This window comes from Mirounga angustirostris, unplaced genomic scaffold (genome assembly GCF_029215605.1).
Source record: "Mirounga angustirostris isolate CCGP_5_RB_7025 unplaced genomic scaffold, mMirAng1.0.hap1 SCAF_1, whole genome shotgun sequence".
Lineage (NCBI taxonomy): Eukaryota > Metazoa > Chordata > Mammalia > Carnivora > Phocidae > Mirounga > Mirounga angustirostris.
Window position 1 is genome coordinate 44116159 of NW_026991709.1, and position 1153433 is coordinate 45269591.

The 1153433-nt window shown below is 36.0% G+C and overlaps 5 protein-coding genes, 1 non-coding gene and 3 pseudogenes across 30 annotated transcripts; 5 read left to right on the forward strand and 4 right to left on the reverse strand.

The window, feature by feature from the left end:
* Positions 1-14493: 14493 nt before the first annotated feature.
* Positions 14494-848062, forward strand: EPHA6 (EPH receptor A6). Its single transcript, XM_064580423.1, has 18 exons — positions 14494-15706; positions 87785-87849; positions 197780-198443; positions 397751-397906; positions 414324-414659; positions 537976-538100; positions 580793-580955; positions 611672-611780; positions 614852-614925; positions 617844-617969; positions 651500-651685; positions 698430-698555; positions 721858-721919; positions 746259-746468; positions 816952-817101; positions 833198-833391; positions 846575-846724; positions 847948-848062. The coding sequence occupies exons 1-18, from the start codon at positions 15325-15327 to the stop codon at positions 848060-848062; spliced, it is 3393 nt and encodes a 1130-aa protein (XP_064436493.1). The 5' UTR covers positions 14494-15324.
* On the forward strand, positions 149301-149489 carry LOC123835094 (U2 spliceosomal RNA). Its single transcript, XR_006788648.1, has one exon. It is a non-coding gene; the product is annotated as a U2 spliceosomal RNA (small nuclear RNA).
* Positions 687650-687909, reverse strand: LOC123834352 (signal recognition particle 9 kDa protein-like; annotated as a pseudogene).
* A 15215-nt stretch (positions 848063-863277) lies between the features above and the next one.
* Positions 863278-908246, forward strand: ARL6 (ADP ribosylation factor like GTPase 6). 18 transcript variants are annotated; one of them, XM_064580442.1, is made up of 12 exons: positions 863279-863936; positions 864034-864094; positions 864971-865070; positions 865539-865631; positions 866613-866762; positions 874265-874326; positions 874768-874836; positions 878573-878667; positions 892144-892308; positions 892512-892641; positions 896496-896551; positions 904401-907549. In XM_064580442.1, exons 4-12 carry the CDS (start codon positions 865575-865577, stop codon positions 904424-904426), a joined length of 810 nt encoding a protein of 269 aa, XP_064436512.1. In that variant the 5' UTR covers positions 863279-863936; positions 864034-864094; positions 864971-865070; positions 865539-865574; the 3' UTR covers positions 904427-907549. The 18 variants fall into 18 exon arrangements, 16 of the variants coding, with proteins under 16 accessions (XP_064436551.1, XP_064436555.1, XP_064436512.1 ...); XR_008504983.2 differs by lacking the exons at positions 863279-863936; positions 864034-864094 and adding exons at positions 907763-907978; positions 908062-908246 and having other exon boundaries at positions 864944-865070; positions 904401-904603; XM_064580481.1 differs by lacking the exon at positions 865539-865631 and having other exon boundaries at positions 863278-863936; positions 864944-865070.
* Positions 908247-929351: 21105 nt separating this feature from the next.
* Positions 929352-1035451, forward strand: CRYBG3 (crystallin beta-gamma domain containing 3). Of its 2 annotated transcripts, XM_064580537.1 has the most exons (22): positions 929354-929688; positions 946655-946721; positions 962278-962708; positions 972063-978312; positions 979660-979704; positions 980279-980394; positions 981337-981484; positions 986368-986504; positions 987829-987943; positions 989080-989115; positions 991529-991662; positions 995191-995317; positions 1001940-1002082; positions 1002196-1002322; positions 1003225-1003257; positions 1008724-1008833; positions 1012631-1012757; positions 1024643-1024782; positions 1027445-1027568; positions 1031834-1031992; positions 1033009-1033168; positions 1034106-1035451. In XM_064580537.1, the coding sequence occupies exons 1-22, from the start codon at positions 929540-929542 to the stop codon at positions 1034192-1034194; spliced, it is 8967 nt and encodes a 2988-aa protein (XP_064436607.1). In that variant the 5' UTR covers positions 929354-929539; the 3' UTR covers positions 1034195-1035451. The 2 variants fall into 2 exon arrangements, with proteins under 2 accessions (XP_064436612.1, XP_064436607.1); XM_064580542.1 differs by lacking the exon at positions 1031834-1031992 and having other exon boundaries at positions 929352-929688.
* LOC135362376 (glyceraldehyde-3-phosphate dehydrogenase-like) lies at positions 967322-968602 on the reverse strand (annotated as a pseudogene).
* Positions 1035452-1035711: 260 nt separating the features above from the next.
* Positions 1035712-1060285, reverse strand: RIOX2 (ribosomal oxygenase 2). Of its 7 annotated transcripts, none has more exons than XM_064580582.1 (10): positions 1060219-1060285; positions 1054588-1055049; positions 1050259-1050378; positions 1048817-1048945; positions 1043577-1043680; positions 1040358-1040460; positions 1039768-1039936; positions 1037936-1038024; positions 1036535-1036621; positions 1035712-1036090 (listed from the first exon to the last, which is right to left on the reverse strand). In XM_064580582.1, exons 2-10 carry the CDS (start codon positions 1055020-1055022, stop codon positions 1035932-1035934), a joined length of 1395 nt encoding a protein of 464 aa, XP_064436652.1. In that variant the 5' UTR covers positions 1055023-1055049; positions 1060219-1060285; the 3' UTR covers positions 1035712-1035931. The 7 variants fall into 7 exon arrangements, with proteins under 7 accessions (XP_064436652.1, XP_064436638.1, XP_045758664.2 ...); XM_064580568.1 differs by having other exon boundaries at positions 1035712-1036105; XM_045902708.3 differs by having other exon boundaries at positions 1039768-1039939.
* An 11711-nt stretch (positions 1060286-1071996) lies between these two features.
* On the reverse strand, positions 1071997-1115738 carry GABRR3 (gamma-aminobutyric acid type A receptor subunit rho3). Its single transcript, XM_045863629.1, is given in 10 exon segments — positions 1071997-1072273; positions 1072275-1072297; positions 1076839-1077035; positions 1086831-1086983; positions 1094116-1094256; positions 1095698-1095780; positions 1099558-1099781; positions 1102370-1102437; positions 1109280-1109392; positions 1115614-1115738. Coding segments are annotated over 10 exon segments (1404 nt in total).
* A 30282-nt stretch (positions 1115739-1146020) lies between these two features.
* Positions 1146021-1146943, forward strand: LOC123834509 (olfactory receptor 5AC1-like; annotated as a pseudogene).
* Positions 1146944-1153433: the final 6490 nt, after the last annotated feature.

Below are 1153433 nucleotides of genomic sequence, written 5' to 3' on the forward strand. Positions count from 1 at the left end.
CTTTTACTCTCCCTCTAAGACTGAATTCAAAATGACCTGATTGAATATTCATTCTCATATGTCCCATTCATTCCTTGCTCAACAAATTGAGGTTCAGGCTGCTCCCATTAGAGACACCCCTATCTTATTTTCACAAACTACTTAGGCTTTCTCAGGCATGATATATTTTCCAAAATGACTACAAGATCTTCCAGCACACATGCTCTTCTTACAATGTTATATTCAGATTCCTTCCATCTAGAGGTGGGGCCTACATTCTCTGAGGAAGCCTGAAGCATGTGGAGAGGTCAAATGTAGAAGTTTTGATCAACAGTCCCAGCTGAGGTACCAGCCGGCATCAACTGCCAGACATGTGAGGGAAGATGCCTGAGTCACCCACAGCCACTGAGTCTCCTGTGCCTAGGCTTAGACATTGTGAAACAGAGACTAACCCTGTTCCCTGCTGTGCCCTTTTTGAAATCCTGCCCCACTGAGTCCGTGAGTATAATAGAATGATTATTTTATGCCACTAAGATACAAGCAATGAAAAAGTAGAATACTAGGAGTGAATTATGCACCAGCCCTCGATGTCTTCCACGTGTAGCATATATATTGTGAACTTGAAGTGATCTGATGGATCTTTCTCAACTTGTACCACCATTCTATCTTTGCAATAAGACAACAGATGTTTTCACAGAGGTTTCTCTAAACCCTAATCTTTTTTTCTAGAAGGTGGGTACAAGGGACATGGAGTGGGTTCATGTAACATTCCTTTGTAAATGCACATAATAATCTGGCTTTGCTATATCTTGGTATCTATTCACTGTCAAAATGTCAATTTTAACATTTGTTACACACAGTATAAAGTATCCATATAAGTTTAGAGCAAAGATGAGAGATATTCTTCCAGTGAGGCTCCAGAGACAGGCTTTATACCATGCCCACAGAGTGACCTACAATAGCAATATATGTCCCAGGACAAACTCAGGGACCCACTTCTGAAGAAATAGAATTGAATTTCTGGAGAGTGTTAAGGTCCTAAAATGGGTTTTGTTTTCCTCAGAGTAAAGAGTTTATTATTCTGGCATGAGGATGGATTAAAGTCTAAGTAGACTGACTGCTTCCTGCCCAAAGTAAACTTTCAGTCAATCCTCTAATGCTGTAGAGAAACCTGATTTACAAAGAGAATTAATATAACAGATATCCACACTAGCAAATTTTATTAATTATTCTTTCATTTAGAAATATAAATGGCATGAGAGTAAAATCAGACTTTTAAAAAAGTTTTTATTTAAATTCCATCTGGTTAACATACACTATAATATTAGTTTCAGGTGTACAATATAGTTATTCACCACTTCCATACAGCACCTGGTGCTTATCACAACAAGTGCACCCCTTAATCCCTATTACCTATTTAACCCATCCTGCCCACCCACTCCCCTCTGGTAACCATCAGTTTGTTCTCTATAGTTAAGATTCTTTTTTTTTTTTTTTTTAAGATTTTATTTATTTGACAGAGAGACACAGCGAGAGAGGGAACACAAGCAGGGGGAGTGGAGGAGGAGAAGCAGGCTTCCCGCCGAGCAGGGAGCCCGATGCAGGGCTTGATCCCAGGACCCCAGGATCATGACCTGAGCCTAAGGCAGACGCTTAACGACTGAGCCACCCAGGCGCCCCTATAGTTAAGGTTCTATTTCTTGGTTTGCATCTCTCTTCTTTCCTTCCCTTTGTTCATTTGTTTTGTTTCTTAAATTCCACATATGAGTGAAATCATATGGTATATTTCTCTGACTGACTTATTTCACTTAGCATAATAGTCTCTAGCTCCATCCATGTCATTGCAAATGGCAAGATTTCATTCTTTTTTATGGCTGAGTAATGTTCCCTTGTATGTATATACCACCTGTTTTTTATCCATTCACCAGTCGATGGACACTTGAGCTCTTTCCACAATTTGGCTATTGTAGATAATGCTGCTATAAACATTGAGGTGCATGTATCCTTTTGAATTAGTATTTTCATATTGTTTGAGTATATAATAGTGCAATTGTTGGATCATAGGGTAGTTCTATTTTTAACTTTTTGAGGAACCTCTAAACTGTTCTTCACAGTGGCTATACCAGTTTGCATTCCCACCAACAGTACAGGAGAGTTCCCCTTTCTCGCATCCTCACCAACATCCTTTGTTTCTTGTGTTGTTGGTTTTAGCCATTCTGACAAATGCAAGGTGCTATCTCATTGTAGTTTTTTTTTAAGGATTTTATTTATTTATTTGTCAGAGAGAGAAGAGAGAGTGAGCATAAGCTGGGGGGGAGTGGCAGGCAGAGAGGGAAGCAGGCTCCTCACTCAGCAAGGAGCCTGACACAGCACTTGATCCCAGGACACTGGGATCATGACCTGAGCTGAATGAAAGCAGACACTTAACAGACTGAGCCATCCCGGCATCCCTCATTGTAGTTTTGATTTGTATTTCTCCGATGATTAGTGATGATGAGCATCTTTTTATGTGTCTGTTGGCCATTTGGATATCTTCTTTGGAGAAATGTCTGTTCACATCTTCTGCCCATTTTTTAATTGGATTATTTGTTTTTTTGGATGTTGGGTTTGATAAGTTCTTTATATATTTTGGATACCAACCCTTTATCAGATAAGTCATCTGCAAATATTTTTTCCCATTCTGTAAGTTGTCTTTTAGTTTTGTTGATTATTTCCTTTGCAGTGCAGAAGGTTTTTATTTTGATGGAGTCCTAATAGTTTGTTTTTGCTTTTGTTTCCCTTATCTCAGCAGACATATCTAGAAAGAAGTTGCTACCAACTACCAACTTTCTTTTATAGAAAGTGAATCTCCACTTCTACACTGTGCCCCCCAAAAGAGTAAGTTAATTAAGCAAACAAAGCTGCTGACCTTGGAAAATGGAGATATTTAAGATTGTATAATAGTTATTCTTCTAATGAACTGTTCTTGCCTGACCAGCATCAATTTTTTCTTCTTCTTTGAGAACCACCCATCTATTGCTTTCAATTTGCATGGTTCTCATAGTGATTAACTTACTCCCTGGTATTAGGAATGCGAACCAGTTCTGAGCAGTGAGAATTCTGAATCCCTCTGGCAATGGTAATTTGTTAAAATTTGTCCATATGAACAAAGTTGAGCTAGTAAAAGCCAATGAGCGTTATTCTCCTTTTCTGCTTAAGTCATCTGGAAACAGGTTTCTGTCATTTGAAACCAGAAGTCTGATTCATAGATCACTCATCAATATCAAAGAAAATATTACTGTATAAACCAAAAACAACGAAACTGAACTTTTATTAAAAGAGAGTAATCAGATTTTCAGAAAGAGTTTTGGGAATTAAAAATAATAATATTAGGGCGCCTGGGTGGCTCAGTTGGTTAAGCGACTGCCTTCGGCTCAGGTCATGATCCTGGAGTCCCTGGATCGAGTCCCGCATCGGGCTCCCTGCTCGGCAGGGAGCCTGCTTCTCCCTCTGACCCTCCCCCCTCTCATGTGCTCTCTCTCTCTCATTCTATCTCAAATAAATAAATAAAATCTTTTAAAAAAATAATAATAATATTAAAATTTTCAACTAATATGAAGTACAGCCAATAATTTCTCCAAAATTTGGCCAAGTATAAAAAGGATTGGAGAATATGAGAGAAAAATTAATAGATGTAAAAAAAGCAAACCAGGAAGTCTAAAATCTATATAACAATATATCAAAGACAGAAAACAAATAAAAGTGTATCTGAATATAAATAATGATATAGTATTTCCCAAAGACAAATACAGATGTTATTTTTAAAAATAGACTTTATTTTTTAGAGCAGTTTAAAATTTACAGAAAAGTTGTGCAGAAAGTACAGAGCATTCCCACTTATTCCCCTCCTCTGACACACAGTTTCTCCTATTATTAACATCTTGCATTAGTATAATACATTTATTACAATTGATGAGCCAATATTGATGCATTACTATTAAATAAAACTCATAGTTTATATTTGTTCACTTTTTTGTTGTTCTACAGTTCTTTGGGTTTTGATAAATGCCTAAGGTGCCACTATTTTTTTTTATTTATTTTGAAAGATTTCATAAAAGCTGAGCAGGAAGAACAATTAAGAATAAAAATCCAACTCTAAATAGACTATTTTGAATTTAAGCACACCAAATATAATTGGAGGATCCTTACAGTTTTTAGAAAGAGAGAAAAATGGAGGTCAGATTCATTGAAATGAAAATCACTAACATCAAGTATCTTATTAGTAATCATAGATGACAATGGAGAATGATTTCAAAATTCTGCTAAGAAATGATTTTTGACCTAGAATTATACACTCAGCCAAACTGTAAGAAAAATAGAAATTTTCTGACTTAGAGTATAATAATTTAAAAAAAAACATAAATAGTCTGAGCTTATATCTCAGATGCTCTTTCTAAAGAAATAAGCTAAATTGGTGATGGACTGCAGAAAAAAATATTTTAGGCCAAATGGAAATATTATGATTAAATTTAAATATTAAAACAAAGGATTGAAATATTTTTAGAAGTCCAACTTAATTGTTTTTCTATCCAAACAGGTCAGTGCTAAATAAAAATCTTACTGATGATTTAAAGAAAGCAAAGACTATGAGCAAATACTCTGCTATTTATTACCTGTGTAACTCTGGATAGTTTATCTTTCAAGCTTCACATTCTCAAATGCATATCATTGGTACTGGTATTGTTGAATTGTTGACTGTTGATAAAATAGAACAGCATGGCTCCAATTGCTTCCATTTCACATATCATAAAAAAGATTCCTTTACATTGTTTTTTGAAAGACAAAGAAAAAAATTGAGTTATCAGATTAGTTGTGTGTCTGAAAGGAGGGATGGTGCACAAAGGAAGTATTTAAAGACAGGGTAAAAGAAATAGATTCCTTTAAATTATTTTGCATTTTTGCCTAGAATTTACAATTTAGGGAATCTTCATCTTATTACTGTCATTATAGCATATTAAGACTTTCTTTAGGAAAAGCATTGTGTTTTTTCCCCCATCAGGTAATATTACAAAATAATTTTATATGTTAAAAAAACCCACCTCATTTCAATACTTTGAAATTCTGCATCAATATTATATATGTTAATAATATTGAATATTTTCTGAAAATCATGCAAACTACAAAAATCCTACTTGGCTTACAATATTTGCATCATCTATCTCATGTAGCAATGCCTTTCTTTCCTAGTTATTTCAAATCCTTTTATGTAATCCACATCGTAAGACAATTTGTATATAAATAAATCCTAAATCCTTTAAAATCAAGCAACCAGCAGAGAAATTGAAATGCAACATCAATTTGAATTCATGTAAGAGTATGTATTTGGGAAGGGGAAGGTTAAGACACTTGAAATATACTAAAACAAGAATAGTAATTATATTACGGTAGTACAATAAAAGTGTTATTTTTTTTTCAATTTCCACATATTCTATTATATTGTTATGCTACTTTTAAAATTTAAAAGGATAACTTAAAAAGATAAATATGTTCTAAATTTGCAACAAAGTGTATCAATTGACTCAAATGTCCTTTTGATTTTTGGCATAAACACATAACCATTTTTATAATGGCAAGAGGGTAAAATACTCAGGTACTTTATCCTTGAGTTTTTCTTTTTTAAAAAGTTTCTCAGTCACATATAGTACATTTGTGAAATAGTCTTTACCCTCACACAGAATATTGGCATTTAATATAATCCTCCTATTTGTTCGTTCTGGCTGAAAATTGGGGAATATTTTCAATGAGGATTTGAGTTCCTCATTTTTGGTAGTGTTTAAAGTATACTGAATATGGATTACTCTGTTCCTGACTAGTTGATAAACACATGATAAACTCATATGTGGCTTTAGAAATGATAATTCTTTCAGTAGGAGAGTTGATGCCTGGCTAGGATAAACACAGTAATATAGATGGTGAATATGTTTTGATGAGTCACAAGACATATGACTAATTTATGTAAGGTTCAAAGTTAGTTTTTCTAATTTTTATGAAAATAAATGCTGTATTCTAATTCTTGAATTAACTTCATTATGCCTTTGTGTGTAGTTTCAGATCATAGAATAAATGCTGTATTTTAAATTTAAAGATTTGGAGTGACCTGATCTGATTTTTTGGAAGAAGAATGGGGACAGAATTCTAGGTATGATTTGAGAAAAGACAAAATTACTTAAGAAAATATACAGTTCAAAAGCTAGAAATATTGCTTCAAAGTCTTCTTCAATAACTCAGTTTATGGTTTGAATAGGCTTTTAAAAGTGTAAATTTGTTTTCTGTCTCATTAGGCACTTCAGCCATTTCTAGTCACTAACGAGATAGCATGAACCACCATCCAAATCATTAGGAAGTCCTATCCTTTCTATCTTCAAAGTATTTGGGGAATCCATCCACTTCTTCTCTGTCACCATTCTAAGACAAACCGCTGTTATCTCACTCCAGAATTATTGCCAAAACCTATTTTTTCTCTCTGCTAATGTTCTTGCTGGCATTGCAATTACTTTAAAAGTTAATAATTATTGCTCTGCCTCTTATTAGCTTGTAATCTTTTTGTTTTGGCTTCATCATTTGTAAAATGGGTACAATAAAAGTACCTACCTCATAGGACTGTGAATATTAATGGACTAACATGTATAATGTATTTAGAACAGTGTGAGACATATGATAAGCACTTAGTACATACTAACCCTAGAATGTAAGTTCTGTGTGAGCAAACTTTTTTGTCCATTTGTTCATCACTTTAATACTCAGTGCCTAGAGAAAGATACATTCATGGAATGCAAAACATAATAGTTGAATAAATATGAGTAACACTGGGAGACAGGTGGCATTTAAGAGAAAGATTTCAAGAAAAAAGAAAAATTATCCAGCAAGAGTCACCAAGTGTAAATGTTGGGCCATGAGAAAGAAGAATGAGGTCATTTGGGAATAGTCAAAATTGGGAAGAAGATTCACTGAAAATACTCCACGAACTGAGCTTAATTTTATAGAATTAGGTACATTTTACAAGATAGATACACAGATATATGGAAATAAATACGTGCATGCTTGTGTATATTTGGGTCAACATGCAAGGATACAAGAGAGGCAGCACAGCAATGAAAGTCACAGCTTTCAGAGCCAGATTGCTTGGGTTCACATCCTTGCTTTACCGCTTATTGGCTAGGTGACTGTGGGCAAGTTCTGTGCTTCAGCTTTCTAACCTATAAAATAAGGATAATAAAAGCAACAACTTCAGAGTGTTGTTTTGAGGATTAATAGAATTCCTATTCATAATCAGTATTTATAATTAATATCTGAAATTATTATTTGTACTTGGATAGTATCTGGCATATAGTAAATACTATGTAACTGCTTTCTAAGTAACAGGAAAATTAATATTTTTATTATATTTCAAGATTTCTTTAGGAGATGACATTTTTATTGGATTTTCTTTTTTATTTTTTTTGCTTTGGTGCTTATGACAAAGTTATAGAAAGATACCATCAAGTGACAAACAGGATATGATATACATGAAACAGTGGTAAACAGATTCTCAGGCTTCCCTAAGAATCCTCATATTTAAAAAAAATCTACTAACACGAAAATGGGATCCTGCCAATATTTTTACATGCAAATCTAAAATCAAAGAGGGAAAAAAAATGCCAAAACACAAAGACAAAGACGTTATAGAATCTAAAGGCAAAAATCTTGCTGCTTCTTTAACAAATCTCTGGGTAAGGTTATTAGTTTTGGAACCCTCACTACTGTTATTGAGTCTCTCCAGTCACTGTAATTTTGTGACACCCTGGCCGTGTAACTGTCACAGTAGGCATAGCGGGGTTGATGGCAGCTTCTGAGCCATTTTTAAAATTATAGCATCCAAGATTAGGCACACTGGGCAAGTAATTCTATTCAGAATTGAAATAATTTTAAATATTATGGATTTCTATCAGGGTGACTATTTTTAATGTCTTCTGACCAACTCAATGTAATATAAAAACAGCACATCATGTCAGGCTAGCTTTGAAGACAGTATAAACACATGTACCAGCAGAGTTATTGTTCAAAGTGTGCTTCATTTTTGTTCATGATAAACGTGACTGTGTGTGACAGAATTGCTGTAGGAAGAATAGGCTGTTCTTGTAAAAAGGTATACTGTGCACATTCAATGTTTACATGGTTTTCAAATCTCTTTCTTATTTTCCCCAATCATAAACATGGAGGTATTGAAAATAAAACTATACATAGAGAGAATAAAATTATATCTATATTCATAGGTATAAACTATGTGCTATCCAATGTGGTAGCCACTGCCACAGATGGATATTTAATTTTAAATTTATAAAAGTTAAGAAAAACTAAAAATTCATTTCCTCAGTCATGCTAGACTACATTCAAACACTGAAAAGCTCTATGTGGGTGTGGCTAGTGGCTACTGTATTGAACAACACAGATATATAATCTCTCTAATATTGTACTAAGTTCTATTAGGCAGCATTAATATAGCATTTGTTTTGGATAAATCACATATGACCTTAATATCTTATTTGAAAATTGTACATACTCTCAATGAACAAGAAACTTAATTTTTTTCATTGGATTAAAAATACTCAAAAATAAGCATGAATATACTTCCAATTTCTTATATATTTTAAACCATGATGCAAAATAAATCGGGGAAAAATAAATCAAGAATAGTCTTTGAATATATATTAATAATAATCAAAATCATCCTAGTGTTTATGTTTGCTTTTCATCAATATATAGAATTTTATTTTTACCTCTAAAAATAGCAAAGATATTACAATCGAATTCCAAATACTATGAACATCAGTATACTTCTAACACTACGGACCATGAATAAAATTTAACAGTGGGATGGCAGAGGAAGTCTCACATGGACTTTATATTGGGGCTTATTTCCTGAGTAGCACAAGTCCATTTTCATAACAACTCAGAATGGGCACTTCAGACATGTAATATATATTATTCACACGTAAGTTATAAAGTTATAATGACTCAAGTATTTAATGATCTTTAACAAACAGAAAACGGGCAAGTAGGTACTTTTTTATAGTTGAAATATGTAAGATTTCAATTATCTTTTATAAAAAGATTAATAAGGGGCGCCTGGGTGGCTCAGTCGTTAAGTGTCTGCCCTCAGCTCAGGTCATGATCCCAGGGTCCTGGGATCGAGCCCTGCATCGGGCTCCCTGCTCCGCGGGAAGCCTGCTTCTCCCTCTCCCACTCCCCCTGCTTGTGTTCCCTCTCTCGCTGTGTCTCTCTCTGTCAAATAAATACAATCTTAAAAAAAAAAGATTAATAAAGATGGTAAATTTGACTAAAAAATATAATTAATATTTAAACAGTTATTTATTTATTTTTATTTTTATTTTTATTTTTTTTTGTAGAGATGTGAAGGAAACATTCTCTGCTCTAAAAATTTCTTGAGGTTCTTGGGAAGGTTGTGTATGTGATCGAACTTAGGCAAAAATATGAAGAACCATACATTGTCAAATGGTATAAGTGAGTTACATAATTTTTAACCATAAAATAATTATAAAATGATACTGAGAAATGTTTATAGTCCATGTAAACATTTTAACAGCCATAGTAAAGAAACACACTATGATTAAAATGATGTGGAACTCCTGACATAAAAGGTAAATATTAGGCATGTTAAGTTTTCATTGTGTTGTTATAGGTCACTTGGAGATATAATGAGACATCATTCAAGAATTGTTATTGTATTTTTTTATCAAGTTTAATATACACCAAAAAATACAGAATTTCAAAAATGCAAACATGGTATCTGCCTTCAAACTAAACTGAAATATTATAAGAAACATTTTTATAAAAAGAACTTTACTTACAAAATCCAGTTTGAGATGCATTAATCACTTCTTTTCATCTGACACTTTCAATCTACCTCTAATTTGTAGTAAGAAAACACGTTTTGCTTTATTTGTATCAAGATAATTAAAATGTTTAGCTGATAATAATTATTAACATGGATAATATTATTAATAAATTTAACATTTAACTGTTTGACATACCCAAGAATTTGTATTGCAAAACCTAGCTTTGTCTTCTCCTGAAGCAGGGCATGAAGTATCTTAATGCATGTATAATACAAGACAAAATAGACTACATTTATTTTGATAGACTAATTTGAATACCTGAATAGAAATTAATAACAGTATTCCTGTGATATTGTTATTTTATTTGTCATGATGGAAATAGGTATATTTCAATATATAAAGATTTTTTAAAGGTAGTTTTACTTCTATAATTAGTTGTTCTCTTTTTGATATTTAGAATATGCTCTTTAATGTTACTTATTATTATTCAATAAAAACAAAGTTTTTCAATCAACTGGGCATGAAAGATGAATTAAAGTGTTACTAATAAAACTGAAATAAATTAAATATATAATTTAAAAAATTCTCTACACAATTTAGCTAAAATTAATTTTTGTGAATACTTGATGCCAGACTATTAAGTAAACCTCATTAAAAAGGCAAGTAAGTTTAATCTGGTTGATTCATTTGGCCATTTGACATAACCTTTAGTACTATATTTGACAGTAGTAAAAGTTCTTGAGTTAGCTTTCATAGGATGAACCAATCATTACCAAAAGTTTAAGCAAAAGTAGTAATGGTAGAGATTCATGTTTTAAAGGGTGAGGGTATGGTTCCTTTCCTCTTACTTAACTATAATAATTTGAAACTCCACATGGGATAACATAATGCTTTGTATTAGAAAAATTCATATGTCTGTGACTTCAATATAATATAAACTTCTGATAGTTAGGAACTAAATCCAAGTAATCTTTGTACCTTCCCCATAATGCTTAGCACAGATACACGTGGAAATCTCACTTGGTAAATGTTACTGAATTAGAAAACTATTAGAATGTTTTCATTGAATTACAAATACACACACATTTTTAATATATATTTAATATGTATATGATGTATATATATTTGTATATATATTTTCTTTTATTATAAAGTGTCATATAACGCAAAAATAAATGCAATATCACAGCAGAATAAACCATCATGTTTATCTACCCTCAAGTTGATTCTTTTTTTCTGTGAAGTTTTTAAGACTGGATATTCTAACAATAAAGTAAAATACCTAGCACTGTTTTGCATATCGTCTTGCAGAAAAATATTAACTACCTCCTAATATCAAAGAAAAATTTCTGAAGTGTGTTTTCCTTCTGATTACATATTTTCTTAAAGCAAAGGGCCTCAAATTAACTATATTTGACTTTGTGGATTTTTTTTTTTAATTTTAGTGGCCCACATAGTAAAATATAAAATTTAAGTTTTTAATGAATTTATACTTTAAAGTTGATGACATGACAGCAATAATAGTTTGCAGCATGTCTCTAAATTTTATACTAAGAAAAAAGACATATCTATTCAAAGTACTAAATTAATATTTTAAGACCTGATATTTTGACATATCTGAGAATCAACACTTTTTATTTATGTTGCTTCTACCTTGACCTTAGAAAATGCAAATTACAGATATAAATGAATTAATTTACTCTTCTACCAGAATAAAATACCTAAGACTTTCTCAAGCCTTGAAACATGCTGAGTATTAAACATTATAATCCTTCTTTTTTTCCTCAAAGGGATTAATCGCAGGTTGAGTCTTTTCTTTCATCATTTTAAAAAGCAAATAGTATTTATGAATACTATTATTTCTACTATAAATGAAAGCTTAGACTAGTTTTAGCATTATATATATATTTTTAATTGAACTCTGGTTGATATACATTAAGTGTACAACAGCGTGAGTCAACATTTTATATACATTATGAAATGCTCACCACGATGAGTGTAGTTACCATCCATCATCATACAGAGTTATTACAATACTATTGACTATATTCCCTATGCTGTAATTTTCATTCCTGTGATTTATTTATTTTATAACTGGAAGTTTGTACCTCTTAATCCCCTTTACCTCATATAATCTTTATTTAATGAAAATTTAATCATTCTTACCTGAATCCAGACCAGGTATATATACCATATATCATGAAGAACAGCACCCTGAGAGAATACAAAAGAATTCTGAATATATAGTACTGAAAAATGAGACATGAATGCTTTTCTGAATATGGGTATGATTCAAACAGACAAGTGCAGATAAATCTACATGAATATTGCATCTGGTTCACTGAGTGGCTTATAATTTTGAAACTGTCACATTTCAGCAAATATATCAACACTGCTAGAAAATCAAAAAGGAAGTACATTTCTGTTAAGTGAAATTGCTTCTACCTCACATAGGATAACCACAAATATATTTTAAATAAAAACTTAGCTTTTAAAAAATTATTTTTACTTATATTATCAACTCTTCTCTAAGTGAGGAGAACTGAGTACATAAAAGAGCTCAACAAATATTTGAGAATGAATATCCATATACACATTGTGTGTGTATATATGTACATATAAATATGTATATTTATATGTACATATAATGAATAACACAATGGTCAAATAGTTACGGTTATTCTTCTGAAATTTCAATATAGTCAAAGGTCATGATAATTACATTTTCATTCATGTCCTTTGAGATGAGTTTTTACTTAATGATCTTCTAGACATGCAATTGACAATATCTAAATATATAAACATATTTTTATTTGAATATTGATAAAAGTCTTGTAATTTTTTTCTTAAAAACCAAAACCAGAATATGACTGTTAATTACCTGACCAGGTAAGTAATATATTATGTCATGCTTCACTATGACTTATTTAAACAAACAAAAGTTGTGAATTGTAGATGAATTGTAGGTAGGGGTAAAGAGAAATCCAGTTTAAAAATTGGGATCTAACTTTAAAAAGGTCATGGGAATATATTCTTTGACAGTAAATAAAAGATTGTTCGCACAAAATATCAGTATAATGAATCAACACTTTTAAGAACATTTATTTAGACATAACAACTTATATTATAATGCAGCCTTTTAATTTTACAGTTTGCAAATTATAAACTGAGTCTGCAAATACCCATGTGGTCAGTCAATATCAGTAAGAGTGGTAAAATCAGTAGTAAAATCAAATTTTACTCCAAGTACCAATATATAAACTCCATACTTGGTTATCTTTTCAGAAGTGATTTGCATACATTTAAATTGGCGTGGACACCTTTAAAGAGAAACAGTGTTTGGGGCGCCTGGGTGGCTCAGTCGTTAAGCGATCCCAGGGTCCTGAGATCGAGCCCCACATCGAGGTCCCTGTCCTGCGGGAGGCCTGCTTCTCCCTCTCCCACTCCCCCTGCTTGGTTTCCCTCTCTCGCTGTGTCTCTCTCTGTCAATAAATAAATAAAAATCTTAAAAAAAAAAAAGAGAGAGCAGCAGTGCTTGAATTCCTAAGGAGAGTGAAAGTACAGTCACCAATCGGAAACCTTCCTTACATTCTCAAAATCACTTGCATTTCACGTTTTTCTCCACGCAGCCGAATTACGCGTGGGGCCTCTTTTCGCTGTCCTTCTCTCTCCGCTTCCAGTTGATTTTAAGCCAATAACTGAACTTCAACCACCATATATGACACAAACATCGCAGCGTGGAAACACATCGACTGGGAGGATCCTTTCTCTTGCAGAATTCTGTAAGCATCGAACGCTGTCCCTTTGCTCCTTGATCTACTATTTCCCCAGCACTTGCCACTGTGCCATTTCCCTCCCATTGCCCTCCGCCCACTTAGAAAATATCGTTCTACCCTTTATAATACCGCCCCTTTCTCTTCTCGGTTCAGCTTTCTCCATTGCCATAAATATTTCTTCAAAATATTCTGAGTTTTGAGGTGGGCTTTTCAACCTCACTCGACTGTGACAGAAAGAAAATGATGCTGCTGCTAATAATAATAACAGCGAATAAACTATTACAGAACCCCAACACTAGAGATATGGGTTGCTTGGCGCCGCCCTAAAAAAAACCGCATTAAGTTTAGTCTGAGAGCATTCCTCCTTCCTTTTTCCTTCCTTGTGTGAGGAGTCGCCTCCACCTGCAAGCCGTGGAGGCATTTTTGTTGTCGACTAACCCCCTCTAGCGCCGAACTGGCAGCATCCGAGTCGCCGCTGCCAGGCGGGCCGAGCGCAAGGCTTGGCGGAGCTCAGGAGAGCTGGCGGTCCCGGCCCTGCCCTCTGCGCCCGCCTCGGCCGCGGGGCGAGGGCGTGAGGGCCACGGACGCGAGACCGCTCTCTGTTAGCACTGCGTGTTGCCCCCGCCCTGCTCGGAGAGCCGCGTGATCCCACCAAGCAGTCACTGAGTCTGCGGTTTCCCACCGACCCGAGCGCTGGGCGGGAGTAGGTGCCGCGAGGGGGCGGCTTGCGTGGGGAGAGCAGTCCGTTCGCCGCGCGCTCGGCGCAGCCGTGGATGTTGCCGCGCGCCGCTCAGCCTTTGGGCTGCTCGGAGCGCACGGTCCGACGCCGCCACGCCGGGGGCACGCCAGGGGCGCTCCGGGCCCCCGGAATCCCAGCGCCCACGACTGCGACAATGCTCGTGACCTCCACCGCGAAGTCACCGCCGCGCGGCGACGCGAAGACCTCAGTGAGCCCCAGCGCCGGGCACCCGCCCGTCTCCAGCCTGGTGTGACTCTCCTCAGCTGCTTGCTCTTTCTTTTTGGCTTACTAGGACTCGAAGCAGCGGAGGCAGCCACAAAGTTGAGGCGCTCGCCCGAGTGGGCAAGTTTGGGCGTTCCGAACTGGGGAGTGGTTAGGTTGGCAGCCGCCGCCAGGCTCGCCCCAGACCGGGAGCGCTTGCCCACAGCACTCACCCCCTCCAGCGGCGGAAATATGAAGTCAGGGGGAAGCGGTGTCAGGAGCTGACTCGCCCTAAAGCGCTCGGCGCTGCTGCCGGGAAATGGGAAGCAAAGTGTTTGGGGGACTAAGTCCGGCCTCGGAGATGCTCAGAAAGCGGCTGCCAAGGCCCAGGCGCATCGCCCACGCGGCGGAGTTGGAAGTGTCCGCTGTGCAAACCGCTGCGTCGCCACCTAGGCGAGGGGCTGGGGGCGCAGCCTGTATGTAGCTCGTTCGGGCCACTCACGGCCCCGCCGAGCCTTCACAGCTGCTGTGCCTCTCCTTTTGGCTCTGCAAGTGCCCCCTTCAGTCCGGAGAGGCGCTCGGGCCGCCTGAACTGCCCGCCGCACCTGGTCGTCCCTCCTCCTATTCCCCCCGTGAGGCGCCCTCCCCCGCCCCCTCGCTCCCCTCCCCCAAACCACAGCCCGAGCTCGCTCCTGCGCGCGCGCTCTCCCGGGCCCAAGTGAATAGTCCTCGCGCGAGCGGGACACGGTGGTGGATGCAATTCCGCTCGCTTACAGCCGCCAGGAGCTCCCTGGCGCCGCAGGCAGCGTCCTCCTCCGAAGCAGCTGCGCCTGCACCTGGGCAGCCTGGACCTTCGTGCCCTGCCCCCGGGGCCTCACGCGGGGGGCGCCCCGGGACACCTCCTGCGGGCCGGGTGGAGGAGGAAGAGGAGGAGGAAGAAGACGTGGACCGGGACCCCTACCCCACGCAGAACACTTGGCCCCGCTGCTGTCAGTTCTCTTTAAGTGGGAGAAGAAGAGAGCCGGGGAGAGTCATGGGGGGCTGCGAAGTCCGGGAATTTCTTTTGCAATTTGGTTTCTTCTTGCCTTTGCTGACAGCTTGGCCAGGCGACTGCAGTCACGTCTCCAACAACCAAGGTAAGGGACAGGGCGGAGAAGGGGGAGGGGGCGGGAGGAGGCGGGTGCTCTGAGGACCGGTGCGTGGGTCGCCTCCTGCAGGTAACTTCGTCCCGGGGTAGGCTTCTCTGGGCTCACCACACGAGAGGTCGAGGATGTCCCCTTACCAGAGCGCCTGGACTGGCGACCTCAGGAGTTGCGGTCCTTTTTGCTCCCGAATGTCTTTAAACGGATGCGTGGGCATCGGCAGCAGTTGGGTCCCACCGCTGGCGGCCGCGGGACCGCTCCCCGCAGCGCTGTCTCCACAGGAGGTCAGGCTCCGTGGCACAGGTTTAGTGGACTTCGGGCTCTTGGCGGTTGCTCACAGCACGGGAACATGCAGGTTCTCACTTGCCTTCGTGAAAGCAGATAGCTCCCGCTGTACTCTTGGACCAGGTACCAGGCTTTTGCGTGTGGTAGCTAAGCTGCCCTCGCCCAGCCTCAGCCCCCTTACCCCAAACCAGACGGAATGTAGACTTGTTCGAAGTTATTCCTGGACCAGATGCCCAGATTTTTGTGGTTTCTTTCTTGAGAGGCAGAGGTGGGGGTGGGGCGCGGGGAGACAAACGTTAAGTGTGAATTTCCAAGTTGTGAATATCCTATTCATAAAGTCGAGTCACTGACAGATATTTTAGCAAGACTTTCAGTAGGTAAAGTGGTAAAGTGAAACTGAATAGTATGTGAAAAGTGAAAGGTTTACCGAATGGAAAGCGCTGGAATTCTTGAACATTTTCTTTCCTTCTATTCAACAATCTTTACGAGACATATCTCACTGGATTTCTGCTATGAATATTTAAGGATCTATAAAAATATCACCTGCATAATCTAATCCCTTGAACTAAGCTGTGAACAACCATAAAAGTTTTCCAGCATGTACCTGGCCGGATGCTCTCATTGGCGCTGTGATGACCATCAATATGTCACCTGTTATGTCACCCTTTTCTAAAGACCTCAAATACAAAACTTCAGTTATAGTTACCATTTAACATATAAGTCCTCAAAATAGTTTGCAGATATAAAAATGGAGGTCAGATGACATGAAAGTGTGTACTTGCTTTGTGAGGATGAGAAGGTTAAATGAGAAGGCAAGTAAAACAACACAGCCTTCTTCTTTGTCATAAACATATGACTGTTTTATTTTACTTGGAAAGATACTCAGAGTCAATATTCAGTTCTTATTTATACAGCTGGTACTTTTGACGTTTTCCCAATTATTTCTGTTTTTTTTTTTTTTTTTTACTTGCCAGATTGCAATCACAAATGCGTATGTAAATTTGGAAACCATGCATAACTGTCATGTCTTTGAAAATATATCAAATAATGCCACCTGTAGTGCCATACTTGCCTATGGTGGTGTGTACCTCCACACACATATTCCTCATTTGTTTTGAAGGGCTATTAGCATTACATATTGAAGGGGTAGTTACTTAATATATCTCTGTGAAAATAGAAGATTGTAAAAAATAACATAAAATTGTTTACTTGAACATTTTTTTGCAGGGAGATAAAAACAATTTTTAGTACTCAGAAAGTCACAAATTTATATTGTACTATATGTTAGTATTTAGTATGTTAATATACATCTCTTTAGTAGCCACACTAAAAAGAGAGTCGTTTACTAGAAATCTTTAACAGTTATTTCCATGCAATAATTTCCCTAAATCAAAATTTAGTTTCTCATTAAGTGTCTATGATACACCAGTTACCATTCTAGGCCCTGGGGAAACTAACATAAATAAAACACATATCAGAATCTCCAAACAACTAAAGTGCCATTCTACCAAAATGTGTCAAGTGTTACAGTATGACCTTTCACATATTCATATTAAATTTAAGGGCATAGATGGGCGCCTGGGTGGCTCAGTTGGTTAAGCAACTGCCTTCGGCTCAGGTCATGATCCTGGAGACCCGGGATGGAGTCCCACATCGGGCTCCCTGCTCAGCGAGGAGCCTGCTTCTCCCTCTGACCCTCTCCCCTCTCATGTACTCTCTCTCATTCTCGCTCTCTCAAATAAATAAATAAAATCTTTAAAAAAAAATTTAAGGGCATAGAGGAGTTGTTATCCTTTTGCAATATTTTTTGTTTATTGTAATGACTTTCCCATAGTTTTTAAAGACATCTTACCTAAAATATTTACCAAATATATATAATTTGTGTGTGTTTTCATCAATTAGCTTAATGTTTGTGAATGAATATTACTCAGTTTACCCATCCATTAAGTAGGATCATTAGAGATAGACTACTAAAACTCTGAATTTTCATTATTATAATAGAAACACAGGCTATTCATAAGATCACACTTGACTAATATAGTACCTAAAGGCTAAGTTGGGTAAAATTTAGAAGGAGTTCTTCAACATAAGATTATAGAGAAAATATGCTCAGATATTTTTATCAGACACAAATGATTGCTTATAAAATGCTTTATACAGCCTAAACTCATAATGATTAGAAATTATGCCTTATGTTATTTTGAGATAACTTTTGAATACTGAAGTCATCATTCTAATGATTAATAAAATGTCAAACTTCAGAACATTATTATTAACATTTTGGAGATTTTTTTAATTTGTAGTTTCATAAATGAATCAAAACATATCTTACCAATTTTTAAACATTGAAAACATGGGTCAATGCAGTGTATATACAATATAAAAATATAAATTAGATTTGTTATACACATGATAGTAAATATTAGTAATATGATTATTTAATTTTAAGGAGATAGCATTTGTTTTCCTAGTAACTTGTCTTAAGAGTTAATGGAATTTGTTTTATTTTTTAAATTTGTTAGAGGGCAAAATTTTATTTTTATATAACTTGTGTTCTGATTAAGGATATTCAAAAAGTAAATTTTTTAATGTTATTTATCTGTTTTTACCAAATTATATAAAATCCATCATGATTGAAATGAGTAGATTCACCTTCTTCCCCTTTCCTATTTTTCCATACTTAACCAGGGTAAAATGATGATAATGACAAAAAAGTGAACTACCTCATTTTTAACATGGTGCCTAACAAGGTATTGAGAGTAAGTTGACTATAGGAAGCATCTCTTGTCCTTTAACTGGCTCTGAAGCTCTGCACTATAAAGGCAAAATAAATCAATTTGACTCTCTCTTCCTATTACCTAAACCTCCTTGAATCGATCAGAAAGTAGAGTTGCTTCCTAGATCACTTCATCTGATTAAGTAAGTGAAAACATGATTTGTGTTCAAATTTCTCTTATTCCATTAATTTTTCCTCTATTTAAAACCACAATATTTATTAGGTGTTGCCAATTTTTATTTGAAAATAACAGATTTTACCTTTTCTCTACATAAGCTTTTATTTCTGTACTGGACATTTAGGTGAATATAAAGCATTATTTTATTTCATATGTAAGTAACCATGTATATCAATTACAGTGGTTAGTAGCCACCAGGGGTCCATTTATTCAAAGATTACTCTGCTTTAGCAAATAGTACTGTATAGCCTAAAAGAGTTGATTTATTTCTTCAGGTCATGTTTCCAAAAATAATCAGATACTAAAATAATTCATTCAAGCAAAATATAGTTTGCATACAAGAGTCTAGTGAATTTATTTTACTACCAACATTGTGTGAATTGATCTTTTGTTTTTTTCCCAGGGAACTCAGGACAAATTAAACAAGCAAACAATAGTCTGACTTGTTAGTTTCATTGAATTTATTAATTTGAATGAATTGAATGTAAAATCTACTGAGTTGTATGTGAATACAGGTGAGCATACCTGAGCAGAGAAATATCTGCTTAATAAAATTCATAGTCTGAAATTAGTTGAACTTCTGCAAGTATTGTTCACGAACTATAAAACTAAGTATTGTTCTTATATATATAGAAAGGGACGAATTGAAAATTTTTCAGAAAGTTTGAGTAAACTTTACTGAAAATATTAAAAACTTTGTTAAATGAGAGAAACTGGATGATTTACAAAATATATTTCTAAAAGAACTTTCACCTAGATAAAATTTTTAGGGATAAACTCTTCATAGTTGTAAAGATGCAAGAGATGGTAATCACATGCTTTCCTAATTAACTGCAAGTATAAAAATAACCTACAATGTAATTTTATCATATATTTACAAATTAGAATAAGTCATTGTATAATTAGTCATTATGATTAGTACTCCAAGTAGAAAGACAAAATGTCATTGATATATATTGTTCATGTAAGTATTGCTTGCTCTGGGTTTGGTATAAAACTATATCTAAAAACTTTTTCATGTGCAAAAACTATACAGTGTTCTTTAAGAGTCTCTTCTTCAGACCAGAAGTAACATGAATAAAGTGGCTTCATTTGGATTTTCTTAAGAAGAAAAATATATATCTATAGTTTATATAAATATATAAACATATATTTATATATCTAAGGTATAAGACAAAATTAATGTTTACATCTTTTAATTTTTTATATTTTAATTTTTATATTTTCAAACTTTATGAATTTGCTAATGCAAATTTCTGTTACAAAATTAAATGTTAAGAAAAATATTAGAGTAGAAATCCCTGTTTCTTCACTCATCATTGCCAGTATAAACTAGTGCAAAAGGCATTATAGATTTCTTGTATTTCCTTCTCCCAATATTTTTTCCCCATTGTAGGCACCACGTTTCAATCAGTCTCTCTCTTTCTTCACACACCTGAGTACTTCTGACTGCATACTGCCTTTGTCCAAAATGGTGAAAGAATAGATTGTATTTTATACTGTACATCAACCAGACTCTAGCAGTAATAGAAGTTTCTTCCTTGTCTTTGACTCAGCACTTTTTGGGGAGTGTAAATATGGTGGAGATCAATACATATGGTTAAGTAATCAAAATGGGTTAACTGCCCAAAGTATAGTCAATTATAATCAAACTAAACTTATACATAAAGATTAAATTGTTTATACATCTATCATGTTCTTATTTAAATAAAAAATAATGCATATTTAATGTGTGCAACATATTTGATGTACTGGGTCTATAGCATTTTGATCAATTTGTAATTTTATTAGAGTGGGAAGTGATATTTGAGTCACATTCTAGGGAGGAGAAAGCTAATCGTATAGACTGGAAAGAATTGCATTCTAGGTATGGAGAACTGCCCGGGCAGTGATCTTGAAGGGAAATGAGCTTGACACATTTGAAGAAATGTGTGTTCAGTGTGACAGGAGCTTATTGACCATGGAAGAGAGTAGCACAATATAAGGTTTGAAAGATGGTTAGGAACTAGATCCCACAGAAAAGAAAAGGAGTCCTGGTAAGGAGTTGTATTTTAATATTATTCTAGGTTAAATGGGAAACCGTTGAGAGATTTTCACAAATTTTCATTTTAACAGCATTATGGCTAGTGAGCAAAGAAATAATTGGAAGATGGCAAGAGTAGAATTAGGAGTCTATTGTAGTTGTTCAGGAGAGGGGTTATGGTGGCCTGGCCTGGAGAGGTGGTAGCAGAGATGGAGAAAAAAAGATGGATTTGAGGTACATTTGGGAAGTAGAATTTATGGGACCATCTTATCTTTACAGATAAGTAAATGTAGATATTCAACATTTATATCATTTTTTCCCCATGGGGCCCAAACAGATTTTTCATTACTCCCCGTAAAAATTACCTTGCTATATATAAGTACTCATAATTGACATGGGATATGAGGGATGGGGTGAAATACCCATTTTCTACTTTATTTAGCTCAAACTGTTTTTTGAAATACAATCTTAATAGTACAGTTTTGCTATTTCAAGTGGTTGTACATAATGTACATTCATATTGGATCAAATGCCATTTGTTAATGCATTTCTGACATAACTTTCCATATACAGTTATTTTTTGTCAGGAGAATGGCACAGGTGAGTGGGGACATCTTCACAAAGCAGTACAGTAATCCAACAGAATCTAGTTTTCAGCTAAAAAGAGCAATATTTAGAAGTTCGGCTTATGTACCAGGTTTATTCATCTCTGTTAGGATCAAATTATTGGTACTGAAAACAAAAAATCTAAATTATACTAGATATAAAATAGGTGTGTTTCAGATATTTTCCATTAGTCTTTTTTTCTTTGCATTTTGTTAAAATGAAGGGAAACCAATGTTCAGAAAGTTTCTAAGAGACACAGAAAATGAGATTTTAGGTTATATGATATTCTTGGGGGCAGGGAGAAACAGGCTTTCCACTCAATAATAGTAAATTTCATCTCATTGAAACGATTTCCCTGACTAGTCAATTATTCATTACTTCGAGTTGTCTTTTAATAATATTATATGAGTGCCATTATTAAATATATAGAAACATAAAAAGTCCAACTTAACAGTCATATATACTTAGTGTATATTTGGACAATTCATACTCTAGAGAGGCTCATTTAAGCATTTCCAAATATTCTTAAATATACATTCAAAACAGTAAATCTTACATTTTACTTTAGTGCTTAGAATGTTCTGAAAAATGCTATTTTTTAAATTATTTCCATTCTATAAACATTTTGACTTTTTATGGAATATACAACTTCAGTTTTCAATGGTAGATATTCTAAAACCGAATGGAAACATCTACTCTTTAAACAGCTATTTATTGAGGGTCTACTATTTGATAGGTAGTGTAGTTACCATATACAGGAGTTCAAGGAGAAGTTTCCCTCCCAGAAAATACGATCCAATGACGAGTTTCCAGTCTCTTTCCAGATCTGGCAAGAAAAATTTGTTTCCTTAAAATTAGGTACTAAGTCAGGACGCCTGGGTGGCTCAGTCGGTTAAGCGTCTGCCTTTGGCTCAGGTCATGATCCCAGGGTCCTGGGATTGAGTCCCGCATCGGGCTCCCTGCTCCGCGAGAAGCCTGCTTCTCCCTCTCTCTCTCTCTATCTCTCATGAATAAATAAATAAAATCTTAAAAAAAAAAATTAGGTACTAAGTCAATTAGAAAAACTTTAAAAACACATTTGCTATGTGATAGTATATAGCAGTACTGATGATAAGACCTCATAATATAGAACATTTACATCCACTTATTTCAAAGTAACATCTAATATTACATTTTATTTCAAAGTTAAGTCACTCAACAATCACATATTAAGCATCTCAGGAATTATGCTAGGTTCTGAGGCTACAATGATGATTATCATACAGTCTCTGTTCTTTAGAAACTTAGTCTGCTCTGTTGATGTTGTGTATCTTTGAATCATCTTTAATTGATGATTTTTATAAGATGAAAAATTTTACAGTAAATGAGATTATGAGGGAGAGACAAGGGAGAAAAGAAATACTATCAAACTTTTAGGCATTTTACTTATAAAATTGTTTCACAAGAATCTTCCAATGTTTTATGATGGGTATACATTTAATTATATGAAGAGAAAACATAAATGTGCATCTTAAAAATATATTCATGATACAAAACATATTTCGCATATGTAATGGCTTTACATGGACTGACATGTGGAGTGAGCTTTTGTTCAAAGAATATTAGACTGGCATATTTTGATGTGTTTACTTAAGGTGGATTAATTATTAAAACCTGTAATTTGTGTTCAAGATGCAAGTTTCAGGTATGAAATAGCAGCAAGCATACCTTTTAATTGAACTTTGTAGTAAGAATTGAGGTTAAAGTGTGTATTTTCAGTCCATGTCCTGAAAAATACATTCAGCTACTTTCCTAGGATACTGCTGAGTCCTCTAGCTGTTGGCCTGTTTGATGACCTGTACTTGGATATAAATGAGAAGTCATTGCTCTTCCTCCTATTTCATTTCATAACTTCAGGTGTAAAAGTCATACTTACTTTCTGATCACAGGAGATATAAGATAACAACTCCTAAAAACTGGATGTTCAGGAGGTGGAAATAATTAATGTTATTTTTGTCTTATAATGTTAGGTATATTTGTGAATATCCGGAGCTGATAAAAAGTAAACATATATGTAAATATATATATATATAACTTATTATGTTAAATTAAAAATAACAGTAGGATAATTATATTTTCTTTCAGGTTGGCTATACTGTATTATGATACTTATATTTTGTGGTACATGAGTATTGCAATGAGAAATACATTCTTAGTACATAAAGTGTAGTATATAGAATAAGGAAAAACATTTACCCACAACTAAAAAAATCAATATATTGAAATTTGCCTACCTATGATGATTATTAATAGGTATATTTAAGCAAGTTAATAAAGATATTTTGTGTACTAAGAAATACATTTATGTATTCCAGATAGGAATTATCAAAAACTAATAAATTTGAGTTGAATTATATCTTAATATCACTTTAATTTTTACTTTAAAAGGCAGAAATCTGTTCCTTGTGTTGCTGACAGATGATACCTTAATATTGCTAAAGATAATAGAAATTAAGTGTATAGAGAATTAAAATGTGCAGAGACCAATATGTTATTCTAAAAATTGATAGTTTAGATAACTGAAATTTACTTTTAAATATGACGCAGTAGCTAAGCAGCTATACAGATACCAAAATGAAAGAAAAATAGAGATAGAAGAGAGAGCTAAATTATGGTACTATTTAAAAATTGAACCTGTTTGGTAAAGAGGTCTCTCTTACATATCTTGCATAAAATTCTGACTTAGATTCGTTAATCTCTGCAAGTATGGAAGTGTCCATTGATGAGAATCTTAGCTAAAACTTACACCCAAAACTGCAGATTTCCTTCCACACTCCCTGTGGATTTAAAGAATACTTAGATAATGTTTATTTTGTGAATGCAAGTGAAAATAATTAGTAGCCATTAAGTATGACAGGAAATAGCTGAGATAACATTTTCCAAAATCATAAGAGTTTTGTCAGTTTCCAAAATTAAATAAAATCTATACATTGGTCCACTTGTTACCAATTAGTATATCTCAGCGAAAAACCAAGAGTGTAATACGATAATTTTAGGATACTGGAACATTCACTCTTAACTTGACTATTTTATATGCATAGTTGAGGGAGGGAGCAGTCAGAAAGAGATCTCAATTTTTATCTGGAAAAAAACCCCAAAATTTCACAAGTACATATTGTTTGTAAAATATATTGCTTAATATAGCTCAAAATAAGTAAAAATTAACACTCCAATTTTATTGTTATATTTATGACACTATATTAAAGCAAAAAGGTACTTATGGTAGATACAATAACTTACTGTCTTACATTGTTAGGGTATAATAACTTCATTTTATAGGTTAGAAAAACTGTAATTCACCCAAGTTATTAAAAATATCAGTTTGGTTCTTTTGTTTAATAAAAATTAGATGTGTAAGAATCTTTATAATATTTACTAGTTAATGATCAGAAATCTGTATATGCATTGTTTTTTTCAAGAGCCCTGTTACCTAGTAAAGCAGAATTAAAATTTAAGAATTTGTTTTAAAGGTTAGATTTCTAAAGTTTTAATATGCTTAAAGCTAGATGAAGTTTCTTTTTTTCTAAAAATATAACCAAGTCTTAAAATCAGTTAAAATTGTTAGCTTATTTCTATAATAAAGTTCTCAAATGCTTTTTCATTGCAATATAGCTATAGTTACCTTTGGGTTTCTTATTTGTTCATTTTTATTTTTATTACTTAGGTATAAACACTTCGTTTCTTAATCTATATGGTTTGTTATATATTTTCCAGAATTCTCAAACTAGTTCAACAATAAGTGTACATTCATCCGATTTTTATTTTTTATTTTTTTATTTTTATTTTTTTAAAGATTTTATTTATTTATTTGAGACAGAATGAGAGAGAGAGAGCACATGAGAGGGGGGAGGGTCAGAGGGAGAAGCAGGCTCCCTGCCGAGCAGGGAGCCCGATGCAGGACTCGATCCAGGGACTCCAGGATCATGACCTGAGCCGAAGGCAGTCGCTTAACCAACTGAGCCACCCAGGCGCCCCTCATCCAATTTTTAAATGAAATATATTGATACTATTTTTTTCACTGTGCTGGGCACAGGAAATACAAAGGCAAGCCATTGCCATGAAGCTCTGAGAGCCTAAGGTTTAACTAATTAGGCTATTTCTGTGTCAGTGAATAATTAAAATGTTAATTTATATATCAAAGTAATATGGGTTAGTTGTTGCATAGATAAGTTCACATCTATGAACTATTGTTTACAGAGATGAAAAGATAAAAGTACTATTCTATGAATTAATATATGGAGACACTGAGAATAAATATTCATTCAATATATTGGCCATGACTTTGTGTGACTGCTAGAAATGAGAAAAGTAAGATCTGCCTCCTGACCTTTGGGACAGTGTTATGAAATGGAAGAGATATACCTGACAGTTAAACATCGGCAATATATTATTGCAAAGATAAAATGAAGGGAAATAACATAAAATTTTACAAATAAGCTTGAGTTACACATGGAAAATGAAAATGAGCCTCACATTTATCAGGACTCATCATCATGAATATATGAAACTAATAAGAGAATTAAAATGAATAGCTCCTCCAGAGACCTCAATTTAAAGTTACATTGAATAGTTACTCTGCACTTAAAGATTAAAATTTATTCTGCATATAAATGCAAAGTAAATATCCAAGTAAGTAGTGTATTACACTGAACATAGAACTTTCAAGTAAGTGGTACAACTTGGCTTTTTCTTTAAAAGTATTATCAGGTTCTTTAAGAAATATATTTAATGATGGTAGCTGCTTTCACCAAAAAACCCCCACAAAATCTAAATTTTAATGGACTGTATGTGATTTTGTCTACTGAATATTTTACCTTTAGATGAAGGTAGAATTGGCAATACTTGTATGGTTTACATTATATTTAATTTAAAGATTAAAATCTTTCTAGAGATGCTTGCCATCTCCTATGTTAATTCTTACTTTATTATAATACTCTTTCCTAACTCTGTTAAATGTTTTTAGCAGTGTTTCATAACTTGGAAATTGCTGGTATTCCTTAATACCTGTCTTGAGAAATTAGGTAAATTGCTGTTTGATTGATCCTGTATTTCATACTTGAAAAATGTGCCTGTAGAAACACATAGAGATAGAAATTGTTGCCAGAACTTGGTATTTTTAAACAGAGAAAAATCAATAGCAGATTATCCATGATTAGCTGTTGACATTTAGATTTGTACATTTAGAATGTCAAAAGCTCTGAAAACTATCAATTTAGTTCCTAAATTACAATAATCTTATTTTCAATTCTAACATTTTATGGTTCTCATTCTCCCTCCAATATAAAGGTATGCTTTAAAAAAAAAACAATTGAAATAATTACAGATCTCTTTACAAACTGGATTTTAATTGATTAATTGAAAAAATTAGAGATCTGCCAATAAACCTAGTGGATTACTTATATCTTTGCATGCATCTATGTTTATTGTTATTATTATAATATGCTGGTGCAGGCATTATTTCTGTCCTATGAAAGTAAGTATCTTTATAAGGCATATTATAATTGCTTTAATATATTTCTTCTCCTTTAATCATTATGTCATACCTGGAATATGGTTACTGCTACATCATAAAAATTATTTTAATTCTATGCCAGAAATATTTTCTCCCACAAGAGACGATTAACCTAGACTGTTGGAATCTGACTTGTTGCCAGACTCTACTAGGTTGATGATATTTTTTGAGGCTTAATATCTTAATTGTAAAAGATTATGACTTTATATATACCACACTACACACACATAATGCTTATAACATGAATCCCATTCTCCAAATGCACCACTAGGTTGGTGGACAGTTCTATTCCTGATGTGGCACCAGAATTTACAAAGCTTATATGGTGCCTATAAAACTAAGGAAAAAACCCACAAATTTCCTCTTTATTATATTTGTCACTGATATATTAATTCCGAGTCCAAGATTATTCAGTGCAGTTGCTCTCAACTTCCAATTTAAAAATTTTACTTAATTTTTAAATTTACTTAATTCTATTTCAGTGTAAAAGTAGGGACTATTCCGTGTGAATTGGCTATTTTTAATCTCTTAGCTATTAAATTGGAATGATTATGATTTTTTGTTATGTCTAAGTTCTTTACATGCTGTTTACATATGTCATGTTAACTCTCAAGTATTTCCCTCAAGTTGTCTTTAAATAAGTTTATTACTGTTTGGATATCAAGATTGGCTTTAACTTCCCAAATTTCCCCACTCTCCATCCCATTCATTCCAAGATTTGCTTCTGAAGATTCATGCACACATTGATCAATGTTAGATGCATAGTTGAAAAAGAGGGCAAGAGAAAGGTAGGCTCAAGTGGAGGAATGTTTATTGCACAGAGCGAGGCTAACACAAAAGCAGATTCATGTGGCTTTACTGCAAGTGTGACTTTATCTTGAATCCACACATACATATACAATCTTCTAATATTGTCTAGCTCTGAAAAACTTCTCCTTGGGTGGAAAAGGCTAGAAAACAGTTGAAAGGGGGCTAAGAATTTGAATAAGACCTGAGGCTAAACCTTTAGCTAAAAGCAGGAAAGTTTCCTTCCCCAGCTCTCATTTCTCAACAGTTAATATTTTTGAAGGATTTTACAGTTTTATGGAATTATGTCTATTGATCTTTTTCTCAGTTAATTTTCTGGGTTTTTTTTAATGTGTGGAGAATCTTTGCACATCCTATTTAACTGTATTCTCTAGATATGTTATGGTTTCAGGTAGTATATGAGGATGCTATGAAAACAAACATTTCTTTTGAAGATATAAAATGTTCTAGAAAGCGGGGCGCCTGGGTGGCTCAGTCGGTTAAGCGACTGCCTTCGGCTCAGGTCATGATCCTGGAGTCCTGGGATCGAGTCCCGCATCGGGCTCCCTGCTCGGCGGGGAGTCTGCTTCGTCCTCTGACCCTATCCCCTCTCATGTGTTCTCTCTCTCTCATTTCTCTCTCTCAAATAAATAAATAAAATCTTAAAAAAAAATGTTCTAGAAAGCAATTAAGCAGAATATTGAAAAATATTCATACACTTGGATCCATTAATTCTACTTTCATGAATTAATTAATTAATTAGTTTATTTATTTATTTATTATTTTTAAAGATTTTATTTATTTATTTGATAGAGAAAGAGACACGGCGAGAGAGGGAACAGGGGGAGTGGGAGAGGGATAAGCAGGCTTCCCTTGGAGCAGGGAGCCTGATGCGGGGCTTGATCTCAGGACCCTGGGATCATGACCTGAGCCGAAGGCAGATGCTTAACGACTGAGCCACCCAGGCGTCCCTACTTTCATGAATTTAAATTCTAGGGAAATGCATAAAGACAGGCTAACATTTATATATGAGGACTTTTTTCTCAGTCTTATTTATAAAACTGAAAAATTGGAATAAGAGTAAATGTCCCCAAATAGGAGAATCTTCATTGAGACATAACTTCCTTTATTTGGAAAACTTCTTGAATGAGGGCATGTGAATCAACAAGAGTCCCAAATTTCTCTGTGTGAGAGCGTGGAAAAGCTTGTTTCGCTACTAAAGAGAACATGCTAGAGATGGTAGGAGAACCAGAAAAGAAAGCTTATAAGAGAAACAGTCCGATGGAAATTCTGGGGTCAGTTTAGAGTAGTCAAGAGGACAGTTTAAAAATGATAGTGACTGCCCTCCTATCTGAAATTGTTTGCATGACTGAGATGTTAACAGATCCTCCCATCTTCACCTGCACAATTTTATCACAATCTGTTATACTCCAGAGAAATGAGAATAGAAAATAGAACTAAAAATTCCCTGAGGAGAGGAGAGCAATTAGGTCACTACCACCCCCCAAAATAAATTCCAGAAGATAGAAGGTTTAGCTATTCAGCTAAACGAGGTTCCTCAGGAACTTTACCCTATCCTTATAGGGAGGTAAGAACAGCAGCTGGGTCAGGAATTTTGTTCTCATCTAGTCCTAAACCATGTCTCTAATCCCTTCAGAGGAGGCAGCATGGATCTATTTAACATGACAGCATTCCCATAGAAAATTCATAGACGGCAAAGAATTTAAAAAAGAAAAGAAACAACACTTCCTGTGTTTGCTATGTGTGCTATTTCTCTTATCAGGAAATACAGATCAAATGTGTAAGAAACGGATTTTAGAGACGTAAAAGGGAAAGTGGCAACTTTAACAGTATGGAATCTTGTTTTGTATGCTTTAAACACACTAGCTTCACTTTCACTTTTATGAATGCATACAATAGATTGGCCACCTGTTCTTTGCTCATGGAAATGAACCCTGAAGTTAGGGATTTGGCTATACATTACAGCCAAAGTGAAAATGGGGGTATATCTTAGGATAATGAAGGAACAGGGCTCTGTTTGCCTTCATCCCCTTTTTCCTGGATGATAAACACTATCATTTCTTAACACCCCTATAGCTTCATCATGCTGAGCTTTCAAACACATTTTGCAGGACAGCCACCAATCCTTTCCTTGCTGCCTGATATCCAGCCAAGAGCTGACTTTATATCCTCTCTTACATTTAGCAACCAGAGGATTAATTTGATCACATATTATCACTGACAAATGACTCCCTAGCAAGGATATATTTCGAATGGCAACATTTCCAGATTTGGAGTAAATGTAAAAAAAAAAAATAATAGTGATTCATACAAACTGGTTGAGATTACCAGGGTCAGGAAATAGATCCCTGCATCATCTCATAAGCAAAGCTTCAGGCTCATATTATATTTTTGGCTATGTTTTGGAGGTTGCAAGCTATCCCAGCCCAGCTTTATAATGGTTATAAAAGAGAACACTGTGGCATGCAGATCACTTTCTCTTAGGCTAATAAGTGTCATTTGTTTATCAAGAATAGTATTGTTTAAAAGTTATAAATGTCCCTTTTTAAAAACATTTGATGGAGGGGTGGCATCACTGCTTTCAGTTTTGGCAAATTTATGAGGGAAAAGAGTCCACATGGTACAAAAAGAAAGGAATACAATTAAATACAGTTATTTCCTTTTACTCCAGGCCATTTAATTCCTGTCAGTAATCTGTGCTCTTAAGCACTGTGTGATGCTCCCTTTCCAAATAAAACCCTACTAGAAATAGCTGGATTAGAAGGAGTCTGTGTTCTTCAGAAGTACTCAAAGGAAGAGAGGTGTGGTCATTTGCTTGTTCTCCCATTCTTGGAAACTTGATAATTTTTAAGCATTTTGGCAATTAATGTGTATTTCTTCTTAAAACTAAGTATATGGCAGTCCAAGCAGTGCGAGATCTATCCTTCTAATCTCATGGGGAAGTAGAGATAGTGTCTGCTTCCTGTCACCTTGTTCTTTTCAACATGGTGATTTGATGATTGAAATCCTATATTAAGGGGTGCCTGAGTGGCTCAGTTGGTTGAGCATCTAACTCTTGGTTTCAGCTCAAGTCATGATCTCATGGGTCATGAGATCAAGCCCCCCCTGAGGCTCTGCACTCAGCAGGGAGTCTGTGTGAAGATTCTCTCCCTCTGCTTCTCCCCCCACTTGCTCTCTCTAAAATAAATAAGCTTAAAAATAGCTTACTTAGCTATTACTGTAGCTCTTATAACCTGTTAGCAGTTATTTCCATTCTGTCTACACACACACACACACAGCCTGAAACACTATGCTATTTGGTCTATAAACCTTTTTTTCACTAGCGTGCAATGGTTCACACAATTCCAACTATCTCATTTTAGTGCTATAATGAAAAGAACTATAAATTTAAAGTGTGTGTACATTTTTATCTTTTTGACTGTATTTCAGGTCATATTACATTGAGTATTCCAAATATAACCTGCTTGAGCCTGTAGTTATTAGGAAAATCAGTTCTAATTTAAGTTCAAAATAAATGGATAGCATCTTTGTGCTGAAAGAGATTTCTCTGAAAAACTCAAAACATGTTTTACATTCAGCTGTTTGTCCCATTAATGCACATATAAAAATTTATCTCCAGTTGATGGAGGATTTGACATACTGGGAAAAATATAGAAAAAGACCAAATGCTTTTCAACTGTGTATATTAATTTAATTCTACTACTTTATCTTTTTTATTCTACCTCTCTAAGGTGAGTAAGCAGCATAAATTACTGCACTTATTTTACTAATGGAATTTATGTGGATGTTAAGTTACTTGGCAAAGCTGATAGACCAAATTAGTAACCACAAAGGAGAAAGAAAGCAGATCTTAAGCGTGTTAGATCAGTGTACTTTCTAAATGGGAAGGAGAATTTCAATCAACATCTAGAGTATTAAAAATGCAGATATTACATTTAAATGTTTCTTAATATTAAATGTCTTGAAAATGTTTAAATCACTGAACTTATATCTCTTATAAAATAATGATAATCTGTTTTAAAAGGATAGAATAATTATTTGGGAAAAAAATCTTTATAAAGAATCCCTGGATGGGTGCCTGGCTGGCTCAGTTGGTAGAGCATGTGACTCTTAATTTCAGGGTCCTGAGTTTAAGCCTTATGCTGGACATGGAGCCTACTTAAAAAAGAAAAATTTCCTGGATTATACAACTTTTTTTTTTATTAGTAGTTAATAGTATGACTTTAAGTGATATTTTTATTTTCATTTTCTTTTTATATTCTTGTTGCTTTCTATTTATTATTATTTGCTTCTCTGTCACCTGTTTACTAATTTGTCTTGATATGTTTAAGCCAGCTGTTGATTAATGAGCAATAGTGATGACTTAAGTACCAAATGAGAAGCTGTATAGTTTGCGTCTTCAGTTGATGCTCCTCAACATGGGCTACTTTTGATTTTCCTTCAAATTAGACTTGGCATAGAAGCTATGGAGTCTTAGTATCTATAAGTATTGCTGCAGAACTTGTTCAAGTGACAGATTGCTGAGCCCACTACCAGTGAATTGGATTTAGTGTTTGAGGTAGTGTTTAGGACTATTCATTTTTAATAAGCACTCTATAAAATTTAGGTGGAAATGGTCTGAGAAACCCCAGCTTAGAGATCCCCGTCTGTATCCATTCTAGTTCTTCGTCTGCAAGCAGTAGGAATTAAAGTTAGCTAAAATAAGCAGAAAAGAGTTTTAAAGATGTTGGATAATCCACAGAATCAAAGAATCCTAGAGAACCAACTTTAGAAAAAGATGGAAACCAAGGCAGCCCCTGGGATCTAGGCATCAGGAATTAATTATTAGCCTCATTGGGCTGAATTGATTTCAGCCCTTTTCTTCTTGTAATTTTATTATTCATCTAAAAATCTTATTCCTGCAAGAGTGAGTCTCATTGGCCTAGATTGTGTCATGAACACCAGCATCATTGAAAGAGTAGAACCCTTTGACTGACAACCTTACCATGTCTGGACACTATGTGGGACAGTTAATTTCTTAAAAATGCTGTCACTAAGGTCAGGAACACGACAGGGATGTCCACTATCACCATTGTTGTTCAACATAGTACTAGAAGTCCCAGCCTCAGCAATCAGACGCCAAAAAGAAATAAAAGGCATCCATATTGGGGCGTCTGGGTGGCTCAGTCGTTGGGCATCTGCCTTTGGCTCAGGTTATGATCCCAGGGTCCTGGGATCGAGCCCCACATCAGGCTCCCTGCTCTGCGGGAAGCCTGCTTCTCCCTCTCCCACTCCCCCTGCTTGTGTTCCCTCTCTCGCTGTGTCTCTCTCTATCGGATAAATAAAATCTTTAAAAAAAAAAAAAGCATCCTTATTGGCAAAGAAGTCTCTCACTCTTCACAGATGACGTGATACTTTATGTAGAAAACCCCAAAGACTTCACCCCAAAATTGCTAGAACTCATACAGGAATTCAGCAAAGTGGCATGATATAAAATCAATGCACAGAAATCAGTTGCATTTCTCTACAGTAACAATGAGACAGAAGAGAGAGAAATTCTTCCCATTCAGTTTTCCTTCCCTTCCCCTGTGGTCATCCGCTCTTATGTTCCACATATGAGTGAAACCATATGATAATTGTCTTTCTCTGCTTGACTTCTTTCACTTAGCATAATCCCCTCATTCCATCCATGTTGATGCAAATGGTGGGTATACATCCTTTCTGATGGCTGAGTGATACTCCATTTTATATATGTACCACGTCTTATTTACCCAGTCATCTGTTGAAGGGCATCTCGGCTCCTTCCACGGTTTGGCTATTGTGGACATTGCTGCTATGAACATTGCTGCTATGAACAAAAGAAGCATGTGTTGCTTCTTTTTACTATGTCTGTAGCTTTGGAGTAAATACCTAGTAGTGCAATTGCTGGGTCATATGGTAGCTCTATTTTTAACATCTTGAGGAATCTCTATACTGTTTTCCAGAGTGGCTATACCAGCTTGCATTCCCACCAAGAGTGTAAGAGGGTTCCCCTTTCTCCATATCCTTGCCAACATTTGTTTCCTGTCTTGTTAATTTTTGCCATTCTAACTGGTGTAAGGTGGTATTTCATTGCGGTTTTGATTTGTATTTTCCTGATGGCTAGTGATGTTGAACAGTTTTTCATGCGTCTGTTAGCCGTTTGTATGTCTTCTTTGGAGAAGTGTCTGTTCATGTTCATGCCCATTTCTTGACTGGATTATTTGTTTTTTGGGGTGTTGAGTTTGAGAAGTTCTTTATAGATCTTGGATACCAGCCCTTTATCTGTATTGTCATTTGCAACTTCTTCTCCCATTCCATGGATTGCCTCTTAGTTTTGTTGACTGTTTCCTTTGCTGTGCAGAAGCTCTTTATCTTGATGAAGTCCCAGCAATTCATTTTTGCTTTTGTTTCACTAGCTTTTGGAGATGTGTCTTGAAAGAAGTTGCTGTGGGCGATGTCAAAGAGGTTACTGCCTATGTTCTCCTCTAGGATTTTGATGGATTCCTGTCTCACATTGAGGTCTTTCATCCATTTTGAGTTTATCTTTGTGTATAGTGTAAGAGAATGGTCTAGTTTCATTCTTCCTGTGGTTGTCCAGTTTTCCCAGCACCATTTATTGAAGAGACTTTCTTTTTTCCATTGGATGTTTTTTCCTGCTTGGTCGAAGATTAGTTGACCATAGGGAGGCGGGTGGGGGGATGGGATAACTGGGTGATGGGTATTAAGGAGGGCACATGTTGTGATAAGCACTGGGTGTTATATGCAACTAATGAATAATTTAACACTACTATCAAAAACTTATGATGTATTGGGCGCCTGGGTGGCTCAGTCGGTTAAGCGTCTGCCTTCGGCTCAGGTCATGATCCCGGAGTCCCGGGATCGAGTCCCGCATCGGGCTCCCTGCTCGGCGGGGAGTCTGCTTCTCCCTCTGACCCTCCCTCCTCTCATGGTCTCTCTCTCTCAGTCTCTCTCTCAAATAAATAAAAAAAAATCTTAAAAAAAAAAAACTTATGATGTATTATATACTGGCTAACTGAACATAATAAAAATAATAAAATAAAAAAAATTTAGCCCTTACACTATAAATTTAATTATGAAGTAAATACAGGTTTGTATAATTAGAGTCTATAGAGTTTCCAGGTTTGGACCAGGGGAATTAGGCATCATTTTTGTTACTGCCCTCAATAGAGTATTATTAATTTAGGGGTTATGTTTTAATAGACTCATGAAGCCAGTCTCCCAAAAGGATAATATATATTTGCTTTTATCTAAGTACAATTTGAAACATCCCTTGTTATGAAAGCTCTCATTCTACAGTACAGAAGACAAGGAAATGTATAGGTGGCCTGAACCAACCTTTGCTTTACAAGAAATTTAATTTTTAGTGAATGGCTTAGTGCTATGTCCAGACTTTCAGTGTATTAAAATATTGTACAGGGCGCCTGGGTGGCTCAGTTGGTTAGGCGACTGCCTTCAGCTCAGGTCATGATCCCAGGGTCCTGGGATCGAGTCCTGCATTGGGCTCCCTGCTCTGTGGGGAGCCTGCTTCTCCCTCTCCCACTCCCCCTGCCTGTGTTCCCTCTCTTGCTGTGTCTCTCTCTGTCAAATAAATAAATAAAATCTTAAAAAAAAATAAATAAAATAAAATAAAATATTGTACAATATTTTGGTCATTACCATTTGCCTGATTAACATGAGAAAATTTGTAACACAAAGTATTGTGCCCAATATTGATCCAACTTCCATATACAACTACTGTACTTTAAAAAGTAAACTAATTTCTAAACTACAGAACAAAATTGATATGCTGCTCATAAGCCTTGTATTTTTAAAATATCCAGTAACTGGCATTTAAGGAGCTTGGATTTTAAAATTGTCAGTGTTTGATTTTCTTAGAAATAGCTGCTCAGTGGTATAGACTGAGTTTTTGAGTGCTCGCTTCTTGCTGGGAACCATACTAAATACTTTAACATATTCAATTATGTAATCTTTACAACAATCCATGAAGTAAACATTATCATTATCATCCCCATTTTATAGGTGAGAAAATCAGGACAAAGAATAGGTTAAGTAAGTTGACACAGTGTTAATGGATGTTATTTACAGAGTGTTAAGGGTTCATTTGTGTCCCCCCAAAATTCATATGTTTAAGTTTTAACCTCTAGTGACTCAGAATATGACCTTTTTATTTGGAAATAGGATTCTTGCTGACATAATCAGTTAAGATGAGGTTGTACTGGTGTAGGGTAGAGCCCTAATCCAATGTAACTGTGTCCTAATAAAAAGAGGAAATTTGGACATAGACATGGACACAGGGGGAAGCTATGTAAAGATGAATGCAGATATTGGAGTTATGCATCTACAAGGCAAGACACACCACAGATTACCAGAAAATTACCAGAAGCTAGGAAGGGGCCATGAAACATACTCTCTGGCAGCTCCCCCAGGAACCAACCTTGCTGACATCTCCATCTCAGAATTCTAGCCCCTGAACTAACACAATGCATTTATGTTATTCTAAGCTACCCAGTTTGTGATACTTTGTTATGGCAGCCCTAGGAAACTAACAGAGTAAAAGATTTAGATTTAGACATCATGGCTCCAAAGTTTATATTCTTCACCAACAAACTATATTGTCTTCCTAAGCGTAAGATAATTGAATATATACATCATCTCTTAGCATGTGAAAGAGATCTAGACTAGGAAAGCTAATCTAGACTAAGAGAACTGGTAACATTTCTTTGGAGTTTAAAGTGCCTCTTGGCAAGGGCATTGGATGAGAAAGGAGCCTGAAGTACTATTTTCCTTCAAAATTGATAACAAAAAAGAAACAATAACTTACTAAATATGGTTGGTAAAAATATGATCTGATTTAATTATAAATTATAAATTTATATAAATTAAGTTTATTTAAATACATAAAAAAGTATCCACCTTACTAAATGTCTAGGGAAAGATAGAAAATTTTCAGGAAGATGTCCGTTGTTGCTGTTTGACTGATAATTATTTATATATATCTCAGCTTACATAGAGTATGACTTTTACATAAACCCAGGCCTTGATTACTAGTAAATTAAACAGGAAAAATGTAGAAGAAAAATATGATTCTAATTCTACAAACCAAAATGGAGAATATGCATGGCCTTCTGTCCATAACTTTTTCTAATTAAAACTGACAGCTGTGGAATAAAGGAAAAGTCATGCATAACCTATGTTTCTTCTGTTCAGAAATAAATGCAATGAAAGACAAAAAGAGTTAGAAGTAGGAAGTACTTAGAAGGTATATTGATACCTCAACTCTGAAATAGTAGAAGCAATAATGAAAAGCTTGAGGTGTCAGAATGTTCTGAATTGCCAAGAAAAGAAAGGTAAAGGTTTAGAAAACTTTATTTTTTTCCCTTCCAACTCTAAGAGATTAAAGATGAGTTAGGGGAGTTTTCTGCTTATATCCAGTAGAGGAAATGGTAATTTATGGAGCAGAGACAGCTTATTATTAAAGTGTGATCAGTAAGGTGCTTGATTTGTATCTCCTTATATTTCTTTATTTTTTACTTTGTTCAGAGCTGCATAATCAAATAAGCCAGAGACTGAATCCCTGTCCTATGTTTCATTAAGAACTAGTTTCTTGGGGGCGCCTGGGTGGCTCAGTCGTTAAGCGGCTGCCTTCGGCTCAGGTCATGATCCCGGGGTCCTGGGATCGAGCCCTGCATCGGGCTCCCTGCTCCATGGGAAGCCTGCTTCTCCTTCTCCCACTCCCCTTGCTTGTGTTCCCTTTCTCGCTGTGTCTCTCTCTGTCAAATGGATAAATAAAATCTTAAAAAAAAAAAAAAAAAGAACTAGTTTCTTGAGGGGCACCTGGGTGGCTGTCAGTTAAGTGTCCAACTTGTGATTTCGGCTCAGGTCATGATCTCAGGGTTGTGAGATTGAGCCCTGCATTGGGCTTTGTGCTGGGCATGGAGCCTGCTTAAGAATCTCTCCCTCTCTCTTTGTGCCCCACCCCCCAAAAATAACTCTTCAAAAAAATAAGTTTCTTGGAAACTGGCTTAATCATTTGGCCTTGCCTTAACCATTTATAAAATAGCAAAGAGAACACCTAATCAGAATTTATAGATGTGCCTGGCTACACAATCACAATTATATAATAGCTAATATTAATCAAGTTATTAGTAGGTTTTAAGGATTTTAGTGCATTATTTCATACCATCCTCTCATCTGAATTAGGAAGTAGGCCATATTGTTTATTCATATTCAACATCTGAAGAAACGAAGTCAGAGTTTGGGGAATTTGCTCAAGGTCACAAGCAAGTAAATTATCCAAAGATTTTGGAATCAAACCTAGATCACTACCTTTGAAATAACACACACGGTGTTTATCAAATATATTGCTAGTGCCCCTGTATCAAGAATACTGTGAGTAAACTTAGTTCTTTGTGAATTTACTAATAGGAAGAGACAGCCAAATGGGTGGAGGTAACTTGCTATAGATATGGTGATGGAAATATGTGCAGGTTACCTGTCACTTCAAAGGAAAAGATGGTCACATCAACTTTCAGGCATTAAGAAGGACTTTATATAAGCATCGAAGCTGGAGCTGAGTGTTGAAATATTAGTTGCTATTCAAGGGATTAGTGACTTGCAAATCATTCCAGGCAGAGGAACTAACATGTACAAGGGCATGGAGAGCACATATGATAGAATTTTGTGGGGGACCAGTAAACAGGAATAGAGACTATGAAGAAGAGTGAGGCAGGAGACTAAGGAAGAAAAATAGATAGGAGTCTGGACATGAAGGGCCTTGAATTCTGTGCTAAGTGATTTGTACTTTATCATGAGAACTCAGAGGTTCTTAACCCTGGCTGTATATTAAAATCTCACATTGGGGGCTTTTGAAAAAATATCCCAAATGTAATGAATTTTTTTTAAGATTTTATTTATTTATTTGACAGAGAGAGATATAGCGAGAGCAGGAATACAAGCAGGGGGAGTAGAAGAGGGAGAAGCAAGCCTCCTGTCGAGCAGGGAGCCTGATGCGGGACTCGATCCCAGGACCCTGGGATCATGACCTGAGCTGAAGGCAGACGCTTAACGACTGAGCCACCCAGGCGCCCCCAAATGTAATGAATTTTTAACATCTTTCTTCCTACTCTTTTTTAAGACTCATTAAGCATGTAGTAGGCTTTAATAAATATTGGTTGGTTGATCTTAGTAGTTAGTTTTTATTAGCTATTATATTTATAATATATAATAATATATAATACATAATATATTATAATATATAATATATTATAAATATTTTTAGTTATTTCAGTGAGTGATGTGAAGGGAATTTTTCTTCATTATTAAAAAGTTACCTTTTTATAGGGATGTTCAAGAATAAAAAAAAGATATTAATTATGACTGAGTAGCTATCAATGTGATATTGATATGTTGATACACTTATTGATGATTTACTGATAAATAGCCAAAGTGTACATTATTTTGTGAGCAGCACCTTCATGTATTCTTACCTTACCTATACCATGTTATCATGATATAAGGCACACTGACTGCTTTTTTTTCCATGATCTTGAAGCTGACAATCTAGTTATTTCCCTATTTCAACTTCTAATATAGAATGAGTATATTACCTATGGGTGGTTGTTGTTTTTTGTTTTTGTTTTTTTAAATAATGCTACATGCAGATTTAGTTTGTCATTAGTGCTTCAAACAGAAAAAAAAATGAAACTAATCTATTAAAAGTTATCTGGGGATAAAAAGAAAAACTAATCAGTTTCACATATAAGGAGATTGTAATAAGTCACTAAGTCCTAACAATAAATATAAAAAGCTGAACAGACTGAAAAATAAACCCCTCTTGGATCTGTAGGAGAGGAGAGGGATACATAGCAAGTTGCTGTCCCCAAGGTTGGAGGGATAGGCTTCTCGGAGCAGAGATTCACAAACAGAAACAACCACAGGGACCAATGCTAGGTACATCATGTCTAGCTGTCAAGAAAAAAAAAAAAATTACAAGGTATACCAAAAGGCAAAAAACACAGTTTGAAGAGACATAGCAAACCTCAGAAACAGACATGGTTGGAATTATCAAATCAAGATTTTTTTCTTTCAAGTTTTTATTTAAATTCCAGTTAATTAACATATAGTGCAGTATTAGTTTCAGGAGCAGAATTTAGTGATTCATCACTTACATATAACATCCATTGCTCATCGCAAATGACCTCCTTAATAACCATCACCCATTTAACCTATTCCCCCACTTTCCTCCTTTCCAGCAACCTTCAGTTTGTTCTCTGTAGTTAAGACTCTGTTTTATGGTTTGCCTCTCTTTTCTTCTTCCCTATGTTCATCTGTTTTGCTTTCTAAATTCAAATGAAGAATTTAAAACAACTATGATTAATATGCTAAAGGTTCTAATGAACTAATTATACAGCATGCAAGAATAGATGGGCAATGTAAGCAGAGATGGAAATCCTAAGAATGAGAAAAAAAGAAATGCTAGAGATAAAAAAAGAAACAACAAACAGAGAAATAAAGAATCCCTTTAATGAGCTTATTGTTAGACTGGACACAGAAGAAATCTCTGAACTAGAGGATCTATCAATAGAATCCTGGAAAAACCTCAGAATATCTAAGTACTATGGAAAAAAAAAAACTATAAAAGGTGCAACATACGCATAATGGGAATGCCAGAAAGAAAAGAAAGAAAGGAACAGATGGAATATTTGAAGTAATAATGTTTAAGAATTTCTCCCAAATTAATGTCAGATTACAAACCATAGGTCCAGGAAGCTCAAAGAGTACCATGTAGGATAAATGCCAAAATAATAATAACAATAATAACAACAACAACAACAACAACAATACTAAGACATATTATTTTCAAACTACAGAAAATCAAAGAGAAAGAAAATCTCTGAAAGAAGCCAGAGACAAAAAATAACTCACTCATAATGGAACAACAATAAGAATTATATCTGTCTTCTTCTCAGAACAAGTAAGAAGAGAGCAGGATGAAATATTTAAAGTGTTAAAACACCACCAACCTATAATCCTGTACCCTCTGAAATTATTCTTTTTTTTTTTAATTATTCTTTAAAAGTGAAAGAAAAAGACATTCTCAGACAAAAATTGGGAGAATTTGTTGCCAGTAAACCTGCCTTACAATAAATTTTAAAAGTTCTTTAAAGAGAAGGAAAATACTATACATCAGAAACTTGGATTTACCTTATTTTAAGGTAGAGCACTAAAAAAGGAATAAATGAAAGTAAAATAACTTTTATTTTTCTTGTACTTGATCTAACAGAAAACAGTTGTTCAAAACAATTATAGCTACAATGTATTCTATTATTTATATGCACATATATTTGTATTATATACTACTATATATGTAATTATATACATGTATACATATATATAAATGAAATAAATGACAGCAACAGTACATGGGACAGGGGAGGAAGTAGGATTATTTTGTTATTATAAGGTACTTCACCTACAAAGAGGTATAGTTTGATTTGAAAGTGGACTTGCATTAGAAGAAATGTATATTTCAAACTCAAGGGCAACCACTAAAGTAAAAAAGTAAAGTAAAGTAAAAAAATAAAAAAAGTTTAACTGATATTCTAATAAAGGAGAGAAAGTGGAATGATAAAAAAGCTTAATTAAAATCACAAAAGACAAAAAAAAGTGAAATAAAAGGAACAAAGAATAAGAGGAACAAATAGAAGACAGCAATGAGCATTTGATATTAATCTGATTATATCACATTGAACATCAGTGATCTAAATGGAGCAGCTAAAAGAGATTGCTGCAGTGGATCAAAAAATAAAACACAAATATATGTCCTCTTCAAGAAAACCACCTTAAATATAAAGAAACAATGGATTAAAAGTAAATGGATGAAGAAAAAGATACCATTCTAACATTAATAAAAAATATGAATGGTTATACCAATTTCAGATAGAACAGACTTCACAGCAAAGGAAGTTAGGGATAAAGAAGAGCATTGCATAATGATAAAGGGATCAGTTTTCCAAGAAACTCTCTCCAAGAAATCCTGAATATGTATGTGCCCAACAACAGAGCATCAAATTTGGTAAGGCAAAAATCAGTGGAACTGCTGGGAGAAATAGATGAGTACACTACCGTAGCTGGAGTCTTCAGTATCCCTCTATCAGAAATGAACAGGTCCAGCAGGCAGAAAATCAGTAAGGGAATAGTTGAACTCAACAAAACTGTCAATTAACTAGATATAATTGACATCAATAGACTACTTCATCCAACAATAGCAGAGTATGTATTCTTCTCAGGCTCACAAGGAACATTCAGCAAGATAGACCCAATTCTGGACCGTAACACACTTTAACAAATTTAAAAGAATAGAAATCATACAATCTCTGTTTAGACAATGGGATCAAACTAGAAATTAATAACAGAAATATAACTGGAAAATCCCAAAATATGTGCTACAAATAACACACTATTTCTTTATTTTCAAACTACAGAAAATCAAAGAGAAAGAAAATCTCTGAAAGAAGCCAGAGACAAAAAATAACTTCAAATATTCCATCTGTTCCTTTCTTTCTTTCTTTCTTTCATAAAGAAATAGAAAATCTGAACAGAGCAGTTGATATTAAGGAAATTGAATCATTAATCAAAAATCTCCCAATAGTGAAAAGTCCAGGACCAGATGGCTTCACTGGTGAATTCTACCAAATATTTAAAGAATAATAATACCAATCCTTCTCAAATTCCGCTGAGAAATAGGAGAGAACACTTCCAAACTCAGTTTATGAGGCCAGTATTACTGATGCCAAAACCAGACAAGGACACTACAAGGAAAGAAAATCACAAGCCAGTATTTCTGGTGAACATAGATGCAAAAATTCTTAACAAAATATTAGCAAAACAATTCAGCAGTACATTAACAGGATCATACACCATGATCAAGTGGGATTTATTCCAGGGATATAAAGATGGTTCAACATTTAGAAATCAATGAATATGATACTCCACATTAACAAAATGAAGGATAAAAATCATATTGATCATCTCAATAGATGCAGAAGAAGTACTTGACAAAAGTCAACATCCATCTGTGATAAAAACTCTCAACAAATTGGGTATAGAGGGAGCATACCTCAACATAGAAATACCATATATGACAAGCCCACAGCTAACAATACTCAGTGGTGAAAAGTTGAAAACTATTCCTTTAAGATCAGAAGCAAGACAAGGATGCCCACTCTCACCATTGTATTCATAGTAGTGAAAATCCTAGTCAGAGGAATTAGTTGAGAAAAAATAAAAGACATTCAAATCTGGAAGGAAGAAGTAAAATTATCTTTATTTGCAGATGACATGTTATTATATATAGAAAACTCTAAAGACCCTGCCAAAAATTGTTAGAACTATTAAACAAATATAGTAAAATTGCAGGATATAAAACCAATATGCAAAAATCAGATGCATTTTATACATTGACAAAAAACTGTCAGAAAGAGAAACTCATAATCCCATTTACAATTGCATCAGAAAGAATAAAATACCTAGAAACAGATTTAACCAAGGAGGTGAAAGATCTATACACTGAACACTATAAGACATTGGTGAATGGAATTTAAGAAGACACAAATAAATGGAAGGATATTCTGTGTTCGAGGATTGGAAGAATTAATATTCTTAAAATATCCATACCACCCAATGTAATCTACAGGTTTAGTGTATCCCTATCAAAATATCAATGTCATTTTCATTGAAATAGAAAAACAGTCCCCCAAAACAAAAGACTGAATAGCAAAAGTAATCTTGAAAAAGAAGAACAAATCTGGAGGCATCACTTTTCCTGATTTCAGACTATATTACAAAGCCTTAGTAATGCAAACAGAATGGTATTGGCATAAAAACAGACACACAGATCAATGATACAGAATCAAGAGCCCAGAAATTAAACCATGTATATGTGGTCAATTTATGACATAGGAGCCAAGAATATACAGTGAGAAAAGAATAGTTTCTTCAGTAAATGCTGGGAAAATTTGACACCATATGCAAGAGAATTTAAGTGGACCCCTGTCTTATACTCAAAAATCAACTCAAGATGGATTTAAGACTTAAATATAAAACCTGTAAGGTAAGGCTCCTAGAAGAAAACATATGGTATAACCTCCTTGACATCAATCTCGGCAATAATTTTTTGGATTTGACATTGAAAGCAAAGACCATAAAAGCAAAATAACAAGTGGGATGACATCAAACTAAAAGACTTCTGCACAGCAAAGGAAACCATCAAACCAAATAGGCAACCTATGGAACGGGAGAAAATATTTGCAAATCATATATTTGATAAAGGGTTAATATCCAAAATACATAGGAACTCACATAACTAACAAAAACACAAACAATCCTATTAAAAATGGGCAGAGGAACTGAATAGACATTTGTCCAAAGAAGAAGTATAAATGGCCAACAAGTATATGAAAAGATACTCTAAATCACTAATCATCATGGTAATGCAAATCAAAACCCCAGTGAGATATCACCTCACACCTGTTATAATGGCTATTATCAAAAAGACAAGAAATAACAAGTGTTCATTAGGATAAGGAGAAAAGGGAACCCTTGTTCACTGTTCGTGGGAATGTACATTGGTGTAGCCACCATGGAAAGAGTATAGAACTTCCTCAGAAAATTGAAAGTAGAACTACCACATGATCCAGCAGTCCCACTTCTGTAAATTTGTCCAAAGGAAATGAAAACAAAAATATCAAAGAGATATCTGCACTTCTTGTCCATTGCAGCATTATTCACAATAGTCAAGATATGAAAAAAAAAAAAAAAACCTAAGTGTCTGTCAACAGATGAATAGTTATCAAAGATAAGGTGTATATATACAACGTAATATTACTCAGCTCTGAGAAAGAATATGAGAATGAGAAAGAAGGAAATCTAGCCACTTGAGACAACATGGATGGACCTTGAGGGCAGTATGCTAGGTGAAATAAGCCAGATAGAGAAAGACAAATACTGCATGGTATTGCTTATATAATGAATCTTCACAAAAAACAAAACAAAACAAAACAAAAAACACCTTAAGAAACAGAGTAAGAAAAGTGGTTGCCAAAGGCGGGAAGGTTGGGGGAGTTGGGGAGAGGTTGGTAAAAGTGTACAAACTGTTAGCTATAAGGTGAAGTAGGCTTGAGAATCTAATGTTTAACATGGTGATTATAGTGGATAACCATGAATTTTAAAATTGAAATTTGCTAAGAGAGTAGAACTTAGATATTCTCATAAAAAATATATGAGGTGATGGATGTGTTAATTAACTAGTTGGGAGTAATTCTTTCACAGTGCATATAAGATATCAAATTATCACAATGTACCACATTAACATTTTAAAATATCTTACAATTTTATTTGTCAGTTGAACCTCAGTAAAGCTGAGGGGAAAAAAGAAAACAAAAAGAAAGATAAACTGAAAGTGTAATACTTGAATTATAGCAAAAATTGTGTGTTGACCTTAAACATAGTTCTGATGACAAACTGCTTTCATTCAGGTATTATGTTTCCCTTTGTATTCTCAAATATATGGTATAGCTATATATTATTTCTGAGATGTGTTTTATTCTATATAACATAAAAGTACTAACTAGCAAAAAATTTGTATTTTTATTATAAAAGTTTTCTCTCTGAGTCATTTTTATACAATTAAAAATTCTTAATATAATAAAATTTTAACTTATTTACTTCCAAGTGATGTTTTTAAAAATTGGGCTTTTTGATACTTTAATCATAAAAATATAGCTATAACTGATATTTTGATTTCTTAATGTAATGCTGTGCTTTCTTTTTATTATTTAAATTTGTATGGATTTTGTTTGGGCAATTGGGTATATAAAATAGGAATTTAGAGGTAGATGGAAAGCCAGAAATCACTAGCAAAACTCTGTAACTTTGATTTGAGTGAAATGAGACTGAAAAATATTAACTGACTTGTCCATGATCATTTAGCAGTTATTGGCAAAATGAATACTAGAACCTCTACAACACACTGAAACTTCCATAGAAGATATAAAATGGATTTTCATTGATTTTCCTAAGAAGTGTGATGGGATAGACGCTGTCATTTCTAATTGGAGATATACAACTTTGGAGATGAAAATTATACAAAAAATGTCATCAGGTATTAAGGTGAAATAAGTATTGATGATTATTTCTCATACTGCTTGTATAAAATTTATCTCATTCTATATTATGGGGGTGAATTCTATAGGAAGAAACTCAATCTAGAGACTGTGTAATTAAAATAACAAACTCTGTACTATGTGAGCTGTGTAGCAATTGACAAACAGCTTTGATCTCTTTTTCCATAAACAGAATAGTCGAATATTCCCTCTCTCATTCCCTAAAGTTACACTGTCATTTTTCTTAGTTATTATGGTTCTGGTGTGTGAACAACTATCAGGAAAAAACATTCAGGCAATTAATATTTAACCCAGATTTTGCTAATTTATTGAAATCATGGGAAAACCTATGAATAGCTTAAGGAAGTAAAAACCCTTTTCCCAGGCACCACACAGACTAATTAGGTTGGGTGACTGATTCTGGCCTTTTTGTGGCCATGGGCAATTATTTCCATCTCTTTGAGCCAGTTTTCTCCTTGGTAAAGTGCTGATAATCCTTGAAGTTTCATTTTATCATGTTGTTGTAATAGAATATTGTTTGTCAAAAATTTTTAAAAGGGGCACCTGGGTGGCTCAGTCATTAATCGTCTGCCTTCGGCTCAGGTCATGATCCCAGGGTCCTGGGATTGAGCCCCGCATCGGGCTCCCTGCTCCACGGGAAGCCTGCTTCTCCCTCTCCCATTCCCCCTGCTGTATTCCCTCTCTCACTGTGTCTCTCTCTGTCAAATAAATAAATAAAATCTTAAAAAATATTTTTAAATATTTTTAAAATAGTGAAGTGTTACACAGTTGTATTATTTCATTGCTGCTTATCAACAGTATTGGAACACCTTTAAGCAGTGTTGGTCAAGTCATTTAATCATTCATTCCACATTTACTGAGCAAACACTAATTGAATTCCATGATTCATGTTGCTGTTAAAAAAGATGAACCATCTTGCCTCCCTTTCAAGTTAAGAAGAGGACTGGTGGGAGGGGGAGGGCAGGTGAGCCAGTTGTGTTCAGGTATTATCACTGTGATTGTGCCTGGGCATACTTCAGCCTAGTCGCAGCACATGACAGTGTGCATGGGTCTGTGCTGCCAAGATAATTGGATGGTCCTAGATTATCAAATTGATATATTGCAAAACAAGGGAAAGGAAGTCTAAGCTTCTGCATAGATTATACACACTTAATGTCCTTTCAATCCTGAGAAATAGGAACTATTACTGTGCCCTTTTTTATAAATGAGGAAACTGAGTTATAGAGAGGATAAATAATTTATCAAAGACCACTCAGATAGGATGAAAACAGAAAAAGCAATGTGTGAAAGCATCTAGATTGGGCAATATAAGATGAGGAGGCCAAGAGGAATTCATTGACATAAAGATAAGGGAGCAGTGACTTTTCATATCTGCTGTTGTCCAGCAAGTACAAGCAAGATGACCTGCATCTTCAAATTGTATGCTAGAAACAGATGGAAATACTCTCTTTAAGAAGCTCAGATTTCTTGAGCACAGAATGAAGAAATATTAAACTAGTAATTATAATTAAATATGGTAAATATTTTTTAATAGAAAAATGCACAGGATTTCCTGGAGGATGAAGAAGGGTGGTGTGGTTTACTCTGCGTGGAGGAAACAACAAAGGTTTTTCACAGGAGATAATGCTTGTGTAGTATGTGTGTGTGTGTGCGCGTGTGTTTGTGGTAAAATACATATAAAACTATATTAACCATTTTTAAGTGTTTAAGTGTACAGTTCAGTGGTATTAAGTGCATTCATATTATTGTGCAACCATCACCACCACTTATTTCTAGAAATTTTCACCTTGCAAAACTGAAACTTTGTATCCATTGAATAGTAACTCCCATTACCCCTCCATATTACCCTTCAGCAGCTCTGAAAACCATCATTCTACTATCTTTCTTTCTTTTTTTTAATCTCCCCTTTTCCTCCATGCCCCAGCCTTTGGTAACCACTGTTTTACTTTATTGTTACTCTGTGTTCAGCTCCCCTCCCCCAAGATATAAGTGGGATTATACAGTTATTTGCCTTTCTCTGTCTGGCTTATTCCACTTAGCATAATGTCCTCCAAATTCATACATGTCATCACAACTGGTGGATCTCCTATTTTAAACCTGAATAATATTCCATTGTTTATATATACACCAAGATTTTTTTTTTTAAACAACATCTTTATCCACTCACCCATTGATGGACATTTAATCTCTTTCCATATCTTGGCCACTGTGAATGATGCTGTGATGAACAAGGGATTGCCAGTATCTCTTCAAGATAGTGATTTTATTTTCTTGGGATGTATACACAGAAGGGCGATTGCTGATCATATAGTAATTCTGTTTTTAATTTTGTAAGGAAACTCTATACTGTTTTCCATAATGGCTATACCAATTTACATTCCCACCAACAGTGTATAGAGGTTCCCTTTTCTCCACATCCTTGCCAACACTTACTTTTTGACTTTTTGATTATAGCCATCTTAACAGATATGAGGTGATCTCATTGTGGTTTTGATTTGCATTTCTTAGTGATTAGTGATGTTGAGCATCTTTTCAATACCTGCTGCCATTTGTATGTCTTTTTTAGAAAAATTCTTTTCAGGTCCTTTGCCTATTTTTTTCATTTGGTTTTTCTTTGCTATTGAGTTCTAAGAGTTCCTTATATATTTTGGATATTAACTTCTCATATATGGTTTGCAGATGTTTTCTTCCATTCCGTAGGTTGCCTTTCATTTTGTTGATGGTTCCCTTTGCTATGCAGAAACTTTTGTTTGATGTAGTCCCATTTGTTTATTTTTGCTTTTGTTGCTTGTGCTTTAGGTGTTATATTCAAAAAAGCATTGCCATGACCAATTTTAAGGAGCTTTTCTTCTGTTTTCTTCTAGTTTTCAGTTTTAGGTATTATGTTTAAGACTTTAATCTTTGAGTTGATTTTTGTGTATGGTTAAGATAGGGGTCCAATTTTATTCTTTCGCATGTGGGTATCCAGTTTTCCAACACCATTTACTGAAGATACCATCATTTCCTGTTATGTATTCTTGGCACCTTTGTTGAAAATCAGTTGACTGTATATGTGTGGGTTTTTTGTAGACTCTCTGTTCTGTTCCATTGATCTATGTGTCTGTTTTTATGTGCAGAGTCTTGAATGACATTGATTATGATGACGGAGAGTCAGCAGAGAAGGGCTTTTCCAAAAGATTGAAGAGGCCATTCCAAGACACAGAGAGAGCTAAAGAGCTTGGCATTTCTGTGAAAAAGCAACTAATTTGGTATAGTTGACTTTGGGGTGGGGGGGCAAAAGGATTGGAGATAGAGGACAAATTGAAAAATGAGGTGATCCTGAACTTTTTTTTAGGTCAGCATGCTTCAATAATATTCTGCTTTTGTACACTTTTCATTATGTTACAGTATCTTTAATACCTTTAAATGATAGCTCATTTAACAATTTTTGGTGTAATATGACAACTTCAGATAAAGACATTTTATTTTGATTAAGTATAGTAAAATTAACTTATAATTAAATAAAAATAAGGCAGAATTTCACTTTTAAAAGAACCAGCTATATAGTTGACATATAACGTTCTGTTAGTTCCAAGTGTATGACATGGTGATTTGACAGTTCTACACTTTATGCTATGTTCACCACAACAGGTGTAGTTACCATCTGTCACATACAACATTATTACAATATTGTTAACTATATTTCATCTTTTTGTTTGATAATTAGTACATACCTTAAAATTGATTAAGGAATAATTGTGATCTTTATATAATTCAAAAGTATATTTTAATATATCAGTTAAAATACATCTACTTGATATGGTATAAAAATTTCAATATTTTGATATTTGAAATTTATCAAATTTTCACTAAAATTCTCAGTGGATCATTTTTATGGTATTCATATTCTGGTCTACATGATGAAATAAATAAGAGGTCAAATTGCAGTTTTATGTACTTATCTGCAAATAACACATTTTGTGTATTGAAAGCCTCCTTCAAATAAATAGTTAATCACATACAATTTTTACCACACTTTATCTTTTTTTTTTAAGATTTTATTTATTTGACACAGAGAGAGAGAGAGATCACAAGTAGGCAGACAGGCAGGCAGAGGCAAAGGGAGAAGTAGACTCCATTCTGAGCAGGGAGCCAGATGTGGGGCTTGATCCCAGGCTGGGATCATGACCTGAGCCAAAGGCGGATGCTTAACTGACTGAGCCACCCAGGCACCCCCACATTTTATCTTTTTCATATAACTACATCAGTATTCTTCATAGTTCCTACTTTAGTTGGTCATCACTTACGGGATATCTAATATTTATGTGACTGAGAATGAGCAATTTCATTTACCTAGTGGAGGCTAAGAGAAAGGTTGATTGAGTGCTTGCTTTATCTCTCTAAACTGCCATTAGTTTGCATCCCTGTGGCTTTCATTTTAAAGGGAAAATTTTTAATAATTTTATCTATTAACTTTTTTAAAAAGCAACTGGTGGAAAGCCAAAATTGAAAGTTTTCATTTGTACATTTAATACTTGGTATCAGAGACCCAAGGGTTTTAGTTAGAAAACATTGTAACTGATTAGAAACCATTACTACATTTTAAGAAATAAGGAGTCTATAATGTAATTAACATTTTAGAATGCTCTTTCTGGAAGTGATTTAAATGTTGTGGAGACTAGAGCCAGTTGTATCAGTTAAAAATAGTTGCAATAGACTAGGTAAAAGGAAACAATGATTTCTAAGAACCTTGTAAGCTTAAGATTTGATATCTTGGTCCTAATGGTAGGGTTGGGTTGGGTTGGGTTGGGTTGTTGATTTTGTAGGCAATTACTAGGCAGTTGTTGGCACAGCAGTGAAATGATTGGCAGGTGGTAAGGGGGATAAGGGTGAAATAATCCAGCTTCTTTTTATTTTATTTTATTTTATTTTTAAAGATTTTATTTATTTATTTGAGACAGAGAGAATGAGAGACAGAGAGCATGAGAGGGAGGAGGGTCAGAGGGAGAAGCAGACTCCCTGCCGAGCAGGGAGCCCAATATGGGACTCGATCCCGGGACTCCGGGATCATGACCAGAGCCGAAGGCAGTCGCTTAACCAACTGAGCCACCCAGGCACCCCCAGCTGCTTTTTAAAAATGGTTATTCTAGTCCCTGGATGAACAGTGTTTGGAGAGGGCAAGAATTGATAATGGGGACACTAGTTAGGACACTACTGCTGTTATTCAGGGAAAAATGATGGTGATTTGGACTAGAGCAGTGGCAGTGAGTGTTGAGAGTGGATATAGATGTGAGAGGATCTTACACCAGCCAGTGAGTCTTCCAGTTCAGAAATAATGTCACTTAGCTCACAACACCTTGGCCAGAGCTCATCACATTGTTGGGGCCTAACCATAAAGGGATAAGAAACACAAATTGTACCATGTGCCTGGAAGTTGAGATCTATCTATCTATCTATATATATTGTGAGCAGCAATAACGATTTCCTTAGTTCGTCCTTCTGGTAACCAAACACCTGACTCATTCTGCCTCTTGTCAACAAAACACACTACTCACCTTGTGGTGTTAAGAAATCTATTCTTTCTCCACTTCTAATCTGTTCAGAATTATTCCTTTCTCTTGACCTATACTGTCAAGGGAGATTCCCCAAATGTGCTCTTATTTTCATCTTTATTAACAAGTGTCAGTGGTCCAGACTGCTCTTGCAGAAAGTTTAAAATGCCTTTGTTATTCTAGACATTGGACCCATTGTTGTGAGGAATAGTGATAACAGCAAACACTGTTTTACAGCTCTGAGTGGAAAGTGAAGATCATAGAATTGGTGGTAGAGGGATGAGTAGGGGCGTGAATTGCTTGTGGGCTGCCTGCTGCCTGTGTATGGGATGGTGGTAATGATTTCTCTCCCTAACTCAGACTTGACCCATTCGTATGGGTGAAAATAGAATATTGAGGAGGGCAGGAAAAGTAACAATTCAAAAGAAAGGAGAAAGGAACCCTGATCACTGGATAGTATTTGGAGGTGGGACAAATCAGAATTTTTTCAAATTGAGTCATTAGAATGACTGTTTAGAGGAGAAACAAGGAAATGTACTTCTTTTGGCCTTCTGTGGCAGTTAAATCAACAATACTGAATTAAAAAAAAAAAATCAACTTTTATTCCAGTTTCAGGGAAGGCTATAAAAGTAAAACAAAAATTATGATAGTAATTAATGTCATTTATACGCTATTCCTGGCTGTTTTTCAGGCATGTATTTCAGGATTGCATTGCCTAGCCAACTTTGGGTTGGGCGAGGCCATGTGGTTAGTTCTGTCTAAAGAGTTTAGATGTGTGTGTTACGTTAAGTGCCAGTGTAACACTCTCTAGAGGCTCATTTTCCGTCTTCCATGTCAGTGATCACATTGATGGCTTCTCATTCATCCTTGGATTCTAACTACCATCAGCAGAGCCTCCCTCCAAGATAACAGTGGAGCTTATTGAACTTTTGGAGTTTTTTCCCAATAACATAGCCTCTTTTAGCCTATTTTAAATATACCTAACAATAGTATATATTGGCATACTTTTTGATCTAATATGTAAAGTTTAGCATCACAGTTTTATTTGTATTTATGAGGAATATTTAATATCAGATGCTTGCAGCAGTGCCATGAGAACGCAACCTGCTGCTTTTCCCACCACCACTGAAATTAATTCTGCCTATGCTTCCTACCATCACTCACTCCAGGTTAAAAGTCTTGGGCTGGAACATTCCACTGGGTGCTCTTAGGTCTTGGTACCTGTGATACGGCTGCCAAGAAGCCATATATCTTATATCTGCTCTCCTTCAGATTCTCTGGTGAGGGACAACCTCCCATCTAGCCTGAGATTCCTCCCCAAAAGTAAGATAAGGTTTGGGCAAAGGCACTACTCCAAGTCTGAGAGCATAGGCATGAAAATGCCAGCTCAGGAAATCTTAAAGCATGAAGGAACCAGAATACTATCAGTGTCATACAGGAAGATGGGGAACATTATCCCAGGCCTCAGCATGAATTAATGTTTATACCAGCAAGAAGTAGGATTATGTCTACTAAACCAAGAATAGGTGTTAGCTGATCTTTCCTTGGTGTGTTACATTCTTATAATCTACGTGGAAAGACAGGGATAGACAAAAAAAATAAAAGGTGATACAGCTGCTCTCCAGTTGATTCTATCTGGGAGGTTACACTTTTTAGCAAAGTGTTGCTCCCCGCCCTAACCTCTAATTGTTTCTTTAGCACTGCATTTTAACTCTAATCTTATAAACAGACTTAAATTATTATCTTATGCCTTTAAAATACATTGTAAATTTCAACTTTATGCTAACATTCTCTCAGTAATTAATCCATTGCATATGGTGCAGGTATGCAGACCTTTAAGGGTTTATTGTACCTTAATTGGTTTTACTGTCCCTTTTAGAATATCTTTAATTTTATTCAAGTTGTACTTTCCTAATATCTTATTGTTTTTCAATATAATTGGAGATAATTCCCCAGAAAATAAAATCAGCAGCATCAGCTTGTTCAGGTTGGAACGTTATGGCTCCAGCATTTTTATTTATTTAACATCTTGAGTTGAGAGTGGTTTGGTTTGCATGGGCTAGCTGTTTACTCTTGTCAGAGTAGAGCTGTCAGGACCTAGGATTGTCACTGATCTTGTATTTCGGTTAATGAGAATATAATGTGGAGAGGTTGAATTGGACAAAATATTTCTGACCAAGCTGTTACCATTACCTATTAACCTGAGGTGTTTTTTGTTTGTTTGTTTGTTTTAATCTTGCAAGAATAAGGATTCGGCGCTTACAAATGAACACTTGGGGCACTTGGGTGGCTCAGTTGGTTAAGCATCTGCCTTTATCTCAGGTCATGATCCCAGGGTGCTGGGATCGAGCCCCGCATCAGACTCCCTGATCGGTGGGGAGCCTGCTTCTCCCTCTCTTCTCCCTCTGCAGCTCCCCTACTTGTGCTCTCTCTCTGTCAAATAAATTAATAAAATCTTAAAAAAAAAAGAACACTAATGAAAATATTTGGGGACGGGGTAGCTGAGAGCGTTTGTGAAGACATATGAATGTCTGTATGATGTATGTTGTTTGAAACACATGTTTATTTAAATAATACTCTTAAATTATAGATTGGGAATATTTATAGAGCTCTTTCTTTAATAAAGTCAGATTTAGTTATGGTTAGTTAGAGAAGGATGTTTGTCAATTTTATGAGGCAATTCTATCAGTGAGGTGGCAGTGAGCAAGTAGGAAAGGTAGTAATGAAGTTGGGTTTTAACCTTTAGAAATCATGAACTCCTTTTACTAGCAAGGGAAATTTGACTATGAGTGTTCAGAATAAAGGGATTACGGTGGAGTGAGGAATGAGGGATGTGTACGAGTACAATTATCACTTGGACTGGCAGCCAGCCAAAATAGGCTGTCTTGAGGGCATATGAATTACCACTTTGAACATACCCTGGCCATGCCCTTCGTTTATATGACACCTTGATAAAAACGTGTACTTTAACAATAACAGTACTTAAAAATAATAAGAAATTTTATTGTCCATTTCTCTAAATTGTACTTTCCATTATTTTATAAAGAAGAAACCAGTGTTGCACAAAAGATGCACTTCATGTGAACATACTTGTATTTATATAAAATGCACAAAGTGTATTGGAATCATATTCTTTTCCACTCAATCCTTCTTTGCTTGAACCTGGACCCATTTGAGTCCCATGTGTCAGTATACTTCCCATTCAAGCTGGAGGGTAGGAGTGTCTTTACTTAATAGAAAAGTTTCAGTAATCTTTAACACTGCAGCAAAGATTACTGTATTAGGTTAATCTTGTATATTCATACTAATCTCTAGGTTTCTCTGTTTTTCCGTAAGTTCAAATTTTGACTAGTGATGGAAGCTCTGTGCTTGACTCCTTACTTCTATCTATAAGCTTGATCTTCAACTACTGTTTGTGGTCGCTGAATACCTATAGTTAAACTTACCATGACTGACCCTGTGACTAAGACACAAAAATGTATGTCATACATTATGCCTCTGACCTTCTCATTTAATTCATATTTAAATTGAGACGGGCCTCTGGATATGTATTACGGTCTATAATTGTGCTTTGACATTCACTGTTTTTACTCCTAAAGATATAGGTCTTGCTTCATGTGGTTTATCATATAGAGAACTCAAATATGATGAAGTTTTTATGAGAAATTACAAATTGAGTTTATGTTGGTATAATGAAAAATATCTAGAAGAAGATTGGGATATTTGGAAAATAATTTTTACTTAAAGGATTAAATTAAAAAATCTGATTCTGAGTGATCCTAAAGTATCTTTATATATGAGGCCTGAGTTATTACTATATCAAAAGCCATTTTGCTATTATGGGTTTGTTTACTTTTTAAAAATATTTGTTTTAGAGGGGGAGAGAGAGAGCACAAGCAAGAACGGGCAGAGGGAGAGGGAGAGAAATCCTCAAGCAGATTCCCCACTGAGCAGGGAGCCCCAGGACTCTGAGATTAGGACCTGAGCTGAAATCAAGAGTCAGATGCTTAACTGACTGGGCAACCCAGGCGCCCCAGTTTGTTTATTTTTTTTTTTAAGGGAAAGTTTATTCACTATCTGGGTTGTGATTAGCCAGTTCAGAGTTGTGGCACAATTTTTATCAAAAAAATATAAAATTGTGATGAAATATGTGTCAACCCATGAGGGATAAATAAAGGTGAGTAATTTCTATAAGCAACTGTGGGATTCATCTGATGATAATTCCAACAGGACTTGACCTGTGAAAAAGTGAGAGGCAAATACAAAATAAAACATGGAGGGAAGAGAATGGAGTATGAAAGAGATCAAGACAGGTAGTAAGAAAGGAGGAATAGCAGTTAAAATAAAATCAACCAAGTTGATTCCAGCTGATCTTCAATTCATCCAGTCTATGTGAGTGAGACCAAATAATTAAATGAAATATAAAGCATAGGCTAATTAAAATAAAATAAATGAAATATATTGTACATTCAGTGAAGGTGCATTTATTTGTTATATTCTCTACTGTCTCCCTAGCACTTAGCACAGAAACTGGTAGAAAGACCAGGCAAATATTTTTGAATAAATGAGTGGAATTTTTTAAATGAGGAAAGCCTGACTTTAAGAAAGTAGCTTTTATGATCAAAAAAGAAAATTTATTTCCACATCTTAATGGATTTCTCCTCTTTAGATAGTATGATTAAATGACAGCATGTAAAAAATATGTTATATTTATCAAAATATAATCAATCTGTAAGAATTCAAGGTGGGAGTGTAGAGGAGATTTATTCATTTGGTATGCAATTGTGTTAGGATTAATCGCATGCTGTGCCCAATTAACTTTCAGCAGTATAGTTCATGTGCTGTAATACAAAGACTTAATATCTGGCTGAAAATGAAAATAAACTCCTATCTGTAATGTTGATGATGGCTCTCTGCCGATGTTGGTTCAGATGTTTTGGTGATTGCTCTCAGTGGATTACTAAGATATCTTTTGTCTTATTTCCCTATTTTTTTGCCTGCCCTAACTTTCTTAACGACTGAGCCACCCAGGCGCCCCTCCCTTTTTTTTAAAGATTTTATTTATTTGCCCTAACTTTCTGACCACCATCAATGAATTCTCATAGTGAATTTCTAATCTTTATCCACAGTTAAAACTGATTATCTCATTATTTTATAAGGTCTTACTTGATTTGAGTTAACCAGGAAAAGGAAACCTAGCACATTTCTGTATAACCTTCAAAGATCATAGGTTAAGGAATTTGTTGGTGTAAAGGGTAAGGTTCTACTTGACACACTGAATTTTGTAGCATCTGTTCTGTTTTCCTGATTCAGAACTGGCTCTACTTTGCAGTTCCAGTTCCAACATATACTGTGAATTACAGGGATAGCTAAACTTGTTAGCTAATTCCAGGGCTAGCTAAACTTGTGCTGTTACACAAAATAGAGTATTCCTTCTCTTAAGAAGAAACATACCCTTTTAGAACTGAGTGAACATGTCCTGCTTAAATAGATTGATATGGGAGTATGAATTATAGTCCATGAGATGATGAAACATTTAACAGAAGATTCTTGAACTCTAGGATCATAGTCTTTAAGAAAAGAAAATTATAGGGGTGCCTGGGTTGCTCAGTCGTTAAGCGTCTGCCTTCGGCTCAGGTCATGATTCCAGGGTCCTGGGATTGAGCCCCGCATTGGGCTCCCTGCTCGGCAGGAAGCCTGCTTCTCCCTCTCCGGCTCCCCCTGCTTGTGTTCCTTCTCTCGCTGTGTCTCTCTCTGTCAAATAAATTATTAAGATCTTTAAAAAAAAAAGAAAAAAGAAAATTACATGAGAACTTCTTCTTGCTAAGTAGATTAGGTGGTAGATTACATGAAAAAATGCAATATTTATGTATTTTTAGACATCTTAGAACTGTATAGTATCATAGGAAGCCAAAATATAATTTTACCCCAAAAGATGTACAATAAAGTTATTGCAAACCATTTACAACTTGATTTGATTGAGTAATATAGGGGCAAGTATAGTAGAAGGAGTCATGTTATTCATTTAGTACACATTATTGATTGCTTATTAGATAGTCACTATATCAAATGCCAGAGTTCAAAAGATGGGAAATTTTGTTGAGATATGTTTCATAATATGGGTTTTATTGGATGTAACAAAGGTGACTTTGGAGTACTATTAGCAATAGGAAATATATTTATTCATTCCACATGAGTGTGGAATTAAAAAAATCATCTTTCAAGTTTTATGTTTATATGTATATGGGCAAACATTCTTATGTGTACATATATTTCATTAAATTTGTGTTGCAAGTCAGATTTTACTATTAGTTTTTACTATTAGTTTTTAGCTTTTCTCCCCTATTGAAATTTTACTAATGTGTATTAAAATTCCAAACAGATGAAAATGATCATAGATTGTTATAAATTTTTAATATTTCTACTTTAATAAACATTTGGTTCTGATTTTTTTCTAAGAATACCCAAGAAAATATATTAAAATAAAGATTTGTGAAAACTATTAGTGATCATATTAAGTTTTATCTGAAAATTCAGTTCAGACACTTTACTATGCTATATAATACTTAATGGTTTTAAAAGGTACTCAAGAATTTCTTGAGATGGGATAAATTGGTCATTTTTATATCCTTAAAGAATAAGATGTATTTTAAGCCAGACTAGATTGCATTTGTTATTATTCTTAGGTCTTCTGAATTGCTTTATGCTTATGTTTCTTATAAAAATTTCCATGACTTGTAATCCGATTTAGAACATTTGAAAATATTGGTGTTCATTTTATTTTATTTATTTTTTAAAGATTTATTCATTTTTTAGAGAGACAGCATGCACAGATGCGAGGAGGGGCAGAAGGAGAGGGAGAGGGAGAGAATCTCAAGCAGACTCTATGCTGGTCATGGAGTCCAGTGAGGGGCTCAATCTCATGACCCTGAGATCATGACCTGAGCCCAAACCAGTGTTGGACACTTAACTGACTGTGCCGCCCAGGTGTCCTGGTAACTTTAAATGATGTAACTGTAATTTTGCTTTCTGGACTACACAATACATACTAACTGCATTTCCTAGAACAATTTTGAAAAATGGAAATTTCCTAGGAGAAAAAATAGATGCTTATCAAAAGTTAACGCTGTCTTCTTGAGCAGCCTTCAAAACTGAAGTAAATAAGACATGAAATTTAGCTTCCCAGCAGGCTTTAATTCAGAAATTGCTGACCAAATACTAATGCCCATAGCCTTCTATCATAGGATTTGTTCATTACCTTGGTCTAGTTGCTTAGATTAGGTGAGTTGTTCATTACCTTGGTCTAGTTGCTTAGATTAGGTGATTTTTATTATAAAAATCAAAGGTAAATGCTTTAAAAAGTGCCAGTTTTAAGTATTTCATTGTTCAATAGAAATGTGAATGACTCTGGCTGAGTAGTTATTCATTTCACACTGTGAGAGATTGGGCAGTAAATAGGACTCTTTATAAAATCAATTAAATTTAAAATCAAGTTTCATGATATTTAATTCTAAAATTTTAAATAAATATAAAGATAATTGTTTTGTTGGTTTTATGTTAGGAAGGACCCATATAAAATAATGTAAACTTTTACATTTTAGTGTGTTAATTTTTTATAGCTGCCTATTAGAGTCCTTAAATCGGAAAACCAAGAGTACAGGATCTCTCTAAAATCTGTCTTAAATATCATGTTCTCCTTTTCACTCTTCTCATACTACAGCCTGCTCTGTTTCCCTTTCTCTTAAACTTCCTATTCTCTTGTCCTTAATGAGATCTGAGAAGCCTTAGCATAGTGGTTAGGTCCTTGAACTTTAAAGCCAAGACCAGCTGGCATTAAATTCAAATGCTTGGTCAAAAAGAGAAAGACATGTATCATATGATCTCACTGATATGAGGAATTCTTAATCGCAGGAATCAAACTGAGGGTTGTTGGAGTGGGGGGTGGGGTGGGAGGGATGGGGTGACTGGGTGATAGACACTGGGGAGGGTATGTGCTCTGGTAAGCGCTGTGAATTGTGCAAGACTGTTGAATCTCAGATCTGTACCTCTGAAACAAATAATGCAATATATGTTAAGAAAAAAAAAAAAGAAGAAGAAGAAGAAGAAGGTAGTGGGAGGGGAAGAATGAAGCGGGGTAATCAGAGGGGTAGACGAACCATGAGAGACGATGGACTCTGAAAACAAACAGGGTTCTAGAGGGGAGGGGGGTGGGACGATGGGTTAGCCTGGTGGTGGGTATTGAGGAGGGCACATTCTGCATGGAGCACTGGGTGTTGTGCACAAACAATGAATCATGGAACACTTCATCTAAAACTAATGATGTAATGTATGGGGATTAACATAAGAATAAAAAAAAAAGAAAAAAAATAGACATGGTCAAAGTTTGAAAATAAAAGTTTTAAGCCTTTGATTGAAAAGCAAAAAAAAAAAAAAAAAAAAAATTCAAATGCTTGGGCCTCTTACTAGCTTTGCTTCCTGGAGTACATTTGTTTCTTTACCTCTTCAGGACTTTGCTTTCTTAACTGGTAAAGTGGAGGTAGTAATAGGAACTTGAAAAAAAAGTTTGAAATAAATAGCAAATAAGGTAATGCATGTAGAACATGCTTAGCCAAGTGTTTGACTCATAGCAATCATTCAACAGATGTTAGCAAAAATTATAATAATACAGGATTTTAAAATGAGACTCGTAAACTCATCTGAAATTCCAAAGCCAAGAACAATATATAGGTACCAATACTGACATATGTAAAAGTGAAGTATTAGACCATCCCCTTTGCACCTCATGGCTAAAAGATTTAAGGAACCTATTTTTCCAGCATTTGAGTTGACCTGTTTCAAGTATTGTAAGTGATTAGGTTTCGGGAGATTGGAAGGAATTGCATTTGGGGGTTACAGAGGGGATGCTTTAGTGCAGGGGACATTAAAAGGACAATCTAAAGGTTAATATATGGTCAGTATAATCTGGGGATGGGGGGTATAGGGGTATAGGATGGTAGAAGAGACTGTGACTAGGTGGCCTGAGACAGGAGAGCAGAGGCAGAAACAGGGAAGGCCTGCACCAGAAGAGAGCTACATAAACTAGTGGGTAGGGGTCAAATGCGTGGAATATTAAAAAAAGAACTGTTCTGGAACCTTTTAAAAAGGGTGTTGCCTGGTGGTTTCTGCGTAGGATGATGATATAAGCTAGGAGCTGAGGAGGAAGTTGAAAATAATTAACTGGAAGAGACAACGTTTTCTTCGGAATTGGAATTTCCTAGCAGGACAATGTCCATAAAATGGTTGTCAAAGGTAAAGTCACTTTTGACCATTTTCTAGTCCCAGAGAGCACCAAAGCCAGATCAAGACTGAACTGAACTAGTCATGAAAAACTGTACCCTTCTCTACTTAATCACTTGGCTTGACCCCAGTGAGTCAGAAATAGCAGCAGTGAGTGGCAGATTATGAAGGGAACCAAAACACATATTCTTTCTATGCAGCAAGCTTCCAGGCTTTAAGCAAAATCAAATTGATGGAGAAGTACAAGGTTGTATGGATTTTGAATTTGATTTTTGTCTTGAACTAAATATTTAATATTTTTGAAATACAACGTATTATGACTAAAAAGGCATGGCAAAATAATGTTACTTGCCTGAGATTTCACTGGAGCATGGGGTGAAACTAGCTCACAGAAATGGTTTTGAAGGATGGGTGGCAGAAAATTAGAATAAAATAAAAATATACATAAAATAAATATAATGAATAAATATATAAATTAAAATAAAAATATAAATAAAATTCAGTTCTTTCAATGCAATCATCTCTTAATATAAGTATGCCCCTAATTATATGTAGTTACAGGAGATACATATCTTGGTGCCCTCTGGAAGCACAAATGCTAGTTATGAGAATGTAATTTTATGGTGTAGTATGAAAAACAGTATGAGAGGTGAGGTAAAGGTGTGAGGTGAGAGGTAAAGATTTTTTTATTGAAGTACAGTTGGCATACAATATTATATTACTTTTAGCTGTATAACATAATGGTCAGCATTTATTATACATTACAAAATGATCCCACCAATAAGTGTAGCTATCATCTGTCACCATACAAAGTTATTAAAATATTATTTGAATATATTCCCTATGCTGTACTTTACTTTCCTGTGACCTATTTATTTTATAACTGGAAGTTTGTACTTCTTAATCTTCCTCACTTATTTCACCCATTCTCCTCACACCCATCCCCTCTGGCAACCACCAGTTCTCTGTATTTATGAGTCTGTTTCTATTTTGTTTTGTTTATTTTGTTTTTTGGATTCCACATATAAGTGAAATCATACAGTGTTTTTCTTTGACTGACTTATTTCACTTAGCTTACTATGCTCGCAAGGTCTATCCGTGTTTACACAAATGGCAAGATTTCATTCTTGTGGTTGAGTAGTACTATGTGTGTATATATACCATGTCTTCTTTATCCATTCATCTATTGATGGACACCTAGGTTGCTTCCATATATCGGCTATTGTAAATAATGCTACAGTGAACATAAGGGTGCCTATATCTTTTCAAATTAGTGTTTTTTTTTTTCCCCATTGGGTAAATACCCCGACATGGAATTGCTGGATACTATGACAGGCCTTTTAATTTTTTGCGGAACCTCCATACTGTTTTCCACAGTGGCTGTATCAATTTATATTCCCAACATAAGTGCATTTTCTCTACATTCTCACCAACATTTGTTATTTCTTGTCTTTTTGATAGTAGCTATTATGACAGGAAGGAAGTGATATCTCATTTGGTTTTGATTTTCATTTCCCTGATTAGTGATGTTGAGCATCTTTTCATGTGTTTTTTGGCCATTTATACGTATTATTTGGAAAAATGTCTATTCAGCCTATTTTTTTAATTGACATTTGTTTTTTCGTGTTGAGTTGTATGAGTTTTTATATATTTTGGGTATTAATCTTCACTGTGCAAAAGTTTTTAGTTTGATATTTAATTTATTGTTTATTTTTGCTTTTGTTTCCTTTGCCTGAGGAGACAGATCTAAAAAAAATTGGGGGTACCTGGGTGGCTCAGTTGAATAAGCATCTGCCTTCAGCTCGCGTCATGATCCCAGAGTCTTGGGATTGAGCCCTGCATCCAGCTCCCTGATCAGTGGGGAGTCTGTTTCTCTCTCTCTCTCTCTGCCCCTCCCCCCATTCATGCTTACTCTTTCTCTGTCTCTGTCTCACATAAATAAATGAAATCTTTAAAAAAATAAAAAATAAAAAAATAAAAAAATTTGATAAGACTGATATCTAAGAGTTTCCTGCCTTTTTTTTTGGCAGTGCAGAAATATTAATCAATTAATACATAGTATATTCATTATTTATAATATTATATAATGTATACTGCTATTTATTACAATAATATGCCTTTTAATGGTATTCTATCATATTATATTTTTATTAAAATATAAAAATAAAACATGCAGTAAGTAAACAAGTGAATAATAACAAGAGTACCAACAGTACTGTCTTTTTTTTAAAAGGAATGTTATGACTTCAGGTCTTACATTTAGGTCTTTAAATCATTTTGAGTTTATTTTTGTGCATGGTGTAAGAAAGTGGTCCAGTTTCATTCTTTTGCTTATAGCTGTTCAGTTTTCTCAGTGCCATTTATTGACCATGTAAGTGTGGGATTTTTTTTCTGGGCTCTCTGTCCTGTTCCTTTTATCTACCTGTCTTGTTTTGTGCCAGTACCATACCATTTTGATTAGTATAGGTTTGTAGTATAGTTCAGAATCAGAGAGCATGATTCCTCCAGCTTTGGTCTTCTTTCTCAAGATTGCTTTGGCTATTTGGAGTCTTTTGTGTTCCACACAAATTTTAGAATTCTTCTAGTTTTGTGAAAAATGCCCTTGGTATTTTGATAGAGATTGCATTGAATCTGCAGATTTTGGAGGGTAGTATGGACATTTTAACAATATTAATTCTTCCAACCCATAAACATTGTATATCTTTCTACTTACTTGTTTCTTCCTCAGTTTCTTCAGTATTTTATAGTTTTCTGAGTACAGGTCTTTTACCTACTTGATTAAATTTATTTCAAGGTATTTTATTCTTTTTGATGCAATTGTGATTGGGATTGTTTTCTTAATTTTTCTCTTTTCTTTAAAAAGATTTTATTTATTTACTTGAGAGAGAGAGTGGGAGAGAGAGCGACACACACAAGTGGGGGGAGGGGCAAAGGAAGAGGGAGAAGCAGACTCCCTGCTGAACAGGGAGCCTGATGTGGGGCTCCATCTCAGGACCTTGTGATCATGACCTGAGCCAAAAGGCAGATGCTTAACCAACTGAGCCACAGGCACCCCTTAATTTCTCTTTCTGATAGCTCATTTTTACTGTATAGAAATGCAGCTGATTTCTGTGTATTAATTTTGTGTTCTGCAACATTACTGAATTCTTTATTAGTTTGAATGGTTTTTATTGGGGTATCTATGGTTTTTAAAAAAGTATTATGTCATCTGCAAATAGTGACAGTTTTAATTCTTCCTTACCAATGTGGGTCCCCTTCCTTCCTTTCTCCCCTTCCTTCCCTGCCCTTCCTTCCTTTCCATCCTTTTGGTTCCTTCCTTTCCTCCTCTTCCTACTCCTTCTTCTTCTTCTTCTTCTTTTGTCTGATTGCTGATTCTGCTTGTTGAATAAATGTGGTGAGAATGGGCATCCTTGTTCTCATCCTGATCTTAGAGGTAAAGATTTCAGCTTTTTATTACTGAGTATGATTTTAGTTGTGGGTTTGTCATATATGGCCTTTATTATGTTGAGGTATGTTCCCCTCTGTAGCCACTTTTTTGAGAGTTTTTATCACAAATGGATGCTAAATTTTGTCAAATGTTTTTTCCTGCATCTGTTGTGCAACATATAATTTTATCCTTCATTTTGTTAATATGGTACATTATATTGATCCATTTGCAGATATTGAATCATCCTTGCATCTTGGAATAAATCCCACATGATCATGGTGTATGATTCAACTGTATTGTTGAACTCGGTGTGCTAATATTTTGTTGAGAATTTTTTCATTTATGTTCATCAGTGATACTGGCCTATAATTTGCTTTTTCTGTGATGTCCTTGTCTGGTTTTGGTATGAGGGGAATGCTGGCCTCAGAGAATATATTTGGAAGCATTCCTTTGTCTTCAGTTTTTTGGAATGGTTTGAGAAGGATAGGTGTTAACTCTTCTTTTAATGTTTTGTAGAATTCACCTGTGACGTTTGGTTTTTGGGGAGTTTTTTGATTACTGATTTAATTACATTACTAGTAATCAGTCTGTTTAGGTTTTCTATTTATTCCTGGCCTATCTTGGAAGATTGTATGTTTATAGGAATTTATCCACTTATTCTAGAGTATCCAATGTGTTGGCTTATAATTGTTCGTAGTAGTCTCATAATATATTTGTATTTCTGTGATATTGGTTGTAACTTCGCTTTCATTTTTGATTTTATTTATTTGGGCTCTCTTTTTTTTTTTTCCCTTGAAGAGTCTGGCTTAAGGTTTATCAGTTTTCTTTATGTTTTTAAAAAACCAGCTCTTAGTTTCACTGATCATTTCTATTTTCTTAGTCTCTATTTCCACTGTGATCTTTATGATTTTCTTCCTTCTAACTTTGGGCTTTTTTTTTGTTCTTCTGTTTCTAATTCCTTTAGGTATACATTAGATTGTTTATTTGACATTTAAGGTGGGCCTATATCACTATAAACTTCCTCTCTTAGAACTGCTTTTGTTGTATCCCATCAATTTTAGAACATTGTATTTTTGTTTTCGTTTGCCTCAAGATATTTTTGTTTTCCTTTTATTTCTTTGTTGACCCATTGGCTCTTTAGTAGCATGTTGTTTAGACTCCGCAACTTTGTGTTTTTCCTTTTTAAAAATTGATTTCTAGTTTCATATTATTGTGGTCAGAAAAGATTCTTGTGATTTCAGTTTTTTTTAATTTATTGTGAGTTGTTTTGTGGCCTAATACGTGATCTATTCTAGCAAATGTTCCATGTGCACTTGAAAAGAATATTTATTCTTCTGGTTTTGGATAGAATGTCCTGCATATATCTATTAAGTCCACATGGTCTAATGTGTTGTTTAGGCCACTGTTTCCATATTGATTTTCTGTCTGGATGATCTATGATGTAAGTGGATGTTAAACTCTTCTACTATTATTGCATTACTGTCAATTTCTCCTTTTAAGTCTGTTAATATATGCTTGACATATTTTGGTGTCCCTATGTTTGGGTACATATTTACAAAGATAAAACTATCTTCTTGTTGGATTGACTCCTTTATGTTATGTAATGCCTTCTTCATCTCTTATTACAGTCTGTTTTAAAGTCTATTTCTTCTGATATAAATATTGCTACAGCAGCTTTCTTTTTGTTTTTATTTGCATGGAACATCGTTTTCTACCTCTTCACTTTCAGTCTGTATGTGTCTTTAGGTTTGAAGTGAGACTCTTGTAGGCGGCATATAGATGGGTCTTGTTTTTTTATTTTTTATCCATTCAGCCAGCCAGCCTATGTCTTTTGATTGTAGTACTTAGTCCATTTACATTTAAAGTAATTATTCATAGATAGACACTTACCTGCGTTTTATTGTTTTCTGGCTGTTTTTAGTTCTTCTCTGTTCCTTTCTTCTCTTTCTATCTTGTGATTTGATGACTTCTTTGGTGTTATATTTGGCTTCCTTTCATTATTTTTTTGTGTATATACTATAATAGATTTTTGCTTTGTGGTCACCATGAGTTCATATATAACACCCTATCTATATATGTATACATTTTAAGTTGATAGTCACTTAAACTTAAACACCCTCTAAAAGCACAACATTTTTACCCTTACACAACATTTTATGTTTTTGACATCATTTTGGACATCACTTTTTTGTGTATCCCTTATGTAGTTCTTGTAGATATACTTAACTGACTGAGCCACTGAGACGTGCGTGAAGATGTACTTGATTTTATTAGTTTTGTACTTCAATTTTCATACTAGCTTTGTAAGTGGTTGATTCACTACTTTTACTGTATGTTTTCTTTTACCACTAAGATTTATTTTCTTTACTTTTGTTATGGCCATTTATTTATTTAATTGAAGTATAATTAATACACTGTTATATTATTTTTGGGTGTATGATATAATGATTCAACAAATTTATACATTGCCAAAGATACACATTTATACATTACAAATTTATACATACATTGCCAAGTACTTGTCAAGATAAGTGTACTCTGGATCCCCTTTATTTCATATATGTACACACACATATACATACATACCACATCTTCTATATCCATTCCTTTATTGATAGACACTTGGGTTGCTTCCATATTTTTGGCTATTGTAAATAATGCTGCAATATACATAGGAGTGGATATATCTTTTCAAATGATTGCTTTCATTTTTGGGAGGTAGATACCCAGTAGTAGAATTACTAGATCATATGGTAATTCTATTTTTCATTTTTTGAGAAACCTCCATTCTACTTTCCACAGTGGCTGCACCAATTTGCATTCATTGCACCAACAGTATATGGGGTTTCCTTTTTCTCCACATCCTTGCCAATGCTTATTATCTCTTGTGATTTTAATTTTCACCATTCTTACAGGTGTGGGGTGATATCTTATTATAGTTTTGATCTGCATTTCCCTGATGATGAATGATGTGGAGCATCTTTTCATGTGTCTGTTGGCCATTTGTATGTCTTCTTTGGAAAAGTATCTATTCAGGTCCTCTGCCAATTTTTTAAAGATTTATTTGAGAGAGAGAGAGCCAGAGTGTGTGTGAATTGGAGGGGTGAGGGCAGAGGGAGAGAATCTCCAAGCAGACTCCCCGTTGAGTGCAGAGCTGAGAGCTCCATCCCAGGACCCTGAGATCATGACCTGAATTGAAATCAAGAGTTGGCTGCTTAACCCACTGAGAGCCACCCAGGTACCCCCCTTCTGCCCATTTTTAATCATATTGTTTGTGGGTTTTTTTGGTGTTGAGTTATGTAAGTTCTTTATATGTTTTGCATATTAACCCCTTATTGGATATATCATTTACAAATATCTTCTCCCATCCAGTAGGTTGCCTTTTAATTTTGTTCATAGTTTCCTTCACTGTGCAAAAACTTTTTATTTTGGTTTAGTCCCAATAGTTTAGTTTTGCTTTCATTTCTTTTGCCTGAGGAGACATACCTAGAAAAATGTTTCTACAGCTGATGTCAAAGAGATTACTGCCTATGTTTTCTTCTATGAATTTTATGGTTCCAGGTCTCACATTTAGGTCCTTAATCTATTTTGGGTTTATTTTTATGTATAGTATAAGAAAGTGGTTCTGTTTCATTCTTTTGCAGGTAGCTATCCAGTGTTTCCAGCACCATTTGTTGAAGAGACTGTTTTTTTTTCCCCACTGTATATTCTTGCCTCTTTTGTCATAGATTAATTGATCATATACACATGGGTTTATTTCTAGGCTCTCTATTCTGTTCCATTGATCTGTGTATCTATTCTCCCAAGTTTGATGAACATCTTTATGACCATTGCTCTGAACTCTTTATCAGGTAGATTGCTTATTTCTATTTTCTTTAGTTGTTTTTCTGAGATTTTGTCTCATTATTTGCTTTGGAACTTATTTTTCCGGTGTTTCATTTTGCCAGATTCTGTTTCTGTGTGTGAAGTGTATCAGTTTCATCTCCTGATCCTGAAAGAGTAGCTTTATGTAGAAAGTGTCCTGTGGAACCCAGAAGCACAATTCCCCCTCCAGATCACCAGAGCCAGGTGCTCCAGGGGTGACCCCTATGTTGGCTCTGTGAGTCCTCTTGTTGTGGTTAGCTGCAGCTGCTCCACATGCACTGGTGAGTGGGACAGGTCCTCCTCATGTAGAGTCTCTTTGGGAAGGTGTTTGTCCAGCCTGAGGTGCCTACTGGGTGCATCAGGGTGTGGGTGCTGGTTCCAGTCATGGCTATGGTCTGGGGGTTTGGCAAGGTGGGAGCCACTTGGGTTAGCACCAGATCCAAACAAAACTGCCTACCGGGTGGGTGGTGGGTCAAGAGCCAGTGCTAGATCTGGATGAGACTGCCTACTGGGTATAGTGGGATGGGAATTGCTTTGTGGGGAGGGTTATAGTCTTTGCTGAGGTCATCCATTGTTTATGGCAGGGTGAGAGATATTTTGGAGGGGCATCTGTTGGGTGGGTGTGTTAGGAGGGACAGGTCTGCAAGAGAGCAATGGGGAGGAATGAGTGGAGCTGGCAAAGCAGATGGAGAATGTCAGACATGGCACCTACCAGTGTTGGGCCAGCTAAGGAGAAGGAGAGTAAGAAAAATAGAGCATGCCTGCACTTCCATTTCTGGAGGGTTCCTACAGATCCTTGCTTCTCTGACACATGCCCTAAAATTGGTTAATAAATCTCTTTCATATATGGCCCAGGACCTTTTCAGACGGCTGCCTCTGTGCTCGGTCTTAGAGTGAGTGAGTTTGTATGTAGGCCCTTTAAGAGTGGAGTTTCAGTTTACTGTAGCCATCTGCTTCTCCTGTAGTTAAGTCCAGCTGATTTTCAGAGCCAGATGTGATGGGGTCTTGTTTTCCCAGTGCAGATCCCCAGGGTGGAGTTGCCCAATGTAAGGCTTAAACCCCTTGCTCCCCAAGAGGGGCCTCCAGTTTATGATATGCCTCCCACTTTTGGGTTGCTGTGCTAGGGGTGTGGGTCCTGACTAGATCATATCTTTGCCCTTTTTACTCATCTCAATGTGGCTTTTCCTTTATATCTTTAGTTGTGAAAAAGCTGTTCTAGTCTTTAGGTTCATTCTGAGTTTTTCTATATACAGTTGTAGTTTTGGTGTGTCTGTGGAAAGAGATCAGTTTCTTCCTACTCTGACATCTTGATCTTCAGCTCAGATATGGATTTTAATCTGGTGGTAACACTAATTACCTAAGTGAACTTTAGTAGTCTTCTCATATTTCTGGGTCTATATTCCTTATCTGTGATATGAAGTTATATATAAATAATATAAACTGACATATGGTAAGTTTCAAGTGAGAAGCAAAAATTAGCTGGGCATACTAAGTATATTTAGAGGGAATAGAGTTCACCATGGCCTTGATCAGTTGGGAGAATTTTTTTATGCTAAGGCTATTATTATTTCTTTTTTTTTTTTTTTTAAAGATTTTATTTATTTATTTGACAGAGAGAGAGACAGCGAGAGAGGTATTATTTCTCATTTAGACTCTTAATGATAGCCTTCTGATAGTTCATTCTACTAGATCCTAGACAAAGGTTGCTGAACAAGGTGACTCTGGTCTCTAAACTTATGAAACTTATTCTTTTCTGGGAAATAAATGATTGAATACTTAACAGTAAACAGTTTCATGCTTTTCAGCTGTAAAATATGCATTAGTAAGAAGGCCCATTAAACATGACACTTCCCCATCATTACGTAAAAGAGGTCAGGAGAGCCTCCAACAAGAACTGTCATGTAAACTGAGACCAAGGGTGAGTAGGTAGTCACCAAGGTGAGATGATATTAGTTTGTGAGAAAGCCCAAAGAATTTGAGGTTTTTGAAACCATGATATAAATTCAGTAAAGCCTGGAATGCTGGATTTGAGGGATAGAATGCTAAGAAAAAAGGCTTGAGATGAATGTCAAGATCCTGTATGACATATTGGTCACTTGAGAGTTGCTCAGAATTTTTGTTGAACTTAGGGAATACTGGAGAAAATATCATCTTAAAGAGGAATATAAGAAAGGTTTAAGTGAAGAAATACATATTTGCAAATTGTGTTTTGTTTTTTAAATTGACTAAATGTTTTAGCTTAGTCCCATTATTTATGATGGTATGGTAGGAACATTTCCTTATAATATGTGACATTTTGGAGTTGGCCTGGAGCAACTAGAGTATTAATCTTCTAGATAAAACTAGAAATTCCAGTTCTTATCAACATGGGTCCAATACTATGTCAAGAGAATGTTCATCAAAGTTTAATCTTTTGGATAGGATGAATTCAAAATTGTTTCCTTGTCACTCAGTTTCATGAGTTTGGGTTAGTTTACAGAATGTTCTCAGGCACTCTATTTTTAAGAATTTTATGCGGTACAGTATATTACTTAGTTTTTGGAGTATTTTGTTCATCTCACAAAACATTTCCTAATGCAAAATGGTTTATGTTCCTCTGACCATATGGACCTCTGCTCCATTTCATATGTACTTGAGTCTCTTGTACATTTCTTGGGTTTACTAAGTACTCAATAGATAGTTGATAAAAGTGATGATGATGAAGTGAAAGAGTATGTCTGGTGTTTCTCACATCAGTAGCTTACTTATCTGGGATTGGGGCCGTAGGCAAAACTATTCATTTAATAGGTTTCTCTTACAGTTGTTTTATGGAATTCCTTTGAGTACATCATCTATTTCTCCATAAACAAGATGACTAGTGTATTATTGCTCTTATAATAGAGGGTATAGGAGATAATTGCCACTGACCCCAGAGTCAGATCAACCTACCTCTTCCTGGTTATTGTCAGTTTGGCTCCCCTGTTTAAAAGAGAAAGGACCCTTTCCCTAGTAATAATGTGAAATCTTGTAGGGGCTTCCATACTTCCTTATGTCCACAGTTTGCGCCTCTAAGACGCAAAGCGAAAGTCATCAAAATTTATAACTATATCTTAGAGCATATTAGGTATGGAGATTTATTAATATTCTGTATCATTTTATGAGGTTTCAATATATCTAGTCTAATAAAAATAAATTTACTGGAAGTTTGAATTTACCTGAAAACCCAACCAAATATGGGGGCTGTATAAAATTGTCATATCATTCTGGTCACTTCAAGATGAAAATGTCAAATCAGTAGGTTTCTTATATTTAACTTCAAAGATGTTTTAGCAACTTCTATAGCTTTTAAAATGCCTTTTAATTCCATCTGATGTTCCTTTCCTTAGCCATTCTTCAATTCCAGTGGCCATAATACATCAACTTTTCTGTATCGGGAGCACCAACTGATTTATTTTATTGTGTGTAGATGATTCTTCTTGTTCATAGGTATTTTTCCCTTATATTTGAGTGTATTCTTTCAGATTAGTTATTTACATATTATTAATTATAAGATTATATATATAACCAATATGAAAAGAATATGCTTAACTACTTCAAATATATTTTATTTTATATATATAAAATCTGTCCTATTTGGTTTCCATTGAAATATTTTTTGCTTAAATACTTGAGGCTCCTGAATCACTATGATTTCATTTCAGTAGTAATTTTTATTCTTTTCCATAACATCAGGATTTCAGGATTATCGCTGTGACTTTGCCAGTGCTTCAACTCTGCTCTAGTAATTTCTTTTGTAACAATCTGATAAGAAAGCACAAAGTTATTTTATTATTTATTGCTTTTGGACCATTGGATTTATAATCACAGGACCTTAGCTACTCCCTCTCCAATGTACTCCAATGTACTTTGTAGGTACTATTTTTTTGTTTGTGTACTCTGAGTTGTCCATTTTTATCGACATTCTGAGCCATTTACTAACTGTGGCATAATACATATTACTAACTAGTTATTTTAAATTTCTCATTTATTTATTCTCATTTTGCTAATCCATTTAATTATTCATTTTTAAAATAATCAATATTCAGGAAGATTGTGGGAGTGAAAATACATGGTTTTGGTCTTCAAGGATTTTAGATTATATGGAAAAACAGTTACACAAAGAGAAACTTACACTGTAGTAAAATAAAGTAAGATAATTACTGTTTGTGAAGTATGTACAGATTTCAAGGGCACATGAGAATAAGAGCATGTACATCTTTTGGGGATGAGTTTAGGAAGGTTCTATAAGACATCACATTTAGGCTAAGCCATAAGTGATGACTAGGAGACTTTTTCCAGGACCAAAAAAGTGAGAAAATTCCAGTAAGAAAAGAATAGCATGAAATGTAGAGAGGCGAGAGGATGAGGTGAGTTTGAGCATTACCAGTATATCAGAGTAATGTAGAGCAGGGATGGGGTACTGCAGAAGAAGAAGTAGGACAGACAGATGAGATCAAGCCAGGAAGTGTCTTACATGCAGTGAAAAGGATATCTTGAAAGGCAGCAGTTATTTTACTGTGTTTTCTTGAACATTTTACCTTAGAATGTTAGAGTATATTCAGTGGCAAAGAGGTTCTAGCACCAAAAAAATGAGAGAAAGACTGGGTTAAAAATAACTCAGCAATACCTTATTTCATGTCTTCTCCAATTTTCACATCATGAATCTAAAAGGAATATAGAAAATAGCTCCACTCTATAATCATGACTCTCTTTTTAGAGGCTTTCTGTGAGCCTACAATCTAAATTAGATTCATAGCACTTCTCATAACATAGTTATATATTTATTTTATATTTTGTTTATTTTCTGTTTTTCACATTAGGTTATAATAACCCTGAAGACATGGGCTATGTTTATTTTGATTCACCTTTATACTCAGAATCTGGTAGAATGTTAATGTATGTATTATGAAGAAATAAGTGCACATTTATAGCAAATATTTTGGGAGAATTTTCCAAGTCATAAGATGAACCAATGAGGAATTTTGAGTAAAGGATGGAAAAATCAGATTTGTATTTTAGGCAGATCCCTGAGGCTGCATTGTGGAAGTTAATGGAGAGGACAAGGGACCCCAGTCCAGTTGAGAGATGAAATAGGTAGCGAATAGAAAAACTGATAGATTTGAAGATGGTTTAGGAAGTTTAATGTGTTGGTTCTCTATTGCTGTTGTAACAAATTACCTTCAGTTTGGTAGCTTAAAAAACAAAAATTTATTCTTATCATTTTGTAAGTTAGAAATGGGACATGGATCTCTTTAGGCTAAAATCAAGGTGCTAGGAACTGGGTGGCTCAGTCGGCTAAGCGTCTGCCATCAGCTAGGATCATGAACTCAGGGTCCTGGGATGGAGTACCGCATCGGGCTCCTTGTTCAGTGGCGAGTGTGCTTCTTCTTCTGACTGATGTTCCCCCTGCTTGTGCACTCTCTCTCTCTGACAAATAAATAAAATCTTAAAAAAAAAAAAAAAGACTTATAAAATCAAGGTGTCAGTGGGACTGTGTTCCTTTCTGGAGGCTATAGGGAAGAATCCCATTTCCTTGCCCTTTCCAGCTTCTGGAGGCTGCCCACATTCTTTGGCTCATGGCTGCCTTCCTCCATCTTCAAGTCAGCAAGGTTGTATTTCTCTGTGCCTTTCTTCTGTAGTCACAACCTCCTCTGACTCTCTCTTCTACTTTTAAGGACCTTTATTGATTATTACATTGGGATAATTACATATTGGATAATCTAGGATAGTCTCTCTACCTTAAGGTCAGATTGTTCTCAATCTAATTCATTCTACAGCCTTAATTTCCCTTGCTATGTAACATAGCATATTCACACGTTTCTGGGATTAGGACATGAACAACTTTGGTGGGTGGGAGGGTCATTATTCTGCTTGCAATATATGGTTTGCAAAATGATAGATGAGCAGTGAGGGATGAGTCAAGGATTGAATGCAGATTCCTAATTTGTGTACTTGGGCAGATGCTGGTGCCAGTAACTCAAATCAGGAAATCAGGAGGTGGTATCTGTTCATGGGAAAATAATCAAGTCAAGTCAAATGTGGACTTATTAAGTTTGAGGGGTATTGGAGGAAGTAATTAAGAAGATATGGCTACCATCTGACCAGTGAGCTGGCCCTGGGTAATCAAGGCTTCTCACCAAGTCCACTGTCCTTGGAATGTACAGTTTTGCCCACTGTTCTTACAGTGGGAGCTGTTCCAAGGACATAGTCTAAAGAGAGTAAGATGTTGTTGAGACCATCTGAATGGTACATGTGAGTGGACCCAGTTGAGGCTTCTACAAACTTAAGATCTGGCAGGCAGGTGTGGAGGTACACTCATCTTGTGGCTGCCTAAGACAAGGCTTTTATGTATGTTCCATTGTTTATTAAAACCTGCCACCTACCAATCTGAAATGGTTTCCCTCTCTTTCTTTGGTATGTCCTTGCCTTCCATGTACAGAGGCCAGTTTGTGAACAGATAAGGGACCTCTGAACTGTGATGCATAAAAGAGACTTATGCTGGAGATACTGTTTTGAAGATTGTTAACATTGAAATATTAGTTGAAACCCTCAAACTGGTAAGTTTTTTCTGAAAAGCTTGAAGACAGAAAACAAGAAGTAACAGATTCCCGAAGAATGTACAATTGTGCATTATTCAGAATATGGCAGTTTGGGATTATATGATCAAATAATGTCATTGAGGTCCTCAGAAACTATCTGCATTGACAAATCAATGGTTTTAAGTTTTGAAAACTCTTCTCATTCTTGGTTGATAAAAATAAGGGCCGCACTACAGAGTTGTCTGAAACGAAAACAATCTGTCCAACCAATTGTGGACTCTATGCCTAAAAGTTTAGATTCTTTCCAAAATCATGCAGCATGGCCACAAATGTTATTCTCTGTCCTTATTTGAAACCATATAAAATTCAGTGGTTGGGATTTGTTTTACTCACATGGAAGAAACTTTCTTGGGAAAACAACAACAACAACAACACATGCTACTTTGTAATTAATGAGAATCTACACATAAAACCAGTTTTCTTCCCAAAAAATAAAAATTAGTCTTTCCAAAATTTAACCAATAAAAGATAGGCTATAACTATGGAGACTCTAATATGCCTTGTAAATAGTGTTTGAAATGGCTTAAAAACAAAAATTATTCTTCTCATTTTATAAGTTAGAAATGGGACATGGATCTCTTTAGGCTAATGGAATGCCAGAGTTATAATAAGTTGGCAATATATGTATTTTCTTCTTTTAGAAAAAAATTTCTTTTTTAGAAGGAGAAAACTTCTTATTGTTTCTTCAGCACTATTCAAAGTTAGGAGCTTTAAAATGGGTAGGTAAAATTGTGAATTCCTTACATGGAAATAGACCTAGAGGATTGAAAAGCGAAACAGGGTTACTCCTTTCCAGTAATTTAGTACTTTCCTAGAAATCTTTGATCTATAATTTAGTCTCTTGAATGTGTTTACGTTCAAGGAAAGAGATTCCTTGGGGAGACAAATCATCAGTGAATAAATTATCCTTATTTATAGATTAGTCTCCTGTATGTCTGATTAGCAGGAATCAGTCTCCTAAAATATGATCATTCCTCTTTGGAAGGATAAAAATTGAGCTTCTCAGTCATGGCAGCTGAGGATAGAGTTTGGATCCTGATGACCTCACCAAAAGAAATTTCTCAACATTTTAAATTTCTTCCATAATTCATGTCTTGGGTAATCAATAAATTAAAATTGATCAGTGTCTTATAAAAACCTGCATCCGCTTTCTTACTTTTAATTATGCTGTGTTGGATAAAATAGTTTCCATTTGCCTAAATGTTAAAATGCCATTATCATTTTTATTGCATTTATTTTATTGCACAAGATCCTGATGATAAACACTTTCACAAAAGCACTTAATGACTTGCCTTCCCTTCAGGATAATGATGATAATGCCTATTTGTTGTTGTTGTTTTGTTTTTTTCTTTTATTTCTGCCAACAATAAAATGTCCATCTGTCATTCTTTTCTATATACTGAAACCATGCTGCTCTTGGCTTGGGTCACATTTGTAAATGTTTCATTTATGAACCATTCCTCCTCCTTACTTGTCTGCAGTGTAGAAATATGCCACAAAAGATCAGCTGTCTTACAGTTCATGTACCTCTAAATCTGGCATCACATTTGCCCTGTCATTTCCTCAGTAGTTTCAGTAGGAAGTTGTCCTACATAATTCTCATGACTTTATTTATCAAATAATTATGCTAAAAGATGTTTTATGTGTAAATGATATGACAACTAGTTGTCTTTATATTTTGTCTTCATATTTTTCCTGCCCATTTCTCTCATTACAGGCTATTTTCTTCCACAGGCAATATTACTTTACTAAAATCTCAGTATAATTCAATTTAGTGATTCAGGAGACAGCACACATTTCTTAGGCAGCCAAGGATGGTGAAATTATGGTAAAAGGGTTAAAAATTACATTTTATTTAAATTATTCTTTTGCAGCATCTCTCCTGAAATATGCATTATTGTATGAACAGATTATCAAGTTTTATGACATGACAATCATGTTTCATAAGTAGCTGACTGTTAAATCTAAGTGTTCATGGACGGTTTAGTTAGCTGCTGTAGAGAAGAATCTTCAATTGACAATTTGGCTGTGTCTTTTTTAGAGACTAAAGCTAGAGTATGGATGATATTTCTGGAAGTAGCTGGAGAGAGTGGATGGGGAAATCTAAGGGAAAAAAAAGCCACTGTTCTTAGTTTTCTCTTAGAAGACTCTTGGTTGTTTTGTTTTGTTTTGTTTGAAGACACTTGGGGTAGATTAACAAGAGAAACTCAAAGGGCAAAGAAGAGACAATCATGACCCATGACACAATAAGCAAACTTTTGTTTGTTACTCTTGTTTTTACATACTAAGTCATGCATGCTATCCTGGAAGAATGGCTAAAAAGATCAGAGTCTGTCGAGAGCCAGGTTGGGATGGATACTAAAAATTAGAGAATAACTTGGTTAAGGGCGGAGCAAATCCCAAGAATTGGTAGAATAAGAATTATGACTTGGCTAAGTTTACATAGGCACACAGTATAATCTAAACAGAGGGTAATTTCTTTGGATGATAGAAGTTGGAGTTTTAGGAGTTCTTTTTCAATACAGTCTATGAGGAATTGCTTATGTGGTGTGATATTAGCTATACCATGAAAGAGTCCCAAGTTCACTGTTACCCAAAGGGTGCTGTAATCAATTCAAATTTAAGTTGGATAAATAAATAATGCAGGAAGGGATAAGAGGAAATGAGTATTCATAAACACATTTGTGTGCTATTTTAGTGAAAATGTTTTCTTGATATGATGAGTGTTTTCAGTGGGGCAGCAGATAAGGGATCATTTGAACACTGTGCACTGTGAGAGATGGTGATAGATGCACAGAGTTTGGACTGAGAGCAAGCAGTCTAAGGGCACTCTTTGATGAAAGGCTTGGGGCCAGGTGGAGCAGAGAAAAGGACCCCAAAAGTTATAGAAAGTATTTGTCTTCTAACAATCCATTCTGAGCTCAGAACAAATGCCTACTTTGATTTTATTTTTTCCAAAGACCACTTTGTCCCTTAACTACCTCTTAGAGAGGTCATATGTGAGTAGCCTTTGACCTTCTCCCTTAAAAAGTAAGCACAATGGCCACTTAAATTTTGTCCAGTGCCTACCTTCCAACTAATCCTGCACTGCTTTTTCAGTAGTTGGTTAAGAATATTTTTTTCCCAAGACATGAATTTGTTCCCATGCCCATTCATCTATTCATCTTTTCGTTCATTCATTCATTTATTCATGCACATGAATGAAAAAATGACATCAGGTACTCTTTGAGGCTACACATAGTATCTCATAAACTTTCTATATCCTGAAATAGCTAATATAGCATCTTAAATATAACAGACTAAATAAATGTTGAAATAATGTCAACATGTCTTAAAGTAAAATCAAGTAACATTTTTGTGACGACACATGTCCTAATGAAGGAAGTTAAAAATGATTTCCGTTATGTCCATGTAAGTGTAATGGAGGAAAAAAAAAAAAAACAAAACAATATTGCAAAGGGAAAAATTCCCTTCCATTTTCCAGGGTAAAAAAGAAGTCTTTCCTTTACTCATATACTTTTCTCTTAGATTCTAGTGAAACTCATTATTTCTTTCTTAGTGCAAGACCATTATTATTTCCTTTTAGAGTAACGGTTTCATAATTTTTTTAGACTGTTGTTCCATCATGTAGAAATGGTTTTACATTGAGATGGCCATTATATTGTAGATAGGACTAGATAAGACTTTCAAATAAGTAGTCACAATCTGTTTTTACCGAACTATAAAAACAATATTTAAATGCATTTCAAACCTTGAGTTTCATAATATTCTTCCAAAAAAAAAATAGGAAGTGTCCAAAGTAATGGAAGACAAGTGAGGAATATAAGAAAAGAAGGCACTAGAAAGGAAAGAAGCATCTCTAATGCTGTGTAAGGGATGGGAAGAAGGACCAATGGTTTGGGCTAATTGGGGAATATGTATGTTGTGAGTTCCTGTGACAGATGAAAAAAAATCACATTTATTAAATGTATGACTAGCAAATCTAAAACCAAAGCCAAATAGTCTTTCCTACCTATTTAATCTCTGTGTAATTGAAACAAATGGAAATAATACAGGTCCTACACAAAACTACTTAGTTTATAGATCAAAGTGCTGAGGATGCCAAAATGAAAGAATTATATTTGCTCTTAAATAGGAACATGCCAAATTTCTTTTCCTTTTTTTTAAATCTATAGAAATAATTGAACAGTTTGATGAGGAAAGCATGACTTGTGAGGTGACTCATTGATAAGTCTTACTGACCTTGCTCAGGAGCCTAGGGGTGCACCTGTCATTTGGTGACTTTATCATGGACCAGATCCACATCTGGGTTCTCCTTGGGTCTATGGGGTAAGCTTGCCTGTCTTAATGGCAGGCTTTAAAAATGATTTAAGATGAAGCAAATAAAGCTGTGTCAAGCAGGATAACAGTATAGAGGCTCTTTGAGGAAAATAGGACGATGTGGAAGTGAGGATGAACACTAATAGTTATATTTTTAATCAACCTTTATTGATAAGGTTTTCAGTAGCAGTTCTTTTTTTCTTTTTTTCTTTTTAAGATTTTTTATTTATTTATCTGAGAGAGAGAATGGGAGACAGCATGAGAGGGGGAGGATCAGAGGGAGAAGCAGACTCCCCGCTGAGCAGGGAGTCCGATGCGGGACTCGATCCCGGGACTCCAGGATCATGACCTGAGCCGAAGGCAGTTGCTTAACCAACTGAGCCACCCAGGCACCCCTTCAGTAGCAGTTCTTAACTCCAAGTATAACTTGCCTTCTAAATAGGAAACTAGCTTGATTTTTTTGTTTTTTTTCTCTATTTAAGTGATAATGAAGGAAAAGAATTTCTGGTTATTATAGCTTATTTTTCCATCAGAACTGAGAAAGAGTGATCTGTTTTCTCCAGAAGGAACAGAGGCAGAGAGGTTTGAACCTGCTTTCTGAAAAAGATATCATTTTTAAAAAATATTTTATTTATTTATTTGAGAGAGAGAAAGCACAAGCAGGGAGAGCAGCAGGCAGAGGGAGAGACAAGCAGACTCCCCGCTGAGCAGGGAGCCTGATGCAGGGCTCGATCCCGGGACCCTGAGATCATGACCTGAGCCAAGGCAGCCACTTAACTGACTGAAGCACCCAGGTGCCCACGGTGTCATTTTCTAGTAGAGTAGAAAGCTGAAGGGTATGAACTCAAAAGTTCTAGCTTTGATTTTATTCTCTAAATTTGAGACAGCTGTTTAATGTCACTGTGTTCATGTTACTTTATCTTTCAAATAGGATTTTCAAACTCTACTACTCATGGGGTAGGAAAATTAATCATGAACACCATCTACATTAAAATAGGCAAGCAGGGCGCCTGGGTGGTTCAGATGGTTAAGCGTCTGCCTTCGGCTCAGGTCATGATCTCAGGGTCCTGGGATCGAGTCCTGCATCGGGCTTCCTGCTCCTTGGGAGCCTGCTTCTCCCTCTGCCTCTCTGTCTCTGTCTCTGTCTCTCATGAATAAATAAATAAAATCTTTAAAAAATAAATAAATAAATAATAAATAAATAAATAAATAAATAAATAAAATAGGCAAACAACCACAGAACTAAGAAAGGCATGAAAAACAAAATGCTGTAAATACACCTAATGAACAAATATTGATCTCAGTTTCTAGATAAAAGTAGTTTCGCTATTTTTAAGAAGGAATGATTCTCTTTGGAAAATGTTGGCTTAAAATAATACCAAAACACATAGGGCCATACTAGAGGTAAACATAATAATCCCATGTTTACTTAAAGCAATCTGTGTTCAATTTTTTTAGGAATTAAATATTGATTCTGACTTTGTGGTGAGGGTAGATACCCATAGTTACACAGATCTGGAAATTGAAGCTGTGATTTTTGTCAATCAAAAATATGCGATTATGTCAAAACTAAATCATTTAATGTAGTAATGTGAATGTCAGTTTAAAGCAAGATCTAAACAGGATGCTATTCAAACAGATGAGTGCTAAAATATGTAGAAATAAAAAATACATATACATACACATATATATATATATGCATGTTTATCTATAATTAGAAGTATTCTCTGACTATATCTGGTCGTGATGTCAGAAACATTCCCTTTGTTTATTAGCTAGTTTATTTGGAGCTATGGGTGTTAGTAGGGTGTGTTACAGTCAGCGGAACATGACTAGAATTAACTATCAGAAGCCTCTACTACTATGTTGTTACTAAATAACTTAGTAACTTTACCTTTCTTGGATTTATCTGTGAAATAAAGGCTCTAAATTGAATGATTGTAAGAAGAAATGCTTTGTTCTTTTTCACATGAAGTCTGTTGGAGAATATTGGTAAATCTTTGGACTCAATTGACATGCCATTAACTCGAATTTTTACAACAAAATTTTCCTAAAAGAATAACTGCTTTCTTAGTGGGTTGATTGATTTGTTTTGCTTAATTTGTCAAAATGATGTACAAATAAAATCCTGTCCTTTTTTTTATTGTGCAGTTGGGGTAAAGATGACCTATTATATACTATAGACCTAATTGTTTTTATTATTTTTTTTTATTTTTTAAAGATTTTATTTATTTATTTTATTTTATTTTATTTATTTGACAGAGAGAGACACAGCGAGAGAGGGAACACAAGCAGGGGGAATGGGAGAGGGAAAAGCAGGCTCCCCGCTGAGCAGGGAGCCTTATGCGGGGCTTGATCCTAGGACCCTGGGATCATGACCTGAGCCTAAGGCAGAGGCTTAAGGACTGAGCCACCCAAGCGCCCCATAACCTAATTGTTTTTAAAATATCTCTTAAGCTTATTAAAAGGGATGTAGATAAAGACTTGATAAATTATTCAAGGACAAGAAATTAGCATTGAGCTTTTTAATGTTAGGTACTCATTAGTCTCATTTAATCCAGTACTATCAATCTTGTCTTTATCATTTGATATCTTCTTTTAGAACACAGTGAAATTTTCTTAAAATTTCCAAAAGAATGAGTAAAGGGAGTACTAATAAATTAAGAGACATTTTCAGAGAGAAATACAATATGCTGGATATTTATTTCTAAAAGTTAATAGGAAAATTGTATGTGGTTTAGCAAACATATTTATGCATTATGTTGCTTATTAAACAAAATAAACATATTTTCAAACCTTTATTTTGATACCACCAGCCTACTACTCCTTACACTTATTTTTGATTTATCCAATTTCTTATTGATAATATGAATAATTATATTTTGATATGCACTCCTTACATAAATAATAGGTATTAATTGTGCTATATTTAAAAGCTTGCCATTAAAGTAAAAATAAAAAAGTATTGACTTTTTACTGAAGTTTATGTCAACATAGTGGTTTCTTCCTCTTTAAGTTTACAGTATTTTTGCACTCTGGTAGGGACTAGATAACTTGTTTAAAGCCAGCAGGAGGAGCTCTCACCTTGCTGGGTTCAATGCAATTAGTGTGCCTGAAAAACCTGAATTTGTGGGGGTTTTATGTATGAAACAAATAGTAAAATTTAAACATTTGTCACGTGTAATAGTATTAAAAATCTCAAACTCCTTAGTTTTATTTTAGTATCAGTTTATCATTCACTTGTCAGGAATGCAAATTTGAAATTTTACTGTTCTTATGAATTTTTAAAAAGTATGATTGCAGTTTAAAGAGGAAAATAAACAATTTTATAAATCTTGCTTCTTGAAGCTAATAAGAAATAAGAAAATTCTAAGGATCTACAGTTTTGTAGGTATATACATATTTCCCTTTTTTGTTTATTTTGATATGAATATACTTCACAGTTTATAAATGCTAAATATTGAGAACCAAGCAGCCTAGCAGTTTTAGAAAAAAAAAATTGGAACAACTAATCAATTAATTAGTTTGCCAGTCTATGAAAAATGAATCTCTGTTGGTGGACTTTAATATTACAGATTTTTGAACACTCTGCTCCAATAAACCCCTTGATTTAAATGGTGTGATTTATATGTAGTACCAGTAAATTTTCTGTAGAATCCATTGATGAGAAAACTAGGATAAAAGATTTGGGATCAGCAAAAGAAATAGTGATGTTTCTCTGTATCTACAAAAGTAAGAGTGAAGGGAGGCAAACCAAGAAACAGACTCTGAACTACAGAGAACAAACTGATGATTACTAGAGGGGATTGGGGTAGGGGGTAGGGGAAATAGGTGATGGGGATGAAGATGTGCACTTGTGATGAGCACCAGGTGTTGTATGGAAGTGTTGAATCACTATATTATACACCTGAAACTAAAAATGCACTGTGTGTTAACTAACTTGAATTTAAATAAAAACTTTTATAAAGGGTAAGAAGAAAAACACTTAAAAAATTTAAAAGTTTTAAATGTTTTACAAAGGACATTCTAGCATCAGTCTCCTTGTTTGGAATCCAAATTTGTTTCTGATCTCAAGGAAAACTACTTAACCTTTCTGAGGCTCATTTTTCTCATCTGTTAATTGGGTATTTAAAAAAGAAACAACTTACAGGACAATGTGGAGACTATTTGGAGAAGAAAATATATGGAAAGTTCTTCCTACGGGGACTGTGAACTAGTATCATTATTTTGTCAGCCTGCAGGGAAATAATGATTATTTTAAAAGTATAAATGTGCTCCATAAGTTACATTGAACTTTTGAGTACCCAGAACTACATACTGGTCTTTAATACTTCTGAATTCTTTTCAGTAACATATACCAAAAATGAAAATAACGTTCATTTGATAATGAGATAAACTTATAGCTTTGAATATTTATTATAATGATATCTTCAGCTTTTTTATCTAAAATGTGAGATTGTTATACTGAATGAACCCAAATGCCATCAAATATTTTTGTATAATTTGTGTGTGTGTATGAGAATGAATGTATATGTGTGTGTGTGTTTGTATATATGATATATATATATATACCATCCTTATTGTACTTTCTTTTATTTCCAGGCTTGTTAGAATTGTATGTTAATAGGAAATAAATGAAACTTATAAGAAACCCTTTTAAAAAGCTCTAGCCCTTTATGTGTCTTTTTTTCTCTTTAGTTGATGTTAACAGCCATTTAAAACCATTTGCTAAATATATTAATTCTTTAAGAGTAGAAAGACAGCCTAATTCAGTCATTCCTTTTTTCATTTATTACCTGAACTATTTCAATAAGAGAAATGTTACTTCATTAACTATTTTTTATTCATAAGTAGTTTATATAGAACAAGCAAAATGTTTTGTTTTCAGATTATTTACCAGTTTTTAAAATAATGCTTTCCTAGTATTCTGCAAAAGTTATCAGTAGGTATATTTTATCATTATGAATCATTATGAATGCATTAACCTTGTGTATATGATCAGATTATCCATTTTTTGGCCAGTGGAAGCCTATGAAAGTTGGTTCCCAAGTCTTTTTAACATGATCCTAGTAGACATTGGTATGTAATTTTATAAAAAATAAATGGAACTTGAATCTGATCAAGCTACTAAATCTACCAATTTAAAGAAAATAAAGGAATGGGAGAGCATGTTCAATGATATCTCAATTAGAAAAACCTAGAATGTGGGACGAAATAACCTATTTTTTTTTTAGTAAATTTGTTTTCAAGTAGTGAAAAAGAAATATATTAAAATATATTAAATATATATAATATATTAAAATATATTAAAACAACAATGAGATACCGTTACACACCTCTTGGAATGCCTTTAAAACCTGGACAATACCAAATCCTGCTGAGGATGTGAAGCAACTGGAAAACCATATTCTGCTAATGCCATTTTGGAATACAGTTGGACAGTTTCTCAAAAACAGGCATTCTTGGGACTCCTGGGTAGCTCACGTCATGATCACAAGTCCTGGGATGGAGTCCCACATCAGGCTTCTTGCTCAGTAGGGAGCCTGCTTCTCCCTCTGCCTGCCACTCTCCCTGCTTGTTGTGCACACTCTCTCTCTCTCTGACCAATACATAAAATCTTAAAAAAAAAAAAAAATAAGTACTCTCCCTATAACCCAGGAATCCCTATTTACCATGGAGAAGTAAAAGCATAGGGTCATATAAAAATCTATACATGAAAGTTTATACTGGCTTTATTTATAACAAATGCATTATGCTACGTGAAAGAACCAGGCTCAAAAAGGCTTCATGCTATATGATTTCATTGATTTGACGTTTTGGGAAAGGCAAAAATCATAGGGACAAAAATTAGATTAGTGGTGCCAGTGGCTGAGCTGTGGAAGGGATTCAGCAAAAAGGATCACAGGGGAAATTTGGGGAGCGATGGAAATATTCCATAGCTTGATTGTAGCAGTGGTTACATGGATGTGGGGGTTTGTCACAATTTATAGAAATGTACATTTAAAGAGGGTGATTTTTTTATTGTAAGTAAATCATAACCTCAGTAAATCTAACTTAAAAGTTAATGGAGGAAATTAGATCAAAAAAACAAAGAACAGTGTCAACTCACTGCAATGAATAGCACTTATCTGGAACTTGATTTTTCTGTTCAAGTTAAGTTGAGACAATAGGGATATTTGATGACATTAAGGAATTACTACTTACAGTAATAAATTAAGATATTGTTGCTATATTAAAAGGATTCTTTATCATAGAAATATACACTGAAATTTTTATGGATGATTATTACTGGAATTTGCTTCAAAGAAATTCTGCAGTGGGAGAGAGTAGGTAAAGATATATAGATGAAGTAAGATTGACTATAAGTTGGTAATTATTGAATCTGGGTGATGAGTACATGAGGGTTCATTTTACTGTTTTCTGTATATTCTAAAATATGTTTGAGAATTTTCCACAATAAAATTTAAAGAATTACAGCTCAGTTTTACAAATGTATATTTAGTAAACTGATTTTAACAGTACTGAAAGAATATTCTACAATGAGTAGAGTTCATCTCAGAAACTGACATATGGTTTCGTACTTAAAAATTAATAAAACATAGTGATTCAAATAAGAAAAACCACAGAATCCTTACAATAGACACCAAATAGCCTACTATCAGTGGAACTTTTTAAAACTACAAATAGAAAACCCCACTTTCTTGACTATGTGAAGATCTAAAACTCATGATGAAATACCAAAGCATTGTTTCTCAGAGTATGATCCATGGTCTACTGGCATCTAGGGGACTTGGAGGTAGTAGTTAAAAATAAAGATCTGAATCATGGGCCCTACACATTTAACTCCTGGAAACACCACAAAAATCCTTCCCTTTTGATACCTATCTTTCCAACCTCATATCAATCCTGCTAGTTCCCCAAATAATCCCCACTCCTAGTTCTGACTCCAGCAACTGAAAACTGATTTAGTTGTAGCTCAGTTACTTTATTCTAAAAGTAAACCATTTGTTTCTTATCACATCTAATTGAAAGTCCCTTTGTCCTAGGTCAGCTCAAATTGCATCTCCTTTGTGAAATTCTCCCAGACCTCCGTACTAGCCCTGATGTAACTTAATCGCTAGGCTATTATATAATCTTCCATTTTAAAATTTAACAGAATATGTTCTAATCATTTGTTTTTATGTCTGCCTTTTGATCAGATTATGAGTAAGTTTTGGTCAGGAAAAAAGATGCATGGTTTTTATTTTTGCTTTTGCCTTAGCTGTCAGTATACCCACACGTACAATAATAATGTAATCTATGCTTTAAAGATAGTAGATTTATTAAAAATGAGTTGTTTTCATACTGTGCAAATCATATATAAGGACATTTAGTAACATAAAAAGGAGCTACAGAAGCTTGCTTTAACAGTTTTTCCTTCTTGGGCGCCTGGGTGGCTCAGTTGGTTGAGCGACTGCCTTTGGCTCAGGTCATGATCCTGGGGTCCTGGGATCGAGTCCCACATCGGGCTCCCGGCTCGGCAGGAGGCCTGCTTCTCCCTCTCCCACCCCCCCTGCTTGTGTTCCTGCTCTCGCTGTCTCAGTCTGTCAAATAAATAAATAAAATCTTTAAAAACAAACCCCCCCCCCCAAAAAACAGTTTTTCCTTCTTTGTTGTGGTATAGAAAGACTATATATGAAAATGGTGGGGAAAGCAAAGGTGATTATTTCATTGTTGGTCCCCAAACTGACCCCCTATTCATGCAGGACAAGAGAGACTGCAGAAAGAGGCAGACCACTCCAGATTGGTAGGTGGGAGGGCTAATAAGCAAGGAAACTTGTCTTGGACAGCTGCAAGATTCCATATCCACCCACCAGAATCTTAAAGTTTGCATAGAAGCCTTAACTGGGTTCAGTCATGTATACTATCGAGGTGGTCTCAACAACATGTTACTCTCTCAAGGCTCTGTCCTTGGAACAGCTCCCACTACCGAAACAGTAGGCAGAGCTTACATTTTGAGGATGGGGGAGGGGAGTGAGGAGTCTCCCGTTGCCTGGGTCCAGCTCAAGGGTCAACTGGCAGTCACATCATCTTGATTACCTCCATCAACATTTATCAGTTTTAAAAGCCAGCTATTAAAAATGACTGTTGGGGTCCCTGGGTGGCTCAGTCGTTAAGTGTCTGCCTTCGGCTCAGGTCGTGATCCCAGGGTCCTGGGATCGGCCCCACGTTGGGCTCCCTGCTCCGCGGGAAGCCTGCTTCTCCCTCTCCCACTCCCCCTGCTTGTGTTCCCTCTCTCGCTGTGTCTCTATCAAATAAATAAATAAAATTAAAAAAAAAATTCTAAAAATGACTATTAATTCTGTTGCTCACTTATCTATTTTATTTAGCATTGTTAAACACAAATTACATATTTTGAAAATAAGTTATAACTACCTCATGTATTTTATCATTACTTAGTATTATTATGTTAGTATTTAGTATACACAGTTAATTTTAAAGTAAGTAATGCTGCATATTAAAACTAATGCAATGAATAATAGTAAAAGTAGTTGACATTAATGATTTAAATAATGTTTTTGCTTCAATTGAAAAATTCATGTAAGTTTTTTTTTTTTTTTAATTCCAGTTGTGTTGCTTGATACAACAGCTGTACTAGGAGAGCTAGGATGGAAAACATATCCATTAAATGGGGTAAGTTTAATTATGTTTTTAAAATTTTCATCCTTGCTAGGTTTTTAGGGTCTTACAATAATTAAAAGAACAGTGGATTTGGGCTCTAAGTAGTATTAATTTTAGCATATAACTAAAATCCCAGAGAAAAGATTAAAATACAATTAGAACTTGTAACCAATGAGAATGTTGTATAAAAATCCTTGCTTTCTTTTAAATTAGTCTGTCTTTAATATAGTGTTTATATATAGTAACATTAGACTGTCTCCTATATAAATGTTTTCTCATAAAAAAAAATTATGTGTATAAGTTCAAGACAGTTTTTTGTATATAGGTTTATTAAATTTGGTAACCTCAGTGAGTATTTGTCCATAAACTTTAGATTATCGTAAGTGGATTTTACAGATATTAACAATTTGTTTTTTATTAGAAAATATCTGTACTACAGTATGTGTTTTTTGAACTTGACAAAAAGAAATATTATGATTAGGTTTTTGTTAGCTGAGAGTTCTTGCTTTTGAAAGTCGTGTAATTTAAGGCTGTGTAATTTACAAACTACAATTTTTCAAGTACTGGTATCATTTTAGCTGTGGTTATAATTGCTTTTTAATATGGTTTAATGTATTTTGCATCATTTTGACATTGCAATGTATTTCTCTTCTTTTTTTTAATTTTAAGTTAAAATGAAAGGGTGGTTTGTGAAGCTTTTTATTTAGATTTTGTCTAATTAAGCAAAATTTTCAGTAATGGAGGTACTCAGCTGTTATTCAAATCTACTTGGGTTAGCTTTTCTTCCTTTTTTTAGAAATTTTATTTTTCTCATTCATCAGATTCTAAGTTGATATTTTTACATTGCTTTTTCCATTACATCTGCAAATTTAAATCTAACAGAAGTTGACTGAAAAATGTTTTATTTTTTAGAATCATTCAAATATTGTTTGAATTTGACCTTTTATAGCAACAGTTACTCATTTAACATGTGTGTTTTCAACTATAAATTTCTATGAAAAGTTAAATCTTCCTTTTTTCAACAGGCTATTTTTTCTTTAGATTTGTTTGTTTTATAGACTGATTTTATTTTTTTCTGAAATTTTCATTTTATTCTCATAAAGTTCTCATCAAACCATTTCTGAAAATCTTTGAAACTATCTTTATATATTCATCTTATTTTCATTAAACATCAATATTTATTGACTGTATTAAGCATGTCAAATTTATTACAGTTACTTTCAAGAACGAATGCAACATTTTTTTTTAAATTTTCTTCCAAGATATATACGTTTCCTTTCTCGGTATACAAAGTAATTTATAAGAACTTATAAAGTTTATAAGCGCTACTTTTCCATTGTTTAAAAAAAAATGACCAAAAATATGAGTGATTATATTATCACTGGCTTCATGTAGTCATAGCCAAAGAATCGTGTGAGGAACAGAAGGAGTTACATCCCTGCTCCAGTGTTGTATTTGTCTTGACCAGGCTGCATTTCAAAGCAGACTGGTGAGGAGGAGACACAGGGACTTACAGAGTTACAAATATATTTACTGCTATTGTTCTCTTACTGATCTTGTCATAGGTGTTGTGAAAGGGAGATTTTTTTTTTCCCCTACTATTTCTGGTTTATTACTTAGAGAAGGGGCGGAATTGTTTGAAAAGTAACGCTTGCCCCAAAGTTTTCTATTTGCAGACTCTGCGCTAAAAATTTTATCTTATTTTCACAATAGCTTGATGAGGTATATCTTAGTTCTGTTTCCCAGTTAGAGAAACTTCACCTTAAAGAGAGTAAGGAACACAAAATACCAAGAAGTTATAGGTTAAGTAGTGAGTGATGGGATTTAATTCGAACTTAGTTATTTCTGATTAAAGCCTGCGTCTTAATCATGGCACTTTTAACAGAGAGGAGCATTGGAAACTTCATGAAAGGCCAATTATTTATGTTGATATTTGCATAATTGATTCAGATTTCTTTTCTCCCTTTGATAAACATAGTACTTGACTGAGATGAACATTTTGGACACCAGCCACGGATTTACAGGAGGAAAGGTGAAAGAAGAAAGGAGAATACAGGAGAAAATAAGTAGGGTAGATTAAGGTGAAAAAGGAAGAGATGGTTAATACTTATCACGCATTTACCATATGCGAGGCTTTGTTAAAAGCAGTTTACTCACATGAGTCCTAGAAATCAAGAATAATTTTACCCCATTGAAAGATATGGAAATCAAGACTCAGGTACATTAAATAACCTTTACAAGGTCACAGAGCTAGGAATTAGTGCAGCAAAAATTCTAAGCCAAGTAGATACTTATCTTTAACACACATGTGTGCTTTTTATTTCCTGTAAGATTCTACCATATAAATGTAAAGACCAGTGACCAATATGTATAAACTACAGAGGGAAAAATCACACAGGGATTCAGACATTAAGACATAAATTGAACACTTAGTTACCTTGGAATGTCACTGTTGGAATGAGCTATATTACTTTTAGATTATCCCTCAAAAAATAGTGCATACATAGCATGTGAAAGCAATAGGAATACTTGAAAATGAGAACATACGGACATAGTTTATTTTTTTATTATTGTTTTTATTCTTATGTTCATAGTTTATAATAGATATAGATGAAGCTACATGAATTAGGTGAAACAAAGGTGAATCCAGGGAAACAGTAAAATGGATATATGATTTATGTAGGTTTTAAAGAAAACATATAGCTTCAATTTCTTTTAGTGAAGTGGGTATATTACTGATGAGAATAAAGTTTACTTAAAGCTCTTTATAGGTTAAAGCAAGTAAGGAAATAATCTTCAAAGTTGAAGAACTTTGAAAAAGGCTCTAAAAATGTTGAGAATTGGGCGCCTGGGTGGCTTAATCTGCCTGTGGCTCGGGTCATGATCCCGGGGTCCTGGGATCGAGTCCCACGTTGGGTTCCTGGCTTGGCAGAAAGCCTGCTTCTCCCTCTCCGCTTGCTTGTGTTCCTGCTCTTGCTATCGCTCTGTCAAATAAATAAATAAAATCTTTTAAAAAAATGAAAAATAAAAACGATGAGAATGAAAATCATCTAGACATCAGTATTAGTTAAATAATTTAAAATCTATAGAAACTGTTAATCAGTTTTAAAAGGATATTTATTGAGCACTTTCAAATCTTATAGGAACTCTGAGAATCATTATTCCCAATTTACAAGTGATGAAGCAGAGATTCAGAGTGTTTAAGTAAAACAGCCAAGTTTATATAGCTACTAAATGAAAAAATTGAGGGTTAAACTTGCTTCCACCTGTTTCTGAGAAATGCTGCAATATTCACAAATTCCTTCACATATGTAAAAATAAGGCAAGGCTAACACTGTTTTGGTTTCTTCCACTTAAGCCTTATGCTTTAGAAGGTTTTCTGTTAGAAAAAACTGGGTGTTGCTGATCACTAATATCTCAGAAATTATTCAATACTTAATGTATGTAATATTCCTAGTAACCAAGTAAAATGGAATTTTCATGTCTTTATATTAGATCTGTACATAAACATTTATAATCCAATAAATAGCAGTATTTGGATACCTTAGAAATATTTTTTGGGAGGTGCCTGAGTGGTGTATTCAGTTAAGTGTCCAACTCTTGGTTTCGACTCAGGTCATGATCTCAGGGTTGTGAGATAGAGTCCTGCATTGGGCTCCACACTCAGCAGAGAGTCTGCTTAAGACTCTTTGTCCCCTCTCCCTCTGCCCCCCTGCCCTGTTCTTTCTCTCTCTCTCTCTCTCAAATAAATCTTTTTAAAAAAGAATTTTTTGTTTCAGTTTATAACATTTAAACTACCATTTATATCTGTATATTAAAATTGTAATTTTATCTATTTGAAACTGTATGACTTTTTTCAGGTTGTCAGGTTTATTGAGGCATGCTAATATGAATGGCCATTTTGACTAAAGTTGACTTTTTTTCAGAGACACTATTTCAGTTGGTTTTACAAATATGCCATGGGTAAAAAAGACAACTAGATGATAAATTTGGCAACTTTATGAAATCAAGTAATTGGTATTTCTCTGAATGAAGTATTTCCTAGGAATAATTTTTCAATTGATAAAATTTTTTTCTATAAAGACTTGAACTAAGAGACATCTTTGAAATTATATACTATATAAAATGTGATTTAATGACTTTAGAGATTTTTAATTTTTTTTTTACTTAAAATAGCCATCCCACCAGTAGTATCATGCTACTAAATGGAGTAGACATTTACAATGTCTGTGAATAAAACCCATTACTGATAATTTGAGTAGGAGGTATGCACCTCTGGTTAGAGAATGTGGAACATAGATGAGTGAGTAGTTTTGAACAAATGACTTCTTAGGCTTGCAAAAATGAAAAAAAAATATATATGTGTGTATTTACTGAAATGCTTGCTTGTCAACTCATTTGCACCAACATTTAAAATATGTGATGTCCACAATTCAGTTTAACAAACTTCCATTTTATGCTCTTTGTGCCAAGTACCTTGTTAGAGTACTTATATAGCTCCAGAAGCCTCATAGTATAGAGATCATTCTGCATAATCATAAGGTCAGAGAATGTCTTCAGGCAGGTTTGCATAATGGCTTGTGAAAGAATAATGAAGGGAGGGATTAATTCTGATCAGGGAATATTGGTAGTAGGATGTGACATCAGTTCTTTCTGATAAACTGTGAAGGAATCCCATATGAGCTGGACAAGAGGGTGGAGAGCATCTGCTAGGCAAAGAGAATAACTTGAGAAAAGGCAGAGCATTCTTAAATGTGCGCATTAAGTTTTGGGAATGTTGAAAATAATTTGTGTGGTTGGAGTGAAGGGTTTTGTGGGAAATAAGACAGTGATTGTAGGCTAACCATATTGTGGAAGACTTAGAATTTCAGTGTCTTAATTGACTTAGTGTATAGCTCAATCCTGTAAATAGAAGTAAAAGTAAAAACTTCCTGAATTCAGTTATACAAACAAACAAAAAGTATTAAAGCTTTCTTTTGTTTTATAGATAATAATGTAGACCCATGGAAATGAAATGTGCCTTAGAAAATTGTTAGGAAAGGATGTTCAAAATATAGGTAATAGGACATTATTGATATATTGAGAATGGAGTGAAATTGAATAATTACACTGTGTATATAATGAAGCTTGGTATTAGAAAAGAATGAATATATCAAAGATTTTGGTAACCAGTAGTTATAATTCTTAACACTGTGCTGTCATGGTCTAATGTGAAGAATTTTATGTCTACATAATTTAAAACTCTTAAGAGCTTTATCCTATAAGTGTCCCTTCCATCCTTGATCTGTCAATTACTACACTAACGTAATAAAATTATGATGATATAGCAGATAGCTAATAGTGCCATGATAATCAATGAAGAATGCTGCGTGAATAAAAATTTTCACATAACACTATAGAAGTTATTAGTGAATATTGAAGAAATGTTTTCATAAATATTAAGTATAGGCATATGTCCTGGATTTTTTATTTGCTGTAAATAACTAATACCTGGTTAATACTAAATCTTACTCCTTGCAAAACTGAAAGACCTATTTAATTTTGAAAATCTCTTGGGTAGAAGATAGTCTTTAAGAAGTCATGCTATTTTAATGCTAATGAGAAACAAAGAAACATGAAAGATACTGTTCATGCAGTAACTTTGTACAAAAGAAGAAATTAAAAAAAATATGTATCTCTTGAGTTTGTTCTCATAATCTGAAAAGGTGTTAAAGAAAAATTACATAAATTTTCTTGAAACATTTACTTATGTTTACTCCTTTCCTTTAAGATTTTTATTCCAATTTGGTTTTAGCCAATATATAACATTGTAGATGAAAGAGAATAATACAATAAGAAGATCTGTAGTTGAATGTGATATCCAAAATCCTTAATATGCATTACAGATTTGGTTCCATTCAATGCCACATAGCAGTGGGGTATGTCACAGTGGGGACCCTGGCTCAATATTAATTCTGACTAATAAAAAGTAACAGCTACCCACCAGAAAAATGAAAGACTTCATAATATAAAAAAAGAATTTCATGATTAAAGACTTTTACATTATTTTCTTTGAGCTTTTTAAGTTATATTTGATACTACTTAAGATTCAATAGCCATATGGCTTTTTAGTTTTGATACCATAATTAAAAAGATAAATGACTTGTTTGGGTAGCCACATACTAATTATTAACAGTATTTATACCTAACAAAATCTGATAGTTAAAAGATAACATTTGATAATATTAATAATAATTCCATAAGGTATTATTTTACTTATACTTAGTATTACAAATACTTAATGTTGATGCAAAGAATTTGATTTTTAAGCACTCCATCAATCTCACCTGAAAGATTTTCACTATTTATTTTTATTCATAGTAATATTTTTAGCAAGAAAATGGAAGGTTTGCTTATCCCAGATTTTTTTTCCCCCACTCTCCTGTTTTGGCTACTTGCGTACATAGTAGATCAGATCTTTGTTACACATTTGTAGTGGACATAGATATAGGCACTCCAGTACTCAAAATCAAGCTTCCTTTTCAACAGTGAAGAACACTTTAACAAAAAGAATTAAGAGAAAACTGACTCCTAGTAGAAAAAAAGTGCTTTCGGATGTTAAGTTGCATTTTATATTAATTATGACAATTAGAGATTAGAAAACTTTGTTTCTCAGATGTCAAGTATTGATTTCAAATATCATATATGTATCTTTGCATGTTGTGACTTATATGATCTTTAGGGTTTGTATAATGCAAGATGATACAAGATCTGTGATCTTATCTGTTAAACATAGTGAATTGGTATTAGGAAATTTACCCTGAAGTAATTGGGAGAATAGTGATACAGGTCATTCATGTCTAAATAAAACTATAAGTGAACATATAATTCAGTTGCTAATGATTTTTATAATAAAAAAATGAATGATTTTTATAAGAGTCTTACATTACAATTAAACTGTGTGAAAAATGCTCACCAGAAAAAAAAGAAAAACAAGACAAAAAAAAAAAAAAACTGTGTGGAAAGGTACTGTATTCCATATATTAGAGCCCATCATTTCCTAATATCACCGTTCCAAAGTTGAAAAACCAATACTAACCATGTATTGGTGATAAATGGAATTAACTAATAATTAATTTCTATTTGTGTTTGCAATTTCTACATTTCATATCATAGGAACAAATTTATCATAGCTGCAGACTTCAGTATTGCATTTTGATGCATTTTATAATACATTGAAATTATCCCAAACTTATATGTATGTGTTTGAATTCTGAAAATATAAGCTTTGGTTATAACATCTGTAAAAAATGGGTTGTTTCAGTCACTGCTTTCAAAACTGATATCTGAATAGTTTTTCTTCTGAGAAAATTCTCAACATATATAGTAGTTTCTAAATATCCATCATATTAATTTCAGTCATATTGTTTCACATTTGAAATAAATTGCTCTTCAGTTTTGGAAGTTTCTATTGTCATATCCTCAAACTCAGAGATTCGTTTTTTTGTTTTGTTTTGTTTTGTGTTAGAGAGAGAGCACATACAAGCAGTGGGGAGGGGCAGAGGGAGAGAGAGAGGTTAAGCAGGCTGCATGCCCAGTGTGGAGTCCAATTCAGGGCTCAATCTCATGACCCTGACTGAGATCATAATCTGAACCAAAATCAAGAATCAGATGCTTAACCGACTGTGCCACCCAGGTACCCCAAGAGATTCTTTTCTCAGTTATGCCCAGTCCGTTAATGAGCCCTTCAGAAACATTTCTCATTTTTGTTACATTGTTCTTGACCTCTTCCATTTCTTTTTGATTCCTTTTAGGGTTTCTATTTCTCTACTTACACTACCCATCTGTTCTTGCACATTGTCTTCTTTATCTATTAAACCCTTAGCATATTAATCATAACTTTTAAAAATTCCTGGTCTGATAATTCTAACATTCCTGCCATATCTGACTCTGGTTCTAATGCTTCTTTAGTCTCTTCAACCAGTGTTTTTATTTTTGCCTTTTAGTACGTCTTGTAATCTGTTATTGAAAGGTAGACATGAGGCTTGGTAAAAGAAACTGAGGTCATCAGGCCTTTGTAATATAGTAGTTAGGTGTGGTGAGTGGGGAAGTGTTCTCTAGTTCTATAATTGGGCCTCCTCCTTTTTGTGAGCCTGGGCCCCTGGACTCTGAACTTCACCATTAGATGGGATAGCATGGACAGAGGGAGCTGGAGTTGGGTATTTTCCTCTTCCTACAAGGAAGGCTAGAGCCTGCTGGATCTGAGTATTTTTCTTCCTTCAAGTAAGTTAGGCTCTGATAAAATAGTTTCTCCTGAGAGCAGGCCTTGTTAAGAAGAACTGAATGCACTGGCATATTTCGAAGTGGTTCCTTACATTTTCAACTGTCATAGATATTATATAATTGGCTGAAACATTTGCTTAAACAGTTTTGCAAATTATGATTTTACTTAATTTTCCCTACCTTCTGTTTTTATACAATGAATGGTCTACATTTTCCACTTTATCTTCATTGTTAGTAGTGGTTGGCTTTATTTTCAAGTTCATTTAATCTAAAAAAAATAAATCAAGTTCTTATGCCTCTGTTCACCTGGCATTATTGCTATTATTCTTTACAAATCAGTAAAGGAAGATTTCAGAGCTTTCCTGTCGTGTGCAGGTTGAGTAGTAGACCATGACACTCCTCGGAGCTCTTAGAAATTTAATTCCATGTATCTTGGCTTCACAGGAAACCCAATGCAAATTTTTGTCTCAGAATGCTCAAATTATTAATGTCACAGGTTTGCAGTAAGAACTGTGCTTACACATTTCAGAAACTTTTTAAATTTAGTCCTAATAATATCTATTTAAGGTAAATATTATTAGTACCATTTTATACATGAGAGAAACTAAACCTGAGAAAAGTCATATAACCTGCCTAAGTTTATGGTGATACTGACTGAAGGAACTGGCATTAAAGCCAGGGTCATCTCAATCCCAAAGCCAGGATTATTAGTCATTCAGTGTACCACAACCGTGGATTGGTTTCAACGTTGTGATTGATGCTGTGGAGGGTATAAAATAGCCTATAAGGTTGTTCAAGCACAGTCTCATCTAGTTACAGTGCTGTTAGAATGGCACAGATGTTGTATAAAAAGATACGTAGTTATTGAAAAGTGCTGATAAAAAGATAATTTTGTCTTTGAAGACCGAAGGATATCCCAAAGCAAAGGATGGTTAATTATTAAATATAGTTCTTTTGTTAGTGCCATGAGAATATTTGGTGCATGTTTAGATTGTTTTGATATTTTTTCTCTTGGAAAAGAACTAGAGAAATATTCCTTCAGTGTACTTCTTTTGGGTTTATTCCTTTGTGTTTCATATCTTTATACATGTCTGTTATTGACTATAAGCTAGCTAATTAGGGGTAAAATATGGAGTAATCTAATCCAAAAATAAAAAAAACAAAAAACCACCTCATAGAAATAAGTTTATTATAAATGTTAGAGAAATTAGAGGAAAAAAAAAGAGAAATATTAGAGTTTGTCATTCTCACACCATCTTCTAAGTAAATTGACCCAGAGGTTTATTGAAAGTTAGCCATATGGTTAGTGCTAAGATGTCCTACTCCCTCAACCATATCTTATTGGGACAGAGGTGGAAACCTCATCAAGAGGCATCCAGTTCGTTGGCTAACCAGCTACCTCTCACCTCTTACATATGATTTCCTTAAATGACTAAACTAATCAGATTCCTTTTTAGGAATTTAGGAATTTCCTTATAGGAAAAGAGCAATCTGAAACTCCTTCCATAAAGATACACTGAAAAATACACAGAAAAGGATTAGAGCAGAGTAATAAATCAAAGTCATGTGCAAGTAGAAATTCTAAGAGAGCAGAAAATAACAGCAGTTAAAGGAGAGTTAAAGGAGCAGAAGAGGAAAACATAGCACATGCAGAGAAAAAGCCATGAGAAAACGAGTGGCGTCGTCAACACTTCTAGAGCTGACCAGGTCGCTGCTAAATTTCCCGACCCAGTTCCTAAAATGAATCCCCTTACTTGAGCTATTAAATTGTAAAGGCAGAATGTAAACCTGAAGATGGTGGTGGTGGTGGCGGCGGCAGCAGCAATGACAGCAAAAAGAAGGCAGTGAAACACTGACACTGTTTTAAGACTGGCCAGGAAACATAAAATCAACGGAAGGAAGAATTTCCTTGAAGAGAACACAGCGACATTAATCATCCAGAGCTGCAGGCTCTCTTTTATCAACTCAAGCATGGATAAATGACCTCCCCTGTGTGTAGGCAATGCGAGGAAACAGGTGAATGAATATGCACAGCTTATTACAGTGCATAAATTTTAAAATATTTAATATCTGAGTAACTGTGATTTTTTTTTCTTCCAAGTTTTTATTTAAATTCCAGTTATTTAACATACAATGTAATACTAGTTTCAGGTGTAGAATTTAGTGATTCATCACTTACATACAACACCCAGCGCTCATCACAAATACACTCTTTAATACCCATCATCCATTTAACTCATCCTCCCCCCCACTTCCCCTCCAGCAACCCTCAGTTTGTTCTCTATAGTTAAGAGTCTGTCTTGGTTTGCCTCTCTCTTTTTTCCCCCTCCATGTTCATTTGTTTTGTTTCTTAAATTCTACATATGAGTGAAATCATACAGTATTTGTCTTTCTCTGACTTATTTTGCTTAGCATTATACTCTCTAGCTCCATCCATATTATTGCAAATGGCAAACTTTCATTCTTTTTTATGGCTGAGTAATATTCCATTATATATACACATATATATGCATATGTGTATATATATGTATATACCACATTTTCCTTATCCATTCATCAGTTGGACATTTGGGTTCTTTCCATAATTTAACTATTGTTGATAATGCTGAGCAACTGTGGTTTGTGACACTTTTCTCTGTACTATCTCAGAATATTCCTGTATAGCTTCCTCTGCAAAATAAATAAAAAATTGGATTGCTTCCTTATTTTTCACCAGTTGAAAGAACATGTATTGGATAATGAAGAGATTAATTCTGTGGTGAGGAAGAGAAGTAAGAGAAAAGCAGGTAACAATGATTTAGGAAATCAGATGTGAAGTATTTACTGATCTGTGACTATGTAATTAGCTTCACATTCTCTGGGCAGCTGAAAAATAAGTATGTATGCAATTCATTTTACAGTATCTCTGCTTTTTTTTTTTTCTGTATATTCTTGATGGTGTCTTCCCCAAGCATATTTGTTTTTAAAGGTATGGGTCTCTTTAAGCCAGTTAGTGTTGATTTACATAATATAGTTTTTCTTTTCTTTTATTTTTTACATTGTTAGTTATAAAGCTTTAACTTCTAGTCTCCTACTTCCAAGAGAGGTTTACAGTTGTTCTTTTAACATGAATTCTCATATTGCATAATCTAAACTCAGTTTTTGGTTTTATCAAAAAGTTCAAATTATTTTAAGCAGAATCATTCAAGATATTTATAAACCATTTCATTTATAAACAAAGAGTCTACATCTAAATCCAAAGCAGGCACAATGCCAATGCTAAATTCTCTTATGAACTCTAAGAGATTTTTAGTAAAATACTTAACAACTAGATGAAATATAATAGGCCAGATATTCTTATAAATTTAATTGTTTGTATTTTAAGTAATTGACTCTTCCTTAAGCCCCACAGCCTGTCACCAAATCCTGTTGATTCTGCTTCTTAAAAGCTCTTTCAAATCATTCTCTATCATAACTGCATCCGTTTGTCTCCTCATTATTTCTTCTCTGAATCACCATGGATGTATTTTAAATTATCCACTTGCTTTGGCTTTTTCTCCAGCCCCTTCCACCAGCCTTTTCAACCCACCCTTCATCCTGTGGCCAGAACTGATCTGAAAACTGAAGATCTAATCTTGTCCCTATTTTATCCCTACTCCCCTTATCTACCATTTACCTGCAGCCCACAGCTGCTTCTCCATTTTTACCTTCTGATATTCTCTTCCCTTCAGCCACTCCTGCCTCCAGATTTTTCTGCAGAGACTTTTGTAGTTTCTTCTATGTAACTTATTCTCTGTTTTTGGATATAAGACTGTGCAGTTGAGTTTATCTAGAAAGTTCTCTTGCCAACCAATCTTATCTTCTCTGGCTTTTTCCTGTTGGTCTTTAAAAGCAAAGAAGATTTTCCATCTTTTCTGGGGAGACTTATACTGCAGAAAGTTAAATTAGGAAGTTCCTTTTTGGGGGATACCTAGAACTTGGTGTATATCTATATAGCATTTATTTCACAATATTTAAATAACTTTCTCCTACCAGATTGTGAACTCTCAAATGGATTGGGTGTGTCATCTGTATCTGAATTAGGCAATATAATGATTACCATATGACAGATGTTCAATAAAAGTCGGTTGGATAGCTAAATAGATATACAAGTTGCAAATTATTTTAGATAAGATATTGGTTAAAGGCTATATTTTGCAACTCTCATTGGACCTGGAACAGTTTAATATAATCTTTGGGCTGAATCATCTCTGAAGAAAAGACTAAATGGTTGTGAAAATTGAACTGAGTTCTTATTCAGCATTGGATTGAGTACAGGGAGAGAAGTTTATACATTTACTCTCATTTTTGTATTTTAGACAGTCCAATCCATTTTCTCATTATCAATTTTTTCACTAAAATTAAAGTTGAAAGGTGGGTGGGAAAGATACTTACCTATGAAATAAAGGCTATAAAAGAGCTTATAAGCTATTTAAGCAACCCTAATCAAGACTTAATATACTTTCAAAAAATTAATGACTGATTTAGAACAGTTGATGGTCTGAATCACATATGGGAAGTATTAACCCCAGATGGTTATTAATCCTCCACTTTGTTATTAAAGATGAGGATAAAAAATAGAACATATGGATTTTTAATGGTTGATAGATGGACTGCAGATTTTAGAAAATTTATGCTAACCAGTCAAGCTTCAAAAAGCATAGGTCAGCATTAAATGTTAAATAGGTTTTTGTAATCTATACTCCATGCAATTAGTATTTTGAACTAATGTGCCATAGTAAGCAAAATAGGTGCTTAAAATGGTTGGTCTTTGTTTTATTTTAACAAAGCAAAATCTGTTGTGCCCATAAATGTAATACTTAACTTAGTCTTCATCTCCCCCATAATTAGGTAGCAATGTATAGCAAAATATTTCAGTGTAATTTAAAAAGTCTTTCAAATAAAAACATGAAACTAAGATTTAAATATATATACACAGACACATGCACACACATTTTTTCCTTTGAATGTTTGCTGATTCTATAGACCACATTTGGAGATGTAAAATTAATCTGTATTGTTGATTCAGATTGCTCAATTTAATAATTTTATTCATTTAATCAAATTATATGCTTTCCTTAAATGGAGTGCTTTCTGATGTGCATTAGAAGGGATTTCTTCATGGTTACTATTGAGAAGTGCTCTAAGAAATACCCACATTAGGGGCATCTGAGTGGCTCAGTCGGTTAAGCATCTCCCTTCGGCTCAGGTCATGATCCTAGGGTCCTGGGATCAAACCCCATGTTCTAGGGTCAAGCTCAGATTGACCGCAGAGATGTTGGGCTCTTTGTTATTAAAGAGCTGGGTGGGGAGTCTGCTTCTCTCTCTGCCTCTCCCCCTCACTCTCTGTCTCTCAAATAAATAAAATCTTAAAAAACAAAAACACATTATTGGGCGCCTGAGTGGCTCAGTCATTAAGCGTCTGCCTTCAGCTCAGGTCATGGTCCCAGGGTCCCGGGATCGAGCTCTGCATCGGGCTCCCTGCTCAGCGGGAAGCCTGCTTCTCTCTCTCCCCCTCCTTCTGCTTGTGTTCCCTCTCTTGCTGTGTCTCTCTCTCTCAAATAAATAAAATGTTTAAAAAAAAAAACACATTATAGATCTTACAATAAAGAAATAGGTACAGAAAACATATAATAGTTATTTTTTATTCTATTTAAAAACACTATATTAATTGCTTTGATGACCCGTCCTGGTTTGCCTGGAATGTCCTGTTTTTTTGGTTTTGTTGTTGTTGTTGTCCTAGACTATTTATTAATAGACTATTTATTGTGCCCCATTCATTTAAAAGTTTCCTTGTTTGGATGATAAATGTATGGCTAATATTCAGGTAATGCCAACTGCATTACAAATAAACACCAAATGTATAATATAAACACAAAAGAATATTATTCTCACTGTCGTAATTGTCTGAAGTATTTCCAGTTGTCAGGAGTTCATCCTCTCTTCTCGACATTTATAGTGCAAGGAGGATAAAATCCTCCTTCTTAAAAATTCAGAGGTGGCACATATTTCATTGGCTACAATCCATTCACATTATTATACCCAATTACAGGGGAAGCAGAAAATGTAAGTTAACCTGGGAAGAAGAGAAAATGGATTTTAGTTGAATGGAGTAAACTACTGGTTGTCATGTAATATCCATTTCTCCTTTTTCTCTCTCATTAACAGAACCTTATTTTGAGGCAGCAGTATATCCAACTAAAAAACCCTAAAATTTCTAGTGTATTTTGCAGCCAGTTGTGACCAAACATTATGTTCTAGCCAATGAGATGTAAATGGAGGTGTAAATGGAGGTGTTTTGTGGTATTTCTAGGCTGCTTAAAATGAGCTCTGTCAACTTGAGGTCAAACCTTTTTGACTGATGCATCCCTCTTTTGCTATCTAGAATGCAGATGTGATGCCTAGAGCTTCACAGCCATCTTGAACCACAAGGTGAACTTGAGGATGAGATCATATGCCAGGATGATGGAGTTGCATACTATACAACCATTAAAATTTATGTTTGTTATAGGCATAAATAACATTGGAATATTCTCTTATATAATACTGAGAGAAATAAAAAAAACTTTCTAATCTTTATTTTAAACTGTGCTAGAACAAAAAAACATGAAAGGAAATAAAACCACTTATTAAGAATGTTTTTCTCTAGGTCATGAGAATATGGGTCATTTGGTTTTTTGTTCATAGTTTGTTTTTTTCAAAATTCTCCACAATAGGTATATATTTCTTTTATTATTAAAAAGAAAACATTTATTAAATATATATTTATTTATGTTCTAAGGTATATTTTGTTAATTTGTAATTTTAAAAATATTCAGTGTGATTTAGTATTGATGTTTTCCCAACAATCATAAATGTTAGAAGGAAATGACTTCAAGTTACCTCTGAAATCCAGAATTAATATATAAAATTAATATATATTATATTTAAATATTTTTTAAAGATTCTATTTATTTATTTGACAGAAAGAGACACAGCGAGAGAGGGAACACAAGCACACAAGTAGGGGGAGTAGAAGAGGGAGAAGCAGGCTCCCCGCAGAGCAGGGAGCCCGATGGGGGGCTCAATCCCAGGACTCTGGGATCATGACCTAAGCCGAAGGCAGATGCTTAACAACTGAGCCACCCAGGCACCCCAATATATATTATATTTAAGTAGAAAAATTTACTGTATGCTTCTTGAGATTAGAAAGAGGAAGAATAAGCAGAATCTGGTTTTGTTAAATATCTAAGAGATGTTACCCATTATTGATATAAAAAATACAAAAAATAGGAAAGATTGGTGATATAAATGATAGAAATTGTGATTCAAAAAAAAATTGACTCAGAGAGAAAAGAATTGCCAGCATTTATTCAACCAAGTCATTAATTGTCTGTCTATCCATCCATTTAGCAGCTATTTATTATAAGCTATGTTCTTGGCCATAAGACTAAAATAATAAGCAAAGATATGGTCCTTGTCCTTAAAACCAGTGGTGGGAGGTAGACATTATTCAAATAACCACAAAATATGGTAGATGTAAAAATTAAATCTGGTAAATATAAATGTTATGAAGGAGAGGCCACTGGAGTTTATAATAAGGGATATAATCTGGTCATGAAAATCAGAAAAGGGCTTCTGTGACAGTGGAGGGAAGACAGAAAGTAAGTATGCTGGCAGGAGAAACGAAGGAAAGAAAGCACTTCTCAGGAAGTGGGAACAGAATTTGCAAGTCACATGAGACTAAATGAGTAGAGGTCTTTGTGAGTAGACATCACATAGAGAGAAAGATACAGAGGGGGAGGGAAGGAGATAGGTTAAGCAAAAAGATAGAAGCAAAATGTAAGTCAAGCAAGAAGAGATGGAAGGTGAAAGAAGCTGTATTATTTACAAACAAGGCCTTGTAGGCCTTGGCGAGGCATGTTATCATTATCCTAATTTAAATATAAATTTATTGGAGCTTAGTAACCAGACTTACATTTTGGAAAGATCACTCTTGTTGAATGTAGGCCGAGTAGTTAGAAAGCTTCAACCCAGGGATAGGGACTTAACAGGCTAGTTTTAAGGTAGTAATATTGTGCATATGGCTGAGAAGTTATCATTATTTAATGCCGTTAAATATTATCACATGTCTTCTGGGTATGATTTGTCCGTCTAGACACAGAAAAGTTTATATCATTCCAATAATGGTTTCTCCCTTACATAATATTATTAAACGATGGTTTCCAATAGCTTTTTAAGATTAGAAATCTCTGAGCATCCAATCAATTATAATCCTTTACCACAGAGTAGGAATAAAATTTGAATGGTGAAAAATACATAAAGTAAACCTTCACAAATATTATCTACCTTGTTACTAGTTGATCCTCAGTATTTAACATTTAATTTCTAGCGCAGAGTAGCAGTAAATATTAGTTCAAGAGAAAAACTGAATAAACTGATATATTATTTTTGAGTATGTATTAGTATTATTATAGAAAAACATACTTCATAAATTTTCACTTGCAGAGCACTTAATATGTTATTAGCATTGTGCTTTATTTTATACTGATGTATTATCTATCCTTGTGTTTAAGGCCTTGAAGACTGTGTTTTTATTATTTCAGTGAAAATTTAATAAACAGATAAAACTTTCCTTAGATGAAAACTATAAATATTACACTTAAAAGTGTGTTGTTCATAATTCCATATTTCATTAAAGATCCATTTTCAGCATTCTGCCTTTGTAAAAGAAATGGGGATAAAAATCAATGAATATAATAATGGATACAAGTTCAATATACAAAAATCAATTTTATTTCTGTATACTAATGAAAAAAAATATTTTTAAAGTATCATTTTTAATAACATCAAAAACTACAAATACTTAGAAATAAATCCAAGAAAATATATGCAAGAACACTTTATATTGGTAACCACAAATAGTCTTTAGAGAAAATACAAACTTATAGAAATGGAAAGTATATATATTCATGGGTTGAAAGAATCACTATTATATGTTAGTTAATTCTCTCAAAATACTCTGTAGATTTAATAAATTCAATCCAAATAAATACTTCATCTAGTTTTTGTTTTTCCCTTTAAACAAAGGTGAAATCGACATAAAATTAACCATCTTAAGTGAATTATTCAGTGCAACCATCACAATATTATGCAACCATCACTTCTATCTAGTTCCAAAACATTTTTATCACTCCAGAAGGAAGCCCTATATCCATTAAGCAGTTCCTCCCTATTTTTCCTTTCCCCCATCACCTGGCAATAAGCAATCTGCTTTCTGTCTCTATGGATTTACCTATTTTGGATACTTCATAGAAATGGTGGTATCATACCCTATGTGACCCTTTGTGTCTAGCTTCTTTAACTAATGTTTCTGAGTTTCATTCTTGAGCTTCATCTGTGTAGCATGTACCAGTACTTCATTCCTTATTATGGCTGAATAATACTTCATTGTATGTGTATATCACAATTGTTTATTCATTCATCCATTGATGGGCATTTAGACTGTTTCCACTTTTTAGTTGTTGTTAATAGTTCTGCTGTGCATATACATATACTTGAGTATCTGTTTTCGATTCTGTGGGGTATGTCCTTAGCAATGGAATTGTTACACCATATGGTAGTTTTATGTCTAACTTTTTGTGGAACTGCCAAACTTTTTCCCACAGTGGCTGAACCATTTTACATTCTCATCTGTGATGTTTCAAGGATTCTAGCTCCTCCACATCCTCATCAACACTTGTTATTTTCATTTAGTTTTCTTTTTTGTGTATATGTGGAAATTGATAAGCCAATTCTAAATTTTTTTTACAAAATCAAAGAATAGCCAAGAAAATCTGGATGATAAAACATTGAGACATTTATAGTGCAAAATATCAAAACTAATTATAATGTATAGTAATGAATACAGTATAATATTGGTGCAAGTATAGACAAATTGGACTAATGGACTAGAAAATTTAAAAATAGATCTACCACATATTAGATTACCTGATTTATAAACAGGTTACTTTGAAGTAATATGGGAAAAGTATTTTTTCAATAAATGGTTCTGGGGTCAATTGAATATCTATATCGGAAAAAATGTATCTTGACACTTCATACCATACACAGAAATGGGCTGGAGCTCTAGATGTGAAAGATAGAATTATAAAGCTTTCAAAAGGAAATCTTTATGAGCTTCAAGTAGGCAAATATTTATTAAGCGTGATACCAAATTTGATGAACAAACATAAAAATGTACTATATTAAGGGCTTTCGTTATTGAAAGAAACCATTAAAAATGCGAAAAGTTGGGGCATCTGGGTGGCTCAGTCAGTTAAGTGTCCAACTCTTGATTTCAGCTCAAGTCATAATCTCAGGGTTGTGAAACCGAGCCCCGTGTTGGGCTCTGTGCTCAGCGGGCGTCTGCTTGAGATTCTCTTTTTCTCCCCCACCCTCTCCCCCCCATGCATGCTCTCTCTCTCTATCTCTCAAATAAATATTTAAAAAAATGGATACAGATACCTTGGAAGAAGGTATCTGTAATACAGCCACTAACAAAGGATTCATCTGCAGAATATATATTTTAAAAAACTTCCTACAAACCAACGAGAAGACAGTTGACAGGAAAGAAAAATGTGCAAAAGACTTGAATGGGTATTGGAGAAACAAGATAGCCAAATAATCAATAGACATATGAAAAGGAGTTCAATTTCTTCAAAATGCATCAGAAAATGAAACTTGAGATGGATAGAGGGATTGATAGGTGATTTTAAAGAGATGCAATAGAATGTTAAAGTATCAAAGTGGTGGATATATGGATGTTCATTGTAAGGGTCTTTGAAATTTTTTATATGTTCATTTTTGTAATAGAAATGTTGGAATAATAATAGCATACTGAGTTTTTAATATACACGGAATGGGTAAAATGTTTTAAAAGTTGGGTTTTACAAAGGATTTGGACTCATATACTACTAGTATGAAAATTGTTATAACTACTTTGGTGAATTGTTTAGTAATTTCTACTAAATTTTAACACCCATTTCCTAGCCCCCTACCTCTAGATATAAATGGAATAGGACTGTGTAACATGTTCACCAAGAGATATGAATGAACACAAATATCAATCAAGAGTAATTTTTTTTTTGTCCAAGGAGTTCTTAACTTGTTTTTTGCCTTGGCTATATAATTTTGATTGTTTAGTTTTATATCTTATTTATGACTTCTCAGTGTTCAACAGAGGTAGGTCATCAAAGCAAGGGATTATGACAACATCTTGACAAGAAATCCAAAGTAACAAAAGTTAAGTCTCTTCACTTGTTGAATAGAGGACCTTTTATATACCTGTTAGTGTTTTGTAAGCTTTTCATTTATCTATTAAGATTGAATAATTTTTAAGTACAAGTCATCTATTTAAAATTTTAGAACCAGCCCTTTTTCCAAAAGGCATTCAAGATTTTTTTTTTAAAGTGTAAACGATGTTTCTGTCCTTTGTCTTGTTAGTCATTAAAAAACTACCACGAAATTAAAATAGCTATTTCCCCCAATATTATTCATAGCATTTCAGGGGAAAAAAGTCATATAGAAATAGTTGGTATGGTTTTATTGGAATAACAAAATAGTATGATTTTTAGAAATATATTTTACTGTCATTCCCCAAGTAGGTTTCTGCAAATCCCAAAACAAAGTTTTTGTGCAAACACCAATTCCATCCAATGCCAGTTACCTTTATTTTATGTGTTTTATACTAAGCTTCAGGTGAATTCTCTATCAGCATTCTTGATGCTGAGTAGTGGTTTTGCTATGTGTTTGTCAGCAGACTAAATTTCTTCTTATTCAGCTATTGACCCGTTATCTAATACGCTTTCAAGCAGATCTTGGTAGGTAGGTGCTAGAACCAGATCTCACTGGATGAAGAAAGAAGACAAGCTACTCTTTGTTTCTGTTTCTTCAGGTACATCTTGGAAGCAGAGAGGATGTTATTCACCTAGAAGTGCATCTTTCTATATTCTCAGTCCTGGACTCTCTCTTCTGTTCACAGACTCAGTCTATTTAGAAAAGCAGTCTTCACTTAGTATCTTCAAAATATGCTCTTGTGCAGCCTTGTCCTTCTATATCAAACTAAATTTATCATTTGTCCCTGACCAGATGTTAATGAACATAATCATAAATTCTAATATAGCTACATATATAGAAAGAACAGCAAAGTAAAGGGAGAGGGATGCCAATTAAAATTATGGCATAGTTCAGTGATTTCCTTTATGTAAGAATTTTTCCAGATGGGTTCCAAAATTCACATATTTTTTGTTAGTGTGCTGATTCATGTTGTGAATGATGTAATAGAAATCTTCACAACAAATTTTGGCATCTCAATATATACAATTTGGTAATTTCTCCCTTTGTCCATGGAAGATACAGCATGGGGGAATGAACTAGTCTTCCTTGGTAAACTAGCCAATACTTTGACTTAGTGCTAGGCAGTTCTCAAGGCAAAACATTTTTCCCTCAATCCATAATTTTTAACCCTAAAACCTTAGGACTTCAAAACCTAAAATGAATCAAAAGGAAAACTATTAGTTTTATAAACTTTAACATTACTTGGATTTTAAGAAATCAGTGTTGTTGTGGTTACTTGTTTGGAAGTAAATATTGCTAAAGAAGGAAAACATCTGTTGGTTTAGTTCCATTAGTTCCAACAGAATGGTACATAATTGATATTTAACTCTTTATTAGGACAATGCCTAGAAATGAAGTGCTGCCTTTGCATATGTTAGTTTTATATTCATTATCCAAACTATTTTTAATATTAAAGCAATGAAATGTGCCTACATAATTATTTAATATTTGTAATGGGACTAAAATATTGTTATTGGGAACCATGCTAAGGATAAGACTTAGATTTATATTGATTTAGAAGGGTAGTTTCCCAACCTCAGTAATACCTTCCTGCCTTCATCTCTTAGTCCTGATTTACCACCTCTTACCCCTTGGGGATTCAGAGTAATTGCTGAAAGTTTCAAAGGATTCTTCTATTCCCAGGATTTCCCCATTAACAAATTACTCAAATAATATGTATGACCAACAAATCTTTGTTTTTACATGTAAGAAACATAATTTATTACACAATTTCAGTGCCCAGTTATGGCAAGTTAAAAGTACAGCCTAATCAGGAATTATTACTATATATTATAACATGCATTATATCATGTCTTAGTTTCCTAGGGTTTCCGTGACAAATTTCTACCAACTGGTGCCTTAAAACAACAGGAATTTATTTTCTTTTTCTCGTGGTTCTAGAGACCAGAAGTCTAAAATCAAGGTGCTGGCAATGCCACATTCCCTCTGAAGATTCTAGAGAAGAATCCTCCCTTGTGTCTTCTAAGCTTCTGGTGTTTGCCAGGTAGTCTTTGGCATCCATGGGCTTGTAGCTGCATTTCTCCACATTCTGCCTCTGTCTTTGCATGGCTGTCTTCCTTCTGTGTGTGTCTGGGTCTTCTACAAGGACACCAGTCATTGGATTACAAAATACTTGGATTAACTTGATTACATCTACAAAATTACCTTTCTGCTTCAAAATGAGGTCATATTTACAGGTTCTAGAGGGACATGGAGTTTGGTGGGGGGGCGAGGCACTGTTCATCCCATTTTATGTCAGCATATTAATTTTCATAGTGGTGTAAAGGGTATACTCGTGATTTAAAATAGAGTAATATGACAAATACAGAGACTGATTTAATATGAAGTCAGTACTGTTCAGGGTCTGTGTCTTTCTTCGAAGTTAACATCTGACATTTTGAATAAGCTCATTCTCATTGAGGAGTAGTTGGAATGCTAAAAATATTTGATAGTTATGTGCTGGTAGGATAATTGCCTTGTGTCTTCTGTCTTTTAGTATTTCTTTATAAGCAGAGTCCTGTTGCCATGGAGGATTCTGTCGTGAGTGAAATCTGAAGAAACACTATTAACAGACAATAAAGGAACAAAGGGATTTGAGAAATTTGTAAATTTTTTTGTAATTTCAGGAAATAATCTTAATTCACAATTTAGATATGACTTCCAACAGCCCTTATAAAGATCTTGAAAAAGTTTCTGAAATGATAGAAATATGTAATCATTTTCTGTTAACTTGTAGTGGTTTTATAGGTGTTTCCCATTGTCAGATTTTGGTCTGCTCTATACTATGAATCAATGGCAATTAAAGTAAATTATTATCCAAACTGTTTTTCTTTTGAAAATGAAGTGAGCAGTATTAATAATTACTCTAGGACAATAGCTACAAACAGTGCATACAGTCCTGCTAGCTAATTACCAACCTACCGATCTCTTTATTGGTAATTGGAATAATTGTGTCTCTCATATGCCTCAACATGGAAAAAAGTAATGATCAAACATAGCTTCTCTCAGTCATAGGTAATATTTCATAGTTCTTGAACTAAGTTCGAGGAAGAAGGTATTAATTTAGTAAGACTGTGCAAATTGGTGTTACCTGTTTTACATAACTCCACAGAGAGGAAAAACTACATATGTAATTTGGAGGAAAATGTAAAAGCTACTGCCTATTTAATTTAAATTTCACATATAACATAATACGTATTGTTCTTATATGCATGTCTTTTTTTATCCCAGGTGCTTGGATTACTGCAAATGAAATTAAATGGTATCGAATATCATTAGATTATCATTGTAAATATTCTGAAGGAGATTGAAATTTTTTTAAAGCACCATAATCTTGGTGACACCTTTTTTGGGGGAAAAGGATCAGAATTTTCTTTTTAAGATCCTCAATTTTAAATAACTTCAAATTCAGTTATGGAAATTCATCTGTTGAGTCTCATTTATAATGTGGATATGTAGAAAGATAGAAACTTCAGGGATATGTGTTTCAGTGTTCAGTTATAAGAAAAGGGAAAAAAAGAGGATGAAGGAAGAAGATAGTGAATACAGTGAACATAAGAATATAGGAATTGGGGAAGGGAAAGATACAGGACTTTTGAGCAGTAGACTATACGGCTGTAACAGCAAGCATGGAAAGAAATGTTCGGTTTTTGGAGTTGTTTATTATCTACAGAACGTTACTAAGAAGCTTTACATGGTGTGCTTTTGCCACAGCAATAGGCTCTGGCATGTGCCAGTGCGATTAAGCATCCTATTCATCTCTGTCAGTCGTAGCCCTTCAAAGACTGATTTCAAAGAATTGCCTGTTATGAGAGGGAGGACATGAGGAAACATTTGAAAGAACAAGTGATTAATGGCATCATTACTGAGTCCTGTAGCTATTATGCAAAACCTACAGTGTTTGTGTGAGCAAAATGGAAAAAAAACTGGAATATCCTTGTATTTCCACATTCTGAATCTTTGACCCAAAATGCATTAATATAACAGGGCACAGGTTGAAGGTAAACTTGACTGCCTGGCTAAATAGGAAGTGGTGATCAATGTTGATCCTAACTACACATCTGACTGGGAGTAAAAAAGAACTAATGTTATTTTTGTTGCATGAATTATGACATTTGTTGGTTAGAAGCAGCATATTAGGGAGGCTAAACCTCATGGAGAATGAGATCTTATCAATTCATGAGACTCTTGTCAGCCAAGAGATTCTGAAGCTCTTGCCATGGACACCATAGATTAACTCAGCCGTACTCATGTGGCTTGCAGCAGGTCTAAATATTTGAGTATGCAGATGAGGAGGCAGCACATACACTGGCTGTCAAAGAAGAAAATAGATATATATCTGTAGACTTATGAGGATAGCCATGATGTATATATGATTGAATGAAAAAAGCTATTCAGGACTATGTGTATAACACTACCTTATTTTTAATCTTAAAACAGTGTCTACAGGGGCACCTGGGTGGCTCCTCTGACTTAAGCTCAGGTCATGATCTCATGGTCATGGAATGGTCAGGGATGGTCAGGGATGGAGCTCTGTGTTGGTCTCCGTGCTTAGCAGAGAGCCAGCTCGTCCCTCTCCCTCTGCCCCTCCTCCCTGCTTGTACGATCTCTCTCTCAAATAAATAAATAAAATGTTTAAAAAAAAACAGTACCTACAAAAATTATTAGCATCGTATATCAATGCATAATATACATACAATCATAGAAAAATATTTGGTGAGTGGCTTCCAATTGGTTATATTGTGGTAATCCCAATTATCTCCCAGATTCAGAATTGGATTGAGAGGACTCTGTAAGAAGATAGCTTTTATGTTTTTACTTTATATCATTTTATTAAGAAAAGTAGAATTATACATGATATTCACATATATTTATTATTAGATTTTAATTTTTAATTTTTTATATCACATTCATTTTTTGTGCTTCTATATAAAGCAAGGAAAATGAGTTTCTAAAAAGGGACAATTATTGAGGTACCTGGATGGCTCAGTCAGTTAAATGTTCGACTCTTGATTTTGGCTCAGATCATGATCACAGGTCTTGAGATTGAGCCCCACATTGGGCTCCATGCTCAGCAGAGTCTGCTTAAAATTCTCTCCCTCTCCTTCTGCCCCTCCACCCCCAACTCTCTCAAATAAATAAATAAATAAAAATAAAATGGGACAATTATTAAAATTTTGGTTGTCATAACAGATAGAATAAAAATAAAATCACGTGATTTGTAACTTAAACTAACATTGAGGGAACCGCACCAGCCTTCCTGTGTTGCCAGTGGATGAGAGTGGTGTCTTGGTCCTTAGGGGAGAAAAGTAGAGGGGGATGTGTTATAAAATTCCTGTTGCCAAAGAGAGCAAGGAGGATAGATCATGTTTCATTTTTTGGCTAAGAGTCTACAAGTATAATTATGATTTTTAAGAGTTTCCAAGTAACCACTAGTTACCTTCCAACAAGTCAAAGAAATGGTATTATAAACTATTTGTATATGCAGTCATATCCACTAATTATTCATTTGTGTCTATTCTGCCAAACATATATTAAATATGAAGGTTAAAAAGTACCAAAAGAAAGGTTGAACATTGTCCTGGAGAGTATTTTTTAAAATTTTTATTTTAATTCCATTTAGTTAACATGCAGTATAATATTAGTTTCAGGTGTACGATATACTGATTCAATAATTCCATACATCACTCAGTGCTTATCACAAGTTCACTGCTTAACCCTATCACCTATTTAACCAATCCCTCCACCCACGTCCCTTCTGGTAACCATCAGTTTGTTCTCTATAGTTAAGAGTCTGTTTCTTGGTTTGTCTCTCGCTCCCTTTTCTTCCCCTTTGCTCATTTGTTTCTTAAATTCCATATGAGTGAAATTATATGGTATTTGTCTTTCTCTGACTTATTTCACTTAGTATAATAGTCTCTAGCTCCACCTATGTTGTTGCAAATGGCAAGATTTCATTCTTTTTTATGGCTGAATAATATTCCACTGTATGTGTATACCACATCTTCTTTATCCATTTATCAATTGAATGACACTTGGGCTGCTTTCATATCTTAGCTAGTGTAGATAATGCTGCTATAAACATAGGGGTGCATGTATCCCTTTGAATTCTTGTTTTTGTATTCTCTGGGTAAACACCAGTAGTGCAATTGCTGGATTATAGGGTAGTTCTATTTTTAGCCTTTTCAGGAACCTCCATGAGGTTTTCCACAGTGGCTGCACCAGTTTGCATTCCCACCAACAGTGCAAGAGGGTTCCCCTTTCTCTACATCCTCACCAAGACCTATTTTTTCTTGTGTTGTTGATTTTAGCCATTCTGACAAGTGTGACATGATATTGCATTGTAGTTTTGATTTGTATTTCTCTGATGATGATGGATGTTGAACATCTATCTTTTCGTGTGTCTGTTGGCCATCTGGATGTCTTCTTTGGAGAAATCTCTGTTCATGTCTTCTGCCCATTTTAAATTGAATTATTTGTTTTTTTGAGTGTTGTCTAACCCTTTATCAGATATGTCATTTGCAAATATCTTTTCCCATTCTGTAGGTTGCATTGTAATTCTGTTGTTTCCTTCACTGTGCAGGAGCTTTTTATTTGATGTAGTCCAAATAGTTTATTTTTTCTTTTGTTTCCCTTGCCTCAGAGGACTTATCTAGGAAAAAAGTTGCTACAGCTCATGCTTTCTTCTAAGATTTTTATATTTTAAGGTCTCACATTTAGGTCTTTAATCAAATTTGAGTTTATTTTTGTGTATGGCATAAGAAAGTGGTCTAGTTTCATTCTTCTGCATGTTGCTGTCTAGTTTCCCAATACCATTTGTTGAAGATATTGTCTTTTTCCCATTGTGTATTCTTTCCTGCTTTGTTGAAGATTAATTGACCATATAACTGTGGGTTTGTTTCTGAGTTTTCTGTTCTATTCTATTGATCTAGGTGTTTATATTTTTTTTCACATTATATTTCATTTTTTAAATTTTATTTTATCATGTTATGTTAATCACCATACATTACATCATTAGTTTTTGATGTAGTGTTCCATGATTCATTGTTTGCATATAACACCCAGTGCTCCACTCAGTACGTGCCCCCTTTAATACACATCACCAGGCTAACCCATCCCCCCACTCCCCTCCCCTCTAGAACCCTCAGTTTGTTTCTCAGAGTCCATAGTCTCTCATGGTTCGTCTCCCCCTCTGATTCCCCCCCCGCTTCATTTTTCCTTTCCTACGATCTTCTTTTTTTTTTTTTTTAAACATATAATGTATTATTTGTTTCAGAGGTACAGGTCTGTGATTCAACAGTCTTACACAATTCACAGTGCTCACCATAGCACATACCCTCCCCAATGTCTATCACCCAGCCACCCCATCCCTCCCACCCCCCACCACTCCAGCAACCCTCAGTTTGTTTCCTGAGGTTAAGAATTCTTCATATCAGTGAGATCGTATGATATATGTCTTTCTCGGATTGATTTTATTTTGCTTAGCATAATATCTAGGTGTTTATTTTTATATAGTACCATACTGTTTTGATTACCACAGCTTTGTAATATAACTTGAAGCCCAGAATTGTGATATCTCTAGCTTTGCTTTTCTGTTTCAAGATTGGTGTAGTCATTTTGTATCTTTTGTGGTTCCATACAGGTTGTTCTAGTTCTGTGAACAATGCTGTTGGTATTTTGATAGGGATTGCTTTAAATGCGTAGATTGCCTTGGGTAGTATAGACATTTTAACAGCGTTCCCCCAATTCCTGACTGTGGAATGTCTTTCCATTTCCATTTCTTTGTGTCTTCAGTTTCTCTCATCATTATTTTATAGTTTTCAGAGTACAGATCTTTCACCTTTTTGGTTAGGTTTATTCCTAGGTATCTTATGATTTTTGCGCAATTTTCAATGGGATTGTTTTGTCAGTTTCTCTTTCTGCTGCTTCATTATTGGTGTATAAAACTGCAACACATTTCTGTATATTGATTTTGTATCCTGTGACTTTACTGAATTTGTTTATCAGTTCTAGCAGTTTTTGGTGGAGTCTTTGGGTTTTTTATATATAGTATCATGTCATCTGCAAATAGTGAAAGATTTACTTCTTCCTTGCTGATTTAGATGTCTTCTATTTCTTTTAGTTGTCTGATTGCTGTGGCTAGGAATTCCAGAACTATGTTGTATAGAAGTGATAAGAGTAGACATCCTTGTTTTGTTCCTGATGGGGATAGCTCTGTTTTTCCTCATTAAGGATGATTGATTTTAGCTGTGGGTTTTTCATATATGGCCTTTATCATGTTGAGCTATGTTCCCTCTAAACTTGCTTTGTTGAAGGTTTTTATCATGAATGGATGTACTTTGTCAAATGCTTTTTCTGTGTCTATTGAAATAATCATATGGTTATTATCCTTTCTGTTATGAATATGATGTATCACGTTGATTTGCAAATACTAAACCACCCCTGCAACCCAAGAATAAATCGCACTTCATCTTGATGAATGATTTTTTTTCTAATGTATTATTGGATCTGGTCTGCTAGTGTTTTGTTGAGGATTTTTACCCCTGTGTTCATCAGAGATATTGGCCTGTGTAGTTCTCTTTTTCAGTGGTGTCTTTACCTGGTTTTGGTATCAGGGTAATTCTGGCCTCATAGAACGAATTTGAAAGTTTTCTTTTTTTTTTTTTAATAGTTTGAGAAGAATAGGTATTAACGTTTCTTTAAATGTTTCATAGAATTCACCTGTGAGGCCATCTGGTCCTGGACTTTTTGTTTGCTGGGAGTTTTTTGATTACTGATTCAATTTCTTTGCTGGTTATTGGTCTGTTCAAATTTTTTATTTCTTCCTGTTTCCAGTTTGGTAGGTTATATGTTTCTAGGAATTTATCCATTTCTCCTTGGTCATCCAATTCATTGGGATATATCTTTTTCATAATATTCTCTTATGATTGTATTTCTGTGGTGTTGGTTGTTATTTTTCGTCTCTCATTTGTGCTTTTATATATGAGTCCTTTCTCTTTTTTATTGATAATTCTGGCTAGAAGTTTATGATAATGTTACTGATTTTTTTCAAAGAACCAGCCCCTGGTTTCATTGATCTGTTGTATAGTTTCTATGTCATTTATTACTGCTGTAATCTTTATTATTTCCTTCTTTCTGCTGACTTTAGGTTTTGTTTGTTGTTCTTTTTCTAGTTCCTTTAGGTGTAAGGTAGGTTTCCTGGAAGGTATTTTTTATTTGTTGTACTTACAGGTAAATATGTATGAAGACTTAAAGACATCACTGTTATTTCCTACAGAGAGAGTGGGATAATTATGCCAACATCACAAAACGTATTGCTAATTTAATATGTCAGAGTATTATATTACCAATAAGACAAAAGATGGGAAAAGACCATGGAAAGGGCTAGGGCAGTGGAAACCTCTTGGCATTATTTAGTACCTTGTGAGATTGCTGCATTGGAAGAATGACCATATTTGCTGTTAAATTGAGCAGATGTTTGGCAGAAAGTTATTTTTAAAGCAATGGGTTAGTCTTGTCTAGTAGGAACACAAAAACCTCTCTGATTAATTCCAACACAGGAATTAAAATAGAAAATTATTTACAAACATGTTAGAAGGACTGGAAGAGTAAAAGATGGAAGTAAATATGCTTAAAGATCAGTTATTGCAGGAAACTACTATTACTTCTAGGACTGGAGGGGCAAAAAAAAAGTGATTATCCAGAGTCCCACGACGGAATGCCGCTGTGGCCACTTCTGTTGTTGAAATGACTCTCCATTTTTCAGCAAGCCAGGCGTCACACACATCTACTGATCCTGCCAGAATTTTGGCTAGCTCAATCCAGCTGAAGCTCTTGGATTCATCTGTAATGTGGCTGGTGTCCACATCTCAGTTGCTGCTGCTGCATTGTCTGTTGCCAGAGCCAGTGAGTCTTGCTGCTGGGGACTGCTGGACTTCCCCTCCTCTGCTGCCAGGGCCAGAAGCACAACAGGAGAGCAACAATGCCTTTTCTCTTGCTTTTAATCTCCTATCAGTGTCTCTCACTGACAGAATCCAGCTGAAAGTTAGGGAGCAACTGATTCTGGGAAATTGCCACTGCTTGTGCTAATTATATTAATTAATTTAAATAATTAATTTAACAAACATATATCGAACATTTACTGTGTGTCAGATATATTTTAAACACCAGGGACTCAAAAATAAACAAAACAGATGAAGCACCTGCCTCTGTGGTGCTTACATTTAAACAGAGAGAGAAAGGAAATAATGGCATATATAAGTTACTATGATGTAAAGTGGTGACTAGGGCTAAGAAGAAATAAAGTAATGAGAGAAGAGTGACAAACCAATGGTGAAATGGTGCTGGAGTTGGACAAGATCTCACTGATAATATTTGAGAAAAACTCTGAAAAAAAAAAAAGGATGGTGAGCCATGTGGATATCTGGGAAGACTCTTCTTGGGAGAGGTATCATCTAATGCAAAGCCTTTCAAGTTTGGATGATTCACAAGTATAAGGAAAAATCATGGGAACTGGTATAGCTAGTGTGAAGGGGCAAGAGTTGCAGGAGTTGAGGACAAAGAGGTATCATTCCCCTCCCCCCTGTATTAATAACAAGTAGCTCATTTGACTCCAATGTTCTATGGAACTCTATTTGAAAGGCTCTGTTCAGAAGGTATGACAGAAATTTGTCGATATTTGTCAGGATTCCAACCCTGGCAGTACTTCTAAATTTGATGTACAGGATGATGATATTCATGAAGTTCCTGCCAAATAGCTCTCAAAAAAATGAAAACCATAATATTTTACTTGTCAAATTAAAATTGTAAACAGACAATAACACTGACAAAAGGGCATTAAAACTAGTGTTCATGTTCATGCTAATAGCACTGTATATATGGGAAAGCAGATTCATACCATGAACCATAAAACCAGTAATATTCTTACCTAGTATTACCATTTATGAGAATCTCAACTAGGGAATGCACAAAGTACATGTGACACGTGCTTGAAGATGTTAATTGCCTAGTTATTTAACATTTCTAAAATAACAAAGAAAAATGACTTTAGAATTCAAAGTACATTAATATTTATGATAGTACAAATAGTTTCACTAAATCATAGATGTTTTATAGTGACTTAGGTCTATTAAGAACTCCAAGGTCTTAAGATCTTTCCTGTTCTGTGAGTAATTTTATAGGAATATTTAGTTTTAAAATTCTTTGAAAATTATTTTAAGTAGGATATAGAATGTTCTTCCTGTGTTTAAATTTTTTAACTGCAATTTTAAAGTTCAGAAGTGTTAGTCTGTGCTTAGAGGACTGAATTCATATAATTAGGTTTGAAAATACAGATTTTTAAAAAATCATATGGAATGTTATATCTTTCTACAAAGAAAATAAATACAAAATTAATTTAAAAGTTATTGATGTTATCTAAGTATTTTACAGTTTTGTGAGCACTGGACTCTAGAATGGTAAAGGTACTTGAACTGAAATACCTCATGTGTTTTGTCACTTGTAGAAAAACTTGTAGCTTATAGAAAAGCTTATAGCATGTAGGAAAGAAGACTATTAATTATTCTCATCAGGTTTTACTCACTATTATAGGAATCACCAAGCATGGCAGTCTCTACAGATGCTAGAGAAGTAAAATTGGTTTTAACTTACCATATGGATCTTTTAAATATAGTAATTTTTTTAGTCTATAAGAGTTACGACTTTTATCATAGGTTGCTTACACCTTGTAGAATCTCATATTTAAAATGTTTTAATTATAATAATTTTGTAAATACATAGTTAACCTATGTAGGAATGTGTGTGTTCATGCTCACATGTGTGCACACACACACACACTTATAGGTAGTAGTTCAAAACTCAAAATTACATCTTGTAAAATCTGGGTATGATAGGTCTTATGTGTACAAATCATACTGAGAAATCATTGAGAAACCCCAGGGAGTTATCCACCCAAAAAATATTATTTTTTTCTTTTTTTCCTTTTTCTTAAAAAAGCTGAATTGTCCAAATTCATTTACCAAGTGATTGCTAAGCATAGCTGCAAGAGAGAGAGAGGTGGCAGGCAATACAAATTCCATTCCCCCTACTTTCTCTCTCTCTCTCTCTTTGTTTTACTTTTATTTCTGCAGATCCTGCAGTCTCAGATTTCCACTCTGTTCTGACCAACACTGTATGTGAAGTGGGTCAAGTGTCAGCCATCTTTGGTAAGTTTCACTAAAGCCCAGGCTTTTGTCTTCCCTGGTTCTCAGTTTCTTTATTCCTGGACTCCTATTCCTCATGCTCTAACACCTGTTTCACAATGCATCAAGACCCTCTTGTCTCACTTGTTTACCCATTGAGCATCTTGAACATTCTGGCAACAAGGGAACTCATATCAAAGCTATTCCAGTCCACACATCCCGACATGCCATGTGTTTGTGCCCTGTCATATCTTTTTTTTTTATAAAGAATAGCTTTGTGTCTTTGCACCCTTGAATATAATTTCTAGTTACAGCATTTGTTCTTTGTCTTAATTTTCTATGCTGTTTCTTGTAATCTCCAAGACTACATAGCATCGGCAAAATTCTACAGTAGTTGGCTTAGGGCAACCATTGAAGTAGGAGGTAAGGAGACTTCAAGATATATTTTTCTTAAGAAAGTTTAGACTAGAGTACAGAAAGGTAGGGCAGAATTTGGGTCACTGGAAATAGAGAAACAAGGACATGGAAAAGATGGCGATAAGAGAAAGGACACAGGGTTTCTGCAAGGATAAGATTATCAGGTCTGGGATTGTAGGACACTGAGGTGCCAGATAAATGACTCCTGGATTCCTGGTAGGAGTGGTAGACAGCAAAAGAGTCAGGAATTGGATACTGAGGAAATGGGGTCCACAAAAGTAGACCCCTCAGTTGGGTTTATAAATACGACTTCTTGCCACTTGTCTTACTCTTGATGGAATATGATGGAAAGTGATAATTATAAGATCTGTAGAAGTAATATAAAAATAGTAATACAATTACAAATAATTTGTGTGCCTCTGATTTCTATCATGTATCATTCATTAAAATATGCTTAGCACTTTCTTGAGAATTTTACTATAGATACCTTGAATGCAAATATTTTAGGGTTGACCACTTGAATAATTCACCTTATCTCCTTATAATAGTAATTGTGCACCTGTTGTGTTCAAGGGACTGTTACAGATGTTATTTATTATATACTCTACTGAAAAAAATGTTTATTTCTTTTTATTATTACAATTATCTGTTCATTATGAATATGGAATAGTTGCAAATAAGATATATTAGCTTCTGATGTCTTGCAGCTATTTCTAGACCTCTGTCTATTTTTGATAATAAGGGAAAATAATTTGATATTTTCCTTCTGTTGTTGTTTTATAGTTGCCTTATTTTTTTCATTTTTTTGTTTGCATTGATATAGAAGCTTTTGTTTGCATTGATACTCTCAATTTTAGTATCTTTTATATTCAGTAAAAGTTGTCAGGTTCAAGAGAATATACAGGGATATTTCATGTTTTTTACTTTCTGTAATTGACTATTTTATTATCAATTTTTAAGATACTTTTAAGTACTGCCTTCCTAAAGTCATATATTTGGTATAATAATTTATAGTATATTCCAAGATATACAACCTTGAGAAAATGTCAAAATCCAGTACCATTCAAACAAATAAATTTATTTTTTTTTAGTTTTCTCTTCTATTGGTCTATATTACATGTTAATATATAATTTCATTCCAAAGGCCAATTTAGTCTTATATACTTAATACTTTCTATTTTCTTCTACAAATATAGGAATAAAATTGAATAACCACAGAATTTTGCAAAATGTTTCAGATATTTTACCAGAAGTTTTCCATATCTGATCACCAATGATAAAGTGTGGTGATACAAAATACTGACTTGTATAGCTTTTTTATAAGACTGAATTTTCTGTTGCATGTTTTGCATACTTTCTGTACTGGAATAGCTTATTTGTAGTTCTTAGCTGAGGTCAATAGGTAGGGTAAAAATTATATTTCTTCATTGTTTTTTATTCAGATTTTAGCGATTTCACTTCATATTCTGGGATGACAATATCTATTATTAACTGAGTGAGTCAATGAAGTACAGTGGAATCTAGTGGTAGCTGGGTGGGAGAGTTGGTTGGATATGAGAAGATTGCTGTAGAGACAGAGAAGTAAGCATTTGTGTTGTTTAATTTTACAATAAAGACAATATTTTTTCTATATTCTTATTGTTGTAAACTGTTGATGACTTTGAAAGCAAAAGCTATTTGAGTTTATTTGGAGGCACTAAGATGAAAGGATCATCTTAATCCAGTCTTAAGGGGATGGCTTTGTTGACATTAATCTACTATGAGCCAGAAATAAAGTTTTCAGAGATTTGTAAAGTAATTGAAACACTGGGAAAGATGAAAAACAACAACCAGAGATTTCTTTTGCTTTATATTGATTCAGTTAGTGAGCGATATAGTCTTCAAGATTTCAGCAATAGATGTAGAAAGGTGTGGACAGTTAGACTTTTGATGGCAGATAGGATATTTTTCATGTTCCTTTAACTGATTTTTTTAAAGATTTTATTTATTTATTGGACAGAGAAAGACACAGCAAGAGAGGGAACACAAGCAGGGGGAGTGGGAGGGGGAGAAGTAGGCCTCCCGCCAAGCAGGGAGCCGGATGCAGGGCTCGATTCCAGGACCCTGGGATCATGTCCTGAGCTGAAAGCAGACGCTTAATGACTGAACCACCCAGGAGGCCCTTAACTGATTTTTTTTGTTCTGTCCTTAAATAGTTTGGATAGATTTTTCAGGACAGAATGGTCCTGAAATGGTATATTAACTTCCTAAAGAATTAGTTTTTAAACTAATATAGTTACTGTAGGTGAGAATTATTTGGGTACATCTCTTAGGTTATTAAAAAAAAACAATAATTATTTTAAAATCTTTTAGTCTGGCCCACTAGATTCAGAATCTTTGAATTAATTTTTAAAAATAAGTACCAGTGAATAATTCTGGAATAAAGAAAAATATAATATGAATTTTCACAAATATCTTTACTTGTTTGATTAATATTTATCATTTTCTGCTATCTGCCTCCCACTGACATTTGGGAATGGCAAATATCTACATGTAAGATCTTAAACCAAATGTACAATGTGTGTATGTTTATAATAAAAATAACAATGTCTGTCATTTTGTTTACTGTTTATAGTATATTCCGAGATATACAGTATATATATATATTCAGTATATATTTGTTTAAATATAAATTTATTTATATTTTACCTCTTTCCAGGAAAGATATGAGGCAACTGATCATAACACTCTGATTTCCATGTGAATTAATTTATAACTTTGAAAATAAATATGGAATAACTTTTTAATGTATTCTAAATATTGCATCTTAAGGAGCCTTCACAGTAACTTTTATGTTGAGGGTACTCAATATATGTTTTTTATGTAAATGAATGGAATGAAGTCAAAAGACATAATAGATCTCCAGTGAATTGTATAACTCAACAGTTATGTAACATCTGGAATACCATGGCCTAAAATCTCAACTTACTTTAACAGGAAACTGTGGATGAGAGTTATGAATGTTGATTTTGCTGCAATTTATGCTTGATCTTGAGCAAGATCTTGTGTGTTTCTGGGCATATATTTCTTCAACCATACAATGTGGGAATTGGTCTAGGCATAATCTAAGCTTCCACCCTTCTATCTGGTGTCCAGGAATAGCCCATTTGGGCTTATATCCTCCCATAACTAGTTAGCTTATTAATTACTGAGTATACCCAACTCATATCTGTGTAATTCTAAATGCCAGTAAAGCTTTTCTTATACTGAGCTAAAATCTATCTTCCTAAGTTTTGTGTTGTTCATAAGTGCTGCGTGTGCCTTCAGTATATTCATAAAAAAAATTATTGATGAAAATATTTTGCAGGACTAGACAGGACATTATGTTATGGTTACATTTTTAAACAACAACATTTGTCAATCCATTTTTAATCAGTACCTTTTGAACATGGCCATTCAATTAGTAGTAATTAAATAATTGTCCTTGTGGTTCCACCAACACTTTTCCATTGTGCATGGAAGGACATCACAGAAACTTGACAAATGCCTTCAAAGTCCTAATCCATTTTTTTCCTTTTTTTTTATGTTATGTTAATCACCATACATTACATCTTTAGTTTTTGATGTAGTGTTCCATGATTCATTGTTTGCATATAATACCCAGGGCTCCATTCAGTACCTGCCCTCTTTAATACCCATCACCAGGCTAACCATCCCCCCACCCCCTCCCCTCTAGAACCCTCAGTTTCTCAGAGTCCATAGTCTCTCATGGTTCGTCTCCCCATCTGATCCCCCACCCCTTCATTTTTCCCTTCCTGTGATCTTCTTCTTCTTCTTCTTCTTTTTTTTTTTAACATATAATGTATTATTTGTTTCAGAGGTACAGGTCTGTGATTCAACAGTCTTACACAATTCACAGCGCTCACCATAGCACATACCCTCCCCAATGTCTATCACCCAGCTACCCCATCCCGCCTGCCCCCCACCACTCCAGCAACCCTCAGTTTGTTTCCTGAGATTAAGAATTCCTCATATCAGTGAGATCGTATGATACATGTCTTTCTCTGATTGACTTATTTTTGCTTAGCATAATACCCTCCAGTTTCATCCACGTCGTTGCAAATGGCAAGATTTCATTCCTTTAGATGGCTTCATAATATTCCATCATATATATATACCACTCTTCTTTATCCATTCATCTGTCGATGGACATCTTGGCTCTTTCCATAGTTTGGCTATTGTGGACATTGCTGCTATAAACATCGGGGCATGTACCCCTTTGGATCCCTACATTTGTATCTTTGGGGTAAATATCCAATAGTGCAATTGTTCGGTAATACAGTAGCTCTATTTTCAAATTTTGAGGACCTCCATACTGTTTTCCAGAGTGGCTGCACCAGCTTGCATTCCCACCAACAGTGTAGGAGGGTTCCCCTTTCTCCGCACCCCCGCCAACATCTGTCATTTCCTGACTTGTTAATTTTAGCCATTCAGACTGGTGTGAAGTGGTATCTCATTGAGGTTTTCATTTGGATTTCCCTGATGCCGAGTGCTGTTGAGCACTTTTTCTTTGTCTTCTTTGGATGTCTTCTTTGGAAAAATGTTCATGTCTTCTGCCCATTTCTTGATTGGATCATTTGTTCTCTGGGTGTTGAGTTTGATAAGTTCTTTATATATTTTGGATACTAGCCCTTTATCTGCTATGTCATTTGCAAATATCTTCTCCCATTCTGTCAGTTGTCTTTTGGTTTTGTTGACTGTTTCTTTTGCTGTGCAAAAGCTTTTTATCTTGATGAAGTCCCAATAGTTCATTTTTGCCCTTGCTTCCCTTGCCTTTGGCGATGTTTCTAGGAAGAAGTTGCCATGGCTAAGGTCGAAGAGGTTGCTGCCTGTGTTCTCCTCTAGGATTTTGATGGACTACTGTATCACATTTAGGTCTTTCATCCATTTTGAGTCTATTTTTGTGTGTGGTGTAAGGAAATGGTCCAGTTTCATTCCTCTGCATGTGGCTGTCCAAATTTCCCAACACCATTTGTTGAGAGACTGTCTTTTTTCCATTGGACATTCTTTCCTGCTTTGTCGAAGATTAGTTGACCATAGAGTTGAGGGTCCATTTCTGGGCTCTCTATTCTGTTCCATTGATCTATGTGTCAGTTTTTGTGCCAGTACCATACTGTCTTGATGATGACAGCTTTGTAATAGAGCGTGAAGTACGGAATTGTGATGCCGCCAGCTTTGCTTTTCTTTTTCAACATTCCTCTGGCTATTCGGGATCTTTTCTGGTTCCATTACAAATTTTAGGATTATTTGTTCCATTTCTTTGAAAAAAGTGGATGTATTTCGATAGGGATTGCATTAAATGTGTAGATTGCTCTAGGTAGCATTGACGTCTTCACAATATTTGTTCTTCCAATCCATGAGCATGGAACGTTTTTCCATTTCTTTGTGTCTTCCTCAGTTTCTTTCATGAGTGTTTTATAGTTTTCTGGGTACAGATTCTTTGCCTCTTTGGTTAGATTTGTTCCTAGGTATCTTACGGTTTTGGGTGCAATTGTAAGTGGGATTGACTCCTTAATTTCTCTTTCTTCTGTCTTGTTGTTGGTGTATAGGAATGCACTGATTTCTGTGCATTGATTTTATATCCTGCCACTTTACTGAATTCCTGTATGAGTTCTAGAAGTTTTGGGGTGGAGTCTGTTGGGTTTTCCACATAAAGTATCATATCATCTGCAAAGAGTGAGAGTTTGACTTCTTCTTTGCTGATTCGGATGCCTTTTATTTCTTTTTGTTGTCTGATTGCTGTGGCTAGGACTTCTAATACTATGTTGAATAGCAGTGGTGATAGTGGACATCGCTGCTGTGTTCCTGACCTTAGGGGGAAAGGTCCTAATCCATTTTGATGGCTGCATTTTCTAAGAAGGAAGGATGTATGAAAGGAGGGAGGGAGAGAAGGAAGGCAGAAGAGACGAAGGAAAGAATGAAGGAATTCATTTACATAGATAAGACTTGCTATTAGAAAAGCCATAGGGTTCTTTTTTTTTTTTTTTTTTGAAGATTTTATTTATTTATCTGTCAGAGAAAGAGAGAGAGAGCACAAGCAGGGGGAGCGGTAAGCAGAGGGAGAAGCAGGCTCCCCACTGAGCAAGGAGCCTGATGCGGGACTCAATCCCAGGACCCTGGGATCATGACCTGAGCTGAAGGCAGGTACTTAAAGGACTGAGCCACCCAGGTGTCCCCATAGGTTCTTAATATGCAAGAATTTTACTTTGCAAATATGATTGCCTCTATATGTTCAGTTTATCCATGTATAAGTCATGAACCAATTGCCAATCAATAATGGAAATAGCAGATATAGCCTCATGAAATTTATAGGCTAGCAAGAGATAGAAAAAAGTGAACAGGAAATTCCAATATTGTGAGATAAATGTGTTGATGTGAAAAATACCTGGGTCCTGTGAAATAATAGAGGAAGCACCAACCCCAGTGATAGAGGTTAAGTAAAGCATCTTAAGAAAAGTAGTGTCTTTTTTTTTTTTTAAGATTTTATTTATTTATTTGAGAGAGAGAGTGAGAGAGAGAAAGAGCACAAGAGGGGGGAGCGGGAGAGGGAGAAGCAGACTCCCCGCCGAGCAAGTAGCCTGATGCGGGACTCGATTCCGGGACTCCAGGACCATGACCTGAGCCGAAGGCAGTCGCTTAACCAACTGAGCCACCCAGGCGCCCGAAAAGTAGTGTCTTATTGGAGACCTGAAGTTTGGGTGGGATTTAATCAGGCAAAAAGTGGAAAGGCAAAAGTTTTTTAGAAATAATTAGAAGTCCTTAAGCAAGAGAGAGCACAGTGATTTAAAGAAAGGAAACATGGTTGAATATTCTAGCAGCATGGTTTTTGAGAGAGGGAAAAAGCAGTATAAGATGGAACTAGAGAGTATCCAAGAGTTTTTTTTTTTTTTAATTGAAGTATAATTACCGTACCATGTTATACTAGTTGCAGGTGTACAACATATCGAGTCAACGATTATATATGTTACTCAGTACTCATCAATATAAGTATAGTCACCATCTATTACCATACAACATAACAATATTATTTAATGTATTTCCTATGCTCTACTTTTTATCTGTGTGACTTATTTATTTTATAACTGAAAGTTTGTCCCCCTTAATCTCCTTCAACTAAATTCCACCCATCACCCTACCCATTTCCCCTCTGGCAACCAGGAGTTTGTTTTCTGTATTTAAGAGTCTAGGGTTTTTATCTTTTTCTCCTTTTATTTGTTTTGTTTTTTAGATTCCACATATAAATGAAACATATGGCACTTGTCTTTCTCTAACTTATTTCTCTTAGCATAATACCTTCTAAGTCCACCTGTGTTATAACAAATTGCAAGATCCTATTCTTTTTATTGGCTGAGTAATATTCCATTATGTGTGTGTGTGTATGTGTGTGTATACCACATCTTCTTTGTCCATTCATCTATCTATCTATCTGTCATGGACACTTCTGATGCTTCCATATGTTGACTGCTGTAAATAATGCTGCAGTAAACATAGGTGTGTATGTATCTTTTTGAATTAGTGTTTTTGTTTTCTTTGGGTAAATACCCAGTAGTGGAATTACTGGATCATATCGTATTTCATTCTGTAATTTTTTTATTCAAATATAATTTACATACAGTGTTATATTAGTTTCAGGTGTACAATATAATATATATTATAATATGTATTTTAATGTATTTAATGTAGTAAATATAGTAATATAGTTTTAAATTTTTCAGGAACCTTCATCCTGCTTCTCATAGTGGCTGCACTAATTTATATTCCCATCAGTGGTGTACAGGGTTCCTTTTTATCTGCATTCTCACCAACACTTACTATTTCTTGTCTTTTTGATTCTAGCCATTCTGATATCTCATTATGGTTTTGATTTGCATTTTTGTGATGATGAGTGATGTTGAACATCTTTTTGTGTGTCTCTTGGCCATCTGTGTGTCTTTGGAAAAATGCCTGTGCCCATTTTTAATCAGATTATTTGGAGTTTTTGGGGTTGAATTATGTAAGTTCTTTATATATTTTGATTATTAACCCTTATGGGATGTATCATTTGCAAATATCTTCTCCCATTCAGTAGGTTGCCTTTTTGTTTTGTTGATGGTTTCCTTCACTGTGCAAAAGCTTTTTATTTTGATGTGGTCCCAGTAGTTTATTTTGTTTTTGTTTCCCTTACCCAAAGAGACATGTCTAGAAAAATATTGCTATGGCTGATGTCAAAGAAATTATTGCCTGTTTTCTTCTAAGAATTTTATGGTCACACATTTCACATTTAGTTCTTTAATCTATTTTGAGTTTATTTTTGCCTATGGTGTTAAAGTGTGGTCATGTCTCATTCTTTTGAATGCTGCTGTCCAGTTTTTCTAGCAGCATTTATTGAAGAGACTGTCTTTTCCTCATTGTATATTCTTGCCTCCTTTTTCATAGAATAATTGAGCATATATAAATGTGGGGTTTATTTCTGGGCTTTCTCTTGTTCCCCTATCTATGCATCTGTTTCTGTGCAGTACCATAGTGTTTTGATTATTACAGCTTTGTAGTACATCTTGAAATCTAAGATTGTGTTTTGAAAGGTGTTGTATATGTTACATTAAAGAATATGGATTTCATTCTAAGGGAGTGACACAGTCCAATTTATACAATGAAGGTCCCTGTGGCTACAGACTCTGCTCTGTCTTACTGTATACTGCACACTTTAAAACTTTTAGTAGGGGAGAATTTCTTAACTTCCCAAACCTGATCATATCCCCCTTGCATATGCTCTTTAGCACTTTGCACTTCACCTGCAGAATGCATGTTATAATTATAATAGGATAATAAATTGTGAGATTAGATGTTCGCTGTCATAATCTCTGGGTCATAATCTCTGAGATAGTAGAGACCAAACTGTCTGGTATATTGCTGTATCATCAGCATGTCTCAGTACCTTTTATGTATGTTTTGAATGAATGATCTATAGGAATTTACGTACCATGAATAAGAATAATTTAAAGAGAACTAAAAATCAGTGATGATTTTAATCTCTTTTCTTTCTCATTCTTTTTTTTTTCAAATGTTTTATTTATTTATTCATAAGAGTCAGAGAGAGAGAGAGAGGGGCAGAGGCAGAGGAAGAAGCAGGCTCCCTGCCTAGCAGGGAGCCCGGTGCGGGACTCGATTCCAGGACCCTGGGATCATGACCTGAGCCGAAGGCAGATGCTTAACCATCTGAGCCACCCAGGCGCCGCCCCCCCTTTTTTTTAAATGTTTTCTTTCTCATTCTTATCTCCTTGATAAGACAAATATTTGTTGAGGACCTTTCTATTGCAAGTGTTGTGATAGAAACTAAGGAAGATAAGTGATGTGGTATATGAATAATAAATATTTTAAAAATTGCTACAATTCAAGCAAAGTATATTGTAGAGGTACAGTCAGCAGTATTAAATAAACAACTAAAGGTATAGATTTCTTCATCTCATTACAACTTAAAAAAAAAGTTTTATCTTTTATAGATCTCTTACATTCCTGAAGCTGCATGTTAACTTTCAAATGTTTTTTTATACCAAAATAGAAAGAATTGCCTTAGTTAAGCTTTTAAAGTATAATTACAAACTTGCTGTTAGTGATTTGTTAAGATAAAACAGTAGTCTAAAAGATTAGGAGATATTGATGAATTGGAAATAGCTACCTTTTTGCTATTCTTAAAAATCTACTGATGTTTTTTGATCAATGATAAGTTAAGTGCTTTTCTATTCAGGAAAGTTTTAAATTATGTAAAAATAAAATGTTTTTTAGCTGCAAAAGTGAGTATGACTTGAGACACTTTGTAATTATGTTTTTCAAAAAGCCATTCTAGTTATGAAAGCAACCACAAATGTACTGATAAAAGTACTTAAATTCAAAAGGATCTATGTAGAATTTTGGCTTCCAAAGCAAATATTAAGTTGAAAAATTTCTGGCAAAGTTAATTTCAGCTCTTAAAGTTATCATTTGTGGTTTAAAAAGAACAGGAATTCTAGAGAACCCAACTCAGTGGAATTTATACAGTGTATAAAGAAACTACTTCATAATTTTTGGCAGAGTTGAATGGCAACATGGCAGTTTAGAAGAGAAACTCCTAGTAAAGGTTATAGGTATTAACCAGAAAGAAAAGAAAGTTGGGAGAATCTTGTTTGCTATGGAAATAAGATTTATACGTATTTTGGAATAAACTTCTCTGTTTTGATTCCCCTGCTTGCACTCTTTCTGATATTGAAATAGAAATTAAAAGTATGTTGAAGAAGATTATCTGGATTCTTTTGTGAGACTGTGAGAAAGTTGTGAGGTAAAAAGAAAAATCAAATTTCAATTGGCCAAAATTACATATACAAATTAGTGAAGAACAGTGTTAAGAAACAAAAACTTTGAGGTAAGTAATTCAATCAAATAATTTTTGTGTTAGTATTTAAACATTAAATATGGGTACTATGGATTGAATCTGAAAGTTTATAAAATTATGGCCACATTAAGTCATCAGGTTTTAAAAAACTACAGACTGTGAAGAAATAAGATATGTCTTCTTTAAAGGAAAATAAGGGAAAAAGAAATAAAAGTAAGCCATAGTAGCTACCAATTATATTTTAATGTAAGGAAAATGTCACATATATTCAAGTACGTGTTTCTTTATATTGCTTTAAAATTGAGCATTTGCAAATAATGAATCATTGAACACTATGTCAAAAACTAATGATGTACTATATGTTGGCTAATTGAATTTAAAGAAAAAATTCTATTAAGAAAACAAAAAAATTGAGCATTCCTTTATTTGTGTGTTTTAATTATTTACATTTTAGTATTAATAGGAAGCTTTTTTTTTTTTCTGTAAGTGGTACTTAGTAATTTAGTCAAATACAATGTATCTGTACCTGAAGAAAACTGTTGTTCCCTAATGAAAGCTATGGAATTACTGACTTAATGTATAGGAATGGTTAAATTGTTATTGTTTGGCTAGAATGGGAAGTCATGAGGGGAATAAATTCCACCTACTATGTACCTAATACTTTACATTTATTTTGAAATTAATTCTCACAAAAATTCTTTCATTAATTGCTAGTCTCATTTTATAGATAAGGAAACTAAAGCTTATAAAGTATAAGAAAATTTCTTTTTTTTCTAAAGATTTTATTTATTTGTTAGAGAGAGTGAGAGAGAGCACGAGAAGGACGAGAGCACAAGCTGGGGTGCGGGGTGGAGGGTGAGGAGAGCACAGAGCATGAGCCAGCCTGGGGACAGGCAGACTCCCTGCTGAGCAGGGCGCCCAACCCTGGGATCATGACCTGATCCGAAGGCAGACACTTAATCGACTGAGCCACCCAGGCGCCCCAGTATAAGAAAATGTCTTACATAATACCAGCATTTTTTTTTCAGGGAGTCAAGATTTAAAAAAAAAAAAATATGTCTCACTCTAATCCATGTTCTTCCCTTTATGCTACAATAGCCCTTCCACATGATGTTGACTATGGTAACAATTGCAGCAGCAGTAGAAATAATACTAGTAATAGCATACATTTACTGGGCTTACTGTGTTCCAGACATGTCCCCGGCACATTGTATACATTAATTCCATTTAACCTGAAAAAGAAATCTATGAGGAGCGCCTGGGTGGCTCAGTCTGTTGAGCTCCCAACTCTTGATTTCAGCTCAGGTAATGATCTCAAGGTTGTGAAATCAAACCCCAGGTTGGGTTCTGCACTCAGGAGGCAGTTGGCTTGAGATTCTCTCTTTCCCTCTACGCCTCCACCCCCACGCATACTTGTGCTCTCTCTCTAAAATAAATGAATAAATCTTTAAAAGAAAAAAGGACTCTATGAAATTTGTACTGTTTTGTCCTAGTTTTACAGGTGAGAAGAAGTAATTAGGAGATAGGAGAAACCACCATTGTATGGATATGTGTAGATTTATGTGATCCTAGAAATGCAGGTAGTGAAATGCAGGCCTTTAATAAATTACAATTTTATAATACTTTGTATTTCAATGTGGTTTTAAATATATGTCATCCTTTTAATAATTTATGGTTTAAAAATGCTGATAATTGAGTCCTTGAAAAGGTTATAAAGTATTCAAGTCCTAAGGAAAGAGAAATGCAGAGGAGACCTATTCATATTTGTGGCTGGGTAAAAGAATGATGTGGGTATATTTGAACTTCTTAGTCTCAGGGTTGCCTAAAAGACACAATTAAATTTGCTTTTTGACTTAGGAGTTTGAGAACAGAACTTTAGGGAACCAGTCCACATTGGTTGTCTGTAAACAGGTGTCTAACTGGAGATAGAAATGGTGATATTGATCTCTGTAAAGGTGAAAGGAATAAAAGCATAATTAATAATTCTCTTAATTGAAGTGCAGGGAGTAGTTGAAATCCTCTTGTAGGCTTTTCTTTGTATCATCTTTACCACATTTGGTAATAGTAGCATGGTAGTATTATTGGCATTACTTGATAGGTTAATAAATATCCTTCTGTACTGAGGGAAAAAAATATATGGAGTAGTCTTGAAGGGACCACAGAAAAAACAATGAACTGCAGTGTGGAATGGTAGACATTAAGTTGGGTCTAACATGGCAGAATGCATAAAAGACTGTCTTTTGATTAAAAGACTTATTACTACCTGAGGAGACCATTATTATTATTGGTCTCCAGAATCGGGGGGTCAATGAATTCAAAATACTGGGCAATCAGAAGATGTAAGAACACCCCCCTATTGCAAAGACCCAAACTCAATAAAATTTGCAAAATGAGAAATCAGTATGTTTTATTAATTAACTTGTGTAACCTCATACTTAGTAATCTTCAAAAGTGTGGAAGATTTAGTATTTGTGAATATCTACGGTGCCATTAATTCTTCAATTTTATAATTACAGCTAAAGAATTATTTCCAGTGGGACTCCTTTGATTCTCTCCTATGTGGTATCTTTCAAAGATTTTTGCCATAGATAGTATAATTTTTACATTGCAATCCAGTATTTAGAAAGTCATAAAAATACTTGTCCTTACTACTTTCTATTTTACTTTTTCTAGTCTCTCCTCCTACCCCTCCCCTGTCTCTATCTCCCATCCATCTTTTCTTTTTTTTTTTCCACCATCTTCATAGTCATGACCCACTAAATTATTTTGATGACACAGTCATGATTGAGATTTGCAGTGCATAGAGATTGGAGCAAAAAAAGGATTATGAGTTATAGATAATTATTACTAAATTTGCATATATGCTAGAGGTTCAAATAGGCTTAAGAGAAAAACAACAAATGGTATACTTTTCCAAATGGGTAAAATTGCATTTCAAATTTAAATATTAAATATTTATAGTCTAATGTTATTAAAACATGAAAATTATCCTTTTAGTTAATTACCTTTAAGATTTCAAAAGTGCTATGATAGAGCACAACTATATCATATAGTTATATATAAAATGGATAGTATATAAAGTATGTATCATATATATATTTAACAGATAGTTAACATATAATGATTAGTTAATATATAAAAGCATTGCCTGATGGCTACAATTTCTATATAATGGATAGTTAATATAACTATAATAGATAGTTAATATATAAAAGCATTGCCTGATGGCTAAACTTTCTTTGCCCATTCAGTGATGGAAGGCAAAGTGCAAGACAGCAAAGAGATATGAGTAGGAAATGTATGAGTTTATACTCTGGGACCTTACTTTTTGAAATTGTGTTTTAATAGTATTTTAAATAATTTGTATTTGGATTTCATATTCATTTAGTAAAAATAAATAAGCATTTTACATTACAAACATGGATTGAAGTGTGTATAAAACATAAAGGAAAATATCACCCTAATTTAAAAAAGTTAGATGTCAGATGCTTGGGGTCTGTTTATGGAATCTAGAAATAAGTCAGTCAAAACATGTTTTAGGAACTCTTTGAAAGAGATTTTGAAACAGTGTTTTGTACAGGTTTCCAATAAGAAGGTTAATGTTTGAGCTTATAAAGCAAATGACCAGAATCCTACCATGAGATGTCTTACCAGAATGTTTATGACTGTAGAACTTTTAAATTACTTCTTATAATGGGCAAAATAAAATGCCATAGAAACTATGGTATTTTATGCAGTGTGTGGCAGGAAAGGTGGAAAGCTAGTTAACTATTTTGAAATCTTAAAAAAATAATTGAATATTTTATAGAGTTACGTGTAAATTGTCCTGATTTTATGAAGTGGTGCTTTCAGAAAAAAATAACATTTTTAGAGATAGTTTAAATTCAGTCTATTATACAGTCTTTATTCGAATTATATAGAAACTTACTTAGTAATATTCCTTTATTTATTTATTTTTTATTAACATGCAATGTATTATTTGTTTCAGGAGTATAGGTCTGTGATTCATCACTCTTAGACAATTCACAGTGCTCACCATAGCACATACTCTCCCCGATGTCCATCACCCAGCCACCCTATCCCTCCCACCCTCCTCCACTCCAGCAACCCTCAGTTTGTTTCCTGAGATTAAGAGTCTTTGTCTCCCTCTCTGGTTTTGTCTTGTTTCATTTTTCCCTCCCTTCAGTAATATTTCTTATTAGTTTATTTTTTTTAATGTTTAGATTCTAGCTTATATGTGAGGAATGACCAAAAGCAATTGTAGTGATATGAAAGCATAGTATATTACATTTGATTTGTTATTTTATTTCACATTCTTATATATTTAAGTTTCTGACTGATAAATTTCTATTGGGGGAGAGAAGTTTTCTCATTTATAGTACTACATAATGAATTTAAAGTGTTCTTGAATTAATTTTTTAAATAAATCAAATACATAAGTAAGGAAATATTACTTTAATAAAATATCTATGTCACAATTTCTTTTTTTTTTTAAGATTTTATTTATTTGACAGAGAGAGGCACAGTGAGAGAGGGAACACAAGCAGGGGGAGTGGGAGAGGGAGAAGCAGGCTTCCCGCAGAGCAGGGAGCCTGATGCGGGGCTCGATCCCAGGACCCTGGGATCATGACCTGAGCTGAAAGCAGACACTCAACGACTGAGCCACCCAGGCTCCCCGTCACAATTTCTTAATATCAGCTGGGAAATTTTATAGTTGACATAAAACAAAATCTAAGTTATCCCTCTTCATTCTACTACATTATTCATAAATAAGATATGGCAAAAATAGAGTATGGCCATTTTTAATAACTATATTTGAAAAAATGTCTATTCTTTGCAGGGTTTAAGGATGTGTTTTATTTTTATCATTAATATCAACAGTAAATGATTAGATAATACATTAGAATACTACTGTGCAAACCAGAGGAAATATGAAGTATCATGAATTTCAAAATTAGAGAATCTGTTTGGGAATAACAAAAGCTCATAGATTCAGGTTTGAGAACAAGGATTAAATTTACATGTCTATACATAAAATACATAATAAAAGAAGATTTAGAAAGTATTCAATTAAAGTTTGTGGCAGGATAATAGATTCCATAGAAATTCATAAAAGTACATTAATATTATCTACAAAGGAATGTTATGTTGTCTCTTGCTTAAAAATGATTCATTTAGGCACTTGATTTAATTTAGCTTTAGGGAATTTTTTATATTTATGTCTATTTCAATAAGAGTAACTATCTTTTTTCAGTCTACCAAGGCAGGGTTTTTAATTGACTGTAATAACTTTTAGGTATTGGATACTATTTAAAGTCTCATAGATGTAAAACCCTATGCCTTTGGCCAAAGTAGAAATGTGTGTCCATCTCTAATAATACTTTTCTTAATATTTCTTCATTTTACAAATCACTTTGCTGCAAGCTCTTTGTGTTAATAAGTATATTGTGGATTTTTTTTCCTTTATTTTCCACTCTATGTTGTCTTAGTATTACACTACTCTATAGAAGAAGAAAAGGAGTGCATACAAATCATAGTACATCTCTGAGTCTAAATCTGTAATTTGTAAAGCTCTCCTTTGGTAATTACCCACTTATTTGATTTAAATACTCATTAAAAAATAAATTTTTAACTAGTAGTATATGTAACAGCTAAAACCATAAAGCTTCTAGGAAAGAAAAACAACAAGAGAATACATGACCTGGAAGTAGGCAAAGATTTCTTAGAGACTACTCAAAATACTTGCATTACAAATTAAGTTAAGGAAACAAGGGAAAAGGCAACAGAAATTGATAGTATCTTTTGCTTCTCATCATAATAAATGGTTGGTGAAAAAAATAGTAAAAAAAAAAATTGCCAGAATAGTTGTATGTTACATAAATTTTCTTTATCAATAAGTGACATGTTTTTCTATGACAAAAGATGTTTAAACTTAAACTTTAAATTAAAATCAAATTGGTGGAAAAGTGATTGATTAAGTGATGGAAAATGCACAGGATTTAAGGGTATAATTTTCATCTACTTATCATAAATTCAAAAGATTCCCTTTCATTACACTAGAGTATAGAGAAAGTAGCAGAAAATATTAAACAAAATGAAAACATGCTTCCATTTATTCATTCATTCAATTTGCAGTATATTTAGTGAATGTTTATTTAGTGCCAAAGACCTGCTCTTCAGGAGTTTTTAAGTTTCTTTTGATTAACTAAGTTATATTTACAAAGACAAACCAGCAGGCACATTTCCATTTAGATAAACTATCCTTGTGTTGATATGTAGACATTTCTTTTGCAATTTAATTATTCCAGAGACCTTTGAGGAAGACTTCCTGTATGGTTTTCTTTATGATTGTGTGTGTATATGCTTTATTATATTTTAGTATGCATATAAATTTAGTATGCATATAAATTTTAAAATATAAAAAATGCATATATTTGTGCTTTCAGGAAGACTTCCCATTTTTTAAAAAAATAAAAAGAGCTCCATAAAATGGCTTCAACTTAAATAATATCTCTTGTTCCCTGTTACGGAAACTTAAATAGTTAAAACTTAAATTGTAGAATAAAAATAATTTTTTTTCAATTTTGAGTAGAATTCGAGCTAATTTTTGTAAGATTTAAGAGAAAGTTTTACTTAATTCAAGATTTTATGGATTATAATAAAGGAAAATAACTTTAGCCATCTTTTGTCCAGAATTCTTTAAGACAATTATCTATATAAGAAAAAGAATTCTGATACAGATATCCAACAACACTGCAATTTGTTTAGGTTAATTATGTTTTACTTTAAGGTTAAGGATTATCCATATAGCTTTATGTAGAAAAACAGAAAAATATACATAGTAAAAACTCACTGGTGACAGTGTTATATGTTATAATTTTCTTTGTGATTAGCACTACAATGAGAATGTTACTCTGTAAAAGTGATTACAATTATGTGATATTTGAAAATCAGTAAGCACTTATTTTTCTTTCCCAGATCATACATAAATAGAATGTATTAGTTAACTACATAAATCATTTTGCATGTTTACTTTTTGTATTATTATTACTTTTTAAGTACATTTGTGTTTGGTTAATTTTTTTAAACTTCAAAAGTATCCAGAAAAGTTGAATGTATAATTTCTAAAAGCATATATTTTTATGATTATTATTTTTCTCTTACTGTAAAATATTCATGATTTTAATGAACTGACCCTGGCTGTTCTCTCAATGCCTTCATAAAGCTCTCAGTTAGGATAACTAAAGAACTAAAGTTAATTTACAGAGATGATTTTGAAATTTATTGAAAAGTCATAACTGTTAATGCACTGTGTGTATATTTGTGATAACATAGAAATCAGGTTAATGGAGCTTCTGTTGGTCAAGATTATGAAAATTTAAGCATGAAAAAGAATAATGACTGAAGTTGATTGAAACATATTAAGTATATTAAAATCCATCAGTCTACCTTGATGTGAGAGAGAAAACCAAAAAAAGCCTTATTATTTGATAACTATTTTACCAAACCCTTACTCTGAAAATATGCAATTAAAGAAAAGAATTAAGCATTTATGTTCATTTTCTTGTAACAGCTCTATTTCTGGATAACCAAATAGTCTCAGTTCATGAGGGACAGCTTTTCATTACAGAAAAATGCCTCCAACTAAATAAAGAAGGAATGATAGTATTAGAAAAATCACCATTTTTAAAAACTTAATGGAATATTTAATTCAGCACATAATGTCAAAGGATATTAAAATCACTATGTAAAATATTTAGGGTAACAAATTGTTCAGATTAAAAAAATAGAGTCATAATTAATTGCAAGATGTAAATCTGTATTGGATATGTTAGTAAATTTGAAAATAGACTATATTTGTAGATAACATTAAAGAATCAATGTTAGTTTTATTAAGTACAATAATGGCATGATGGTTATGTAAGAAAATATATCTTTAAAAGAGGCTGGCTAAAGTATTTATAATTCAAATGTTATTATGTCTGAAATTTTCAAAAAACTGAAATGATAAAAAATGCTATCTGTAATTAAATCTAAGTGATGTACCTCATCCAACTTTAGATCCTCCTGTATCTTTTGCATTTTTGGGGAAAATTTTCCAAATAAAATATTTTAATAACTATTATAGAGTGTACATTAATTATCTAGCCTACCTTTTGCATTTTATTACTTTATCAAAGGTCTATAAAAAGAAAACCTTTTTCCTAGTATTTAACATATTTCACATTACTTAAACCACATGAATTAGAAATAATGAAAAAATGATGAATGTTTAATAGGATTAATCTGCTGTATTTAGAAGGAAATTAAATTGCCTTAGTATATCTCCCTCCACTAATGATATATTTAATTATTGGATCTCCAAGTTTCAAAAGTTGCAGACCTTCCTTTGTTAGTCATCTATTATTAAATTTCTTTAGCTAAAGACATCAAAAACTCTAATTTAAATACTTCTATACTTTTAGAATCCACACTTTGCCACAGACAGATATCTAGATAGCAAATACTACAGCTTCTTAGGATTCCACTAGCTCTACTTTGGTTTTTAAATTTCTTCAATTGAAATTATTTATGTTATAATATAATTTGCTTGTAATTCTACAGTTTCATTAGCACCTTGCAAAAAGATGTAAAATTGGGAAGATTCAGGATATAGACACAGATCATTATGGCAGTAAAAATGTATTTAGGACATGGAAGTTTTTTGGAAGAGAAGAATTTCGTGTGAAATTATAGGGATACAGAGTTTATGACTATAAATTTTAAATTGAAATTGGAGGGGGGCGCCTGGGTGGCTCAGTCGTTAAGTGTCTGCCTTCGGCTCGGGTCGTGGTCCCAGGGTCCTGGGATCGAGCCCCACATCGGGCTCTCTGCTCAGCGGGGAGCCTGCTTCTCCCTCTCCCACTCCCCCTGCTTGTGTTCCCTCTCTCACTGTGTTTCTCTCTGTCAAATAAAACAAACAAACAAACAAAAAAAAAAACACACCTTTAAAAAAAGAAATTGGAGGAAAGTTAAATATGTGAAACAACTAATTGTGGATTGAGGAGTCAGACAAAGAAGGAAGTATAGATATTTGTTTCTATTTTGGGGTATCATAAATAATACTGTGATAATCATCTTGTTTTACAAAAGGAAATGACCAGACAACAGTTGTCATTCTTTTTTTTTTTTTTTCTTTTGAGAGAGAGAGAGAGAGAGCAGGGAGGGGCAGAGGGAGAGGGAGAAAGAAAATCCCAAGCAGGCTCTATGCTAGGCGTAGGCATGGAGCCTGATGCAGGGCTCAATCTCAGTACCCTGAGATCGTGACCTGAGCTGAAATCAAGAGTGGGACTCATAACCGACTGAGCCACCCAGGTGCCCCCGGTTGTCATTCTTGATAAGAAATGGCTTTATTACTGTAGTGTTTTGTGACAAATGTTTTATAGCAATTAAGAAATAGGCTCTGAAGTAGTATTTTAATGTAGGGAACAAACAAGTTTAAGATTTTTACATTAAAAATCATATTACTGGGGCGCCTGGGTGGCTCAGTCAGTTAAGCGACTGCCTTCAGCTCAGGTCATGATCCTGGAGTCCCAGGATCGAGTCCCGCATCGGGCTCCCTGCTCTGCGGGGAGCCTGCTTCTCCCTCTCCCACTCCCCCTGCTTGTGTTCCCTCTCTCGCTGTGTCTCTCTCTGTCAAATAAATAAATAAAATCTTTAAAAAAAAAATCATATTACTTGTTAATATTTTTACAAATATCTGAATATTATGGCATTTTCCATTCCCAAGAATCCCACTTACATACACACACACACATTCACACACACACGCACACTCATACAAACAAACCTTGTCCAATAGTTTGGTTTTTTGAAGGAGCAGAATTTATGCAAGTGATTTTTTCAAGGAAACAACTTTTGCAAAATAAGGGTCTAGAGTCAATTGCTTGAATTCCATAAGGATCAACAATGATTTAAGATATTTTCTTCAGTAAGCCTGAAAAATACATTTTAGTTACATCCAAAGAATCTTCAAACTTGTAAGGCTCTTGATACCAATAACTGCTGGAATTAAGTTGTGCATGTGTAGAGATTTTTCTGTTTTGCTGACAACTATACCAAGTGCCCCCAAAACACTTGGCATATAATGAGCATGAAATTAATATTATATTTTCATAGCACCATATGAGTCTGCTTACCAAAGCTAGTAATTTAAAAAAAATAGTGTGAAACCCTGCTATAACCTTTCTTCAATAATGCAAATATGGATATCCCACATTTGAAAATGATTCCCATTTATATAGTTATCTCACCCTTGTCATTCTATAAACTTGTCAGTGATACAACCCAACATTTTACTTGGTTGGTTTTTAGAACTTACCATATAGCATTAATATTGAGTTTTATTTTATAAGCCAATTTAATAGGCTAAAGATATTTTGGCCTGCAAATCTTTTCATGCTAGTTGGTCATTGGAATTGATCATTGATATTTTTTTTTTTTTTGTAAATTGTCTGATCATAACTTTTACTACCTTTCAGAACTTCTCCATGGTCCTTACTTTTTTAGATGTTTCCCCATATGTGTCTTTGAACTTTAGTACTTCATACAATTTTAATGATCATTAGCTAAATATTTCATTCTAAGAGCAGATTCTGTATCTTCATCATACTCTGCCACATCAAGAAAAAAATGGTTATCTACAACCAATTCTGAAAGAGTAGTAGCATAATGCCAACAATGATATATAAAAAGTTTATTTATAAAATGTTCAAAAAGAGAAAAAAAAACAGAAGTCACCTCAATAACATCACTTGGTCAATTATAATATTCGACTTTTGAACAAGTACTTTGAGGTTATAATTTTTAATTCAGTGCCCTACGCTTTTAAGTAACTCAAACCTCTAGTATTTTCTAGATTTTTTTATTGAAGTTTAACTGACATGCAGTATTATATTAATTTTAGGTGTAAAATATAGTGATATATTTTTACATATCACAGAGTGATCCCCATGGTAAGTCTAGTTACCATCCATCACCATAAAAGTTACTACAATATTATTGACTATATTCCCTATGCTGTATATTACTTCCTCATGACTTATTTTATAACTGGAGGTTTGTACCTCTTCATTCTACTTACCTGTTTTGCCTACTCCCTAGCACTTCCCCACTCTGGTACCAGTAATTTGTTTCCTGTATATATGAGTCTGTTTCTGTTTTGTTTTTGTTTGGTTTGGTTTTTAGATTCCACATATAAATGAGCTCATATGATAGTTGTCTTTCTCTGTCTGACTTATTTTGCTTAGCGTTATGCTCTCTCCATCCATTAATGTTGTTGCAAATGGCAAAATTTCATTCCTGTTTATGGCTGAGCAATATTCCATTGCACATATATACCACATCTTCTTTGTCCATTCATCCATCAGTGGACACTTAGGTTGTTTCTATATTTTGGCTATTGTTGATAATGCTGCAGTAAACATAGGAGTGCATGTATCTCTTCAAATTAGTATTTTAGTTTTCTTCAGATAAATACCCAGAGGTGGAATTACTAGATCATATGGTAGTTCTATTTTTAATTTTTTGAGTGACCTCCATATTGTTTTCCATAGTGACTGCACTAACTTACATTGTCGTGCATGGTGTACAAGGGTTCCCTTTTCTCCACATTATTGCCAGCATTGTTATTTTTTGTCTTTTTGATGATGGCTGATTTGACAGGTGTGAGGTGATATCTCACTGTGGATTTGATTTGCATTTCTCTGATGATTAGTGATGTTGAGCTTCTTTCCATGTGTCTGTTGGCCATCTGCATGTCTTCCTTGGAAAAATATGTATTCAAGTCCTCTGCCCATTTTTTAATCGGCTTATTTGTTTTTTGGTTTTTTTTTTTTTTTGGTGCTGAATTGTATAAGTTCTTTATATATTTTATATATTTTAACCTGTTATTGTGTAAGTTCTTTATATATTTTAACCTCTTATTGGATATAAGATTTGCAGATATCTTCTCCCATTCAGTAGATTGTTTTTTCATTTTGTTGATGGTTTCTTTTGCTGTGCAAAAGCTTTTTAGTTTAATATAATCCCATTTGTTTATTTTAGCTTTTGTTATCCTTGCCTGAGGAGATAGGTCCAAAAAAATATTGCTAAGGCTGATGTCAAAGAACTTACTGCCTATGTTTTCTTCAGGGAGTTCTTTGGTTTCAGATCTTACACTCAAGTCTTTAATCTATTTTGTATATTTTCCAGAATTCAATGTTCTTGTTAATTTAGTAACAAGCTACTCTTCCAACAAGTTTAGTACTTTTGTAACCATTTATAAAATGATTTATGTATTCGTTTTCAGTTTGGATTCCTAGCAAACAAATGATGCCTATAATTAAAATCTCCTAAATTCATAATTAAAAAAAGAAACAATTGTTTTACTTTATCCTGCTTGGAATTTGCTGAGCTTCCTAAACCTGTGAGTTTCTTTGTGATGACACTTAAAAAAAATTTGTCATACTTTTTTCAAATATTTCTGTCTCAATCTCTCTGTCCTCTCTGTCTGGGACTCCAAAAACGTATATGCAGGATATCTTCATACTGGCTCTCAGGTTATTGACATTGTAGTCCCTTTTCTTCTTTTCAATCTTTCTTTCCTCTGTATACTTTAGTGTGGATTATTTACATTAACAGGCGTTTCACTGATTCTTTTTCTATTTTGTCCAATATGTTTTTAATCTCAACTAATGGATTTTTTATTTCAGATATTGCATTTGTTCAATTCCAGAATTTCTTAGTTGCTATCTGGTTAGTGTGTTTATTTCAATTGACAGATTTTTCTCTTGATACTGGGCCTCATTTCCTTGTTTTTTCACATGTTTAATAAGTTTTCTTGCACACTGGACATTATGGGTGATATATTTTAGAGACTCTGGATATTGCAAATTTCTTCTGAAAACTTTTGAATTTTCTTCTAGCAGGCAGTTTAAATGACTCACAGATCCCCTTGTTTTTTTAGAGGCTTGGTTTTAGGCTTTGTTAGGGCTATTTCAGTCTATTAATGGTTTTGCACTTAGTTGTAGAGATAGTCCCTTAGTCTGCCAACAAGGAGAGCCAGGATATTTACAGTCTGAATTTGTCGAGACTTAACTGTGAACTCACCTCCCTTGGGGTGGACAGCTACTAAAATCTCTACTAAACTCTTTCAAGGCTTTCTGTTGTTTTCTTCTGGGCTGCTTTTAGCCTTGGTTGGAACAAGGGCAGTTAGAGTGGTGTCTGTGGGCAGCTTTTGGACTCCTCCTTCTTTGACTCTCCACAGTCACACCCCCAGCCCTAATTTCCAGCTGCTCTGAAAGCCAGAAGTCCAACTTCTGATTCCTCCATAGGGTTTCAATAACTGCAGCTTTCTACGTGAGGTCTTTCTATCCCCTTCCAACCACTCCACCCCCTATATTAGAGATGGAGGATGCCCTCAGTATAGATGGGGTGTCTAAAATCTGATGCATTGCCAGTGTAATACTGTTCTTTCAAGGATCTCATCTTCTTTAGTCTCTGCCTCCCTTAAGTCTCTTCCACTTCTCTCCCCAGAGTTTATTTTTATTTTTATTTTTACTCTTTTATTTTATTTTATTTTATATTTTTTATTTTATTTAAGCTAGGCTACCTATATCAGAGGCTGAAAATACCCCCTTGTAATTTTTTCAAGTCTTTCTAATGACCTTGTATCTTAAAACCATGGACCTGTGAAATTTTATCTTTTAAAATTTGTTTTGTGACCCTTACAAGGCTTATTTTTGAGGTCCCCTTCCCCCTTCTTGCCATCCTGTCATAGCTTCATGTTATTTTTACCTTCTGCCAATATTATATATAGATATTCATATATGTATGTGTATGTATATATATCTTTGATTTCTTCTTTTCTGGACAGTTTTGGGTATCTTTAATATCATCCTATACAAGCAAACAAAATTTAATCTTAGAATATTTTTTGCTTTATTTTTAGGGCAGAAAAGCAGTTCACCAGGAGTTCACTGCAGTTACCATTCTAGGGTGGCATTTTTAGAGTAGAAGATTCCAGGGTGCCATGGATACTGCAGCATCCTATCAGCAGTACCCTAATTGGGACAAAAGGTGGGGATGGATTAATGACCTCTCATACCTTAGACTTAAGGACCTAATGGTCTGTACACCTGAAAGCATCTCAAAGCCAGCAAGTACTTCTATAATCTCTTACCCCTACCCATTACTAAACTTAGAACCTGTCCATTGAGTTAGATTTGGAAATTTACTGAGGGACTGCCAGTATTTACAATGGCAACTCAACAGAAAACTTTGCAGTTTTTCTACCATAAGTCGCTCCCGTTGCCAAATATTATAGTTTTCACTGCAGGCCAATATTATCTAAAGTGTAGACTGGAAAGAAATGTCCCATGACATGTTTCACCAAAAATGGACGCATATAGCATAGCATTCCTGGTAGGTATTCCTAAGTTAAAATAGAATTTTAAAGAGTGAAATATTTTTAATTATAAAAATAAATAATCCAACACAAACATGCACACAACATTTAAATTTGATTCTCAGGCTTCCCAAAATTTGTTTCGCCGAGGAATTGTTTTGTTATTTTGTATGAGTTTTCTCCTTTCTACCTGCTGCTATGCAAAATTATTTTGTGCGTCTTTATTAAATTCAAGTTGGGGGCACCCAGGTCGCTCATATGGTTAAGTGTCTTCCTTCCGCTCAGGTCATGATCTCAGGGTCCTGGGATCGAGCCCTGCGTCAGGCTCCCAGCTTAGTGGGAAGCCTGTTTCTCCCTCTCCCTCTGCCTCTCCTGCTTGTGCACTTTCTCTCTCTCTCTCTCAAATGAATAAATAAAATCTTTAAAAATATAAAATAAATAAATAAATAAATAAATAAATAAATAAATAAATAAATTCAGGTTGGCCTTAGTCCATGTAAACTTATCAGTTGTCTTCTGTTTATTCTTTATTGCTCTGTAACCTAATTAGATACTCACAGGGAACTTAAAAACCCTTTATTTAATAACTAAATTGTACTAATTTTTGTTTATCCTATAATGAAGTTTGTAATTAATAGTGTTCATGAGCTTGCTACCATTGTTTTTGCTTTATTTGCTTACTCAGCTTAATACTTTGAGGATCCATATACTTAGAAAATTTCACCTTTTTTCCTTTAAACTGCAGTTTATACTCTATCTCTTATAAGGTACTGCCTTACATCTTCCAAACAATTTGATATTTAATATTTAAAATTTAGCTAATATCAACTAGTGTGTGTGTGTGATGGTCTATCTAATTATTTGATATAATAATTTTCCAAGGAGACAAAAGGAATTTGCCATTTTTCTCCTGTGATAGCACCTGTGGCTTGTGAACCCTGTATTTCATTACTAAATTATGGAAAATGAAGTTTTTACTAGTTTCACCTCTATAATATGCCTAGTTTATCTGTTATACCTTTGAAAATATTTCTCTTAGGCTGTTCTTTTGTTCAGCCTCAAACTTTTCCCTGGTTCCTTTTTTTTTCTTTCATAGTTTGCTCTTTTCAATTTTGAATTCTGCTTGCTTATGTAAAGTGACAGCCTGTTGGCAAGAAATTTGTGAAAATTAAACTGATTTTACTATTATTGTATGTTTTCACTTTGATAACTTCATATTTAAAAGATATATTTAATATTGAATACTTTATGAACACTCGGGAACTCTGATGAACTCTTATTTTTGTAGCTATCTTGTAAGAATTTTATTTGCTTATGTTACAGCCGATCTTAAAGAAATGCACCTTCTATTTTGTAGGGTTTGGGTCACAGCAAGCTGTCTCTGAGCACACTTTTCAGTTTCGCAGGTTTTCTTATTGTTCATAATCAGGTGTTCTGATTGTTCATGATTTTCTTTAAGTTTCTGCAATATCTGTTGGTGAATATTGTCATTTTAGAAATTTGTCATTAAATCATAGGTTTTTCCCCCCACAATATTGTACTGTTCATGCTAAATTATTAATAGAGTTTTTCTATCAAAATATGAAATGTATTTTCCTATTTTAATGAGTTTTCTTTTCCACAGGGAGAAATAAATTTGCACATATTTAAGCCACAAAGACAGTTGTTTGTAAATAGAATACTTTTCTCTATTTTGATTTTTAACTTTTCTTTTTTAATGTTATGTTAGTCACTATATAGTGACTATCATTAGTTTTTGACGTAGTGTTCCATAATTAAATTTAAGTCACAGAGGTCAGGATTAATTTCTATCAGATTTTCCTTCCTGGAAGCTTTGTATTTCATTTTTGTATTTAGAGTTTATTCTTAAAGATCATTTCTAATTTTATTTTGCCATCATTATTAAAGAAATTTTATTAACATATTTGTTTTTATCTTAGTTGTAAATTATCATTTGTTTTTTAGAGTCAATTTTTAACTGTTGTTTTGAAATAACCAAATAGAGATTTCTAAAAAATCTGACAAAATATATCAAGTGGAAATAGACATTTCTACTGATTTTGTGTTTCATTAAACAAACTACATATTGGGCAACTATAATTTCACTGTATGTATGTGTCATAATCATATGGCAGGTGGGTATAAGAATATTTGTAAAAATTAATTTATAGCATTTACATTATTTTACAGTGTTTCCAGTATCAGTGAGGTTTAGATAAAATTATAAACTTAAGACTGGGCAATTGGGGAGGCAAATGACATTGAAGTAAGTGTTAACAGATTAAGGACCATAAAACAATCAGATAATTCAACTATATTTTTCCTAAAGTACTATCTATCTTAAATATGAAAACATGGGATAGGAAAAAAAGTCCATTAAATATGATGACTTTAAATATTATCTTTGCTCCTAGCACATAAAAGTTTTCTCCATTACTTGTTTTTTTTTAAATACTCTAGCACCATAAAAAATGGTGATACTGTTTATTATTTATATCCACTTTCAGTTATACTACAGAAATTCAAATATTGGCTCTCTAATATCCATCCAAGCCTTATAAAGTTTAATCCAGTAACACTGAGTATTTATATTAATGGTTACTGTTTTAGCAACCTCTCTTCTTTAAATATTTATTACTACATTCATTTTCACTAAACCAGAAGATAATACATAATCAACATTTTTATGGATTTTAGAAATCAACTATAACTAAATCACCAAGAGTTTTACTACACGTCAGGTAGTCAATCCTGGGGAAGAATCAAATCAAAATATATTTCTCATGTTGTAACTAATTACGCTGATCATTTCAACAAATTAAAGATGATATATATCTGCCAACATGCAGTATTGTCTTTTTCATTCAAGATTAGAAATGTAATTAGTGATATTTTCATTTTTGGTAATTCTTATTTATACTCATTAAACAATGCATTTCATTTTTCTGGACTGTATAAGAGCATATAATATTTAAATATTTTTAAAAATCTAGCTTATAAAGAGAGCATATCAAAAGACATATTGTCCTAAAGCATCATATTTCATTTTGTATATAGGATAACCATCCTAAATAGTTCAGTTTTCCTTAGAAAGCATTTTTATGTTTGTGTAGTTCTAAGTATGCTTCTGATCTGACTCACACAAGCATATTTTCAAATATAGCCTGATTTGAATTAATGCAGTGTACTTATATTTTTCTTTTTTTCCCCCAAGGTTTTATTTATTTGAGACAGAGCAATAGAGAGTGAGCACAAATGGGGGGAGGGGCAGAGGCAGAGGGAGAAGCAGACTCCCCGCTGAGCAGGGACCCCAATGTGGGACTCCATCCCAGGACCCTGAGATCATGACCTGAGCTGAAGGCAGAGGCTTACCTGACTGAGCCACCCAGGCGCCCCTGTAATTATATTTTTCTTGAGGATTTTGTTAATTTTACATGGGAGGACTCATTAGTGAAAATGAATATGTATGTCATACCATGTAACACCTTCACCATGCAAAGTTGCTAAAACAGTATGGAAAAAACCTCCTAAGGAAAATTTGATATAGCTTTCCTATGCTTTTCCAGACCTATTTTCAACACTGCTAAAAGGGGGGAAAATTCGAGAAGGCACTGAAGAGACCACCTCACCAGACCCTGATGTTACTTCTCCTCTGGATGTACATGCTGCAGCTCCATAGGAGCCAGGTTGGAAAAGTTTCTAGGAAAACAACATATTCCTTAATAACATATATTTTTAAGTAGAAAGATTTTTTTTCTATGGCAGTTTGTCTTTTTAGGCCCCAGAATTAAGTACATGAAAAAGTCTGTACTTTTAGTTTGAACTTACCATTTATTTCTTAATTAAAAATATATCAGTGAGAAACATCTGGCTTCTCAAAAATATTTTTTAAATATGATAGTTTTAAAGCATGTAAAATTAGCTAATTAAAAACATCATGGTTCTATTTTATACATACTATAAAAATATCAAGCTGTTATTAATCCATTATACTAGGGCTTGAGGTTAAATGATTATAAAAATGTATATCAACTTTTTCAAGCACTTGTATATATACTACATAAATGGCAGTAGGTAGTTTCTATATGCTCTTTTTTCTATACCTCAAGCTCTATATTTATTATTGCCCTTGATTCCAAGTGAAAGTTTAAAGGTAATTAAATATTCATATAATGTTGTTATTTCTCCATACCTAGGAGGACTCTGGAGAGATAGGTGAGTGAGGTAGCAAAACGACCTTAAAAGGGCATTTTTTAAAGACTAATCTCAAAACCTAAATTTCAGATTTTGTATATTTTGAAATATAATGAATCTCCACTCAGATTATTGAAATGCATTGCAATAAAGAGGGATGATAGTAATTCCATGGCTAGAGGTTGCACATTGTACTTGTAACTGATGTATTTTTTTTTAAACATAGTCAATTGCTTCTTGGCCTTTTGGCTAAATCAAATGTAGTATCTGTTCTTATCAGCTTGATATCTGATATGTCCTCTATCTGAAGATAATATGTAAATGGATTTTTGGAGCAGGGAGGTGGAATATTGGCTTGCTCCATCCACTCCCTTCCATCGACCGGTATTGCGGTACTTCCAGGAATGGTGCACCTCTGCACCACACACACACAAGGCACAGTCAAGACTTTTAAAAGATATAGTCACTTAGAAGTAATCAAAAGATATGTAAATGAAGAATGGGAAACATACTTCAACTATAGGAACATAATAAATGAAGTTAATTTTTAAATAAAAGATATAAGAAAAGTAATAGTTATACCACTGAGAGTTTAATTCTGAAATGATGAGTGCACAAAAAGTAGGAATTATCTTTGCATGTGTATAAGAGCTAATGTTATAATTGTATATATTTACATGCCTGCTCAATCCAAGCGTGACACTTCTAAAGTTTAAGACATCTTTCTAATTGTTTATAGTTCTCTCGCCAACTTTTTCACAGAAAAATCTATACTCGGTTTATAGCCTTTATCATATTTGCCTTGTATTACAGTTATTATTTTAGGGAAGTGTGCTTTGTTGTTCTTATTCTTCTTTCCTTAGTATTCAGTTGTAAACTCCTTGGTAGAAGTGATTGTATCTCAATATATCATTGTTTCTGTCTCCTATGAGGTTTGATAAATTGATTTTAAAATATTAATTACACAGGAAGTTTATTGATAGAACTAAATGTACAAAGTCAGACATTTAAAAAAAAAATAGTTGGTGGGGCACCTGGGTGAATCAGTTGGTTAAGTTGTCTGACTTGATTTTGGCTCAGGTCATGATTTCAGGGGTTGTGAGATTGAGCCCCACGTTGTGCTCCACACTGGGTTGGGTGTGGAGCCTGCTTAAGATTCTCTCTCTCCCTCTCTTCTTCCCCCTCTTCCCTTGCTAAAACAAAAACAAACAAACACAAAAAAAATCTTGGCAAAAAGATATGCTTCATAGATAAAATAGGCTATTGGTTCCTAACACTTTGTATTTATTAATTTCAGAAGCATTTATAAATCCATCTACCTGGAAGCTGTAAAGCAACTTTGGCATATGAGGCTATCTTTTCTTAATGGCCTAACACATTGCTAATTTGGACAGACTAGAATGGTGGTCCAAATCCTATTTTAAAAAATTCTAACTTTTTCACGTTGCATTGAGTAAAGACTCAATGAGAATGAACTGATTAGTTACCAGTCTAAATAAAATAAGCAATAATAAACATAACCCTAAAGTAAGGAATAGCATGGAGTCCTTTATTTTTTATAAATGAGAGCACTGCTGACAAATTTAGTTGCTCTAAGTTCTGTACAGTATGCATCACCAAAACTGAAAAGAGGCAACAAATGTTAAGATAAAAATGGACCAAGAACAAACTTTTCTAAGAGATTGAGATAGAGGAAAAACGTCATTAATCCTGTTAATAAATAATTTTAATTGAAGTGGTAAACATATTTTTTTTTCAGTCAAGAAGAAAGGGTCATCAATACAACAGATTTAGGAGTTCATAGTGACAGGTGAAGTTGAGCAAAAGCTCTATAAATAACTGCTCCCAATAAATGAAGCAAATCTCTGGAGGGACTGTAAGAAAGGATTCTAGTCCTTTAAAAAGGATCTGGGGAGTAAGAGATAATTTAGTTCAAACCTCTCATTCTGTCTCATAGTAGAGACTGTATATCTTTATGTGAAGCATATAAGTGTCTCTACATATACACACATATGTATGCATACATACATCATATGAAAATTGTAGAGGAAAGATGAGCTAGCACCCTATATTTTCCTGGGGAATAAACTATAAAAATTAACTATTAAATGAAAATAAAGGAGATAACAAAAGTGAATTTAAGATTTTGGAAGTTATCATTGAAATGTAAGAAAGGTGAATTATGCAATTCATGATACATGTTCTCTAATATTAATAGTATTAATCTAATGCATCATCAATTATATTATATACATCAGCATATAAATATGCTGTCATATGTTCATCCCCCTTCAGGTACTACACATTTCTCTAAAAAAATTTCCTTGAAAAATTATCTATACGTTGTCTTCATTACTTCTCCATGCAAAGGCTGTCTGTATTCCCCATCTTTTCTCACAAAAGCATTCCACTTTTGTCCAACTGTTCTGCCAAAACAACCCAACTCAAGATCATATGCTCACATTGTCAAATGTATTTATTTATTTTTTTTTCACATTGTCAAATTTAGAAGTCAATTTTCAGCTTTCATTTTATTTGAATTATCAACCGCATTAATCATATATATTAGCTACCTCTTTTTAGAAACAATTCTATCAGTTAGCTTCCATAACATCAGTCTATTTTGGTTCTTTTCTTATCTTTTCTATTTTCTTTGTTGATTTCTCCTCCAAGGATCGGTAATTTGATTCTCATATTGCCATTTACTCTCCATGTGGTTTTATTCAGCCTCAAGATTTTATATTAACTGAATCCTGAATATATGTTCCAACCTATATTTCTCCTCTGAACTCAGACTTGTACATCCAGAAGTGTACCTGGTCAACTTGGATGTCTGTCAGGCATCTTATATAACATATACAAATCTGAACTCCTTACTAACCCACCTCAACCTGTTCCTTCCACAGTAATCACTGTTTCACAAAAGGGAGATCCCAGTATTCCAGGACCTTTAGACAAAAACTTGGAAGGTATTTTTTTTTTATTTCACTTTTCTCAAACTTTATAATGGGTTCAACAGCAAATTTCTCTGGCTTTCCTTTAAAAATATATTCAGAATTTTTTTTTCTTTTAAAACAAAAATTTTATTTATTTTTTTATTTAAATTCCAGTTAACATACAGTATATATTATTTTCAGGTGTATAATATAGTGATTTAACACTTCCTTACAACACCTGATTCTCATCATAACAAGTGTACTTGTTTATCCCCATCACCCCTTTAACCCATCCCCAATCTACCTCCATTCTGGTAACCATCAATTTGTTTTCTGTAGTTAATAGCCTGTTTCTTGATTGCCTTTTAAAACCGTTACTGTAATCACTCTGGTCCATGATACCATCACCTTTCCCTTGGATTAATAAAATACCCCTAAATAGATTTTGTGATTCCATATTTACCATCTTCCCCAAGAGTCTGTTTTCCTTTATAGACTTGTGTTGTCCAGTAGGGAGCCCCAGAGCTGATGGATTCCCTGAAAGGAAGTAGTCTTCACTTACCCTCTATTTTCTGAATTGCACATCTGGACAAATTGAATGAGCAACTAATTTGTATATGACCAAGGCTAATGAAGGTTGTATAAGCCAGATACTGGAGTTAGGACAGGTTCTCAACTTACTCTAAAAAGAATTATACATTCCTAGCCTGACAAGATAAAAATATAGATCTGTATGACTTTTGTCAGAATACTTAGCAATTCCATATTTAGTTTTCTCATCTGTAAAATAACTAAAATAATGTCACCTACCTTATAGATTTTTGAGGGTTAAGTAAAAAAAAGGTAATCACTTAGTGCAGCACAAAAATACTCATGGATTTATATCTATAATCAAATGATGAAAAATATATAAATCTATAATTAATAAAATTGAGAGATTGAAGTTGAGAACTATAAGCATATCTTAAAGGCTGCAGAAAAGTGAAGGAGAGCAAATTTGCAGTTATTAAAACCATTATGGTTCTGATACACAGAAAATAGTATCAGCCCCCAAAATGTATGTGGAGAAAAGGAAATATGGCAAAACTGTAATAAATCAACATTTTCTCAGTAAAATTCTTCATGTGATTTTAATAAATAAAAATCTACACACGTTTTTTTTTTTATTCTTATGTTAATCCCCATACATTACATCATTAGTTTTAGATGAAGTGTTCCATGATTCATTGTTTGTGCATAACACCCAGTGCTCCATGCAGAATGTGCCCTCCTCAATACCCACCACCAGGGTAACCCATCCTCCCACCCCTCTCCCCTCTAGAACCCTCAGTTTGTTTTTCAGAGTCCCTCGTCTCTCATGGTTCGTCTACCCCTCCGATTTCCCCCTCTTCATTCTTCCCCTCCCGCTACCTTCTTCTTCTTCTTCTTCTTTTTTTTTTCTTAACATATATTGCATTATTTGTTTCAGAGATACAGATCTGAGATTCAACAGTCTTGCACAATTCACAGCGCTTACCAGAGCACATACCCACCCCAGTGTCTATCACCCAGTCACTCCATCCCTCCCACCCCACCCCCCACTCCAGCAACCCTCAGTTTGTTTCCTGCGATTAAGAATTCCTCATATCAGTGAGATCATATGATACATGTCTTTCTCTGTTTGACTTATTTCACTCAACATAATACCCTCCAGTTCCATCCACATCGTTGCAAATGGCAAGATCTCATTCCTTTTGATGGCTGCATAATATTCCATTGTATATATATACCACATCTTCTTTATCCATTCCTCTGTCGATGGACATCTTGGCTCTTTCCACAGTTTGGCTATTGTGGACATTGCTGCTATAAAACATCGGGGTGCACGTAGCCCTTCGGATCCCTACCTTTGTATCTTTGGGGTAAATACCCAGTAGTGCAATTGCTGGATCATATGGTAGCTCTATTTTCAACTTTTTGAGGAACCTCCATACAGTTTTCCAATTCTACACACGTTTTTGATAGATTATTTTTCCCAACCATTTAAAAATAAGTAAAAGGGCAAAAATTGGGATTTTCATTTGCACTTTGGTAAAATACACTTCGTATGTTCTTAAAATAGATATACTCATTTAAAAATTAGGTTGTTTTATAGATCAGTTGTTTTAATATGTACTTTATATGCTTTGTTTGTCCTGTAAGTCATCAAGGACATTTTCTATCATTGCTACCATGCAAAAGAAACTATTTTTTTTTTTTTTTTGGTGACTCCAAAGTCTGTACTCTGTTACAGTTCATGTTTGACCTTGGTGTAATTTTGGATATTTTGGATATTTTAAAATATATTTCAAATATTAAGGATCAGTGCATTCTTTAAGCTTTAAGAAAATGTAACAGATCTTATTGATGTTACTTTGCTTCCCTGAAAGTTAGAAGAGATTAGATATCTTAAAAATCAATTAATTTTAGGGATCCCTGGGTGGCTCAGTCGGTTAAGCATCTGCCTTTAGCTCAGGTCGTGATCCCAAGGTCCTGGGATCAAGTCCCACATCGGGGACTTAGCGGGGAGCCTGCTTCTCCCTCTGCCTGCCGCTCCCCAGTTTGTGCTCTCTCTCTCTGACAAATAAATAAAATCTTCAAAAAAATCAATTTTAAGAAAAACCTCAACAAGCATTTAACATGTAATTATATTTTAATAAAGATGAATTAAATGAAATCATTTCATGTTGTAATTAAATTCATGGTGGAAGGAAAGTATTAATAACTGGTTAGTCATCTTTTCTCTTATCTCCAGACAGCCTCCTTGTACCACAAATTCAAGGAATTTATAGGTATCTACCATATCCAAGATAAATGAGAATCTGGCCAGGTTACTTCTTATTAAACCAAATACCTGTACCTAATTGTTGAGATGGCTTCCTGGGTGATAAGTAACTATATTGATACATCAGAGAATCAGAGCAAGGTATAAAAGCTTAAGGGGCTCAGTGCTGATTGGTTTCCTGAAATGAGGTTGTCTTCACATACCCTGTATTGTCTTTTTGATTCTATGTCCTCAATTCTGAGTAAGTGGGATGTTTGGAAGCCCTGCCTTGGAGTCTCCTGCTATGCTGTTGCCTATTGCTGTGTATGAAATTTGGTTGTGTTCCCTATATCCTTTCATAACACTAAACAAATATGATGTTAGATGAAACTTTGGTGTTGGATTATTACTATGTCTGTTGCACTTAATTATTAATTCAAAACCAAGAACACTGCTGTTTATTTATAGGTCCTCGATAAATGAGAATCTGGCTAGGTTACTGATTGATAGAGTAGGAGTTGTAGGTGGTTTTGCACTTCTTTTAAATTTAATTATAATACAGAATTTAATTAAAATCATTAAGGTGAAAATGATAACATAAAACAAAAGTAACTACTGGTAATAAAAGATATGAAGTATATAGAAGTAATGTAGTTGATGAGAAGGTGGGCTTTGTTTTCAAAACTCTGCTCCATTATTTATTAGTTGTGTAACTTTGGGTATATCACCTAACCACTCTCTGCATCAGTTTCTTTATTAGTAAGATTTGGTTAATAATAATTAATGACCTCATGGGATTGTTTTGAGAATTCAATGAGATATTTAATGAAGTGTGCATATAACATGCTAAATAGTATTATCTATTAGTACAGTATATGACATTAAACCTCTATAATTAATAGGGATTGCAAGAGAATGATATAGGGTTAAATAGGTAACAATTTTAATGACTTACAAGCATTAAAGAGGAATGAGGAGAATTTACTCCTGAAATTTTTTACTTAATGCAAATACAATTTTAAATTGTATTTTTTCCCTTTCTCTCCTTGCTATTTAAGTATCAGTGTTTTCAGCGCTTTCTCTTCCATTTTTCCTTTACTGTTTAAACTTATTCCCCCCTGCGACATCTCATCTGTGGCTACCATAATCATAGAAGGCTAGATATTAATCAAAATATTTTCTACAGTCCTGAACTTTTGTCTGAGCCCCAGCACCATAATCCATATTGACTACTAGAAATTCAAGTCTTAACATTAAATGCTTTATGTCCACAAACTTAACAGTCTTAACACTACACTCTTTGTGTCCTTCACTTTCTAAAATAATGTCCTTTTCACTCAATGTCTTCTAACTTAATGAAGTTCTATCTAGGCCAACCTCAGTTTTAAAGCCTTCGATGACTTGCATTATCTGAAGTTGCTGTATTTAACGGGCTCTGTGGATTCTTGGAAACCTAGTGTGCACCTGAATTTCCAGCTTCGTATTCTTTCTTTCCAACAGCCTCATGTTCCAACCACAATTTCCATCTTAGAATTTCTAATCTGTTTCTCTCTACCTACTAGGGATTCTCTTATTTTCCAGTTCTTGGTCTGGCTAAGACCGTTCATTCCCCAATTCACATACTGATACCATGTCTGGTCTGTGAAGCCTAGGACCTCTTAGGCAAGAGTTAATCACTGTTGATCCTAGGCTCCCATAGCATCTTGTGCAGAATGGTGGTGTAACCCTTATTGCCCTTGCTGTTCTGAGGTGTACTGACTTGTGGCTCTCTCCTTTATGAACTTGAAATTCTGTGAAGTCAAGGACTGTGCCTTTTTATCAGCTGGTAATGTACTAATTCATGAACAAATAACTTTAGTAATTGGATTTTTAAAATTGAAAATACTGAACAATGGAAATTAAACAGAAACAACTGATAATCATTTGTAAGAAAGAATCTTTCGAAGACACATTTACTCCTTAATAACTAATTATTTGTCTACTCTCACGCCTCCTGATTCTGTGACATAATTTTAAGTATTGTTTTACTGTATATGTCCAAGTTGAACTTTATTCACTTTTCATTACTTTACTTTTCTAAAGATTTATGAGAAAGAGCACAAGTAGGGAGAGAGGCAGAGGGAGAGGGAGACTAGTAGAATCCTTGCTGAGTGGGGAGCCCGATACAGGGCTCGTTCCCAGGACGCTAAGATCATAACCTGAGCTGAAAACAAGAGTCGGATGCTTAACCAACTGAGCCACCTAGGCGCCCCACTTTTCATTACTTTATATATGTATATTTCTGTACACATCACAATTGCCATTTTCCATTGTGATATATTATTTTTACCAATATAATTTCTACCTAGTTCTTCAGCATTAAACATTGAAATATTTTCCATTGGCATTAGTGATTTAAGAGAGGTGGTATTGACTAATTACAATTTTCTTATAATTTAGCCTATGTTTATGTTTTCTTTTTATTATTCTTTGGTTATAAAGTATATTTTAGTTTTGACTTCTTGGCTTTTCTTTTTATTTAGTTAAGATCTGATATTCAGTGTTGGCAGTGACATAATAGTGAAAAATAACTCATTTCTTATTCATTAATTGCTTCATTGTTTCAAATCCCATTTTCAAGAAAAAATAATAAATGCTCTGGTAGAAGGCACATTTTCTTTAGCATCACCAATATTTATCTTACAACCAGATGCTGGTTCCATACCATCTACTTTTGTATCCTGCATTACTTTTTACCTATCATTTGATTTAAATTCTTGTTCTAATATACTTTATCTCATATTTGTGATATAAAAAAATTGAAATATGCCTTCTTTAGTTTCATTATCTTTTATTTTAATGAAGAGGAACTTACTTGATAAAGCAATAGTATTTAAAAAGTACTCATTACTAACTACTCAGTTTTTAATACTTCCTAGTAAAAAGGTAAATAATTTTTAGCTGAAAGAATTCAGGTATTTAAGAGACAATCCCTGCTTATGATATAATAGATTATGAACTCAAAAATCAGCATCATCATTATCATAGCTCTGTTTTACATTGTATCTCAAAGTTTATCAATATCTTAAGTTATGGAGGTATAACACCCTCATATCAGCCCTGTGAAGTCATATTTTTTCTTTATTGTATAGATACAGAATTTGAAGATTAGATAAGATTAAGTAATTAAATTTATTCAAATCACTGTGTTAAAGTCATGGGTTAAAATCACATCTTTTGATTGAAATTTCTAAGTTATAAACTCTTTCCTTTATTACAAACACAGAAAACTGTGCTGAGTACATTATAAATGCAAACTTGGTTTCATAGTCCATAGATTTATGGTAATTTAGAAAAAGAAGAGATCTCTATGACCTGGGGTAGTCGTGAAAAAGTAGCATGGTCTCTGGTAAGGAAGGAAGATTGGAATTAAAGAGTTGGTTTGCTATTTTTCAGCAATCTAGGTAACTGTGGTTTACATGGTTTGAGCTCAAGGTAGAAAAGGTTGGTAGCCCTAATTCTGGCAACCAGGGTTCTTGGAAAACTTAATCCTTTTTTATTACCCAAGCTGACTGAGTACTTGTCCCATTCTTCCATGCTGTACCAGGAAGAGACTCATCGCTTAGCTTCCCCTCATACCCCCATCCAGACAAGAAGGGGAGCTAGTTATGGTTGGAGCCTTGTGTTGAATAACCTGATAAGCACCACTGAGCACAGTGACGCACACATAATAGATACGTTTTCTAAACTTACTTTCTATTTAGTATTAGGGTCAGTATTTGAATTCAGGATTTTCTGTATTTTCCGTAGCCTATATTTTTCACCATACCATGTAACTTAGATTTGCCATACTTTGTTGTATGACAACCAAATACTTAATTTTTTTAATGAGAAATTGCATTTGGAAACCCAATTTAGTATTTATATCTTTGAAAAATAAAGTACAAATTTTACATTTTAAATGTTTTAATCACTATCTATTGAGAAGTTGATTAGTAAATCATTTAGTATTTATGTTATTGAAAATTACAAGTGAATTATCAGAGCTATAGTCACCTCTAATTTAAAGACTCGTGTTATCATCTCTCCTTTCTTTCACTACAGAAGCAATTTTAAAATAGTTTTTTTTAATATATTTACAACTTTATTTTACAATGCAGTATTTCATAAAGTGGCTGTATTAATTTACATTTTCTTTTCTTTTTTTTTTAAAGGGAATTACAGGATACTTTTTTTTTAATGTTTTATTTATTTATTTGACAGAGAGAGAGACAGCGAGAGGGAACACACGCAGGGGGAGTGGGAGAGGGAGAAGCAGGCTTCCTGCTGAGCAGAGAGCCTGATGTGGGGCTCGATCCCAGGACCCTGGGATCATGACCTGAGCTGAAGGCAGACGCTTAACGACTGAGCCACCCAGGCGCCCCTGATTTACATTTTACCAACAATGGATAAGAGTGTCTGTTACTTCACATTTTTATACATAGCTTTATATCTTCACATCACATATAATAATAATTAATTTGACTACTTAACTTTTACCAGGCTAGTGGATGTAAAAAAAATAATTTCAGGGTATTTTTAATTTGCATTTCCTGTTCATTTATGAGAGTGAGTTTCTTTTCATATTTATTAGCCATTCTTTTTTCCTTTTTTGTTCAAGTATTTTGCTCCTCTTTTCATTTTATGTTTTCTTTTTCTTGTCGATTTTTGAGAATTCATTTTATATGTTCTGATACGTATTCTGAACATATTTATTATTACATATGTTGTAAGTATTTAAAGTTTATAATTTGTCTTGTCACTTTGTAGTATCTTCAAAATAGAAGCTTTATGTTTAATGTAATCATATATACATTTTTCCACTTTTGTATTTGTATTTCTTTTTTTTAAGATTTTATTTATTTATTTGAGAGAGAGAATGAGAACACGAGCCAGGGAGAGGAACAGAGGGAGAGAAAGAGAGAGAGAGAGAGGGAGAGAAGCAGACTCCCCGCTGAGCAGGAAGTTTGACTGGAAGCTCCATCCTGGGACCCAGAGATCATGACTGGAGCCAAAGGCAAATAATTAACAAACTTAGCCACCCAGGCACCCCTGTATTTGTATTACTTACAGAAATTATACATATTAGCAATAAAATAAATAATAGCAAAGTCCATGAAGTAAAATGTGAAGTTTTTGGCTTCTACTTGCTCTCTTAAAGGATGTTAACTACTTCCTTACTGTTAACTCCTAATTAAAACTTGGTATTGTTGACACAAAATGAACAAACCTTTCAGAATTAAAAAAAAAGAGAGCGAAAGAGAGAGAGAGCTTTATTCCAGCCCAAGTTAGGACAGCTGCCCGGGATACACAATTTTCACAAATAAGAGAGTGCTCCAGTAAGGGAACATTTTGTGTAAGGTTATATACATTTTTTACATAAAAAGTTATAAATTAACTTTTCAGAAAGATGAGACCTTATCTTAAGTTTCTAGTATATGCAGGCTGTATGACTTTAATCTTATGGGAGGCAGGAAAGTTTCTTACTTTTTCTTATCTTTTCTGTTCAGAATGCTCCTTTTGGTTACTTTCTTTAAGCAGATTTACAGTCTGCTTGGGGCAGAAATAGAGCCCATGGTTTGAGGTTTCAGGTAGTCATTTTGACCTTGCTAAATGTTAAAGTATAGCTTCCCTGGGAACCCAGGAGCAAGGCCTACAATTCAAAGTTGAAAATTTCCCTTATCAGTATCTATCTTTCCAGGCCTTTAAAAAAAAAATTAAAATGGTCCAGTTCTACAGATTTTTTATGCAGGTTTGTTTGATCTCACTTGATAATACATCATAAACAACCTTCTATATTAGCATGTGCTGACCTATCTCATACTTGTCATTCCCTTTTTCTCTTATACCCCACCCCATATCCAAATCATTAGCAAGTCCTATCAGGTCAGCCTTAAAATATATCTGGTATCATTACATTTACTGCTGCTATTTTAGTCTAGAGACTATCTCCTCTCACTTGAACTATTTTAATAGCATATTAACTGATGTCCCTCCGTCACTTGCCTTCTGCAGCCTATTATCCAGATAGCAACCAGAATGACCCATTTAAAATATAAGCCAAATCTCATCATTCCTCATGACAAAACCTTCCAGTCATTTGAAATCTTATTAAGAGCAAAAGTCAAAATCCTTACTATAGCCTGCTTGAGTCTTAGTGATCTTTCTTCTCAGCTATCTCTTTGAACTCATTTCTTAACCTCTGCCACCCTTACACACTGAACTCTAGTCACACTGGCCCCTTGCTGTTTCTCAAATAAGTTGCACTTGCTCCCAACTCGTGCCCTTTGATCTATTTCCTCTTCCTTTAATGCTCTTCCCCCATATTTCTTCTTGTCTTGCCCCCTCAGTTAAGTTTCAGATATCACTTGATTATCTTCTATAAAAGAACACCTGTCTTGTTCACTCACAGCTCCCTTACCTTACTTCATTTTATTTTTCTCTGTAGCACTTTTCACCAGTGGTATTTCATAATGTTTCTTCTTAATTTTCTTTAAAACAAGGTATCACCTAATAAATATTCTGTGAAAGCAGAGAGTTTGTCTTACATTTTCACTGGTGTGTGTCCTAAATAGAACACTATCTGCCACATGACATGTTCTTAATAAATATTTATTGAATGAATTTTTGAATGATTTGAATGATGAAGAGCTTATCTTAACAACTCTATGTAAAGTATAGATCAACCATTATTTACCCATTGACCTATTGTAGATATTTCGTTTGTCTCTAATTTTTCACTAATAACAATACTTTTCAGTGAACATTCTTGTATTTCTATGGCATATTTCTAAAAGTAGACATATTGTATCAAAGGGTATAAAAATTTAAATTTGATGTGTGCTGACAAGGTGACCTTCAAAAAGATGGATTATATGTATCTTTACAATACTGTTTTTATCCATGGACCTGCTATATCTGTTACATTTATTCAGGCTTCCATGTATTTTAATGAGTTTTATTCATACATGTGAATAGACTTGGTATTTATTCATTCTGTTTATGGTTTTTCAGTGTCTATGCAGGAAATACTTAAGGTATTTAGTACTGCATATTTTCCAAGGAGGCAGAAGGGAAGCAGTTTTTTTTATGTGAAAAATTTTCACTTAATTTGCGGAAGTTAAGATTGGTTCAGTTTAATACTTGTTATCAGTATTCCCAGCCTTTTTTTTTTTTTTTGAACTCATTTTTGGTAAACTTCAAGATTAATGGCAAAAGGAATATGTGACCTAAGAAAAAGATATTATGATGTGTATTTATAGAAGCAGGCAGAAATTTTAAGAAATAAGGATCAAGGTTGGCACTTTTTATTGAATAATCTGTATTTTAACCATCACAGACAGAATTCGATGATTTAAAAGGATATATAATGAACAACACTCATCTTATTATCCATATTAGTAAATCTAGTATTTACCACCTTCTTACACATTATGCTAATGACTTTTCAGTTGGATGCATTTTAATTAAAATATAGGAGTCACTCGGAAAGTGTTACAAGTAAGAGCAAATACAAACTGTGCTTGTGTGATATGAAAAATGCTTTGAAGAAATCAGCTGAAGAATCATTTGCTGGTAGCTCTAAGGGATAAAAATGTTTAAAACACATGCTTTTCTCATAGTTATATGAATCAGTATTCAGTAGGAAATGGGGTAAACATGTCCTCTACATTTCTGAGCAAATGTTTTAGCAGGTTAGTGTCAAAGGTTGCTAAATGGAAAAATGAACATGAAAATAAATTTTAGAGCCTTATTCAACACATATGCATTTCTTTTCAAGTGTCTTCCTAAACCTTCTAAAGAAATAACAATTCATACACACAGAAATGACTTAAGAGATTGGTAATTAGAAATAAAATTTCTCTCCTCAAAGGTTATTAAGAAACTGCTAATAAGAGGTGATAGTAACTAATGTTGATGAGTGTATCAGAGTTTAAACATATCCAGATAGTTATGACCCATTGAATGACTAGACGGCTTCGAACCCAGCTTAACTAAAATGAATACAAATAATGCACTTAGCGCAAAGCTGGAAAATAACTATCAGGTTTTTGAGGTTCTGGGAAGAAATCTGATGGATTCTGTTGCCTTTTTTTATTCCTTCTAGCTGAGTGCTATGACTTTGGAATGAAAAGATACGTTAAGTAAACAGCAGGTTACAGAGTTTAGGATTCTATACAGAGGGGTTCTTGGCAAGCTAGACTACACATTTTGCAAAGATCTGAATGAATTAATTGGCAGGAGAATTTTCCCTGTGATAAGGAAGGCATTAAGATAAAATTTAATAAAAGGAAGAAAAAGTTGTCCAGATAATTCCAGATACCCAGTATAAGAGAGAAAATAAAAGGTGGAGAAAATTTGAATCACAGTGATGAAAAAACTAAGAACTGAATGAAATAAAATACTTACAGACTTAACTGTCAGTATATTGAACAGAGCAGGAATACTGTGCAGAGTGATTTGGAAAATAACAAGGAGTCATTAATAGGATTTTGGATAACAGCAATGCAGTGGCATTGGGGAATCAAAACTTATGACCCAAAAGGGAGAGAAATCTCTGAAGTTGTAGAGTATTTGGAGAATATAAAAAGGAAAAAAATAAGTTTTGGCAATGTTGAATGGCTAAGGACATTACCATAGTATACACAGAGGTTTTCAATTTAATTTTGAAAATTTGAACCAAATAAAGATACATAATGGGCCTTTATCTTATGAATCTTTTCATATATGCAGAACCATGTTTTACTTAATTTTAATGAAATCTCCTATTTCATAATGTAAAGAATCTGTAACTGGGAATGCATCATGGACTTGAGAACCTTGTAACTACAAAGAATAATAGAAGTTATTAAATTTTAATCCCTTGTTAAATTCCTGTCAACATAGCAGAAAAAGTGTTGTGAAAATAATGGAATCTTTGGAAGTAAATAATAAGTTACATTGGAATTTTCACTAGTTAAAACAAGGGGGTTGGAAAAAGTAACAATTTATTTCTGTTAATTTTTATTTAAACAAAACTCTAATGATGCACATGCCTGGGATCTCCCCTAAAACTGTGCTACTGCACAACAAAAAGTAGAGAAGATGTAATAAACCTATGCCTCATAGCAACTAGTTTAAGACAGTCTGAAATCTCAGCAGTGGGGCTTTATAAGTCTGTATTCTGTTGTTCTCCAATAATGTGACTCATCTACTCAGTGAATATTAGATTTCTCCACTCTCTACTATTATGTTTCCTTTAAGATTTTGATTTTTTAAGTTTGGATATTTGCTAGTTCACGAACTTTAGAATATGTGACTCAACTTCTATAAGACTTTATCTCCTTATATGTAAAATGTAGATAATAATATTATCCCCCTCATAAGATTTTTGTGAGGACTAAAGATGATATTGCATGTAAAGTCTTAACACAATGGGTGTGCTCATTCAATAAATACGGTAATAATATTGATCAATACTTTAATAATATTGGTAATGGTATTTATTGAATGATTTAGATTTTCTGGTACTGGCATTTTGCATGGCATTCTTACTATATGTTTGTTGGATGGAGAGATGGATGATGATGATTAAAATGAAGTATATATTGTTATTTCTCTTGTGAAAATTCAGTCTTCATATTCATATTGATGAGTTTCCCCCAATAATTGTTTTATTTATTTATTTTTTTAAAGATTTTATTTATTTATTTGACAGAGAGAGACACAGCGAGAGAGGGAATACAAGCAGGGGGAGTGGGAGAGGGAGAAGCAGGCCCCCCACTGAGCAGGGAGCCCAATGCGGGGCTCGATCCCAGGACCCAGGTATCACGACCTGAGCCGAAGGCAGACGCTTAACGACTGAGCCACCCAGGTGCCCCTGTTTTATATTTTTAAAGGGTCATTTTTGCTCCACTATGATTACTAAATGGATCATGAAGGGGCAAAAGTAAATGTAGGGAACTAGTTGGATGACAATTCAATAGCACCTGTAAGAAATGAGGATGATTTGAACTAAGTTGTTGGCAACACAGATGGAGAAAAAGTGGTGTATGTTGAATATGTTTGGAAAGTAAAGCTAATGTGACTAGTTGTCAAATTGTGTGTCAAATATGAGAGGAAAAAATAAGTGAAGGATCACTCCTAAACTTTTGTCCTCACTACCTGTAGATTGTGATTGCATTTGCTAAGATGAGTGAGACTGGCAGAGGAGCAGAAGGGTGGAAGGGTGGAAGGGTAAAACCAAGAGTTCTGTTTCAACATGTTTTGTGATATCTGTTAGACATCTAAGTGTTCAAAAAGGTTATTGTATATATGAGTTTGGGATTTAGTGGAGAGGTGAGAGTTCTAGATAGAAATTTGGAAATTATTGGTATGAAGATTATATTTAAAATCAGCAGACTGACTGAGATTACCTAGTGAGAGAGTATAGACTCTAAAAGTAGTAGGAATAACTCATGGTTTCAGTTATTCCCAGTATCTAATTCTTTCATAAACTAGACTTCCACATTGTTCTCATAGTCTTTATAATCACTCTATATCATAAACTTTCAGATTTAGTTCCAAATGCTAACTGGTCCTCCTACCCACAACCCACCCTTCATTCCATGTTTCTTAGTTCAAATTTCTAAAAAGAAATGCCTGATTGACCTACATCAACATAATAGTTCATGACAATTAAGTTAGGGGCTTACTTTCCTTCACTAACCTGGATTACTTTCCTCTAGACTAGGAACCGATATTTTCAATATATACCATGTATTAAATATTATGCTATACATTGTACATAAGTTATCTCATTAAATGATTGAAATAAGCTAATTGATAAGTACCCTTAATTTTATTACATTAAGAAAGGAGAATCAAAATAAATCTCCCAGATCACAAAGCTTGTAAATTATTGTCCCTGAGACAATAGTTCAAGTACAAGAAATGTCTTTGGGAGGTACCTTGGCTTTATCCATCACTGGAGGCAAGTGAACTGTTGTATTTGTAAACCAATTTTCTAGAAACCTTTGGTTAAGGACTGCTTGGAGTGTGTGTTAATTTCCCAGAGCTTGTGGTACCCTCTCTGGTATCATACTTTCCTCAAGGGACTTGGCCTGCTGTTTAGTTGACGGGCTTGGGGTATGAGAAACACTGTAGTGCAGAATGTGGGTCTGGGATAGTAACTTCACCGTTAGCACTGATATTAGCTTTGATGTGTTCTGGTCTTGAACTTCTTTGGTTTTGAAGTCCAGCAGTGCCGTCATTGGTGTCTCAGCTATCTCACATCGTGGAACATCATGATCTTTTAGCCAGTGCCACACATCCTTGTGTGTCCATTTCCTCTGGTTGCCATTCTAGCCTGGCTGCCTATTTTGACACTTAGGACAATTATGTCCACCTTTCATCTTACATTCAAGTGTTGCCATCTGTCCTCTGCTATTCCAAGTAAGCAGACCTCCAACTCCACTTTCAAGTCTGGTCTATAAATCACAACCTGAGTTTCCCAAGATAGGGCTCTCCTCGTTAGCACATTCCCCTTTGCTGGAGGGAGGTGTGTGTTTAGGGCCATCCCAGGAATATAGTCAACTGGTGGATTCTTTAGTGTTGTTTTAATACAGCATACAGTTGTATGCTTATCTCTCAAATTCTGATCCCCTCATCAAAACTTGGCACAGTTTTGGCCCCCTCATCAAAACTTGGCACTTTTTTACTTTAGATTATTATCACTGCCTCCACCAATTCCTGCTTCAAAGAAGTATCCTAAGATCTTGACAGCATGTAATAACGGCTCTAGGTGTCAGTAAATTCTGGGTTATAGGTGAATGGTCCCCATATCAATCATCTCTCTTTTATCTGGCCTTATGTTCTGCCCTCCCTTGTCCAAGAGTCTTGAGATCCATTCCCAAGCATTGTTTCAGTATTCCTGCTTATACATATTAGCCCTTGTAGTTCTTTTGATCATTAATCCCTTCCCTCCCAATGAAGGGAGAGTACTTCTATAGTTGAGTTACACTGAGAGTTAACTGTACTTGTTGGCCTAGAAGCCTTGAAGAAGGCAAAGAGAGAGATCTTGAAGAGGGCTGGCCAGATATCTGCCTGAGATAAGGCCACGGCCTGTCTCCCAGGCAAAGGGAGGCTGTTGTCCTTTAGCAAAGGTGAAAGAGCTATTTCTTCAGGCCCACACATCTTAGGGAGATCTGGGGATTCAAGTTCTCAAATATTTCCATCCTTTTCCATTTCTGAGTCTTAGATCTTTCCATGTACTTCCTGACTTTATGCAAGAGACACAACGAGGCTGTGAATTCATTCTTCTCTGCAGTTTGGTTTCTTGCACAGTCAGATCCTAAGCTTGGTTTGCATCCTTAACTGTTTTTCTGTTGTAAGAGGCTAGTGTATCTATAAATGCTATTTTTAAAAAGTCCTTTTATTTCACTCCATGCTCTGAGTTGGGTGTTGGCTGAGTTGTGCATATCATTTTTTCCAGTGCATTGATAACATTTAATTTATTGTAATTACCTTGACTACTGTAGTGTCACTTAAATCCTGGAGTTATTACATAAACTAATGCAACCCCTCCACCTTATGATATCTCAGTTCACCACAGGTAAGAATGTTAGCAATTTAGATATTCTGGAATTCCAGGGGTTGTCACTGTCCTGCTTACTGCCAATAGTGGAATCCTTGTTGCCATTTGTCCAGTGAGTAATCCATTTACTGAATCATTTTGGTACCAATTAACTTAGTTGCAGTTCCTCTATAAGCTAATGCTTATAGGTAGTTTATTTGGGATCAAAGTTTGGAAGGAAAAGTGATATAAAAAAAGGATGGTAGGAATAAAGCAATAATAAACTTTATTAAGCTAGTTAAAACCACGGATAACTGGAGCTTAATACCATTGGAACATTCAGGGAAACAGTATAAAACACATCTCAAAGCCTAAATTCAATGAGTTATTTGCTGAGGGCTTTTCCCCTAGGGATGTTAATTTGTCAGCACTTCTGACCTGGTGTGTACACAGACAGAGCTTCTGTAGTTTTGGGGAATTAAAAAAACCAATCCTCATGCACAGAGTTGATGTTAGAACATTCTGAAAGGTCAGAGGAAGTGGGCAGAACACTGACAGCATCAGCTACAGGGAAGAAGAAAAACTAAGGTTAATTAATGTCAGGGTTCAAGATGCTGGCTTAGGAAGATTCTGAACTTACTTCCTCCCACAGACACAACAAATATATAGCTACATGTGGACTAATTCCCTCTGAAAAGAACCTGAGAACTAGCTGAACACCTGCAGGACCACACCACGATGGATAGGAGAGTCAGAGACATGCTCTCACCAGAAACCTATGCTCAGTGTGGCTGCCCACAACGTAGAGGGATCTCAAAAAAGAAAAACAACAAATATAAATGGAGCTTTTCCCTAAGAAGAAAAGGTTTATGCCCCATACCAGGCACCCCAACCCTTGAGTCCTGCACCAGAGAGACGAGCCCCTGAAATGTCTCATTTTGAAAACCAACGAGGATTATGTTCAAGAAAAATGTAGTGTTGTAGGGAACAAAGATTTTGATTTTAAAGGGCTCACGTGCAGACCTGCTTATCCTGGGACATAGAACAAAAAGCAGCAGTTTGGCAAGAGCCTACACCATAGGTGAAGGAGATTTACTTGCTAAACTTAAAGTATCTGCTAGAGGAGCACAAGTCTGTTGGAAGTTTCTCTGAGGATGGAATACTGGTAGATGCTGTTTTTATAGTCTCCCTCTACCTTGCTGGCACCAGCACTGGCAGGCATCATTTTTTTTTACCCTCCTAACTGCCTAATAGCACTGCATGAACAGCCCGAACCCTACCGCCACCCTACTTGTGCTGCCCTGAAAGACACAAAGGCTTACCCCTAACCTCTCCATACAACTTGCACAGCCCGGGAAGATATAGCAGGTGAGCAGCCCTGCCTCCCCCCACCACCACCACCACTCTTACAACCCTGCCCAAGCCAATGGGCATATGCAGCCACTCAAGAAATGTCCTTTGAGTGCTAGGCTTGCGTTGCCAAGGAGGATTGTGATTTTGGACTCCATGGGTCTGAAGTAATTGGGGAGACAGCTCAAGAGACAATGAAGAACTAAAACAAGGTTAAATGATAAGGTGCATGCCTTACATAGAGCCACTCCTTCAAGAAGAAAGAGAGATAGCTGTTGCACATAATACACGGAAGCATAGAGAATCAAGCAAATTGAGGAAACAAATGAACATGTTGCAGATGAAGGAAGAAGAATAAAACTACACACACATATACACAGAGACACACACACACACACGTAGAATAAAAAAACCCTTAATTAAACAGAGATAAGTAATTTACCTTGTAAAGAGTTCAGAGTATAAAGTTCACTGAAGTTGGGAGAAGAATGGATGAACACACTGAACACTTAAACAGAGGGATAGAAACAGCAGGCTAGATGATGCAGAACAGTAGATCAGTGACTTGGAAGACAGGATAGTGGAAATCACTCAAATAGAGAAGAAAAAAAAAGAATTTAAAAAAAATGAGGATAGCTTAGAGATCGTGGGACTAAAACAAGTGTACTAACATTTGCATCATAAGGGTCCCAAAAGAATAAGAAGAGATAGATAAAGGGGCAGAAAACTTACTAGAAGAACTAATGGCTGAAAACTTCTCTAACCTGGGAAGGAAACAGATATCCAGTCCAAGAACCAAAGAGAGTCCTAAACAAGATGAACCCAAAGAGATCCAACCAAGTCATATTATAATTAAAATGTCAAAATTTACCAAGATCTTAAAAGCAGCAAAGGAAAACAACTGGTTGTATACAAGGAAAACCCCATAAGATCATGACCTGATTTTTCAGCAGAAACTTTGAAGGCCAGAAGAAAGTGGTATGATACATTCAAAGTGCTGAAAGGAAAAAAAAAAAAATTCCAACCAGACTACTCTACCTGGGAAGATTATCATTCAGAAATGAAGGAAAGATAAAGAGTTCCTTAGACAAGTAAGAGCTAAGGGAGTTATTAAAAGGACTTCCTTAAGCTAAAAAGAAAAGTCCATAAAGAGAAATAAAAAAATTTATGAGTGAAAAGAAATCTCACTTCAAAAGGTAAAAAAACAGTGAGGGTAGTAGACTAACCACTTATAAACCTAATATGAAGGTTAAAAGATGAAACTAGTAAAATCAATTGTAAGTACAATAATTTGGTAAGGGATACACAAAATAAAAAGATGTAAAAGATGACATCAAAAACAAAACACATGGAGGGGGATGGAATAAAAATGAGGTACTTTCAGAATGTGGTTGAACTTAAGTGCTATTAAAATAGACTACTATCTAAAGGTTATTATATAGGAATCTCATAGTAACCACAAACCAAAAACCTTTAATAGATATACACAAAAAATGAGAAAGGAATCTAAACATAATACCAAAGAAAGTCATTAAACCACAAAGAGACAAAAAGAAAGGAACAAAGAAAAACTAAAAATACAACCAGAAAACAGTTAACAAAATGACAATAAGTACATGCCTGTTAATAATTATCTTAAATATAAATGGACTAAATGCTCTAATAAAAAGACATAGGGTGGCTGAATGGATGAAAAACAAGACCCATCCGTATGTTTCCTACAGGAGACTTATTTTAGATCTTAAAGACATACACAGACTGAAAGTAGAGAGGTGGAAAATGATATTCTATGCAAAAGGGAACCAAAAAAATGGGATAGAAATAATTATATCAGACAAAATAGATTTTAAAACAGACTATAACACAAGACAATAAAGAATATTACATAAAGGCATTAATTCAACAAGAGAATATAACATTTGTAAGTATTTATGCACTCAACATAGGAGCACCTAAATATATAAAACAATTATTAACAGACTTTCAGGGAGAAATTGACAGCATTACAATAATAGTAGGTGACTTTAATACCCACTGATATCAATGGATAAGTCATCTAGACAGAAAATCAATACGGAAATATCAGCCTTAAACAACACATTAGACCAGACGGACCTAATAGTTATATACAGAACATTCTGTCCAAAAGCAGCAGAATACATATTCTTTTCAGAACGTTCTCTAGGACTGATCAGATGTTAGGCCACAAAATAAGTCTCAATAAATTTAAGAAGATTGAAATTATATTAAGCATCTTTTCTGGCCACAATGTTACGAAACTAGAAATCAATTACAAAGAAGAAAATTGGGGAAAAAAATCAAACACTTGGAAACTAAACAGTATGCTGCTAAATGACCAGTGAGTTAATGAAGATATCAAAGAGGAGATCAACAAATATCTTGAGAAATGTAAATGGAAACACAACATTCCAAACTCTATGCATGCAGCAAAGGAAGTCCTAAGAGGAAAGTTCACAGTGATACAGGACTACTTCAAGAAGTAAGAAAGATCTCAAATACACAATCTAACTTTACACCTAAAGGAACTAGAAAAAGAAAAAAATGAAGTCCAAAGTTACTAGAAGAAAGGATATAATAAATGCCGGAATGGAAATAAATAGAATAGAGACTCAAAAAACTATAGAAAAGATCAATGAAACTAAGAGCTGGTTCTTTGAAAAGATAAACAAAATTGACAAACCTTTAGCCAGACTCATCAAGAAAAAAAGAGACGGCCCAAATACATAAAATCAGAGATGAAAAAGAAGTTAAAACTAATAAAGGAATACAAAGGATCATAAGAGACTACTGCAGACAGTTTTACACCAACAAATTGGAAAACCTAAAAAAAAAAAAATGAATAAATTCCTGGAAACACACAGTCTTCTAAAACTGAATCATAAAGAAATAGAAAATCTGAATAGACCAAATACTAGTAATGAAATTGAATCAGTAATAAAAAAATCTTCTAACAAATGAAAATCCAGGACCAGATGGCTTCATAGGTAAATTCTGCCAAAAATTCAAAGATTTAATATCTGTCTTTCTTAAATTGGTGTGAAAAAGTTAAAGACTCATTTTTCAGTGTCAGCATTGTGCTTTATAAAAAAGGAACTTATAGGCCAATATCTCAGATGAACATAGATACAGAAAATCCCAAGATATTTGCAAACCAAATTCAAAACTACATTCAACAATACATTTAACCCAATACCATGATCAGGTGGTATTTATTCCAGGGATGTAAGAATGGTTCAACATCTGCAAATTAACCAACATGATATACCACATAAACAAAGGAAGGGTAAAAATCATATGATTATCTAAATAGATGCAGAAAAAGCATTTGACAAAATTCAACAACCATTTATAATAAAAACTCTCAATAAAGTGGGTATGGACAGAATGTACCACAGCATAATAAAAGCTGTATATGACAAACCCACAGCTAATAACATCAAGCTCAGAGATGAAAGCTGAAAGTTTTTTCTCTAAGATCAGGAACAAGACAAGGTTGCCTACTCTTACCACTTTTATTTAGCATAATATTGGAAATTCTATCCACAACAATTAATCAAAAGAAAGAAATAAAAGGCATCTAAATTGGGAAGGAAGAAATAAAACTCACTATTTGCAGATGATTTGATAGTATATATAGAAAACCCTGAAGACTCCATCAGAAAACTTAGAACTAATAAATGAATTCAATAATATTACAGCATATACAATTAATATACACAAATCTATCATGTTTCTGTAAACTAATAAGGAACTATTGGGAAGAGAAATTAAGAAAACAATCCCATTTACAATTACAAAAAGAATAAAATACCTTGGAATAAATTTAATCAAAGAGGTGAAAGACTTGTACTTGAAAACTGTAGGACACTGATGAAAGAAAAGGGGAAAGATAAACGGTGCTCATGGATTGAAAGAATTAATATTGTTCAAATGTTCATACTACATAAAGCAATCTATGTATTCAATCTCTATCAAAATACCAATAGTATTTTTCACAGAGCTAAAACAATAACCCTGAAGTTTGTATGGAACCACAAAAGTCTACAGATAGTCAAAGAATTTTGAGAAAGATGAACAAAGCTGGAGGTGTCATGCTCACTGATTCAAACTTTACTACAAAGCTATAGTAATGAAAACATGGTACTGGAACAGAAGCAGACCTATAGATCAATGGAACAATATGGAGAGCTCAGAAATAAACCCACACGTATATGATCAATTAATCTACAACAGAGGAGGCAAGAATATATACATATAAAATAATATATAAGAAAAGACAGTCTCTTCAATAAATGGTATTGGGAAAGTGGGACAGCTTCATGCAAAAGAATGAAAATTTAAAAACTGCTATATTATACCATACACAAAAGATTAAAGATTTGAAAGTAAGACCTGAAAATTTATAAAATTTATAGAAGAAAACAAAGGCAGTAAGCTCCTTCACATGGGTCTTAGTGATATTTTCTGGACCAGACTCCCACAGGCAAGGTCATGAAGAGCAAAGTAAACAAATAAGACTACATCAAATTGAAAAGCCTTGGCACAGTGAAGGAAACTATCAACAAAACTAAAAGGCAGCCACCTGAATGGGAGAAAATATTTGCAAATGATGTATCTGATGAGGGGCTAATATCCAAAATATATAAAGAACTCATATAATTCAATAGCAAAAAAAATCTGATTTAAAAAAATGGGCAGAATATGAATAGACATTTTTCCAGGGAAGACAGATAACCAACAGGTACATGAGAAGATGCTCCACATCACTAATCATTGGGGGAAATGCAAATCAAAACCACAGTCAGATAACCCCTCATACCTGTCAGATGGCTAATATTAAAACAAACAAACAAACAAAAAACCCCAACAGGAAGTAAGTTGAAGATGTGGGAACACTTGTGCACTGTCGGTGGGAATGTAAATTGATATAGGTACTATGGAAAACAGTATGGAAGTTGCTCAAAAAATTAAAAATAAAACTACCATGTGATCCAGCAATTCTACTTCCAGGTATTCATTCAAAGAACATGAAAACACAAATTTGAAAAGATATATGCACTCCTATCTTTATTGTAATGTTATTTACATAGCTAAGATATGGAAGCAGCCTAAGTGTCTTAAAGATGAATAAAGATGTGCGCACATGCATGCGCACCAGCTCTCTCTCTTTATACGTGTGTGTGTGTGTAATGGAGTATTAGTCATAAAAAGAACAAAATCTTGCCATTTGCTATTTGCAGCAACATGGATGGACATTGAAGGTATTACATTAAGTGAAATAAATCATACAGGGAAAACAAATACTGTTTGATTTCACTTATATGTAGCATCTAAAAAAACAAATGAATAAGCAAAACAAAACCAGACTCGTAGATATAGAGAACAGATGTAGTTGCCAGAGGAGACAAGGGTAGGGGGTGGGAAGAATGGGTGAAGGGAATCAAGAGGTATAAATTTCTAGTTATAAGCTAAGTAAGTCATGGGGATGAAATGTATAGCATGAGGAATATGGACAATAATCCTGTTAACTTTGTGTGGTGACAGATGATGACTAGACTTATGATCATTTTGTAATATGTATAAATGTTGAATTACTATGTTATACACCTGAAACCAACATAATAATGTATGTAAATTATACCTCAATAGAAAGAAAGTTAATTGACGTCAGATCTAAAGGGCATCAAATGCCTTTTAAGGAAGTATTTAGTCTTGATTTTCTTTTGAGTGAAAAAGTTACACCTACATAGATTGGGGAACAGAGACTTAATTGGGTAGTGCAATGGAAGGGGAATGTGACATGATAATATTCCTCCTATTTTCAGTTCTGATCAGGACTTACACTCAGTTCTAATTCCAAAGTTACATTAAGAAGGCTTTACTAGATAGAATAGCATTCTGAGTGTATTTCAGCAATGATATTTCCATATAAAATGAGATTCCATTCTTAAAAAAATCGGGAACTTAGAATGCAGACAAATATTCCCAAGGTTACTTTTCTGTATTCCATTGTGAAGATTCACAGAAAATTTTATCCTCACTTTTTATTTATTTATTTTTATTTTGGTCTCTTTTAAATATGTTACCCTCACTTTTAAATTTAAATATCTTATTTTAGCTAAAGCAAATTGGTCTCATTCCAATAGAATCAACTTCATGTGGAGAGAGGAAACATGGTCGATACCTGTGTTTCCTAGTATACTGCACTTTTTGCCAAAGACAAGGGATAGAAATTATATTCATAAGAAAAAACAAATGAAAAAGAAGAAAGCACTGAGGAACACATTTTGGAATAATCTGAAACCCACTTAGAAACAGAAGAGTAGGGGTGCCTGGGTGGCTCGTCTTTAAGTGTCTGCCTTCGGCTCAGGTCATGATCCCAGGATCCTGTGATGGAGCCCCACATCAGGCTCCCTTCTTGGCGGGAAGCCTGTTTCTCCCTCTCCCACTCCCCTACTTGTGTTCCCTCTCTTTCTGTCTCTCTCTCTGTCAAATATATAAAATCTTAAAAAAACAAAAAACAAAACAACAAAAAAAAAACAAACAGGAGAGTAAAAACTAAGAAAAGAAAATGTTTGTATACCTTAATCACTAATCTAGTAATAGTTGTATTCATTTGTCATCTCCACATAGAATAGCAATAGGCAGAGTCAAAGTAGGCTAACTCAGGTCTCCACCCACTCAAACTCCTGCAAATCCTTGGCCACTTCAGCTATTTCTGGGACTTTTACTCAGAAACTCTCCCTTACAACTAAGGTTGAGGATTTTGTTACTGAGTCTACTGTAGGTTGGCTTTCTCTTCCTTTTGGAGGAATCCTCTACTGGTTTTCACAGGTTATTGCAACAAATATAGTGAAAAGACTTCTTTAGGGTGCAGCAGATTGCCAGACATGTTTGGGTATTTCTGTGTCTACAATGGAGACAATTTAAGTTCATGTCCAGAAAACTCATCATCTGTCACACAAGAGAGTTCTGGTGTTTCCTCCTTGTTAAAACAAAAGTGAAGAGATGTGCAAAAACATCAAGTAGGTGGGAAAAAATATTGTAGTTTAAGCAGTGATCTCTCCTAGACATGTTTATGTAAGGTGAGAAACAACATCTGTGGTAATCAGTATATATAAACCTCTAGCTTTGGGTAAAATACTACTGCCCTATTTCCTAGATACTATAACCCTGTTGCCCAATTGCCAATATTTGAAAGGATCATTCTTCTCATGTGGCTCTTTCCCATGTTTCTCTCCCAGATCTCCAAATTTTTTGGATGGTTTATTCATGTATAAGAAATGAGAGACTCTTTGACTTTGGGAAACAAATTGAGGGTTGCAGAAGGGGAGTTGGGTGGGGAAATGGGGCAACTGGATGATAGGCATTAAAGAGGGCATGTGATGTGATGAGCACTGGGTGTTATATGCAGCTGATGAATTATTGAATACTACATCTGAAACTAATGATGTACTTTTATGTTGGCTAATTGAATTTAAATAAAATAAAAAAAATTAGAAATGAGATCTAGTTGAATCTTTTTACTTTCTGGAAGAGAGGAGCCTCTTGGAAGAACCAAATTATGGTTGCCTCTTAATTCTGACTGCTTAGTTAAATGACACATTATCATCATTATTCTATGTAAGTCCTCTAATCCTGCTTCCTATTCATATTCCTATTCTTTTACCATAGACAACTATTCTGTTGTATTTGAGGTGAAAACCTTTCATTTGTATATTTTCTTAGACATGTAAATTATCATATGAATATGTTATTTTGGTTTTCATAAATGATATTATACCATAGATCTCATTTTGATCCTATTTTTTATCAGCCCTATGTTTTAAGATCTGTTTTTGTTGCTCAATGTGCATTTACTCTTTCAATAGTAACCGCTGTGAATGTATTATGTTGCTGTCTGGTTCCACTACATTTTACTTATCTCTAGTGATTACCTTTAACTTCCAATTACCATAAATCATGCTATGGTGAACATACTTGTACATTTCCAGTTATGGACCTGAATATTTCAGTGCGGTTTATGTATTTGTGAATCTGTGTATGCATGTACATGTCTTGGGTATATACGTAATTAAAGTGTCAGAAGATTGTCCTTTGTAGTAGCCTTGAGAATCTACTTCCTCATCAACAATATATGAAGTTTCTTCCTTGCCTACCTCCTGACAATACTTGAAAAGATAGAGCTTTTTCATTTTTGTCAATCTTAATGAATCTAAAATGTTATTTCACTGCTGTTTCAGTCTAAGTTTTAATGAGTTTGTGAATCTTTTCATATACGTGGCATTATTCTATGTCCTCAGGTATTTTTTTATTGGGGTTGCTGGTTTTCTATTATTGATTTGCAAGAATTTTTTATGTAGTCTGGATATTGTAAGTATTATCACTGCAAAAAACATATCCAACTCCTTCACCTACCAATTTTGACCGTGGTGTCCTTTGTTGAAAAGAAATCCTTATTTTTATATAATCAAATTCACCAGTTTTTCACTTTATATTTTGTACTTTAGATTATTGTTTAAGAAGTCTTTTCCCAGCACAAAAATATTTGTTTATACTATATATTAACTTTGAAGTTTTACCTTTCATATTTAGGTCAGTTGCCTTTGGGGATCAACATTTTTATGAGGGATTATATAGAAATCCAATTTTATTTTTCTTTATATATTGAGTGAGTTTTCTACTGAACAGCCTATCAATAGCACCGTGATTGTGTATGCACCCATTGTTTGATATTTACTTCCCATATGAGCATGGTCTTTGAACTCTATATTATTTCATGATCCATTTGCCTGTTGCTGTGCTAATATACAAAATTTTATGACTGTGGAATTATAGTATATTGTAATATCAATAGGGCAAGTCACTACTCTAGGACCTTTTTTTTAATAACTTAAATATTCTTGACATGTTATCCTATCCTATACATTTAAAGTGTTAGTTTTCTAAAGATAATGAGCTAGTATTTATATTAGAATTCAATGTAATTTATAGATAAATGTGAGGAAAATGGACATCTTTACCCTATTAAAGCATTCCATCACTATCACAGATTGTAGTGTCCCATCCAAGAGCATTAGATGATTTTTATTTATTTATTCAGAACTTCTTTTGAGACCTTCACAGGGAGCCACCTGGCAAAGCAAAAATGTGATTCCAAGTACCACAAAGCAAAGTACAGAAGGTTACCTCTGAAGCTGAGAGACAATACTTAATAATGGCTCAGATAAGAATGAACTGTTCTTCAAATTTGGTTGAATTTATTTAAGTCCATTACACTAGGGATTTGAGGCATTTACATTTCTGCTCTCAAGTTTGAGCCATATTTCTGTTGTTGCTATTGCTGTTACTTTTTTTAGGAGAGTAATTTGTTGATATTTTGTAGTAAATAAGATTGTTATTTTTTTTAATAAAAACACCACTCTAATTCTTTATTATTTAGTTTAAAATAATTGAAAAAATATAAATCATTTCAGTATTAATGCTTCATGATGAAAAATTTTCTTTTTACATTCAATTGAAAAATATTCCGGATTTGACTTTGTACATTCACTTATAAGATGACATAACATTTCATTGATTTACAGTGTTTTTTTCTAAATATTTTTATAGAAATATAAAAATAAAAAGGCATAATAGGTGTTCAAAGTGAGTGTGAGTATCTTATAAATATAAATATATATTTTTAGATTGTTATATTTTTATTATCAAAAGTATATGAATTAACTAGAATTAAATAGGAAAACTTTTGGAACTAGGCTTGGAAACTATGTTTAATAATGATTTTGTGCTGACACATGGAATGTAAATTCCATTCCATATATAAACATAAAATTATAAAAAATTTAAAAATTCATAAATCATGAAAAGGAAAGTAAAATTAACTGATAATTCCCTCTTTGAGAAATAACCCCTGCACTGTTATTCCAGTGTTTTAAGAGATCTTTCCTCAGCTCTGTGTGGATATCTGTACTTTCTCTGTGAATATGTTTGTGTGTGTATATATATATACATATATATATGTAAATACACATGTTATTATTATGATATATATTTTATGACACATGGGTTATATAATATATAATAAATTATGTATAACTTACAACATATGTAATATATGCATATATTTTTCAAAATGGAAACTATAGTTCACTCATTTTATTTTTTTATTTTACTTTTATTAGCATGTTTGTTTTTTAAAAGTTTTTATTTTAATTCCTGTTAGTTAACGTACAGTGTTATATTAGTTTCAAGTATACGCTATAGTGATTGAACAATTTCATATATCACCTGCAACTACTAGTGAACTCGTAATTACCATCAACTATTTAACCTCCCCCACACCCCTCTGGTAACCATCAGTTTGTTCTCCATAATTGTTTCTTGATTTGTCTCTTTTTTTTTTTCCTTTGCTCATTTATTTTGTTTCTTAAATTCCACATGAGTGAAATCATTTGCCAATTTAATTACTGACTTATTTCACTTAGGATTATACCTTCTAGCCTCATCAATGTCATAGCAAATGGCAAGATTTCATTCTTTTTTATGGCTGAATAATATTCCATTATATATTATTTAGTAAATATCACATCTTCTTTATCCATTCATCTATCGATGGACACTTGGGCTGCTTCTATAATTTCGTGATTGTAAATAATGCTGCTATAAACAGGGGTGCATGTATCCCCTTGAATTATTGTTTTTGTATTCTTTGGGTAAATACCCAGTAGTGAGATTGCTGGATCATAGGATAGTTCTACTTTTAACTTTTTGAGGAACCTCATACTATTTTCCAGAGTGGCTACATCAGTTTGTATTCCCACCAACAGTGCAAGAGGGCTCCCCTTTCTCCACATCAGGGTAATGGTGGTCTCATACAATGAATTTACAAAATTTCCTTCCTTTTCTATTTTTTGGAATAGCTTGAGAAGAATACATATTAACTCTTTTTAAATGAAGTCCAGAAGCCATCTGGCCCTGGACTTTTGTTTGTTGGGAGTTTTTTGATAACTGATTCAATCTCCTTGCTGGTTATTGGTCTATTCAAATTTTCTGTTTCATCTGTTTCAGTTTTGGTAGTTTATATGCTTCTAGGAATTTATCTGTTTCTTCCAGGTTGTCCAATTTGTTGGCATATAGTGTTTCATAATATTTATAATTTTATTTTGTGTTTTGTTACTTCACCTCTCTTTTTTTCTTGATAAGTCATGGCTAGAGATTTATCAATTTTATGGATTTTTTTCACAGAACCATCTCCTGGTTTCATTGATTTGTTCTATTGGGGTTTTTCTTTTTTTTAATTCCTGTATCACTTATTTCTGTTCTAATCTTTATTACTTCCTTCCTTCTGCTGATTTTAAGTTTTGATTGTTGTTCTTTTTTTTAGTGGTGTCTTTATCTGGTTGTTGTTCTTTTTCTAGCTCCTTTAGGTGTAAGGTTAGGTTATTTATTTGAGATTTTTCTTGCTTCTTGAAGCAGACCTGTATTGCTATCAACTTCCCTCTTAACATTGCTTTTGATGCATCCCAAAGTTTTGGATAATTGTGTTTTCATTTTTGTTTGTTTCTATGTACTTTTTTATTTCCTGGTTGACCCACTCATTGTTTAGTAACTTATTATTTAACCTCCATGTATTTATGGTCTTTCCAGATTTTTTTCTTGTGGTTGACTTCTAGTTTCATAACATTGTGGTCAGAAAAGATGCATGGTATGAATTCCATCTTGAATTGTTGGGGCTTGTTTGTGGGCTAATATGTGATCTATTCTGGAAAATGTTCCATGTGTACTTAAGAACAATGTGTATTCTGCTCTTCTAGGATGGAATTTTCTGAATATATCTGTTAAATCCATCTGTTCCAGTGTGTCCTTCAAGGCATTGTTTCCTTGTTGATTTTCTGTTTAGATGATCTATTGATGTAAGTGGGTTTAAAATCTCCTACTATTATTGTATTATTATTGATTATTTCCTTTTTGTTTGTCACTGACCGTTTTATGTATTTGGGTGCTCCCACATTGGATGTATAAGTATTTATAATTATTATATATTCTTGTTGGATTGGCCCCCTCATTATTATATAGTGTGCATCTTTCTCTCTTATTATAGTCTTTGTTTTAAATTCTATTTTGAATGATATAAGTATTGCTACTTGGCTTTCTTTTGATAGCCATTTGCATGATGAATCTTTCTCCATCCCCTCACTTTCAATCTGCAGGTGTCTTTAGGAGTAAAATGACTCTCCTATAGGCAGCATATAGATGGGTCATGTTTTTTTTTTTACCCATTCCATCACCCTGTGTCTTTTGATTGGAGCATTTGGTCCATTTACATTCAAAGTAATTATTGGTAAATATGTATTTATTGCCATTTTATTACTTGTTTTGTGATCATTACTGAATGTTTTTCTGATACTTTGTTGTCTTTCTTTCATGCTTTGCTGATCTTCTTTAGTGATATATTTGGATTTCTTTCTCTTTGTTCTTTGCATATTTATTAGTGGTTTTTGATATGTGGTTACCATTAAGTTTGTATATAACCTGTTGTACATATAGCAGTCTACATTAAGTTGATGGTCATTTAAGTTTGAGCCCATTCTTTACTCATCTCCTCCCTACATTTTAGGTATGTATAGTTATATTTTACATCCTTTTATTTTGTGGAATTCCTTTACTGACTTTTTATAGAAATACTCATTTTTACTGCTTTTGTGTTTCCTACCTTTATACTGTCACTTTTTGTCTCTCCTCTCCACTTAAAGAGTCCCTTTTAATATTTCTTGCAGGGCAGGTTTAGTGGTCATGAACTCAATTTTTGTTTGTCTGGGAGACTCTTTATTTCTCTTTCTATTCTGAATTATAGTTTTGCTGGATAGAGTGTTCTTGGCTGAATATTTTGTCCATTCAGCATTTTGAATATATCACGCCACACCCTTCTGGCTTGGAAATTTTCTGCTGAAAAATCTCCTGCTAGTCTCATGAGTTTTCTCTTGAAAGTTACTGTTTTCTTTTGTCTTGCTGCTTTTAACATTTTTTAACTATATTTTGCCAATTTAATTACAGTATGTCTTGGTGTAAATATGCTTTTGTTGATTTTGATGAGAATTCTCTGTGCCTGCTGGATCTGGATATCTGTTTCCTTTCTAAGATTAGGGAAGTTTTCCTCCATTTTTTCTTCAAATAAATATTCTGCCCCCTTTTCCTCTTTAGGGACCCCTATAATATGAATGTTATTACATTTGATGGAGTCACTGAGTTCCCTAAGTCTGTTCTCATTTTGCATAATTCTTTTTTCTCTCTTTTGTTCAGTTTGATTCCTTTCTATTACTCTGTTCTCTAGGTCACTAATTCATTCCTCTGCTTCTTCCAGACTGTTGTTCATCACATCAAGCATGTTTCTCATTTCATTTATTGAGCCCTTTATCTATGCTATGTTATTCCTTTCTCTCTGTTAAGGTTCTCACTGATGCATTCTACTCTTTTCACAAGTCCAGAGAGTTCCTTATGATCATTGCTTTAAATACTCCATCAGGCATGTTGCTTATATCTGCTTCACTTAGATCTCTGGCCTTTTCCTACTTATTCATTTGGGATAAATTTCTCTGCCTTCTCATTTTTTCAAAGTCACTCTGCCTATTTCTGTGTGCTAGGAAAGTCAGTTCTTGAAGGTAATGGCTTTATGAAGAAGAGGTCCTATAGTGCTCTGCTGTGTCGTTTTCCGTGTTCCCCAGGGCCTGGCACTTCTGGGCGTATCTCCAATGTGTGCTATTTGTGCACTGCTGTTTTGTCTTAGACGCTTTATCCTTCACTAGTCATCTGCAACAGTCTTTGCCTATTGTGTGGAGTGCTGGTCCCTGGCCTAAATGTGACATGTTTTTGTTTTTAAAGATTTATTTATTTATTTGAGAGAGAGAGAGAGCACAAGTGGGACAGGCAGAGGAAGAGGGAGAGAGAATCCCAAGCAGACTCCGGCCATTGAAGTGGCTGATGATCATTAGACATGGTTTTACATGTGGGGCTCAATCTCATGGCATGAGATCATGATCTGAGCCCAAACCAAGAGTCAGAGGCTTAACTGACTGAGCCACTCAGGTGCATCTGAATGTGACATGTTTTAACTAGGTGTGCTCTGGTCTGTCAGCATCACCGCTGGGAGGCTCTGCAATACTCCCAAGTGGGGAGACAGAGTGTGAGCAGAGGTTTGGGCAGGTCTTCTGGGGGAGGGGATCTGCTATGTGGGACTGAGGCAAGAGTGACCGGGAGGGGCAGTTCTGCCAGAGTGTGTGGGGGGGTGGTGCTTGGTATAAGCAAGTTAGATAGGCAATGTCGTTGCTGCGCTGGTTCCAGCAGGTGGCTCTGTGCTTATGTGGAGAAGTCGGGGAGGCAAATGGCAGAAACCAGTTTCTTTGTTCCTGGACAGGTATCTCAGTCCCTGTCCTTCTGGGATGCTGTCTGAGAAGAGTGAATAACCTCCCCACTCTGTGAACCAGGTACTCTTCAGATAGCTGTTTCCATGCTCTGTGTCCATGGCCTGTTTGTCTGCCTTCTCTTTAAGAGTGCACAGTGCCCTCTGGGCTGGATACCAGTCAACTCACTGACCTTTAAAACCCCAGGCTTTAAGCCCCCCTGGTTGCCAGAAGTTAAGAAATTTGGTCCTTCCCATTTTGCAAGCCAGTTGTTATGGGGATTCATTTTCCCTGTGTGCTTGCTGTGTTCTAGTGTGTTTCTTACTCTTCTCTGAGACTGCAGCTCCCTCCCCACCACAGCAGCTTTCTCTCCCAAACTTCCTCCACACTTCCTACTTTCTTTGATGTGGCCTCTTCTCTGCCTTTAGTTGTGGAGTTTGTTCTGCCAGAATTGCAGTTAATTTCTGGTTATTTAGGAAGATTTGATATTTAGCTAGTTATATTCATGGGTCAGCAGACCTCGTACTCCACCACCATCTTCCAGCCTACTTAACTTGTTTTATAATTCAATTTTTCCACTTAATATATCATGGACATTTTCATAAGCCATTAAATGGTCTTTTCAAAATGAATTTTAATGACTAAATGGCATTCTTTCATTTCACTATTCCACAGTTATTTTTTAAACCTTATTATGATAAAATGCTCGAAGTGGAATTTCTAGATCCATGGCTTAAATACCTTCTTAGAATTCTTAAATATATTACCAAGTTTTTCATGGTTGGTACCCACTGTGCCAGTATTTTTTCTAGGAAGTCCTTTTACTCCTAACTTTTTGGTGTTATTTTGTATTAGTTTTTACTCTTATTAGCAATGTGCTGATGTGTGACAGTTACTCTTTCCTGTGGGTGTGTTGTGTTTTAGTTATTAGATGATTCTTTGTCTTGCCAAACACTTTTATATATTTTTGTATTTAAATTTGGAAACAAGTGTCAGAGTAAAGCTAAACAACTCTAAATAGTGAAAGAAATTAATGTCCTTGAAGAAAATTTGAAAGAGGGACTGTGGGTTGCAGTTAGATTTTGTTTATTATAAAAACCAGGAATCTTTATTTTTTAAAAGTAGATATTTAACGATTACTGTTTGATAATGATATGTATATTTTATCTTCTGTACCTTCTGTTTATATGCTGGTTTACAATTTTTTTCTTTTCATTCCCTTTATGACTCTTCTACTGGAATTTTTTCTATCTTCTACTTTACTATATTTCTATTTTCTCAGATGAATATGTTCATTGATTATTTTCTATTGACTTGTAAACTCTTGCATTTAGTTTATTACTCTAAATATTGACTCTTTTTAGTATATGTTAGATCCTTTAAGTAAATGTTAGAGATGATGCTAGCTTTGAATGTAAGCTTTTAACTGTGGGAATCATATCTATTTAAGCATGTAGTACCTAGTTTAATTCTAGGTCCTTTTGATTTTTATCTACTTAGGAAATATGCAATGTTTTGTTTACTGGGCTTATGAATTATATATTTTCATAGAAAAAATGCAATAAAAGCAAACATACAGAGACGTGTATATATTTTTGTGTATTTCAAGAGTGTATCTATATAAAAATATTTCATAAATATTTACTGATAATACTCTCATGTTCTTCTATTTCTTAAAAATATTGGATTAATCAGAAGTATACATGATAATTAGCATCCAATCATTTTTGTCTTTTACAAAGTACCTAAGTACAGAAGCATCTAAGTTCATTGGGTCCATATAATATATTTCAGAGCTGAAAGATTTATGTTCCCAACATGACCTTAAAATTCTGTGTGATGCATCATAAGTTTTATTACTATGCTAACAGCAATTTTCGTTTATTACTCTGTAGAATATAATATGTAGTATTCAGGGATAGTTTTTTCCTTGAAGTTTGCGGGATGAATGGTTGTTAAGCATTGTTATTTAGTTAGCTTCAAATATTATTTTGCTTTTTTTCTTTTTCCTAAGAAAAGATTAATGGAACTTTTTCTAAAGGTTGTTTGATATAACAGGGTAAGTTCATTACACTGTCTGGCTTATTGCACAGTAATGATTGTTCAGATCCTATATAAAGGCATGCAGTTCTTTTAAATTGTTATACAGAAAGAATATAATATATCTAAACTATACTGTAGGTCATTAATAATTTGAGAGATTAAAAATAGGGTGTAGGGGAAAATTCTCAACTTGGCTCAGCAGTGTAAAATTTTCCTTCTAATTACTACTAACTTGTTATTCTAAAATAATTTTTTAATAACTGGAAATCAGTCCCGCAGAGTTATTTGAAAAGAATAGTGCCGGTGCTTTTATACTTTTCCCACTATATATGCATTTATATGCTGTGTTTAAGAATCATTGAATACAAATATGCAAATTTAATGAGTGTAACCTATTGTAATTTTATTCAAGTCAGACATTCATATATGGCACATGTAATTTATATCTTTATGTCAGTTAATTAACGCAGACAAGTATGTTTGAAGCCATTGGAGTGGCTGATGATCATCAGACATAGTTTTACGTGTAGGACTTTGGTGTCAAGTTTTGACCTACCAAGAACAATTCCCATGGAAATGTAGTCCTGGGTAGAGTTATACTTTTAATTGAATTGTGGAGGTCTAATATAATTTGAAAAAACAAGTCAAAATCGATATTTTTGTGCAGTGTTAAACAACATATGGACCAGAACATAAACTAAGAAGATATGTACAGAATCATCTTCTTACTTCGGAATAATCTCTATAAATTTATTTTACACATTACATGTCTATAATAAGAAAGCACTCTTCTCCAGATTTCTGCATGAGGATTGTGCACTGCACCGGACCTTTTCTTGTCATAGCTGCCATAACTTCTCCGTTAACAAATCCAGTAGATATCAGGCTGTCTTTATTGTACTGGACCTTTCGGCAGCATTGGATATGCTTAAATACTTTCTCTTTCATTAGTCATTTTCTTCCATAATGTGTACAGAACACCACTCTCTTGGAGGTTTCTTCTCCCAACTTGCATTAACATATACAGTTTGAGTATTCATTTATTTCATACTTTGTAAGAATTACCAATTCATAATTTAATATACTTACATATTCTATCTTTTAAAGTAGAAAATTAATGAGAATCAGGGCTATCGACTTTATTAGTAACTAGAGCAATGATAGATGACTTGACTGGGTCAGTGAGTAATCCTTTTTAGTCCTTCTCTATTAAAGGATACCACTGAAGCAGCCTGGGTATTATTTTAGCTGCTCAGTTCACTCTCTCTTCTGGTGTAGACACATATTCCTGATTCCATTTTCCTTTCCTTTTCCTCCCTCCCTCTTAAAATCATACATTGACATATAGAGACAGAGCACCTCTCAGTTCTAAACCTGAGTCTTCATCCTACCTTAAAATCGTGTGTATTAGCATAATGCTGGCTGACTCATCTGATGTTTGCAGGCTTCAGTTAAGTCATCTGATATTTTTATGTTCAGCTAAGTCATTGTGAAAGCTCTAAAATAAGATGATTAGTTTAGGAGATAGCTCAAAGTGTATATATCTCTCGATAATGTGTGATATTTAGAATCCTGGTTTAAAAAGTAATAGGTCTCCCATTAGTGGAGGCATTCAGAATTGGTTTACAATTCAAGCCTTCTATTATTCATGTCTACGTTCAACAAATACATAAAACCTACTATAATCCTGGTGTTGTATCCCACTGATACTAAGGATAGAGTGATGAACAAAACAAAGTGCCTGCCCTCAGAGAGAATACAAGCTACCTAAATTTATTTTAGTTCAAAGACTCCATAGGGACCAGTAGGACTTTTCAGATACTTGTGGTATTGACTCTTCTGTTTTCTTTGTAAACTAAAGAAGTCAACTCCCTCTTTTAAGTCAGTGTCCTCATATATAAAACCAGGATTTGTATATGTTTTCAATATATGCAAAGTCCTCTGGAAAGTAGCAAGGTATACTACTTGCTACTTTCCAGATGTATTGTTGAATATAAGGCAAAGTAATTCAGATGAATATTTACCATATCTTTGTTGTAGAAATCATATTTAAATATGACATTTACAGGGCACCTGGTGGCTCAGTCGTTAAGCGTCTGCCTTCGGCTCAGGTCATGATCCCAGGGTCCTGGGATCGAGTCCCACATCGGGTTCCCTCCTCGGCGGGAAGCCTACTTTCCCTCTCCCACTCCCGCTGCTTGTGTTCCTGCTCTCGCTATCTCTGTCTCTGTCAAATAAATAAATAAAATCTTTAAAAAAAAAAAAAGATAAATATGACATTTACAGCATCTTCATTGTTCAAGAGAAAAATCTCAACTTTTTTATACCAATTAAGGCTTTCAGACATTCAGAAGATAGACTCTAAGAATTTTTAATCTTCATATGACAATTTTTATGGGAAGAATCATTTCTTCTTAATGGAAATTATCTTTTTTTCCTATAATATTTTGATCCTGTTAATAGGACAAATGCACCAAAAATAATAAATGTATTTATAAAACTTAGTCTCAGCAGTTGTCTTCTAGACATGTCATTGATTTGTTCTTTTTTTAATTAAGTATCTTTGTAGTCCTAATAAAAAAGTTTTATGTTTGCCCAAAGTGAAATAGAAATGTATCTGCACATGACACATTTTGCTTCTTGTTTTAGTCTCTGAAAGTAGTTATCATTTAAATGCAGAACCTTCACTTTTCTGCTGCAAAAACAGATTTATGTTATTAACTACATGCCTAGCAGCGGAATTCAGGGCACTAATTTTCTAAGTTTGTGTCAGTATATTGACTCAAAGTGAATATTTAAGTGTTTCTGAGGAAAATATCGCATTAGAATAAGAAAGCCCCTTTAACAAGCTTTTCTTTGATTGAGAATATTAGATGCTTATGATTTAAAAATTAAGCCCCCACTACAATGTTACCTAAAGACATGCCTACGTGCATTCAGCAGCTTTAGTTTATTTGGATTATGCAAGGTAAGAGGTAAAATATTTGGAACAAATCAAATATATGCCATTTTACCAAATGAAGGCTTGTCTTCATTCTCAGCTCTTCTGTTTTTATCATTCTTAGAATGATGCTGAAGGTTTTCTTCCCCTGTCTCCCTTTCTCATTTAAATTTAGTTCAGTCTTAAGAAATAATTAGTTACAGCCACATACTACAAAACACTTGGTAACAAGGTATACATGGAAAGTAAGAATTATAGGCTTATCATTATTTTATTGTTGTTTTTGTTTTACTTTAATCTATCTTTATCTTTTACCTTTGGAAAAAGTCTGAATAATAGGCTATCTCATTGCTTTATTAATTAATCAACTGCCAATATAATGGTAGCTAACTTAAAAAGGCTTTTGCTCTTTTGGATTCTATATCTTTGAAATGATCTTTTGTTATATTCTATTTTCTTTGTGTATCTTTTCTTTATTTATCAAAATCACATTTTAAAGAAATAAATCAAGAAAAAATATTTTTCACCACATATCTATCTCCCTATTAGCTTATAGCTGGGATCTGTTGCAAATGGAGGCAGAAATAAAATTAAGACTTACTAATTTTAATATTAGAGTGTCTCATAGTATTGTAGTATGTGATTTTTTTAAAGACAGAGGGAAAAGGGAAGAGAGAAAAACAATTTCACATACATATAAAAAGTACTTATTCATTTGGAAAGCACAGGTTAAAGGTAAAATCCAAAATATTTTTTTTATAGCTATCTCATTCTTCAATGTTATTAAAGTGCTTACTTCCCTAGTCCCTACAATCAGCATATTTAACTTTGGTTTTTACTGATTTTTTCTTTTTTTCCACAAAACAGACCAGCCCTAAAGCTGTTTAGAGTCCTAAGGATATGATCTTTCCCCCCCTCCCTTTTCTGTCTGGAGATACAGTGGTGAGCATGTTAGTATAAGGGTTATTTACTTCTTTTCCTACAAGTTTTCTGAACTATGGTTTTTGAGTAAGTAATCAGGACTTATTACTGCTATTTGAAATTATAATTAGCTTACCAACAGCCCTTTCTATGCTGAGAAACAGACTATCTACTTTTATTTTAAAATTTTAAAATTTATTTTTGAAGTGAGTGTTTATATTCCTGATGAATTCCAAAGATTTTCAAGAGGGAAGAAAGTATAAATTTGAAAGATTTACATCTGCAGTTTAGATGTTTGGGTCAATTTACCAGCAGATTGTCTGAATATGCTTGCCTAGAAAGGCTATTTGATTGCCTGATTTTGTTCTCTGAGAAAAGAAAGAAATCTGATTCCACAATGACTGCTGTTGCTTTAAGAATTAATTTCCCTGTTCTAATTTTCTATGCCCAAAAGGAATCCAGCTTTTTGACCTAGTTTATTTAGCTTGCTATGGAAACAAAAATTCACGTTGTGTGGGTGGGATGGGTTTTTAGAGAACTTCAGGCATAAATGGATTAAGTACTGTTCATAGCTCTTTAGACTTCCTGTCACTTCTAAGAAACATTCCCTTTAAATGATGCTGCCCAAGAGATCCATCAGTGGAGAAATATTCTTAGGTACCATAAAGCACTAAGTCATATGCACAAACTTTTGATAACTTTAACCCTGTACCAAGTGTCTCCAGGGTGTAAAAGTTCCTGCACCTGTTTAAAACAATCACACACATAACATTCTCTAGTGTAAAATATTTAGATTTACATGATCCTTGTAACTGAGGAAATTACACTATGAAATAATCAGGCCTGTCATTAGTTCTGCAATTGAAATTAAGTTGGTCAATTCTGGGCACCTGACTGACTCAGTTGGTTAATCATCTACCTTCGGCTCAGGTCACCATCCGTGGGGTCCTGGGAGCCAGCCCCATGTGGGGCTTCCTGCTCAGTCGGAGCCTGTTTCTCCCTCTTCCTCTGCCCCTTCCCACCACTCATGTTTGCACTCTCTCTTTCTCTCAAATAAATAAATAAAATCTTAAAAAAAAAAAAAAGAAATTAAGTTGGTCAATTCTGTCAGCTATTTGCTTTTACATAATAGGAACTGAACTCAAAATATTCTAACTCCTCTATCTTATATTGTTTAATTTTTAATATTTTACATATAAGACTTAAAAATAATATAAAACAACTCACTGATAAATAATGTAGAAAAGAGCTCATTAGAGCAAAACTCAAATTATGTGTGTATTTAAAGATAAACTGAGGCATATTAAAATTTCTAAGAGTATATTTGAATAAATTTGAATCAGACAGTGTCAAATCAAAAGTGGTTAAGGGTCACTCTGCTAACAGAAGCTAGGGAAAAGGCTTTTATAGAGTAATTGTGGAAGCAAAGCAAGGAGATTATTTGATTGTAGCTTAAGTGGGTGTCTTATTTGGGAAAGACTGGTTGGCTTCACAGTTGTGATAGGTTGTTCATAGGTTTTGTTTTTCTAACCTTGGGGCATTTACAGGAATTTAGTATAGCTTAGGTTTCAGTTTGCTTAAGTAGTCTGCAAAGGCATTAGGGCCACCTCAGTCTAATGGCATCCTTGTTTAATTACTTTAAGACATACTTCCGCAGGGTAGAATATCTTGCAAAATGTATCTGCTCTTAAGGCCTGGATGAATAGAAGAGAGAGAGCTTGTCATACAGTCATTTTATGAGTTATTTTTTTTTTTTAGATCAAGGAGTGGATATATGAATTGTATGTGATGAATAGAAAAAGCTTTGCCTCTTGTAGTGTCTTGCTCAGTGAAAGCTTTTGGTTAAAGAATCAGTTGTCCTCTGAAGGGTTGTCAGGAAGACTGTCTCATGACCCATAAGCTATTTGTTCTAAGAATGTTAATGTTGGTTATGATATGGTAAAGTCCATGAGGCCCCAGGAGGAAACAGGACTAGACTTGGAAAAACAAAGTTTGTTATATTCATAGGACTCAAGAGGAGTAATCACATGCCACACAGGGCCACAGGGGAAATGACAGGTTTTGGTCAAGTGACAGAAGACGGGGTGAGGGGAGAGCCTCAGCCAGAGCCTTTATTGGGTTTTCTGTGGGAAAGGCAAGGTAGGGCAGAGTAGAGTTTAGGATTAGCTAGTTGGAATAGCTCCTACAGGCTTTAGACTTAGAGGGGGTCTCTAGTTGCCTGGCATCTGGCTCTGGGATAATTAAGGGCAGGGAAAATATTGGTTTGGTATACCAGAGAGTTAAATAAGGAAGTAGCTGGGGCCATAGACTCAGGTTTGGTTGATTTGCATATGAAAGATATGCACTAGGCTCAGGCCTGCTATCTCTAATTGGCTAGCCCTAGAGGGGCAGTCTCTCTCAGGCCAATAAGCATGCCAGCAAAATCATAAAATACAGAAAATAAAATTAAAAGGTCTGGTTTCAGTCTTTGGTCCATGCAACACTGGGCAATGAGTAATTCCTAGATATTGGGTTCCTTGTCAGTAATATAAAAATGAAAATATTTATCTTGCTTTATTGGATTGATGAGAAACAAGTAAGTTAACATTTGTGAAAAAGCTTTGACAAGTATAAATTCAGTATACAAAATAGTTGCCCTCAGGAGTCAATGAATCCAAGATACCCTTGAAGTTTATAAAAGAAAGAACCCTTTGGTGTACAGCTGATTCTTACTTAACCAAAACTTCTCACTGAGCAGAATACTCCAAGTTACAAAACTTTTCCAATCATCATTTTGTAATTTATCTATCCACTCCTTGATTCAAAGGAAGGACTTATAAAACTACCATGAGACAGAAGAAACTCTCTATTCTACTCATGTAGGCCAGAAGAATGGATATAATTTGCAAGATACAATTTGCAAGATATTCTACTGTGCAGAAGCATATGTGGTTTAATTTTTGTAGTACCGAGCTCTTTTATACATTCTATATTAGTGAACTGTTTTATATTGGTATTTTAAGTCCTATATAAAAATATTTTTTAGAAAGCATGAGATTAAGGAGTCAGAGTATTTTGGGTTCAGTACCTATTATGTAAAAGCAAGCAGCTGACAGAATTGACCGACTTCATAGAAGAATTAATAACAGGTTTGATACATATTTTCATCTTGTAATTTCTACAATAGCCAGGTATCTGTACATCTAAATACCTTACAGCTATAGAATAAATTATGTGTTTGTTTTACATAGGAGCATAAACCTTTACCCATTAAACATATGTGGTGCAGGGCTACATTTGCTAAAAAGTGTGTGCATATAGATTCGTCTTGTATATTAATTGCTATTCATTCTTCTCCTTAAAAGAAGACTTAAAGCCATCTGAGCAAGGAATTCTGGGGTCTTACCTACAGTGTGGTACAGAACAAAAGTGTGGGATCTAAGCTCTTTAAAGAACTTCATGGCTTCTTTTTTTTATTATGTTAATCACCATACATTACATCATTAATTTTTGATGTAGTGTTCCATGATTCATTGTTTGCATATAACACCCAGTGCTCCATTCAGTACCTGCCCTCTTTAATACCCATCACCAGGGTAACCCATCCCCCACCTCCCCTCTAGAACCCTCAGTTTGTTTCTCAGTCTATAGTTTCTCATGGTTTGTCTCCCCCTCCGATTCCCCCCCTCATTTTTCCCTTCCTACTATCTTCTTTTTTTTTAACATATAATGTATTATTTGTTTCAGAGGTACAGGTCTGTGATTCAACAGTCTTACAAATTCACAGCGCTCACCATAGCACATACCCTCCCCAATGTCTATCACACAGCCACCCCATCCCTCCCACCCCCCACCACTCCAGCAACCCTCAGTTTGTTTCCTGAGATTAAGAATTCCTATCAGTGACATGTATCATATGATCTCACTGATAAGAACTTCATGGCTTCTTATTGGGCTCCATCCTCCAGTGGCTGTAGAGTGCCACTGGTATGTTCAACCTAGATTGATTAGAAGGCCAAAATTGACAGCTTTTTGTAGCAGGGGAGGGGCACAGCTTGGATATGAGGGCTGGGATGCTCATATATGTGCATATGTGAAGCCTTTCATGATATGGAGTAGAGCTAGAGTCAGGGAAGCAAAGAGAAGTGGGATTGGCTAAGGTTCAGGGCTGTCTCTCTATGGGCTACACATGCTAAAATAGAACTCAAAGGACAAGTATTCGATTTGATTTTTTAAATTTTACATTTAAAATTTTAAAATTTTAATTCCAGTGTAGGTAACATACAGTGTTATATTAGTTTGAGGTATTCAGTATAGTGATTCCACAGTTCCATACATTACTCAGTGCTCATCAAGAATAAGAACATTTTTAATCCCCTTCACTTACTTCCCCCATCCCTCTACTCACCCCTGCTCTGGTGACCATCAGGTTGTTCTCTAGAGTTCAGAGTCTGTTTTTAAGTTGGCTCTCTTCCCCTTCCCCCTGCTCTGTTTATTTGTTTTATTTCTTAGATTCCACATATGAGTGGAATGATAGGGTATTTGTCTTTCTCTGACTGGCTTGTTTCATTTAGCATTATACTCTCCAGCTCCGTTCATGTTGTTGCAAATGGAAAGATTTCATTCTTTCTTATGGCTGAATAATATTGCATTGTATGTATATACCATATCTATATCCATTTAGCTATTGATAGACACTTGGGCTGCTTCTTTAGTTTGACTATTGTAAATAATGCTGCAATAAACATGGGGTATGTATATATGTGTATATCCCTTCGAATTAGTGTTTTCGTATTCTTTGGGTAAATACCCAGTAATGAAGTTACTGGATCATAGAGTAGTTCTCTTTTTAATTTTTTGAGGCACCTCCATACTGTTTTACACAGTGGCTGCACTAATTTGTATTTCTGTCAATAGTGCATGAGGGTTCCCCTTTTCTCCACACCCTCACCAATACCTGTTGTTACTTGTATTGTTAATTTCAGCCATTCTGACAGGTATGAGGTGGTATCTCATTGTAGTTTTTTTTTTTTTTAAGATTTTATTTATTCATTTGAGACACGGAGATACAGAGAGAGAGAGAGCATGAGCAGGGGAAGAAGCAGAGGAAGGGGGAGAAGCAGGCTCCCCGCTGAGCAGGGAGCCCGATGCGGGGCTCGATCCCAGGACGCTGGGATCATGACCTGAGCCGAAGGCAGAGGCTTAACCATCTGAGCCACCCAGGTGCCCCTCATTGTGGTTTTGATTTGTATTTCCCTGATGCTGAGTGATGCAGAGCATTTTCTCATGTTTCTGTTGGCTATTTGGATGTCTTCTTTGGAGAAATGTCTGTTCATGTCTTCTGCCCATTTGGATTATTATTATTTTTTTTTTTTTTGGTGTTGAGATGCATATTTTTTTATATATATCTTTGCTACTAACCCTTTTTCATATATGTCATTTGCAAATATCTTCTCCTATTCAGTAGGTTGTCTTTTAGTTTTGTTGGTTGTTTCCTTTGCTGTGCAGAAGCTTTTTATTTTGATGTAGTCCCAAAAGTTAGTTTTTTCAAAGGCCAAGTGTTTTAAATTTGAACCTGGCCTTCCATGTTTTTATGAAGGTATCTTTGCAACTTAGACAAAGAGAACATACTTAGAATTTGATCTGATTTATTTTTTTTAAAGATTTTATTTATTTATTTGGCAGAGAGAGACACAGCGAGAGGGAACACAAGCAGGGGGAGTGGGAGAGGGAGAAGCAGGCTTCCCGCTGAGCAGGGAGCCCAGTGCGGGGCTTGATCCCAGGACTTGGGATCATGACCTGAGCCGAAGACAGCTGCTTAACGACTGAGCCACCCAGGTGCCCCGAATTTGATCTGATTTAAAGAATGATTTATCATTTTAACATATCTAGAAATATGATCTGTGAGCCTCATATTCCCATTCTTACTGTGGACTCCACAATTTTAGAGACCTATTTTAGTACTTGAAAATTATAACAAAAAGTTTGTATAACTGTGTAAACAAAAATATAGCTATGTGTATGTGTAATATTTCTGAAGGCTATATTATGATTAAAATTTCAAACCAATTCTACATCTGCTTATGTTAATATTTTTAGCAAACTTCATAGTCTTCTAGATCTTATACCAATATTGAATTTATATTCTTGTTTTAATTAGATTCAAATTTAAAAATTTAATTTCAGTTGCTTTCAATATTTTTGGATAAGATGAAATTTAACAGCTGATCTGTTTTAACTATTTTGGTACCCAAATCTAATTCTGACTTCTTTTATAAAAATTAAAGAGAGAAGAAACACTACTGACCATTGAATATCACAAATTTAACCCAGAAAATGATGCACCATTTTATTAAGAATCTTTATGGAGTGTTTTTGAGAAGAACCACATTTCTAATTCTTTGTGTATATTTTGTCATTTCCTCATCCCTTGGTTCATATAACTTTTGATTCAGTGAGTGTATGTTATATTGTTCCCATTCCTGATCTTTCTTTCCATCTAAACATTTTTCCTCCAAACCCACACATTTTTAAATAAAGATATGAAATGATTTCAGGATTTTTTTTGTCACAAGAGGCAATTTTTGACATTTTAGTTAAATATGATATTTTGGGAGAATTGATTGCGATAAGCATGGTTAATACTTTTTATTAATGTGAAGGGGTATAGTGTGAAGGTGTTAAAATATAATTATTCAAACAGAATTTACTGAGAATATAGCTCCATACTTCTATATGGGAGAGTAGAGGATGCAGTGTAGACCATAATAATTACATGCATTTCCTGAGAAACAAAATCAGTTCTGATTAGGAAATTTTCTAAAATTGGAATAATCCTTGGTTGAGTACCTCTGATGTTCTCCAGTGGGTGAAATCCTTAGAATTTTGGATACTGATTTTGGTAGTTTACAGATTTTATTATTTGCATCTTGCTTCACTGCTTATATTCTGAATGGTTAGTTTGCCTTTAAGATGAGCTATGAGAGTGGTTTGCCTTAAGTTTAAGTTAAGACCCATGATCACTAGAATGAAAAACATTTAGATGGGTAATTGCATGTATCTTCATGAGATTATTGGATAACTCCTATGTTTATCAAGGATGTTTTGCAAAACTACATCCACAGTCCCAAAGGAACTTTTTGTTTCTCCTGGAAAATATCCTATGAAGTTCAAGTTAGCAACTTATAAACAAAATTTTTAGAAGCAGATTGTTTTTAAGGTTGCATGATAACATAAATTCTTTCTTTGTGGAAATACACAGTAGATATTGAAAGTGGTTAGTGTCATAACTGTCCTACAGACTGAAGAAAGTAGCCATTCTATTAGAAACTGCTAAGTGAAATTCAACTAGTCTTGATTAAGTGACTCTCTACAGCCAATTAAAGTAAGAAACTGCAAACAGGATGTGTTAAATAATCTTATAAATCACTGAAGTATGGTATTGAGAAATAAAATACTTAATCACTATAGAAAATAGTTTATTTCCAGGATACTTTAATAGAAATGAGAAACTATGATGAATGCCATGTTTTCCCAAAAAGGCTATAAAATTACCAGAATGTTTTTTTAAATCTATTGAAAATTATCGCTATTACTATACCAATAAAATACAATTACATTCTCTATTTATAATTTGGAATTATCAATATTTAGATGTGTAAATGCCGACAATGCCAGTTTATTTCAAGGTACTTAGAGATTTTTATTAAATTTGTAAAAAAGGATAAACAAAGTTTTATATGCATATAAGTGGCAGAATGCTCAATGTCAACATGTAGAAGTGAAGATAATCCAATGATGCAGCTCAGAGTAAAAGCTAAAGTTTTTTAAAATGCTTTATTAAAGGCTTTATTTTTGTCCTTTCTCTTTCTGTCCTGTTACCTAGTGTGCTTCCAGGGCCCATTCATACTGTTCCTAAGATATACCTGTATACTCCTGACTAAGGGTATTTGTACTTACTATTTCCTCTTGACAAGGTTCACTCTCTCACCTCCATGACATTGCTTAAATGTCACCATCTCAGAAAGGCGTTTTCTGGCCACCCGATTTAAAGTGGCAGCCCTCTTCTCCATCTCCCTGCCTTAATTTTCCCATTGTACTTTCTACCATATTTTTCAATTTACTCATTTACAGTTTTTATCTTCTCTCCTCACTCGAAGTAAGCTCCATAAAAGCAGGGTTCAGCTGGTTCACTACTATATTCCCAGTGTCCAGAATAGTGTCTCATAAATATTTCTTGCATAAATCTATGACCTTATTTATGTCTATTTTCTATCAGTAGACATGTAAATATTTAATTGAATACTGCTAAATATATCTCAATTTGTGGCCGACTGGATATGAAGGCAGGTGGGTAACCACTGTGTTTGTCATCAGTCTATTTATTTTGATCATATAACGGATGCTATTTTACATTTGTATAGTGTACCAGGAACTATTTACATTGTTTTACGTATATTAAGTAACATACCTTACAACAACCCTATGAAACATATACTATTATCAGTTCCATTTTACAGTTAAGGAAACAAGAGGTTAAAGTAAGTAGCCCTTGGTCATACAACTAATACGTAGTAAAGCAAGGTTCATACCAGGACAGTTGGTATGTCCAGAACCTACACTCTTAACCAGAGGTTCATGGTTAAAATCCTCCTGCATTGTTGCTTTGAATAGCTTCATTTCTATCCTTTTTATATATATTTCTTCACTAAAACAGAAAATTTTGGAAGTAATCATATCTGTTTAACCACTGTGGTTTTATAATCATTTGATTTTTTTTCTTGCAGTGGGATGCTATCACTGAAATGGATGAACACAATAGGCCCATTCACACCTACCAAGTATGCAATGTAATGGAACCAAACCAAAACAACTGGCTTCGTACGAACTGGATCTCCCGTGACGCAGCTCAGAAAATTTATGTGGAAATGAAGTTTACATTGAGGGATTGTAACAGCATCCCATGGGTTTTGGGGACTTGCAAAGAAACATTTAATCTGTATTATGTGGAATCAGATGAGTCCCATGGAATTAAATTCAAGCCAAGCCAATATACAAAGATTGACACAATTGCTGCTGATGAAAGTTTTACACAGATGGATTTGGGTGATCGCATCCTGAAGCTAAACACGGAAATTCGTGAGGTGGGGCCTATAGAAAGGAAAGGATTTTATCTGGCTTTTCAAGACATTGGGGCATGCATTGCCCTGGTCTCGGTCCGTGTTTTCTACAAAAAGTGCCCCTTCACTGTTCGTAACTTGGCTATGTTTCCCGACACCATCCCAAGGGTTGATTCTTCTTCTTTGGTTGAAGTAAGGGGCTCTTGTGTGAAGAGTGCGGAAGAGCGTGATACTCCTAAACTATATTGTGGAGCTGATGGAGATTGGCTGGTTCCCCTTGGAAGGTGTATCTGCAGTACAGGATATGAAGAAATCGAAGGTTCTTGCCACGGTAAGAAAGAAACTCTCAATTTATCATGCATTTAAATGACGTTTTAAAAAGATGAAGTTTTACATTTATTTTCAAATAATACATTTTCAAATGCTATTACTGGCAGAACTGATTGTGGAAGAAATTATTAATTATAAGATAGTTTCTTATTATTTTTCCCCTTAGAAAGAGTATATGAAAATGTAAAATAAGTTGCATACCATGACAAGTGTTCCTCCATATTGACTTCAATAAAGTAGTTAAGCCATATGAATGGCTGTATTCATCTAATTTTTATAAAGTAAGACAACATCAATAGCAGCAACAAAAAACAAAAGGGATTCAAAATGGATATTTGCTCAAATTTCATGTTTGATGACTTACAGAGAATCTGGCATTTAAAGATAGTTTGAAAACAATTCTTTCTTTCATATTGAATTGTAGTAACTGAATAGTACCTAGATAAGATGAAGTTATATTTAAATAAGTGAGGAATTCACATATGTGTTTCAAAAACATACATAATAGTTTATGCAGGTGTTATGTGTTTGGTAATTGAATACTGCTGTGTTAGAGCTTAATTTATCTTTTGCTACTATTTTTTTAATATTTATTTGAGAGAGAGAGAGAGAGTGCATGCACACATGCACGGTGGGGAGGGGCAAAGGGAGAAGGAGAGACAGTTACAATCCTGGACCCTGAGATCACAACCTGAGCAGAAACCAAGAGTTGGACGCTTAATAGACTGTGCCACCCAGGTGCCCCTATCTTTTGCTACTAGTAAGTACAATTTCCCACCATATAACAAATTACCTTTTAGTTGTTGTAATAGTAGTATTTGTGTAAGATCTGTCAGGAAATATTAACAAAACACAATGTTAATTAAGTTTAGAACCATACCTTTCACATTGTTATGGTAATAAAATACCTGTAATTTTCAAGATCAAAGATTTTGTCTTTCTATGTGTATCATTTTGTGAGGGCTTATTAATCTAATAAATGTATACATTTAAAAATTTTTACACAAAGATAATATACATCAATTGTGTTTGGATTTAGGACTTGTGATCAAAACACAAATATAGAAATAAAATTATGGCATGATAAATAGTAACATAATACAGATATTTCCCTCTTAATGGTGAATGATTTATAAGTTTGTTTTCTGTATCATATTGAATTTATTGACTTCTTTGTTGGTGCTATATTCATGTTCTTTAAAATGATAAATAAGAATAAATAAAAATAAGAAAAAAACATACTTGTATAAATGTAAGGGTCATAAAAAATACCTGTGAATTTTTAAAGGTTTTATCTATTTATAAAACACTCGGGTTCTTGAATGTTGAAACTCACTAGAGTTTCCAATGATGGTTATGTTTGGTTGTCTAAAAATATCAATATATGCACAGAATCTGTAGTATAATTTTTATAAAGCATGAATCGGCTTTTCTCCACTATTTAATTATTAAAAGATGTTTCATTCAAGTTTATCAATATAGATTGAATTCAAAAGTTTTATTCCCCTATAACAAAGATTTAGAATGGAATAGTCAGAAATGATTCTTTGAAGAGGCTTTATAAAACATTTCTATACATTGGAAAATAAGCTAAAGGAAAATTAATATATGTGAATAATCAGTGGGATTAAGAGGGTAATAAGAGCTGAGGATAAAACATTACACATACTAACAATGTAGTTTTCCCACATTTGGGAAATTAGGTAGAAGCTGGGCATTCATTGGCAAAAATATGGTAAAAAAAATATGGTAAAAAAATATTTTAAAATATGCAAAGAATAATTCTCAGGCCTTGCGTGATTAACTTTTACTGAATATTTGTATTTTTATGGTATTAATCACAGAATAAGAGGTAGTGACAATTATTGATGGCTACATGTTTTTTCTTAATCTGTTTATTCTGTGAATTTCATTCTTATATGTCTTAAAATTCTTTCATTTGTTGGGTAAGGATGATTTTAGACAAATGATAATCATTATCAGCTTGTGTAGACTTATCTATTTTTGTGGCTTGTTATCTTTATTTTAACTTATTTGATTGTAGAAACATAAGAGAGTGGGTACAGTATACATGTTCATCATTTCCTTGTAGTGGATGGCAGAAATTGGAAGAATTAAGCTTGGATTCTAAATCCATGGCTTATTAACTTTGAAATCACAGTTTCCTTATCCATAAATAAAGTAGTGGTTCTAATCAACTCATGATAAAGTATATGGAGAACTAATAAAAACACACACATCTGCGTGGTTCCAATTTAATACAACAAATTGCTATTTACAAACACAGAGGAAGCCAGAGTGGATGTAGAGACCTCATATTTTGAAAGAGGTACTTGCACTACCACCAGTCTCCATTTCAGAGTACTTATTTAAGTACTCTGTTTTTGATGTTTTGCATTGCTTCTTTATTTCCTTTGATGATAATTTTTATCAGATTCTATTGCCATCTGTCAACAACTTACTTCACAACCAAATCTCTGAATTACATGTAAGCTAAGTGGCCAATTAATTGGAAGTTATACGAATAAAATCATAGCTCAAATAGTATATGGTCACATATGTAATGTGAGATATAAATGTGTGGGTGGGTGGGTGTATAACTGGAGAAGAAAAAACGGTATCTTGGTATCATTTCTTCTGATCTGTTTTGTTAGAACATTTAATTTATTTGAGCTATTAACATTTTTGAATACCTACTTATCTATTAATCACTTTGGTAAGTGGTAGAGAAAAATACGAATAAACCTTATGGTTTAGTTATCTATTGTTATTGAGATGAAAGAACCCCAAACTTACTAGCTTAAAACCACACTGATTTATGATTTCTCAAGGCTCAACTGGGTAGTTCTTTTGCTTTAGGGTAAGCAAAGGTCACTAATGCAGCTGAATTCAGCTGTGAGGTTGACCAGAGCTAGAATGTCTAAGATGACCTCTCCTCTTCCAGAGTTCTTTGTATTTAGTGTCTCATCATTTAAGAATCTGGTCTAAGGTTTTTTACGGTACAGTGGCTGCCTTTAGAGGGAGTTTTTCAATGGCCAAACAAAGAGTATATGAGGGGGTACTCTACAAGGGAGTGAATACCTGAAAGCCAGTGTGACAGTATACCACAGTCCACTCTGGATTCTCATGATTAATGTCCCTCCTTCATGCACAAAACCCCACATCCTCCCAAATATTTATTCCATTATGGCATCATGTTTAAGTCCAGAGAAACACGATTAAAAATCAGGTCCAGGGCGCCTGGGTGGCTCAGATGGTTAAGCGTCTGCCTTCGGCTCAGGTCATGATCCCAGGGTCCTGGGATCGAGTCCCGCATCGGGCTCTCTGCTTCTTGGGAGCCTGCTTCTCCCTCTGCCTCTCTCTCTCTGTCTCTCATGAATAAATAAATAAAAATCTTTAAAAAAAAAAAAAAAAAAAAAAAAAAAAAATCAGGTCCAGATGTAAATGAAGCTTCATAGCTCAAGTTCCTCTTGACCTGGACAACTAAGAACTAAAAAGATAAGTTATTGTTCCTCACACACACAGTACACATGGGATAGGGATAGAATAATTGTAAAAGATTCTCCCATTCCTAAGGGCTGGGAACACAGCTGTCACTGGTCCACTGTGATTCTGAAATCCAGCTGAATGTTGTCAGGATCTCTTATAATAAGGGCAGGGAATGTTCTTTGATTGCATCCCAGTTCTGCTCCCTGGGATTGGTTCTCTGTGGTTCTTGGCTTCCTTCTGTGGTTCTTGGCTTCCTTCTGTGGTTCTTGGGTCGGCCCTCTGAGTCAGCCCCTCCGTCCCTCCCTTACTCCCTCCCTCCCTTCCTTCCTTCCTTCTTTCCTATTTATTTTCATCCTCATTATTTATAAGAACTATTTATATGTCTGTTTCACCAGGGCTGTCTGATAAAGGAGGAGTATTTTAAAAATATGTGTGTAATTAAGGGTAAGAAATTTATCGATATGAATGATCATAAGGCACTGAGAACCAAGCTCTACTTAGTACTTAAATGCAGACACAGTTGGTATACCTACAGAGTGCTTTGTTTCTTCTCATTTCTGTGAAATAGGAAAGTTTTCTTCAGGAAGGTTTGCAGTAGATCTGGTTGCTTTAGATCTGGAAAGTTCTAAAAAATATCTTTATACTAGGGCATCTGGGTGGCTCAGTCAGTTAAGCGTCTGCCTTTGGCTCAGGTCATGATCCCAGGGTCCTGGGATGGAGTCCCACCGTCGGACTCCCTGCTCGGTGGGGCGCCTGCTTCTGCCTTTCCCTCTGCCACTCCCCCTGCTTGTGCTCTCTCGTTCACTCTCTCTTTCTCTCTCAAATAAATAAATAAAATCTTTAAAAAATATCTTTATCCCTCATTTTATAAATCAGGATACTAAATTACTGAGGACAGAATTTTATTCCCTGGGACCACTCAAATTGATACTAGACTAAGATCTAAAGCCTAAGTATTTTTTTAGTCTGGTCCTTGTGTTTTCACTCCATATTTCCATCTCTTCTCCCATTCCTCAATTTTCTCTTTCTGTTTCTCTTTGATTTCCTCATTCTAAGCATCCATACCCTTATCTTGATTATTTAACTTTTCCTGCCTATCCACCAGTGCAGAGGAGCCCTAAGTTATTGATCATTCATTAGGCCCTTTTTGTCCATGTTTATTTTTTGGAATCCGATATGAACACAATTAGAATAGTATCTAAACATCTATTCTGAAATTCAGGCTACTGAGAATAATGGAAAAAGTATGGACTTACCTGGAACTTTGATATAAAATATGATAAATAAGAAACATTATAATGAGGTCTTAGGGATTTTGATAATTTACTTGAATGGATTTGAGAACTCTTGATTTGTTATGTGGTGAAAACACAATAAGCTGGTTTAAAATAGAATTAATCTATGATACCCATACTATCATTATGTTATGAGTAATGTGTATTTATTTGCATTTAAATAATTTATCATAATATTTTATCCTAAAAGTTGTCCTACTGAATGTTAGAACATGTGATTCATTTCTCTATAATATTGTTAAGCATGTCTAGATACAAATTCTAGAAGCATAAAAGGGAGAGGTTCTCTTATTCTTGCTATCAATCAGTTTTAAACAGACATAAATATTACATTAAGCGGATATGCTAAAATTTAAAACCAAACACTGGGTGTTATATGCAAACAATGAATCATGGAACACTACATCAAAAACTAATGATGTAATGTATGGTGATTAACATAATAAGAAAAAAAATTAAGACCAATCACAGTAATTTGGGTTATGCTCTTATATATAATAAGCAGTATTTTATCCTTGGCTCAAATCTCAACTTATTTTTCATAACTATTTTAATTTTATCTTATAGGTTTATAATTAAAACTATCATACTTGGGCATATTGATATTATAGATTTTATTTTTTTAATTGTCTTAATTTATTCCATGAAGGGCTTGAATTAAAAAATAATGTTGATTCATAAAGCATTAATTTACATCAAATAGTCTTTCACTGCATATATCTAAAAATATTTTAACACTATGGAAGAAATAATTGGAAACAATTAACATGAAAAATTGAATGCAATTTTTGTTCAGTTGTGAGTTTTGAAGTGACATGAATTTCTAATAAATTCCTTTTGGATATTAATTTAAAATAAACCTCATTAAGACAGTGGCACTTGTACTTAGAGATAATAGAGTTTGGGTTTTTACAGCTGCTGAGAAAAAATATATGTATCTATACACACACACACACACACATATACATATATACTGCAAGGATATATTCTTCAAGCCTTTAACAATCACATGAATATAATTTAACAAAATAACACTTGGCTGTGGAAAAATAAAGGTTCTGGAGCATTGAGGATTTTTTAAAACTCTTCCTCTTTCTAGGCATATGCTTTTATTTCTTTTCTCTAGTGCTGCTTTAAAATTCAGGAGGAAAGGATGGTGGCAGTTCTCAAACCATTGCGTTATTGTTCACAGAAGTGAATGAGATACACAGGGCCTTTGGTGACATAGCTATTGATTTGAGCTCCTGAAGAGTGTTGTTATTAAGGGTTCATGGCTCTGTCCTCTGCTGCAGTTCAGAAACATTTATGCTCTGTGTTTATGATCTTCTGTCTAATCATGTTATCCGAGATGACTGTGGAAGCAGAGAGCATAAAGAAATTCTGAGACACCAAGATTTGCTGGCATTAAATAAGGGGGTTTGAGGATATGATGGAAAGCTGAAAGGTGAGATTGGGATCAGAATAAAAGGCATACTTACTGGCCCAAATAGTATTTTCACTTTCTAAAGGTTCTCACAACTAAATATAAACTCTTACAATATAGCCTTCAATTCCAAATAAAGCTGCTTTTTCATGAAGCAATTCCTGACTTTCATCCAGCTTGAGAAGAATATGAAATCAAGAGACTCCAATGAGTCTAAAAATAGAAGGTATTATTGCCAAGAAAGAGTAAATTTAAGTAATTATATTTTGTCCTTTGTCACAGTTTTACAAACAGGTTAAAACATCAGCTGGCTTGAAATGATCATTTTTAGTGTATTATTTTAACCAAATTTTAACTTCAATTTTAGTACCTATTTTACTCTCTGCTAACTTGAATGCTAAAACTCATATTTCTATAGAGCCTATCTTTAATTTTTAAAAAAGTACTTTCTTAACACAAATACTTCAAAAGAAGATAAAATTATTTAACATCTCTATTCACCTTTCAAACATAGTATGCCATGTCACCCACTGAAATTGCTATCAGTTTGAAATTTAGTTCTACCTTTTAAAGAAACAAAATTAAGAGGTTTATAAAGTCAACACTTAGATACATCAAGATATATTAAGTTTTTATGCTTGCTCTTTTTTTCTATTATTATCTCCTGTTATCTGGACTCAAGATTCTATTTGCTGAAATATATTTTTTGATAGATCTTTTCACAAGGTACTGTAAGTATTTAAACTCTTTATTTAGTGGATATCTAAAAATATCTTTATTTTTTAACCTCCTTTTTCAAAGGTTGTTTATTTGGCTGTTATTTTTCCTCAACATTCTGAAAATATTATTTCCCAGTCCATGAGAATCTATTGAAACTATAGTTGCTAATGTTCTTCTAATTCTCATTACTTGGGAGATTATAGGTTCCATACGTTTGGTCTTCAACATTATGATGTAACTGGTGTGCCTTTATGTTTTCATGATTCACATTTTTTTAACTAAGAATGTGTGTGTGTGTGTGTAACATTTTTCTGTTCTCTATTTCTAGAATACATATTAGGTATTTGTTAGAGACTTTCAATGTTATCCTCTTTGTCTTTGATTTTTTTAAATATTTTAAATTTGGCACTCATTTCCAGGTTATGAATTTTCACTCTGACCACACCTAGTTAAGTTTATCTCATCTACTGAGTTATTTTTATCTTTACTGGTTTTTGCTATTCATTTTTTTATTTCCTGCTTTTTTTTTATTCTGCCTGATTTGTTTCATAATTTTTCTCTTTTACAGATGTTATTTTATTCTTTACAGATCTTAATCACACTAAAATTATTTTTTAAAGCAGTTCTGTCTAAATTAATCTCCTGATCTTAGTGCATTGGCTGTATTTTTAAGCATTATGTCAATTGTGTGTGTACTTTGGAATTGTTACTTGTAGTCTAACTTGTTTTTTGTTTCTGTGTCTTTTTTTTTTTTTTAATTTGGATTTTGTAGTTGTACTAATTCTGCTCCCTGAGGCCTTATATAGAGGAAACTTAAGGGCATTAATAAAATTACCAAAGAATTCATGTTGGTATTCCTGGTTGACAGGAGTTCCACCCAAAACAACGATTCAGGGATCCAGGCTTGAATTTAGTGGACCAACCATCTCTTTAAGAGTTTTGTAGTTATCTGTGTCCAGCTCAGAAATTGTAAAAGGAGATTGAAGAAGGCACATGTTGCTTTTTAACCAACTCAGATATGAAAAGACACATCATTTCTTTTCACATACCATCAGTGAGAACTAGTTATGCGGTCACAACCAGCTGCAAATAGGGGTAAGATGTAAAATGCTGTCCCTGGCTCAGTAGTAGTCACTTTCCAACAATGATTCTCTGTCATGGAAGAGGAAGCCCCAGTTTTTGTAGATACTTGGTCATCTCTGTAATAATCTGCCATTTCACCCACAATTCGTGTATGTTCATCCTCATATATTTGGTGATACAGAATTTTCTCCATCAGGTTAAAATATGTCTTCTTGTCAACTGGTAACACACAGATTGAATAAAATTCCACCTGCCCCTAACAAAACATACAATGTTTGAAATAAATAGAAAACTCCCATTAAGAAAGGAGAATAAACACAGTCATAGCAGTGATGGGCAGGCATTGTGAAGAACCTCGGAACAGATACAGCATTAAATTCACTGCGACACTCTTACCCATTGTTCTCGATGGCCATTGACTCTACTATCTGTAAGCTGCTTTTATCATCCTCACAATTTCTGAAGTAGCTATTGGTGGTTGTGAACAGCTTTCATACTGTTTTATGATAATCTGTTTTGAGAGCTTGAGGATCATTTTACAGCTATAGGCTCTTTTAGACCAGACTCATGACTTGTTGGCAATAAAATTTCCTAAAACTCAAAGTAGTCTTTTAATCTATTTGTCAGTTCCATGTGCCAAAACTGCACACAGAAGTCCACACCCAAAGTTCTTTCTTTGACATAGTTTTCAAGCGTGTCTTATTTATTAATTTATCTACTTGCCACTTTATTCAGATGCTTCTCTTCTCAGATGCTAATCATGTTAAATTAAACATTAAAAGTAAAGTTACTCCGGAGCACCTGGGTGGCTCAGTTGGTTAAGCACATCTGCCTTGGGCTCAGGTCTTCATCTCAGGTCCTGGGATCAAGCCCTGCATGAGCTCCCTCGGCAGGGAGCCCACTTCTCCCTCTCCCTCTGCCCCCCACCCCGCTTGTGCTCCTGCACACTCTCTCTCTCAAATAAATAAATAAAATCTTAAAAAAAAAAAGAAAAGTTACTTTCATAAACCCAAACCTACTTTCTTTTCATGGAAAAAAATAGGATTCAACTATTTTGAAGAAGGGGTGATTATTTCTACATAGCATCCACATATAGCAGCAGAGAACATTCAGGATAAACCACTGGAATATTATATAGTACATTGAAGACATAATGACAAAATTTTACCAGAGAAGAAAAAGATCTCACTTTTCATTTTATAGAAATACAATATAATAATAAAATATTATATTTATTAAATCTGAAAATAATTCCGATTAAATCATATTCCAACTATATCATAACTATAAATAGTAAAATTATATCATACATTTTAAAATTTGGGAATAATTTTATGTTATAAATTTTTTCATTATATATTCATAGCTGCCATTGGAACTACAGAGGTATGATTGACTGTATTCTCCATATGAACAAAAGTGTAGTAATTTGCATTTTCAGATATTTACATATTTAAGCTCTAGGGAAGTATATTTCAAAGGACAACATAATTCTTAGAAAAACAAGCATCAAAGGAAAAACTTGATGCAGAAAAAGGAGTGGGTGAAACAAGGTAGAAGAATAAGGTATCTGATATAAATACATTTAATATGTTTACTTTGGTTTAAGATATCTTGTGATCCTTTGTGAGAAAAGCATTCTTGATTTCATTTATAATAACAGTTACTATAATTACCTGGGATTTAGTTATAAACTCAAATACACATTGGGGATGACATTGGGGGACGCCCTTAATATTTTTGAGTCCTTTGGGGCGCCTGGGTGGCTCAGTTGTTAAGCGTCTGCCTTCGGCTCAGGTCATGGTCCCAGGGTCCTGGGATCAAGCCCCGCATTGGGCTCCCTGCTCCGCGGGAAGCCTGCTTCTCCCTCTCCCACTCCTGCTGCTTGTGTTCCCTCTCTCGCTGTATCTCTCTCTGTCAAATAAATAAAATCTTTAAAAATATATATATATTTTTTTTTAGTCCTTTGAAATAATGACTTAGAATTAAATAGACACTCATGTTCTCAATTACGTACATAGCCTTTTGAAGAAGTAATTCTTTTATTGTACTTGATTTTTTCTTTTTTTACATATACTATACAGTAGAAAAATTTAATAATATAGCTTCTTTTTTTTTTTTAGATTTTATTTATTTATTTGACAGAGAGACACAGAGAGAGAGGGAACACAAGCAGGGGGAGTGGGAGAGGGAGAAGCAGGCTTCCCATGGAGCAGGGAGCCTGATGTGGGGCTCGATCCCAGGACCCTGGGACCATGACCTGAGCTGAAGGCAGACGCTTAACAACTGAGCCACCCAGGAGCCCAATAGATATAGCTTCTTATCATGATTCTGTATGAACAATACTTTGATAACCAGTTACTATTTTCAGTCTGAGCTTAGGACAAATTATCTGTTTTCAGAATGAGTTCCAGTAAATAAGGAATATAGTATTTAGTCTCAGTTTTACAGAGAACTGTAGAGCGGTGATAAATTTAAAGGGATGGAGATTTCCAATTGCCAGTTGCTATATACAAGGACTATCACCATATAAAGAAGCATGCAGGACCAAAATTGATGGGAACGCTGGGAGCATAAAAACAAGCTCTGCTTTATCTTCAACAGTAGACAAGGAGAAAGCATGATTTATTCCTATTTTTGTTTGACAGCATCAAAAGTGACTGCTATAAAAAGTCATGAAAACCTCTTGAAAGATGCAAACTCTATTTCTTTGGACAGAGATAAACAACGATTGTTTGAGATAGAAGTCTTTAAATAGAATCACTGTATTTTTTTTGTCTTTTTATTAAGATGACTGATATCCTTATTTTTTTGTTTTATTTCTATGCCTGTTTTAAAGTTAACTACAATTCAGGATGGGTTATTTTTTGCCCTACCACAGTGAAAAAAGTTATAGTCTTTAGCTCTATGTTGACCAATTAAATATTTTTAATAAAATTAATTATAAAGATTTTAATTGGTAAAACTTTGAAATGGCAATGACTATGGATTATGTGAGAGCTTTCCTAAATATTTTTTTATTAATTTACTAATTGCATTATGACCAAGAACATACTCTTCTTAAAGTTTAATTATATGTGGCTATATTCACAAGTAATTACAGATTGCTTAATGTGAACTAATTTGCCATGCATATGAAATACTATATTTAATTGTGTATTTTCCAAAATTATTCTGTACATAGGATACATTAATTAAGTAATATTTTTATTCATGATGGTTGCTAAATTTTTTTAAAAGTTCTTTGGCATCTATTGAGGTGACCATAAAATTTCTCTATAAACTTATTTATGAGATATAATAATATATCTCCTTAGATGACCCATCTTTGATTCAATGAAGTAATGTTATGTGTTCTCAATGCATTTAATACTTTAATGTTGAACTATACATTTTTCTTAAATTTTTAAAATGTTGGCAAGAGGATATTCTGTCTAATGCAATGAAGTACAAATGTGTTTTGAGTGATGTAAAGAAGAACAGAATAATTCTTGGATGAGAAACTGTGTTCCTGGATGAGAAACTTAAATATTTGGAAGATATAAATGTTAATTTAGAATTATAAACAAATCACACTCAAAATTCTTATTTATCATTGTTTTAGTCACTTTGAACTCAATAGAAATAATTATAAATTTTATATGAAATAATAAATGGAATGACTTACGGATTATTTGAAAAGAAAAGTAAAGGTGAGCAAGAACTCTGGCAAATATTAAAATATATTCAAGGGAAAATATTTAAAATATGTAGTATTAACTCACAAAGTAAAATATTTGTCAATGGTACCAAGTGGAAAGGGAAAAAATAGACTAAATTACATGAAATAGTTCAATCTGTGGTAAAATAGAATTCACTAATGAGGAAAATAGATGGGTTATTTAATACAGTGGTCCTTAATAGGGGTTGAGATTGGGGAGGGGAGAGCAATAATGATTTGGGTGTAAGGCCCGCACTACCACCTCTTACTAAGTCCCAAAAGCGTTACCTTAACTGTTGAGGTAATCCATCTTTAGTGTGTATAATTAACCTCCACTGGACTTTAGTTTAGGGAATCTATGGGAATAGTAGTCCCACAGAGAATTTCTTGTTGCATAAAATGAAACTTAAGGCAAAGTTGCAACTAAAAGATGCTGATTAGTAAGATATAAATTAGGATTTTCATGGAAATTCACAATTCTGATGAAACAGTAATTTTTGAAGAATTAAAAAAAGGCAAAAGAGAAACATTACTAAAATATGAAAGTATGAGACTTTACAGCCAAAATTGTTTTTTTTTTTTTCATTTGTTTTTTAAGAAGGCATCATCTAGGTATGAAATATGAAATTTGGTCAATCAAAGGAAAATTTTAGATTATTTTTGATATTGTTAAAGAAAAAATTATCAGACACCTGTTAAAGAACTGTAAGGCAGACTTTATTTAGGGGGCTACTACAAAGGAGTTTTGCAATAGAGGAGAGGAATTGAGCTCAACTATGAATTCAACCAAGAAAAGTGGAAATTTATAGCCAAGGACTAGGGCGGGGGTCAGTGAATGGAAAATTACTAAGAGGAAACATCAGAGGTAAGGGATGATTCCAGCGGAACTGATCTGTAGGATTCTTGCTAATGCAGACTAGGGTGATCAGATATCAGAAGATAAGACAGTGGCCAAATATTGAGGTTGAGGGATTCTCTCTAAACTTAAGACTTAGCAAGATTCTTGCTAAAACTAGACTGTGTGATGGGGCGCCTGGGTGGCTCAGTCGTTAAGTGTCTGTCTTTGGCTTAACAGATCCCAGGGTCCTGGGATGGAGCCCCGCATCGGGCTCCCTGCTTGGCAGGAAGCCTGCTTCTCCCTCTCCCACTCCCCCTGCTTGTGTTCCCTCTTTTGCTGTGTCTCTCTCTGTCAAATAAATAAATAAAATCTTTAAAAAAAAACGTAAACTGTGTGAACAGAAACAAAGCCTGTAGTTGGGTCTAGTTGAGCAGAGGTCTTAAAGGAGCCTGACTAAAAGTTTGGTCAAGGAGAGACTCTGTCAGGATCATGTAATACCCTATAGTAGGGGTTGGCAAACTAGAGCCTGCTTGCCATCCCAGCCCGTTTTTGCAAATAAAGTTTTTTGGAGAACAACCAAGAGTGGTCATTTATATTGTCTGTCGCTGCTTTTAAGCTATAAGAAGGAAGTTGAGTAGTTGCTTCAGATCCCATATGGCCCATAAACTTAAAATATTTTTTTTACAGATAATGTTTGCAAACCTCTTTCCTGTAGGTAGATTAATGTATCCCTGAGAAATATAAATAAAATTATCAAACTTGTCTTTTTGTTACCGAAACCCAAGTTCAGCTGCCCATCATTTGAAAGGCCAATACTCAAGAGAAGAGTTTTGCTTGGAAAGGAATATGAGTTTTATTCAGGAGGCTGGCCACCTGGGGAGAGGGCCAAAGGCCAACTACAGAGGTTTCTGCCTGGCCTAGGTTTTTTGTTTGTTTGTTTTTTTTTTTAAAGGAGTCTAGAGTAGTTAATCAATAAAGGGAGTACAGTGGTCTGTAACTTTTCTTGATTATGTACAGACTCGATTGTGCCAACTACAGATATTATCTTAGTGCTTGGAGGTTGTGCAAGGGGGTCTGGTTCCTTAGTGCCTGGGGGTTGTGCAGAGGTGCTCTGTTCTTTCTAGGAAAGAATGCATGATCTATAGATACATGAAAAAATGTTAATCAGTCACACAGGCTAAGGGTGCTTGCTAAAGCTTAAAAATGACAGGGTTGGCCAGATGAGCAGAGGCTGCTTCATTTTGAGCCAATTATTAGGGTATAACATTTTTGCAGTTAAACATAGAATAAAACCTCTAGTGGAACTGTTTTCCTCCAAAGTTAGCCATCTTTTTATTCAGTCATTTATTAAAGCATCTATGCCAAGGAATATAATTTCAAAAGCATTCATAGAGGATTTCATATTGATTTATTTTGGGAAACAGAGTTTTATTTTAAAATCCAGAAATATCTGAGATAAGATCAGTTAGTAACAAATGTAGGGTGTGTGTGTGTGTGTGTTTTCATTAGAAGAGTATTGGTTCAGTGTTGACTTTCTGTTTTTAAGCCTTTTCTCAAGAACTCTCTTTGATACTAGCTTGTTAATTATCACTCAGCAATATCTTGACTAGCTGCCATGCTAGACACTGAAAATGTGTTTGTTAAAAATTAGCGAGTTGACAGTTTATATTCTTTGTGTAAAATAATATGCAGGAGCAAATGATAAGTAAAATTCAGATTGTCTTTTACTTAGAAATTACAAAAAAACAGATTTTATGTGAACTATAAGATTCAATTTCCAGTAAGTTCCAGTTTTTTCTCCCTACTTTCAGATTTTATTGAACTTTCAGCAATGTTGAATATGTGTTTATTAATGTAGACCATAACCTTAACATTTATTGCATACCTATTACATCCTGGGAACTGTGAATTGTTGTGAATTACTGAGATCTCTGCCGCTCAATATATGCAGACCTTGCCATACAATACTGTTTAAATAATTGAGCTGTTGCGTTTACACATGTTTACACAGAGCCCGCAATTTTATTTATTTTGCTTGTTATGTTATAAAATATATTTAGAATGAGTATTTAAAAAATTCTCCCCAATTTTTGATCATCCTGAAGAAGTGTCTTTTTACAAAGATAAAATAAAAATACTAATATACTAAAATATGCAATAAATTATACCGGTTTAAGATGTAATAAAAGCCTTTGTTTTCAGCTAAAGTAATAGATTTAAATTATAAAGCATGTTTGTGCAATGCTTTATGTATGTATCTGAGTTTTTTTGGATATATATCTTCAATAGTGCCCCCTTGCAAATTTATTATTACTTTATTTTGTCATTCATCTATTTTTATGTTTCTTTTTCTTGCTGTCTACCCCCTACCCATCTCTCTTATTTATGCCTTTGAAGAAATCAGCATAAGCTGCATAATGAATATTTTATCATTATGTTCATTTATATTTGAAATTTCTTATACTATGTACCTAATTAAACTTTTCTATAGAATTTTGATTACATTTATGTCATTCTTATTCTTGTCTTTTAATATAACTAGATATAGATAGATATTCTAGTCATTCATTATAATTCATCACGACTAAGGATTTGGAAAAATCATTTGGTATTTAATCTTAAAATATATTTTCAGTATTTCACGGTGAGCATTATCATCTCCATTCTGAGGAATACCTTGGGCTATTCACTGTTTGAATACAGTCTTGCTCTTCAAATAGAAGAGGTCTTCCTTTATTTCTCCATACCTCCTCCTCCTTCTCTCCACCCACTCTTCTCTCTCTCCCTACCACCCTTCTTGTAATAATGTCCTGGAATAAATACACAAAAACTTGGTTGGAAAAAATGGAGAAATAATTGTTTAATACATCGCTTTCTGTTAAGATTCTTTTTTGTGTGTATACCTGGCATTCTTAAAAAAGGGACTGTGATCTTTGAACTATAGTTATTAGTGATACTTATGCAATTTAATGGTCTGACTGCTAAATGGAAAACATATCATGCAGTTCTTATGCCTATTAATGAAACATTGAAGAAAATCTACATTGCATCTGAAATATATCTTTAAGTGAACATTACTTCAAAGGCATGATCAAAGTATGTAAGAATTCCTAAAGGAGATAGCAATGCTCTTTTTGAGAGAATTCCTCTCAATGTGATAACAATGAATGTTTATTTATTTACTGTCTGGTGGCCATGGAGTAGTAGTATTTCATGAGAAATGTCTTAATTTTGCCATGACAACTTGACTGAAGTCCCAGATGGCCATCATTTCAAAGTTTGTCTTACATATATATTCATAAACATGATTAAAGTGTTAATTCTAATTAAAATGATGCCTAGTTCATTAGTAGGCCTAATGAAGCCTCCAAGGATAAGTAAATCAAAATTAAAGATTATTGACAGAAGTTTTATTTTTTTTATTTTATTTATTTTATTTTTTTAAAGATTTTATTTATTTATTTGAGACAGAGAGAATGAGACAGAGAGAGCACATGAGAGGGGGGAGGGTCAGAGGCAGAAGCAGGCTCCCTGCCTAGCAGGGAGCCCTATGCGGGACTCCATCCAGGGACTCCAGGATCATGACCTGAGCCGAAGGCAGTCGCTTAACCAACTGAGCCACCCAGGCGCCCTGACAGAAGTTTTATTATTGGGGAAAAAAGTAACTACCGAATCACTGGCATTGTTGGTTATTTTCACTCCTTTTCACGGAAAATTTTAGTTAAAGTTAGGAGTTAAAAAAGAAAATATCATAAAACATCAAAAGCATTGTAGAAGAAAGGCATACTACTTATGAAACCTCACATTGTAAGAAAGGCAAGGGTGATGTTTGTTACATGGGAAAAATTAGTGCAAAGATAAAAGCTCAAAATGATTTTTTCCAGCTCTGTCACTAAAGAGGTTATAAAAAATATCAGTGGAACTTCTCCCCCAGAAACATTGCATACATCTATATTCTTTCCCAAAATATCTGGAAGGGCTTGGATTATAGCTAATTTCATTTCTTAATATAGGAGGACCATCAGGCTCTGTCTGGACCATCTTAAATGCCAAAATAAAGATGCTTTTAGAATAAAAGTGTAAGTGTTTTAAGTACAAAAATGTCATTCAAGCTCTTCCAGTCTCCAAGTTGTAACAATTACAATGTTAAAAAGAAATACATATATATAATTTTATATATATATAAAATTAATTAAAATAAGTTGTGTTTGTGAAAGGCTATGAGCCCATGATGATAATCAAAAGGGATAAGTTAAAATAACCACATGTAGAATGGAAGGGGCCGGGGAGAGGAGTGGACACTGCTAGCAAGGATGGTGCTGGAGAGCATAGTCCCACATCCAAAAAGTACAACTCCTCAAGTATCTTAAGTGGCTCTGAGTCACTGAGAGCATTACTGGGCTCACTTGAAACAGTGATTTTTTTTTTTTTAATTAGAAACTGAAAAATGTCACTGTTGGAAGATTTGACAGAAGTGTTTTGAGTTAAGAGAAATTAAAAAAAAAAAATCAGTCCTTTTACATTAAATTTCAGAATGGCTTCAGGTATTGCTCTTTTTTTTAGTGTATTTGTACTACTTGGCTATCTTGCAGTTTGTCTATTCTTCCCAAAATAAACACAACAGCTTTATTAATCTTAAAATACAGAAGAAAAATCCCAAAGTGGTGAATCAAATAAACACTGGAAATTGTGTCTTACTAAGCAGCTTATTGTAGGTTTTGGTTTTCTAAGAAGTTCCCTGCATGTGATAGTTCACATAACAAACACAATGAATTGAGAAGAAATAATGTAAATCCACAAATACTGAAGAAAAAAGAAGCATAATTCTAATAAAGATTAAATTCAATTGTGTGCTTTAAAATTTTATACCAGTATTATCTCATTCTTTATGTACAGAAAATCTTCTAACTGGTGGTCTTAATCACTACTGGTTGAAAATTGTTGCCATTTCATTTTCTTGCTACATTACTGTTTACATACTTTTTATATTCAAAGAGTAATTTATATAGAAATTAAATTATGTGAGCTGCTCATTACGATTTTATTTTTTTTATTTTTATTTTTTTTAAAGATTTTATTTATTTATTTGAGAGAGAGAATGAGATAGAGACAGAGAGCACATGAGAGGGGGGAGGGTCAGAGGGAGAAGCAGACTCCCTGCTGAGCAGGGAGCCTGATGCGGGACTCGGTCCCCGGACTCCAGGATCATGACCTGAGCTGAAGGCAATCGCTTAACCAACTGAGCCACTCAGGCGCCCCTGCTCATTATGATTTTAAATAGTACAGCTTCCAACAATAAACACTTCTGATTTTAATTAATTGAGAAAATCTAGATTTTTGATAATTCTGGTCTAAAACCATTTCTCTGAATATCAGTATTTTGAACAGAATGTGTACTTTAATCTTTACCCCTAAACTATTAAATATATTATTTTTCAGATTCTTTTGTTTTGATCAATTGAAGTGATTTCCCCCTTTTTGCCTTCCATTCATTTTAGATTCACAAAATCATACAGTTAACCCTTGAACAACATGGGTTTGAACTGTGTGGGTGCACTTACAAGCAAATATTTTATGAATACAATACAGTACTGTAAATGTATTATATTTTTCTTATGATTCTCTTAATAACATTTTCTTTTCTATAGCTTACTTCATTGTAAGAATACAGTATATAGTACATATAACATACAAGATGTGTTAATTGACTGTGTTCTCAGTAAGGCTTCTGGTCAACAGCTGGCAATTAGTAGTTAAGTTTTGGAAAGTCAAAAATTATTTGCAGATTTTTGACTGGACCAGACCCTTGTTGTTCAAAGGTCAACTATACTTGAGTTTTCAGAAATACACTCTTTGCTTTAAAGAGATTATTAACTATTTAATACAAATATCCCAATTTCAAAAAAAAGTAAACTAGATATAAAAAGATCTAACAATGAAGAATTATTTACATTCTAAAAGATTTTTATACTTTAAAATGAAATGTGTAAAATTCAGTTAAAAATCAAGAGATAAATATAAGACTCATGTATAACAACTTTATGAAGTATAATGACATACAATAAGCTATACTTTAATGTGTGCAGTTTGCTAGGTTTTGACATATGTATATGGCCATGAAACCATTAGCATAAATAAGATAATGAACATATCCATCATCCCCAGATATTTCCTCCTGCACTTTTGTAATTCTTTTCTTATCCATCTTGCCTGTAGCCAGTCACTATGGCTCTGTATTTTCATCTCTGTACTTTAGTTCATATTGTCAGAATTTTATATCACGGGGATCATACAATATGCACTCTTTTGCCTGGCTTTTTATTTTATTAGAGAGAGTGCGGGGTGAGGGGGGCAGGGATAGAGGGAGAGAGAGAATCTTAAGCAGGCTCCATTCCTTTCTGGAGGACTGCAAGGTTTGTAATTGCAGTCCCACAGGACTGTAAGATGAGAAGAAAGGGACAGACAGAAAGTATAAAAACAACCAGAAAACAATTAACAAAGTAGCAATAAATACATAACTGCCATTGATTAAATGTAAATGGACTAAATTTTCAAATCAAAAGACATAGGGTGGCCGAATGGATGAAAAAATAAGACCCACCTATATGCTGCATAAAAAAGACTCACTTTGGATATAAGGACATGCAAACTGAAAGTGAAGTGATGGAAAAAAATGTTTCATGCAAATAGAAACCAAAAGAAAGCTGAGGTAGCTATATTTATATCAGACAAAATAGACTTTAAAACAAAGACTATAATGAAAGACAAAGATGGGCATTACATAATAATAAAGTGGTTAACCAAACAAGATGTTATGGCAATTGTAAATATTTATGTACCAACATAGGAACACCTATATATATAAAGCAAATATTAACAAACCTAAGGGGAGAAATTGACAGCAATAAAATAATAGTAAGGGATGTAGTAAATATATACAGAACATTCCTTTAAAAATAGCAGAAAACATCTTCTTTTCAAGTGCACATGGAACATTCTCCAGGATAGATGATATGTTAGGCCACAAATCAAGTCTCAGTAAATTTAAGAAGATTAAAATCATATTCAGCATCTGTTCCAACAATGTTATGAAGCTAGAAATCAATCACAAGAAGAAAACTGGAAAGCTCACAAACGTGGAGATTAAACAACATGCTGCTGTACAATCAATGGGTCAACAAAGAAATCAAAGCAGAAATACAAAAAATACCTTGAGCAAATGAAAATGGAAATATAGCATACCAAATCTATGGGATGCAGCAAAAGTAGTTATAAGAGGGAAGTTTATTGAAATACAGGCTCACCTCAAGAAACAAGAAAAATCTCAATCTAAACTTACACCAGGAGCCTGGGTGGCTTAGTAGGTTAAGTGTCTGCCTTTGGCTCAGGTCATGATCCTGGAATCCCAGGATCCTGTCCACATCAGGCTCTCTACTCAGCAGGGAGTCTGTTGCTCCCTCTGACCCTCCCTCCTCTCATGCTTTCTCTCTCTCATTCCCTTTCTCTCAAATAAATAAAGTCTTAAATTTTTTTAAAATAAATAAACTTACACCTAAAGGAACTAGAAAAAGAACAAATGAAGCTCAAAGTTGGTAGAAGGAAGGAAATAATAAAGAGTGGAAATAAATGAAATAGAGACTGAAATAAAAAGTAGGAAGGACCAGTGAACCTAAGAGCTGGTTCTTTGGAAAGATAAACAGATTTGACAGACCTTTAGCCAAGAAGGAAAAGAAAAGGCGGGAGGGAGGGAGAGAAGGAGGGAGAGAGAGAGAGAAGGAAAAAGGAAGAGAAAGAGAAAGAAAAAGAAAGAAAGAAAGAAGGGAAGAAAGAAGAAAGAAAGAAAAAGAAGGAAAGAAAAAGAAGAAAGAAGGAAGGAAGAGAGAGGGAGAGAAAGAAAGAAAAAGAAAGAAAGAAGGAAGGGAGGAAGGAAAGAAAAGAAAAAGAAAGAAAGAAAGAAAGAAAGAAAGAAAGAAAGAAAGAAAGAAAGAAAGAAAGAAAGAAAAGAAAAAAGAAAGAAAGAAAGAAAGAAAGGAAAGAAAGAAAAAGGTCCAAATAAATAAAACCAGAGATGAAAGAAAAGTTATAACTGATATCACAGGAATACAAAGGATCATTAAGAGATTAGTATGAAAAATTATTTGCCAACAACTTCAACAACCTGAAGAAATGGATAAATTCCTAGAAACATGCAATCTTCCAAGATTGAATCATGAAGAAATAGTAAATCTGAATAGAATAGTTACTAGTTAAGGCAATTGAATCAATAATCAAAAACATCCCAACAAATAAAAGTACAGGACAAGACAGCTTCACTGGTGAATTCTTCCAAACATTCAAAGATTTAATACCTATTCTTCTCAAACTCTTCCAAAAAATTGAAGATATGGGAACACTCCCAAACTTATTTTATGAGGCCAGGCTTTCCTTGATACTAAAACCAGACAAGGACATCACAAAGAAAGAAGATTATAGGCTAATATCCCTTGAGTTACAAAATTTCTTAATGAAATATTAGCAAAAGGAATTCAGAAATATATTAAAAGGATCATACACCATGATCAAGTGGGATTTTTTCTGGAGATGTAAGGATGGTTCAACATCTGTAAATCAGTCAACATCATACACCACATCAACAAAATGAGGGATAAAATCATGATTTTCTCAGTAGATTCAGAAAAAACATTTGACAAAATTCAACAGCCATTGTGATAAACACTCTCAACAAAATAGGTATAGACAGAATGAACCTCAATGTAAGAAAAGCCATATATGATAAACCCATAGCTAAGATCATACTCAACAGTGAAAAACTGAAACCTTTTCTTTTAAGATTAGGAACAAGCAAAGGATGTCCCTTCTTACCACATTAATTCAACATAGTATTGGAAGTTCTAGCCAGAGCAGGTAAGCATAAAAAAGAAAGAAAAGGCATCTAAATTGGAAAGGAAGAAGTAAAACTCACTTTTGTGGATGACATGATTTTAAATATAGAAAACCCAAAAGACCACCCAAAAACTGTTAAAACTAATAAGTGAATTAAGTGAAGTTGTAGGACACAAAACCAATATACAAAAATTTGTTGCATTTTTATACCCTAACAATGGACTATCAGGAATTAGTAAAACAATTTAGTTTACAATTGCATCAAAAAAATACCTAGAAATAAATTTCTCCAAAGAGGTGAAAGATCTGTACACTGAAAAGTATAAGATGTTGTTGAAATTGAGGAAGACTCAAATAAATGGAAAAATATTCCATGCTCATGGAGAAGGAATAATATTGTTTAAATATCCGTATTACCCAAAGCAGCCTACAGATTTAATGCATTCTATTTGATAATGCAGCACCAAAATTTTAAAGGTATTTTTTATGAAATGAGACCAAACAACCTTAAAATTTCTGTGGAATTCTTTTGTGAAAGATCCCAGAGAGCCAAAGCAATTTGAGAAAGAACAAATCTGGAGACATTATATACCCCGATTTGAAACTATATTAGTGCCAGCCCCATAGTGTAATGGTTAGCACTATGAACTTTGAAACTATATTAGTAAGCTATCGTAATTGAAACAATATGATATTGGCATAAACGCAGACACATAGATGAATGGGACAGAGTAGAGAGCCCAGAAATAAACCCATCCATATATGGTCAGTTAATTTTTGACAGAGGTGGTAAGAATGTATAGTGGGGAAAGGATAGTTTCTTCAATAAATGGTGTTGGGAAAACTGGACAACCACATGCAAAGGAGTGAAACTGGATCACTATCCTACACCATACCCAAAAATTAGCTTAACATGAATTAAAGACTTGAATGTAAGACCCGAAACCATAAAACTAGAAGAAAACATATGCAGTAAGCTCCTTGATATTGGTCTTGGATCTTCCTCCAAAAGCAATGGCAACAAAAGCAAAAATAAACAATTAGAACTAGATTAAACTCAAAAGCTTCTGCACAGTGAAGGAAACCATCAACAAAATGAAAAGGCAACCTACTAAATGGGAGGACATATTTGCAAATCATACATCTGGTAAAGGGTTAATATCCAATATATAAGGAACTCATACACTCAATAATACCAAACAATCTTATTTAAAAAAATGGGCAGAGGATCTGAAAATAGACATTTTTTTCAAAGAAGATATACAGACGACCAACAAGCATATGAAAAGATGCTCAACATCACTAATCATTAGGGAAGTGCAAATCAAAATCACAATGAGATATTACTTCATACCTGTTAGAATGGCTTTTATCAAAAAGACAAGAAATAACAAATGTTATGTAAATACAGTGTGATATATGAATACTGGTGTGGCAAATTGAATTCTTGTTCTCAATTCTTAACTCCTTGTATTCAAGCTCATTCCGTGGTAACAGAATAAGTACCTAAGGTAAAGTTGCCAGTTCTGCGTCTGTATCTCACAAAGCCTAGCTTGAGTTTTTTTGTTTGTTTGTTTTCTTGCACCTCTGCCAATACCATGAAAAGCTAATATTTGCTGGAGTAGACTGAACCCTGACTATAATGCGGAGCCAAACCCAGCCAGATCTACAGATTGAAGCAGAGTCACCCTACCAAGTCCAGGTTAGATCAAATGATCTCAGCAAACCCCCAGAATAAGTATTAGGAGATGAATAATACAGATATAGCCAGATCTATTTGCAATAATAAGATACGAATAATGTGTACAAAGAGCTAATAGATCTGGTCATTATATCAAAATGACAGGGCAACATAGCATATAACCCTGGCCAACCTAGAAAAATGTATCATTCTAGGGCAGTCCAGTTTACAGTAACCTGAAACAGGCCTGCACAGTATCTCAGTTTGTTGTAACATGGATAAAGGGTCAAGGAAATGCAGGATGGAGACACAAAACTATAACAATCAATGGTAACAAGGATAGAAACTAAAGAATTAAATTATTGTGATCAGCCATTGGGTCCTGAAGTGAGAAATACATATTATCTAGACTTATGGAGTAAAAGCTCTGTGCAGTCTATAGGAGAGGCTTCACAAGGAGAGATTAGCAAAGAAAGAGAACACTAATATAGTAACTTCTAGTCACGTGGATAAGAAGTTACTTGCTGAAGGAGATCTGACGAAAGTATTATAAGACTTACCTTTAGGGTTTATTTTTTTAATTGTGTTTATGTAATTTGAATATAATCTTAATACAAGTTTGTGGTTAAGTCGTCAACAAAATGTTTATTTTAATGAATCGCAAGCTATAAATAAACTTTGGCACAGATATCTAAATCCTGTGGTTCCTGTTTGACTCTTAGAATGAATAAATTTGCAGCCAGAGTGGGCAAAACCAGGAAACTGTTTTTTTTTTTTTTCTTACTAATTCATCAGCAAGTTTCATAGATCCTACCGTCAAAATTTACCCCAAATCTCTTCCCTCCTCTTGATCACTGTAAACTTCATAGGTCAAATCTGGCTGGAATAGCCTCACAGTTCCATGTTTGAACTTCAACAGTCCATTCTCCTAGGAGCAGCTGGTCTTGTCTTTTATCTTTCATTAGCTTTATGGTATCTTTAAAATTCCAATTCATGGTCTAGTCTGGTAGTCTTTCCCTGCCCCTGTGATCTAGCCCCTTGCCTGCCTCTGCAACTTCACCTCTTATATTTGTCATACTTCATATGAGTACATTTCTACTCACATCACTTGATTTGGAGAACTCCCCCAGCTGCTTCTTTCTTTAGGGCCTTGGCATTATTTGTCTTCTCTGCCTTAAGTATCTCCCTTTCTATAGTATTCTTCTAGAGCTTCCATGATAAAATACCACAGAATAGGTGGCTTACACAACAAGAATTTATTTTCTCATAGTTTTAGAGGCTGAAAGTCCAAGATCAGGTTGCCAAAAGAACTGGTTTCTGGTGAGACTTCTCTTCCTGGCTTGTAGATGGCTATTTTCTTGCTGTGTCCTCACATGGCCTTTCCTCTGTACATGTACACTCCTAATGTCTCTTCCTCTTCTTACAGGGACATCAGTATTACTTTATTAGGGGCCTGCCCTTGTGACTTTACTTCCTCTTAGTAACCTTCCTGAAGGTTCTATTTCCAAATACAGTCACACTGGGGGTCGGGGCTTCAACTTATGAATTTTGGAGGACACAATTCAGACTACAATACCTTCTCTCCTTCCCCTACCATTTACATCATAACATGGCTGATGACTTTTTACTCGGATTTTATTTCCAATATCGCTTCTTCAGAGAGTTCCTCCTTCACTATGGTTTATCCCCAGTGTAATAGAGCAGTACGGGAACAAGGATATGTCTGACTCTGTTCACTCATCAGTAAGATCACTATAACTAGAATTTTGCTTGGCGCATGTGAGGCATTGAAAAAACATTTGTTGAACGAATGCATTTTTCCAATGCTCTGGTTTATGAGGCAGCATAATTATTTCTGGGGGTGCTACACACTTGAGCAATACGTTTATTGTGCCATTTCTCAGAGACATACACATGAGTTTCATGATCCATACTGTTATCCAGCAAGATAGAACATAATAATGTTATTCTAAGTGTATCATTAAATAGAGTAACTAGTTTATTGAGGGCGTTACAATCTATTATTACTTAAACAACATATTGTTTTTACTTTTTTCCAGTAATTGTTCCTAGTTGTGTTGTAATGGAATTTCTCACCTTTTTTCCTCACTTAGGGGCTCTTCCTTGACTCTTTTTTTGGACAGATACCATAACTTTTCAGACACTTGGGTTATTAGTTTATTCTATTACTTATTCATTTTAAAATGTCAATCTCAAATTCCAATCAAAGCTTTTCTACACATACCATCTGTGCTGACATTTCTTGTGCTTTGAGAGTACTGGGGTGTGGGTTGGCTTCCAGACACCCCTTTTCTCTCCCACTTGTAGATACCAGCTCCATCTGTGATATGTCAGGAGCAGACAAATGTGTTTTTACAGGACTCAGTGAGATTGCAGTCTTCTTTTGTTGGTTGTTGCTGCTTCTTAGGCTGATACTCACCCTAGATATCCTCTGTGTAGCTCGTCTCTCAAGGCTAGTGCTTGCCCTGTGTGCTGTATGCTTTCCTCTGAGAGTGATGTCATTGGTGTCCCATTTCTCCAATCACTGAAGAGGCAAATCAAGATTCAACTTCATTTTTTTTTTTTTAAGATTTTATTTGAGAAAGAGAGAGAGAGTGTGTGTGTGCAGGGGGAGGGGCAAAGAGAGAGGGAGAAGCTTGCTCCCTGCTGAGCAGGGAGTCCGACTGGACTTGATCCCAGGACCCTGAGATCATGACCTGAGCTGAAGCCAGACGCATCACCGACTGAGCCACCCAGGCACCCCTCATTTTTTTTAATCTCTTTATTCTTCACTAAACACCCAAAAGACTACTTGTTAGGTGGAATAACTATATTGTACACCTGAAACTAATATTACACTGTATGTTAACTAACTGAAATTTAAATAAAAACTTAAGAAACAAGACTACATTTGGGGTGGCTTTTCCTTGTGGTAACTTGCTTGAGTGGGTATTAGTGGTCTGCTTAGGTTCAGGAGACATATGTATGCATGCCATCCAAGGAAAGCTTGTATCCTTACTTCATCAAAGAATAGGAAGACAGGTATACACATTAGAGCTTCTTGCCTCAGCACCTCCCTCTCTCTATTTTGGTCATTCTTTTCATGCATGGGCAGCATTAAACTGTCTATGGACCCAAGGGCTCACCAACGTTTTAGAAGAGGAAATAGATCTGATTTAATAGATGAGAGGAGATATTTTAAGCTTTTTAACCTGTATTTTAAGGAAATTTAACATTACATTTATGAAGGATTCTTTTCACTGCCTCACTTCACATCACCCCCAAAGACCATTCTCTTTCATCACTCATTATTGTTATGATGACTAGGGGCATTGAAACTGGTGAATCCTAATAATCCATTTTTTGAGATAGCTGGCCCCAAATGTTAAAGTTTGTGAGTTAGGAGTATAAATTCCTAACAGTGATGAAATTCCAGTTAGCCCTTTGTGGGAATTTCTGACTGTGGGAAAATTCCCATTTAACATTACATTACAGTGACATTTTTCAGCCTAATAGGCTTTATAGTATATATCTTACATAAAATGAGTATATGAAAAAGTTCTCTACTTTTACTCACTTTCTATTTTTATTTTACTTGTAGTTATTCGTACTGTCAAGTTTTGTAGGATTAAGTCATATAAAATATTTTTATACTTTTCCTGTTTAATTTCTAATTTACATATTAAATATTTTACATGTTTTAATTTATAATTTTATTTTGCCTTTACATCTGTTTTTTCCAAATTTGAATTTCTTTCCCATAAGGAATTCCTCATAATCAGAACACTATTTATATTTCAAGGACTTTATTCTTATATTACTTATTTTTATTTTTATAATTTGTCTTCTAAAACCCATTTTTCATGTTCTGATATTATTACTATATATTAATTTGGTGAAACATTAGATATAATATAAGCAAGCAGAATTAAAAACTACTGTCAGAGAAAATACATTTTTCAATTTTGTATTATATTACCTTTAGAAGTAAATTCTTAGGGTTTTTAAGAACTTTTTTATAGTGTTTCTCTGAAAGTTATTTTCTACTTATATTCATTTAGATAAAAATCCTCAAATAGAGAAATATCTCATTTTCTCTGCTAAGGAGTTATAAAATTCAATTATTCATAAAGACAAATATCAGCCTGAGTAAAGAATTATCTGTAAAGCTAGCAGAATGAATCTATTGCAACATTTACACTTTATACCCTGAAATTGATTTTTTATGCATTTTAATCTAGACAGTATTTTGCATTTGAGTACATTACATAGGAAAGTAAAATGTCAAAGCTTATCCCTCTGAGTTCACAGTCTCCTCTCTCTCTCTCATAGAGGAATTCTCTTATGAGCATATCTGGCGGTCAGTTCATTTCTCATTCTTTTAGAACAGAAATTTGCATATCAAAGTCGGGATACAGTAAACATACTCATGGTCCCATCTGGTTTTCTCATTGTACTGAGACCTAGTATAGGAAAAAGGCAGTAGATGGGAGAAGACAGCTAATTTTTCAATTATATGACAATTTCTTTCAAATGGCAAAATATACAAATGTTGTCTGTATGTTTAAAATTTTACCTCTTTGAAACTGTTAGAGCCAAAATATTGATCAGTCATGGGTAGGGGGTAGTAAGGTGTAATTAGCAGGGTCTCCAGTACAGCTTGCAATGATTTCATATAAAGAACATTATCATTTTTATTACTATAAACTGTAAACATTAAGGGCGCCTGGGTGGCTCAGTCATTAAACATCTGCCTTCGGCTCAGGTCATGATCTCAGGGTCCTGTGGTCGAGCCCCGCATCAGGCTCCCTGCTCAGGGCAGGGTGTCTGCTTCTCCCTCTCCTGCTCTCTTTCTCTCTCCCTCTCAAATAAATAAAAAAATCTTTAAAAAACATAAAAATAAACTGTAAACATTATAAATAAATCCATTTTTAAGCTTTAGAATTAGCACACATATTCTGACATATTTTATTTCTCATTGATCTGAAAGAAATTCTAAAATTAAACAAATTTTCAAACATGAAGAGTTTGAACAAAGCATGAAATGAACACAGGATTGTTTGTTGTTTATGTTTTTTTTCTTTGAGGATCTAAAACTAAGAATCTAAAATATAAGACAATCTAGTCCAAATTTTCAAGGTTCAAGTTATTGTTTACATGATTCATTTAACTCACATCTTCTGTGAGGCACGTGTTATATTCAGAGATACCACACCAAATAAGACACAGTGCTTGCCAGCAAAGAGTTAACATTTACAAAGCTGCTCACTAATTGCTTCCTATCTTTTCTTCCAATTTTAGTGTCAGATTATTTTCTTAGTGACTCAATTCTGATTTGTTTTATTTGAATAACTGTCTAAAAACCCTAACAACCAAAACCACACCGGTATTTAATAACAAGTTTTCTGGTTTCTGAAATCACTTGCAAAATGGATTTTTTTTTTTTTTTTAACCATAAACCTTTGTAAGAAATTGGTTATGACTTAGTTGGAAAAGGCAGTATAGTTTAGTGATGAGGTATTTAGGCTCTGGAGTGAATGAGTTCAAAGCTCAGTTCTGCCACTCACAGAGTAAAGAAGCTGTTCAACCATTACAAGCCAGGGGAGAAAGCAGTGACTGTGTCATGTGGTTTTGTGAGTATTAAAAGAGATAATGTATATACAGGATTTAGCATAGTCCCTCTGACATTATAAGTATTCACTATGTTAGCTGTTATTGCTATGCAAATTTAAAAAAAGTTTATTAAAAAATAATTTAAAACCAGGGAAGAGGGAAAGAGAAAAGATTAAATGAGTGAGTGAGTTGGGACTAAAGAGAGAGATGATTGGAAAAAAAAATTATGTTAGTGGTTTGAAACTGGGCAGAGAAACTTTGTATCTACTTCTTACAAGTACAGGTGTTGATGCTGCTTGAAGAATATTGGTCTCAATAGAATTTTAGCTATTTTTGGTCTGTTAAGAATTGGCATGAATAAACATTAACAGGTTAATGAAACCTCTGTCTGAAAATAAGTGAATCCAGTTGCTTGTTTAATGTACCAAAACCCAACTTCTAATGCTTTATAATGGTCTCAGTTCCTGTTAAAACTGTGAGGAAATAGCTTCTGTCCCAGAGGTATACTGCCTTTAAAGAAAGTCTATTTTTATTAACATCCCTTTGTGGCCATAACTACTATTATGTGGTTAGAGTAAAATATCTTGCTGATGACCCATTTCTGTTTCTAATAGTTCTTAATCAAGAATGATATGTAATATAGACACAAATTTCTTTCCTCCATACTTACTCCTACTTCCCATATCCTGATCCCCAAAGTGGAATTAGGTGTCTAGAATTCCTGTTAAAGCTGTAAGAGGCCAGATTTTCTTTGTTGATATCTAGCATTTTAAACATGTTTAGTGTCATTTCAGAATTTTGGTAAGCTTTATTTTGGTGTTCCAAAAATGGAAAATAAAAAAAGAATTTAGGGGTACCTGGGTGGCTTAGCCGGTTAAGCATCCAACTCTTGATCTCAGCTCAGGTCTTGATCTCACTGGATATGGAGACTACTCAATAAAAAAAAAAAAAAAAAAGAATTTAGAGAGGATATGGAGGGTAGGATTAATGATGTTTGTTCTATCCACGAAGGAATGATTGAAGGAACTGGTTTATTTTACATAGAGAAAAAAAAGCTGAAGAAGTGATTTAGTGACTAACTATATAAAGGGCGGAGCTAAAGTGCAGCTTTCATTCCCTGGCTGAATTTGTGGAACTTATTTAGACACTTTAAACAATGGTTTCCTAGGTTGCAAGATGAAGATAATACTTCTCCCTTATAATTGTTGGAAGCTTGAATGAGACAATATAGATTAAATGTGGAATATAGTATCTGGTAATTAAGGGGAGCTCAGCAAAATGTCTTTCTTTCTTTGGTCTTTTTTTTTAATATAGGTAATGTGATCACCATGAATATCAAAATAGGAAATCATAGTTGTGATTACCCAAACCTTCAGGATTGTCTGTGCTATAATGGTTAGCTGTAGAATATTTTCCTTCTCTCTCTCTCTCTTATTCTAAAGAAAAAAAATGAAAAATTGATTTTTTTCTGGAACAATTACAATGTTCTTTACAATTCCATTACTTCTAAAACTTTTAAACTTAAAAGTAATGATGATGATTTTCCATTTTATTAAAACTGTGCTGTTTATAGATGTTATTTGATTTTATGTTCCCAAAAAAGGTGCTGAACTGAAAACAATATAAGTCAAATATGATTTCTCATATAAGTGAACACAACCAATTAATAAAGTATTTGTATTCTAATAGATCATAATTAAACAAACTTACATCATTTGATGGTTTTGTTTAATTCTTGGACTGATAAAAGTTTTGCTTAAGTCTGAGCATTTACCTCAGATCAGTGTGGCTTTTTGTTACCCTTTGAGTGTTATAGAGTCAAACATTTAAAAATAAATAAATGAAATATTGTAGGTTTACAAACAAAATAAAAACAAAAATAAAGACTAGAAAATTGATTCCCATATGTCACAATTGCAGCTCTATTATACATCTTCAAAAGTAACAATAAAACCCCAGTATTCATGGAGCATCCTACTTCCCTTTTTGACTGAATGTAGACAGAAGAATGAGTAAATGTTCACTTCCCTTAAAATATTGAATTATCTAAATATAAATATGATAGTATAATTTTATAGAAGTGTTTTCCAAATTTCATTCTTATGGCTTCTAACTTAGGATTTAATTACTATAAGAGGGAAAAGTAATAACATTTTGTTATTTTAAAAATACTAAAATTCCATCTGATATCTTTAATGAAAATTTAATAATGGCATATATTGAAAAAGATTCAAAGGTAAATGAGAAAAAGACTGAAAATAATTTATGTAAGAGAAATACTGATACTAAATTCTCAAAAATTACAATGCTGAATGAAAGAAGTTGGGAGAATACATACTGAAGCACAAAGAATACATACTGAATGATACATGAGTTTTTAGGATGTAAACTATTCTATTCTGATAGAAGCAAACTGGTGGTTAAGTTGGGGCTGAGAAGGATGAATTGCAAGGAAGCACAGAAATCAGTAGGTGTGATGGTAAGATTTTGTAACTCTATTATGGTGGTTTCGTCAAATACCACCCTTTAATTGGCTGTAGTTCATTTTATAGAAACCATATCTCATTAAAGTTGTTTTTTTTAAAAAAGAACAAGGACAGTAGTTTCACTTCACTAGTTTTGAAGTAAATAAATATAAGGAATATAAGACACTTTTTTTTTTTTTTTTTGCCAATGGGCTAAAACATAAAAGATAAATCAAACAACAACACTAATGGTATCATTTAAATCTAGCTAGGATATGATGACCATGGCAATGTTAATTGGTCACACTTTTGAATAAGCAATTTGGCAATACATTTCCAGGGTTATGAAAAATGTCCCTATCCACTGACATATCAATTCCACTACCATGAAATTGTCAGTGGGAAAATCCAGAAAGATAAAGTGATATACAGAAAGACTTTCTTTTTTTTTTTTTAAGATTTTATTTATTTATTTGAGAGAGAATGAGATAGAGAGAGAGAGCATGAGAGGGGGGAGGGTCAGAGGGAGAAGCAGACTCCCTGCTGAGCAAGGAGCCCAATGCGGGACTCGATCCTGGGACTCCAGGATCATGACCTGAGCTGAGGGCAGTCGCTTAACCACTGAGCCACCCAGGCGCCCAGAAAGACTTTCTTTTTAGAGTAGGTTATTTAGTGGTTTTGAATCTTAGTCCAAATATTCAGCTATGTAATAAATATCTCTTCTTTTCCTCAAGTCAATCTAATTCTATTCTTGAACCACCTTTTTTTTAATTACATTAATCACCATACATTACATCATTAGTTTTTGATGTAGTGTTCCATGATTCATTGTTTGCATATAACACCCAGTGCTCCATGCAGAACATGCCCTCTTTAATACCCATCACCAGGCTAACCATCCCCCCATCCCCCTCCCCTCTAGAACCCTCAGTTTGTTTCTCAGACTCCATAGTCTCTCATGGTTCATCTCCCCCTCCGATTTCCCCCCCTTCATTTTTCCCTTCTTCTTCTTCTTCTTTTTTTTTTTTTTTGAACCACCTTTCTACCGAAGAGGTAGGAATTCAACCTGAGTTGTTATTACTGACTTCACCCAGTTGTGCGGTTGCTGAAACCTAACTTAATACCTATGAATCAGGGACACCCCTCAAATTATCAGCCATTGTTCTGCACTGGACTATATCCTGGGCTGTACCATTTCAGGGGACTGCTACTTTCTTGACACTCTCTGTGCAAGTCTGTCTTTGGAGGGAATGAGACACCCTCTGCCTAGAAGCTGGCCTCTTTGGCACCCAGATAGCCACCCCTTTGATGTCTTACCGTCATCAAGAGTTTGAGCCATGGAACAAAGCTTATATCCTCACCACTTCTGCAACCCCTTTCAGTCTTCTAGTGTCTTTTCATCCCCCTCCTTACCCCTAAAAGTTCTCCTAACTTCCCTTCCCCTTCCAGAGCTTCTAGTATAGTCTTTTCAATGAGTTTGGCTACTTCTTAGAACTTGGGTATTGAGATGTGTGTAGTGCCTAATTATTACCTCATAAATTATCATGACAGATTCATTTTACTGAAAAGTTTTAAGCAAACTAAATATCTAATAGTCAAGGAATGAGTTAGGAAAGTATTCATTAGATGAAATGTTATGGTTATGTTGAAATTTTAGGAATAGAAATCAAATACAAACTTGTATAATACAATTATAAATATGATTTCATAAGAATCATGTATATTTATTATGATAGTATTATGGGAATTTTCCCATCTTTTTAAATTATGAAATTATGTGTGTGTGTGTGTGTGTGTGTGATTTATTAGGAGAAGTACATGTATATTATTTAACATAAAAAAGTATGATGTGGCCAGTTTAAATCCAAAGAGCTAGAAAATACTGATGAACTGTTGTTACTAGGTTATCCATATCATGAAAGTTGTACATAGTAGAAGGAGGGACTGAGAAACCTGGAAGAAAAGTTAAGAGGTTCTTAGGAATGTGGAATTTCCTCCACCAAGGAATATGGAAAATCCTAAACTAGGAGTTATGAGAGGAGGCCACCAGAGACTCAGTGCATGTTTTCATTAAGGATGCTTTGAACTGGCTTTAGGAAACAACAATTCAAGTTTCAAGTTGCATATTTAATCACAGTGATTGTAGTTAAAATGCTGTAAGTGTGCACTCATGTTAATAAAATCTAAGTTGAAGAAAACTTGTAGATAATTATATGTACAAAATTTAACCTAGGAAATATTGCAACAGTTAATTTTAATGGCCTATGTGAAAAGGTGGTCAGTGTGTCACCACAAATAAACATGTAGTAACATTTTCAATTCATCATCACATATATCCTGGATTTTTCACTTCAGTTCTAGAAGTGATGTTCAAAACAAATTATTCAGAAATCACTAGTGAGCAAACAAATAAAAACATTCTGATTTTAACCATAAAAAGTAGTAGTTATATGATGGTGCTTGGCTGAATAGAGTATGGCTGAACATATTTTTTAGAAAATTTAACATATTCTTAATTTAATAACTAAAATACAAAATGATGAGGACTGTCAAGTTAGACCAAAACAAAACCAAACCCTTAATTTCTAAAAAAAAAAATGAAGACAAGTGAAAAATCCAAGTTCATTATTATGGAAATAGCATTGAGGTTCAATGAAACTGCCCTAGAAAAGAGCCCCAAGTCAAAGCTGGATAGTTCTAAGAACACACAGAAAACTGATATTATGCCTAATTACCCCTCAAATTATAATACATATTTTTTGAAGTAATGAGATCTTGATGATAAAAAAAATACACAAATGTTTATGGTGGCTTTATAGATCAAAAACATTTTCTAAGAATTATTTTGAACCAAAACAATTTTTTTAAAACTTTGACTTTGGATTTCAGGGGGTTTACTTTTGTTGTTGTCTTATATCATTTTTAAACTTCTTATTGACCACAATTCTGTTCCTTCATATCATATGATAATATTTTATCCTAAGTCTACAGTCTAACCCTTCTACATTGGCACTTTAAAAACAAAAAACACTTTCTCGACAAGTTTTAATTTGAGCATTCTTTTCCAAACTAACATAATCAAGTTGCTCCAGCTGTTAAAATGAAATTATAATTCATTTCTGTATTATAATTTCATGTTTGTATGAAAAAATCATCTGATCCTAGTGTTGTGTTTTATACTTCTTGACCCCCAATGAGATGTTAATGTAAACAAATAGAGCATACTAAACTCTGCTTCTATTCCTTGGGGACAGTTTTATTATCTTTGTAATGATCAGTGCCATAACTATACATTATCACAACCTCAGTATTTTCATTTTTTATAGACTTAATATATGAAGTTATTTGTTGTCCATGAAAACACCATTTAGTATAATGTGAATGGTTCATCTAATTTTCTAAATAGAAGTTTCTCTTTCTATTAGAATCTTTTAATTTCTGCATGCAGCAAATATGTTATTTTAAAGGCATCATCCTTGCTTGAAGTCACCTTCAGAAACATTTTGAAGTAAGCTGTGTCTGAGCAGATGGGTTTTCTTTTTACTGATTTCTTTAAATCTTTCAGATTTAGCTATTAATTTTAGTAGATTACTTACATCAGTTGTTTTCAAAGTGACTTAAGCAGTCTACTAAAAATAATATACACACACAGAGTACTGATTTCTAGTATCAAATTGAATTGTTCATGGAACTACAATATAAACAGTTACATGCAAAGTTCTCTTGTCCTTCATTTTGAACTTTTCTGGAACATCAGCAACTAAGGTTCCTCAAAATACAGTTTGGAAACTTCGTTGACCATTGTTGAATGGTATGACTGTTAAAAATCCTTTTGAAAGAAATAGAATTACGGTCATATTTTCATATGCAGATATATTTTCAGAGTATAATGCCAGATTTCTAAGAAGAATTTAAGAGTAAATGTAAACTCCATTCTTTTTTTAACTCCTGTTTCTTGTTTTGCTTTCAATTAAGATTTAGAGTGTCTGCAAAGTCCCTTAGAAAGAAGTGAAATAATTCTTTATGTAGTTAATTGCTATAGGTCAAAAGCACTCCAGTTTTCCCCCCTGAAGAGCACAAGCATTCCAACACTTTTCACTGTTATTTTGGCTTATCTCTCCCAGGTTACTTTTCCCCTACCTTTCTCCTCCCTTTTTCTGATGCTAGAGCAAGCACTTTACCTTTTCAGCAATTCAAGTCCCTCAGTGGGATGCTTTGCAGATAAAGTTTCTCTTTTGTACAGAATACACAGTGAAGAGGTAGGCTCTAGTGGTAAATAATGTTTATAGCCACTAGCACTTTTTTACATGATGCCCTTTTATCATCCTCCTCTTTCTTAATATCTCTCCAAGTGTACTTTGAAACAGTGATAATGCCTTTTCTATTATTGTATTACTTGTTCTTTAGTATTTAATATTTAATTCATGTATCTAGAAATCTTGTGATAACAGCCCTTAAGATTCCATTTAAAAAAAAAAAAGGAATGCATTTATTTAAAGGACTGGATTGTACCTTAATAAGAATCTTCTCTATTTTTAGTTCTATCGTTGGCAATTTAGCCTTCAAAATTACATGATTTTTATAGCATAATCCATATTCCAAAATAATTTTCTTTATACTTTCGGGACACCTGGGTACCTCGGTTGGTTAAGAGTCCAACTTGATTTCAGCTCAGGTCATGATCTCAGGGTCCTGCAAACCCCTGCATCATGGCGGGCTCCCTGCTCATCTGGGAGCCTGCTTCTCCCTCTTCCCCTCCCCTGCTGCTTGTGTGCACACACTCTGTCTCTCTCTCTCAAATAAATAAATAAAATCTTTAAAAAATAATTTTCTTTATATTTTCAAATTCTTATGTATAAAGATGGGTGTTTCTTCATTTGTTGTCAGAGATTTCTACTTTTAGAGTTGTATCTATTTTTCTTTTTCAGTCACTTGCTATGTGTCTGAATTTTTCTTATCTTGTTATGACAAAATATATGATAGTGCTTTGATTTATTCCTTACTGTATTTCAGTAATTGGAGTGATTTAAAAATAGAGTGTGAATTATGTCATTAAGATTTTTATCACTTTCTGAGAGATTTTTGTTCTATTTTTTTCATAAGACATTTGTCCTAGAAATAGAATCATTTTGTTATGTACAGAATTAGATACATCAATTCATTTTGCCAGTGACATTGACTAATCGAATCTAGTCACTACATAGAATCTAGTATTAGGCTGACCTGGGTGCAAGTCCAAATATGCAAATTCCTGGTTTATGACTTTGAGCAGGACAAAAATTTTATAACTCACTTTTTCATTTATTTGGTAGGAATAGCGATAGTATCCATCTCATCAGGTTAAGGAGTATTAAATACGAAAATAACTTCAAAGGTATCAGCATGATTATAAGCATGTAGCCAACACCATATAGATGTTTGCTACTATTATACCCATTCTTAATTTGGTGATTCTCCTAATGGTGAGCAGAACAAAATCATTACTAAAAACTGAATCTTTAGTGTTTTTACATTTTAATCTATTGTGTGTGTGTGTGTGATTTCCTTACCTAATTTGAAAATATGTCACTGACAAGTAAATCATTGTTTCTGTCCTCCAGCTTGGAGGGTCTTCACTCCTGTAAGGATCTCCTTTGCATATGCAAAGCAGGATTCAATAGGTAAAGGCTTGGTTTTAGAGTGAAAGTCCTAGATTTCATTCTGGGCTGTATCCTCTACTGGAGTTTTCTCTTGAACTAATCATTTACTCTCTTACATTTAATTTTGTCATCATAAAATAGGGATAATAATCTTGTTAGATGAGTGTTAAAATGAAAAATTGTATGTAATGGGACTCTAGAAACTTTGTCCAAATCCCATTTACTGAGCAAGTGCAACTACCCTTTAACTGCTGAATAGTGGCGCTAATGGCTCACAGCTGCCCCTTCTCCCAAGAATTGCCCTTGGCTGGGAGCTGCATGGCCAGGAAGGTTATATCCACTGCAAACCTCTGGAGAAGCCCATAGCAATTCATGGATTGACAAGGGGTTTCAAAAGGCCCTATCTCTTCCCTTAAAATAAGAAAAACTCTGTGATATAATTCACATTCTATAATTCCTTGTAGGATTCAACTAAAGCAAGATTGTGAGACCACATCTTTGCATAACTCCTTTTCCAGTCCCACCCAGATTCTTCTGCTTTCTTTGAAAACACATTCACAGTACATTACATGCGTCTAAATCTTTGTCTTAGACTTTGCTTCTGGAAAGTAGACTTAATCAAATATGTGTGAAATGGTAAACACTTTTTGAAGATAACACAATAGACCATCAGGAGGTTTTTACAGAATACCTCCAATATTGAGATTTCTTAAATAGGCAAAATATTTAAATTTGTTAAAAAAAAAAAACTAAAACTGCAGCAGAATTAAAAACTGTATTTAAACAAACTAAATGGTAGATTTCTTAACCAAATTTATTGAAGTACCTGCAATGTGCCATTTCTGTGCTAGTTACTAAGGGAAAAAAAAAAAAAAGATAAATAAGACAGACATGGTCCCTGCCTTCAAGGACCTTGTATTTCTGTGAGGGAGTTATACACACACACACACACATACGTGAAAATCATAGTAGCTCTTGAAATTTTCTATGAAATATAAAACCAAGAGAAAAACTAGGAGGTAGTAGAATATTATAGGTGTAGGTAGTTTTGTTTGATTTCAAATATTTCTCAATTTTGAGCATTTTATTTTTAGTTTCATATCCTGAAGCAATAGGGTAGTTTTTAAACGGGTGTTTATGTACAACCCACATGTAGCAGATACTAAAGAGTTAAGAGAAAAAGTGGCAGCTGTTTGGTACAAGTTTACAGCTTTTGATCCTGGCTGTTTTGTTGCAGCCAGGGGACATTTTGAAGTAAGCTGTTAGGCAGGAAGTCTTGTAACATAATTGGATACTGAGCAAACTGCAGCCTCAGAGTGTGCCCTTGTAACCTTTATACTACTAAGTTCAGTAAAACTGCAGAAGACAATGAAGAGGAAACATGACTCAGAAAAGAGAAAGAGAACAGAAGAGCCTAAAATTTGATCAGTCTGTTGTTTGATACTATAGACACCAGGGGCAGGAATAGTAGTTAAAAAGAGAACCACAGCCGTTAATGATAATAATGATGTTTTATCATAAATATATACATTTGTCAGCACTTAATTCTTTTTTGTCAGCACTTAATTCTTTTTTTTATTTTTTATTGTTATGTTAATGCCTATACATTACATCATTAGTTTTAGATGTAGTGTTCCATGATTCATTGTTTGTGTCAGCACTTAATTCTTGACGTCCATTTGGAAAAGTGGATCTAGGCATCCTCAACTCATATTTTCTTTATTAATAATAATTTTCAGATACTATCCAATTGGGTCTCAAGTCTTAAATAAGAATGTGGAGGGCGCCTGGGTGGCTCAGTTGGTTAAGCGACTGCCTTCGGCTCAGGTCATGATCCTGGAGTCCTGGGATCGAGTCCCGCATCGGGCTCCCTGCTCGGCAGGGAGTCTGCTTTGCCCTCCGACCCTATCCTCTCTCATGTGTTCTCTCTCATTCTCTCTCTCTCAAATAAATAAATAAAATCTTAAAAAAAAAAAAAAAGAATGTGGAGATACTAATTAAAATATTTATCATATAAATGAGCTAATATTATCCAATGGGAATTCTGATAAGGACTTTTAAATAATATCTAAATGTTGATCATATTTCATAACAAAACAACTATTTTTTCTGAGATCTAATATCAAAATAGGTTGTAAAGTAAGAAACAACCAAAAGATAATAGATCTTGATTAAGGTGTGCAAGCCATTTTCTTTCTTTCTTTCTTTCTTTTATTTTTTAATTTTATTTTTTTTTTCATTTTCAATTTATCATGGACTTTGCTCTTAGGTATAGAAAAGCTTATTATGAATTCTTCATGTTATGGGAACTGGAACTCCTTGGAGTGTTTTCCATATTATTATTTCAACTCTCTTTCTCTGATCAATTCTAATTGATTTTAACACAGTTATAAAGATCCAAGGATTCTTGTTCTCCTTGGAGATGATTCCTGAAATAAAATAATTTAATTCTTTGGCTATGTCAAATCCTTTGGAGGTAATTTATTTTATAATCAGTAACACCAAAGAAGTGATGCAGTTGTTTACCATAGAGTGGGGAAATAACCGTTTGTTCTCTACATCTTACTGGTTCTCTACATCTTACTGGTATTTTATGTATGACTATGGATTCAAAATTTCATTGGTAAATATATGGTACTTATGATGTTTAGAATTTAGTGCTGACAGTTTTGGAAGGGATATAACACCAAAGGACCATTGACTCAAGAATTCAAATAACCTTTATTCAGATAACTTTCTTATTTTCTTTTCCTCCTTGTCTAATTACTTCTTGTTTCTACTTTTGCTTGTTCATAAAAATTGGAGATGAATTAAAATACTAACTTTAGTTTCTTTTCTCTGTAGCAGGAATTCTTAGGCAACAGCTTCCAAATAGATGAAACCCTCACTGTTGGGCTGACTCTCTCCCTGCTCCTCTGCATTCTTACAGTATTACATTCATACCTCCTTTAGGGTATTTGTTCCATGTTTTTGTGTTGTTAATTGCTACCTGACCATTAATCCTTGAAATCAGATACCCTCCCTGTTCTTGCCAATCCTTGTCCCTCTGATTTAATGCTTGAGGATTGCAAATGGAACTGAGAATTTTGAGTGGATTGAACATTACTCCTGGAAGCCCTGGATACTCCCTTATAATGATGGATGTGTAATGGTGTGATGTGAATTATATCATTTGGGAGAACTTTGCCCTGTTAAAACCCAGATAGAGACCTTCTAGGAAAGGATGTCCTTTTCCATGACCACCTCTTCCCAAACCTGAGTTCCTTTTTCTGACTTCATTTCAGTCCTGATGTTTGCCTTTTCATTTACTGAATGAGTTGGTGTGTTACATCTTAGGGAGCACAAACTTTAATGGCCCTGGACATATAGATAAGTCAGACTCACTCACGGTATAATATCAAAGATTCTAGGTCCCTTTCCTGAGTTGGTCTATCTCTTCTCTCACTTTACCTGAATTCTTGGTATTTCACACCACTTCGCTCCCGCCATTGAAGAGGAGTATGCCCATTGCTAACGTTTGTTACACATCTCCATGTCTCTGAACTCACTGTAGGACTAGAAAAATCAATGCTAAGTGTTTGTCTTCCTGCAGATCCATCCTTGGGTCCAACTATTAGAGAACTCCCCTGCTTTCAAGCAGCAGGAGGGACTGCGAACTTTTTGAATCTCAGACTAGGCTCTGAGTAGAAAAGCGTACACTTGTCTACATCCAAATACGAGCAGTAAGATCAGATGTACTGCCCTGTGTACAATCAGATCAAACTACAATCTTGACAACCCCTTTACTGCTCACATTCTCTGCAGCAGGCAATCTAGGGCCTGGTGTGATGACTTGGCCTAGCAGTGTAGCTCTCTCTGCCAGCTTGATCTCAGCAGGCGAGCCCGCCGAGCAGACAGTAGGTAGCAGAAAGGTAGCTGTAATAGCAGACTGCAAAGTGAAGCAACTCCCTGCTGCAACCCCTGACTCACATGAATACTGCTTTGATCTTGTATTTCATCCTTTTTTGTCTAATCCTAAAACTTTTTTTTTTTTTTTTTTTTTTGGTATAGCAGGCTGGACTTTTATTCATTGTTTTTGAAATTCCTTAATATGTGGAATTAACACAAGGGTCTTACCTTCTAGAAAATCATGGGCCAAAGGCAAGATAGCTCAGGCCTCAGTCCTAGGTTAGAATCAGAGGGAGGTTGTAATATCTCAGCAGCAGTTCCACAGACAGGGCAACTCTCCCTTGGTAGGGGCAGCCAGTCAGCTCTGTACACCCAGATCAGAGCCACCTGCTTTCCCTGTTAGGAACTTTGTTTAGCCATATGTCCTAGAGGGATACTCTAATCCTCTGAGCAGGAATATAATAGGCATTTGTAAAATGTAAGTGAGTCATCCTGTGTCAAGAACCCAGGAATACCTTTCCAAGAATATTTTCCATGCTGGTATTCTTCAACACTGGGAGAGCTCTAACTGACCTTGTACCAAACTGCAGGAGCTACAGTGAAATGCCCCTTTTTAAAGCAGGCTCTTCAGCTGGATCACTTCACTTCCACCCCCACACCCTGGGTGAGTTTGTTACTCTGGTTATGACTCTTTCATTTGTCCTGACGTCCATTGCTTTTTTTCCTGTGTCCAGTCAAGATTAGAATCATCTAAAATTTAGCAAGTATAAAAATCCAAATCTTTATTATAAGGTCTATATATAGATAGTTCCAAGCCTTTTTAATATCCTGGAACATGAAAATATATCTGTATGGTACTCTGGAGTCAAGATGCCTCTGTTTGTTGCTAGAGGTGATTGATCCTGAAGGATGCCCCCATGCCCTGCCAAAAAGCCTCGATGGCTGAAGGGATCAGTGTCCACACTGGTTAGAAATTCCTGGTTTATATACACAGTACTCACTTCCTTAGCATGACATTCATGCCTTTTCACAGACTATTTCCTTACATCATCTCTCACTACTTCTCCAAGTAACCCTACTCTCCAGTCACATATAGTCTCCATACGTTTGTAACAGTTTTAAGTTCCATACATTTGCAGATGTTTTAAACTCCATACATTCGCTTTCTGCACATGGAATACCTGCCCAGTCTTTCTTCATCTGGCAAAGGCGTACTTAACCTTTAGGATTTAGCCAAATATTCATAACTTATCTTTTGCAGAAAGATTTAGCCATTCCTTCTTTGTTTCTTTAGCATTTTGCTCATACCAGCATCTTAAAATGTTTCACATTGAATATAATTATTTTTGTTACTCAAACATTCTGAGCAAGAAAATGAAATTAACTTACAATTAATCAAATTTTATATGCCAAGTATGTTGCTTTGTGCTTTTATATACATGACTGAATCTAATCCTCTAAGTTATGTAAGTTGTGTTGTCTCAAAACTGTTTTGTCTCAAAACAGATATTTAGAATCATTTTACAGTTTTCCTAAGGTGAAGTGTCTGGTAAGTGATGAAGAAGGGATTTCTTTGGATGTTATGAGATTTCACTGGCAATGCCCTCTTATCAGCACAGTTCTTTACAACCCAACCTAACATGAAGATGCTAGTTAATATGCTTACTGAATAAAAGAAGGAAGGAAAGAACAAAGGAAGGAAGGGAATAAAGAATAAAGGAAAGAAGAAGAAAAGGATCAATAAAGCAAACACATTACAAACTACCCATCAGAAACCTCTGGGTTTATGTAATACACAGACTTAATCAGCTTTTGACTTTCAAATAATTGTTGGACTCTACTTTAGGGATACAGTAAATATAATGAAAAAGTGGAATAAACAACAAAATGTTTGGTGGCTCCACCTTTTTTTAAATTAAAGTGTATATATTACATTGGTTTCAAGAGTAGAATTTAGTGATTCACCACTTACATATAATACCCAGTGTTCATCACAAGTGCCCTCCTTAATGCCCATCATCCATTTAGCCCATTCCGCCATCCACCTCCCCTCCAGCAACTCTCCGTTTATTTCCTATTGTTAAGAGTCACTTACAGTTTGCCTACATCTCTGTTTTTATCTTATTTTATTTTTCCTTCCCTTCCTCTATGTTCATCTGTTTAGCTTCTTAAATTCCACATATAAGTGAAAGCATCTGATATTTGTCTTTCTCTGGCTGACTTATTTCACTTAGCATAACACACTCTGGTTCCATCCACATTGTTGCAAATGGCAAGATTCCATTCTTTTTGATGGCAGAATAATATTCCATTGTATATATGGAATATATACATATGTATATCTCTATCTATATATTTATATATCACTTCTTCTTTATCCATTCATCAGTCAGTGGACTTCTGGGTTCTTTCCATAGTTTGGCTATTCGTGCTATAAACATTGGGGTGCATGTGTCCCTTTGAATCAGCATTTTTGTATCCTTTGGATAAAAACCTAGTAGTACAATTGCTGGGTCGCAGAGTACTTCTATTTTTAACTTTTTGAAGAAGCTCCATAACTGTTTTCCATAGTGGCTGCACCAGTTTGCATTCCCACCCACGGTACAAAAGTGTTTCCCTTTCTCCTCATCCTCACCAACATCTGTTGTTTCTTGAGTTGTTAATTTTAGCCATTCTGACAGGTGTGAGGTGGTATCTCATTGTGGTTTTGATTTGTATTTCCCTGATTATGATGTTGAGCACTTTTTCATGTGTCTGTTAGCCATTTGTATGTCTTTGTTCGAGAAATGTCTGTTCATGTCTTCTGCTCATTTCTTAACTGGATTATTTATTTTTGGGTGTTAATTTTGATGAGGTCTTCATCGATTCTGGATACTAACCCTTTATCTGATATGTCATTTGCAAATATCTTCTCCCATTCTGTCAGTTGCCTTTTAGTTTTATTGATAGTTTCCTTTGCAGTGCAGAAGCTCTTTATCTTGATGAGGTCCCAGTATTTCCCAATATTTTTGCTTTTATTTCCCTTGCCTCTGGAGACCTGTCTAATAAGAAGTTACTGCAGCTGAGGTCAAAAATGTTGCTGCCTCTTTTCTCCTCTAGGATTTTGATGGTTTCCTATCTTACCTTTAGGTCTGTCATCCATTTTGAATTTATTTTTACGTATGGATTAAGAGACTGGTCCATTTTCATTCTTCTGAATATCACTGTCCAGTTTTCAGAATACCATTTGTTGAAGAGACTATCCTTTTTCCATTGGACATTCTTTCCTGCTTTGTCAAAGACTAGTTTACCATAGAGTTAAGGGTCCATTTCTGGGCTCTCTATTCTGTTCCATTGATCTATGTGTCTGTTTTTGTTGCCAGTACCATGCTGTCTTGATGATCACAGCTTTGTAATAGAGCTTGAAGTCTGGGATTGTGATGCCTCCTGCTCTGCTTTTCTTTTTCAACATTACTTTAGCTATTTGGGGTCTTTTCTGGTTCCATACAAATTTTAGGATTGTTTGTTTTAGTTATGTGAAAAATGCTACTGTTATTTTGATTGGGAGTACATTTGAGTGTGTAGATTGCTTTGGGTAGTATAGACAAAGATAAAGAGAGAATTCTGAAATCAGCTAGGGACAAAAGGTCTTTAACCTACAAGGGTAGACATGTAAGGTTAGTAGCAGACCTGTCCACAGAAACTTGGCAGGCCAGATAAAGGTGACATGATATATTCAAAATGCAAAATGGGAAAAATATGCAGCCAAGAATACTGTACCCAGCAAGGCTGTCATTCAGAGCAGAAGAAGAGATAGAGTTTCTAAGACAAGCAAACCTAAGGGAGTTCATGAATACTAAAGGGGACCCTTTGAATGGGAAGGAAAGATCAAAAGCAACAAAAACTAGAAAGGAACAGAGGCAATCTACATGAACAGTGACTTTACAGGTAATACAATGGCAATACATTTATATTTATCAATAATTACTCTGAAGGTAATTATTGAACTCAATGCTCCAATCAAAAGACATAGGATATCAGAATGGATAAAAAATAAGACCCATCTATATGCTTCTTACAAGAGACTCATTTTAGACCCAAAGACATCTCTAGATTGAAAGTGACGGGGTGGAGAACCATCTATCATGCTACTGAGCATCAAAAGAAAGCTGGAGTAGCCACACTTATATCAGACAAACTAGATTTTAAACCAAAGATTATAAGTGTTGAAGAAGGGCACTGTATCATAATAAAGGAGTCTATCCAACAAGAAGTTCTAACAATTGTAAATATTTATGCCTCCAACTTGGGAGCAACCAAATAAATAAATCAATTAATAGAAAACTTAAAGAAACTCATTGATAATAATACAATAATAGTAGGGGACTTTAACACCCCACTCACAGCAATGGACAGATCATCTAACAGAAGACCAACAAGGAAACAGTGGCTTTGAATGACACACTGGACTAGATGGACTTAACAGATATATTCAGAACATTTCATCCTAGAAATTCTTTTAAAAATAACTTTTCTCATGTGGATAAACTTATAGATGAATCCTCTGTTGTGAAGAAATTTATCTAATTTGAATATGTTGAAGTTTAATATGTAGTTATGGATACATTTCAATATCTAATATGGTATGAATTGCATATAATTTATTCCATGGCTAAATTTGGATGCAAACATTTTAGTAAATTATGCTATTTTTAAGATTTAATGTGATATCTAAAGTATGTGGTGATGATTAAATTCAGTAATGCATAGTTTAAAAATGTAGATTTTCTTTCTCAAATGTGCCATTTTAAAGAAAATATCTAGTAGTGATATTTCATACCCTTGGAGATTCCAATCAAGATTATTTTCCTGGCAGATGGCTACATGCAAAGCTAATTACAATATGATTAAGAAGGGTCGGAATGTCACAAAATGATAAATCACCATAAATAGGATAGAGAACAAATCACATAGTCAACATTTTTCTGACATAGCCTTTTTATGAAGGGTCTGAAACAGTAGTTTGCTTTATTTTGTTTTTCTTTGACTTCTTTGATTTTTCTTCTTCTCAATAAAAAGAAGGGGTAATCAAATACTCAAAATAATAGTATCATAAGTAACACAGAAAAATAGAGATAAATCTATCATAAAATTCCAAGATGCCCAATTTCATTGTTTTCTGATTGAAAAGGAATACAGATGCTTTTTTAGAAATTTTATGAATGAGGAATAGTTAAAAACCAGGTTACCCATAGTCCCATTACACAAAGGCAATATGTTTTGTCCATATATTTTTTGAGTAGTTGTAATGTAGAATGACCATGTGGTCTGTCAGCAGTATTTGACTTATTCCTTTTCTTGAAAGAAGATGGGTATAGATGCATATATATGGGAGTACCTGTGATGATGGAAGTTTGTGGATAGTCTCTTTTGATTGAGTTAATTTCCATAATAAAATAAGAAGCAAGGCAACTATCTGAGAGTGATAGGAGATGGAGATGTCAGAGATATAAAAACATAGACAGTGTGAAATAGACATCTAGGAATCTGGAAATGAATGGACTAGGGGAGCACAATGTGATTTCTGGAAAGCATTAAAATCTGTAAGGAGGTAAAATTCCATTTTAGGCAACTTCTTCCACTGATTAAAAAAAAGGACTCTTCCTAAAGCAAATATAACCATATTACTAAATCTACATATGGGTATTATAAAAAAAGAGAAATCAAGCCATTTTCATATTTGAACAAAGACATCACAGTCCTAAAGAAAACTGGAGACTGAGTATAACAATGTGTAAAAATTAATACGGCATGATCTAGTTGGTTTTATCTCAAGTATTCAAGGATATTTTAATGTAAAATCTTTTAATGTAATTCATTGCCTTAGCAGGTTAAAGAAGAAATATGACCATCTCAGTAGATGCAGGAAAATCCTTTGATAAAATTCAACACCTATTCATGATAAAGACTGGTGGCATAGGAGGAATAGAATGGAATATTAATACAAAAAAGAATTTTTGAATCAAAAACATGCTTTATTGTGAAACTCTAGATGAAGTGAAAGACTTGACAAGATATCCACTGTCTTTATTTTGTCCTGCTCTTTGCTAGATCCACTCATTCTAAGGATAGAAAACATTCAAGAGTGGAAAGAAGAAACAAAGATTGCTATTATTCAGTGATACTGTTATCTGTATAGGAAATCCAAAATAATAGAGCAATAACCTATACAAATCCATAAGAGCTCAGCAATATCACTGAACACAATCAGTTTACAAAAACAAGTAGTGTTTCTACCTACCAACAAGAAACAATTAGAAATAATAATTGAAAGTAAGATTCCATTTTTAAAATCATCAAAAACTATGGGAATTCTAGGAGAAGATGAACAAAAAGCCCTGCAAAAATTTTAGAAAATAATTATAAAACTTTATTTAAAGGATGCCTGGGTGGCTCAGTTTGTTAAGCATCCAACTCTTGGTTTTGGTTCAGGTTATGATCTCAGAGTCATGAGATCCAGCCCCACGTAGGGCTCCACAGTGAGGGCAGAATCTGCTTAAGACTTTCTTCCTCTTCCTCCACCTCCCCCCTGCTCACACACACGTGCATGCTCTCTCTCCCTCTCTCTCTAAAATAAATAAATAAATAAAACATTAAAAAAAAACTTTATTGTGATGCCTGGGTGGCTCAATCGGTTAAGTATCTTCCTTCAGGTCAGGTCATGTTCCCAGGGTCCTGGGATCGAGTCCTGCATCTGGCTCCTTGCTCAGTGGGGAGCCTGCTTCTCCCTCTGCCTGCCACTCCCCTTGCTTGTTCTCTCTCTTTCTGACAAATAAATTAACAAAATCTTAAAAAAAAAAAGTAGATAAGTATACTACATTCATTGATGAGAACTTTTAGTACTCAAAATATATAAATATATGTCATGAATGTTAACAAACTGATAAATAATTTGAATGAGTAATTCAGTTCAAATTTTTTATTTAAAATTTAGTCTTGCTCAGTCTTGTTTAAGAAATCCATACATACCCTATCATCATAGATATTTTATATATTCTTTTAAATAGTTGACATACTTGATTTTCATTATTAAGTTTCTATCAACCCGGATTTGAATTTGTGTATGGTGTGATGATAGGGAAAAAAAAATTAAATCTGCAGTGCAATGTACTTGCATCTAATACTAGTAATATAGTAGGATGGGTTATTAAATAATTGGTTTGTGTCATGTCAGTTGTAAGGAAAGAAGCAGTAATCACTGGGAATATAAATTCACTAAAAACAAGGATTATCAAGCAAGGTAACTTAATTTTCCTTCTGAAGGAGTTACTGGAGAAATGCTGTAGTTGATACCAATTTCAGCAAGATGCTTGGCAGTCATTCACAATAGCCTTATAGACAAATGAAGAAATAATCAAGTTTTAGGACTGCTGAATTATGGATCAATGTCTACCTTAATGGAATTCTCTAATGGATGTTACTAAGCTCTACTCATAGAAATATCATGTTTTTGCTTGATCAATATAGTTGATAAAGTTATAAAACTTGTTTTTTTAAAATCAAAAAGAATAAAAATATGGAACATATAAATAATTCAATAAAACAAACATAATGACTACCTAAGATGAGGATTTACTTTGACACTTTAGGTAAAGAACTTATAAATAGGAAAGCTAAGACAAGTAGATTTAGTGGTGCTATGGCTTAATTTGTTGAAAGGAGAAAATTATTTTTGGCTGGGAGAATAAAATACTAAGAATGTAGTAACCGATTGTAGTGCCTTAATGGAAAGGTAGGGTTTCATAAGCAGGGACTGGAGTGAGAGCTGCTGCAGGTGTAGGAAACTGTCTATGAGCAAAGGCATAGAGGTGAGAAATTATGAAGCATAGTCACAAATGGCTTAAATGGCTTGAATATGATATCTAAGGATCAAATTAAAATAATCTTGAATACCATATTATGGAGTTGGTGCTTTATTTGTTAAACAATGGCAGTGAAGGTAATTGAACATAACGATTATTCTTACAGCAGGATGGATGTTGGATTTATTGAATCAGTGAGAGATATTGTGGAAAAAAAAAACAGTAATTCCAGTAAAATATAATGTCATTCCGAGCTGTGACATCAGTGGTAGATGGGATTAATGGAAGAAAACCTGTAGAGGTCAGTTCATTAGAATTCTCACATTGGTACATGGAAAATACATTCATTTGACAAATACTTATTTATTGACAGGTACTGAAAATAAAACAGTGAACAAAATCAGGCAAAAATCTACTCTCAAAGAGCTTATTTCTAGTGGGGACATACAGATAATGAACAAAAAACATAAATGTCATGTATAATAAGTTAGAGAATAAATGCTATAAAGAGAAACAAAGCAGTGAAGAGAGAATTGGAAGTGTGGGGAAGACAGGGGAGTGAGAAATTTTATACCAGGTGATCAGAAAAGGCCTCACTGTGTGGGAGAAATTTGAGTGAAGACATGAAGAGGGTAAAGGAAGCAGCCAAAGGGATATCTTGAGGAAAATTTTTCCTGATAGAAGGAGTGGCAAAAACAGATACCGTGAGGCAGAAGTATTTTGGAAGAACCTGGGGGCTAGTGGGGCTAGGAGGATTGAATAAATGGGAGATAAAATCTGGAAGGTACTAGATCGCTGTCTCCTGTGTAAGACCAGAGTAAGGGCTTTGGTTTTCACTCATTGGGAGATAGGAACCATTGGAGAGCTTTGATCAAGGAAGTGTCATGATCTGACTTGTATGTTAACAGGATTGTCCTGGCTCCTGTGTTGAAAATAGATTGAAGCGGACAAATTGGAAGCAGGGAGACCAGTTATGAGATTACTAGAATAAGCACTGGGAGCAGTGAAACATTATCCCGCCAATTTAAGTTGGAGACAGTATGGCTGTCAATGGGTGAATCCAACAAAGCAATTAAGAATGCCAGATTTTTGGTAAAGATAATAATGCTGGGTTGGGTCAGGTTAAATTTTAAGTGCAGATAATGGTTTCAAGTGGATTTATTAATTTAGATTTAGAAGTCATCTGTGACCAGAGCTTATTAGTCAGGACAGAAATTTTTGGAAAGTGTGCTTTAGTAAAAAACCATTGAAATTTCAAAGGAATTAAAAGAGGAGCATTAAGGGTAAGGATCACTTTAAGTCATTTGAAAACTGTCAGACAGAAGTCACATTAGATATTTTCTTCTGCTACTCTCCCTCTCCTTGACAAGTGATCTAGGGCATTGGACTCACCCTAGGTCAGGTATGAGTCACAGCATCACTGAGAGGTTGGGATGAGAACCCTCCAAATAAGTGTTAAATACAAATGACACCAGGAAGAGAGAGACTCTGTATATGAAAGCAAATATCATGTCCAAGAGATCTTGATTAGTGATATTTGAAGCAAAAGGTGAGAAACAGACATGCCGAAAGTAATTCATGTATCAATTAGTAGATAGACTCAGTGACTTTTTATCTGCTCCTGGGCTACATGGGATTTAGGCTGGGATGTGTGTTAGAACGTTAAAAGGCACAGCCAGTACTAAGGCCAGAGGAGACTGTAAAAGCTGAAATAGGTGGGTTATTAGAAAATTTCATTTGCATACCCCCAGGAAGGACACGCTTCCCCAAAATGGAGTGTGTTGCTTTCAGAATCATTAAAAATTACCATTAAGCTAAAATGAGGGACCCCACATTGGAGAAGTTTTTTTAAGTGGAAATTCAGGCCAAGGTAAGGTAATAGTGGTAATGATCTCTGTATTATTCTCCAATTCTAAAAATATATGATTATGATACTGATACTTATTATTTGGAGCACAAAGATTTCCTGTGATAGCTGCTGCTTTTTATGCTTCTTCCTTTATTTGTCTATTTATAACTTCTCACAGCCTTAGACAGAAGAAACTAAAGGATTGTTACTCATTTGTTGGGTGCTACCCATGTGGAGAACTTTACCATGAAGGCATCAGTATTCTACGTTTCAGCCTGACTTTCTAGAAATAAAGTAGACTTAAAAATGTGATCCTCAGCATAACCTTGGAATTCACTCAATAAATTTATGTACTAATATAGAACTTGAATTTACTTAGGCTCGGTATGGAGAATCCTTTTGAATGAGGCTTCTATTGATTGAAAATATGGATCTTGTCAGAAAGAATAAGTTTATCCAGGAAACATGTCCTATGATACTATTTCAGACAGGCTTGTCAGGACCCTCAGAGAATTGTGGAAATTGAGAATGGCAATACCCTACTGGAGGCAATCTGTTAAACAATTAATAAGCTATGTATCACTCATTCGTTCATCACTAAATAGCCTGAATAATTTTATTTCTGCTGACAAAATATCTTAAAAATGACGACTTGGGCATGTAGAGTTTAGAAAGTATCTCTAGAGAGCTGCCTTTTTTCCCTCTAATAAATTGAAAAAAGAAATGCTTATTAAATCTACTCTTTAAAGCACTATAGTATGCATGTTTATGTGTGGCCCAGGGTTTCTGATGAAGGCCTGGTCCCTGTTCTCTAGAAGTTGCTATTTTGTGGAAGAGGTAAAAATGTATGTGATGATTATAACACAACATATACTGTATGTTAGGTGCCATATGAATGATGTACAATGTTATGGGAAATCCTATATGCATGTCGCCTACATCAGAATAAACTACAATACTTTTTTAAAACAAAGATACCTTGGTCCTATCTAATCTAAAGCCATAAAACCAAAATTTCTGGGGTGAGATTTAGGAATGTATATTTTTAAAGCTCATTGGATATTAGATATGGCACCCTAACGATATTCGGTAGTCCCTTCAAGAAGATCCACTTCCAGTTTTTCTCAATTCAATCAAGTTCACTAATCTGGTTAGTGGTTCTCAATCTTGGCTTCACATGGAATGAGTTGGAAAGCCTTACTGATGCTTAGGTCTCACCCACAGAGATTCTGGTATTATTCCACTTTGCAGCCTGACCATTGGGATTACACACAGCCAAACATAGCAGATGATGTATTTCAAATGTTATAGCCTGTTTATAAGGCCATTTATGACATTCATCTTACAGTCTGTCTGCTAGCCATAGTGAATACTTGCAGACTTCAAAATGATGATGATGTTAATAATCAATATAATAGTGACAGTCAACATTTATTTTGTTGTTATTAGGTGCCAAGTATTAATTTGTTTAATCTCCATAAAAATACTATGCGGTAAAATGCTATTATAATTCCCATTTTACAGATGAGAAACAGAGCTAAAGTGACTTGCCTAAAGCCACACAGTTAGTAAATGACAAAATTGCCTTTTGAACCCAAGTAGCCTGGACATAAGAGTGATCGCTATTAACACTAGGTCACCTGCACTGTGTTACATGCTACTCCCCATGCCACTCTCATCATTGAACTATGTCATATGTGTTTACATTGCCTTGAAATACCTTCCTTCAACCTCTTATATGGTGATTTTAACCATTTTCACTTCACAGCTCAAATGTCACCTCCTACAAGATGTTTTCCCTACCTCCCTACCCTGAGAACTGATATTCCTATTGTAGCTGCTGTCAGAGTCTTTTATTTACTTATTAATTAGTCTGTCACATTGGTGTGAGCTCCCTGAGGGAAGGGAGTGTGCTATGTTTTTACTGTTCCCTTAACAGTGTCTAGAATATAATAACCATTCAGTACATATTGACTAAGTAAGTGATTAAATGGAGGAATGCATCAAGGAATGTATGGGATAGCAAAATGTGTTTTAGTCTCATAAGTAAATTAAGTTAATTGAATTAAGAGGCAAAGCCAAAAATGTGTCAGAAGCTGTTATAAAGCTGCTTGAATTCCTGAATGAGGTGTTTGGATTTCATTGGAAGATAGTGGGGGATTATTGAGGATTTTAAGGAAGGAAGTCATGTGATACATCTTATTTCCACCCAGAGGACTTAAAAAACCTCACAGGGACTAACTGGGAAATCCTGTAAGCAAGTCTTATCATTCCACATCATCCTGGATACAATTTTATCTCTATCAGGGAGGCCTACCTCCATCTAACCAAAGTCAGACATGCAATGACTTGTCGTAGGGGATGGAAGTAAGGCAAATGTGAGGAATGAAGGAATGGTGCTAAGCCCATATCCAAGGGCTTATATAGGCCATAAAGTGTAAAGGGAGTTGCAATCCAGCAGTCAGGAAGGTAGGTCATGTGTTGCAAGAGAATTAGGAGTAATTCAGAACAGAAGTCAAGAAAACTGTCCAGGAAAAAGGTTGACATTTAGCCGATGCTAGGTGAGTGGTAAAGAGGAGAGCCTGGAGGCTTAAGGAACCCAGAATTACTAGTAACAATGAAAGAAGTGTTTTCTAGACCCGGCAGTAGTGTGCAAGATAGTCTAGAGCAAGGATGGGCGATCTGGAGAGCTAAGAGTGATTTTTCCAGTTTTAAATGGATTAAAAAAATTTTAAAGATTATTTATTTATTTATTTATTTATTTATTTACTTAGAATGGGGCGAGGGGCAGAGAGAGAGGGAAAGAAAGAATCTCAAGCAGACTCCCTGCTGAGGACAAAGCCCAACACAGGGCTCGGTCTCAAGACCCTGAGTTCATGACCTGAGACAAAATCAAAGTCAGATGCTTAACTGATTGAGCCACCCAGGCACCCCCAAAAACATTCTAAAAAGAATATTCATGACATGTGAAAATTATACAAAATTCAAATTTGAGTAAACATAAATACAGTTGTATTGGCATACAACCATGATCATTCATTTAAGTATTGCTTATGGCTCTTTGGATTGCACTACAGTGGCAGAGATGGGAATTATAGCTGAGACGCATATGGCCCTTGAAGCATCAAACATTATCTTGCCCTTTGCAGAAAAAGTGTGATGAGACTGGAAAAGTTAAAAGCGAAATTGATTAGGAGTCTTACTTAGGGTATTACAATAGCCTATGAATTAAATAATAAAGATATTTTATCATGTAGCCTTTTAATTGAATTTGTTGAAAGTAATGTCATCTCAGGGAATAAATTGGAAGGGTGTGGGGCATAAGAGACTAGTTAAGAGTGGACTGTTATGATAAGGGTGGGGGTTTTGTATAGAGTAGACATGTGGATAAGTCTGCTCTGGAGAAGGACTAGGAAGCTGAATTTGAGCAGAGATGTGGGACCAGGAAGTACAGAATGCTTTGGAATGGGAACATTTTGTTAGTATGAAGGTAGAACCAATGAGTGAACCGGAATTAGGCTTAAAGGAGAGGATAGGGATTAGTTTCTTGACCACAGTAGGCATTCAGTTACTAAATTGACCAAACTAGAACTGATAGGCAGTCAAGCAATGGAGAGTAAGACACTAAGAACCAAGAAAGGCAATGCAAAAGTGAGCACATCCCAAGGAGACTAGATTTGGGGTCTAGCAACAGTCAGCCTTAATACTGAGCTATTACATACTGTACAACTTGCATTTGCAAGACACTCAGTGCATTTCCACATATGTTACTTTATTTAAACCCCTTACAACTCATCTGGTAATGTAGGTTAGATACACATTTTCCCTTCCATTTTACATTTATTGTAATGGAAAATCATGAGTATCTCTCCAGACACAGATTTATCATGTAGCTAACAAAGCTTAAGTTATAGGGTCCCTTATTTTCATGGGTCCCATCCCAGGCCCTAGTGTCCTTATCTTAAAGGAAATCTCCAATTATCTAATTTCAGGATTAATAAAACCTTGATCTGCCCTTGTGTTTTATCTATCCTAGGTGGAATTGATTGGGGCTGAAATTTCAAATCCAGTGTTTTTTTCTGTTACACCTTGCTGCCCACTGGCTCTTTTGTACCTTTCATGGCTAGGAGGTAACCAATTCCTGTGGGGCTCACACTACAGATGAAATGACAAAATTCTAAGCAATCAGCAGATGGAAAAAAGCATGTAGACAGGGAAAGCAGCAGTTTCTGACATAATATTTGACAACCAAAAACAGATGAAGAAAACTGCCTGGATCCCTAAAAATAAACATTGCACAAAGGCTTGCAAATTTAATATTCCTTTAGAATGATTTGTTACATGAATGGCTAAAACTAGGTTTCCAGATGCCCTCTGTTATTCACAAACACATAATTATTTTGAGGCTACTGAACATAAATATTAGCATAGAGAAAAGAATGTTTGTTAGCTTACAAAAAATTTCTATTCCACTTCCATTTATTTTCCCTTTAAAACAGTTTAATAACTGCATCATTACAGAATGGTATAAAATATGACAGAATAGGGGCGCCTGGGTGGCTCAGTCGTTGGGCGTGTGCCTTCAGCTCAGGTCATGATCCTGGGGTCCCGGGATCGAGTCCCACATCGGGATTCCTGCTCGGCGGGAGGCCTGCTTCTCCCTCTCCCACTCCCCCTGTTTGTGTTCTGCTCTCGCTGTCTCTCTCTGTCAAATAAATAAAATCTTAAAAAAAAAAATATGACAGAATAGTCACTGGACTGATTTAAGCAACTCTTTAAATAAGGGAGGCATAAATGTTCACTTACAAGTAGTTTTTCATTATGTACCAAAATGAGAGTAAAATGTTTGCATTTCATTTTGGAAAATTCTTGAATGTAACAACTATCAATGTTATGAAAGAAATATATCTTCTAATTAGTACTTCAGAAAGGTATTATTCTCAGAAAAACAAAATCCTTTTCTGATTCTTACCTGATATTTATCATTTTATGACAGATTTAATTCTAGTTTCTTATTGATTTGTTCAAGAAAGATATTTCAGTCTCCATAAAAATCAATTTACATGTGTCTGTGTGTGTATCTTCTGTCCATGTGTGTTTGTGTGTGTATTAAAAGTTTCCAAATTTCAGGGCACCTGGGTGGCTCAGTTGGTTAAGCATCTGACTCTTGATTTCAGCTCAGGTCATAATCTCAGGGTTCTGGGATTGAGCCCTGCTTTGGGTTCTGTGCCTAGCGTGGAGCCTGCGTGGGATTCTCTCTTTCCCTCTCCCTCTGTAGTCCTCCCCTCCCCCTGGGCACATGTGCACATGTGTGCTCGCTCTCGCTCTCTCTCTCTCTCAAAAAAAAAAAAAAAAAAAAAAGGTTCCAGCTCTCACTGTAATTGAGAAGCTATTGTGACCATTTTTTTTTTCTTTTTTTCATAAATCTTTCAAGCATAATGGGACCTTTACCTCTTCTTCCTGTTGCCCTGTCCACCGTTTTCCATTTGTGTTACCCTTTTTCCTCCCTCTTTGGGAAATAATGAAGATGATTCTGCTTAACTGTGTTTCTGAAAAACTGAATCTAAATTGCATATATACTTACATGATTCTAAGTAATTGAACAGGAACTGGCTGACACATTTAATTTACTTTCCTTTTACAAAATGTTGCAGAGTAACTCTTAAAAAGCACCAAATCAAAGAGATACTTTAGGGTGACCTTCATCAGAATGATTTGGTTGCTTGTTAAAAATGCAAGTTCCTATATCCTAGCCAAAACCTCCTAAACCTGAACATCTGAGGTTGTAGACTAGGGATAGACATTTTTAACAGACTTCTCAAGTGATTCTTATTGACATAAAAGTTTGAGAATATAGGCTTATATATAGCCTTACCTTATTTAAGTCCTAGGAGTGTTCAAATGGATTATGATGCAGTTGCTAAGACTAAAAGGATATTCTTTATCCATAGAGGGAACTTGGGAAATCTTAGTTTTAAAACCTCTAGCTAATTAAGATTCATGAGTAGAAATGGTTTGTTTATAGAAAGACTTTTGCCTGGGTCATTAATTTTTAGAAAGCTTTATAATCTTTCAAGAATTAGATTCATCTGGAAATACACATGGGTTTGCAAACTGACACTAAAATGAACAGCTGAGTGCTTGAGTATGCTAAGAGACATTAAAGAAACAGAATGAGTTGTGAGATAAAATGTAATGTTGGGGAAAAACTGTCCTCCAGGCATCTATTTCCTTATAAAATGCTTGAAAATGATTTTTCCTAATAACAAATCATATAATGCAGTTTTTTTCAAGACTATAATTATATTAAATGGCATTCTCATATTTTTTCCTTTAGTGTTCCTTTGATTTCTCTATTTTTAAATAAAAATAATGTATTTCCTAAGGGATGACAATAATGAAAAGTTGTAGTACTTAAAAATATAGCAAAGGTTAAGAATAGAGCAGAAAAGTCAATTTTGCATTTTTAACTTGGGAAAGTTTTGATATGACATAATAAAATAAAATTTATTTAATTTCCTATGGAACATAAGGCATATTCTATACTTACAGTATAATTTTCCTAGTATTATTGACACTTTCTTTTGCAAAAGACATTTGATATTACTGTAACCAGAATACCACTCCTCCAGCACCTCAATTATTTGGAGAAAATTGAGATCAGTACTTCATACAAATATTTGGAAATGTTGTTCATCTCATGAGGACTAATATCATCGGCAGAGTAGACAATACCAAAACTTTGGGTACTTAAAAGTACACTAAATCCATTTTAGCTATTGTGTAATCCAATATGCCTGGAATGGTCAAAATTTACACCTGTTATCCCCACCTACTTAACAGTAGTGCCCCCTTCATTCCCAGTTAACCTGATTTAGATAACAAGTTATATGCTGATTCTAAATTTGACATTTTTATGTCCTGGGAGGTAAAAGCTCTTTCTCCCATTTAAACATTTCACAAACTCTTTCTTTTATCACTTATCTCATGGTAAGTTGCAGGAGCACTGCCACAAGAGATGAAAGGATATGGCTCTCCCGGCTTGATCTTCTCTCTCAGTTTGGAGATGTTTGTGCTCACAAGTCTCATTGCTTGTTGGGTCCTAGCCTCTTGTGTTGAATAGCACCATCCCAGAATTGGAAAAAAAAATATCTAGAAAGAAGTGTGCTATTGCTTTGATAAAAGGAGAATTTCTTGGACCTGGATCCAGTATGCACACAGCCCTGGACTGACACTGCAGCTAAATATAAAAACAGTGGTTTAGCCCGTGGTTGAAAACTTAGCCTCTGGAGTTAAACAGATCTGAATTTGCAACCCAGCACCCTCATTCACTTGCCCTGTGATCTTGAACAACTCATTCAACCTCTCTAAGCTTTGGTTTCTCTGTAAATGGGGATATTAAAAGTCCTTTCTTCCTTTCCTCACAGGTCTGTCGTGAGGTATGATTGAGTGAAGATATTTATCAATGTAGTACATATAGTACCTGTTATGTTGACTGTTACTACCACCACCACAACTACTGCTATCAATACTCTTGCTTCCTCTAGATAAATTATACACTTCTAATAGGAAACTATGAGGAAATATTCTAAAGACAAAGGGGATATACATGATCACTATCCCTATCTGTTGCCTTGCTCAAAGATTGAAAAAATGCAGGAAGTTACTTAACCCATTCATATATTCAATCAACAAATACTGTTATGAGATAGAAACAATAAAAAAGAATTGTGGCCTAAATATGATTTTACTTTAAACACCCTTCTTTTCAAATAGATGTCTAGGATACTTCATCACAATTATTTTTAACTATCCACCACCTTTTTCTTTCCCCATATATATTAATATTTAAAAAGAAAACTTTGATAACTACATCTTATCTCATCCTGTCTAATGGAGGTGGTATTAGGAACAGTCCCTTGTGTCAGTTATATATTGATGGCCTCACCTGGCCTCACTCAGGTGGTTGCATAGAGCAGAGAGATCACCTGGGGGCTGGGCTCAGCTGAGGAGGTTGAGATAGCTGGGTCTTTTTTCCTCATGTGGTCTTTCCTCCCAAGAAAGCATTATGTGGCAACAGCAGTGTTCCAAGAGGGCAAACCCCAATGTGAAAAGATATTTTAAGCTTCTGCTTAGGTCATGTTTGATGATGCCACATATTCAAAGCAAATCAGATGAACAAGCCCAGAGTCATTGTGTGAGAAAAATACAAAAAATAGAAGTATCAGAAGGGTTAATACATTGAGAGTCATTAATATAAGCACTTACCTCAACTATCACATACTAATTTTTGACAGAATGGAAATACCCCAATATATATATAAGAGAAAGATACTTTCAACTATTATTATAGCTGAGCTAGATATTAATTCTTTCGTCTACTTCAGGCATGAAAGGACTTCTTGTTTACTTTCTTAGAGTGGAAGGGAAAATTGAGCATTCTTGTAATGCAGCCTTAAATTTAGACCCCAAGCCTTTATCATTGGTAAGCACTAATATTTCTATCTTCACAAAAAGCAAGATGAATTACCTAGCTTTATTCTGTTATTGTGCTTGTTATATGTGGTACTCTCATTTTTTTCCTAAATGATATTGACTTTTCTATGGATTTCCTATTTTAATTTAAACAATATTTGAATCACATATTTTCGTTGTAAGAAAGGTAGAATAATCTGTAGTATTAAAATGCATTGCAGCAGAAATATTGGTCATGATTTTAACTGTCATTCTAAAATTTGATAATCTGTATTTGTTCTTAAAAACATTGCCATATACCTCTGCATGTACAAAGGTATGTATATCGCTGTTTTCAATGTAGGTATTCAAATGATCAAGGAATAATTTTTGACGTCCTTAATTAAATCAACAGCTTAACTTTTCTTACATAAAAGACCAAACAAGTCATATGCTGACTTTCTCCTTAATCATTTTTAGCTTGAAACTGGACTTTTAAAAATCCTTTAAACATCTGTGAATCAATCCTGCTGGTTTAAAGAATGAACTAATAGAGGCAGCTTGAGCAAGTCTTCTTCCTGGCTTATATCAATAAGATTGTTTTTATATTTTCATATTTGAAAAGATTTCTCAAAAACACAAAACCTTAGACTAATGCTGGAGAGAAAATATCTGATCTTAACTGAAATCTAACCTCAAGAGCTTGGGTTTTTCATTCTATAACAGGGTGGGAGATTGGTGGGGAGGAAGAATTATCTCTCAACAGTGGAGTCTTTAGATCAAACACAAGGAATAGGAGATAAAAAGATAAGCCTTAAGTAAAATATACAAAGTGAAGCAAGTGGACAATATGAAAACTATTGTTTTCATGATTGTAGTGGCAAAGAGAAGGGACCCCAGAAGAGAGGCAAGCAAATAAATACCCTTAAGTATCTGATTTTCAGAGTTGTTGATCCTAATATCTGAGAATCAAACTTTTCCTCTCAAATGGCTTTTCTTTATAATAATAGCCTATGCAAGATAAAACCAGCTGTCTCATAGGAAAACACATTTCTTTCTTTTGCATTCCAAATACTTTCATTTAAAAGCAAACCTCAGACATCTTAGGGCAGTCCTGTCTCTTGGGGAAGATAATCATTTTAGGATTTGATAAAAATGTAACACCCATCGCAATTCCTGCAAGATGTTTCACTAGTACAGGGTTTTATTTTTTCAGTCATTAAAATGAATACATTATTTCAGGTTTATTCTCATCAAGAGTGTTATTATGTTGGAGGCACAGGAAGATCTCACTTTCTACCTATATGCACTTCTGAAAACTATAAAACAAATTAGATCATCACAAATTGGCTCATATTCTCACCTTAACAATTTTATTGTTGGAAATTTTATTCCTGATCCAGAATTTAGCACCAGATGTAACTAAAAATAATTGATAGAATATTTAGATTGTAATAAATATTCATAATTATTGAAATTTGTTTCTCAAGTACCATAAAATAGACAAATGTGTTGAATATATCCATGGTAAAATAAGAGCTCATATTTATTGAACATTTCCTGTGTTCAGAACATTGTGTACAATACTTTTATTATATCATTGAATCTTCTATTAGATGTTATCCTCTTATTATAGATGAGAAAACTGGAAGTTAAATAACCAATATGGAGTTGATAGGAATACCTGAGTTAATGATCTTAAGCACCTTATTATACTCTGTGGCTTACAATTTAGGAAAACTAATGTATTACAGAGTATATATACAGAACATAAAGTACTTTCATCATTTCACCAAATAAGCATACATATTATAATAAGAACTTATATGTAATTAACCACAGTTTTGCTGGCCTTTTTGAAGGAAAAGATACCCTGGAATAGAGAAGCAGTTAATGGTGGCTTGGGTAGATTAGAGATTTCAATAGAATAAAGAGTTGTGGAAACTTGGTAATGGACATTAGAAAATTATAGGAAGAAGTAACTAAAGGTTTTTGTCTAGCACCCAAACACCAAGAAATGAGGTAATAGGAATTAGATGTGGAATGTGGATTTCAGAACTGGTAGACAGACAGGAACTGGATGTGGGGCAAGAATTGGTCAAGAATCGGAGCTATGTAAGTTCCCTTCTTATTAGCAATAGGACTAAGATCAGAATGTAGTTGAGAATGAGATTCAGAGTGGGGAGAAGGAACAGCAGTGAAGTGGAGAGCCAAATGAAGGTGACACTGCCACAGTAAATGATCTTATCCAAGTATGCAAAAGACAGAGTCTGCTTTGGGCCTAGAGTCTTCTTCCTTTTGTTCTTTACCCAAAGAAACCCCAATAAGCTCAGCAGGTTGCAAGGACACTCAGTCCTGTGTTTCTGGATGTTGATAGAGTTGGAAAGCATTCCCAAAGAACAACGTATGATCAGTTAAAAATGGAAATAACTCTGCCACTCTGTGTTTTTGGTGAGGGGAGGTGGGGAAACCACGAGGAAATGAGAAGGTGAAAAGAAAGAAAACTGAGCTTTGGATACCCCATCTCTGGAAATCAGTACTGCATGGGAAGGACACAAGATTAGACAGGAAATAGGAAAGAAAAAGTAATTCATTTAACAACTTTTTAAATGCTTCCAGTATGTAGTATGTACTCTGCTGGGTGCTGGAAATACAGACATGAAAAGGCACATTGTCTGCCTTTATAATGCCCCTGATCTAGTTGAGGAGGTACAGAAGTATTCCAAAAATCATATGGAGGTGCTTTCAGAATCATGTAGAGGTAGTCATAGGATGAATAGGTAAAGAAAAGAAGGACACTAGTTCAGCTTTAGTCCTTGGGGAGTGGAGAGGAGAAAGGAGGTGAAGACTCGCAGAGAATATATTCTGGGTTGTGTCTTGAAAATTGAATAGGAATTACACAGGTGTATAATGAAGCACAGGTATTACAGGAAGGCAGAATGACAAAAATCCTGTAGTTGTGATGTAGCCTAGTATATTTAGGAATTGAAAGATGGCATTGATGCATGTGTTAGGGTCCAATTGGGAGACAAAAAACACAATAATTTGGACAGGAAATGTTTAATATGAAAAATTATTAATCATAATAGGATTTGAATAAGTAGGGATTCTCTAGTAAGAGAATAGCTGATGTAAGGAGTAGCTGCCACTCCTAGAGCTGAGGGAGAGCTCCTAATAAATTTCCTCCCCTTCCCTGAACCCTGTACCCCCAGTGCTGAGATCCAGACCTTGCTAGAGAGGGCATGGCTGTGGATAAATTACTGCATGGCAGAGAAGTTGCTGGAATGCTGAGTTGGTGGAATTTGCTGAAAATTTGCCCTCTGAAACTTTACCACAAATTGATCCTCTAAGGTATCAAAGAAAGTGTTCAAAGAGGTATCCCACTAAGCTACCAAACTACCGAGGGGAACATGGGGGAAACGCTGGCTGCTGCTGGCCACTGTGTACTACAAGGGCCAAGTGCTGGAAAAGCTCTCTATGCTGTAAAAAGCTGATGCTGGACAAGGAAACTTCTGGCAAGGTAAGAGCCTAAAGCTGCAGCAGGTGCTGGGCAAGTTGCATACTTACTAGGAACAGTCCAGAGCATACCAGAACCAGGAATGAAAACCCCTTCTTCCTCTAGTGCCTCTGCATCACCCTGTACTAAGATTAACTTCATCACAGCTGGTAAGGAAAACTTATTTAAATGGCCCAGCTTCATTTTCATAAAGCAAGCAATGAAGAATGAAATTTGGAGCCGAAAGGCAATAAATCGATAATGGCACAATGGATTACACAATGCTTGGAGGAATTGTAAATGGTGTTGGAGAAGGAAGCCAAGGTCAGATTATTATGGACGCGTGGAAGGAGCAAGGGCTTAGGGAATAGTGTAGTCCGTATTCTGTAATGTGTGAAAGAATCTTGGCTCTGCTTCCAGCACCTTATAAAAATAGGTCTCCAAATGCTAAATTTCTGCATAAATCTTGAGACTGTAGAGTGTAATCCAAAGAAGAAAACTCCTACTCGAAATTTGTCATGGAATTAGTTCTATTTTTCTTTGTCAATTCATATAGAATCCTCAATTTCTTAGAACCATGTGTGGTATAATATGAATATCAGATTTTACCATGACTTGGGTCAAATAGTATAAATAAAATGAGCAATGATTAAAAGTGTGTTCTTGTCAAATTTTCAGAGAAGCTCACCCCCAGCCAACAATTCTAAACAGATTCCTATCTAGCAAAATACTCCCCAAAAGCCAAGTCCCCTTCCTTCCTGGCATTTGTCTTAATTTGTAATTATATATTAATGCACAGTATTTGATTGAACCTGTATTCCCCACTAACCTGTAAGCTTCAAGAGGAAAGAGACAATTTTTGCTCTCTGAGTAGGTTGTACAATGCTTGGCACATAGTAGGATGTCAATAATAGATGCTTCTTGAATAGGTAGTTGAACAGATTATTTTAGATTTTGCTGCGATGGTCTCGATAACCCAGAAAATTTTCTGTCCTTCTCAGTTCCATTCAGATAAGAATATCTTTATTAATCTCATTTAAACCATTTCCTTACACCACACACAAAAATAGACTCAAAATTATTGAAACACCTAAATGTGAGACAGGAGTCCATCAAAATCCTAAAGGAGAACACAGACAGCAACCTCTTCGATTTCAGCTGCAGCAACTTCTTCCTAGAAACATCGCCAAAGGCAAGGGAAGCAAGGGCAAAAATGAACTATTGGGACTTCATCAAGATAAGAAGCTTTTGCACAGCAAAAGAAACAGTCAACAAAACCAAAAGACAACTGACAGAATGGGAGAAGATATTTGCAAATGACATATCAGATAAAGGGCTAGTATCCAAAGTCTGGAGTGTTTCTGATACCAAAAGTGATGCTGGTCAAGGGTTTTACTATTTAGGTTTTGTTTTGTTTTGTTTTGTTTTGTTTTGTTTTTAAGATTTTGTTTATTTGAGAGAGAGAGAAAGCACATCAGTGGGGGGCGGGGCAGAGGGAAAGGGAGAAGTAGGCTCCCTGCTGAGCAGGGAGCCCCTGGACCACTGGACTGCACCACAGGGCTCCCTCCCAGGGCACTGAAGTCACCCAGGTGCCCCATTATTTAGGTTCTTAAAATTACCTATCAAGCATTTTTATTTCCTCCTCTTATTGTCCATGTTGCTGTCATCTCTGCTCCAGAACGGCACAGCCCCCCTTCCTCCAGCCACACCGGTTCCACTGTGACTGCTGAGTCAGGCTTCGTCCTTTAATGGCCCTTCTCTTCCCAGAAAGCCAAGAAATGGGAAGGAGAAAAGGCTTGATTAAGTTCTCTTTTTTTTTTTTTTCATGGTTGTTTACTGCTATAACCTATTCAAAATATATACAGTCACAATTTAGGTAAAGTATATTTGAGTTTGAAAAATTTACTGCCAATCGAAAATATATATCTGGTATGAAAATTAATACCTTGAGCTGTGACTGTCAAAATTCTTTGAACTAATGGGCCTTTACAGGGAGTGCATTATTCAGAATAGTTTAAAATATGCAAACAATGTACAAGGAGATTCATAAAGCTATAAAATTATTCTAAGCCAAAACAAAATTTCCCTGATCTTTAAAGGGATTTAGCTATTAATTTTTAAATGCTGAACATAGTTGACATTTCAAATTGTTAGTGAAATAATCACATCGAATCTCATTGTTAAATGTTCAAAGTAGAGCCCATGAAATATGCATGTTACCAAATCAAGGCAAAGGGACTTTCTTCCAAATACATGATTTTTGTTTAGATAAAATGTTAGATGCTTTTTATTTAGAAATAAAATAATCTTGTAAGAGTAAGATATGCTTACTCTTAAAAAAAAAATTCTAGTGTGTGGAACTCAAGGGGTTTATTCAGTTATTATTCTATAGTTATTCTACAGAATTATTTATAGTTAATTTATTCTATACTTACAGTTATTCTATAGTTAATTTACTGTGTATCCACTCCTGGTGAGAAACTCAGTTTTTAACATCAAGATAATTAGACTCTGATGGTTAATACTGGGAAATACACTGTCTGAAAGCATTGTTACATATCAGTAATATTTCCCAAGACCAAATTTCTCTAAGTGTGTATCTTTGTTGTCTTAACATTAAGAAGTTTATGTGGTACATGGATGAACATTTTATAATTTCATTCCATTTTTAATTTTTGTATGCCTGCTGTCCACTCTATTCAGAGAATATACTAGTTGTTTATGTTTTAGTAATCATATAAAGTTTACTTTTTATATAAATACAAGTTTGTTAAAGCAACGTTTTTAAAAATCACATAGAGTAATACATATGGGACACAGATGTTCACAACCATAAGGTGATTCTCTAGTACTAATGTTTGAGAAACAACTAAAAATTCTCATGGTAGGTGTTCGGTAAATATTTGTTAAATGTATAGATAAATGAATGATTAATGTGTCATTTTAAAATTTTATAGTTCTAAAAAATAGAATCAAGGAGGAAGTATATTTAGTGTATTTATTTTTCTAGTTAATTCTTTATAATTTATTACTAATTAGGAATGTTTCTCCACCTACCATTGTCATAATGCCTCATTTTCTAAGAACTTCTACAGTTCGTTCTGCTAGTGGGATCTCCCTTATAGAACTAAGAATTAAGAAAACATAACATTTACAAAGTAATTTCAAAAGTGAAAATTTATTTAATGAAAACTAGATGTAGGGATTGCTCAATATGTGAATTAAAGGTACTTTTAAATATATTTGAATATCAAAAAGTCACTTATATGTTGACTTCGGTTATAAAACAGACTGTATGTCCTGGGATTTCTAGGTTTTAGGAATCTTAGGAAACCGAAGGATTTTATAAAGTATTTCCATGTGAATCATGCTAGTGTTCCAATTAGGATAGGTTTCTGTTGATAAGACACAAGAGAAGGAGATAGGCTTACCTTATCAAAACAGACATTTGTGACTCCTGCCCTTTCATACATTTTGCACTAAGCTGACTCATTGGGGCCTTCTCAGCATATCCAGTCAGCTATGTAGGGACTGTAGAAATTTTAGGGTATAGATTACTTGTAAGTATGTGTTTTCATTTTCATTAGTTTTAATGAAACTACTTCAAAAATCAAGTTTTTATATGTCTAAGCTCTCTGTGTTTTCTGAAGTATACCCAAATCAGTGTGGTAGGCAGACTCATCCAGGGATTAAAAGAAAAGAATCATCACCAGATAATGTAAATTAATCTGAAAAGACAGACAGAATATGGAGCAGAGATCTAGTTTAGCAAATTAACAGACCAAGAGGGAAAGTTTGCCTTTGTTTTTTGCATCAGGATATCTCAGAATGGCATTTAACACTATAGAGTTCTCTATACTGAAGACCATTTCTTCTTTATAGTACATCTTCTTTTTGGAATTCTTTCCCCTTTTTTCTCACTTTCAGTAAATAATGATAAATTTCAAAAGTGTACATTTAATTTATGCTGACTACCAATGTCTGATTTAGCAAAATCCTAAGTAGCAAACTCTACATCATAAATTTACATCATATAATCTCTTGAATGTTAAATTTGTTCAAATATTTATTCAGTGTTTGCCATGCACTAGGTAATATCATGTTGCATCAGAAATACAAATATGAACAAGATATAATTCATGGTCTATGGAGCTTCAAATTCAGGAGGGGAAGCTAATGTCTTCCATCTTACACATTTTAATTGCAAAATGAGAAAAAAGAAACTGTGTGCTAATAATGTATTTTCTATATATAATTATAATAATGATGTTTCTAAGGAGTGCAGCCTACTTCTGTTTCTCTAACATCTCTAGCTCTTTCAGGCCATGTAGTCTTGTTCTTGCTCTTTCTTCTTCCTGCAATGCTCTGTTATGGATGTGGCGTGACTGATAGTCATCATTCTTATCTCAGACCACAGGTCAGGAAAACTTTCTTTGAATGTCTGATATGAGTTTTCCTCTTACCCTACTACTCACTCCATTGTATCTTTTGGTTTTCTTCAGAGCTTTTATCATTAACCAAGGTTACCTTTGTCATATGTGCTTGTTTGTTTATTGTGTGTATCTCTTGACTACCATATAATTCTAGGAGGGTGGATACTGAGGGCTTGGAATATCACACTAAATAAATACCACTTAATGAATGAGAAAAAAATAAATAATGTGTATTCAGTAGTTTATAATTGGCAATGTGTTTGGCTAAATGAATTCATAACATGCATCATTTTCCTAAAATGGGGCTGCTATATCAGAGAAGAGGACTTGGAATTGGGGGAATAGGGGATGGGGGAGGTCATGAGGGCTACCAAAGCACTTGTGTTCTCTGAAACAGAGGAAATCAACCTTGACCTCTTTGGTACACTGGTTTGTCTACATCAGTTGTGAGGCACATTAAAATCAATGTAATGTTAATAAATGATTGATGTTTATGAATGTTTTTCTTATAAAATATGGTAGAGCTAACAGTATTATCTCTGTAGTGTCATTCACATATTCCTGTGTGGGAGAAGAAGAGGTATTACAAGAATTAGTATAGTTCCAGTGGCTATTTCTCAGGATGTTAATATGATGATGATTTTGAATTACTGTAGTGTTTTTACCCTAAAGATTTTTTGACATTTCAAAAATAATTTTTATATGTTTCTGGGAATGTTTTGTGCATAGTAGGAGTATCTTGCCATGAATAGAAAACTGTTTGAGAGCTACTGCTCAAAGTTACCTTCGTAGGGAAACAGGTGTTCTGGGTAGGCTCAATAACTTAAGCTATAATTTTGCTGAGGAGAGAGAAGATGATCAATGTGTCTTTGTGTCCACAGTGCCTTATCAAATGTCTGATACACTGAATATGAGCTCAAAATCATCTGTCAAATAACAGAATTGATTAATAAAATAGATAAGTGGTATGATTTAACTGGTATAACAAGATCCTATAGGACATTTGCCATCAATTGATAGCATTAACTTTGGTAGTCTAGACTTTTTTTTTTTTAAAGATTTTATTTATTTATTTGAGAGAGAGAATGAGAGAGAGAGAAAGCATGAGAGTGGGGAGGGCCGGGAAGGGTCAGAGGGAGAAGCAGACTCCCTGCTGAGCAAGGACCCCGGTGCTGGACTCAATCCTGGAATTCCAGGATCATGACCTGAGCTGAAGGCTGTCACTTAATAACCAACTGAGCCACCCAGGCGCCCTGGTAGTCTAGACTTTTAAAAAGTGATTATGGTGATTATTTTCCCCAAATACCCCATCATTAATTTAGGCATCTCCCACTAGAAAAATGGGATTAGATACACTCTTTGTTAATGATTCCAACAGGGTGGGGAGACTTTCCTGAGTAGGTATTGTGGTTTATAATAACCTAAGCCATTCTTTCCAAACTTCACATATACACCACTGTTCCTTTTTTAGCTTACACTGTTTTCACTCCCTACCATTCTCTACTCCTACAATAAAAATAATTGAAGTAAATGATGTTATTTATAGGAGTTTCTTTCCCCTCAGCCTTTAGGGACTGTTATAGGTTGAGTTGTGTCCCACATAAAGATGGTGAAGTCCTAACACCTATTACGTGTAAATATTTCTGTTGTTTAAGCCACCCAGTTTTTGGTATTTTGCTACAGCAGCCCTAGGAAACTAACTAGTGAAGGGACAGAAATTAGTTGAGAATCATGGGTTAGGTAATATAATAACTGATAGGAATAATTTAAAAATATTTAATTGGTAGGGTTATAGATAGAAAAGTTTATCTTTTTTAATGATTAAAGTAACTTGCAAATACCTTATTTTTATGTAAATTACCATAGACAATGTGGAAGAGAATGTCAGGAAATATAATTTGCCCACAAGGGGCAGCTTGTTGCCTGAATGTCAGCTGTTATCAAACATTAATTAATCTAACCTTAGATTTTCCCAATGGGCAGGGTGCCAGTCTGCACTTAAATTAACCATGAATTTTTTCTTGGTTTCAGGAACCTACTGTAATGTGTTTTTTGTTCACAGCATATGGGTCTTTCACTCCAGGCTTCAGATTAACTTTGACATCAAAAGCCCTATAACTCCTTGCAAAATAGTAAAGCAATGTGTCCTCTTCTATTATCCTATCTTCTGTTATATTTTTATGAGGAGAGACTGTTTTCTCTTTTACATAGGGCACTCTATGCCACATATGATGTAGATTTACAGCCAAAATAAGAAACTGTGTATGTCTGATATTACATCTGCTGTATGAGATTACTTTTTTTCCCTCAATCAGTATAGGCAATTGTTGGCAGCTAAATTGTTTATCTTTCATCAAACACATTCATTCACTCAACTCTGTGTTTCTTTTTGACAAATGCCCTATGAACTGAAAAGAATTTCTATATTGAAAATGCTGTAACCTCTCCCTTAATTTCTCTATAATCTGGTTTCTTTTGATTATTGCCTATTTTATTTCTGAACATTTAAAATGTCTGTCAAACCAGAGTTTTAAAGAAAAGAATATAGGGGCACCTGGGTGGCTCAGTCGTTAAGCGTCTGCCTTTGGCTTAGGTCATGATCCCGGGGTCCTGGGAACAAGCCCCGCATCGGGCTCCCTGCTCTGTGGAAAGCCTGCTTCTCCCTCTCCCACTCCCTCTGCTTGTGTTCCCTCTCTCGCTATGTGTCTCTCTGTCAAATAAATAAATACAATCTTTAAAAAAATAAAGAATATAGATTTCCTGAAATCAAAGCTAACCCAAACATCTCTTACACTCAAATTGGAATTTCTAACCATTAGAATGATTCCTTCACTTAAAGGCAAATACTACTTGAAGGAGACTCATGAATGGCTGCTATCAGGAAGGAGAAAAATTAACTTATTTAGTCCTATTATTCAGTTTTCTAGGATCCCCATATATTTAGATAAATCCAGGAATAAATATAGTCTAAAGTAAGTCCTATGGACTGAATGTTGGTCACTCCTCAAAATTCATATGTTGAAGCTCTAATCCCCAATGTGATGGCATTTGGGGGTAGGGGCTTTGGGAGATAGGTCATGAAGGTGGATCCCTTATGAACGAGATTGGTGCTCTTATAAAAAGATAGGGGAGAGATGGTCTCATTCTCTCTACCATGTGAGAATTTAGCAAGGTGACTGCAAACCAGGAGAGAGCCCTCACCATGCTAGCACCTTCATCTCATACTTTCAGCCTCCAGAACTATAAGAAATAAAAAGCCGTCCAGTCTATGATATTCTGTTATAGCAGCCTGAACTAAGATAGCAAAGGAACCAAGAAAGACAGTGTCTTCTTATTGCTGAAAAGAAACTTCAGAAATTCTGCTTTAGGAACATTGACACAACTGATCTTACTGTGTTAGAAAGATGGTACTTTACTTTGCACAGGGGGAGCTACATCTAATAATTTATATTAATATCATGGCGATTAAACTTTTTAGAAACATTTTTTACATGTTTATGTAATACTTACTCTTTATAAAACAAAACCCAAATAATTCAGAAGGGTATATTGTAAAATAAAACATTTCTCTCTCATCTTCAGATGATCCTATATCTCTCTCATAAAGATAAAAATATCAGAGATTTTTTGAAATATCCTTTAAAAAATACTCTATGCACATGTAAGTGTATATATGAAAGATTATTGCTATTAATAATCCATTTATGCATAAGTATACTTGCCTCCCCTTTGGAAAGTGTGTAAATTATTATTTTAAAGCAAAACATATGCCAGATTCAGAAAAGGAAAAATCAGTATCTCACTATTAGATTAATTTACATTTATTTGAATCCTACCAAACTGTGTTTTCAACATGTTTATTGGCCATTTATATTTTTCTTTTATGAGTGCCTGTTCATGCACTTTATTCATTTGCCTATTATTAATTTTTTATTGATATGTGAAAAATATATACTATTTTATGTGATTTGAAACAAAGTATAAATACATTTTAAACTTGGATCCCTTTCCATAAATGTACAATATATTCCAAGTTGCATTTTATGAGGGTACCATCATTTATTTTGCCAGTCTCCCTCTTGATGGGCATTTAGATTGTTTCCTTTTTTCCCCCTTCCTATTGCAGATATAAAAAAAATCAACACACTTGCTTTTGTGTACTTATTTGATTACATGTGTAGAATATTAGTGAAATTGTAATTGGTATGTCAGTAATTGGTATGTCAGTACATGCATTTCAGATTTTGATAGATATTTCCAGTTCTTCCAGAAATTGACAGCAATTTACACACCAATAGTGGTATTAGAGAGTGCTTGTTTTCCCATACCTTAAGCAACCATTAAACGCTCTGATGTATCTTATTCTTGAATAACTTGCTAATTTAAAATGGTGGTTCAGCAATGTTTTCATTTTTAAAAGTAAGAGTATGATTGATCTTGAGATTTTTTTTCTGTTAATTTAAATAAAACAAAGACTCTATAACTCCTCATTTGAATAATGACTTCAGTAGAGTCACAGGATTTAAATTTTATGCAAAAAAAAAAGAAAAATCTCAAATTTTTTCTTTCTTTCTTACACCTTCAAGGAAACAGAAATAAATATGATTACTGAGATCAACAAATAATGGAAAACAATAAAGCAGAATTGCAAACTTTTAGAAATTTTCTTTACATAACTTAACAGCATCATTCTCTGAATTCTATCTAAAAATGGTTCTCAGTTCAAATAAAACTTCCAAGTCCTGTGTAATGATTGGTAACACAACAGGGTTATACATTTTCATACACATCTCCATAATGGACTAGAGAGTACAGCAGACACTTTTGGATGTTTTCAATATGCCACATTGTCAGGACATATTTCATGATGTAGAATAGTGTCTTTTCTGCAGCTTTGGGGAAAAAAGGAAGCTTTTTTTCTTAATTTTCAGAAAGTTAGGTAAAATACCAGAATTATTTAATTTTAGAGAGAGGGAAATGAAAACAATTATGAGAGGCTTAAATTATACATAATCAAGAAGGGCAAAAGAGAATTTTAACATATGGAGTATGAAACATGATGTTTTACATCCATGATGTTCTTTTCTTCTTGAATTTTTTGCTCATTTAAAAATTAAGTGTAATATTGATATGTATGTTAGGAAAGCTGGGTAATTACATGTCACATGTTCCAAGTTGTTTTTTCTAATTTTCACTTGGGCTTTGATTTTTGTGGGTCATATTTTTCTGCTGCAATAATTTGAATTTTTATGGGGTTTTGTGCCACACCTTTACAGGCAATAATAATATGTCTAGCTTATAGAAAATTTATTTAAATTATTTTGTTTAATTATTATTAAATTATTAAATTATTTAAATTATTAAATCATTAAATTATAATTGTTTAATTATTATTTAATTATTAAATTAAACATTTATTATTAAAAAACCTAACATGTATAGTGAGTAGCAAACTATATTTCTCCCCTTTTACTTTTATTACAAGGGTAGATATTTACCAGTGCATATTATCTGCCACATTTTAAAGATAATATAGTCTTCTACATATATTCATAACATTACAGTTAATAAGATGATGTGACCTTCTGAGATATGGTCATAAAATGGATTGCAAAACTCGGTGGTACTGGAAGTGATCACTTTGTAACTGAAGCTGCAACAGCTTAATCTGTATGCGTGTTGTTGGGGGTGGGGTGGGTCGGGGGAAGATCAGTGGCAGGATATGGAAGCTATTTCGTATTTGGTGTTTTCTTTGTAATGAGTCATTTTTCCAAACTAAATTTACCTCAGAAAGTATTTTTTTCATTTAAAACCAAAAATCTCTCTAATATTGCCTCTATTACTATTTTTTGCAAGAGGCATCAAGAAGAGAATATTCCAAGAAGGTATACAATAACTCTAAACTCAGATTGTATAAAAATGTATAATAATAGTAGTAAGAATAGAAATTACAGGATCGGGTGCCTGAGTGGCTCAGTCGTTAAGCGTCTGCCTTCAGCTCAGATCATGATCTCAGGGTCCTGGGATGGAGTCCCACATCGGGCTCCCTGCTCAGCAAGAAGCCTGCTTCTCCCTCTCCCATTCCCCCTGCTTGTGTTCCTGCTCTCGCTATCTCTCTCTCTGTCAAATAAATAAATAAAATCTTGAAAAAAAAAAAAAAAGAAATTACAGGATCTATAGAAATACAGTTGACTTCTGGGCATTTCATAAATTGGACGACAAAAATCAGCTCACAATGAGAAACATCCTCACAAACTGTCAATTTAAGAATATATAATGCTTATGTATAAGGCTTACCCATACACATTTATAAGTGTAATTTGAGCATTTGTGACAAAAATACATAGACATATGCATTATATATTTTTATAGTTATATTTACAGTACATGGTGAAAAACAGGCTTAAAAAAATAATGACCTGCTCTTTTTTTAAAAAAACTGGAGGTGTTTTATTGTAAGTTTTGTGCCACTATTTTTATTAAAAAGTAGAGGGATTTTGCTGCAGCTTTGTTTTGTTTTCCTCAATAAAATGCCACTATCATATGTAGAAAGAAAACATTTCTGTCAAACTGGCACTAAAAAGAAGGCCTAAGAAGCAGAAGTCAGAATACTATTGATCGAATCACGATTTCAGCAGATATTAATGTAGAATTAATATCTCTACATTATTATTTATGATGTTAATTATTGGGTCTACTACAATAAAGCACAAAATTATAAAGAATTTTAAAATATCTTGTAAAAATTATAAGAAAAGTTAAAAATAAATTATAATTTTACAGATGAAGAGTTAAAGATTTTAACATGTAAAAGGCTATTCTAGAACACTACTTTCCCAGTAGAAAATCAGACAAAGGACAAAAACAGGTAGTTCAAACAAGCTTAAAAAAATAAAAGCAGATAACATGTATAATAAAAATGCTCAAATTTACTATAATCAAATAGAAATTAATACCCATTGAGATAAGTATTTTTCCTTTTCAAGCTAATGCATATTTTCTAAGTGATTATATTTTTATTTCTGGGCAGAGTATATTGAAACTAACACACTTCTATACTTCTTCTTTTTTCTTATTTTTTTATTATGTTAATCACCGTACATTACATCATTAGTTTTTGATGTAGTGTTCCATGATTCATTGTTTGCGTATAACACCCAGTGCTCCATTCAGTACGTACCCTCTTTAATACACTTCTGTACTTCTAAATGAGTAGGCATTACAACAATGATTTCAGGACAGTATAGTTCTATGCCAGGATAGCAAGAGACCTTCAATAGTTCATACACTTTAACCATGTGATTCTACTTCTACTCTAAGGATATATGCACACATAGAGTTTAGAACTTATCTTTACTATAATATTATTTTAAAAGAAAAAAGAAATTATCTGGATGTCCAAAATAAATTGTTTATCAAGATTATGAAATTTGCATGCATTCATTAAAATCATATTTTTAAAATAGTAGTATGAGAAAATGCTGCATACATCTTGATAAAAGAAAATTTTAGGGAAGAAAATTTATGTATCAACCTATTTAAAAACAAATTTTAAAATTTGCATCAAAAATTCTAAAAAAAATCAACAATTAGGTGTTTACCTTTGTGTTTTGGGATGTTATATAATTTATTTCACATTTTAAACATTATTTCCAGTTTTCAAAATGAGCACATTACTTTTAATATTTAAGAAATAGAAAAATACTATTATAAAAACTTTATGTATTAAATATGGGATTCATACATGTAGAAAGCAGAAAATAGTTTAAATTATTTATTTCATTTGATTTTAATATCATTTATGTATAATGACATATTTAATTATAACATAATGTAATAATTATAATTATAATCATAATGTGTATAATCATATACTTTTTTCATAAATATATGCTACTAAAATAAAAATATTCACTAAATATAAATTACTTTTTACCATTTTAAAAATATTTAGCTGTTATTTATTTTTTTTGTTTTCCAAGTTTTTATTTAAATTCATTAGTTTACATACAATATAATATTAGTTTCAGGTATAGAATTTAATGATTCGTCACTTACATACATCACCCAGTGCTCATCACAAGTGCCCTCCTTAATCTCCCATCACCCATTTAATCCATCCCCAGCCTCCCCACCCCCCCAGTCCAGCTCTTCTCCAGTAACCCTCAGTTTGTTCTCTATAGTTAAGAGTCTGTTTTCTGGCATTTTTTACCATTTTTAAACTGTTTGCAGTATCAGTTCATCAGCTATATTCAGTTTTTCCCCTGCTTTCATTTATCAGTATCATGTATTGTTAGGGCATTGGCCATGCATACAGTCCTTTTAAAACTTTAATTTAGAAAACCTATATTCAATTTCAACACAGTGAATTTACAGTTTGTCACATTAGTATAAAATTCTATTTATGCTTACTGATTTTGTTCGGGTTCTGTCAGTTGTTTATAAGGATGGGTGACCATGCATGTAACACCTGTAAAATAAAAACACTCATGAAACCTTACTCTAATCTTTAGTATGTGGCACAATCAGTAAGCATCTTTATTTTTTCTTTTATCTTCTGTCAAAACTGCCACTACATACTATTAAATTTATTCAGTATTGACCGACAACTTTTTTCACATTTTTAAAAATGTAATAAGTGTTAAAGTTTATAGTCTTCTATAACTGTATGTTGAGAGCAATCTGGTAAAATTTAAAAAGCTCTCACTGCCTCACTTTTTTTCTTCTCATGTTATAAATATTTGAATTAGAAAATGCTTTGGCTTTATGATCCAAATCCCTTTTTGCCCATTTTAATTTATTATTCCATTCTATAACTCAGATCTGACACATCAGAGCAAATCATTTCAAGCCCAGCTAACTCATGTCATGAGAATTAACAATTATTTTGTGCTCAACCTCCTTTAATTTATTTCAACAAGTGTCTTTTATGAAGATAGATGCTGTCTCAAATCTACTTTTCCTACCATTACCATACTTTTTTGGAAACATGTCTCTACTTCCACTTCTCTCTCTCTGCATGCCCATTCCTAATTCATATCTTCATCATGAATCTTTTACTAAAACTATTCCTTAATGTGACAGTGATCTCATGGCTGATCTCAGTAACAGCCCCCAACACACACTTCTTTTTAAGAATAAAGACTATTGACTTTTAATAATTGAAGATTTTTCAGTCATTAGTTTTGGCTCTCTTTAGAATTTGCTTCCTTGTCACTTATCTTTTTCAAATCACAAGCTTATTATGTTTAGCATTTATACTTCTACAAAACTTAAGAAACATGGCATAACAAGATTTATCCTTAACTTCTTACCTTTGTATTTCTGCCTGCTACCTTTCTCTAGAGTGTTTTAATTTGGCTATAATTATGTTCATAATTCTCAGTTCTTCTTTCTATTCCTAAATGTTTTCCTTCCACCAAAATCTATACTTATGTTCAGTACTACCTACAGATGGAATGTTTACCACCATTTTAAATCTTTCTTTCAAATATAAATTTCCAGCCTTTCCACTTTTAAATTTATTCAACAATCATGTTCATGCAAATTGGCAAATATAAATACACAAAGATATCACAGAATTGATTGATATTCGTGATCGTTAAGTGAAAAAAATCTAAGAATTTCTCGAAAGAAAAATAAGTAAATTATTGTACATACATACATTGAATTCTATTCAGCCAGTAAGGAAAAAAAAAAAAAAAAACAACAAAAACCAAAAAAACAAAGAATGAGGTAAATCTAAAGTTGAAAGCTGCCCATGATACGGAGCAAAATGAAAAAACAACTAACAGTATACCTAGTATGAATCCATTTTTGTTTAAAATAGAAATTATATGTGTGTGTTACGTGTTTATAGTGGGTAAAATACATACAAAAATGTCTGACAGATGCATATCAAACTCTAAAATGCTCCTTCAAGGGTTTAGACAGGAATGGTGCTTTTTATTAAAGTTCTTAAAAAATATATATGGATATATGTACACATATCCATATATATGTTTTTAACATATATGTATTAACATAGACACAAGAGACCCTATTGCATTTATAGTATGGAGAAAAAAATTAATTCATTATAGTAAACTCTTTTTTTTAATCTATAGTATCCCTATGGAAGAAATTTTATCCTACTTTTATCCATTGCAAAACATCAGTTGCTAAATTTATTTGCATCATTCACAACAAAAAATGGCAGAGCCAAATATCTGACTTTTTCAGGTTAACATTATCTGTTATAGTTCTTATACAGTATAAACATACACACTCTCACACACTTCTACTACCTAGAATAACACAAACTCTTCCAGCTTTCCATTATTATTCTAGAAATGCTTTTCTGAGGCGAGTTCTTTGCCTTTGCATTCTGCACAAGTTTCTTTTGTCACTGAGTCTAATGCAACTGCAGGCTGTACTTTAAATTTTTCTAGACATCCTTCATTCTTTGCGGTTACCATTCTTACTGTCTGAAATTCCTCTCAGTTTCTGTTTGCTAATCATTTGCTTTTCCAAACAATACTCGGTTCAGTCAAAAAACTTTCCCAACTACTCCCAGTTAGTTCCAATTATGTGATTTGTGCTTTTTTGGTCCTTATTTATTTGTGTTTTGAGAGTGCTCCATCTTATATTTAATCAGTTTTCCAGATGATCTTGTCTTATTTTCTTTTTTGATTATAAAGTCTTTCATTCTAATTTAAAATTCCATTTCTTGGGGCGCCTGGGTGGCTCAGTCGTTAAGCATCTGCCTTCGGCTCGGGTCATGATCACAGGGTCCTGGGATCGAGCCCCGCATCAGGCTCCCTGCTCCGCGGGAAGCCTGCTTCTCCCTCTCCCACTCCCCCTGCTTGTGTTCCCTCTCTTGCTGTGTCTCTCTCTGTCAAATAAATAAATAAAATCTTTAAAAAATAAAATAAAATAAAATAAAATTCCATTTCTTAATCTAATGTATGCTACTATATTTATAGACAATGTTGATTATAGGATTTTTTAAAAAATATTTTATTAGTTCATAAGGTGCTCTAGAGCATAGACTATCTGAAATAGAAGACAATAATTATGTGCCTCACATAGTTTTGTGTACTCATGACCACAGGAGAAATATGTGATAATGATACAGTAAGTGTGAGAATAATGTATATACCACATTTCTTGGCTCTCATTATTTTTAAAACCTTGTTTATCTAAATATCACAAAGACCACTTCTAAATCTAAAGGTAGTTAAGAAAGCTCTTAAAATCATTAGCTAAATAATATATTTCATGATTTGAGTAATTACACAGAAATGCTTTTAGCACTTCAAAGTTTTATGAATAGTACCAGTTTACCATTAAAATATTTTAAGATCACAAGATACATGATTGCTTCAAAATATTCTACTTTGAAACGACTTCCAATAACACTTTATAACTCACTCTGGCACTTAGCATAACATGACCAAAGAAATCAAAATTTTATAAGGAAGTGTTTCTTTCACCAGACAACTGTCACACATTATATATATGTATGGTCAGAATATGAAAGTTTAATTCTACTTTTAAACATAATTTCACAAACTCAGTCCTCGGAAATATATGTCCTCTACTTGCCAACTCTCTTTTACTCTTAGAAGGTGATACTTTGAGTTCTGGAGTTAAAGAACTTTGACAAACGGAGTCATAAAGTTTGTATCAAACTTGAGGTAATGATGCTGTAAACGTAAAGTGACAAAGCACACAGCCAGCATGTTCATGCAGAGTGATTCTTTGACAAATGGCTGCATGTGACCGTAAGCAAGTTACTTTGAGTGTACTAAAGAGTATCCAATGTTCTGTGACATAGCTTTCGATGAGTCAGATATCACAGTTGCTTGTTGATAGCCTAATATATTTCACAGACTTACGTTCATTTATAGAACATCTGAGTGTTATCAAAACAAATTTGCTATGCTTTTCATCTCTTTTTAGTTAGCCAGACTGAATATATTTCTTTCATTTCATTAAAATAAAGCAAGTCCTTTCTTTGAAATTGATGATAAAATTCCCACTTGACACCTATGTATATGATGACATTATAAACTAAAATTATTTTAACATTCTTTAGAAATTATTGGATTAATGCATAATTAATATGTAGTAACTATCTTAAAATCTTGAGTTATAATATTGTCTTCATGCTGAAGCTTAATGCTTCTGTGTGTAACGAAAGGTCTCATCTTTTTCAGTATTTATATTGAACTCTACTTATGTGCCAGACAAGCATTCCTCAAATTATAGCTGATCTGTATGAACTTACTATAAAAATTTTTGAAATTCATTGATTTTAAACAATATTGAATTTTATAGTAATGCAAATATTAAACTTTATATATAGTTTATCAAATTTTTAATTTAGTTGTACAATATTAAATTTATTGTCCTACTCTCCTTAGTGATACACTTAGAAAATAGAAAGGGTATTAAGTTACATGGGTTTACTAGGAAATATAAATATATATATACACAAACACATAGACATACATACCTACATACCTACATTGGCAGTTATTTTTTAACATTCATTGGTTATATTATTTAATATTTTGAACATCCTAAAGATTTAAATATCTATTTAAATAACAACCATTCAGTATATTTATACCATAGAGAAAAATCAAAAGATTTTATACATGAGGAATTTTTTATTATGCTGATGAATACATTTTAATGAATTATTTTCATATCTAGCATATACTAATATATAATTTATAGCTTTTTAAAAAGTTTCAATTTTAGCTTGTCATCAAATTGTGTATTTGTAAAATTATTTTAAAGGCAATTAAATACTGTGGAATTATTAGTGGAGAAATAGAATGGCTTTTGAGATCACTGAAAAGCATGTTGAGTATAGTCCAATAGAAAAACAGACTTGTTTTGTTTTCCTGTGGGAATGTCACAAAGGTGCCTTGCCTTCTATCCAGATACTGCCCTTGCTGGAGGGCAAAAGTTTAATGGCTCCTCTTAGGGATGTCTAACCTTTGGGAAGAAAAAGACCTGGATGGCTTAAAAGAGCAAGAATTGTGCTGGCCCCAGATGAGGTGGATTTTTGGAAATTGAGGACAGTGGTGCAGGAGCATCTGTGCATGGAGTCTCTGCAACAGGCCCCGAAGGAGCTTCATGGAAGTATTTCTGATGAAGGTGTATTTCTGAAGACTGAGCTTCAAGTTCAGGAGCTTGGGAATAACAGCAAAATTTCCACTGACTAAATTTACCCTAGGAAAGTGGGCAAGATGATCAGACTAGAGACATGGAAAATAAAAATCTCAGTTGAACTGAAAACTCTTTTTCCAAGGTTTCTGGACTGTGTAAGAAACTAGAGACACTTATGACCTTAACAAAGGAGAAAGAGCTTGCCAGGTAGGCAGGTGGGGTATTCTGAGCCAGATTTAATTGAGAAAATGGAAAACTAAAAGTTTGAAGTTATTTTTCACCTGAGTATTGTGGTGCAAATTGATACCCATTACAAGGGTCTGCATATTAAAGTGGAATGTGTTGACTGTTTCATCAGAGCTTCATCAGATAATAGTAATGAGTAGTCACTCACCTATGTTAATTCCCTCCAGACAAAAATGGAGCTTTAACTAGCAAGATACCAGAGGTTCTGCTGATGAAGTCTCCTTACTATTCAGTACAATGATTATTGGCATAGCTTTTATTTATTTATTTATTTTTAAAGATTTTATTTATTTGAGACAGAGAGAATGAGAGAGAGAGAGCACATGAGAGGGGGGAGCGTCAGAGGGAGAAGCAGACTCCCTGCCGAGCAGGGAGCCCGATGCGGGACTCGATCCAGGGACTCCAGGATCATGACCTGAGCCGAAAGCAGTCGCTTAACCAACTGAGCCACCCAGGCGCCCTGGCATAGCTTTTATTGATTGAATGCTGACCAGTCCAAAGCAATTTAAAAATACCTGTTTCCTTATTTCCCATTAAAACATTTTTCAGTCGAGGAAACATGTTCACAGAAGTTAAATCACTTCTGAGGGCACAGAATTGTTAAGTGGAAGCCCTAGGATTTGAATTGAAGTTTATGTGGCTCTTAAGTTCATACTGGAATTTCAGTCACTATAACTTGCTGGACAATTTTTTATAAGATTTTATTTATTTATTTGACAGAGAGAGAGAGTGAGCCCAAGCAGGGGGAGCAGTAGAGGGAGTGGGAGAATAGACTCCCTGCTGAGCAGAAAGCCAGATGTGGGGCTCAGTCCCAGGACCCTGGGATCATGACCTGAGCAGAAGGTAGAAGCTTAACCCACTGAGCCACCCAGGCACCCTCCTGCTGGACAATTGATCTTATTAGCCTTTTTTGGCAAATACTAAGCAAGGATCATGCATATGAGAAGGTCATTCAGCCTTCCTGGGACTCGCTTTGTCTCTGTTCTTAGATACCTGGAGTTGTTCTGCTGGCCAGGTCTGTCAGGAGCTCTGGAGAAACATGCCTGAACTCTAGCTGCATGTAGTTTCCTGCTTCATTTCTGCCAGCCTTGTTTCTCACATCTCCTCATCTGAAGGACACAGATTACCTAGAACACCCATTGTGTTTGCTTTGTTCTCTCTGCCTTTACTTTTAGCTTCTCTGTTCCTCCTGCTCTTCTGGATTATTCCCCATCTTAGATCTCAGTATCTGCTTGGGAGAACCATCCATTTTTGCTTTGATTGTTAGTCCCTAACATCTCTTCCCAGTGTCTGTATCCTTGGATTCCCCCAGATGCTAAACAACAGCTCATGCCATCAACATTGGTTTGTTCAACATTACAGATGGAAATGGTCTTAGATAAAAGCAATATCTATCTGTGACATGTCAGACACTGAGAAAATTTGGGGAATGGATTGCTGATGGTTTAGCATAGCATCTTTCCAATGGTGCATTCAATATGTTTTATAGCCAATAAGGTACTGAATAGATAGATGCTGGCTTTAGGAGAGTAGTAGTGTCCTTGACACCTTCTTCTATGCCAAGGTTATTTGCTGGATCTTGGAGAAGTTAGAAAAAGGGAAACCAGGATAGACACCAGTGTAGCAAAGTGGTAACTCATAAAGTTTGGATACCAGGCATTTACTAATTGGTAGAGAAGTATTTCACACTTTGCCAACCTGTAATGTTGTACTAGTGAGTGCTGGCTGAATATAAGCTCTGACTCTTATTCATCTGAAAAACAAACAATTTAAAAATTATTATTAAAAACAGTAAATATCAAACCTGCTAATGAGATGTTGAGTAGTGTATCATCTTTTCACAGTCCACTTTTCTAAGTATTGATGACATGATTTAATTTTTACAGATTTAAGTAGTACTTGAGTCATTGGTCTATGGACTTATTTTTCTGTAGTAACTTTTATCCAGTGATGTTTCTAATGCTGGAATGTCAATAATCTGAAACTCTTGCAAAATAGGTTTCCCTTAAGTCCCCTACAAAATGAGAATTTTAGCGTCTCAGAAATCCCTCATTTTCTACTTTTGTACATCGTTTTCAAAAGGAGCTACCCACACAAATGGAGATCAGAACTAGTCAGACCTATTGTATGGATCTGAATATCAGTCCTATCTAAGTATCAGCTTTGAACCCTGTGATGTGCAAAGGGTAAGAAAATCTGTCACTATTCATAGGCTCCACAGCAGAGCCAGCTTCCCTCTTAGGAATTTCTAGAAGTAGAAAATTGACTTTTCTAGAACATTTGGTAAAGCCATCAAACTACAACCACTTCGAAAGTTCAGTGATTCATAAGTTTTATGACCTCCCTAGCTTCAAAAACTGATATAAAACTGATGCAATGCTGGTTAAATTGAAAACACACAGGGAGATTATTTTCACCACTTCCTGAGTAAGGAACAGAGCAATATAAATTATATTGAAATTTAGTCTGTGTGTTTAATTGCTGAGTAGCGCACTGCAATTGATAGTTTAAGTACTAATTATTTTAATGTAATTATATTTAATTATTGTAATTGCTATTCATATCTTATGTCCTAATAGAGAGACATCAAGGGCCTTTTTCACAAAATTATTATGTTCTTCTCATGCTAGGAAGCAAGATAGGGAATTTATCTTCGTTTGGTTGAAACAAGCTATTTGCTACTTCATTTATTTCAAAATGAAATAAGTTACTAATTCTTTTGACTTTTTGGTTAGATTGTGCTCGCTTCAGCAGCACATATACTAAAATTGGAACGACTTTTTGGTTAGATTATTTGATGAGGACATTTTATAACAAGTGCCATGAAACCCTTTGAAATAAAAAAAAAGAAATAGTGTGGATTCTTTGTATGTGAATCATGGCTTTGAACATTGTATACATTTACTTGTAGATCACACTATAAATTCACATCTTTTTTTCTCCTGTCAGGCATTACAGTATAAAGAAAGGAGTAGTTAGACATTGTGAATTTCTTTTTTACTCTCAATTTATAATGGGCAGCAATATATTCAGCTCAGTATGTGTGTAAATTATAGCATATACAAGATTTGAAAATTCACGAAATGGAAGGGAAAGGCAATCTACAGTAACTAAAAAACAAATTCTAATTTATTGCCTCTTATGACCTGAGTTTAATTTGTTTACATTTCACAAGGGAAACACCTATTTACCATGTTCTTTTTGATATAGTACATATAAAGCTGAAATATTGTGTTTCAGCTTGGATAATGGAGTCCTAATCTCAATTTTAAACATTCTGTACCTGAAATTGGGATTCATGATGGACTCATTGGCTAAACAAAATTACCACAAGTAAAAACAATTTCTAGAATCTTAAGGACTTGAGACTTACTTTAAAAATTGCTTTCTTAGATAATATGGGAAATAGAACTTGGGGGAAATTAAAAATATTATACTTCTAGAACCAAGAAAAATACAAAATTATATATTATAGAGAGTAAAAGAGCTAGATGTTTATAACACCTGGCGATAACCACTAATAATTATAATAATCTCTAACATTTGTAGTGTACTTAGCAGGTACAGCCATTTGCCAAAAACTTCATGTGTATTATTATATTCAATCCTCACAACAGCCCTGTGATTAAAACATTACTCTTTTCCCATTTTACTGAGATAACAGGCACAATAACACTCTCCCAAGAAAATTGAGCTAGTTTCCTATTCTGACCAATTTTCAGACAGTGGAATTATTTGCAAAACAGATTGTCCCTTGATCTTCCCCTCAAAATGTGAAAATATTGTCTTAGAAGTCTTTGTCACTTTCCACTCGACACATGGTTTCCAAAGAAAGCTACCCAGACTAATGGAAATCAATAACATTAAGATCTTTTCTACCATGGATCAGAGTGTCATAACCCTAAAAATGGACAAAAATCTATGGAAAATTGTGTACACTGGATCATGTTTTTCAGATGGGCACAATCAGAGCCAGGGTTGCCCTCAGAATCTAAGCAAGTTAGACTATACAGAGCATGAGTACAGCTATTTGTGTACTATTGCATAATGACTCTGTGGCATTGGGAAATGTATTGTCTTTCTAACCATCAGCTTTTCATTCTGTAAGATTAAGCTAATATCTATGTTAAAGAATTATTGTTAAGATTAAAGGAAAAGAGGGCGCCTGGGTGGCTCAGTTGGTTAAGCGACTGCCTTCGGCTCAGGTCATGATCCTGGAGTCCCTGGATCGAGTCCCACGTCCGGCTCCCTGCTCGGCAGGGAGTCTGCTTCTCCCTCTGACCCTCCCCTCTCTCATGTGCTCTCTCTCATTCTCTCTCTTTCAAATAAATAAATAAAATCTTTAAAAAAAAAAAGATTAAAGGAAAAGAATGGCCATATTCTGCTTAGTGTAGACCCATTACACACTCATGGAATGTTAGCTACTTTTTAGTATTTCAGTATTTTAATGGTAAGGGCTATATATTGTTATTTCAGGATGGCTTTCAGTCTGGTTGTCTTAGCATCACTTGTGGTACTTTAAGAAAACAAGAAACATGGGTCACCTGGGTGGCTCAGTCAGTTAAGTGTCTGCCTTGGGCTCAGGCCATGATCCCAGGGTCCTGGGATAGAGCCAGAATTGGACTCCCTGCTCTGTGGGGAGTCTGCTTCTCCCTCTCTCTCTGCCCCTCCCCCCCATCCTCAAGCACACTCTCTCTCTCTCTCTCTCAAAGAAATAAAATCTTAAAAACAAACAAACAAATGTAAACCTCTAAAAAAAAAAAAAAAAAAAAAGAACTGCCCAGGTTCTTTTGCTCTAGCTTCTGAGTTAGTGCTGTAGTGTGCCAGTGGCGGGGGGGCGGGGGGGGAGATGAGTTCATTATGATGGGAGAACCACTATCATAGGAAATCTGGTGTTTCAGAATACTCGGAAAAAAAAAAAAAACTTTTATTTTTTCTTTTTATTTATTTTTTTAAAGATTTTATTTATTTATTTGACAGAGAAAGACACAGCGAGAGAGGGAACACAAACGGGGAGTGGGAGAGGGAGAAGCAGACTCCCCGCCGAGCAGGGAGCCTGATGCGGGACTCGATCCCGGGACTCCAGGATCATGACCTGAGCCGAAGGCAGTCGCTTAACCAACTGAGCCACCCAGGCGCCCTTTTTTCTTTTTCTTTTATTATTTGGTTAGCAAGGTTTTGTGTGTGTGTTTGTTTTTTAATCATCACCACCACATTTAACTAAATGAATAATAAATAACACTTCTTACCCAGAAAAGCGGAGCTTTGATTTTACAAACCCTTACCACATTACTCTTTCTTTAATTTAACAATATGTATATAAATCCACTCTTATTCTTATGCCAAGCAATGGGGATGTCATTGCTGGAATGGGAGTGATGACCACAAATAAGGTGATAGACAAAATATTAATATTCAAGGGGCGCCTGGGTGGCTCAGTCATTAAGCGTCTGCCTTCGGCTCAGGTCATGATCCCAGGGTCCTGGGATCGAGCCCCACATCGGGCTCCCTGCTCCGCGGGAAGCCTGCTTCTCCCTCTCCCACTCCCTCTGCTTGTGTTCCCTCTCTCGCTGTGTCTCTCTCTGTCAAATAAATAAATAAAATCTTTAAAAAATATATTAATATTCAAATAGAGATCAAGTAGCTTCTATAAATTGTCTTGGAGTATAAGGCTTAGACCTAAGCAAAAAGAGACCTGATACTTCTCCTTAATTACAAATTTTGGGGTCTGTTTTGCTAAATGAATTTTGTAGACAAAAGTATGTCTACAAAGTTGTCTGAGTCAATTTTTTCAACATATCTATTATTATGATTGTCATTATCATCATTATTACTTTGATGAGTTACTAACATTCTCTTCTCGAGATATATAAAAAGCTTGTTACTAGTGTTATTGGTGCTTTGGTCTATTTGCAGTGTGACTCCTTTGTGGAAGAAAACATATTAAAATATTAAGCAGTTCATTCAGATCTGTCTGGGAACATCAGGAGGACATAAATAAGGCCCCACCATCTCATAGCTCCATACTCATTGTAGGGCCTCAAGATATTCCTCATCTAGTTAATAGACAGGATAAATGAACATGAAGAAGGCCCACTAGCTTATTAAATATCTTTTTTTGGCATACACTGATTTATTAGTTTTAGGTATACAAAATAGTGATTCAGCAATTCTGTACATCACCCAGTGCTAATCACAACAGCTGCACTCCTTAATCCCCATCATCTATTTAACCCATCCTCCCACCCACCTCCCCTCTGGTAACTATCAGTTCTCTATAACTAAGAGTCTGTTTCTTGATTTCTCTGTCTCTCTCTCTTTTTTCCCTTTGTTCATTTGTTTTGTTTCTTAAATCACATATATGAGTGAAATGAGATGGTATTTGTTTTTCTCTGACTTATTTGGCTTAGCATTATATTCTCTAGCTCCACCCATGTCATTGCAAATGGCACAATTTCCCTATTTTATGGCTAAATAATATATTATATATATTATATATATACATATATATATATATAATACATATATATACCACCTCTTCTTTATTCATCAATCGATAGATATTTGGACTGCTTCTATAATTTGGCTATTGTAAATAATGCTGCTATAATGTAGGAGTCATGCATCCCTTTGAATTACTGTTTTTGTATTTTTTGGTAAATACCCAAGAGTACAATTGCTAGATTGTAGGGTAGTTCTATTTTTAAATTTTTGAGGAACTTCCGTACTGTTTTCCACAGTGGTTGTACCAGTTTGAATTCCCACCAATAGTACAAGAGTGTTCCTTTTTCTCCACATCCTCATCAACACCTGTTGTTTCTTGTGTTACTGATTTTAGCCATTCTGAGAGGTGTGAGCTAATATCCCATTGTAGTTTTGATTTCCCTTATGGTAAGTGATGATGAGCATCTTTTCATGTGTCTTGGCTATCTGGTTGTCTTCTTTAGAGAAATATCTGTTCATGTCTTCTGCCCATGTTTTAATTATACTTTTTTTGGTGTTAAGTTTTATAATTTCTTTATAGATTTTGGATCCTAACTCTTTATCAGAGATGCTATTTGCAAATATCTTCTCCCATTCTTTAGGTTGCCTTTAGTTTTGTTGATTAGTTCCTTTGCTGTGCAGAAGCTTTTTTATTTTTATGTAGTCCCAATAGTTTATTTTTGCTTTTGTCTCCCTTGCCTCAGGATACCTATCTAAAAATGTTGCTACACCGATGTCAAAAAAGGTTACTGCCTGTGTTCTCTTCTAGGATTTTTATGGTTTCAGGTCTCACATTTAGGTTTTCAATCCATTTTGAACTTGTTTTTGTGTATGGTGTAAGAAAATAGTGACATTTCATTCTTTTGCATGTAACTGCCCAGTTTTCCCAACAACATTTGATGAAGAGTCTATTATTCTCCTATTAATATTCTTTCCTGCTTTGCCAAAGATTAAATGACCATAGAGTTTTAGGTTTATTTCTGGGTTTTCTATTTTGTTCTATTGATCTATGTGTCTATTTCTGTGGTAGTAACATACTATTTTCATTACTACAGCTTTATAATATAACTTGAAGTCTGGAATTGTGATGCCTCCAGCTTTGTTTTTCTTTTCAAGATGGCTTTGGCTATTTAGGGTCTTTTGTGGTTCCACACAGATTTTAGAATTGTTTGTTCTAGTTCTGTGAAAAAATGCTGTTGGTTGATAGGGATTGTATTAAATGTGTATCTTGCTTTGGGTAGTGTAGACATTTTAACAAAATTCATGCTTCCAGTCCATGAACATGGAATGTCTTTCTGTTACTTTTTATCTACTTTAGTTTCTTTCATCAGTGTTTTATGATTTTCAGAGTACAGGTCTTTCACCTCTTTGGTTAGGTTTATTCCTAGGTATCTTATCATTTTTGGTGCAATTATAAATAGGATTGTTTTGTTAATATCTCTGCTACTTCATTCTTGGTGTATAAAAATGCAAAAGATTTCTGTACATTAATTTTGTAACCTGCAACTTTACTGAATTTGTTTATCAGTTCTAGCAGTTTTTTGATGAAGTCTTTTGGAGTCATTTTCTTTTAGTAGTATCATGTCATGTGCAAATAGTGAATGTTTGACTTCTTCCTGCCAACTTGGATGACTTTAATTTCTTTTTGTTGTCTGATTGCTTGGCTAGGATTTCCAGTACTATGTTGAATAAAAGTGGTAAGAGTAGACATTCTTATCTTATTCCTTACTGTAGAGGAAAAGCTTTCAGGTTTTCCCCATTAAAGCTGATGTTTGCTATGGGTTTTTCATATATGGCTTTTATTATGTTGAGGTATGTTCCCTCAAAACCTACTTTATTGAGGGTTTTTATCATGACTAGGTGTTGTACTTTGTCAAATCTTTTTTCTGTGTCTATTGAAATGATCATATAGTTCTTATCTTTCCTCTTATTGATTTGATGTATCACGTTGATTGATTTGCAAATACCCTTGCAATCCAGGAATAAATTCCACTTGATCATGGAAAATGATTTCTTAATGTATTTTTTTATTCATTTGCTAGTATTTTACTGAGTATTTTTGCATCTTTGTTCATCAGGGATATTGGCTTATAATTCTCTTTTTTAGTGGTGCCTTTATCTCGTTTTGGTATCAGGGTAATGCTGGCCTCAGAGAATGAATTCGGAAGTTTTCCTTCCTTTTCTATTTTTTTGGAATAGTATGAGAAGAATAGATATTGACTCTTCTTTAAATGTTTGGTAGAATTCTTCCATGAAGCCATCTGTTCCTGGACTTTTGTTTTTTGGGAGTTTTTTGATAACTGATTCAATCTCTTTGCTGGTTATTAGTCTGTTCAAATTTGCTGTTTAATCCTGTTTCATTTTTGGCAGTTCATAAGTTTCTAGGAATTTACCCATTTCTGTTAGGTTGCTAATTTGTTGGCATATAGTTTTTCATAATATTCTCTTACATTTGTATATCTGTGGTATTGGTTGTTATTTCTCCTCTTTCATTTGTGATTTTATTTATGAGTCCTTTCTCTTTTTTTCTTGACAAGTCTGGCTAGAGGTTTAAGAATTTTATTGAGCTTTTCAAAGAACCAGCTCCTGGTTTCATTGACTGTTCTGTTGGTTTTTTTTTACTTTAAATATCATTTATTTCTACTCTACTTTTTTTATTTCCTTGTATATGCTGGTTTTGGTTTTGTTTGTTGTTCTTTTTTAGATCCTTTAGATGTAAGGTTAGGTTGTTTATTTGAGATTTTTCTTGCTTCTTGAGGTAGACTGTATTGCTATAAACTTCCTTCTTAGAACCACTTTTGCTACATCCCAAAGGTTTTGGACCATTGTGTTTTCATTTTCATTTGTTTTCATGTACTTTTCTACTTTTTCTTTTATTTCCTTGTTGACCCATTCATTGTTTAGTAGCATGTTATTTAACCTCCATGTATATGTGGTCTTTCCAGATTTTTTCTTGTGGTTGACTTCTAGTTTCATAGCATTGTTGTCAGAAAAGTTGCATGGCATCACTTCAGTCTTTTTAAATTTATTGAGGTTTGTTTTGTGGGCTAATATGTGATCTATTTTGGAATATGTTCCATGTGCATTTAAAAAGAATGTCTATTCTGCTCTTTTAGGATGGAATGTTCTGAATATATCTGTTAAATCCATCTGTTCCAGTGTGTCTTTCAAAGCCATTTTTTCCTTGTTGATTTTCTGTTTAGATGATCTGTCAATTGATATAAGTGGGGTGTTAAAATCCCCTACTATTATTGTATTATTATCAATTATTTTCTTTTTGTTTGTTATAAACAGTTTTACACATTTGGTTGCTCCCATGTTGGGTGTATAAATATTTACAATTGTTACATCTTCTTGTTGGATTATCCCTTTATTATTATATAGTGTCCTTTGTCTCTTGTTACAGCCTTTGTTTTAAAGTCGTTTGTTCAATGTAACTATTGCTACTCTAACTTTCTATTAACAACCATGTGCATGATAGATCTTTCTCCATCTCCTTACTTTCAGTGTAGGTGCCTTTAGGACTAAAATGAGTTTCTTGTAGGCAGTGTATAGACGGGTCTTATTTTTTATCCATTCTGTCAACCTATGTTTTTGGAGCATTTAATCCATTTACATTCAAAGTAATTATTGATAGATATGTACTTACTGCCATTTTATTACTTGTTTTGTGGCTATTACTGAAGATTTTCTTTTATCCTTTGTTGTCTTTCTCTCTTTCATGGTTTGCTATTTTCTTTAGTGATATATTGGATTTCTTTCTCTTTATTCTTTGTATATTTATTAGTGCTTTTTGTTATATGGTTACCATTAGGTTTGTATATATAAACCTCTTCTGCATATAGCAGTCTATATTAAGTGGATGGTTGCTTAGCTTTGAACCAACCTTTACTCCTCTTCTTCCCACATTTTAGATGTATATTTTTATATTTTACATCCTATTATTTTGTGAACTCCTTGATTGCTTTTTACAGAAATATTCATTTTTACTGATTTTTTGTTTCCTAACTTCATACTGTCACTTTTGATCCCTCCTTTCCCTTAAATAGCCCCCTGTATTATTAAATGTATTATAGTTCCCTTTAATATTAAAAGTCCCTGTTAATATTTCTTGCAGGGCTGGTTTAGTGGTCACAAACTCCTTTAGTTTTTGTTTGGCTGGGAAACTCTTAATCTCTCTTTGTGTTATGGTGATAGCCTTGATGGATAGAGTATTCTTGGCTGCAGATTTTTCTCACTCAGCCCTTTGATTATATCATGCCATGCCTCTGGCTTGGAAAGTTTCTACTGAAGAATCTGATAGCCTTATGGGGTTTCTCTTGTATGTTACTATCTTCTTTTATCTTGCTGCTTTTAATTTTTTTTTCTTTATCACTGTATATTTCCATTTTAATTACAATATGTCTTGGTGTGTATCTGCTTTTATTGGTTTTATTGGGGGTTCTCTGTGCCTCCTGAATTTGGATGCCTGTTTCCTTCTCCAGATTAGGGAAGCTTTCAGCCATTATTTCTTCACATAAATTTTTTGCCTGCCTTTCTCTCCTCCTCCTCTTCTTCTTCTCCTCCTCCTTCTTTTTCTATTCCTATAAAACAAATGTTATTACATTTGATGGAATCACTGAGTTCCCTATGTTCTCATTTTGCATAATTATTTTTTTTCTCATTTGTTCAGCTTGATTACTTTCCATTACTACGTCTTCTAGGTCATCAACTCATTCCTCTGCTTCTTCCAGCCTGCTGTTCATTCCATCAAGTGTGTTTCTCATTTTTTTTATCGAACTCTTTACCTCTCCTGTGTTATTCCTTATCTCTGTGATAAGGATCTCACTGATGCCTTCCATTCTTTTTTCAAGTCCAGTGAGTATCCTTATGATAATTGCTTTAAATACTCCATCAGACATGTTACTTTTATTTGTTTCACTTAGATCTCTGGCCATGGTCTTGTCCCGTTCATTCATTTGGGACAAATTTATCTGTCTTCTCATTCTTTTAAAGTCTCTTTGCCTGCTTCTGTGTGTCAATAAAGTCAGCTACAACTCTTATTCTTGATAGTAATAGCCTTATGAAGAAGAGATCCTGTAGTGTTCTGCCATGTAGTATCCCCTGTTCCCCAGGGCTGGGTCCTTTTCCTTCAGGACAGTCATCTGCAGAGGCTCTTTTTGCCTGTTGTAGACGTGGTTTGGTCCCTGGCATGAATGTGGCCCATTTTAACTAGTTGCATTCTGGCCTCCTTGTAAAATGAGATCTGTCATCACCACTGCTGGAGCTGAGGTTCTGCGAAACTCCTCAGTTGGGAGATGCAGTGAGAGTAGGGGTTTGGGCAGGTCTTCTGAGGGAAGGAGCCGAGTGTGCTGGGACTGAGTCAAGGGAGACTGGAAGGTGGTTCCACCAGAGCATAGGGGAGTGAAGCTTGGCATAAACAATTTAGGTAGTGAGTGTAGGCCCTGGCATATGCTGAGGGGTGGGGGAGGGAAATGGTGCCTGCCAGTTCCTTTATTCCTGGAGGGGTCTCTCTGTGATGCTGTGTCTCTGGGATATCTTATGAAATGTGTAAATAAGCTCCCCATTGTGTGCCCCAGGAGCTCTTTAGATCACTGTTTCCATGCTGTATGGCTGCAGGTTGTTTGCCTACCCTGTCTCAAAGAGCAGCACAATGTCCTCCAGTCTCTATCCCTGCCACTTCTGTTGACCTTTAAAACTCCAGGCTTTAAGCCCTGCTAGTTGCCAGAAGTCATGAAATTGAGCCACTCTCGCTTTCCATGTCAATTGCTATGGGCTTTCATTTTCCCCTTTGCACTCCGCTGTGTTCTAGTCTGTCTCTTGCTCTTCTCCATGACTGCAGTTCCCTCCCTACCACAGCAGCCATGATTCATTTCTTTCCCAAACCATATCTCTGCACTTCCTACCTTCTTTCACTTCCTACCTACCTCTTCTCTACCTTTAGTTGTGGAGTTGTTCTGCCAGTCTTCAAGTCAATTTCTGGGGTATTTAGGATGATTTGAAAGTTATATGGTTATATTCATGGGACAAGGTGAGCCTAGGGTCCTCCTACTCTGCCACCATCTTCCAACCAGACCATTTATTAAATATCTTGACCTAGAAGTGACACAGTCACCCTCATTCATTGGCAAAAATCAGTCAACATACCTACCTTCATAAAAAGGGGAGCTAAGAAATAAAATCCCTAGTTGTAAAGCTACTTCCTATCTTCAGTGATACACTTTGAAAAGGGGAGTACAAATTTTTGGTGCATATCCAGCCATCTTACCAAGGTAACTGTATGATTAAAAAAATGAATTTCTATAATTGTGATTCCTCACAAAAAAATGAGAGTAATACCCCTGAAAGATCAGTAATGAAGATTAATGAGATCAGTTACATAAAGTTTTTGACATATGGTCAGGCGTAATAAGAATTTTCAATGTATGGTACATGGTATAATCATTTTCATCATGTGTTCTGTGCTCCATACACATAAGATGATCACTTACTCCTCCCTCTCTTTAGTACAGTGATGTAATATTTCTATCCCATTAATTTTAAATAGTGAGTAGATCTCATAATTTTATAAAGTTACAACTCTTTGTGTCCTTATTTTATGAGCATTCTTTCCTACAGGCTTAGTAATACCAGATGCTTTCTTTCTATGGCTAGGGGCTCTGTCAAGGAAAATCAGCTACTTTTCTGGAACTGAAAAATGGCCCTTTTGGTCAATAACTATGCAGCTTCAGACAGGACATGTGATATCCAAAGGAGTGCCCTCTGGGCTTCCATAGGTCATGGCCAGACCACCCTCAATGCTGATGACTCTTGATGCATTGGAAAACCTATGCCAGTCAGAATATAAGGACTGCTCTGTAGCATCAAATTGATTTAGCCCTTCAGTAAAGTTTCTTTTATTCTGGGTTCTAAAATATGCTTGCTGTTAAAACTGTGCTACACTGATTGTGTTGGATTTATCTTCATATCTGTAAACTACATAGCATCTTTTTGTTTTCATATGGAAGTTTTAAAATGCTGGAGCAAATCACCAGATAGTTTCTGTTATTAGAACTCTGGCAGTAAATATTTCTAAAACATTAGACAAAAAAGTCAGTGACTTGAATAGAGTTGAATATTCTGATCACAATATCAAAAATAAACAGTAACTTTTAATCACTTTCCACTATCATTATAGTTCCTGTTGTAACAACTATTTTCTCAGTTTTTTAATGGAAGAACAAGCAAGCAACAGTTGTCCTAGTTTCTTAAAGACTGCATTGTCACATTAGTCTAACTTCAAATCAAAGTTTAGAAATATTAGTGCTAGGCAGCTATTATCTTGAGTTATTAACATTTCTCAGTTATTAAAATCCAGTTACTTCTTTTATGTTTCAATGATTGAAATATAAACAAGAAATAGAAGAAAATGTCAAGTGTATCTCATTCTGATTAGTAGTATAATTGTAAAGTTCTTTTAGTCTTGCTACATAAACTGTTATTTTAGCTTTTACATTTTAAAGGCTTCAACATTTTTATGGAAAAGATTGGCAGGAAGAAAATATTTGGGGGGACAGGAAAAGAAGTAGAAAGCTAAGGTATTATAAACATTAAAGATAAAGAGAATGGCCTTCAGTAAATAAATGTGATATAATATAAAAGGTAAAGGACTTTAGGTAAAGGAACCTGATTTCTAAGTCTGACTTTTCCTACTAGTGAAGGTATGTGAGTTCCTGAGTAAAAAAATTATAATTTGGAGGTCTCAGTTTTCTTATCTTCCAAATGGGGACAAAAATGATCCCCATTCTTTATGATTAGTATTTAATTTAAAAATTGAATAAGAGAAAAGACTGTCATTAAAATCAATAAATACCCAGAAAAGTAGCACTCTCTTTTTAATCAAAAACATTTTCTTGTCCTGATAAAAGTAGAATTTTTCATGGGAAAAAAACAAACCAAAACACAACTTTCTACTTTCCATATTTGTGGTTCCCCTCTCCAGCTTGCTTGCTCTTTCTTTCTTTCTTTCTTTTCTTTCTTTCTTTCTTTCTTTCTTTCTTTCTTTCTTTCTTTCTTTCTTTCTTTCTTTCTTTCTTTCTTTCTCTCTCTCTTTTCTTTCTTTCTTTCTTTCTTTCTTTCTTTCTTTCTTTCTTTCTTTCTTTCTTTCTTTTTCTTTCTTGATTTATTGAGGTATTATAAATAATAATACACAGTCCTCAGGTTGATTTCTTGGGTATTCAGAACGATTTGACAGTTATCTGGTTGTGTTTGAGGGATGAGACGAGCTTAGGGTCCTCCTACTATGCCACCAACTAAGCTCCCCCATTGAGAATTTGCATTTCTAACAAGTTGCTAGGTCATGCTGGTGCTGCTAGTCCGAGAGCTACACTTTGGAAACTTCTGCCTTCTTGTTCTTTCTTCCACAGTAATGCTTAGAACATGAATGTGATGGCTAGTGCTGCATCTGGATTCATAAACTGAGGGTCTCATCCTAGGAATACAGTTAAGAAAGCTGGAAACCTGCTTGCAGAAAACTGCAGAGCTACTATATCAGCTATGGACTGCCTACGTGTATGTTTTTCTGTGAAAGAGAGATATAAATTTCTTGTTAACTTGTATTTTTTGTTAAATTCAACCAAACCAAATTCTTAGTAATGAAATGTATTAAATACAATTGGATCATCACTGTCACCCTTTCCTACACTTAAGTTTCTGACAGTGGTCACTGGCAGTCTTTCACCCAAACACTTGTGTACATCAGGAAATTGTAAACCTAATACCTGTTCCAAAACTGAGGACTAAGGACCCAATATGAAATTCATTATATAGTGATTAAGACATCTTTGAGCTGGTGTAATGGGTTTTGATTGAATTCCTGTTATTTCTAACTTTGGCTTAATAAAATGATTTTATATATATCTGACTTTTATATATATCTGACTACATGGAAGAAAATGTATTTGTAAAATGTGTGTTTGTGTATATATATATTTATCCTAAGGAGATACAAATACATCCTTGTACTTGAGTATTGAATTTTTGTAGCAAAGCTGTATTTAGAGTGGTTTAAAAGTATGTTATTGTATATATATTTTTTAAATCTATGAGCATTTCATAGCAGTACATAAACATGTTCAAGGGTAATGATTAATAATGAGATTTACTGACTTCATAAGTTTTGAGAGTGCTTCACCTTTAACCTCATGCCTTATGATTTTTTTTTTTTAGATTTTATTTATTTGAGAGAGAGAGACAAAGATAGTGAGAGAGAGAGCACAAGTGGGGAGGTGAGGGAGAAGCAGGCCCCCCACAGATCAGGAAGCCCGATGCGGGACTCGATCCCAGGACCCTGGGATCATGACCTGAGCCGAAGGCAGACACTTAACCGACTGAGCCACCCAGGCGCCCATACCTTATGATTTTCTAAACCACTGAATATAACTCAAAACGAGACTATAACCTGTCATGGGTTATGCTGACCAAGGCATTTAAATTCTCAGTGAGACATGTAAGAATAGACAGTATATTCAGGTATTTTTAAATGCTAATATCACTGGTAAACTCTGGTCTTTTTTGCACAATCTTATATTTCTTAAGGTTTGAATAATCAGGAGTGGTTTTAATGATAAAAATGTCTATTTTAATTGAAAATTAAAAGCAAGAAACTAGTACTTAATTCAATATAAGGGATATAGAGTAAGCTTCTACTTTTGTTGCAAATTTAGACCTATATTGAGAAAAAGAAACAAGTCAAATAAAACCTTTATCATCTGTTAACCAACTTTTTAAATTATAAGTAACTCAAGATTAAATTCTCACATCTTCTAATGTTTTTCTTCAGTGTAGTTCCCTGAGAAAATATGTACAGTCATAAATAATCACTTAAATGAAAATTCAAATTCCAACAGAAAAAAATCCAACTTTCAGACATTTCACTAATGTTTCTCAATAAAGCAGTTATATTTTGATATAATAAGAACAAAGAGAAAAAAGAGAAAATATAGTTTAAGAAGCTATAAGAATTCTTTACAATATAAGTATTGAGTATTCAAAGTTATATATGTGTTTTATAAATAATTAGGTGATTTATAAAATTAACAACATATAAATAGGGATGCTTGGGTGGCTCAGTCCCTTAAGCATAGGACTCTTGATTTCAGCTCAGGTCATGATCTCAGGGCCAGGAGATCAAACCCTTTGCAGGCAGGCTCCATACTCAGCAGGGGAAGTCTGCTTGAGATTTTTCTCTCTCCTCCCTCTGCCCCTCCCCCATTCATGTGCATATGCTCTCTCTCAAATTAAGAAATAAATATTATAAAAGAATAACATATAAATAAATCAGTAATAAAAGAGAAATAAAAATATATAAAAGGAAAAATACAAGGAAAAGTATAAGCTTCTAAAGAATGATATAAAGAATAAATGACTGAACCATCAAGATTGACATCATTGCTATATTTTGTTCCTTGGTAGTCAAAGCAAACAAGTCATAACCAGTTATATAATTGTCATTCCTTTTTTTCTGGAGGAAGTAAATATACCAGCACTTAAAAAAAAAGAAGAAGAAAAGAAGAAGAAGAAGAGGAAGAGAAGAAGAAGAAGAAGAAGAAGAAGAAGAAGAAGAAGAAGAAGAAGAAGAAGAAAGAAGAAGAAGAAGAAGAAGAAGAAGAAGAAGAAGAAGAAGAAGAAGAAGAAGAAGAAGAAGGAGGAAGAAGAAGGAAGAAGAAGAAGGAGAAGAAGAAGGAGAAGAAGAAGGAGAAGAAGAAGGAGAAGAAGAAGGAAGAAGAAGGAAGAAGAAGAAGAAGAAGAAGAAGAAGAAGAAGAAGAAGAAGAAGAAGAAGAAAAGAAGAAGAAGAAGAAGAAGAAAGAAGAGCTCTGAATTAAAAGCATTGAATTTGAAAACCAGAAAAAAAAATTGTGGATGTTAAAATGTCACTTGTAGCTGAGTGACCATTTCAATATAGATAAAATCACATTGGTTCTTTTTTTATAATGAAATAACCAGTGACACTTTTGATATATTACTTTATAAAATAGTTATTTGATTAAAATTTACATCTTTACTGCCAGACTGGGAGATCCTAAGTTCTGAAGTAGGTCTCATATTTTATGACACATATGTCAAATGTCAAATGTGTGTTTACAATAGGTAGATGTTTTTTAGTAACTGATGAATTATCAAAGCTTATGCTAAGAAATATTTTAATCACGTATCAGATAAATGAGAAGAATGTATACAGATAATATATCTAAAATGAAAATTCCGTGTAGGCAGTGGTTATTAAATTAGATTTGTGGATGTGAATGATATCATTAAAGATGCAACATTTCTCTTCCTGTCAAATTAAAAGTTTTCAATAGAAGTATAAAATAAATCTTAAGTTTAAGAATTTGAGTTTGGATAACTCATGTTATATGTAATATTAACAGTGTATTTAGGAATTTTCCAAGTGCTTCATATATAGAAACTAGCATACCTCTTACAAAAATCTTTTGAGATGGCATCATTACTGTCCTGGTGGATATAGTGGTTATGGTCACAGATGTGCAGAAATATCAAGTTTGCATAGCTAGCAAGTAGTAGAGCCAAGGATTGAATCGAGTCTGATTCCAGGGTGTATGTTGTAATAGGCCTTTATTCAAGACCTCTAAAGCATCTAAATAAATCACATTATTTTTTGTATTTATTTCAATTTATTTGGATGTTTTTCAATTTGTAGGACTGTTGGAAGTTACAAACTGAAATTGCAGACTTAATTTTTGATTTGTAGGACTACTGAAATCTTCCTGCATTTTTTACATTACCTTTCTTAAGCATTACACCTGGGTAGGCAATACAATTTATGGAAGCAACGAAACAATTCCAGGCAAAGTAGGGCAAGATAAATTAAAACAGGGATCTGAGTAGATTTTAAACATGAATCAGTTGATGTCCTGTGATTATGGTATCTTATGTGAAATATCTTTGCTTAAGTTATGATGAAAAAGTAGTTGGGCCTCTTTAGACTGTTCCTAGGGTCCCTTATGATAAAGAAGTCAGTAAGGTGGGAAAAGGTAATACTTTTGCTATAGATCTACAAAAGGAATGGGTTATCTGGAACACCTTGGAGGCTACATCATAATTTATAATAGTATAATTTACTGTATTTATCAAGAAAATAGAGATATAATTGTTATGCTGTTCTGTCCACCATTGATAAGTGTGTTTACTACTGTTTGATGATTGCTAACAAATTGGTGGCTTCTGCTGTCAGCATTACTATCAGAGTGCAGTTCTATTATATTCTCATTAACATAGTGATAAAATTAACATTAAGAAAACACTTTCAGTAAGAATTTATAAGATTCTGTGCAATTAAGCATGTAACAATATGGACAGAAAACTTGCAGAAGGCTGTATAATAATAAAAAATTAAAAAATATATTTGTAGAAGTAGTCAGTGACCTGAGACTTTAGACTGTTGATTGCTGGCATGTTCATATGTTAATGTGAAGTAATTATTCCAGTGAATTGAAGCTGAAAGTCAGCATGTATATTCATTAATTTAGTTTAAGCTTCCTTATTGTTAATCACCATTGGGGAATCTATTTTCAGCAAACTGATCCACAGCTTTCCCATCATGCTTTGCCAACCATAAAATTTAAACACTCTTTCCTGTCAACTTTATAATTTCTAACTAAGAAATGCTTTTTTGATCATTTAAAATGTTAAACACTTGTTTGTCTTTAAACTTAAGAACCGATTTTTGTCAGAAATCTGTTTAATATTGCATATAATTTGTGTTTTGGTATTCACAAATATTTTACAATTTTTTTCTGTAAGGATGTTTATTTATTGAAGCATTAGAAATTTCTTAATAAGTATCTTTTACCAATCAGATAGTGTATTATGTCAGAAACAATACTATGTGTTCATCTAATTCTCTTTTTTTTCCTCTTTGCCACATATCTGGATGAAATTTTCCAGCATTCCTTATAGCTGGGTGGGGTTATGTAATTTTTCTGGCCACTAAGAAGATTAAAGTAGTATATACCACTTCCAGGCCTGGCCTATTAAATGGCTTCCCATATTATCTGCCAGGCTCTCACCCATCTTTCTTCTCACATCCTAATGACAAAAATCCAGTGGAGAAACCCCATGGCACCAAGTGTATGGAGAAGCACAAGATGAAAGTAGCTTATAGATCCTTGAATGGTCATGTGGAACAGAGTCCCTCTACTGACTACACTGAACTGTGAAGTGACTGAGAAACCTTTGGGGTTACCAAAGAAATTGGTATAAGAAATGAGTATAGAAAATTCACCACCCTGGGGCGCCTGGGTGGCTCAGTTGGTTAAGCGACTGCCTTCAGCTCAGATCATGATCCCAGGGTCCTGGGATCGAGCCCCACATCGGGCTCTCTGCTCAGCCGGAAGCCTGCTTCTTCCTCTCCCACTCCCCCTGCTTGTGTTCCCTCTCATGCTGTCTCTCTCTCTCTCTCTCCCTGTCAATTAAATAAATAAATAAAATCTTTAAAAAAAAAAAAAAGAAAAGAAAATTCACCACCCTTACATCTTTAGATCTTTCAACTACCTTGCTCATTCTAGGTACTCAAAGGTTGAATGAACGGATAAATGAATTAAAGCACTAGCCTCATATCACACTACTTTTCAGGGTTCTGTATATATTAATACTATATTTTATATAAATGAATATTGACAACTATATGACAATTTCATTGAGATGTATTTTATATATGTGTGGGTGGGGGCAGGCGTGGAATCTGCCTGAAGAGCCAAGAAGTTAATAATAATGAGAAGAGCTGCTTACACAATTTCATTTGGCTTTCTCAAACTGGTGTATGTGGGGTCCCTGCATCCATTCCTATTTTCTTCCATACCCAAGTGATCTTGGATGACACTATCTGTCTATGTTTGTTTTATACCACTTTCCTCATTTGATTCCTTTGTTCAAGACAATATGGTTTTTACCTATTATCCACTGGATCAAGTCCATACTTTTCTACTTTTACCAAAAGGCCTTTCATAAATTGAGCCTATTTTCTCTCTAGCTCCCATAAGGTTAGTTCTTTGTAATTGGCTGAACCTCATGTCCGTTTCCTATACTAATGTCCTAACCCTGTGTGCATGCTTTTGATCATGCCATTTTGCTCAGAAATTCTCATCTCCAATCTTATCCAGTCTTATTTCATGTCCATATAGTCCTTGAGGATTTCCTTGATTCTGACAGATTATGAAGGATAAATTTCTATAGACAGTAAATAGAATCTATACATTATTTATCATTTAATTCATTTAATGAATGTTATCTTTTGTTGTTCCTCATTGTTACTCTCTGCTTTATTCCCTCAAGTAGATTGTAAGTTCTTTCAGCCTAGAGATCTCATTTTACTTGTTAGCAGGTCATTCCTTTTAAAGTGAATTATGTATTGTATATTTTAAACTTTTTTTTTAATTTTAAGGCTTATGTTCTTAGGTTTTCAAATAAAATTACATGATACTTTTCAAGTGGCAGAACTGTTATTGTACATAAGAGACCTAAGTTTCCCTCACTAAGTTTGGCCTCATTCAAAACATAGCAGGATACATTTTCTTGTCTCTGAAACCTTTATAATTCTAGCTGGTACTTCCCATATCATGTGGTGCAAACCTAGGTAAATTGCTTGCTAGGTAAAAGCTGCCATGGTGTTACCCACAACAGGAAGTAGTAGGAAAGGAGTGTTAGTGGAAAGTCAGTGGCGAGCTCAGTAGGAAATGGAACACATGAAAACAATATGCTTTTTATTATCAATAGTTAAAACCAACTAGATAGCAAGTGTTCCCTTTTAAAATCAATCAATGAATGCCAAAATAAGCTTAGTCAGCATGAACCATTGATATTTGCACATTTTGTTCATTCTAACTCTAGTATTGGATTGGACAGGAAATGAAGGAGCTTCAGGAAATGGCACAACTTCATTGCATTTATAGGCCTTATATGTCTATTTCTTCAAAATATGGCCATATTGCTAAGAAAAAAAGGCAGTACATAGGAAAAGAACACAATTCTTGGACCAAAATACATGTGTGATGCTACATTATATGACATTGGAGACTCATAAGATCTAAGAGTTAAAAGGAGTCTTTTTCAATAAGCTTACCCTCTCACTCCATATAACTCTGACAAAATCACTGCTTGACAAGATACAAGCAGAGAATTTATCATCTTATAAGTAGCCTATCCCATTTTTAAATAGTTTTCTTCCACAAGCTATCCCAAGAATGGGTGGACAAGGTAAACATTAACAAACTAGTGAATTTCTGGTACTGCTCTTACCCCATTTGGGATTTGACTTCTCCAAATACCCTTGGTTGTATCTGGAAATTTCTAAGGGTTCACATGAATGTGCTCTGAGGACTCTTCCATGTTAGCAATATTGTAATTGTAATATTGTAATATTGCAAAATGTAAACATTTTCCTTTGTTGCTCTGTGTTCCAGTGTTGATGTCCAGGGCTCTGATGAATACCAAATATAGAAGCCATACCAGTGGCAATTATAACATTCCTAGAGCTGAGCATAGGGCAACCAGGATGACAGATGACAGGCTAATACTCATAACCACCTCTTTGTCCTATTGCACTTGGTACAATAACTATAAGGAAGTGTAACTATTGATTTATTGTCAAGCTTTTCCTATTAGAGTATGAGATGATTGAGATCAAGAAATATGATTTATTTGATTTAGTTCACAAATATTTGTTGAATGAATGAACAATTCTAAGCTTCTGTCCTCAGCCAAAATTAGTCAATATTCACTTTTCTTTGGGTGAGTTCTTTCTCCAGAGAAGGCTGCCTATAAATGGAGCTCTTGCAGTCTAGCTTTTTATAGACATGCATGGCTCAAATTTAGGGTGAAGGCTGTTTAGGCTTAAGGTAAAATGTAGATTTAGAAAGTTAGTTTTGGTGTAAGATAAAACCATTTCTCATGGGCCTCATTCAGTCCAGTGGAGCTAAACAGAATAAAACTTTTACTCTTGCATGGGAAGAATAGTGGTATTAGGGTCTCAAATATATAGCTTCATGACCACTTTCAAGTTAAATTTTAAGAAGACTTGGAAAAATGGTTGTCAATAATGCTATTATTGGTAGTTTAAAAAGTGAAGATGCTAGGAGCTATTACTTTTTTAGCTTTTATAAAGTACAGAGATTTTGTGTGTGTGTGCTCAAAGAAGGAGGCTAGGAGCAAAGTCATGAGAAGCAGAGACTTTGGAGATGAGGATGTCAAGAAGATGTGTAGCATTCATTTATTCATTAACTGCAGAATATTTACTGAGCAAAGGCAAGGTACTGTGACACATGCCAACAGGAGTAAACTGGATAGACAAATGCTCCTGACCTTATGAAGCATATGGTCTAATGGAGAACAGACAAAAAGTTATAATTATTTCAAATCATTAATGACAGTTGTGATAAGTACAGATGTGATCATATGCTAACCTAACAGTTTCAAACAAAACAATCATTGGCACTGGAAGGACTGGTGTAAATGAGAGGCATCATGTCAAGAAACATATTTTAGATCAATAGAAAATGAAATTTTAGGAGACATTAAGGAACATTTAAATATTCTTCACTATATTTCTTACTTCTTGAGGAAATGAAAAGGTAAACTAACCTTATTTTAATCTTTACCTAGATGAGATAGATGCTTTACATATTTATTACATTTTCAGTTAACACTATTCAGTGAAAAGGTAGAATTACCTTCATACATAGGGATTAAAGTGAATAAAATATTTGTAGGTGGGGGTGGATGTTGGGTGCAAATTACTTAGACATGGTTAATGGTATACCTCCATGATAGTAATTTGCCACTTACACAATTCTCCCTTAGGAGCAATGTCAGATAACTGCCCAAAGTTACACAGCTAAATGGCAGCCAGAAATCAAACTCAAACTCTATTTGATTGTTGTGTCTGATTCACTTTCTTTTAAATCTTTTTTCCATGTTAAACCACATTGCTCCAGATTTCACTCATTACTGTTTTTGATTTAAATTAGAAACCCAGAAATACTAGATCACCGATGTAAGCCCTTCATTTTACAGAAGAGGAAATTGGAATTCAGAGAGATAATGTGACTTGCTCTGAATCTTCCTAAGATTAGACCAGAGTTGTCATAATTTGTAGTAATATATGATTACTATGTATATTTATATTTAAATGGTTTGTATGATAGTAAGAAGGCAACTTTTTTCCTGGAAATTTTATTATTGGAGATCTTTAGAAAAAGGTTTGGAGAGAGCTTTACATAGAAAAATGATACCATCTAGAGTGCTTCTGCAACTGTTAGTGGAAACTCCCCAAACTCAGGCAGGGATTAAAGGCTCTGAGTTATACACCTAGAGATTTTCATCATGTACAGACTTAGAGGTTATGTACAGCAGCAATGATAATCCACTTATAAATGTGGAATTTTCATGTGAGGAAATTTAATTTTTATTCATGAATTTCTTCTTTGCATGTTATAAAATATATCCTTTGAATTAAGTTTTTAGGATCTATTATTGCAGTGTTTATTTGTTGTGAGTGAATTTTTTAAAAATTGTATTTGACATGTACCTAGTTAAATACTTGTTTTCAGCTTTTAGCATAATAAGCAATATGTGCTATCATAGCTTCAATTTTCCTGCCAAGTAGAGAGTGACAGCTGTGTGGCAATATGTAATGCATATTTTCCTCTACAGATAAATTGGAAGGAAGGAAAAACAGCTTCTGGGTGGGCAGGTCACCATCATTTAAATGAATCGTTAAAATTATATTTTTCCCTAGAAACAAAAATGTAATTGCTTTTCTGGTTAGATGCACACTGAAAGACCTTACTTATATTATTGTAACATATTTTCTTGCAATTTACAACTTTCCCAAGATACTTTGGATTTTTTCATTTTTGTTACTCTTTTTCATTCAAGCAATATGTACTTATTTCTTAGTAAAGCTCCATGATATTTGCTTAAATTTATCCCTGAAGGACAGAATTGCTCAGTACATAGCATTGTAAGTGAGACCTTGTTCTTCCACATTCATCTGATTGACAAGCGAGGGAATTTTAGCTCTAACTAGACTGTCGCTTAAGGAAGGTTCTCATGCTCATCTTGACCGAAGAAAGGTTACAGCCCCAGATTCAGTATTTTAAATATGCTATATTTTAACTTAGTTTCAAAGTAAAATAAGAAATATCATTTATTTATTCCTTGTTTCCATTTTGTAATTTTATATTTTATCACTAATTGTAATACCCTTACCTGCCTCCAAGAAGGCATTAGAGTGCCATAACTATATTTCCATATCATGTTTTTAAAATTCCCTCACCAATATTTCACTTTACAATATGTGATTTGTAAAGATATGGTATTCATTTGATGATTTTCATGAATAGCAAGCAATGAGAAAATTTTAATCTCTATCTTTTCCTACTCCTGTGTATAAGTGATTTTTCTTTTTTTTGTTGTTGTTGTTATTTTCTGTGTTGGCATGTTTTTGTTTTAAAACTTTTAAAAGGCTAGCTTGGGATAAATTATGTGAAAGTTATTGCTTATAGAAATAGCACAACGATTCATGAGTTCTTTGATATTCTGAGTAAATTTAATTCCAGTTTGGACTTGAATGATGTCATTTGCAATTAAAAGAGTATTAGAGAAATAAGTCCGTTATCTTTGGTGATCATTTCTAATATTTAGGCCTATCAGAATAATCACATTTGGGGACACTAATCAGATTTGGGGACTTTAGAGGGGAGGAGAAAAGCTAAGTGCTCCTTCTCCAGATTATTTAAGATCTGAGAATTGTATTGGTTCAAAGTTGATAATAGTTTCCTTCGTTCCCTAAGGGCATGAAGAAGTTAACTTTGTAAGTGAAGCTTAATCAACGTAGTCTCACTTTCTGGGTGAAACAATACACCATAGGGGAGTTTCTTAGAGTCTAGTCTGATGCTTTACTAAACATTTGAGAACTTTCTTTGCCTAAGCAATATTTCATAGATATTTATTCAGAAGATTCAGTTATGGATCTGTGTCCCTTTTATATGGGCTTCTTAATGCATGTGCCTTTGGCACAACCAGATCTATTTATTCTATAGAGCTATAAGAGCTATAAGAGATTTAATCACTTTTTATTTCATTTATAGATCAAGTCTAGGCATTCTCTACCCTAGAATTCTGCAGAAATATTACTGGTTTTGTGTGTGGTATCTTGGGACAGATGGCCAGTTCCTGATCACCATGAAGAGGTGATTACTACTTATATTATAACATCTGCTGCTATTATGTTATTCATTCAGAATATAAAAGTGAAAATTGGGTGTAGCAAAAGCAGTATTGTCACAGAGGAGCTCCTTGATGAACAACACCCCTTATCCTCCATACCTTCAATTACATTTTATAAACCTGAACCATATTTATAAGAGCTTGTCACATCAGCCACTTTTTAATAATGATTAAGCTTAATTTATATCAAAAGGAATCTAAAAATTTTTGCTATGGATTTTCAAGTAATAGCAAATGGCTATTTTATAAATTGGTATGGAAAATTCCTTACAATTAAAGATTTTACTTTACCAGCAAATATAACTGAATTTAACATACATTAAGATTGTTGGATTATTTTCAAATGTCTCTTCTCATAGTTACATCACAACAAAATCTTATATATTAAGAGCATCTGTGTAGGTTGTCTGTTCTTTTATTATTTTACAATTTCAGAAATGTACTTTGATGATTCTAGGTTTAGTATAATTTTATTTTCAAATTGTCTCTTCTCAGTAAATATTAACAAATGATAATCGCTGAGGTCCTATATCTTCTCATTTAAAATATATTTAATGTTCTTATAACTCTATAGCTTATAATTTTCTTCATTGATTAAGGTCATAAGAGAAAAATATCTTTTTTAATTGTGAATCCACTTACTCATTTAAAAACCATTTGGGAGCTGTTTTGTGTACATATGGGATTGAAAAGTGAATAGGATTTTTTTTTTTCAATATTCTCACAAATGTGGCGGAAGATGCTTATATACAAGTGGATGTAATGCAATTGGATAAAAGCTCTCTGGCACTGCAAAAAGTGCTATTGGGAGCACTGAAAATAGAACTAATTCTTGACAGATTTACTAGAAAATAAAGTGAATGAAGGAGGTTGTGTTTGAGCTGATCCTTGTCAGGTAAGCCTGATTTCTGATCTGCATAGAGTATGCATGAAAAATATTTCCAGTATAGCTGGAAAATGGGCTGTATGATAGGTAGTAGAACGTGACAGGGGCCACATTAAGGTCAGATATTAAGTGGCCTTAAAATAATTTTACATATATTTATTTAATGGATAACTATTTAAGGATTTGTCTTGTTTTGTGTTATGTTGTTTTTGAGAAAGGGAATGACTTAATCATGTCTTTATTTCAGAAAGGAAGTTCTGATTGTATGTATAGATTATCAATGGCAGCCTAAATGAGAGGCAATTTAAATAATCCAGGGTGAAATTGTTGCACTATGAATGAAGGCAAGGAAAACTACCAGATATTTATTGCCAGCCAGATGAAGAAAATGTGGGAGAGGAGAAGTGGGGAATTTACTGGAGTTTCTAGCTTGAATGACTGAGTGAGTGGTGATAGAGTAATTAATAGAAGGTATTCATATACTATATCCTAGGGGGAAAAATATAAGGTACTCAGAAGAAGGAACTGAGAGTGGGAGGAAATATTAATTCACCTTTGAAATGGTGTTATCTTCCATGTGACTTTGGCACAACCAGATCTATTTATTCTATAGGAAGCTGCAAATTTGCATGTGTAACTCAACATCATGAGTAAGTGTGCAGCAGCTGATATCATTGAAAATGGGAATGCTGAGGGGATGGAGGTGGAGGGGGAAAAGAGAATGAGAATAGAGAGTGAGGACTCCTATCATATTCTTTGTGGGCATGTGTCCCTTTATGTAGTTGCTGTCATTGTGTGCACTCATTTAGCATTATGCCCTAACTATTTTCTCATTTTGTTATAGAATGAAAGGCCTTTTAGGATGCTGGAGTTAACTATATTATAGGGGAACTGCCACTATATTTTATCTAAATATATCAAATAACTACACATAAAAGGCACTTTTAAGCAGAATCACCCTATTACCTAACTCCCTGAAAAAGAATCAAGTATCTAATGGTCTAGTTTCAAAAGATGATCCATTACAGAAAAAGTTTTTGAGTTTTGGCCCAAAGGCAAACAGGAGGTGAGTCAGCACTGGAACTTTTCTTCTTAATTTCCTTTCATTTGTAAGATTTTCTTCTGAGGTAAGAGCGTATAAAGTAAAAGGGAAAAAACTAGGTAACCTATTATTTGCATGTATCCAATTTAAAAATGCTAGCTAATTTTAAATATTTTAGATTAGAGAATCATGCTCTTTAAATCAAGGTTGCAAGCCTGACTATGTTCATTTGCAGTCAACTACACATGTATATCTCATAAGATTTAGAAATTAATTGGTCACAAGGAGAAGCCAAGAGTTAGATGACTGGCACAGCATAATTATTTTTAAAAAGACATTAAAATATATTTCCTACATTTGGTAACCCATTCATATACAATGAACCATATATTATTTAATATTCATCTCCTTTAGTGTTTGACACAATGTTAGAACACAATGAATGTCTCTAAAAATTTCTGTGAAAGAAGTATTATGTATTATAAACTTCATTTTGATCTCCAAATACTGTATCAAATAAGTAGGATGCTAAGAGTTCAAATTCATTAATTTGAATAAAATCATTAAAAGATTATACTGTATTAAGATTTAATTTTAAGTTAGTGGTCCAGAGCAATTTTATTTACAAAGGATTATTTCAAAGTCTTCTGTTTCTTTCAAACCCATTTCAGGGTACCTGTCAACTTCTGATTCAGATGCTGTGTAGACTCAGTATGCATATTACTAAGATGTGCCCTAGAATATCATTTATCTTCTTTTCTCACACTTAAGCTTTCTGCTTCAGTTTTGGAACCCTGTCAGTCATAAATATTCTAGAATCAGAGATTCTTCTAGTTAAAAAATATCTTAAAACTACCTAGTCCAAACACCTGCTAACATGTACAGTACATTTCATAAGTGTTCATTCATCTTGAGCTATATCTCCCAAAGACTAGTAATTCTTTATCTTTTGAAGTACATCAATATAATGGTCTTGTCTAACATAAATCTTCTCTTGCCTCATCTTAACACATTAGTTCATTTTCTGTTTTGGTGGGGCAGTGACTTCCAGTTTCCCCACCACCTTCATTTCAGTTTGAATACCCGGATCCATTTGTATGGTGTAAAACCCATATATTTAGAATCATACACACATGACTTAAAATACTACTTCTAAACTTTAGTACCTGTGATCCTGGGAAAATTAAGTTCTTTAACATTCAGTTTTCTCATCTGTAAAATGGCAATAGCAACAAATATCTTGAAGAGGTTGTGAGAATTAAACATGAAATTGTCTTAAATATTTCCATACAATACCCTCGTTGTTTAATACATTTTCATTTCCTTTTCTAACTTTCTATGGTCACTGGTAGATCAATACTATCACTTCAAGTATTCTAGATATGACTAAGTAATACAAAGATTGCATTAGGTTTTGGGGGTATCGTTATGCTATTTATTCACAAGGAGCTGTCAAGGAAAATTATAAATCCTTTTTGTACAAGAGCTGCTAGCTTTCATATCACCCTCATGTATACATTTTTTTCTCTTTTTTACATTATAATTGGTGTAATGCTTTATGGTAGAGTCTGCCTGTGGCTCCACCTTGTTAAGCAGTCTTTTGGAACCTTATTCAGTTAGCCCATGTATCTATCAGCTAGGTTCCCAAATTTGTCTTCTGTGGGTTTGATGATAATTCCCCCTGAATCAGTGATGAAACACTGAAATTAGGGGGGAACACATGCAAGCCAGGCTACCAGGAAACTATGCACTGACCCATTACTCTGCACCTTTCATTATTGCACCTACTTCCAATTCATCTTACCTTAGCAGCATCTAGGATATTTCTTCAACTGCATATCACATACAAAGTTACCATGAGGAAAAAATCAGCAAATGCCTTGCTGAAAAACAGAATGATTATACCTATTCGTTCCTCTGGGGAAAGGTCAGTCTTGACCATCAGCTAGTGGGCCAGTGATAATAGGTGGCAGTATCTCCAAGAAGACCAGGACCAGGCACAATAAAAAGCTGAGTCCAGCATCACAATCTTTATGAGGTTTCAAAAATCAAAATCACAGAACCACTGTACCACCTACAAGAGCAGGGCTAAAATCCAGGGAAAAATCAAGTAGTTGCAAAGAAACCAAATGGAATGGAAGAAGATTGGGAGAGAAAAACAGGAGGATTCTGAGTGATTATTATTAGTGGAGAAAAGGAAGTATTTTTGCTTTGCCTACGTGTGAAAGGAATTATCTGAATTTGTGAAAAGGGAAGAAGAAGAATGAACATATATACATAATTTACTATATTTTTGTAGTATTTTAGTTATTGATTCTACTTTGAATCAGGGGAAGTGTTTAGCTGTCAAATGGTTTTTGGTAAGACCAGGTTAGTTCTTTGTTTGCTACCCTTCCTCTGCAGAAGCTCTTAACCATTCCATTTATAGTAGGTAATTTCATTCAGGATCAACATAAAGCCAGTTGAAGGCTGAGACTCATTTGCTCACTGCCAGTGTTGAAGTCTTGTCCCCAGTCTCACTATTTCCCGGGGGTCATTGATGAAATCGTTGACTCACACACACGTCTCCGTGTAACACTGTGATATAATTAATCTGTGTAAGACAACTCCAACTAAATTAGAGTAGTTAGATACCTGCTTAAAATCCCTTACCCATTTGGATTTCAAATTCCTTTTTTGTCAGTATGTCAGATATTTCTTTTGGGTCCAAAAAATGTTCTTTCTATATGAAGCAAAATATGAATTTAGATACTTCTTTTGCATTTCATAAAAATTAGTGCTTTGATGAGGTAGACATCCTGTTTTTAGTTCATAATTTGTATAATTTTAAAATAAAGCATAGTTGTTTTCTTAGAAATAGTAATTCTTCTTAGAAACTGGGTACAGGTGAGTTTTATAAAATTGATGTGCAAATGTTATATGTTTTTATAAAACCTTGTGTGGATATGATTATGAACATGCAGAAGCATGAAAATTAGTAATTACCCAAGCAATTTAGACAAACAAAAAGATAATGAACTGACTCAAATCTGCTAGACAAAGAGCTAACATGTGGAATGGGTTTAAAAAGTGAAATATCTTGGTTAAAAACCATGGTTGTTTACTAAAAAAGTATTATTCATTGCCATGTTTATGTTAACAGACGATTTGTAGGTCATGAGTTTTGTCTCATAAATTATCTTTAAGCTGACCTAAGAACAAATGTGTTTGAAAGAATGTTATTTTCTCTATCATAACACCATGACTCTATGGTCCGGTGGGATGAGTGAATATAATCATTAGTTTTTACTATCACTAACAATATAGAGTTTTTAGCATTCATGATATATTAATAAGTAAGTATAAACATACCACAGTACATTGGCCCCAAATGATTTTATAGTATAAATTAAAAAAACACTGGCTTCTAAATAATATTTAACATGTGAAAGATACAGTTATTCTAAATTGAGATGATAAATACCTCTTAAATTCTTATTAGTTTGGAATTTTATAAATGACAAAATAGATTCAGAAATGTTATATCCTGCCAAGATCATGTAGCTATTGAGAGAAAAGGGAGTTAAACCAATGTCCATATTCTTTTCAGTATAATAAACTGCTACAAATAGAAGATGTACCCATTTCCCTTGTTACCAATTTAAAGAGTGAGTTCTGATGATATCACCCAACTTCACAATATCCTAAGAAAGTAGTTTCTAATTATTTTGAGATATAAACACCTTAGCAAATCTGATAAAGAGCTATGTACCCTTGCTCCAGAAAATTCACAAATGCCCATTCATGAGCTGGATTTAGTAGTGGTCTGCTGAGCAGTTATCCAAGGTGCTAATCTAAGAGTAGCACTAACTTGACACTAGGAGTATGTTGAGATAGAGAAGAATGGCTTTAAGAGAATTCTTAGGGATAATCCTGTATACAGCTGGAAGAATTATTTTCATAATTCTTGGGAAAGGAGAGGTGATGTCAAGGATTTGGGCCACCTCTAGCCTATGTGGTGTGTTGGTGCATACTCCTGCCTTTTATTAAAAAGTGGACCCCGTTGGACACGGTGGTCAGCTTCAGGAATCTAAATACAAACTGGTTTTCCACATTTACTTGTCCTCTTGGCTGGGTGCCATTGTGACCAGATCTAGAGACCTTGTCCAAGGGCAGAAGCTCAGGTAGCAACAGAAGGCTTAATAACTGCCTTCTCAAGAGGTTGGATTCAGTTAACAGCAAGATTCAGTATTTACTGAAAGGATTATACTAGGGTAGGACGGCAATCCAGGACAGAAAATAAAGGATGACTCTTGATGCCAGTGCTTCATTTCTTTACTTTCCCTGAAGCAGAGTAATCTGTTCCAGCCCCACAATAATGCTGGACAGATATATTGAGAATATATTGAAGGACACCAAATCATTAGCCTACTCTGCTTTTCAAACTCTCTGGGATGTTTAGGTGTATTGGTCTGACCTGCACATTTATTAAATATTTTCTGTACATTTTCAGGGAGTTTACAACCAGTTGATGCTTATAGATGTTGCTATGTCTTTCTTCACTAATTATTATGTGCCAGGAATTAAACCTGTTTCCAGATATGTCTTCAATAACAAATGGAATAATTAACATATTTGATAATATTAGACTTAGGTTATGTAGAAATTATTATGAAATTCACGTGAATGTCTCACTGAAAAGAAAAGAGAAAAAAGACCTGAAACAATGAGTAGAAACTTACTTGGTCCTCTGTCATTTTGAGCTATTCTCAGTTGCTTCTCTGATGTCACCAAGCTTTGTGCTTGTAGGAAGAGTCAGCTTGAATTTTGTGTGTCTCAATACTTAACAGTATCATCTCTCTGACACAAAATCATAAAATGAAATGCTTATGGCTTTCAATTGAATTTACACATATTTTTTAAAAAATCAGACAGTTTTAATGGATTTCAGAATTACTTGCTGTTATACATCATGTTGATTTGGTAAGCATGGAAATCTATTGATTTTATGTGTTCCAATTTTCTACTGAGTGGTTAATCCTTTTATAAAACAAAATGTATTTCAGTGGGAAGAAAGCAGTACAGATATCTTTAGGCTGACGAAATTCTCCTAGCATCAAAGAAATTGAGTGATTCATTATTAGCTTGTATACAACATTTCATTGATGGATACCTAGCAATGATAAAAGGCTGAAAGACTGTAAGAGATTGTTTCATCTAGATAGAAGATATGTGTTTATGTCACCAATAGACTTAAAAGCCATTTAAGAATGGTGTTAATTGTTTAAAGTTATTTATATAAAAGCCTGTAAAAGTGGAAAGCATATAATAAAATCATGTAGTTAAATAAAAAATATATATATATAAAGTCTATATGTTATATATTGTTAAAGCAAATTGTACCATTTGTGAAAATAAAAGGTATGATGATGTTATTTGATGTTGCATTTGGAAAAATATTTAAAACTATCTTATTTATGGGCGCCTGGGTGGCTCAGTTGGTTAAGTGACTGCCTTCGGCTCAGGTCATGATCCTGGAGTCCCGGGATCGAGTCCCACGTCGGGCTCCCTGCTCAGCAGGGAGTCTGCCTCTCTCTCTGACCCTCCCCCCTTTCATGCTCTCTATCTCATTCTCTCTCTCAAATAAATAAATAAAATCTTAAAAAAAATAAAACTATCTTATTTATATTTCTTTGAATACAGACCATTGTTCTTATGTATGTAGATTTTTCCCAGAATATTTTTCTTTTATCTGATTTAGAAATAACTATAAGCTATGCTGCTTTTAAGTTTGATATCAAAAGGAATGCTAGTGTTTGTAGTTATCATTTCATCATTTATCCAAGAGCAAATGAAAATCACAAATTAGGTATAAATTCACATTTTTGTTAATTCAAACATGTAAAATAATAGCACATGTAGCTAATACTACTAGTTATGTTTATACTTGGATTGCAATGGAAGATTCTTCTCTTTAAAAATTCAGTAATGGGGGTGCCTGGGTGGCTCAGTTGGTTAAGCGACTGCCTTCGGCTCAGGTCATGATCCTGGAGTCCCTGGATCGAGTCCCGCATCGGGCTCCCTGCTCGGCAGGGAGTCTGCTTCTCCCTCTCCCTCTCTCCGTTTGTGTTCCCTCTCTCGCTGTGTCTTTCTCTGTCAAATAAATAAATAAAGTCTTTAAAAAAAATAAAAAATAAAAAATAAATAAAAATTCAGTAATGTATTTAAAAATTCACATATGCTGCCATAATGTACTTCCATAGCTAATTATTCATGTGTACAATGTCCTAGCTTCTCTTCTTCTTTTTTTCTCCTGTATAATGGTATTCCAAAAAAGGAGTTCAGTCTTCCTTAAATAGCACTCAGGTTTTGGCTTATATTGCCCAACTTTATTGCCATCAACACCTCTCCTTTCCTTAAATTTGGCAACCCATAAGGTATAGGCTAATCCAAGGAGATAACTCCTTGAAATATTGAAATTAAGAGCATGGTCATTGAAATGTTATCCGATGTAGAGATGGGGCTCAGATAGCCATTTTCAGGCATGTTCATTAAGGTAAATTAGTATAGAAAACAGTCTTCAGGGAGAATCAGGATAGATCAAACATATAGAGAGAAAGGGTCAATAGACCACCGTGGCCTACAGCAACAGTGTACTGAAGTCAGCTTATTCCCTTTCACAAGAACCAATTGCTAAATTTTAGGGTACTTTTGCAGGCAGGTTGACTTCAGTTGGTAGTTTGAAATCTTCCAAGGTGGTATATTTACACCATGGAACCAGGCAAACCCTCCAGTCAGAGCTTCCCTGTCCCTGAGAGCTGGTGGTTGTACATTTAGCCAACACTGACAACACCACAAACACTGACAGAGGGATAGAGAGCAAGCAGGAGAGTAGTTCCTACCTACCTGACAGGTCCTAGTTCCCAGTTCTAAATCCTTGCTTTATTTCTGAGAAATGCTTTCATAGCCTTCTAAGAAACCCCACATTTATGTTATGTTCATTTTGTTTTATTTTTTAAAATATTTTATTTGTCAGAGAGAAAGAGAAACAGAGAGAGAGACAGAGAGCCCACAAGCAGGGGGAGGGACAGAGGGAGAAGCAGGCTCCCCACTGAACAAGGAGCCCGGTGTGAGACTTGATCCCAGGTCCCGGGGATCATGACCTGAGTTAAAGGCAGACGCTTAACCGACTGAGCCACCCAGGCTTCCCTATATTATGCTGATTTTACATAGTATGTACACACACACACACACACACAACTTTGAAAATGAGCATCCCAAATGATCAACTAATTGCCACAATTCTATTCAATATAAGTGGAAGATAAGGAACTTGGGGATGGTAATTTATCATATTCATGTGAAATGTCTTTTATGTACACGTTTAAGTCTCTCTGCTTCTTTATTGGCCTCATATAATTTAGATTCAGCCCTAACTAACATTGAATGGCAACTCTGTTGATATCATGGTGAGACATTTCTTCATGTGTGTTTTATTGTTAATCTGATCATCACCAAGAGAAAATCTAAGGAAGGAGGAATAAAGAGGATGAATGTAGTAGCCTAAAATATAATCAAGTATTTTATTATGGACTCTGTTCTTTTTAATAGAGTGCTGTAGCCAGTTTCTACCGTCACAGGCATAAGGAGAAGTTGGATTTGATAGGTTGGAGAGTCAGCCTGATTTTTTTTTTTTTAAAGATTTATTTATTTATTTAAGAGAGAGAGAGAATGAGAGAGAGAGAGAGAGTACATGAGAGGGGGTAGGGTTAGAGGGAGAAGCAGGCTCCTCGCTGAGCAGGGAGCCCGATGTGGGACTCGATCCAGGGACTCCAGGATCATGACCTGAGCCGAAGGCAGTCGCTCAACCAACTGAGCCACCCAGGCGCCCCTGATTTTTTTTTTTTTAATGGAAAAAAGAATGATGCTAACTTGATTTGCTTTTCTGGATTTTTCCAGGTCTCACTTTCACACCACATCCTCTAATGTACTTTAGATTAAGGTTAGTAAATATTTTGTCACAAATTACCTTAAAAAGACTCGTATTTGGACATTATTTTGAGGAAAGGCTACCACTCCCCATTCTCCCTGTTCTATTACTGCAGCTAAGCTCTGGGTACAGATAAAATGTAAAATTCAGGGATACTGAGACAATACTATTGATCTTGGCAAGACATATGCAAACTTTTATGTGCTTGATCCTAAGAGTTACTAAAGCCCAATAACCATGGCGGGTCCTGTCTTTATTGACCTCAGAAATTTTAAAGTAAAGGTATCAAATGTCAGCAAGGGACATTAGCAGTTCCAGATCTATCTTTTGACTTGCTGGAAACATCTTTACTTAAATAAAGTGACTGACCCACTTTTTAAAGGCTTTAAAATCTTAATTGGGAGCAGCTTGACCCCTCCAAGTGCCAAAGGAAGAATTTTATCTCATTAGAAGAAGTCCAACTGTATTGCTTAGAAAAATGCAGAGTGTCATAAAGGACTCTTGGAAAAGGACATGCCTTTGGGCTACCAGATTAAAGATAGAAGAAACCATTGTCTGCCTTGTTTTGTGTTTTGTTGTTTTTTTTTTTTTTAAATGCTACCAGAAAAGACTATTATTTTCCACTTTGAACTTAAAGTCAAATGATGTTTTAGGGCAAGTGTTAACCTTTAGCTGAGAAAATATTTAGTTTGGGTATTTATTGAAACATGCTTTTATTGACTGTTTCTGGCAAAATGCATAAAGCACGGAACATAGAAGGATTCCTATAGAAGTTGACCTAATTCGACAAGGCTGTTTTTGTTTTTGTTTTTTTTTTTTAGTTATATTAGTATGAAATTGTAATTTTCCACTACTATATAAATAAGTAGAAATGTTTCTAGAAAATTTAAGATCATATCTGTTATCGGGTTACTTTTTTACATTAATGCAATAATATGGGCAGGTGTTCATTGGAAGTCAACATGGTTTTTGGGCTTGTAAGAATTTAAGGCAGGTGGGGCGCCTGGGTGGCTCAGTTGGTTAAGCGACTGCCTTCGGCTCAGGTCATGATCCTGGAGTCCCGGGATCGAGTCCCACATCGGGCTCCCTGCTCAGCGGGGGCTCTGCTTCCCCCTCTGCCCTCTTCCCTCTCGTGCTCTCTGTCTCTCATTCTCTCTCTCTCAAATAAATAAATAAAATCTTAAAAAAAAAAAGAATTTAAGGCAGGTTACTTTTTGGTATCGTAATTATTCTAAATTCAGAATAGGTATCAGGTTATTCTTTCCTTCTTCCAAGAGAAATAGAAAAATGAATATAAAGTTCTTATAGTTACGTCGATAAATAAATGATTAAAGTGAAATAAGTATTTTCAGACAGTAGTACTTAAATATGTAAGTGGTTAAATTTTAATTATTAGTGGAATCACAGGCTGCTGATCAATTAGCCCAGAAAATAACCACACACACAATAAACACACACACACACACACACCCTTCTTTCACTGAATTTCAGACCCAGTTATAAAAGCTTTCAGATTGTTTTACAGTATTCACTCCAGTTGTAATAAGGACATAAGTAAAGGCTATTGATGTAGTTCATCTTTGTAGAAGACTGAGAAACGGCTTCAATCAGAGTCATACTTCCCACCGTGCTTTGGTTTAGTGAATGGGTTACAAAATGAGACTTATTCAAGATCAAATAGCAAGCAGGCTTGCATCCCAAGGCTGTGATTATATGACAAAAGCCTATCCTAGTGCAGGCATGGGATTTCCTACTACTTTAGAAGACAACTTTTTTTAGCCTTCACAGAATTGCTGGTCTCTTAAACTTTTGAAAAGGCTCCGTGGTTTCTTTCCTTGACCCAGGCTTGAGATTTATTGATTTAGATCTGGTGGCCAGGTTAACACGTTCTTACCCCCACCTGATTCTAATAGCCAGGGGATTGCAGTTCTGTTGTCTCCGAGTCCACCACAGAGGACTGGCAGCTTGGAGCGCAGTCCAGGTATACTAACTCCCGGTGTGAGACTTCATCTGGCATTCCCTGAGTGCTGAAGAAAACAGTAATTTTCTTGCTGAACAGCAATCTCAGTCCAAAAACGAGCAAAAAAAAAATCCATGATTGCTTTATTTTTGGCATTTAGTACAAATGACAATACAATTTCACAAAACTACTTCCAAATAATTACATAAAGAAACTTAAGAAATAATTTATTAACACTTCAATACTAAACAACTTTCTCCTGGGAATTAAGATATTGTTAAGAGATACTGTTGGGGCGCCTGGGTGGCTCAGTCGTTAAGTGTCTGCCTTTGGCTCAGGTCATGGTCTCAGGGTCCTGGGATTGAGCCCCGCATCGGGCTCCCTGCTCCACGGGAAGCCTGCTTCTCCCTCTCCCACTCCCCCTGCTTGTGTTCCCTCTCTCGCTGTGTCTCTCTCTGTCAAATAAATAAATAAAATCTTTTTAAAAAAAAGAGAGATACTGTTAATAAATATTTCTTAAGAAAAAAATATGACACTTGTTAAAGATGATAAGACAAACTATTCAAGGAGCATTATTGTGATAGGAATGCTGGGGGTTACTACAATGGGGTTTTGTAATAGAAGAGAGAAATCAGGTTTAACTCCACATAGCGCAAAGAAAAGTAGGAATTCATAGCCCAGGAGAGGGTTGGGAATTTAGTAGATGGGAAATTACTAAGCAGAAACATCACAGAAGGATTCTGGCTAATGTGGCCTAATGGGATTCTGATGAAGGCAGGGTCAAGGTGATCATATGTCACCTGGGGGATGTTAGAGGATGATGAACATGATCAGACATTGAAGATGACCAGATATGGAGGGTGGGGAGTTCTGGTTAAATTGACTTAGCAGGATTTTTGCTAAAATTGGACAGTGGAGGCCCAAAAGTCAGGGACTAGTTGAGAAGAGAATTCAGAGAATCCTACGTAGAGTTTGGTGACATAGAGAAACTTTGTTGATATGCCACACCAAAAGATGGTGGATTACTTCCCCTGACACACAAATCACTGCTACTAGGTTTTTATAAATGTTACATCTGTTTTTCCTTTGTATTCTGTACTAAGGGACAGTGGAAATTCAGAGTACCTACCTGTGTCAAAAAAGTATTTGAAGTAATACAGGATAACCAAATTAAATACATCAGAACTGAAACTGGTATATACATTCAGTTCTGTTGTTTAAATGATCAATATTAATTTACTGAAAATCAGTTCATTAAGAGCATAAAGAAGAGGATGAGCCAAGGGAGGAGGCATAAGAAAAGGCAACAAAAGGCTAAAGATGCAGTCGAGCAAAAATAAAACTAAAACAGTGACAAGCATAAAATGTCCCCATTGGAACCACCAAACTATAATTATTCAGAGATAATTTCCTGAGTGTCTATTGTGTGCAAAGGTACAGTGGTAGATTATGTGTTAACAATGTGCAGTGAAACTATAATGGAACTTCAAGGTCTGTCATTTGATCAAAATGAATATTATTTGGTGTCTGTCAAAGTGGATTTTGTTAATGAAATTATTTCTTTTCTTTGAGTGGTAGGACATGGAAACTATCACTAATTCCTGAACCAATCTTTGTTATTTTCTCTGTCTGCAAGTATTCTGTTTACCCTTCCTACATTTTATTAACATGTTGAGTTTTTTTCTTTTTCTTCATTTATTCTCTGGTTGCCATCTGTCAAATTGAATTTACAATTTTTCTACATATGGATAGTTATATATAATTTGCTTTTATTGTAAATTGATTTGGCCATAATTCAGATATAATTTTTATAGTATCCTATTAACTTTTTTGTTTTGTTAACATCTATGACATATTTGATTATACAGGTATTTCTAATTGACTAAAATTTTCTGATTCGTCTTAAATGCTATTTTTGTCATCTTTCTATTCCAGTTAAAATATACCCATTATCTTAGATAGACTTTACAACATGCATTTCAGAATTTTCTCTCATATATATCCTAATTTATCAGTTTCCTAGTGTATTCATGCATCATTTCAGCTTGACAAATTCTTTAGCTATTCTCATGACAATATGCACATTAATTAATTCTTCTGACATTAGGGGAACATTAAGGAATATAGACATGAACAATGCTATGACTACATACAGCTTCTAATAAAACTATGTCTGTTCTAGGTGTACATTCCAAGATCTGACTGTTAATAGTGAAAGTATTTCAGTTATCCTCCCTGTGATTTGCCCTGGTTAGAGCCAAACTGCCTGTTTTTCTACTGAGAAGGGCTAAATTTGCTTCTGAGAGGATATATTGCTGCAGAAGTTTATTGTTACCATAATTATTTTATTACAACCATTCATATGTCATTTAATTTACACAAAGTGATCTGTAATCATTTGGTAGTTAATTCTTTCATGTTTCCATGGGAAAAAAATCAATAGTGCAGTTTATTTACACCTGTAAAACTCTGGTACAGGAATGGCAGACTAAAATAGCAGAGGAGAGGGCACCTGGGTGGCTCAGTTGGTTAAGCGACTGCCCAGCTCAGGTCATGATCCCTGGAGTCCCGGGATCGAGTCCCACATCGGGCTCCCTGCTCAGCAGGGAGTCTGCTTCTCCCTCTGACCCTCCTCCCTCTCCTGCTCTCTGTCTCTCATTCTCTCTCTCTCAAATAAATAAATAAAATCTTAAAAAAAAATAGCAGAGGAGAAAAAAAACTAGTATTTAGAGAAGTAGTATTATGTAAATTAATACCCGAATGTGTGTTTTGCTTAATTTTTAGACACATATGAACTAAAATATACAGAAGACTCCATTATATGAATGTAATAATAGTATCGTATATGTAGGAATTTTAAAAAATACAAATGGAAGTAGTAATATATATGTAAGTTTATATAAATATGGATGGATAGATGAGTGAGAGAAAATAGATAACTGGGTAATATATACTTGTCAATATCCCCAAAGAACTGTATCAAAATAAAAACAGATCAAGCCTACTTAGAATATTCCTTAGTCATAATAATGATTAAATTGAACTACAGCAAGAAAATAACTGTAATACTAAATTTTTGGTGCCAGATTCCACAGAAAATGATAAGTTAAAGATGAAATAGGAAAAATCTGAGTTTTTATAATATTTATTTTTTTGCACAATATTATCACAGAAATATAGTTCTTTTCTTCCTCTGAGAGAGGACAATCATATACACATGACCTTATTTGCAAATATAAAGCTAAAAATGACCCAAATAGATGCCTGGTGTATTATCTAGAACACCTACCAGGATATCGGCAGCAAACAGGTAGTGGATCAGAAAAGTTCTTATTTCAGTCAAGGCATGTGGAGTAATGAACATTCTCTTGTTATTGTACTCTCATTACTAAAAATAATAAGCAAGAGAGATGCTTTCTTATCAAGGTGTACGGCTGTCTGCTTATACATTAGTATACAGGCTGTGTGTCAGCAAATCAGCCTCTGGAGGTAAACACCCCGTGGTGGTTTCAATTATAATATAAATGACCTGCCATATTAAAACTAAACTGATACGTTTTCCACCAAAGATTAAAAAAAAATAGGCAAATTTAAAATGTATAAAAACTATACATTACATGATACTAGAACAATGTTGTATTACCCATGTGTCAAAAATCTGTGAATGTCATTGTACTATTCAAAGAAGTTAGCCCTCAAAACAGTTCAATAATAGTGAAAGCAGGGCGCCTGGGTGGCTCAGTTGGTTAAGCGACTGCCTTCAGCTCAGGTCATGATCCTGGAGTCCCAGGATCGAGTCCCGCATCAGGCTCCCTGCTGAGCAGGGGGCCTGCTTCTCCCTCTGCTCTCTTCCCTCTCATGTTCTCTGTCTCTCATTCTTTCTCTCTCAAATAAATAAATAAAATCTTAAAAAAAAAAAGGGTGGGGGTGCCTGGGTGACTCAGTTGGTTAAGCGACTGCCTTCGGCTCAGGTCATGATCCTGGAGTCCCTGGATCGAGTCCCGCATCAGGCTCCCTGCCTGGCAGGGAGTCTGCTTCGTCCTCTGACCCTATCCCCTCTATGTGTTCTCTCTCTCTCATTCTCTCTCTCTCAAATAAATAAATAAATAAAATCTTTAAAAAAAAAATAGTGAAAGCAAAAACTATATATAAATATATATTTAATTAGTTAAAGAGTTAACAAACTAATCAGAGCCTTTGCTTTACAGAGCTCTCATCCATTTTGTAATCAATTCATATATTTATTTATTCATAAAATGAAGAATTGATAAGCACTTGCCATGTATCAGGGACTATTTCAGGACCTTGAAATACATGTATTACTTTCCAAAAGAGGTACTTCCCAAAGTATAGGAGGTGGAAAACTGTTAAATCATTCACTCAACCTATTGTTCAACCTATTGTCTTTCTTAATTTCTTACTCTGCTCCTGTATTAAAAAGCCCTGTATTTGTCTAGGTAGTTGGTTCCTTTCATGATGATATTTAAGGATATACTGACATGTTTTCTTGCTCAAAACCATCTTTCACCTGCTTATTTCCCTGCCTTAAATGGTGTAGTGAATAAATATTCTCTAAAATCATAACACACCTTGCAGGGCTTGACACATCAATCTCATATCAGTTTTATTCTACAATCCTTAAGATGTTAGTTTATCAGCTTACTTAACTCTTAGCCAATTGAGAATAAAAGCTGAGCAAAGGCACAATTACACAATATGGGGCATCACCTGGAGAGTGTGGGTCCGAGTGGAAATTTGTCGTGTAGAAAAGTAGATAAATGGATACTCAAAGTAAATTTACAGAGAGCAATCAATGTATCCTTTCTCCCAGGGCTTAGCTTGCTACTGAGTTGAAAAGATATAAAATAACAAAATAGAGAAAATATTATTTGCCCTTGAGAATATTATACCATAGCCACTCAAGGCAAGTTTTCCCTCTTATAGCACAGTAACATTATAAAATGACACACACACACACACACATACACACACATGCAGGGTTTTAAAGTAGAATATTAGATAATTAGCCCATAAACACTGACAGCATGGAGAAAAGATTACTGGTATTCTTAAACCTTCCAGTGATTGGTAAAAGTTGAGACTTGTATAAAAGGTAGTAGACATATATTGTAGAGGCATGACATCCAGTGGGAGTGAGCAGCCAGCTTACTGTGACTAAAACAGAGAGGTGGATAAAGTAGGAAAGTAATTTATGTTGGGCCTAGAATGCTGGAATAAGTCATGTATATTTGGTCAAGTCAACTTTTGACAAAGCTGCTCAAATCTTAAGTAACAAATTTTAAAGCATTTTCAAATTGAATGAGTAAATTGGTATAAGGTAATTATGACTAAATTTTTCACATGTTTTTATCTGCTTCGTCTTCTGTTTTTCTAGAAAAAAATAAATTATCAGAATTCTCATTAAATATGTACAAAAAAGTACATGTAGAACCCTTATTAAATATGTAGAAAAACAGTAAAATTGACAAAAATGTTCAGAATGACTTTGAAGACTGTGTTTACATTCAAGGGTTAGAAGATAGAGTTAAAATTATCAGGAAATATTCCTAGGTCTAATGCTAATTTGCAACCATAAAATCATATTGTAGTTTGTAAAATATCTCTGAATACACAGACTAAGTCTTGGAGTGGCATAATGGTGTTCCCTTTTGGAACTTGTAGTAAAATTTTTAATATTAATAATTGAGACTTTAACAGTACAAAAGTGATGAGAATGCCATAGAAATGCCTGTACCACCTAGGAGATCAAAGAGCTCAAAAGTGTCTTCTCTAATAATGAGTTTAATTTTTTTCCAAGAGGGAATTCTAAATTTCATCCTTTTAAGTGTATCAGTGTAACTGAAGCTGTTAATTCTATAGTAGATAAATGATACTGAATATAATATGTAAAATTTTATTAGCAGCTCAGAGGGTGATTTTAGAAAAGTAACCTTATATTTGAACTAAAGAAAATTGCTTTTGCCCTGGCTTGTTTTATACACGCACACACACACACACACACATAAATATACACTGCAGAAAATGACTAGGCAGATATCAGTTAAAAACAAATGAAGAATGATTTCATGTAGGTTTATATTTCAAATGCATTATATTTCGTTATCCAAATGAGGTTCTCCCACTGGATAGGTGTTTTATCAACATAAGAAAATAACAACTCTTTTAGCAGTACACTGTTTCTGAAGCTATATATTTAGACTGTTTCTTTGATATTTTTTCAGACAGAATTATTTTTTTGGAACTTCAAAAAGTAAGATAGATCAGTGGTTTCTAAATCTATAGAATTGTTAGAATCATACAGGGAGCCTATAGAAAATACTGATATCTGTGTCCCACACCCAGGAGATTCTGAGGTAATTGATGATGTGAGTGTCTTGGACATTGGTATATTCACAAATCTACCCTGGTGATTCTTGAGTGCTGACAACAGTGCGAACAACTAAGAGAAATCAAATATTATGTATTCTGAAATACAGGTAAATATTTGCAAGAACTTAATATTGAATTTGATTTTAAAGCAATAAACCAAGTAAAATTATCTATTAGTAAAATGATTTCCCTTAATACTACTTTTATGCATATTTGTATCATTAAAAAACTGAAAAATCAACAAATACATCCTAAGTTAGGGAAAAAAATCACTGCATTATAAGAAAATGTATTAATATGGAAAAAAGGAATATAAAATTTCAAATACTGATTTTTAAATATATTTAATTAAATAAACAGAAATCAAGAACTAGGCTACAATCAGAATAAAGGAAGAAATTTGAAATAATAGTAGTGAATAAGTAATGATGACCCACTTATTTGAATTTAGAAATGTATGTTGAAAGAGTTTTCAACTTAACTGAGCACATGAATCACAATTTTAAATATTTAGATTTATTATTTTATAAAATGCCAACTTTAAATGTTTAACCAGACATTTAAGAAAAAAAACTGAATAACATGTTTACTGATGTTTCACAATGCTTAGTATTACATTGAGATGAAAACACATCAGTCGTTATAGCTTTTTTTTTTAAGATTTTATTTATTTATTTGAGAGAGAATGAGATAGAGAGAGAGAGAGAGCATGAGAGGGGGGAGGGTCAGAGGGAGAAGCAGACTCCCTGCTGAGCAGGGAACCTGATGTGGGACTCGTTCCCGGGACTCCAGGATCATGACCTGAGCCGAAGGCAGTCGCTTAACCAACTGAGCCACCCAGGCGCCCAGGCGTTATAGCTTTTTAACTTATGTTACCAAAATACAAATGACTAATTCATTTTACTCTCTTATGGATTAAGCTTAGTTTGTCCAAAAATACATTTTGGAACTGTGTAAAAACATAAAAAGAAATGGGAAAAATGAATGTAGACTTTGTCCTTTGAATTTCATAAGAAATTGGGTATAAAATAAGTACTTCTGTTATTTCTCTAAAGTCAGGAGAGAGTGCAGTCAGAAAGGCAAAACTTGCATGACACTTAAAAACTTGAAGACACGTATTTGTGTTTATTCAGCCCATGCCCAGCACTCAGGAGGCTATGACATGTTGACCTTAAAAGAACACCTGCATTCAAAACGTGGCTTTTTCAAGTAATGAGTTCTATGAAGTTGAGAAAAATCACTTAATCTATGCAAGCCTATAAATTTCAGATCCAGTTGAAATTTCTAATCTTAGAGCCTAAAACTTTATTGATTGTATCTCAGCACCTACCCTCTGTCATTTCTCTTTGGAACCATCTCCATCAGAAAATTTGAAAAATCATTTCAAAATTTTTGCTGACACACAAATAGCAGGTACTAAAAGTAAACACTGATTACTAAGTGAAAGTTGGAGAAAATTCACCAAAACTTCAATTTTTGTTCATTCATTTTTAAGATATTTAAGATACTTAGTAAGTATAAGGGTCTGTTAGAGCCATGTCCCTTGAACTTTAAAGTGCATTCAAGTTACTCAGGAATCTTGTTAAAATTGCAGATTCTGATTCAGAATGTCTTATATGAGATTCTGCATTGCTAACAAATCCCCAGGTGATGTCAATGCTTTTGATTCTTTTACTTTATCTTGAGTAGCAGAATATAAAAGGACTCACATTTGACCGTATGGAGAAGTAGGCACTCTGACAGAAATTTTGTGTAAAATTCAACTAGATCCCAGATGAATTGCAAATACACATACACACACACACACACACACACACAGATCCCAGATGAATTGCAAATACACACACACACACACACACATATATTATTGAATTTCTGGATTTGCTGTAATGTAAAAGAAACCTATACACATACATAAACTCTCAGCTACCCACCCACCCCAGCAAGCTGAAACTATAGCAGAAAGCTGTGAGTGGTAAGCATAACATGGGGTTTCCTGATGGCAAAGCTGGTATCTGTGCTGCATCACATAGGTAAAGCCTGAGATTCCTCGCAATGTAGCGGGTCTGGACCTGAAATTTTTACACTGAAACAGGAACCCTCAAAAGGGATTAAAGTGATCTCAGTTTAGTAGTATCCAGAGACTCCCTGAAGAATCATTTGTGCATTTTCTATTTAGGAAAGCATTCCCAATGACGTCTTTAGGATTCCCACAGATGGCATTCCATGAAATGTGGGCTCCTAAACTAAAAGTATTCAACATTCATAGAACCAAGCTATTATGAGTCAGAAGAAACAAAAGTCAAGCAAACCTACATGGACAATGGTCTAGATATTATATAAAATATCTAAAGAACTCAAAGGTGTATTTTTTGAAAGCAAGGTAAAGAAACCATCAAATGAGACAATATAAAAACTTTTTAAAAATTAAAAAAAAAAAACAAAAAACAAACAGGAGCACCTGGGTGGCTCAGTTGGTTAGGTGTCTGCCTTCAGTTCAGGTCATGATCCTTGGGTCCTGGGATCAAGCCCTGCATCAGGCTTCCTACCCAGAGGGGAGCCTACTTCTCCCTCTCCCTCTGCCTCTTCTCTCTGCTTGTGCACTCTCTCTCTCTCTCTCAAATAAATAAATAAATCTTTAAAAAAAAACTTAAAAAATAAAAAAACAAGATTAAAATAAAAGCTCAAAAAATAGGTTAAATAGCAGAATAAGATAGAGAAGTAAATGGGAGATAGATTTGAATAAATTTCTCAGAATGCAACACAGATAAGTAGTTGAAAAATACAGAGACATATACAGCAGAATGAGAAGTTATACTATCTAACTATATGGTGTCCCAGAAGTACAGAATGTAGTAATTACAAGTACTTAAAAGCATAATGACTGATATTTTCTGTAATTGATTAAAGATACAAATCAACAGAGTCAGGAAGCTCCAAATATAAAAAGCAAAGTAAGTATACACATAGACACACTGAGAAGAAATTTCACAACAAAGAGAGAAGATCTTCAAAGCATCCAGAGAGGAAAAGGACTTACCACCTACAAAAGAATGACTGTGGACCGATAGGAAACTTCTAAAAGCTTTAATGTAAGCCAGACATGCACAGAATGGTATATTCAAAGTACTAAGAGAAAATAACCATCAGCCCATTATTAATTATGCAGCAAAACTATCTTTAAGGTGGGAGGATTAAATAAAGACATTTTCATATAAAAAATACATAAATTATGACACCAGCATTTCTTCATTTATAGAATTTGTGATGGTATTCTTCAAGAAGGTGATAAATCATATTGGAAAGGACACCCTAAAAGATAACATAAAAATATCCAAATCTCAATCTTAGTCATGATTATATATAATAAAATACCATTAAAGTAATTCCTATATTACATGAAAAGAATCATATATGGAATGTAAATATTCTTTAAAATTAGAAAAATAAAATTGAAAACATAAAAATATCAATACATAAAGGTAATTTAAAATTATATGTGTTATATAAATCAAAATTTATGAATTCAGTATGGAGACAGGTGGCAAAGACTCATCCAATTTTCAGATTACTTGGAGGGCTACAATTTAAAATATGCTCTTGCCTTTTGTACAATTTCAGACATTTCCTGCATCCTGCTACCTTTTGGGTCTTAGATTCTCTATTTTTTACAGTCTCTCCGCCATATGGTTGCTTACTGTAAATTTTGTAGAGTAGGCTTTTACTTGCCAAAAATGTAAGCTAGAGTCAGATTGTTTGGATTCAAATATGGATCTAACCTTTGAACTTGGACAACTTACTCTCCCTTTTTCAATTTACACATCTGTAAAATGGAGATAGTAATTGAAACTACAAAATTGAAGTTATGAGGATTAATTGAGGTGTAATACATGCTAGCACTCAGAACAGTCCCTGAAATATGACAAATGCTCAATATTGTTTTCTTTAAGTCATCATATGATATTTCAATACCTTTAACATAGAAATTAATTTAGCAAAATTTTTATAAAACTATGTTGGTATTTTATTGTGAAAAAGGAACTCAATCGTTTGCCAAGTGCCAGTAGTAGAATAGGTCTAGAAATATGATTTACTTACTATCTACTTCTTCATCTACATCTTTATAAGAAAAACTACCTGCATTCTTATATTTCAGCACTTATTAATAATCAAATAGTAACTTCCTTAAAATATAAAAGAGTTACAAAATCAATTTAAAAACATTGTGTAAAGTAGGTTACAGATTGTACCATAACCATATTATTTTATGGTGATATATCACAGGGAAGAGGTTTTCACTGTGTCTGTGCAATTCTGTTAGGCCCCTTGAGAAGGTACTAAGATCAGCTGCTCATAAAGCTAAAGCTACCTCACAAGCCTGCCAAATATTAGATAGCACAGTTATTTTTTGAACAGTACAAATTCACCAATAAGTAGTATGATCCAGAAGTATTATAATCTTATAAACATAGTATCATTATTCTCCATGATTTAGTCAATGGTTTACTTTGGGTGATATCAGAGAATACTTTACTAGTGTCCTCACCAATAATAAGTGTTAGAGAAATTCCCATTTTTGTCAGCAGAGTGGGTATAGGTGGTCTCATGCTTACTTTACTTTAAATTTCTCTGATCAACAGTGAGTTTAAGTATCTTCTCTTTTTTGGAATTGTTTTTCTATATTTTCATTTAATACACATTACACATTTAAAATTATATGCAGAAACTTTAACATCATATAAGTAGATAGGTTTATAGCAGAAAGAAACCAAACCCTATACACCCCTACCTCATTTCTTATCCCGCTATCCAGAGGCAGTCATTTTTCTCTTTTTAAGCATTTCTTCTAGTTATTTATCTGCGTATATTTAAATAAAATACATATGCCACAATCTCCATTTTAGACATTATTTATCTATTATAGTAGATTAACAATTAACTTTCCTTTCCCCTCCTCAAATGTTGCTAAATTTATACTTAGTATTTCTGTTGTTAAAATTCCAAAAGTATTATTGTTTACTGCTGGACCATATAATTAATATATAAGGCAATGAAAATTTTTTCTTCTATGGTTTTTTTAACCTGGAATTAACAATCTCTTCATATTTTTTTTAGTGTATCTAATTTTTTTAAAACATGAAAGTAATTTACCTACATATCCTATATTCTATATTTTAATAGAATTTTTCATAAAATAGCTCATATATTATATTTCTTCTTTTTTCCCCCTGTAAACTTTTCTTCTGTGGGTCTCATTTTGGTTTTCCTTTTGTTTTAATGTCTGCTGCACAGCCGCTGTCTTAAGACTAACTTTTGCTCATTCTTGGATTTCCTTTGCCTTGTTTCTCTGCCGAATCCTGGTTTTGAAATGTACTATGTAGAGCATTTTTCTGTGTTAATGCTCTTCTATTTTTATAGTCTGTATTTTCTCAAAGCTTTTTGAGTTCCTGAGAAACAAAGTTAGGAAACATAAATGTTTAGTCTTTGTATATCTGTGTTTATACATAAATTCTGCATTGAATAGGGAATAAAAAACATCCTTTTAATTTAATGTTAAGTTTATTTTTTCCTTATATTTTATTTTACTTTGGGGTCACCTGGGTGGCTCAGTCATTAAGCATGTGCCTTAGGCTCAGGTCATGATCCCTGGGTCCTGGGATCGAAACCTGCATCAGCATTAGGCTCCCTGCTCAGTGGGAAGCCACCTTCTCCCTCTCCCACTTGCCCTGCTTGTATTCCCTCTCTCTCCGTCAAATAAATAAATAAAATCTTTAAAAAAATTTATTTTACTTTGAAAATTATTCACTGTACATGGTAAATAAAATCAAGCAACAGAGACAGATATGAATGAAATGTAACTCTCCCACTCTGAATTTTTAATACATGAAGGAGCTTACTCTAATTTCTTTGCATTTGTTTTCCCAGTGTAATTATATCTTACGGGTCTTTATTAGTATGTAGGATATAACCCTCATTCTAATGCATCTTCATACCATTGTCTAGAAATTGTCACTCAAAATTAAATTGGTCAATACTTTCTGGATATCCTCTACTTTTAGATTTGATTTTCTCCTTGATCCAAAAGCTTTTGTTTTTTTTTTTTTTTTTAAACAAGAATATTTTTAATATTTAAAATGCTTATTTAGACTTTTGGTTGTCTGTTTTCCTTGCATATGAATTTTTCTTACCTATTTTTATTTCTCTTGATTTTCCTAATTTTAATTTTAAGATAGCATCTTTAGCTTTGGGAAATGACAACAGTAAATAAAACATTTTAATGTACTAGGCTAATGTCCTATTTTGTGGTTATATTACCACTTGTTCTCATTTTTACAAAGGGCATTTCTTTTTTAAATAAGTTGTAATTGGAAGAATTTGGCAACTTCTAATCAGTCATGGAACTCTACTGCATAGGTCTTTTATTTTTATCAAACCACATTTATTGAAGGATTTATTTTTTAACTGTGAAGATTGTTTTTATTAACTGAAATAAATCCAGCAAAGTGATTTTTTGTTTTAACAAAGCAGAATTTTGGGTGCAAATTGTAGCTTAAAAGAAAATCGACAGATGAATGGATAAAGAAGATGCGGTATATATATACAATGGAATATTATGCAGCCATCAAAAGGAATGAAATCTTGCCATTTGCAATGATGTGGATGGAAGTGGAGGGTATTATGCTGAGTGAAATAAGTCAATCAGAGAAAGACATGTATCATATGATCTCACTGATACGAGGAATTCTTAATCTCAGAAAACAAACTGAGGGTTGCTGGAGTGGTGGGGTGTGGGAGGGATGAGGTGGCTGGGTGGAGGGTATGTGCTATGGTGAGTGCTGTGAATTGTGTAAGACTGTTGAATCACAGACCTGTACCTCTGAAACAAATAATACATTATATATTAAAAAAAGAAGATAGCAGGAAGGAAAAATGAAGGGGGGGGATTCGGAGGGGGAGAGGAACCATGAGAGACTATGGACTCTGAGAAATAAACTGAGGGTTCTAGAGGGGAGGGGGGTGGGAGGATGGGTTAGCCTGGTGATGGGTATTAAAGAGGGCACGTACTGCATGGAGCACTGGGTGTTATACGCAAATAATGAATCATGAAAAACTGATGTAATGTATGGTGATTAAGATAACATAATAAAATAAAAATAAAAAAAGAAAATAGCAAAATGCAACATATAAAGAGTTGAACACGTTCCAAAAATTCCAAGAATTTGTTGGTTGTAAAATTCTTGTTATCTGCTTTTTACCAAGTTGGAAGATTCCTAGTACTCTTTGGTGAATTTTCTAGCATGGTGATCTGTAATGGAAACTCTTTTTGGTTATTTGAAGCGTTGCTGTGGAGTACATAATAAAACATAGTGGTAAAATGGCAAAGTGTGCAAAAATTACTAAATACTAGTTTTTCCATAATTTTAGTCCTCTTAAAGATTTTTGAATGGTTCATTCTCATATATTGGCAATTTTTTTCCAAAACATCTAGCTTAATATATAATGTCCCATATATTCTTTGATTGTTCATTTAAAATTAACCAGTATAAACATCCTGTGAAAAGTTATTTTAGAATAATATATCTATATTGACTGACATTATTTATAGCTTTGGCACTGTTGACCTTTTTCTGCTTTTTGAATCCCTGTCCTTGAATATTGAACCACCTCCCTCGTTTCTTTGAAAAAGTTTTCTTGGTTTTACCCCACTCTTCCTTGCCATTCTTTCTTAGTATCCATTGCTTGTTTGTCTACTTCTACTCATGCTTTAAATGCGGGTGTTTTCTGAGAGTTCCAACAATAGCCTTCATTTCTCATTCTATATGCTACTGGAGAATATCATCTAGTTTTATTATTTTCAATACCCTCTATATGGTAATGCCTCCCAGACTGTATTCCCAGCCTGTCTCTCTCCTTAGTTCCATTTCTAATAATCACCAGCCTATTGGGCATCCCTACATTATGTCCTCAAACTCAGGCATTTTACACCCAATCTGTTCAAAACTGAAATATTCTCCCATCTCCCTACCCCCAAACTCTTTGCCTCTTATGTTCCTTATCTTAGACAACTCACACCAGTAAGTCACCTTATCAGCTAAGTAGAAATTCAAAAGTGGTACTTCCTGTCCTCTTATTCTCTTATTTTTTGTATTCAATTTTGTGCATGTCTGGCAGATTCTACCTCTTTTAAAAACTCTTCATCCCTAGTTTATAATCTCATTATTTTGTCTTGATTATACTAACAGTTTTCTGATAATTTCCTGCTTCTAGTTCCTTCTACCTCCAAATGCAAAGAAGTTTAAAAGGAAATGAAAAGAAAAAAAATGCAGTATGTGGAATGATGTAAGTTGCTCTTTTAATAAATTGAAAAATGCAAATCTTATTTGTTAATCTCTTACTTAAAATCAGTAGGGAAAATAATCCTCTCTTAACCTTCCATCTTCATTGCAATAAAATCCAAAAGACATCGTCAAAGCATGCTAGTAGTAACATCATGGGCTCCAGCCACACCAAAATATTTGCTTCCTTACATAGAACTCTTTTTATCCACTTCTTTCCCTGGTAAAACCCAGTTCATTCTATAAAACTTATCTTGCATGTTACCTCTTATGACTGAAGAGATTTTTTTTTACATCTTTTTACAATAGAGTGAAATGCAGATGATATTTATAAAGGTGATGAGATATATTTGAACACATTTGATTATTTTATAGTTATAGATATCTGCCTTTGTGAGTGTTGCAGTCTCTTTGTGTCTGACATTAACCTCCACCCAGTCCCCCACACTCTCTATGATAATTTTTTATTTATTTGATTTTTCCCTTTTCTTGACTATGTCCTCTGAGGAAAGATACTGCCTGTTTTATTTTCATGTTCTCTCTGCAGAGCAAAGTCCAGGCACAAAGTAGGCATTCATTAAATACCTGGTGATTTAATGAATTGATCTCATCCTGATTAAGTTTCTTATTGCAAAGCTATTTGACTAGTAGAGAAAATTGTAAAAAGTCTTTCTGGAAGTACAAATGCCTCCTTTTTGTTAATGAAATAAAATATTCATTCATTCGTTTGTTCATTCATTTAAGTGATTAGTTATATAAAAATTATACTTCGGCAAAACCATACAAACATGCATCAAATTGACAGGATTAAAAAACAACTGTGAAAGCCCATATTGGGGACATTCTACAGAATATCTGACCAGTAACTCCCTGAGACTGTCAAGGAGAGTCTGACAAACTGTCACAGACCAGGAGTGACATGACAACCAAATACAATGTGGCAACCAAGATTGGATCCTAGAAAGAAACTGAAAAACTAGTAGAATCTGAATAGAGTCTGATAGTAAATAGTAATGTACTAACTTCAGTTTCTTAGTTTTGACAGATGTACAATGGTAATATAAGGTGTTGACACAACAAACTAGGTGAGGGTATATGAAAACTAACTCTCCATACTATATTTGCAACTTTTGTATAAATCTAAAATTATTCCAAAATAAGTTTATTTTCAAAAATGCAGTTATAGCTTAACAAATGGCTTAATTGTTAATATAATACAGTATACAGATTTTCTAAACAATATGCGCACTCAGAGAACACTTGCAATAAAACATTTCAATTTTTAAAAATGCGATCTTTTTCAAAATTTTAGTGGAAAGTTAAATTGTTAAAAATAAAATTTTTCTTTTATTATAAGCTACTTGCTATAAGATTGATTTTAAATTGAAGTGCTCTAAATGCTTTTATAATTAAACAACTACAGTGTTAATGATCTGTTTTATATCAAAATTTGAAGACATTATTTTTCACCTGTTTTTGTCAAAATTTTTGAGTAAAACGCTGACCTTGAAACCGATGGAAATTCATACTGACTTTTGTCTATCTGAATATTATGGACCATTTTCAGTTTTTATATTTTTAAAATCCCTCACAGCAAAATATGTTTGAGCAATTGGTCTTTCATCTATTACAAAAATAAAACATCCATTTCCTGATATCAGGGGACATATTTGAGGGGTGGGCAAGCATACATTTGTTTTTCCCTTTTATTGATGTTTTGCTGGAGGGCAAATGTCAATGTAGACACTTTCATTTTTTTTTTTACCCCTCTTGCTGAAAGCTCCTGTAGGGAAATTCTGCACATGGGTTTCTTTGATGGTTCTTTTCATTTTTATCTCCTGCTGTGACTTTGACAGTCAGACTGGCAGTAGGAGACATAAATAAAAGAAGAAGACTTAAAGAAATGTTATAGCCTCATGCTGTGAATTTAGAAGATGACAGGGTTTTTTGGCTTGCTTCCTCTGGCCCATGACTAAAAGAAGAACTGTCACCAGGATGCAGTGCTAAGGGGAAGTAATGAGAACATATTTTCTCCTGCAGGCTACCTAGAGGACTTTGATGCTCATGGCCCGCCCAAGTCAATATGAAACCCTGAGGCTAAAAACTGCTGAGGCTGGATCCAAAACCACATTACTAAGAAAGAGCCTTGACAATTCTCTATATACAGTTTACACACAGTAGGCATATAATAAGCATTCATTCAAGATAATGGCATGTAAATTTACCTTTCATACCATTGCAACAGCAAGAGTCTGTAATCGGTCAGTTTGTCTATCCCTACTATAGCTAATGCAGTCTTAAAAAGAAAGGATGAAATCAGTGTGGTAGATTTGACCTTCTCATTTTTCTGTAGAAAGGCATTTCCAACTCTTTGTTAACCAGCAAGGGATTACATTTCCATTAATGAGGATCCTAAGGGCCAAGCAATAGCTAATAATATTTCTAATTAGGAAATTCAAGAATTGCCTATGAAAAGATTTCAAAATGTGAAATTCCTTAAGCTTATAATAAATCTTAAGAAATAGAATTAACCTCTGATGGATGTCAAATGATCAAATTTATCTTTTTAAGTAAAAGGATGTAAAGTGATCAAATTTATCATTTTAAACACATATTTTTAGGTAAAATGTGATTAATTTTTAAAGTACTTGGACCATAAGAATGATATATATTTATATTTAATTAGAGCATTAATATGCTTTCTTTCAACTGAAATGTAGTCAATCTTGTTAATTTTTTGGGAAAGTTTAAAAATGTATTTGTAAAACAGATTCTAGAATTTCATGAAATTACATACGTATACACATTCATATATATATTTAAATGATTGTAAAAAGCAAAGTGGAATGTTGTCCTTTACATATTAAAATATGCAAATCAAAATTTTGAAATTGCAAAAATGTAAAATATGTTCCACAAAAAGATGAAATATTATCTCCTAAATATAAACTTTTTAGAGCTGGGAGCTATGCAAAGTTAGAGAGAACATAGTCTACCCAAGACTGCCCTTATAAGTTCAGAGGTTCCCCAAACCACCATCACCTTAAAAATCACTAGAGAGATTCACAGAAATCACTGAAAGCTGCTATACTCATGGTCAGAGTTTATTACAACTAAAGGATGCAGATTAAAATCAGACAAGAGAAAAAGGCATAATAGAGTCCAGGAAAGTTCCAAACATGGAGATTCCACTTGTCCTCTCTCCAAGGAGTCAAGACATCGTTACCTTCCCAGTGTCACTGGGTTACAGTACACACAGGGTATTGCCAATAAAAGATGCTCACCCAATTTTGATGTTGAGAGTTTTAATTGGGGCTCCATCACATAGGCATGAGTGATTTTCAGTGTGTCTGATCTCAGTCTTCACTTCCTCTGGATGTCAGCTAATACTAGGTGACCCTAAGCCCACCCTAAATCCCATTGTAACTGTCTGGATGGCCCAAGACCCCCATGTAAAGATACTCCTGTCAAGCAGGGCATTATAAAGACTTAAAGATAACCTCTCAGAGACTAGGTGCAAAGGCCAGATCTCATTTTGTGTAAGGCTAAATTCTTTGCCACAAGACTTCATAAGTGTTCATGTTGTTTCTGTCTTACTTTTTTAAAGTCACTACTATATTCACTGCTCAAAACAAAGCATATTGACTCTGATTTTTTTAATTTATCTGATAACAGAATTTATTCACCCTTTTTTTACTACATGAGTGTTTTTAATTACAATTCATGAAAATATATATATATATCAGAGTTTGTCAAAGATGATAGAAACTCTCCTTAGAAAGGTTTTGAATAACCTTACCAAATTCTGTGAATTTAACTCCCATCTTCAAAGTTTAGAAGTGTTCAATTCTGACTTATAATTTATTCTTATAAGAAGTCAGCATTTCCTTCCTGAGTTATGATGAACTTTGGTATAGAAACAATAAAGTAATTATCTTTTCTACTAGTCTTAAAAAAAGCAATATAACAAGATGCAGTCTCTTTCTCTAGTTATAAATTTGATCTGCAGACTAAATAAAAGCACAGAAGCCTTCATGAATATGGTGATTATTTGAATGTAATTTTCACTACCACGTCCTAACTCAGGCCTTCACTACTGGGAGATAATTCTCTATGGGTCTCTCATATTTTTGCACATCTTTTAAGCTGTCTTTGTTTTGGACTACCTTTTCAAGGACATTTGTATAGTTAACAGCCTTGGATGAAAAAGAGTGTGTCCCTCTGGAGCAAAGAGTAGCTTTGTTTACTTTCCAGTATAATAAAGTTCATCTAACTCTGGAACAAAATTTTGTCAGCCTTACTGCTTTACGTAAAAGATTTTGTTTCCTCTCCTATAATGCAGCCCACTGAGTATGTACATGCCACCTATCTCTATGGGAATTGGGGCTTAACAAAACACAAATACTGGTATTGGATTACCTTTGTAGCTGTTAGCAATAAAGTCCTTTGTCTCTGATCCAGGAGTCTCTTATCTTTTGCCCATGTTCATAAAACTGGCAGACAAATATGTATGCTAGCAAGTAGGATAAATCTCAACCCCTTCACAGTTCCTGACACATTCTCTTTCCTTAGTCATAAAAAGTGTTTCCTTTTAGTCTTAATTTGTGACCTCTTTAACTCAGTCATAATATACCACTGATTATTGTTTCTAATGTCCACTTTTGACGAAAATCTCATGGCTACCATTGCTTATTGATTGACATAAAACTTTAATTAATTCACCAACTCATTCGTTTATCAAAAATCGTAAAGCATTTATGACTCACTTTTTAGGCACCCAAGATAAATGATGGGCAAGTTAGTTATGCAACTGGCCCCCATAAGCTTGAGGATTAATGCATTAAGTCGGAACTTTCCAGTATTGGCCTTCTTTGTCTTATTTTATACTTTTCTCTTCAAAGTACCTATGTCCCAGCAACCTGAATTGAATCCCAAAATGGATCCCCTGACTTCCAACCCAAAACTTTTGCCTATTCCTGTACCTAAACTACTGTGCTTCTGGATATGCACCTATTAAAAACCAGTCTATGCTCTACATCCCCCTTTTTTTTAAAGATTTTTATTTATTTACTTGAGAGAGAGAGCCTTAGAGGGGGGAGGGTCAGAGGGAGAATCAGACTCCCTGCTGAGCAGGGAGCCCAATGTGGGACTCGATCCCAGGACTCCAGAATCATGACCTGAGCCGAAGGCAGAGGCTTAACCAACTGAGCCACCCAGGTGCCCTGACATCCCTTTTAATAACAATTTCTTTATAAATATTATTATAAATAAGTGATCTTTGCATTTGTCTCCTTTTATATGTCACTGATTTATATTATAATCATTAATCCATTTCTTTATCCAGTACAATGATAGCCACTTGAGGAAATATAAAATATCCTATATATCTTTTATGCCTGACATTGCTTCCTACTTAGTAGGTGCTAAATAAAATTGGAATAAGAGACTAAATACAGATATAAGAAATACCCAAAGCCTCACAAGCCAAGCCAAAAATTTTCTTTAATTACCATTATCTACCAACCAAATGCAACTTACAGATATACTTTCTTCCTTCAAACTTGGCCATTTGAGCACCAGCAACATAAAGCATAGGTCTGCCGGTCTGAGTTTAGCACTGTCTGGGCCTTATTTACATCATTTTTAAGAACTAGCTAAAGACTGTGATTAAATTTTGTGCCTTACTGAGAAGCTTCAGAGCTCCTGACAAGTAATAAATAATCTGAAACATAAATCTAGACAATCATTGCATGAGAAGTTCCATGCCCAAAAGTGAAATAATTTATTTTCATTTTAATCAATATAATAAACATAACTCTGTGACATCATTATTAAAATTATGATAATTCATATTGAAAATATTCTATAATTAATTTATATTATGATTAATTTACATTAATCTAATAATATATAACACTTAATTATATGATTATATTTAGTATATTTATTAATAACAAATAAAACTCATTATGCTTTATATATTCACAGTATCTTCAATAGGTAGATTCTGTTACAATTTCCATATGTAATGTAGAAAGAGAAATTAAAATCTAGAGACATTAAGTAGCTTGCCTGGGGACTCAAATAACTTGAAAATTAATGGCCATAAATACTGAGAAACAAGATATCAAGAATCAAGCTTTATTTAGGAAATATGCTCCTTTACAAAGGCTGTATTTCATTTAAGTATAATCCTTAACAAGAGAAGCAGAGTTAGGCTAACAGATTGTTTAGGGTTGTTTCTCCTAAGGTTTTTTAAATTAGGGAAGGAAAATAATAGTTTGTATTAGCAGAGTTTGTATTGATAAAATTCACTACTGCAACAGCTCTATCTCTTTAGCATTTTTTGAAGTTTTTATTTAAATTCCAGTTAGTTAATATAGTATAATATTAGTTTCAGGTGTACCATATAGTGATTCAACAATTCCATGCATCACCTAATGCTCATCACAGCAAGTACCCTCCTTAATCCCCATCACCTATTTAACCTGTCATCCCATCCCCTTCCTTTTTGGTAACCATTTGTTTGTTCTCTATAGTTATGAGTCTGTTTCTTGGTTTGCCCCCCTCTCTTTTTTCCCCCCTTGGCTCATTTGTTTCTTAAATTCCATATTATCAGTGAAATCATATGGTATTTGTCTTTCTCTGACTTACTTCACTTAGCACTACTCTAGCTCCATCCATGCCATGGTAATATTTCATTCTTTTTTATGACTGAGTAATATTCCACTGTATGTATGTATGTGTATATACACACACACTACCTCTTTATCCATTCATCATTTTACGGACATTTTTCATAATTTGGCTATTGTTGATAATGCAGCTATAAACATCAGGTGTGTGTATCCCATTCAATTAGTATTTTTGTATCCTTTGGGTAAGTACTTAGTAGTGCATATGCTGAATTGTAGGGTAGTTCTATTTTTAACTTTTTGAGAAACCTCTATACTGTTTTTCCGCATGGCTGTACCCATTTGCATTGCTACCACCGGTGTAAAAGGGTTCCCTTTTCCTCACATCTTTACCAATCTGTTGTTTCCTGTTAATTTTAGCTATCCTGACAGGTGTGAGGTGATATCTCATTGTAGTTTTGATTTGTATTTCTCTGATATTGAGTGATGTTGAGCATCTTTTCATGTGTCTGTTAGCCATCTGTATGTCTTCTTGGAAGAAATGTCTGTTTATGTCTTTTGCCCATTTCTTAACTGGATTATTTGTTTTTTGGGTGTAGAGTTTGATAAGTTTTTATAGATCTTGGATACTAACCCTTTATGAGATATGTCATTTGCAAATATCATTTCCCCTATGAAGGTTGCCTTTTAGTTTTGTTGATTGTTTCCTTTGCTGTGCAGAAGCTTTTTATCTTGATTAAATCCCCATTGTTCATTTTTGCTTTTGTTTCCTTTGCCTCCAGAGACATGTCTAGCAAGAAGTTGCCATGGCTGATGTCATAGAGCTTGCTGCCTGTGTTCTCCTCTAGGATTTTGATGGTTTCCTCTCTTATATTTAGGTCTTTCATCCATTTTGAATTTATTTTATGGTGTTGGTTGTTATTTCTCCTGTCTAATCTGTGAGAGCAGAAATAGATGTTATAGAAACAAAAAACCCACAATAGAACAGAACAATGAAAACAGGAGCTAGTTCTTTGAAAGAATTAATAAAATGATTAACCTCTAGCCAGACTTATCAAAAAGAAAAGAGAAAGGACCCAAACAAAATCACACCTTCACAAACAATCTTTATTGGGTACCCTCAAATTGGCAGTTCAAGAGACATAATCCTTACATCACATGGGATGAATGATGCCATAGCCATCTGAATTAGTTTAGGCAATTGAACTAAAATATACATAATTCATTCACATTATTAGACCACATTTGAATATGTAAAAATAGGTGACTATACAAGGAAATCAACCTAGTTCTATATAAGATGTAATTGAAATAGAGATTATACTGCATTGCACTGTTCTATATGTTCTATATGTTTTCTCAGGAATTTTAATACTTTGAGTATTAGTAACAGTTAACTTTATTAAATAGCTGAGGAAAATTAGAAGATTATTTTTTTCTTATCTTAAAATAAGAATAAGTAAACATTAAATAAAGATTCCTTTAAGGGGTCAAAAAAGGTAGTATTAAGAAAGATAATTCCAACTTCTAATGTTGCACTGCATTTACAATACTGTCAGGTTCTCTTTTTTTGCTAGAGTGAAGACCTTAAATTCAAACCTAAATGACCTGGGTGGGCTCTGTCCCTTAGCAATATGCCTAACAGAATCTTCCAGAAGTCATTCAGTTTTTCTGAGACCCATTTTACTTATTGAATAAGCAGCATAGTAATGCCCTTCTCAAATAACCTGGATGATTAGAAATAAACTTCATAATAAATATGGAAATTGCTCAATACAAAAATACTGTAATACTGTGTATTCATTTTCTATTGCTGCCATAAAAAAATATTCACAAATTTAGAGCTTTAAACAACACAAATTTTAATCCCATAGTCCTTTTACATCAGAAGTCCAAGTTGATTGGACTGGTTTCTTGGCTCTGTGTTGCATAAAGTTGAAACCAAGGTGTTGGCTGGCTTGGGTCTTATTGAAAAGGTCTAGGAGGAACTGGAATACTTCTAGCTCATTCAGATTCTAAGCAAAATCCAGTTCCTTGCAGTTGTAGGACTGAGGTTTCATTAACCTGCCTACAAAAGTGGGACTGACCTTAGTTCCTGTGAGACTTGAGTGCTTGCATATAGGATCTTACATCTCAGAGCCAGCAACAGCATGTCAAATCCTTCTTACGCTTGGAAGCTCTCTGACTTCCCCTTGTGCTACCATTTTCCTGTGTCTTTCCACTCTCTATCTCTTATGCTTCCAGCTAGAGAAAGTCCTCTACTTTAAAGGGTTCATGTGATTCAATTAGGTCCACTCAGATAGATGGATAATCCAGAGCAAGTACTTATTTTAAGGTCTGTGGACTTAATTATATCTGCAAAGTCCCGTATAACATTTTACCTTATAACATATTCATAGGTTCCAAGGATTAGGGGATCAACATTTTTGGGATGCCACTTTCTGTCTACCATACACTGTAATACAAATGCAAAGCTATTTTATTAGTTCTTGAATGGAAATAGGAGAATGAATTTGGAGGATTTAAACAATATTGATCAGAGTCAAGGGAGTATTAATGTTAAGACTGGAGTGACTAAACACCTTTTAATCCAACATGAGTTTATAAAATATCTTAACAGAATGCTTGAAGAAAAGGGGACTTTTGGAATAAATGGTCACAGCTGAAGCAGATTCCATTTTAGAGACTAATTCTTAACATTTATTTTAAAGATTTTATTTATTTATTTGACAGAGCGAGAGCACAAGCAGGGGGAACAGTAGAGGGAGAGAGAGAAGCAGGCTCCCCGCCAAGCAGGGAACCCAATGTGGGGTTTGATCCCAGGACCCTGGGATCATGACCTGAGCTGAAGGCAGACGCTTAACCATCTGATCCACCCAGGTGCCCCAATTCTTAACATTTTTACACAAATGAATATACTTAAAAATTTCCCCGAAAATATAATTTAATAAAACTAATGTTAATTAAGCAGATGAATATAAACTATATCATTTACTATCTGCTGTGATTTACTTTGATTAACAAAGCTTCTGATCTTAATTTAAAACAACCTTGATTAATGTGAGGTCAAAAATGTTAGAACTGAGTATCAGAGGTATAATGAAATGAAATGTTAATAAATTTATTTATTAGCAAATGTATGTCATAGCTAAAACTACCTATATGCCCTTATATGCAGGCAGATTTGCATATATGCAGTCAAATTTGTTTCATACAGTTTTTAGTTACATTGGCATTAACATAAATGCTTTATTTATATTTTAAGTTATGTGATAGGGAAAAGGTTATCTATTCTTAAAATTTAAAAGCATGATGTTTTACTGTTATCTGTTTTTAATGTCAATTTAATACTTTTCTATTAGAGGAAGGGATTGAGTAGGACCATTTCCATTTTGGTATTCCAGTGTTTTAAAATACAGCTCTATTTTCACACACATTTGAAATGTATTTTCTTTTGTTAAAGATGAAGAACTTAAGTGAAAAAATTAGTAATGAAATTAGTATATGTGTGCTTAATATTTAGCACAGCAACTTAGAAAGTTATCACTATTCATGCTTAAGACAGTTTCTTCCTGAGGAAGAATAGAGCCTATTTTTGAAGTAGAAAAAAACGTATTTCTGTTGCAACAGACCGAATGTCTCAGCATTCATGATGTAACCATACAATTTATAGAGAAAAGATTAGGTTCTAGAGTATTCATCAAGTCCTGCAATCTTATTCAATCTGTGTAACTTTATATTATCAAAAACATATCACCCTGATGATAGGAAATGCTGGCTTATTATAGTGAACATTAGTCTTTATAAAATAACATATTATTACTCAAGTTTCCAAATGTTGAGAAATTATAAATTTTATTGCTTCTAGATAATATCTGTTTTAACAATGAGATATTTATTATAAGGAATTAGCTCATGTGCTATGGAGGCAAAGAAGTTTGAAAATCTGTGGTTGGCAAGCTGGAGACACATGAGAGTCAGTGGTATGGTGTTTGAGTTCAAAAGCTTGAACCATGAGTGATAAAGGTTTAAGTTCCAGTCCAAAAGACAATAGGCTCAACACTCAAGAAGAACCAATGTTTTAGTCTGAGTAAGAAGGCTGGAAAAGACCCAGTGCAGTTCAAGCAGCCAGGAAGGAGGAGTTCCCTCTAACTGAGCCTTTTTGTTCTGTTCATATCTTCAATAGATTGGCAAAGGCCCCCATATTAGGGAGGGCAATCTTCTTTACTCAGTCTACTGATTCAAATCTTAACTCATCCAGAAACACCCTCACAGACACACCCAGAATAATGTTTGACCAAATGACTGGACATCTCAGAACCCAGGCAAATTGAAACATAATCATCACAGGTCTACCCCTGATTAACTTGGCACCCATACACACTTTCTTAAACTATACTTAATCTCCGAATACAGACAATATGAGGTCATAATTTCACCTAATACTCTGCATACATCCCCTAACACACTAACACCTTTCCCAGAAGAGGAAGTAAAGTCCTTGAATGATATTTCTTCTTCTTCTTTATTCTTTATAATGAATAACTTAAATACTACCATGTAAAGTCAATATATGTTACATGATAAGAGAATAAAAGATCTAAGAAAAGAAAGATATTTGTTATACATAAACTCATATTCATTACAAAATAATGAGGAAACACTCATGATAATTATAGTCCTTGTTTCTGCAACTTTCCCATGGTCATAGCTAGTATTTATAACTACTTACTTATATTACCTATTCTGTATTCCTTTTGTTTCAACAAGAATCTCAGCTGATTGGGGTCCTTTACCTGGTGGAATGACCCAAGCCTTCATTCCTGGAGTCTGGGCCATCAGTAGTCCTGTCTAGTTGGGATTGTTGTAATTTTCCATTGATTTTAATCACAGGGCATGGCAATACAAAGGAATCCCTAAGGTATCTCCTATATTCCAAGCTTATTCTTTCTTACCTTCATTTGGAGTAGTAGTTCAATTTTCCCTTGGTAGTCAGGATCAGTCACCCCAGCCTGCACAGTAGCTTCCTTCTTTGACTGTTAATGGAGAGGTATGAGGAGCTGAAGTGGCTGGGCTGTTGTCTTAACTTCTAGTTCAGTGAAATCATTGCTGTGTCTCCTGGTATAAGCATTCTTCCTTTTGGAACTAAGACTTCTAAGCTAGTAGAGCATCAGTTGTGGGAACAGAAAACAAACATTTTTTTTAAGATTTATTTATTTGTCAGAGAGAAAGAGCATAAGCAGGGGGGATGGCAGGCAGGGGGAGAAACAGGCAGAGGGAGAAGCAAGCTTCCCACTGAGCAGGGACTTGATCCCAGGACTCTGGTATTATGACCTGAACCAAAGGCAGATGCTTAACAGACTGAGCTACCCAGGCATTTTGAAAACAAACATTTTTGCTCGTAGGTCACTAAGGGTAATAATGAGTTGTACCACTCCCATTTCAACCCCTTGATTTCTAGGCTCATTTCTGGCTGTGGGAGAAACAGCACCATATTTTGGATGCTGATTTGGAGCATTTACACCCTTCCGGAGAGCCTTACCCCAGGCTGCAAGGTATTACCATCTAGCTGGTACTGTAACTGAGTTTCCAAAAGGCCATTCTACTGTTATATCAAACCATTCAGAGAGGTCTATCCACATACCTTTCCCTAAATTTTCTTATAACTAATTTTCTAATCATGTACCTTCCAAGTCCCTGACCATTCAGTCAAAACATTAGCCACAGCCTATGAATCACACAGCTGGCCATTTCTCCTTCCAAGTGAAGTGAAAGCCAGGTACATTGTCCTTCAGGGTTATGTCCTTTACTATTGTCCTTCAGTGATATCCCAGAAAGAGTCTGTAGTGCTATAGCTGTCCATTTTCGGGTGGTGCCTGCATATTATGAAAACCAGGCTGTAGTTTTCTCTTCCTCTGTCAACTAATTATAGGGAACTCTTCATTGGGCCATAGGTGCAACCTAGGACAGAGAAGGCAGTATATCAGGAGCAGGAACCATGGGCATTTGGGCCACTCTTCATGTAATTTTGCCTTCAGGACCTTCTCAGACATGACATATATGTTATCACTTTGACTTGATGATAGAGTGTTGTACAGCAACACATCCAACTTTATGGCTTGGTAGACCAGATAACACCCATTTCCTGATGGTCATCTCAGATTGTATGGTCACATGGTGGTTCATGTTCAAGCATTCAGTCTCTAAGAAGGCCTAGTATCAGACCAAGACTGTTTCTTAAAGGAGGAGTGGTGATTCAGAGGATGGTTGAACTTTCTTCCCAAATCCTAAGGGCCTGCACTATGTTTTTCCTGAAGGGACCTGCCAAAGACTCCAAACAGCATCCCTACCTGCCATTGACTCTTCATGCACCACTGGATCTGCTGGATCATATGGCCCAAGTGGTAGGACAATTCACAGTAGTCCAGATCCACTGCAGAGCCATTTCTTATCTGCACCCCCAAGACAAGCTGCTTTTGAGTCACCAAGTAAATGGGCTGGAGTAACACATGCAAATGAGAAAAATGTGGGACCAGATGCAAAAACTTACCTTTCACCTTAAAGAGAGTATCTTAACATTCCCCACACTACTGGATCCCTAGAAATTTCACTGAGGTAGAAGGCCCCTGAACTTTTGTCAGATTTATTTTTTACCCTTTAAAATCCCTTACCAGTAAGTCTAGAGTATTTGCAACTTTTGGCTCATTAGGCCTGTCAGCATAATATCCTCAATGTAATGGCCAGTGTAATATCTTGTGGAAGAGAAAAGCTATCAAGATTCCTTCAAACTAAATTATGGCTATGTACTTCTGGCCTTGCCAGATGAAAGCTAACTGCTTCTGGTGGACCTCTCGGTATTAATGTCAGTTCATAGCCAGTGTCCAGTAGTCCCCCAAATGTCTGATCATTTCCATTCCCCAATTCACAGTTACCCTGGTAAAAGGCCACAGATCCCTTTAGGAAGGTCTGGGAGAAAGATTAATAATATAAATTTTTGGCAGTGCACCAGGGTCTTTCCTCTAGGGGACCTGGCCTCTCCTTCATTCAAAGGGTTCTTGGTCTATAAAGTGGCTCAAGGGTGAGAATTGATTGAGGGACTATAAATCTTTTTTTTTTTTTAATGATTCAGGCTAGACTTTTGTTCATTTGACCTAGAACTTTCCTGTTTATACAGATCAATAAGAATTTAGTAGACGTCCTGTTTCCCTTCTAGAAACATATGATCAACTAGTCAAAAAGTCTGTGTGAGTCAGACTTTTCTAGTTGCTGCTTTGACTTTGTTGTCCATGATAGTAACTACTCCTACCTTGCCTTGGCAGTTGAGTGATGCCACTCAGCCCCTGCCACCAAAGGATCCAACTTCTTCCATTGCATTTATGTTTCCCAATTCAGTGATTGTAGTTCCTACTCTAAGGTTTGGCCTCTAGAGTAGTGTGATCAGAGATCATTTCAAAGAATGGTTTGGGGCTCCTCTCACAAATTTATTTCTCATAGTCATGGTGAAAGTTATGTTTTCTAGACCTTCCCATTGTGGGCATGTTGGTCTTAAATGACAAATTCACTCTACCATTCCAGTCTCCCTTTGCCTTTGAATTCCTTCCCGTGAGTTCAAGGCAGTTCTGACATTTCCAGCTTGCTCACTGTGGGCCATGTGTTGGTCCATGTTTCAGCCAATCAAACAGAGCCCTCTGAAATTCCTGAGCTATAAATTCAGAATTTTTGAGTAAGCTTATATCAATAAAGTTAGCCGAATACAACATTATATTCCACAATCATCCCACATTTTTAACCTTTATTCTTACAGTGTTCCCTAGATTTCTGCTTGTATAAATCAGAAAGCTCAAGTAGTTCTTTTGAAGTATAGTGCACCTTCTCATGGGTCATACTTTTACCTCACCTCTAGGGTCCTACTGAGTTTTGAGTATAGTTACAGATCTAGAAGCAAAGAAGGCTGGTGAGGGTGGGTCCTGAGGAGACTCTGCATTGTCTTGCACAGCAACTGATTCAGGGTGAGCCATTATAGTTTCCTCAGGCACTTCAGGGTTAATTTCTTCAGATGCAGGTGGGGAGGATACTCCCTATGGGAGTGGAAAGGCCTATTCCACTGGCAAAGAAGACATCAGAATTTAGAGTTCAGTGTCCCCAGCTTTGCAGGGTCTTTCTACACATCCCCATTCCAACTTACAGTATCCCATGTTTTTCCCAATCAATGCCCTAACTTGAACAGAAGATACTCATTAATGCTAGAAGTTCAACCTGCATTGCAATTTAGGCAGTCGCAGGATAAGATTCTGCATTTACTTTTCAGTAATCTCAGCATTGCAGGTAGAGGAGTTAAGACTCTGAGGGCTCACATAGAAGCTTTCATGTCGTCTATGTAGAACTAGAGCTGGGAAGTTAAATTTCTGAGCTCATCCTTTTCTCTCCCTATTCTGTCTAATGACATTAGGAGCAACTAGACATTGTATTTGTTTGCCAAAAATATCCAAAGTATCATATACACAACTCAGATCCTTGCTTCTTATAAGTGGTTGCTTAGGAGTATCCAGTGGAGATGCGTTTGCATATCTCCATGGCCAGATCATGCCATAGATAATCAATGCTCTCTTTATTACTAGAAATATTAGTTTTTAAAATCTAATCAAATCATTTCCTGTGTCTGTATGTTCCGACAGAAGACCATTTTGGACATAAATTCAGGCATTAGTAAGTGGTTCAGATAACCAGTACCTCTTGTGGATCTCATTCCAGGAACTATACGTTTTTTTGGTCATCCAAACTTATCATCTTATTATTTTTTTTCTTTATAAACAGTAAGTCATACAATTTAATCCAAATTTTGAAAGTAGTATTGCAATAGATACCTATCCTTTTTCTGAATTTAACATATTTCTGTTAAAATGCATTACCCATTACATATGCCTTGTTTTCATGGTAGCTCTTACCTGACACATATATAACATATCAAGTAAAATGGGTTTCTTTTGACCAAACATCACTGAAATCCCCATACAGTTTTTTTTATATTAATAAACTAATAAATATGCTTGCACTAGTTAAATATTTACCATTTGATGTGAATTTTGCCACTTAAAACAGTAATGAGAATAACATAACTTTATAAACTTCTTTTTAAACATTGAATATGTGTCTATTAACAGTGTTTTTTCTAGCATTCTTTTCGGTCTGCTAGTATCTGAGGCCTCTTCTTACATGGTAGAGCCTACTTCTATAGAGATATTGAAATACCAGGTTTTGGCTTCTCAAGGTTCCCTCTCAGCTGGAGCATGGCATGATGTAAGTTCTGCAGATGAGATTCACCAGGCAGCTACATCTGATTTCCAGAGAAAGCAGAAGCAGTAATTCTACTGGGAGTATCTAGTGACCCATGTTGGTGGTACTGGTGGTTCACACTGTGACATCTCATGTCCAGATCTAGTTAGAAGGTTGGAAGACGTTCTGTGCCATGGTGTTGGATGGTGGCCTCTGAATCCAGTTCAGTCTCCCAAAGATTCTGTGGTCTACCCAATATTCTTTTGTGAAATTACTGTTCTGCTTGTATCAACCACATTCTGTCACAGCCCTGACTAAAGCCACTATATACACATTAATAGAAATTGTGTAAAATGACCCTTATAAATATTATTGTTGACCATTATTTTGGATGATTTTGTTATGTGTTTTGCACAGACTGTTAGATTTCTGTAAGCTTAACTACTTGTGTTGCTTACTTTTATTCTCCTCTGTTACTTTTTAGTGTTATTGTTTCTCTTAAAGTTACAAAGCAGTACAGGCTTGGTTTAAATACTATTTAAAATTGAGAACTGGAAACAGTATTTGGTGTTGAGGATATATTGTATTCATATGGCATATATTGCTAGTTTGGGAGACAATCTTCTCTTCATAATGAAGTAATTAACTCTACTCTTAGTTTCTCTCCTCTCACAAACAATTAACTAATTGTCAGATCCTATTGACTCTTTCATGATTCCATTCGCATCTCTTTATTCCTAATACCACCATCCTATTTGAAAGCCCTATTAACTCTTTCTGGAACTTTAATGACTATTTCTTCAGTCAATTCTGCCTTCAATCCACTCTGAGGCTGACTTAATCTTGCAAGAACAGAGCTCTTAGCAATAACCTTTATTTCTCACCACTGCCGGCTAACTTCAATATGAAATCCACAGCTTAACAGATAAGACACTATGGCCTCAGTCCACCTTCTCAAACATATTTATTATTGCTCTCCTACATATACAAAGCTAGAGCAAAACTGGCCATTTTACTGTTAATTAAACAGTGTCTTTATTTTTGTATTTGCATCATTTTGCTTGTGCTGTTATCACTGGCTGTCACTTCCTTATACCTGACCTATATAGTTTCTTCCTTGGAGATAACCATCTATACACCAAGATCTCCTCAAATGTCTCTTGACTCTCCAACAAAGTATAACCTTCCTGTTCTCTGAAATAAGAGTTTGCCTAAGATCTACTTCAGGGATTTATAATGGATTGTATTTCCAACATCAGATTGCACACATTTTTAAAAAGATTTTATTTATTTATTTATTTATTTGCGAAACAGAGAATGAAAGAGAGAGAGAGCACAACAAGGGGTAGGGGTAGAGGGAGAAGCAGACTCTCCACAGAGCAGGGAGCCTGATGTAGGGCTCAATCCCAAGACCCTGAGATTATGACCTGAGCCCAAGGCAGAGGCTTAACTGACTGAGCCACCTAGATGCCCTAGATTGCACACATTAATAAATTATCCCCAATTTTGTATCTTCTGCATATACATACTGTATTAAGCTTACAAGGTACTTAATATGCATTTCTTAAATTTTATTCATTGATATAAGAGTTAGGTAAGTTTCAGGTTGCATAATAATCATGGGAAATGGAAATCAGAGCAAATAAATGTATAATGTTTGGCTCTAAGGAGGAATAGAAAATGTCTGAGGTTGGTAATGAACAGAGATGTCAGGGCATGTGGACTGAAGTGAAAAAGGCTAGAAGTGGTTGTTACTGCCTGGGATCATTATGACTCTGCCAGTTAAGTTTTCTGCAGAAGGGAATGAAGCTTTCACTAGCATCGATGAGCACCATTGGGTGGAACAAATAATCTAGAAAGTAGTAGGTAAAGAGCTTCATACTGGAAGTTGAAATGGTATCTTTTGATGACTAATGATTTCTTTGAAAGTGTATTTTTAAGTATTCAGCAGAAATTACAATGTGTCCTTTGTCTATACAAAGCAAGTTTGCAGTGCAGTCTGACAAAGACATTTTTGCTTTCCATTTAAAAGACGTGACTAGATTTCTTTACACCTGTGAAAATATATCTATCTCTTCCTTCCAAGATTAGTCTTGCCTTCCAAGGGACCTCTGTGTTTCTATAATACTGAATTTGGGTGATTGCTTTATTGCAGAAAGCAATTACTCTCTCAAAGGAAGTTTTAAATTTAATGGAACAAGCATTTGGTAATACCATCTGTTGTTATTATGTGCAAATATGTAAGCACTGCTATGAAGGACATGAGATGTGGCTCTTAGTCCTGAATACTTACATACTCTAAGCAATTAGTTTTATCTTAAGTCTTTATAAGTAAAAAAAGAAGTGATAATAATTAGCAAAACATTTATGTTTTCACCCTTTGTAGTTAGGGTAGAAAAGCTGAAAGTATGTACTTTTTTTTTTTTTTTTAATCAAAGCAACAAACTTGTACATAGAAGAAACTCTGCCTGGGATTATATATATATATCTTAACTATATGGATTTTCACATTAGTTTGGAAAATTATTTTAGAATAGAAGTTGAAAGTGTTTTCTCATGTTTAAAAAAATCATATTCAGATTTGGCAGATGTTTTAGAATCATTGGTTTTAAAGAATTTTTTAGAAAAATATTTAATTAGAATGCAGTGTGAGGGCTGCTGTGAACAGTTGTTCAGGCTACAGACTGCATAACTCTAAGGGCGGCATGTACCTTAGAACAACTATGTAATTTTGCAGTGACAAATGGCCCCTAAATCAGAGTTGGTCATCATAACAAAGTTTTTTTCTGTTGCTCATGCTATATGACCAGTGCTAATCAGCTGTTCCTCTGCTGCATTTCACTTTCATGCAGGTCCTAGGCTGAAGATATATCTTTTATTATGAATTTCTGGTCACGATGAAAGTGGCTGCAGGGGCAGGGAAGCGGTGGGGGGGCAGGGTTGCAGGGGAAGGAAGCATAGTAAAGCACACGTAGGTTCCTAAAGCTTCTACCCAGAAATAATAGAGAAACTTCTGTTTATATTTTTTTTGGACAAAGTAATTTGAGTGACCACAATTCACCAAGGCATAGAGGTATAATCTCACAAGATAAGGCAGGGAATTTTGGAGAACAATAATAAAGTCTACCAGAGGCTTTTTCATATGAATGAATAATGAGGTCTCTATGTTTTCTGTTTCACTTAGACTCTGAACTTTTTATGCTTGAATTCTCTCTATACATTGATTTTAGTTTAATTTCTTTAAAAGCTATATGTTGAGGTATGGATATTCATATATTAAATTTTTATTTAAAAATAATCTCTATCCAAATGAACGAGAGAATTGACTTCGACAGGTCATTAATTTTGAAGTTCAAAATCCTGACTGTGAATAATGAAGCTAGCCAGCTGTTAATTCCTTTTGCTTTAAGTTATAAGGTGTCATAAATGATTACTTTTGTTCTTTTTTATGTTTTCAGACTTTAAAGAATAGTGTTCATTGGGATGCTTTTCATGAACAACAGCCTAATTCATCCAACTCATATTAGTATATAATCTGTTTGAAATAAACATTATTATTTATTAATAATTGATTCTAATGGATAATAAGTGTTGAAATATATCATATATTGAGGCCAGAAGCTCTTTAAGAAAAAGATGTCTCACAACTCTCATTACTAGTTCTGTAGCATCAATTTTAATCCTATGAAGCTTTATTTACTTATTTTATTACTATATTAAGATTTTAGACTTTATCTCTCTAGTTGGTTTCAGAAATAGCAATATTTAAATAGTAGTTGTAAGTTACAGTAGAATTTCATTTTGGATGAATTTATTCATGAAAATACACTCTAGATTTCATTTTTAAGGTAAATAAGATCTATTGATTCCATCTTTTTTACATCATGGCATATACCCTTAAAATAATTAATTCTGTTTATAGTGTTGCTGCAGAATTAGAAATGTGACTGGTATAAAGTCATTAAAAATAGTTATCATATTCTTTTTACTGTACTCAAAATACTGTGTTTGTAAATTCTGACATCTACTTTTTCATTTCATCAAAGATTCTAACACTTCTGCTCTTAATTCCAAAGCACTTTTTTTGTAGTATACATGGGGTGGCATCTTACATTTGATGTCAGCTTATTATATATAGTTAAATTTAAGTGCCAAATTGGACACTGCCTTATTCTCTCTAAAAATGTCCTACACAGTCAGGTTTTCTCCAGCACTGAAATAGTTGTTACTTTGTCGTTTGAGCTCCAAATGAAATTGTTTGCTGGTGTTTAGTCACCATTGGGGGGTGAAACATGCACATCTTCAAGGGTTCAAGTCACACTCAGTGTAGAATTACATTTGCTGAGGCTATATTTATGAGAGGCATGTGTTAGCTTAGCCAGTAAGACACATGGATGCAATAGAAGGTTCTCTTCCATTTCATTTTCAATCTAGAATACACATTGATTCAGGGTAACAGCTAGTAGAATTCTCTTCTGTGTTTAGATCTGCCTTCTTCTCTTTCTCTACCCTCTCACCCTACCCCTATTTTTCTTCCCATCTGGTTTAAATATCATCAGTATCTTGTCTGTTTTTGTGATTTCATTGAAAACATGTTTAGATGCTTATTATGGCCTCTCTTTGCAGATTCACTCTCTGACACATCTTCCCATTTCATTTACAGGCATATAGAATCACTGTCAAATTAATGTAAGTGCTCAGATACATATTTAGATACTAGTACTCCATAAAATGCAGTCAGTTATATATTAATTCTCTGCTATCTTTCCTCTTTCCTCATTCAACCTCATCTTAGACCTTTCATTTTAATAAATGAATTGACTTCCCCCAACTCAAATTAAAGTTTGTAGAGATTTTAACCCTATATGTACTTACCTAAAGTAGATTTCATATGCAATTCAGAATGCAGACATGAACAAAGAGGCCAGAAAAGGAGCCAAAGTGAAAGAAAAATGCAGATGTTATTTATAAGCACCTGCTAAATACCCTCAGAGACTTCAAGAATTAAGTGAGAGAGCCCTATATGGGATGGAGTTGGGAAGAGGGACAGTTTTATAGCTGAAGATAATAAGCAAGTGAAAATTGTTACCATTAAAGCCAACTTGTTTGAAACTCACAATTGAATCAAGAAATCCACATTGTATAGCCTGAGAGGCCACTCTTAAGAAACTTCTTTTAACACGTTAGGTGTAATCTGCATGAATGAGCCCTTAATGAAGCTATAATCATGGAAAAAGTTGCAAATATAAAGCTTATGCTTAGAAGAGAGTAGGAGAAATGGGACCAGGTCTGAAAGGAGGTGAGAGAAATAAATTTCAAGGAGTGACACATAGGCACTCTGCATATTGTTGATTGGAGGATCTGAGAGCCCTTTTATTTTCTTGAGAATAATGCAAAAATGAGTGATAAGCTCACTATTAGGTTTAGAAACTAACCAGGACAGAATTCTGTCTTAGCTGGAGAATAAGATATTTGAACACGGGAGTTTAGTACCAGCTGCAGATTTATAAGAGACAGAAGGCATTGGTTTTACCTGGTATGGTATGGAGACAAAAAAAATATATATATATATATATATGTATGTTTAATCAGTGTTTGTTGAATGAGTGAATAAATGAATGATGTGAAAAAATTAAGTACAAATAGTTATTCCAAAGGCATAGAAGTAAATTATCTATCATCTAATGAATTAAAGGGGAGAGACATAGATAAAGCTTGGATCATGTTTCAATCATGGAAGAAATATGTAGTAAGATTAATGTGTAAGAGAGTGATATCAGTGGGTAGAATCTGGGAGAGAAAAAGGTGGCCAGGAATCCAGTCAGCTATGTTTATAAGTAAGAGATAATGAAGATAGAAAACAACAGGCATGGAAAGGAAGGGAGACATGCAAAAATACTGCAAGGATAGAGCCAGTGGGTGTTTGAATTGGTTTGATGTGGTATCTGGTGAATTTGGAGGCAAGCTAAGATCGAAGACCCAGGTGTTAGTGATTATGAGAATGGTAACTCTATTACCAGAATCACAACAAAGTAGAGGAGAATCAGATTTAAATAAGCCAGCATATAGTTAGTGAGGAGAGGGAAAATGGTCAGTTCAGTTCAGGACCTAATGAGTTTAAATATCCACCTAGTAAGATGGCCAGAAGATAATTTGTCATAAGGCTGTGTGATCTGTGAGAGGCCAAAACCATGAAAATCACCAAGAATAAACTCCAGAGGGGTCCCAAGGAAACCTTGGGTAATTAGGAATTAAAATTAAGGACTAGTTACAGAAGAACAAGAAGCTCATACCATCATACAAGTCAAAGCAGCAAATCAAGAAGGAAGCATTTCAACATCGTCCAATGCCATATTTGCGTGGAGAAAATTGAGAAAGGCAACCCTTGTTTACCCAAAACTTGTTTACCCATAATGCAGGTTTTGTGGAATGGTAGGAGTCAAGTCCATGTTGTAATGGGCCTAGGAGGTGGTGGGTGCTAGCATGAACATGGTATGTATACACTGCTCTTTTGAAAGTTTGCTGTGAGACAGTGGTTTGACAGAGTATATAGTGAGCTCCATGGGATATACTGTTCAAGAAATGTGAAATATGCAGGAGTAGGAATTATATCTTAGCTATTATGTATCTCCTGTGGAGCTTTGCAGTTCTTGGCACAGAGAAGTCTCTTAATAAGTAAGTGTGGAATTAATAAATAAGTGATCAAGAAGGCCAGCTGGAAAGCTACTTGCTTTCCTATCCAGAATCCTGAAAATTGTCCTTGCAACTATTTCAGGAATGGATAGCTTAAGCAGAACTATCTAATTTCACTGTGATTCTTACTCATTCTAAAATCCCTGACTAGTACATACACAGAGGAAACATGAATTCATGCTTTGATACAACTTTAAGCAAATAAAAAATCAGTCATATAGTTAAACACAATACCATACTTTTTTTGGACTGAATTAGATTCATTTTTAAGTGTTGCTTCTGACCCATGAATATTTATCACTGTAGGTTTGTATACATCTGCTTTGATCAGAACATTACCAAAGTGCCATGTCTTAAAGTAAAGGAATTGCTCTAAAATGCAGAGATGTACTTACTGTTATACTATCCATCAATAGCTTAACTAGTTTTCTTTGAATAATAGCATCATCAGTCTAATGCCCTGTTGCTCAAATGACCAGTTACATAACACAACCAAACTATTATGTTTTCAAGGAATCAAGAGTATTTACATTTTTACTGAGCAAACAGTAGCCTTGGGTAACTGATGATCTGAAAAGTGATTTGTAGTCAGCAATAACAAAATTATTTCATATACAGATTTCCATAGAATATGATTTGTTATTTTAGTCTAACGTGCTAGATTTTGTCATTTTCTATTACTTCACATGCCATATGCTATATAAATATATTGAGCATGTCTTGAAATGTCTCAGAGGTTTTGATTAGACCTAGACTTAAATTTTGAGAAGTTAAATAAACTACTGGTAGTAACAAATGTCAATGTAAAATGCCATAAACTACTTTTGAAACATATTAAAACTTAAATGTCAAAGGTGACATGCTAGCATATTCTAGAAATAAGATTTATATTAAATTTTTAAAACATTATTTTCAAGATATTTAAACAATTGTGAGCATATTAGTTTGGTCAGGCTGCCACAACAAAGTACCACAGACTGGGTAGTTTAAATGACAGAAATTTATTTAATCATGGTTTTGAATGCTAGAAGTTTAAGATCAAGGTGTCTGCAGGTTTGGTTTCTCCTGAGACCTCTCTATTTGGCTTGCTGATGGATGTCTTCTCCCTGTGTTCTCACTTGGCCTTGCCTCTCTGTGCATCCCTGGTATCTCTCTGTATGTCCTCATCTCCTTTTCTTATAAAGACATCCATCAGATTGGATTAGGGCTCACCCTTAGGGTTTCATTTTAACCTAATCATCTCTTTAAAAGCCCAATCCCAAATACAGTTACATTGTGAGACACTGGGGGTTAGCGCTACAACATATGAATTTTAGAGGAATAAAATTCAGTCCATAACAATGAGCTATTGGTAGAAATTTCTATTCATCCAAAACATTTCCTAAAGTTCATACAAATGTAGAAAAATATTATGAAATACACATTTAGTAAACCCATTTTGGATAAGGAGGCCACTGCATTGTAGTGGTTAAAAAAATTAGACTTGTAATTAGATTATTTGGATTCTAGTCCCCAAATATGCCAGGGTATCAGAGTCAGAAGATTTTTGGGAAATTAAGTTGAATTACTATTGTATCAGGAAACACAACATTGACTAGAGTCTCAATTCCACAAGTATTCCCAGCAACTTTCCTCTTATTATAAAATTGTTAATCTGCCACTTATTCAGGCACATATAGTCCATAATTCAAACAGGAGGTGAAAATAAAAGTTAATTAATCTAAATGCATAAAATTGGAAATTATTAATTCCTGTCAAAGCCACATATGCTGCATTTAAATGCAAACATGTACTACGCTTTTTACTTTTCTGTGTTTATAGACACTTTCTAGATTGCAAAATAAATCATGCAAGTACTATGCTAAATAATTACTGTTTTTTAATTCTATTTAATAAATTTGAAGTTATCTATTTTTAATCATTAGAATATCTGGTAAAGTGATTTTGAAGTAAGAGTAGTAGACACAGTGGTTGATGACTTTTCTTAAAAAGGCAAATGGGAAAGCTAGATTTATGGCAGGGACACCAAATCTATCTAAGCAACCTAAAGCTTTATCTCTTGAGTATCACCTCTATTCGGATGGCTCCAGGGCCCAGTGGCTACCCCAGACACTGGGACTGTTCTGATGCCTCTGACCTCTAACATCGTGATTGATCCAGGAGCAGGTGCAGCTGGGCCAATTAGAACCCCTCCTCTTTGAATTAAAACTTGTAATGGGAGAAATGTAACAGCCAAGAGTTCAGGAAGATGAGTCATACTGGTGGCCATACCTCAGAGAAAAGGCCCACTGACCTCCTTAGGAAGTACTTGGGCACTCTCTGACCTTCTGAAGGTCAGCTAGGATGTCCCAGTTGTTTTTCAAAAAATTGCACCTTGTGGGGACGCCTGGGTGGCTCAGTGGGTTGGCTTTCTGCCTTCGGCTCAGGTCATGATCCCAGGATCCTGGGATCAAGTCCCGCCTTGGGCTCCTTGCTCAGCGGGGAGCGGCTGCTCTTCCTGCTTGTGCTCTTTTTCCCTTTCTCTCTTTCTCTGATAAATAAAATCTTTTAAAAAAATTACACATTGTGTTTATTTCTTTCAGTTTGATAGTTTGGCTTATATTGTCTACAACTCAAATAACAAAGCATATCTTTCTAATATGTTCTCATAAAGCAACAAATTAAGATTTTCCTGAGACAAATAATTGTTTCTTACTGAAATTCCTTAAGAATACTGACTTTTTCCCCTAAATTTATCATTTAATTCCATATTACAGACATGCTTATCTAAAGGGGAACAATATTGGGGAGCCTGGGTGGCTCAGTCGTTAAGCATCTGCCTTCGGCTCAGGTCATGATCCCAGGGTCCTGCGATCAAGCCCCGCATCAGGCTCCCTGCTCCACGGAAAGCCTGCTTCTCCCTCTCCCACTCTCCCTGCTTGTGTTCCCTCTCTCGCTGTGTCTGTCTCTGTCAAATAAATAAAATCTTTAAAAAAAAATTTTTAAATAAAAATAAAGGGGAACAATATTGAAAATAAGTTTAAGAAATACACAGAATTGTCAATTTTGCATTGACAGTTTTTATAGATTGGTTGTTATCAATTGCCTGTTCAAAGCTATAATTTTTTTTTATTGTTAGCATATTGTGGTTTCTCTCCTGGAACATACGCAGCATTTGCCATTATGGAAAATTAATGAAGTCAAGATAAATGTGTCTTAATCTTGTCAGAAACAGAAAGAAATGAAGAAATCAGTCTAGTTTCAAACAGCCCTGATGATTTTGTGCAGAAGAAAGTAGCTCCAGGAAGTCTAATCTAGGACAAAGTACCTTTAAGAGAGTTGGCAATTTTCTTCATTGATATTTGCAAACAATGTTACTTCTCACATGGCTTCATATCAGAAAAGACTTTAAGTTTATTTCAGTGTCTTAAATAAGAAAGCTTGAATTATGTAAGTGATGAACCTAAGGCCACAGCCTTTGTTTTGCTTCAAAATGGGACCTGAAGTGTCTGGGACCATATAGCCAGAGGAAATAAAGACAAAAATTTATAATAGAAATGTTCAAATATGGCAGTTTTCCCCTTTGGTTTTGTGGAGGAAGGGTACATATATTTTATTTTTTTTAAGATTTTATTTATTCACTTGAGAGTTTATGCCTGCAAGTGTGTGGGTGGGGAGGAGCCAAAGGAGATGGGGAGGGACAAGCAGATTCCCACTGCAGCTCTGAGCACAGAGCCCTCATCCTGGGTTTGACCCCAGGCCCCTGAGATCAGGACCGGAGCCAAAACCAAGAGTCTGTGCTTAACTGACTGCACCACCCAGGTGCCCCTAATTTCACTTATTAATGCTTTGTAGTTGAAATTCATAAAGAATTTTCATATATATCTCTAACTTTCATGTGTGATCTGAGTAGTAATCATGTTATCCCCATTTTCAAATGAGTTGTGACCGAGTAGAGTCAATGTGATTTTCTGAATATCATCCCACTGACTTAAGTAAAAATTAAATAAAATTCCATAACCTTGGGAAAATGTTGATTATCACAAGAAATTAAAAAATCAAATTAAAACAATGATATACAACATTAAATTATAAATTATTAAGTAATATGAAAATAGGCATAGTAAGCGGCAGGAAAATTATCCCTTTCATATAAAACTATTAGAATCAGCAACACCTTTCTGCTGGCAATTTAACAATATATTGAAAAACAATGTAATTCCTTACCATTATTCAACAGTCCCATTAGGAATTTATCCTAAGAAAATAATTCTGAATGAGCATTAGCTATTTTCCAACAAAATTATTTATCTTTTTGTTAAAACTGCAAGAAAACAGAAACCACATAAAGTGTAATAAGAGGAAATTGGCTAATTAAGTTACTGTACCTCATATATTTAAAGTATTACCCAACTGTCAAAATGATTATGTAGAAATCAACTTAAGAACACAGAAAGATGTTCACATTTTATTAAATGAAAATAATGGCTTGTGATAGAATGTATATATATGTTCATAAATAAAATTAAGTGTGTGTATACATAAAAAATATTTCAAGGTTATATATAATATTAGTTGATGTTTTTATTAATTTAATTGATGAAAAATTTTTGCTTATCTGTACTCTGCATTTTCTGCAGTGAACATGAATCTCCTTTGTGATTACTACCATAACATTTAATTATTTTACTTATGTATAAATATAGTTTGTTTTTTTTTATTTTATTCTTATGTTAATTCCCATACATTACATCATTAGTTTTAGATGAAGTGTTCCATGATTCATTGTTTGTGCACAACACCCAGTGCTCCATGCAGAATGTGCCCTCCTCAATACCCACCACCAGGCTAACCCATCCTCCCACCCCCCTCTCCTCTAGAACCCTCAGTTTGTTTTTCAGAGTCTATCGTCTCTCATGGTTCGTCTACCCCTCCGATTTCCCCCGCTTCATTCTTCCCCTCCCGCTACCTTCTTCTTCTTCTTCTTCTTCTTTTTTTTTTTTCTTAACATATAATGCATTATTTGTTTCAGAGGTACAGATCTGAGATTCAACAGTCTTGCACCATTCACAGCGCTTACCAGAGCACACACCCTCCCCAGTGTCCATCACCCAGTCACCCCATCCCTCCCACCCCACCCCCCACTCCAACAACACTCAGTTTCCTGCGATTAAGACTTCCTCATATCAGTGAGATCATATGATACATGTCTTTCTCTGTTTGACTTATTTCACTCAACATGATACCCTCCAGTTCCATCCACGTCGTTGCAAATGGCAAGATCTCATTCCTTTTGATGGCTGCATAATATTCCATTGTATATATATACCACATCTTCTTTATCCATTCATCTGTCGATGGACATCTTGGCTCTTTCCACAGTTTGGCTATTGTGGACATTGCTGCTATAAACATCGGGGTGCACGTAGCCCTTCAGATCCCTACTTTTGTATCTTTGGGGTAAATACCCAGTGGTGCAATTGCTGGATCATATGGTAGCTCTCTTTTCAACTTTTTGAGGAACCTCCATACAGTTTTCCAGAGTGGCTGCACCAGCTTGCATTCCCACCAACAGTGTAGGAGGGTTCCCCTTTCTCCGCATCCCCGCCAACATCTGTCGTTTCCTGACTTGTTAATTTTAGCCAAAATATAGTTTTTTTAATATCATTTCATTTGAATGCCGTGAACAGTGATGACTTAATAACTACAGATCATTTTGAATACATAGAATGAGAGTAAAAGTCTTAACATCAGTAAATAGTATAACTTTATTTCTAATTAGAACATTGTGATAGATTAGATAAAAATGAGATTACACTAAATTATGCTGTTGTCCAGCTGTATTTTATGTCTTCACTATATTTTATGAGTTGAAAGTGTCATCACCCTGATTCAAAGTCTCTCAGATACATATTTTGAGGGAAAGCAAAGGAATATTTCACACTTTATTCATATTCTTTACAAATTCATGTAAAAACAGGTATGTTATTCTAGATAGGATTTTCCTTTGTCAATATCTTTTCTCTTCTTTTATTAAAAGTGATGACCTCACTTTTTAATATTAAAAATGTTAGCCAGGGGCGCCTGGGTGGCTCAGTCGGTTAAGCGACTGCCTTCGGCTCAGGTCATGATCCTGGAGTCCCAGGATCGAGTGCCACATCGGGCTCCCGGCTTGGCAGGGAGTCTGCTTCTCCCTCTGACCCTCCTCCCTCTCATGCTGTTTCTCTCTCTCGCTCTCTCTCTCGCTCGCTCTCTAATAAATAAATAAATAAAATAAAATCTTTAAAAAAAAATGTTAGCCATTCTTGGCAGTGTTGTTTGGGTATGTGTGCACACACACGGACGTGTATGTTTTTCTGAACATAACTTCAGGTAAGATCCTGTCAGTCAGCACTGTAAATTTATTCGGACTCCAAACCTTCCTTTTTCATTAAATTAACCAATCGATGTCTGAGGCGATCAATGGATTCTGCAGCAGCTGACATGCGTTCAGCAGCCCCTCAGTAGCAGGATTAGTTCAGTTCTATGGTATAGTTTAAACTGAGTCAGCCGTTTTTCTCAAGCTAATATAATGAACTCACTATTGGAAATTTTTTTAAAAGTACCACTAAAAAATAATATGTTTTCTATACTTTTATAGATAGAATTATAAAATATATATACCTGAAATAATTTTCTATTATTTTGGAATAATAGAGATCTACCTTTGCCATGGTATTTTATTTTATAAAACACCCCTAATACCTTTTTTTTTTAATTTACTTAACATCTTGAGATTGACTATCATTCTTAGGAAAAAAAAAAGAGAGAGAGGTCATCAAGGTTTATTTTAAAGCAGTGGAAATTAATAAAATGTGGTATGTTTTCAAAAGTAGGGAATTGTTCTTGCTTTTTAGGTTCTATACCCTGGATATAACTCCCCAGTCTACTGTTTCTGTGGCCCATGGTTTCACTGTCTGGATTGTCCTCCCTTTCCCAAGATGTACCTTAGCCATATCTGAAAGTGAATGTTTGAAAAATAATGCCTTCCTCAGGAGCTAAACTGACATCTCAGTCTGCTTCCTATCGGTAGAATTTTGGGCCCAATAATTGTTTTTAAGTTTTCAACTTTTCTAATCCAGACTAGTAGCTTTTATGGCAGTACAGCTCACAACTCTTAACTTGGTTATCTTTTCATCATTTAAGTCTAACCTGTTCCATATGCTAAACTCAAAAATCTTGTTCAGATAATGCCTCTCTCTCAATTTAACTGTCAGTACCTAGACCTTGGGAGAGCCATGCCTTTAGTATCTTTTCCCTTAACCATTTTGTCCTAAAGGATTTATTGGGGGCCAAATTAATCAGTTCAGAAGTTTTAATAAAGTGTGTGGTAGCCTAGCCCTTGAGTTAGTTTCTCAGCCTTTGTCACTGAAAACATTTCTCAATGGATAGAGATGAGAAACAGTCAGTTCTTTCAACCCTGCAAGACATGAGTCTTCAGTATCTATTCACTTCCATTGCTCTTTGCAAAACAGCCAATTTCATGTGTGCTTGTGAGCTCATCTCTTCTTGTGACATGGTCAAATATAGCCAGCCAAACACTTAAGACACATTAGTAACATTTAATTTCCCAGTTTTTCATATAAAACTATATGCCATTTTGGTGTGTTATCAATTTACTAAGTGTTTCACTACCATATAATCAGTTATCATCTTCCCAGCTCAATAACTATTCTATAGCCTGGCCTAGGAGATGATACCATATAGTTTAGTTTTTTTTTTTTAATAGAAACACTGTATTTTAAGTACAAATTCATGTAATAAGTCTTCTACATTAACTAGGTTATGTTGTGAAAACAAATGGCCCAAAATCCCAATGGTGGCTTCGATGATAATTTTACCTCTTGTTTACATTATATTTTTACTGTGGGGCTTAGCCCAGTGGCTCTTCTTCATTCTGTAATACAGGTTGAGGACCAGCCTTTTTCTGAGATTTTTTGTTGGGAGGCAGAGGGAAAGGAGAAATGGTAGAATGATGTGATGGTTCTTGAAACGTCTACTTAGAAATGACATATATCATTTGTGTCCCTATTATATTAGCAAGACACAGGATCAGCCTAATGTCAGTGGGTAGATAGGGAATACTCTTATAGTTAGGGTAGTAAATGTTTAGAAATAATTACACAATCATCCACACCCTCCTTCAAAATCAAGAGAATGTAAATTAAAATGCATAAAATACCATTTCATACATTCCTGATTGGCAAAAATCCAAAGTGTTGATTATACCATCTATGTTTGAAGATGTGGGGAAATAGGGACTCTAATTCATTGCTGTTGAAACTATAAATTGACTTAATTACTATAGAGAAAAATTTGGTAGCATGTAGTAAAGTTGAAGAGTATGTAGTCTATGATCCAGAAATTGCATATTTTCCAGTTTATTTTCCTACATGCATACCTGATAACATGTGCAAGGAGGTTTATCACAGCATTATTTTTAAAAACAAATAGTTTTATTTTTTATTTTCTTAGATTTTATTTATTTGAGAGGGGGGGGAACACAGTGGCAGAGGGTTGGAGGGTGGTGGCAGAGGGAGAAGCAGATTCCCTGCTGAGCAGGGAGCCCAATGTGGGGCTCAATCCCAGGATCCCAGGAACATGACCTGAGCCAAAGGTAGATGCTTAACTGTCTGAGCTACCCATGTGCCCCAAAAAGCAAATAGTTTTAAGTAACATAAGTGATCAGCAATATAGAAGTAGGCAAATTATAGTATTTTCATATAATGGTATACTAGACATCATTTGCAGTGAATCAACTACATATATATATATATATATATATATATGTATATATATACATATATATATATTTTAAAGATTTTATTTATTTATTTGAGAGAGAGAGACTGAGAGAGAGAGCACATGAGAGGGGGGAGGGTCGAGAGGGTCAGAGGGAGAAGCAGACTCCCTGCCGAGCAGGGAGCCCAATGTGGGACTCGATCCAGGGACTCCAGGATCATGACCTGAGCCGAAGGCAGTCGCTTAACCAACTGAGCCACCCAGGCGCCCTACATTTATATATTTTAATGTGGATAACTCTTAGGGATATTATTGTGGGGAAAAAAACAAATTTCAATGTTGAAAATTATCTGCCACTGTGACATTATTACATTCTCTTTTGCTAAGGATACTAGAAACTCTTCCACAGGATGTCTATAAAGTCTGGACATGTGAAAATATAACACCATCAAGGACAACTTCTATCTATAAAAAATAAATAATATTATCTATGTTTTCAGACTTTTTGGACACTATAGTATGAGATGTGGCAACAAATATGAGTGAAGATTATCAGTATCACAATCCTTTTAAATACTTGTCTTAAATTGTTTAAGAAATATACCTTGGAAAACAAGCTTGCTTTCAGAATGCAGAACCATGCAGGTCCTATGAAAGTTAGGTCAGGTAAGGTTTGTTGCCTAAAAAATATTATTGTTACTTATGTAGGGACAGTGAGCAGTGAAATTTTAAAAATCCTGTAACTTTTTGCTGTTATTTTCTCCAAACAAAATTATAATGCTTTTTAAATGTATGGGCATTTCCATGTTATGATTTAGGCTAGAAATGGGTATAGTAGAATAGAATTCTGATTATATCTCTTTAGAAAGATGAATGTAGCCTCAAAAATGTCCTGTATCTCTACCCCCACTTTTCACCACAAAGTCCTTTTACTTTTAACATTTATATCCTTTTGACTTTGGAGATGGGAAATTATTAGTGTTTGCTCCAAGAGAAGCTTACAGCAATCATAGGTCCACTGTTTGCATTTCAAATTTTAGGTCACTGTATGGTCTCTACTTAGTTCAGAAATTTTAGCTTCTACCAAATAAACCAGCTCTACTTTTATAATACAAAAAAATAACCAATATTTTCAAGATACTTGTAGGTTTGCTGAAAAAAAATCATGTGCTATTCTAGTTCAGTGTTTTATAATTTGGCAGAACTTCCTTCACTGTGGGTGACAGTATATAATATGTATGTGATGAATGAGGATCCAATTACACCTAAATGGAAATACCAGAATCCCTCATAAATTGACCCAAGAACTAGCAATGGGCAGGGTCAATAGAGACTGCCTATGAGAGTTTGGGTAATTTGAATATCCATAGGGCCTAAGTGTGGACATACTACAATTCTGAAAGGAACAGTACACAACAAGCAAATCTATACTTATAGCAGGTGCTATCATGTCTCATCCTTTCACTCTTACCATTTCAGAATTCACTGGCCCCTTGAGGTGGATTTTACTCTGTGGGGAATTAATGTGCCCCAGGAGCAGCCTTCAGTGAATGATCAGAGAATTGGTGTATAAATATCCCAACTTCCTCACCTCTTTGGTGGGATAATTCTCAGGTGCTTGTTCTACTCTTGGCTCTCATAGTTTCCCAGCTGGATTAAACTCCATAATCATCCATACTGGTAGCTGGCTTAAAAACATCTTTTTAAGGTGCTGCCTTCCTTCCTTATCTCACTACTCACCCACCCTCCAACCCTCCCAGCCCTTTTCACTTTCCAAATAAACAACTTAGACTGGATTTTTATTTCAGTCATCATCTGAAGGAACCCCAATTAAGATAACAGTGTTGCCTTCTATATCCTAATTCAGCTTCTTAAAACACTTTTAAAGGATTTATTATATTTCAAAGAGAAATAAGGAGACTCTTTAGTTAGAAGACATCTTTAAGGTATCTTAGGGTCTGAAAACATTGCTGGAGCTGTTAAGGACCCATACAGGAGAAAAAAGAAATCTGTCTGTGACTGTTTAAATTCCCCTGTGCTGTCATCTATATCTGGCATACCTTTGATTCTAGATTCAGCATAGTTGCTAGCTCTCATCTGCTTGCTGTTCCAACTTTCAGCTTCTAAATTCTAGCCCAATAACTACAGAACTCCCTACTCCTGCTTCACTTTTGCCAAGTCTGCATAGGATATGACATAAATAGCACTCAGGATTGCTTAGCTGCAGCATAAGAAGACCTAAGGGGATAAAGTGAAACTAGTGAGTACTTTGCTTTGGCCCTTTTAATTCCTAAGATTTTCATTTGGCTGAAGGAACCAAAACCGAGTCTACACAGGGATAAAAACCAAATTTAACAGAAGGGAGATTTTACTATTACTTCTTTCCTTTGCCTGATGTTCTTGAAATAACAAAGCCACTTACAATGAAAAGTCGTTAAACCAAAGGTTTAACATTGGAAGCACCAGTATCTGAATACATTTTGTGTAAGAGTGAACTCAAAATTAGGGAAACAAAATCATTTTCACTGGTTTGAAAGTTGATATTTATGTGTATGTAATTTCCTCCTCCAACATGGATGGCGACTGTAACACCAAAGGGTCTGGCATTTATTCAGCCCTGTCTCACTTGCTGTCTCCCCAGTTGACCAAGCAAGACTAGCACTCTTGTTTCCTAAAAGAATTTGCTGAAATACAGTTGAGCCGAGTTCACTGGCCAAGCAAACACCTGAGCCCTGAGGCATTAGGGTTGTTGATATGGCATATATGAGACAGAGAAAGCTGGAGGAGAGTTCTCCTGCCTCCTTTTCTACCTTAGCTAGTGGCAAGCATCTTGTCTGAAAAGAGTGACATAATAATGAATTTGGTTTTTATTATTGTTAAACCATTAATGAGCCATGGCTGGAAGCTATGGCTGTTTTTTCATAGAATGGGACATGATCTGGGGGTGAAAGCAAGGCAATTATCCGGGTATTATTTTTCCTAATTTCATTCAAAATGTAGAAATGGGTTACAGGGAACAGACATGTCTTGTCATGGTACTTGTCAACCTTGGTTGCACATTAGAATAATTAGAATAACCTTGGTAACACTGGGGAATACCCTCACCTACACTTCCCAGAGATTCTGATTTAATTGGCCTGGGGCATGACTACGCCATCAATAACTTCCAGAGTTCCTTAGGTGATTTTAATCTGCCCCTGGGGTTGAGAACCACCTGTTAGAGGACTGAATTTAGAGCAAGACAGTATGCGTTCTGATCCTGGCTTTGCCATCTTTGTCAGTCTTAACTTCTGTGGAATTATATTAGTTCTTTAAACAACTAATGTTTAATTTCAGATATTGATATGTACTTTACAATGTAAAAAATATAAATATGAATCTGGTAATTGTCTCTGACCTCAAGGAATCCATTAGCTAGTGGACGAGGCTGGGGATGACCACAGGTTAATTTTAATATGGAGCTTAATTGATGCAGATAAATCATGGAGAACAATGGCAGCAACAACTGTCTATTAGATAGAAAAATCTCAATCTCATGAAGAAACTGTGATTTGAGGTCAACTTTGAACAAGGGTATTCTAGGTTAAAGAGCAGTATTTTCAAAGGCTCTGGAGGATGTAGAGTATGTTTGGGGAACAAAAAGTAGTTTAGAGTAGCCACATTAATTGACACAATAGGCAAGAAGTTATGAAGACTTCCCAGGACCAAATTGTGAAGGGTCATAAATACCAGGCTCTCATTCAAATACAAGAAAACTAATAGAAATGTGATAGCAATGTCAAAAAATGTTGTTTTACATTTTGAGAAATCTTTCCCAATTACCATCTAGGCTCCTACATGTGTCAGTGCTACAGAGTGGTTTTAATTGGCAAATCCAGGAATCAAACTCAAGTCTGAAAAGCAGAATGCATTAAGTCTTAACCATCACTCCATATTGCCTCTGGGTTCTATGTATATTGCAATGAGATAAATCCTTCCTACCTTATAAAGTGGCTGTGATTGATTGAATGAGATGGTGCATGTATGGTGTTTCACTGTATACCTGATACATATTAAGTGCTCAGTAAATTATATATTTCTGTCCTGTGATGCTTTCAATTGGCAACCTCTGTGCCTGTGTTCCCTCCAGCAATGCAAGCATGCACACTCAGCATTTTCCCTTGTGCTGCTTAGTTACACGGTGACTGACAGTCTCCATTACCTAGATTCTTAGTATAATTTTTCAGTCCTCCCATCCAATTTAATTCAATAGGTATTTACTGAAAGCTTACTAGTGCTCAGCAGACCGTTTAGGAGGCCTGCTGTTGGGTATAAGAGGATACAAAGATGAATATGGGATACTCTCTGCGTGCCAGGAGCCTGCAGTCTAATGGTTGAAATAGGTATATTCGTAAACACCTAATACAAGGCCAGTGTGGACATAGCTTTGATTGCCTACAGAAGGCAGAGATAGGGAAGTTGTGAAAACCTGAGAGTTCTGTGCAGTTTATTTTTTAATTAGGCCAAAGTATAATGGCTGACTTAAGTTGGAAACATTTGGCAAAAAGCCTAAGGTACTGTGGTTCAGAAATTACACATGAATTATAATCAAATTGCATCTTAGGAAATAGAAGAAAACATGTCTAATTGCTCAGTTTGTGAATTTTATCTATTTTTCAATAACCAAGAAACAAAAGCTAATTTATCATTTAGACATTTGTACTGCATTTCAACATGAGTATGTTCAAGATATCAAGATATATTTTATAGAATTCAGTAAATGAGAATTTCATTTCTTCCAATAAATTATCAGGCAGTAACCCTTGTCAGTTTCTCTAAAGTCTCTTAACACAAATCACTGAAGTAGTTTACTCGTGAAATACATATATAAAAAATGACAACACAGAAAAATTGTCTTGGGGAGTCTTTCAATTAGCATTGGTTTTGCTTCTTTAATCTTATTTTATAAAATATTTAAATTATTTTTCATAGTTACAGTCAGTATAGGAAAACTGAAATTTACCTGAAACCTAGCATCTATTAATGACATTTACAAAAACTTGAATTCTTAATTCAGGTACTTTTATTCTCTGCACACTGCAAGTCACCTGGTTCACACTAGCTTACCTCCTAGTAAAAATAAAAATACACAACCATTGAGACATTATTTATTATTGAAGAAAAGTAAACATGTCTAAAAATATTATTTAATTAGGGAATATACTTGGAAAGAAAATCTGCAGGAAGCAAATATTAAGTTATTTTCAATAATTTAATAACCTTTTTTTTTCAAGTTAAAGGAACAGAATTATCTTTTTTATATAACACTAAGATATTGTAATTAAACTGCTGGCATCTTTCATCCTGCTGCACTGCTTCAGTGTTCTCATCTGTAAGGCAGTAATACATACTGAGTAAAGCTAATTCTGGCTTCCAAGCTTAATTAAGAAAGTGCTGTTATATGCAGCAACACATAGCCCTTACATTTCCCAATACCCAATACCCAGTGAAGACATAAATTCCTCACTGCCTGAATTAATACAGGCACACAGGCACATAAGGACCAGAATCTTCATCACTAGCTCCTAATTTTTGATTGCTCATCGTTGGCAAGTTACTCTAACTAGGCACTCTAATGGGTATACACATCAGCAAACATGCTGACGCTATTGCTTTTACATCTGAGGGTCCCATGCAGGCAAAAGAAGAAGCCTCAAGGAGACGACAGAGTAATGGGGAAAATTGCATTTTATGAAGTAAGGAAAATTACTGAAAGGCTAGAGACATAAATGAATATTGTCCCTCAGATAGAACTCTTATATATACTCTTCATGTAAAAAACTCTTTTATGATACTGAAAATAGGTTCTCTTTCTGTGAACAAAGATCATGTTTATTATAGAACTAAGAGAGAACTGTTGAAATTGATTGAGAACACTCTGAAGAAGTCTAAGGTCCAAGCTCCTGAAGGGGCATCCTGAGCGTATGTTAGAGAAAGAATATTAAGGAATATATCTTCTTTAGTAAATAGTGATAACAATTTACTGATAGTTGACCTGGAAGATAGTTGACCCTATAATGACCATAAAAGTCACAATCACCCATTCAACAAATACTTACTGAGTAAATTCATGTTGCCAAGTTCTGATCTAGGCACAGGGATAAGTCATAAAAAGAATGATGTTTCCTGCCCTCAAGAATAGCAATAAAAACTAATAAAGGAATAAAATAAATTAATCTTGTAGTAATATTATGCAGAGCATAAGAACACATGATGTGATAGAGTATAGTTAGGGGATCAATTCTAAAGCACAAATATCTGGTGTATTCCAGAAGGAGCAAGAGGAACAGTATAACTGGGACAAAATGAGGGTAGAGGAGAGAGATTGGAGAGGTAGGCAGGGGCCAGATCTTACAGAAGTGCATTTTAAGCTATGTAAGCAATTTCGATTTTATCCAAGATGTAATTCTAGCAATTAGAGGGTTTAAGCGGTAAGGTGAAAATATTTTACTCTGAAGTCTCTGCCTGTAATGTTAACTTACATTTTTTAAGAAATCCCTCTGACTATAATGTCAAAACTTTATTGTAAGGTCCTGGGTGAAAAGTAGAATCATTGGAATCACTTTGGCAAAAGATGATTGCAATGTGGACTTGGAGATAAAGGGATAGATATAGCATCCATTTGGGAGTTAGAGCCACAGGAATGATGTAGTGATTTGCTGGCTGAAGGCAAAGTTAGGAGGCCAACATAGAGCAAACTATAGTGTCTCTACTCCAAAAATACTACAGGTGGCTCGGATTATGATACTTCAAGGAGAAGGAAAGAGATAAGAGAAAGCTAATGAAATATTTAAGGTGTAGAGATCTGAGGCATGATTGTAGTGTTGAGGAAATCTTTCCTCCAGGAAATCCAGGGAGTCAGAAGGCTTGAGTTCTAAGTCCAGCCCTGTTACTGTCCCAAGGTGAAATTCTGAGGAATGAGCTGCATCTTTCTAAAATTCTGTCCCCTTTGTAAAACAGAGATTTTATCTTATAGTCACTAATAGCTTAAATATTTCATCATCCCTATTATATTAGTTTTTTGCTCTGAAAAACGATGGGTAAAGGACACCTGGGTGGCTCAGTCGGTTAAGCATCTGCTTTCAGCTTAGGTCCTGATCATGGGGTTTGGGATCTAGCTCAGTGGGGAGCCTGCTGCTCCCTCTCCCTCTGCCCCCCTCCCTCACCCTCCCTCCCCCGCTCATGTGCTCTCTCTCTCTTTCTCACTCTGCTCTCTCTCTCAAATAAAATCTAAAAAAAAAAAAACTTGGGCGCCTGGGTGGCTCAGTTGGTTAAGCGACTGCCTTCGGCTCAGGTCATGATCCTGGAGTCCCTGGATCGAGTCCCGCATCGGGCTCCCTGCTCGGCAGGGAGTCTGCTTTGCCCTCTGACCCTATCCCCTCTCATGTGTTCTCCCTCATTCTCTCTCTCTCAAATAAATAAATAAAATCTTAAAAAAAAAAAAACCTTAAAAATGATGTGTGAGAGATGTATGATAAAAGCTATATAATTTTGTGCTTTCAATAACTTTTTTCATCAAATGATAGACTATTTTAAACTTTGGAAACAGTCTAGAACTTTGAAAAGAGAAAATTTTATTCATATGAAAGACAATACTTTTTTAAGAAAAGATGAAATTATAAAATATTTGCCTTATGTATTGAATAACTATCCATTTTCCAAATAGCAATTCACTTATTTTTTTAAGACTTATTTATTTATTTGAGGGAGAGAGAGCATGCAAGTTGGGGGAGGGGCAGAGAGAGAGAATCCTCAAGCAGACTCCCCACCAAGCATGGAGCCCAACAAGGGGAACAATCCCACGAACCATGAGATCATGACCTGAGCCAAAATCAAGAGTCGGACTCAACCGACTGAACCACCCAGGTGCCCCAATAGCAATTCATTTCTTATATGTTAAGCTCCCAAAATAAAAAGATCCTTTACATGGTTAGATAAAATCATGTATAAGGGAATCATTACACAGGACTTACTATATGTGAGATACTCAGAAGTACTTTAGAAATATTAACTCAATTAATTATCAAGCTACCCTTATAAGATAAATGCTGTTTTTACAACTATTTCATAGATGATAAAATGAGACACAGAGAAATTAACTAACATTCCTAAGGTCACAGAGTTAATAAGTGGATGGGTCAAGATTTTAATCCAGTATGGCACTAGGGTCTCTGCCTCTAAATGTTACATTATATCTAAAGTTGATAAAGGAAGGCCTGTATTCTTGAGAATTTAATGTGGAGAAACAGTTCCTGGATTCCTATGATAAATTATTTTCCATCATCATAAGGAAAAGAACAAGACACTCAAATCTCATAAGAGGAATTGTGAAGAAATGAAAAAGATTTTATAATCAAAGACTTTTTATGCACTTAGCAGAATTGATTGAATAAACTAGCACATAATATATGTTTGTTGAGTGGATTCCCACTAGCATAGGTTTTAAGTGGATTCACTCACAACAGGTCCAGTTTTCCCTACTAATCTTTAAGATGAGTTGATTAGAATAGAAGATATGATCTTCCTAAAGAGTAAGAGGAAAAAGGGAGAAATGTTTGTGGAATATGTTGTAGAGCTATCTACCAGGCTTATATTTTTCTTAAAAGTACATGTAAAAATTGGGCAATTATATGTATATAACTCTTGTAAATCTTAGACTTCAAACAACTAATTAGGTTACCACAAAATAAAATTCACTTGTCTCAAACAAAAACTTTCATTCTGGGGTGCCTGGGTGGCTCAGTCATTAAGCATCTGCCTTCGGCTCAGGTCATGATCCCAGGATCCTGGGATCGAGCCCCACATCGGGCTCCCTGCTCTGCGGGAAGCCTGCTTCTCCCTCTCCCACTCCCTCTGCTTGTGTTCCTTCTCTCGCTGTGTCTCTCTCTGTCAAATAAATAAAAAAAATCTTTAAAAAAAAAAAAAAAACTTTCATTCTGCTGAATTGGAAGATATGGAAAGACTTCCTTCTCCTGAATTACCTTTCTGCCACAAGGCAAACCTAATCCATTTTTGAAAATTTAGTTTCATTTTATTTGATTTACTATGAGGAAATATAAAAGTTAAAAATATTGAGTATGAATATTGGGATAAAATCGAGCATTGCAAAACTTAAACATAAGTTTGTTAATTCCTAAGGTGCTTTTTTGATTATGTAAGGTAGACTATACTTATGAAATATAGTTATAGTAGCACACCATGCGATTAAAATTCCATTTATCGGAAAAATGGAAATTCATCTGTAATATACACGACTAGGATATTTGGTTAATGATCACAGCTATTTTCCTGACTATTTAGGGTACAGGAGAGTTTCTCTCTTGGCAGTATGAATATTTATGGACTGATTGACCTTAAAACACAGATCTAGCCTTCAGCATTGCTCATAATACCTAGGCATCACCTAAATACATTACATACATTATATTGTGCCCCATCCCCACAGGAAGGTCTGTTCTCATCTCCATTTTACAGATGAGTAAATTCAGACTTGCAGGAGTTAAATAATTAACCTAAATAAACCTAAGGCAATGGATATCAACCAGTGGGATTTGCATATAAGATTTCTGCGTTAAAAGCCCCAAACCCTATCCACAGTGACAGGGTTAACATCATTAAGTATACTATATATATATTTAATAGGTATTTTTAAAACCCTACTTAATCTCTACCTTGTTTTCTGCCCACATCATTTTAAAAATGATTTTTTTTTCATAATGTCACTTTTTCCTCTTCTCACCACCACCAGCCTTGATGTTAAGTATTTCTTCTCAGGATCAATTCCTGGGTCTCCTATTCAGTCTCCTCTCTTCTTGCCTCAGAATTCTTTAATAGATTTGGTATGCTGTCAACAGATTCCAATTTAAATTAAACTTGTGTTTCTTTGTTCAAACACTTCTGTGTTCTTTAATGTAAATATGAAATTCTTTAAGCTATTTTATAAGTCTCCTGATCACCATCCCCCATTAATTACTTTATATCTCCTTTTCCACTGTCAACTCTTTATTTCATCCAAGCTGGTTTCCTTTCTCTGTTTAGGAACTTGTGATACTCATTTTCATCTTCACATCTTTTTTTCTCATTTTTTCCCCTTTTTACCTTTCCATAGAAAAGGACCAGTTAAAATGCCACATCTCTAGGCTGATTCTAGCTACTGCACTCCTTATTAACATGTTTCTTCTTGAAACTCTAGGCATTTATTATCCCTACCATTCATGAGGTATTTAATCATATAGTGTCTGATATTTTCATATAACTTGAGGTGTATACTCATTACCTCTTCACTGAATCTTACACAATCTCTACCCACGACTTTTCTATTAAATGCTGAGTGAATAGTAACTGCAGTCAATTATGCATTTACCAAAGTTGTTCCACTTGAGAATAATCAAAGGTGATTGTACTTGAAAATGCAGTATCAGCTAAATGGTTTTTGCAATAGCACTGTTATTTTTATATTAATTTTCCTGTTTGTAAAGGTGCAAAAAAGGAAAATTACACATGCTTTCAAATTAAAATATGCAGTCAAACATGGAAGCTGAATATATTTGTCAATATGGCAATTTGAGACAAAAGTTCTAAAATTGCAGGCTTCAAAATAAAAGCATGTATTACAATTTGGGATTAATTTTCTAAATTGTCAATGCTTGAATATAATATTTCTTTGATAACAGACATAGTAAAATTTATGTTAATTCCTGGTATGTTTTGCAAGTGTTCCTGCCTCCTCGAAGCTGTATCAGAATATTTATAATTTAGTAATATTTGCTGCATATTTAAAAATTGGTTGTGTAAGTCAAAGAACATCAAAGACCACAAATTGTTTTGGTTATTCATTTAGCAAGTATTTATTAAGCACCTAATATATACTAACCAATGTCGTAAGAAAATGAGATTTTTAACACAAAGATAGTTTCTTCTCACAAGTGCTCACACACTGGTGTTGGGGTGGCCCTAGAATCAAACAAAACACTGCAAAAGGAAATACCTGCTTTAATGGAAACCCATGTAATATTCACTTGCAACAGACATGAGAGACAAATTGGTTTATGTATAATGAATTTTTTTTGGTTTAATACCAATTACCTAGGTATCTAGAGTATGTCCCAATTTAAGGATATCTGATATGCAAATGTATAAAATAGATTAATTAGAGAGTTTGGAGGTACATAAGGGAAGGTCTGCTAAGAATTACTCTACTGTGTTTAAAATATTACACATGTGGGGAGGAGAAAAAGATGGCAGAGGAGTGGGGACCCTATTCCAACTGGTCTCCGGAATTGAGCTGGATATCTACCAGACCACTCTGAACACCCACGAAATCAGCCTGAGATGTAAGAAGATAGATCTGGATCTCTACAAACAGAATATCACAGGCGGTTGGTTTCAAGGTATGAAGCGGGGAACCATGATTCTGCAAGCAGATATTGGAGGATAAATGGCAGGGGGAGGAAGCTGAGCCATCGGGATCCTACACCGCCGGTGAGCAATAGCCTCCCACGCTGGGGACTGGGCACAGACTCACAGACCGGTAGTGACGGGGAAAGGACTTTAGGGCAGCCCCCAGGACTGAAACCTGGAGCAGTGGGGCCATGTGTGCGAACTGGTGGCGGCTGGCGGTTTTAGAAGCACAAAGGGCAGAGATGTGTCCCAACCTGGAGGTGAGGACTGGGAACCCTGCTGAGGGGCACACAACCCAGGACGCTGCAGTTTATAGCAGCACAGACAGAAACAAAGATAGTGTGACCTGGAGAGCTCACTGAAGAACAGACTGTGATCTCTCTGCTCTGAGGCAGAGGGTTGGAAACGATCTCTTCTTCTCTGACTCTCGGAAGAGATGCAGAAAGCCACCAGGGAAAGTCACCAGAGAACAAAAGCCCCCAAAAACTGGTTTCCACTGAGTCCATCCCCTGCCACAAGGGGCAGGGCAACTCTGCCCAAACAGGGTTGCCTGAGTAACAATACAGCAGGTCCCTCCCCCCAGAAGACAGGCTGGGAGAACAAGAGGCCAGTAACCCTAAAGTCCCTATAAAACATGTGCATCTTGCTTGGGTACTGGTCAATAATTTGGACTCTGTACATTCCCTCAACCACCCCTCAACAGAATGACTAGGAGGAAAAATAGGAAAGACTCAGAGACTGTGACTTCTGCCACAGACTTACAAGTGGATATAGATATAACCAAGATGTCAGAAATGGAATTCAGGGTAGCAATTGTGAAGATAATAGCTAGAATGGAGAAATCGATTAATGGCAACATAGAGTCTCTAAGGGCAGAAATGAAAGCTGAACTGGCAGAATTTAAAAATGTTATCAATGAGATCCAATCTAATCTAGATAATCTAACAGCTAGGGTAAGCGAGGCAGAAGAATGGATTAGTGATCTAGAAGACCAATTGATAGAAAAGAAGGGAAAAGAGGAGGCCGGGGGAAAAACAAATAAAAATCCATGAAAATAGAATCAGAGAAATAAGTGACACCATGAAATGTTCCAATGTCAGGATTATTGGGATCCCTGAGGGGGTGGAGAGAGAGAGAGAGGACTAGAAGATATATGTGAGCAAATCGTAGCTGAGAATTTCCCTAATCTGGGGAATGAAACAAACATGCATGTCCTAGAGGCAGAGAGGACCTCTCCCCAAATCAAGGAAAATAGGCCAACGCCCTGGCATGTAATAGTAAAGCTCACAAATCTTAGAACCAAGGAAACCATCTTAAGGACAGTTAGGGGGAAGAGATTCCTTATGTACAGAGGGAGGAACATCAGAATAATGTCAGACCTATCCACAGAGACCTGGCAAGCCAGAAAGGGATGGCAAGACATAGTCAGGGTACTAAACGAGAAGAACATGCAGCCAAGAATACTTTATCCTGCAAGGCTGTCATTTAGATGGGATGGAGAGATCTAGAGCTTCCAAGAATGGCAGAAATTGAAAGAATATGTGACCACTAAGCCGGCCCTGCAAGAAATATTAAGGGGGGATTCTATAAAAGGAGAAAGATCCCAAGAGTGATATAGAACAGAAATTTACAGAGACAATCTATAAAAATAAGGTCTTCACAGGCAACATGATGACAATATAGTCATACCTTTCAATAATCACTCTCAACATGAAAGGCCTAAATGCTCCCATAAAATGGCACAGGGTTGCAGATTGGATAAAAAGACAGGACCCATCCATATGCTGTCTACAAGAGACTCATTTTGAACCTAAAGTTACATCCAGACTGCAAGTGAAGGGATGGAGATCCATCTTCCATGCCAACGGAACTCAAAAGAAAGCTGGCATTGCAATTCTTATATCAGACAAATTAGATTTTAAGCTAAACACTGTAGTTAGAGACACAGAAGGACACTATATCATTCTTAAAGGGTCTATCCAACAAAGAAGATCTAACAATTGTAAATATGCCCCCAACACGGGAGCAGCCATCTACATAAGCCAACTGTTAACCAAAATAGTCATATTGATAATAATATGTTAATTGTGGGAGACCTCCGTACTCCACTCTCAGCAATAAACAGATCATCTAAGGAGAAAATCAACAAAGAAACAAGAGCTTTGAATGATACACTGGACCAGATGGACCTCATAGATATATACAGAACATTCCACCCTAAAACAACAGAATACTCATTCTTCTTGAGTGCACATGGAACTTTCTCCAGAATAGACCACATACTGGGTCACAAATCAGGTCTCAACCAATACCAAAAGATTGAGATTATTCCCTGCATATTCTCAGATCATAATGCTTTAAAACTGGAACTCAGTCACAAGAAAAAATTTGGAAGAAATTCAAACACTTGAAAGCTAAAGACCACTCTGCTCAAGAATGTTTGGGTCAACCAGGAAATCAAAGAAGAACTTAAACAATTCATGGAAACCAGTGAGAACGAAAACACATTGATCCAAAACCTACAGGATACTGCAAAGGCAGTCCTAAGGAGAAAATATATAGCCATTCAAGCCTCACTCAAAAAAACAGAAAAATCCCGAATTCACCAACTAACTTTACACCTTAAAGAACTAGAGAAAAAGCAACAAACGATGCCTAAGCCACACATTAGAAGAGAAATAATTAAGATCAGAGCAGAGATCAATAATTAGAAACCAGAAATACAGTAGATTAGATCAACAAAACTACAAGCTGGTTCTTTGAAAGAATTAATAAGATCAATAAACCACTGGCCAGACTTAACAAAAAGAAAAGAGAAAGGACCCAAATTAAGAAAATTATGAATGAAAGGGGAGAGATCACAACTAACACCAAGGAAATAGAAACAATTATTAGAAATTATTATCAACTATATGCCAATAAATTTAGCAATCTGGAAGAAATGAATGCTTTCCTGGAAACCAAAAACTACCAAGACTGAAACAGGAAGAAATTGACAACCTGAATAGGCCAATAACCAGTAACGAGATTGAAGCAGTGATCAAAAACCTCCCAAAAAACAAGAGTCCAGGGCCTGATGGGTTCCCTGGGGAATTCTACCAAACATTCAAAGAAGAAATTATATCTATTCTCCTGAAGCTGTTTCAAAAAATAGAAACAGAAGGAAAGCTTCCAGACTCATTCTATGAGGCCAGCATTACTTTAATCCCCAAACCAGGCAAAGACCCCATCTAAAAGGAGAATTTCAGACCAATATCCCTGATGAATATGGATTCCAAAATCCTCAACAAAATCCTAGCTAATAGGATCCAACAATACATTAAAAGGATCATCTACCACAACCAAGTGGGATTTATCCCTGGGATGCAAGGGTGGTTCAACATTCACAAATCAATCAATGTGATAGAACACATTAATAAGAGGAGGGAGAAGAACCATATGGTCCTCTCAATTGATGCAGAAAAAGCATTTGACAAAATACAACATCCTTTTCTGATTAAAACTCTTCAGAGTATAGGGATAAAGGGAACATTCTTCAAGTTCATAAAATCCATCTATGAAAAACCCACAGCAAATATCATCCTCAATGGGGAGAAGATGAGAGCCTTTCCCTTAAGATCAAGTACACGTTAAGGATGCCCATTCTCACTACTGTTGTTCAACATAGTACTAGAAGTCCTGGCAACAGCAATCAGACAACAAAAAGAAATAAAAGATATTCAAATTGGCAAAGAAGAAGTCAAACTCTCTCTCTTTGCAGATGACATGATATTTTATGTGGAAAATCCAAAAGATTCCACCCCCAAATTACTAGAACTCATACAGCAATTCAGTAATGTGGCAGGATATAAAATCAATGTACAGAAATCAGTTGCTTTCTTATACACTAACAAAGCAACTGTAGAAAGAGAAATTAGAGAACCGATTCCATTTACAATAGCACCAAAAACCATAAGATACCTCAGAATAAACCTAACCAAGGAGGTAAAGGGTCTATACTCTAGGAACTACAGAACACTCATGAAAGAAATTGAAGAAGACACAAAAAGATGGAAAAACTTTCCATGCTCATGGATCAGAAGTATAAACATTGTTAAAATGTCTATGCTACCCAGAGCAATCTGTACCTTCAGTGCCATCCTGATCAAAGTTCTAATGACATTTTTCAAAGTGCTGGAGCAAACAGTCCTAAAATTTGTATGCAATCAGAAAAGACCCCAAATCACCAAGGAAATGTTGAAAAAGAAAAACAAAGCTGGGGGCATCATGTTGGCCGGATTTCAAGCTATATTACAAAGCAGTGATCACCAAGACAGCATGGTACTGGCACAAAAACAGACATATAGACCAGTGGAACAGAATAGAGAGCCGAAATATAGACCCTCAACCCTATGGTCAAATAATCTTCAACAAAGCAGGAAAATATATGTAATGGAAAAAAGACAGTCTCTTCAATAAATGGTGCTGGGAAAATTGGACAGCTATATACAGAAGAATGAAACTCGACCATTCTCTAACACCATACACAAAGATAAACTCAAAATGGACGAAAGACCTCAATGTGAGACAGGAATCCATCAAAATCCTAGAGGAGAACATAGGCAATAACCTCTTTGACATCACCCACAGCAACCTCTTTCAAGGTACATCTCTAAAGGCCAGTGAAACAAAAGCAAAAATGAACTTTTGGGACTTCATCAAGATTAAAAAGCTTCTGCACAGCAAAGGAAACAGTCAACAAAACAAAGAGGCAACCCACAGAATGCGAGAAGATATTTGCAAATGACACTACAGACAAAGCGCTGATTTCCAAGATCTATAAAGAACTTCTCAAACTCAACACCCAAAAAACAAAAAATCAAGTCAAAAAATGGGCAGAAGACATGAACACTTTTCAAAAGAAGACATATAAATGGCTAACAGACACATAAAAAAAATGTTCATCATCATTAGCCATTAAGGAAATTCAAATCAAAACCACATTGAGATACCACCTTACACCAGTTAGAATGGCAAAAATTGACAAGGCAAGAAACAACAAATGTTGGAGAAGTTGTGGAGAAAGGGGAACCCTCTTACGATGTTGGTGGGAATGCAAAACAGTGTGGAGATTCCTCAAAAAATTAAAAAAAAGAGCTACCCTATGACCCAGCAATTGCACTACTGGGTATTTACCCCAAAGACAAAGATGTAATGAAAAGGGCCATATGCACCTCAATGTTCATAGCAGCAATGTCTGCAATAGCCAAACTGTGGAAAGAGCTGAGATGCCCTTCAACAGATGAATGGAGAAAGAAGATGTGGTCCATATGTACAATGGAATATTACTCAGCCATCAGAAAGGATGAATACCCAACTTTTACATCAACATGGATGGGACTGGAGGAGATTATGCTAAGTGAAATAAGTCAAGCAGAGAAAGTCAATTATCATATGGTTTCACTTATTTGTGGAACATAAGGGATAGCATGGAGGACATTGGGAGAAGGAAGGGAAAAAGGAAGGGGAAGAATCAGAGGGGGAGACGATCCATGAGAGACTATGGACTCTGAGAAACACATGAGGGTTTTTGGCAGGGGATGGGTTAGCTCGGTGATGGGTATTAAGGAGGGCATGTACTGCATGGAACGCTGGGTGTTATATGAAAACAATGAATCGTGGATCACTACATCAAAAACTAATGATGTATTGTATGGTGACTAACAAAACATAATAAAATAAAATAATTTTTTTAAAAAAATAAAAAAATAAAATGAAAAAAATAAAAAATAAAAGTTCATGAAATGGTATAACTGGTTTTTCAGAAAAGCTCCTGTTTCTTGTGAAAAATTGGATTATCCAAGCACCAGCTTACAGATGATCTGCCTGGGTATAAAAAAGTCATTGGGAAATTCAGGCTTAGGCCAATGGCACTAATATATGGAACAGCTCTACCTGTTGGAACTAGATATGAACCAAATTAAGAGACCATATTCTGGTCAGAAACATCACATCTGTACAACCTGCACATCATAGTCTCTGCTGATTACACAGCCATATAGAGCTATTGCAAGCAATGCATCAGAGGTTCTGAATCTTGAGGGTCTGCTGTTGCTGCATGCAGCATCCTTGAATGTGCCTTTGTGATCCATGAGAATCTGTTATACCTAACCCAGGATGCATCAGTGTAGGTACTCTACCCGTACTGGATTGAAGATGCTGTTCCAGTTTACTTCATTAGTATTTATAGAACATTCCAATGAAATGTAAACCAAGGTTTCAATAACCTGTTTTAAAATGGTAACAGAGGGATGCCTGTGTGGGACAACTGGTTAAGCATCTGACTCTTGGTTTTGGCTCAGGTCGTAATCTCATGGTTGTGATCTCACGGTTGTGAGATCAAGCCCTGCATTGGGCTCTGTGCTCTGTGTGGGGTCTACTTAAGATTCTCTCTCCCCCCTCCCTCTGCTCCATCCCACCATGCTCTCTCTCTAAAATGAATAAGTCTCATGGTAATAGAAATGTGATAAAGCAACTACTACTTACTAACATCATTAGTTATTATTCAACATACAAACATTAATTGTGATACTGAATACAAAGTAAAACTCAAAGTATAAGTATGAAATTCAAGCACTAGGGATTTACTATAGAGGGCTACTTATGGTGTAAATGCATTGGAAACACCCATTCCCATTTCAGCTAATGATATGAATAATATTTTGAGCATCTACAGAAAATAGGAACAGATATTATCTGAATATTTATTAATGGAAAAGATGGATTTAATGAAAAAGCTTAGAAATTTTAAATAATATTGTAGTATTTTATCTTTATAGTTTTTAAGAATAGAAAATGGTGAATATTTTGAATATCTACTCTGCCAAGCATTATTCTATAATATCTCAAATAATTTTGACTAGTAAGTATATTAATTATGTATAAAGTTAGCACATATAGCTGATATTTGAGCTTCTGCTATGTCTGCAGTATTGTCCCGGTACAATAGCAGATATAAAAACCTTACTTTTAAGTAATTTACAATGCAGTTCTTAAATGAAATAAATAACAGGTGTCAAAATGTGGAATGCAGATGATAATTGCAATGGTAGTTTACTTAGGAAGAGAAAATATGTGTAAGTATTGCCAGGAATATCTTCATATATCTAACATATTTATATATACATATGTGTGTGTGTGTGTGCATGTTTGTGTATATACACATATATTCACATAATGACAAGGTATTGTCCCAAACAAAATTTAGGCGAAAGAATCAGAGACTTTGTTTGAAATCCTGGCTTGCTCATATAACCCTTGAGCAACTGTTAAAGCCTTCATCTCTTTATTTGTAAAATGAAAATGTTAATACCTACATCATTGGATTTTTGTAAGACTTAAATAATGTTTGTAAAATATCAGTTTATTGTGGACAATAAATTGTGATTATTATACCAATTATCAATATGCTTGGTAACTCCATATAAAGAAAATGTATGCTTTTCTTGTTAGTAAAAATTTTATAGTGTATAATTCAGTAATTTTTTACATAGTTTTCTGCACTGTTCAGCTACAGAAATGCCACAAATACATGACAGTGGAACATTCACAATTGTCAGATTGAAGAATGGATTATATGTTTGTTGCTAAGCCAGCAGAAGATATGGTTGTCAAACTTTACTGACGTGTCAGAGTACTTGAGACTTAGAGCAGTGATGAGTGAGTTTGCTCACAATGTTCAAATCATGCATGCATGCAAGCCATTTTTTGATGCATCTATTCTTTAATTCTAGGTTGAAAGATGAAAGGTCTTGCTTATTTTTTCCCATAAAATGAGGTTGTCACAAAAACATTTTTTTATGAAATAAAAGTTGTGAAATACATTTTTATTTCTAATGGCCTGAATAAAGATATACTTGTTTTGCTTCTTAGGAAAAAGATAAGTGTCTAAGAAGACATAAAACCATTAGTTAGAACTGTATCTGTCAATTAAATCCTACAGAAGAGTACTTTTTATTACATTTATTTATAATCCAAACGCCATTACCAGTTGTCCTTTAAAAGTTGTGGTTCACTCCTTCACTGCTCTGGATTACAGAATAGGTATGTTCCAGATATAATGAGTAACCAGTATACTCTATGATGAGAACTCAGATTACAGATTAGAAAGGATTTGGGTCTTAAATTTGGCTCTCCTACCATATGACCTTAAGCAAGTCTTACAGTTCCTCAGTGATTCATAAGAAAACACCCCCAAAATTTAATGCCTTAAAATAACAACGATCATTTATTTTGCTTATAAATGTGAAATTTTGACAAAGTTCAGCAAAGACAGTTCATCTCTACTTCATGCAGCGTCACATGAGGTGGCAATACAGGGGCCTGGATAATCTACATTCCAGGTAGCTCACTCACCTGGCTGGCAAGACGGTGCTGATTGTCAGCTGAGAGCTCAGCCAGCGCCTGGGCCAAGGGCCTCAGTTCTCCACTTGGGCCTCTCCATGGCTGCTTAGCCTTCCTCCTGGCAAGGTGGCTAGTTTCTAAACATAAACATTCCAAAAGGAACATAAACATTCCAAAAGGAACAGCTCTCTAACCTTTTATGACGTAGCCTAGGAAGTCATATAGATTCTCTGTAGTCACAAGCACACCCAAATTCAGGAGATAGGGAACATGGACCTGAATTCCTTATGGAAAGAGTGTCCATGAGACATTGTCAGAAGGGCAGAGAGTGGGAGATATTGTTGAGGCCGTTTTTGGAAAGCACAATCTGCCATAGCACATTACTTAATATCACTTAACTTCAGTTTCCTCCTCTAAGTAATAATATGCTAAACACCCTTCTGATCACTTTACACATAGTGATTCATTAAATTCTCACATCCTCTGAGTTAGGTGCTATCATTTATACCCATTTTCCAGAGAAGGAAAATAATGCATGGAAAAATAACAGATAAATGCCTGAAATGACAGAGTTGGTAAAATATAGGAACAGAACTCAGAGCCAAGCAATCTAGTTCCAAAGGCCACATTCTTTATTATCCTTTGTAACTGGTTTTTATAAGAATAAATAAAAAATTGTATATGAAGCATTTTGCACAAATATCCAGCTCATTCTGAATGCTCATTAACTATAAATGATTTTGCTGTAGCTATTATTACTTCTATATCTTACAGTTAGTTAATCCCTGGGTGTTTTCTCTTTGGGATGGTTTTTCTTATTAAAGTAAATTTAAGCTGGCTTAAGGAGTATATAAGAAAGGAATATTGAAGAGAAAGTTAGAAACTGTCATTACAGTCAGGTGTCTAGAAAAAATAGTGAAATAAGACTAAGAATCTCTGATTAGGGAAAAAAGTTAAATGGCATCTCATTTCAAAGTATCTGAAAATATGGTGATAGATGCAATAAACACATTTTTTTTAAAGTAATGCTAAATATGAAGGAAGTAGTATTAATAATGAAGGCTTAAGTTTAAGACTAAAATATACCTGGGGGTAACAAATTAATTAAAAATCACATTAGAAGATGAATGTTAGAACACTGAAAAGATGATCTGTTATTTATAGGGGGAAAATGGTTAACTTTTGATATTGTGCCAGTATTATTACCAGATTGCTTTCAAAATGATAAGGGGTAATAAAAATAAAAATGGTGTCTAATCATAAAAACTGCTAATATAAACCTTTTGGTTTCTATACCTCCACTACCTTATCTCACACTAGAAACATCTTTAGAATTTTAATTTGCATGTCACAAACCTCAGACTACTAAAGTATTTCTGACTTCACTTTGCAAGTAATGCCCTTTCCTTGACAATTATCCACCTCTTGAAGGAATGTGCTTTTTTCACATCATCTTTAAGATATAAATTATGAGTCTATGAATGAGATAAATGGTGGAAGATAAAACCAAGATCTAACATATCCACTTTGTGCTTGTTAATGGCAACTTCTGTGGATTTCTGTATATATCTCTATTTTATAAGTTACTATGTCACATAGTAAAAAAAAAAAAAAATAGTATTTAGTTTCTAGGTTCTTCTTTACCTAACCAAAAGTTCAAAATTTCACTGCTAGTCTGAGACCCAAGTAGTGGTCTTTGTTTCAGTCCTCAAAGTCTTTGGTATCTTAAATGAATGAAATCCATGTATATGCAGTTTTGAAGTAAACCTAGGAATTCATAAACAGGCTATGGGATTGATTTCTCAAGCTCCTCTCTCTCCATGTTCTTCCCAGTACTCTCTGGTTCACCATGGCTCCTCTCTAAGGTCTCTTGGCTGGAATGCTGGCTGAATCTTTATTTACTCCACTCTGTTGTGCACTCCATCAACTGGATATGCATCCAGGGCCAAGTGGGGCAAGGACAGAGAGAAAAAGAAATGCAGTTGGTGGGAACCGCAGCTTGAGTGAATGGAGAGGAAGTTTTCCCTTCTTAAGAATTTTGGCTCCGGGCGCCTGGGTGGCTCAGTTGGTTAAGCAACTGCCTTCGGCTCAGGTCATGATCCTGGAGTCCCTGGATCGAGTCCCGCATCGGGCTCCCTGCTCGGCAGGGGGTCTGCTTCTCCCTCTGCCCTCTTCCCTCTCGTGCTCTCTGTCTCTCATTCTCTCTCTCTCAAATAAATAAATAAAATCTTTAAAAAAATATATAACCTAGATGGTTCATTTCTAAAAAACTTTAGGCCTCAGTCATATTCCTCAATCTTACTTAAGAATCCAGTTTTCATATTATTTTGGTTCTTTTTTTATAGAAAGTATGCATAGGGGCGCCTGGGTGGCTCAGTTGGTTAAGCGACTGCCTTCTGCTCAGGTCATGATCCTGGAGTCCCTGGATCGAGTCCCGCATCGGGCTCCCTGCTCAGCAGGGAGTCTGCTTCTCCCTCTCCCACTCCCCGTTTGTGTTCCCTTTCTCGCTGTGTCTTTCTCTGTCAAATAAATAAAATCTTTAAAAAAAAAAAAAAAAGAATTTTGGCTCCTGTGGGTTTTCATTACTGGCCACCACCAGCCCCACCATTACCGCATGATTGCTTAAGAGACAGGCAAGAGAGAAGGGAGAAAAGAAAGAGAAGCAAAGGAGGAAGGGATTTTCACATTCTCTCCTGAGCATTATGAGTTCTGTTTCTCACTCCCAGAATGAAGATGAGCAGGCTTGTCCTAGAGCTCTGTCTGTGACCTGGTGTCCACTTCTAGGTGTTTGGTCCACTCAGTCCAGGCTCCAAGTGTTGGGGGAGGCAGGAGGGAGGGAAGGGAGAGAAGGATGGTCAGCTCATCACCAGGTCAGTAGTACCGCATACTTTGATCTTCTCCAGTATACCTGCTTCTGCTTCCTTTTCAGAGTCCTTAAATATCTGCTGGGTGTGGTGTGTTCAGATGGTTTTTCTATTTGTTTATTCAAAAGAAAGTCCACTTTAAACATTTCTTTGACTGAAGAAATCAGAATTAGTAACAGGACAATTTTACACACATCATCTTATCAGGACTTGATAGTAGTCTCCTGCAAGGAAAGTTAGGTTGAATATTTTGAAGCATAGCATTAAGATTAATAGACCTACATTCGATCGTGAGATTTTCCTGGGTTGTTAGTAATAGACTATTCTGAAGACACAAGATTAATAGACCTACATCTGATCGTGAGATTTTCCTGGGTTGTTAGTAATAGATTATTCTGAAGACACAAAATATCCATGGTTATTTACCCTTACACCTAGGTTTTTCTTTTCTTTTCTTTTTATGTTTTAATTCCCTAGCATTCTGGGCCTTCTCTGCATACCTGGCAGCAAAACTTAATTTTCGTAATTGCAGAACAGCATCTAAGAAAGCAGCGATGGTATTACCTACCCCAGTTTCTTAAATTCATGAATTTTAATGTTTTGAGAAATGATGCAGATCTCATATTTTACTGATAAGTCATTCAGGTTTATCTAAACTTACAGACTATTGAAAACCGTTGAGGGAAAGGCAGTCAATTGTATTAATATCAGTTTCTGTCACATAAGAGGCAATTCAGTATTTCATCAAATGGTAAGAACTGCATGATATGCCAACTAGGATTTCTTGTGGTCCTTTGTCTTAGAGTTCTCTGATAATACAGATAAACCCCCAAAACATTGCTGGCAATGTATGCCTAACCATTCCATTTTTAAAATAAAGTATGTATATAACAGGTCCTACATTTCTTGATTTTGTTTTAGCAGAGACATTGTGTGTATGTGTGTGTGTGTGTTTATGTATGGGTGTGTGAGAGTACTTTCAAACCATATTTCAGTAATACCCAGAGACTTCAATTTTCTAAAGACAATGAATTTTCAAACATTTACAAGGGAAATTGCATTGCAAGGTATGTACTTCATTAACATTAGTCGTAATTCTGTAACTATACTGATACTAAATACATGCTTTTTGTAAAAATTATTTTGACCTTATGATATGTATCACAATTCTTAATACTGTTATTTTATTTTTTTAAGATTTTATTTTTATTTGGAGGAGAGAGAGAGAGCAAGCGAGAGCACAAGAGCAGGGGGAGGGAGAAGCAGATTCCCTGTTGACCAGGGAGCCCGATCCAGTGCGGGGCTGGATATGGGGCTGAATGTGGGCTCAATGCGGGGCTCAATGCAGGTTTCAATGCGGGCTTGATCCCAGGACACTAGGATCATGACCTGAGCCGAAAGCAGCTGCTTAACCAACTGAGCCACACAGGTGCCCCTCTTCTTGTTATTTTAAGCAAACATTTAAAGTTTCTCAAATTAGGAGCAGCAGAGCATTCAACTCTTGATCTCAGGGTCATGAGTTCAAGCCCCATGTTGGGCATGGAGTCTACTTAAAAAAATAGAGTAAAAATAAATAATAATAAAGTTGCTCAAATTATAAACATATTTTTGAAGTAGAAAACTATGTTTTAACTTGGATTATTATATAATTTTATGAGAATACTTACATATTTTACATTTTATAGATTACAATCATCAAATTACACTGTATTTGTAGTAGCACTCTTACTACTTTTATCAGTAGGTACATGGAAACATGAAAACAAATATTTAATAAATAATAGCTTAATTGTAATTTGATTATTTTCAACAAAATGTATTCCAATTATATAATTAGAAATTTAATAAAGTGTAAACTTTTTTGTTAAGCATAGTTTCTTGAACATATCGGTTTACTTCCATTCCCTCAGGATACTTCACCAAAATAAGGGAATATAGAAAGTCTGCACTAACAAGGACAAAGTAGGGGGTGATAGGAGTAGAAAATACTTCAGGTGAGAAAGAGCAACATGTCAACAAAATTACAAAAATTAAAATCGAATGGAAAAGTGATAACTCACTTAGCAATGGAATTTGGTATGAGTGCCTGCAGGGATAGAAGCTACTTTCACTTTGTGCTGTTTGGTTGGGTATATACTTAGGAGCAGAATTGTTATGTCAGAAGATATATCTGTGTTTATCTATAGTAAATACTGCCAAACAGTTCCACAAAGTGGTAGGACCAGTTAAAACTTCTCCAGCAATGTATGAGAGCTCATATTGCTGTATATCCTCACCAACACTCCGTATTGTGTGTCTTTTTCACTTTAGGCATTCTGGTAGGAGGCAGTTGTATTGCCCTGTACTTTGAAGTAAGTTTTTAAAGTATCTCTTTGAGAAACTAAACAGGTGAACCTAGATAGGAGAAGGCTGTTATAAAACAGTGAATTAGGGGCGCCTGGGTGGCTCAGTCAGTTAAGCGTCTGCCTTTGGCTCAGGTCGTGATCCCAGGGTCCTGGGATCGAGCCCCACATCGGCTCCTTGCTCATCGGGAAGCCTGCTTCTCCCTCTCCCTCTGCCACTCCCCCCCCACCCTTGTGCTCTCTCTCTCTCAAATAAATAAAATTAAAAAAATAACAGTGAAATATGAAGACAGAAAAATAAGACTTTAAGATGACTAAAACAATCTGATTTTTACTCACAGCCAAGATATAGTAACATCTGTTGCCTGAAAAAAACCTAGAAAACACATGCAAAATATATGAAAAAAAATCATTTTAAGACAAAACATCAGTTAATGAAAGACAGTGATCCCTGCTAGACGGTAAATAAAGGAGGAGAGCCCTACAACTGTTCCCACTTAGTGTCTTGAGAGAGTTTCCAGGCCATGGTGCAGGGAGGAGGAACCCTGAGAGAAGCCAGCAGACTCCTTCTGTGGGTTGAGAAGATAGATCTGAGAGTCCATGTAGACCCAGACAGCCAGGTATCACAAAACAGTATGAAAGAGGAGAGGGCTTCTCTGACAGAGAACTCCAGAGACCTGTAGAAGTTCTCCAGGAGTATTCACCTGAGATTGCTCATGAGCAAATAAATCAACAAAGGAGATTTAAATGAAATCATAGAAAGGATGCAATTATTAAAAAAAAAAAAAAAGGCAGGAAATGGAAGAAAATGGAGCAAAAAACAGATGGGACAAATGGGAACAAAACAGCAAGATAGACTTTAACCATTTCAGTAACCACATTAAATGTAAATAGACTAAACATCCCAATTAAAAGAAAGAAGTTGTCAGATTGGATTTTTTAAAAAAGTGCAATACCCAGGTATGTTCTACCTGCAGGAAATGTGCTTTATTTTTAATTTAATTTTTTTAGAGCGGGAGGAAGGGAAGGGCAGAGAGAGACTCTTATCAGGCTCCATGCTGAGCAAGAAGCCAGACATGGGGCTCAGTCTCATTACCCTGATGAGATCATGACCCGAGTTGAAATCAAGAGTCAGATGCTTAACCGACTGAGCCACCCAGGCACCCTGGAAATGTACTTTAAATATAAAAATTCAGGGACACCTGGCTGACTCAGTCAGTAGAGCATCTGACTCTTGATCTCAAGGTTGTAAGTTTGAGTCCCATGTTGGGTATAGAGATTTCTTTTTTTTTTTTTTTAAAGATTTTATTTATTTATTTGAGAGAGAGAGAATGGGAGAGAACACATGAGAGGGGATAGGGTCAGAGGGCAAAGCAGACTCCCTGCCGAGCAGGGAGCCTGATGTGGGACTCAATCCAGGGACTCCAGGATCATGACCTGAGCCGAAGGCAGTCACTTAACCAACTGAGCCACCCAGGCGCCCAGGTATAGAGATTTCTTAAAAATAAAATCTTTAAGAAAAATTAAAAATAAATATAAAAATCCAAATAGGTGAAAATAAAGGGACACAAGGAAACTTTTGGGGTTGATGGATACATTCACTATCTTGATTGTGGTTAAATATTCATAGCTGTACACATATGCCAAAACTTAACCAATTGTATACTTTACGTGCAGTTTTTTCATGCCAATTACACCTCATTAAAGCTGTTAAAAAATAGTATGGTATGTGGGGAGAATGGGAAGAAGTCTAAAATTTATGCTGCAGTGGGAGGTAAGTTTGCAAAAATAGGTGTGAGCTCAACTGTGAAGCAATTTAAATGCTAAACTGAGTTTGGACTTTGTGCTACAGACCGGGTGTTAGCAAACATTTTCCATAAAGGGCCAGACAGTATACATTTTAGGCTTTGCAGGCCAAGAGTCAAAATCAATGTCACCATGTACCTGTGTAATCATTTAAAAATCCAAAGGCTATTCTTAGCTCACAAGCTGTACAAAAACCAGGCGGTGGGCCAGATTTGGCCAAAGTGCAATAGTTTGCCAACTCTTACACTAGACAATAGGCAGTAGCACGATCATCTCTACCATTTAGAAATATAACTGGCAGTGGCTATGATGTAGATTTGAGCAGGAAGAAAGCGAGGCAAGCAAATGAAATGAATGCAGTAAGTACAAGAAATGGTGGATTTACATAATAAGGTTATAGTATTATGGATGGAAACTAAAAAATAGAATCATTATAGATCTTCTTTATCCATTCATCTGTTGATAAGTACTTAGGATGTTTCTGTATCTTGGCTATTGTGAATAATGCTGCAATAAACACAAGACTGCAGATATCTTTTTGATATCCTGCCTTCATTTCCTTTGGATAAATACTCAGAAGTGGGATTGCTGGGTCATATGGTAGCTCTATTAATCTTTTGAGGAACTATACTATTTGCTGTGGTGGCTTAAACAAGTTATCTTCCTATGAACAATGCAGAACAGTTCCCTTTTGTCCACATCCTTGCCAACACTTATTTTCTGTCTCTTTGATAATAGCCATTTTAACAAATATGAGGTAATATTATGGTTTTGATGTGCATTTTTCTGAGGATTAGTGATGCTGAGTATCGTTTCATGTGTCTGTTGGCCATTTGGATGTCTTTTTTGGAAAAATGTCTATTTAGTTCCTATGCCCATTTTTTATCCAATTACTTGTTTTGTTGTTGAGTTGGATTAATTTTTATAAATTTTGAATATTAACATCTTATCAGATAGATGGCTTGCAAATATGTTCTCCCATTTCATGGTTTTCCTTTTCATTTTGTTGATTGTTTCTTTTGCTGTGCAGAATCATTTAAGTTTAATGTAGCCCTACTTGTTGATTTTTGCCTTTGTGGCTTCTGCTTTTATTTCGTATCGAAAAAATCTTTGCGAAAACCAGTGTCAAGGAGCTTTTCCCTATGATTTCTTCTAGAAGTTTTATAGTTTCAGGTCTTATGTTTAAGTCTTTAATCTATTTCAAGTAATTTTTCTGAGTGGTGCAAGATAGGGATCCAGTTTCATTCTTCTGCTTATGGCTCTCTGGTTTTCCCAGTAACATTTATGGAAAAGACTATCCTTTCCTTATTGCACATTCTTGGCTCCCTTGTCAAATATTAGTTGACCATATATGAAAGAGTTTATTTCTGGTCTCTCTGATATGTTCCATTGGTCTGTGTGTCTGTCTATTCTTATGCCAGTACCCCACTGCTTTCATTACTATGGCTTTCAGTATAGTTTGAAATCAGGGAGTGTGATGCTTCCAGCTTTTTCTTTTTCAGAATTGCTTTGGCTATTCAGGTTTTTTTGTAGTTCCATACACATTTTAGGATTTTTTTTCCTACTTCTGTGAAAAATGTCATTGGAATTTTAATAGGGATTGCATTGAATCTATAGATGGATTTGAGTCATATGGACATTTTAATAATTAATTCTTCTGATGCATGAGCATGAACATTGGATATTCATTTGTGTCTTCTTCAATTTCTTTCATCAAAGTTTATAATTTTCACTATACAGATCTTTCACTTCTTGGTTGAATTTATTCCTATGTATTTTATTATTCTCTATGCTATTATGAATGGGATTGTTGTCTTTATTTCTTTTTTATGCATAAAATCAATATAAAATTGATAGAAAACTATGTATAATAAAAGTGATAAATATAATTTTAATATTGCTAATAAACAGCTCTTAAAATTAATAGAAACAACAAACAAGGATATAAAAGAATGCATAAATGACTATAACCAAATGACCAATAAAAATGTGCAATATTACTGGTAATCAGGAAACTTCAGTTAAAGTAACAATGATATTTAACTTCATATATTTTCAAAAAATAAAATATGATTTATATTTATTATAGGGATTAGTGGGGTGCAAGTTTAGGATGCTCTTTTACATTGCTGTGAGTTTTTAGAAATGTATAGGAATGAAACACAGAAATATGTGTTAAGAAAATAATAAACATACCCTAATCCAGAGTTCCCACTCTTGGGAACTGAAATATAAACATTATCACAAGGATGTTTACTGCAGCACAGTTTAGAAAAGGGTTCCCTCAACTGGGAGATTGTTGGTAGAAATACTATAGGCACATTATAAAGAATTAACTCATAACCATTGACCTGGAGATATTTTCATAATATAGTAGTAATTGAGAACAAAAATCTATATTATATAGATATTATCCCAATGTTGTAAAATTAACAATAATAAATTCTTGTGATCATATATATATTACACATATCTACCCATCAATGTGTTGGCATTTTAGGGAAGTTATTTTTGAAGAGGAAAAATGGAAGAAAAGTTAGATGTAATCCAAATTTCTAAATGATATTTTAAAATAAATGGTCATACAGAGTATACATGTTATGATCGATTTATGTATCATAAGTGTGTTTTATTTTATTTTATTTATTTACTTGAGAGAGTGAGAGAGAGTACAAAGGGAGAGGGAAAAGCAGACTCCCCCCTGAGCAGGGAACCTGACGCAGGGCTTGATCCCAGGACCCTGAGATCATGACCTGGGCAGAATGCAGCCACTTAACCAACTGAGCCACCAAGGCGCCCCTCATAAACGTCTTAATATAGAAATAAATAGGTACTTTAAAAAAAGAATCATTGTAGAAAATGAAAGTTTCAACTGAACATCTATGTTCAAATAGCTTTTTCTAAAAGAAACAAATTAGAAATTACTGCATCAGATAATCTTTAAATTTCTAACAGTATTTTGTGTGGTATTGGCATGCATTGGAAAATATTCTTATCTTATGTGGGGTGGTTTGTTTTTGGAAATGAAGTTTACCCACTCCCTATAAATAGATAAAGAAGTAATAGAGAGGAAAAATAAAACAATTTAAAAGTTCTCAAGATGTAGGTACTGATATCCCAGTTGTAACAGAAATACAAACAAAATCTAAAATCACTAACTGAATAGATATGTAGAATGATTATTACATTTAGAGTTCTAGTAATTTCATAGTAGACGTTGGTGAATTATTTACTCATTCACTCATTAAATTTTTTAAGCATATGTAAAAATGAAATATATACTTGAAATACGTTAAGCATTATGGATATATGCCCATGTCTGACTTGTGGCAGTTCCAAGAAATTGATGATAAATGTGACAAGATAGTTATAATCTCATAAGATTCAAACTAATAGAGAGGTATATGTGGTATACCATTAATGTGTGCTACATAAAGAGAATGTAACTACCTAGAACAGTGGCTTTCTAACATTTTTAACAGCATAATCCTATGTTTTGAAATGAAATATTATATTAAACCTTAATATTAAAATAGGGTAATATTTTAACAATCGAAATGTTTTATAAGTTTAACATTTTAAGATTTTTAAAGACAATTTTGATGTGTACACAGTCATTTCAAATCAGAGATAAGGTTGAGAGTTGCAGTACCAACATCCAATTCATATTTATATTTTTTGTGGTAGGCAAAATATTCAAATTCAAAATCATATAGATAACTTCAACTGGAAAGGTTTTGGTTTTTTTTTTTTTTTCCTAGCAGCCAGCTCACCTTGAGATATTAGAATAATTAGTTTCGAGTTGCAATTGAATCACTTTCAAAATCTTTATTCACTGTTTCCATCCCTAACTTACAGTAATTTAGCAAGCCAAAGACAAAAACAAAACCTATAAATTTATAGTAAGATGAATTATGCTATGATCAGAATATACACTGAGTAGAAATGCATAACCTTTTGCAGGAACTTAATTAGCAGAGTACTAACAATCTGTCCAATTCAGTGAAAAAAAATATGTGTTGAACACCTACTTTATGATAATCACTGTTACCAGCCTGCCCTTGAGGAACTTACAGCCATTAAACAAGTAATCGCCAAGGTGTTGCTGAAAAAGTAACACAGAACATGGGACCACCGCTGGTTAACCCTCGAGCTGGACCTGGGCAGCTGGAGGCTCCTCAACCCCTTTCCTGTCCTTGGACTCTATGATCTGCCTACCATTCCCACAGTGGGAGCTGTTTTCAAGGACAGAGCCTTGGAGAGAGTAAGGTGGTGTTGAGACCATCTGGGTAGTATACGTGACTCAACCCATTTAAGGCCTTTATTTAAACTTTTAAGATTCTGGAGGGCAGGTGCAGAGAACTGTTTGTCTTTCAGCTGCCCAGAACAAGCTTCATATGTCATTTCCCTTGTTTATGAAACCTGCCACCTACCAATCTGGAGCGGCCTGCCTCTTTTTCTGTCTCCCCCTGCCTTGCATGCACAGCGTTAGTTTGCAAACAAACAAGTATTATTGAGAAGTCACAGGTGCTTGGAGAAACTAAACTAGTCTAGAAAGTCAGGAAGAAGTGGGACCTGAAAGAGGACTAGGAGTTAGCAAGATGATTGGGTCATGGGGTAGGATGGAGAAAAGAGATTTTCAACAGTAGAAAAGGTTTAAGCAGAAGAAAGATCATGGTAGATTCATAGAAATTAAAGGAGACCTTTAGCAAGTCATTCATTCATTCACCGAACACTGAGGAAGGGCCAAATAATGCCTGGCGCTGGTCCAAGCCCTGGAGATACACCTCAGTACACAAAAGAGACAAAAATCTATGCCCTAACAGAGCATACATTTTAGGAGAAAATAGCTTAAAAAATTAAACATATCATGTGTCAGATGTTAAGTTCTTTGTAGATAGGAAAAAGTGTGGAGGGTAATATAAAATACTGTGGTAGGATGTAGCAGGAGGTGCAGTTTTAAAAAGGGAATCAGGCTTCATTAATACAATAACATTGTTACAAAGACCTGATCTAAGGGAGGGAGCAAACCATACAGATAGGCGAGTAAGAGCAAGTGTTAAAGGCCCAGTAGCAGGAGCATGCTTTCATGCAAGATTCTGAGGGAGGCCAGTGTGGCTGGAGCAGAGTACCTGATGGAAAAAGAACTGATGAAAAGCAGAGTCACAGGGAATGGGTAGGGAGCAAAAGCGCGGGATGACTAGTAGTTAATAGGGCAATGGCTTGACTAGGGGAAATGGAAAGCCACTGGACGCTGGGAGCCCAGTGATAATGTGATCTTATGCAAGTTCTGAGGAGATCACTGCCTGCTGGGTTGAGAATAGACTGTAGAAAGGCAAAGCCTTAATCAAGGGAGTGTGTGTGAGAAGGAAGTAGCTTCATGTGATGTGGTTGGAGCTGTAGGCAGGTTCAAACCACAGGGAAACTTAATAATCCAATCCGTTTTAAACTAACACAAAGATGGTGGGAAGTTTTTTCAACAGGGAGATATAATGAACAGATTTCTGTGTTCAAAACTGCACTATCCAATGTGGTAGCTAATAGGCCGTGAGGTGAGTAGGCACTTGAAATGTGGCTAGTTCAAATTGAGATGTGCAGTGAATGTAAAATACACATCATATTAGTACAAAATAGTACAAAAAAACCCAAATGTAAAATATTTTAAGAGCTAGATTATATGTTGAAATGATAATATTTTGGATATATTGTGTTAAATAAAATATATTATTAAAATTAATTTTGCCTCTTTTTAGTTTTTTAATGTGGCTCCTACAAAATTTAAAATGACATATATATAATTATATATATTATATATATATATTAATTTTTAGTACTATTGGACAGAGCAGATTTAGAAGATCCTTCTGTTTACAGAATAAAGTAGACAAGATTGGGTGCTGAGACCAGTTAGCAGCCTGGTCTCTAGAAAAGTTTGGCTATCACTAAGCTATTCTAAGTATTTTAAGAGCTGCTTTAAGCACTCTAAAATTCTAAAAGAAGGTGACAATTTAGCTGAATACACTTCAGATAAGAAATTATTTAAATTTTTGTTTTTTAGTTACCAGAGAAAATAAAGGTAACAGTGTTTTGCTGCACAAAATGAAGTTATTGGCAGGCTATTTTATATTCTAAACAGTGTTTATGACTGAGATTTGAATGACTGATAACAGAAAGGAAACAAGGTTTACAGCTCTTGTTTATGTGTCTTATAGGTTTTGTATCTGCACATATAATAAACTTTAGTATAGTCCTACAGTGTTCACATTCCTAATTAATTTATTTCAGAATGGTCTTATTTCAGAAGGCCCTTATGATAATATTTAAATTATATTTAAAATAATATTCGAATATTCAGAATGCAAGCTCCCCATTTAAATTTGCACATTCTCTATAAGCTGTGTGGTTTGTTAGATTTATAAATATAGTAATAGGGGCGCCTGGGTGGCTCAGTTGGTTAAGCGACTGCCTTCGGCTCAGGTCATGATCCTGGAGTCCCGCGATCGAGTCCCGCATCGGGCTCCCTGCTCGGCGGGGAGCCTGCTTCTCCCTCTGACCACCCCCCCTCATGTGCTCTCTGTCTCTCTCATTCTCTCTGTCTCAAATAAATAAATAAAATCTTAAAAAAATATATATAGTAATAGATGTAATAAAGATATGATTAAATTTCTAGTTGGGTTCAACACTTAAAATTACTTGCCAAAGTATTACACATGAATTCTATGGAATATATTCAGTTATTTTAAGCTTCATAATTAAGTAGAAAATAATTACTGACAAAATATATATAAGCTAGATTTATTAAATATTTTATAATACATTGTCTTGTAACTACTATATCATAAGATTAAATTTAGTAATTACATATTTTTTAAAGAATATTTTATTTGTGAAAATGTTGGGGTTGAGTATATATTATTTGCATACTCTGAATTTTGACAGGCTTAGAGAACTATTTTGATGATACAGTGTCTATTGATTAGTCATATAGTACTAATTTATCAGCAAGTTAAAGAGACTGTGATTGATATTTATGGATCACCACTAACAGCTTCATTGATAGTGAATAACCAGTTTTTAAAATAATTTTACGGTACAGAATTGATCATAACTTCTCTTGAATTACTAGGTCATTTATATAAAGCAAACATAAACTATCAAAAATAATCCAATAATTGTGTATGTGCCTACGCGCACGTGTGTGTGTGTGCACGTCTGCGTGCACGCACGCTCCCGCTTACGGTTTACGCCTCCTAGAGGATGAGTCAGTGGTGCATAGTGTACATTTCAGTAGAATTGCAGTCATTTAGATCTGTAGGAACATTCATTAAAATATGTACCTAGGGAAAGACAAATGGTTATTTTATTGGGACTCATTTAGGGAGGAGTTAAATTTACCTTTAAAAAAGGCATTTTTTTCTTTCTTTCCTGAATATATAAGCAGAAGCCTTATCAAGAGATGATTGTCCATTATTGTTAATTATTGTGTATTTTTAAATAGAGCATTTTGCGAAAATGTATTAGATTAAAAGAAGTAGTTAAAACATTTTTTAACATAATATATGTTACTGGAAAATTATTTTTCCTTTTTTTGTATATCAGTGTTAATTTAGAAAGTGGTCAGCAGTGGTTTCTTTGAGACCAGAAACAGCTACCCCCTCAACATTCAGGACATTGGATGCATACTTAGCATAGGATCCTTTTTTTATAGATCTTCCATTCCTGTGAAAGAGTACCCTATAAATGACAACATGGTTAAGCAAAAAGAAAATGCAGTCTAATAAAACATTTCATCACATAACTTTTATTATTTACATTTCATTTTCATGATTTTTTGGTGAAAATTTGGTTATTTGCTTACAGTTTTCATGGTTCTTGCCATATGTGTATAGCATGTATATCTTATTTACTTAATATTTTGTCTACCCACTTTTGAAATTAATTCAAAAATTTTAAATGAATGTATTTAAATATAATAAACAGAAAAAAATTGCTTGCCATAAAAAATAAAAATAAAATGATAAAAGTAAAGCAAACTATAGGTAGATTCTTGCTAAAGTCTCTGAACCTAAAGCCTAAAGCCAGCTTTCATTTTCTTTAAAAAAAAATTTTTTTTTTTCACCAATAGGACAGGTGTTAAGATATACCAGCCCCACACTGGGACTTTCTCCTTTAGTACTCAGAAGGACTGAGGGAAAAATGGAATGCAAATACATTTTACACAGTGTAATTCAATGTTATTTAATGCTATCTCCTAGAACTACACAAAATCATTCCCCTTACTGCCAGTGAGCGGCATCCCCACACTCTGGTAATCAATTATTTTGTGTATGTGTATCAGGTACGCTTTCCAAAATTAGCAACCTGAGCCTAAATATGACATCACCATTATGTTACTGATTTTGAAAAACTAATTTCATTGTTAATATTAACATATATTGACTTTTCTGTATATGTGTAACACTGAACTCTGAGATCAAAATGTGTATCAATTAAAACATGTATGTGTACAAATAAAATAAACTCAAGCAATAATAACAATAAAAATATTGTCCTCTTTTTACAGCTTGCAGACCAGGATTCTATAAAGCATTTGCTGGGAACACAAAATGTTCTAAATGCCCTCCCCACAGTTTAACCTATGTGGAAGCAACTTCTGTCTGTCAATGTGAAAAGGGTTACTTCAGAGCTGAAAAAGACCCACCTTCCATGGCATGTACCAGTAAGTCTATACATTTTGCATTTGGAAATCCTGTTTTCAACCCTTTGGTTTCTTTATTCTAAATTGTTTTAAAAACTAGATATACAAAATTCTGTGGCAACAGTGTATATGTCTTTGATAACAGTGAAGAAAAAAGTTTCTCTTTCTCTCAGCATAGTTACTTTTCATCTGCTTGCAAAGGAAGTGCCTATTCCTCAAAATTCACATTGATCCAGGACATGCAAATCCCAGCACTGGTGTGAGGCCCTGGAAATTTTTCCAAACCATAATCTGTCCTTAGGAAGTTAAAGCAGTTTAAGGCTACCTAAGAATTTATAAACAAAACTTGTTCTTTGCTTCACCCTTGTCCATTTTAAGGCACACCAATTTAGGAACATCAAGTTCAGTGTATGGGGAAGCTTCCAGATGGAACTTTAAAAGTCATTGTGCTATTGTTTGGCAGGAAAGTTCTAGTTTTCCTTGACATTTGTCTTTAAAGGAAAGTGTTTTAAGTTTTTCCACATTTCACCTTTCACTTTCCAATTTTTGGTTTGGAACCAATAGAATATTAAATTTAAATGTGAAGGTCATTTTAATGCATGCACCAAGAATTTTAAATTATTTGTACTCTTTTATTATAAAGTATTATGGAATATCTGTACATTTAAAAAGTAAAAGGGAATCTATTAACGCATTGCTAAGCTATGCAAAAGTAAAATGTCATCTCTTAGGTAGCTATAAAAGTCTTGTTAAATACATAAATAAGATATTACAGTGAAAATTTGCCCTTCTGTTTGATGAATTGGTGCCAAACTATTGCTTATCTTATGTAATTCCATAAAGGCAAAATAGATTGAGAATTATGTAATGTTACATATTCCTTAGAGACAATGGTGATGTCCCATTTCTTTTAACTGATGCAGTCTGTAGAATTATCTGCATTACTACAGACTTTAATATAAAATATTTTTATAGAATACATTTAATAAAAATGTAACACATTCATTAGTAGATGTAACTTTTGTTTTCTGATTGTAAATGCTGAGTGACCATTTTCTTCAGAAAGTTGCAGCCTGGAAAATTACTACCTGACATTTTTTTTCATTGGGAACATATTTTAAGTTAATAAATAGAAAAAGGAAATTCTGAAATATAATTTCTCACCTAAATATGTAAAGAGTTTTTAACAGGAAAACCTTGCTGTTACTATATATATGTAATCCTTCTTGCATGGCTACTGTATATTATTATATTATATTGTGGACAGCATACTCCAGCTTAGCTAAATTGTGGTATTTCAAATGGGTAGGAAAGTATTTCTCAAAACCTGTATCAGAAACTGAGTGGAACTTCCCAGGTAAGTGATCAAGGAGAATTTTTCTTTTTATTTTCTTAGGAGGCAATAAATAGACAATTGACAAATTGAAGGAATAAATTGGTTCCCATCAATCTAACCCTTCAGTAAGGTAGCAGGATAGACTTGCAGTTCTTTGAAATGAGAGTCTGGTTAAGGAAATAAATATTGGATACAACAAGGTTCACGAACCTGGTAAACTAGTCAGTCATTGAATCAGATATGTGTACTTATCAGCTTAATGTTTTATGTTTCTTGGATTTTTCTTTCCTCTAGAAAATTTCCTTTCTTATACTTGGTATTGTAAATTATGTTTTTATGTTTTTTATCTTTTATGTTTTAATTTTATTTTAATCAATAGATATCATTTACCAGGGAACTCTAATTGTCTGTCTGGTCTTTCATCATCTTTATTAATCTCTTGTTATGGCTGTTTTCTTTTTCTTTTCTTTTCTTTTCTTTTCTTTTCTTTTCTTTTCTTTTCTTTTCTTTTCTTTTCTTTTACTTTATTTTATTTTCATTCCAGTGTAGTTAACATACAGTGTCATATTAGTTGCAGGTGCACAATATGGTGATTCAACAACTCCACACATCACCCTGTGCTCATCATGGCCACGCCAGCTTGCAGCTATACTAAATATAGAAGCAGAGAAAGGTTTGATTCTGCTCATTGTTGGGCAGAGTCTTAGAGAGAGAACAGGATTTTGTGTTGCCATCAAATATTGAAAGATAAAACCATCCTAAAAAAGGTGAAAACTTTGGGCGCCTGAGTGGCTCAGTTGGTTAAGCGACTGCCTTTGGCTCAGGTCATGATCCTGGAGTCCCTGGATCAGGTCCCGCATTGGGCTCCCTGCTCAGCGGGGAGTCTGCTTCTCCCTCTGACCCTCCCCACTCATGTGCTCTCTCTCATTCTCTCTCTCAAATAAATAAATAAGATCTTTAAAAAAAAAAAAGGCAAAAACTTTAGTGAGATCTCCCTAGTCCAGCCTCAGGAGGTCCCCTCTCAAGGCTTTTCTGTGCTACTCTCTTAAGAACTTCTGTCATGTTGGGGCGCCTAGGTGGCTCAGTTGGTTAAGCGACTGCCTTCGGCTCAGGTCATGATCCTGGAGTCCCGGGATCAAGTCCCGCATCGGGCTCCTGCTCGGCAGGGAGTCTGCTTCTCCCTCTGACCCTCCTCCCTCTCATGCTCTCTGTCTCTCATTCTCTCTCTCTCTCAAATAAATAAATAAAATCTTAAAAAAAAAAAAGAACTTCTGTCATGTTTTAGCAAAACATAGCATAGTATATTGTAAGTTAACCATCTTTTAGAGTCAAATTATCTGAGTATGAATCTTGGTGTTGGTGCTTAATAGCTGTGTAACTTTGGGCAAATTGTTTAACCTCTCTTAGCCTCAGTTAACCCATGCATAGTGATAATAACAGTATACTTCATTCTGTAGCTGCGATGATTAAATAAGTTAATATTTGAAAAGTGCTAAGAACAACACCTAGCACATAGTAGGTGCTACATATATGTTTGTTTAACACAGAAAGTTATTCTCTTATAACCCATTTTGAAATAGTTTTTGATCAGCTAGTATTCAAACTGTTATACACTTTATGGTTGATACTACTATACTGGTTCCCATCATCTGCATTCTTACAAACTGAAAAAAATAATATGCTGAATTTTTTACCTTTTCACAAAATATTTTAAGTCCTGCATTTCTGTTGCCTATCTGAGATCAGTCAGGTTTTCTGAATTATACTCTGACTAAGGTGAGAGACCCTCACAGTTATTACAACATATGCAGAAAAAGTAAGGACCCTAAACTCCAAAGTATCATTGCTCCTAAAAATTGGAAAATGAGATGGTTGGGGAAGAAAAATCAGAAAAGTGACAAGTCAGGAGGTCACTGAACAATTAGAATTAAGAAGACCAGGGTAAGTTCACTGAGATATAGAACTTCTGAGGCCAAGAATCAAACAAGCAGTCAGCCTTTTCTGTCTTTCATTAACCACAAATAAGAGCCAAATTTTAATAGATACATGCTCTCTTAACTTCTAGATCATGTATCTATGAATTAAACATTCTTTATCACCTTTGTTCCTATAGTGTATTATCTGAAAGTCAGAATCTGGGTCAGTTAGCAGTCAGTTCAATCACTTCCTGGTGTTTTTGTCGGTCTTAACATTTGAAACTGCTTTCAGAGAATCTTCCAGGGATTTAAAACGAGGCAGATTTTCTCCTTAGTATCAGGGGCAGAGAGATTTTGAATTTTTATGAGTTTAAAAGAAAGTGAAGGACTAAAATATTGGAAATGACAAACCAGGACTTTGGCTAGTCAATGGCCTAGTATGGAATGATTTTATATATAAGGATAGCGTGTGATCATATAATTGATATGATTTTAAGGACTCCAAGAAGTCTTCCCCTACTCCTTAGTGCCATCATCAAAACAATAACAACAACCTTTAAAAATGTAATTTCACCGTTGAGAGTTTTATGATTTCTTTGGGTTTTCACTGTAGAGATAGGTGTCTTTTTATTTCATAATCTTGAGATACATCATATATAAGATTTATTCACATAAAAATGTTTATTAAGATTTTATTCTTTTAGTGCAGTTGGAGATTCACAAACAAAATTAAGAGAAATATAGAAAAGTCCCATATACCTCCCTGCTCCCAAATATGCACAGCCTCCCCCATTATTAACAGCCCCCACTTGGAGTGGTACATTTGTACAACTGATGAACCTACATTTGCATATCACAATCACCTAAAGTCCACAGTTTACATTAGGGTTCACTCTTGGTGTTGTACATTCTGTGGTTTGTATAGGGCATGTATCCAACATGATAGTAGCATACAGAGTATTTTCACTGCCCTAGAGCTCCTCTCTGCCCCACTAACCTCTGGCAACCACTTATCTTTTTACTGTCTCCATACTTTTGCCTTTTCTAGAATGTCATATAGTTGGAATCCTACAGTATGCAGACTTTCAGAATGGCTTCTTTCACTTAGTAATATGCATTTAAGATCCCCCCATGCCTTTTCATGGCTGGATAGCTCATTTCTTTTTAGTACTGAATAATATTCCATTGTCTGGATGTACCACAGTTTACTTAGCTACTTACCTACTGAAAGACAACTTGACTGCTTCCTAGTTTTGACAGTTAGGAATAAGCTGCTGTAAACATACATGTGCAGGTTTTTGTATGGACATAAGTTTTCAGTTCTTTTAGGGTAAGTACCAAGGAGCATGACTGCTAGATAATATGGTAAAAGTATGTTTAATTTTGTTAAGAAACTACCGAACTACCATTTTGCATTCCCACCAATAAAGAATGAGAATTCCTGTTGCTCCACATCCTTGCCATCGTTTGGTGTTGTCAGTATTCTGGACTTTGGCCCTTTCCTAGGTGTGTAGTAGAATCTTTTTGTTGTTTTAATTTGTATTTCCCTGATGACATGTGATATGGAGCTTCTTTTCATATGCTTTTTGCCATCTGTCTATCTTCTTTGGAAAGGTGTCCACATAAATATTTTTAGGCTTTTCAAATGGCTACAATTTAAAAAAGAAGATGCCTCATATTCAAAGTTAATCCCTCTAATAGTGGTGGGCAAGAGGGTGACCTGTCTTCAATCTTCTACTGGGCCTGGCTCTTGTTAGTTTACTTTTCTGACATTTTGTTCCCACTAACTTCTTCCTCACAGCCTATAACTATACTCAAACTTCTATTATTAAAAGAATACTCCAAGACCAATTATTTTTTCTCTTCAAAAAAAAAAAAAATCTTGGGAGAGCAGTCTTTATTGGCTATGGTTCCTTTTTTATTTTATTATTTCTTTTTACTCTACTGTATTCAGATTTTTACTCTTCACTCTAGGAGAGCCATCAGATTTTTTTTTCCCCTACCACTTCAAGAAAACTGTCAGGAATAATTCACCAATGATCTTTGCCATTTTGTGTTAGAAGTAAATATATCTATGATGTCTAACTCTGTTGATCATTACCTGTTTCTTGAAACTATCTGTTCCTTTTTATTCTAGGACATTGTAATCTCCCCTTCACCCTCTTAATTTTCTCACCATTGTATTCATCGCCATTGATGGCTTCTCTTCTTTTCCTTACCGATTAAATGCTAGTTTTCCTTACATTCCTTTCTTTGCTTTCTTGTTTTTTCATATGTTCTCATTCTCATGGCTTGAAACATCACCTGTAAATAGATGATGCCTATATTTTATTCATATTCTGGTCTTTTCTCCTAAAGTCCAAAGTTGCCTAGCCAACTAATTGTGGGATATGGCAACCTAAGTGCCCTGTGGAAACCTGCCCAAATGTCTGACCTTACATCACACCATACTCCCTTTGATTATTAAACTTATGGACTTCCAAGATGCTAAGCTTGTTGTCATCCTTGAGCCAGCAGTTTCTTCTACTTGAAATACTCTCCCTCAAGGTCTTAGGGTTATTTTCTTTTTGTCCTTCAGGCGCAAATGTCAGCTCTTAGGACAGGTACTCCCTGACAAATTATTCAAAAATAGAATTCCTCCCAGTACTCTTTTTTATATCACTTCTAATTTTTTTAATTTTATTTTATTATGTTATGTTAGTCACCATACATTACCTCATTAGTTTTTTTTTAATTTATTTTATTATGTTATGTTAGTCACCATACATTACATCATTAGTTTTTGATGTAGATGTACATGATTCATTGTTTGCGTATAACACCCAGTGCTCCATGCAGAACGTGCCCTCTTTAATACCCATCACCAGGCTAGCCCATCCCCCCACCCCCTCCCCTCTAGAAACCTCAGTTTGTTTCTTAGAGTCCATAGTCTCTCATGGTTCGTCTCCCCCTCCAATTTTCCACCCCCTTCATTTTTCCCTTCCTACTATCTTCTTCTTCTTCTTCTTCTTCTTTAACATGTAATGTATTACTTGTTTCAGAGGTACAGTTCTGTGATTCATCAGTCTTACACAATTCACAGCACTCACCATAGCACATACCCTCCCCAGTGTCTATCACCCAGCCACCCCATCCCTCCCACCCCCCACCACTCCAGCAACCCTCGGTTTGTTTCCTGAGATTCAGAATTCCTCATATCAGTGAGATCATATGATACATGTCTTTCTCTGATTGACTTATTTCACTCAGCATAATACCCTCCAGTTCCATCCATGTCATTGCAAATGGCAAGATTCCATTCCTTTTGACGGCTGCATAATATTCCATTGTATATATATACCACTTTTTCTTTATCCACTCATCTGTCGATGGACATCTTGGCTCTTTCCATAGTTTAGCTATTGTGGACATTGCTGCTATAAAAATCAGGGTGCACGTACCCCTTCAGATCACTACATTTGTATCTTTGGGGTAAATACCCAGTAGTGCAATTGCTGGGTCATATGGTAGCTCTATTTTCAACTTTTTGAGGAACGTCCATACTGTTTTCCGGAGTGGCTGCACCAGCTTGCATTCCCACCAACAGTGTAGGAGGGTTCCCCTTTCTCCGCATCCCTGCCAACATCTGTCGTTTCCTGACTTGTTAATAATAGCCATTCTGACGGGTGTGGGGTGGTATCTCATTGAGGTTTTGATTTGGATTTCCCTGATGCCAAGCTATGTTGAGCACTTTTTCATGTGTCTGTCTTTAAAATTTCTGATTCATTTGTACACTTGCTTCTTTGTTTATCATCATCCTAGCCATACTAGACTGTAAGACCCATGAGATCATGGACGTTCTTTCTCTCCTGTATCTCCAGCACTAATAATAGTACATAAGTACTAGACACTAGGCCCTAAATAAATATTTGATGAATGAGTAAATTAATAATTTCAAGTTCAAACTGCAAAAGCCAGTTTATTGCTTTTTCTTTCAGCCTGCTTATCCACCCTAGTTTTATTTATTTATCCTGGTGAATCCTTATTTACCCTATCTAAGCCAGAAAGCTTGGAATCATAATTCCTGCCCTTACCCTAACATGTCGTAGTCACAAGTCCTATCAATTCTACCTCTTCGCATTTCTTCTGTCCATTCCTTCCTGTTCAGTTCCTGGCCCTATCCTTTTAGCTGATATCTTCGACTCTCCCTTAGACTAGTTTAATAATATCCTGGCAAGTCTCCTTCCTTTAGTCTTCCACACCTCCAAAATATTCCAAACTATTAGAAACAAAATCATATCATATTGATCATATTACCACTTCTGCCTAAGGTCTTTCAAAGCCCAATCCCTATTTGCCAGACTTACTAGAATCAATCCAAGAACTTTCAAAATCCTGCCCTGACCTACTTTTCTCCCTCTAATTTTAACTATATTAGGATCTCTCAAACAGCACTACTAACCAGTTATATCAGCAACATACTTGAGTTTAGGCCTTCTTGATTTTTAAAAATTCCTTTTGTCCTTTTTTTTTTAAAGATTTATTTATTTATTTGAGAGAGTGAGAATGAGAGAGAGAGAGAGAATACATGAGGTGGGGGAGGGTCAGAGGGAGAAGCAGGCTCCTCGCTGAACAGGGAGCCCGATGCGGGACTCGATCCCGGGACTCTGGGATCATGACCTGAGCCGAAGGCAGTCGCTTAACCAACTGAGCCACCCAGGCGCCCTCCTTTTGTCCTTTTGGCTTGAACTGCAAAATATATAAATGGAATTATGAATAAGATACGCAAACAATGAATCATGGAACATTACATCAAAAACTAATAATGTACTGTATGGTGACTAACATAACATAATAAAATAAAATTTAAAAAATGAAATACTGAATGATTTCTCTAGATTTTTATTCTACTTCATAAACTCTTAACTTTATTTCTCAGGTGACTAATTAATGTATATTCTGTGCTTTAAAAGGTGAGCTGTGGAGGACACTCCTTAATACCGGGTCTTGGTCAATTAGGGCTGCCTCTGAGAGCAGTTGAGAACACAGGAGACACCACTGCCTGCCAAGAAATCTCTTATCAAAATAACTACCTAAGGCTTTTCCAGGCCAGAAGGGAAAAATACTCACTGAGGCTAAAGAAACAAAGGAAAATAAGAATTACTAAAAAAGTACTTATCCAGCAGGAAAGGCAGAGAGCATGAAAGGATCAAAAGAAATGAAGTGAGGGTCTAACATATGGATGCATGAGAAGTTAGACAAAATATAATTACACTGTCATAGCATTTTTACTTTGATGTTTCTCGTGTGTTTAAATCAATAGGATCTTTTTAAAGCTACTGAACAGGTGCTAGAAGATTAACACGTTCAACAAACATTTGTGTTACCCACTTAGAAATCATATATATATGATAAATGTGAATCATATATATATATATATTCCATTAGAATTACTCATATGATCATCATTAAGAATTTTTTTTTGTCATTAAATATGAATCAAGTATCTTGTGAGTAAAACCAGTTTGTTCAAACTTCATTCTTTTTTTTTTTAAGATTTTATTCATTAGAGAGAGAGAGAGCATGCAGAGAGAGAGAGCATGAGCAGGAGGAGGGACAGAGGGAGAAGCAGGCTCCCTGCTGAGCAGGAAGCCCAATGCAGAGCTTGATCCCAGGGCTCTGGGATCATGATCTGAGCCGAAGACAGATGCTTAACCAACTGAGCCACTCAGGCACCCCTCAAACTTAATTCTTAATATAAAGGCAAATATCATGTTTTTGTATCTTTGTATTTGAACTACAGTGACCAGGATTGACATGAACATATAAAAGTTGAATTTACTTTTGCTCTAAGGCTCACATTGTAAAATGGCTTCTTTCCTGCTGGAATAATTGGCAACTTAAAAAAAGTCATGATTGTCTCATTCTTATTTTGAGTATAGAATAAGTAGTGTGTTGAATTGCAACAGGAAAGGTGTTCTTCATTTCAGCTTCCCTACTCAGGTCCCCCACTTCTAGGTGGGGACAGGATGTTCACAGCCAGGTATCCCAGCTCTGCTTGCTATCTCTTCTTTTTTTTTTTTTTTTTCTCATATCTTTAAGTTTTATTCTTCTCTCTTTTCTAAGCATGTTTTGCATGAAGAACCTGTTCTGGTTCCATGCTTTTCCGTCTCACAACTGAAATACAAAAGTGCAACTGATTTGAGTAGGTGGCTCATTGTAAACACGATGTAGGACCACAGCTTTGAAGATAGCAGAACGGGAGAAGTTGCAAAGATGGATTATGTTACTTCTAGAAGGCTGTGTTATATCTTGTCTTATTATAGAAGATAACTTTAAATATTCACTCCGTCTATTGCAGTGGTATATTTTTAAAATTAAAATGACCTTGGGGCACCTGGGTGGCTCAGTCGTTAAGTGTCTGCCTTCGGCTCAGGTCATGATCACAGAGTCCTGGGATCGATCCCCACGTCGGGCTCCCTGCTCAGTGGGAAGCCTGTTTCTCTCTTCCACTTCCCCTGCTTGTGTTCCCTCTCTCGCTGTGTCTCTCTCTGTCAAGTAAATAAAATCTTTAAAAAAATAAATAAAAATAAAATTAAAATGACCTTACATTATGGAATAAATGCCTATATGCAATGAATCCCAGTTTCCCCAATACTGGTCACTGATGTAGGATGTCATTTGAGCTTCAAGGAGTTTCCTAAATATAAATATTATCATTTTTAATTCAACAGAGGAGGTTCTTTTACCAAATCACCTGGGAGAGGTTCCTCTATAGGACGAGATATTAAATGGTCATACTGCTGATGCTGGAGAATTGAGTTACCACTTGCTACCAGGGCTCTACAGTTGGAATTCAGAGTATTGTCCCATTCAATATCATCTACTTGTACACAACAAACCAATTACCGAGAAGCATCCATAATTGGAAAGATAGCATTCATTATTATCCCCACACTATTACGCATTTAGAGAAAGGTTATTAATTTCCTTTAATCTATTCATTTATTGTTTTGTTTTCCCTCCCAAATTATGACTGTGCTTAGTCTTTTCATGTTTCTCTTTTCTATTTCTAACAAGCCTTCACTTAAAAATAATTGACTCAGACAAGGAAAGGGCTCTATGTAGGTGTACATAATTTTTTTTCATGGTATTTGGGAACTGGATGATATTTGACTCAGAAGACCCAAAGCCAGCCTTCTCATTATTTCATTTGTTATTTTAGTGTTCTTTTATCATACATGGGTTTTGCCATTTAACTCTTGACCTGTACAGCGATAATACATTTCTGTAATTCATACAATTAGTTATTTTATGGGTTTATATTTTTTTTTCTGAATTGATGAAGGCAGCCTATAACCATTTCTTGGAATTTTTCCAAGGTAAAATTATATCTATGTTCTATAGCATAGAAATGTGGGGCCACACATGTTTACTTTTCAAGTTTGTAAGTGTCCACAGAACTATATTTTGAGAAGTTTTAGGGTTTTTTGTTTGTTTTTTGAGAAGTTTTAAATTCCTTCCCAATAGATAGAGAGATGGGTGACTACCCTTTTTGTTATGGGTCTTTATTCGTTAATCTCAGTTACCATAATATAAACATTCCCTTCCGCTTCTTAAATGATTTTCAAGTCATATGAATCTATCCGTAGCCAGTAACACCAGGCTCTTGGAAAGATTATAATCCCAAACTCTCTGTTCTCCAATATTTGTGAAAATTGGCACTATTTGAAAAATAATTCTTGGAGAATTATACAAAACCATGCATTCTATTTGTTCCCTCAGTTAAAGCACATATTACCTCTGAATCAAGCTGGACCAAGATAGACTTGTATACAGTGATACAAATATTTCAGTGTAATGTGTACATTGTTAGTCACATCTTCTATAAAATGGTGATTAATACTACCTTATGAGTTTGTCATGATAACTGAATTAAATAAATCATGGGAAATATTAAGTACACTTCTTAGAGCAAAACTAGTGCTCAAAAATGTTGGCTCTATTTTTAAAAATCATACCTATAAGGTATAAAAGTGCTCCTTTCTGCCTGAGGACCAATAAGGAAGTTTCACAAAGTGGGTAACACCTAAATTGGAACATGAAGGATGAGTAGGACTCTCCCACAGAGCAAAATGACATAAAGGAACAGTATGCACAAAGGCATTGAGATGCAGCAAAAGGAAATAAGAGGCCTGCTTATAAAGACACATGGTGACAAGGTTGAGAGGTTTAGGTTTTTTTATTCTGGAAGTGAATGGTATCTGGTCTATTAGATTTTTGTTTGTTTTAACTGAGTTTTAGAAATAATGGAGAATCTAAAAAGAATTATCTCAGTCATCATTCACAGTACTATGAATACATTAATGGATAGCAAGTCTTAATTTTGGCACCAATTTAGTTACTGGAGTAGGTGTAAAAATATTGAAGAAAATGAAAATATGTGGAATGCAAAGGATTTGAAGTGTGCATAGTGTTGTATTTTGAGCAATATTTATCTTGAAGATTTCATTTTCAATTGCTCTTCTGTATATAAAATTATTTTAAAATGCTCTAAGATAACATTATTAAAAAGAATCTGTCATTGGAAAGCAATAAATTTCTCATTAATTTGTATGTTTTGAAAGTTTGTATTTGACAATACTCTCTAAGCAAAGCCCTATAAAATACTTTAAATATTTATTTACCAGACATTTTTTTTTTTTAATCCATAGGAAGAATACACATAGTAGAGTTAAAAAAATTCTAAACATAAGACCTAGGTATCGTCTGACCATGAATACAGCGTGTTACCTTCACATAATTACAATACTTTCCTGGGCCTCATTTCTTTATTTGATTAAACTGATTTATCTTCCCTCTGGTGAGGTTGAAGCTCCACTTTTGTGATTACTCATCATCCATTTCCAAATATACAAACATTTTATGAACAAAACTTAGAGTACTAAGTGGCTTAGAGAAGGAAAATACAAAACTCTGCTTGCAGTTACTCCTATTAAAGGCATTTTTCAAAGCTCATTTGGGAAGGAGATTAGATTAAAATATAACTATAGATAAAAGTTAAAGTTAATAGTGATAATTCAAAAACTGAGATGACTTTTAGAGTTCTAAATTATGCCCATATGCAAATCTGACAACCTATATTTTTAGTACATTATTAAAATCTAGAAATGTACTTTTTCATTTATTCCTATGTGTTTATCTTTCTTCAGCAAATTTTAAAATTTACTCATTGCAAAAACATTTACCTAAATTTCTCTAGATGGTTCAATGTATTTTTTAAATGTTCTCTTTGGCATAGATCAACATAGAACTATTTTTCTCTCATTTGTAAGCTCATAAATAAGAAGAAATTTCCTTTTTATTAAGAAACTATGTTAATATATTTATGATAGTCATTAAGTTAACAAACACATTTAAATTTTTGCCAAGTAGTAACTTAACTGATAAAATACAGTTTAGTAAACAGTAGCCTTCCATGACTTGATATCCTCAGTTATTTGGATCAAATTTTCATTATTCTCAATGTTAGAAAATGCATCTGCAAACACAATTAGCTATACAGTAGGTGAATAATCAGTCTCCAGTCATTATGAATAAGACCCCTGTTTATTTGTAGCATATTTCTACAATTAAAATCATGAAATATAAATCTGCAGCAATTGATGTAGTAACTGAAATATGATCCTTAAGTTTGCTCTCCTGTGTCAGCCTGTAAGAGTGTTCTGCAGAATGCTAGTATTCCTATAGATGCTTCTTGGAAAATAAGGTTCTATAAACAAATGTTTGGGAATTTTGGATTTGACAAAGAGAAGCAAATTGTGTTACATTTGTTCCAGTGTCAGTCATTCAGAGGAGTCTTAATTGGAGTACTAAGCTCATTTTTTGTATGATAGCTCATGGGACTAGAGATACGGCACAGGATATATTTTGGGAAATGCAGTTTGTTTAAAAACACTTTACATAAAATGAAATAACACAAAATAAAAATCATAGCCCACCTGGCCTCTGCTACTCAGAGGAAGATGGGGGCTGTTGGCTCAGATGCTTTTCTGAAAAGAAAAGACAGCACTGTCCCCAGCTTCTCATAAGTTTGCTATTGCAGCACTATTCCTTTATTCTTTAAAAGTGTAAAGGGGGAATCCAAATTGAAGCAAAAAATTAAAAGAAGAAGATTAAAGATTTATTTTCTAGATATGCTAGTAGAAATAAAATTGTAGTTTAATGTAAGATTTATTATATGATGGACTTGAAAAACATCTAGTTGCAAATCAGAATAATTGCCCTTCTCTTATGAAGTCAATCTGGAGGGTGAAGTGTGGAGATTGTTTTTCTTCTATGTGAATTACTTGTTTCCTTTAAAGAAAAAAAAAAAAATCAACGTAAGGAAATCCCTAAAAGTTTCAATACAGATTTCTCCAAAAGGGTTATTGCTGCCAAGTTTTTTTTTCCCCAATGTTGCATAATCTTTGTATAATTTATAAATGATAACAAAGCAATCAGGCCACATTCATAAAAACCCAGTGACACATAATTTAGTTGAATCTGAGGATTAGAATTAATTGTCTCTCTTTGTTCCAAGTTCTAAATCTTAGTAAATGATTCACTGCATGTCATTACAGCTTAATATTTGCATGAAATCACAGTTTAGCCGGCATAATTTAACAGCAATTAAAAAGCTATTTAATCGTCATGCAAATTGGTGTGAGGGCCCTTGAGTAAGAAGGGTGTCTGCCTTTTTTTTTTTTAAGTATCTCCAGGTGGACAGTTATATACTTGCAGACACCCATAACATAATTGATAACATTCTTCCTATTCATGAAAATATAAGTGAATAATAATTCATGTTTTCCTTTATAAATAAGAGAAAAGAGCAACAATATGAATATGTCATTCTGTAGGAAGACCTTATTATGATAATGATAATGTATATCTTTATCTCCCATGCATAAGTCTAGGTTGGAGGTAAAAAGCTACACATGTCCCTGTGCTCTAATTTATAATGCCTTCTGTCTTTTCCTTTCTGAAGAAAGACGCTTCTGTAACTCTCTGAAACATGAAATGGCATAAAACAAAGTATGCAGAAACCTGTTAGAAAAGCTAACCATCCCATTTCTAGGTCAGGCTTTAGGTAATATACATACAGATGACTGAGGCCCCTACCCATCAGTTTGCTGTTATCAGGATCCAGCAAAAAGAAAAAGGAAAATATAAAATAACAATTCTTAATATCTCAAACCCAATACATAGTTACGTAAATTTATGAGTAATGTTATGCTACTCTAACACTGTATAACAGATCTCACTAATGAGTCCCATGTACTTATATCCCTGTACTATTCCCTAGAGCCAGAATGTTCTTTTTAAAACACATTACCTCCATATATAAAATCTCTAAGCCTATTCCTGTTGTACATAGAAAAATATCCAGACTCATTACAATGAGCCTAGGAGTCTTGCACTTTCCCACCCCTTCCTCTTCCTTAAAACTCACTTCTTACTTTTTCCTTTTGCATTCTAGCCACAGTGATTATCTGCCAGTTCCTTGACTATTTTAAGATCTTTCTTGACTAAAGAACCTTCTACCCTTAATACTCTTCTCACTCCTCTGACATCCTCTTCTCACCACCTCCATGAGGCTTTCTCCAAATGTTTCTCAGATTGGTCCTCCTGATAGTTTTTTTTTAAATATTTATTTATTTATTTATTTATTTATTTATTTATTTATTTATTTATTTAGAGAGAGAGAGAGAGAAAGAGCATGTGAGTGGGGGGAGGAGCAGGAGGGAGAGGAACAAGCAGACTCCACACTGAAAGTGGAGTCCGATGTGGGGCTCGATCCCATGACCCTGAGATTATGACCTGAGCTGAAACCGAGTCAGACACTCAACTGACTGAGCCACCCAAGCACCCCTGGTCCTCCTGTTAATGTTTATTTCATCTCCTTTCCTTTTGATTTTTGCACTACTACTTATTATAATTTGAATTTTATTCTTCTATTTAATGTGTTTATTTGCCTGCTACTCAACTTAAATGTATATAACAAAGTAAGAATTTGTCTGTTACATTCACACTGTAAGTCCAAGATCTAGCAGGTTATCTGGCACACATAGTAGTCACTTAAAAAAAATATTTATTTCATGAGTGAATGACTATATCTTGAGATCTATAAAGACCCTATACCAAAACTTGAATTTCTCTCTATAGAAAGAATATTGAAGATAATTCTATCCCACCTTCTAAGCAAATTTTCTTGATAGCAGAAATTTAAAGAATTGTTTTAGAGTTATTAAAACTAGTTATTCTAAAATATGACAGGAATGTTATTTTATTTTATTTATGCAATCAATCAAAAGCATAGTCTCTTACAGAAAGGATTCTGTATTATTTCACACATAGTGTGGTGCTGACACCTAGTAGACCTTCAGTTAATGTTTATGCAAGGAATGATACAAACCTGGGGTTTGAAGTACTCACATAAGTATAAAAGATTATTGACACAGTTTTAAGAAAAGACTGGAGTAGTTAAAGGATATTAAGTACTCTATGCAGTGTGATCCATATGGAAAAATATTAAGAAACATATTGTGTTTTTGTATGTGTATGTTAATATTTTTTTCAAATTTTGAAAATGGTGATATAATTATTAAAATGTAATTAAAACCATCACATAATTTTTTTAAAGATTTTATTTATTTGAGAGAGAGAGAATGAGAGAGAGAGAACACACGAGAGGGGATAGGGTCAGAGGGCAAAGCAGACTCCCTGCCGAGCAGGGATCCCGATGCGGGACTTGATCCCGGGACTCCAGGATCATGACCTGAGCCGAAGGCAGTCGCTTAACCAACTGAGTCACCCAGGCGCCCAAAACCATCACATAATTTAAAACAATGTTTGCTTATGATATATTCCAGTAAGCAAATTTTCAAAGTATAATTACTGTATCTTTTGGAGATTTTTGACTTTTGATATTAAATATTCATATTAATATACCAAAAAGTTAAGATATAGACCATCTTCCCCCCCGCAAGACTTTTTTCTTACTAGGCTTAATCAGATGTTTTTAACCATATTTCCTTATGGTTCCTATCAGAAGAGTTCAAACTAATAAACAAAACAAATGTTTATTGTTGAAGTTTTCAAGTTAGCCCCCTTCTAATTCATTGTCCTACACATGTACATTTGTTTTTTAATTGCTTTTCTCTAGGGCCACCTTCAGCTCCTAGGAATGTGGCTTTTAACATCAATGAAACGGCCCTTATTTTGGAATGGAGCCCACCAAGTGACACAGGAGGGAGAAAAGATCTCACATACAGTGTAATCTGTAAGAAATGTGGCTTAGACACCAGCCAGTGTGAAGACTGTGGTGGAGGACTCCGCTTCATCCCAAGACATTCTGGCCTGATCAACAATTCTGTGATAGTACTTGACTTTGTGTCTCACGTGAATTACACCTTTGAAATAGAAGCCATGAATGGAGTTTCTGAGTTGAGTTTTTCTCCCAAGCCATTCACAGCTATTACAGTGACCACGGATCAAGATGGTAAGTTCCACTGCTGTTTTCTCTAAACAAACTCGTAACTCGCTTCAGATGCATAATATCCCTGGTGGACCTATATTCACTGAGGTGCAGTTGTATACTCTATACACTAAAGAGGTGATCTTCTGGTTGTTTTTCTTACTATTTTGTAAGGTCCAGAAAGATATTTTTTATATTACTTCTTATTAGTAAGGTTAATTAGATATAATGCTTCTCTCCAATGTTTATGCATTGCTTTTGATATAATCCTATACAAGTACATCTTAATAAGCAAGTCCATATCACTTACCAACAAACGTCAGATATAAAAAAAAATGTTGCTAAGTGAATTGAAATTTAGTTCCTCCACTTATGCTGCCATTTCTTTTCCATATCAAATAAAGCAAATAGTAAGAATTCATGTTAATTATAATTCATATCTATGTTGTAAAAACATTGCAGCCAACATGCTTAACTGTGATCCACTCTGAAAAGAAACAGCAAATATATCCAGAAATGTATCCAAATGTTGTTGTTAGGCACCATTTGTAAAAAGTTGTTGAACAGTCTTTTTAAAAAATCCAGTTGCTTTCAGTTAAATGTTCCCTTCATAACAGTATAGATTTTTACGGCAACATAGTTAGGCACGAATACCCCTGTGATTTTTATAAGTATATATTCTCTTTAACTCCCTCATAACACAATTTACTGCAGTACATGATACAGAAAAATCATCAGAGATTTTAAAAACTCCCATTGAGAAGCATTCATAAATTATGTGGACACACAAATGATTGTCTTATAGCAGAAAGTATTGTTGTATATGAGCACATATATATATGAGACAAATTTATAAAGATAAAACTATTCTTATGCTGTAACAAATGCCACAGATTATGTGGTTTAAACAACAGAAGTTTATTTTCTCACAGTTCTAGCGGCTAGAATCCAAGAATAAGGTATCAGCGAGGTTGATTTCATTACTCAGCAATAAAAAGGAACAAATTACTGATACACACAACTTGGATGAACTTTAAGGGCTCTGTGTTGAGTGAAAAGGACAATTTCAAAGGGATGCATACTGTGTGATTCACTTATATAACGCTCTTGAAATGACATAATTATAGATATAAAGAATAGATAGGTGGTGGCCAGAGCTGGGGAATGGGAGAGCTGGCCATGAAGGGCAGGAGAGAGCATTGTGATAATACAGTTATATATCTTGATTGTTGTGGTAGTTACATGAAGCTACGTATGTGATAACTTGCATAGAACTACACACATACACACATACACACATATACACACAAGCCCAGTGGATTTTACTAATGTCGATTTTCTGGTTTTGATTTTGTACCATAGTTATGCACATAGTTAACACTGGGAAGGCTGAGTAAATGATGTATGGGATCTCACTATATGTATTTTGTGAATCTATAATAATTGTACAATTTAAAAAAAGTTGCTAAAACTGTAAAATGTGTAGATAGAAACTTTAGTATTTTATTAAGAACATTTTAAATGAATGTGACTTATTTAAATTAATACACATAAATTCACTTTGCTGATAATCTTCAGAAATACATCTGATAAAGCCAAGTAGTACTGTACAATCATCTTTATTTACCATGCAATTTTACCCTTCATTTAGCAAATAACTACACATCATAGAATTTGCTTAATGGCTTTTAAAAAGGAATTCCTATTTCCTCTTTTTTTCCTTCTTTCCCATAGTGTCAACAAAATCTTATCAAATATATCTTCAGAATAAAAGAGATTAGCATCTTCTGTTCCTCTCTACATTAGCAGATTATATCTAAGGCCTTTTGGCTGCCATTGGGTAAAAAATACAACTCAGAACAACCATTCTTAACTATGGGGGATAAAAACAGTATATCACTTTAAATAAAATATATATGTACCTATCTTTACATAATTTCATACATATTGCATTGGGCAGCCTTTCATTCTAGGATTAAAAGAAAGTTCATTTAGTCTACTTTTCCACTTAGCAGAGAAGAGAATATAAATTGTTTCTCACTTTTAAAATGAGAGAATTCATTAAAACTGTATTGCTTTGAAGACAGGTTAGTTAGGCACAAAATAAAATATAGGATCCATATATTGAGACTATACATTCTGGAAGGATAATATTATTAAGCAGTCCTCCCCAGTAAATTTCACTTTGTTGAAGTATATTAAGAAACAATTATTGTTAATTTAACTGTGTTTTAGATAAAAATAGTAAGAAAAATCTAAATATATTTAAATTTTATTTGAAAAGTACATAATGGACCTAACTGAGCTAAAATATTGCCACAAAAATTAATAAAATATTATGACCAGCAGAAACTAAACAAGGATGTCCACTCTTACCACTTTTATTCAACATATTGCTGGAAAATCTAGCCACAGCAATCAGACAACAAAAAGAAATAAAAGGCATCTAAATCGGTAAGGAAGAAGTAAAACTATTTGCAATTGACATGATACTCTACATAGAAAACCTTAAAGATTCCACCAAAAATCTACTAGAACTGATAAACAAATTCAGTAAAGTTGTAGGATACAAAGTCAATATACAGAAATCTGTTGCATTTCTATACACCAATAATGAAGCAGCAGAAAGAGAAATCAAGGAATCAAGCCCATTTACAGTTACACCAAAACCATAAGATAACTAGGAATAAACCTAACCAAAGAGATGAAAGACCTGTACTCTGAAAACTATAAAACACTGATGAAAGAAATTGAAGGTAACACAAAGAAATGGAAATACATTCCATGCTCATGGACTGGAAGAACAAATATTATTAAAATGTCTATACTACCCAAAGCAATCTGCACATTTAATGTAATCCCTATCAAAAACCACTAGCATTTTTCACAGAACTATAATAAACAATCCTAAAATTTGTATGGAACCACAAAAGACCCCAAATAGCAAAAGCAATTTTGAAAAAGAAAAGCAAAGCTGGAGGCATCACAATTCTGGGATTCCAAGTTATATTACAAAGCTGTAGTGATCAAGATAGTATGGTATTGGCACAAAAATAGACACATAGATCAATAGAACAGAATAGAAAACCCAGAAATGAACCCACAACTATATGGTCAATTGATCTTCAACAAACAAGAAAGAATATCCAGTGGGAAAAAGACAATCTCTTCAACAAATGATGTTGGGAAAACTGGAAAGCAACATGCAAAAGAAGGAAACTGGACCACTTTCTTACACCATACACAAAAATAAACTCAATGAATTAAAGACCTAAATGTGAGACCTGAAACCATAAAAATTCTATAGGAGAACATAGGCAGTAATCTCTTTCACATCAGCCATAGCAAGTTTTTTCTAGATATGTCTCCTGAGGCAAGGGAAACAAAAAAATAAACTTCTGCCCAGCAAAGGAAATAATCAACAAATCTAAAAGGCATCGTAAGGAATGGGAGAAGACATTTGCAAATGATATATACAATAAAGGGTGAGGATCCAAAATATATAAAGAATTTATAAAACTCTAACACCTCTAAAACAAAAATCTAGTTAAAATGGGCAGAAAACATGAACAGCCATTTCTCCAAAGATATCCAGATGGCCAACAGATACATGAAAAGATGCTCATCATCACTTACCATCAGGGAAATGCAAATCAAAACTGTGATGAGATATCACCTCACACCTGTCAGAATGGCTAAAATCAACAACACAAAAACCAACGAGTATTGGTGAGGATGTGGAGAAAAAAGAGCCCTCTTGCACTGTTGGTGGGAATGCAAACTGGTGCAGCTGCTCTGGAAAACAGTATGGAGGTTCCTTAAAAAGTTAAAAATAGAGCTACCCTACAATCCAGCAATGGCACTACTGGGTATTTACCCAAAGAATACAAAACACTGATTCAAAGGGATACATGCATCCCTGTGATTATAACAGCATTATTTAATTGCCAAATTATGGAAGCAGCCCAAGTGTCCATATATGATAAATGGATAAAGACGGTGTGGTATACATACAAGGAAATATGATTCGGCCATAAAGAAGAATGAAACTGTGCCATTTGCAATGACATGGATGGAGCTAAACAATATAATGCTAAGCAAAATGAGTCATCAGAAAAAGACAAATGCCATATGATTTCACTCATATGTGGAATTAAAAATAAAAAACAAATGAGCAAAGGGGAAAAAAGAGAGAGAGTGTGAAACAAACCAAGAAACAGACTCTTAACTATAGAGAACAAACTGATGATTATCACAGGGGAGGGATATGGGGCGATGGGTTAAATAGGTGATGTTGGTTAAGGAGTGCACTTTTTGTGGTGAGCACGAGGTGATATATGGGATTGTTGAATCAGTACATTGTACACTTGAAATTAATATAACATTGTATGTTAACTAACTAGAATTCAAGTAAAAACTTAAAAAAAAAACAACAAAAATAGTTCTATATACAGGATGGCAGTGAGCCACTGAATATTAAAATACATTTACCTGGCCCTAACAAAAGAAAGTATTATGATCAGCCTTGTAAGTATGAGTGACTATCCCCATGTCACAATTCTGAGAAACACAAAGAAGACCTTGTCTCACTATGCTGAAATTCTGACATTAGAATATCATGTCTTTAAAAATGCATATACTGGGGTGCCTGGGTGACTCAGTCAGTTAAGCGTCTGCCTTCGGCTCAGGTCATGATCCCAGGGCCCTGGGATCGAGCCCCACGTCAGGCTCCCTGCTCAGCGAGAAGCCTGCTTCTCCCCCTCCCACTCCCCCTGCTTGTGTTCCCTCTCTCGCTGTGTCTCTCTCTGATAAATAAATAAAAACTTTTAAAAGAATAAATAAAAATGCATATACTGTAAGCAAGGGTAACAGTATAAAATAGCTCAATCTGTTCATGTATCACTTATGCTTTTAATATCATATCCTAGTGTTTGATAAAAAAAAGGAGCTTATAGTAACTGGAGTCTCCCAGAGCCCAGGCTTCAGCTGTTAGAATGTGTGCCAGCCTTAATAAGATAATAGTTTTACTGTTACAAATTGAGAAGGCATTTCCCATCATCTCACTTGGGTATCTTTGGAAAATCTCTTTGAAGCAACTTTAAAGGCACTTTCCAAGGTTATCTGGTAGATAACACATTGCAATTTTGTTGGACTGAGAGGACCACAGTCAAAGATTTTTCTCATTTTCTGTAGGTTATGTATCATTCTTTTTAAGCTAAAATGGAAGTGATACATGCTCTTCACAAACCTTTAATTTATTCAACATATATACATTGCTGAGTGAGCCTTTATGAACCTTACACTCTGGTGGGGAGGCAGATAATAAAAAAAAAATTGGCAAATATATAATTAGTATGTGATAAGTCCCACTAAAGAGAAGAGCAAAGTGCTCTGGAAGCATCTATTCTCTAAGTCTGGGGAATAAGATCTTCCTGAGGAACTGGCATTTAAATTAAGTTTTGTTCTGAGAGATGAATAGGCAAAATGAGACTGGGACAAGGGAAAGGATTATGAGCAGAAGGAACCAAGCAAAGGTAAGCAATTGAGGGATTAGGTACTGATGACTAAGGTACCAAAGGCATCTAAAAAGTTGACATATTGCAGAGGTACAGCAGAATTTGAGCTGAAGATTTAACTTAAAATTTGGAGAAAGGAGTGGGTTTCTATAAAATAACCAAGACAAGTTAGAGAATCCCCATTTAGCAGAAGACATTGCTATATTATCAGAGCCACAAAAGGGGAAAAAATCATCAGAGTAATAATATTGTTCATGAGGTGACACTTGTATAAGTAAGGAAATAAAATATTAGAGACCAAAAAGTATAAACAACTGTATTATGTTTTTACTACTTTTTGTGGGCACAGTATAGAACATGGAGATAGAGAGGACATTTGCATTGAATTGCCTTTTCCTTCATGTAGTTGACTAATATGTATGTATCTTTCCTCATATTTAAGAAACATTAAGGAAACCATATTAAATAACCCTGATTTAATTGTTTGCTATCTGTTTACAATTAAACAAATATAAAAAAAATTTCCAAATCACTTACAACCACTTAGCTGTAGTTAAGAGAAACATTCCTTGATTATTCTGATTCCAGTTGGATAAATAAGATTATAGATTTAAAACTATGACTCTCATAATTAGGAATCTTTGCAATAAACCTTAATTAACTGACTTCTACAATCCCTAAGAGCTATTTTTGCAATCTTCTATTTTCATAGTTTATTTAAATGGTTTTTAAAGGTGTTTAATTTAGAAAGCAACAGCTAGAAAACATTTCATTTTAATCTTCAGTGCATGATAGGAAACCAAGGTGTGTAGTTCAGTCAAAGGAATTATTCAGGTCATAGACATAAAGGAAAATGTTAATCATGGATAGTCAACCTGAAACAAAATTGTGTTTGTAGATATCTTGACGTGCAAAAACCTTTAGGGACCATGTTCAAAGTAAAGGAAATGCTAAATTACAAACCAATTCTGCTGATATTTGCTAACAGGTCTTTAAAGCAATTATTGTCAGAACCAGGTTGTCTAATTCCTTGGTTTCTTAAAGTATACATTTAACACTCCTCTCTCTGCCATTGGGTGACTATTCTGTATAATTCTTGCCTCAGGCTTACATTTTGATTAGAGATTTCATATATTTGCTCAGGCAGCAATGATTAATTGAACTAACATTGAAAACAGATTTAAATAAACAGAATTTGTATATATTTGTAAACTTGAGATATCTATTTGATTTATAGTTCACTGCATTTTGGAAATACAGTCTATTTCAAAAGCTAACCTTTTACATATTGCTGGAGTAGGTAACTAGGGACACTATAAACATTCATTTGTCTTTATATCTGTATTTTAAATTATTTTATCTGTGGATATCAGTCCTGTAAAATTCTTGACAGCAAATAATTATTTTTCCAAAATCTGCACAAGTCTATTCAAAGTAAGAAAAAAATCAGTATAAAAGTTTTAAATGCTTACTAAATATACACTGATTACAAGCCAATGACATAAGTGTTTTTAAAAAGACAATAATGATAATTTAAGAGAGATGCTGTATTATTTGTATTTTTCATATTTCTTAAACACAAGAAAATTACATATCAAAAATTACAAACACCTTATATCAAAATATAAAATGTTCCTACACTTGATCTTAGCCAAAAGGCTGAGAAGCGATCAAATATAAAATGTTCCTATCTCCTCAGTCAGTGTTTCTGCTCTGAAAAGTTCACTGAATATTTTTTTTATGGAAGATAATTGAAATGTCGGTCTAGTTAATCATAACTAAATAACTTTATGGTCCAGCCAAATATTAAATTATAATAGAGTCTGGATGATTGCAAACTTTTTTTACTCCTGAGAAATGTCAAATTACTTCCAAGTCTAGTGTCTTTTTGTGGCATGCATCTTTTGGGTAAATGAATGATCTAGAAAAGTCCCTTAGACTTTAGCAGTTAATTTGCTGAGGTTAGTCAGTGGCTCAGTCAACATGTGAAGAAACTGAACTGCTCCCAGTCACTTATGTTCAACAGCACACGTGTTTCTCTCTCACTGAACCATAACCATATATTTTTTAATATTTTGCTTTTCCAACCAATATGTGAGCTTTTTGAGAGCAAAGATGATATGTTTAACTAAGAATATTCTCAACCTCCTTTGTCTGTAACTTCATAAATATCCATTGACTTGCATTAACAGAAATTGAAGAAGGTTTGAGTTATCTTTCATTCATTCATTTACTAATTCATTCAAAAATATTTATTGAATATTTACTGTGTGCCAGAAACTCTTCTATATACTAGAGGTATAGCAAATAAAGGAGAAAAACAAATAAACAGAAACCAGTTAAGTGCCCCGGCTTTTTTGGATACTATATATTCTAATAGCAAGTAGTGATATATCTCATGAAGAAGAACTAAGCAGAGTAGGAGATTCGGAAGAAAAAGAAGCAGGTATTTTACATGGGGAAAGCCAAAACTACCTCTCTTGATAATGTAACACTTGAGCAGATCATGAGTTGAAGAGAAAACCTGTGAATATATAAAAGACTATTCCAGGCAGTGGCAATAAAAAGGGCAAAACCTTAAATTTAAGCAGGCATTTGTCTAGAAAGGGACAAGAAAATATTATTGCATATATTTTCTTTAGCACATACTAAATTTCATGCTCACTAAATCCTCTGGTGCTGTGCTTAAAGAGTTTTCAACAAAAGGTTTTAATCAACACTAACCTATCCTTTAATAGCAATCATGGTTTTTCTTGGTGATCATACATTGCTGGAAAAATGTGTTTAATCCTAAACTTCATTTTAAGCAGTTGGCTCTTAGAGTTATCAGCTGTTATCCGAGTAATTCTCATTTGCACATTTTGCAGGAGAGATGACTAAGTACTTTCTTTAGTATAAACTAATAAGATCTTATTGCTATTATAATACCTCTACTACTACATTAACGTTAATGGCATTTGTTCATTCAAATTGAAAAGTAATGGTAGAAGATTGTTTAGTAACATATTTTAAATCCCGCAAAAATAAACGTGGTTAGCAGTGAAGATAAATGTATATGATTGTATCGTGCATAATCTGTATCTGTCATAGGATGTAAGGCTCTACTTTATGGTAGGCATATGTCTAGCCAATTATTTTCTCATTTTCAATACAGTTCTTTGTTTGGAGATGGAAGCTAATTTAGTTTCATAACTAAACTCTCCCTACAAAAGAAACTGGTTGATTTAGATAGCTGATTTGTATGAGGTTTTTAAAAATATATTTTCCAAAAGTCTCCTTTGTTTTAAATATTATGAAGGATTGAAAAAGCATAATGTGTAGGATTTAAACTAAAAGATTTTCAAGGTTGACAGATTATCCTGATCATGACTGAAAATGTGAAATGTCTTCATACTTAAATACTTTAATTTATAAAGATTGAAAACAAATTGCTGGCCTTTTAATCAAACTGAAATTCCATATAGAATCTTTAGAATAAATAGCTTTTTCTTCCATGTGTTCCTCAGCATTTTTCTATTTGGTTTAGATTCTAAACAATCAGTTCCAGCTACATAATTTTTGATGCCTAGTGAAAAGTGAAACTGCAGGATCCTTTGTTCAAAAAGCAGGAAAAAAGGGTCATTAAAGGTACTAAAATATAAAGCCTTTTCCTTCTGCAATTTCTCTCTCAACTTGCCATGGTGCTTTTTAATTGCCATTTTATGTCCTTTTTATAAGTAACAAAAAAATACAATTTCAAATTATTAGCATAAACTTTACCATTCATCTTTATATTGCTCAATGCCACCTTTAAATTCAAATATAAAAACATTTAACTCATCTGCAGAATCATCAAAATCACAAAATTCTTTTCCTGTAGTCCCTCCTCTCCCATCACAGTCCCTAAAGGTTTCTCAAGTAGCCCAGAACAAACAAATGTAAGCCATACTCAGAAAGGTTGGAAGGAGGGAGAGAGATCTCACCAGGCACTGAGCCAGCCCAGTGAGTGGGCACTCCCTCGGCACAGGGATTCTTTTAGGAAGAATGAAGACACCCCCAGGTTCCCAAGGCCTTCCCAACTCACAGTGGAAGAAAGAACCTCTAAGGTCCTTAAACTGCCTTTCCAGAAAGCTACCTGCATAGGGTGATAGGGTGGTGAGTGAGAAACTTGCCCCCAGTAAGACGTGGCCTCTTCAGAACACAGACGGCCAACACACACACACACACACACACACACACACACAGCTTTGCACTCCCCAGGGCTAGTGGACCTAACCTAGACCCTGCCTGTGCACATGTACAGACCCCCACAGGACACAGGAGACAACCCAGAAATGTGATCCTGCCTCCTCAGTGGTAAACACAATCACCTAACCCGGGTGGAAGGTGGCAGCAATGAAGGGGTGGGGCAGGAATTGGAAGACTGCATGGTGGAGAGCAGGGGAATCTGCCAGGGAAAACACATCTTGGAGATGTGGGAAGGAGACCAGAGGCTGGACCTTGCCTAAAGCCAGGGCTCCAAGCTCCCAAGGCATGTTCATTGTCCTGTCATACTTCACTTACAAAACATGATAAAATTATTAAGAATTTCAAGATGGCGGAAGCTGAGCATTAAAACCCTAAGTAGGATGAAGGAACTGTGCAGATGGGTAAGTCACACATTCATGAAGCAAGCCCTGAAAACATTTTACAAAATAATAATGTCATTGTTTCTCCCATTTACTTCTATGTGTTAGTCAGCAAAGAAATTACTCAGTGAAGATGCTGTGCCCAGGACTGCGCTATATACCAGGTAGTAAAAACAAGACACATGTTTGAGTGTTTGAGACATTATGCCCACTGTGGAGCAGCCAACACTCAGTCTTTTATTCCCTGATTTAGAAGTGAGACCTTGCCTAAGTAAAAAAAGATTATATGATATCTGATACAATATACATCTTCAAGAACTGAGTGCCTGAAATACTACTCAGTAGACGAGTCCTTAAAATATGTATAAAGTAATAAGTGATTAAATAGTGATGAGAGAGGGAGTGAATGTTGATATTTCACTTGTCTAGTTTTACAAAAGAGAGCCTAGTTGTTTGACCACACATTTGTTTTGTTAGGCACTGAGCAAAGCTTTCAGTTATGAAAGATTAAAAACAAAATAATTGAAAGTTAGTTCCATAATGAACCTAATGCTACTCTAATTATTTTGACACCCTATAGACTTAAGGTGAGACTCCATGACTATGATACCTTTATGTTCTACTATATATTGTTATACTGAGTTGTTTCCAAAGTATACCCTAAGATAGAAAAGTTTTTTTCCTCAAAATAATTATGACGTGATTTGAATTATGTGTATTCATCTTTTTTTATTTTATTTTATTATTATATTAATCACCATACACTACATCAATAGTTTTTGATATAGTGTTCCATGATTCATTGTTTGCATATAACACCCAGTGCTCATTGCAGAACATACCCTCTTTAATACCCATCACCAGGCTAACCCATCCCCCCAACCCCCTCCCCTCTAGAACCCTGTTTGTTTCTCAGAGTCCATCATCTCTCATGGTTCGTCTCCCCCTCTGATTTCCCCTCCTTCATTCTTCCCCTCCTGCTATCTTCTTTTTTTTTTTTAATATATAATGTAATATTTGTTTCAGAGGTACAGATCTGTGATTCAACAGTCTTGCACAATTCACAGTGCTCACCATAGCACATACCCTCCCCAATGTCTATCACCTAGCCACCCCATCCCTCCCACCCCCCCACTCCTGCACCCCTCAGTTTGTTTCCTGAGATTAAGAATTCTTCATATCAGTGAGATCATATGATACATGTCTTTCTCTGTTTGACTTATTTCACTCAGCATAATACCCTCCAGTTCTATCCACGTCGTTGCAAATGGCAAGATTTCATTCCTTTTGATGGCTGCATAATATTCCATTGTATATATATACCACATCTTCTTTATCCATTCATCTGTCGATGGACATCTTGGCTCTTTCCATAGTTTGGCTATTGTGGACATTGCTGCTATAAACATCAGGGTGCATGTACCCCTTCAGATCCCTAAGCAATCTTTCATTAAAGCCAGTAAATAATATGGCACGGGTGATAAATACGTCTATATGTGGATAGAAGTGTACTTTTCATTCCATTTTATTTTGCCTTTAAAAATTTATTTAACTCCTCTGCTCTAAGATGTGTATTGCCTTTTAGTTTATAATGCTCATGTGAATTGATGACTTCTCTTTTTTACTTCCTCTTTCAAGGCTTCTTTATATAAATAGTGAATGATTGGCTATTTTCTATCTCTGAGTTTAGATTATATTTTGATAAGTTTATTTGATAGTTATGTCCTATCCCATAATTTTGTATTTTTAAGTTTTTAATTTTTTTTTTAAAGATTTTATTTATTTATTTGAGAGAGAGAATGAGAGACAGAGAGCATGAGAGGGAGGAGGGTCAGAGGGAGAAGCAGACTCCCTGCCCAGCAGGGAGCCCGATGCGGGACTCGATCCCAGGACTCCAGGATCATGACCTGAACCGAAGGCAGTCGCTCAACCAACTGAGCCACCCAGGAGCCCCTTTAAATTACTTTTCATAAAGATAAGTGTGTTGGTCAGTTGTAGATATGAATTGCACATTCAGATTCCTAAAAATTGGGAATAGGTTCCTCAGTCTATTTTTACAAGAAGAAATACTTAATGTGCTGAATAGTTTTGAATATTTAAAAGATTCAACTGCTGTTTTTATTTAGCTGTTTTACAAAATGTGAGATACTTGTATTAAGAGCAGAACAATTAAACTCTATTTCAAATGCTATTTAATTATATATTTAAATTTAAACTATAACTGACATGCAAAATTATTTCCTAAAATAAACTATTTTTCACCTCTGAATTTTATTAACCTAATTGCTGCCATCTCATATCAGTTTTACACTTATTTTACAAGGTGACAATTTTCATGTGCCTTAAAGAATCTCAAGAGACTGTAGACTTCAACAAGTCATCAGGCAGGATGCACATATAAATCTTATGAGATAAATAAATACATATTTTTAAATTGTATATTATAAATAAATATTCTTTTATCCCATTTCAAAGATCTCTAAGAAAGATTTCCAATCCTCTGGTATCATTTAACTGACTCTTTTAGCATGGTTTTCCATGTATTTTATTAAAATCTTTCTTCTGCCTGTTAACCTATTTAAGAAGAAAATATAACAAATTTACTTCAGGAAATGGAAGGTCACAGTTCTCTGCATTATCACTGTCTGTAGATGGGAAGACCATCTGTAGAACATTACAGTTGGGTCATACCTACTTATTTCATTTGCAAGTTTATCATCCGCAACCCAACTGCTTCTACTGTTCTCTAATTCTATATGTCTAGTAGACTGGAGAGGTGTTGTGCATTCATGGTCACAAATCTTAAAGGAACCACAGGAGAAGTGACAGTATATCGGATTAAACACTCCTCTAGATGTCCTCTTAGATGCATTTTTGAGGTAATCTGAGAGCCCCACAGTCATTCTCTTATATGACCACTAGGCAATGTTAAGCTCCAGAGAAGACTCCTCTCCAAAAGGAAAATGAGAGTCACGGAATCATCAAGAAGCCTTTTCAAAATCTGAATACTTCTACCATGTCATTCTGGCACAGTAATGGTGCCTTTAAGGAACATTTGTATAAGGAAAAAAAGAAAAAAAAAAAAAACAACTCAAAATAGTGTGCTGTTACTATGATGAGCAGTGAGTTTAAATTCAGCTTAAAATCTTAACATTTTCAACTCGGAACCTTAAAACAAGGAAGTGTTTGTTCTGTAAAAATTATCTGTCTTTTTAAAAAGTTTATTTTTGTAGAATCCACAATATGAAATCTCATGTTAAACTATTGCAGGGTGCTTGAATCTTCATTTATATGACTAAACTGAAACTAACATGGCCATGCTAAAAACACATAACACATTTTGACATAGTCAAGTAATTAGAACTTTAAATGTAGTATAAATAAAATGAAAGGATTAATTATTTGTTTATGCCAAATTTAAAGAAAATATGGGGAAAAAGTCTTAGAGTTTCATGTTCAAATCTTGTTAAACAGTATTGTCTTAGGTTATTGATTTAATAAAACTATAAGACTAGTTTCTTGTAAATATCATGCCATATAATTTAGATATTTTAAAGTAAATATTAGATATAACTAACATGAAAAAATAATTTATTTCTGTGTTAGAAATAATTTTTTAAATAAGTGGTTAATATATGATTTTTTCTAATTTTCACAATAAAAAAAAATCCATAATGATAAATGAAAAGCAAAAAGTAACCAAATTGCATTAACCTTCTAGTAGAGCTTTTCTTATGTTATATCCTTGATATATGCTCTTTCTTCACACATGAAGAATTAGATAAAGTTTTAATGAACTTTCAAGGTAGAAATTCTCATTCTTAAACTATGATCTAGAACTAGATATTTCTCTAAACAGTTATCTACAAATGTTCCATTTTTTCATTTCTCTTATTAGTATTAATTTATTTTATACATTAATTTCATATTCTACTTCCATAAATTTTCATTTTCCTCCCTGTGGTGCCTCACAGCCTCAGAGGAGGGAATGAGATGATATATCTGCCTTCATTTGACTTTTAAACCCATTACAGTTTGTCAAGGTGTAAGAAGCATCATAAGCAGAATATGTTAAAAGTTACCCATTATTTGACATAAATTTGGCCATTAAGGACTTGATTTTGAAGGAAAAACTATAATTTTAGAGTGATAAGATGCAGAAATTGTTGCCTACTTGTTTATTAGTTAATAGACTACTGAGAAGAATAAATGTTTGGGTTTTATAATAACCAGACAAAAAGTCAGATTCCACACTGTCTAAACTCAATATATAAACATGGCAAACAGATGGTGTTGCTATGTAAGATTATGCTTTAAAAAAACCCTTTATTTTCAAGTTCTTTTCAAGAACTAGGTACTTTTCTCATGATTCTATTTCTTCACTGAAATTTTGCTTAATTTTCTGTGTAAAAGTTTTCTTAGGAAGTATGCATCACATTTCCATGATATTTCTTGAAAATTTTGGGCATTGTGTTTGAATATTGGAAATGTCATCTGTTGCTAAGAAAATGAAGGTGTTATATAAATGCAGAATGTAGTGCTGCTCCATTAGGATATGGCATTTTTTTAATGGATTCTCATCCAAGAATATCCCCTTAAAACATGAAAAGTATATTTAATCAAAATCAACTAATGAATAATTAGCTTACATTTCAGGAATTAATTTGTTTTCCCAAGGATAAGATAAAAACAGTTTCTGAACAAAGGAAAAGAAGAGATAGTCTTGGAAAAAAGTTCTTAATATGCAAAAAAAGATTTAACATAGGATGAAGAATACATCTGAAATTAATGGGGGAATATACATTATTAAATAAAATTTGTCAAAGGAAAATAATTATTTAAAACATTTCCAGTTAATCCTTAACTAAGAAAATACCCTTAAACAAATTCCAAAGGATTAAGTAGATAAGTGTTAAATACAAAATTTTAAGAAAAAGTAAATGTAGGTAAATATTGACTAAGTAGTGAATGGAGAAACAGAAAAAAAAATGATTACAAAGCAAAAGATAGATGAGTTTAATAGGAATTTTATACATCAAAGTAATTATAAATAAAATTAAAATAAATGATAAGCTGGGTAAATATTTATGATGAATGGACCATGGTAAAAATGGGCAAAGGACAAGAGCTCTCAATTCTCAGAAGAAATGCAGTTGTCTAATAAGCATTAAAAAAAAAACCTCACTCTTGCTAAAAATCAAAGAATTGAAAATTAAAACAATCATAGGTAATTTTCTTCTAATCAGATTGGACTTGCTTTTTGTGTTTTGTGGGGTTTTCTTTGGTAAATGGTAACACTCATGTCTGTTTGGTCAAAACTCTGATACTTCTACAGGACTATAGGAGTGACTATAAAAGTATATGGCAGCGTGTTTCTAACACCTTAAAATTATTATACTGTTTAAATTTGCTATTATATATCAATATCTAAGAAAGATAAGACATGTAGAAAACTATATGTGTAAACATATGCATAATAAGGAAATGTGTACATATCCTAAATGACAAACAAAAAATAATAAGTAAAATGTATTATGTCTATAAGATGTAATGTTAAGTTTAATGAAAAAGAATAATGCTAACAATATCATAAGTGCCACAATAGAGGCTTTCTATATATTATCAACTATGTAAATAATTAATGTATGCATTAGTCATAAGAAAATGAATAGCAAAATTTTCAGATGTTGGTAGTGTTTCTTTCTGTGTGATGGGATTATGGTTGATGATTTCTCTAAAGTGACTTGTAAGGTCCTTCATGATGCTGATGCTGACCTGATTGCCCTTTTATAGGTCCTTATATTTATCCTGCCGCAGTACTTATTACCATGCTCTGCATTTCAATTGCATGTCAGTTTTTTTCTATTGAATTGTTGATAAATATTTGGATCTCCAAGGCTTGACATAGTGCCTTTCATCTAAAATCTATGCATTAAATATTTACTACATAAATTAGTGAATTAAGTGTGTGGATATGTATACATACATATATACGTGCACACACAAACACACAAAATTCTACAATACCCAGAGTGAACCTTTTAAAGTTTTAATACCATGATACTTTTGTCCCTTATTCTTAAAGTGCTCACTGAGAACATCAACAGTAAGTGTTCTATTCATAGGCTTATTGTCCTGGAACAGATTCAGAAGACATAGTGTTCAGTTGTGTAAACCTAAGCAGGAATGCCCTGAAAATATGCAGGAGAGATTATTGTCCATTTGGTTTTATGGATCTCTAGGGCCCGAAATTTCATATCCCGTATACATAGTTTAGTCTGCTATTTTCCATCTGCATACTCATGAATGTATAGCTCACAATGTCATTATTTTTTTTTTCTCTTGAAATGTCCAGTAGTTTAGTCATATAGAGAGACAGGAAACAGCTGGTCAGAATCTGATCAACTCTGAGTTCTAGTCCCTAAACTGCTACTATCCAGCTGTGTATATTTAAGCCAGTTATTTAATCTTTCTGGACCTCAGATTTTTCATCTGCAAAATGAGAATATTGCATTGAATAACATGTTGAACATTCTATGCACACAGTCTTTTCATATTTAAAATCAGTTTTCTGCCTTAATCCCAAAAACTTGATATAATAAGAAAATAATATAGTTGATAAAGATGCAAAAGTTTTTTTGATACTTCCTCTAAGAAGATACCTCCTTAAAGTCTTATTGTAACTTTCCAGGCATACAGCTCCTGCTATAGGTCTTTACACTGTAATATTTTGCAGTATTCTTGGAAGTTCACCATGGTGTTTTCAAGTTATAGTTATTTTTAGAAGGTAAAAAAAAAAAAAGATACCTCAGTAATAGTTCCTCCCATGTTCAAGTCCATATCACTTTATACTCAGTGAGAAGAAATAAAAGTTTTTATGGTTACTGGAAAGTAAAAATGTATGTCACATTAGAAAACTGAGTATGTAAATAGAAACAATTATCATGGCTTAAGCATAACAGGAAGAATGTCTCTTCTTCCTCTTCTTTCCTTTTGTTTTATTTCACATTTTGTTATATGTCACTCTCAACCTTACTTTTTGTTTTTTGGTTTCCACTTGTTTTGATCATATGTTTATTTCCTAAGACAATACCTAAGTCACTTTCTTCAAAGTGGCTTGTGTGTGTTCTTTATTCCATCACTTAATTCCATGATGTAATAAATGCTAAATATAATTTGATCTTTCAGCAATGGAATTTATGCTCCACAAAGATGGACTTTTTCACTGTATTTTATTGGTTGGTTCACTTTATCCCTGGAGCCTCAAACAGTACATTTATAGTGTACTGAGCCATGAACAAACATTTATTAAGCCATAATATGTGATCAGTATTATAGTCCATCAGACAGTATAAGTAAGAAAGGAAGAAGCTAGTGTGGCTTACTCAAATGCCTTACTTTAATTGGGGAGGCAATGTTAGCGGCTAAAAAAGGCTCACAAAGAAGGAGAGAGAATATTTTTTTAAGTTAAGTGCTTAAGTGATAGGATACAGATTGTGAATGCTTTAGTTCAGAAGAAGAAAGATTAGTTAAGCTGAAATACTTCCTGGAGGAGCTTTACCTTAAAGGAAGAACAGCATTTGGATTGACCATACAAGGAGGGTTGAGCCTTTAGATGATGAAGGCGTGCGGGAGGAACAAGTTTTCACAATTTGTTTCTGGCAATTTTGTGGAAAGCCTAATTCTTCCTACACATATCTGAGGAAGCCTTTACTGAATCAAGATTTATACCACAGTCAGTCTTTGACAAGAAAATTATAGAATCATGCTCAATTTAGGAAACAATTTTGTTTGTGGTATTAAGGATTAGATCTTAGTAGCAATATTATATTCTGCTTCCTCAAATATGAGCAATGCAGGATAAAAAGATTTGAATATCAAAGATGAGATTTACCAGACGGGGAAGCTTACTTTTGGGGGTGGGGTTGTTCTTTTAAGGAAGCAGGCTTAGCAAAAAATAGTTTCCATCTGGGAGCAAATTTACATGGCACTGTTACAAGATGCACAGTTTTGATAGTGATTTATAAACAACCATTAGAGTGGGATGCTCGTTGTCTTCCTACAGCAGCATCTCTGAGCACTAAGCACTTTTTGGTCAAGCCCCTAGGATTTAACTGCAGGGCATTCAGTTATAAAACCATTTTTCATCGATCTGAGCTGTTGAGTTCTTCACTGTAGCTTATTTTCACTTTGATTTTAAAATCCATAAATGCCAGTCATAGCATTTAGGAACTAAAATCATTGGCACAGGAATTTAAATGAAGAGTGATAAATCAAGGCTGCCAGTGGCTACTACCTCAGCTGGATGCAAACACCACAACCACAGTTTTTAATAGCTTTGCATGCCTAATTTCAAATTAAGTGTGACAAATTAAGCAGGAAGTTAATTACTATCCTGAAACAAATAGTCTGACATTGATTGGAAAGGGCTTCATAAAGCTGTGTTTTACCTTAACAGAATACCCAGAGGAAATATTAGAAAATAGAGATGTACAAATAACAGTTCAGGTAAAAAAAAGGGGGGGGGTGATTATTATGCATCTGGTTAGATGAGCCCAGGTGTTTGAAAAGGGGACTTCCTCTGAGCATAGTTTTACTAGTTTAAAACAGAAAGTGAGTGCACAGATGCATCAGAATCTTGGTATCTACATAGTGGATGAGGGAGGAAGAGGCTTAGGTGTGTGTATCTGTACTCCTGCTGACCAGATCATTAGAAGGTCTGTCAACTCTTCTCATGGTAGAAGTGCTAAAATTAACAATGGCACATAAAGTGAATGTGACCCTAAAAGCCCGGAGATCTTATAAATCACAAAATTCTTAACTCGTCCCTTATTTATTTTTCAGGGCCCACACTCCATGACTCCTATTGTATTTAAATATTTATTGGAAAACAATTTCTTCTGTGACTTCATACTTGACTTAATGATTTTTTTAAAATATTTTTTTAAGAGAGTGTGTGTGCACACAAACAGGGGTGGGGAGCTGGGAGGGGCAAAGGGAGAGAGAGAATCAGAGAATCTTAAGCAGGCTGCACATCCAGTGTGGAGCCCGACATGGGGCTCCATCTCTTAACCCTGTGAGATCATGACCTGAGCAGAAATCAAGAGTCAGAGGCTTAACCGACTGAGCCCCCTAGGCACCCCTTGACTTAATGATTTTTTAATAATGTTTGAGGGAATGTTTCAAGAAAAGAATCTGTTCTTTGGAGTTCAAATGAATATTAAGGAAGATAAAGTTCAACGTTCGTTTATTGCAATAAAGTTACAGATGGCTTACTGTATCAGACATTGTTTCTAGCACTTAGCATTCATTCATAATATAAACCAACTCAATAAGGTATTATTCTGGGCGTTTTCCAGATGAAGAAACTGTCACACACAGACTAAAAAGTCAGTATCACCCAGCTGGGCCCTGGTCAAACCAGAATTTGTTACCAAACAGTCTTGGTCCAGAAGTCTGAACTCTTAACCATTAGGGCACACTGCCTTTTGAAACCTGGGCCTGGAGAGAGCAGTGGTAGTTAAAAAACTAATTATTTAGTCACATCTGTGGGATCACCAGTCTTTTTGCTTCTCTGCCTATTGCAAATGAGAAACACACGCTCATCAGAAAATCAAGATTAACAAGGATTAAGATAGCCTTTTGTCAGACTCTGTAGAAAATGTGGTGAGCTACCACAGTAAATGTATAGACTCCAGGTGACTTTTGAGCCGCCATGGAGTACACGGGCTTTGCTAGCCTGTCCCTACAATGACTTGCCTAACTTGAAAGAGAACATAATCAAAGGAGGATACCGAAAATAAAAATTACTCTTCTTCCTTAAAAAGAAAGTGTTCATAGATCTTTCAGAATATTTTATCTTGATTCCGATACAAGTATTTTTGCTGTTTCTTAATATCCATATGCTCATAATGTAACATTTAATAAATTTTAGAGAAAAAACAAAATCAAAAGATATATTTAATAAGGATGAGTCCAAATTTAAAATGTATATATTTTCTGGTATACCTGTACCTGTACATGTATTTTTTCAATTCAAATTCCATGTAAGGCAGGACTTCTGTAATGTTTATTTGCTATATTCCCAGTGAACCTGCCTCCTACTAGGCACCCAAGACATATTATTTGAATGGATGAATAATTGAATAAGTGAATATTTTTTAAAAGTTAGCTTTATGATGATATATTAACCACTTTCTAATTAGTCTAAATATATCTATACATTAGAATTGATAGAAAATTCTGTAGCAAAACTAGCTAATACTTACCATTCAAATATCTTTTATTTTGACATTTTAACTCTAGTCAATTATTAAAATACTCTGTATAATCAGCCTTTTTTTTTTTTAAAGGCAGTGTTAACTGCTAAGCAGAATCAATTTATGTTTATTAATGACCATGGCTTATAGATGTGTTCCTGGGGAACTATAAAAGATATCAAAATTATTTTAAAGAGCCAATGTTTACTTACAGGTGTTACCACAGCCAATCTAAATAATTTCTGCTTTCTAATTAGAAATAAATTGAATTCATTACTTCATCTTCAGGACCTAGTATAGTGTCCAGTACCTAGAAGGTATTCATAAATATTTGGTGAATAAAGGAATAAATGAAGGAATGCACTTTTAAGTTAAATTTTTATGAAGCTTTACTAAAATGTCTTCTACTTAAAGTGGTTATGTTACCTAGAGGAATAAGATTTACAAAGCAATGGTACAACTGCTTTTCTTCACTTATAATAATTTTTAAAATATGTAAAGATGTAAAATTTGTTATATTTCAGGAATAATTTCAATAAGGAATTTAACAATTTCTTTTTTTTTTTCTTTTTTAAAATCGTTTTATTCTATTTTGGGTTTTTTGTTTTTTGTTTTAGTTTTGTCTTGTTTTTATTATGTTTATTTAGCCAGCATATAGTACATCATTAGTTTTTGATGTAGTGTTCAACAGTTCATTAGTTGTGTATAATACCCAGTGCTCATCACAAATTGTGCTGTCCTTAATACCCATCACCCCATTACCCCATCTCCCAACCCCTCTCCCTTCTGTAACACTCAATTTGTTTCCCAGAGTCCAGAGTCTCTCGTGGCTTGTCTCCCTCTCTGATTTCTTCCCGTTCAGTTTTCCCTCCCTTCCCCAGTGGTCCTCTGTGCTATCCCTATGTTCCGCATAACAATTTCAATTTACTTATTAATGTGTTTGTAAAGGATGTAGAATAAAATAATCTTCAAGTTACAGTTTTGCATGATTATATCAAAGCTGTTTTCTAAGTTAAACCATCTTTTGGTATAATTTTGACACACAAAATCAACAAAGTTAAAAGAAGAAAAAATGTAAGACAAAGTGTGTGTTGCTAAAGAAGAAAATATAATGTGGTAGATATGAGTCTGAGGGCCCACTGTTCCTCGTTCTCATTCTGATTCTGGTCACAAATTTGAGTGAAATTGGAACACTGCTGTAGTGTTCTATACCAAGGCTTTTTTCATGACATAAATGGGATAGTTTATAATAATTATTCCAAATAAAAAAGCATGAAGACTCTACATAGGTAGATTCTAGATCTGTACATGTATTCCCCTACAATCTAACTTTTTTTTTCTGTAAAGGGCCAGATAGGAAATATTTTCGGTTGTGCAGGTCATATATTCTCTGTCAGACTACTCAGCTCTGCCCTTGTAACAGGAAAGCAGCTATAGACAATACATAAATGAAAGAGCATAGCTGTGTACTAATAAAACTTAATTTATAAAAACAGGCATACATAGTTGATAAACCCATGCCCTAGATGTTAAAGCTTTTATGTTCTTAAAGTAATTGAAAGCTTTTGATTAATATGTTCATAACTCAAAAAAAAAAAGATGTTTAAAAGGGCAGCTGGAAAAAAAATATGCTTATAACTTAAAATCTATAGAAAGGAAAGGATGATTCTCCAGAAATCTAAGATGGTTTCTCATTTAGAAATAGGCTTTTTAGGGGTGCCTGGGTGGCTCAGTTCAACTCTTGATCTCAGCTCAGGTCTTAATCTTAAGGTTGTGAGTTCAAGCCCCAGCATGGAGGTTATGTAAAAAAAAAAAAAAAAGACATTTGAAGTCTAAATAGCTGGTAATTTTATTTAAAAAATTAAAAGGGCATGAAAAAGGGTATTTGTGACTTTTAGTCTTCAGAAAACAGTGTGAGGCATTGTTAATCTTAACTAATAAGAAAATGAAATTATGATCAATTTTTATATAATAAATGTGTACTCATAATGTAATACAATTTAAAGAAATTTTAATATTACCTAAACATAGGTTTAGCATGGGGAATAATAAAATTTTATAATTCTTTGGTTCCTCCAATTCCAGATTCCACTTAGGGATGAGCAATACAAAAGTGGCGCACCTGGGTGGCTCAGTCATTAAGCATCTGCCTTTTGCTCAGGTTGTGGTCCCAGGGTCCTGGGATCGAGCCCCGCATCGGGCTCCCTGCTCAGCCAGGAGCCTGCTTCTCCCTCTCCCATTCCCCCACTTGTGTTCCCTCTCTAGCTGTCTCTTGTCTCTCTGTCAAATAAATAAGTAAAATCTTTAAACAGAACAAACAAACAAAAGATGAGCAATACAAAACTAAATTAAATTTAATGGAGAAAAGTAAAATGCTAATTTCCAAGTTAACAGGAATTATTATCATATGAATATTATTTACAGAGGTTTTACATTAAAAGCAAAACAAAACTGGACTTCTGTGGAGATTTTACTGCCACTAACAAAAATAACTATATTCCAGCTATTTAGCTTTCACTTTATTTGATTATTACTTACAAATTTAGTAAATCTAATTCAAGAGCTATTGGCAAAAGCCTAGGAAGACTGGTGTAATATGAGGGGACTGTAACATTGAACTGATTTGTGCTAACAAGATAAGACTGACCTTTCTCCAAATAACGTTTTTCTTAACCTTGACAAACTGCACAAAACCTCTGGGAAACTAGTAAGAATGAGCTAAAAGTGTGGTACAAATATAATACAAAGAAGGGTAAGAATTAAAAATCTGACATTAGGATTTTATTTTTTTAAAGATGGGCCTGTACATAAATATTTCACCAGAGACTTCTGTGAGATTATTTGCATATAGATAAAGTCATTTATGTATAAGGTCAGTTTATACTCCACTCTCAATTAGATATAAACACGAATAAAGAGGTGTTGTCATGAAATAGAATGAGGCAGAACTATTGAGATCTGTAGCTAATGTTTTGTAACCACAGTAATTTGATATTTTAATGTTGAAATATGAGTTTAATCTGCTGTTAAGAGAAAATTAGCTGATTACATTTTTTGTTGTTTGTTTGCTTATTCAAATTTTGAGTATGGGTTCCTATACCTGTGAACATTCTGTTGATTTAAAAAAGTAATTAAATAACAAATGATCCCACAAGTCAGTTTAAACAAATGTAATATATTGGTCCTCTTTTTCCTCTTAATACTTTTTTTCTTCCTATAGGCTCTATATTGGTAGGAAATCACTTAATGTCCTTTTTTTTCTGAACACAGATGATTGGTCCTCTGTGGCCTGAGACATGTTTTTTGTGCCCCTAAAAGAGAGAAATATAATCTAATTTAGATCCACTTTCATAATGCTTGTCAGAGTCATGCCCCTATTAGAATAATAGTTTAAGGTCAATAGAAAGGAAGGAAGGAAATAACACAAAAATATTATTCACCACATCTTTCCTGAGATACATACGGTGTGTGTCATATAATAGACCTTCAAATAAATGTTGGTTGATTGACTAAATGAGTGAATGAATAAATGAGAAAAATAACTTGTATTTATATTTACTACCTCTTTTCATATTTTAAATTTGAAGGTTACTTACTTTGGCTTATGAAGTTTTGTGTTTGTTTTTTTTTTCCCCTCTCTTGACCCAAATGGAAGAAGATAAAGGTATTTAAACATAAAAATCACCAAACATGATTACCATGAAGTAAGGTTAAATGGGGGTATTCTAGGTCCAAGAAAGAGTAGTGGAAGTGTTCCTCTTCACTCTGATAGCTAGGACAAATACTCAATAGTTGTTTTGTTTTCTGAGCAATAGAGAGGTTCCCAGGAAATCATGCCTGAAAATGGAAAAAGTGAAGATGAGTAAATAATTCTCCCAGTTAGGAATGCATTTGGCTAAAAGTAACAGAAAAACTGAGTTTCCTAAGCAAAAAAGAGGGTGTTTTTGTTTTTGTTTTCTCATCTAATAAGAACAGAGGTAGAATCTTGGTGGAGGTAGTAAAACTATTCAGTGATAATTCATGGTTTTAGGATCTTTCTATATTCCTGCTCTATCACACAGTGTTGGCTTCTTTCCTCCTTCAACGATGCTAGCTGCACATGCAGGCGGAAAAGATGTACAACAAAATGACAATAATAGCCCTGTCTGTCCCTTTTCATTGGGAAAGAAAAAGCATTTTTAACAAACCATAACTAGCAAACTTCTGTTTAGCTTACATTAGTCAGAATGTGGCCCTATAGCTATCCATACCTTCAAGGTAGGCTGTAAAATCAAGTTTGGTACATTTCATTTTTTTTAAGATTTTATTTATTTATTTCACACACACACACACACACACATACACACATACACAGAGCAAGAGGCAGGGAGAGGGAGAAGCAGGCTCCCTGCTGAGCAAAGATCCCAACATGGGGCTTGATCCCAGGACCGTGGGATCATGACCTGAGCCAAAGGCAGACACTTAACTGACTGAGCCACCCAGGCACCCCAAGTTTGGTACCCTTCAATCCCTACAAAGAAAAAAGAACATCAAAGGACACACCTGAAAATGGGCATTAAGTAGGCTAACCTGTAATGTGTGCCCTAATAATCTTTAGCAAGTTCGTTAATTGAACTATAGATTCTGAGAAAATTAACCAATATGACTATTTAAATGAGATATAAATAGCATTTAGATCATAATTTTATTTCTAGGTTTGGAAAAAAACAGTTGGGAGGCTAAATACTAGAACCACTAGAAGTGGGATTTTGGGAAATGGAATAATAGCTTTTTTTTTTCTTTTCGCTATTGCATTTTAAAAATACGTTAAGATATTTTATTAAAAGAATAAAGAATAGATTTTCTAGGAAAATGATTATAGAGAAGTTAGAAGTTCTTTATACTTTAATGTTGATTATACTTAATAATTCTACTTTATAAAATATTGGAAATTTATTAAACCACTGCATGATTAATACTACATACCATCGACTAGTTAGTATAGGTAAGAAAAGAATAAGACATGGTAGCCTACCTCAAAGATATCACTACTCTAATTGAGGAGATCTTTACATTTATTTAATCTACAATACACAGTTGAGTTAAATCCATATATTGTTGAGGCTGATGATAAGAAAAAGTCCTCAAATTCACAAAAGACAGGACTAAATACTTGAATTTGCTTTGTTTTTATACAGATATAATCCATCACATTAGCCAATCATACTTATTTTTCGTGTACTTTATCTTGTGGCTAATCATTCCCTCTTCATAGTCATGATTTCAACTTCATAATCATGTTTTAAAATCATGTCCTAAACTTCAGGGGATTAAAAGATAAAAGCACTCTCTCTATATATGTATATATACATGCAACATACTTAAATGTTCACATGAATCCATCAATTAATTTTGAAGAACACATAGGCAAGTTTTATCTGATGTAGAGGACAGAAAGTTTTAGGAATGCAGAACACAACAGGAAAATTTCAAAAGCTAGGATCAAATGTTACACACACACACACACAGATTTAAATTCTCAATATATCTAAAATAACATAAGTAGCTTTAAAAGGCACAATTTTTTGTAATGAGCATGAAAATGGGTGAATCTTTCCTAAGTTATAAATATAAACCAATCAATATTAGAAGCACTAAAATCATGGTTTTAATGGTCCAAACATAATTAAATAATTTTTAAAAGAATAAATTAAAGTTATATATAAGTTATTATACAATTGCTCTCATTAGTAAGAAAATAAATACAAACGTTATAAATGGGAACTTTTACCTATGAAATTAGAAGTGATTAAAAAATACATAATTGATACTGGTGAGGGTATTGCAAGATAAAACTCTCATATACTGTTGGTGGGAGTTAAATATGTTAAACTATTTAAAAAGCATATTAAAAATCACGAAAAAAGTAAAAAAAAAATAAATTAAAAACAAATATTTAACAAAGGAAGAATGGGGGGCACCTGGGTGGCTCAGTCGTTAAGCGTCTGCCTTCGGCTCAGGTCATGATCCCGGGGTCCTGGGATCGAACCCCACATCGGGCTCCCTGCTCTGCGGGAAGCCTGCTTCTCACTCTCCCACTCCCCCTGCTTGTGTTCCCTCTCTCGCTGTCTCTCTCTCTCTGTCAAATAAAATCTTTAATAAAAAAAAAAAAAAGGAAGAATGGTTTAATAAATTATGAACACTTTTGAAATAAATTATTATGTGCTGTAGAGGAAGAAAATTTTTCCCTTCTTTCCCCTTCCGCTTGGCTGATATAATAACTAAATTGACACAACAGATTAACAGAAAAAAAAACAATAATAAATTTTATTTTGTATGTATGGAAGCCCTTTAAAAATATGAGACTCAAAGAGGTGACAAAAGCAGGAAGTTTTTTATACCTTTTAGATAAAGAAGCAATGAATTTGTGAAGAATTGTCAAGACAAAGGGATTTGGACTTGGGATAGTAATTGGTAAACAAGTAACAAGTTTTGTCTATATATCCTTCTAGGCCCTGAACTCCCTATCGCTGGTGATAAGAATGCATTCCACACTCCTAGTACAGTGAGGGTAGCTTTCACATGGGAGATTTATCTCCTGCTTTCAGCAGGGATGAAGGAGGGTCAGAATAGCCTTCTTGCACCAGCTATTTCTCAAGTACCTTTAATTCAAAATAACCAATATACCAAAATGGCATATTTTGGGGTGGCACTATTCTCCCTTTAATACCAAAGTCCCAAGTTTACCAAGGGGTAGAAACATTGTATTTTATATCATTGTCTCCCTTCCACATCCTGTTGAACAAATGAAACAAAGTATATAAGAAAGAAATGGTAGATATTTTATGCATGTTGTTCAAATAACAGAAAACTAAATAAACTAAGGGTGTTAATTCGTAAATTTAGCTATCTATTTTTATAATATAATTTTAGACTTCTATTATTTTTGTGATTATCTTTTATTAAAGTTTGCTCTTAAAGTTTGTATATCATTAAATTCACCATTAATTTCACAATCCAATATTACATGGACATGGAATATACTTTCTGAATCCATAGTTTGAATTTTGGTTACCTAGGCATTTTCAATAGGAGTGTAATTTTCAGAAAAGTCTAAAAATAGTGATTGAATTAAAAAGCATCAATATTTAGATTGACTTCACAATTAGAAAAAACAAAACTACTCAAAAACAATTTGAAAAATAATGAAAATATTTAGCAAAAATCATTCCTATTGATTCTCCTACAAATGCTGCCAACTTTGTTTCTGTTTCTCTAGTTCTAGAATATAAAAAAGGGGCCCAAGAATATGTTGATAAAGACTCCTCCAGGGGATTACTTTTATCATTTATCCATTGCAGGTTGAGAAATCTTTTTATCCTCCTGAGACCTCATTCTTTGCTTAAAGCATATTAGCAGTCTTGCCAAAAAATTAATGATACATGTAATCTTGGCTTGCTATAGGGTATATTATTGCATTTGTAATTTTTCATGCAACAAAAGAATATACTTCCTCTTATAAAGCAAGTCAGATTTGCCCCAGACAACACAATTCTGAGCAACCCCATTTGCCTTAATGATAGATATACTTTCAAAGCTTCATAGCATAACTGAAATAGGTCATCTTACTACAGCCAAAACAAAGTAGAAATGCTTCAAGACTGACTGTTTTGTTCAGTCTTCCCAACCCCTTTTTTTTTTCTTCCTAAACATTTAAGCTCAGTAGCAGGGTTGCCAAGTTTAGAGTAGAGAGTCTTCATGATACTCTCCAGTACAGTGCCTATGGAGGTCTCCAATGCAGACTCAGAATGTTTTTTCTTCTTCTTTTAACGTCTTTACTCATGGACAAACATGTGCAGTAAATATCATTGCACAACAGAGAGCCTATAGACCATTCCTTAAATTCTGAGAGTCAAAAAGTAATCGATGGTTAATGGTTTAATTTTCCCAAACCCTACGGGTGTCTAAGAACAGAGGCCATTGAGGATTCAAAAGATGTAGATAGCCCTTCCAGAGTATATCTCATGTTTGGGAATCCAGGATTCATTAATCCTCTCAACTGTGACAATTAGAAAATAATGACCAGATGATGGGTGATCAAGGACTAAATTGACTAATATACTTTATGTCCAAACTGGGACATTTCTGAAATGAAAGAGGATGCTTTTTATAATCATATGCATACACCAGGCATTATCCTGAATTGTTCTAGGCAAACCTAGATATAAACAGTTGGACATACTGAGGAAATGAATGGGCTTCTGGATTGACACATTTCTGAATGTGCAACCATACCAAATCTGTGGTTCCTCTCCTGAATTTATTCAAATAAATAAATAAATATTATTGTGTACTAAATATTTTACTGCCATTTTTGTGTGCTGTCTTTAAATTCCTCTAATGGTTTTTAAAGATACAAAAAGTCCTCCAGAGTTTCTCTTAAAATGTATGCAATATTTGTTTTGATACAATTTAAATTAAACCAGTTAATGTCATAGATATGTTCATAAGTCTTTGTAAATAGCAGGAAATCAATGGCCACTTCTTAAAGGATGTTCATTAAGCATTCATTTCATTCCTTTTCTTATTTTGATTTCTCGTAAGTTTCTTTAAAGCAAATATAGTGAAAATTAAAATCAGAACTTAGATCCAATGGCTGCTACTTTCCTTTATCCTATTTAATATTACAAATCATTTTGTTTGAAAGAATAACACTGCTTTGAATTTAGAACTAGTAATTTTACTCTGCAACATTAGACATAAAGATATATCCAGGATAAAGTGTACCCCTCAGGGCGCCTGGGTGGCTCAGTTGGTTGAGCGACTGCCTTCGGCTCAGGTCATGATCCTGGAGTCCCTGGATCGAGTCCCAGATCGGGCTCCCTGCTGAGCTCTCTCTCATTCTCTCTGTCAAATAAATAAATAAAATCTTTAAAAAAAAAAAACATTAAAAAAAAAAGTGTACCCCTCAATTGGTACTTTAGTGTATGTAGGCAGTTCTTTAATTTTTACAAAAAGGATGCCTGAAAATATGTTTTAAAGTTTATAAATTGAACAGTGCCTTACAAGTGAATAAAGGGTTTCCCTGAGAGGTACATGTATTATAAAATATTGAACTGCTTTTCTAAAGACATGGTTTCCATTAGTCCAGTCAAATCCAAATAGCTGAATGAAAAATCTTCACAGGTAGCAGAAAATGACAGCAGAAAATCGCCAGTGAGTCCCAAGAACTTCTCTAAAGCATTCCGGTTCAGGTACCTCTACTTTTCAGTGGCCTATCACTATGGCCAAACACATTGTCAGGCAACCCAGATCCTAATCATCAAATGGAGGGCTCTAGTACTCAGCTCATGAGGTATGGGTAGAGAATGTCTATATTCTTTTTGCCATGAGAAGGGCCTCCACATGATTTTCTGAAGGGCCTCCACATGAAGGATTGTATTCTCACTTACCAGCCTATCAGCAGCTAAGAGTACTTGGTCATTTTCTACAAATCCTGAATGAGGGGGCACCTAGGTGGCTCAGTTGGTTAAGTGTTGGACTGTTGCTTTTCGGCTCAGGTCATGTCAGTGTCTTGAGATCAAGCCAGCATCACGTTCCATGATCAGCTTGGAGTCTGCTTGAGATTCTTTCCCCCTCCTTGTCCTTCCCCCTCTCGAGCTTACTCATGCTCTCTTTCTCTGTCTCTCAAATAAATAAAATATTTTTTAAAAAGTGCTGAATGGGGCACCTGGGTGGCTCAGTTGGTTAAGTGACTGCCTTTGGCTCAGGTCATGATTCTGGAGTCCCGGGATCGAGTCCCACATCGGGCTCCCTGCTCGGCAGGGAGTCTGCTTCTCCCTCTAACCCTCTCATGCTCTACCTCATTCTCTCTCTCAAATAAATAAATAAATAAAATCTTTAAAAAAAAAAAAAGTGCTGAATGAGATGGGCAGTTGAGGAGGAAGAAAAAGAATTGGGAGAATGGTCACCCACTAGAGGTCAGGCAGCCTGACTGCCAAAGACTCCTGCTGGGGGAAAATGTGGGTTGAGTCCCAGAACTGGGAAAACCAACAGAGAATCCTTAGTTTGCTTGGGGTCAAGGGTATGGTGTTTTACTAGGCATTCTTAGAAAACCACTAATTGGTACAGTGAAGTGTAAAAGTATTCCTCTCCTCTACCTTGGTGACCACCCAGTCTTTGGTCCTAGCAGCCATCCATAGGAATTAAGAATTAGGTATCAGATAATCAGAGAAAGACAAATTTGATTCAACAATGCTTTATTCCCAATGCTAATTAGATATCCTAACAAATGGAAAGTATGAGTGACTTCTGGTTAAATGTGCTTTATTCTAACCCTAGAAAAGATTACAATCACTAATTAAACAGTTTGGGTACAGAAATATTAAAGTAAACACAAGTTGCTAGTTTGTTGTTCATTCTCCATGAACATCATTTTTGTTCTTTGATAGGGAAATATGAATGATTCTAAAGTGATTGAGTTTTAAAGCACTATAATAATCTATATTACATCTACATAACTTCTCAGTGGATCTTTTTTAGACATTTTAGAATATCTATTACATTGTTCAAGTCATAAAACGAGAACACAAAAATCACAGAGTTAGAAAAAAGAATATCCTAGTTTTGCTGTTACCCTCAATATATTCTAAAAATATTTGTTTGAAAAGAGAAATACGTTATTTTTAATCTGTTGATATTACTTATGATTTATTAATAGTATTCTTATTGTGAATGTTAGAAAAAAATATTTTTTAAACCTCATCTTATTAGAACTCTCTTACCAAAAGTGTGTTATTTTATGAAAAGAAAATGTCACTCCAACAAGTGTGACTCAGGGGGAAAAGAATGAGCCATCATAAGCATCTTTTGAGAGCTGTCAGATTGCTCAAGTGAGGAGAATAGGAAACCTATAAAGTAAAGCAGGTCAGAGCAGGGAAAGTGCAAATTAAAATCAGGTAAGGCTTAAGCAAAATGAAAGAGCACTTTACAAGAAAGTCCAAATCTAGTGACACAATACATCACAGGCAGGAAGCCAAGCAGAGAATCAATGAAAACTGGTTATGATCAAGGTGGATTCAAGGATGGAAGAAGATAGCAAAGAGTAAATGTTTGACGTTGATTTTTCCTGAGGACATGAATGACATTTTCACTCCCAAATTTTCTTTAAAAGAAAGGTCAAAGATACTAGATCAAACACTATCCAATTCGTAGGTGTTGTTAATCCTATTAAAGAGTAATGAATAAATTATATGCTTCCAAGCATTTTGAAGTAAATTTAAAGATGAAATTATGAAAGTTGTTGATCTAAATTTTAGGAGAGTAGCTTAACTGCTGGATTTCCTTACCTATAAATTAAGGATTGATAATAGTGTCCCCCTTGAAGGATTGTTGTGAAGATTAAATGCAATGACATAAGTAAAATTCTCAGAACAGTCCCTGGCATGTTGTAAGTGCTTAAATAACATTATTGTTTTCATTAGTTAGCAAACCGAAAGAATATTAAATATATATATGGGATTATCAAGAAAACAAGCAGTGAAACACAATAAACATGAGAAGACTCGCTAAATATGGATCACAACCTTTTCTCTGCCATCTGCATGACCTTTTCCCAAGGCACTTTATTTTTCTGGACTTGTATTGTTTATTTATAAAATCAAGAGATTGAACTAGAATATCTCTATGGTCCCTTCTAGCACATTTATAACTTTTAGGACCTTACGCATCAATAATCTTAACATTTTTATAGAATTATATTCCTAAACTATTTTAGTATTTATATTTTGCTTATGTATTTCTTCATAAGATTGTGAATTTCATACATTGTACAAACATGAGAGGAAGTTCCAATACCAAAATTTTCTAGGTGTCACTCTCAAAGCCAGAGTCTTGAGTTAGTTCTATATCACCCTTTGATACATAACTTTGAGCATATTAAACATGCCCCACAAGACAAGAAATTTGAACCCATTTCCTCCTCTCAAACAACAAACCTTACAGATGATGTAGTCCAGATTTATAGTCCAGTTATTCCTCTAAATACTAGAGAAATTTTGTCTGTTATCTGTGTATTTTTAACTACATAATTCAGTCACTTGGCAATTTCTGCACCATTTTAAAATTAAGCAAACTTTTTGATCAGGGTTGTTTGTAAAGAAACAAAATTGACTTTGATTGACTTAAGCTACATAGGGATCTCACAGAAATTAAGAAAAAAAATAGAAATACATATCTAGGAAAGGATAAGAAGTAAAGCAGTCTAGGATCTAGGAAACTTAGGTGTTCCTCAGAACATTATTGATGAGACAACTAAGCTCCAACCACGTTTGCTCTTCATCAGCCCCATCAGGTTCAAATAAACAAAATAAAGACACTGATATTCCTAGAATGCGCATGGGGCATAAGCAGAGGCATTTGGAATACTACCCCAACAACTCCACACACAGTGATGGGAAAAGGTCTCCCAAGGGAAGATGAGAGCTGGACCAGAGAAGTTAGATGTCATCAGATGATTGGGGGGCGGGGGGGTGGGTAAAAAAGGAAGAAGAATTTTGTTTTCAGCTTGTAAAGATAAGATCTAAATTGCAATCATTAATTCTAAAAGCGTTTGTGTGTGTATATGTGTGTGTGTTTTAAGGTCGCTGCTTTATTAGAATGATCCATTTAAATACAATTAAATATAACTTCTCTTGGATCAAAGAAGCATATCTGCCAAAGAGAAGGATGGATCACATTTTAATTTGTATTTTATATTAATTTTATTTTTATCTGCATTTCTCTTTAAGTAAATGTAGATTTTCTTCATTCTGTTAAGGGAGAACAAATTTTAATCTCCTTAATCAAGTGTGCCTGTTGCAATCAATCTCTTACTCTGATTGCAATGATTTTAACCCTATACTATAGAAAATTACATAGAATACCCAAAAAGAAGCCTGAAGAGACTCAAATTGTAAGCCAAATGAAATAAACTGAGGTTGTAATAATAACATTATCAACATCATTATGATTGTGAGTTAGATTTACCCAGTGCTTTCTATGGGCCAGACACTATTCTAAAGGTATTACCTATATTAATAATGGGATCCTTACAACCTGCCTTAGTGTGGTAATAGTTATTATCCTAAATTTATAGCTGAACAAATTGAGGCACAAGGGAGTCTTTAGGGTCTGACAAGGTGGCACACTCAAAGGGAGTCAGCTAAAAAGAATTTAATAAAGGAACAGTTTACAAAGGGGTAGGAAAGGTTAAGAGAATGGATGGGGATGGTGAAGTCTGGGGCACTAACACAGAAGGGAACTATTACCTTTGGGAGTCTGAAGGAGAAAGAGGAAGGGACTCTGCTCCTACAGGAGCTGTAACCCTGTAACTGTAGATGAATGCAGCCACCAAAAGTCACTGGAGGGGCAAGAATGGAGCAAATGGAAACAAATATCCCAAACTGACTCGCTTCCTACTACATACCCAGGCCTCCCATAGGTCCAACCCTGGAATCCTGAGGGTAAGGTAGCTCAGATGTTGTAGTTCATATGGATCAGCTTTCTGGGGCATCTAACAGGGCATAGATGGGTGAAGAAAGGATATGGTGAAATCAACCTAACCAGCACATCTTAATTACTTGACCTGAGTCATGAAGCTAGTGAGCGTGGATGCAGGGATTAAGTTGGTGTTCTGATAAATTGTCTGCCATGGTAGCCAGCCACACCAGGACTGTTAAGACTGTTTGCTCAAAAAAAGCATCCCTATCAACTCCCACTTGTTCCAGGATATGGACAGCCACAGAAAACCTTCACTTCTAACATAGAACAATCCTTCCTCTTTGGAAATATACTCAAACTTGCTTATTTATACCCTTATAGCCAAAGACTACCAAATGTTCCTAAAGACCAAGGAACACTTACAAAAATCTCACCTTAATAGAATGCTTGCCAAGAAACTGTCTCAGGATTTTCTCTTTTTATTCTATAGCACGATTCTAACACTTTCGAAGCCTTGCTGAAATACAGCAAATAGGTTCACTTACTGAAAGTTTATGAATAAATAGCCTTTGTTAATTGTATATCCAACTTAGTTTTGCCTTTGACAATTCTTAACTATAATATTATACTACTTGTCTAGAATACTGCTGCTACAGAACTAATAATTAGAGCAAAGAATAGAATAAGGTACAGATGCTTACTGCACTGGCCATATTGGGATAAATTTGAAAATCAAAATAGATCAGTAGTAGATGACCACCAATTGAATAAAATAACTGGTGAAGCTATACTGACAATAAAAGTAAACAAACAGGCAAATAATTATTGTAAAATAAGTGAGTAAAAAAATAAATAACAGGAATATCCTTTACAGGAGAGAGAAATTAAAGATAGACAAACTTGGATGAAATTGAAAATTTTATCAGAGGCCTGAGCAGTGTCAGATTTAGACTTTTTTTACGTATTTAAGAAAAAGATAATACATGTTATTTATAGAGCATAAGGAAGAAAGAAAATCTTCCAAACTACTTGAGCCAAGGCAGAATTACCCAATGCCTTACAAATGACATTAAAATATTTAGATGAATTATGCTTATGGATATCAATGCTAATATCATAAATGTGTTTGCTTCATCCCAGAAATTCAAAATAACACAAAATTATACAATTATACAATGTTAAATAATCTATTAATAACTCAAAGGAGAAAAAAATGACCATCTTAAAGGATGCCTCCAAATCTCCAGATAAAATTCAGTATCAACAGGCTTTAAAAAGCAGAATTAGAAACTTTTTGGTAAATTATTGACAACATTTAATATGCCAGTGCCCCAAAACAGTATAATGCACAATAATGAATCAAGAAGCCAAGGAAAAGAAAAGGAAGAGAATTGATTTTTAACTTTATACACTTAAGCTAGGTTTGAATTTTTTTTACAATGTTTTAGACTAATTATCTTTCAAAAATAACTTAAAACATATTATGAATATAGCAGAAAAACTTAGAAAATATCTCCTGATATTTTTATAATGTAGCACACATAATAAGAGCTCAGTATGTGGCTGAATAGGAATTTCAAGACAGTATATGATTCTATACTGTGATAACCAAGGAATGTTTATACATGGAGCAGTTCAGAAATTGAACACATTTCCCATTAAAATTGCATTTCTTATGGTATTTACAGTATTCTCATAGGCTTGTTTGCTTATCAAGCTTTTTGCATCAGTTGCATTGAAAACTGACAATTACAGTAAATACTCAGACATTTAATGTCAGTCATTGTATAAACAAAGGATGCTATTGGAAGATTAATTTTTAATAAAAAATAAACTAAGACATACTACCACATTCACAATTCTTTGTTGAACATTTTCTGCATCATTCCCTATTACTGACTTGGAATATGAATTTTCAAGCTAATAAATAATATTAAAAAGACAAAAATGATACTGGTTGGTGATTCTACATTATGTAAAACAATGACAAGTCAAATGAATTTTGAAAATATTTTAGTTGTATTTTATAGATTAATATTTGAAGTATAGGGTATTATTTTGTGGACACTGAGACAGGAACAAATATCTCATAAATTATGAAAAATGAAAATATTCATTGAATAATGTAATCATGCCAAATATTTATCTTACATTTACTTTAACTTTGATCTGTGGTCAAAGTATCAAAATAATAGGATATAGTTCTCTTGAATAGACTACTATATGTTCAGTATGGTTAAGCAATCTAAACTTAATATATTAAAAATAATAATTAAAATAACTATTAAGTAATAACACTTGGGCACATTATTTGTGATAAATAAAATTTTATGTTATGAGATTACAATTAAGTTCTGAAAATGGCAAAACATCAGGTTTCAATCCGAACAATCAACTAGAGACACGAACTAAGTTGAATTTAGCTGAATTTAATTGAATCTAAGGTTATATTTCAAACCATAATCTTTACTTAGAAATATAATAAATTCTATGATCTCATAACCCTATTCTTCTAATCTTAAAGAAGTTATTTCAAGAATTCTTTGTATGTTTCTGTTACCCATGGCTTAACTCAGTGCATAGCATTTAATAGACAATTCATATTGGAATAATAAATCCCTAAGTCAGAAATGTATAACCCTATAATTTTTTTAAAGATTTTATTTATTTATTTGAGAGACAATGAGAGAGAACACATGAGAGGGGTGAGGGTCAGAGGGAGAAGCAGACTCCCCGCTGAGCAGGGAGCCCGACACAGGGCTCTATCCTGGGACTCCGGGATCATGACCTGAGCCAAAAGCAGACGCCTAACCAACTGAGCCACCCAGGCACCCCTAGTGCAATAATATTTTAAATAAATCTATTTATTATTTACTCTTCATGACATTGTACACCTACTTTGCATAAAAGTAGAGTGAGTGCTTCTCCCCTAATGGTTTTACTAACTTTTAAAATCTGTGTCCTTTTGTTACTTTTGAATAAAAAAGCTCTGCCAGTTTCACTTTAAAATTGATTTTCCTCCATTTTTCAGGGAGAAACAGGCTGTTAGTTTAAGAACAGTTTAAGAACTCTCACTTTTCCTGTAATCTTTAATCTTATTTTGAGAACATCTTCTCCCTTTAAATCTTTACATTTACTTTTTTTTCTTTACCCATGAGTCAGTCCTATTTTGCATTTCCTCTCTCATTTCTTTTGTTTATACATTTTAATTGTATGCTCCAGTTAGTACCTCTACTCCTCTACTGAATCAGCTTTTCTAAAAACAGCATCTCCCAAATATGTGACTGCTGATTCCATACACTAAGAAGGTACTCATTGCTGAAATACCAGTTCAGCATTATGGAGTAGAAGTACTGAATAGCATGACATGAAAAGTAGTGGACTATCCCAGATCGCACCCTATTGTTATAATAGTGATTCATGACAGTTGCTATTAAGTTGGAAAAAACAAATCCCCAAAGGCATTCACCAATAAATACGGATCTTTCAAATCCTTAATTCGCATACTAGTGCAATAATTAAAGTGATAGGTATACATTAATTATATAATTAGCATCTTTTATTTTAACATTTTTATAGTTTATGTGTTTTATAGTTTATGTATTAAATATCATTTAAATGATATTAAGTGAATAGTTTAGGAGAATTTATTTTGCCTTTTTAATTTCTTTTTTTTAATTGAAGTGTAATTAACATAGTGTTATATTACTTTTAGGTATACACTATGATTAAACAATTCTGTACATTACTCAGTGCTCCTCAAAAGTGTATATTTTTCATCACCTTTATCTATTTTATTCCTTCCCCCACCCATCTCTCCTCTGGAAACCACCAATTTATTCTCTGTATTAAAGAGTCTGGTTTTTTGTTTATCTTTTCTTTGTTAGTTTGTTACGTTTCTTAAATTCCGCATATGAGTGGAATCATATGGGTCTTTCTCTGACTGACATTTCACTTAGCATTTACCCTCCAGGTCTATCCATGTTGTTGCAAATGGCAAGATTTCATTCTTTTTTATGGCTGAGTAATAATCCATTGTATACATATACCACTTCTTTATCCATTCATCTGCAGAAGGACACTTGGGTTGCTTCCATATCTTGGCTATTGTAAATAATGCTGCAGTAAACATAGGGATACATATATCTTTTTGAATTAGTGTTTTCATATTCTTTGAGTAAATACCCAATCATGGAATTACTAGGTCATATGGTGATTCTATTTTTAATTTTTTGAGGAACTTCCATATTGTTTTCCACAGTGGCCACACCAATTTGCATTCCCACTAACAGTGCATGAGGGTTCCTTTTTCTTCATCAACACTTATTATTTCTTGTGTTTTTAATTTTAGCCATTCTGATAGGTGTGAGGTGATATCTCATTGTGGTTTTGATTTGCATTTACCTGATGATTAGTAATGTTGATCATCTTTTCATGTGTCTGTTGGTCAACTGTATGTCTTCTTTGGAAAAAATATCAATTCATGTTTCTGCCCATTTTTTAATTGGATTATTTGGAGGGTTTTGTGTTGAATTGTATAAGTTCTTTATATATTTTGGATATTAACTCTTTATTGGATATATCATTTACAAATATCAATAGTTTGCCTTTTTGTTTTATTGTTGGTTTCCTTCACTGTGCAAAAGCTGTTTATTTTTATGTTATTCCAGTAGTTTAATTTTGCTTTTTTGCTCTTACCTGAGGAGGCATATCTAGAAAAATGTTTCTATGGTCAATGTCAAAAAAATTATGGTCTATGTTTTCTACTTGGGGTTTTAGGGATTCGGGGCTCACATTTAGGTCCTTAATCCAGTTTGAGTTTATTTTTGTGTATGGTGTAAGAATGTCATCCAATTTCATTCTTTTACATGTAGCTGTGCAGTTTTCCCAGCACCATTTGTTGAAGAGAGTCTTTTTCCAAATTTTTGACTATGTATCTGTCAAAAAATTTGTCTATGGGATATTGCCATCCAGTAAACCACTGCTGGTAGTCACTAATTTGGCCACACAGTTGAAATTTAAAACACAACCACTATTCATCTTTTAAATATAAACCTCAGAGACATCACTGATGGTTAAATATCTCAGTGTTGTCAAATATTTAATTACATAAAATATATGACTATAATTAAATGAGTGTAAGACATTGGGTACGTAGAATATTTTGTTTAGGATGTTCAGGTTTTTTTCTTGTTTTTGTCATTATTTATAGCAGCAAAATGAGAAATGTAACTTCATTTTATATTTGTAAAATATCTAATACACTTATAAGACCAGGTAGAGTAGAAAATTAAATATGCCTAGATTTCTACAATCAGCATACTTCAATACAATAGTTCCAAAATATTAAACCAAATACTTAGGGACACCCTTTAAGAAGAATCTAACATGTACAATAAATTAACATAGCATTAAGTCATAAGGTAAGTTGTAATATTACTTTAAAAATAAAAATCTTGTTAATAAATTATAAAACTTAAAATTATTAGGAAAAATCTACAAGAATTTGAGATAAGCTTGTCCAAATAAAAATACCCAATTCTTTCTCATAGGTCAACAATTTACTCACCTAAGTGGCCCTGTTTCATTCATCTTCTAAAATATTACCATTAAACAACATATTCCAATTGTTATACATTCTAAAAATATTCCAAAAACATGTCCATATACATACATACACATATATGTGGAATAAAATATATTCCAAAATATATGCATATTAAAATTGTGATTAGGGGCGCCTGGGTGGCTCAGTTGGTTAAGAGACTGCCTTCGGCTCAGGTCATGATCCTGGAGTCCCGGGATTGAGTCCCGCATCGGGCTCCCTGCTCTGCAGGGAGTCTGCTTCTCCCTCTGACCCTCCTCCCTCTCATGCTCTCTGTCTCTCATTCTCTCTGTCTCAAATAAATAAATAAAATTTAAAAAATAAATAAATAAAATAAAATAAAATTGTGATTAAAATGCTTAAAAGATTCATCTTTTCTACCTAATATCTGTGATCATTCTTCAGTCAACAGCAGTATTAACTACTTTTTCTTTCAATTTAAGTTGATTTTTACTTTTGATATCAATTTTTAAGTGAATATTTTGTCTAGCTCTAGATTTGAGAATGCAAATACTATTTTTCATATTGTAATTGTATAAAATAAATGGGTTTAAAAGCAACAGATCACATAACACTAATCTGAAGGCAGCACGAAAATATAACAAATAGTAGTTTGCTTTCCATGTCCATATCTTGAGAACGATTACTATTAGGTAGCATACTTAGCATACTGTACCTTGCCATGACAACAGCATCTTGACATATTTATATTTTAGCATTTGTGTATCCTTTTTAACATCTTAATAAATGACTTGCATAATTATTTTAAAACAGTTTTAAACACGAGTATATTCTATTTTTTTTCCTTTCCCAAATCCCTTAACAGATTTTGTATCAAACATAATGCCAGATCTGCCTTATCTGATAGTTCAGAGTTTAACCAAAGCATTTAGTTTCCATTCCTGTCCTTGTCTCCTGAATTTGCCCTAGTAATGAGAATTTCAAACCTAGGAATGGGTTGTGATCATTTTATGGCTAATTTCTATAAGGAATGACAAGGTTAAAATTTCCACACATCAATCTTAGTATGGCTATGACTGCACTTCTTTGTGAGCACAAGCGTTAGATAACAATTATCACTGTGCTGAGGGAATCGTGGCATTTTGTTTCACTCTTAGTTGCTTGTTTCTAGGATATAGGAAGATCCTAGTAAATAATTAATTACAGTGTGAAAGCTACTACCTCACTTGACAATTTCTTTTAAAAATGAACTATACTCTTGTGTCCTTCTTTAAATAGCTTTCTTATCCTTGACACACATCTAAATTGTCTATAATGCACTAGGAATGTATTATTTAATCCAAGTTACTAAATATATAAAACTGAAACACATTTTCTGTTCATCAAAGATAAAATAAAGATTATTAGTCAGTATTAGTATTAGTTAGTATTTGTTATTTACTAATAACTGTAACCACTATTCACAATAATCCACTCATATATTAAAATATTTTTGGATTGATTTGCTTCTAAACCATATTTTCCACCAAAGCTCAATAAATACAACTGTAACCATTAAAACTTTTTTTCTGAATGTTCAGAAAGAAAAAAAATCACGCATGTACTCCTAATAAATAGAATCTGATTAGGAATTTGAAATTTAAATTCTTACTTTATTTCAGGCTTCCTGATTAACTTGGGAAAAACACTCACTGCATTTTTTTCTACTCAGTTTTCTGATTTTGAAGTGGTTATATGCATTTATTTAATATGCATTTTAAAAGACTGTCAGCTAATGATCTTATAAAATTTTTCTCAATGCTTGCAGAATATAGTATTTCTTGAAATAAAATTTTACAGATTTGGGGTTTATTATTATTAATACAGAAACTTATTGTACAATCTACCAAACTTTAGTTTCTCTTAAAATCTTTATCGTTATCCTTTGACTGGATAATTTTCTATTGCTGATGTGTGTGTATGTGTGTGCATTTTAGATCCCATCGTTTCCCTATTCAAAGAATATCTGGCCATATGAAAACATATCCTTTTATTATTTAGGTGAACTATCTCTCTTTTTTTTTTTTTAAGATTTTATTTGTTTATTTGACAGAGAAAGACACAGTGAGAGAGGGAACACAAACAGGGGGAGTGGGAGAAGGAGAAGCAGGGAGTCCCGCTAGCAGGAAGCGCGATGCGGGGCTAGATCCTAGGACCCGGGGACCATGACCTGAGCCGAAGGCAGACGCTTAACCAACTGAGCCACCCAGGGGCCCCTAAACTATCTCTTTCAAAACTCATGAAAGAAGAACAACAATAACAAAACCTACTTAGGTTTCAGCCTGATGCCTCAGGATTGAAAAACACATTTTGTCTAAAATCAGCACAAGAAGGAAATGAGAGAGATGTTGTTTATGTTTAAGGTGGAAGGATCTTTTCATATTACAGAGCTTCATAAGAGACCTGAAGCAGCCCTTTGAGAATAGTACATGAGTATTTTTCTTGTTGTTATTTTTATCAGGAAGGAAGATTTAAGAGCACACAGTGTCCATTGGCATTAAAGACATTATAGGGAGATCAGAGAAGACAAAGCCCATGATGTAGAATATATTTGTATGACTTAAGAACTATGTAGAGTTGACCCTTGAACAATGAAGGGGTTAAAGGTTCTGAACGCCCACACAGTTGAAAATTCACATATAACGTTTGACTCCCCCCAAATTTAAGTATTAACCACCTACTGCTGACTGGAAGCTTTACCTGTAACATAAATAGTCAATTAATATATATTTTGTATGTTATATCTATTGTGTACCATATTTTTATGATAAAATAAGCTAAAGAGAAGAAAACGTTATTAAGAAAATCATAAGGAAAAGAAAATACTTTTACAATGCTGTATTGTATTTATCAAAAAAGAATCAGTGTATAAGTGAACCTGTACAGTTCAAACCCGTGTTGTTCAAGGGTCAGTTGTGTATGGTTTTATATTTATCTCAGGGAACTTTTTCTCCTAACAATTGCCAAATCACACATAGGCTCCTTGAAACCCAGAATAGCAATTATCGTTTGACTTTTAAGTTGTACCTAGGTTAGAAAAGAAGTCTTTTACTCAACATATTTCATAAGGAACACGTGGCCTTTAGGGAACTGAACCTAGTAATAATTGATTCCATAACCTTGGTCAAATTATTAGTCACCTGTTTCATTCTTACAGTGTAACAGAAAAATTAGGATTCTATCACTACATATACAACATTTTGCCCTCTGAGTATTCAGAGGAATGTATCAAATCAGATAAAACCTCAAGAGTTGAAATTAAGGGTAACAAACATGCATAACTTTCAAGAAGATTAGATATAAATTCAATCTTTAACATTTTTCTTTATTATTCTCTTTTACTGCAAAAATCTAAAATAAATGGAGAAAAATTACACCTAGAGTTCTTCAGATCGTGGATTGGGTTAACACCAATACAAAGAGTTACTGCAATACTTGAAGCTTTATTATATCTGCCTGGATTAAAAGCCACTGTGAATTTCAAAAATAATTATAATTTGAATAAAGACAGTTTGTGGGTATCCTGGATAAAGGACGGTAACTATTGTCAGACATTACACTTGACTTTCACATAAGACAGTGCTCCCACCCTCCTCTAATTGCTCAAAGTGTACCCACCATACAGATGATCACTTTCACTTCCCCCCCCAACAAAACATGAACATACTTCCACACACACATATAGTAGGGAGCAGGTCAAACTTGGTAACTCAGGAACATGTTTAAGATACATGTCAAGCAAGTAATGGGGATGTGATAAGAGCTTTTATTACCTTATTTTGCAGTTCTGAATACCAGGAGATTTCCTGGAGTCAGAACTGTTCTATGAGGTGCACTCTACAGTCAATTTGGATGAGCTTGGGCTATTGGAGGGACAAAGTTTAGGGCAAGAAGGGCAGTATATGACTGGAAATGGTTTTGCACTGAGAGCTACATGACAGTAGGCTTGAAGCATGACCTTACACACTTGAGACATACCAACATGAAAAAAAGAATAGTGCTATCTCTGCAAATTTTTTGTGGCATTTAAGATTTGCCTCAGTGAGATTTTTACTGAGATTAGATCCTATGAGAGCCCTGAAATGATGTATTTCCTTTTATCAAGCCCCACTGAAAACACAATGCTACTTGCAGCATGTGACCCCTAGCCATCTAGAATCAATGTGAGTTAAACCATCCTGCTCAGCCTTTGAGATTCTAGTTTCCACCTTTTGTTGATCCAAATAGCAGTCCTAGAAACAGCCTCCAGTCTTGACAATGACCTCATGTCCGTCCTCTCCTATGACTTTTAGATAATCCAATCTGGCAGAGTATTTAAAAAAAAAAGAGAATAACAAATCCTAGGTAAGAAGCATGTTTTAACTATTTTCTATTTTCCCTATTTATCCTATAATCTAGAAAGTTCTTCCCTGCTATTTCCCTGCTGCTTGTCTTCTACAACTTAGCTTAATGAATTCAGCATGATAACCAAGCAGACTTAATTATTACCTCTTTGATTGTCTAATATTAATCAATTTAACAAACACATAGCCCTCATATGTGTCAGTGTGCAAATCGCTTTACAAATATAAATTCATGTATTTCTTACAACAATATGAAATACTTATTATATTTTCCCATATAAGAGGTAAGGGAACTGAGGTAGAGAAAGAATAAATACCTTGTCCATCATGGTCTACCTTGTCCATTATGGTCAAACAGCTCATAAGTGTTGGAGCCAGGTTTCAAACTCAGGCAATCTGGTTCCAGAGTCTCTACTAGTAGCCACTTTGATCTGTTGCTCTTATCACACTGTGTTCTGACAATTTGCTCACATCTTTCTCCCTATTAATATTGACATGACCAATCAATATTTATTAAATAAATGAAAGCTCTGATATGCATATCTTTGTTTAGATGACCTCATGGTATGCTTTAAAACACTGGAAAAAAATCATCCTACAAATTGATTAAAGTTTAACTTATAATTATACTCTGAACCTGATAATTGTCTAATAATACTTATAGATCACTCACATGTGTATTTAGCAACACAGCTGCTTATTTGACTTATATTTGAATCACATCACCTAGTAGAGAATGAACATAGAAGTTATGACAAATCCTTGTGGTAGAAATAAATAACTAGTAACTTGCATATTCACAGTATACTTTTACTACCAAAGTTTACTTCCATTTGCCAATTAAAAAGGGAATTATTGACTATTTTCTTGCTTTCAGTTCATGTTGAATTTGGTGTGTTTGACCAACTCAACATCTGCTAGTTAATGAGCCTGTTTCCTTTTCCTACAGTACTTTGGAATAAGAGTTATTGCTAATTTGGGGCCATTTTTGTCAATGACATGTACAGTTTAATGACTCTCTTTGCAAAAAGGGAATTTAGTATGATGCTACACTTTTATTTTTGAATTTTGTTTTGTTCTGCAAAACCTGTCAGGAAGTAGAAAAAAATGAACAGCTCTTATCATAATACAATATTAAAAATTAAAAAAATTGTTTCTAAACTGCTATGTATTATTTTGTCTACAGAGATTTGCCTAAGCATTCATATTTTTACAGAGATTTTTTCTTAAGTAATGATATTTTTAACCACAGGCAATTCTTTTTAGTCACTGTCAAAAATGACAACTACCTTTAAGTAGCGTATATTGTCTCAGCATAGGAAAGCATCATATCTAATGGCTTATGACATTAATTATAGCTACCAACATTTTAAAAATAAAATGTCATAAATGACATCACATTGCTTACCTCCACAATATTTCTGGTTGGCAAGCAGTTTGATCTCTGCCTGGAAAATTAAAGACTCAGTCAGCAAGTTCCATTGTCTTATAATTTTTTTTCCAGAGAATGTGTTATCTTTCTCATTGAAGAGAAGAAAGTATTTTCTTATAATATCTTAGAACTTTCTATATGCAATGAAATAATTGTTAATTTTAGTCATAATGTGGACTCAGAAAGAGTAAGCATTCATGCAATATATATGCCTGAATCTTTTTATTGGCTATATGCCCAATATTATATAGTCTGCTTTTCCAGGAAATAATTACATTAAGCAAAAATGTTATAATTTTTATGTGATAAAAATAAGGATTTCCATATAAATTAATGTTGAACTGAATGGAATCTTCACTAAAATAATAAAACCAAGAGATAAGGAGAGACAGAAAAACAAAGAAAGAGGAAGAGAAAGATGAGCATTTGTTAATGAAATGACCTATAGAACATTAAAGAAAGTTCCTTTCTAATGTTAAAAGAATGAAATCTTGCCATTTGCAATGACATGGATAAAGCTAGAGTATATTATGCTAAGTGAAATAAGTCAGTCAGAGAAAGGTAAATACCATATGATTTCACTAATAGGTGGAATTTAAGAAACAAAACAAATGAGCAAAGGGGAAAAAAAAGAGGTGTATGTGGGGGGGGGGTTCAAACCCAGAAGCAGACTCAACTATAGAGAACAAACTGATGGTCACCAGAAAAGAAGTGTGGTGTTCAGTTGTTTGGTTAAACATCAGTCTAGATGTTGCTGCAAAGGTTTATTTTAGATATAATAAACATTTAAATCAGTAGACTTTGAATACAACACATTTCCCTCCATAATGTAGATGGGTCTCATCCAATCAGCTGAGAGACTTAAGAACAGAGATTGAAGTGTCCCAAAAAAGGACACTTCTCTTCAGGACTACAACATCAACTCTTTCCTGAATGTCCAGCCTACCTGACTGCCCTACCAATTTCAGACTTGCTAGACCCAAAGTCATGTGAGATGACTCCTTAAAATAAATCTTTCTTCTATTGAAGAGAGAACCAATATGTATCCTATTGGTTCTCTTTTCTGGAGAATCTTGACTAAAATAATTACATTTATATATATTAAATTATTGAAAATAGAATTAAATACTTGTCAAAACTTCTTGAGGTAGATGAAATTTCTGATTCAAAAAAAAAACAGAAATAGTGGTAACTATATAAAAATTTAAGACTTCTTTATGTAAAATACTAGAGCAAAAATAGAATAAAATTATTTGGGGAATGTATATATCCTGATAGTTTTATCATATGAGCTCAAATACAAAATAAGATAATTTCCAAATAATACCCTTTTCTTTGTTGCTTTTAGCACCATACACCAAAACTGGAAACTTAGGATTCATCTTCAACTCCTTGTACTTATTCTTGCTACCAGCAACCTGTGAATTTCCACCTCTTTATAATTTTATAAATTGTGTTCTTCAAATATGTCCTGGCCTTCTTCCTTGCTAAAGCTACTCATTACCTTAGTTCTATTCTCATTTCTATGATTATAGTAAGAAACTATAATCCTATTTTCCATTCCTGTTCTGCTCAAAACTTATCCCTTTCAAAACTGCCAATGTGAAATTCTAGCCTTCAAATGACATTTTTAAAAACCTTTGAGTAGAAACCTATCATCTATAAAAGAAAGTAAGTACTCCAAAATTTATGACATTTCTACCTCTGTAGTCAAATCTGACTGCTCTTCCATCCCTTGTATTTTACAAACTAGAAACAAAAGAAATTTGACATTACTTCAAATACAATTTCATTGCTATTTCATGTATTTGTTCTTTTTCCACAGAATCCCTTTCACCACCTATCCCTCTGTTAACTTCTTTGCATCTTTCAAAACCCAGCTCAAGCTTGACTTCTGTGTTATCTTCATTGATCCACATGGAAAAATAAAATGAACACTGCTTCTATGAACTCTGCTATATTATATACAAACTTCTGCTCCAGAACTTATTTCAGTGTTTTATAATTGTTAGTTTAATGTGTAACTCACTTACTGCAATATTAATAATTTATAAATAGCAATTATTCATTATTTGAACTCTACAGCCTGGTTTATCATGCGTACTCAGTGAATGATTCTGAACTATGAAGCACAACAGTTTGACTACTTCAGACCCATGAATTCAGAAAGAACTTACAGTGAAACAGAAATGAACTTTGTGATTTGTTTCAAAAAATGTGAGCGTAAATCAGTATGCGAAATTAGGGGGTGCCTGGGAGGCTCAGTTGGTTAAGCGTCCCATTTGTGGTTTCAGCTCAGGTTATGATCTCATGGGTTGTGGGATCTGGAGTCAGGCTTCACGCTCAGCAGGGAGTCTGCTTGGGATTCTCTTTCTCTCCTTCTGCCCCTCCCTCAACTTTCATGTGCTTTCTGTCTCTCAAATAATCTTTAAAAAAATCAGTATGCAAATTATATCTGCCACTTATTTTTTTGACATTGTGCTTTTGTAATTTTGTATGGCAAAATTAAAAACAAAACTGTAATAACATATAGTCTTTGGGTAGTTGATTCTAGGGGATTTTTATTTAATTATGTATATAATTTTTGGACATTCAGTTCAGAAATTATGAAGAAAGCTAGAAAATTTTGGTTGAATATATAAAGTCTATTACAAAAATACTCTTAAAATGTCTCACAAAAACACAGTCAGACTACTTTATGTCATATAAAAACATAAAAATATTTAAAGATTTATTTTCACCCAACAGTAGCATAATTTATTAGAAAGAGTACTGGACAATTTAGTAATATTCTTGTTTACTTGTCCATAAGAAGTTAGCCAAAGCACTATTAGTTTCCCAGTCTGTGTGTTTGGTGGAGTATTGTACAAGAGACTTTTTAATGATTCAAATGTACTATCATTAAAATAATTTAATAAACTTTAAAACTAAATACAAAATATTTAGTAATAAGTATTAAATGTTTGCATCTAAATAAGAGTGTAAAACTCTAATGTGAAAATTTCTTATTTTACTTAGAAAATACTTTTATAACAGAAATCAAATATCTGTTATCTATACACCAAAATAGGTGCTGAAGTAATTTAAAAATTGCTATTTTGTTGGAAACCTATTCAAGTACTTCTTATGTATTTAATTATCTCTTTTTATTTCTTTATTCCCAGAACTACTGCACTAATTAGATGATAAATTTTAGTATAATTTCAATAATACTCAGTGTAAGTTCTCAGAAAGAGGTAGAATCAGCAAACATGTTTTGACATAAAGAAACCCTTGGGGATAATGTTTTATAAAATTTATGTTAAACACACAAAATGCTTCTTGTAACCACCTTTGTAATTTAAAAACAATACAACAAAATAAAAAGATTAGCATTTTTAAAAAGTCATTGGTTTAACTGTTTACAGTAATCACCATAAGTCACTGAACTATCAAATAATAACTTCACATTTTACTTTTGAAAACAATTATTTATTCCAAAGACCATTAATAAATTTTCAGAAAACAGATTAGGCATGTAATTTTTCTGGTCAAAAGACTTTGGTGACTCTTTTAGGATAAGCCAGACCTCTTAAGCCCATCCTACTTTCCTCTGAGGACTCTATAAAATCTATCCCTCCCTACCTTTTCAGTACCATATCAGAAGTGTTTTCTTGTAAATGTCAGGAAACTCAACTCCAAGTTTATTCAATAAAGAGAATACTTTCTCACAGTGGGTTTGCTAGGAGATGGTGGGTGTCATGAAAGCTTATACATCAACTTGGAAAGGATGAGCTCTCAGCCTAGGAAAGGCAAGCCACAACTGACCACCTAATCTCAAATGTGATAAAATTTATAAAAGAACCATTGAAAAGTTTGAGAAGGAGGAAGCTGAGATGAAAACTAGTTTCATGAAATATAACCAAGTCTTGGATAACTTGAAGGTGCAATGATTTCTTCCTGTTGGAATTTGAGAACAGCATGTACAATTTGATAATCAATGTTGCTCCAAAAATTAATGCTCTATTAAAAATATAACTCTGATCACACTACCTTGGCTGTTACTGCTACTGTTGGTAAATTTGAAGTCAGTATCTCAAAGGAAAGACAGAGCATTGACATGCCCTTCGAGCTTAAAGTCTTCAACAAATACTTGTCCTCAACAGATTATTTTTTATGTATTCTCTCCAGGCTAGATTACAACTTAATTGGCTGTACTCTTTTTGGCCCTACAAAGTGTCCAAGAACATAGAAAACATAGAAATCTTCCATAATTATTTATTGTTTGTCTTTGCTATAGTCAAAGTAGTGACTTTGTCAATCTTTCTCTGAGATCCATCTGTACAATCCCATGACCATTACAAAAATCTATATTCCATGCATAGCTAACCTTGATATTTTTCATGTAAAGTGTCTGCTTCCTCTCTGTTTTCCCCTGGAGACAGCTTGATCAACTTGATGAGCAATCTAAAAGAAAAGAGTGGTGGAATCCAGTGCGATGGCACCAGCTCTTCTCCCAGCTCTGGTGAATTGGATGCTTTTGCAAACTTGGATGCTGAAGTATCAAAACTAGAAAAATGTTTCTTCTATTCTTCTTCTCCATGATGAAACATGGACGTGATGACAACATATGGTCTCCATTTCTTAAAGATGGGAACTCTAATGACCAAAATCACTTTTCTTTCAGATAAAGTGGTTAAAAATGGAAAATTCTAAGCAAATTTTCAAATATATTTTTAAAACACACTCTATATAAGTTCCCTCTCCAATCTTGTGTGTCTTCCTCAAGTTCTTGTAATTGTCTCTGGCTGCCCTAATTTCTCTGAAGACTTAATCATACACAGCCCCTTGTACTCAATTATCATTTAGATTATGCTTTCACCAAATAAAATTGATATCTGTTCTGGATCAATGCTTTTTAAATTTTTTTGTGTTTTTCATATAGGTATCAAGTTGCTCCTGCACCATTTAGTGAAAAGAGCTTCCTTCCCCTTTTTGATTGCATTGACAAATTCCAAGATATTTAAAAATCCAAATGACTAAATTGTATTTCAACTGTTTCATTAGTTTGTCTTTCCTTATGCCAGTACCACACTGACTTATTTCTGTAGCTTTATTATAAGTTATGAAATCTGATGGAATGTTTCTACAGTCTTTGTTCTTTTTCAAGATTAGCTTGGCTAGTCTATGTCCTTTGAATTTTTTATATCTGTTTTAAAATAAGTTTATCGGGGCGCCTGGGTGGCTCAGCTGGTTAAGTGACTGCCTTCGGCTCAGGTCATGATCCTGGAGTCCCGGGATCGAGTCCCGCATCGGGCTCCCTGCTCGGCGGGGAGTCTGCTTCTCCCTCTGACCCTCCTCCCTCTCATGCTCTCTGTCTCTCATTCTTCTCTCAAAATAAATAAAATAAATAAATAAAAATCTTTAAAATAAGTTTATCAATTTCTACAAAAAATAAAAGATGCTCATTAAGGTTTTGAATGGGAATACATTGGGCCCACAAATCAATTTGGAGAGAATAAATATCTTAATAATATTGAGTTGTATTAGTCAGGTTCTTCAGAGAAACTGAAACCCATAGGATATATAGAGAGATATATGAAGAGGATATTTGTTATAGGAGTTGGCTCACCTGGTTAAGAAGTCCCACAATCTGCTGCCTGCAAGCTGGAGAACCAGGAAAGCCAGTGATATAATTCAGTCTAAGACCAAAGACCTGAGCTTAGGAAGGCCCTAGTGTGAGTCCCAGAGTCAGAAGGCCTGAGAACCAGTAGATCCAATGTCTGATGGCAGGAAAAGATGACCTCCCAGCTCAAGAAGAGAGAGAACATTTATTCTTCCTTCCCCTTTTTGCTCTATTAAAGCTCTCAGTGATTAGATGGTGTCCACCCACAATGGTGAGGACTGATCTCTACTTGGTCTACTGAATCAAATGCTAATCTCTTCCAGACACACCCTCACTGACACATGCAGAATTAATGTTTTACCCACTATGGCACATCCTTTAGCCCAATGAAGTTGACATGTAGAATTAACCATTTTCAGAGAATTCCAGTGACTCTGGTCTCTCTCCATATATTTTGACTTGAATTTATCTTAGCAATATTTTGTGGATTCAATGCTGATGTCTTACACATTTTTCATTTAATGTATTCTTATCTAATGTTTTTTTTTTAATTTTATTTTCCAATTCTTTTGGCCATTATATAGAAATACAAATGGTTTTTTATACATGGACCTTGTATTCCACAACTTTGCTAAAATCACTTACAAGTTCTAAAATTTGTAAGAACCCATTTCCCCCCCATATATACAATCATATCATCTGCAAATAAAGATAGGTTTTCATCTTCCTTTCTAATGGTTATGTCTTTTATTTCTTTTTCATGCCATATCACATGGACTAGGACCTCAATAAAATACAGAACAGATGATGATAGTACACATCCATGTTATGGTCCTGATTTGGGGGAGGTGCGGAAACATCACTGTTGGGTATGATCCTAGCTATATAAAATTTTTTTTTTAAAGATTTTATTTATTTGAGAGAGAGAGAGCACATGAGAGGGGGGAGAGTCAGAGGGAGAAGCAGGCTCTCTGCTGAGCCGGGAGCCCGATGTGGGACTTGACCCTGGGACTCCAGGATCATGACCTGAGCCGAAGGCAGTCGCTTAACCAACTGAGCCACCCAGGCGCCCTAGCTATATAATTTTTGTACTTACCCATATTAGATTAAAGAAGTTTCTTCCTATGCATAGGTTGTCTGAAAAATTTGCTTCTTTTTATAAATGGTGTGGAATTTTATCACTTTTTTTCCTTCATCTATGATATGTGAGTTTTTTTCTCCTTTATTCTGTTGCCAATTTTGACTGATTTTGAACCTTTACCTTGCATTACTGATTTTTGCTGTTAAACCAACCTTTCATTTCAGGGATAAACCCCAGTTAATTGTGATATATTATTGTTTGTGTCTATCTCTGGATAATATTTGCTAAAACTTTGTTGAAGATTTTTACATTTATAATCAGGCAGAATTCTAGTCTCTAAATCTCTTTTCTTATAACGTCTTTGTCAGATTTTGATAAAATGATTGTACTAGCCACATAAAGCCATTTGGGAAGTGTTTCATCATTCTATTCTGAAAGAGTTTTCTTTTTGTTCTTGTTATTGTCATTTATATTTGGTAGAACTCTCCAGTGATGCCATATGGTCCTAGAGATTTCCTTGTGGAAATCTTTAAATGACGATGTATTTATATAAACATGTATAGAATTAGTCAACCATTCTATATCTTCTGAGTATTTCAAACGTTATGTTTTTTCAAGACATTTCTTCATTTCTCCTAAATTGTCAAATTATTGGCAGAAAGTTTTTCAAAATATCTATTGTGCTCAAAGGATCTGTAATTCACCAATTAGTAATGCATGTGAGGGTGGAAATTATTGGCAGAAAGTTGTTCAAAATATCTATTGTGCTGGGAGGATCTGTAATTCAGCAATTAGTAATTTATGTGGGGGTGGATTATCTTAATATTGCTAGGGGATTAGCTAGGGTTTTTTTTTTTTCTTTTTATAAGTAGTTTGAGCTTAGTAGAAATCAGTTATTTGTTTTTTATGTCATTTATATCTGTTTATATCTGTAATCCTTTCTCTTTCCTTGGGCATAATATGCTTTTGTTTTTTGTTGATGGTTCTTGCATTGAAGCCTAAATCATTTCTTTTAATAGTCTCTTTTCTACTATAAATACTTAAAGTTAAATTTTATTCTAAGCACTACTTTCATTACATTTTATAAATTTCCATTACTACTCAGTTCTAAGTATTTTCAATAATCTTAAATGCACATATTAAAACTATGACTTGTTTTGTTTAGCTTGTATTTTCTCATTATTATGGTAAGAATGATGGTCTTTCATGACTTTTTATATCTAACTGGTAGTGGGATATCTATAATGTACTTTCAAAAACATGATTTGGTGTGGCTCAGAGTGGCATTGTTTCTCTTTATTTTCAAAATGTTTTGTATTTTATATGACTGCTCCTTCTTGTTTTCCAAGTCATTATCTACATTATGATTTCAAATTTTTTATTTCAATATGTATAATTAACTTCTAATTTTCATTATTTAATCACTTCAGTATTCTAGACCCTTTCAGAATTTCCAAGACACTTTCATTACTTTCAAATCTGAAATCAAAAAAATGTACATACTGCCTTATTTTATTTTTATTATTTTTAAGCTTTTATTTTAATTCCAGTTAGTTAACATACAGTATTATATTAGTTTCAGGTTTATGATATGGTGATTCAATAATTCCATATATCACCAGTGCTCATCACAAGTGCATTCCTTAATCCCCATCACTTATTTCCCCCATCCTTCTGTCTCCCTTCCCCATGGTAACCATCAGTTTGTTCTTTATAATTAACAGTCTATTTCTTGGTTTTTTTCTCTCTTTCTTTCTCCCCTTTGCTCATTTGTTTTGTTTCTTAATTTTACATGAGTGAAATCATATGGTATTTGTCTTTCTCTGATTTACTTCACTCAGCATGATAATCTCTAGCTCCATCCATGTCACTGATAATGGCAAAATTTCATTCTTTTGTATGGATGAATAATATTCCATTGTATATATTAAAAGTAATTATTGATAATTATGTATTTATTGCCATTTTATTCCTTGTTTTGTGGTTGTTTCGGAAGATTTCCTCTGATCTTTTCTTGTCTTTCTTTCTTTCTTGGTTTGCTGGTCTTTTTTAGTGATATGCTTGGATTTCTTTCTCTTTATTCTCTACATATTTATTAGTGGTTTTTTATTTGTAGTTACCATTAAGTTTGTATGTAATGTCTTCTGCATGTAGCAGTCTATATTAAGTTTATGGCCATCTAAGTTCGAACCTATTCTTTATTCCTCTCCTTCCCATGTTTTAGGTATATGGTGTCATATTTTACATCCTTTTATTGTGTGAATTCCTTGACTAAAATTTTATACAAAAATATTCATTTTTACTGTTTTTGTGTTTCCTAACTTCATACTGTTGCTTTTGGTCTTCCTTTTCCACTCAAAAAGTCCCCTTTAATATTTCTTGCTGGGCTGGTTTAGTGGTCACAGACTCCTTTAGTTTTTGTTTATCTGGGAAACTTTTTATCTCTTTTTCTATTCTGAATGGTAGCCTCACTGGATATATTCTTGGCTGCAGATTTTTCCCATTCAGCACTATGAATATATCATGCTCCTCCCTTCTGGCTTGGAAAGTTTCTGCTGAAAAAATTACTGATAGCCTCATGGAGTTTCCCTTATATGTTACTGCCCTCTTTTTTTTTTTTTTTTTTTTTTTTGTCTTGCAGCTTTTAAAATTTTTTTCTTTATCATATTATATTTTGCCAGTTTAATTACAATATGTCTTGGTGTGGATCTGCTTTTGTTTATTTTGCTGGGGGTTATCTTTGCCTCCTGGATCTGGATATCTGTTTCCTTCCCCAGATTAAGGAAGTTTTCAGTTATTCTTTCTTCAAATAAATTTTCTTTCCCCTTTTCTCTCTTCTTCTGGGATTTTTATAATATTAATATATTATATCTGATAGTCACTGAGTTCCCTAAGTCTGTTCTCATTTTGCATAATTCTTTTTTCTCTCTTTTGTTCAGCTTGGTTACTTTCCATTACTCTGTCTTCTAGGTCATTAATCCATTACTCTGCTTCTTCCAGTCTGTTGTTCATTCCATCACGTGTATTTCTTATTTCATTTATTGAGCCCTTTATCTCTGCTATATTATTCCTTAGCTCTGTGTTAAGTCTCACTGATGCCTTCCACTCTTTACTCAAGTCCAGTGAGTATCTTTATGATCATTACTTTAAATTCTGTATCAGGTATGTTAATTATATCTATTTCACATAGGGCTCTGGCTGTGGCCTTGTCCTGTTCTTTCGTTTGGGACAAATTCTTGTCTTCTCATTTTGTGTGTCTGTGCCTGCTTCTCTGTGTTAGGAAAGTCAGCTACATCTCCTGTTCTTGAGGGTAATGCCTTATGAAGAAGAGATCCTGTAGGATCCTGTAGTGCCCTACTGTGTAGCATCCCCTGTTTCCCAGGGCCTGGTGCTTTAGGGAGTACTCCAATGTGTGCTGCATCTACTCTGCTGTTTTGTCCTGGCCACTTTATCCTTCAGGCCAGTCATCTGCAGAGGTTCTCTTTGCTTGTTGTGGGCAGTGTTTTTTCCCTGGCCTGAATGTGATGAGTTTTAGCTAGGTGTCCTCTGGTCTGCTTGTGAAATGAAACCTGTTGCCAACACTGCCAGAACCAAGGCCCTGTAAAACTCTCAGGTCATGAGATATGATATTGGCAGGGGCTTGGCCCTATCTTATGGCGGAGGGAGCCCACCATACTGAGACTCCGGCAAGTGTGACTAGGAAAGGCAATTCCACCAGAACATGGCAGGGTGGGGCTTGGTGTAAGCAAGTTTGGTAGGGAGTGTCTGAACTGCACTGGTTCCTGCAAGTGATCCTGTGCTTATGCTGAGGGGTGGGGGGAGGGAAATGGCACCTGCTAGTTCCTTTGTTTCCAGAGGGGTCTCTCTGTGAATGCTGCCTCTCTGGGACACACTCCAAGATGAGTAAATAACCTCTCCACTGTGTGCCCCAGGCACTCTTCAGATCTCTGTTTCCACACTGTATGTTCACAGACTGTTTGCCCTACCTTCTTACAAGAACAGCTCTAATGTCCTCTGGACTCCATCCCAGCCAGGCCCACTAACTTTCAAAACCAGGCTTTCAGCCACCCTGGTTGCAAGAACTCACAAAATTCGGCCCCTCTTGCTTTCCAAGCCAATTGCTATGGGGATTCATCTTCCACGTGTGCTCCCCTGTGTACTAGTCTCTCTTGCCCTTCTCCATGACCACGGCTCCCTCCTGCCACAGCAGCCCTGATCCTTTTCCCTCCAAACCATATTTCTACACTTCCTACTTTCTTCGATGTGGCCTCTTCTCTACCTTTAGTTATGTAGTTCTCTCAGTCCTCAGATTGATTTCTGGGGTATTTAGGATGATTTGATAGTTATCTGGTTGTATCCATGGGATGAGACAAACCTAGAGTCCTTCTACTCCACTGCCATCTTCCAAACCCCCTCATACTGCTTTACATTTTTAAAACAGGAAAATATTTTATATGTAAAGGCTATAATTTTTTTAAAATATCATTTAAAGTATTTCATATCCTGAGCTGGACTAAAGGCAAACTACACTTTATTAGGTAAAAAATAATGAGACAATTAAAACTTTGAAACAAAATACAAAGTGTGACACCAAAAATTCTGTCATGATTTTAGGGGTTGTTTCGATATTTGAACAAGCAGTTAATTATTTGAAAACTTTTGATAACTATGGGACATCAATCCATTTTCACAAAATTTCATTTTAAAAACTTTCTCTAAAATCAAGAAGAGATTTGTTTAGTCTCCCCCCACCACCCACACACACTTACATCCTTTCCTTTCCTATTTCTTTTTCTTTACTATTATCATTTTGTTTTAAAATTGGCATTGGTTTATAATAATCTTAACCACACACTCTCAGGAAATAATTTCAGAACAGAGAACACAGAAATATTTAGTAAACAATAAATTTCATTAGAAAACTAAATCTCAGATTAACTAAGAATGGGGAATTTTTAATGATTTCTATTCCCCATTTAAATGGATGCATTTTAAACAATAAAGAAGAGTTATACTTGTAATTTTCTTCCCTTTCTCTGTCAAACTTAATAGAAGTTACAAAATAGAAGGCAAATCATGAAGAAATAGAATGTGGCCTCTGAAATATACTAAATTGCTAATCCTCTGCTGGTGAATCTATTTGTTTTTTTCTGGAGTGGAGTAAAGGTTTGAATCTTTCCCTTTAGAGAGACAATGAGTGAAATTATCATGGACAGAAACATGTTATCATCCTTCCTCTTTCAAAAACTCAGAGAGGGAAACTCACCCAAAACTTGTCCAAAACCTGTATTCCTGTTCAACTGTATAGTACCTACCCTCTTCAAGTACATATGTTTGTGAGAGGTATGGAAGAGCATCCAACATAGTCTGTGATTTGCCGACCCATGGCTGAGAATTGGGAAGGAGAGAGACAATTGACACTCTGTTGGACCCAAAGGATCCTTCTTTTTTTCTGAGCTTACAAACATAACATAATTCTGACCTTGAAGAGACAGCTTATCTACCACATCATTCTGTGTTCTCAGGGGAAAAAAGTATGAATTTAATTATATCCTTGTCAAGAGGTAATTCCATCTCAAAAATTAATTTTCAGTGCTTTGGAGTTATTGCACATTAAAAAATAGTGTCACACAAAAAACATGGGTGGCCTGTCACAAACATTATGAAACTATTGACCTTACATAGCTTCATCTGCACAACTATTGATTTTTTTCTGTCTTTATTTTGACATTTCATATGATTTCATCCAAGATTCATCACTGTGGAAATGTCAGGTTTAAGGGTGTGCTTTTATTGTTTGGGAAGAGCCATCTTAGAAATGGTTTACTACTTATCTATTAGAGGCAGTAGGCTGGATTCATCAGTGTTGAAATGATTCAGCATCAAGTTATCACACTTATTTTTCCAGAAGTTTCCAGATTGCTCTTTTTTCCCCTCCTGAGAAGTGAATTGGATTGTCACTTTGGGTATTAGATGTCAATAATTCCTAACAGGGCTTTAAAACACTCTTAGTTTAAGGACTTCCTGGTTTGAGTGATACAGTTGTTAATACAGTTTCTGTTTGTTGGGAAGGTGATGGAGGCTCTAATACATTTCCAAATACCAATTATTCAGGACATAGTCAGAAATCAATATTTTAATACAATTTTATCATAAAAATATTTTGTCATGTCCAAATTTTCAAACTAGATTCTTCATGTTATCTTTCCCCGACCCCAACAGGAGATGAATAAAGTTTTAAAGACCCTGAGTGGGGTCTGTGACCAAAATGTCATCTGAAAATACGTGTCTCCCTTTTGCTTGGCTAGCTTTTTCAAACTGATATTTGCAGCACATGACAAAATAAACTGAGGACTTCAAATCAACAGTGAAATTTATGTGTAAATTGACTGACTTTTATTAGTACGAAAATTGGAAGAAGAGTCAACAAATTATTTGTGTTACTATAGACGAGTTTTAAACCAGCCAACAGCATGTAAAAAATCATATTTCCAGGCAGAACCAGCTACTTAAATCACAAGGCTCAGTGCAAAATGAAAATGTAGAGCACTTTGTTCAAAATTATTAAGAATTTCAACAGCAAACATTAAACTAAGTGTAAGACCCTTCTAAGTATAAGACCCTGTGTGACTGCACAGATTTTATGCCTCTGAAGCCAGCCCTGTTTCTAGTTCCTATCCATGAAAATTAACCTTTTCATTCCATTTGCTAATGAAGAACTTGACCTTCTTACACTACAATTTTCCTTCTTAAAGAAAGCAACCTCAAACTGAGGTAATCCATATACAGATTTACTAAAATACCATTAGCTAACTAAAATTTTAAAAAATAATAATGCTAAAGTGTACAAAAACCATCTTGTTTGACTATGTTTTTCTTAAGGTCTCTGGATTAGAGATATGTTTTTAATTTTGTATAACGGACTAAAGTAAAAACAAAATAAAAATAAAATAAAAGTAAATTCCACTTAATCAATCTTATGCTAACACTTCCTTTTTATGGAAGGTAATTCCAAAAGGTTTAAGTATCTCTCCATGTGTCGTCAGATTTGCAGAGAAAAGTACTGTTAATGAAAATGACAGTATACACAAGATGACCTTTAAAAGTTACCCACTATTCTCAAAATGACACTGCTTTCCACGGCAAATAAGAAACTATTATCTGACTTCCATGTTCTCAACCACTTGTTATCAAAGCAGTAATAATTGACTTAAAAGAAAAGAAAGCATTACAGTATGACTATAGCTTATTTATTAATGAAATAGTTTTCTAATGGCTAGGAAAAAATTGTTACCAGGAGAAATATTATGCATAAAATACATTAGGAATTTTATTCCATATGATTTTTGAATCCTAAATTTTTACAATGATTTAAAACCAAGTCACTCTACTAAAATGCAATTACATTTTTAGTGGCACATGTTTCTTTTTCTCTTTAATTGAATGGAAAAATTAAAGATTTTTTTGAGTTGTTAATGTTTTAATTATGGTATTTGATTCAGTGAAGAACAATTCTCCTAATGAGAGCTGGCCTACTTAATGACATTGCTCAGTGTATTATTTAACTAATCAGATTTTTCCTTCAATCCCAGCATTTACTACTTTCTTTTACATATTCAGAGCAGACATGCTAGCATGTGTATAAATGTTAATTGAAGTTATTCAGGTGGATGACAAAGAAAATTAGACCCCTCAGGGTGTCATATTCCCTTGTAGTTTTAAAAAAAGCTTTCAAGAACTGCATATATAAAATTGAACAAAATACTCAACTCCACATGCCTAGATTTTCTAAGCACTTGATCACACAGCTCAGAATGTCCCTGGCAAGATATAGGTCTCACAAAAAGAGATTAAATAATAAAAATGGGCTTATAAAAAGAAATTCCACATAAATTCTAAAAGGTAATTTTGACTATAAAATTATAATGAAAACACTTTAATAAGCTCATTTTTGTTGAGAAATGGTCATGTTTATATCAATCAGTTCTCTGATCTGTTTCTAAATCATGGGACTTAAACAAACAAAAACACTATGCCCATGAAACTTGTACGATATTTAAAATCTTTTAAAAAGCTCTAGAAATCTCTCTTCCAAAGCATGTATTTAATTCTATATTCAAATCCCCACCTAAAAAATACTTTAGGAGGTTTGATAAAATTGCAAGATGTAAATGGGATCTATTGACTTTAAGCAGAATAAGGCTAGAAAGAAAATAAAGTCTTTCCCCTAGTAGTACCACAGGGAGAAAGAAACACAGTTTCAAAGCACAAGAGAAATTACAGATAGCACTATTTTAGTGGAACTATAAAAAGCCAGAATAGAACTGAGAAACAGTGTAACAACTTTAAAATTACTTCTTAAAATTATTATATTGAGAAAGATTCTGATGGAAATGTAAATCTGAAGTCACTTCTCATTTACTTAGTCTATGAACTGAAGCAGTTTTTCTCTTTAGATTAAAAAAGGAAAATGCGGGTTCTGTTGGTTGAGTGATCCTCCATACCAAGCAGAAAGCTTCAGGAGTTCCCAAGAATTTTTAATCCAGTTCCACTGCCTACCTCACCCTCATTTTCCAGCGTGTCTCCTCGCAGGCCTCTCCCTTTTTTCTTTCCCTGCCTCCTCCCTCTGTGCATGTGCAGATCCCTCTTCTCCCATCTTCACAGACTCTGACACCACAGGTATTCTGAGGGACCATTCAGATGCCACCCTCATTTCCAAGGCTTTCCTGATTATACCAGAGCAAAGGGATACCCCTTTCTCTGAATATTTATAGTCATTTTTCACGGTTTGGGAACGTATTTCATTCTTTCTTCTAACTTGTTTCTTTGTGCATGTTTTTTTTTTTTCCATTATCAGATTCTAAGTTTTTTGAAGGAAAAAGATAGGCTGTATTTACACTCGTGTGTAAATATGTCCTTTGCACATACACATGTAATAAATGTTTAATAGATAAAGATGAACCAATGAGTTTTAACATTCCATTAGTCTCTAAACTGAGCCACCACGTTATGAATGGTATTAATCACAATTATCCATGTTGCTCTAGAGGCAGACTGGCTACATGGAATTCCAGGCTTTTGTTACTTTCATTGATGTATGATTTTGGGCAAGTCACTTAACAACATCTCTCTGTTTCAACTTCTTCACCTGTTAAGTGGGCATAGTACTACAGGGATAATTTGAGGGATAAAGAGGTTAATCCATTACATTAGTCTGCTAGTGTTGTCATTACGAAGTACTACAGACTGAGTGGCATTATGAACAAATTTATTTCTCACGGTTCTGGGTACTGGGATTCCAAGAAGGTGTTGGCAGGTTTGGTTTCTTCTGGAGCCTCTCCTTGACTTGCAGAGACTGCCTTCTCCCTGTATCTTCACACAGTCTTTCCTCTGTGCACACACACCTATCCCCAATGTCTCTCTGTGGCCAAATTTCCTCTTCTTACAAGGACGCCAGTCAGATTAGATTAGGACCCACCCTAAAGGCCTCATTTTAACTTAATCCTTTAAAGGTCCAATTTCCAAGTAGTCACATTTTGAAGTCCTGGGGCTTAGGGCTTCAACATATGACTTGAGGAGGTGAGGTGCAATTCAGCTTGTAATATTCAGGTAAATCACGTGATACAGTACCTGCCACCATAATACTTGGTTGGGTAGCTTGGTAGTGGTGATGTTGCTATTTCTCTCACTTCAGGCTTATTCTCTTTGCCTTCTGATCATTTGGGGTATCTGTCTTATTCTACCAATGAATATTTTCTTTTCCTTGTAATTTAAAGATAATTTCAAACCTTGATTCCTGTGGCCACCTTCCCTATGCCTATTTACCTTGAAAGCAACTTGCTGTCTGCTAATATAATAACTATAAATATTTCATTATTCCATCATATTTAACTGAAATTTTAGACTTCCAAGAATCTCCTGTTTTCTCAGTCCTGCTTATTAAAAACTTTACAGTATGTTGTTTTAAGTTGTAAAGGAGTTTTCATTATCATAGAATAACTGAAGAGATCAGAATAACTGAAGTAGAAGAGATTCAAGCAGTTTGATAGAAATGGGTGTAAAATACCACATATACTGCATGTATATTATGCTGTATGAGAAAGACAGTGATCTGAGCTAATAGTGAAATATAGAAGTTAGTTTACCCAAGAGTCACTATATTTAGAATAATTTGTCACTCTGGAGAATCCACATGGCACAAAAATTGAAATAAGTCAATTCATAGACATACTATAATCTAGAAATATTTACATGGAAATTCCTTCAGGTGTAACTGTGTCCCATGACTGAGTTTTATATAATGTATAGACAAGGAAGGCAACTGCTGCTAGTAGCTTTTTGTAGAATTTTATACAATATTTGGAGTACTTTGCCTTTGACACCATAAGTCAGCCACTCTTTTTTCTTATTTTTGGCATATCACATTAAACAATATAAATCTTACATTTTTTTTTGAATAAATGGTTCTGGCTAGCTTAGTAGTGATCAAAAAGGAGGAAAAAAGAATTAATCAGGAAAATAATCTGACCAAGATGTAAAAATTACCCCCTCTGCAGAGATCTAACTGCCCACAGCCCATTTCTGAGCAAAAGAGAATTAAGGATACTCCCTTAGAAACCATTTAGAACTTAAGAATCTTAAACTTTTATAACTTGAGGCAGAAATGTGTGCTCTTTACAAAAGCTTCAGTTTTTTAGTATTCAATCAAGCAAATGGTATTGGCGGAAATTGAAAGCACACATCATGAAACAGCAAAAACCTTTCCCACAGCAAAGGACAAAATAATTTTAAACAAACTGTTGAACTGTTGTAATCATAGAAGAAAGCACTGGAAATCTGATGAGATTTCTAAGAAATATGATTTGCCTCATTGCAGAGCCTCTGAAATTAAATTTGAGAAATGTCTTAATTTGCATTAAAACTGCCTAAACAATCCACTGATGCTCCTTGGCACAATGTTGTGTAGCAAAGTTTTATGAATTCAAACAAGAACTTATATCATTAATTTCTGTGTTATGGAGTAGCTTCTCAGTGGGAAGTAGAGTGTTCAGTCTTCCAAATACCGTGAATAACACTCTCACCATTGAGGCTATCAAGACTTTGTTTTACGAGGAAGTTTGAGTCTAGAATTCCTCTTACTGTCACTTCTAAATTCAGCTACATTTTGAATGAACCAGGAAAGTTCACTGCTAAAAGTAATAAGCAATAAATTAAATTATAAAATATAAAAATACCGTGTAGTGCAACCAACCCTCCTCTATTTTATATATTTACTAACTGTAAATTTGTATGTTGCCCTCTCTTTTTTTAAGATTTTATTTATTTATTTGAGACAGAGAGAGAGAGAGACAAGTGTGGAGGAGGATCAGAGGAAAAGGGAGAAGTAGACACCCTGCTGAGCAGGTTCAGACAGGGGGTTTGATCCCAGGACCCTAAGATCATGATCTGAGCCGAAGTCAGGCACTTAACCAACTGAGCCACCCAAGCGCCCCAGTATAGTGCTTTCTTTTTTTTTTTTTAAGATTTTATTTATTTATTTGAGAGAGAGAGAATGAGACACAGAGAGCATGAGAGGGAAGAGGATCAGAGGGAGAGGTATAGTGCTTTCTTAAGTGAAATTCTTCTATATCTTCCTAGAAAAATAATTCAGCAGTTGTTTTCTTTGAAATGCATTTCCATTTGTACATCTTCACAGAAGTAAAGATTGTTTGTAATAAAAGATATTTTCCTCTTGTTTTGTAAACATGAAGTGAAAATGAAAATGCATATGAATTACTTTACAACTTACATGCAATATTCCTTAGTATAAACAGAGAAGGAAGTAAATGATGACTAAGAGGATTTTTAAGTTTATTTTTTTAATATTCATTTATTAGTCCATTTAATAATAACAGCAAACTCAGTATATTCTATCATAAATAACATCTTTATAAAAACATAATTATATTTTCCAAAACAACAAAAAAGCATTTACTGAGAAGAATAATCTTATATTTTTAATTGATAGTTTTATTGAAATGATTATAGATTCACATATAGCTATAAGAAATGATACAGAGATATCTTTGTATACTCCTTATATACTTTGTACAATTTCCTTCTCAATGGAAACACTTTGCAAAATTATACTATAATATCACAACTAGGATATTGGCATTGGTATAACCCAATTTTATTCAGCCTTCCCCACTTTTACTTGTCCTCATTTGGGAGTATCTGTGTGTGCATGTGTGCATGTGTGTGTTGAGTTCTATAAAATTTTATCACCTCTGTAGGCTTGTGTAACAAGATACCAAATAGTACTAACACCACAATCATCCCTGGTATTGCCTTTCTGTAATCACACCTCTTTATCCTCTTGCTTCTGGCAAATATTAATCTCTCTTCCATTTCTAAAATTTTGTCATTTAACAAATATTATATAAATGGAATTACACAGTATGTAAACTTTTGGGACTGGCTTTTTTCATTCAGCATAATTCCTGCTAGAGATTCATCCTAGTTGTATCAATATTATAATGTTCTTTTTAATCACTGAGTAGTATTCTGGTATGTGTGTGTGTGTGTGTGTGTGTATCTCAGTTTGTTTAATCATTTATCTGTTGAAGAACACCTTGGCTGATTCCATTTTTTTGATATTACACATAAAACCGCAATATAAATTTACAAGTTTTTTGTGAACATAAGTTTTCACTTCTCTGGGATAAATGCTCAGAGTGGAATTACTGAACCCAATGGTAATTGCATGTTTAGGGATATAAAAACTGCCAAACTGATTTCCAGAGTGTTTATGCCATTATACATTCCCACAAGCAAAATATGAGTGACCTGGTTTCTCTGCATCCTTGCATTTGATGTCACACTATTTTTTTTTACTTTGACCAGTATATTAGCTATAGCTACATCTCACTGTAGTTTTAATTTGCATAGCTAATGATGTTGAATATCATTTCATGTGCCTATTTGCCATCTGTATATCCTCTTTGGTGAAATGTCTTTTGATGTCCTTTTCCCATTTTCTAATTTGATTGCTTTTTTACTGTTGAATTTTGAGAGTTCTTTGTATATTCTAAATGCTATTATTTTGTCAGGTGTTTAGTTTTCAAACATTTTCTTCCAGTCTGTAGCTTGTCTTTTCATCCTCAGGACATGGTCTTCACAGAGCAAAAGTTCTTAATTTTGTTAAGGTATAATTTATCAGTTTTCCTTTTCTGGATCATGTTCTGGTGTCAAGTCTTAGAATTCATTGCTAAGCCCTAGATCCTAAATATTTTCCCCTATGCTTTTGTCCTAAAAGTTTTATGCTTTACATTTAAGTAAATTTACATGTACATTGTATATAATTCAGTTTGAGTTAGTATTAGGATTATGCTGTGATTCTTTTTTTTTTTTTTCTTTTGCCTATGGATGTCTACTTGTTCCAGTATCATTTGCTGAAAAGACTATATACTTCTTTATTGAATTGCTTTAGAATCTTTGTCAAAAATCACTTGAGCATGTTTGTGTGGGTCTATTTCTAGATTCTCCGTTCTGCTTCATTGATTGATATGTCTATATTTCCTCTAATACCACACTGTTTTGATTACTATAGCTACAGAGTAAATCTTTATTAGGTAGAATACTTCCTCCCTCTTTATTCTAAAAGACTGTTTTAGGTATTCTAGGATCTGTACCTTCCCCTTATTTCCAATAAGTTTGTCTGTGTCTTCAAAAAGGTTTGCTGAGATTTTGATTGGAATTATATTAATCCTATAAATCAATTTGGGGAATAATTGACATCTTTACCATAATGAGTCTTCCTGTCCATGAAAAAAAGTATATCTCTCCATTTATTTAGGTCTTCTTTGATTTCTTTGATTTCTTTTTCAACATTCTGTAATGTTCAACATGCAGATCCTGTACATGCATTGTTAAATGTATGTGTATAGCATTCTATCTGGAGCAACTGGAAATGGCACTGAGTTTTTAATTTCAGTGTCCACATTTTCATTGGTAAAATATAGATATGCAGTTGATTTTTATGTGTCGGTCTTGTATGCTGCTGTTTTGATGAACTCACTTATTAGTTATAGGAGGGTTTTGTGGGGGGTTTTCTGTATATTCCTTAAGATTTCTTTGCATAGACATCATGCTATCTGCAACCAGAGATAGTTGTATTTCTTTCTTTCCATTCCGTATGCTTTTTCTCTCTTTGTTGTGTTACTAAAGAGACTTTCAGTATTATGTTGAATAAGAGTGGTAGGAGTAGATATCCTTGCCTTGTTCCTGATAGTGAGGGGGAAAGCATTCAGTTTTTCACCATTAAGTATGATGTTATCTATATGTTTTTATAGATGCTTTTTATTAAATTGAGGTAATCTCCCTCCATTATGCTGAGTGCTTTCATCATGTGGATGTTGGATTTTTGTTAAATCCTTTTTGTGTTGATTGATCATATTTTAATTCTTTAGCTTGTTGATGGTAGTGTGTTACATTGATTGATTTTGAAATGTCAAATCAGTCTTACATGCAAGAATAAATCCCATTTGGTCATGGTGTATAATTCTATATGCTGCTGAATTCATTTTACTAAAGCTATATTGAGGATTTTTGCATGTAAGTTCATTAGAGACAGTGAGTGTTTGTTTGGTATTGTATTTGTCTCATTGGTCTTAGGGTAATATGGGCATTGTAAAATGAGTTGTGAGGTATTCTTTCCTCTTCTGGAAGAAGAGATATTCTGAAAGAGATTGTATAAAATTGTTGTTAATTTTTTAAATTTTGGTAGAATTCCCCAGTGAAACCATATCAGCCTTAACAGTTATTTTAGCAAGATTTTAAATTATGAAATCAACCCTTTAATGGTTACAGAGTAATGGTAAGGGCCCTCTTTCTGGCCTGCAGATGGCTGCCTCTTCACTGTATCCTCACATGACAAAAGAGAGAGGGCCAGAAAGACAGAGAGAGAGAGAGCATTTCTGATCTCTTTATAAAGGTGTTAATCATATTTATCATGAGGACCTTACCCTCATGACCTTATCTAAACCTACTTTCCTAAGACCCTATTTCCAAATACCATCATGTTGAGGGTTAGGCCTTCAACATATGAATATGGGAGGAACACAATTCAGCTTTTTGCAGGATACTTGAATAAAGAGTATTCTGTAGGGACATATGGGTGGCTCAGTTGGTTAAGCATCTGCCTTTGGCTAGGTCATGATCCCAGAGTTCTGGGAGCAAGTCCCACATCGAGCTCCTTGCTCAGTTGGAAGCCTGCTTATCCCTCTCCTTCTGCTGCTTCCCCAGCTTGTGCACTCAATCTCTCCAATAATTAAATAAAATCTTAAAAAAAAATAAAGAGTATTCTGCTGTTGTTAGGTCAAATGTTCTATATATGTCTCCAAGTTTGTTTTTAATCATTGACTTCTATAAAAGAAAATAGCAGAACTAAGGAAGAATTCTATCTTACATTTTATCCTTTTCGGACTTTAGTCCTATATTTGAGATAAGACTAATGTATGCCTGTATAAATTGTTTCATTCTATAGGTATCAAACAGGCCAGGGTATTAACTCTTTTAGAGGGTTTAATTTTATCTCTCCTGTCTACTCTTCCTGAAGTGCTTACAAAAGTTTGGTTTTTCATTTTTCGAGAGAAAGAGAAAGATCCAGGAATAATTCAATTGCATTTTACAACTCTTGTCAAAGAGAGTTCAGTGTCTTAGAGATCTCTTTCTATATGACCTACATGAAATAATAGCTATTAATAGACAGAGAAATTAATACACAAAAAATAATCACATTCTTCATTGTCACATATTCAAGAGGCAGGGATATATATTTAACTCAGGTCTAGGAAATAGGTTGGTGCTTTTTTGCCCAGATTATCAAGAATGCAGCGAAGTTCAACAGTTATTGTAATAGGTCACCAGGACTATAGGATGAATGGAAGTAGTAAAAATAGACATTTAACAAGAGTTCTCAATACATAGTGTTCTCTTCGCATCTCATATAATACTTTAAAAATTCCAGAGTATCTCAACATTTTAAAAACTTTTATAAAACACAAAGAGAGAAACCCATATTATGACGATGGCATGAGTTTTTGAATCACAGATTGATGGATTTTATTGGCATTGCAGAGGATGAAATAGACAAATTGTAATGCTCTACTTTTACGTGCAGGTGATGTACCTGATCTCTGACTTATTATAAAGCCAATTTGCAACTTTTTTGAAATCACTGCTCATTTCAAAGAAAAATTTTCAAATAGTAAATTACATGTTTAAAGACCTAAGTGACCTTAAAAATTCTTTTCATTAATCCCAGACACTCATTATTTTGAGGAGTGCTAAACTTTAATTGGTCTGACCCATTTTACTAAGTCACTCTATTTCTCTTCTTAATCATTCTTTTCCCCTTTCTCTCCATTTTAGTAGACTAAAAGAATAAAAATAAATAAAGTTAATTCTACTTTTTCCATGCTAGGGTTTATCCAGGACATATTTTCAAGAAATACAACCCAGAGGATATATGACAAAGCAACATCTATTGCCACGCGCACTTTATTGGTGTTTGTGCAATATTTGTGCTATAAACTTTTTCCCACCTATGGTAGAAAGTGGTGAAGCTTACTTTCAGGAATGCCAAAGTTTACTACTCTTGAACTATAACTGGGAAAATGAGTCTGTCAGCCTAGGAAGCTGTACCATTTTCACTCTAATAAGCATGAGAAACACAATGTTCAAAAAGATGTTTTATTGAAATAAAATAAAATTGAAAGATTTAGTTAGTAAACCAGTAGGTATCCCAATAATCCTGTTTATACTGTGAGAATGTATCTGTTCACTCTTAGAGGAGGGTATGAATGTACTCCTCTGCTTGGGATAACTTAACCATCTAAGAACTAAGAGGACTTGATGGATTGGATGGGGGAAGGGGGCAGATTAAAAGATGAATCCAGGATGACTCACAGATATTTGACAGGAGCAACTCAGTGGATGGATAATGTAGACATTTTCTGAGACAAAGAAGACTGACAGGGGAATAGATTTATTTTGGCCATGTTAAATTTGAGATACCTCAGATTTCCAAATGAAGATGAACATATGAGTTTGGAGCTCAGTGGAGAGACCAAAACTGGGAAAGTATGAGGAAAGCTCAGATAATAGTTGTTGCTTTTTTTTTTTTGCCCCACAAACAAATAAAACCTATTAGCCTTTGAAAGACTATCCCCTAGGATCCTTTCCCCTCATACCCCTCCCACATTATACAATTCTACTTGTTTATCTCAGACTGGATCTTATGCCAGTCAGACCAAACCTGTGTTAGAGTCACAATATCTGATTATAGTAGGCATGCAATTAAAACTTGATGAATGAAGACATGAACTATGTCCATTTTGTTGCACATGTGGTATCTATTATGCCTAAGATAAACTGCTTGGCACCTGTGGCATCTCTGAAATGCATCCTTACCCTAACCTCTTTGAATGTCTACCCAGGTCACATGACTACATTTTTATTTATTTTGTACTGTGTACCCCTACAGCCCTTGTTTGAACACTGAACATGTTAAGTTGTGGCCTTTCCCTGAGGACTTAGACTTTTATTTCAACTCAAGTGAATCATTCTCTCAATCTCAGAAACTAATGCTGTCAAATCCATTATAGCTGACTCCAAGTATTGCCACAACCTAGAAACTCCAGAAGCCTTACAGCACACATCATATCAAGTATCTGAGACTTTATCACTTGTCCAGTTTGCAACTTTATCATATGAGTTTGAAAACCGGTTTGAGGTAAGGGTGTTACCTGTATTACTCAGCCCCTGGAGTCCACTGTAGTAAGTAGTATTTTGGTTGTAAGTGAGAGTAATGCAAAAAAGAGTAAGTGAGACTTAATGGAAGGGCATTGGGGCATTTCATGTAATCAAAAGTTTTGCCACAGGAAACAAGACTTTTCTAGAGATCTCAGGGATTGGAACTGGGAACCGAATTGCCACTCTGATTGTCTCTCAATCTCTAGCTTTCTCATCTTTCTCCACCCATTCTTACTACTGTATACAGGCTCTTTCCAAGAACTTGGGAACATGATTATCTGTGGATCCAGGCTTAAATCATCTCTGCTTAGTAATCTCAGTGAAAGGAGAGGGCTGACCTTTCACTGTCTTCAGTGAATAAATAATTGGTGGTTGTCCTAACTTGGTTAACATATCTACTCCTAGACCATTCACATAGTTAAGGCAATGGAGAAATGTGATGGGCCGTCCTATCAGAATCACCAGAGTGTGGAGGAAGCTAGAGGATGCCATTATAGGAGGAACGGGAACAGGTATACTGGGAAGATACAGAGACCTCTCTAATGTCCCAGCATACTTCATGACTGGATCCCTGCAAGGTCCAGTACTTAGATCATCAAAGACTTCATTAGCCTAATGTTGACTTTGACCCCTTCGGCCACCGTCTCTTCTTCACTCCTTCTTTCACTCTTCTTCTCTCCTTTAAAGTCTTTTGTATTTTATCCTGGAGAGAAAAGAATTAATAGTATCTGAGCATCTCCTCTATTGTGTAATATTTCACAATGGCAATAGATTGTGAACCAAAACTTTATGCCAAGAAAAGTCACAGGCTGGGCCAGAGCCAGCTGGCTTGTCATAGGGCTTGGGGTCTGTATGAAAATAATGAGTCTAAATGTCTTTTCCAAATGAAATTTTAAAATATATCAAGAATTTATGAGATGGATATATATAGTCTATTAAGGACAAGTGCTACCAAAGATAAGACTCTTATTCCAAACCATGTAGTATGCAGGGTTTAGGTTACACATTTAGAAGTTTTCCAGTGGTAAAAAACTGTTTTCAGGCAATTCCTAACAGAAGGCCTTTGCGTCTCATAGACAGTCCCTGTGGCTCCTGTACTCCCACACCCACCCATAGCTGGGAGACATCACTGTCATCACCATTGGAGCCCTGTTGGTTAGGATATGAGCTCTAGGAATCCAACTAAGTGACAAGCTGGGTGGATGGGGAGAGGCAGGTTTGGTTTATGTAAGAGTTCAGTGCAATCATCAAGGACCCCAATTCTTTCTCTCCAACTGTTATCTTCATCCTATCACCTTTTGCCCCCAGGCTTTTTGCTTCATGAACTCAAGATATCTGCACAGCCATGTCCAAAACCTGGAAAGAGAAAGTGGATGTTTTGCTTAAGTATTAGTCCCCTTGAGCTGCCATAACAAAGTACCACAGACTGGGTAGCTTAAACAACAGACGTTTATTTTCTCGCAGGTTTAGAGATCAAAGTGCTAGAAAATTTGGTTTCTAGTGAGAGCTCTCTTCCTAGATTATGAGGACACTGGCTCTATTGGATTAACACCCTACCCTATGACCTCACTTAACCTTTGTAACCTCTTTAGAGGCCCTATCTTCAAATACAGGCACATTTGGATCAGGGCTTCAATATACAAATTTTAGGGGACACAATTCAGTCCATAACATCTTACTTCTGTTCCTTTTAAAGTGTGAGGAAATCTTTCCCAGAAGCAAAATCGACTTCTCCTCAATTAAGTCATTCATGGGTAAGGGGAATAAAATTATTGTGGCTGTTCACCTGACAGAGCCAGAGTGAGCCAGCCTCCCCTTAGGCACCTGAACATCCAAGGAGTGACTGAAATCTGACTTTGTTAGCAAGGCAGAAGGAGAAGATGCCATTGTGAAGGTAACCAACAACTTTGGACATAGTGGCTGACATAAAAATGATTTGGAACTTAAGAGATTTTGTACATTTAAACTTAAAAGGAAAGAAGAGCCTGAGAGAAAAGAAAACCACTTAGAATAGCTAGCTCAACAGCTGGAGATTCTTGTCATGCTATGGTGTTGTGTTCAGACTAAAATATTAGTGTTTTCTCTCTCATGGATTGATTATATATATATATATATATATATATATATATATATATATATATATATTAAATTTAATATACATTTAGGTAATTTTAAATTTATAAACATATTATAAATAATTATAAAGTATGTTTCAATTGCCTTGATGTTCCTTGATGATGTGGCAATTAAAGATTAATTTTTAAAATACATACCTTTTCTTTCCCAAAGTATCTTTTTGTTTTCCATGCTTTTATATATTTGTATTAATTCAACAAAATCAGTTTCCCCAGATACATTACTGAGAAAAAAATTCACTGAAAAAGATTTTCATTTGAGAAGAGTTTGAGACAGTGGGCAGCTGTGAGGAATGTAATGCTGTAGGACAAAAATGTAGACATACCACAGAGGACACTTGATGCCAAAGACATCAAGATGTTCCAAGATGTTCTGGAAGCTAGAGCAAGGGACAGCAGGCTATAGACAGAAATAAAGAAGAGAAGAAATGACTTCAAAGATAAATGTGGCTCTTTCAAAAAAATTGCCTATAATCTTAGGCAAAGAGCAGAGAAGTTCTTTTTTCTTCCTTCTGCTTCCTAACCCATATAGTCCTATGTTCCCAGGATCAGAACTCCGAGAAGTGTAGTTTATATGTGTTTTTTTTTTTTAAATAAATTTTACCTCTGATTCCCATTTTTTAAGATTGAGGCATAATTTACACAGTAAAATTCATCCCTTTTTCATTCTACAGTTTTGTGAGTCTTGACAAATGTATGTAGTTGGTGGCAATTACCACAGTCAAGATACAGAACACTGTAGTCAACTTAGCCAAGTTTCCTCATGCCCCTTTGCCTTCAACCTCCTACCCCTAACCCTGGCTTTGGCATCCAATGTTCTAATGTTTGCATCTATGGTTTTGCCTTCTCCAGAATGTTATGCAAATGGAGTCATACATTGTATAGTCTCTTAAGTGTGGCTACAATGCCTTTGCGATTCCTCCATGTTGCTGCAATGTACCTGTAGTTTGTTTCTTTTTATTGCTGATCAGTATTCTATTGAATGGATTTCCAACAATTTGTTTATCCACTCAGTTCAATTGCTAATGGACATTTGGGTTTTTTTTCTCCCAATATTTGGTTATTTTGAACAATATTCATAATGTGAAATATAACATGAATAATAAAACACTCAAATACAGTGTTTGTACGTAAGTTCTCAATTCCCTTGGATAAATACCTAGAAGTGGAATTGCTGGATCGTATGGTAAGTGTGTGTTTAACTTTATAAGAAACTGTCAAATTGTTTTACAGAGTGGCTTTATCATTTTGCATTCTCATCAGTTGTCTTTGAGAATTCCAGTTTCTTCATGTCATTGTCAGCACTTGGTATTGTCTGTCTTTTCTAGTAGACATGTAGTGGAATCTCCTTAGGTTTTAATTTGCATTACATATTGGCTACTGATGTTACATGGACCTTGTTTTTCTGGCTTGGAAAGAATATTATGGATTCTATAGGAGAGAGAGAGAGATTGAGGGGGTGGGAAAGGAAAAGGAAGGAAAGAAGGGAGGGAGAAATGGAGGGAAGGAGGAAGGGTGGGAGAGAGGGGAAAGAAAACCATTTTTGTGTTGGAGCCAGTGGTTAAGTGTGAAGTAAATGTTTGAAGCTTAACCAATAATATAAATTCAGCACTATTTACTTCAGTGAAGTCAAATAGAAATGGGAGGGAAAGTAAGGTAGAATGCTCAGTGAAGGGGGAAAAAAAAAGTTGGAACATGAATACTGTTAGTAAAATACTTCACCTGTACATAATATCAAAGATACGTCAAAATAGTGAAGCAAACAGAGGTATGCATTAAATGTAATTAGCATGAATTCTGATACTGTGGCACTGAGAAACTGGTCAAAGGAAACTGCTTAGATATTGGCATTATGGGTACAGTCAGGACCAGTCATGGAGAAATTAAAATGTAAGCCGAGTCGGAAAGCAGCAAGAGTAACTCCATGCTGATCTGAAATACTTTTCTAAGAAATCTTATTCTTGCCTTTTTTCTTCTCCTGTGCCTTGATGTAAGGCCTGACATGTATAAGGATTCTATAAATGAAAGAGAGACTGATGACAAGGCAAGTCTTCTAGTTTGGTTGAAGTGGATCTGGACATATGAGGGGATTCCAAGGAGTTCATGGACGGTGTATTGATCTCTAATAAGCTACATGATTGGTGACTGATAAGATACTGACTACATGGCATTTCAGTATCCAGAATTTGTGGGATTTGAATATATCCAAAATTATGATATTTAAATATATAACATTAATAATTTTTAAAGGTATATATTGGATGCCTATTTTGTGCTTAGCAATAAATCCTGAGTTCCACAAAAATATACAACACATGGCATAGTCTTTACCCACAAAGTATTTATAACTTAATTGAGATTTTAAAAAAATGTAAGCCTTGTTAATCTTGATGGCTCCTCCTACAGTAGCTAGAGCTGCTTGGAATCTTGAGTAATCAGGCAAAAAAATGAGAGTATTTTGCTTTTCAAAGTATTGGTGGGTTTTATTGATGGCCCAGTACCTACTGGCACTGGGATAACAGATCATAATCTTTCTCAAGACTATCTTAAGAAACACTTACAAAAGTTGTATTAATTAAATCCTGCCCCTTATTACATTAATACATTATCCCAATTCTGCTCCCTCCTCTCATTATACAAATCCATCTAACATATGGATAACTAGTGAGGCTTCTGATATTTTTCTTCTTTTTTCCTTCAGGGAAGATGAGGGTCTCCTATTCCATTCTTTTACCCTGCATAATCCACTTCATCAACCAATCAATTGTAATCTCCTTAATGCCCTGTATTTTTCCCTTCAGAGCCTACAACCACATATTTAAAATGCTGAGATCTACAGTTTTTATATAGCAGGCTGAGAAAAATAAAGTTCCTTTCAAGGGAGTCATTCATTAGCATTGAATGAAAACAATTAAATATAGAAAGATATATCCTAAAACACTTAGCTTAGAAACCAAAAGAAAAAAGAAAGCTTATTACACAAAATTATTAAAAAGAAACTGGTCTAGATAATATAGTACCATTGAAATAGTTTATCCCTCCTTTACTGGTCACTTTCACATCCTCACACCTTCCATCTCTGGGTACAAAATGACTACTTCAGCTCCTACCATCACATGCCCCTTCTATTAGTAAGAGAAAAAAGGAAAGGAAATCCATAAAACATACTCTTGTTTTACAAACATGACTCAACTTGCATACATCATTAAATTTCTTTGGCCAAAACCTACTCAAAGGAGGCTGGAAAATATAATCTTTAGCTGGGATACTAAATGTCTATCTTACATTTTTATTACTGTCGAAAAGAAGAAGAATGGTAATTGGAGAGCTAACCATGATCCTTGCACTGTACCATCCACCTACACAAACAAGACTTTTAAGAGTTATTTTTAACACTTCAGGGACGCCTGGGTAGCTCAGTCGGTTAAGCGGCTGCCTTCGGCCCAGGTCATGATCCCAGGGTCCTGGGATCGAGTCCCACATCAGGCTCCTTGCTCAGCAGGGAACCTGCTTCTCCCTCTCTCTCCCTCTGCTTGTGCTCTCTCTGTCAAATAAATAAAATCTTAAAAAAAAAATTATAAAAAAAGAGTTATTTTTAACACTTCAAATTCTCTTCCTAGGAGATTCAAGCCATCACAATATCCTGTAGGTTTTACCACCTAAAGTTTACTTTTATCTCTGCATTTTAGCACCCATTTTGGTGTAATCTACCAATGACCCCTGCCTAGATCCATAAAATATCCCCATGACTAATTTCCTTATATTCACTATGGTCTCTCTCTCTATATATAAGCAGTTCTCTATTTTTCAGGGGAAATTATCTTTTTAAATTTGGGTATGTCTGTTTTTGACATTGACACTTCTTAGGTAAGATAAAATGTATAAGCTCCCCTCAGGTAAGCTAGGATAGTTGTTTGTTTTGCTCATTATTACATCTCCAGTGTCTATTACAGAGTAAATGCGCAAAAAAAAAATAATTAATGAATTTGATAAATAAAACCATTGAATGAATATTTTGATTTTTTATTTTGGGTGCAGGGAGGAACAATGCATTCACACAATAGTTTGGGGAAGGGTAATACAGTATAAAAAACTGACTCAAGTAAACCAATGGAAATGTATTTGAGGCTGTCTCTACTAAATTCCCACTCCAAAAGCAAATATTTGGAGGGGAAGAGAGTTGTGGTTAGAGTCAAGTTTATAGATTAAAGCAGTAATTCTTAGAGAAAGCACAGTTGTTAGACATTGCCTTTGACAAGCTTCAGTGGTGTGGCAACTTCCTGACTAAAACTTTGCATGGTTTTGTGAAGTATTTTATCAATTGAAAACTCTTTCCACAAACTTCAGTGTCTCAGGAATGAATTTCTATAGTAAATGCATTTATTACACTTAAGAACTGAATTAAAAATTGAATCTTTTTGAGAGCCATATATCAAGGCGAGATATTTTTAATTAAAGAAGCATCAAGTTACAAATGCATAGTTCATCATCCTAAGGTCTTACCTAATTTTCTAAAATTTTACAGTAACAACAAAATTGCTGTCCTGTGTTAAAGGCACCAATAAACATTTTAAATTTAATTTTTGAACAGTTTTATCTTTGTATATGAAAGAAAATTATTTTATATATATATTGTTTTTATGCTAATATTACAGAATAAAATAGTATAAAATGACAATGTAGCATAGGATAGTATATGATTCCTTATAAAGAATGGAGTGCCACAGGCCAAATATTGTTTCTAAAATACTACATTTATCCAATCAAGAAATGGGCAGAAGATATGAACAGATATTTCTGCAAAGAAGACATCCAAATGGCCAACAGACACATGAAAAAATGCTCAACATCACTCAGCATCAGGGAAATACAAATCAAAACCTCAATGCGATACCACTCACACCAGTCAGAATGGCTAAAATTAACAAGTCAGGAAAGGACAGATGTTGGTGAGGATGCGGAAAAAGGGGAACCCCCCTAGGCTGTTGGTGGGAATGCAAGCTGGTGCAGCCACTTTGGAAAACAGTATGGACGTTCCTCAAAAGTTGAAAATAAAGCTACCCTACCACCCAGCAATTGCACCACTGGGTATTTACCCCAAAGATACAAATGTAGTGATCTGAAGGGGCATATGCACCCCAATGTTTATAGCAGCAATGTCCTCAATAGCCAAACTATGGAAAGAGCCTAGATGTCTATCAACAGATGAATGGATAAAGAAGAAATGGTATATATATACAATGGAATATTATGCAGCCATCAAAAAACGAAATCTTGCCATTTGCCGCGATGTGGATGAAACTAGAGGGTATTACACTAAGCGAAATAAGTCAATCAGAGAAAGACAAGTGTCATATGATCTCACTGATATGAGGAATTTGAGAGACAAGACAGAGGATCATAGGGGAAAGGAGGGGAAAATGCAACAAGACAAAACCGGAGAGGGAGATGAACCATAAGAGACTCTTAATCTCAGGAAACAAACTGAGGGTTGCTGGAGTGGAGAATGGTGGGAGGGATGGGGTGGCTGGGTGATGGACATTGGGGAGGGTAGGTACTATGGTGAATGCTGTGAATTATGTAAGACTGATGAATCACAGACCTGTACCCCTGAAACAAATAATACATTATATGTTAGTAAAAAAAAAAAATTAAATAAGTAAAATAAAATACTACATTTGTTTTTTGGGAAAAAAATATAAATCTGATAATAAAGAGCACCCTGATATTGCATTGTGAGTTTAATTGATTATTGTCAAAGAACAAAAATTCAGTTGAGTAAATTTCAATATCTAATGGGCTTTATTCAGTGATTCATAAATGGGGTAGCATCCCACCTAGCAAGTAGAGAGATGCAAAGAGGAATTGTACAAAATAGAAAGTTTTTATAGGAAGAAGGGTGGGGCAAGGCATTATTAGCAAAAGAAAGGATTGTTTCAAGCCAGGACATGTTCTTTTGGAGGGATGGAACCAGCAAAATTTTTATCATGCAGATTACCTCACTAGTGCTGATCAGAAAATTTCAGATTATTAAAAGGTCACATTCCTGGGATAGAATGAAACTGTAAGTCTCACTGTCATGGAGGCACATGACTCTATTTTAGATTTGTGGTTTCTTTTTTTTTTTAAGATTTTATTTATTTATTTGAGAGAGAGAGAATGAGAGACAGAGAGCAGGAGAGGGAGGAAGGTCAGAGGGAGAAGCAGACTCCCCGCTGAGCAGGGAGCCCGATGTGGGACTTGATCCAGGGACTCCAGGATCATGACCTGAGCCGAAGGCAGTCGGTTAACCAACTGAGCCACCCAGGCGCCCTTGTTGTTTCTTTTTTAACACTATGATATCCATATACTGACTCTGGTCTAATTATTTGATTTTATAAATTATTTTTTCTTGTCTACGTTCAAAGGTTAAGACCAAGTGAATGTGAATGAATATTAAAACTTGGCAAAAATAAATATCAGATCCTTCTAGACTTAATTTTATTTTCTTCCAAGTTATTTAAACATAGGCTTGTTTCCACATATGAAGTAGAGTGATTATTTTTTGCTTATGTAGTAACTTTTTCAGGTTATTTGAGAATAATTACTATACTTGCAAAGCTAATTTATCATTATCATACTCAAAAAGCATTTATTAAGCAACTAATTGTGCATAACTGGGCTAGGTGAGCACAAAGATAGTTACATAAGTATAATTTATGAAATTATATAAATACAGAAAAATAAGAGTTAGGTAAAATATTAAATGTATTAATATCAGGAAGGTTTTTCATCATGTGTTGATCAAAGATATATTAAGTTTATGATAAGGTGGGTCATAGAGTGGGAAGAGTCTGGAAGCATACACAATTTGGATGGGACTCAGATGACTAGTCATAGGTATTTTTCTTTGATGGATAAAGGAGTAGTACTTATAGAAGTACTGGAGTGAACCTGAAGTCCTTTTCAGGTCTAGTTACAATGGTAATATAATTTTACCAAATGGACAATTATCAGAAATAATTAAATAACAAATGAGTTCAACATTTTAGTAGCTCTTTTGGGTACTTTCCTAACAATAGTGCTTTTATACTGACTATAAAAATAGTTTATATATCCTAACATTTACTTAGTACTTATCTGAATATGGGAGCGTATTTCCCATCACTGCTTCATGTAGCTTTAATATTGATCTTGGTTTAAGTTTCCATGAGTTATTAAAATCCCCCTTCAATTTATTTTATATCAAAATTCCATTTTACGCTTATAGAGGGTTTTAATAAAAGTGAGAAATATTACTTTTAGACTTATCTTTGATCAGGATTTTGAAAAGCATCAAACATATATTATATAAAATGAAACAAATCAAAGTTCAAGCTCATGATAAACCTTTTGGGTAAAGTTAACTTCAAATATGTGAATAATGTTTTGGCATTTATAATGACCAGATATGCTTACTTTTCTCTTCAGACTAATCTATAACCCCTCACACATGCCATTGCCAACATCATCAACCAATATTTATTGAAGAAATGTAGAACACTATGCAAAACAATAGCAAGACAAAGTGATATATAGTATCTTCCACAAGGTGTTTACATTTTAATATATGCATCCCTTTGTAGTTTCAGAGTTTTATAAAAATAAGGGAATGAGTCATGGAGAGAAAGCATAAAAAATGTGGCTGTAGGAGACTGAAAAAGAATTGTCCCTCTACACTTCTAGGTTCCTGGCTGAGATCCTCCTTATAATAAAAGACAGATTAGCAGGAGAAAAAGCAAACAGAAATTTAATAACATGTATACCTCTTGTATACATGGGAGTACCCAGGGAAACTGAATAACTCTAAAATGGCCCAAGCCATCACCTTGAGTCTCATCTCTATATAAAGACAAAAGATGTTGGGTTGGAAGAGCAAGTTATGGGAAGTTACCAGGCAAAGCACAGTAAACAAGGGTATGGTTTATGCAGATTTAAGTCCAAGCTTTCTTCATTGAAGAGAGTTTATTTGATCTTCTTCCTCTCCCTAATATAGAGAGGGAGACACCCTTACAAATGGAGATTTCCCTTATAAGTGTAAATAATCTCTGACAAAGGGTAACTTGTACTCTGTTTTCAGAGCTTTTTCTATGTCTGTTTTTTTTTTTTTTTTTTTAGATTTATTTATTTTAGAGAGAGAGAGAGTGAGCACAAGTGGAGAGGCAGAGGGAGAGGAAGAGAGAATCTTTTTTTTTTTTTAACAAATAATACATTATATGTTTAAAAAAAAGAAGATAGTAGGAAGGGAAAAATGAAGGGGGGAAAAAGGAAGGGGGGGAAATCGGAGGGCGAGACGAACCATGAGAGTCTATGGACTCTGAGAAACAAACTGAGGGTTCTAGAGGGGAGAGGGATGGGGGGATGGGTTAGCCTGGTGATGGGTATTAAAGAGGGCACGTATTGAATGGAGCACTGGTGTTATACGCAAACAATGAATCATGGAACACTACATCAAAAACTAATGATGTAATGTCTTAGACTCTGTGCTGAGCATGGAGCCTGATTGGGGGCTTGATCTCAAGACCCTGAGATCATGACCTGAGCCAAAACCAAGAGTCAGACACTTAACCAACTGTGTCACCCGGGCACCCTCTATGTCTGCTGTTTCTTAAAAATAATCAGCCTAAAATCATTTTTATGCCAATAAGGCATATTTTGGGATGAGAAACTCGGCTCCCCTTCATGGCAGACACAATTACTTGCCCATCAAAAAGCAACCTTTTTTTTTTTTTTTTTTTACTTACTGCCATGAATGTAATTTTGTTCAGGCAGTAGTGTGCCAAACTCCAAGGGAAGGTGTTTTTGTCTAAGCCAGTGCTTTCAGTGAGAATTTGGAAGCACAAAATCTTCATTGAGCACAACTTTCTGCCACCAACATCATGTTTACTATTCTTGGCCCCTACAATTCAAAATTACCTTTATGTCCCAGGCACAGTAATAATTTAAAAAAAAAAGCTGTCAAATTTTTCCAGATACCCCTTAGAGAGTGGTACCACTCCCAATTGAGAAGCAATAGTCTAAATTAATCATGGTAATCCTGTTCTCCTTTGCAGTTTTTGATCTAAGAACCGCCATATGACCTAGTACAATCACCTTGTACTTCTTATGCTTGCTTCTGGGAAATTTTTTACTTCATGACAACAGATGTAAGCCCGGGGGAAAGAGTTTTGCCTTGTCCCTTCCACCCTCCCAGGTCTGGATATGACTGAGAGAGGATTGGCTCTCTGGAATATTAGCAGCAATCTTCTTACACCAAAACAAAAAAGCCTGACCATAAAAAGTCTTTACACTGAGAATGGTGGAGCTGAAAGATAAAAATCCCTAGGCTTCAACAGACATTGTCAAACTGCTGAAACACACTAGGAAGATATGTAAAGGCTTTTATTGTTTAAGGCTTAATTAGCCAAGTAATCAGTTACTGCAGAACAATTTAAAAGACCTATCCAATGTATTTGTCATATAGAATCTTTTATTACATATTTCATTTTTAAATTAGTTTACAAATATAGAGACCCCAAGAAAAGTATTTTAGAAAGGCCACAATGAAAAAGGAAATAAATTAAAACTATTTTAATGGGTTATGAAAATCATATTTTTGTGTGCAGCAAGTATGCCCTAAAGGACACCTTGGAGGACACCTCAGCACACATCTAATAATATCATCCCCATCTAATAAATAACCCCTATCATTTGCTTCATTTTTTATTACAACCACTCCTTCAAATGGTACAGCCTCAGCCTGTACACATCCATGAATATAGAACTTAACCTCCAAGGCATCCCGTTGCATTTCTGGACAGCTGTCATCATTAGAAAATGTACCTCAGTCCATTCCAAATCAGGGTACCTATTGTTTCCCCTACATTGGTTCCATGCTTAAAGCCTTATAGAAAAGAAAAATCTAATCTCTCCTTTCTTGCTAACAGGTTTTAATCAGGCAAGGTTAACAAGGAAGGCAATGATAACCTGTGGGATGAAACTGAAGTACAACATGTCAGAGAATTCCAGCCTGGCATATACAGGCCTTGCTAAATGACCTTGTACATCTCCTGCTAAGCATATCTGGTCTTCAACTCACCATCCATTCATTGCCTTTTAGTGCCATTCAACCTGCCATCCTCAAGCTCTAAAAATGAACAACACACTGCATATGTTCATAGCTATTTTAGTAGGGACCAAAAAAGTGGCAGAAGTCCATCCTTCTGTTCATGCCAAAGTGCAATTTGTCGATTGAAAGATGTTAGTTGATACAGTAAGAATGGGCTGGAAAAACTCATTTGGCATGCCAACATAGCTTTTATACAGTGATTTCAAATTTTAAAAATAGACTGGCCAATTTTCAACTCAGAGGTGACCTGGATCAGGTTATTTAATGTTTATAAAATAATGACTAAACATATCATCAAACAAATCCTAAATCCTGAGCAATATTCATGTGTTTTTTTTTTTAACTAAAAGGGATTTGATTGTTTTTGTTATGCTTTTATTTCTTATGGTAGGAAATTATTAGCAATCCCAGAGAGATATATTGTAACTCTTGCCAATTTGGGAAAGAAGAAATTGAGGTCTTACGTTTTATCATGTTCAAATTTTTGGAAAAATGTGCATTGAAGGAAATTATTGATAAAAACAAATCTGTTAAAACCGTTTGTTCCATCCCTGAAATGACTCATAGTTTTCGATGACAAATAGAGGCAACTTACTCTGATAAATTTAAAATTAAAAATAGAGGTAGATCTTTAGCTTGAAGTTATTAAAGTAGCTATTCTGGGATTAGAAAATAATTCAAAATCATTAGAAGATGATTATATATGATAGAAGTTGGCTTAGTTTTTCCTGAAAAGAGTATTAACCTGTAAGAAGTAGAAGGAAACTCTTTTTTGTTGTTGTTGTTCATGATGTTTGTGAGTTAGAGCTATGGGGTGTGGGAGAATGGAAAGTAGGAGTAAATATTAACCATTAGCAATATAGTGTAACTATAGTATCTTATACTGGTTTATAATGATAATTAAAAACAGATCATTACATTTGAAAGAAATATTTAGTAATATACATGACTTCCAGTATTACTGCAACTATGTATAGTGTAGCTCATGGAAACAAGATTGACAAGAAAAAAAAAAACACATAAACCAATACAAGGGTCTAGAATTCTATGCTAGACTTAATTAAGAAAATGCTCAGGAGAAGTCTATTGGTCAGATGCTGAACAGGTCAATTTAATTGCTCTAAATTTTCTAATACAGTACAAGTTTGTACATATAGTGTTTGTCTTACTCAGTATTTTACACATTTATCAGAATGGTTATTTCCCCTAAGAACATTCTGTATTTATTGGATGAAGGAAGAGATGATTGAATGAGCAAATCAATGAATAAATGAGAAAAAATACACATTAGTATTGTGCATTTTAAGTTATCAGTAAGAACTTCTCCCTTTTTGTAATAGCTGAGTAGGGTTCTGTCAGTTGGGCATCCAACTTTTGATTTCAGCCCAGGTCATGATTTCAGGGTCGTGAGATCAAGCCCTATGTCAGGCTCTAGCCTGGGCATGGAGCCTGCTTAAAATTCTCTCTCTGCCCCTCTCCCTCCCCTCTCTAATTTATATATATATAATAGCTGAGTAGCTTCTACTTGACCAATTGTTCTGCAAATAGCAATTATAAATTCTGGATAAGATATTTTTAAAAAATTTAAAATAACAACAAAAAATAAAACACTACCTGAAGGTTCTGGAGATCTAAAATGAGGCAGATATTGGCGGGGGGAGGGGACTGACCTGGAGGAAGGAAGTGAACTGTACTGGACAAGTTCCCATTTTTCCAGTTTTTACTTCAGCTGCGTCATGCTGAGCACCAAAATTGGGAGAGAAAACCCTCAGTCCTACTGGCATACAGAACTAGAACAAGCACACCTGGAAAGTGAAGGATAAGGAATAGGAGAAAAGAGAGAGCCACAGAGGGGGAAGCCCTAAATTCTGTGTATAAACTCCACCCTAATCTCTGGCTGATCCCTGAACTGCGTGTGTGGGGGGCAGATTCCAAGAGCCATACTAAGGCTGAAAGAAGTATACTGAGATTTCACATGATACCCACCTCAAAGGAGAAAGTTTGCAGTTTGAATTCAACCAAGTTATTGACTTCCAAGAAAAAAAGTATGTTCAGAGGACTGTAGCAGAACACACAGCCTTACAATCAACCATAATGTCTAGAATACACTTCAAAATAAGTTGACATGAGAATAGCTTGATGTAGCTTAAACTCAAGAGGAAATATAATTGATGGAGACTTGTCCCAGAATGACCCAGATTTTGAAATTAACACATAAGTATTTTAAAGCTATTATTATAACTGTGATAAAGGGTGTAAAAACATCCCAATAGAAATTATAGGAGAGAAAAATAAAATATATGAATTTAAAAATTCACTGGATGGGCTTAACAGTAGATTGGAAATGACAGGAGAATTAGTGAATTTATAAACAGATCAATAGATGGTATTCCAATCTGAAGAACAAAGAAAAAAAAAAGACTGATGCCTAAGAGCCCATGGGTCAATATCAAACATATTTGAGTCTCAGAAGGATAGGAGAAAGAAAATGGGATAGCAAATAAGTGAAAAAATAAAGGCAAAAATTCCCCATATTTGGTGAAAAACAAATTTATAGATTCAAGATGATCCACAAATCCCAAGCAGGATAAATACGAAGAAAACCAAATCTTGGTACATTATTTAAAAAAAAAAAAAAAAGGACAATCTTAGAATCATTGGAGAACATAATTTGTACACTGGGCTATAAAACAAGTGTGAACATATTTAAGTAGATTGAAATAGTGTAGCAGATATTCTCTGACTAAAATGGGACTAAATTAGAAACCAATAGCAATAAGATACTCAGAAAAAAAATTACATGAAAATTATACAACACACTTTAAATAATCCAAAGAAAAAGTATCAAGGGAATTATAGAATATTTCGAAGTGAATAATTAAAACTCATCAACCCCAAATTTGTGAAATATAACTAAATCAGCACTTAGGGGAAAATGTGGTTTTAAATGCTTATAACATAAAAGAAAAAATGTCTAAATCAGTAACTTAAAGTTAAAAAGCTAGAAACATCATGGCAACTTCTTTGAAACCAGCAGAAGTCTTTGTTTTCTAGTCAGCCAAGAAGGAGTCTTGTATAACTCAATGTGATCACAGGTGTGACATTTCATCATGTTTGCCATATTCTGTTGACTAGAGGCAAGTCACAGGCTCTGCCCACACCTAAAGGTAGGGGGATTACAAGAGGTTGTGAATCACTGGCGTCATTATAGAGTTCTGCCTATAAGTTCTCAAATACTGGGCATTGCAATGTTTAAGATAGTAAAGGTTAATACTTTTGGGGTGAAATATACAGTTATATTTGTGTGAGATAATTTTAGGTGATTTTTCAGACCACAATAGGCCATTTTCAAACGCTAAAGCTCATTTTGTAAAAATTTCCCATATTGACTAGTTGTCTTACATTAGACTTTTCTTTCACTTTTAGAGATTTTAAGTGGGAAAATTTTTAAGTGAAAAAAAAATTTCTAAAATATAAGGGCTCCACAAATTTGTATGAAATCTTTAATCAACTTTATTTACTCACATGAAAAATTAAAGTATGGGAAATTATTATTTCCAGGAAGTAATATTATTGGAAAATATTAATACATTTTTAAATATCTTTTTTACAGATTTGATGAAAACAGACTTTGAACATTAGTTAGAAGAAGGGATGAGGTCACATGTCTTTGTTTCACATTGTGAATCTAACATTCTGATCTTTCACATTGTCTAATCTAAGATTATGACCACATGAATTTTGCCCTGCATTATTAACTCAAACTGCATTTGGTTAATGTAACTTGAGAAAATAAAATTTATTTAAAAGACAATGTATGAAACTCTAAATGAGATCAGAGGAATCAGAGATATAGGACATAATCTCAGATAGTATAATTTATAGTGTAAGGAGAAATATAATTATGTAAGCAAACAATAACATTTGATTTGCTTGTCAATCTTTACTATCTCCCCTTATACATGCTCTAACTACTTAGCTGGTGTCTACACTAAACTGCACCTATGTCTGCCTATGTTAGCCCTATTAGCTCAGTGAAGCACCCTGAGTGACATATCTCTTTAAGAGACATTACTCAGCTTCCTTCCATCAATAATATGTGCCCTTTTGAGTTGTTTTCCCAATACTGTAATTGTGATGCACCATACTGAGTCTTCCGTCCAATGGGGAGCAAGGATTGCTTTGTTGTTACATACCTAGTAGGAATCTCATTGTGTGTGTGTGTGTGTGTGTGTGTATGACCAGCACAAAAATTTCATAGGTATGCATCATTTTTGGCACAAACTAGACAACCTCCCTCATTAATGTGCACATCTAGAGTTGCTGTAACTATCAGTAAGAAACTGTGTTAAATAAATGGCTTTGTTTTTTCACCTGCTAGGCTCTAATAGCATCCCCAAAGTAATCTTGGTCTAACAGCTTGAGTCTTCTGCAAAAGTGATCAAGTGATCAATTCTTTTTAACACTGAGAGGTAAACTTCAGTGCTGTGCAGAATGCCAGGTGCAGGAACAGTTGCCATGAATAACAGAAATTTAATATGAGTCATACAATTTAGCATGGGTCCCTGCTAACTGATTTTTTTAAGTCAGTACACCATGTCTGAAAGAAGTGAGGCAGGGGGTCTAAAGAAAATCAGGCAGTTGATCTAAAAATATGTTTTTATTCATTCAGAAAATAGTTCTTAAACATCTAAAATGTGCCAGGCTGTGCTAGGCATTGTTGATAAAGCAATAAATTAGGTTGATGTAGTCACTGCTGGCATATAATGCACATTTTGGTAAAGGAGAGAGAGAGAAATATATGCAAAAATAATAATTTAATTAAAATTTAATTATCCTGTGATACAATAGGATATTTCAATGTGTAATGAGAGCAAATAACTTAGAGATATAGATGTATCTCATTTTCAAAGAAACTAATAGATCTGAATAACTTATATTTGAGTTTGATAAAGATTGATGTATATAATTTTGTTATTCAGTATTGCCAATCAACATATCTAATATATGCCCACATATATTTGTAAAAGAATTCCTTTAAACCATGTATCTATGACAAAACCATGATACACTATAACTCCAGTCTTTTTTATAAATAAACCCATCAATGCAATATTTATAATTAAAATTCAGAAAATGAGAAAATTAAGATTTTCATAATATCTGATTATCATTTCACATTTATTATTTATTTACACATACTTAGGCAAAATAGTAATTTAAGAATATAATTCATATATCATATTTATGGACTAATAAGATACGATTTCATTTTTATCATTTCTGATTTTTTCATTTAATTTTGTAACCATAATAAATTGTATTAATTTCATTTAAAGGAGATGTATCTGGGCATTTTTTAAATATGAGTGTACCTTGTTTCATGCTGTTTTATGAAAAATACAGCAATAAGAACCCTATGGGTTAATTGAATCTATAGTCAAATATTCACACATTAATTAACTTGAAGGAAAGTCTACTGAAATATGCAAACTACCAAGTCAAGGTGTCAATTTCATTTTTATTTTAATCAGATCATCCAATCTGTGAAGGTGCTTATGGTCCTAGTTAGTAGGGGGATGTGTGGAAGTTCATTAATATTGCTATAATGCTTCTGAAAAAAAGCACAAAACCTATGTTTGAAATGGAGGTAATTTAATTACATATTTATAGGATTCAAGAATTCACTGTGGTTATACTTTGTAGACTTTGTTTTTTGTGTGAGTGTAATTTATTTAATATAGGAATTAATTTGGAGGTGTTAATCTTAAGGTAAAGAATTCTCCAGACAAGAGCAGTCCTTAAACTGGTGCCAGGTATTTTAGTAGAAGATATCAAAAGCCAAAATAGCCCACATCGCTCCTGCAATATATATATATAAGAAAAGTCTCAGGTGATACAAAGCAAAAATAAATTATCTCTACAGGTTATCAAGCTTATTCGTTTTTCTAAAATTGTAACAAAGTCTTAAACACCAAATTAAAGTATAGGTTTGTAGGACCATTGGCCTGGGAATCAGGATACCAGGGTTTGCACATCTCACAAATTCCCTGGAATCAGGACAGCAGGGTTGCATTTCATTATAAATTAATGAGGTAGGTAAATAATTAACTTCAAGGCTCTTTTAGTATGAAATTCTACAATCTACAGTGGGTGTACAAACTTGTCTTTTTTCCTTTTTTTGATTTTTATATATTTCAACTTTTTTAAAGCCCTGAATTAGCTATAGAAAACAAGATGGCAGTTTTCAAAAACCTAAAAATAGAATTACCATATGATGCAGCAATTTCACTTGTAAATATATACCCAAAAGAATTAAAAGCACGGACTTGAACAGAGACTTGTACACCAGTGTTCATAGCAGCATTATTTACAATAGCCCAAAGTTGGAAACAAAAGAAATGTCCATCAACACATGAATGGGAAACACAAAATGTGGTATGTACATACAAAGAATACTCAGCCTTACAAAGGAAGGGAATTCTGACATATGCTGACATGGACAAACCTTGAGAACATTATGTTAACTGAAATAAGCCAGGCACAAAAGGACGAATACTACATGGTTCCACTTATCTGAGGTACCTAGATTAGTCACATTCATAGAGACAGAAAGTAGAATGGTGATTGCTAGGGACTGAGGAAGGGAAGAGGGAAGTTATCGCCTAATGAATATGTAGTTTCAGGCTGAGAAGATGAAAAGCTTCTGGAGATGAATGGTGGTAATGGTTGCACAGCAATGTGAATGTACTTGATGTCACTGAACTGTACATTTAAAAAATAGTTAAAACAGTAAATTTTGGGACACCTGGGTGGCTCAGTCGGTTAAGCGTCTGCCTTCGGCTCAGGTCATGATCCCAGGGTCCTGGGATTGAGCCCCCATGTCAGGCTCCCTGCTTAGCAGGGAGCCTGCTTCTCCCTCTCCTCCTACTCCTGTGCTCTCTTTTACTCTATCTCTCTCTCAAATAAATAAATAAAATATTTTAAAAAGTTAAAAAAAATAAAACAGTAAATTTTATCTTATGTCCATATTTTACCATAACAAAAAAGGTCCTGCATCTATGGAAAAGTTTTGAGAAAAATTATTAGGATAATTATGAAAGGATCTAATATCCAGTATTATTCTTTTGGGGGGGGATTGTATTTTAATATGGTGGATAATTTTAGTGTTGCCTCAACCAATTTTGGAAATTTTAGTCTTTTTTCTTTCACAGTTGACCTAAAGAGTGGTTTTCTCCCTACTCTAAATATTTCAGGAGGCATCAAGACGGCAGGGTGAATTTGAGATATGGGAAAGAATGGGATGGAGGACTATTTTTATGTGATAAAAGTTCCTTAGAATTATGCCACAACTAGCAAAATTTTAAAGAAAGAAACTAATCTTCATGATTTGGATTGTATTTTAAAGGAATATACAAAACAGTTACATTATAAAAACACAATTTATTTCTATACTACTCTGGTGCTTTGAATTTATATTAATATTAATTTAGTAATTTATACCAGAGACTGTCATTATTTGCCCTTAGCAAAATAAAAAGGCACTGATAAAAAAAAAAGGAAGGAAGGAAGAAGAAAGAAAGAAAGAAAGAAAGAAAGAAAGAAAGAAAGAAAGAAAGAAAGAAAGAAAGAAAGAAAGAAAGAGAAAAGAAAAGAAAGAAAAAATCCCTTTCAAATAATGTATAATTTCTTTTGAAATTTGTTTGGCATTTACTTTTGAAAGTATATGGGCCTGATTTTCCTGGAAATCACTCCAAAAGATCAATGAAGTACAAATTGAAGACTTGAATTATGTATGTCCATCTTAAACTATCATGAACTTTTACATTTCAAGAGAATATCTTTTTGCAAGTTGTTGTAGGCTTTAAACAGAAGGCAAAATTAACATTTAAGTTTCGAAGCACTCTACTGAATACAAAGAAAAAAGGAAAATTTTGTGCTAACAAGACAAGATGTTATCAATATCTTGAAAACTAGATCTACCTTACTAAAACCTTGATATAACAAATGTATTCATGATACTGAGTTTACTTAGAGACATTTTAAAGACATTCCTTTCTTTGGAATAAAGATACTCTGAAACAATTGAAGGTTAGCAGTTGATAAGCCTCAGGTTCTATCATGTTCTTTTTTATTTCTTCTAAATACTACCCTAACCTTCAATACCAAAACATTTTAAATATTATGATAGAAAAAAATGAAACATTTCAAAAGATTGTATTTTCCACTCTAGATCTAGGAGTAGCACAGGCTTCCGCTCACATTCCCGTGGTTTTCGTGTAAAGAATCCATGGCTGAATTTAAATAAGAGATTGTTTTAGGTTTGCTTGGTTTTGATTCTGGTGTGTTTTGGTTTGGTTTGGTTTGGTTGGTTCTCTCTAGTTTGTATCTGTTCTGTTTGCATTATCTTAAGGTGAGGGGTTTTATTTTGTTTTTCAACAACTACATTTTGCAAGATAAAGAATTTCACTCTGTGGGAAGTAAAATTCATTCATTAATGGAATAAAATTCTTATTTGCTACAATCTGGATTTAAAACCTACCATTGCACCATCAGCATTTCTCTCTCACAGCAGTTATGCAAAGATACTGAAAATTCAGCAGACTATCTCTAAATCAATCTGAGAAAATTCAGTATGGTCTTGTTGTTTTGCCACATTGATTTAAGGCCTTTCTAACTCTAGAAACTCCACATTGTGACTTATCAATCCTTCTCCATCTAGATCTAGATATTCTTGTTTTCCTGGTCTTTTAGTATTGTAGGCAGTTTAACTTTTGTATATTAGCAGTATGTTAGGTGGAATACTTTTATTAATTAGTTATTTCAGCAAATATTTATTCAGCAGCTACTATGGACCAGGCAATATTCACAGTGCTGACATCACTGAACTGAATAAATCCAGTAAGCAACACTTTAAAATCTTCCAGTGGTAGACCCCTCTTTTAAAATTAATAATTAGATTGATTCATTTAGATAACTAAGGGAAGTGGCACTGTAGTCATATCTACATGTGTGCAAATGCTACTTTGGAGTTGGTTGATTATTAATAGCACAATCTGAGACTAGAATGAAAAGCATGCCCCCATGGAATGTACTATTATTTCTCATTACCCTATGAAAGCAGAGTGAGGATAAGCAATAACTGCACATGGTGATGAGCAAAGCCAACAAAGTGTATGTTTAGGAAAACTAAACAACAATAACAAAAAATCGACCATGATGATGTAATTATGTAGAATATAAAAAGACTTGTATCCTAAGTCAGAACTTGGATCACATGCTACTTGTCACCATTTTTTGAAAACTGTATGGCCTTAAATCCCTTGAGTTCATTGAACTTCAGTTCTGTCCCTGTGAAATGAAAATCAGAGCTGGCATTTATAAACACTTCCCACATGCTAGGAACTATTTTCAGCACTTTAAATGTATTGATTCATTGAATCCTCACAACACCCCAGGAGGAGATATTATTACTGTTCCCTTTTTTTTTTTTTTTTTAAGATTTTGTTTATTTTTTGACAGAGACACAGCGAGAGAGGGAACACAAGCAGGGGGAGTGGGAGAGGGAGAAGCAGGCTTCCCGCGGAGCAGGGAGCCCGATGCGGGGCTGGATCCCAGGACCCCTGGATCATGACCTGAGCCGAAGGCAGACGCTTAAAGACTGAGCCACCCAGGTGCCCCATTACTATTCCCTTCTTACACATGATGAAAAAACAGTACATAAATTAGAAAATTGTCCAAAATCACACAGCTTATGAGTGGGAAATGAGATGTGAATCCAGGAAGTCTTACTTCAGAGCCCATGCTCTTAACCTGTGTTTTTATGAGGCTACACGTGAGATAATAACGAAAGTGCTTTGCAATCTATGATGTCAATAAAGCATAGTAATATTATTATTAAAGTATGAATGATGAACACTTATCTGTGTCAACTCATTTATAAAGTAAACAGAAAGTAAATTAACTGCCCAAATCAAGTAAAACCAGGTCATGTGCTCAGACTTGGCACCCTAAGACACTGTATGGGAACAGCAAGGAGAGTGGGGTCCCAGTATTTATTTTTCAGCTCTCTTCCTTTTGGGTTATTTCTGCCTGGCTATGTCCATGGATGGTGGGTCACTGCTCCTTTCCAGGCTGGCAGTTTCTCTCTCTCGGAATTCTTTCCTTGGCTTTCAGGTTAGCTGCTGGGCTCCCTTCTATAAGACCCAAAGACAGTAACAGTTGTGTTTTGGTTTCAGGGTTGTTTTGTTTTTGCCCCCCGCCCCGCCCCACTTTTCTTGCTCTGCATTATTCCTATGCTTTCCCTACATCCTGCATATATCTTTGTAAACAATCCCTTTTATAAACCCTTCCTAAATTACCCCCAATTTGAATGTGCGATCTGCTTCCTGTTGATAACCTAATTGGTATGGTATATTTGCTCTTAGAAGATATTTGGGGCTCCTGGTAAGTTAATACAACTATTAACTAAATCATCTATGTTAAAGAATAATAACAACTAAAATATTCCAGTGAAAAGTCTATCACCACCTTAGAAATATAGCCTCTTAAAATAATTAGTACATTTATTTTTTATTTTTTTAAAGATTTTATTTATTTTTTGACAGAGAGAGACACAGAGAGAGAGGGAACACAGCAGGGGAAGTGGGAGAGGGAGAAGCAGGCTTCCCGCGGAGCAGGGAGCCCGATGCAGGCTCGATCCCAGGACTCTGGGATCATGACCTGAGCCGAAGGCAGCCACTTAACGACTGAGCCACCCAGGCGCCCCAAAATAATTAGTACATTTAAAATACACAAAACCAAAGCCAAAAAGCAATATAGCATGCCCATGCATAACCAGAGCCTGACTGTGACTTTTTTTGAAATTTTCTTATGTAACATAGCATTACTTTCACACTTCTTAAATAATTCATATATACTTTCACAAGTTCAATGGCGCTGACTTCAAAACTCAAAATTTACATATTCTTTGTTTGGAAACATTACCATGTTGGTAAACACTGAACCCATCTGGAATGTTTTAAGCCTTTCCCTAATAATATTGTAAAGAATCAAATGCCAGAAACTACTTGTTTTTCTGAGACAAATGTCAGTTAATCTCAACCTGAAGACATGTTACTGTCTGTCTGTGATCTTCATTACATTTTATTATTTGAAAAAGAAAAGTAGGCTAGTCAACATTGACAGATTAAAATGAGAAACTATATAATTTCTGCCTGTACTAAAATATTGTGTGTGGATAATTTTGAAATGTATTTACTTCTTTATAAATATATATACATCAGTATGGCAAAAGAAGTCATCAGTACTTCATCATGTATAAACATACTAAATTTGAAAATATAAATGCCTACACAAAGATTAGTAGCATTTTTATTTTCATGAACCACATTGCATAACTTATGCTTTCCTTTTTTACCTTGTAAACCATATATACTAGTCAAAGCAAACAAAGTATACTTACTGGATTTATATTTGCTACATTTTTATTCATTTTATTCAACACATGATAAACAAGTAAATAAAAGTATTTACTCATTGTGATCACTACTGTAAGGGAAATAACCTGGTTGCTATGAAAGATAGGTTAACCTATTTCAGATGCAGAGGTCAGAGAGAGTCTCTCTAAGGAGTTGACATCTAAACTGATGTCTGAAGGATAAGAGTAACCCAGCCATGTGAACTGCATTCCAGAAATAAGAAAAAACATATGACCTTGAGCTGAGAAAAAAGTTCTCTATGTCTTGACAGAGGGCAATTGTAGCTGGACTCCAGTGAATGGAGCAAAGTTCATGATATAATGATGGAATTTGGGGCTCCTTGGAGCTAGGGCATGCAGGTGAGAAGTTTGAATCGTATTTTATGTTCTTTTTGGAAGATATTGAAAGTTTTGGAATAGCAGGGGACATTAACTGAATTACCTCTTTAAAAGATGAGTCTAGCTACAATGTAGGGAAGGGATTGGATGGGGTCAAGTGTGAAAGGAAAGCAGTCAGGTGAAAGACTATTTCATAAGTTCCATCAAAAAATGAAGGTGGTTTGAACTGGTGTGCTGGTAATGGAGATGGAAAAGTGAGTGGAGTCAGGATACATCTTGAAGGTAGAGCTTACAAGACTTGCTGACAATGGTTTGGAAATGTGAGATCAAGCAAAATGGAGGACCCATGGTTGACTCTCAAGTTTCTGGCTTTAGCAACTGAGTAAATGGGAGTTCCAGTTACTGATATGGACAAGACTAGGGGACTCCCTGGAAATGACCAGTCTGGCATTGGTGGTGAGCATCATCTTCTTGCCTTAAGTCTGATATGATTCTTATCTTGGCTTCTATTCCTTGCTCCTTGGACTTCCTTATTTTATATGATCCACAAGTCCTACTGATTGATACAGTGATACAATTCATGGCTGTTATTTAATTTATCTGCCTGCCTTGTAACATTTATATACTAATAATCAATATGTGTCCTTCCTATATTTTGTATGTTATAAATAATTTCTAGAGTTACAGCTCCTTTTATTTGTCATATTTGGAATATGTTACCTTTTTTTTCAGGCTGCTAATATATAACAATTGACCAGATGAAAAAATAATTTTTTTTCAATCTTCTATTCTCCCAGCAAAGCAGGGGCTTTATATAACAATTTGGGCCCCATGCTGCCTAACAGAGTAAGAAACAAATAACTTCTTTTTGATTTAGAATTGAAAGCAAAACATTGGAGTGAACCTTTCACCCTCCCTACCCCTCACTTCTCTCCACCAACCGCCCCCCTCAACTGCACTCCCATTTTCAGCCGTTTGGCATTTGGGGCGGGTATGGTAACAAACTCAAACCAAATTGATGTTTAGAGCTTATAAATTGCTATGTGTGATAGCCAACTGGTACACAAATAGAGACTTTAGTGCTTTCATTTATGAAGAAGGTGATTTGATTCTGCCAAGGGATGCTTTCCATCTCACAACTTTCAGTTTTCCTGAAAATTAGCACAAGAAGAAAACTGATAATTGTTTCTTTATTCATTCATTCTATATCATTCGCTATGACATAAGAATGCTGACTATGTGACAATTGTAGGAATATCAATATGAATAAGAGAAAATTTTTGACCCCAAACAGTTTGTATTATAAAAGGGGAAAAGTATAGGTACTGACATATCTGTCTGCTACTTTTTTCTCTGCCACTCTTAGGAATAGCAGTTCTATATTATGGACATATCCAACAAGTTAGCTGTACTTTGTAATCTGTATACCACGTAAGGCCAAAGTATATACAAAAGTGAACCTTAGGGTTCTTGTTAAACAATATTTGTTAAATATTAGCTAATATCATAGTATTACTTTAAATACTCCAGACTCTAAAGGAGAAGAAGAAATACATAGTTCCTATTATATATTAAAGGGTATTTTATTTTATTTTATTGACTTTAACATGACAGTTTGCCTAGCTCCATACAGGATGATGAATGAACATTTTCTAGTAATTACTCTATGCTAAGCATTGTGTTTGTGTATTAAAAACATTATCTGATTTACATCTTTGAAGTAATAGCGTAAGACTGCAATTATAATCACCATTTTTCGAAGGAGAAGCTGAAGTTCAGAGACTGTGAATAAGTTGTGCAAGATCATATAGTTCATGAGAGATGGAACTGGGATGTAAAGCAGTCATCTTATTTCCTCTCTTAGGTACTAGAGAATTCTAATTCCTTCTATTTCTGGGATCATGAGTAAAGGTGAGAGATCAGTTTATCAGCTGAATTTTATGTAGCTAAATATGGTTAATCCATGCAAGAAGACCCATAATTATTTGAGGGAGCCTTGGGTCCTAAAGTCTTTTCATTATAAATACCAAATTTAGCATAGAATCTTAGTTAATATTTTTTATGTTAAGGGAACAATAAATTCAAACTTTCAATTTTTAAACTCACTTCTTAAAAGTAAAAAGTAAGCATATAGACAAGATGGGGCACCTGGGTGGCTCAGTCGTTAAGCATCTGCCTTCAGCTCAGGTCATGATCCCAGGATCCTGGGATCAAGCCCCACATCAGGCTCCCTGCTCTGCGGGAAGCCTGCTTCTCCCTCTCCCCTCCCTCTGCTTGTGTTCCCTCTCTTCGCTGTGTCTCTCTCTGTCAAATAAATAAAATCTTAAAAAAAAGAAAAGATGTAGGGAAATGAAAACTTTTATACATTCTGAGGGAGCATATCAACTGGTACAATCACTTTGGAGAGCAAGATGATGGAAGATGTGTATATATTTCCTACTATCTAGCAGTTCTACTTGCAGATTCAAACTTGAAACAAGTTCTCATATGTGTCCAGGGACATGTGGGCAGATTTGTTCAGCGCAGCATTGGTTTCAATAACAGTAATTTGAAAAGGACTTGTATTTCTATCAATAAAAGAATAAGTAAATAACTTTTGGTATAATCAGCCATGAAATAATATACAGTAGTTAAAGTGAACAAACCAGATGTACATGCGTTAGTATAGATATATTTAGAAATTTTAAAAATGAACCATTGAATTAAAGGCATAATACTCATAAAATAATTCATTTTAAGTAAAGATTAAAAACACTCCAAAAATATTGTATTACCCTATGTAGTATAGTAGTATGAAATGTAGTATACATTATATACTGTATATTATATAACAGATATTGTATTGTTACATCACATATAACATATTATTCATTTTTCATTTATACATATGTCTATAGTAAACACATGAAAACCTGGATGAAAAAACTGCATACCAACTTCAGGTTGATGGTTACTTTGGGGATAGAATTTGATTAAAGAGGTTACAAAAGGGACTCATTTATCTGGAAAACTGTTTTTGTTTTGTTTTGTTTTTTAATTACACAAAAACAGATGGAAACCACATCCTTCAAATGTTTCCATTTATTAAAACTAGGTAATGATATATTGATATCCATTATAGAATTATACTTTTCTGTTGTGTGTATGAAATTTGATAATAACAGAAGGCTTGCACTTGAAATGTTCTTCATAAGAACATTACATTTACATTATAAAATTTCCTTTATTTACATTAAAAAGAGATGAATCTCTCCATTTTTTGTTAGTAATCCCTGTTTATGAAATATAATTTTGTAGTGAAAAGTATATTTTCAATCCCTCGTTGAAATGTATGCTTTTATATTAAATGGCTATAACAAAGCTAAGGAAAAATATTTTGGCTGACATATAGTTATTTATCCCTTTTGCAGTTTCAAAAGTGTACCCTGTCTATGATTTCACATTCCTGAAATTCAGCCTTATGATGGCAGCTTAGTCATAAAATATCTATCACAACAACAGGCTGTGGAAATAAGCTGGTGACACTTCTTTTTTCCAATGAGTTAAGTACTTGAAAAATTTGTAAGTTCCTAGCTACTGTGATGATATCCACTTCTTTGTTAATAAGGAAAGTAAGTCAGTTTTAAAGATAAGGTAAAATTAGAATATTATTTCACAAGTCATTTACTTTTGAAGTCAGAAAATTGATCCAAGAATGGCTTGTTATTTGAATTCATCAGCCACAAAGTCAGTAACTATTCAGCCTTTTAGGAAGTGGTACCAGTAATAAGAAATCCTGCTTTTGAGATATTATAACATGATTTGAAAGATAGAGATGATGATTTTTAAAAGAAAATGCCATTTGATTCTGAACTTATCTTTTTTTACTTCTTGCTTTATTCACTAAGACTTCACAAAATATTGTTAATTTAAAAAGCCAGACAACTATCTCATTCTATACCCTTAGGGCAACACATTTTCTTCTCTACAAAAAATTCTTTGCCTATTTTTAAAAAATCAGTTGTGTTTGCTGTGTAAAATAATTGAAAAGTAATTTATATGATGCATTTGCTGCATATATAATTCTTAAAATTAAAAATTTAAGGTTTTTTATTGTTAAATCCATGGCTTTTATTTTTAACTAGAGGTAAAACTTTTCAAACCTTTTTCAGAGACCAAAATATGTTCTCCAAATTTCTTTTTCTTTACTTAGGGAAATAATAGCTTCTAAATGTTCTCCTTGATGCCATTCTCTCCTCATCTTGACAACCCACTCCCATCATACTTTTTTTCCACACTTCACTTCTGGATTTAAATATACAATCTGTTCTCTAATGATATTTACAGCTTCTCATTCTGCGGCTTTTGAGAATTTGCATGGTCTTGGGCAACACTTATTAGACCTAATACTGGGACAAATATTTATTGAGCAGCTACTTTGTGTTACATGTGTTATGTGCAAGCAGTAGGTACACAACAGCAAACAAGGCAAAAATGATTCTTAATGTAGCACGCTCTTTAGTCTTTATTTTTCTTGTTTCTCCACAAAGTAAAGAGTACCTCTCATACTCCAATGAACAAAGTCTGATAATTCATGAAGTTTGGAAAATAGATGGTATCATTTCTGCATACACTGGTCATCCTGTTACATAGGTCTTTATTTTTCTCCTTGCATAATATAAGGGAGGGAATTTGGTTGGGGCGGGGGGACTGTCTTAATCATTAATCTACCCTACCCACTTCTGTTGTTCCTGATTTAAGATTAGTGCCTTTCACATCACTGAAAACATATCAGGGAATTTCATTATTATTGGTATATTGAACTATGTAGCTAAATGGTAGTTTTACTACATTCTATTCCCATCAACTCCTGGGTCAGCTTGAGTGGAGGGAGGGACTGAGGTGGCAAAAGATGTTGAGTAACATGTATTAGATATACCTTTTCTTCTCTCTAATTTATTTAAGCCATAAAGCAAATTAATCAGTTTTTTCTAACTTTAAGTATAGAGAATTGAGGACATAGTATATGAAAAAAAGGATGATGATATCCTAGGTACTATTTCTCTACTATGTTCCTGAGAAAATTTAAGTATCATCTTAATAAAAAAAAAATTGTCTTTAAATACGTGAACCCTTACTACAGATATGAAATTATGCTTGAAAAAGTTAATAATGGAATACTACTCAGCAGCTAAAAGGAAAACACTACTAATACATGTACCAACATAGATGAATCCCAATTTATCATGCTGAAAGAAAGAATCCATGCAAAAAAAGATTGCATACTATATGATTCATTTATATAAAATTATAGAAAATGCAAACTAATTTCTATAGTGAGAGAAAGCAGATCAGTAGTTGTCTGGGACAGTGGTAGAAGAGGAATGGATTGCAAATGGTGGAAGGTATCTCTTTTGCTGGTAATAGAAAGAAACATCTGGGGCACCTGGCTGGTTCAGTGGTTAAGCGTCTGCCTTTGGCTCAGGTCATGATCCCAGGATCCTGGGATCGAGCCCCGCATCAGGCTCCCTGGTCCGCGGGAAGCCTGCTTCTCCCTCTCCCACTTCCCCCGCTAGTGTTCCCTCTCTCACTGTGTCTTTCTTTGTCAAATAAATAAAATCTTAAAAAAAAAAAGAAACATCTGATATCTCAATTATAACGATCGTTTCTCAGGGGTATATATATGTCAAAACACATCAAATTGTACAATTTAAATATATACGGTTAATTATATATATGGGAAACTTCGATAAAGAGGGGAAAATGTAAATATTGGAGAGACATACCAAGATAAATATGATCCAGATTTTTTTTCCCAAAAAAGTACTGATTTCAGTAAAACAAAGGTATAGAATTACTTTAAAAAGTTAAATTGACCTACCTGTGGAAGTATTCAAAATGAAATAAGGCTTCTGATTGAAAGCTCATCTGGCTAGTAGAACCGGTTGATCATGTGTTCCAGTTTCTCTTTAAAATGTCTATAAAGTACATATAAAACAAATAAAAAAAGAATATTCACAGGTATGCAATCAATTAGGACTAACAGCATATTGGCAGAATCCGAAAGGATTCTCTAAATTCCTAAGGCAGAAAGAACTGGATTGAATAAACTTATCACTGGTTTATTTTTCTGGAAGTAAAAAGTTTTTAGCCTTACCCACCATCTTTGATCTACTCTGACAATCTCTGTCTCTTAATTGTTGCAGTTAGACCCTTGTAATTCAAAGGGAATACTGGTGTAGTTGGATTAATATTTACCATATTTGTTACTGGTTTCTACTTGTTGTTCTTGTTCTTTGTTCTTACTTTTGTCTTCCACTCTTTTTTTTTATTAAGCATTTTATGTGATTGCATTTCTCTTTTTTAGCATATTGATTATACTTCTTTTTAAAATATTTTTTAATTTATTTAATGTTTTTAATTAAAGGATTGATGCAGGGCTCAGTCTCATAACCCTGATATCATGAACTGAGCTGAAACCAAGAATTGGAGGGTCAACTATCTAAACCTCCCAAGAGCCCCATATTGATTATACTTCTTTCTTTACTCTTTTTAGTGGTTGCTCCACAGTTTGAAATATATATTTATAGCTAATCATATCTACTTCCAAATAACACTATACCACTTCAAGGGTAGTGTGAGTACCTTATAATAACAAAATAATCTTAATTCCTCTCTTCTATCCCTTGTGTCATCATTGTCATTCATTTTACTTATATATTACATTACACATACACACATACACACACCAGCATACATAATTGAATAGATTGTTAGCATTATTTTGGATCTGTTGGATCAACTAAGAATAAGAAAAATAAAAGTTTTTATTTTACTTTTATTTGTTCCTTCTTCAGTGTTCATTTCTTTATGTGGATCTGAGTTTCTGACCTATAAAGAATTTCTTTCTAAAGAACTTCTTTTAACATTTCCTGCAAGACAAGTCTGACTTACTGGCAACAAATTCCTTCAATTTTAGTTTACCCGACAAAGTCATTATTTCTCCTTTGCTTTTGAGGGATAATTTTACAGGATATAGATTTCTAGGTTGGTGTGTTTTGTTTTTTTTTTTTCTTTTTCTAAACACTTTAAATATTTCACTCCACTCTCTTCTTGCTTGCATGGTTTCTGAGGAGAAATCAGATCTAATTCTTAATCTTTGTTCCTCTATAAGTAAGGTGATTTTGGTTTGTTTTTGGCTTGTTTTTGTTTTCATTCTGGCTTCTTTCAGGATCAGAATTTATCTCTGATTTTTTTATAATTTGAAAATTACATGCTGAGGTATGAGGTTTTTTGGCATTTATTCTGCTTGTGTTCTCTGAGATTCCTGGATCTGTGGTTTAGTGTATGACATTAATTTGGGGGCATTCTTAGTCATTATTGTTTCAAATATTGCTTCTATTCCTTTTTCTTTTCTCATTCTGGCATTCCCATCACACTTATGTTACACTTTTTGCTGTTTTCCCACAGCCCTTGGATATTCTTTTTTTTTCCCCCAGTTTTTGTTCCATTTGCATTTTGGTTTTCAAGGTTTATATTGACACATCCTCTAGCTCAGAGATACTTTCTTCAGCCATGTCCAGTGTTCTACTAAGCCCATCAAAGGCATTCTTTATTTCTGTGACAGTGTTTTTTCTCTCTAGTATTTCTTTTTGGTTCATTCTTAAGATTTCCATCTCTCTACTTACATTGCCCAGCTCTTCTCACATGCTGTCTAATTTATCCATTAAAGTTCTTAGCATATTAATCATATTTGTCTTAAATTCCTGGTCTGATAATTCTAACATCCCTGACATGTCTAATTTTAATGCTTGTTCGGTCTCTTCACAGTTGTTGTTTTTTTTTTTTTCTTTTTTTTTTTCTTTTGACAAGCCTTGTAATTTTTTTTCTTAATAGTGGACATGACATACTAAGTCTAAGAAACTATTGTAAATAAGCTTTTAGTAATGTAGTGATGAGGTATGAAGGGAGAGGAAGCACTCCATAGTCCTATGATTAAATCTGAGTCTTTCAGTGAGGCTATACCTCTGGACTGTGAACTTCACAAGTGTTTCTCAGTTTTTTTTTTCTCCTCCTTCAAGTGGAACAGGATTCCTACAGTGAGCTGGAGTTGGGTATTTCCCTTCCCCAGGTCAATTAGGTTTTGATATACTCCAGCCAGTTAAGTTATGGTTAACTAGTTTACCTCTAGGGCAGGTTTTATTACGAAGAAAAGAGTGCTTTGACACATTTCTAAATAGTTCCTTTTCTTCTACTCCCACCTAAAGTGTGAGGGAATTTTCCTCCAATATTAATTTTAAGAACCTGGTCAAGTGCTTGGAGGTAAAACTTACAAATTATGGTTGTTGTCTTATGACTGAGGCCCCATGGAGTTTTTAACTTTCAGACTTGTCCACAGTAATCCACTAGCAGTTTATCAGTTATAGCTCATATTTTCCTTCCCCAGCACTGGTTCCCATAGCAGTTTCCATTCATGAGTCTCTGTTCTGGGAAGCCATGATTCTTTGTATTTGCCTATCTGTCTCTCCAGCTTTGAGGCAGAGGTTTGCCTTATGATCTCACCTCTTTTAAAGATCTAAGAGGAGTTGTTGGTTTTTCAGTCTGTTCAGATTTTTACTTGTTATTGAGATGGAGTGATGACTTCCAAGATCCTTACATGCAGAACCAAGCCCACTATTTTAATTTTGATTCAGAAATGCAAGACCGGAATCAGAACATTGGAGAATCATTTCTGCACTCCTGGGTGCACTTTTTTGGGGACATCAATTGAGAGATTTGTACTCCATTAGAAAGTCAAGAAGTAAGAAGAAAAATGCAATTCAGCATTTTGGGGGAATAGAAAAGTAATTAAATCAGTGAGACAAGATCATGGGAAGATGGAGAGGAATTTTAGCACATTGATGCCCCTTAGGAAGTATCCAGAAGAACAAAGAAGAAGCTGTAGTTGAAGATAAACCTGAAAGAGTCATCCCAAAATTTAATACCTGATCAATGCATTGAGAAGAACTTCTTCATTTATATTGTCTAGATATGATCTGGAAACATGTTTTGGTCCTATATATATATTTTTTTCTTCAATATAAGGATTTAAAAATATATGTATCTTAAGGGTTTTGTGATAGAAAAAAAAAACGTTGTTGACATAGTCAGACCTATAATCAGAATAAATTCTATAAGTTCAGAATATGAACTTCTTTATTTTCTGCTATCACTGACTACTTTGAGAAGTGCATATGCACATGTACTTATGTGCATAAAATTGTGCTCACAGTTAAGGACACTAGGTATTGAGGGGGAAATATCATGACAGAGTTTATGCCCAGACAAGTTGCATTTCTTATGTGAAGGAAATGAAAAGAGTCTGAGATATTCGATGTTTATCCATATACTTTTAAAAGAAAAAAAGTACTTACACATTTCAACTACGAAGTGGATCAAATATAAAAACTCAAATGATTTAGTCACAGAATACTTAAAAAGTATAACCTGTCTGAGAATACATAATAAGGAAATAAGTCCAGTTGATTTATGTAACAAAATATCCACCTTGGTAATATTGTAATAATGAAAAATTTTAAATTTCCTTTTTAAATGTACTATCTGAAATTTCCCATCATTAAAACAACAATCTACTTCATAACTTATTGTAATTTCAAAGATGTATTAGGTTTTTTTTAGCAGAGTTTTATTTTATTCATGATTATACAGGCAAGTTCCTCTTCACAGAGGTACTTTTTTCTCTTCAATTTAATCAGTTGCCCTTTCAAGATTGTGGCATTTTCTTACTGAACTTTATTATTAATTTTAGACTTTTGGTTTTACTATGACTAGGAATTCTATTAATTTTGAACACTTTCCAATCCTCCCATAATATATTTTAATTAGCTAATATTTGCCAAATCAAAATAAACAAAAATAAACAAAAAAATATACCCGAAAGCATTTGAGGTAAATAAAATACATAATTTTTTCCTCAAAATACAGCTATTTAATATAAAGTTTTCTGAAAAGACTTGTTAGCATAATAAAAATAATAGCCTATTTATTTACTATTGATGCCTATTATATCCCAAGTACTGATCTAGTTACTTTGTGCAGATTATCTTCTTAAATTTCCTACACAACCCTATTAGATAAATGCTATTAATATTAGTTTATAGATGAGAAAATGAGGTGCTGAGAAAATAAGTGAATTGCCAAGAGTTAAGCTGCTGAGCCAGAATTCAAGGTTAAGGAAATTTAATTCCAGATTTGACTTTTAAGAATTCTACATTATTAGGGGCGCCTGGGTGGCTCAGTTGGTTAATCGACTGCCTTCGGCTCAGGTCATGATCCTGGAGTCCCGGGATTGAGTTCCGCATCGGGCTCTCTGCTTGGCAGGGAGTCTGCTTCTCCCTCTGACCCTCCTCCCTCTCATGCTCTCTGTCTCTCATTCTCTCTCTCTCAAATAAATAAATAAAAACTTAAAAAAAAAAAAGAATTCTACATTATTCACCCCTATTAAGTAGGCCACAACACACTTACGGAATAGCCAAATTAAAGAGATAGACATCTTATATTCACTCAATTCCTTTGTCTTCTTCATGAGAACAATCATATGAGTACTCAAAAATAATTTCTGTTTTTCAACAAATGAGAATGCTATCAGATTTAGAGGTTTTGCTGATGTGTATATTATATGCAAATGCAACATTTTGCTAAGACTTGGAAATGTTACAAGTATTCTGAAACATCAAATAATCATGCCTAATTAAATTTAAAACTTTAGTAGGTTATGAACTATGGTTATTTTTTGGTTGACCAATTTAAGATCCTTTCACCATGTGGAGCCCAAGAGACTGCTTAAACATTGGAAGCATTTGTAGAGAAATTCTGTCACTCATTGTTTTATTGTTATTTTTCTAGTAGACTCTCAGATTTATATTAAAATAAGAATAATATTTATGTACAAATACAAGAAAGCAGAATTTGATTTTATATAATATAAAGGTCTATAATGTTAATAACTATTTAGAAATGTTTGTTTTAGATAACTATTGTATGGAAAATAAGCATGTTTTAAATGGGAATCTGGCAAGCATCTTAGCAAAATATTTAAATTACAGTAACTGATTTTGACATCCTCAGTAAATGCCAAGAAACATAGCTTTTACAGCAAGTTCATGGAAATGTTCAGATAAAATATTCATGAATTCTCTACTAAAAGAAAAGCCTCTTATGGGTTTTGTTTGACAGAAGATGACCTTTGCTTCAGTAAGTTCCAATCTTTGCTGTAACTTAGTGTTTAGATGCCCTGCTTAGATGAATAAAACATAGCATTTTGTTCTTTGTGTTTTCTAGTATATGTGATAATTAATAGAAGGGGAGACTTTGAAGTTTTAAAATGAAGTAAATGGGTTAAAAAAAAAAGGCATTAAGAAATCTTTGAAGATCAATTTCCCAGCAGGAAATTTGTCAAAGCAATTAGGATCCACCCTGACTTGGGCAAACACAGTAGTGCTCAATTGATGTGCTCTTTCAAATAACTGGAGCATTTTTAACTTTAGTGATCTCTGTGGCAGTCATACAGTCAACCACCTGATGGTTCATACAAAGATGGATCAACAACTGAGGTGTGTACAAAAAAAAACTTTATGAAGATGAAATCAGTCAAATATACTATAGTTTTTGTTATCATGAAAATAAAACAAACAGGGAAACATGAATTGGATCATTTTCAACCAGAAGTCCTATAGATTCAATCTAGTTTCAATTTTAGTATCTGTGCTTCTAGTTTTAGTTTTTGTATTCCTTGAAGAGATAGACAGTGTTGTTTTCTACTGATATATGTATGCAGAAAGTAATAGCAGTTAAGGTAAACAAGAAGTCACCTACTCATGTCCTGAAGATTTAAAAGTTTGCTAAACAACCATCTGTTCAACCACACCCTTTTAGGAAATAAGGTATCACCTGATTCAAAGGGAAGCACCACATTAATTTTTGTGGTCATAGGACAACATTGATGCATTTATTATTTTTTTAAGATCTATTTATTTGTTTTAGAGAGAAAGAGCGAGCATGTGAGGGGGGGGGCTGAGGGAGAGGGAGAGAAGCAGACTCCCCACTGAGAGGGGAGCTGGACAGGGAACCTGAGATCATGACCTGAGGGAAACTAAGAGTCAGTCACTTAACTGAATGAGCAACCCAGGAGTCCCACCAGTGTTTCATTTAATCAGTAATTTACTTAATGGTCAGATCCAGAGGTAGGAGTTTATTCTAAGGTATTGAAAGATTAATTAGGACCTCAATATGTAGATGTAGGGAATAAAGTGTGGATTCATTAATATTTTTATGATGATCTCTCTGTATAAATGATGTGAAATGTTTATTTTGATAGAGACATTGACATGAAATGTCTCTGGACAAGAGGTAATTATGCCTCTGTTGTGGGAATTATTTATCTTACACCAAAAAACTGACATGTACTGGACACATCCAGAAACACTGGAAGAAGGATATTACCCATATTTGGTTAATATGTACTTGTAGAATTAAAACAAGTAAAATGCCAAATTCATATTATTGAAATTGTTCACTGAAAACACATGCCCTAAAAATAAGATTCTAGTATACTGTCATGATTTCTAACCTGGTGTTTTCAATTCATCAAGTACCAATGGAGGACATGAAATTTATGTATGTTCATTGATATACAATCAACATGATCCTGGAAAATCCCAAGAAGGTATATTAGTTTGAATAAATGTTTCAATTTCCTGGACTTACCGTCTAGATCACCTGTTCCCAAACATATTTCTATGCAAAATTAGTCCTTGACATGCTTTTCAAAAAAGCTTTCCCTTGATCAATTAAATTAAGGAAAGGTGCATACAACATGACCTTCACTACTTACAAAGCAGAATAACACATTAAAAGCTCTGATAATATCTTTAATAAGGAAACTTTTTGTCTTTTTAAAAAATCCAGTGTTCCGAAAAATGTACTTAATTACAAAATCTTTTACTAAAATCTTAAACATGAGATTTTCAGAAAAAGTATTCCCAAGGTAGCATTTACCAAAGACATTCAAATTTAGCAAGTATCCTTTGGAAGATGTTTGCCAAAACTTTTTCATACATGAAGAAACAAGTTGTTTCCCTCATGGCTTTTTAGCATGTGGGATACATTAGGTTTTCCTAGATTTGTGATATTGACTATTACAAAATCTTTTATAGGATTTATTAAGAAATTGCTCTTTTCTTTTGTCTACAACAATAATAATAGACAATTTTAAATTCTTGCAATGTGTCAGGAATTATTTTAAGTGTTTCAAATGAAATAACATATGTAATCCTCACAACAACCCTCAGTAACAGATATTATTTCCAATTTTTAGAAGAAAAAATGAAGAAACAGAGAGGCTAAGTAAATTGATCAGTCACATGACAAGTGAGTAGCAGAACTGAGATTCAAAGCCAAGCAGCCTGGCTCCAAAGCCCATGTGTTTAATCACAGCACTGTGTTAGCCTGTCCTAAGACTCTCCTGATTCTACCTCTATCCTTATTCATTTGTAGCTGTAGCTTTTTCAGTGAAGAGGATATCTCGGTGAAGAAGAAACCCAGTTTTGCTTCAGAAACTTAAGACACTTTACAATCTTTCCAATACATGCCAGCAATAGGGCAGTAATCAATACAAATTCTTGAGCCAAAGTCAACAGAATAAATTTTTCAAAGGTTAGGCTAACTTTGTTTCCAAAAGTAGTATTATAGCATTCTGATATTTTATGAACATGGTGCCAGTAAAAAATTTTCATTTTAGATAACATTAAATGAGAGAAATATCACATTATCTCCTTTTTTTTTGGATATTTACAATAACTTTATTTAATCTAGAATATTCCAAATTTATTTGATGATAAATAAAATACCTTCTTCATGGCACATCTGTTAACATCTTGAAGAACAATGTTACACCCCCCCTAAATTTGGTAAACTGAGTTATGACCAGTAATATGCTAGTGTTTAAAAACTGGCTCTTCTGGGCAAGAAGAAAAGGAAGGAAGGAAGGAAGGAAGGAACTCATTTACAGTGTTTGAATGTTGAATAGTGAAAAGATGGGCACAGTAGGTTCTGGCAAGCAGATGAGAACTGGTTCCAGCATACCATATATTTCTCAGTCTTCTCAAAATCTAACATTACCTCTTACATCATCATAAAAATTGACATCTCTTGATGTGGAGGCAATTACACATAAGAAGCCAAGAGGGATTTTTAAGGATTATAATTAAGGGTCTTATCTGAATGATTTTGTGTGGACTCTTGACAGAGGCACGTGAAAAGTTACATTTGGACAAAGTCTCTACCAATATGCTTGTGAAACCCTAGGCTTTCTTCCAAAATTCCAACATAGATGCATATCAAGATTGCATATATCCTAATAATTCTAGATATAACTATTTAAATATACTCCCATCACAAAAAGGTGTTATAAAAAAGTCTATAGGGCGCCTGGGTGGCTCAGTTGGTTAAGTGACTGCCTTCGGCTCGGGTCATGATCCTGGAGTCCCTGGATCGAGTCCCGCATCGGGCTCCCTGCTCGGCAGGGAGTCTGCTTCTCCCTCTGACCCTCCCCCCTCTCATGTGCTCTCTCTCATTCTCTCTCTCACAAATAAATAAATAAAATCTTTAAAAAAAAAAAAAAGTCTATTATAAGAGACATAGTATGTACCTAAGCAGGAAAACTCTAAAGGGACTAACCATAAAAAAAAAGAGGTAAGAAATTTAGACCCAGGTTTATTTCGATGATCCACTGTCTATAGATCTTTGCCCTCTGAACTGGGTGCCCTGTGGAGTTCCCTCTAATTCCTTACAAATTTCCCTTTATCTAAACTTCCCTTGGGCGCCTGGGTGGCTTAGTTGGTTAAGCGACTGCCTTCGGCTCAGGTCATGATCCTGGAGTCCCGGGATCGAGTCCCGCATCGGGCTCCCTGCGCAGCGGGAAGCCTGCTTCTCCCTCTGACCCTCCCCCCATCTTGTGCTCTCTCTCTCTCATTCTCTCTCTCAAATAAATAAATAAAATCTTTAAAAAAAAAAAGTAAACTTCCCTTATACATTACCATAAGATGGTACGTTGATATGTATAAGCATTTCAGTCAGTCTCATGAAAATTTTAAGCCAAAAATACCATCCACAATTATACTACTATCTTTGAGGCCATTGCCCATTGCTTTGAAACTGTCAGGGAGGAAAATATTTTTCTCTACCTCTTTTGCTTATTGTTTGGGGGACTGCACATCAAACTGACAAAAGGCAGATTTCCAAGAGAAAAGACAGATTTTAGTCATGCACATACATAGGAGTTCACAAAAACATGTCTCAAGGAGGTTAGAATTTGAGGCTTATCACACATCCTGAAGGGAAAGGGAGGGAGATAAGGGTACTTATGGGAAAACAAATAATTTTTAGAAAAGATAAATGGGCTCTTAGAATACATGAGAGATAGTATAGTTTTGTGACAATGTCTTTAGGCGATTTCTTATTTTGGTGCTAACTTATTTTTTCTAGTGATTCTGGTGGTCTTCTAAATGTGACACCTGAAACCATAAAACTCCTAGAAGAAACATAGGCAATAATTTTTTTGACATCAGCCATAGCAACATTTTCTAGATATGTCTCCACAGGCAAAGGAAACAAAACCATAATTAAGCTATTGGGACTACACCAAAATAAAAGCTTTTGTACAGCAAAGGAAACTATCAACAAAATAAAAAGGCAACCTATGGAATGGGAGAAGATATTTACAAATGATATATCCTATAAGGAACTAATTTCCAAACATATAAAGAACTGATACAGGGGCGCCTGGGTGGCTCAGTTGGTTAAGCCACTGCCTTCAGCTCAGGTCATGATCCTGGAGTCCCGGGATCGAGTCCCGCATCGGGCTCCCTGCTCAGCAGGGAGTCTGCTTCTCCCTCTGACCCTCCTCCCTCTCGTGCTCTCTCTCATTCTCTCTCTCGCAAATAAAAAAATAAAATAAAATAAAATAAAATAAAATAAAATAAAATAAAATAAAGAACTGATACAACTCAACACCAAAAAAAAAAAAAAAAAAGCAAAAACCAAAAACAGTCCTGTTAAAAAATGGGCAAAGACCTTAATAGACATTTTTTCCAGAGAAGACGTACAGATGGGCAACAGACAGATGAAAAGATGCTCAATTATCACTAATCATCAGAGAAATGCAAATCAAAACCACAATGAGGTATCACCTCACACCTGTCAGAATGGCTAAAATAGAAAACATAAGAAATAACAAGTGTTGGTGAGGATGTGGAGAAAAAGGAGCCCTTGTGCACAGTTGGTGGACTGCCTGAAAGCACAGATATTCTGTTTTTTCCTATATGTACATACTTGTGATAAAGTTTAATTTCTAAATTAGGCACAGTAAGAGATTAACAGTAATAATAAAACAGAAGAGGGCGCCTGGGTGGCTCAGTTGGTTAAGCGAGTGCCTTCGGCTCAGGTCATGATCCTGGAGTCCCAGGATCGAGTCCCGCATTGGGCTCCCTGCTCGGCAGGGAGTCTGCTTCTCCCTCTGACCCTCCTCCCTTTCATGGTCTCTGTCTCTCATTCTCTCTCTCTCAAATAAATAAAATAAAATCTTTAAAAAATAATAATAATAAAACAGAAGAGTTATAACAATATACTGTAATGAAAGGTATGTGAATGTGTGCTCTCTCTCAAAATATTTTATTGTACTATATTTACCCTTCTTGTGATGATATGAGATGATAAAATGGCTATGTGATAAGGAGAATGACATAGGCTTGTGACACACAGCCTCAGGCTACTACTGACCTAACAGCACGTCAGGAGGACCGTCTGTTTCTGGACCATAGCTGACCACAGTTGACTGAAGCCACAGAAAGTGACACCATGGATGAGGGAGGACTAGTGTATGAAGCGTTGAGGGTCATACAGCTACCTAACATGTGGGGAGATAGTGACTGAAGTAAGGAAAGTGATCTGAGCAAATTATACTCAGGTTTTTCTGAAACACAGCTTCAGGCAAGGAAACATCATTGTGGGTGTCTGGGGAAAACTGTCCAGCAAACAGGGGTCATTTCTTAGTGGATTTATGATAGGGGCCAATTTTTGCCTGATAGGCTACTTCTCTTGGAGCAAAGATTTAGTTTCCCTAAGAAGCAGGCAAAATTATGCAACTAAAGGCTACGAATACGAAGAGAAACACACACAAATGAAAAAAAAACCCTGCCCATCAATTGAAGTTGATCTCTAAGTCAAAGCAGAAGACCATGATGAGAATTAGAGTGACGTAATCCTAAAATTATTAAAGACAATAGTACACACATTCAGGAAGACCCTCAAAATACTTTAAAATATCATGGCATAGGCATCAACCAGATAGAAGACTGTTGGCTGCAGACCATTGATACGGCCCCCATAATGTGTGCCTGCTGCATGTCAACATTTCAACACCAGGTTTTCCTCTTTTGCTATCCATCATTTTGCCCACACTTACCTAATATAATTTTAATATTCAGAAATTACATGTTGCTGAATTTCAATACTTAGTTTTTGAAATTAATATTACATTTTAGGTCTGTTTCATATACACTGTACCATGAATTGTAAGTTAATGCTAACAAAAATACTAGTTGGTTACCTAAACTCACCTTGCAAATGTATAAACCAAAAGAAACTGATTTTTATTGACATACTGCTTTCCCTATAAATAGAATTTAGAAAAAAACAAGATTATTTAGCTTATCACATTACATTTCAAATGTATAAAAATGTGGCAAAGATTTGCATTATTCATCATTAATAATAATCAACTATTTTGTTTACAAAATCTTTGAAATACTATTCACTTCTGTAATATATATGGAGCAATGCCATTTGGCTTGTTAAGGAAGTAATCACAAAAATTGAGGAGAAAAAGTATAATATGCATTGAATGCCTTTGAAGGTACTGTGAGAAAGAACATGATGTAGAAATTACGAGCTAGCAGCCAGTACGAGAAAACACAGGCTTTTCCTCCTCATGCAGTCAGTGATTTGTAAACAACAATTACTAACTAGAGAAAATGAGAGGAAAACACAGAGCTCAGCCAGGTGTTATTTTACGTCAGTGATTTACTCTGCTATTTGATCAATGATGAGAACAAAATCACCCATATCCTCAGGAAGTCATGAATGTTTCAAAGCAGCTGTGGGAGCACCTTGCTACTTGTCCTAACAAAGACTACCTCCATCAAGGAAGAATCAAGATTTATTCCTCTTGGCTTCAACCAGAAACAGTGCCAATGAATCTGCTGTTGCATCACATTATTTCTTTAATGAGAGAACAAAAGCAGTTTTAACATTCCATTTCTGGTGACTTGGCAGGAATACACTTGCATCCTCCTGAATCAGTTGTGACAGGATCATTCAACATTCCCTCAAGTGGCCAGCAGTATGAGTACTTTCTCCCTTTGCATAGCTTCTGGAAATACACACACACACACACACACACACACACACACAACACACACACCCCAAACGTGTGAGTATAGCGCTCACTTTCAAAAAGCAAGACAGAAAAGAAATCCCAAACACAGCTTTTTAAACATTTTACATCTAGACTTTATAGAAAACATAGAATTTTAGGGTTTTAGCCTACAATATCTATGGAATCTAGCAGAATTTTACTGATCAAGATGTGTTAAACTGTGGCTAGGGAAAGTGAGAGCACAGTTTGGGGTGGAGCAGGTACAGGGATGAGGAAGATGCCTTTAGAATTAGTGAAAAAGCAGTTGATCTTGGGAGCACTCTCAATCAATAATCAACTCAGAATATTTTGGTTTTGCTTTCATTGCTCAACCTGAATACTTTTTTTCAAATAAGACAGTTAAATAATGGAAAATATTGAAAATTCAAAAAACTAACCTAAGATGCATTTTTACAATTGGATATTATACAATTGGATATTATACAATTAAATTATAGCATATCTGTTTTAATCCACACCATATGTTCAAACTCCTAGCACTTTACATCTTTACTTATATTCTGGTATTTTTACATGGTATTATTATATGTTATATATTTTTTTTACATTAATGTACTCTCATAAAATAATTGTCATATGCATGGAGTATATGAATCAGGGTACTATCAGGGATTTATAGAACAAAAACACAGAAGGCAGGACAACTGTCTGATAAGCCTTAAAACAAGATTTAAACAAGTTTTGAATGAAAGATATTCACATGAAAGGTATCTGATGTGTTTGTATGGCACTGTACTAGGTCCTATGGGATTTCAGGCTCAGATCCTGAAATCCTGAAATCACTGAGGTACAGTCCCCAAGTACCAGACTTAGTCTGGAGACTGCTCCTTACATTTTACGTAACTGTGAGTTGCTTCCTGTTTGAGCCTATGTCCTCACTTTTAAAATTTATTTATTTGAGAGAGAGAGAGAGGGAGAAAGACCACAAGCAGGGGAAGGGGCAGAGGGAGAGGAAGAAGCAGACTCCCCACTGAGCAGGGAGCCCGACGTGGGGCTCGATCCCAGGACCCCTGGATCATGACCTGAGCCCAAGGCAGATGCTTAACCGACTGAGCCACCCAGGCGCCCCTGTCCTCACTTTTTTATTTATTTATTTTTATTTTTTTATTTTTTTGTCCTCACTTTTAAAATAAGAATAATTGCACCTACAAAGTTACAATGTGTATTAGGAGATATATGTGAAAGAGCATGAGAAATTGAAAAGTGAAGTATAATATATTATATATTCTATAAAGAGGAATATCAAGAACTTATGATAAAGGCAGTCAGTGAGGAATAAATAGTAAATCTTTTAGGAGTTCAGACATTAAAATCAATTCCATCTGAAGTCATTAAAGAAGTCTTAAGCTAGTCCATGGTTCTATCTTAAGGGGAAAAAGGTAAGTGCTGCAATTTTATCTTATATTACGAGCAATTCCTTAAATGCGAATCTTTCTTCTCAAATTCCCAAGGTTATCCATGAGTTGTTTCACAGCCCCAAAATGGGACTGAAATTTTCTTGTCTGTTTATGTACCTTATGTGTCCAACAGCACAGAAAATGATTTTTTTCTCTTCTTGAGACATCCACAAGCAAATCTATAACATTTTTAAAACTAATTTTCATAAAACTTCGTGGTTTAAAATACTTTGGAAGCCAATGTTCTTTCATTTAGCTTCCTCTGCAATTTTGTATCATCATATAAATTCAAGGATGACAAAAATACAGGGAAAGACTAAAATTTCATGACTCCTCCATAAGCTACATGTATTACTTTATGGTCATAGCTTATAAATCTATTCATATTTGGGTTTAACTTTTTGAAATTTATTAACATTTGAATTATATGTCTTTTAAAGATTTTATTTATTTGAGAGAGAGTGAGAGAGAGCACGAGTGGGGGACGGGCAGAAGGAGAGAGAGAAGCAGACTCCTTACTGAGCAGGGATCCCAAAGCAGCTTGATCCCCGGATCCTGGATCCTAGGATCATGACCTGAGCCAAAGGCAGCCACTTAACTGACTGAGCCATGCAGGTGCCCCAACTTTTGAATTATATTTTTGAAAACAATTTCAGAATATTACATTAGTTATCACTAAGATTAATTAGGCTTTTTGAAATAAAATTATATTCCTTTTCAAGTAGTTTCAAAAGTTATGGATAATATAATTTGTTAATGTAATTTAGAAATCAATAACTATTGGTCAATTGTTAGATTTGTTTCTGTTTTTCTCTTATTATATCTAGTTTTCCTAAGCTAGCATGAGAAGCCACTATTGATAGCTAGATGTGATTCCATTTAAAAATGTATATATGCAAATGTATATATGCATATGTATATATATTATGCATATATATGCATATATATTCATTATATTTTTAATAGCCCAAGGTTCAGTTTTATTCAGAGCAAAGGAAAAAAAAAGCTTTTGATCTAGAAGAAACTCAGCCATAGGTTTGGAATCTGTACTCAGACTATGTATGCACTGGCAACAATATTCTGCTAATATAATTGATTTGCCACTGCATGTATCTACTGTTTGTCTAATGTTAACAGTTGTTTTAAACAGAACAGTTCAACTAGTATTTAGAAGAGTCCTTCCAGGGTTAGTGTCAGCCACAACCTTCTGCTTCTCTTCGTACTGGTGGTTCTCTTTGCCTACCTGGGCTTCCTCTTCTTCAATACAGTTGTTTTTGATATCAAAGGTCTTGCAGATCTCCTCATTTATTTTCCTCTTGATCGTATTGGCAACAGTCTTATATGTCACATCAAGAAAACCTTTGATGTCTAAGTATTTTGCAGCCAGAATAAGTTCAAAAAGCCCCTTGGTTAACTTCCAAAAATCTTAGTCCCAAACAGGGATATCAACTATTTGCTTTTCTTTGTTCTCATCATCAGGCTCAGAATGAAGGTCATCTTTGTGGTAGGTGCACCACCTAATGACCTTTTTTTTTTTTTTTAATATTGCTGAACTAATATTTGGTAGGGAAACTAGGTCATCATTTACTTCATCGTCCATTCCCAAATCTTCCAACATGGTCTTGATAGTTAAACAGTTTGGTTATACAGTAGTTACACAATTTAGTTATACAAGTTGGAGATATCTGCTATTTAGAATTATTTTTTGAATCATAGGATTCATGCTGATTTATAGCTTGTTTTTGTCACTTTAAACATTAAACTTATTTTCCGGTGCCTTCAGATCTACATCATTTTTAAAACAACTTCATTAAAAGCTATTGTATGGAGTTCTTTCAAGTGTCCAAACTTTTTGTTCTTAAATGTAGCAACAAAATTTGTAGAACTTTATCCATTCATTATATTAATTTCAAGATTTATGTTTTACAAGTTTTATTACTTAGGTGCTTCCTTTCTACAATATTAGTTAAAATTATTTTAGTTGTTTATGAATAAATGACTTTCCTGGTCATTTTTTTTTTTATGGTATTTAAGTGGGCTCATTTTTTTTTCCTATACCTGGAACATGATACAAACTTTTTAAAAGATTTTATTTATTTATTTATTGGGGGGTGGGGCAGAAGAGAGAGAATCTCCAGCAGACTCCGTGCTGATTGTGGAGCCTGATGTGGGGTTCAGTCTCAGGGCTCTAAGATCCTGACCTGAGCCAAAATCAAGAGCCAGCCACTCAACCAACTGAGTCACCCAGGCGCCCCCTGATACAAAGTTTTTGATGAATCATCTGGGGCCCAGAAGTTACAAACCATTTCCAAATATAACTATAATATTGTATTTTAAATCTACTTAAATAATTTTCATATATAATGTATATAATTGTACAGTTCAAATAATAGTACTTTTACCCAGAAAAATTATTAGAAACCAGGATTCCTGACTTTTATATAATGAAATGTTATGAATAAGGAAATTGTTTGAAGTTAAGCCGAGAAGGAACACATTCCTGATTTTTCTATAGAGCCAAGCCAACTTTCTGAGATTCTGATGAATAGCATATGCTAAATTCCTAGAAAATACTGGTACAACATATATCTTTTTAGTGAAAATTGACAGGTAATAATAAGTTCAGCAGAATCTCAGACTGGTCTAATTTGAGGATTTTTTTTTCTTTATAGTTCAAAGAAACTGCATTTTATAGCACTTGTCATATAAACAATTTCTCAAACATCCCTGGAATGATATAATAGTCAGTAGAGGGTATGATATAAATTACTATAAATAGCAGCCTAAAGACAAGCTTAACAGTGAGCACATTAAATCAGCCAGTCAGAAGACTAATAAAATAGAAATTAAAAAGGCACAGATAATGCTGAAAAGAAATTTAAAGATAATGCTTCAGGTCTTACTCTATATAATTAAGTGCTGACAGTGCTGTACCACTTTGAATTATTATAATCAAGTGATTTTTCACTGTGGCCTCCACAGGTAGTGAGAGTTTTCAATGCAAATATTTCCACAATTTTTCACTAGTCTTGTCAAGCTACCTACCAGCATCACATCGGCATGGTAGGAAGAAGTAGAGTGAGCAAGCTTTGTGTTACATGATGTTAGTATTTCTTTGGGAAAGACTTTTGAAATTCAAAGACTTTGAAATTCAAAGCTAAGGACATTTTAAAATATAGAACAATCTTAATTTTGAGGAAAAACTGGAAAAAATTAGTCCTATGTCACCAGTAACTTAAGGAAAGAGGAACATCTCTCCCCTTTTTAATAAGAAAGTCCCAGAAGTGAGAAACCTGACAAATTGTAGGTTAAGTAAGGAAAATTTTTAGGACAGAATATACAAAATATTTTTTTCAAAATGTTTTTAAAATAAACAGATTGAACACTTTTTTTAAATTAGTAAATATATCAAATGAATAAAGTAATTAAATAGATAGATGTCTTTTTATCACTGTTTTAGAAACTTTTTTTTCTTAGAAACTTGTTTTTTAAAACCCACCCACTTTCCCTACAGAACCATAAATGTATCCCAAATTAAGGTTTTTTGAAGTGAATCCGTTGAATCATTGAATCATTGTTAAGTTTCCTATTGTTACTGTAGCATATTACACAAATTTACAATCTCAAGAACAGATAGTTATTATCTTAGTGTTCTGGGTGTCAGAAGTCCAAAATGAGTCTTACAGAGATAAAACAAAGGTATCAGGAGGGCTGGTTCCTTCTGGAAGCTCCAGCAAGAATTTATTATTTCCCTCTCCTGGTTGCTATAGGTTGCCTGCGTTCTTTGGCTCACAGCTTTCTCTTCTGCAGACAAGTCACCTCCTGCCTCCTTCTTATGACACTTGTGATTACATGGGGCACAGCTGGATAATTCAGGATCATCTTTCCATCTCAAAGTCCTTAGCTTAATCAGAACTGCAAAGTCTCTTTTACCAGAGAGGAACATTCACGGGTTCTGGGGATTCAATGTGAACATATTTGTGAGCCATTATTCATCCTATGACAGCTGTCATTTGACTTAGCATTCCGCAGTGTTATTCCCAGGTATAGGAAAAAGACAGAAATTAGAAAGAAAATAAAGCATCAATTCTGCTTTAAGTATGACATGCATATTTCAAGCTCATAACCACATTCCAACCACATGGGGAAAGAAGGTAACAATATATATTACCATTAAACTCTGATTGCAGGGGAAACATCAAAAGAAAACACATGAGGCAGATACTGTTAGGCTATATTATGTTGTATAAAGCACAATATATTTAATAAACATTTCCAAAACAAGATATAGATTCAAAAATAGTTTGAAGTATGCTCTCAGGTTTCAAAAATGTCAATTAATATGATAAATATCACATTTACAGAACTTCACAAGTAAAATTACAGTATTGATTCCAGCATATCCCTTTCTTGAGCATCTGCAGAATGAAGCACTCTTACCTGTTCTTGCTTTGCAACTATACCCATTGGTTCATTAGCAAAGAAAAAGGGAAAATCATAGTCTTAAAAGTCTGTTCCGATTTGCACTTTCGGGTGTATATTATTTATTTATTATTTTATTTTCATCCCATTATGTCATTGATTATATTTCCCCTAACACGCACATGCACACACACACACATCTCTCTAAAAAGAAGCACAGGGAAGAAAAGAAAGGAAAATAATAAAGAAAAGAGAGAGACACTGAAAAGCACTAAAAAAGGAAATGAAGAAAGAAGAGAGGAAGGAAGGAAAGGGGAAGGAAAAGGGATAGGAAGAAGAGAGAAAAGAAAGGAGAGAAGAAAGAGTATGATAGATGAGCAAAAGTGACGAGTTAATTCTATTAATGCTAAAGGTAAGAACCAGGACCGAGGTTGAAGTTACAGGAGGAAAACGATGATTCCATGTAATAAATTTTTAACAACTAGAGATTTTCAAAAAGAAACAGGTAGCCTTATGAAGTGGTATACTTTTTACAGCAACGGTTGAAGCAAGAAGTGGATAATCAGCAAACAAGGATATGCTGAGGGATTTTCTGCATTGTTGGAAAAAATATATGAAAAGACTTACAAGGGAGACAAACCATAAGAGACTCTTAATCTGAGGAAACAAACTGAGGGCTGCTGGAGTGGAGGGGGTGGGAGGGGTGGGATGGCTGGGTGATGGACATTGGGGAGGGTATGTGCTATGGTGAGTGCTGTGAATTTTGTAAGACTGATGAATCACAGACCTGTACCCCTAAAACAAATAATACATTATATGTTAATAAAAAAATCAAAAAAGAAAAATCTATTATAGTTCTATACAGTAACAATAAATAATCTGAAAACAAAACTAAAATATAAAAAAAATGACTTACAAGGTCTATCCTAGTACTAAGATTCTACTATTTAACATTCACTGTTAAGATTTTCATTGTCACAAACACGTGTGCGTAGGAGTATGCTCTTGCTCTCCCTATATCTCTCTTTTTCACCTAACCACACACACAATTAACTCGTAATTAGGTGCAAAATAACTAATAGAATAATTTACTATTATTTCAGGTATTTCCATATAAGCATTAGAAAATAACACTCATCCTAATGTGGATAAAATCTCCTTTGTTCACTAACTCCACTATGTACTTATTTTGCCATGTAATTCTTGGTAAACTATTTGAGATTCAGAAAATGTAGTAATCAGAAAGGTTTGTATTAAAACCATTTTCAAAAATGTGGTAATCTATTCAATAATCATTTATTTTGAAGGTCAAAGCTAAGATTTTGAAGGCTTAAGAAAGGATGTATATCAGAAATACAATTCTACTGAAAACTATACTGAATATACAATTCTGTACTCAGGAAACATTGCTTGAGCCTTCAAGTCTTTCAGTTAGTCTCTGATCTGACAGACTCCAGAAGATATTATTTCCCTATTTATTTCCTTCTCTTTTTAGAATCAGAAGTAAAAATCAATAGTTGCCCTCTATGTTCTAAAATTAGTTTTTCTCATGTGGAGGAATAAATGTGTTTTCCCTTTTAAGTTTGTTGGTACTACAGTGTTGTCACAATATGCCAAATTCAGATGTTACATAAATGGGTTATTAATAAAACAAATTTATTAAGTATATTCGAAACAAATTCTTGAGGTTTCATGTATTGAAGCTATATTTTAAAATAAAATTCCATACGGTGCTAGCCTCCTCAGAAAATAGAAAATGCAGCATTTGGGGTGTATATTGACCTATAAATTGCCACATCCTCTGCTTTAACTCATTAACTGTTTAAAATGTGTGGCTGGTGTATATTGTGTGGCTCATTTCAAAAGCAATATATTAATAAACAGTATGGCTCAGAAAATCCAAATTATGTAAAGCACTTTTCTCTGTAAAATAATTTAACAAAATAAAAAATGTGTGCATAAATTGTGAAAACTCTAACAGGATAATATTGGAAACTTCAACATTAGAGGAATGATCTGATAAAGCATAAACATAATTGAATATTTTATCCATCAAAGTAATAATTATGAAGACTATATCAAAATATGGAATAGGGTTTCAAATATATGGTTAAAAAACAGAATTATCTAAAATTATGTATATTTTACAACTATGGATATTTACATATGAAAGGGATGTGCAAAAGTGAAAAGATTTTAGAGTTTATATAGTTCTTGGACCCTGAAGTCCATGTATAAGTGAAGAATCTATAACTAGATTAGTTAGAGAATGGTGTAGTTAGTAGTACTTCCCAGGGTAGTTAGGGAATGGATTTTCTTTATTTCTATTTTATGGAGGAGGACTCATAAAATCTGTACCTTTACTCTTAATTAACCGGTGGAGAATTAGAAATAGAAAAGATAGTACCTATTTGTTAATCAATAGTCATTCTAATATGCTGCCATAATTGAATTTATTATCAGTTTTGCAAGGATTATACTATTTGACCTTGAGTGCTAAATAATTATGTGGCAAGATGTAGTATACTGTTAATATTATTGTTTTATGACATTGTACATTAAACTGAAAATTAACCATAAGATTGTATACATGAAAAGGACATTTTCAAAAATTGTAATGAATTGATATATTTAAGGAAACTTCTAATTTGTATGATTGACCTTAAAGTTATAATTTTTCCATAAAACTCCATTTAATACATTATTATACTATAATTCAAAAACATTAATGCAATTTCCAACAGGGATAAATTTATTAATGGTAGTTTCTTAGTAGTGAATATGACTCAATTTAAATAGTGAATCATCTAAGCATTTTTCCTATTTACGATGCTATCTATTTCCGTTTTAGCTTATAGAACAAACTCTTCTATCTTTTAGCAACTTCTGTAATTATCACTCATTTTTAGAAATATATTTTAGTGCAACAATAATACTTTCATTGAACAGCTAGAAAGAGTTTTAAATATAATTTCTAAAGTACTTATTTCCTTAGGAGAACCAAACTTGTCATTCTCATAAATTTAAGAAATACTTTATCCCCGCGATATAAAGGGAACATTTAGAAATAAAATACCAAACTTAATACCTGAGTCTTTCTTAGAAATGTAAAGTATATGTATTATAATCATAGAGAATCAGTCTTTTCAAATTCTATTCTCACCTGCAATTGGTTTATTTGAATAGATTTCTGGAAATGCATTGGAAAGACATTATGAGTTCATGATGATAATTCTAATTTGAGTTTATCATTACAGAGTTTTTACATACCTCCATTGATTTGATATCTATATCCCCATTTCCCATAGAAAAAACAAACCGACCTAGTCCTCAATAACACCAAAATAATTACTCATTTGCTTTAACCCTCAACATACACAGATTCAGAATTACTATAGTAATATAACCAACAAAAATATCATTATTAAAAACAGTTTAATATTTTTTACAGTTTTTTTTTTTAATCCTTAAAATTATCTCATTAGGATGTATGCTAAGTTACTATGTTTTAGAGTTTTAAGTAGTTACTCTTGGAGGCTGTGCCTCAATACACAGGTTTCTTTCGTTTTTCTTTGCTTTTTTTGTTATTACTTTTTTAAGGGCTAATTTGTTTTCTAAGCATTTAACTATTTACAGCGTTCCAAAGTAAATTTTCAAGGGAAGGCAGATTCTGAGACTTCTATCTTGCAATTTTATAGTGTCCATGCTATTGTCTCCCACCCCTGAAGGTATCCATGGTTATCATTTTTTCTATTCTTGGGTTTATCCTTACATTGTTTTTTATACATTCTTCCCACCTTATTTTTTTCACTTAAAAATGTATCCTGAGGGCGCCTGGGTGGCTCAGTTGGTTAAGCGACTGCTTTCGGCTCAGGTCATGATCCTGGAGTCCCAGGATCGAGTCCCGCATCAGGGTCCCTGCTCGGCGGGGAGCCTGCTTCTCCCTCTGACCCTCCCCCCTCTCATGTGCTCTCTCTCTCTCATTCTCTCTGTCTCAAATAAATAAATAAATAAATAAATAAATAAATAAATAAATAAATCCTGAAAAAACTCCATTATAGTTTTTATAGATAGCCATAATTTTCTGGTGGATGTAGCATAGTTTTTCAACCAGTCCCTTTTTGACGAACAGTTAAATTGTTTCCAGTCTTTACAAATAAATCTCAGTGAGTAGTCTTGTAAATATGTCACTTTGTGTTCAGTGTATCTTTGGGATAGATTTCAAAAAGCCCAAGTGTAAATGAACATATAATTTGCCTTAAATTGTCAAATTTCCCTTCATGAAAGTTGTACCATTTTGCATTCCCACCGACAATGTATTAAAGCGCTTTTCCCTATAGCCTAGTCAGCAGAGCCTGCTGTCAGATTTTTGGATTTTTGCCAATCTGCTTGGTAAGAAATGGTATCTCAGTACATTTCATTTATATTTCTCTTTTTATGAATGAATTTTAACTTCTATGTAAAAACCTGTTGTATTTAAAAATTAGAATACTTTAAAATGAGGGGGATTTTGTTAGAGAAAAGAATCTATGATATATATATTCTAGGGAAATTTTGGAAGTTTAATGCAAGATTAGGTTAGGATTGGGTTGTTAAAACAATTTTATATAGGGGGAAAAAAGACATGATGCTGAAAATAAACTTCAGAAGTTAAATGTTTCAATTTTATTCAAATGTCACAGAAACCATGCAAAAGAAATAATTCTCATGTTGATATGCAATAATTTATAGTTAAGAAGTTTGTGATTTAAACTTTTATAAAGTACTAAGACTTTATAAAGTACTAAGTCTTAAGGAGAAAGAAAAGCCTATAAATGATTGTGTAATTGCAGAGTATTTTTCTATAGCAGACTTAGATTGGATAAAATATAAGATCCAAGTGTATTGTACTTCATGTCATAACATAAAACCAAAGCCAGTTTAAAGGAAAATGTCCTCCACTAACAAAGACTAAGATGATGAGTTCTGGCTCTCATTCTTGGACTATTTGAGTTTTTCCTATGTTCCCTAGTAATGTCTCTAAATATATTTTAATACTTTATTTGGATTAAATAGAGTAGCTCCTAAGGCTTTCTTATTAATCTGATATCCACAATTGCTGTCCTCTTCAACAAGAATTATATTTTCCTTGGAAGACAAAATATTAAAGTAAGGATTCTGGAGAATGATTCCTGACAATTAATTCTTAGTTATTTTCTTTCCTTTCAGCACCTTCCCTGATAGGTGTGGTAAGGAAGGACTGGGCATCCCAAAATAGCATTGCCCTATCATGGCAAGCACCTGCTTTTTCCAATGGAGCCATTCTGGACTACGAGATCAAGTACTATGAGAAAGTAGGTCTTATTTGGAGCTTCCTAAAAAACTACATATACATATATATGTATATATGTATATTTTGAGCATGTTGTTATATTATTTTACTTTAAAACCTGTTCTTTGACCTAACTTCATACCTACTATTTCTTTGAAAACTTTCTAATTTACTATTATGCTTATACTTTCTTAATTAATTTGTTTTGTTTTATGTCAGATTATAAAGTAGAAGACACAAGATGTTCATTTCTGTCATGACTTAATATAGGGATTTTTCCAATATAGTAAGAGGCAGTAACTCCTTTAGTTTATAGTTTAGTTGACATAACATTGTTTCTACAGTTCACTCGGAAGACATGGTAAAATGGAATTGCTCTAACCTAAAGAGAGAGTTTGTGTAACCCATATTTTTTGCCAATGAGTTTAAAGTTAACAGTTCACTATAATTTGGAAAGGATGATTTAAGGGATAAATGGAAACAGCTGGTGGTTTAAAATTTTTCTTTACATTTAGGTCAGCTGTTTTACTTTTTTAAGAAGCTAGCAAGATATATCTGGTTAATAAATCAACTTAATTTTAATTTTCATTTTTGTCATTTTAAAATCGTTCTCAGCTACTATATTTTCCCCAAATTATATACTTCCTTATTTTTATTGTATCCACATTCTTCCTTATGTTTTTTCCCCTTATTCCTCACTATTATGATACTGTGCCTGTAGACATTGTCACAGACCACATAACAAGTCTGGTATGTCTCCTTGTGCAGCTACTGCTCTGGAATATTGATAAAGGGAACATTAAATTTTTAAAAATAAAGTAAAAATCATACACAATTTCTAGTTGTATAGTACGGTAAGAAGGAACTTCTTGCATTTCTGTAACTGACTAGAAGCAAAGGAACATCACAAATAAATTTTTATTTCCTCTGAAGAAATACAAGACAAGAACAGAAATGGAAGTCTATCTTTTTCTACTCTATTGCTTCTAAGCAAATATAAGTTTGAAATAGGATAGGTAACTCAGTAGCCTGCCTGTATCCATTTTTGACACTCCAGTAATTTCAGCATTATGTAGTCAATGAAAACTGTCATTATGAACCAACAGGAATAACTCCATAGTCTAAGAAAGGGGAAATTGACTGAGTTTTAATTGGATTACAGATTCAGCACATTAGCCAAGCCAGCATGTGCCAGAAATCCTGTTGAGCTATCCTTTCAAATGTTACAACCTCTAGCACGCTGTCACAAAATACACATATTTTCTGTCTACTTGTCTAGATAGATCTTTAGGTATGCAGAAATTCTCATTATTTAAAAAAGCAATGGGCACATATATAAGCAACTTTTCAGAATGAGAATATTCCTCCATGTTTTATGAAGGCTGTATTTTGTACACAGAAAATCATTCTCATTTTATAGTCATTTATACTTCGTATGTTTGAAGATGAAGATAACTTGCAATATTTCCAATTAAGGACAAATCATACAGATTCTGTAAAAAGGGAACCATATTCATCCAATCAAAATTTTAGAAATCAATAATATCCTGAAAGATGGTAATTGACATAATTTCCGTGTTTTAATGATAAAATAGGTAATGTTATGAAGGAGTCTATTTTGTAAGAAAATGGCAGTTTTGCTAATGAAGTCACTACACATGTAGTAAACCTGGAGTTGGAAGCCAAGGATGCCTATTTCATGTTCTGATTGTGACTCTCATTATGCCTTTGGCCAAGAAAACTCAGTTAATCTCCCTATGTTTCACACTTCACATTTACAAAAGGGAAATGAAGGTATCAACTCTTCAAGTAGGTTGTAAAGATTAATTTTATAAACAGACCTAAAGATGAAAAGCACACTAAATCAGTATTAGAAATCATTTAATTTAAGAAAGAATTAAGGAAATATTTGGCATATAACATAGAACCAGTATACAATAGCATGGGGATTGTATACAAACTAAATAAAAATCATTCTTTTCATACGTAAATACATAATGTATAGGCAACTAATCAACGATGTTAGAATATCAAAACTTTCAGAGCGAGCATAAAATGACTGATAGGATTAAAACTGTTTCCAACTATGGCTTCATACTGTAACTGTGCATTTTACCTATAGGCATCTATAACATGATTTCTGCTTTCAAGAAAATATTTTTATAAAATTTATAACTAACACCTTACAATAGAACTCTTAAAATGCTAATTTCCTTCTTTATTAGGAACCTAAATACTGTTCAGTAAGAAAAGCAAGATACAAAGAAATATATGTACAAATATATGATCCTAATTTTGGAATGCAAATATCCCACTCTATATGTGTATGTATATATGATTATATAAATATAGAGAAATATGGACTGGAACAGAGTGTACACCATGCTGTCTCCAATGTTGCTTGTTGAGTGGGAGTGGCATGGGGGACTGAAGTACATGGATGGAGGCAAGGAAGAGAGAGGGAAGTAGCAAGCATAGATAAATACAGATGGATGGATGAAGGGATGGATCCAAAATAGCTTTGCTTTTTGTCTTCTGTCTAGTTGCCCTTAAGCAAACCCTGAGACAGGATTTTGTAAGCAAGTGATTAATTAAGAAAGCTCCTAGGAAAACCGGTAAAGAATGGGGAAGCAGGACTATGAAGAAAATGCCAGTCAAACTCAGAGTGACCAACGGGAGCTCTGGAGTATAAATTACATCTCACAGTTCATCCTATGGAGATCAAGGAGCTGAGCTACCATACTCTGGCTCCAGGCAATCATTGGCCACAAGTCCTAATGAGGTGTACAGAAAAAAAAAAAAAAAAAAGTCAGCAGCACTTCTGGTTCTCTGCAGTGGCTTTAGTAACCCACGTTTAGGTCTATAAAGAAGGTGCCAGATACAAGCCTTTACAGTCAAAAAAACAAACATTGGGGGGTGGGTAGGAGCAGGAGCAGATAAAGGTGATCCAAGGGGGTCTGGTGGTGCACCATTAACTAAGGTACTTCTGTGCTCAGGGAACTGTGAAAGAATTTTAAGCCTAGGCTCATTATAATATTCATGTTCTCTTCAGTCTTTAATATTGGTGCTTCAGTCTTTAATTTATGGGATTTTATACCTTCCATTTCCTTTTAATCAAAGTTACTCTGTATTGCTAACTCATAATTAACCCACAAATGATCAATATTTACACCATTCTCTCAGGAATTCATGCTGTTTTATTATGTTCTCCTTAAGAGCATTATTCTGTAAATTAGGAAAGAAGTTAAGCTGCTTAGAATGTGAAGTGTCCACAAATATCTGAGGTCAAACAACATACTGTTGTTAGCAGTGACCTTTTTTCAGGGAATATGTAGTATTAGAAAAAGGCCCTGCCCTGGGTGTTCAAAAACTCAATTTTGGCTCAGATCTTAATTTTCTTAGTCCTGTTTCTTCATCTGTAAAAAAAAAAAAGGTCTAGTAAGATAATCTCTAGTTCTAGCTCTTTCAAAATTACATCCATACAGTTTATAGATATGTTATCCCGTAACTCAAATAACTGTAGTTTTTCATTTATGTCTACTGAAATTAAATGCACACACATTTAAAAAAGTACTTTACCACAGGGAACAGTATTCTTCACATTATAATTATATATAAAAATTAAGACCCTATGTTGTCTTCTGTGTGTGATGAGAAGGGTATGGAGAAGAAAACATATTGCTTGTTGATTATAACTAGATATTGTCTGTTCAGTTAATTATACCCCCCCAATTCTTAGTTACTTTTTTCATACTCAAAAAGTGTTTCATTTTTTTACACTCAAGTGAATAAACTTTGAACATGAAAAGGCACTTAAAATAATGAAGAAAGTCAGGTATGTTACCAAAAAAATCCTCTTTCATATTTACTTACTAACAAAGTAAAGCCTGCTCATGAGGGAACTGTTAAAAAAAAAAAAAAAAAGACAAATTAGGTGATACAAACATGCTTTATTTAACACTTCAGGAAGTGGACAGTCTCAGAGAACTGCAAAATGGGGCAGAAGGCAGGAAACTTTTATAGGTTAAAGACTAAGAACAAAGAAGAGAAAAATTGAAAATATCTGACTGGCTGAGGCCACATATTTAATCTTATTTGGGGTGAGAAGGAAGGGGGAAAGAAGTGTAGAGTTGGCTTGGCATTTGGGGACTGGCTAACTGGATATACTGTGTTTTTGATCAAACAGAATTTACAGGGATACAAAAATCGTATTCAGTTTGCTGGTGTGGCACCCCAGGTAGAAGCAACTTCATCTTGGGCCTAGAAAGTTATTTCAGCAAAACTAAAATATTATCTGCTTCCACCCCCTGTGTCTCCAACTATAAAATTTGCAAACCCTCTTGCAGTCACAAAATATCTAAAATTCCATTGAATATCAAACATGCCCTTTCCTTATTTCTACTCTTCCCTCTCTCTTTACTCTTTTTGTTCTCATTCTTGATTTTTCCTCTCCTTTTGTCCTCTGCCCAGGGCATTTTTCTTTCTCCTGCTTCTTTGTTCTTTTATTATATTTATCAAAGTTAGTCTTTTTCTTTTAAAGATTTATTTGAGAGAGAGAGAGCACAAGCAGGAGGGGCAGACAGCAGACTCTGTGCTGAGCCAGACACGGGGTTTGAGCTTATGACCCTGAGATCAGGACCTGAGCCAAAACCAAGAGTCAGATGCTTAACCGACTGCACCATCTAGGCACCCCTCAAAGTTAGTCTTGATTAGAGTCATTTATGTGTATATCTGACTCTCTCACTGGTTTGTGAGCCCCTGAGGAAAGGAGACCATTTCTTGTTTGTCACTGTCACCCAACGCTCAGTCAGTGCCTAACACTGAAACGCTGTTTGCTTTCAGTCGGATTCTAAATAAATTAGTAAAAATCTTCTCTTTCTTCGGAACTCGTTCATAGGAAATTGAGAGAAGTCACCCAGCCACTGTGAAATTACCCCAGCAATTGAAAAAAAAAAAAAAAAACAGAGAAAGAACACCAGAACTTTGTTCATAACAAAGACACATACACATGTGTCCATCAGCTAAAAGGATGTTCTGTTAATAAGTAGAATGTAAGTCCAGGAGGGCAGGGATTTCCTCTTTACTTTCATATCCTCAGCACCCAGAAAGGCACACAGTTAATAATTCACCGACAACAATAGTTGGCTAGTTACATGCTAGGTACTTTTAAAAGTGTTTTTCATGGGGCGCCTGGGTGGCTCAGTTGGTTAAGCGACTGCCTTCGGCTCAGGTCATGATCCTGGAGTCCTGGGATCGAGTCCCACATCGGGCTCCCTGCTCGGCAGCGAGTCTGCTTCTCCCTCTGACCCTCCTCCCTCTCATGCTCTCTGTCTCAAATAAATAAATAAAATCTTTTAAAAAAAAAAAAGTGTTTTTCATGGATCAAATAATTCAATCTTAATAACAACGCTTTGAGATAAATACTATCCCTCTTCCCATTGTACAGATGAGGGAACTAAAGCACAACAAAGGTGTGTAACTTCATCAAAATCACACAGCCAGTAAGTGGTTGTCAATGCTGGCCTTGGTACTTGCATCACAATTGGATGTCTCAAAAAAGTCAGTGCTTTCTGCTGATGCTAATTTTCTGGGTTCCCTGAGGCCAAACACTTCATTACTTTCCAATGCCCATTTTGCGTCTGTAAAATGGCAGCGATAAAACATACCTATTTCATCAGGGTGCTGTACAACTCCACTAATTACCAACTGGTATCTGATTTTGCAAACATGAATCCCACATAACAGTTCATTATTCTTATATCCAGTATTTAAAGACACTGTGACTGGTAAAGTCTTTTCCTTAAAAGTTCTCTTATTAATTTTTACCAGAGTCAGCAGTTTTTAGATTTTTGTTCAAGAGAGCTCATCATGAGAAAGGAAGCATTTCTTTTGTCTACATGGTCAATATTATCTATGTAAAATACTCAATTACTGTATCTGCCTTTGTTTCACCTAGTTTACCAATAAAGTACCTATTAGTTTTGTATAAAATTATATAATTTCATGTCATGAGAACAGTGTATTGTTTAAAAAAAAAGGTGAGGAGATTTGTAGGAAATTTTTAATTATGTGAAATATTTTCATCTCCCAGAGGTGATTTAAGGTAGCCTCTTTTGAGAGAAGTTTACATTCATGGTATCCTTTATGAAGTCATATACTTCTCAGTACCAAACTTTATACAAGCCTCTTTCTTTCTCCCCTCCTCTCTTAGTCTACTTTCTCAAGATAGTTTTCCCCAAGATAATAATTCAATAAATATTGCTTTTTTTTCTAAAGATATATAATCAGTAAATCTGCATCTTTTTTGATTAAAATTATATGAAGAAATTATTGAAGAAATAATCAACTGAAAAAAGAAAAAAAAAAAACCTTCCTTTTTAAAAAAAATGTTCAATGTACATTCTTCATTTTCTTTTGTTGCATTCCCTTCACTTTGGTGATTGCCCAAGGGAAGAAGAGAACTTTCTCTTCACTTCCATGAATGCTACTCTTACCTCCATCCACTCTTTAGGTACAGAAACCTATCACCTTCGTTCTTTGCACCCTCTTTCCCCTGTGGCCATCTCTAACTTGTACATTTTTTTAAGATTTTATTTATTTATTTGAGAGAGAGAGAGTGCAGAGTGAGAGAGAGAAAGCACGAGCAGAGGGGAGGGGCAGAGGGAGAAGCAGACTCCTCATTGAGTGGAAAGCCGTAGGTGGGGCTCGATCCCAGAACGCTGGGATCATGACCTGAGTGGAAGGCAGGTGCTTAACCTACTGAGCCACCCAGGTGCCTCCAACTGTACATTTTGCAATCTAAATGTAAACTTGTGTGTAAACCTAAGTGTGGCTATTACACAGGAACTAAGGAAAGTGGGATTGAGGGGGGCGTAAGGATCAACCGAAGTACACGAGGAACTTTTTGAAATGTGGACAATGATTCAGTTGACTAGAAGTGAGTTGGCAGCATGGATAAGGATTTACATTGAGAACAGTTTCCCAGGGAAAGCTAGCAGTGCTGTTCCTAGGACCAAACTTTGAATTTAAGTCTTCAGAGGCCCTGATTCTCTGTTACCTCACTTTATCCAGTGTAGGGAGGGAAAATAATCACAACCCTTTAAACATACTCATGAACTTAAACACTGCACCATCTTTAACTGGCTAAGACCTCTGTAGACGCTATACGATGCGTTATGTATTAGAACCTAAAATATCTGGGCACCTGGGTGGCTCAGTTGGTTAAGCGACTGCCTTCGGCTCAGGTCATGATCCTGGAGTCCCGGGATCGAGTCCCGCATCGGGCTCCCTGCTCGGCAGGGAGCCTGCTTCTCCCTCTGACCGTACCCCCTCTCATGTGCTCTCTGTCTCTCTCATTCTCTCTGTCTCAAATAAATAAATAAAATCTTTAAAAAAAAAAGAACCTAAAATATCAGTTTGAAGCAAAATGCAGCAAATAAAGGACCAAGTCAGTTTCAGATGCAATTGAGTGCTTCTAATGAAAATCAGCAAATCCCTGAGCTGTTAAAGAAAGTGTTGTGTTCTTTTTTTCCCTTTCTTTTTCATAATCCTTATTTGTTGTGATGTCCACCACAGAGAAATTGGGTATGAGCATTTGGTACTAATTAAAACAACATTACCTGATAGAAAATGGACAACAAGGGAATTTACTGATACAAACACTCATTATGGAAATTCCATGGCCAATTTCCATGTTGTGCAGCAAACACCACACTGCCTAGAAGCCTGTCTAGTTTAGTGAGCCCAGGGAGTGCCATGGTGCCTGGAGCAGAGATTCTCATGAGAGCAAGCCTGGAACTAGTGCCAGCACTGCCTCAAAAGCAGCATCTGTATGGTTTTCACATATCAAAATAGAAATTTAAAAGATATGGACACTATTCCATCAAGCACAGAGTCTGTATGCACATGGAAATTACAAGTGTCTACTAACTATTCTAGCTTTTCATTCTCTCCATCTTCCTAAGAGTTATACCATCTTTATCCTTTGTTTGCTTTGAAAAACGGATTCATTTGAAATGATAGAAGCCAGGTTTAGTATGTGAAAGTTTTGGTACATCCAAAAAAGGGAAAAGATTAAGTGGGGAGAACTACGTACTCTTAACTATACTCCATTCAAAACTTTAGAATATACCTCAATATATAGACTGAAATGAAGGTGATAAACATAATGAGTGTCAAAAATGTATGTTCTGTTTCCAAGAAAAGTAAAACAATACTCCCTCCATCATGCTCAAAGGGCCTGGGATTCTTTCGGCTAAATGCAGTCACCAGAAGTGCAAAAGCAGCCTGATGTTCTTTGTGCTAATAGGTAAGGCTACACATTGATTAACCACTCTTCTGCCAACTTGCTGTGTTACATTTCAACCAGCTCTAAGTTCCACAACATTTTAATTTGATTTCGCATCCTAAAGTCAGAGTCAGTTGCTTTGATATTCCTGGTCATCCTTTTCTTAAACTACTTCCTCATCACTTTCCTGAATTTCATGTCTTTCTTTTTTGATGAGGCTAGGGTAAACTAAGTTGTTTTCCAATTCTGAAATCCCATGATTACATAAGCTTATTATTTTTAGTGTGTCTTGCTTTGCTATGCAAGGTGATAGTAGATAATCAAATAAGAGTAATGAAAGAATGAGAGATTTCATGTTTCCAATGAAAACATGAAATATTTTAAAAATTACAGAAAAGTATGTAAAAACTTGAAGCATGAAAGAATCATCCAATCTCTTCAACAACATATACATCTATATATTTTACAATCAAGTTTTGAATTTCTAAGAGAAAAATATGACTATTTAAAAATGATTAATTACATAAATTTCCACCTCCTCTTAAAAATTATTAAAAGGGAAGAAATAATGCAGTATAACATACGGCTTAAAGTAGAGGTTATAGAACCCACCACAATATCAAATTATCAGAGGATCACAAATGTCTCTTTGAGTTGGCGGGGCAGAGGGGTAAGGTGGGGGAAGGAATGCTAGAAACTATTCTGGATAAAATATTTGGGCTGATGCCTACCAAAAAACAGTGTAGTCTTGGAGTATGCAAAAATAGTATTTTTCTATTATATTTTCATTCCTTCAGAAAATCCCTTCTGAGGAATAACAAGGACACAAATTCAAACTTCCTCTAAATTTCTGATCTAGTTTGGTGAAAATCAGACAAAAATCTCACTGACAAACACCAATTTTTCTAATGTAATGTCGTCTTGAATTCATATTGCATTTAGCCTTCAAAGAACTAATCTTCCATTAGTGGAAAATGTAAATATAATGTTGCTACTTTTGAAAGTTAAATATACAAGTCGGACATCTAACTTTCCATCCTAAAATGATGAAAGATTAAATACTACTATATAATGCCTGTAGGTAAATCTTGCCAGATTTTCTAATATAAATTTCAAGCTAAGAGCTGCAATTATATTGTGTTATCTAACCCTTAGCAAGTTTTTCCTTGATCACTGGCCTTATTAAAATGTTGACTGAATCATATTCCCTGGGGAGGAATGTAAGATTTGCTTATTTTAAATGCAGTTAAGGAAATACAACCATATTTTTTGCCTGTTCTTTAAACAATTACAGTGTGGGACCAGAAGTACAAACATAATTACCAATTCATAAGTTTACCCTTTCTCTTCTGATATTCTACTGCTACTCTCTTTCATCCAGCACGTAATAAGAAAATCTACCCATTGAACATAGATGCATTTATTTCTTCTGAGGATTTTGAAACCTGTAATTATATGAAGGATCATGTGAAGTTATCTTGAGCTATTTCCCATAAAAGATGGGGTAGCAATTTACAGAATGCATTGTTTGGCTCCGTTTTCCTTGAGGGATTTATTTAGGGCGACTTCTAGAGGAAATATGGACCATTCAGAGGGTAAGGCAGAATAGTAACTTTTCTTGGTAGCCAATCAGGAACTGGGGGGGCTTTCCTCTCAAAAATAGCTTACTTCAATAAATACTCTTGTGAAAGGTGTGTATGTGTTTTTAAACTGTGCATTTTTTTAAATTTTATTTTATTATGTTATGTTAATCACCATACATTACATCATTAGTTTTTTTTGGTTTTTTTAATTTTAATTTTTTATTTTTTTAAAGATTTTATTTATTTATTTGACAGAGAGAGACACAGCGAGAGAGGGAACACAAGCAGGGGGAGTGGGAGAGGGAGAAGCAGGCTTCCCGCTGAGCAGGGAGCCCAATGCGGGGCTCGATCCCAGGACCCTGGGATCATGACCTGAGCCGAAGGCAGACGCTTAACGACTAAGCCACCCAGGCGCCCCATGTTTTTTTTTTTTTTAATTTTATTATGTTATGTTAATCACCATACATTACATCATTAGTTTTTGATGTAGTGTTCCATGACTCATTGTTTGTGTATAACACCCAGTGCTCCATTCAATACGTGCCCTCTTTAATACCCATCACCAGGCCAACCCATTCCCCACCTCCCTATAAACTGTGCATTTTTAAGCACCGTTTTTATTAGGCTCTGTAGATTTCAAAATATTGTAATATTATAAAGAAAATTCAACCTTTTTATAAAAATTTTCCATAAGAAATACATGAGTTGCTCTGTGCCTCTGCTGCCTGACTTGATTTGCAGATTTTTTACTGCCAGAGGGGAAGTCTAACGTTCAAGATTTGTAGTGTATCCAGAGTTAGGAAACCAGCCTTTATTTACTGCAAGACCAACTTTTGATTTCAGTTGGATAAATTAGAAAAATAAAAAGGAGTTGGAAGGTAAGATGTTTGCACATTTCTGATTCTTGAAACTAATTTTACAATCTTGACTGAAGGTAGAGAACAAAGTCTTGGAGTTAATAACTAAATTAGATTATGAAAAAAACAAAACAAAAATAATACTAACATTTACTGAATACACTACCTATACTAACTCATTTCAAGACACGTTAATTAGCTGTTGGCTAAGGAGAGACACTTACCTACTTCTGGAATACAGCTTAGATTTTAGCCTCCAACTGGCCACTTAGTAAGAAACTGTAATAAAAATATATTTAGCTATTGATAAAACATTAAAAGTGACTAAAGTATTGTTTATTTTATTTTTCTTCTATTCCTTATTTAATTTTTGGTGTCTCTTTGGTCAGTTCATCCTGATATTTGTGAAATAAAATATCTGACCCGTAAGAACAAAAGTGTACTATAATTTAAAATCATAAAGCAATTGAAATGAAACTGAACGGGGTAGTTCTATCAACTCTGCCTCTAACTAGTTGCAGACCTTGGACAAGCCCTTAAACTTCTCAATTTCCCTCAGCCAAATTGAAAATGGCCTTATGATATTCTTTTAAAACTCCCTTTCAGCTCCTTGACAATCAAAGGAAGTAATACTCTAGTCATAGTGGATTTTGACAGACCTGTGCTAGAATTCAGGTTTTGACACTAATTAACTGAATGACCATAGCAATTATTATTTCCCTAAACTTGAATTTCCTCATCTGTTAGGAGAGAAATGATAACACCAAATAAGCTATTATGAAGAATAGATTAAACAATACTTTTTTTTTTTTTAAAGATTTTATTTATTTATCTGACAGAGAGAGACACAGTGAGAGCAGGATCACAAGCAGGGGGAGAGGGAGAGGGAGAAACAGGCTTCCCGCGGAGCAGGGAGCCCGATGCGGGGCTCGATCCCAGGACCCTGGGATCATGACCTGAGCCGAAGGCAGACGCTTAAGGACTGAGCCACCCAGGTGCCCCTAAACAATACTTTTAAATATAAATATTTATATAAATATAAACTTGGAAAGAATAGGCATTCAATACATTTACCATACTAAAATTGGTATTAGTTAAAATATTAGTACAAGTTTGGGTTGTAAATGGTTTCAGTCCCTGCACTAAGATCCTTTAAATATTTGTTACCCAAACAGAATGACATCTTATCCAAACAGCACCAAAAGGATTATTCTGTTCTAAAGATGATATGGTAATGAGCCAAACAGGTATAAAGACTGTAGCTATTACACTATGTAGTAAACTACAGAGCAGAACCAGTTCCTACATTTAAAAAATATCATCCACATTAATGTTAACCAGTTGATACTATCCCATAATATTATTGTATTGTCACTGAAGAAGTTTTAGTATAAGCATATGATAACATTTTAATTTGGAAATCACAAAATCAGTTAAGATTTTATTTATTTATTTGACAGAGAGAGACACAGCGAGAGAGGGAACACAAGCAGGGGGAGTGGGAGAGGGAGAAGCAGGCTTCCCGCTGAGCAGGGAGCCCGATGCGGGGCTCGATCCCAGGACCCTGGGATTATGACCTGAGCCGAAGGCAGAAGCTTAACAACTGAGCCACCCAGGCGCCCAACAAAATCAGTTTCTTAACACGTGAATTTACACTTCTTGAACTGTAAAACATTTGACATTAAATAAGAAACATAAATTTTTGTCTTACAAATTAGATATAAATGTATAGTAGTATGGCCAGAAACATAGAAAAATAGTTGTATTATGATTATGCTTTCCAAATATATATTAAATAAGTAAATGACAACTTAGGCTATATTTTGATACAGGATTCTTGCTCTTCTGTTTAAGCAAGTTTTTTATATATGAGAACTATCCTTTAAACATGATATTCTACTTATTTTGGCAGATTTTATTATTTCTACTATCTAGTTGGGGTAAATTACTCTAACGTGTCTACCTTTTCATGTCTTCCCTCATGGTTCTCATTTCTTCTTTGTCTTTCTTCTTACTCCGTAAAGGCCAAAGTAGATTATGCAGAGGATACGTGGCAACCAAACATTCTCTTTACCTCATCTACCATCCTTGCAATAGCGTCTTCTCTTTTTATTAATCACTTATGAAAATAGGTATATATCAAAAAGTAGGCAATATTATGGTAAATAAAGATTTCATTTGCAAAGGGATTTCCAAACTGAAAGCATAAAAATCCTCTTAGAATTATAGAATTTAAAAATATGAATGGTCATTAGGGCAAATTAAATCTAACTCTGACGTATATTAGCATGCTAGACCCAGAATAACTGTGGCTTCTGTGACATCCAAGACCACAATACAGGTATCCTGAATGCAAGGCCAGCTCTCTTCTAATATTCCATATTGTTTCAGAAAGCACCACCATTTGGAAGATGTTATTTAATAGGTTACCCTTGTAGGAAAAGATACTGAACATTAACCTCATCTAAAGATCAACTGTATTAGTTTTCTGTTACTATATAACAAATTAGCTAAATGCTTAGCAGCTTACAATAATGAATATGTATTATTCACAAAGTATCCAAGAATCAGAAATCCAGGAGTGGCTCAGCTGCATGGTTCTGGCTCAATGTCTTCCATGGGGTTGTAGTCAAGCTATTTTGGGCTGCAGTCAGCTGAAACAGAGGCTAGGGAAACTTTCCTCAAGCTCATTCATGTGAGAGGAAACTTCAGCTGCTCATCAGGTGGGCTTGATCACATGTAAAAAAGAGGCAATATCTTTTATAATCTAATTTTAGCAGTTACTATCTCCTCTGTCATATTCTATTGGTCATACAGACCAACCCTGGTAAAATATGGGAGGGGAGTGCATAATGGTATAAACACTAGAAGAGGGGGATTGTTAGGGTGAATCTTAGAAGTTGGCCACTGTATCGGTCTCCTCGGAAGGATCTGTGGTGCTTTAATTTGGCTTCGACAGAAAATTGTCTGTGAAGAAATGCTATGTAACTATTCTGAAACACCATGTCTTTGGGGGGTGGATTTGGAGGGGGAAATAAACCATGAGAGACTGTGGACTCTGAGAAACAAACTGAGGGTTCTAGAGGGGAGGGGGGTGGGGGGATGGGTTAGCCTGGTGATGGGTATTAAAGAGGTCACGTACTGAATGGAGTCCTGGGTGTTATATGCAAACAATGAATCACGGAACACTACATCAAAAACTAATGATGTGATGTATGGTGATTAACATACATAATAAAATAGAATAAGAACAACCATGAAAATTATGAAAAAGATTATCAAGGAAAATAAATAAATAAATAAATAATTAATTAAAACATACTCTAGATCAATGATATGGCCATTTCATTTTTTAAATTTTTCTTAGAAGATTATACTATGCTGTCCAAAATTAAACATATAAAAGCCCAACTTCATACATATAACAGATCTCTTTTTTTTTTCAAATAAGTCAGTCATGTCATTTAAATATCCCATGTAGTTATTTTTTTATCTCTAAAATAAAAGTAAAATAAAAAACCTAACTACATTTCCAAGTAAACAAACCCATTCTTAATCCTCATGATGAAGCTTAAGCAGAAAAATTTATACCTTTGGCCTTATATTCAGCTATAATTAAGGATATATGGTGCTTTGACTCTTGCAAGACCTTAACAATTTCTGATAGTTCAAGTAGACCAGATCCCATGAAAGCACAATTCCCCTGGCCTTACAAAAGGATAAGGCTGCCCTTAGAAACAACAGAAGTTTTCTCTCACTATATAAATACTCCTGGATAGTAAAGATATACAGGAAAGTAGTTAATGTTTTGTAAATAACTAAAAATTTAGTTTATGAAAGAGATTTCTAAACTTGATTTTATGAACCAACACAGTACCTTCTCAGGTCACTAAAAAAAAAATTGAACTTTTTCCCAAATAAGTATTAATTAAAATATCAAAAAATATATCAAGTGCGGTGCCACATAGTTTTATAAGAAGCCATAGGAAGATTAATAGATCCACTCATAGTGTGGAAAAAACTGGACAAAAAAGCTGCATGAATAATGGTGTTTGTGTGTGTGTGTGTACGTGTGTACGTGTGTGTGTATGTGTGTTTGTGTAAATAAAAAATTAAATCAAGAAAGGTCATTTCCCAAGATTTGTATTACCTGATATATTCAAATAAATATCTTAATAAAGGCAAGGCTAAAAACAGCATTTCTCTGCTTCAGCCAATCCTCTAACCTCTGATATTTGGCTCTTTTCTAATTGTTAATCAGTACATCTCTTCACAAAGAAATTTTATTTGAGAAAATGCCTTACTTTCTTAATTTAGAAAGATACTTAACATCCTCAAGAAATGCATCAGACCTTTAAAATTTAGAAAAAAAAATAATTACTACAAAAGTGCTCTGGAAGTTAAACTATTACAGCAAAACTCTTTTAGCTTATCCCCGCATAGTAAGCAATGTGTAGTAAGCTGCTTCATTTCCCGGCTCTGCTATTATTATCCTGATTCCTCAGGGGAAAGCTTAAGTGTCTTAGAATCTCAAATGAGAGGGAAAAAAACCTAAGTCTGTTATCTGCTTCAAATAAGTAGAAATAATTATGAGGCTTCTCTGACCAGATATAATTTTTTCCTTGGAGAATAAAGCAAGGCCCCTTGCAACAGCCATTATTAATGACACTGATATAATTACTATTTGAAAAAAGGAAATCTGCCCAGAAAAATCAATTATAAACCACCGAATGTTCCTTGGACTTTTCAGAGAGGTTCTCTGCGTATTGTCCCTCATGACCTCTCCATTAAGAGAATGGTTGGCTCTACTCCTAATGGTTGCCTTCAATTATTTACAGGGGATTTCTAAGCTTTGGTATTTCATATTAAAATGGCCTGGAGAGCATTTCCTGATTGTCTTTCTTGCAGAACAGAAGAGTCACTCTGGGGAAAGCAGTAAGCCAGGCGGCTTTGCTCTAAAAAAGGTGATTCAGAACCCTCTCCAATTAACACTGCTTGTCATGCGAACATCGGTTCTCATAAAATGAAGCAAACAATGTATGATGATGTTACTGTCACTGAAAAGTTACAGGAAAAAATAGTTAAAATAGTCATTAGGAGTAGTTATCTGTAATCTAAGGATAACCTGTTTTTTTGTGTGTCAGTGTTTATCAACTCCTTTGTTTTTAACTAGTCACATTCTACTTCCCTCAGCATCAGCCCAGAGTGTGCCATTACCATCATCCAATATTAATTAGTCTCCCGATGTGACTGGTGTGTTGTATGTAATTCTGTCTGGTCTATTCTTCGACACCTTGAAGTTCATAAAATTTTCTAGAAGAAAATAAAACTGAAGGCACAATTTGAAATAAGACAAACTGTATAAAATGATATAAAATATATCCCAGGCATGATACATGTTGAGATCAGGATATGTCTTTGTAAAAGGGCCAAAGAAACTTGAACTCATTCCTCTGTAATGGTCACCCACTTGATCATACACATCTTTTAATTACAAACCCTACCATGTTTTTTAACAAAGGCTATAGACAGGAAGTATTTTTTGTTTGTTTGTTTTATTAGATGAACTTATTGAGGATGTGGTCTTCCGGTTGAGTAAGATCTGGGACTTGTAGGAAATTCATTTAAGGTGTTTATTTGTAGTAGACCACAAAAAGACATTTCAAAACACATTCATATACAGTCTCTGATATCTATCCTTTGTTAAATTAGATGATCAGAAACAAAGTATCTGCAACGCAATATATAAGCCCATATTCTGCCTTCAAAACAACATTGGTTGACATTATTGTCTACTGATTTATTCAATAGCCTTTATTTTTATTTTTTTTAAAGATTTTATTTATTTATTTATTTGAGAGAGAGAATGAGAGAGAGAGAGAGAGCATGAGATGGGGGAGGGTCAGAGGGAGAAGCAGACCCCCTGCTGAGCAGGGAGCCCGATGCGGGACTCGATCCAGGGACTCCAGGATCATGACCCGAGCCGAAGGCAGTCGCTCAACCAACTGAGCCACCCAGGCGCCCAATAGCCTTTATTTTTAAAAGCACTTGTATTTTTCTACTTGAGTAATACTTGAGGAAAAATATAATTTTCTAACTTCAGTGTTATATAGTTTATTGCCAAAAATAAAATATATTTCTCAATTTCACTTAATTGCCAGAACTTGTGAACCCAATTTTTGGCCCAAGTATTGTAATCTGCAGAATATAGAAATCAAAAATACCCACTCCCTGGGGCACCTGGGTGGCTCAGTTGGTTAAGCGACTGCATTCAGCTCAGGTCATGATCCTGGAGTCCCGGGATCAAGTCCCACATCAGGCTCCCTGCTCAGCGGGGGGTCTGCTTCTCCCTCTGACCCTCTTCCCTCTCGTGCTCTCTGTCTCTCATTTTCTCTCTCTCAAATAAATAAATAAAATCTGTAAAAAAAAAAAACCCACTCCTTTTTTATTCTTACAAATGAACATTTTACCTTGTATTAATATTTTGTTTTAATATAGGACAAAGCAAAGAACAAAGATAGAAATGGAAAGAAGAAACAAAAATATATTTTATGCCCCTGAGCTACACATTTTTGCTACCTAACAGCAAATCCAGAATTTCTTCTTTCACACCATGCTGTACCCTGAATATTAAATCCAAGACTCTTTTGCAACCAAAGTTACATTAGAATTTAGAGTTAAGTGAATTTCTGTAATAAAAATCCTTTGTGGATACAACTTTAAATAATTAAAGAGATAAAATATTTTCATTTTTGGCTTAGGTACCAGCCCACAATGGGGAGACATTTAATATTAACAACTGTGGCAAAATGGGAAGACAAAAGCCTTCTAGGCAAAGAGAACACTTTTGTGAAAACCCAGGAATGAAAAGAAACCCAAGAAGTTGTCAGGTTCAAGGAAGAGATAATGTACTGAGCTTGAATACAGTAAGGCGGAATAGGAGACAGGCTGCAACAGTGCAGAAGCCCCCTGCCCTCTTCTTCCTTTCTTTCTACCTTCCTTCCCTCATTCAACAAATATCTATCGAACATTGACATGTGATGCTATTTAGCACCGCAGATTCAGGTTAAGGATGATATTAAATATTTTAAGTAGTGCTTTATTATATTTGGTTAAATATGCTTAAGATATAATTAACTGTCATTAGAAATGTCATGTCTTTCACGATTATAGAATATCTTTATGTCTTTCATTAAACTTTCAATTATTTTTACCCAATCCATCACTCAGGAAATTAATTAATTTTATACCTCTCATCCACTTAATTGCCTTTTTAAATGTCCAAATCAAGAAAGGTGTTTATAAATGTCTTTCTTTAAAATGTTTGCAATCAGAATAGTACATTTGATTCATAAATTATATTTCCCAAAATATTTAGTTTGGGATGAATCTAAGCAAAATATTGCATTGTTTCAAAGTAGAAAATATTTCAGAAGATGTAGATCTTTGATCAGATGTGTATCTTAAAAACAATTATAGTTCCTGTATATCCTTCATTCCAATTTTATTTCATTTTAAACATATGTGTCAATTGAAAAGTAAAGAAGATTTTTGCAGGGACAGAAGGGAATTGCAAGTTACTGCAGACCTTTCTGTGACCGTGCTTGTCCTCACATGCTAGATTGTGAGTCATCTTAAAATCATGTGTGGTGCAGCTTTGCATCTCCAGCATTTATTACTTGGCCAGATATAATGTAATAATTCAATAAAAATTGAGAAATAGGTGATTGTATGAATGAATGATTTGTTACCCCTAAACTTCCACTTTCTCTTCTCCTATGTTTTTGGGGTTTCTATTGAAAAAAGGCTCTATGTCACTTAGTCTTGGGAGAAAGTGACTTACTAGATTTTTTCTAGAATGATGGCAGACTGAGGTATTCCTAAAGACTCTTCCTTGGCAAAATAAATAGGTATATATAAAGCCTACTCTCGATGGTTATTTTGGTCTCACAAAAGCTAAAGGAAAAATTCAAGTATTTGTTTTGCCTGTCCAAAATAATAATAGTCTGAGAGTGGAAGAGAAACACACTGTCAGTCTGGTATGATGGGCTTTCTCAGAGAGCAGTTTTCTCAGTATCCCGAAAGCACCATTATAAAAATTAGAGTATTAGGCCACCAGCTAGGAGGGAGAACTCATCCTGGGTTTCCTGTGCTGACCCAAGATGCTCAAGGAAAATTGAAGTGGCACCATTTCATCAGCAGCCCCCTGCTACTCACAGACATACAAGTAAATCCTCTCTGGAGAAAATGTGTAGGACTCAATGACACCACAGATTATGATGAGGCAATAATATCATAATCAAAGAACACCAAGCACAAGAGAAAGCAAGAAGACATGAATGAGTCATCAGAAACAGTCAGCGACAGATTTAGAATCCCATGGACTAAATAGGTTAAAGAATCATACATAGAACAGTTATATATAGAATGTTAAAAAAAAAATGCAATCATGAAAATGAGAGAGAGACGAGAAGAATAGGCAGATTAGGAGAAAAAGGAACTTATAAAATGAAAATATGTGATTATTGTAAGAAGACATGCAACCAATGGATTAAATATTTATTCATTTATATATAAATTATATATATGTCTATGTATATAAGGTGTATATGTATATATGTATACATATATAAAATGTATGTATACATATATTATAAGCAATAATAAGAGGAGACATTTAGTAAACTTGAAGATATATCTGAAAATGTTGCCCAGAACTCAGCCCAAAGAGACAAGTTAAAGGAAATTTTATAAAAGAAGAATAAAGAGTTGTGAAAAATAGAATAACAAAATCAAATATACACTAAACTGGATTCTAAGAAAGAAAAAACAAAAGGAATGGAGAGCATGCAATACTTACATGCATAACGACTATAAATTTTCTAGAACCAATGAATCCACAAAGTATAACATATTTAAAATAGGAAAAATAACTCATGTTAGAGTTAGAAACTTTTTAGTAGAAATGCAGAATATAAAGAAATAGACAAAGAGGACAATTTTTAAATTAGTGAGACTTACTTGTCATTCTGTTGACAAAGGAATGACAATTAGAATTAAAGCAGACTTCTTAGCACAACAGAAGGCAGAAGATTGAAGAATATTACCTTCAAATTTTTGATAGAGACCATTCATCAACCCAGAATCATCTGTGAACAAGGATAAAATAAAGACATTTAGAGATAAACAGAGTTTGTCATCAAAAGACCTACCATGTAGGAACTCCTGAAGGATGGCTTCAGTAAGAAGGAAAATTATTCCAAAAGGAGAATATAAGAAGCCAAAAATGAATAAATTAAATAGTAAATATACACATAAATCTGAACAAACATTGAATGTATAAAATAATATTTTGAGAAGGAACTCAAATATTGGGTAAAGATAGCATTCATGGGTCAAAGAAGAAATGATAAAGGAAATTAAAGTACTTCTAATGGAATGGTAATAAAAATACTACATAACAAAAAGCATGCCATGTTGTATAAGCAGTTCAGAAATGGAAATTCATAACAAGTGTCTATATTATAAAGTAATAAATTCCAAAAATTAATGAGCTAAGTATTCTACTTATGAATTTAGCAGAAGAAAAGAAAAGGGAAAGTGGAAAGAAGGAATAGGAAAATACCAAAAAAAAAAAAAGATACAAAAGAGAAGATCAACAAAACCAAAAGTTGAAGAGATGAGTCAGTTATATAAAACTTGAGATAGACTGATCAAAGTAAAATAAATAAACTAAAAATTAATGAGAATAGTAGTGGGGATAAAATAACAAATATTGTAGGGATTGAAAAGATAATGAGTTAACCCAGATCAACTTTATACAAATAAATGTGAAAACTTGTATAAACTAAGCAAAAGTTGCATAAAAATATTATTTACTAAATATAATTGAAGTCAATAACTTGAATAGTTATTTAACTATTTAATGGGTTTAATAGTTATTTAACTAATACTTTGAATCAGTGGATAAAATTGCTTTAAAATTCAGAGCTTCTGGGACACCTGGGTGGCTCTTTCGGTTAAGCGGCTGCCTTCAGCTGAGGTCACGATCTCGGGGTCATGGAATGGAGCCCCACATTAGGCTCCCTGCTCAGTGGGGAACCTGCTTCTCCCTCTCCCTCTGTTGTTCCCCCTGCTTGTGCTCTCTTGTTCTCTCTATCAAATAACTAAATAAAATATTTTTTAAAAAATTCAGATCTTCTGGTTTAAATAGTTTTAGAACTCATTTTACCAAACTTTCAAGGAATACATCATTCCAAACATATGCAAACACTTCCAAAGAACAGGAAAAAAGAGGGAATTCTGTGAAGCACATTCTATATGACCAGAATAACCCTAACTGAAAGAGAACTGCAGGAGAAATAATTACAGGCCAATCTCAGAAACATAATTACAAAATTCTAAACTAAATATTAGCCAAAAAATCAAGCTGATTATAAAAAAAAGCAAACAAGCGAACAAAAAAAGTATATTTATTTCAATAATGCATGAAGGTTTTAACAGAAAATAATTTATAAATATAATTTCTGTTAATAAAGGGGGAAGTTCTCAATAGATGCAGAAAAGGCATTTGATATCTAATACTTATTCTTGAGGGTAATTCTTAGAAAACTAGGAACATAAGATAACTTCCTTAAGGTAATTAAAACCAAGAAAATATCCTTCTTAGGGAGGAAATATTAAAGTAAATCTCCTAAAAACAGGAACTATACAAAAATGCCTATTATCATTGTTTCTACTAAATATTATAGGTTCTAGCCATTTCAATTAGATAAAAATAAATAATATAACATAATGATATGAGTTGTAAAAGGAAAACTCACATTATCTCAGATATGACTTTCTACAAAGAAATTTTCACCAAATTTATATACAAGTTGTTTAAATAATTAGACTGTATCAAGGTGGCTGGCTATAAAATTTCAATTGCATTTCTACATACCAGCAGCAAACAGCAAACATAATTTTCAAAAAAATTACATTTGTAATAGCAACATAATCTGTGAAATATTTGGGGATAAACCTAAAACATATCTCAATATATGCAAAACAATTTTAAGACTTTATAGAAAGACATTTAAAAACACTCAAGTAAATGGAGAGTCTGCATTCATGGATCAGCGAGACTGTCATAGAAAGGTCATTTTTCCCTCAAATGATATGTAGACTCAATTGAATTCTAACAAAAACTCTCACATGTCTTTTTGTAGAAATTGACAAACTGACGCTAAAATTAATGTGGCAATGAAAATAAAAGAGGGACAATGAGGGGCGCCTGGGTGGCTCAGTCAGTTGGGCATCTGACTCTTGATCTCAGCTCAGGTCTTGATCTCAGGGTCGTGAGTTCAAGCCCCACATTGAGCTCCACACTGGGCATGGAGCCTACTTAAAAAAAATACATAAAGAAATCCTATAAAACAATAAGAAAAAGTACAGGCTAATAAAAAATATCAACCTATAACACTTGAAACTAAATAAATAAAATGGATATTTTGAGTAAAAAAAATCAAACTATATAAAAAATATGCTCAAAAAAAAATATGCTCAGTTTCATTAATAATAAAGAAAATGTGAATTGAAACCACAATGACATAACATTTTATACACACTAGATTAGCAAAATTAAGAAATCTGATATTTTTAAGAATTGAAGATGATGTGGAACAATAGGAACTCTTACGCTATTAGAATGGGTGTAGATTGATAAATCATTTGGGGTAATAATTTTATAAATTTCTATATTTTCATATCCAATGACTCAGCAGTTTTACTGCTACGTATATACCGTAAAAATCTACATGTGTGATTAAGAAAATATCCTAGAATGTTTAAGGAAACATTTTTTTGTTGTTGGTTGGGTTTTTTTACATTTTTATTTAAATTCCAGTTAGTTAATATACAGTGTAATATTAGTTTCTGGTGTAAAATATAGTGATTCAACAATTCCATACAACACCTGGCTGTGTGTGTATGTATATGTGTGTATATATATATACATATATATATATATCACATCTTCTTTATCCATTCATCAGTCGATGAGCACTTGGCTGTTTCTATGATTAGACTATTGTAGATGCTGCTGCTATAAAAGATGATGCTGTTGGGATGCGTGTATCCCTTCGAATTAGTATTTTTGTATTTGGGGGGTAAATAGTAGTGCAATTACTGGATGGTAGTATAGTTCTACTTTTTTTAATTTTTTATTTTTTTTTAGCTTTTTGAGGATTCTCCGCACTGTTTTCCAGAGTGGCTGCACCAGTTTGCATTCCCACCAACAGTCCTTTCTTGTTTTAGGAAACATTGTTAACAAAATCAATTTCGGGGTGCCTGGGTGGCTCAGTCGTTAAGCGTCTGCCTTTGGCTCAGGTCATGATCCCAGGACCGAGCCCCGCATCGGGGTCCCTGCTTAGCGGGAAGCCTGCTTCTCCCTCTCCCACTCTCCCTGCTTGTGTTCCCTCTCTCTCTGTCTCTCTCTCTGTCAAATGAATAAATAAAATCTTTAAAAAAAAATAAATTTCATCAAGAAAGGGACTAAATTATAGTATAGTGGGACATGAGTAATGTATAGTAGTGAAAATGAATGAATACTACATATAAATGCGCTTGAACATAATGTACAAATGAATGGTGTGAACAGTGTAATGTCACAGTATGATAAACTTAGAAACATAATGCAGTCTCAGAAGACTACATACAGTATAACAATATTTGTAGAAATTTCAAAGACCTACAAAACTAAATAATGTGGTGTTTATGCACTCATACAGATGTGATAATACTTTTTAAGCAAGGATATGCCAGGCAGGCCTTTCTTGACAAATGCAGAACTCTTCTAACAGACAATGTTCTCTCTGGGGCTCCCAAATGCCTGGCCAAGACTTTCAGAATCGCACTGCCATCTGAGACATTTTCTACCCAGTCCTGTTTCTTCACCTCTTTTTTCAGAGGAATCAGACCTGCATTGTGCATGTGTTCTGAAAGCTCTCCTTGTCTAATTGATCTCTTTCCCATTTACCTACACTTGTATTTCTGTCCATAAATATCTTCAACTTCATTTTGAAATGATGATGGAATGATTTGTAATCTGCTCACCAGAAGACACAAACTTACACAATCATAGAACTTTTAAAAAATTTACCTTAATGACATATATTCCTTAGAAATACTGTTCGTGGAAAAACCTTTGGGAAATGCTATTTTAAGCCAAAATTTATTGCTGCCAAGTGTAGAAATTATAAAAACATGAATGTTTGTTTTAGCTCATTCAGACTTTTACAGCAAGAAAATATTATTTTAAAGTGATGTATGTATCCTTTTTCCCTCTGAATGTTTTTTCTTTATTTTCCCAATGAGGGCTTTGGAAAAATAATATGCTTGCCACAGTAAATCACTCCCAATATCTTTATTAAATAACTGCTCTTCTGATGTGTAGTTTTGTTTATTTCACTGAAGCATGAATTTGAATCAAGAGCTCTAAGGAAGAAAAAATAAAAGTAAATATTTTTGTTCTATTTTTATTAAATTTTAAACATTACATAGTTCTATAGTTAAATCAAATTAAATAATTTAATATGAAACTCTTAATTCAAACTGCTGAAAAAAACAATGAATTAGTTATAACTCATTGAGCATCACAAAATATTCTATGCCTCACAAACAGCCTATAATCAGAAACATTTTGACAGCCTCATTTTTTTTATTTCTATGGATGAAAATAGTTCCAATAAACTAATAAAACCAAACTCCTTTGACTTTTTTTTAGCACTATAATAGAGTTAAATTTTTCTAAAGCACTAGCTAGAAATACATAAAGAACTATAAAACTTCTCATACATTTTGACCCAAATATTTCCACCTGGAGAAAACTCCTTAAGATAAAACATACCAATTTTTGGGAAGGTCATTCTGTACAAAGATTATACCACCATCACAATTCTAATTGTTTTTTTAAAAATGGAAATAACTCAAAGACCTAATAAGAATATTATATTAGCTAATCAAGCTATGAATCCCATATGATGAAATTCTAGAATTCAAATGTGGGAAACTATCAGAGGATTAGAAAAATATATGTGGAGCAATAAGTAAACTTATAGAAATAGTTTAGAAATAAAATAGTTTACAGCTGTATAAAATATGACAAATTAATCATATACCTAGAGGTGACCTTATGAGAATTAAATCACAAATAATTTTTACAAAGTGAGCAACTAAAATGTCAACAATATATAAAATATCTTAGGAAATCACTCATTCATTTATTAAAATAGGTGTATTAAACTCTCAGGTGGCAGACACCTCTAGTAGGTATTATAAATTTTTGTTGGAATAAACCTCAAATTCTGGAACTTGCAAAAAAATAATCTTAGAATTCATTTTTCAAGTACCTATCAAGACTAGAACATATTTGGTTTCAAAATTATGATTGTATATTTACTTGGAGCAATTAAATAACTCTTTTGGATAGACATATTGAAATCAAAGACTACATTCATTACTTTAATGATGTAACGTTTAAATAAACCTTTTTTCATAAAGCATTCATACTGGATACTTTTTAAAATGCATTTGTCTTAATGGTTTCAAATGTCCTTCCTTGGTACTCTTGTAAGGGAGGTTGAGTTAACAGCCTATTATTATGTACTCCTTACTGAGCTGTTAATAGCTTTACAGTCTTTCAAAGAATACACCTGCTGCTCATAAAAACATTTATGTTGCTACAGAATTTGGCTGTATTTCAATATCATGTATTTGCAGTGACCTTGTAGAATCCATACTAATCTGATTTTTTAGGGGAACAAACAAAAATAGAAATCTGTCCATTTACTTGGGTATCTAAATGGAAAATTAGAAAATAATTTGATTATTGTAAGGGCTTTAATATCTGAAAAGTTGCTTTTCTTTAATGGTTTTAACTTTGTTGTTAATTTTATATACTATTTGAGTTTGTTTAGGTTTTTATTCTTGAGATTTTGTTGTCTCAATTTATATATGTTGAAAAACACAGGTTTATATTCCTATATAGCTGTATATTTTAATTAGAAACTGGTGACTTAAATACTATTAGAAATATCAACATTTCCACAGACTAAAAAAAAGTATTATAATTAATTTAGATCCTCCTTAAACTTTTAGTAATAGAAAATCAGAAGTCTGTAATGAGAAAATGTAAAGTTTTAGCTGAGGAAATATTCTGCAGTTCTTCATGGTTGAATGCAACATAAATTAATTGTTTTTGGCCAAGTTTCAGTTGGCAAAGGCAAATTGCTCCCAGAACCTGTGTTTGATCCTTCTATTTCACACAAAGACATTTAAAGAAGACAATCAGTGCAATCATTATTTCCATATGTCCCTTGATTCTTGTGATTTCATGGGTATATCACAGCAGGTGGATTGATTGAAATCTTTCTGTCCTAATTTAGTTATGCCTGAATGTGTCTAGCTATTACAACTGCTGTTATAAACAACTCCTTGGTAATTTTCCTCCTATTTAGTGAATTATGCATCATAACAGTTTTTATCTTAGCATGTTTAACAACTTCATATTTTAACAAAAAGACCATGTATAGACTTAGTTCAATGTTTGGTTAGCATAGTAATGAAGGTCTTTTATTGCTGCCCAGCAACAGCATGGCTGATAAATGGAGGTAGTTGGCAGACATATAATCCCTCCTAGCTCCTGAAACATGTCACAGTCAAAGATTATTGCATTCAAATCACTATTTTAAATCTCAGATTGGTGTCATTGTACCAGTGAAGGCAACATTAACTAGCCAACTGGTCATGTCCACAGACGCAAGTAACTGACTTAAGGACCAAGTCACTGACTCTAAGAAAGGATCTGTCATGGGCGCCTGGGTGGCTCAGTCGTTAAGCGTCTGCCTTCGGCTCAGGTCATGATCCCAGGGTCCTGGGATCAAGTCCCACATTGGGCTCCCTGCTTGGCAGGAAGCCCGCTTCTCCCTCTCCCACTCCAGCTGCTTGTGTTCCTGCTCTTGCTATCTCTCTATCAAATAAATAAATAAAATCTTAAAAAAAAAAAAAAAAAGAAAGGATCTGTCATTTGAAGGAATCTGTAGACATTAGTGTTATTCTCACATATAGGTCTCAACTGCACACCTAATCACCTACAACATCAGACACCTGGGCACTTTGCTGACTTATCCTACTAACTTGACATTGAATTAAAAAATGAAAGTTTCTGTGGTTCTGGGTGATGAATTTACTAAATAACCAAAGCAATTTTCATCCACTAACTCAGAATATATTTCATTATTAAAATTATATCTTGGGCGCCCTGGTGGCTCAGTCGGTTGAGGATCTGCTTTCGGCTCAGGTCATGATCCATGGGGACCTGGAATTGAGTCCTGCATCGGGCTCCCTGCTCAGTGGAGTCTGCTTCTCCCTCTGCTCCTCTTCCCTGCTCATGATCTCTCCCTCTCTCTCTCATACTCTCTCTCAAATAAATAAAAAACTTTAAAATAAAATAAAATAAAATGTCCTACTCTAAGAGACAGATGTTTCCAGAAACTGCATGGACATCTATTTAATAACATCAACAGCAAAAATAATCATTCTATATTACATTTGAAAAGGATGTCCCAGTTTAGAAATCGCTTTCATATACATTCTTATTTGATCCATCACAACGAATTTGTGCAGTGGCTAGAGCTGAGGTTTTTATGCTCATTTTTTCATCTTATTATACTGTGGCTCAGTAATATTATGACATGCTGAAGGTCATCTGTCCTGTGAGTCACAGAAATTCCAATCCAGTGCTTTAATCAGTAAGATCACTCAGTTTATCAGTAAATATAGAAGATCCTATATATGTATGTGTGTGTGTGTATATATATATATATATATATATATATATATATATATAAAAGATCCTGTTGAGACTATAACAGAATTAGAAATCCCCATTTAAAACCTAGAAAACCTAGAAAATCTTCCATTTTCTGATTTGTAGCATAGGTATCCTCCTAAACTCACTATGATGAAGAAATTGAAATGAAAGTACAAATAAAAAAAATTAGTTTGGCTAATTCTTTCTAGGTTGCCTTCATAGGTGAACTTGGATACACAATTTAATTATGATAGAAGAAACAACATTTTCATTCTTCCAAATGATCCTCTTGACTTATGTAGAGAGAGTGAATATGTGAGAGTAATAAATGCCATAAAACAGTAACAAAATGTAATCTATCTCAACCTTTGCTAGACTAAGTACTTTGAATTTCAGAGGCTCATGTACTATGGTTAGGACTGTAGATTACTTATGATATATAGAATCTAGATTAACTGTTTTCTTTACATTTATGTTTGTCAGTATATTAATAAAAAGGGAATATAATATCTAGCATACTTAATATATAAAATTCTTAGTGATTTGTGGCTGTATTGCAATATTTAATATTGGAAGCTACATAATGTAATAATACAGAATCCAGAGCTATACAATCTGGATTCAAATCCCACCTTCCCACTAACTTCCTTAGTGACCTTGGGCAGCTTACAACCTCTCTCTTAAGTCTTGTCATTTGTTTTTTTTTTGTTGTTTTTTTTTAAAGATTTTATTTATTTATTCATGAAAGACAGAGAGAGAGAGAGAGAGGCAGAGGGAGAAGCAGGCTCCCCGCGGAGCAGGGAGCCCGATGCGGGACTCGATCCCAGGACCCCGGGATCATGACCTGAGCTGAAGGCAGATGCTTAACCATCTGAGCCATCCAGGCTCCCTTAAGTCTTGTCGTTTGTAAAACCTACTTCATAGAGTAGCTCTGAGGATTTTCTGAGTATTGGGAGTACTTATAGAGTCTGCCACATAGTAAGTACTAACAAAGTGTTAACATTAAGAAAAAAAAATTTAACTGCATTATGTTCTGTTTATACTTTCAGTTGATTTGTTTTGACTAATTTAACCTGTCATTTCAGACTAAAAATGTATAAACCCTTCCAAAGAATCAGATAATTGGGATGTTTAAGTTGAGTAAATTTTATATGTTATGATATAATCTTCAAAATAATAATCTGTAAATATTATATCTCATGCATCTGTGAATCTAGAATTTGAACCAAATACAACAGGGCCAGCCCATCTCTGCTGCACACTTTCTGGAACCTCAGCTGAGAGGATAGAAAATAGGCTAGGGACTAGAACACCTGGGGACTGGCTTTGCATCATCCTCTCCTTATCATCACCTCTCCCCTCCCTCATCCTCTCTCTTCCTTTGCACTCCCTCTTTCTCTTTCTCCCCTCACCTCATGACTTCTCTCCCCAAGGGCCCTCCACATGGTTTTCTTGGGATTCCATGAAGTTCAGCAGTCTCAGCCTAATCCTACTTCCTAGACTGCAATGAAGTTCCAAGACCAAGTTGAAAACGGCCAGTTTCCTTAGAGGCTGAACCAGTAACTGACAGTTTATCACTTTTACTTTACTGGTCAAATCAGTCACAGGCTAGACCAGATTCAAGGGGAGGGGGCAGAATCCTGACTCTTCAGTGGGAGGGGTGTGAAGGAGTTTGCAACCATCCTTAATTTGCCATACTACTTGATTTTAGACCTGCATAATATTACATTAAATGCTTTGCTTCTAAATTATACTAACTTTAAAAAAAATAGTTTTCAGTACTGGGCCAAAGCAAATTTGTTAATTTTGAATGTGTATGAAATGCTGAAAATTCAAAGTCTATTTAAATAATTATATCTGAAAATATTGCAGAGCAAAAAGAAAAAAATAATTCATAAAAGTAAAGAAAAAAGAGAGAAAACTTCCACAAAGAAGTTTTTCCAGTTCTTTGAATTTGGACTATATATTGTGTTGTGCCAGTGTATTCGTTACAAATAAAATAGTTATACAGATCAAATTATCCAAACTTGGAAATAAGGAGATATCTGCTGGCCCAAGGAAAAAGCATCCATTACTAACACTGCCAACCCTCCCAAGTTACAAACTGCATGCATATTTAAAATGGGCAACATCTGGGGCACCTGGGTGGCTCAGTTGGTTAAGCGACTGCCTTCGGCTCAGGTCATGATCCTGGAGTCCCTGGATCGAGTCCCGCATCGGGCTCCCTGCTCGACAGGGAGCCTGCTTCTCCCTCTGACCCTCCCCCCTCTCATGTGCTCTCTCTCTCATTCTCTCTGTCTCAAATAAATAAATAAAATCTTTAAAAAAATAATAATAAAAATAAAATGGGCAACATCTGTGGCCACAGAACAGTGACTGCTTTACTATGGTGAGATTATTTTTCCTTTTACCCTCAATTTAACTTACTGCTTCATCATACGTAGTTTTCTCTCATTCTAACTTGATTTCAAAACTAGTTTATGCATATGAGTAAATAAATAATATATATCCATTTTAATGTATCCACTGTTTGATAATGATACAAATTAAAATAATGTTACCGGGAAATGAGTTTGCTTTGCCTTCAATTCCTCTACATTTATTTAACACTGTCTGTGGTCATTGACATATTTACAAGTTCCTTTGGTTTCAAATACCCACGTTGGAAATAGAATGGTGTGTGTGTGTATGTGTGTGTTCTGTGGGAAACTGTCAACAACAACAGTCTGTTTATTACTATTATGTTACTTATTTTCTCTCAGGGATGAAATATTACTTAGTTTTCCAGCACAGTATCTAGATAAACTTACATTTTATTATAAATCTTGAGGCATTCATTTGATGCACATTTTAATATTACCAGTCCTCTGAGGAAAGTCAAAATCAATGACTGCGTAGGATCATTAACTGAGAATATTGAGTTATTTAGAGTATAATGTGATACTTTTCAAGTCAAGATGATATCACTTCTAAAGGAACTTTAAAATTTTGGGGGGAGGTGGGACTATGTTCCTTGAAACTTAAATTAAGCTTTGTAGCTTTGTAGATCAATCTTAACAGATTGTTTTAATTTTGAACATTTTGTCATCAGATCACAATTAAGACCATAAACAAATATAAAAAAATAAAGTTTCACCATGGTGACAAAACATATTTAAATGGAAAGCATAAAAATGAAAAAATAAATCTGCAGAAAGTGTTTCTGTCTTATTCCAAATGATGTTAAGGAATTCTCATGCTTGTATGTTTAAATGACTTTCTGCTTTCTTTTCAATGCAAGAAGCAGTCCTTATATCATGTTTTGTGGACAATTTGGACAAATGTAAGACTTTACCTGATATTCACAAATGATACTGTTTCCAGTGGAGGCTTTTGTACAAAATGTTTTTTTTTTTTTTCTTATTCTACAAGCATTCTCACTCTAGTGAAATTCTACCCATCTTAACTTCCTTATTATTTGCTTCCATTCTATTGGAAAACCTAGCAACCATGAGATAGTTTTAGGGGCCAGTCACCTGCATTTGCTCTAGTTATCTCATTTTCAAAGATTTGTCTTCTGCTATCCTTTATTTTTCTTACCTGTTAGGTATTTCAGTTAGCACTATTGTGAAAAAACTGCTTTATATTTTTGCTTTTTGAAAAACAGATTCTCTTTTCTAGCTTTATTATTTTTTAAATCCACATCGCACAGTTAGGTAGAATTAACCAAGGCACCATACATGAGTTGCCTTTCTAGGTTATACCACTCCATTCAGCCATATTGTTCTAATAATTTAACTTTGAAAACAGTCATTTTGACATTTAGAATACCATTTATATTTGAAGAAGTCAACATGTGTGTATTAATGTTTCCAAAGATATTTGGTGTTTTTTTCTCTCTCTAGGTGGCATTTATTACTAACTTATCCTAATTTTATCTTCAAAGTTGTTTTTATCTAGCTTTTAGGTAGCTGTTTTAATACTTGATCTAAACTTCAGGCTTCAGTGGGAATTTGTAAATTTTTCTAAAAATGTTCAGTTTAAACTAAGTATAATCCTTAAATATTCTTATGATTATGATTTTTCCTTCTCATTTCCTCCTTTTAAATAAAATACTTTACCAACCTTCAATACTCCAATAAATATGATTTTTTAATGTTTTATTATTACATGTATTTCCTCCTTGTTCTATCTGTATATGTGTTGCTATGACAAAATTTACACTTGTTTTTTTTTTTTTTTTTAAGATTTTATTTATTTATTTATTTGAGACAGAGAGAGAGACAGAGAGCATGAGAGGGAGGAGGGTCAGAGGGAGAAGCAGACTCCCTGCCGAGCAGGAAGCCCGATGCGGGACTCGATCCCGGGACTCCAGGATCATGACCTGAGCCGAAGGCAGTCGCTTAACCAACTGAGCCACCCAGGCGCCCAAAATTTACACTTGTTTTAAAAACTCATGCAAAATTATCAAAAACATTAAGAATTAATTACAAATTTAAAATTATCTATGTTGTACTTTTAAGAAAATCATTAAGAACTTTTGAGTGGGAGGCACTTTCTTCAGGGACAGCTAAAAGTTTTAAACATTTAATTTTTGCTTGAACACCCTTATAAATATTTATAGAGTCATAGAGCACAAAAGAAAAACCTATGTCCCTTCTGTATGAAGGTAGGTTACATGAAGACAGATGGGAATGTTAAAACTGAATAAATAATAAGAGATATGTATTAACAGATATTTCAACACAAATCTTAGTTTTTCATAAGCATATATTTTGCAAAATATATTTTGGCAAGTAGAATCTTGGATGTTCTCCACAATGTTCCTAAAAAAAAACCAAGCCAGCTATACTGATATAATATTATTGCATTTTGATTGTGGAAGTACTATAAGCCTGCAAAACAATTTTTCTCATCTCTCATTTGAATTGTCATTAATTTGCTTTCTAATCTCTCATTTGAATTGTCATTAATTTGTGCAAACTGATTTTAAATTGCTATGCCAATAGACAGAATTTAAAATCTAAACTTATAGAGCAATTAATTCATTAATTTCTCTATTCAATCATTTGGCTAATATGAGAGCCTATAATATTCTAGGCATACTGCATTAAGCAATGGGAATATAAAGGTTAAAAGGGAAACAAAACACACACAATTTTTTTTTTTTAAAGACCTCTCATTAGCATCTGCAGAATTACGTTAAGGCAAAAGCCTATCATTGCCCCGGATTAAATGTACCACCTACCAGTAATAGTCCTAAAATAAAGAAATTGTGCTATACTACACATCTGCTGGAGCCTGTAAAAAAGTTTTACACATCATTTTGCTTTATCCTTACAACAAGCTTGACCCTTTGAGGTGATATAACCTTCCCAATCTTCATAGATGAACTAGCTACAACTAGGATCCTATTGGTCTCATCCTAGGACCAGTATTTTCTAAATTTAATAATAATTTAGCCATTTCTCCTAACAGTATAATAATTTAGCCATTTATCCTAACAGTATATTTAACCACTCTTTCAAGCAGTTAATTATTACATATAAGTTATCTCTTTTCTGATAATCAATTATGAATATTTAATTCCAGATCAATATTCTCCTATCATCAGGTGTCCATTTGTGCCATCTCCTACTATTGCTTAACATTTAATGTTCAAGGAATGCATTTAAGTTTCATTGGGGGTGAAGCATGATACATACTGGAAAGAATATAAGAAAAAAATCATGAATGCATTTCAAAGTGATTTGGGGTTACCTCCTATTTTGGATCCCTGGGGCTAATCAAGAGTTGATTGTCGTAAATTACAGCCGTGGTATGTGAAATGATACACCTCCAAAAGTGCCGTCAGAAAGTAGTTGTGTACTTAGAATACTGACTTCTACATTTTTCTTACTTATGCATCATTAGTAATTTGTTATAGCAGTGGCCAGTTTTTACCTAAGAAAACATGTCAGAACACCCTACCCACTGGTGTAGAATATCCTACCCACTAGCTTGTCAACCCCTTCTTTTCCCAATTAAAACTCTGTCTTATGTATATCAATAAATGTGAGAAGAGAATAATGATTCTAGCTTGTTTATGTCTCTGGGGCAATCACCTTTGTTGGGCACCAGGCCCATCTCCCCCACTGGTGGGGTTAACTTTGATCTGCTCACAGGAGAATCAGTGTGAGCTAGAAGCCATCCCTTGTTGCACTCCTACTTGGAAGCAACAGTTTCAGGATCCAGTTCCCAATGATATGTGAGCAGAACTATACCAGATACCCCCTGTGTTGAATGATTTAGGTATTCCTCTGTGGATATCAATCACTAGACGTATATTAAACCCTAACTATGCATCCAGCCCTCCTTTGCTTTTTTGTTTTTGTTTTGTTGAGGGAAATATAGATCACATGTCTGAAGAAATTGCAGTCTTCTTGGGGATATATATTGACACACACTGAAATAACTACAGGGAGGGACCAGATTGTATAAAATTATTCCATGATTCTTTGAATCATTCTTTGAAAATCCTGCAACAAAATAAAAAACTTTTTAAAAACCTCCCCAACTTACCCCCAAAATTTATGCATTTGAAAATTTAAAATATAATCTTAAATATCACCTATTAAAGGGTAACAAACTTAAATTATAAATTATTTTCAAATGAAAGACATTGAGATACACATACACCCAAACCTGTGTAATATGATCAATGCAGGAAAAAAAAGTGTGGAAAGTATAAGATTCTTAAAAATTAATTAAATTAAATCACTAAAAGCATCTTTGATTTTAAAAAATCAAAACCAAGTTCTTAAATAAATAAGCTTGCCAAGAAGGTGGAAAATGTTACTTATGGAAAGGATTTTTAATGATGGGACAAGACTAGATATAAATTTACAACAATAAATGTAAAACATAAATTTAGTAGATAATTTTCTCTTAATTACCAAAATTAAACTAGAAGACAATGCGATATAGGATAAAATAATTTTAAAAGATGGTTAATGTCTTCTCCCAAAATGGTCCATTTCAATTAAGTTTTCAAGGAATAGATAATTCCCATGTTAAATTATTCCAGAACATTAATAAGGAGAAAGTTTCATAATATATTCTCTAAATACAATCTAATCCAAATATCACAACCAGTAATTGATAACAAAAATGGGAAAATACAAGAAAACTCTAGGCCAAGATTATCTATATACATAGGTTTAAATATTCTAGTTGAAATATTATCAAATCGAATCCAAAATTGCAATAAAAATTATAATACTATATTGTGAACAAGAATTAACTAGTAGAATTTATCTTAGGAATGCAAAGATAGTTCTTCATAAGCATATGCATTAAGGTGAAAAAACATATAATGAACTTGAAAAATTCAGATAAATTGTTTTGTGACATTCAGAATTCATTTCACATTTTAAAAACACAATACAAATGTAATTACAGTATAAGAAAAAAAAAAAGTCCTCAACTGGTTATCTACCAAAAACCTAAGTCAGATGTAATTATGTTTAACAGTTGCACATTAATAGCCATTCCATTAAAGAACAAAGGAAAATAAAGTTCCTGCTTTTACTTCTATTATGCAATATGCTACTAAAGGTCTTAGATTGTAATAAGAGAAGATAAGTAAGGAATTTTCCTTTTGGTCTCTACAGTAAAATGTTATGGATTTATTCATTCAGGTTTTGCACAATTTTTTGTCATATACTCAAGTATTGTAAGGTTTCTGTTGATACAGTAACTGGAATATTTTAAAGTAGAATTTTAATTGGTCATTGCTAGTATATAGGAAATCCACTGATAATTGTATGTTGGCTATCTAACTGACTTCACTTATTAGTTGCGAATCTTTTCAGTTAATTCTCTAGGGATTTCTTGGTAGAAAATCATAAATGGCAGATAGAAAGTAATGGTTTATTAGTTCAATCGTTACGAGACAGTTCCCACATATTAAGAAAAAAATACTGCTTTCAGATTTCAGTGAGATAATTAAGTTATGTTTTAGGAAGAACTTTTCTCTATACCTTATGGTTTGGCTAGAGTAGAATAAGATTCTTTCTCTCTAAAGATCTCTTAAGGGGCGCCTGGGTGGCTTAGTTGGTTAGGCGTCTGGCTTCAGCTCAGGTCATGATTCAGGGTCCTGGGATTGAGCCCCAAGTCGGGCTCCCTGCTCAGCGCAGAGTTTACTTCTCCCTCTCTCCTTGACTGCTGCTTCCCCGGCTTGTGCTCTCAATCTCTCTCTCTGTGTCAAATAAATAAATAAAATCTTAAAAAAAAATTTTTTTTAAGATCTCTTAAAAAAGAATAGATCAACACTTCAGTGGGATGAGTTAAGACAACTAATAAAAGAATGGAAATGGATGAGTTTTTAGTACTCTGAGCTCTTTTATGATTATGCCTATTTTACAGGCATGCTATAACTTCAATTCCTGGGTTCACACAGCTCATCTGATTCTCTATTTTGCAAGTCCTGCAACTGCAGTGCATTAGGAGTTGATAATTTTCTCAGAGATTGATTCATTTCAATTAAATCCAAAAAGAAATTGAAGAAGCAATCAGAATGTCCATGCATTAATTTTATGGAAGCCTGTTCTTTCCAGAAAGAAATACATTTATGTCTACTTCTATGGCACTTGGGAATTCACATCAGCAATCAGAAGACTGCATCATCAAAGTGAAGATATGAAAAATCTTAAGAAATCTTTCATCCAGGGTATAATATATAAGTACCTGCCTCCATGTAGGGCTCATTCTTAATAGGAACACATGAAATAAAATCCACCAGATCAGTGCCTCTCTCCTTCAGGAAGCAATCATTACACCCTAAGCAGATCTAGTACTCAAGCTTTTCTTTTCTTAAGATCATGTGAAGAACTTTCTTTTAATAAAGTAAAATATTTTCAGAATTGCTAATATCATTGTTTAGGCAACAGGATTCTTTGATAACCATTCAAACTTTGTTTTTAGGCCATGCAGTTCTTGATTTTTTTCAGAAAAAAATATCTTTCTGCAGATAATAAGTCATGTTCTAAATGTGGTTTTAATTTGTTTAGTTTTAAAATTATTGTGGTGATGTCTCCCACAGGCTTCTATCATGTATTGTTTAATGAATGTGTGTATGTGTTTGCATCTGGGACTGAGAGGCAGGGTGAGAAAGGCAGACACAGAAATGGAGAGAGAAAAGGGATTAAAAAATGACTTAGATGTGGATGGAACTGGAGGGTATTATGCTGAGCAAAATAAGTCAATCAGAGAAAAACATGTATCATATGACCTCAATGATATGAGGAATTCTTAATCTCAGGAAACAAACTGAGGGTTGCTGGAGTGGCAGGGGGTGGGAGGGATGGGGTGACTGGGTGATAGACATTGGGGAAGGTAGGTGCTATGGTGAGTGCTGTGAATTGTGTAAGACTGTTGAATCACAGACCTGTACCTCTGAAACAAATAATACAGTATATGTTAAAAAAAAGAAGAAGGAGAAGGAGAAGAAGATAGCAGGAGGGAAAGAATGAAGGGGGGGAATCTGAGGGGGAGAGACTATGGACTCTGAGAACCAAACTGAGGGTTCTAGAGGGGAGGGGGTGGGGGGATGGGCTAGCCTGATGATGGGTATTAAAGAGGGCACATTCTGCATGGAGCACTGGGTGTTATACGCAAACAATGAATCATGGAACACTACATCAAAAACTAATGATGTAATGTATGGTGATTAACATAACATAATAAAAAAAAAGTAAAAAAAAAAATGACTTAGGCAACTCCTAGCAGAGCCATTAAAATCCACTTGCAATACTGTTTTATTTTCTTAGGAATCTATAGCTTCAGTCTGCTAGCCGATAGAATAAGAACTTTACCTTTGACTTAATTAAAACATTGCTAAGATAATAATGATAGTAGTAAATAGTAATAATAATGATTGTGATAGTAATCACAGATAATTTTTTGGCCTATTTCTGATCATTTTACAGTTGGTATGACTTGAAAGGATAAAAGAAAATCCAGCAGTTCTTTAATCTGTCCTCCTAGTACCGTTCTATGAATAAAGCCATTCAGGTACCTTCATACATCAAAAATTCTAGAAGGATCTCGCAAACCTTATCAAATAAATTGTATTCCCAGCCCTGAACAAGAATAGTTTATGTTCCATGCAAGATTTGATGAGTGATAAGCCCCCTGAATTTCCTGGAATCTGTCTATATGACACACTATAAAAAAGTGAATGAAAATAAAGGCAGGATGCATGGATGTGTTAACCATATTAGAAAATAATTTTATCTTTGAAATAACTAAGTAAAACCTTTAATGTTGAGAATTGTCTCTGTCATTGAGGAGGTATTCCTATAAAAATATTCTGATGCCATCAAATCATTGCTATCTGGCTCACAGGATGTCTTTAAAGTTATTTCTAGTGATTAGATGATCAAAACTGTAAATGTAAAATGTAAAGACCTGACTTTGGCTCAAAGTCTAATCTATAAGCCTATTTGCCCTGGACACATCTGCCTTAATTGGACATAGTGAAAAAGCACAACTTGAATGGAAACTAACTAGTTATGTGACTTATGCTTTCTTGACCAGTTTCATCGTATGTTAGGTGAGAATAAAGATATTATCAGTTCTTCTTGCTTCACAAGATTATTAAGAGCATTATATAAAGAATGTGTATTATAAAGCATTGCATAAATCATGGTTCTCTTATGATTGCTGGTCTATCTTTAGATCTACATGTTTTTAGAAAAAAGTCTGCAACATTTTTAATCACACACAATCCAATTAATTTAAAATAAAATAGTCAAGCAAAGAGGAAACATCTCACCAAAGTCTCCCTTGACCCAAAGATTTTAAGAGAAAGCAAACCAGCTAAATGATGACCAGTTTGTGGGCCTATTGAATCTACTTCCACTGGTGGGAGTGGTAAACCAAGAGTGTGATAAGGACTGATGAGAATGAGTCACAGTAGAAGAGAGGGGACTTGTATTTCTGACATAAAAATAATTATAGAATTTAATTGCTTAGTTAGAACTTTGGTGATTATGTAACGTACATCTGTTCGAGTGCCCTAGAACCCCCCTTAAACATAGTGGGCATTCAGTGTCTCTGGAATGAATGAATTTGCTGTATGAGTAAATCAAATTCTTCAAGGTGACTTACCAAAATACATAATGTAAGTAGAACCAAGACCAAGCCCAAGACAAGAAAATTCCAACCCAGAATTCTCTACATGCTGCCTTTTGTTGATACAGGCTATGCTAGCACTGATTTTAGAAAGATGTAACCGAATGAACTGGGCACCTTAGCCTATTTCTTTTCACTAAGTTGTAGTTTTTCGATTAAATGCTAATAAGATCCAGAATCTGGTAAGAACATCCCTTTTAATTACCATGAAGAGTTGACATCTACAGAGATAAATCTAGATTCGGTAGTTAGGGTAAACGAAAGGTTGGATGTGACAGTAAGACTAGACTCCCCCAAAAGCCTTGATTCTCAGCAGCTGGGAAGGAGCAGTGTCTAGGCTGTAAGATCTACACATGGGAAGAGAACGGTGAGGTCAACATCTCTAGAGTTCAGTTCATGCACATTCTGTTTGACAGTGACTCATGTTCATACTATTTGGTTTTGAACGATTTTAAAAATATATAGAGATACAAATATATAAAATGGAAATTGTATATATATTTATTTTTTAAATGCTATACATAACATTATAGTAAAGTACATCATTACTATTTTTTTTTCTCACAATTGGTGCTATTACTCATGCTCATCCAAGGAGAAAGGGTGCAACAAGCTGTTTTACTCCCAGCAGTAAACATTAACGGGAAAGACTGCCTGTATGCTCAGCAATGAGAATCCACTATCTTATCGATAGTTCAGTGCAACCAGTGGGGTTATGCTTCACTTTATGCCACTTATTTACTGCCTGACAACTTTTCTTGAACCATAAAACTGTACAGGTGACAATCCTAGATCTGTCTACCACAAAGAATTAAAAAATCATATAGTTTTGGAAATTAGTAAATACTTAGAGCTGATTGATAATACACCATATGAAAACTTACTGTAGTACTGAGAGTGAAACTTGCAGACTTACTTTGTGTATTTGAAAAAGATATACTGACAATTAATGAGCTAAGCATGAAATGCAAGAAGTTAGAAGACTGCATAATTAACACAAAGAAACTAGAAAGAAGAAAGAAAATTTATAGTAAGAGCAGATATTAAACATAATAGAAAACAAAGATGCAATTAGATAAAGCCTAAAGTTGTTTCAAACCTCTGGAAAGCTTGATCAAGAGAAAAAAATACAAAACTAAATAAAATAAAGAATGCAAAAGGGATTTCACTACGGATTTAGTGAAGATGAAAAACATATTTAACAACGGGATGGATTACCTAGCAAATTGAACACATGCATGTCGTAAAACCAGCAATTCCACTGTGGTACAATCTCCAGAAAAACTTGCACACATATCCCACTCAAACATGTCCAGAATTCAGCCTTTGAGGAGGAATAGAGAGGTCTAGATTGTTCTGTGGCAAAGGATGGTCTCTCCTTGGTGACTGCTCCTTAGAATTGGAGTTGATATAACAGCAGAAGCAATTAGCCAAAGTTCTGGGACTACAGTGCCCTATGGTTGTAATGGGTAAGTGCTAACTTGGCCTCCCAAGAGCTTGGAAACAGCAGGAAAGGGGGCTGCTGTACACTGGAAGGAGGAAACCCTCAAGAGTGCTATTTTCTGAGTCCTCCTCTTTGGCAAGGTGAGAAGTGGCAAGATGTTGAGACAACAGTCATCACTGCACTGCTGTGATTTAGGTTGAGGAACCATGTAAGCACATTTCCTACTTGAGGATTTGTATCCCAGAGATGGAGTAGCTACGGTTACACTTTTGTATATAACGGCAGAAATGCTACGCGCTGTTTGCAAAGGTGTCCTTTCCTCCCTGTAACTTTACTGAGTAAGAAATTACTATTTAGCTACATTTTGATGAAGCAACAAAGACAGTGTGTCATTGGTGTGCTGCCATTCTAAGAGCAGATTTTTGAAATCTGTATCTTCTCCCTTTAAGGATAAGATGACGTTTATTTTTTCAGGGCTTTAAAACCTTTTTCTCAGTCATCATTTCATATTGTGGACTACCACTCAAAATACACCATAACTCTTACACTGCAAGAAATTCTGCAAAAGGTGGACTATTCTCTTGTATGTGAGATTGAAAATCCAAAAAGTTTTGCAAATTTCTACCAGAAACAATATCATCTCTTCTAATAGTGCACAAGCAATTTTTTTCTCTACTCTGCAGTATGGGTGTTAAGCTGCCTAATTGTAAAGTCCTTGATCTTAGCTCCTTCCTTTAGCACTTAATTGATTACTACCCTCAATGACTTTATAGACTTTCTTTGGATTTTTTGCTAGGTAGGTATTTATTTACTTTCTAAACTCAAAATTACTTAGAGACTAATATAAACTGCAGTTAGGTATTTATTTACTTCCTAAACTCAAAATTACTTAGAGATAAATATAAACTGCAGTTTGTCAGTTTTGACTTTTTTAGTTAAAATGTTGCTATTGTTAACACATTTTTTCTTTTCATTTCGTGTTCAATAAATAGTTCTATTTGGGGTATAGATGGCAAATTCAATTCCTCAGCTAGACTTAGAAGAACAATGTAGCATATAATGTTCTGACAAATAGGGCCATGAAATTTAAAAATGATCTTTAAGAATAGGATATTTTTCTCAAAAATAGCTTAAGGGAAATTATTTTCATAGTTCCAAATCTTAAAGCATCCCCAGCAAATAAATGGAGTTTGACATATTCTACACATGTGTAGATTTTTATAACTTCGTTTGTAAATCTGGAAGATCTCCTGAACAGCAGAGACTTTCAGGCAAAGGCTAAATGAAACCTTGATGAGAATATTATAGATAGAATTTAGGCATCAAATGTGTGATTCAGTTAATGATCTTGAAAGTCACTTCCCTCCCTGAGAATTTCTATCGTTAGATTTATTAGCATAGTGGAGAATTAACTTGAGAACCTGATGGTCTACTTTGACTTACGAATTTAGAAGACTTACTCATACAAATACAGTTTTTTTTTCCAGATACCCTATTAAAATATTATTATAAAGTTAATTGAACAGTAACCCTGTACAAAAACAGTATTAAATTTAATTTGCCTCCATGACCACCACATTGTGGACACTCTCTTTCATGTGTGGGTAAAATGAACTATCCTGTTTTGAGCTGGTGGGCAAGAGAGCCCCCTTGAAAGACCCTGATTGACCGGATCATTCAGTCAGCTGTGGTAAACCCTTCCTGTTAGTGAGGAGAGGTAGTTTGGCAGTTAACTGCAGGTGCCTGGGAACCTAGCCTCCATCCCTGCCTCTGATTCTGCAGGTGGGGTAAGTCTTTCATACCTTCCTGGGTCTCTGATGCGCCTTCGCGGGCAGACTGTTTTAAAATCTACCTCACGATGACTGTGAAACTTGTGCATCTTTAAAAAATAAACTGTGATATCTGGAGAAGTCAGTTCTCCCTTAAGGGAAAAATTTCATAGCTTTATGTTTCAAGTTGGACTCAACTTGAGTTGTTAACTACTGCGGCATCACTGAGTTTTGGAACAGAGCAATTGATTCAGGATAAACTATTTCAAATTTTAAAAAACAATTAATTTACTTTTCCTCTCACCCACAGGTCTACCCACGGATAGCGCCGGCATTTTGGCACTACCTGCGGGTAGAAGTGAGTAGCGGGTACTTGAATTCTCCCACCCCCGCGCCTCGCACTCCGCCCGTGTGGTCTGACCTGATGCGCACATTTTGCTCCTGGTGCAGCTGCCATTCTGTGTGAACGTGCTTTCACGCCACCACCATTCCTTAGAGTTGGATCAGAAATCCAAATCACCAAAACTCCTAAGTGCAAGTTTATATAAGATAATCATCTCTCTTACTAAATTTCTGAATCAAGACCATATCATATGCATCATAATGATAAATAACTAAATGCTAAATTTTGGAAAACCATGCTCACACCTCTCTCTAATCAATATTTTTTATATTCAGAGCATAATTCCTCAGCTTAACTTGAGACTGTTTCTAGGAAAAAGTGGAATAATTCTGCTTCATTTCCTTTCTCCTCTTCTCTATCCCCAGGAGCATGAGCAGCTCACCTACTCCTCCACGAGGTCCAAGGCACCCAGTGTCATCATCACAGGCCTCAAGCCGGCCACCAAGTACATATTTCATATCCGAGTGAGGACTGCAACAGGATACAGTGGCTACAGTCAGAAGTTTGAATTTGAAACAGGAGATGAGAGTAAGTTTTACACAAACATATAAAATAAGATGTTAATTTAGTACTATTCCAATCTGACCTGATAGTTAAAAATCTAATGTCCCCAGTTGTGAATAGTCTCATCAAACAGGATTCTGTTCATGTAAATACTCATAGAGTCATTTAGCTTAATGTTTTGGTGCTATCATTAAATACCTCCATGAAATGCCTTACTCTACCACAATTGTAGTGTGGCCCAAATACATCTCTTTATGCAGAATTCATCACTCATGCTATAACATAGAGTCTCAATGGGCAGTGTTAGCCTAATTGCTTGCTAGTCTTGGCATCATAATATGGTACTAATGAAAACTTGGAAGAGAATAAAGCCATGAGCAAATGATTTTAGCAGTTAGTTCAAAATTGTGCAGCTTTGGCTTGTTAGATCAAAAAAAAAAAAAAAAAAAAACAGTGGTCAGGAGAAAAACTCCACTAAAATGTACATTATAAGTTTAAATATAGACACATGGGCTTAATTAGAAACTCAAATTAGTTCCATAGCCTTGATGTGTTGAAAATCAAAATGGGAGACGAAGGGAGTGAGGTGTTCCAATGTCATGTAACAAAGCCTTTGAAATGTCTTATTTAGTCTGAATCCTGCTCTACCATTGAATTCGTTTTTTTGCTTTTAGAAATCTATCTTACTGCTAACTTTGTAAAGATAATATGGGTGGCTTTTGCAATGTTCCTCTATGGAAAAATGTCCAAATACCTAATTATAATAAAAATATGTCCCCATCATTGCTAAAATACCCATATTTATATAAGAATTCAAGAATAGTAAATATATTATAAAAATTCTTTATAAATAACAATAATAGCTACCATTTATTGAGCTTCTAATAAGTGCCAGAAATTATGTATTTTATATATATTATTCCATTTAAACCTTTCAACATCCAATAACACCAGTATGATTTTTCTAATTTTACTCATGAGAAAAGAGAATTCTAGAGAAATAGAGCTATTTGTTCAGATATATGCAACTAGTAAGAAGCTAAGCTAAAATTTGAAACTGAGGGCTACCTTTTTCCAAGGCCTGTGCTCTGAACTACTCCACCATCATGCCAAGTTCTTTCATTTGAATTATTAAAAAGTGCTAATGGTAAGATCATGAAACAGGCCACAATTCCTCTAGTTTGTCACTCCCCCAAAATGAAGCTGTTTGGATTTCAAATTCTGTGATGGAAGGAGTGTTGTCGTTTTTACATTGATGAACAGTATCAATTCATAAGATGCCCTCATTGCAACTATATCTCACTAAAAAGTGGAAGAGTACCAACATAATTAAGAAGGCACACAGCTTAGGAAGAGAGAGTAAACTAATGAATAAAAAGAACACTTATAACCTGGATGTGTAATATCAGTGATGATCATTTATAATCCTGCAGGAGACTATTGGCTTCTCAAGCTAGAGATGAAATTATTGGTAGTAGAGTGTAATTATCAAAAAAACATAGCTCCATAATTAAGAACAATATAAAAATATTCAAAGTGCCATCCCTGCTATGTCCTGCTGACTCTTTCTCCCCTGCTCCCATGTCAAGACTTTGCCTTCACGCAGAGCCAGAGGATGCAATTCAAGGAAAGTTTGGTCCTGGGAAGAGTCCTGTCACTGTGTTGTTCTGGCTGTGTACCGCATCCCTGCATCTCACTTCTCTTACTTTCGTTCACAGATGAAGAAATTTATCTTTTTTAAAAGTATGACATTTTTGAGTATTACATCATTAAGTCAAAAATATATTCTCAGACAAATTTATAGGGCTAAATCTAGATAAGTCATTTGTGTTTATCTGGGACTTCTAGAGAAAACAACCTAGTCTAATTAAAAAAAAGTTCTGATCTAAATATGAAAAAATTAATTTGGTTTAACTCTAAATTTCAACTCATTGTACTTTCAGGACTAGAATTCTTTCTGTTACAAAAAGATACATACTTTGAAATTCCTTATCAGAAAAGGTCCCATGCTCACCAATGACCCAGTATAATATTTATTCATCCAACAAAAATGTATAGGACACTTAATATGTGCCATACTCTGTGTGAGGTTCTGGGGATTAAAAAAGTAATAATAAGACCAACAGCCTTCACATAATTCATAGTCTAGATTTGTGGGAAGAAAATGAAAATTTAAATAAAAAATACAAGGTTAGTGACATGTACTATCATACAAATATGCAAAGGGTGCTCTAAGAGCATAGAGAAGAAATCCTAGTTTAGCATGAATGGGTCATGAAGGGGTCAGTTGGAAGGTGAGAAGATGGGGCTCATTCTTGAAAGAGGAGTAGTAAAAGAATAGCAAAAACACTGAGGCCTGAGATAGCATGAAAAATTTAAAGAACAGAAAATAATTTGGTGTGGCTGCAGTGAGGAGACAAAAAGGTGAAATGGTGGGAACTGAAGGAAGAGAGTTAGAAAGGGCCAACATGAAGGTGCTCTTTTGGCCCCGTGAAAGATATTGAGCCTTCTGATGATACTGAGGAGCTGGGAGAGGGTTTTGATTAGGGAGTAACATGACCAGTAACAGGTGCAAGACCCCCTACTGAGCAATTTACACAATTCATCTTTTTAATTCTGACAAGATTATTTCTCCTTTTAGAAACATAAGTAGCTTTACCAAAATCTGGTAATCGGTGAGTGGAGGTGCAGGATTAGAACCCTAAAACCATCTGACAATGACCACAGCAGACAGCAAAAAACATGTTCTGAATCACTGATTCGTAAATGACATGAAAGACAGAATGTCTCAGAAGAATCTGAAAAATGTGTTTGTCTAAACCTGGAATTTGGGTAAATAGAATGGCTCCCAAGTCAATTTACAGCCTAGAGGGAAAATCATTTAAAGGATCATTTTTTATCTGGTTAGTTTTAAATTGCATTTTCAAAGCATGCTGTTTATATCCAGAAGAGAATTTCAGTGAATGATGTCGTAGTAGGATATGGTCAGGTTTACTATAAATTTCAGGTATATAATGATATGAATTCCAATCTCCAGCATCAGTCTTTTTCTCTTCATACCCTCCTAGCTCATCTTTTAATTTTTATAGCTTTTGTTTCCTGAGTAATACCTGAACTAAGTTCTCTCTTGTGCATTCTATTTAATTAACTTTACAATATATGCATAGAGATGGGGGTGGGTTGGGGAAGAGAGATGAGGTTCTCTCATTTGATGGTCTGATTCAATTTTTTTTTTTAAGTAAGCAAAGTGAAATACTTTACAATTTAATTCTCTCTAGCCATATCTGTTTTACTTGCTTCAACTTTTAGTTTGCCAACAAGACAGTAATATAAAATATGAAAAAACTCCTTTTCAAAATCATAGTATTCTGAACCCACAAATGTTCTACAAATATAGTGGCATCTGAATAACAATCACAGTTACTGCTCTTGCTCTTCCAGACCAGCAATTGGATTTTTTTCCAGAGTCAGATTATGTAGTGGAAACTGGCTAAACAAATGTAGAGATCAGTAATTATGATTGCTAGCACTATGAAAAGAGCCTACTTGGCCTAGACCTGTTGGTTTCTGCTCTCCCCAAGTCTACAGAATAACCTCATTACATATGTATATATGGAGAGATAAATAGATGACAGATAGATAGGTAGATATAGGTAATTAATTGATTGATAGATATATACATGAATAGGTAGATAATCACTCCTGTATAATCACAAAAGACTTTTCTGTTTTAATGCTGGTATTTCATATGTCTGCTAATCTCTCTTTGACAAAGAATGTACAACTAAATATTATGTCCACTAACAGCATTTACTGAGTACCTATTGTATACTGGTCTTTTTATCAGGTACTGTAATTGATTCTCCCACCTTTTTAGAATAGATATAACAAAATTACAATAAACTACAGAATCAGTAGTAAGAAGGTAAGAATATATAAACATTCCATGTGGATCTTCTTGAGACAGGTGAAAGATCAGTGTCAGAAGCTAATATAAGAATTTTCTCAGTATTAAAGTGAAATTCATATTAGGCGCAAAACTATCAAACACACCCACACAGATTAAGTACAGAACTTTTTGGCTTATATGAATGAAACAATAGGAAATTTTAACCACCTTATATTTATTATAATTTTGTCCTTATTTTCTGGAGAAAATGTGCTTCTTTTCAATGGAGAAAAAAATAACAATTAAAATTAAAAAGTTATCTACATAGCCAGTACTATCCATATCCTTGCAAACTTCTCAAAAAAGATGTTTGGTATAATTTTTAGCAATAATAACATTACACCTACATTTTTTTAGAAAAAGAAATAAAAATAATTTAAAGAAGGAAGTTAAACATTTGGTTATTTAAAACACCAAGACTTTTTTATTTATTTTTTATTTATTTTATTTATTTTATTTATTTATTTGAGAGAGATAGAGAGAGAGAACTGGGAGGGTGGGGTGAAGGGGGGAGAATCCCAAGTAGACTCCCCACTGAGCACAGAGCCAGACACAGGACTCAAACTCAGGACCCTGAGATCATGACCTGAGCTAAAATCAGGAGTCAGATGTTTAACCGACTGAGCCACCCAAGTCCCCTAACACATCAAGACTTACCTAATATTCAAATGTATTTTAGAGTAGCAGAAAGTAATTTCATGTGTATATCTTTTAAAACCAAATAAAATATATCCTTCTATATTGCAGCCAACTTGAACATTTTACTTAAACACTGGAAGTGAACTTATGAAGCTATCAGAAGGGTGCAGAATCCATAGCTTAAAGCCAATTTTTGAAAGAAAGCTGGAAATTTACACGTAGTAATTAGCAGTTTACCTCTCCCATTGCTTTAATTGTTATCCAAAAGACCCAGAAGAAGTATACATTGCCAACATGGAAGCAGTACATTCTTTTCCCCTGGAAGGATTAATTATACATTAAATTTTAGCAACATACAAACTTAGGTTTTTACCTATAAGCTACATAAAGCACTTTTGTAACATAAAAGCCACATCTGTCAACATTTTAAAATGTATTATTTACCAAAAGTAGTAACAATGGACTAGGTTTATATCACATAACGTAACCACACAAAAGTCATCATGATCAACGTTAACTAACCAAACAATAAATTACTGAAATATAGTGGGTATTTCAAAATAGAATCTTATTTCATGGCTTACACATGTATACAAAAAGTGTTAGTGTAGATACAAATGAATGAATTTAATCACTTAATTATTTTGAAACACCCATAAGAGTTAGCTATTTTTAGTATGGTTTCATATTTAAGTAATATGATTAAGTTTAACAATTTATAAATGGGAAATGATCCTGGAAATTAAGGTTCAATATTGTATCTCTTGTTCCTTCTTCTCTAATTTGTTCTTTATGTCTCAATTGGACTAATTTTTCTATACTCCACCCTGTACACTTAAAAACTCCAAATCATTGAGTATTTTCTACCACATAAAATGTGAATTTCTCAACAAATATTCAAGTCTCCCTCCAATCCTAATACAGACTAACATCATTCCTGTCCCATCTCCCTCTACTTAACACAAACTCTGAAAAAATGTATGGATGCTTTATACATGAAATTTTCTGATTCTTCATAATTTCTAAGCTTCTTCTATGACTTCCAACTGGAAGATTCAGAAACCTATCACATTATAAATGGTCAGTCCAGCTCATCTGCTACCCCTCCTGAAATGTTCTGGATCAGTCCAGGGAAAAATCGTCACTCTTTCCTCAGACGTTCTATATTTTATTGTGCAAGTGCTCAATTATTTGCTAAATTGTTAGCTCTTTGAGGTTAAGAACTAGAGCCAGTATCTTTGTGTCTCATGAAATGTCTTGCTTATAGTTTCCAGTGCATATTTAATCAAATAAATGAATAACATATAATTTTTAAAAGGCTAAAATTGGGAGAATAGCATGTTGCCTGCCAGTCTAAACAGAAAGAATCAAATATTTTTATTTGCCACGGATAAACATTTTAGCTTGCTTTATTTTGGCTGTCAGGCTGTCACTGGCTTGAGTTGTATAGAAACATGATATGTGGAACTTTAATTACAAATTAATTGTTAATTCTATAATTGAGGGCATTTTAGGTAGAGTTAAATGATATTCTTGTTGTTGTGCAACATATTTTCTTCCCTAAACTACCTTTTTAAAAAAATCTCTATTATGCTTAAAAAAAAAATTCTATTGTGTTTGATCTGGTCTATTGGTTGAAGCCCAATCTGTACTGCTTCAATTACTTAGGATGAAATTAGCTACATCATTATTAACAGTAGCCAGAAATTTGGGGATGGTTATTAATGGTGAAGCATGAAGCAGAAAGAGGACCAGCTGACCCTGGTGGAGTAATAAAAAAGTTAATTAATCAAGCAAGAGGCAGATTTCATATTTATGAGTCTACCCAGAGGAGGATGAATTCCAGTATGTAAGATTTTAATTTGAAATAATCTCCAATCAATAGAACTTTTTTTTTCCCCAATCAATAGCACTTTCAGTTTTGGCAACCATAGCTATCTAAATGCAAACGTCAGTAGGAAAGAAGAATTTTCTAGCAGTTAGGTTGTCCAGCTATAAATTGGCCTACCTTATGAAGTAATGAATGCCCCTCATGATAAGAATTTGTACTGAAACTAGCTGGATACTTTTTTAGCATATCATAAAGGAAATCCTTGCTTTGTTTAGGAGGTTGTGATACAATTTTAATGTAACTTCTAACCTTGAGATTCCACCAGATAATATTTATTGAGTTCTAATTATTTTCCAAGCACTTTTCTGTTCTTGGTGGCTACTAACCTTTGAAGTAGATACTATTATCATGTCCATTTTATGGATCAGGAAACTGAAACACAAAGAAATTTAGTAACTAACCACATTCCCACAGCTAGTAAGTGTTGGAATGGGCATATTATATGGGATAGTATTTTTCATATTAATGCTCAAAACTAGGACTGAATTCCCTTTATACCGAGTCAGTGTTTTTATTTTTCTTATTCAGCTTGGTCATTACCTCTGATTTTCTACATGATTCTTTTTTTATTCTTGCCTCCAATTCTTCACCATCCCTTAACCAATTATATTCTTCCCTATCATAAAGTGTGTTTGAGTACAAACACAGATTTTCAGAAGACTATAATTATATATAAATCACCATGCATCAAGTTCAGAGAGCTATGTGTGTTTTAATACAGATTTCTAGATTAATGCACACATGGTAGACCAAGTATAACTCTAAAGGGACAAAATAATGTACTTAGTCTGATTACCTTACATGAGCAGGGACTTGGTGAAGAGTAACTATTTGCATAGAGAATGGAAGTCTCCTTTTAACAAGACTTTGATAAAAAAAGAATATTTTGCTTCCATTTTGCCTGGATCAAATGAAGACTTTAAATGATGGGAACCAGGCTCATGTACTGTAAGACAGATTGAAGGCTCCAATACGAAAAATAAAGATCATAACTTTGTTAAATGGGCTGGAAAAAAATCATTGACTAATAATATGTACTTAGAAATTATAAAATGTGCATATTAACATGCAGTGTTACAATTTGTCTCAAATCAAAAAGGGAAAACAGAATATAGGCTTATTTTAAGCCAATAACCTACAGCAACATATACAAAAATGTGATTTCTTTGGGGTATTAGCCAGCATCCCTTGACTGGAAGTTTTGTGGGGTTTTTTTTTGAAATCAGGAACCATTTCTTATTCGTTTTTATGTCTCTTATATTGTTTTGCTGACACATAGAAGGCTTTCAGTGAATATCAAATAAGTTGATATTGTCTAGTAAATAGTCAACTAGCATGCATCTGTTATTTCAAACAAATTACATGTATTCTATTATTTTATTATTTTATCTATATATTTTCAGTATCTTATTTGTATTTCTGTGCATATATATTAATAACAGTGTGCTGAATGCTGGTCAAAGGGTACAAAATGTCAGTTATGCAGGATGAGTAAGTTCTGAAGATCTAATAATATAGCATGGTGACTATAGTTAATAGTACTGCATTGTGTATTTGAAATTTTCTAGAAGAGTAGATCTTAAATGTTCTTACCACATACACACACTCTCTCACACACACATACACACGTACAGTAACTATGTCAGGTGATGGATATACTAATTAGCTTGATTGTGGTGATCATTTCACAATGTATACTTATATCCAAACATCACATTGCATACCATAAGTATATGCAATTTTTATTTGTCAGTTATACCTCAATAAAGCTGGAGGGAAAAAAAAACAAATATGAATGATAAACATTCTCTATCTTCAGGAAGCTCACCATTAAGCCACAACAGAGACTCTTCTAACAGAGTTTCCTATATATGCCATTCTCAAAGTCTAATTTTAATTTGACTTGATTTGGGAGGAAATGGATTTTTTTTCTATCAGCTATCATATAAATTGCCTGAATTTATCTGTCAAGTTATTTGACTTTACAACCTTGAATTCTTCTAGAGAGAAAAATGTTCCTTAGACATTTCAAATTGCTTAGATTTAGTGAAAAATATATTCCCTATGTAATACATGAAGAATTACAGCCATTCTTCAGACTACACAAATCAGCTTTATTAATTTGTATCTTGAAGTGGCTTCTTTAAATGTCATATTCTAGTGGTTAGGAAAGCATTAAGGGCAAAGTAAAGAAAAACTAATCTCTTATATAACTATATATAACCTAGCTGGAACTGCTGGTGGGATTCTTAATTATGGCTGATCTCCTACTTCCATCTGTTGCACAACTATGTACTCTGCCCAAGACAGGATAAGGAGTATTGTGTTATTCAGTAGCTACTTCTGGAATGTATTCTAAAGCAGGAGGTGAGTTCTAGCTAGCTGTGGAATGGTGCCCAGTGGTGATACATAGCTGTGGTTTTTACAGGGAGAGGGCAGAAACACCTGATGCTAGGATGAAATTGTCCTTTAGGAAATCTCAGACTGCAAGGATGACACAGCCCACAGGGCTTGCTTCCTTTTACAGCTTGCTTTCCTACTTCCCAGTGGAATTCTATCCATATGGTGAGATCACTTTTAGAGCTGAAAAACTTGAGAGTTGAATGAAAGAGTTGTCAAACTGTCCAAGGTGGGTGAAAAGTATTTTATATAAAATATATAAATACTAAATATTATCTGCCTATGTCAAAACGTAAAGACATAGTTTGAGTTTTTCTATTGGTATAGTACCAAGATGCAATAAAAAATAAGTTTAAATTATCTAATGTAACATCTTTTAAATCTGTATTCATTCAGTGCAAGTCATCTGTTGTTTTTTTTTTAAGATTTTATTTATTTATTGGACAGAGAGAGACACAGTGAGAGAGGGAATACAAGCAGGGGGAGTGAGAGAGGGAGAAGCAGGCTTCCTGCTGAGCAGGGAGCCCGATGCGGGGCTCGATCCCAGGACCCTGAGATCATGACCTGAGCCGAAGGCAGACGCTTAACAACTGAGCCACTCAGGTGCCCCAAGTCATCTTTTTTTGCTGTACCTCACTGGGAAGTCACAATACTGAATGGACAGATGTTTATAAAATAAACCCAGCCAGCTCTCCCAAATCTTGTTTGAAGAATTAATAAACAGCTTAAGTATTTGCATTACACTATACTTTTTCAAGAGAAACAGTAGTTCAGTGATTTTAAGATAAATAAGAATTTCTGGCAAAATAGCTGGAGCCCTTTAAAAGATTTAGCTGTGTGTGCACAAACCGGAGCATGACATGCATGAGCATATTACCGCACTGTAAAGATAGGCAGAGTAGCAGAATATGGTAACTTTACCACCAGATATAAAATAGCTGATTCACAGCAAACCGAATTTCATATTCTCTTATGCTTTTGGAAAACTGAGCATCCTTTAAAAAATGCTCTTGCACTATAGTTATTTTTAAAATAAATATCTTATATTTGCTGGATACAAAACGAGAAAGCAGACTAAATGGTTTCTTCAACAAGCATTTTCAGCATTTCTGTAAACAATAAACAGTGCAATATTGCTTACTGAATTTAGCATACATATTTATACGTGCATACATACGTGTAGTACATATATTCTGCATTCATGCACTCTTCCTATTCTCATTTTGAGATGAAGAAATGAAATTGACGGTGTCTTAAATATTGTTGCTTAAGTTGTTATCCTTGGGAGTAAGAGAGTTTATTTCTAAATTTGATACAAAGTTTGTTTCTAAATTTGACATAATGAGAGAGAAAGTAAAGGGCATGTGAAAGGAAGCAGCAAAAGCTAAAGCAAGCAGAATGTTTAATTGTTCAATTTATTCATTCAGTCTTTCACTTGGTCTAAAAGTACTAACCCATGGGCCAGATATAGAAGGAGGTGCTGTGGATTCAAAGATAAAAAGAATAGATTTGTTCCCTGCTTTCACAAAAGCTTGTGAGAGGTTCAGAAAATTATACAAGGTTTCAAGGTTGTATGTGACATTTTGGGGAGCACAAGGAGAACCCAAACAAACTTATATCAAGGAAAGCTTCCAAAAAGAAGTGCTATCTTAAAGGAAACTTTAAAGTTAAATAAAACTTGGCCATGCTAGTGAGGGGGGTGGAGGGTGAGGTGGGGGTAAGATAAGGGGATCGGGGAGCTTCTGTTCTCTCCTGTGTGCAGGCATGCAGGTGTACAGATGAAAGTGAGTATGGAACCTTCTAGTAACTGAAAGCATTTTAGTGTGGCTAGAACTGTGGTTTTCAAAATGTGGGCCCTGCACCAAAATCAGCAGCAACACCTGAGAAAACGTTAGAAATGCAGATTTTCAGACTCTTACCATATACCTGCTGAATCCGAAACTCCGGGGGTGAGCCCAGCATTCTGTTTTAACAAGCCCTCCAAGTGATTCCGAGGCATGCTCTAGTTAGAGAACAAGCAGCTTCAACAGAGGTGGGGGTAAGGAGTGTTGGGGGTAATGATCTTGGTACAGAAAATACAAGACATGTGACTGGAGTCATAGACAGGCAAGGGCCATGCGATGCTGTCTTTGATCTTTCCAGGAGGCCGAAACCTTCCTGAGTTTTTATTTTTCTTCACTTCATCTGTAGTTTGGAGACGGGCAAGCCAAATGGAATGAGCTTCCCATAACTGACTTCTCTGGTACCATTGCTAACACATCTAATTTTCTCACCTTCATTTTATCCACACTAAAAATAAAACCTTCCAAATATCTTTTTCATTGTCCCTCCTATAGCTGTCATAACTTCCAAACTCCCTAGAGACTATTTTAGCTTTAGAATTCACCTACCAAAGGTGCTGGAACCTTGGGAATTATCAATTTAAATTCTAACACATGTTTGTTCTCTGCCAGCATGTAAGCCTCCATATTTCTCCTTGACAGTTCATATTTGGTATCTGGACTTTCAAGACACAGTGAATTATGACCTATTCACCAGAGCCTCCTGAGAAAACTGGAGCTGAGCCATCTCATGCCAAACTTTCAACAAAAGTTGGTCAGTTGCAGATGTTCTGGAAATTAAGTTATCTGGAAAACTTCATGAATCTAGATATCATAAATGTGACATGTTAGCAAAGCAAAGTTAGATACCAAGATTAATATGCCACACAAGGGTGTCATGGACTTGTCTCAGGAAAGGTTACTTGGTTGGATGGTCTAATTGGTAAAGACGATGTAAGCCTTGGTATCTTGGCTCATGACCATTCTCCACTCTAGACATTAGTTTCTCATCAATAAAATAAAGGGAATGTGCTAAATGAGCTACCCTTGCTCTAAAAATAGAGGACTTCTGAGTGAAGTAGTTAAGGATTTGGGCCAGACCAAGCTCTGCCATCCCTAGGTATTAGGACCTAAGGAAGGCTGTTTAGTCTATGTTAGCTTTGGTTTCCTCATCAGAAAACTGGAAATTTATTTATTTGTTTGTACACTGATTTATTAAAAAATATTGGTGAAAACACACTCTGTACTCTGTACTAAGTGCTGGTCTACATGCTGTGGATATAGCAGAAATAGAGAAAGATACTTAGTGTCCTATCCTAGAGCTTATGTTCCAGAGAGGAGGGAGACAATAAGCAATGAATGAGTAAAGTATTTAGAATGTTAAGTGATGCAGAGCTCTGGTGTGTTGCCTAGACCTCCCCTTCAGGACCCAGGCACTTACCTAATCTCTTAGCTAGTGGGAGTGTGGCCCGCTGAAGGCTCCTGGCTGAATTCCTCTCCAGACATTGCCTCTGTCCAAAAGAAGCTGCATTCCCCAGAATAATTTCCTCTCCCCAGAGGTGGACAGAATCCAAGTCTGGTCATTGTGAGGCACAAAGCTGAGTCCCAATGTTCATTTCAAGACAGCTGTGAAGGGTCATCTTTGCCCTTGAGATCTGCAGAGGTCTTTGTAGCTACCACATGGCAATTCAACTGCTCCCTTTTCCCATTTCTGCTCCCCTCACTTCCCAACCTGTCCATGCTGAGGTCAGTCCTCAATACATCTGCTACCTGCAAAGCCGCACTACAGAATCTGGGCCCCAGGAAACCTCCTCGAAGCCAGGTGATGAGAGATGCTCTGGAGGAGAGTAAAGCTGAGAAGGAGGATAAGGAGTGCCTGTCTTCTCATGTGATCACTAAATGTTAACTATCACTATAATTTGAATTATTGCTGTGAGCTAGGAAGCTGGCAAGCACTCTGTGGAGGAGGGCCTTCACTTTGGCCCTGAAGAAAAGGAAGGATATAAATAAGCAGAAAGAACAAGGAAATTTTTCAGGATAGCAGTTGATTCATGCAATTCAACTTGGCAGATACTTCACAGATAGACAGCTAAAGAAAACTAGTGAATTTTAGTTAAAAGTTCAAGCTTTGGACTTAGCCCTGGATTTAGATCTTGACCCTATCACTACCTTTGTACAAGTCAGCTAACCACTCTATGCCTCAGTTTCCACATCAGGAAAAATACAGGTAAGAATACCACCTACTTTCTAGTGTTCTTGTGAGTATGCATTGGTTCAATGCATGTGAAGTACTTAGAATATCTAGTACTTCTGTGGTTAGGGTTCAATAAACGTTGAGTATCCATACTGACATTATTGGTATTAATTTTCAGCCCTAAAATTCCACTCTAGAAATTTCAAAATTGTCTTTAGAAAATGAAACAATATTCTTATCTTCTTGCATCTAGACACCCTACTATAGCAATAAGTCATTGTCTGGTTCTTCCCTTTGACATTTATTTTTCATGCGCATTAACTTACTCTTGAGACAGCTGATTAGTCTTGGTGTTATAGTTTTTTTTTTTTTAATTTTATAAGTGACATATAAGGGTGAGTGGGGTTCCCCAGATGCGTTGGCCTCCCAGTGCCTAAGCACTGGAGTGGTGGACAAAGCAGCTCCATGCTTGAACTTCTGAGATACCAGGACTGAACCAGCACAGTTTGCAAGTCAGGGAGTCTCCATCAGTCCTACTCCAGCAACATCACCTTGTGGACCCAGAACCACTGTCCCTCCTGTTTCTGTGGTAATCAGGTTATTTATGGCTTGGGCCACTTTTCTTTTAAATACTTAAATCATAAAAGATTTCCACACAATATAGCATAAAGATTAGAAACTGCAACTCTAAGCTAGGCTATCTGTACATAAATTTTTGTTCAGCTACTTCTATCTGTGTAACCATGGCAAGTTAATTAAACTTTTTGTGCCTCAGGTTCCCCATCTATAAAGTAGATCCTAAAATACATATGAAGTATTTAGAACTGCAGACAGCACACGTAATTACTCCAGAAGTGTTTGTTAGAATAATGACTATCCTTCTTCTGATACAGTCAATCATATATTGGGTCCATTATGATTTTTTGTATGATCCTGTCCTGTAAATCAGCTGCCACTCATTTCATAAAGAAGAAAGAAAAACTTTTTTAAAAAGGAAAAAAATGTAATTCTAGAAAGAAAACTTCCTTAGGAACTTTCTGTGGAATTCTCAGTTTTTAAGTAGAAATGACTCACAACCACCTATCCCACAATAATTTTTTTAATTAAACAAATAAATATCTAACTGATTTCCTTGCACAGGAATAAGCAATCCAAAGAAAATAAAATTTAGCTGTATATTGAAAATTATATTTTGGCTGAGAATAGGTATTTAGTTATACTGTAAGTTCTATAAGTAATGAGCACGGAATATCTTGTTTGAGGAAGGATTTTACTTTTTCAAATTATGGAACAGATACAGGTTTGAGAATATTTGAACTTTTGTAAAAACACATTTTTACCTTGCATAATGACTGGAAAGAGGGCTCTTCCATTCTTTCCCAAATTAATCCGAGTTGCCCAGCAGACAAACAAGTGAGAACAAGAAAACTGAGTTATCTAATTGCCTCTAGCACATTCTTTCTTTTTTATGTCATGTTCTGTACTGCAGCATTCAAAATGCCTTTTGAGGCCTTCTAAATCACTTCTCACTGTTTGTATTTATCTGTCGAAGAAGCTGCACCATTTTAAAATGAGCTAGCTTTTTGTCATTTTTCTCCCTCTCATCCTGCTTAAGTGTCCACAGGGATGATAGATTTCAAATTGAGTTAAACAAAAACATGTAAAGATACCCAGTTAATACCCATGGAGATTTTTTTAAAGATTTTACTTATTTACTTGAGAGAGAGTGAGAGAGTGCACGCTGAGCTGGGGGTGGAGGAAGAAGCAGAGGGATAGGGACAAGCAGACTCTGAGCTGAACACAGAGCAAGCCTGACAAAGGGCTCAATGCCATGACCCTGAGATCATGACCCGAGATGAAATCAAGAGTCAGATGCTCCACCGCCCCACCCCTCATGGAGATTTTTTTTTTAAGTTTTGTACCTTTACAATGGCTGTTTGCTTGATTTCAGCAATATTTTTAAGCATTGTAAAAGTATATCATTTATGATCATACCCTTGAGGTAAGATAAATTTAATGAATTTTCATTAAAATACACAAACTTCTGCACATGAGACTATGTCTCTGTCATCATTTTTCACAATGCTCTTACTGCGTAAGATGAAGGGAGAAATACTTCACTGGAAAGGAAGGTGAAAAGTGAGTACATAAGAGATTGATGGGGTAATTGTACCTTTACATTGATCAGTGATCTGTGCCTCTAAGGCACAAGGACTTACATACCAGAGGAGAAATGGAGGCATTCCAACTTGGTCAATGAATGTGAAGATAGTTGAAGGAGTCTTATATGCATCCTTACCTTAAGATTTCCAGTAGCTTATACTGTGGAAATTGGGGCATCAGGACAGGTGAAAAATAGCAAAGCTCAGTTTGGAAAACAAAAACAATTAGAAAAATACCTTTTGTTAATATTCAGAAGAGAAGCAGTGTAGAAAACCTCACTTGAAGCTAGATGTATGCACCTCCATTACCCCCACCCCCACCACCACCAAAATAAGGAATGTAACACATGAATTAGTCAAGCTAATAAGTATGTGGAATTTGGAAATTCTTCTCATGTTTTAAAAGGAGATAGAAATGACCTCTATTGGGTGCCTGGGTGGCTCGGTCGTTAAGCGTCTGCCTTCGGCTCAGGTCATGATCCCAGGTTCCTGGGATCGAGTCCCACATCAGGCTCCCTGCTCAGCCGGAAGCCTGCTTCTCCCTCTCTCCCCCTGCTTGTGTTCCCTCTCTCGCTGTGTCTTTCTCTGTCAAATAAATAAAATCTTAAAAAAAAAAAAAAAGAAATGACCTCTATTACACTTTTTGTAATTCATCCAGAATTATTTAATCAAGAATTTTGTTTAACAGAACATGCCCAAACATACATATAGCCAATCTAAGTCATTAATACCTATTACTAGAGATGAGAGAGAATTAAAAGTATAATCAAATTTCATGTTCTAGGAAGAAAGCTAAATGCCTTAAGCAGTAAGTAGCATGATTTTTCCATATATATGCTTACTTATCTAAATTACCCTTAATTGTTAACTAAACAGAGGAATGTTAACTTTTATTTGCATTTCTCTTCTCCCTAAAAACAGTTGAGGCGATCTAAAACACATACACAAAACTTTTACTAAATTTGAACTAGAAGTAGAAAATTCGATCCATAGAAACAAGAGGGAACAGAATCTCATTTTGAGGATTATTACTAGAGGTGCACCACACGTACATCATCTCTGCCTCTGAGATTTCTGGAAGCAGCCAGGGAATAGAGAAGTCCTCATGCTTTTATGATACAAAGCACAAATGTAGGAAAGACAGATGAGGAATCTGATGATAATGGCCTCAGGCAGAGTTTTTTCAACAAATGCAGCAGTGTGTTTTTTTAATATGGTCTTTTGTGACCACAACCTTTGATAGAAGCAGACCCAAGGTAAAGTGTCACTGATGGAAGGAGATTTCCATGCTGGCAATGAAATGAGGGAGGACGTTTACTTAATATGATTCCATGCATACAGACTTCAAAAGAGCTAATATACCTGGGAAGTGAATGAAAAAGAATCACTCTTAAAGTTAATTTTCTAAGAATTTGTTCTTTGGTCAGAAACTAAAAATCAGAAGACCCTAAGGCCCTTTGATTGCAGGTATCAAATATACCATGAGCTAGGTTAAGCAAAAAGAGATTTAAGAAGGTTCCAGACAGGGCGCCTGGGTGGCTCAGTTGGTTAAGCGACTGCCTTCGGCTCAGGTCATGATCCTGGAGTCCCGGGATCAAGTTCCGCATCAGGCTCCCTGCTCAGCAGGGAGTCTGCTTCTCGCTCTGACCCTCCTCCCTCTCATGCTCTCTGTCTCTCATTCTCTCTCTCTCAAATAAATAAATAAAATGTTTAAAAAAAAAAGAAAAGAAAAAAAGAAGGTCCCAGACAGGGCCACCATGGAATCATGGGGAGTAAACATGGCTAAGCTTCAAAAAGGACTGAAACAAGAAACTAGAAAGCTCTTGAAATGAAAGGCGACTAGTCTTTTTTGGTCCACACCAAAACAGAAACAGCCACTCGTTTCTGTTTCTCTCTCCTAGGACTAGTTTTACCTGTGTATATGTTCATTTAGGAAAATATATCTATCTGCTTCATGGCTTGCAGATTCACATCTCCCATTCATTCCGACCAAAACCACCAAACTGACCATGAATCCTAATTCCAAATTCCTGGAAGAGCGATCGTGTTTGGGCCCAATATGAATCAGGTCTCCATCCCTAATCCAATTCATGTGAGTAGGGACCAGGGACAGAGAGAACAATTTTGCAAGACCCTGCTGTGGAGGCAAAGGCAGTTTTCAGAGACAGGGCTGAACAGATACCTCAGAGGAAACTTAGAATTTTGAGGTTAGTCTTTAAAGAAAGCTTAGAATGTGATTTCTCTATTTTCATGCTGATAGATCGTACAAATACTTTAAAAATAAAGTGAAGAAATACAGAAATCTTTCCACTGCTAAAGGCAAGACACCCAACCAATATTTTTGCCCATCCTTCCATTTGTAGTGAAATGGGCTGGAAGCAAAGCAAAGATTGTCTTTACGAAGCACAGTTGAATCTGCTCCAACAATTAGGCATACTCTAGATTGAAAGCCCAGAGTTCCACACTGCTGGATACTGTGAAAAAAGATGATTCTGGCCTGGAAAATTTTCAAAGCAGGTGTTCTAAGTCATCAAAAAGAAACCTGAGGAGTAATGTTCCCATGGAAAACATACTGAACTGCATAGTTTTGCATCATGCTTTCTAGGATAAGCTGTGGGAAAAGTATGCTTGTACAAAATGGAATAGGTTGTCCTGTTTTGTAGAGTTTTGATCAACCTCTTTTTGTGTGCCAAAGAAAATGATTTTCGTTTTGATAAAATTGATGACGTGCAATCCCTTCTGGCAGCAGTAGGATGGCAGAATTACTTGTATCCAGAAATCAGTTCTAGTTGTTGGAAACTAAACCCATATCATCAGTGTATAGGAAGAGGCATATCTTTCTAACAAGATGACACATGCCCAGTTTGTCTATAATCAGTATCATATTAGGAAGATATTAGTGTAAAAGATGAATAAATAAAACACAATACTGTTTTATATAACATGAAATTGTGAATGGGTATGTCAGGAAATTTTTCCTCTTTAGTTTATTTCTTCAGGGGTATTTACTCCACATTTTCAGAATCACAATACTAAGCCCCACTTTTGAGTTAACTTGATCCCTTGGGCAATGAAGCCAAAATTTAGTGAAAGATCAACAGGCAAAGCAAACAATCTTAGTTTCTTGAAAACAATAGCAGTAAGTTGTAGGGTAATATTGTGCCTAAAACCCTTTTGCTTCTAATACAAAACATTTAACTTGGAGACTTCACACATAGCTCAAGGGGAAGCATAACATAAATAATAGAGGGAACATTAAGAAAATTGATGGAGGGGCGCCTGGGTGGCTCAGTCGTTAAGCGTCTGCCTTCGGCTCAGGTCATGATCCCAGGGTCCTGGGATCGAGCCCTGCATCGGGCTCCCTGCTCAGCGGGAAGCCTGCTTCTCCCTCTCCCACTCCCCCTGCTTGTGTTCCCTCTCTCACTGCGTCTCTGTCTGTCAAAAAATAAATAAAATCTAAAAAAAAAAAAAAAAAGAAAATTGATGGAGCCACAGTTTTGTGGGACAACAAGGTTGGCTCTCTTTGAATCTCTCCAGACTTGACTGCAGTGATCAGCTAGAAGTTGAGGTAAATAGTTGACTGTTACTCAGAGCAGCTTTCAGAGTTTCAAACAATGATCCAAAAACTTCCTTTGGAACTTACTCACTTTTAGGGGGTAATCAGATGAGTTTGGCATAGGGAATAGCGGGTCCCTGTTGGATGCCAGTGATCTAAATTGTTTGGAGCCCTGCGCTTGGGTCCATTAAGCTAAGAGAAATTGCCCTCCACCGCCAACGTTGCTGGTTTTGGTGCTTCTGTAAAGGCCTCCACTGAAGCCACGTAAGAGACGACCGTAGCCTCAAATCTGCTTTATCATTAACTGTGAAGTAATGGTAAGTAAAGATCTAACTCTTTGTTTAGCTCCGGATTTGGTGGCAATGAGTTTATAATTAGTTGGGTTTAAATTGGGAAGATTCTTCCACAATCTGATTTTAACATGCTGTCTAGCTAAAGTTGCCAGAAATGTCTGTTCATTTGTTTTTATTTTTGGTCTGTTTGTTTTTACATCCATGTAGTTTTTATTAAATCAATACATGAGGTCCATTAAATATAGGATAGACAGGACTAATTGCCCCCCTAACCAATCAGTCAATTAAAGAAAAAGAAAATGGGGTTTTTCCAAGCAGAAGATTTGGTATTCTTTGTATAAAAAAAGGTTGTTTTATAAAGGTCACCCCCACATATCCCATTTTGCTTTACCCTTCCAATGTCATCCATCCAGTTATTGAGGCAAATGGACTCAGAAGGCTGTGTTCAACATAGGAAAAAAATTTTAAATAGTAAATGGGAATTAAAAACATCTAACTCAAGTAACATAATAAACAATAAGAAGTTGTTAGTAGCTAATAAGGAAATATAAAGACCCACTTAACTTCCTCCCCTCATTATAGGATATGCATATGGACAAATACAGCCAAATTTTCTCCTCTTTGTTTCATTTTATTAAGTAGGACTCTCATTTTCAAGTGACAAAAACCCCACTGGTTTGATGAAAAGTGGGACTTTATTACCTTATGTAATAAAAAAGTCAGTGTAGTGTGAGATTGAGGCAAAATCCAAGCTCTCCAAACATGGCCTCAATACATTGTCAATCTCAGTTCTGCTTTTTTTTTTTTCTCCTCAGTTGGATTTATCTTCTGGCAGTTTCTTCCCATATATTTGCAAGAGTTTATATCTCCAGTAAAAATTGCAATTTTGAGTAAACTCCCATCTCCATCTACTCCACTCCTGAGAAAGACATAAGCATGCTGACTGATGTTGCTAAATTTTCAAGATCCATTCTCTCCACCTTCCTATTCTTGTTCCTATTTTGCCTCAAAGTGCATGTAAAAAAACTCTAAGAAGATGTGCTGTTTCATGTCTCCATATCTATATAATGTCATCTCTTCACTTTAGAATGTCCCAATAGCTACTCATCACTTTGGTTACTTGCAAATTTCTTCTGATCCTTTCAGAGTTGGCTTAAGAATCACCTCCTTTTTAAGCCTTCCTTCCCTTCTTTTTATCGAGATTATCACGCTCCTACTCTTCCCTCAGGACCCTCACACATGCCTCCATTTTAGCAACAGTTTCACTATATTACACTTAAGGTTTGAGTATCGCCCTCGCTGAAGAGAAACTGCCATGAGGATAGGAAATCAGGCTTAATCAAGCTTTCTTTGTCTCCCCAGTCCCTCTATCATAGTGTTTAGCACATTCTAAATGATTAATATTTTTATTACTTTTGATGAATGAGAATTCACTCAAGAAATTTTCTGGAACTTTTTCTAAATAATCAATGTGGGGGCACCTGGGTGGCTCAGTCGTTAAGCGTCTGCCTTCGGCTCAGGTCATGATCCCGGGGTCCTGGGATCGAGTCCCACATTGGGCTCCTTGCTCGGCGGGGAGCCTGCTTCTCCCTCTGCCACTCCCTGCCACTCTGCCTACTTGTGATTCCTCTCTCTCTCTCTCTGTGTCAAATAAATAAATAAAATCTTTGAAAAAAAAAAGATAATCAATGTGTGCTTTTGTTTTATTTATTTATTTTCTAAGTGTTTTTTTTAATTTAAGTTCAATTAGCCAACATATAATACATCATTAGTTTCAGATGTAGAGTTCAATAATTCATCAGTTGCATATAACACACAGTACTCATCATATCACGTGCCCTCCTTAATGCCCATCACTCAATCACCCCATGCCCCTACCTACCTTCCCTCCAACAACCCTCAGTTTAATGTGTGCTTTTAATCAGGATTATTTTCTTTACATATTTTCCTATGAAAAACATATTCTAGATAAACCTTTGAGTTTATAAGCCTTATGAAATTCGTGATCTCTGGGCGCCTGGGTGGCTCAGTTGGTTAAGCGACTGCCTTCAGCTCAGGTCATGGTCCCGGAGTCCTGGGATCGAGTCCCACATCGGGCTCCTGGCTCAGCGGGGAGCCTGCTTCTCCCTCTGACCCTCTCCCCTCTCATGCTGTTTCTCTCTCTCTCTCTCTCTCAAATAAATAAATAAATAAAATCTTTAAAAAAAAAAGAAATTCGTGATCTCTGATGACTATACATTTAATTACAAAGCTATTTACCTCAAGCTACACTGTTATATAGAGAAGCTATAACCTCAAGTGCATATATCTGCCTACCAAAGGCAAATACTCACTATAATATCATGGTACATGTTAAATAGTCTTTTGAAATTGAACATCATTGGTTCCAGGGAATTTGTGAGATTTGTAAGGAAATTCTATTCTACATTGGATCTTAAAAAAAAAAAAGATGAAATATGCATGTATAAAGGCATAAGTATTTCAATTGCAAAACATGTTATCAAAGACCTATCTCAACTGCAAGTAACAATATGAAATATAGACAATTACAAATTAAATCCTTGACATTTAAAATGTTAACAGTACTTCCAGGTGTTTAAATGCCTCAGTCACTTTTCTTTGTTCATTGTCACATGATGCCTGCCTGTCAAGGCATCCTGACCGTTTATTAATGCACACAAGAATCTTTAAAACAAAACAAAATGTGTTTCATCATGCTGCACTAGCTGCCTCTGCTTCTGCCTGTCCATCAAGATGTACCAAACTCACATTTTCCAATTACCCCTGTGTCATTTGGCATTTTTATCTGACAAGTATATTAAGGTCATCAAGAAGAGTGAATCTTGAAATCTGTCCCAATGTAGCCACAGTGTGATGTACTGAATTGCATTGTTTCTGGAGAACTGGCAGACCAGAGGAGCAAAGCACAGCAGTGAAATCACTTTCTGAAAAAGTATAATCCCAGCTAAGGGTCCCTACTTCAATAGATATGATCTAGGAGCCTTTTTTTCCATCAAGCTGAGAATTTAGTAGCTGGTTTCCTTGAGTGGAACAGAGAAGCTCTTGCTTCTGCCTCTCTCTCTCTCTCTCTCTCTCTCTCATCTTAGAAGTATTTTTCCTTTTGGCAAATGGCATCAAATATTGAATGAAAGTAAAAGAAAGATGCTAATATAATACCATTGCCAATACTCTTCCTCTAAATATTTACTTCATTCAAAGCCTAAGCAAGGGTATTTGAATAAAAAAATCTTAACTCACACTATTTTCTATTAATTTATTTCTGAACATATTAAATACCAAAATACAAATGTATAAGGAGTCATTTGTATAACTAGAACATTTTTAGGCAGGAGTATTACCAAATACATCATATATGAAAACTCTTCTTTAGCCAGGGACATTTATTTAATCCTTATATCTCGAATGTGTTCTTTATCACTTCTTCCTGAATGTTTATTATTTCCTAGGTTGTGTAAGGCACTCTACTAATCCCATGTGATATAGAAAGTTGAAAGATATTATTTCTGCCCTCAAGAAGCTTATAGTATAGTCGGGGCTCCTGGGTGGCTCAGTTGGTTAAGCGACTGCCTTCGGCTCAGGTCATGATCCTGGAGTCCCGGGATCGAGTCCCACATCAGGCTCCCTGCTCAGCGGGGAGTCTGCTTCTCCCTCTGACCCTCCCCCCCTCTCATGCTCTCTCTATCTCATTCTCTCTCAAATGAATAAATAAAATCTTTAAAAAAAAAAAAAGAAGCTTATAGTATAGTTAAAATGAGCCAAAACCCCTGAAATCCTCAGAAATTGAATCTTTTTGGACAGTTGAAGTTTTCAGACAAAAGTTTGGCCTTAAAAGTAATATCATTATTATTTATAAATATTTTGCAGAAACATATTTTTCTAATCATGCATCCACAGACTCTTGCCCTTTTAAATAAAATATATTGGACATAAGTCAGCCTTTTGTAATTGACCTTGTATGATCATGTTAATGTTTTGAGTTATAATATAGTGAGTCCTTCTGTGCTCCCTGAATTTTACAGGGATGTTTTATCTTAAATTCCTGACTCCTGAGTAGTGTATATTTTGGAATCTTACACAAGATTTTCAGTTTTCCTAGTTCTTCTGGTGGTCAGCCTAGCAGCGTGCACTTCCATTCCATTCCTTCTCTTTAGATATCTCACCTGTGGCTGCCGTTTACTTCATTTACTGTTACTCTACTGCTTTGTAAACTTGGAAATCAATAAACACATCTGAACTAAGAGTGTGAGGCATCAAAGCTGTTGTATGGAGTAAACTATGCATTCTTTACTATGTGAATATCTATCAAATGTCTCTTCAGAGGCTCTTTTTGTCCATCTTGTTATTGTTCCACTGCATCCCACATAGATGAAGTTGGCATCTTGCTGAATTTAAAGACACGTGATGAGTATCTGAATAGCTACAGGAACAGGAGAGAGTGGGGATCAATCTAAGAAATACTTAAAATGTAGGAATGACAGAATTGATGATCAACCTGAAGGCAAAGGAAAGAATTGTGGGAGGGCTGAGTCCAAGGTTTTAGGGCTGTACATCTCTAAGAATGGCGTCCCCGCTGAGGTGGGATGATTTTACCCTCTAGGCACTGGGGAAGCCTCTGAATATTTTTAAATATTATTTTGAAGAATAACCATGTGGCCACATAATGTAATATGGACTGGGAAGAAATACTGCAGAAAGCCAATTGAATAGAAAAACATAAACGTAGCCTAATCGTGTGAGACTGAAGCCTGAAATGAGGCTGTGCTAGTCGTAATAAACACAAGATAATGTAAGACACAATAAAGATTTGATTCTGGACATGAAGTTATAGGGAAAGGTAGAATCAAAGATGACTGCACATTTCAAGTCCAGGTAGCCAAGAGAACAACAGCATCATCTACCGAATCACAAGATTATGTTTATCTGGGAGAAATACATCCTCAGCTTTCATTCATATGTCATACTCATATGTCTATATAACCATAGTGTTGAGGTTTTACAGATTAGTCTCCATTATATATTGCTAAATCTTTATATATGTACCTCATTTCATAAGGTTAAACTAATCCTGATTATAGTATATGACCTAAGAGGGGAATTTTTTTTTCCTGAAAAAAAAAAAGAAATGCTAAGGATTTCCTGCATGGTCTGTCAATAAACCTTAAGATTAATTTACTGGATACTGTCAATCCATTATATTGTTGAGATTTCTGCTGTGCTTTAAAAAATCATTTTGGTGAAATGATGAGATAATATCATTTGAAATTTTGACATTTCATCAAGAATTGGGAGTCATAAATAAAACATGTAAATATGAAACAATATATACCACCATTTATTTCTCTGGGCAGCATTTTGAGAAAACTTTACTCAAAAAAAAAAAAAATCATGTAACTGCTGTCTTCAATAACTCTAAAAAGATGTTCATAACAGAAAAGAGTTAACTTTAAAAGCTATTCCACAGAAAATGACACAGCATACAAATAACAGATTTTACTTTGAAATGTAAATATAAACTAGAATAATCTTGATTACAGAGAGACAAAATCATGTCTCAGTAGAAGAAAATTCTTTGGTTAAAAATAGCCAAATTGCTTTTCTCTCATACTTTCCTAAAGACATGAAATTTATTTTTTTTAAATCTATTTTTTAGAAGTATTTGGATTCCAAGTAAAGAACCTCACTTTTTTTTTCTCTTTAAATAGAAACAACCAAAGTAAATCTCAGTTATAATGGCATCCTGATTTATGCCAAGCATTGGCTAGGTACTAAGCTCTTGTTCAGGAACAATTTTGCATCTCTTTTTGGATAATTGCTTCCTCTTAAGGAAGTGTGCCTCTTTCCAAACCATCCAATGAAATAATGATTTTAATATACTTGTATTTTTCCAAGACTACAACCTCATTCCATTAAGTGAAGGGACATTTCCAATCAACTAGTCACAAATAAATTTCATTTCTTACCTAGATGTCATTGCTTCTTTTTGAGAATTTAAAAAGAAGGTTTTCTCTCTAGGGTGTTACTTAAGTAAATGATATACATCTTCTCCTATAAAACTAATTAGAAATAACCTTGTTAGGATTGAAAAATGACTCAATGGTGCTAACAGACAAGTTTTCACACATGACAGGGGAATTTGTAGCTATACTGTATTTTTCTGGAATCTATTTGGTAGATGATTTTATGGTTTCTTTGTCTAAGTGTCTACTTAAATTAATCAGGACCTTGAGGCCTCTAACCAAGAAACAAGTCCTCCTCTTTCTCCTTTTTTTCCTCCTCATCTTCCTCCTCCTTCTCTTAACATATGTAGTTGATCCTTGAACAACACAGGTTTGAACTGTGCAGGTCCACTAACACAGAGATTTGATTTTATTTTAATGTTTTTAATTCTTTTTCCCCCCACAAAAAGTTTTATTGTTTTCACTTGGGCCAAGGCTCCAGCGTGGTTAAAATGCTGCATAGTTGCTGCAGGGGGAGGATCAGGCAGAAGCCCTGACATCAGAGCCCCTGGGCTCCAGAGGCTCCCAGCTGCACATGAGCCTTTTATAAGAGATACTTGCCCAGCCCAGCCTGTGAAGGTTAGTCAGGTGGTTGCCATCTTCTGGATGAGTTTCACCTCCTCATTCAGGAAGTGGTTCTACAGGAAGTCACAAAGACAGGGGAGTCTGCGAGGCAGAACCCAGGGCACACAGATCCCAAACAGCCTGGCTCAGCTTCTTCCCAGACCATGGCGGCTTCTATGGCATCCAGGGTTTTAACCCACTCATCTTGGGATGGTTTCTGCACGTCCTGGAAGAGGGTGCGACCATCCCTGCTGGTTTTGCATCTTCAAGAGCCCCTCAGCGCCCTCCCGCTTCTCCTAAAACACCTCACAGAAGGGGCCCACGCGCTCCAGAGCCACTTTATCAAGGTGGAAATAGAAGCCCAAAGAGAGGTAGGTGCAGGAGGAGGCCTGCAGACACATGTTGACCAGGCGGTTGGCAGCAGCCTCCCCCTCAGTGGAATAATTCTGAGTTGCTCAGCAAGAAGGAAATAAGCTCAAAAACCGGTGTTGGCTGGTCCCAGAGGCAGATGATGGCTGAGATAATGATTCCAAAGGATGTGACTGGGAAAGAGTTTGGAGGGTGGCCCGAGGCTGGAAGAAGGGATGTCCTGGGTCTGTTCTGTCCAAACATTGTTGATAATGAATATAACACACACAATATGTGCTGACCCATTGCTAGTGTCTGCTTATTCTTTTTCCAGAGCAACCCCTATGTATCCCTTTTGTAACAGTCCTTACACTTGTAATTATTTGTTCATTGTCTTTCCCATGAACTGTAAATCCAGGAGGGCAGTCTTTTTTGTTCATCACTGAATCTCCAGTGTTTATCTCAGTGCCTACCATGTAATAGGTGCTCAATAAACGTTTGTTGAATGAACTGATGCATTCTTAACCTTAGATTCACATTTCTAAGCTTAATCAACTTAATTTGTAAATGTAGAAGTCTGTGCTTCCTAGCAGCTCCTGCCTTCTGGGAAGTATTATCTCCAAGCATACAGAATAATTGGATTCTTCTGGTTAAAATTATGTTGGGTAGACTTACTTCACATATATATAGCTACCTTCAGGGTAAATCTTTACATGTCTCAAGTGGAAGGTGAGGATATGGATTACCCTAGGTTAATCTAACTTTTTTTTTAAACGGAATCACCCAATGCAAACCATCATTCAGTCCATTCCCTCAAATATTTATTGAGCTACTACTATGTATCAGGCCTTATAGGCGGAATATTGTATTAGTTTCCTAGAGCTGCTCTCATAATGACACACACAACAGAAATCTATTCTCTCACAGTTATGGAGGTCGGAAGCTTACCCCCTCCTAAGGCTCTAGGAGAGAATCCTTCCTTGCCTCTTCTAGGTCCCAGTGGCTCCAGGCATTCCTTGCCTTGTGGCTGCTTAACTCCACAGTCTCTGCCTCTGTCTTCACATGAACTTCTCTTCTTTGTCTTCTCTTTTGTTTCCTTGTCATTGGATTTGGGTCCACGAAGCTAACACAGGATGACTGATATCCTTAACATACTTGCACCTACAAATTCTCTCTCTTTCTCTCTCTCTCTCTTTCTCTTTTTCTGTTTATTGAGCACCTATTACCTGATAGGCACTGAGATAAACACTGGAGATTCAGTGACGAACAAAAAAGACTGGGGGCGCCTGGGTGGCTCAGTTGGTTGAGCGACTGCCTTTGGCTCAGGTCATGATCCTGGAGTCCCGGGATCGAGTCCCACATCAGGCTCCCTGCTTGGCGGGGAGTCTGCTTCTCCCTCTGACCCTCTCCACTCTCATGTGCTCTCTATCATTCTCTCTCTCTCAAATAATAAATAAAATCTTTAAAAAAAAAAAAAAAAAAGACGAAAACTTTAGTGAGATCTCCCTAGTCCAGCCTCAGGAGGTCCCCTCTCAAGGCTTTTCTGTGCTACTCTCTTAAGAACTCCTGTCATGTTGGGGCGCCTGGGTGGCTCAGTTGGTTAAGCGACTGCCTTCGGCTCAGGTCATGATCCTGGAGTCCCGGGATCGAGTCCCGCATCGGGCTCCCTGCTCAGCGGGGGGTCTGCTTCTCCCTCTGACCCTCCTCCCTCTCGTGCTCTCTGTCTCTCATTCTCTCTCGCAAATAGATAAAAATCTTAAAAAAAAAAAAAAAAAAAAAAAGACTGCCCTCCTGGATTTACAGTTCATGGGAAAGACAATGAACAAATAATTGCAAGTGTAAGGACTGTTACAAAGGTATTGGTAGAGGTAGTATACAGGGGTCTGTGGGAACATGAGTCTGGGGACCTAATCAAATCTAGACAGTCAGAGAAAAGCTTCCCAAACGATGCGATGTTCATGTAGGAGGAGTGACTAGGAGTTGACCATGAAAGAGAGTGTGGCACTCTCTTTCAAGCAACTGGACGAAATTCAGCATAGTTAGGGAATGATGAGGTATTAATGTGGAGATACATAATTGGAGCCATTTGTAGAGAGCCTTGTGAACAAAGTTAAGGATTATAGCCTTCATCCTGAGATAGTCAGCGCTTGTAATTGGCCAACACTAATATGATAAGAAGGCAGAAATTATCCCCATTAAGGACCAAGAACAGCAGCACAGATCATGAGTGTCCCTCTTATTTTCGTACAACAAATCTTGTTCTTCGCAAAATTTGTAGCCTTTATGGATATCGCAGTATTATGGAAAAGCTTGCCAAACTTTCTCTGCGTGTTGCACATGAAATATAATTTCATAAAAATACCTAAATTAGGGAAGCATTAAGTGTATTTTTTTTCCATTTGTATGTATGTCTCCATTCAAAAGACCCAATTACATAATCTTCTCCTCCATCTGAACTTTGAATATATGGTCCCAATAAATTATTTGCTATCTGTTTATTGTGAAAATATAGGCTCCAGTTTTAAAACTCTTGAACTATAGGGGCGCCTGGGTGGCTCAGTCGTTAAGCGTCTGCCTTCGGCTCAGGTCATGATCCCAGGGTCCTGGGATCGAGCCCCGTGTCGGGCTCCCTGCTCAGTGGGGAGCCTGCTTCTCCCTCTCCCACTCCCCCTGCTTGTGTTCCCTCTCTCGCTGTGTCTCTCTCTGTCAAATAAATAAATAAAATCTTAAAAAAAAAAAGATTTTATTTATTGAGGCGCCTGGGTGGCTCAGTCGTTAAGCGTCTGTCTTCGGCTCAGGTCATGATCCCGGAGTCCTGGGATCGAGCCCTGCATCGGGCTCCCTGCTGGGCGGGAAGCCTGCTTCTTCCTCTCCCACTCCCCCTGCCTGTGTTCCCTCTCTCGCTGTGTCTCTCTCTGTCAAATAAATAAATAAAATCTTAAAAAAAAAAAAAAAAAAACTCTTGAACTCTATTATATATTTTACAAATACAGCAGTTTTGCTAAGTCAATGTTTTCTTTTTAAATGCCATCTTCTTTATCTTCAAAAAGTTAATGTTGTTTTCTGTAACATCTATTCCTTATAATTTGTTATTCAATGATTTTCAGTGTGAAAATGTGACATTTTAGAGCACACATTAATTTTTGCAATATCAATGCTATTGCAGATTAGGAAATTCATTGAGGACCTAGTAAAAAATCTTCAGCACATTATTTATTGGATAAGATGCAACTCTTTAACTTGTATCTGCACAGGTTATGAGCTAAAAGAAATAGATGCCTGAATATATCTTAATTAAATCATAGTGAGTAAAATCTAATTCCAAGGTTTAATAAACTTTTTACTGACAACTGAACATAAATGATTTTTTATTTTATTTACAGTTAGATTTCTCAAAAAGCCTCTTAAATGCTGTGATTGGTTTCTTACTCAACAATAGCTTTTAATGTTCAGATATTTTCTAGTAGATAGGTCATTTTTATTGAAGAAGTTTATTACTCTGCATATAAATTTGCACATAATATACTGCATACTTCATTCCCAGAAAAAGACCTACTTCTGTGAATGTCTTAAAGCACCCAAGTTTAATAAATTATTATGTTAGAGTATTAAATGTTTTTCAGTTATATTCTTTCTTTGGTTCAGTTTTCTGTATATGAATAATTTGATTAATAAATTTTTATAGTGGGCGCCTGGGTGGCTCAGTTGGTTAAGCGACTGCCTTCGGCTCAGGTCATGATCCCGGAGTCCCTGGATCGAGTCCCGCATCGGGCTCCCTGCTCGGCGGGGAGTCTGCTTCTCCCTCTGACCCTCCCCCACTCATGTTCTCGCTCTCTCTCTCTCTCTCATTCTTGCTCTCTCAAAATAAATAAATAAATCTTTAAAATAAATAAATAAATTTTTATAGTACTCAAAATAAAAATCAAGCTTTATTCTAGTTAAAGTATTTTTAGGGACTGATTGACTCAATATTTTAGAATACTGATAATTAACTGAATTATTACTTAAAGGTATAACCTAAGGAGAAATGAAACATAAATCTGAAGATTGAATTCTGATGATTGTTGTATGTGAGGTTGGGCAAGTTCTGTACCCTCTCTGGGCTTCAGTTTTCTTGCCTCTGTTCCTAAGCAATTGTTCATATCCCATTCAATAAAAAACATATCTGATTAAAACTTCAATAATACACAAAATAAGAAGTGCTAATGAATTAATTGAACTAATATATTTTCAAAGATTCCTGGGAAGTAGTGAAACATGTATCCAATACAGTTTTAGATACAGTTTTGTCAGTGAGAGAAATAATATGTTGTTACCATATGTTATCTAGTCTTATCTTCGAAAAAAGGAAGATTTCAAATGTAATTTTTTAAATTACTGCTAGACATCTAAGAACTTACTATGTACACCCTTGTGCTGTAGAGTGCGAATTCTTAACTTTAGTATTTGAATTACGCTCCATGAAATATAAAAAAGCTCATTCTTCAGCGAATTATGCAGTAGTCTTTCCACTTTGTGGAAATAGACACCAAAACAGTGGGTAAAGCCTAGTCTGTTGTTTAATTAAAGTGTTTAAGGAAATAAGTTAGCAATTATATAAACAAAATCCTTTAAGTCCATCTGCTGATTTAAATTTGCAACAAATACTTAATCCTAGAATGTGGGATACTAAGAATCCATCTACTCTATTGGTATTTTTGTGAAAAAGAATAAAGGGTGATGTTGCAGGTTATGACCTCAAACTTCAGCCCTTATTTTACGTTTGCATCCTGTGTGCCAGATAAAGGCAAATACGGTAGGGATTTTTGGTGCCCATTACCATATTTTCAAGCACATACTAAGTTGTAAAATAGTTTTGGTAGTGAAATGTCACCCAGGGAAATTTTAATATTGTATTTGTGTTTCAGCTTCTGACATGGCGGCCGAACAGGGACAGATTCTCGTGATAGCCACCGCGGCTGTTGGGGGATTTACTCTCCTCGTCATTCTTACTTTGTTCTTCTTAATCACTGGGAGGTAACTACAGCATACCAGATTATTACCAAGACTTGTGAATAACCATTCTCTTATATACTTTGTATTCACATGCTTTTCAACTTAACAAACCATGTTTGAGAGAAAAAGGGATCAGGACAGATTCTGCTCTGACTGAAATTTGTATGATAACAGAACCACCTGGCTAGTTCTCTGTATCAATAGGCTTCTGAACCTGAAAGCGACTAGGGACTTGATAAAAACACTTTGAAAGCTATGAATGATAAATTCTTACTCGATAAATTACTTCTGAGTTTTTCCTTTGTTACATTCAAATTATCCCATGAAAGGGATTTTTCCTAGGGAAAAAAATAATTCAACAGAGAATTTATATAAAAGCTCTTTATAAACTTAGTATTATAGAATGTATTATATTTATTCATTAAATAGTGAATGGATCTATATTAGAATTATATTAATTGGTTTTATAAACCCGGTATTTCTCCACTTTAGTGTAATAAGGATGAAAATTCAGAGTAACAATAAATTTAACATAGCAAAAGACCTAGATTGGAATCCTGACTAGCTGGTCAAATTGCTTCACCCATCTAAAACTTATATTTCTATTTTTGTACATATGGTATAACAGTGAATTAAAACCATTTATTGATTTTTAGATATATTGGTTTGTTACCATGTGCCAGGTACTGACAATACAGAGATGTGAGTAAAGGTAATATGTATGAAATCACATAAAAGAACAAGTAGTATTTCTTATGTAAGCCTTGATATTAGGCCTCGACTCTTTGTCAGATATTGTCAATATATTAGATCATATTTTTATTCCTACAAGGGGAAAAATAATTCCTTCTAGATTATCAGTAGGGGCACAAAAGAATACCTCAAGAGTTTTCTTGATAATCTGAAAAACACATATACTGCAAAAAACCAATGTCATGATTTAAAAGAGCAATTAAATGCCAGCCAAAAACTATGCATCCATGATGACACCAGCCAGAGTATGCCATCTCAACTGGAAAATGTTGATATTTGATAATGAGCAGAAATAACAAAGAGCTACCTTCAGGGGCAATAGTTCAGTGAACTATAAACACCCTCTGTTTTGTTCATTTTAAAACTTGACTTACATATTAATATTTTATTAAAATTAATTTTAAAGTTATAGAGGATATGCATGCATGGAAAATTATTGTCTACAATTTTAGAGCAGGCTAAAGGTACAGATCAATAAATTCACAAGTACTTAGAAGGCACTTGTCAAAGGTGGGTCCCTGCCTGACTGTAACTGCCACCTGTTGAAGGTGTCAGATGTAGTTGTAACAAACCCACTTTTACAGAACTTATCAAGGAACAGAGAAACACATGAATATCGTAATGTGGTTGAGTTGAAATGGTGACTTCTTTATGAAATTAATTGTAAAAGGGACACATTTACCCGTGTGTACTTAAAATTTTTTGGTATTAATAGACCTAGTACTGCTCTTGTAATAAATAGAGAGTATCTCAGAGTCTCCTGTGTTGGGAGGCTAATTAGCTGATAGAAAAGTCATAGCTATAGTAATAAGAAAAAAGAAAAATATCTAATGGAAGAATACGGGGAATACTGATAAATTAATCCTACTAGAAAGGACTAGTTTGGGCATGTCCTGGTGCCACCACCAGATACCATTGCCCAGCACTCTCCTATTTCTCTCTCCCTTTATACCTCATGCTAACCTCTGACAGTTCTTGCCATCATCACAGCTTTGGTACAACCATCTTTTATAGTGGGCAGGAAAACAGATTTTGGATTCTCTAAACCAACTAACCATTTGGTTGAAAACAAAATATTCAATAAAACACCCTACAAATACCAAACATGACCTACAAAATCCTTAATCACTAGCAGAGGAGAACTGGTTCTAACAACAACAACAACAACAGAAACAACCAAACAAAACCCTGTGTATCCTGGTGGAGGTCTAAGCTAGTTTGCAAAACAAAACAAAACAAAAAGACAAAAATAACAGGTTAGAGTTCTTCTGATCCTATCTAGGATTGTCTTGCAAGAAGAGGGATTAAATACAATCTTGGTGCATGGAAAGTCACAATGACAATTAGGTTAAAAAAATAAACCTCTAGCCTTTAGGCTAAATCAGCTTGCCCTCATAACTTCAGAGATGTGCTCAAATGTTATCTTTATTTGGGATTTCTGAAGCAGAATTTAATACCACTTAAAAAAATAATTCAATGATAAAGAAAAATTTGTACTAAATTATTTTCAGCTTTTACTTTCCATGTTTGCTAATTTATATGACATTAGAAATTAATATTCTATATCCTGGAGAATACAATTTCAATTATACAGGATAAAAAAATAAATTTTGAAGTATCCCTTAAGCAGTTTGAAAGGGGAGTATTCTTTGGAAATTATTCTATAAAAACTGTAAGACATTTCTGAATAAATACTCAATTTTCCATAGGATTTGAGGATAAGTTCACATTGAAAGATTGGATTGTATACCACAGATGTATACTGTTTAACCATTTGGAATTAGAAATTTGATGAACTGTCAAATCATATGGATGCTGATGAATTTATTCACGTTGAAGAAGTCATGCAAGATAAGCATCTCCTCTTTCTTAGAGCACCATCATCCCAAGAGAGAACAGAACATACCTCTACCAAATTTCTGACATTAAAAAAGAAATCATGCTCTTTAGCAATGAAACTAGAAGACAGTTGTCTAAATGCCTGAAATTTTTGACTCAAAAACATGTTCTCATTTTGAGTTTTAATGCCTTTTACCAACTCACAGCTATTAGAAGTTATATAAGGAAGGACATGACGGTTATTTCTGATTATAGAATATTCACTAAGATTCCTATCATTTGAATCAATCAGTCCACTTGAGAGTATTTTATTCTTATCTAGGGTTAATTTTGTTGTATACAAAAAACCTTGTATGGAGTAAAATTTTCACATGTTATATAAGGATTTTCTTAAAACATGGCCTTTATGTTAAGAACTTTGCCTATGGGTGATAGGTATTTTAGTTGGTTTTGATTCTCATTCAGTTCTAAAAATAAGATTCTATTTACCCTTTTGAAAGGTGCCAATGGTACATAAAGGCCAAAATGAAGTCAGAAGAGAAGAGAAGAAACCACTTACAGCAGAATGGGCATTGTAAGTACCGTGACTCTTCCATTGCTTTACATTGTTCCAGCCCTCAAGAATTCATTTTAAACTTGCATCCACTGAGTTGAAAAAAACTGAAAAAGTGTACTTCCAACCTTTCAGCATTAAGAGTTTTCATCTGGTTTCCAGGTTTGTTTGTTGAAATTGCACCTGCTTCTCATTAAATGAAAGTACTTTTTCACTAATTCTGCTTGCTGGAAAACATGAAGACTGAATACGCTAAAAATACAAGATGACTGCTTGTTTCTAGTTATTTACCATTCACAGTGGCTCCTGAATGTGAGTTGGCTTTATTTAGTAGAGCATTAGCCAAAGAAATATTAAGGAATTTTTATTCCTTCTTGTAGGGACTGTCATTTAAACATATAACAAATCAATTTACAATTCATTAACACTAAAAAAGAAAATCAGCTCTTTAACTTTTAGAATATGTATGAAATCCTTGAGCTGACTACAAGGTTATATTAATTTGTAGAATCTCTTCCCAAGTAAGCTATAATTACCACTACAGTTGCTTTGATAATCGCCACCCTTTCTTCCCCAACACCCACCTCCACCTCCACTTCCACCTCCACCTCCAAATGGCAGACTACTTTGTCAAGACAGTTTCTCTGTTGTGAGACTCTGAATTAACAAGAAAGGGGAGTTCTCTGATTAACCGCAGTGTAGAGATAATGTGTGAGGCACGTTATTTAACTCTATAAACTCATCTTTACTTCAGATTGAGCAAAAGGAATAAGGGACTTTCAATCTATAACATTCTCTGAAGGGGGCAGAAAGGATTGAAGTGAGGATGTTATAAACTAGAGGGATGGTTTAGGGCTATTTCTAGGCTCACAAGATTCTTCAGTGGTCTACGGACTATCTGCATTAGAATATTCCATCCTCACTCACCAAAGTTCTGACCAGAAAGTCCATGGTAGGGCCAAGACATATGCATTTTAAGCAAGGTCTCCCTAGTTGCTCCTTTTTTTAACAATACATTTGAGGCTCACCGCACTGGCAGAGGGCAGAAAGTTCAGACAGCCACTACCAGCCATGGGATGAGCTGGAAACGCTGTGAACAGTGGCAGAAAACCAGATCCAAACACCTGGACCGATGACACATGCCGAGCACCTCAAGGTTCACTGCAGGGCATTTAGTACTGAAATGCACAGGAAAAAGGTGCTCCTGAGGTATTTATTATCTGTTTTCCAACTAGCGGTTTAGCATAAACTAAACCAGATGGGCCCAGCAAGAAGCAGTGAAAATAACCTAAGGCAGCCACAGAAGTGAAAGAAAGATAACAAACCGATGTTTAAAAAGCCATGGTAAGTTAAATAAGTAACTAGATAGTTAAAATTGGAGTTAAGTGGGTTTTTTTCCCTATACTACGTATATTGTGTTTACAAAAAAAAAGTGATATTAACACCTTAAATCCAATTAGACACCACTAATCATCTGATAGTAGCCATTGGATTTGCATTTAGATTTTTCAATCTGAAACCACAACTCCCATTTAGTTATAAAGATATCATAAGAAATATGGACCAGAGGTAAAGATGATCTGATGATCTCTTTTCCTCCAATCTAAACTTTGGGAAGTCAAGAAAAGCACAGTATTTCAGAATCATTGTCAGGTCTACGTATGCCTACAATGCTTTACTGGCGATATTTTGGAAACTCCTAATATTCTCATGGGTGCATATCTGATAGCAGGAGACAGTAGGCAAAAAGTTATGAAAGAAGGCAACAGGCATAGAACTCATGAAGCAAATTCTGCTAGTAACAGGCATTTCATCACATCCTCTAAACTCACTTGATCACTTTTTCTTTGTTTCCTTTTGAGATTTTCTTGCAAGAGCATGTTTCTAAGGAAACCTAGCCAACACTTAACTCAGGGTATTGTATGGTTTTCAAAATCAAAAGCAACAAAACCAAATATCATCCATCCACTATGCCACGGATTTGTATTGATCTTTTAATCCCTACTAATTCAAATTTAATAAAGGTTTGTTGTGTGGTTATTACCTATAAAACCGTACCTAAGGTATTTGGAAAGATATAAAGATGTGTAAGAGATGATCTGTCCTCCAGGAGCTAGCAATCTAACCTGGAAAACAGAAGCCAACCAGCAAACCAAGGAATGTCCACAGGCAATCTGTGACTTCTTCAGATACTGGAAGAAGTTGTGAATGAATATATAATCACACATTCAAGTTTTCTACCATCCCTATTCATCATCCTAACTTCTGGTGGGCTTTGAGCCCTCCACGCCTTTCAAGGAGAGTAGCAGGTACACAGCCAGTGACCAGATTTGGGCCTTAGATTCCCACCCTTAACTTCAGCACAGACAGGGGGTCCTTTCAGGACCATGTGCAGTCTGGCTATGAAAGCAACCACAAGAACAGGAAGGGCTGTTGTCCATTGTCATTGTCCATGGATCTGTTCTTTATTGCCTGAGAGTTTCTGAACTGAGGCATGAGTTTGGAAAACCCAGTGCCTAGTGCTAGTACGAAGGGTTCAGGAAGGACACTAATAGGCTTTCTTGTTTTGGGGGAAAGGCTTATGTCTTTTTCCCCCATGTCCTGAGCTAGATCAGGTATGAAATATGGGTTGTTAGTGAATAAGTGAGCTGATTAAACATTTTACAGAGATATCATAAATATGTTTTCTGGAATCTGTCAGCTCACTCTCTATTAAATCACCAGATCATTTTACATTAACAGGTAAATAAATTTTTGATTTTAAGTACTCAAAGCTTTAATGGGGGGGTGAGGAGGAGTGGGACAAAAAGAAAAGAGAATTAAATTTAAATAATTAACAATAATGACTACTTTAGTATGTCAATCCTTGTTTTAAACATACACAAGATGTGTAATTACTAAAATATTTTAAACTAAATCAATCTTTTATTTTGTTGCAGTACATTTCCCAGGAATTAAAACTTACATAGATCCAGATACATATGAAGACCCATCCCTAGCAGTTCATGAATTTGCAAAGGAGATTGATCCCTCAAGAATTCGCATTGAGAGAGTCATTGGGGCAGGTAAACACAAAATCTGTACTTTTTTTTTTTTTAAGATTTTTATTTATTTATTTGACAGAGAGAGACACAGCGAGAGAGGGAACACAAGCAGGGGGAGTGGGAGAGGGAGAAGCAGGCTTCCCGCAGAGCAGGGAGCCCGACGCGGGCTCGATCCCAGGACCCTGGGATCATGACCTGAGCCGAAGGCAGATGCTTAACGACTGAGCCACCCAGGTGCCCCCAAAATCTGTACTTTTGAAGATAAGATTCCTTGATGGTTTTGTGACTGGTTTATCAACACTATATTTTAAATCTTAGTAGTTGTAGTCATTGAATATTTTTAAGAAATGAGAAGCAAAATTTTCTTATATATGTTATTTTTTTTAATTATTGTAAGCACGTAAATTCATTTTCTAAGCAATGAGAGAATTCGCAAATGTTATTTTTAACTCCTGTACTCTTCTTTCAGTATAGAGAAAGCTTACAATGAAACGAGAGTGATGCAGGAATTTATTTTGAAGATGCAACTTCAGGAGTTTTTCATAAGTTATTATAGATTTACTCAGACCCCAACATTTATAGACATATACTATAATTAGTATTCATATTGATGACCTTGAGGCTCTGCAAGATCCAGAAGTGTTCTGAAAATCACTGAGGATAAAATTAGCTTCAGTATAATGTTTTATGTCATTTCAATGCTAATTAGTGATTTTCCCTATGTAGAATGTTCAAAAGGAACACTATTTTATTCAACTGTTCTGGATAAATACAAATTTATTGTGAATTAGCCCCCAACGGTTTACTCTGTACGTTACTTAGGGCAGAGGCTAAGCTGATGTAACAAAGAGACCCCAGAATATTTATTCCTCTTTCAAATCCTTGACCTAAAGTATATAGTCCATGTTAGCAAAGGAGCTGTTATTCAGGAGGTCTTGAAAGGACCCAAGTTCCTTTTACTCTTTGCTCTGCCTTCCCTTAGTGTGTCATCCTCCTCTGAATGGTCAAAGCCTTCCAGCCTGTGAGAAGGAAAGAGTTCAGTCTTTTTTGGGGGGGGGGGGGGGGCTTTGCCTTGAAGGCAATAACATGGAAATTACAAACATGTCTATTCACATCTCAATGGTCCAAATGCAATTACCTGGGCACCCAGAGAGAGAGTTTGATATATAATCTCTGACTGGGCAGCCATGCATGCAGCTAAGAAGGGGAGGGAAAAAGTGTAAGTTGAGAAGGGAGACTGGATCCTGAACAGGGGAATTGGTCTCCCCTAGATACTGGATATCTGTGTAATCCTTTGGAGAGAACAGAACATACAAAAGCATGGCCATTCCAGCCAGGTTCATGTCTTTGCAAAGGCAAAAGAAAGCAGCTGATTATCCTTTGTCTATTTCCAAAGCCCTTCTTCACCAGAGGACCAGCTGCAAAGTCTGCAGGGTACAATGCAAACTGAAAATGTACCCATCACCCGGTGATGGGTATTAAGGAGGGCACGTGTTGGGATGAGCAGTGGGTGTTATACGCAACCAATGAATCATTGAACACTATATCAAAAACTTATGAGGTACTATATGCTGGCTAACTGAACATAAAAACAAAATGAAAATGTAGTCTCTTGTTAAAAGTTATTCAGAATTTCTGAAGCTTAGAGCTTTAAGCAAATGACAGGGTCCTTCTAAACTCAAGACTCTGAATGACTACTCCCATTAAGTGGACTCTATTCCCCAGATACACAGAAATCTAGCGCTATACAAGAATTCCAGAGACCATTTGGAGAGCGCCCTTCCTTATATCACTTTATTCCCCATGCACAGTGGATCATCTCATCTCCTGCAAGGCCAGATCTCCCTTTGAAAGCCGACACAAGGGGCCTGTAGACTTAATCCTAATGCTCACAGCTGAAAAGGCTGTCTTATCAGAAAGATTAAGAACCTGGAATGAAATCAGATTCTCTATTCTCTTCTGTTGAACATAAAGCACATCAATGGGCATTAAAGGTATAATTGAAAGAGTGATTGCATTATATTCATTTAGTTTGGGGATTCATTTACTTAAGACAGCAGAGGAACAGAGGAGAGAGGAGGCCAAATAATTCCATTGCACCCTACGTTTGGCTTTCATCCTCTGGTCCCCAAGAAAAAGTGTTATGTCCTTTTATACTTCAGTGTTCAGTCCTCACATAGATACAGTAGAAGCATTTTCCATTAGAGCCCTTTGTGCATAAATTAAATGCCAGTGTCTGAAATCATAATGTTGAGAAATAAAATCAAATATCTAAGTGTTAACAAATAAATTATTTTTGCTTTTAGTTTGTAGGTTTTCTTCAACCAACATGTAAATTTTACCCTAAAAAAGTATAACATATTGCCAAAGCAAACAGTAACTGTTAAAGAGACTCTTTTAATATCATATTCCCCCTACCTTATCTAACCTTGAATAAGTTATATTGGGACTCCTCTCATTTGGCAAAGACAGAATATCTAAACCTTGTAGTCAATCCTATATATCAGTGTCTCTTTTTTATATTTATTCATCTTTGGTTATTTCAATTTTCAAACAATATGCTCTTTTTATTGTCCATAGTCAGAAAAATCATAAAATTGCTTTATGAGACAAAGTTGTAACATAACTTTCCTCTTTGCACTCCTGGCCAGTACTACTTTGTTAATTAACCCCATTATGTCATGTTCCTAAAACTCTATTTGTAGGTGGAAAAAATTAGTGAATGTGTGGACATTTCTCATAGCAACAGTGTGAAAAAAGCACTGTTTGGTCAAACTAAAGAAGAATTAATAGAATTATGTTAACGTCTATGATGTAATTACACAACTGGTTACTTGCCTAACATTTTACTGTAAATATTTTCCTTAGGTTGTCATATATCCTTTAGTTTTTTTCCCACCTATTTAATTTTTTCTTCTCCAACTCCTACTTTCTCATCATTTGTGTGCATTAGGTATTCCCCTTGGAAATGTAAATTAAATGACTTAAGTGGCAGTGTAGACACTGGACAGAGGTGTGCTGGAGAGAGGGAGATGGGAGAGAGGCAAGATATCAGGTCTTAGTAATTGTCAGGGGAAAGATATTTAGGTCTGATTAAAGCACTGAAAGTAGAGATAGCCATAGAGAAGATATCTATGTGGAATCCACATAGAGGATATCTATGTGTAATAGGAATTCACAATTCATTACTGAGAAAAATCAGTAAGACCTACGTAGCTTTTGGTGAAAAAATAGTTAAAAATGCTGTTCTGGGCTCTGTCCAGAGTAGTGAAATATGCCAACTTCATGCAGAGAGGAGCCTACAGAGTCAGGTTGTGGGTAGGAAGCAGGTATAGTTAGTAGGCCTCTGACTTCTGGGGTTCCTTTAGTGGGATTAGACTATAGATGAAGGAGAGAAAAAAAAGCTGAGGATTGATAAAGCCTGTGTTCCCTACAGGCTCATGCTTTTGATTCAGATCAGGTCTAGATAAGGGTGACTGGTCCAATTTGAATAGTTCCCAAAGTTGACTTGAATTTAGAAATTAAGTTGAAACAGAGCTTTGGAGTCAAACAAAATAGTTGAGTAGTGATTCTGTGATTTAACAGTTGCATGATTTGGGCCAAATTCTGGGCTTCAGTTTCTTCATCTGTAAAATGGGCATATACTACCTACCTTCTGGAGTTGTTGTCAGGCTTAATTGACATATATATGTATAAACATCTGACATTCAGCACAAGGGATGCAGCAAATCATCTTGACCTGCCTCCTCTAGTGTATTTTATCATTGAAGCCTTAATATAAATAGATATCTCACTTGTGAAATTGAATTTTAACCCTTGGTAATGATAATGCTTTCCCTGGCTACTTCCCTTTGGAGATTCTTTAATTCTGATGATGATGATGATGATTAAAACTTGTTTTTTATTCAGCACCTACTCAAGGCCTGGCCCTGTGTTAAGTGCTTTTCATATATTTTCTTATAAAATTGTCATAATAATCCCATGAGGTAGATAGTATTATTCTCATTTCTAGATGAAGAATGAGATGAAGAAAGAGTAAGTGACTTGCTCAACATTATAAGACTAGGTAGTAGAGGACCTGGGGTTTAAACCCAGCTGTGACTGACTCCCAAAATTATTTCTGAGGCCAAAGAAATAATGCTTCAAATAAATAAAGAGGCAGAGCATTAAGCCTTTTTATGGTGGGGGTGGGGAGGCACTTTTATGTACAAGGCTGTTATTTGCTGCTGGCCAATGGGTCCTACTAGAATTCTTTTCCTTGTGTTTTGCTCTAAAGAACAAATGTTATTCTAATGCCAGTATTGTTAAATGCCATTTATTGCTTGTATTTACATTTCTAAAATTTGCCTTCTCCTTCTTAAATAAAGGTATGTCTTTCTAGAATATTAAAAGCCCTAATTTAACTAATGATAAGAGTATTCAGAATAAGTAAAGCATCTTTGAGCAATTGACTTATCATTGTAATTCAAATGAACTGTCTCAGAGAAAAATTAGCAAATCTCATATTGATGCAATAAATAGCATCTTTTCTGGGTTTTTTGGGGTTTTTTTTGTTTTTTTAAAGAATGCCTTCCAGGCTTCTAATTGGGAGACACAGTATATAATCATTAAATATTCCTTAAATTAGTTGTTAAAAAATGAACCCCAAAATAGCTACATTAAAGTTTTAAGACAGAAAAAAGCATAGGAAATGATATCACATTTAATCTGTAACATTTCTTAACATGTTCACTGAGTAATGTTTGTTAGATGGCTAATATCTCCTTATAAAAGGCATGGTGCTAATTGGTTTTTTTTATATTGTCACTATGCTTATCAAAAACATATGTAATCAACCTGTCTTCCACAACCTTTGTCCTGGGATTTTCAACTTTATAACCACCTGAATATTATGTGACAAATACTTAGAAAATTTATTCAATATCTAGGCTGAATACACACACACACACATACATACACACACATATACACACACACACATATATATACATAAAATCCCTTATCTTTCACTATAAATTTTACTTTTTTTTTAAATGAGTTTTCTAGGACAGTTTTGTTTTGTTTTGTTTTGTATATAACTATTCTATTTAATAGTGGCAGCTTATCTTTGTTCATCAATACAGGCCTGAATTTCCATGAAAATGCACATTTCCATTTAAATGAAGTAAGCAGCCCTGTTGCATAGGAGACTATCAAGATCATCTATCTTCTTTGACTTTTTGCATCATAAAATGAAATACTGTGGCCAGAGAACTGTAAAACAGAAATTCCCAGGCTAAAAGAACCAAGTCAGATTAGGATAGAATCATTATGTTACACATATTTTGAGAGATAATGAGAAAACAGGTAAACTGAATTTTAATCATGGGCTGGAAAAGGTCATCGAAAGGCTTTCCCTTTTTCAGGGCAGTACTGAACCTAAACCATTATAAGAAAAACTTGCCTTGCTGAGTGTCTATAATTTTGAAACATTATTCCATTGAAAAAATCATTCTTGTGTCTCTAAGCCCATAGGGCACCCTCTTATATTTGACCTTCCTCTTTCCCCAGTCTCAGCGGAAATGCATAATATCTCCCTGTCATTCATATTCTGTTCCTTTATCTATACAGAACTCATTATTGCCTCTACTATCAGCCTTCTTTTCTCTTGGCTTAGTGTCACCATATTTTTTTCTCTTTCTAGAATAGTCCAGGAAGTTTTAACTGTTGGTTTCTCAGCAATCATCTGCAGGTAAAAGAAAGTCAAAAGGACAACAAAAAGGATATAAAAAGTGAATGACAAACCAGTGATTTATTCAGCCTAATATTTGGTTCTGTTATTGCCTTCTCTTTTGAGGTCATAGTTGTACTTGTTAATGTGCAAGGCAAAGTGCTTACTTTCTGGGCCACTCCTAATTCTCTGCTGCCATCCCCCAACTAGCCTTTCAAGAATCTATTCTTTTTTCAATTATCCTAAAGGAAATCTCTCATCCCCTGTATGATTTTGTTCCTCTTCTTCAACTGTATTGTATTTTTTGCAACATGACAAGAGGAGTGTAGACATTTTTCCAGATGTGGTTTCACAATTTACTTTTTATAAGAAGAAACTTGAGTTTATGGCCTGTTTTTTCCATATTTGATGAGATGATCTCAAATGCAAATGTTGTCTTGTCTGTCAGTTGAAAAGATTTATGGTAGAGGTCAGATTAATTTTCTTTTCTATCCTTAGAAACTCCTTTGCCCAACCAATTAGACTGAAAATAAGATCAACAGTAGATTCTGGCAAGACATTTGTGCCTTTTACTCAAGAATTTCATAGCATTCTAAATCAAATGATGTAATGAAAGATGGGCTTTATCCATTCTCCCTGGACATTATAATATGAATAAAAGGAACAGACAAGAGCCAGACAGACCCAGGCTTGAATCAGTTTTACTATTAATTCACTCCATAACCTTCAGCAATTTAGTAATCTCTCAGAAATTTGATCTGCTCACCTAAAGAATGGATTCATAATAATAAAAATAGCTATCTTGTAGAATTAATGTAAAATTTAAAGATGACACATACTGAGGCTCTGTCATAGAGTAGACACTCAGTTAAAGGGCAGAAACATGACTGTTGGTTAAAAATAGTTTCTATATTCAGTTGAAATGGCTAAGAAGAATGGTACTCTATACTCAACTCTTAAAATACTTTTGATATAAACATCTGCCCATACAAAATTCCATTGCCAATACCATAGTAACTCTAATGATATATATGATTTTCAGAGTCAGTTGAAAATTAGTAATTAGAAATGAAGTTTCATTTTTATCAGTACATTAAGAGGTATGCCCGTATGAGCAAATTCTTTCTTTTTTTTGTTTTTCTTTTTAATTAAACTCAAAACTTATTTCCTTCTGTATCTTGTGAGGTTATATTGTGTGTGTGTGTGTGTGTGTGTTTATTTTTACTTTAAACTTCATCATATGATGAAATGACTTTAACAAAAGAAAATTTACTTCAATATCTTAATGTAAAACCATTGTAAACTAGTCTTATCAATTTATTCCTGGAATATCTAAAACATTAGGTTGATTTATCAAAGATAGGACTATATATCAATTTCATAGACTTTAAGTTAATTTTATTTACTTGTATTTCAACACTCCACGTCTTATTTGGGAGGGCCATTCAGTGTACATTTGCTATCTTACACATGCTTTTCCTACTCATGCAAGATGCCTCATCCTAGTAGTTATTTGAGAAATGCTTGTAAATAAATAAAAAAATGAGTAATTAAGTGAATGACTAGAAGAATATAGAATAATTTCTAAGTAATTCCTTTAAATGACTATGTCTATCTGATAATCAACAAAAATGCTAACATGGAAGATAAGTTAAAGGACAACACAATAAATCTGATATAAAATCACATAATATATGTAAAGTAAAAGTAAGGGGGAAGAACAAATTTATAGAGGACGATTGTGAATTATAGTAGTTGCAATACTTTATGTTAATAATTGACTTGATAAATCAGACCAAACTAATAGAACTTATTATATGCCTTTGCATTTACATAGTGAAATACAGGATCTTACAGAAAAGAGTCCATTGTAATTTTGCTTTCTATTGAGTTTGTGTAACAGATGAGGTAATTTGGAAGAGTTTTTTATTAGTTACAAAGAACTTAGTAATTTTCCAAACTTTGATAAATATTTTTATAAATATTGATAAAATATTTGGCAAAATGAAGAAAACTTGGCATCTCTTTTCAAAAAAGTACTCCAAGGAGATAGGGAAACTCTGGGTACATCTTGTATAGAAAGAAAAAAAAAATGATACATTCTCTTAAGGCTAAGGGCCACAAGAAAACCTACACATCATCAATTTTTGTCCCTTATATATCATTAATTATCTCTTGCTACATAACAAATCACCCAAAAACTTAAAACAAGAACACTTATTATCTTACAGTTCCTATGGGTCAGGAATTCAGGCACAGCTTAATTCCTATAGGATGGCTCACAAGGTTGCTGTGAAGGTGTCAGCTGGGGCTATTGTCTCATCTGAAGGTCTTATCTGAAGCTCAGATGGGCAAAGATATACTTCCAAGCTCATTTATATGATTGCTGTCAGGATACAGTTCCTTGAGGTTGTTGGCACCGAAGGCCTTAATTCCTCACTGCCTGTTGGTTAGAGCACACCCTCAGATTCCGGCTATGTGGGCCTCTCCAAAAGGCTAGCTTATTTCGTTAAAGCCAGCAAGAGAGTCTGCTGGCAAGATAGCATACTACATTGGTGAATAATGAGATGTGAATTAAGATCATAAATCTTATTATATGATTTGCTTATTCCATACTGTAGTTCATTTAGCATGAGGTAATTAGTTCATTGTTTCCATAGTGATACTTGTATTCTCAGTCTATGTATTTAACTAATGACTTCTGTCTTTGTGGCCTGTCCAAGTTATCTTTTGCTATGTGACAAACCATCCCAAAACTAAACGGTTCAAATAATAATCATTTCATTTACTCATAATTCTCTGGGCAGAATTTTGGTTTGGGCTCTGCTAGAAATGGGGGTTGTCTTCTGGTCTCGCCTGGGGTCACTCCTATGAATGATAGTTCAACTGGACAGAGTTGCTATTAGGCGGTTGGGCTGGGGGATCTGATTCCATATGGCTTCTCCTTCACCAACAGGCTATGGATAACAATCTCAAGGCAAGTGTTCTAAGCAGATAAGAAAAAGAGTTATAAAGTCTTTAGGCTTTGTCCCTGAACTCTTACAACGTAATGCTGACACTTTAATTTGGTCAAAGCAAGTCACAAGGCCAGTCAAGATAACAAGGTGGAAAAATAGATTCTACCTCTTGATGAGAGGAACCACAAAGTTACATTACAAAGGGCATGCATACAAGGTTGGGAAGAATTTATAGTCATGTTTTACAATCTACTATAGAGATGATTACTTGGAAAAAAAAATGAATCGTCATTTGTTAAGCCTAGCATGGATAACAGGTTATGAATTTATTTGCTATTTTCTCTCTATGACCATTTTTGCTTTGCACTCCTAATGAATGATATTTGTGTTTTCCTTATTTAGTGCCTACTAGGTAATATGCATTGGGTTAGGTACTATGAGATTTACAAAAATAAATAACAACGGAGCTCAGGCTCAAGGACATAAAGGAGGGTTGCGTCGCTGGCTCAATTGGTTAAGTGTCTGACTCTTGATTTTGGCTCAGGGCATGATCTTGGGGTCATGAGATTGAGCCCCACATTGGGCTCCATTCTCTCTCTCTCTCTCTCAAAAAAAAAAAAAGGATATGAAAGAAAGTATAATACATAAGGTAGAACAGTGAAGTAGAAGGAGGTAGAAAGAAGCATCATAAGTGAACAAAACATATGTGTAAGTCACTATTGAAATTTAAAGAATCTAGAGATCACTGCAGACTTAGCAATTAGATTGCATTAGGAAGATGGCATTTGAAAGATAAGAAATGCCAAGATGAGGGAACAGCAGGTATAGAGGGGGAAAGAGCAAAGCGGTAGAAGAGGCGTGGAGATTATAAAGAGGAATTTTGGAAAGTTTCAAGAGATTTTTAGAGTTAGATGTCACTGACTCTTTACTATATCTAATTTCTCTTCAAAGCCTAGGCTTTTCCTTTTTCTTGACACAAATATAACTCTAGGCCTGTTTCTTGGCTTTTAATTGTAATGGCCTTTTTAGTTTGGTGACTTTTTAGTTTTAATGACATATAGAGTTTAAAATGATTAAAGAAAAGAGGATTTTTTGGTTTTTTGGGTGAATAATAAAAATAAAATGTCTTTGCTTCATCATGACTGTCTTGAGAAGCAAGTTGAGATAAACTTGATTCTAACGGACCATCCAACCTTTATCAAAACAGGACCAGTGAAAGTGTTCACTGCCCCAGCAGGCAGCACATTCCCTTAGGAACAGTTCTAATAAATCGAGAATCTCTGCAAGTAAAAATGTGCTTCCTCATAACACTGTGTATAATCTTAGAACACTACCCACTGGTATTTGTTCTGCAAAACTGAATTTATACAAAGTAGCTCCACTCCTTCTCCTCTACTCCATGACCCTTCAGATGTTTGAAGATAATGTGTGAACCTCATAAATCTTCTTTTCCAGTCTAAGTTTGTCTAAACCTTTCAACCATTTCCATCTGACATGATTTTCAGACACTTCATCAGTCAGATAACCTTCTCTGGAGAACTAGAGTTTTTCTCTAAGTCTTTTTAGAATTGAACCCAATACTCCAAATATTTTTCTGATGAATGCAGAAAACACAGGGCTAGTACCTTTCCTGCTGTGCCTCAATTAATGCAGCCTAAGTTTGCATTTTGCTTTTTGAATAGCTGCCATATACTGTTGGCATAGGGAGCGCTAACTGCCGGTTTATTCCCAGTGGTCTTTCTCAGATGAGTTGCTCTTATGCGAGACTTGTTTCTTTACGTGTCCAACTGACTTTAGGATGGTGAGTGCAAGGCTGTGTTTTATTTATACGCCTATACTATATATCTATATAAATTATATATATTCTCTATCCAAACTGACATATATTTTCCTCATATTCCCATTTAATAAATATTCCTATCAAATCTTATCATGTAGGTGGATTTTCCTAAACGCTCCAGGTCTTTTTTCATCTCAGTTAGGTCAGCCTGCATAATTAGGGTCCTTTCCCATATCATCTGAGTTTGTTCTGCTCTGCAAGTTAGCTATGTGTCTTTCTCATGACTGAGCTCAGAGCTCCCTGTGTGGCAAGTTTTTTAATACACTCTCTAATTTTCTTCTTTATTAGAATAACTGTGTTCGCATTGTTGGAATTCTGTATTTTACGGACACCTATCCCTCCCTTTTTATAGAATCTCTGATCATGGAATCCAACCCAAACCATGTACACTATTTTTAAACTGCTACCCTGAAGTTTAATGAAGTGTAATGTCTACAGTTCAGGCTAGTGCTTTTTTCTTAGGCTTTTAGGTATCTTAGAATGAAAATAGTCAGTTTAGGGGCACCTGGGTGGTACAGTCAGTTAAGCATCCAACTCTTGATTTCAGCTCACGTCCTGAGATCAGGATTATGAGATTGAACCCCACTCAGGCTCCATGCTCAATGGGGAGTCTGCTTGAGTTTGTCTCTCTCCCTCTCCTTCTGCCCCTCCCCCAGCTTTTGCTCTCTCTTTCTCTCTCTCTCTCTCTCACTGAAATAAATAAATAAATCTTTTTTAAAAAGTTTAAAAGAAAATGGTCAGTTTTGCCAAGTTTCCAGCCCTTACATTTCATATGTCTTTATTCAGAAGTAGGTCCAAATCACAATTCATTGACCTTTTGAAAAAATGGAAAGAGCAACAAGACAGGTATTTATGATCTGTGTAGCCTCTCATGTATTGCTTTCATTGATGGAATAAATACACTCACAGGAAGAGAAAGTGTGTTCTGTAAGGATTGTTTAGAGCTTGCAGCAGCTGGGCTTTCTGTGTTGGCCAGTGCAGTTCCTGGTTGAAGGGGAAACGTTTGGTACTCTGTCCCTGCCAGAATCTTTCCTGTGGTTCCCTCCCACGTTTCATCCTATCAGGAAAGGTAGTCTCCCTTCGATACTAATAGTAGGCAAGAATTACTAAATGTTTACATGATTGAAGCAAGCTTTACATGTATTTATCATCTCTTTGAGTCCTTACATTGCTGAGAATGACAAGAGTCACATATGTCCGTTTTACAGACAAGGAGACTAAGACCTTAGAGAAATCGAATTACTTGGTCACAGTGAAACAGCTAGTAAATAATAATGACAAATTCAGCTCCAGATTAATCTGAGTTCAGAGCCCATGCTCTTATTAACTTTATTACAAAGAACCTTTTGTGTTTGTGAATCTATACCTTTTCCAGAAGGATAGCATCTTCTGTCACTTGTGCAATAGCTATTCCTATAAACTACCGTTTATTACCATAATCTCCACATATCTTAGGTGAATTCGGCTGTGCTCCTTGCTTTTGTCCCAGCCATCTGTCAATCCATCTGTCAGTAGTCACTTCTCAACTCCATGCTAGGAGGACTGTGTCACCATTGCTGTCTGTTCTGGTGATCTGTGACGGCAGTGTGAATTGTCACCGCCACCACTGTCCAACCTCGTGTGCACTGATCCACGGAAAACCACTGCCTCACCAGGGCCAGTGTTAATGTGGATGCTCACTATTATCATGAGGTCATTCTTTAGGGTGACGTCACAAATTTCCCTCACTGGAAGAAAGGTTCACATGTTCATGTATGCTATATCAATCCTCAGCTAACCCTGTCAGCTCTGCCTTCAAAATATATCCTAGAGCCAATCATTTTTGCCACCTCACAGCTACAGACCTGCCCCAACCCACCAATATCGCTCCTGGCCTCCTTCCTCCCACCTTTGTCCCTCTGTACTGTGTTTTCCACACATACCACAGAATGTATACAAATGTAAATCAGATTATGTCACTTTCTGCTCACCACCCTCCAATCATTGCCTGACTCATTCAGAGTAGAAGCCTGTTCACCTACTAGCAACCTCTCCAACTTCATCTACCACAACCTCTCCCTTGCTCACTGCTCTTGCGAAACAGTGAATTCCTTGCTCATCTTCAAACATGGGTTATGCACTCCCATCTCAAGACCTTTGTACTTGATGGTTCATCTGACTCCACAACACTAGCTCTAGTAACATCATGGCTCTTTCCTCATCCCCCCACCTCTTCCAGCTTCTGGGACAGTGTTATCTATCAGAGAGACCTGTAAGAATGTTTATAAAGTAGCAGCCTTCCTCCCATACTCTTTCCCCCTTACCCTGCTTTTTCTCTATAGCAAGTATCACCAAGTGCCATATATTCATTTTGTTTTTCCTATCATTTGTCTTCCTCTGTCTCTCTTATTCACTGCTATTCCCTTAGCCCTTTAAACAATACTTGGCAGGTGGTAGGTGCTACATAACCTTAATGAATGGATAGAGATTTTATAATGTACCAAAATGATGAAAGTATTTATTCATCCATAAATGACTTTTATCCTCAAAAGAGTTATAGCCTCATGTAGGATTAGAGTGAGGGGAATGAGATAGTAATTCACCTTATACATTCCCAGGGTTAAGTGTTGTGATGGAGGTATAATAAGGATGCATCAGCCTCTCAGAGGAAAGGCATACAAGCTAAATTGAGGGATCAAGGAAGGCTGACCCAAGAGATGACTTCATGACTGGAAAGCAAGTAAAGAATGTTAGAATTATGCAATCAGATTTACAATTAAAACCATCACTCAGATGTCTTGTGGAGGAAGAATTTCAATAAGCAGTGATTGGCAGGAAAGTAACCAGTAAGAATGCAGGGATTCATGAGAGCAAGGCACACAGAGCTAGTCTCAGTTTTCTGACCAGAATGACTAAGATAAAGAACACAGAAACAAACAAACAAACAGAGATATTTAGAAGATTTAGAAGATTTGACATGTTGAAATATACGTAGAAGGATCCAGTAATTTTCTAGCCAAGAATGAAAGTCTGGGCTCTTTTGATGTTATTTTGTTTGTCTTTTTGTTTGTGAATATAATCGGAACCCTCTATTTTAGAGTTTTCAGTTCTAAGTATGTAATTGTTTTTAGATGACAATGACTTCTACAAAAAGGTGAAAGTCACTATGCTCTTACTGTAGTGAATAACATTTCTTTACCCCATTATCTATACTTCCTATGAAAATAAGAAGTAACTGGGACATTGTAAAGGGATTAATTACAGTGTAGAACCCTACCTGATGAGAAGCAACTCTTCAAAATACAATGCCCATTTTCTAAATACTCATGACCAGGTCAGTAAGAGAAAAGAGAAAAGTGAAGTTCCTCCCAAAGTAGGCAGAATGTCTTGCTTGATAAAACTGTAAACAAAGTCCAGAAGGTGTTGCTCAGCTCCTTGTTGGGTAGTGGGCCCCAGGTATTGCAGAAGCTAATACCTGGCTAAGGATAGAAAAATGAAGAGGTAAGGGAAGAGAGTAAAATTTTATTTTTAAATATTAAAAATACGAAAGAATAAGCGTGGTTTGTTGTCTTTACATTTGACGCATTAGTCTATTAAGATTCACTTGCTGATTGATGGAACAAATGCCCGTAGTACATTTAGTACATAGTACACAATAGCACCTTTTACTTTGTTCCATGAAGTTTAATAGCACTCTCCACAAAAACAGTAGTCAACAATTTTAATTTTTAAAACCCAAGTGGCTTGCACATATCTAAAAAATTAAAGAAAATAGAAGGGCTTGTAATGAAAAGCACAAGCATATCACCCCTTCCCTTCACCCCATCCAGCTCCAAGTCCTATGCATCCATGACAGTACTTTTTAATGGATTGTTGTGGGGTTTTTTCTAATTCTAACTGTTATGTCCATATTTATTGTAACATTAGATGTTATCTATTGACTTCTTATTATCACAGATAAAGATTTAACTTCCTTATAACACCTACCTCTCCTTTATAACTTTAAATATTATTTTTAAGTCTTTATGTATTGTTCTAACAAATGTAAGTACTTAATTTTTATACTTAAAAGGTTTTTTTTAAACTATAATCAAAAACAGCTTATTTTCAAAGTGCTATACTAATGTTGTAAATGTTTTGGCCCTTTCTGCTAAGATTTCTGCTATGGGAGCTCCTGGTAGTCAGATGTTAGTTTTTTTTAGCTAAGGTGGGAAGAGAGAAAGGTTTAACCTTTCTTAACCTGACTGCTGAATTGTGCAGGTCCTTTTAAATTATGCCACCTTCTCCAAAGTTCTAGATTCTATTGGTAACGCTGCTGGAAATTCACAGCTGAGTTTCTCTAGAGTTTTGCAAACTGTGATCCACAGGCCAAATTGCCTATTTTGCTGGGCCACACCCATCTGTTTACTCATTGTCTATAGCTGTTCTGGTGCTACCACTGCAGAATTAAGTAGTTGCAACAGAGTCAGAATTATCCACAAGCCTAAAATATTTATTACTTTATCAAACAAAATTGCCAACCCCTGCTCAGATTGCTGCAGACGAGCATCATTCAGTACATCCACGTTCTGCCACCACATTCCTATAAAGCCTGCTTTCCTGCCTCCATTTGGACAGATGCATGAGTCTCATCCTCTGTTCTAGTGACTTAACTAAGTTGGATCCATTATTTCCTGTATCCCATGATCTTTCTCTCTATTTACTAGCTTCACTTTGTCACTGACTTCCTAATTAATAGGGGAAAGTTTGCAGAAGAATTACATTTTCTGGATTCTTTTATATCTGAAAATGTCTTTCAGATAAACACAGTAAATAATTAGTCTGGGGATAGAAAAAAAATTTTTCCCTCTGATTTTAAAGGTACCGCTCTGCTGTCTTACCTTTCATCCCCATGACTTATTCATTCCATAGCTGGAAGCCTATACTTCCCACTATGCTTCATGCAGTTTTTCTCACCTGAGCTCTGTTAGTCCATTAGTCATTTGCTGAAGCCCTGGTTTGAATTTTTACCATCTTAAGCATTAAACTCATATATTTGGTGTTTGGGTTTGTCCTTTGTAGGTGCAGATTTGTTCTGTTTTCTGGCAGACTTCTTCAACTATATCTATCTTCCAAGACTTCTTTTTTTTTTTTTTATCATCCATTGTTACTTTAATTTTTATATTTTCAATTACTGGTGATATTAGTATTATCTGATCAGTTTTCTTCTTTTTTTATATATATTTTTTTTATTCTTATGTTAATCCCCATACATTACATCATTAGTTTTAGATGAAGTGTTCCATGATTCATTGTTTGTGCATAACACCCAGTGCTCCATGCAGAATGTGCCCTCCTCAATACCCACCACCAGGCTAACCCATCCTCCCACCCCCCTCCCCTCTAGAACCCTGTTTGTTTTTCAGAGTCCATCGTCTCTCATGGTTCCCAAGACTTCTATTGAGTATTTTTTTCTATCATCGAATTTCCAGATATTTCTCAATTTTTTCATTATTTCTTTCAACATCCAGATCTTTCTTGATGGATGAAATATCTTATAACACATCATCACTACTTCTTTTAGTTTCTTTGTTTCCATTTTACTATTTTTGCCTCTCTTTCGTATTAGAAACTCTTCTCACATGTCCCATGATTCCTGGCTTTCCACTCATATTCACTAATAAGGTACTTTTTGGTGACTGTGTGAGAATGTAAACATATCTGCAGTAGGTGTCATTTTGGGTGGTTAGGGGATTATTTTATTGGAGATACTCAAATGCCAATATGTGTTTTGTATTTTCCTTGGGAGTATTTATCATTTTTTCTAGAAAAGAATCTGCTGATAGTTTGTGGGAATTAGTGGTCAACTCTTCCTTATAAGACATCCAAGCTATGCCCTTGCCTATTTGGGGTCCTATGTCTCACTCCTGCCCTGTGTCATAATGAGTGTGTCTAAGCCAGAAGTCCATCTATGTTTCCATCATGTGGAATTCTCTCAACAGAGCAATCTCTCCCTTTCTATGACCCACTGTACCCATTAATACTCCTCAACCACTTTCTATTTTTAAATATTGGCTGAACTCTCATCCACTCGAGTCCCATATTTTGTCCTTTGTCCTCGAGGGTTTATATCTAGTGCTTTCCTTTTCTGTTATTAGAGAGACTTCATCGAGGGAAAGGAGATAAGCATATAGTATACTATGATCTTTAACCAGAATCCAGGCCTACTAGATTTTCAATGGTCTACAAAATGAGATAAGCACTGGAAATAAGTATGTTGATTTATAATGTATTGATTTCTGACTTTGTCTCTTATCTTTAACCCTTCCATGTCATTTTTCACAACATGAAATAAGACTACTAGACTTGCTTCCTATGTATCTTCCTAGGTAAACTTTAAACATTAAAAATCAATCAATAGTCTATATTATTCAAAATATTTTATTTAAAGAACACGTTGTGCTTACTTTTGATTAATAAAAAACAAGTGATGGATTGAGAAATAGGCTGATCTGTTTTTATTTCAAGAGAGCAGCTACTGTATGGAAATGCCAGTTTCATAATACGTCAAATAAAAGCTTTTCTATGCATGCAGACTAAAGGCAATATATTTTACTCTTTAGTTATTATTTTTTTGGTTGTTGTTGTTTTCTTTTTTTTTTTTTTAAAGATTTTATTTATTTATTTGACAGAGAGAGACACAGCGAGAGAGGGAACACAAGCAGGGGGAGCGGGAGAGGGAGAAGCAGGCTTCCCACTGAGCAGGGAGCACGATGCGGGGCTCGATCCCAGGACCCTGGGATCATGACCTGAGCCGAAGGCAGACGCTTAATGACTGAGCCACCCAGGCGCCCCTGGTTGTTGTTTTCTAATCAGAAGAAACATAGCATCCATGACAAGTGACATATAGCTTTCATTTTTTCCACTAACATGAGCACTGTCACATTCATGATTTTCCAAAGCAATCATTTGACCTTCCATTATTTAAGAAAAGAACAAAGAAAAATAAACAACAATAAAAATATTTAGCATCTTCCTTTGTTCTACTTGCAGTCTTATATGCCTTCACAAAATGCTTTTTAGAAGTTTCTGAAAATTCTACTGTTTATTAATCTCAACTTCAAAGAGTTATATGATATACATTCGCAGCATTAAAATGTATTTCTCTTTACTTCTTTCTTCCACTGGCCTAAATTTAATGCTTTAAAAATACAAACAAACAAACAAAAAAAACCTCTTGTCCAAATACTATGGGGTTAAACTTAGGAAATATTTGAAACATGGTAATATTGCAGCTGTCGGTCATTTCTTGAGCTTTTAATCCAATAAATAAGACTAGATGTTGTTTATGTGGCTTTAGCAGATGCTCTTGCAGAGCTCACGTAGTAGAGTTGAACCCATTATATTCCCTCTCCAACATGAGAGGTGTGATCTAATCTTGGTGGCTACTGATATTCATGACTAATTTGGAGACATTGAAAATAATATAGTCTTATATTTGGAGTTGCAGGTACCATACCAAAAGTATAGATTTTAAATGGATTAAAAAATCTAAGGACCTGCTTAAATATGTTCCAAGAGTGCCAGATTGGTAAGAACTTTCAGGGTCTATATTCCATGTACTATTTCTATTCTTAAGGACAACAACATTATTATACTGGATGAGAGCAGTAACCACCCCAGTAATGAGAGTGGTCCTCGTGGATGTAATGGAGAAGCATGTGTTTGTCCCTCACTAAGATTCCAGAATGTATGGATGTTTTCTTGACATCTCTGAATTAACTAATTCTATTAATATCAGTGGATCATTTAAATAAGCTTGAAGGTCCTAGTATTTTAAATTTTTCTTAAATTTCATAATTAGTTTAGTAATGTGTGAATTAATTTATGTGAAATACTTAAAATTGTGCCTAGTACCTACTTAGCTATTATTATTGTCACATAATAGGAAGCAGTGAGTAAAAGTATATTAAAAAACAGAAGTTTTTCCTAGTTTTAAAATTGCCAGACTGAAGCTGAAGTTTTACCTATTCTAACAAATTGTAAGCAATATTTTCATAATTCCTAAGGTGACATTCAGTATTAGAGATAACAATTCTGGACTTTAACTTTTTACATCTCTCAACAATGAGATGTATAAAAACATATTCCAAACAAGGAAAGCAAAACTTTACAGTAGCAATACAATCAGAAATTGAAAAAAAATCTGTCAAAGTAGTGAGAGTTTTTAATACACTTCCTTTAATAATTGCCAAATCAACAAGAAAAAAAATCAATGAGGCTAGAGGATGTGAGCAATATAATTAACAAATTCTAGCTGATGAATATATAGAGAGAATAATAAACCTAAATTTGCAGCATCCCATTCTCTTCAAGTACACAAAATATTCATGAAAATTGACTATGTACTGGGCCACAAAACAATTTGCAACAAATCAGGTTTTGTGAAATACATTTGTAACCAAAATACAATTAAGTTAGAAATAAATACTAGAAAAGTAACTTTAAAAATAAGAGAGCTTAAAGCATACTTTAAAATAACTCAGATTATTTTAATATAATTAAATAACATTTAAATACTTCATGAGTTATTTTAATATGCATTTGAAAATCTCTAGAACTAAATAATAATGATAAGGAGGTGTGTGTGGGGGTGGGGTAACCGGGTGATGGGCATTAAGGAGGACATGTGATGTGATGAGCACTGGGTGTTATATGCAACTGATGAATCACTGAACACTACATCTGAAACTAATAATGTAGTATATGTTGGCTAATTGAATTTAAATTAAAAAAAGAAAAACTACATCTTAAAATGTATGGGGTGCAACTAAAACACTTTTAATCCACTTCAAAGGTGGATATATACCCTTAAAATGCTTAGTTTACAAATGAAGAATGTTAAAAATTAATGAGCCAAATAAGCATCCATCTTAACAATTTAGAAAAAGAGAAATAGAATAACCACAAAGGAAATAGAAGAAGGGAAATAGTAAAGGAAAGAACAAAAACAGTAAAATAGAAAACAAAACAGCAACAAAATAAAAAGTTTCCTTAAATATATTAACAAAATTATTAAGCTCTGAAAAAGTAGATTAAAAATATGAGGTATAAGTAAACAATATTACGGATAAAAAAGATAACTACTACTGATAAAACAAATATTTAGAAAGCAGTAGGAAAATACAAACTTTATGACAGTAAAAGCAAAACTAGATAAAGAAACAAGTTTCTAAAAATTGTACATTACAAAAACACGGGAGGGATAGGAACCTAAATTTTCCTATATATATTACTTAAACTATATCAGTCATTAACAATTTTCCCCCCACAAAAGAAATTTCAGATCCAAACTTTGACGGTTTAGAATGTTTTACCAAATATAAATTCAAAAAACAGATAAATCCAATTTTACACAAACTCTTTCAAAGAATATTAAAATTTTACTCCTCAGACAAAACTAAGCTGAAAAAAAGTTTGATTTGTATTTGGAGATTAATGAAATATATGCTGGGCATTTTTTTTTTTTGGTTGAATATATCATTGAACAAAAAGTATTTCTTCACTTCTTTTGACTTTGTTTCAAAGAAATATTTTAAGTGCTGGGGCAACTAGGTATCTTAGTCAGTTAAGCATCCAACTCTTTACTCTAGCTCAGGTCATGATCTCAGGGTCATGGGATCAAGCCCTGCGTTGGGTTCTGCCCTGGGCATGTGCTGGGCATGCAGTCGGTTTAAGATTCTCTCTCTCCCTCTCCCTCTGCCCTCCTCACCACACTTTCTCCCTAAAAAAATATATTTTAAGTGCTTATTGTTCAGTTACTGTGATGGAGTGAAATTATAACAAATTTTAAATTGCAAAAATGTTGCTCTATAATGCTTATAATTAAAAAAATTGATGGTAAAAGCTGATTTAAAAAGTAATAGAAGGAGGCACCTGGGTGGCTCATTCGGTTAAGCAGGGGCCTTTGGCTCAGGTCATGATCCCAGGATCCTGGGATCGAGTCCCGCGTCGGTCTTCCTGCTTGGCGGGGAGCCTGCTTCTCCCTCTCCCTCTGCCTGCCTCTCTGCCTACTTGTGCTCTCTATCTCTCTGGCAAATAAGTAAATAAAATCTTAAAAAAAAAAAAAGTAATAGAAAAAATTGGAACTGATCTCAAAACTCTTTAAAAAGGGATCTGTTAAAATAAGTTATAGGATATGTAATAGCATGGAAACTACACGTATAGTCAAGCCTTGAACAACACGAGTTTGAACTGCACAAGTCTACTTATAAGCATATTTTTTATACTACAGTACTATAAATGTATTCTCTCTTCCTTACTATGCTCTTAATAACATTTTATATTCTCTAGCATACTTCATTGTAAATGCACAGTATATAATACATGTAACATACAAAATACGTGCTAATCGACCATTTATGTTGTTGGTAAGGCTTTCAGTCAATAGTAGGCTATCAGTAGCTAAGTTTTGGGGAGTTAGAAGTTGCATGCAGATTTTTGACTGTGTGAAATTGGCACCCCTAAGCCCCACATTATTCAAGGGTCAACTGTACTGTAATGGTAAGTGAATATAAGAGTCTTAAGTATATACAGAAAAATGCTATATATTATGACTACAACTTTATGAAAAGAAAATTTTAACTTTATGCTTAGGAAATAGATTAGAAGAATATACACCAAAATGAGATTGTATTCCAGTTACTTGGCCTATGGATTTCTTCTCTTCTTTCAAGTTTTTGATCAAGTAAATTTTGTCATTTTAATATCATTGAATTTGGGTTGCTTCTTACATTTGATAACATCCATAGTTTAATTAGCAGCAGTATTTCCTTCTTAAGATTGTACATATAGTACATTCTGCAGTCTAGGACTGGGTGAAAACTATCTTTTGAATAAGTAAATTAAAGAAGCATAAACTTTTTAAAACAATAAATATGATGAATGTCTTCTGAAAGACGAAAGTGATTGAATAAAATTTTACCTAAAAATAAGGTTTACAGTAGTGAAAATAGTACTTTAACATGAAAACAAACTTTCTAAACGTTCGTTGTTTTATTAGAACAACTGCCTATTATTATCCCTTGAGAGTAAATAAAATCACATTAAAATGTCTAGAGTTCTGAATCATGGTTTAATTTACAGAGGTGTAAGTGATTATGCATATTTTCTTTAGTTTAAGATAAAATGATCTAATATAATTTTATTTATAAACATTTAGTATAATAAAGCTATTTCTATTGTTATTAAAAACATTATTTTTAATAATAATTCAGGACACTTACTGGCTGTTTTAGTCAAAATAATTACCTGTGAATATTTGGAAAGATGCTTTTTCTCTTATTTGTGAAAACATTTTGACCACTGCAGTTGACAATCCACTAGCTTCTCTTAGTCATGCTTGTCTAAATGCAAGCCCTCCACTGTGAATACTGATGACTTTTATTGCCTGACTGCATTCCAAAACGTCTTATTTGTGCTAGTGCAGGAGTTCACACAAAATGGGGTAAATGATATTCTCTCATGGTTGCTCTCTCAAACAACATTTGAAAATGTTTAGTGCATATTTTCACATAGAGAGTTAAATACTGATGACCGTGTCTATTGTAAGGATGTTGATTCATGCATTCAATGACCATTAATTGCCCATGGTGTTGTTCCCTAGGATAGACACTGGAGATTGAAATGAAGACAAAACCCCTGTGAGATTATGAGAGAAATGATGTGAATAGAAGTGTTAAAGGGTGCATTAGAGAGTGAAAAAAAAATTACACTTAAAAGGAGGATATTATCCAGGTTAAATGGAAGATAATACTTAAGAACTCACTCTATGACAAGCCTTGTGCTAAGAGCCATCCATATATTATCACAAATTAGGGGCTTAAAAAACACACGAATTATTTTTCTGTCAGAAGTCCAAAATCAGTATCACTGGGTTGAAGTCAGGGTCTTGACAGTACTGGTTCATTCTGGGAACCTATCTCTTTCCTTGACTTCCAGCTTCTAAAGTTTACCTGTATTCCTTGGCTTGGTCCCCTTCTCCATCTCCAAAGCCAGCAGAATAGTATCTTCAGATAGCTCTCTGACCCTCCCACCTCTGTTTTAAGCATCCTATTCCTTCCCTGACTGTCCCTCCTGCCTCCCTCTTCTAAAGACCCCTTGTGATTATGTTGGCCCCACCTGGCTCACCTAGAATAATCCCATCTAAGATCATTAACATAATACACCTACAAAGTCCCTTTGGCTATATAAGGTAACATGTTCACAGATTCTGTGGATTAGACAGTAGCCAACTGTGGCTACTAAACAAATTAAGGGATAAAGATGGGAAAATGGGTTTTAATTGATGCTATTGATTGAATCCCATCCCCCACCCAATTCATATGTTGAAGTCCTAACTCCTGATGTGACTGTATTTGAAAATAGGTCTTCTGTTGGGTTTTTTTTTAAAGATTTTATTTATTTATTTGAGAGAGAGAGAGCAGGGTCAGAGGGAGAAGCAGACTCCCTGCCGAGCAGGGAGCCTGATGCAGGACTCGATCCCGGGACTCCAGGATCATGACCTGAGCCGAAGGCAGTCGCCTAACCAACTGAGCCACCCAGGCGCCCAGGTCTTCTGGTCTTAATTAAGGATGAAGGAGGTCCTAAGGGTGGGGTCCTAATCTGATAGCACTGGTGGCTTTAGAGGAAGAGGGAGAGAGAGAGCTCTCCATTTGGCCTCATCAAGGAATGGCGATATAAAGACACAGGGTAAAGATGGCTGTCTGTAAGCCAGGAAAAGAGCCACAACCAGGAACTAAATCAGATGACACAGTGCTCCTGGACTTAGCAGTTTTCAGAACTGTGAGAAAATAAATTTCTGTTGTTTAAGGCACCCTGGTTATGGTACCTTTTTATAGCAGCCCAAGCAGATTAATACAGAGGCTGATGATAAGATGGCCCCTGAGAAACTTCCAGGTGGTTATACAAATCTAAAGTTCAAGAGAGAAATCTGAGCTACAACTTTAGATTTGCAACTTCACAGCCAAGAGACGGTAGTTGGTGGGAGTGAAAGAGATTACCTGTGATAGTGTATATACTGAAAAGAAAATATAGGTGAGTAAAGAACCATTTGTTCCCAGTAACACCGTTATCCAGGGCAGAGTGCTCAGCAGCCTGATTGTGGGGGGAGCGACGGGCAGTTGGTTGAATTGGTCATTTGTAGGGGGGCGAGGCAGGTGGGCAAGTGGAAATGCCAGGTACCTTTACTTCTCATAACTGCAAAACCTATAGTTAATGTTTTATAAATAAGGAAACAGACACTTGATCCCAGATAAGGGAACGATGACTTGAAGACATTGAGTAACATTCTCTGGCTCACAGAGATTTTTTTAAATTAGATTTTATTTCTAACGTCATTCTTTTTTTTTTTTTTAAGATTATTTTATTTATTCATTTGGAGATAGAGCAAGAGTGAGTGAGAGCACAAGCAAGAGGGAGGGGCAGAGGGGGAGGGACAAGCACACTCCCTGCGGACCAGGAGCCTGAGGCAGGGCTGGATCCCAGGACCCTGGGATCGTGACCTGAGCCAAAGGCAGACGGTTAATTGACTGAGCCACCTAGGTGCCCCAATGTCATTCTTATGATGCCAAAATGGAGAATCAATTTTGGTAGATCATCATGCAGAGTTTTGAAATGTAAATTTTTTTAGTCTAAAGAGGAGCTCTTTCAATATCCCTTCAGGCAAGAAAGGAGGTGGTATGGGAGACCATCTGATAGAGACTAATACACTGGATTAAAAAGGTGCTCTGGGGTAGAGGGATCAGTGAGTTTGAAACGTCAAAATATTGCAAATAAGAGTATCTAGTAGGTAAGTAATGTACTGGACTTATGATGTCAGAAGTAGAGAAAATTTTATCTCCTTGAGGACAGTGTTGCGCTTGGGAGCATGTTTTAACAGAAAAGAATAAAAAGCGTGAGGTACCAACGTGCAGTTATGGAATGAGTAAGTCAGAGGAATAAAAGCATACACAGCATAGAGAACATAGTCCATGGCATCGTAATAGTGTTGGATGGTGACAGGTGGTAGCTACACGTGTGGTGAGCATAGCACAACATATAGACTTGTTGAATCATTGTACACCTCAAACTGATGTAACACTGTGTGCCAAGCATGCCTCAATTAAAAAGAAAGAATTCGGGGCACCTGGGCGCCTCAGTCAGCTAATCCTCTGCCTTCAGCTCAGGTCACAATCCCAGGGTCCCAGGATCGAGCCCCACACCAGGCTCCCTGCTCAGCGGAGAGCCTGCTTCTCCCTCTCCCTCTCCCTCTGCCTACCACTCCTTCTGTTTGTTCTCTTTCTTTCTCTCTCTCTCTGTCAAATAAATAAACAAATAAATAATCTAAAAAAAGGAAAGAAAAAATTAAATTCAATCAATAATAAATAATCTTGTGCCTGAATCATGCGGTTAAATCCTCAACCCCTCCTTGGTGATGCACACATAAACTTCGAGCATATGGCAGATTCATTCATTCAACAAATTATTGAGTACCTATTTGATGCCAGGAATCTTGCTGGGTGCTGAAGTATAAAGATCAATAAGATATGGGCTGTGTCCTTTCATCTGTCGATGGACATCTGGGCTCTTTCCATAGTTTGGCTATTGTGGACATTGCTGCCATAAACATTGGGGTGCAGGTGCCCCTTTGGATCACTACATTTGTATTTTGGGGGTAAAGAAGATGTGTGTGTGTGTGTGTGTGTGTGTATACACACAATGCAATACTACCCAGCCATCAAAAAAATGAAATCTTGCCATTTGCAACGACATGGATAGAACTAGAGGGTATTATGTTAAGTGAAATAACTCAATCAGAGAAAGACAATTATCATATGATCTAACTCATATGTGGAATTTAAGAAAACAGAGGATCATGGGGGAAGAGAGGAAAAAGGTTAAGATGAAATCAGAGAGGAAGACAAAACATAAGAGACTCTTAATCATAGGAACAAACAGGATTGCTGGAGGGGATGAGGGGCTGGCAAATGGGGTAACTGGGTGATGAACGTTAAGGAGGGCAGGTGATGTAATGAGCACTGGATATTATATAAGAGTGATGAATCACTGACCTCTACTTCTGAAACTAATAATACATTATATTTTAATTAATTGAATTTAAATTAAAAATAAAAAAATAAAATGGGGGGAAGGAGGAAGTCTTGTAGTACTGAACACTTAACCTGTGGGAGCTGGTGCTATCTTCATGTTAAGAGTGTGAGAATTGAGTTGAATTGTAGGGCACCCAGCTGGTGTAGAATTGCTTGGTGGTGGTGGGAAAAAACTCCACACGTTGGAATTTGGAGTAGAAGTATATCATAGTTTTGGGCGCTCCTGCCCTATTTCAGATGCATCATGGTGCTACAAGAAGCATATTGTCATGTAAATATTTATTTTTAATACTAGTTTTTAGTGTGATATGCCTAACGATGTTTAAACATTTCCCCGAACCCAATCATTGCAATTAATACTATCATATTAAATTTTGAAACACAAAATAAAAATTATAAAAGATGAGATATAAAAACATTAAAAAATATATATGGTCTCTGCTTTTAGGATGTTTAAAGTTAGTACGGAAAAACATAATGAGTTAATAGCTGAAACCAAGAGGTACTAGCACTAGAATCATAGTTGGTCCAGGATATGGAGAAGCATGAAGCAAGGAGCAATCAACTCAGCCTTTTGAAGGTATGTTTATTGAACAAGCAACTTCAAATTCTTCTTAATGAATCAATCAGATAATATTTTCTTGTCAGGTTGTTGCCAGCCCCTTGACTCACTCCCATGTGTCCTAATAATAAAGGCAGAATTTTATTGAAATGCATGCCCTGTAACACACAATGAAAGGCCCCTGTTGCCTCAAGTAAATAAACAAAGACAAATTTTTATCAAATACAGGGCTTTGTTTGACAGCAGTAGATGTGTTTGCCAGTAGACAGCATACATGCATGAACATCAAATACTGTTTGGAAAGTGCATGCAAAGCGGCACTGCAGGCATGCCTGTGGTCATAGAGACTGGCCACTCCTGACAACTGATGGGGCTGTGAAATTGGAGGCTGATTATGAACAAAAGGACACGTCAACTAGGAAGTTAGTGTAGAGAAACACTTCAGTGCACAGACAAAGCATTAAAATACAGTGTAGCTCTCTAAATGTTAGAGCGGGGGACAGAGATGAATGCACTGAAGTCATGAGTCAACTTTTCAGGTGTCTGGAATGATTGCATTCTTAATGCTTCTGGTTTACTGTCTTGCATTCTCTTATTATATTCCCATCACAAAAATTTGAAGGAATTATGTCATTTAAAAAAAAACTTGCCCAGAAATAAAAAGAGGCTGTCTCATATTTAGAATGTGGTGTAGAAAAAAGTAGATAATATGGGATAATGCATTACTTAATTCATTCACTGAAAAACTCCTTACCCATTGTTTGATGAGGAAATTAAAAAATTCCTTCTCAAGAAGGTCTTAAAGAAATCCTGTTTCCTGACCTAGACTTTAAGAGCCTCGCCAAGAAAGATACTTAGAATAACATATTTAACATATCTTCCATGGATCCAGCATAATTTGAAAAGATTCAGTGGTTACTTTTTAGGACTCAAAAAGCTTTGCAAGTATTTACAAATTAATCTTTCTCTCTCAAAAAGTAGCTAGGAGCTAGGTATTTAGACCTCTCCCCCAATGATACTAAAGCAAGAAAAAATAATGTGACTTCCTCTAATACCACAAAACAAATTAGTGGTGAAGGTGGACATAGAAGCCCTAATTTCTGAGAACCTGTCCTCTCCCATGTCTTAATCAGCTCTTGCTACTGACAAGTCTTGTTAAACATGAGAAATCTCGCATCGTCTTGAATCTTTCTGTGAAGTTGAATCAGAAGCATTCAATATCAAATATCATTTCAACTGGTGTGAAATTATAAATTTTCTAAAAATTGTTCTCTTTCACATGGAGAAGGTGTGCTATGTGTTGGGAAGAAATCCAATAGAGTAGTCACAAGTCCTTGAATACAATTGGGTAGGTGACCCTTCTGATAACATTAATAATAATGGAATTTAATTTAAGACCTCAAAAGACTAATACATCCCTCTAGAGCTAAATTAAAAATTGGCTATATGTTTTTCCCTATGCCTCTTCTTTTTTAACCCTTTCTTTATATGACACTTAAAAATATTCTTCCTGTTGCTGTCACACTCAGGAAGGAAAGAGAATTGTGCACAATTAATTTAAAAAAAAACCTGAATACAGAAGATATTGAGGCATCTCTTAACTGTACACAATGAAAAGAAAGCAAAGGAGACTATGTAATTAAAAAAAAAAAAAAAAGGTTACAGTATTGGAAAATCCCTGTCCTCTAAGATATCCCAACTTTGGGTCTAGAGTTTTTCCTCCCTCATTTATTCATTTTGTTCATTCAACAAATATTAAAGAGTTGCTTATTATGTCCTAGGTACTGTGGATATAACAAAAGATAGAGATGCCAAGGCCCATGCCTTCCTGACTATTATAGTTGATCTGGTCAAGGGAAGATTTTTGAAATGGAGCAATACATACCAAATGTATAAGATTGTTAAAAATGAATTTCAAAGAAATTTCAAATAGTCAAAAGTGCTATACAGTAAATATGCTAAAAAGTGCTATACAGTAAATATGCTAATACTCTCAAGCAAAGATCCCAGGAACACACTGTAGTTGAAAAAGTTGGGTTTGTTGTTCATTTCAGCAAGGGAAAACACACAGCATGTGCAACTGTAGTGTGTGTCAGTAAGGGAATGTTAGATGAAACTTATTATAGGATTTGGGCCTTGATTGGGTGATGTAGGCAATCTAAGGAAGCAGGAGTTTGCTCTAAGATGAGATGCTGTCAGAAAGCAGCAACAATTCTGTAATTGAGTATGTGTTTGGCTTTATATTAAGTATTTTTATTCCATTTTTATTGACCCATATAGTTGACACACAATGTTACATTAGTTTCAGTTATACAACATAGTGATTCAACAACTGTATACATTATGCTATATTCATCACAAGTGTAACTACCACCTGCACGATGCAACACTGTTACTATACCATTGACTATATTCCCTATGCTGAGCCTTTCATCCCCATGACTTATTCATTCCATAGCTAGAAGCCTGAACCTCCCACTCCCCTTTACCCCATTTTGCCCATCTTGCCACCCACTCCCCTTTGGCAATCACCAGTTCTCTGTATTTATAGGGCTGTTTCTGCTTTTTTTCTTTATTTATTTTGTTTTTTAGATTCCACACATCGGTGAAATGATATGGTATTTGTCTGTCTGACTTATTTCACTTAGCATAATACCCTCTAAGTTCATCCATGTTATTGCAAATGGCAAAATCTCATTCTTTTTATTGGCTGAGTTATGTATATATACCACATCTTCTTTATCTGTTGTGTATATATGCCACTCTTCTTTATCCATTTGTTGGATACTTGGTTGTGTATATATACTACATCTTCTTTATCCATTTGCCTATCAATGGGCACTTAGGTTGCTTCCATATCTTGGCTATTATGAATAATGCTGCAGTGAACATGGGAGTGTAGATATATCTTCAATATCCTTTTTTCACTGGGGGGGGGGTAAATACCCAGTAGTAGAATTACTGAATCATATGGTTTTTCTATTTTTTTTTTTAATTTTTGAGGAGCCTCCATACTGATTTCCACAGTGGCTGCACTAATTTATATTCCCACCAACAGTGCTTTACCCTGTTGATGAGATAGACATTCTCACCCAAGGGCCATGGGATGCCAAACACACAACACCTTACATTAGACAGATGAGATTGGTAGATATTTATTAATTATATGTATCCACAGCCTGGGGTGGGGAAGAAGACACCACACAGGACCACCTAGAGGTTACCCTTGGAAACCTAGCAAATAACCAGGGGCCTGTGAAAGGCAAGCTTTGTAGCACCATTAAGATGAGGTGCCCCCTGGTTCCCTTAGGAAGATGTGATTGGCTTGTTTGAATCATTCCACAGACTGGCAGGAAAGTGAAACCTGCTATTCAGGGTTAAGGAAGAATGATATCTGATCCATTTGATAAAGAGGGATGTTTGGCTAGAGGACCTTATGTATGGGAGAAGAGTGGGAGGGAGAGCCTTTGGGAAGGCTATTTGAGCCCTTCCCAATTTCCCCCAGATATTAAAGCAGCACATAATATTGGGCCTTAATTTTAGGACTTATACTACAGTATCTTAATGAATTTTATCTACATGGAGAGGAGACTAGAACAAGGATAAGGTTATAATTGGTAAAGAAGCAGCAGTTACTCATTTTAGCCAAGAGAGGAGGGCATATTTAGCATTTTGGCATGTGACCTTGCCTTTGTGCTTAGGCAAAATTATGCAGTGACCTTGCTCTGTCTCATTTTATCATGGTCTCAGGGTGACCTTGTCAAGTCTGGTATAGTGTGTGATAGGAAAATAACATAGCCCAGCTCTGAGACTGAGGCCAGCTTCTGATTGTAGAGCTGCTAATTTTTTTCTTTCTCATTTGGGAAGGAACTAATAGTAGTGGGGTTTTAAATTAGATGGATTGATAAGAGAAAGTTTTATGAAGGAGGGACCTTGAATCTTGGCCTTCACTGCTAATAAGAAGCCACCCACATAGAGAGGGACTGAGGAGGATGGAGTCAAGGAGGGAGGGGGACAATTTGTGGAGAGCATTCCTGTCAGAAGGAAATAGCAAATGTGAAGAATGAAGTATCTCATTAGACCTGAGAGATATGTTCTAAAAAGCCACTGGGAGTGTGGCTCTTTGCTTCAGTGACTCTCAAGGGGTTGGAAGTAGGGGAGAACCAGAATCTCTGGACAAGGGGAAGAAAATTTTGGAAAGCCTCCAGGGGGTTGGGAGATGATAATCCTCCAGGATGGATCGTCCCTCACTACCTCCACCATTCCCCTACAGCTTTAATTTGGTTATGTAGACTTTATATGGAAAATCCAATACTAACTATTATTATAGCATAATAACAAAATGTTAATAATAATAAACATCCCAGACCACAAAGAATAGTGGTTGTAAGCATGGACCCTGGACCCAGACTTCCTGGGTTCAAATTACAGTGTTAGCTATGTCACTTAGCTACACTTTCTAGCTGTGTCACCATAGACAAGTTACTTAGTTCATGTATCTCAGCTTCTTCAACTGTAAAATGGAGATAATAATGGTACCTACCTCAAAGGTTTGTTGTCAAGGTTAAAATATATATTTAGTTTTTGGACCTGACTCATGGTAAGCACTGTATAAGGGCTACATGTGTAATAATGATGGTGACAATGATTGGTAAAGGAAAAAAATCTGTAGTTAACACCATATTCCTATAGTCACAAGTTAATCATGGACTAACCAGGATTATATAAATGTCCACACATCTTATTGAGGAATGGTTTATCTTATTTATGGTTATGTACGGGGCCTCCATTCTTACTGCAAGGACAGTAGTATAATGGATCAGTCTTTAGCGATATCTTAAACTATGCATTTAATTTAAAATATTTTTTCCTCTCTGATATGTCTGATACATCCAGGTCTACCACAGATAAGGGCTTTAATACATTCTGTAACTGAATTTTTTGGACTTTGCCTAAAGAATGCACTAGGAGCCTCAGATCTTTAATTGAGGCAACCATATTTAGTGTCACTGAAATAAGTGTGATAACAGCTTGATCGTGCAGTTTGACATAAAGAAAATACCTGCATGGTGATAATAGGATACATGAATTTCAGACAACAGAAAACCAAAGAAAATTACCACTCTGCCTGTCTTGATCAAATAACAACAGAGTTTTCTGTTCATTTCACTATATTCAAAAGCTTATTTGGATTACTATGAAATGTTAACAGAAAATCACTTGGATTATGGGCTCATGGCAGGTGAGGAGTTTTAAAATATTGCTAAGTTTTTATATTTATTAGCAGACTTATTAAGTCAAAGTAAAAGAAAAAAAAGAAGAAAAGAAATATCTGTCTTGTCTAGATACTCATGTAACAAACCACAGTGATCTGAGAAGGAATTTCAAGTATCTTAGTAGGCCTGCATGTATCGGACATTAACTTAAATTTATATACATACCTTTTCTGTCAAAGTTCAGAGCCTCAGTAGAAAAATGTTGAACATCTCCATCAATTGCCATTTTTTATGTCTGGGAGAAAATCTTTTGAAAAATAAAAGAAACATTACTAACAAAACTGAAAAACTATGGCTTCTTTTTCCTGTGAGCATAAGAACATTTAACCCCCAACAGGTTGAGAGCATCATTAAGTAAAAAAGATTTTTCTTGTTTTGATGTCAAATTAAGCAAGATTTGTAAAACTCCAGTATCATATGCACTGAACTTAGGGACCCCACTGTAGTCTGTGTTTTCTGCTTGCTTATTGTTGGTTTAACATGTATAGAGTAAACCCTCTCATTAGACTGTTTTTTATTTCTAATGGACATGTTTGCACATAATTTAGGAAGCAATATTTTGGTTTGTTTCCTTCCTAGGTTGTTTTTGTTTTTTTGTTTTTTGTTTTTACTTAAACAATATCTTAGCATTTATACCAAGAAGTAGTTAATATTGATGTATAGTCAACATTAAGATGACTATAATGAATTGGTCCAAAGAAAATACAGATAACTGAAATCTATGGTACTGCAAAAATTTGATTTGGGCCTCTACACTTAAATTTACATTGCATTGAACTATTAGCCAGACCTGCTAGCTAATAAACCAATTGAGGATAGTTTAATTTTCATTTCTTTGACCCTTCCGAAGATTCATATAACTTAAGGCACATGAATAGCGCTTTACAGTTGATAAGAACTTTTACATATATCATCACTTTTGATCTTCCCAATATCCTTATGAGGAAGGGACATTATAGAATTATGGAAGACTTTATTATCTTCACTTTCCAGATTAATAAATTGGTGATCAAGCATCATACTCTTAAGTAAATGCAGGTAATTAGCCTCAGAAAACCTAAGTCTGGAATTTTAAGCTTTATTGAACTTATTGCCTTGCACTGAAAAAAATTCCAACCTTCTTTCCCACAATAACCCCTCTAGTGATCCTTGTGTCTATATGGCTTCCAACCTTTGAAGCTTTGTCTTCACTTTTCTCACTCCTTGTCTGGAATGTCACTGCTTTTCTTGAATATCCAAACAGCACCCATCACTCAAGGTCCAGCAAAAGATTGACCTGCTCCAAAAAGTCTTCCAGATCCAACTGTTCTTACTTAAAGAATACAGCGTTTGCAGAGATTGGTTCTTATGTTCTTAAGTGTTTTATTTATGTTCAGCTGAACTCTTCTACTCAACTGTAAGCTCCTAAGAACAGAGACCAACTGTTATACTTCTTTGAAACTCACAGCCCTCTATCACTGGATATATATGTAGTAAATTCATCATAAATATTTGGCTATTATTCCTTACTGCCCAATGAAGCCATTGCTGAGCCATAGATCATCTTACTATATCTGTATTCCAGCCATGTGACTTGTAATTTAGTTTGTATAATCACCTATTATAGTTGAGTTCAGTGTAGTCATTTCAATATGTTCATATACCAGTTGACCCATGCATTGATTTCTGATGGTAGTGAAGCTCGGGCATATGGCCTCCAGGGTCAAATCCACTACACATGCCTGATGGATTCCCTGAATAGAGAGATATTTGGCCCAAAAATCAGTATTAAGAACAGGAACAGGAAATGTTATGCAGTGATTGCTTTTCTATAGAATTACATTAGCATCACTCATTCTGCTAGTCATAATTTCTGTGCAGATCAGGGATATCTATCAATGGTAGTTCCTGTCCTACCCCATAGGAAAATGCATTCCGTTATTCATTATAAATGATGCTGATCAAGCATATTGTCATTACAAATTTAATTTGCAAGAAAGAAAATTCCATATAGAAATGACATCCTTAACATTCATTATGTTAAAAAACAAAAAGATGGTAACGTGACAATTCAGTTGCACTCTGTTTAAACAAACAACTGCTTTTGTTCATATTTTAAGGAGAATTTGGAGAAGTCTGTAGTGGGCGTTTGAAGACACCAGGGAAAAGAGAGATCCCCGTTGCCATCAAAACTTTGAAAGGTGGCCACATGGATCGACAAAGAAGAGATTTTCTAAGAGAAGCTAGTATCATGGGTCAGTTTGACCACCCAAATATCATTCGACTAGAAGGTGTTGTCACAAAAAGTAAGTACTGATTTTCTTCATTACTTCTTTTATGTATCTATCTCCGTTCCTTAAAAAACAAACAAACAAAACTTTAATAGCAGTACCATAGCCATTAAGGGGATAACTTAGTTTGGATATCATCCTCTGATATCACCCCTCATAGTCTTGATATTAGGCTACGACATTATCAGAGTTTGCATTGGTCACCAAACAGCTTTGAAATGGTATTTATTAGCTATAAATCATTTGCTAATTTAACTTGAAGTAATGAATCAAAAGTAAAGTATTATAGTTTTTTTCTAATCTCTATAAGCTATTCACTTCTAAAGCTGCTAAAATTTCAGTATTAATAGAAGAAACAGTTTAAATATTTTGGGTCATTAAGGTAAAATACTTCTGTTTGGAAAAAATCTCATATACAAATAGAGATGCTTTATCTGAAGTAAGACTTTTACATCTACGTAATGGAACCCATCTACACAAATGCCATTAGAATTAAATTATTTTAATTTATATAAAATGGATAAAAGAATTACAACTTCAAGAAAAAAAATCCTGTTTTTACAGAAATAGTGGGATCAAAGCCATTCCTTTGAAGTTTCTTAAAAATACAAAATTAATCTTATACTCTAATAAATAGATTGCTATATAGGACACAAACCTTAACTATATTTCTCCTTATTTTATTCACTAATGAGTTATAACATATAAAACCCAACAGAGAATGGCATTGAAAAAACTCATAAAAAATAATTTCAATCTTTGAGAAGCATTTTTTTCATAAAACTGAAATTTCTTTTAAAACCATTTGTATGACATTGAAATTTCATGTCATATTTGAAAGCAGGGAAGTATAAAAGCCTTACAAAAAACATTAATTGACTGTGTGTTCCAAAGTCCCTCTCACAAGGCATTGACCAACATGCTGCCCAAGGGGAGCAGAAGATTATTGACAGCCTCAATAGTCTGAAAGACACAAAAGAATACTTTTTTTTCTTTTTTATGGTTATCCATTTTTTTATTTCAAGTTTTTATTTAAATTCCAGTTATTTAACATATAGTGTAATACTAGTTTCAGGAGTAGAATTCAGTGATTCATCACTTACATACAACAGCCAGTGTTCATCACAAGTGCCCTCCTTAATACCCATCCCCCATCTAGCCCATCCCCCACCCCCCTCCCTCCATCAATCCTCAGTTTGTTCTCTATAGTTAAGTCTCTTATGGTTTGCTTCCTTCTCTCTTGATGACAGCTGTTGAACTGGTCTTTTACTTCAGTGACCTTAATGGGGCCTGCCAGTATTTAGGCCCTTCTCTTGTTCTCTCCATTGATTCTGGGCTTGTCCACGTGACTGGCCTTGGCTAATGGGACATTAACACGTGCGATGCAAGTGGAAGCATCTTACATGTCTGCACTTTGGATCCTGTCGTCTTGCAACACTCGTTCCTGTAACTCAGCCTCCAGTACTGAGCAAAGCCAGTCCATATGCTGAGGCTTCAAGCAGTATTGCAGAGAGGAGGAAAACTAGAATGTCTAGTCCACAGCTCTGTCTGAGCCCCCTGAGACAGCTTGACTGCCAGGCTTGCAATAAGCCATCTCAGACATTGCAACCTCTCCCCACCACCACCACCACCACCACCAGATGGCTGTAGCTGCCATTGACATCTTATAGAGCAAAGGAACCGCCCAGCTCAATCCAGTCAACCCATAAAGATTTTGAGAGAAGATAAAATGACTGTTGTTTTAAGCCACAAAGTTTTGAAAAGTTAGAAATCTACTCCTGCCGCTTAAGACTTGTGCAGCTTTAGGTAAATTATTTACCATCTCTCCTTTACTTCCACATCTATAAAAATAGGGCCAATATAATTCTACTCCATAGGAAATAATGTAAGGATTAAATTTGTAAATGTATAAAGCATTTAGCATAGTATGTGTCATAATAAGCCACATTAAATGGTAGCCATTATTGGTGCTATGTGCCAGGCACTTTACACAAATAGTTTACCATTTCATTTTCACAGCAACTATTCTATCATTATCCACTGAAGCTCAGACAGGTTAATTAACCGGCAGAAAGACCTCTAACCCATAGTAAGTAGCATGGCAGGTATTCAGGCTGAGGTCTTTTTGACTCTAAAACCCATGGGGTGTGTGTGTGTTGGGTTTTTTTTTTTCTTTTTTCTATATCTACATGAATCAACCAGTTTTATACTTTAATTATCTTTATCTTATCTGAATTAAATAACATTAAATAAATGACAATCTGAATAAAATCATATAGTACTACTTTTTAAAATAAAGTAAATAAATAAAATAAATAAATTAAATAAAATAAAATTTGGAAAGATCCAGCTATACCACAATAGCTAGCAAAGACTATAATTTAAAAGAGAGAGAAGAAATAACATGTTAATTATTTCATTTATATTTTCTGAATTCCTTGTCATTAATTTAGCATGAACTTTTCAAGTCATTCCTTCTGTCTTATATCTCTCTGGAAGGAAAAATGTAATTTTGAAGTTGGGTTGTGAATCTTCCCAAAGCATTTAAAATAACTTAAATATTATGTTGAAGTCTTCTTACATGTATTTTTGCACGTAATATCTGGAAATAAGTGTTGAACAATAAATTTAGAGGTTGAAAGGTATTAGATCTTTTTTCTCCCTTTGATGAATAACATTATGTGACTTTGTCATATATTCCTATGTGTTTTATTCACATATCATCATATATTTTATATGCATATATATACATAAAAGTATATGAAAAGGAAAATGATTTATAGCCCTATGAAGTAGTAAGATTTATTTATCCTAAGTCAGCTGAATAGGTTTAATGAGATAGTCGGTGGCATTTGTCTGCCAGTTTGAAATACTCCATTTATTTCACATAAACATGCAAATAGCTGACACAGTGATTGTTTCTCATCTCTGACAATCTAGTCTCAAAAGGGAACCAGTGACCTCCACATAGCCAGATTTGTATGCTCCCTAAGTCAAGGCCCTTGTTCCATTTCAAGAAAAAGAAAGAAGTGGGGGCAGCAGGGATGGAAGGAAAAGACAAAAAATGATCATTGAGAAAGGACAGACTCAATATGCTTTTGAGTGGCAATCATCGTTACAGTTTTAACTTGTACGAGTGAGCCCCAAATAATGGTGTTGTGCCACTGCTGAGGTGGGTGTTAGAGATGGAGAAAGGAGTAATTCACACAAAGATAAGTGGGCATATTTATACTGTATCTTCTTGACTCCAGTGCTATGAGATTTTTAAGACAAAGGCAATAAATAAATGAATACCTCATTCCCATAAATACATGGTAATTGTTCCAAAATTGCCCTTAAGTAGCTAAAAGATAGCTAGCAATTAATACTCCCTAAGGACTACCATATTGCATAAAAGATAATACTGACAAAGCTAAAGATGCAGGATAGGTTTATGCAGTCATGTTAGTAAAGTATCCTGGGGTTCTGAGAAATAAACACACAGACTCTCGGTTGAAAGTAATGCAAAATTATAGATCAAAATCTTCATCAGATCCTTTTATAAATTCTTAATATGCATACTTTTTATCTTATGTATATGTTTTATCTCTGAGAGATACATATTACAAAGTTCTTGGGAACACTTTTGCTCTTTCATATTCAGGCGTATAACTTTAATTTTATTTTAAACTTTAAAGTTAAATGATGAAAAGCTGTATGATATAAAAAATATGTATGATAAAAGTTGAACCTACTTATTTGATACACATCACAATTTCATTAACCTGTTAAGATAAAACTGATATAAAAAGAGATTAATTGAGCTAAACCATATGTTCAGCACATACATTTTCTCCAAGAAGCAAATAGAGGCCATTAGTTAGAGAACAGACTTGTAGCCATTAGGAGCATGGATAGTAGCAATTTGTAACTGGTAAAGTATACACCAGTGTCATTAATTACATAACCAAAAGAGAAAGTGCTACTCTTCTATAAAGAGATAAGAATTGTGGTTAGATAATGAAGCGATACAGTGCTGTAACCACACTCCAGAAGACCGGGCCTGGCAGTTTAAATCATGACAATAGAAGAAACAAGAGAGGACTAATGAAGTTCCCATCTCCCAGCTTAGTAGCTGATAATTAAATTTAGATAGAACAGCTACATCTCTAACAAATCATAGATCTAGAAAGGAGTAGTAGAAGCCAATCAGGATAGCAAACAAACTCCCAAACATCACTTCATTGTTGGACATCTCTAACGACTCTGTGGGACAGTATGGAAGCCTCAACAGGAAGTGCTGGGCCTGCCAAACCCTCTTTAAATATGCCAGGATATTGTGAGTTCCTTCCAGTCAGTTTTAGTGGGTCCACACAGGCTCTAAGTCAGAGAGCAGATTCGTCAGTCAAATACGTTGTACAGAAAATGCACAAGAACTGCCTCTCTGGTCCCACAATTACATTCTACTTGTCAAGTGATACATTGTCCAAGGTTTTAACTATTGCTGTTGCCTCCAATATGATACCTGCCTCTCCACCAGGTTGTGTATTCTCCTGCCTGTTAGAGTCTCGGGCAAGTCACTCAATGTCTTTAGGCCTCATTTTTTTTTCCTCTGCACAAAAAGACTGAAAAGTGCAGATTGGACTAGAAAACACTGAAGGTCACATCTATCCCTAATATTTTGTGTTCCGTTCCTTTGCCAAAGGAAGAGAGTCACAAGATGTTGGTGAGGAAAATTTCTACTGTGATAACTTATCACCCCACTTCTAACTTTTTTTTTAATAACTTCGGGTTTGTTTCAGTGATCTAAAGAGAAGATAGGTTCAGGAAGAAACAAAAAGTACCTTCAATAAAGTTTTATCTTTAACAATCTGTGAAGAGAAAAGTGTAGGTAAAATTTTTCCTGTAAGCAAAATTTTTCCTGTAAGGAACTATATGGAATATACATTGAAGGGATAAATATTCTGCAAATCTGATTCTAAAAAAATAAATTAGATGGTTATTACCCCACCTCTGGAGTTCAGCTTCTCTGCTAGCTAAGATAGGTTGAGAGTTTTGTTTTGCTTTGTTTTCCAAGAAACATTTACTGAGTACTACCAAGTGCTAGACATTGTTGCTGATTAAAACCTAGAGCCATAGAAAAGAGGCACTCAGGGCACCTGGGTGGCTCAGATGGTTAAGCGTCTGCCTTGGGCTCAGGTCGTGATCCCAGGGTCCTGGGATTGAGTTCCGCATCGGGCTCCCCGCCTAGCAGGGATGCTTCTCCCTCTGCCTCTGCCTCTCTGTCTCTCTGACTCTCATGAATAAATAAATAAAACATTTTTTAAAAAAAAAAGAAAAGAAAAGAGGCACTCAGTGCCCTTGAGAAGCCCCCTTGTTGGCGTCAATCCACTGGGAGCAACAAATAAGTAAGCCAGTATTTCCCAGTATGATGTGTGTTCTTTTGGATACAGTTACTATTAATGTATTCATTCATTTGTTCAGTGGATATTTATTGGATGCCCACTCTTTTAGGCACTGGTAATACAGTATTGAAAAAGAGCTTCTATCTACTGGACGAAACCAAGAGAAATTAATATATGAATATAATTTTAGGTAAAAGGAAAAAAACCTGAATGAAGTGAAAGATCAAGCCATGCCAAGATTTGGTAGGCGAGTTTTCCAGGCTGAGGAAATAGCTTCTCAACCCTTGTGGCTAAGAAAGAAGTCAGGATATTGCAGACATCCAAAACATCTGGAACAAAGTGATAACAGTATGGATTACGTATTGAAAGAAAAAACTCTAGGCAGGCAAAACAGTAAGAAGGCTAGTGTAGTAATCCAAGTGAAAAATAATGAGAAAATAAATTAGATAAGTAAAGATAAGAAGAAGGGAATAGAGTCAAGAGCTGTTTCCCTGGCTAAATTGGGAGACTTCAGTGATTGATTATACATGGAGAATAAGGAATGGGGATAATTTCAGATGCCTCACAAGTTTCTGGTTTAACATAAGTAAGGGAATGGAGAGCAAATTCTGGAGAAATACAGATTTGGAGAGAAAATAATGAATTCTGGTTTGGATATGTTGTGTTTCACATGCCTGGGACGTTTAAAGACTTCCAGAAAGCCTCTGGAACCTGGGTGGATGTCTGGGCTGCAGGTGCAAATTAAAGACTTGTCCCCAGATGAGCAGTGATTGGCAGTTGAAACTACAGGGAGGGCGAGCTTTCCTAGAAAGTTGAGGAAAACGATCCTTAACAGACAGACTTGAAGAAGAGAAGCTTACAAAAGAGAAGAAACAACATAGAAGAAAACAGGTTTTCTAAGAATGGGGGAGAGATTCATAGAATAAAATGAGCTGGGAAACCAAGTATGATAAGGATTGAGAATCATCTGTTGGATGAGGCAGTTAGGAGGGCACAGTCCATTATAGCATATCTGAGGATGGTCAGCTTGCAGTGGACTATGACGTGTGTGCACAGAGCAGTCAGATGATAGGTTAAAAATGCAAATTAGATCGTGTTGGTTTCTTACTTACATTCCAGATGTTTAGCCTTCTATGTTATTCATTATTCAAGTAATATTTATTATTTGCCTAACCACTCTGTGCCAGGCACTTTAATAAGCATTGGGTATTTGGCAGTGAATAAGAAAGCCAAAATGCCTGTCCTCCTGGATCAGGTCCATGCATCTCCCTTCTCTGGTTTCATTCTTTACTGGTCTACTAAATCCTAGAATACATCCATGCTAAATGACAAAGCCATCTTAAATCTTACTCTCATTACTCCCATGTGTCTCTTCCTCTTCCAAATCCCTGAAGAGCTGGACAGAAATGTACCAAACTGACCCTAAATGGGTATATAGAGAACTATGATATGAAAAGGACGTGGGTACCTAGAAGGGCCAAACACCTCTGGGATTACCAGCCTCCCTTTTTTCAATCATGTAAGAGGCAAGATCACATGCTGAAGAGATGGGTAGAGGTCTTGGGGTATTGGTGGATGTTTGAAGTAGCCACTGAGAAAAGTGTGAAAGAAAACTGATCAGGAAAAATTAGAAAGATTGTATCACTGAGGACACAAGAGAACTTGAGGCTCATGACAGAGCTGCTGCCCTGAAGAGCACTGTTAATGAATGATTGGGGGGGGGGGGACGGTGATAGAATGAAAATGGAAAGAGGTGCAACCCAAAGGAAGAGGAAGGATGAGGGGCAGCACAAAAAGAAGAAATCGTGAGTTTTTATATTTTCTCTCTTCTCCTAACATCCTTAATATTTACTATTTGCTGTTACTGAAAATAGTGATAGATTAGTCTTGTGCAATTTCTGGAGTCTCCATGTAGTCTCAGGATATTTACTGCAAAGTATTTGCCATTCAGAATTATTATGTATACATACTGATAAACAGAAAATGAACTAAGTATGACTATAACAAATAGGAACAAGATGACATATTCTGGTAGCCCTGTGTATCTCACTCTGTTCAAGCAGCACTGGGGCTAATTGGGATCGCCAGCTTATATTCTGCCAGAGTGTACTTCCCTATTTACAACAGAGTATATACTTCGTCTGTATTCAGGAGGAATTTATTCTTGTTCTTTCCATGTTTAAGTACCTGGGTTTTCTAAAGATCATCCAGGCTAATCCCCTTACTAGATCTGCCTCTAACTTAATGTCTCCTTCCTATGGCTCTCTTCTCTCCCTAACTAGCCTCCTAATTATTGGGTAGACTATAAGAAGATATAACAGGTTAAAAATTGCTCAATGTGAAGATAACACTGTAAACTGTAAGAACTAGGAGAGAAAAAAGGAATATAAATACAAGTTTATGCGTGCGTCATGTTGCCTTTTAATACCTCAAAATCAAATTGAATAGAATTATCTAGACAGTGAAACCTTACTCATTTCCAAAAATAAAAATTCCTTCCAAATCACTCATGATGCAATTTTTGTCTGGTAAAAAGTTTGATGATGCCGAACTGGAGAAGGGCTATGGATAAATCTTATCTGATAGACGTGAATTTGCATTCATGAACTCAGGAGAATAAGAACCATTCTGCCAGACTGGAAGTTCAGGCAATCAGTCATGCCTCAGGAACCTTCACCAGGTTCCTGATGGTCTTATGTAGGACTGGATAAAGACCAGTAGAAGTCTTTATCACTGAAAACGATTATGGGCTCCTTGCATATGTGACTTCTAAATAAAAAAATCCAGGGGCGTCTGAGTGGCTCAGTAGGTTAAGTGGCTGCCTTCGGCTCAGGTCATGATCCCAGGGTCCAGGGATCGAGCCCCATGTCAGACTCCCTGCTCGGTGGGAAGCCTGCTTCTCCCTCTCCCACTCCCCCTGCTTGTGTTCCCTCTCTTGCTGTCTCTCTCTGTCAAATAAATAAACAAAATCTTAAAAAAAAAATCCATAAATTTAATGAATAGAAATCTAGCAAGCTTCTTATTTAATGTCATGATGAATATTTTAATGCTTATTTTGTTGTTGTTGGAATATGTTACTGTGACTTTTCTCCAATTTTCACTTAGATATAATTTCATACTTACAGAAAAAGTTGTGAAAATTATATAGTTCCCATGAAAACTTCACTCAGTTTCCCCTGATGCTAATATTTTACATAACCATAGGATTATTATCAAAGCCAAGAAATAAATATCAGTACAGAACTATTTACCAAACCACAGAATTTTATTCAGATTTTATCAGCCTTTTCACTTACTGTCCTCATCTCTTCCAGAATCCCATCCAAGCTTCCACATTGTACTTACTTATCACATCTCCTCAGGATCTTCCAATCTGTGACAATTCTTCGGTTTTTCCTTGTGTCTCATGACCTTGACACTTTTCAAGAGCACTAGTCAGTTACTTTGTAGAATGTCCCTCAGTCTGGGTGTGTCTATTGTTTTTCCATAATTTGATTTGCAGTTATGCATTTTTGGCTGACATATCACCTAAGTTATGTACCTTTCTGAGTGCATTGTATTGGGGAAAACATGATGTCCATATGCCTTCCTGGGATGTTAACATGGATCACTTGGTTAAGGTGATGTCTTCTAGATTATCTACTATAAAGTTACTTTTCCCCTTTTGTGAATAATATATATTTGGGGGGAGATAATTTACACTATATAAATATCCTGTTTCTCCTCAAACTTTTTCCTACTAATTTTATCATCCATAGTAGATCTTGTCTGCAAAATTTATTAACATTGTATTCTAACAGTGATTATTCTGCTTCTCTACTTCTATATTTTTTAATCAGAATAGTTCTTTCAGGAAGAGTTATATTTCAGAATGTTCTATAAATGGAATTATATGATATGAAGCCTTTTGAGTCCGGCTTCTTTCTTGTAACAGAAGGCACTTGAGATTCATTCACGTTTATTGTCGTTATTGTTGAGCAGTATTTCTTTGTATGGAGGTACCATAGTTTGGTTATGCATTCAGTGGTTGAAGGACATCTAGTTTGCTTCCAGTTTAGGTGATTATTAATAAAACTGCTCTGGGCGCCTGGGTAGCTCAGTCAGTCAAGCATGGGTCTTTGGCTCAGGTCATGATCTCAGGGTCCTGGGATTGAGCCCCACATCGGGCTCCCTGCTTAGTGGGGAGTCTGCTCCTCCCTCTCTCTCTGTCCCTCCCCCTGCTTGTTCTCCCTCTCTCTCTTTCTCACTTACTCTCTCAAATAAATAAAATGTTTTTTAAAAATTAATTAAATCTGCTCTGAACATCAATGCACAGGTTTTTGTGTGAACACATATTTATATTTCCCTTGGGTAAATAGTTACATATGAAATGACTAGATGGTATGGTAAATATGTGTTCAATTTTGTAAGAAACTACCAAAATGTTTTCCAAACTGAGTGTACCATTTTACATTCCCACTAGTAGTTATAGGTTTCAGTTGTTCTGTGCTATCGACAATACTTGGTATTATAACTTTAAAAAAAAAATTAGCCGTTCTAGTGAGTCAATATTGGTATCTTATTGTCATTTTAACTTGCATTCCCTAATGACTATTAATTTTGATCATCTTTTCATATGTTCATTTGCTATCCATATATAATTCTTCTTGGTGAAGTATGTCTTCAGATTTTTACCCATTTTTTCCATTGAGTTAGTTTTTCCTTAATGTTGAGTTTTTGAGGTTTTAAAAAATATTTTCTAGATATAGTTCTTTGTGAGAAATGTGATTTGTCTGCCTTTGGCTCAGGTCATGATTCCAGGGTCCTGGGATTGAACCCCAACATGGGGCTCCCTGCTCAGCGGGGAGCCTGCTTCTCCCTCTCCCTCTGCAGTTCCCCTTACTTGTGCTCTCTCTCTCTCTCACACTCTCTCTCTCTCAAATAAATAAATAAAATCTTTTTAAAAAATATGATTTTTGTAGATAATTTTCTAGATTGTAGCTTTTTTTTTTAATTCTATGAATAGTGTCTTTAACAGAGTAAACTTTTTTGATTTTGGTAATATCTATGATTTTTTTATGGATTATGCTTACTGGTGTGATATCTAAAAAACCACCTAGGTGCACCTCAGTGGCTCAGTCGGTTAAGTGGTTAAGTATCTACCTTCAGCTCAGGCCATGATCTCAGGGTCCTGGGATTGAGCCCCTGTTGGGTTCAGCACTCAGTCTGCTTGTCCCTCTCCCTCTACCCCTCTCCCTCCTGGCTAGCATGCACACACTCCCTCTCTCAAATAAATAAAATCTTTTTTAAAAAAAAAGAAAGAAAAACTTGACCTAACCCAAAGTCACAAGGATTTTCTCTTCTGTCCTCTAGAAATTTTATAGCTTTGCACTTTACATGTAAGTCTATGATACATTTTGAGTTTATTTTTGTATGAAATGTGAAGTATGGGCCAAGGTTCTTTTTTTTTTCTTCTGCATATTGACCATTTCATCACCACTTGTTGAGTTAGTTTTTTTAAAATGAAACTGTTTTTACTCTTTTTCTTTAGTTTCCTTCTTTGCCTAAAATCCTTCAATGGCTTTCCTTCACCCTGAGGACAAAATTAGAAATTTAGAATATAGAAATTCAAGGTTCTGTATGATTGGTCCCGGATCACAATATATCTTTAGCCTTATCTACTCCCTTTTCTACATTTTAATTTATATTTTGTTAACAGTGAACCATTAGTAATTTCTCCAAACAGACCATGCCGTTTCTTATTTCACATATTTGATCATACTCGGCCCTCTTTATGGAAAAGTCTCCCTCTCCCCTGCCCCTGTCACCCTTAGCTCAGTCAGCAAACCCTCCTTATAAGGGGATGACTCAGCTTATCTCAAACATCCTCTCTTATCTCTCTTACCCATTGGGGTGCACTTTTACCTACGCACTACCTGCCACAGCCCTTGTAGAGGCTTCCCCAGCCCAGCCACTGCCCATCAGTAGAACAAAACTATCCTGCCATTTATGCATTTATCTGTGGTCTTCAAACCCCCATAATTTTGCTGGACCCTGTGCTGAGCAAAGCAAGGAAATAGGCCTTCTCTATCTCCTTGGCCCCTTAGTTTTTTGTTTAGATACGAAAGCTACACTCATGTTCTCTGAGCAGCCAGAATCTCTCTGGACCATTTCATTTGGTTTATGATGATCCTTAATTTCCTGATAATAAAAGGTTAAGCTGTGTACTGGCTACCTCATTTTCTCCACTTAATCTTAATCTTAATCTTAATTTCCTATCCTAGCTCTACTCCATTCTCCCCTTGATCTCCCTCCCGGATTCCTAATATATATCCCCTCCTATATATTTTAAACTTATTTGCTTTTGAATAGAAGGCAAAATCCTTCATATTGGAATGGGCATTTCAGGGAGCCCGTGATAATAAGTCTTTATCTTATTTATTGTGGTGCCTAGCGTGGTGCTGAGCATAAATAGTAAGTACATGTAGGTGAAAGAAAATGGTAAGAAAAAAGGGAAAGGAAGGAAAAGATAGGGCAGAAGAGAAAGAAGAAAGAGGTGAAGAAGGAACCTAATTTTTCAGACATCAAGCCGAGTTCTAAATTTGAACACTCTCTGATGTCAGTCACATTTATATGAAATTGGCAGCTTTTGTCATAACTGTGCTTCTCTGTACTTTGGTAGGTTCTCCTTTCTCTGAATGGCAATCGTATTTTTTAGCTGTTCTTGTCCTCTGAAATGTTAGGTACTTACTACATTGCATTATAATTATTTAGATGCATGTCTTTTTCTACTATAGACCAGAATCAACTTGAAAGTGGGACCACAATTAATTCATCTTTATGTACCTCTACATTACCTAGTCTGTGTCTTCTATGTTATAGCACTCAGTCCCAACTTTGGAATGGATGAAGAAATACACTAGTCAGTTTCCTGTGCCTGAGAAATAAAAGTAGGAACGACTTAGTCCACTCATGATTGAGATACAGCAACAGAATGATGTGAATTTATTGACATTTTTATGAGGTTACATCAATCACTGTGAGTGAATTTAGTCATTTTCCACTCATCACAAATGTCAACCAAAGGCATCAATGATTTTTTTTCTCCTTTTCATTCAGATGCAATGGCTATTTCAAGATTCTTAGCCCTGAAAGTAATGCATTGACCTTTCCCCTAAACATTAGTGGCACGGTTTTCTTGAAATAAGTTCAGTTTTCATTTTGGCATAGCCATATATTATATGAGACATGCTATTGTATTTGGCACAGCAATCCATAAATACAAAAAGCAAAAGCACCTCCACGACTCTATCACCATTTCATGAACCTAACACTGAAGTATTCCATTACACTGGGATGAAAGTATACAAAAAGGCCTTCCATTAGCTACAGTTTCTGTGATTTAATGATTTCTTTAATATAGGTTATGTATCAATGCAAGAAATACCAGGATATTCCCAGGGGGGAGACAGGTCTAGAGAGGAAGTGTAAGGCTGCTGGAGAAACTCAAGCATAGGGAGCGGCCACTTAAAGAAAGGAAGAATCAAGGGTGAGCCTAGGGGAATTTACTAGTTTGTTCCAAAAAATGGAGAAAGTAGTCATTTCCCTAAAAGAGGATTTATAATTCATATAATTACTTCTTACATTTTAGTTAAATACATTTACTAAAACAAAAACAAAAGGTTCCCTTATGTCAATTCCAATGTTCCAAATTTGTCTGCCTAGATGAAACAATATTCCTTGATCATAGAGTTGACTGGTAACAGATTCAGAAAATATTCTATACTACTTCCAAGTAAGACATTTGGAAGACTACACTTATCACCTGATGAAAGCTTTAATTATACAACATGGAAAGTTTAAAATTACTATTTTTTTATAAGATGGAATAAATGAAACAGTTCCTATAGTTAAAATAATGCTACCAGTCATGTGTTATATTCTCAAGGTTTTAGCTACAGGGAAATGCTCAGTTGCTAAAGAGACCCACCCTTCAGTCTAACTATAGATGCCTACCCTTCTTACTAATTAAGAAATTGAGAACTGGCCAGGAAGGTAGAAAGAAAAAAGACTGGTAGGGAAGCTAGTATGATATCTCAATCAAATTTGAATTCCTTCAAAAGCTTATGAGGAACCTAATTGTAAATTTAATGGTTGAAGGGTATATTTTTGCTTGTGTTAAAGATGTATATTTTTGCTTGTGTTAAAGATGCCTCCTTTATAATAGAAAAAAAGCTTATTTTAAAAAATAATATGTTATTCACAGACATTGTGACAAAAGCCACACTACAGTTTAGAATCTTGATGTCAATCATTGAAAAACAAAGCAAACCTACATCAAACATTAACTTCAATGGGGACCATTAGAGGTGGGTATGGCTGTAAATACTAGTTTTGTAGTTTCTAAATTTTGTCCAGAAAGCACCTCCTCACTGATGCAGAAATAATAAAACACTGATTATCTAGTTATAAAGACTGTATGCTGGTACCATAATAATGTAAATCTTTCATAAAAACAAAGTGATCTATTGCAAACTTTTGGATAGCAGGGGTATTTCTTTGCTTTACACCATTTCAGCTTTCAAAAATTTTCACAGGAAGCCTCTACTTTCTATTAGTGAGGGAGACCTGTGTTCTGATTTTTAAAAGCTGTAACTTCTTTTTGTTTCTGTAAATGTCTCATAATCTTTTTATTTGCCCAAATTGAACTTTGTCCTACAAAAACATTGCTCTGAATGGTCAAATTAGATATAGTTAAATGGTCAAGTTAGATGTAGTTATATAGTTAAATAAGTTAGATATAATTATAGTTTAACTATATATTTATATGTATATTTATATATATACATAAAACCTTAGGGAACAGGTTAATACCTACTTTGTGACTCTCTCATACTTTAAATTAAAGCAGTCTTTACTAAACTTAATGCAGTTGCCTTGTAACTACTCTTCTTGCTTTGTTGCCCTTACCACAACCTATTTTTCACACCAGAGTGATTAAAAAAAAAAAAAAGTGCAAACTGCACTTAGGAAAAAAAAAAATCTAAAGTCTTTACTTTGGCCTGCAATGCCTTCAATGATCTAGACCCTGTTTGCTTCTTAAATGTTGTCTTCTACTTCTGTGCCCTCCTACCGCCCTGTGCGTAGACCATCCAGGCCATCTGTGTGCCTTGAACACACCAAGCTCACTGTTGCCTCAGGGCCCCATGTGTTCTCATTCACAGCAATGACCTTCCCAATATCCTCACTAGACTGGCATCTGAAAACCTGCAGACCCTACCTTCCCCCAGATACTCATTATTCCATATTTTTACTTCTTCCCTTCTACATATAATTTTATAAAATCATGTAGGCTTCATTCTGATGGGCTCAGGATATTCTGCACCAAGGAAAGTTCTGGCATAAACAGAAGTAAACACTCAACAGAGAGTAGCTTTATAAATTAATGAACCATTTTAAGCAATGATACCATTAAAACAATACTGTACTAGCATTTCTGGAATTCCCAGTTTTACTCATGCCATTATTTTGGTACGTTACCAAAACTAGATTGTTTAGACCAAATAGATTATTCAGTCTAAAACTTAATGTAGACTAAAGCATATTCTGTAAAATATTTTTATTATATGTGAAACTGGATGTAATAGGATTCTTACCTGTTTATTTATAAACCAGGCATATAATTAATATAAATACTCTGGAATGGGATTATGTAGTAAATAATGGAATTATCAAATACTGCATATGTTGAGAATTATATACAGAAGTCTTTCCAGTTTAGATGGATTAGCCTGTTTGTAATTTAGTTAATAAAAATGAACCTCAAAGAAAAGCTTAAAGCAGGACCTTTTTAAAAAGTAAATTAATTTTACAAAGCATATTTATTGGAAAGCAAGGTGATTTTTTTTAATTAAATGGTTTCCCCAAATTACAAATTTATCATTAACTTAATAGTTTTTTGGTCCAATAAAATTATTTTCTAAACCAAGTTTATTATGTGAGAGAGAACATATTAAAAATATAGTAGTGTTTATTTTTGGATTACAGCTTTAGAATAATTTTGTTTGTTTTCATCTTTGTATTTTGCATATTGTCTGTGCTTCCTAAAATAAACAAATATTGTGTTAGTATTTTGTTTCTAAGCTATGATGAAAAATATCTTTATATTAAATTGAACAACCTTATGAATTTGCCACTTTTGTAGGTGAGAAATTGTTGAATGTAGGAAATTTCATATGGCTTCTACCTAAGAGTTAGGTTTCATTTCTAATAAACTCAATTTGCATGTGAGTATGTCAAGTTATAAATGGAATGTTATGTGTATGCATAATTTTTTTATAACTGAACCCTTGAAACAATGGAGGGAAATACCTCACCAAACAAAATAGTAAATTAATCTGTGACATAAACCCAACTCATCCTAATTTAAGGAAAAACAAAAATAATTTATTGAGTCTCATACCTGAAAAGTGTAGTAATCCAAGAACAGCTAGATGCAGAAACTCAAACAACAGTGAAATCACCGATCGATCGATTCATCAGTCAATAGATAGATAAATAGATAGATAGATGACCTCTACTTTTCTCTGCATGCTCCCTTTGGCGTCCTTTTTAAGCAGATTCCTTCTACTTCTTGGAAAGAGGACTCCCTGCATGTCTATTGACTGTGTTGTCTGTAGTTGGGCCGCATGTCCATCTTTGGTGTAATTGTGTCCAAGTGGATGGGATGCTCCAGCCATACTGTGTCACATACCTCCTCCTCTGGAAGGAAAGACTGACAAGAATAGCTTGGAACCAGCAAAGGACACTTCCCAAAAGGAAAGACAACAAAGAAGTAATTGATGTTCACTTTATGGATTTTTTAAAAAAAATCTCTAGAAAATTAATTTGGTTTTGATAGTTACAAGCGTAACTCTATGTTGGTATATATAATTTATATATAGCAATAGTAGACACTATCAGATTTGCAGGGTGATCATAAAATAACAGACTGGGAATAAAGTCAAATATTTTAGGAAAAATGCATTGTTAACAGCAACAATTTAGCATAACTATGATTATGTTGTTCATTAACTACAATTTTATGTTTTCTTTCAATAGCTGCTTGCAAAAGGAGCTAAGAAAATCAGTGGATCTTTTTGCTATTTAAATTTATACTTAAAAATCAAAAATACAAAGAGTGAAAATAAATCTTAACCTGCCATTTAAAAAATTATTGTTAAACATAAATTTTTTTTATTATTGATTATTCTTTTTATTATCTGATTATTCTTCCACCATCCAGTTCCATCCCCTAGAGTTAATCCCTATTAATTCAGAGATAGGCTTCCCAAATTTTCTATACATGTATATGCCTACATCTCTATCTGTACCTCTCCATATATTGTTTTATGCACAGAACTGGAATCATGCTATACAAGTTAGTTTCAATATCTTTTAGTTACCTATTACGTTATTTAATATTAGGTTTGACAATGAGTAACTGAACAACTCTAATCATGGTGGCTTAAATTAAGAGAGAAATTTATTTCTTCCTCACCTAAAAATCTGGCTCTCCCATGGGGCCCAACTACAGACAACACAGTCAGTAGACCTGCAGGGAGTCCTCTTTCCAACAATTAGAAGGAATCTGCTTAAAAAGGACGCCAAAGGGAGCATGCAGAGGAAAGTAGGGGTCATCTATCTATCATCATTAGTACAGCGCTTTGTGACCATTCCGTGATAATTCGGGAGCCAGTTTTTTTTCTCATTTTTCCACTCTCTTTAGCATAGGACTTCAATCTCACGGTCCAAGATGCTGCCCTAGTTCTACCTGTTCTGTCTACCTCTAGCCAGCAGGAGGGAGGATGCTGTTGGCTGGTCACATTAAAAACATTCCATAAAAGTTGTGTTGAGAAGAGCTGCAAGGGAGGCTAGAAAATGCAGTCCTTCTCTTAGTGATCATGTTATCTATATTAATTATACCTTCTTATTTTCTGATGTTTTGACATCTGAGACTTGCTAATTCTAAAGAGCCTCCCTCCAGGGTAACTAATTCCTGCAGATGGTAGAAGATTCACTTGCAGTGGGCCTTTCATATGCAAGCCAATTAATACAAAGCCCACACCCCAACCACCTCCTTTACTGAGCTCTCCCAACCTGTCCTAATCACCCTAGCGCCAGCTGTCAGACAACTAGGGGCAGCCCCTACACCCTGAAGCCCCAGAAATCATTTCAACTAGCCAAGTATAAACTTGCTTGGCCAATTTATATTGCCTTGCCCATTCCTTCCTGCTAAAACCCCAGCAGAGGCTCTGGTCCACATTTTCCCCTAACTCTTGTTCCCTTCTGACCAGCCCTGGTGCTTCTCAGGTGGCCTGTGTGGTCAGCTGTGCCTCCTGTTTCTAGGAATCTTTGAGTCTAAAAACATATTCCTGCGTGACTGTCACTATCAGTCTGTGTCATACCACACCTGCTCAAAACAAATCCTGGGTACATTTTAAAATATTACCATATAGTGTTGAATGTTGCACACCACTAAAGTCAAAGAATTAAAACCCTTTAAAAAGGTGAATTTTATGGTATGTGACATGCATCTCAAAAAAAAAAAAAGATATAAAAAAATAAAACAGTGAGCTTTTTTTCTTTTTCAGTAGAAAAATGAAATAATAGGTATTAGGGGATGATAGCCATGTCACAACAATATTATGTTCCAGATTAGTATGTATAAATATCCCTCTTTTTCATGTCACCCTAAGTTGCATGGTTATGTTTTATTCAGTCTTTCATTTAACAGTAAACATATTCATGTCAGAGGATCGGTTCCCTCAACAAGTACAGGGCAAGAAATAGTAGATTTGGCAATTAATAAGATATTAATCAGACTTTCTTTTCCAGTGTAGTTTATCTACTGAACTGAGGGGATAGAAAAAGAGAGACAACTTGATTTATCAGAGGGTTCTGCAGCTGAGATGAGAGGCTTGTTTCCAGTTGGCCGAAGGCTTCTCAAACAGGAATGGCCAGCTTTCGTCACAGCTTTTCCACAGGCAGCTAGCTAACTGCCGCAGAACTTCCTGTCTTCTGATAAGAGCATCCACTCAGCTCCTGGCTCCCACAGACAGTCTCAGGAGAGGGAGTCTTCACCTCAGATTCTGCGGAGAGCTGAGCCTCTTACTAGGCCACTGGCTACTTTTCATTCAATCAATGAGTAAATCTCAGACATTACTGACTCGTTCCCCGTCACGTGTTTATTTCCTGTCTCTCCCAATGCCATGGCTGTTGGTCTTTTGTCCTCTTTTCTGCTTTCCTGCACTTTCTGCTACACTTCTGTCTTCTATGTACATAAGTATATATTGCCTGCATATACTTGTATAAGGCAATATTAATGTATCTTAGAAAAGAAAGATGGGGGCGCCTGGGTGGCTCAGTTGATTAGGCGACTGCCTTCGGCTCAGGTCATGATCCTGGAGTCCCTGGATCGAGTCCCGCATCGGGCTCCCTGCTCCACGAGGAGCCTGCTTCTCCCTCTGCCTCTGCCTCTGCCTCTCTCTCTCTCTGTCTCTAATGAATGAATAAATAAAATCTTTAAAAAATTTTAAATTGATTGGCAAAATTACACATTTTAAATGCTGGCTATATGGTCCAATTTTTTTTTGATGGACACTTTGTTTACTTAAGTAACCACAACAAACATTAAAAATAGCATATTCAGAAAAATGGGCCATAAAGCCAGTTCAGCTAAAATAAAGGCAAATTTTTCAAATTTTCTCAGTTCCTCCAGGCCCAGGATATTACTGCATGGTACATGGTTGACATTTAAAGAAAGAATCAATAGGTGAAAGTTGCAATTTATGTTAAGTATTAAAGACCATGATACATAAGTCGTGACAAAAATTGCCATCCAACATTTTCTTTTCCCAAAAGGTAAATAATTCATACATATTGGATCATGTAAAAGAAAAAAAAAGGAAGAAGAAAATGGTAACATTTTGTTGAATTTGATCAATATAGAGAATGACTAGTAAATGTGCAAAGATCTCTGAAGCTAATGTCAAATCTGAAGAAGCTGTCAGCAGTTGTTACACACTTTAAGACCAGTTGCTGCATAATCAGAGGCCATAAAAGAACGGAAGCTTAGGTATGGTCCACGTAAATGCCTGGCATATGCAGCACCTAGAGGCAGGGAAAATATCATTCCTAATGTCAGAAAAGAGAGTAGAGAAAGAAGAGAGGTGACTTGCATCAGCATGGGATGATATCCATGATATCCAATCCATATACCAAGAGAGAAGTGGTTTACAGACAGTAATGAGGACCATTTAAAATGTGTAATTTTGCCAATCAATTTAATTTTTTTTAAGATTTTATTTATTCATTCATGAGAGACCGAGAGAGAGAGAGAGGCAGAGGAGTCTCCTGCCAAAATTCATTTTTTTTAAAAAAAGGACAATTTTGTTTCAGAAGTGCATAAAAAAATCAATTGAATAAACATCAAAAAGAATCTGAGCCATCAAGAACAGCTCCTTGAAGTCCACTACATTCATCAGATGCCATGATTTCTAAAGTTCGTTAGAAGTATCCAAGGAGGGGCACCTGGGTGGTTCAGTCATTAAGCGTCTGCCTTCGGCTCAGGTCATGATCCCAGGGTCCTGGGATCGAGCCCCGCATGGGGCTCCCTGCTTGGCGGGAAGCCTGCTTCTCCCTCTCCCTCTCCCCCTGCTTGTGTTCCCTCTCTCGCTGTGTCTCTGTCAAAAAATAAACAAAATCTTAAAAAAAAAAAAAAAAGTATCCAAGGAAAATTAGCTTAAAGAAAAAAAATCAAGTAATTCTGTATTTGTAGCAATATTAACAATATTATTCTTACAGATGATTATTATAACCTATAATTATAGCTTTCAAAGAGAGAGGACTATATCTTTTTTTTTTTTTAAAGATTTTATTTATTTATTTGACAGAGAGAGAGAGCACGAGAGGGAACACAAGCAGGGGGAGTAGGAGAGGGAGAAGCAGGCTTCCTGCGGAGCAGGGAGCCAGATGTGGGGCTCGATCCCAGGACCCCGGGATCATGACCTGAGCCGAAGGCAGATGCTTAATGACTGAGCCACCCAGGTGCCCCGAGAGAGGACTATATCTAATGGAATGTATTATTTATAAATTCCGAAGTAAAGTTTCAAATTCTGCTTTCTAAATAATTCTGACTTCAAATCAATTAAGTAAGCTCTGATGGTAACTAAATATCAGAATGTAACTTGAATCCATTAGATATATATAATAAGATATCAGAATTTATAAATTATGAATACAAATATACAGTCCCACATGTTCATTAAGATTTTTAAATTTTCAAGTTCTTGCCACTGGAAGACATCATAAAGATAGGAAGAGCCTTTATAGAATTTGTCAAGTAAATACTAGAAGACAATTTCAGTGCTAAACCTATTAGCCAAACCCCCTCCATTTCAATGAGAAACCTGAAACTTTAAGGAATGGTTCTGCTAAAAATCATATACTTAGTTATTACTAAATTTAGGATTATTTTGGGCAGTGATGACTTGAAGTCAATTTTATATGTTGATTATTCAAGTTTATTTGCAAAATCAAGGCGGTTTTTGTAAGAAGTCGCAGAAATCCAAGTCATATTGTCTTAATCCAAAGAGATTGTGTTGACTCTTATAACTAGAAATCTGGGATCATTTAGCTGCAGGAATGGCTGGATCTAGGATTAAAAACAAAAATTGCTTTCAATCTCTTGGCTATGCTTTATTCTATAATGACTTCACTCTCAGGGTGAACTCTTGTTATGTGGCAGACCCCTGTATTTTGAAGTTAATCCTCTACCTACTTCGATTCCAATGAATGGTTGCCTTTAAAACCTAATCATTGTAACAAAGCCCTGGAATGAGCTTCATTGATCTGACATGCTATAGGCTCATCTCGAGCTCAACAGGGATGGCGGGGTGAATTATAACCCTACCAGTACCAGATAGAAACCACATGAAATGAAAGAAAGGAAAGGTTGTTTTTAGGAAAGTCAATGTGTTCTTCTAAGACCAAAGGGAAATGGATTGCAGGCAAGCAAAAGCAGATGTCTACTATATTCAGTTGGGTTCATTTTTTATTCTTAGGATGACATCACATCTGGCACACTTAATATTGTACTGTTGTGGAAAGAGCATTGGGATTGAAGGCAGGAAGATCTAATTGTATGACCTTGAGTAGGTCGCCAAGCCTTTCTGAGTTTACTTTCTACATACATAAATTGTTAAAAATACATTTATCATTGCAATTCTATGAATGATTGAAGAAAAAAAACCTGTTAAAAAAGGCTTATGTGCCAAAAAATAAATCTAAGCCCACTATGTTATACAACTTCCAAGGACATTATTCACAAAGAATACAATGGAAGAAATGTAGCAATGTTGTCTATCAAATGGGGCTACTAATACCTTCTTCACAGAGTGCTATGAAGATTTAATATGATAATGTGTGAAAGTGTCCAGCTTAATGCTAGTCACTGTTATGGATTGAACTGTGTCCCCCAAATAGACATGTGGATGTCCTCTCTGCCAGTACTTCAGAATGTATCTTATTTGGGAATATTCGAATGGTGATAGATGTAATTAGTTAGGATGAGGTCATATTGGAGTAAGGTGGGCCCTTAATGAAATATGACTGATGTCCTTATAAGAGGAGAGAAGTACATACAGGGAGGAGAATGTCACATGAGGACACAGAGACACCTAGGGAGAAGACAGCCATATGAAGAGAGAAGTAGAGATTGGAGTGACGTATTTACAAGCCAAGGAACACTGATTGACAGCTGTCTCCAGAAGCTAAGATAGAGGTATGAAAGAAATTCTCCCTCAGAGCTCTCAGGAGGAATCAATAGTGCCAACACCTGCTTCCAGGCTTCTAGCCTCCAGGACTGTAAGAGAATAAATTTTTCTTGTCTTAAACCACCCAGCTTATGGAACTCTTTATGTTGTCCTGTAGGAGCCAAATGCAGCCACATTGGAGTCAGTCATGGTTAGTTAAACTTGAAAGTAATTTATTTTAAATGTTTTTGAAAGACAATATTTCTTATGTATTTTAAGTCTCTATTTTAATAATATTTAACAACCATTTTATTAGTATTGGTCATCTCATTATAACTCTATAACACTTGCCACTTTTACCTATTCCCTCCTAGAAAGCCTGTCTTGTCCTACTTGATACCCTGCTCTCCCAGCTCTCCTCTTACTCCTCTATTTTCTGGCTTTATCATTTCCTCCTCTTCCTCTGCCCTTCACTGTTTGTAGAGTCCAATATTTGACCCTCAATCTTCTTTTTACTGTGGTCATCACCGACCATTCATGCATTACCAAAAACCAGCATCCCTCCTTGGAGCTTCAAATATGCAATGTTCTCTATCTAGATATCAAATACACAGCTCAGAGTATGTCCAAAACAGAGTCATGATCTTTCCTTAGATATGCTTCTCTCTCATCATAAACCCAGGAGTCCTCATAGATTGTTGCTTTCCCTTACTCTTCACATCTAATCCAGATCCACACTCCCTGGCTTCTACCTTCACTCACGTCTTTCTCTCCTTGTTCATCTCCATTTACTAACTTGGTTAAATCTCTCATCATCTCTTTTCTGAATTAAAGAGTATCATATAACTTGTATCCCTTGCCTCCATTTTTGACACTCTTAAACTCCTTCTACCCAGTGCTGCAGGAGTGATCTTTATACAATGCAGAACAGGACGCCTAGATAGCTCAGTCAGTTAAGCGTCTGCCTTCAGCTCAGGTCATGATTCCAGGGTCCTGGGATGGAGTCCCACATTGGACTCCCTGCTCAGCAGGGAGTCTGCTTCTCCCTCTGACCCTACCCCTTGCTCATGCTCTCTCTCTCTCTGAAATAAATATATAAAAATGCGGAACAGATAAAATTAGTCCCCTGCTTTAAAATTTTCAAGTTTCCCCACAGTTTAATGGAGAAAGTTCAAGTTCTTTAGCAGAGTATTCAAGGCCCCCATTGATCTGGCACTTGTCTCCTCTCTTGGATCATTTTGCTAATTGCTGTGCATGTTCTGGCTCTGTTCAAGTGCTCAAAGCTCCCAGAGAGCACCATGCTCCCTACAGCAGCTCCGTCTGCTCAGATTGTTCTCTTCCTTCTTAGTATCACTTTTCCCTTTGGTTCAAATCAGGGCTTCCCTACTTCATATGCAATTGTGATTTCCTTTTTTTCCCCATTGTACCCTACTCAAATATCTAACATAGCATCTAAAATGGTGTGTTACCCTTATTATTTTATATACGTTTATCTCTCCAAGTACCTCATGAAGCAGGGATTCTGCTTGATATATCTCAACATATGGCATATAATAAGTGCTCGATAAGTATCTGCTAAATTAATGAACAAAAAGGAAAAAATAATGAACCAATGTTAGGAGTAAATATTGAAGAGCGTCCCCCAGTGAAATATTTCACTTGAGCATAAATAAATGCTTGGTTCTGTATATATTGACAATGGTTAAAAGCACAGACTCTGTTGTCAGGTTGTTTAGATTCCCTGTTCTGTCACTTATTTAGGTGACTTTGAGCAAGTTACTTTACTTCTGCAAAAACAAAACGAAAAACGAAAAAAGGATGTAATAGTTCTTTCTTTATTGGATTGCTAGGAAAATTAACAGAATATTTGTATTATTAAGAATGTATTTATGAAGATTAAGTAAGAACATAGTAAATGTTATACACATTGTTAAAATTCATGACACACGATTAGAGCAAGACTTTTGTTTTAATTGGAAAGAATTCTTATTCTTGCTATCAGCATATATTGAAAACACTGAATGTTATATTACTAATTAATAATATTTCTGTAGCTACTGGTACTTTCCAGTATGCATGTAAAATTATACCCACTTATTTAAAATAACAAAGTTCTTTCTTTCCTGTTGCATGTAGAGCAAATGTTTGCTGTGATCAGCCATTACTCCCTAATGGCTTTTCTCTGTACAGGGATACAGAATACAATACACTGACATTGCATTACTTTTATTTTACCCAGCTGCCACCAGCAGTTTTGTGGTTGAAGTCCACATAAGTAGAATAAAAAAGTAAAATAAAATGAACTCATGATACAAATACGAATGTGAAGGAGTTAAAGAAGTGAGTGGTCAGGAAAACTATGGAGGAAAAGGGCCAGGAATTGGGAAGTAAAAGGTGTCTGGGATTCGAACAAGCAAATAGATGGTACGGCAGGAATTCCAGATGGGAGGAACAGCATTAGCAAAGGCACAAAAACAAGAGCATTTCTGTATTTTGGAGATGGGAAGCACCTCAATATGCCTTAAGTATTAGGTTTATATGATGAGGAATTAGGATAGGAATCCAGAAGGTGTTTTAAACCATATTATGGGAAGTCTTAAATGCGAAACCATGATATTTTAACCCTACCCAAAATGTAATAGAAAGTTTTTAACAATAGAAAGATTTTTTGAAGGTTAGAAAGTTTTGAAGAATAGATGACAGGTCCTCCTGAAGGGGATGGCGTACAAAATTGCTAGCATAAGCTAGAGGTTAAATTCCAGCCAGACTGCAAGGAAATAATATTCTTCCACAAGCAACTGTAGAGTCTAGAAGCCAGAATATGGCAGCAAAGAAGTCATCTTCAGATTCTGTTAAGAACTGAAGAAGGGTCAGCAAGAGAAAGGTCAGGCTGAAATAGGTCACAGATAGAGTCAGGGAAAAACAGTTTGAAACTGAAAACCCAAATTCAGGGGTAGAGTCTGGGATGAACAGAAATGGCACATAGTAGGCAGAGCCCAGGTGAGATTATGTTATCACATATAAACATATCACATGTGCACAGTAGGGAGTGGTCATGTGGGGTAACAGTCTCAGTTGTTAAAAAATATTGCTGCCAGGGCAGCCCGGGAACTTAATAAACCCTAATAGGGAAAGAGTAGAAGCAGAGGTACCAATTAGCAGCCTGTTGCAATAGTCAAAATTAAGAGTAGTAAGGGCCAGACGTAATATGGTAGAAATGGGATTATGGGGGTTGACAAAAAGAAGATTCAAGAGAAAAATACGCCTTTTCAAAGAAAGTTCTAAAGTTAAAATATTATCTTTTGAAGCAATTGCTTATGTCAGGTAATTTCTCTAACGTGTAAGTGCTAATTGACAGATTCTAAAGCTGAGTTGCAAGCTAAATTCTTGTACTTTTGGACAAGTCACTCTCTCAGTGACCTGGCTACTGCATTATCACCTCAAATGCCATTTTTTCTTATTATTTCATTGTGATGTAACCTTCAAAGGACAAAAATTACCTGTAAGTCATAAATCTTATTTCCCTAAGACCAGAAGAAAGTCTGCCTTGACACTTAAAACTCTCTTCTCTATTTCACACTACACACAGACACCCATTAGACCCCAATTTTTCTATTACTCTGACTCACCATGAATTTGCTGTTAAATAGCTTTTAATTGAGATCGAACATTAAGAACCTACAAAGAAGTGAATTCTCAGTTCACAAAAGACTAATTGCCAAGCCCTGCAGCATTTATAAGCATCAAGGTCAATGTGAAATGTAGAAGGTCAATGACACTTGCTTGCAAAAGAGCTCAGGACTCAAAACCAACATTGCAATGTCTAACACACTAGTGGCTTTCCAATATACCTCTGCTGCCACTTTCTGTTCATAAAACCATAAGGTTATTTTAATCCAGTTTTACTCTTTTCCTTTAGTCAGCATGTTATCCATATATGCAAGCTATCCTTTTAATCTTGGCAATTTATTTGAAGTAGAAGCTTTCCTGGACCAAAAATCTATATGGTTCTGATTAATGCCTCTGTGACCTTAAACACTAATCCCTTAGTTGCTCCTTTTTCCTGTTTTGTGTTTTATGCTGATATTGTAACATGCTTGTTGGGTTATAAGGCACTCGTGGTAAGGAAGACCTTAGCCAGGTAACATAATCATTGTAAATGATACCCCACAGGGTTCTTGGCCTTCTGGTTCCCAGATTTTAAATCTGAGGACAGTTTGGATGTGTAAGATTTTTTTTTTTTAATTTTAGGAATGCTTTATGTTGTTGTATAGCTGACTCGTGAGCAACCAACTTTTCTCATTTGCCTGTTGACTGCCTGTTATGTGCCAGATACTATATTACATGTCCCTCAGACATAGTTTTAGAAATCCTCACAAGCATGACAAAGTTAATTATTATTATTTTCCCCATTTCACAAATAAAAAGATTACTTCAAGGATGGTAAGCAACTTGTGCAATATCACACAGCCTGTTGGGGGCAAAGGTAGGCTGTGATCCATGTCTGTCTGACTCCAAAGCGTTTGCTCTTTAATTACGTTAGGTCAGATCTTCAGCTTTCTGCCCGCATCTTCATAACAAAATCCGTATAGATTATATTGCACCCCTATAGGTAGGACACTGCTGAATTAAGTATAAGGCAAGAAAATAGCCAAGTTTCTTAGTAAAGAATAATTCCAGACTTACAGCTTTTTAGTGACAACTGTGTGTCTATTGAATAACTGTGCCTCCCCATGACATGGTTTCGAAATTTTTGGACTATTTAAAGGGTAGAGAGTTCTTAATCTTCTTAATTGTGTACAAGGAATTCACTATGCCTGACAAGGGCCAAAACAAGCAAGAACTTAAAGAATAAATATCAAACAGTGTGCTTTCAGATTATATTAAATAGAATAAGGCTTTAATGCTGGTCAACTGAAAATGCCAGTGGATTTTTGTTGGCCACAGGTTCAATAATAGATTGCAATGTGACATGACTATTACCAAAAAACTAATTACATTTTAGGTTCCATTGACATAAGAAAAGGACCATTTTGAAGGAATGAAAGACCCCTTTAATAGTCTGTATCTGGTGTACTACGATCAGTTCCAGAAGTAATATGGACAAAGTATATTTTTTCTAACAGTAAAGTAACTAAGATGGTGAGATTTTAAAATATGTGTCTAATAAATCAAGGTATGTTTATCCTACAGTCAAAAATGTAGGAAAGAAAATGAAAGGAAAATAATAGGTCTCCCCACATAATAAATGTTGTTAATACGACTGTTAAGACCAATAGGTGGAGGTTGCATGAAGGCAAATTTTGTATTGATTTTATATTAGTTCAGAAAGCCCAACAATGAAACAGACTGACACAGAGTATCATCACAGAGATGCAAATAGAACAGTAAAAGAATTTCCACAATGTGCAGGCTCTTCTCAATTCTAAGATACTTTGGCTGAATGATAGCCATGATTATTTAATTTTATTTATCAACCTATCCTGTAATGTACACCAACTCACTTTCACCCTCTTTTTATTTAAACAACTTAGAAGAAAGTACTTATTTAATTGCTTTGAGAAGAACTGTGGGTTTCTCTCGGAGAAATCCAAATTGCATTATCAAATAGAGGAATGGTTTTAATAATTTATCCTAAAGGCTGAATTTATAGAGTCATTCAATCAACAAATATATATTGAGCAATTAATAGGATTCTAATACAAATAAGGCTCAGTCTATACTCCCAAAGAGTATATAAGTCTAGCAGAAGTGGCAGAGATGTGGAAGATTAATACTTGAGTGCAATAATAGGTAATGGACGAGTGAATAAGGGGCAGGCTCAGGACATTAGATCCATCTAAAGAAGAGTAAGAATAAAAAAACTTCCTTAGAGGAAGTAACACTTAAGCAGAGTCTTGAAGAATGAGTAAGAATTAACTTGGTTAGAGGGTGCCTGGGTGGCTCAGTCGTTAAGCGTCTGCCTTCGGCTCAGGTCATGATCCCAGGGTCCTTGGATCGAGTCCCACATCGGGCTCCCTGCTCGGCAAGAAGCCTGCTTCTCCCTCTCCCATTCCCCTTGCTTGTGTTACTGCTCTCGCTATCTCTCTCTCTGTCAAATAAATAAATAAAATCTTTAAAAAAAAAAAAAGAATTAACTTGGTTAGAAAGGTGAAGAAAAGATATATTATTAATAGAAAAAGCATGTAGGAAGCTACAGAAGTATGAAACAGGTTAATAGGTTTACAAACCTATAAGCATTTTCTTATTGTGGGAGCAAAGGATTATTAGATTAGAGCAATTTTGGAAGATGTGGCCAGAGAGATTGACAAGGTGAAAAGTAACTGATAAAGACAAAAACTGCAATATTTTTTAACAAATGATTAATATGGAAATTGGATGATGAGTTTCTACAAATCATTTTTAAAAGACCCTGTTATATAAGAGCAAAAATATGAATAGCCAATTTGCATAAAAACAAATATCAATAAAAATAAGAAAATACGTTCAATCTTACTATTACCTAAAATAGGAAAGTTAAAATCCAAATTAAATCATTTTTACCTAACTAGCAAAAATTAAGAAAATTGATAATATCAGTGCTAGAAAAGGGTGTAGGAAAATAAAAATGTACTTGTCATTCACTATTCATAAGAGTATAAATTGACAGAGACTTCTGGTGGACTATTTGAAAGTATTTATCGTATTTTAAGATTAACATATTGTTCAACTCAGAAACTCCACAACGGTGTAACTATTCTAGATATTCACACAATAACCTACATACTCACCAGGAAGAAGATGATTAGATAAATTATTGCATATTTGTACTAGTGAATATTATGGTGCAGTTAAAAAGGAGGAGGTAGATCAATGTCAGGCCAGGTCTCCAAAACATGTAATCAAGTTTAAACATAAAAAAGTATATTTGTATATCTATGTATATAAACATACATAGCATACTAAAACACCTGAGAGGGCACACATCAAAATGATAGCAGTAGAAGGCTGGGATTAGATGAATGATAAAAGGGAATTCTCACTGTTCTGAATTGCTTAAATTTTAAAGAATATCTTTGTGCATTACAGTGTCTTTTAAATTGTAAGCATTATTCTTAAATCTGTGCAGAGCTTTCAAAAGGTTTAAGCAGGGAAATCACATAAAAACATTTGTATTTTAGTAATATCTTCCTGCCAGCTGATATAAGGGGGTTTGGAGGGAAGCTAACCTGGAGATAGGGAAGTCAATTGAAAAGTGATTCCAATAATACAAAGTAAAAGTAATGGAGGAATTAAATAAGCTGTATAGTTGCAATGAAGATGCAAGAAGGAGATGACAGAAAAATATTTTTTACATGAAATCCCCAGGACATGCCCTAGAGGATCAAAAGGCAAATGTGAGGAAGGTCTAAATGACCCTCAAATTTCCAACTTAGCAATTAGCTGAATGGTCAAGTCCATTCACTAAGCGAAGAGATACAGAGGGGTGTGTGTGTGTCGGGGGGGGGGCGGTTTGGGGAATGAATTATAAGAAATATAATTCTTTGATCCTTGCTATTCTGAGGAATTGGGGAGGGGGGTTGAATAGGAAGGCTATCTCAAAAGAGATTTTCTGTGGAATCTTTTTTTCCAAGAAAAAGTACCCACCCTCCACAGAAGGTGTCAATGGCAAATGAGTTCTGTCAAAATATACTAGATTCCTATAAACCTTCAAGAAATTTCCAGAGTCCACAACAGTTGTTCAGTCAATGTTTCCCTCAAGTGATCCAGGGAGCAGCCACATGTACATGTGATGTACAGAGAAGCATAAAACTAAAGAGTTATACCCCTCCCACATGCCCTCCATTCCACTCACCAACCAGCCTGACCAGCTAACATTCAGGGGGAAGACTTTGGGGAATGTCTTCTCTCAGAATGGCCTGTGTATACACTGACTTATAAATCTTGACAAGCTTGGATTCTTTGAATCAGCAATATTTTTTTGCTTTCAGGTTGATCCCCAAAGTTACAGAAGTTAAGTGGAAGAATTCAATTCCGGCAGACTACTTGTTTCTCTAAATTCAAAGCATGCCACCTTTATTTAATCTATACACTTTGTTTTACTATTGAAAGATAAAAATAGAAACTCATTCATGTACAAAACTGTGGCATTAAAATTAGATTAGAAGTGACCCATGGGATGCTTGCATTTATTAATCAGAATCATTCTTGTCAAAAGTAACAGGCTTATATCTAAAAATGGGTAGAAAGTATATGATAAGAGAGATTCATTTAGTCATTTACCAGTGTTTAAATGCTAGGGGTACAGTGAAAAGATCACATGATACTGGCCTCATAGAAATTATCTAAAGGTGGAGATGTACAAGAATAGTCTAAAATAGCCAAAATGATAATTATGAAGGCTGTCTCAAAGTATGCGATAAAGTAATCATAGGATTTTAATGCAGTTAATTCAGGCACCAGGCATGTTAAGAGAGGCAAATCAAAAATCAGTTTAAGGTTAGATTCTGTTGGGAGTAACAGAAAATCCCAACCAACAGAATAAAAATTATTTCTCTCATACATAAGCAACATCCAGAGGTAATCAATTCATGGCTAACAGGAGGGCTTCATGATTCTCAAAGACCCAGGCTCCTTCCTGAGTGGCGCTCTCCAGCACACCACCCAGGATGATTGCTTAAATCCCATGCTTTAAGAAGGAGAAAAGGGTAGGGCGCCTGGGTGGCTCAGTCTTTAAACGTCTGCCTTTGGCTCAGATCATGATCCCAGGGTCCTTGGATCGAGTCCCACATCGGGCTCCCTGCTCTATGGGAAGCCTGCTTCTCCCTCTCCCACTCCCCCTGCTTGTGTTCCTGCTCTCGCTATCTCTCTCTCTGTCAAATAAATAAATAAAATCTTTAAAAAAAAGGAGAAAAGGGTAAACACGGGCATATTTCTTCCTTTTAGGTACACTTACACTTACTTAATCAGATACAACTTAATCATAGCCTCATCTGGATGCATAGGAAAACTGGAAAAATATGGTCTTTATTCTGGCCAGCCATGTGCCAGCTAAAAATCAGGGGTTCTGAGACTAGGAAAAAGAAGGAAACAGATATGTATGGGGCACTGTCAGTCTTTGTCAGCATGAGATCAGATCACGACTAGGGATGTAGGACCTTCCTCCATCATCAAGAATGAACTGAGGTTGTTCCTTTTGCGGAGCACCCAGGATATGATGTAAGGGGCTGATTTAGTTTTTTAAAGTTATTTCATCTGGGATCTCTTCACATAGTGGAGATTATTCTTACTTTTTTTTTTTTTCATGATACACGTATTATAAATTAAAGAAAAAATCTCAGGAAAATGAAGTATTTTTGTCTCATTCAAGACTGAATATTTGAAAAAGTCTCACATCTGTTCATTGGATGAGATTGTGCTTAAAGTTTGATAAATCAGTACTTTATAAACACACACATATAGACACAAACATACAACTTTATGCAGCCATTTTTCTTTGATCTATATATGTCATTTACCCAAAAAATCTATCTCCTCTTCCTTGTTTATTTCTTGACAAGCCTATCCACTCTCCATTATTTATCTCTGCCAGCACTTCTTTCCTATAAATACAGTTTGCTGGATTAAACCTAAATCTATACCTAAATACGAACTTTCTGGGACTCTCTCCAAACTAAGAGTTTGTGATTACAGTTAAGCAATGATATTGTCACTTGCTTTTTCCTTTCCTGAAAGTACTTCATCTTCTTAGGTCACTGCCATTCAGTGCTGTGAAAATGTGATTTGAAAAGCAAGTTTAAATGGAGCTTTCTAATTAGGCTGCACTCATTTATATTTTCCCAACCCTGTACCCAGGTTACCCTAAAGTTATATGCACCCAATTAAAGAACATTCCATTTGAGATCTATATGCCTTTGAGTATGAATGGGTAACTCTCAATGATTGAGCTTGATCCAGCTGCTCATTCAGCTGAAGTGAATTAAGTCTTCTAGGGCACCAGGGTACCATTTAGGAAATTACCTCCGCCAGCACACTAAATTTCCCTCACATGGGTGAGCAGCATTCTTCCGGGGAGTATTTTCTTCCCCCCACTTCTGCACTGGCCCAACCTTATTGATGCGAAAGGGTGATTCATATGACACAATATTTGCCCACAGCTCAAACAATAAGCCTACACAATGATCTGCTCCATTTAAGAGCCCACGTGCCAGCATTTAAAGGGTAAATGAGAGCCGTTTTGTTTGGATTATTTTATAAATCAAATATAAACGAAAGTACATCATTGTTCCCTAAACCCTGAAACTGTAACATTTGGTGATAAATTCACCACCATATAATAATCTGGCCCCTTAAAAGTATCAATAAATAAGCATCTTTTTCTTTATTAACACAACATGTACACAAAATGAGTCTATCTAAATAGCAATAAAATTAAATGTAATACTTTGAAGGCAGGAAGTTTTTATTTTTCACTTACAAATAAAAATGTCCTTTTAATTTTAACTCACTCCAGTACTTCTCTTAGATACTAACTCCAGACATTTATTGGTTCCTCTTTTGAAGACTAATATCCAGAGCATAAAATACTTTTTGTGGTGCCATAATTTGTTAAATAATGCTTTGAAAGTGGCTGGGTGCCCAAAGAGTCCATGCAGAAATAAAACGCACTCAAACTGCTTCCAAATGTTTTCCTCTCCAGATATATCATATCAGAAGCTGCCGCTCCTCTCACACTGTCACTATATCCAAGAAGCTATAATCATGCACCACCACTAGAATATCTTAGCAAACCACCCAAATTTATATCCAGGCCAATATTTAAAATGTAATAAAAAGCATGTATGTTAAGTGAACCAGCAATCTAATAACACGAGAGTCTGAAATTGCTGTGGAATTGGCTCTGAAAAATACATTAATGGGGGTATTTTCAACAGTGAACAACACCCGCTAGCCCTCTTTTTCTCACTTTCTCTCTTTATACAACCCATGAATCTCCTTCAGCAATTCTTATAGAACAGGATGTTCCTGGACCCCCATTTTGAACTCAGTCTAATGGCCTGCCAGGGATAGCCTAATGGTAAGCAGTAGTGAAAATGGCGGCACAGCGAGGGGCTGGCAGATTGTCAGGGGCGATATGATCTTAGGCAATCTGGCCATGCCCAGGTTGTGTGGCTGAAGAGGGATAAAATCAGGCTTCTTTGAGCTGGTTTCTTTTTTTCTGCCTTATTATCAGCAATGAGCCTACCTCAGATCAGATCTGGAAGTTAATATTGTTCCCAAAGACATCACGCTTAAAAATAGGAATCGCCTCAATAAAAATTAAGAGATACATGAAACTGAGTAAGGCCTGACTCTTTTCAAGCCCATTTCACACTTAGGATCATATCTGGAGGTAGATCCCAACACAGTGTTATTAGTCTGCTTCCGACTCAGCCACAGTTGAATTTGCTGGCTCATATCTGGGAGAATCAGGCACATAAAGAATGAATGCTCAGTCTCTCCCTCAGAGAACAGCATCTCTAGTTCCGTGCCACACTTCTCTCTGGGGCTTAAGCAGTCGAGATTGCTCTGCCCTTGAGATCGTCTGTCTCTTCGTCCCTTAGGGACATAAATGAGAGGGCACATACGGAAAACCGAGAGAAATGAAAGAGAGGGTAAGTATGGAGGCCGTGTGTCTGGCTGCTTGTGTCGTTAAGTGTCCAGCTGTCTGAGAATAAAGAGCGTATGAGCCAGAGAGAATGGCTTTACAGGTCATGACATTTTTATGACTGATTTTGACTCACTCCTTAAACCAATCGCATGGATTTGGTCATTCCACCCTTAGAAATCGCTGTCAAAACTATCAATAACATTGTCATGAGTCAGAGAGACATGGATATGCTTTATACTTCCTGTGTTTACCTTCACTGTTGACCCCTCTATGCAACATACCATGCCAAGTTCTGTCAGAAATATAAAAATGAGACACTCTTTACGGAACTTATTGTAAGCTATGTCATGAACAGAAAGAATTATAGTACAAGGGAAAATGTAATAGTATATAATTGAAAGAGGGAAAAGAGTCAAGAAAAGTAGGTAGGGAAGACTTAACATGAATGACTTCTTTGGGCCAGGCAATTTTTAAAACACTATCTTGTACAGGCACCCTGGTGGCTTCCTCGGTTAAGCATCCGGCTCTTGATTTCATCTCAGATTATGATCTCAGGGTCATGGGATCGAGCCAGGTATCAGACTCTGCACTCAGGGGAATCTGCTTAAGGATCCTCTCTCTCCCTCTGCCACTACCCCCTGCAAGCGTGCTCTCTCTCTCTCTCAAATAAATAAAAAATAAAACACTATCTTGTGTAATTGTCTTCATAACAGACTCTTTTCCACCTATTACCAAAATAGGTCATCCAGCAAGCTAGGGCACATGGAGGTCTTGAAACGGAATCCCTCTGACTCTAGCACCTATGTGCTTTCCATGGCAGTTTTACTGCCTCCTGAGGGAGCATAGATGAGGGCAAGGTTATTCCAGCCACGAAAAAATGGAAAGCCTCTTAAAAGAGGTGGCACTTAGGCAGGGCATTTAGAATGGGTTAGTCCAAGATAAGGCATTCCTACTTTGTGCTGGAAGAAGTGAGCAATACTTTTAAATAACAATGAAAATTCTAATGTGTTTGTAGTAAAAAGTCAAGAATTTTTTTAATATTTTTTAACAAAAAATATAGTAATGTAATTAACATGTGAACATTACACTTAGGTGGTAAAATTCAGATTACAAATATAAGATAAATATCAAATACTATCATAATTTCAGTTTAACAGAAAGCATAGCAGTTATGACAATCACGCTTAACACCTTGGTTAAGAGAGAAATGGGCAGGGGTGTCATAGAAGTATGCAAAGATTTAACTGTTCAAAAATCCTTAGCTCTTCTGAGAAAATATAAATGGGAACTATGTGGCAAATATTTCTGTAATATGGTGGTTTCAGTCCATTTATTGATCATCATGCATTTAAAATAACTACAGTTGTTTTTGAACACAGAAAACTGGGTTCAAAGTAAGTCTTTGCTCAAACTAATGATAGTATGTATCCCTTATATTTAAAAATATAGTTTAAGTTTGGAAAGTTTAAGGTGAAGCATTTTTGTTTTTACAATTACTTTTAGATATAAGGACACTATGCTATATAAATAGGTATACTGCTATGCAGTTAATTCCAGTCATTATATTTTATATTTGTGAGTCATCATCAACACAAATTTTATGCTTTAGAAGACATAGATCAAACCAACAAAATGGTCATATTTAATTTTCTTTTAAAGACAGATTAACCGGGCACCTGGGTGGCTCGGTTGGTTGAGCTGCTGCCTTCGGCTCAGGTCATGATCCTGGAGTCCCTGGATCGAGTCCCGCATCGGGCTCCCTGCTCTGCAGGGAGTCTGCTTCTCCCTCTGACCCTCCCCCCTCTCATGTGCTCTCTCTCTCATTCTCTCTGTATCAAATAAAAAAAAAAAAAGACAGATTAACCAAATTTAAAGAAGAATTGATATCTCATTTTCAAATTACTGATACAAAATTACCTATTCTAGTTATATATTTTGCCCAACATCAAATAAGTGCAAAAAGCTTCCAGGATAGATGCATTTCCTGTTCAATTTCCAAAACTAAATAAACACTTTTTAACTGAAAGCATTTACATCCCTGGCTCTCTAAAGTAAACACTAGAAAACAAAGTACAAAAAATGATCTCTCAGCTTCTAAATAGCCCACTTAGTTACATAAAGTATATTCTGTCCCAACACTTTCTCAAATTCAAAAGATATTTACTGCCTAAGCATATGACAAACAGTCTTCGTTTCAAATTGGTTGGTCTGTTTCCATGGCAACACTGTGGGAATCCCTTGGCTACCATAAGTCGCGTTAGTTGACTATAGAATTTCTCAATTTTCTTTGCATCTTGAGCTTGGTCTGTTCTAGACACCAAACAAATTAAATCATGTGTTATTTAATATACAAACTCCCATCAGAATGAGAACCACATGTGTCTTCACAGGACTGGCGAGGTAGAGTTTCTTGGCCAAGAGACTGATTTCCTCCCACGTCTGGTACTGCAGCATCATGAGTCCATGGTGGAGTAGGAAGAGAGTCATGGCCTGGACTGAAGGCAGTGAAAGCTGGCCCACTTACCTCTGAAACCATACTTATTCCTTGGGTTTGTATTCAGCAGTAGTGAGATTGCAAATTTTTTTAAATGAGGAGTAACATGATCTGAACTGGAAGGACTTAGGGAGGTGTCCACCTAAGTGTTTACACTATGCAGGTGGGGACAGGGAAGGAAATCCCACACGTGTACCTCAAGCACAAAGTGGTTAAACATGTCTTGGCTACGACCATTACCATTACGGTGCCATGCCTATCATACATTTATGGCATCAGAATTGGTGTAAAATCATTAGGGTCTTGATTAGTTTTGTTCTCTATTGGCTACTCTCAATTATTTTCAAGACTTCTTGTGTTCTTTGATATTTTCAAGACCAAATTCTCAAAATGATAATTACTAAACCAAATTATCCTGCCATCTAATCCACACTATATGGATGCCAAATAAGTACCATTCTTTTTTAAAAAGTTTTTATTTAAATTACAGTTAATTAACATACAGTGTGATATTAGTTTTAGGTATACAATATAGTGATTCAGCACTTCCATATAACACCCAGGTGCTCTTCACAAGTGCATTCCTTATTCCCATCACCTACTTAACCCAACCCCCACCCACCTCCCTCCTGGTAACCCTCTCTCTGTTTGTTCTCTCTAGTTAGGAGTCTGTTTCTTAGTTTACCTTTCTCCCAAATCAGTACCATTCTGACCTTAAAAAGCTAACAAGTCTTTGATAGGAATTTAAATATATCTTAGCCTTAAATAAGACATGTTTGGTATGTTTTAACATGTTTGTTTGTAGATAAGACTCCCAAGGATGTTATCATCAATATCTGGAAGTGAAACTAAATCCAGAATATTCTCTTTCATACTTTGTACATGAGAGACAACAACACAGCAGGGTACATGCTAGCAAACAATGGCTAGTCCCAACTGGAGGCAGCCATGGAAAATTACAAAAAGGCAGAAGCAGCCTGCCTCGTGACCTCTTTATCAAGTATACTAAATGTTCAAACTTCCCTTTAATAATGTGACAGATATACCCATTGTTCATAAATATTAAATACATAGCACACTTTGGCTGTGAAGCTAAATAGATCTAGCTCTCATACACATTGATAAATGCTGCTTAACAGCTCTTTAGCTGACACCTTGGCACCTGAGGTGTAAAAGCATTTTTTAAAGAGTGTATAGTTTTACAGTGTGAGCCCAGAAAGAAAAGGCTGAGTAGCAATCTGCCAAGCCATGCCCAGTGTGGTGACTCGGTCAGGAAGACGTGCCTTTCAATTTCAGGTCATCCCTTCACCACTTTCGAAATAAAAGAACTCAAGAATTTAAATCATTTTTAGATTTTTAGTTGTCCCTGGTTCCTAAATATTGGCTCTTCATAAGCATTTAAAGTGGAAAGTCACAAATCTCATTGAACTTTAATAATTATACACGTTTTGAGGATATTTATTAGAGTATAGGTGGTTTTAAAATCTCTGACATCAAGAAAACTCAGTCTATTATATGTCCAGATAAAGTCAGACTGCCTTTGAACTGTTCATATAAATATGATTTTAATTCAACTCAATAAATATTACATTGAGTTCCTACTATGTGCAAGCTCTGGGACTGGACATATAGAGAATAAGACATGCATGATTTGTCCCTGTTCTTAAGGGATCAAATCCTAATAGAGGACACAACATGTAAGTATGGCTGATGGCAGCCCACAGGCTGAAGCCAGCTAAGAGATGTGTTTTATTTGATTTCTACAGTGTTCTTTAAACACCTGAATTTTTTACCCTTAGGCAGAACTTTCATATTTGACTCAGTGCCTTTGTCATCAATTTTTTTTGTCATCAATTTGATATACTAATTTATTGTACCTGATGGGCCCTAAAGGCATTTGAGTTTGGTATCGCAAAATTGTAAACACATAAATACTGTATCTATAATAGTGTTCTACCTCTATTCTAGTAGCTAAGATTATATGGGGGGCATGGAGGAAAGAATAATGAGTTCTGCCTGGCTATGTCAGGCATGATTTGACAGAGACGAGAAGGACAGAAGGGTCTTCCAAGATAAGGAAATATCATGGAGGCATGGAGACATGAAGTGGTAGGTCAAGTTTAGGGAATTAAGGAAGATAATATTTATCCCTCATTTATTGAACACTTACTGTCAGTCACTAATAGGCACTTCCTGTATGGCCTGCAGTAAACCAATATAAGTTATACGTTTATTATTAGCTCCATTTTTCAAATGAAGAAATTTGAGTATCAGAGAAGCTAAATAACTTACCCAAGATGAATCAGCTAGTAATGGTAGAATCAAAATTCTGGTCTCAAGCCTAGGCATTGTCACTATTAAAACTGACTGATGTATTGGCATATTACAAATTTAGTCAGGACACTTTTTTAGAAATTAGGATTTCAAGTCCCACCACATATAAACATAGGTAAGACCACTGGACATAATCCATATTTGGGAGAAATACAGTCTTAATTCAATAAAACAAATGAAATAAAAATTATATAAACACTTTTAGAACTAAAGGAAATTTAGGGAAGTTCTAGTCCAAGTACATCATTTTACAGATGAGGAAACTCAGACATTTAAAATATTTGTTTTTAAAAGTCGAGGTGCCTAGGTGGCTCAGTCAGTTAAGCGTCTGCCTTCAGCTCAGTTCATGATTCCAGTCATGGGATCGAGCCCCGCATCAGGCTCCCTGCTCAGCGGGGAGTCTGCTTCTCCCTTTGCCTCTGCCTGTCACTCCCCTTGCTTGTGCTCTCTCTCTCTCTCTGTCAAATAAATAAATAAAATCTTTAAAACAGTAAATAAAAAAGTCAATGTCTATTTTAAATATAAATTAAAATGCATTTTTAATGTCTTATTTTGATCAGCTTCAAAATATCTTAATTCTCTTTGTTAATGCTATAGTTTTATAAAATTATAGCAACCATAATTTTATCATACATATCCTACAAGTTTAAAAATAACTCAGGAAAAGCTGAAAATTTCTTTTTAAAAGCACTGCAGAAATAACTCATAAAAATCTAGCCATGAAACTGCCCTTTTTGCTTCAATACTTTTATTGTGACCTATTGAAGAACAACAGGATGAGAAATCTATAAAATTCATATTGCAGTGACCTGAAGGATAAAAAAAAAAAAAGTAAGAAACAAAACAGTAATGGTTGCATGATCTTTAATTGTATTTGGTGCTGAAGAATCTTCATGGAGATTAGCTGTGTAGTTAGTTAGCTAAACAGGAAAATACTAATATAATTGTAGGCATATTTCCATTTATAATAATTTAGGAAATGGAAAAAATTCTGTAATTATAACTTTGGCTTAACTTAGAATCATTTCCTGGGGAGGGGGCGGGAATCATTTCCTGAAAATAATAGTATCCTATCAAAAATTGATTTCCTCTCTTTGTACTAGAAATGTGTGTTATAATGACAAGTTAAAAAAAAATAGGTGCTTCAATAAATATTTACTGAACAAATGACTAAGTCTATGAATGAGTTATTTATGAATGTAATGGTTCTCTTTCACATGTTAAGCCTAATTGAAAATTAGCTCTCATCTAGTCATTAGAAAGTTACTATAGGCCTAAGAAGCAATTGAGCAGTTTGAGTACTTCCTTAGATCCTAGTAAGATATTTGCCTAAGGAGCAATTTGTCACTTCTCATTTGATCATTTTTTCAATCCACTTATTCACCTTGCCTTTTTTAAAACCCTACTCTGTGCAGCTTCTGATCAAGTTAGAGCAGACTATGTTGGGGTTCCAGCCAGCCCACCTCAATCTTCATGATAAGGCAGGAATCTTTTCTCTACTAAACGAGGCACAGCAGCTTAGTTTTTCCTAGACTATGTGTTATTAAATAAAGAGATTTCAACAAAGGTTTCTATGGCATAAAAATACATTCTTTTAATGCCTTACATGATAATGGCTCTTCTTACTATTGCTGGTCTTCCTTCAGTCGTGATGTATCTCTGAGCCTGAGCCTTCATCCACATCACAGAAAATTAAGAAGCATGTGTTCAAACAAACAACGGGCTTATGGCTTTCTTTCACTTCTCTCAGTGGAGGAGAGAATGTGTAATCTATAAATTATTGTAGCAGAAATAGAAGAAAAGCACACAGGTGAGAAAACATGAGATACACAAGAGTAGAAGGAAACACACTGACAAAGGATGAGTGAAATTGATTGATGATAGCGAGATAGAGAGATAGATAGGTGATAGATAGGGAGACATATCTGTAAGTAGAGAAAGAATAGAGAATCTTTGAAGTCCTAAATATACAGCATCTTATGTATATTCTACATGCATGGTATGATTATTATTTGAAATCAAGTATCAAAATAATCAAATAATCAAAACATTCCTCAGGGAAAACAGCCCTTGAGGTAGCATTTGGTTTAACAGACTATGTTATCATTAAACTTTGAAGTTATTCACACTATAGCTCAGAGGTACCATCATTAATCTAAACCACACAGCCATGGAGTAGCTACTATGTGCCAGTTACAGATACTGGATTCTTAAGGCTGAAGAAAGGATCTCTATCCTGAATGCATACATACTCAATTCTCAGCTCTCCAAAATTGTAGTCACACCCATCAGTAACCAGGTTTGAACCCAAACTCTACTCTGAATATTAATTTACTTACACGTTATATATATTTTCTGTTTTACTGTGTTGTTTTTATATTTACTCTAAAACACAAAATATAAAAGGAATAAAATTAAAATATTTTGAAATAATATTCATTTTATATACTAACAATATAAGATGTATCAATTTAGGATCTGATAACAAGTTCAGCTTATTTTGATACTTGATTTCAAATAATAATCATACCACACATGTACAATATACATAAGATGCTATATATTTAGGACTTTTTGTGATCTCTTCTTATATCAGATTAGGTCATCCCTGCATTTCACATTACAGTTGGCAAAGAACTCTTTTTAGGAGTAGAAGACAAAGATTCTCTATTTTTTGTGTGTTCAGTATATTTGCTTGGACTTTTAATACCTATTTTCTAATGTATATCCAAGTTTGAGAACCACTGTGTAAGGAGCAGCATGAATTCTAGGATCACTGCCTTGGGCCAGGTGAAATCAAGGCCCTGCCCTAATTGTTTAAGCTCTCGAAGTAACTGTTTTACTTCATGAATACTTTGGCATTTTTCTCACTGTGTTATTGTTTAAACAAGCATTCTCCAAAATTCTCTGATCACACACCTCTAACAATGAAAATGTTTGAGCATCCTCCACAGGGAGTATTATGAGTATATTTTATTCATAATTTATTTGATTAACGTGTGCATGTATTTTAAGTTTACAATTCTAAATTATCTTTAACTGAGTCTAGATATTCTTTGTCTACTCATAGATCAAATTGAGTATCTGCAAAAGTAAAGCCAGGTGGGGACAATTTGAAGGAACCACATCTCAAAAAATTCATATTATAGGGATATTGCCTTTATTAAACTTTTCAGGCAAAATTAAATTATTGATATGTAATCTTCAATGAAGGGATTTCTTCTGTTAGGTTTTTGTCGATGTATGTGGGGGAGGCAGGTAGTTCTGCATTAGAAAAATTGAATCAGTCTGCCTCAATTTCTCACCCAAAGAGGTTTCTTTTTTTAAAACATTAGGACTGTTGGGGCATGTGGGTGGCTCAGTTGGTTAAGTGTCTGACTTTGATTTCAGTTCAGGTCATGATCTCAGGGTTGTGAGATCGAGCCACACGTCAGGCTCTGAACTGGGTGTGGAGCCTGCTTAAGATTCTTTCTCTCACTCTGCCCCTCTCCTGCTTGCTCTCTCTTAAAAAAAAAACTTAGAGTGGCTGCACCAGCTTGCATTCCCACCTGGTAAGCGCTGTGAATTGTGCAAGACTGTTGAATCTCAGATCTGTACCTCTGAAACAAATAATGCAATATATGTTAAGAAAAAAAAAAAAAGAAGAAGAAGAAGAAGGTAGCGGGAGGGGAAGAATGAAGCGGGGGAAATTGGAGGGGTAGACGAACCATGAGAGACAATGGACTCTGAAAAACAAACAGGGTTCTAGAGGGGAGGGGGGTGGGAGGATGGGTTAGCCTGGTGGTGGGTATTGAGGAGGGCACATTCTGCATGGAGCACTGGGTGTAGTGCACAAACAATGAATCATGGAACACTACATCTAAAACTAATGATGTAATGTATAGGGATTAACATAAGAAAAAAAAAGGTAATAAAAAAATAAATAAATAAATAAAAAATAAATTTAAAAAAGAGCACTAAAAAAAAAAACTTAGAAACATCTAATAATATTGTCTTATATTTATGATTATTACTTTTATTTAATTCTTACATACAGCCCCATTAGGTAGGGTGAGTGGTTATTTTCATTTTATGTATGAGGAAATTAAGGCATGAAGAGTTCAAAGTCATAGTCATCTTTTTACACCAATTCTTAATGATATCTGATTTCCAAGGTAAAGTTATTTCAAAGAGATTGCTGCAAATCAAATTGAAAATGATTTTGTTTCATTGAGTTTAAGTGTTAAATATATATATATATATAAAAGATTTTATTTATTTATTTGACAGAGAGAGAGAAGTGAGAGAGGGAACACAAGCAGGAGAGTGGGAGAGGGAGAAGCAGGCTTCCCACGGAGCAGGGAGCCCGATGCGGGGCTCGATCCCAGGACCCTGGGATCATGACCTGAGCTGAAGGCAGACACTTAATGACTGAGCCACCCAGGCGCCCCTAAATATATTTTATTTTAACTCTTTGAAAACTGGCTACTCTACAGGCCAGATTACTTTCAAATAATCTAGGTAATCAGAATACTCCATTAACTGATCAAACCAGATGTCAAAATTCAGGCTGATCATGTCAACTTCTGCTTTTTTTATATTGTGGTCACTAGCAACCAACTGTGCTTTTTAGGATGCTTTGCTCTCAGGCAGGGTTTCTCAGTGGTGCTACTAGCATTTTGAGAGAAATTCTCCTTTGTGTAGGGAGTATACCAGTTATTACAATGCCTTTAGCATACGTGCTGACCCTAACCCACTAAATAATGTCTTTCCCTAGTCATAGTTTGCAGTACTCCCTAAGGGACATCAACGACCACTGAACTACTGAAGGACAGATAAATCACCAACTCCTGCAGCCAGTGACTTAGGTTAACTTACCTTATACCAGTAGTTAATAGTGTCTTTTGTGAGTCTGATACTCAAAAGTGTTCGAAATTATTTTTGAGTAGGGTTGTCAGATTTAGCAAATAAAAATACAGGATGCTCCATTATCTGGCAACTCTATATTAGAGACAATATAATGCTAATATCCTATTATGGTGTCTCTTTAATCCACTGACTCATGCTCACTGACAAACTGGAAACTCACTTATTTGAGATTTAGAAAAGCATTTGTGAAGTGACACATCTTATATTTCAAACTTGTAATGAAAGGGAGGAGTACTCTCATCAAATAAAAGCCTAATTTATTCTGACAAATACTTCAGTCTACTGAATGCAACTAAAAACCAAATGCTGTTGGACATTTACATTTATCCTGCTGTAGATACTAGCTGTTGTTTTTTTCTTTGGCTACAATATAATTAATAAGTTCTACACTTATTTATTTTGTTGTTTTCTTGTTTAATTCCAGTTCAGTGTAATATTAGTTTCAGGTGTACAGTATAGTGATTGGACACTTCCATACCACACCCAGGTGCTCATCACAGCAAGTACACTTCTTAATCCTCATTCCCTATTTCCCCCATCCCCCCACCCATCTCCCTTATGATAGCCATCAGTTTGTTCTCTGTAGTTAAGAGTCTGTTTCTTGGTTTGTGCATCTCTCTCTCTTTTTTTCTTTGTTACAATTACTTATTTAAAAAAAAAATAAAAACAGGAGCCAGCAATTTAAGCATTGCAGCAAACCAGACTAAAATTATTTCCTTTCCAATCCCAAAAGGTTCCTGACCTTAATTTATTGTAGATTAAGAGATAAGAGAATTATAATTAAAAATAAATTCAGCTTCATTATTGAATTGTGAAAACAGAGCTGTAGTGTTTCATGTAATCTCTACTGACACGACTGACCCTAAGGAGAGAAATGATAAGGCATTGTTAGCACAAAATATGATGTTTCGACTGAATGTGTATTCGTGTACACCAGCTTTTCTTGTTGTTTGTTTCATATATATATATATATATATATATATATATATATATATATAAAAGTTCCTTAAGGAAGAGATGCCACAGTAAATGAAAGACCTTTTAACCCACAGTAAAGAAACATAACAAAGCCATTATGAATGATGCAGCAAGTTTAGGAAAATGAAAGCTGTTATTAAATATGACAGGCTGTCACAACCACAAAAATAGTAATCAGTGTAATCACAGCAATAAAATAATATTTGTATTTCGTTTCAAGGAGTTAAAATAATGGACATCGTTTCTAAGTTAACAGTTTCAAGGATTATGGCTAAAATAGCAAACACAAAGATAAAAATCTCTAAATGTGAAGCATATTAACATTATTTAAAGTCTGTTCTACATGCTTTTTTTTCTTCAAATTTCCTTTATGATGATTATATTTATATTCCTTTTTCTTTCCTGTGCATGATTATGTTATTCTTTTTCTTTACAATCTAGGATTCTTGAACCAAGCTTCCTGTCACTTGGCTTCAATAAATCCATAATCAGCTAGAATTGGAATATTTCTGTTTGTCACAGACTATACTACAATCTGAATTTCTTATAATTATTTTCTCTGAAGCAAAATCACCATTTCTTTTGTAACTTTAAGGATGCAGAATAAATATATAATTATCTCTACCTGGATTCAGTGATGCTCCTGGGCTCTGGGTATTTTCCCAGACTGTTGAAGCATGGCGTTGTGGGATGCATGTACATGAGGGCACATTTTTGCTCAATGGTAGATCCCCCCCAGTAGTAGAAATTAGAGTCACTGTTCATCACAAGTTACCTCAGAACACTTTCTGGCCTACTACTGGGTACTTTACCCACACCTCTTAATGTTTAAGGGACTCAAACTGGACCTTCTTACTAAAGCCTCACAAAATCAACAACAAAACGAGTTTATTTACAGTATGTGATTTTCTGTCTGTGCTTCCTTTAATCCAATGTACAATGAACAGGCCTCACCCATTAAAACATCTCTAAAGATCTAAGAAATGCTGGCTTTTCTTTAGCAACAACTTTTTCCACAGAAGCAAGTTGTATAGAGAGTGGTAGGTATACAGGGTCCCTTTAATCCTGGTCCGAGTTCAAAGAGGCTTTCAATTTTAACGTATTTTAGGGGCAAAATTTGTGTCAAGGAACAGAATGAAGTCTCTTCAAAAATTCAGGACTTGCTAAAACTGAGTGTGGGAGGATTGATCCCAGGTCTCTTTATTCGGAAACTGCCGGGCCTGGTCAGGGGTTTCAGAGGCCCCGAACGATATGCATTCCTTAGCACTGTCAGTGTAACTTGCGTTGAGGGTGTTAACTGTGATTAAACTTCGATATACCGTATCAATTACCAGGTCTTCCCCGGGCACTCATGGTGCCTGGATATTAAATTTTCTTCTGAATGACTCTAGTGTCTTTCAGGTCATTGAGACACCAAATTGTAATGCTGTTATTCCAAACTGCAGGGTTTCTAATTCATATTCGGAGAAGAGCAATCTCCCAAATGGGAAGTGACTCATTATTTATTTTTAATCTATAGTGGAAAGATTTTTGTCCTAGGAGTCCGCCAGCTCAGCGGCAGCCCTCTCCAGCTTCCCGTGCCTCAGTTTGCTAGTCTGTAAAATGAGGATCTGGATGATTTCTGATGTCCTTTCCAGCTCTGACAGTCTTTTCTTCTACACTTCATGATATAATCTTATGGGATAAACTTCCAAGTAATTTACTTTTTGTTTTTTGGGGTTTTTTTCTTCATAATAGCCTCCTTGAAAATGAAAAAGCATGTGGTTCTACCTTTGCAAACTCTTATGTCTTCTCCCAAAAAGTATAACAAATTAAGAATTGTATATATTGATTTCCTTGCCACTATTTCAGAAACGCACTGCTGCTGAAATACCTAAAGCAGAGCCCCGCTCCTTCCTCTGCGCCCCCGACGTCCCATCCCGCTGAGGCTCTCTTCCATAACTCGCGGATGTGCGTTCTGCAAATAGATAACCCCAGTGACATTTATACCCACTTTGTCAAATGGGGGCTTAGAAATTTTATCTTAGCATTCTTTTAAACCGTGTTTGACTGTAACTAGTTAAGAGTAGCTTTCTTTTCAAAAATTAGGTTGATTTTTTTAAGGTCTGTGAATAAAAATGCATTCTATTCCTTTTCATTTTATCGCTTTTAAGGTTTGATGTCTTTATTGATCATAGGGGTTTTTTTTCCTCCAGTTAAATGATCAACAACTTTTCCACAAAGAAGATTTTGATTAATGTCCATTTTTATCTTTTAAAAGGATCCTTCCCGGCCATTGGGGTGGAGGCGTTTTGCCCCAGCTTCCTGAGGGCAGGGTTTTTAAATAGCATCCAGGCCCCGCATCCAGTGCCAGGGGGAGGATCTCTGCCCCCCAGGATTCCGGCTGGTAGGTATTTCAGGTGATGTTTTCTGCCATCATATACAGCAATAAGAGTGTGCTTGCAATTGGAAGATCCACAAGACAAAAATAAATATTTCTATATTGTTGAAAGGAAATGCAAGTGACTTTTCTCTACTGCGGGGACCACATTTATGATATCTAATGCTTCAGAAGTAGTCAAAGGAAGTGGAAGAAGGCTCTGTAAACTGAGCACCCAATTAGCATCATGCTGTTGCTGCTTCTAGAATAATTTTTACATGAATAAGAGCTAGAGCTTTAAATCCCAAATTTCATAACTCAAGAATAAAAGATAAATTTGAGCTACTTTGCCACTTGGAATTGGCTAGCAAAGTGAATGAAAAACAGCGTTAGTAACAGAAAGAGTAATTCCATATTTGGATGAGTTTATAGAGATTTAATTAAAATTTCATTTCACTCAAGAGAAATGATTGGAAGAAATACCAGAAAGTAGCAAATTTGGAAGAACATTTTGAAAAAGAAAATTAATACTCAGTTTCCCTTAAAAATATCAATCTGACCAAAGCTGTATTTTATTAATGAGAGAAACACAATATAGGAAATTGAGCATTTTAAAGTGCAATTTCAAAGTTTAGTAAATCACTTTTTGGATCATCCGTGGTAGTATTTCAGTCACAAATTGTTTTTCCCCTCTCATTTTTAAGATATCTAGCCGCCGCCTTCCGTTGTATGAAGGATACAAGCCCACTTTATATTTTATATGTGTCTGAGCAAAATAGAATTAGGATATTGATTCTTGGAGTTTTATTTATCATAATCCTTGTGTCTTTTATCATAATTAATAATTATGCCACAAATTATAGTAATGACACCAGTGTATTCAGGAGGGTCTGGCCCAGCCAACCAATACTGGGAATGTTTGAAGACACTAGGAAATCCAATAAAAACAAAATTCCAACATGCACGTTTCTTGCTTTTCTTGACAAAATTATACCAACAAAGCCTAAGATTATTTCGCTTACATTTTTCTGTTGCTTTTCAATTACCCTTGCCTATTTAATTAGAACATACAAAATAGGGGCGCCTGGGTGGCTCAGTCATTAAGCGTCTGCCTTTGGCTCAGGTCATGATCCCAGGGTCTTGGGATAGAGCCCCGCATCGGGCTCCCTGCTCCACAGGGAGCCTGCTTCTCCCTCTCCCACTCCCCCTGCTTGTGTTCCCTCTCTAGCTGTCTCTCTCTGTCAAATAAATAAAATAAAATATCAAAAAAAAAAACATACAAAATAAACTGTAAATGCGCTTTGATGTAATTTGGTTTCTCATTGGATAATTACTGATTGATAATGGTTGGAGGCTTTATGGCCAACAAGGCCACTGATAGAGTAGAAACCAAAATTATGTGAATTAAAAATTAGCAATTTTAATTCTAATGAGTGCTACTTTTTTTCCTCTTTAGAAACAAAACTGGTATCAATTGCACAGAAATGTTGTCATTCTTATTGTTGGTGGTGATGGTGTTGATGCAAAAGACTAGAAATAAAAATCTATATAAGCTAAGCTCTCAGAGTTACCTGAAAATATAAAAAGGCAGTTTTCACATATAATATTAATATCTCAGTGATTGGAATTGAGGAATGGATGATTTGTAGTTTAATGGCTTAATCCTTAACTCTTAATGACAAATCTTGGTGGATTTAGGTATGTTTGGCAGAAATGACATTACATAGTTCAGGAGTGCCTTGAATTATTCAGCATCACTGGTAATAAATAAATAAATAAATAACCCTTGTCACTTAGCCACTGAGAATGATAGAAGAAAGGTGATGTTTCTATAACACATACACGGAAACAACTTTCTAGAGAGAGATCTGAAAGAACACTCTAGCACTCTGTTCTTGGCTTTAAGCCAAATTTGCCTCCAGCTTTCATAGGAGAGAAAACTCAGTTCAGTTTTCATGACTTACATACAAATCAGGTGTAACAAAATTGCTTCATAAAAAATGTATAGATCTAAACTTGTTCCTATTCCCTCACACTGAAATTAACTCAACTCCCTTTTCCTGGCTTCTATCACTGTGATAAGTGATCCCTGTACACGTCCTCTGGCACTTTTCAGTAATGACCACTACAATTTCAAAGGTAATTTTTATCCTCTCCCATTCATCTACAGCATATTTCCCAAGAATTTCCTTTATAATTTTGTGTAAAGAGGAATGAAGCCATAATCATGAGAAGTGTTTATTTCATATTTTTTTTAAAGATTTTATTTATTTATTTATTTATTAGAGAGCAAGCGAGAGAGAAACAGCATGAGAGAGGAGAGGGTCAGAGGGAGAAGCAGGCTCCCCACTGAGCCGGGAGCCCGATGTGGGACTCGATCCCAGGACCCTGGGATCATGACCTGAGCCGAAGGCAGTTGCTTAACCAACTGAGCCACCCAGGCGCCCTATTTCATATTTTTTTAAAAAGTATTTCTTTGTGGTCTAATAGATGAACTCATAACCCTTCAAGCTGAGGACATCATCAAGAAAGCAGTTCCTCCCTTGACCTGTACCATGGTATTTTTTTTTAATTTTTTATTGTTATGTTAATCCCCATACATTACATCATTAGATTTAGATGTAGTGTTCCATGATTCATTGTTTGTGCATAACACCCAGTGCTCCATGCAGAACGTGCCCTCCTCAATACCCATCACCAGGCTAACCCATCCGCCCACCCCCCTCCCCTCTAGAACCCTCAGTTTGTTTTTCAGAGTCCATCATCTCTCATGGTTCGTCTACCCCTCCGATTTCCCCCCCTTCATTCTTCCCCTCCTGCTACCTTCTTTTTTTTTTTTTTCTCTTAACATATATTGCATACCATGGTCTTTTTAAACAGCCAAAGGTTGATGGCCACAGGGCAACACTTAATTTGCTTTCTCCCAATTGATTATATTTCACAGTATTCGAGGGTCTCAAAAGACATTAGCTATGTCATTCAAGGAATCACAACACCTGTTCTAATGATGGAGCTAATTTAGTTCCCAGTAACTTATCTTAATCAAATTTAAATGAGATATGTGATGCTGTCTTGTGTAAATAGTTTCTTTGCATTCATGTCACACTGGGCTATCAAGGAGCAATGTTTTTATAGTAGTTATTTTTACGCTGACTGCAATAATGAGAGAGTCATTGACTCATGAGACCCAGAAAACAGATAAGCTTGAAGTTGGTATTTATGTAACCACTGTCAATTGTTTATACTGTTTATATGACCTTTCTCTTTTCTAGAAAGGTCATAATAAAGAGTTATTATTCTCAGTTCCAAATAGAGAAGAACACCAGAAGGTAATTGGCTGAAAATTGAATAGCAAGTATAGTCATATATTTAATACAGTGCCTTTCATATAGTAGTTAACCAACGAAGTAAGAAAAGTCACAGGAGAGAAGAGAGGAGAGGTGAGAGGAGATAAGAGATGAGGGAAGCTGAAAGAGGAGAAGATAGAATGATGTAACTGCTATTATACTTTTTAAATCAAAGTCTTCCCTGCTGTATTCTTCCCTGTTAAAATCAAATTCTACCTCCCTAAAAGAATTGATGTCCTTCTTCTAAATGTGTAATCAGGCATATATTCTAAACTGATAATAAGTTGCCTTCTTTGCTCCATTTAGTTATTTCTTTGATTTAATTCTATAGCCAAACACTATCTGAAAGTGGGATAGAACATTTGTATATGCCACAGAGTACTGATTACACATAGAGTCTTAGACTCGTGGCTTCCCTTATGACAGACCCTGCTGGTACCCAAACGCTTTATGCTTTTGGCAATTTCAGTTCACATACCATATACAAATGAAAGCAACATAATAAAGTCAGTGAGAGAGAAAATTATGCAGTTATAATGACGGGGTAATATATGGAAGTTTCCTGATTCAGTCTTTTCTGTCACTGCACAGCAATAACTAACATCATGTAATATCTTAAATTTATAGATCTTAAGATCCAAACATTACAATGTGTCTTAAAAACTAGACTTATTAGTAAAATATAAAGGCATATTCATTACCTAATGATTACTCAGAAAATAATATCTTAGTTGGGTATTATTACATCAACAAAATTCTAAGTTAAATTTTTCTAGCAGTTTTCTGTCAGTTATGGGAGACGATTTTTCACTAAAGAAGTAAATATTATATTTATTATCCTATATATGATGATTATAATATAGATATGTGATTCAAGACCAAACTGAGACATACACTTCAAACTAACATGATTTGTCAATTATTAGCAAAGTCTGTGAAAGAGAAAACAAAGGAAACAGGCAGCATGTGGGATTTAAAAACAGATAAATTCTGAAAGAAATCAATGCCCAAGATCTCCCTAATACTTCCTTTGTGATTAATCTTGGAAGCTCTTTAGTTGTGGAGGGACTACTCTTCTGAAACACCATCTCAGTTTGTCTGCCTGTGCTTTAAATACAATACTATTTATAAAACACCTCTTTTGACATTTTTATCTGAGCCCTCTCCATTGCATTCCATGTGTTGGGGTCAAAATAAATGGCAAAGATGGAGTGAATCAATCCCGTAAGACTCCCTTTCTGCTTACACTGAATCAGATAACAAGAGAAATATTAACACATGGGCACTCAAACACCAGATTTGCAATCATCAAATATATAATTAATAATGATAAGTACTATTATTTATTTTTTTTTACCATTTGAAAAAAGATTTGAATGAGCCTTATACTCAAAGAGCCAGACTTTTTCATATCTTCATGAGTGCCCCTGACTCGCAAAGTTAGGAAATGAATTCACAATCCAGTTTTCTATGAACTGGTAACAGATCCAACTAGACAATTCCTATAGCAAAGGACTTACAAAGCTGAGCCAATATTAAAATGTCTTCAAAATCCATTAACCATGATTATCAATATTTTCCTTTCCATATTTCATGTGAAATCCTATCTGATATGGAGTCAGAGCAAATAGTATATGCACTGTTACCCAGACAAATATTTTTCTTATTCAGAAGTCATATAGTTTAAATGGTAGAAATATGTTAGGAAGAATATAATATTATCAGACTTTGATGAATACAGAGGACTACAGAAGAGCAGTAACACAGATAACTAAGTGGCAGACTTTGAAGGAATATACCATAAGTTAAGGAAAATTGGCATTAACTCAGTATGCCAAGGGAAATCAGCAGTGGAAAAGTATATAACTTTTAAATACAATCAAACTGCAGTTCAGGAAAATCAAAGTAAACCATTTCATTTTTTATATGTTTAGGCATTTTAAAAAAAGGTCAATAACTTTGCTTGAGATCCATAATTTGACATTTTATAATTAATCATTTCTGACAAAATAATTTTTATAGTTTGGCTATAGTTCTTCTGAGGATGATTATTCTTTTTATATTTTTATATAGTATATATGACAATTGGCCTTATTTTATCTTTAACAAAATATTGTTGCAATCAATATACATAAAGGTTAAGAGATGGTGGTTTACTTTTTAAGTAAGAGATCTCCAAGGGGAAAAAAGCTCTTTAATTGAAGGGTTTATATTTTATACATCTCTCCGGTTGAGAATGTTGCCAATTACCCTGAATGAGGTGTGTGTTAATGAGTGTTTTCAAGTACCTACTTAAACGAAAAGCTAATTATAAAAGGTATAGGAAAAACTGGATTAATTGTACAAAGTAAAATCCTGAATAAATTATTCAAAATGTGAACTATGGTTAAAAAAAGGAAAAACTTTTATTTGGATTCCTAACTCCTGGTATTTTTATTCCTTGCCATTTGTGTGATTCCAGATAGGACCCAATAGGCCCTAATCAATACTCACTTGTACAGTTCTCCCTAGAGAACTCTCCTCCTCGAAAGTTTGTGCATCGGCAGGCTTCAGAAGAAAACTCTGCAGAACTGCAACTATTAAAAAAAAAAGGCTAGGATGGGAAATCTGGGGCAGGAGTGGGCAGAAGACCAATATTATTCTATTTCAAGACTGAGGAGTGGTATAGAGAAGAGAGGGTCACTGATAAAATGACAGAGAAACCACACCCAGCCGACGGAAGCACAAGGAAGGTGACATAAGTGATTGTATTTCTAGTCATACACCAATAACCCCTTTAAAATATTTTCACACTGTTATTGCTACATTAGAGGGTTATTTAAAAACACCTTTTGGGATATACTGATAGTTTCCAAAACCTGTGCAAAGGGGCTGGCCAGATAATGTCAAGGTTGCGTTCAATTGGCTTCCCCTATTGCTTGAAGTCATTGGTTCCAAAGAGTGTGGTTCTTTGGCTTACCTGAGGAGAAATACGCAGAAGATTAGAAAATAATTTAAAACTTAAGGAAGACAACTTGAAGATACCACTTGGGATAAGAAAAGTCAGGATGGGAGCATACACAAAATTGAAGGTAAAATTCCAACTTTCAAGTAACGTTCAGTTTATAAAAACTTTAATCTATTGCAATTTATGAGTTTAAGGACTCTTATGGGGTCCTGATGTTGTAGTACAGGTCATGGACTCAGATTCCTAATGGGTTATACTTAGTTTCTTGGCCAAAAATAATAGACTTTTCACCAAGAAAACTGACATATGATCATATATGTAAATATTTGCATACAATTTCAGGAGGCCTCTGGACACCTTGAAGTCCATAAATGAAGAATCTGAGGTTCGTGCAAGATTGACAGTGCGTTTAAAAGAAAAATTTAGGGGCACCTGGGTGGCTCAGTCGTTGAGCGTCTGCCTTCGGCTCAGGTCATGATCTCAGGGTCCTGGGACCGAGCCCCACATCAGGCTCCCTGCTCGGCGGGAAGCCTGCTTCTCCCTCTCCCACTCCCCCTGCTTATATTTCCTCTCTCACCGTGTCTCTCTCTCTGTCAAATAAATAAATAAAGTCTTTAAAAAAAGAAAAAAGAAAAATTTAAAAATCAGAGCTGCAAAATGCTTGAATATTTACAAAGACAATTTCTATTTTTTTTCTTCCAGAGGACACAAAAAATATTAAAAGACTCTTTAAATGATCACCAAATTTTTTACTAGTTCTTTTTTACTTCTTCTTTACTAGTACTTTTTACTATTTTCAGATTCTTTAAATAATTCTAGCCTTTGACCTTAGCTATGCATTCTTGATAGCAAAAATGCTTCTTAATATCATTTGAAGAAGTTTGCATCTTAAAAATCTGGACTTTATATGGCTATTTAAATTGTTATGTGAGAATATGTATCTACTCCCTAGAGATCCTCATGTTTTATTATTATAAATTGTGTTATCTATTTTTGATGCTATTCAAAGAAACTGTCAACACTTTCAAAAGATTCATCCCAGAATCATTTTATTTTCACAAAGAAAAATTCTAAAAAACTTTATCCAGCTTGCTAAATTAGCTGGGTCTCCATGTGAATTAGTATTTAATCTTTGTGTTGGTGGAAGTTGTTGTGTCTGTGTGTGTTCACCTTAACTGGAAACATGATAAGCAACCGAGCTGCTCAAATGCCTTTTCCTCTCCCACAGGGCCACGTGCATGCCCTCATGGGCTGCTGGGCCACTTAAGAACATAAGTAAGTGGAAATAGACCAACCCTGTTATAAAATATGTCACATCTCAGTATTCATTCTTGTGCCTTGTAGGACAAAGCACGGTAGAAATTGCCTGGTGGCACAATGTTGGCTTTTCCTAGTTCTATTCACAGAGGTCTTAAAGAAGTGTAACTAGCAAAACTGAACTTTTTCTTTTTTTCTTTTTTAATTAAACCCCTTGTAAAAATTGCAGAAAAGGCTCAAAAATAAGTAGTAACTTTCCTATAAGGAAAAAAGGAAAGTAGTTAGTAGTTTAATTTATATCATAGATGTGCTTCATTTAGCAAATGTTTTCTCCATTATAATAAAATCTCACCATAAATAACCTATGTAATTGGTATTAAGTATATCCTCTCTAGACATTTGCTTTATTTTTAAATTTTGTGTTGATTTTCTTTTGATTAGTGAATGATACAAAAGACCAAAAAACTGAATATTGGATTAATTATGTAACAATAAGACACTTCTGAAGCCAGAAATAAAGCATAACATTTGAAACGCTACTGGAAAATATGATACCTCCTCTCAAAAGCTTCAAGAGTCTCTCTTAAAACATTTCTTTGTAAAAGAACCTCAGAATCATTATCATAAATTGATGTGTGAGAATGGAGAAAGCAAAATCTAAAGGTTTTACCAGCAAGTGTCCTTGCATGTATTTCCTATTTACAAGGCTTTAAAATCATAGAACTTCTGAAGGACAAAACATCTTTGGGAGCAACGCAGTGTCCAGTCCATAATAACTTTACAGAATGTGTTTCTAAGATGAGGCACAGACACTTAGAGTAATGCTTTATGTCTCCAAATTACTAATGGAGACCCAAGTATCATTTGGGGTATAAGAAGATGGTTATGCACCCAGACTCTGGAGCCAGATCTCCTGGATTCAAACCTTTGCTTGTGCTCACTGTGCATCCTTGGACAAGTTACTTAAACTCTCAGTGCATCTGTAATCTGAGCTGTTAAACTGAACTAGTAATTAAACCCACCACAAGGGTTGGTATGAGGATTAAATGAGTTAACACATGTAAAACTCTTAGAACAGTCCCTGGCATATTGAAAAATTTATTTTTTAAAGTTAGTCATTACATATGTGCTGATTTAGATGTAGTATCATCTATTGTTAAATTGTCTACACAAAAAGGTTTTCACAGAAAATAAAACAAAGACAGGATAAAATTATTTATTTGATGCATGGTTTAATTTTTTTAAAGATTTGTTTATTTATTTTAGAGAGAGAGAATGGAGGGAGGGGCAGAGGGAGAAGAGAATCTTCAAGCAGTCTTCCCGCTGAGCATGGAGCCTGACACAGGGCTCGATCTGATGACCCATGAGATCATAACCTGAATCAAAATCAAGAGTCAGACGCTTAACCAACTGAGCTACCCAGGCACCCCTGTTTTAATTTGGTTTTTAACTTATATATTACACAGTATTTCAAGTTATGAGAATTGTCTAATGCATTTCGTTCATTGCTACCTAATGGTAATTAAATAATTGATCATACAATAATCAGTTATATATGAAATAATCAATTGAATATTGTATAATCATTTCTTTCACAATGGTTGAAAGCAAAGTCCTGAATCAGATAATTTCAAAACATATACTTTTAATTTGATCATTGTCATTATAATACTTTTGTAAATATGGATGCAGTACAACATCAAGAAAGCCATTCTTAAAAATGCATACGTTAGGGGCGCCTGGGTGGCTCAGTTGGTTAAGCGACTGCCTTCGGCTCAGGTCATGATCCTGGAGTCCCTGGATCGAGTCCCTGGATCGAGTCCCGCATCGGGCTCCCTGCTCGGCAGGGAGTCTGCTTCTCCCTCTGGCCCTCCCCCCTCTCGTGTGCTCTCTCTCATTCTCTCTGTCTCAAATAAATAAATAAAATCTTTAAAAAAAATGCATATGTTATTAAAATTTTGCAATATGGTTACTGTCTTGTAGTGGAAACAAAATCTAACATTAGACATCTTTGGCAGTAACTTTCATTGTCAACAAGACACTTCTAATTAAGGAGAAGTCTTTTTGCCCATATGGTAATTTTCAGTAGAAAGGATAGTACTGAATATTACTGAAGTTAATTGATGCAGATGGTATGCCACTGCTCTCTGGAACTGGCAGGAAAATTGTTTCATTTCTTTAGCCTCACACCTTTCATTTACTCTGAAACAAATCTAGATTAAGAAATGCCACAGTTTTCAGAAATGCAATCCCTCCTTTTAATTTCTGCTCAGCTGTTTTTGTCATTGGATAAAATAATTTATTCTTCAGCATTTCGCTTAGGACATTTGGATCACATCTAAATTTAAAAAACAAAATAAATAAATTAAGACAAAGCATAGAACCAAATCAACATAGTTATCATAGAGATTCAGGAGTTTCAAATAGCTTTAAAGTTAAAATCAATTCCAGGGGTGCCTGGGTGGCTCAGTCAGTTAAGCGTCTGCCCTCAGCTCAGGTCATGATCCCAGGGTCCTGGGATTGAGCCCCAGGTTGGGCTCCCTGCTCAGTGGGGAACCTGCTTCTCCCTCTCCCACCATCCCTGCTTGTGCATGCACTCTCTTTCTCTCTCTAATAAATAAATAAAATCCTTAAAAATATATTTTTAAAAAATCAATTCCAAATTAACCATGAAACATATTGTTATAGGTACAAATATGTAGAGTACAGAAGATGCAGAATAGCTTGTTAGATAGGAATTAGAATCTATTTCTTACACTAGTTATTCCCAAGAAACTATATGTTATAGGATGTCATTTAAAATAAGAAAATACCCATTTTGATTATGTAACTCTACTCTAGGAGAAACCATCTTGTTCTTTAAAGCAACTTCAAACCTGTCGATTTCAGGTGTATAGGATTTTTTTAATTATGTTCAGTTAGCCAGCATATAGTACATCATTAGTTTTTGATGTAGTGTTCAATGATTCATTAGTTGTATATAATACCCAGTGCCCATCTCAACATGTGCCCTCCTTAATACCTATCACCCAGTTACCCCATCCCCCCAACCCCCTCCACAACCCTCAGTTTGTTTCCCAGAGTCCAGAGCCTCTCATGGTTTGTCTACCTCTCTGATTTCTTCCCAATTTTCCCTCCCTTCCCTGTGGTCCTCCTCACTATTCCTTATGTTCCAAATATGAGTGAAATCAGGTGCATAGGATTTAAATGGACTTTTGAGGCCATCAAGGAAGCTCCTAAATATACTGACTGTAGGCATTTCAGTTATGAATCTTTTTAACTCGGAAAGCCACTTCTTAGTTTAGGATTCAACATCTAGCCAGTAAGGTAAGATGTGATATTTGCATTTATCCATTCATTCTCTAAGCTGTTATTGGGTGATTCAGTATTTAATATAATGTACTATTCTCTGTGTTTTAAACATATTTCATTTAATCTCACATATCACACAATGGAGAAAGTGTTATTATATAATAATATGTAATATACAAATATACAAATGCATAGGTATAAGGAGACAGGCAGTAACATAAGTGAGTTATGAACGGTCATTTGTCCAAAGTGGAAAAGTCTCCAATATCACATTATCCGACTCTAATCCCACAACTTCTAATTGCACTGTGCTGAGCACACAAAGGATACGGTAACCAACCATCCAAATTTGCCTGAGACATGAGAATTTCAGTGCTAAAATTGGGAATTTACTATATTAAATAAAATGTGTAACTAGTGGTCATTTTTACTTTGCCATAGGATATAAAAGAATTTTCATGTCAATACTAAACTACAATAAAATATGGAAATGATCCATTTTTATAAAACTATTTTTTGCTACATGATGGACAAATATAAGGAGGAAGCAGATAATTGTGCACAAAAACATTTTTAAGTGCCAACGATTGCCAGACACTGTGCTAACTATACATTTTCTCATCTAATTCTTTGAAACCCATATGTAGTTGGTAATATTATCCTCATTTTATAAATGCAAAAACTGAGAGAGCGAAAATAACTTGCCCAAGATCATGTAGTTAATAGGCAGCAGGGCTAAAATTTGAAGTTTTCTTTGTCTTCAAATCCATATATTGTACAAGGCAAAGAATTTAGGATTTATTGATTTGCCATTCTGTTATTTCAGTAACTCTTGGTCTAGAATTAGTCATAGAGAACATCTTTATATGTGTATTCCTTCTGGCATTCCATTCAAAAAAATGAAATTTTGTACCTATCCTGTGCCTAGTTCTGTGCTCAACAGTAAATTTGCTGGGAAGAACTAGGCACAATTCCTGACCTCCTGGGCATTTTAGAGTGGGAGGCAGACATGTCCATAGTAAACACCAATACCATACCATAAATGTGTCATACAATCCTTTGATTAAGATGTAAAGGGAGAAGAAAGCAAATAACCAGGTCTTCCTAAAAGGGAAAGTGATTCATAGAATTGACAATGGGGACAGTATTTAAACCCTACTTTTTCCTTTTTAAGTATATGATTTTACAGTGAGAAGGCAGTCTTCCAGGAAAGAGAGGGAGATACAAGTAAAGTCATACTTCCAGAATGATGAGTCCCCTAGAGAATTTGAAAAACAGGAAGTAGGGGACTTAGGGGAGGTAAAAATGACACGAGAACAAAGGCAGAGGAGAGACTGTGAAGGAATTTATTGCCAAGCAGTTTAGACTTTAATCCTGCAGCAATCAAAACAATAAGTAAAACAGGTTTTTAAAGGAGGAGATGAGGCATTAGCCCTTTATAGTAATTGACCGTTTACCTATTTCCGTTCTCCTTTCCGCTATACACTCCATGAAAGCAAGGGTCTTGTATTGATTGAGGATTTGTTTTGTTTTGTTTTGTTTTGTTTTGATTTGTTTTGTTTTGTTTTGTTTTAGAGAGAGAGAAAGAGAAAGCACACTCACATATGTGAGGGCGGAGGGGTAGAGGGAGAAGGAGAGGAAGAGAATCTTAAGCAGATTCCACACTGAGCACGGGGCCTGATGCAGGGTTCAATCTCATGACCCTGAGATCATGACCTGAGCCAAAATCAAGAGTCAGACACTTAACCAACTGAGCTACCCAGGCACCCCTGATTGAGGATGACTCTTTGGAAATCAGAGGAGTACTTGATATACAATAGGCATTAAAAAAAATGTTTGATGTGGGGCGCCTGGGTGGCTCAGTTGGTTAAGTGACTGCCTTCGGCTCAGGTCATGATCCTGCAGTCCCGGGATCGAGTCCCACATCGGGCTTCCCGCTCAGCAAGGAGTCTGCTTCTCCCTCTGACCCTCCTCTCTCTCATGCTCTCTGTCTCTCATTCTCTCTCTCTCAAATAAATAAAATTTTTAAAAAAAATGTTTGATGCATCATTAAATGTTTGTAATAATGGTTATATAAGCATTAGCAAGTATAACTAATAACGAATTTTTGTAATAAGTGAAGCAAGAGAAAACAAAGGCAGAATATGGGCAGCAATAATTTTATATAGAATTAGCACAACTGAATAACTTACAGACTAACAGGGGCTTGATAAAGTGAGAAGTCCAATATTACAGTAGGATTTCAAACCTGGGTAACTAGATAGATAATGAATTTTTTATTAATTTTATTTTATTATATGTTAATCACCATACATTATATCATTCATTTTTGATGTAGTATTCCATGATTCATTGTTTGTGTATGACAACCAGTGCTCCATTCAATACGTGCCTTCTTTAATACCCATCACCAGGCTAACCCATCCCCCCATGCCCTCCCCTCTAGAACCCTCAGTCTGTTTCTCAGAGTCCACAGTCTCTCATGGTTCGTCTCCCCCTCCAATTTCCCCCCTTCATTTTTCCCTTCCTACTATCTTCTCTCTCTCTCTCTTTTTTTTTTAACATATAATGTATTATTTGTTTCAGGGGTACAGGTCTGTGATTCATCAGTCTTACACAATTCACAGCGCTCACCATAGCACACACCCTCCCCAATGATGATCACCCAGCCACACCATCCCTCCCACCCCTCACCACTCCAGCAACCCTCAGTTTGTTTCCTGAGATTCAGAATTCCTCTTATCAGTGAGATCATATGATACATGTCTTTCTCTGATTGACTTATTTCACTCACCATAATACCCTCCAGTTCCATCCACGTTGTTGAAAATGGCAAGATTTCGGTTTTTTTGATAGTTGCCTAATATTTCATTATATATATATACCACTTCTTCTTTATCCATTCTTCTGTTGATGGACATCTTGGCTCTTTCCACAGTTTGGCTATTGTGGACATTGCTGCTATAAACATCGGGGTGCATGTACCCCTTCGGATCCCTACATTTGTATCTTTGGGGTAAATATCCAATAGTGCAATTGTTGGGTCATACAGTAGCTCTATTTTCAAATTTTGAGGACCTCCATACTGTTTTCCAGAGTGGCTGCACCAGCTTGCATTCCCACCAACAGAGTAGGAGGATTCCCCTTTCTCTGCATCCTTGCCAACATCTGTTGTTTCCTGACTTGTTAATTTTAGCCATTCTGACTGGTGTGAGGTGGTATCTCATTGAGGTTTTGATTTGGATTTCCCTGATGCCGAGCGTTGTTGAGCACTTTTTCATGTGTCTGTTGGCCATTTGGATGTCTTCTTTGCAAAAATGTCTGTTCATGTCTTCTGCCCATTTCTTGATTGGATCATTTATTCTTTGGGTGTTGAGTTTGTTAAGTTCTTTATAGATTTTGGATACTAACCCTTTATCTGATATGTCTGCAAATATCTTCTCCCATTCTGTCGGTTGTCTTTTGGTTTTGTTGACTGTTTCTTTTAATGTGCAAAAGCTTTTTATTTTGATGAAGTCCCAATAGTTCATTTTTGCCCTTGCTTCCCTTGCCTTTGGCAATGTTTCTAGGAAGAAGTTGCTGTAGCTGAGATCAAAGAGGTTGCTGCCTGTGCTCTCCTTTGGGATTTTGATGGACTCCTGTCTCACATTTAGGTCTTTCAACCATTTTGAGTCTATTTTTGTGTGTGGTGTAAGGAAGTGGTCCAGTTTCATTCTTCTGCATGTGGCTGTCCAATTTTCCCAACACCATTTGTTGAAGAGACTGTCTTTTTTCCATTGGACATTCTTTCCTGCTTTGTCGAAGATTAGTTGACCATAGAGTTGAGGTTCCATTTCTGGGCTCTCTATTCTGTTCCACTGATCTATGTGTCTGTTTTTGTGCCAGTACCATACTGTCTTGATGATTATGGCTTTGTAATGGAGCTTGAAGTCCAGAATTGTGATGCCACCAGCTTTGCTTTTCTTTTTCAACATTCCTCTGGCTATGCGGGGTCTTTTCTGGTTCCATTACAAATTTTAGGATTATTTGTTCCATTTCTTTGAAAAAAGTAGATGGTATTTTGATAGGGATTGCATTAAATGTGTAGATTGTTCTAGGTAGCATTGACATCTTCACAATATTTGTTCTTCCAATCCATGAGCATGGAACGTTTTTCCATTTCTTTGTGTCTTCCTTAATTTCTTTCATGAGTATTTTATAGTTTTCTGAGTACAGAATCTTTGCCTCTTTGGTTAGATTTATTCCTAGGTATCTTATGGTCTTGGGTGCAATTGTAAATGGGATTGACTCCTTAATTTTCCTTCTGTCTTGTTGTTGGTATATAGAAATGCAATTGGTTTCTGTGCATTGATTTTATATCCTGCCACTTTACTGAATTCCTGTATGAGTTCTAGAAGTTTGGGGGTGGGGTCTTTTGGGTTTTCCCACATAAAGTATCATATCATCTGCAAAGAGTGACAGTTTGACTTCTTCTTTGCTGAGTCAGATGCCTTTTTATTTCTTTTTGTTGTCTGATTGCTGTGGCTAGGACTTCCAGTAATATGTTGAATAGCAGTGGTGATAGTGGACATCCCTGCTGTATTCCTGACCTTAGGGGGAAAGCTCTCAGTTTTTCCCCATTGAGAATGATTGTCTCTGTGGGTTTTTCATAAATGGCTTTTATGATATTGAGGTATGTACCCTCTATCCCTACACTCTGAAGAGTTTTAATCAAGAAAGGATGCTGTACTTTGTCAAATGATTTTTCTGCATCTATTGAGAGGATCATATGGTTCTTGTTCTTTCTTTTATTAATGTATTGTGTCACATTGATTGATTTGCGGATGTTGAACCAATCTTGCATCCAGATATAAACCCCACTTGGTCATGGTGAATAATCCTTTTAATGTACTGTTGGATCCTATTGGCTAGTATTTTGGTGAGAATTTTTGCATCCATGTTCATCAGGGATATTGGTCTGTAATTCTCCTTTTTGATGGGGTCTTTGTCTGATTTTGGGATCAAGGTATGCTGGCCTCATAAAATGAGGTTGGAAGTTTTCCTTCCATTTCTACTTTTTGGAACAGTTTCAGAAGAATAGGTATTAATTCTTCTTTAAATGTTTGGTAGAATTCCCCTGGGAAGCCATCTGGCCCTGGGCTCTTGTTTCTTGGGAGATTTTTGATTACTGCTTCAATTTCCTTAGTGGAAAGCGACTTGGTTAGATTTTAGTTCTTTTATTTCTCCAGAAAGGGTTTCTCTAGTGGTTATAGGTCTGTTCAGGTTTTCTATTTCTTCCTGGTTCAGTTTTGGTAGTTTATACATCTCTAGGAATGCATCCATTTCTTCCAGATTATCTAATTTGTAGTAATATAGTTGCTCATAATATGTTCTTATAATTGTTTGTATTTCTTTGGTGTTAGTTGATTTCTCCTCTTTCATTCATGATTTTATTTATTTGGGTCATTTTTCTTTTTGATAAGTCTGGCCAGGGATTTATCAATCTTACTAATTCTTTCAAAGAACCAGCTCCTAGTTCCGTTGATCTGTTCTATTGTTCTTTTGGTTTCTATTTCATTGATTTCTGCTCTGATCTTTATAATTTCTCTTTTCCTGCTGGGTTTAGGCTTTATTTGCTGTTCTTTCTCCAGCTCCTTTAGGTGTAGGGTTAGGTTGTGTATTTGAGACCATTCTTATTTCTTGAGAAAGGCTTGTATTGCTATATACTTTCCTCTTAGGACCACCTTTGCTGCATCCCAGAGATTTTGAACAATTGTGCTTTCATTTTTATTTGTTTCCATGAATTTTTTTAATTCTTCTTTAATTTCCTGGTTAACCCATTCATTCTTCAGTAGGATACTCTTTAGCCTCCATGTATTTGAGTTCTTTCTGACTTTCCTCTTGTGATTGAGTTCTAGTTTCAAAGCACTGTGGTCTGAAAATATGCAGGGAAAGATCCTAATCTTTTGGTACCAGTTGAGACCTGATTTGTGACCTAGGATGTGATCTATTCTGGAGAATGTCCCATGGGCACTAGAGAAGAATGTGTATTCTGTTGCTTTGGGATGGAATGTTCTGAATATATCTGTGAAGTCCATTTGGTCCAGTGTCTCATTTAAAGTCTTTATTTCCTTGTTGATCTTTTGCTTAGATGATCTGTCCATTTAGGTGAGGGGGGTGTTAAAGTCCCCTAATATTATTGTATTGTTGTTGATGTGTTTTTTTGTTATTAATTGGCTTATATAATTGGCTGCTCCCATGTTAGGGGCATAACTATTTACAATTGTTAGATCTTCTTGTTGGATAGACCCTTTAAGTATGATATAGTGTCCTTCCCCATCTCTTATTATAGTCTTTGATTTAAAATCTAATTTGTCTGATATAAGGATTGTCACCCCAGCTTTCTTTTGGTGTCCATTAGCATCGTAAATGGTTTTCCACGACCTCACTTTCAATCTGGACGTGTCTTTGGGTCTAAAATGAGTCTCTTGCAGACAGCATATACATGGTTCTTGTTTTTTTATCCCCAACCTGATACCCTCTATCTTTTGATTGGGGCATTTAGCCCATTTACATTCAGGGTAACTATTGAAAGATATGAATTTTGTGCCATTGTATTGCCTATAAGGTGATTGTTACTGTATATTGTCTGTGTTCCTTTCTGGCCTATGTTACTTTTAGGTTCTCTCTTTGCTTAGAGGACCCCTTTCAAGATTTCTTGTAGGGCTGGTTTCATGTTTGCAAATTCTAGGTTTTGTTTGTCCTGGAAGCTTTTTAATCTCTCCTTCTATTTTCAATGACAGCCTAGCTGGATATAGTATTCTTGGCTGCATATTTTTCTCATTTAGTGCTCTGAATGTATCATGCCAGTCCTTTCTGGCCTGCCAGGTCTCTGTGGATAGGTCTCTTACCAATCTGATGTATCTGCCATTGTAGGTTACAGACCTCTTGTCCCGAGCTGCTTTCAGGTATTTCTCTTTGTCTCTGAGACTCGAAGTTTTACTATTAGATGTCGGGGTGTTGATCTATTTTTATTGATTTTGAGGGGTGTTCTCTGTGCCTCCTGGATTTTGATGCCTGTTTCCTTCCCCAAATTAAGGACATTCTCTGCTATAATTTGCTCCAATATACCTTCTGCCCCTCTCTCTCTTTCTTCTTCTGGGATCCCAATTATTCTAATATTGTTTCATCTTATGGTATCACTTATCTCTCGAATTCTGCCCTCGTGATGCAGTAGTTGTTTATCTCTCTTTTTCTCAGCTTCTTTATTCTCCATCATTTGGTCTTCTATATCACTAATTCTCTCTTCTGCCTCATTTATCCTAGCAGTTAGAGCCTCCATTTTTGATTGCATCTCATTAATAGCTTTTTTGATTTCGACTTGGTTAGATTTTAGTTCTTTTATTTCTCCAGAAAGGGTTTCTCTAGTATCTTCCATGGTTTTTTCAAGCCCAGCCAGTATCTTTATAATCATCATTCTGAACTCTAGTTCTGACATCTTACTAATGTCCGTATTGATTAGGTCCCTGGCAGTCAGTACTGCCTCTCGTTCTTTTTTTTGAGGTGAGTTTTTCCGTCTTGTCATTTTGTCCAGAGGAGAATAGTTGAATGAGAGAACAAAATGCTAACAGCATAATAACAACCCCCCAAAAATATACACTAAACAAATCAGAAGAGACCAAAACTGTGGGAAAAGAAAGGGAAAGAAAAAAAAAAGAAAAAGACCAAAAAAAAGAATATGATCAGGCTGGTGAATAGATTAGTGCCACAGACTAGATTTTGGGCGTATTTTGGTCTGTTGGAAGAAACTGCCTCCCAAAATTTTAAAGAAAGAAAAACTTATATATGTACAAAAATAAGGGTAAATACTATGAAGGGATGGAATATGACTGTAAAGATGAAAATTATAAAAGATTTTATAAAAGGAATTGATAAGAAGTTGGTTGAAAAAAGAAAGAAGAGAAATTTAAAAAAAAAAAAGGAGATAATGTAATCAGGCAAGAGACTAGAACAAAGCCATACACTAGAGATTTAGGGTATATTTTGGTCTGTTAGAAGAAACTGTATCCCAAAATTTTAAAGAGAGAACAACTTATATATATATACCAAAAATAAGGTTAACTACTATGAAGGGATAGAATATGACTCTTCCAGAAAGTGGTCGCTTTTCTGTTCAGAGAGTTGCTGCTATTCTTTTCTTCAATCTCCTGTTGAGTTCGTAGGTGTTCAAAATGGTTTGATCCCTATCTAGCCGAATTCCTGGGACCAGATGAAATTTAGGTCTCCTACTACTCTGCCACCTTGCTCCTCCTCCAGATAGGGATGTTTTAATCCCAACAGGAATATAGGAGGGAAAGAGAGTTCAGAGGAAATGTTAAAAGACTTGATTTGAATTCACTTGAGCATAAGATTCGTTTGGGACACAATCTGATAATGACCAGGCAACAGTCTAAGGGAAAATCATTCCCCAGTTTTAGTACCTATCTTGTGAATGAAAATATATTATAACTTTGTTCAAATTTATGGCATCCATATTTTTGAATGCCTTAGAGGGATAAGAAAATTATTTATTCTCAAATCCATTTGAGATTATAACTGTAATTCACTATCTCTACAGCAGAAATGGGGGACGTAGAAATAGGTTAAAAATAACTGGCTCCAAATATCTGGAATTGCAATTGGGGGAAAAAAAACAAGCAACCTAACTGTCAATCCAAGTTATCACCACAAATTTTATTACATGGTAGAGAAAATATAGACATGATATAATGTTAAATAAGCTAGAATTGATTTAAATCTGTAACAGAGTTTGGAGGTCATTGAGATTTGTTTAGATTTTTAATATTACTGACAGCATATTAGAAATGGCCAAGCCGATACAAAATACTATATCCAGCAAAAACTCATTACTTTTATGAAAATATTAAATTTCTGTAATCCCCTTCTTTCACAGACCTTCTTGAGGCAAACAAACAAACAAAAACGCTATTTCACTCACAAAATATTTTCTCCAAGTTTCCTTAGAACATTTGAAGAATGCTTTTCTTCTGTTTTCTTTAACAACACAAGAAAAATATACTCTTACCATCATGTGATTTCTCAACACCACCCATATCAAAATCATCTTAAGTATTGGGCAACTGCAGATTTGGAAGGAAAAAAAAAAAAAAAAAGCATTAGTCAATAGTCCATTGAAGTCCCAATTAAAGAAAATATTTTTTCTCTCTAACAGGAAAAAGATGATCTGGGATTTTGTGATTCATTGTGTTCAGGATATAAATAAGTGATTTCTTCCAAGGTTTTGATTCCAGTGCAGTTTAAGATATACATAACCATTTCTGGGCTATTTTTGAAGGAAAATGAAAGAAATTCACTTTTTGTGTGATTTGTAGAAGTGGTTTTCAAAATCTCTTAAAGCAAACTGATGAGGCTTCTAAAAAAGGTCTAGGGATTTTGAGGCTTGACTAACATTCAAGAATCTTGGAGTTTGTCCTCTGACTTCAGTACAGTGCACATACTAAGTTAATTCTGTGACATGAGGTCTTTGGGAAACTGGCTAAAATTGTAAAAAAAAAAAAAGGTGAAAAAAGCTGAAATATCTTGAAAATATAAAAAGAATTAATCACCTCCAAATATATTTTCCAAGAGCAATAATGTATTATGTAATTTTTACATACTTGAAAATAAGACAAAGCACTGTTTACCAATAGACTTCTGTCACCTAGCCACATATTTGAATACCATCCTGTCATAATTTCCCTTATACTTATCTATTTTGTTGATTATAAAATATGATCATAGACTGTAAGGTTGCTTGTAATCTTCACAGTGTAGCTAACCTCCCTATAGAAAATCACTAGGAAACAAATTACAGGTTAGATGCCAGCAGTATTCTAATAAAACAGCCCCTTAGTTTAATAATAGCAGCTCTAAATTGATGTGACTGCACAAAATACAAAAGATGCAGAGCTCAGGTGTGAAACTTCTAATTCACAAGAAACTGGGGGAGTCTTCATTTGACTCTTTATTATCCTTAATGAGAAGATGAAACTTATCACTGATGAATTTCAAGATTGCCTAAAGTATCTCCCAAGGAGTTATAGATAGAACCTATTTCAAAGTACTTGGTATTCACATAGATTAGGATCTTGCTCAAATACTTCAGTGTTACCCTTTGAGGAATTAGGAAAATCATTGAGAAAAATCATCTCGTCACTATAAAGCAACTACTCTGCTCAGGTTTATGGGACATGGCTTTGAGAAACTTAGTGAATGGGGATACATAGCATCTATGGGAAGTTAAGAGAGAAAAACAACCTAACATAGAACCAGGCACAACATTTCATAATGCAGACAGTAGATGTGATGGGAATGCCACTATAGGAAATATCACCATGGGGACTTTCAAGGAAGAGGTGCAGTATATAAATTCTGGGAAGGTGTGGGATGAGATTAGGGAGAGAAGCAAATCGGTAGATTATCCTGGCAGGGGAATACCAAAAGGAAAAGCAGAGGATTGAACCAGTATAGATGATAATGACAGCTAATGGAACAGGAGACAGTAGGGCTAGTTAGGAGAGATGAGGTCCAGCATGGGAGGATGAACCTTACAGCTTTGATCTATAAATTATGTCTGAGAGGCACCTATGGCATAAAAGTTAAGAGCTTAAGTTCTGAGACACTCTGCCTTACCAGCTGCTTGACTCTGGGCAAGTAATTTTCTATCCTCCAATTTCTGTATCTGTGTAATAGGGCTAATAATAATTTGTATCAATACAAGGGAAGTGCTTGCAAGTTTTTTTATTGTATCAAGACTGACATTCTTAGGGAGAGTATATATTTTATTAAACTAAACATGTTTCTCTGGCAGCAATGGCCAAGGTAGGTTAAAATGATGTGACTCTGGGCAGGTGAACCCAGGCAGCCTCTGTAGTAACCCAGTGTTTCCCCTTAACTTCCATGATCCATTATCATTGAAACTGGAATACTGGTCTCAGAACTTTCATATTTAAGTATAAAAAATGATTTTTTATTTTCCCTATCTTGCTAACCAAGTGTTTGCATCCATCAGGCTCCTATCTCCAAGCTCTCTAAAACCAATAGTCAAATAAAAGATTTCATGACAAACCGTCAGATTTAAAACCTGGATCTTCTAGATCCTCGCTACAAGAGTGTGGACACTTCATTTGACCTCAGGATTTTCTGATAAAGTTCTGTATCTATATTTGGGTGAAATTAATGACTTTGAGGAACATTATGGAAATCCACCAAAATGGAAAATTTCTTTGGATTCTGGTACTATGCATGATAAATTGGGAGTTTTGTTACTACATTTAACCTTTAGCACATCTTTCTTTAAAATATAGATTCAAATATAAAATCTAGCCTTTGCAGACATTGTACTAATTTGTTACAGTCAGCCTTTTTAACCCATAAGGCTTTGAGTTCATAAAAGGGACATGAATTACAAGATGAGATCTAATATTTCCATCATTGGTACACATAATTTCTTTCCAGATTTTTTTTGTACTCATGAGGGAAAACGTCTGTGCACAGTGCAGATTCAATTGCTAAAAATTTCAATGAGAAGCAAGAAATACAGAAGTAAAAAGTAAATGTGTCATACATGTTTATTTCAGGTAAATATCATTTTCCCTTCATCTGAAATGAGTTTATCTTTTAAACTTGAGCAATTTGGCAGAACAAATAGATTCTTTTCTTTGAAACAAATCTAAGTTATTTATGTCAAATATTCTACCTAATAGAGGTATTGGGAACTGTAACAGTTGCCAATAGATATGATAAAGAAGAAATAAATGATGTTCAGTTTCGGATTTTAGCTTCTTACTAGACTATAAAGTCAGAGTTACTTATTTTTCATGTACTGTCATCATTGTTATGTTGATCTAATCTATGTCCAATAAAGATATGATCAGGAACTATTGCAGAGCCCACCAACTTTGTGGCATTCATCAATCTGCTGACATTTTTCCACTTAGAAGCCCTTAAAAGCAGACTATGACTGATGCTTTATAATTTCTTAAAGAGAATTTATAAATTTCTCCTCTCTGCTTTGCCTTAGGAATATTTCAGAAATGCCCGGTCTAACGTTTCTAGAAGTTACCACAACTGCCAGAGCAGCCTCGGTAACTACGTGAAGCCTCACTTGTGCTTGTCGCCGGTCTTTTAAGGAAAAGCTCAGGACAAAGAGAACATAATCTAAATAACCGATGGCAGGGCTTTAGAAAAGGAAATTCTTAATTCCTTTGTAATTCGTGTTCTTTTTATGAACTCAACAGAAATAATGCTATAAAAAATGGAGAGATGCCTATGTATAATATTAAGACTTTTGTAGAAGCATGTTGGAAAATGAAGTTCCTATTAATAAAATACAAATAATTTAGCTGCCACAGCTGGAGATCTCTAACTGCAGCACATCTTTCTGTAATTGCTCTAATCCTTGTGTGTTCCCTTGCTCTTTTTGCAGGCAGACCAGTAATGATTGTGGTGGAATATATGGAGAATGGATCCCTAGACTCCTTTTTGCGGGTGAGGTGTTCTTTTCTGATGGCATTTGAATAAGCTATTCCGAGTTCTAGATTTAAATCATTTATCATAAATTAATTTTTGCATAATGTTATTCATGGATTTTTCCATGAAGAATAGCAGCATTTTCTCTAGGGTACATTTCTCTGAAACTGTGATACGTTAGTGTGTTACTAACGGGAGGAGTATATACACATAATAATATAATTGATTTCTCCTATAAATTCATATGCCATATATATATATATATATATATTTCAAATGATGTTATAAAGAGAGTAAATGAAACCCAGTTGCCTCACATAAACATTCATTTTGCTTTTATCACATTTAACTATTCAGTATGATGTTTTATGCATGATCTATACTGCTGACCCCCTTAAATTGATGTGTATTTACCAATAATGACTCAAGTTCATATCAGAAAACTGGTTTTATCCCTCTTAAATTAATTTGCCTGACTTTCAGGAAAGAAAAGAAATATGACAAAACTCTAGCAGAGATCTGTTTCAGAACAAAAATTTTTAAAGCACTCTTTGTAAAGTGACTTATCCAAGTGCTCGCTTCGGCAGCACATAGACTAAAGTGACTTATCCTTGAGGGTATGGTGTGTACAAAAATCACTTGTGTTATATAGTAGAAGAGATTGACAGAGCTGAGAAGGTACCATGAAGTTATATTTCAAATATATTTATAATGTCTTTAATATTTAAAAAGTTATCATATGTTACAAAAGTATTCATTGATAATAAAAACCAGAAATATAAAAAATAATCACTACAATAAATATTTTTCATCCCCAGCAGGGGTCACATATTTGAAGTCACTATATTCTTAAATATTTATCTATCTACAGAGACATGGCCATTTTTCTTACTTATCCCTGGACTTTTGCTATTTGGAATGTGTTACACTATTTTTTTAATTGTTTTATTTTATTCAGTTAGCCAACATATAATACATCAGTGTTACACTATTTTTTATCTTCCTTTTCATGTGATAAAAATGGTCTTGAGCATTCTTTCTTCACTTTATTTTTTGTTCTATGTTACTTGATCAGGTTCTGCATTCACCTTTCTTTTTTTATCTCATTTTCATTTATTTTTCTTGAGTTCATGCCCTCTTCTTCCAACCTCTCTCAATATTAGCAGTGATGATATGTTTACCCTGCGACTGGACTTGATGTCCAGATTCAATGCCAGAAGCTGAATTCAGCAAAATCGTCCAGTTATTACAGAGCAATATTCCTCGCACAATGCAGACTCTCAACCAAGTATGCTCTTTAAGGCAAAATGAAATTCATAGGTATTTGGGGACACGAACTATTTGTTTTTTGGTTTTTTTCTGTAGCCATTCTCAGAATGTTATTTTATCGCTTGTATTCATTTCTCCTGTAAATGTGCTAAATTATTTTAGAATAATTTATCAGGACCACCTATGGTACTTGAAATGCATATATAGTTAGGCCCTTCCATTATGTTTATTCTAAAGCTCTTTTTTATCAGACACATACCAAAAAGACTTATTCTCTAATGATGCTTGGGATATGTTTTGGGTTTTTTTTTTTTTTTATCAACTATATCCTAGAGCTGAATATAATGGCAAATAATGTCGCACATACTCAATCTAAATTGCTGCTGAAAATTGGATCGAATGACTGCCTGCCACAGCAAATTAGGAGAGAATTGTTAGCTTCAGATATACTTTTTTATCCTGATGAATCCTGAATTAATTAAAAGACATTATAAAGAAAAGATAATATGTTATCAATAAAATATTTATTTGTAAATATCCTACTACATGTTTATAAGTGGTATACCATTACCTCTGCTATGAGAATCTTAATATTTGTTAGCTCACCTTGGCTCGTCACTTTATCAGCGGCGCGACCTTGTGTCTTGGGCAAGTTACTAACTTGCGTGTGCCTCTGTTCACTTAACTATAAAATGGGAATATTAACAGCATCTACTGCATATAAGTGTCGAGAGGATCCATTGAGTCGATTATTGTAAGGCTTATAGAATAATACATGACGTATTGTAAGTGGTAGAGTGAAGATTCAAACTCAGGCCCCTGACTCAAAGCAATGTTCTCATACACTTTTTTTTTTTAAATCAAACTACTTATTACTTCTTTTTAGAAGCTCACTGTCATCTCCCCATGTGAACCTGTGTCCTGTCTGCACGTAGAATTTCTATTAAAATAAACATAATTGCATGAGAAAAAAAATCCACAGGGCCCAATATTCCCTTCTTACCCTTTTTTAATATTCTTACCTTTCTTTGTAATCCTCTCTCTTTAACCCCAGAAGCTCAAAGTGCTATATAAACTTTAAGTCAGTAGCAGACACTCAGCTCCCCATGGCAAGCAGAAATAAAATTTATAAAGATATATATCCTACAAATTCTCAAAAACGAAGTCATTTTTCAAACTACTGCTTTAGAATTTAATAATCGCAGCTTCTGTGAGCACAGAGGAAGTGGCTAAGTGCATTGCGTTGTAGGGAAGCAATCTGTGGCTCATTAATAGCATTCTGTGCTTACTAGAAGCAGAAAAGATTTCCCCTTGGTCTCCCACATATTTGAAAATCACTTCAGTTTACTGTTTTATATGAAAGAGTGGTAGCAAAACCAAGTACAAAATTACAATCTAGTGTCAGTGGTGGTGGCTGGCTGTGATGTTGCACTAGATTCATAAATCGTCTACTGTTCAGCATCCTTATGGACATTCCTCCAGGTATATATTGGCAAGAGCTGGTGTGGTTAAGTGTCTGTGTTTGTGTGTGTGTGCATGCACATATGTGTGTGTGTGCACGTGTGCACGCAGAAGGGATGTGGGTGGGTATGTAACTATATGTGTATTTTTAATTTTAAAATAAAATGCATCCTAACTTAGCAAGCAGAGCATCGGCTCTGCTGCCTGGAATGTATGACCTCACTGATGGGCAAATATTCCTAACTTTTCCAAGTGTGGATTAAGTGTAATCTTGGCCATCATCCGTGTATGGTCTCTCTCAAACTATGCATATGGATTTCATAAACACTTTTTGTAGCACTTACCTGGCAACTGCTTGCCCTTAAATCTTTGGACTTGCATTTTTTATAACAATATTAACAAGCAATTCAAATAAAAACAGTTTTAAAATACTTAAAAACTTTGAGATACCATATGCCAACCACAAAAAGTTATTCCTTTATTTTATAATATATGTTGAATGTGGATTTGTTTATCAAATCACACAATTCAGTTATGTAAAAATATAATACCACTAGTTTCGGTATAAGATGTTATTATTGTGTATGTTCAGGCTACAGCCTCTTGTTGCCACCTCAAATCCTTTGATATGAGAGAAAAGATACAGATACATTATTTGCAAAGCACAAAGAGAACAAGGGGGGGATTAATAAAAACAAAATCCAACAAGATCAGATTGGGTAAGGGAACCATATTTCAAAACATAATTGGAAAAGGATGCCTAGGAGCAAGAAGAATGTGTGGAAGGTGGTGCTACAAACTGATTTGAAGAAACAGAGTAGGAATAGGATGGGCTGGTCATTGGGAGATGCTGAGTTTCATTTGGCTTGTATTCCATTTGAGAACATTCAGTGAACATGTCCAGACAGCAATTAGAAATACAAATCTGAAGCTGAGGAGAAAAATACTGACTGAAGTTAAAGATCTGGTAGCCGGTAGCATAAAAGTGGTTATTAAAGCCAAACCATATTTTCTTTTATTTTTTTTTAAGATTTATTTATTTATTTATTTGAGAGAGAGAATGAGAGAGAGAGAGCACATGAGAGGGGAGAGGGTCAGAGGGAGAAGCAGGCTCCCTGCCGAGCAGGGAGCCCGTTGCGGGACTTGATCCAGGGACTCCAGGATCATGACCTGAGCCGAAGGCAGTCGCTCAACCAACTGAGCCACCCAGGCGCCCGCCAAACCATATTTTTCTAGGAAGAACTTTTAGAGAAAGACAAGGAGCTGAACAAGGTTGGAACTCTATGGCATGCCAACCTGAGGAGGCAGCAGGGTGGTGTCTCCAAAGGTGACTAAGAATAAATGGTCAAAGAGGAACAAGGAGGGAGGTGAGGACATGGAATCCTGCACACCAGGCGAGAGCAAATAAGCAACTGTATCAAGTGCAGCAGAGAAGGTCAGAAAAATGAAGACTGAAAAGCATCTATGGGATTTACCACTTATGAGGTCTTCTGTGATCTCAAGAGCATGTTTAATGGGTTGGTCCCAGGCAGAAGTCAGAATGTATAGGGCAAAATGAGAATGAAAGATGAATAGGAATTGGGGTTCTGGGGTTTGTTTGGTTGGGTTTTTTTGTAAAAAGTGCGTGAGATAGCAAGTCAAGAGAAAAATCAGATGCTAGTAGACAAAAAGAAACATGAAGACTATTTTTTAAATAGAAAGAAATTTAGACAACTTATACACTGGGGGATAGGGAATTAAAGAAAATACATTGATGAGGCCAACTATCTCAGGAGATGGGAAGATACAAAATCAAGGACCCTGGTAAAGGATTAACTTTGAATAGTAGAGGCCTCCACATCTTCCAAGGCTCATGGGACTGTGTGTTGTCAATCTAGAGAGATGTATGAGAAGCATTAAATTGAAAGAAATGATACCTGATGTTATTGCATTTCTATGTGAAGTAGGAGGAGAGTTTATTTGGAAGTTTGAGAACAAACCTTCATTTAAAGTGAATGTTTAGAATAATTGCCGAAGTTAAAAAGAAAAGTAGCTGATCACTGATCAGATCAAAGGGAAAAAAGCGGGGGGAGCATCAAGAGCAGGTTCTGGACCAGGAACAGTTTTTCTCTGGGCCCCAGCAAGGGCAACCAGTTAAAAATTGTTACTAAGGTTTTTAACGATAATGCAACCCTCGGTGTCCGGAAGTGGATCTTCTGGACTGCTAATCCAGTAATTGTCATTAGGTACCTGTATTCTTCCTCCACTTCTGCCAGACCACATCTTTCATCCTGGAGAAAGTAAAATAATTAAAATAATGCTGACATCCAGCTGATGCTGAAGAATCTGAATGTGTTCTGGCAGTGGTGTGCATGTATCCATGACTTTCTGCAGGAACACTCGACCCCCCCAAATATAAGAATGGCAATGACGGAGGCTACCGTGTGTAGAGCAGGTACAACAGAAACTCACAGGCATTAAAGGTGAATTGGGGTAGTGGAAAAAGAATCTTGCAGGTAAGCAACTGGTGAATCCAGGTTAGACAGAGAAGAAAATAAAAAGACCGATAGGCTAGAAATGAATGGAAACGTCATCAGCTGGGAGCTGTGACTATGTAAAAGAGGAAGTATAGTTGTATGATGAGGGTGGGAGAGCTGAAGGAAAGGAGGATGTGCCAGCACTAGGATATGGGCAGTGGTTTGTTAGAGCCAGATCATTCCAGGTTGCGAGAGAGGATTATTAAATGGCGAGGAATCTAGGGAGCTGGTTGTTAAACTGTTAGTAGCTTGAAATTGGCCATGATGGAAATAGTTACACGACAACAGTTGGCAAATACCACAGATCATTGCTTGTTTTTTTTCTCCAGAGGGCCAGTTTACCAACACAGTATATTGATACCTAAGATTTTTAAAGCAAAAAAATAAAAATAAAAATAAAATAAAAGGAAAGGAATGGAAAGGAAATAAAATATTTCTGAAGCAAGGCCATTTTAGGGGTGAGAGTTTCCAGATGTGGCCCTAAGAATCAGTGGCTAAAGCAAAAATGAAAATGAATATCTTTAATTAACTAATGTAGATAGCAATTATGTGTGCTTTTTGTGAGTCAGGCATTATCCCAATCCCATGCATTCATTAATTCACCAAGTGCTTACAGCAACATTATGAGGTGGGTGTTAATATTATCCCCATTTTATCAATGAGGAAACTGAGGCAAAGCATAATAGGTAGCTTGCCCAATGTGAAACAGCTGATAAATCATTCTTTTTTTTTTTTTTGCACAAATATGTGTTCATATTTAGTTCACATAGTAGACCCTGTGCTATTCTGGAGGCTAGGATACAGAAGTGAACAAAACAGAAATAAAAAATCTAGTGGGAAGAGAAATAAAGAATTCAGCCAAATATATGTACATCAGATGGGAAGAAAAAGTAGGAGAAGTGAAGATGAAAGTGAGATTAGATTTCAGTATGAAATTGAATGAACAGGCAAGATCTTACTGAAAAGTGTCATATGAGTAAAGATGGAAGAAGGTGAGGGAACAAGCCAATTGGATGCCTAGGGGGAAATATTCCAAAGAGTAAAAATAGCAGGGGCCAACACCCTGAGGTTGGAGCATTTTATATCCAAAGAACTACAAATTAAGCCTTTATGCTTTATGACCAAATGCCTGTTTTTTTTTTTTTCCTAGAACAGTGCTAATTCCTGCCTATTGCCTCTTCATAATTGTTAATATTGACCTTTTTACCCTGCCATTGGGTTAATAAAATATATCGTCACCCTATGGTTATGGTTAGAAGAGATTATATAAGGGAAAGGGTGGTAGAAAATGAAGTCAGAGTTGATGGAGGCAGAAAGGGACTCAAATGTTGGAGGGAAATTATTCTCAACCTTGGCTGCACATTATAATCATTTAATTTAGAGAGCTTTTAACAATCCCAAGGTCCAGCCTGCATCCCAGGTGAATTAAATCAGAATTTCTTGGTGGAACCCATGCATTTATATTTGTTCAAAGTTCCTCCAGCTGAGTCTAATATGCAACCAACTTGTAAAAACACTGAATTGGGGCATTTTAGGCCATTGTAATGTGTTTGAGTTTTCTCTGGGTAAGACGTGAAGCTATTGTAGGGTTTGGGGTAGAGATACAACATAATCTGATTGTGTTTTTAAAAAATTGCTCTGGTTGCTATATTCAAAGACAAATGTGAAGTACAGATGGATGGAGAGAAATTTGGAGGCTTTTGTAATAAAAATCTAAGTAAGGAGATGACAGTGGCTTAGATGAGGATTATAGTTGAGTTGATGGAAAATACTAGATTCTGTGGTGTAGAGCTGATAGAATTTGCTGTTAGATTGGATAAAGTGTGCAGGCAAAAGGGAAGATTCAAGGACAACTGTCATCCATAAAATGAAGTCAAGAATACGCAATAACTACTTCCCACAGTTATTGTGAGTTTTATGTAGTATTAAATAGCAAATAGACCTAAACGCCATATTAAAGTCTCCATAATATTATCTATTATTATGTATATCAGAAGATGTCAAGAGTTTTAAAATTGTTTTTCTGTTACTTCCTGGTCTGTTTTCTTCTAGTGGCTAAGAATATCTTAATTTTCACCATTAAAAAAAAAAATCTAGATATACGTCAAGAATATGAGTATTTAAATAATACATATCAGTGCATATCAGCCTTTCAAAAGCAATGTGAGTCATTTGAAGAGTTTCCTTGAACAAATGCAAAGCTAATATTAATTTAAAAAATTAAAGGGATCTTTTAAATATTTATGTAGTCAAATTATAAATCTAGTAAAGATGGCATTTTACCTTATGCTGGTTATATATTAATAATGAGAGCTGTATTTTATTAGCATACTTTCCTTGTAAATTGTGTTCTGTGGAATTATATTTGTGCTAGGGTATGAGAGCAAAATTAATCTACATCGCATTCATTTAATATTCAACAGTAAAAAAAATGAAGTCACATTTACCTACCAATACCTTTTTTTTAAACCATAAAAATTAGAGTTGAATTAATCCCCTTAATTACTTTTTTCAGAAAAAATATATAAAACTTCATGTAGACAAATGTTATTATTTATCAAGCCTGTGCCAGCTTAATGCCAAATACTATTCTAAAAATAATGTGACAGTAAACATCCAAATATATGAAAGCAGGGTATGCTTGGAACCAAGCATATGGCTGGCTGAACTTTTTATTTTTAAATTAGAAGTTAGAGCATCAACTTCCAAAAGCCTGAATTTATCTCTTTTAACCATTATAATGTTGTAAATGTGTTGTGGCATTTTTAGTACCTGGTACCATGAAATTGTACTCTAATTTTCCTTACTGATTCTTCTTTTGCATACAGGTTTTTATGCTGATTTTTTAATTGGTGTGTAATTCATAATTATAGTGATGTATAGAGATATTCCATGCATTTTCCTGAACTCCTATATGGTCAATCCTATATCCCCATTTGGACCATACAGGAGATTTTGGATTTGCAGAACTAAATATTAGACTTGAATCTTGCAGTTCCCAACCATGCCTGCAAATCAGAATCACCATTCTAGAGAGATTTTATAAAATATAGATGCAGACTCAAGCAGCTATATTTTGCAAAAACTTCCCGGGTAATTTTGATGCACTCTAATGATGCTTCATCAAGACTTTGGCACTCTGTGACACCCTTCCCCAGATGTCAAACAAAAAAAATTTACATTTTCTTGGCTTTACTTAAGTGAAGCACACAGTAGCTAGTGTAGATTACATTCATATAAACCTAAGCAAAAAAAAAAAAGAAAGAAACAAATTCATTTGTAAGTTTTGTAAACTAAAGCTATATTATATCCAGACCCACTTTAAGCTCTTAAAATGTAAATCTGAAATCCAACTACCATGTTTCACAAATCCATATCTACTTTTCTTCCTAGATTTTTTAGATATATTAGAAATGACATTTTTGGTTTCCTTATGATTGAAATTTCCGATTCTGTTATTGGTGGCCTCTTCCTTCTATAACTAAAAATATAACTCTATCTAGCTTAAGTGCAAATCCACAATGACTACAAAAGAAAAGCCTTGAAGGATTTAGTAAATATGCTACAGGAAATTATAATAAGATTTTCAACGGGGGAGGCCACAAGAGCCAAGATTTCGGTAAAAAGGAGATACTGATTCTTCCTTGTTTGGTAACTTTAAAACAAAAATTACTTAGTCTTTTCAAATCTATAAATAACCTTAGTCATTTCTTTTTCAAATTCAGGAGCATTTTTAAAAGTCACAGCATGATCAACTTTCTGATTTAGAAACATAAAAACTGAATGTTAACTTTATACTTAAGTTATAGAAGTAACCCTCCAAGGTCTGTTTTCTGCAAAGTCACTTATAAATCAATTGTTGAAAACTCAAATGCATTTTCCCAAAAATATTTCTTTTAAAGATATTGCTTAAGTCTCTAGGCAGATCCATAAAAGCCTCTCTAACTCAGACCACAGCTAAAGGATGTAACTTCCAATAAAGAAGGGGGTCAGGAGTTTCCTTCAAAAGTAAAAAAGAGTGCTTTCCTCCCTTCTACATGACTTGCCTTGGGCAAAATTTTTTTAAAGGCCGTTTTTCTGTGGCATCCATCCCTCTCTTCATGTCCTCTTCCTAGGTCCTCAACTATTCAACTTTTCCTGTTTTAAATCCCATGTGGTGGCACACACTCCCCATCTCCTCGTATCCACAGGCTAGGTTTTCTTCCATCTCATAAAATCACCTATAACCTGAACCCCCATACACACCCTAATCTAAGCTCTCATTTTCTCATCACCACAGATCTTAGCTGGATATAAGGTGAAACTAACTCATGCTACCATCTGTGATTCACAAATATTATTTTAATTCCTCCAGATGATTTTGCATCTTTTACATAAACTTGTAAACCCAAATAGAATTTTTTTAAAAATTTTATTCTGCAAATAACGCAACATGAGATCTATTCTCTCAGCAAATTTTTAAGTGTACAAAACAGTATTGTTGACTGTAGGTACAGTGTTGTGCAGTACATCCAGAGAGCTTATTCATCTTGCTTACCTGAAACTTTATGCCTGTTGATTAGTACTGCCTCCTATCCGATCCCTGCCCCAGCCCCTGGCAGCGCTGCAGGAGGGGGACTAGAGGCTTACAAAGTCCACTGTTGATATACCTTGATCCTTTGTAAACCACTTAGTGAGGTAAATTTTTTGCATAGCCATTTTATAGCTCAAGTCAGCATTTTAGAAGTAATCATTTTACAAGGCTTCAGCTAACCCTTCTCTTTGTGTCATTCTGTTTTAAAAGGCTGGTGCCATTCCTTATAACTCATGGTTAGTGAACCAAAAATGTCTTTTGACGTGCATATGAATCAAAGTTTCATTACTTCATTTTAGAACATAAATTGTCATTGTCCAATAGTGTTTATTATTCCAGATTTGTGAGGAATCTTTGAAGTTGATTTATTTACTGAAGGTAACCAAGACACTGCATAGTAAATTGGATTCTCTGTAAATGTTTGCTAAATGATGATGTGCAATTTTTATTAATTCTACTCTATAATAGCAGCTTATCATCTACCAGCTGCAATATTATTTATCACTCGTATGTATTTCAGGACACTGAATCACTGTAATTATTTACTGTATACAAAGGAATATAGCACACTTTCTCAACAATAGAATTTTAGGACAATGATTTATATTGTGGTCCACAGACCTTTGATAGTTTATAAGGCTATTCTGTTGATGGGATCAACATCACTATTCTCCAGTGAACATCTACAAAGAAATATAGTAGAAATCTATATACCACATTTAGCCCCCTTTTCCTCACTCTTTAGTGAAAATTTAAGAGTCTGATGGTCATAATCAGAGTCAAACCAGAATCTTAACCTCAGAAGTAAAGATGGTTGCAAGTGTAGTCAATATTCTCATATACTCACGATTTTCTCAGAGAATCTGTTATAGTAAGTCTAATTTTCCATGAAAAATCCTTCAAGAAAATATCCTACTACTGACTAAAAGCCTGAAGTACTTCACTCCATTAGGATAAAAATAAATTCAGTTCAGTTCAGTTCAATCCAGTGAATATCTTTTGAATATCTGTCACATGCCAGACATGATGCTAGGCCCTGAGATTTCAAAGATGACCAAGACTCTTGCCCTAGATGAGAGTATGTTCAAGCCAGTGGGGAAGGCTGACACATACACATATGGTTTTAGCCAGTGTTGGTGTAGACAGGATGCTTTGAGAGCAATAAAGAAAGAAACTTGGTCCAACTTTATTCCTCCACTTTCCTGACCAGTCCCAACCTCCTTCCAATCTATTGTAGGTACTGTTAGCTGTGCCTTGAAAATAGATCTCAAATGTGATTCAAGCCACCAGTTTCTTTCTCCTTTGTTACTCCAATAGCTCCCAAATTCATCTCCCTGCTAGCATTTTCATATGCAAGTCAGAGAATATCACTCCCCAATTAAAATTCGTCTCTAACTTGTCATTACTTTTAGAATAGATTTTAGACTATTCAACAGAGCTTACAATACTCTACCTGATTCTGCCTGTGCCTACCTCTCCAGTCTCCCTCTTACTCAACAAGTTCCAGCCTCACTGGCTTTTATTCATCAAGCATGCCAAACTCATTCTTGACTTAAGCGATTTGTACCTGCTGGGAACTACTCACAGCCTCCATCATATCATCTTCTTTCATAGCACTCCAGTTTACTTAGTTTGTAGTTCTTCATTATTTAAAAATATCTCATTTATTTCTTATTTATTTTCCGTCTCCGTGCCTCCAATTAAATGTTGGTGCGACTGAAACAGGCACCTTTCTCATTCGCTTCCCACTCTGACTCCAGCAGTCAGAGCAACAACTGACCCATAGTAGATGTTCAGCGAGTTCTGAATGTTCAGCAAGTTCTCAAATGTTCTTATTTGAAAGAATGAACTTGGAAATTCAGCCAGGACCTCCTAGAAGACATAGCACTTCTCATGAAAAATTCAGGTGACCAAAGACCAGAAGGGCATTCCTGGAAGATGGAACTATAGAAGCACAGCATATCAGACATGAAATAACATGTTGTAAAAGCGAATTAAACACACACAACAAAATGAATCAGAATAAGTTACTTGAGACTAGAGATAGAAGCAAGGGTCGTGTTTTTGTATTGAGTACTATACTTTATTCTTCACTGAAGTTCATTGAACGGTTTTAAGGAAAGGGGTGATATACTGATATTTGTGTCTTCGTAGAATTTGAATATATTTATTTAAAAAAATAATAATAATGAGATGACTTCAGGACAGCATAGCACTCAAATCCTACATTTGTCCTCAGCACAGGCTAAGTACATGAGGTCAACCTAAGATGATTGGACGCTGAGAGGCTTAAAGTGTTCATGCAGAGCCACCTGTGAGGCAGGGCCTTGAAAAACATCATCAAGAGTTTGCATCACTTGCATTGTGAAGACAATGTGACATGCCAACGACTGCTCAGATCTGGTGGGTGTCTTGCTCCAGCGTCTGAAAGAGAATCTGGTGGCACTCTGCAGTTCTTGGAAGTAGCGGGCATTATTATGTATAGCTTTTAGGACTAGAAAAAGGAATATAGATTTTGTGTGAAGGAGAGAGTCGTATCATTTGTAGAGAAAGAGATTTGTGCCATACCTCATGGGGGAATAAATGAGACTATTCCACTCAGCGACATAGATAAATAGATTCTCATTTGTTGGTTTATCTGGAGTGTTCTTGTTCGTTTGTTTTTTGGTTTATTGGTCTCAGAGCTCTTTTATACCTTGCCTTATTAAGCGATATTATGCTGCCCAAACTAGGCCAGACTGGGTCATTATGGCAAAGTTTGGGTCAGCTCTTTTCTATATAACTCCAGTTAAAAAGAATACAGGCTCTGGAATTCAACTGCCTGAATTCAAATCCTGACGGCACCATTTAGTAGGTTATTAAATACCTTTGTCCTTCAGTTTGACCATCTATAAGATGGAGCCAATAACTTCACTTATATCACAGAGTTGTTACAAACATTGAAGATGATGATAATAAAAAGCTTGTAACTGTGACTGGTATGTAGCGTTTAAGAAATGTTAACATTTTCCCCTCCTATAATAAAATGGCAACAATAGCAGTATAAGTTCCTAAAAGAATATAAAACTGTGTTTGGCGCTTCTCTTTCATCAAGCGCACATTTTATAAACAACTGAGAGAGAAAGAGAGAGATTATCACAGGTTGGGCACCCAGGGAAGCAGATTCTAAAAGGAGATTCCCATGAAGAAACTTCAGTGGGGAGAAGCATCAGGATTATCTCCCTTATTCCTATAAATTCAAGAGTTTTGGCAGCTGATAATCCTTAGCTGAGTCCCTCTCTGGGAAATGGCCTTGGCTACAGCCCCTTTTCCTCAATTTGAATGAACTCTGAAGAGTTATCCCAGATCCAGGACATCCTATGGGGGTATATGAAGGCCTTTGTTGTGCATACACTGCACATTAAGTTCTCCTGCTGCCCAATCCTTCTTTTTTCTATCCCCCCACAGCTGTTGGTCCTAAGAGTGTGTAATCAGGGATCAACATTTAGCAAAATTAATGAATTTTACTGCTTCATCAAATACATTCTCATTCTTATACAAAACTGTCCCCTTTTTGTTTGTTTGTTTAGTTCATGTGGCAGAGAATATGAGGATAGAGGATACTAGGACAGTTTGGTTTGGTGCTACTACTTGATCCTTAATTTGTGTTAAGGCTCCTGTAATTTTACCCACCAGAATTTTGTGCCATTGGTACAAATATCAACATAGTGAAAAAAAAAGGTAGATATATGTCTTAGTGCAACTGTAAAAATAGTTTTGACCTCACAGACCCCTGAAATGTCTTGGCCATGGGAATTAGAAATACATATTCCACATCATATAGTCACATGACAGAACATGGAGAAAGTGGTTTATCTTCTTTTCAAACACCAGAATCCCATTTTTTTTAAAAGATTTTATTTATTTATTTGAGACAGAGAGAATGAGAGAGAGAGAGAGCACATGAGAGGGGGGAGGGTCAGAGGGAGAAGCAGACTCCCCTCAGAGCAGGGAGCCCGATGCGGGACTCGATCCAGGGACTCCAGGATCATGACCTGAGCCGAAGGCAGTCGCTTAACCAACTGAGCCACCCAGGCGCCCTAGAATCCCAGTTTTAATGAGGCCACTTACTGTTCTTGGAACTATGATTGCTATGATGCTGAATGAAAGAAATTAATTTAAGTCTCTCCAAACACTGGCAATAAGAAGAGTTTAATAATTTCAAAAATAAGTTGCATGGAATACAAGAGGAGGGCACACTCCCAAACTCATTTTACAAGACCAGTATTACTCTGATAACAAAGCCAGACAAAGACACTGCAAGAAAACTACATGAGGTATCACCTCACACCTGTCAGAATGCCTAAATCAACAACACAAGAAACAACAGGTGTTGGCGAGGATGTGGAGAAAGGGGAACTCTCTTGCACTGTTGGTTGGAATGCAAACTGGTGCAGCCACTCTGGAAAACAGTGTGGATGTTTCTCAAAAAGTTAAAAATAGAACTACCCTATGATCCAGCAATCATGCTACTATTTGCCCAAAAAATACAAAAATACTAATTCAAAGGGATACATGCACCTCAATATTTACAGTAAATTATTGTAACTTACAATAGCCAAATTATGGAAGTAACACACGTGTCCACTGATTGGTGAATGGATAAAGAACATGTGCTATATATACATAATGGAATATTATTCAGCCATAAAAAAAAGAATGAAATCTTACCATTGGCAACAACATGGATAATAAAAATTAATAAAATACTGGAAATGGCATTTTTTCTGTACTTGATGCTAAACTCTTCTTGCTATTAATGAATAATAGCAAGGGAGTTGTGAGATCTGCTCTGGGTATTAGCATAATAACATTTTTTCTGAAAAGCAATTGGGCAATCAATATCAAGAGTTTTAATAATGTTTATGTCTTTGATGTATAAATTCTTCTGGAATTTATCCTCATGCAAGGATGGATATATGTGGATGTTTACTGAAGTTTTATTAACAATAAAAAATTGAAAATAAACAAAACTGGTAATAAAGGAATATGGCACATTTATATATTAGAAACTATATTATCTTTATAAACAATATTTTATAGTCTTTAATAATATATGTTATTTTCATAATATGAACAATATGAGATTAATTTTAATAACAGAAAAAATTAGACTACCAAATGATGGGTCTTAAATATGAATGAATTTTTTCTCTTATTTATAGTTTTCTATCGTATTCCAAAATTTTCACAATGGATTCATATTACTTCCATAATCATAAAAATATGTTTTGTTGTTGTTTGTTATTTGTATTTGCTTTTATTTTGTTTTGCTTTGGTTTGGTTTGGTATGAGCTCAGTTAGAAGCAAGAGCAGTTGATGTGTTAACAGTCAAACCCCAGTTTAGGAGACTCAATGCTTAAGCTCAGGTTAATAATTAGAATAAAATATACAGATAATGGATGATCCTCCCCCCTATGGAGCTGGATCTGAGGTAATAATTTAATAAATATTTGGTGACCCCTCAGAAGTCATCCTACCTGCATTCTAAGCCCAACTCTCTCATTTACTTACCTTGGATGAATTGTATATCTTTACTGGGACTCAGTCTCTTCTCTGTTAAACTAGAATAGAGGAGATATTACCTAGATTAATGGCTCCTTGGCTTTTTAAATCAGAGATTTATTTGAGAATTTGGTAAAAATTATGAATCTACTGCATATAAACATGCGCCACCATCAAAAAGAATAAAATCATTACATTTAGTAAAAGAAATGCAAGATTTATATACTAGAAACTACAAAATGTAGTTTGAAGTGATGCTGTACCAGTTTCTGAACCAGTATCAGGCTTAAGAAATTGGCAGCTTCAGCGTCCTGTGTCTTGGAACATTTATTCTTAGAACCATGCTCTGAGGAACCATAACCTATCCCACAGAGAAGTCTACTTGAAGAAGAGCCAAGGTCTCCCAGCTACAGTCTCATTTGAGCTCCCAGTCAATGGCCAGCCCAAACTTGACAGACTTATGAATGAGCCATCTTGGAAACCGGATCCAGGCCCAGCTGAGCTACCCCAGTTGATGACTCCTGAACAGACATGAACCATCAGAGCCAACCCCTAACCATCTTGCACGTTTGTGACCCAAATAGGTGATTGTTATTGTTTTAAGTTGCTCAGGTTGGGGGTTAATTTGTAATGCAGCAAGAGATAACTGGGACACTTCATAAATGTTGGATTGATTATATTGAGCTAAATAAAAGACTTACCTTAACCCCAAAAGATTTCAAGGAAAACATTTGTATTGGCTTTAAGGCCCATTTGTGTTTTGACAAATTTTGGACTTCCCCGAACTTGGATATGGATGTTTATCTGAAAATGGTTCTTCTTTTGACAAACAAAAGTTTCATCTGCTGGCAAAAAATTAAATCCTTTCTGACAACTCAATAGCCTATATTGAGTCTGTGAAAAAAGGGATCAAGAAATGATTTTAACAAGCATTTTCTACACATTTTCTTTCATTAACAATATTAACTGTTAAACATTTCAAGAAAATATATTGTGGAAAGTGACTTTTGCTATATTTAATCAATTTTTGCTGAGGAAGTGAAAATGCTATTTCAAACACAAATGGCTCTCTCACAGCATTTTATTTTCTCACAAGGAAAAAACACAATTCTTGTCAAATGAAAGCATTGTTTCCTTGGCCTGCCTTTTCCCTTTGTGCTTTCTAGAATTCTAATTTGACTCCCCCATACAATAGAAATACATAATCTAGAAATTGAGAAGTCACTGGATTACTCAGACTTGTGAAATATCTGGGATAAAATTCCATCTTTTTCCTCCTTTAAAAAAAAAAGGCTCTAAATTTCATCAGCAACACTACACTCAAATAGTCACTCGGATGAGTGAATATTCAGCCTACTAGCGGTCATAAGCAAAAAACCAAACTGGTCAGAATTACCAGGAATAGCTTTAAACCAGACTAATGAGAGTCAGAATACTGATTGAAAACCTGTTTTCACTAGAGTTTGGTCATTTCCTTTTTATCCCCCTGATCTGGTAAGAGCACTGAAAATCTACTATGCTGGTTACTTCTGCTGGTAACAGAAGTGGTGGGGTAGATAATCATACTCTTACTCTATTTGTCTTAGCAAATTATTTTCAATAACAATGCTTTGTGTATTAATGTGTATTTATTATAGTTAAAAAAGAAAACTACATGCCAATGTCACTGATGAGCATAGATGCAAAAATCTTCAACAAAATATTAGCCAGCTGAATTCAACACTGCATTGAAAGGATCATACAGTGTGATCAGGTGGGATGCAAGAATGATTCAACAAAATGAAGGATACAAATCATATGATCATCTCAATAGATGCAGAAAAAACATTTGACAAAATTCAGTACCCATTTATGATAAAAACTCTCCACAAAGTGCATATAGAAGGGAACATACCTTAACATTATAAAGGCCATATGTGAGAAACCCACAGCAGACATCATACATAATGGTAAAAAACTAAAACCTTTTCTCTAATATCAAAAACAAGACAAAGATGTCCATTCTTGCCACTCTTACTCAATGTAGCATCCTAGCTAGAGCATTTGGTCAAGAAAAAGAAATAAAAGGCACCTAAATCAGAAAAGAAGAAGTAAAACTTTCTCTATTTGCACATAACATGATATTATATATAGAAAGCTCTAAAGATTCCACCAACAACCTGTTAGAAATAAATAAATTCAGTAAAGTTGCAGGATACAAAATCAATATACAAAAATCAGTTGCGGGCGCCTGGGTGGCTCAGTCGTTAAGCGTCTGCCTTCAGCTCAGGTCATGACCCCAGGGTCCTGGGATCGAGTCCCGCATCAGGCTCCCTGCTCAGCGGGAAGCCTGCTTCTCCCTCTCCCACTCCCCCTGCTTGTGATCCCTCTCTCGCTGTGTCTCTCTCTGTCAAATAAATAAATAAAATCTTTAAAAAAAAAAAAAATCAGTTGCATTTCTATACACTAACAACAAACTGTCAGAAAGAGAAATGAAGGAAACAATCCCATTTACAATTTTATTGAAGAGGAATAAAACACTTAGGAATAAATTTACCCAAAGAGGTGAAAGATCTGTACACTGAAAACTATAAAACACTGATAAAAGAAATTGAAAATGACACAAATAATGGAAAACTTTCTCTACTCATAGGTTGGAAGAAGTAAAATCATTAAAATGTCCATGCTATCCAAAGCAATCTACTACAGATTCAGTGCAATCCCTATCAAAATTCCAATAGTATTTTTCACAAAATTAGAACAAATAATCCTAAAATTTGTATGAAACCATTAAAGACCCCAAATAGCCAAAGTAATCTTGAAAAAAAGAACAAAGCTGGAAGCATAACATTTCCTAATTTCAAACTATATTATGAAGCTATAGTAATCAAAACAGTGTGGTACTGGCATAAAAACAGATGCATAGATCAATGGAATAGAATTGAGAGCACAGAAATAATCCCCTGGGTGTATGGTCAATTAACTTATGACAAAAAGAGCCAAGAATATACAATGGTAAATGATAGTCTCTTCAATAAATGGTGCCAGAAAAACTGGACAACCACATTCAAAAGAATAAAACTGAACCCCTATCTTATACCATACACAAAAGTTAACTCAAAATGGATTAAAGACTTGAACATAAGACCTGAAACCATAAAATTCCTAGAAGAAAACAGAGGGTAAACTCCTTGACTTTGGTCTTGGTGATGATTTTTTGGATTGACACCAAAAGCAAAGACAACAAAAGTAAAAATAAACAAATGGGACTACATCAAACTTAAAAGCTTCTGCACAGCAAAGGAAACCATCAACAAAATGAAAAGGTAATCTATGGAATGGGAGAAAGCATTTATCAATTGTACATTCAACAAGGGGTTAATATCTGAAGTATACAAGGAACTCATAAAACTCAGTAGTAAAAAGAAAAAAAAAAATTTAAGTGGGCAAAGGACCCAAATAGACATTTTTTCAAAGAAGATATACAAATGGCTCAACAGGTAGATGAAAAGATGGTTAACATCACCCTAATCATCAAGGAAATGCAAATCAATGAGATATCACCTCACACCTGTGAGGATGGCTTTTATCAAGAAGACAAGAATAAAAACATTGGCAAGGATGTGAAGAAAGAGGAATCCTTGTACACTGTTGGCAAGAATATAAACTGGTGCAGCAAATATGAAAAACAGTATGGAGGGTCCTCAAGAAATTAGAACTAGAACTATCGTATGATCCAGCAATCCCACTTTTAGTATATATCCAAAGGAAATTAAACCATTATCTCAAAGAGATATCTGTACTTCCAAGTTCATTGCAGCATTATTCATAACAGCCAAGATATGGAAATAACCTAAGTGTCTGTCAATGGATGAGTGAATTAAGAAAACCTGGAAAATATATAATGGGATATTAATCAGCCTTTAAATAAAAGGAAGTCCTGCCATTTACCACAACAAAGATAAACCTGGAGGACATTATGCTAAGCAAAATAAGTCAGACAGAGAAAGACAGATATTGCACGGTATCACTTATACATGGAAGGCAAAAAAGTGAACTCATAGAAACAGTACAAAAGTGGCTGCCAAAAGTGAGGGGAAGCAGGAGAAACAGAGGGGTTTGTAAAAGGATGCAAACATGCTGTTATAAGTTGAATAAGTGGTGACTATCATTGATAACACTGCATTGTAGAATTGATAATTGCTAAAAGAGTAGAACTTAAATGTCCTTACCTAAAAAAGGGGGTGGGGGGATATATATAACAAAATATATATATTGCATATAGCCAAAAAGTGGAAGTAACTCTAATGTTTATCAACTGATAGATGTATAAGTAAAATGAATAAATATTATACATCAGTAAAAATAATATAAAATACTGAATGAAATTTGACACATCATATTAAGTGAAAGAAGACAGTCACAAAAGAACATATACTTTATGGTTATCTTTAAATGAAATAACCAAAATAGGCAAAACTATAGAAAGTTAATTAGTAGTTGCCTAGGGCTGGTAGGGGAAGTTGGGGGAATGGAGAATGACTGCCAATGAGTATAAAGTTTCTTCTGGGAATGATGAAAAAGTTTTAAAGGTGACTTATGGCTATAATGGTTATATATATGGCTATATGGTTACACTAACTCTGTGAATACACTAAGAATGATAAATTTGTGTAGTTTAAAAGTGTAAATTGTATGGTATATTAATCATACCTTAATAAACCTGTTAATAACTTGGAACAAAATATTAACAAATTAACCAATTTATGATAAAAACTTTCAGTAAACTAGAAATAGAAGGGAAGTTCTTAAACTTGATAAAGACTATATATACAAAAAGCCTGCAGCTATTATACTTAATGATGAGAAACTTAAAGGTGTCTCACCAAGATCAGGAACAAGGCAAAGATGTCACTTTCACTACTCCTTTTCACTATCATACTGGAAGTACTAGCTAATGCAATAAGACAAGAAAGAGGGAGAAAGTATACAGATTAGGAAGGAAAAAATAAAACTGTCCTTATTCACAGATAACATGGTATCCATGTAGAAAATCTGAAAGAATTGACCAAAACAATTAGACTAATAAGCAATTATATCAAGGTTGCCAAATACAAGGTTAATATACAAAAGTCAATAGCTTTCCCACATATCAGCAATGAACAAGTGGAATTTGAAATTAAAAACACAATACCATTTATATTAGCACCCCCCAAAATGAAATACTTAGGTATAAATCTAACAAAATATGTACAAGATCTATATGAGGAAAACCTAAACTTTAATAAACAAAATCAAGAACTAAATAAAAGCAGATATATTCCATGTTCATAATTAAGGAAACTCAATATTATTAAAATGTCAGTTCTTTCCAACTTGATATATATTTTCAATGTAATCCCAATCAAAATTCCAGTAAGTTATTTTGTGGATATCGACAAAATGATTCTAAAGTTTACATGTAGAGGCAAAAGACGTATAATGGCCAACACAGTATTGAAAAAGAACAGAGCTGGAGAACTGATACTACCCGACTTCAAGACATAAACAGGAATCAAGACAGTGTGCTAAGGGTGAAAGAATAGACAAACAGGTCAGTGGAACAGAATAGAAAGTCTGTAATAAATGTAGTCAACTAATCTTTGACAAAAGAGCAAAGGCAATACCATAGAGCAAAAATTGTCTTTTCAGCAAATGGTGTTGGGACAACTGGATATCCACATGCAAAAATTAAAAACAAAAAACAAAAAACTAGACACAGAACATTACACCCCTCACAAAAATTAAGTCAAAATGGATCACAGGCCTAAATGTAAAACACAAAATTATAAAACTCCTGAAGATAATATAGGAGAAAAACTTAGATGACATTGGATATGGCAAAGATTTTTTAGATACAACTACAAAGATACAATCCAAGAAAAAAAACCTGATAGGCTGGACTTCATTAAAATTTAAGACTTCTGCTCTGCAAAAGACAATGTTGAGAAAATGAGAAGACAAGCCACAGACTGGGAGAAAATGTTTGCAAAAGACACATCTGATAAAGGACTTACCTAAAATATACAAAGAACTCTTACAATTCAACAATAAGAAAACAAGCCAATTTAAAAATGGGCCAAAGACCTTAAAAGGCACTCCACAAAAAATATATGGATGGAAAATTAGCACATGAAAGGGTGCTTCATACTATATGTCATCAGGAAAATGCAAATTGAAGTAATGAGACACCACCTATTAGAATGGCCAAAATTAGTAACACTAAATGGTGGCAAGGATGTGAAGCAACAGGAACTCTCCTTCATTGCTGGTAGGAACGTGAAATGGTACAGCCACTTTGGAAGATAATTTGGGGGTTTCTTACAAAACTAAACATACCAGCTATTGCCCTCCCTGGTACTTAACAAAAGGAGTTGAGAACATATATCCACATAAAAGCCTGCAGCTATAAACATGCTATAAACATTTATAATTATTTATTTATAATTGCCAAAACATGGAAGCAACCAAGATGTCTTTCAGTGGGTGAATGGATAAATAAAACTGTTGTGCACGCAAAGGAATTTTATTCAGCACTAAAAGGAATGGAGCCATCAAGCCACGAAAAAACATGGAGGAAACTTAAATGCATATTATGAAGTGAAAGAAACTGAAAAGGCTACCTACTGTGGGATTCCACTATATAACATTCTGGTAAAGGCAAAACTATGAAGAAACTAAAGAGATCATTGGTAGCCAAGGTTTGGGGAGCTGGGGAAGAATAGGTGAAGCACAGAGGATTTTTAAGACAGTGAAAATACTCTGTGTGGTATAAAATGGGTTTATTCAATAGAAATTTGTCCAAACCCATAGCATGTAGAATACCAAGAATATAGTTCCCTGGTGAGGGAATGATAATGGGGGAGGCTATGCATGTGTGGGAGCAGAGGATATATGGGAAATCTCTATATTTTCTTCTTAATTTTGCTATGAACCTAAAAGTGCTCTAAAAAAGTAATCTTAAAAAAAAAAAAGAAAGAACTTGGTGCTTTGTGTCACTCTCAGAATAGATAGGAAATTAAATTTCAACCTGGAATTAAATAATGATTTCCTTTTATGATGTAGGAGTTTATGTTGCTCAATTGATTTTTCAGGAAAGTGAGAGGAGAATTTTCTGACTCATATTAAAATTACATGAACTACATGTAATTGTAGTACAACAAGGTTTTATTAAATAATAACTATTATTAAAATAAGTCAGGGGCTGTGCTTTGTGTTTTGTATGTGATATTCACTGCATCTCTGAGTTAGATTATTCTATTCTCATTGTACAGATAAGAAAACTGAGGCATTCCTTAGTTTTCAGATGGTCCATTAACATTTCCTACCATGCAGAAATTCTGCATTGATGAGAACTGTGATACCAGGCAACTTCATTTCTAATAGGTAAAAGAGCCACCTCTTTAAATTTAGTGTAATCCTTTCTAGGCCAAAAGAATTTATGTTTTGAATTCTACTGAAAGGCTTTGAGAGTCCTAATAGAGGAGAGGTAGGTAGGGTACATGATAGAAGAGGCAGATTTCATCTCATAGTGCCCTGTATAGGAAGATGGATTGGAAACATAAAGAGCTAATAACACCAAAGATTTTCTTTGCTAGGTTATCTTTTATACATTAATTATACAGAAGAGCCTGCTTAAATGGATACTCTTGCTATAGAATGTTTCTTTTAAGAGAGGGTTCTTTTCCTTACTCTGCACTTCAGTTGGGAGATATTATCAGAGAGTTATCAGGGAGATAAGTTGATATAAAGACAAAGTTTATTTCATTTGTAGTAGAAGCTTCTTCATTTAACTGACCAGTGAATCATCGTTGTATAGGATACTGCGTCACTGCGATACAGTCAGATCACCCCCGTATTTAACCCATGCTATAGTTTTAAATCAGCTATCCATGAAAACTGCTGTAACTTTGCAAATTTTAAGATAACTCTTATTTATGCATCTACCACACTGTATAAGGTAATATAGCTCAATAGTCTTTTGCTAGATATTCATTTTAATAACATTCATAAATAAATGTTACCTAGTGTATAAAACCAACTCGAGAATCTTTCATGTTTCTCTATAACTCCTTTGGAGACAGCTATCCCCAAATAACTATGTAGAGCAATATGCATTATTTTTCAAACTTAAAATATTTTTATTTTATTTTTCTCTAATTTTTAGGTACAGTTTGTCTGGTCTTATTGGTGCACACATCTTGCATGGATGACAACTGAATTTTTTCCTTTAAAAAATGTTATTTTTAAATCAAGATGAGAAGAATAAGCAATCAAGGGATTGAGCTGCGTACCAGTGCCGTGCCTGGCTTGTTATTCATATGATTTCATTTAATCTTTCCAACTGGGAGCTAAAATAGTCCTGTTTTCAGTCAGTTGCCAACAACTTCCTTTCTATTTGCTCTAAATATAATGAAAGAATGGGAAAATCTAGTTATTTTCTGTTTTGCGTGTATTTTTTTCTCTCTTTCTTATAGCTTCCCTAAACTTGTTTCTTGTTTATGCAAACAAGTCCTCTTTTTCCTGAGTAATTGTTTTTCACCTTTCAAGTTATTACACAGCTTTTATCCAGTCCTAGCTTTTGCTGTCCTTCTGTCCACGTGCACAGCTGGTGCATCAGTCACAATTATGGAAAGTGAATTCTGTTCTCTTGGTAGTCATTGCTGCTACCTAATTTGACGCAGGTCCCTCTTGTTACTTAAAGTTTTTGAAATCAGTCTTTCTGGAAGTTCATTTGGTTGGTTCTCTTCTATCCTTTGTTTGTTCTCCTTCATCACTTCCAGCTAGATTTTCCTTTCCTTTCAATGTCAAACAAATTCTTACATTTCATGGTCAGCAAATTTGATGCTTGTATTCATTGGATCCAGTAAAATAAATTCCAAGGTTTTCCTTAATGCTACACACACACGTACATGCCCGCACGCACACATGCTACATTAAAATAAATCAATGTAAACCATTGTGATTCTCTTTCAGAAACATGATGGCCATTTCACTGTCATCCAGTTGGTCGGTATGCTCCGAGGCATTGCGTCAGGAATGAAGTATCTTTCTGATATGGGTTACGTTCATCGTGATCTAGCAGCTAGGAATATATTGGTCAACAGCAACTTAGTATGCAAAGTTTCTGATTTTGGTCTCTCCCGGGTGCTGGAAGATGATCCAGAAGCTGCTTATACAACAACTGTAAGTTTACATGTCCTTTTCCAATATAGATTGTTTACTTGTATTGTTTTTAATATTATAAGAATAATTCTGTTTTTGTTTTCCTAATTTTCTGCTCACACTTGTCATTTTCCAAATTTAACATCATCATTTAGTTGAGAAGTATTTGCTTTATCTGAGTGCCTGGTCAAAAAAACAAAACAACAACAAAAACCTTCATATATTTGACTGTTTTCTTTCTTCCATTGTACTGGGACTTTCATATCATGCTTGAGGTCCAAGTCTTGATTGCCCTCACAACAAATCTGCCTTTGCCTGAGGTATTCTTGATGTTTAATAATTATCTCTTTTAAATGGAGTTCTGTATAGGCCAATGGTGAGTCAATTAAGTCAGTGCTAGTGAGAACCAATGGTTATGAAATGACTTTTCTTTTTTTCCTCACAGCAAATGTTATGGAATGACCTGATCATACTTGCAAATAAACAAGATAGGTTTCTCTGGAGATATATAAGTACACTCTAAACTTTTTTTCTGAATGACACTTGGGGAGAATGTGAGCAGGAATAAAAGGCTAAAACTTTAGAACCACACTATCATCTGTAGATTATAGATCTAAATTTAACTCATGAATAGTTTAAGCATTTCTGAATTCCCCAAAACCAGTTCATTCCATTGACCTTTTTGGTTATTGTTTCAAGTATTTCAGTCTCAGAGTCTTTCTTCAGCTATCTGAAAGCTAATAATTTGTAAAACTACACAATATTCTGTTATTTTTCCAACAAAACCTTCACCATTGACTCATTTGACAGTCACCTTCAATGAAAAGTAAATCAGTAAAATTATTCAAGAGGAGAGGTTTTTATCCTCTCCTCTTTCTCTAACCTTACATATTATTGTAGAAGAGGCAAATCCATTATTTAGTTCCCTTTTATTTCATTTTCTATTAGATTGTTTTGAAACTTCACTGTATTCAATTACTCCAAAAGAGGTGCAAGTTTAATATTATGAATGAAACATATTATGCCCTTACTATATTTGCACTGAGGAAATGCTCTATATTACTTTATTGATGATATTTTCACTAATTTTTTCCAACAAAGAAATATAGTGCTAAGGAAAATCTTAATCTCTGAGAGCCTGACATATAAGGTAGCAGTATCTATTGATCTTTTAATTTGACCAAAAACCTTCATAAAAATAAAAGTCTATCATGCCTGAAAATAGTATATATATATATAATAATAGGAAAAGCAGTATTTCCAACTCCACAATAAGATATCATCTCACACTTGTCAGAATGGCTAAAATCAGAAACGCAAGAAACAACAGGTGTTGGAGAAGATGTAGAGAAAAAGAAACCCTTGTGCACTGTTGGTGGGAATGCAAATTGGTGTAGCCACTTAAAAATAGAAATACCACATGATCCAGTAATTCCACTACTGGGTATTTAACCAAAGAATATGAAAACACTAATTCGAAAAGATATATGCACCCTTGTTTTTATTGTAGCCTTAATTAAAATAACCAAGAAGTAACTCAAGTGTCCAATGGTAGATGAATGGATAAAAAAGGTGTGGTATAAACATACAATGAAATATTACTCAGCCATAAAAAATAATGAAATCTTGCCATTTGCAACAACTTGCAATATTCTTCAAAATTTGGGTTACCCTGCCAGTTTGGGTTTTTTTTTAAAGATTTTATTTATTTATTTGACAGAGACAGAGATAGCGAGAGCAGGAACACAAGCAGTGGGAGTGGGAGAGGGAGAAGCAGGCTTCCCCTCGAGGGGGGAGCCCGATGTGGTACTCGATCCCAGGACCCCGGGATCATGACCTGAGCCGAAGGCAGACGCTTAACAACTGAGCCACCCAGGCACCCGCCAGTTTTATTAGTATCTTAAATTTATTTATGAGCTTCCCATTTTAAAAAGCAGTTAAAATATTATTTAATAGGAATTTCAAGTATATCATCTACACAAAGAGTGTAGTAGTTATTTCCTATTTTATGCTTTATTTCATATTATTTTGTTCTTTTAGTAGACCATATTTGTTGGAATTTTTATAAATATTATATTGCATATAATTTATATAATAATTTTAAACACTATTCTCCAAGGTTGGAAATAATATGCATAATAGAAAAATCTTATCTACATTGTCTGTAACTTGAAAAGTTGCTTCAAGTTATACATTTATAAAAAGAAAAAAGAAAAGAAAAGAAGGCCTTGAAAAAAATGAAAAAAAATTATACATTTGCATTCATCTGATGATGAGTGATGCTAAGCATCTTTTCATGTGTCTGTTGGCCATTTGTCTTCTTTGGAAAAATGTCTGTTCATGTCTTCTGCCCATTATTTGGGTTTTTTTGGTGTTGAGTTGACATTGATTTATTTAAATGGGAGAATGACCAAACACATGCATGTTCTTTACATTTTGGAAATTAACCCCTTATCAGATATGTCATTTGCAAATATCTTCTCCCATTCAGTAAGTTGTCTTTTTGTTTGCTGATTATTTCCTTTACTGTGCAAAAGCTTTTTATTTTGATATAGTTCAGATAGTTTAATTTTACTTTTGTTTCCCTTGCCTTGGGAGACATATCTAGAAAAATGTTGCTACTGCCAATGCCAAAGAATTATTAGCTGTGATCTCTTCTAGGATTTTTATGGTTTCAGGTCTCACATTTAAGTCTTTCATCCATTTTGAGTTTATTTTGTGTAAGGTATAAGAAAGTGATCCAGTTTCACTCTTTTGCATGTAGCTGTCCAATTTTCCCAACACCACTGTTGAAGGGACTGTAATTAAGAACTTTTTAAAAAATACATCAGAAATACTTAACGGTTCAAAGGCTCCCAGGGTACAAAACATCATACTTGACTTAATAATGAATATGACCATTTAATATTTGAAATAGCAACACTCTTACCTTCAAAGAGCTATTCTTTTACAGGGTGGATTCATGCTTTCTAGCTATCCAACACATTAAATATTGACATACAGTCCTGAAAAAGAAATATGGAAGTACCAAAAAGCAGAGGCCTGGAGAAGACTTAACAAAAAGTTAAAATCTGGACCAAATATTTAAAAATTTCATTAGATAGACTGTTACGGAATTTAGATAGAGGAAAGAGAAAAAGGAAAGATATGGAAATTTGGGGAAGTGAATGGACATGTTGATGGAAATGTGGACAGTTTGGAATGGTGGGGGAGGAACAGTGGACAACCCAGGTTTCTAAGGAATAATTGCAAAGTTAGTTGGGTGGCACTTCAAGAAATTTGAAGGTTTTCTATGGCAATTAAGAGACAGACATTGATTTATTTAAATGGGAGAATGACCAAACACATGCATGTCTTAGAAGATATTATTGACAACAGTGTGAAGGAGGGAAGGATTGAAGGACAGGAGGAATGGTTATAGGAAACCAGTTAAGGCATTATTGTTATAGACCAGAAAGACCATATGGCTTTAATTAGGACAGTGGCAATTGGAATAAAGAGGAAGGTAGAGAATTGAAATATACATATAAATATACAATTTACAAGACTCAGTAACTAATTCGATATGAATTATAAGAAGGAAGAAGGATTTAAAGATGGCACCAATATTTTTAGATTGAACACCTAGTTGAATGAGATGCTATTAATCAATTCAGAGGATCCCTGTTAGAGATGGTCTGGCTAATGGCATTAGATTACAAAGCAAAATTATAACAAAGGGTCACAGGCAGTCTGTTTCAAAGTCATCAAGATAATGGCAGATTGAGCATTGGCATTCTGTTGCAGTTGTGTGTAAAATGTTTAGGACTTTGTATAAAATGTACTTAGGCTCCAAATTCTTTTTGTATTTCCTTTAAAAGAAGGAGATGTTAGAAAACTTTACTGCCTGTGAAGGCGTACTTCAATTCAAACAAACCCTGTATAACAAAATACAGGAAAAGAATAGTCATTTATATGAAATTATTCTGTTTTATAAAACCATTTACATGAAAATAACTTTAAAGAGCAAGCTCCCTTGATACATTTTTAAAGTATAATTTTCTTTTTAAAGTGTTATCTATATATAACTTTCTTAGAACATATCTTTTATCTTAAACGATTTTGATTTTTTCTCTTACTGTGTAAATATAATTGTTACTTCCTCATTATTTATAAATGTTTTTATAATCTGCATCAGGAAGGGTTTGGAGGAAAGGGAACCTTGTGAAGGGTTTTAAAAGCAGGAAGACATCATGGATAAAGATCTGTTTGTAGTCTTTAAAAAAATAATTCTTAGAGTAAAAACACACTACATGGAAACTATCCCTTCCTAATCAAAATAGGAGCAGAATAAATACACATTTTCCAGTAAGATGACTTTGCCAATTTATTTATTTATTTTTAAAAATTTTATTTATTTATTTGACAGAGAGAGACACAGTGAGAGAGGGAACACAAGCAGGGGGAGTGGGAGAGAGAGAAGCAGGCTTTCCGCTGAGCAGGGAGCCCAATGCGGGGCTCGATCCCAGGACCCTGGGATCATGACCTGAGCCGAAGGCAGAGGCTTAACAACTGAGCCAACCAGGCTCCCCAAGAACATATTATTTACATTATAAAATACACTAAAGTAAATAGAAGAATGAGATTTATGATAAATAAAAGTAGAAATTCTAGTATGTCTTCCTACAACTTACGAGTGTTTTACATGTTCTGTTTCAGATCTAAGACCTATTCATTCAGCATGTACTCAGTAGAGTTTATTATGGAGTTACCATATTTAAGGTCCATATTGGTTTCCTTGGAGAGCCAATAACGAAAAATAAAGGGATCCTTGAGCATGGATAAATGACCACACAGAGAGAGGTCCAAGAGCAACCAAATACAATAAAACATGATAAAACCACTAGGTGTGTGGACTGCCCAAGTGGGCAATGCAGCATGAAAAGCAACACTAATAGAAGCAGATTCTTCTGGTAAGCCCTGTGTTAAAATACATCAAGCCTTTGCAAAGGGACCTTAAGAACTAGTAACAGCATGAAAACCAAGAAATGTACGTGGAGGCTAAAGACAGAAGGACAAAAATGCACAAAAGTAGGATCTAGACAAGAACTGAATTCTTGCTTTTACATGCCAATTCTACAAATAGCTTATCAGGCATTTAGTGAGGGAAGATTGGTGAATGATTATGAACTACACCTAACAATGCATACACAATTATTGATATATGGCTAACTTAATCATACAGTATTTACTGAGTTTGAATTGTTCTCATTTGATTACATGGTCTTCTGTCTGTTTATAATTTAGGTGCTGAGAAATCTCTTCCTTTTCTGAATCTTGATGCACATTCACATGGACAACCGTTTTATATCCAGTTCCAGGGGAGGGACTCTCTCTCATTTGAATATTGCTAAGCAACCTGTCTTAAACTTACCTTGAAAATGATAAGACTCTGCTCTCAATTGTGGAAATGAGGTCCTATTTACCTAAAAAGAACATTAAAAGATATATTATGGCTCACACTGATCTGTTTTAGGTATAGGTTTTATTTTAAATATCATGGTAGACACTGTATGGATTTTTTTAAATTATAATGAGTAACTCCTTTTCTTATATTTTGAAGATCAAAATAAAATGGAAGAATTATTTTATCACAGTATCTGCTAAAAACTCTAAGATTCTTTGACTCTTTCAGTTGTGTTCATTTTATGTTTGTTATCCAAGGCAAATTTTGCTTTTTTCTTTGACAGCAACAATTCCATATAAGTACTTTCTTAGTGGAAATACGGAGACTCATAATTGACAACACATAATCCGCATAATTACAATTCTGTTAACATCTTAATTCTATTTACTTTGCATTCATAAGACCTCTTCCAAGCTCCAACTCTTAACTTCCCATATTTTATGTAAGATATGAGAAAAGTCAAATCTCTTATCGATCTAGAAATTCATGGTCTATACCCAACGTGGAGCTAAGTGTGGCAAATAATGGAGCAGCATGAGGGGGACTTACTGTGTATTCCAAAGTTTGGGGAAATCTAAATAGCCTTCCTCCTTTACCCAATTCAAATGCTTACAAATTGGCTTGACTTTCTGAAGTGAATTTTTAAATCTTAAGGCATGTCTAGCTTTAAGAATAAATATTGTTGATGAAGGTGAGATAAAAATCATTTTAGATCATTCACTATTCTGCCTTTAGTGCTTTAATATGAGTAATTAAGATTTGCCTGGAGATCATGCTAAACCTGTTAATAAAACCTAGAGTTTTTACTCATTTTTGTATATTTTAAATAAAAGAGTTACTGTAAAAAGTTATGCAGTAAAAAATATTTTAAATGCTTTTACTTAAAAGCATATAATATCTGATGCACTGACTAAAAGAACTTGTATGGAGAATGTTTCTAATTTCCTAGATTTTGAAAAATAAAACTTTATCTTTAGAAATCCTACTACTCTGTCAAGTCATGGATAGTAGAGGTGACATTGTGCTAAGATATAGCATTTGGTAAAATGCATCTTATTCAAAGTCTACTCTAGATGAACTAGGGCCAGCCTAAAGAATGATTTTTATTTCAGTTGTTCTCCAGATCTAGCCAAGCTAAAAATGGAGGGGGTATGACTGCTTCAGGCACAAAGGCAGACCCTTAGGTAGATGATTGTGAAGCCTACTAGCCCCCCAAAAAGTGACATACAAGGACAGTCTCCTGCACAGAATTCACTGAAAAATTAAAGTAAAGGAAATGGCAATTTCTTCTAGGCAAATGTAAATTCAGTAGCCTGAGTATAAAGGAAAAAAGTAAGAAAAATAGCAATGTTATCAGAATGCTGTAACATGAAGATTTAAATAACTTTTTTTTTTCAATAAAAAGATGACAAACGAATAAACCTTGGAAGAATGAAAAATGATAAAATCCTGGTGAGAAGAACCAAATTCATCACTAAGAAAGGAATTATGCCATTTGGGAAAAACAACTAAATGACTCTTGACAAAAAAATAGTTCTCACTTGGCAGACACTATGATAGCAGTCAATCAAAATCAGTCTAATACCGAGACCATTACAATTAGCTGAAGAGGAAGAAATCGATATGCCAATATTACGTTTCCTAATTTCAAAGGAGAAAACGTGCCCTTGAGCCAGCAAGTGTTTGTGACGGACTAACTCATGAGAAGAAAACCTTTCAGTTTTTTTTTTTTTTTAAGATTTTATTTATTTATATGACAGAGAGAGACAGCGAGAGCAGGAACACAAGCAGGGGGAGTGGGAGAGGGAGAAGCAGGCTTCCCGCAGAGCAGGGAGCCTGATGTGGGGCTCGATCCCAGGACCCTGGGATCATGACCTGAGCCGAAGGCAGACGCCTAACGACTGAGCCACCCAGGCGTCCCTTGTTTTGTTTTGTTTTTAAGATTTTATTTATTTGTTTGACAGAGAGAGACACAGCAAGAGAAGGAACACAAGCGGGGGAGTGGGAGAGGGAGAAGCAGGCTTCCCGCTGAGCAGGGAGCCCGATGTGGGGCTCGATCCCAGGACCCTGGGATCATGACCTGAGCCGAAGGCAGACGCTTAACGACTGAGCCACCCAGGCGCCCCAAAAACCTTTCAGTTTTAATTTACCTTTGTCAATATAAGCTTTTTGTAAAGGAAATCCTAATGATCTAATGTGTAGAAGCTATATCCTCAGAAATGAGCGCCTCTACACTTTGAGCGCAAATGCCAGAAAGCACATCCCCAACAGTGGGGACAAAAGGGCAACAAAGCTTTATACTAAACCAAAGAGAACATGTGTTAATGCAAAGCAAGAGCCTTCTTCAATAACTGTTCAAGAGGTGAATGCCACACACACCAGCTTGGATCACAGGCTGAGAGACCCAAAATCTGAATGATAGGTGTCTGCAGTGGTGGTATCAGAAGGACACAAATTTTTTTGAAATGTACAGTGGCAGATCTTGAGCATAATATGGAAATGGGAATCAACAATACCAGAGGAAATTAATATTTAAAGAATCATTTCCTGAAAAAGCCTCATCTCTGAAGCTTAGGAAACAACAGTTTGTGATCATTGCAGAGCTCTTTGTAGTAAAACAAATGAAAAAGATTGGAAGATTATCGGACACAGAGGAGAGAAGTGCTGAACAAATAGATAGCTCTATCAGAAATCTGGAAGACAGAGAGGACCATCTAGCTAAGTAATGCATCCCATTAAGAAGCCAAGCCACGCTTTGGGAAAATCTTCATTTGCCATTTGTGCAAAGCATCTACAAAAACAAGTGCTCTGTTGTTCCAATATGCATTTTAAAGAAAAGACCCTGAGGATTTAGACCTGGAAAGGCATTATTGAAGATAAGAGACCACTGAAAAACTTTCTACTTAGCACTCAAGAGTTGGTGTGTGACTTTCAAGTAACTTGTTTCGTTTTGTTAAAGTAATGAATTCCTTTAGATTTGTGTAAAACCCTGGAGGACAGGAGAGTTATCGTTTACATTTTTCAAAGGCTTTCCAGCACCTAAAATAATATGCTATTTAATGGCTGCTTCATTAATTGCTGATAATTAAAACAGTAAGAAAAGGGTAGAAAGTGACTGAAACTCTAAGAACATTTTTTTCAGTAAAATTACATTTATTTCTTCTCTGATATCACTGTTAATCACAACCCATCAAATAAGTGAACCTAAAATAATCCTTAATGCATCAGAAAGAGATGAAAAAATTGCAGAAGAAAGCAACAACTGTAACAAACATTGAAGCACTTACAACAAAGAGTCACAGAGGGGAAAATATTGTTTTTTAAGTCTCTGAACACATCCCATGGAAAGCTTTGAGCACAAAAGGATGCCTACAGCATAGATAAGATACGAGACAAATGGTTCATAAAATCACATAATACGTAAAATTTTAATACCTACAAACATTTGAAATATATCCAGTCCTTCTAACCTAAATGCTAATCAATGGCGAATAATCAAATGCCAGTCACAGTTCCCAAAGTATTCAACATTCACCTGATGATTAACCAAGAACCACAGGAAATACCAGGGGCTGTTTGTTGTTGTGTTAGCAACATCCAACACTAATTCAGAGTTAGTCTCCCTGCTCTCAGTGATTTTAGAACAAACCCAGACTAAATGGATTTACTGAGAAAGATCAATCAGCAGATGTTCAGCAAGCAGAAAGTACAGTGCTCACTGGCCCATCTTGTGCAGAAAAAAGACAAAGACAGTGAACACAAAGCTGCTGACTTTAAACCTAGAGTTTCAAAGATACCACCTGAAGAAATAAAGTCATTACTAATGCTTAATTGCGAGTTTCATCTCTGATGTTGAAAGAATGCTTTTTTTGTTGTTGACAATAAAAACTAGAAAGACATTACAAATGCCAGATAAATCACATGAAAGTTCTGTGGAAAAGCTTAGTTATTCCCAGGGTAAAAATCTTCACATCAATGGCAAATAAATTGAAAAAGGTTATCAGTTATTTATACTGTTTCTAGTCGACCCTGTTAGCTGCCTACTCAACCTCTCTTGTCATCTCTTCCTTGCTGATAAAATCTTTAAATCGGGATGTTTGTAATGAGCTCAGGTCTAAGAAATAAATCATGATTTATATAAGCCAGTTATATTTATACCATTTTCCTTTGACACTTAAATTTTACACTTTGGTCATTCTTAAAGGGACAGGAAAGTGAGAATGACAACTTCTGGAAAAATTCCCGGTTGAGCTCTACCAGAAACAACATTGAATAAGGAGCTGTGTCGTACTGGCCCTTGCTTTTCTTTTTTGCCTTGAATATAGTGCTTAGAGCTGTGACAGCCATCTTTCAGACGTGAAGCAACAAGCCGCAGGCGACAACCCCAAAGCTGAGGATGGCCAAGAAGGAAAATCAAAAGAACCTAGTTCATGATGTGGGGATATCGTACAGTAGCGGGGCATTTGACCACAAACAGCCTGGTTCTCCGATGAAATTGTTGCACTTCTATGTCAATACAACCATTTGTGGTATTCAAGTGGAAACCACTTACTCCAGTTATTTGCTTATAATTTAATTAAATGCCTTATTTGCTTGAGTTCCTGAGAATTGGGCATTCTATAACTCTATGACTTGTAATCCAATGACATTCTGATACAGTAATCAATAGATAGAAAACCTCCATATTAATAGAGAACATAAATAGAAAAATGACGAAATGAACGTTTAAGTAAAATATCACTTCAGTCATACAAACTGAATAAACTAAGCAGACTGTAAATATATGATTCATTTGAAGATGCCATTTTATAATTTATTCATTTAACATATATTTCTTAATATTATTAGATAACAAGTTGGATAATGGAGCTAAAAGTGCTTAGGATCTGGGAAGAGAACAGACATTAAGTATTCATGCTATTGAATGTATAGTTAAAATCTGATATTTATACAGCACATGTGTACTGAGTACTATGTGCCAGATACTGTTCTGGGCATTGGAAATATTCCAATAAACAAGCTTTTCTCATGGAGTTTACAGTCTTGAGCATGGTGGAAACAAAAATAATGAAGTTGTTTTTTAAAAAGGGAATCTCCTTTCAGATAGTGATAAATATTAGATATATATTTTTTATTTTTTTATAATTTTTTTTTCAATAAAAGTGAGTAGCTACCTTGGAAGGCATGTTCAGGAAATACCTCTTTAATGAGGTGCTATTTGAAATGAGACCTTAAAATTATAAGGGTATGAGCCAAGGGAAGATCTTTAGCCAAATGTTCTCAGATGAAAACAAATACAGATCCTAAGGTGGGGACAAGCTTGGCATATTTTAGGACTAGGAATAAGGTCAGGATGGTTGACACATTGAGAGATAAGTAGGAAATAGGGACAGAGGGGCCAGATCCTACAGAAACTCAAAAGTCATGAAAAGAAGTAGACATTTATTCTAAGTACAAAGGGAACCCACTGGAAGATTCTAAGCAGGTGATAGCATAACAGAATTTGCATTTTTAAGAGCTCACTCTGGCTATATTTGGGAATGAATTAATTGTAGAGGGTCCAGGGGCGAGAGAGCAAGGAGACTCATTTACACCACCCTAGACAGGAAATAATGGTAGCATGATATAAACTGGCAATAGAAAAAATGAAGAGTGGTCTGGAGACTTGGGACATGTTGTGTAAATAGCTTTGCCTAGATGTATGTGTGTGTGTGTGTGTTTTAAACAGATAAGGAAATTGAGGCCCAAAGAAATGAAGTGGTAGAGGGCACCTGGGTGGCTCAGCTGGTTAAGCGACTGCCTTCGGCTCAGGTCATGATCCTGGAGTCCCTGGATCGAGTCCCGCATAGGGCTCCCTGCTCAGCAGGGAGTCTGCTTCGTCCTCTGACCCTATCCCCTCTCATGTGTTCTCTCTCTCTCATTCTCTTTCTCAAATAAATAAATAAAATCTTAAAAAAAAAAAAAGAAATGAAGTGGTACACAAGTCACATGGCTCTTACATTGGAAATGAGGTCAATTAACCATTGCAGTATTAAGGGAAAGTGTCTGTCCCACAATTGAATCTTCCTCCTCCTCCTCTTCCAATACTTCCCACTGCAAATTCTCTTCTATCATTTGCAAACTCCCCTCTATCTCTCGCTTCTGAGACCCATGCCCATGCCGAAGGCAGTGGATAGTAGTAATTGAAAGTCTTTGAAGATAGAAATAAAGAGATTGATCTCTTAGTCTTTGGTGATCCATCTTTTGCTTATTGAACTTTTAAAATTATTCTACAATGAATATTTTAGTTTTATGATAAAAGGAAAAAAATATGTGTTATAAAAATAGAGAAATAGCTCCTGGCAGAGTTCCAAGATATCTTTCTGACCAGTGTATTTAAAGTTTCTCCTTGGTATTAGTCAGTGACTAAACAACGTGTTTGTGTAAGTGTTTGAATGTAGCTTCCCCAATCAAAAAGGTGACTGAAGGTCATTTCACTGCGCTACATTTATTTTTAAATGAAAGATAAGATTAAGGAAATAAAAATTATGATTACTGATTTTTAAAATGGAATTCTGGGCAATATTCCAAGAAACCTCAGATTCTGCCTTAGAATTTCAGATTCAATACCTCTCTCTCATTGTTACCCCAGAGCCTACCTTTAAGACCCATAGTCATCAACTTTTCCAAGCCTATAAACAATCACTAAGAGATCAAAAGCTAGAGAGAGCACTACAGAATCTTGGAGTCTGCTTTTAAAAGACATAAAATTTACTTTTAAACATTACAAAAATGTATCAGTACCCTTGTTAAGAAATAAATACCTTTTCTCCCATTTATTCATTTTCTTACCTGGCTATCCCTTACTTGGTTTATGCTAGGTTACTTGCAAATCAGGTTTTCATAGGACAAACATTTGCTGCCATGGCTCATTACAGGAAACCAAAAGAGGGCCACTGAAAATGTGGCTGTAAAGAGTTTTCCCCAAACTCTTCCTTGGGCTTCTCTCTGCAAAGAATAGCTCTGAATACATCCACGGTCCATCAGTATTTTCAAATATTCAGATCATGACTTGTTCAAATTAACAAACACAGAAAGTTTCACTGTACCTAGTTTTGCCTTTTTAAACTTGCAATAAGAACAGGGTGTTATTATATGAAGCATGCACATTATTCAGTTGTTTAACCATGCTCTTAATCAGTGTATAATATGTGTCACAAATAGGCAGCTGCTAGATGAATTATACATAAAGATAATGTTTTCTAGATTACTCTTGCCTGTATATGTTGCATAATTTAGGTCCCAACACATTCTGGTCCTTAATTCTCTTTTTATAGAAACTGAATCATTACCTTGTTCTTTTTAGTGATTCAAAAGGTTTTTTTTATATATATATATATGCTATACAAGTAAAATCTTTTTAAGGAAAGGCATTTTTAATGTAAGTGTTTATACCATTTATTTCTTATAAAAGCTGAGATTTCTTCTTTTTCTTTAGAAAAGTTTTCTGACGTGGTTCTTAAGTTGCAAATACATTTGCTTTTAAAGATAATTGCTACTTAAAGAAAGACACAGATTCAATAGAACTACATTGTACTTTAATATAAAGTACTAACTAACCAAGTCAAGGGGTGAGCTATGTACTCTCATCTTCATGCCACCCTCCATGGAGTTTCATAATCAAGGCATTTCAATATCCCAATGTGTATATGGAATCACTAAGTATGGAGAAAACACTATAGGTATAATATGAGTAGAAAAACAGTGGATTATAAACTTGGGGCTATAATTTTAATCTCAGTTTGGCGATAATTCAGTGAATAAACATGGATCATTAACTTAAAATCCTTTTGCCTCAATTTCCACGTCTTGAATAGAAGTAACAAAGCTGTCCACTCTCCACTTTACAGAAATGTTGTTAACAACCAACAAGGCAATAAACTAAGCTAAAATGGGGCACCTGGGTGGCTCAGTCAGTTAAGCAGCTGCCTTCCACTCAGGTCATGGTCTGGAGATCCTGGGATCAGGCTCCCTGTTCAGCAGAGAGTTTGCTTCTCCCTCTCCCTCTGCTCCTCCCCCCACTCACCCCATTCATGCTCATTCTCTCTCCCACATAGGTATGTAAGATCTTAAAATAAATAAATAAGCAAAAATTTTTTAAAAAATAAATAATTAAGCTAAAGTATGGATCAAAGCCTCTTTGGGGATTAACAGCATCAAATTCACCTAAGGCACTTATTTAAAATGCAGATTCCCAGTTTCCAGCCTCAGAGATTCATTTTCATTCAGTAGGTCTGGGGGAGGAGTAGCAAGGTATGATATGCAAATCTGGATTTTTAATAAACACCCAGATAATTGTGAAACAAGTTATTCAAAGGCTCCATCTTGAGTAAGTGCTCTAATACAATCTAGACACATATCCAGTTATTTCTTCCACCAGCCTCACTGAAGTGGCGGGCAGGTAAAAGATCTTGTCAGCACAGTGGGAAAAGGGTTGGTGGGGGAGGGAAGAGGTGTGGGAGATGCGAAGCTAGAGTTGTTGTGATTCCACTAATAAGAGAACATACCGTACAACAAAAATTGATAGCTTCTCTGACATTATTCTTTTGAATATGTATCCCGTGTAGAACAAGTATTTTATTTAGTTTCTCATAGAAGATAGCTTCCAGTGTGAAACATGCTTAATACTAAAAAGTGAAATTGTTAGCTCTGGTGTTAATTTTTCTTTCTGATGTTAAGTTGGTTTTGATGGATTCAGTATTCTCCACTCTTTGCTATCTTGTTGCAAGTTCTTCTCTTTAAGCTGTCTGTGAGGATCATTTCTCTCCAGTATTGGCTGATGTAGAAATGTATGCCCCTCTTGGGCATTTAATGAAGACCTGTAACATTTTGTGAACATACTTTAAACTATGATAGATAGTAACTTGTGGCCAAAAGATGAACAATTTTTTTTCAGATAGCAAAGTCATTTGGTTGCACCAGCTGCTGAACTTTATCTCAGTCTTAATTGTGCATTTTTCAAATTATGCCATTGATTGTTTAATATATTTAAAGTTGATGGGGTTTGAAGTTACTTGGAAATGGTTAGGTTTTACTAGAACTCCAGTATACCTTATGGGAAATAGAAGAAACTGCTGGAATTGCAGTTTCTAGATTTTGACCTAGAATATTTCTTCTGGTTCTAAAGTGAAATTCATTTTCCACACTCCACATTAGAAATTACAGTATTCTTGGGATCACTTTATAAAAACTACACATGGTAGGGAAAAAAAAGACATAAAATAAGATAAAACAAAACCTTCATGCCGGCATCATCAAGTGATGCTACCACAGGGAAATGACACATTTGTAGCGACATGCCCCCTTGTGGTGAATGAGTGGGACACAAGACGTTTGAAATGTTCTTCAAATCAAGAAAAAGCAACTTTGTTTTTCTTGGTTTAATATTGTCTGAGATTGAAGAATGTACTTTTTTTTTTTTAAAGATTTTATTTATTTATTTGACAGAGAGACAGATAGCGAGAGCAGGAACACAAGCAGGGGGAGTGGGAGAGGGAGAAGCAGGCTTCCTGCCGGGCAGGGAGCCCGACGCGGGGCTCGATCCCAGGACACTGGGATCATGACCGGAGCCAAAGGCAGACGCTTAACGACTGAGCCACCCAGGCGCCCCGAAGAATGTACATTTTAATGAGCTCTGATCTACAGTGATTTTACTTATGTGTTGTTGATTAAAGGTCAATAACTCTGAACCATTTACCTGGAAGAGTAGAGGAAGGATCAGAGAAAACTGATTGAATCCTAATATTTAATTGAGAAATTTCTCAGATTTAAGTGGAGACAAAAATGTAGACTTTAAAATGGGGTTTATCATTGTTCTCCTCTATAAAATCTAAGGTATAAGGGGAAGCATAGGGTGAAAAAAATCAAATGTAAAATCAGAAAAAGGAGTTGTTAAAGTAACTGAAAGCAATGTGTATTTAAAACAAATCATGTAGGGGCGCCTGGGTGGCTCAGTTGGTTAAGCGACTGCCTTCGGCTCAGGTCATGATCCTGCAGTCCCGGGATCGAGTCCTACATCGGGCTCCCTGCTGAGCAGGAGGTCTGCTTCTCCCGCTCCCGCTCCCCCCTCTTGTGCTCTTTCTCTCTCTCACTCTCTCTCTCAAATAAATAAATAAAATCTTTAAAAAAATAAAATAAAACAAATCATGTAGAAGACAGAAAGGAGTAGAGAAAAACTTGGTGAAAAAGAAAAGAAGACATGCAGACTTTTCATTGACATTTTTAAATGCCAATGCTAAGTTTTCTCACGTATGAGTGAAATTCATAGTTTTGAGAATATTTAAGAGACGATGTAGAGGCCATTAATTAAGAGCAAGAGTGAAATGCAATGATGGTTTTAGGAGGAGATTTAAAGCAATGAGATTCTATAGATTTGGGCTTAGTAGCTTATATCTAATTGATATATATAAGAGAAGAATGTAGATAAAAACCCAACAACCTGATCAAACTCTTATTAATGAAAAGAGGAAACAGTGAAGGGTTAAACTTAAAAAGGATAATAAAATATAAAATACTCCAGTGGATTTTCTATTGTATCAGGAATTAGCAGAAATAATAATAGCAATTGCAGGTACTACTTTGAAAAATGGTACTGATTTTATGAATATGTTTTCCCAAATCTGTTTTGGATATGAGGATAGTAATACATAAATTAATTTTTATAAAACAATTCTAAATTATTTTCCTACATTACTTCAGATTATACTTTAGGTTATATAACCACAGAATTTAGACCACATTTATTCAAGTAAGAATTTCCCCCCATCCTACCAACACTATTACAGTTTATTCAAGTACTAGAAATAGCCCAGAAAAATATAAAGCATTTTAGCACCTAGTAAGCTCATGGGGGAATATTTTTGTAAACAGTTATTTTTCTTATCCTGAAATGAGGTAATATAAGGAAGTCTCAAGATCAAAGCATTTTTTGTGATATTTTGAATTATGTTTTGAGCTAAATATTTCTATGTATTTTTTTATTTCTACTCTTGAAAACTTATAAAACATTGACAGAGGATTATAATAACAATCTTAAGATACAATACCACTTATTATACTCTTTTTGATATTTTGCACTGTTCTCTGGATTTTTTTAAAAAATATCACTCTCTATTCATTTTTTACTAGTTTTTCTAACTTTGAATTTTTTTTTTAATTTATTTATTGAGAGAGATAGTGATAGAGAGCATGAGAGGGGGAGAGTCAGAGGGAGAGGCAGACTCCCCGCCGAGCAGGGAGCCCGATGCGGGACTCGATCCTGGGACTCCAGGATCATGACCTGAGCCGAAGGCAGTCGCTTAACCAACTGAGCCACCCAGGCGCCCCTAACTTTGAATTTTTAATGTGAATCCAGGTCACATTTCCAACATAGTCTCTAATAAAAGTTTTTAAAAACTCTTCATATCCCTCTACTCTCTAAATCATAGCCATCCTGCCATTCACATTGGCAGGAAACGCACCACAAGTGAGTCTGAACTTTGGAATCTGAAGGGTGTTGGGACTAGATTGTGAAGGCCCTTGTCTCTCACTATACATAGCTTGAATTTAGTTTGCCTGGAACAATGCAAGACAGAAGAGAGGATAAGTGAAGTAGGCCACAATTTACAAGAGATAAACAGGAATGAGAAACACAAAAACGAAATATGAGCGCGGCACGATGTGACAGAAATGTGCCCCATTAGAACAGGGGGCTATCAGGTGTACTGCTGCCTGGTTTCGCCTACTCTGTCCCAGAATCTCAGCTATAACAGTCGGAGAAGGTCTGACGGTAAAGGTATCAAGAGCTGACAGTATCTGGAGAGTATCCTTCAATTCTGGATTTGTTGGGATGACAAAAGGATTCCTTAAAATATCCTGAACCCAGGTGATGAAAATAAAACAAAAAACATTTTACCATATATCAGATTGACCATAGATCTACTCAGCATATAAGAAAACGACATCCTAATATTAAACCCCAAGTTTTTCTCAGGAAAAATATATGTAAAACAGTAGTTCTCTTTTGGTCTAATCTGAATTCTTCGCGTTTTCAATGACTCTTCTTTGTATCTTGTTGTTTCTATCAGTACATTTGCTCAGAGTTTACTTGAGGTGCAGGCTCTTTCACTGCATTTCTGAGGTGAGTTACTTCCTATAATAAAGCGGAAAATACTAGCTCCCTGCTGTCTTTAAAATCCAAAAATAACATCTCTTTGTGCGGCTCCATAGCCCTGCCAGTCTCTTTCTAGTCCTCATATTATGCACCACATTTTTCATATGAATGGAAATATTGATAAAGAGGTTTTGTGTGTGTGTGTGTGTGTACCATTATCAGGAGAAGTTCAGAAGGGAAAGAATTGTAGTTAAGACCGGGCTCCCTAATGTTGGTCAGCTGGGGCACCTCCAGCCCCTACATTCCTTTTAAGGAAGATATTAACATACTGTAAGTGCCCCTCCACGGGCTCCAAACCCTCAAGATACTTTATAGAACCCTGGAGTTTATGATGGATGGGGCACTCTTACGAGACAGTTTATAGTTCATAAAACTCCAGTATTCAAGCAGCAAATTCTACAATTTTTAAGTAGTATAATCAGGTTTGCAGACATCCAGACTAAAATACCTATTAGAAATTTTCTCAAACTAACTCTCTTAGTCATCTTGGGCCTCCATAACAAAATACCAGAGACTGGGTGGCTTAAACAGCAGGAATTTATTCCTCACAGTTCTGGAGGCTGGAATTTCAACCTCCAGGTGCCAGCCTATTCAGTTCCCGGGTAAGGGTGCTTTCCCTGGCTTGCAGACATTGCTCTCTCAGCGTGTCCTCTAGGCTCTCTTCTTCTTATCAGGACACTAATCCCATCATGGGAACACTAATACCCACCCTTATGACCTCATCTAAACCTAATTACCTCTGAAAGCACCCCCACCCCAAATACCATCAAATTGGGGGTAAGGACTTCAATGTATGATTTTTGGAGGGACAGAGTTCACCATACTAACCAATTCCTGAAGAGCTGAAAACTGGGAGAAGTGTAAAATTCTCCCTCGCGAGGTGATCAGTTTGTGTTTTCTGTGGTGGTTGTTGGATGTTAGGTGGTTAGTTTTAGGTCAAACCATTAAAAGGGAAATTCTAATACTTGAGTAAAAGGATCCCAGAATTGAAGTTGTAATGAGGTTTGCTTTCATTTCAGGGATTCTCCTTAAGCATTACTACCCCATGACATCTTCAGGATTTCTCAAATAGGCACAAGTTAGAGGGTTTCACAGTTGGATTCTCGTGGATGTCCCCGTAATCTTTGTATACACAGCACATGAGCTGCAAGGACAAAATCAGCACTACTCTCAGACTGCTCCCTGGCAAATTTGTGAAAAGTACTTTGCTCTTTGGGTAGAAAAGTATACTTCTCCCCTTCGTAAATGTCGAGATGTCAAAAGCATTGTTTATGTATGATGTAGGATGCCATCCTACCCCACAAGCCTTCCATTTAGGTCCCGTAGACCATCCAGAGCTCAAATAGAAGATAGAAATCTTTTCAGTATTTCAAAATCTAAGATTGAGGGCGGGGAGGGGAGATGAGGAAGGAGGAACAGATATCAGGCCTCTCTGCCTTGAGCTTGAGCAATCAGCCTATCCCTTTTTTCAAATACCCTCTTATTCCCACTTAAAAAAATAGATATTAATTAAACAAGTGAGGAAAAAGACAGTAAAGATGAAATATTCTTTTCAAAGCATTAAACAAAATAGCCAAGGATTAAGCCTGCTATAAACTGGAAAGTTAAGAAGGCATTGGAAGCATCCTGGAGAACAGAGGATTCTTCTTTGATGGAGGGTTATCTTAAGAGGCCTGGACACAAGCCCTGTCCTCACCTGCAACAAGGATCCCTTGCCTGCAGCACCCAGACCTAAGGCATCAAAGCAAGCTGCTCTCTGTGAGGAGTTCTAACTCATTTCCCAGTTCCCTTCATCTCTGACAATCCAGAATAAACAGTCTCCCTCCCTTCAACTGATTTTTCATACAGAAGAATTTTATGGGAGATTTATATTACTTCTTAAATTGAAAAATAAAATAAATCTTTAGGGAATGTTTGAAGATGCCTGTGTTTTATGGTATACTCAGCATCTTCTATTAAAAACTGGGATGGAGTGGCTGGCTCAGTCAGTAGAGCATGCGACTCTTGATCTCGGGTTTGTAAGTTCAAGCCACACGTTGGATGTAGAGATTACTTAAAAATAAAATCTTACAAAAAAATGGAGTAAAGATCTGCTTGAATTAAACGGCCACCAACAAGAAAATAAATATCCATGAGATAGGGCATGTAGCTGACACTGACAGCATGCTTCTCCTCTTTCTCATCTGCCTTTTCCATCTTTATATACAAAGGCTTCCAGTTTGCATTTATTCCACCAGTCAGCCCCCCTGGGCTTTGTCAGAAGGCTGCTCCCAAGACTGTTGGCGCCCACTTTGCCTGCAGGCAAAAAGAGCTGGGAAGCAATTTAGAATTAACATTCCCTCAGGGACAGCCTTGGACCAATAACGGGTATAATGACTTACGCCTTCTTGCCTCTGATCTGGATGACTCAAAAGGGAAATGTAAAAAAGAATGCATGTGAATGATAAACACCCAAGTTTAGAGTAGGAGGTACCAGGGGGTGGGAGTCAGGGGCAGAAATGGTAAATGGAAGAGGAAACACTGGGACTTAAACTGTATTAGAAGTGCTGTATTTTTAAAAGCCAACCAGTGTATATATGGATGATCACTGTACTGATCTCTATGTGGCTTTTATGGGTCTAAAATATTTTGTAATTTTTTTTTTAAAGATTTTATTTATTTATTTGAGAGAGAGAGAATGAGAGACAGAGAGCACGAGAGGGAGGAGGGTCAGAGGGAGAAGCAGACCCCCCGCTGAGCAGGGAGCCCGATGCGGGACTCGATCCCGGGACTCCAGGATCATGACCTGAGCCGAAGGCAGTCGCCTAACCAACTGAGCCACCCAGGCGCCCTGTAATATTTTTTAAGATTTTTTTGGAAATATTGACAAGGTAACAACTACTTGCTTTTCATTAGAATTCATAAATATATTGGCATATTTAAAATGTTAAAAAAAATCCAGTGTCCTCATATTTGTCCTCCAAAGAGAGTACGTCTACCCAAATCCAGAGCTAAAAGAGTAGAAGTCTTTAAAGCAAAATTCTATAACCACCTGGTCTTCCACTTCTCCCACTGACCCTCCTTTTCCTGTGCTTGATGTAGCTCATCAATACACACCTTTCCTACATTGTTTTCCCTCACTTGTCTTCCCTGCTTTGATCTTATGGTCAGCCATTTCAAGACATTAATGCCTGTCCCCTTCATCTTCAACCTCATCAAAATTCAGCCCTGTGTAACATACATTTTCCCTTTTACCGGTTTCTAATTCCAGGCTCCTGATGTTGCTATTTAAGTGACAAAACTCTACCAATGGGATTCTCTACTTTAACAATAAAACAACTGGGCGCCTGGGTGGCTCAGTTGGTTAAGCGACTGCCTTCGGCTCAGGTCATGATCCTGGAACCCTGGATCGAGTCCCGCATCGGGCTCCCTGCTCGGCACGGAGTCTGCTTCTCCCTCTGACCCTCCCCCCTCTCATGTGCTCTCTCTCATTCTCTCTCTCTCAAATAAATAAAGAAAAAAAATCTTTAAAAAAAAAAAAACAATAAAACAACTGATCGTAGGCACTTTGAGGACAGAGATTTTGTCTTCAGTGTTATTTCTACCCCTGTATTAATTAGCTAGGGCTGCCATAATAAAGTACCACAAACTGGGTGGCTTAAGAATTTATTCTCTCAGGAGTACATGCACTCTGATGTTTATAGCAGCCTTATCAACAATAGCCAAACTATGGAAGGAGGCCAAATGTCCATGGACTGATGTATGGATAAAGAAGATGTGGCATATATTTACAATGGAATACTACTCAGCCGTCAAAGCTAATGAAATCTTGCTATTTGCAATGACATGGATGGAACTAGAGCGTATTATGCTAAGTGAAATAAGTCAATCAGAAAAGACAAATACCATGTGATTTCATTCATATGTGGAATTTAAGAAACAAAACAGATGAACATTCAGGAGGGGAAAAAGGAGAGAGAGAGAAACAAGTCATGAGAGACTCTTAACTACAGAGAACAAACAGTGTTGATGGAGGGAGGTGGCTGGGGGATGGGATAGATGGGTGATGGGTATTAAAGAGGACACTTGTTATGATGAGCACTATGTGTTATATGTAAATGATGAACCACTGAACTCTACTCCTGAAGCAATATTGAACTGTATGTCAACTAACTAGAATTTAAATTAAAAAAAAAAATATTCTCTCATAGTTCTGGAGGCTAAAAGTCTGAGATCAAGGTCTATATAGGTTAGTTCCTTCTGAGGGCTGAGAGAAAGAATCTGTTCCATCCTCTGTCCTAGCTTCTGATGGTTTGCTGACAATCTTTGATGTCCTTGGCTTAGAGAAGCATTATCCCTATGTTTGCCTTCATGCTCACATAGCATTCTCCTTGTGTGACTCTCTATGTCCAAATTTCCTCTTTTTATATAGGCACCAGATATCAGGGACCCACACAATCCCAGTATGACCCATCTTAACTATTTATGTCTCCAACAATCTTATTTCCAAGTACATTTATATTCTGAGGTATTGGGTGTTAGAACTTAAACTTAGGAATTTGGAGGAGATGCAGTTCAACCCATAAAATCCCCTATCTCTGAGATTTGAAACAATGAGAGGCTGTCTTTCCTTTAACTAAGAAGAGCCATCTGGAGAAGAGGCTTTAGTTTGTTACCCAAGAACTATTCCTTGAACTCAATTGAAAAGAATTGAAGACATTGTTCAATTGTTCAATTGAAGACAGCCTCTCATTGCTTCAAATCTCAGAGATAGGGAAAGAAAAGAAAAGAATTGAAGACATTGTTATTCCTCTTTTGAGGTGAGACCTTTACTTCAGTGTCCTGTTGTAATATGCAAAATTCCAACAAGTTTGTCTTTTAAGTATTACCTACCTCTTTCCATTAAACAAGAGAGCATTATTTTCCACCCAATGTAGCCTTGGAACACTACTATATTAGTTTCCTTAATGGGTTATTCTGACTTATAAATGTCGGGTTTATTTTGGCTTACTTATGAAGTTTGATTGCATGCATTCATAATTGAGTTTCCCTTTTGGTTTATTAATCAGAACCATCATATCATATCTCAAAATGATAATTAGCTGGTAAATTGTGGCAAACATATACAGTTATTTATAGGTATCTCTCACTTTCTCCCTGCATGTTAACATTATCTAATAAATCAAATAACTGTAAAAGTGAGAGAAAACCCAGACTAAATCTACTTTTATTGAAAGTGTGACATTTTAGAGTAACATTCTTAAACATTCACAATGTCTGTAGCTTAATTAATCTGCTGCTCCATAATTTGACTCTTTCATATGTTGAAATGACCTCATAGATATGGTTACCATTCAACATGAAAGGGTATTGGGTGGGGCGCCTGAGTGGCTCAGTCATTAAGCTTCTGCCTTCTGCTCGGGTCATGGTCCCAGGGTCCTGGGGTCAGGCCCCACATGGGGCTCCCTGCTCCGTGGGAGGCCTGCTTCTCCCTCTCCCACTCCCCCTGCTTGTGTTCCCTCTCTCGCTGTGTCTCTCTCTGTTAAATAAATAAATAAATAATCTTAAAAAAACAAACAAACAAAAAAAGAGTATTGGGTTACAAGTTCTGAATTTATTTCATACAATATCACCTCTGAAAAGATGTTGCTATAGATATATAGATATAGATATAAAATTTCCCTTTCCCTAGTTACAGTTTCACTTTTACTGTAGAAAACTAAATTATCATGTAACACATTTGAACATTTTCATATCTGAGTGCCTATAGATAAATAAATGTGAATGGTCTTAACTGATATAACTTCTTTTCTAGGCTGATATACTGAAAGCATCTGATTACTTTAAAATATTAAGCAGGGAAAATTGGGGAACATACAACTAGAGCTTCCTGATTAGCTTTAATTCTTTTTTTTTTTAACCAGCAATTACTTGGGGGGGGTGGGTAGGGGAGGATGGATTGAGACATTCAGAGTAAAAAGGAAAAAAAATATATATATCTTTTAAAGAATCACCTAGGCAAGATCTAAAATAACACGGAGATCCTGGCCCAGTAGAGAGCACAGTGGACAAGTGTTTGAAAGAGCAAAATTCTATCCTTGCTTCTCATATTTGCTCTTTATCATGGAGTGAATGACCCAGCAGAAGCTGTATGCCTTTGGACACCATTTCTGTTGACCCTTTCATATCTTTTCTGGACCAGAAGAGCAGGACAATGAATAGAGAAAACACAAAAACTAGGTTGCTTTATCAGTTTTTCTCACAAGAGAAAGATCACCAAAAGAAGATTCACTAAATTTCTCTCGCAGTTGAGGTTTTACTTTTTCACATTTGTGTGAGTACTGGTCTATGCCAAATGGGTCATGGCAACTAACTCATAAAGTCTTTTTAGTAGATAACTGTACCAACCTAAACACTTGAGGTGACTGAGAATGAGCAACCACTCTCAGGAACTTGCTTCAAGTTAAAATTAGAGCAGGTTGGAACAATTCTGCCTCACGTATCAACATTTAACATACAAATATTTACTAACAAACCAGTACAAGACATTCCTACCATTTGTTCTGTAAGATCAATGAAGCTCTAACTCTCCATTCTTGTAAGGGATTCCCTAAACATCTTGCCTGAAAAACTACAATTAAGGAAGTCTAGACAACATCCCAAGGCCATCCCAAGGCCAAGATTCTGTAGCCTTATAGGCCAGGCAATCAGATTCAGATTCACTGTCTGAACCATTTAGAGATTATTGAGAGATTAGAATCAATCCCTCAGGTGACAGGTGACTGTCAGGTGAGCTACAGGTCTGTCTGCATTTCTATACCCCGATTATGCAAGAGGAAGAAGTTAATCACTAAATTATTTTAGCCAATCTACATATCTTGAGTGCCATTAACTTCACCACTTCTAACAGCCATTATGCTGGTTAAAAAGCCACCAATTTAACCAATGAAATTTCTTTTCTGATGTTCATTATACTATTTACTGAAGCTTGTGGTACAATCGAGTATAAATAGCTGCATCTGTTGTATGGGCCCCCTCTGGAGCCTGGGCTTCCTTTTACAATGCTAGTGAGCCCTGACTGAGCTGTGAGAAGGCAGAAGCTGTTCACATCTGTGGTGTAACTTACATGAATTGTAAGTAATTCACAATAAATTCGAGATATCGTAGCATTATAACTACAATAATCTCTACCATTATTTAATTATCTATCCTCTTTTTCTTTTTCTTTTTTTTTTTTTTGTTTTGTTTTCTTTTCTTTTCTTTATGCCCATACTCTCCTTTTTGCAAATAAGCATTCTCTTTTGGCCTCTTCTCTTTCTTCAGTTCATAGGTCAGTTTATCTCTGATTTCTTATCTTGTGCCGTCTAGGAAATAAACTTTTTTCTGTCACTATCTGCATTGATAATTTCTCCAAGAGAAGTCTCTAGACTACCTGCTTCAGAATTATCTGGGGTAAATTGTTAAAAATTAAGATTCCTGAGGAATACCTCTGAGGTTCACCTAGAAATCTGCAATTTTAACAGACACACTCCTGCACATTATTCTTATACACACTGAAGTTTGAAACTGCACTCTATTTTGCATGTTCCAGTCAAGTAGTAAGATCTGTATTAAACATAAACCGTGTGCAGGTTGGTTTTATTTGGTATTTTTATTTGGCACATCTACTTTCCAGCACATTGTGGAACCTTCATAAATATTCAATTACCGGAAAGCAAACTCTCAATTATTCAGGTGTGAATTAACTAACTGATGGATTATCTCAGCTCTCAGCTTCTTCTGCCTTCTCCTAAATGCATTTTGGCTATTTCTCTGGGGAACAATCACTCATCTGTTGCAACTTGTTAGCAAGTTTGATGAAAAGCCCACTTTCTAGGCATATTGAAATATAGTTGGGGGATTTTCTGTGCAATAAACATCCTACCTAAGAGGACCATCCCTTCTACAGATAATGAGGAGCTAGCTATAATATACACCAATCAAACAAGGGCAGAAAAGACCTTACCTATTTCCTGGAAATAAAATACTTCATAATTAGCTTTATAAATTACAATGCATATTCCTAAATATCCACATAAAACACCATAAATACAGCTAGATTATAGGTAATTAAATATAGGATAAAAAATGCTTCCCATAAGGGTCTGAAAATGCCATTGACTGGTATCTTTAGCAAAAATTGGGACGACATTAGACAAAAAGAGACAAAAGTAACCCTTTCTTCTTAGATAGACCCACACAAATATAGTAGAAAACAGAATATTTGGTCATCTCTAGTACCTAGTACAAAAACTCTTACCTTCTTCACCACTTTTTCCATCTCTTAGGCCATCTTTCTTTCCATAGGGTTTTCTCAGGTCTCCTGAGAAGTCATTGCCAAACCCAGGCCGACCTGTTGATTATGGGCATATCATGTTTTAGGACCTTTCCTACTCAATGGCAGTTTCTTATTTGCGAGTGTCTGGTCCTGCAGCCTACAGGGTATGTATGGATCCCTCACTTCCAAGTAATTTATGGACAACAGATTATGGGGGTACATCATGCCTTTAAACAGGATAAAAAAAAAACCTCTCTTTGATCTGAACAATGTCTAATATCTTAATGAATTTTTAGCATGTGGCACACTCATTTCATTCTAGTACATTCCATTTCCACAGAGATCCTTTGTAAACCATCACCACCATAGATGCACTTCTGCTTTTTTCTTCAAAACAGGTTTTGTGAAGACATCTCTAATTTTTTTCACTAGCCTACTGCTATTCATCTTCTCTGGGCTCCTAGGCCTTTCACAATGAGGGTTTCACTCATCAGATCTGGGAGCTGTGGGATGATAAAGAACCTCTAAGAACACCTAAGTTTAAATTATCCTAGAAGATCTTCTAGAAGGTCTATATTAGTTTCTTTCAGGATCCTTGGTGGCCTATGTGTGGTGTCAGCTCAGTTACTGACCATACATTTTTTAGTATATCACCCAGAGTCTGTTTTTCCATCTGTAAAAATGTAAATGATACCACTTATGTGGCTCATTCTACACTTGGCCTGTCTGTATCACAAATGCCCTCCTCAGAACAGAAAAGTGGCTGAGACCGGAAGACATGGAGTTTAACAAGTTTACAAATAGCCACTCTATTCAATCACTGCCTGCTTCTCTCTCTCAATTCTATTATCCCAGAAGGCTGGGGCAAGGTAGGGTTGAGGGAAAAACAGAATAATGACAGGTGACAAGAAATATGGACTTCTATAATATGTTCATAAAGAAGAAGCAGGTAAGATAAATTCTTATCCAGTCATTCTAATACTTTCTAAAAAAGCTGGCTTCAGTCTGTTCTTGCTTGATTGCAGAGTAGCATGTGAGAGAGAGCTATGTGTTGGAAAGTATGGGTTTATGAATGCATATTCAGTTGGGTTATGCAAGTGGCCTAGTCCTTGATAGAAGTCAAATATAATATGCTTAATTCACACATTGCCTTATTATTCTTTAATATCAAGTCTCCTTGCTCTAGACTTGGTATTGTTTGCATGGAAGATGGTACTTTAAAATACCTTTTACTTTGGATAGACTCAGTCCAAAATGATTTAATGCTCCTTTATTTTTTTTAAGTGCCCTATGTAAGCAGGAATTATTAAGAAACTGCTGCAGACCATCAAAAGGAATGAAATCTTGCCATTTGCAATGATGTGGATTGAACTGGAGGGTATTATGCTGAGCGAAATAAGTCAATCAGAGAAAGACATGTATCATATGATCTCACTGAGATGAGGAATTCTTAATCTCAGGAAACAAACTGAGGGTTGCTGGAGTGGCGGGGGGTGGGAGGGATGGGGTGACTGGGTGATAGACATTGGGGAAGGTAGGTGCTATGGTGAGCACTGTGAATTGTGTAAGACTGTTGAATCACAGACCTGTACCTCTGAAACAAATAATACAGTATATGTTAAAAAAAAAAAAAGAAGAAGAAGACAGTAGAAAGGGGAAAATGAAGGGGGGGTGGGGAATCAGAGGGTGAGACGAACCATGAGAGACTATGGACTCTGAGAAACAAACTGAGGGTTCTAGAGGGGAGGGGGGTGGGGGGATGGGTTAGCCTAGTGATGGGTATTAAAGAGTGCACGTACTGAATGGAGCACTGGGTGTTATACGCAAACAATGACTCATGGAACACTACATCAAAAACTAATGATGTAATGTATGGTGATTAACATAACATAATAAAATTTAAAAAAAAGAAACTGGGGCACCTGGGTGGCTCAGTTGGTTAAGCGACTGCCTTCGGCTCAGGTCACGATCCTGGAGTCCCGGGATGGAGTCCCACGTCGGGCTCCCTGCTCGGCAGGGAGTCTGCTTCTCCCTCTGACCCTCCTCCCTCTCATGCTCTCTGTCTCTCATTCTCTGTCTCTCTCGCAAATAAATAAAATCTTTAAAAAAATAAAATAAATAAATAAATAAATAAATAAATAAATAAATAAATAAAAGAAACTGCTGCAGCATTCTTAGGGCAAAAGATGGAATCCTAACATAGATTTTCAATGTAAAAAAAAGTAGGAATAGAAGCTATGATTCAGATCATTTTCTACCCAAAAGGTTTAACCTTCTTCCCTATGCACGTGGCAAAGCTGTTTAGATTCTCATTTCAGTTGGAATACCTTTGACTGCACCACTGTGGCTGCTCAGAAGTTGATTTAGGATACACTGTGCACTATTGGATTATGCAGTCCATCACTATTCCTGAAAGGATGAGCACTTTGTGCTTTTCAGATGAAAAATGGAAAAGTTTCAAAGAATCTAGTTAAATCCCAATTAAATTTAGATCCAAAATTGTATTGTTCCTTTCCTTACCAAAGGGACTAAATTATGTAATAAGTCTTTTTCAATTCCAATTTCAAGTTCTGGTTCTTACCTATTAAATCACCCAAAGCGCTTTTACAGGTCTACCAAATAATACTCCAACTTCCAACTCTGAAGAATGCTACTTTCTGCTGCCTTTTTAATGATAAACCCAACACTTTTCTCCCTGCATCTCCTCTCTGAACACTATTTTGCTATGACCTGTCCTTTTCCAAACTATTCTTATTTCTGCAGGTTTGGAGGTTTTGTTGGCTTTCAAGACCAGGCATTTATTTACTATAATTCTTTTTACATGTTATTGTTGGGGGATGGGAGGTAGTTAGAGACAGTTTAGGTAGAAAACAAGAGTTTCACTGTCAAACACCTGTGAAGGTCACATGGAGGCAAAATAGCCAAATGCATGGTGGAGAGAGCAGATTTCCTGCTGCACTCCTGGCCTACTGTTCTTTAGTTTTTGTTTGTTTGTTTTGTTTTGTTTTGTTTTAAAAGATTGTATTTATTTATTTGTCAGAGAGAGAGCACAATCAGGGAGAGTGGCTGAGAGAGAAGCAGTCTCCCCACTGAGGAAGGAGCCTGATGCAGTACTCGATCCCAGGACCCTGGGATCATAACCTGAGCCCTGAGCCAAAGACAGAGGCTTAACCAACTGAGCCAACCAGGCATCCCTAGTGCTCTTTAGTTTTAAAAGAAAGACAGAAAGGAGGGGAGAAGAAAGAAGGAAAGAAAATGAAAGGAAAAGAGATAAGGAAGAAGGAAAAAGATAGAAGGGGAAGGAGGGAGATAAGGAGAAAGGGCCAAAAAATACCTTTGAATATGTCCAAATAACTCCTCCTTAAACTGTGTTAAGATTGATTTTATTGTTACCATTTTGCCTAAGTGACCACTCCCAGGATCATGTGAGAACAGAACCTTATTCCTTACCCTAAAATACTAAATTATATATTTTTCCTTAAAATCGATTTTGCTAAAATGGATTTTTCATATTGCAACCTCAGCTTTGATGCCTTTACATTCCAAAGTGAAAATGATCTGGGTAGTGAGAAAGAAATGGAAACTTCACCAGGTAACACCTCCTCATGTCTCACAGAAGTATGCAGAACCGAGTCTCTTGAAAGCTCATACTTGTATACCTGGCCATAAGTAAAGGCCCTAGGGAGACTGGCTATTATACAGAGCATGGTGGAGAATTCTCTTTTTAAATGAAGAAAGCTCTTTAAAGATTAATTACATTTACACCACTTCCCTATCACTAGTTTCTGTTTCTCTAAAGTCAGAGTTGCATGTATTTGGTTTGCAAAAAAACATTTCTGAGCTATAATTACAATAACTTCAGTGTGAAAAAGCTTAAGAGAAGAAGGGAAACATAGAGACAGGAAGAGGGAGACAGAGAAAAAAAAAGGAAGAAACAACTGGTGTTACCCAGGACAGGGAGTGGTGTGAATATTCCTGCTAATTCCAGACATAGAACAGGGGAGGAAAGGGGTAAACTATTGCCTTGAATGGATAACATCCCTACCTACTTTTCACTGATGGGAAACAAGCTGAATTAGCACTTTCTGGAACATTAGCTTTCCTGTGATTATCTAGCTGAGTTCTGGGATGTGTTGCCTGCAGCCTCTCGTGATCTGGTAGAAGATAGGTTAGTATCAGGTTGAAGCTTTTAGTCCCACTCTAGGTCATATGCAAGGACCGGTTACTATAACTTGAGGACCTCAATACAAGCTTTCCCAAAAAAAGGCCCACCAGTCAGGGTGAACCTTGTTCCATGGGCATCTATAGACTAGGCCCAAGTCCATCTTTTACAAAATTTGTTTGCTCAGGACTTGATGTACTTCTGAGTACAAAGGGAACAAAGGGTTCATATCCCATTGTGGCAGGTCAGGGCCATCTTAATCAAATTTCGCCTGAAATATGTCTGACTCATCTAACAAAACTGCCTCTTGCTTCCCCTGCAATAATTTTTAATTATAATTCTGTCTACTGTTAACAAGAATATATTTTACCCTTGATTTAAATGATATAACTTATGTAGGAGTAGGGTGTAAAAGCTTTTCCAGAAAATTCTTTTTAAAAACATTCCAAAGGAAAAGAAATAAATGGGACTACATCAAACTAAAAAGCTTTTGCAGAGTGACAGAAACCATCAACAAAATGAAAAGGCAACCTACTGAATGGGAGAAGATATCTGCAAATGATATAACTGATAAGGGGTTAATATCCAAAATGCATAAAGAACTCACACAACTCAACATCAAAAAAACAAACAACCCAATTAAAAACTGGGCAGAAGACCGGAATAGACATTTCTCCAAAGTAGACATACAGATGGCCAACAAACACATGAAAAGATGCTCAACATCACTAACCATGAGGGAAATGCAAACCAAAACCACAATGAATTATTCCCTCATGCCTGTCAGAATGGCTAATATCAAAAAGACAAGAAATAACAAGTGTTGGCAAAGATGTAGAGAAAAGGGAACCCTCGTGCCCTGTTGATGGGAATGCAAACTGGTGCAGCCACTGTAGAAAACAGTAGGGAGTGTCCTCCAAAAATTAAAAATAAGAAATACCATACAATCCAGCAATTCCATTTCTGGGTATTTATTCAAAGAAAACAAAAACACCAATTTGAAAAGATATATGCACCCCTATGTTCATTGCAACATTATTTACAAGTGCCAAGATATGGAAGCATCCATCAATACATGAAAGGATAAAGAAGATATAGTATATTTATATATGGAATACCACTCAGCTATAACAAAGAATGAAATCTTGCCACTAGTGACAACATGGATGGACTTAGGGGGTATTACGCTGAGTGAAATAAGTCACAGAGAAAGACAAATATGGTATGATCTCACTTATATGTGGAATCTACAAAACAAAACAAAGAAGCAAAACAAAACAGAAACAGACTCATAGATACAGAGAACAATCTGGTGGTTACCAAAGGGGTAGGGGTGGGAGATGGGTGAAATACGGAAGGGGATTAAAAGTTACAAATTTCCAGTTTTAAAATAACTAAGATACAGGAATGTAATGTACAACATAGAGAATATAATCAATAATATTGTAACGACTTTGTGTGGTGACAGATAATAACAGATTTATCATGGTGATCACTTCACAATGTATATAAATGCCGAGTTACTATATTGTGCACCTGAAACTAGTATAGCATATATATATATATACATATATTATATATATTATATATATATATATATATTCTAGTGGAAAAAGCAGCATTTTCTAAGAAAGAGCTATACTTGAAATGATGTGTATGCAAAAAAACAGAGAGAAACCTACAAGCTAAGCACAACACTATACCAAGAAGAATAAAAACCTAGATGATTAGGTAGCGATTCATTGCCCAGGAAATAATGTCTATGTGAATGGTAATGGGAGAATATTAACAATGCTGTGCTTCTTTCTAAGTACCAGGAACTGCATTCCAACCAAGTGCACATATTGTCTCAATTCTACGACCCACCTAAGGATTTTCATACAGCTACAATGATCCATCCTGGCTCTCTTACTAATGCTTCATCACATGCTCCTGCAAGAATAGTTACAATGTATTTCTTGTCAGCAATTCAGTTTTATCCATTTGAGCATGCAGTTTTTAAGAATATCTGGGGACTTCTTGCTATACAAAGTCATTTTCCTTTTTTATTGCAATAAGATAATTTACCTAATCATTTTATTAATTAGTAGACCCATATTCTGCATCTTCAACCGAAAGAGGAGGAAAACAAAATTTTCGTTAGACAGGACCAGCTTCTGCTGGTTTCTGCTAGTGTTGTAGCCCTCATGACTTAGAGGAATCAGGAAAATCCAATTACAGAGTTTGAATCAAGTCCGTGAAAAGTACAGTACAATGGCTTCTGCTCATTGCAACCACTTTAAGAAATGGTTGTTTGAGTCTAATAACTGGCTGATTCAATTAAAAGGAGACAAGGAAACCATTTGCTGAAGCAAGCCACTGTGTTTGTTACTCGGTGCCATCATCTAAAACGCATCTCTGAAGCCACAACCTTGTAAGCCAGTGGGCCCCCTTCTTTTCCCATCCCACTCTATTTGAAGGTTATGGCACAACCGTTTTCTACTTGCTTTGTCACTTCTGAGCCAGCAGGCAGGGGTGGGCATCAGAATTTGGGGTGAAATTACATGAGCAATTAGAACTTGGCAGGATTCTAATATGTCAAGACATACAGCCATATGGGGATGCATGCTCCCAACCAGAGGAAAATCACATTTCTGGGGCCTGTGCTTTGCAGGAGACAAACTAAGAAATAGCAGGACATTGTTATTCATTCAATTCACCACAAAAACAGCAGAAAGCAATCAGAGACCTGCTTCAGTTCTGATTTTATGGTTCAACAAAACCCACAGGCCTTGGATTGGGAAGTTTAAAGAGCAACCAAAACCCAACAGAAGGTGACATCCTAAAGAATGTACATAGCATAACTCCTGCTTTGGACCCTAGAAGACCAAAACCTAACTTCATCAGCATAACTTTGGAATTCCTTTTATGTCACCAAGTGTAATAACTCTATCTGAAACATTTGTTCTCTATAATTTCTGAATATGTATTTATATACCTTACAAAAATGAAAACTAACTTATTCCATCCAGTCTTTCTATCCAACTTCAAGAATGTGTAGATACATAGATCAATTGAATCTTACATCAAAAATAGACTATTGTTATGATGGATGTCAGTCTGTAGTCTTTTAACTTAAAAGGTAAAAGTGTGACTGCCTTCTCCAAATTCTAAGACGTTTGAAGGAGTTAAAAAGAAAAACGGAGGTGACTACAAGTGAGCCAGTTCTCGGTGTATTCTTAGTATAAGCCAACAGCGTCGCTGTAGCACAGATGTGAGGAAAAAATAGAGAAAGGTGGAAAGGAAAATTCCAGGGCTTTCTGGGCAGCCTAAAAAGGAAGAGTGCAGAGAGGAACAGTTATAGAGGGAGGAATAAGTGCTTGATGTAGGTGGAATGCATCCTGTGGTACTGGTGGGTGTGATAAACAAGGTTGCAGGAAACTGTTTAAAAGTAACACTAAGTATCTCACGCCTGATTAATGTACTATAATATGGCACATGCTTAATGAAAGAATCATTAACTGGAGTATAATTAGATGTTTAATTCAGTCCCTAGTCAATGATTTGCTTTTAAGTACACCTAAGAGTAAATAACCTCAGCTATTTTGGTTTTTACCTTCATCTTGTCTTGAACGTGAACAAAGGAGAATCTATGGCATGTACGTCGAGGTACCAGAGCCCTTAATATGCCAAAGCATCTTTCTTTGAGAAATGCTTCCCCAGGAACCCCAAAGAGGGTCTGTTTTTAAGTTATTTTAGTTCTCTGTTTCTCTGTTGCCGATTCACCAAGGCACATTAACTTATGAAAGGCCCTCAGAAGACTCAATGTTAAGACATTTGTCTAACCCTTTGTGACCTGAAGTTATTTGACCATACAATCTTTTGCTTGCCCTCCACTAGCAGTTGATTTTCAGTGGCACCTATTATGGGAAATGGTGCTGCAATATTTTCTACTGTGTAATGGTTAGAGGAGTTACTTTTGCTTCTTCAGAGTACACTTGATTACAGAGCTCCCAGAGTACTTGTATCTTTGTATCTTGTATCTTTGATATCTTTTAGAGTTTTAATGAAATATCTCTGTCATTTGGACTTTTAGCTCCCCCTTCCTTTTTCCCTGCTCAAGTCTACAAATGACTCAACTATAAGCCCAATGGTGGAAATGGATCAAGAAATTACAGCCCCAGGCACAATATCCTCAGACTCACCTCCATTCTCTGATGTCTAAGGATTCATTTAACACATCAGTCTCGTAATGCTCGCTCTTTTATCCTGTGTTGTGCTTTCTGAGAGAGTTCCCTTGTAGAAACAGACTTCTGGCAGGCCTGGCCCCCAAGTGTACTGTGTAGACTCACCCAACCATGGCCCGGGCTCTTTGGGATCTCTGTACAAGTGTGTACATGACTGTCTTTCTGGTTAGACTCCCAGTTCCTTGAAGGTGACATCTAATAATAACATATGTATTTTTATATACCTACTGTTTGCAACAGAGGGACTTGAATGTTGTTGAATGACAAATGTGAAAGTGAAAAATGGTTGGGTTCCCCAACTTCTCAGTGATTTTAGTATAAGGCATTGAACCTAAAAATAAAGACATGACTTTAATTATATTGTCATGGTTTGTTTACATTTCAATGTCCAAATATTTGCACACTGAAGTGTTTTTTTTTTCATATTGCACATTGAAGTGTTTTAAATGAAAGACATGAAATTAAAACTACTTTCTACAAAAATGAAGAAATAAATTATTTGTATTTTTACTTTTGTAATGAAAATCTGTTAAGCATTCTTTTAGAAGATTTTATTTATTTATTTGAGAGAGAGAGAGAACAAGAAAGAGCAAGAGCAGGGGGAAGGGCAGATGGAGAGGGAGAAGCACATTCCCCACTGAGCAGGGAGCCCAAAGCAGGGCTGGATCCCGGGACCTTGGGATCATGACCAGAGCCAAAGGCAGACACTTAACCAACTGAGCCTCCCAGGCATGGTGTTAAGCATTTTTTATAACTGCTGTACCACACACATGCATGGGAAAATATACAGAATCAGCATCAGGATCAACAAAAGCAAAGGTAAGTAGGTAAAGACAAAAACGGTAAGACGTTTGGTTCATGGATCAAGAGAAAAAAGCAAATAGCCAATAGAAATAATGGAAAAGAAAGAGCAATTCATGGAAGATGAAATACAAATGACAGTAAATATGAAAACTTGTTCAACCTCACTAGTAATCAGAAAAATGCAAACTAAAACAACAAGACTGTATCTTCAACCATAGTACTGGCAGAAATTTAAAAGATTTATAATATTCAGAGCTGGCAGTGATAAATGGAAATAGGCACTCTCATACACTATTGGTGGGAGTATAAGTTGATAAATCTGTTTTGAAGAGCATTTGGCAGTATCTCAAAATTTCAGTTTGCAACTCTTAGCTAACGAGGACTCTCTGCAGAAATACTTTCACATGAGAACAAAGAATTACATATAGGGTATTGATAGCAGCATTGTTTGTGATAGAGAAAAATTGAAAGAAATTGAGTATCCTCCAATACAGGAATTTTAAATTAATAATTATACATTCAACACTTCCATACAACACCAGGTACTCATCACAAGTGCCCTCCTTAATCCCCATCACCTGTTTCACCCATCCTCCCCACACACACACCTCCCCTCTGGTAACCATCAGTTTGTTCTCTATAGTTAAGAGTCTGTTTCTTGGTTTGCCTTGCTCTCTCTCTTTTTTCCCCTTTGCTCGTTTTGTTTCTTAAATTCCACATATGAGTGAAATCATATGGTATTTGTCTTTCCCTGACTTATTTCGCTTAGCATAATACTCTCTAGCTCTATCCATGTCATTGCAAGTGGCAATAATTATACATTCATACTATGAAATACTATGCAAACATTAAGAATAATGAAGCAGACTTTAATGGATTGACTTGGAAAGATCTCCAAAACATATTGTTAAAAGAAAAAATCAAAAGCTATATTGAAAATTTAAAATTTGAGCATAATACTACCCAAATAAATTTGTGTATGTTTATTGAATGAATGAATCTGTGACTTGCAAAGGCTTTTTAAGCTACTTGGATATCTGATGCACTGATCTGTTTTGAATGAAATACTACATTACAAATGAAGACGCAAAATATGCTGAAACGGAGTTGGTGTGATACTCACCAAGCTCAACGGTTGTTACTTTTTGTTTTTTCCAACAGTTGTTACTGGTGGGGAGAAAGATGAAGAGGAGCTAAGGTGTTTTACTCTATACAGTTCCATAAAATTTGAATCATTTGTACCAAAAATGTATTACACATGTCATTTTTAAAATATATTTGGCCTCTAGTAATCATAAGATTTGTTACAGCCAACATATAAAGCTTCCTCAGCTTAATGTTTATATGCCTTGCATTTGAAAGTTTATAATCACACGTGTGAGCAGCATTACACACTGACTCTTAAGAGCAAAAACTGGCCAAAATGTTTCTTAATAATGATCAGTACATCTAATTCCATGATTTAAATTAATTGTTTCTTTCCTTCCAACATAGACTACTTCTCAGATCACCTGGTAGGCTGTGAGTTGGTAGCCAACTCTCATATACAACTCTGGTCTATCGGAGGAAGGTGAATGATGTGATGAAAGCCATCATAACTTTAAACAGGTCATAGAAGTGGAGGTAATGGTGAAATGTCTCAATTCTGGTCCCTCAATAGATCATTTTGCAGAGCACCATTGGAAGCTAAAACCAAAATGATTTAAGGAAAGTAAATAATCCCCAAGGATTAATAAGGATATCTAGAAGTGTTAGTATTTACAACCCACCTAAAGCATGCCTTTTTTTTTTATCGACCCTTCTACTTATTGACATAAAGAACGATTGATATCTATCTATACTGCCATACAATTTTACAATGCTGAGCAAGTAACGTCTCAATTTCCTCTGTCGACTCTGACCCCTCACTGCTTATCTTGAAAATCCTTTTGCAGAAGTAATGATCTCCCTATTAAATTGTGGTTGAATCATTTATGCTCAATAGAAGGTGCGTTTAGTTCAAGCAATACATTTTCCAGCCACATGAACACTAACACGGAAGCCCACTGTGCACACCACACATGTCACGTGGCTATTTTTCCAGTGAAGGACACTGAAAAACTAAGAGCTCATTTTCCTCTTGGTCTATCATCTGTATACTCTATGGACAGCTTGTCTGTCACTACTTAGTTGTTCAAAACAAAATGCATTCTCTCATTTTGGACTGTTAGAACTTATAGAGATGGCCCACCTGGTTACAAGTAAAAATTTAACAACTGGCTATACCCTGACTACATCTTAATAAAAAACAGCAAAATCTTCCCTTCCATTCTGAGTACATTCTCAAAAGATTTATATAAACTTATTATAGCACTTTCGCAGATAACAGTTTTATTGGCTGTATCTGCGTTTTTTCAGTCAGAACCCTTTAGAAAAATCTCTTTCCCCTTTAAGAAAAAAAAAAAGGTCTTAGAATATTTTGAAATTACAATTTTTAATGAAGCTAAATTCTCCTGTATCAGAGAACTCAGCCTTTATTGACACTATGCTCCTGTGAATATGTACAATTTTCATTGCATTGAGGTGATATTTTAGTTCCTGACCATTGTATAAAAAAGAGACCTTTTCGGTAGTTGTCTGCCTTATATCACTACACATTCTCTGATGTATGCAGTAACATTCATTCAACAAAGATAGCTCTTGGTAATAACTGTTAATTGGGAAAAATTATAGAAAATAAACAGCATAATAACCCCCAAAACATTAGTGCAGATGTAGTAACTATAAAAAGGATAATCAAATCACCCTCTGAGGCATTCAGTTGCTTTTCATATTTGGACCAGAATTAAAGTAATGAAAAATGAAACTTTACCATTTTACAGAGAGGAGAGAAGCTGGCAAAAAATAGCTTGTCACAGTTTAATTTGAAGTTTTCTAGCTTATTAGAAATTTTCTTTTTGAATTCTAAATTCCCCGAAGCATTGTCAGTCCAGGGGCAGGGTAGCTTGAGGGTTGATTAATTGGGCCGCTCACCAATCCCACAAAATGCCTTATGTACTTCTTTCCACATTACTGCTCTGTCCCCTCTGTGTTCAGCGTAGCTCTTTCTGGTGGCAAGGAGCTGCTGCAGTTCTAGCCAGGGGAAGAAGAATTGTTCACTAAGCATTCCCAGAAGCCCCTCAGCTGACTTCCCCTCACATCATATTGGCCAATGCCCATTTCTAAATCAATCGCAGGCACAGAATAGAATTACCACCAATGGTTTTGTGAACATGATTTTGGAATAAGATGGATTACCCAACACAATTCTAGTTCAGCTCAGAAAGAAGAAGTGGTTTGGTGGATGTTTATTGGATAGACATTAAATAGTATCTGCTACGGGGTGCCTGAGTGGCTCAGTCATTGGGCATCTGCCTTCGGCTCAGGTCATGATCTCCAGGTCCTGGGATCGAGCCCTGCATCGGGCTCCCTGCTCAGTGGGGAGTCTGCTTCTCCCTCTCCCTCCACCTCTCCCCACTGCTCCTACTCTCTCTCTCTCTGTATCTCTCTGTCTCAAATGAATAAATAAAATATTCTTTAAAAAAAAATAGTATCTGCTACTCCCTGGATTTACTGCTCGTTATAAACATGGCCACCTCTCCATGACAGCGTATGCCCCCTGGGAACGGATGCTAGTTTACATTCGTATTTGTATGTTCAATGCATTTTAGACAGTCAATGAATACTTTTCAATTAATGAACAGATGGATGAATGAGCATAAAAATAAATAAATATTTAATCCATAAGAATAGAAAAACTTTTATGAGAAGTTAACAAAGCTTAAAGCTTTACAGGTTCCGTGTAAGAACCTAAGAAGAGCTAGAGAAATGTGTTCTTGTGATCATCTATCATAAAATTTGCGAAAGTAAGATATATTAACTGCAGTTGGTTCGACTCTGACTGACTTATCTTCCATTAACATTTCTCCCGGCGTTGGAGTGACCATGAGCATTTTGGGAATTCAGTTAACAGAAAGTTGAGTTGGGGATTCATTTGTTTTTAATTCAGTGGGATATATTCATGTGTTTCTCAGTCATTTCCACATATGGTGATGATATTGCTAGCCACCTGGGATAGGAATGGTTTCCAGAAATACCCTTCCACCCACCCCACACTGAATCACTGCAAGATGATACAAAGGTACAGGGCCAGAAACATTATCATGATTAAACATGCCTTACAGTACCAGCCCTGAAAGTATGTTAATAGCAAAAGAGAAACAAGGATTGAAAGGGAAGAAGCCAGAAACTAGTCTGTACAAAATTTTTTCAATCACCAGATATGTAAAATTTTAAGTATTCAGTTCTTATCAAGGTCCAATCAGAACAAAAGCTCTGTCCTGTCAAAAACATATTTGAGGTGTGCCTGATTGGCCTGGTCGGTAGAGCATGGGAGGCTTGATCTCAGGGCCATGAGCTCAAGGTCTACATTGGGAGGAAAGCCTACTTAAAATGTACATATATATTTATTTGATAATGCAGCACATACCTTTCTTTTGCTTTTAATGGGTATTTTATGAAACAGAATTTATCAGAATTCCTGTGTTTGTAGGACATAATTCTGTAGCGGTACTACAAAGAACAAGTTTTCCTATAATGTTAATATGTTAGAGAAACTCAATAGGTTTTCTTAAATTTAGCAGCCATCACAAAAATGCACCTGTTTTCCTATAAAGCTAGAACAAGTTTTCCTATAAAGCTAATATGTTAGAGAAACTCAATAGGTTTTCTTAAATTTAGCAGCCATCACAAAAATGCACCTGATATCACCCATAGAAAGTTATGAAACTGAAAGAAATTTTTTCTAAACTACTAATAAAACCAAATTTTAACCAACCATGCTAGGGTAAATAAATTTCCTTTGTATTCTCTTTATAGAGTTACAAAACTATTGCCAAGTGAAGAGGTGAACATAGTTATGCAGTGAAAAATGCAGCTAATGGGTATGCCATTCCAATGCAGCAACAGCCTAAAATAAGAATAATAGCTAATTCCCATGGAATGCTTTCTAAAGACATTGCATGTATTTACTTCTTTAAATGTATTTATAGTAACTCACTGAAGTTCTGTATCATAGCAGGATGGGCCGCGTTATACAGCAGTGACCTATAACCCTCTAAATCTCAGTGGCTTAATACAATGAAGGTTTATTTCTTGCTTACTCTTTCATATCCTATAATTAGAAATTGTGCTCTATTTGGTTGTCACATACAGACTTAGTATGATGGTGCCTCCACCAATTGAAATATATCCAGTCACTATAACAATGAGAAAGAAAATGACAAATATCACGTTGATTCTTAAAAGCTTTGACTGGGAGTGACACCCATCATGCCTACTTACATTTTGTTGACCGATGCAAGTCATATGGCCATGCCTACCTTCAAAGAAGTGGGCAAAATGATTTCTCCATTTACCTAGAAGAAGAAAATATATTTGTAAACAGCCAATAATGATTACTGCAGGTACTATTATCACTAGTTGACATATAGGAAAACCGAAGCATGGAGAAAATTAAGTAACTAGCCAAAGATTATACAAAAATATAAAATTATTATTTATTTGTATAAATAAATATTTGTATATTTATTATACAAAAAATAAAATACAAGGTTAAGATTCAAATATTCAAATACTCCAGAGTACACAAGCTTAACCACTATGCTTCTACCTCTTTTGATGTACATGCTTTGGTAAATCCTTAAGCTCTGGAATAGCAAATGGTATTACCCCAAGATTTATATTCTTGCTAAAAAAAATTATGACAAGTAATACAAGCAAGATCTGCACATTCTCTAGTTAAATGAGCAATATAGCTTATACTCCCAATTATGGAGAAAGATAAGAGGAGGAAACTCCTCTAACACTGACTGGAGGAAGGAATTATCTGGAGATTAAGGGCCATCGATTGGACATCTAATAGCTGTAATGATTCATTGCTAATGATCAATACCCTGCCTTTCCAACTGGCCTTCTTTTTTCCTTCCTTTCTTCCCCCATTTCCTCTCTTTCCATATTACTTCCATATTCTCTTTCACAAAAATGTATCACATTCCTGGTAGATGGCAGGTATTTGGAAGTGGAGAGATGAACAGGAATAAGATCTATCCTCTGTCTCCAAGGAACTCACAATCAACAGCCAGAAATGAGATGCACAAATGCAATATCAGATTCAATGAGACATACTGAAAGTCTTTTGAAATTCAAACTCTAAACATATGCCTGATTTTATAGGGGCAGGACCAGACTATAATTTGCCAGGATATGTTTATTACAGCTCTCAGCCTGTGAATTTATTAACATCTCTCTAATGCACAAGACCTTTTGGTTTCATTCACTGTTATGTTTACAACTGACATGCGCTATCTTTCTTGGCTTTTGTACCCACATTTGTTTATACTGACACATGGTGCCTATAGCTTTATGCCTAGATAGAATTTCAAGTGTTTTCCCTGAAGTCACTCAGAATTATAGTAAAGAGATGCATTTATAACCATCAGAGAACACCGGATCTGGGATTCCGTGTTCTTTGGCATCTGTTAGTAAATATCTTCCTGCCTTCACTGGCTTGAGGGTATACATTGTTTACCTGTGGCACAGCAAAAAATACCTCCCATATTTGGTGGAGAAAATCCTGTGTCTGACTCTTATGGTTCTGAGAGTTGTTTATAGCCATCTGGCAGAAAGTCTTACTTGTACTTCACCTGCAATGATTTGTGTGTCAGGCTTTTTGTCTCTTATGGTGCATACAGAGGACAAATGAAAGTCCTTTCCCCTGCAGTATCTCTGCCGCTCATAAAAAGTTATTTTTCCAAACTTTAATTACTGACGTGATAGCCTGTCTCCATTCTTTAGTGTCAGAGATCTTATTTTGCTTGCTTCTTCAATTACATCGTTTTCACGTGCTTTATGTATTTTGCCTGTCATAGATCCTTCGCTATAAAGAGCAAAGATGCCATCTGTGCTGTGTGTTACAACAGTCTTATCTCAACCTGCGTCTTCAGTTTTCTGTGTAGAAGTACTGGTTCTGTAGTCGTTACAATATTAGTGGACACAGTGGCCATAATGAAGTTTGCAAACATGCTACCGTTTTCAAGAAGTTCAAACCGGAAGCAAGGATTTTGTTTCATTTTACATTGTCAAAGATCATAGTATAATGCAATGTAATAAGCATATTCCCTGTTCAGAATGAGACTCTGAGGACAGCTGAGGAAGGATCCTGAATTAAGTTGTTTCGTACTGTATTTTCCTTTCTGGGCTTGAGATACACCTTTCCACATAGTTTCTTTTATAGCAGATGCTGTATAATTATGTTGAAGTTATTAATGTTTTTAGGATTCTGGAAAGCTTAGGAAAACAAAAAAAGAAAGCTAGTTTCATAATGATGCTGCCTAACAAGCAATCCCCTCCCCACCCCGGTGGCTTACAAGCCTTTATTTCTCACTCATGAGACTGCAGGTCAGCTGTGGCAACTCTGCTTAAAATGTTAGTTAGGTTCAGGTTTGCTCCTCGTTCCTCGTTCCGAGACCCAGGCTGCAGGAGCAGCAGCTGTCCGAGGCATGCCCCTCTCATTCTGTAGGCAGGAGCGCCAGGGTGATGGCCAAACACTGCGAGCATATAAAGCCCTGGTTGGATGTGTCATATGGTACCTCACATTGCATTGGCCAGGCAAGTCTTGGGCCAAAACCAAAGTCAGTGAAGCAAAGAACTGTGCTTTGCCTCACAGTGAACAATGGCCATGGCAGGGAGGAAAGGAAGACTTGTGACCAAATAACGCAATCTACCGTAAGTATCAATTATGATTCCCTGTCTTCCCCATATGGAATGTGGTCATTACCAGTGGAGATGTTTTTTTAAAGATTTATTTATTTTTAGAGAGAGAGACAGAGCGTGAGCAGGCAAAGGGGCAGAGCGAGAGCGAGAGGGAGAGAGAATCTGGAGCAGTCTCCCCACTGAGCATGGAGCCCAACGCAGGGCTCCATCTCAGAACCCTGAGATCAGGACCTTGAGATCAAGAGTCGGATGTTTAACCGACTTAGCCATCCAGGCACCCCTGCCAGTGACTTCTAATCATGCATTTCAATGTGCTTTGAGAAAAAACACCTTTATTTTCTGGAGTATATTTCTTCTGTTATTTGATACATGGTTTTTTACTTCTATTTGTTTTTCATGACTTGAAGTTATGTCAAAAAATAGTATGTGTTTCTACCATAATTTATTTAAATTGATATAAACCACCTAATAATATGGTTCTTTTCCAGATGATATTATCACTTTTTTAAAAAAAAGTAACATGTACTTCTACCTACTTCTTTTCTAAATGAGATTATAACTTTTTAAAAAACTAACTTATGCTTTGGCCTACTTCTAAATATAAGAAAGAAATCATTATTTCATTAAAAGAGTAAAGCTCCTTTTTATTATTGTTGTTCTGAGTTTTTATTTAAATTCTAGTTAGTTGACATATAGTGTTATATTAGTTTCAGGACTAGAATGGGGTGATTCATCACTTATATACAACACCTAGTGTTCATCACAAGTGCCCTTCTTAATACCCATGCCCCACCTAGCCCACCTCCCCACTCACCTCCCCCACCTTCTCTGAGCAATCCTCAGTTTGTTCTCTGTAGTTAAGAATCTATTTTCTGGTTTGCCTCTCTCCCTCTTTTTTTTTTCTTTCCCCTATGTTCATCTGTTTTGTTTCTTAAATTCCACGTATGAGTGAAATCATATGGTATTTGTCTCCTTTTATCCACAATAGAGCCCTACTTTCTATCCTAAATGAAGATGTTAAAATATTTTCTGTATATTTAAATTTGTTATTATCCTTTGAGTAAACCAAATATATAGATTACATCAAGTTTTAAATGCTATAAACAGTTTTACTTTTATTTCTTCCAAGTTCTCTTTCCCTGTGAATCTTGACATGCCATATATTTGCTGTAATAGTTCATAACTTAAAATAATCAAAAGATTTTAAAACTTTCGGTTTAGTTACATGCATTAAAATTGTAACAACAAATATCATTTGAAGTAAATGTAATTTGCCAAATAGTGTCTTCTGCAGATAATGTGGCCTTATGAAGTCATATGAAAATTCACAGAATATAAAGTAAACTTTGATATTTATATTAGAGATTGGCCAAATGGTTTGTGTTCATTCTAACATCTGTGATGTTTGGCTTATTCATAAGTCCCAGGAAATGTGGTACAGCCAATGATTGGTCCTTCCAGTATCATAGTAAGATGTAAGTTCAATTCCATTAAAATCAACGATGGGCTGAAAAACATGTTTGATTTTGGCTAGATATACAAAAACTCATTTTCTTCTGGAGGGTAGGATTTTTTTTTCGTTTGGTCCTGGTTTTTGGTTTGGGTTTGTTTTTGCTTTTGTTTTTTGCGTACCAGCTTTGAAAAGTGAGACCTGTGAGGAAGGTGAGCAGGCATCTCCCTAGCTGTGACTGCAGGTGAGGGCGAAGCCTCCGTGGTTCCTCCTGGCATTCCACTCTGGGCTGCAAACGAGCTGCTGCAAACTCAGAACCTCGTTTCAGGAGCTGAGTGAGCCAGGCTTCATATTGCTGTGTTCTGTGTAACAACTTTAATGAGAGATAATTTACACACCACAAAGCTCACGCACTAAAATATACAAGTTAATAATTTTTCATATATTTTCATATATTTTCATATATTTTTCATATATTGTGCAACCATCACCATAATCTAATTTTAGAACATTTTCATCATTCACAAGAGAAACTCTCCTAATCCATTAGCATTCACATTCACCCACAGCCCTAGGCAGCCATGGATCTACTTTCTATCTCTGTATATTTACCTGTTCTGGACATTTCATACTAATGAAAGCATACAGTATGCGGCCTTTTGTTACTGGCTTCTTCACTAAGCATAATGTTTTCAAATTTAATCTATGGTGTATTATATATCAAGACTTCATTTCTTCTTACTGACTAATAAGATTCCATTACATGGATATACTGCATTTGTAGCCAATCATCAGTAGTGGGCATCTGAGTTGTCTCCACTTTGGGGCTGTTACGAATAATGCTGCTATGAACTTTTGTGTACAAGTTTAAGAGTAGACATATGTTTTCATCTCTCTTGGATATATATTGCTGGGTCATGGTAGACTTAAACATGATAACTCTAGGTTTAACTTTTTGAGGAGCTACCAAATTGTTTTCCAAAGTGGCTGGTGCCATTTTATAATTCCACCGGCAGTGAATGAGAATTCAAATTTCAATACATCCTCAGCAACATTGTTACTGCCTTCTTGATTATAGCCATTGTAGTGGGTGTGAAATGGCATCCCGTTATGACTTTGGCTTGCATTTCCCTAATTACTGATGATGTTGAGCATCTTTTCATGTGCTTATTAACCATCCATGAATCTTCTTTAGAACAACGTGTCCTTAGATCCTTTGCTCATATTTAAAATCAAGTTGTCTTTATATAATTGAGTTGTACGAGTTCTTCATATGTTCTGGATACAGTTCCCTTAGCAGATATATAATTTGCAAATATTATTTTACATTCTATTAGTGGTCTTATCACTAACCTGATGATGTTATTTGAAACACAAAAGCTTTGGGGTGTCTGGGTGGCTCAATCAGTTGAGCATCTGACTCTTGACTTTGAGGTCATGATCTCAGGGTCATGAGATCAAGCCCCGTGTGGGTCTCCCCACTCAGTGGGGAGTCTGCTTGAGATTCTCTCCCTCTCTCTCTGACCCTTACCCTGCTCACACTCTCTCTTTCTCTCTCAAGTAAATAAATAAATAAATCTTAAAAAAAAAAAGTTTTAACTATTATGAAGTTAAATGTACTTATTTTTCTTCAAGCATCTGTGCTTTTTGTGTTGTGTTTAAGCAATCATTGCCTAACCAAGGTCACAAAGATTTGCTGTTGTGTTTTCTTCTAAGATTTTTGTAGTTTTGGCTCTTACATTTAGTTCTGTGATCCACTTTGCATTACTTTCTGTGTGTGGTGTAAGATTGATGTCTAACTTCATTCTTGTGAATGTGGATATTTAGTTGTCCCATACCATTTATTCCACCCTGAATGCGCCTGATCTCGTCTGATCTCGGAGGTTAAGCAGGGTCGGGCCTGGTTAGTACTTGGATGGGAGACCATACCATTTATTGAAAAGCTATTTTCCCCCATTGAATTGTCTTGACCCCTTTGTCGAAAATCAACTAACCATAAATATTTATTCATGATAATTATATTTTGGACTCTCAATTCTATTCCATTGAACCGTGTGGTTTTTTTTTATTTTTATGATAGTGCCATGCTGTCTTGATTATTGTAACTTTATAATAAGGTTTAAAATCTAGTAGTGTGAGTCCACTAACTTTGTACTTTTTCAAGGTTGTTTTGGCTATTGTGGGTCCCTTGCAACTTGGTTTGATTTTTAGAGTCAAAATGGAAAGCTCCTTTAGCCCATTTTATTTTTTGTTTGTTTGTTTTTTGCCTGAATTACACATAAAAATCCTGGCAAATTATCTCATAAAATAAATGATATGGGTATGATTAAGGGAAGGGTTGTTGACTTTTATACATATACATATATTCACGTACTAAAATATCTCCCAAAAAATAAAAAAAAAAATATCTCCCAGCTTTAGATATTATCATAAGATTCTTGCTTAAGGAAAAGTAGATATTTGAATTTCATACTCTAATAACCCTAACACCCAATTCATAGAACATCTTATTTATCTTCCCAAATAGCCACTGAAGCAATAGTTGTAAATTAACATTGATGTGAACATGATTAGGTTTGAATAAGATGCTTGGAGGGCACGGTTTTGGTGCTGTTTTGTTTTTTTTAGCTTTTAGTTTTTTGGGTTTTTTCTGACTCTAGCCTTTTTATGGTAGATTTGCCAGAAATGCCATAAATCTCAAAAAGGCCATTCTTGTCCTAAACCGATTGACCCTTCAGTGCTGAATCCTCAGTTAGCTCAGGCGTTCTCCTGGACCTCACTGCCATTTTCTGAATAATTTATGTGATTTACAATGCCTTGTAAAAAGCACTGAAACATCTCTGTATGTGACTTGTTTGCTTTTGATTTACAGTGACACCTTTTTATACTAGTCCAAAGTTGCTGAAAAACTTTTCTGAAACATTATGCTTTTCTATTCATACTCAGATGACTGTAGCTCAGTTATCAGTGACCTCAATTTTCTGCCCTGTTGTTTTTCAAATTAAAAAATACATGTGGGCAGTCTCTTCATAAAATCACACATGAAAGTGCTTTTACCCAGTAGATCATTATCCTCTGTGCACTCTGCCATTACTAGTGGTTACCTGACCTTTAGAAATAAGGAGAGCATTATGAGCATCTATTGAGATATTAAAAGCTGTAATATTATTAATGTTTCTTAGGGTCAGCTGGAATGTTTACATTGCAGCTATGACGGTGACTCAGAGAGTGACATGCATGGTTGGTAGGTGGCCCTAGTCAAGGCTCTATGATGGCCTGATAATAATAAAGAAGGTAAATGAGGAAAATACCGTCTGGTTCAGTGAGATAGGTATTTGTAAAGAAGATTGAGCACATATGAAGTGCTCTTCCCTACACAGAGCATAAGGAGATACAGAGGACCTGCCAGTGTGGGTGCCTTATCATTTAAATTAGGCATCCTGGGAAGATGCTAAAGAACATCAACTAGGTCGCCTGGGTGGCTCAGTTGGTTAAGCGACTGCCTTCAGCTCAGGTCATGATCCTGGAGTCCCGGGATCGAGTCCCACGTCGGGCTCCCTGCTCAGCAGGGGGTCTGCTTCTCCCTCTGATCCCCTTCCCTCTCGTGCTCTCTGTCTCTCATTCTCTCTCTCTCAAATAAATAAATAAAAAATCTTTAAAAAAAAAAAGAACATCAACTAAACAAGGAAAGGACATAAATTGTTGGCAGGGAAATTCAGAGGTCGGGATCAGCAGCACCAGTGTATGTTTAAATAAAGCCGTTTTTCTAGAATACATGAAACAAGATCATGCCTTGTCTTCTGAGGAACAAGTGTTTCTACTATTTAGAAAATATAGCTAGGATGATTTCATGGACATAATTATCAGCAAAAGTGATTGCATCAAGGACATATGAGCCTTGTGTTTTTCACTGTTGAACAAGGATTTTGTATGGAAGAAAAATGACGTTGATAAGATTTAAGATCGTGTATGCTGATTTGAGACCATTGTTTTCTGGAATCCATGTTTCAGAGCAAGTGTTTAGATAAACTGAAAAGGCAAAATAAGGTAATATTTGTAAAACGTCTATCAAAATGTTCAGTAAACACACTATAAGTGTTAGCTCTTCTCACTCATCATCATCATCATTATCATCATCAATGTCATTGTTTTCTTCTAGTGGATGGTTATAGTTGTGCTTGGTCACATAGACATTGTTTTGATGAAGGTCTTCATCAAAGGTAACAGAAATAAAAAACTTTGTGCTTAGCATATTAGCTCCACACTTGTACCGTATTTTAGCTATTTCAACTGCAAATGGTCCACAGTTAATTTTGATTATCTTATATCAAGCCCTGAAAGTTATCAAAAAACCTTGTTTCTAGTCTTACTCTACCACTCGCTTTCATGTGACCAAGAGTAAGTCTTATTCTCTCTAGGTCACAGAATAGATGCTATCTATGAGTCCCTTTCATATCTAATATTCTGTAGGGTAGCCCAAGGGGCAAAATTGCAGAATAAGTATTATAATATATTGCATTCGCTTTTAATCTGTCCTTGGAAGTCACTTCACTTCTGCCCCAAGCAAGCTCCACATCTTGTTTAAGAGTGTCATTTCCCTGAGTAGTACTGCAGGCTACAGAAACTTCCATTGCACAGTGTCAGTGCTGTGGATATTAAATATTTACTAGGGATAAAAACCTGCTGTAACCTACTTGGAACCAAAAATTGAACTTTTAGAAACTGTTTTATAACAGAGAGATAGATACCTGTTGTCTCCAAACTATCTTTTACTGTTTGTAGTGCCTTTGACCTTCATGTGGATTCTATAGCAAATGAAGTTAAACTTTTTTCAGCTGTTTATCCCTGGGCAGTGCCATCTGATATGAATAGTATTCCATCAAAATGCATTTTTTTCTTGAGGAAGTCTCGCTGCAATACATCATTAGAGTGACAGCCAGTGTATTATACATTACAATAAAACATCCCCAGAGCAAAGGTACATGTGATGATGAATTATGCTAATATGTTATTGTCATTATGTTATCAGTGCTCAGAGAGTGATTCAGTGAGATACATCATCAGTGAGAGATTATCTGATTCCATATTACTCAAAAAATGACACCACCGTGGAAAACCACAAGGAGATTCAGTTGATTAATAGGGTTGGTGATATTCTAGTGCCAGAACTCATGTATAGTGGTATATTAAAATGTCCTTTGAAACTGAAAACAAGCTAAAGAAAGATGAGTCCATGAGGTGAGGTTATAAAAGCACTGTCAATTTAAATACTATTACAGTAGACAGAGTGGAGAGTTAAGTGTAAACCAGAAGTCATCCTTTGTCCTTTATTCAAACATGTGACAGAGATTTAGTTCTACTTAATTACTTTGAGAAACCAGAGAACTTCTTATAAGAAGCTGTCTGTTGTAAGACCACTGGTTATCCTAGATATCTACAGTCTACAAGTGACACTTCATGATATATGCATTAGGTCCCAGTCACTGAACCAGCCAAACATATCATGAAACTCGTGCTGAGTGGCCATTTATTCAGGACATAAATGGATCACTTTTGTTATAGCATCTTCTTGTATACAGAACCTTGTAACATTAAACACTCAGAAGATACTTGCTAAGTTGAACTGGTGAGTTTCTTATAGCTTTATATATTCAAAACCACCAAATAACATCTGACACCAAATTGTTAGATTAAAAGAGCCAGACACTGTGGGTTGAAAATTAAAAAATAAAAATAAAAACAAAAACCAAAAAAACTTCATTTTTCCTGGCCCTGCTTGTTCTATTGCAATTGCAAAAGCTAGTACTTTTTCCTCACAGCTTTCATGCTCAGGTCTCTAACCCATTCATGATCAGAGTGGGTATGGGGAAAAGAATAGGTTAGCAATAGGGTAGATCTCACTTAATTGGTTGTTCTTGATCTCATATCAATGATCTGAGCTTGCTGGGTAATTGAAACTGACCTTTTTTCTCGTGGAAAAAGGGTTCTTTTTCCTTTCTTTGATGGGTTCTTTGATGGGTTCTTTGGGGACCCCTCTCAATTACTATATGTCTCTTTCCTGAAGATTTCCTAATGGTCTGTGACTTTTAGAGCTGACAATTATTTCATTAGTCTCTCTTATCCAGCCATTCACCTGTCTATTGTCATCTTGCATTTTTGGACAAAGTCCCTTTAAAAAAAAAAAAAGACTAAGTTGGTCCCATTCCAGAAGATCCCATATCTGGTCCACAGGAAATATACTCCTCTGCCTGTTGTCAATGAAAGCACAGCTGGATACTAATGTAATAATAATTACAATAACTAACCTTTATTGAGTGCATACTATGGTCAGGCATTGTTGCATGTATTAACTTATTCAACTTCCCAAAAAGAGAAGGATGTATTTTTATCCTCGGTTTACAGTTGAAGAAGATGAAGCATAGGGAGATTGATTTACGCAATGTTGCAAGACCTAGAGATGAGAGCCAAGACTCAAGACTTAGTGGTCACAGCTTTACTGTGCATGCTTTTAACTCTGATGTTAAATTGCAGATTTAGTATTAGCACCAAATACAAAATACAGTTTTAGAACTGTACGCCAGTGTTCTCTCATTAGAACAGGCACCAACCGACCAGTGTCTCATCTTTAAGCTTTTCCAGGCATGGACTCAAAGCCTTGAATTCCCCCATACTCCAATGGCAAATAAAAATTGTCTCAGTGTTCCTACCAAGATCCCTCACTAGATTTGACAAGAGGGTTGCCACAACACACCAACTACATCCTCCAAAGTAATTATTTCCATACCAGCCTCTTCTACCTCACTGATCTATGTACTAAGCAACAAATCCTGAAACCATTGTTTTTGGTTTTTTGCTCCTACTCTCCTTTTCAAGCCTGTAATAATGTAGGAGAGGTTTGTAACGTAGAATACTTACTATGTACTTTTTTTCTCCTCAGCCTTTCTGGGCCTCAGCTAAAATGCAAACAGAAAGAGACAGAAATTATAACATTCTTTTACAAAAATAAAGGCCATTTTTCTGTCACCTAAAAGACAAGGGTACTAGAGGGTATGGCTTCTAGGAACGAGTGGGTCTGTCTGCCCTGTCAGTAGTAAAAACCTGAAAAGATGAATGTGTTCCAGACCTCAAGAAATGTCTCAGGGTCATGAAAGGGGTTTTTACTTCAGCTGATTTATTTGTGCAATTTCAATAGGATGGCCTGTTCTAGAGTGCTTCCAGGGATCCACTGGTTAGACCATGATGAGGTTGGTATCAACCTGGCAGTGTGCAATTTGGCTTGGAGGTGTGTTATCAATTTCCAAGGTATCTAATATCCTCGCCCGAGCTGACAGGGTGTGGGGCGCTCTACAACCCAGCAATCATTGTGTCAGTCCCTCCCACACGTGAAGGTGCTGCCCGCCCTCCTCCCCGAAGGGCTTCCCTTGAGCACTTCCCATGAACACTCCCATATCTGGTCTAATGAGTATTCTCGCCTCTTAGATACTGGGCCTGGCCTTAGTTTTGTTGGCATGTTAATTGAAGTAAATTTATTTTATTTTAATTTATTTTATTATGTTATGTTAATCACCGGGCTCCCTGCTCAGCGGGAAGCCTGCTTCTCCCTCTCCCGCTCCCCCTGCTTGTGTTCTCTCTCTCGCTGTGTCTCTCTCTGTCAAATAAATAAATAAAATCTTTAAAAAAAAAAAAAAAGAAACTACACCTATGTTATGTTAATCACCATACATTACATCATTAGTTTTTGATGTAGTGTTCCATGATTCATTGTTTGCGTACAACACCCAGTGCTCCATTCAGTATGTGCCCTCTTTAATACCCACCACCAGGCTAACCCATCCCCCGACCCCCTTCCCCTCTAGAACCCTCAGTTTGTTTCTCAGAGTCCGTTGTCTCTCATGGTTCATCTCCCTTATTATTGAATGTTTAAGATAAAAAAACAAAAAATTAAAGATAGCCAGGGTATGTTTGTTTGATTCATCTATCTACTAATAAAGAGTCATTGTCTTAAGGAGAAACCAATAATGACAACAACAAAAATTAGTGACAAGCAGTCTAATTCTTGACATCAAGGTTTTTTGTAAAACTCTGTTTTGCCACCTAAAAACTCCTCTCCCTCATGGGAAACGAACTTCCACTTGTCTTTTGCCTCTAAAAGTTGAAAGAGGAAATTTTGGTGTCCAAAAAAGTGAAACAGTAAAGTGCAAGATAATAACACAATATAATTAATATGTAAAGCTCTTTACATTTATAGAGTATTGTATCCATAAGACTCTACTGAATTTTGACAAAAGTAGAGCAGTATCTTATACTAGGAAAAGCACTGGTCTCAGATCGGACACTTCCGCTTCCGCTGGCTGTGTCACCCCAGACAGTTTCCACACCTTGGCTGACCTCCCTTTACTTTGTCTGAAGACTGTGGCAACTGTTTTTATTAGAAATAAGTAAGCTGAGTCTAGGGTCTATGCCTTATTCATCTTTGTGGCCAGAGGTCCTATTCCGGCGGCTGGCAATAAGTGCTTCATGGTAAGTAAGTAAGTCTTGCAAGGGACTATCATCTTCCATCTACAGATGCATAGGGTGAGTCTCAAGAACCTTCCATGGCCTCGTGTTACACGGCCAGTAAGGGAAATGCATGGTAGATTGTAAAACAAGATCACATTCTGGGAATTCTGACGCATGTGGAGTCCAAAACAGAAACATTAGTCACTATGGAAGCGAACATCCACATGCATATAGGAAAGTCGATTTCAGGAGCATATACTTCAGGGCGTTCCACTGGGGAGCAAGTTCACCCCCCTCGCCCCAGCAGATTCTTATAATCAGGAACAGATGCTACGATGCCATCCCTCTTGGTGTAGATAAGTATATAGCAGGGATACCACATTGTTTCCCATTTTGAGATGACAGAAATTTTTTCTCACAAATATATTCTGCTATGTTTAGCACAGAGATTAAGTATAAAAAGAAATAACACTAATAATTACTCTTATAGGAGCTAAGCACTGTTGCAAGCGTTTTAGATGCATTCTCTTCTTTAATACACAAAACGGCCCTGTAAAATACTAAGATTATCTTCTCTTTACAGGTGCGAAGATTGAGGTATGGTGAGGTAAGAAAATACATGCCAAAAGGCACAGAGCTCCTGAGGAGCCAAGGCAGGATTTGGATCTAAGCAATATGACTTAAGAGCCTATGCTTTTTTTTTTAAAGATTTTATTTATTTATTTGAGAGAGAGAATGAGATAGAGAGAGCATGAGAGGGGGGAGCGTCAGAAGGAGAAGCAGACTCCCTGCTAAGCAGGGAGCACGATGCGGGACTCGATCCCAGGACTCCGGGATCACGACCTGAGCCGAAGGCAGTCGCTTAACCAACTGAGCCACCCAGGCGCCCCGAAGATTTTATTTATTTACTTGAGAGAGAGAATGAGAGAGAGCGAGCATGAGAGGGGGGAGGGTCGGGAGGGTCAGAGGGAGAAGCAGACTCCCCGCCGAGCAGGGAACCTGACACAGGACTCGATCCCAGGGCCCTGAGATCATGACCTGAGCTGAAGGCAGATGCTTAACGACTGAGCCCCTGATTGAGAGATTTTTTTTTAAAGATTTTATTTATTTATTTGAGAGAGAATGAGAAAGAGAGCACATGAGAGGGGGAAGGGTCAGAGAGAGAAGCAGACTCCCTGCCGAGCAGGGAGCCCAATGCGGGACTCGATCCCGGGACTCCAGGATCATGACCTGAGCCGAAGGCAGTCGCTTAACCGACTGAGCCACCCAGGCGCCCAAGACCCTATGCTTTTAACCTCTACACTTGACTGCCCCAGATAGTAAATAGAGAAATATAGGACACACAAAAAAGATCCTGATATGCAATTCCCAAGTCCAACACAGAAGTTAAAACTTAGCTCAGCAAGAACATGAGGTCTAGAAGAAAAAAAACTGTGCCTCACAGAAAGACCAAAAAAAATGTCTGGAAAACATATGGAAATTAATTCCTTTTTGCCTCTATTTCTCTTATGCAAGTTTTCTATAACATGTGTTCAGATAAGCATTTAACCAAATATATTTTGTCTAAACTTGCATATGACTAGAATAAACACCCTGAATTTTCAAGGGTGGCAGAAATATTGATTCTGTGGCAACTGTCTTAGCCTGGGTTCCCTAGAAAACAGAGCCTCAGAAAAGAATTTAGAATGATGAAGCTTTATTTGGGAGGCAAGAAAGCAAGGCATCTAGACTGAGGGGAAATGGAAGTGAGGCAAGGAAGAATGTAAAGCAGTACCGCAACCTGTTATTGTACTTGCTACTTCCACAAAACAGCAGTTAAGAGATGGGTCCCCTAACCATGCAGAACGTCTCCAAATGAGCCTTATGGAGAAACCATGCTTTGAAATCATTCTTGGAAGGAAGAGGCATTTCCCTAAGCAACTCTTTCCCGTCTCCTATTTCCCAATGGCCAATGTTTGCTGAATTGTGAGCAAATACCCCTTGTTTCCACGTTGAGTGGCCTGGCACCTTCGTGGCCAAATGATATGGCAAGTTTCACATTCATCAGTGTGGTATATCCAGTCCAGAAGTGAGGGAAGTCACAAATTCTGAACCTATACCTCGTGGACCTGAGTGAGTGGAGGTGAACTTGGAATTCCCAAGGCAAGTACCCGGTTAGCCCTCAGGGGTGGCAGCATGGTCCAAGAGGCAGACGAGGATAATAGAAACTGACACGTTCCTTAACGTTTGTGTGACTTTTAGGAAATCAACTTTAGCTTAGATGAACAGAATCGAAAGTCAAGGCCACTAAGAAAGAGCCATCTGCTTTTTAAGGTATGGCACCAACTAGGGTGTAGGCTATCAAGGAAGAAGAAGTACACACATACACACACACAATACAATGTATGTATATATAATACATACATATGTATGTATGTATGCATATATATAATACATATGTATGTATTATATATACATATATAATTGCCTTCAGTATCACAAAATACTCAGTACTGCATATTATAACCCAACCACAACCATTGGATTTTTAGAAATATAATTCTGAAAAGATGAGCCAGCATTCTCTCCGTGGTAGACCAGGGCAGGCCTAATACAGCAGTAAGAAGAGTGGAAAAGACACTAGGAAGGAGAAAAATGTTAGGAAACCTCAGACAGGCTACATCACAGGCCAAAGACCAGGAAGCAGGTGGGTTGTGTCAGAGGGTGAACAAGAGGGTTTCCTTGTTGGTGGGCAAAACATAGTGTCTAGATCAGCTGGCAACAGATAGTGAGTGGTAGTCCAAGAAGGCAAACAATCTGTGCTAGACATAGTTTATAGATTTTAGAATCAAAAATTCTAGTATCACTTTATTCCGATGAGACCTATAAACTAGATAGGGGCAGGACAAATATCTACGTATGCGAAGTGGACAGGGATTGAGCTCAAATAACCAAGCAGGAGCTAAGGACAAGGATACCCACAAGGCTCATTCAATTTTGAGTCTTACAGTGTTAGGGGCTCCCCATCTAGGGGTAGCAGCAGGCCCTGGGCCTAAGAAAGAGCTTAAGATGTCAGTGATGGCTGGGCATTCCTTCTCGGGGAGATGAGAGGACTGTGGAGGGCAGGGAGTCAGATTCAATGGCCAGACCACTTTTCTGAATTAGAGTATGGTAACAGTTAACCAGATTCTTTCAGCAAACAGTTACTAAGCACTTATATCTGATATTTAATACATATTTCAGACTAGCAACAAATACAAACATTCTATAATATTTTGGTTTCGATAGTCTGCTTTAACTCATCTCTACTTGAACATGTTTGTCATGATCATGGAACATATCTGTATGTGTACATATATGTATACATATAGATCATTTTCATTTAATATTACTACTTGATTTTATCCAATAATGGTTATCTACCTTCTAGACTGTTGCACAGTATGATTTGTACTTATCTGGTATTCGCATTCACCTGTAATCCTTCCTTCTTCCCTCCCATCCCCCGTCTAGCATAATGCAATCAATTCCTTAAACCACGGGTGATAGAAATAATGTATAGAGGTACCTAGCTATTTCCCCAAATTTATAAATTGGGTGCCAAGTTGAAAATAATGTCAGGCATCTGCATTTCTAATTTAGTGTTCTCAAAGGTAGCCCTCTGACAACTGGCAAAAGTATCCTGCTCTGACAGTCTGACCCTGACACTCCAATTAAATATAAAAACAGATCTGAATCTTTTTCACCTAGTTGTGCTGTCAAGGTTGGTATAACTTGACTGTCACATAGAGCTCTTTAAATCAGGCTGCCAAGAAACTATGATTGTAGTACAGATTTTAGCATTCAGAAATATTCACTCCCCTTTCACTAACACAGATTTTAAGGGTCAAAGCTATGCATTTTTATCAGATATTTTATTATCTTTCAACCTTTGTGAAGATCAGTGTATTAGAAGAGAGGAAGAACTTTTTCTCCTTTACTGCTGAAGTGATTTGGTACAAGGGAAATACTAATGAGGATTTTTTTATTACTTGCTAGAAGTTCCCATTGGACAAAATGAGAAAGTTTTATAAAGAAGATGGAGGCAATGTTTAAATTCCATAATACTTTTGGAAACTAAGCATCGGGTCAAAATAGATGAACATTTAGGAAAGGGATAAAAGTGTGGAGTTTTTAATTTTCTTAGAAATATGATGCTTCCGGGCGCCTGGGTGGCTCAGTTGGTTAAGCGACTGCCTTCGGCTCAGGTCATGATCCTGGAGTCCTGGGATCGAGTCCCGCATTGGGCTCCCTACTCGGCAGGGAGTCTGCTTCTCCCTCTGATCCTCCCCCTCTCATGCTCTCTGTCTCTCTCTCATTGTCTCTCTCGCAAATAAATAAAATCTTAAAAAAAAAGAAAGAAATATGATGCTTCCAAGTTGCAGCATGTTTCAGCAAAAATTTAAACCATAACAACCCTGACTTATAAATGTATGGAAAGAGAGAAACTTTTAGAAGTAGCCTTCTTGCATTTATTATAAATGCAATATAGTTCTTGTTATAGGCCTAATAATGATCAATTTTTAGCATTTTTCCCATCGTCCTAGGATGGATACAGCAAGTTAATCACTATTTCCCTTATTGTCATCCCACTGGTGATACTTTTAGGAGGTGGCATGCGAGTCATTCTGGCTTCAACTCCCACGGGTTGATTGAATCACATTATTTACAGGTTCCATCGTGAACTTCATCATTTAACAGAAGTGTCTAGGATTTTCTCTTCAAAAAAACAAAAATCCTAAATACAGAAATTCAAGCTTAATAAAGTTAGGCTATTATCCCAATTTTATCATCAACAACACGAGCACGCACCATTCCCAGTATGTCTCTTTTTCCTTAAATTAGGAAAGTTCATCTTTCCTTGATAAGAGCTATAGGAGAGGGAGGGTGGGATCATTTTAGGGTTCATGAAAGTGGAAGATTGACAGCCCTGGCTGAAGTCAGGCAGAAAGCAGTCAGCCCTGGGGAAGCTTTGCTCATAGCAACGCTAATGCACTTCAACGCTGACATGAAACTTCCTCCAGATGTCAGAAAAAAGCCATTTGGGAAGAGCCTGTCAATAATGTAAAACTGGGCCCAATGATTCTGGTTGTGGACTGCTAGCAAGTGTCCACCCACAACTAATTGGAGATGACCAAACTCATGTTTCAAATGAAAAATAAGAGCAGAGCCATCCTCAAATGAAAGGAGCTTTCCTGCAAATTAGAATGTGATTTGTTAAATAGTATTATTGGGTTTAACATCTCAGGTATTTTTCTACAAGGAGATTTTTTTTTTCTTCCTGAATTCTCTGGGGCTCTGCCTTAAGTTCAGTTTTGTTTACCAGAAAGATATGAGAACAAGTTTAATGCTGTGAAAGATGGTTTACTTAGAGCAATAATATGACAAGCAGAACCGAATACATAGCAACTTGCACAGTACATAAAGCTTTCCAGCCAACACCAGCTTTAAAATCACCAGTGAACTAAAAAACAAAACAAAATATAAATATCACACTCAAGGTATAGATGAAAAGCACCATGTCAAAACCACAATTAAATAAATTATCTTCTTTTGTGCTTAAATAATGGAGGAAGCTTATAGCAAGCAGAACTGCTGTTTTTGTTGCCTTGAATTGCTTCAACAACTTGACCTTGGGTTGAATTCTCTGGAGTATAATGTTGAGCCCATATGAAGTCCTTTTCCCTGAGCAAATTTGTTTTCAGAGGGGGGGAAAAACAACTAAAAGTTGATCCTATAGAATTTCATAAATGACAACAGTGAAAACAACCTTTCTGAGTGAATTTTCTTTCTTCTACCCACTACACATATATATGTGAGAAAGCAAGAAAGGGGGGAAAAAAAAGTTGAACACTGTCCTTCTTCCCCTTCAGGTAAACTACTCAAACTATAAATTTAATATGGAATAAATCACACAAAATTATTATGGATTAAATGGGAGAAGATAAAGATAAATTGTTTTTTAAACATGGCATTATTAATTTTAAATATAAGAAATCTTTCTAGTCTAATTAGCAGGTCCTTAGAGGATTTGTTCTAATACATAAATGTAAAATGTATGGAAATGATGCTTCCATAGTGCATGACAGTCCTTGAGAAGAGAATTTCCAAAATTAGTTTCTGAATATTCCTCCTTTAACTTTGTTTCCATGATTGATTTGAACTCTCCATTTTAGATATGTTAAGCAGAGTAAATGTCATCCCATTCTACTCTGGAATATGGCAAATATCTAATCAGAGGAATTGAAATAAATGCTTCTAATGTATAAAATGTGGTGCCATATGTGACTGTTACAGAATTATTAAACAATGTTACTAACTCCCTAGACGTGGCAAGATTTTCCTGCTCTACTCTTCCCTCTATTTGTCCCCTAATCCTCCATCAGCAATCCACAATGCAGCCAAAGGGATCCAAAATAAAATATTTTATCACCCTGATTTTATCACCCCATTGCGTGAAACCTTGGTTTTCCACTGCCATGAGAAAAGGTCCAAATTCTGTAAGTGCATTAGGAAGCCCTTCATGATCCCATGCCCTGCTTGCTTCTCTAACCTCTCTCTCCCCACTCCCCCGTCTTTCACTCTATTTTTCAACTGCAACTTCTGTCAATACCTCTAAATCTGTTATGTTCTCTCTTTTGTACCTGTTCTCTCTACCTAGACCAGTCTTCCCTACCCCTACCCCTGATCTCCTTTCTCACACCTCTTTTATTTGTTTAACTCCAATCTTCCATAAGGTCCAAGCCTAGACATCATTTTTTCTTGGGAGCCTCCTCGACTCTCCCCTACCTGGGCACCTATCACATTTCATAGCATCATTTATTATGTGTCATTATCATCCATTAGATTATAAGTACTGTCATGATCTTATGCTACATCTCCAACATTCCTACAGCTAATATTGACTGAGTACCTATAATGCTCAGACTCATTTCTAAGCTCTGAGAAAACAGCAAAGAACCAAGCAAACAAAATCTCTGCCTCAGGGAACTTATATTCTGTACATACAGCAAATACTTACTAGCAAGAACAGAGTAAAAGAAAACAGGATGGTAGAGAACAAAAGGCAAAGAACAGATTGAGAAGAATGCACAGAGCGAAATAAGAAAGAGCCAGGAGACATTCAAGGTAAAAATGGAAGGGACTTACAGAAATGCAGGTTGATCTCTCAAAAGACCCCCCACACACACACAACTAGATAGGCCCTCTGTTATTTAAAACTTTGCCATTGGCTTGTGACATTTGAAGATGATAGAGATCATGCCTTTTCTATTCTACCTGCAGCCAAGAACATCCAGATTCTGTCATTCAGCATTCCAGATATGTCCTCCAGAGCCATCTGCTGTCCACAATGAACAAGGCTTCAGAACCCAAGTGATATACAGAAGCCTGAGCAAAACAAGCTGGAAACTTATTTTACAAGCATTGCTTCTCCAAATTTTATTCACTGGGAAAATCTGCTATAAAGTAGTGAATATGTTATGCAAGTAAAATTAGACCTTTCAACCTGATGGTATGATGCATGATTGCACACATTTATTGCAAATGATTCTGCAAGAAATAAAAGTAATTTAATTTTTTTTCATTAGACATTCAATATACAAGGTTGAAAGAGAGGTTTAGGATCCCTGTCATCCCCTTATACTTAAAAAATTAAAAGAACTTATTTACAGTTTTTACCATGTGATTCACATCTTTAAGCCACAACAAAATTAGAGTGAAAACAAAAAAACAAAAAAACCAATCAAACCAAAGGGCATATAATTCTGAATACAGAAATAGTGACAGATGCATCCCAAATTATAAAATCCTGTGCCTTTGAACTCTGTTCTCTCTGAAGAGATGCCCTGGCCTTTTTGTCTTACCAAACTCCTATTTTCTTTTAAATTCTACCTAAAACTTACCTCTGTTATGTCACCTTTCAGCTTCTTCCCATAGTCATCCCAAGCAGCTGATCCTTTTTTTTTTTTTTTTTTTTTTTTTTTGCTGTCAAATGAATCTAGTACAGAGTTCTGTTAGAGCCCTGACCCTTTGTGCTGCCATTATTTGTTTACATCGAAGTCTCTCCTACTGTAACATGATCTCCCTGAGGACAAGGAGGACATCTTTGTGACTCAAGCACCTGGCATGTGAGATGTGTTAAAAAAAAAAAAAAGTTTGACCAAAAAAAGAATAAGAAAATGAATGAATGAGTAAATGAAAGCCACCAATGACCTTCAGTGCCTCTCTGGGTGAGGCTTTTTATAAACTGAAAATTCAGATTGGGAAATTGCCCTTGCATCTTTTCCTTATCATTAACCAAGTTCATAATGATGACTAAGAAGGAGCTAAGAAGTGAAATTTGAATTCCACTTATACAGTATGGTTCTGAGACTGTGCTTTTCATTTTACATCATTTGCCTAATTCATCTCATCTGGTCATCTCAGCAAATAATCATTAAATTCTATTGCAATCATAGCACCATGCTAAATACCATAAAGTAGATTACAAAGAAGAATAAAAGACGCTCCAAGATTTTTATAACCTTTCTGGGAAGGCAGTACAGTTTAAAAAGCCAGATAATAGTACACAGAAGTTACGTGATGCTAAGTGCCCGATGAGCGAGGAAGACAGTGGGTGTTACAGGCAGTGGTGAGAGGAGCAAGCACTTTAGTCATGAACAAAACAGAAGCTAAAGCAAACACTGATGAGACAGTATTCCCTGTTGGAATAATGGAATGGACAAAGGTTTGACTGTGTAGAGCTCCTCAACTAAGATGTGGAGGACATAAGACAACCGTCCTGCATATTATACTCAGTTTATCACAAATTTAAAACTTATTCAAAATACTAGCATTTTAATCATCCTTTCAGCCAAAGTCTAGTTTTGAAATAGATTTATCTGTATAAACATTTTCTGGTATTTCCAGGTCCAGGTACTTCCAGACTTTTCTCAGGTTCTTACCCACCTTTGGATGTGAGCCCCTCAGCCCCGTCTTTTTATAGAGTAATGCTTCCTCAGGATTTCGGAAGATTGTGCCCTCTCCTCTGTTGAGTGGCTGGTCCCAAACAGACTGCCTCTAAAGATGCCGTTATGTCATCTGGTCTCCCCTTCTGGGCTTATGCTCAGAGCTAGCCTTTTTGACAATGGGTAACTTGAGGTCACAGGGCCACTCTGAACTGAGGTATCACAACACTTGATGAGACAGCGGCAAGAGAGGACCTGCTTCTCAGATACGTTCAGTCAACGCACTGTGGGTCTCCCACAAGAGTCTGATTAATGGATAAAGTGCCTGTGGGCATAATAATGATGCAGGAACCCACGGAGCTCAGCACTAACCCCTTTTGTCTACGTTTCCTTAGACAGAAGTGGAGGTTGTCGCTTCTGTTTTACCTCACTAGGGTATTCACGTACTAACGAATCATAGAATATTAAACCTTCACAGGAGCTACAAGATCACACAGTCTAACCCCCTCAATTTACAGACTCTGTAGCTTATCCAAGGTCACACAACAAATTAGTGAAAGAAAGAGAGGCGTTAGAAGCCACACATTCGGCTCCATAGTCATTTTCTCTCCCTATATTGCACATTCTCCTTCCAAAGTAAACACCCCTGCATTTGTGAAAATCACCACTGTGTATGCCCTGGAGCCCTATATACTTTCTGCATCCTTTTTGAATATTTATTTTCAAACAGGGTTTGTAAGTAATACTAGCATAAAAAGAGACATACCTCATTTTATGTAGTCTCTTTTCCTAAAATTCGGGATCTGAATTTTTTCCACAAATACACAGTGTCAGATTATGGAAATAGATAGATGGCCTAAGTATTAATCACTGCTTGTTATTAGTATTATTCTTACAGGACAACTTGATAAGAAAGCAAAGTATTGACTCGTTAGTGGTATACATCAGTTTGAGGCCATTCAGATAAAAATGCTTGTGTTCTATACATGAAGAATTATATTATTTTACATATTATATTAACATTTAATGTACTAAATATCTCAGTATTAATGGCCCAAAATAATCTTTTACTCCCCTTTATGATTTATGTGGTATATCTTTTAGAACTATTACTTCTGTGTTAATATCCATAGGTCTTTGCCATACATAGTATAGATGGGAAGCTTAAGAAAACTTTGTTAAAATACACTGGGGAGGGAGCAGAGCAGTAGCTAGTCTTCTGTATGGCTGGATAAAAAGAAAAAAATAGGAGAGAGGGACAGGGGAGAAAAGATAGAGGGTAGAGTGCTACTGTCCAGGAAGGGAGGAATAGGATTTTTCACTCTATTAGTATCCACTATCCCCTTCAGACCTTACCATACAGAATGTTCACAAAACCATAATGAATGATAGGTTGTTTTGAAAAAAAAAATTACCTCTACTGTCAGTGGTATTTATCTACACTCAGACACAATGGCAATCCTCATAATAATGTATATGTTTAATTCTAGCACATTACAGTAACATCGTGTCCTACTTTATCTGCCTTATAGGATGGCATAGAAAATCTAATTTAACAGATGTCCCCCACAACAGTGTTATTCACTTAATGATGTAGCACCTATGTTCTCATCAAAAGAGAGTACTGAGAAATAGGTGGCAATGAATTATTTTCAGGAGAAATTTAGGAGGAAGCAGGTGAAAAGGATTCTAATTCTTGAGGCTTTGAATAGCACGATAAGCACTATTTTATTACGGGAACAAAAAAATTAGCATTCACTGAGCTGTTTATGCATTTAGACAATGAATAAAAATGTAATGTAATTCCAGGTAGATAATGCGAGGAGAGGAGAATGAGAAAGTCTTTCCTTCCATAGTTAGGAATGTTTTTAGAGAGTAGAAAACAAAGCTGGCAACTTAGCTATTCATGTTTATTTGGAATCATTTCTCATTTGGTCCTATCTTTATGAAAAACATGGTCTAAATAAATTTCAAAACTAGATCATTGTTCATTTCATAATCAGAACAGGAGGTTGCGCTGACGTTCAAGTCGGGGAGAGGACAGCACTGCCTACAGGAGCCAGGAGGATAATGGAAATATGGCCAGTGTGTCTGAGGTAGATTCAGTGAAGATAGTTGAGTGGAGTGGTGAGGCTCTGGAGAGCCCACACCCTGTTTAAAGGCATTTGGAGACACTAGGGGGAAAAAAAACAGCCATGGAAAACCTAACTGTGGGCCCATTTCAGCTCAAAGCCAAACAGTTGGTCAGCTCCGGATTCAGTAAAATGCAAGACCCTGAGACCTCAGTGAAAACCCACACAAGGTCCTTGGCACAGGGAATGAAAGCCCGGAACAAGAAACAACTGTTAGGAAGTCTTTGTCTTATATAAAGGTATAAAAATGGTTGTTTCATGTTTGTGGCCTAAAACAATGCTATTTACCATTTCTCAGTGCTTATCATTCTATAAAAATTAAGGACCTGTGACTTATATTTTTAAAATACTATGCAAGAAGGGTCTTCTGCTTATAGCAAGAGTGTCTCAACCTGGCATCTATAAATCACGTGATACTGATGCAAAATTGTGTGTATGTGTGCATTTCTATGGTACATTAGTGAGGAGAGATGGTTTGTAACTTACCCACTGTATCAAACCCCACAAAGAGAAGAGAAACACTCAGGAAAAGGCAAGAAATCCTTTGAGAATCATTATCAGGCAGATCCAGCTGTAGGCAGGAATCTGGCTGCCAACATTTAACCATAGATAATGGTCTTTGATGACAGAATTATACCTATGAAAGAACGAGATGAATGAGCTATGTCTTCAGTCTCAGAAGGGCACTGGTGGGCATAGAACCGAACTCACTGAACCAAAACAGACAGATTTCCTCAAAATGGACAAGACAAGTCTAAATTTGAAGAACTGAGTCAGAGCTTGTCTACCAATGATTGATTTGTTGCCTGGCTCCTAAAAGCTCCTAAAGCTCTTGTGTGAGATCACCCTTGAGCCTGGCACTGTAGGGGGTAGGCTAGTGACTGCAGATTAGAAAACCAGGATGCTGGGGTGCCTGGGTGGCTCAGATGGTTAAGCCTCTGCCTTCGGCTCAGGTCATGATCTCCAGGTCCTGGGATCGAGTCCTGCATCCAGCTCCTTGTTCAGCATGGAGTCTGCTTCTCCCTCATCCTCTGCCTCTCCCCCTGCTCATGCTCTCTCTCTGTATCTCTCTGTATCAAATGAATAAATTAGAAAAAAAATCTTAAAAAAAAAAAAAAAGAAAACTAGGATGCTGACATGGGCTGGAGTTGCCAAGCAGGTCCAAATGAGAGACATATTAACTGCATAAATTAAAGAGAAAAATAATATTTCCTGAGTGCCTACCCTATGTTGGCAGCTAAGAGGTGCTTTGTGGATACAATCTCATTGAATCCACTTAATAAATGTTATCTAGAAACCTATGAGAAGATTTCTTCTCTGTGACTACAGATGGATTCATTCCGTCATAGTCCTCCATCTTTCTTCAAAGAAGGACAAATGTTATACTCATATTTCAGAAAAGGATAAAACTTCACACAGTACCAAAGTTGCCCTAGATCACTAAACTTCAGTGAAGGAGAGAAGTACACATCCCTCTGAGAGGGGGCGGGGATGTGGCTTTAAAAAGGCTTGCACAATATAATATAGTTGTGCCCCATAATATTATGATTTGTTGATTTGGGGTTACAAACTAGAAAGACATGCTCAGAGATGGACTTACCTCTCAAGATCAGTAATTCTCAAGAGAAAGAAGAATAACCCCCCAGTGAGGGTTGTCTGTATAACTAGCATGTGAGAGGGTGATTTGCTCTGACTTCCCAGGACACCATACTGAATTAAGGCAGAAGACTTGAGAGTGCCAAGGCCTCCGCCGTTGCTCCAAATAATCCCACTGACAGGAAATTTTCATGTAAAATGACCTTTCAGTAAACAAACTAGTGCCTCTTTCTTCTGACCTCAGGAAGTGTCCATATAATGAGTTTTCCAAATAACCAGTGGTTGCTCCTTAAGTGAGCAAAAAGGGGGAAAGGTCAATGTCCTGGTTTCATGCCTTTCTAATACGTATTTTCATACTGTTGCCTTCTTAAACTAAAAGTGATTAAGTTATTTTAACCCTTCCTTACGACTCAGGATGGTCCCTGCGACCATTAATTATTGATCTGGGATGTGAAACATGAGTGTGCTTATGTCCTCTTCTGTCTGTCATTCGGCCATCTGTTTACCTGAACTTAGTACCACCTCAGATGGCCTATCAACTCCGTTTAATGGGAGCCAAGAAACGGTAGGCACATATTAAAACTCACTCAAGTTTATTATTTTATGATCATTAAACAAATCCCCTCATCTGAAATATAAGACTCAGAGTTAAGACTTGCCCAAAGTCACACAATGGATTGTAGAAGAGTTTCATCCCACTTAGGATTTGAAGTTCTTAAAGAAAAATATTTAGTTAAAATCATCGTTAGAAATTTCTTAAATTAATCTTTAAGCATAGTATATATGTTTTCTGTAGTGTAATCCTTATATTCCTTGAAGTTTGCGTACCACAGAGATAGATTAAGGAAAAAAGAAAAAGTCTGCAGCCAGATTGTTGCCTATTCAAACCATTCGCCTTTAAGATAACCGTCAAATCCAGTGAACGAGAAATGGAGAGAGATTTAAGTGTTCTTGTTTCTCATTGGAAGTTTTCTGTTTGGTTTCAGTATTAAGCCTTTGTAACCTTACTATATTTCAATTGATTGTCTCCTGCACTGAAGATTAGAGGATCAGGCTCTATTACCTCAGATGTTAAATACAACTATAATGCAACTCTCCTCAGGAGGTAGAAGGTTTTTACAAGTATAATACAGGGTTCCTGGTTGTTTCTTCAGGACTTTCTCGGCTGTGACCCTTGTTTAGACAGCAAGCTCTGGATAGGACTTAAAAAACAGGAAAAAAGGGTTGCTAACAATCTTTTCAGTAGCCATCCAGATCCAGTTTGGATCTGTTTCTCCTTTGTTCCCTAAGTGATTAAGCTCTCCCCATAAGGGAAGTACTGGGAAGTGAGAAGTCTTTACAGTTGCATTCAGTCATTTTGATTAGCATCATTGGTAACTTTTTTTCCCCCTCATAAACATATGGTAAAACAACATGTAATGTTCCAATGATTGTGATTTCAAATCTAAAGTACTATTTGTTCATTCCTGAAACCTAAAACAAACATCTGGTGGTTAATGCTTTGAGAAAAAAGTAACTTAGTGCATTACCTCTGTCTATGATTTGAGATCATAGGCAAAAATAAGAAGCTGAGATTAAGTCACAAATGTATGTTGGTCCATTCAATTAAAAAAAAAAAAAAAGGAAAAGAACTAAGCTTCTGTGTTTCCTCTAAAATAGGAAAGGGGATAGAGACCATGTGGTAATCTTAAGGACCTCTTCCTTTCAGCCTTATCTTGCACTGAGAGATCAACTATATTCAGGCTATATCCATCCTCCCACTAGAAAAAAAGATTTGAAAGCTTCCTTATCTCCATCCCATATATGCTCAGAATTATTGAAGTCCGTGCATACTGTCAGGTTCATATTACCATGCATTTTTATTAGTTAGAATTATATCTCCTACCTTAAAACTTCTGTGACGATTTTTCATCTGTAAGATTTATTCTAGCTCACACTTCCCATTTCAAGATGGCACTTGGCATAGAGTTTGAAATAAAGATGTACTGTCCATTTTGCAATGTTGCTCATCCTAGGTAAAAAAAATTGGTTTTTTCTAAGGGTGACGTATTAGTCTGCTAGGGCTACCGTAACAAAATACCAGAGGCTGAGTGGCTCAAACAATAAAAATTTATTTTTCACAGTTCTGGAGACTGGACATCCAAAATCTAAATGTGGGCAGGTTTGGCTTCTGAGTTTTCTCTCCTTGGCTTGCAGATGGCCATCTTCTTGCTGTGTCCTCACAGGGCCTTTTCCCTGTGCCTACACACCTCTGGTGTCTCTTCATCTTCTTAGAAGGACAGTAGCGTATTGGAGTAAGGCCCACCCTTATGACCTCATTTAACTTTGATTACCTCTTAAAAGGCCCTACCACCAAATACAGTCACACTGGGGCTTAGCGCTTCAAAATATGAATTTTGAGGAAACACAATTCAGTCCATAACAGATAGCAATGCTATTAATCAAATATTCTGTAATATCTTCTCCTCCAGGAAAAATAAAATCTTAGAAAGGAAAAGGGAAAAGTTATTATTTACATGTGATACCAACTTATATGACATATAAATTTATATGTGAATCATTTATATGAGATATCATTTATAAGTGAGCGCACCTAAAATAACCCTTAACTACATTTTTTAGCTGTCCTAATAGAACTCACAAAGATTTAGCAAAGGAACATTTTCAGCAGATTAGCAATTCACGCTTCTACGCATTGTTTGCCTGAGAGACAAAGAAAGATCCAGAGTCAGAAATGTCAAATGAGATTGCTGCTCCTGCATCTGTTCTGAAGTCAACTCTACAAATTTGGTCTTTAGTCTCTGGAAGCGTGGCTTCCATATTGGAACAAACCTGATCCTGACTTAAGTGGCTTCAGAATGCAGAGCCACAGGACCAAGGTGCTTTAGCCACCAATAGACCATAAAACAAAGGCTGCTATAGGCCTGGGGCAAGTCAGAGTGTCCTTGTCCCCTCATGAAGTATAGACCACACTAGTTTGGTGTTTTTTTTTTTTTTTTAGAACACTAATGTTGTGTTGGATCATTTACAATATTTCCATTTCTGAATTATTTTTTTCATGTTCTATAATAGCGTTGCTTGGTTTAGTAAATAAAAATATAGGATGCCCAGTTAAATTTGAATTGCAGAGAAACAATGAATTTTTTTTTAGTGGAAATGTCTCATGCAATATTTGGGACATACTTACACACAAAAATATATTCCTTTATGGGACATACTTAAACTAAAAAAAAAGTATTTGTTATTTTCCTGAAATTCTAATCTGTCGGTCCTGTATTTTATCTGGCAACTCTACTCTGGGTTTAGAAATGAATCCTTCTCTTGCAACTCCCTTCCCCCACCCATCACCCTCTTAAACTGCTATCACCGACTTTGTAAATTTAATTTCCTGGCCTTAATTTTGTACTGCCACAAAGCGTGAACACCCCAGACTTCAGGCTTCTGGCTTCCTTCCATTATACTACGATGATAGATGACTATAAGATGCTCAATGTTAAAACACTCGTTTGGCCCAGCTTTTCCCCCATGATGAAGTATTTACAACTTTATATCAATACCCCATAATACTACTATGATAACATTAGTAGACAGTATGTATTTAATAATGTGGGGAGGAATCTCTAAACCCTAGATTCAGCCACTCACCTGTAAAATCAGGGGATTGAATTCAAGGTATTATCCCCAAGGTTCCTCGCTACAAGTCTTTAAAATGAGGATTCCATTAAAGCTCTCATTTGCCTGGTGAAACCCAATTATTCCCATTTCGGATGAATCGCTTTTCTCTTCAAGTAAATGCTTAGAGATTACTCGATTCATGGCTTCACATTTTAAAGGTGTTAAACCTCACTTCCTCAAGGGCCAGAGAATGCACCCTCTATCGCCTCCCACCCCCGCTCACCGTCACACCGGACTTTGAGCGCCGTGGGCGATCAGATGATGTGTTCATGGAAATGCTGATACTGATGAAACAATTCCATCGCGGAGCTTTCGGACAGTTAAAAGATCTGTGTTGCCAGCAGAAGCCATCTCCGCGGTGCGGGAAACCGCGGCCCGGGCGCAGCTCGTTGTTCTCTTCCGCCCTCTAGTGGCGACAGGGGTGCTCTCCTCCGCTCGACTTTGCCGTTCAGAGCGGCAAAGATTTCAAAGACTGTAAATCAAATGGATGAATTGTTTTATTCTTGTCATTACAGTAAAAAGGGATTTATAGAGTGTTTCGAGAGATAAAATGTAGTAAATGTTGATAAAAATTAAGTATAACACAATAGCGGGCTTTAATACCTGAACAATATAGATTAAATTCATGCAATTTCATCTCTTTAATATGTTCAAATGTGAACTTGAACACTGAAGAACAAGAATATAAACTAGCCTAAAGTGTTCTAAAGAAGAATTATCCTTCTCAGGTGCTCTTGTATAATGTTAAAGGATTTTTTAATTTAAAATAAATGTAATCATAGATAAAAAGGAAAGAGGGAAAGTTCTAATAAACACTGAATTGCAGAGAACATCTCAGTTCTGTATTTAACCATCTATCTTCAATTAAGTTAGAACTTATTCTCATTATTATTTATACATGTAATACGATGTTTAATGAATGTTGAATGATATTTAGTTTTAATGTTCTATAATCCAGAACTTTCTTCAAATGGCATGATAGTGAGTTTAACTGTGTGAATCTAAAGTGAAAATAAATTTCTCCAGTGAATGAAATAAAGTATTTCTGAAGTGTGACTTATTTCCTATTAAAGTTGTTTGCACTGAATAATTATTATAGGAAAAAATATTTCTGACATTTAACATGATTCTGGTTCTCTTATTTTTATTTAAAATGCCAATGCTATCATGCAGTATTTAGATCTTTCTAACAAAAGTTATTTAATTGGACTGCCACTTCATTTTTTAATACACTTGTGAGCCAGCTGAGAAATCTCCAATTTGTTTTCCAGGGTGGGAAAATTCCCATAAGGTGGACAGCCCCCGAAGCTATTGCCTACAGAAAATTCTCCTCAGCAAGTGATGCATGGAGCTATGGCATTGTCATGTGGGAGGTCATGTCCTATGGAGAGAGACCTTATTGGGAAATGTCTAACCAAGATGTAAGTGCCATCAATAGTTAAACTGCCATTTTGTGAGTATAAACACGTTAACACTGAGGAGTAAATATGTCTTTTGCCCTCATTCACATTAGCCCTTCTCTTCCTGAGAATTGTTCAGGGTCTGTGGCTGAGTTTGAGAAGCTAAGTAACCTTCCCCTCTGAGCTGTACTTGGTGTCATAGGGGCCAGTGGATGGGCTTTGTCATGTGAGTACCTGACCCGCATCTTACGGAGTCCGAGACTCCAACACACATTGTTCTGATGCGGCGTCACCGTGCTAAAGCAACAGTCTTGACCTACAAGTAACAAAAGACAAAGAAGAATGTTTACCTTCCCTTTCTTCCCAAGGGCGGTGTAATGCACCACTGCAAAGAGCAAATTAATTAAACTAGATGTTACTTAGAAGAAAAAGAGCAAGTGCTTTCAGGCAATGTGTTATCAATATGACATTTGATGCGGTTGGTTCTTTTGAAATATGTGACCCTTTATGCAATTTCTTTTGTTTCTGTTTTACCTATAAAAATTACCTTGGTGATCAGTGATGTTATACAACAGGAAAGTTAACACACATTTGATCTCTACGACCTCCAAAGAGATAAAAACAGTAGTCAGGAAATGTAAGTACCCTGACAATGCAAATAAGTCTACTGTCAGAACTGAAAACATATTTTTAATTTCACACTTCCTCATCCCAGAATTTGGACTTTGTCCACTCACTTGCCTTCCTCAATGCTAATGGGAACTCACGTCTAATGTGCTTCTGGATGTTCACAGGTTTTAAAAAAAAAAAGACAATTTAACTATAGAAAATCCCTATACACACTCAGAGTAAAATGATTTTCACATCTCTTTTTGTTGTTTGGTTTTTTCCCAGTTGTTTGCTTGGGCATCATCTCCATACCTCACACCTCATTCATTACTCCATCCCAACCTCAGGTTGTCCAAGTATCTAAAGGACTTACCAAGTAACAAACAAAGTTTTAACACCAGGAATAGAGAAGACTGGATTTGGGTTAGCTCACCACGGCTCTTGGTTCTCCCTGCCAGACAGTGTGACTTTTGAAGCTGAGTCCTGCTCAGTCCTATGGGGGTCTGTTGACTCTGTGGAGAAGGCCAGGTCCAGACACGTACATGGCAGCAGGTTTGAGATCATACACACTGTTCAATCATTGCTCTCCAAAGCACATCCTCAAAACACAGAGCCCACGTGGCTAGGTCCTACAGAGCATCTGCCCTTACGTATAGATTGTGCCCTAACCCACAACCTCTGCTCCACTCCCAAAACTTAGACTTTCGGATCCAGGTCATTTGCCAAGAATCTACTATTCCTCAGGGAATTCTATTTGAAGGACCTCATTGCTTTTTTCTGCCACAGGGCCTTGTTTGGGGCAACTTGTGACCATCTCTCCAGCTCTTCTTGAAATTGAATCTCAGCAGCAGAAATTTGCCCTGTTAATCCCTAAAGGAGCTATTTTTTTTTAAAACCTGTTATCCAAAATAATGGAAGCCTGCATTCAGTCACCACAGTTCCTGTTCTACTCTAAGCCCAGAATAATGCTTGCCTACTTATCCTACTTTCTCATGACTGAAGTAGGCCACTCAGACAAATCTCCAGAATAAAAAATCCTTTTCCCAGAGAGTTACAGTCTCCACCGCACAGAAGAGCCCTCACTTCAAGTGCCCTTTTTCATTAGTACCCATCTAGCCCTTAACCAGTTCCCCCAGCCGACTTCAAATAAAAAATGCCCAATTCATAGGCTCCAAACATTACAAATAATATACCCTTACCAAGAAAAAGTTGTTGAGCATTCACAGCTGACATACCTATATTTGTTTGCATGTTATATACCAGTACTACCATATTAACAGATTCATTTAAAAATATTTATTGGGTGCCTTCTCTGTTCTAGGAACTAGAAATAGAACAGAGAACAAATATTATACCTGGAAGGGACCAAAAGATTATCTAGTCCAGCCCAAGTCCAACTTGCTTATGAAACTGAGGCATACAAAAGCAACATGTTTTCCCTAGATCATATAGTAAGTAATTTGATGGTGATCTTAGAGGACATGCTAATAAACTTCTAGAACAAGACATGGGCAAGGAAAAGAGAAGAGGAAATAACTGCTTCTTTCTTGGTGGTCTGACATACAGTCCATGTAGCTCCCTACGTAGCCAGTGATGTCTTGCCTTCACGGAGCTCACATTCCAGGAGAGGGGAGACAGACTGTAAACAAAGTAAATAAATAAAAGAGATAGTATTGTAACATGATAATCACTGCTTTGGGGGAAAAGAACATAAAAAAGGGATAAAAAATGCTAGGGGGTTGATTTTGAATACACCATATATATTGCCAAATACATTCATCAAAGTCATTTCTGTATGGTCATAAAAGTCATAATTAGTTATTCTTCTTAAACATTTAGAAATAACCTTTCTTATAGTAGGATGAGATAAATAAACATAAAGAGAAGTTCCGTTAAGTTTCCTGCCCCCTGGGTTATCATCTTACCAGCTAGGGTACGCTATACCACCAATTTAGTAACCATGGCCACCATTATGTAGACTATAATTCAACCACGAAAGCCACTTAATTTTCAAAGTGCCTCAGCTTCATGACCAATAAATATAATAAAAGGACTGGGTTAGATGATTTTTAATATCTCTTTTAACAATAATAAGCTATGATTTTTATCATCTCTGGAGAAATTATCACACTGTGTTGGCAAAGGAATGATTCAGATGGTTCTTTTCTGAAGTTCAGGACATTCCTGAATCTCTGTGGAGGTGCCAAGAAGGAGATAGGACTTCCACAGAACACAGCAGGTACACGTTTAAGATTCCACAGCACAAGACAGATTTTTTAGGAGAGCAGCCTCTGAGGGGAAAATGTCCAAATGTGTAATTTCCAACATAGACTATCATGTAAATCATTCTTAATTGTTGCCTAGAGAGTTCCCAACTCTGTTGTCGACCCCTCCCTTCTCAGATCTTGCCCAACAGCTTACCCAGCCATTCTGGCCATGGATATTGATGATAGGATGACCATTTAGAGAATGATTCTGTCTATTAAACCTCATTTGGCCACAGATACTGTATCTGGAACCAGAAGAAGCTGCTGCAGCCAGTAATAGATTCCCAACATTAAGGCCATTCTTGTTTGTTCAGGATTGCCAATGCCCACAGCACAGGGCTGAACCTGAACGCTCCCTCCACCCAGAGTTTGATTGTTTTTTGAGGACCAGGTAGGAACTAAGCTGAAAATCATCATCTCTGAGTGGTTACCAAACAGTATTCAAGCAAGAATCCAAAAATAGGAGAACAGAACTTTCTGGGTGAGGGAGGGATTCAAACTCTCGAGGTCCTCAGATCAACACGAGACCAGAGGAAAGTGGTAAGAGCTAAAATCTTTTATGTATCTTGTGGCTATTTTTTGCTGCTGATGTAAAGAGTTGAAATTCTGTTTAGTTTAACATATTGGAAGTCAGCATATCTGTAACAGATCCTGTAACCAGACTTTCTGTTTGGAAGCAGAAATAGCTTAATCAAAACTTTCCCAGCTGCTCCTCTCCAAATACTGGTTATTCCCTATTTGTTCCGCATTTCTCATTTGTTTGGTTAAAGTATAGTCTTTTGTTTGCGAAGGTGCATTTTAAATAAAGAAAGTACTATTTTGGACAATAAAAATCCAACTATGTTCTGTTTGAATATTTTATATTTTTACTACATTTTGGTGAGTTTAAACTAAGCTATGGGCTTAGTTAAATACAGAATGTTAACACGTTTTATGATTTTAAATGAGTTTAGGAAATTTCAGATCATTTTTATGAAATAGTTCCTCTATTCTGTAGACCATAGCATATTTTATTACAGTGAACATTTTTTGTAGAATCTGTTTTAGTGAATAATATAATGAGTTACCCAAAGGTCAGCAGTATTGTACATTAGGGAAAGGAAATGAGAAAAGAGTATATAAGATTAGTCCATAAAAGCCCTAACAAACATAACAGCAGGTGCCATCTGCTTAGCTATTCAGCAGTTACTTATTAAACATGTGCCAGTCACTGGGCTGGGTGTGCCTGTGGGGCGGGGATGGAGAACTAGAAAACCCAGTCCCTGCTCTCAAGGAGGCCACCGTGTAGATGAAAAGGTGAAGTTCGATATTCCTAAATCCTAGCCTTGCCTCCCAAGGAGAATGTGCATTCCTCAAGGGTAGTCCTCATGCCTTCTTCTTTTTCTTTTTAATAGAAACAACACTGTGAATGGAACATAGTTTTTGGGGTTTTTTTAATATATGTCAGAAAAAGCATGCATACTCTATTATTCAGCATTCTTTTGATTATAAATGACAAAAACTCAACCCAAACTAAGTTGAATAAATTTTTTTTAAAAAATTTCATTCATGAGACTAAGCAGGTTAGTGGTGCTGAATGCCGGGGATCATGCAGGGTTTTTAGTGCTTCCCTAGGTCCGTTGACCTCATTTTCTCCTACTGCAAAAGTCCTCTTTGTTTTATTCTTTACAGTCCAGGGCTCTGCATTCAAGCTTAGCAACCTCAGCAGAATAAAACCTCTTCCCTCTGTGAAAATTCACAGACAAATCCCAGAGAAGACTCTAGCTGGCTCTGTCAGGGTCCTGCCCAACCCTGAACCAAAACCAGGCCAGGGAAATAGACACTGCGGTTGGACCAGCTAGCTTAACGTATCAGCCCATGCCTTCAGAGGCAGGTGGAGCACTGTGATTGGCAGTTTCCCATAACCACATGCAGTGGGGGGTGGGGGGGAGTCCCCAAAAGAAAGCAGTTGTGTCACTGGAGATATACTATTTTGTCCTTTTTTGGTATAAATTGTTTTTCAAGAGCAACTTTATTTATTGCAGTATCAAAACATTAACATCGTGCATCACTGTATTCTAGTGAGGCAGCTGGTAAATTGGCAAGATCATGAGAGCTTTGGAGCAAGGTTTCTCAACCTCAGAACTATTGATGTGCTGACATGTTGGGCTGAGTAATTCTTTTTTGCGGGGTAGCGGGACTGCCTTGTGCATTGCAGGATGTTTTGTAGCATCCCCAGCCTTTACCCATGAGGTAGCAGTACCACCTTCCCAGATATGACAAACAAAAATGGCCCCAGACATTGCCCAGTCAGAGATGCAGTACAAAAATCATGCCAGGGAAGAGCCACTGTTTAAAGGCTAGAAAGAGCTGGGTTCAAATCCCAGCTCCACAGTTCACTGGCTGTATTATCTGAGGCAGGGAGGTTAAGCTTTCTTAAGATGCTATCCATATACTCAACTGCAGGGTTCAAAAGAATTAAAGATAATGTAGGTAAAACACCTGGTACATAGAAGGTGTTTAATTAATCAAATGTAATAATCATAGTTTGCATTTTCTGAGATTATTACGAGCCAAGTATTTTAGATTAGTAAGCTCATTTAATCTTCAAAATAATTATCTAAAATAAATGCTATTGGGCGCCTGGGTGGCTCAGATGGTTAAGCGTCTGCCTTCGGCTCAGGTCATGATCTCAGGGTCCTGGGATCGAGTCCCGCATCGGGCTCCCTGCTCCTTGGGAGCCTGCTTCTCCCTCTGCCTCTCTCTCTCTCTCTGTCTGTCATGAATAAATAAATAAAATCTTTAAAAAAAATTAAAAAAATAAAAATAAATAAATAAAAAATAAAATAAAATAAAATAAATGCTATTACTCCCGTTTCTAGATGAGAGAACTGAGGCTTTCTAGAAAGTTTAAATAACTTACCCAAGGTTACGAGCTAGTTAATAGTGGAATTAAAGTTCAAGCCCCTTTCCTACTCCAAAGTTAATGCTTTTACCCTCTAAGCTATACTGTAGAAGTCTAATTTTCAAAGGAATCTCTATACCACAGAGGTTCTACATGATGAAACGAGAGCATCTTTAATTATGTATGCCACTCTGTCACAAGAGAAGTGTTTTTGTTGTTTTCTATTAGCAAAAGAATGCAGATTGACTCGCTGTTGTTTGGAACTATAAATCTTTTTTGTAGTGTTTCATGTCTTGATATTAAAAATTTATAAAATGTACCATATTTATTACATTTCTCAAAAGTATATACAGCAGTAGCTTAAAGTCAAATTTTAATAATGGACAAATTTAGCCTACTACCCCAGAAACTTGTCACAGATATGTTGAAGGTGTACCGCTCCTTGCTGTTTCCTAGCTTTTTTTTCTTCTTTTTTTAAAGATACTGCTGGGTTATGTTTTATGTTATTTTGATCCAAGTTCAAAGTAATTGTTGTTTATTATACAATGGGAGTACAATGTAATGCTAGGAGCTATGCAAGTTCCAAAGATGATACCAAGGGCACTGCAGTTCTTCCAACACTTACACTGTATAATGCGCTTAACAGAAGAAAATGGAAGCAAAACATGAACAGCAGGCAACATTAAATAACCAAATCCCCACAGAGCTAATATGTAGGGAAAAAATCTAGCATCACATAAATGAGAGGCGACTTGGCTCGAACTAATGATCTGAACACAAGACCAGAGTCTTGGGTTTCGTTTTTTTTCCCTGACATGATGCTGTTCAAAAAAAAACAAAGGCAAAAACAAAAAAACTCCTCGAAGCAGTTTGAAACCCAAATGTCTTATGCGTATAGTATCATTTAGGCATATGCTACTAAGCTAGTTCATTTTCACAAAAAGAGAGCCAGTATTAGGGAACATCTCATTTGAGGCTTACGAGGAAACATAACGCTGCCTCAGTGTTTCTGTGGGGTTTATTCTCCTTAGTTTTCGAAAGCTTTTATGGAATAATAACTTTTGTTTTAGATTGCTTTCTGAAGCTTACCTGAAGAAAAAAATTGGGAGTTTATCTTCAGGGTTTTCTTTTTATAGGTCATGTGGTTGAAAAGAACCTTTTGATCTTATTGGAATTGATTTCTTTTTTCAAAATTTATAAAGGAAGAAAATAACCTTTTACCATATCTCTTGTTTGTCCTCATAATTCTATAACCTTTACAATTACGGGGCAGTATTTCAGCCAAGAATGGTGGATGGGTAGAATCCACTTACCTAGAAATGTAGTATGATTTTATGACTCAGAGAGTCCAGTCATTTCCAATTTTTGTCTCTGATTAGATTTTCCAAACTCTTCTTTATTATGTAATGGTCTTTGTGTAATGATCTGTGTAAGATACAGGAAATTGCTAAAGGCCCATTCCCATTATTTCAACCTTTCCACATTACTGAGGGAATTTTTGCATGTATGTGAATACGTACTATACCAAGGCAATTGTCAAAATGGCCTTCCTTTTCTCAATTTTTCAATAACTGCTACTATCTGTACATAGGCAATAGCAGCATTTTAATTAAATACATACTAATTACACTAGCCTGATGCATGTCTACTAGCATCAAGAGCAATGGGAATATTATGAAAGGCAATCAATCACCATTGTAAATAATTCAAATGGTAAAGTTCGAAGTAGAGGAAACCAATAACCAATATGCCACCACCACAGGGTAATTTTCAATGGAAACTTTTTTGTACCTAAACGACCACAAAGCAAGAAAATATATACATGCCAGTAATGTTTTCATAAAAAATTAATTATACCGTCAATATATTTACATATTGAAATATATTTATAATCTTTAGCTCTTAAAATTTTTATTCCATCTTTTGCTCTCTTTGGAGCATTTACAAAGAGGACATTTTAAAATCCCCCTTTTCTTTGTACTCATCAACTATATTTCCATAGCTTCTTAGTCTTAGTTTGCCAGGATAGTCTGGATGTTTGGATTTTTTGTCTCCCTGCATTTAGAACTCTGTGGGAGATAATCCTTTTCCATGAAGGCCAAATCTAGAACTGGAGGTTACAGAACCTCAAAATGTAGAGATGTTACCAAAGGCCCTGCAGATAAAGACTTCAGTTTCAGTGACTCTAGAAACAGCTTTTTGAGCTAAACACTACAATTGCAAGCATTGAATCCAGTTGTCTTTTCTTCATTAATGAGGAGACAGAGACCTGCCCAACTAATGAGTTTGTTAGTGACAATTTAAGACTTTGATGCAGTTCAGGGGACTCCTTCACTAATGCTCTTTGCATGACTTACAAACTGAAGCATTGTTACATAATTTTAGTTATCTGTCGCCAGTGTGACTTTGAACTGTTAGGGGTAAAAGATTTTCCAAATGGCAAATCTTATCAACAACCTTTAACCTCTGAGAGTCCTACACTTCATATTGTTCCCCATTTTGTCCACTCATTCAACAGTCTCAAAGGTGGTAACCTAGTGAGGACAAGCACTCTTCATTTTAAAAAGGTCCTTGACATTCTCTGGTGAGTTCCAAAAAGTGAGCTTTGGGAACTGCCTTAACAGTAGACTTTTAAGAAATTTTTTATCTTAAAGTTAAAAAGGAAATCTTAGGTTTCCATGCCCTAATGACCTACAAATTACAAATGAGCCTCTGAAAAAAAAATGTTTCTGCCTGTACCTTATTCTTTCACTACTCTGTACCCTTTTTTCTTATTGTACACTGAATTTCATTTGGGTCTTGATTGCCTTCCACTGAATTTTAAATCCTGGATGTTGAAAAATATTGAATAAGAAAATCAGTATAAGATTATAAATGTTATTTCCTTATAACCACGTTTTTCCTTCCTTTTTTTTTTTCTCTCCCATGTAGACACAGCCTTTATATTGCATATCAGGAAAATAGGTTACCAGTGTTTTCAGCATTATAGTATTACAAATCAAATATCCTAATATATATAAGTAATCATTATCCCAAAAAGGAAGTGTATACTTGGACCCTTTGCTTCACCATCCCCATTCTACCTGAGACTATAGGTTTTCCACAAAGCCATGTTGAATATTTAGAGGGAAGATAGAAATAAAATCATTTCACATTCCATTTATTAATGTACGTTTCAGTAGACTAAAATTTTGTGAGTTTCTTTTTCTTTTTTTTAAAGATTTTTATTTATTTGACAGAGAGAGACAGCAAGAGGGAACACAAGCAGGGGGAGTGGGAGTGGGAGAAGCAGGCTTCCCGCTGAGCAGGGAGCCAGACGCCCTGCTCGATCCCAGCACTCTGGGATCATGACCTGAGACGAAGGCAGACGCTAAATGGCTGAGCCACCCAGGCACCCCTGTGAGTTTCTTTTAAAAGAAAGTACGAATAACTAAATTCAATGTGCTTCTTTTTGGAGATACTTATGTGATTGCCTGCATAGCCTGAGCAGTCCTTGTTCAATGGTATTGTTCAGGGATGTCTCAGCATCTTCATGTTGACTATCTACTTCTTCTTTGCCTTGTTTAATAAAAGGTGCATACTGCCCGCTTTGATTCAGAAACTGTCAACACAATTGGAAAACTCATCTGATTCAGCAAGAGCAGAATAGTCTGCTACGTGCCCCAACTGAGCCTTATGTTGATTCTAGGCTGCTAAAAATTGCGGTGTCAATGTCAAGGAACCAGTATGGTCTATTTAGAATAACAAGCCAGGTTTTAGATAATAAATTCTGACAGAATCTAATTCCTTCTACCTCTGCATGGAAATTATTACTGCAGTCATTTCATATTTTTTCACTTTATTTTAATTTTCTTCTTGCATTTTTAAGTAAGGGTTTAACCTTGTATAACTCTTCTCCAAAGGATGAGAGCCTACAGCTATCATAAACCAAACTGTTACAAAATTCTCTCTAGTTAATTATCACCCCTTCATATCCTAAAACAATAAACCTCAATTAGTCTTTTAGACAAAGCACCCCATATGCTTCTGGCTCCTTGTCAGTCCTTAACTAAGGAATCAGAAAATACCTATAAAATAAAGCTGCTCACAAAAGACATGTTTATGAAGATAAAGGTTAATATAGGTTTTCTCAAGTTGCCCATAAAATACAGCTTTTATAGATCACATATGTGACCACTGAAGCTCTATTTTTTGACTTGACAAAGCATTGTGCTAGATGCCAGAACCTATGGGAAAAAGAAACAGTTGCTGCTCTTGAGGGGTCCAGCTCGCCAAGCTGAAAGATCACAAGTGTTTTGTAATGGCCAGAGCAAAGGCCTGGACGCAGCCAGAGGTGAGGACTGAGAGCCAGGCTCAAGGCGAGCCGCCACAGAATTTCAGACGTGGGAGGAATGAGATCACAGCGCCACCTCAGGATTGCTTCCGCTGCACTGTGGGAGATGATTGGAGAAGGGAAAGGAAGACAAGTAGACTAGTTAGGAGGCTGTTATCAAAATGGGCAGGAAATCATTTGGAGGGAGAATTTAAAATGGAGCAGAGTTAAAATATATGAAAGGAGTAGAATCAGCATGACTTCAGTTACTGTTGAGCATCAGGGAAGAGAGAGACCCAAATGACTCCTTGATCTCTGCCTTGAGTCACTGCAAGAACAGTGGTACCCTTTGCAAAGGACAGGAATCCCAAAGGACGAATGGGGTAAGTTTTGAACAAAATAAATCTAAGGCGTCTGCATGACAACCTCATAGAGTTCTGTGTCCGGTAGGTGATAGATCTAAACGTCTGCAGAGAAGGCTGAGCATGAGCTGCGGCTGTGGCCGGCACACGTGGGCAGGCGAGAAGGCAGCATGGGGTGTACAAGAGAGTGAGAGAGGCTCAGGATCTAATTCTGGCACAAAGTCAGGGATCTGGCTCAAGATTCAGGACAGATGTTCACTACCACTACCATGATCCAGAGGCTATTAAGATGATAATATCAGTCTGTTTTTCAGGGAATTATTAGCTATGCAATACTGACCTAATCGGTTTATCAGTTTGAGCTTTGGCTTTCTTACCTATAAAATATGCATAACCATACTCACATAATAAGGGAATTTGGGACCTAAATAAAGTGAGCTAAGCCAGAGCGTGGCACATAATAAGCTCTCAAAGTTATATATGTTACTTGAATCTGAAACCAGAAAGCTCATAGGAAACTGAACTCATCATCACTCCAGCCCCAAAATTGTTTCTTCTCCTGTGACCTCTGTCTTTACTAGTTGACCAAGCCAAAAACCTGTCCTGCCACATCTAACCTTAACCCTATCTTGTGTTTCTACCAAATCAGTCCACTTCCCGTATACCACAGCCACTGCCTCCCTCTACTGAGGCCATCCTGATATCTTGCCTGGATCATTGCAAGCCTCATTCCTGGCCTCCTTCTCCTTCCAACATGCTCTCCACACTGAAGCTAGAGCGAGCTTCCCAAAGGCAAATCTAATGTCATTTACTTGCTAAAACCCTTTTCTCTTTGCAAAAAGTCATTTGTAGCCAATGTACAAAATCACTCATGATCCTAAGAAATATAGTTTTTACTTAACCTCCCAGCCTTTGAACAATAATAGAGCCTTTGAAGGCTATATTCTAGCTGCACAAATCTTTCATTCTCTGATCAGGTCCCATCTCCTCCCTTCAACCTATCCAGTTGACCCTGCTAACCTTCTACATTTCCTGTGAGATCCAGCTCACCTCCACCGAGAAGGTTAGGTTAGGCAGTTCTTCCACATACCCCATAACTCCCTGTTCAACTTGGCATTTACAATAGTCAAACTCCCCAGTCTTCTTCACTAGATTATATGTTTCCTAAAGACAGATACTTCTTACCCATTTGTTACCTCTTATACATAGCATGCCCAATAGTACATGTTATGAGAGACTATGGACTCTGAGAAACAAACTGAGAGTTCTAGAGGGGAGGGGGTGGGGGGATGGGTTAGCCTGGTGATGGGTATTAAGGAGGGCACGTATTGAATGGAGCACTGGTTGTTATACGCAAACAATGAATCATGGAACACTACATCAAAAACTAATGATGTAATGTATGTTGACTAATAACATAATAAAATAAAATTTTTTTAAAAAATAGTACATGTTAAATGGTTAATATATATCTCTTTGGATGAATAAATTTAAAAATCCATTAAAAAGATGTCTTTTAACCATTTTGTGGATCATATTGCTTAAATCTCTTCTTCTGGCTCCCTCAAAGCTAGAATTTTTAGGAGTGCAATCTTGGGCAAGTTAAACCTCTCTCTATTTACATTCCTTGTCTGTAAGATAGGGATAACAATAATACCTACCTCACAGGGTTATTATGAGGATTAAAAGAGTTGATACATGTAAATCATTTAGAACGGATACCTGGAAGTATCCAAGAGTTCTCACTAATAGCTGTTATTGTCACTGTTGTTACTGTTGTTACTATTATCCTACAAGGATCCTTTATGTATGACACCTGACATGATACAGGGCTCAACAAATTTTACAAAGTCACAAGTTAAAAAATTAAGGAAATGTAAAAGTCAGAGGTCAGCAAGAAGAAAAGGTCACTGTCCCCACAGAAAAGCATCCTGTGGCCAGAAACACCGCTGAACTCATTATGGGTGAAGGTTCCAGACAAGGGACCACACTCTCCTTTTACAGGACAATTATGAGAGCAATTTTGTCAAAGAGAATATGAACAACCCACTTGGCACAAAGCAGTCTGCATTAGGCGTTAATTATTTACAGGAGCTGTCTAGGAAAGTCAACTAAGGACCATGAAGCCACTGGGAAATAGTAACCCCTCTAGACAGGAGGAAGAAGCCACCAGTCTTACAGAAAGCTGAGTTTGAGTCCAGTCCTCCTCTCCTGGAGAATAGCAAGCCCCGGTCTCACTCATCATTGTCCAGGCAAACCAAAGTGAGATCATGAGATCATTTTGGAGAATGCTGCTTGATGCACCAATTTTTGATTAATACTTCTTTCCTTCAGAGGGGATTTCAAATGCTGCCATGCTCATAATTTGAATCCATCTTGGGTAGTTTAAAACTTCAGGTTTTCTAAGAATCTGCTGCTCTATCAAAACAAATCCAAAAATTTCTTCTAATAGCTTTGGTTTTGTTCAATAACATTTATTAATGTGTCAGGCACCATACTAAATGATGAGAATGTAAAATCTACAGACATAATTCCTGCTTTCAAGTATGTATAGCCCTAGCGGAAAAGCAGATGAATAGTTACAATACAATGTAATAGATGAAATAATAGAAATGTGTACAAGACTCAGAAGCATTCAGAAATGACTCTGTTCAGGCTGAGATAAAATTTTGCAAACTATGAAGTAAGTATGTGTTTGATTTACCCAGAATATAAAATTTAAGATCCGAATAAAAACAATGAAGTCAAATTACCAGGTGCTATGACAAAAGGTAACATGGAAATCACTCCTAAAATCCTGTTAATTGATATAAAATTGGAAAGGAGGATTTATCATGAGAACTGAAAAGCATTTCTGGGGAATGGTCAGAGAAGAAGTTTGGAAGCTACTGGAACTCAGTTTAAATGCTAGCTCTGCCATCTAGACTGTGTCAATTTAGGAAATTTTCCTAACCTCTCTGAGTCTAAATTTTTTTTCACTTAAGAATAAGGACAATAAGGGGCACCTTGGTGGCTTAGTCGGTTAAACGTCCAACTCTTGATCTTAGCTTGGTCTTGAACTCAGGGTCATGAGTTCAAGTCCCAGGTTGGGCTCCACTTAAAAAAAAAAAAAAGAATAGGGATAATAACAACTATCATATTGAGTTATTTTAAGCAGTCAATGAAGAAAAAGATGCAAATCACCTAGCACATGATAGATACTCAATAAAAGCAGCTAATATTTTTTTCTCAAAATATAACCTCACTTGTCATCTATTTTATTCTATGCACTTATAATTAGGTAACTGTGGTAAATCAACTAGAGTGCTCTTATAGGGTGGGATTTTAAAGTCTTTTTATAATGGAATTCTATCCTATTTCTTAGCTACTTTTCAGAACTATCCACGGTAGTTTTATGCTATACAAGCATTTTACATATATCCTGTTTTACTAAAATGTGTTGCAAAAGGTCTTAAAATCCAAGCCTAGTTGGCAGCAAAAATAATCAGGAAACAGATAAGAAAAAATCCTGTTCGGGCGCCTGGGTGGCTCAGATGGTTGAGCGTCTGCCTTCGGCTCAGGTCATGATCCCAGGGTCCTGGGATCGAGTCCCGCATCGGGCTCTCTGCTCCTTGGGAGCCTGCTTCTCCCTCTGCCTCTCTCTCTCTCTGTCTCTCATGAATAAATAAATAAAATCTTTAAAAAAAAAAAGAAAGAAAGAAAAACTCCTGTTCAATAATGGGATAAAATGAATACAAAAATGCTAGTATCCTGACAGGTTAAATGTTCTGGTCACAAAGACACTGATGGGATTATGAGAAGTTCCCTATTACCAGAAAGCTAAAGCTTAGCAGTTAAGAGGTTCTTGTAGGCATATTATTGCTCCTTTTTGCAAACTGCCTCTAGCATGAATTATGGATACTTCAGAGTCCTGTCAAATAGTGTCAATTAAAAAAGAAAGTAAGATGTGTTTTTCGAATTACAGAAAGTGTGTAGCTGATGCAACAATAAAGAGAGATCTCCGGTTAGCAATCTTAGCACTTGCATTTTTGTATTTCTGTTGTTGATGGAGGACAGTGATGAGGTTGAGTTGTGCCTGTCTTTAACTATTAGTCTGTTCCTCAACTGCCCACCTCAAAAATGGGGAATGGAGCCTTTCCTTTTTCTTTCTCCCAGAGATGATATAAGAATAAAGGGTCACATGATGGGGCACCTGGGTGGCTCAGTTGGTTAAGCAGCTGACTCTTGGTGTCAGGTCGTGATCTCGAGGTCGTGAGATCGAGCCCCATGTTGGGCTCCACACTCAGCGCAGAGTCTTCTCCAGATTATCTCTCCTTTCCCTCTGCTTCTCTCCCCACTCATGCTCTTTCTCTCTATAAAATAAATAAATAAAATATTTTAAAAAAGATAAAGGACCACATGAATACTTTGAACACATCATAAAAAATAAGCTATATAAATTCAGAATTGCATTATTGCAGTATACTATATTGCATTATTAGGAGATTCCCAGGTGGGCCGTAGATGAAATAGATGACTTTCCTGCCTTATCCTATATATGATTTCCTGAGTTCAAAAAAAAAAAACACCTTGTTGTCATCATATTGTTACCCTTAGCTCGGCTTCTTATAGAGATTCCTTTCCCTAGAGCCTCTCTGTCCTATATAGTAACCACCAGCCACACGTGGCTATTTAAATTTTAATGAATTAAAATGAACTAAAACACAAAATTCAGTTCCTCAGTCTTATTAGCCACATTTCAAGCAGTCAACAGCCACATGTGACTACTTGCTATCATGTTGGACAGAGAGAACAAAAAGTTCTATTGGAGAACGCTGGCCCCGAGGATATGCAGACTTGAACGATCCTGTTGCGCGATGTTCTTAGGCCAGCCACCGATAACATTTGAAGGATTGAATGACCTTAGAAGTTCTGAGAGGACTTCATAATCACATCGGGGTCAGACTAAGGGAAAGGCAGAAGTAAGCAAAGAGAAATTAAATAGGCAATAAAGAAGGAAGAAGGAATGATAGCCAGCAAAAGAATACGTACTGACATTATCACAAAAGGATAACAAATGACTCAGGAGTTCAGTGCTTCAACAGAGGTACAATTTTACTTAACACATTTGTCACATGTGGCTTGCATAAAACGTACCAATCTTATGCTGACTTTCTGAAGTCCTAATTGGGTTTTGAAACGTTCCAGCTAAATCACACAGGAACTATTTCTCGAAATCGTGATGAAACTTAACCTCCCTTCTGAATACCACATGTTTAAAAATGTATTTCCCTCAAAGAGATGTCAGCAGATATTAATGTAGATACTTGCAACTTTTGTATTTATCTTTGTTTGGGCTGCTTGTACCCATAAGTTTTCATGCTTACCAATATTTTGGCTTCTACTTCCTGTATAAAAAGGAATTATTGGGGTGCCTGGGTGGCTCAGCCGTTAAGCATCTGCCTTCGGCTCAGGTCATGATCCCGGGGTCCTGGGATCGAGCCCCACATCAGGCTCCCTCCTCAGTGGGGAGCCTGCTTCTCTCTCTCTCTCTCCCCTGCTTGTGTTCCCTCTCTCGCTGTCTCTCTCTCTCTGTCAAATAAATAAATAAAATCTTTAAAATAAAAAAGGAATTATAACTTAGCATATGTTGTGTTATTTGTCCCAAAAAGTAAGAAACTAACCTGTGTGTGTTTGCATTTAGGTCATTCTGTCCATTGAAGAAGGTTACAGACTTCCGGCTCCCATGGGCTGTCCAGCATCTCTACACCAGCTGATGCTTCATTGTTGGCAGAAGGAGAGAAATCACAGACCAAAATTTACCGACATTGTCAGCTTCCTTGACAAACTGATCCGCAATCCCAGTGCCCTTCACACCCTGGTGGAGGACATCCTTGTGTAAGATGCATACTGTTGATTTTCTTCTCCTCGACGGTTATTTCTTTCAGGCTATAGACAAGACTAACAGGTAGAGAGGAGAAAGTTTACCATCATAACTGTCTAGTTGTTGACCTTTTAGAATATTTTATACAAACCATGTTTTATTTATCAGCTGTGAAAAAAACAATGAACATTTTTAAATGGGTTTTTTGTCTTAAGAAAACAGATTCTCCTTTTGTTCTCTCCGTATCTAATTTCTCTGAGTTACTTTCGTTATATTTTTTTTCTTGTGGGGGTCTTTGGTATTTGTATATCCTTTCTTTATTTACTGATCCTGCCTTACCTCTGTAAGTAGGATTTGTGTGTATCTGTAGCTTTTTTAATTTTCTTGTCCATTCTATGTTCTGTCCCTCTATTTGAAATGGCAAGCAAGACAGGGGCAATTTGTGAATCAGCCAGGAGTGAGGATGTTTCCTGCTGATATGATCATACCCAGCTGTTGTTACTTTCCATTTCTAAAACCAGAAAAAGACAGATGACAAGACAAGAAAATGAAGGCACTCATATACCATTTTATAAAAGTCAGTAGAGTTGAGAAGATCTACTCACCTCTCTATAAAAAGCAATTATAAGAAGAGGAGAGTAGAAGGAAAAAAAAAAAAACACTATTACCTATTTCTGAAAAAATTACATTTAAAATAGTATTGAATTGAGAATATATGTATTTAGGCCAAATTGGATTTAGAAATAACCAAAGCATTTCCAAAGCTCACTTTCCTAACTCAGGGGACGGCCAACAGAATATACAGATGTTCAACTTTAGATCACAGGTTCAAGTCAGTGCAGGTTTTTTGTGACAATAAGGCCAAAGGCTCTTCAAGGACTACTTAAGCAGGCCCTCAGTTCACTGCAGAGCACATAAGAGTTCACCTCTAAATCACTAATTGGCAGCCTCTATAAAGTGAAGCCAAGCATGAAATAGCTAGAGATTAAACTATTACTCTAGCCCATCTTCCCTAAAGCAGTCCAACAGAGGAAGCAGTAAAGGGCGGCGGGGGCCAGCGGGGGCAGGGGGGGAAACGACTTAGGATTTTACATTAAAGGGCACCCAATGAAGGATTTTAAGCAAGAGAATGGCAGGATCATATTTGCATTTCTAAAAGATAGCTCTAGAGCTGATTTAGACTGAGTGCAAAACAAGGAACAAGACTAGAAACAGACAGTTGTATGTTTACAGAAACCCAAGCTAGAAAAGATTAGGGCCTAACTCATGAAATGGGAATAAGTTTGGGGTCAGGAGGTAAGAGGATGGATTTGTTCTGAGGCAAGGAGAACAATGTGTCTTGGTCATTGATTGAATATGGAGCGGGGAGGAGAGAAAAGAGTCAAGGATTCTGTCAAGTTACTTTCTTAGACAACCTGGCTGATAATATTACCACTAAGAGAGAAGAAGGATAGGGTTTTGGAATAGAAATGAGACCATTTCAAGTAAGCTGAATTGAAGATAACTGTGGGGCAGGTAGGTGGAGATGTACAATAGGCAGTTATATTTGTAGGTTGAACCTCAGGTGGAAAGATCTGGGCTGAAGATTTGAAGATCATCAACATAGAGACTATAGCTGAAGATTCACACATAGTTGAGATGGCCCATGGAGACTATAAGGTATGAAAATTAACAGAGGGAAAGAGGGAAGGGTGTTCTCTGGAACACCAAGATTTAAGAAATGAGCTGAAGGAGAGTACCCAAAGGAGACCAAGAAAGAAGAGCCAGACCGGTAATAACAGAAGTCGGGAAAGAGCAGTGTCATAGAAGCCAAAAATGGGGAGAGTTTCAAGGAGTGTAATGTCCAAGTCTTCACAAAGCTTCAGCCAGATAAAAAGTGAAGTGGGCCCATCGAATTTAGCAGCAAAGTGGTCAGGTATTTATGGGCAGCCTTAGCAAGAGCATTTGAATAAAAGTGTGTAAGACAGATTGCAATGGAGCAGCAGTAAATATGAGGTCAGAGAAAAGCAGTATAAAGTACTAAGAAGCCTGTCTTTGAAGGGAAAGAGAAGTAGTTAGAGAAAATGTTTCTTGGTTTTTGTTTTTATGTTTTATTGAAGAGATGGGCATGCATTGACATTGAAGAGAAAGAGCTAATGCAGTGAGTGTGCATTAGTGGAAAAGAACTTTGGTTATCTATAAACTGAACTCATTTAATCTGAGCCTCTCATTGTGGTATAGGGTTAATGGACCCCACAGCCAGTGCCCATCAACAGAGCTCTCGAACTGTTCTATGGCTGTAGAAGCAGGCAGGTAAGAGCCTTCTTTTTGAAGAAAAGCAGATAAAACAATTTCTTCCCTGCTTTTTCAAGATTATGAATAGTTGGAAAATACTGATGAAGACTCTAAGATGAGAAAATGACAAAAAGTCAAAATGATCCGGAGGTAAAGTCAACATGAGGGCTTGTGTCACGGGGCCAGAAGTGTGTGGTTTAATGGGATGTGCAGTCATGCTGTGGACAGGCCAGCAAATGGCAAGTTGGTGATGGCACCACCCCACACGGGCAAGAGTTGGGTACTTGATATAAAGTGGGCAGTTTGATTCGACTCTGAAGTCTAATATCTGGGAGACCAAATGGAAGTTTCTGTGACTGATTTGCTATCCTTGTTTCTGACAAAGATCTATGTGCTAGTATTTTCTGCCTTTAATATGCTTTTCTTGGAGAAACAAAGGGAAACAGAGTTCCACGGGTACCATGACTGAACTGTTATCACCATTCTTATTTTCACAGCAGCCTGAGTGGGTTACCCCTGTCAACCCCTACACCTCCAATGCCATCCACCCACCCTGTCCCTGATCCCAGAGAGCTAAGGCTGTTTAAGGGGAAGAGACATGGTGTGAAGGATAGCGATGTTAGCTGAAGAATGTGTGGTTTGTTTTATGCTTATAAAACTGTGGCACTGTCCATCCCCCGTGTCCCAAAGCCCAGTCATCTGTCTTAGTGTGATGTTGGATTAAGGAAACATGACAGAGTAGAATTTCAATCTCTCCACCCATTTCTCTCTCAAACAGGTAAAGGAGTTTAAGGGTAAAATCCACAGCAACTCTGATTAAACTCACCTCTACTCATTAGACTCTCGAGTATCCCCAGCCTCCCAGGGTTCTCTCACACTTCTATACTGACATGACTCTCCCATCCACTAGGTCCCCATGGTTTTTATTCCACTCTAATTGCTTTTTTCTCAACAATTCACGTGAGAAGCTTTTATCCTTTCTCTTGACAGAATAGTAAAAGGGGAAGAAATTAAGGCAACCAAGGGGGAATGAGGAAAGCTGTGATACCCACAGCTCAATAATTTTATACTAGCATATTGGAAATTTCATAAATCTTGTATCTGCAATTTCTCCTCTCAAAAGACAGAACACCCAATAGAAAAAAAAAAAAAGTTGGTCAGAGAAAGCACTGGAGCAGCTGTTCCGAATAATGCTGATACTCTTGTGCCTGGCACACTCCCATGGGGATATTCAGAGCTCTGTGCACTTCTTACCTTCTCTCCTACTCAAGAAAGTATGTGGACGTATAAGTGAACATAGCAGTATTATAAGTATAATTTTAACTCTGGTTTTTAAAAAATTTGCAAGAGTACCTTATTAATATAGGTAGTCATCCTTTCATAAATGAGAATTTCAAACTACATTCTACAGTGTTGCCTTATAACCTCCTCTTTAAAGTATTTGTAGCTGTCACATGGTGCACAGCCCCTGGGGGAAAAGGCCCACTTTGAGACCAAGTCTATGTGGAGAATGGTATCAGGAGCAGGGCCTAGCCATGACCTTTGAAACGCCTCTCACTCCCTTTCCTCTGACCCTCGTGATAAATGCGGTCACTACTCTCAACCCCAAATCAAGCATATTCCCATGGAGTCCAGGCTTACATCTGAGCTGCAGTGGTTTAATAGCATAAAGTAGATTGATGACTGTATGAATGTTCCTTCTCCCAGCCCGACCCTCCCCAGCCACATTTATTCGCCAACCTCTTCAACTCTCGCCCCTGATTCCTCCATACACTGCAGAACTAGGTTGAAGTCAGTTGGCCAATGCCTTTTTGGACAGGGCAACCATGTAATGGGAAAATAACACTTTTCTCCAGTCCCTGCCTTAGATCCCCAGCACTCACAAAAAATTTTTTTACGGATTACGGGCTCTTTGATGACATCAGCTAAAAAAGTGGCATCCAGGGATGGGCAGCAGTTGACCAGATGGACCAGTCCATGACAGTCACTTGCTTCAGAAACTGTGCTTTGCACAGGCCAAGACACTTAGGAACATTCTCACTACCCAATGGGCCATAGTTAGGGATCTTAAAATATTTTAGCTTTTAGGAACTGGAACCACCACTTTCCTTAGTACACATAAATTTAATGTTGAACTTTCAAGTACTTGGCTACCAGTAATGTGTGAATCATAAGGCAGAGAAAAGTTCAAACCAGTATCATAATTAAGAACCTCTGCTTTAGACAACCACAAGTAAACTTTATAAGACTAAATGGTACTACCTCCTCCATCCAATTCAGAAAGCACCTATAATGCTGCCTTCTGAGGGCAATAACTTTCAACAATTGGATATGAATTTTTCCATTCCTTTTGAGAAGATCTTGCTCAGTGCTGTCTAGGCTATGCATAATCAGCACTTGCCTAGCTGTTTATACCAGGTCATAAACAACTTGTTTTAATTTCCATAACTAGAACTTCTAATGATATTTTCCATGAGAGAGAAATGAATGACTAGCCAAAATTAGTGTTGTAATTGATTGATTAGCAAAACTTTATAGAAGGAAGACAGAATATTAAATATTCTAATATAATACTGTTGTTAATACCAATACTAATACTGATAAAAATTCCAATATATGTATATCATCAATAATAACTATCACTGCCATTTGTTGAAAACCTACTGTGTTTCAGTTATTGTACTAGGCACTTTTATCTATAAGGTCATTTAATCCACACTATTATTATCCCCATCCCTCAGATAAGGAAAGAGAGACTCAAAGAGTAAAGCAAGTAATTAGTGGATAGGGCATTTTAACAAGGTCCACCCACTGGAAAGCCCTTGTTCTTTCCACCACACAATATACAATTATGCAAAATAGAAAGATTCTTCCCAATATGGCACTGTTTCAGAAATATGATTATAGGGAAAGTGCTTTTTTTTTTTTTCATTCCCACATAGATTTTCTCTGGACTAATCGGACTTCATAGATGGGGTATATTAAAATCCCAAGAAGAATTTGTAGTGGAGCACAGCCTGTTATTTTATGTTCTACTAAGCAAATACAAGGATGTAGAGTATATGCCCTCATTCATGGGAATAAGTAGCAAACTAGTCAATATATCCCCTCAACATCCTCCTACAATGTTCAGCCACTTGAAGAACATTACTTGAAAAAAAAAATGTAGTAACTACAACAAAATAGAGAAATGAGGAAAATATGGCAGCAACACAGCTCCAGATTTACATCCTCAGGCATTTTGTAGATTGAATTTTTCCAGTGTTGGCAAATATATGCTTTCCTTCTTTTCCTTGTTATGGTAACATTACTAATCATCACAACACTCTTTCCCACTGAGCCCAGATGCTGCCATAGCATCCTTTTTAAGACCATATTTTGACAACCATTGCCAATGAACTGTAGTTAGCATGTGATAAGAAATCCATTTCTGTCCCTATATTATTTTCTCACAACAATAGCCTTTCCTTGAGGTTCAGTGATCTATCACTCTGGCTATCGGAACAATGTGCTAGGTACTCAGAATTATGGGAGATTTTTAAGCAGTATTATTCCTACTCTGTGTCTATCCCTCCAAATGTTCAAACATATCTACAATTTTAAAATTTTCATTCCTTCCTACTTTCTGCTAGTTATCATCCTTATTATGAGAATTAAATAATCATATCAATTAAAAAAACTTGAAGACTTACTGAAAATAAAAGGCTGATGAAAAATAATTCATTCTCCCAGTTTAACACTGTGGAGAGTCCGATTGTTTGGAACCCTGAAATATTGCCCACAAGCATAAAATAGTCACAAAATATATGGCATGGTTCTATGCATTTGATATTTTGTAGCATTTTGAGTAAAATTATACCTTAAAATTTTAAAAAGAATTCAAAATTCTTTTATTAATTTAACTCGTGTTCAAGTTTACTATCCAGCCTAACTGTAGAGAGGGCAATGTTTTCTTTTTTATCTGATTAAATAAATTCTTCCTTCAAAGTTTAGGTAGACAGTTTGTATGTTATTTATGGATTAACTAAATAGTGTGACGTGTAATCCCTGAATTATAAGATCAGAAACGCATGTAAAAGCAGTGATATTGAATAAGTTGAATACTGCTGCTGTGGTTCTAGGTCCCTTCATCCTGGGCTACCTCACGCCACCTATAACTGCCTCTCTCTCCACTCTGAAACCTACAAAGGCAGGGATAAGCAAACACCATCAATAGGTACTTACTCTTCAATTCAAGGGAACTAAATGAAACTAGATCTTTCATCATGAGTCAGCCATTATGTCATGGACCAAACTTTTCTATAGAGAATATTTAAGTCTAAATCATCACTTATTTAATAAATTCCTATAATACTTTCAGCATTGTGCTAAGGCCCACAGAAAATAGAAAGATATATGAGATATGGTCCTTGCCATCAGGGAATTTTAACTTACTCTTTTAAAAAAATTCTTCTGTCTTATGGAATTTTCCCAAAGAAGTAATTCAACTGAAGCAAAAAGATACATGTTATAAGACTGCATAGTCATCTGTAATAAAAGAATGTTGCTAGCCACCTAGGAGCCCAACTTCAGGAAATTAAAATTATTAAGCATCAATATGTAGAACATTATACACTCATTTGATTAATAGTTATGAAAACTACTAAAACATGCAAAGTATTAATAAATAACTGAAATATAGGCAATGTAAAATAGAATGGACCTAATCTGTGCAGTTCTGCTAACCATATATAAATGTAAGAGCTGTGGGTGGGGGGGAAGTTAAGTTAGAGTCGTAATAAGAGAAAAGCCTTTAAGCATGTGATGGCTTCATATTAAAACAGGATCTTACTTTGCAGTAGTGTGTCTCAAAATATAACCTTTCTTGAATCATTTTTAATAAATGTATTATTATATATTTGCATGATAAATATAAAACATGGAAAACTTTTGAGGATAAAACCTTCTTGCTTTTTCCTGGAAGTTTTGGTATCTATTGCTTACCTATATAAGAACTTTCTAAATTAAAAGACTAGTATTGGGGCAGCTGGGTGGCTCAGTCAGTTAAGCATCCAACTCTTGGTTTCAGCTCAGGTCATGATCTCAGGGTCCTGGGATCAAGCCCCACATAGGGCTCAGCACTCAGCAGAGAGTTTGCTGGAGCCTCTCTCTCTGCTCCTCCCCTGTAGGCATGCTCTCTCTCTAAAATAAATTAATGAATCCAAAAAAAGAAAAAGACTAGTACAATTGTGAACTCAAAGGGCTCATTAGAGTAAAAAATTATTGGCTCTATCATTGCTACTCATTTTTACGTAATTAGATGTATTACAAGTATATATTTATTGAACCTTAAACTGTGTCATTACCTATTCTACCTATACTCCAGCCCTCTTGACCATAATTTATACATTTAGAATTTCCTAACTTTACCCCTTCCTCATTTTTCTGAGGAAAGTAGTAGACCCTTGACCTTCTGTTCTACCATATGTACTTTTTTCAATGTGAGCTGCAGATTGTGCTGTAAAGACATTTCTCAGGTGGGCAGCTCCCACTAATCACCAAATAGAAATTTCTATGTGCTCAGCAAATAGCAGACCGCATTTATCATTGTACATGCTTGATAAGAAAGGGCATTTATTGTTTATTAGGTAATATTCCAGACAATTCATGTGAGGGTGATGGTACCCAGCCCTGGAAGCCAGAAAATAGCAGCATTTTTCAACTTCGTTACAAGATAAGGTGAAAGAAAAGTTATTGCCCAGTGGCTATGAACAATGAAGGGACCCTGACCTTACTAAATCAACTGCCAATGCAGTCATAGAAAGGCCAAAGAGTAACTAGATTATTAAAGATGTGTGGAGAGAAAGGGAATTATGGTATTGAAACATTCTGGGAGCAAATAGCGAATGCTTTTCAGCAGAGAAATAGGCCAGTTAAGTCATTTAGTATACACAGAATGTCCTTCCATGACCTTTCTATACTAAGGACACAAATTAGCAAATTACATTTCCACTCACCGATTATATGAAATTGTGAAAGCTCAAGAGTTATTCCAGAGTTATCTCAGAAGAGGAAAGTGGAAGTCATCTGACACTGTCTGTGCCTCAAGTACGGCATAGGAGTATGAAGGGAAAGTCACTTGAATACATTCTTTTAATCTTGTTCAGTCTCAACAAACTTCTTTGACAAGTAATTAAAGATATGGGAGCCAGCTTTTTAAAAAATAGGACATTCAATTTTCCAGCATGTGTGGCTTTGTGTTAATAAAGCAATAAGGGTACCCTGGTCATTTTGATATTTTAACTTAGTGAATTTACTACAGCAGTATTTCTTAAACTATGTTTTTTTTAAATTTTATTATGTTATGTTAATCACCATACATTACATCATTAGTTTTTGATGTAGTGTTCCATGATTCATTGTTTGCATATAACACCGAGTGCTCCATTCAATACGTGCCCTCCTTAATACCCATCACCAGGCTAACCCATACCCCCACCCTCTTCCCTCCAGAACCCTCAGTTTATTTCTCAGAGTCCATAGTTACTCATGGTTCGTCTCCCCCTCCGATTTCCCCCCCTTCATTTTTCCCTTCCTGCTATCTTCTTTTTTTTTTTAACATTAATATAGTATTTGTTTCAGAGGTACAGGTCTGTGATTCAACAGTCTTACACAATTCACAGCACTCACCATAGCACATACTCTCCCCAGTGTCTATCACCCAGCCACCCCATCCCTCCCACCCCCCAGCACTCCAGCAACTCTCAGTTTGTTTCCTGAGATTAAGAATTCCTCATCTCAGTGAGATCAAGAACTCCTCATCTCAGTGAGATCATATGATACATGTCTTTCTCTGATTGACTTATTTCACTCAGCATAATACCCTCTAGTTCCATCCACATCATTGCAAATGGCAAGATTTCATCCTTTTGATGGCTGCATAATATTCCATTGTGTGTGTGTGTGTGTGTGTGTGTGTGTGTGTGTATCTTCTTTATCCATTCATCTGTTGATGGACATCTTGGCTCTTTCCATAGTTTGGCTATTGTGGACATGGCTGCTATAAACATTGGGGTGCACGTGCCCCTTCAAATACATTTATATTTTTGGGGTAAATACCCAGTAGAGCAATTGCTGGGTCATATGGTAACTCTATTTTCAACTTTTTGAGGAACCTCCATACTGTTTTCTGGAGTGGCTGCACCAGCTTGCATTCCCACCAGCAGTGTAGGAGGTTTCCCCTTTCTCTGCATCCCTCCCAACATCTGTCATTTCCTGACTTGTTAATTTTAGAAATTCTGACTGGTGTTAGGTGGTATCTCATTGAGGTTTTGATTTGGATTTCCCTGATGCCGAGCAATGTTGAGTACTTTTTCATGGGTCTATTGGCCATTTGGTGTCTTCTTTGGAAAAATGTCTGTTCGTGTCTTCTGCCCATTTCTTGATTGGATCATTTGTTCTTTGGGTGTTGAGTTTGATAAGTTCTTTATAGATTTTAGATACAGCCCTTTATCTGATATGTCATTTGCAAATATCTTCTCCCATTCTGTCTATTGTCTTTTGGTTTTCTTGACAGTTTCCTTTGCTGTGCAAAAGGTTTTTATCTTGATCAAGTCCCAGTAATTCATTTTTGCCCTTGCTTCCCTTGCCTTTGGCGATGTTCCTCTGAAGAAGTTGCTGTGGCTGAGGTCAAAGAGGTTGCTACCTGTGTTCTCCTTTAGGATTTTGATGGACTCCCGTCTCACATTTAGGTCTTTCCACCATTTGGAGTCTATTTTTGTGTGTGGTGTAAGGAAATGGTCCAGTTTCATTCTTCTGCATGTGGCTGTCCAATTTTCCCAACACCATTTGTTGAAGAAACTGTCTTTTTTCCGTTGGACATTCTTTCCTGCTTTGTCGAAGATTAGTTGACCATAGAGTTGTTTTATAGAAACTGCTCAGATAATTTAGAAAAATAATGTAGAAGCTATTGCTAATCCTCTTGTATGTTCACATTGTACATTAGAATAGTGAAGACTTGGAGAAATGCTCTAATTAAGAATCCTATTTAACTCTGTTTGCAGTGGATTCCTTTATTTTTTTGTATTTTATGTGAGATTTTGCTTATTTTATAATACTTATTGACGTGAACATCTCTAGGAAACAACAAATATAGCAATAATAAAGTATTTATGATAGGTTTTCAACCTTTGGACATAACTAATCTTTGTTAGGGTCAAATCATCAATCAGTCTGATGATTAATTTGAATGAATCAGCCCACAATCAAAATAGCATTGCAATTTATTGTACAAGAAAAGAGCATGTAGCTTTTAACAGCCTCCCAAATTGGAAATACAGTAACAGAATTGAGTACTAGTAAAAAGGATTCAAGCCACTGTTAAGGATTACCAGACTCAATATGGACCACTATGTAGTCACAAGATACATGCATATAATTTATGTAAATTTGAATTATATATTAAAAGCAAAAAAAAAAAACTATTTTTTCCTCATTATCTCTCTTCACCTTCATCTCCATCTTCAACTAGACCCCAGTTTAGAAAAAGGGAAGTCAATGTAGCAATCAAAGAAAAACCAAAGACATGAACTCAAGGCCTTTAGTGGGGACTCTGTCCTGAAAATTCCAAGGGGTCCCTTTCAGAGTCTTCAAGAGTTGCGTGTGTACAAGTTGTATGGCCACTGAATGTCTGACTTTTGTGTTTCTAAAGACCCAGGGCCAGGTGATTTAAGGGTAATTTAAAGGATTTTTATGGGTAATTTTGATTATTAGAGATTTTTATGTTTTACCTTATCCACTAACCTTACAGCCTAACTCCCATTCTCATATGATTTTAACAGAACAATACCAGAGTTATATAGCATGCATACTCCATCCTGCTTCATAATGGAGGAATTTTGATTTCATGTGGTTTCATCATATGTTTTCATACGCTATTGGTTTCTAGTTAAAGCTGAAATAGTTCATATATGAATGGTAAATACTATTATGTTGAAGCATTCCAAATATGAATATTAAAACTATGAATCTAGTTAAGTCTCTATGGCTTCTTCCATTCTTTAATTTTATAAAAAATTAAAAACTAAATGAAATTTGGATTCATCTTCAATATTCTAATAAAAATAATTCAATGATTCACTTCTAATGGGAATATTTTTCATTACTTAGAAAATAGATTTGGGGGCACCTGGGTGGCTCAGTCATTAAGCATCTGCCTTCGGCTCAGGTCATGATCCCAGGGTCCTGGGATCGAGCCCCGCATCGGACTCCCTGCTCCGCGGGAAGCCTGCTTCTCCCTCTCCCACTCCTGCTGCTTGTGTTCCCTCTCTCGCTGTATCTCTCTCTGTCAAAATAAATAAAATCTTGAAAAAAAAAAAAGAAAATAGATTTGACTCAAATACTGAACAAAAAAGGTTACTGCTCTACTATTTAATATAAACTCTAGACCTAATAATTTTTCAATGATGTATTTATTACCCCAGAGAGCTAATAACATGCTTATAAAAGCACTTTTACTATCAGGTATTTTGTAAAACCATATAAAATATTTTTTAACAATTTTCATATATCTCTATAAGGAGAATAATATAATTTATTGCCAGAATCAGTTAAATACACAATTCTTAGTTAATTTTACTATAACTTCTAAGGTTACTTCCATGTTTATTCTGTCTTTAACTTACATAAAACTATTCTGTATATATATGTATATATATGTACATATACACACATACATATATATGTATGTATTTGTAATGAATACACACACACCTGCTAGCCTTTCCAAAATAATACCTTTATATTATTTTTATATTAAAAGTACAAAAATATGGGGCTCCTGGGTGGCTCAGTTGGTTAAGTGTCTGACTCTTGATTTCAGCTCAGGTCATGATCTCAGGGTTGTGAGATCGAGTCCCACATCATGCTCTGTGCTGGGTGTGGAATCTGCTTAGGATTCTCTCTTTCCTTCTGCCCCTCTCCCCCCTACCCCAGCCCTCTCAAAAAAAAACCTACAAAAAATATCCCCAACTGCAATGCCCTTTGCATTAGATATTAGGAACAAAAATACAGATGTCTGTATCACTCACTTTAAGATCCATCAACGCTGGTGGGGCGCCTGGGTGGCTCAGATGGTTAAGCGTCTGCCTTCGGCTCAGGTCATGATCCCAGGGTCCTGGGATCGAGCCCCACATCGGGCTCCTGGCTCAGCGAGGAGCCTGCTTCTCCCTCTGACCCTCCCCCCTCTCATGTGCTTGCTCTCTCTCATTCTTTCTCTCTCAAATAAATAAATAAAATCTTAAAAAAAAAAAAAAAGATCCATCAACGCTGGGTTCCTTTTTCTTGTTAACCCAAACTTGCATTGATTTTGCTTTGTTTAATTTCATATTAATATCTGTGCTTTGGGCTGTCTGTAACAGCAGAAATTACTTTTTAATAAATAATAAATTCTTGTTGAATGTTTGAGAATAAATAAATAGAGGCTTGACCAATGAATTCTCTGTGAAAAGGAGAAGGGACTATCATAGCAAATATAAAAAAGGCAAAAGGGTAAGGATTCAGTGACAGGTTAGAAAGTCTAAGAGTAAAGAGCCTGTGGCTACTTACCGTCCTTTGGGGGTTAGGACTGGGCTATTCCTCAGGTTTGAAAACACAGTTTTATGCAAGAGGAAAAAGTAAATAGCAGTTTGCAAGATATGGGTTTTCTCAAGATATATCTAGTATAAAACCCAATTAGTGGCAAAAAGCAGAAAAAAGGTAAACTGATAAGTGAAACTGACCAGATAAAAGCAGCTGATTTGAATATAATGGAAAAATTAGAGATTTTTTTTAATGGAGTATGAAAACATTAGAGGTAAGGATATTGTAAAAGGAAAAAAAAAAGGAAGTTGGGTATTTTTTGCTTTATCTGACTTTTAAATGGTCTCCATGGGTTTTTTCTTGTAGAATGCCAGAATCCCCTTGTGAAGTTCCAGAATATCCTCTGTTTGTCACAGTCGGTGACTGGCTGGATTCTATAAAGATGGGGCAATATAAGAATAACTTCATGGCAGCAGGGTTTACGACTTTTGACCTAATTTCAAGAATGAACATTGAGTAAGTGGTCCTAGGTTTATTATTGTGTTTAGCAGTCCACTCAGGAGGTTACAAATTCAAATACTGGATCAAGAACACCATGATTCAACTACATTTCCTAACGCTAGTATGGCATTTCCACATCTTTCCTCACCATTTCTGATTATCATTCTAGTGGAAATTGGACATTACACTTTAACTATTTTCCTTTGGAAGAATATGTTTAATTCAAATAGCTGTTTTAAAAAGTTGTTAATGCTTTCTTAAATGCATATTACTCTCATTCACATCCTAGACTTTTTACATCAGCACAGTTTACCTAGGCAAATTACTTATGACTCACATATACTAATCTTGCATAATCAATTCCTATTACTTTCATCAAATGTAATAATTGTAATCATACATTATCATGTAATTTCAGAACTCCTTCCCTATATTATTAAAGTTGGACATTTTTCCATTGTCCCAAGAATTATTCCTTGCCTGGGTGCAGTAAAATGTTCAACATGTGCTTAAAAAGTAGATACTAAAACTAGTTGGTTGAATCATATGAAATTCCCATTATTTTGAAATAGTGATGGCAATTTCATATAGTTCAACATAATACAACGGCATTTTTTTCAGATTATTGAATGACCATAGGTCCACATTATACCTTCTATTATTTTGCTAATACTGTTGAAAAGTTATATCATTATCTAAATTGTATGCCTGGGGTACCTAGGTGGCTTAGTTGGTTAAGCACCTAGCTCTTGATTTTGGCTCAGGTCATGATCTCAGGGTTGTGAGACTGAGCCCCACGGCGGGCTCTGTGCTCAGCAGGGAGTCTGCTTGAGATTCTCTCCCTCTCCCTCTGCCCCTCCTCTCTCTTTCTCTCTCTGTCTCTCTAAAATAAATAAGTCTTTTTAAAAATTGTATACCCTTTAGGTCTATGAAATGTCTGAACATTATGTTGGTACCTGAATTTGAAATTTTTCTTTGTATCCTTAAATTTGAGGTAGACTTGATACATTATCTGGCACCAGGGAGAAGAAAAATGTAACAAAGTCTTGATGTTCACTTATATCTCTGCTTAAACTCTCATTTTACCAGCTATACAATTTTTGTTAAATTCATAAAGCAAATCTGACATGGTACATACTTACCTTATGTAAATCTTCATTTCCTATCTCCTATACTTACCAGATCTAAATGTTTCTCCCCCCACCCCCAACTCTATCTCTTTTTCTCTCTCTTCACAGTGATATTAGAAGAATTGGAGTCCTACTCATTGGACACCAGAGACGGATAGTCAGCAGTATACAGACTTTACGTTTACACATGATGCACATACAGGAGAAAGGATTTCATGTATGAAAGTACTACAAGCACTTGTGTTTTGTGCCTCAGCATTTCTAAAATTAAAGATATCCTCTCTACTACCCTTTCTTCTGATTCTCCAAAAATCACTTCACAAACTGCAGTCTCCTGTTCAGACTACGGGCACGCACCTTTTGTTTATGCTTCCAACCTGGATTTTAAAATTATGCCTCATAGCTCCTCTGAATAACCTGCAAATAAAACCCCGGCCCACTGCAGATTATCACTACACAATGGTAAATAACTCAGCATGGATTTGTAACTTTGTACAACAGTATTTGCGAAGTGTTCATGAATTTAACCCAAAGGAATTTGCCCACATGCGGCTTCCTTAATGATGTATTTAGAAAGTTTGATGGTAGATGAAAAAGAAATAGTTGACCTTTCTTTCATGTTTTGTGATCAAGTAGCTTCCAAACTGACATGAATATTTTTAGATAATTATATTCAACTCTATGGATCATATTGTTACTTTATTTAACTGTTGATGCCTGGTGTTGTTAGAATTATTTGCAGAAATAACCAATGATGTCATTTGTTGAATTCTTGTCAGGTGTGACTGCACCTAAGAAGGGGGTTATCAGGGAGGGAAAGGGAGAAACATACTGTGCTTTTCAATCTTCTAAGGCTGGGTTTGTCTATTTTTTTAAATTAACTTTATAGTGTCCTACATATTTCATAGTATGTGGTAGTTTAGAGGCTTTTCCCTTCTAAGTTTTACTAACTATAGTATATTTCTCTCCTACCTTATGAAGATCACCACAGAAAGACCAAGAGTGGATCCAGTGTTCTAAAGGCTTTCATTGAGTGAAGCATGAAATAAAAACCATGTCTATTCCCTTGGTTCATTTTCACAAGTTTCCAAAAGCAGTTATCAAAGCACTGAGAAAATTAGTTATTTTCAGTAGAATTGCTTTGAATAAAAGATCTAAGATTATCACCTTAGATTTAATGTAAAAAGAGTAATTAATTTAATTTAAACACAATTTTATGATAGCTATATGGTGCCGCAAAAAATAAACACATCTAACTGTCTGATATTGGTGCATTTTGCAAGTTTAAGAATCTTTATATTTTGTTCCTAAAAAATAAGTTACATGAACATGCTGAGCTGTTTTCCAAACCTTTCAAGAGACAAGTATGCCACTGCATGTTCCAAAGAGGATATGAACAGACCTAACACATGAGCATATATATATATATAAATTGTGTGTCAACTGGGCCCATAACACAATAACATAAAAATGTGAACACAGCTAAAGTGTGTTGTCATAATTGTCTCAGAGGCTGCAAAAAAAGGCAAATATATTTTTCAGTGAATTAAGCTGAGTCAATTTATCAAAAACAGTGCTGCTTTACGAGTAAGTTCAATTGTAAAATCAGCTGTCGTCTGTAAAAGTATAGAATGGCTCTTGTGCTGGGTTTGGAAGAGTAGGGAGGATGTGTTGAGAAAGAGAGATTTTAAAAAGAGCAAGTTGTCTAAAGATCATTATTTAATAAATCAGTTTTTCTTTGATCCAAGACATAAAGGTGCCCAACCCACATTCTCCAGTTCCTACCTAAATTTTTGGTAATAGCAGCTGTCTTGTATTAAAGGAGAATCACTTTTATTCTTTTAAGATTTGTTGATTGTCCCATTAGACTAGACCCTTCTACATACATTCTTTTGCTGATTTATCTCCTGATTTTTGTCTACCACAGCTTAATTTTTCTCATTTCAAAAAAAAAATTGTATTAAGCTAGAAGGACGAGTCTTTTAAGTATTCCTTAAAGTATACTAAAAAAGAAAAAGGTGAGAAATTTATCACTTTTTAAATAAGTGTGTCAGAAATAGCTAGCAACATTTTCTAGGCACCACATGCATGGTCATGCATCACTCATACACTATCTGCTGTTTGCTTGATACATTTACACAAACCTGGATACATGTAGAGGAAATACAAAATTTCCATACTTACCTGTCTTCAAATATATATTAAATAAGAACAGATGTAAAACAGATTAAATTTATTAATCATATATTTATTTTTATAATACAACAAAAAAGTATTTAGAAAAATAAGGAATAGAATAATTATGGTCTTCCATAGGACCCTGTCAGCAACATCTGTATACTTTGATGAAATAAATTCTATAAAGTATTTAAACTTCTATGAGATGGGCATTCAGTACGTGCAAGATTAAAGTTCACTGCTAAGAATTTTTTTCTTAAAAAAGTACAGAGATCTTTTTCTATAACTGATTAATTTATATTTCTTTTTTTCTTCCCTAACATCTTCCTCTAGTATTATAAAACTGCCTTTCCCCTTCATCTCTTACCCCAAATGCTCTTTAAAATTTCTTTAGAATTACATTTATATTTTTCAGAACTGTAAGCATGATAATCTTACGTGTGATTTTGAACCTCATCATGGTCAGAAATGTTGCGTTCACACATGGCTGAAATATTTGTGCATGATTAAACAGAAACATTAAAAAATTAAGGATATCTATTTCTTAATCACCTACCAATCACAGATCCCTGATCCCAAGGATGTTATAAGATCCAGGAATATTAACAGTTAAATTACCAAATTTATTTGGAAATTTCACATGAAATATTTTGAGATTTACTAGTATACATATTTAGTAATTAAAACTGTTTAATATGCATAAGTATAGAACTTAATTATAGAAAGAAAATTAGTAACTTACATAAATCACAGCCTTCAGTAATGATTTTTGATAACTTCAATATGCATATACATTCATGTACCTGCTTTATTTTAAATTTTCTAATCTATACTACTGAGGAGCTTTTTGGATTTTGTAGATCAGACAGTTGAAGAAACCATTTTCATTTTATTTCCTGGGTGGCCAGTTTCCAGTCTATAATCAACTCATTATCCCATAGTATAAGGCATATTTGGGAAAAAAATGTAAAAACAATGCACAATCAAGAAGAGAGATTAGGTATATAAATCATTAAAAAAGCAATCAGAAATTGCAAAGCTCTTGGCTTAACAGGAATAAAAAATTACAGCACTTTTGCACTGAGTTATCTTATAGCCGTTGATAAATAAGTTACGCATGCCATTGGGGCGCCTGGGTGGCTCAGATGGTTAAGCGTCTGCCTTCGGCTCAGGTCATGATCCCAGGGTCCTGGGATCGAGCCCCACATCGGGCTCCTGGCTCAGCGAGGAGCCTGCTTCTCCCTCTGCCTCTGCCTCTCTCCCTGCTCATGCTTTCTCTCTCTCTCTCTGTATCTCTGTGTCTCAAATGAATAGATAAAATCTTTAAAAAAAAAAAAAAGTTACGCATGCCATAATAGAAAAAGATTTGTATACTTTAATACTCTGCATTACTCTTTAAAATCTATCCAGCTATCACCAAATAAAACAGCTTTTTTTTTTAACAGCCTTTTAACTACAGTTCTAAGACCTATCTTAGCCCTCAAAGGGAAAACAAATCGAAATTCAATTCTTGAAAAGCAAAGTCTTTATAGAAGTGCTTCTGAAGAGGTGGTGAAGAATTAATCTCAACCACATTGCTTAAAAAATCCATTTTTTATATCTTTCCCTACCAAATTTCTACTTTATAAATCATTATCCCAAAATTTTCACCAACATTAGGTTTCTTTTTTCTGTTCCTTCATTAAATTTTCTAAAATTTCCTTCCTCAACCCCCTCTGTTGTTCTCTCTTTATTCCTCCATCCCATCTCTTTTCCTTTCTCAGCTTCTACCACTCCACCCTGATTCTTATCAGCAAAAGAAAGCACAGAAAATCCAAAAAAGATCTTACTACTCTCCTTAGAAGAGGCTGAAGATGGAGGGAAGAAGGGAATGTTGCAGAAGTCATACATTAGTATTTTGGGTCCCACCACATAAATGGAAGCATTTGCACTCACAGAGAGGGAATGAACTTTGGTTTTTATTAACTGGAAATTAAGTGCTTTGGAAAGTAATTTCAAAATGGATGATGATGATCCTTTTCTATAGCTTCAGATAAGGAAATTTATTATTAATTTAAAAATTTTGTATTTTAAGAATCAAAAACTGTTATCAATTCACAGTTGGTGTACATGTGTTTATGTAACAGAGACTAGAAGCAAATATATCACATCTTTTAATATTATCACCTTAACTTTTCCAAGCTCAGATTCCATTTAGTAGAAAAGACTCATATCACTTCATGTTCAATCCGAAAATATTTTGATGCTTTTTATATGGAGACTCCAAAAGGTAGATGAGTACACTGAGTCAAATTGATGTTATTCTTTCATTAGGACACCAGGCACTGGAGTCACCTAACTTCGGTTTTTATGCTCAACATTTTCAGCAACTTTCAATCTTTATAATGTTCAGTAAAGACAGTATAAACTTTATTTAGTTCAATTTAACAAATATCTATGAAGTGTCTCCTACACACATAAGATTTTTATGGCAAAGATGAGTTTGGCTGTACTGTCCTTACCTTCAAAATAACTCTTAAGCTTAAAACTTAGAGGTTGGAGCCTATTTGCTATGCTTGCTTGCTGTGATTGCCAAGTCACTAAGGGCCAGCTCTTTCCATAGAACAAAAATATATTAAATAAATTAATAAAGCCTTGTCCAGTGTGGAGTGGGTTTGCAATCTTTATGGAGAAAAATTTATTTTGTACCTCAAATTCTCATACAACACCCCACACTTCCCCTAGCAGAAAGGAGCATGCTTGCAGGATTCTCCTAAGACAATCTCCTTAGGAATCACAGATTTTTCCTGTCCAGTGGCAAACTTTTCAGTTCATGTGTAGATTCACTACCTCAAAGGTGCCTCCAATTAGAAAACATCCGCCTTTTTTCAAAACAACTCTGGAGTAATCTCTTGCCCAAGCCAATTCACTGGTTTTAGTAAACGTACTAATAATTATGAACCTGCAATAGCTGCATAAAATTCTTTCAAACATGATACATTTAACAAGGGAAAGAGATGATTACTCATGCCTAGATCTAACATATTACTAAATGAAATAAAGGAAAGGAAAAATCTTAAGTTACAGAGACATAAATACCCCTCTTCCTCTTACTGTTTCCTTAAAAAACAAAATATTAGGCAGATATTTCAAAGATTTCACAGGATAAAAATAAATTTTGTGTGTTATAGGGGGTGTGACATTTCCAGGGAAAAAAGGTCAACAGATCCAGAAGATACAGGTCATCAAAATATAACTTTAATCCTCTTTCTTCTGACTAATAATTAGATTTGAATTTCACATTAGTGATGGATTTTTATAAATCCATAAAAAAGGATGTTTACATCTTAATTGAAAAACGTGGGGGGCACCTGGGTGGCTCAGTCGGTTAAGTGTCCGACTCTTGATCTTAGCTCAGGTCTTGATCTCAGGGTCGTGAGTTCAAACCCCATGTTGGGCTCCATGTTAGGCATGGAGCCTACTTTAAAAAAAAAAAAAAAAAGACTTGGGTTCTTTGTTTTTAATTCGAAACAAAAATTGGTTGGTTGGCATTTGCTTTTTAAGGATTTTAAAATAGATTTGAAAGTCTACCTTTAGTTTATCAGTGTTGATTCAAAATTAATTTTAAAAATGAAACAAAAAATAATATGAAGAAAACTTCATTTACTAAGAGTAGCAAAGCACTATTAAAAGAATATAAACTTCATCTTTTAAAAAAAAATCTGGCAAATACAAAGTTTTGTGTATCTCTTAATGATACCAAGTCACTTCCGTTGTGTTATATTTTGGCACTTTACCATTGAAAGTAGTTTTTTTCTAAACAAAAAGAAAGGTTCTCACTTGAGTTTCCATACTGGTTAACTACAGTACCAGATCTCTACATCATTAAGAGAACTTTTGTTTCATTTAAAAGGAAAAATCTCAAAGAAGAATTCCACTATCCTTAGACATACCTAATTATATACATACCTAATTCATCCAAAGGCATTACAGAAAAATTACCTGACAGATGAGGATGAAAGAGCTCTTAAATGTAATATAAAGAAGTGGTTCCGACTTTCGATTAGAAAATGAAGTACAGATTAACAACAAAATTTCCTGGGAGTTGCAAATTAGAAAGGTATCAAACTCAGTGAAAAATCTCTCAAGTAAAGCTCTTTCCTTACCCATGTTCTCCATTATTTTTAACCTCTGGATATCTATTTTGTTACAATAAACTCACTTTTGGTTAAGATAATAAGTTATCAACTCAAATAATAAATCAGAAAAACTGAGATATAACTTTAGAGTGTTCTACAAAATAATGAAAGAACAGCCTACTTCAGGATTCCTATTTAGTTAGCCCAGTCTCTAGCTCATTAGCCCTCATTGAAGGGAAAACTGTCTTTATTCCAAAATGATATATTATCATAAAGAAAAATTCAAGGTATGAGAACCTTCATTTTTCATATATCCAAATTTTATTTTTAGGCATTAACTTTGAAAATAGATGTCCTTGTTTTCATAACTTAAATATGAGCTTACATGCAAGCAATATTGATGTAAATATTTCCATGAGTTTTGCCCCATTTATAGATCATTATGCTCAGAACAGTCTTCATTTGCCTGTGTTCTAGAAAGACCAAATATCATTTAACTGTTTGAAATCATGATAGATGGAGTGAATAGTGCTAAATCATAAAGATGAGTAAACAATGCACTTACAAGATTTTTACCTAATTTAAAATGTCCTCTTCTATTGCCTTTATAATAAATTAAATCTCTCTTCTACATTTAGTAATTTGTAGAATGAAATGTAAGCATTTAGCTAGAAATTGCTTGTTAAATTTTCATTAAACACATCTTCACTCAGAAGCTTGAATATAATTCATTCTGTTAGCTCATTTCTCATGCAAAGTAGTAACTTTTGCTCTCTTTAGAATTATTTACCCAGTAATATCATTATTTAAGTTGTAATACAATTTTTCTTTGACTGTACATGCTTTACTTATTGCCACATATTTTTATCTTTGAAATAAATCTGCTTAAAATTGTTGTCTTTAGAAGCTCTGTGACAAAATCCATGGCTACTCATTTGCTAACAAACTTATGACTGAATGAGCTATTTTTTCTGTCCATGTGATTCATGTGAGCACTGTTAAATCTAACTTATTTGAATATTCGTTGGTATTTTACCTAGAGCTATTATTTCACTATCTTCAAAAGTACCTTTAAAACAGTACTGAATTTCATAGACAATATGACAATAAACAATGATTGGGGATTTTTAAAATTCCTGCATTGCTTGAAAAATAAGGTTTAATGTGCGTAAATGTTTATCATTGAAGTTTTTAATTTGCTTTAGTGTGATGTTTCTTCCCATGTCATATGCATTCAAAGAAAATTGTATTAATATATCTATACTATGCAAAAATCTCATCTTATTCTTCCAAATATAGAGTTTTGACATAATTTGGGGGTTTTTTAGGCCTCCAAGAGAAAAAAAAAAAGTAAAATGGGAGCATTTTTCTTTTTTTTGTGGGGCATAATATTTGAGCAGTCCTAACAAATATGAATGTGTAACATTTGATTTTAAAGATTGCTATATGTGCTTTATTTCTGATACATTATTGATCATTTTCTTAATCACATCCCATCTTAGATTGTGTCTTTGAAAATCTGAATAACTACAGGATATAAATGTCTATGGACATTTTTCATAAACTATACTTGGGTTTAATTTTGTATTCAGTACAAACTTTGACAGCTTAATTTTGATTTTAATAGTTTCTTAACATTTCTTAAAATGTTGGTTATATTATGCCTTCTATAATAACCTTATTTTTTAAAACTCAGAGGCGGAGCATTAATGTAGAACTTGGAAACAGACCAATTTCCATTAAAATTGAGGAAAAGACAAAAAGGTAATACAAAAAGGAGTTTTTTTGTCAAAACTATTAATTACCACATTAAAAAAAACTATTAGAAAAGAGTGATTAAAAATTCTTTTTTTTTTATTCTTACGTTAATCCCCATACATTACATCATTAGTTTTAGATGAAGTGTTCCATGATTCATTGTTTGTGCATAACACCCCGTGCTCCATGCAGAATGTGCCCTCCTCAATACCCACCACCAGGCTAACCCATTCTGTCTTATTACTCTTCTGGTAATTTTGAAACTAAAATGCATTTTGAGGAGGGGAATCTCTAATATAAATAAGTCTATTAATATTTGTTAAAATATATAGTGATATATAAAATAAGAAATTTTGCCAAGATATTAAAAATAGAAATTTATTTTTTTTAATTTATTAATAAACCAAATGATCACAATTATTAACATTTCCATATTACTAGTTCTTTTGATTTCTAAGACCTATATATAATAAAAGAATTTGTCAAAAAAATACATGGAATTTTGGACTGTCAAAGCATTTTATACATGTCAGTGAATCACTCTCAATAAGAGTTTTTTCTTCTGATATTATTAAATGTAAAAAATTTATATAAGATGCAGAAAAAAAGAACTGAGTTAAAAGAGTAGTCTTTTAAATCAATTTATGCTTTTATGCAATTATACATATTTTATATAGTTTCAAATGTTTAAAAAATGTGGTATCTGCATATTAATTTTATGTTATATGCTATGATCTCAAAGTGCTTATATTCTTTCAAGGTGATTGCCTTCTCTTTTCAGTTGTTTTAAGTATTAAAAAAAAAACAGGGCGCCTGGGTGGCTCAGCTGGTTAAGCAACTGCCTTCGGCTCAGGTCATGATCCTGGAGTCCCGGGATCGAGTCCCGCATCGGGCTCCCTGCTTGGCAGGGAGTCTGCTTCTCCCTCTGACCCTCCTCCCTCTCATGCTCTCTGTCTCTCATTCTCTCTCTCTCTCTCAAATAAATAAATAAAATCTTAAAAAAAAAAAAAAGAAAAAAAACAGCTGCTTTATGTCATATTTCCATTCAGTCTCATAATGCTTATAAATTTCCAGTTCTCAAAGAGTTGAAGCCAAATGCCAAAACACGGTGGCTAGAAGTTATTATTTTTTAAGTTACTCTCTTTTTTTTTTTTAATCTAATATGGGACAGATGTCTCATAAAGTCTGCTGGATAAAGCAAACTCTTAGTTTCTCATGAATGGAAATACAAAAAGAAAATCCTACATTGGACTTTGTGTATTCAAAATAGTGAACATATATTTTTATAGTTATTTTTCACTACTTACTGTTTATTCAATTTTTTAAATTTCACCAGATGGGATACCTCAAACAAAAGTGAAAGGCCATTCCATTTTTGTATAAACTGCTTTCAGAGTCTCCAAAAACCCCTTGAGGAAGCAAAACATTCCCTTTTCCCAAGTTACAACTTCTCTCAACCATTAAATGAAATAATTAGGTATCTATAGTTTAATATAAAGAAGAACAACAGGGCATGATTTCTCCAGTCAGAGCTCTGACACTATGGGAAACAGATATAACAAACAAAAGAAAAAAAAAAATTAAAGGAAGTTCTGTTTGCTGGTACAAAATTGTATAATTCCTAAATTTTAAAATTAGTATATACACATATATACTGATTTACTTTAAATATATTTATCCATAATTTCATTTGTTCCATTAACTAATGTTTATTGAACACTGTCATGTATGTGTCCTGTTCTAAGCACTGAAAATACAGAGTGACCAAGATAAGCAAAAGTCCCTGCCTCATGGAATTGATCTTCTAGTGGTAAAGGTACACAATAAAGAAATGTTATGTTGATAATTAAAAGCAATAAAGTTACATAGCATGACTGTGGTTTTTATATTACATGGTAAAATAAATTTTCTCTGAGGATGTGACATTTAAACTGTTATCTGAAAAGCATGAAGGAACCAGTCAAGAGAAGATCAGAAGCAAGAACATTCCAGGCAGAAAGATAAATTTAATGTGTGGGAGTTTGGAATGTTTGAGGGTAGAGAGAACAGTGTGCTTAGTACACAGTAGAACTGAAGAGAGGCAAAATGAGACAGGAGTGAAAGAACATTATGAGGCTATGAAATAGTTTAAGCAGAAAAATAAATGTTGGCTTTTGTTAAAGTGGAAGTAGTAAAGATAGAAGTGGGGGAATTTGGGCTATGTTTGAACCCAGGGCTTCCTAATGAATTAGGTATGAGGGGTGAAAAAGAAAAATCAAAAATAAATTCTATTATTTGGAGAATGAGAGACTAAGCAGAGGTGGGGAGAAGCAGGTTTGAAGGGAAAAATCAAGAGTTAAGTTTAAGCTACATAATGCCTGAGATGCCTGTTAGATATTCAAATGGAGAGTAGTGTATGTGAGAGTTCCAAGGAGCAATCAGGGATAGACATCAAGATTTGGAAGTCATCAGCATATAAATGGTGTTTAAAATTTTGAGATCACCCAGGAAAAGGCTGTAAGATAGAGAAGTAGGCTGCAATTGAGGTCTAAGGCATTTCCATGTGTAGAAGTTAGGCAGAGAATTGGAAGCCAACATAGGACACAAAGGGAGTATAAGGTAAGGTAGAGGAAAAAAGAAATCCAACTGGTCATCTGGATTAAATGCTTGTAAGAAGCCAAGATGTGAACTAAGAAATTGCCACTGGATTTGACACATGAAAGTTATTGGTGACCTTGATAAGGACAGTTTCTATGAAGTAGTGTAGTCAAAAACTGATTGAAGTGGATTAAGAGGAGATTGTAGGAAAGCTGGTGGAGTCAATATCTATAAACAACTCTTTCAAGAAGTTTTACTCTAAGAAATAGGGCAGTAGCTGGAGGGAGATACAGGGTCAAGAGAGATTTTTGGTTGTGTGTGTGTGTGTATGTGTTTAGAGAAAAATGCTAGAGTATATTTATATACTAATGAGAATGATCTGGTAGAAAGGGGAAAACTGATTATGATTATGCAAGAGAAAATATATTTATAGAAAGGGCCTTGAGAGGTAGAAGGGTTAGGATACATAGTATAAGTAGTAGGGAGGTTAGTTTTTGATAGGAGGAGACATAGAACTGCAATGGGAGGGAAGGCAGAATTGCAGATAGGTTGGTAGATTTGTGGTAGAAAGGTAAAGATGTTACTATGTGAGTAGTTCTATTTACTATTGCCATAAAAGTCATTACACAGGGTGTGAAGGCAGTATAGATTGGAAGAGAGAGGTATAAGTAGTTGGAAAGGGGAAAAGTGAACTATATATATGTATATATGTGTATGTATGTGTGTATACACACACATGCATGTATACATAAACACGTAGTCAGTGGGTATTTGTGTATATGTTGTACACCACGGGAAAAAGACATATAGTATAAAATATTTTAAAGCTATTCTTACTGAGTATTTTTGAGACATCTTACTTGAAGGACCTGAAACAATTCTGTGCTTTCCAAGGACTCTAATAACGGTGTTCTCTTTTCCATAATGTAGAGATTAAGTGAGGACTTCTCAATGCCATAATACGTCTCATGTTTTGTTATTTATTTTTGTCTATTACGGAGTAAAAGGCAGAAATATTTTGTAGCTATTCTAATTCAAAGCCTATGAAAATTATTAAAATTAGTTTAATCTTGAAAATTGTGTATTATATATTCAAGCTGGTAGTTTTCTTAAAATACTATTTTGGAGGGTTTTGAGCCCCCATCTGAATTTAAAAAAAAAAAGGCAAACAGGCTCTAATCATTTAGTAAAATAATACTTTTATTTTGTTTTGTTTTCATATGAAAAACACCAGTACCATCTGTCATTTAGGAGAAACACATGGACAATATAGTTGTTTTGTTCATTGTGCCCTCCCTATCCTATTGGAAGGATGTGATCTTTTAATTGTGCTTGGATCTTTATTTCTGGATAGGATGTATGTAATTCAGTGTGTTGAATTTATAGATGCATATGGATTTGATGTAAAATTAGATTGTGAATAATGGAATAAGATTGCTCTCCATTTTTTTGCTGTTTTCGCACAGACAAAAATAGAAAGATGTATGTGTACATATATGTATCTGATTAAACACTTAATATTTAAATGGCCATGTCAAATATTAAGTGGTAGATGTTGACAGTTGCAGTGTATTCAAAATAAAAGTTACAAAAATCTTTGTAGCACAAATACTAAAAAGTTTAATTTAATACTTAGTAGTACATTTATATAAAATACCTAGATAACATCTGTCTAGGTTGAGGCATTTAATCCCTCATAGAGCAATATTTGACTAATGAAAAACTGCAGCTGAAAACATTTCTCTTTCCTATAAGTATGAATATGGTTTTTAAAATGTATCTCTCTGTAACCTGTCATAAAGTTAATTATCATTAATTATGGATTTAGCAGTGTACCCATCTACTCATACAAAAGGGGGAAAAGATCTGTGAGAATAAGGAAGTGCAGCACGGTATTTTTTTTTTCTTTGTTATTACTGTTTCTCTTTGGTATCTATTTAGAGATTCAATATATGCCTTCCGCTCAGGTTCCTTACACAGACTATGTTCTTTCTCTTTTCTGATTGTATAACAAGATTGTAGAGAGATAAACACAGTAAAAGGGTGTTAACAATTGAACTGCAATCCTACCTATAATCTACTTTGCTACAGCAGTGAAGTAGTCCAGACTTACTTAAAGGTGGTATTGTTTTCATCTTATAAAAATCTACTGTAATATTATGATGTTCCATGTAAATTTTCATGTGCTGGCATGCTTACAAGTAATAGTGTTACAGAATGCTCAGCTCTCAATGAGGGATTGTTTGTGGTTAATTGCATTACATATGTCATCTATCTATTTGCTGAAAGAATATGGTGTTTAGCAAAACTACCTGCTGAGCAACATAATAAGATTTTTGTACAAAGTACAAATTACTAATTACTGTATTTTATTTTTCTATGATTTCCTAAGAGGCATTACCAGGGTCTTACAGATGGAGTAAGCCTGTTTATTAAAATATCTTAGCAAATAAAAGTTACAGTTCTGGTGGTTAAATCTGTGACTTTTTTGTACTGTTGTATTGATGAATATTTAATATAATTTATTTTTCAGTCTCTTCAATCTAGACATTCTTTAGATATATAATTCTGCATGCAAAATCATAGCTGTAATTTTTCAAAATAATGTCATTACCGTCAAGGCATAAAATCACATAAATCACTATACATAGATACACATTTTTGTAGTGATTTCATATTGGCAAACTATTTTGTGAGCTTAAGTAAATTAAATTGTTCATTGCAGAGGTAATACTGTACATAAGTTGCAGATGACCAAAAGATATACATAATGTCCAACTATTCAAATGGCTTTACACCATCAGCATTCATTCCAAAAATGTGCAATAAATTATGAATCAGGGATTTTCTATATTCTTTTAAAAGTTGCTGGTAAGAAAATACATAAAAAGTTCCTCAGTTAATCAGAATAGTGTAGTCATCATCTTAGACTTAACTCTTTTATAATTCTTCTACTACAGTTCCAGAAGCCAGTATGAAATTAAAACTGATTATAAAATACCTGAAACTTCCTTCTCTTATATGGATATCTTAAGTAGCCTTCAGAAAATCACTGCCATTTTTAAAGCTTCTCACCCTCATGATAAAATGAAGACAGCCAAACTAACTTATTAAATCAAGTGGAATAATTTTTATGCTGAGCCTGTCAGTACTCAAAAGGAGTTTCAGTTGGCAAAGTACCAAAATGCAGATTCAACCATATGAAATATTTACACTTTTAAACTTTTACATATTTTTAAAACTGGCATTTTCTGTTATTGAGTACACTTTGGGTTTCACTATTTAATCTCTAATGATAAGCCATCGCATCAACTACACTGATCTAAGATGATTTACTTAGCTATTTTTTTGTCAAAGAATTATGTATATGCCTAAATTTACTGAAAAGTTGGATATCCAATCTCCCCGTCATATTTCCAGTTTTCACCAAATGTTCTGTGCTAAGCAAAAATAGAACTCAACCTAAGGGGAGAAAATACCAACTCCAAACAGGAAAAAATAAATCTGTACACTAACGTTTTCTGAAACATAAGATTTCTGCTTAACTCTAAGACAAAAAAAGTCATATTCAGGCTCTAAGGAAATTAGCTTCCATGTCTCATCAAAATGAATCACAAATGCCCAGACACAAAGAAAAGGAATCAATACCTCCCTGTAAATGCATTTACAGTCAGAAGTTAATGAACCAGAATATTTAGGAATTGGGTCAAATCCTACCCATATACTAAAAATTTCAGGACAAAGGAAGACAGGAACTTATTAACTGAACACCTACTAGGTGCCAAAAAATATTCTTTTTAAATCTATTCAATCCTCAAAACTCCCAGATGAAATAAATAGGTATTTTTTGAAAGTGAGGAAGCTAAAGCATGGAGAAGGGTTAATTGGCCTAAGGCCACACAGTTAGGAAGAATATCATTTTTTTTTTCAAGGACATCTGTAAATATTTTGGAATATATAACTATTGAGTTTTTGTTATTAGTTTTAACCTTTCAAGAGTTAAGTTTACTCTTAACTCTTTTTCATTGTAAAACAACCACATTTGCAAATTTGGAAACCTAACAACAAAATAACACCCTATAATCATCCACATAAACACCCCATCATTAATTTTATATAATTCTTCTAGTCTCTTTTTCACCCTCCTAGTTCGCTTAATAGGTAAAATTAATAGGCCAAAGATCAGGAAGGGTGGTTAACATAACCCTAGCTTATGTATGTGTGTGTGTGTGGTGGGGAGAGGGTGTTCCATACTCATGGCCAAAAAGTAAACTACAGACGAAAACCTAAGAGTAAGGGTTTCATCCATGAAACCCCCCCGTAGGTGGGGGGGGGGAGGGGCGAGGCTAGGTAGGTTGTAACATCTGTAAAATTACTCCAACTGTAGTCTTGTCCTTTGGAAAGCGTGGTTATAAAAATGTGGAGAAATGAGTATATCTAAATATTTTCAACTGGAGTTATCATCGTTGCTATAAAGTCCCAGTGCAATTTTAAAAGGTGGTTAACGTTAAGCATTCAGACTATTCCTTTCCTGACCACCTACCGATTTGATTCTGGGGACAATAATCACAGATTATGGCTAGCGGAAATCTCTTCAGATCAGACAGCTAAGACGCCAGAGTACAGGCATACTTCCTCCGCCGAGTCACGCTTCCGACTTTTCACACCGGTTTTATCTCCTCTCCCTACCTACATTAACAGTTTTACTTCAGGACTCCAGGGTCTGAGGCCCGTAAGAGACCGGAAAGCCTCCGTGGGAGAGGCAGCGCAGAAACTCTGGCGCATGCCTTGACAGAGAGGGCACAGCTGTCTTCTTCGGCCGTTGAAACACGCTGCGCGCGTGCCCGGTAAAGACGCAGAGGTTCCACGTCCCTCTGGGATCCACACGGAGCGCCCACCCCGGCGTGCTGGAATTGCTGATATGCTCCCGAGAGGCTGGGAGAGACCGTGGCGGAAAGAAGCGCACGCGCAAACGCTACGCCAAGCATTTCCCACCAGGCTCTGCGCACGCCTACAACTCCCATCATGCTCCATCGGAGACAACACTGCTTCTCGCAGGAAGGCGGCCGTTCACCCCGCCACCCGTCTTCACACCTTTAATACTCCTCGGTGTGCCTCTGGCATTCTCGGGAGCTCTTCAATCCCATAAACAAGAGTACCAAGGCTACTTCCTAAGACCTCCAAGGAGGCGTGGCTTCGGGACCGGAAGGACGTCCGGTTGCCAAGGGAACGCCACGCGCCTAGGCGCCTGCCCAGCCACTGATGCTTCGGCTGAGGCGCAGGCAACCAGTTCACCCAACTTGTAGATACGGCTTTGCTCAGGAGCAGGGATTCCTACAATGGAGGCATAGAGACTAAGGCTGAGAGACGCCCGATATTTATTCCAGAGACGTATACGAGTGAGTGAGTGGTCCATTCCTGTTCCTCTTCAGCCCCTGGGCCCGCAGAACTAACTTCAAAGACCAGGTATCTCCGCCACCCCCCCCCCATGTTTGTAGCCAGCGCCGCCGCCACCAACACCACTCCCGTCGCGTTTTAGAATTGCTCTTTACTCTTTCTTAAGGTTTTTACTCCGTACCGTTGTTTCTAAAGTGTAAGAAGTGGAAAAGGAAAGGATTTATGCGGTGAGTACTAGGGGTCCCAGGAGACTCATGGTTTTGGGCGAGTTTGGTTGGTTGGTTTTATCATCGACCAGTTTTGTGTTTTTATTTGGTGTGTGGGAAATGTAATTGAAATTTCATCCTCAGAAACTGAAAGCCGAATAAAAATGTTTGAAGTACTAAAAGTAGGCTATAATTCACTCTAGGAACTTTTTTTTTTTTTTTTTTTACGTTTACAAAGTACCATTCATGGTGTTTTTCTCTGCCCCACCACGATCTGCGGCTTACTACCTTCCAAGCTGTTTGCTGTGGATAATATCCTAATTCCTCAAGACTTTCCTGGCAACAAGTAATCCTTTAGAAAGCAGTTTCTCAGATAACAACCAAGAGAGTTTGATTGGCTGGTGCGCAGTAAAACAGTAAGATAAGAAACTGGAAAGGTAGATCAGAGCCAGACTGGATCTTAAAATTAGCTACGCGTGAACATTTGGACTTTATTCTGAAAGCCAGCAGTTCTCAATAGGAACTGTACATCAGAAACACTGTATAGCTTTTTAAAATGCGGATGCCCTAATCCCATCACCAGAAATACTAATTTAGTAGTTAATTCCAGTGTGCAGCCAAAGTTGAGAATCATGGCTTTAGGCATAGGGAGCTACAGAAAACTTTATCTCCCACTGTGCACATAGGGCATGGTAAGTAAATGATGAGTGGCTTAAATTGTTATCTTTCCTTCTTTCATACATGGAAAAAGTAAACTTACAGAAATGTATGATTACTAAGAAATAGAAACATGCATGCATAAGGCTATAATTACATCTTTTAAAACAACTGACTTCTACATTGTATGTCCCAAAATATTTTATTAACAAGCATTAGTTTTAATAATCCATGAAAAAGGGTTGGAAAATCACAATCCAGGATTCTTTGGAAAATGAATATTCAAGTATCAAGTTTTTGACAATCGATGCTTTATAGTGGATGCCCAGAGGATGATGAGGTGAGAAGTCGTCATATTTTTTTAAAATCTGTTCAAAATTGATTGGAAAATGGAAAACAAGATATTGTCTTTTTTTTAAATTAACATATAATGTATTTTGCTTCAGGGGTAAGATACTGTCTTTTTATCAATATGTTTAGTACAATAAATAACAAAGTGAGAATAGCAAATCTACTTTGAATTAAAATGGTCTGTGTGAATTGTTTCATGATATCAGAAGGCTAACTTAAAGTAGATTGTACAAATGTTCCTTAAGCTGAGATTTAAAGGAATGGATTGAGTGAGATTTGAGTCTCCAACACAAGGAGAAAAGTGGCACAAATGGAGTACCAGAAATCAAACCCAATCTTTGGATAAGACAACTGTGGTCTCTTATAGGCCCCATGCTCTGGTGGGGCACCGTGCTTGCTCCTTTCTGCACATCATTGAAATTTGGTTTTGAAATTTCTGTCGGTATGATCCCCCAAGGGGCCTAAGCAAAATCGATGATGCAGCCTCCTTTTGATGCAGTTGTCTTGGAAACCTCATCATTTAAGTTGCTGCAGCTTCACATTCTTCAAGGTATGGCCTTACCTAGGATAGTGTGGGATAAAAAATACTCGAGGAGTTGGGGGATGACAGGCTCCTGGAACTTTAGATGGAGATGAGAATAAATCAATTAAATGAGATGAGTATTTAGAGAACTTTGAAAAGGATGGTCAGGAGAGTAATAGGAAATATTTGGGACTTAGGCAGATTGTAGTTACTCCTATAGCAGTCCCTGCAGCAGTTGAGGGCTGGCAACAGGGATATCTCTCTTCTCCCATGATAACATTTTGGGGAGTGATGGACCCAAGGGGAGTACCTTTGGAAAGTTTCATTTGGAAAGTTCATAGCAGGTTATGAGCAAGCAATATGTATAGCAGTATATTATATATTAAATATATCTGTTAGTATTCTTTGTTCCTCTTGATAGAAAATGCAACCTAAACTGGATATAATCAAGCAAACAAACAAAAACAGTGAATTTAATAGTTATTCCTTCAGATTATTGGATAATACAACAATGGGGCTGGCTTCAGAAAACGATTTAGCCAGTGGCTCAAATAGTGTAGCCCAAATCTCAGTTTTTCTCATTTCTGACCTGCCTTCTACTTTCTGAGCTTCGGCATTAGGCTCTACATGAACTCCTTTGCCATACATTGTTCCAGATTTCTAGAAAGGCTGCAGATACTTTCAAGATCACAGGTGGCAGACTCTACATAATACTGAGTTTAACCACATTTTCTTCTTAAATATTGTAATTTACCAGAAGAAATATACAGCTATTTCAAGGGCATTGTTCTTTGTGTTGCCTAGGGTTATAAGCTGCCAATCTGCATTTCAGATAAGGCTCCTTTGTGCTAATCAGCTTAAACTTTGTTTCCTAAATACAAAGCTACTTGACATGGTTTTTATGATTGTGTCTTTAAATTATTAATTTTTTTGATGCACATGTTCATATTTTCCATACCTAAGTTGCCTGTAATGATTGATATATCTTTTTTTACTTTTAACTTGCAGCTGGTTTGTAAATATTTGAATCACATTATGGGATTGCTAGACAGACTTTCAGGCTTGCTTGGCTTAAAGAAGAAGGAGGTTCATGTTTTGTGCCTTGGTCTGGATAATAGCGGCAAAACAACAATCATTAACAAACTTAAACCTTCAAATGTAAGTATCTTTGTTAGATGCTTTACGTATTTTCTACTAGAGAAAGTTAACATGCAGAATTATTTTGTTTGCCATATTACTTCATATAATCATGTTATGAAATCCTTTTAACCTTGTAGTATCTTAAAGTAATAAATGTCAGTCGGGCATAATTTGCAGTGTATTTTATGTAGATGTATAGGTGAGTCTTGATTATTTAAGCTGGAATATTTTCCAAATGTCTTTTTTTCTTAAAAGATCCTCACAAATTTGCCAAGTTTACTTTTAGGTATCATTGCCTTCTTTTTGGCTCCCTCTTTACAAGAGAAACAAAGGGAATGGTGAATCATTTTTATGGGTTCAATGGATAATTAAGACAGTTTCCCAGGAGTGTGGTATGCGTATCAGTAGTAGTAAGCAGAATGACTTTAAGTCATTTAAGTAATAAGTATATGAACATATAATTTTAATAACTGAAAAATATAAAGCTAGCACATTCAACACATGGTACATAAAAGTTAGGTTTTGCTACATATAAAGAAAATCCACATAACAGTGGACTAAATAAGATAGAAGCTTCTTTTTCTGTCATCTAAATAAGTCCAGGGGAGGTATTCCAGGGCTGGTGGTGCAGCTATGTGGTCAGTCATGAGACATCCAGGCATCTTCCATCTTCCTGTTCTGCTATTCTAAGTGCCTTTTTTCATCTTCAAGATCTCCGCATGGTCACCTTGGTTAACTGTATTCTAAGTCACAGGGAGGAGAAAAGAACAAGGCAAAAGAATAGGCCCTCTTGCTAAATAAGCTCTCTTTAAAGAACTTACCCAGAAGCATCAAATGATTCCTTACTTGTATCTCATTGGCTACCCCTATCTGTAAATGAAGTTGGATTTTTTTTTTTTTTTTTTTTAAAGCAGGGCATACTGCTGCTTCCAAAAATAATAGGAGTCCTGTAAGTATGGAAGAAGAGGAAAATGGATATTGGATAGACAACTAACATTTACAGTTGTAAATACACTTATTTAGGTAAAAGCCATTAGTGAATTAATGAAAACTGTAGAGTGAAAGACTAATATAGACTGCATAAAGATAGGGCAAAAACTAAGAAGCTGTTACTCTTAATGACTAAATGGCTAGAGAATGGGAAATATTGCTCCTAAATATGGTAGTTGCCTCCAGTGTTTCAGGTTGGGCTGAATAAGCACCCTTACTACTCCGTTTTCTTTTGTAGCAGCTTCAGTTTTACTTCTGTTTAGTTGGAGATTACTTTGGAATACAAAAAAAAAAAAAAAAAAACCAACAGTATTTCTTTTTTTCTGGTCATTATTCCCTTCTACATAGATGAGTTTACCACATAAGAACAACTAACTGCTGGTGTATTTTCAGGTGGGAGTTAGTGTGAGGCAGCCAGGATAAAAAACTGAAGATGGATTTGGAAGGCAATTTAGGTGTTTTAAGGAGTTCCCCAGCTGAGGTATACATTCTGAAGTCAGGCAAAGATAAAAAATATCAGCTTTATTTAATTTTGGAGGGCAAGGTTAGGTCTCTCCAGAGGAGTTGCTAACACTCTATTGTATTGAGATTTGCCTCCCAAAATTTCGGGGTTTCCTCCTCCGGGAAAGATCCTACTCTTCTAGGTTCATTGCATGGCTAAGATCAGATGAGAGTGCATTCTTGTGATAGGCATGGAGCATTCAAATGAGAGAGTAGAGAGAGGCAGAACCAAGAATGCTCAGTTCTGTTTCACAAACTGAGCAGTCAGAGGAGTAATTAGCCATAGAGAGGAATAAATTGGAGAAGGTGAGATAGAGAAATATGGAGTATCATTTAATGAAGTTTTCTCTATATGTGAAGATAGGGGAAAAAGGTTAAAAGAAGCCCACATACATTAGAGTCTATCTCCTGACCTAGGTGATTACAAGAAATTTCTTTATCAGTCTTTCAGAGGGAGATAAAGCATCCTACCCAGTTGGGTGGGGTCCAGAATTGATCTTAGAGAACAGTGAGTATATGTTAAAAGTAGAACCATACCCAATTGTGCCTTGGCCCATAATCAGTACTGTGGATCAGCTATCAGCAGATAGGCTGGGCTAATGCTTAAGAAACTCAGTGACTGGTGACCTATACTTCTGTAGGTAAAGCTATCAGCAGTAAGGAAGATTATAAGGAATTTTTTTTCGGTAAGGGCCTATTCTGTCAGAGGTGTTTACATTTTTCTCCACATCAAGGATTGCCTCAAAGGTAAAAATTTTTTTTCGGTAAAACTAGTCTTGGGACGCCTAGGTGGCTGTGGGTTGTGTCTTGATGCTTGATTTCAGCTCAGGTCATGATTTCAGGGTCATGGGATTGAGCCCAGTGTCAGGCTCTGAGCTCAGCGTGGAGTCTGCTCCAGATTCTCTCCCTCTCCCTCTCCCCCTCCTCTCTCTCTCTCTCTTTTTCTCCCTCTCTCAAATAAGTAAATAAAATCTTAAAAAAAGCTAGTCTCCAATAAGTACAAAATAACTGAAACCAGAGCCACCATTAATAGCCACAAAATGGGGGCGCCTAGGTGGCTCAGTCAGTTAAGCATCCAACTCTTGATATCTGCTCAGGTCATGATCTCAGGGTCCTGGAATTGAGCTCCATGTCAGGCTCCATGCTGAGTGTGGAGCCTGCTTGGGATTCCCTCTCTCCCTCTCCCTCTGCCCCTCCCTTACCTCTCCTTCTGTTAAAAAAATATATATAGCCACAAAATGGACCAGTCCACCAATGTCTGCTGTACTCAAAATTGGCAGAAATAATATTCAAAAAACAAAAAAGAATTTACAGTCTCCTTCCATCATTCCCAACAGTATAGTGATCTTCCAAGACATAGTTATTACCATAGGAATAATCTTTGATATGAATGGGAACAGCTTTCTTCCCTGAACAAGGATGTATTTTTATTTTTTAACCTACTTAGGGATTTTTTTTTCATAATTTCTTCTGTCATTTCTAGAGATTTGGGGCAGGAAGAGGAGACATCATGTGCTCCATCTGTGATCTTAAAATACTCTATAACCCCCATTTCAGACTGGTCTTGTGACATATTAACCCTGTTTAACACCACATTAGTCAGGGAAAGCCCCCAGGAAAACCTGGGTACACAGCCAATAACTAAGGTTTTTTAATTAATCTTCCAGTGCTTTCCAACATCTCTGTCTCTGTTATCTCTTGTGAATTATGGAACTAGCCTCAACTTGCTATAGGGCTATTTTAAGGGGATCACCTACTTTCTGACACCACTTCCTGAGACTTAATCTTTAGGCAACTATCCTGTCTCCACAGAACAATTGACCTCTAGATCCTGAGAACACAGTAAGTTGCTCTGCTTTTTTTTTTTTTAATTTGGTGCTTATAGCCAAAAGACCACTTGAAATAGAATTTCTTAAAGACCTCAAAACCTCTGTGTCACAGGTATATATAAAACACTTGTTTCCTCCATTTATCTGAACCAAAGAAATCTTTTGTGAGCCTACATCCACTATTAGAAACATTATTTTTAATGAATTAAGTGAATTATAGAAATCTACAGTGCAAAAAATTTGCAAATCTCATTTTATAGTTATGTCTCTTATTTTTTGTGGATAAAATCAGTTTCTAGATAACTAGATACTTTTGGACCCAAACTGGCTTTAAGCTATCCTAATGCTTATTTATTGTCAATGTATTGAGGATGCTGGTGTTTTCTAAACTGATGCATAATGGTGGGGAGGCATTTTAACCTGATCACTCAAGAATCTGGTCTTAAGTGTATTTTCTTAGAGATGCACCCTATAAGTACCTTTTTTTCCCCAATTTCCATTACCCCCCGTTTGCCAGTGGAAATCCTATCATACTACCACATCATCCAGATTTATGTTATTTAAAACAATCTGAGGGGCGCCTGGGTGGCTCAGTCGTTAAGTGTCTGCCTTCGGCTCAGGTCATGATCCCAGAGTACTGGGATCGAGCCCCACATCAGGCTCCCTCCTCAGTGGGGAGCCTGCTTCTCCCTCTCCCACTCCCCCTGCTTGTGTTCCCTCTCTCGCTGTGTCTCTCTCTATCAAATAAATTAAAAAAAAAAAAATCTTAAAAATAAAAAATAAAACAATCTGACATTATCTTGCATATTTAATTGGTAGCTTATTTATTAAATTTTTCCTCATTATAAATTTAAATTACTTAAGAGCATAGATCTGATATTATTCAACCCTAAATCCTAAATACCTATACTATTGTCTGGTATATAAGTGTATTTTGGGATGGACTGATGGGGAATTTTTTAATTTTCATTTTTGGGCAGGGAATGATGATTGATAGCACCAAGGATTTAATTTTTAGCAGACTTAATGAAACTAACCAAATAGGATGTTCTCTTAGAACTCCTGTTCTATTCTTGTTGATGTTAGTCTATCCTTGGGCTATCTCAGATAGGCTATTCCACTTAGGTAATAATTCCTATACTCTTTGCTTGGTTTGTACCATTCCCTGACCAATTCAGAGAATGACCAAATGTATTTGTTCCTAGACAGAGCAGAGAAGATTAATGTCGGAGATAATCTTTGGAATTCTTTAGAGGAAAATAAATCCCACTTGAAGTAGAAGCACGAGCTCACATATCTTGTTTTATCCTGATTAATTTGTGGAGTTTCTTCTTTCTAATTAGGTTCCATGAGAACTTTAGAAGTAACGGAAAGAGGGGTGCCTGTGTGGCTCAGTCGGTTAAGTGTCTGCCTCTTAATTTTGGCTCAGTCATGCTCTTGGGGTTGTGAGACTACATCATGGAGTTTGCTTGAGATTCTCTCCCTTTCCCTCTGCCCCTCCTCCCACTCGTATGTACTCTCTCTCTCTCTCTCTCTCTCTCCCTCCTTAAAAAAAAAGTGATGGGAAGAAAAGAAAGTTGATTAATTTTATCCTTGTTAAGTAAAACAGCAAGATATAAAAGAGAAGCTCTGGAAACAAAAAGAGTTTGTGAAGAAGCTGGGTGATTGCGGAGAGGCCAGGCAAATGTTCTAATTACAGTTCAGTGAAGACAGGGCTACTATTTTGAGGTATATTTTCTGAGATTTCTTTAGACGTTTAATTTTCTCACTTTATTACTGGTATTTTTTCCTAATAGTAATAGCTGATGATTTTATCATGATTGTGATCAAAATAAAAAGTCAAAACCATGGAATATTTTGGGACAACAAAAGTAAGGAAACTCTTTATTCCAAAGTTTGTTGTGCAATGAAGAAACCCTAAGGACTGAGGCAGGAATCTGAATGGCAGGAAATAAATTCTAACATAAACAGAAAGATATTTTTGGAAGAATATAGGCAGCTCAATAGGATGGAAAGAAAAGCTGAATAAACAAACTTTAGAAAGGCAAAACCAGACATCTCTAAGGAGGCCTTTTCACTACTACGTTACTACTAAGGTGACTAAGCTCCAGTGACTTTTCGGCTTCTGTCTTTTCATTTGAATTTTAAATTTCCAGAAGTGGACTACCAAATTGAACATAATGGTGTGGGGCAACAATTTACCTTCTCCTGTTTTCACACAAAAGCAACATGATGAACTAAAGGTTTTTTTTGTTTGTTGTTTTTTAAGTTACACTGTGGCTGTATGGAGAAAATTGGAAAGAGACTGAAATCATTGAAAGTATAGTACCTCTGAAACAAATAATACATTATATGTTAAAAAAAAAAAAGAAGAAGATAGCAGGAAGGGAAAAATGAAGGAGGGGAAATCGGAGGGGGAGACGAACCATGAGAGACTATGGACTCTGAGAAACAAACTGAGGGTTCTAGAGGAGAGGGGGGTGGGGGGATGGGGGCCTGGTGATGGGTATTAAAGAGGGCACGTTCTGCATGGAGCACTGAGTGTTATATGCAAACAATGACTCATGGAACACTACATCAAAAACTAATGATATAATGTATGGTGATTAACATAACATAATAAAATTAAAAAAAAAAAAGAAAGATAAGAGAGACCAGAATGGTGGTCAGTTAAGTGGCTGTTATAATGAGAAGAATGGAAATCAATAAGAAATGTATTACAAAGAGACCAAATCACATTCTCAATATTAATAGGTGCAAAACCAAAGCAAATGACAGCACTGAGATATTTCTTCTGTATATTGATGCTAAAACAGAAATGCCAGAGTGAATACTTGAATTTTATATGTGTTTAAAATTCATAAAATTTAAAACATTTAACACTAAAAAAAAAAAAAGAAGAAAGTATACTTATGATATTTGTTGAGTAGTTGCTGAGTATTTCCTATGGACCAGGCACAGTGTTGAGTATTTTGCATTCATTAACTCATTTAATTCTCACGATAACTTTACAAGTTAAAGATAATAATAGATTTCACATTTGAGAAAACTAAGGTTTGGAGAAGTTGAGTAACTAGTCTAAGGTGGCACATTAACAGTTAGGAGTAATTAGAAGGCTTTTGTACTACATCAAAGCAAGAAATGTTAAGGGCCTGAACTAAGTTAGTGAGATAGGACCAATTTGAGAATGGTTTATAAAAAATGTAAGAAAACGAGGAGTCAAGAATAACTCATAGGTTATCAGAAAGTAGATGGTGTTTTTTATTCAAACGGAAGAATGGTTTTTGATGGTGAAAGTGTTAGGAGGCATTTGATGACTTGTCAGCTTAAGGCATTTTAATTGCCTATGGGACTTGCTAACAGGTCTCCTGCTGTACTCTTGCCCCTTGTAATCTGTTATCCACACAGAATTCCCTACCATGGCCTTCAAGGCTCTACAGCTCTTTGTTACATATAGCTCTCTGCCTTACTCAGTACATTTTAGACATACAGGCCTTATACTTTTCCTGAGTGGCAAGTCCCTGCTTGCCTTGGGGTCATTGCACTGGCTAATTCTTTTGACTGGAATGTTTTTGCCGAGATCTAGTCATAGCTTTTCTCCTTTTTGATATTCACTCTTGGGTCCAATGTTACCTCCTCAGAGAGGCTTTTTCTCAGCATCCTTTTTCCATGCCCCATACCAACCCTCCTCCCCCATTGCCTCCCATCTCCAAATCACCTTTCACTGTACTTACCACTTCCTGAAATTGTGTTCACTTGTAGTTTACTTGGTTATTGATGTTTACTTTCTCTAGGTAATAAGCTCCATGAAAGCAGCGACCATGTATATTCACCATCTAGACATGAGAACAGTCCCCAGTAGCATATATAAACTCAATAAGTATGTGGTGAAAGATCATGAAGTCCTGTATGTGAACTCAGAATGACTCATCAAACCACTTTACAGCTATGGTTACTTGTAGCAAGCCACAAAATGTGAATTAAGATATACACGTTATACAGATTCATAATTAGTAAACCTTAAACTTCTGTAAAGAATTCACACACGGTGATCCCACTGCAAAAATTATAATTTTGCTTAATTCTGTCATCTCCGTAGTGACAAATTTTAGAATTGGAAACGTGGATGCTTTTTTTTAACCTGAGGAAAAATTCATCTTTGGTAATTGCAGATTTCTCAATTTGTCTTTTCTCTTGAAGGCTCAATCACAAGATATAGTTCCAACCATAGGATTCAGCATAGAGAAATTCAAATCGTCCAGGTAATTCATTTTATTATACTTTTGACTAAGAAGTTGTGGGTGAGAAGTGATAATATCAGATTGACCTAGTCATTCGTTCTACTCTTAGAAAAAGAAATTTGTTGTTTCAGAAGTCCATAGAGATGGTAAATTATTTGTACCACTACCCCTGGATTGTTTTTCAGAATTTAGACTTTAGATAAACTCCGATAATCTCACTAGAAGGAAAACATCTTTTTTTTATATGTTATTCATTACAAAATCATATTTATATTAAAAAATTTAATTTATGGGACTTGTACTTGAAAATTGGCTCAAGTTGAATATTGTATATTCAAGGGTGGTTTCTTTGAAAACAATTTAAATTTTTAAGTAAAAGTAACACCTTGAGTTAGTATCTTATAATGTAGTCATGGTTTTTTTGTTTTGGTGTTTGGTTTTGTTTTGCTTTGTTTTCTGTAGTTTGTCTTTTACAGTGTTTGACATGTCAGGTCAAGGAAGATACAGAAATCTCTGGGAACACTATTATAAGTAAGTATGTTTATAAATGTTGGTTAACTAGATGAGTATATTTTAATAATAATGCTTAACAAATAAATCCAAAGGATTACGTGGGCTAGGTTGCAATATTTATTTTTCATATAATTTAAGCACATGTTCTAATGAAAAAATGAAAATGTTTTCTAATGAAAAAGTATAATCATACTTCATATTATTTCTCAAATGCTTCAGGTCCTCCGTGACCTTGGATCTTTGCATATGCTTTTCTCTCTGTTTTTAATGCCCTGTTCTATTTAGTTGCAGTTTAAAGTTAATATAGTCATGCTTTAAAGTTAACTCAGAAGTCACCTCCTCTGTCAAATTTCACCATTTTTGCCCAGTTATTCTGTCCCCAGTGTTCACACAGTACTTTACCATACTTGTTATGTCTTAAAGTCATGTGCCATAGCTGCCTCTCTAATAAGGGTGTGAACTGCTCAAGAGCAAGGATTATTTCTTATTCAGGTTATTTCTTCAAGGCCAAGTATGATGCTAGACATATAGATCGGTAAATATTTATTGAATAAATTTAGTTAAAATAACAGTACTAACTTAAACAGTCGATCCATTTGTTCTACAAGCAATTCTAAACAAGATATTTGTCAGCATATGCAAATAAAGTGCTCACTAATTACTTCAGATTAAGAACTGTTAAGTTACTAGAACCCAAATTATTATGCCGTCTCAGGATTTGCATGAGGTAGTAAAATGAATTCATTAACTGTTCATATTGCTAGGACTCCTTCCTGTAAAAGCAATGTAACTTACTTTTGGAGTCTGAAACTTATAACCAGTATCCCTTGACTAAATGCCCTTTTGTCATTATGAACTCTTGCCTTGGAATGATTATGAGATGATTGCCCAGATCAGATTTTAATTTTTATTCTTTCCTGCTAATGTGGGAACAAACATTGTATTCCTCAGATTAGAGCCAAAGGAGATTTTTTTCAGATACTCTTTTCAATGAGTGCTTTAATAGATTGAAGTCATATTTAAATCATACAGATCCAGAGGACCGCTGAGGTACAGAGAAAAGATTTTGTTCTTCAGATTTCAGAGTCAGTTTGGTAAAGGGAAAGTGGCATGTTTATGGTAGCTTGCATTAAATTCTCTGGGGAAATGTGAGTTGTTTTTTGGCTTTTTTAGGTTTTTTTTTGTTTTTTTAGGAAACCTGAGTTTTCAGTGTAGGATTTTTTTATTCTTCCTCCAAAAAAAGAATTTTTAAAATGTATTTATTTTAGCTACTATTTCAAAAATAACATTTATTTTAATTACAGATAACAAAAATACATAGAAAATAGTTTCTATAAAAGGAAATGTTTCTGCTTTTAATTCCTTTTTCTTCAAAATCTTTTTGGAAGAAGTTAATTAGGAACACTATAGCTAAATTGTAGGTTGAATAGTGAATAGGGTTACTGTGGAGAAGTCTACAATAATAGTAAATTTATATCCTGTATCTATATTTTTCTAATTATGAAAGAACAAGTACATCTTAATCTATTAGACTGAAAGAGGTTAAAAAGATTAAGTCTACTGTGGCAAAATAAGTCACTCTTATGGTGGGAATGTAACATCTTTTTCAGGGAAATTTATCAATATCTTTTAAAATGAAAAATGTTCATGCTCTCTAGCCATCATTTTGTTTCTTGAAAAGTATCCTAGACTAGCACTGGTGGACAAAGTTAAACATAGAAGAATATGTGTTGAACACTGTTTATAATGATATCTCAATTATAAGAAGAAAAATACTACTCTTAACAAAAATATGTGCTTAGTATATATAGAGAAGGAAAAAAATTTAGTAGCACGTGCACCAAATCATTAATAGTATTTGTTTTGGAACAATAAGATTATAAGGGAAGTTTACTTTGTCATTTATTTGATTTTGTAACATTGATTATTGTATAATTATTGCATATTTATAATATGAAAGTAATAAAGTATAAAATATAAGGAGTACACATTTTTTAATATTTGGAAAATATAGAAAAGAATATAAAAAAATTTTCTCTAAATCTCACTACTAATAAATTTACCATTGTTAATCTTTTTTGTTTTTCTTCTTTCTTGAAATATAAAATGTATACTCTACATAGTTGAGAAAGGAGTCTTCTAAATTATGTACCATATAGAGTTTTTTATCCTGCTTTTTCAGTTAATATTCAGTGATAAGAATAAATCAGGAAAAACATCCAAAGAATATAACTAATGACTGGCTGTTTTGTTTTTTTTTTCTCACATGCCTATGCCTATTTTGTAATCATTCTATTTTTGGACATAAAAGCTATTCTCAGTTTTTGAAGATTATAAACAATCCTTCAGTTAGCACATCTTGCTGCATAAATCTTTGTCATAGATCATGTTTCCTTAGAATAAATTCCAGAAATAAAATTACTGGCTCCAAGAGATTTAACATTTTTAAAACTGTTGGTAGATATTTTCCAATCTTATCAATTTCCATGGCTACTAGTAATGTATGACTAGTGATAACCTATGTTCATTTTTTTTAAATGATAGGAGAAAATGGTACTCAAAAGTTATTTTATTTTTATGCTCATGTGATTGCTAATGATATTGAACTTTTATTTTTTAATGATATTGAACTTTTAAAATCTTAATTTATGACTGGAATAAGTGATTCACAAAAAAAGGTAAAGTGTCCAATAAATATATGCAAACATATTGAACTTTGCTAGCAATTAATGAAATACAGTGTAAAATACTATGCTGTTAGAATGGAAAAGAATGTTAAGAGCCATGCTGGAAAGGTGGGAAAAATACTGGTAGTAGTATAAATTGATAAAGTATTTCTGGAATACAGTTTGTCAATGTTTATCTAAAACTTTAAATTTTGTATGTATTTCTAGAAATTTTATTCCTAATTACAAGTCTTAAGATACCAAGAAATTTAAAAAATGTACTCAGGAGGATGTTTATTCCAAAGTTTTTCATAATAATAAAAATTAAAAATAATCTCTAAGTCCACAGTATTACTGATGACATATCTGTGCAATGGGATACTTTATAATCATTAAAAGAAAGGTGCAGAGGGAATCAGTGATTTTTTTTAAGTGCCACTGTGATCTGTAAGTGAATCTTTAAGCCAGTTTAGTGGCTGGTTATCAGCTTAAAAAAAATCAAATAGAATAAAATAAAAGCTATTTGTAAGTATTATTTCTGGAAACTTATTTCAAATATAGTTACATATACTTAAGGGTCTACTGTACCTTAATGTAAAATGTATTTCTCACTATGGTTATGGTAAGAAATATTTGAGAAACACTGGTGTAGAGCTTTAATGTTTCATATAAAAGTAGTTCAAACTATACTGCAAAGAAGATCAAGGAAATATATATGTATATCAGAAAGGCAGGGTATAAAACAGCAAGATTCCATTTAAATACAAATGTAGGTACTCATATGTGAATATACACAAAGAAAATGTCAAAATTGACTTACCCCCAAATATTAATAATGATTGCATCTGTGTAATAGGATTATGGTTTTACTTGTAGTTTTTAAAAATTATGAAATAAGTCATTAAATTTACCATATTATCAACCAACTGAGAAAAAATTATTTTACATGAAATAGGACTGATGGTAATATAGTAGTCACTCATATAAACTAATATGTAATAAAAAGATAATACACAGGAAATGCAAATGAATGCTAAACATGGAAAAATGTATAATTTTATCTTTAATTTTTCTCATTCCTTCTACAGAGAAGGACAGGCCATTATTTTTGTCATTGATAGTAGTGATAGATTGAGAATGGTTGTGGCCAAAGAAGAACTTGATACTATGCTGAACCATCCAGGTATATGTGTGTGTTTGTGATATCTGTGCTTTAGGGTCTGTTTACGTAAGATGTTTTTTTTGTTCTTTGGTCTTGGCAGAAAATGTTGCTTATTCTATGTAATTATCTCATTTAAAATTTTTAATTTTTTTAATTGAAACAACATGCAGTATCATATTAGTTTCAGGTGTACAATATAATGATTCAATAGCTCTCTACATTAATGAATATATTACTCTCCTTTGTTTTTGAATTTTAAAATATAGTAATTATTCAGAATTCATATCTATAGCACCATGTATTTTTTAAATTTCAAAGCTTTTTGCAGTATTTTCCAGGTCTCCGACCTTTTTATCCCCCTAAAATAAAAATGTTCTTCTGATTGCACAAGTAATGTGTCAATAGCAAAAAATGAAGACAGGAAAAGAATAAAGAAGGAAGTAAAAATCCATGTATTTCAACAGTCATTAGAATTATTTTGGTTACCAACTTTTCATACATGTATATATATGTATGATTACACAGCATTTCTTACATATTTATTCTGAGAATTCTTCTAAAACAGATCTTTTCTGTTTTTAAACTCTTAACTACCAGCCCTACCCTCTTTCCAAGATACCAGTATTAACAATTTGGTATTTTTTTCTCGTTGTTATTTACTAAAATGGGATCATATTCTCTACACTCTTCTGCATTTAGCTATCTCAGAGAACATTAAATTATGGAAATCCTTTCAAGTCAAAATGAATATATGTAAATATTCTTTTTAATAGTGCCTAAAATGCCATTCTATGAGTATACCACCATTTATTGTTTTACCTATTATTAGATATTCTTTTTTTTCTCCACAATACAATTCTCCAGTAAGTATTGTGAAACTGCATTTCTAGCTTCACTCGTGGGAAAAGATTTAAGTAAGTGGTCTTTGTGCTATGACTTTTAGGAAGAGGTGATGGCTTAAAAGAAGTGTGGATTTGTTAGAAATAGAATGGGAAATAGCATGGGGCTTTCTAACAGTTCTTCCTGTTTAACCACACTAACTGGTATTTTTATTGAACAACCTTAAGCTTATTCAGATATTTGGGGTAATAATTATCTAGCCTGTATATTTTATGTGACTCTTTCACTTTTTTTTTTTTTTTTTAGAGATTTTCTTTTTTTTTAAAGATTTTATTTATTTATTTGAGAGAGAGAATGAGATAGAGCGAGCATGAGAGGGGGGAGGGTCAGAGGGAGAAGCAGGCTCCCCGCTGAGCAGGGAGCCCGATGCGGGACTCCATCCTGGGACTCCAGGATCATGACCTGAGCCGAAGGCAGTCGCTTAACCAACTGAGCCACCCAGGCGCCCAATGACTCTTTCACTTTTAAAAACTTAACAGGCTTTTATCTGGGTTATCTGGGTTGAGAATGCATTTTTGATTATGCATTCCCTTTGTGTTAATCTTTCCATTTTCTCCTCAAAAACTGTTTTAACATTGACCAGTAATATGAAATGATTCCTACAAAATCAGCTTCAAATACAGTGGAAACCCTGGTTTCCTCAACTGAAGCCTTGTCCAAGTAAGTTATCTTTATGTACTGATGCATTTATTTTTTGGGATAGATTCCCAAAGGATTTCTCAGCTGAGGTAAACATGAACTTTAATAAGTTTAATTTTACTTTTTTACAGAGGTATAGTTGACGTACAATGTTACATTGTTTTCAGGTGTGTAATATAGTGATTTAACAGTTCTGTACATCATGCAGTGCTCACCACGATTGGTGTAACTACCATCTGTCACCATACGAAGTTAATACAATATTACTGACTATATTTCCTATGCTGTACTTTCTATCTCAGTGACTTATTCATTTTGTAATTGGAAGTTTGTACCTCTTAATCCCCTTCACCTATTTCACCCATCCCTCTCACTCCATCCCCTCTGGCAACCACCAGTTTATTCTCTGTATTTATGAGTTTTTGTTTTGTTGTGTTTTGTTCATCTGTTTTGGTTTTTAGATTCTGCATATAAATGAATCATGCTATTTGTCTTTCTCTGTCTGACTTATTTCACTTAGCATAATACTCTCTAGATCGATCTACATTGTCACAAATGGCAAGATCTCATCCCTTATGGCTGAGTAATATTCAATTCAACATCTTGTTATCTATTGTTCATCTAATGATGGACACTTAGATTGCTTCCATATCTTGCTACTGTAAATAATGCTGCAATACACATAGGGGTGCCTATATCTTTTCAAAATAGTGTTTTTGTTTTCTTGGAATAAATTCCCAGTACTGGAATTATTGGCTTACATGGTACTTCTAAGAATTTTGATTTTTTGAGGAACCTCCATACTTTTTTCCATAGTGGCTGCACCAATTTACATCCCACCAATAGTGTATGAGGGTTCCCTTTTCTTTACATTCTCACCAACACTTGATATTTCTTATTTTTTTGATACTAGCCATTCTGGCTGGTATGAGGTGATATCTCACTGTTGTTTTGGTTTGCATTTTCCTGATGATTAGTGATACTGAACATCTTTTCTGTTTGCCATCTGTATGTCTTCTTCAGAGAAATATCTATCCAGGTCCTCTGCCCATTTTTAAATTGGATTATTAGTGTATTTTGGTGTTGAGTTGTATGAAATCTTTATATATTTTGGATATTAGTCTCCTATCAGTTATATGATTTGGAAATATCTCCTCCCATTCAGTAGGTTGCCTTTTCATTTTGTTGATGGTTTCCTTCACTGTGTAAAAGCTTTTTAGGTTAATGTAGTACCAGTAGTTTATTTTTCTCTTGTTTCCCTTGCCTGAGGAGACATAATCCAGAAAAATGTTGCTACAGCCAATGTCCAAGAGATTACTAAGTCTTCTTATTGGAGTTTTATGGATTTGGGTCTTACACTTAGGTCTTTAATCCATTTTGAGTTTATTTTTGTATATGGTGTAAGAAAGTGGTTCAGTTTAATTCTTTTGCGTGTAGCTGTCCAGTTTTCCCAGCAGCATTTATTGAAGAGACTCTTTTCCCATTGTATTTTCTTGCCTCCTTTGTCGTAGATGAATGAGCATATAAGCATGGGTTTATTTCTGGGCTCTGTATTCTGTTTCATTGATCTATGTGTCTATTTTTATACCAGTACAATACTATTTTGATTATTATAGTTTTGTACTATATTTTCAGATCTGGGATTGTGATACCTTCAGCTTTGTTTTTCTCAAGATTACTTTGGCTATTTGGAGTCTTTTGTGGTTCCATACAAATTTTAGGATTATTTGTTCTATTTCAGTGGAAAATAGTATTGGTATCTTGATGGGAATTGCATTAAATCTGTAGGTTGCTTTGGGTAGTGTGGACAATATTCTCCTAATCCATGAGCATAGTATATCTTTCCATTTGTTTGTGTTGTCTTCAGTTTCTTTCATCAGTGCCTTACAGTTTTCAGAGTACAAGTCTTTCACCTCCTTGGTTAAGGTTATTCCTAGGCATTTTATTCCTTTTGATGCAGTTGTAAATGGGATTGTTTTCTTTTTTCTTTTTCTTTTTCTAAGATTTTATTTATTTGACAGAGACACAGCAAGAGAGGGAACACAAGCAGGGGGAGTGGGAGAGGGAGAAGCAGGCTTCCCACTGAGCAGGGAGCCTGATGCGAGGCTCGATCCCAGGACCCTGGGATCATGACCTGTGCCAAAGGCAAACGCTTAACAACTGAGCCACCCAGGCGCCCCTATGGGATTGTTTTCTTAATTTCTCTTTCTGCTGCTTCCTTATTGCTGTATAGAAATTCAACAGATTTCTGTATATTAATTTTGTATCCTGCAACTTTACCAAATTCATTTATTAGTTCCAGTAGTTTTTGGTGGAACTTTTGGGTTTACTGTGTATACTATGTCATTTGCAAACAGTGAGTGACAGTTTTACCTTTCCCTGCCAGTTTGTATGCCTTTTATTTCTTTTTCTTGTCTAATTACCGTGGCTACAACTTATAATACTGTGCTGAATAAAAGTGGCAAGAGTAGACATCATTGTCTTATTCTTAATTTTAGAGGAAAAACATTCAGTATTATATTAGCTGTGTATTTTTCATATGTTGGCCTTATTATGTTGATGTATATTCTCTCTAACCCCACTTTGTTGAGAGTTTATCATAAACTGATATTGTATTTTGTCAAATGCTTTTTTCTGCATCTATCATATGGTTTTTATCCTTCATTTTGTTAATAGGGTGTATCATGTTGATTGATTTGCTAATATTGAACAATCCTTGCATCCCTGGAATAAATCTAACTTGACCATGGTGTATGATCCTTTTAATGTATTGTTGAGTTCAATTGGCGATTGTTGAGGATTTTTGCCTTTATGTTCATCCAGAATATTGACCTGTAATATTTTTTTAGAATGTTTTGTCTGGTTTTGGTATCAGAGTAATGCTGGCCTCTTAAAATGAATTTGGAAGGTTTCTTTCCTCTTCTATTTTTTGGAGTAGTTTGAGAAGGATAGGTATTAACTCTTCTTTAAATGTTTGGTAGAATTCACCTGTGAAGCCCACTGGTCCTGGACTTCTGTTTATTGGGCGTCTTTTGATTTTTGATTCAGTTTTGTTGCTAGCAATCAGTCTGTTCAGATTTTCTATTTCTTCCTGATTCAGTCTTGGAAGATTGTATGTTTCTGGGAATTTATCCATTTATTCTAGGTTGTCCAATTTGTTGGCATATAATTTTTCATAGCAGTCTATTATAATCCTTGGTATTTCTGTGGTTCTTTTTCAGTTCTTCTCCTCTTTCATTTCTGATTGTATTCATTTGGGTCCTTTCTGTCTTTTTTTCTTGATGAGGTTGGCTAAAGGTATATCAGTTTTGTTTATGTTGGTCTCATTGATCTTTTCTGTTGACTTTTTAGTCTCTTTCATTTATTTCCACCTGGAACTTTATTTCCTCCTTCTAGTAACTGTGGGCTTTGTTTGTTGTTCTTTTTCTATTTCTTTTAGGTATAAAGGATCATAATGTTTATTTGAGATTCTTTTGTTGTTTCTTGATGTAGGCCTATATAACTATAAACTTCCCTCTTAGAACTGCTTTTGTGAGGGGTGCCTGGGTGGCTCAGTTGGTTAGGTGTCGGACTCTTGATTTCAGCTCAGGTCATGATCTCATGGGTCGTGGGAAGTGAGCCCTGCATCTGCTTCTCTCCTTCTTCCTCTCCCTCTGCCCCTCTGCCCCTTTGCACACACTCTCTCTCAAAAAAAGAAATCTTAAAAAAAAAAAAAACCTGCTTTTGCAGGGTGCCTGGGTGGCTCAATTGGTAAAGTGTCCAACTTGATTCCAGCTCAGGTCATGATCGCAGGGTTCTGAAGTCAAGTCCTGCTTCAGGCTCTGCACTCAGTGCAGAGTCTGCTTGAGATTCTCTCTCTCTCCCTTTGCCTTCCCCCCACCCTGCTCATGTTCTCTCTCTCTCTCTCTCTTAAATAAAAATAAATAAATAAAATCTTTATAAAAAAAGAACAGCTTTTTGCTGTTTCCCTACAATTTTGAAGAATTGCATTTTCATTTTTATTTGTCTCTAAGTATTTTTTTATTTCCTTTTTGATTTCTTCATTGACCCATTGGTTGTTTAATCTCCATGTGTTTGTGTATTTTTCTGTTCATTTTTTTGTAATTGATTTCTCGTTTCATACTGTTATGGTCAGAAAAGATGCTTGATATGATTTGAGTCTCCTTAAATTTATTGAGACGTGTTTTGTGGCCTAACGTGATCATCTGTCTTGGAGAATATTCCATGTGTACTTGAAAAGAATGTATTCTGCTGTTTGGGGATGGAATATTTGTATATATCTGTTAAATCCACCTGGTCTAATAATGTTCATTCAAAGCCACTGAGCAAAGTTCCTTATTGATTTTCTGTCTAAATGATGTATCCACTGATGTAAATGGGGTCTTAAAGCCCCCTACTATTCCTGTATTACTGTCAATTTCTCCCTTTATGTCTGTTAATACACACTTTATGTATTTAGATGTTTCTGTGTTGGGTGCATTGATATTTACAATTGTTATATCCTCTTGATTTCTTTATCATTATACAATGCTTTTCTTTGTCTCTTGTTACAATCTTTGTTTTAAAATATATTTTATCTGACATGAGTACTGCTACCCCAGCTTTCTTTTGTTTCTATTTGCATGGAATATCTTTTTCCATGCTTTAATTTTCAGTTTGTCTGTGTCTTTAGGTTCTGAAGTAGTCTCTTGTAGGCAATATATAGATGAGTCTTGTTTTTTCAATGCATTCGGTCACCCTATATATGAACTTTTTAAAATTGAAGTATAAGCTGTTTACAGTCAAATGCTCAGATCTTAAGGACATAGTTCAATAATTTTGACAAATGCATACTCTCATATAACTACACTGCCTGTCAAGAAACAACATTTTCATTACCCCAGAAAGTACTTTCACACCCCTTCCCAATCAACACTTAACACCTCATACCAGAGAACTAATCTGATTTCTATCACCAGATTAATTTTGCCTATTCTACAGTTTCATATAAATGGGGGTAAAGGCACATACATTTTCGTGCATAAGTTTTTTTATTTGGCATAATGTTTTGGGGAGCCATCTGTGTTGTTTTATGTATCACTTGATTATTCCTTTTTATTCTATGTAACATTCTATTATGTATGTATATCACAGTTTGTTTATCCAGTATCCTGTTGAGTGACATCTAGACTGTTTCTAGTTTAGGCCTAGTATGAATAAACCTGATATGAACATTCTTGTAAAAGGCTTTTCATAGACATATTTTTCTCTCTTCAAAAAATTCCTAGGAATGATACTGCTGGGTCATAGGATAGATGTATGGGTGATATTTAAAGAATTTCAAAGTGGTCATACTATTTTACATTGTCAGTAACATAAATGAGAGTTCTAGTTTATGCACATCCTCTCCAAGATTGATGTTGTTTTTTTTCATTTTAGCCTTTCCACTGAGTATATAATAGGATCTCATTGTGCTTTTAATTTGTATTTTACTGATGATTATTAATGTTGAGCAGTTTTGCATATTCTATTCACCAATCTTGTACATTCTCTTATAAAATGTCTTTTTAAATCTTTTGCCCATTCATTAATTTGGTTGTTTGTCTTCTTATTATTGAAAATTTAACATTTCGGGGCGCCTGGGTGGCTCAGTCGGTTAAGCGACTGCCTTCGGCTCAGGTCATGATCCCAGGGTCCTGGGATCGAGTCCCGCGTCGGGCTCCCCCTGCTCTGCGGGGAGCCTGCTTCTCCCTCTGCCTCTGCCTGCCACTCACCCTGCTTGTGCTCTCTCTCTCTGTCAAATAAATAAGTAAAATCTTTAAAAAAAAAAAAAAAGAAAAGAAAATTTAACATTTCTTTATAAGTTCTAGATAGGAGACCTTTGTTAAATATATGTTTTGAAGATTTCTCATCAGTCTGTGGCTTGCCTGTTTATTTTCTTCATGGTATCTTTTAATGAACAAATATATCTAATTTTGATGAAGTATAATTTATCAATTTTTTTTTTAATACAAGCTTTCTATGTACTCCCTAAAAAAATCTGTGCCTACCCTAAGATTACTGACATACTCTCCTATGTTTTCTTCTAGAAGCTTCATAGTTCTGGCTTTTATGTTTAGGCCTGGGATCTATCCTGAATTAATTTTTGCACTTTCTTCTTACAGATACCCAATTATCCCAAAATGTATTTATTGGAAAAAAATTTTTTTTCACTGAATCACTTGTCAAAAGCATTTGACTTTCACACTTCTTGAATTTAATTGGACTGTATATATGTGCACCTGTTTCTGGACTCTGTTCTATTCCATTGATCTCTTTTATGTCCTTTCACATTTGGCTTGTTACCATGGATTTATAATAAATTTTGAAGTCAGATAGGAAAAATCTTCCAATCCTGGTCTACTTTTTCAAGATGATTTTGGTAGTTCTAGGTGTTCCATATTTCAAATAAGTTTTTATATCAGCTTACTAATTTTTTTAAAAAACTTGCTTAGGTTTTATTTTATTATATTTGGGGATAGTTGACATCTTAACATTGGACTTAACACTGAATGTTCCAACTCATGAGCATGGTATGTCACTTAATATGTTTATCCTTTTCCCAATTTCCCTGTCTTTTATGGTTTTCTATAGAGGTCTTATACATCATTCATTCAGCTTATCCATAAGTTTTTTTTATATTTTTGAAGCTATTATAAATAGTATATTATATTTCATATTCTAATGGCTCATTGCTAGTATGTGAAAATACTGACTTTGTATTCTGGGAGGTTGTTAAATATATTTATTCTAATAGTTCTTCTGTACATTTCTTAGAATTTTCCCTGTCTAAAGTCAACAACAACAAAAATTCTACTGCTTCCTTTTTAGCCTTTTTGTCTTTTATTCTTTTTCCTGTCTTATTGCACTGGCTAGGGCCTTCAGTACAATATTGAATAAAAATGGTAAGTTTTGTCTTATTCTTACTTTTCTTCCTGCCCTAAATCCTGGTGCTTGCTTCTCTAATAAATGTCCTTTGTGGCATTTTTTTTTTTCCAGAATAAGGCACTTTTTCCTGCATTAAAAACCTGTTCAGGTGATACCCTTTTTCCCCAGGGATTTTCTTAATGACCTATGGGAATTCTTTTTTTTTTTTTTTTAAGATTTTATTTTTTTGACAGAGAGAGACACAGAGAGGGAACACAAACAGGAGGAGTGGGAGAGGGAGAAGCAGGCTTCCCTCGGAGCAGGGAGCCGGCTGCGGGGCTCGATCCCAGGACCCTGGGATCATGACCTGAGCCAAAGGCAGACGCTTAACGACTGAGCCACCCAGGCGCCCCAACCTATGGAAATTCTGTCTGCTACCTCTTGGTTGGCAGAAGCTGCTCCTCCTGTTATCTTGACATTTTTTAAGGCAGACCTCTTTCTAAAATTACCAAATTATCTTTTGTTAGCATTAAATTCTCCACCTTCCTATTGCTTTATGTTCATATAATAACTTCACTTTTTCTTGAATCATGTTAGAATCTATAGGTATGCCTTTCTTACAGCAATTCTGCACCCACATAAAAGCTACATTTCAATACAAGGTAAAAAGGTATTTCATGAAAAGTGCAAGATTTCCACGCCTGCTGGTGTAACTACAACAATGACTTCATGAATTTCCTTTTCTTTTTTCACAATGGCCCTTATACTGGCTTCATTTATCTTGAAATGGTGGGCATCCAGAGCTGCAGACCTCAATCTATGATACATATCAAACAGTTCAACTTTTTCTTGTAATGTCATGATTTTTCTCCGGTTCTTGGGAGCATTTCCAGCATGACTGGTGGCACTTTGTATGGGTCCCATGGTGTAATTCAGGATTTACAGTATTACACAAAATAAGATGAAAAAATATATGAGAACTGTGACAGCTTTTTGTGATACACACAATTTACTAGAGAAAGGAACTGCTCACATAGAGATGATTAGTATCACATAGCATTTTAAGCAGATCCTTCCACACTTGAGGTCACTGCAATAGCTACAGGAGGTGGCTATGAAATTATTACAGCGGTACAGTATTACTACAGTTAATTTTATGCAGTTTTGATTTAATACTGCATCTTTACACTTGTTTGCATTTCTCTCAACTGTGAATGCTGCCATATTTGGTCTAGATGTGCATAAGAATTAATAAATTTTAACTTTTTATAATAGATTTGTATATCTTTTATGGTACTAAGTGATAAAATCATCTCATTTCTATATATATTTTATGCATTCATGAGATGCCTAACTTTTTCTTAATTTTCCTTCAGTGTTTCTAAGCTTCATGATTTGTTTACAGGATTTTTCAAACTGTTGCAAATCTCCAAAATATTCTTCAATATATTTATTGAAAAAAAGGCACGTATAACTGGGCCTGCACAATTCAAGCCCATGTTATTCACTATCATTATCATTCATCATTGATAGATACTTAGGTTGTTTCTGTATCTTATTTCCATTCTTTACATTTAATATTTTACCACTGATTATGATGCTCACTAGGGTATGCTTATATCTCTATTGGGTCAAGGAAATTTTCTGTTATTCCTAGTTTTTCAAAATGTTCCATTATAACCTAGTGTTAAAATTTACCAAATGCTTTTTCTACATCTATTACGATGATAATATTATACTGTATTCACATATATTAAACCAAGCTTACATTCCTGGGTTAAATCTCATTTGACCATTGAATATTAACCTTTTGATATATCATTGAGTTGGATTTGCTAACATTTTATTAAAAATTTTTGTTTTTGTGCTCATAAGGTTTTTGGTTTGTAACTCTCTTAAAATGCTTTATTCATCAGGGTGATAGAGACCTTATAAAATGAGTTGGAAAATATTTACTCTTTCTCTTTTTATTTTATTTTTTGGATTGGATAGAACTGGTATTATTTCATCCTTAAATGTTAGATAGAATATATGAATGAAGCCATCGGGGTTGGGATTTTGTATGTGTGCGGGAGTATGGGGGAGTAAGAGGGACTGTGAATCAGGAGTTAGATTTCATTAAATGATATAAGGCTTATTAAAGTTTGGTATTTTTCCTTGGGTCACTTTTGGTAATTTTTGACCAGATTTTAAAATTTATCTATGTTGTCAAGTTTACTGACATAAAACTGTTTATAAAATCCTCTCGCTCTCCTTTTAACGTCTGTAAAATCTGTGTATCTTCCTTCATTTCTGATATTGATAATTTATGTTTCCTCCATTTTTTCTTGTTCAATTTTTTGAAGAGGTTATTGGTTTTCTTAACTTTTTAAGAACTCTGGCTTTGTTAATTTCTTCTGTTGGTTTGTTTTTTAAAAATTTTTGTTAATTTCTGTTCTTTGGTTTATTATGAAATTTCTATACTTACATTGTATTTCATTGTCTATTGCCTTTTTCAGATGGAAGTGGAAATCATTGATTTTACACCTTTTCTAATAGGAGCATTTAAAGCAATACATATGCTCTAAGGATTTAGTTACATGTCACAAATTTTGATATGTTTGTTTCCTTTATTATTTAGTTTGAAGTATTTTCTAACTTACCTTGTGAGTTCTTTTTTGATCCTTAGATTATTTAGTAGTGTATTATGTAATTTCCCAAATATATGGGAATTTTCTAGGTTTCTTTTTGTTATTGATTTCTAAATTCCATTTGATGGAATAACATAATCTGGATGATTTCATCCTTAGAAATATTGGGTCATCATATATAGTCTGGCTTGGTGAATGTTCCATCTGCCATTAAGTAAAATACGTATTTTGCTATTGTTGGATGAAGGGTCTATAAATGTCAGGTGATAGTGTTCATTTATTAGATGCATATACAGTTAAAATTGTTTTGTCTTCTTGAGTGAGTGACACTTTCATAATTTTTAAATGTCTGTCTTTTTCAAAGAGGGAGAGAGGCAAACCAAGAAACAGACTCTTAACTATAAAGAACAAACTGATGGTTACCAGAGGGGAGATGGGTGAGGGATGGGCTAAATAGGTAATGAGATTGAGGAGGGCACTTGTGATGAGTATGGGGTGTTATATGAGCATACAGTGTTGTATGAAAGTGTTGAATCACTATATTGTACACCTGAAACTAATAATACTCTGTATGTTAACTAACTGGAATTTAAATAAAAACTTTTAAAAAGCACTGACATATAATAAACGGCACAGAGTACAACAACAAATGCCTCTTTTCCCCTTCTTCTTGAACACTACTTTGTCTGATTATAGTGTAGCCCAGCATGCTTTCTTACATTTATGTGTATGCATGTTTTTCCATCCTTTTCCTCTCAGCTTGTTTGTGTCCTTATGTTCACTGTGTTTCTTGTAAACATCATATGGTTATGTGTAGCTTTTTTATCCATTCTGACATTCTCTGTTGCAGGGTAAATTCTAGCTGGACTAAATATTTAAATGTAAAAATCACACCAATGCAGCAGTAGAAGAAACTATGGGAGAAGTTTAAAATAATTCTGGGGGCAAGAGGAGGTCTTTCCAACTCTAACACAAAACCCAGAATCCTAAAAGAAAAGATTGATGAATTTGACTATATAAAAAGTTTTTAATTATAAAACAAACCATGAGCAGTTAAAGGCAAATGACAAGCAAGGGGAAATATTTGCAGTTTATATCACAGCTACAGGACTTTTTTCCGTACTACTTACGGTGTTTCTACAAATCAATAAAATAGAAAATAAAAACTTAGAGGCGCCTGGGTGGCTCTGTGGGTTAAGCATCTGCCTTCGGCTCGGGTCATGATCCCAGGGTCCTGGGATGGAGCCCTGAGTCGGGCTCCCTGCTCAGAGGGAAATCTGCTTCTCCCTCTCCCTCTGCCCCTCAACCCCTATTTGTGCTTTCCCTCTCTTTCTCTCTCAAAAAAATAAATAAAATCTTTTAAAAAATGGGGAAAGGATAGGATAAAATAGTTCGTAAAAAAAGAAATAGAAGCATCTTTTGAATATATAGAAAAATTCTTGACCTTTCTTAAAACAAAGTAAACATATTCTGATAGTACTTTTTTACCTATCCACTATCATAAAAAGATCAACAGGTTTGATAACACTTTTGGCAAGGGCACTGGAAACGTTCATTCTTACACATTGTTGTTGAAGTGTAAATTGATATAATTTTTAAAGGAAGGCCTTTCAGTAATCACTATCAAAATAGCAATTTACATATCCTTTAACCAGCAACTTTACTTCCCAAATTTATCCTACAAACATACTGCCCATGTACAAAATTTGCTATGTACACTTATTCATTTCAGCATTGTTTATAGTTTTAAATATTGGCAACAATACAAATATATCTCACTGGATACTGATTAAACAATTATGGTACATAGTACTAAAAGGCAGAATATTCTACAACTGTTAAAATAGTGAAGAAACTGCTCTTTACTTACTGGTATGGGACAGGCTCCAAGATATGAAATTAAGTGAAAAGCAAAAGATATAAAACTGATAGTCTGCTACTATTTGTATAAAGAGTAATATATAATAAGTTTTTGCAAATACTTCTAAAAAGATGCCAAGCAATAGGTGATATAGGTTAACTCTTCTAGAGCGGACGAGTGGATGGCCTGGGACAGGTGGGAGGGAGATTCTTTTACGGTATACCATTTTGTGTCCTCTGAATGTTGAACTATTTAAATGTATTATCTATTCAAAACAGTGAAAAATGTTTCCAAAGTTGTAACAAGGTAAAATATCTTGTTAAAGTAGTTTGTTACTTCTAACCTGTTACTAAAATCTAAAATCAAGATCTTGTTTGTCTCCCTTCTACTTTCATTTGAAGTTTGACTCCTTTCTATTGACAGTAAAAACAAAACAAAATATTTGACCCCTTTGTAGGTACTGCTCAGTAACTGCTTACTGAGCCCCAACTCCCACCTCACTCATCTTTGTTTTAAAGCTCCAACCAGAGGGCGGATGTCTTCTTTTTCTTTTTTTTAAGATTTTATTTATTTATTTGTCAGAGAGAGAGAAAGAAACAAGCAGGGAAGAGGAAGGCAGGCAGAGGAAGAAGCAGGCTTCCTGCTCGGCATGGAGCCCGATGTGGGACTCCATCCCAGGACCCTGGGATCATGACCTGAGCCAAAGGCAAACGTTTAATGGACTGAGCCATCCAGGCATCCCAGAAGGTGGATAGTCTTAAGAAGAAGTATTTTGTTAATTCTCCTATCATTCAAATACATTCTTGACAGTGAAATGTTTTTAAATGTTGGCGTATATGTGATACAGAAAGAAGTGGTTGGAAAACAGTTTTAGTGAATTTCAATTTTAAATATTTGGGGAAATGACCAAAAAGCTGGAAGTGTGATGGTAGTCTTATTTTGTCTTTTAGATATTAAGCACCGCCGAATACCAATCTTATTCTTTGCAAACAAAATGGATCTTAGAGATGCAGTGACATCTGTAAAAGTGTCTCAGCTGCTGTGTTTAGAGAACATCAAAGATAAACCATGGCATATTTGGTAATGTTTTATATTTACTCTTCATTATAGCATTCTGAGAAAAATCTCTGAGCTTCAGTTCTTCCCTCCTAAGCACATTGTATACGTCATCTAACATGATAAAATGTAAGCTAAGGATTTAGTTGTGTAGAATTGTAGCAGTGCAGGTATTCATGAGTATATTATTATTAAAACTTTTTCCAATCTTGGGGCACCTAGCTGGCTCAGTCAGAGCATGCAGCTCTTGACCTCAGAGTTGTGAGTTTCAGCCCCACATTGGGTGTAGAGATTACTTGAATAAATAAATCTTAAAAAAAAAACTTTTCATATCTTTCTGAGGATACAAAAATATAAACAACTCTAAAAGAATAATTTAGCTCACTTACCCAGTTTCAAGCACACTGATTTTCTTCTGCACATTGAATCAGCCAACCACAATCCCATCTCAGGACTTTTTTGTACTTGTTAGTCACTTTGTCTGAATCCGTCTCCAAAATGATTTTCCTGGCTTGCTATTGTACTTTCTTCAGGAGAGAGACCTCTCCTGATAACCCTCCAAAATATCATTATATCTTACCCCGACCCTTGTTTTTTTTTATACACTTTGCTTTATATTTCTCTTGCCATGTCCTCTTTGGGTTTTTCTTGTTTTATGGTCTGTCTACCTATACTAGTGCATTAGCACCATGAGAGCTGAGATTTTATCAGTTTCATTCACTCTGTAACACCTAGAATAATAGTAGTACCAGGTACTTAGTATGTACACAACAAATACTGGTTTATATGAGTATATAGAAATGTAAATATTAATTTTATTTGGATATACTAAGACAATTGAACTCTTCAGTATTTAGTATCTGAAATTATTATACATTGTTTATTTGGAAAGCAGTTTCTTATGGTTATATTTAACGCTGGTGTGCCTTTCTGCCAAATATTCCAATAAGGATAACCAGAAGTTATATATTAGATAGTATTTTAAGTGCCTACCTTATATTAATCTGAGCTCCTTTCTGTCCACCCACCTACTTCCCTCTGCTGCAAGATGTCCTTCTCTTGCCAGTTTTCCCTTTTTTAAAAGAAGGTATCTATGGAGGAAGACCTAACAAAGAAGCAGAGAAATATACTGCCTCTAGAAAGAGAAACAATATGGAACAAGGAGATAGTAGAGCTCAGTAAAGAACTTCCAGAGCTAACCTTGGTGCTGAAAAAGGAATCTCATAGAAGAGAGCTTGAGAAAGCCCTTGAAACGCCTCAATACTCAGGGCCATTAGCTCCTCTACCCAGGAATGAAACACTACATATCTTGAGTAGAACCCTCCTTACTTTGGAATCAGAAGAAGAGTCAATTTTACAAAATGTCTCTTGATTTGGAATTTGTGGTTCTGTGATATTTGGTTGGTAAAGAAAGGAGGGATTTTAGGTAGAGAAGTATAGGTAGAACCTTTGTATTTCTCTAAATCATACCTTTTTTTTTTTTTTTTAAAGATTTTATTTATTTATTTGAGAGAGAGAGAATGAGAGACAGAGAGCATGAGAGGGAGGAGGGTCAGAGGGAGAAGCAGACTCCCTGCCGAGCAGGGAGCCCGATGCAGGACTTGATCCCGGGACTCCAGGATCATGACCTGAGCCGAAGGCAGTCGCTTAACCAACTGAGCCACCCAGGCGCCCCATTCTCTAAATCATACCTAAATTAGTAATACCCAAAGTAGAATAGTTTTTAATTTTTGCTTTGTATTAAGCATTGTGAGTTTTCACATTAAGACTACAGGTCTAATTTATAGTAAAAGATGTAGTCCTACTTTTAATTTTGAAATAGAAATTAATTTTGCAAGTGGAAAAAAATCTCTACTTAAAATTTAACATCAGCAATTGAATTTTAACAGATTTCTTTATTCAATTGTGACATCTAAATACTTCTCAGTGAGAGAAAAGGTAATGTCCTGTTGCTATAAGGATGTGCAGTATTATATTGCCAGGTTCTATATTTTCTGTATAACTTATAGAAGAATGCCAAGTATTTCTTTGAAAGTTGTCTATAATTTTGGCTCTATTCAAACAGTACCTCACTGAATTTCTAGTGTTTCATTTGTTAAGCTTGTTTTTTATTTTTTGCTATGTTCATTAAAGCGTGTATAAAGTTGAAAATACACTTATTTTTCTTTTCCAGTGTTAGAAATAAAGGTAACACTCAGTGATACAAAGATAAAACATTCTATCTCTCTTGCCTTAGGTCCAAGTAAATTTACTGGACAATAAAGAAAAGATTATAGAGAAATGCAGCCTGGAAATTTTTGTGGTTTATTTTTAATCATTGTACTAAATATATAGCCAACTCTGATTCTCGGGGTCTGATTTTGTTAATGTTCTTTTAAAAAAGTTCTTTGATAAAGTCCCTGGCACAATAAGTATATACGTATTTGCTTATTTACTCTCTTGTGAGGGCAATAGATAACAAATCAGGTAAATAGATATTTTGTAAAATATCTGAAAGGATGAAGAAAAGTAAAGTAGGATAATAAGAGAAAGAATGAGAGGTGCTCCCTCTGTGAAATCTAATTGAAGTCAGGGAGAAATTCATGCAAAAGTTTGGAGGAATAGCTTTCCAGACAGAGAGGCCAGCCAAGTGAAAAGGCTCTTAGATGAGAATATGCCTCGTGTGTTCCAGGAATAGCAAGAAGTCCAAGCTGGCTTGAGCAGAGAGATCCAGGGGGAAATTGTAGGAGATGAGGCCATGGAGAAATAGCCACAGGCTGTATCACACAGGTCCTAGTAGGACATGGCAAAGACTTTGGCTTTTATTCTAGTTACAGATCTGATGATCTATTCAAAAGGAAAGGTAGAATTCAAACATTTGGGAATTATAGGAAAAGATGCAGGGTTTTTAGCATGGCACTAACGCCTCCAGTAAAGGAGACAAGTTTTTCCATTTTATTACTTGTTCAGTTGAGACCTTAGTCTTGTTTGGGACTGTAAATGTGTGATAAAGATCAATACATTGATCTTTATAAGCATTTCAGTTACTGATGTTTTGCTATTGATATGGATAATCTGTAATTTACTTTGAATAATTATGTATCACATGCTGTTGGTTTCTTTCTATTTTAAAATAATTCTATGATAAGTCATATTCATAATCTAATAAGTAATTCCTTGGAAGTAATTTCTGTTTTGATTAGAATCAAATTAATTATTTTAGGTAATTAGGTACATTTTTAAATCATGCTTTAGCACACTTAAAAGGAACCCTAATCATTCAGAAAATCTAGTTGTTTATACTAATTGCTATCAGTCTATGTCTTTGAAAAAGATTATCTGATACTAAAAATCCTCTGCATTTCATTATTTTAGTTTATTCAGCATCATTTTATAGATGCTAAAAATAAAGGCAGAGAGTTAAATAACCTGTCCAGTTCCTGAAGCCACTAGATAGAAGAGTATGATTGAAATCTGAGATTTTTTTTTTATTCTACCAGTTTACCAAAGTTTTAATTACAGATTTATACCTTATAGATATCAAATTCCATTTCAAATAAAGTCACTCCATCGTGTGGCTAAATTACAACCTAAGTCAGCCATTTCTAATAATTAAATGTTATTGAGCCACAGGGGCTGGGCAAAGTAGAGTAATAACTGTTTTAATGATAACACTTTTCCAAATGTCTATTATAAATCATGAGTAAGTTTCTCATGTCTTCTTCCTGAGCACCCAGACTTTTATTTCTTATGTATATTCAGTTTCAGTGCTTACCAGTTTTGCTCAAATATATGTTACTAGACTATATTAATTTGCCATATAGCAAAGTTGTAATTATTTATTCTTATGGTTCTATGAAGTAATGAAATGGATATGTTTTTTATGGATTTTATTTCAGTGCTAGTGATGCCATAAAAGGAGAAGGATTGCAAGAAGGTGTAGACTGGCTTCAAGGTACATCTCAAAATACTGTGCATCTTCAGCCTTTATTTCTATTCTATTCACATTTTTATTTCCCTTTTTACATTTCATTTTTATTATATCATTGCCTTTCTCGTTTCCATTTATTTCTGCTGTCAGAAAAAACAATCCAGTAAGTATCCATTACCTTGCTACATTTACTTCTTTGTTTTGTTCTGTTCTGTTTTTTGTTGTTTTTTTGTTTTATTGGTTGTTTTTTGGGTTTTGTGTGTGTGTGTGTGTGTGCGCACACATGCTTGCAAAAAAGGTGGTTTTATTAAAGCACAGGGACAGGACCCATGGGCAGAAAGACCTGCACTAGGGTTGTGAGGAGCAATTGATTATATACTATGGGGTTGAAGGATGTAAGGGAAAAGGGAAGTTTTCGAAAGAACTTTCATATGCCAAAGAGGACCTACAAGATACCAGACGCCTTGCCCTTTTCAAGTTAAGGTTGTTTTTTCCCCCTTTGCAAGGCATTAACATTAAGATAGTTAGGAGCTTCCTGGAAGAATGTCACACATAATCCTACCCAGGAGTGTGGTGGAGGGGGAGATTGCAGGGTGTCAGCTTATGCTTTGTCCTCAGCAAGCCTTCTGCTCCCTCATCATATCCCACCTGAACAATTTTGACCCTTAAATCTTTAAGGTTGTTGAAGGTAGAATGTCTCATCTTCTGTAACTTCTTCCTGCTGAATAGGGGCATAGAGATGTCCATACCTATGGGTCAGTATTGTCAGTTGGGGAACATATGGGGGAGTTACAAAAGTTGGAGGCAGCTAAATCCAACGTGGTCAACATATATGAACCTCCATGAGTAAAAAGGATCATCTGTCAGCTGGAAGTTATGGCAGTGGAGTCTTGACACTAGGCAGGGAGACACCAGAAATAAGAAAATAAGGTTAATATTGTAATGAGAAAGAGAAATCTGAACGAAAGAACTTTGATAGTTGACCTTTGATAATTTTCCTCCAGGCCAGGAGTTTAAAGCAATCACTAAAGGAAAGAGAGATCATTTAAAGTGCCAATTTGAGTATTCGTTCAGTTAGAAACCCAGATATATTTTTGTGGTAATCTGGAATGTATACGCAGCATTTTGTTTTTATTTTTTATTTTTATTTTTTTTAGCATTTTGTTTTTATGTTAGCACAAGTTTCACCCTTTGTAGCAGTTAAAACATCTAATGCCACTCTATTTTGTAAAACTGCTTCATACATTTGTATTACTTTAGTATTTAATAGAGAAATGCCCTTTTGAGTGTCATTTAGGGCTTTGACCATGTACTTAATTAAGAGCTTCCATGTGCCAAACATCCTCCAGTCTCAAAGAGGGAACAAAGATGATGCTAGGTGGTCATACCAATGTAACACAAAACGTGTCTATCATTGTTTTAAATTTGGAAAGTTGGCTGGATTGGTAATGGTTTTAATAATGCATCCATGCATTCAGGCGAAACCTGAAGTACAGTGGCCTTTCCAGCCTGGGGGAAACTATGGACACAAGTTAGAGCTACATAGTCAGTGGGTCCATTAGGAGCCAGACATATAATGTTGGTCATCCTTTAACTGGAGTTAAGATATCAAGGGCTATTCAGTTTTAGAGGGCCACTTTTTAAATTTGTTGGTGACTGCCATGTCATGCTTAAGGTGGTCACTGTGTGCTTGGCTAAAGTCTCGACTTGTAATTTTACATTAATAGAGGTAGTTCCTGGGACAAATATGACTAAGGAATAAAACCATCAAGAAGCCCTCTTTGTTTGAGGTCCAGCCTTAACAATATCGTAATTAAAAGGAATCACAGTTAAGTGAGAGAAGACTTGTCTCAGGCAATAAGGGCATCCCCAAGTGCATCATCCAATCCAGTCATAGAGAAAGTGGGATCATCCATTATCTCCACAAGTCCATAGTTAACCTCATGGAGCAGGGTACGTTCCAGCTTTTAAGGAAAATTTTCATCATCCTATTCATACAGAATTGGTCAAGGTGATAGTTGAGTTATACAGTTGTTGGGGGATTAATCCCATTTTCCAGTTGTTTAAATAATCATATGCCCATGGGATCCTGTTGTTATCCCCACAGATGAACAAGCAATAAGATTATCTATATGTGAGCTATTGTGTGGAAATAGAAAAGCTATTTCTCTGAAGTTACTTCAAGTTGTCTAACTTAAGCAAACATTTAAGGACAATCAAAACTAGGATTTAACATCCACAAAGGTGGGTTATTGAAACAAATTTTCTCTCTAAAATAACCCTCATTTCCAGAGATAGCCAAATCAAGACTAATTTGTTTACAAAACAAGTCCAATTTTAATAAACTTGGCCTAATTATTTACATAAGCCCAGCAAGAATAATGATCATATAGATCTTTTAGAATCTGCTTTGCTGGAACTTTTATAAGGAATCTCTAGGTTGAACTTCTAGTAGCCTCTGCAGGCCAGAAGCCAAGCCAACTACTTGCCATCAGACATGCCTGCCATACCTGTAGATTGGGCGGATTCCTCTTCATGAGGTCCCCAGTATATCCTGAGGTTCCTGCACCTACCAGGAAGTGACACTTTTTTTTTTTTTTGATGTAGTGTTCCATGATTCATTGTTTGCGTATAACACCCAGTGCTCCATGCAGAACGTGCCCTCTTTAATACCAATCACCAGGCTAACCCATCCTCCCACCCCCCCTAGGAAGTAATATTCTATACTCACCTGGTGAGGCTGCAGGGAACTCTGTAAGCAAGGTATCAGGCCAACATTTCCAAGGGGCTTTATGGCTCCATGTTTCATAAAGTCAGCCTTAGTTTGTCAAAGCTGTTTGGTCATATCTGAGTCTATGCATGTCTCTCTCAAATATGACATTCCAGTCAAAGCCTTGATAAAATAACTAATGTTTCCAATGGTGTCCTGTTACAAGGAGAACAGAAATAATAAAAATTTTAAAGTATTTAACTTTTTTGTCTACCTGAACCCTCCAAAATTCAAAAGGTCTCAATAAGTATTCTTTCTTCCTTGACAATCATAGTCATTTATATAAGTTTAATAACAATCTGTTCTTGTAACAGGCTACGTTTACTTCTATTACATTTTTCTGAAGGGTTTATTTAAATAAAGAATTTGCATCTTTACAATCAATATACATGACAACTCTAGAAAATAATTTTAATTTATGGCAACAAATTTCTGTCAGATCTAGTGATAGAAGCACATTTGAAGTTTGGGACAAATTTCAGGCCTTACTGTCAATAATTAAAAATAAGTTTGAATAGAATATATCTTCTAAGAATCATGCTGAACTCTATGTATAACTCCACTTATACATGTTTACACAAATTTTAACACTCATTTAGTATTGTAAATACCGGTATTCTATGGATGTTTTGTATATTGCAGTTTTGTTATTCATCAAAATAGCTATCATTGATTGGTACAGTCTTACCATATCAAGGAATAAATTAAGATATATCATTTCCTCTAAGATTACATTGTTTACTGATCACAGGAATGGATTGAAGCAGTGACCCACACAGAGCAATAGATGTGGATGAAACCAAGTTCTGTAGGTCCTTTTATTACAGGACCCTGAGTCAGGCCGAAAAATGTCCATTTGTGAGCAGAACTGGTGGGGAGTCATTCCTATCAGGAATCTCTCAGCCCTGAACAAGGGTGAATAACAAAATATTATTAATTCTAGTTATAGTTTTGTGGCCGTAAATTTAATTTCTTTTACACTAACCTTTTAATGCCAGTTATATATGTAATTTTGTTTTCTCTTATGCATATCCTGGTGAATCTAATAGCCTGCTTGACCATACATAAAGAGACATAATATCTCTTTGGTTCAGAGTATTAAATGTACATCTGATAAATATTTTTATGTGTTATTAGTAAAATATGGTATTTTAATAAACTGCATAGACTATTGTATTTCTTTCTTTTTATGTAGATATCATGACATTTACCATTAAACTACAAAGAATGTTATAGTCATACTTTACAATTAAGTAAAATATAACTTGAGAACCTCTAATGGTGATAAAGAACTGGTTTACACTTCTGATGATTTGATGGGACTTATTCCCATATAAAACAGGTTAAGGAGCAGTGTTTTGCAGAAGATACCAGAAGCATATGTTCAGCCTTGATTTCTTATTTTCCAGTGCATATTGCTCACAGTGAAGATACAGTATGGATAAAATCCTACTGTTGCTCATGAAAACATAGTACCTACTGAAAATAGGTTGATAAATTGTAGTTCTCGCTTCCTTTTTTCGTTTTTGGTATATTTTGTCTGTAATAATGAGACCACTAGGTGTCAGTAACGATCCAACATCACAGTGCCACTTGCCAACTCTGGTCTTATTACCCAATTTTTGTGTCTTTGATTTCTCTGATTCATTATCTTTGTATCTTACTTCCCATTTTGTAAGGGGAATACACTGTTGAAAATATTTTTGTGCTTTGTGTTACCATATTATTTTATGTAACTTTTAGAGCAGTTTTCTGTGAACAGTTTCCCTATTTTATGTAGGGAGCATAGAGTAGTAATAAAAAGCATTTGAGCTTTGAGTCTAGATTCATTCTACTACTTATTAACTAATTATTAACAATTTTCTGTTATTTTCTTTTGAAGATAATTTTCATCACCTATACAATTAAAAAGTAAAATGTCAAAAATTGTATGGATTAAATGAAACACTATGTGAAAATGCCTAGCATAAGAAAAAAACCCAATAAATGTTAAATTTACCCTTTTACCTAACTACTCTCTATTTAGGAGAGGAGGAAACTTAGTACACAGATTAAAGTGTTATCAGCTTGGTTTTGAATAGGAGATCCTTTGTTCATCTTTCCTACGTAATAGTAAATAGTTTACATTTTGATTCTCCAGACTCTTTCTCTGGATTTAAAAAGAGGTAAAAACCTAATTCGCAAATTAGGTAGCAGTAGATACAGGAGACTAGTCCATGCCTGTAGCTAAAGGTTTTTATGTAAATGTAACTGTGAAAGATATTCTGAATTTACATTTCTTCATTTTGATTCCAGAATTCTGAATTTCCTAGCATGATAAACAAGAAAGCCTCTGATTGATTTTGGACCAATTTAATCTTATTATTTTAAGGTTAAAAAATGTTGAGTAAAATATTAAATGACATATTTTGTGCCATGATTCCATTCTCTTTTGGAAGGATTTTCAATAATTACATACATATTATAACCCAAAGACAAGAACCCCTGAGTAGACTATGAAGTATTTTTTAAAACCACCAAAGAATGTACAGAAACGATTGCAGAGGTGTAAGTTGTTTTCTCGCTCTGAAACTTTCAAATGAGATATTTCTAAAAAAATCTTCCTAAAAGACTAATCTCATTTTATCACTTTATCTGTATGGGAAAAGCTAATGCTTCCAAGGTCTTAAAATAAGACTTTTATAAACTTATGCATATGGGTATTCCAATGAAAGATAGAGGACTGAGCACATACTTAGTTTCATCCCCTTCTCAAATCTTACTAACAGTAAGGGGGCTTTTGTTTAAAGACATTGTCCTACAAGGGCAAAAAAAAAATGGAAGTGACAAAAATGGCAACGAAATTTTGGAAGCTGGATGTCTGATGAATGTTGAATGACTTAACAGACCTGAGAATGGTGAATTCTAAACTAGCACTGAGGAAAGCTGGAAAGCATCCCACTTTACGATGCAGATACCCTCAAAGGCTCAGATATTGATGGGAAGTGGAAAGAAGGGTGAGGTGGGACTGAAAAGAGAGACAGGTATACTTTCTTGCCCCCCAAAAAGATTGAAGGTTTATTCTTGCAGAGAGTTAAACAGAGTATCTCTGGACTAGGGTATACCAAGCACAACTGTGTGTGGCAGTCCTGATCTGAAAGTTTTATACCAAGTAGTATAATCCTCTTCTGCCTTCTCCTACTTCTCCAAGAAGACACTGGCAGTAGGTAGGATGTAGAAACTCATCTTTAAGAAATCAGACCAGTGAGAGAAAAGACCTAAAGGTATTAACCTCAAAGATTCCCAAGAAAATGGTGTAGCTAGCTACACTAGAATAAAGACCACATTTGACAAGCCTCACACACATATTGAAATTTCAGTCAGCTTTATAATGTTCATTCATACTTATGAGAAGATGGCAAAGGATCACCAGGCATTTGAGGACCAAAACATTATAAATTATGGAACATCAACAAACCAAAAAAGCAGGTTAGAGGAAGTAGAATATTTAAGGGAGAACATTTCAAGAAACTATTGGAGTATCCTCAAAGAGATAAGAAAAGGTATTATTTTCATGAATATGACCAGGGATGCTACTTGAAAAGGACCAAAGGGGAAAAAAATAAGTTCTTGGAAAATAATAGAACAGAAGAAATGGAAAACTCAATAAAAAGAAGATAAAATAGAAGCATTCTCTCAGAAAGTAGAGCAAAAAGATAAAGATTGGAAAGAAAAGAAAGTAGGAGGCCCAATATCCAAATAACAGGAATTTTAGAATGAGCAAAGAGAGAAAATAGAGGGGAAAAAATTTATCAAATAAGTCACCAAATGGTATTTTCCAAAACTGATGAGTTTTTAGTTGAAAGGCCTCTTGAGACCCCAGTGCAGCAAATGAAAATATTACCACAACAAGGCTCACTATTACTTAATTTCAACACTGAAGACAATGGAAGATTCTACAACCTTCCTGGGAAGAAAGTAAAGTTTCATGTAAAGGCTAAGGAAGCAGAAATGCGCATCAGACTTCTAAACATCAACATTTGGAAGCTGTTAATTGGGCAATGCCTGGAAAAGTCCAAGGAGAAAATAATGAAACTATATGCTCAGGCAGTATCAGTGTATTGTGACTGTAGAATTAAGACATCTTCAGCCATTCACAGTCTCAAGAATGTACTTTCTATACCTTTTACTAAAGTAGCCATTGAGAGGTATACTCTTCAAAGACAAAGGAATAAACCAAGAGGAGAAAATAAGACCACAAAACAGGAAAACCAGTATAAGAGCGTTTGGGAAGGATCCTCAGGATGATAATGAGAGATAATGAAATCCTAGAATGATAATGAAAGATCTCTTTATGAAGATAGCTGGGCAAGCATAGAGAATAGCTGGTCCAGATTAGAGAGTTTTAGAAGACTAAGGGAGAATTCTTCAAGAAAGTGAAATTCATAGGCTGTGTAATGTGCTTCGTAATGATAAAGGTTTAAACAGTGTGGGAGTAATGGGAATGAATTAGTGTTAAGTATCTTAAAAAACTAAGCAGACAGGCAGGATTGGAGAATGAGGCCCACTTATTAAAACAGGGAAAACAAAATGTAGAAGAAAGGAATAGCGGGGAGGGGGATACAACCTGTCTCAGATGCAACCTGTCTCAGATGTGAATAGCATGTACATATAGTCATCATATTGATGACTAGATTACTATGGTAGAAGAATGGGAGTGCTGGAAGCATAATGAGGCTTGCAGGGCAGCAGCGTAGAGTGTGTGAGAACTGAAGCCTCATATTACATTGAAGGAACTGATATTTCAAAAAGTAATGATAAAAGTATATTATTTAGAGATACAGAGGCAAATCTCCTAAGGGGTTAGAAGTGGTTGCCTATGAAAGGAGAAAGAGGACCTGAGCCAAGGGACTATTTTTCATACAAACTTTGGAGAACTAATTGACTCTTAACTGTGTGCATGCACAATGACAGAAATAAAAACTACAGTGTGTGCTTTAAACAAACAAACACAGATGTGTGCATAGGCTTCTATAGTGTTTTTATAGATTTTTCTTGGATTACTTTAGAAAATGGATTTTGCCTGTGGGGACTGATAATTTTTTGTTTGGTTTTTGTTATCAGATCAGATCCAGGCTGTGAAGACATGAGAAGATAGTATTTGGAAACCTCAACAATTTTCAATTCAAGGAATGTATCTTAAGGCAAACTGGGAATACTTCAAATTTTTTAAAAGATGTTTGTGCATCTAAGAATGCTAAGACTTTATAATCTTCTGCTTGCATTTATGGATTCTGAATGAACTTTTTAAGAACATAGGACTTCAGGTATGCTAATCTGACCATTAATTATATTAAAACTAAATCTTTCCTCAGAAGGGCTCCTTCCCCAGAATTATCAACTTCTTGGTAAAAGTCTACATTTGATTGTAATTAGAATGTTTAAAGTCAGATTTATAAGCCATCTCAATATCTCATCATGATTTATAATATCTTTAATGCATTTTATTTTTTAAATTGTCTTCTAAAATTTAGTTTTATGATATGACTTTGCAGTATGATTGTGCTTGGAAAAAGAACTTCAAATATTTATAAGGGACCATGGGTAATTAATATATACATAAAATTTTTACTATTTGTCACTATCAATAAAACATAATATGCAATGTACCAACTAGTGTACTTTGTTTACGCTGAAAAGAATAACACTGTGTTGTCGTAATATTTAGTGTTTTACTGTCAAGCATTTGTAAATTATCTGAGACTGAATTAAGCTGAATTTATTTATCCGGTGAATGTGTATTGAACCTCTCTGTACCTACACTAGTCTGGCATTGTCCTAGGCACTGGTGATACAAGGTAAATAAGTAAGATATATTCTTTATCCTTAGAGAACTTAAAAATTAATGAGGGTGATTTTGAGAACCTTTTCATACACAGTATCAATTTTATTTCATTGGCTGAATGAATATCTTGAATTTTAAGGTTAAGATGTATAGAAGTGAATTAATCTGATTCTTCAATAATTATTTTAACTGACTTTTTGTTTCTTTAAAATGTGTCTTTGTTAAAATAGATTGTGACTCACCAAACTATGTCTTTCCTGAGCATAAACTGCTACAAAAATGTTCTTTAGAATTTTAGACACATCTCAGCATCTACTCTATGCAAATTGTGTTAGTTCTCAAAACTTAGAGACCAGTTATCATTGTGAACTCTGAATAGAAGCTTTCATTTTAAATTAACCACTGGAAAACAGTATATAGAGCAATGGTGTCAATCCTGAAAAACATTGGATATAAAGAACAACTGTAATATACAATGTGTAAAACATCTTAAATGTCCTTAGCTGTGAAAATGATAAAAACAGGAGGCAAGAGGCGCCTGCGTGGCTCATCGGTTGATCATCTGCCTTCGGCTTGGTCATAGTCCCAGGGTCCTGGCATGGAGCCCCCTGTCCTTCTCCCTCTCCTCCCCACTTGTGCTCTTGCTATCTCTTTCTCTCTCTCAAATAAATAAAATCTTAAAAAAAGAAACAAAAAAAACAAAAACAGGAGGCAAAAGGTAAGTAATACTAGGTGTGTTATCATAACTGTGGTACTGCTGTATGTGTCTGTGTCATAGAGATTTGAATAAAATCATTTAGGGGTGCCTGGGTGGCTCAGTCATTAAGCATCTGCCTTCAGCTCAGGGTCCTGGGATCAAACCCTGCATCGGGCTCCCTGCTCAGCAAAAGCCTACTTCTCCCTCCCCTACTCCCCCTGCTTGTGTTCCCTCTCTCGCTGTGTCTCTCTGTCAAATAAATAAATAAAATCTTAAAAAAAAATAAATAAATAAAATCATTTTAAAACTATAATAAAGTTTTGTAATTCAGTTTCTCTTAGTCCAAAAATCCCAGTGGTTTAGAACTTAGCAAATCAAAAGTTATCCAGAATATTCCAATAGTCCAGCATTTCAGCTAGCTTGCAAGCCTCTCATAAATTGTTTTGATGAGGATATAAAGTGAGAGTCTCATTAATCTAGACTTGCCTTAAATATAAAAAGGACATGAAAACACTGTAATTTAACAAAATACTTATATGTTGTAGTTTAGAAGGATAGGAGAATAGTTTAGGAGGATGGAAAAAGGGTGTATTAGAATTCAAATCCTTATCCACCAGAACTATTATAATAACAATAACAGTAATAATAGCTATCACTATATGAACACTGTATTTTGGGGCTAGATACTATTACACATACTGGATTTTGCATTCTTTGTCACAATGACTTTGTGTGGTAGGTAGGTTTTATTATTTGTTTTATAGACAAGGAAACAGAGACCTAAAGAAGTTACTTGCTAAATGTCACTAGTAAATGCTGGTGCTGGGATTTAGAACCAAACCATCTGTTTAAGATAGATGAATTCAAGAGACAGGAGTATTAACAGATAGTGGAAATATAGAGCTATCTGCCACAAGGATAGCGAAAAGGATTGAAAAGGTTCCCATTGTGGTGGGAGACCAGGATGGGGTGGGAAAGTCAGAGAAAAGTGACTACTGTTTTGTTTTGTTTTTAATTTTTTCTTGTTTTAAGTCTCTAAACACTTCAGATTTTCAACTTGGGGTATATATAACTAATAAAAATACTTCTTAAAACTATGCTGATACTGAGTTAATTGGTATTCCACAAACAACAGTAACTCAAACCTATGCAAATATTTAGAAGAAAAGTACTGACTTTTTCCTCAGTTTCCATTATCTCCATATCTATAAACATCTATTCTACTCTACATTTCCATGTGAAGATTATGTAGAAGCACATTGGGCTACAGGATGCCATAAAAGTGTGAATAAGCTGAGATTATTGCATTTGTGTTTAACATAGTATACAATTAAAATTTATTGCATTAAAACTCAAAAGTGTTTTTTCATGTTTATATATCACTCTGTTACAAAGTGTAATTCATTAAGCTCTATATTTCAATACAAACACTTCATAAAATGTTCAAAACTTATCTTTTGTATGTATTGCATTTAAATATTTATATGCGGCCCTATTCAGCCTGTGCCTTGTAAATCACAAAAGAGCTGAGTTTTATATATTTGTTTTTCATTTATAGGTTGTCTGCTAAAAATTGTGAATTATTTCTTGATTGCTCAAGTTATTTTTTTCTTTGGAATTCTTAGCATAACACGTTGTGATTTCCATAAATATATGCAATTACTCGAGAATACTTAAGGCAAATACATCCTATGTGTAACTCTGGTACATTAAAATGCTGTAGCATTTTAACTATGCATATTTTCTGCTTTCTGATTATTCTCTTACTTCTTAGTTTAAAAAATAAAACAGATTAAATGTTCACTTAAATAGATTTAAAATAGGTTTGTCCGTTTCTTTGGCTGCAGAGAAATACTGTAATAATACAAAATTGGTTATTGTGTTTAATTGAATGTTTCAAGTAACTTAGTTATGATATTTTCATAGTGAATCTTTCTCCCTAAGGATGCTCCTGCTGGGATTTGCAAGGGACTGCCTCAGGACCATTACTGACTCTTCCTTCTGATCACTCAATTTTAATGCCACACTTGGGAGTTTCATCAGTGTACAATGCTAAACCTTTTCTGGTGATTTAGAATAAACCAAGAGGGACAAATTAAATCCTTCTCCAAATTTGAAGTCACCAAGTAATGCTACATACAAGTCATAGAGGAATAGTAGGTATTTTGAAACCAAAATTTGGTTAAATACGTAGTAGTAATAATAATCATTTTTTTAAAGTACTTTTTTTTTTTTTTTTAAAGATTTTATTTACTTGAGAGAGAGAAAGCACAGAGGGAGAGTGTGAGGGAGAAGCAGGCTCCCTGTCGAGCAGAGAGCCCAATGCGGGACTCCATCCCAGGACCCAGGATCATGACCTGAGCTGAAGGCAGACGCCCAACCGACTGAGCCACCCAGACGCCCCAATAATAAACATTTTTATAGCTTTTACTATGTGCCAGGAACTTTCCAAGCACTTTACATGTATTAATTCATTTAATCCTCTTGACAACCCTATGAAATAGATGTTATTATCTCTGTTATATAGATCAGGTGTCAGCAAACTACCAATCTGGTTCTGTATGGCCCTTGAGCTAATAATTTTATATTTTTAAAGGATTAATTAAGAAAAAAAGAAGGAGCAACAGATACTGTAATGTGATTCACAATGCATAAAATTATTTACACTCTGGGGCTTTACATAAAAATGGTCAACCCCTGTTATGGTGCAATAGGGGACCCTGGATTTTGAGCCTAGACAATCTGTTTCCAGAATCTATGTTCTTAACCTCTATGAGGTTTGTCAAAAAGCTGAAGATTTTCTAAAATGGAATAGAACAATTTGAAATTACTTCTTTCTTAAATAATTATGTGAAGTATGAAAAATAGATTCAAATGCCTAAAAAGTAATGCTCTTTGAAATCTTTTTTTCTCCCCTGGTAAGATTGATGTCCTGGCCTTCTGAAGTCTTTCCTTCCTTTTCTTTAAATGAGTAGCAACACATTGGGAAGATTCTGAAACATCAGACATGTTAATATTTTAAAGATTGATTTATTTATTAGAGCAAGTGCACACGTGGTGGGGGAGGGGCAAAGGGAAAGGGAGAGAGTCCTAAGTGGACTCCATGCTGAGTCGCCATTCTGAGATCACGACCTGAGCCAAAACCAAGAGTCATACACTTAACCACTTAGCCCACTGAGCCAGCCAGGCACCCGTGGACATGTTAATATTTTAAAGTATAACCACACACAAAGTTATCCCAAGCATGTGGCTTGACCTTCCAGATTTCCCAATGACTTTTATCAGCATTTTGACGTCAATGATAACTAGTGTTGATAATCTTGAAATATATATGGTAAAATGTGGAAACATTTATGATTCAATTTGTGGATATGCATTTTTTTAAAGATTTATTTATTTTTAGAGCACAAGTCAGGGGAGGAGCAGAGGGAGAGAGAGAATCTCAAGCCGACTCCCCACCAAGCAGGGAGCCCCATGTGGGGCTCGATCCCATGACCCATGAAATCATGACCTGAGCTGAAGTCAAGAGTTGGACACTTAACCGACCGAGCCACCCAGGCACCCCGTGGATAGGCATTTTAAGTTAAGTGACCACAAGTAACAACTATAGCTAAAAATATTTTCTTAATTACAAACTTCATGGTTATGCCTGCATCTTCTAAGTTTTTGCCATGTGACTAGTAAATACAGCATATATCCATCCATAAAGGATGAGATCTCAACTTAGTCTCTCTCTCTCTTTCTCTCTCATTCTCTTTTGGAAAAGTTTATAAATTATTCCAAATATTCTATGAAATACCTTAATGTAGTAAACTATTACTGAAATAGGTTTATGCTTCTTCCAATTAAATGTAATCATTAATGTTGGCAGTTAAAGCCAATTTCACATTCAAGCTCTATCTTAGCCTAGTGTACTGTGTGTGTGTGTGTGTGAGCATGTGCACACATGTTCACACTTCTCTCACCCCAGTGATCATTAACTTTTCTCCTTGGGCTTTCTCGGGCAGATTCATAGATCTATCTTGCAAATATGTTATTCTTACCATGTTTTAGGTTTTTTTTAAATTTTGTTATTTGTTTTTATAACTTAAATGTGATATATCAATTCTTGTCATTTCTGGAAACCTTATTGTTTATTTGATAGAGTTTTAATCTATTTTTAGATGCTGGATTATTAATGTCTTAAATACTATCTGCTAATTCAGTAAGTTTATACATTCACAAAATATAACTTATCCTTTTTACATTGTAAAACCCCTATACTATGAATAATTTTATTTCATTTATGCATAGCAGGACAAGATTTTTTAAGAACAAAAATAAAAAAATTTTCAAAACCCTATGTCACCATGGGATCTTGTTAATGTTAAAAATTAGTTTTTCTATTATGAAATACTGTATCTGAAACAGGACTAGTTCTTAAATGTCAGTGATATGTTTCCTGATTAAAAGGGGATATTGGTCTCTATAAAAGCAAGAAGCAATGCTTTTCTGCTAATTAGATCTTCAGATATAACAAGCAGAGATATTCAGTACTCAACACAGAACTTTTCTATATGGGAAATGAATATAAACTTAAGAAACAGACTATAGGGGTGCCTGGGTGGCTCAGTTGGTTGAGCGACTGCCTTCGGCTCAGGTCATGATCCTGGAGTCCCTGGATCGAGTCCCGCATCGGGCTCCCTGCTCAGCAAGGAACCTGCTTCTCCCTCTGACCCTTCCCCCTCTCATGTGCTCTCTCTCTCGTTCTCTCTGTCTCAAAAAAAAAAAAAAAAAAGAAACAGACTATAGTTCTTTCTTAAAAGAATTTAGAACAAGCCTGAGGCTTCCACTCAATAGTAAGTAGGCATTTTCGTAGTCTTTCTATGAATAGGGCCCTACATAAAATAGCATTCAAACAGCAACTATGGTTAGGAACCCTGCAATTGTATGTCCTTTTAATGTATCAGCAGAATTACTAGCACTGCAAAGAAGACCTTATTTAGGTTGAAAGGTTATACACTACCCTGTGCTTAACTTAATTACATCCTTATTTTTATTAGGTTTATTTCAATATCAGTCTTATGTATTCTACCTCCCAGAAACAAACTGAAAAAGAGTAGCTACATCCTAAGGTCACTTTACAACAAAATAAAAAATTGTAACGAGAGTGTCTTATTCTAAGGAAACCTTGAGATTATTCATTTAATTTATTTTTTTCATCTTTTTTCTTTAGCCCTACTTCAAATTGTTTTTCAAAAGACCTAAATTAATATCAGTATATGTGCATTTACTGAGATAATCCTGTAATCAACTGCAAGCAGAAAAAGGTAATAGTGTAACTACAAGTGTAAATTCTAATTATAAAGAAAGAACCCAAATCCTTTTCTGCCTTCTTACAGAGAATAGTATGGAGTCGGAGGGGGCAGTGGTGCCCTGGATAAAAGTCTGATCTGGGCCAACTTTCAGAAAAGTGATTTCAGATTGCTTCCAAATCTGTGTAGACATCAATGAATAGATGGCTAATAGTATAGTTGCTTGTTCCTAGTAAGCCCAGGGCACAGCCTGGAAGCCGGATAGTGAACACATTAAGGATTGATGGGGTCTGCATAATAATGTAAGGTTCTTTACAGCCTATATTATATTTAGAAAAATGATTTTGTTTTCCCCAAACAAAGGGCTCTATTTATTTTAGGGAGGTGTGCATGAGCTTCGTTTGGAAGGGCAACAATTATGTTTTGAATGTTTGAATCTCTTACTATAATCCTTTATTGAGGAAGCTGATACATTTCTTTTTTGTACATCTTGGTCACTCCTGTTTTGAATATCGACTTACCATCCAAGATCCTATTCTCTGCTGATTTCTGTCTTAAATGTCTTCTAAACAGATGTATCAGTTCCTAGGGTTCCCTATGGAAAGTCTTAACATATTCTATTAAATTGAACTATATGACATTGCCATTTTGTAGGCCCAAAGAAGCTGAATGATAGCACTTTCATGTGGTTCAGTTGAGATCACCTGGAAACTTCCAAATGGCTAATTTCTTCAATAAGGGCCAAAGAAATTCACTGGGAATAACTAGGTAACCAGAGCCTAACCTCACCCAAAAAGAACCGATGGTGAAAAATATGACAAATTCTTTGTAGTTTCATACCTAAAACTAAACAAGTGATTTGACAGATTTCTTTCTTTTTTTTTTTTTTTTAAGAATTTTATTTGAGAGCAAGCGAGAGAGAACACGAGTAGGGGAGAGGGGCAAGGGGAGAGAGAGAGACAGACTCCTTACTGAGTGGGGAGCCCGACTCGGGGCTCAATCCCAGGACTCTGGGATCACGACCTGAGCTGAAGGCAGATGCTTAACTGAGCCACCCAGGTACTGCAGTCTGACAGATATCTTTACTTTTTTAAGGTATTGTTTTAGACGAGTTTTATAAGCCATTTCAGATTCTCTCAGGCTCACTCTTATTAATGCCGCTGCTTGTAGGTTCCAGTCATCATATGTAGGTGCAACTTGACAATGCCCTACATCCCTCATTTCCTGATTTAGAGCTTCCTGTTTTTGCTTCCATGCCCTCCACTACCGTTCCAAAACATACCTAACCCAGCAGGGGAACCATTGGCCAGTGGGAGAAAGGAGCCAGTGAATAAACTCTTCCATCTTTCTATATTTCCCATTCATCACAGACAATCTTGGGACACTATATATAGCTTCTGGGATGATTCCTCTGAATCTAACAATTAGTCACACTTAGTGGTCCGCTCAGTAACACCTCAGATTGTCTCTCTTATCCTGCTTCATTCTCCTTTTTCCATAACTTTACTTCCTAACAAAGTAACAGCCCAGTGTTCCTCTGCCTCAACAATGCTTTCTGAGGAACCCAAGTTATATCCAATACTGTTCTCAAATTTTGATCAGAATCACCTTTGGTAAAGTACATGCACTGAAGTTTGAGAAGCACTGCCCTGCGATTTTTTTTTTTTCACTTTTAAAATAGACTTTATTTTTAGAGCAGATTTAAGTTCACAGCAAACTGAGTAGAAAAATCAGAGATTTCTCAAATACTCCTACTCCTATCTCCACAGAGTCTCCTCCACTATCCACATCCCAAAGTCCTAGGATTTTGAAGAACATAAAAGCCACCCACAAGTAAGCATAGTGATAGGTGATCAAAAGCGACCTTGGAAGGGAATGCCTGGGTGGCTCAGTCAGTTGAGCATCCAACTCTTGATTTCAGCTGAGGTCGTGAGATCGAGCCCTGAGTGGGGCTCCATGCTCAGCGGGGAGTCTGTTTGAGATTCTCTCTCATTCTCCCTCTGCCCCTAACCCTGCTCACGAGGGCTCACTCTCTCTCCCTCTCTAAAACAAATAAATACATCTTAAAAAAAAAAAAAATTACCTTGGAAGTTCTAGTTCTGGGTAAGTTGGAGTAAGCACACTTCACCCTATCCCCCCTCTGAATGCAATGGTAAAACCTGCATAGACCAGCTATTTGAATGCATGGGCAACTAGCAACAACTTGAGGACTGAGAAATAAATAGTAGCGGGAAGATTGAAGAAGACCAGAATTTAATGTGCCATCAGGCAGCAGTGACTATGCCCATTTTTTTTTCCTACGGTGTCCCCACTACCTGGGCTTAAAGCTGCTTAAAACCCAGAACTGAGCATCTGTGCAGACAGAGCTCCAGGAGAAATTCCAGCTCAAAGAGTGGGAAAGGAGTTTGCTAATGATCAGCAAAAGTTAAGGAAATATTGAGTTCTTTTCTACCCTTTGTTGTGCATGAACCCCCAAACAATCTCAAGTACTTAACAGCAACAATAGCAACAGTGGCAGTGGGAAACTCACAGCAAAGTTAGTTTGGAGAATTCTGAAGAGGAGAAACCACCCTCTACAGTCAGAGTCCTTATGGTCCTAAGAAGTTGTGGCAAATGCTCATTCCTTTTGTTCTGTTTTCCCACCACTTGGCCCCAGACAAGGGCACATTCAAAGGAAGAGCATGGCAGAGTAAGGTACATAAAGCACCAGCTTTCTAGCTGGCAGATCAAAAAAGGGAGCCCCCGAGAACTGGAACCAGTTCCTGGTTTCATTGATCTGTTCTATTGTTTTTTTAGTTTCTATATTATTTATTTCTGCTCTAATCTCTATTATTCCCTTATTTCTACTCATTTTAGGTTCTGTTTGTTCTTTGTCTAGCTCCTTTAGGAGCAAGGTTAGGTTGTTGATTTCACATTTTTCTAGTTTCTTGAGATAGGCCTTATTGCTATAAACTTCCCTCTTAGAACTGCTTTTGCGGGGTGCCTGGGTGGCGCAGTCAGTTAAGCGTCCCACTCTTGATTTCGGCTCAGGTCATGATCTTGGTAATGAGATCAAGCCCTGCGTCAAGCTGTGTCCGGTGTGGAACCTGCTTAAGATTCTCTCTCTCTCTCTCTCTCTCTCTTCCTCTGTCCCCCCACCCAACCTGCTCACCCTCTCGCTAAAACAACAACAATAGCAACAACAAAAAACTGGTTTTGCTGCATCCCAGAATTTGGGCCATTGTGTTTTCATTTTCATTTGTTTCCGTGTACTATTTTTTTTCTTCTTTTATTTCCTGGTTGACCCATTCATTGTTCAGTAACATGTTATTTAACCTCCATGTATTTGTGGTCTTTCCAGATTTTTCCTGGGTATTGACTTCTAGTTTTATAGCATGTGGTCAGAAAAGATGCATGGTAGGACTTTGATCTTCTTGAATTTGTGAGGCTGGTTTTGTGGGCTAATACGTGATCTATTGGGGGGAATTTCCATGTGCACTTGAAAAGAATGCATATTTTGCTGTTTTAGGCTGGAATATTCTGAATATATCTGTTAAATTCATCTGTTCTTGTGTGTCATTCAAAGCCATTGTTTCCTTGTTGATTTAATATTTAGATGATCTGTCCATTGATGTAAGTGGGGTATTAAAGGTAAAGAAGGAAGTAAATGTAAAGAAGAAGAAAAACTTTTACTATTTGCAGATGACATGATACTATATATAGAAAACCCAAAAGATTCCACCAAAAATCTGCTGGAACTGGTAACCAAATTCAGTAAAGTTGCAGAATACAAAATCAATGTACAGAAATCTGTTGCATTTCTATACACCAATAATGAAGTAGCAGAAAGAGAAATTAACAAAACAATCCCATTTACAATTGTACCAAAAATAATAAGATACCTAGGAATAAACCTAACCAAAGAGGTAAAAGACCTGTACTCTGAAAACTTAAAACACCGATGAAAGAAATGGAAGATGACACAAAGAAATGGAAAGGCATCCCATGCTCATGGATTGAAAGAACAAATATTGTTCTATACTATCCAAAGCAATCTACACATTTAATGCAATCCCTATCAAAATACCAACAGCATTTTTCACAGAACTAGAACAAACAATTCTAAAATTTGTATGGAACCAGAAAAGACCCTGAATAGCCAAAACCATCTTGAAAAAAGAAAAGCAAAGCTGGAGGCATCACAATTCTGGACTTCAAGTTATATTACAAAAGTGTTGTAATCAGAATAATATGCTACTGGCATAAAAATAGACACATAGATCAATGGAACAGAATAGAAAAATCAGAAATAAACCCACAACTGTATGGTAATTAATCTTCAACAAAGCAGGAAAAAATACACAATGGGAAAAAGTCTCTTCAACAAATGGTGGGGAAACTAGATAGCAACAAACAAAAGAAAGAAACTGGACCACTTTCTTACACCATACACAAAAATACATTCAAAATGGATTAAAGACCTAAAGGTGAGACCTGAAACCATTAAAATCCTAGGTAACTTCTTTGACATTAGCCATAGCAACTTTTTTCTAGATTTGTCTCCAGAGGCAAGGGAAACAAAAGCAAAAAAAACTGTTGGGACTAAATCAAAATGAAAAGCTTCTGCACAGTGAAGAAAACCATCAACAAAACTAAAAGGCAACCTATGAAATGGGAGAAAATATTTGCAAATGACATAAACAATAAAGCATTAGTATCCAAAATACATAAAGAACTTAACAACCTAAAACAAATAATCCAGTTAAAATATGGGCAGAAGACATGAACGGATATTTCTCCAAAGAAGATATACACATGACCAACAGACAATATGAGAAGATGCTCATCATCACTTACCATCAGGGAAATGCAAATAAAAATTACAATGAGATAACACCTCACCCCTGTCAGAATAGCTAAAATCAACAACACAAGAAACAATTGGTGTTGGCGAGGATGTGGAGAAAAAGGATCCCTCTTACACTGTTGGTAGGGAATGCAAACTGGTACAGCCACTTGGAAAACGGTATGGAGTTCCCTCAAAAAGTTAAAAATAGAACTACCCTACAATCCAGCAATGCACTACTGGGTATTTATCCAAAGAATACAAGAACACTAATTTGAAAGGATACATGCACCCCTATGTTTATAATATCATTGTTTATAATAGCCAAGATATGGAAGCAGCCCAAGTGTCCATCAGTAAAGATGTGATGTGTGTGAATATATAATGGAATACTATTCAGCCATGGAAAAGAATAAAATCTTGCCATTTGCAACGACATGGATGGAGCCGGAGAGTATAATGCTAGGTGAAATAAGTCAGTCAGAGAAAGACAAATACCATACAATTTCACCCATATGTGGAATTTAAGAAACAAACCAAATGAGCAAAGGGAAATACACAAATAAAAAAAAAAGACTTTTATTTATAGAGAACAAACTGATGGTTACCAGAGGGGAGGGGTGTAGGGGGTTGGGTTAAATAAGGGATAGGGATTAAGGAGCGCACTTATGATGAGCACTGGGTGATATATAAAACTGTTGAATCACTATATTATACACCTGAAACTAATACAATACTGTATGTTAACTAATTGGAAATAAAAACCTAAAAAGAATGAAGGAAAATGACAGAGGAAAGACTCCATGAATGTGAAGGTAGATTAATAGAAATCATCCAGTTTGAATAAAAAGAAAAAAAAAAAAGATTGAATTAAAAAAATGAACAGAGCCTTATGGAACTATAGGGCAACATCAAAAAGTCCACTGTCTTGTAAGTAGTATCCCCAGAAGTAGGAAAGAGTAAAGAGCATAAGAAGTATTTTAAGTAATAATAGCTAAAAACTTACCAAATTTGATGAAGGGCATAGCATACAGATTTCAGAAGTTCAGTTTGAAGGCATCCAGAGAAAATGACACATAATTTATAGGGAAACATCATTTCAAATGACTGCTGATTTCTCATCAGAAATCATTGAGGCTATTTTTAAAATGCTTTTTTAAAAAAATATCAACATTGGAATAATAATATTTCAGCAAAAATATCCTTTGAGAATAAAGACGAAATATACTCTCAGAATTATGGAAAGCAAAAGCATTTATTGCCACCAAACCTGCTCTAAAGAATTACTAAAGGATATTCTTTAAACAGAAGGGAAATGATACCAGAAGGAAACTTAACATCCTGTGTTCTTTAAAACATATTTGACAGTAAAAAATGTCTTATGGGGGTTTCAATTTTAAAATGTAATATACAATACAACTACAAAATAAAGGGGGAGAATACAGAGTCAAATATGTTTCTTTCTACATAATTCTTGAAATGAAAAAAGTATTTTTTCTAAGTGGACCATGAAAAGTATGGTTGTTGTAATTGCTTTTAAAGATTTTTTTTATTATGTTCATCACCATACATTACATCATTAGTTTCTGATGTAGTGTTCCATGATTCATTGTTTGCGTATAACACCCAGTGCTCCATGCAGTACGTGCCCTCTTTAATACCCATCACCAGGCTAACCCATCCCTCTACCCCCCTTAAAGATTTTTTTTTTTTAAAGTAATCTCCACACCCAATGCGGGGCTCAAACTCACAATCCCAAGATCAAGAGCCACACATTTTATCAACTGAGCCAGTCAGGTGTCCCTGATTGTTATAATATCTAAAGAAGGCACTAAAAAATTATATAAATATAATCAAAAATATAATAAATAAGTTAAAATGAAATACTGAAATATGTTCAAATGATCCAAAAGAAAGCACAGAAGAGGAAGCATAATTCAGTCTCAACTTATTTTTAAAACAATGAAAAAGGGGCGCCTGCATGGCTCAGTTGGTTAAGCGACTGCCTTCCGCTCAGGTCATGATCCTGGAGTCCCGGGATTGGGTCCCGCGTCGGGCTCCCTGCTCGGCAGGGAGTCTGCTTCTCCCTCTGACCCTCCCGCCGTCTCGTGCTCTCTCTCTTTCATTCTCTCTCTCTCAAATAAATAAAATCTTTAAAAAAAAAAAAAAAAACAATGAAAAAGATCCTATATTACTAGCCCAGTCCTCATGGTTAGAAGCTTAAGAATAGTTAAAAATAGTTAATCACTGAATAATATTTTGTTTAAATTAACACAGTATTAACCTTCACTAACATTCCAATTTTATTTCCTTATTATGCCCATCGTGGAGCTTGAACTCACAACCCTGAGATCAAGAGTCATATGTTCTACCAACTGAACCAGCCAAGTGCCTCCGTATTTTGAGGCTTTTAGTCTGAGAACAGGCCACAGACATAACTAAAATTCTGGGCTGCTAAGCCCCTGACAGAAAACTTGCCATATTTTTGCCCTGAAGAAAAGAGGACAGAGCATGGGACAACCAAAGCCACTGCAAAGTGGAGGGAAGGACATTCAGTAAAGGATAGATCCAGAAAATGGGAGTCTAAAATTCTAGGTATAAACATTCCCAAGTGTCTGGCTGAGTCCCAAACCAGGCACAAGCAAGGCAGACTCAAAGCAGGTTATACCTAGGGCTAAAATAATGAACTGAGATTTGATACACTGTCCACAATCAGCAAGGCTAAGTTTGCAGTGTGAGTTTAAACATCTTAATGTCTCTATAAAATAAAAATGGAAATATATAGTAGAATTTGGAATTATATAATAGAATCCACAGTCTCTACAGCATGACATTCAAAATATCCAAGAGACAATATATCTGACAATCCAAATTTACTTGACATATGAAGAACCAGAAAACTATGACCAGAAAATCATTTTCCAAAGGAAAAGATAAGAGGTCAACACTGGGGTGACTCAAATGGAATGATCAGATGAGGACTTAAAGGCAGCTGTAGTAACTTATCTCAGTGGGGTAAAGGGAAAAATGCTTATAAATAGAAATTTTCAGCAGAAAAATAGAAAATATTAAAGAAAACTAAATGAAATTCTAGAACTGAAAAATATGTCTGACATTTAAAAATCACGGCATAGACTAACTGTAGAATAAAAATGACAGAGGAAATAATTAGCAAACTTGAAGATATAGATCAATAGAAATTTTCCCATCTGGAGAAGAGAGATAGAAATATGAAAAAAAATGAACAGTCTCAGGATCCTGTGGGATAATATCAAAAGTATTTTTGCATATATGTAGTTGGGAGTCCCACAGGGAAAGGAAAGAGATTGGAGCAGAATACATTTTTAAAGAAATAATGGCTGAAAATTTCCCAAACTGAATGAAAGACATAATTTATAGATTAAGAAAGCTCAGCAAACCCCCAACAGAGTTAATACAAAACAAAACAAACAAACCCCCTAGGTACATCATAGCAAATTGTTGAAAACCAAAGAAAATTTCAGAAATATCCAGGGTCAGATGGAGGGAATCCACCTTATATGCTAAGTGATAAAAACTATTGGATTTCTTATCAGAAATGATCTATGCCAGAAGACTGTAGTATGATCTTTAAAGTGTTGAAAGGAAAGAAAAAAATTATCCAGAATAATAAGAACACTAAGAAAAAATTTTACCAGCAGCTCTGCACTATCATAAGAAAGTTCTTCAGGCTGAAAGGAAATGATACAAAAGGGAAATTAATTTTCAGGAAACAATAAAAACAATGAAATGGCAAATATTTGGGTCAATATAAAAGGTTTTTGTTTTTTGCTTTAATGTCCTTAAAGTACATGTGGATGTCTAGAGCAAAAAGTGAGCATATTCTTACAGGGTTTATAATAGGTATATAATGACATACGGCAACTTCAGTGTAACTGATAGGGTGGATCACAAAGGATCTAAACAGTTGTAAAACTACATTGTACATGAAGTGATCGAATATGAATTCTAGTAGGCAGTGTAAATTAAAAATGTATATTATAATCCCTATAGCAACTATTTTTAAAATGTAAAGAGGTATGTTAAAATGCTAATAAATTAACATGGAATTCATCAACTGATCCAAGTAAACATCATCCATAATAGGACAAATGAAAATCATGTACCACCAGGAAGAACATAACGTTACTTTTGTGGTATTTTTGCCAAAAAACATAGCCTGAATTTAACCATAAGGGAACACCAGACAAGGATTTAACTGTAAGGAGACACCAAATATAGAGATGCCTCCATTACCCCTAACCAACAAAACCAACCAAACAAACAAACAAAAAACTGGCCCTTAACATTTAAAGTGTCACAACCATGAAAGTCAAGAAGAGACTGAGGAACTTTTCCAGAATGAAGGAGACTACAGAGACATGACAAATGTGATATGTGATTCTGGACTGGATCACTTTGCCATGAAAGACATTAATCAGACAATTGGAAAAACATAAATGGGGTCTGAGGATAAGATGGTAGTACTTATTAACATTACTTTCTTGATTTTGAGGGTTATGTTTTGGTTATTTAGGATTTTAGGACAATGGTCATGTTTATTAAGTAATACATCAAATTATTTAGGGGTGATAGGACATTAGTTTGACAACATACTTTCAAATCGTTCATTAAATGAAAGAGGTTCTTTATACTATTGTAATTTTTCAATAAGTATGAAATAATTTCAAAATAAAAATTATGTGTAGATAAAAATAATTTTATATGAGATAGCAATATAAAGCAAATGGCATTCTCCATGAAAATAACCAGAACAGATGTGTAATTTATTTTCAAAAAAGAAAGTCTGAAATTGTTTCACTCATATAAAAATCGACTACCTGAATATATTGATAATTGCAACCATTATGGGAATATGGATATACTTATGAATTACAGAATTCTTGAAATCTACATATATAATATTAGAAAATACAGTACTGCTGCCAATTTTTAGGGGCGGGAACACTTTAACCATAATCATAAAGATGGGCCAAGTGACTTTCTGGATTTCACAATAGTAGTAACATCGACCTGACAACTTTTAGAGTGAATCCAAGGTAATAGCTATTAAGAAAGACAATTTAAATAAGAATGTCAAACGTGTCAAACTAGTTTTTGCATATACTTGATTTTGGTCCTAAATTAGGTATTTGGTTAGTAGTAAGACTTCTCCTGCCTGAACTACTGGTCTGACCTGTCTTGGTCAATAATTGGCAGCTGTAAACTCACATTATGTAGGTCATGTTAGAATCAGTGTAACAGTTTCTCTGCCTGCATATTTCTCATACCTTATCTTTGTCATGTACTTTTAATTATGCAATTATTTTGAAGAATGTAGCAGAGTTCACTTAAAGGTAGTTTCATCTTTGGTATGATAGTCCAAAGTCCTTGAATATTCTTATATTACACATAGTATTTGATGATTCACAATGTAGTAGCACCCATTTATTGCAATATTTTCTCACTAAATCAGACAATATATATTTATTATATGTCTATTGTTGGCCCAATATTTTGTGCACTCCTATGTGCTTTGATATTGCTTTTTTATCTAATATAGATTTTATCTAATTATAAATTTGATTATAAATTTATTAATTTTATCTAATATAGATTTCTAATATGAATATGTGTCAATAGGTGTTTTAACTGGTTGTAGTTGCAGGACTTTATGATCTATACTTCTGGAGCTGTGATTTGTGAAATCTATCCTGGACCCCAAGTATAACTTGCCCAAGTGATACAGTTAGGCACTTTCTTCTCCCTTTGCCCCTGTACATGTTTCCATTATCACATTGTCTTATAATTTGTAACTTTTGCTTAGTTCTGCTTCCTTCTCTGAGACTGAGCTTCTTGATGGTACATCAGTGTTATATTCCAATCACCAAATACAGGACCTGGAAGTATTCAGTAAGAGGTTATTGAGTGGGCAGAAGACTATAAAATAACTTTTTGTAAATGAGATATTATTTTTCTTTCTTTTTTTAATATATATGTCTCCCACCAAATCTCCTAATCAAGTTTGAAGCACGTAACACTAGAGTAATGAATATTAGGTCTATGATCTTTAGATTCTATTTACAAATTTCAGAATTTTCCATTTTCTTGGTTTTTTGTTTTGTCTTTCCAAAATGTAGACTGATTAATAGATTTTTCAATAAATATGTAAATTTGTTTAAGTTCTCTGATAGCTTCCTGACCAACTAAGGAGGAGTTTTGCCAACAAGTAGCTACTTGTTAAATTTTATTTAAAGATACATTTTTTTTCTAAGCTAGATTGTGTTTTATTTAAGCTATGCAGACCAAATATACCTACAGAATGTACTTAAGCAGTAGGAAGAACTGGAATGAAAATGGCAGAATTTAAAATGAGTAAGTTGATTTCCGTTCCCCTCAGGCTGCATGTGGTTGATAGTTTTATAGAGACAAATTCTATACTGTGGTGTGGTTAGCTACTTCATTTGATGATATACGTGATTGATCATTTGAACTGGAGTTCCTGTTGAACCAGATAGAAATGGAATCATCTTTTTTTTTTTTAATACCAATTGTGAGGTTCAAAAAACCATTTGTTCATTTAATTATTTGTCTTCCAGACTTCATAATTCAAAGAAGTATGTCAATAGACTTGCCTGTATGAGAGGTAAACCAAATGATTTATTAGGAAACTACCTAGAAGTGCTTATTTGAGAAGCTGAAGGAACAATAAAATAGAAGATAGAATATAGGCATGGTTGATATTTAAGAATGGTTATTAATATGAGGTCAGTTTATGAGAATTATCTTTTTAGTTCCATAATCGAGTCAAAATATTCCTATTGTAACTTCTTGACTTCTGTTTTACCTTTGTCATAGGTTATTCCTTTTTCTCTTTACCAGTGAAAAGTTCACTGGAAGAGGTGAAGAAGGAATTCAGTTGCAAGGATAGACTGATGGAAATATTTGATATAGGATGCTTTTGTTCATTATTTGCAAAACCAGTTAAATTATAGTTTGATGAATTTATACAGATCTTTCAAAATGGAGTTATTGAGAAATGTACTTGCTACATTTCTAAAAAAATCAGAATTATATCCACTACAGTAACACTTGGTTTTATAAACTCCATACACAGTTTTTTGGTACTACATTGAGCAGTATTTTTAAATGAAATTTTTTTGAAAGTTTGTCAATATTATTTTATAATGGATCATGTAAGATTTCAACGATAAGTATGTCAAATTTATATTCAGCACTATATTCAGTATGTCATCACCCCAGATTATAAGCAAAGTGAATAGATTTATATTCCATTCTATACAAAGAAAACTCATGTAAATGAAATAACGCTAATCTCAGTTTTAAGTTAGGTAAAGGCCCTGTGTGGAAAGTGTAGTTCATCTTATATGACAGCATGTATCATATCCAGCTGCTTTCTCTCTCTAATCAAAACATTTGCTCACAATAACAGCTGCCTCTATGCCTTGTTTTTAAACCATTTGCAACAAATTAAACTGGGAACAACGTGTCCATAGTAAGAGAATTCAGGATTCTGGGACATGTATGTTCCTAATAAGAAAAAAGAAACCCAATTCACCAGCCAATTATCATTTTACTTTAAAGCTTTGTTTCATGAAGCCCTAATAAAATTTGTATTCAACACTAATATAGTGTTAAAAAATTTATAATTATTCTTCACAGAATAGCTCCATTTAAAATTGTATATCAGATATGCACAATATAGTACATAGCTTATGTATTCAGAAGAAATATTTAGGGAAAACAACATAGGAATTGAGTTTCTCATGCAATAGTAAATTCTTATTCTGAGCCATTATGTGTGTCATGCTTATGAAGCTACATTAATAAAAGCTACATTAATAAAAGTTAATATTCTACATATGACTTTATATTTTAGATAGCATTTGACTCAAAAGACACATCAAAGTGAATTGGTATGCGTTAGTATTTTAGAATACATCTCATAATCTGTGTTTGCCAAAGAAATCCTTCTTCTATTTATATATTTTTTAGAATATGATTTAGTATTACCAACTTTTTCACTCTTTGAGAAATAAATATTGAATTGTTAATGTTATATTTTTGTAAAGGATTCATTTATCTTTGCAATTATATCAAGAGAAGAAAAGAGTAAATGTGATTTAGGTCAGACTAACACATCTTAATTTAAACGTTGAAAGATGTGTGTTTGAAAGATCTCAATCTCCACATGGTCTAGAAATAAAAGCCAGACACAATACAATAAAACCTCATGCATCCCATAGAAGTCTGAATAACCAATTACTTAAAAATTTCACCATCTGCTCTCATTGAAGCAGCAAGACTGAGGCATTTTCCCGTGTTACAAACCATGATAACCAGAATATAACAGAATGAAAAATGCTAACATCATTCCCCCCTCCTTTCTTATTTGCTGTTGTGGTTCTTAATGAAAACTTGAGCTATGCAAACAAAGGAAAGGGGAGGATATTCCCCCGCCCCATCTCCTAATTGAGCGCTTACATCCAGTAATAGCTTTTTGCTGCCCTGGGCAGCATGACATTGTCTCATTTGGCCACGCACAGCTATTATTCTAGGAGGCAGCTAGTGAAGTACCCCAATCCATCTGCTTGCTTTTCATGGGCTGGTGCTTTCCTTGATGTTGACAGCTGTCTTAATATTCCTGGGCCACCTGCCACACAGTAAATACTGTGCTCTAAGATATATACAGAAGCTTATCCCTCTGTGGACTCTTCAGAAAAAGAAGCTTAGCATTTCTAAACTACACTTGCATCCTTGTTGAAATGCTTCAGGGATCAGCACTTTTAGTCTGTTCTCATACTTTTGAGGAGTTTAGTGCTTATGCTTTGGGAATCACAGTATGATGAACTTCAGGTTTTCTCATGTATCAAATAAGCTGTTGAATTGCAGTCTTTTTGTGGAAGTCATGGTGGCCACAGGAGATAGAGAAGAAGAGAGCATACTGACAGTTATTTCCTCTGAACCTTCCTGGAACCTTCTATATTATAATGGGAGTCCATCCTATATAGAAAGCTTTCCCCTGTTATACCCTCTTTGCTCATCTGTTTGCCCCATCAAACTTGCTCCTTGAGGGAAAGTATCTAACTCACTCATTGTATCTCTAAGAATGAGCATGTGTCTGACATATAGTTGGTACTCAGGGACAGATCCAGGTTCGGAGGTATCTGAAGATTTTTATAACTTGAGGGGTCCTTTTTTAAAGAAAAATGATTTAAAAATAAGAATAAAAATTAGATAAATGAGTGAAAAAAGAAATCATGCAAATTACCAATTTTAAAAAGTTGACTAACAAAACAAACATCACAAAATCTAGAAAACCAATGTATTTTCTATTAACTCCTTGGCATACCTCTATAACACTTTAATTTTTATAGTATACTCTTTGATAGACTTTCATATGACAATGATTTAAAAAAAAATTTTTTTTAAAGTAATCTCTATACCCGACATGGAACTCAAACTTATGACCCAGAGATCAAGAATCACATGCTTTACCAACTAAGCCATCTAGGCGCCCTGATGATGATTTTCTAATATCATTTTCTATACATTTGGTTGAGTGTATTATTGATGGAAGGGCTATGTAAACGTGTAACACTGTCACGCATACACTCACTGTACTGCTGCTATGGGTTTGTGCCCTCCAATGAAGAATTCTGATAAATTCTATGTTACATGATTTTCATTTAAAAAGTTTCATGCATTTACAATTATAAAAATTGTATACATTATACATTATTTTTTTAAAGATTTTATTTATTCAAGAGAGAGAGTGAATGAGAGAGCACAAGTGGTGGGGGGGGGAAGAGGGAGAAGCAGACTCCCCCCTGAGCAGGGATACCGATGACCCTGGGATCATGTCCTGAGCCAAAGGCAGACATTTAACCTACTGAGTCATCCAAGCGCCCCTATACTGCATTATTGAACATACTCCTACTATGAGAGAAATTACATCAATTAGAAGTGATTCTTCCTCTTGTATTTTGTCTTTGGATTATTGGAATAATTTTCCAGTCCCCTTTTGACACATTTCAAATCTTGTTTCACCTCTACTACCTACATATTTTCAGTGTTAGAGGTCTTAGGATATGTTTGTGTCTTAATAGGACCTCTGGTCTTGCATCTTGGATATAATGCTTGGTGAGCTGCACAATAGACAAACAAATTTAAGCAATAACTTAACTAAATTTTGAAGATACAACCACATAAATATACCCCACTAAATATATTTCCTACTCAAATTCCCCAGAAGATGCCAAAATGTCCCCAATAAATTCAACACCAACTGACTTTAGGAGAAGTATGATCCTGGGGGCAGGGGTGTGGGAATCCAAGTGGAAAGAAACTGTGGTCTTAATCAATTGCAGTTAAAACATTTACTTTTATAAATTTCACAAAAACACATGACCATGTGATCACATTCCCAAGTTCACATCGGAAGAGACCGTACCAGTCAGGGGCCTTGAGACTTCAGCTTTGTCGGCTTCACAGTAAATATGCTTCTACCATAGGCCTTCACTAAATGGCTGTGGAACAACTGAATGATCGAATGAAGACAACTTTGTTAAATTTTCATCTCTAACATCCTCACAACTCTAAAATTCAACACTTTTACAGACTTCCTAATGCAAGGAATACTAATAACTTAGTATTCAGAAGTTATGAGTCAGAATATAAGGATATAGGCTATCTAGAAACTGATAAGTACTTTCTAGAAAAGCAAATCGATGAAAATTTAGGTGTCATTGTTTTATGGTTTTAATCTTTCGTAGACAAAGTTTGCCTTAATGGAGGCAGGGCACCATTTGTATTTACAGTTCAATCAAAGTGCTGCTTTGTTCTACCACAGAATGGAGATTAGAGTATCATTAGATATTGTTTCCTTCATGAAGTAGTTGCTTTGGAGAAAAAAAACCTATCATAGATGTGAATTGGCCCAACTGTTCACTTTAGGGGCCTTTAATAACATCTAAAATGTCTTATAGCTTTACAAGCTGTCCATCAATAGAAGAGATTCTAGCTGATGAGCAGTAGCATTATTTCCATTACTTATACTAACTTCACCAACACTGTAGAAAATTTTTATGACAGATGTTACACATTATGATTCTGATGCCTTCTCACTTATGCAGGATATTGGCTATTGAGGAAATATGACAGCATTTTCCTTGAGAGCTATTTTTCAGAGAAATTATTCTTAGAAAACTATTATTAGTAGTTAAAACCATAATTCAGTACTAAATCTTGCTGGGTCCGACCCACTTTTATCCCCAGAGAGACTTCCCAAACAATCCACCCGCTGGGTGGGCATTTGGATATAGGGCCCACTTTTCACAGTAGAAATGGGGGATACATCTTGTAGTCCCTTAACTTTGGGGAGATAAATTATTCTCTGGGCCTTCTAGCTGGAGGGAACAGTTTGCTTTGTTTTCTCTTTGTTCTCATGTTCTCCGGGCTTTCTAGTAAGTTGGCATTTAATGGAGATTCTCCCCTAAAATAGTAAGGCAAGAATTGGGAACTTTACTTGTCCTATGTATTATTCTAGCTTTTTCCTATTTTCTCAGACTCACAGAGGAGGAAATATTTCCAAATGAGAAAGCACTGGTAAGTCTTGAATCCAAGCTGAAGGAAACCGGGCTGATTTAGTTTTGGTGGGTTGAATCAAAGCCAGAACAAATTCAGATGAGTGCCTTGGGCTCTGCTGCAGTTAGTAGGGGCAGGAGTGCTTCTAGGAGGCAGCTGTGGGATGGCAGGGAAACTCAACTGTCACCAGCTGATGCTAAAACAACTGGGGCTTATAGATGTCTAATTTACTCATAAGCAACCTTCTTTTCTCCAGCATCCAAAGTTAGAGGAGGGATGACCCCCAAGGCACCTTCCTTCCCTTCCCCAAGCCAAAACTGCCTTGGGCATTTCATTTACTTGTATACAATTTTTATACATGTAAATGTCTGATATCTCTGTAAATATCTCTGATTTCTACATGGTCTCAGGAGCAATTTATTCTTAAAACAAGCAAACAAAAACAAAACACCTGGGGTGAAGGGGCCTCAATGTTTTCTGTTCTAGCCACTAGGGTACAAAAAAACTAAGAAAATCCATACTACTGTATTAATAAGTCAGGTACAAAAGAACAAATACTACATGATACCACTTATATGATCAATATAATATAGCCAAATTCATAGTAGAGTGGAATGGGGAAATAGGGAGCTCTTAGTCAAAAGGTACTGTTTGTTTCAGTTATGAAAATGAGAAATTCCTAGAATTCTATACAGCATTGTGCCTATAGTTAATAATACTGTACTGTACACTTAAAAATTTACTAAAAAGGGGCGCCTGGGTGGCTCAGTTGGTTGGGCGACTGCCTTCGGCTCAGGTCATGATCCTGGAGTCCCGGGATCGAGTCCCGCATCGGGCTCACCCTGCTCGACGGGGAGTCTGCTTCTCCCTCTGACCCTCCTCCCTCTCATGCTCTCTGTCTCTCATTCTCTCTGTCTCAAATAAATAAATAAAATCTTAAAAAAAAAATTACTAAAAAGGCACACTTTATGTTAAGTGTTCTCAAATAAGAGGGCAGGAGGAAACTTTTGGAGGTTTATGGCATAGATTGTAATAACCGTTTCACGGGTGTATGTTTATCTCCAAACTCATCAGGATGTATACATTAATTATGTAGGGCTTTCTGTATGTAAAACATGAAAAAAAAAACCTAAGAAATTCCATAGTACTGTATTTAGACTGTCCTTGTTTTAGCATTCTTAAAGACTATTTGGTTTCCAGATTTCAGTTAAGTCTGTGTAACGACTACAAAATATGTTTAAATCACTTGTTTTTTGATCAGTGTCCTTTTTGTAGGAGGTTCGCAGAGTAGTAGGTAATACGGAGTGTGAGAAATTTAAAGAGCTTCTGGGTTTAGGGAAAGTTACTCCACACATAAGGGAGCTGAACAAGAAATGAGTTGACAGACCTACAGGACACCTATGCCCCCACCTTCGCTTCTGGGACTCCGCCCTGGGGTATCCTCTTTTGCAGCCCTGGTGGAAAGTGTCTTTGGAGTAGCTGTTAGCTGAAAGACAGCCCAAGGCACTCTGATACCGCACTTTACCAGGTGTTTTCACAAACTCTAGTTCATCAACTTCTTTCAAAAGTCCGAGTACTGTTTTCGCTCACTGGCTGGCGAATAGAAAGCACATCAGTATTACAGAGTAAAAACTGAGCGCAAAGCCAAATGGGTTGCTGCAGCCTGATCTCGTTTGGGCGGGAAACCGGCCGACTACAGCTGTGCCCGAGCTCCGGGCGGGGCCGCGGCCTCTGGCTCCTCCCGGGGGCGGGCTAGCCGGGGGCGGTAGGAGGAGCCGGCGCGCCGCGAGACCAGCCGCCGCGCGGGCAGCGCGTCGCACCCGCGACTCTGCCGCCGGGGATGGACTGAGTCGCGCCGGCGGCCCGCGCCGAGTCCGTCCTGCCTTCGCCGGGTCGCGCCACGCCGGGCTCCGGGCGCAGGACAGCGCCTCACCCGTTCCCTGCGGACGGCCCCGGACCGGCAGCCGCACCGGGGAGATGTCTGGCGGCCGGAGGAGAAGCGGCGCCCCCTGGCACACCTTCTCCCGGTTCTTCGCTCCCCGAAGCCCTTCCCGGGACAAGGAAGAGGAAGAGGAGGAGAGGCCGGGGACCAGCCAGCCGCCCGCTCCGGGCCAGGGCGCTGCCAGGTGGGAGCCGCGGGGGACGTCGGGGGGCCCTGTACGGACTCGCCTGATGGGGGCCCCTAGCCCGACCGCCTGCAGCCAGCGGTTCAGGGGCCAGGCTGCGCTCCGCTCGCCACTTTCTGTTCTCCTTTGCTAAAGTTTCCTCCTCCTCGCCCGGTTCCCGTGCCGCTTCACTCCCTCTTCCTTGGTTAGTTAAATCCGGGTGAAGTTCGTGACCCGCGGCGGGGTGCGTTCCCACCGGGCCCAGCCGGCGCGGCGCTCTTCCTTCCAACCTCCCCCTCCCGGTACGTGATTCTGCTCCCGTTCCACACTGGCGTCTGCGCTCCAAGTTCTGTGGCAGAAGCGAGTCCCCGGCGTGCTGCCGGCCGTAATGGGAAACAGTTGTGAGCGAGCCGAGCCACCAGCCGGGGCAGGGCGGGTGCGACCCGAAACCGCTCGGGAGGGAAAGGTAAAACACTGGAGCGCCACCCCCTCAGCTGGTGTTCTGCCATCTTATTTAAATTTACTCAATGATTTTTTTTTTTTTTAAAGAATTGTGATAATGAGTTCCCAGGACTTAGTCAAAATACAGAAACCTCGCTAGTTTTATTTACCATTGCCTGGACATTTAAATGATGCCGCCCTCCTTACCCCTGTTTCTTTGGAGATATCTCCCTCAAGTTCCCCAGCAGATTCCAAAAACCAGGACTCCCCTCTCTCGGTGTCAGCATGGAAAACGTGCCCCTTCTCTACAGTCTTTGCTTCTTCCTCCACCTGCTGTAAAATCGAATATATATGTGTATGTATAGACGGCTCTCCTTAAAATGCCTGTTCCTGAGTCTTTTCATCCATCTTGAGGGAGGAAGAGGGGTCAAATGAAATACATTTTACTGTTTTAAACTTTTGATGAGAAGACAGGCTTATACTCTGTCCTCTCCCAAATTGCACCGGAATTGTGTAATCCGTTTTGATTGGAAGGACGCTCTCTAGAAAGCTATGTTTTACTTCAGATTTTAAAGACTACGCAGATTTTAAAGAGGACACGAGGAAAATGGATAGGAAGCAGAACCGTGTGACTGTGCTGGTGTCATTAGTATTCAGGTCTTGTGATTTGATTCTAGGAGTTTGTGTTCCTCAGTTTCCCTACTTGGGAAACATTTCCATTATGAATGACTGTTAATTCTACATCTTTCCAAGAAAGCACCTGTAATTGGTAAACTTTTCCTGCGAAGCTTCACCTATAGTTGCCCTGTTAAGGAAGAATTTAAAATTCAAAGTTACACGGTAGTTAAAAATAGTTTTGAAGTCTGACAGGGTTCAACCAGAATGTCAGATCTGCTGGTGTGGGCAGACAGCCTGAGGTGCCTGCCATCACTGCAACAACGCTAATCATCTTGGATAATATAGAAGCGGTGTTTAAAAGAAATCCCAAGTAGACTCAGCAAAAGTTGGCAACTTGAATCACTGTTAGAAAGGAATAGGCTGGCCAATTTCAGGTTCATAACAGAATTGTGCTGAAACTCTGCCTGCCTTCCTGCCCTAATTTGGCTCTTTAAGACACTTCTCAAATCTAATCTCTCTCTCTCTCTGGATAACCTCTCTAGCAACTAGCCTTTTGTCTACTTAGCACTTCTCCATTCTCATCTCCAGATAGGGACAGGCTGTGGCATTTTGACACTGAGAATTTTAATTGTGCTGATATGAACACTAATTTTGTCCTCATCTTTTTAGAACTTGCCAGTTTAGGAGATAGCAGTAATCCTTTCTGTGGGTGTTTTACCTTTTAAATGAGCTTAAATCTTTCTTTTCAAGAATATAAACACACACAAAGCCCTTATTGAAAGTTTAATGAAACAAATGGAAACTCTTAGTAGTACCCAGCGTCCTAGTAACACAACACCCTGGTGTTAACAAGATTGGAAACAGAATTGCGATCTGTCACTGTGCTCTTATTTCAAATGAAAGGGTATTTTGGCTGTTTCTCTTAGAGGCAGTGAAAACTTGTAGTTGTAATGGGGGCCCAGTTTACCTTTTATACTGGTGACCCCAACAGCAGACATGCAGTGTGGTAGGGATGTAAAGATGACTGAAAAAAAAGGGTCCTTTCTCTCAAGGAACTATAAGAAGCTAAAAAGACCACTTGAAAACAGCAATACTAGTACATTTCATGCATGTATCTAGCACTTAACAATTTACAAAAGTAATTTTATGGATATTACACTTGAGGTTGGGCAAACCTTTGTGATCAGTGTCCTCATTTTACTGTAAAAAAACAGTTAAAATTGCCCAAAGTCACATAGCTACTTTTCAGTCAGTGAACAAGTATTAAGTCGGATGCTGCGCCTGCAACTCTGAGGCCCCTTAAAATATGTTAAGGATTAATACCCGCTTTCTCATTTTTTTCAGTGTATTTGAAATGCATTTTCTCAAACTTTAAACTTACACAGTCTCCTTTTCAACACTGGGAGTGTTGGCTTATATGAATTTTATTATATAACTTATGCGTGTGCAAATACAAAATGGGACTTCACAGAATTCCTTAAGAACAGAATGAAAATTAAACATAACCATAAGACCGATAAAAGTCAATTTTTAAGCATTATCCTGAAAACTCTTTTTTAGCTACCCACAAAATACAAATGGTACCAACTGGGACAAACACAGTCTTTGGTGTTGCCATGACTCTACAACTCTGTACTCTGCCATGATTCAGGTTTTCCAATATTTCCTTATTTGAGCCGTAGGAAAACCTTTGCTTTTATGGTGTGCTCTAAGTTACTTGGGCTTCATTTGGTGTGAACACATCATTTATGCATTGAGTTTGCTGCTATTCTATTCTCATTAACCTTTGGCCGTTAAAAAAGGTCTGTTTACATCAACACTGCAAATTTAAGTATGGACACTTGAATTGCTTGTTAGTACTGTTCTAGGGTGACTGACCAGATTCAGGAGGTTCTTGTATTTTAGTTTTTTTTATTTAGTTTTATTTAGTTTTATTATTATTTTATTATTTATTATTATTTTATTAAGTTTTATTTAGTTATTTTCATATGGAAATGAAAAATGTAACAAGCTTTCATAGGAAACTTGAGAACTGTGCGTTCTGTGGATCCCAGTTTGAGAATCACTGCTATAATGTTTAACCATTTTATGAGCACACAAGGAAAGGACTTATTAGAAGTGGTAGGGGACAGCAGGGAGGGGCTTCACGGTCGAGGGAGTTTTACCTGTTTCTTCAAGACATCGGTAGTGTTTTAGGAGAGAACTTAGCCAGGAAGATAGAAATGGGGAACAGGTATTCTACGCTGAGCAAAGGCCTATAGGAGGTTATGATCTACTGGGGACTATATACATTAGTGGGACAGAGTGAAAGAGGCAGTAAGAAAGATTGGAGCTAGGTCACAAAGGTCTCTAGACAGTATTTGGCTCTCGATTTAAAGTTTAGAGTACTTTTGTGAAAACCTGTTAGATGCTGCTAGAATTTGGAGGATGCCTGCCTATTAATGTTCTCCGCTTTGAGAAAATGCTCACTTTTGTTTCTTTGCTCTATCACACACGATGGACCTGTTTAAAAGGAGCTCTGTATGACATTTTAACTCAAGACGGGATAGTAAGGTGAGATCAGCATTTATCAAGGGCTGATTGTGCATGTGTTGCTGGGCTAGGTACTTTTACTTGCAGCATCTCATTTAAACCTCACCCTTAGACTTGAAGGTTGGTATGCTGATCGCTATTCTGACAATTGAGGAAACTGAGGGTGGAGAGTTCTTAATGGTGAACACTGTTGGCATCTTGGGTGGAACAATTCTTGGGTGGAACAATTCTTGGTTGAACTGGACTCTGCTGTCCTTTGCAGGACATTTTGCATCCATGACCCCGCCCACTAATTGCCAGTAGCATCCTCTAGTAACTGGGATAATCCAAACACCTCCACCCAGGTGGATGGGCGGTAGGATACCACTCCCAGTAGAGAATGATTTACCCCAAATCATGAGAGTAATAAGTTTCAGGGGTGAGATTTGAACCTCGGTTTCTCTGACTCTAAAGCTCTGGTTCTTTTTTCCACACCATCTTGCCCACCACCCTTCTGAACTATGCTCATTCAAAATACATTTGAATATGTAAGCCAATTGGAATTTTTCGTACTTTGTTGCAGAAATGTGGCCCATTTCAGATACACTTTTTTTTTTTTTTTTTTTTTTTACTGTTCCTTTCAGTGTTCTAGTATATTGTTATTGATAGAAATGAGGTAAGACAATCACTAGACCAAGGACAGGGGCTGTGTCTTATTCCTCTTGGTGTCCCCTTTACCTAGCTCAGGTGAGGAGTGTATCACTGTTGATAGAGCATTAAAGCACTTATTAGTGGTTTTCAGCTACCAGTAGTACCCTCCCTCTTGAAGCGGGCATTTAGAGATGTGAGGGATCTTAAAAGTTTTCTACGGTGTTTGACTCCGTAGTCAAGTTTAAGAAGTCAAGTAAAGTTTAGAGAATTTTTGCTTGTCACCATGGCTGAGGGTGTTAAATGGGTGGAGCTGGATGCTACTGGCTTGCTGTGCAGGAGATATTCTCATAAAAAATGTCAGCAGTGCCCCTGATGCATGAGAGCTGCTGGCCTTCAGGTTAAAGGACCAGTGTTGACCACAGCATCAGGTGTGTGAGGAAAGGGAGCTTTGTTCTCTGAATTTTCATGGTGATTTTATTTTCATTGATTTGAAAGCACTATAGGAAATAATTAATTGGTGACTGGTTTATTTGCATAGGAGATACCTGTGTGGTCTTGAAAGACCACATCAGCAGTTCATACCCATTGTAATAAAGATGACTGGAAAATTCCAGAAGTCCACAGCAGTATGTATTTTCTGAGAATCTTGAACTCCCAGGTTGACTGAAAGCATAGAAGCTACTTTTGGAAGTAGAGTAGAAATACAGTTTCAACACCCCAAAACAGTCTAGATCTTTCAAGTGAGATTTCTATCTTTGCGGTTTAACAGGGTATCTGCCAGGTGCCTAATTTGGGGATTCTGTTTCTTGGTGACGGCATTCCTTGTAAGCTAACTCAGTTGTACATTCTAAATGTTAAAATTGCAAGTACCTCACGTTGTCCCATAATAAACTTATGTCATTAGAACTTCTAACTGTATTCAAACAATGATAGCATTTTTTTTCCTCTCAGAGGAAAATATGTAAAGGGATATTAACAAATTTTGTAAAGAGGAAAATAATGTTCCCTTCAAGATAAAATATTTCATTTCCTAACCAGAGTTCTGGTGAAACACACTGTGGCCTAGCTATGCCAGAAATGCTGATACAACTGTGGTAGTGAGAAAACATAGGTTGGTGTAAATTTAAACCCAGAAAAATTATCTGGGCTATCTCCTGAGAAGAAAAGATCAGCATGAAATAAAAGCTTAAAACGTCATGTATTCGGAGTCTGTTCATTCCATAAATTGGGCTGCCATGTGTCAAATATGGTATCATGCAGTGGGAATAAAGATGAGTGAATGACCAAAAGTGCTCTCGAATAGTTCATAAATTAACAGAGGAGATGAACATGTACATCTCTGTTCTCAAGATGAGCTCGTTATAAGTCAAAAATGTTTGTGGCGTATGTGACTTGTTTGGCTCAGAATATACTTATGTTTCAGGACTATCACATATTTTTTGAGAGCTTTATTTGGGCTTCCAAAATATCTTCCCACATTATTAACTTTTCTCTGAGCATGGTTTGATTAACATCCTTTGCCAACCCAAATACTGGGGAGATGGTACATTAACTGGACCAGCAGGGTGAGTGGCAAGTGCTTTTCTTCTATTCCTCTTGCTCTTCCTAGACTCCACAGGTTTGGCAAGTTCTAGATGGAGGCAGAAAAGCACACCCTCTTGGGAATTAACATTTCACGTTAGTGGAGATACTTATACAAAATAGCTTAATGTTTATAGAGAAACAAGTTGAAGCTTTGCGACCAGAAACAACTCATTCTTAATGTTTGGTTGGCAGTTGTGAATGGCCAGTGGTACAGCCCTCTATGTGTAATCCCTGGGGGTATTTAATTGCAGGTATCCCAAAGCAGTGAAACAACTGTTTGCTTAATCAAGTGTTTTTGTTTTTTGTTTGTTTTTTTTTTTGCCTGACAGATTGGTGATGACAAAACTAAATCGTCCTTTATTAAGGCCCTAATCAGACCCAACCCTTGTGCTTGGGACTTTATATACATACACTTAATTCTTAGCAACCTTTGAGAGAGGTATCTTTACACCGTCTTACAGATCTATAATTTAAGGCTTGGAGAGGTCCAGTAGTTAATCAGAAGTGTCACAGCCTCTGTGGTAGAGTCAGAGTCAAATTCTCCTTCCTGAACTCAGAGTTTACAGCATTATGTGATTGCGTCCTCTGCTTAACTTAGGAAGACCCATAAAAGAAAGCTTGTCCTAGAAATGGTTTTGAATGGAAATAAAAAACAATGGCATGCAGCTGGACATCTGCCCAGATGGTTCGGGTCAGTGCTCTGTACAATAAAGAGTTTTGTGGTCCTGACAGCCGAGAAAAGGAAAACAAATGTATGTATCTATCAAAGGACAGATCTATATTTAATCACATGAAAAGGGTCAATCTCCTTCAAAAGACCTGCAAACAAAGTATAGCAAGATACCATACTCTACCTAATTGATAAGCAAAACGAGTTAGAGGTGGGTAAACTGGTGTCCAACCTTGGACAGGTTCTCTCAGGATTACATATTCACATACTCTGATTGAGCACTTCCCCTGTAGGAATTCCATCAGATGTAAACAGTTTGCAGACAGGCCTGACATTGCCTCTGGAGGGCTAGCCATTGCAGTGTTGCTTTAATAGCAAAAGAGGGAATACACTTGTGTCCCATCAAGTGGACTAAGTGATAAATCATGGTCCAATCATATAATAGAATACTACACAGCTGCCAAAAAGAATGATAAAGCTTTTTATGTACTGATAAGGAAATATCTCCAGGATTCATTAAGAAAAAAGAAAAAAGCAAGCTGGAAATCATTGTGTGTAGTATGCTCCCATTTCTGTATAAACAGCGGAGTGTGAAATAAGTCTGTTATTCTGTGCTGTGTTAACAAGGGGGGATGGGAGACTGGCTCAAGAAATGAGGAACAGGGGCGCCTGGGTGGCTCAGTTGGTTAAGCTACTGCTTTCGGCTCAGGTCATGATCCTGGAGTCCCTGGATCGAGTCCCACATCGGGCTCCCTGCTCGGCAGGGAGCCTGCTTCTCCCTCTGACCCTCCTCCCTCTCATGCTCTCTGTCTCTCATTCTCTCTGTCTCAAATAAATAAATAAAATCTTAAAAAAAAAAAAAAAAGAAATGAGGAACAGGAGGGAGACTTTTCGTTTTATACCTTTTTATACATAAAAAAATTATGTGGATTACCTACTTCAGGGGAAGAAAGACTAGTTTAAGACCTGGTGCATATCTGTGCATAAATGAGTAAAAATCAAGAGAATTTAGGATCCTGACTTGGCAGAGATCTTCCAAAGAATGAATGAACTACATTAACTTGTTCAAAGGAGAAAAGTTACAATTAAGGCTGTAAATAAAGTAGTATTTATAATGCAGAGAAAATTTGATATTTTGACATTTTCTGTAAGTATGAGTGAGGCTTCTATATTATTAATCTGTAATGTGAAAGTGGGTAATGTGAAAATAACAACTCATTTTTGTGAGCTCACCCATCAGACACTTTGAATAACGGCATGACCCTGGCATGTCATTAACACTTTCAGTCTTTTTGTCAAAAATCGAGGCAGGTGGCTCATCTCTCTAAAGTCTCTTCCGGATTTAGCATACCAGCCAAAACTCCATGGAATAATAGGTGCGTACAAAATCAGTATGCCTGTATATTAGGAAGACTTTTTTTTTTTTTTTTAAAGATTTTATTTATTTATTTGAGAGAGAGAGAATGAGAGCGAGCACATGAGAGGGGGGAGGGTCGGAGGGAGAAGCAGACTCCCTGCAGAGCAGGGAGCCCGATGCGGGACTCGATCCCGGGACTCCAGGATCATGACCTGAGCCGAAGGCAGTCGCTTAACCAACTGAGCCACCCAGGCGCCCAGACTTTTTTTTTTTTACTGGAAAAGTCATGTATGAAAACTTCATGTTTACCAAGAATTCATTTAGTACCCCTTGTACTAGTTACTGTGCTAGGCTCAGCGAATCCCAGCAGCAAATATGCTGCAACATGTTCTTTGGCTCAAAGCATACATGCAGTTTTGTGGAGAAGGCAGACATAGCACCAATCTTCTTCCTGTAAAGTAAGTACTCAGGTGACAGGGCTGTAGGAACATTTAACAGGTGTGGGCCCATTCTTGACACTATTTTTAGAGGAAACTTAAAAAATTTAAGAGAGAGAGCATGCCTGCACACGTGTGCGCGCGTGCACAGACACACACACGTGTGCAAGTGGGGGGAGGGGCAGAGAGGGAGAGGACCTCCAGCAGACTTCCCGCTGAGCCCAGAACCCACTCCAGGGTTCCACCTCACCACCCTGAGATCATGACCTGAGTCTAAACAAGAGTCAGTCACCTAACTTCCTGAGCCACCCCGGCTCCCCTAGTGGAAACTTTTATTTTGCTTAATCTGTTTCTTCTGGTATTTTTGTACATGTGCCTGAACAATGCCTTACTGTTCTTTCTTGATTTATAAGCTTTAGATAACTTATACTGAGTTCTCGTTATGGTAGATGAGGACTTAGCTATTTTATACCTCTTCCCACTTACCTTTACTCATCCAGCCAATACAATTGTTGTAAGTTTGGAATTAAATCAAAAGCCAATCTTTAGATTCTTATGAAATACAATTTTGGTTTCACGAACACAACACACTAGCTTCTCTGTCTTCCTTATGACAAGTAGCACAGATGGCAATGCGAGAAACAATGTGGAAATGGCATTCGAGTGCCCTCACAGATAGTGGTTTCATGTAATTTCTAAAGATATATGTTAGAAATTTGTGCTTTATTCTTTGTATTAAATTTATACAAAGCATGGATACTACCTTAGTGGCAGATGATAATTTTTTATAATTGCCATGCTTCTTATGACAAAGAATGAAATACTGAGTTTTCTGTTTTATTAACTGGGACAGGTTAGGTGAGATGTAAATTCTCAGCCTTTTATTGTCTTGTCAGATCACCGAGGAGTATACCCTGGCTGGAGGGGTGGCATTGTGCTCTATTAGTCTAAACTGGAAATGTGTACTGTAATAATTTTTATTATTTCATTGTTCTGGGAAGGCAAATAAGGATCTCATTCGGCAATATTGTATACATTATGATACAAAGGATACCATTATGTAATTGTAGTATTAGTATTTTGTAATTTGTCTATTCTGAATTCATTTCCACTAACTTGCATTTGTTTGCTTTTTGAAATCAACTACAATACTTTGTATTTTTTTGTCCTTTTAATAGAAATATAGGCTTTTGTAAAACAGGTATGAAATTATAAAATCAAAAAGAAAAAAAGTACAACTCATAACCCTACCCACTCAGACAAATACTATTCTTTCAGACTATTTCCTATGTGCATTTCCACATATATGCATATTTTTTACAAAAAGTGAAAGGTCTCTTCAGGATTTTGAACTTTATTTTTTTTTCACTCAACAAGGATGCTTTAACATTTTCTACAATAGTATATATATTTATACAAATTATAAAAAATTCTAAATTTAGTTTTTTAAAAAAAACTTTAATTTTCAGAATTCAGTTTGAATATCTAAATGTGCCTCTGCTTGTATAGGGTTTGCATTTGAATGGGAGAGGGTAGAAAATTAACAAATTCTATAATATATAATGTGCCCTGAAGTACAATAAAACATGGTGAGGGAATGGGACATGATGGAGATAATGAGTCTGGAGTAAGGTGTAGATAGAATGGTCATGAAAGGCCCCCCCCTTTTTTTTTTTTTTGCATAACATTTGAGCAAAGACGTGGATGATACTTGGGAGTGGGACAGAAATCTGAGAAAAGAACTTTCCAGACAGAGGGAACAGCTAGTTCCAGGGCCCTGGGGCAGGTCATGTTGGCACAGATGCCAGAGTGAGCAGAGACAACAGAATGGAAGGGAGAGCAGCTGTCAGTGACATGAGGAAGGGAGTCGGGGGCCAGAGGAGGTAGGCCAAGGTAGGGAGTTGAGATGTTTCCTTCTTGAAAGTATCATTTGGGTGCAAGTTTATATGTGCGTGTGTGTGTGTTTATATATTCTCACAAAGATTGTTGGTTTATTGATGTCTGGAAGAATTTGCAGTGAGAAAGAATTTGAGTTGGAGGTTGGAAGTGAGGTCAGCCTTGGTCGGGCTCCGGGAAGGCACAGTCTCGTCTGTCCTTGGATCTCCAGTGCCCCTTCCTTAGGACAATTTGATGAATACTGCATGAATGGGTGCCCATTTTAGAGGGCAGCCAGAACACTGTTTTGAGTTCATGTCACAGCAAAAGATTGAGGGTGTTGATTTGTGTGAAGTAGGTCATAAATGTTCAGAATCTGAAGGGTATGGGGTAGAGGACTTTGGGAGAGGAGAGCAGTTACTGGTGTCACCTATCAACAGCTCAGGTACACATCAAACATAGCAACGTTCTCTCTAGCCTGTGATTGAACTGCAATTATGGGTCTTGTTTTGGGGGCGTGGGATGGGGGACAGGAAGTAAATCAGCTTCCAAGTGGATACATAAATTACAGAAGGCTGACATGATGGGGGAAGGACTGTCAGAAGAGTCTAAGATTGCAAAGCAGCAGAGCTTCATAAACCTGTCTATTACCTTTCCTCCCTTCTCCCAGTTTTTCTCCAAAGAGTTCTGAAATTCAAATGCCAGATGTTTGAGCTAAAATACTTGCTGTTCAACTGCCTTAAAATTGCAGCTTTTAGTTACCTTTTAATTTAAAGCCCAGAAATAGTGCCATAACCACCTGTTTTATATTCTGTTAATGGTCACTTAAAAAATACAAGTACTAGTCTACTGCTGGCAGTCACTGTTTATGAATGGACAGTTTTCCAGATGGCTGTTTGTAAATCGTCAGTGTGGAACTCTGTCCCCATAGAAGCAGGGTTGGAAGCAGGCCACTCTAGGCCCATGCACAGAAGTCAGTTTAATCCATAACGTGCCTGCAGTATAATATTGAACAAAGAGAGCCTCTAGGCTGGTCGTGTGAAGCTGTGTTTGTAAGAAAAAATTCCAAGGTAGTGTAGATGCCCCCAAGGTAGCAGCATACCCTTTGAAGGTTTGTGGGGATAAAAGCCCATACTGTATTTAAGGACCCAAATGCGGGCTGAGAGGGTGGAGTCTCAGGGAATACAGGACAGGCCCAGAGGTGGCCTCAGTAGGTTGGAAATAAGGACTGTACAAGTTTCTGTCTCTTTCTCAGAATGTCCTGGTATTAATTTTGATACTGAGTTGGTTTCTTGGTCAGAGTCTCTCTGTTCCTTCACCATACAAAACTTGCAAGTTTAGTCTACCTGTTTCCTTTTCCATTCATCCTACCACTGGAGAATCATATGGGATTTTAGATCTGGCAGAGAGCTGGTCTGACACTTTCATTTTACATATTTGAAAAATCAGATCCAGAAAGGTGCATTTTGAGTGAAGTGACCTTTGTCCCTAAGGTCTGTCCCTGAAATAGACATAAGTCCATTTTGCAAAGCACTTCGCTACTAATGACAACAAGAAAGGGTGTGGATAGGTAAAAGACCCCTTCTTGTTCTATATTATTTTTTCATTTAGTTCTCCATGGTAAAGTCACACCTGGAGGACTGAGTATGATTTGATCACATTTCAAAGGAAGGCCAGATTCTGGCTGCTCCTAGAGTTTCATCAAAGGAATGGTGTCAAGTAGGCTCTGAGGTGAGGAACAACATGCCAGGCAGGAGGCCTGATGGAGTCTGGTGGAGAGGGTGATGCTGTTTAGCAGACCAGAAGAGTTTTAGGTTAGTGGTGGAAGAGAAAACAATAGATATGCCTTGACTCTCTTTCCCTGTCCTCAGTGCTGCTGGTTCCTCTATTGTAGACCATACTTCATACAATGGAAGTGAAAATCAGAGTGGGAAGATGATTTCCGGCTGCACCAGGCTGAGTGGGATGAAGGGGATGGAGAGAAGGGAAATTCTTCATTTCCCTAGGGACAGTGAATCTGGGGGACTGGTCAGATGTATATGGTGTTCCCAAATTGGGGACTATGTTTTATTAAGTGGCTTTGTGTTTAGAGATGGTCAGAATTACTGCCAGTGATGTCTCTAACACCAAACATTGCCTCCTTTCTAAAAATGGCAAGAAATAATAGACTTCTGCATCTGTAGAGAATGGGCAAGCCTCCAGAAGACAGTTATGTAAGCTGTATTCAGTTCTTTAACATTTCCAGATTTTTCTGATCCAGCCCCAGGAATGATGTGTGAGAGAAAAGGCAGAGTAAGAGGCAATGCCCAGCAGCTGTGCTCCAGGAGGGAGAGGAGTAGACAGCCTTACTCTCCCTCACTGTGTCTCCACCCTGTCCTCCTAGTCTGTGTGCTGTCCCTGAGTGTCTATCTGTTGACCATCTAGGAAGTTGCATTCTTACCATGGGAGGAACTGAATCTGGGAGAGGGCCAGCAGCATCCCTTGTGCTTTAGTCTGTGGTATACACCGAAAGAGGGTTTGTTTTTTCTTGTTGGTCCCACTGTGGACTTGCGATGCTCAGCATGCTCATTAGGGCAACAGCTTTTTGCTGGGGCCAGGAGCTCTGCAGGGCCTGGGTGTTGGAAAACCGGTAATGTTTTACATGACTGAGTTTTCTACATAATGGATACCTACCTTTATCAACACTTAACAAATTTAAATAATGTTAAGTGGAGATCTCTCAGACTAGATCATTCCCTTCCTTATACAACTCTCAGTTGTTGGCTTCTGCTGAACAGAAGGCTCTCAGACCATTGTTTATCAAGAGTGTGGTCAGAAGGCCACCTGCTTCAGAACAACCTTGGGAAGGGGGAGTCGGTTATTGAAGTGCATATTCCTAGGACCCAACTGGAATCCTTGACAATTAGGCACATACATTTGCTTTATAAATATGCTTTATAATATGATTGCCCAGCTGATTGTGGTGCATCTATGTAGGGATTCTGAAGGAGTGAGGGCAAGGATTTCATGTGGTGTGTTGATTGCACCCTAGCACCAAGAACAGTGCCTGGCACTTAAAGGGGACTTAAAAACAGAGGGGGCAGTACTTACCCAGTGAGTGAGTGTGTTCTTGTGCCTAATTTTCTGCTGCTTATTTGCTATGGGTTGGGGAACCTTGTTATAATTTAATAAAAAATAAGAGTATAAGATACATTGACAGGATAGGGGCTTTCCTCTTTGTGAATTATTTGAACTCTAGAATGTTAATGTGCTCCATTTTTTTCTTGGCCCAGAGATTTTAGTTTGTCTGGAAAGTAAACAGTTAATGGCTACATGTTGGATTCCTGGTTTTCAGGTAGGGTCTAAATAAGTTGCTTCAAAAATGAGGAACTTCAGTGTTACTTTGACCTTGATATTTATCTGGGCTGTTTTGAAGGATTAATTTCCAGAGTTCTGTTAGCTAACTAAGATGAGTCTATTTAGAAATGCAAGGTATTCTTACTTGCCTACGTGTGGTTATGAGTCCTGTCCCTCACCCCTAGCCATGAGCAAAATGTGTGCTTTCTAAAAATACTGCTGTTGAACTATTCCCAAGTCTCAAAGGGGGTTAAATTGTGAAAGAACAATAAGAACAGATTGTCAACTTTCATAAGGTTTGAGATCATCTGAATTTGAACATGTTTCTCTTTCCCGCATATATTAAAGAGTCTGAGAATACTATTTCAAGCCTTTTGAGTCTTTTCTGTTATTTTTTTTTTTAACTAAGCAGACATCTAAGTCCAGTGTTTTCAGTATTTTCATCTACTCTGTTTTGTTTTTGTGTGTGTTTTGCATTGCATTGTTTCCAAAGGAACACTTTTTTGATTAAGCAGGCACAAATGGAGAAACTGTCTGATATATATATATTTTTAATTTAACAAATATTTGAGCACCAGGCACAGTGCTCAGCTCTGGGATACAGACATGAATGATAAAATTTCTGAATTTGAGTTCAAATTCTAGTTAGATAGCTTGATGTTATGGTAAAGAGCAGGAATGTGTGAGCGGTATCACTGGGTTCAATAAGAACTCCCCCCCCCCCAAAAAAACAAAGATTAAACTAGGACTAAATTGTAAAGGATTAAGAGTTGGGCAAGGTGTCAAAGGATGTTGCATGCAGGCAAAAGAAAGTGGTTTGTTGGCATATTCTGAGAATGTGAAGTGGTTCTATGTGGCCAGGTGTATCTTGGGCCACGTGAATAACTTTATATATCCTAAGGACTCTTCATTTTATTCATCAACTGATAGAGATTTACTGAAGGGATTTTTAAACTGGAAAGTGGGATCAGATTAACAATCATTTTGATGGGAAGTAGGGGTTGAAACAGAGCAATTCTGAAGATGCCAGAGATCAATTAAGAAGGACTCTTTACTAAACTAGAAAAGAGGTGGGGAAAGCTTTAATTGAAACTAGATTTTTATAGCTAAGCCAGAATTTTTAAAATGTGTTGTTTACTTTAGAACTCAACACATTTTCAAATTTTGGTTTAGCAGTAAGATTCATGAGACTTAAACATAGGCTGTAAGTTTTAGAAAGTTTTATGAAGTGTCAAATATTCTTTTGTTTTCAGCTTTACATTCTTCAGTTGTTTGCTCAATATGGAATTCTTGTGTGCCGACGTACAACTATATTTTTCTGGCATTTTTGTGTGTGTTTGTGTAGAGTGGATATGATTATAGCTAATTGAAAATACTGATATCTGCGTTGATCCCATAAACCTGGAGCTACATTTTCTACAGAGGTTTTGTATTGGAAAGGAAACTTATACCATTTTCATTTCCAATCTCACTAAGGCAGTAAGTTTACAGAAAGCGTTGTAAACACTCTTAAGTAGAATTTCAGGAATCTTGAACAAGAACTAGGAGACTAAAATATTTGTATGTTTAGTTTTTAGGTGGGTCATTCAAAATAGGTTGTAGTTAGAGAATATACTTATAAAATCATTAAGATCAGTACTATCCTTGAATATACTCCAAATCCTTATAATGTGCTCTTTTTTACATGTATTTTGCCGGTCTCTCTCTCTCTTTTTTATTTTTGAATTGAGCTTAAATAGACCAGTCTTGACATTTAATTTAAAAAACGAATTGTAAACAAACGTGACAAAAAATCTAAAATAGAAAATAGAAAATGGAGATAAGAACCCACTCACTTTTAAAGTAGCAGTGTTAGAGACATTCTTATTTTATAGATATATAGATGTATTTGGTTACAATTCTGAATTGTACAATATTTTCCATTTCTGTCCCTGATCTTTCACATGGAATTTTCATGTGTTAAGCACACAGCTCATGTGTTCATCTTCTTTACTTGGTTGCTTTTCCTATTGACATTTAAAAGGCTTATGAGTATGACTGTGTCTTCTGGGTCTGTGTATTTCTGCATAGAGTCTGAGACTTAATGAAATTTTAATTTCATTGTCTTTTCCACATGTTTATGATCTTTCTATCTTTCTGTGTTTTTACCATTACCATTTGTTCCCTGGATAGTCTACAAAATTGCACTGGGCTTTATGGATAGAAAACTTAAAAATAGCCTAAATCATGTCTTCTCTTTCTATCCTGTCTAATCTGAGCTATTGAGACCACTCCTTTTCATTCACTCTGCCACCAGCCACCATGATTCCCTGTATTTTCCCACTCTCAGTCATTTGCCTGCTTTATGCTTGTCCCCTGGCTAAGGGCTTCCCAGTGCTAGTAGGACAAAGATCAAGTTCTGAAACGGGTCAGGCAGGTTCTCCATAGTCTGCCAGGCACTACCTCTGGTATCATTCTCATATCTAGCAGAGTTACCTCTGCCAAGTTGTTGCGCTCCAGTCTTAGATTAAAACAAACAAAACATGGTTTCCTGAAAATGCCATATTCTCTATTACCTCCTCCTTTGTACCTCCTCTGTGGGCACTTTACGGAGGAGGCAGAATTGCTGTTCCTTCCTTCCTCTGTGCTCCATAGTATTTTGTTCATATAGCAGCTGTAACTTTTCTCAAACTATATTCTTAGTTTGTGTATCAGTCTCCCCTACTAGACTGAGTTTTACAAAGACCCTGACCTACTTGTTCCCACATCCTCAAGGCCAAGGGCAATCTCTGGAGCATGGCAGGCAGTCATGATAATCTTTAGTGGGGGAGCTGTTCAATTTGTCTAGCATTACAAAAGTATGACAACAAGATAATGTATAAACATAGAAATATAAAATTTTGTATTTGAAATGTATGTGTGCCCAATAGGAAGCATAGTTTATTATGACATCTCATAAGGCATCTGTGAAGGTATTCTAGACAAGACAATTAAAGGTGACAGTCTGGAAAATCAGGTTCTTAAGGTGCCATCTGGGACACATTTGGGGCTAGATAAGCCTGCATCTACGTTTGCGTATTCCCAAAGTTCACTAGATGATCCTGTATGTTGATAAAGACTTGCTGAGGAGAAATATATTCTATTCGTATAGTACGAATATGGGCATTAAAAAAAGATCAGGCTATGGAGAATCTTAATATAAATAAAATCGTAGAGTGTTAGTCATTTCCAAGATTGTGAGAGTTGTACACTGTTGCTTCTTTGTTCAGGTGCATCATCGCTGTGATGCTGATTATCAACATAAGAAAATGTAGCACATAATAGGATCACAAAAATTTGAGGCCTGGATGAGTATTTTTGAATGTGTTTTCAAGTGTAGAGATTCAAGTCAACATATTCTTTTACATTTTGTACATGAATCTTTTGAGAATTGCGTATAAAAGACCTTGCAATTTTTACTTTAAACTCAGAAACTATGATTTTAGTAATTCTTTTAATTTTGAAGAAACTGTGGTTTTTATTTTTCAGTGTTGAAAATGAGCCCATGAGCACAAGTCAGAAAAAGGATAATGTACTTTCATCAGAAGCATTAAAGGTATAGTTTTAAATTAATATATTAAGCAAATATTTCTCTTAATTTCTGTTCCTACTTCTTTTAGATTCTGTCATCTCATTTTACATTTCAAAAGCAGTGCTGTATTATTTATGTGGAAATCCAGCCCAGCTCTGTTGGATGTAGTATTTAGGTGGGATGCGGTGAGGGGAGAGGGGCACTGGGGAGAGTTTGAGAGGGGTGTTCTTATCCCAGCTTTGCCACTAACCAGCTGTGGGGCCTTCAGCTGATGCATTTAATGTCTTTGTCCTTAGTTTTCTAATCTGTGAATTGGATTGCCTGACTTCCATAGTTTCTTTTCCCTAGGATGTTCTTTATGTTGTGTTTTATCAAATGCTGATGACATTTAATAGTGCTTTTGGAAGTTAATAACATGTTCTTAGTGTGTGATGGATATTTTTGGTCAGCTCACATATGAACCAGATTTCCTTGCTTCTACAGGACAAGCATGAAAAGTGTATAAGCTACACACCTCCCTAGGTAGTTACTGATAAGTGTGGTTAAAACTCCTTGAACATCGGGGTGCCTGTGTAGCTCAGTTGAGCATCCATCTCTTGATTTTGGCACAGGTCATGATTTGAAGATCCTGGGATGGAGCCCCGCATCAGCCTCCCTACTCAGGGGGGAATCTGCTTGAGGATTCTCTCTCTCTCCCTCTGCCCCTCCTCCCACTTGCTTTCTCTCTCTCTCTCCCCCCTCCCTTCCTCTCTCCAAAATAAATAAATGTTGTTTTTTTTTTTAAATATTTTATTTATTTATTTGACAGAGACACAGTGAGAGAGGGAACACAAACAGGGGGAGTAGGAGAGGGAGAAGCAGGCTTCCCGTGGAGCAGCGAGCCCGATGCGGAGCTTGATCCCAGGACCCTGGGATCATGACCTGAGCCAAAGGCAGACGCCCAATGACTGAGCCACCCAGGCTCCCCTAAAATAAAATAAATGTTTAAAAAAAATCCTTGAAAATCACTGAACCTTGTAACATTTCTTTTTACTCATAAGTGATTTTCTAGAACCTGAATGTTTGTGTTGTTCAGTGATGTGATGCCAGGTATGTGATCAAGCTTTTGTAGCTGTCCCACAGTCATGGAGTTTGGTCTCATCAATTTTCTTTTCACATGATTTGTGACAATCCGTAAAGCAGAATGCTTGTGCTTTCCATGAATTTCAGAGTAAATTAGCTTGGTCAATGGAGGGAAAAAAGTCATCTGAATTCTTCATTACCAATAAGGGGACTCTTAAACATTATATAAAGTCCAAAGGCATTAGATATGGTGACGATAAAGCTGTTTTCATTGTTCCCCCATCATAATAAACAATATAAATATTTTTTGAGAGAAAATATCAGGATCTGATTTTTTTTTAACTTTATCGAAAGAAAAAAATCAGGATCACCTTGCTTTCCTTATCTATCTTCGTTCCTTTGTGAGTTTGGCTATTAAATCCTGCTTTCAGGGATACCTGGGTTGCTCACTCGTTTAAACATCTGCCTTCGGCTCAGGTCGTGATCTGAGAGTCCTGGAATCAAGCCCTGCGTCAAGTTCCCTGCTCAGTGGGGAGTCTGCTTCTCCCTCTCCCCGTGTCCCCCATGCTCTCTCTCAAGTAAATAAATAAAATTTTTAAAAAAATCCTGCTTTCAGGTTTTACAACATTTCTACCTACTCTTTTCCTGTCAACTCAGCCAACTGTTAGCCAGCCTACTGGTTTACCACTGCAAGGGCTCTGTAGCTTTCTTCTTCTCTTCCTTCAGTTTTTGCATGTCTTCAGTTGCCTTAACTTCAAGACTTCTAATGATATATATGCAGCCTTGCTCTTGAGTTGTTTTACAGGAAGTATTTTCTTTTGAGATCTCAAACTTTGAGGTTTCTTTGGCTACTAACTCCTTCACTCCATCTCCTAATCCCTCACTGCCTCCATACCTGTCTTGACCTTCACCAAACATTCCTGCTATCCTTGCTGCCTTCCCCTCAGAGGCTCCACTTGTTTCCCCACTTGACCTGTAATTGATGCTGTACTACTCCAGCTATAATCTCACTCAAAAAAAACCCACAAAAAACCTTCAGCCTTCAGATTTGGCCTTTCCTGTAGTCCTACTTTGTACCTGCAGAGATTGTTCCAGAAAGTCACACATTTGTAGATGCGGTGAATATGTACATTGGGCAGATACGTTGGCTGGGCCTCCATGGTTAGTCTTTTCTATCCATTCTTAATATCTTGGTTTGAGTGCCCAGGATAATTTCTATTTGGGATCTGGGTCCCCAGTTAGATATGGCTCATAGTCATGAGATTGTTTCTCTTAGGATTTGAGACCCGTTAGATTACTTATACATGGGCAGTGCAGTTAGAGAGTAATAGAGAGTGCACCATGGTGCTCTCCCTGCGGTGGCCTGAGCATTTGGCCCTTGTAATTATTGCTTTACCTTCCAGAAGCTATTAGTAAGATTTCTTCAACCTAGCCACACAGGCCCAGTGGTTTAGATACCTGTTGCCACGCATCAGAAATATATATATTTTGATAACACCAATAGTCAGCACCATACCTTGTGGGGGAAAATAGGTTAGAACAATATTGATGATCCTGTTATTCTAAATGGTCTCAATTTAAGTATTTTCGTTAGGAATGGAATAAAATATGCATTTGTTTTCTGATGAATAGTTTTCTGAAGCAGCACTCCACTCTAATATGACATTTGTTACCATGCTTCCATCTTGTTAATCTGAATTTTATGATAATGCCTTCTGTGATAAGAAAAAATATGCAGCATTTTTCCTGGTGAGTCTGAAATGTAACAGATTTATGAATAATAAATGTTCTTATCCATTTCTTTTTGTGAGTATTTGACTTTAAGATGCCAAATCAAGATGTTGACGATTGTTTGGTTTTAAGTTTAAGCTACAAAAATTAATTATATTTTTCAAACAACTAAAGACTATAGAAGCTTTATATTATCTTTGGACATCATTATATTATTTATCACTTAGATGCTATACAAGGTTTGCTGTTTTGCTAACATTGGTAGCCATTTCTAATGCTAGCATTTATCATTCCACTGATAAATTTCTTTTATATGAATTAGGTTCTTATATCTAGCTGGCAAAACTTCCAGATATTTAGTTCGTATTCTACCTTCGTTTTTCTTTGGGGTCTACAATTTTGTCTTGTAGCCTTAGACACTTGGTCCTGTTGCATTCACGTCTACTGTTATTTAAAAGAGCAGGAAGTCATGTTCTAATTCCCTGCTGCCATCTACCTACTTCAGAGGAATTTTCATCCCTTTTTGTCTTTCAAGGATAAACTCCCGAAAGCCCCCTGCTTTGGTTTTGATCTGGTTTTGGTCCCCCTGGTTTTGGACTCTTATTTCCTGCCTTCTCTTAGACCTTGCCTTGACTATCCATCCCTCTATCTTCACTGGCTTCTTTTTCTTTTCTGAAACACAGTTGTTTTGGGAGGCACCTGGGTGGCACAGTCAGTTAAGCATCCTACTCTTGATTTTGGCTCAAGTCATGATCTCAGGGTTGTGAGATCGAGCCCCATGTCGGACTCTGTGCTGGGCATGGAGCCCGCTTAAGATTCCCTCTATCCCCCTTGGCCCCTCCCACCTCCCTCTCTCTCCCCCTCTAAAAAATAAACACACAAAACAGACTTTTTTTTTCCCCTTTGGTGGATCTGGTTTCCTTTCAATCTATCATTTCACATCACTCCCAATCACTGTTTAATTCTTAATCCTTTCTAATTTGATTCTTGTCTCTTCTCTAGTTCCCTCAGACATGGGAAACTTAGTACTGTGCCTGGTACATGTGTCATAAGTGCTCAGTAAGTAGTTAAATGAGTAAAAGTCATTCCATGAAACCAGTGATCTCTTGCTAATCGCAGTCAATAGTCTTTTCTTAGTTCTTATTTTATTTAACCAGTTGAGACACTTGATTTTCCAGATCTTGTCTTCTTTCCACAGATTTGCTTTTTTATCTTTTTTTCCATTAATATTGTACTTCATTGCAATTCTTGCCTCTGGCTATTTCCTTCTGACTTTCTGGCCAAATTACTTTTCATATAGATGTTTCTCAAAGTCCTCAGTTGTCTTCAATGTCTGTCTTCCAAAGTAGTATCTTTCAATTGTATTGCTTCATTTTTTGGCTCTCAGATCTCTACTTGACATCCCTTTTGAACTCTAAGCTTGATTGTTGGGGTTCCAGACATTTCTGTATGGATGGCCTTTGGTACTTCAAATTTAGTCTGCCCAAAAGTCTCAGTATCTTCAGAGATGTTCTCTCTAGATGTATTTAGTTGAGAGGTGGAGGTGGTGGGAGGTAGGGAGGATCGTTTAATTGCTTGGGATGGGAGAAGAGCCCTGGGTTCAGGTATTCCATCTGGAGATTTTCTTTTTTCTTTTTCTTTAAGATTTTATTTATTTGACAGAGAGAGACACAGTGAGAGAGGGAACACAAGCAGGAAGAGTGGGAGAGGGAGACACAAGCAGGGGGAGTCTCCAGGAGAGGGAGAAGCAGGCTGTCCGCTGAGCAGGGAGCCCAATATGGGGTTCCATCCCAGGACCCTGAGATCATGACCTGAGCCGAAGGCAGACACTTAACAACTGAGCCACCCAGGCACACCCAATCTGGAGATTTTTAGCCAAACTCTTTACTTTTAATCCCACTGCCCTAAGTGGTACCTAGTGTCTTCAAAACCTGAACTTTTTCAGGCTGTCTATGGAGTAGATTGTGTCCCTCATGATCAGAGTTCCCCCTTGCAGCCACTTGGGTAGAAGCTTCCTGTGGTGAGTTACTCTGCCTCCATCCGCCTTTGCCTTCTAAAACTTTTTTGAAATCTCTTATCTGCTCATATGTACTCTCTTACTCTCTTTGTATTTATAACTGAAACCGTTCCTTTACTGTCATTTTAGAATGTTTTGTACAAGAGAAGCAATCAATATGTGTGGCTCGTCAACAGTGTTAATTGGAATTTTTATCTCTTTTTATAGTTGAAGAAAGTGAATCTCAGAGATTCACTTCAGAAAACCCACACTGTTAGTGAGAGGAGACAAGACAATTCAGATGCAGTTCTGTATAATGCTTCCCGTTTGTGAATTTAATTTATAAGGTATATTCATAAACTAAATTTACCAAAAAGAAATCTTATTAAAAAAATTAAAAGAGCTATGCACTAAGTCTCTTTTCAGAAATGATTCATGAGCTAAATAAAATGAATTAAACCTGGACCATAGGTTATAGATTCTCCAACCCAGACCTCAATAATTTGATGATTTTTAGGCTTGTTCTCAGTAGCTTGACATCTGCTTTTTATAAAATTTAACTTTTGTCCCATTTTAGAATTGTTGCTTATAACTAATCATACAATTTTGATGAAGGTTCTGGAGTGGTTTTCAAGAGGCAGTGGTTGATAGATGCCTTTGATGTTCTATGAATAATCAAGGAGTATCAGTCTAGTGCGTATTATTTTTATTTATGATTTATAACACTTATTTTTAGTTTTACAAGTAAATCATTTACAACAAAGATCCGTACATTTTTAACTATTGCCTCTGTTTACTGATAGGTAAAGATGGAAAAATTATAGCTCAAGAATATCTTACTGAAGAAAAAGTCATTGTTTTTTATATTAATTTTATATTGAATGTACAGTGCTGTTTAGTAAGATGGATATATTAAATTTATACATCTGTTCATATTTTGGTTTGTGTAACTCTTCTTTCCTTATTGGTTTTTTCAACTTCCTTTGGCCAAAAGTGAAATGACGGTAAAATTTAAACGCATTAAATGTTTTCTTGGTGGGCGCCTGGGTGGCTCAGTCATTAAGCATCTGCCTTTGGCTCAGGTCCTGGGATGGAGCCCTAAGTCGGGCTCCCTGCTCCTCAGGGAGCCTGCTTCTCCCTTTTCCTTTGCTTCTCTCTCCATCTGTCTCTCGTGAATAAATAAATAAAATCTTTTTAAAAAAATATTTTCTTGGTTAGGTTAGGGGAAAATTGATTACTGAACTAATTTTTAAATAAATTACGGCCTTAATAAATGCTTGCTATCCTTTTTTCTCAGTGATACAGATAATAGCAGCAGTATGACATCAAATTAATAAAAGATTTTCAAATTTTTCTTTTTCAAATACAGGAACTCTTTAAAAAATTTCAACTTAATCACATTTGGAACCCATTTATAGATTAGCTTTAATTGATAGGAATGTTGATGATTGGAATGAGTGGTCTCATAGTAAGCCACTATTTCTCTGCTTCTGCCAACTATGGGACCCCTTGGAAAAGTTTTAAAATTAACATATGCCGTGATGGAAAGAACAGTCTTTGGAATCAGACAAATCTGGGCTTAAATCCCAGCTTTCCATATGGTAGTTTTGTAATCTTGGAAAATTTACTCAACCTCTTTGAACTTTGGTTTGCTGATCTGTATGGGTGTAGGGGAGGTGTTCAAATCCTATTTCATAGAAGTGTTTTGGAATTAACTGAGATAATGTGTATAGCACTACACGATGCCAGACACAACACAGGTACTCAGGGAAAGAGGTGCCTTCTTGCCATATAAAGTCTGGCTAAACCTTAGAAAGAACTCTTTTGTTTGAGAATGGTGCTGATTTTTTCTGGGTGCATAGTATAGAAATAACTATTAGAAACATTGATTCTCTATCACATTTGAAAAGAAGGCATACGTGGAGATAGACATATTGAAATTTAGCTAGAAGTCAAAAATTCTTACCCCTTGATTGCTCCTGTAAAGACTGAGTGCTGTCAGAGTGTCTGAAGTAGAGATCCCACTGTGTCACTCTGTGGTCAGATGCCCAAAGGAACTGGCAGGGCTGAAGTCTGTCTGTATGGCTGGGGCTGGTCTGGGGCCTTGATATCTTAGAGTTCCTGGGTGTTTAATGTGTTATAAGGCACCTGGTTTGATTTGCAGCAGCTCATTCTATTGTAGACCTGTAATGGTCCTACTTTGTGGTATGATGGAGTACCTTATCAAAATGGAAACAGACTTATGAAAGGTAATGTACATACTCCAGATTTTTGTGAGTACATTTACCTTCATGGGTGCCAGATATTGATTCAAGAACATTAGAGGGGGTTCTGAAAACCTCTCCTAGAAATAAAAACATTTATTATTCTGGCCCAGTGTTTTCATTGGAGAACTCTTTATACCACAACAGAAAGGAGTGGCTTTTCTCCTATCTTATGTCATTTTGTTCCTTTTTTCTTCTGTCCTTACACAACCTGCCCTGGTTGATTTGATTTCTACCTACATCTAAGCCTGTGACATAGCTCACACCTGTCCCTCCAGCCCAACATGTTTTGCTGAGCATCAGGGTAATAGAACCAATTCTTTGATGCACCTTTCCTGCCAGTGTTGCTGGGTATAAGATTTGACACATTCAGAGTTGAACTCAGACTATTTTATCCTAGTTTCCTTCTCTTTCTGTGTTCTCTGTCCTGCTAAAAGGTGCCACCAATTATCCAATCTTGATGTTTGGAAATGATTCTATCATTCTGTCTCCCTCCCCATTGTGCCAGGGACCATCAACAGCCCTTTCTTCCTGTCCATACCCATTGCTACTCTATACTTCAGACTTTTCTCCTTTAGATCAACAGTTTTTACTCCTGTGTTGTTTGTTCTGATACATATGATAGATGACTGTCTTGGGTCACTTATGGTTAAAGGCACTTATTTGGTACACCATATATAACTACATCCCTTTATCAGAGATTACATGGAAATGAAAAACTGAAAGTAGCACCTCAGCTAAAACCTTGATTCTATTCTAGAGCATTTTTAAAAAGTGAAATTTCAGCTTTTTAACTAACTTCAGTAATAAGTTATTTGTGACATCTCAGAACTGATCACAACACTGAGACATGACATAAAAGTTGTAGGTTATTTGTTATGTTAAACAATAACCAGCTTAGAGCAAAATAGTTGAAGGCCAACCTGCTGGCCTGTTCTAACTTTTTAGTGGAAAAATAATGCTGTGATAAAAATGTAATGTTATCTTTCAAGCAAAATTACTTTAACAGTGGGAGTATAAATTGTTCATCTTTGCACCTTACCATTAGTCATGAAATCCATTTGAAAAATTTTGTTCATGCAAATATGTATCAATAGTTTATATGGAATTAGGCATCCCACCACAAATTAAATCCATTATGATGAAGGTAAATAGTAATTTTGATTTAAAATTTTAGCACCACTTAATCTATAGCTAGCTCAAGATATTGGTAATAATCTGATAATAATTATTTTCCTCAAAATTGAGGAAATTTTAACTACTGGTGGTACAGTTTCAAATATTGACAAATTTGCCAAGTAATATGTAGCAACCAGATGTCTTAGGAGAAAATTAACTAGAATTCTCAAGTAAGCAGCTGGTTTTAGTGTATGAGTGCCAGATTTTAGTACCTGTTAATTTAGGTGATAGTCATATTCAGGATGAAATTGTTTTCACCTTGTGGTGACAGGGAAAACAGTGTGTTAGGAATGTTCACTGAAAGAACATGTACATAGGCGATTTCCATTCTGAAAAAACTTCTGTTGTAATAGAAATTTTCCAGACAGAGAGGGCAAGGGGTAAGTGGTCTCGGCAGTGGGAATAGCATTATTGCAAAGACATTCTGTAGGAGAGAGAGAGAGGAGAAGAGAGATGGGGAGAGAATGAATGAGGGTGGATATGATGACATTAGGTATTTGGAAGCATTGTGAGTGGCAGGAGATGAAATTGGAGAAAGTTACAGGGGGCTAGACCCACCAACACCTTGAATGCCATGCTTGAGAGGTTGGATTTTATCCTGACAGCAGTGCAGTGATAGTGATTAAAGGCCTTTAGGGATGACCAGATTTGAATTATAAAAGATTGCTCTATTTTTTTTCTGGAGAATGGACTGGGGACAGTGCAAGCAAGGAAACAGGTGATGTTTTTGTCTGACTTTTAAACAAGCGGAAGTATTAAGATTTGCAGAAAATCAAAGAATGGAAACAAAGCATGAACACATTCAGTATTGGATGTATTGAGCTTGAGGTTCCAGTGAAGTACCCAGGTGTATATGGATGCCTGATTGATAGTTGAACATCCTGTCTGAGCTGCAAGTCAAAATCTGGGAATCATCTGATTAATCTGTGGGAAATGAAGCCTCGTAAAGAAGATCATGAAGAAAAAGCAGGCCCAGGCTGGAAATTGGAGAAATATGTTCTGTAAGGGATGGCTAGAATAATGTGAGATGGAGAAAGTGTTTGAGAGGAAGAAGGAAAATCTCAGAGTAATGTCATGGAAGAAAATGGAAGATTGGTTATCAGGAAGAGATTCAGTCTCACATTCTGCAGATGCACCATGTAAGAAGTGTATTGAATTAGCAAGTGGAACAGGGTTTCTTAGAGACTGTGGTCAGCACAACTAGGGAGGAAGTCAGATTGTAAGGGCTTAGAGAGTGGTTGGGAGGAAAGGGGAAAGAAGATGGTGAGGGCTGGGAACCCTTTTTTGAGGAGGTTGGTAGTAAAGAGAGGAGAGGGCTATCCTTGTGCATTTACTTTTGAATGGTGGGCTTCCAGAAGGGGCAGATGAGGAACTGTGGTTCCCAAGGAGTCCTCAAGGACTCTGCACTGGTACCCTGGTGAGGGAATTCACCTTGGGAAGAGGAGGAGTCCTTCCTTCGTGATGAGCGTGCTAGTGAGTGAAGGAAGTGTGCCGATGCTGCAGGAGTCAGGGCTATGAGGGAATATCTTCATGAAATAGAGAGTAGTGACATCTGCTGAGCAAGGGGGTAGGATAGTGGAGTGGGTGGGAAAGGTGAAAGAGCTGCTGTGGAAAATAAGGAAAGGTTACAGAGAGATTTCCAGCTGGGGCTGTAAATTTTGAATTGTTCGCAGCCCAAATCTGCATGGTGTGCATATCCTTGTGGTGTGTTAAAACAAGACTCACTCATTTAGTTAGGAAAAGATAACACTGGAATTTTTCTTAGTGGGGATGACCAAGGAATAAAACAGAGACTTTGAGGTTACTGGTTGTATTTGATGGCCGGGTAGAAAAGATAGGAAACTGGGAACTGAAAGGGACAGTGTAGGAGAAGACAGAAGCTATGATGGGGCAGGAGGAGTGGTGTGGTGGGTACACCTGGGACAGTAGAGTAAGACAGCTGGAAGGAGGAGAGGGTGTGCACATGGGGAATACCTGAGATTGAGTTTCAGAGGTGACACAGTTATGGGTGACTCACTAGGGTCAGAGTTAATGGAAGAGGCAAGAAGAGTGGAGGTGAAAGTCACTGGAGTTGAGGGTGTTAAGGAACTGGGAGTCAGGGTGTTCAGAAGGATCATCCTTTCTACGCACAATGAATGCAGAGTCTTAGGTAGAAAGGATGACCAAGCCAGGTGCTTGAGACTGTAAAGGAAGGGTCACCTGGCTCTTCATTATTTTCCACTCAACAGGCTCTTTGGTGACAGCCTCTATCCTGTGACCTTTTTGACTTTATTCCCTGTGCCACTTACCATGTTGGCACAGCACCTGCCACATGCTCTAGGATACTCGAGGGGGTGACAAACTAATACCAGTTGGACCTGCAAATAAATTCTTACATCATTAGAATGTGGGCTCCATGAAAGCAGGGCTATTGGTGTTTTTTGTTTTTTTGTTTTTTTCCGGTTGCATCTAAACACCTGGGATGGTATCTTGCTCTTACTTACTGAATGAATGAATGAATGATTTTGAGGTTGCGTGGACCCTAACTGCCATTTCAGCTAGTACTTGGTATACCCATTTCAGCCTAGTACTGCATTCCCCAGAGACACTCGTCCAAGTCTTCTCTATTTCGGGAGCCCAAGTCCCAGCTCCACCTGTGTGTTCCTCCTTTGGCTTGCCATCTCTCCTCTCACTTACTGAGGTCAGAGCCACTTGGTGGACCTTGCCCTTTGTCTTCTCTATTTACAGAATTGCTCAGACCTTGGCCACTTCCTTACCTCTTTACCTGGAAGAGGACATGTCCCTAATCCTCTTCAAGGCTAATACTTTCCCTTTATTATTAGAAAAAGTATTAGAGACTCTACTGGTCTCTTTATCTCACCTTATGCTTTTCACTCTGGGACCTGGCATCCTTCTCTCATGTACAGCAGTTACTCTCTTTCCAGTAGGTATAGAGCTGATCCACAAAACAAGAACAAAAAACCATTTATTCTGTCTTAGACTTTAAACTGTCATATTCTGTCTTGTTGTTGTTGTTGTTGTTAAAAAAATTTCTCAAAATATTCCCTTCTATTTACTGACTATTCCTGTTCCCTTGCCTGCCTACTCACAGCTTAACACCTTGAGTTTGGGGCTGTACTCATACATTCCTGAGCTGTTAAGACTATTCCTCCTGCATTCCTGGGGCTTCTGTATAGTCCTCATTACTTATTTACTAATCCAACAACTATTGGAGCACCTCTGATTGTCAGACACATTTCCAGATGCTAGAAATACTGCACTGATTGAAATAGACAAAAATCCCTGCACTTGTGGCTTTTACTTTCTAGAGGAAGAAACAGATATTAAATAATGGAAGTGTATATGTGTGTGTGTATTTGGACACTAGCAAGTACAAAGGAGAAAAAGCAGAGAGAGGATATTGGCACTTTCAGAGTGGAGGAATTGACAATTTTGGAGTGACTGGGGAAGCTTTCAGTGAAGAGATGAGTTGTAAGTAAAGGTCTGAAGGAGGTGAGGGGGAGTGAGTCATATAGCTATGTAAGGGAAGAAAATCTAAGCAGAGAGAAGAGTCGATGTACATACAGTTCCCGAGGCATGAGTGTGCCCGTTGTTTTTGAAGAACAGTGGGGGAGGATAGTCATCTTTCTAGACCTCACAGTGGCATTTGGCATTTACTCCCCACTGGCTTTTGGAAATAGTCTTTGTCCTTTGCCTTTGGAGACCAGTATTCTGGAGGGATGACTTGGTCTGGTTTTTGCCTTCTCCATCTCTCACTGATTTCTTCTCTAATTTGCACCTCCTTTTAATCTTTTTTTTTCCCCTAGAGCCCTTTTCATCCTGCATACACTGTGTATGGCCAAATTGCATTCTTAAACTGCACTTCTGACTACTTTCCAGACATCTCATCTTTACATCAGCAGGGGACCAAAAATTCAGTGTTTGACATCTAAGTAATTTGTTGCCTTACCTCCTCCCATCCCCACAAGATCCTGATCTCACCTCTCCTATTTCCCATATCCATTTTTTACTTTACTCAAATCATTGCCCAATTTAGAAAACTTAGTGATCTATGACTTTGTTATCCCTGAGCCTCTGCTTCTATTAGTCATCTTATCCACCTCATTCTCTATTCTGTACCCCAGTCTTCTTCAGCCACACCCCTGCCATGATAAACAGAGTTCATAATTCTCTGTCTTTGTACATAGTATACTGTGTGTCTAGGATGCTCTTCTCACCCTTCAGGAGCAAGCTCAAATGTTACCTCCTCTATGCAGTGGATTCTCTTGTAAGCCCCACACAGTAATAAGCAATGAGTATCTTGCTAGACTGTAAGCTCCTTGAAGCTGAAACTATGTCTTACTAATCAGTGTCCCTGATGCTTTTCTGTGCTTCCCTGTATTAGGCACATAGCAAAGAGAGGAGATGGATGGATGAAATTGACCAAGGACATTGCATTATAGCAAATTGAGTGTGAAGGGAAAAAATTTCAAATTCCCCAGTTACATATGCCTTCATCAGTAGCCTTTGTTGTTATATGTGGAATGCCAACATCTTTGAGAGCAACTGGAATTGATGTTTTGTTTGCTTGAATCCTGACTGCTTTCATTCTACTCATTGGAACATTGGCAGGCAGTCCTTTTGGCAGGCAGCATTGGCCCTCGCTTGTGGCAGGCTGAATTTTATTGTTGTTTAGGCTGAGGGGAAAGAGCAGCTGTTTTAGATCAGACTTAAAATTTTAATTATATAAATAAAGAATTTATTGTGTTTACTTTGAATAGCAGTGCTCTTTTCTGCTAGTTTTTGTTCCTAGATTTAGATGCTTTTTTCTTGTTGGGAGTATTTCACTGACACACATTTCTCAGAAGATTATTAGGGAAAAATTAAGAAATGGAGACATCTAAGGACAAAAAGTGCTATTTAGTAAACTGAAGATACAGATTCTGGAATAGCAAAGAAGCTGAAAATAAAGGGAAGGAAAAAAGTGATTTTCAAAAAAAATTTTTTGTATAATTCTAAAAAGGTTAAATCTAGGGGCACTTGGGTGGCTCAGTCGGTTAAGCCTCTGACTCTTGATTCAGCTCACATCATGATCCTCAGGGTCGTGAGATCAAGCCCTATGTGGGGCTCCATGCTCTTGGTGGAGTCTGCTTGTCCGTTTCCCTCTGTTCCTCCCCTGCTCACTCTCTCCTTTCTCTCTCTCTCTCTCTCAAATACATAAGTAAAATCTTTTTGAAAATAAAGTTAAATGTAAAGGTTTTCACTTGTTTAGCAAAATGTACCTCTTTTGTTTAGAAAGCAGTTTATTGTATTTTGGAAGGAATTGTCAAGTAAAAAATAGCTGAGGCAGTGAAATAAATAGTATTTTTGACAGAAGTCATCTTGAGATTTTATCGATGTCAAAAAAATGTAATCTTAATGTTCTCTTAATATCCCCCCTTTTTTTAAACCATTGCCCCAATTTTATAAGACTCTTGTGAATCTCTGAAGCATTTTAAGAATACTTATGATAGTCTAATGAATAGCCTACGGTTTACTTCCTTCAGATAGCTACCCAGCAAGAGCAGTCATTCATACTAGCTATAGAAGAAAAAGAAATACACTCTTATGTTCATGTTACAGTCTTAGTTCATTTTAACTCAGGAAGAAATGTTGTGGCTGATAATTACAACAAATTAAATGGCATAGTTAAAGGACAAAAAATGTATATCTTCATACACATGAGCATTTTTGAAATGTCAACTAGCATTTCTTTTGCCAAACTGAGAGGCCCTTTATGTGAGGAGAGGACACAGCTAATTTATAGCACATTCTCCCAATAATGAGCACAAGGTTGGAGGGATGAGGTGGAGACAAGTGGGAGTGAGTTGCAGTTGAAACCAGTAAAAGGTGAGACTTTGACTCTGGAAGGTTGGTCATATTCTAAATGTAGAGACTCATGAGTTTTTTAAGCTCCTAACACATAGAAAAATGCTATCTGAATGTTTCCTCAAAAATACCCTCTGACTCTGCAAGTGGAGAACAGACTTTAAATATTGCTTGAAATTAATTACCTGGGCTAATAGGTTCTAAACCTTTTCTCAAGCTTTCATATGCTAAATTGTGTTAGTGGTTAGGGGAACACTCCATTAAAACTATTTTGAATTTGGATTAAAATATGGAACGAGGTAAACAAATAACATTGAAATTATGATGCTCTTGCCTCCTTGAGGATCCGCCTCTTACAAAACTTTGTCATGTGAACTGACAGTGCCCTAAGGTGGTTTTACCTTGCTGTTCTGATCTTTTTTCTGACTCACACTGGAGCTTTTCTTTTAAAAGGACTAGTGAGCATGACATCTGACAGATACTGTCAGAGAGGCATTCCTTTTACAAGTAGGTGAGTAGGCATGTTTGGAAGGCAGGCTGAGTTGGCACATGGGCCTAAGGTTAATGAAGCTTCAGGGGAGAGTGTGACAGGGAGTGCCAGCAAACTCTTTGATAGAGCATCTCAGTCTTTGCTCACAGAGAGTACACAGGAGTGTGAGTGTGTTTTATTAGTAACTTCATTATGAGCAGGTAAAACACACCCGTGAAAGTGTTGAACGTCTGCAAGAGTTCGCAGTACTGCACAGGGTTTGCATTAATGCACATCTGAGGATTTTATGGTTTACCACTAAGGATAGTGGGCTTTTCCTCTGAATTGATAACACCATGTTGCTGTCTTTCCTCATCTTACTGAGAAACAATTTTACACAATGTGGCAGCTTCTTCGTGGGTTAGGACAGTGCTGAAATGAGGTCTATTTAGGTGTTATCTAATGTACAGAGTGCTTGAAAGTACTGTCCATTAGCTCTGAGTAATTAAGGCTAAATTTAAATATGCCTAAAATTTGCCATGATCTGTCCCTTTACTTATCTCTCCCTACACATCCCTCACTCTTCTCATTTTGTACCCTAATCTCCATTCATCTTTAACTTCTTAGAAGCTGGCACATCACTATATAGAGTGGGGGAGGAGGAGGAGAGAGAGCTAGGGAAGGAGGGGGATGCACAAGCATCACATAGTCACGTAGTACGTGTCCTTCCGAGGGCACTTCTAGGAATCCTCCTCTGCTGTCACTGCCACCAACCCTGGACTGGTTACTCCTGTTCTGGCTTCCCACATGGGCTGTATTCCTCCTTTCATGACGTTTACTATATAGCTTTAAGTTGTGCTGACCGTGCCCTTCACTAGACTGTAAACGGCCGGAGGAATCAGAAGCCATCAGTCTTACTCACAGATGTATCCCTCGCATCTGGCACAAAGCGTGTCATATAAGAAGTTATTAGTCAATTTGTGTGATTTTTTTAAATGATGATGTTTATTATTCTCTATTTCTTTTTCAAAGATTCCCCAAAGTGAGGACAAAAAGAACCATGCTGAGAAGCTAATCACTCCTCCAACGCAGGAAGATTCCAAAAAGCCAAATGACCTTTCCCGTTCCACCTCAGATACCAAAATAGGAGAAAACGATAGACAGCCAAAAGAAAGCTTTTTTCAGTTTCTTGGTAACTTATTCAATATCTCAGGAAAATCATCTCTTGGTGATGCCAAGCAATCTTCTTTCAAAGATGACCATGACAGAACTGAGAAAGATCTACAAAATCCCAGTGACCATCCTGAGGAAGGGGTCAAAAGGGAGAGGGAGATTTTCGGTGGCTCCCTGGGAACCCAGGCGCTTCCAGCCGAAGAACCTGAGTCCAACTCAGCTGAAACATCAGATGCCTTTTCTTTGGATACAACACAGGACAGTGAACAGGAAACCAGTGATTTACTAAAGTAAGTTTACAGTTTACTTAGCCAAAAAAGTGAGGTTTTGGACCTAGCTTTTAAGGCTTAGTTCTCTTATTAATTAAGGGGATTGGAAAAAGTATTCTCTAATGTCCCTGCTACTAGGTTAAAAAAAAAATGATTCTGTGTATCATACATATGATCTAGGGCCTTTGGACCTATTTTAAGGGGCAGTACTGATACCTTTTAGGTGCTAACTTTGTTATAGTACAAGATTTATTTCTAATTTAAGACTTCCTTGAATGAGCGTGTTTTCTGTTGTCTGAATTCTTCCTGTATTAGGACAGGCAGTGAGTCAGGATCTGCATTTTGGGAACAAAAATGATTCTTAGGTTTGTATTCACATTTTGTTAATATCTTTTCTTTGTGGAATGAAATTAAAGGGGTTAAAGAAGTTAAATTGACTTCTACTTGTAAAACTGGCCTTGTGATTTGTTTCCACAGCTCTGAGAAACTGAAATCTTGCACAGATGTAAAGATGATTTCACCATCCCTTTTTTCTTTCTTTGACAAACAGGCACCGACTTGTTTTTCTTTTACTCAGATGAGCTAGAAGGATTATTTTCTACGCAGAAAATGTATATAACAATGTTTAGTTCATTATCCATTTTGTGTAACACAGAAGTATTCATTCATAACTAATATTTTATGTTAATTTAACTTCTACCTGTGAATTGTATTATTTGAAGAGGTCATCAGTAATTATATAGTCAGATGTAGATGATAACTTAGAGCTCACTGTGTAGTTGTTTATAGTTTCAGAGTGTCTTCATGTATATATTTTGAGCTAATTCCTCATAGCAAGTTCCAGAAGTAGACACAGACCCACCCTTATGAGAAAATAAGACCCAGACAGATTTGAGTTTGCCATCATGATGGATGGGGTAGGGCTTGCCCTACCAGATGTCAGTGTGCTGGTAAAGCTACAGAATTTGAAACCATGTCCTACTGATGTAATATTTACTAAACATTTAAGTGGAACAGAATGGATTGTCCAGAAGTAGACCCTTGTATATATGTGATTTGAACCCTTGAATGTGATGGCATTTTTATGTCCTCTTTTTTTTTTTTTGTATTATATAAAGGAGGACTTTGGGAAATTGATGAACAATTTGGAGAAAAAAATAAAAGCTAGACACTTAACTCGTTATACTGAAACAAAATTGAGGAACAAATTTTTTTTTTTAAATACAAAACTAAGAGTAGCTAAATGGGAATTATTCTGTGTTGGTGAGAAACAGCTTTCTCTTTTTTTTTTTTTTTTCTAGGAAAGTGTCAGGAAAGAGATCAGTAGATTGGATCACATCTAATTTTCAAACTCCATATGTCAAACAAAATAAACAATGATACCTTATATGGGCAAGTGAGAAAATTAGGTACAAAAAATATCATAGAATTCTTTAACTGATAAACATTTTAGACACTAGCTCAACAATAGAAAAAAAAACAGCAACCAATATAAACAAAAGAAATATTAAGTGCTAATACATAAGTGGAAGAAAGGCTTATTCTCACCAGCAGTCAAGGAAATGCAAACTAAAATGGAATAACCTTTCTCCTATTAAATTGATAACAGTAACAGTAAATGATGATTTTCTGTATTACTCAGAGTTGATAGAGCTGATGCTCCATATACAGTGCTAGGAGTGGAAGTTATAGCTTAGAGCAGCATGTGTCAAGAACCTTAAAAAGCTTGTAGGTTATTTCTAATGATAGACATGAGTGTTTGCTGAAGCATTATTTACAGGAACATCATTAGAAACAAACGTTCAACAGCAGAAAAATGGTTAAATTGGAGTACCTCTCTAATAAAGGATTATCTAAAGTAGTGCTATTTAAAATGTGGTGTTTGGATTAGCATCATCAGCATCACCTGGGAATCATTAGAAATACAAATTATCTGATTAGACCCACTGAATCAGAATCTCTGGGAGTAGGGCCCAGCAGTCTTCTCTAACAACCTCTCCAGATGGCTTTTTGTACCAGAGTATTAAAGTGGTGGGGATTTTGAGGCTGTTGTATGGGAATTAGGTGAATCAGAAAGGTTGTATTTTTTCCTACCCCCCCCCTTTTTTTAAATCCCCCTTTGGTTTTTTTAAATTTTTTATTTTATTTTTTATTTTATTTTTTATTTATTCATGAGAGTCAGAGAGAGAGATAGAGGCAGCAGCAGAGGGAAAAGCAGGCTCCCCGCCTAGCAGGGAGCCCGATGTGGGACTGGATCCCAGGACCCTGGGATCGTGACCTGAGCCGAAGGCAGACGCTTAACCATCTGAGCCACCCAGGCGTCCCTCCCCCTTTGGTTTTGATTAGTAGGTCAGGTTTATTTCTTTGATACTAGACAGAAGAAATTGGAAGATGATACTGGGCCTCTTATTTCTTGTTGGAAAAGCCCTCCTTATTAATAGAATAATTACTTGAGGCAATTACCAGAACCAGCTCCACAAAGCCTTTGTCTTGACTGAGAGACAAGCTTCCTCTGGCCCAGCTTCAGAAGTCCTACAAATTATCAGGTGTAGAATTGCAGTTAGTAACTTCCTATTGACATATGTCAACTTGTTGAGGAATTATCGTATAAAAGTTGAATACCATTTTGGTTAACAGTTTATTTTGACAATAGGATTAAGAACTACTTATAACCAATTTTATAAATATATCTGGAGAAGATATTTACTAATAATTTTAAGATTGTATTATTAGTATTAAAGTTGTTTTAGTTCTGTGATATGAATTTACTAAAAGCAAGGATATATTTAATTTTTTATCAAGATCATGAGAATATTCCAAATATAAAATGTTATTTAAAATTAAGATTTGTTGAATCTCTGAAGGTAAGCGTTTTATTCAAGCCCGTGTTAGAACAGCTGGCCAGAAAGCACGCACTTCCCAAGGAAGAAAGTGCTCTGGAGAACAAAAAGTTTTTACAGGGTTATATGCTTTTTTACATCTTGTAAACCTCAAAAGATTATAGATTAGCATATAGACAGGAATCACAGGTTTTAACATCAAGAAATGCAGGGAGTAGGAGCATCGATCAATATCATAAGGTCAAGATGGTTTTTTGATAGGTCACTCATTTATAAAGCAGGTATACAGTGTATGCTTGGTGAGCCATAAATCAGGCTTCTGGATTAAACAAAGTTAACGTACAGTCATGCTGACTTAGAAACCTGAAATGGCCTCTCTTGTATCTCAGGCCTTTGGAGAGTGTTTTCGCTCATCAGAATTTATACTTCTGAAATTAGTAGGAGATTTCAGTGTAATAAAAGATTTCAATTTTTTAATATAAGGAAGAGTGAATTTTCAGGTTTTGCATCATCTTTTTCATGTAAAAATGCCCCTTTTTTCCCCTCTATAGATCTTTTACAATCAGTGTATTAAAAAGGGTTAATAATTAGCTTAATTTAGGCAAGTTTATAAAATATTCTGTGCTGTATAATGCTATCCCATTACTATAATATCAAACATACATTTGAAATCACTATTACAGTTTTCAAAATTTAGATAAGTAATGACCTATAATTTGAAACGTGTTTAAAAAAAAAAATCCTCCTCAAAAGCCACAGGAAATGATTTCATCTTCACTTAATTAAAACTAATGAACAGCTTTGTAATTGTTTTTATGTATAGTTTACTATGCAGAATTCATTTTTAATATCCATAAAGCCTTTCATTAAACCTGTTTGGTAACAACTTTGAGAATGTCTTCCATACATTAACTTATGTTTCCAGAGTAATTTATTAGGAACCTATTTCATTGTTGGGTTGAAATCTTTAAAAGTTCTATGATTTTTGTTTTCAACACATTCATATCCATAATGAAAATTTTTTCTATCAAAACTTTATTGTGATTTTTTTTTTTTTTTAAGATTTTATTTTTATTTATTTGACAGAGAGAGAGACAGCCAGAGAGGGAACACAAGCAGGGGCAGTGGGAGAGGGAGAAGCAGGCTCCCCGCTGAGCAAGGAGCCCGATGCGGGGCTCAATCCTAGGACCCTGGGATCATGACCCAAGCCGAAAGCAGACGCTTAATGACTGAGCCACCCAGATGCCCCAAAACTTTATTGTGATTTAAAAAAAATTGCTGGGGGCATGTGGGTGACTCAGCTAAGCATCCGACTCTCTTTTTTGGCTCAGGTCATGATCTCAGGGTTGTGAGATCAAGTCCCGCATCACTTGCCCTACACTGGGCATTGGAGCCTGCCTAAGATTCTCTCGCTCTTCCCCGCCCCCCCCAAATAAATAAATAAAATTAAAAATTGCTGGATTTGCAACTTTTCTTTACATGGAAAAGTTAAAAGTCTTCCCTATTGTAAGAGAAGATATTGTTAACTATGTAATTTGGAAGTAAATATAGCTTCATGCTGAAAAGGTAGCTTAATCATACTTTCCTAAAAATGAGTTAGAGACTTTGCTCTAAGGCTATATTTTTGGGCTGTTTAGAATTTTCTTTGAAGAATGACACATGTCTTTGGTTGACCTTTGAAATATCAAGTATATCAAATATATGCAAAGAAGAGTACAGCCCTGTATACTATCTAGAGGCTTAATAAATCTTCACATGATAGGTATGTCTTGGGCTAAGATGCATAAACCTTTTCAAATTTCCAATATGTACGTATGTCTGCTTAAATATTTGAAATGTATAGGTAAGTTATTTTGTTCTCCCCCCCTTTTTTTTAGTCTGGGTACAGTATTTTTTATTGATCTGTGACAAGGTAGGGCTTTCTAAACCCCTCCTGTCCTTTAGGGGGCCTGGGATGGAAACACCAATGTCAGGGTTGGGACTGTCTCTGTGTCTTGGAGATCAGTAGGGGGCAAGGACTCCCCAGTGGCTGATGGCTTCTTTCTACTCTTGTGCCTTTACTAGAGCTGATGGTCCAGGGGGCTCTTACTCCTTGGAGGCCATGTGGATCATAAAGTCTACGACTTGGTTTCAGTAGCTAACTTCATTGTTGTACCAGGAAATGAGCTGAACAAAATGGTATTTGAGGTCAATGCCAGTCCCAGCATCAAAGATGGAAGAGTGGGGGTTACTACTAAAGTTCAGGAGACAACCCTCTGATGCCTGCTTCACTACCTTCTTAATGTCATCGTATCTGGAGGCTTTCGCCAGGTGTCAGGTCAGATCCACAACTGACATGTTGAGGGTGAGGACATGGAATGACATGCAAGGGAGCTTCCCATTCGGCTCAGGGATGACCTTGCCCACAACTTTGGTGATGCCAGTAGAAGCAGGGATGATGCTCTGGGTAGCCTCTTGGCCATAACACCACTGCTTCACAGAAGGGCCATCATGGTCTTCTGGGTGGCACTGATGGCATGGATTGTGGTCATGAGTCCTTCCACAATGCCAAAGTTATCATGGTTGACCATGGCTAGAGAGGCCAAGCAGCTGGTGGTATAGGAGGCATTGCTGACAATCTTGAGGGAGTTGTTATACTTCTTATGGTTCACACTCATCACAAACATGGGAGCATGAGCAGAAGGGGCAGAGAATGTTGACCCTCTTGACTCTACCCTTCAAGAAAATTCCAGCCTTCTCCATGGTGGCGAAGGCACCAGTGGACTCCACAACATACGCAGCACCAGCATCACTCCATTTGATGTTGGCAGGATCTCGCTCCTGAGAGATGGAGATGGACTTTCCACTGATGACAAGTTTCCCATTCTCAGCCTTAACTATGCCATTGAGTTTGACATGGGTAGAATCGTACCAGAATATATAGACCGTATAGTTGAGGTCAATGAAGCGGTCATTGGTGGCAACGGTATCCACTTTGCCAGAGTTAAAACCCTGGAGATCAGATACCAGTCCATTTGAGACTTGACCTTGACCATCGGGTCTCAGGAATGCAGCTGACACTGCATAAGAAGACATGGCTGTCTGTTGACGGGGGAGGAGCACATACCTCTGGTTGCATAGGATGAACTGTAGATCCCATACACAGTTTACATAATACATGAAATTAATACTCCCTTTTCTCTATGCAGCTTATGAAAAATCTTTTTAATTTTCCATCTTCAGTTTATTTTTAAAATTACATGTTTTTGACATTTCTCCTTTATTTACTAGGGAAAAATTAGCAATTAAAGGACAGTTTTATATTCTTAATACTAAATTATGGAGACTCAACTGCATCCTGGGAAAGAATGATGTAGAAAATAGACTACATTGGCATGACTAACCTTTTAAAAAGAGGGAGTGCAGGTCATCAGTACCTGACAGAACTAATTACAGTACATGAAGCTGAGCTTGAAACTTTGATGTTCAGTTCTTTAAACATGATAATATAGTTGTTCAGTATAAACAGTGCATATTTTAGTTACAATTATATAACATTTCCACCCAGGTGCTGCAGGAGATTATCGAGTTAGAAATTTAAACTAGTTCGTATAAATCAATTTAATCATTTTAGTTGAAACTACCTAGAAAGTCCTAAAAAATGGAGGAAAATTATTCCCCTTATCCCCCCAAAGGACTCCAGAACTACCAGAAGGCATTATTAGAGGGAGTTGAAATTTAATGGGTTTTCCTGTATGGTTTATTTTATTAGACTTTTATTTTATATTTATTTTTTTAAAAGATTTTATTTATTTATTTGAGACAGAGAATGAGAGAGACAGAGAGCACATGAGAGGGGGGAGGGTCAGAGGGAGAAGCAGACTCCCTGCCGAGCAGGGAGCCCGACGCGGGACTCGATCCAGGGACTCCAGGATCATGACCTGAGCCGAAGGCAGCCGCTTAACCAACTGAGCCACCCAGGCGCCCCTTTATTAGACTTTTAGATGAAAAGGTGCATTATTGGATTGGTGCAGGATAAAATGTCTTGAGGTCTCTTGAGGAGGGAGTTGGTAGTAAGAGAACTAAGGTTACTAGAATAAAATTCTGCTTCCTATCTCATTTCCTATTTCTGTAGACATCATGTATATTTCTTCGTGTAGCCATTTCTTCAGAATTATTTTATCTATCTTTTGAGGAAAAAAAATACTGCAGCCTATTGAAAGTTGGTTTTAAGTATAAAACATTAAAGCTTTGAAAGAAAACCTGACCAGACAGTAAAATTTCTTGTCATTTATTCAGGCTTCTGGATCTTCATATATTGTTCTAAAGGCTCTTGTGATTTCTGAATAATTACTATATTTTGATAGCAGATTTCACCAGTAATGTTAATTTACCTACATGGATTTTTCTCCTTTTGCGTGTTTTCATAGACATTATCTTACTCACTTTTGAGTTTGTTTCATAATAGTCTTTGATCTAGCCTGACACACATACTGAAGCTAAAACCACTTTTGTAAGGCAAAGCCTTTCTCTATGCTTCTCCTTCATGCGCTTTATGATGGACAGTAAAAACATGCGTGTGACCAATACAAGATTTTACAATAGTGGTGTGATAGGATTTGAGGGGCCAGCAATTATATAGTTTGAAATACAGTATTTCAGCTGAAATTCAAGAAATACATAAGGAGCACAGTTGATGAAAATTTGACATTGTGTCAAAGGAGGTTTGCTTTCTCTTTATCATGTAGACAAGTTTAGTATTCTTCATGTTGCTGCTTTAAAGTTGGGGAGGAAATGTATTATATTAGATAGTGGGATACTGGTAAGTGGATTACTTATTCATGTGGATTCTATCATGTTTTGTTAATTTTATGTTTAACCTGAAAACATTAGAACATCAAATTTTTCTACCATCCATCTTTAGGGTCAATGAAATTAGAGTTCACAATTTAAAACACTTTTATATCATCTATAATAACTAAGACAGTCTGGAATAAATTGCACACTAAGCATTTACTATCATTGCTTTATTTAGTCATTCATTAATGCACAGAAAGTTATTACACATATACTGTTTCCCAAATTTTGTGGGGGGGGCATTTAAAAATATAAAGATGATTAAGACACCATGCCTTCCTTCAAATAGCCACCAGGCGAGCGGGGGGAAAATAAATAAGTGCCTAGATCTTTATAATTTAATATGGCAAATGCTGTGCCCAGGGCTCTGTGCACCCACAGATCAGAGACTACCTTTCCTGTTAGCAGGAAAGGGGCTTTGGGATAGGCTTGCTCTGGAGATAACTCGTGAACTAAGTCTTAGAAGACCCTAGAGTTTCTCTCTGAGGCTGGGACTGAAGGGGAGAGTATGTGTGAAGGGCTAGTAGGCAGCATCAGATAGCATGAAGAAGAAGAGATTCTGAAATGTGCTTTCGGTTAGGTTCAAAATTCAGTTCAGGTGCTGTTTTACTTTCTAAGCATGCTACAATGGCTGATTCACTGATGTGTTTTACAGAGGCAGGGTTGTTTTGATTTATTCTAACCATACGAGGCATTTTGCCATGTGACCTAAAATCGGGCCTTCTGGCTTCTGTTATAAACTGGTCAGTATCTTTGGGTAATGGCTCAATTCTACCTTTCGGAGCTTTTATGAGACTTGAAGCTCTGGATTCACCAACCAAGGTGTTTTCTGTTTCTTGTCTGATTTTTCTAGCAGCCAAATTTTTCTGTGAGTCTTGGGCAGACAATCTATTTCCTTCATTTACAAGTTCTGTGTCTGTCACAGCATGTCTAACTCCCAGAGATAGATTCTTCAAAGGAAGATGGATGCTGAGAGCTGAGGAACTTTGTGTGGGGTCTGAGAAGAAGTAGAGAACTTTTTCTAGAAGTCCCTTTTGATTCCTGCACTTACCCAAGCATTTTAATACTCACTACACTGATTGAATATCTGAAGACCTTAATGTGAGAGGATTTTTAAGGCAGTTCTGTCATTGAGTTAACTAATATATACTGAGTGCTTGATGTGAGCTAGACATCTCACCAGTTGTTTTCCTTTAGAAGTTCTCCCCCTATGTGCTCAAAGTTGCTCTTTAAATTCACATCTAAGAGTAAAGGAAGAGAAGCTTACTATGATGCTCTGATATGGTGGAGAATTCAGTGACGTATCCACAAACTTGCCAGTATGAGGCATAAAGACAGTATAATTCCTTCCAGTCGAGCACTCCTTTGAGATTATAACTAAAACCTAAGCCTCGGACCTGTCAGCCTACCTTCTCTCCATTAACCACAGTGAGAGAGATGTACACAATCAGGTAAGGGGGAAAGGTTCTAAGGAGCTCGAACATTCATGCTGCCTTGACATTCACATGCTGCTTGTCAAATCTTTATTTTTTTTTTTTAAATAAAGACAGGTTTAACTACAACATTTTAGGATTTCCATCTCCAATTAATACATATTAAAAGTAGGAATAACTTGAGAGGCCTTACCACACTTTCTCGGATTACTACTAAGTGTTACTAACTGTATTTCCTGATACTGTTATGCTGTTGCTTTTTACAGACAATGTAAACCAGAGAGGCCGTCAGTAACGTACGCAACATATCGAGGCCCCAGGCAAATTAGGAAATATTTGAAGCACCAGACTGCATTGGAAACTGTGACTCCCTCGGACGGAGAAGATGAAAGTTCTGACTCTAGCACAAGCATCCACATTGGCCCTGGAAGTGAGACGGAGGCGAGGATGGCGTCGTCATTGTCATCAGCTAGCACGGACTTATCTACGAAAGGACATTTGCTCAAAGGCCTGTCAGAAGACTCTGATTGTAGCAAAATAAATCTTAACACAGAAAGCCATCTGACAAACAACCCAGATTTGCCCAATACTGCTTTTTCTAAGGATGTTTTAAATAAAAATGATCTTGGGGGACCTGTGAGAAGTAGGCCATCCCCTTCTTCTGGGACTAACTCCAGCTCTGTTAGAGAATCTGATTCACAGCACCATTTAAATGGTGCACCAGTTTCTCAGACTGACAGGAATTTGGTATGTTCAGCGTTGTTTATAGGAAGTAATGGTAGCAAAGTTCCTTGCAGTCCAGATTTTCACGGGGTAACTACAACAGAAACTACAGTGAAGGATGTCAGCTCAGTGATGAGTGATGGGACCTTGGTGCAAAGAGAACATGTTGAGCCTGTAAGCCCAGCTATTTCTGACTTCTCTTGTAGGAAATCTGATGGGAGCGACACTACCAAAGAGGGAAGTTTGCCAAGTTCAAATAAATCAATTAGGCTCGAAGATCCACAGTTGCCAGAGAGTAAGTGTTCTGACAAGCAAACCGCAGATAACTCAGCAAAGCAGGCTGCCAATCACACCAACATCCCTGCTCTTCAGAGACATGCTGTGACAGACACAGAACTTGTAAATGAAGGAAATAGATTGTCTGCCCAAGACTCACAGAAAAATTTGGCTGCTAGAAAAATCAGACAAGAAACAGAAAACACCTTGGTTGGTGAATCCAGAGCTTCAAGTCTCATAAAAGCTCCGAAAGGTAGAATTGAGCCATTACCCAAAGATACTGACCAGTTTATAACAGAAGCCAGAAGGCCCGATTTTAGGCCACATGGCAAAATGCCTCGTATGGTTAGAATAAATCAAAACAACCCTGCCTCTGTAAAACACATCAGTGAATCAGCCATTGTAGCATGCTTAGAAAGTAAAATAGCACCTGAACTGAATTTTGAACCTAACCGAAAGCACATTTCAGAATCTCTTCTTGATTCTGAGAGTCTTCAACAAGCCAAAGCATCACCTGGTGTCAGAACATCTCTTACCCTTGACTGTAAAAAATCAGATTTCAGTATTTCATCTCCTACCTTTGTTTCCAGAGTTGGTATGCCAAGCAAGTTAGATATTCCTGTTTTAAAGGATGAATGTTCTGTGCTCACTGAAACTGGGGATGTCAACATTGTTGATATTTCCAATCAGCCTAGTCAGTGTCAAGAAGAAAACGTGGCAAATCGTGTTGAGGCAGCAGATGGGAAGAGGCCTCCTGCTTGCCTTCGTCTTGGGCATGCCTCTGCAACTCTTGAATCCAAGGAAGTTCTTCCTGATGGCAAAAAATGCCACGTTCCACTAGATCTTACAGCCAGAGATGTTCATGTAACCAGAGTGGACTCGAGATTGGAGTCTGAAAGCCTCTCTGAGGACCACAGTTCCATTTCATCTCAAGACCTTACTAAAGCAGAATTGATGCTTTCAAACACTAGAGCAAGTAAGAGCGCCATAGAGAAGTCTGATTCTCTTTCCTTGGAAACCAAACCTAACATTGCCAAAATTTTCTCAAAAGTGGAAGTTGATGGTCAGAACAATGGTCCTGTTGAGTTGCAGTCTGGAAGAGAAAACACTGTAGCCCTCTCCAAGATAGCTGTTTCCCAAACAGAGCCCAGAGACATCTCTCAGGATAAAATTTCTTCTCCATTTGAAGTTACAGATATGCCAGGAAAGCTTACTTTATCGGAATTAGCTTCCCAAGAGGTTGAACAGGACAAAAGTTTTCAATCGATGGATCATAAGGAGATAAAAGAAAAATATTCAACTTCTGGCCTTGCAGAGAATTGTCAAACTGAAGTTTCTCTTCCTGCCTCTAAATATCAAGGTATTCAGGAAACAGAGGCAGAAACCTTAGTTTATCTTCCTGCTTTTCCCAAAAGTAATACATCTGAGATTTTACCTCCTCTTCGTAATGAAAAAGTCACTAGGCAAATGGCACAGAATTATGAAGCCCATGCTTGTGTGATTCATCAACCTTCAGATATTTGTGGGACTAGAAAGATTTCTGGTTTCTCAAAAATGGCAAAACTCAACCTAACTAGTGCTTCACCACAATTCCAAGAAACTGACAGCACAAAAGTAAATTCACCTTTTCTGGATTCTGATAGAAGTTCGGAAAAAAATGCATTTGCATCTGAGGATTCACACTTTCATAATGCTCCTGTGCTGAAATCAGGAAAGAAAACCTTATCTCATAGAAGGAAAGAGAATACTCATTTCCTAAGTGGGGGTATTAATAACATGTCTTCCTCCAGTAACTCTGAAGAAGTTAGTGTGGTTTTAAGTTCACATAACCCCCCAAATAATTTCAGTTCTGTAAAAGTTACCATAGATGCCACACCTGAAGGTGCCTCTCTGACTAACCTGCTGTACCCTAAGAGCTCTTATTTGAAATTGGAAACATCTGTCCCAACAGGGTCAGAAGTGACCCCATTTGAGGAACATTTTGGGAATCCTACTGGGAAGGGATCTCTTGATTTCCCAACTGCTGCCCAATTTGACAATCCCATGGAAGTGGAGACTGGAGCAGTTGCTGGGGCTCCAGCGTCAGTTAACAGCTCAAGCCAGCAGTGTTCTGAAGCATCTACTGAGCACACAGAAGCAAGGAGGAGAGCACATGACCAACTTTTGGACCTCAGAAGTGGTTTACTGAGAAAGGCTGATACATTGATTAGTGAAATTTTTAACTCTGTCAGGGAAGAATTAAAATCCAAACACAGAGTTGCTACCTGCCGGGAGCATATAGCCATCGATGGCATAATGAATCCAGGTACTCTGAAAGAAGACATCCGTGAGAAAAACCCATCAGAAGTGACACTGACCGGGATTCAACTGACGGAGCATTTGGAAGAGCAGGGCATGGAAAACAGGTCAGCTGTCCGAGGGGAAGAAAAGGTCTGTGTTTCACCTACAGTTGGTGAGAAGAGTCTCCTTTTTGATTCTGATAGAATGAATTTATCTTGTTTGTTAGAAGATCAAGCTAGGGAATTAGTCAATGAGATTATTTATTCAGCCCAAGAAAATTTGACAAATGAAGCTTTTGAAGATACTGAGGATACCTGGGATTCTGAACTTCAGGCTAATACTTCAGGAATTCTGAACAGTGATAGTGTTAAGCCACATGATACATTAAGGGAGTTCTTGGTGTCTGAACAGGCAGTAAATCAAAGCACGTGTGAAATTAGTGAAAATAAAGTATTAGGTAGATTCTGCTCTGTAAGTAACTTAGTTAATGACACAGAGTCAATTAAAGGAAGAGAAATTGTTCTCTACCAAAAATCCCCGTTTTCTGGAAATGGAGCTGGACAGTCTGATAGTATAAATTTGCTGAAATCAGATACTGTTTTGCTAGCCAAAGACACACCCCATAAAGGGTTAGATAATAAGGTAAAAACACATTTATTTTTCAAAGAGGACTCTAAAGAGAAAGTGGAAATAGAGTGTGTGGATAATCACAAAACTGGGACAGAGAATACAAAAACTCTTGTATTAAATTTCAAATGGCCTCCATTTGCAAATGATGACCTCCATGTACCTGGGACATCCAAAAGCAGTTTGTCTGATAGTCTTGTGTGTATATCTGAAAAAAGCTTGCCGGGACACAATAATAAAAGCACACTCCTTACAACGTCAGAAGTAGGGAAAGTACACAAGAAAGATACTGAAGTAAATATGGGGGAAATGGAGCTTAGACCTTCCATGTTAGAACTGGGAGAAACAAACAAAATGGATGCTGAATTGAATTTTATGAAATATGAGGCAGTCCCTCCTATGTCAGAAATGGGAAGAGCACATAAAAAGGAAGCCAAATTGAATATCACAAAAACTGAGCCAATAGCTGACATTCTTAAAGTGGGAGAGGTATACCAAGTAGATGCTGAGAGGTATATTGAAAAAACTGAAGGATTACCTGCCATTTTAGGAATGAAAAAAGCTTATAAGAAGAGGGATGTTGAAGGAGATCTTGGCAAAACTGACATGCTGCCTGTTATTTCAGAAGAGAAAAATATCTACCAAAAAGATGCTGAGGTAATTACTAGAAAGACTGAAATAATACCTACCACATTAGAGATTGAAAATATTTACCAAAAGGATGCTGAAGGGGATATTGTAAAGACTGAGGTGATACCTGTTGGATTAGAAATGGAAAATATTTACCAAAAGCATGCTGAAGGTGATATTGGCAAGACTGGGATCACAGCAGTTATGTCAGAAATGGAAGAGGTCTACCAAAAAGACTTTGAGGGGATTACTGAAAAGCCTGAAGTGATACCTGCCACATTAGAAATGGAAGATATTTACCCAGAGGATGCTGAAGGGGATATTGAGACTGAGGTGATACCTGTTGGATTAGAAATGGAAGATACTTACCTAAGAGATGCTGAAGGGGACCTGGACAAAACTGAGGTTATGCCCATTATGTTAGAAGTGGTAAATATCTACGAAAAAGATGTGGAAGGCATCACTGGAAAGACTGCAAGACCTGTGGTGGAAATATCTTATCAAAAGGATGCTGGAGAAGGTATTAGGGAAACTGAAGTGATAGAAGTGGAAGAAGCTCACAAGGCGACAGTCCCTGCCTCCTTAGAAATGGAAAAACCATGTAAGAGAGAGGCTAAAGAGACCCTCGGCATGATTGTGTCCATGCCCTCTCCAAGAGAAATGGAAAGAATATCTCCAGAAGATTCTGATGAGGCTCTCAGGAAACACAAAGTGTTATCCACAATGGTAAACATTCAGAAAGCATACAGAACAGACCTGGACTTGCCTGTTACACAAGCAGAGGCCATGCCTCCCATATATGAAGCTGAAAAAACCCCGCAAAAGTCTGGTGGAGAGAGTGCTGGAGAAATGGAGAGAGATCCCCCTGAGAGAAAGGAAGCCTTGATAGCGTGTGACAACAGACTTGCCTCCTCCTATTTCAGGGGATATGAATCACCGACATTAAGTAAGGATTATGAAGGCTACCCAGTTTTAGCAATGCCGGATTTTCAACCTGAGGGTACCATAGGGAAGCTAGACAGAAGAACATCTGTTATTGCAGTAGATAACCAAATAAGGGATGATAATTATAGCGATGAAAAAGAAGAATCTAACTTGGCCTTCATTTCTCAGGATGAACAAGAAAATTCTTCCTTTACTATATTATATGAAGAACCCCTTCAAGATGAGGACACGTGTGCTACCGCAGAAGTAAGAAGAACACACACTCTCTTGTTTCCTGAGACATCTGCTGACAGCATGCCTGTTCTTGCATGTGAGGGGTCTGAGAGCAGAACTGACCTCGTCCATCATTTTGAAAAGGATACTAAATTAGGTGAGACATTTGATAGTGATAGTTCAGAATCTTTCTTATCAGTGGAGGCCAAAAGGTACAAAATTTATCCCTTAGCTTTGTCTCCCATTTATGAGGATGACAGTTCTCAGGAGGACATTCTGTCCAACGAGGTCTCACCTGGTCACCATGGCTCCACAAAATCAAGAGAGAGTGCAAGCCAGCCCTCTTCTGTTTTATCCCTTCTGCAGTCTGTATCAGAGCGTTTAAAGATGAATTTTGATGAAGACAGACAGGGGGTAGGGGAAGAGGAGGACGAGGAGGAGGAGGAGGAACCGTTACATAAAGGAAGCCTGAGAGCTAGGAGGAAGGAAGCCTTCAAGCGGCCAGACCCTTCCATTGCATTTTACCCCGATGATAGCCAGGAAAGGACTGGAATTTCTAAGAATTCATATGTAATGTCAAATGAACCTGCTACCTCCAATCTGCAAGTTGGTCTGTGGCCAGAAAAGGCTTCATTTCTACAAAAATCTGACCTTACTTCCAAACTACATTCTTCTTTAAAGAGTGCTTATCATCAGTATTTGCAGACTTCCAAAACCCATTCCTCAGAGAAGGGACCCCGATTTGGTGGGATTTTTCAGGAACCAGTGTCAAAATACTTCAGTGCTCAGGACATCTCAGGCAGATTAAGCCTGTTCACAGAGGTAAGTTACTTTGATTATTAACTAGTGAGGTAGTACTTTGGGTCATAAAATGATCTGAAAGCTTATTAAGAAAATCAGTGTTTTGAGGTTGTGTAAGGATTGTTTTAAAAATATATCAGAGGTTACTTTATCCTTTAATTGAAGTGTGTCAGAACTGCTGTATTTTAGCTGGACTGTTAAAATGAGAAAACAAAATTGCTTAGTCAGAATTTAAGAGGCATAAGGGAGAAGCAGGTTATTTCCCAGTTCTTTGCTAATATTTAGTTTTCAAGCTAAATTAAATGATAGCATTTGAATTTCTGAAGATACTGTATATAGGGAATTTGTTACTGGAACCATTGAACCTATGTGTCTCAGTAAAATATTTCCTAATATTTTAAAACATTTTAAGTGACAACCTCACAGTGTCCTCTCACTATAATTGCTCATGTTGTTCGTACAAAGCAAGGCAATGAACAGCCTAATTCAAAGAAAAAGCTGAAAGCATTATAACTGGAAAATGCCTTGAAATTCAGTTATATGTATTCTTTGCCTTAGAAATATTTAAATGTCTAACATAGAATATATCCATTTAACGTGGGACTTTCCTTTCTGGCATTCCCAAGATCATGGAACTTTCTCTAGGATTCCAAAGTCCTTGAATAACCATAGTATCAGATAGTTATATACTTGAATATCAACCAGTAGCTTGCAAGGCAAAGTCTTTTTAAAAAAAAGAAAGGGTGGGATTTGAAGAAATGTTTCTTTAATGATTCTTCATCACCTACCAAGTCACGGGGAACATCTTCACTGCATTCCAACACACCCAGGTCCTGTTTGTCCAGCCTTGTCTTCTCATGCTCTGGTCATGCACCCTGTGTTTCCTACCACTGTACTTTTCCTCAGTATGTTCTCTTCATGGAAGTTTTTTTAGTGCTACTCCCTGACCCCAACCTGCCACATTGCTTCATTTGTTGAAATCCTGTTTTTCAAGGTCTTCTCCATATCACTTGCTCAGACAAGCCTTTGGGCGCCTCCCTGTGCCATCACCTGACCTCCATGATGGTGCCGTTTCCCTTGATGGCCATCACTTGGCTTCTTTTTTTGTGTTTTACCTGTAGTTTAACTTAGTCCTTCACTTAGAAGAGTCATGTGAGTGTGATCTATCGTTTTCCCCCTTTGTAGCTATAAGCTTCTTGAGGGCACAAATAACACATCATTTTCCTTATAGTACCTAGAGGTGCACTTTGCATTTAATGGCCCCTAAGTAAATATGTGATAAATTAGATTTGTGACTGCTAAGAAATTGAACTATATCTTTCTGTTGATGTTTTTTAAGGCTTCCTTCTTACACTTTTATTATTTCAGAATATTAACAAACAAATTTTGAGGTGTAACCCAAGACCTGGGAAGGTAAGCATAAGTTTCTTTTCTTGTTTGTTTGGTTTTCTTTTAAAAGATTTTATTTATTTGAGAGAGAGTGCAAGAGAGAGCATGAGGTAGAGGGAGGGAGAGAGAGAGCCAGACACCACTGAGCAAGGAGCCCGATGTGGGCCTCGATTCCAGGACCCTAAGATCATGACCCGAGCTGAAGGCAGATGCTTAACTGACTGAGCCACCCAGGCACCCCGTAAGGGTAAGTTTCTTATAGACTAAGATACGAAAAGTAAAGTTACTTTAGGGGCATCTGGCTGGCTCAGTTGGGAGGGCAGGCGACTCTTGATCTTGGGGTTGTGAGTTCAAGCCCCACATTGGGTACAGAGTTGACTTAAAAAAAAAAAAGTAAGGTTACTTTCAGGTTTGGGGGGTTTAAAGTAAATACTTTTAACTGACTTTAAAAGGGATTATTTTACTCACAGATTTAGCATCTAAAGTAATAATTACTTTTATATATTTAGGATATTTTATTTTCTACATTCTAGGACATTTTGGAATTTTAAATGCATTCTTAAAATTAGTTATTGTGCCTACTTACTGTATGTTGCAGATGGTTATCTATGATCTCCATGGAAGTAAATATAAGCAAGAGATCTACTGTAGTATTCCTGATGCTACATCATGGTCCTTTCCGAATGGGGTACTGATAAAAGTTGTAAGGGGCTGGTAAGAGATCTCTTAAAATTTTGTAGCATGTTTCTCCCAACTAAGTGTATTTTCTTACTGTTTATGCTTTTTATATTTTTTATTGAAGTCACATTCCTTTTCCTCTGGTTTTTGACAGAATATTTTGAAACATTATTAGTGTTTTATAACATAATTGTTCTCTTTATCTACTGTGACAGAAAATATAGGTTGTTTTTAGTGCTTAAAGCCAGCTATAAGTAGCAAGACCTAATATATATATATACAATCAATACCATCCTGAAACTACACTATTAGCAGGATAGATTTGGCAAGTTGAGTTAAAGGCATGAGTTGAATGAAGCACAGCCTTGAAAGTGAGTTCAAAATCTGTGGGATGCTAAGGAATGTGAAGGCCACATACTTAGTCATTTGTATAGCTGACATAGTCAAGAAGTGAAGGATTCTTTATATGGTGTAAAAATGAGGGAAAACCTCAGTTGTTATTGACCATTTCCCTTGGACATGCTGGAGCCAAAATTTCTTTGTCCGGTGTCTCAGTTACTCACTGGTCAATATTCATGATGTAGGTGGTATGGTGTAGTGTTGTTTTCATGTGATAAAATGGGATACGTGTGCTCCCATTTTATGTAAAATTTGGAATTGTTAAACTGCTGTTTTAATAGAAATGTATGGCTTTGTTTATATACCATCTAGAAAGCGCTTGTGTACCTGTATATAAGCGTACGCATTGATTATGTTCAGGACTATTTCCAAGTTGTAATGCACTTTTATTCTTACGCTATTTATCTATACTTACATTAGCATATATCATTGTTTCAAAAATGGAATTGTGTGCTAATGGTGGAAAATAGCTCAGCTTTTAAAAGGTAGGTAGGTGAGATGGTCTATGGACTATCATTTGTTTTATGCCTCATTTCTTAGAAAATTAATTATAACTATCATGCTTTTATATTTTGTCAGCTGGATTTTGTATGAGAAGCCACATTTCCAGGGTCAGAAATGTGTGCTGGAAGAAGGGGAAAAGGTGTTAAATCGTGACTGGATCCTTCAGAACAGGAAGCATCCACAGAGAGACTTTGTATTGGGTTCTATCAAACGTGTCTTAAAGGTAACACAACCATTGATTTTCCCTGATTTTTGTTTTGTTTTGTTTGTCTTGTAGTAAAGCTATACTTTGGCCTCACAGTGTTTAGCGGTGATTGCTAATATTTGTGCTAGTTTTACTAATCTTTATTATATTGATGATAATCTTGAACTTATGCATATGAAGTATTAGAGTGAATGATAATTTAAAATGTTACCTGTAATCTGGGCCATAAAATGAAATGGTGCATGATACATGTGTGTGTGTGCACACAACACACACAATACACACACACACACACACTTTTAAAAGTGGTAGGAATATACCATCCATGCATCTTTAGGAAAAGAGCTGATATTTCCAAATATCTTTTTTTAATAATCTCCACTCGTGAGTGTAGGAGAGAGAGAGTGTGTGTGTGTGTGTGTGTGTGTGTGTGTGATGAGTGTTAGGTGAAAAATAGAGGAGGAGGAGTGGGGAGAGAAAGGAAAGGTGTATTGCTTTTTTATTTTCTGTTTAGAAAATATTTAATACTTGCATGAGGAAGGTCTCCCAGTATAATAAAATATTTCATGAGAAGTGCTGTGGTGGTTTAGAGGAGAGGTGAATTAGTGATTAGGACAGATTGCAGATAAGGACAGAATTTTCCCAGTGTATTCTAAAGAGTTCCTTCAGCAGTAAAAGAGCACGTGACTTATTACAGTTATGCATATGACAGTCACAGATATATATTTTTTTCTTTTTTTAAAGATATATTTGTCAGAGTGCGTGTGAGAGAGAACATGAGCACGAGTGAGCATGAGCGGGGGAGGGACAGAGGGAGAGAGAGAAGCAGGCTCCAAGCAGAGCAGGGAGCCCCATGCTGCACTCGATCCCAGGACTCTGGGATCATCACCTGAGCTGAAGGCAGACGCTTAACGACTGAGCCACCTGGGCGCCCCTATATTTTTTCAAGTTGTGGAGATTTTGTTTATATGCTTAAATATACAAATTTAGGTGGACCCTATCACAATGATTTGGGCCGATGTTATTAAGTTCTTGATAGTTGCAGATAGCGTACAGAAAAAGCCATCACGAAAGGGGTATCTGCATGTATTTTATGTGAATTAATACTTCCTGGAATACTGCAAACAAGCCTGTGTCTTAACAAATTTATGTTCTGCTTTTGGGCCCAATACTGTGATAGGCACGGGGAATGGAAATGCAAGTGAGATACGATTTCATACTTAAGATCGCTTAAAGTTGAGGGGAGGGACAGCGGAGTCACATAACCACATGCTCTGCCTTTAGGGGTGCACAAAGAAGGGGTACCTCTCCTGGAGGAGGTGGCACCTGATTGGAATCTTGAGAGAGTAAACGGGTTAGGTGGGTGGGAAATGTGAAGAAGTTCTTGGCAGAGCCGCCTGTGTTAGATGCCAAGGTTGGTGGTACTACGAGGAGAATGGATGTAGCTGCAGCATTGAGGGGCAGTGTTCGTTTTCACTGAAAAATTTAACTGCGAGCAGTTCAGCTCAGCAAGCAGCATTTGAGTGCTCGTTTAATTAGCTAACTCACTAGAAACTGATTGAGATGAATTGTTTGTAGGTAGAATGTTCTAAGATTGAAGTAATTTAATGTTTTTGTGCTTTTTTGTGAATGTCAGGCATCATGCCAAGCCCAGTGGGGGAAAAAGATAAGTTGTTGAAAACAGCAACCTTCTCACCACCCAGAAGCCCAACCACAATAATATCAAGCAAAAAACCTCAGGCTGTTGAATATGGATATATAAATGAGTATTTGCACACCTGCCATTTGCTTAGACTATATTAAAAGAAAGAATAAGTGTTGCTTGCATTTTTTCCTTCTTCCAGTGTTTGTTCTTAGAGTCGTTTTTTAAATTGCAGTGTGAATGCCCTCATGTCTTGAACAGGCTAGCAACTTTCAGTGAGGAAGGAAAAACTATTGAGCATCGAATGGAAAAGGCATTAGCATTGTTCTAAACATTTTACAAAGTAAGAATTGGGCATCGAACTGCTTCCTTTCTCCAACCTTGTCAAAATTCTACCTACTGATAGCTTCGTTTTCATGGGGACTATTACCATTCCAGATTCGCCTAGGCCTAAGCCTAGAACTAACTTTATCTTGCTTCACCATCTTTTATTTGCTCGAATCTGAGTAGTCAAAACTTCGGTGTTCTTTAAAGATAGTACTATGGTGATATCTTCAGTTTGCTGTGAATAGATGCAGAGGATACCGTCAGTTAGCAGCAGTTATAGATTCTGCTCAAGGGCCATCTTTGCTCCCAGAAATAATTGGGGTGAGGTAGCATCGCAGTAATTCTTGAGTCAAGTGTTTCTTTTCTCAAATATTAGAAGTGAATATTGCAAATTACTGTTTATGGTGCATTTAATAATATATATATATATATATTTTAAGATTTTATTTATTTGAGAGCGAGAATGAGAGACAGCATGAGAGGGAGGAGGGTCAGAGGGAGAAGCAGACTCCCTGCCGAGCAGGGAGCCCGATGCGGGACTCGATCCCGGGACTCCAGGATCATGACCTGAGCCGAAGGCAGTCGCTTAACCAACTGAGCCACCCAGGCGCCCTATATTTTTTTTAAAGGATTGACGTTTTTCTTAGTGGTCAGAAGTTACTTCAGTTTTGTCTTCATTAATTTGCCGAGAAGAGAGAGATCTGTTAGATCAGGGACTGAAGGTATTTTATGTGAGGTGGAGTCCATTAGGTTTTCTTAATTGTTTTTGTTAACTGTAATCCATTCTTGATTGTTTCTGTCCTGTAGTTTTGCCTCCATTCCTACAAAGGCTTTCATAGTTGAAGCTTGCAGGTTTCATCAAGATATTTCTAAAGTTAATATTATGACTAGAAAAGTTGGGGAGGAAGCCATACAAACTTTACTAAGAATAAACTGTTGATTGTTGCTAGGTTACCATAAAGTACCCTTCAGTTGTTAGTGTTTACTGCCTCGGTCCATCAAGAATTATGCAAGTCTTGAGAGAGACATTATTTCCGTGAGAATAGCCACCACGAAGAAGATAAAACTTAACCAGTGAAATCTTTTTTAGTTAACTAAAGAAAAAACTGGTCCTCTGGCTGAGGACATAAGCATTCTTCTTTTTGTTTATTTTCCATTTTTTAGTCATCATTATGCTTTTTTCCATTATGCTGTTTCCTTCTGTGTTGTGGCAGACTCAAATGCCTTTTAGCTTTTTCTCTTTTAAAGTACACCACCCATGCATTGTTTGTATAACACAATGCAGAGGAAACTTATTTGTGTGAGACATTTAGTTATGTATTCTGTTACTGTAACTTACATCCCTGGGGGAGCATTAATATGGCAGCATTTTAAATAATGTTACTAGAACTCTATTATTAATAGCAAACAAAAGCCTTGAAGATTGATAGGTGACTGTTGTGGACGTTTCTGACTATGTTTGAAATGAAATTTTAAACAAATATACTTTTAAACTTTAAAGGATATTTTAGGTTATGCCTCTTTATTGCATTTTAGAACTAGATTTCTGAAAATAAAATACATTAATTTGCTTATACATATTAGTAAGAATGATTAAGAATGATTAATAATAAAACTCAGTTTGGAAGAAGGTTAAAAAATCAGAAAATTGCAGTTATAAATGGCAAAACTGATTATAATAAAAAATGCAATTGTTCAGCCTAATGTCACCTCTGATTGTTACTGCATTTACCTGTTTCATTAAAGCATAATCACTTGAATTTCACAATGTCCTAGGTGAGGATTAACACTACTGAAAGTTTGTATAATTAAACACTCATGATTACGGAGTTAGTGTGTTCAGACAGAAGCACATCTGTAATTTCAGAGAAGGGAAAAATAATTGTAGCTTTGATTCCCTAACAATCAAAGGTAAGGTCTTTTTTGTGTTAGAACTTAACTATTAGAAGATTTTCATAGGTAAGAATATAGAAAATTCTCTCTTTAGTTGCAGTGGGGGAAACATTTACAAAGAGAGACCATATAAAAAGGGGAGTGGGGAGAGCATGGATACCAGTATGACTGAAGAGTTGCGTGGAGTTCCTACGGGTCACTGGGTTGGCGCCATGTTGTAAAAAGGCAAACAAATGTAAATTTGATATGCTTGGGTTTTGAGCCAAGGAGTGTCATGAGGAAAGTGGTGTTCTCTAACAAGCCCAGCTGTATGAAGTGTGGCTAGTACTTGACGGGAGATACAGGCCCATAACTGAAGTCTTAGCCTTGATGAAAGGCCTTGACAGTGGGAATAGAAAAGAGAGATACGTAAGTGAAATTTTAAAGGAAGGTTTGACAGGACATAGTGGCAGTGGATATGTGATGGAGGGTAGGGTCAAATTTCATAATGCCTTTCTTCTTTAAACCAACTTGGACTAAAATAAATAAAATCCCACAAGTAGGAAAACAGATTTCCTTTACCCTCACTTCTAATCCTACTTCTTTTGTCCATGTAAATTAGATAACACACTGAGGGAGTAGTGTGCCTCTCTGTTATTTATTTTTATATCCCCCATGAGATCAGCTTTTATTGAACTCCCTTCCTTCTTGTGGCTTTGTTATGCTTCTGAGAAGGAAGGCTTAAAGACTTGGCACTCACGGAGTTTGGTAACTGAACATTGATTGCTTAATAGAATAAGACTTTTAAAAACAAAGCAGAAAAAATTGAGCAATACTTTTTCAATCGATAGTATTTATAATTTTCATGTTATCAATGTAACTTCTTAGAAAAAAGTTCATTTTAAAAAACTGGTTAAGTGAAATAATATTTCCTTCATGTTGTTTTTGTGAAGAAATTCAACTGAACAATGAGAATAATTGTAATTGTGTGTCCAGGGTATTGAGAATATTGAATTGTGTGTGTCTCCAGATGATTTCAAAGCCAGTTTTTTTTTTCCAGGATTGCAGCATTCCAGAGATAGAACTTTGCCCACAGTCTGACCCAGCGTGTTGTCTTATCCATATACAGCGAGCAGTCCCCAATTTGGAAGAGCTGAATATCCCCAAATCTGTGTCCTTCGCTGTGAAGTCAGGAGTGTATGTATCAGTTTCTCGTTATTACAGTGATTGATGGCCACCAAATTTAACTTTTTACTTCAAATTTCAGTGGGTGACATACTTAGTTAATTTTATTTGTGCCCCTGGATACTCGAGATAGACCATTGCAGGGATTAAAACAGATTCTGTCTTCCTTTGGATCCAATTAAGTCTTTGCTGTAGGACTCACAGGAGCAGATAGAGATCCTCAGACATAGTTCTTGAGAGATGCATTCATCATGTTTTCATCCACCAAATTTTGGGACTGAGAAATAAAAGCATGTCTCTGGCCTAAATATCTGGAGCTTGAACTATTTCAAGAGTGTCTTGGCGCCGGTAGTTACTGAGTGCCTCAACAGTGCTGGACACGTGTTGCTTTTTTTGTTTATTGTATTCCTGCGAGGTAGGTAGAGCGATTCATTTTATAAATGAGGAATTATATGGTTTGTTTCAGGCTACCAGCTTGTAAGCATGGGTCTGATAGCAAGCCTTTCTGATTGCAAAGGTATCTTTTGGACTATGGGTGTGACTGAGCTGAGTCTTAATTTAGTTCCAAATTAGCTTGAATCACAAATCTGTGATGCCTTTGCAACATGGATTCCTTTTCTGTCTTTCACTCTTTTTTTATCTGCTCTGATGATCGTTGGCATAGATATTTGGGGGGGTCACTGTAGGACATCTTTCTTCGTCTCTCCCAACCACAGATTACAACTGTGGGCAGACCCAGTAATTGATCGTGTCCATGAGCTATGTCTGTAATTACCAAGTTTAGTTACAAGGTAGGTGGGTCTTTTGGGAATCTCATTTCAGATACTGTTTCTGCAGCAGCCAATTGAACTGATTATTGATTCTAAAAATGTGGGTCAAACATGTAAAATGCCTTGATTGGGTGGAAAAATAAAAGATGTAAAATGCCTTGTGGAATCCCACCTCTGATTGCCCCATTATAAAAGAAAAAAAAAATATATATATATATATACATATATATAGTGGAATTTTTTTTCCTTCCAGTTATATTGTGCTTGAATCAAAGGTGTCACACCTCCTAAATATTAGAAAATTCTAAGAAAAGTAATACATACCGCTTGGAGTACATATAATAGACTTACAGTGTTTGAATATGAGTACTGAGTAACGCATTAACTCTTGTTATATGCTGTCTAGTGAAGTCATTTCAAATGTGTTTTACTGGTTGTAATTCTGCTTTTTTTGTTTTGGTTTTTTGGGTTTTGTTTGTTTGATAGCCCTTTTTACTTTTAACTGTTACAAGACCAGACTAAAGTGTTCCTATTATATTTTAACAAACCATTCATTTCTTATTTAGTTGGCTTGCCTACCCGGATATTAATTTTAAGGGGCAAGCTACAGTTCTGGAGGAAGACCATGGGCTCTTTGAGATTTCTGCCACAGAAATGAAATCATTGCGTCCACTTCAAATGGTAAGCAAATTTAAAAACTGGCATTTTCCCATGAATCTAAAATAACCATGGTGGGATTGCTTATGCGTCTCTATCCTGAGAAAAGACTATGTGTACTATTGGATCAGCAATCTATACATGATTTTTCTGTACCTCTATATCATAGAGAATATCTGTGTGAAAACATTTTAATGTTTTCTAAAACACAAATGCCTGAATTTACTTTGTGCTAAGTTTATTACAATGCATGCAGTTTCCTTAGAAGTACTGTTCTGTGAAAATTTTGAATACAGGTCTGAATTTTTTTTGATGCTTATTAGAAAACCACTTTTTTAATTATGATTTTCCATCACAGTAATGAATGATAAGCTCAGCATTAATAATAAATGGACAGTTCTGTGAGTGGTTGCTTTCTTAAAGATAAGTGCATACAGTATTTTTACTGCAAACATTTTTTATTTGAGGGCAAACTCTTCAAATAAATGTTAGCTATGTGGCAAACTGTTTTTGGTTGTTCTGTGTCTTTAAAAAATAAAAACCAGGAAAAACTAAGAAATTTTAAGAAATACCACAGTGTGGAGTAGCATTAAAAACAGGAAATTCTGGAATTAGGTTGTGTGGGGAAGGGGTTACCTTTTATGCTCTACAACCTTGAGGTCACAAAGATAGTTAAGTATGATAAAAAGTGTTATTGGAACTTGGAAGGGGACGCACTCTAATTTAGAAAGCCTGAGCAGTTGTCCGGAGGAAATGAAGGGTCAGTGGTTTGGAAATCTACCCTGCCAAATGAGGTGTTTTAAATCTAGCAACTCCACTTTGTTTCTTGGGACACTCTGCAGGGGGGGATTAAATCTTTACTCACTCATGTGTGCTTAAGGACTAAAAAGTTCAGTTTCCTTCCTTGTAATGGTTTTAATCTGGAAAGTATATTTTAAAGATTTCTTGCCCCACCTATATCGATGAGCCGTCCGACTTGTTTTTGACTACTGTAGGGTTCTGTACTTCAATTTTAAAATTTACCACAACTTAAAGTTGGCTGGTATATAACCTTTAACTAATCTTTTTTTTTTTTTTTTGTATAACCTACATATGTCACTTAGTTACTTTCAAATATTCCAAATGTTTCTGTATCTAATATTAAAATTTCTTATCTTAAGGGTGGACTGAAAGTGGAAATGCCTATGAACTTAAAGGTAAGTCTTAAAAATGGTCTTTTATAGCAGGCTAAAAAGCTTGAGTGTTAATCTTTAAGTATTTTGAACTATTAAAGTAAAAAATTAGCAGAATACATGCTAATAATATCTAGCTAGTGGATGTTGGAGAGAAGTGACTGCACGAAATGGCCACTGAGGACTCATGCTGTAAGGGCGAGTTGGGTCAGTGTGCAAGGATGGAAGTCTTGCTGACAACCCAGTCAAACATGATAAACACCTACTGCAGGATGGAAAGGTGATAGGTTTGATTTTTGATTTTTGGGGGAGGTGGCGGTTGAGGTGGCACCTTGACATTCTAGTGGAGGTATCAGACGTTTGGGAATAATGCTCACAAAGGAGATGAAGGATGATCAGAAGAAGGGGGGGTAGGTAGCTCCTGTCAGAGAGATGGCAATTTGTAAGTATAAGTATCTGAAGGGAACAGTAGAGGGAGTGAAAACTGGAGCAGTAGTGGCACCAGGATTAAGCACATTTTGGGAAAGAAAAGGAAATGGAATTATAAAATGTGTGTGAAAAAAGATGGGAAGAAAACCAGTGCAGTGATTAAAGATGCAAACAGACCTCTGCTTGACGAGGTTACAGCACTTCCAGAGACAGGCATGGGAAGGATTCATCCGTCCTTCTCCTGTCCTGCAAAACAAGACACAACTCCTCCAACCCTCCCATTTCTGGGGGCTTCCTCATTAATCGAATTGACCACAATGCTCTTAGTCACATAGGTGGAATCTTTTAAAACTTGGTATCTGAGTGTATGTAATACATCTTGGCTCCTTGTTGGAGTTGTATATACCCAAGTTTAAACAAAGACTTACTGCCTGTATTCTACTCGTAGAGATACTGTTTTGGTCTGGGGTATGGTCAGAAGTCTTCAAAGCTCCCCATGTGATTCTGATAACACGCAGCCAAGGTTTTCGAACCAGTGACCTGAAAGATGCAGAATTAGCTCTGACACTTTCTGAGTGACTCCTGTCTCAGTCTCTTCAGGTGTGACAGGCTCGGTTTTCCTTGGACGTTTGCAGTTTGACAGGTTGTAGCGGTATATGAATGAGATAGCTATCATATCATATCATGGTCAGATCAAGTTTCTAGACGTTAGTGATGGCTTACTCGTCAAAGAATTACTGCTTCTTAGTCTGATTAGGTTCAGCATATGTAGAAAGTATTAAATAAAACTTCAAATACAGCACCCTGTGAAAATTTAGTATGTGGAAAACAGGAGCAGTACTATGTATTTTTTTCAGTTGTATAATGTTACCAATTTTTGGAGACAGGGAGGCTATAGCTTGTTCAGTGTGTTTAAGCATGGGGCCCTTGTTCGCCGGTGTATGCCACGTATGCCATCAGCCACAAATAGGAGCGGGGGATGGAGTATGGATAGATGAGTGCCGTTACCACCATTGCCACTTCTAAATTCTAAGGGCCGGCAGGTCATACTTGGGAAGTAAAGAGCACCAAAAGGGTGGGAGAGGCATACTTGTGCCAATCCAAATTTGAAGTAAATGAAATGCTAGGAATGGATTTCCCACTATACTTACCCCCCACCCATATGAATCCAGTATCCAAAAAAAAACACCATAATTTTTTCAATCACTTCTTCTTCTTAGAAGGTTTTGAATTCAGATTTGGGAATTTGCGTATCTATTTCTTATCAGTGAATAGCAACTGCCCTAGAAGCAGTTAGTGTTATAAGAAGCAGCTGTGTTTTCTCAATCCAGTAGATAATTTATTATTGTGCCCTAGAACCTCTATAGAGAGTTTTTATTTCTAAGAGGGAAAATTCAGGTAATTATAAGGCAGGTCTGTATTAAATTCCAAACAGAGAGCTAAACTTAGCTAATTTAAGAATCCTTTATAAGACAGTTTTTGTCCTGTGAGATGGCCCTAGAATTTGGGTAACCAGAACAATGTATTCATATTTGACTATATTATTAGAGAAATATGCTATTAAGATAGTTTATCTTTATGATAATAACTCACATATTCCTTGTGACTATCAGACAGCATGCTATATTGTAAATAAAAAGGACAGGGCGCCTGGGTGGCTCAGTCGGTTAAGCGACTGCCTTCGGCTCAGGTCATGATCCCGGGGTCCTGGGATCGAGTCCCTCATCGGGCTCCCTGCTCTGCGGGGAGCCTGCTTCTCCCTCTCCCACTCCCCCTGCTCGTGTTCCCTCTCTCGCTGTGTCTCTCTCTGTCAAATAAATAAATAAAAAATCTTTAAATAAATAAATAAATAAATAAATAAATAAATAAATAAATAAATAAATAAAAAAAATAAAAAGGACAGTGGTCCCTGGCCCCTATTCATGTCTTTAGTCTCACTTAAGTAAATGAGTTTTGTGTCTATGCCAAAAAACGAGCATGTTAAGTAATTTTCTTTCATATCTTTCAGGTTATTATTTATGAAAAACCTCACTTCCATGGACATGCCAAAGAGTTTAGTGAACACATAGATTCTGTCCCTAAGTTTTTAAAAAATAATGGGGATTTTCATGGAATTGGATCAATCCGTGTCATCGGTGGAGTGTGAGTATTATATTTACAATATTTGATTTAATAGTCTATTTTTTGAAGATGACAAAAAATGTGCCAAGCCAAGCAAAAACAATGTGTCTTAATCTAAAAATATTACATCCCTTCTGGAAGATACTGTAAAATAAAAAATACTAGTCACTAATCGCTTTTCTGTGAACTCTTGTATTAGAGATTTTGAGGTAGGTTAAACGTAGAAAATGGTTTCTCAAACTTAAAACACTAAGTATTCTAAACACAATATAGAAGATAAAAATTACAAAATAAAATTATTTATTCATTTATTTATTTTTACAAATTTTGAACATGAATGAGAGCCCCACTTTTTATTCTCTATCCTGTGGATCTTAGTTGACCTTCTGTGCTGAGGATCTTGGCAGTGAGTCCTTCATTAAAGAAGTAGCCTGGGTTGTGTGTTTCCCAAGTCAAGGATTTTTAACACTGGTTACCTTCTGGCCCTGTACTGTTTTTGAGGAGCCCCCCAACTACCTCTCAGTATAAACCCGATTGTAACCAATCATTGCTACCATCTTGGTCTCAGTCAGCAGTTTCTGGGGCAGGTACCCCAGAAAATCTGTGACTGCATTGGGATGTGCCTTGGTATTTGTATCCTGGCAGATAAAAATCAGAAGAAGCTTTCTTCATAGCTTATTTGCCATTGTCAACCCAGTGCTAGAATTCCTCTAGAAACATTGTTGGTCTCTTTGTTGATATGATAGTTTATTTGGGATATTGGTTCATTTTAACTTAAGTATCGGTGTCTCATTACTTGCAGTAACATCGTAAATCTTGTTCATGCTATTCTAGCAAAAGATGCAGCTAAAATATTTTATTCATAGGCATTAAATGACTGGCCTAAGATCACTCAAGAATCTACATTTAGAGATAAAGACTGCAGTTTCTGGCAATAAATCATAAGTGATGGCTATACTAGCCAAAATAGAAATAAAAGAGACTATGCCATGTATTAGATATGTAGGACATATCCAAAATTGGTCTGACATATTGGTAATCATTTAATTCTTTATCTTTCAATTTAAAAAAATTATTAGGCCCTTGAAGAACAAATGTGTTTTGGATAAATTTTTATTGTGTCATATTTATTTGCAATCTTCTCTAATCTGTGAACACATACCCTTCTTGTTAACCCTGCTAAATATTTTTTCCTTTTCTTCCTTTTGGGATCTGAATGTTTTTCCCATTAACTAGATTGTGATTTGCATTGTTTTCTGAGTTTTTTTGTAATTATTTTGTAAAAATTTTAAGAAAATATTATCGCTTGTAATACAACATACACACTTTATTATATGACAACTGTAGGAGAAAAGTATCATATCCCCATTTTTTTTTTTTAAAGATTTTACTTATTCATTTGAGAGAGAGAATGGGAGAAAGAGCACGAGAGGGGGGAGGGTCAGAGGGAGAAGCAGACTCCCTGCTGAGCAGGGAGCCCGATGTGGGACGCGATCCCGGGACTCCAGGATCATGACCTGAGCCGAAGGCAGTCGCTTAACCAACTGAGCCACCCAGGCGCCCTCATATCCCCATTTAAAAGTGAACAGTTGAGGGGCACCTGGGTGGCTCAGTCAGTTAAACATCTGACTCTTGATTTCAGCTCAGGTCATGATCAGGGTCGTAGGATCAAGTACTGCGTCGGGATCCCTGCTCAGCCCAGAGTCTGCTTGCCCCTCTCCCTCTGCTCCCCATCCCCTGGCTCGCATATGCATGGGCACACTTTCTCTCTCTCAAATAAGTAAAATATAAAAAAAAATAAGTGAACAGTTAACTTCATTTTTTTACTACTTCTACCATTTTTTACTTTTGTTAACTGTTTATCTACAGGTAGTAGGAACTCATCTCTGTCCCATCTTGAGAAATCTAGGGAAAGTGAGGTTGACGTTTCCTCATTTTTCTCAGATAACATCTGTTTTTAAATATCCCAGATGTATATATATAAATTGGTTCTTAGACAAAACTTAATCTATTAAAAAGAGCTGAGCAGATTTTTGAACTGTTGTCATGTAATAATTTATTAATCTGTCTTTAATATTAAGGTCTTCTATATATTTTATTCTTTTTCCCATTCAGGCTTTTTAAAGGCATGTTCTGAGTAGCCACATCTATATAAATGAAAGCCACATTTAGAATTTGGAAGTTTTCTTGTCCAATTCATCTTCACATAATAGTTTAAGAATAAAATAATGTTAGTCTTTTTACATATTACAAATCCACTAAGATGTATAAAGTGTTTATTCCAACTCATGTGGACCCCCTCTTCCCGTGTCATATACACACCTACGTGGTAAAGGCAAGGAGGGATTCGTGATTGCTGAGTGGCTACTGTTAATTTTGTACCCTGTGGAAACAAGTTTTGGAGTAGTTTTTTTTATTTTCTCAAAACAATAGTAGTCAGCCCTACCCAGCTTCATTTGTCAAGCCCCAGAATTCAGAAGTCCCCAGCCCAGGAGCTCAAAATAGTCATCCTAGAACCTCCCCCATTGGAGGGGGTCCCATTCTAACAACACAGTGCCTCAAAAGGCAGATTGAAGCAGGTCAGCATGTGTTATGAACCTTCTGTGCCTACATTACATTCATTAGCTACTGTGAATCATTCCATTAAAAATAAGTTTCATAGAGAAGCTTAATGACTAATGGTGTTTATCAGTGTGTTGTACTGATAGTTTTCGATTAGAAGTCAAGAAACCTGTGTCCCAAGGGGCTCCTGGATGGCTCAGTTAAGTGTCCAACTCTTGATCTCAGCTCAGGTCTTGATCTCATGGTCACTTGAGTTCAAGCCCTGAATTGGGCTCCATGCTGGGTGTGGACCCTACTTTAAAAAGAAAAAAAAAAAGAACACCTGTGTCCCTGGAAAGTACTCTGCCACAGTGCTTCCTTTTGCCATTATCACCACTGAGGAAATGGTGGGAGCAACACTGCCCACTTGTAAACAATTACAGAAGTATTCTTATGTGTAGGCCACCAGGGCTAACGCCAGCCCATTTGCATTTCTCTTTGCTAAACCCACCAGTAATATGTCTTAGATCTGAAACCCAGTGAGAGGTTCCTTTGATTTAAAACCTAAATAAATGCTAAATATAGTAATCAGATTCTGTGATTCCAGAAGGGCTTTGTCAGTAAAATAAGAATAATTATCTTTGAATCTCAAAATGGGTTTATAACTTTTCTTATTGGCTATTTGTGCTTTCCATTAGTTTTTACTTGGCAGACTGTCCTTTGACCACGTTGAGATGTGGTATCAGGTCATACCACAACTATTTAGTGAGCATTGCTCTATTGCAATCCTGTAACAGTTAACCTTTTGTTGGGAAGAGCCTCCAAATTATAAAAGCTATTGATCCATGAAGCATAAAACATCTGTCTGTCTTTATAAATGGTAACAAAACAAATGTGTTGCTTTTTTAAAATATGGTGGTATACAACTAGGTGCTTTATCATGATTTTCTCTTTTTTTTTTAAATTAATCTTATTAATGGCTCAATTGGATGTCCTTTGTATTTCTAGGTGGGTTGCCTATGAAAAAGAACATTTTAAAGGCCAGCAATTCTTGCTTGAAGAAGGAGATTTTGAAGACAGTAATGCCTGTGGGGCATTAAGTGGCCCCATCTTGTCTTTCCGGTTCTTACAAGCTGTGAGTTAGCATCGTTATTCTTAATTTTCAATTGGTTTTCTACGCATGAAAATCAGACATGAGTTGTGATAGAACATGAGGTTATAAAATGTTTGGAATACCTGAAAGCATTATGCTGAACTGCTTATGTGGTTTTTCTGCTTTTCTTAATGGCTAAGATGATTACAGAATACTTGGGTTAACTTTTCATCCGTCAGTTCCATAAGTATTTGTTGATCGCCTGCTTCGTGAGCTGGATTGTATCAGATGTTGGTGATACAGTGACCAGAGTCTCCGTCCCAGCTTTTCAGAGCTGGCGGCCTGTAGGGAAAATAGTACTTTTATAAATGCTTGATAATGTTTGACTATGATTGGATTAGGCACAAAGTACTCACCAGAGAAAGGTCAATTGCTCCCACTTGGAAAAGAGAGGAAAAGATAACAGTTGAACAAAATTTCAGGTTCAAGAGTTGGCCAAATGGAGAGGTTCCAGGACGGACTGAAGGGGAAAGGTGTAGGTGCTGTTTTATCAAGAGATTAACATATGAAAAGGCAAGGATGTGAATCAGTGGTTCTCAGCTGGAGGTGACTTTACCTCACTGCATTTAGCAGTGTCAGGAGACATTTTGGATTGTTGTGACTTGGGCGGAAGGGGGAGGGGAGTTGTGATACTGACATCTAGTGGGTAGAGGCCAGGGAAACTGCCAAACCTCCACAACTCACAGGACAGCCTTCTCACAAGATGTCATTAGGTCCAGGGGTGCCTGGATAGTGCAGTTGGTTAAGCGTCCAACTCTTGGTTTCTTTCGGCTCAGGTCGTGATCTCAGGGTCATGAGATCAAGCCCCACATCGGGCTCTGCACTGAGCACAGCAGAGTCGGCTTGAGCGTCTCTCTCCTTCTCCCTCTGCTTCTCCTGCTTGTGTGCGCACATGCTCTCTCTCTAAAAATAAATAAATCTTAAAAAATAATGTAATCAGGTCCAAAATTTTAATAGTGCAGAGATTGAGAAACCCTCACATAAGTGAAATTGGTGTGTTTGGGAAATGCAGTTAAGTCAGGATATTAAGCAGAACTTTGGGAAAATGAAACCAAGAGCCAGATAATGAAGGGCCTTTTATGCATATAGAGGAGTTCAGATTTTTTTTCTTGATTTGACCTTGAGCCCGTGATGGATTTTAGGCCTAGTGAGCAAGATTAGATTAGAAGCTTTGGAAGATCTTTTTGGTGACTCTCGAGAAATGGCTCCGGGTGGAGGAGGTAAGTCTGGACATTACAGGACTCCAGGTGGAGGTTGATGAGGTCATTGAGAAGAGGAGATAAATGTTAAGAGAGTTCTGCAGGATATCACTGCTTATCAAATGTTGCTCATTTTCCTGACCAGCTCTAGAGAATTTTTAATGTGTTCAGAGGGACATACTTTCTTAGGATTCAGGATTTACCACTGTAGTCTCTTTCCAGAGTAATCTGTATCCATATAAACTCTATAAACTATCTGGAATGTGTTTCCAAAGCCCTCTTCAAAGGAATTGATAAGTGAAGAGTGATTAGGGGGCCCATCCAGAGTTAGAGTGAGCACAGGTTGGTTGTGTGCTCTGGCCCTTCAGGTTTTTGTCTGTTGGGGCCCTTCACCTGGTCAGGCAGGAAGGGCCAGAATGGGAGAAGCAGCACAGGGAACAAGGGAGCATTTTTTTTTTTTTTTTTTTTGTGAATGATCTTTGTTAGTAAGAAAGTGAGTTGGAAACCAATTCTACCTAAAAGACATAACTTTTAAGGTATTTAGTCCACAGTCCTATTATACAAGGACCACGGGTTTTTTCTCTACCTAGCCATTCCTTACTTGACCACTAAAGGCAAGCAAGACAAAACAAGATAAACCCTCATCTTTTATTTTAGGTCTTCATGACTACATGCATTCAGGGAACTATGGGTCACTCAACAGGTAGAGTTGACATAAGACATCTTTTGCCCGTATAGATTCCCCTAGTATCCCTAACCTGGGAAGAAATGAAGCATTACATGTAAGATCTAAGTTGAAATAATATAAAATAAACAAGAGGATAGATAGAAAAACTGCATAATACAATGCAATTTTCTAATGTCCTGGCTTCATTATGCAGAACACTCTGGATCTACTAAGGTCAAATTCTGGACATGTTCCTTAGGGATAATGTAATCTGTGTCACAGAGTACTTGGAGAAGACAATGGGAAATACGTTTCTAATTCCAAATGAGTCAGGCAGATATATAATGACTTTGAGTTAACTTTTTTTTTTTTTAAAAGGAGAGGTCCAGGAAAATATAGGAGTATTTAGACTCCAGGGATTAAAAAAGGAATTTTTATTTCTTGGCTTCCTCGATAAAACTTTCTTGGTATGCTTATTTTTTCTCTGTTTTATACTAGCTTAACTTTTGGATCTGCTTTTATTAAGATTTTCAGTCTTGGGACCTCTTTTCAGATCTTTGGAACCACGTGGTATGAGATGGGAGATCATTATTTCTTCTAAATTAATGGGTATACCAGATCTCCATTGGTGTCTCATATTACTTTGTCCACCAGAGGGTTATAGCACAAGAGCTCCAGGGCAGATCAGATCTGCTGCAGGGTTTTATGGAATTTAAAAACACCCAAATTACTAATCCTTAAAAAGACGTATCTTTGGTCCTGAAGCATCTGCTCATTGGTTTTTTCTGACATTGGGGAGTTCTGTACCAGAGACTATTCTAAGCTATCTAGATTTTCCCTTGGATATAAGTGCTTTAAAAATAGAAAGCAGAGTACAGATTTGAGATCGTTCCATCATTATTCATTCTTAAGCAACAGAGCTCCACTTAAATCTGTGTGACTTTCAAAATTACTTAATTGTGCCTGATAAAGCAGGGATGCTAGTAACCTGGAAACCTCATTGTGCTTACCGTGGACATGACTCTAAGTGCCTGTTGCAGTCATCTCCTGAACAAGGCACTTAGAAGTTTTGGTTTTGGGTTTTGTAGTTTTTTACATGTTTTATATCACATTTCATACATGTGATCCCTAGAGATTTAGCCCCGGGTGACTAGATTTGGCTTAGAGTTAGAGCCCTGCCCAGCAGGGACACCATATTGATGGTAACTAGTCAACTAGATCAGACACTGTGTATTTGGTAGGTTTGAGTGAAAAATGCAGAGGGAGTGAAAACCAGGAGAATGGCTTAGAAAGGTACTTAGAAAAAGATAGAGGGCAAAAGCTATAAGGCAAGGAAAGCCATGAATAAACAAAAGCAGATGTAAAGAAGAGAATGATGCCACTTAAGAGGCTCCCCTCACCCTCGGCCAGGTCTCTGGGAATAGCAGGCAGAGTAGAAAGGATACAAACTCAAGTCACGTGAGTAAATGTGTTTGTGAAATTGTCTGCTGCCAGCTCTTGTACTTGGCACTGGGTCCTGTGATAGCGGATCCCGCCTTCTCTGCTCACCTCTAGCCTGCACTGTTGCCAAGCAGCCCCCAGCCTGCTTCCCAGCTCACTCTCCCACAACCCACACGGTAGGACTTGTGCAAATCATTGCTCAAGTAAAGTACATCACATCATAACACAAGTTATTTCTTAATGAAAGGGCACAGACACAGCACACCTGCACATGTCCGTATTTATCTCTCTCTGTCTTTGTCCCATTTTACTCCAACACATCGTAATGACCCTTGGCATTTCAGCTTGTCCTCGCTCCCCTATTCCTGCCGCCCTCACGGGGAGTAGAGAACAATTGTAGGGGCCGAAGAAGTAAAAACAAATGGAGCATTTCAGAGTCACCAGAGTAGGGGAGGGGAGAGGTCCATATAATTTTGTGAGAACTGCTGAAGACTCTCCCATTGCAGTTGGGCCTGATTGGATAGTGGCTGTTGACAGCGGTTCCTGCCCAGGACCCAGACAGGGCCCCCTTCAGCTCATCATCATATTGTATCCTCGCAACCACCTTGAGCTAGTTATGTACTTTCATGTGACAAGAAACAGGCATGTTCAGGTTCTTCAGGTGATGGAAGTTTATGTTTGCTGGTGTGGCACCCAGGCTGTAAACGTATTTCATTAGGAAGGCTTGCCCTGGGGACTTTAAGGCAAATCACTTATGGGCTATTAAAGCCTTGATTGAAATGATTTATATATTTATATATACATATATTTATATCTGCAAAATAGGTCTGTGTCAAAATAGATATAGATATGTGTGTGCATACATATGTATATGTGTGCATGTGTATGCATATATATTATGTGTATATATGTAAAATCAGGCTTTAAGGGAGCTCAATAATGATAAAAACTAGAAGTGTTTTGAGAATAAAGTGTTATGTTAGTAGAAGGATGGATGGTGACAGTGAGGTAAAAAATTCACCCAGCCCTCATTTTTTTCTTTAAGAACCATGTGAAAGGTAATGAAGGTAACACATATCCTCAGGTTCCAAAGGTTTGCTGTCAAGGAGAAATTAAAAATATAATTATGGGTTATGAATTATAATAAAGATCTCAGGTAAAAATCCTTTTTCATCTTTTATCCTAAAGTCTCAAATGAAATTTGATCCATTTATATGAACACTTTTTAAATCCTTCGAAGCTGACAAGTAAGTAGTAAATGAGAAAATTATTTTAAGTGTATTTTCCCTCTTCTTATGGAAGCTTTGGTTTTTGTTTTTGACACTGTTTTGCTTGTTCATATAAAATGAATGTTTATCCTAGAAATCTCCTTTTCTTAGATTAAATTTATTTTATATATATATACATATATATATTTAAGATTTTATTAATTTGAGAGAGAGAGCACAAGCAGGGAGAGTGGCAGAGGGAGGGGGAGAAGCAGGCTCTCCACTGAGCGGGGAGCCTGATGTGGGCAGACGCTTAACCAACTGAGCCACCCAGGTGCCCCAAATTTATGATATTTTTAAAGGGGAGAGAAAATTGATATTGTTGAGACTTACAGAAGTTGATAACATTTTCCATAAGTCTAAAACTTACTTACAAACAACAAAGTAGTAGGGACAGAGGAAGAGATTTTTTTTTTTTTTTTTTTAAGATTTTATTTGAGAGAGAGATACAGCACAAGTCAGGGAGGGCAGAGGGAGAGGGAGAAACAGGCTTCCCACTTAGCAGGAAGCCCAAAAAGGGGGCTCCATCCCTGGACTCTGAGATCACAACCTGAGCTGAAGTCAGATGCTTAACCAACTGAGCTACCCAGGCGCCCATGCTGCTTTTTTTAAAAAATAATGTATTCTGTGTTCTCCAGTTAAAAAGTCTATTTTAAAGAGTTGAAAAAATGTAGGTTAAAATTGTCCAACTTCCCTGGATCCAAAGATAACCACTCTTGGGTTTTTTTCCTAGTAGTCTTCTTTTATGACATGTTGGGTTTTTTGGTTTTTGGTTTTTGGTGGTTTTTTTGCATGCCTATGACCTTACCAGGTTTATAAGTTTGAGTTTTTGCCCTGTTCTTTCATCTTATCTGACAGTGATTAAGAGCTTAGGGTAGATAAGTAGATAAATTTGGACTCAAATTCAATCTCTGCCCCTCAGTAGCTGTGTTAACCTCAGACAAATTACTCCCTTTCCTTAGCTGGAAAATAAGACTGATAGTAATATAATCTCATGTGGTAGTTCTTTTGGAAATAGGCACGTGAAGCTCCTGGTCAGTAGTATCGAATGTACTGTTAGCTTCTTCTTAATTATATTCCATCAAGGGGTAGGTAAGATGCATAAAGGTTTATGTTTATACATCGTTTGGGGATTTACACTGTTTACAGCTTTTCAGTATTATAAAAAAATGCATCTTTGCATATAAATTGCCCATCATTTAGTTTTAGGAAATTTTTTCTAGTTCTTAAAAAAAGAATTTCAACAGTATCAGAGTTAATATCAGTCTTTTAAAATGTATTTCTAAATTATTTTCTAAAATAGCTATCCAGTTTATATTTCAACCCAGCAATGTTCTCAGACAAAACTGGATTTTTAGATTCTTCTTGTTTTAAAAAGTGAAATTGTATCTAATGGTTTTAATTTGAATTTCTTTATTTTTACTGGTGAAATCAGACATTTGCTTACTTGTTTGTAATGCTTATCTTTTTTGTGAATTGTGTCTTTTGCTGACTTATCAACTTGAGTCTTAAATTTTTTCTGGTATTTTTGTTTCAAGTATATTATCTAACTATAAAAATGTTAAAATTTTCCCCTCATTTTATTTTTTTAATCTTTTGTCAAGGAAGTTTCATTTTTTCTTTTACATTTAAGCTTATAAAAATCCTCTTCCACAAAATGCCAATCACACATTGTATGTTAACTGTATTTCATGTTGTGGCGTTTACTCTTTAGGCACAAGTGAAACTTTTAGTTTCCTTTATAATTAGTGTAACATAAATAGCCTGTAAATCCCAGAAATTTACCAACTCTTGATTAATTTGCACTTATATATAAAAATGTTTCCTTGATTAAAGTAAATTCAGACTTTTTTTTTTCTTTAAACTATTGAAGAGTAGTCACTATTAAGATTGTTTCCAGTTCCATTTAAAATTTTCCCTGGAGTTATTTGTGTGAAATTATCCCAAGTATGTGAAAATTGTGCTAAGATATTGCAGTCTATAAAACAAAATCCATATGTTTTCCTTACCTTTCCTCTTCCTCTTTTTAGAATTTTATAGAATCTTCTATCACACTGTTTGAATCTGACCTAGAAAGTGGGAAGTTTATTGACATTACAAATCAGGATATTTCTGACTTGGAAGAAGTCGGCTTTGGCAGTGAAACAAGATGCATTCACGTTAAAAGTGGAGTGTAAGTTGCCTCCCATTCTGGGAACCTTGAGAGGTTCTTTGGTTTTAAAATTGTTGGTTGCTCGATTCTGTATCACCTCTGTTCTTTTTCCCTTTCCCGCCCGCCCCTACTAGATGGGTTGCCTACCAGCAGAAGTTCTTTTGTGGAGAACAGTACATTCTAGAGAAAGGGAAATACAAATGCTTTTTTGACTGGGGAGGATCAAATAATATAATCATGTCAATACGACCTATCCAGCTGGTGAGTTAAGAATGATGACCATAACCAATTCCAGAGCATATAATGGCATACACTTGACTATGTGAAACAGGCTTTTTCAAAGTGAAACTGCTGGATTATGTTATGCGAATATATAGAGAAAATGAAATAGCATGTGTATTTTCTTAGACTGTATAGGGAGCTAGTAGTAGGTGGTATGAGCGCATTAATGAGATGACTATGATTTGATCACTTCATTCATTTAACAGAATTTATTTCATGCTTCATATGTCAGGCACCACTGATCACTGGAGATACAAGATGAATAAGATTGCCCTGACGGGCCTCGGTCTCTTAGAGGACATTGATGTGTAGGTGATTGATTGTGGTAAGATTAGTGAGGAGGTGGAGTGTGTAGGCAGTGCTGGGGGAACCAGTGAAGGAGCACTCAGAGCCTGGGAGTTGGGCACATGACACTCTTGCATTAAGTGATATCTTAAGGGATAAAAGCACTTTTGCCAGATAATGAAGCAGGGCAGAAAAGGCAATCCTCAAAGAGGTAATAATCTCCTCCTGTGCAAAGTCAAGCAGTTATGAGAGAGTATGGCCAGTGTGGATAATAACAAACACCCCAAGAAGGGTGCCCATGATATAGTGTGGGAAAGGTAAGGGCAGGAAGCTCAGACTCTGTCTTTCTGATGGACTTTGAGGCACATATTTTTTTTTTCCCCAGCTACATTACTCAAAATGAATTAGTAAGTATTAAATACTAAAATTATTATAAAATAATCCCGTAAGTTATTTGAGGGTCATAACCAATTCAAGAAATCTAGTGAATTAGACCTTTTTTTTTCCATTTTTCAAATGGTATTTTCAAAACTTTGAAAAAGACAACTAAGATTATATGATTACAATTTTTTAAAATGTTTTAATATATGTTTCAGGAACCACTTGGAATAAATGAGCCTCCACATTTGGTATGTTTCAAAACTTTCTTAACTTACTATTTACCAAAAGCATTTATGCCCTTTGTCTCAATTCTTTCTCTTTCCATCAGATAAATTTCTTATATCTACGAAGCAGGGCAGTTTATATGGTACCTGGTACCTATGGGGCAGAAGAGTGCCCACCTCCATTACGGGTTGTATTGGCCTGGACTTGTCACATTTCATTTTGTTTTCTCCCCAAAGAGCTTTAGCTCTGACCACTTTGGGGTCATTTTGAACCTCTGCCACTCCTTTCCTATTGCCCGTCCGTTCTTCAATGTCGCATTCTCTTTCAGCACAGCACATTCTACTGTCTTTGGAGGAGCAGACTTAACATAGAGAAATGGCTGTCTGGGCATGCTTATTATGTAAATGTATTTCTAATACCTAAATCAAATACTTCTTGAAAGCACTAGTAAAATTGCAGCCCTGCTTGTTTATTTCTAGTGTGTTAATGATTTGAAGGATTGGGCAATACTCTGGAGCCTAATGTTTATTATCCATTGAGGGCTACAAATTATGCTTATTTTATGCTTCTAAAAACTCTGTGACGTCAAAATTAATCCCAGTTATTGATGACAAAACAAAGATTTAGAATTTAAGTGTCATTTCACACAGCTAGAAGTAGCAAAATAGGCCTTTTTTTTAGCATATGACTCCACTCAACTAAACTGTTTTCAGGATTTTGCATCAGAGAAAGATATATAATATAATCAGTACAACCATAGGAGGAAGAGGATATGAGAGACATTGCTGCTTCTGTCTCATTTTAAATAACAAATTTGGAAAAATTTCTGTCAAAACCCAATTGAGTGATTAATTTTAAATATTTGACATTTGCTGGCTTTAGATAATGCTGAATCTTTTTCTCTGCATGTGTTTATTTTTTCATGTTCATGTCAGTGTTTCTGTATTTCAAGTCAGCTTAGTTGTAACCATGTTTCTGTTCATAGTGTTTTCAGGTTTTCTTATTTTCTGATTAGCTCAGGCCTATTGGCAACATTTCCTTTTTGAATATAATTAAATTGTTATATTAGGAGACACTTCCTGCGAGATCTTTATTTCAAATCTTTGAAAACTCCAACAGTGAACTTTTAAAGCACTTGTACGTGAATCAGCATAACATGAACAATTAAAGGGTTAAGCAGGGATAATTCCAAACTGCACATTTCCTGAGTTTTAAGTGCAGATAAAAGTCACATTCTTTTAAGTTCGGTTTTCTCCCTCCTACATTCCTGTTCTGTTTTTATGGACTTCCTTGTTTGGGGCGGATTGCTTGGAGGATTTTCTTTATAGTATTTCCAGTCCAACTTGAAGAGAGAGGAAGCAGCAGAAAACACGCAGTGAAATCAGGCCCACTTCATATTTCTGGATCTGGCTCAGCCATTGCCTTGTGAAATAAGTATTTCTGACAGGTGTATGATAGCCAGATAATTAATATGCAGACAAAGCCTCCTTCGTTTACCTAGTATCAAAGCTCTTACTATTTTCATTGAACCAAATTTTCGGAATGTTTTGCTTATTTTTACTAAGGTGGGGAAAGAGGATCTTGACTAGCTCTGGTTCCATTCAGTGATTAGAAAGTATTTTCTTCTTCACAAATAGCTGTCATAGTCAGTTGGGATAGTTAATCTTCCCTGAGGACTAAGGAGGAAATGACTTCTCAGAGTTCAAGTCAAAGGACGGCTTTGTTGTTGTTTTTTGTTTTTTGTTTTTTTTTATTTTTTAGTGCTGGTGATTTTAAAGGGAACCTCAAGCAACCTAAGAAGGGAAAAGCCAGAATATGTATGTGTATGGAGATAAATATACATCATGAGCGTTACTCTGATAAATACATCATTTCTGCTGTGTAACCATATTATAATGAGATACGTCTTATTTGAGACACAGAACACCTCCTTTGAGAAGATTCTTTTTTTTCTGTGGCTGAAGACCAGTCACCGAGTCTAACTGCCAACTCAAAATATACAGCATCATTATATAGTTTCATATACAGCAGCTAGCATTTAATTTTGTTTTTATTATTTTCCCCAAAGAAAACAAAAAATTAACAGAATATGGATTATGTTCATAATGGTATCATCTCTTTATCTTAGCAGATCAGATCACTCACTAGATTAAATTTTATAAAAGTGAGTTTAGTTTTCAGGGAGGTTGTAGTCAGGCACGGTGCTCTAGAAATTCTAACCAGTTACGCCCTTTGGTACAACTAAGGACCATTTTTTTTCTTCCTAGAATATTTTTCAAATCTGTTTGCAAATATTATTAGAAGTTTTGATTTCCTGGAATATTGAGCCTCTCTTTCGTTTTATACATGATTCTAGCTGAGAAAAAAGCAACTGGATATTTTCTTATATTGGATAATTTGGCTACATTGAACTTAAAGTGGTCACAGGATATTTAACAGTTACCATGTATGGGGGACAGGAAAGTGACAGTTTTAGGCAAATGTCAATAAGATTGAAGAGTACTAGAGGAAAACACCTCTTCGTGGTGCTGCAACCAGATCATTTTTATAGAATCCAAAGACCAGAAATAGGAAGAGCTACTTTCCTGAGTAAAGAAAGCCTTCTATGAGTAACCAGGGAAGTAAAATTACTGTGTAGTAAGTATTTGATGTTAGGAGTACATAACACTACAATCCTGAGACACTGTGATGTAATAGAAGAATAGAAACTGATAGAAACAAGACTTTTCCTTATTTAACAATGAGGGAGGTCCAAGGGCTGCAGGAAGTCTTGTTTAGGTACGATAGAAAGTTTCTCATAGAAATTAGTGTTGGAATAAAGTTACATTGAGAAAATTATTCTGATATTGTGAAATAAATTGAGTACAACTTACGTGTTTGGTCAGTAATTAAAATTTTGAGTTCTCCGTTTGTCCAATAAAAGACCTATTATATTTATTCATATATATCATAAATGAAAAGTACATAATAAAAAGCATTTCTGTAAAAAGTTCATCATAAAATGGTGATAGTTTCTGTCTAAAACAGTAGTTCAAAGAAGTAAGATAATATATGTGAAAAGGTAGTTGGCACTGCAAAACAGTGGTAGTGTGTGTGTGTGTGTGTGTGTGTGTGTATCCGTACAATTCCATTTGCGAGGCTGGTGGAGATTTAAAAGGAAACCAGAATGTGCCTTATCCACCTACCTTTTCCCAGGTCTTAATTTTACCAAGGCACTGTTACTTAATTTCACTAAGAGTAGAAACCATAATTTAATTATTATAATTAATAAACACAGAATTGGTTTCTATATGGACCACTCTCAGAACATTATTATGAGAATTCTCAGACATTTGTAGGGTAATCAAAATGAGGCATTACTTTTCTGGGATTGATCAAATTTTGGGTGAACCCTATGGCACTCTGTCTCATTTGGGGAGTAAAAATTTAAAAAGCTCAGGTCAGCATTAAGCCTGATTTTTCAGTTTGGGCAAAGAATTAACCCATCAAATCCAAGAAGTATTTTATGGCAAATGTGTGTGTGTTTGTGTGTCTGTGTGTATTTTAATTAATGCTCCTGGGTCTGAAGGCAGACTAAACACTAGAGTTGGTTACTATATATACCATCTGAAAATGCTTAACTTGCATTGTCAGTTGTCTGGATTTCATGGCTTCATGGTGAAATAGTGAAGTATAAACCTTAAGCTCAGCAACATAAAAACAAACTGGGTAGATGCAGAGTGAACAAGACAGCTGTGACCTCTGTTCTCATGAGGCTTTTCCAACTCTTAATTGTGAATTAAGATATTTGCAGGTAGAAGAAATTACGTTTTTTGGAAGTAAAATTGTGATTTACTTCTCGATCTCCTGTTTAAAAGCCTTTAAGTTAAAACACGTAGTTTGGAAAATGACTAACCAAAATATATGTTCTTATCAAGGAAATGAGGGGCAGTTTCCCTGGACACATAGAATTGTTCTTCTACAAGGAATTGTTTTAGAAGTCTGCCTCATTTTGGACTTCCTTTTTGTTGCTACCCTCTGTATCCACCAGAAGGATCATGGTAGAAACTTGCTGGGTCATACCTCCTTAAGGCAAGGAGTCCCTTGGTGTTGGAATGCTTCAAATGCAGACTGGTTTCACAATAGCAGGTCAGGCTGTGCCAAGCCATGGTTGGTCCAGGGGAGTTGGTTCTCCCACCTCCCTGATTTTCGCCGGTCTTTGATGTCAGAGCAGAAGGAGATAGTCCACAAGCAGTTCCTCAGAACTCGGAGGCTATCAGTCTCTAAGAGGACTCTTGGGAAGATGAAGGAGGCAAACATCAGCAGTTCAAAGCAGCTTTGTTCTTGATACAGCGCGAGCGAGAGACAGGACAGTGCTGCCCAGCACTCAGTATGATGCCTTCTTAGCTACAATGCGGGCCTGTCAGTGCACGGTGAACCGGGGGCCATGTTATTTCAAGGCTCCAGTGTGTTTTGAAATATTTATAGGGCTCATTAATTCTTTCTTCCCTATTACATAGATCCAAGGCCACTAGAGTTGCAGATTATTGTGTATCGGGTCTGAAGGGAATCACAGTTGAGATTTCATGGATTTTTCAACAAAAAGGACTAAAGTAGAAATGTGGTTGTATATAACTGTAAGCTTTATATTTAGGATATTCTTAACAGTAAAAGGGAGCCCGTTGGCTGACATGCACGACATGGATGTCTTTCTTTCTCCACCATAAATCTGCTACTCTCGTCGTTACCTTCTCTGCCATCTGTTCATGAGCTTCCTCAGGCCCACTTACCTGTGTGTGCTCAGGCTCCCTCCTGCAACCTTTTATTAACTGGGTCAGGGAGACCTGGGAAGAGAAAAGGCTTACCAACCACCCCTCGTACTAACTGAAACTGCCTTCATATTTAGCACTGAATTGCTTCTTTATCTTAAACATGTAGTCTCAGCCCAAGGGGTAATTGTTTGATACAATGGGCAGGGACCACATGTTAGTGGAGGAGGGATTCTGATTTAATCTTATATGTAGAATTGTTTTCTGGCCTCTGTGCCCAGAATCTGGTGCAAAAGATGGATGAAAATGGTAAATAAATGGTGACATTTCCAGAAATGGGTAAGGAAACAAAAATGGGAGTTTAAAGAGAATATCATCCTTAACAAGGATCCATTGGTAATAGATTAAACACTCATATTTTGCTGAATTTTAATTTTTTAAAAGATTTATTTATTTTAGAGAGAGTATGAGCAGGAGGAGTGGCAGAGGGAGAGGGAGAGAAATCCTCAAGCAGAATTCTCAAGCTGAGCGTGGAGCCTGATGTGGGGCTTGATCCCATGACCCTGAAATCATGACCTAAGCCGAAATCAAGAGTTAGACGCTTAACCGACTAAACCACCCGGGTGCCCCAATTTTGCTGAATTTTTTTTATAAATACAAGAAATGAAAGGTTTGCATTTACTTTTGTGATAATGTCAAACAGTTGTTTTCTGTTAAATTGTTGTATTATTGTTCTCATAGCTCAAAGCATTCAGTAAACCAGGGTTCCAAGGTGAATGTGTAGATTTTACAGAAGAAATTTCTGATTTGACTTCATTCATGCCATGTTCTTTTAAAGTTCTTCGGGGTTGGTAAGTATGCTTGTTGAGTGTTTTCTACTAATGTTTAATAACTAAATTTCCTTTAAATTTGCAGAGGTTTGACTTGTTTTATTTTTTTTGATTCACAGTGAATTAAAAAAAAAGTCTTTTAGTCATTGGTCAAGTGCTAATTAGTCTACAGTAATTTTGCCTAGCCTGTATTATGGGCCACCTTGTAATACAGAGAAAAAAATGCTGATTAGCTAACTTTGGCAACATTGTGGCCATTTTATTTTCTCGCTGTTATTTTAGATTATTTTCTAAATATTTTGAATGCTTATATTGTATGTTTATTGGATAGCATAATAGAATGCTATATAAAAAGTAGTGTTTTGTCCATAATAGACCTATTACACCTAAATTAAAAAAAAATTTCTTTAACGTATGTATCAATCTCATCTCACAGATGACTCCTGATTTCAAAGTTAGGGTTTCCCATGATCACATACCAAATGTCAGACCCATGATTGCTTTAGTCATTTTTTAAAAAATTAAATTAAATTAATTTTAATAAATTTAAATTAAATCTTATATTCTTTGAGCTACAGCCATACATTGGGTCTTTTTCAGATGTAAATGAACTATATGTGATTCCCAAGGCTAATACATATTTCCTCAATTTTTTATTGTAAAATATACATAAAATACAGTTTACCATTTTAAAGTATACAGTTCAGTGGTAGGTCTATTTCAAGTATCTACCTAATAACTCATCAGAATCTCTCTGTTTATTCCTCAAGATATTTTGGATTCATCAGTTCTCCTTTTCCTCTTGAATCAGTTCTTCTACTTGAAGAACTCCAGTCTCCTGATTAGCTCCACTCCAGTATTATCTTCCTTCCATCTTTTACCACAAACCGGTCATAGCCCAATTATTTGTCCCAAAATACAGTTTACTATTTTTATTACTCTGCTTTACATCCCCCAGTCATCCTCTCCTACCCGTCCGATGGAGTTCAGATGCCTCCTTTTCCAGGATTTACCATCAGTCAGTCTTATCTGTCCCACCCATTCCCCATTCTGTCCTTACACTGCCTCCCTCTCTTCCACTCTTCCCACATTTACTCCGCGGAGTACTTTCTGCCTTACCCTGTAAACCAGGGGTCAGTTGGCAAACCTTTTCTTTCAGGGCCAGGTAGCCTTGCAGGCTCTGTCCCAGCTACTCAGCTCTGCCACTGTGAGCACAAAATCAGCCACAGCCGGTACCTCAGTGAGTGGGCGCACCTGTGTTTCAGTGAAACTCTAGTTATGGGCACTGGAATTTGAATCCTATAGCATAGGCACATATCACAGGTGCTTTTAATTTTTTTAAATCATTTAAGCACGTGAAAAGCAGACTTAGCTTGTGATCTGTACAGAAACTGGCAGGGGACAGATGGCCCATAGGCCATAGCTTGCTAACCCTGCTCTCTGTGAACGGCTCTAAGTTTCAGGGGAAGCTAGCCAGCAGGTGTTGTTTGTTTGGCCTACACTCTATGTTAAAAAATATCCATATTTTGGTTTAGGGTTTTTTCACCTCTTTAAAAAAAAATCAGAAGGTTTTGGGGTGCCTGGGTGGCTCAGTCATTAAGTGTCTGCCTTCGATCAGGTCATGATCCCAGGGTCCTGGGATCGAGCCCCACATCGGGTTCTCTGCTCGGCGGGTAGCCTGCTTCTCCCTCTCCCACTGCCCCCTGTTTGTATTCCCTCTCTCACTGTCTCTCTCTCTCTCTGTCAAATAAATAAATAAAATCTTTAAAAAAAAAATCAGAAGATTTTAAAACTTCGAGAAGCATTCACCTTTCACAGTAATTAGCTAGTGTGAAGTAAATGGCATATGTGATTCCAATGTACCATAGGTTACATTCCCACTTTTTTTTTTAACCTGGTACACTACTCACGTACAACACTTGCCTGGCCTCCTACAGGCATGTAAGCTTGTGGCCCCCATTTAATACCAAACCAAGTATATCTTTAAGGGGGTCAGTCCATCCCCATTCCTTCTGTCAACCTTTTTTTTTTAAAAGATTTTATTTATTCATTTGAGACACAGAGATACAGAGAGAGAGAGAGCATGAGCAGTGGGAGAGGCAGAGGGAGAGGAAGAAGCAGACTCCCGGCTGAGCCAGGAGCCCGATGTGGGGCTCGATCCCAGGACCCTGGGATCATGACCTGAGCTGAAGGCAGATGCTTAACCATCTGAGCCACCCAGGCGCCCCCCTTCTGTCAACCTTCTTAATTAACTCTAATTTCACCAGTCTTTCCCTCCTAGTTTTTCTGTAGCTCTTACTAGTTTGAACTTCTCTGTGCATGTTGTTATTTTTATACTTTCAAAAAGGATGTGGTTTTTATAATATTAAAACACATAAAATATATAGGACACTGTAAGTTAGATTATCTGCAACTCTTTAGTGAGAGAGAAGTGTATACTGGGCACTTGAAATAATTTTGTTACTAGTATTTGGCTCTGAGTTTCTTCTCGACTAAGATGAAAGAAATTATAAGATATATTTTCATGGAAGTACTGAAGGTTTTCCGGAGGAAAGTGTTTTTCCCTGACACTGAAATCTAGGACAAATTAGTCATATGTTCACTTTATGTAGGGAATATACATTTTATATATGTGTATATATATATTTTTATATATGTATATATATTTATGTGTAGTTTATTAAACTGCAGTTTAATAAAAGAATACAGGAACTCTGACAGTTGCTTCAGTACCTGGAATATTTGGGAGACCTGGATTTAAGCCCAGTTCCACTACTTCCTAGATACATAACCTTAAATGAATTGGATTACTATCCAAAATCAGTTTTTTCATCTGTAAAGGAGGGATAATAACAGTACCTACCTCAAAGGATTTTTATAAGGACCAAATAAATGATGCATATGAAGGGCTGAAACTCCATGCCTACCATGTTGAGAACGTTTGATAAAATGCCTAATTACATAGCAGATATGACAGTAAATTACAGTGTTACAGAGCATCTCTGTGTGATCCAGAGTTAAGCCGGTTGAGCACAAGTACAGTTCTGGTGGTCTGAGAGTGCGGGGCTAGAACTTATACACACTGGATGGGAAGTAATAATAGCCCCTTCATTTCTCCCTTGGGCTCCTTCTTTTCAAAAAGGCATTTCCTAACCAAACTTCTGACGAGTGATATATTGAAGATAATCACTATCAAAGATTCTAATGGGCATATTTCTTTTTTAAAGAATCACTAGCAGATGTACAGGTGACAGATTTTTATATACTGTTGTGTGATTTTATGAGTCTAGTTTCTGTACTCCCCGACTGACAGCAAGCCCATCATTAAATAAGGATACAAGTGATTGTTTTTCCTAAAAGAATTTCTAATCTGTTCAAGTACTTAATAATCACTATAATCGATCCCAGGGTTTTGTACTTGAAGGCACTACATGAAGCTAATATCGTTAGCCTAAAGCAGATGTCTTGTTTCAGATTTTAGCTCTGTCATTTAACAGTTGAGGAGACCTTGGGCATATCACCTAACCTTTCTAATCCTTAGTTTTGTTGCCTATAAAAAATAAGGATGTGTTTCTACTTCATAGGATTGAGGACACAGTGTAATAATACAGGTTACGTATCTAACCCATGTCTAGCACAGGGTAAGCAGTCAGTAAATGATAGTTGTAGCTGTTTCTTTAAACCAATGCTGAATGTTTGCTGCTGGTCAGCACCATGACTTTTAAGTCCTACTCCTCACCCAGTTCCCACAGCATGATGATGAGCCCACACTGCCAACTGATGCAATTTGACTGAATGTCTCACTGCTTGTTTTTAAGCTGGCTCCTGTATTACCAAGAGGACACTTCTAATAACCAGTGTGTGTTAGAAGAAGGCCTCTATGCTGACCTTGCTTCCTGTGGCTGCCCAACATCGAGAGTTAAATCTCTCAAGCGCATTGACTATGTAAGTATGCATAATTGTAAGATTTTTTCTTGTCCAGTGTAATTACCATGAATGATGTGACATTGGAAGAAGTGATACATGGGTAAATATAAAAATATGAATAATTTATTCATGGACTGTAAAATTGGGATTCACTCATGAAATCCAACCAAAATGTAGACTGATACATATTTTTTTTTTAGGCAAGAATTCAAAACACAGGATGTAGAGACCTGGGCTTAAATCCCAGTTTGATACTTTAACCATTTTGGATGACATTTAATAGAGTTACTCAGTTTCCTCATCTATCAAAAATAATAGTACTTTGTAAGGCCACTGGGATATTGAATGAGATGATGATTATTAAATGCCCAGCACATGGTGAGCACTCCTTGAATATTAGCTACTAATTAACTGTAAATTCTGGCTGTAATTGTAGCAGCTGCTTAATAAAAACAATAGCCCTATCATTTTATTGTTCTAGGTAAGACACACAACTACTTGCTACTCAGGTGTAGAATGTTACTTTGAGGCATGAGTCTTAATATGGCTACTGATACTGATTTCAAACCTTTGTTTGGGGGAACTAGGGATTTCCTGCCTGGTGTGTGCAAAGATACCTGGGTCACCTTGGAGACCCACATTTATAGAGTAAGCAGTTTCTCCTTTCTGTCCTATTTACTCAGAAGTTTAAATTGGAGCAAAACCAGATTACTACTTTGCAGCATCAGTTCTGGGCTCCATGTTTATAGGGTCTATGCAGAGGAAGTAATGAAGATCTGGGATATTTTCAAGATGTCTAATTATGATCCTTTCTTCTCTTCAGAGCATTTAGTCAAAGCTGAGGTTTACACAGAGGCGATTTGAAGCCCTGCATAATGGTAGGAGTGACAGACCTTTCAACCAGAGCTGACTCCAGAGATGACGATCATACTCAGAAACTTTGATCCCAACCTAAGCAATGTAGTCTTATTTCACAAGACATTCCTGGAGAGAGTATTCTTGGTATCAAGCTAAGAATAGAGTCTTGGGTGAGGAGCAAGAATAGAAACAGTCTGTGGTCTCTCCCAGTGGCCCTTTATACACCAACTGGGAAAGACTAAGTGTCTACTGATACTTCCTGTCTGTTGGACAAAAACCAGTGGAGAAAAAAAGAATGCTGTCTGGTTAGTCTCTCCCAAGTATTGATAAAGCTGAGAAAGGCATGGACCAGCAGTCCACATTTACTGGGAAAGGAATTCTCTTAGCAATTTTTGTGGTCAAACCAGCAGACAGATACTTATTTGGTATTAACTAAAAGCAAAATATATAGTTCTAAATATGAAAGTACCATCTTGAAAGGATTTTGCAGGACTCCTATCTAATTCAGCAAGCTAACCAACTAAATTTCTAGGGAAGGCATTTTAGAAACAGTCAGAATTATTGAGTATTACTGTTTGTCTTTGAAGAATTACAATTTTACATTCCTGAAGTCAAAAGTGAATAATTAAGAATGAAAACAGAAAAAGTTTTTAAGTTTTACTGTGCAGTTGCATGTCATTGTTTTGGTTCTGTGGAACCCAAGCAGTGAAGTGAAGGTGTCGCTTGGGAAGGACCTGGGAGCTATATATATATAACCTTTTCACTCCAAGAACTGCTTAAAGAATATATTCAGATTATGTAAGGACAACACGTTTGTCTTCCTAATGCCTTTACATGCAGTGTTTTAAATCTTTGAAAAGTCTTTGTTCAAGATACATTTAGGCAGTAGGTTTGGTTTTGAAATGGAGGGAATGTGAGCTATGGTGGGCATCCCAGCAGAGACACCCAGACTGACCATGAAGAGGCCTTAACAGAGGTAACATTTTCTTGGTGAAGTCAACCATGCTTCCCCCTGGTGGCTCTGACACCCTGAGTTGATAGACCTAGGAGATTGATATGTGAACCAGGTCAATACAGTAATCTGTAGTAGGTGGATTCTCATGGCTGGAATGCTTGAGATTTCTGTCCTGAGCGTTTTTCTCCCTCTCTAGAAGAACAGGGGAAACGGAATTAGTCCTCAGAAGGTTATTTGTTGAGCATAAGCTTTAGGTAAAATGAAGTTAGATATCTTGAGATTAGTTTACTCAGCTAACATTCCCCACAAAAGAGACTCCTGAGGGTCCCAGTTGTGTGCATTCTCCAAATTCTGTTGTCTTTCCCTAGAAAATGCTAGACACACTCTACCTATCCTGCTTCTCTGATTCAGTTGCCTCTCCCCTGGCCTTTTTCTCCAGATTTGTTAATGCTACTGCTTAAGCCACAGTCCAGTGTGATTCTGGATTAATTCTGGGAAATGTTTCTGTCCAGTTGAGTTGACTTTACATATATATATGAGTCAACCCCTTGATTTTGCTTTAATTAGTTACAATTGCAGAATTCCGGAGGTGTTGCCTGTTGTTGGCATTTCCAGACATACTGTGAATTACTGTTAAAGAGTCATAATGGCATAATATTGAGGTGTCTTTTTTTTTTTTTAAGATTTTATTTATTTATTTGACAGAGAAAGAGATAGCGAGAGCAGGAACACAAGCAGGGGGAGAGGAAGAGGGAGAAGCAGGCTTCCCGCCGAGCAGGGAGCCCGATGTGGGGCTTGATCCCAGGGCCCTGGGATCATGACCTGATCCGAAGGCAGATGCTTAACGACTGAGCCACCCAGGGGCCCAATATTGAGGTGTCTTAAAGACTTCATCTTCATACAAAATCAGTATGTTTTACAAATGACTGTTTGTTCCAGGCTAATTTCTGTTTGTCCAGACATATGTTACATTCTAGAGGTCCATGGATAATTTGCAGTCATTTTACAGTGAAAGGACCTTGGGAGCATAGTTGATAGTTCTGCTTCTCACTTTTGGTGACATTGGGAAAATCACGTAATATATTTGTACCTCCGTTAACTCATCTGTAAAGAAACTGTTAGAACAGGTATTTTCAAATCTTTGTCAGCCTTTAGTTCTGTTGCAAATAAGTATCCTGGGTATATTCCTAATTGGACATGAAAAACAATGTATCCAGTATTAGGACTCCTATGATATGAGGGAATAACATAGTATATTAGCTTGCAATAAGGTCATGCCATAGAACAGCCCCCAGAACAGTTGGTTAGGAGCAGGGGGAGCGTGGGGAGCCTACATAAACGCTTCAGGCATTGGCCTTGTAGTGTGTAGGGTAACGTGCTTTTATTGTGTTTCCATGCGACCAGCATTCTGCTCACTGCTTCTGTAGTGTCTCCATGGTGGCCTGGCATGGACGTTGGCCTCCTTTGAAGTAATAATCCAATCCTGGCAGCTATCAGCAGGCAAAGCAAAAGAAACATTGTAACAGAGGCTGTGGAAAAACTTCAAATGAAATTATAACTGTGATGACATAAATGATATTAAGAAGTAGAATAAGAATTGGCAAGACTGTGCAAGAGTGCTGAATAAGGGCCACAGCTATAAATAGTAGAAGACTGTCAGTCCAGCCACAGAATGAAAGGAAGTAATGAGTTTATAAAGTGTAGAAGAGTTTGGTTACTGTTAAACTTTTCACCTAATCCATATTGAGTTAATAGTATTAACTCTTTTGTACATTTTAAAAATGAAGGCCGGCAAAACCCTGCAGAGTAAACATCACACTTTCTAGTGAGACATTCGAAGCATTTCCCTTTAAATTCAGGCAGAAGACAAAGGTCTCTACTGTCACCATGTCTTTTCAATAGTATTCTGGAGCCCCAGTCATATGAATAAGATTGAAACAAACAAAAAACAAAAACAAAAAAACGCATAAAGAAGAAACAAAATTGTCAAAAGCATGTACAGATAAATTGTTAGAGTTAATAATGAAGTTTTAAAAAGTTTTTGGATATAAGGTAAATGCCAATTAAAGTACAAAGTACTTAAGAATCTAACACAGTGCAAGTAAGTCCTTTATGGGGAAAATTATTTAGAAGACTTTTTGGAAGGGCCTAAAAGATGAAGAGATGTAACCTTTTATAGATTGAGAAGACTCAGTATCCTCTCCAAATTAATACAATTTCAGGCAAAATGCTTACAGAATCTTTTTTCTTTCTAGGAGAGTGTCTTTTAGGGTGGGATGGGAAAACATGAGAAGCTTATCCTAGATTTGGAAAAGACAGGGATCCAAAATAGCCAAGATAATTTTTAAGAACAACAGGCAGGATCACTTGTCCTCCCAAGTATATATTGCACTTATAGCAATAATAATTAAGATGGTGGGTATTGGTGCAAGGAGAGACAACGAACAGTGGAAGAGGAGAGCATTTCACAGGAATAATGGAATTGGAAGGTGACCGAAATAGCATTACAATGGGGATATTAGGAGCTATTAAATAAATAGTGTTGGGACAGTTGGCTCTTTACATGGAAAAAGACAGAGTTAGAATCTTGCTTTACTCCAAAGACAAAAATAAGTTCCAGATGGATTATAGCCATCCAAATGTGAAAAACAAGCTTTAAAACTTAGAAGAAAATATGGAAACTTACCTAACGATAATGGAGTAGGATGGATTTAAAACAAAATGTGCAGGTCAGTAGGAGAAAGGTAAAAGGCAAGTATATTCATTTCCTATTGCTGCTGTAACAAATTCCCACAAACTTAGTGGCTTAAAACAATAAACTGTCTTACAGTTCTAGAGGTCTAAATGGTCTTAGTGTGGTAAAATTAAGATGCTGGCAGGACTGCATTCCTTCCAGAAAATGCTAAGGGGAGAATCTGTTTCCTTACCTTTTCCAGCTTCTCAAGGTCCTCAGCATTCCCTGGCTCATGGCCATTGTCTGTCTTCAAAGTGTATCACCCCAACTTCTCTTTGTCCTCTGACCCTTCTGCCTTCCTGTTATAAGGATCCTTGTGATCATATTAGACCTCTTTGGATTATCCAGACTAATATCCCCACCTCAGGATTTTTAATTTTTTTTTTTAAGATTTTATTTATTTATTTGACAGAGACACAGTGAGAGAGGGAACACAAGCAGGGGGAGTGGGAGAGGGAGAAGCAGGCTTCCTGCTAAGCAGGGAGCCCAATGCGGGGCTCGATCCCAGGACCCTGGGACCACAACCTGAGCCAAAGGCAGACTCTTAATGACTGAGCCACCCAGGCACCCCAGGATTTTTAATTCTTAATCACATCTGCAAAGTCCCCTTTACCACATAAGGTAACATATTTACAGGTTCCAGGGATTAGGATGTGAACATTTAGGGAGGGGGGGTGGGGAGAATATTAATTATTCAGCCTACCACAGCAAGCCACAGACTGGGAGAATGTATTTGCAGCCCTTATAAAACCTGCAAAGGTTTAGTGTACAGAATATAAAAAGAACTCTCAAGTCAACTGAGAAAAAAGAAAAACCTATTTCAAAACTTAGCAAGAGGACACAAGTAGGCAGTTCATAGAAGAGAGAAAAATGGCTAAGGATATGCAAAAAATGTTTAACCTCACCTAGTGATCAAGTAAATGCAAAATAAAACAATAATTAGGTAACTTTACCTTACTTGAGATACAAACATTTGAATGACAACACCAAGGTTTGGTTGAGTGGCAAAGAAATTGGATTATTCATACACACCTTTTGGAAGGAGGGTCAGTTACATGGGGAAGGGTGGTGGAATAAGAATGTTTGTTGCAGCATTGATGTATGAAAAGTGAGATCCATGTATTACTAAAGGGTGTTATTGTAAGATAAGTGTCAGTGATACTTAAAAACAAAGGATGCATAGCCATTAGTAAAGTATAAAAATATGAGCAGGAAGGATTCACATCTTCAGCATAGTGGTTACCTTTACAAAGGAGGAGAGGTTCTAATCCAGCTCTACCTGTTATGTTTTATGTATTTATAAAATTCAATACAAATATAAAATTTTATTACTTTTGGGTGTTGGGTGCATGGTCATCTATATATTTTTCTAAAATGTATCATAACTTTTTTTTTAAAGGAGAAAAAAAAACAATTAGGTAGATGTATAATGAAACCAATTTTCTAAGCCAAATGAAAGCAGTTCTCTGAGGACGATTATAGTTCACTGGTGAAGAGTCTGGTCTAGGAGCCTGACATACCCTTACTTATTAGCTGAGTGGCCCTGGGCATGTTTCTGACTACCCTAGGTCTCAACTTTCTCATCTAATGAAATGTGAGGTTTAAATAAACAAGCTAGTACGTGTGCAGCCTTTAGCTCATGGTAAGCACTCAGTAATGGAACAGCTCACAGACAATAATTAATATTTGCTATGCAACCTCAAGACTACCATGAACTTGGTAGGCCAAACTTAAAAAGATTCCAGATTAGAGTCTTATGAGAGGTTTATGAGCCTTCTGTTAAATTTGTATCATTTCACATAACTTTTTTGCCAGCATACTGTTTGGTATTGCTCTGGAACGGAATGGTGGTAGAGGTATGCATTATGTTTATTCTTCTTCAATTATTTCAGTTGTACTTAGTGTTTTAGCTGTGGTTCATTTGGCAGAGATTGCTCTGAAGCAGTGTTGTCGGGCTGTATGGATATGGCTGTTTTCAGTGGCTGATTGCTGAATGTTTTGAAGAGTGTATGTTATACTTAGAGTCTGACCAATTAATGTAATCCCGAGGTACTATCAACACCTTTTCCATGTAAGTGGTGATTTGAAACTCAACTATACAGTTGCCAAAGTAAAGATCTGTAGTTTTTCTCTAAAGTCAAAAATTAGATTTAAAAAATTTTTCCAATCATACTAAAAATATGTTGACGTAAATGTAGTCCTTCTAGCAGAGTACTCACACCAGGATCTCAGAACTTCAAGTTCAGATGGCTGACACACTTTTTAAGCCAAAGCGGGGAGGTAAGAATAGGGGTCATATATATTCCCCAGCTGAGCAAGTTGGAGTCAAGTGCTCCAGACAAAATCACACACGCCAGTCGGAAATACTCTTCTACATTAAAATCACAGGTATTCAGCATATGTTAGAGCCATGGTGTAGGAGTGGAGCACCCAGCCTCTGCGGTCATGCTATCCAGACTCAGATGCCGGTTCTCCCACTACTGTGTGTCACCTGTGCCTTGATTCTTCATCTGTAAAGTGGGGGTAAAAATAGCACCTTCATCGGTGAGAAGGTGTATGGATCGAATAAGTGAATAAATTCACAATCCCCTGATCTGAATGTATTTTGGGATTTGGGATTTTTCCCCTTTTAAACAGTGGTATGGTTCACATACAGCCTTTAAGGAAACATTCCCAAAGCACCTCATAATTAAACTGATTCCTATTGCTGTAGCAAACATATTTATAGCTATACATATTGGAGAGATATTATAAGTAGCCTTCCACTTATTCAGGTCAGGTTTTGTTGCCAGTAGAATTAGGAAAAAAAAATGGGGGTTTTAGAGCTTTTGGGGTTTCAGAATTATGGATAAGGGGTTGGGGATGGATATTTTTATATATAATGCCTGGCACACTGGAAGTGCTCTATATCTTAGTTATTACTGGTACTGTCATTTAAAATGTATTTTAGTTGATGTAGCGTTTTTTTTTTTTTCTTATTTAAAGTTCTTGTATACAGTTTTTTCAAGTATTCCTTTTCTTTCTTAACTATGTCCTCTTTTTAGAAAAGGTGTCTGATCTTTGCGTGGCTTAGACTTGACCCAGCAGGAATGTCCTGTTACTGCTGACACCTAAGAAGAGCCTTTGGCCCCAAATGGTTGGCTGTCTTCTAAGTTAACATGGACTGAGGCCAAGACATTTGTAGAGCTCAGACTGTAGTTAAAGTCTGGTGTTTCCTATTGTCCTTGCAAAGTTGAGATTATTCTGTCGTTTGCAGTTTTGAAGTCTATTAATAGTTTATATTCCTACTTCCATGTCTGGAAAACGTTTCAGAAAAAAGTATGAATTTAAAATAGTTCTTCAGCATTCTTTATTTCTGACTGATTACCTGTCAGCCCCCCTCCACCATCCGGTCCACGTTAGCACTTATGCTGACCTTCCTTGCCTTTAAGTACATTTATAAATCAAGGGCATTTATAAATTTAAGTATATTTATAAATTAAAACCATTTAAATTTAAACAATTTAAATAGAGAAAGATCAGGTTAAATACATATATTAAACCTCTAGAGGGTGGATGACTTTAAGCTTAGAAATAATAGATGTTCTCAGATGAAAAGTCTGATAGATTGGACCACATGATGATCCCATTGTTGTTAATGAAGCAGTGGGGCATTTTTACTGATTTATATAAACTCATAAAAAATACTGTCTCAGTCATTTTCTATAATTTTGTTCTCAGTCTCCTTGCATCATCATTTTAAAACCCATCTTCTGTGATCCCCTGCATCAATTTTTACATTGTTTCCTAAAGATAAATTCCTAGACACAGAATTGCTAGATCGTCTTTAAATTGAGGAATGAATTTGATGCAGTTTGAGTGATAATGGCAGTCTTTTAAAAAATGTCTTTATGGGCATTTTGCAAAAGGAGGAAGAAAAATGTACACAGGTCCTATTTTTCTTACAATAGTGTTTAGCATTTAAATTACATTCTCATAGGAAGTTTTTAATTTTTCCCCTCTTGGGTGTAAAACAGTTACATTATGTGAGTCTTAAATGCCTTTAATACAGGCATCTGTCACTCTACTGCAGTGAACTCTTTACTAGGGAGAATGTTGCTAATGGTTGATTGTGAGCCCTTTCTGCCCTTCCTTACTAATTAGTAACTCAACCAGATGTGTAAAGCGGTAAGCTGAAAATCTTTTTTTTTTAAGCTTAAGGTGAAGATGTTGGAGAAAATCCAACAATAAAGTCAGGCGCTTATCTGTGAATTTTGATTGTCCACCTTCAGTCACCAGTTCTAGTGGGTAATTTAGAGTCTGCTGTTGGGCTACATTTCTAACCTGCTGCTCTGGATGCCTATAAGGACATTTCCTCTGTAAGCTCTTGGGATGCTTCCAATTTTTATTTTGCAGATAGCAGAAGAGGTGCCGAATCTTGCCTGTGGTCACTCAGTGACTAGAGATGAATTTCTGTTCCTGACCCAGTTTATGGTGTTTACTGAAGGAAAATCGATGCTCCTGGGCAGCCCATTTATGCTTCCCTTATTGTCTCACAGCACACAGTGATTGTTACATTCTTTTCCAGCGTCCTCTAATCCCTAATTACTATCCATTACCATAGCATTAGCCACATGTGGTTATTTAATACTTATTTATATTATATTTGTAATGTTTATATTTAATGTTTACTTCAATAAGGTAAACAACTTCAGTCCCTTGGCCACACAAGCCACATTTCACATCAGTAGCCACATGTGGAAGAGTGCAGATAGGCAGCTTTTCTCTCACTGCAGACAGTTCTGTGGGACCACACTTCAGACCTTCCCTCAACAGCAGCTAACCTTTGCCACATAACCTAAAGAGAAAATGACTCATACATGTACCTACTTTGAAAACCTGGAAATTTCTTTGGCATTCTTTTTCTGTCTTTCCTTGTATGTCATCCTTGCCGAGTGCTCTTTTCCCTCACAGACTGATTCCCAGTCAGAGGTTCTGAACTGATGGGCAGCAGTGGATTGGACCACTCACTGCTTCCCTAGAACCACCCCTCTTATCTCGCAGTACCCGCTACTTTCTATCCCGCACTCCTGTCACCTTCCACCATGCCCGCAAACGTTGGCATGGGCCACTAGCCCATTTCCCTCCTTCTCTTCACCAAAGTTCTCTGAAAAATAGCCCGTGTACCCAGTCTACAATTCTTACCACCTAGAGTCCACCCTCCTCTCCCCCGCACCGCTCAGAGTTCTCTGACAGGCTTGCAGCTGCCTCCCAATCGCCAGACCATGGCAGCCTCGTCACAGCCGCCCTCTTCCTCAACGTGGCACCAGTATCTGATACTGTGGACAGCTCTTCCTTATCCTTGCCTTTCCCCTTGACTTCTGTAGTGTTTCTTCTTTGGGCTCCCCTCTCCTGGTATATTTCCGACCCCGCACAGTTCTGGCCTCCTCCATTTCCCCCACCTTGACTGGCTCATATTCCCAGATGCTGGGAGTCCCCACACTTACCATGCCTACATTGGATTTGTTTCCCTGACCTCCAGATCAAACAGCCCAGTGTTTGGTGGACACATCTCTTCAGATTATCCTATGTCTACCTCAGCATTAAAACATTCAGTCCTAAATAGAAGTTATTAGCTTCTGGGCACATTTTGCCTCCTGACTTCCTTGTATATAATAAATTATACCACATGCCCCCAGCCACATCTTTTCACATCTTTTTCTGTATCTGCTCATTCCATGTGTTTGCCTTATCATATCTGTTTTATCACTATGATAGTTTTTCTGGCCATCCCTTATTCACCTGTCCTAACCTTCTACCACCCTCCCCCCTATTCCACCCCACCCCACCCTGATACACACTTTAGGTCTGGCTCTCTTTTTCTTTGGACTAGAGTATTTTTCCTGTATACTTCCTTTTATTTGGGTTTTTTTCTTCACTCGTGTTGTTTGATAGATTTCCTGAAGTCCATTTAAAGAAAAACAAATATACATGCAAAATGTACATAATGATCGCCAACTTAAATTTCTGAATAAATAATAGATTTCCATGGTTCAAAATTCGAAAAGTACAGAAGGCATGTAGTCAAAAATTTGGCTCTCACTTGTCTCTTTTCTCAGATCCTGTTCTCCTGACAGGTAGTCAAGGAGTAGTTTCATGGGTTTTTCTTTTTTTTAGAAAGTTGTTCATGTATATATGTGTGCATTATGTGTGTGCATGTGCATAAGTTTTCCCTTCTCTACAAAGTGGAAGCATAAGAAGGACACTCTTCCACTTTGGCCCATTCCTAAGCCCCTATCCAAGAACCTTCAAGGACTCCCCGTTGGTGGTAAATTTGTCTCTGCCCTGTCAGTGGAAGGAGAAGCAGATAATTCAATACCGCATAGCAAACAGTGGAGGCACCCGACACTGTTTTCTGTCAGACTCGACTCTGGCCAAATGGGTCTACTTGCCATTCCCTTAACATGTTCCTCCATGCATTTCTGTTTCCCTTCCTTTGTACAGAGTGCCTTCCCTCCATTCTCCATGGGCCTGTCCAAACCCATTGCCTCCTTGAAGACTGAGCTCACAGACCACAACATCTGCATCCATGAAGCTTCCCCATTTCCTGCTCCCTTCTGCTAAAAAGGATCTAGTCTTCTAGATTCTGAGCACTCTTACAGGGCATATCCTTTTCTACCCTGGATTCCATTTCCATGTCTGTGCAATGCTCCCAATTTAGTTATTAATGTCCTGAACACAAGAAATGGTGCCTTGCTTTGTCCTCTCATCCCTGAAAAGTCCTCTAGCCTGGTGTCTTGCATATACCAATGAATGAAAAAGAGTAAAATTGATTCTGTTCTTTGACACAAGGGGTTGGGGAATACTAACTTCTCATGTAAAAATCACTCCTGTCCCTGGGCATTCTGGCTTTTTGTTGCTGTTAAAATAAAAATGCCTTTTTCTTTCTCCTACGAATGTATTTAAGAGCCTAGAGTCACCAAGCGTTGCATTCTCAATGACTGCAGCTGTGGCTTTCTGGGGAAATGGTGCCAATCCATCCCATGTTCATTCTGTTGCCAGCCGAGAGCATTGGCAGGACCACAGTGTCCTTATCACAGCACAGCCAGACCTTAATTGGAACCAAGTGTCCATTTTCATTATGAGATTAAGAATGCTATTCTGGAACTTTAATTTACAAAAAAGTAAACAAAAATTATGAGTAGAATTTAATCTCACCGGTGCAGTTTTAGCTATAACATCATTAGAGGGTAGAGCAGTAAACTATATGCATTCGAGGATACAGTGGATTCAGAGTACCGGGTGTGCTGACTGGGAGGTCACTGAAGTGTGATCAACATGTACCATTGATGCTTTCTTGCTTTTTTGTACTCTTAGGTTTTTGAAGAACCCTCCATTAGCCTTTTTGCTCTGGAACACTGTGAAGGAAGAGAGTTACATCTAGAAGAGGCTGTGAACTCTGTTCTGAACAAGGACCTGCACTTCTACACCCAGTCTGTCTGGGTAAAAAGTGGACTGTAAGTATGGGACAGGGGCTTGACCTGTTTGAGTCAGTGTTTTAGGAGAGAGTTGCACAGTTGCTTTTTATTTCCCCACTGCTGCTGTTGTGTGATCTGAAGACACTATTATTCCTTTACTCGCTCAATGTAATAATAGTAGTTTCTGTTTCAGTAAGATAAGACCGTGGACCAGGTCCCGTATGTAGTGGCATGCCATGGTCTGGGAGAAGAGCCCTTTGGGGGAGAAGGGCTGCCATGTGTTCAGAGCATGCGTCTTAGAGTAGGTAGACCAGATGACCTTAACCAGTTGAGCCCACTTCTCTTTCGGGCGATACCTAATGAAATCGATAGCGTCTTTGGTTGACACCATTGCCTACCTAAGACAACTGACTGTTTGTAAGACTGATAGTGTTTTGTTGTCTTTTGATTTGGCATCTTGTTTCCTCTAGAGCTCTTTGCTCCAGGTACTTATTTTCATGCTGAGGGTCCTGAGGTGGACCTGGTCTACCCACCAGTGGTGCTGTTCATTTAGGTTGTCAGGGCAGATCCAGGGTGTGTGGGGCCTGCACTTACACAATTTGGGAGACTGCTTTACAAAAAGATATGAACAATTATGGACACATAAATTAGGTATGAACTTGCATATTTATTTAGAACAAAAATGGTATGAGGCCTGCCAGTGAGGGGCCTTGAGGTTAAGGCTCGAAGGCCTCAGGGCATTTCTAGAGCGTGGGCATGGAAGCCTGCCCCTCCTCCTGAACTGTTGCTGTTTGGTACCAAAAGTCAACTAAACACACATAGCTCTAGATGATTAATGTAAAGATGATTGTTTTTATTTCTTATGACTTTTAAATTGTGTGATAATCAACTCTGCTTGTATAAATATCTGGGGATAACATAAGAGAGAGCCAAGAATATAAATTGATTTGAAAAATAAGTCAACTATTATAATAAATGGCTTTTGAATTATTCACATGTATAGCAATTTAATTTTTCTTCTTCAAAGCAATTGACATTGGTATTTCTTAAACATAAATTGACCTACTCTGTCTAAGCATATTAATCGCCATACTATATACCAGTATATTACTTACCACTTAACTAAGTCTGTTGGAATTGAAATCTACATCCTGTGATACAGAACTTTTCACGGCATTTTTATACTTTATTTTCCTATGTGGAACTGATAATTACTGACTTACCTGTTGTAATTTCTTACCAGCTTATTTCAGTCTTTTGTAGAAAACTGGTACTGTTTTACCTTGACATTATTTCTTCTCTTTAGCTTACTATCCACCTACTCTCCCTGTTCTGGATTCTCTGTTAAGAGAATGGGAACACAGAGTAAGGAATAGAGAAGGCTGTCCAAAGATTTTCTTAGGCTACAGATGGCTCAGAATATGACTTAATGCACAGCCAGCTACCCTCAGTGACAAGTTTTGTTTAATCCTCATATTATCCCATATCTGTGATTTGTGATTATAATGAAGGTCAAGCTTTAATGCTTTTCCGCTGTGGAATTCGTTGAGATTAATATAGAGAGAAGTGTAGTTTATTAAAGTCTTGCCTAGGTTTTATAACTGAAATTTCCCTGCCTGTTTAAAAAGTCTACACAGCTGGAGAGGTAGGTAAGCATCTCCATGATCGTGCTGTCCTGACTCTGTACCAATCTGTTGGCTTAGATGTGTGTAGGCAAGAAGGGGTGGAGGGAAGGTCATCTGTCCTGTCATACATCCATGAAAAACCAGGCCAAGCCTGATCTTGAGTGTGGGGAGCAGGGTGCTCTGTCTGAACCAAGCAAGGTAGCCACCTCATCTTCCACACATATGTTCCGAAAGCACTGTTTGTGGTGACCAGAGTCCTGAGAATTTCAGATCCTCTTGGAAGTCCCAGTCGATTCCCCTTAGCTATTCAGCTTGATAACCACCTACATCAGGGCTCGGCAGCCTTTCTCTGGAAAGGACCAGATGGCGTTTTCAGTTTGTTGGCCATCCTGTCTCTGTCACAACTGTGAAGCGCGCCATTGTGGAGTGAACACAGATGGTGTCAGTTAAGGAATGGGGGCAGCTCTGAGCTCAAGACTCACCTCGGGGCCCTCCCTGCACGTTTCTACATGCTCTAACTTGGTCCAAGTGGAAGGCCGCAAGGGTATTGAGAAGGATTTGCAAAAGAGCTTGGGCCTTGAAGCAAGATGGGATTTCTGTGGATAATTTTAAGCTATCCATGGTGGCCTTGGGGAAATGATGGAAGGAGGTGTGTCTGAGAGGTCATGGAGCTGCCTGGAGGGGCCCGGAGCACGTGGGAGGATGAGCCCAAGAGTGGGAGCGGGACCAAGAGTGTTGTGTAAGCAGAAACAGTGCGAGGCTATGGTCTGTCTGTGAAGGTTAGACTGTTACGAAAAAAGTATTATCAAAGAAACACAGAATTTTAGACCTGGCAGGAACCTTGTTTTAGCAGGTTAGAAACCAGAATCCTAATCGAATGGAAATCTTCTGAGCCCCCGAGCACTGGGCTTTCACCTAGTCCCTCCTGCTTTTCCATTATATTTTTTTTCCTTAAAAAAAAATGACTATAAACCTAAAAGTTTTAAAAAATGAACTTTGTATAAAAGAAGGTATTTTTGATAAGGTATTGCTTTTTATTTTTAAGTACCCTATTTTTTTTTCCTGGTCGTACATAGGTGGATAGCTTATGAAGGATCCAATTTCTTAGGAAGACAAATCTTACTTGAGCCTAATGAGATCCCCAATTGGACAGCATTCAGTGGATGGAAAACAATTGGTTCCCTCCGTCCTATGAAGCAGGTAAGGAGCGGAGGGAAAAAAAAAAAAACCCCATAAGATCTAAAAATAGCTTTTTTGGATCTTTTTCTAGTAGAAATGTCATGAACCATAGCATCTGAAATATTGACTGTTTAGTTTGACATTTATATTACAGGGGGCTCTGATTAGGATGAGGAATCCTAGAGACATTAACCAATTCGTTAAGTTGTATCTAAGGTCGATGTTGGATTTTAGCTTTGAGTCCAAACTCTTACTGACCTTACTGACTTTTCATGGAAAACTGAACAGCATAAGCTCTGTGGAAAGCAAAGAAAACAGTGAACTCTGAGTCTGCCCTAGTTCTAAGTATTTGGAGTTTTTCCTCTACTTACATACAACTTGGGATAGATCTTGGTATTCATGACACACCTACTGCTTGTCGGTCTTCTGTTCAAAAGCTTTCTGTATCCTTTGGGATACAATCTGATCTCATCAATGTGCCTGTGTGCTCTGGCCCCCTTGCTTCTCCAGCCTCTTCCCTCACTGGTCTGCTCCTCGCTCAAATGGGGCCATGACACAGCCACCAACGTGCGAAGTGCTTTCCTACTTAGGCTCTTAATACAGGCTGTGCCCTCTGTCTGCAAGTTTCTTCCCTCATTCTTTGCCTGGCTAATTCTACTCACCCCTCTAAATTTTAGTGTCCCATCTTCCAGGGTGCTTCTTTCATCCTCTCTCCTGGTCTAAATTAGATCTTAAAAGACCTGGTTCTTTTCCTACAAAGACACCGCGTGAGATTTGTAACCTCGCAGTTGTGGTTGGACTGGGCATGTTCTCACTCTGCCGCCAGCCCCGGGAAGGCAGGGCTGTGCACATCTTACTTACAGCTCTACCCCTAGTATCTGGCACCATGTCTGGCATATTGTAAGGATTCAGGGACTGTTGGCTTAATGAAGGAACGAATGTATAAATGGATAAAGGGATATTTGACATGAGGCTAAGAATTATGGAAGATTTAAGGGATAGACATGATCTCTGCTTTATTGGAGCTTATGTGTTTATTGGGTAAAACCAGTCCAACTCAAAATGGTACCATAAAACGCACAACAGTGTATAACCATCAAAAATGCCTGGTTTACAGAAAGGAAGTATGAGCATGTACGGAGTGGTGGAAGTTTCACAGAAGGTGAAAAACCCAAGCCCTGCTGTCGGGTGCAATGATCTGTGGATATGCCATTTGAATTCTAATTAGAAACATTTCTCACTTGATTTTAACAATAGCCCTTTAAGGTAGGAGTTGTTACTCCCATTTTTCAGATGGGAAAATCAGGGTCAGAGAGGTAAGGCAAATTGGCAAAAGTCATCCAAGTGTCAGAACCAAGATTTGAACCCAGATTTATTTTCTAAAATTTGTGTTGGGCAACCACACCCTACTTTCCTCCAAAATAAGATCAATATTTACAGAGTGGCACCATATATTCCGGGCCCTGAGCTGAAGGTAGCAGAGTGGATGTAAGTGCTGAGGCCGATGTGTAGATTGGACATGTTAAGTGTTAAATAAATAGTAGCCAATTAAAAATTAACCTAGTTGGTCTTGCTGCCCTTCTCTCTCTTTCTCTCTCTCTCTCTCACACACACACACACACACACACACATACACACACATACACACACCCCACACCCCACCCCCCACCCCCCACCGTGCTCATTCCTGCCACTCTTTGGTTCTGTTGGTTCAAATCCTAGCCCTGCCACTTGTAAGCAGTGTGACTCTGGGTGAGGAATCCGATTCCTCTGGTGAAACAGTGATCACATGGCTTACCTCTCAGTATTGCTGTGAGGATTGAATAAGAAAAATGTATAGAAAGAGTCTGACAGAACACCTGGCTTATATTATTACTATGGTTATTTTGAAAGTTCATTATTCATAGTGTCCCTTGAGAGAATCAGAGACGCTCTTCTGAGGGTGCTAAGGTTTAGCAGGCTTTCCTGGCAGAGTTTGTGGTACAGGATTTCATGACCTTCACATACTGCTTATTCCTCACTCCTGTCACATGGGATGATGGGTAATCCCACTGAAAAGCCATGGGGAAAAGCAAGGCAGAAGTGGGAATTCAGTGTAGCTTTTACCAACTATATAATAATGCCTAATCCTATGTCATTAGGAACTTTAGCAGCCAAACTGGATGCTGAGACTATTTCCCTCACTTCTGAAAGGTGGTTCCTTGCTGGGGAAGGATGTCTCGGCGATTGTTCAGGGTCCTGAGATAACTTAGCTAGAACAATAGCTTCTAATTTTATATAAAAGGTTTTTTTTGACAATTAACATTGTGTTCTTCTTCTTCATTGTGCTTTAGAAACTATCTGATTCCTATTCTGGTTTAACATTTTATTTTAAAATAATATTTTTATAGATTATTTTGCCTTTGTTTATTTAGGCCACAGCTTTAAGACCCAGCAAAGGAATTCTGGGCTTCTAAAACAGTATTATGGGTCATTTCCTTTTTGGTAGGGCTACGGCTACTGCTGTAGTTCATATTCTTGTTTGGAAATTCAGTAATAATTAAAATGCGATTCTCTTTGAGTTTGGGAATTAGGAAGTCACTAAGGCACTTATAATGCATACCAGTATTTTAAAGTATAATGACAGAAGAGTCAGACTACAAGTGTGTAATAAGGGTAATTAGTACTTTACTTAATTAAAACTGTGACGTTTGGTCCTAACATAATTGGAACTCTGTCCTCTGTGAAGGTCATGCCTGTTTTCTTCTACGTACAAGGTAAGGAAACTAATAAAGATGTACTGAAGCCTCAAGAAATTAATAATTGCAGTGGGAGACTTACAGAATTATACAGACTTATGATCAGTCACAGATATTTAAGTACATTACTGTTGCATTATGAATGTGGAAGTAGCGCTTTGAAACATTTAAAACATTTTGCCTAGTAGAGGTCTTTTTTACCTGCTTTAAATTACCAGATAAAAATTTGTCCCAGAATGTTTATTTCCTTTGAAAGGCCAAACATGACAGCAGTGTGCCAAAATTCAGCTGGCTTCCTATTGATCTAAGTTTCAAAGTAGTAGAATATGGTGGACTTACCATGGTACATTGTTGCATTTACATAGCACTTACATTTCTCAGAGTGAAAGTGCTTCCTTAGTAAATAATTTGTTGTTATTATTTAGCAAAGTTCTGATTGGGATGCCAACATAATGGGCCCAAGGTGGGGATGTTGAATGTCCTGTATTTTATTTCATGAAGACGGGAGGCTTAAGGCTAAAAGAATGGTTTCTGGGGAGTTTTTATCCTGTGCGGTGTCCTCTCATTATTGGACTTAATTCACACTGCCACCTTTGGACGTGGTCTCTTATTCCCGGTGTCTGAGTGTAACTGGTATGCTTCAGCAAACCTTACGAAGAGCATCCTGGCTTAGAGGGATGGTTTTGTTGCAGGCTGACCTGGCTTCCCCATATCTGTGTTAACTTTGTAAAATTCAGGTCATAATTGGACTTTCTTAAAGGGTTCTTCTAGTTATTAACTTAGATAATACAATGGCCCAGAAAGCATTTAGCACACTGCTTGACATACACTAAGCTCTCAATAAATATTAACCATTATTCCTTAGAGGCAAGTCCTAGATTTAATATTTTATTGGAAAACTTAGGGTATGTATTTCCAGGCCCAGGGGATAAAAGTTGTTACCCAGTTTTTGAATACCTGTTACGATTAAACACAGTGGTCTCTTCCCTTGAATTAGTGTAAAGGTCCACAAACAGACATTACCACAGCTGCTCAGGCCCTCAGCTTAACCTGGGTTTTTCAAGAACTCCCACAGCCGGCATTTGGCACTTAATCATAGCTCAAACAGTGTGCGTGGTTACTGCAGCGTTTGCTAGGTTGTTGTGAGAGCCTTGTGGGTGGGCCGTATCTTGCCTTCCTGCTCGTCCCCTCCCTCCCCCAGCACAGCGAGGACACCGTGGTTCCCGAATGAAACTCAGCAAGTCTGGACGCTGCACCACCCCTTGCCACATGGCACTCCAGGAGATGAAACAATTACCTTTTACGCTTCCAAAAGGGTATACTTTTCAGAAAAGTATAATAGAGATTATTGTACAACTTAACCTCTGTGTTCAGTGGTCTAAGGTCTGTCAATAGAAAAAGAGTAATTCACACATACTGGCTAAAGGGAGGCAGAGTGAAACTGCATAAGCTAGATCCCCTCACCCCTTGCCTCAGCCTGCCTTCTTTAGAGCCTGATTTCCAGATTCCCAAGTCCTTCTTGTAAATGGCCGCCTCTCCCCGTCCCAGCCTGCAGTGTACATCAGGATAAAGAACCGGGCCCAGGATGAGTATCTGACGGTCACTGGCAACGTTGCTGACACAAGGGCCACATCCGTGTGCGTCTCTCCCTACAGCGGGAAGACAACTCAGATCTGGCACTACTGCCGAGGACTCTTTAAATCCAAGGTGAGCAGCCACCCCACGGACACCGCATCCCACCTTGGGGCCTTTTTTTTTCTTTTGGAGGCCAGACTTTTGCGAAATCAAATGGCCTTTATAAAATAATGCAACTTCCTAGAAATGGTTGTAGGACTGTATAAATATGCCACGTTACATTACTAAAGCTTTTAAGTGAAATGGACTCAGAGAATTTTCATCTAGAAAATTCAATTTCTACTTGAAAGTTAAAAACTAAGGTTATCACGTACTTTGGCTGTGCCTAAATGACGTTTTAAAACCAGTGACAGACAACTCACTGGATCCAACTGGACGTTGTGCTCTTGTGACACATTCCTTACTCTGTGGCCCAGATAAAATCAGCTGTCTTTGTGGTTCTAAACATCTTGAAACTTTCACAGTACCCAGTGAAGTAGTTATTGGAGAAAGCTTAGAAAATAAAGTTTACATTTCTTTGTGATGCCTCCATTACATTTGATGTTCTGGGGAATAGAACACCAGTCTTATTATGTCACCAACGGATTCTCTACTTTTTTCTCATCAACAAAAATGAAAAGCACTTAAAAGTAATTATTGTTTGGCTATCTGGAACATCACCTGATGCTTTTATAAGAAAACCAGGCTCAGGGAAGCCTGGGTGGCTCAGTTAAGCATCTGAGTCTTGACTTTGACTCAGGATCGTAGTTCAAGCCCTACTGGGTGTGGAGCCTACGTAAAAAAAGAAACCGTGGTCCACCTGATACATTTATGCCAACAGAGACTTAACATTTAATTGTAGTTCAGCAAACCTTCATTGACCATCTGTTGTCAGATGCAGGTGTCCTTTTCACAGATGCACCTCTACTTCCGTGGGTCTGTGTCTGTACCACGTCCCTCCGCTGCCCTAAAGACAACTTCAGCAGTTGGTGAAATTGTAACTATGCTGGATAGTCTTCTCTTTTAGATCAGAGTCGTGTAAAGGGAAGGGACCCAGTTCACTTGATTGGAGCTAACACAGTACTGCCAATCTGCTTCCTAACCTTTAGGCCAGTGACACGTGCCTTGATGTGATTGGAGGCCGGGACACCCCCGGGGCTAAAGTGGCTCTGTGGCCTGAACACGGACAGTTCCGGCAGAAGTGGAAGCTGAACAGAAACGGAACCATCAGCTCCTATCTCAGCGATCAACTTGTCCTAGATGTTAAAGGTGGGCCTTTGAGGAAACCCAACGTTCTGTGTCCCTGGATAGAATTTTAAATTCCAAACCTTCTCCTCCTCCTGGGGAAAAGAAATCTGATGCACAAAAGAAATATTAAGTCATTTCTACTTACTCTTGAAAAAAGATACGCTGTTTTAATGAACAATGAGCTACTTGGCTCAAGCAGGAAAAACCTCAGGACAAAGTCTGAGGTTTTTGTTCATTAGGACAGTTGTAAAATTCTCATTTGCTACATGATCTTTGAGAACAATTCTAAATTTAAAGCTTCATCAGCCATAAAATGTCCCGTTTCATAGAAAGAAACCTCTTTTTGCCATGAACTGCTGTAGTCCTTAAAAGCCCTCCCTTAAAATTGATGGCAGGTATCATTTAAACTTGCTTTGGAATTGAGCAAGGTCTGGGCTGTTGCTTTAATTGGCTTAGTCACAGCCACTGTCCATGTGGAAACAGAAACCGTGCCCAACATCCAGCCCGAGCTCTCTCCAGAACCGTGGTGCTGGGCACACGGCTTTTGCAGTCAACTGTTCTACCTCTTAGTTTTTCAGTTTGAGTCATACTGAGGTCTGATTTGAGGTTAATCATAGCTAAGCTTATTTAAACTCAGCTTCCCACATCAGGCTGCCTTTTTTTTTTTTTTTTTAAGATTTTTTATTTACTTATTTGACAGAGAGACACAGTGAGAGAGGGAACACAAGCAGGGGGAGTGGGAGAGGGAGAAACAGGCTTCCCGCCGAGCAGGGAGCCCGATGTGGGACTCGATCCCAGGACCCTGGGATCATGACCCGAGCGGAATGCAGTCGCTTAACCGACTGAGCCACCCAGGCACCCCAGGAATGAAGTCTTAACCTGGCACTCGGTGGGCTGAACATTGTTAATAAGCACCTGTGTGAACAAATAATCCTTTCTTTCGGAATTCCTATTTTAGGAGGAAATTATTATGACAAGACTCATGTAATTGTAAATCAACCCCTGGAGGGAGCAGAAACACAGAAATGGGACATTGAAATATTGTGAGAGAATCTGCGGCATCTCTAGAAAGAGCAAAGAACAAACCTCCTGTCCCTGGGAAAAGCAGCTACTTGTCCTCACGCTCCTGCATCACTGAGCACAGTGAAGTTTTCTCCTAGCTTCCAAGACCATTGCTCTTAACCATGGCAACACTCAAGTATTCTTGCCAGTTGTTTTGCATTCCTATGAAAAGCACATTTTGATTTCTGCGAAAGGTTCTAGTCCTGATTGGTCTCCAGTTTTCTGGTGAGCAACTTCCCTCAAGCGTGTGCTTTCTCTCCTCTCCACCAGACACAAGTCCTACTCCTGAAAGCCACTGTAGGACCCTGGTGACTGTCAGCCTGTATTAGCTGTTAATATCCTAGGAGACAGGTGTGTGAGTGCGAAGCACAGGGAAACAAATTCCTTTAGGTCAAGTCATCCTTTTGCAAGAAGAGAAATAATTTTTTTTTAGCAATGCCTGAAAACATATTTAATAAACCTTCCTATTAAGCTGCTGTAATTAGATAAGCCTTAAAGGGTCTTCTTTACTGAGGCTTTTATAACTGAAGCACCGTAAGTATTCATACTTATAACTGACCCCAGGAAAGGACCTTGGCTTTGTTTAGGAAGGAGGCTCGAGTATTGGCATATTTTCTGTGGCCAAACTAAAAAAGCACAAATAACTCGTGAGCATCCTTACTCTCTCCCGGGTGACAAGACTCTAATCGGTGGTCACCTGTCCTGGTGCTGACACCTCACCCTAGATTTTGCCTGATCTGCCCTCAAGCAGTTGTTTAGTCAAATTTTTCTTTGTCTGAAGTAAAGGGAAATTTCAAATGTTTAAGTTAAAACCAAGTAGTATTTGAGCCTTTTTGACTATACCATTTTACTTAATGAAATGGCTGAAAACTCAGTTTTTATTTCCATTTTTAAGCAAAATCAGGTAGGATATCAGGTAATCATTACCACCTTTAAAAATTATACAATTCTTAAGTATTTTTCCCTCCTGAGTTGGTTTTAAACTTGAGACAACTGTTCCATTCGTCACCAACTTTTACCAGAAAGCAGAAAACTGTCTGCTCTATTTTTATATAGAAAGATTAAATACTCCAGTGATATTTTTGAATTGTCAACCTTTATGCACTTTAGAATGTAAAATAACAGTGAATTGTTTAAGTACAAAGACCCAGTATTTTGAGCATTTTTTTATGGAGACTTGGTCTTTCCATGTGAATACTGGTTTTTTTTCCTTCGGTCTCAGGCTCTTTGTCATCTCTGAAGCAGCATCTGTAGAACACACGTATGCCCACAGATGGGAGCGCCTCTCATTGGTGTGGCAGTAGTTAACGGAACTTACGTTATCCGGGTCACTTTATTTTAATCGGGGGAGGGGGCTGTGTATACACGGAGGTATATATTTTCATTGTAAAAAAACAATTTAAATTTTTTTTGTGTTAATTGTTTAAAAGATTTTTGTAGAGCCAATAAGGCTCTTTAAAGAAGTTTCTTCCAAAGAACAAAGACAAAGCCAGGTAGCGACCTTTAAATTTCAATGATCCATTTACTGGAGTTGTGCCTTTTCTACCACACTGGATTAAATGAGTTTATCCAAAGTACGGTTTGGTTACTTTCTGAGACCCCCTTCTTCCATGAAGGTGAGGAAGGCTGTCGTAGGGCCCTTCCCAGTCGACAGAAGCAGCACATCGTTGCTCTTCTTTGCGCACGTGTCTGAGACGGTACACCCTTGATTCTGGACAGGCCCTAGACTACCTGGATTAGGCATTCTGTCCAGAGGGATAACACCAGGTTTTCCTTCTCCTCATCTGTAGCCAGTTTCAGGTCCTTGACAGAAATAGCTGAGTGACCCCAAATTTGCTTCAGTGCATCCATATGTGATAAAGGAAAGCGAAGTCCATGGGACTGGAAAAGGATACACTAGTCAGATAAAAAATATTAAAGTGGTATTTTCATAACTTGTATAGTTCTCAGTATTTCTGATAGCCTTACAACTAGATAACGTATAGAATTTGCCAATTCCCATATAAAAACTTAGACTTCACGAAAGGTCTCCTACTTTATATCCTAAGAAATTAGTCGTTTGAAATACTTCATATTTATGACATTACACATTTCCTACGAGGCTACAGGGTCCCAGCTCGTATGTTTTAAAGCTGGTGTATGTGTACGTATATCACAGAACTGTCTGACTTACTTAATCATCCCTGTGCAAGGGCTCTGTCAATTGTGTGAAATGTTAAGCCCACGCTGCAGTCATAAGAAAGCGCATCACCCATAAATCAAAGGTAACACATTCTTCCCAGCCATCACCAAATCACAGTAAAGATATTTTAGGTTGGAACAGACCTCTGTTTCCTCATTTCCCATCATGTGTGTCTCTCTCCTATTCTTTAAGGAATGATAGATGTAAACCATCTTTTCCTGAGTTTCATCCTTAAAAAAAGGTAAGAGTTAAGCTGTCAACAACACAATATCGAGGAGGTCAATACAAGGAGGGTTCTCCAATAACAAAATTTAACACCAAGAATCTTTTTGGCACAAAGTTAGGATATATATACACAAACTATATTCCTCAGATTACTATTTGTATATAGCAAATAGGCACTTTTTTTTTTAAAAGATAAAACAGAGTGTAGCTCATAGAGCATCATCTGAAATGTGGCTTAATGAAAAAGCAACCACTTACCTATCAACTTATCAATGAAACATTCATTTCATTTAATCCAGCCAGCACTTTTTTTTATATCCGTATATGACATTCCCAGTTATAAGCTGGCAATTTGTGAACACCACGGAGTATTACTTCTTGAGAAATACCAGCTGTGGGATCTATAAAAACTTCCAATTACAGTAGCCTCTCAAATAGTCTACTTCCCTGTCCATCCATCCTACAGTGACCAGAACCTCAGTCCTTGTCACCTATTAGATAAGGGTTACTAGGATTTTTTTTAATTTTTTTTTTGAGAGACGAATACAAGGGAGTGCATACTTTTGAGGTTTTCTACATATATTATAAACCAGTCCTCCCCAGGTCTGGCCCCGATGGCTGTGACAGTCTGGTTATGGACACATCTAGCTGCCCCCAACTCACAGCCCCCTACTCATTCATGGAGCACCTCCCAAGATAGCTGACTAGGAGGAAGAAGGTGAAGTCATAGGGCATGGAAGAGTTCCCAAGGTCCTTAGGATTGTACAGGGAGCTTTGGTAATAAATACAGAAGCTCTAACCCAGACCAAGTGAAGCCTGGGAATTTATAATTTCTAAAAGTTTTCCATTGAGTCTAGGATCAGTAAACCATGGGGCCAGGTGGCAAGGTTATATAATATAAATTTTCTTCTCCATGATCTAGAAGAACATCAACAAAACCATATGTAATGACCGACTGGGCAAGGTGCAGGATGGGAGAGTGCGTGAGGGAGGTGTGTGAACAAGGAAGGGTCTGCAGTTGTCTGAGCAAGAGCAGTATGGCCTGAACCAGGAGGCAGAGACCAGGCGTCCATCACCACATGAAGGAAATGAAGGAGGGATCTGTGGGGAGGAGGGCAAGCCTCAAATGCCCAATAGTCAGGCATCTTTGGCATAGTGAGATCTGGGCACCCTCTGAGGTAAAGTCAGGGCACTAAGGAGAACAGATGGATGCCCAAAGAGTTTGGAAAGGTAAGGGCCATCTGTTAGTTTGATAACCTGAGGCCTGTGATGGAAATGTCCTGAGAGGAGAGGAAACCTCCTCCTCTCTGGATACTCACAGATTGATCCTGATCCGGCCCTACTGTGAGGACGGTGTGGTCTTTAAACTGCAGTCTCACTGTGCTGTCCAACCCTGGTAACCGTCCACCTAGAAGACCCAGAGAGAGAAAGCCAGCCTTCACTAGAGGAACCCCAGGCTCAGACTTGTGTGCGGTGAATCCAAATGTGGGGTGCCCTCCAACTCAAGTACTGACTTACCCTGTATTTATAATGATACTGAAGTATAGTTTACATCCTTACGGAGCTCATTCTTACAGTGTAGACGTGTAACAGGTAAGTAACAATAGATGCTGGTAGGTACATCTGATAGATCTAAACCATGCCCCAGAAGCAGAGTGGCTGTCCCAAGAGACAGTGCCGCTGGGCACCCTGCACCCAACACTAGCTTCCCAGGTTCCAGCCTCCGTCTGCCGCTTGCTCTACGTGTGGAGCCCAGAAGTATGGACTACCTGAGTTCAAACCGCACCATCTCACCAACGACTAGTTCTGTAACCCTGGCAACTTATTCCATCCATGTAGGTCAAGTGTAGTGTCATGAAAGCCACCTAATAAAGCTCACAGAAAAAAAAAAAAGTATTTTCCAAGTTGGATTTAACTTCGTAAAAAAGTAGCCACTAAAAACAGACTGGCCTTAGAGGGTCATCTGGTTGAAGAAACAGTCTTGAGGGAACATAGCGTTATGGACTCTAATGGCTAAGACAAAGAAGGGTTCAGGTAAGATATTCTGTGCCATAAGCTGATACTCTGAAAACTGTTCTACTAAAGACTGAAATACATGCTGGTAAAAATTTGCTATTTTGAATAGGTGCAAAAACAAATTCCAAACTTCCCCCAAAGATGATACTAAAATTATAAGCAGAATCAATGTTAAAGGCGACCTTATAGATTGTCTTATTTCAGTGGGTCTCAACCATGAGAAAGAAAGCTTTTATAAACGTTAGCAAAAATAATCCTCTCAACCCCACAGAGAAGGAGAAAGGCAGCCGGAGAGCTGGCCTGGTACCCACAGCTGTGTCTCGGTGTCTCCTGTTGAACACAGACGATTCCACAGAACACCAACATTCAACCAGGCCACTCTGTGAGAGGGCAAGGCGAAAACGAGGCCACTCCAACAGCACGTCAGAACTCAGGCAAAAGCGAGAACACTATCCAAACCTCAAAAATGACCAAACGTCCCTATCCTGCTGATCTGAGCGGCTGCCCCTGCCTTACTAATTGCAACCTCAGCCTCATTTCACTCCTCCTGCCTACAGGAGACCCAATCACACTCATTTTCTGACAGCGGCCATCCCAGAACAAAGCCCTGCTTTCTTAACCCTCCTGAAAAATCACCTAACTCAAGCCCGAATCCTTCCAACACTCTTTTACTTAGATCACCCGCAACTCCCAGCAGTGTGGTCTTCCCTGTTGCAACAAGTCCTAAATTCATTTGTCCCACTGCAGGAGTGTTGTACTGATGGTCTGCTATCACCATCTATCCAAGTGTTAGGTCATTTGCAGCCTAAACCAGTCACAAAATAGTCACTTGGGACTCAGGGCAGGTTAGTGACAACCTTGTGTTCAAGTTCTTAGAACTTCCTGAAGATGGAGAATACCAGAGTGCCCATACACATATTTCTCATCCACAATCACACGGTTCTTTCTCCCCATCAAGTGGGACGCAAGTTCTTTGCAAAAGACTTATGAGATGCAGGATCCCTAAAGCTATAGCATGTCTCATCCAAACATAACATGCTAAAGATAGATCTAGGTCCACCTTAATTCGAAAATGCTTCTTTCTTTCCATCTGCGCAAAGAGGAGCCCATCCAGGAAAGCCTCAAAATATCCCACCTGGCGTCGAAAGCTCGGCTCGGTCTCCCATATAGTAAGGGGGAAGTCTGTTCATAACAAAATCCTTCTTCATGTCAGCTGAAAGCAGCTCTTTGGTGCCCTCCAGCCGGTCAGCAAGGGTCCTCAGAAAGCCACTTAACCTTCTCGTCACAACAGCCATGGCGTCCACCTGCTGGAAACCCCGAAGTGAGTCCTGGCCCGAACTCCATCAGGACTTCCCGCACAGGTCCTGGTGTCCAGAGCAGTACGCGGAGCATAACCAGCCAGCATCTCCAGCTGGTCTGTCCTGCGTAAGCCGGTGGCCAAATCTGTGGCTCTCCGGGCCACGTGCCTCAGTGACTCAGCCACTTCCTCAGCCAGCGTTCCCACCCTGCCTTCGCCGTGCGGAAAGAGGGGCTGCCTGCGCAACAGCCTTGGCTCTTGGGGGCCCACGGACCGTGCAGTGCTGCATGCAGCCCAGGAGCTGGGCTTGACTGGCGGAAAGAAGGATCCTGGGGTTGCCTAGGAGGCAGGCCACAGCTTCCGCTAGCCTGGGCTGCCACTGACCCCCTGCCCCGACCCCCCTGGATCCCCGAGCCTTTACTCCTTACCAGGAGCAGCTGCCGGGGTATGCCAGCCCGGAACTCCAGATCTTCCTTTGCAGTGTCAAATACAAGCCCTGAAATAGTGTCCAAAAGGAAATCTCCCCACGAACTGGAACACACACGAAGAAAGAAAACCGTGAACACCCACAGAATCTACATAAAACACTGATTACTTAGTAAATCCCGAAGCTACAAACTACATTCCAACTCCCCAGGTGCTGTGAGTTCCATTAATGTGACATTACTCAGCACGAAAAAACTTGAAGGCCTTCATCAATCACACTGCTTCTCCCCTCCCCTTTCCCAGACACTCACGTGGAAAGGTAAAAGGTAGGAGGCTAGGCTTTATTCACGACTTCTCTTAAAAGATACCACACAATCCTATACAGGTGTAAAGTGGGAAGTTCAAGGGCCCAATTTATTTTTAATGTTTTTAGTTGTAACACAAGTGTCTATGAGAGGAACTCTGTAGGAAATTTTAACAATCACAGGACCTAAAAAAAATAGTTTATGTTCAAATTTCAAAAAGAAATACATTTAGGGTAACAGTAAAATCCCTGGACTGTTACACATTACATTTTCCTTTTTCCCTTATAAAAGAGGGGCACTCTTCCTCAGTGAAATATCCAACATCAACAATTTCAAAACAATCGATTTGCAACTTGTTAAAACTCCAGCAGTGCTTAGAAGGGTAGAATCCAGTGGCCAAAAATAACGTCGAGGGATGAGCATCGGTGTTCAATTACCTGTACTTTGTCTGGGGCATTTACAATCGGCTCGCTCCTAAATGTGTGCCACTGTAAGAAACGCTCTGTGGGGTTGCTCTCTTTCAATATTTCTAGCTGTTTATAATTTTCCCTCAGTGTCACCAGCAGATTTCAAATTGCTGGCTACGTGCAAAAATGGGAATTCACAGTATGACTTTTGCTTCTCACTCAGTAAGCAAAATTAACACTTTAATGCTTCCCTTCCAAAAAAGTGCCCAAAGAAAAAAGTCACATGAGCGACACTTTCCCTAAGATGTCTACATTTGGTGTCCTCATACTTTGCAACTTAATGTTACACCCAACCTCCCATCTGATTGAATGAACCTTCTCCTGGAGCTCTTTTACCAGCACAAAAATAAGCTCTTCTTTTGCAGGGTCCTGGGTGAAATCGTGCGGCAGTAGCTCATGGAGAGATGGCACTGCAGTTAAACCGAGCTCTGTGTTCTGGTTAGAGGCAGAATGGATCTTAGACCAAACTTTGAGATTAGTATTTCTTGAGGGGTTCACTTTGGTAAAACAGCCAAATCAATCCGCTGCTGTCCCACACCCAGATCCCAGACGTTCCCAACAACGTCCCCTTGAGAGGTGTCAGGAAAAGGCCCCAAATCCTCACCGTGCCAGTGCCTTCCGGGGTACCAGGCCCACGGCACAGGGACATCTCTGGGGAGCAATGGTTCCTGAGTTCCAATCTGTCCCCTTCTAGCTCCAGCACCACCGAATAGAGCACAGGTCAGAGTCTGACCCGAGGCTCCTCAATCACGGCGCCCGTCCCCCTCCCCAACTGACCAGAGAAGGCACGGGTGGGACCCAGGGGCAGCCCACCAGATCGTCACTCTTGGGATTGGGAAAGAGTTTAGCAGAAGTGGAAGCTATTAGGTCTAGTGAGAAAAAGGGAGGTCAGACAAGTAACTGATGACGGCTTATGGATGAGTCAATGTTATGAGTAAACAGAAGGTGAGGAAGGAAAATAAGTGCATGAAAAACCACTTACTAGAAAACCAGTTGGGGGCATTAAGTGAATGCAAAAGACAGAGAATCCCAGAAAGAGAAATAGCTGAGTCACATTAACGGCAGGATACCAGAAGCGACGGGGACACCCACGGGGCCAAACTGGCTGCCAAGGCCCAGAGCTGCTCGGCACCCACTGGGAACTCCTGGTTCCAGCCTCCCCGTGGCTATGCAAGGAATCTGCCTAGCCACCGTAAGAAGAGCATTTTTCATAAAGGAAGGATAATATAAGCTCTGGTCTGCTTGTGGGCAAGGACTACCCTAACTGTAGGCCAGGCTCCAGCTAGTTCCTCTGGTCAGCCTCTAAACACAGGGGCTCATTTCACCCAGAAACGCCAGATGAGGAAGCAGAAGTCATGCTTACCAACTTGTTTTGCAAGTTATAGCTCTGAATGTAGGAGGGGCCCTGCTGTCCACTGGGACTGGAATGCCTTTCCCAGTCTGACCATCTGACCCACTCTGCTTACTCACCCTTTAAGACTCACTCAGCCTGGGCGTCAAGTCCTTTCTGAAGCCTTCCCTGATGCCCCAGCTTGGCTCAGCGCATTCCTCTGCGCTCCTCAGGAGTCTCCTCTACAAACCCACGATGGAAGCTATCCCACTGCTACTCCCCGATCCGTCTCCCCTCCTACCACCAGCTCCAGGGTGCGAGTTCAGTCCCAGGCCCACATTCCCAGCCACTGCACAGGCTCTGGTGCCCACAAGCTGCCGGGCATCGACGACTGGCAGTCTGAACGCGCCCGGGGCTAGCAAGGTCGCCATTGTTAGGGACCCACAGGGAGGCCGCTGTCGCCCAGGGCCTGGGAAGCGCCACGCACCGAAATGGAACACAATTTTAATCAGAACGGTTTTCAGCACATGTGCTTTTAGGTCTCACTGTTCCAGACTTGCTTCCCTACTCCATTTCATGAACTTGTATGAACAGTGGAAACCTTACAAGAGATCCGGAGGTTTCAATGGACACAGAGTTTCTGTGCGGGGTGACGAAAATGTGCTGGAACAGACAGTGGTGACGGCTGCACAACAGTGTGAACATAATTAATGTCACCAAACTGTACAGTTAAAAACGGTCAAGGTGGCATATTCTACGTTATAAATATTTTACTGCAATAAAAAAATGTTAAAAAGAGAGAGACTGCAAGTCCAGCCAGGAGTCAATAACACACCACCACAGCTGTGGTTCTTTCTTCCCAAACCATGGAGCCCTCACCGGGCAACTCCCATTTTCTGTACAGTCAGGTTCATGACATTCGCAGGAGGAACCCCAGATGGGCCAATGGCATGGATAGGACTCTAAAGGAACCGGAAGTTAGCAAGGGCGCCTGAATGAAACCCCTGAGGTTGGATAAGCAGGACAGCAGGGCAACTCCCTCATTCCCTTCTGCATACGGTTGCCATGGGACACAGCTTGCGCTCCCCTGGGATGCAAGGCTGGGAGGAGAGTGTTTACTTGTTCTGGTAGGTGCTGATGGTCACGTGAGTAGAGTGGGCCAGCCCTGGAGGAGTGTCCGCTTGATGAATGGTCCCTCTGGGAAAGTACAGGACATCACCTGGCTAAAGAAAGGAAAAAAAAAATGGGAGAAGGGAGTTAATAAGGAGGATGTCTTCTCAGTCCTCTATGTCTTAAAGAGACAAAAATAGGCTCTGAGTTTCAGTTTTCCATTCTAGAAACCTTCTACTTTGTGATTCCTGAGGTGGTCTGTATGCTGGGCTCCTGGGGTCCCACTAGTCTACCTTCACCATGCCTGTGAGCCTGTCACTGTGAACCCCAATCTTGGAGAGGGTTTCAGTACCTGAAGTCACTTTCTTTATTCACAAGCTGAGAGCAGGTGCCCCTGAAACTGTCCCGCCCCAATCCAGGTGACACCCTGGGGAGCCTGCACCCTCCCTCTCCACCCTTCAAATGGGGCAGTGGTGAACAGTAGGAGCTTTAGAGTCAAACAGACATTGCCACTTACTGGCTAGTGACTCCAGGAAATTACTGAACCCTCCCTGAAGCCTCAGTTCTTTCACCGGTAAAACGGAGGCAATGGCCCAAAATTCAGACTTATTTTCACGATTAAAGGAGATGCTATCTCCAGAGCTCTTGGAGCCGTGACGGCCACGTGGTTGTACTGTAATTACTCTTCTACCTGCCCCTCCCCCCCTTCCACCAGCAGGTTGGTGAGCTCTTCCAGGCAGGGTCAAGGTCCATCATGTACTCCCCAGAGCCCAAACTACCAAGGCATCAGGTGTACAACAGAGGCTCAACGAATGTTTGGATGAACAGATGAAAAACCATTTAGCCCTTCACTTGAACCTAAAAACTAAATGTAACTGGAGATCAGTCATTCTCCTGGGCAGGTGAACCTCCTCTACCCTGTTCCAGGTCTTGCCCAAGCCAGGGGACAGAAGTATCCTTCATAAATCATTCCTGAAGCTACATCCTCCCTAATCCCACCCAGATGAAAAACCCAAAAAACTGCAACCACGGGAAGCAGTCTGGCTCACTGGTTAAGAGGGTGGGCCCTCAAGGGGCAGCTCAAGAAATAGCAGATTAAAGGGCGCCTGGGTGGCTCAGTTGGTTAAGCGACTGCCTTCGGCTCAGGTCATGATCCTGGAGTCCCTGGATTGAGTCCCACATCGGGCTCCCTGCTCAGCAGGGAGCCTGCTTCTCCCTCTGACCCTCCCCCCTCTCATGTGCTCTCTCTCTCTCATTCTGTCTCAAATAAATAAATAAAATCTTAAAAAAAAAAAAAAAAGAAATAGCAGATTAAAAAAACAAACAAAAAAACCCAACCTTTTCTTAATGTTAAGATTTTCCTTAAAGCAAGAAACAATATACAATTAAATATATTCATAAGAGTGATCTTGGTGGCTCATTCACCCTGAATGACACCAAACTGACAGGGAAATTACTACCTCAAGCAAATGCTTTATTCACAATCATAGCTATCACTTGCTGAATGTCTCTGCGCCACCCCTCTGAATGAGACCTTCATTCATTCATTTATTCATACCACAAACATTTGATTAACCAATCTCCATCCTCCTCCCACGCCAGGCACCATGCTAGGTAGGCACTGGGCATAGAGCATTGAACAAAATAAGGTCTGCCCTTTTGTAGTTCATTTGAGACAAAGAGCAAACATTTGAGAAGAAAGAAGAGACAACCAATACCATAAAAACATTCTATTGAAGCAAGGCAGATAAAATAAAGCAGTAAATAAATAAGGTTAAGTGGTGGTAAATGCAGTGAAAGCAAAAGAAGCAGAAGGAGAGGAATGATTCATAAGGTGATGTGGAGGGCAGGGTGTGCCTGGGGTAAGAGGTGCCATTTTTATACAGGATGGGCACTGAAACCTCACTCCGCTACAATGACATTTCAGTTGAGACTTTAGGAAATGAGCAAGCCAGCCATGGGACTACCTGGGCAGAAAGGATTCCAGGCAGAGGGAAGAGCAGTACAAAGGTCCTGAGGTTGAAAATGTGCTTGGCACCTTTGAAAAGCATTGGTCAATGTGGCAGGAGAGTAGTGAGGGTGGAAATGATGGGAGATGAAGTGAGAAGGCAGCAGAGGGGCCAGATTACAGGGCCTTCTGGGCTGTTTTAAGGACTTTGGCTTTTATTTTCGATTTAAAAGAAAACCACTGGAGGTCTGGGCAAAGGGTTCAATGGATCGCAAAAGGATCATTATGATCATCATTACGTCAGAAAAGTCTGTGATGGGGATACCAAATAGGAGGCTTTTGTATAGATCCATATCCAAGGGTTTTGTCCTGAACAAGCAGGAAAATGGTGAGGCATTTACAGGGAAGGAGGCTGGGGACAGGGTGGGAAATGGGAGTTTGCTTTGCAGAATATTAAATTGGCAATACCTTTTACCCTTTTAGTGGAGACATTAAATAGGCAGCTGGATATAAGTCTAGAGTTTAGAAATGTGGGCTAGAGACTGAACACAGCACTGAAAGTAGGTCAGTCTAGAGGAAATTTAAAACCATGGGAGTGGGTGTGGATTGAGGAAAGAGGTCCAGGAAATAATCCCTGGTACCCTAACTTTCAGAGACAAAAAGACTGAGGACAAAACAGCAATGGAGGATGAGGAAGAATAGCCAGTAGGTGGGAAAGAGAAGAGAGGGAGGCGTCCTGGAAGCCCAGTGCAGAAGGCAGGAGTGACCCACTGTGTCCAACGAGGCTGACAGGGGGCTGCTGAGATGCGGACTTGAAGGTAAGCACTGTACTTGACAACATGGATTGCCCGGTAACCTTGGGGAGAATGGTTCTGGAGGAATGGTGAGGACGAAAGCCTGTGGGGAGGAGTGCCCACGAGCAGGAGAGAAGACCGGTGACTGGGTCCCCGAAGACATCTACGTCCTAACCCCAGGCACCTATAAATATTTAGGGCACACGGCCAAGGCCAATTAAGGCGCTGACAAGGGAAATTAGTCCGGATTATCCAGGCAGGGACAATGTAATTACAAGGATCCTTAAAAGTGGAAGAGGGTACGGCAAGAGAGGACCATAGAGATGGCAGCGGGAGAAAGACTAGGCTCTACGTTGCTGGCTTGGCGGATGGAGGAAGGGCCGTGAGCCAAGGAATGCAGGAGGCCTCTGGAAGCTGGAAAAAGCATGGAGATTGATTTTCCCCTAGAGCCCCTGGAAGGAACTCAGTCTTGCCAACACCTGATTTCAGCCAAGTGAAACCAAATCCCTTTTGGACTGCTGAACTGCAGAACTATAAGTTAATAAATCTGTGTTGTTTTAAACCACTGAATTTGTGGGAATTCGATAAGCAGCAATAAATATATTGACATAGAGCCATCTCTTCCAAGGAGTTTCATTGCAAAGGAGGCATCAAAAACATATTTTTCAATTCTTACAAACTACAAGGTAAATATTATGATCTCCCTTGCAATAAAGGAGAAACTGAGACTGAGATAAGTAACTTGCCCAAGAATGCACAGCTCTTAAGGGACAGCAGCTGAATTCAAACCCAGGTGTGTCAGATCCCCAAACCAGAGTGGTGTTCCCACTGCAGGAGGGGTCTTCATCCCAAGACCTCGGGTTTGGAGACCCTCACTGTGGCCTTTATGCCCACCCCACCCAGAGTGACTCAGCTTTTCTGTTTCATACACTGGGCATTTACACGAGATTTCATTTGAAGAGCTTCACCGATTTAAAACCCACAAGTATACAGACGTGCAACTTGGAAAAAAACCCACGGTACACAATGCTTGTCTTTCTCCTCCCGGGAGACTCAGGGCTGCTCTTAATGAACTGAGATAGGATGGGTGTGATTAATGGGTATCACCCCATCTCCTCCCAGGCTCCCAGCACCACCTCGCAGAACCCACACCACCTACACCTGAAGACCAAGAAAGATCAACGTTCTTGGGCATGGCAAGTAGCCAGTTGTCAGGCTAGGTAACTCAGCCCTGGCCTCAGAGACCATGGATAGCTTAGTCTTTGGCCTAAAAATAATCAACCAAGAGACTATTAAACATGCTTCACCAAGAGTGAGGGTTGGTGAACTCCTTCCCTGAAGGGCTCCACAGTAAATAGTTGTGGCTCACGGGCCACGCAGTCTCTGTGGCAACCAGCCAACTCTGCAGGTGTGATGTGAACACAGCCCTAGACAGCAAAAGGAATGGACTGTGGCTGTGTTCCAGTAAACGTGATTTACCAAAACAGGTAGCAGGACATATTTTTGGCCCATGGGTCATAGTTTGTTGACCGCTGACCAAGAACTTAAAAAAAAAAATGAAGGGTACCTTTATTGTATCTATTTAAATCCCCTGTAATATAAACACACATCGTAAAAAGGGAGATCTTTTCTCCCAGTCACAGGCAAGCCAGGCAAAGTTTTTAAAATCAAGAAAGGGCCATAAAGTATTGAGTAATTATAACTAATTATTAAGTTCAAGACACAAGAAACTCAAAAATAATAACTATATGCAAGTATATCAGGTTGGTAGAATTTTTAGAATGATTTGAGCTGTTATATCTTAATTCAACATATAAAGTTGAATTATGGACCTATTCTTATCCCTCTACAATTTTTTTTCTCAGCAAACTCACCTGCTAGGGATTGGCTGTGGTCAATCCAGGCTAACTGCTCAAAGACAGACTCTCTATAGCAGGGGGCCAGCCAACCAGTCACCATGCTCAAGCCACCTGGCTTCCTGGAGGAAGAGCCCTTAATTACTATATCCAAAAGAGGATTACTATTCTTTTGGTGACTATACACAGGGGTAAGGAAGGGGAGTGCAGAGAAAGTCTACTGTACAGTCAGGAGGAAAGTGGGTCATGCTAGAATTTTCCCAACAAAAAAACTAAGGGGTCCCTGGCTGTGCTCCGCCTAGGCAAGCTACAGCCCGGTCCCGACAGCTGGCTTAGATTTGGTGAAGCTGCCCAAGGCCGAACTTTCCACTTGTACTCTAGAGAAGTCGGTGGTCAACGAAATCACAGTCCATTTCTGTTGAACTTGGATTACATTTGGAGACAACTTGTTTGGAAAATGAACTTAACGTCTCCTCAGCTCAGTTCTACAGTACAAACATCAAGTCTCCTTTAGAAGCTGCATGTGCTAGCGAGCGAGAGCCAGCCCGAGCCCACGCTCTTGCATTTCCTCCCACAGGGACCCCCGCACACACACTAAACCCCAGACCGGACCCTGTGTCAGAAGCAGTGGCCATGATGGAAGTCCCGTACCTTCAGTGTGAACTCGAGCGCCGGCCTCCCAATCCTGTCCTCGGACTCCACGCTGTACTCCCGGGCCAGGGGCACAGTGGGGTGGTAGAGACGCCAGCGTTTCTCTCCTTCCAGCTGCAGGATGAAGACCTACGGAAGCCACAGGGCCCAGGAGTGTCAGCGAGCTTCCTGACAACTCACGAGGCCCAGGGCTGCTAGAGGATTAGCCCTGCAAAGGCTTAGATGGATTACAAATTTCAGGTAAAAAAATAAAAATGAGAGATTAGTGAGGCACTTCACTCTATACTTAAAAGTTGCCACTGCTGGTTTTCACTTTTAAAAACAGGTAATCATGAACCCTGATACTGGAAGGATATTCATTCTCTTCACTGTAATAAAGCCTCACTGGGTTCTTTATATCCCCACATCTCCTGCCTTTAAATCTTCTATCAGACAGCTGAGAGCCCATAATCTCTGATGGAAAAGCCAAGTTTCAGATATTCCTCAGGGTCTAAAATCCTGAGTATCATCCTTGGCAGAGAGGAAAACTTCAAGTTCTTTATTCTTCATTCAGCCAAAGATATTTTAAAGCTCTGTTTAAAATATTATAACAGCAGGGCGCCTGGGTGGCTCAGTTGGTTAAGCAACTGCCTTCGGCTCAGGTCATGATCCTGGAGTCCCTGGATCAAGTCCCGCATCGGGCTCCCTGCTCGGCAGGGAGCCTGCTTCTCCCTCTGACCCTCCCTGCTCTCATGTGCTCTCTCTCATTCTCTCTCTCTCAAATAAATAAGTAAAATCTTTAAAAATAAATAAATAAAATAAAATATTATAACAGCAAAAACAAAAACTTTTGGGAAATGTATTGGTATGAAATTGCTTTCAAAGGGGCAAGAAGGGGCTTTTTACTAATAACTCTGTGTTCATACCGTTGCATTAGCATAAAAAGAAAACGATGGACTACCCATGACGGAGAATGAACTTGTTCAGCAGCCACATGAGAGTGAATCAACACTTGTCAAGGTGCCAGTGCCGAAGTGAGACCATGACCTTCATTCAAGCCACCCCAAGATTTTCACAAATGGAAAAAATTATCTATTTTTGGCAGCTCCAAAAAGAGGATGAAATGAAAGCAGATGTAAGGATTACTTGTGACCTCACTTTACTAAAACTCGTGCATTGTGAAATCAGAGAAAAAGCCAATCACGCTTTTCTGTAGACAAATTCAATAAATACCTGTTTCATAGGAATGTGTAGCTCTTTATATTAGTAAAGTTAGAAACCATCTCTCCCCTTTGAGAATGAGCAGGAAACCAGTTTGGCAGGATTCACCTGACCCAACATCTGGGTGAGGTCAAGATCTCCGGGACCACACGGCAAGAAGCTCAGAGAGCTGAACTGAACCGACATCTAACCCAGGCTCGCAGTGATTCCTTACCCGAGCAGAACAATGTTCTTCCTCTTACCTCCACATCATCATAATGGGGTGGGAGGCCCTGGGATCCTGCAGGGGTTATGTATACATTCGAGCCAACCAAGGAGCCAAAGTAGCATTCTAGCTTCTCCTGGATCCTCCAAAGCTCATCCTTAAAAAGAAAGGAAGGAAGGAAGGTGGGAGAAGAGGTGAAAAATATGTCAGAAACAAGAGGAAGAACATGTTCTTATTCACCTAGCCAGTCTTTACTGCACAGCTCTTATGTTCCAGATACCCAAGAATTCAGCAGTTAAAGAGCCAACACCCCTGCCCTCAAGAATCTTCCATCCTAGTGCAGAACACTACAGAAAACTGAGAAATTAGCAAGGCAGGCAATCAGGAGTCACGCAGGATTTTAAGCACGGCAATGACACGATCTAATGTACATTTCTGACAGCTCACTCTGGTTCCTGTGTGGAGAGTGGCCTGGAGAAAAGCAAGAGACATCAGTCGGGAGCTACTAAAGCAGCAGCCCAGGTGGGAGATGAGCAGGGTGGTGAGGGAGAAGGAGAGGCAGAGATGCACCCTGGAAGCGCCATGGGCTGTGAGGGACCAAGTAGGACAGGGTGCGGGAGGGGAAGGGGATTAAAAGCCTCCTGGCTTTGGCTGGGCAGTTAGTGCCTGGTTCACCCTACTAAAGTGGGAAAGACTTGTTAAAGAACAAGGGTTTTTTTTGCAGGGAGAGGGGTGTAGGTGTGTGTGCAGGGAGAGTTCTACAGTAGTTCATGAGAGAGAGAGAGAGAATATGAATGATTTTCCCAAGTGGATAAGGAGAGGGGAGGTAGCAATTAGGCCAGGCGGATATTAGCACTTCTTCTCCGCCAGGCCGTCTCTAAGTGCTTTACGTATACTGGTTCTATAACCCTCCCAACAACCCTGTCCTGTAAGGAGAGCAATACCGTAATGTCCGGTTCACAGATGAGGACACTGGAGCACGAGAACACACGGCTAATATATGACGGAGCCAGGACTGAAATCCAGGCAGCCTGGCTTGCGCCCTTTAGCCGTGGCCCTATACTGCCCCTTTAGGAATCATCTTAAAGAAAACACAAATCACCTACGAGGACACTAACGGATACTGAAGACATTCAGTCTCAAGTATGAATGTACAGTGCCCGGCACACACAAGACACTCAAATGCATTTTTAAAAATTTGGTGAGTCAACCAATGACCACAGCTTGAGAGTCAATCCTACCATTTGACTGAAAAAGGATCTACAGTATTAAAAGTATCAAGTGGGAAAGAGTTAGGTCAGTATGAAAAAAGCTTTGGGAGACATCTTTAGGAAGATGACTGGGCTACTCTATTTATAGATCAAGGGTTCTACTTAACAGAGGAAGAATAATTTAATGGCTTCTGAATAGCTCCAAAGAGTTAAGAGAGCTCTCAAAGCACCTAATTTATACCAGGGAAGGGCCAGCAGGACCTGGCTCTGTAATTACATCTATACGGTAACTGGAACCATTAGAAAACCAGGGCTTCTCCTTCTGATGGCCTGAGAGGCATCTCAGGGCCATATGGGTGACTTTATGGTTCCCAGCTCAAGCATCTGGGTCGATCAATTGCACAATTTTTCCATTTCTCCTGGACATTTAGCTTCTCAATCTGCCAAGTATAGCCTAGTAGAAAGAGACAGGAAGTCAAACCACCTCAATCCAAGTTGTAGCTACAAACTAAATGATTTTAGCGTCTTTATTTGTAAAATGAGGACTCCCCCACTAAGACTGATAAAACAACTTATCTGCGAACTTACTTCAGTTGCAAGGCAGTATACAAGTGTTAGGGCTTCACCAACACTGAACTTAGGTACAAACAATGCTCTTACGACCTTTCTTCTTTAGGTCAGGATTCCCAGCTATGTCTGGAGATGCCAAGGAGGACCCCAGAGCAGTGAAAAGGGAAGGTGGAAGCCTCTTCCTCGGTGGGTACAACCTCCTCTCTCCACTGACCTACCCATAACAATCAAAACTGAATGCAACTGCTTCTGGGACCAGAAGCCCATGGGTACACCTTTACTAAAGAAAGGCAAAAACAAACATGCCAAAACCCTGCTACATTTCAATTAACATCTTTAAGAGTATCACAGGAAAATGCCTCAGATTTGGAGTCAGAAGTCCTTACTTAGCAGCTATGGAAAAGGTCCATAGCTCTGAACTCGTTTTTTTCACATGTAAAATAGAGACCACAATGAATGCCCTATTTCAAATGTCTGTTAGAAGATTCCAAAGTGGGGCGCCTGGGTGGCTCAGTAGGTTAAGCGTCTGACTTCAGCTCGGGGCATGATCTCAGGCTCCTGGGATCCGGCTCCTTGCTCAGTGGGGAGCCTGCTTCTCCCTCTTCCTCTGCCCCTCTCCCTGCTTGTGTTCTCTCCCTAATAAATAAATAAATAATAAAAAAAAGAAAGTTCAAAAGTGAACACGTGTATTTGGTAAACTCACCCAGACCTTTGACATGGATTATCCAAAGAAGGTGGGGAACAACTTAGGGTTCCCTGATTACCTCCTTATTCACTTCCCGACCAACTAGAATAAGAACTTGTGCACATTCTGAAACCCAATAAACAAGGCACTGTCCACTCTCTCAACCTAGCCAGTGATGAACTGCCTCTCGACTTTTTCTATCCTGATATCAATATGCACGTTCCTAAACACACATACAACACTAAACCTCCTCATAATAAACTATTTAGAACCCAGCATCCACTGTAAGAGGGTGAACTCCTATAAGTCTCTCAAGTGGTGGAAAGAGAAAAAGCAGGGTGCATCCCAGTCTAGCCGGGGAGCTGAGTTTAGACCGAGAAAGCTCATCCTTCCCACTTTCGTAAACCTGGCCAAAGAGCTGAGTCAACAGGGCAAAGGAAATACATTCTTGGCTACCTGGAAAAAGAGAGGAGAAATGTGCAGGACTTAAGAGATGAACAGGGAAAGGCCCAGGATGATTTTCCCTAGCTAAGAACAGAAATGACAGCCACTAAGGACACCACACATATGCCAAATAATAACTTTCTACTGGTTTGTGACCAAATTACATATAATCAACTTCATTGACCTTTTATGTTCATAGTTATTAGGTGTCTAAAACCTGCTTTTTAAAAAAGTGCTGCTTCTAGAAGCCAAGGAAAGAGTCAAGGACCAGCTTAGAGAGAAGACCATGGTGTCCATATTTCCTGAATTCAAATCATGACTTGGTCTGGCAGGTTATTTATAAATTCTTTTTGGGTGTTGGGCCAAAAGGTTGGCATTCCAGAAACATTTCAACCTCTTATGACTGCATGAGATGGACTATCTGGAATCAGGACTTATACTGAAACATCTAAGAGTACTTAACTTTATCCAGGGCACAAATAGGTTCAAGATCCTTTAGACAAGAGAGGAAAATTTGGCCAATGGGCTCTACCAAAGCAACAGAGTTCAGCCATTGGAAACGTTATTATAACTGATGACAAAGTCCCAGGAGCCATCACACAGCCAGAATCCTCACCATGGAACCTCATGGACCGCTCTCCTGCTCCTCCTCCCATGCTGCCATTTTGGTTCAGCCATGGGTCATGAAAGCGGATTTCTGAACTGAGAACAGACCCTCATTTGTTCTGGGCCACCTGTCATGTAAAGATCTCAAACCTCTACAAAAGCAGATTAGCTAAGATGGCATTTATGAAGCAGAAACTGAAGAGAGAGGAGGCTAATTATTTCTTGAATGTTAAGCACTGATACAGAATAAATAAAAAGTGAGCCACTCTCCCAGACTTGCAAATCAAAGCTATCTTCTACTTATGACTGCCTTCCTGGGAGTAGTTCCAGGACCCACACCCTCAAAGCTACCTGGCGGCTGTTAATGAGGGTAAAGTCTCTTTCTTAAACATGCATCTGGTACTTGATCTGGTCACAGCTCTGAAGCCTCTACTTAGCTCGTTTTAAGTAGTAAAGGGAAGCAACTTCAAGAAGAAAATGATCACCCTGACACTATCACGCCTTAAATTATAATGACAGGACAAACCAAGTAGAAAGGTCTACCATACACCAAAACATAAACCACCCCACAGAACATGCTCCTGGAGGTTTAATGTTAATTTATAAACTTGCAATATAGTTTTTGCAGTGCGATGATCATGTCCCCGGAGTTGTTGGGCGATCCTAACAGTTTAGCCAAGAGATAACACAGGATCTCCTAATCTGGGATGCATTTAAAGAGCAAACAGGTGGTACCTCCTCTCAAACTGGCAGGACGCTAATCATCACAGGTTCATCCCTGAGCTGACCTGTGGCCAAACGTTAGCACTTCAACCCATAAAATGATTCTGTCATGGGGAGAACCTGTTACCTTAAATCTCTGAGGTTGGTGAAACTGAATTGTTGCCCTTTTCTGGTCAAAATCTTTTCTCAGCTGAAGGAAGTGCACCTTGCCATCTTTATTTAAAACCTTCTTTTTCCCGTTGACACAGCGGCAGACATTTACGTCTCTTCCATAGTACACACCCCGGCTGCAGAGACTCTTCAGATCCGACAGCCTGAACAGGGACTGGTAATATGTGGCCACTGCAGGGTCATCTCTCTGAAGGAGAAGGGGCTGCTTCTCCCAGAATTCCCCGAAAAAAGTCTCTGTCTTGATGGGCGAGATTAAGCTTTCAAAGAGATCACCGGGGCTTTCAAAATTCAAAGCGGAGGAGGGTCCGCCAGTTGCCTCCATCTTCAGCTGCTTACAGGGAGCAGATCCCTCTTCCTTCCCTCTCCCCGTGGGCTTTGCTTTCTTCGGCATCCTTCTGTCCTCAGTGAGGAAGCGGACCTACCGGAGAACGAAGCACACACGTGATTAGGTTTACCAGGAGTGCCAGCGTTCATGTCAGCAGACCACGCACACACAGCTTGCGAGGCCAGTAGCCTTCAGGAGAACTCGGAAGTCAACGCCATCTCCTTCAGGATGTGATCGCGCCTCCCGCCAACACCGCATCTTCCAAGATAGGATTCAGCCTCAACCACCACTCAGATTACATATCCATCTAAAGGAAAGCTTGTTTTTCTTGTACATAAGCACGAAGTCGTGAAATTCGTTGTTTGTTTATTAGGAGGTATAATGATCCCAAATGAATGGTTCTGCGATCGTGGCAGTTCCTGGTCACAGCTTTAGCTGGTGGCCGTTGACGCAGAAGTCGAAAATCCTGAATTTGGCATCAGTCAGCACCAGGTCCCAAACCTAATTAGATGTACTCTTGAGTTACAAACACTCGCCTCAAGAACTACCAACAGGGGCCCACCACCAGTGCTCCTGGGCACAGCACCGCCCCCAGGCTGTGCAGGAAGGCGGCCAACGTGCCCTGGGCACCTGGTGGCTGGAGCGAGAAGCTGCCTGCTCCCAAGTCTCTTCCTTACCACCTGAACCTCCTCACTTTTGATTCGCAGCTTACTCCTGAAAATAGCTACTTTATCGGAAACCCCCGCCCCCATTAAAAAAAAAAAAAAAAAAGAGGCTGCTAAGTAAAAGCTAAAGATAGTTATACCCCATCTTTAAAAAGCTTTAACTTTTAAACTAAAATAAAATACAATAAAATACCAACATCAGGAACCTCAGACACAGCACTCCCCCCAACCTTAACACGCACGCCCATCACCTGGGCATCTAGATCTGAGGCAGGGCTGAGATTCTGCATTTCTAACAAGCTCCCAGGTAACAATGCTGCTGCTGGTCCCGGGCCCACACCTGAGGAGCGACACTCCCCAGCATCGCTGAGCCTCTCTCAGAACTGCCCCCAAACCACACTACTGCTACCCTTACAATGCAGCTGTCCTTCATCTGGGGCTCAAGAATGATATTTCAAATTACATGAATTTCCAGAAACTGCAAGATTCTATTGCAAAGTGTATGTATATCTATAGATTTGGGGGGTAGGCACATTGCTCTCACTCGATTCTTAAAGGAGTCCCTGGCCCCCCCAAAAGGCTAAGAACCATTATGCTTATAAAAACCTATTTGTCCCAGAGTCCAGTAACTAATAGATGTTATGGTTTTGTTTTGTAGGGCTAGCAGGACTGTAAGAACACGGTTTTCTGCTCTTTTGTTATTATAACTAAGTTGTATTTCAGCTACACAGTGGACTAAGTAGAATTAGTGGTCTGGCCTGGCAAGAAAGTACCCTGGAATAAGTGTTACACACTGCAACAACTAATTTATAAATGAATGCAACCCAAATGTAAATTGAACAATTTAGGAAGTGGAAACATCAAAATATACGACTCTAGTGGCCTCATTTTAGCTTCTAAACTTTGTACCCATGAACAGCTCAGATCAAGTGCCTTTGATAGGAAAACACAGGACTGAGGTGGAAAACGAATACAAATCGACACCAAAAGCTTGCATTGGAGGAGTAAGGGCTTAAGCTTAGGGAAAAAAAAAAAATTTCGGTGTTTTAGGATATGTCATCCATAAGTCACATTTTCTGAAAATGTTCCCTATTCCTCTTAAGTTCTCAGACCAGTTTGATTTCTCAACTAAAGAATCAAGGCTTCAGTGAGACAAAGTATTGCCAATACTTGGAACCCAGATGCGGTGTAGAAACAAGGAGACATGAAGAGATTCAGTTCAGAGCAGAGCTAGTGCAGAAGAGGCCTATCCTTCGAAAGGCCCCGTGTATGGCTATTGTCTGAGAACTTAGATTTCAGGAGCATTCCCACCACCTTTAACGGAGAAGAGTGACTCACTGTGCCTAAATTTTTTGTGCACTGTGGTTTATAATGAACACCTGTTTTCCTTCTGGGAGTCTGGAATTTTGGTTGGGGCTTGGTGCCAGGCAGAGGATGCCTACGTGGTCAGCCCCCAGTAAAAACCCTGAGTTCTGAAGTGTCTGATGAGCTTCCCTGGTTGGCAACATTTCACACGTATTGTCACAACTAGTTGCTGGGCCAATTAAGCACTGTCTATTGTTATAATAAATCAGCTGTGAGTCCCAGCAAATCACTGAACCTAGGGATGGTCTTAGAGACCCCCAACACATTGCTCCCAATTTTGAAAAAGTGTTAAATTGGTTCAGAAGGTTTGTATCATTAAGGTACCCTATAATGAAAAAGTAATTTCATATTAAGCCATACATCTCTTATCTCTCACAACTGGTCAGTTTAAAATTTATTTAAGGGATGTGGACAGCAGGAAGATGCCAATGAAAGGCTTTTCTTTAAGCACAATTTATAAATACAGTATGAGCACATTCACCAGGAAGTGTGGTTAAACAAAGTGCACAAAATACGTAAGCCAAAAATAAAATCACTTAAAGCATTTTTCCCACCTACAATCACTAATAAAATAAACCCAGCACTGCATAACAAATGCTTTTGTTAGAATATAAATTTCATTACTTATACTGCCAAAAGTTACATCATTTCTTGTTTCTCTACGTTCATATTGAAATTATTTGAGGCTCGGGCACCTGGGTGGCTCAGTTGGTTAAGCGACTGCCTTCGGCTCAGGTCATGATCCTGGAGTCCTGGGATCGAGTCCCGCATCGGGCTCCCTGCTCGGCAGGGAGTCTGCTTCGTCCTCTGACCCTATCCCCTCTCATGTGTTCTCTCTCAAATAAATAAATAAAATCTTAAAAAAAAAAAAAATTATTTGAGGCTCAGTTAATTGGAAACTGGCTTAGAGGTTACTGGGTAAATATACTATTTCTCTGATTTTCACACTACCGTATTATAAGACAACCATTCTTTTTAACAGCTTTTGGGGGTGGAGGGGAGAAGAGATGACATACCCTACCACATTAAACATGTAAAAATCTTAAGATGCATCACAATTTCAGAAAAAGTAAAAAAGCCTATCTTAGAATCTCAAAAATATAGTAATTAAACAAGAAAAAAACCTTTATCTAGAGAAGTAGAGCCAATATAAGCCTGACCATAAACCTCACAGACCACTCAAACAGAAGTTGAGTAAATATTTTTATAAAGCTACAGAAAAAAAAAAAAAAAAGTTTAAAAAAGCAATTGGGGGGCGCCTGGGTGGCTCAGTCCGTTAAGCAGCAGCCTTCAGCTCAGGTCCTGATCCCGGGGTCCTGGGATCCAGTCCCATATCGGGCTCCCTGCTCCATGGGGAGTCTGCTCCTCCTTCTCCCTCTGCTCCTCCCCTGACTTGTGCTCTCTCCTCTCTGCTCACTCTCTCTCAAATAAGTAAAAATCTTTAAAAAAAAAAGCAATTCGTATCACTAAATGTACACAAATAGCAAATGTTGTATACCTGACACTGTTATTTATCAATTATATTTCAATTTTTAAAATAAAAACAAATGTTTCCAATCTGAGTTGATTATAAACATTAAAGTATAAAAAGATTAAATCAACTCAGTTCATATTGTACTAGCCATCCATAGAAAAACTAATCTAAACAACTTTGAAGAATGAACTCGACAATAAAATCAATACTGATAACCATTCCACAGCCAATACATACAGACAGAGCCTTTATGTTTTTAAGTGTCCTAACCTTCTTTCCTTGGTAATATTTACTGACAAGAAGTCAACACAGCAACAGCTATCTGCACATTCCCAGAGCCTAGCACAGAACATGACACATGGGTCCCCAAGAAACGCTCGCTGAATTTTCCTTTTTCATGTTTTGTATATAATTTTAGAGAAAAATCCTCAAACCCTTACACAAAACAGCGTTGGGGGAAAACAAAGTTTATTCAGTGGGGATTATTCTGATGGTCGTTGTAGCTTGGGTAGTCAACTGCACCGTCAGTTGAATGGCACATCAGCCCTCAGTGGTTACTGCCACCCAGGGGCGGGAGGTGTGTCTTTATAATCTTCAGAGCAGAGTTCTAAAGGGGAGTCACCAAGAACACTTGTTCACATGCACATCTGGGCCCCATATCAAGCCTATTGGTAGCTGGGGCCTAGAAAACCGCATTAACCTAGTAAATTCTCCACAGGAATTTTAGATCCATTCACATAGAGAATGATAGTCAAATTCTGCTCAATTAAATGCACATCCAGGATAGAAATATTACCTGTAAGGAGGTCGCCTAGGCTGACCTAAAACATTTTTTTTTTGCCCAACAGAAATGTTTATCCAGAGGGAAAAGTGGTTCTCCTGGTGACCTAAAGCTGTGATTGGCAGTTATCTTCTTAGTTGTATTTTAAAGAGAAAATGGATTATACCACATTCATGTATTTTGGTGACCCACGACGTTACAAAGGATGAGGCCAGAGAGGCAAAACCATCCACCCACGAGACTGTGGCAGAGGCTGGGAAAATCAGGCTCCTCCACTCAAACGCGAGTCCAGTGAAATCAATGGCCTGGCGCCGAATTTACAGCTAATTCGTGGACTAATCACATCCTGGGACTCCCAGGCCCCTGCTTCCTGAAAACACCTGGCCTTCCTAACCTGTTGGACGACCCACTGTCAGGCTGCCAGGCTAGTCGCACTTGCTCAGTGCCCGGCAAGCGGCAGCTGGAATTTTAAAGTCAGGGCGGGACAAGAGGGCCGCAGCTGCCCTGCCCACAGCCCGGGCTGCCGGTTCCCCAACCGTGACGCCTGCCGCCCAGGCCCGACCTGACGCCAGCAGCACAGCCCACGTGGAGGCCGCGCTCCCCGGCCGGGGCGAGCGCCACCCTCCCCACCGAGCCTCCAAACTTTCCGAGCGCTCGTCCCAGTGTCCAGGCCACCGGCGGCTCACGGGGGCCACTCTTGGTGCCCAGGTCACTCGCGACCCTACCCCTCCATCCGGGCAGCAACAGACCCGGCGTGCCCTCCCTGCCCGGGTCCCCGGAGTCACGGAGCGCGTCAGCGCGCGTCCCCGGTCCCGAAAGCACCAGCGCCCGCCAGCCCCGTGCCCGCGAGGCTCCCCGGGGCTCGGCTCTCAGGTCTCCCCCCAGGCCCCACCCGCACCCGCGCCCTGGCGCCGGGAGGGCGCCCATGACCCCGCCAGCGGCGGCGCGGCACGGCGGACGGACGCCGCTCCACTCACCCGGCTCGGCCTGTTGCGCGCGGCCGCGAGCGGGCGGGGCGGCGGCTGGGGGCGGGGCGGCGGCTGGGGGCGGGGCGGCGGCTGGGGGCGGGGCGGCGGCTGGGGGCGGGGCGGCGGCTGGGGGCGGGGCGGGCCGGGGCGGGGCGGGGCGGGGCGGCGTGCGCACGCTGGGAGGCGGCCCGCTCCGGCTTCTGCGCCCGCGGCCGCGCCCCCGCCCCTCCGGGCCGCGTGGGTGGTGCGCGCTTCTGGCGTCCGGGCCCCGGCCCGGGTTCGGTGTTCACGCCCGCATGTTTTTCCCTTTAGTGTTAAAGGACATATATGGTTCTTGTGTGTGTGTGTGTGTGTGTGTGTGTGTGTGTGTGTGTGTGTGTGGAGGGGGTGGTTTGAGTTGGGAGCGGGATGAGCCTCTGGCTTTGGGGCAACAGTCTAGTACAACCGGGTTCTTTTTATGAATGGGGAAACTGAGGCCCAGAGAGGAAAGGCGAGCTGCCCAAGTTTAGGAAGCTAAAGGTCCAGGTTCTCCCATCGCTTTCTTTTGAGCTCCCTATGCTATGCTGTGCTGTTTTGTATTGTAATTTATATCACGTTGCTCCCAGAGCAGAATTAATCCTGGTTTAAGAGGATACTGGAAATTCTTTGAGATTGTAGCTATAGGAGAGAAGAACAAAAGCAATTATAGAATTTCAGCCTAAGGCTGTATACTTCTGACTCATTATTGGAAACGTTTGGGTGGGCAGGCTGGACCAACTGGGCACGGGGGTTCAAGGGCACATCTCTGCTCTGGCCTGTGTCCTTTGCTCTGTAGACAACCAAAGAGGTCCCAAAGGAAATTATTTCATTCTGTCAAGATGATTGAGACCAATGCCTACTTCTGATTATCGGGTGACACGTGAGCAAATGCAAACAAAGTACCCCTTGTCTAACACTTGTCCAAAACTAACAATAATAGCAAAACTTGAGTTCTTGCTGGCAGGGACCATGCCAAGTGTTTAGTGTACTCCTCACTTCGTCTTCACCACAACCTTGTGCTTACCTCCATTTTACAGTTGAGGAAACAGTCTGGAGAGTTAACTTGCACAAGATCACATTTAGATCTGGAAGATCTACGTCTTTCAGGAAAGACTTTCTCAGAAAGATCTGTCTTTCAGAAAAGACTATAAAAATCCTTCTAATCCACTTGACATTATATTGGTAATGTACTTTGCTTTTTATTTTGACTACAAAACATCTACTCAAGATAATGTAAGAACAGTATTGATGTTACAAGGATTCAGAAAATGGTAAATTCTTACCCATGTCCATTACATGGAAAAGCAGTACTTTGTCATAAAGAAAAGTTTCAATGTCAACACAAAAAAACATTTCCTAGATTTTGAATAGCCCCTAGGATGTCTAACTGAACAAAAGTACATATTGAAGTCAGCTCTGTTAGGGGTAAATCATATATCAAGCTTGTATAGGAGTTCCCCTGGTGCAAAATTCATCTTTCAATGTGTTCTCTCTGATATTTTTATTATAATCCAGATTTATTAACATGGCAAGCAAAACAAAAGAAAACAAAACGAAAGCCATGCTCATTCCTTTAGACCTAAACACAGTGGCTGGCATGTCTAGAAGGAAAAGGAAGGGAGAGAAAGTGAGGAAAAGGAGGGGAGGGGAGAGAAGAGCTTCCAACATCTATGGCATTCTTAACGTACTGTTTGAGTAATTTGTTCATCTTTTGCTTTTAGTCCATTGAGTTTAAAGTTCTTCCAGAGGACAAGAAGCAGACTACTGCGCAGTCTCCAATTTATTTATTCCAGAGTCATTAAGAAGTTGATTATTTTGTTTCTGTAATCCATTTCTTCATGAAAACGATGTCATGGATAGCCGAGTCATGGATGGCTCAGTGACCCAGACCTGCCCAGAAAAGCCTGCAGAAGCCCCCAGATATCTGAATCAATAGACTAGCAATCCTCCTGTGGAGCCTGGGAGCAAGATGCTGAGATGATAGGAGAGAGCAGAGGATTCCATCCTTATCTTGTCTTAGACAGAAACCCTGAAATAGACTTGTCTAGGATTCTTACAAAAATAAACTGCACTTCTACAGGGGTGCTTTATGTTTATGTCCTTTGTGTTGCTTCATTAAAAGACTCCTTTCAAAGCCAAGTTTGTCATCCTGTCCTGTGATCTCCTAGGTTTTCCCTCCTACTGAGCTTTAGGTTTTAGCCACCTCACTGTGGCCCCCACTGGGCCTCCCACTGGGCTGCACCAGCACATCTCTGTCCTTCCTCCACCTCCAATCAAGATGATGCTGGGCACAAAAAATCTTAGAATCATGGTGTGTGAGTGTACTTTTAAAGGTTACTAGATCTAACTCAGAGAAGGAGATGCCCAGTATATGAACTTAGCTGTCTCTTTTTGCTAATGCTGTTTCCTCACTTATAAAGTGAGGTTGAACCAGATAATTCTGTATTATCTCTATTGCCTCTCAAATTCTATAAGCCTAAGGGTCTGTGCACCAATTTCCACAGGATATTAGGAGAAAAATCAGTCTGACTGGAATCACTCATTCAATCTATAAACATTGAGGAGCTTGTAAAATGACTAATACTTGTATTAGGAATTTTTGTTTTTACACTTCCTTTTATTTTCTAGGGCTATCACATTGCAGAATCCCAGGAAGCACAGATATTATTTTAAACTGTGTGAATAGTGCCCCCTATGTATTTGTATTCACTTTGGTCCAGAAAGGATCTAAGTAATTTCTTTCTTATATATGATTTTATTTAATATCTATGCTATTATTACTATCATCCTAACTTTTACAAACAATTTATATAATATAAGGAAACCAAAGCAGAGCAAGGTTAAATAACTTGCTCAAAGTTATACAACCATTGGATAGTAGATCTGGGACTTAAATCAAAATCCTATGCTGCCTATCGACTAATCCTCTTTTTGGACCTCATTTTCTGCATCTGTAAAAATGGTGAATTTTACTTAATTTGTCCAACTCACAAAGCTGCTGTGAGTCTTGGGTGAGATAGGGTAGGCAGAAGAGTGTTAAAACTGTAAAATGCTATTCACCTGAGAGGCATTATTGTTAAATCCATTACAACATTTTGAACATGATTCATAGGATGAATTAAATGCAACTAAGCTTTTTACACATATATGTTTCACTTTATTGACTACACTCATCCAACAAGTCACCTTCCAACCGACATAGCCATATTGCCATGGAATAATCTTGGTTGGACTTATGGTAACTTCAGAAGCACCATTTTTTTTTTTTTTTTAATGACCCAGGCTGAGGTATTCCAAAGTTAATCTTGTGATACATCTCGTTGAAATCAATCTAATCGACTTGAAATCAATCTAATCGAAAAAAAAAACAGTAATACAATTACTGTTTGGAATTATATTTTACATATTTCTATAACATGTTTTAAACTTCTTGGAGCTATAGGGCACCTGGGTGGCTTAGTCAATTGACCGTCCGACTCTTGGTTTTGGCTCAGGTCATAATCTCAGGGTCCTGAGAGCAAGCCTCACATTGGACTCCACGCTCAGCAGGGAGTCTGATGAAGATTCTCTCTCTCCCTCTCTCTCTAAAAATAAATAAATAAATCTTAAATAAACAAACTCTCCGGAGGCAGGAAATTTCTTTCATTTGTTCTGAAAACTAGGACAGTGCTTTGCACAGTGTAGTTTACTCAATGTTTACAAAATTGAACTGGGTTAGTATTCCCATTTTCTTGTCTTGCTTACAGTCTAATTTCTTTTACAGGAAGAGGAAAGTCAGTGATAGGCTGTTTAACTTTTTAAATTAAATGATACTCCAGACCTCCCTCCTTCAATAGCCAAGTACTTACAGATGAAAATACGCTGGGTTTTGCCAGTGACTCTTTCCCTCAGAGAGATGTTTTTCTGCTTAATATGTCACCCATAAACCCTGAAACAAACTTATCCATGATTCTTATAAAAATAAGATATACTCCTGCACAAGTGCTTTATGTTCATACTCCTTGGATTGTTTTGTTAAAAATTAAACAGGCTCCTACTGAAAATGTTTCCTGGGAGACTAGCATAGCATGTCTGGATGGGTGAGAGAATCTCACATTGTGATGGCACATTCATTAACTTATCTTCCTTCAAAATTTTTATCATAACGACCTAATAATGACCAACCGATTGATCTCTATGGTGGCAGTAGTTGGGAACTGACAGATCTACTAATGAATCTTTTTCAGCTTTCAAGGAAGAGAAAAATATACATTACATAAACTGCTTCTGAATATAGAAAAGGAAAATAACCCTTTTAAAAAAATTATAGACTCCTGTTATTTATAAAAAGAGATGCATAAACTTCGGCATGGATGGAAAAAGAGTACGAAATCACACAAGGTCCGTCACAGATCTCAGGGTTAACTTCAGTAAACCACAGTGTGTATACCTCCAAAGAACCTTCACCAGTATCCCTTGAAAGCTTCAATATTTGAACACCTGCCACCAGGGATGGCTACGTCATTGGTGGGGCCGAGTGCAAAACAAAAATATAAACGCCTGTTCTAAAAGTAGGGGAGAGTGCCATTAGAGTTGCTAAAATATAGAATGATTTCTTTCCTTTGCAGATTCCCTCTGCACTATAATGGTGATGTGTTTTTTATTTGCTATTCTATGTCATGTTCTAGCAAACACAGGGATACTTGAAAGGTGAGTGCACACATTCACTCCAGGGTCCAGTAGAGCCCTACAGCAGCACTCAGCACCCACGGACGCACAGAAGTACGTGGCTCACAGGCTACTGAGTACCCCCTCCTGCTCACCACTGGACCGACACTGCAGTGCCCAGGCCAGGGGTGGGGAAATCAATCTTCCTGACACACTGGTCAAGGGCCCCAACCTAAAGTAGACTGGCCAAACTCAGGAGATTGTAACCTCCCAGCCAGGGCTCATACCTTCCCTGCATAGGGGGTGGGTGAGAGGCTTGCTCTGGTCCAGGCGTTCTTCAAACACAGCATGACATGGCCAGGCCAGGGCAGGGAAAAACTGTGGGATGTGTGGATCGGTATATAGGCCCCCACCAGGGGCAAGGGGCAGCGTGGGTCTCAGGTGGGGTTGGAAGAGGGAAGCAGGAAAGCGAGGTCCAGAAGCCATCCCACAGGGCAGGAAGCTGAACTGTGCATGCCACACCTTGGTACATGCACCGTTGTTTCAACAGTCTCCACTTACAAAACACATTCAAAGATTACACTATTAAGAATTTCAAGATGGCAACTGCAGAGCATTAACCCCCGCAGGTGAGGTCTTGTGTGAAGGTACTGGTTTCAGGCCCACAAAACCAGGCCTACCTGCCACCCAGAGGGCATCAACCAACTAAAAGAACTAAAACACGTATCATTTAGGTTAAAAGACTTTTGCCCGTTCTTTCCCTAATCCTCCCCATCCATTCTTTGCCCCTGAACCTGGTGGAATGGAGGAGGGTAGGAGAGAGGCAGGTACTAGAGCAGAGTTTACCTTCTTCCTAGGACAATTTCCACAGTTCAGGGTTTAAGCCTAAGGTGGAAAAAGCGAAAACACAGTTAAATCAACTTTATACCTGAAAATGAATCTCCATCATCAAAGTGAGTGTTTTATATGTATTTATGTGTCTATATGTGATTGCTGATTGGCTAATTGACCAATAACTCAAAGTATCCAAAAAGCTGTGAGATCTACCTGAGATGCCAGGAAGGGTAGAGAAGTAATAGCCAATAAGCATATTAAACAGTCATTGATTAAAAGTAAAGTCGTTTTCTATCTGTACCCCCAACGAGTTCAGATTATTTCATATAAAATATGATTCATCTATATAATAAATGGTTAATCCACATGAATCAAGTAGAAATTTACTGCATAAAAGGGGTAAGAGATAATGTCATGAGAGAATCAAATGATCCTAATAACTTGAATAATTTGATTATTTCGGTCAGGATGGCATATTACATTGATTACTTGGTGACCAACGTGTAATTAATTACTTTGATTGCCCAAAGACACACCATCTTTTGTACAAATGAGCAATAATCATCTGATTGCATTAAGCTAGACCAGGATATTATCCAAAATAATCAAATATAATTAATTCTACCTTCAAATCCAAATCTTCCCTTAAGATACACACTATGGAGCTCTGAGTTCATTTTATGAATCAACCACATTTTTAGCTCCTACCGTTCTCTTTCTTTTGCCTTATTTTTCTCTCCTGCTTCAAGTTCACATTATCTTTATAAGTCACATTAAATTATTAGAACTCACTTTCACAAAACCATCTCTTTCTTCACTGTGTACCTGAACTGCATATTCATTTAAAAGCTCTTTAGCAGGTCCTGAGGCTTCCTTCACAATGATTTGGCATTCAATTTAAATATAACTTCACCCAAGATACAACCTAATTAACAAAACCTATTCTAAGTTATTCTGGGGTGGTGTGATTGCTCTAAAAATTTATTTGATGTGATGTGTGGGTTTGTGTTTGTAACACTCCTTTAAAGTGTAAAACACTTGAAACACCTGCATTAATGTTCTCTGAAGAAGAGAAGAAATGAATGTTAACTTTCTTTCTTAGGGGGCCTGGTTCGGTAGCTAGTCTTCTTGGAAATATTGAAGCCTATCTGTCACTTTTAAAGGACTCAGGCTTGCATATCAAACTTCAGAAAGTGTTATTGCGGGGCGCCTGGGTGGCTCAGTCGGTTGAGCGTCTGCTTTCGGCTCAGGTCATGGTCCCAGGGTCCTGGGATCGAGCCCCGCATCGGGCTCTCTGCTCCGCGGGAAGCCTGCTTCTCCTTCTCCCACTCCCCCTGCTTGTGTTCTCTCTCTCTCTGTCAAAATAAATAAATAAAATCTTTAAAAAAAAAAAAAGTGTTATTGCTTCCCAATAGGTTTAAGAAGATTTGCTAATGGTATTATAACTTCATCTCCTTTTGATTGCCCAAGGCAAGGAGTGAGAAACCAGCAGCACAATTTTGTAGAAAGCCTTTAGAAGCACTCTTGTAGAAAATAAGTTTCTATAATGAACTGTATCGATCCTGGGATCAAAAGTAATAACTCATCCATCAAGTGAACTAATTGATAATAAAATGTAGTTCAATGTTTCCTACATCACATTAAGTATCAATATATTGAAAAGAAAACTATGGTAATTTTTCTCAGTGACTGAAATCTCTTTTCCGCACTTGGCCCCAATTATTGATCAAAAAACATTATGATTCAGCAGCAGATTAGAATTGGAAAAACAAGTGACAGTGTTGAACTTTATCTGAAGCCCCTGTGTTCCTGGAAAGTAGCTAGAGTCCAAAAATCTGCCCCTGCCCCCATTTTGTCTTCTGAGAAATGAACACCTTGCTGTCCTATATCCTGAGATAGGAGCTGCCTCTCCCACCTCTACCTCCACCTCTGAAGAAGACTCCCTTGCTTTTCTGTCTTTTTGGATTTCTGGGCCCCCTTCCTTTATTTTGAGATGTTGCTCATTAATGAATATCCTCCCCCTTGCAATAAGCTGATAAAATCGTCTCAGTTAGCCAGTGCATTTTGTCTTTCAGTTTCTTCACAAGAGAAAACAAAATGTTCAAGTTCTCTGTTAAGTTCAGGGAGGTCAAACTCAATTGGAAAGTGATATGATTTTAAAATGACCAGGACGTCCCAGTTTAACTGTTTCAAAGCAATGTTTACAAGGAAAGCAGAGGTGGCTCATTCCACAAATGAGGTAGACGGGATGTAACCCTGATGGTGTCACCAAAGGACCTGTCGGGAAATAGCGCCAGGCCCTGTCATAGATTTGTGGTAAAAATAGCCAATTCCTTACCACCCTTTTCTCTTATTTCTTTGAGGCTGTTGTTAATCTCATTGGCATTTTGACCTTAATAATGACGATAGAATTAGGTAGAATTCCTTTCCTCATTCATCTCCATGTTAAAAAATTGTGTGTGTGGATGGGAGTGATTCGAACAGGCTTATGAGCAGCACAATACAAAATGATAGACCTTATTCATGAAAACTAATCCACCTGCAAGGATTAAGACAATGTGACCATAAATTATGATCGTGTAGCAACTCATAGGCAAATATTTGCAATCTCAATTACTCTCCTACTTACAAAAAGGTCTTGTGATGGCAATCGCAGTCATGGAAGAAAGCAGAATTTCAATATATAGAACTACCTTAATATAGGTATTTTATACTATGTCTAAACTTCTTTTATAAAGGGAACACCAGTGGATATATATCCATTTAAACAGACAGGTAAGTGAGTCTGACATGGCAGATTCTAGTGGCAAAAAGGAATTCTTATAAAGGAAATAAATGCTGAAATTTGGATATGGCTAAAAATTGTATTTGTTTCTAAAATAATTTTACTTCAAAATATTCTTTTTAAAAAGATTTTACTTATTTATTTCAGACAGAAAGAGAGAGATAGAGAAAGCACACACAAGGGGTGGGGGGGCAGGCGGAGAGGGAGAAGAGGCAGAGCAAGGAGCCCAACGTGGGGCTGGATCCCCAGGACCCTGAGATCATGACCTGAGCCTAACGCAGATGCTTAACCACTTATCCTGCTTAACGGAATGACTGAGCCACCCAGGCGCCCCTACTTCTAAATATCCTTTATGTTGCTAATTGCAGCCCGTTATAATCACACGCAATAGGAAATAAAGCAAATGTTCCACAAGAGGAGATGGGTTAAATAAACTATGGTATACTTATTCAGTGGACTGCTCTGCAGCATATAAAAATTATTTTGCAGGAAAAAATGGCATAGAAAGTTGTTTATAAAAAAATTTAAATAACTTAAAAGAAATGTTGCTTATGATCCAGAGAAGAAAATCTGGCTACAAACTGCGTAAGTTAGACATATTCCAAATGAGAATATAAGTCCAATAAGTTAGGGAGTGTCCATCTTTACTGTGTCCCCAACACAGTGTTTGGTATGATATAAGTGCTTAAGTAAATAAATGCAAGTGTATACAAAATGATTCCATTAGAAAAATATGTTATGCGTAGAAAAACTCTAAGAATATGCATTAAAATGTTAACTATTTAATTCTGAGTGGATTTCTTTTGCCAACTGGTATTTTTAATTTTTATATTGAAATTGTATTTCTTTTGTAATCAGAAAACAATAAAAGTATGTTAAAAATATATCTTTTCATAGATTTTCCAGAGTAGTCCCTATAAAATATCCTGTTTCTATATTTAGGCAGTTTACAGAGCTGGCTGGCTTTTTCTTAAATCTTGGAAAGCAGCTTATTTTCTGAAATCCTCACATTTTATCCAAGCTTATCCTTCAGTGAACAATCACACACAGTCTGTTCTGGATTGTGACCAGTAAATGAAGTGAAAATCAAAATGAGGTAACTATGATATGCTGTCACTCACACATTTCTCAGGTAACTGTGATTTCATTCTTTTTGAAATAATGGAACCAGAAGCCTTGGTGCTCCCTGGTAGAAATCAAGCTCACAGGAACAGTTCTCTCCTTACAGTCTTCACAAACCACAAATTTGAGGAGATGAAAACTGGCCAAAATCCCAGAGGCTCATTCCAAATGCTCTAGTAATTCTCTTGAGCAGTAAACATAGTTTAGACATTACTGAAGAATGCAAAGACCATTTCTAGACATTAACAGAAGTTACATTTGATTGGCCAACAATTGTGCATTAATACTCCTCAGGAGGAATGCCGAGTGTATGAGTAGTGTGGTGGAGACCCATTCTTCTAGCCTAGATTGCCAAATGTATTCAGATACATTTGATTTGAAATTGGGAAGCGAATATGCCCAGGGGAAGCTTTAAACATCCTGAATGGTAGAGTTCAAAGTGGAAGAAAAACAGTCATATCTGAAGAACCAGAGAGTTAGAAGAACAGAATTGTGTAGATTTGTTCTGTTCATTTGTAGATTTGTCTGTTGGTTTGTTTTTTTTTTTTAACATCAGTTGTATACAGAGTATGTCAGAATCAGAAATATTAACACGACTGTAGTACCCTGCTCAACTAATAGCTACAAATTCTCAAAGAACCCACCTAGGATATTAACCTGTTCCATATTTTGAAAATATAATCCTACAAAATTACTATTCCTTTTAAGTCAGGCTTAAAAACTATTAAATAAGTAGTTTTAAAATGTATTTATGGTCTATCTACAATTATATGGAGAAGGGTTTTAATAAATTATATTAGCTCAATTTCGGACAGTTTCCTAGAAAAATATAATCCTTGAAAAGTTTTGAAAGAATTATCGAATTTGTGTTAGGAAAATAGAGTGAAGTATCCCAGATACTTAGCCTGCCTATGAGGGAAGTTATGGTAGAGATGGAATTTGCCTTTAAATCTTTTGTACCAAAAAGGAAAATAAGTTTCTAGAACATTATGTCATTCACAGCAGAGAACCAAAATCAATGTTATTTGTAAATAAGCAGGAAGTTACTTGTCTCTACACCTGGCACGAAGTAATTCAAATGGTTTTGGTTTACTTAATGGTGAGATAAATGGCAACACACTAAAAGTAACACACCGTTTAATTTATTTCCCTTAATTCAATGCCAGAAATCAAAATAGGAAGGGGACTATATCGTACTTCCTACTGAGGGCTGATCTCTACGTGGAATCTTTTTCACAAAATACTTAACACGACAGCATGCACATTGCTAGTCTACAAAATGAATACTGATCATTGGAGGTTTTTCTACTTAACAAACATTTATTTAATACCCACTTGACCTGATTTACTTGGTTCAACCAAAGTTACTATGGGATTACTATAGGATACATAAATTTCATTCAATTTTTCACTCAATGCCATGTCTGGAAGCATCTTTAGTTGCTTATAAATTGAGAGTCCATCCCTTCATGGATGTTCTTTTCTTTTGGTATCCCCTTTTCAGAACTCAGACAGTACAGTGGACAAACCTCTATCTTTACAGCTATTGCATTTATTATTTATGATAGCTATCACTTCCTGATAGGCTGTGTACTCACCGACAGCAGGAATGTCATCTTGTTTTTTTTTTTTTTTTTTTACTAAATAGCACCTAATAAAGTGCCTGGCACATGTAGGAGATCAACAAACATTTGGTGACTATAGTAACTAATTAATTAAATGCCTCCCAAAAGCTATAAAAGCTATAACTCAACTACAAAATACAAGATTCTCTTATTGAAGATTGATGTATTAATTTAACATTAGGATAGGAACAAAGTTTAGATTTTCTGCTCTTGGAGTCAATAGTATATGAAACATAATAGTGAAATAAGACAAAAGACGTGGTTGGAGATGGACAGGGAGGCTCTTCATGTGCATCTCAGTTGTGTGAGTATCCATGGTACCACCTTGATGCTGATGTTCTTCCTTACAAGGGTTCAACTCTGTTAGGTAATCTGGTACTTGACTAGCACTAAGGAATAAATGTTTCTTAAATTATTGTCATAGCTTTATTCCTTAGGTAAGTACAAAAAGCTTACATTTAGAAAGTAAGGAGGGTCTAGGAGAAGTAATCACAAAGTCCTTCCCTATGGGAATTGTTTTTCTGCCATATGCATGTCTGTGACTCATGTATAGAGTTAAATGCTCCTGGGACCTTAAACTCTTTCCTAGATGTAAATCAGTCAACTTTCAAATCTTCTGTAGGCCAGGAGAGGTGCCTGGCTGACTCCCAGTTTAGTCTAGTACTGTCCAACTGATAATCAAGAGTTGTTTGTTGCTGTTACTGTTTTTAACATAATCTGATTCCAAAACAACCATTATACATTGGGAATTCCTCCTCACATGTATATACCCCAGTAAAACAAATTAAATATAATATACACAATGGGAAAGAAAATCCTTGAATAGGTGTCAATGACATGGTTATTCTCCAGAATGATTCTACCAATATGCCCTCCTAAGGACTGCCTTCTCTTTATCTGAGATGAGTCTGTGCTGGGGCTGTCTGTGGATCTTTCTTGTATGGAGTCCTCTTCTGAGTGTAGAGAAAAGGAAGTCTGGTCCATTTCAGTCTTGCTGTCATGGTAACAACCATCGAAGGCCATGGCTTGAAGTATCAATATTATACATTCCAGAAAGCTGACAAAAAGACTTTTGTTAGTAAGTCATGAATATGGTTCTGTATGTAGGAATTACAGTAAAAGTCTAAACAATCAGATTTTTAAAATAGTTTCAAGAAATGCTAAGAATGTTTTGCTTATTTTAAAGAATAGAATTCTGGTTTTGCTTTTGGTACCTGACTAAAAATCATTTTAATAATAAATGGAAAACATCATCATAGAGATTTGTTTTTAGTAGGGATTTAGCAAGGTTTATTATTATCTCCATAGAGATATTTGAACATTATACAAATAAATGTTTCACAATTATAATGTCATTGTCTTCTAATTTAGTTCTGGCCTGATAGACTGGAACACTCAAATGCATGTTTCCCCAGAAAGGAACAGTTTCAGGTTTCCCCTTTGTTTCTGAGTAGTATGAGTTGTTTGCCATAATGTTGAGTTGAAACTGAATATGATTTATCAGAAGAGCAATATAAGCCAATTGGATTTGCTTTTCAACATATTTTCCTCTTTAGAGAAAACATAGCAATACACCCAGTCAGTGTGGGGTTCAAAACCAGAACAACATCATCCGGTGATCCATTTATGCTTAAATTTGGAGTAAGGGTAGGAAATGATTTCAGCTGCTCTTTTTAAGTGCAAATTGGCCAAGTCTTCCTATTTTTGCTGGGAAGTACCTATAAATGATACCAACATATCCCAATTAAACAACTTGAAATTGGCTTATTTTTCAGAAGGAGAGAATTATCAATGCTTTCTGGCTCCAGTGCCTGATTGAATCTAAACTACCATTTTTCTTTAAGGTTTTACTTTGAGGGAGATAGTAGTTCTCGCTGATACAGAACAGTGTCTATGAAGCAGCTGTTACTAATTTCTTTCTGAGAAAACAAAATCACTTCTTGATCTATAGTAAAGTGAAAAAACAAACAAATATGAACAGGCTACCATGGGATGAAATTATTTAGAATTCAAATTGGAGGCTACAGAGTAAATTCTGCCAAAACACGTATTTGGTTCATAGCAATTAAAAACCTAATATTCTACTGAATTCAAGAGACATAGAGAATATTTTATGTCTTCAGTAAACTAACCAAAGACCCATACTCAAGTTATGTTGTCCTTTTTTGTTTTAGCTTTAGAAACTTTTCATAGTAAAATGAAAGTGGATCATACAAACATGACATAGATCAAGACTCAAAAACTAACCTCAGATAGCCAAAAATAACATTAATAATATATTCAACTCTGGATCTGAGGGTAGAATAACTAATACAGTCTCTTCAGTGGTTTCATTATAGCCACCCAGAACACTGTTGGCTTATCCTACTGAACATTATGATAATGTAGAACCATTTATATAATTGATGAAATCTTGCAGTATACAATTTACCAGTAGGGTGCTAATTTCCTTCTAGTAAAAACAGTTTTAGAATGGGTCTTTAATTTTTCACACTAGTCTACAAATAAGCACATACCCAAGGCATCCTATATCTAAAGTAGAGATTTGACTGTTTTATATTAAGTTCTAAGTCCTGGAAGTAGGAATACATTTGGATGAAGGTATAAGAAAGAAAATAACTTCCTTTCTCCTTTCTGGGCAAACGTCAACACTAGGGATGATTTTTCCATGGCCCTTGATGTTCTTCCAGCTCTTGGCATCCAGGGGGGGTTGGGACAGGGGTGTGATGGTGACAGTGGTAGGTAATGAGCTTTGCTTAACTTCATAGGGAGGAACTCCATACCCTAACGTTCCTGGTCTTTCTCATTATCCCTCCATTACTCCACCATAGAGATTTGGGAGAAGGAACTAGCATGTGTGGTTCAGTTCCTTTTGAGTCCTCACTTTGTGATCTGCATTGGTATCCAAGTCTGTTCTCTGAAATGAGGTAAAAGGAGACTGTCTTCACAGGGAGAGTCCTGAATTGTCTAGCTTCACCAGTGACCAAAAGAGTATGTTTAGTACAATGATGAATTATTAGTGAGCCTGCCTGCTCACATATCTAAGGCACTTACTCCCAACTGCTTTATCAACAACAAAGGTGACATCATCCTATCTATCCGTCTTGTCCCCACATATTTCTCTCTCTAAAACTCAGGTATAGAGGAAAGAAGTATCACCGGTTATCCCCCGAACCTATAGACATGTCCTTCTGCCCTGTGCCTCACCAGGGCATCCTACCCCTTTAACCATTTCTCATCTCAAACAGTCTGTCCCACTATCCTTGTTGAAACTACTATTCTTTCAGAGCCTCTGTCCTGGGCACTAATCACAATAAGAACTTAACATTTGTGTAGCATTTTATAGCTTGCAAAAGTTTCAGACCCATTTATTACACTATTTACAATAGCCATGGCAGATAAATAGGAGAGAAATGCCAACATGTTGAAAATTACAAATGATGTTTAGGAGACAACCCAAAACGCAGAGCTAGGAAGTAGTGGAGTAGGTTTGGCATCATTTCTTCAGACCCCAAATCTTATGGTCTGTCATTTTACCCCATAAATACAGGAATGGCAGGTAGGACATTTCTTTGAGATCATTGCGCCTTTGAAGGAGGTGGTTTCCGGAGGCTGGTGAAAGGGAAAATGGGGAGCTGTGTAAGGGGCACAGTGTTTCAATTTTGTAAGATGAAGAAGTCCTGGCGATTCCTTGCACAACCAGGTGAATATTCTTAACACTACTGAACTGTACACTTACAAACAGTTAAGATGGCAAGTTCTACGTTACATGGATTTTACCCCAATAAAAAAATTTTTAAAAAACATATGATGCTTATTAACTCAAAAGATTCTCTCCTTAGTGTTACACAAGAAGAGTGTGTACAAACCCATCTAGTGAGAAAGAAAATTCAGTAGTGTGAACACATGTGTTGTGTGGCAGGTGGGGGTGGGGAGATGTAAACAAGTTCGGAGTCAAAAGACTAGATAGAGGTGGGCCGGGATTACGACAGTGCCTCTTTCTTGGGTTAACCATTTCCCACATAAAAATAAAACAGAACAACCACCAAATTAATTTCCTCATCACACATTTTTTTCTCTGTCATCTTTCACTTCACAGATTATCTAAATCATTACTATTCACAGTGTGGGTAATGGACCAACAGCATCTGGGGCTTGTTAGAAATGCAGACTCACTGATCCCATACCCCAGAACTACTGAACGAAAATCTAACAAATCCCAGGTGATGTGTACACTACCCATTACCACATACTTGTCTAAAAGCTCCTGGTTTCCTCACACCCACCTAGCAGTCACTGTGGGTATGCATGTGGCAGGGACACTTACTCACATGTTGCCAAGAAATGGAAGCATCAGCAAAAAAGCAAAATCAGCTCCTATTACAGCTTTGACTCAAAGGATATATAATAGAAGAATAAAGGAGCATTACAGGAGATCTGAATTGTAATTGCATCTCTGTTGGCTGTGAATCTTTTGGCAAAACACTTTCCTTCACTAAAACTCTGCTGCTTCATTTTAAAAATAGAGATAATAATCTCCGTAAGGTCTACCTCATGGAGCTGATATGAAGGTTCAATTTGAAAAGAGGATATAAAACATCTGAAAAGTAAGAAATGCTCTGACTACAAGTGTAACAAATATTAAATAATGTTTGGGTCATGTATAATTGTGCATGTAAGAATTTCTTAAACCAATGTAAATATATTATATTAAAATTATGTGCACACACATATAGTCTTAAGTGTAGGCTAGCAAACAAATTGATATGATCAATTAGGTTTTTGAAGTATAATATCTTATGTCATTTCTCACAACGGCAACGAACTGGCGCCCCAGTCCTTTGTGAAATGAAGCAGGTAGATATCAGTCTATCCATATTTATTAAACAATGGCACAAGAAAGATGTGATGACATTTAGAACCCAGAAGGCACCTTTTATTCCCAGTATACTGTGGAGAGAAGAACCTCTCTTTATGTTCTCTCACTCCTTCAAGTGACAAGAAGAGAAACATAAATCCTAGTTCTGGTAGAGAAATATATCATTTATGGATTGAGAGCATAACCACTGGAGTCAGGGAGAGCCAGAAACAAATCCTGATTCCTCTTAGGCTATGTGACCTTGGCCGAGTTACTCCGTATCTGCTCCTATTTTACCTCTGTAAAATGAAGGTGATAAAGAACCGACCTCTTGGGGTTGCTCAGAATTAAATGACATACTTTATGGTAGGTGGTTAGTATAATACCAGTACATAATAAACACACATTAGCTAGTCTCATCACTGTCGTCATCATCATCATCATCACCTACTTGAAAGGGTATAGTTTGTACATCAACCCTTCCTTTTCAAAGGATAGAGTCCGTGGAGGGAGCACACTGAGAGAAATCATGAAAAGACTCCTGGCAAAGGTGAGTAAGGATGCTGAGGAAACCAGCCAGCACAGACAGAATAAGGTTCACTATTAAATCCTGTAAACTTGCACCTGGCCAAGGCATAGAGACTTACTACAAGGACTTATGACACTCAGGAGAGGATTATAGGTAAGGATAGTCTTTTTCACATTCCAGAAGGGATCCATGAGTTAAAACCAGGCAGTACCTTCCCTGTCTTGTTGAATTGTTCTCGCTCTTCCACAGTGGTGAGGTAGTTCACAGCTGCATACTCAATGACTGACAGGAACACAAATAGGGAGCTGACCCACAGGTATACATCCACGGCCTTAATGTAGGACACCTGGGGCATGGAAGCACTCATGCCAGAGATGATGGTGGACATGGTCAGCACCGTGGTGATTCCTGCCATTGGAGAATAGGGACAAGCTCAGTGACATAACCATTCCGTTCTGGGATCAGGTGCTGGATTATATCAGGGGATGTATTTGCTCACAATATCTGGTGAGCAAAGTTGGGAGTGGGGGAGGAAACCCAGCCCATTACCCTTGTACACATCATGAGCCTAAGCAAGAAGCTCTCCTTGGATCTGTCTTTCCATCTTTTTCTTGCCCTTACCCCAACTGTCCATAGCGTTTCCATCCTTCCATCGAAAGACTTCACAGACTCATACCCATCTCTAAGGATACATTTCTTTGCCCTCCGATGGGCCTCTTTAAACCATCCCAGAAAGGTAAAAAATGTGTTCAATTCTAAAAGTCCTCTGGGAAATAAATTCTAAAACCATTCCTACTACCCTTTCCCATCATTTTACACTTTTCCTTTTAAAGAAATTGTCTTCGAGTCAGTCTTTTATCTTTCATTCATCAGGGAGTGGTCTTGTCATTTTCCATATTTTTCTTTCATATAGAATACTTACAAGCCATCAGTGTTGCTATTACGTTGTCCCTTGTTACTGAAACTATAGTTCAATTGAGATTTAGAATGGAAGTGTATGGTGGAGGCTCAGTTCAGTGTAAATACTTACTATGCACTTGTGAAATGCCAGTTACTCTCCCCTTCCCTCCTATCCCCTCCCCCCTCCTTGTTTCCTTCCTTTCCTTTCCTTTATTCTCTGGCATAAGTATCAGAAGTGATGAGATCAAGGTTCTGGGGGACAATGGAGAAAGACTGACTCTGAGATTTCCTTAATAAAATGCTGGCCTAGGGGAGGGCTAGTCTGTGTCTGCACTAATTTCTCAGAGGGATGATGTGAGAGTGTTGCCTGGAAAGTACAGTATTGTAAATATTTGAAATGCACACTAGCTGGCATGGCTTTATTTCCTAACTTCCCACTAGGGAGGCAGAAATGGAGTCCTTAATGATTTTTATAAGTTGTGAGGACATTTTAATGTCAACAGACGGAATCCCAAACAGCAGGAAGAGCACCGTGATTTACTCCTAAATGTACAGACACAGCATGTGGACAGCTTTCACCAACACATTTCTACCCTTTCAACAATAATTCTTCAAGGTTCTCCTCTGAGGGAGCCCATATCAAAGACAATGACAAATCTACAGAGCTATTCAATTTAAAATTAAGTTTTACTGTTTGTATGATCAAGACCAGACTTGGGGATTTGGCAGCCACCACAGGAGGGCCCTGGGATCTCACCTTCACACTGATTTGAACTCCAGGAGAAGTCACTTGAGTGCTATTCTAGCTCTTACCATTGAATGCAGGCCACCATCTCACTGAGTCCCGGGCTTCCCCAACGATTGAAATATCAACAGTCTGCATATCGGTGGATGCTGTTTGCAGTCCTGGCTACATAAGCATGGAGATGTGAAGTTTTTATTCCCATTACAGGTGTACATGTAGCTGAAGCCAAGATTATTAAATAAAGCTTGCTTGCCTTTATTGAATGTTTACCCACCACAAACCTAGGTAAATATTATTAGCCACACGTTGCAGAAAAGAAATATGAGCTGAGAGTGGTTAAGTAACTGGCCTGAGTTTTGTCAGTAGCAGGATCGGAACCTTTCTATTTGAATGTAGAACCCAGGTTTTTTACACACAAACCAGCTGCCTCTCATTCTAGACCTATAAAGGGAATCTTTTTTTGTTCTTGAGATTATACACCAATCTCAGAGCATCTGGGTGGCTCAACTGTTGGTTGAGCATCCCACTCTTGATTTCCACTGGGGTCATGATCTCAGGGTTGTGGGCTCAAGCCCTGTCTGAGGCTCCGCATTCAGCACAGAGTCTGCTTGAGATTCTCTCCTTCTCCCTCTGCCCCTCTCCCCCTTGCTTTCATTCTCTATTTCTCTAAAATAAATAAATAAAACCTTTTTAAGAAAAGATTATAAACCAATCTCTATACATGAAGCATCCCTGAGAGAAGACACTGCAAAACTGAGGGTAGAGAGGCGCCTGGGTGGCTTGGTCAGTTAAGTGTCTGGTCAGTTAACTAACTTGGTCAGTTAAGTGTCTGACTCTTGCTTTTGGCTTAAGTTGTGATCTCAGGGTCATGAGATTGAGCCTTGCCTTGGGCTTTGCACTCAATGTGCAGTCCGCTTGAGATTCTCTCCCTCCCCCTCTCCCTCTGCCCCTTCCCCACTCATGCTCTCTCTCTCTCTCTTTCTCTCAAAATAAATAAATAAGATCTTAAAAAAAAATCTGAGAGTAGAATTATGTCAGGAAGCATGAAGGTATTTTGTGTTTTTCAAAAAGCTAAAAGTCTCATTCCTTTCAGGACTTCACTGGTAAAACTGAAAGAATCCTACACTGACATTCATATTTAGTATCTTTCCTTATTAGTTCAAAAAATTTTAAATGCCTTTTCTTACTGGCCCTCTAAGATAGAACTTGATTTTTTTCAATGGACAGTAACATGGGGCTTAACTGACAAAATAAGGATTTAGAACAAACACAGGAGTATATATGCCAGGCAGGTCTTGTCATGCATTTTAAATTGGTGACTGTGGCGCCAGTAAAGGAAACTGCATTATCTATTTTTTGCCAGAGAGCAATAAGCTATCAGTCATTTTCCTTCAAAGGGGACTTAGTGCAGCTAATTTACTATATTTCTTTCGAAACCAGCATTTTAAATTTTGCTTGTTTAAAATGAGTAATTAAAAAAAATAGAGAGTGGGGAGGAGGGATTGTTTGAGTTTGCACATAAAGGATGGGAAAGCTGATATATAAATTCTTAATGCAAAAGAACTTGAGTCAGGAATATTACAGCCACTAATTAAACACACTTATGTCTTGAGCCACCCCTTAGAAATACATTAATCTTGACAAACTGTATTCCTTCCAAATCTAATAAGTTAACATCCCAATAAAGGCATTTTAAACATATGAAGTGACCATTTAGTCAAAGAAAGGTTCTATGCTGGGATTAAAAAATTATTTTCTCACCTACCAACATTGCTATGCATGGTCAGAAAAGTGTTAGGACAAAATATTTAGTTTGGTGCATGGGACTCAACTCCCCTGAGCCCATGAAGTTTCACTATATTAACTCTTAAGGACATGTCTAGGGCCCTACAAAACCCTTTGGTCTGGGGAGAGTTACTCATCTTTGTGTTTCATTGGCCATTTTTGGCTGTGTATGGAGAGGTTTGTTGACTGGTGTGATGGTAGTGGGGCATGTAGGCATCACTTATAGAACTACTGAGTCAGTTCATCCCTTCAGTAGCTGTGTTGTGGGCAGCTCTTTTGAAGGGATAGGTATCTACATTCGCCTTTAAATGAGTAAAAACACTTTCCCTGTAGGCCTAAGCAGAAAGAAAATACTAAGTGATGTGAGGGAAAGGAAGGTAGGCTGGATATCCTAACACCATCACTCTATGGCCAGCAACCAACGACCATTATCCCACGAAGGTGGTGCCAGAGTCCAGGGCCTAGAAGTTCTGGTAACCTCTATGATGGTTAAATGAATTGCTCCTAAGTACTTACTTCTTCAGTTCTATGGCATATTTTCTGTTAGGAGACATTTTTCTTTATCAGTGATGACATGCCTGAAAACTTTAGTTGTCTGTTTCCTGGTAAATGACCCGATGACTTAATATGTTGTACGTGAATGGCACACCCCATGCAGAGGGGCCAAATGAGAAAGATGGAGGCAAAGAAAGGAAGGACATAGAAGGAAGAGATGAAAGTACAATAGTACTCATCCTTCCATGAGGGTTAGGACACCCTTGAACAGCTTTACAATAGTCTTGCTTCCTCTCCACACCAAATCAAATGGAAAGATAGATTAGTATTTTTAACCCATCCCATATTCCAAGTTATGGTAGCTAATTTTTTTTTAAAGATTTTATTTATTTATTTGACAGAGAGAGACACAGCAAGAGAGGGAACACAAGCAGGGGGAGTGGGAGAGGGAGAAGAAGGCTCCCCGCAGAGCAGGGAGCCGGACGCGGGACTCCATCCCAGGACCCTGGGATCATGACCTGAGCCGAAGGCAGTCGCTTAACCAACTGAGCCACCCAGGCGCCCGTTATGGTAGCTATTATCTCTTATGAGAATTGCCTAGTCTTGGGCGCCTGGGTGGCTCAGTTGGTTAAGCGACTGCCTTCGGCTCAGGTCATGATCCTGGAGTCCCTGGATCGAGTCCTGCATCGGGCTCCCTGCTCGGCAGGGAGGCTGCTTCTCCCTCTGACTCTCCCCTCTCATGTGCTCTCTTTCTCATTCTCTCTCTCCCAAAAAATAAATAAAGAAAATCTTTAAAAAAAAAAAAAAAAAAAGAATTGCCTAGTCACAAGTGATATTTCCGTGCTGTTCAGCCTCCATTGTTTTTCACTTGAAACATGACAAATATGAAAGGATCTTAACCAGCAAATGATTCATTCTTAATTAGCAAATGAATCCAAATGTGGAAAGGTCTTAGCCAGCAATGAATTATCACTGTTTCCAGTTAGTAACTAAAATATAGTTATTAAAACATGTGGGCTAAACACTGGCAATTTAACAACTATATACTGAGCACAAAATATGTGCAGGGTACTGTGCTAGTCACTACAGGAACAAAAAAGGTGGTCATAATGATCCTTGGCCTTAAGGAACTCACCTTCTACTAGAGGAGACAAGATAAGCTACCAAGGCACCCCATGGCTACATACAAAATAGAGGAAGTAAGGTAGAAGAAATACCTTAGAAGAGATACGAAACACCATGTGGCTCAAATATGTGAGACACCATGTCTGCCTGGAGCCATTAGTAAAAGCTTGTGGCCATTGAGAAATGGCAAGACTTTGACAGAGAAGGATAGGTAGAGAGGGCATTCTAGGTAGAGTAAGAACAAGAACAACGGTACAGAAGCACTGCAGAGAAGATAAGCAGTTAGGCATAGGTGGCTGTTTGAGAACATTGAATATTCAAATTGGTTGAAGCTTAGGGCAACTGTACTGGGGCAAGAATATGGTTGAAGATTTAGCAAATAAAAATATGGGACGCTCAGTTATATCTGAATTTCAAATAAACGACAAATAATGTTTTCGTATAAGTATATCCCCTGCAATATTTAGGATATACTTATACTAAAACATTATCTGGTGCTTATCTAAAACTCAAATTCAGCCAAGTGTCCTCTATTTCATTTGGTGACCCTAAAGTGACACCTTGGATTCCAAGCTGAGAGTATTTATTCTAATGGTATTTAAGATAGAGTATTGTGATCACAGTTGACTTGAGATATTATTCTGGTAGTAGGGTTGAACTGTGGTAAGAATAGTAGGAAGTGAAATAAGCAATTATAAGGCCTGTACAAGTCCATACTACAACTTTGTGCAAATTAATAAATTTTCTGGAGGATGTCACCCCTTTTTTCTGGAGGATGTCATCCCAAACCATGTCCCATGGAGCTTGGGCTGGATTTCTGCTCCCTACTCCCATCTGGGTCAGATTTCACAGCCTTGCAAGGTGACCCTGGGCAGGTAGGGGTCTGTTAGAGCAATCCAGGGAAAATTAACAAGGGTCCCAGGTCTGGTCAAGGCAAGAGGAGTGGAAGAGAAAAGATAAGCATATTAGAGAGAAGGCTGACTCTGAAGATTTAGATACCTTATAGCCACAGTTCTCAAAGTGAGGTCAGTGGGTCCTTTGGGCTCCCCAAAACATTTTCAGAGGGTCTGTGTAATGAAAATGAGTTCCACAATACTAAGACATTGTTTACCTTTCTCATTATGTTGATATTTGCAATGGTGGGAAGCATTGGAGGTAAAAGCTGTTGTTGCCCTAGCATGAATTAAGGCAGCAGCACCCAACTGACCTAACAGTCACTGTGTTCTTCAGCTTTTAGCATCACAATAAAAAAATCTGTAAAAATTGTTAATTTTATCAAATTATACCTCTGTGTATATGCCTTCTTAATATTCTGGTTAATGTAATGAGCAGTATATAGAAAGCACTTCTGCATACCAAAGAGCAATGGCTATCTTGAGGAAAAGCACTCAGGCAATTGAGTTATACACTGAACACCAGATGCTTTGAAAAATGGAACACCACTTTCACTTAAAAGAACAACTCACAGACAAACTATGGTTGTTCAGATTTGGATATCTGGCAGACATTTCTCAAAACTGAGTAAAGGAAGCCTCTCACCTGAAGTAAAACAACTCATGATATTTGTTGTCTAATGATAAAATTTGAGCTTTCAAGTCAAAACTAGAATGATGTTGAATATGTATCCGTCACTATGACCTTGACAGCTTCCCACTACTCACTTTTTAATGAGATTAATGGTGACATTAATGAATGTGCTTTTTAAAAATATTTTATTTATTTACTTATTTACTTATTTATTTAGTGCGAGCAGGGGGATGGGCAAAGGGAGAGGGAGAGAGAGAATCTCAAGCAGACTCCACACTGAGCACAGAGCCCAACACAGGGCTTTATTCCACAATTCTGAGATCATGACCTGAGCCAAAATCAAGAGTCAGATGCTTAACCAACTGAGCCACCCAAGTGCCCCGAATGTGATTTTTTTTGACATTGTATAGTGAATTATGTGGGCATTGAGAAGATATAGCTCAATGCACTGGTACTTTTCAAATGATTGATGCTTGAGTGAAAAGATCTAGTCAAAATGCAAGATAGATCAACGCACTTTAATCTAATAGAATAGAAAGAATTCACTGATATGGTTTCAGATTCCACATTCCACATTAACTAAACTTTAAGAAACTGTCACTTGCTGAGTTTTGGTGCAATGTCAAGGAAGACTATGCACAATTATCTGAAAACACTATTAAAATATGGCTCTTTTCTCCAATCACGTATCTGAGCAAGACCAGTTTTCTTTCTATATTTCAGCTAAAAGTTATTACAACAGATTGAATGAAGAAGCAGAGATAAGAAATCCAGCTGCCCTCCAGAAGGCCAGATAGTAAAGGTTTGCAAAAATGTACAACAATGCCACTCTTCCAACTATTTTTTTGTTTTAGAAAAAAACTATTTTTCATAGAATGTGTTAACTTGTAATGAATTTATTATTGCTATTTTTAGATGGACTAATACATATTTTTAAAAATTCTGTTTTAATATCCAACATGGCTAATAATGATAGATATAACCCACAAAAACAAAAGCTCTCTGGGGTTCCTTATAATTTTTAAGGTGTAAATGGGTCCTAAGAATCCAAGAATGACTGCTAAAGACTAAGAAGGAAATTGAGGATCCAAATACGGAAGATTCAACACATTGGGGGTCCTTAAAAGAACAAGAAAAGCCAAGAGAAAAAGTGGAGTTTGGGCAGGGATGGTGGAGGAGGTAATAGTAGTCTGCTGGGTTTGAGCATGTGGCGTGCCCACAGCACTTGGAGATGAAGTCCAGCAGGCAGCTGGGAATACTATCTGGAACATGAGGGAAGGATTTGAGATAAGGACTTAGATTTGGGATATATTTTCATAGAGACAGTAGTCAGAAACAAGAGTCTTGCTCCATTTGATGAGTGAATCAAAAGCGAGCAAAACCTTGGGAGGGAGTTACCAGACTCAAGGAGTAGAAGGAAGACAAAGTAGGAAGACAAATGAAAGAAAAATCTAAAAGAGGAGGAAACCTAGACTAGTGCAGAGTATTGCAAATACATTTATTGTTTGTTTGGTTGGTTTTATCAAACACTATGGACCAGGCATCGGCCCAGGCAGTTGACATGAATGCTCCCATTTATTTCATCATTCATTTCATACGGTGACCTTGGAAGGCTGTATTAATCATCTCATTTTGCAGATGAAGAAGAGGAGGCTGGGCTTTTGACACTTGGTTCTGAATTTGGAGAGGATGCTTAATAGTGTCAAATACTTCAGTGTGATGAAGGGGAAACAACCGAGAAAAGGCAAATGGGATAGACAGTCAGAGGGACCTTCTGGAGAATCAGGTAGCCCAGTATTTGGAAACAGCCAGTCAAGCAGAGTGCAAAATATCTTTTTATTTATCTTATCTTATTTTATTTTATTTTATTTTATTTTATTTTATTTTATTTTATTTTATTTTATTTTTTAAGAGAGAGAGAGCACTGGGGGGAGGGGAAGGGAGAGAGAAAATCTTAAGCAGGCTCCAGGCCCAGCACAGAGCTTGGTGCAGGGCTTGATCTCATGACCTGAGCTGAAATCAAGAGTCGGATGCTTAACCGACTGAGCCACGCAGGCGCCCCCAGAGCACAAAATATCTTTGAAAAACCTTGAGGGTGTTAAGAAGCAAAAGCCTGAGAGGATAGCAGTGGTATAGGAATACTACAGTTCCCTTCAGTAAGATAAGAGGGGAGAGGGACACTTCTGATTTATATATTATTTTACATAAATCCGCATAGCAATTTCCCAACCCCCTAGGGAATCAGATGTAGATGCAAGAAGCATAGAATTTCGGGGAGACTTAAAGGCATTTCAGTGTTCTCCATTCTCCCCATCCCGCCCTGGAACCAGCTTCTATTACTTGTCATTTTAAAAGTGTAAGAGCTGAGCAGTAGGCTTCAGAAATCTGATTGAAAATCATGTTCACAAACCTTTAGAGACTGAACGTCTTTCTCATTCTGTCTTGAGGGCTGGAAATGTGCCTCTCATCTCCCGTTCAGCTCTACCCTGCCCCACTGCCGTATGAGGTCAGGGCGCAACTGCTCTGATGTGAAGTCACAGCCGCAATAATTTAATTACTCATTCAGATGGTATTTTTTTCCCATGAAGGTAGTCAAGCCTCAAATTCTTATAGATTAAAGCTTTTAATAGGGGAAAGAGGTGAACAAATTATTAATATTAATGACAATTTGTGTCTTTCAAATGATCTTTTGAAGTATGCATATAATTTGTGAACATTAGCTTAGAAATCACCCTTTCTGGAATGAATTGTGTGATAATTACAATGATTGTGAAGCACTTATAACAATCTTCTGTCTAGGTAGAGCATTACAGGTCAAAGACCAAAATCAGCTGAAATGAGGGAGCTCTGCCCTGAAACAGCAGAGGAGGCAAGTGGGATTGACTCTTGGGTTCTCATTAAGTAACAGGTTATCCAAGTGCTTAGCTGGGCACCTTCCACTTTGTAAGAACTCAGTCACTGCTAAGCGGGCCTGACATCGTTCCCATAAATCAGTATGTGTGACTGTGGCATGTGGCATGCCTGCTAGACAGAGTAGATAATCATACCTGTGTGATGACTTAATGAAGCCAGCAATGCCTCCCCCTTTGAATCTCTTGCCAACTAAGGAATCACAGTAACAAATTTCACTGTGGCTTGTTCTGATTTTGGTGTTTAGGCTAAGCCCCAGTTTTTAAGTAGCATTGCCCCCTACCCCAAGAAGTGATGTATTAAGATACTGGTAGTACAGTGTGCATTAGTTTGAAGGTTCTTTTTTCTATGATGCAAAGGTTTGTCATGCAAAGCAAAGTGGGTTGGGGCAAGAGACGGGGAGGTTTCCCTGAAAGTGAGGTGATAGGTTTGTAAAGTGAGGCTGTTTATGCTCCATAATTTCATAATTTCTCCTTACTATTCCCCTTTTGGTCATCTGGCTCAGGCTTTATACCTAATGCCTCAGTTCCCCAGGAAAGAAAGAGTCCAATCATATTTTGCCCCCAAGGCTGTCAAGATAAATATTGTAACCTGAGTGCATGTCTCTAAGTACCCCTACTGAACCATCACTCTTTTCCTCTCCACTTATCACCACTTATTTACCTTCTTGAACTTTCTCTGATATTAACATTTCACAAAGGTACAGAAAGACTTACCCAGGGAAACTCTTGCAGGAACAGCTCTCTGGTCAAACCAAAATGAAATCTACAAAAGCATTACCATCAGCATAGCTGGGAAATACGTTTGTAGCACAAAGAAGAAGATATGCCTCCTTAGCACAAAGTTGATGAAAAGCCTATTGTACCAACCTATGAGAAAAAGCCAGAGTTTTCCTTAGAACAGGCTTCCTCACGAAAGCATCACACTAAGTGGAATCACCTGCTTCTTTAAATGCTAAGCTCTAAGGGAACATGGAACTGAACAAACTCACCCTTGTTTACCCAGCAGGAGGACAGGGCCTGGGCCTGTCACTCCATCAATGTTTGTTGGACTAACTGACCCGTAGTCTGTTTAGTTATGTGATTCAAAGATTCCCCTTAGGTATGTGCACCGCAATGTTTATAGCAGCAATGTCCACAATAGCCAAACTATGGAAAGATCCAAGATGTCTGTCAACAGATGAATGGATAAAGAAGATGTGGTATTTTTGGAATATTATGCAGCCATCAAAAAACCCTGAAATCTTGGCATTTGCAATGATGTGGATGGAACTAGAGGGTATTATGCTAAGTGAAATAAGTCAGTCAGAGAAAGACAAGTATCATATGATCTCACTGATACAAGGAATTTGAGAAACAAGACAGAGGACCATAGGGGAAGGGAGGAAAAAATGAAACGAGATGAAACCAGAGAGGGAGACAAACCATAAGAGACTCTTAATCTCAGGAAACAAACTGAGGTTTGCTGGAGTGGTGGGGGGTGGGAGGGATGGGGTGGCTGGGTGATGGACACTGGGGAGGGTATATGCTATGGTGAGCTCTGTGAATTGTATAAGACTGATGAATCACAGAGCTGTACCTCTGAAACAAATAATACATTATATGTTTTTTAAAAAAAGAAGATAGTAGGAAGGGAAAAATGAAGTGGGAAAATCGGAGGGGGAGACGAACCATGAGAGACTATGGACTCTGAGAAACAAACTGAGGGTTTTAGAGGGGAGGGGGGTGGGGGCATTCATTGGCCCAGTGATGGGTATTAAGGAGGGCACGTATTGCATGGAGCACTGGGTGTTATATGCAAACAATGAATCGTGGATCACTACATCAAAAACTAATGATGTAATGTATGATGACTAACATAACATAATATAATAAAATTAAAAATAAAAGATTCCCCTTAAATTTCATAGCTGCTGTTCAGGAATGGCTGGTAATTATATTTTGTGGAATGGCCTTTAAAGACCTTTCTCCAAAATATATTGTGTTTGCATTATTTCTGCAAGTGGGCAAATCTTCAATACATGACAAATGACTGGGTGAAATAGCCAATAAACCATTTATTAGCTTCAACAAATGAAAGGGAAAATTTTACCTGAAGGAAAAGATTCACAATAGCTACTGAGTCATTGGATTCCAAGTTGGAATCCAGACAGCGAGGGATTCATAAAGGGAGTGGGTGAAAGGAATATCCATAAACTGTTTGTATTATTTCAAATTCTGGTGGGTACCATTCATTTATCTATAATAAATCTGAAAAAAAAGTAATCAAATGATGATGTTTCTTTGCTTCTGGTTGGAATTATATAAACTCATGTTGGTAATATTGATTGATTCATGCTGATCAGAAGCAACAATTGCAGTCACATCCATACAATTTTGTTCAGGTTTCCTTTTTCACACTGGTCGAAAGGAAGTTTAAAGCCAAAAAAAACAAGGGACTATAGGTTAAAAATTATAAAACAAAATCATACGCTTTGTAAAAGGGTTTAAAGAATACTTCTACTAGTCTCAGTAGTAATTTCTTAGGAAACTCAAGATGGCACACTTATTAGATGGATCAAGTCAATATTTAGGCATTCAGCCCAAAACATAAACCGAGCAAACCCACCCTGAATTGGCAGACTCTCCTCTTAGTATTCTATTCGCAATTACGTGCCGATGACCCTTCTTGTCCCTATCTGTTCCGAGGTTCTCTCTCACCATCAGTTGATGTATGTTTCAGGAATATCAAACAATTTCGTTCCCAAGGGAAATAGAAGACACATTACATAGTGCATTGTAAAGTCAGAATATACAGTATTTTTTGAGCTACTCATTGTCTTGTATTACCCATGTTACAGACCCGCTTCATTATTGTGTTGAGAATTTTGATTATAGCTGTAGACTGGAATAACAGCCTCTCTGATATTATATCTTCATATAATCATTGTGAGATTAAAGGAGATAAGGAAAAGTTGTGGAAGAATTTCGTAAAGACACTGTTAGTATATATGGTTTTAACTATGAACTAAATTTTGGTAACAGGGTCCTTTCTTTACTCATAATTTTCTGAATAATAACTTTGTTTTTGGCAACTGCGCAGGAGAAATGCTGCTCTGCTGTGTGGTTCTTCAGGGCAGGGGAGACTAGGGATCATATTGTGGTTGAAGCTATAGGCCAGGAAGAGCTCTCTCCACCACCAGGAAAGGTGGTGCGGCCTTGAAAAGTTGTGGAACCCTCATTTTGGGTAGTGTGATAAAGAGTCTGACTCCACTTTTGATATTTGACTTCTCATATCTCCCAAGCCCTATTTTCCCTCCCCATTTTGTCCCACATCTGCGCAAACCAATAGGAAAGCTGCGTGCTCCCTCTTTGGACGCCCATGGGAAGTTCAAAGCATGCAAGGGAGCCCTCACCCTAGCCCCACCCTCTAACCACCATAAAACCCCAAGCCAGTCACCCCTCCTCATTTTCTCAAGCCATTTTCAGACCTACTTGGGAGCCTACCTCACTCTCTCTAGAAAACCTCGTTATGTGTGTAATAAATCTCTTTTTACCCTTCTGCTAAGTGTGTGGCATCATCAGTTTTGACATCTGAACCACATTCTGGGTGGAAAGGCCCATCAGCCTCCATTAGGTTGTTGTACAGTAGAAAGAAGGGGAGTTTATGAAAGAGAGAAGAGGGCTGGAGAGTTGGCAGCCAGGAAAATGCAAAAGAGGGGAAGTGATTGAGGAGTCAGTCCCAAGAAAAGGTTCAAGAAGGTTTTTATACCTAGGGACTGTCACCTTCAATGGCCTGTGACATTAAAGGCCTCATTCTGTGTTGAAAGGATCCAGATGATGTTGTTGATGGAAACAGTGACGATGATAGTTACTAGCTCATATTTCCTGAGCACTTACCATGTGGCAGATGGTATTCGAAGTTATTTATGGCAGATGGTATTCTAAATTATTTAAATGTATTAAATCATGTATCCTCACAACCCTATGAGGTAGAGAGTTTTATAAAAACAACTTAAAGATGAAGACATTGAGGCTTAGGGAGACTAACCAACTTGCCAACGTTTCTAGTAAGTGGCAGGGCCAGGATTTGAACTCATGTAGTCTGTCTCCAAAACTTGTACTTTTAGCCACTACATTATGCTACAGTAAAGAATAATTATCAATGCATTCTTTAGGGGCAGGAGTCATTTTCTTTTCCTTTGTAAATTTACAGTGCATGATTGTGAGGGACATTGAAAGGCACGAGAGGGCAGAAGCCCTCACCTGCTTGTTAACATTGCCAGGAAAAAGTGGGAACCTGATGGTTCAGCTATCAAATGGAAACTAAAGTTGTATAATTATAACTCTACTTCTGGCTCAGAGCCAGAAGTACAGTTTTTTCTGTATAGCTGATTTGGCTATACAGAGGTTATGGTAGTTGTTATAATGATAGGAATGAAGACAAAATATAAAAAAAGTTATTTTTGATGAAGCTAGTATGTTTAAGCAGGATATTAACCTGAGAAAAACACTTGGGTTTAGGCCTCAGGAGACCATATTTAATAATTCACGGATAATGTGAGGCAGAACTATCATATACTTGTGAGCTAAAATAAATTTGTAAATGCTGATATTTCTGAAACCTAAGAATCATTGAATAAACCCATATATGATTAACAACTTGATATTTGGAGGCGCCTGGGTGGTGCAGTTGGTTAAGCGTCCCACTCTTGGTTTCAGTTCAGGTCATGATCTCAGGGTCATGAGATCAAACCCCGCCTGGGGTTCCACACTCAGTGCAGAGTCTGCTTAAGACTCTCTCCCTCTCTCTCTGCCCTTCCCAGTCCCACTCTCAATCTCTCTCTCAAATAAATAAATAAAATCTTTAAAAAACTTGATATTTGACTACAACTTCCAAAATGCTTTACTCTTATATTTTTTATAGTCTTAAAGCCCATTTTAATCTTTCTTATTAAAAATGTATACATTGTAACAATTTAAAAATACAGAAGTGCTGAAATAAAATTGAAAATATTCCTAATCTATACTCAACTCTCAGAAGTATCAATTGTTAATCTTTCTGGACATTAAAAAAACATATATATATAAATCCTTTTTTAAAAAAATATTTTATTCATTTATTTGACAGAGAGAGAGTGAGAGAGCACAAGCAGGGGGAGCGGCAGAGGGAGAGGGAGGGGGAGAGGGAGAAACAGGCCCTGGGATCATGACCTGAGCTGAAGGCAGACGTTTAATTGACTGAGCCACCCAGGTGCCCCTATGTAAGTAAGTCCTTTTTAAAATAACAAATATGGGATTATATATATTCTTCTATAACATGACTTAAAATTTTTAAAATTTATCATGGATAATTTTCTATCATGCTATACAAACCATGTATGTTTAAATTCTTTTCTTTTTTTATTTTTCTTAGAAATCAAAATGTTTTTTCTTAAAATTGTAACTACACCGGAATGTTAAAAATTTTTAGTGGATTTTAAAACACATAAGAGCATCTTTCTGAGCAGGAAGTTTTTCAATGTAAGTATTTTGCATGGCTTTAGGCAGACTCTAAAACATGACCAGAAGAAGTATAAAAATCAACTAGTGTCGGACCTGCCTAGTAGGGCTTAAAAAACCTGACAAGGACAAATAAAAAGACAGCAAAGCCAATGGAATGGCATACTGGTGAAGTAAGAATTTGGAAATGAAATTTAACCTTTTCTTCTTAAGAGGATGGTTGGGTGTATATTAATGGATACTAGTGTTTCAAAATCTGAAGAGATGTCATTGCCATTAATATACACGTAGTATATACTCTGTGCAGGAAACAATACTCTTAGATTTCCATGCTTCATATGTATGACATTGTAATAGCTTCAAACATTGCAAAGACTTAGTCACAATCTATCATGTGCCAAAGTTATTTCATCATAACAACAGCAAAATGAAAATAGCTATAAATTATACTTTGAAATGTATCATTGCTCATCCCATACTTTCCTTTGTTTCAATATTAATTAAATTTAGGACTCAGAGCATTAAAAATCCTGATAAAAACATACACAGTTGACCCTTGAACAATGTAGGGGTTAGGAATGCTGGCCCTGGTGTTGTTGAAAATCTGCAGAGAACTTTCTAGTCCCCCCAAACCTAACTACTAATAGCCTACTGCTGTCTGGAAGCCTCACTAAACATAACAGTTGAGTAAGACATGTTTTGTACGTTATATGTCTTATATACTGTTTTCTTACAATAAAGTAAGCTAGAGAAAATAAAATGTTAAAAAAAACCGTAAGGGAGAGAAAATGCATGGGCAGTACCATACCGTATTTATCGAAAACTTTCGCATGTAAGTGGACCGTGCAGTTCAAACTCATGTTGTTCAAGGGTCAACTGTATTTACGTATATAGAGAAAGAGAGAAAAGAAAAAGGAGAAGGACATATATAAAAATAATAACAGTTTACCTCTAGGAGGTGGGATTACAAAGGCTTTTTCTTTAAACTTCTCTGAATATTTTTTTCAAATTATCTGCCTTTTATTTATTCATTCATTCATTCAACAATTACCTATTGAGCATCTAGTATGTGCCAGGGGTATACCAATGATCAAAACAAATAATAGGTGTGTTCCTTATATAATCAGAAAAGAGAAAAGGCCATAAGCATTATTATAGTTAATAGCATTATCTGCTGAATCCCAAGCATTGTAGACAAATAAGTGAAATGGAGCATTCGTTCTGGATCTAAATGGCTAAATAGCTGTTGGTTCTAGAAGGCCCTTTAGCTTCCCGTGATGTAAATTTTGATTTCTCTCTTAATGATTCAGGCTTTTAGAGAACAACCTGATAACGCCTCTCCCAAGTCTAAGGGCAGAGGAGAGCACCTCCAGGGAGAAAAGTCAGTGGGTAAAAGGATTCTAGGCAGGGCAGCCCTGACACTCAGGGGCCAGCATACATGTTCCAGCCTAGCTACGGCTTCAAAAATCTAAAACGGCATTTTATACGGATTCTTCCTGAAATGACCCAAAATGCTAATAACCAGGGAAGAGAAAGCTCCTTCTAACTTTAATCAACAGGGATCAAGTATAATTTAAAAAGTGCCATGTATACATGTTGCCAAACAAAAAATATATCTGTCACAGTAAAGAGAATACAATATAGGCCTGAGTGAATGGACTTTCTGTTTTACCCCCTGATTCACTCAGCCATACTTATTGAGTATATGCGCTGCTGAAGCAAGCACAGCAATATTCATCGAGTATCTATGATGTGCCATGCCCATTCCAGGTGCTGGGGAAGAAATGATGAACAAGACAGACAGATTTCTTGCACTCTTTCTAGTCGGGCCCTCAGACAAGAAAGCAGTCAACTAGAGATGTATTTCAGGTAGCATTAAGTGCTGTGAAGACAAATACAGACAGGGAATGGTGAGGAAGGAGGCCTAGTTTAGACACGATGGTTAAGAAAGCACTCTTTGAGATGATATTTGAACAACACCCTGAATGGAAGGAGGGAGCCGGTCATGAGAAAACTGGGGGAACATCACTCCAGGCAGAGGGGAGAAAAGGCCACAGCAGCTGTGTGGGTAGAATGAGACAGGTGTGTTTGAGGACAGGCAAGGCCAGCGTGGAGAGAGCAGAGGGGGCGGGTGTAGTGGGTGAGGTCAGAGGTAGATCATGTGGGCCTTGTAGGCCATTTGAGAAAGTTGGGTTTTGTTTTAAGTGTGGGGGAAACACACTGGAGGGTTTTTAGCAGGAAAGGATTGTGGTCTTCATGTTTTCAAAGATCACTCTGTTGGCTGTATTAACAGTAGACTGCAGAGGCCAGGAGTGGAAGCAAGATGTTTATTTAGAGGTGACGGCATGAGGAGGAGAAGTCACGTACTGGAAAGGCGGAGGAGGCTGCCTGTACAGAAGGAAAGAGGGTACTGGCTAAACGGGACACTTGTTTGGATTCGGGTCTCTTCACATGTTGTGGTACTTTGCAAACAGTAGGTGCTCAGTAAGTGCTGATAAACTGTCCACATAAAATAATGCACCTGTGCTGCTGTAGAAAGCAAATCCACTGGATGCACTGAACTCCTCAATGAAGAACTGAGAAAGGGAAATATGCTCATCAGTATTTAGGGACTTGTTGCCCCGTTTCCAGTACAACATTAGATCCTCTTCATTGTAGGCATCTAAAACAAGAGAATAATATTCTTGTTCCTAGAATCAGTTCTTGTGCGCCCCATGAGGTCTATAGCCATGTTTTACGCAGTTCTGTATCTCCAGTGCCTGGTCCAGTGACATGTAGATATCGGATCCTGAAAAACGTTTGCTGATAGACTAATAATACCCATACCTACCAAAAGAAAAAAATAATCTCCGGGTGCCTGGGTGGCTCAGTTGGTTAAGCAACTGCCTTCGGCTCAGGTCATGATCCTGGAGTCCCGGGATCGAGTCCCACATCGGGCTCCTTGCTCAGCAGGGAGTCTGCCTCTCTCTCTGACCCTCCCCCCTCTCATGCTCTCTCTCTCATTCTCTCTCTCAAATAAATAAATAAAATCTTAAAAAAAAAAGAGAAAGAAAGAAAAAAATAATCTCCAAAACTTCAACCCTAATCACCGGCATAGTGTGGAGGTCTTCCTTGTGCCCACACGTTGAGTTAAAACTCTCCGAATAGCTGCTCCCCTCCCTGTGTGCCGAGTCCTGTCAGAACACCGTCTGCTCCGAGGCAGAGGCCTGACCCTAGGTTGGCAGGCCCCTTTAGTTTGGTAACTCTCTCAGATGAAATTCCAAAATCAGCTGAGCTCATAAAGAGTTTTCTTCTGAAATCAAATAGCGTTATAGAAAGCTTCTAATGGATTTGGGGAGGAGCATCCACTGAGATTCCCAGCATTTTGGCCAATTATGAAAATTTGCAGTCAGATTTTAAGATGTTGTATCAAAAACAACTGATGGGGGTGCGCCTGGGTGGCTCAGTCGGTTAAGTGTCTGCCTTCGGGGTTCTGGGATCGAGCCCCGCATCAGGCTCCCTGCTCAGCGGGGAGCCTGCTTCTCCCTCTCCCTCTGCCTGCCACTCTGCCTGCTTGTGCTCTCTCTCTCTTTCTCTCCATCAAATAAATAAAATCTTAAAAAAACAAAAACAAAACAAAACAAAAAACCAACTGATGGGTCAGCAACAGTGATTGACAAGGAGCCAGCTCAGAGCCCTCTGACAGGGCTTTGATTAGAGGGTCTATGTCTAGAGCTGCCTTTTTCTGGGGAACCCAAGTACATTTAATGGAAGTTTGTGACTTATATGGGAACATGAATCCCAGAGCTTTCCAAATTTGGGAGGTGTGTCAGTCTATGTTAATAACATCCGCAAGAATATACCCTTTTAGGGAACTTGTTCCTTTATAACCAGGTGGAAACTACAGAATATGTACTATGAAAACATCCTTTCCCTGCATGTTCTCTTTTGAGAGACAATCTGCCATCATCTTTGGCTTAAAAAAAAAGTAATTATTTTGAACCAACATACTTAACTTATATCAAGATTTTTAAATGCTTGTTAAGAACATGCTTATATACGTGCAGGTATGTGATGGTATGTTCAGATCATGAGTACTCATTCCATCAGGAAGTAAGACTTACAGCTTTCCAGTTCAAGGGAACAGTTTTGAGTGTCAAGAGGAAACCTGCTGAAATCCATAAAGCACATGGCTGAAACAGTTATCCTATAAAAGGAGAGAGAAAACAGAAACTGCAGATCATTTCACCATATGGCCAAATAAACCTGTAATACTGAAACTCCCTTACTGTGGTGCTTGCTTTGTGTGCCTTTGAAGAATAGTGCGAAACAGGCATTACCATCCTCTATCCAAATAATGTCTAAGGACGCAAACCCAGGAAGGTGTGTAGTTTGCTGAAAACACAGGGTTAACACAGGAATTCCTGCCCTAAAGATTGTTCCTGATCTCACTGTTGCCTAGTCTGCGCCCTCTGTATTTTTTGGCTCTGATGTCTTCAGAAAAACATACTTCAAAGGGAGATGACTTTTAAATAGATTTAAATATTTTCTGCTTTTTCAAAGATCCAAACTTTGTTTCTAGTCATAAAGGGCTGGGATGGTGGGAATAAAAACCTATGGGTAAAGGTTTCTCTCACAAAGCAAGTTTACCTGAGAAAATGCTCTTTCCAGGAGTGAGGAGAAAGCCTGGAGCATTTTCAGTTATAGATTTATGTGATCAATGCATAATTCAGGTGCTATTAAGGCTTGCATACTGATGAGGATTGTTTTTTTCAAATTTTATATCCTCCTAGATTTTTCTGGCTTTAGGCAGAGGCTGCTATACTATGATCCTGCCTCAAAGTACAAACTCTGGTATCCACAACAGCAGATCAGAGGTTTATAAAAGGCCCCTGAGCAAGACTGCACAAAACAAAGGCAACAGCTGCTCCTACCCATGGTGCCCCCAAGTTAATCAGAGAAGTAGAACCATTTTATCTTCCATGGGTTGAATTCTACTGTCAACAGTCATGCAGCAAAATGCCAACCCAGGGAAGTATCTGGATGACTTTGTGTCACAAAACACTCATTTTGGTATATTCCTGCTACAGTTGACCTTTGAACACTTCAGGGGTTAGGGGCGCCAACTCCTGCGCAGTTGAAAATCACATATAACTTTTGACTCCCCCAAAATTTAACTACTAAAAGCCTACTGTTGACCAGAAGCCTTACTGACAACATAAACAGTCAATTAACACATATTTTTATATGTATTTTATACTGTGTTCCTATAGTAAAACTAGAAAGAAGAGATGTTATTAAGAAAATCATAGGAGAAAATACATTCACAGTACTGTACAGTATTTATCAAAAAAAGAAAAAATCCACATATAAGTAGATGTGTGCAGAAGGGACCTCTGAAGTCTTTGAGTCTATTCCTTCATAGTAGACATGAATAAATTAACAACCAAAGTGGTCAAGTAAGTGGTGGTAATGAGAAAACTATCCATGACACTTGTTCAAGAACAGTAAGGAAGAATTTATTTAGGGGAACTACTATAATTTGGTTTATTAACAAGGGAGAGAGGAGTGGGCTCAACTCCAAATACAACAAGGAAAAGTAGGAATTTATAGCCAAGGAGCAGGGTTGGGGGCAGTGGATAGAAACTACTCAGAGGAAACATCACTCGTAAGGGGTGGGTGGGAGGGTGGTTCTAGCTAAAACGACCTAACAGGATCCTCGCTGAAGGCAGGCCAGGGTGATCAGACATCACTTGGGGGTGGTAGAAGATGAGGAATCTGATCAGATTTGGAGGGTGATCAGATATTGCAGATGGAGGATTCTGGCTGACTGCACTTAGCAGAGACAAACGGAAGCTCAAAAGTCAGGGACTAGGTGAGAAGAAAGTTCAGAGGAGTCTAGCAGAGTTTGGCCAAAGAGAGAATCTTTGTCAGTAGATGGTGTCAGAACCAAGCCTGGAACCAGATAACCTGGCTCCGGGCTTGGACTGGCTCTGCTGTCAGCTAGAATAGGTGTGTGGACAACAATTTTGAGTCCTTCTGTGTTTGGGGATTCCCCAAGACCACCGTCAGGTTCCATGATTTGCTAGGAGGACTCACAGAACTCATCAAACCTTTTACACTAACAGTTATGGTTTACTGCAATGGAAGGACACAGATAAAAATCAGCAATGGAAAAGGCACAGAGGACAGGGTCCAATAGAGACCAGGAGCAAGTTTCCAGATGTCCTGTTCTAGTGGAGTTATGTGGACAGCGCTACCGTCCCAACAGTGATGTGTGACCATGGGGTACTGCCAACCAGGGAAGCTACCTGAACCCTGGGGTCCAAAGTAATAGAACTGAGAGTTGGTCCCATAGGTCCAGCTGACCTTGGTCTCCAGCCTGTCCAGAGGGCAAGCTGATACCAGATAACTCAAAGCCTCCTCCATAAATCCCATTGTTAGCATAGGCTGTCTGCTGTGGCCCAAGGCCTCAGGGTCAACAAAGATCCTCTTATCAGGCAGGATATTTGAAGAGCTTGGAGACTGAGCCAGAAATCATTCTTTGGAATGTGCAGGGTAAGGACAATCTACTGAATTAATTCTTTGATCAAAATAATTAATTTTAAGAAGTTGAAAGTTTTAAACAGTTGATTCCTTGGCCAGACGCTGCCATTCTGCTTCTGATTCCTAGTGAGGCCTGACTCCAGTATGGTTCCGGGTCCCATGTTCCTCCTGACTTAAAAGTTCTACCAAAAGTATTACTTTCCTTTCATTGCCTTTTAAAAAACATTGACAGCAATATGGCAATAGCACCTTTGTCCTAAAGCGAGCACGGTGTTTTTAGTGCACAAAAACAACCTGTATTAGTTTTCTATTGCCACTGTAACAAATTACCACAAACTTGGTGGCTTAAAACAACAGAAATTTATTCTCTCACAGTTCTGGAGGACAGAAGTCTGAAATTAGTATCACTACACCAAAATTAAGGTGTCAGAAAGACCCTGTTCCCTCCAGAGGCTCTAGGGGGAAAATGCATCCCTTGCCTCTTACAGCTTCCGGCAGTGCCTGACATCCCTGTGCTAGGGGCTACATCACTCCGGTCTCCGTCTTAATGGTCACGTTGCCTTTCTCTAACAAAGCTACTTACGACTGATTGCGTTTGGGTCCCAACCAACTGATCCAGGATAATTTTCCTACCTCAAGATCCTTAACTTAATCACATCTGCTAAGATCCCCTCCACTTTTTTTTGGCCAAATAAAGTAACTTTCACATGTTCCAAGGACTAGGACATGGATATCCTTTGGGGAGCCTTTTTTTTTTTTTTTTTTTAGAGTCTTACGACAGAGTCTGGGATTTCTAAGACATGAAAAACATTGAATTACTTGGATTTACTAAGCATTTTTAGAATTACCAATAATAAGCCATTCAGTATGTACAGGAGTCATTAGGCTAAAAGAACATGCTGTGAATTAAAGATGGAGGGCTGTTACAGCTATTGTCAGAGAAAATGTTTTGAATTAAAAACATGAAAAGGGAGTAAAACAAATTAGCGGTAATTTGAACAATGACTATACCTTCTTGTAAAAAATGAAGGAGATAATTAAGAAAACTCTTTAGTTAATCCAAGATTCCAAGACCGCTTGGTAATGTATAATTCGTAAAGAAGAAAAGCAATTTTGTGCACCTATAAAATTGTGGGCCAGACTTTTGGGGATTTCCATACTTTGGCCCACTCTGTCCAACCTTATTTTCCATCATTCTCCAATGATATGCTGATATCCAACGATATCATTCTCCAACGATATGTAGATAGAGTAGAAAACTCTTCTTTAAAATCTAAAAGTTAGAACAAGGAAAAATCACATTTTCTGCCGTGTCCCAACCTTCAGCATGACTAAACAGACAGTAATATTGTGAGTTTAGTCAGAAGTGAGATCCACTAGCTTTGGTGTAGACAACCCTGGTATAGGGAAGCCAAAGAAGGTACACAGCCCTCCTTACCTGAGACTGAAGAGGACGTTTCCATCAGGGTACACGCGCAGCATGATGTTCTCCACAGTTGTATCATGAATGAAGGATCTTTTAGAATGGACAAAAAAGATGTCAGGTACCCAAATCTTTTTGATCAATCTATGATCAAAGGTCATGCTTTTATTTGTTGTGCTAGGAAAGGAGAGCCTCTCATCTTTCCAGTAATGTCTGAGATAAAAAGTCATTGTAAAGTCCTAGACAGAGAGAAAAAGAGACAAGTCAAAGCCAGAGGAATATGGTTCAGAATGACCAATTAATACCATTAGTTCTAGATTGATTGGCATGGGTGTTAATGACCTATAAAGTGAATGGCTTATATTGTATTTTCAGGCAGATTTAGGATGAAGCCATTGAGCTTGAGTTGCACAGCCTCTCCTTCACCTGGAGTCTGGTGAATGTTGAGTTTCTAGGAACCAGAGAGAATTCAAGTTGGGTAAGGGAAGCCAGGTTATAACTGGGAAACATTTCTACATAAGCACTGGTAGAAATCAGCTGAAGAGATCTCAGAAGAAAAGGATTTGGAACTACATGGCCCAGTATTTTATTTTGACTTATTTTTTTCATTGTAAATATATATTCACTTTTATAATGGATTCTGTATCCATACATTTGTATTATTTTTGTTAAAGAAGCCCCCACCCCAAGTTGAATAAACTATAGTCCCACAAAAATGGACACAGCAATTATTAGAGCTGTTAATAGAAAGCATGCTGTCAGAGATCCTGACATGGAGATAACGATTTTCCTCAGCTTGAGAGAGAGAAAGAATACCAAGAAATTGTGGTTCTCAAATTCTAGTGTTCAAAAGACTTACCTGTGAATTTGTCAAAACAGCACATTCCCCAGAAGCTAGTAGCCTGAGATTCTGACCCAGTATAGCTGAGGGAACTGAATTGTTAGTGTGTAACCCAATTGTAAAGAGAGAAAGATGGGGGGGCAGACGGAGCTATATTAACATTATTTTAGCAGGGAAAAAAAAATGGTTAGTCATTACTTTGAGTTTTGTTTGGCTCTCAGATGCTACATTTAACATCTTGTTTGTGTGAACAAAAACTCCCCTAGCTACATCCAAGTCATTGGGTGTGGATGATGATGATGTGTTTCACCTTTCACAATTGTTTACTTCTTATTATCATTTATTTCCCAACAATACTCAAATTATTCTTGAACTAGCACATGTGACAGAACTTTGACATTTATGGTATAAGCAAAAGACAAATCTCAGTAAACTACAGATAAGTCACCAATTAATGATGAGCTAGTTTGTTTTTTTTTAAGGTTCAGAATAGAGGTGCTTTGTATTATTGCTCTAGGTTAATCTGGGAGCATCAGACATGTAATTTTGAATTAGGGTGAGGGCAAATAAATAGAATGATTCATTCATTCCCATAACACTACTCTACAGGGTGTTGTGTGGGTTACTGAATGGATTGCTTTAGTAAGCATATATTTAGAATTAGGTGCTCAATCAGATCTGAGCTCATGAAGTCAAATAGCAGACATTGGTACATTTCAGTGACACAACATCGCCACTAGTAGGCACCATCATGAGAAAGCAGGCTGAGCACCATGTTGAGAAGAGAGTGGGGTAAAACTTCAAGGAATTGAAAGTGAATTCAGCGTGGGAAGATGATAAAAGAGAAGCAAAAGAAGCCAACACTGGGGGTTACTTATAATTAAAAAGCATTTTCACCTTGGGCATGGAGAACCCAGTGCAGTTTTAGCTGATACTGAGTCCCATAGTTCACCTTATTCAAGAGAGAAGGATAAGGTCTGGTTTTAAGGGCACCTGGGTGGAGACAATGAGAATTTTAGATGCAGACTGGGCCATTCAGGGATAATTTAGAGATTATGCCAGGGCAGAGGTAAAGAGTACTTGTTCCTGGAGTACAACAGACTCAAGAAAATGTCAGTAGAAGCTGGTTTTTGTCAGGGAAGAGACAAAACTTTTGAAACAAGGCATTTTTAAGTAGTGAGTACCCTTGGTGCTATTCCCTTTGGGAGTAGGGTGGTTAAAATGAAGGAAGTTTCATAGTGAATCTTGAAATAAATACCAAATTCGATAATGATGAGGACTACAAGAACATTAACTGAAGATTGAAACAAATATAACAAGTCATAGAAAATTTTGTCTAGAATTTGCTGGAATTTTTATATGTCCTATAATTTTTCATTCAGTTAGCATTTGGATGGCAATGACTAGTTGGAGGAATCACTATAAATAAAAATAGTAATTAAGTATATATATAAAAAGATTATTTGATCTACCAATTTAATTGATTTATATTTTCTAGGTCTGGTTTCCTTAAGAGATTCCCTACTTTTTTCTCTTTCTCTCTCTTTTTATATCTTTCTCTCTTTTTTTTTAAAGATTTTATTTATTTATTTGACAGAGAGAGACACAGCGAGAGAGGGAACACAAGCAGGGGGAGTGGGAGAGGGAGAAGCAGGCTTCCAACTGAGCAGGGAGCCCGATGCGGGGCTCAATCCCAGGACTCTGGGATCATGACCTGAGCCGAAGGCAGATGCTTAATGACTGAGCCACCCAGGCTTTTTTTTTTTACATTTTATATTTAATTGTGGTATTTGCATATGATAAAAATAACATATAAAATCTAAATTTCAAGCAGAAAGAGTGAATAGAGAGCAAAGTAACTTCCACTCTATGAAAAAATACATAATAGTAACATACATAATTAAATTGTTTTTTTTAAACACCAGTGATTTTGACACTATTCTCTATCTTTTCAGGAAAAGACCAATATCTCATAGAGAAACTTACCATGTTAACCTCTGAAATGCTGTCAATGCTTTCAACCTGGACATCTATACCTACTGGCACTGGAGACCCTTCAGAAAGAAGAATGACTGATATACTTAGAGATCATTAAAATTATTTTGTAATATTCAAAGCAGAGAGAGATCAATGTTGCAAGTGAATTATTTAAAAAAAATTTTAACAACAAATTTCTCCATTATCTATTCATATATTATATAGTTAATTACAATAAAAAGGCACATGTGTAAATAAATGTTATTTCAATAATTATTACACATTAGACATTATTATATATACATAATTATATACACATTACACATTATTACCCTTAGAAATAACCCAACATTTTCCTTCTTATAGTATACTTATGGTATAGAAGTAGTGTGTTCAATTTTTTTGTTGTTTTTTGTTTTAGCTAGTAGTGATTTAAAAGGGAACAATGTTTCAAAAACATGTCTAAGAGTATGTAGAATTATGTATTCTCTATGGTAAGGATCATATTTTATAGTCAGGGAGTGGAGTAGTTGTGGAGTTCATGACTCTGAAAAATGTCTCTCTTTCCAAAAAATCAGCTTCTTCTGCTTGGGCGGTGCGTGGCAGGCTGGAAGAACACAGACCAGAGTACAGTCTACACAGGGCCTCCACACACTCACAACGGTCTCTTTGCAGGACATCGGTAACCACAGCCTGCAGTTGGGATGAAGCAAACATCCTTAGAAATGTGTTTGATGAGAATGTATTGAAAGTCAGAATTGGAGAAAATTCAGACAAGTGCTAAGATTTGTTTGCCGTTGGGTCTCAATGAATCTGGTTCATGGGTCCGGAGAACATGGATGACAACGCCATAAGAAAACCTAGACCAGACTGAGACCAAGACATTTCCTTGTTACACCTCACAAAGGGTTTCACCAGTTCCTGTATGAGGGTAAACTGATGTTAACAACTTCCTCACTTAGTACCATGCATGGAATTTGATGTATGTATATGTTAAAATAATTTTTATGTTTATACATGTAGTCTTCATATGCTTTCTTTTCATAGTGACCAATTCTCAATTAAATTTTTTGTCTCTGTAGAATTCTGAGTTTAAAAAAAATGCTTTCAACTACTTTTGCAGAAACAGAAATCTTGCCTAGGTGGATCCCAGGTGGTTGTTTTAGTCAAGATTCTGCGATTGAGAAAATTTGGCCTGGAAAACTTCCTCCTTGAGGCTAATTAATGTCTGGATTTGTGACATGTGACGTACATGTGCATATCATTCAACAAAGTGCCTAATTATTGTGTTTTAAATGCATACCACATGGGACGCCTGGGTGGCTCAATCCTTTAAGCAACTGCCTTTGGCTCAGGTCATGATCCTAGGCTCCTTGCTCAGCGGGGAGTCTGCTTCTCCCTCTGCCTGTCACTCCCCCTGCTTGTGAGCCCTCACTCTATCTCTCTCTCTGTGTCAAATAAATAAAATCTTAAAAAATAAATAAATGCACAACACATTATAAAACAAGATATGCCTCGCCAGTCCCTGTCCACCATCTAGGACTCCCCTCATTAATTGGTTGAAGTTACCTTCACTTTACCAAGACAGATTTCCTTTTATATTCCGTAACATACACTCGTATCATTCCTTACTTACAGGGGTTCCAGCTGAATAGGCCCTGGGCTTGTCACTCAAAAACATTTCCCACTCTGGGTTTCAGGAACACTTTGCTTGCATCGTAACCACCAACGACTTCCTGCAGTATTGGATCAATTACTTTCTATACATTAATGATGACAATTCTATTTAAAAATTGTTTAACGATAGTTATGGTTATGCCTTAACTTGGGAACTCTTCAGGATTACTCTACTATATACTGGGTTCAGTGCTGATGCTTTTGTTTTGTTTACTTTTTTTTCTTTAGTTAGTTGAGATATCACAATAAAAATTCATGGCCTTTCAGGATCGATTCAGGATGAGTAAATATTCCCATTAATTCCAATAGTCCAAGGGATTGAAAGGCCTGGCGAGGTCTTGGAGAGGTAGCAGAAATGTCCTAGTTAAAATTCTGGTGTTAGAGTCACAGACTAGAGTTTGAACCCAGCTCTACCACTCATCTGTGATCCACGGTAAGTAACATTTCTAAGCTTAGTTTCCTCACCTATAAAGTCCTAGTAGCAGTACTCACCTTGGAGACTTATTTGAGGACTAGAAATAATACACAGTTAGTAAACTTAATTGGTGTTCAATAAATGGCACTAAATAAATGTTATTGCTATTGCAATTCAGCAAAAATGCAAACCTGCTCCTAGCAATGCAAGTTACTATTCCCAATCTTGCACTCAAACATTTAATCAGCCCACTCCTGACGAGAAAATGATACAGTGCTTCTCACAGAGCACCTATTTTATGACAAAACCTGAGAACAATTTGCATGTAGAATTTTGTGACTTGTAAGCAGATCCCAGTTGTTAATGACTATTTCTGCAAGCTGGGGCGGTCATATAAAGCCACCACACAAGGAGATACTCATGCTACCACTGGAAAGAACTAGACCCTCAGGATGGTTAGAAGACTGGTATGGGTTAAAGAGTGGGGTAAAAACATGGCTTGTCCATTAGGAATGGACTCCTGGAAACATTCTCAATTTCTTTTTTCTTCCTTTCAATTCTATTCTTGGGGGGATGAGCTCTTCCATTTTGAAGAAAAATGTTTGCCCTCAGATGCCATCTGACCTCATTTTTGGCTCCTTTGAACTCCATGCCCAAGTGTACCTTACTCCAGGGTCTAGGAATCTATACATTCTCAAGGACAGTGTGGAGGGGGAGGGCCATGTAAAGGCAAGGTGCAAAATTACAGAATTTTGGAGCTGGATATAGTTCCAAATATCATTCTTTTTATAGATAAGGAGCTGAGTCTCAGAAGAGAGAAGATAGTAATAAAGCAGATGGATTAAAAATCATGGAATTTCTAGCTATTAATCTCGAATTAAAGCCAAAACTTCCATAAATCCCTTAATTCCTCTAAATCTCAGTTTGCTTATCTGTGAAATAGGGGAAATAAATCTGTGGTACTTACCTAATAGCCTTGCTGTGAGACTAAATGAAAGAATGAGTGTCAAGTCCTTTACCTAACCCCATTCAAACGTCTTACTGACCAACCTGTCCAGCATCTATTGGATCAGTAACATATATAACAACACAAATAATAACAATTTCACAAATATTTGCATTAATTCCATATATAAAGCATTTGGAATATAGTAAAAATAAATAAATATTAACCGTTATCATTATGCATTGATTTCCCAGGATCAATACCTAGGTAGTAGCAAACACGTCTGTAGTCGTTTTTATATACGTAAAGATAGACCATCAGTCTATTTTTATGTATGCTGGGATAAGGATTGTTAAATAACAGTCATATATCTTATGTGTATAGTACACTTAAAATACATCATACAATATATTATCTCCTATTATCATTACAGCTGTTTGTTAGGTAGGTAGGTAGAACCGATGTTACCTCCACTTGACATATGACATAACTCCCTCGGAGATGTCAGCGAGCTTGCCTGAAACCCAAGGCTAGTTAATGCAGGAATACAGCCAGTTCCCTCCAGCTCCCAGGCTAGTCCTCTTGCTTGACAAACATAGATTATACGGGCAGCTTTCACGTTAGCTTTTGTCTTGACTCAGTAGCCAGTATCTAGATGCTAAATTGATTTCACTTTAAAGAAACAAATCATCATCTCTAAGACTGAAACAAAAAAGCCCTCAGTGATGAGAGATGTAAAGGGTAGGAAAAACATAAAGAAAATGAGCTGCAATTTATAACCCAAGTTAAACAAAAAGCTCCCCTAAATTTATATCCTCCTGTTTCCACATAATGAGTCAATTAATCTTCTAATGCTTTATAAAAGTAAAAAACACTGCAGTAGCAGCTGGTTTTAATGTTAAAGCTAATTAGGAAAACACATTAAGGCAGAGGAAGTGCTGAAGTTACATTTAGCACAAGAGGAAAGAAGTATGTGCGTGTGTTTATGTTATGAACAAGTATAAAGAAGGAGACGATAAATTAAAGCCTGTCTTGTCTATCCTGCAGCCTGATTCCCCCAGGAAGGCAGCCTTGAGAGAACAGAAATGGGTCACTGGTAGAAGAAGCTGTTCTGACCAAGACAAGAGAAGGTTAAGGACTGTTTTTCACGGAGCTACCAGGCTGACACTTCTGCCTGAATTTATGGATTTTTCTGCCTGAGATGACTGAACACATAAGACATTTGGACACCATTTAGCCCCGGTCCATGATTGTCAGAAAAATTTCTTCACCGTGGGATGATTTGCCACCTGCCACTAAGTAGCCCATTTCAATTGCATTTTTAATAACCCCACAATATAGCCTCAGGAAAAATAATTGCTTTTTAAAAAAGCGTTCCTACTCAAAATAAAATCTTAACATGTATCTCCAACAGATCAAAGGAAGTGGAAATTTAAGGTCAATTTTATGTTTTTCTGGGGGACCAGGATGATAAAGGGGAGGGAGAATGAAGATTTAAGTGTTTTAAGGTAAGAGCAGAGGGTCCTCCCTCAGTCATCTGCAGCAGTGTTTCTCAAATTGTAAAGTGTATTCAAATCACCTGGGGATCTTATTAAAATGCAGATTTTGATTCAGAAAGCCTGAGTGTGGGGCCTGAGCGTCTGCATTTTTAACTAACTCCCAGGTGATTCTGCCGCCAGTCCTTGAATCACTTTGAGTGATAATGCCTTTCTAGAGAGAATGCTTGTGTCCAAATTCAAGGACAGCCATTTTTCTCTCAGTCTTTCTGGCTTTCAGTGGTCTAAAATAGACCCATAGAAACCCTTTCCTCCAAGATAGGAATTCATTTAATTGAAGAACCTAAACTGACAGGAATTAGGGCAGCTTTTTGTATTGGTGTTGAAGTGCATACATCATTTTGAGCTTCTAATTGCTGTTCGGGAAAGGCCAGGTCCAAGCCATTCCTGTGCGACTGGCTCCCTCTAGTGCCTAAAAAGGCCCATGGCAGGGCAAGTCTACGTAACATTTTCTCCAACTAAACGTTGGTAGGGGAGACTTTAGAAACTTTTTACAGAATCATAGAGACCAACGTACAGAATAATTGCGTGATAGCTGTAGAGTATATTATCCATACTGTGGGCAAACTCTGGTTGGAGGGGAAAGAAACGGTCTGCTGGGAATTGTAGTTTAGGGTTCAGGCATCTTTGGGAGAATTCCAGTAAGGAAGACACATCTGAGGAGCAGTGATGTGAAGAAAACAAGACAAAGAGGTAGTCCCGGAAGTAAAACACGAACACATCTTTAAACCTGATTAATTTCGAGGCTTCTAAAAATCTTAAATTAACTTCAGTAAGTGTGAGAAATGCTCTGGAAAAACAAAAAATGAAACGCCCCGAGATTTAATCTGATGCTGATAATCTAATTCAGCAATTATCAAATGTGATTCTCAGACTAGCTGTATCAGCAGCACCCAGGGATTGATTAGAAACGCAAATTGTTCTCCTGAAACAATAATACATTATATGTTAATTTAAAAAATTTTTAAAAGAGAAAGAAATGCAAATTTTTGGCCCCACCCATATCTAGGGATTTGAAACCTGGGTGTGGGGGTGGGGCTCAGCAATCTGTTGTTAAGAATCCCCCAGGTGACTTTGATGCTTGTTAATGTTTTAGTCACGAATCTAATAAAATCAAAGCCAGACCCTTAGAATTGCAGCCCAATGGATTCCACGAAGTTAAAAAACAACAAACACCCCTCAACATCCCAACTACCTGACCTGCTGTTTTTATTTTACCTGCTAACAAGTGAGTCCTCTGAGGTACCTACATTGCCTGTTGTGCTTCCCTTGGTCATAACCACAATAGAGCCAGTGTCAAGTTTCCCCCAGCCCGCTCCGAAAACTTAAAGTATGAGTTGTTTATGAAAAAGCTGCATCTGTTCTACAGCTGCGGGCTCCTGCCTTCTCAGCTTCACATTCGCTCCTGCTATAGCCACACCTCTAGTAGTCTGGAAAGTTGTTAGCTCAGGAATGGTGGGAGTGGAGACTTAGGTCAATGACAGAAGCCTCAGGATGGATTTAGCAGTAAGGCGGCGAGTTCAGATTAACTGCTTGATTCCACCACATCCTGTGCGTCTCTGGAAAACTTGGTTCCCTCAGGGATGCAACTGGACGCACCTTAAACAATCTGAGGGCAGGAAAGACTTTGGTCCAAGTATGTCCTTACATGGCCTCCTGCGGTCCTGCTTACCTGCCCTTGCATCTCGGTTCCACCGCGTATTGCTTTTTTCCTGGCTTTGAGCAAATCTCCTAACCTCTCTACACCCCAGTTTCCACACTGGAATATTAGGGATCATGATAGTGCCTACTTACGAGGCACGGGGAGGGTGGAATAAGCTAGTGCATTAACAGGCTCAGCCGAGTGCCTGGCACTCCAACATTCCGGAAGGTGCCTGAAGTAATAAAACGAGAAACCTGAACAGAGATGTTTCATAGGGAGAGCCATGGCATTTGGTGTGTTAGTCCTTTCACCAAAGCCAGGCACTCCAGCTTATAAACTTATTCAATAAGATTTTATGAATATCATCACAGAATCCAATTTACAGGTTTTAGTTGAAAGAATAAGTAGTTGCCATATAGGCATGATATACATTCACTATTTATTGAGCACACACTATTTGTAATTAGTAAATAATGTGGATATTTACTAAAGATATTTATCTTTTTTGATCAATTTAAAATTTATCAGTTGTTCTCATTCAAGAGAATATCATTGTAAAAGTTTTTTTTTTTTTTAATTGATGGTCTTCACTTGTGTTTTGGTCTTAATTGCTTCAGATTTTCAACTTCATTTTGACAGTGCAAGAGATTGTGACATAAGAGTTTTGTAAAGATAATACTCACCTCCAAATCCAGGTCTCATTGCAAAGTCATGGTCCTCTATTTGGAGAAGTTGCTCGTATTGCAGGAGCCATGCTTTGGTACTGTCATCTTTCCTCCTTCTGGCTTCTTGTTTGCTATCCCTCCAAAGTGGGGAAAAATAATTTTGAGATATGCATGCTTTTGGGTATTTTGATTTAGGTTAGCCTTCTGTGTTCAACTTGGTAACCTTTGAAATATATACATAAAAGCTCATTTTCTCAGTTTATACTACACATAGCTAAAGATCTGCCAACATTTACTCTTTATTATATAAGTGTAATATAATACACTTATTATAGGTAAGGTAAGGCAGGTAAGGTAACCCAAAATTTGGAGCAACTTGGATGATAAACCAAATCTGGATGTGATACTCTGGCAGGCGATTTCTCAGAATATGGTTTTTAGACCAGGAAAACCTTGTCACCACCACCTTAGATCCACGCACTCCACCCCCAGATCACCTAAACCAGAACCTGAGGAAACAGAGCCTAGGAATCTGCATTAAACATGTTACTTAAGTGATTCTTGGGGTCACCGAAGGAAAACTCCTTCTGCACTAAGACAGTAAAACAAAAGCAAAAACAAAAAAACACTGCAAAATGGTAAACTGATGAAAATAGTGTTTTACAAAGACAAAATGAGCAGAAAGTATGGGTGCAAGTTGAGATTAGAGCAGAATGTCTGTAGTAAGTTCTAGAACCTGAGGGATGGCAATGGGAATGCAGAGGAATCCAAAAAGAGGGGGAGCATGGAAATAGGTTTCCTTTGTTTCATCCAGGAAGGAGAAGATTCTAACCCAAAGCGAAAAGTGATAACTATTACCAAGACTTACACCTACTATTTCTCAAACAATGTTTGTTACACTTTGTGGGCAAAGAGAAGCAAATATGCCTAATAAGGGGGTTGATATATAGTGGAGCATCAGGTTTAGTTCAGAGCTTTCTGGTCTAATTCAATATATATATCATTTTAAACCACTTTGTGTCTTCTGCCCTCTTCCCCTCTTCTAGAAAAAGTAACTTCATTTTTAGTAGCTACTGAAAGAAAGCTTTTGGATAATTTCTGTCTGAGGAGAGGATCTTCTAAAAGACTGAGTCCTGATGGAATAGAGCAAAGAAATCTCAGTTCATGAAAGAGTCTTACATGAGCACTCTCATTCTTTGTCTTTGCTCCCCCTCTTTTTGGTATCAGAAACTCTACTATAATTTTGTGACTAAGAAAGTGGGGAAGAAAAGACTGGATTTTGAGTGGTTTCAGGGAGATTAAGGGAGTCTTTGAGGAGGACATATTAGGCAAGGAATTAAAAAGTACTAGAACCAGATGAGGAAAAGTAAATACATCTAAGTCATTCTGATGCACTGGGGTTAAATAAATGGAATGACAGAAACTCATTTTAATTGAGTCACTAACACTCAGCAGGTTACTTCACAAAACTGCTTTCCCAAGGGTCTATATATTTGATTAATTTACTAGGATGAAACTAGTTGAAAACAAGTAGGCTGACATGAATAGACTATTGAGCCAAGGAAAAATATAATTAACAAGCATATTTTAAAAAAATATTTAATCTAGGGGCGTCTGGGTGACTCAACCGACTTTTGATTTCAGCTCAGGTAATGATCTCAGGGTCCTGTGTCAGGCTCTGGTCTCATGGGGTAGTCTGCTTGGATTCTCTCTCTCCCTCTCTTCGTGCCCCTCCCCTGTGCATGTGAGCGCACCCACTCTCTCTCTATTAAATAAATAAACCTTTAAAAAATAAAAATAAAAAACATTTAATCTAGAGAGTTAACAGCGAGATACCAGTTAAGACCAATACCATTTTATACCGATTAAGTGAGCCCCGAACACAAAATCTCAGCAGCCAACCATGTTAAAAAGGTATGACAAAATGGGAACATTTATACTTTGTAGGTGACAGCACAAATACTGGCAAAACCCTTTTAGAATCAATTTCAAGAGCTATGAAGATAATTCATATGCTTTGACTTATAATTCATTTCCAGTAATATTATAATTTTTATTGGTACAGGGAAAATTACATGCATAAAAATATTTACTGCTGTGATTCACCACAGTGCAAATTTGAAAATAAATGTTCAATAATAATTGGTCCTTTAATGCAAAGTAATAATATGGAGTGATTAAAATTACCAACCATTATAATATCTGTGAAACAACATAGAAAATGATTAAGTTAAGAAAATACAAAATAGTTTCTATACTATAATTTTAAACATGAAAAATCATGGAACTATATGAATAAGGATTAGAACTTGGAAAAGGGAGAGCATAGTTGAGATCCTTTGTATTGTTTCCATGTAAAATTCCATTATTGAATTTGTATAAGAAATGCTTTATAAATTATCTAGAACAAGTTGGACTTGCCATCTTGGATCTTTTCCAAAGAAGGGTCCAGGCATGGCTCTCTACCTTATCATTCCATTCTCCTTGTCATTCTAGAAGCATGTCTGCTGCTTAACATGGACTTTTTTTCTCATTGGAGCTCTATTATGAACCAGTACACACAGAAGCCCAGTAGTCTCAAATAATGCGTAAGCAACATTTAAAAAACTTTGTATAGATTTATTATGTTCCTTTAGAAAAATACTAAATGAAGCAAAAATGGGCTACAAAGATGCAAATCCAAGAATGCAATAAAGTAGGAAAATTAGGTGATGCGATTTTTGATCACTAAGACAACCTTCATACTTCTGGATCCAGTGTTTATATCTAGGTCCCTGATGCTTTTGCTCTTAGGGAGGACATGGTGCCTTCTATAGAGCAACTCTGGGGCTTTGACTGACCTGCTCCTGAACTCCCCAGTCCTGGGAAGACACACCTGACTTTAGTCAACAGCCCATCTCTTATAAAGAAAAAAACCCCATAGAGATGAATATTTCTGTGGAAGAGCCACCCAGAGGGAAGGCCCCGCTTGAGACATGACAGTTCCTATGTCTTACTTGGGTCTCTATCTGATCATGAGCTCAGTGATGAGGCCTCAGTTTCCTCACCTATGAGATGAGAAAATTGGACCAGATTAGGAACTGGTCTGCCCGTATTTTTTTTGCATAGTCCGTATGTTATATTAAATTGGAAAATTTCACATGAAAATCTTACTTTCCTGCGTCTTCTACAAAGATCAAAGAATCTAGCAACACCGGGCTCAAGTTTTCTTACAACAAGAGAAGGCTGGACCCGACCAGCTACAGCGTCCTGAGGAGCACCCCGTCTGTAATTGGCACAACCTCTGCACGGCCTTCTGTCTCACTTGCAGGAGCACTTGGACTTGCCATCCCTAGGACCCTCCTGGCTTTTACGTTAGGTTCATGGATGTGCTGGTAAATGTTTAGCAAGTTGTTCTCCAGGAAAAAAAAAAAAACAGCCCTATTTGTGGTGTTTGCTGATTTCCACAATGTAAATACTCCCGTGTGGCTGATTGCAAGGTACTGACGTGACAGAGATGTGCACAGTCCATAGTGTAGTGCTGTAAAATATAACGAAATATGACACAACATAACATAATTTAACATGATTTAATGTAATAGATGGGATTTCTACCTGACAGATAGGATAGACGTAAATAGCCTGAAGAATGAGATAATCGTAAAAGATAGTAAAGGAATAAGGGAGTGGTGAGTTTCAAGTATGTATTACCTTTTTAAGAAATAATTTAATTGTATGTTTATAAATTATATGTATAATTTAATTTTTAATGATGTTTATTTTCATCAGCTAGCAAATAGATTTCCTGAAATTGTGAACACTTGGCTCTTGCAAGCTGATTTAGGCAGACTCCATACTCACTATTCTTGAGGCCAGAGACAGTGTATTTTTCCTCTAACATCCTTAATCCTTGACCCCGTCACTTGGCATATAAAGGGCACTCAATACAACTGTTGGAAGAATGAATAAATATTCAATGAGTTTATATGCCTAATCTTCTTTGCATCACCAGGGAGCCAAATCTCTTCCCTAGGCAAAACAGGGACATTTTTCACCTGCCAAAATTTACTTTATTTGCCAATTCTCCTTCTCCTCCTGTTTTGCTTTTAAGAAACAAAGGGTATCTTTAGATAAACGATTTTAACAATATTTGGATAAAAAGGGGAATCTTTTTTTTTTTTTTATCCATGTGACACAGAGAGAGAGAGATAGAGAGAGAGGGAATATGAGCAGGGGAGAGAGGCTGAGGGAGAGGGAGAAGCAAACTCCTCGCTGAGCCAGGAGCCTGATATGGGGCTGGATCCTAGGACCCTGAGATCATGCCCTGAGCTGAAGGCAGATGTTTAACCATCTGAGCCACCCAGGCGCCCCTAAAAAGAGGAATCTTGGGGTAAAGCGTAAGATTATATTCTGAAAGAAAATAATTAATAACAAAGCATTTAAGGGGCTGATTGTATGAAAACCGGCTCAAAATAATGCACATGAACGCCAGGTTATGTAAATCCATCCACTTCACAGTTTTTAAAGAAAGATCATGCCTTTCTTCCATGTTCATTCTATTAGTTCTCTTGTGTTATAGAAGAATGGATTATTAATTAACTAATTCATTACTTATTTAGTTACTGATAATCAGATTGGGTGTAGGGCAAAGAACCTCACAGTATTTATTCACATACTGAGTTCTGAAGAATCCTGGGCTCCTTACTCTAGAAACTACCCTAATATAGTAATTTCTGTGTTTTTGTCAAAATTTTTGCCTTCAAATCTGCATGAGAGACTGGTGAGTGACAGCTCAGAAATTGGCTGGCTGGATTATCTGGTTCACTCAGGGAAAATGACGAGCTTTCATTCTAAGTGGTACTTTTGAACCAGGGTTGATGGTTTACTCAGTCCCTCGTGCCCTAGAGGATTTTTCTTTGAAGAACAAAAGACACAAATAGAAATTTCAATGACTCACATACTAGCTTATTGCTGAAAGGGGTACCTCACTTAGGATATGGAGAAGGGAAAACAGACATGCTTGGCCCCATGTAGCAGACACCCTGAGGTTCCTTCTTCATTTAAATAGGGTCTAACAACAAGACCTCCAACATAAGAAAAAAAATTCGCACCTCACCACAAAGAACTGATGTTTTCCTCTTGCCCCTTAAATAACACCTAAAAAACACACGTAGTAGATTTTTCTGCAGCAACTCTGCCATTGATAGTGATGGGTTAGCTCCTATGACAATCTCCCTTTCCCTCAGTCTGATGGTGTAACCTCATGTTCCCCTAATATTGCTTGCCTAACTGCTTTGAGGAAGACTCAGAAAGTGGCTAAACTGGACAAAACTTCATATTATCTCAGATCTGGATGTGGGAACAGAAGCATGGAAAAAGAGTGTGGGAGGTGGCCCTGGATTTTTAAGAGCAGAGCAGAAATTAGGAGTCCAATAAATTTTTCCTCCCACCGCCCCCCCCCCCACCTCTTTTGTTTCTGGTCATTAAACCTGAGGCTTCACAAGGATTTATTTAAAATTTTATGTTCATTTTCCTGATCTTATTGGGAGTGCCTCATAAATATTCAAGATGTGAGGGCAATCTGGCTGAAACATCTGTCACCTCTTTGATTGCCAATGTTGGCTGGGTGACATAACTCACCTTCATTCCCCAATTTCCCCTCCTGGGTAGTTTTGAAAATCTTGTGTTTGGTGAAAAGGAGAGACTTTCCCCAAGACAAGAGGTCACTTTTGTGGTAGGGTGACTGACCATTCCTGTTTGCCTGGGACACTTAGTGCTAAAACCCATGGAGTCCCAGGTAAAGCAGGATGAACACTCTCCTAAGCTTGCGTGCTTTCGCTAGCACGTGGGCACATGCTTTCAATTATTCATGATAAGATAATAACAATGATGTATTGACATTCAGGATAATATTTCAAAGGTATGGAAACTCACCTTGAAAGGCAACAAATGGCTTTAATGCTTTTCATTACTATATTATCGGTATACGGAACTATCTACTCTCGAAGTCCTTGACATTAGAAGTTGTTGCTTAGACCAATTTCTACTCAAAAAAATTTGGGGAAACTTTCAACATGTATCATTATCAGTAATAAAGGCATTATTCATTGAAGAAATACATTCCCTGAAAGAAGATCCCTACCCAAGCCCTTGTTTTCTCCAAAAATAAGCATACAATTGCCAGAGACCCAAGATTCTACTCTTCCTGATGCTACCCAGAGGTGATTTATTTTGATGGGTGAATGCTATCTCTAGAGGCAGTCACCCACAAATATGTGATACCATTAGAGATTTGTTTCTCGGTTTCCCCTAGGTCTGTGGCAGTTGGTGAGGGAGGACAATGACAGCAGATACTATACTATGACTATCTTACTGGGTTCCTTTCATTGAAGAGGAGCGCTGCTGGTGGGACTTCTTAATTTCAAAAGCAGCAGAAGCATCTGGCGTCAGTACGATCCAGATGCAGGTGAAGAAGACCAACAGGGAAGCCAGGATCATCTCTTCCAAAAGAAAGGAATGTAGATGGATGCAAACAGTACTGTGATCATAGTGCTTCTTCATCTTCATGCGTCTCTTTAAAAGTAAATAGAGTGCCAAGTAAAGGAAATGGAATGCCAAGTAAAGGTATCAAGGAAAAGGGAGAGGCATTGCCTTCAATGCGGTGTCTTTTGTTTTAGTAGATTAAATAAATTCACATCACTTACAGGCAAACATCTGTCTGACTCATCAGCCGTTTAGGGAAAACAAAGCAGATTTTTTCATTTTCAGTTTCCATCCTTTAGTTCCTCTTTCCAGGGAAGGTTCTTAGTGGGATGCTTGATCCCCTACTCAATAAACTCTCAGCTGCAGTCCTAGACAGACAAAGAAGAGAGGTTAGGCATTAAATCCCCTTAATCCAATACAGTATCATTTGAATATATTTAATGATCCAGCAAAATAATATGCTTAAAAAGAACAAAGATGATTAATTTAATTTTAATTATACATTTGAAGACCTTTTCTTTTTCTCTTGGCTCCTTTTTAACCAGAAATTAATCTTTCTCTCCCTAAATGCATACAGATTGCCATAGTCATATTTTAAGATGATGGTGTATTCCACTGAAAGCAGAAGTTTCAATTTAAGATATAATATGGTAAGCAGCCTGATAAATAAATAAATTAGCCTCGAGCAGTGGTAAGGTATACACTGTGACTATTAAATTATGACCACACACATTCCTAAAAGTTCTCTGCACCCATAGAGTAGAAATAGGAATATTTCTACTCCCTGGAAACATTTCCTTTATGTATGCAATATTCTAATGAATGAGCATGTCAGTGAAATTAAATTTCTCCAACTGGAATATCACAAGGTGAGCAATATAGCAACAGCTGACCTGTTTACCAGGACTTAAGAAGAATACCATTTTCTCAGAAATAGAGTTGAAGGAAATTCTTAAATTTCCTGGAATTGATTTATCTCCTTGACACCTTGTATCCTATGTATTTGCTTTAGCACATTAATTTATTTTTACTTAGGTTACATCTTCTCTTAGCCAATGTATTAAAACCTTCTTGTATGCTTCTTAGCCATGTCTTTCCTCTTTAAAATATATGCTTAATATAAAATATCACAAATATACAGAATGATGTAATAAATTCTTACCTCTTCCCTTATCCTCTAGTGTTTATCATCATATACAGTTAACTATTACATGTACACATTCATAAATAACACACAAACTTTTTGCATGTTTCAAAAACTTTATAAAAATGGTGTCCTATTATACTTTTACTTTTGCAATCTACTTTTTCTCTTAACATTATGCCTAGAGATTTATTATGTTGATAGATGTAGGTCTAGTTAATTCATTTTTACTTTTTTATTTTTATTTTTTAAAGATTTTATTTATTTATTTGACAGAGAGAGACACAGTGAGAGAGGAAACACAAGCAGGGGAAGCGGGAGAGGGAGAAGCAGGCTTCCCGCTGAGCAAGGACCCTGATGCGGGACTCAATCCCAGGACCCCGGGATCATGACCTGACCTGAAGGCAGACTCAACGACTGGGCCACCTAGGCATCCCTCTAGTTAATTCATTTTTAATTGCTATATGGTATTTCAGTGTGTGGATAACTAACATTTATCTTATTTATTCTTTTATTGGTGGACATTATTTATTTTTCTATCATAAACCATCTATTATAAACAATTCTGCAGTGAATATTTGTAAATATTTCCTGGTGTACACGTGTACGAGTTTCTTTAGGGTACATACCTAGAGGTAAAACCGTGAGGCTGAACATTTTCACACCTCCAAATTTACTGGATACTACTATATTGCTCATAAAAGTGAGTATACCAATTTACACCCCCACTCCTAAAGACTGAGAGTCCTCATTTTTAAAAAGCTTGGTATTATCAGGTTTCTAAATATTACCTAATTCAATGACTGTTGTAGTTTTAATTTTAATTTCCCTACTGGCTAGAGAAGTGTCAACCTTAGAAATAAAACTGCCAGTTATTTGACTGGCAGAAACAGGTTTATTCAAGAATAGTAGAGAATTGCAATCCGGGACAAGCAATCTAAGGCAAGGCATCCGCAAGTCCACAGAGCAAATGAGAGGAACTCTCCTTTACGGAGGAAAGGGAAAAGTTGGGAGGAGCTGTTATAAACAGTCCATTGGAATAAACTGGGAGTTTGAAGTGTAGTGGCTTCCCATGGGCTGAGTTGTGACGGTCACAACTCATTGGCTGGGCGGCAAGTAAGTCTTTCTTCCTCCTGCTGGGATATTGAAGTAAGTATCCTCTGGTATGGCCTATCTCTTCTTGTCCGGTCTGCCATTGACAAGGAGTCGTGGGGCATGAGCGCTCCCCCTGCTGGCCTCGGGATTCCGTTCTAAAGGGGGTTTCCTTTCACTCGTTTTCACAGAAGTCTGAGCGCTTTTCTCATGTATTTCTGGGCCAGTAAGCTCTCCTCTTCTGCAAAGAGCCAGCCAAGAGAAGACATGTAGAAAGAGTTGTTGGTCTTAAGCTACTGTCACTTTGGCTGCTGGAGGACTTCCTTGTGGTCACAGTTTGTTTTGCACCTCAGTGCTCTCATGAGATCCAGGGCCTGACCCCTTGAGCCTAGCACTCTATGCTGTGTAGGTCTATTCTCTTCACTTAGTACCATTATCTACACCAACATTTCCCAAAGTAGTTCATGGCTACACTGGAGATATTTTGTGAAAAAGTGTTCTGTGCTAAGTGAGTTTGGGAAATGTATTTTACTACCCTTTTAGGGATTTATAGTTCACATTACATGGTACAGTGGAAGTATTCTTGTCCTGCAGCAACTTGGAGGATGTCCGTTCAGTGGTCTAGTCTCAGTCCTTATCTTGCTTGGTCTATTAGAAGTATTGACGCACCGATCTCCCTCCTATTTGAAACATTTCCTTCACTTGCCTTCTGGGATTCCATACTCTCCTGTTTTTCCTCTCTGGTCATTCTTCCTTAGTCCTGTTATCTGATTCTCCTTTTTCCATCAGATTGCCTAATATTGGAGTGGCCCCACCCTCAGTACCGAGTACTGATCTTTCCTATCAACTCACTTCTTTAGGGATCTCATCCAGTCTCAAGGCTTTAAAAACCATACCAACAATCCCCAATTTATATCATCGGTCTGGGCTTTTCTCCCAAATTCCATCTCATATTGCTATGGTCTCAGTGTTTGCGTCCCCCAAAAGTCATGTTAAAATCCTAACCCCCAAGGTGATAGTGTTAGTAGGAGGGTCCTTTGGGAGGTAATTAGGTAATGAGGATGAAGCCCTCACAAAAAATGGGATCAGTGACCTTATTAAAGGGACCCCAGAGAGATCCTTCACCACTTCCACCACTGGAGGATACAATGAAAAGTCTGCAACCCAGAAGAGGGCCCTCATCTGACCAAGCTGGCACCCTGATCTCAGACTTTCAGCTTCCAGAACTGTGAGAAACAAATTTCTATCATTTATAAGCCACCCTGTCGAAGGGACTAAGCCCGAATGGACTTAAGACACACACCCAAATGCCCGCTTAATGTTTCTACCTGGATGTCTGATAAATGTCTTAAGTTCAACATGTCCAAAAGTAAGCTTGTTAATATTTCTCTCCTGATTCACCTACAACCTTCTCTATCTCAGCTGATAAAATACTGTCCTTTCTTGACTCCTCTCTCTCACACTCCATGTCCAACCCACCTTAAGAATACATCCAGGATCCCAGTGCTTCCCACCACCACATCAGCCACTTCCCTGGTCTTCAGTCACCATCTTGCTTGAATTATTGCAGCAGTGCCCTAACTAGTCTTCTTGCTTCTTCCCTTGCCCTGTTTCATTCAATTCACTGCAACCAGTGATTCTTTAAAAATAAAGATCAAGTCAAGTCACTCCTCTCTTCAAAACCCTGCAATGGCTTCTCCTCTTTCTCAATTTACAAAGCCTTTACAATGGCTAGGAAAGCCCTACAAAATCTGCAACTCCCTCCTCCTCTTTGCCTCTCTGACTTCTCCTACTGTCCCTTCCACTCCCACCAGCTGTTCCGCAAACACTGGCCTCTTGTTGTTCCTTGAACATTACCAAGCATGTTTCCACCTCAGGAAACTGAGATCGAAATGGGTTGTTACCCTTGCCTGACACACTCTTTTTTTTTTTTTTACATTTTTTAAAAATTTTATTCTTATGTTAATCCCCAGCCTGACACACTCTTTATCCAGGTATCTATATGAATAACTCCTTGAACCAGCTTAAATCTTTGCTCAAATGTCCTTTACTCAATGGAGCATACCCTGACCACTCTTTAAACAAATGCAGTATGCTCCCTTTCCTCCAACAACTTGTGCTAATCTACCTTATATGGCCCTTAGCATGTTTTATACAGTTTACTTATTATGTTTATTGTTCATTTTCTGTCCAACACTGCTAGAATGTAAGCCATACAAGAGAGCAATCTTCGTCTTGTTCCTTGGAATATTCCAAACACATAACCATTTTTGGCAAATAGTCTGTGTTTAATAAATATTTGTTGAATGATTATTAACACATCAAAAGCCTTAGTAAAAAAGCTTGTTTAGTTCTGCTGAATTCTATGTTTCTCAAATTCGATTGGCCTCAGATCTCCTTTTTAAAAAAAATCTGCAGTACTTACTAATATTCCTCAAAAAAAGCGCTCCTCTAAAACACCCATTGGGAAATTCTGATTTATAGGTAAATCTGTGCTTTATACATCCTCCCTATCAAAATGTTATGTCCTATCATCTTGAGACTGCGTTTGATGACAGCTAAACGTTTAAATTCACAACATAATAGTGGTAGCTGATAAAAAATAAGCACGACATTAAAATAGGATTTTGAAGCGATATTTTGACCTGAAGGAATGAGGCACTAAAGCAGAAGTTGTCCACTTTTTCTGGAGCAGTGGAGCTATTTCGGAGCACATGTTTTTTAGACACACCTGGCAGATCATATGCCTTCCACTACCACTTAAGTCACATCAGGATGCCCCTCTCCACACTGTAGGGATGAATCAATGGTGTAAATCTTTCTGACTGATTTGCTGCATAATCTTCGCTAGACCAACTACCCATATCAATAGTAACATTAAGGGAGGAATAAAAGTAGTTTATATTTTTTCAGCTATGAATTTTAAGTGGGAAATGGTTTGCATAAAAATAAAAATAAGGCAATGGTCTAGGCTACAAAAAGTTGGCCCGTGGAAGGTCTTAGGGGTTCAGTTCAGTTACAATAAGGCATCTGTCTCTGTTGATCCTGAATCGGCTCCTTAACCTTATCCCTGTAGTACTTTCTGTGAAAGCCCAGTAAGCTTCTTAAGAGAAAAGCAGAAAACCACATCTGTCAGAATTAGAAAGTGGCAACTACAAAGGGAACAAAATGAATTACAGGGTCACTGGAGAATTGTGTAATGGTTTAAGTCCCCCTCGAATAAATTGCCTCTTGTTCACTCTTCTTCCACCCTGATGATGTCAGCCAGTTTCTATCCCTTTGACAGGGAGCCAAAAAGAAAACTCAGGTTGGCTGTGTCCTCAATATATGCATCATGGGTCATGTAGCCATGACTTTGCCTACAAAGAGGAATAAGGGAAGTGAAGTGAAAGTCTTATTTAGACTGGATCAAGAACATCTGACAAAACAACAATAAAGTCCAAGCCTCCAGAAATTTCCTGATGTATCTGCGCCATGTCACATAGGCAAAATATCCTGAGATGAAAATCATAGAGTTGTAGAATGTTGATATGGAAAAAACTTTGGAGATCATTTAGACTACCCCCTCCTCTTTTTAATATATGGAGAAACTAAGATTGGAAAGATTATACACAATTCATTTGCATTTGTTTTCTTATTTATTTTGCTTTGGTTCATTGGAAATATAATATAACTTGGCCATGCCAAGAGCAGCCAGTAGGGGGCATTTGCTCACCCCCATGTTTGTTCTCATTCAGAAATGGTGTTTTCCGTTTCCCAGAATTACCAGGCCCCAGTAAAGCTTCTCTCCTTTTCACTGCCCTTTTATTCCCCTCCCACTTCATTTCCGAGATACAGAATGAGCTGAGATAGGAGTGGGGACTGAAGAATCTTGCTCAGCTTTAGAGGAAGATGGGTGGCACGAAAGCAGAGCAATCTTCATCACCGTGCAATAGTATAATATGACCACCAGATGGCAGCGTAGACTACACATACCCAGCCAGACCACACTATTTTAAGTGTCCTCTTCCTCAAGAAAGGAAAATCTCAATGATTTGCGCTTAACCAGCGCAGGCAAAATTAAAGGAAAGGATTAATGATATAATGCCAAATGACTCAGGCAAAAAAAGTCCTTGTTATAAGAGGAAAATGCAGTTATTTACCTCGAATGTAGATTGACTAATGGTGCGGTTTCTCTGAATACTGAGCATATTTTGAAGGTTTCACCTCTTACCTACATGTAAAAACAGCATTTTGTTTTATCTCTGGGAACGCTAGGAGGTAGAAATGAACAGTATGGAAACAGAAACTTTCTATCAAAATAAAGTGCGTTTAGCACAATATCTGGTCCATTGAAAATACAACAATCACCACAACTCATATTAGCTGCCAATCTTATTGTTCCCTACTAATATAGTCTTTGCATTTCCAACATCATGATTTAGATCATGCTATCACCATTCTCCCAGGCTCAAAAATTTGAAATCATCTTTGATCCTTCCTTTTCCAAGATTTGATTTTTTTAAAAATTAGGTTTTTGCTTCAGAACTTCTTTTGCAGTTCCTTTGTATTCCCTTTGACACTAGACCTTTTTGCTTTTAATATAAATATATATCTAAATCAGCCTCCTTGCCTCAAGTCTTTCTAGTTTACTCTCTTCTATATGCAGTTGCCAATATTGTATTAATGAAACTTCTTTCTCTATTATCTTTTCTCTGGCAAAAATGTTTTCCCATTGCCTATAGGAGAAATTCTGTCCTGTTACGTTGGTCTTATGTTATCCCTTTGCTAGTACCACGCTGTCTTTATCATTGTAGCTTCATAGTAAATAAATCTTAAAATCCTCCAACTTTATTCTTCTTTTTCAAAGCTGTTTTAGTTATTCTAGTTCTTTTGTCCTTGTGTACAAGTTTTAGAGTCAGATTTTCTACCTCTACAAAAAAATTCTGCTAGGATTTTGATTGGCATTGCATTAAACCTGGATCAATGTGGTGAGCATTAACATCTTCCTATGTTGAATCATCCAATCAGCAAGCATCTATTTAGGTCTTTTATGCCTCTACTTAGGTCTTCTATGATTTCTTTGATCAGTGTTTTAGAATTTTCAGCATATATATCTAGTACATATTTTGTTACATTTATATCTCTGCATTTTATGTTTTTGGAATTATTATAAATAGCATTGATTTAAAAGTTTTGGCTTCCAATTGTAACTTGCTAGCATATAGAAATATGATTGATTATTTCTTCAGTTTTTAAAATTGTTGTAAAAGACACATAACATAAAATTTACCATCTTAACTATCTTTTGGTGTACACTTCAGAATTATTAAGTATATTGGAATTGTGCAATCATTACCACTATTCATCTCCAGATTGTTTTTTAAAAAAAATTGAGACAATTTTTTTACAGAAGTTTAAGGTTCACAGCAAAACTGAGAGGGAGGTACAGAGAATTCCTACATAGCCACTTGCCCTACACATGTATAACCTCCCTATTAAACATCTTCAACCAGAAGATGGACATTTGTTACAATTGAGGCACCTGAGTACATACAGCAGTTACCCAAAGTCAATAGTTTATGTTATGCTTCACTCTCGATGTTGTGCATTCTCTGGGTTCAGATACATGAATAATGACATGTATCCATTATTATAGTATCATATGCAGTATTTTCACTGACCTAAAAATCCTTTGTGCTCTACCTATTTATCGCTTTCCCCTCAAGCCCTGGCAACCTGATCTTTTTACTGTCTCAATAGTTCTGTTTTTTTCCACAATATTATATATTAGAACCATACAGTATGTAGCATTTTCAGTTGGCTTCTTTCACTTTGTAATATGCATTTAAATTCCCTCCATGTCTTTTCATGGCTTGATAGCTCATTTCTGTTTAGCACTGAATAATAGTTTGTTATATGTATCATAGTTTATTTATCCATTCACCAACAATGTAGGACATCTTGGTTGTTTTCTAGTCTTTGCAATTATGAATGAAGCTTCTATAAACATCTGTGTGCAGGTTTTTGTGTAGACATAAGGTTTCAACTTCTTTGGGTAAATGCCAACAAGTGCAACTGCTGAATCATATAGTAAGACTATATGATCATTTTATAAGAGAACACCACACAGTCTTCAAGAATGGCTGGACCATTTTGTATACCCACGAGCAGTGAATGGAAGTTCATGTTGCTCCACATCCTTGCCAGCATGTGGTGTTGTCACTGTTCCAGATTTTGGCCATTCTAATACATCTGTGGTGGGATCTCATAGTTTTTTAAATTTGTATCTCCCTGGTGACATATGATGTGGAACATCTTTTTATATTCTCTTTAAAAGATTTTATTTATTTATTTGAGAAAGAGAGAAAGAGAGAGAGAGAGAGAGATCACAAACGGGGGTGGGGGGGCAGAGGGAGTGGGAGAAGCAGACTCTCCGCTGAGCAGGGAGCCCAACACAGGGCTGGGCCCCAGATACCTGGGATCATGACCTGAGCAAAGGCAGCTGCTTAACCAACTGGGCCACCCAGATGCCCCATCTTTTTATATTCTTATTTGCCATTTGTATATCTCTTTTGGTGAGGTGTCTGTTAAGATGTTTGGCCCATTTTTTATTGTTTTTTTTGTTGTTGTTTTGTTTTTTCTTTTTTTTCTTTTTTTCTTCTTATGTTAATCCCCATACATTAAATCATTAGTTTTAGATGAAGTGTTCCATGATTCATTGTTTGTGCATAACACCCAGTGCTCCATGCAGAATGTGCCCTCCTCAATACCCACCACCAGGCTAACCCATCCTCCCACCTCCCTCCCATCTAGAACCCTCAGTTTGTTTTTCAGAGTCCATCGTCTCTCATGGTTCGTCTACCCCTCCGATTTCCCCCGCTTCATTCTTCCCCTCCCGCTACCTTCTTCTTCTTTTTTTTTTCTTACCATATATTGCATTATTTGTTTCAGAGGTATAGATCTGAGATTCAACAGTCTTGCACAATTCACAGCGCTTACCAGAGCACATACCCTCCCCAGTGTCTATCACCCAGTCACCCCATCCCTCCCACCCCACCCCCCACTCCAGCAACCCTCAGTTTGTTTCCTGCAATTAAGAATTCCTCATATCAGTGAGATCATATGATACATGTCTTTCTCTGCTTGACTTATTTCACTCAACATAATACCCTCCAGTTCCATCCACGTCGTTGCAAATGGCAAGATCTCATTCCTTTTGATGGCTGCATAATATTCCATTATATATATATACCACTTTTCTTTATCCATTCATCTGTCGATGGACATCTTGGCTCTTTCCACAGTTTAGCTATTGTGGACATTGCTGCTATAAACATCGGGGTGCACGTACCCCTTCGGATCCCTACTTTTGTATCTTTGGGGTAAATACTCAGGAGTGCAATTGCTGGATAGTATGGTAGCTCTATTTTCAACTTTTTGAGGAACCTCCATACAGTTTTCCACAGTGGCTGCACCAGCTTGCATTCCCACCAACAGTGTAGGAGGGTTCCCCTTTCTCTGCATCCCCGCCAACATCTGTCATTTCCTGACTTGTTAATTTTAGCCATTCTGAATGGTGTGAGGTGGTATCTCATTGAGGTTTTGATTTGGATTTCCCTGATGCCAAGCGATATTGAGCACTTTTTCATGTGTCTGTTGGCCATTTGGATGTCTTCTTTGCAAAAATGTCTGTTCATGTCTTCTGCCCATTTCTTGATTGGATTCTTTGTTCTTTGGGTGTTGAGTTTGATGAGTTCTTTATAGATTTTGGATACTAGCCCTTTATCTGATATGTCATTTGCAAATATCTTCTCCCATTCTGTCGGTTGTCTTTTGGTTTTGTTGACTGTTTCCTTTGCTTTGCAAAAGCTTTTTATCTTGATGAAGTCCCAATAGTTCATTTTTGCCCTTGCTTCCCTTGCCTTTGGCGATGTTTCTAGGAAGAAGTTGCTTCGGCTGAGGTCAAAGAGGTTGCTGCCTGTGTTCTCCTTTAGGATTTTGATGGACTCCTGTCTCACATTGAAGTCTTTCAACCATTTGGAGTCTATTTTTGTGTGTGGTGTAAGGAAATGGTCCAGTTTCATTCTTCTGCATGTGGCTATCCAATGTTCCCAACACCATTTGTTGAAGAGACTGTCTTTGTTCCATTGGACATTCTTTCCTGCTTTGTCGAAGATGAGTTGACCATAGAGTTGAGGGTCCATTTCTGGGCTCTCTATTCTGTTCCATTGATCTATGTGTCTGTTTTTGTGCCAGTACCATGCTGTCTTGATGATGACAGCTTTGTAATAGAGCTTGAAGTCCGGAATTGTGATGCCGCCAGCTTTGCTTTTCTTTTTCAACATTCCTCTGGCTATACGGGGTCTTTTCTGGTTCCATACAAATTTTAGGATTATTTGTTCCATTTATTTGAAAAAAGTGGATGGTATTTTGATGGGGATTGCATTGAATGTGTAGATTGCTCTAGGTAGCATTGACATCTTCACGATATTTGTTCTTCCAATCCATGAGCATGGAATGTTTTTCCATTTCTTTGTGTCTTCCTCAATTTCTTTCATGAGTATTTTATAGTTTTCTGAGTACAGATCCTTTGTCTCTTTGGTTAGATTTATTCCTAGGTATCTTATGGTTTTGGGGGCAATTGTAAATGGGATCGACTCCTTAATTTCTCTTTCTTCTGTCTTGTTGTTGGTGTATAGGAATGCCACTGATTTCTGTGCATTGATTTTATATCCTGCCACTTGACTGAATTCCTGTATGAGTTCTAGCAGTTTTGGGGTGGAGTCTTTGGGGTTTTCCACATAAAGTATCATATCATCTGCAAAGAGTGAGAGTTTGACTTCTTCTTTGCCAATTTGGATGCCTTTTATTTCTTTTTGTTGTCTGATTGCTGTGGCTAGGACTTCCAATACTATGTTGAATAGCAGTGGTGATAGTGGACATCCCTGCCGCGTTCCTGACCTTGGGGGGGAAGCTCTCAGTTTTTCCCCATTGAAAATGATATTCGCTGTAGGTTTTTCATAGATGGCTTTTATGATATTGAGGTATGTACCCTCTATGCCTATACTCTGAAGAGTTTTGATCAAGAAAGGATGCTGTACTTTGTCAAAAGCTTTTTCTGCATCTATTGAGAGGATCATATGATTCTTCTTTCTTTTGTTAATGTATTGTATCACATTGATTGATTTGCGGATGTTGAACCAACCTTGCAGCCCAGGGATAAATCCCAGTTGGTCGTGGTGAATAATCCTTTTAATGTACTGTTGGATCCTATTGGCTAGTATTTTGGTGAGAATTTTTGCATCCATGTTCATCAGGGATATTGGTCTGTAATTCTCCTTTTTGATGGGGTCGTTGTCTGGTTTTGGGATCAAGGTAATGCTGGCCTCATAAAATGAGTTTGGAAGTTTTCCTTCCATTTCTATTTTTTGGAATAGTTTCAGAAGAATAGGTATTAATTCTTCTTGAAATGTTTGGTAGAATTCCCCAGGGAAGCCATCTGGCCCTGGGCTTTTGTCTTTTGGGAGATTTTTGATGACTGCTTCAATTTCCTTAGTGGTTATAGGTCTGTTCAAGTTTTCTATTTCATCCTGGTTCAGTTTTGGTAGTTGATACATCTCTAGGAATGCATCCATCTCTTCCAGGTTATCTAATTTGCAGTAATAGAGTTGCTCATAATATGTTCTTATAATTGTTTGTATTTCTTTGGTGTTGGTTGTGATCTCTCCTCTTTCATTCATGATTTTGTTGATTTGGGTCATTTCTCTTCTCTTTTTGATAAGTCTGGCCAGGGGTTTATCGATCTTGTTAATTCTTTCAAAGAACCAGCTCCTAGTTTCGTTGATCTGTTCTACTGTTCTTTTAGTTTCTATTTCATTGATTTCTGCTCTGATCTTTATTATTTCTCTTCTCCTGCTGGGTTTAGGCTTTATTTGCTGTTCTTTCTCCAGCTCCTTTAGGTGTAGGGTTAGGTTGTGTACTTGAGACCTTTCTTGTTTCTTCAGAAAGGCTTGTATTGCTATATACTTTCCTCTTAGGACTGCCTTTGCTGCATCCCAAGGATTTTGAATAGTTGTGTTTTCATTTTCATTGGTTTCCATGTATTTTTTTAATTCTTCTTTAATTTCCTGGTTGACCCATTCATTCTTCAGTAGGATGCTCTTTAGCCTCCATGTATTTGAGTTCTTTCTGACTTTCCTCTTGTGACTGAGTTCTAGTTTCAAAGCATTGTGGTCTGAAAATAGGCAAGGAATGACCCCAATCTTTTGGTACCAGTTGAGACCTGATTTATGACATAGGATGTGATCTATTCTGGAGAATGTTCCATGGGCACTAGAGAAGAATGTGTATTCCGTTGCTTTCGGGTGGAATGTTCTGAATATGTCTGTGAAGTCCATTTGGTCCAGTGTGTCATTTAAAGTCTTTATTTTCTTGTTGATCTTTTGCTTAGATGATCTGTCCATTTCAGTGAGGGGGGTGTTAAAGTCCCCCACTATTATTGTATTGTTGTCGATGTGTTTCTTTGCTTTTGTTATTAATTGCCTTATATAATTGGCTGCTCCCATGTTAGGGGCATAGATATTTACAATTGTTAGATCTTCTTGTTGGATAGATCCTTTAAGTAGGCTATAATGTCCTTCCTAATCTCTTATTACAGTCTTTGGTTTAAAATCTAATTTGTCTGATATAAGGATTGCCATCCCAGCTTTCTTTTGGTGTCCATTAGCATGGTAAATGGTTTTCCACCCCCTCACTTTCAATCTGGGTGTGTCTTTGGTTCTAAAATGAGTCTCTTGCAGACAGCATATCGATGGGTCTTGTTTTTTAATCCAGTCTGATAGCCTGTGTCTTTTGATTGGGGCATTTAGCCCATTTACATTCAGGGTAACTATTGAAAGATAGGAATTTAGTGCCATTGTGTTGCCTGTAAGGTGACTGTTACCGTATATTGTCTGTGTTCCTTTCTGGTCTATGTTGCTTTTAGGCTCTCTCTTTGCTTAGAGGACCCCTTTCAAGATTTCCTGTAGGGCTGGTTTTGTGTTTGCAAATTCCTTTAGTTTTTGTTTGTCCTGGAAGCTTTTTATCTCTCCTTCAATTTTCAATGACAGCCTAGCTGGATAGAGTATTCTTGGCTGCATATTTTTCTCATTTAATGCTCTGAATATATCCTGCCAGTCCTTTCTGGCCTGCCAGGTCTCTGTGGATAGGTCTGTTGCCAATCTAATGTTTCTACCCTTGTAGGTTACATATCTCTTCTCCTGAGCTGCTTTCAGGATTTTCTCTTTGTCTCTGAGACTTGTAAGTTTTACTATTAGATGTCGGGGTGTTGACCTATTTTTATTGATTTTGAGAGGGGTTCTCTGTGCTTCCTGGATTTTCATGCCTGTTTCCTTCCCCAAATTAGGGAAGTTCTCTGATATAATTTGCTCCATTATACCTTCTGCCCCTCTCTCTCTTTCTTCTTCCTCTGGGATCCCAATTATTCTAATGTTGTTTCATCTTATGGTATCGCTTATCTCTCGAATTCTGCCCTCGTGATCCAGTAGTTGTATATCTCTCTTTTTCTCAGCTTCTTTATTTTCCATCATTTCATCTTCTATATTACTGATTCTCTCTTCTGCCTCATATATTCTAGCAGTTAGCGCCCCCATTTTTGATTGCACCTCATTAATAGCCTTTTTGATTTCTACTTGGTTGGATTTTAGTTCTTTTACTTCTCCAGAAAGGGTTTCTCTAATAACTTCCATATTTTTTTCAAGCCCAGCTAGTATCTTTAAAGTGATGATTCTGAACTCTAGATCTGACATTGTACTAATGTCTGTATTGAGTAGATCCCTGGCAGTTGGTACTACCTCTTGTTCTTTTTGTTGAGGTGATTTTTTCCATCTTGTCATTTTGTGCAGAGGAGAATAGATTAATCAGAGAACAAAATGCTAGCAGAGTAACAACGTCCCCAGAAAATATACTCTAAACAAATCAGAAAAGACCTGAAGCAGTGGGAAAAGAAAGGGAAGAGAGAAAAAAGAAAAAAAGAAAAAGAAAAAGATAAAGATAAAAACAAAAACAAACAAAACAAAACAACAACAACAACAACAAAAAACCAGAATGTGATCAAATATGATCAGGCTGGTATATAGATCAGTGCCACACACTAGATTTGGGGTGTATTTTGGTCTTTTAGAAGAAAGTGCCTCCCAAAATTTTAAAGAAAGAAAAACTTATATATGTACAAAAATAAGGGTTGATATGATGAAGGGATGGAATATGACTGGAAAGATGGAAATTATAAAAAATTTTATAAAAGGAATTGATAAGAAGTTGTTTGAAAAAAGAAAGAAGAGGATTTAAAAAAAGAAAAAAGAAAAAAAAAGGGAGAGAATGTGATCAGGCAGGGGAATAGAAAACACCATATATAGAGATTTAGGGTATATTTTAATCTGTTAGAAGAAACTATCTCAAAATTTTAAAGAGAGAACAACTTATATATATAAGCCAAAAATATGGGTAACTACTATGAAGGGATAGAATATGACTCTAAAAATGAAAAATAAAAATGTTTTTTTTTTTTTAAAAAGGGATTGATAAGATGTTGGTTGAAAAAGGGAAAAAGAAAAATTCAAAAAAAAAGACAGTTAAAAAAATTAACTTTGAAAGACTAAAGAATCATGGTAAAAAAGCCATGAATTCTATGTGCAGTATTCCCCTAGCGCTGGAGTTCTGCGGTTCTCATTGATCGGTAAACTTGGTCTTGGCTGGCTGTTCTCACTGATCTTCTGGGGAGGGGCCTGTTGCCGTGGTTTCCAAATGTCTCTGCCGGAGGCGGAATTGCCCCGCCCTTGCCCCCTCCCGGCTAAGTAATCTGCTCGGGTTTGCTCTCCGGGCTTTTGTTCCCTGCGTGCTTTCCGCACAGCTTTGGAGGCGGAGAGTGAAAATGGTGGCCTCCCAATCTCCGCCCCGGAGGAGCCGAGAACTCGGGGCCCCGCTCCTCAGTGAGCCCCCAGTGAAAAGTCATCAGTCACTCCCGTCTCCCTGGTCTCCGGCCGCACTCCGTGCTCACCCGGCCTGTGACCGCGCGTTTCTATCTCTGGCACCCGACCCCGGGTGGAGTCTCCAAACCCAGCAGATCCCTGCGGTGCACTCCCGCGTGGCTCCTCCTGGTGGAGGAAGGTGAGTCTCCCCGGATCTGCCGCTTGTTGGGTCCCTGCTGGAGGAGCAGGGGCCCGACTGGGCCGCGGATCACGGTTTATGGCCACCCTGAGCTGAGAGCCCGCGCCTGGGCTCTGCCTCTGCAGCCGGCTTCCCTGCTCCATTACCTGGGAGCTCTGCCACACTCAGGCGCCCCCAGTCTTTCTGTGACCCCGAGGGTCCTGAGACCACACTGTCCCGGAGGGTTCCACCCCCCGCTTAGCCACCAGAGTGACGTCCCTCAGCGGAGCAGACTTTTAAAAGTTCCGATTTTGTGCTCCGCGGCTCTATCACTTGCCAGAAGCGGCCGATGGGGGCCCCTCCCCCGCCGTCTATCCTCCCAAATATCGCCTCAGATTCACTTCTCTGCAAGTCCTACCTTCCAGAAAGTGGTCGCTTTTCTGATGAGAGAGTTGTTGCTCTTCTTTTCGTCGATCTCCTGTTAAGTTCGTAGGTGTTCAGAATGGTTTGATCCCTATCCAGCTGAATTCCTGAGAGGAGATGAAATCCAGGTCTCCTAGACCTCCGCCATCTTGCTCCGCCCCCCCCTTTTTTTTTTTTAAAGATTTTATTTATTTATTTGACAGAGAGAGAGACAGCGAGAGAGGGAACACAAGCAGGGGGAGTGGGAGAGGGAGAAGCAGGCTTTCCGCCGAGCAGGGAGCCTGATGCAGGGCTCAATCCCAGGAACCCGGGATCACAACGACCTGAGCCGAAGGCAGACGCTTAATGACTGAGCCACCCAGGCACCCCTGTTTGTTTTTCTATTGTTGAGACTTAGGAGCTCTTCGTAAATTTTGGATAACTATCTTTTATCAGATGTGACTTTTGTGAATATTTTTTCCTAGTCTGTGGCTTGTCTCCTTGTTCTCTTGACATTACCTTTTGCAGAGCAGAAATTTTTAAATTTACTGAAGTATAGCTTATCAATTTTTTTCATGGATCATGCCTTTGGTGTTGTACCTGAAAAGGCAACACCATAACTAATTTCATCTAGGTTTTCTCTTATGTTATTTTCTAGGAGATTTATAGTTTTGCATTTTACATTTATGTCTGTAATCTATTCTGAGTTAATTTTGTGAAGGGTATAAGGTAGGTGGACAGGTTAATTTTTCTGCATGTGGATGTCCAATGTGTCCAGCACCATTTCTTGAAGAGACTGTCTGTGTTTCATTGTATTACCTTTGTTCCTTTGCCAAAGATTAGTTGACTATACTTATGTGAGTATATTTTTGGCTCTCTGTTCTGTTCATTGATCTATTTGTCTGTTCTATCTCCAATACCATATTGTCTTGATTACTGTCACTTTTATAGTAAGCAGTAAGTACAATAAGTAGCTTATTAGGTAGCATCAGTTCTCCAACTTTGCTCTTCTTCAATATTGTATTGGTTATTATGGGTCTTTGCTTCTCCATATAAAATTTAGAATCAGTTTGTAGATATCCACAAAATAACTTTCTGGGATATTGATTGGCATCGCATTAAATCTAAAGATCAAATTGGGAAAAACTGACATCTCGATACTTTGAGTTTTTCTACCCATTAGCATAGAGCATCTTTCTACTTATTCATTATTTCATTTATTTGGTTCTTTTTTGATTTTATTCATTAGAGTTTTGTAGATTTTCTCATATATATCTTATACATATTCTGTTAGATTTACATCTGAGTATTTCATTTTTTGTGTGATAATGTAAACAATATTTTGTTCTTATTTTCAAATTCTACTTGTTCATTGCTGATACATAGGAAAAACATTAGGTCCTGTATATTAACCTCATATCCTGAAAAGTTATTATAATCACTTAATAGTTCTGGGAGTTTAAAGTGGTTTTCTTATAGACAAGATATAGTTGGCTCCTGTTTTTTGATCCATTCTGAAAATATCTGTCTTTTAATTGGTGCACTTAGAACACTGACATTAAAAGTGATAATTGATATAGTTGGATTAATATCTACTGTCAAAAACACATGGGGACAAATGAAAATGAAAACACAATGGTTCAAGAATCTGTGAAATGCAGCAAAAGCTGTTCAAAGAAGGAGGTTTATAGCAATACAGGTTTACCTTAAGAAACAAGAAAAATCTCAACAACCTAACCTTACACCTAAAGGAGCTAGAAAAAGAAGAACAAACAAAACTCAAAGCCAGGAGAAAGAAGGAAATAATGAAGATTAAGGCAGAAATAGACCAAATAGAAACTAAAAAAGTAATAAAACAGATCAATGAAACCAGGAGCTGGTTCTTTGAAAAAATTAACAAAATTGATAAAACTTTAGCCAGATTCATCAAAAAGAGAGGGAGAGAGAGAGAGAGCGAGAACTCAAACAAAATCAGAAATAAAAGAGGAGAAATAATAACCAACACTACAGAAATACAAAGGATTATAAGAGAATATTATGAACAACTATATGCTAACAAATTAGACAACCTAGAAGAAATGGATAAATTCCTAGAAACATATAACCTCCCCAGACTGAATCAGGAAGAAATATAAAATTTGAACAGACAAATTACCAGCAATGAAATTGAATCAGTAACCAAAAAACTCCCAACAATCAAAAGTCTAGGACCAGATGGCTTCACAGGTGAATTCTACCAAACACATAAAGAAGAGTTAAAACCTATTCTTCTCAAACTATCCCAAAAAATAGAAGAGGAAGGAAAGCATCCAAATTTATTCTATGAGGCCAGCATTACCCTGATACCAAAACCAGATAAAGACATTATAAAAAAAAAAAAAAAGAGAACTACAAGCCAATATCTCTAATGAACATAGATGCAAATATCCTTAACAAAATATTAGCAAACTAAGTCAACAATACATTAAAAAAACTCATTCACCACAATCAAGTGGGATTTCTTCCTAGGATGTAAGCATAGTTCAATATTTGCAAATCAATGTGGTACATCAACAAGAAAAAAATTTTAAAAAAATCATCAATTCAATAGATGAAGAGAAAGCATTTGACAAAGTACAACAACGATTCATGATAAAAAACCCTCAACAAAGTAGGTTTAGAGGGGGCATACCTCAACGTAATAAAAGCCATATATGGAAAACCCACAGCTAACATCATACTCAATGGTGAAAAAATGAGAGCTTTTCCCTAAGATCAGGAATAAGACAAGGATGTCCACTCTCACTACTTTTATTCAGTATAGTACTAGAAGTCCCAGCCACAGAAATCAGACAAGAAAGAGAAATAAAAGGTATCCAAATTGGTAAGGAAGAAGTAAAATTTCACTATTTGCAGGTGACATGATACTATATATAGAAAACCCTGAAGACTTCACCAAAAAACTACTAGAATTGATAAATGAATTCAGTAAGTTCACAGAATGCAAAATCAATATACAGAAATCTGTTATATTTCTATACACTAATAGTGAAACAGCAAAAAGAAATATTTTATTTACTTTTCTTGTTACATTATGTTAGTCACCATACAGTACATCATTAGTTTTTGATGTAGTGTTCCATGATTCATTGTTTACATATAACACCCAGTGCTCCATGCAATACATGCCTCCTTAATACCCATCACTGGGCTAACACATCCCCCCAGCTCCCTCCCCTTTAAAATCCTCAGTTTGTTTCCTGGAGTCCATAGTCTCTCATGGTTCATCTCCCCCCTCTGATATCCCCACTTCATTTTTCCCTTCCTTCTCCTAATATCCTCCATGCTATTCCTTATGTTCCACAAATAAGTGAAACCATATAATAATTGACTTTCTCTACTTGACTTATTTCACTTAGCATAATCTCTTCCAGTTCTGTCCATGTTGATGCAAAAGTTGGGTATGCATCCTTCCTGATGGCTGAGTAGTATTCCATTGTATATATGGACCACATCTTCTTTCTCCATTCACCTGTTGAAGGGCATCTCGGCTCTTTCCACAGTTTGGTTATTGTGGACATTGCTGCTATGAACATTGGGGTGCATGTGGCCCTTCTTTTCACTACATCTGTATCTTTGGGGTATATACCCAGTAGAGCAATTGCTGGGTCATAGGGTAGTTGTATTTGTAACTTTTTGAGGAACCTCCACACTGTTTTCTAAAGTGGCTATACCAACTTGCATTCCCACCAAGAGTGTAAGAGGGTTCCCCTTTCTCCACAACCTCTCCAACATTTGTTGTTTCTTGCCTTGTCAATTTTTGCCATCTAACCGTGTAAGGTGGTATCTCAATGTGGTTTTGATTTGAATTTCCCTGATGGCTAGTGATGATGAACATTTTTTTCATGTATCTGTTAGCCATTTGTATGTCTTCTTTTGAAAAGTGTCTGTTCATGTCTTCTGCCCATTTTTCCAATGGAACCGAATAGAGAGCCCAGATATGGACCCTCAACTTTATGGTCAACTAATCTTCAACAAAGCAGGAAAAAATCTCCAATGGAAAAAAGACAGACTCTTCAACAAATGGTGCTGGGAAATTGGACAACTATATACAGAAGAATGAAACTCAACCATTCACTACACCATACACAAAGATAACTCTAAATGGATGAAAGACCTCAATGTGAAACAGGGGACCATCAAAGTCCTAGAGGAGAACATAGGCAGTAACTTCTTCGACATCGGCCAAAGCAACTTCTTTCAAGACACGTCTCCAAAGGCAAGGGAAACAAAAGTGAAAGTGAACTTTTGGGACTTCATCAAGATAAAAAGCTTCTGCACAGCAAAGGAAACAGTCAACAAAACAAAGACACAACCCACGGAATGGGAGAAAATATTTGCAAATGACACTGCAGATAAAAGGCTGATATCCAAGATCTATAAAAAACTTCTCAAACTCAAAACCCAAAAAAGCAAAAAAGATATTAAGAAAATGATCCCATTTACAACTGCATCAAAAATAATAAAATACCTAGAAATAAACTTAACCAAAGAGGTGAAAGACCAGTATCTGAAAACCATAAAACACTGATGAAAGAAATTGAGGATGACATGAACAAATGGAAAGATATTCCATTCTCATGAATTGGAAGAACAAATATTGTTAAAATATCCATTCTAATCAAAGCAATCAAAAGCATTTTTCACAGAACTAGAACAAATAATCCTAAAATTTCATTGGAACCACAAAAGACCCCAAATAGCCAAAGCACTCTTGAAAAAGAACAAAACTGGAGGTACCATAATCCCAGATTTCAAGATATACTACAAAGCTATAGTAATCAAAACAGTATGGTACTGGCACAGAAATAGATCAATAGAATAGAATAGAGAGCCCAGAAATAAACCCATGATTATATAGTCAATTAATCTTAAACAAAGGAAGCAAGGATATGCAATGGGAAAAAGACAGTCTCTTCAACAAATGGTGTGGAAAAAACTGGACAGCTACATGTGAAAGAATGAAACTGGACTACCGTCTTACACCATACACAAAAATAAACTTCAAAATGGGTTAAAGACTTAAATGAGACCTAAGACCATAAAAACTCCAGAAGAGAGCACAGGCAATAATTTCTCTGACATCTGCTGTAGCAACATTTTTCTAGATATCTCCTTAGGCAAGGTGAGATGGTTTAGGCTTGTAGGCCCCTTGCAGGCCAGGGTCATTTGAGGACTGCAGTGAGGTTAAGGTCGGCCAGGCAGGCCTAGGCCAGGAGGAGAAAATGTTCTCTTCCCCTTATCTCATGTTGCAAGTCCTAAATGCCTGGATCAGCAGGAAGTGGCTCTTGCCTCGCTTAAAGTGTGTCTTTCTAAACAGAATTGTTCTTTCTAAAGACAAAGAACATGTTGTCTCCAAAGGAAGGATGGCTAAGAGAATTCTTTATTCTGCAAGCATAAACAGGATGTATTTTGTTCTTATTGAATTTCGTGTATATTTCACTTCACGGATGTTGGCTTGATACTTTAAGTATACATTGTTATGTTTATCTGATCACTGCGAGTATATAGCTATGTGAGTAATAAACAGCAGTATGCAGTTGCAAGTGCTGCCTTTGCTCTGCATCCCCTGTGTCCTGGTGATTTCGTAGACCCTTACCCAGGGACCCCAACGCACTAGACGTTGACAGCAAGGGAAACAAAAACAAAAATGAACTATTGGACTGCATCAAAATAAAAAGCTTCTGCAGAACAAAGGAAAAAATTAACAACTAAAAGACAATCTATTGAATGGGAGAAGATATTTGTAAAAGACATGTTCAATAAAGGGTTAGTATCCAAAATATATAAAGAATGTCTACAACTTAACACCAAAAAAACAAATAATCCAATAATTAAAAATAAGCAGAAGACATGAAGAGCTATTTCTCCAAAGAAGACATACAGATGACCAACAGGCACATGAAAAGATGCTCAACATCACTCATCATTAGGGAAATGCAAATCAAAACCAAAATGAGATATTTCATATCTGTCAGAATGAATAAAATAAAAAAAAAAAACAAAAACGTGCTGGTGAGGATATGGAGAAAAGGAACACTTGTGCACTGTTGGTAGGAATGCAAACTGGAACAGCATAGATAGATAGATGATAGGTAGAGTACAATATTACTCAGCCATAAAAGAATGAAATCTTGCCATTTGCAGCAACATAGATGGGTCTAGAGGGTATAATGCTAAATGAAATAAGTAAATCAGAGAAAGACAAATATCACATGGTTTCACTCACATGTAGAATCTAGGAAACAAAACAAATGAACAAAGAAAAAAAAAGACAAACCAAAAAACAGACTCTTAAGTATAGAGAACAAACAAATGGTTACCAGAAGGGAGATGGGTGGGGGAATTCATGAAACAAGTGAAGGGGATTATGAGTATATTTATTATGATGAACACTGAGAAATGTACAGAACTGTTGAATCACTATATTGTACACCAGAAAGTAATATAACACTGTATGTTAACTATGCTGGAATGAAAATAAAAAAAAATCTACCATGTCATTAACTGTTTTCTTTTTGTTGCCATTGTTCTTCCCACTTTTGTCACCCATTCTTTTTCTGGCTTTTGTGGTTTTAATTGAGCATTTTATATGATTCCAACCATTCTTCTTAGCTTATTGGTTATACTTTTTAAAAAAAACTTTTCAGTGGTTGCCCTAGAGTTTGCAATATACATTTACAACTAATCCAAGTCCATTTTCAAGTAACATTATACCACTTCATGGGTGGTATGAGTATCTTATAATCACAAAATAATCCTTATTCCTGCCTCTCATCCCTGTATAATTGTTGTCATCCACTTCATATACATATGAAATACATATATGATATATACATAAGCATACATAATCAAATACATTTTTGGTTATTTTATTTTGAATACACTATTGTCTGTTAGATCAATTATGTAAGAAAAATAGAAGTTTTTATCTTCCTTCACCTATTCCTTCTTTGATCCTTTTCTTTATTTTATGTAGATATGAGTTTCTGACCTATATCATTTCCCTCTCTCTAAAGAACTTCTTTAACATTTCTTATAAGGCAGGTCAACTGGGAATAAATTCCTTCAATTTTTGTTTCTCTTTTACATTTGAAGGATATTTTGCAGGGTACGGATTGGTGTTTTTTTCTCTCAACCCTTAAAATGTTTCACTCCATACTCATTCCTTACATGGTTTTTTGAGAAGTTGGATTGTTGTAATTTTGTTAAATGAACATTTGTTAAGTAGAGCCTTATGTGGGGTGCTGGATGGTGAGCCACTGGTCAAAAAGACCACAAGGGAAAGTGAGATAGGAAAGTTTATTACTCACAGTTCCTGGAGTACACAACATGCTTTGAGGGCCCACACAAGGATATCAAGCAAAGGTACAGGCAGAGTGCAAGCAAAGGGACCTGTTACATATGTTTTTATTGAGGTCTTTGGTTAAAGTGTTTCTGGGGTCCCCAACATAAGGCTGGATTGGTCAATTCAAATAAAAAATATTGGGGTTTTGGTAAGCCCAGCGGGGGTCTTATCTAAGGAGTGCACAAGAAGTAGCTGGGAAGCAGGAGAGACTGTTTATCACCAGGAGTATTGGGGAAGTCAAACAGGAACTTACATTTGTGACTATGTGGGCTATTATCTAGGTCATGTACTTGCAGAAGGGGCTATAATCAGTTCAAAGCCAAATAAATGCCAAAACATTGATATTATGGAATAGTTTAACTAAACTATATAGATGTAATTCTTCTCTTTGTTCCTCTGTAGGTGAGGTGTTCTTTCCTCTGGCTTCTTCTGGAACTTTATCTTTGATTTTATAGAGTTTGAAAATGGTATGCTTAGGTATAGTTTTATAGAATTTATTCTGCTTGGTATTTTCTGTGCTTCCTGGATCTGTGGGTTGGTGTCTGACATTAATTTGGGGAAAATTCTCAGTCATTATCATTTCAATTCCTGAACTTCTTTATGACCACGTAGCAAGCCTATTACTATTTTTAGTAACCACCCGTGATTGTGAGTTGGATATGCATGAAGCCACAGAGCATAGGCTGTGATATATGGTAAGTGCTGAAATAAATAAATGCCTGATAAAGGAAAGATATGACCTTAGTTGTTTTAAATACAATGATGTAAGATTTATACATAGCATTACCATTTCACCCCATGTGAATATTCTTTTATTGTTTTTGGAGTTCCAACACAACTGTCTCTATGGTAGTGAATTGGACCTGGAGTTTGCTGTCTAAAAACAATTGCATTCATGACAAAGTTACAGATGACACTAATTTCTTTCAATATGTCATCAGATAATCAGTTTGGGTGAAAGGCTATGCATATACAGGCAGTTCACAAAAACTTAACTGGAATTCTTTTCTAAGAAATATTTCTCTTGCCTTCTAAGAGTCTCATATTTCAGCAGATATTTTATTTATGAGGGACAGTTCTCATTTTTTGTCTTCATTATAACGTAGTATAACAAATAAATTCATTGAATATCAGTTGAGCTATTAAAAGCATACACTAATTACCTAATTTATACAGTTGGAGTGAATAGCCTCTATTTAACATTTATAACTGGCCAGTTAAGCAAAAGAGAAGCCAATGGTACAAAGATTTTCATTTGAGGTTTTCATTCTTAAACTTCAGTGTACATGAGTCCATAGGTATTAGATTCAGTAGATCATTGGTGGGCTTAAGGTTCTGCATTATTCAGAAGCATCCCAGGTGATTCTGATGCAGATGGGGTTTTGGTCACATTTTGAGAGACAAAGCACTAAAATTGCTCAACCATCCGTGACCATCATTTTAGATTTTGAATTCTTCTTTTTTCTTAATAGGAAAATTTACCTTATAAACCAAACAAGAAAAAGAAATAAAAAGCACCCAAATTGGGAAAGAAGCAAAACTGTTACTATTTGCAAATGAAAGGATATTATATATAGAAAATCCTTAAGATTCCACCAAAAATATTTAGAACAAATAAATGAATTAATTAAAATTGCAGGATACAAAATTAATATACAGAAATCTATTACATTTCTTTACACTCGTAATGAACATCAGAAAAAGAAATTAAGAAAACAATTCCATTTATAATTGAGTCAAAATGAATAAATACCTAGGAATAAATTTAACCAAGGAGTTGAAAAACCTGTATTCTGAAAACTAGAAGACATTATTAAAAGAAATTAACGACGATACAAATAAATGGAAAGATAAACCATGCTCATAGATTGAAAGAATTAATATTTGTTAAAATGTCCATACTACTGAAAACAATCTATAGATTCAATGCAATCCCTATCAAAATAGTAATGGCATTTTCCACGAGAATAAATAATCCTAATATTTGTATAGAATCAAAAAAGACTCCAAATAGAGCAATCTTGAGAAAGAACGAAGTTGGAGATATTACATTCCCAGATTTCAAGATATATTATATTCTTATTTTGTTGTATTTTATTTTTGAGAGAGAGGGAGAGAGAGTGAGCAAGTGTGCACACACATGCAGGGGGATGGGCAGAGGGAGAGAGAGAGAATCGTAAGCAGGCTGCACGCCCTGCCCAGCATGGAGCCTGACTTGGGGCTCTATCCCAGGACTGTGAGATCATGACCTGAGCCAAAATCAAGAGTCAGAGCCACCCAGGCACCCCTCAAAATATATTATAAAACTATAGTAATCCAAACAGTATGGCACTGGCATAAAAATAGACATATAGACCAAAGGAACACAATGGAGAACCCGGAAATAAACCCATACTTACATAGTCAATTAATCTACGAAAAGGAACCAAGAATCTACAGTGGGGAAAAGACAATCTTTTCAGTTAAGGAGCTGGTAAAACTGGACAGTTACATGCAAAAGAATGGAACTGGACCACTTTCTTACACTATATACAAAACCAAACTCAAAATAGATTAAAAACTTAAATGTAAGATTTGAAACCATAAATCTCCTAAGAGAAAGATGGGCAGTAATGTTTTGGACATTGGTCTTAACAATTTTTTGGTTCTGCCTCTTTACGCAAGAGCAACAAAAGCAAAAATAAGCATCTGTATCTATGTCAACCTGAAAAGCTTTTGCACAGCAAAAGAAATCATCAGCAAAACAAAAAGGCAATCTACTTAATGGGAGAAGATATTTTCAAATGATATATCTGATAGGAAATTAATATCCAATATATATAAAGAACTCATACAACTCAACATCAAAAAACCCAAACAAACTGATTAAAAAATGGGCAGAGTACCTGAATAGACATTTTTCCCAAAGAAAATATAGGGATGGCGAATAGATACATGAAAATATACCCAACAATGATAAGCCTTAGGGAAATGCAAATCAAAATCACAATGAGATATTACCTCATACCTGTCAGAATGGCTAAAATCAACAACATAAGGAATAACAAGTGTTGGTGAAGATGTGGAGAAAAGGGAGCCCTCATGCACTGTTGGTGGGAATGCAAACTGGTGCAGCCACTGTGGAAAACAGTATGGAGTTTCCTCAAAAAGTTAAAAGTAGAAGAACCATACAATTCAGTAGTTACACTTCCGAATATTTACTCAAAGAAAATGAAAACACTAATTCAAAAAGATATATACACCCTTATGTTCAGCATTATTTACAATAGCCAAGATATGAAAGCAATTTAAGTGTCCATCAATAGCTGAATGGATAAAGATGTGATATATATATATATATATATATATATATATATGTATGTGTGTATATCTATATATATAGATACACACATGCAAACACACACATACTACAATGGAATATTATTCAGCCACAAAAAGAATGAAATCTTGCTATTTGTACATATGGGTGAACCCAGAGAGTATTATGCTAAGTGAAATAAGTCTAACAGAGAAAGACAAATCCTGTATGATTTTACTTATATGTGAAATCTAAAAAACAAAACAAACAAACAAAACAAGAACAGACTCATAAATACAGAGAACAAACTGGTATTTGCCAGAGGAAAAGGATTGGGGGGATGGGCAAAATCCGTAGTGATTAAGAGCTACAAATTTCCAGTTATAAAATAAATGAGTCATGGAGATGTAAAGTACAGCATAGGGAATATCATCAATAATATTGTAATAACTATGATTACAGATGTTAACTATATTTATATGGTGATCATTTCATAACTTATATAAATGTCAAACCACTATGTTGTACACTTGAAACCAATATAATATTGTATGTCAGCTATACTTAAATAAGAAATAGTTTATGAAAAATTATGTACAGCAGTGCCATAATTTTATTTTTATATGTATGTATAAAATGTTTATATATTATGTAAATATAAATATATATTAATTACATATAATAAAGTATACATAAATATAGCCACATGTATGGGTAAATGATAGGAGAAATATGTACTAAAAAGTTAACTATACTTATTGGTGATTAGTGAAATTATAGCAATTTGTTTTCTTTTTCTTTTCTCTTTTCAATTTGTTTGCTTTTTTACATTTTTTACATTTTCAATTTTTTCCTACTATTAACCTGTAGTGCTTTTGTTTGCAGAAGAAAGAAATAAGCTACAAAAATAATAGTTATTAAAGAATGTTGTAAGTGATTTGTTGATTAGTCTATAATGCCCAGTAGATTGACTTCATTCTACGGGGAATCTTTTGGTGGCCTTGAGGGAGTTTCAACATTCTCTTCATAAATGGTTTGAGGATGGGAAGAAATAAATATCTTTCCTTCCAAACTGCATTCTTCGAGGAAAAATAACATGAGACAAATAGTTGTCTTTGACATTTTTGTTCTTGTATCTTAAGAGTTCTTCATGAAAATTTATATTTTATGGCATCTCTGCATCTTCTTACAAGAATTGGGTGAGAATGCAGTGCTTTATTTTATTACAATTATTCTTTCCATGAAAAATGATAGGAAGTGTCATTTTAGTAAAGAGTTTTCATGAGCTATCAAAATTCATAAAAAATATTTTTCAGATGATTTACCTTTCAAATGGAGCATCCTGAATTAAATGGATAAATAAACATTATGTTTATTTCCTCTGAAAACTTTTGGATATAAAGCTATATATTTGTAGAATGAAGAATTGAACTCATGCAAATCAGTTATAGCACTGTGTGCTTCACCACCATGTCATGATACCTACTAAGTAGCAGAGAGGAGAAATAGTCACACAGGCTGTCGTGGAAATGTATCTGAGGAAATCCAGTGCTTTAGAGGAGAACCTCAAAACAAGGGTCATAAAGCTAATAATCATGTGGTAATTTAGAGGTAGAACTGAGATTCAAAACCTCTGAAATTTTCTTACAATTTTATTAACTTTTTATTTTTTTTGCCAGGATAATGAATTATGGAAACAATCTATTTAGTATTTTTTGTGTCTTTGAAAATTAAAATTCATTCTGGCATTTAATTTACATTGGAACACAAACAGAATGAGGAAGATTTCTGACTGTTAAGAATCAGAGAGTTATGGGGCTTTTTAAGGGAGTCTATGACTTCCCCTTCAATTGGATCTTCTTTAAGATAATACTTTGCTGGAAATATGCAAAAAAAAGAAAAAGTTCACCACAACTACTGAGAGGCACAACTCACTGTTGTAAGGGATAATCTGGGACTTGCAGTGACTTGACAGCAGCGTGCTTACTCGATGATTAATGCCAAGGTGACCAGCCTCTCAGCAGGGGTTTCTTCATGTTTAATGTAATTCTCAAACAAATTTTCTCTTTTCCTATTTCAAGAGAAGATGGAGAATGGTTTTGCTCAAAATAGCTTCTCTTTTACAGGGGAAAAAAAACTCCAGGTGCCTTTTTATAGAACATACTCCAATTCTTCCATATCTATTTTATTGTTCAAACATTATTCTCATTAGAACTAAATTTTTCACAAACCCTGTATTCCCTCAATTTTGTTTGTTTCCTGCCTTTGAATTATCAAGCAGGCACTTTAGGGAAATGTTTCAGGTCAGCACAGATTTGGGGAATGAAATCTTCACTTCTGTACAGAATTGGTGACTAGGCTATAGAAAACGTATTGTTGGAATGACACCCACTTGGCTGGTCTTGTCATAAAAGCCTGGGAGCTGTGAATCCAAGACTGGTAAATATTCCCTTGAATGGTTATATACTTAATCAGCTGTTTGTAAATGGTTAGACCCTGCTTTAGATACTAAGAGAGGGATTTGAATACACAAAACATATTTTATGTTCAGACTTGTGCATAATTTGTCATTGATGAAATGCATTGTGCTGATGAGGACTGAGGTTTTTTCTCCTGGGTTTCCACAGGACCCAGCCTTCTCACTTGCTTCCCAGGCTTATAAAACTCATGGATCCATTTGTTGTTTGGGGCTCTTATCTGCCTTGACTGTCTTTATGTTAGCCATTGCCTATTACTACGTTTCATCTTTTCTCATTTGATTTGCCTTTTAAACAGAATTTATAATTTTTACTATTTAAATTGAATCCACCTTTTCAAAACACTGGTTATTTTTCCAACTGTGGTGCCATTTGTAAAGTTTCATTCCACCCTGACTTTGATGGTCCCACTTGCAATCTCAAAAGGGGCAGGAAAAGAAAAAGCCTTACAATCATTTTAGAATTTGTGCCTCTGAAATATTAAAACACATTCTCAGTTAACAGGATGGCAATTGTCTTATTTGGCCTGAAAATGACAGTCCTTAGATCCTTCCCAAACCTGCAAATAAGACAGTAGAGTCTTTGTTTCTTCACTCCTCTTAAAAGAGGGGTATTTTATCATCCTGAGTGTAATACCAGATAGAGGTTCTACGAGCTAAGAATGACAGTGCTTTAACTTAGGAGGTACTACTATAAAAATTTGTTGACTGAATGAATTATTATGTTCATGTATGAGAGTTTATTGGGGATATTTAAAAATAATTAGTTAAAAATTTGGAGTGGCATTGCACATATATATATGCAATATATAATCAAAAGACTTGATTAGGAATTTGGGGTGATTTTGATGAATATATAATCAAATAATAATGATAATGGACAGTAAAATAGTAATAGAATATTTATTTTGCTCTCTTATTACTCAACGTATTAATGTCTTAAAAGGATTGAATGATGTATATTGCTTATATCAGAGAGAGAGCCCATTTTTCATTCAATAGAAAAGCACAAGATTTTCTGAGAAAGAATGATAACACTTTTGAAACTGAAGCACTGCTGCTTTTACAGATTTTCATATAAAATGTATTTTTTATTCTTAATTCTGGAAAACATTTCGCTGTTAATATATTTAATTTTAAATATATAATCTTAAAGGCCTTCTTTAAAAAATCTTTCTCAAAATTATTTATTATATACTTAATACTCAAGTATATTTCTAAAAAAGAGAAACCCCTGTACCTTCCTATTTGCTGAGAAACTGACATCTGAAATAGGGAACAGACATTACCATCCCAAACCAGTTTTCATGACCTTTGATTGTTTTTTTCCTTTACCCATTCTCTCAGAGCAGTGATCAGCCCGAGTGCATATGATGGAGGCAAACAAGGCGCAGGTGACTGAGTTTGTTCTCACAGGAGTTACAGATCGTCCAGGGCTGCAGGTCCCCCTGTTCCTGGTGTTCTTGGTCATCTACCTCACCACCATGGTGGGCAACCTCGGACTGATTTTTCTCATCTGGAAAGACCCCCATCTTCACACCCCCATGTACTTACTCCATGGCAGTTTGGCCTTTGCAGATGCTTGTTCCTCATCCTCTGTGACTCCCAAGATGCTAATGAATTTTTTAGCTGAGAATCATATGATATCCCACTTCGAGTGCATCACCCAATTTTATATTTTTCGTTCCAGTGCCACCACAGAGTGTTTCCTCCTGGTAGTGATGGCCTCTGACCACTATGTAGCCATATGCAACCCCTTGCTTTATCCAGGGGTGATGTCCAACAGGCTCTGTACTTGGTTAATAAGTTTGTCTTATGTAATTGGTTTTCTGCATCCCACAATTCATGTAGGATTATTATTTAGATTAACCTTCTGCAGGTCCAGTATAATACACCATTTCTACTGTGAAATTTTGCCACTATATACAATTTCTTGCACTGACCCATCTATTAATGCATTGGTACTTTTTATTTTTGCTGCTTTTATTCAAGCTTTTGCTTTATGACCATCATAGCGTCTTATACCCATGTCCTCTTTGCCATCCTGACAAAGAAATCTGAAAAGGGCAGGAGCAAAGCCTTCTCCACATGCAGCGCCCACCTGCTCTCTGTTTCCTTGTTCTATGGCACTCTCTTCTTCATGTATGTGCGTCCTGGGTCTGGCCCAGATCAATATCAGGATAAAATGTATTCACTGTTCTACACGATTATCATCCCCCTACTCAACCCCTTTATTTACAGCCTAAGAAACAAGGAAGTTTTAGGTGCACTGAGAAAAATTATAAAGAAATAAATATTTCTCAGGAAAGCTTTCATTAGTCCTTCGATTTTACTCTGTTTAAATAAAGCATGTGTCCCTGGGTTTTGCACAGAGTAGGGCCTTAATATGTACTTGTTAAATGAATGGATAACAAATTTAGAGTAGATAGACTTGTCTTCATCCTAAGTTCTTGTGATCATCAAAATAATTAATGAGCATGGTAAGGACGGACTCCACTTACCTTGTGTTGTTTTAAATCCAACCTCAGGACGAAACTGAAATGAAATCTTCAAATTACTATGTCTTTGTAACTTGAAAGAGCTTTGTATTTCCAAATACACACAACTTTTTTTAAGATTTTGTTTATTTCTTTTTATTTCAGAGAGAGAGAGAGAGAAAGCACAAGCAGGAGAAGGGGCAGAGGAAGAGGGAAAAGGACTCTCAGCTGAGCAGGGAACCCAACATGGGGCTTGATCCCAGGACCCTGGGATCATGACCTGAGCCGAAGGCAGAAGCTCAACTGACTGAGCCACCCAGGTGACCCTCCAGATACACACACTTTACAACTTTTTTGCACTTATATCTTTTTAAGGGAAGACTCAATCTGTGTAAACCCTCTTTTTAAAAAGTCCTCATGCCCTTTTAGATAATTCTTGAGCAAGTAATTTTTCAAAACCTTCTCTTGAGTATTTATAATTATCCAAACAATATGTACACCAAAGTAATATTGTTAGACTAAATATGACAGAATATAACCTCATGAGGCATTCAAAATGAACATTTCTATAAGGTTTAAAAGTAATTTTGAAAAATACATTTGCATTTCAATCATTGAAGGGTATAAAAATTTAACAATTATGTATTTAAGAGAAAGTAATTTTCCTGCCATTTAATGAAAAGTTCTGAGTTCTTTAAAAACTTCTACTTTTTTTTTATAAAGATTTTATTTATTTATTTGAGACAGAGAGAATGAGAGAGAGAGAGCACATGAGAGGGGGGAGGGTCAGCGGGAGAAGCAGACTCCCTGCCGAGCAGGGAGCCCGATGCGGGACTCGATCCAGGGACTCCAGGATCATGACCTGAGCTGAAGGCCGTCGCTTAACCAACTGAGCCACCCAGGCGCCCCAAAACTTCTACTTTTTAATTTATAAGCAATCTTACTAAGCAGCTCGTGTCTGACACATATATGCCAATTGAATTTTTTTCTCTTGGAATGGACAGCTACCTGAAAGAACACATGTGCTTGGTCAATTTGTGATTATGCAACTTAACTGATTTTTTCTTTATAAAAACTATATATGTTTTCTGTCTGGCCCTTTTGCATTTTTTGAGCTCCTGACTTTATTACATATGGCCCTGTGAATATTTTATTCAAAAATAAAAGAAAGATAGGTAGTTTTACACACATTATGTTATTGATAAAGCCAATTCTCATAACCCTTAGATGTCTCTTATAGGCCATACAAGGAAAAAGGAGCATATAAACCATGAGTAGTGACCTTAGCGCACTCTAGAAAAAGAATAAAGTATTTCTGTATACATGGCACATTCCTCTAACACCTAGCCTATTATTTTGATTTGAGGATAGAAACAATTTGCTGAGTCATCGAATGACAAAGCTCAAGGTGGGGCCAACTGGCTTCAAGCACTGTGTTTGGGGCTCTTTCCCCAGACCCTGCTCCTCTCACTGCATCTGAGCCCTGCTTCTGCTGTGTGGGCTCATTGGAAGCAAGTTGTTCCCTGTGGGTGCAGAATCTCTGTGGGAGTTCTTACTTCCACCTCTCCACAGTCAAAGCAAGTGGCAAAACTCTTTTTTTTTCTTTATGTGCCATGCAGCCTGTTTTAGTATTGTCTGTATACAATTGCTGTCTGTCAAAATATAGATGTTCTCTGTCTTCTTTATACCTTCATTATTTCAGGCAGCATGGTGCCAGAGTCCACGCTTTTAACCACTATCCTATGCTGCTTCTATTAGACTATAAAGTCTTATGTGAGACCCAACACTGATGGCTGAAGAAGCACTCGGAAGGAGATGGTGCTGGCCAAATCTGGACGGCTCCCTCTGCTCCACCGGTGTGCCCTGTGGCTAAGAGAATGGAAGTAAGCCTCTAGATATGCTTCCTGGCTTCTTCTTTTCCTGTAAAGCTCAGGTCACCATGCTAGGTTTTTTTTATAGGAAACTGTGAGTTCTTTGTAGAAACTTTTAGTTTTCATGGTTTTATATTTTATGCAAAAGATGGTTTGGAATCCAACTAATAGCTGCTTAATCCATGAGAATGACAGCATTTCAGGTACTTCTTAGTAGGCTTTATAGCGAGCGTATTGTAAAACTGAATAACTCTTTGATACATCACACCCTGTTGATAACAAGTAGCAGAATTAGTGACTAAATGTCACCAATCAAGTCTTGCATATCTTCTTCTTCTTCACCCAGATGGTATGGACCATGGATCAGTGGTTCTCACTCTTGGTTCTCACCTCAAACCAAGCAAACTAGAATCTCTAAGATGGGGTACCAGGCTTCTGGTAGTTTTCTAAACCTCTCTGAGTGATTCTAATATGCAGCCAGCATTGAGAGTCACTAGGGACAATCATGTGAAACTTGGCAAGCTTCCGATGAAGAATAGGTGATATTCGAGTATAAAAACTTTCTTGTATGACTGTTACAATGACTGTTTTGCCAAATGGCTACTTTATCATAGTTTATGCAATTTTTGATCAAGTTTTTATCTTTATTTCCCCCCATTTTTGATGGCACAAAGGAAATAATGATATATAAATGATATGTCTATTGCATAGTGTGCTTTTTTTTTAATTTAAGGCAGTGATTCTCAATCCTTGCTGGAATCACCTAAGGTCCTTAGAAATTAAAATTCTCTGACCCAATCTCAGACCAGTGAAATCAGCTGCTCTGGAGATGTGACCCAGCTATTTGTCGACATTTATCCCTCCAGGTGATAAAAGCATAGCCCAGGTTGAAAACTACTGGTTTAAGGGGAAAGTAAAATCTTCATATGGTTTTTGATTCTTTTTAGTTGGTTTTGGAAGTCTGACACAATTATCTATATGCTAGTGAATAGGCACCTGCAGTGTGCTGTCTGAAAACAAATTCATTCATTAAAAAAATTGTAAATAACACTAATTTCTTTCAAATTCCTACCAGATAATCAGTTTGGGGAAACAGGCTATGCATATCCAGACAGTTCACAAAAAGTTAATTGCAAATCTTTCCTAACAAATGTTTCTCCTGCATTATTAGAGTCCCATATTTCAGCAGGTATTTTATTTGTATTGGACAGTTCTCCATTCTTGTCCGTATTGTCATGTAGTATAATCAATCCACTGAACGTCATTTGAGCTATTACAAAATGTCTACTAGGTACATTATTTGGTTGGAGAGTATAACCTCTATATAACATTTATAACCGGTTTAGTTAAGCAGAAGAGCCAATGATGTGGAGATTTTTCACTTGAGGTTTTCATTCTTAAACTTTAGTGTGCATGAGCCCGTAGGTATTGGATTCAGTAGATTGTTGGTTGGTGTGAGATTCTGTACTATGCACAAGTAGCCCAGACAACTCTGAGGCAGGTGGGGCTGGACTACATTTTGAAAGACAAAGCGCTAAAATCGCTCAAACATACATGATGATCACTTTAGATTTTGAATTTTAATTTATTTTTTTAATTTTATTTTATTATGTCATGTTAGTCACCATACAGTACATCATTAGTTTTTGATGTGGTGATCCATGAGTCATTGTTTTCGTATAACACCCAGTGCTCCATGCAGTACGTGTCCTCCTTAATACCCATCACTGGGCTAACCCATCCCCCCAGCTCCTCCCCTCTAAAACCCTCAGTTTGTTTCTCAGAGTCCATAGTCTCTCATGGTTCATCTCTCCCTCCGATTTACCCCCTTCATTTTTCCCTTCCTTCTCGTAATGTCCTCCATGCTGTTCCTTATGTTCCATAAATAAGTGAAACCATATGATAATTGACTTTCTCTGCTTGACATATTTCACTTAGCATAATCTCCTCCAGTCCCGTCCATGTTGGTGTAAAAGTTGGGTATGCATCCTTCCTGATGGCTGGAATATTCCATTGTATATATGGACCACATCTTCTTTATCCATTCACCTGTTGAAAGGCATCTCAGCTCTTTCCACAGTTTGGCTATTGAGGACATTGCTGCTATGAGCATTGGGATGCATATGGCCCTTCTTTTCACTACATCTGTGTCTTTGGGGTAAATACCCAGGAGTGCAATTGCTGGGTTATAGGGTAGCTCTATTTTTAATTTTTTGAGGAACCTCCACACTGTTTTCCAAAGTGGCAATACCAACTTGCATTCCCACCAAGAGTGTAAGAGGGTTTCCCTTTCTCCATAACCTCTCCAATGTTTGTTGTTTCTTGTCCTGTCAATTTTTGCCATTCTAACTGGTGTAAGGTGGTATCTCAATGTGGTTTTGATTTGAATTTCCCTGATGGCTAATGATGATGAACATTTTTTCATGTGTTTATTAGCCATTTGTATGTCATCTTCAGAGAAGGAACTTTCTCCAGAATAGACCACATACTGGGTCAAAAATCAGGTCTCAAGCAATACCAAAAGATTGAGATTATTCCCTGCATATTTATTCTCAGACCATAATGCTTTAAAACTGGAATTCAATCACAAGAAAAAATTTGGAAAAAATTCAAACACTTGGAAACACTCTGCTCAATAATGTTTGGGTCAACCAGGAAATCAAAGAAGAACTTAAACAATTCATGGAAACCAATGAGAATGAAAACACATTGGTGCAAAACCTATGGGGTACTGCAAAGGCAGTCCTAAGGGTGAAATACGTAGCCATCCAAGCCTCACTCAAAAAAATAGAAAAATCCCTAATTCACCAACTAACTCTACACCTTGAAGAACTGGAGAAAAAGCAACAAATGATGCCTAAGCCATGCATTAGAAGAGAAATAATTAAGATCAGAGCAGAGATCAATGAATTAGAAACCAGAAACACAGTAGATCAGATCAACGAAACTAGAAGCTGGTTCTTTGAAAGAATTAATAAGATCGATAAACCTCTGGCCAGACTTACCCAAAAGAAAAGAGAAAGCACCCAAATTAATAAAATTATGAATGAAAGGGGAGAGAACACGACTAACACCAAGGAAATAGAAACAATTATTAGAAATTATTATCAACAACTCTATGCCAATAAACTGAGCAGCCTGGATGCAATGGATGCCTTCCTGGAAACCTATAAATTGCCAAGACTGACACAGGAAGAAATTGACAACCTGAATAGGCCAATAACCAGTAATGAGATTGAAGCAGTGATCAAAAACCTCCCAAAATGTCTGTTCATGAGGGGAAGATGAACCATGAGAGACTATGGACTCTGAGAAACAAACTGAGGGTTCTAGAGGGGAGGGGAGTGAGGGGATGGGTTAGCCCGGTGATGGGTATTAAAGAGGGCATGTTCTGCATGGAGCACTGGGTGTTATATGCAAACAATGAATCATGGAACACTACATCAAAAACTAATGATGTAATGTATGGTGATTAACATAACATAATAAAATAAAATTAAAAAGCAAAAAACAAAACAAAAAAAAACCTCCCCCAAAACAAGAGTCCAGGGCCTGATGGATTCCCTGGGGAATTCTACCAAACATTCAAAGAAGAAATAATACCTATTCTCCTGAAGCTGTTTCAAAATATAGAAACAGAAGGAAAGCTTCCAGACTCATTCTATGAGGCCAAGATTACCTTAATCTTCAAACCAGGCAAAGGCCTCATCAAAAAGGAGAATTTCAGACCAATATCCCTGATGAATATGGATTCCAAAATCCTCAACAAAATCCTAGGTAATAGGATCCAACAATACATTAAAAGGATCATCCACCACGACCAAGTGGGATTTATCCCGGAGATGCAAAGGTGGTTCAACATTCACAAATCAATCAGTGTGATAGAACACATTAATAAGAAGAGAGAGAAGAACCATATGGTCCTCTCAATTGATGCAGAAAAAGCACTTGACAAAATACAGCATCCTTTCCTGATTAAAACTCTCCAGAGTATAGGGATAGAGGGAACATTCCTCAAGTTCATAAAATCCATCTATGGATATCATCCTCAATGGGGAAAAGCTGAGAGCCTTTCCCTTAAGCTCAGGAACACGTCAAGGGTGCCCACTCTTGCCACTATTGTTCAACATAGTACTAGAAGTCCTAGCAACAGCAATCAGACAACAAAAAGAAATAAAAGGTATTCAAATTGGCAAAGAAGAAGTCAAACTCTCTCTTTTCGCAGATGACATGATACTTTATGTGGAAAACCCAAAAGACTCCACCCCCAAATTACTAGAACTCATACAGCAATTCAGTAATGTGGCAGGATACAAAATCAATGCACAGAAATCAGTTGCTTTCTTATACACTAACAATGCAACTGTAGAAAGAGAAATTAGAGAAAGGATTCCATTTACAATAGCACCAAAAACCATAAGATACCTCAGATTAA

Excerpts from the sequence above, each read along its gene's own strand:
- EPHA6 (XM_064580423.1), top strand. The coding sequence starts at position 15,325 with ATGCAATTCCGCTCGCTTACAGCCGCCAGGAGCTCCCTGGCGCCGCAG. Across the intron at positions 651,686-698,429 it reads AGAAGGTGTTGTCACAAAAA|GATCCTTCCCGGCCATTGGG; the intron begins GTAAGTACTGAT and ends ATCTTTTAAAAG. Across the intron at positions 833,392-846,574 it reads CTGGTGGAGGACATCCTTGT|AATGCCAGAATCCCCTTGTG; the intron begins GTAAGATGCATA and ends TTTTTCTTGTAG.
- ARL6 (XM_064580442.1), top strand. The coding sequence starts at position 865,575 with ATGCAGTTGTCTTGGAAACCTCATCATTTAAGTTGCTGCAGCTTCACA. Across the intron at positions 866,763-874,264 it reads ACAAACTTAAACCTTCAAAT|GCTCAATCACAAGATATAGT; the intron begins GTAAGTATCTTT and ends TTTCTCTTGAAG. Across the intron at positions 892,309-892,511 it reads CCATCCAGGCATCCCAGAAG|ATATTAAGCACCGCCGAATA; the intron begins GTGGATAGTCTT and ends TTTGTCTTTTAG.
- CRYBG3 (XM_064580537.1), top strand. The coding sequence starts at position 929,540 with ATGTCTGGCGGCCGGAGGAGAAGCGGCGCCCCCTGGCACACCTTCTCC. Across the intron at positions 986,505-987,828 it reads TTCGCTGTGAAGTCAGGAGT|TTGGCTTGCCTACCCGGATA; the intron begins GTATGTATCAGT and ends TTTCTTATTTAG. Across the intron at positions 1,002,323-1,003,224 it reads CAATACGACCTATCCAGCTG|GAACCACTTGGAATAAATGA; the intron begins GTGAGTTAAGAA and ends TATATGTTTCAG.
- RIOX2 (XM_064580550.1), bottom strand. The coding sequence starts at position 1,055,022 with ATGCCGAAGAAAGCAAAGCCCACGGGGAGAGGGAAGGAAGAGGGATCT. Across the intron at positions 1,040,461-1,043,576 it reads ATCAGCACCTACCAGAACAA|TTCGTGGGGAGATTTCCTTT; the intron begins GTAAACACTCTC and ends TGTGTGTTCCAG. Across the intron at positions 1,036,106-1,036,534 it reads TGGGAAATGAGGAAACAGAG|TGTATCCTTTTCCAGTCCCA; the intron begins GTCTGTTCCAAC and ends TTATCTGACTAG.